This window comes from Triturus cristatus, chromosome 2_2, assembly GCF_964204655.1.
Source record: "Triturus cristatus chromosome 2_2, aTriCri1.1, whole genome shotgun sequence".
NCBI lineage: Eukaryota > Metazoa > Chordata > Amphibia > Caudata > Salamandridae > Triturus > Triturus cristatus.
The window spans coordinates 1,256,587,938-1,257,741,370 of record NC_140582.1 but is presented as its reverse complement, the minus strand read 5'-3'; the positions used below and the strand labels follow the sequence as shown (position 1 = coordinate 1,257,741,370).

The 1,153,433-nt window shown below is 48.1% G+C and overlaps 2 protein-coding genes across 2 annotated transcripts; one reads left to right on the top strand and one right to left on the bottom strand.

Annotated features, from left to right (window-relative positions):
• Window positions 1–286,184: 286,184 nt before the first annotated feature.
• Window positions 286,185–836,499, bottom strand: LOC146863548 (uncharacterized). The gene is made up of 13 exons (XM_085643185.1): window positions 835,612–836,499; window positions 735,383–735,471; window positions 668,885–669,164; window positions 583,597–583,694; window positions 560,298–560,436; window positions 542,069–542,263; window positions 541,028–541,254; window positions 495,586–496,116; window positions 414,568–414,635; window positions 394,732–394,814; window positions 389,700–389,798; window positions 286,392–286,514; window positions 286,185–286,268 (listed from the first exon to the last, which is right to left on the bottom strand). Exons 1-13 carry the CDS (start codon window positions 835,633–835,635, stop codon window positions 286,185–286,187), a joined length of 2,040 nt encoding a protein of 679 aa, XP_085499311.1. The 5' UTR covers window positions 835,636–836,499.
• A 196,774-nt stretch (window positions 836,500–1,033,273) lies between these two features.
• LOC146863547 (uncharacterized) lies at window positions 1,033,274–1,146,869 on the top strand. The gene is made up of 3 exons (XM_085643004.1): window positions 1,033,274–1,033,487; window positions 1,066,241–1,067,072; window positions 1,143,493–1,146,869. Exons 2-3 carry the CDS (start codon window positions 1,066,334–1,066,336, stop codon window positions 1,144,626–1,144,628), a joined length of 1,875 nt encoding a protein of 624 aa, XP_085499130.1. The 5' UTR covers window positions 1,033,274–1,033,487; window positions 1,066,241–1,066,333; the 3' UTR covers window positions 1,144,629–1,146,869.
• The last annotated feature ends 6,564 nt before the right edge of the window (window positions 1,146,870–1,153,433 follow it).

The following is a 1,153,433-nucleotide window of genomic DNA, read 5'->3' as shown; positions in this document are numbered from 1 at the left end:
TTCTGCTGGAGAAAATGTACCCATTATGTTGAAGTTTTTAGTTCTTTATGTAATAGGAATCCTTGTTAAATTAGCAGTTTTAGATTTTCCTGTTGCTCCTATAACATGAGAGCATGGTCCTAAGCATACAATGTAGGTGCTTTTATTAAGAGAAATCATTTTAGAAGTGTCTGCAGTCCTGTACAAGTAATGCAAAGTCTATGAGTAAAAGTGTAGAACATTTCCTTTTTTATTGAGGGTCTTTAGATGAAAAAGATAGGAATATACAGATGTAAGGATTTGGAGTATGTCTGTATTGTTTTTCTCTTTTCCTCAGAATTTAGTAAATGAACACAGACTTCCTTGGCTGCTTGGGATTGGGTGACTTATTACTCTTGTCAGTTCACCAAAGAGTTACTTTTATACTTGGCAATAGGTTCAGGCTGTTGTTTTTTTTACTTTCACATAGATGAAAATGGTTCTTGGGTGCCTTGCTAATATATGGGGCGTCCCTAGACTAGGAAGTATTCTGAGGCTATCCTCTCTGTTGATAGATTATTTCTGTGCCTTGTCGAAGACTTTTTTGTTCTGTCCACCAATAGATATTTGCTGCCTCACAACCATTGCCAGAGGGGCGCAGACTTCAGATCCAGCTTGAGGAGTCAGCACCAGTCCAGCTTGAAGTCAAAGTGAAGGTAACCAGCACAGGCATTGCTGGCAACCAGGACCTCAGTGAAGGTAGAAGGCCGGAAGCACTGGGATGTGAAGTGTGTACCCCTGCCACTGTCTGGTGAAAGACGGGGTCACAAATCAGAAAGGAGAAATCGTGGATCAAGTTTTTGATGCCCAGCTGAGAGTCACAAACCGACCAGATCAGCAAGAAAGTTTTTGCTTGAGGTAGCCCCCTTTGAAACAAGGGTTGCTTCAGGTACTTCAGCATCACGCTCCTGAATGCTCGCTGTAAAGTTTTCACTTGTGTTGGTCAAGAGATACCTGGGCACACTGAGTGCAATCTGTGGCCCCAACGAAAGAGCAGTGTGCCAGCAGAGCAATACAGGAGTTAGGGAAGGACTTGAGTTCAGGGTACAGGTGCTGTGTCTCTGGTGCCTGTTAGATTGAAATGAAGAAAACTGTTGCACTGCCTGAGACACTGGACAGGATCGCTGAGAGCATTTGCCCTGGTGGGTGATTGCCTTATCCTGAAAGAAGAAACTTTTCCCTTGAAACTAGGCCGTGATTTCTGAGTTGCGAGTTGTGCAGCTCCACCGTGTGAACAACAAGAGCCTGCCTGTGAGGCTCCAACGGACACAGGGAGAAGACTCCCCTCTGGTTGGTTGTACAGCGGCTTTAATTTCCCAAGACCTTCTTTTTCTTTTTTGTTGGAAATGTACCCCATTGGTTGTCCCATTTTTGAGGAGGAGCAGCCCTTTGCAGCTCTTCGTCCTAATTCTCATGGCCCTGTGTGGTCCTCCTGGTCCCCGGGATCCAGGATCATTTTTGTAATAATATCTCTGACTGCTTTCATAATTACATTAAGAATAATGTTTATTCTACGAGAGAAAAGTTCATCTGAGCAGTTGACAAATGTTACTTTATCATTTATGGATGGTCACTGAAATGCATAGGAGCCTTGAATATGTTTTTACTGGATGGTTCTAGGATTTGCTTAGGACTAGAAAGCTAATAGTTCTGTTTCTGATAATAGTAATTACTCTCTCCTGCTATATGTATGACCCAATGCTCTGTTCCCTTTGTACTTCTGCTTATACTTTATGCATACCCGCTTAACAATATTTAGAATGAGAAATGCCCACCAAGCAATGAATTAGGATATAGATAAATTTATGAAAAAAAAATAATATGCATATTTTCTATTGGATCATGGGAAATGTATTTAGCTCATGCTAAAAGGACCATCTGTTAAAGATTGCATTCATGTCTTAGCATGAGCTGAAATCCATTTTGTGATTCTGGCAGCCATTTTGTTTGCCATGTGCTGCCACGTGCTCACCATGTGCTCTGTCCTCCCTCAGTGTTAACTGCTCTTGTAATCTGCCTAGAAACGAACTATATTTAGCATCTTCCACCTTTGCACATGCCCAGTGAGTTTTCAGCTGTCCTTGCAGCTGTTAGTAGTATGTAACTGTCAGGATGTGTTTACTAGCATTGGCAAACTGTTAACTCCTCCTACCTGTCGACTGTGCATTTCTATATGACCTTATATGTACATAAAACCTTCTTCTGTGCTTGTACCGCCTTCTTTTCAGCCCCTGTGTGGGTATATAAGGCCCCTGTTCTCTGTACTCCTTAGAAATGTCTCCTACAGTGATTTGAGAATACTGTATGACACATTTTTCCCTCTTCTGAGGTTAAATAAAAAGATGTCTTTTATATTACAGCTTCTGTGCCAATCTCTTCTTTGTTGGTTTAAAAGGACCAGGTGTATCAGTGAAGCCCCTGAGAAGGTTTTGAATTCTACAGATGGACTTTTGCTTGTCTTCAGCTTCCTAATGGTACATAAGGCCCTAAGTCTAGCAAAGGAGAGATCCTCATATTTATAGGGAAGGAGCTCACTGTTTCCTGGTAGGGACTCAGTGGTTCCTGCCTGGTTAGACTAAGCCTGGGCAGTGAACTACTCTCCGCTCGCGGAGCTGGCGAAGTTTAGGTAACTTCGCGATTCGCGTAGAGCGCGAAGCTGCAGATTGCTACACAATCTACAGCGTAGCGTAGTTGTTTTGCTTCCTCGCGCGCTCAATATTGATTCTCTCATGCGCAGTAACATCTGACCGTGATTCTGCGTTCGCCAACTCGCTTTTCTGTCAGTTCGCGTGCGCCACGAGATTTTTAATATGGCCGCCCGATCCCGCGAGCGTGTGCGAACGCGAACACGTCATTCGGACTCCAACTTCCTGTTCCTGTCCTTTGTATTCACTTTTTTGTTATTATTATGGTGGGTGGCCTGAGCATGTGGGTGGGGGCCATTTTGTTACGGCAGGCATTTTGCTTTTGCCATAGGCCTGCATTGTCTTGTATTCCTGACCTTTTCTTGTTTTTGTGAGTGGCCTGGCCATGTGGTGGCGGCCATTTTGTGGGACTAGCCACTGTGCTTTTTGCATAGGCCTCCAAGCTTGTGGCCTAGTCTGCCAGTAGGCCCAGGGGTACTACTGCTACTCATCAATCATCACGGGTGCATTGAAGTTAAACAACTGTTTTTGTGTTGAATGTCAACATCATGTATGGCTGTGGATTGAATTGCAAAATGTGGGCTTTACTTTTTTTCTGGGGTATATTTCACTTTTTGGGTGTTGTAAATAAATGCCTTTTTATGTGTATATGTTCGTTGTTGTTGCTCCCTGATGCTGCATCCATCCCATGTGATGCACAAATTTTTATTTAGGGCAAACAGGCTACACTACATTTATGTTTTTGTTCTTTGCTATTCTTATTCTTCCTGAGTGTACACAGTACAAGTACACCAGGAGCCCTGGCCTTGTTGTCAAAGTCTCATAAATGGCTACAATGTTGTTGTTCACTGACTTAATAAAATTTAATAATTGTGACCACCCACCACACACTAAGAAGTTATATATTATATTAGTTTGATAGTACTGTCTTTTGACTGATGTTCTTCTGGCTTCTTTGCTTTTAGGTGCACAAAAGACAGAGGAGGTGTGTCATCATCACCCATTGTGGTGCCAGACCGAAGTCCTGCTGCTGTACACGACGTGACGTGTGAGTGACCTGACCAGCCATCTCTGTAACTTGTGCAACTGATTGCTGTTGACATCTGAAGAAGATGCCCCCAAAGAAAGCAGGTAGCAGGTCCTCCGGTACCAAGAAAGTTGCCATGGAGAAGAAGGAACAGAAGAAGAAGGAAGTGTCACTTAAGTCTAGTGTGCCGCCCAAAACCTTTTTTGGGACACCAAAAATGACGCCTGCAACAGCGGTGTCAGGGTGCCAAGCTGGGGGCAGCACCTCCACATCAGTGGGCCCAACCCACCAACCCAGGCCAAGCAGATGAGTGTGGAAGAGGTAGCCAGCCTAATGGTGGAAAGCAGTGATGCTGAGCCTAAACTAAACTTATCGCTATCTCACGCAGGAGGGAACACAGCAGATAAGTGGTCAACAACAACAGCCGCAACCACCGCCCGCAATAGTAACTGTTGTTCCTTCCGAAGTAGGGGCAGTTCAGGAAATTGAGCCTCATGCAGAGGAAGAAGAGGAAGCCACTCCTTCAGAAGTTCCATTGTCTTCCAAATCCCTAGCAAGGAAAAGGAGAGGGAGTACATCAAGTTCTTCGCCAAGCCCCCCTTCTGATGATCTAGATGCCACTTGGAAGCCACAAACTGAGTCTGAGAGGGAGACATGTCACAAGAGCAGGCATGGGAAAAGGAAGGTTCCAGAAAGCCTTACACTTATGGAGGTTGATGTAGACGAGCAGGATGATGAAGATGATTAGCCAGTCATCACAAACATCACTCCCGGCCCAGGGGAGATGGAGACCAACATTTTTACCCTTTCCAAAATGGCTGCGAGGGATGTAGCACGCATACCTCCAACACAGGTAACACCAACAAGACCTCCAGGTTCCATATTTACATTAGCAAAGGGCCGGCAGCGTCCTACATCCAGCACAAGCACCACCTCAGCAGAAGTAGGTAATGGTACTGCACAGAGTCAAATTCAAGGCACACCCTCCAGTTCATCCGGCATTGGAAGTGGCACCTCCAGCAGGAGACAAAAGTTAAGCTCCCTAGTGTGGGACTTCTTTACGGTTAGCGCAAAGGAAGAGAACATTGCTATATGCTCCGTTTGTCATACCTCTGTTAGTCGTGGTAAGCTTGGTACAAACTATGGTACCGGAGGCCAAATGACCCAAATGACCCATCTGAAAAAACACCACACAATCCAATGGGAGGAGCACCTTCGTCGCATAAAAACTGGAACCATTGCTGTTGGTGGGAATAAACGAGTAGAAGGTCTGCTCATGGTGGAACAGGAAGAAGAAGAAGAGGGAGACATTCTCTGTGGTAGTGGTACACAAAGTAGCCCTGTCCCCAGCACTGCAGTGGTAACGTCCACATCCTCAGCAACATCTCAGTGGCACAAGAGTAAGAGTCAGCCTGAGACACCAAGGAGTACTGCTTTTAAAAAAAGTGCGACATTGAGCATACCAGGAAGGAATACCACGCAGCCTACCATTCTTAGAATGTTTACTAGGCCGGAGGGGCAGTAAGAACGCAACCACCCAATAGCACGTTTGTACAATGCGAAGCTGCAAAAATGTTAGCACTGGACCTTCTCCCTTTTTCTTTTGTTGAAGGGGTGGGTTTTCTGGCATTTGTGACAACCATCTGCCCAAAATGGAAGGTTCCCAGCCGCTACTATTTCGCTAGATTTGCTGTTCCAGCACTACATCACGACGTGCTGGAATTGTTTGGAAAAGCCATAAAACAGAGTGCTGTTCAGAGTATCCACCTGGCAACAGACATGTGGACCAGTTGCCAAGCCACTGATTACATGTGCATCCCTGCACACTGGGTCTCTTTTTTGGGTGTTAAAGATATCTGGAGGTGTTGTTGACACTGCTGAGATTTTTAATGACACTCGCAAACATGCAACTGTAGCCACGTTTGCTATGGAGAAATCTCATACTGCTGCAAACATTTTGGATGAGTTTAACAGTAAGGTGTTTGAGTGGCTGTGACCAAGAGGGCTTAACATTGGTTTTGTTGCAACAGACAATGGCAGTAATGTAGTTAGAACCATGAAAGATGGTGGCTATTTCAGGGTCCCGTGTTTGGCACAATGCATTAACATTGTTGTTCAAGACTTTCTGAAAAATGAAAGCAAAGTCATCAACTTACTGACCACCTGCAGAAGAATATGCACACATTTCAACCATTCTTTTAAATCCCAGAAGCAGCTGAGGGTCATTCAACGTGAGCATAAAATGCCAGTCAAAGCACTCATCCAGGAGGTGCCAACACGTTGGAACTCAACTTATTATATGATTGAGCGTCTGTTTGAGCAATATATACAACTCAATGCTTATGTCATGAAAAGGTCAGGAGATCCTACTGTGAAAGGCAGGACCGTTGAGATGGCCCAATGGGACCTCGTTAAATGCCTCACAGAGATGCTACTTCCTTTTGAGGTCTTTACACGTGAAGTCAGCAGGGAGGACTGTACTATGGGCCAAGCTATCCCATTGTTGTACATGCTAGAGCAAGAGCTGAAGGAGGTGTCAGAAATGTACGCAGGTGTGGATGACAAAGTAGACGCATATTATTCAGCGGGCACCTTAGCCGTTCGCTTATCTGAAAATACAAGGATTCAAAATAACATTGTGTCACATCGACATTACATTACTGCCTCCATTTTGGATCCACGTTACAAATTATTGCTGAGCAGTAATGAAGTAATTCCTTTTTCAGAAGTGGATGTTGCCAAGTACAAAACTTTGATAGCTGAGGAAACCAATGACTTTGAAAATGAACAGCTCTTAATTAGAGGCCCTCCACCCCAGGCCAGAAAAAGTACTACAGGGCACCCAGAGTCAAGTTCTACTTCAGAGCTCGAGAACAGTGCATTTGCCTCCCAGCAGTCACCAACACTACCAGCAATAACATCAACAACAGCACCAACAGGATCATCAGCCACATTTAAAAAAACGGCAGGTGATTGGTTTCTACGGAAAGGGTTTTGTACGCCCATTACTGATGCAAAGGCAAAAGAGGCCAAGCAAATCGGAGCACCCCTGAACATTGAGCGGATGGTTCAGGCCTATCTGGATGACACAACAGAGGTCTTCATGGAGCAAAGCCCATTGGTGTATTGGTATGGGAAAATAAGCCAATGACCAGAGCTCAGCAGGCCGGAGATAAAGTATGTGGCTTGCCCTGTAGCAAGTGTCTCTTCAGAGTGTGTTTTCAGTGCTGCTGGTGCCCTTGTTACTGTGAAAAGGACCAGTCTCTCGCCCAAAAGCGTGGAGTGGTTAACCATGATCAAAATGAATCAGCACTTTATACCACCGGAGTACAAAATACATGAATCACAGCAGAAAGAGGAGAGCGACTTTGATGACATAAGTAGTGGGTTACATGACGTACTTCTGTCTGAACCACCAGAGTTTGAGGACGAGCTCCTCTTCCCTGACAACTAGGCTTTCAAATTGTTCTTCCTTCCTTTATTTGTGTGTGTGTATCTGTTTTTCTGGTTCAAATCTAATCACAACAAATCCATCAACACCGTCTCCTTTTTTTATTTCCCTATTGGAGTTGCATATCTGTGCATAACTGTCCACTCAACTTCCCAGAGTCCTGCTCCATCTTCTTTACTCTCCCTAAATACATTTCAAGCAAGCCAGACATTGGATGGAGATGGAGAATAGTAAAATACATGTTGCCTCTAACAGTCCCTCCATAAGAAGTGAAACGTGACTCCAGCTATCTTCCGTTTTGTTTCTGAGCCGAAACTCATCACTGTCAGAAGGCTAGGCATCTGATCTGACAGCCAAAGAGAAGAGCAAGACAGGTAATGATTATTATGAATGATGGCATGCATTGCATTGGATGCTTGCTGACTACAAGTGAATGTGCATGAAGTTGAACTATACTAGCTTATCTACAAAGTAAAAGTGACTCAAGTGACAGTCAATGTTTCCTTGTTGTTTAATAACCACATTGTACTCCTACTACTGCAGGTGCAGGCCAATATCCATTGCAATTTTATAATATGGAATCTATTATAAACTTAATCAGAGTCACTACAGACTGAGTTGGTGTTAGAGAACACGTACCACACGGTCATGATGCTGACCATACTATCTTTGCCTGAAAAATAATAGTAAGCCCGGTACAGCATGTAATTTGGTTCACTCTGAGGGCAGAGAGGTAAGGCAAATTTCATATGAATAATTTCTGCCCTGTACAGTCTAATTGTGTAGTAGTAGTTAGTAAGTACAACTCATTAACCATCAAGTTCTCTTCATCATCATGCATGCATTTCCTTTTTCTCCCTTTATAGATTTCTTTGATAATGGATCATGGTTGTCTTCCAAGATTGAGTTTTACTTTTGTTGTGTCCATGCCTACTGTCTGTTTTTCTTTGTCAAAACTTTCCCCAAAGCCCCCTTCCCATCCATTCATCAATCCGTAACCCTCTTACCCCGGGCTGTGTGATTTATATTGAGGTGTGATGTGACTACATTAAATGTACACCAATAATTGATCACACACTTGCTGAGGCAGATGTGGTAAAAGCAACACTAATTGAATTTCAAGGCAGGGCAAGAATCTTCTTCTGCTTGCCCACCCATGCTGTACTTTACTTTGTTCTACTACTCCTCCCACAGTCTCTCTCAGGCAAGTGACTGTCTCTTTTTTTTCAAATGCTAGTGCCAGTGTCTACTACTACCACCACAACCATGGCATCTTCTCCATTCACTTGGGAAACCAACCATGCAGCCATCACCGTGGCCAACTTCATCATCATCAATCACAGGTAAGATAAGTTTGGTGGAAGGTATAATGGAATAGAAGGAGAGACTGACAGTACTAGTAGGACCAATAAAATAACTCAGTGAGGGGTACCGCATCTATCTGTTTGTGTGTTACAAAATCGGCAGATCTTTTAAATCAAACACTGGCTGCGGGCATGCAGCAGCAAGGAAACAAAGTAACAAACCATGTGATGTAAATTGAATTCGTAAAACAGTAACCCACCAACAAAACATTAACATCGTATGTTTAACCCGTTGAATGCCCATGACGAGCTGGACTCATCGTCATGGCACACAGTTCTCGTGTGCCCATGACGAGTCTAGCTCGTCATGAGGCATCCCCTGGGAAATCCCTCTGGTGCCCGCACCAGAGGGATTCCATTTACACCAAAATAGCCTCGGGAGCTGGGGAAGAGCTTCCCCAGCTCCCGAGGCCCCCCCCTGCTTTCCCTGTAATGACGATCGGCTCGCACGTCGCGCCGACGTCATTACAGTGAAACCGAAACTGAAATGAGCCAAGAGGCTCATTTCAGTTTCACTTTCTACGTGCTCATAGAAAGACGGGAGAGGTATCGTTGGAAAGGGGAGAATCTCCCCTTTCCAATGGTACCCCTCCCCAGTGGATCCCTGCTTGGAGATCACCACAGGACGGCGATCCCCAAGCAGGGATCCACCCACTAGACACCAGGGAGGGGGGGAGCGCCCCCTTGGGCAAGGGCCTTTGCTCCCCCCAAATATTTTGGCATCATATAGTCTTTTTGCCCCCTCTGGGGGGCAGATGTGGGCAGTAGCCCCCAATATGCCCCCCCGGAGGGCAAAAAGCCCACTAGACACCAGGGAATTTTTTTTAAAGTAAAAATAGGGGTGGCGGCAGGTCCTTGCCCACACCCCACACCCCCATTATTACAGTCTTTCTGTACCCCTCTGGGGGCAGATGGGGCAGTGGCCCCTAATCTGCCCCTTCGGGGGGGCAGAAAGCCCACTAAACACCAGGGATTCGTTTTTAGTTTTTTTTTAGGGTGGGGGCTGCCCGAAATGGGCACGCCAATGCCCCCACCCACCCGCCACCATTACAGCCTTTCTGCCCCCCCAGAGGGGCAGAAAGCCCACTATCCACCAGGGATTTTAAAAAAAAGTAAAAATAAGGGTGGGGGCTGCCCAAAATGGGCATGCCCATGCCCCCACCCCCACGCAATCATTACAGTCTTTCTGCCCCTTCTGGGGGGCAGATGCCCACTAAACACCAGGGATTTGTTTTTAGAAGGTTTTTTTAGGGTGGAGGCTGCCCGAAACGGGAACGCCAATGCCCCCATCCACCCACCACCATTACAGCCTTTCTGCCCCCCCGGGGGGCAGATGGGGCATTGGCCCCTAATCTGCCCGTTCGGGAGGGGGACGGAAAGCCCATTTGACGCCAGGGATTTTTTTCGCGCAATTTTATTTAGGGTGGTGGATTTTATTTAGGGTGGTGGCTGCCCGAAATGGGCTCGCCAATGCCCCCACCCCCCGCACCATTACAGCCTTTCTGACCCCCCCGGGGGCAGTAGCCCCATCTGCCCCCCGGGTTGTCAGAAAACCCACTAAATGCCAGGGATTTTATTTTGCAAAATTTGTTTTAGGGTGGTGGCTGCCCAAAATGGGCACCCAAATGCCCCCACCCCCTGCCACCATTACAGCCTTTCTGCCCCCCAGGGGGCAGATGGGGGCAGCAGCCCCCAATCTACCCCCCCAGAGGGCAGAAAGCCCACTATCCACCAGGGATTTTTTTTGCGCAATTGTTTTTAGGGTGTGGGCTGCCCAAAACGGGCACGTCAATGCACCCACGCACACCCCACAAAAATGACAGTCTGCCTTCCCCCAGGAGGCAGATGGGAGCTGTAGCCCCCAATCTGGCCCCCCCTGGGGTGCGCAGAAAGCCCACTAGAAACCATTGATTTTTTTGTTTTATTAGTGTAGGGGTAGGGGTTCCCCAAAATGGGCATGACAATACCTCCACACCACTCCCAAAGAAATTCCAGTCTTTCTGCCCCCCCCCCGGGAGGGCAGATGGTGGCAGTGGCCCCTGCTCTGCTCCCTAGGGGGGCCCACTAGGTGCCAGGGATTTGTTTTTAGTTTTGATTTCAGGTGGGGGCTGCCCGAAACAGGCACGCCAATGACCCCACCCACCCTCCATCATTACAGTCTTTCTGCCCCCTCTGGGGGCAGATGGGGCATTGCCCCCTAATCTGCCCCTTTGGGGGTGCAGAAAGACCACTAAACAACAGGGATTTGTTTTTAGAAGGTTTTCTTTTAGGGTGGAGGCTGCCCGAAACGGGCACACCAATGCCCCACCCACCCGCCATCATTACAGCCTTTCTACCCCCCCGGGGGGCAGATGGGGCATTGGCCCCAAATCTGCCCCTTCGGGGAAGCAGAAAGCCCACTAGATACCAGGTATTTTTTTAGAAAGTAAAAATAAGGGTGGGGGCTGCCCAAAACAGGCATGCCCATGCCCCCACCCCCGCAATCATTACAGTCTTTCTGCCCCCTTTGGGGGGCAGATGGGGCATTGGCCCCTAATCTGCCCCTTCGGGGGTGCAGAAAGCCCACTAAACACCAGGGTTTTTTTTTTAGAAGGTTTTTTTTAGGGTGGAGGCTGCCCGAAACAGGCACGCCAATGCCTCCACCCACCCGCCATCATTACTGTCTTTCTGCCCCCTCTGGGGGGGACAGAAAACCTACTAAATGCCAGGGACTTTATTTAGCAAAATTTGTTTTAGGGTGGAAAGCCCACTTGACGCCAGGGATTTTTTTCGCGCAATTTTATTTAGGGTGGTGGATTTTATTTAGGGTGGTGGCTGCCCGAAACGGGCCCACCAATGCCCCCACCCCCCGCCACATCACAGCCTTTCTTTTCCCCCTGGGGGGGGGACAGAAAACCCACTAAATGCCAGGGACTTTATTTTGCAAAATTTGTTTTAGGGTGGGGGCTGCCCAAAATGGGCATGCCAATGCCGCCAACCCCCTGCCACCATTACAGCCTTTCTGCCTCCCCCGGGGGCAGATGGGGACAGTAGCACCCAATCTGCTCTCGGGGGAGGGCAGAGAGCCCACTTGACGTGAGGGATTTTTTTTGGGCATTTATTTTAGGGTGGGGGCTGCCCAAAATGGGCACCCAAGTGCCCCTGCCACCATTACAGCCTTTCTGCCCACCCAGGGGGCATATGGGGGCAGTAGCCCCCAATCTACCCACCCCCCAGAGGGGCAGAAAGCCCTCTATCCACCAGGGATTTTTTTTGCGCAATTGTTTTTAGGGTGTGGGCTGCCCGAAACAGGTACACCAATGCCCCCACCCTCCCCCCAAAAAATTAGTCTTTCTGACCCCCAGGAGACAGATGGGAGCTGTAGCCCCCAATCTGGCCCCCCCTGGGGTGCGCAGAAAGCCCACTAGAAACCATGGATTTTTTTGTTTTATTAGTGTAGGGGTAGGGGCTCCACAAAATTGGCATGACAATACCCCCACCCCACCCCCAGAGAAATTCCAGTCTTTCTGCCCCCCTGGGAGGGCAGATGGTGGCAGTGGCCCCTGATCTGCCCCCTGGGGGGGCAGAAAGCCCACTTGGCGCCAGCGAGTACGCAGGCTTTTTTTATGCGTAAGGGTGAGGGCTGCCCAAAATGGTCATACCAATGCCCCCACCCCCCAAAAAAATAGCCACAGTCTTTCTGCCCCTTTAGGGGCATATTGGGATGAAACCCCCTTCCCTGATTCCCCCCCAGGGCGGCAGAAAGCCCACTGGGCTTCGACTTTTTTTTAGCAATGTGCCTACCTGTGGATTTTGTGCCCTAGCGCAGTTGGCATGCAGGGAAACCTAGCAAACCTGAACATTTTTGAAAACTAGACACCGAGGGGAATCCAGGATGGGGTGACTTGACTGGCTCTCACCAGGTTCTGTTACCCAGAATCCATTGCAAACCTAAAAATGTGTCCAAAATAACACATTTTCCTCACATTTCTGTGGTGGAAAGTTCTGGAATCTGCGTGGGTCCACAAAATTCCACCCACCCCGCGTTCCCCAAAGTCTTCCGAGAAAAATAGTACCTCACTTGCGTGGGTAGGCCTAGTGCCCGCGACAGGCAAGGGCACCAAACCTATTGAGGAGACATCAAAATTACCTATCACAAAACAACCTGGTTTTGCAAAGGGGGTCCCATGAGTTTTTGGCCCGGGCTTCGCGGCCATCTAGGGAAACCTACCAAACCCACACATTTCTGAAAACTAGACACCCGGGAGATTCCAGTGAGGTATGACTTGCCTGGATCCCCCAACGTTTCCTTACCCAGAATTCCCTGCAAACCTCAAATTTATCTGAAAAAATCACTTATGTCACAAATTTTTGTGTAGGAAAGTTGTGGCATCACCGGGCTGACGCAAATTTCCTACCACCCAGCATTCCCCCGGGTCTCCCGATAAAAACGGTGCCTCACTTGTGTGGGAGGCCCAAGTATCCGCGACAGGCAAGGGCCCAAAACGTGTTGAGGCGACATCAAAATTGTCGATCTCAAAATGACCTGGTTTTGCAAGGGGGGTTCCCTGGGTTTTTGGCCCAATGCTCGGCGGCCACCTAGGGAAACCTACCAAACCCACACATTTCTGAAAACTAGAAACCCGGGGCATTCCATGAAGGTATGGCTTGCGTGGATCCCCCAATGTTTCCTTACCCAGAAAGCCCTGCAAACCTCAAATTTAGCTGAAAAAAATCACTTCTTTCACATATTTTTGTGTGGGGCAGTTGTGGCATCACTGGGCTGACACAAATTCCCTACCACTCAGCGTTCCCCCGGATCTCCCGATAAAAACGTGTGGGAGGCCCAAGTACCCGCCAAAGGCAAGGGCCCAAAACGTATTGAGGCGACATCAAAATTGCCTATTTCAAAACGACCTGGTTTTGCAAAGGGGGTCCCCTGTTTTTTCGGCCCGGTGCTCGGCGGCCACCTAGGGAAATCTACCAAGCCCACACATTTCTGAAAACTAGACACCCGGTGGATTCCAGGGAGGTATGGCTTGCGTGGAGCCCCCAACGTTTCCTTACCCAGAATGCCCTGCAAACTTCAAAGTTAGCTGAAAAAAAATAATTTTTTCCCACATTTTTGTGTGGGAAAGTTGTGGCATCACCAGGCTGTCACACATTTCCTACAATCCAGCGTTCCCCCGGGTCTCCCGATAAAAAGGGTGCCTCACTTGTGTGGGAGGCCCAAGTACCCGCGACAGGCAAGGGTCCAAAACATAGTGCGCCTCAACAGGCAAGGGTCCTAAACGTAGTGCGCCTCTTTACGTTTTGGACCCTTGCTTGTGGCAGGTCCTTAGGCCTCCCACACGAGTGAGGCACTGTTTTTATCGGGAGACCAGGGGGAACGCTGGGTGGTAGGAAATTGTGTCAGCCCGGTGATGTCACAACTTTCCCACACAAAAATGTGTGAAAAAGGTGATTTTTTCCCAGCTAACTTTGAGGTTTGCAGGGCATTCTGGGTAAGGAAACGTTGGGGGATCCACACAAGCCATACCTCCCTGGAATCCCCCGGGTGTCTAGTTTTCAGAAATGTGTGGGTTTGGTAGGTTTCCCAAGGTGGCCGCCGAGCACTGAGCCAAAAACCCAGGTGACCCCCCTTGCAAAACAAGGTCGTTTTGAGGTAGGCAATTTGGATGTCGCCTCAATACGTTTTGGGCCCTTGCCTGTCGCGGGTACTTGGGCCTCCCACACAAGTGAGGCAAAGTTTTTATCGGGAGACCCGGGGGAACGCTGGGTGGTAGGAAATTTGTGTCAGCCAGGTGATGCCACAACTTTCCCACACAAAAATGTGTGAAAAAGGTGATTTTTTTCAGCTAACTTTGAGGTTTGCAGGGCATTCTGGGTAAGGAAACATTGGGGGATCCACGCAAGCCATACCTCCCTGGAATCCCCCAGGTGTCTTTCAGAAATGTGTGGGTTTGGTAGGTTTCCCTAGGTGGCCGCCGAGAACCGGGCCAAAGAACCAAGTAGCCACCCTTGCAAAACCAGGTCGTTTTGAGAGAGGCAATTTTCATGTTACCTCACTACGTTGTGGGTTTGGTAGGTTTCCCTAGGTGCCGGCAGAGCTAGGGTTCAAAAACTACAGCTAGGCACTTTGCCAAAAAAGGTTCATTTCTCACTGCGAAATTGAGGTGTGTCCACAATGCATTTTGCGCCGTTTCCTGTCGCGGGCACTAGGCCGGCCCACACAAGTGAGGTACCATTTTTCTCGGAAGACTTTGGGGAACGCGGGGTGGGTGGAAATTTGTGGACCCACGCAGATTCCAGAACTTTCCACCACAGAAATGTGGGGAAAATGTGTTTTGTTTTTACAAAAGTTTAGGTTTGCAAGGGATTATGGGTAATAGAACCTGCTGAGAGGCAGTCAAGTCACCCCATCCTGGATTTCCCTGGGTGTCTAGTTTTCAAAAATGTATAGGTTTGCTAGGTTTCCCTAGGTGCCGGCAGAGCTATGGTTCAAAAACTACAGCTAGGCATTTTGCCAAAAAAGAGTCATTTTTCACTGTGAAATTGAGGTGCGTCAATGGTGCGTTTTGCACCGTTTCCTGTCGCGGGCACTAGGCCGACCCACACAAGTGAGGTACCATATTTCTTGGAAGACTTTGGGGAACGTGGGGTGGGTGGAAATTTGTGGATCCACACAAATTCCAGAACTTTACACCACATAAATGTGAGGAAAATGTGTTTTGTTTTACAAAAGTTTAGGTTTGCAAGGGATTCTGGGTAATAGAACCTGCTGAGAGGCAGTCAAGTCACCCCATCCTGGATTTCCCTGGGTGTCTAGTTTTCAAAAATGTATAGGTGTGCTAGGTTTCCCTAAGTGCCGGCAGAGCTAGGGTTAAAAAACTACAGCTAGGCACTTTGCTAAAAAAGGGTAATTTTGCATTGTGAAAATATGGTGTGTTCACTTTGGGTTTTGAGCCATTTCCTGTCGCGGGCACTATGCCTACCCCTACAAGTGAGGGACCATTTTTAATCGGGAGACTTAGGGTAATTCAGATTTGTAAAAGAACTGTTATTACCTATTGACTTTCGATGCATTTCTGCCTTCAAAATGAAAGACATTGTGTAAAAAAAGAAGTCATTTTAAAAAATGACTGATATTTCTCATGCTAGTATGAGTATTCCCAATTTCGGAAATGTGCAAATTTCTACTGTTTCTAAACTCTATATTTTGTTCCCATTTCAGAAATACATAGGTGTCTTTCATACCGATTTTTCCATGTACACATTTTTACAGAATAATTACTATATACCCGGTACATAATAAAAAACCATTGCAAGTTGCTGCTCAGTTTTTGGCTCTGGGTTCGTCTGGTTCTTGGTGAACCTACAAGTCCTATATATCCCCACAACCAGTAATGTCCAATGGATGTAACGGTATATTGCTTTCAAGGAGCTATCATAATTAGAAGAAGTTACAGGTGAAAACGTTGACGCAAAAGGCTGTTTTTTCAACTAATTTTCAATTTATCCTATATTTAACTGCTAGTTTCTATAAAGAAACCTTGATGGATCTACACAAATGACCCCTTGCTGAATTCAGAATTATGTCTACTTCTCTAAAATGTATAGCTTTCCAGGATCCATTATTGCTTTTGTACCCATTTCTACCATTAACTGGAAGGAGGTCGAAAGCACAAAAAATAGCAAAAATAGGCTATGTCCCAGAAAAATGCCAAAACTGTGTAAAAAATGTTGGGTTACTGACAAAAGTCTGGTATTCCCTAAAAGCTGGGAAAATTGTGATTTCAGCCCCACAAACCCTTTTTTGATAACATTTGCAGGGAAAAACCCAGATGTTTTCATTTGCAGCCCGTTTTTCCCATTTTTCCCCATAAAAACAACATTTTGCTGTATTTTAGCTCATTTCTGTGACCCCTCCAGGGGAATCCACAAACCCCGAGTACCTTCAGAATCCCCATGATGTTGGAAGAAAAGAACGCAAATTTGGCATGGATACCTTATGTGATCAAAAAGTTACAGGGGCCTCAGCGCGCACTACTCCAAATAGCCAAAAAAAGGCGTGGCACAGGAGGGGGGAAGGCCTGGCAGCGAAGGGGTTAAGTAAATAATATATAATTTAATATACCCTAACCAAAAATAAACTATCCCACTCTGACCTGACCCACCCCCCCTCCCTAACCCCAACCAATGTCCAAAAGTCAAAGTCCAAAATGTCCGTAAAAAGTTAAACCCCAACGTCCAAAACCCACCCACCAAAAAAAGGAATTAAAAAAGGGGCAAATCGAAAAGGTCCTAAATTCAGCGGGCTTTCAGGTGTTTGTCAACCAGGATTTTGACACGCTCCTCTACGTGCTCCTCCAAGTGGGCTATCCGGCGGAGCATCTGGCGGCGAAATGCCCTGCAGTTACATACAGGGTGGGGGGCAGCAGTGCTAGATATAGAGGCACGGTGGTGAGCGGCTGCCTGACCACGTCACCACAAAACTGGAGTCAGGGCCTGACTGGGGCCCGGGGCATTGGAGGAGGCTGAAGCTGCCTCCTCCTCCTCCTCTGCCTGAGCCACCAGCCGCCCATGTCACCGACCGCCAGCACTCCCACCACCGACCGCTACTGCATAGGGTACTTTGCTTTCATTGATTGTGTAACCAACAGATAAGCCACCCTTTGCAGGCTGGCTGACACAATCGAAAATACATTAATAGGTAGGGAGTGGTCCCCAGAGTGGGAGGAAGGGGCTTCCGCTTGATAATATAATCTACTGGCGGTCGCCAGTAGATAGTTATAGTTAGGACCGTGTTTCCATAGGAAATCCGCAACATTCTATTTGGAATAACTTTGGCGCCGATTGACGAATCCTCGCGAAATTCTCAAAATAGGTGGGGCGCTCCGCTCCTTCCCTGAAAGTCTCGGGGGGATTCGTCAAGCGGGGGCTGAGAAAAAAGGGGGGGTCCTAAAACGCGTTTTCCCCATGCATTTTTCCATAGGACCTTTAGTCCGAGCTACAGCCCGAACAGCTGAACAGAATTACTTGAAATTTGGCAGAGAGGTAGCCCTCAGGTCAGGGATGTGCCTTTTGAAGGTCTCGTGTAAATCTGTTCAGTATTTCCTGAGAAAATAGCATTTAAATCAATATATATATCTATAGGCGCGCTCCGAGCGCGTACCGTAAGCTTACCGTACGCGCACGCCGCCGTGCGCGAGCGCGATTCTGATTGGTTGTTAGATCTTAGTAAACATTCGAATCGGTCGAAACCAGGAAGTGTCAGCCGCCATTTTGTCTCTCGCACTCTGAGGGGGTGAAAAACAAAGGTGGATAACGTGAAAAGGGGGCAGGGTGGACTGTTCCTGACCCCCTAGCCTTTGTCAGGGGGTCCCAGAAGGACCCCCAAGGGCAAAAATTAATTGTAATTTTTTTTCGAAAAATCGCGGAATGCGCGCAGCGTACGCGCACGGCGTAAACGGAAAAATTCCGCGATCTTCGCGTAACGATTCCGCGACTACGCGTACCGTGCGCGCACGGTAACAATTTTTTTCAAAAAGGAGAGATTGAAAAAAAATAAAAAAAATTGTGAGGTAAGGTTGGCTCTTAAAAGAGCCGTTGTGTTCATACAGGGATAGAGGAAAGAAAGAATGGGAATCTTATTAACGTCTACAAACGTGCTGGTCTATCTTATTGTTAATAAGGGAAACCCTGGTCTCCCCAAAAACAATAAGACCACAACACGTTGTACACCTCATTGAAACCCTCCGAAATCGAGGGTTAATGTCCAGAGGAGCTGAAGAAGGTGATGCTCCCACCTCAGAGGAAGGGCTCAGCTGAGCTTCCGATGATGTACTCGGCTGAGCTTCTGAGGTTGGGCTCCGGTGACTTACTGAAGAGTTTTCTCCAGTATGTCGAGCAAAGGTCCTGGGATGTTTATCCCTAAGGTGTCTCATCATAGAGTGATTTCCAAAGGAATACTTCTTCCTTGGATTTCCTCTAGATAAAACACGGTCACAAAGTGTGCAAGTGACCAATGGAGCATTGACCTTTTTCTGCCCCTCTGGAAAAGTAAAATACTCCCACACAAAAGAATCCTTTTGTTTCCTCCTTCTCTGTATGATGATGGTGCTGCTAGGCTCACTCTCAGAAGAGGTCTGCTGTTCTGCCATTGTATCTCAATGTCAATTCAGCTCCTTCTCCTAGGGGATCTCAAGCAGTAATGAGGGGAATGGGTGTGGTGTTGGAAGTTTCTGGAACTGAAAGTAGTTTAAACCAATGAAAAGTGTTCTTTGTGGATCACGTGACCTACCGTGCGCGCTCCGTAAGCTTACGTTGCGCGCTCCGTAAGCTTACGCTAAGCGTTCGTAAACAAGTACGCATGCGCAAACGTGACGTAAACATGCGCTTACGGAGCGCTTACGGAGCGCGTACGTATGACGGACTCGCGCATGCGCATTACACGCACCCGCGTAACCGCGACGTTGGTTCCGTGCAATGCGCATGCGTGTATGCGTTGCCGAAGAAGTACGCATGCGTACATACATCACGTACGTATCACGTAAGCGCACCGTACTTATGACGTACGGAGCGCGTAGCGTCAGCTTACCGTACGCGCACGGCAAAAAATCCATAAAAAAATAAATAAATAACTTAGCATTTAAAAAACCGAACAAATTCACTGAAAAAACCATAGGTTTCACACACGTTATAGTTAGGAATTAGCATTTAAAAAACCTTGCAAATTCACTGAAAAAACCATAGGTTTCACACATGTTATAGTTAGCAGGACATTTCACTCGTGAAAAACCAATGAAATTCCCCCGTTATAGTTAGTGCACGCAACTATAACTCACGCGACCGCAATCCTCTGCTAATGACGTCAGATATTACATCACTGATGACATATGTGTTTTTCTGAAAAAAAAATATTTGTAATATATGTATAGATAAAAATTAATGGAAGAAGACATGGGTAAATAAGTGTCTAAATACAGTGATGTAATATCTGACGTTATCAGCAGAGGATTGCGGTCGCGTGAGTTATAGTTGCGTGCACTAACTATAACGGGGGAATTTCATTGGTTTTTCACGAGTGAAATGTCCTGCTAACTATAACATGTGTGAAACCTATGGTTTTTTCAGTGAATATATATATATATATATATATATATATATGACGTGCTTGCAAACTACTGCAAGTCTACTGTATTCTGAAAATACTACTTATATTCCCCTCCGCTTTGCTACTCTGGCGCAGTTTCTTTTACATTTTCTTCAAAGTAAGACTCTCCAGTGACAGTCTCCACCTATGCTGTCCATTGATGATAGTACATCCAGGCATACATCCATTAAAGTAATTATCTATCATTCTTTTTTATATATCTCTTAACAAACCTTAGTTGGTTTCACCAACAACAACCCATGCGTCCGCTCCTTCCTTGCTTGCCTTGGCTTTAAGTTTGAACCAAACACCGCTGATTCTTGCTATCTAGTGCTATCCACCCATACTGTGTCACCCACCCAGGCAGGCATCCTCTTTCACCTTCCACCCATCCTTCAACAACCCATGCATCTGATCTGATTAGTATCAGCCACCTATGCATGCTTCCAACATATCCTTCTCTGCCAGGCATTCATATTACATCTCGCCCGTCCTTCCACCCTTCTTTCCCTCTTTGTTCAACACATCCATCAAGGTCATCTGATCGGAGTTTGTCTTCTCCATAAGACCTTCACAGCTGAGTTGGAGTCAGATAGAAGAGGCCATTGGTTACTCAACTCACGCTGCTAATGCTAAGTAAAGGGTGTCTTCTTCAACCGTTGTAGAATGTTCACTACAACTTAATAAGTCGCACAGTACAGTGAGTGAACACACTTCCATCTAGTAGTAATGTTAAGAAGTAATGAATATAACTTACCACCGCCCGCCACTGCTGCTGGCTCCCCCCCTGTAGCTCCTGCAGGTGCCGCCTGTTCTCCTGCCCCCTCCGGAATGGCCGCATCGCCATCGCCGCTGGCCCCGCCGGCACTGATGGTTGGTAGTATGCCTAGAAAAAACATTAACATAATATAAACAAGGGTTCCATAGGGAAAAAAATAATTTCGTTAACAATAATCAAACCTCACAGCATATACTAATCAATATCAATCAAGGATATACAATTTAAATACAGAAATTTATTGTTTATATTCAAATTAAGTATCTATTCTTTCAAGGATAAGAATAATCACAAAAAGAAGAAAGGCTGTATATACAATAATTTGAGAAAACGACGCAGTGACAAAGTGAATAAGGTGACTTGGTGCAATAAGTGACAATGTGAATAGTTACAATATATACACGCATTTACTAAATAAAGCAAAATATATACAAAAAAATGTTATTTTGAATGTCCTTAGTTTCCTTATAGATATACAGTGCTCCTTGCGAGACACATATCCTATATTTTAACTAACAAGGAGATCTGATTGATAAAGGACTGGAAAGCCGTCGACGTTTCGACCCTACACCGAGCACTAGTTATAAATAGTCGTATCAGGTCTTCTTCGGGACACAGGAAATGTATATCAGCCTAAGATGTAGGTGATTTAGCAGGTGTACCAAATAATGTTACACTGGCATCTTGTATATCTCCAATCAATGAGAAACAGGCTCATGAAAAATCTGGCTGAAAGGGAGACCTCTTGGATCTGATGAATTAATTCTTCTTTTTTTCTGTCTTGTTTAATTGACAAAACTTTTTCTTATTTTCTGACTTCAACGTTAAGACTTTGTATACGAAGTTTCACAAATAGCCACAGCCACCAGGACATTAATTCCACTGATGGTATTCAATGGCTTCCATCCATCGGGAGGTGTTCGTATTATTTAAAACGGCACATTACACATTTTTAGATGCCTGGAAACCTCCCCCTATTTTATTAGTGTTCACTTGGAAGATTGAAAAAAATGTTAATACAACATACATCAGCACTAGAGAAGTACAGTCAGTAGACAGACACTAGTAGTGTTATATGGTTCCTAGGGTCATCTAGTCCTACTCTACTCTTTTGAACGTTAGTCTGAGCCATGTGTAACCCTTTTAGATTCATCTTGTCTACTACTCTTTTTGCGCATATTTAATTATACCTCGCAGCTTATTGACATGTACAGTAGACGCCTTTGAGGCCACATGACGGTTGCGTACAAGTGAAGAGGTCGAAAAACAAGCCACTTTGTTATTGAGTTTGGTTAGTCCGTATTGCTTAGCCATCACATGTACATGTTACACTTTGTGCCATGACTGCGAAATGCTTGCATTATTGCAGTATACTATCTAACGTGCAGCATTTTTCTCATAATAGTCGGAAGATTCCCTTCTACAAACCAGAGATTTGCAGAGCTTATGATGCATGATGCAGTATTTCTACGTTCTACGGTGAGGGGTCTTCCAGAATTCACACAGATCTTTTGTCTTGTTCTTGTTGTCCTGCACTTGTAAATGTTTACTGTTTTAATCTTATGCTTTTTGCTGTTGACGATGGCTGTACTAAAATTTCATATAACGACGTACAGAGCTTGTTAATTATTTCAAATAAACCTTTTGAACTTACACATTCTCTGTGGTCTTTGGTGTGGTAGGGTGGACTTACACAAGTGAGTGAGCAAAAGGGTGTTATTATGTTCTGGGTTGTCTGTCTCATCATCATTGTGTATCTTCTTTGTGTGGGGGGGTCGGGAGGGGGACCTAATGTGAGACACTATAGCTATTCGGTCAGGGGATCGTGGGTTCTTCTGACTGAGGTGTGATGAGTAAGGTCCAACCTCCCATCACCAACATCCTATTTTGTTGTGCATAGTTCTGTATGTGGCTCTGCAGAATCACTACAACAGTAGTAGTATGTACTATCCGATCCAAAATACTAGTCAAATATCTGGTTGTACATTTTGTTGGTGGGAATTGTCAAAGCCTCAACAACATTAAGAAGACTAGAAGAGGACAACCCAAAGGACTGGACACATTGGCTAGAGCTATCGGTCAATCTGAGTTTTATTATTCCAAAGAAAACCTTCAATAAAGAGTGGCCAACTGTGCAAGCTTAGCTACAGACAGAATAATAGTAGTAGTAGTAGCACAGAGAGTCATAGCAGAGGCAGTTAGAAGGAACTTAGTTAGAGGCAGGGATAACCAGAATTTGGAAACAGATAGTCAAGGTCACAGAAGTTTTTGTAAAAAATAGAATTAGAATGTGGAAGCATAATTTATAGTTCGGAAAGAAAAGATGCAGTAAAAGTTAGGGAAATATAAATGTCAATATTAACCACTGGAGGACTTACTGGGGCCAGCAGCAGGAGCCTCGGTAGAGGAGCGGTCCTGTGGTTCCCCCGCCGACTCCGACCCCGTCTTCTTGCCCCTGGGTGGTGCTGATGTTCATGTAAGATATAATAAAGAAAGAAACAAACATTAAGGAGTGCTGTGAAACAAATAAATCATTTGGAAAAATAAGTAAAAAAACATTTTAGGAAACAACAATTGCAATAAAATTGACCTATCTAAACAGATGGATCGACTACTGGCTGCTTGCTGAATTCACGGATCGTCTACTTATTTATTTATGAACACTCCAGTGTTCCATAATCATTCTGATTACAAATACTAACGAAGCCTAGTAAGTACCACCTGACCTACACCACCTATTCCAGATGGGCCAATTGTTCACTAAGTCTGCATTTCCAGAGATGGAGGACACATGCATACATTTGTGCATACATACAACAAATTGTGGGTTGGTTGCATCTGATCTTGTTCTGCTACTGACTGACCATGCTAAGCCTACCACTCACTAAACAAAGTACAAAAGGTTCTACGGAGGACTGGGGTAAGCAGCACTCAGTGACAGAGGAGGCGTCACGCAGACCTTAAAACAATTATTAACTAATACTAACTAAACCTTGTATCCAATATCCATCCACCACTATTTCACAGGAGGACAATGAAAGGACTAGAGTCTCTCAAGCAATAGCATTACCTAACTTCAGTTCTCTAAAATGAACTCTTACATTAATCAACCCAAGCTAGCGCAAAGTTGCACACAAGAAAGAGTAGCACCGAGCACCTGGGTCCTATAATCACAGAAGATTTTGAAACATAATTTACCAGCAACGCGCTAGCAGCAGTAATCTTGTTATTCGTCAAAAATGTATACACAACAAATACCTATACTAAGTTACTCACCAAGCTCAACGACCTCGACACCTAGCAGGTCCAACAGGTCCTGCTCCCAGTCCAGGATGTCAGATCACCGGTGTGACAGATGATTATGGGTGCGCCGGACCCCTGAGCACCAGAACACTGCCTGGCGCACCTTCGCCCACCGACGGTGACGCTCCTGGGTAGCGTGCCCGGAGCCGGGCCTGTCGCTTGCTGCCAAGGTCAAGGGGAGGTGGCACTGGATGAAAAAAACAAGGGCGGCCACCTCCACCTCACCAAAAAGTTGCCGGTCCTGCACCCCTGCAGGACGCATTCTGCCGCAAGGCAGGCGGCTCTTGGGCGCAGTCCCCTTGCCCTTTGATGCGCTAGAGCAAGACGTGCCTTTGGCCATGGTTCTGGGGTGGGTGGGAGGCGGAAAAGAAAAGTTAAAAGGGAAAAAAGAAAGTTAGGGGGAAGAAGTAAGAAAGAAGTAATAAAAGTAAAAAATAACAGTAAAAGTAGAAATAAAATGCAAAATATAAACTTAGGGAAAGAGAGAGATAGATGATAACTAAAAAAAGTCAGAAAAAAAATGTAAACACTAAGGATTCCAAAGACTAAGGGAGGTAGAAAAGTAGGCCCAGAACCATAGCATAGAGTGAAAAACAAGATGGCCGCGCCCATTCGCGATCGTGTGGGTAAGTTTGCGCAATATTTCTTGCGAACATGCAACAATCGTCGCGAACAAGTAACATGCGCTCCCGAACATGACATGTGCATCGCGACCACGTTATACGCGACCCGGAACAGGAAATAAGGCATCGCGAGCAGGCGGGACAATTGAAAAACAAGATGGCCGCGCCCATTGGCAACCGCATGGGTAAGATCACGAGATATTATCCCCTGAGCATGCAAACAGCTCCCCAAACATGCACAACGCGCTCCCGAACAAGAAAAAGGCATCGTGAACGGGCGCCCCAAGCAACTACGTACGCTTGCAAAGCTACGAGTAGCTCACGTAGTGCAAGAACATCTTCGCGTAGGAACTACGCCCAGGGTTAGGTTAGACATTACTAATGTGGTGTGGTGTATTGCACTACCTACAAAGGGTGTGCTATCCATTAACACACAACTCTAAGTTCAGTAGAACTTACTGTAGCTAAACTTGATATTATATGTACCTCAGGTACCTTTAGTGGTTTTCAGTTGATCAATTCAATTGAGATTATCTGGTAAAACAATAGCAAGCTGGAATCCCACACGCTGCACACCAATGTGAGAAGGTGGCCTGATATATGCTGTCCACTAGTTCTAGTGGGCACCCTGTATCAGTCCAAACAACCCCTTATGGTGAATAGGTCAAAGACAACCTTATATGAAAGCTATCCTAGTGGTAGCTATGGACAGCTTTCAGGCTAAGTCTTGAAGGAATGTAAAGTAGCTTGTTTTACCAGTCTATAATCTCTTGAATGATCAAATGAAAGGACAACCACACCAGGTATATATTTAAAATATATGTATTTAGGATAAAACACACCCCTCTAGTCTCTTTATGAGACTGAAGTTTGAAGTACTTAATTTACAAGTTAGCAATCAAACAGTAATAGCACAAATACACGTTTGGTCCCTAGGGGTGTACCAAACCATATACCAATAAAGTGGTATAAGAACTACGACTGAACTAGACACAAGGCCTAGAGCATCGCTGGGACCCCAAGGTAGTGACACAGGGGACCCACGGGGGCCGTGTGCAGTGTGTAAACACAACCGCGGGTTCCCGTTAGCTTCTATGGGCAATGTCGCGGTTGGAAATGTAAAGATTAGGGACACTTAAAATCGAGTCAGGACCAAACCCTTTTGGACTTAAGATGTTCTAGAGCTAGCACCCACGGGAGCACTGGAGTACTCATGTTACCTCACCCAGGGAAGCCAAGTGCATAGGTGTCTTTTGGTGTCGGGTCGCGTCGTGGATTTCAATGGAAGCTGGCGAAGAAGTGCTGCTGCCGTGAAGAGGAGAAGTGTCTGAAGCGATCCAAGCCTGGATCTAGGATGGAAGGAACCTGAAAGCAGAGGGGACAGAGTCTGGGTCACTTACCAGTGACCAAGGGCAGGATGGACCAATGCCCACAGATGTCGGTTGCTTCAGGTGAGTTGACGGGTGTCTTGACTCTTCAGCCACGATGTCCAGGAGGCACCGATGACAAGTAGGAGCTGGATTCGATCTGTCCCACAATTCTGTTGAGTGTTGCGGTGTCGGCGACCAGATTAGACCCAACAAGCCTTTGCAACAGCAAGTCACTGGAAATCATAGAAAGGACTGTGGTGCAGAATAGCAAGGTCTGGGGGACTCATCCAGCAAGGGTAAGTTGGGGCACTTCTGGAGTAATCAGGAAAGCCCAATCAGAAGAGGAGTTGCCTTTGTGGGGGCCTACTAGCCAATGGGAAAGCGATCGCAAAGGAGCCTCGAGTGGTCGCACTGGAAACTGACCCATGGGTCACTCGTGGAGTGGAGGCCAGAAATCTTCGGTGCAGGAGATGCTCAAGGCTGGGGCTACTCGGAGCTCAAAGCACAACTTCAAAGAAGACCAAGAAGATGATGTTAATGCAAACGTTCATGGTGTCCAGGGGTCATGGTTCCACGTCACCCACAATAGCCACGGGCCTCAACTTTGCTGTGGCTCAGGGTAGCCTTAGGGAAGTCTGGAAATCCAGCTGTGGTGATGCAAAGACTTCAGCGTCCGACGGGAGCTTCAGTTGCTTCTTTGGTGCCTGCCAAGAAGGGGAGTCATTCCTTGACACCAAGGGAGATTTCTTCAGTCTTCTAAGCAAAGTAGAACGTCAGCGGTCCAGGATATATATTGCAGAGTTTCGTCCAGGGTAATCGAAAGTCACAAGGATTGGGTTCCCATACTTATACTAAAGTTTGGGGGTTGGACATACTCTAGGGACCCACCTATGGGAGGGTTTGGAAAGAGAGGTGGATACACCCATTTTCTTTGTCCAGTTTTGCACCAGAGCAGGGGCAGGTAGGCCCTGCAACCGGTTTGAACTGGACTATGCACAGGGACACCAAGTGTGCCCCCAGTGCAGGACTTCAAAGCACCAGAGAGCGCTCCCGCCCAGCCCCAATACACATCTGCCTGTCTGGGGAGGTGGGACAGGAAACCTATTGTCCAGACCTCCCCTGCCGGAGTTTCGGTCAGCAGCAGGAGGCCAGACCAGTGTCTGTGGCAGAGGCATCCATTTTTTGATGCCAGGGCTGTAGAAAGTCCTATCGGGTTAGACCAGTAGGAACATGTCTCTCCCTCTAGAAGGGTGGAATGCTACCCCCGCTGCCAGAACTGGCAGGGGGTAGTATTCCAAAGCGTTTGACACCAAACACGACATGTTTCCGTGCAGCCATCCCAAAGTTAGCATTTACCGAGAGGTAAAATGCACTTAAGAGTATATGGTCAGGCTGCACCACAAACAGCATCAGAGGAGGTACTCCGAATGCGGCAGAGGGGCTCTGCTCATGCAGGGGCACCCTCTCACACAAAAAACCAAGCACTCTGCCTTCAGGATTGTTAAGGCCTGCCATAGGAGTTACTTATAGGTTTTATATGTGTGTGCAATGGTGGTGATCTAGGTAGCCTATACCACTGTAAGGTGTGCAAGCACACCCTTACCCAGGCTGCAGTAGAAGACCTGTGGTGTTATTTTGGAGTGCTTCCCAGGGGTGGCATAATACATGCTTCAGCCCCTGGTAGGCCTCTGAGGTACCTTTGTCCTACACACACTAAAACCAGTAGCAGCACCAGCACCTAAACCAGCACCAACACCAACTCCTGGACTGGCAGCAGCACATAAACACATGCACCAGCACCAACAACTACACTGGCACCACCACCAACACCTGGAGCAGCACCAACACCTGGACTGGCACCAACACTAGCACCACAACAAGCACCAACCCAGCATCTATTCGAAAACCAGTAGCAGCACCAGCACCTAGACCAGCACCAACACCTACTCCTGGACTGGCACTAGCACTGAAATGCATGCACCAGCACCAACATCTACACTGGCACCAGCAGCAACACCTGGACTGGCACCAACACCTGGACTGGCACCAACACCAGCCCCAGCACCAAAACAAGCACCAACCCAGCATCCACACTATAACCAGTAGCAGCACCTGGACCAGCACCAACTCCTGGACTGGCACCAGCACAGAAACACATGCACCAGCTCCAACATCTACACTGGCACAAGCAGCAACACCTGGACCAGCACCAACACCTGGACTGGGACCAACAACATCCTCAGCACCCAAACAAGCACCAACCCAGCATCCACACTAAAACCAGTAGCAGCACCAGCCTCAACACCAACCGATGGACCAGCACCGAAACACATGCACCAGCCCCAACATATACACTGGCACCAGCACCAACAGCTGGACTGGCACCAATTCAGCATCCACCCTAAAACCAGTAGCAGCAGCAGCACCTGGACCAGCACCAGTACCAAAACACATGCCCCAGCACCAACAGCAGCACTGGCACCAGCACCAATGCATGGACCGGTATAAACACCTGAACTGGCACCAACACCATCACCAAAACTAGCACCATCCCAGCATACACACTAAAACCAGTAGCAGCAACAGCACCTGGACCGGCACCAGAACTAACACCTGGACCGGCACCAGCACCGTAATACATGCCCCAGCACTCACATCTACACTGGCACCAGCACCAGCATCAACACCTGGACTGGAACCAACACCAGCACCAACACAAGCACCAGCCCAACATTTATACTAAAACCAGTAGCAGCACCAGTACCTGGACCAGCACCAACACCAACACCAACTCCTGGACTGACACAAGGACTGAAACACATGCCCCAGCACCAACAGCTACACTGGCACCAGCAGCAACACCTGGACCGGCACCAACACCTGGACTGGCACAAACACCAACACCAGCACCAAAACAAGCACCAACCCAGCATCCACACTAAAACTAGTAGCAGCACCAGCACCTGGACCGGCACCAGCACTAACACCTGGATTGGCACCAGCACCATAATACATGCACCAGCACTAACATCTAAACTGGCACCAGCAGCAACACGTGGACAGGCACCAACACCTGGACTGGAACCAACACCAGCACCAAAACAAGCACCAGCCCAGCATTTATACTAAAACCAGTAGCAGCACCAGTACTTGGACCAGCACCAACACCATCTCCTGGACCGGCACCAGAACCGAAACACATACACCAGCACCAACATCTACACTGGCACCAGCAGCAACACCTGGACCGGCACCAACACCAGCACCAAAACAAGCACCAACCCAGCATCCATATTAAAACCGTAGCAGCACCAGCACCTGGACCAGCCCCAACACCAACTCCAGGACCGGCACCAGCCCCTGGAGTGGCACCAGCACCAGCACCAAAACAAGAACCAACCCAGCATCCATATTAAAACCAGTAGCAGCACCAGCACCTGGACCAGCACCAACATCAACTGCTGGTCCGGCACCAGCAGCAAAACACATGCACCAGCACCAACATCTACACTAGCACCAGCACAAACACATGGACCAGCACCGAAACACATGGACCAGCACCAAAACACATGCACCAGCACCAACATCAGCACTGGCACCAGCACCAACACATGGACCGGCACCAGCAGGGCCATACTGGCCAACAGGTCAACCTTGGCAGTGCTAGAAGGGGCAATCTGACAGGCTGGTGTGTCGCTGGTTTTTGGCTGGTTGTGGCCAGTTTTCACTATTGTTTCCCCTGATATTACCACAAACATTTCCTGCAGTGAGCCCAAATGCATGCAGTCTCTCACACTCTGCAAAACACCCCCATAGCGTGTCTTTACAGTTTCAAAACTGCTGTGATGTACACATTTTAGTTCAACTATTCCATTCCATAAAGGGGCCTCCTTATTTGGGTGCCGGCCTATTTTCTGTTCTATTCCTTCTCTGAGCACCAGCACCACTACCCAACACCAAGAAGGGACACAAAACCATTTGCTGCAAATACTGGAATTCTAGAAACCATGGAAGGGTTTCCCACAAGCAATGGCCCTCATTTATGGGGATTTGGTATAGGGCAGCGCAGCAAGTCACCAATGTGAAAGGGCAGGATCGCACTGTATTTAACTAATACGGTGCATTCTTGTCCTTTACCCCTGCACTGATGCCAGTTCTGCACCCTAGTGCGAACACAGGCACATCTGCACCATGGTGTAAGAGGGCCTGCTCTGTTAGCAGGAATTTGTGCAGGGAGGGGCACCTTCCTGCACAAAAACAATCCTGGGAGGTGTTTTCCTCTTTCCATGTAAGAGCAATAAACTAGAAGACAACGTTTTTATCTCCTCGTTATGCCTCATCTAGGGACGTGTAAGGTTTTGGCAATTCCCCAGGTTTATACGGTCTTGTAAATCTGGGGAGGTGTTAAAAACTATGGGGCTCATTTACAAGCCCCTTGCGCCATCGTTACATCATTTTATTTTACGCATCTGTGTCGCAATCAGTGCTGCGCACTGCTCCATATTTACAAACTCTGGAGCTGGGCCCAATGATGCCTGCGCCGGGTATAATGTATGCAGTGTAGATGTTCCCATGTTAAAAGCCACGTAGACCTGATGCAGTGAAATTAACAACTCTACAACTTGTCAAACTTCCTACGCATTCTCAAACTAGGCGTAGGGATTGACACAGGGACTTTAACATGTCACTCATCTCTGTTTTCGGACACATTGCTGGTGTTGCGTCAGTCTTATGACCAACTCCAGCAACCCATCACTTTTGTGCCAACAGATGTTTCAGAATTTCTGACTCATCTGTGAAACCTTGCACCATGGAGCCCTTTATTGTAAATACAGTGCATCCGTGGCATCGTTAGGGCATTTGCAGCATTTACAAGAAATCAGACGCATCGCTGCTGATGCGTCAGTTCTTGAGAATGAGCCCCCAAAGGTGTAGCATGGAAACACCCACCGCAACGCCCTTGAAACGCGGCCTGAGTGCAGAGTGAGGTGACGCAACGCTTGGTGCTGCGTTGCCATGCTCCATATCTATGAGGTCATTCAAAGTCTCGCAAAGTGGCTTTACGTGGCCTCATAGATATGGGTTCAAAGTCTGCTCCGCTGGAGCGTCCCAAAAAGGGATGCTCCGGCGACGCAGGGACTCATGAATGTGCCTCCATCTTTGCTGCTCTTCCATATGACACGACAGAGCGAGAATCACAATATGAACACTTCTCAACACATGTTTGAGCAGAGCAGGGTTTTACTCACCAGTAACAATCCCATGGACTTCTCGGCACACTGAGAAAACCCTCATAGGTGTTGCGTTCAAAATGATTCTGTATGACTCCTCCAATCACAAGGTCTCCAGCCTTGTACATCATTGAATGTTGGCTGGCTGTCAGGATACACCCTCTTGTGTGCTTAGAAGCACCTCCATCAGTGCTATAAAGCACCATCGAGAACAAAGTGAAAAACAGAATATGCTTCATGGAAGTGACTGTGTTGAGGACGTCCTTGGGTCACAAAGGGTTAATGCAGCTTTTCTACCTCCCTGGCGTCCTCCAAGCCGCCTCCAATCTGCAGAAATGAAGCTCTGTGCCTGGATGCTGAAATCAGCTCTTAGCACCTGCTGTCGCTGGTGGAATGAAAGAGAAATACAGGGGGTTTAGAATTCTGTGCAGAACTTGCCTTGTGCGACAAAGAGCTGACATTTCAAAGGGGGAGGCTCTGAGGTCAAAGGGCAGAGCTGTGAGCCTGTTTCAGGGTCTGCTAGTCCTAGAGACACCCGTTTCCACGGGTGTGCACAATTTGCATCTGCGTAATTATGCAAAAGTTAGGTAAAATAATGTAAAAATACATGTATTTATGTGAATATCAAAACCGTCATTTGGGTCATATTTTAGCCAAAAAGTGACCTTGCATCGAACCCGCAGCCTCTGGCCTTCTTCCTCTCCTTCTTGCCCTTCTTCCTCTCCTTCCTCTCTTTCATCCCCTTCTTCCTCTCCTTCTTCCCCTTCTTCCTCTCCTTCTTCCCCTTCTTCTTCCCCTTCTCCTCCTTCCCCTTCTTCCTGTCCTTCTTCCTCTCCTTCTTCCTCTCCTTCTTCCCCTTCTTCCTCTCCTTCTTCCTCTCCTTCTTCCCCTTCTTCCTCTCCTTCTTCCTCTCCTTTTCCCCTTCTTCCTCTCCTTCTTCCCCTTCTCCCCCCCTTCTTCCTCTCCTTCTTTCCCTTCTTCATCTCTTTCTTCCTCTCCTTCTTCTCCTTTTCCTCTCCTTCTTCCCCTTATTTTCCCCTTCTTTCTCTCCTTCTTCCTCTCCTTCTTCCTCTCCTTTTCCCCTTCTTCCTCTCCTTCTTCCCCTTCTTCCCCCCTTCTTCCTCTCCTTCTTTCCCTTCTTCATCCCTTTCTTCCTCTCCTTCTTCCCCTTTTCCTCTCCTTCTTCCCCTTATTTTCCCCTTCTTTCTCTCCTTCTTCCTCTCCTTCTTCCCCTTCTTCCTCTCCTTCTTCCTCTCCTTCTTCCTCTCCTTCTTCCTCTCCTTCTTCCTCCCCTTCTTCCTCCCCTTCTTCCTCTCCTTCTTCCTCTCTTTCTTCCTCTCCTTCTTCCTCTCCTTCTTCCTCTAAGCTTGCACACAATACTCTGCTGCCCTTGGTGTTACACTGAGGCTAGGTTTTCCTGCTACTCCAGGGCCCTTGTGCCCTTGTGCCCTGGTACTCTAATTCTCTGCTGCTCTGATACTCTGACATTCTGGTACTCTTGCCTTCTGGTGACTTGGTACTCTAGTGCACTGGCTCCCTCTTGCGCCTGTTCTCTGCTCCTGCTGTGTTGCAATAGTACTCTGATATCTCAAGCATTGATACTCTGGTACACTGATTCTATGGTATAGTACTAAGCTGCCCTTGTGCCCTGGCACCCTGCAACTGCTTTTCAGCCACAGTACCCTGGTGTTTAATACACTGAGGATTTGGTGGTCTGGGACCCTCAAGGTCCTGCCACTCGGGTGCTTTGCAGCCACAGTACCCTGGTGTTTGCTACAGTGAGGCTATGGTGGTCTGGTGCTCAAGGACCCGTGTGCCGTGCTAGGCAGGCACTTTACAAACACAGTACCCTGGTGTTTGACACACCGAGGCTATGGTGGTCTGGGACCCTCATGCCCTGCTACGCTGGCGCTTTGCAGCCACAGTAACCTGGTGTTTGATACACTGAGGCTATGGTTGTCTGGTGCTCTGGGACCCTCGTGCCCTGCTACGCTGGCGCTTTGCAGCCACAGTAACCTGGTGTTTGATACACTGAGGCTATGGTTGTCTGGTGCTCTCGGACCCTCATGCCCTGCTACGCTGGCGCTTTGCAGCCACAGTAACCTGGTGTTTGATGCACTGAGGCTATGGTGGTCTGGTGCTCTCGGACCCTCATGCCCTGCTACGCTGGCGCTTTGCAGCCACAGTAACCTGGTGTTTGATACACTGAGGCAATGGTGGTCTGGTGATCTAGGTCCCTCGTGCCCTGCTACGCTGGTGTTCTGCAGCCGAAGTACTGTGGTGTTCGATACACTGAGGCTATGGTGGCCAACAGCTCAAGGACGCTCGTGCCCTGCTACTCTGGCACTCTGCAGCCAGTGTGAGAAGGTGGCCTGATATATGCTGTCCAATGGTTCTAGTGGGCACCTTGTATCAGTCCAAACAACCCCTTATGGTGATAGGTTAAAGACAACCTTTATTGAAAGCTATCCTAGTGGCAGCTATGGAGAGCAGCCTTCAGGATAAGTCTTGAAGGAATGTAAAGCAGCTTGATTTACCAGTCTATAATCTCTTGAATGATCAAATGAAAAGACAACCACACCAGGTATATATTAAAAATATCTGTATTAAAGATAAAACCCACCCCTCTAGTCTCTTTATGAGACTGGAGTTTGAAGTACTTAGTTTACAAGATAGCAATCATCAGTAATAGCACAAATACACATTTGGGCCCTAGGGGCGTACCAAACCATATAACAAAACAGTGGTATAAGAACCACGACTGGAATATACACTAGGCCTATAGCCTCTAGAATCGCTGGGACCCCAAGGAACCTCCCAAGGTAGTGACACAGGGGACCCACAGGGACTATATGCAGTGTGTAAACACAAACGCGGGTTCCCGTTATCTTCTATGGGCAATGTCGCGGTTGGAAATTTAAAGATTAGGGACACTTCTAATCGAGTCAGGACCAAACCCTTTTGGACTTAAGAAGATCTACGGCTAGCACCCACGGGAGCACCGGAGTACTCGAGTAACCTCACCCAGAGAAGCCGGGTGCATAGGTGACTTTTGGTGTCTGGTCGCGTCGTCAATTCCTACGGAAGCCTGCAAAGAAGTGCTGATGCCATGAAGAGGAGAAGTGTCCAAAGAGATCCAAGCCTGGATCTGGGATGGAAGGAACCTGAAAGCAGAGGGGACAGAGTCTGGAACAGTAGCCAGTGACCAAGGGCAGGATAGACCAATGCCCACAGATGTCGGGTGCTTCAGGTGCTTCAGGTGAGTTGACAGGTGTATTGACTCTTCAGCCACGAGGTCCAGGAGGCGTCGACGAAGTCCATGAGCTGGATTCGAGCTGCTCCACGAAGTCTGTCGAGTGCTGTGGTGTCGGCAACCAGAATAGACCCAACAAGCATTGGCAACAGCAAGTTACTGGAATTCAGAGAAAGCTCTGCGGTGCAGACCAGCAAGGTCTGAGGGACTCAACCAGCAACCGTAAGTCAGGGCACATCTGCAGCAACTAGGAACACCCCATTAGAAAAGGAGTTGCCTTTGAAGGGACCTGCTAGCCAACGGGCTAGTGATCGCGAAGGAGCTGGCCCACGGGTCACTCATGTAGTTTAGGGCAACAATCTTCAGTGCAGGAGGTGCGCAAGGCTGTGGCTACTGGGAGCCCAAAGCACAACTTCGAGTAGGACCAGGAAGATAGTGTTGCTGCAAAAGTTCACTGTGTCCAGGGGTCACGGTTCCACATCACCCACGATAGCCACGGGCCTCAGCTTTGCTGTGGTGTCAGGGTAGCCTCAGTGAAGTCTGGAAATCCACATCTGGTGATGCAAAGTCTTCGGCATCCGGCGGGAGTTTCAGCGATGCAGACCGGTCAGTTGCATCTTTGGTGCCTGCCAAGCAGGGGAGTCACTCCTTGGCCCCAAGGGAGATATCTTCAGTCTTCTAGTTTAAGTAGAACATCAAAGGTCCAGGATATATGTTGCAGAGTTTCATTCAGGGTAATCTAAAGTCCTAGGGACTGGATTCCTATATTTATAGGAAGTTTAGGGGATGGACTAACTCTAAGGCCCCACCTATGGGTGGGCCAGGAAAGAGGGGTTGTTACACCCATTTCCTTTGTCAAATTTCGCGCCAGAGCAGGGGCAGGTAGCCCCTGCAACCGGTTTGAACTGAATGCCGAAGTCTCTGCATCTTCAGAGGTGGATTACCAGACTTCCCCGAGGCTTCCCTGAGTCCACAGCAAAGCTGAGGCCCGTGGCTATCGTGGGTGACATGGAACCGTGACCCTGGACACCGTGAACTTTTGCAGCAACACTATCCTCCTGGTCCTCCTCGAAGTTGTGCTTCGAGCTGCGTGTAGCCCCAACCGTGTGCACCTCATGCACGGAAGATTGTTGGCCTCCACTCCACGAGTGACCCGTGGGCCAGCTTCAAGTGCGACCGCTTGAGGCTCCTTCACGATCACTAGCCTGTTGGCTAGCAGGTCCCCACGAAGGCAACTCCTTCTCTGCTTGAGCTTTCCTGGTTGCTCCAGACGTGCCCTTACTTACCCTCGCTGGGTGAGTCCATCAGACCTTGCTGGTCTGCACCGCAGTCCTTTCTCTGATTTCCTGTGACTTGCCGTTGCCAAGGCTTTTTGGGTCCAATCTGGTCACCGACACCGCAGCACTCAACAGACTTTGTGGGACAGCTCGAATCCAGCTCCTTGTTGTCATCGGCACCTCATGGACCTCCATGCTGAAGAGTCAAGACACCCGTCAACTCACCCGAATCACCCGACATCTGTGGGCATTGGTCCATCCTGCCCTTGGTCACTGGTAAGTGACCCAGACTCTGTCCCCTCTGCTTTCAGGTTCCTTCCATCCTTGATCCAGGCTTGGATCACTTCGGACACTTCTCTTCACGGAAACAGCACTTCTTTGCCAGCTTCCATTGAAATCGACGACGCGACCCGACACCAAAAGACACCGATGCACCCGGTTTCCCTGGGTGAGATAACATGAGTACCTCGGTGCTTCCTAAGTCCAAAAGGGTTTGGTCCTGACTCATTTTTAAGTGTCCCTAATCTTTAAATTTCCAACCGCGACATTGCCCATAGAAGTTAACAGGAACCCGCGGCTGTGTTCACACACTGCACACGGCCCCCGTGGGTCCCCTGTGTCACTACCTTGGGTTGTTCCTTGGGGTCCCAGCGATTCTACAGGCTCTAGGCCTTGTGTCTAGTTCAGTCGTGGTTCTTATACCACTTTATTGGTATACGGTTTGGTACGCCCCTAGGGCCCAAACATGTATTCGTGCTATTACTGTTGATTGCTAACTTGTAAATTAAGTGCTTCAAACTCCAGCCTCATAAAGAGACTAGAGGGGTGTGTTTTATCTTAAATACATATATTTTAAATATATACCTGGTGTGGTTGTCCTTTCATTTGGTCATTCAAGAGATTATAGACTGGTAAACAAGCTGTTTTACATTCCTTCAAGACTTAGCCTGAAGGCTGCTCTCCATAGCTACTACAAGGATACCTTTCAATAAAGGTTGTCTTTGACCTATTCTCCATAAGGGTTTGTATGGACTGATACAGGGTTCCCACTATAACTAGTGGACAGCATATATCAGGCCAACTTCTCACATTGGTGTGCAGCGTGTGGGATTCCAGCTTGCTATTGTTTTACCAGATAATCTCAATTGAATTGATCAAGTGAAAACCACTAAAGGTACCTTAGGTACATATAATATCAAGTTTAGTATACAGTAAGTTCTACTGAACTTAGAGTTGTGTGTTAAGGGATAAAATACCCTTTCTACAACTCAAGAGAGTTTAAAAGGCCACATTAGTGTAGGTAGTGCAATACACCACACCACATTAGTAATGTCTAATCAGCCAGGAACCAGTGGGTCCCTGCAAGAAGCCAGTGAGCGTCTTCCCTATAAATATGAGGATCTCTCCTTTGCACAGCTTAGGGCCTTATGTTCCATTAGGAAGCTGAAGACAGGCAAAAGCCCAACCACCCAGCATCTCATAAAGATACTTAAGCTGGATGATATCTCAGGGCCTGGTGGGCCTGATGGGGTAGGCGGAGTGGGTGGGCAGCAGCTGAGGGTGGGCCTAGGGGTGCAAACTCCCATGACCCCACCTCTACTGCTGACCAGACTGATGACAATGATCAGGATGTGGTGAACCCAGCTCCCCTGGATTAGGATGAGGAAGATGACAACAATGCTCCCCTCTTTGTTCCTTCAGGAATAGTTCAAAGTAGGGTTAGAAGGGATAGAACTCTCTCAAGGGAATCTGTCCAGTCTACCTCATCTGTAGGGACCTCTGTTTCTTCTCACAGAGGGAGGGAAACCTCCCAGGAGAGGAGAGAGAGACTGCTGAAGTATGAGCAAGATAAGTTCAACCTCAGAAAGCAGCAGATGGCCTTAGATAGGGAAGCCCTAGACCTCTACAGAACTAGTAAAAAGGAGGGACTAGAGTCCCTTGGTGGCAGCAATTTCCCTAGAGATAGGGAGAGGTCTTATGACCATAGAAACCTAAGTAAGATTGTCCCTCCTTACCAGAGTGGGGATGACATTCATAAATGGATAACTGCCTTGGAAAGGGCCTGTAAAGTACAGAAGGTCCCTCGGGAGCAGTGTTCAGCAATCCTATATCACTACCATTGCACACACATATAAAACCTATATGTCACTCCTATGGCAGGCCTTAACAATCCTGAAGGCAGAGTGATTGTTTTTTATGTAAGAGGGTGCCCCTGCATGAGCAGAGCCCCTCTGCAGCGTTCAGAGTACCTCCTCTGATGCAGTTTGTGGTGCAGCCTGACCATATACTCTTAAGTGCATTATAACGTCGCGGTAAATGCTAACTTTGGTATGGCTCCACGGAAACATGTCGTGTTTGGTGTCAAACGCTTTGGAATACTACCCCCCAGCCAGTTCTACACTAAGGCTTTGATGGCCTGGTAATCTAGGACCCTCATGCCCTGGTACTCTGGCACTTTGGCACCACAGTAGCCTAGTGTTTGATACACTGAGGCTATGGTGGTCTGGTACTCTAGGACCCTCGTGCCCTACTACACTGGCACTTTCAGCCACAGAACCTGGGGTTTGATACACTGAGGCTATTGTGGTCTGGGACCCTCGTGCCCTGCTATGCTGGATCTTTGCAACCACAGTACCCTGGTGATTGATACACTGAGGATATGGTGGTCTGGTGCTCTAGGACCCTCGTACCCTGCTACGCTGGCGCTCTGAAGCCGCAGTACCCTGCTTTTTGATATACTGAGGCTATCGTGGTCTGGTGCTATAGGGCCCTCTTGCCCTGCTATGCTGGCGCTTATTATAGACTGGTAAAACAAGCTACTTTACATTCCTTCAAGACTTAGCCTTAAGGCTGCTCTCCATAGCTACCACTAGGATAGCTTTCAATAAAGGATGTCTTTAACCTATTCACCATAAGGAGTTGTTTGGACTGATACAGGGTGCCCACTATAATTAGTGGACAGCATATATCAGGCCAACTTCTCACATTGGTGTGCAGCATGTGGGATTCTAGCATGCTATTATTTTTCCAGATAATCTCAATTGAATTGGTAGTCTGACGCTATGGAAGTCGCGTGTTCTATTTGCCCTGGTAGCTCTGGTAGTCTGATGCTAGGGTACTCTCATACTCTATTGGCCCTGGTGCTTTGGTAGTCTGACGCTAGGGTAGTCTCGCACTCTATTTTCACCGGTGCTCTGGTAGTCCGACGCAAGGGTAGTCTCGTACTCTGTTTGTCCTGGTGCTTTGTTAGTGTGACGATAGGGTGGTCTCGTAATCTATTTGCCCCGTTGTCTGGTAGTCTGACGCTAGGGTAGTCTCGTACTCCATTTGCCCTGGTAGCTCTGATAGTCTGACGCTAGGGTAGTCTCGTACTCTATTTGCCCTGGTAGCTCTGGTAGTCTTAACCTAGGGTAGTCTCGTACTCTATTTGCCCTTGTCCTCTGGTAGTCTGACGCTAGGGTAGTCTTGTGCCCTATTTGCCCTGGTGCTCTGGTAGTTAGATGCTAGGGTAGTCTCGTACTCTATTTGCTCTGGTCCTCTGGTATTCTGCTGCTAGGGTAGTCTGGTGTTCTACTTGCCCTGGTGCTCTGGTAGTCTGACACTAGGGAAGTTTTGTTCTCCATTTGCCCTGGTAGCTCTGGTAGTCTGATGCTAGGGTAGACTCGTACTCTATTTGCCCTGGTGCTTTGTTAGTGTGACGCAAGGGTAGTCTCGTACTCTGTTTGTCCTGGTGCTTTGTTAGTGTGACGATAGGGTAGTCTCATGTTCTATTTGCCCTGGTCCTCTAGTAGTCTGGCGCTAGGGTAGTCTCGTACTCTATTTGCCCCGGTGCTCTGTTTGTCTGACGCTAGGGTAGTCTTGCACTCTATTTGCACTGGTGATCTGGTGGTCTGACGCCAGGGTAGTCTCAAACTCGATTTGCCTAGGTGCTTTGGTAGTCTGACGCCAGGGTAGTCTTGTACTCTATTTGCCGTGGTTCTCTGGTAGTCTGACGCTAGGGTAGACTCGTACTCTATTTGCCCTGGTGCTTTGTTAGTGTGACGCAAGGGTAGTCTCGTACTCTGTTTGTCCTGGTGCTTTGTTAGTCTGATTCTAGGGTAGTCTCGCACTCTATTTGCCCCAGTGCTCTGGAAGTCTGACGCTAGGGTAGTGTCGTACTCTATTTGCCCTGGTGCTCTGGTAGTCTGACGCTAGGGTAGTCTCGTACTCTATTTGCCCTGGTACCTTGGTAGTCTGACGCTAGGTTAGTCTTGTGTTCTATTTGCCCTGGTTCTCTGGTAGTCTGAAGCTAGGGTAGTCTCGTACTCTGTTTGTCCTGGTGCTTTGTTAGTGTGACGATAGGGTAGTCTTGTGTTCTATTTGCCCTGGTCCTCTAGTAGTCTGGCGCCAGGGTAGTCTCGTACTCTATTTGCCGTGGTTCTCTGGTAGTCTGATGCTAGGGTAGTCTCGTACACTATTTGCTCTGGTAGCTCTGGTAGTCTGATACTAGGGTAGACTCGTACTCTATTTGCCCTGGTGCTTTGTTAGTGTGACACAAGGGTAGCCTCGTACTCTGTTTGTCCTGGTGCTTTGTTAGTGTGACGATAGGGTAGTCTTGTGTTCTATTTGCCCTGGTGCTTTGGTAGTCTGACATTAGGGTAGTCTTGTACCTTATTTGCTCTGGTCCTCTGGTAGTATGGAGTTAGGGTAGTTTCTTACTCTATTTGCCCTGGTGCTTTGTTAGTCTGATTATAGGGTAGTCTCGCACTCTATTTGCCCCAGTGCTCTGGTAGTCTGACGCTAGGGTAGTCTCGTATTCTATTTGCCCTGGTGCTCTGGTAGTCAGATGCTAGGGTAGTCCTGTACTCTATTTCCCCTGGTACCTTGGTAGTCTGATGCTAGGTTAGTCTTGTGTTCTATTTGCCCTGGTTCTCTGGTAGTCTGGTGCTAGGGTAGTCTTGTACTATATTTTCCCCGGTGCTCTGTTAGTCTGACGCTAGGGTAGTCTCGCACTCTATTTGCACTGGTCCTCTGTTAGTCTGATGCTAGGGTAGTCTCGAACTCTATTTGCCCTGGTAGCTCTGATAGTCTGACGCTAGGGTAGTCTCGTACTCTATTTGCCCTGGTACCTTGGTAGTCTGACGCTAGGGTAGTCTCGTACCCTATTTGCCCTGGTTCTCTGGTAGTCTGACGCTAGGGTAGTCTTGTACACTATTTGCTCTGGTCCTCTGGTATTCTGCTGCTAGGGTAGTCTCGGACTCTATTTGCCCCTGTGCTCTGGTAGTCAGATGCTAGGGTAGTCTCGCACTCTATTTGCCCTGGTACCTTGGTAGTCTGACGCTAGGTTAGTCTTGTGTTCTATTTGCCCTTGTTCTCTGGTAGTCTGGTGCTAGGGTAGTCTTGTACTCTATTTTCCCCGGTGCTCTGTTAGTCTGACGCTAGGGTAGTCTCGCACTCTATTTGCACTGGTAGCTCTGATAGTCTGACGCTAGGGTAGTCTCGCACTCTATTTGCCCTGGTACCTTGGTAGTCTGACGCTAGGGTAGTCTCGTACCCTATTTGCCCTAGTTCTCTGGTAGTCTGATGCTAGGGTAGTCTTGTAGACTATTTGCTCTGGTCCTCTGGTATTCTGCTGCTAGGGTAGTCTCGGACTCTATTTGCCCCTGTGCTCTTGTAGTCTGATGCTAGGGTAGTCTTGTACTCTATTTGCCCTGGTGCTCTGGTAGTCTGGCGCTAGTGTAGTCTCGTACTCTACTTGTCCTGGTGCTCTCGTAGTCTGACGCTATGGTGGTCTCGTGTTCTATTTGCCCTGGTCCTCTGGTAGTCTGACGCTAGGGTAGTCTCTTACTCTATTTGCCCTGGTGCTTTGTTAGTCTGATTCTAGGGTAGTCTTGCTCTCTATTTTCCCCAGTGCTCTGTTAGTCTGATGCTAGGGTAGTCTTGCACTCTGTTTGCCCTGGTGCTTTGTTAATCTGATTCTAGGGTAGTCGCACAATCTCTTTCCCTCAGTGCTCTGGTAGTCTGACGCTAGGGTAGTGTCGTACTCTATTTGGCCTTGTAGCTGTGGTAGTCTGACGCTAGGGTAGTCTCGTATTCTATTTGCCCTGGTGCTCTGGTAGTCTGACGCTAGGGTAGTCTCGTACTCTATTTGCCCTGGTGCTCTGGTAGTCAGATGCTAGGGTAGTCTCGTACTCTATTTGCCCTGGTACCTTGGTAGTCTGACGCTAGGTTAGTCTTGTGTTCTATTTGCCCTGGTTCTCTGGTAGTCTGAAGCTAGGGTAGTCTCGTACTCTGTTTGTCCTGGTGCTTTGTTAGTGTCACGATAGGGTAGTCTTGTGTTCTATTTGCCCTGGTCCTCTGGTAGTCTGACGCTAGGGTAGTCTCGTACTCTATTTGCCGTGGTTCTCTGGTAGTCTGACGCTAGGGTAGTCTCGTACACTATTTGATCTGGTAGCTCTGGTAGTCTGATGCTAGGGTAGACTCGTACTCTATTTGCCCTGGTGCTTTGTTAGTGTGACACAAGGGTAGTCTCGTACTCTGTTTGTCCTGGTGCTTTGTTAGTGTGACGATAGGGTAGTCTCGTGTTCTATTTGCCCTGGTGCTTTGGTAGTCTGACATTAGGGTAGTCTTGTACCCTATTTGCTCTGGTCCTCTGGTAGTATGGAGTTAGGGTAGTTTCTTACTCTATTTGCCTTGGTGCTTTGTTAGTCTGATTCTAGGGTAGTCTCGCACTCTATTTGCCCCAGTGCTCTGGTAGTCTGACGCTAGGGTAGTCTCGTATTCTATTTACCCTGGTGCTCTGGTAGTCAGATGCTAGGGTAGTCTCGTACTCTATTTCCCCTGGTACCTTGGTAGTCTGACGCTAGGTTAGTCTTGTGTTCTATTTGCCCTGGTTCTCTGGTAGTCTGGTGCTAGGGTAGTCTTGTACTCTATTTTCCCGGTGCTCTGTTAGTCTGATGCTAGGGTAGTCTCGCACTCTATTTGCACTGGTCCTCTGGTAGTCTGATGCTAGGGTAGTCTCGAACTCTATTTGCCCTGGTAGCTCTGATAGTCTGACGCTAGGGTAGTCTCGTACTCTATTTGCCCTGGTACCTTGGTAGTCTGATGCTAGGGTAGTCTCGTACCCTATTTGCCCTGGTTCTCTGGTAGTCTGACGCTAGGGTAGTCTTGTAGACTATTTGCTCTGGTATTCTGCTGCTAGGGTAGTCTCGGACTCTATTTGCCCCTGTGCTCTTGTAGTCTGACGCTAGGGTAGTCTTGTACTCTATTTGCCCTGGTGCTCTGGTAGTCTGGCGCTAGGGTAGTCTCGTACTCTACTTGTCCTGGTGCTCTCGTAGTCTGACGCTATGGTGGTCTCGTGTTCTATTTGCCCTGGTCCTCTGGTAGTCTGACGCTAGGGTAGTCTCTTACTCTATTTGCCCTGGTGCTTTGTTAGTCTGATTCTAGGGTAGTCTTGCTCTCTATTTTTCCCAGTGCTCTGTTAGTCTGACGCTAGGGTAGTCTTGCACTCTGTTTGCCCTGGTGCTTTGTTAATCTGATTCTAGGGTAGTCGCACAATCTCTTTCCCTCAGTGCTCTGGTAGTCTGACGCTAGGGTAGTGTCGTACTCTATTTGGCCTTGTAGCTGTGGTAGTCTGACGCTAAGGTAGTCTCGTATTCTATTTGCCCTGGTGCTCTGGTAGTCTGATGCTAGGGTAGTCTCGTACTCTATTTGCCCTGGTGCTCTGGTAGTCAGATGCTAGGGTAGTCTCGTACTCTATTTGCCCTGGTACCTTGGTAGTCTGACGCTAGGTTAGTCTTGTGTTCTATTTGTCCTGGTTCTCTGGTAGTCTGAAGCTAGGGTAGTCTCGTACTCTGTTTGTCCTGGTGCTTTGTTAGTGTGACGATAGGGTAATCTTGTGTTCTATTTGCCCTGGTCCTCTGGTAGTCTGACGCTAGGGTAGTCTCATACTCTATTTGCCGTGGTTCTCTGGTAGTCTGACGCTAGGGTAGTCTCGTACACTATTTGATCTGGTAGCTCTGGTAGTCTGATGCTAGGGTAGACTCGTACTCTATTTGCCCTGGTGCTTTGTTAGTGTGACACAAGGGTAGTCTCGTACTCTGTTTGTCCTGGTGCTTTGTTAATGTGACGATAGGGTAGTCTTGTTTTCTATTTGCCCTGGTGCTTTGGTAGTCTGACATTAGGGTAGTCTTGTACCCTATTTGCTCTGGTCCTCTGGTAGTATGGAGTTAGGGTAGTCTTGCACTCTATTTGCCCCAGTGCTCTGGTAGTCTGACGCTAGGGTAGTCTCGTATTCTATTTGCCCTGGTGCTCTGGTAGTCTGACGCTAGGGTAGTCTCGTACTCTATTTGCCCTGGTGCTCTGGTAGTCAGATGCTAGGGTAGTCTCGTACTCTATTTGCCCTGGTACCTTGGTAGTCTGACGCTAGGTTAGTCTTGTGTTCTATTTGCCCTTGTTCTCTGGTAGTCTGATGCTAGGGTAGTCTTGTACTCTATTTTCCCCGGTGCTCTGTTAGTCTGACGCTAGGGTAGTCTCGCACTCTATTTGCACTGGTCCTCTGGTAGTCTGATGCTAGGGTAGTCTCGAACTCTATTTGCCCTGGTAGCTCTGATAGTCTGACGCTAGGGTAGTTTCGTACTCTATTTGCCCTGGTGCTCTGGTAGTCAGATGCTAGGGTAGTCTCGTACTCTATTTGCCCTGGTACCTTGGTAGCCTGACGCTAGGGTAGTCTCGTACACTATTTGCTCTGGTCCTCTGGTATTCTGCTGCTAGGGTAGTCTCGGACTCTATTTGCCCCTGTGCTCTGGTAGTCTGACGCTAGGGTAGTCTTGTACTCTATTTGCCCTGGTGCTCTGGTAGTCTGACGCTAGGGAAGTCTCGTGTCCTACTTGCCCTGGTGCTCTGGTAGTCTGGCGCTAGTGTAGTCTCGTACTCTACTTGTCCTGGTGCTCTCGTAGTATGACGCTAGGGTGGTCTCGTGTTCTATTTGCCCTGGTCCTCTGGTAGTCTGACGCTAGGGTAGTCTCGTACTCTATTTGCCCTGGTGCTTTGTTAGTCTGATTCTAGGGTAGTCTCGCTCTCTATTTTCCCCAGTGCTCTGTTAGTCTGACGCTAGGGTAGTCTTGCACTCTGTTTGCCCTGGTGCTTTGTTAATCTGATTCTAGTGTAGTCGCACAATCTCTTTCCCTCAGTGCTCTGGTAGTCTGACGCTTGGGTAGTCTCGTACTCTATTTGCCCCGGTGCTCTGGTATTCTGCTGCTAGGGTGGTCTCGTACTCTATTTTCCCCGGTGCTCTGTTAGTCTGGTGCTAGGGTAGTCTTGTACTCTATTTGCCCTGGTCCTCTGGTAGTCTGATGATAGGGTAGACTCGTATTCTATTTGTCCGAGTGCTCTGGTAGTCTGACGCTAGGGTAGTCTCGTACTCTATTTGCCCTGGTGCTCTTGTAGTGTGACGCTAGGGTAGTCTCGTACTCTATTTGCCCCGGTGCTCTGGTAATCTGACACTAGGGTAGTCTCGTACCCTATTTGCTCTGGTCCTCTGGTAGTATGGCGCTAGGGTATCCTCGTACTCTATTTGGCCCGGTGCTCTGTTAGTCTGATGCTTGTGTAGTCTTGTACTCTGTTTGCCCTGGTATCTTGGTAGTCTGACGCTAGGGTAGTCTCGTACTCTATTTGCCCTGGTTCTCTGGTAGTCTGACGCTAGGGTAGTCTCGTACACTATTTGCTCTGGTCCTCTGGTATTCTGCTGCTAGAGTAGTCTCGGACTCTATTTGCCCCTGTGCTCTGGTAGTCTGACGCTAGGGTAGTCTTGTACTCTATTTGCCCTGGTGCTCTGGTAGTCTGGCGCTAGTGTAGTCTCGTACTCTACTTGTCCTGGTGCTCTCGTAGTCTGACGCTAGGGTAGTCTCGTACTCTATTTGCCCTGGTGCTTTGTTAGTCTGATGCTAGGGTAGTCGCACAATCTCTTTCCCTCAGTGCTCTGGTAGTCTGATGCTAGGGTAGTCTAGTACTCCATTTGCCCTGGTGCTTTGTTAGTCTGATTCTAGGGTAGTCTCGCTTTCTATTTTCTGGCGCTAGGGTAGTTTTGTACTCTATTTGCCCTGGTCCTCTGGTAGTCTGATGATAGGGTAGACTCGTATTCTATTTGTCCGAGTGCTCTGGTAGTCTGACGCTAGGGTAGTCTCGTACTCTATTTTCCCCGGTGCTCTGTTAGTCTGGCGCTAGGGTAGTCTTGTACTCTATTTGCCCTGGTCCTCTGGTAGTCTGATGAAAGGGTAGACTCGTATTCTATTTGTCCGAGTGCTCTGGTAGTCTGACGCTAGGGTAGTCTCGTACTCTATTTGCCCCGGTGCTCTGGTAGTCTGACGCTAGGGTAGTCTCGTCATCTATTTGCCCCGGTGCTCTTGTAGTCTGGCGCTAGGGTAGTCTCGTACTCTATTTGCCCTGGTGCTTTGTTAGTCTGATGCTAGGGTAGTCTCGTACTCTATTTGCCCCGGTGCTCTGGTAGTCTGACGCTACGGTAGTCTCGTCATCTATTCGCCCCGGTGCTCTTGTAGTCTGGCGCTAGGGTAGTCTCGTACTCTATTTGCCCTGGTTCTCTGGTAGTCTGAAGCTAGGGTAGTCTCGTACTCTATTTGCCCCGGTGCTCTGGTAGTCTGACGTTACGGTAGTCTCGTACTTTATTTGCCCTGGTGCTTTGGTAGTCTGATGCTAGGGTAGCTTTGTAATTTATTTTCCCTGGTGCTCTGGTAGTCTGGTTTCCAGGCGGTATAGCACTGTACTGCTCTCATGCCCTTCTACTCTAGCAGTCTGTTAGGTTGATAATCTAGTGTTTTCATCCTCTTTGTACCCTCATGTCTTGGTGCTCTGCTGCTGATCTGTGTGTACTCTGGCGCCCTGGTACCTCGCTGCCACGCTACCCTTATACGCACATCCATGACACGCTGCGCGTTCCCAGTATCTTAGAACTGATTCTCAGGAAAGGCGCTGTCATGGACCTTGGTGGAGGTCAGTCTCTGCTGGAGTCAGTCATCTGGAGCAAAGGTTCATGGGGCACATGACTTCTGTCCCCCTCCTTTTATTTTTCTTCCCTCGCCTGCCTATTGGGCACGAATTGCAACTGCACTTAAAGTCTTGTTTTTACAGCACTTATACTGCCTGGTGAATGCAATAGGTCTTCACAAATGTATATGTACCATACCTCGTGTAACAGATAATATGCCCAGCAATGCCTATTCATATATGTTGTAAAAATACAAAATCAATAAAATAGATTTGCAAGTCTAACACCAGCTAGGATCGAACCCACCCATGGAAAGGAAACCTGGAACAGCATCCTTCCAGAGGCTGCCCTCCCTGGAGCCCCCTGTAGGCGTCTTCCATGAGAACTCTTCAGTCTCAGTAACCAAGTGATGCTGAGGTAGTGTCTAGCTACTTGAGGTATAAACTATTTAAAAGTGGGATTTGGGAGAGGAGCCCATGGAGCGTCTGGAACTCTGAGGGGACCACCCTGTGGGTCTGCTGCCAGGATTTAAAAGTCGTGAGAGTTTGAGAATGTTGAGAATAGAGAGGTAGGGATAAAATACTGTCACGCTCTTGTTAAAGGGATTAGGGATCATGCCAACAAAAAGCTTAAAAATTCTGATTAGCAAAATCAGACTTACCTTGAGGAAACCGAGATTTAAAATACATGGCTGTGTAATGAAGTATTCTGTTCTCATACACCAACCTCTCTTCCAGTGTTGTGTATTCTGCTCTTAAACATCAATATTTTATATTCAGGTCTCAAACTTTGCAGATTTAGTTTCCTCCAGGATTGTGCATTCTGCTCTCAGACTTTACAGATTTTGTTTCCTCCAGGACTGTGCATTCTTCTCTCAGACTTAGCTGATTTAGTTTCTTACAGGATTGTGCATTCTTCTCTCAGACTTTGCAGATTTAGTTTCCTCCAGGACTGTGCATTCTTCTCTCAGACTTTGCAGATTTAGTTTCCTCAAGGACTGTGCATTCTTCTCTCAGACTTAGCTGATTTAGGCTCCTCTGGATGGCACACTGGTCAGAGGCTTTGCTGCTGTCAGTGCCCCACAGTGAATGCCTCAGGGAAGAGCCTCTAATGCAGACCATGAGCTGCTCTTATAGGGAAAGGCAGTGGGAGGGGATGGCAGGCTGCACTTTGCTAAAAGTAGCCTCAAGACATGTGGGCTCAGTGGCCTCAGCTGAAACCCCAACGCTTCTTGCAGGAATAACAAAAACAGTATTATTAAAAATGCATAAACAACCACTCAGAAAAGAAACACACCACAAACATGTTTATTACAGCAGCCTCGCAGCACAGTCCTGCCACCCAGGTGTGCTTTTCCCTCCAGAATGTTGCAGGAAAAGAGAAGCTTAAGAGCTTAGCAACACATTTCTTATACACAAAAAAGTAAATTTAACTTGTTTTCCTGAACTGCCACCTGGTCTTGCCTTGTGTTTTAATTTCTTTATTTTATTGAACAAAACTAAGGTCCCCTCCTAGACAGATCCAGAAATGGAAATCTAGCAGCTGGTTCCCATCAAGGGAAGATTCCACTAATTTTCTAGAAAGAAGTGTTTAGCTGTCAGGCTGCATCTTGGACCAGATGTTCCTTTTCTGTGTTCAGTAAAACTGTTTTCTAATAGGAATCACACTTTGGTGCCGATTCCGATCGAGCAAAAAATGATCCCGTACGACTCGTATCCGTATATTTATACGTACGAATCGTACAAGTCCCGTCCCACCGGTGAAGTACGATTCGTACGTGAAAAATACATACGAGTCGTATCAGGAAAAGGTCTACGAGACGTACCCGGACAGTTTTACATACAAATCGTAAAACTGAAGTCCGAGCGCACAAGTACGATCCGTACCGGCGTTCCGAATACAGAAGCGTATGGCAACCGTCCCGTACAGAGCGAACTTTGTACGACTCGTATTCCGGGTGAACTTGTGCCCGGGATACCAGTCGTACAGCCCCCCCGTGTATGTGCGCACCGTACCCCCCGTATGTCAGCACCGTACCCCCGTATGTCAGCACCGTACCCTCCCAGCGTATGTACCGCACCATACCCCAAGCGTACCCCAATCCTCGTGTATGTACGCACCGTACCCCAGCACTGTACCCCAGCATCGGACCTGCACGCACCGTACCCCAGCCCCGTACTTGTATGCACCGTACCCCAGCACCGTACCCCAGCCCCGTACTTGTATGCACCGTACCCCAGCACCGTACTCCAGCCTCGCGTATGTACGCACCGTACCCCACCACCGTACCCCACCACCAGACCTGTACGCACCGTACCCCAGCACCGTACCCCAGCCCCGTACTTGTACGCACCGTACCCCAGCACCATACCCCTGACCCGTACTTGGACGCACCGTACCCCAGCACCGTACTCCATCCTCGCGTATGTACGCACCGTACCCCACCACCATACCCCACCACCGTACCCCACCACCGTACCCCACCACCAGACCTGTACGCACTGTACCCCAGCACCGTACCCCAGCCCCGTACATGGACGCACCGTACCCCAGCACTGTCCCACCGTACCCCAGCCCCGTCCCCCAGCATCACGTAAGTACAGACCTTACAACAACATCGCGTATGTGAGCACGGTACAACAACATCGCTTATGTACGCACCTTACATACGTGATGCTGAAACGACTCGTACTGAACCAGGACACTGTAAAACAGCACAAGGAGGGTCAATTCGACTCGCACGACACCACAAAACACGTCTACAGTCAACAAAACATCAAAATGACTGACCTGGCCACATCCAAACAGGCAAACAGAGGCCCAAAATCACAACTACCCCTTATAACACACCCACCTAAATTTCAAACTCAGGCGCACCCACAAATGGACCAATAAAAAGGGCCCACACACACAAACCATGATCCTTTGCAACAGACTCACTGCAGCTACAGAGCACACCCCAACAACTGCACCCATACACCTTAACATATATCCCTTCACACAACCTCCTTCACACATACCCCTCTTCACATTCACACACACACCTTCACATTCACACACCCACAACCATCCACACCCTCACCCCACACCATGCCCACAGACAAGAATCCAAAGTTCACAAGGGAGGAGCTGGAGATCCTTGTCAACGAAGTCATCAGAGTCGAGCCACAGCTCTTTGGAACATTGGTCAGACAGACCAGCATAGCCGAAAAATCACACCTGTGGCAGAGGATCATCGATAGGGTGAATGCTGTTGCACCCATCAGAAGGACCAGGAATGAATGCCAAGCCAGGTGGTACAATCTGCGGAGGACAGTCAAGAGGAAAATGAACGAAGACTACGCCCAGAGCAACATCACTGGAGGTGGGGCACCCCGCAGACCGGTACATTACCATCCCTGGGAGGAGAAGGTGATGGCTCTGCTTTCGCTGGTGGGAGTACACGGACTTCAAGGACTTCCAGAGCCTGGTGAGTACACAAACAACTCATGGAACATGGGGGGAATGGCATCATCACCCCAACTACACAAAATGCATGCAACTACCCCCAAGCCCTCACCGGACACAACCACACTCAAAAACAACGATCATGCCACTAACATGTGCATGCCCCATTTAGAAAGCAAGGCCATGCCATGTACCATGCTACACGAAGCACTAACCCAAGAATGGATGCCCAGGATGCTGGGAGGGGGGTCTCACAAAACGTATTGTTCAACTCCGATTCAGACACCATTGCCCTCATCCCATATGGCCCAGGTACATACCCATGCACCATGCTCAATGCACAGGGACTGGCAAAGAACTGACAAGATAGCTGGCACTTGGCCCTGCTTTAGGCAGCACAAGGCCCTCCTGTGACCAGTGCAAACTCAAACAACACAACAAGCTCAGATATCTTGGACAGGAACTCACACTCACTGTCATGGCAGCATGCTCCATGGGGGGACAGCTACATCACCTGGGAGACTCACTGCCAAATCACACTACAACCACCAGCAGGCCCGGTCACACACACCCCTCACACAAGCACACACCTCCGGGACAGCCAACGGATTTACCCACTCTCACAATGGACAGGTCACACAACAAGAACAATACATTGCCGAAGAAGCATCCAAGACAAAAATCAACATGTCAAAGACTCAGGAGCACATATCAATCTGTCCCCCGCAACATACCCATCCACAAGTGAACATTCAGGAGAATGCTAGGCACATACAACTACCTGGCGGAACTGGGCCAACTTGAAAATGTATGAAACATGGATGTCGCATGAAACAGCATTAACATTGTCTTTCTCTCACACACAAGGCAACGTGATGAATCTCCCCCCAACAATGGGGGTGAAGAATCACAGTCCTAGGCTCGGGAGGAACTTGATCCCACCGGCAGCGACGCCTCTCAACACTCCGCGGATGACCCCGACCCACCTGGACCCTCTGGTGTCCAAGCCCCTGCAGCACCTGCTTCAGGAACATCTGTGCCAACCACCACCCCCATTCCTGCCACATCCCAGGAGACACCGAGGAGCCCTGCCCGCACTGAACAACTGAGCCAGTCTGACCTGGAGGGACAAGGTTCGCCGGGCACCCAGGAGGAGGCAGACAACCCCGCAAATGCCATCCCTCAGGGGTCCCGTAGACCCGATGTGCCCACAACGGCAGGCCAGGCTCATGTGGGCAGGGGTGGTGGGAGTGGAGGCAGGCGGAGGTGAGAACCTGACCAGTCAGCTGAAGGGACCGGTATGTCACACATACGCAATATTTTGGACGCATACCGGCGTGACACCAGGGTCATCAGCTAGGTAGTGGAGACCCTCACAGAGATTAAGAACCAGCAGGCCGAGCAACACGCCAGTCAACAACAACACCAAGGACGGATGGAGGCAAGACTGGCTGAGCTCCTGGCAGTGCAAAGGGACATAAGCCATTCACTCCGTCGGATCGCTGACAACATGGGCAACCCTCCCTGTGCCACCAGGCGAAGACCACCACCAGCCACAGGGAGGGAGGAGGATTCGTCCGACGGAGCGTCCCAAGCATCGTCAAGGCCTGCATCTGAGGGTCCCGCGAGGAAGGTGGGTCGTCCACGGAAAAGACCGTGAGAGGCAGCGGGCCATCCACATCTCCCAGGTCACCTGGCCTGGCACCTTGCCTTCATGTGCAACTGCATCACCTCATTGACTGACATACTCTGTCACATGGACTTGCTGGTCACAGTCTGACCAATGATGCCAAACACTGTGGTCTGGACTCTGATGACTTCAAATGCCAAGGATCCCATCTCCCCCTGTGAACTTTGGATTCTAGGCTCACTGTATAGCACCTATTTTTTTGCACAAATCACGCCCCAGACCGAGAATAAAACTAAATAATTTTAATTTGATGTTGCAGTCATTTAGCATGAGTCCACAACATACGTGTGGGGAAATGTCAAGCTATGCCTGAGTGTTGAACTAACTCCAGCCATCCATACCCTGGGATCTGAGTCCGGTACAGGACACACATGGGTCACAATGTATCATCCAAAACAGACATGGAGCCCAATAGTCACCCGTGATGGCCTCAAGCTGCTGAGGGGGGGCTTGCAATACTGTGCGGACAGACCTATTTGGAAAAGTATCATTAAGGTGTAGAGGTCATGGCTCATGTGTAGGTGCCCGGGGAGGGAGTCCCAGGTATGTTTGGTCAGGTGGGAGAACTATCTCCTGCATGCTGTAGTTCTGTGGATGTGAAGAATGGTGGGCAGGGCAAGGTTGGATGCACGGAGTTGGGCCAACGGGGTCTTGGATGACAGACGTCCAAGGTTGGTTTGGGGTCTGGGGTTGTGGACTGCATCTTGAGTGTGGGTGAGGATTCTGAAGGTTATCCTGCAGCAGACAGTGAGCCATTGCAGCTATCTCAGGTAGACGGTGATGTGGCTGGTGCGCGGGATGTTGAAGCTGAGGTGTGCAGATGCAACCTGGATGTGGACAAGTTCTCCTGGAGTTTGGCTGTTCTTCCCCCGTAGAGGGTGGTGCTGTAGCTGACCCGGCTGGTGTCGGGGACCTGGGGGACAGTCTGTCTTGCTTTGGAGTGGATCTATCCGTGGATCATGTGCATCATGCGGAGGGTGTTGCAGCATGAGGTACAGATGCTGTTGAGTTGCATGGCAATTGTGAGCGACGAGTCCATGATGAACACCATCTTGCGTGCGTGGCCACTGGGTGCTGGTGCAGTGCCCTGGCCGGTGGGACACAAGGAGTTGATGCAGCCGTAAGGGGACAATCCTCAGATGATTACCTCAGTCCTGTACAAGTCCAGCCTCAGGTGGCTGATGTTCAGCCATTCATCAACGGACCTCATGCCTTCTTGAAGGTTGGAACTGGCAATGGCTGGGTCTTTGGTGAGGGTGAGGAGCAGCTGGCTGTCAATGGCATACGAGAGGATGATGAGGTCGTATGCGCATGTAATGGTGGAGAGGGGGGGGTCATGGACAAATTGAAGATTGACATGCTGAGAGATGAGCCCTGGGGCATGTGCCAGATGACGCCAGTGTACTACATGCTTAAGGCTTGAGGCCGACAAGGGGGGTGGCCTCACCATTGTTGAGCAGGGCAAAGTTGTCGGTGTTGGTGGCAATGATGACGGTTGCAGTGGTGTGATTACTGTGGAAGATGGTCTTGTGCAGTTTGGTTGGAGCTCTTTGCGTGGAGGAAGTTTGTCAGTTGCTCATTGACTGTCTTCTTGATGAAATTTGCTGGATAGGGAAGCACGGTGATGTTACTGGAGAGCCTGCGGTCCTGCCATCTGTTGTCTAAGAAGGACCTGGGTCACTGCATGCCTCTATCTACCATGGAATGTGGCTAACTCACAGGATACATACAGGACGTGCTGGAAGGGGGCTACAAGGATGGGGAATGATGTGGTTGAGATGTTGTGTGGGAAGGGGCCTGATGGAGATCCCCAGTGGATGTTTGACATGAGCCGGGTGTTGTATTTCCTGCTGATGGAAGTCCCGAACCTGAGGGGGGGGGTTGGTCCCGCGGATAATAGTGCGTTCTGCCTCTATGTGCCAAGGCTGGCGTGTATGTCCATGAGCCAGCAGTGCTAGAAAGTTGCAAGGGATTGGCTCTCCCTTGCAAGGGTGGGGTGTCTTTTGGATGGAGAGCTGCTGTCAGTGCACTCACAATGCTGATGAGCTCCTTGATGTCGTGTGTTTTGGTGCCTCGGCCCTATCTGAAGGATCTCCAATTGTCCTTGCTGAGGATATGGTGATGGCTGTGTGTGCCGTTTTCCAGGGATGTAAGGCCACTGATGGTTCTTTGTGTCGCAAGCTGTGCACAAGAGTCCAGCTAGACCTGTATGAGTCCAGTAGATCTGCCTTGTCCCAGGTGGCTTAATTGTTGTTGTGCGTCACAGGAAAGTCCGTCAATGTGGCTAGATTGTTGGATCAGTTGATGATCCAGTCTGTGAGGTTGCAGTGTGTGGCGGTGGTGTTGGTTCCAGTGTCCCACACAGCATGTCTGTGTTGACTTACATCAAGCATCTTTGGGGGATCGGTAGCGGGGTGTGTGGCAGTGTGTTTCTTGTTGGAGACATGGATGCTAATGTTGATGGACCAATGATGGATGCTGGTGTGGTTATCCTACAGCCAGAAGTTACTGGCCCACAGCCACATGTAGCCTGTGGAGGTGAGGGTGTGCGTGAAGATGTACGTGTTGATGGCTTTGCGGAATTGTGGATATAGGCCTGGAGATCTGTAGATGAGTGTTACTCTGAGGGTTGCCAGGGGGTTGGTGCAAAACCGGATTTGTGACCCTGAGTGCGTACTTGTGAATAGATATCAATTCATCCTCCGGGATTGTTAGTGCCGTCCCTGCGGGTGCTCTTGTATCCGTCTGAGATGGCAATGAAGAAGTTGTGTGCTGAGGATGCTTTTATCCAGGTCACTGTCATGAAGGTGATGTGTGGGCCTGTTGTGTTGAGGAGGTAACAGAGTCCAATGGCCTGCTGCTGGACGGAGCCGGTGTGGAGTAGGAGGGACATGACCTGGTTGGTGTGACAGGGCCTGGTAGGTGGGGCAGCGCTTTGTAGGCAGTTGGAGTTGCACACTCAGCATGCGAAGGTGTCATGTGTGCGCTTAGGGGATGCCTGAGAGCAGGCGGTTGATTTTCTGTTGGACATTGCTTGGAGGGTGGCTGCAACATGAGCCTGCTGTGTGATGTGGGTCATGCAAGGACATGAGGGTCATGCACTGTGCATGTTGCAGGCGCTGACGGTCCTGCCTTTGGCACGGCCTGGCCGCAACAGTGGCACAGACAAGCTGCTGACAGCATAATGAATGGGTGGAGGGAGGAAGGGAGGAGCATCTTGGAGGCGGGTGGGTTGCAGAATCCGGGAAGTTGGTGGGCCCTTGTCGCAGGGGCCGCAGCAGCAAGCGGCAGGTTTTGGAAACTAGGCCGAAAGTAGCACACAAAGACAAGGAGGTCAGAAAGGACAACTGCAACAGGCGTATGTAAAGGAAGGAGTGTCAGGTTACTCATGGCTCACTCAGAGAAAATGGATGAACAATCACCAAAAATGACAGCCACGGGATCAGGAAACAGAAGGCTGAGCTGCGCACAGGAGACACACCCTCAGCAGGCGTTGACGGCCAGTTGGGGGGAGCAACCTTCCCAAATACATACACAACCAGGGACTGCATGTATGTTGCCGAAGTACACATACACTCATATGCACAATCTTTGACAACTATGCCATAGATGACGCATGCAAAGTGTCAAGAGAGCTGCAGTGACAGAGATGAGGCACTTTGGAGGCTGATGAACACCTTTATTACCCAAACTCAGCACCAAGGGAAATGCATCCATATGAACAGACTCACAGGTCAGTTGACAGAACATGTGGGACATACGCTGGATACCCCCTTCACAACACGGATGTTCTAAATCCCAATGAACTGGCACACAAGTTAAGGGGATGAGCCAAACACCTCCTGCTGCACACGGAGAGGCTGCAATTCCCCATTGAGCCGGTTATGGGGATGTCCCACACTATGCCCACCCGTAGCATCCTGTATGTTTCAGAGGCAAGTTTTACACACATTGATGCCTTCATCAGACGCCCAAATCCAATACAGATGACTGTCACGAAGGGTGACTATCAATTCATGGGAGTGATGCTACATGTTATGTGCTCCATGGTGAGTAGACATGTATGCATGGTAACAAAACATGCACAGAAGCAGTCCCCACACATTCCAAACCCGTACCACCACCAAAATGCCTTGCTGCAATCCTTACCCAAACTGACATTTTCACATGTCCGTGCATGGAACGCTGATTCAACACACGTTGCAATCCTCATGAGGAATAGCAGGAGGACAACGATGACACGAGCAGACAACAGGCGCAAGAACCTGGGATTGACAGACACACAAGAAGTCAGCTAAAAGAATTTTCTCCGCACACATGGTCAGTTACTAAACATGAACAATGTTGTCCCCATGCAAATTGAAAAGAAAGTCTGTCCGCAAAAATGTGTGGCATGACATCATCACTCGAGAGACACATCAGAACACACATCTAAGTCATTTTGCATACAGTCAGATGGACACACACATTGCAACACATGCCACCCAAGGCTACAAGCGTGCACACTCAGACCCAGTGACTCACCATTATGAGAAGAAGTTGCGTATGAGCTGACTCTGGATATCCTCTTCCTCCTCCTCACTTGCCTCATGCCCAAGCCCTTCATCCTCCACGGGTGGATGTTCCTGCTCATCCTGCTCCAGGATGAGTGGCACTGCCTTCTCCACTGCCATGTTGTGCAGCATGCAGCACACGAGGAAGATTTTGCAGACCTTCTCCGGTGCATATGGGAGGGACCCGCCTGTCTTGTTAAGGCACCGGAATCGGCTCTTCAGGAGGCCTAACGTCCTCTCAATCACTCGCCTGGTCTGCCCGTGTGCATTGTTGTACCGGTGATCTGCAGCTGATCTTGGGTTGCGGAGAGGTGTCATCAGCCATGGCATGTTGGGATATCCAGAGTCCCCTACATGGAAACATCATGTAAATAAGTGGGTCAGGAGATGCCGTAAGAGCCAAAGATACCGCAACACACAGGACAGACAGAGTATACCCACCAACAAGACAGGCTCATTCGTTGTGCAGACGCAGCATCATTTGTGGCACCCTGCTACGCCTCATGATGTAGGCATCGTGTGCTGACCCTGGAAAACGTGCACAGACATGGGAAATCAGCATGTTAGCAAGACACACCACAAGGGCATTTATAGAGTGGTAATGTTTACGGTTGTGATAGGCTACCTCCTGTGCCTGTGGTGGTACCAAAGCCACATGTGTGCCATCAATGGACCCAATGACATGGGGCATCCCTCCCAGGACATAGAAATCACCTTTGACATCTGTCAACTCCCCAGAAGTAGGAAATGTGATGGATTCATCAAGGTGCTCCAACATGGCTGCCAAAACATCACCCAGGACACGGCTGAACATTGTCTGTGACATCCCACTAACATCAGCTATGGTCAATTGAAACGTACCTGTGCCAAAAAAATGTAGGGATGCCATCACCTTCATCTTGGGGGTCAGTGCAGTAGGATACCTGTGGTGCTGTTGGAGGTGAGGTGCCAGCTTGTCCGTCAAGTCCTCAGTCAACTGGCGAGTGAATCTGTACCGCCGGATGCAGGCACGTTCCCTCATGGTAGCCAAGTCTGGCATTGGTCGTGGGACAGGTGGTGCCCTGCTGAAAATTGTATTGAATAATGAAGATTGAGAGTCTACCAACATCATTGTCAATGAACAGAGCACATGCTAAACTGCTACTAGACATCAGGTAAATACGGAGTCTGGTCTGTGCAATACATCCAGGACACATATGCCAGCTTGCTGAGACTCCTACGAAAAGCCAGATACACCTGTTGATTGTCAAGTCTACATGACATGCCCTGAAACGAGCTGGGGGCCAGTCTGAGTGAACAGCCAGAGACATCACAGGAGTGACACACATCCACATAGCTGCATTTGAAGGATGTCATCTCATACAGATAGCTGATGGCAAGGTAGACGCACAGGTCACATGAAATGTCAAATGTACAGATCAAACACATTGCAATGAAGGGGTACACGTGAAAACCGAAAACACAGACATTGAAACAACGCAGATATGTCTTCCTGGGAAAATATGATGTCCGATGCACACAGACCCTGCTTCCGTGGAAATCCACATGTGGCATGGTGTGCGGAGATGTGTGCCATGGCCATCTCCACACAGACACATGTTGGATGCAGCAACAGCAGATGTAGTTGACGGAACACTAACAGCAAGCTCATGGGAACACATGACACACACCTGACATAGTCGCATAAGAGCACGCTGATCGTGAAATGTCAGTTGATAGAGTGTCCCTGTCCCTGGCATCAGGTGCGGGTGGTGGTGACTGTGCCATACCAGTGATGCTGTGCATGACACGTTTGGACTACTGACACACATGTGCAAAGTGTGAAGGTCAAGTGTGCCACATAGTGCCCCATCACACATGACATGTGTACACAGGTCATCACACATCAACTGTGCAACTACATGAGAAGACATGTGCAATATCACTGCCTGACATACCTTGGCCCTGCACATGAAAGTCTGCAATGACAATGACTTGATGTACAGCCTTGTGCGAGTCGGAGACCTCCATTCCTGGCGTGTGCGCCTCGTATCACCAGTGTAAGCATGTGAAACGCACCGTACACACGCTCTCAGAGCATGTGTATGGTCCGTATCACTATTGTAGTGGTGCCGTAGGGGTACGCGTGGTATGGACCGTAAACACGCTCTGAGAGCGTGTGTACGGTCCGTATCACCATTGTAGTGGTGCCGTAGGGGTACGCGTGGTACGGACCATACACACGCTCTCAGAGCGTATGTACGGTCCATATCACTATTGTAGTGGTGCCGTAGGGGTATGCGTGGTACGGACCGTACACACGCTCTTAGAGCCTGTGTACGGTGCGTATCACCATTGTAGTGGTGCCGTAGGGGTACACGTGATGCGTACCGTACACACGCTCTGCGAGCGTGTGTACGGTCCGTATCACTATTGTGGTGGTGCCATAGGGGTACGCGTGGTACGGACCGTACACTCGCTCTGAGAGCGTGTGTACGGTCCGTATCACCATTGTAGAGGTGCCGTACGTGTACGTGTACGTGTGAAACGCACCGTACATGTTTTTTGGATTTCAAAATTACATAGGGGACAAGTATTAGGCCCAAAATGCATGCTGGTTGTCATGGATACAGAGATTTCAGTTGCAATGTGTCCATCAGGTGGCCTGGAATAGTCAGTTGGCCAAAAAATACAATGTTGCAAAGTGGTGGTTGCCTTGCAATGATGCTCAAAATTTGAACCATGCAAATTGGTGTCATTGGTGTATGTTTAAAGGGATTGGAGGATAGTAGGATGCAAATGAGTCTGACCAATCACTATGTACTCCTGTAAATGAAAGCCCCCAGCAAGACAGATATAAGGCAGCCAGAACCCATGAGAGGGCACTTGCCTGCACAACTTTCCTGTCGACCACACTGCTGCTGTCTCTGCTTCCTCTGGCACCATGTCGCGGGCTGTGGAGAGGGCCCAGCCATTCACACTTGAGGGGAATGAGGCATTGCTGGATGTCCTCCTCCCACAGTACCCCAAGCTGTATGGGAGACCCGGGGAGCAGGTGAGTGCTGACTCCACTACCTTTGACTGTGCACCTTTTTTGTGACTGTCACTTCTGGCATTGTGTCCAGGTGTGACAGACATGCAATGTTATTTAGAGTGGGTCCCGGGGGGGGGGGGAGGCTTATGTCTCTCATGCAGAGCATGATGTAGTTCCTGTGGGCACTCCTCACTTGCATTGTGCTAACTGTGACATTCACTGCATAGTGCATGACACATTCTGCATGGCAAATCCTTGGTTGATTTTTTTCCTACAGTCCTGAGGTGATTGGGTGGGCCCCCCGGTGTGACAGGTGACTGTACCCACAAATGTGTATGAGTTGAGTGGACCTGTGGTGAGAGTGTCCAAGTGATGTGTACGACCTCCTGGACATTGATGTGTGTGAATGTACCTTGTCATGTGGGTGAGTGTCTATGTGAAGTGTTGCACCACAGCTGCATGGAGGAGGCAACAGCTCGACCCATCTGATGTGAGAAGTAAGCTGTGCTGTGTGTCTGACTTGCTGAGCTAGCACGACACCTGTGACACCCCACAGGCAAGTGGCACATGTGCAGAGTGAGGTTTGTGTCCGCTGTTGCCAATGGCAGGTGATTGATCTGTGCCTGTGTGTGTCTGTGTACTCTGCTGAGGTTGCGTCAGTGGACTGGGGCATGTAACTGCTTCGAGGTGCTGTCCATCAGCCTGCTGTTGCATGTGATGCACAGTGTGTGCCATGATCAGGGAGTGTGTCGCACCCCGTCTGCCACCTGTGTACTTTCAATGCCATGTAGTGCATTGGGGCTTCCACAGAGGCCGATGTCTATTTGAGAATGATGCAATTCCTTGGCAGCATCCTATGCCCTGTTCAACATATCAAAGATGTTCAAATGTGTGTCTCTGGGACATGGAGCTGGTGTAGTGATGTTGTCTCACTTTTTCATCCTCACAGGTAACTGCCTACGAGAAGGGATTGATCTGGAAGGAGATCGTCAGGGCCGTGAGATCGACGGGGGATCGCAGTCGGCGCCTAGTCCAAGTCCGCAAACGCTGGCAGGATATCCGGTGCTGGACCCGGCGGATCGCCAGGGTCCAGCTGGGGCTCTCACCTCCTCGCCCCCACGGCGGGCGCAGAATGCCTGACCCCCCCACATGACGCGTGTCCTGGCGGTGGTTTTCCCTGACCTGGATAGGCAGTTACAGGAGAGTCTGCAGCAAGGAGGGGGTAGGTACATGGCTGTTTGTTGTGTTGTGTGTCACCAGCTTTTGGAAGTGCTCTGTAGCCCGGATACACTGCCAGGGTTTATATGTGCAGTGCATATTCTGTTCCCCAATGTCAACCGGTGCTCTTATTCATCCCTTCCTCTCCTTGACATGTGTCCCCTGGTCTGTGTGTAATCACAATTGCACATGGTCATCTAGGCTGCCAGTTAATCCAAGTGCACATTGCTTTCTGCATCATGTGGGAGGGTGGTCTGTGACATGTGTTGGTACCTTGCCTGTGCCCTGTCCTGTTCACTCTGTTGTGGGTATTTGTTGGCACTGATGAGGAGTCTCAACATAGGAGTATGAGGTTTCAAATGAACACCCTTGCAGCATGCATGACCAATGTTGTGGCCTCAGACATGATGTGCATGAGTGGGAGATATGCATAGTGCCATGACGGTTGCTCACGTTACAGTCAGCTCATTCCAGGACCACGGAGCAGTGTGCACACTACAGTCCCCTGAGACACCCTTGCCTCGTAATCATGTGTGTCATCCAACACTGTGCCCATTCTCTGTGGGTTCAGCATAGGTCGACCTCTGTAGCATTGTTCACTGGCCTTATTTCTATTTTTCCAATGTGTGCTACATGTGTCCACTGGACAGGGAGACACCATTTGGCTTGCGCATACTCACACTGGGCAGTGCCTGTGTGTCTATTCACAACAATCTGTTGATGGTTGTTTGTCACAAATATGTGTTGCCAGCCTCACGAGGTGATGTTGTGTACATTTGGGAATTGTTGCTGCACATTTTTTTTAACCCTGATTAAGAGGTGTCACTTCTTGATCTGTCTCAATCACATTGTCTCAGGTATGGGGGGTTTGTGCGGGAGAGGCCTACATGGCCAACCCTGATTTCTCCTTGCCAGGTCTGACCTGTGTGTGATAATTGGCTGGACAGAGACTCAACGTGCAGTGACCCAGTGATGTTGTGCAGGGCTTAATGTTTGTGGTTTGCAGCCTGTGTCATTTGTTTAAAAACATGATTCCTGCTCATACATTTTTGGCACCTGCGTGTGGTCCAGAAGCAACGCAGTTTGGTCTTTGTGTGCTGACATCTGTGTGGACATTCTGGCTTGCCATGAGGGTGTCTCCTCAGTACAGCTATGCCTTTTTACAACACAAATGCAGGCCCATTAGCTTATGCATTGTCCTGGGTTTGGACATGTGTGCCACTCCACATGACAGGCAGTGGGTCATATGTGTAGCCAACTGTGTCATCAGGTAACGGATGGCCATGTGACAACTGACATAATTCAAGTTGTTAGTCAAAAAGGATTGTACCTTGGCACTCACAACACTTGTCAACAGGTCTTCATGTTTTCAATGTTTTACTCTGATGTTTTGTTGTTAAGAACAATAATGTGCCTGCATAAAAGATGTCTCCCAAGGAAGTGCACACCAAACCACTTTTACACTTTCAGGGAACATGCTGGGACATTTTAAAAGAAGCCACTGTTCGAATAAAACTGTGTAGCAGATTATACATATACATGTTCCCACAGTGTTCTGGAATTTGTGTAAGTCCTTGGTTGTTGGTGATACCAACTTACGAGTATCAAGTCATCAAGACCTCCGTGGGCCCATTTATATGTACTTTCTGCTACACCATTTATTTCTAACAGTGGCTTCTTTCAAAAATGTGCCAGCTTCTTCAATGACTGTGTAAATGTAGTTTTGTGTGCACCTCCTTGGGAGATATCTTTAATGCAGGCACATGGGTGTTCTGTTCACAAAATGGCACATTCCCACACTCTAAACATTTCGATTGTGTAAAGTATTGTGAGTTCCAAGGTACCAACATTTTTTCGTTTTGTGTGCCAAAGTACTTACAGGTCTCTGAGTGTGGGGACACCTTTAGTATTGAGGTGTGTTAGTTTTCCTTGGGTGCACCACTACTGTTTCTTTCAGGGTAAACAAGACGTGGCATGACTTCATTGTATTGCTGTGCTCACCTGTTCCCAGACACTAGCTTTTCAGTGTATTTCTCATTCAAGTTTTGGGCTGGTGTGTCCTATTTTTCCTTGTGTCCAAGTGCCATAGTGGGTCTACCAACTGGAGAGTACAGGGCTGACATATGTGCGGAGTAATCTAGCTGTTACTCATGATGCATTGCCTGATATGCACTGCGACCTATTGTTTTTGTACTCATGTGTCAGATGTATACAGGTGACTGATGGTTTTCTGTATCTTCACCTTGCCCACAGCATCATCATTGGAAACCGAGGGAGACACCTGCACAGACCTGGAGGAGGGACCCAGCACCAGTGCCACCAGTGCTGGCGAGTCTGCGGGAGCCAGTGGCACGGAGGGTGAGGGGAGTCAGTCGGAGGACCTGTCTGGTGGCGAGCCCAACTACGACTCAGACGGGTCCGAGGCTGACCTCATCGAGGGGGTGGAGGCTGCTACAACACCTGGCAGCAGCCCAACATCTGTCCCCGCCTCCTCCATTCCCATCACTGCCCTCCCAGTTGCTCCGGTCCCTTCTGTCCGTGCAGAGACCCACCATGTCTCCTTCGGGCCAGGCACCGCACCCCCTGCCCCTGTCACCCCTGCTGCCCTCAGTGAAGAGTCTGTGGACATACTGCGGCAGTTGCAGGTTGGGCAGGCATCAGTGCTGAATATCCTCCATGGCCACACCACACTGCTGACACAGATGGTGTCGTTCATGGAGGGCATGTCAGTAATGATGTCTGACCAATGCAGGATTCTGCGGTCCATGGACTCTTCCCTGACGGCAGCAGTGACTCTCCTGCAGCGCTCCGTCCCCCCCTACCTCAGCCCCATCCACACTTCCCTCTCCCATACCTGTCCCATGCACACCCAGACATTCCCAAGTATGCACCCCACCAGACACAGGCAGCACACCACCAAGTAAGGGCAAGCGCACACCTCCTGGCACGCACACTCAGGGGGATGTAGGCACACCCACAGGGTCTGGGGCAAAAAGACACACACGGAGCCACAGTCTGAGTCCGCAGGCCTCACAACCCTGTCCCTTGGCTACCCTGCAAAACGGTCACCCCAGCAGCTGTTTCTGGCTGAGGCGGACCTTGCCCCCGCTGAGCAACCACCCCACAAGCGGGCGAGGAAGTCCCCAGACAGGGGAGTTGAGTCCCCCACCACCTCAACCCCCTCCTCCATGAGCGCTGCACCCCATCCATCGCCCACCACACCCTCCCTTGACCCTGGGCAATCCTCTGGTGCAGGGGTTAGCCTGGACGCAGTTGCTGCGGTGTGCAGCGCCGAGCTCACACCACCTTCGGCGCTGACCCACCCCCTGTGGTGGAGACGTCCACCCCTGCACCCACCACACCTACTCTTCCCCCTCCGGTCCCTGCAGAGCCCACATGATGCCCCCCCCCCGGTCGACGAACCTGAGGGTTCCACTGTGCAGGCAAGCTAGGGGGAGACGCTGTCCCACACGTCCCCCCCCCAAGGACTTCAATAATGGACTGGCCATTGGCCTTTGTATATAGTGTTATTTCGTAAGTTTTTTTTAATGCTGAATAAAGCATTTTTTTTTACTTTGAACACTATTGCATTTCAGGTAATTGGTGTTAGTGATGAGGCTCCAGGAGTTGGTGTTGTGGTAATGTGTTATGGTTCTGAGAAATGTTCTACTCTGATGGTCATGAGGTGGACCATGGTTTCTGCGTGCCATCACAAGGTCTCTGCAAAGAATCATTGGTAGTGTGTGTTCATATGGTTTGGAGACATTGTTCCAAGGAGTGTTCCTTCCTCTGTGGCAACTGACATCTTCCCTGCAAACAGTTGCACAATTGTTGTGCTGACCTGTGTCTACATTTCCTTTGTTGGTGACGGATCCCTTCAACAATGGCCATGCCTGCTCACCGATGTCTCCGGCTGCATCGTCTGTGCCATCCTTCCTAGTCACTGTACTTGTGTATGGAGTATGTTGAAATGCCTTCAGGGAGAAATTCTCCCTTTTCAGCACTATGCATGTGTGTAATCCCTGCCTAGCACACATATGGTACTTGTTATGCAGGGTATTTTGGCACCTGACTCACAATTGTGGACATTGTATCTGTGGGAACTCCACCCTATTCCTTCCATGAGAGACAACATCTTTGTGGCTGGCCCAGCACCTGGACATTCCTATCAGTCCTGGGATGTGCGTGACAGTGTGTGTTCCCTTTGGTTCTCTTAGTTTAGTAGGGTTTAACATGACTGTACAGTCTTGTGGCATGAGATCAGGGTGTGTATTGTGCTGCATCCGCCATGGGTGGGTATACATGTGTTATTTGTCCTCACACCCACATATGGCGTGTCATGCAGTGGGGGAAAGACATCCATCCTCCTGGGAGTGGGACACTGCTGTCAGTGATGTGTTGTTATGGCATTATCATCATAGTCCAAACTTAGGGATGCGTACATACACCCATGGAGTTGTAGTCATCTGATAATGATGTACACCCCCCATGTCTCTGTCCACTGCTGGTATTCCTCTGCACCCACCCCCATGTCTCTGTCCACTGCTGGGAGTCCTCTGCACCCACCCCCATGTCTCTTTCCACTGCTGGTAGTCCTCTGCACCCACCCACATATGTCTGTCCACTGCTGGGAGTCATCTGCACCCACCCACATATGTCTTACCACTGCTGGTAGTCCTCTGCACCCATCCCCATGTCTCTGTCCACTGCTGGGAGTCCTCTGTACCCACCCCCATGTATCTGTCCACTGCTGGGAGTCCTCTGCACCCACCCCCATGTCTCTGTCCACTGCTGGGAGTCTTCTGAACCCACCCCCATGTCTCTGTCCACTGCTGATATTCCTCTGCACCCACCCCCATGTCTATTCCACTGCTGGGAGTCCTCTGCACCCACCGCCATGTCTCTGTCCACTGCTGATATTCCTCTGCACCCACCCCCATGTCTCTATCCACTGCTGGGAGTCCTCTGCACCCACCGCCATGTCTCTGTCCACTGCTGGGAGTCCTCTGCACCCACCCCATGTCTCTGCCCACTGCTGGGAGTCCTCTGCACCCACCCCCATGTCTCTGTCCACTGCTGGGTGTCCTCTGCACCCACCCCTCACATGTCTGTCCACTGCTGGTAGTGATATGCACCCACCCAAATGTCTCTGTCCACTGCTGGGAGTCCTCTGCACCCACCCACATGTTTCTGTCCACTGCTGGTAGTGATATGCACCCACCCCCATGTCTCTGTCCACTGCTGGTAGTCCTCTGCACACACCCACATATCTCTGTCCACTGCTAGTAGTCCTCTGCACCCACCCACATATGCCTGCCCACTGCTGGGAGTCCTCTGCACCCACCCACATATGTCTGTCCACTGCTGGGAATCCTATGCAGCCACCCACCCACCCTCCCCCTTGGTGCAGTACACTGCTGGCCTGGACCTACACACACACCAATATGAAGGTAACATGCTGCACCAGGCCGTAAGCCAACATTTGTGGCGTGTGTACGCCTTGTGTCCCAAATGTACTGGTGCCGTAGGGGTACGCGTGATACGGACCGTACACACGCTATGAATAAGGGGGTACAGTGCGTATCACGCATACACCTACGGCACCACTACAATAGTGATACGCACCGTACCCACACATCCATAGCGTGGGTACGGTCCGTATCACGCTACCCCTACGGCCCCACTACAATAGTGATACGGACCGTACCCACGCTATGGATGTGTGGGTACGGTGCGTATCACTATTGTAGTGGTGACGTAGGGGTACGCATACACGTCCACTTCCGTTATTGCGGGACACAGGGATTGCTGGACACGCCCCTCAAAGTGACCAGACCCTGGAGGTAATGTATGGCCTCCATATTGTAGGTTTCAATTTGGGTATGGAGTATGTTTCCTGCCCCTCACCCCCGCTTGGCCCCTGGGTGTTCTCACCTTCTGCAGCGTGTGCGTCGGGTTCGGTGCACCAGGTCGTAGGCTAAGAGGGCCTGGATGACACGTAGGATGGGTTCCATGGCTGTCCGTCGCGTACCGGGGCTCCGTTTTCACGTCGGACTCAGATTTCCGGGAGTTTTTAGCTCCCATAAAAAATAGCTGCGCGGAGTGACGTAGGGACGATTCGTACTTGCTGGTCCGTAAAACGCTGCCTGACTCCATACGGACGTCGCGTACGCGCTGTCCAGGATCAGACTCGTAGGTATTTTTTAGCCGTACGGTCTTTTGTACGTTTCGTACGGAAATGGTATTTCTGTACAAATCGTACTTGCTGGATTGTACGGTGGATTTCCCGGGTACGAGTCGTACGGAGAATACACTCCGTACGACGATTCGTACCTGGGTTTTACAGGATTGGAATCGGCACCTTTGTGTCTTGTTAAATGCAATGAGTTTGTTGACACGAAAATACCATTAGATCTGAGCTGTTACAAAAGAGCTGGAACTTGCACTGTACAATCTGAACCTAATGAAATCTGAATTGTGAAATTTCAGGAATGCAGCACAGTTAGCATCTTTTTTTATGTTGTAAGTAGTGATACCTTTGAAGGAAGGGAGAATATGGTTTGCATCTTAAATGTGATTTTAAATCCTGAGCAGTCCATACTCAGAGGTGAACATGTTGAAATCACTCAGGACTTTGTGTCCATGAAGTAGGTTTTCAGTTCTAAGGACAAGAAGGTAAGAATTGTTACAGGTGCGGGCAGTATCCAAGGAAAGGAGAGTAAAGTAGTGGATAGTTAGAGTAAACCAGGAGGAAGGTAGGGTTTTCAGACACGTAGGGCCCATTTACAACTTTTTGACGGAGGGCAGCGCTGCACGTCACTTTGCTGTGCTGCCCTGCGTCAAAAGAAAAGGACAGGAATGCGCTGTATCTATGAGATATGGTGCATTCCTGTCCTTCTCCACAGCGCTGTCGCACAAATGGCTGCCGAGCGACAACGCAGGCACCCTTGAACCATGGCGGAAGGGTGTCCTCGTTGGAGGAATGATTGTTTTTGTGCCCCTTTCCCGCACAAAAACAATCAATGGATTTGTTTTCCTCTTTCTATGTGGTCTGCACGATGCAGCCCACATAAAAAGAGGAAAAATAAAGGTTTTTCTCCTTGTTACACCATCCCTATTGAGGCACACGGTCTTGACGCATTCCTAGATTAGCGCTATGTTGAACGCCCACTGCAATGACCATGGCATGCTTCCCAGACGCAGTGTGTGGCAACGCAGCGACTTGCACTGTGTTGCCTTACACCATATCTAAGAGGCCATGAAAACCAATCAGCGTGGCTTTGAGTGGCCTCTTAGAAATGGGTCTGCCGTGTGCACCACAAGAGAGTGCAAAAAGTGACTTTACGGTGGCGCACAGGGCTCGTAAATAAGCCCCATAGTTTGAAGAGTAACAAACAGCCTTATTCTGTTCAAGGTACTACGGCATTGTGGGGCATATTTATCAACGAGTCGTGCGGCGCAGCGCAGCGAGTCACCTTGCTGCTCTGCGTGATAGGGAAAGGGCAGGAATGTGCCTTATCTAAAATCTTTCCTTGCTTTTCCAGCACTGGCTCATAATGTGCTGCCTAGTGCCAATGCAGCTAACCTTGCACCAGGGTACAAGGGTACCTGCGTTGTAAGCAGGATTGTTTTTGTGCAGAAAGGGAAACCTTCCTGCACAAAAAGAATCCCCTGTGGTATTTTTCGATTTCAGAATGCAGCACACTTAGAAAGAGACAAAAACGAGGAGATATAAACATATTTCTCCTCGTTACAACTCTTCTGGGTTTGTGTATCAGTTTTGGCGCATTCCTAGGTCCACCACTTCTGGTAAATCTGGGAATGCACCGAAATCCATGTGTGCAGCATGGGAACACCCACACACAAACCATGGAACTCATTCCTGGGCAGAGTAACGCAACACAGGAATTTGCGCTGTGTTGTGTTACCCCAGATTTATCAAGCGACTCAGGGCCATTCAAGGTGGCCTTTCATGCCTTGATATATTGCACTTAAGGGTTGTGTCACTTTTGCGCCCCGTTGAGTGGCACAAAACCCTTTGATAAATATGCCCTGTATGTACTGCTGTGCCCAATGAATAGTTCAGACTAGCCATTGTAACTTAGGAAATGTTGCTGCACCCATTCAAGGGCTCACAGACAGTCCCCATGTCCAGAGTAAAAAAAAAATATATATATCTACTATAAAGAAACAAGGCAGGATTACCCTTCCCACCCTCCACCCCTACAGGGGCCGAAAGTAAAAAAATAAATAGATTGTGGGCCCCTGGTACCACGGTAACCCTGCAGGACCCAGCGTAGCCCTCTCATGAGGGCCGCTGTGCCCATGTCTACTTTGCCCCGCCAAGGCAGTGATACACGATACCTGGGTGTGCGACCCACTCTCCTCTCCTCAGTCAGTGGACTGGGCCTTCAGTGTAGAACTTTCTCAGTGGGCCTCAGCGGCTCAGCCTGGCAGCTCGGCTCCTCTCGGCTCGGCTCGACTGCTGGTCCGGGCTGCGACTGTTAGGAAGGTCTCAGGCGGCCTTGGGGCACACGTACCCATTGCCTCTGAGATTACGTTACTCGGGTGCGCGTTCACCACAGCACCCTCCGGGTCTCCTCTGGCACGAAGCCACACACACAGTGATGATGGGACTTCAAGTCGACTCCGAGTGCAAGTTCAGCAGTCACTCCTTCCTGCGGTTTCAGTTGGTATCTAGATACGCACACCGTGCTTATTTTCCACCTTTTCTTGCTAATTTTAAAATAACAAAAACACCAACTCCTTTTTGCTGGACTAATCAGACTGTCGATTTTCACTGCCAGGGTCCCAAAGAAATTCAGCTATCTCAAAATATATTGTCCAAAGACACGTAACATCTTCGCCCTCAGAAAATGCTTCTTCACATAACACAACACAGTTTCTCTGGGAGCTGAGGCGCAATTTACAACGATTACTGCCTCCCCTCCCAAAAATATCCTTATACTAAAAAATGAGGTCGCCAAACTAGCATTTTTAAATCTTTCACTTTCGCCAAGTCAGCCACTAAATCATATGGGACAATTATCATCAAATTCCCTGGGTACCCTTTACGGCGATGAAGCAAACAGCCAATCATTTACTGGTAAAATCCCTAGTGATGTGCACTGTGTGTTCCAGGGCTAGTAATGCAAAGGCGCACGGAGAAAGGAACTCAGGTCTGCAGTGTAGGGCCTGCGCGCAATTTGCTAAGTTAGCATGTTGTTCTGACAAGCGCAACCACTTGTCAGGCCATACTTTCCCTTTTGCGTACACAGTGGACATCCCTGTGGTAGGTCTTAGGTAACCCCTGGGCGGGGTGCCATGTAAGTAAAAGGCAGGACATATACGGAGGTGTGTGTTATGTTATGACAGTGAAAAACACTCCATTTCGTTTTTCACTGGTGAAAGGCCATCCTGCCCATAGGACAGAATGGGGTAGGCTGGGTATTGTGTTTGTTAGCCTAGTTTCCCATAAGTTTAAAATGGAGGGGTGAAGTTTAGTATGTATGAACTCACAGTGTCATAACACTTCTTTCTTTGAAAGTGGTTTGGTCACTGTGTGTTCAGAAACCACTCTTTTAGAAAGTGGCTGCGTTGTGTGCTTAAAGCATTTGTGTGTGTCTCTGTTGAATGTGGATTGATTGTTTGGATCTGAGAGGAGAGAGGAGCTGGAGGAGGTCTTGACCCAGGGAAGGGTTGAGATGGCACCAGGCTGACCTGCATCTGGAGAGTAGGCGGAGGAGAAGCCCTGGGAGGTGAAGAAGCCTGGGTTGCGGCTATAAAACAATTGTCCCATCTCTAGCTGAGTGATTAACGATCCAGACCCCCAGAATCAAAGGGAGAAAGGTGACCCTGGGAGGGAGATACCCAGTACTGATTTAGGCAGGGGTCAGGGACTCCTGAGCACAACGAACTTCAAAGACATTTAGGGGTATAACTATGAGAGCTGCCACCCCTGAATGTTGGAATAGAAATGGATTGAGAGTGAAAATCCTTGGACCCATTTTGTGGTCAAGAGGAACATCTGCTAAGGAAGGAACAGCTGAAGAGACTGCTGGGAAGGACCAACCCTTACTTCGTGATCTGGGGCTGGTCTGCAGTTTGCTGTTTTAACCAAGGAAGAGGCTGTTGGGACTGTGCTCCGTGCGCTGGGTCCCCCTGCTTGAAGAAGACGTGCTCTGTGCTGTGTCTTGTTACCCCAAGGGCCCGAGGTGAGCTGGCTCCCTGTTTGGAAACACAGGAACATAAAAGTTTCCAGAGAAGTTTCAAGCAACGTGGTGGGCACTTGTTGTGGCAGCTTGAGACCCTCGGAAGATATGCCCTGTGATCTTGGACATTCTGAGGGGAAGTGAGACTCGTACGATCTGGGTGCGTGTCGTGGTGCATCAAAAGCGATGGTGAAGAGCGCCTGGTCAACGTGTGCATTGGAGGTGAAGTGAGACTTGGATGCACAGGGTGCGTGTCGTGGTGCACCTCCGGAGCTGGTAAAGAGTGCCTGGTCAGCGGGTGCATCGGAGGTTAAGGGAGTATCAGATTTGCAGGGTGCATGTCGTGGTGCACAGGAGGCATTGGTGAGGAGAGCCTGTTCAACAGTGGAGCTAGTCTCAAACTCGCAGGGTGCATGTCGAGGTGCACCGGAGGTGCTGGTGAAGAGCACCTGGTCATTGGGTGCTCTGGAGGAGAAGTGAGGCTTGAACACAGTGAGCGTGTCGCGGTGCGGCCTAAGGCATTGGTGAAGAGAGCCTGGATAACGGGGCACCGGAGTTGGAGTAAGTCCCAGATGCTCTGGGTGCATGTCGTGGTGCACAGGAGGTGATGGTTAAGAACGCCTGGTCAATGTGTGCATCAAAGGTTAAGGGAGTTTTGGTTGAGCTGGGTGCGTGTCGTGGTGCACAGCAGTAATTGTGAACGTGCACCCGGAGTAACGTAATCTCAGAGGCGTAGGGTACGTGTGCCCTGCAGCCGCCTGAGACCTTCCTAACAATCGCGGCCTGGACTGGTAGCCCCGGAGGAGCTGTGCTGCCAGGCCGAGCCGCTGAGGCCCATTGAGAAAGTTCTACACGGAAGGCCTAGTCCGCTGAAGGAAGAGAGCAGAGTGGGGTCACTCTCTCGGACTCTCAGTCCTTCTGGTGTCGTGAGCCTTTGCTTCGGCTCATATTGGGGCCCGTACTGCCTTCAGGAGTGGCAATACTGGGGCCTGATTTGGAAGCTGTACTTTATGTCATCTTTGATATGTTTGGGGGGCAACTGTCATAATACACATTGCTGCTAACGAACTGCCGGACTGTCTTATGATGCCTGACATTATTTCTGCATAATGAAGTACACGATTGTAGCGCTTCACATTGCATTATTTCTCCCTTGCAAAGTACAGGATTGTAGCGGCCCGCATTGCATTATTCCTTTAATGCAAAGTACATGATTGTAGCTACGCATTGCATTATTTCTTAATTGCAAAGTACATGATTGTAACGGGGAGCATTGCATTGTTCCTCCCGTACAAAGTACGTGATTGGGGTGTGACGCATTGCCTTATTCTTTCATTGCTCAGTACATGATTGTAGCGGTACGCATTGTATTATTCCTTAATTGCAAAGTACATGATTGTAGTGGTGCGCATGGCATTATTTCTTCATTGCAAAGTTTGTGATTGGGGTGTGACGCATTGCATTATTCTTTCATTGTGCAGTACATGATTGTAGCGGTACGCATTGCATTATTTCTCCCATTGCTGGTACCGGGGTGTATCGTTACGCATTGTATTATTTCTCCCATTGCAGGTACCGGGATGTATCATTACGCATTGCATTATTTCTCCCATTGCAGGTACCGGAGTGTATCGTTACACATTGCATTATTTCTCCCATTGCAGGTACCGGAGTGTATCGTTACGCATTGCATTATTTCTCCCATTGCAGGTACCGGGATGTATCATTACGCATTGCATTATTTCTCCCATTGCAGGGTACCGGAGTGTATCGTTACGCATTGCTTTATTTCTCCCGTTGCAGGTACCGGGGTGTATTGTTAGGCATTGCATTATTTCTCCCATTGCAGGTACCGGGGTGTATTGCTATGCATTGCATTATTTCTCCCATTGCAGGTACCGGGGTGTATTGTTAAGCATTGCATTATTTCTCCCATTGCAGGTACCGGGGTGTATCGTTACGCATTGCATTATTTCTCCCATTGCAGGTACCAGGGTGTATCGTTACGCATTGCATTATTTCTCCCATTGCAGGTACCGGGGTGTATCGTTACGCATTGCATTATTTCTCCCATTGCAAGGTACCGGGGTGTATCGTTACGCATTGCATTATTTCTCCCATTGCAGGTACCGGGCTGTATCGCTACGCATTGCATTATTTCTCCCATTGCAAGGTACCGGGGTGTATCGTTACACATTGCATTATTTCTCCCATTGCAGGTACCGGGGTGTATCGTTACACATTGCATTATTTCTCCCATTGCAGGTACCGGAGTGTATCGTTACACATTGCATTATTTCTCCCATTGCAGGTACCGGAGTGTATCGTTACACATTGCATTATTTCTCCCATTGCAGGTACCGGGGTGTATCGTTACACATTGCATTATTTCTCCCATTGCAGGTACCCGGGTGTATCGTTACACATTGCATTATTTATCCCATTGCAAGGTACCGGGGTGTATCGTTACGCATTGCATTATTTCTCCCATTGCAGGTACCAGGGTGTATCGTTACGCATTGCATTATTTCTCCCATTGCAGGTACCGGGGTGTATCGTTACGCATTGCATTATTTCTCCCATTGCAAGGTACCGGGGTGTATCGTTACGCATTGCATTATTTCTCCCATTGCAGGTACCGGGCTGTATCGCTACGCATTGCATTATTTCTCCCATTGCAAGGTACCGGGGTGTATCGTTACACATTGCATTATTTCTCCCATTGCAGGTACCGGAGTGTATCGTTACACATTGCATTATTTCTCCCATTGCAGGTACCGGGGTGTATCGTTACACATTGCATTATTTCTCCCATTGCAGGTACCGGAGTGTATCGTTACGCATTGCATTATTTCTCCCATTGCAGGTACCGGAGTGTATCGTTACGCATTGCATTATTTCTCCCATTGCAGGTACCGGAGTGTATCGTTACGCATTGCATTATTTCTCCCATTGCAGGGTACCGGAGTGTATCGTTACGCATTGCTTTATTTCTCCCATTGCAGGTACCGGGGTGTATCGTTACGCATTGCATTATTTCTCCCATTGCAGGTACCGGAGTGTATCGTTACGCATTGCATTATTTCTCCCATTGCAGGTACCGGAGTGTATCGTTACACATTGCATTCTTTCTCCCATTGCAGGTACCGGGGTGTATCGTTACGCATTGCATTATTTCTCCCATTGCAGGTACCGGAGTGTATCGTTACACATTGCATTATTTCTCCCATTGCAGGTACCGGAGTGTATCGTTACGCATTGCATTATTTCTCCCATTGCAGGTACCGGAGTGTATCGTTACACATTGCATTATTTCTCCCATTGCAGGTACCGGAGTGTATCGTTACGCATTGCATTATTTCTCCCATTGCAGGGTACCGGAGTGTATCGTTACGCATTGCATTATTTCTCCCATTGCAGGTACCGGAGTGTATCGTTACGCATTGCATTATTTCTCCCATTGCAGGTACCGGAGTGTATCGTTACGCATTGCATTATTTCTCCCATTGCAGGTACCGGAGTGTATCGTTACGCATTGCATTATTTCTCCCATTGCAGGTACCGGAGTGTATCGTTACGCATTGCATTATTTCTCCCATTGCAGGGTACCGGAGTGTATCGTTACGCATTGCTTTATTTCTCCCATTGCAGGTACCGGGGTGTATCGTTACGCATTGCATTATTTCTCCCATTGCAGGTACCGGAGTGTATTGTTACGCATTGCATTATTTCTCCCATTGCAGGTACCGGAGTGTATCGTTACGCATTGCATTATTTCTCCCATTGCAGGGTACCGGAGTGTATCGTTACACATTGCATTCTTTCTCCCATTGCAGGTACCGGGGTGTATCGTTACGCATTGCATTATTTCTCCCATTGCAGGTACCGGGGTGTATCGTTACGCATTGCATTATTTCTCCCATTGCAGGTACCGGAGTGTATCGTTACGCATTGTATTATTTCTTCTTTGCCCAGCACAGGATTCTATCGTTACGCAGCGCACTATTGCTTGCCCATTGCAACGTGTGTGATTCTAGCATTGCGACCAGCATAGCATTTTGAAAGCGGTGTCTGGGATTTGAACCTACCAGCCAGCCGGAACAAATATCACCCTTTATTATACGTAGGCTTATGTATCGTGTGGTATGATCGTATATCTTTTTATATAAAGTTTATACTCGTTTTATCAAACTCGTGTGGAGTCCATTCATATTTTTCCTTGTTTTTCCTTATTCTAAGTTTGCTGAATTCTGGTAAAAGCTTCTTATGATTGTTCATCCCCACAACGCAGGCACCCTCGCACCGTGGTGCACAGTTGCCTTCGTTGGCCTTTTGATGGATCTTAGCAGCAATGGCGCGGCATGCAAACAAATGATGGAATTAAACCAGGTCTGTGTCTGGGGGCGAATGCATGATTGGTTCAGCATTCCGTCTATCATCTGTTCTTTTTGCATGCGTTGGCACACGGTAGCCAAACTGATAGTTATGGCGCATTCCTGCCCTTTTAGTTTGCCGTAGGTCAATGCAGCTGGAAGGCCAGCGATTCTGCCCTATGGCAAATACTCTTAAATGAGGCCCTGATGTTTCCAGCAAGTGCATTCACCTCCAAAGTTATCTCAATAGATTTACTGGGAACACACAGGTCTCTGCAACAGGTTCCTTAACCCCATCAGCTATTTAAAAATTCAGGCTTTGCAACCAATTAAGTAGAACAGATTTACTGCCAGTTTTCTCCTTGTTACCAAATTCTTTGCGGCACAGTTTATAAAAAAAATTATAAGCTGAGGCTCAGATTTTGCATTGGGTTGTATCACTTTTCTAGCACAACCCAAACGCAACATCTATTTTGGGATTTATAGTGCCACATAAATCCCACTTGTGCGGCTCTGTAAAAAAACATGAACACTAATGCAAGAATTCACATTGCCCTGCCTTGCATCACCTTGTCAGGTAGGTGATGCATAGGTGGTGGCGGCCAGACCCAACACCGCTAGTCCGCCCGCCTCCCTAATGGGGACCTAAATGTTGAAGAGCTGTTTCCCTTGAAAGTAAGTGCTGGATATGGCTGTGTGAAATTTTGCCAAGTTGTTACCCTGCCGAGTGATGGGTGTTTTATTTTTTTCCTTCTCAGACCTACCTCCTGCAGCGATGTACTGTATTATAACACAGTAAGGCAGGGGAGCTTAGTTGGCATAATGCTGTAGGTCTGGGAGACTGATGTAATTCAGAGCTATGCTATGTAAAGATCATTCCACTGTTAGTTTTCAGGTCCTGGTTAAGAGTATTTATCTAAAGCCTAAAACGAGTGGCCGTAGAAAGACTAGACCCTGTGTGCAGGTCACGCCAGTCTTTTGTGCTCCAAATATAGAAAATAATTTGCATAGGGCAGTGCACAAGTCATTTTGCTGCGTTGCCCTATGCCGTTTCGAAAGGCCAGGAATGCACCATATTTACAAGATACCTGTCCATTCAGTCAGCACACAATTTGCATCTGTGTGCCAATGCAGGCACCCTTACATAATGGTAGAAGTGTGTCTGTGGTGTTTGCATGACTGTTTTTGTGCAGGAAGGGATGCCTTACTGCACAAAAACAATCTTAGGAGGAATTTTCCTTTTTTTATGTGTGCTGCATAAGGCACTACACATGGAAATATGAAAAAACTAGGAGAATTTAAGACTTTGCTCCTTGTTATGCCATCCCTGGGGAGGCACAGGGTTTTAACGCTCTCCCAGATTTATGCCATGTTGTAAATCTGGCACTCTGTCAAAACCAATGGGTGTTACGTGGGAACACTCACTGAAACCTCCCCATGGCATGCCTCCCCAATGCAGTGTGAGGCAATGCAGCAACTTGCACTGTGTTGCCTCACTCCATATTTATGACACCATGAAAAGCCACACAGGTTAGATATGGGTCTGCGATGTGTGCCACTGGAGCACCAAAATAAGTGACGCTCGGGCGGCTCACGCGTCTTATAAATAAGCCCCTCGAGCCACAAACTCTGCTCTTGCCACGCTCTGGGACTCTTTCTCGCAGGCTTTAGATACAATTACCCCATTTGAAAAAAGAACAGTTGATGGACAGAATGCAGAACAATGTCATACATTCACCCCAGTACAGAGATCTGCACCTAAATACATAGTTTTGTAGCTCACCATGCCATTCCAGTTTGGACCCAGCCATATGCAAATCAGTCTTGACCTTGTGCCCAATGGGAACAGTCCAGCCTGAACTGCTAGGCCAGGTCCTCCCTGGACTTAAAACAAGTATCCCAGGACCGGTTTCGGGCTTTCAGCCCTCATCAGCCAGGATAGGTTGACTCCAGTGGCATGGAGAGCACAGGACCCACGTCTGGGCATACAAGTCCCACTCGGGGTGACAAATGCAAAAAGAACAATTGATGGACAGAATGCAGAACAATATCATCCATTCACCCCAGAACAGAGATCTGGACCTAAATCCATCGTTTTATTACTCACCATGCCATTCCAGGTTGGACCCAGCCTTTTGCAAACCAGTCTTGACCTTGCGCCCAATGGGATCAGTCCAGCCCGAACTGCCAGGCCAGGTTTTCCCTGGACTGGAAACAAGCATCCTAGGACCGGTTTCGGGCTTTCTGCCCTCATCAGCCAGGATAGCTTGACTCCAGTGGCATGGAGAGCACGGGACCCACGTCTGGGCATACAAGTCCCACTTGGGGTGACAAATGCAAAAAGAACCATTGATGGACAGAATGCAGAACAATGTCATACATACGCCCCCTGAACAGAGATCTGGGCCTAAATCCATTGTTTATTTATCACCATGCCATTCCAGGTTGGACCCAGCCATATGCAAATTGGTCTTGACCCTGTGCCCTGAGTGGGATGGGTATGCCCAGACGTGGGTCCCTTGCTCACTGTGCCCCTGGATTAAAGGTAGCCTGGCTGATGAAGGGTGACATACCCTGAAACTGGTCTGTGGATGCTGGTTTCCAGTCCAGGGAGGACCTGGCTTGGCAGTTCGGTCTGGACTGTTCCCATGAGGTACAGGGTCAAGACTGATTTGCACATGGGTGGGTTCAAACTGTGGTGGCGTAGTGCGCAAAAGAAAGTTGGATTTAACCCAGATTTCTTGGCTGGGGAGAATGCTTAAATAATTCAGCATTCCGCCCATCATTTGTTTTAGTTACACTTTTCGCCCTAAGTGGGTCCCTTACTCACTGTGTCACTGGATTCAAGCTAACCTGGCTGATTACGGGCGACATACCCCGAAACCGGTCCCAGGATGGTTGTTTCCGGTCCAGGGAGGACTTGGCTTGGCAGTTCGGTCTGGACTGTTCCAATGAGGCACAGGGTCAAGACTGATTTGCATTTGGCTGGGTCCAAACTGGGGTGGCATAGTGTGCAAAATAATGCTGGATTTAACCCAGATCTCTTGACTGAGGTAGAATGCTTGAATAATTCAGCATTCCGTCCATCATTTGTTGCAGTTACACTTTTCGCCCTAAGTGGGATTGGCATGCCCAGACGTAGGTCCCTTTCTCACTGTCCAAATCAATCAATCAAAGAAGCACTCCTGTTTAGTCTAAAATAAACCCTCAAAACTCTAACCTGTGTTGTTAACAGCGTGCTGCAGTAGGTGGCACGTGTTGTCTAAGCTGTGCCCAGTTTTAGACCAATCTAACATAAGCCACTAAGACCTCTGCACACTGTTGCTATGGTGAATTACCATCTACCATTTTCTTTTTTAGTAAACACTGTTTTTTAACAATGCTTTTTCAACAATATTGTTATTCACTCAGCATAACATACAATTAAACGAATAGACAACACACTACAATGTAATTAGTCTTTTACTCAATTGAACTTTATGATAAATAACGATTCTTCGAAATCTTAAATACATAAACTTTTTTCACTATGAAGAGTTCAGGAATTCACTCCAATCTTTCAAGAATTGCCCAATGCTTTTGGGGCCTAATTTGCCCTTCTTCGGGGGCCTTGAATCTACAAAAATGTATGCACATAAAGTTTTTTTAGAATGATTTTTGAACACGCTCTTATATACAACGTTGTTAATCTGAAAACATCATTCTGTACAAGAAGATACATAAATACCCCTATTTTTACATCCTGTTTGAAAACATATGGACTCCGTGACATCATGGTCAAAATGATAATCGTGAAGTGATGAATAAACAAAAAAAAAATTGCAACCCATAACACACCATAGCCCTTTCAATACTGTGTGAGCCTCTCTCAGAAAACACAACCAAAACTGCACATCAATACTTACAATGGAAACTGAGTTCCTTCGCTCTACGAAATCTGTAACCAAACGAAAACAAAAATCTATAACATTGAACTCCCTATAAGGCTTTATTCGGAGCTTAAACACAAAGTCCATACTAGGCCTTGCTTTAATGGCTCGAAGAAGAAAAGTGGCAGTAAAAAAGCAGACATCAGGTGTCGGGTTAAATAACAATTTCATAGTATCTTTTACTGTCCTAACTCCATATTTCTTAAAAACAGGTTTTAAAAAAGCTGAGCGAAAATTGCCATAAATCGGACAAAATAGTAAAAAATGCAAGGTGCTTTGAGCAGTGGTATTGTCACAGGGACAGGGACCATTCGGGCGTTTTTTAATACTTGGAAATGCCACCAAATGGTGGACAATCCCAAAACGAAATCTTGTCAGTACGAACCGATGGGAGGGTCTGGTGACATAACTCAGATATGGTTGAAAACCCATCGTCTCACAGAAACTACCATAGAACAAACAGGTAGAAAGATTACAGTTGTCCCTCCCACGCCCCTCTATCTTATGGCTCATGAAAACAGATTTCATTTCGTTTTTGGTCAGACCCGAGACTGCATAATGATCCTCTATTACATTAAGACCATAGATCTCCAGGAAACTGCCCGAAACAAATTTGACCCATGGGATCTTTTGATGATTATCAATAGAGAAACAGTCTTTGATGATAGCTCTGTTTAAGGAGGTCTCTTCCTTTGCCCAGATAGCACGCCACAACAAAAGTGGTCTAAGGGCTACAGAATCTTTAAGATGTTGAATACCAAACTCCCTGTGCACCAGATTGGTGGAGACCGAAGTGGGAAGACACAGGAGTCTTTTTAGGAAGAGATTTTCCTCCACTTGTAGACTACCACTGGAAGAATGCCCCCCAGATACCAGCACCATAGAGAGCTATAGAAAGACACCTCATTTGATACATTTTCAACATGTCTTTTAACCGTTTATCCCCAATTTTAGATGCGAACTGAAACACCCCATGTGCGCATTTCGCCATCCTCACTCTAACATGGTTGATCTCACTGGTCCAACTACCTGACTTAGAAAATGTTATACCTAGGTAGTTAAAAGAGTCCACCGTTTGGACCTTAACCCCATCAATAAAAAACGAATGCGGTTTTTTACAGCTCTTACCACATTCCATGACAAATGTTTTAGTTTTATTAATCTTCAGCTTCCTTTCCATAATGAACTGAGAAAACCTGTCCATTAGGCGTTGGAGGCCAATGGGGGTCCTAGATAAAATGACGGCATTGTCCGCATAAAGTAAAACTGGGACGTAGAAATCAAGGGTTTTGGGGGCGTCAGCCACAACAGCCTTTAAAACAGAGTCAATCTCGTTAATAAAAAGTGTAAAAAGTAGAGGGGCAAGCACACAACCTTGTCTAATTCCACGTCTGATAGGGAACATAGAGGTACGCTCCCCTTCCGGACCAAAGCGAACACTAGTTCTAAGGTTAGCGTATAACCGGGCCAAGAAATAAACAATGCCCTCTGGTGCCCCCATTTCCAGTAATTTCTCCCATAAGATCTTATGGTTCACCATATCGAAGGCACTGCTCAAATCTGCAAAGCAGAGGAAAAGAGAACCATTCTTGGCCTTCGTGTACTTCCCTATGAGAAGATCAAGGTTGAGGCACTGTTCTACTGTCCCTCGACCCTTCCTAAAACCGTATTGGGAATTGGCTAATATGTTATTTGAATTGGTCCATTCTTCTAGTCTTACCAGAAGCACCCTGCTCATAATTTTCAGGGAGGAGTCGAGGAGGGAGATTGGACGGTAGTTCTTAGCGTCCCTCCTCTCCCCCTTCTTATATATGGGAATAATAATAGATTCCTCCCAGGTGTTTGGGACTCCGTAACAGACCGCTGCATTAAATACGTTAGTTAATAACGGGCCCCATATCTCTGGTTCTTTTTTGTAAACATCTATGGGCACCCCGTCAGGCCCCTGGGCCTTTCCTCCCTTACTAACAGAGATGCAATCCTGAACCTCGGAAATTGAAATGTCTAGGGGAATGACAGGCCAGTCCCCACCTCCGACCTCCGGAGATTTATCCGAGTCAAAAATCACGGAGAAGTGGGAGACCCAGCTTTCTGCACTGACATTGGCCGTCAGTTCAGGCATCTCCTCGCTCTTAAGAAAGGGACTATTAACTGTTGCCCAGAAAAGGGAGGAATGAGAAGTTTCAGCCGCCTGGTCTAACTTGTCCCATGCTTCTTGTCTCAATTCGGCCTTCCTTTTTTTGACTGCGGCCTGATAGGTAGCTCTAAGCTCCCTAACCAAAGTAATATCCCTTGGTTTAGCTACGAGTGCCTCTTTTAGACCTTTAAGGGCAATAGTGCTAGCGTGGTCGAACCACCCCCTTTGCCTACACGACTTCCCCTTTAGAAGCCTAGTAAATTTGGCATCAATAATGAGATTAATGTTTGTAAACTTGGGTACAATTACATCCGTTAATACTTGGCTCTCTAAAATAACGGCAATTTCGTCTTCGCAATTAATAATAATGGAATTGGACAGAATATCAGCTTTATCTCCCTTCCACCTAATTCTAACTCCATTTGGACGGTGAGGTTCGATATTTGCTATAGTGTTAGGATAGGGGCCTTGTGTCGCCTTCCAAAGAATAGCCTCCATAGTTAGGCAGTTGTGATCACTAATGAGATTATCAACTACCAAAGGGGCAGTACACCACGGGATAAGGCTAGTTTATTTATTTATTTATTTATTGGTTTATATAGCGCTAGAATCGACTCCAATGGAGTATCTCTGCGCTTTTCGGTAATCGGTAAACCAAGGACAAGATGATGGGGAGGCTAGATCTCATTCTTAAACAGCACAGTTTTAAGGAGTTTCCTGTATGTAAGATGTTCCTTGCATTGTCTTAATGATAAAGGAAGTTTATTCCACAATGTGGGGCCAGTAATAGATAAAGCTTTATTCCCATGTCTGGCTTTTTTTGCACGAGGGATCACCAAGAGGAGGTTATTACTAGATCTTAGTGATCGGAGCGGAATGTAGGGAACAAATTTATTTTGTAAATAGACGGGCCCTTGACCATTTATGCATTTGTGGATAAGGCAACATATCTTAAATGTTATCCTCTGACGGATCGACAGCCAGTGTAGCTGATCCAGGAGGGGTTTGGAAGCAGTTCTGGGGGGGACATTAAGGACCAGGCGAGCTGCCGTGTTCTGAATGACCTGCAGTTTATTCAGAACACTTTCGTTGGCAGAAAGAAGCAGGCCATTACAGTAGTCAATCCTACTTAAAACCAAGGTCTGGACCAAGGTTCTCTTACAGGAATCTGGCAAGAGGGGAAAGATTTTCCGTAACAAACTAATAGTGTGAAAGCAGATTCCTGAAGTGTAGTTGACATGTTGTTTGAAAAGCAAGTCCTGATCCAGACGAATCCCAAGGTTCTTCACAACCTGTTTAGGTTCAGGAACAATTCCCAGATCAGGCGGCCACCAGTCAGGGGTCCACAACATTTTTGCCTCACCAAACAACATTACTTCCGTTTTACTGACATTACACTGGAGAAAGTTGGAAGACATCCAGCGAGCCACTGCCTTCATGCCAGCAGAAAAGGAATTCTTCACCTCAGCGGAGAGGGTTTTGAAAGGAAAGAGAAGCTGGGTGTCATCAGCGTACGACACTGGAATGAAACCATATCTTCTCATCAATCTAGCCAATGGTGCTACATATATATTAAAAAGGGTTGGGCTCAAACAGGAGCCCTGGGGCACCCCCTTAGAAATCTCAATCTCTGCTGAGCGGTAGGAGTCCATAATAACCCTCTGGGAACGATTAAGGAGAAAGCTTTCCAGCCATTCGATGGCCCTATCCTTGATGCCAGCGTTCGATAACCGTTTAATAAGAATGGTATGTGAAACGGTATCGAACGCTGCTGAAAGATCTAAGAGCACAAGGATTACTGAAAAGCCCCTGTCCTGATACATCTGTAGGTCATCTGTGACAGACAGAAGAGTAGACTCCGTACTGTGTTTGGGCCTAAACCCTGACTGAGAATAGTCCAAGGCCCCCACAAGTTCGATGTAATTGGACAAGTGGTGATTGACATGTTTCTCAGCCAGTTTCCCTAAGAATGGTAATAGGGATATAGGCCTAAGGTTGGTTAGGTCAGTCCATGGAATAGAAGTGTTTTTCCTAATGGGTCTGACCAAAGCTCGTTTCCAGTCTCTTGGTACAGTACCTGAGCTAAGTGAAAGATTGACCAATCCTTCAAATATAGGACAAAGTTGTTCGCTCAGGCCAGGTATGATCCTGGCTGGAATGTTATCATCAGGACTGCCACTTTTAATCTGAGAAGTGAGTAAAAGTGTTTCTTGTAGAGAAATAGATGGAAAGCATGTTAACATATGCTTTTCCTGCTTAGGTTCATCATCCATTTCAGATAACACTCTATCCATGGAGACACTTTTATTGGCGCATATTATTTTATCATAAATAAGATCAATTTTTTTCGCAAAAAAGCATGAAATTTCCTCGCATAGCTGTTTGGAACCTAACTCAACAGATTCACATGCTGCAGGTTTGGTAAAGGTTTGTAGGATTTGATATAAAACCCTAGAAGAGTTTCCTGCAGCTGTGATTTGGGCTGTGATGTGGTTTTTGCGAGCAGTGCGAATAGCTTTATGATATGTGCGTAGTGAGTCCCAGTATTTTGTTTTATCTTCCGCCAGGTGAGAAAGTCTCCACTTTTTTTCTAGTTTTCTAGCATTGAGTTTTAGTATCCTAAGGTTATCCGAAAACCAGATTTCCTGATTCTTGGTCGGTCTGGAGTTAAATCGCTTCAGAGGAGCAATTTTATCTATAGTTTGTGTAATGGCTCTATTAAATTTTTTAAGGGCAGAATCAATACATGTTTGTGTGGGATAGGAGGAAAAAATAAAGTTTTTCTTAAAAGTGCCATCATTAACTTTATGCCATTGTCTATATGTCCTGGGTAATGGGGCTGGGCGGGAGGAAATATCCCTCAAATGCTGAGTACAAAATTCAGCCGGGAAATGGTCAGTCCAACTAACCTGTTTAGCAGGTGAACAGGAAATCAATGAAAAATTAGAAAAAATCAGGTCCAAGGTGTGACCTGCCTGGTGTGTAGGGCCACAATTACGTTTCAGCAGTCCTAAGGTGGCCATGTCAAGTAACACTGATTGAGCTTCATTACAGTCTAACTTGTCACTATGGACATTGAAATCCCCGACCAATATAAAATCACTGTTGTTGTCAACATAAGGGGCAAGTAGCTCCATCAGTGTGCTCGAGAAATTGTTACAGGGTCCCGGGGGACGATATACTAAGGCACCCTTTATATTTTCTTTAGAAGACAGTTTTATTTGAAAAATTAGTAGTTCGAGTTCAGGGGTACTTAGTTCTTCTAAGACCCGAATATCAATTTCTTGTTTGTACACTATGGCAATTCCACCACCTATTTTCGTAGGACGATCAAGTCTGGTAATTTTATAATTGTTTGGAATTCCTAAAGTTATGGCAGGAGTAGAATGTGGTTTTAACCACGTTTCAGTAAAATAACATATGTTGGGTTGTTGGGAGGAAATTAAATCCCACACCTCGGCAGTATGTTTGGGCAACGATCTAATATTGCACAGGAAGTTTTTTAGCTCAACAGATGTCCGATTGCTTCCGGCAGCAGTATTCTTAGTAGCAGGTTCCGATGGTTTACAATACTGCCATTTATTCATGACTCGCATTCGAACAGTGCATTGGAAATTGCATTGTCGACACGAGAATGGCCCCTCTACCTCGGGAACGAAACCACCCTCGCAACTCTCTGATATTCCTGGGTTGAGCTCCCGCAATACCTGTGAATTGTAGGTGATCCGCCCAAAAGGCGATCTTTGCGTATTTGGTGTAGCAGTCCCCATGGCCCCTGGCCCCGTCCTGTCGCGGACGGGCGCAGACGGGCAGGTCTTAGGCTTGTCTTCGGCGCCGTCAATGGCGCCCCCTGCGCGCAACCGCTGCGCGCTAGGGCCGACGGGTGGCTAAATAGCCCCGTGAAGATTGCTACTAGAGCGCTAACCGCTCGCCTGTCCCGGGGCTGCTGGGCGTGTCTCGCTCTTGTCAACCCCGCCCTCCGCTCAACGGTATTGGATACCAAGTCGGACAAGGGCGGGTAGACTGTAGTATTGAGCAGAGACTGACACCAACTCCCTGTAGCCCCTAACAGTGCTGGAATGTGATACTACAGACCTGTGCTTAATGTCACGTTTTTAGGCAGTCAATGCAAACAGACAGCACAACATACGTTTTTAAAAGGAACAGGTAATATTTTAAAATTACGCCGTAAATGAGTTAAAAAAGGTCAAATCCACAACATTTAAATAAGATTGTGATTTGCGCTGTGAGCTCCGTTCTGTCCAAGCATTACCTCACACCAAGCGGGGTCGGGAGACACTGCCACTGTCCTCCCCTTACCGCGGAAAGTCAGGCCTCCTCGCCGCCTAAATAGCCCCGTGAAGATTGCTACTAGAGCGCTAACCGCTCGCCTGTCCCGGGGCTGCTGGGCGTGTCTCGCTCTTGTCAACCCCGCCCTCCGCTCAACGGTATTGGATACCGAGTCGGACCAGGGCGGGTAGACTGTAGTATTGAGCAGAGACTGACACCAACTCCCTGTAGCCCCTAACAGTGCTGGAATGTGATACTACAGACCTGTGCTTAATGTCACGTTTTTAGGCAGTCAATGCAAACAGACAGCACAACATACGTTTTTAAAAGGAACAGGTAATATTTTAAAATTACGCCGTAAATGAGTTAAAAAAGGTCAAATCCACAACATTTAAATAAGATTGTGATTTGCGCTGTGAGCTCCGTTCTGTCCAAGCATTACCTCACACCAAGCGGGGTCGGGAGTTGAAATGCAAATAAAATCAATCACCGTATTTGCATTTCGGCCCGTAAAAGTAGGGATAGTTTCCCCAGAGGCACCTTTCAGATTCTCCAACAATTCAATGTCATAAGTCATCAAGATTTGGTTTAATGAATCTCCGTATGGGTTATGGGTAAAATGAGAGACGCCTTCCCCCCAACAATTTACAAAACCACAAACCCTATGGGCGGATAATGGGCACACAGCAATATTAAAATCCCCTAGCCATATGAAATCAAACACAATATTGTTACCCGTTACTATGTCAGCCAAAGCAGACTCTAAAGCAAACACTACCTGCTGCCTAGTATTATCAAAAACATTATTATAAAAATTAATTAAAAGGATATTTCTACCCAGCTCCTGGTATAGCCATAGGATCTGGGAATGGGCCCCAATGGGTACATATTTCTTAACTATAAGTGGTGCATCCACAGAAATCAGAATCAAAAGCCCACCCTTAGCTCTGCCCGAGGTGGATGCCACCGCCGGTAGTTGGTAAGAGACATAACCCGAATAATTAATGGGGGCCATACTCCAGGTTTCCTGAAAACAGATGATTTTAAACTTATTAATAAAATCTAACCATCCTAAACAGGCATCCTTTTGTGAGAGGCCAGCAACATTCCAGCAGGCAATAGAACACCGGTCCCAATTAGCTGATGCAGTGGGTTTAGAAGATACTACCCCATCCCCATCGCCAGTGGTCGGACTTGCAATTCCACAGGCGACTGGTGCATCAGTTGAGTTAACCCAGGAACCACTTATACCAATGGCCTCCACTGATTCTGACGCCCCAAGGATCGATCTTACATTTCCACAATCAACTGTTACATCAGTATTATATACACTGGGACCACTTGTAACTATGGCCTCCACTGATACTGAAGCCACAGGGACCACGCTACTGCTCCCCTCGCCCAGGGTCATATCCACAATGCCTGGGTCCACCATAGGGGATACCAGTCAGTCGTTACAGTCAAGCCCACTCAGGGGCTGGAATCTATTATACGTGGGAATAGTGGGGTCAACACACATGTTCGTATCTCTGGTCCTCCCTTGGTGATGCCTAGCATCCAATTGAATATCATGATCTCTATAAAAGAACCCAAGGGGGCGTAGAGAAATTCCTTGATCTCGTGTAGGAAGAGATGCGGCTTTGATCAGGACCGTGGAGGTTAGTTGCGGATTTCGAAAATTAATAACAATACAATCCCCTACACATGTCTTACGGGATTTCCCCACCCAATTAGTTCTTCTGGTGCTTAAGATATCCCCTGATAAAGCTACAGGGAAACCACACTGCCGGTGGAGCCAATCCACGGTTTTATTCTTTAATGATGAATGAGATTCATCAGGACCGTGGTTGCTACCGGTCACTCTTAAAGGAGGAACATTAATTAAGACGGCCACAAAAGGTGCACAAGTCGGGGGTAAGTCTGGCTGATGGCTACTAGATATATTAAAATTTGCGTTAGGGCCCACCGGCTTCCTTAGAACTAAGCTAAATGATGGTTTAGCTTGGGCCGGCAACTGTGGGGGAGAATTGAGAACAGCTGAGGGAGCTACAATAACATTCCCAGGACCAAATGTGCTGCTCACGGCCGACGTTACAACCAAATTACGGGAGTTATATGGTACATCCACAGGTCTAAAATCATCATCATTATTTTTTGCTCCCTTGGCGGCCTTAATAAATGAATCCACTAAACCTCCCAATCTGACTACTTCGTCTGATATTGTAGCCAGTTTGATCAATAGGGGTTTAACAAGTGTGTCAAACTTTACATCAATAGCATTGATTAAATAATCTAATTGCTCCTTGTCTAGACTGATCGTGGAACCATCCTGTAACTTATTTTGGTCACAATGGGCATTAGACAATGAGGGATCAGTTCTTTTTACGGGACGGTTCCCCCCTCGTTTAGGCTGATTAATCTTGCTATTGTTCCTACAGGATCGTATTAATCTTTGTGGCCTCAGTGCCTGCACTTTAGGAACGGTCGGGTCAATAGTAGTTTCTGGACCAGGTTCCACATCATTAGAAGGCCCAGGAATAACCATAGCCTCAATTGTAGTATCGTTTACGTCAACCAAAATAGAACTATCCATAGGATCTATACAAACACTGACATCATGGTTGATGGATGACTGTGTAACTGATCGGTCGGGAGTGGTAGGGCTCGAGCTTTGGGACCCCGGTCGTCCAAGGGACTTCCTCCGTTCTTTATTGATTTTATCCACCATCTTGACTAAATAGTTATCCATAGTGGACTTTACAACCGCTGATTTGGCTTTGGGCATAATGAGCAGGACTAGACCAATACCCAAACTCTAAAATGGATTAGCACCACAAACCGGCACCCTGCAAACCTGTACTAGATAATACAGTCTAACATAAGTGAGAGCTTCCCGTAATACCACAGTAAGCCCTACCCTTATGACTATAGCGTTACAACAAATCACCCAACAGGTTAGGCTGAGTAACAGCGATCGGACAGACCTGAATACGGCCCCCTTCCAGCCCCCTCCTGTCCCGGACTGTCTCAGACTGTCCGCCCTTTGTCCGGGCTTCGTCCAGGCGTCCCGCGGCGCGTCCCGCGCAGCGGTATCCAGTGATATTAAAAGGGGGACAGGAACCAATAGGCGAGAAGGCGGGCCGCGACTCAGGTGCGGGCAGGCAGCACGGGCTCCTGGGAACTGTAGTCCGTCCCACGGCCTCTCTCAGCCTTAGCAGCAGCGGTGATTCCGGCGAACAGCTCCTCCCGATATGGCGAGGCTCCAAGATGCTACTGCCCCCAACAGCGATGCGGGACCCGCGCCAGCGGGTTCCGCGAGCAGTTTTCAGTGTTTGTGGGCGGGAAGGCGGGCCGCGACTCAGGTGTGGGCAGGCAGCACGGGCTCCTGGGAACTGTAGTCCGTCCCACGGCCTCTCTCAGCCTTAGCAGCGGCGGTGATTCCGGCGAACAGCTCCTCCCGGTATGGCGAGGCTCCAAGATGCTACTGCCCACAACAGCGATGCGGGACCCGCGCCAGCGGGTTCCGCGAGCAGTTTTCAGTGTTTGTGGGCGGGAAGGCGGGCCGCGACTCAGGTGCGGGCAGGCAGCACGGGCTCCTGGGAACTGTAGTCCGTCCCACGGCCTCTCTCAGCCTTAGCAGCGGCGGTGATTCCGGCGAACAGCTCCTCCCGGTATGGCGAGGCTCCAAGATGCTACTGCCCCCAACAGCGATGCGGGACCCCCCTTGTCTTGTTAATAATCATCTAAAATAACACATACCTTCCCAGAATTCCTACTCTCTGAAATCGCCAAGAGGAACAATCAATACATCTGTAAAAAATGATATACTGTGAATAAACACAGCGTTCTCCTCAATTCAAACCCTTCTATCTCACCAATCTGCCCACTCCTCTCACCTTTTAAAGACCAAAGCTTATATCTTTACAAAACCTTCCACAGCAACTGCCAAACAATCCTCCACCACTCCTTTATCCACATAAAACCCGCAAGCGATCTCACAGACTTCTGATACCAGAAATAGACGACGGACTCCAGACAACGCATTTTTGCGGCCGCCATCTTAGAATTACTCTAAGTTAGCCTAAAAAACTAAACCAGCCAGATACTCTCTGAAATGAAAACGACAAACCATAGCGGATATTCCCACTTAATCAAAATAACAAACATGAATGAAGTCATCCTTCCCTAGAAACCACCTGATTCAAATCTAATCAAAAACTCAAGTAGCCACGTGATGCCGATGCTTCTACTGCTTCCTCACGTTCATTGAGTGATGTGATAAAAAATATCAGAGTGCTCAAAAACAAATAAAAGAGTGAAACCATGGTCACATCAATACTTTTGGATACATGTATACAATACATAGTGCAATACAACAGTAAGGGGCCGATTCCGATCCTGTAAAAAGGCAGTACGAATAGTCGTGCGGAGCGTTTCCTCCGGACGACTCGTACCAGGTAAACTCATCTTACAACCTAGGAAGTACGATTCGTACAGAAAGCCTTTTTCAGTACGAATCGTACAACAGACCATACAGCTAAAAAATACCAACGATTCTGATCCGGAACTGCTTGTACGCGACGTCCGCTCGTATGTAAGCAGCATTTTCCGGCCCAGCAAGTACGATTCGTCCCGACATCACTACGTACCACGCTTTGATTACGGGAGGGAAAAACTGCCGGGAAAGCAGAACCCTACGCCACGGTGCCCCGGTACGCGACGTACAGCCATGAACCCCATCGTACGTGTCATCCCGGTCCTCTTGGCCTACGACCTGGTGCACCGCACCCAACGCACACGCCGCAGAAGGTGAGAACAACACCCAGGGGCCAGGGTGGGGGTGAGGGGCAGTAAACATACCCCATACTCAAACCCAAACCTATAATATGGAGGCCATACATTACCACCTGGGACTGGTCACTTGGGGGGCATGTCCAGCAACCCCTGCGTACCGCAACAACGGAAGTGGACGTGTACGGTGTGTACCACACGTACCCCTACGGCACCATGACAACTCAGGTATGCACCGTACCCACCCATACATGCGTGGGTACGGTGCATACCCTACGGCACCATGATAACTCAGGTACGCACCGTACCCACGCATGAATGCGTGGGTACGGTGCGTACACCTACGGTACCATGACAACTCAGGTACGCACCGTACCCACGCATGAATGCGTGGGTACGGTGCGTACCACACGTACCCCGTTACGGCAGCAGTAAATTTTGGATACGAGGCGTACACACGCCAGGAATTTGGGCCTAGAGGACTGGCCCAGCATGTTACCTTCATATTGGTGTGTGTGTAGGTCCTGCCCAGCAGTGTAACGCTCCAAGGGGGTGCGTGGGTGGGTGCATATCAGTACCAGCAGTGTCCAGACATATGAGGGGTGTGTGCAGAGGACTCCCAGCAGTGTCCAGGCATATGAGGGGTGGGTGCAGAGGACTCCCAGCAGTGTCCAGACATATGAGGGGTGGGTGCAGAGGACTCCCAGCAGTGTCCAGGCATATGAGGGGTGGGTGCAGAGGACTCCCAGCAGTGGACAGAGATATGGGGGTGGGTGCATATCACTACCAGCAGTGTCCAGACATATGAGGGGTGGGTGCAGAGGACTCCCAGCAGTGTCCAGGCATATGAGGGGTGAGTGCATATCACTCCCAGCAGTGTCCAGACATATGAGGGGTGGGTGCAGTGGACTCCCAGCAGTGTCCAGGCATATGAGGGGTGGGTGCATATCACTACCAGCAGTGTCCAGACATATGAGGGGTGGGTGCAGAGGACTCCCAGCAGTGTCCAGGCATATGAGGGGTGGATGCGTATCACTCCCAGCAGTGTCCAGACATATGAGGGGTGGGTGCAGAGGACTCCCAGCAGTGTCCAGGCATATGAGGGGTGGGTGCATATCACTCCCAGCAGTGTCCAGACATATGAGGGGTGGGTGCAGAGGACTCCCAGCAGTGTCCAGGCATATGAGGGGTGGGTGCATATCACTACCAGCAGTGTCCAGACATATGAGGGGTGGGTGCAGAGGACTCCCAGCAGTGTCCAGGCATATGAGGGGTGGGTGCAGAGGACTCCCAGCAGTGTCCAGGCATATGAGGGGTGGGTGCATATCACTACCAGCAGTGTCCAGACATATGAGGGGTGGGTGCAGAGGACTCCCAGCAGTGTCCAGACATATGAGGGGTGGGTGCAGAGAACTCCCAGCAGTGTCAAGGCATATGAGGGGTGGGTGCAGAGGACTCCCAGCAGTGTCCAGGCATATGAGGGGTGGGTACATAACACTACCAGCAGTGTCCAGACGTATGAGGGGCGGGTGCGGAGGACTTCCAGCAGTGGACAGAGATATGGGGGTGGGTGCAGAGGACTCCCAGCAGTGTCCAGGCATATGAGGGGTGGGTGCAGAGGACTCCCAGCAGTGGACAGAGATATGGGGGTGGGTGCATATCACTACCAGCAGTGTCCAGACATATGTGGGGTGGGTGCATATCACTCCCAGCAGTGTCCAAGCATATGAGGGGTGGGTGCATATCACTCCCAGCAGTGACCAGGCATATGAGGGGTGGGTGCATATCACTCCCAGCAGTGTACAGGCATATGAGGGGTGGGTGCATATCACTCCCAGCAGTGACCAGGCATATGAGGGGTGGGTGCATATCACTCCCAGCAGTGTCCAGGCATATGAGGGGTGGGTGCATATCACTACCAGCAGTGTCCAGACATATGAGGGGTGGGTGCAGAGGACTCCCAGCAGTGTCCAGGCATATGAGGGGTGGGTGCAGAGGACTCCCAGCAGTGTCCAGGCATATGAGGGGTGGGTGCATATCACTACCAGCAGTGTCCAGACATATGAGGGGTGGGTGCAGAGGACTCCCAGCAGTGTCCAGGCATATGAGGGGTGGGTGCATATCACTACCAGCAGTGTCCAGACATATGAGGGGTGGGTGCAGAGGACTCCCAGCAGTGTCCAGGCATATGAGGGGTGGGTGCAGAGGACTCCCAGCAGTGTCCAGGCATATGAGGGGTGGGTGCATATCACTCCCAGCAGTGTCCAGACATATGAGGGGTGGGTGCAGAGGACTCCCAGCAGTGTCCAGGCATATGAGGGGTGGGTGCAGAGGACTCCCAGCAGTGTCCAGACATATGAGGGGTGGGTGCATATCACTACCAGCAGTGTCCAGACATATGAGGGGTGGGTGCAGAGGACTCCCAGCAGTGTCCCACTCCCAGGAGGATGGATGTCTTTCACACAATGCATGACACACCACATGTGGGTGTGAGGACATATAACACATGCTTACCCATCCATGGCGGATGCAGCACAATACACACCCTGATGTCATACCAACAGACTGTATAGTCATGTAACTGCATACAAAACTAAGATAGCCAAAGGGAACACACACTGTCACGCACATCACAGGAGTGATAGGAATGTCCAGGTGGGGTCCAGCCACCAAGATGCTGTCTCTCATGGAAGGAATAGGGTTCAATGCCACTAGATACAATGCCCACAATTGTGAGTCAGGTGCCCAAATACTCTGCATAACAAGTACATTTGTGGAGGAGTGTGGCTCAATGGTTAGAGCGGCAGACCCTGAAGCAGAGTTCTGGCCAGGGACCAGGGTTCGATTCCTGCCTCGGCGGGGCTTGGGCTCAATTTCCTCGGACCTGTCTATTCTCGCCTCGGTGCCTATTCTAATCATGGGCCCCACGCTGCAACTCTGGGCAATAGCTTGCTTAGCCTCCACACCGGCCCCAACAGCGCTAAGGATGCCTGGCTTCACCCTGGGGTGCCCAGGAGTGGACACTTCACAGGGAAAGCCAGGAGGGGTTCCACAGCGGTATGAGTATCAGCGCCAGGAAACCGCAAAAGGCGACACCGCAAGGTGTCCGTCTGGTGACAGTGCGCTCTATAAGTACCTTGACATTTACAATTACATTTACATTTGTGTGTTAGGCCGTGATTCCACACATGCATAGTGCTGAAAAGGGGCAATTGCTGCCTGATGCCATTCCTACATACCCAAAACACAAGTACGGTGACTGGCAAGGATGGCACAGACGATTCAGCAGGAGACATCGGTGAGCAGGCATGGCCATTGTTGAAGGGATCCGTCACCAACAAAGGAAATGTGTCAAGTCTTTATTCCAAACTCCCGGGATCGGTGCGTTGCTCAAATGGGTCCACCTCTCAATCGCTCCACCCTCTGATGCTATGACAGTGCAGAGGGTAGGAATGATTAAGCGAGGGAAGGAAAGGAAGGGGACAGCAGGGAGGGAGACCTACAAACAAGATAAAACACAATTACCATCTTACTCTACGTATAATATTTCTAAACCAATAACCCACACTATACAATTGAACTATAACTACCTGTAAAGGAAAATAACGTGCGTTTTCAAAACCAAACTCGTGCTGCTGATGCCTTCTGTAAGCAGACTTTACTATGCAATATAAGGAGACAAAAGGTCCAGGTGAGTGAGCTACACACAATAACCTTAATCACTTATACACACACTCACAACTGCTAATGCACATACTGTACCCACCACTCAGAGTGTATTTACTTGCATCGCAGTGGGGGGTTGAACCTACTTCACACCACAGCCCCTGCTAGAAGAGATAAGGCGCACAAGAGCATATACAAACAGTGGTAGCCAAGTCATAACAATTAGAACACATGAAAATGGGCATTGTCATCATGCCCAGCGCTTCGTTTGGTTGCAACAACCCTTTGGAATATAACATTGTACTCCTCTGTTGATGCAGCACAGAGGTTTTAACATGAAAGTTTCATCCACACACATGGCCCAGCATATCGTAATCTTTGTTCAATGCCACTGTCTCATGCCCCAGTTGGAGGTAGCGCGTTCTCTTTCATTAAGCTAGAAGCACTGTCGTGCCTGGCTCCTAGCGTTTGATAAATGCCTTTAATTAGCAGAAGCAATGTTGCACGCTTGCTTCCACATCATGGAAAGCCTGAAGTATCCGGATCAGGTTTTGAGCGTTAGACACCCATGCCGGCAGTCGCCTCCCCCCGTAAGTTCGAAAGGATTTAGCTTTCCTTTATAGCTGCAGGCGGTGACAATGTCACCCTTACCGCCCTTCAGATGAAGTTCTCGGATTCCGAGTGCTCCGGTGTGTCCCAGCCGCGCTTCCACGTTGTCCTGAATTCGCAGCAATGATTGCTGCCCCCGCCCTTCCTTATGAATGCTGGGTAACGTCGTTACCCAGCGCACGCGCGTCAACCCAAGAGTGCTCCTGGGAAATGTAGTTTCACGGGCAATCAGCCCGTGCGTGCTTCGCGCCCGTGCGATGCTACGCAACTATCGAAGACATGACAAAATATTGATACAGGTCAGCACAACAATTGTGCAACTGTTTGCAGGGACGATGTCAGGTGCCACAGAGGAAGGAACAGTCATTGGGACAATGTCTCCAAACCAAATGAACACACACTACCAATGATTCTTTGCACAGACATTGTGATGGCACACAGATACCATGGTCCACCTCATGACCATCATACAAAAACATATCTCATTACCCTAACACATTACCAGAACACCTACTTCATGAGCCTCATCACCAACATCAAGTACCTGAAATGCAATAGTGTTCAAAGTAAAAGAAAAGGCTTTATTCAGCACACAAAAATAATAAATTAATAATACACTATGTACAAAGGCCAATGGCCAGTCCATTTCTGAAGTCCAAGAGTGGACGTAGGGGACCGCGTCCACCCCTACCTTGCCTGCACAAAGTAACCTCAAGTTTTGTCGACTGGGGGGGAGCATCATCTGTGGGAGTAACAGGCACCGCAGGGACAGGAGGGGTTGGGTAGGTGTGGTGGGTGCAGGGCTGGACGTCTCCACCACAGGGGGTGGGGCAGCGCCAAAGGTGGATGTGAGCTTGGCGCTGCACACTGCTGCCAGGGCGTCCAGAGTAACCCCTGCACCTGAAGATACCCCAGGGCCAACGGAGGTTGTGGTGGCCGAGGGATGGGGTGCAGCGCTCTTGGGGGAGGGGGTGGACATGGGGGCGGACTCAACTCCCCTGCCCGGGGACTTCCTCACCCGCTTCTGGGGTGGTGTCACAGTGGGGGTGAGGGACAGCTCACACATGTAGGTCTCTTTGGGTGACAGTTTGGCAGGGGAGCTAAGGGGAGTGGTTTTGGAGGAACTGGGTTGTGAGGACTGCGGACTCTGACTGTGGCTGCGTGTCTGTCGTTTGCCCCCAGACCCTGTGGGTGTGCCTACATCCCCCTGAGTGTGCGTGCCATGAGGTGTGCGCTGTGCCTTACTTGGGGGTGTGCTGGATGTGTCTGTTGGGGTGCGTGCCCGTGATTGTCTGGGTGTGCGTTGGGCAGGCATGGGAGAGGGCAGTGTGGATGGGTCCGGGGTGGGGGGACAGAGCGCTGCAGGACAGTAACTGTTGCCATCAGTGAAGAGTCCACGGACCGCAGAATCCTGCGTAGGTCAGTCATTGTTGCTGACATGCCTCCATGAACGACACCACCTGTGTCAGCAGTCTAGTGTGGTCATGGAGGACATTCAGCACTGATGCCTGCCCAACCTGCAACTGCCGCAGTATGTCCACAGGCTCGTCACTGAGGGCAGCAGGGGTGACAGGGGCAGGGGGTGCGGTGCCTGGCTCGAAGGAGACATGGTGTGATGCAGCATGGACAGGAGGGACGGGAGCAACTGGGAGGGCGGAGATGGGAATGGAGGAGGCGGGGACAGATGTGGGGACGCTGCCAGTTGGTGTTGCAGCCTCCTCCTCCTCAGGGATGTCAGCCTCGGACCCGTCGGCGTCGTAGATGCTCTCGCCTCCAAACAGGTCCTCCGACTGACTCCCCTCGCCCTCTGTGCCACTGGCTCCTGCTGACACCACAGCACTGGTGGCACTGTCGCTGGGTCCCTCCTCTAGGTCCATGCTGTTGTCTCCCTCGCTTTCGGTTGATGATGCTGTGGGCAAGGAGAAGAAACCGAAATGCATCAGTCACCTGTATACATCTGACACATGAGCACAAAACAATTGGTCACAGTGCATATCCGGCAATGCATCATGAGTAACAGCTAGATCACTCCGCACATATGTAAGCCCTGTACTGCCCAGGTGGTAGACCCACTATGGCACTTGGACACAAGGAAAAATAGGACACACCAGGCCACAACTTGGATGACAAATACACTGAGAAGCTAGTGGCTGTGAACCGGTGAGCACAGCAATACAATGAAGTCATGCCACCTCTTGTTTACCCTGAAAGTAAAAGTAGTGGTGCACCCAAGGTAAACTGACACACCTCAATATTCAAGGTGTCACCACACTCAGAGACCTGTAAGTACTTTGGAACACAAAACCAAAACATTTTGCTACCTTGGGACTCACAATACTTTACACAATCAACATGTTTTGAATGTTCCAATTCGCCATCTCGTGAAAAGAACACTCATGTGCCTGGATGAAATATGTCTCACAAGGCAGTGCACACAAAAGTACATTTACCCTGTCATTGAAGAAGCTGCCACCTTTTCTAAGAAGCCACTGTTAGAAATAAATGGTGTTGCAGAAAGTACATATACATGTGCCTACGGAGGTCTTGATGTCTTGAGACTCTTTAGTTTGTATCACCAACAACAAAGGAGTCTCACAAAATCAAGAACACTGTGGGAACATGTATATGGAGAATCTGCAACACCAATTAATTTAAAAAGTGGCTCTTTTGAAAAGGTGCCAGTGTGTTCAATGAAAGTGGAAATGCTGTTTGGTGTGCACTTCCTTTGGAGATATCTTTCATGCAGGCACATCAGTGTTCTAAACACAAATCATCAAATTAACACATTTAAAACATGAAGAACTGTTGACAAGTGCTGTGAGGGCCAAGGTACAATTTCTTAGAGTAACAACTTGAATAATGTCATTTGTCACATGGCTATCCGTCACCTGATTACACAGTTGGCTACACATATGACCTACTGCCTGTCACCTGGAGTGGCACACATGTCCACACCCAGGACAATGCATAAGCTAATGGGCCTGCAATTGTTTTGAAAAAAAGCCTAGCTGTACTGTGGGTACACCCTCATGGCAAACCAGAATGTACACACAGATGTCAGCACACAAAGTCACAACTGCGTAGCATCTGAACCACACACAGGTGCAAAAAATGTATGAGCAGGATACATGTTCGTCAAAAACTGACACAGGCTGCAAAGCACGAACATTAAGCTCTGGCCAACATCACGGGGACACTGCACGATGATTTTCTGTACAGCGAATTCTCACACACAAGTCAGACCTGGCAATGAAAAATCAGGGTTGCACATGTATGCCCCTCCTGAGTCAATGTGACTGATACCGATCAAGAAGTGACACCTCTTATTCAGGGTTACAATAACTGTGCAGGAAAAATTGCTACATTTACACAACATCACCTCGTGGGGCTGGCAACACATATTTGTGACAAACAACCATCAACAGATGGTTGTGAATAGCCACACAGGCACTGCCCAGTGTGAGTATGCACAAGCAAAATGGTGTATCCCTGTCCAGTGGACACATGTAGCACACATTTGAAAAATAAAAACTAGGCCAGGGAACAATGCCACAGAGGCAGACCGATGCTAAACCCACAGTGAATGTGCACAGTGTTGGATGACACACATGATCAGGAGGGCAGGCTGTCTCAGGGGACTGTAGTGGGCACACTGCTCCGTGGTCCTGGAATGAGCTGACTGTACCATGTTCAACCGTCATGGCACTATGCACATCTCCCACTCATGCACATCATGTCTGAGGCCACAACATTGGTCATGCATCCTGCAAGGGTGTTCAGTTGAAAGCTCACACTCCTATGTTGAGAATCATCATCAGTGACAACAAAATGGACCACCAACATAGTGAACAGGTCATGGCACAGGCAAGGTGTCAACACAAGTCACAGACCACCCTCCCACATGATGCAGAAAGCTATGTACCCTGAGATTTACTGGCACCCTAGATGAACATGTGCAAATGTTATCACACACAGACCAGGGGACACATGTCAAACAGGGGAAGGGATGAAAAAGAGCCCCAGGTGACATTGGGGAACAGAAAATGCACTGCACATATAAACTCTGGGAGTATATTCATGCAAAATAGCACTTCCTAAAGCTGGCGACACATAACACGACAAAAAGGCATGTACCTAACCCCTCCTTGCTGCAGTCTCTCCTGTAACTGCCTATCGAGGTCAGGGAAGACCACCGCCAGGACACGTTTCATGTGGGGGGTCAGGCGTCGGCGGCCGCCGTGGGGGCAAGGAGGGTCGAGCTCCAGCTGGACCCGGGTGATCCGCCGAGTCTAGCACCAGATGTCTTGCCACCTCTGGCAGCTGCCGACTACGCTCCCCCGCAGATCTGACGGCCCTGACGACGTTGTTCCAGATCACTCCCTTCTCGCAGGTAGTTACCTGTCTGGATGACAAAGTGACACAATATCAATACACCTGCTCCATGTCCCAGAGACACACATTTTAGAACATCTTTGAAATGTTGAACAGGGCATAGGATGCTGACATGAATAGCCTCATTCACAACAAGAAATTGGCCTGATTGCAAGCGCCAATGCAGTAAATGGCATTGAAAGTCAACAGGTGGCATGAGAGGTGCAGCACACTCACTGATCATGCCACACACTGTGCAGCACATGCAACAGCAGGCTGATGGCCAGCAGTTGCCCAGCAGTCACATGTCCCACTCCACTGACGCACCCTCAGCAGACTAGACAGACACATCCAGGCACAGATCACTCGCCTGTCATTGACAACAGTGGATACAACCCTCAATCTTCACATGTGCCATTTGCCAGTGAGGAGTCACAGGTGTCGTGCTAGCTCTGCAAGTCAGACACAAAGCACGGCTCACTTGTCACATCAGATGGGTAGACCTGTTGCCTCCACCATGCAGCTGTGGTGCAACACTTCACATAGACACTCACCCATATGACAAGGAACATTCACACACATCAATGTCCATGAGGTCGTACACATCATTTGGACACTCTCACCACAGGTCCACTCAACTCATACACATCTGTGGGTACAGTCACCTGTCACACCGGGGGGACCACTGAATCACCTCACGACCACAGGAAAAAAAGCCACAAACGATTTGCCAGGCTGAATGTGTCATGCACTATGCAGTGAAAGTCACTGTAAGCACTATGCAAGTGAGGAGTGCACACAGGAACTACAGAATGCTCTGCATGAGAGACGTAAGCATGACCCCCCCCCCCCCGGGACACACTCTAAACAACATTGCATGTGTGTCCCACCTGGACACAATATTGACAGTCACACAACAGGTGCATAGGCAAAGCTAGTGGACTCAGCACTCACCTGCTCCCCTGGTCTCCCATACAGGCTGGGGTACTGTGGGAGGAGGGCATCCAGCAAGACTTCATTCTCCTCCTGGGTGAATGGCTGGGCCCTCTCCACAGTCCGTGACATGGCCAGAGGAAGCAGAGACAGCAGCAATGTTGTCGACTGGAAAGTTGTGCAGGCAAGTGCCCTCTCATGGGTTATGGCTGCCTTATATCAGTCTTGCTAAGGGGCATTCATTTTGAGGAGTATATAGTGATTGGTCTGAATCATTTGCATCGTACGTTTACTCCAATCCCTTTAAACATACACCAGTGACAGCATTTGCATCCTTCAAATTTTGAGCATCATGTCAAGTCAACAACCACTTTGCAACATTGTATTTTGTGGCCAACTGACTTTTCCAGGACACCTGATGGCCAAATTTGAACTGAAAACTCTGTCTCCATGACAACCAGCATGCATTTTGGGCCTAATACTTGTCCCTTATGTGTCCCCTATGTAATTTTGAAATCCACACACAGGTACGGTGCGTTTCACACGTACCCCTACGGCACCAGTATGGGTATGTGTACTACTAGTGCATACACGTACGTGTACTACCTTAGTACACGTAGGGGTACTAAGGCAGTACACGTACGTGTACTAAGGTAGTACACGTACGTGTACGCACCAGTAGTACACGTACGGGTATGTGTACTACTAGTGCGTACACGTACGTGTACTACCTTAGTACACGTACGTGTACGCACTAGTAGTACACGTACGGGTACGCATTTCACACGCTTACAATGGTAATACAGGCGTACACATGTCAGGAATGGAGGGCTACGAGTCGCACATGGATGTCCATCAAGTACTTGTCATTGCATACTTTCATGTGCAGGCCCTAGGTGTGTTAGCCAGTGATATTGCACAGGTCATCTCATCTAGTTGCACAATTGATGTGTTATGACCTGTGGACACATATCATGTGTGATGGGGCACTATGTGGCACACATCACCTTGACACTTGCCACATGTGTGTCTGTAGTGCAACTGTGTCATGCACAGCAGCAGTGGGTGGCACAGTCATCAACACCTGCACCTGTCTCCTGATGCCAGGGACAGGGACACTCTATCAACTGACCTGTCACGATCAGCGTGCCCCTTTGGGACTATGTCAGGTGTGTGTCATGTGTTCCCATGAGCTTGATGTCAGTGTCCCGTCAACTGCATCTGCTGTTGGTGCATCCAACAGGGGTCTGTGTGGAGATGGGCATGGAACACATCTACGCACACCATGCCACATGTGGATTCCCACGGCTGTAGGGTCTGTGTGCATCGGACATCATATTTTTCCAGTCATACATGTGTGCGTTGTCTCAATGGCTGTGTCTTTGTGTTGTCACGTGTACCCCTTCATCGCACTGTGTTTGATATGTACATTTGACATTCCATGTGACCTGTGCGTGTGCTTTGCAGTCAGCTGTCTGGATGAGATGACATCCTTCCAATGCAGCTATGTGGTTGTATGTCACTCCGGTGATATCTCTGGCTGTTCCCTCAGACTGTCCACCAAATCATTTCAGGGCATGTCATGTAGACTTGACAATCAACAGGTGTATCAGGCTTTTTGTAGGAGTGCAAGCAAGCTGGCATATGTGTCCTGTATGTATTGCACACACCCGACTCCATAGTTACCTGATGTGTATTAGCAGTGTAGCATGTGCTCTGTTCATTGACATTGATGTTGGCCGACTCTCAATCTTCATTCTTCCAAACTATGTCTTGCAGGGCACCACCTGTCCCAAGACTAATGCCAGACTTGGCTGCCATGAGGGAACGTGCCTGCATCCGCCGTTACAGATTCACTCAACAGTTGATTGAGGACTTGACAGACAAGCTGGCACCACACCTCCAACCGCAACACAGGTATCCTACTGCGCTGACCCCCATGATGAAGGTGATGGCAGCCTTACATTGTTTTGCCTCAGGTACATTTCAATTGACCATAGCTGATGTGGGTGGGATGTCACAGACTATGTTCAGCCGTGTCCTGCGTGATGTTTTAGCAGCCATATTGGAGCACCTTGATGAATTCATCAAATGTCCTACTCCAGAGGAGTTGACAGATGTCAAGGGTGATTTCTATGCCCTGGGTGGAATGCCCCATGTAATTGGGTCCATTGATGGTACACATGTGGCTTATGTACTACCACAGGCACAGGAACAAGCCTATCGCAACCGCAAACATTACCACTCGATAAATGCCCTTGTGGTGTGTCTTGCTAACATGCTGATTTCCCATGTCTGTGCAAGTTTTCCAGGATTAGCACACGATGGCTACATCATGAGGCGTAGCAGGGTGCCACAAATGATGCTGCGGCTGCACAACGAACGAGCATGTCTTGTTGGTGGGTATACTCTTTTTGTCCTATGTGTTGCGGTATCTTTGTCTCTTACGGCATCTCCTGACCCCCTTATTTACTTGATGTTTCCATGTAGGGGACTCTGGCTATCCCAACATGCCATGGCTGATGACACCTCTCCACAACCCAAGAACATCTGCAGATCACCGGTACAACAATGCACACGGGCAGACCAGGCGAGTGATTGAGAGGACGTTTGGACTCCTGAAGAGCCGATTCCGGTGCCTGGACAAGACAGGCGGGTCCCTTCCTTATGCACCGGAGAAGGTCTGCCAAATCTTCATCGTGTGCTGCATGCTGCACAACATGGCAGTTGAGTAGGCAGTGCCACTCATCCTGGATCCGGATGAGCAGGAGCATCCACCCGTGGAGGATCAAGGGCTTGCTCACGAGGCTAGTGATGAGGAGGAGGAGGGGATGATTCCCGGAGTCAGCTCATATGCAACTTCTTCTCATAATGGTGAGTCACTGGGTATGAGTGTGGAAGCTTGTAGCATTGAGTGGCATGTGTTGCAATGTGTGTGTCCAGCTGACTGAATGCAAAGTGACTTGGATGTGTGTTCTGATGTGTCACTCGAGTGATGATGTCATGCAACAAAGTTTTGCGTAGAGACTTGATTTGCAATTTACATGTGTCCAACATTGTTAATGTTTTGGAAATGTCCATGTGTGCGGTGAGAATTTTTTTAGGTGACTTCTCGTGTGTCTGTCATTCCCAGGAATTTCGCACCTGTTGTCTGCTCATGTCATCGTTGTCCTCCTGCTATTCCTCATGAGGATTGCAACGTGTGCTGAATCAGCGTTCCATGCACGGACATGTGGAAATGTCAGTTTGGGTAAGGATTGCAGCAAGGCTTTTTGGTGGTGGTATGGGTTGGGAATGTGTGGTGACTGCTTCTGTGCATGTTGTGGTACCATGCATACATGTCTTCTCACCATGGAGCATAGAACATGTAGCATCACTCCCATGACATGATAGTCACCCTTCTTGACAGTCATCTGTAGTGGAGTATGGCGTCTGATGAAGGCATCAATGTGTGTGAACCTTGCCTCTGAAACATTGCAGATGCTACGGGTGGACATAGTGGGGTACATCACAACAACAGGCTCCATGGGGAATTGCAGCCTCTCCGTGTGCAGCAGGATGTGTTTGGCTCATCCCCTTACCTTGTGTGCCAGTTCATTGGGATTTACATCATCCGTGTTGTGAAGGGGGGATCCAGCGTATGTCCCACAAGTTCTGTCAACTGACCTGTAAGTCTGTTAATATGGATGCATATCCCTTTGTGTGTGTATGTGGAATAAAGGTGTTCAGCACAATCCAAAGTGCCTCATCTCTGTCACTGCAGATCTCTTGCCAGTTTGAATGCGTCATCTATGGCATAATTGTCAAAGATTGAGCATATGAGATTATGTGTACTTTGGCAACATGCATGCAGTGCTTTATTATGGCTAATGATCTCTATTGTGCATGAAGTACCTGGTTCTGTATGTATTTGTGCAGGTTGCTCCCCACAACGGGACGGGAATGCCTGCTGATGGTATGTCTCCTTTGCGCATCTCCGCATTTTGTTGCCTGATACAGTGGCTGTAATTTATGGTGATTGTTCATACATTTTCTCGGAGTGACCCATGAGTGACCTGACACTCCTTCCTTTACATACACCTGTTGCACTGTGCCTTGCAGACCTTCTTGTCTTTGTGTGCTAATTTTTGCATAATTTCTAACCCCTTCCGCCTGCTGCTGCCTCACCTGCGGCCCCGCCACTCCGAGTGTCCTGATTCTGCAACCCCCACGCCTCAAAAATGCTGAGCCCTTCCCCCTCCACCTATTCGAAATGCAGTCAGCAGCTTTTCTGTGCCACTGTAGCCCCAGTGCCGTGCCAAAGGCAGGACGGTCTGTGCCTGCAACATGCACAGTGCACGACCCTCTAGTCTTTGCATGACCCACGTCACACAACAGGCTCATGCTGCAGCCACTCTCCAAGCAATGTCCTCGTGACAATCATCCTCCTGCCATCAGGCAACCCCTAAGCACACACACGACCCCTTCGCATGCTGAGTTTGCAACTCCAACTGCCTACACAGTGCTGCCCAGCCTACCAGACCCTGTCAGTACAACCAGGCTATGTGCACCCATCCACACCCGCTCCATCCACCAGCATGCCATTGGACTCTGTTACCTCCTCAACACTACAGCCCCACACATCACCTTCATGACAGTAACCTGGACAAAAGCATCCTCAGCACATGACGTCTTCATTGCCATCTCAGACGGATACAAGATCACCCGCAGGGACGGCAACACCAATCCCGGGGGATGAATTGCTATTTATTCACAAGTACACCCTCAGAGTCACAAGTCCGGGTTCGCAGCAACTCCCTGGCAACCCTCGGAGTAACGCTCATCTACAGATCTGCAGGCCTACATCCACAATTCTGCTAAGCCATCAACACGTACATCTGCACGCACACCCTCACCTCCACGGGCTACATGTGGCTGGGGGCCAGTAACTTCTTGCTGGAGGGGAACCACACCACCATCCGTCATTGGTCCATCAACATTTGAATCCACGTCTCCAACAAGCACCACAGTGCCACACACCCCGCTACCGATCCCCCAAAGATGCTTGATGTAAGTCGCCACAGACAAGCTGCATGGGACACTCAAAACAACACCACCGCCACACCCTGCAACCTCACACACTGGATCAGCAACTGATCCAACAATCTTGCCTCATTGACGGACTTTCCTGTGAAGCACAACAACAGTTAAGGCACCTGGGACAAGGCAGACCTACTGGACTCCTACAGACCTAGCCAGACTCTTGTGCAAACCTTGCAACACAAAGAGACATCATTTTCCTTACAGCCCTGGAAAACACCACATACAGCCATCACCATATCATCAGCAAGGACAAGTGGAGATCCTTCAGATAGGGCCGAAACACCCAAACACACGACATGAAGGAGCTCATCAGCATTGTGAGTGAACTGACAGCAGATCTCCATCCAAGACACCCCACCCTTGCAAGGCAGATCCCATCCCTTGCAACTTTGTACTACTGCAAGCTCATGGCCATACACAACAGCCTTGGCACACAGAGGCAGACAGCACTATTATCCGCAGGACAAACCTCCCTCAGGTTCTGGACTCCCGTCAGCAGCAAGTACACAACTGGGCTCATGTGCAACATACACTCTGGCTCTCCATCAGGCCCCTTCCCACACAACATCTCAACCACATCATTCCCCATCCTTGAAGCCCACGTCCAGCGCGTCATGAATGTCTCCTTTGAGTTTGCCACATTCCATGGGTGCAGGAGGCATGCAGAGCCCCAGGCCCTTCTTAAACAATGGACGGCAGTACCACCGGATCTCCTGGTGCATCACCCTGCTTCCCTACCCAGCAAATGTCATCAGGAAGACACTCAACAAGCAACTGACCAATTTCCTCCATGCAACCAGCTCCAGCCAACCGGCACCAGACCATCTTCCACAGTAATCACACCACTGCAACCGTCATCATTGCCACCACCAAGGACAACTTTGCCCTGCTCAACAATGGTGAGGCCACCACCCTTGACCTCTCAACGCCATTCTACACCATGTGCTACCACACTGTCAGCTCACACATCTCCAACACTGGTATCCAGAGGAGGGCCCAGGATTAAACCAGAAAGTAGCTCACCAGCAAGGCCCAGGGAGTCTGCCTCCACCCTGCAACATGTAGTACACTGGGGTCATCTGGCTTATGCCACAGGGCTCTTCTCTCAGCGTGACGATCTTCAATGTCTTCATGACCCCCTCTCCACCATCACATGCGCAAACAACCTCATCATCATCTCGTAGGCCATTGACACCCAGCTGCTCCTCAAACTCACCAAAGAGCCAGCCATTGCAGATCCAAACTTCAAGAAGGCATGAGATACGTTGATGAATGGCTGAACATCAGCCACCTGAGGCTCGACTTGGACAGGACAGAAGTCATCATCTGAGGATTGTCCCCTTACGGCTGAGTCAACTCCTTGTGTCCCACTGGTCTGTGCACCGCACCGGCACCCAGTGGCCACGTATGCATGCTGGTGTTCATCATGGACCCATCGCTCACAATTACCATGCAACTCACCACCATCTGTACCTCATGCTGCAACACCCTCCACATGCTGCAAATGACCCACAGATAGATCCACTCCAAGGCAAGACAGACCGTCCCCCTGGTCCAGGACACCAGCCGGCTTAACTACAGCACCGGCCTCTACGGAGGACAACAGCAAAAATGCAGGAGAACTTATCCACATCCAGGGTGCATCCGCACACCTCATCTGCAACATCCCCCGCCCCAGCCACATCACCGTCCACCTGAGATAGGTACAATGGCTCACTGTATGCTGCAGGATCACCTTCAGACTCCTCAACCACACTCAGGAGGCAGTCCACAACCCCAGACCCAAACCGACCTTGGACGTGTGTCATCCAACACCCCGTTGGACCAACTCCATGCAGCCCACCTTGCCCTGACCACCATTCATCACATCCACATAATCTGCATGCAGGAGATAGTTCTCCCACCTCGCAAAACAGACCTTGTACTCCCTCCCCGGGCACATCAACATGACCCATGACCTCTACACCTTCATGTAACTCTTCCAAATTGATCTGTCTGAGCAATATTGCAAGCCCCCCCTCTGCAGCTTGAGGCCATCATGGGTGAGTATTGGGCTCCATGTCTGTATTTTGTGATACATTGTGACACATGTGTGTCCTCGACCGGACTCAGATCCAAGAGTATGGATGGCTGGAGTTAGTTCCACACTCAGACATACTTCGACATATCCCCACACGTATGTTGTGGACTCATGCTAAATGACTGCAACATGAAATTTAAATTATTAATTTTTTAATTTCTAGCTCTGGGGCGTGATTTGTGCACAGAAAAAGGGGCAATGCAGGGACCATATAATCCAAAGTTCACAGGGGGAGATGGGATCCTTGGCATTTGAAGTCATCAGAGTCCAGCCCACAGATTTTGGCATCATTGGTCAGACTGTGACCAGCAAGTCCATGTGGCAGATGATGTCAGTCAATGAGGTGATGCTGTCGCACATGAAGGCCAAGTGCCAGGCCAGGTGACCTGGGAGATGTGGATGGGCCACTGCCTCTCACGGTCTTTTCCGTGGACGACCAACCTTCCTCGTGGGACCCTCAGATGCAGGCCTTGACGATGCTTGGGATGCTCCGTCGGACGAATCCTCCTCCTCCTCCTTCCCTGTGGCTGGTGCTGGTCTGTGCCTGGTGGCACAGGGAGGGTTGCCCATGTTGTCAGCGATCCGACTGAGTAAATGGCTTATGTCCCTTTGCACCGCCAGGAGCTCAGCCAGCCTTGCCTCCATCCGTCCTTGGTGTTGTTGTTGACTGGCGTGTTGCTCGGCCTACTGGCTTTTGATCTCTGTGAGGGTCATCACTACCTGGCTGATCTTCCTGGTGTCACGCCGGTATGCCTCCATGATGTTGTGTATGCGTGACATACTGGTTCCTTCAGCTGGCTGGTCAGGTTCTCGCCTCCGCCTGCCTCCACTCCCACCACCCCTGCCCACACGAGCCTGGCCTGCCATTGCGGGCACATCGGGTCTACGGGACCCCTGAGGGATGGCAGTGGCAGTGTTGTCTGCCTCCTCCTGGGTGCCCGCCGCACCTTGTCCCTCCTGGCCAGACTGGCTCAGTTGTTCACTGCGGGCAGGGCTCCTCGGTGTCTCCTGGGATGTGGCAGGAAAGGGGGTAGTGGTTGGCACAGATGTTCCTGAACCAGGTTCTGCAGGGGCTTGGACACCAGAGGGTCCAGGTCGGTCGGGGTCATCCGCAGAGTGTTGAGAGGTGTCGCTGCCGGTGGGATCTGGTTCCTCCCGAGCCTGTGACTGTGATTATTCACCCCCATTGTTGGGGGGATATTCATCACGTTGCCCTGTGTGTGAGAGACAGACAATGTTAATGCTGTTTCATGCAACATGCATGTTTCATACACATTCAAGTTGGCACTGTTCCTCCAGGTAGTTGTATGTGCCTAGCATTCTCCTCAATGTTCACTTGTGTATGGGTATGTTGCGGGGGACAGATTGATATGTTCTCCTGAGTCTTTGACATGTCGATTTGTGGCTTGGGTGCTTCTTCGGCTATGTATTGGTCTTGTTGTGTTACATGTCCATTGTGACAGTGGGTAAATCCATTGCCTGTCCTGGTGGTGTCTGCTTGTGTAATGGGTGTGTGTGACAGGGCCTGCTGGTGGGTGTAGTGTGATTTGGCACTGGGGCTCCCAGGTGATGTAGCTGTCCCCCCATGGAGCATGCTGCCATGACAGTGAGTGTGAGTTCCTGTCCTAGCTATCTGACCTTGTTGTCTTGGTGTTTGTGTTTGCACTGGTCACAGGAGGGCCTTGTGCTGCCTACACCAGTGCCGAGTGTGAGATATCTTGTCAGTACTTTCCCAATCCCTGTGCATTGCGCATGGTGCATGGGTATGTAGCTGGGCCATAAGGGATGAGGGCAATTGTGTCTGATTTAGAATTCAAACATGCGTTTTGTGGCACCCACCCTCCCAGCATACCGGACATCCATTCTTGGGTTGGTGCTTCGTGTAGCATGTGACATAGCATGGCCTTGCTTTCTCAATGGGGCATACACATGTCATTGGCATTAGCGTAGTTTTTGACTGTGGTTCTGGCCGGTGGAGGCTTGGGGGTAGTTGCGTGCATTTGGTGTAGTTGGGGTGTGGATGCCATTACCCCCCTGTTACATAAGTTGTTTGTGTACTCACCAGGCTCTGGAAGTCCTTGAAGTCCATGTACTCCCACCGGCGGAAGCATGGCCATCACCTTCTCCTCCCAGGGATGGTAATGTACTGGTCTGCGGGGCGCACCACCTCCAGTGATGTTGCTCTGGGCGTGGTCTTCATTCATTTTTCTCTTGACCGCCCTCCGCAGATCGTACCACCTGGCTTGGCATTCAGTCCTGGTCCTTCTGATGGGTGCAACAGCATTCACCCTATCGACGATCCCCTACCACAGGCATGATTTTTCGGTTATGCTGGTCTGTCTTTCCAATGTTCCAAAGAGCTGTGGCTCAACTCTGATGACTTCATTGACAAGGATCTCCAGCTCCTCCCTTGTGAACTTTGGATTCTTGTCTGTGGGCATGGTGTGGGGTGAGGGTGTGGATGGTTGTGAGTGTGTGGGTCTGATTGTGACGGTGTGGGTCTGAATGTGGAGAGGGGGTATGTGTGAAGGAGGGTGTGTGAAGGTGTATATGTTAAGGTGGATGGGTGCAGTTGTTTGTGTGTGCTCTCTAGCTGCAGTGAGTCTGTTGCAAAGGCTCATGGTTTGTGTGTGTGGGCCCTTTTTATTAGTCCATTTGTGGGTGGGGCTCAGTTTGAATTTTTGCTGGGTGTGTTATATGGGGTGGTTGTGAGTTTGGCCCTCTGCTTGCCTGTTTGGATGTGTCCAGGTCAGTCCTTTCCATTTTTTGTGCAGTGTAGACGTGTTTTGTGGTGTTGTGTGAGTCGAATAGGCCCTCCTTGTGCTGTTTTACAGTGTCCGTGGTTCAGTACGGTACAGGGGTACGAGTCGTACAGCCACACACCCCATGCGTTGTGGATGTACTGTGCGTATGCCCAACCTCGCGTATGTACGGTGCGTACCCGCAACATCGCATATGTACGGTGCGTACCCGCAACATCACGTATGTACGGTGCATACCCGCAACATCGCGTATGTACGGTGCATACCCGCAACATCGCGTATGTACGGTGCGTACCCGCAACATCGCGTATGTACGGTGCGTACCCCCAACATCGCGTATGTACGGTGCGTACCTGCAACATCGCGTATGTACGGTGCGTACCCGCAACATCGCGTATGTACGGTGCGTACCCCCAACATCGCGTATGTACAGTGCGTACCCGCAACATCGCGTGTGTACGGTGCGTAACCCCAACATCGCGTATGTACGGCGGAGCATGGCATGACGGTGTTCATGGTGTCCATGGGCAGAGCATGGCATGATGTTGTTCATGGTGTCCATGGGTGGAGCATGGCGTGACGGTGTTCATTTGACGGTGGCACCGTCATGCCATGCTTCGCCCATGGACACTATGAACACTGTCATGCCGTGCTCCGCCCTTGGACACTATGAACACCGTCATTATGTTGTGTTATGTTATGTTATCTTATTATGATTTATAAAGCGCTACAGCTGCCCCAGCAAAGGGGCGTCCCATCGCTGATACCAAGCAGCACTAAAATAGCAGATAGCACAAACACGGACTAAGATGCAGGGAAAAGTGGATCATGACGGTGTTCATGGTGTCCGTGGGCGTATCATGGCGGTGTTCATAGTGTTCATGGAAGGATCAAGGTATGACGGAGTTCATGGTGTCCATGGGTGGATTATGACCGTGTTCATGGTGTCCGTTGGCGTATCATGACGGTGTTCATAGTGTTCATGGAAGGATCAAGGCATGACGGAGTTCATGGTGTCTATGGGTGGATTATGACGGTGTTCATGCTGTCCGTGGGTGGATCATGACGGTGTTCATGGTGTCCATGGGAGTAGCATGGCATGATGGTGTTCATGGTGTCCATGGACGGAGCATGACATGACGGTGTTCATGGTGTCCATGGGCAGAGCATGGCATTACATTGTTCATGGTGTCCATGGGTGGAGCATGGCATGACGGTGTTCATGGTGTCCATGGGCGGAGCACGGCGTACCCACGCATGCACCTATGGATTTTGATACATCCCAGATTCACCAAGCTCAATAAACCTAGGATTGCGTCACAATGGCGCGCCGTGCCAAGTGAGGCGTAGCAACAAGAATATTGTTATTCTTCCTTCTTGTTTCTTCTTTTCACATGTGCTGCACTCTGCAGCACACAGAAAGAGGGAAAGCGTCTAAGGATTGTTTGTGTGCAGGAAGGTGCCCCCTCATTCACAAAAACAATCCTGTCTGAAACATAGGCACCCTTGCACCACGGCACAAGGGTGGCTGCATTGGAGCTAATAGTACAAAAAGGGCAACCCAATATTCCTTGTGCGCTTGGGTATCTATGGTGACGTAAATAGAAAGGCCAGCAAGGGATTCATTTGGAAGACAGAATAGTGATAATACGTTGATTATTCAGTGATGTTCTAGAGTGACATGTCAACTAATTGCTTACAGATTATACTAAAGAACACAAAATATTTGAAAAGAAATCACATAGGCAGGTGTATATGCTTTCACAGATTGTATAAGAATCAAACACATAAGGACTAAAGGGGTTCAAAATAAATGACAGCACATAATGCACTGGGATTGTGTCTACAACACACCTTGAATCTTGAAGCTTTTTAATGTAGGACAATGACAATGACTGATGGCTCACTTTCTCATCACAACAAAAGACTGCCCGTGTTAGTATTGAGACATGACGCGTTGGGGTGATAATTGGTCCAAGGGAACGATGGGCTTGCACATCGACGTTTCGGTCTCATACAGTCAGTACCCACGAGACCAGCTTCAGGACTGTAATGTTTATGAGAAGATGAATAAAGGACCCCACTCTACATGGTATCAGTGGACCAAGACTGTGATAAGTCAAACACATTTGTCTGTTTACAGTGTCATACACCTGTAGCGACTAGAGCAGCAAGGAGATGGGTGCTGCTCAGATCATGGAATGTGTGCAGAAAGGGGCCATCGCCTTAAAAAGCATACTTTGTGTTCTTTCCTATAAAGTGTAACCAATTAAGCTGAGATGTCACTCTAGAACATCACTGACTCTTCAAAGTATTATCATTGTTCTGCATTGGGGCTAGGCAGCACAGGTGGAGAGCAGACATCGTTATGTCTCAGGAGGTATGGTGCGTTCCTGCTCTCTCCCTTTCACGCAACGCAACAAAGCAACGTGTCCTGCTGGGCTGCGTTGCGTGACTTCTCAGTAGATCTCCCGCTTAGTACTTCGAATAAACTTTCTCTTGAACTAGCCATCTGTCTTCTCATATGATTATTGTGTGTCCGTTCTCTGTTTCTTTGCATGGGAGGCTTGTCATTATTATTTCCTGGTTGTGTTCCAGCCTCTGGTTTCTTTTAGAGTTGTGTGTGTTTCATTCTCGGAGTGGCTGGCGCTGGGAGAGCAGGCAGCAGCTGCACCTCTGGGTTGTTGCCAATAAACAAGCACCTTGGCTCCCAGTCGAATTGTTTTCATCACAACACTTGCCACCTCTGTTACAGCAGCACATTACTGCACGTTCCTTTGGAAAAACACATTTCTAAGTAACCTTTTTAGAGCACACTTTTAGGAAAGTGGAATATTATGTGGCATGACTGGGTCACACTGTAGAGAAGATATCGGATACAGGCTCGAGCACAGATACCATTGAAGGTAGTGCAGCAAAGGACTGCTATGGTCGAGTGGAAGGGTCCATAGGTGCACTTATTAACACAAAGTGTATCTGCCTGCAGAAGCACGATCCTCCCCTTAGCATGCTCCTGTGACTGACACATGTATGCATGTTTGCGGTATGTGCACCGATCAAACCTAGTAGTGGCACAGACACGCTTGCAGGTCTGGAATACACCCACCCAGTCTGCGCCTCACATTCCACATGCCTTGCCCTGCCCATAAGTCAGCAGCATGGAACATGTCCTGCAAATGCAGTGTGGGGGGGCACCTGTCCTGCACCTGCAGTGTGGGGGGGCACCTGTCCTGCACCTGCAGAGTGGGGGCACCTGTCCTGCACCTGCAGTGTGGGGGGGCTCCTGTCCTGCACCTGCAGTGTGGGGGCACCTGCAGTGTGGTGGGGCACATGCAGTGTGGGGGGCACCTGTCCTGCACCTGTAGTGTGGGGGGGCACCTGTCCTGCACCTGCAGTGTGGGGGGCACCTGTCCTGCACCTGCAGAGTGGGGGGGCACCTGTCCTGCACCTGCAGTGTGGGGGGCCACCTGCAGTGTGGCGGGGCACATGCAGTGTGGGGGGGCACATGCAGTGAGGGGGGCACCGGCAATGTGACGGGGCACATGCAGTGTGGGGTCACCGGTCCTGCACATGCAGTGTGGGGGGCACCTGTCCTGCACCTGCAGAGTGGGGGGGCACCTGCAGTGTGGTGGGGCACATGCAGTGTGGGGGGGCACCGGCAGTGTGACGGGGCACATGCAGTGTGGTGGGGCCACCTGCAGTGTGGCGGGGCACATGCAGTGTGGGGGGGCACTGGCAGTGTGACGGGGCACATGCAGTGTGGGGAAGCACATGCAGTGTGGGGGGGCACCGGCAGTGTGACAGGGCACATGCAGTGTGGTGGGGCACCTGTCCAGCACATGCTGTGTGGGGGGGACCGGTAGTATGGCGGGGCACATGCAGTGTGGGGGGGCACCGGCAGTGTGGCGGGGCACATGCAGTGTGGGGGGGCACCTGTCCTGCACCTGCAGAGTGGGGGCACCTGTCCTGCACCTGCAGTGGGGGGGGGTACTTGTCCTGCACCTGCAGTGTGGGGGGCACCTGCAGTGTGGCGGGGCACATGCAGTGTGGGGGGCACCTGTCCTGCACCTGTAGTGTGGGGGGGCACCTGTCCTGCACCTCCAGTGTGGGGGGCACCTGTCCTGCACCTGCAGAGTGGGGGGCACCAGTAGTGTGGCGGGGCACATGCAGTGTGGGGGGGCACCGGCAGTGTGGCGGGGCACATGCAGTGTGGGGGGCACCTGCGGATACAGGTCATGTGACTGCCTCATGGATGCATGGTATCAGGAAACCCCAGGGTCCTGCAGTGTATCATGAGATTCTCTTGGAACCACCTGTGAAACTTGTGGCTTGTAATGATCACGTTAAGAAAACTACGATGCAAAATGAACTGCACAGCCCTGTTTAAAATATCTATACACATATTTAGTGGAGATTTAGCCCTCACCCGCCGCTGGCCCCGGGCACGCTGCACCCTAGGACCCTGGCCGGACAGGCCGAAACTGGTCTGGGGATCCCTGTGTTCTATTCAGAGGGGCCCTGGACTGGCAGATCGGGCTGGGCTGTTCCAGCAGAACCACGACGGATGCGCTTATGGCTGTTTCCTGTCTGAGAGAGCAGGGTGGGCAAAAAAACAACGGATTGGAATGCGTCCCGAGCAATTAACAGTGGTGGGACTCATTGAAGGAGTTCACCCATCACTTTCTTGTCTACCCCGGAGAAGGGGCTGAGTCTCACGAGGCAGTAATGGACCGGTACAACGTGTTGCTGTGTCCTCTCTGCTCACAGCACACGAGTGGCCTCTCTGAACCTGAAACAGGGGGAACTTAACTCTGTTCGTTTACCACATAGGTCTTCAAACTGTGGGGCGTGCCCCCCTGGGGGGGGCGCAGCATCCCTTCAGGGGGGGCGCGCACTTCACCTTCTATTGTTGCTTTCAGGCGCCAGTCCTGTATCTCAGCCCGGGCGCTGCAGCTCCAGCTGCTGGGGGCTCGGCTGAGAGTGTCTGGAGTCACAGGTCTTTAAAGGCCAGAGGCGCAACGATTTCGGAGGTGGTGGGGAGTGGAAGGGGGGTTAATTCTTCCAGCAATAGGAAGAGGGGAGATGCAGGGGCTCTAAGAAGGGGGGGAAAAGACAAAGCCTCATTAACGCGTAAATGGTCTTTTAAAGACCTGTGAAGTACGGGTGCGGCTCGCAGCTCCAAAACTGTCTGTGTGTGTGTGTGCCCGGAAGCTGTCTCAGCTGGGGCTGACACACACTATGGGTGGGTTTGGGGTTAGGGGGATGAGGGGGGTGAGGGCGCTGAAGCCCTTTGAGCCCTATGGGCATTGCGCACCTGATGTGAAGGCAATTGTATCCCCAGGTCTTAGTCAGAAGCCCAGTGGTCCAAGTGGGCGGGAGCAGAAGGGCACAGCGTGCCCCTCTTGCTTCAATTCCTAGGATTCTGTTCGCCTACTTTTTTATTCTGAAAATGCGTCCCGGGACAAGAAATCACCATTGCCTTTAAATAAAGCTCAGCCTTTCCTGGCGTTCCAGGACGGGCGGCAGAGAAGTAACAGGACTCTGTCTTTTCCTTCTTGCTCGGAGAAGAAAAATACAGTGTCCACTTCTGCTCTGCCGCTTCAGCTGCCCCCCCCCCCACACTCTTTCATTCTTCCCTCTCTTTCTGTCTAGCAGATCTTCTCTTACTGAAAACGTGACTTCTAGATGGGGTTCTCACTCTCTTTCCTCACCTTTCTTTTATTTGCTCCCCTGTGAAATGTATCCAAAAAAGAAAATTATTTTTGCTGGATATGTCGTATTTTAATTCCAAAGTGCAGCATCTGGAATAAAAGGTTAAAAATATGAAAAATAACTAAATAAAGTAAGACAGAGTGGTAGCAAACTGGCCAGATTGATTTTATTCACACCCAAGCACATTAGCGCCACTTTTACAGAGTTTGCCACTGAAGCGCTATATTTGTTTTCTTGTCTTTGTTTTCCCTGGGCTTGCAACTAGTGCACCAATCCTGGAGGTACTGCAAAGTGCGGATTGGAAAACAAAATGTGTACTGCGGCTCTGCGTCCAGGGATGTGGTCTTTTTACCATACTGCTTACGTTTTGTAAGGATATAAGCAATGGACATTGAAATGGGTTCATTCAGGGCCCTGTAGTCTTGTCTTTAACTTTTGAGGCAAAAGAACTCACTGAATTCTGAATAGTGAGTGTAAACGCATTAAGGTAACCATGTTGTTCCTGCTTAAATTTCACATGGCTTGCTAAATTTTGCATTCCCTATGAGTGTTTGCTTTTTCCAGGATGTTGTTACTTTTTTTTGTAGGCCGCATATTGCTCTTGTCTATTGCGTCATTTAAATTGAGCCTCATCCAGGTGTTTATAGTTGGCAGCAATTGGGTTGTAGTTGAAGGCAGTGTGAGTTTTTCTCAGTGGGGCAGTATGGTGTTCAGTGGGGGAAAGGATGTGGCACTATGGCCAGAGCTGCTGAATTTGGAACTGGGGAACCAGGTTCAGCCTTAATACCCAGTCCACCAGACGACTCTCCAGAGGGAGCACATTCCCATGCTAGACCTTAGAAGGCTTCGCAAGACCTTAGAAGCGCTGATGTCTTAGCACCAGCAGGTGAACCCTAGCAGGGCAAGTGTGGGTTAACCTTCAAGGTTTGTCCACCACAATCCATACTGAAGTTCACCTCCAGTCTTGCAGACAGGCCTATGAAGCAGCACAGCCTAGAGACAACAGTGACTCTGTCACTGAGGTCACAGGACCCTTGAGAAGGGCCAGCTCTAGGGCGGTGCAACCGGTGTGACCGCACCAGGTTGTGACTTTGGGTGGAGGCATTATGTTTGCAAGTATGTTAAGGTTTTAAAAGTGCTTGCTGCCTCCTTCCTGGCCTCCAGCAATTTTCGGCAACAATAAAAATGTCATGATGACTCTGGTGTTTAATGTTCTAGAGAGAGATCAGAGTTTTGTCTAGTGGAAGTTTTGACTCATGGATAGGTAGCACAGAGGGTTAATGTGCCTGCTGCAAAGAACATGTACCATGCAGATCACAAAGTGCACATAATGTAAATAGGTCAGTGGGCTACTGCTTTTGTCAGAGAAATCCTTTTGTTGCTTGCAGTTTATAAGTTAAAATCCTAACATAGAACAGTGCGCTATTAACTGTCATCTAAGAGCTGCATACAAACTGCAAGATATAAATTAGAGCATTGTGTTTTTCCACCCAGTCTTTGGTTATCCCAATGTTGCAAAAAGTGTTCTGTTGGACAGAAATCAATTCTGATTATTAAAGAGAACCCCCAACCACGGTATTATGTTTTAAATTCTTAGCTTGTGTTTCTCCAGACCAATCACTATTAACCTATATGGCCTACTAGTATGGTTGTCATGTGACTCCTACAACTTGTAGTCCTTAGTCTTATGTAACATTTTCTATACAGTGATTTACACACATCTTGATTGTCTCTGAGTAATGTGTGGGATGTAAACTGCTCTGACACCCTACACTGGTATGAGCGGCGCTGTAAATCAAATTAAATGCATCAGAGAGAGTGTGGTTATGGAGACTTGAGGGGCACTGTTAAAGGGTGGTAGTGAGGGAATCCATGGCAGATGTGGTCATTAAGGGGGCAATTAAAAACATTAATGCACAGGGCACCACCAGTGCAAAAGCCAGCCCTGCCCTTGAGTCCAGTCTGCCTCACCCATAGTTATCTCCATTGGCCTTGTTTCAGAGGTAGTAGCTGCAACTCACCAGGGATTGGCAATGCAGGATTTGCACGCACACCAAACGTGGGGGCATATCAACAAGGGCTTTATCTCTGCTTTTTTGGCTTTAATAGCCAAAAAAGCAGAGATAAAACTAGCACCCTATCAACAACAGGGTGCTAACATGCAAATTGGCATGTTAGCACCCTTTTACTCTACGCTTCCCCTTGCATCTCTAATGAGATGCAAAGGAGGCGTTCCAGAGTAAAATAATAGGAGAAATGTCGCTAAGTGACATTTCTCCTATTATCAAGAATATCGCTAACCCTGTTAGAGACAAAAAAAGCAGCGCTAACCTCGGTTAACGCTGCTTTTTTACGTCTGGTATTTTTCTGACTTAGCCATGATATCCTATGGAAGGAGGATATCATGGCTAAGTTTGTCTGTCCCTATCAACAATCTAACGTGAGATTATCGCTGGGTTTCCAGCGATAATCTCACGTTAGCCACTTAGCGTGAGGATTTTTATCGCTATTGAGATAAGCGTTGCTAATAGCACGCTATCTCAGCGATAAAAATCCACGCTAGCCGGCGATAACTATCCTAGCGCTAAATGCGCTTAGCGATAATTATCGCCGGTTGTTGTTGATATGCCCCTAAGTTCACAAACTTCACAGTCTCTCTGCTTCATTCACAAGCACTTTTAAAATGTACTGCTTGCTGTGGGGCCACTGGAATTAATTATGCAGCAAAGTAGGACAAAATTATGCCACAGTGTTGACTAAATTATGCATTTAAAAAAAGGCTGCCACGTAATACAGTATATTTTCTGACACTTTATTATTTTGACATGTGTACACATGCTGACAGTCTTTGGAAAGATGTTGCCTTATTAGTACCAGTGTAACATACAAATGCAACAGTGAGAAAGATGATCAGTCAACCTTTGCAACAAGTAAATGGTCAGATCATGCAGCAGATCTTGCATTATGAGGCAAATATGGCAGAGCCATAATTATATAGAAAACATTTGCAAACAAGGATATTTTGCCCTTCATGTTTGAACTGATGTTGTGGAAAAAGGGAGAAGTACTGATGACAAACTCCATGGCTCGGCGACAAATGGCTTGGGCTTCCACATTTTCTCGTATTAGGGACATTCTGTGATTAGAAGCATATCCCACTTTGTGAATGTGTTTTAATGTCGATAACTCATTATAACCTTAAATAATCATGTGTATCCATTGGTTGATTAAACTGGGCAGTGAAATGCCAAACAAATATTAAAAATTGGGATGTTTGCGCATTCTGGCCACACCTCCGGCTCCGCCCACTATTTCAATCCTTGGGTTATTCTTGCCCTCTGATTCTCCGCCCACAGTTCCCCTACTTTTTTCCCCCCACTTCGACCACTGCAGAAGCCCCTTTATGGGCGGCACCCCTTCTCTGGTCAAAATACACCACTGGGCCCAGCAGCTACCTCATCCCTCTGGTCTTCACAACTGCTACTTGTCAACAGAGTATGCCTTTGTTCCGTATTTCTCTTAACTCTGATCCACACTTTGGGGACCCGCCTGCACCCACAGGGTGTGTCCGAACTGCGACCCTTTGCAGGTCAAAACTGGTCAGACAGGAGGACCTGTATGTTTTTTAAGGCCTTTGACATGGCTGCCGCCACCGATTCAGGTACTGTCAATTCACACATGATAAAATCTGTGTCCATAACATATCTTACTGTGGTGTCCTACCTCACGTACCCATGCTCTTCAGCCGTGTCTGTGTGGAGGTGAGTGTTGAAACATTGCAGGAGGGCAGAGATTGAAATGGGACAGCTCACAGGGGAGACTGCCCACTGGAACTCTCCTCGATCCATGTGACATCTAAATCCGGAGGCGTGGCCTTCTGCTGCAACATGTGCTGAAGCGATCAGTGTTAGGGTCAGCCCTGGCTGGGAGTCTTTGCCCCCCCACCCCCTCGAAGTTCAGGTCTAGTTGCGCCCCATGTTGCTTTCCATGTCGGAAGCACGTTTCACTGCAAGGAGTTTACAAAGGCTGTAACCTTCCTGAAGATTTCATTCTCTGGCAGGTAAGAGTGAAGAGCTTTTTGTATTATTTTTTTAAAGCCTCGCTCCGTTCCCCTTCGTCCCAATACTAGTGGGAACGTTGGATGTTTCAAGGAGGAGCGGATTTGGCATTAATGCCATAGGTGCTGACTTTGGTTCTGGGGACCTGGGTTTGAGTCCTGTTATCGGCTCAACATCTTGTGATCCTGGGTAAAATCACCTAATTTACCAGTGACTTATGAAAAATGAATTTGACCTTGATTAAAGTCATTGGTGCTTGTTTAACATGTTCCAATCCCTAGAGCGGAGTCCACAAGCCGACTATAACAAATATTGTCAAGTATGCCTACCATCTGTCCTCGCTTCTTTCATAAACCAAATTTAAATGTTTTCTTGTGCAGTTATTTCTGAAGCTTTGTAAGGCGATCTTCTTTATAAGCCAACTATGCGAACAAATTGACTCTTGATGCTGCTAGAGAATAAAGATGTATATATCCTTTTGAATCACTTATATCACATGTGTATGATGCAAATGTCCCCTAGGCCTTCTTGGAAAACTGTGGCTGGCCTCCTACTGACATGGTAACACCTGGCCATACTCCACATAATCATGGATTTTTTAATTGTGTCAGAAAGCATGCTTTGTGGAACTTCTGTTTCTGATATCTTGTATAGGGGCAAGGATGTGGCGCAACAGCCAGAGCTGAAGACGGTGGAGTTGGGGAGCCAGGTTCAATTCTTAATGTCTGCTCAACATCCTGTGATTCTGGGCAAATCACTAAATCTCCCTGTGCTTACAAAAAATGAGTGTGTGCTTGTGTAATGTAAAAGATGCTCCTGCAAAGCGCTCCAATACCTTTGGGTCATGTTCACGCTATATAAAACTGAAACAAATATATTCCAACATTTTGTGAGCACTCCCGTTTCCAGGCACGGCTCAAGACTGGAAGTGGAGCACAACCTAAGGATGGCAGAAGCAAGAATCCATCCACACATTGTCTCTGTGGAGAAAAACATGCACTCCCACACCTGAGTTTTGGGAGTGTTTTTGCTAATCTATCCTAAATTTTGTGTTTTATGTGAAAAATAAAGCACCAATGACATTTTTTGTGCAAATTGTTTTCTTTTTATTTGAACTTTAGAATAAGCACATGTACTACAAAAACTTCAGTTTACTAAACACTCTTACTTTATTTAATATTATTTGCCCTATAGGACCTGGGCTCTGCAGGAGGGAATGGCCATCAATGATGCAGAGTGCCAGCTTCCAGAACTTTTTTATCAGGTGGTGGTGGGGGGGCTCGACGTGTAAAAAGGTTTAGATGGGGGGCTCGGCCAACAAAAGTTTGAAGACCTCTGGTTTACCGGATTACACCAGGACACCGCCAAACCTCACAAAGTGTGTACAAAAGGCATCAAAATATGAATCACAAATCGAAGCGTCTAACAAAAACAGGTTCACATTCTTCAGAGGTTTAGCTGTGGTCAGCAGGGCTGGTGCTTTCCAGGTGCACTGCTGTCATTGAAGCGAGAGCACTGGAGCACCATTCTCTTCAAAGAAAAGTCACAGTGGGCTCTTGAGACCCGGACGACTAGTGAGGCATGCCCTGAATGTCGCCAGCAGTGAACGGGGACTACTCACGAGCGCTAGCACGAGCAGAACCGCCCAATAAACGCCAGAGCCCCACCTCCAGAGGGGTGTGGAGTTGGTTGTGAATGTTATATTTTTCCTTTGGGGGCTTAGTGGAAGAAAAAAAAGACTTCTGTTTTTTCACAAAAATAAGCATTTGTCTGGACAATGATTTTTTTGCTACTGCTGCGCACATGTTGAGTTGTGAGCCAGTGTTCACTAATCTGTATCACCCTCACCCGAGGGAGCCTGGGACTGCTCGACCACACATTGAGAGTCAAGTCAAGGAGTCATACTTGGTCCGGGTGCTCAAAGTCCATAGAAGCTCAGGCCCTGGACATCAGGAGTAGAAGGCCTCAGCTCCACGGTGGGCCCGTAGCACCCCGGTGCCCTGTGGCCCTCTGAAAGGAGGCGTTGATACTATGTGTGCATGTCTTTCATTTCTACTCTCTTGACTTCCTTTAGGCCTCTCTCCGAAGAGCAGTTTGATGTTCTACTTTGCAGCACACAGAGGTTCTTTCCAGGATCCATATTGTCTGTATTTTGATCAGGACTTTAATATTTCACCTGAGCCCTATCAGATCAATTTGCAGCATGTCTCACTGTAACCCCAGATTGTTCCTCCTAACAGATCTTGAGGGGAAACTTTGAGGGTTGAACCAATAATCTTGGTTACACTCTGCACAGAGTGGGCGTGACTCACTGGGTATGTCGCAGGCTCGGCCGCAGGCTCGGCCGCAGGCCAATGGCCAGTTCCATCCTCGCCAGGGGAGTCGTGGTTCAGCTTTTGATCACATGTGTTTGTTTACTGCTGGTGGAGGGTTGGCAGCTTCTGTTCCCATACTTGAATACACTCTCTGCATTCAGAGATGATGTTCAGTGGCAGACCCTCATCACCTGGGCTTTGTACCTCATTCTCTGACTACACAAGGCATAAAATCCAAAGGCCAAAAACCCCCACCTCAAGCTTCTCACAGTATTGATCATTTCTAACTCTCACACATTTGTCAAATACCTGCCCAGAAATCAGTTTATGTTAATCAATATTCTATTTACACAATCGGACTCAATATTAATAATAGGCCTGGGCGGTAAATTCCGTTCCGTTCGCGGAATTTGCGGAATTTGGGTAATTTCGCGTTCCGCGGAGAACGCGAAATTGGCCAAAAACTGCATTCCGCGACTTCGCGAAATTTTTTGCTTGTTCGCGTTCTCAATATGCGTGTTCGCGAGATATTTCACCCCGAGCACGCAAACAGCGATCGCGAACAGGAAAAAAGTATCGCGAACAAGCAATTCCGCGTGTTCGCGGAATTTCCGCGTGTTCGCGGAGATTTTTTACCGTTTCGCGGAGATTTTTTGCCGTTTCGCGGAGATTTGCGTAACGCGATTACGCAAATTCCGCCCACCCCTAATTAATAACTCCATAAATATGCTGCCAAACCTACCGTACTCTGCCAGTCTTGCCAACAGTTACCTAGCCGTCATCTCTGAAAACGACTCAAATCTGCTGTTCCTTCGAACTTCCAACCTCAGCACGGATCAGCACTCACCACCCATCACAAGCCTTTGCTTCCTGGGGCAAGTCCTCCTGAGCACAAAAACGGCATGGGAGCCTTCAAGAGTGCATTGATCCCCCCTCCCCATTCAAGTCTGGGAGTCATGCCTGCTGTTTTACAGAGACTGGCACCACCCAGACAGTAGATACATGCTCTCTGATACCCACCTCTTATTTTAAAGTCTCCATCACACATGGATTGCTCAGTTTCCGTCTTAAATGTATCCTCCTGTTTCCTGTCTATTCAATGTAAATTCAGTTTGTAAAAATCTCTACTTTTGCAGGCGGGATCCACATAGAATTATTGGCGGTCCCAAGAAGTACAACATGAGCAGTAGCCGCTGGGAGGACTATTCACCAGAAACTGTCTACCGCCAACGACATCCTTAAAGTTAGGTCCTGACGAGGCATCGTTCAGCTCACACCAACAAGAACAGAGTTTGTCTTCATGAATAGACAAACACGCGAGTCTCACCCACTTGTGGTCAACAATGTCCATTTAGGTAACATTTAGCTGTCTGGTGCATTGACCTGTTTATAACTCAAGAAATTTATCAAGAGAAACCACAAAACAGAAGAGTTTTGGATGACAAAACCAAACACAATCAGGCCACTCTTCAGTCTTCAGAACTTCCGGGTGCATATCACTTCGAGGGAATACTGCCCTGGCCTGCGTCAAGGAAGGTTTTAACTGCTTGCACAAGGCACTGATCTAGACAGCACGCCCTGTTACAGCTCCTCAGAGAGGAGAATAAAACTTGTTCCTGCACTGACGACAGCGCATTTGGGAAAGGGGAACTCGCTGTTTGATGCAGCCATGCATTTAGGAAAGGTGAACTCGCTGTTTGATCCAGCCATGCATTTAGGAAAGGTGGACTTGCTGTTTGATGCAGCCGTGTATTTGAGAATGGAGGACTCGCTGTTTGATGCAGCCGCGCATTTGTGAAACGTGGACTCGCTATTTGATGCAGCCACGCATTTAGGAAAGGTGGACTGGCTGTTTGATCCAGCCATGCATTTAGGAAAGGTGGACTTGCTGTTTGATGCAGCCACGCATTTAGGAAAGGTGGACTCGCTGTTTAACCCAGCCATGCATTTAGGAAAGGTGGACTTGCTGTTTGATGCAGCCACGCATTTAGGAAAGGTGGACTCGCTGTTTGATCCAGCCATGCATTTAGGAAAGGTGGACTTGCTGTTTGATGCAGCCGCGCATTTGTGAAACGTGGACTCGCTATTTGATGCAGCCATGCATTTAGGAAATGTGGGCTCGCTGTTTGATGCAGCCATGCATTTAGGAAAGATGGACTCACTGTTCGATGCAGCCACACATTTAGGAAAGGTGGACTCGCTGTTTGATGCAGCCATGTATTTGAGAATGGAGGACTCGCTGTTTGATGCAGCCGTGCATTTGTGAAACGTGGACTCGCTATTTGATGCAGCCACGCATTTAGGAAAGGTGGACTTGCTGTTTGATCCAGCCATACATTTAGGAAAGGTGGACTTGCTGTTTGATGCAGCCACGCATTTAGGAAAGGTGGACTCGCTGTTTGATCCAGCCATGCATTTAGGAAAGGTGGACTTGCTGTTTGATGCAGCCGCGCATTTGTGAAACGTGGACTCGCTATTTGATGCAGCCACGCATTTAGGAAAGGTGGAGGTGCTCTTTGACACAGCCACACATTTAGGAAAGGTGGCCTCACTGTTCGATGCAGCCACGCATTTAGGAAAGGTGGACTTGCTGTTTGATGCAGCCTTGCATTTGGGAAAGGTGGACTCACTGTTTGATGCAGTCATGCTTTCAGGAAAGGTGGACTCACTGTTTGATGTAGCCAGGCATTTTGAATGGTGAACTCGTGGTTTGATGCAGCCATGCATTTGGGAAAGGTGGACTCGCTGTTTGATGCAGCCACAAATTTGGGAAAGGTGGACACGCTGTTTGATGCAGCCGCTCATTTGGGAAAGGTAAACTTGCTGTTTGATGCAGCCACGCATTTAGGATAGGTGACCTCGCTGTTTGATGCAGCTATGCATTTAGGTGGACTCGCTGTTTGATGCAGCCGCGCATTTTGGAAAGGTGGGCCCGCTGTTTCATGCAGTCACACATTTAGGAAAGGTGGACTCATTGTTTGATGCAGCCGCGCATTTGGGAAAGGTGGACTTGCTGTTCCATGCAGCTGCCAATTTAGGTAAAGGTGGACTCGCTATTTGGTGCAGCCACGCATTTAGGAAAGGTGGACTCGCTGTTTGATGTAGCTGCGCATTTAGGAAAGGTGGACTTGTTGTTTGATTTAGCTGCGCAATTAGGAAAGGTGGACTTGCTGTTTGATGCAGCCACGCATTTGGAAAAGGTAGACTCGCTGTTTGATGCAGCCACACATTTCAGAAAGGTGGACTCCCTGTTTGATGCAGCCATGCATTTGGGAAAGGTGGACTCACTGTTTGATGCAGCCATGCATTTAGAAAAAGTGGACTCGTTGTTTGATGTAGCCACTTATTTAGGAAATGGAGACTCGCTGTTTGATGCAGCCGCGCATTTAGGAAAGGTGGACTCGCTGTTTGATGTAGCCACGCATTATGAAAGGTGGACTCACAGTTTGATGTAGCCACGCATTTGGGAAAGGTGAACTCACTGTTTGATGCAGCCGCGCAATTAGGAAAGGTGGACGTGCTGTTTGATGTAGCTGCGGATTAAGGAAAGGTGGACTCGCTGTTTGTTGTAACCACGCATTATGAAAGGTGGACTCGCGGTTTGATGCATCCGTGCATTTGGGAAAGGTGGACTCGCTGTTTGATGCAGTCCGCATTTAGGAATGGTGGACTCGCGGTTTGATGCAGCCGGGCATTTGGGAAAGGTGGACTCGCTGTTTGATGCAGCCGCGCATTGGGGAAAGGTGAACTCGCTGTTTGATGCATCTGCACATTTGGGAAAGGTGAACTCGCTGTTTGATGCAGCCATGCATTTAGGATAGGTGGACTCGCTGTTTGATGCAGCTATGCATTTAGGTGGACTCGCTGTTTGATGCAGCCGCACATTTGGGAAAGGTGGGCTCGCTGTTTGATGCAGCCACGCATTTAGGAAAGGTGGAGTCGCTGTTTAACCCAGCCATGCATTTAGGAAAGGTGGACTTGCTGTTTGATGCAGCCACGCATTTAGAAAAGGTGGACTCGCTGTTTAACCCAGCCATGCATTTAGGAAAGGTGGACTTGCTGTTTGATGCAGCCACGCATTTAGAAAAGGTGGACTCGCTGTTTGATCCAGCCATGCATTTAGGAAAGGTGGACTCGCTATTTGATGCAGCCATGCATTTAGGAAAGGTGGACTCGCTGTTTGATGCAGCCATGCATTTAGGAAAGATGGACTCACTGTTTGATGCGGCCACGCATTTAGGAAAGGTGGACTTGCTGTTTGATCCAGCCATGCATTTAGGAAAGGTGGACTTGCTGTTTGATGCAGCCGCGCATTTGTGAAACGTGGACTCACTATTTGATGCAGCCACGCATTTAGGAAAGGTGGACGTGCTCTTTGACACAGCCACACATTTAGGAAAGGTGGACTCACTGTTCGATGCAGCCACGCATTTAGGAAAGGTGGACTTGCTGTTTGATGCAGCCTTGCAATTGGGAAAGGTGGACTCGCTGTTTGATGCAGTCATGCTTTCAGGAAAGGTGGACTCACTGTTTGATGTAGCCAGGCATTTTGAATGGTGGACTCGTGGTTTGATGCAGCCATGCATTTGGGAAAGGCGGACTCGCTGTTTGATGCAGCCACAAATTAGGGAAAGGTGGACACGCTGTTTGATGCAACCGCTCATTTGGGAAAGGTGAACTTGCTGTTTGATGCAGCCACGCATTTAGGATAGGTGAACTCGCTGTTTGATGCAGCTATGCATTTAGGTGGACTCGCTGTTTGATGCAGCCACGCATTTTGGAAAGGTGGGCCCGCTGTTTGATGCAGTCACACATTTAGGAAAGGTGGACTCATTGTTTGATGCAGCCGCGCATTTGGGAAAGGTGGACTTGCTGTTCCATGCAGCTGCCAATTTAGGTAAAGGTGGATTTGCTATTTGGTGCAGCCACGCATTTAGGAAAGGTGGACTCGCTGTTTGATGTAGCTGCGCATTTAGGAAAGGTGGACTTGTTGTTTGATTTAGCTGCGCAATTAAGAAAGGTGGACTCGCTGTTTGATGCAGCCACGCATTTGGAAAAGGTAGACTCGCTGTTTGATGCAGCTGCGCATTTTGGAAAGGTGTATTTGCTGTTTGATCCAGCCACACATTTGGGAAAAGTGGACTCGCTGTTTAATGCAGCCATGCATTTTGGAAAGGTGGACTCACTGTTTGATGCAGCCATGCATTTAGAAAAAGTGGACTCGTTGTTTGATGTAGCCACTTATTTAGGAAATGGAGACTCGCTGTTTGATGCAGCCGCGCATTTAGGAAAGGTGGACTCGCTGTTTGATGTAGCCACGCATTTGGGAAAGGTGAACTCACCATTTGATGCAGCCGCGCAATTAGGAAAGGTGGACGTGCTGTATGATGTAGCTGCGGATTAAGGAAAGGTGGACTCGCTGTTTGTTGTAGCCACGCATTATGAAAGGTGGAGTCGCGGTTTGATGCATCCGTGCATTTGGGAAAGGTGGACTCGCTGTTTGATGCAGTCCGCATTTAGGAATGGTGGACTCGCGGTTTGATGCAGCCGGGCATTTGGGAAAGGTGGACTCGCTGTTTGATGCAGCCGCACATTGGGGAAAGGTGAACTCGCTGTTTGATGCATCTGCACATTTGGGAAAGGTGAACTCGCTGTTTGATGCAGCCATGCATTTAGGATAGGTGGACTCGCTGTTTGATGCAGCTATGCATTTAGGTGGACTCGCTGTTTGATGCAGCCGCACATTTGGGAAAGGTGGGCTCGCTGTTTGATGCAGCCACGCATTTAGGAAAGGTGGACTCGCTGTTTAACCCAGCCATGCATTTAGGAAAGGTGGACTTGCTGTTTGATGCAGCCACGCATTTAGGAAAGGTCGACTCGCTGTTTGATCCAGCCATGCATTTAGGAAAGGTGGACTTGCTGTTTGATGCAGCTGCGCATTTGTGAAACGTGGACTCGCTATTTGATGCAGCCATGCATTTAGGAAAGGTGGGCTCGCTGTTTGATGCAGCCATGCATTTAGGAAAGATGGACTCACTGTTCGATGCAGCCACGCATTTAGGAAAGGTGAACTCGCTGTTTGATCCAGCCATGCATTTAGGAAAGGTGGACTTGCTGTTTGATGCAGCCGCGCATTTGTGAAACGTGGACTCGCTATTTGATGCAGCCATGCATTTAGGAAAGGTGGACGTGCTCTTTGACACAGCCACACATTTAGGAAAGGTGGACTCACTGTTCGATGCAGCCACGCATTTAGGAAAGGTGGACTTGCTGTTTGATGCAGCCTTGCAATTGGGAAAGGTGGACTCGCTGTTTGATGCAGTCATGCTTTCAGGAAAGGTGGACTCACTGTTTGATGTAGCCAGGCATTTTGAATGGTGGACTCATGGTTTGATGCAGCCATGCATTTGGGAAAGGTGGACTCGCTGTTTGATGCAGCCACAAATTTTGGAAAGGTGGACACGCTGTTTGATGCAACGCTCATTTGGCAAAGGTGAACTTGCTGTTTGATGCAGCCACGCATTTAGGATAGGTGAACTCGCTGTTTGATGCAGCTATGCATTTAGGTGGACTCGCTGTTTGATGCAGCCGCGCATTTTGGAAAGGTGGGCCCGCTGTTTGATGCAGTCACACATTTAGGAAAGGTGGACTCATTGTTTGATGCAGCCGCGCATTTGGGAAAGGTGGACTTGCTGTTCCATGCAGCTGCCAATTTAGGTAAAGGTGGACTCGCTATTTGGTGCAGCCACGCATTTAGGAAAGGTGGACTCGCTGTTTGATATAGCTGCGCACTTAGGAAAGGTGGACTTGTTGTTTGATTTAGCTGCGCAATTAGGAAAGGTGGACTCGCTGTTTGATGCAGCCACGCATTTGGAAAAGGTAGACTCGCTGTTTGATGCAGCTGCGCATTTTGGGAAGGTGTATTTGCTGTTTGATCCAGCCACACATTTGGGAAAAGAGGACTCGCTGTTTGATGCAGCCACACATTTCAGAAAGGTGGACTCCCTGTTTGATGCAGCCATGCATTTGGGAAAGGTGGACTCACTGTTTGATGCAGCCATGCATTTAGAAAAAGTGGACTCGTTGTTTGATGTAGCCACTTATTTAGGAAATGGAGACTCGCTGTTTGATGCAGCCGCGCATTTAGGAAAGGTGGACTCGCTGTTTGATGTAGCCACGCATTATGAAAGGTGGACTCACAGTTTGATGTAGCCACGCATTTGGGAAAGGTGAACTCACTGTTTGATGCAGCCGCGCAATTAGGAAAGGTGGACGTGCTGTTTGATGTAGCTGCAGATTAAGGAAAGGTGGACTCGCTGTTTGTTGTAGCCACGCATTATGAAAGGTGGACTCGCGGTTTGATTCATCCGTGCATTTGGGAAAGGTGGACTCGCTGTTTGATGCAGTCCGCATTTAGGAATGGTGGACTCGCGGTTTGATGCAGCCGCGCATTTGGGAAAGGTGGACTCGCTGTTTGATGCAGCCGCGCATTGGGGAAAGGTGAACTCGCTGTTTGATGCATCTGCACATTTGGGAAAGGTGAACTCGCTGTTTGATGCAGCCATGCATTTAGGATAGGTGGACTCGCTGTTTGATGCAGCTATGCATTTAGGTGGACTCGCTGTTTGATGCAGCCGCACATTTGGGAAAGGTGGGCTCGCTGTTTGATGCAGCCACACATTTAGGAAAGGTGGACTCGTTGTTGGATGCAGCCGCGCATTTGGGAAAGGTGGACTTGCTGTTCCATGCAGCTGCCAATTTGGGTAAAGGTGGACTCGCTATTTGGTGCAGCCACGCATTTAGAAAAGGTGAACTCGCTGTTTGATGTAGCTGCGCATTTAGGAAAGGTGGACTCGTTGTTTGATGTAGCTGCGCAATTAGGAAAGGTGGACGTGCTGTTTGATGTAGCTGCGGATTAAGGAAAGGTGGACTCGCTGTTTGTTGTAGCCACGCATTATGAAAGGTGGACTCGCGGTTTGATGCATCCGCGCATTTGGGAAAGGTGAACTCGCTGTTTGATGCAGTCCGCATTTAGGAACGGTGGATTCGCGGTTTGATGCAGCCGCGCATTTGGGAAAGGTGGACTCGCTGTTTGATGCAGCCATGGATTGAGGAAAGGTGAACTCGCTGTTTGATGCATCCGCACATTTGGGAAAGGTGGGCTCGCTGTTTGATGCAGCCACACATTTAGGAAAGGTGGACTTGTTGTTTGATGCAGCCGCGCATTTGGGAAAGGTGGACTTGCTGTTCCATGCAGCTGCCAATTTGGGTAAAGGCGGACTCGCAATTTGGTGCATCCACGCATTTAGGAAAGGTGGACTCGCTGTTTGATGCAGCCACACATTTAGGAAAGGTGGGCTCGCTGTTTGATGCAGCCGCGCATTTGGGAAAGGCGGACTTGCTGTTCCATGGAGCTGCCAATTTGGGTAAAGGTGGACTCGCTATTTGGTGCAGCCACGCATTTAGAAAAGGTGGACTCGCTGTTTGATGTAGCTGCACATTTAGGAAAGGTGGACTCGTTGTTTGATGTAGCTGCGTAATTAGGAATGGTGGACTCCCTGTTTGGTGCAGCCATGTATTTGGGAAAGGTGGACTCACTGTTTGATGCAGCCGCGCATTTAGAAAAAGTGGAGCAGTTGTTTGATCTAGCCACTTTTTTAGGAAATGTGGACTCGCTGTTTGATGCAGCCACGCATTTAGGAAAGGTGGACTCTCTGTTTGATGTAGCCACGCATTATGAAAGGTGGACTCACAGTTTAATGTAGCCACGCATTTGGGAAAGGTGAACTCACTGTTTGATGCAGCCACGCATTATGAAAGGTGGACTCACAGTTTGATGTAGCCACGCATTTGGGAAAGGTGAGCTCACTGTTTGATGCAGCCGCGCATTATGAAAGGTGGACTCACAGTTTGATGTAGCCATGCATTTGGGAAAGGTGAACTCACTGTTTGATGCAGCCACGCATTATGAAAGGTGGACTCACAGTTTGATGTAGCCACGCATTTGGGAAAGGTGAACTCACTGTTTGATGCAGCCGCGCATTTAGGAAAGGTGGACGTGCTGTTTTATGTAGCTGTGGATTTAGTAAAGGTGGACTCGCTGTTTGTTGTAGCCACGCATTATGAAAGGTGGACTCGCGGTTTGATGCAGCCGCGCATTTGGGAAAGGTGGACTCGCTGTTTGATGCAGCCGCGCTTTGAAAAAGAGGGATTTGCTGTTTGGTGCAGCAGCGCATTTGGGAAAGTTGAATTTGCTGACAAAGCTTCCTCAAGATTGGAGAAATGTGGTTGAATCTTGTTTTCACTACAACGACGCGAGCTGTGGAGTGGAGCTTAGGTTGCTCTTTCAATGCTGTGTCTTCTTCTAAAGCCTGACTGAGATGACGCTAGTGGTGCATTTCCACTTAAGTAATTGTTCGGTTGGATGCACATGCATTGCTCGATGGATTTTCCCAGCCAAAGGACATTAGTTATCGGTCTGAAATTGTCCAGAATGTCTGGGTCAGCATTAGGTTTCTTTAGAATAGGTGAGACATCGCCCAATCTGCACTTGCTGGGAGTTGTTCCTTATTTATTTGTATTTATTAAATTTATATGGCGCACAGCTGCCCGGAGGTTTCCCGGCGCCTGTGAACACAATGGACAAGAGGTCAGAACGAGACGCTAGGAAAAGAATTAAAGGTACTACTGATTAAAAATCCAGGTTTAAGGCCTTTACAAAATTTAAGGTAGTGTTGTTTGACACGTAAGTGAGTTGGAAGAGAGTTCCAGAGGGAGGGGGCCAGGTAGGCAAAGGATCGACCTCCCATTCTGGCTCAATTGATCCTAGGAACTTGGAATTTGTATTGATTAGAGGATCTTAGTAGGCGAGGGGGTTGATAGTGGTGTACCAAAGCACAAAGATAGTGGGGGGCTAAGCCAGAATTTATTTTATGCATGTAACAGAGGGCTTTAAATTTGGCACGACTGTCGATTCTCAGCCTATGAAGTTCACAAAGTGAGGCTGAGATGGAAGTCCTTTTGGGTAGTTTGCAAAGCAGTCTAGCTGCGGAGTTCTGGACCACCTGCAGCCTGCGGAGCACTTCCTTGCTTGCCCCCAGATAAAGTACATTGCCGTAATCTAATCTCGAAGCTACCAGGGCCTGGATGACAGTTTTTTGCGTAGATGGAGGAAGCATCCAGAGAATTTTCTTAAGCCACTTGAGAATGGCAAAGCAGGTGGAGGCAACTTTAACCACTTGTTGCTTCATCGACAATTGGTCGTCGATGATGGCGCCAAGGTTACGAGCCGATTGAGATGGGAGGTGGGGATAACCCATTTGTGGTTGCCAGTGGTGGGGGCCCCAGAGAGTTCTAATATTACCGAAGATGAGGAGTTCGGTTTTCCCACCATTTAGTTTTAATTTGCTATCATGCATCCAATCAGCAATCTTTATTAGTCCCGGCTGGAGAGCTGATGTCTTTGAGGTTTCCTTGGAGGAGAGCGAGATGATGAGCTGTGTGTCATCTGCATAAGAGTATATTTTTAGCCCTGCTTGCTCGGCTATCGTAGCCAGGGGGCTAACATAGATGTTGAAGAGCAATGGACTAAGTATGGAGCCTTGAGGGACTCCATACTGGGATATATGAGTCTTGGAGTGAGCAATAGTGGAGAAGACCTGAAAGATCCTATTTGATAGAAAGCTGGACAACCATTTGAGTGCCATGCCAGTCACACCACTGGATTGAAGAATTTTTAAGAGAGAAGTGTGAGAAACAGTGTTGAACGCGGCACTTAAATCCAATAAGTGCCACTGTCTCTCCTTTGTCGACCTGTTGGCAAATGTTTTCGGTGACCCCCAGAAGTGTTGATTCAGTTGAAAATCCGGCTCTGAAGCCAGATTGGGACGGATGCAGGATGTTTTGAGTTTCAGCAAAATTTGTAAGCTGGATTTTGATGTGTTTCTCCAAAATTTTGGAGAGGACTGGAAGAAGGGAGATGGGGCGAAAGTTGGATGGGACCTCCGGATCAGTATTAGCTTTTCTTAACAGGGGTACGACCATGGCATGCTTCCAGGCTGCAGGAACCGTTGTTTCACATAATGACATGTTGAGTAGTTCCATGATAATATTGAGTATAGGGGGGTCAAGTTTTGAAGTACGGAGGGGGGAGCCAGATTTGATACTGCTGAGAATACTACAGAAGGAAGAGATGTCAAGTGGAGTCCATTTGTCCAATAGGGTGTCGCTGTTAACTTGAGCGACTTCCTGGGGGAGGCATTGTGTTGCGGGGTAATTAGGTTGCGAATTAATTATAGTTGACGTCTGTTTATTAAAATCAGAGTAGATGATATCTATTTTCTCTTCAAAAAATTCTGCTAAATTATCACATTGTTTAGAGTCCAAACATGGGGGCTTGGGCCGACAAGTGGCACCTGAAAGTTCCTTTACTACTTTGAACAGCACTTTGGGGCAGTTTGGAGTGAGTATGATAGTTTTATTTGTGTGCTCTGCCCGAGCAGTGTTACACATTGAATGGTATTTGTTCAAGGCTAGTTTATACATTGATTTTTTCACCGGTTCATAATTTTTGCGCCAGCGTCTTTCCAGATTTTTGCATTTAGTTTTTTCATTCTTGAGCTTTTCTGAAAACCAAGGGGCTGGAGGGTGATGGTGATTGCATTTCTTGGTGGACAAAGGCAGACATGCGTCAATAGACGGACGAGGTTAGCCATTGATGGAGGACCTCATCGCTATCTAGATTAGTGATTGGAGTGACCGGCATTGTGCTCTCAAGAAGGAAGTTGAGTCTGTTTATATCTAGATCTTTCCAATTTTTGCCGTTCCTTGACCCCGAGGGGAACGAGGAATTCTTGGAGCTCTGCTCATGTTTAATCTGGAATTCTGCCAAAAAATGGTCAGACCAAGGGATCGGGATGGCAGTCTTGCACGAGACAGTGGTGAGGTTGGAGAAGATAGTTTCCCGCTTTATGGGTGGGGCCTGAGTTGTGAAGAATAGCGTTCATAGCGGCCAAATCAGCAATGAGATTGGCGCTGGTAGGACAGGAAATCTCGTTAAAATGTAAATTCAAATCACCCAAAATCAAGAAATGAGTGGCTTGTAATAATAAGGGGGCAATAAGATCAGGGAGTAAGGCGGCCCAAGGACCTGCTGGTCCCGGGGGGGCGATAGATTAGAGTCCCAGAAAGGGTGAAGATAGGTGAGAGCAGAAATTTGAAAAGACCGGCTTCGCAATCATCGAAGTATAAGTCATCCCATTTACAAGTGTAGGAAGTTTTGAAAATAATCGCCATGCCTCCTCCCTCCTTAATGACACGGTACTTTCCAAGATACGTGTAGTTAGGGGGAAGTGCATTAGCAATATCGGGTCCGGAGCTATTGTTTAACCAAGTCTCCGTGAGGAAGATGGCATCTGGTTGGGAATCAGAGAGCAGGCCATAGATATCTCCTTTATGTCTTGGGAGTGATCTACAGTTAAGGCTGAAGTGAGTGAACTCCGTATGTGTGGCAGTGTTTTTCGTTTCGGGGCAGGTGGGATACTCAGTTTACTGGGAGTCGGGTTAGGGGAGAGATGTAAGTAGGGGAACCCATAACCGGAGCAGTGCGAAGGGCTTATGTTGCAGGTAAGAGGTGAGCAATGTGTACTGAGTATAGGCCGGAGGGTCTGGAGGACTTTGCTGGAGTATTTGCAAGGGCCGTGATGGAGTTGGGCAGGGGTGCTGGCCCCAGGCCCCATCCGGCCGCGGACGGCCGCAGACGGGCTAGCCTTTAGCGCGCCTTCGGCACGCCAGCGGCGCCTCCGCTGCGCGCGTCCGCTGCGCGTACACTGTGCGTCGCAAGAGGCATCTACTTTTAAGGAGGGTGAAAAACGTAGATGGGATTGGTCGCTTAGCCCGGAAGCCGTGATTCACTTCCTATTGCACGGTTCTCGTCCCTCCACACAAACCAAACAATTGGTGGTGGACTGGGGACTCAGTGCTGGTAAGGTGGTGTAATTTTAAAAGCAAGTATTTTTAAAAGCAAGGACTCCAGTCCACTTAACAGTAGGGAAGGTGTTGGGATAGTAAACTACACAATTTGTAATGTTAGCACGTCATCTAGCGCAAGTCGATGTACAGACTTGCGTTCTAATGGCATAGCGTTGTAACATCGCATGAGTTGTAACGCATGCGATGTAACTGCACAGCGTGGTAATAACCGCGTTGTAATGGCTGTTCCCTGTCAAGACCACTGTATATGGGCATGAAAAAATTACGCCGCAGGGTTGACTAAATTATGCAGCAAAAAAAGGCTGCAACGTAATGCAGTATATTTTCTGACACTTTATTATTTTGACATTTCTACACATGCTAACAGTCTCTGGAAAGATTTTCCCTTATTAAACCCAGTGTAACAAACAAATGCAGCAGTGAGAGAGGCGACCAGTCAACCTTTGCAAAGGGCCGTCCACTTCACAGCAACACAAGTCACATCTTTTAATAACTTTTAATTTGTTTGAACTACAAACAATTTATTAGTTAAATCGTCAGATTATTCAGCAGATGTTGTATTATGAGGCAAATATGGCAGAGCCATAATTATTTAGAAAACGTTTTCAAACTAGGATATTTTGCCATTCATGTTTGAACTGCTCTTGTGGAAAAAGGGAGAAGTGCTGGTGACAAACTCCATGGCTCGGAGACAAATGGCTGCGATTCCACTTTTAAGCGTATTTGGGACATTCTGTGATTGGAAACATATCCCACTTTGTGATTGTATTTTAATGTCGGTAACTCATATTAAACCTTAAATAATGATGTGTATCCATTGATTGAATTAAATATCTTAATAAGCTGTAACTGGTCAGTGAAATGCCAAACAAATACTAAAAAGTGGGATGTTTTGCCCATTCTGGACACACCTCCAACTCCGCCCACTGATCCAGTTCTCGGGTTATTCCCGCCCTCTGATTCTCCACCCACAGTTCCCCTACTTTTTTTCCCCCACTTCGACCGCTGAGTGTGAGCCATTTCAGTTCCCAAGATCGGAAGTTGTAATCCGAATGGTTATTGGAGAATGAACGTGCAATAGCTGGTGCACTGGGAGCATGAAGATTTATAAATATGAGCGTGCGGAAACGAATGTATACACTCTTTCACTTTTCCTGTATACCCAAGCCCTGCTTCGTTGACTTTCCCAGAAAACATGTATCCTGGCAGAGTTAGTGCTTTTTAGCCCATCAAGAACTCCCAGAAAAGCTATCAGCTGTCAAATAAAAAACCAGATGCATTCTTCCAAGAGCCCGCAACAGCGCCTCCTGCTGTGCACCTCAAACAGGCTTTAATGAAAGGGTGAGGGCGGCCGCAGCTTTGAAATGCACTCAAATGTGTTCAATCTTAGAACCTGGCTGTCCCACTCTTTGGAAAGAGTTCTCTAAAATGATGTGAATGAAGGGGTCAGCTGTTCGCAAAACCAGCCATTCTCACAGCTTAGTTGAAGAGAGTAAGCTGAGGGCATATGGTCTAATCCATGTACCTGTTTGTTTGCTTCCAGAACCGTGAAAGTGTAGAAGCTGTAAAGCTGCATTAACCGGTGTATTTATCGAGGCAGTGCAGTGGTAGACGCACTGTTTTTGTATTAAGCTGACCCTTCGTGTTTGAGATTTGTCTGTGCAAAGGAGAGAGCTGGTAGCTCCCGAAGCTCATCGAACAGCGTTATGTTTATAGATTTTTCGACATTTCTGATCTCAACAGCAAGCGACCCCCACCTTCTGTTCTATCCTCTCCACTTAAGATATGAGCGTAGAGAGACCCCCAAACATGGGAGAGAAAGCAAAACTCGCTATGAAACCCAAACAAAGCCCCCAAGAATGATCACACCTACTTGATATTAACATTAAAAGAAACTGGGTGCAGTTTTTCCTGAGAGCACATTACTACTCACAACTTCCATGGACTAACCACTAACCTTGCATTCCAGATCAATGCTTGAAAACAGCTTTCCACACCCTTAAATCCCACCGGCCAATAGACGAATCCATAATATATGTCCAAAATGCACACTGTGAGTGTGCTGCAGCCAAACGCCTATACATGTGTTAGCAAACCAATAACTACAATGACCCTAAGGAAACATATATATAGCTTTTTCATGTTTATGAGAATGTCCACAGTACTCAGGTATTTTGTACCGAAGGCTTTTCTTTTTTTCCTATGCATACATTCTGTCCCTTTACAGAAATCTATTGTTGCCGGAAAGTAAGGTGAGGAGCTTGAGCAAGGGTATTTCAACCAAGTCCTGTTTACAAGCGGTGGCTCTTGTGCTCCTGGTCAACGTATTTTTTGCTTCTTCATATATTTTTTTCTTTTTTTAAAAGAGATGGTATTTCTTGTGTACCGCCTACAAACAGCATTATGTCGGTAGGAATGTTGGCTCTACAGATCGGCAGCCTTCAATCTACTGAGTGTGTTGTTAAGTTGGAAGGAATGTAGGGGAGCAAAAAATCATGGCAGTTTGATCCTCTTCTCATATTGTTATGGCTATCAGACCCTGAAATAAAGAGTGACTTAACAAAACCCCTATTTGTGGCAAATGTAAACACGCGTTGGTTTATTGTTCAGTGCCATATTATACAGCTAGGGATAGTACTCATGGTTAAGATTTCAACTGGTATTGAGACATTGGGGTGTTGGTTGAAGAGAGTGATAGTCCACCCCAGAAACAGCCACAATCTTTGATAGGGTGACCCACAAAGAGTCATTAAATGAACCTCTGCTTAATGCCAGGGACGAAAGTCTTTGCTGTCCTGGTAATTGGAAAACACATTCAAAAATGTTATAAATTATAAATGAATTGTAACATGAACAGTTGTTTCTCGTCACTCATACTTCAGAAGGTGAATGCATAGGGTGTGTGTGCGCACAGTGTGGGTGTTTGGATGTTTAGATGAAATGTGCCAAGGGGTTCTCTGAAGCTTCAAATGATAATTTTCATTCCAGGTGGTAGAGACAGAGTTAGCTAAAACACAGAACTGTTTGAGGGTCAAACATGATGTAGGCCACTTGGCAGTAATGCATTATCTGCCACAGTGGCCTCGGTGTTGTTATAGGTGGTTTCTACTGTGTTCATGTAGTGCTGAGGGCTCTGCTCTATCTCGTGGGTAGCAGGAATCCTCTTCTATCTCCACTCCTAGTGAGAAGGCAGGTCTTCTGCTTCAATAGAGAGCTGTCAAAGGTGGTTGGGTTTTACCCTTGGGGAAGGCTAGTAGTGGAAGTGGGCCTATATCTGATGAGATCAGGGCCCCATCCTGAAAATTGTGCAGCACACTGATCACTGCACAGGTTTCTTGGAGAGCTCTCCATCAGGCGATGTGAGTCACAGTTGGGAGGAAAGACCTTTCTTCTTGTAGTCAGTCGCTTGCTGAAATTCCGATTGGGTATTAAATCTGTCTTTCAGCAGTACTAGTTGTGGCTGTGGGAGGAGCCAGTAGAGGAAGTGGGTGGAGCCAGTAGAGGAAGTGGGTGGAGCCTGTAGAGGATGTGGGTGTGGTCTCCTAAATAAAATTGAGCACCTGCACTTAATATTTTACAAATTAAGCACTGTGGTAAAAACGCTACTCTGTACCAAAAACAGCGACAGACAATTTTTCTTCCACTAATCTGAATTTCTCCAGTACAGGCCCTAGGAGAGTGGTTAACATCATTTCCATCCTTGCCCATAAGTCAACATCCACTCCCTGTCCCACATTAACCTCTCCACGTTTGGAGCACAAGAGGTTATCTTCAGTGCCTTCTATATCCGTGGGCCTACTGGCTTTAGGCACTGATCTGGGCTTTTGCTTGTATTTTTGTTTGGGGTTAGACGACCCCCCACCCCTAGTTCGCCTCACTTGGGCCGTGTCGCTATCTGATATCTTAGTAGCGATATTTGGTTTAGAGGCCATTTTTGAACGGGTGATGACCTCCCCGCCTACAGTAGGGGTAGTTTCCACACTTATAGTTGGTACAGCCATTGAGATCGCCCCAACCCCTGCCCTGACCGTAAGCCTGAGTCAGTGCCCTCCCCAATATCTTTTGCAGCATTCTGTGAAGGGCCGCTCACAGACTGCGACTCAATAGATCGGGGTGATAAGCAAGTTACCTGTGTGGGCATAAAAGCGGAAATTGGACCTTCTGAATCGCTACCACCTCCCAGTTTTGCGTGACGCGGAAGGGCCCCAAAGTTGGGGGATTTAGTCATGGCTATACTGCCCATCGAAGATCGTTTTTGTGCCACTATAGAGTCCAGGGAAAGTCTCTTCTCTGTTAGCTGAATTTCGTGGACTAATAATGATTCCGCTCTAGTTAGAAAGGCGTCAAGAGTCCCCTTGACCCCACCCACCACCATAGGGCCCGTTGCCTTACGCCTGCTCATTCTGCAAACTGGATTCACTTTAGTGGAGGATACAAACACACAGTACCTTTGTAGCCTCCCTGAAGTCCACTCTACTATCCGCTGGATTCTTCAGCCCTGCCTCAGTCTGTCACAGTAACGCGGTAACTTCCGCTTCTTGTGCGCCTCCTGGAACTTGTTACCCTTGTCAGCAGCCTGCACGCTGCACAGAGTGCTGGGAGATGTAGTCCGTATGTGGCAGTATGTCAGCAGCGTCCCCCGGTAGCTGTCAGAGCCTGTGGCAGTTTTGATACTGGGCAAAAAAGTTTTCACAGGGAATGTGGGTAGAGGTAGCGTTCAGCACACCATAAGCACCACGTAGGCACTCCCGGCCGGCAGCATGCAGCTGCACTTTAAAGGGGGGACAGCGCGTCGGGCCCTGGCGCAGTGTGCGGTCTCTCTTCCCTTGCAGGCGGAGCACTATTCCCCCCACTCACTGTGGTCTTTGCAAGCATCCGCTGCCTCCTGGGTTCTTGGACCCGGGCACTCAAATCAGGGCAAAACAGTCCAAAAATTTGAAAGTCACCATATGTGAGTGGCTGACAATAAAATCAGGTGGCACCCTCAATGTATTTGTAGGCCGGGGTCTCCTCTGGCTGCAGACAAGGCCCTCACTGTCCTTATAACTTTTAAACTTGTTTTAAGGATAGTTGGTCTTGTACAAAAAAACACATCAACGACGGTGACGTCATCGTCCTGCGCAGTACTGTAGTTTACACATCGTGATTTTGCTGTCACCTGGACTTTTGATTGTCGCTGCTCGGTGCACTTGGCAATGTCCTCACCCTTCAGCGCTGCCTCTGCCCAGACGTGGGAGCGCGCGCTGCCTCTGCCCAGGCGCGGGCGCGCGTGCTGCCGCTGCCCAGGCGTGGGAGCGCGCGCTGCCTCTCTCCAGGCGCGGGCTAGCGCGCTGCCTCTGCCCAGGCGTGGGAGCGCGCGCTGCCTCTGCCCAGGCGCGGGCGCGCGTGCTGCCGCTGCCCAGGCGTGGGAGCGCGCGCTGCCTCAGCCCAGGCGCGGGCGCGCGTGCTGCCGCTGCCCAGGCGTGGGAGCGCGCGCTGCCTCTCTCCAGGCGCGGGCTAGCGCGCTGCCTCTGCCCAGGCGTGGGAGCGCGCGCTGCCTCTGCCCAGGCGCGGGCGCGCGTGCTGCCGCTGCCCAGGCGTGGGAGCGCGCGCTGCCTCTCTCCAGGCGCGGGCTAGCGCGCTGCCTCTGCCCAGGCGTGGGAGCGCGCGCTGCCTCTGCCCAGGCGTGGGAGCGCGCTGCCTCTGCCCAGGTGTGGGAGCACGCGCTGCCTCTGCCCAGGCGCGGGCGCGCGCGCTGCCTCTGCCCAGGCGTGGGAGCGCGCGCTGCCTCTGCCCAGGCGCGGGCGCGCGCGCTGCCTCTGCCCAGGCGTGGGAGCGCGCGCTGCCTCTGCCCAGGCGCGGGCGCGCGTGCTGCCTCTGCCCAGGCGTGGGAGCGCGCGCTGCCTCTGCCCAGGCGCGGGCGCGCGCGCTGCCTCTGCCCAGGCGTGGGAGCGTGCGCTGCCTCTGCCCAGGCGCGGGTGCGCATGCTGCCTCTGCCCAGGCGTGGGAGCGTGCGCTGCCTCTGCCCAGGCGCGGGAGCGCGCGCTGCCTCTACCCAGGCGTGGGAGCGCGCGCTGCCTCTGCCCAGGCGTGGGAGCGCGCGCTGCCTCTGCCCAGGCGCGGGCGCGCGTGCTGCCCTGCTTCAGAGGTTCTTTAGTGTCCCTGGACACTGCAAGTGCTGAGAGCCTGCACTGGGGCGCCAGAGGCGTCGGGGCTCTGCTGCGAGCGGGTGCACTTGTGGTTCAGGGGCCCACTGGACCGGTTGGAGACCCTGGACAATCCCGAGCTGTGCTAGTCCTGGACGGGCCGCCACGGGGTCGCGGACTGGACGTGCTGCGGGATCTAGTCGGGACTTATCCTCGTGTGGATCCGGCGCCCTTCAAAATCTTTCCGCCCCCGACTCATTTATCATACTTCTTCCTTGTGAGAACCGTGGCCTTTTCGCAATCCCTGTGGCTTCAGTGGTGTGACAATAATGCCAGCGCCTCGACTCTGAAGATTGTTCCAGCGCCGCTGCGGCTCTCTGGCTGCCCCGTTGCTGTCTCCCGGTGCCTGGGATGTGCTGCAGACAGGGGGAAGCTGCGGGGGGAGGCCGCTGCCCGAGACAGGACAGGCTGCTCGGTGTGCAGTCATGAGATACTGGGACCAGTTGTGTCGAAGGCGGCCTTCCTCCATTGGTGTCCTGGACCTCATGCACTTCGGTCCCTCAAACAGACGACATGAAACTCAGGATAATGAGGCAGAGCAGTCTGAGGCTGACTCAAAGAGATGTGTAGAAAAATCTAAACTCACCAATGCACAAATATAGCAATGATTTAATGTCCACTCAATGTTTCTTTGAACAAGCATTTGCAATGCAACAGGTCTCGCATTTTTTTGCGAGCTACAGCTATTGATGCTGTAATGGAAATGTTTTTTTTACTTTTGTGACGCAGAGCGCGTGAGTGCGAAAGTGAAAGACAGTAATATAATCATAATATCCACATTTGTAAAGCGCGAACACTCACCCGTAAGGGTCTCTAGGCGCTGGCGGCCGTCGGGAATTAAGCAAGCTTTTGCCCAGAGTCACATGGTGCTGGGCTAATCTGCCGCTGGCGCCGGAGATTGAACCGTGATCCCCAGATTCCGGAGTCAGTCGCCCTGGCCGCGGCACCACACCTCCTCCTCCTCCAAAGTGAGAGATGGTATCTAGATAAACTGTTATTTTCGTACATAAGTGAGAGGTAGAGTGAAGAAAGAAAGAATGAGAGAGAGCGAAAGAGAGTTAGAGAAAGTTAGAGAGAGAGGGTGTTTAGAGGTAAGTTGTTAAAGTTGGAGAGAGAATTGTGCGGTACAGTGAAGCGAGAGACAAAGATTGTGTGGTTGTGGGCAAATCTCTTAATCTCCCTGTGTATTCCATAAATTAATGTGACCTTGTGTAGTGTAACTGCTCCTTATTTTTTCTATGACTGCACGGCAGCTGGAGGGGATGATTGTCAGCCTGTTCTGCAGGGCTTGTGCAGCACGCATGCAAACACCGACCCCCCAATGACTATCACACATCATGTTTATTATGTGTACCTTGAAATAACCTGTTGTAAAGTAGCTTTACACCACGTCTGTGTGACATGAACGGAAGATGTTGTTTGGAGTGAAATTATGTGGTTTGAATTGGAATTGTTAGTTGTGGAATTGTGTGGGGGTGGATTTGTGCGATGAGTAGAGTATTTGTATAGTGGAATTATGTGACATGGTGAATAGAAAGGGGTGACAGCTGCACAGAATAGATAGAAAGGAAGATAGAGAGGGCTCGGCAGTTTGTGCAGGAAGAGGTGGATGAACTCCAAGTAGGGGAGCAGAAAGAGTGTGTGAGAAAGAGAGAAAGGAGGGGAGAGCAGGACACAGAGGCCTAACGAGGGTAGGCAGAAGACACCCTAAGAAATGTAGGAGAGTGTGGGTTTGAGGGAAGGGAATGTTCGAAAGGCACAGGAAAGAAATGCGCTTCAAGATCTGAAGGGAACTAATATGAGAGTGGCGGGAAGAGTGTATGAGAGAAGAGAGAGGTGTGAGAGAGAAGGGGCACCCAGAGGGTTGGGGGCAGGCGAGAGGTGGACTTTCACACAGCATGAGGTGGTACAGGAAGGTTGCATGTGCGAGCAGGCCGTATAGAGAGGGGATAGGGAGTGTGAGGGGGCGATCAGGGGTTTCAGAGTTAAGAGAGGATAAAATCTCCTATTGAAAATCCGATTTTAAAGGTGACTGAAAACACATTTGTGAGCCCTCCTATAGCCTTTAAATGGGCTGGTTTTGCACCACATTTGGCAAACTTTAGGACATCTTCCTGTGCATTGTTCCAGTGAATCCATCAAAGGACAGAACGGAAGGTTGGACGGGTCAGCTCCCGCTCACCGCTCAATCAGCACCAATTTCCTTGCGGCCTTTAGGGTTGAAAATGTGGGTTTTATCTTTGATAATGGCCTCAAACAGTTTCCTTATTTTTCCTTTCGGATGCAATATCTCGTTTTTGAGTAACTTTGAGATGTTTCTTTTGTAAATACGCTGTGAATCGTCAAAAGTGCATTTATTTGCAAACACGAACGAACAAAGCAATAGCACGTGATTAGCCCTAGTTCTGGCCGAGTTCTACTTTTAACATTCACTGTGGTGAAAGGTGACACTAGAAAGCATCCTTGTCATTGGGATATGTATATGGACAGCCTTCAGAACCGTTCCATCTGCCCTGGGGTTTCATTACCCACGGCAGGTCGGTTGTTAATAGTTCACTGTGACTGTAACAGGGGGCTGATGTTGGTCCATCCCTTCCTTCCCCCTCTCGCCCCTCACCTAGGGGCTGGGTAGATGATTCAGGTGAGGGGGGGAGGAGGGGATCGGACCTGTGAATGAATATAAAATCCACACCCCCTCAATAAAAGCGCTATCTTACCACAGGCTACTGAAATTATGCAACACTGGGGCTGCATCGGTTTCAGCATAATCATGGGTTTGCCACACAATTCATCATCTGCAATGTAATTAGCACATTTCAACAGAAAAATAGTTTCTGGGTCAAACGTAACAAAGGTTTCTTTACACTCTGTGACACATTGCCGAGCAGTGAAAGGCACTCCGCAAAGGTTGACTGGTCACTTTCTGTGGGCCATTTCTGTATTTGGGTGGGAAAGTGGTACCAGTGAGGTGAAACCTTTGCCTAGATACTGTTAACATGTGTAAAAATTCCAAAATAAAAAGATAATACTCACACAAATTGTGCCGCATGACGCTGCATAATTTGCCTCATCTTGCAGCATAATTTAGTTAACCATGCCACATAATTTGGTAGTCTCGTGCTGCATAATTTCAGTGTTCCTGGCTAAAATGTACTGTAGGAGAGTAGGTTCTGCACTTATGTTGCCCCCACTTTTTTTCTGATGTATACACTGGTTTCTGGCTAGAGTCTGGCTGGGTCCCTGCTAATCAGGGCCCCAGTCTCTCTGATCTCTCTACAAAACGTGGTGTGCATATTAGATGCACTAGTGATTGGATACTGTGGTACCTTATGAGCCCCTAGTATATGTTACCTTAGGTACCTAGGGTATTGGTACTTCACAGGCCTACCAGGGGCTGCAGCATGTATTATGCCACCCCTGGGAAGCATTCTCAATCTGACCCCACAGGCCTGCTACTGCAGCCTGTGTGAGGTAGTGTTAGCACTCCTCACTGAGGTATAGGTTCCTATATCTCAGCATACACACACATATAAACCTATCAGCCACCCCTATAGCAGGTCCTATCAATACTGAGGGCAGGGTGCTTGGTTTACTATGTGAGGGAGTGCTTCTGCATGAGCAGGACCCCTCTGCAGCTGGCAGAGTCTATTCTCTGCTGCTGTTTGTGGATGTGGTTAAACCATATACTCTTAAGTGGATTATAACCTCGCGGTAAATGCTAACTTTGGAATGACTGCATCAAAACATGTCGTGTTTGGTGTCAAACAACTTGGAATCATACCCCCACACCAGTAACTGGTGTGGGAGTATGATCCCACCCTTTAGAGGGGATGACATGTACCCACTGTACTAAACGGTAGAAATCTAAAGGAGCCCTGGCATCACAAAATGGATGCCACCAGCACAGACACTGGGCTACCTGCTGCTGCTGACTGAAACTCGCAGTGGAGGGAGCTCAACAAAAGGCATCCTGTCACAGGGAGGTGTCACCACCTTCCAGACAGGATTTAGTGTATTGGAGCTGGGTGGGTGCACTCCTAGTGTGCTTTGAAGTCCTGCACTGGGGGAGCAGTAGGCTTCTCTGTGCATATGCCAGCTCAAACCGGTTCAGGGGCTACCTGCCCCTGCTCTGGCGCGAAACTGGACAAAGGGAAGTGGGTGTCACAACCCACTACCCTGACCCTCCTAGAGGAGTGGTCATAGAGTTAGTCCCTCCCCTATCTTCACTATAAGATAGCAAACATTGCCATTGCAAAGCAGATAACCCTGGACGACGTTCTACAAAGAAGAATCCTGGCCCTTCGATGTTCCACTACCTTTGGAAGACAGAAGAATCTCCCTTGGAGTCAAGGAGTGACTCCCCTGCTTGGCAAGCACCAAAAACCTTAATCAACGGTTGCAAACTTTCCGGCTCCCGGCGGAGTTCGAAGTCCCTGCTGCCCCAGAAGTGGATTTCCTGACTTCCCAATGGCCCTTGTGAGTCCCAAGTGAAGCTGTGGTGGGTGGACCTCACGAGTGACGAGGAACAGCAATACCTGGGGACCATACACTATTGTCGAGTGTAAACCCTAAACAATGTTCTATGAACTTGTGCATTGGAACATTTGTGACCCAAGCCTCCAGCAGGTTTTGCACCAAAAATCAGCTGCCTACCCCATCCCGAGTGACCGTGGGCTCCTGTGAAGCATTTCCTGAGGTGGCGTCTTTGCGATCACTTGCCCATTGGCTAGTGGGTCCCCTGAAGACTTTCTCATCAACTCAAAGGGCTCTCCTGTTTGCTCCAGGCCTGCCATCACTTACCCTTGCTGGGTGAGTCCATCAGACCTTGCTGGTCTGCATCATCGACTTTCTTCAGTCTACACAAGGCTTGCAGTTGCCAAGGCTTGTTGGCTCCAATCCGGTTGCCGATACCGTCATCAGCTGCAGATGTTGTGTATACCTCTGAATCCAGCTGCTGGTCATCATCGATCCCTCCTGGACCTCGTGAGTGAAGAGTCAAAACACCATTGATGACCTGAATCAACGCGACATCTGTGGTCATCCATCTTGCTGGCCACCGGTCACTGGCAAGTGACCTTGAACACTGTCCCCTCAATTTTCAGGTCCACTTCATCTTCAACCCACCTTCGGATTCCAGCGGACACTTTTCCAGTCGTCGCAAGCAGCAAGTCTTCTTTGGTCTCCATAGAAAACAGCGACGCGACCCGACACCAAAAGACACCTTTGCACCCGGCATCCCTGGGTGAGGTAACTCGTGCACTCCGGTGCCCAAGTGTGTGTTGGCCCTCGAAGTACTTACCTTGTAAGTGGCTTGCTTATTAACTTCCTCGAAGTGCCCTAGAACTTTAAAATTCAAACCGCGACTTGCTCCATTGAAACCAATAGGGAACCCATGGCTGTGTTCACGCGTCTCCCGTGGGCTTGTTACTTACCTGCAGTAGTGAAGCCCCAGCGATTCCCAAGGCCCTAGGCCTTGTCATTTTGCAAGTCGACTTTGTTAACCCATTTTTTTTGTATATGGTCTGGTACGCCCCTAGGGCACCAACTATATTTCTGCTTAATTTATTGAGAACTGTTGACATTTGAATGTGTACCTGGCTTCTAATCTCATAAAGAGATTAGTAGAGTGTGTCTAGAAATAAATACATATATATTTGATATATATACCTGTGTGGTGTCCTTTCATTTAGTCATTCAAGAGATTATAAGGTAAAACAAGCTGCTTTACATTCCTCTGAGACTTAGCCTGAAGGCTGCTCTCCACAGCTACCACTAGGATAGCTTTCTTTAAAAGGTTGTCTTAAACCTATCTACCATAAGAGTCGAATTGGACTGGTGCAAGGTGGCCACTATAACTAGTGACCAGCATATGCCAGGCCAACTTCTCACATGTACTAATCCTGCACTGCAGGCCAGTGGAGGCTTTGTGGGCGGGGGCACAGACGCAATGTGTTTGAAATTGGTGAAGTCAGAAGCTAATCTTCTAACACAAGCAGTGTATGTTACAGACGTTTTTAACTTCCTCCAGTTTCTGCGTCTGTTTCAGACTTGTGCATGGGTTCTGTAACATCATGGGCCAAAATCCCGTTACCACAATTTTGTGGGCAAATGTGCCTTATGATTTGCATACAATCTATTAATAATACACTTCACTGCCAGCAGTGCCTTTTCGGGCATTCATGCTTCCGAGGTCGATAACACCTCAGTTTCATTGCTAACATAGGCAGCGTGTACTTTAAATTTACAGCCTTTAAATGCAGTTTCCGCCTTGTACTGTATAAAGAGCGTTCTTGTTGTTATCAGCCTGGCATCCTTAAACTTATTCCCTCCCAGTAAAATTGTCCAGCTGCAATCCAGATGTTACTGGCTCTGTGTAGGTTTTGCTAGTTCTTGGCAAGCAGAGGCTGCTGAGTATACGAGCAGCATTGAGCTGATGGTGACATACAAAAACGCAATGCGCTTCACGGCGCTATAAATGTTCAGCTGGAGACCGGAGGGAGGAAGGGTTTCGCTTTTCCGTTTGTTTACGGAGGGGGAGGGGCCAGGCTCGGCTCGTGTTGGGCTCCAGGCTCAGAGAGGACCTCGAGCTGAGACAGAGCCAAAGCCTTCAAGGGCTCGCCCACCTGTAATGCACAATCTGTGTGTTTCCGCTGATGTTTAGTGCTCTGTTTGAGAGGAGGCGGACGATAAAAGTGGATGACGCTTCTCTGCCGGAGCTCTGTCCCTAGCTCTGACTCACGCTTCTCTGCCGGAGCTCTGTCCCTAGCTCTGACTCACGCTTCTCTGCCGGAGCTCTGTCCCTAGCTCTGACTCACGCTTCTCTGCCGGAGCTCTGTCCCTAGCTCTGACTCACGCTTCTCTGCCGGAGCTCTGTCCCTAGCTCTGACTCACGCTTCTCTGCCGGAGCTCTGTCCCTAGCTCTGACTCACGCTTCTCTGATGGAGCACTGTCCCTAGCTCTGACTCATGCTTCTCTGCCGGAGCTCTGTCCCTAGCTCTGACTCACGCTTCTCTGCCGGAGCTCTGTCCCTGGCTCTGACTCACGCTTCTCTGCCGGAGCTCTGTCCCTAGCTCTGACTCACGCTTCTCTGCTGGAGCTCTGTCCCTGGCTCTGACTCACGCTTCTCTGCCGGAGCACTGTCCCTAGCTCTGACTCACGCTTCTCTGCCAGAGCTCTGTCCCTAGCTCTGACTCACGCTTCTCTGCCGGAGCTCTGTCCCTAGCTCTGACTCACGCTTCTCTGCCAGAGCTCTGTCCCTAGCTCTGACTCACGCTTCTCTGATGGAGCACTGTCCCTAGCTCTGATTAACGCTTCTCTGCCGGAGCTCTGTCCCTAGCTCTGACTCACGCTTCTCTGCCGGAGCTCTGTCCCTAGCTTTGACTCACGCTTCTCTGCCGGAGCTCTGTCCCTAGCTCTGACTCACGCTTCTCTGCTGGAGCTCTGTCCCTAGCTTTGACTCACGCTTCTCTGCCGGAGCTCTGTCCCTAGCTCTGACTCACGCTTCTCTGCCGGAGCTCTGTCCCTAGCTCTGACTCACGCTTCTCTGCCGGAGCTCTGTCCCTAGCTCTGACTCACGCTTCTCTGCCGGAGCTCTGTCCCTAGCTCTGACTCACGCTTCTCTGATGGAGCACTGTCCCTAGCTCTGACTCACGCTTCTCTGCCGGAGCTCTGTCCCTAGCTCTGACTCACGCTTCTCTGCCGGAGCTCTGTCCCTAGCTTTGACTCACGCTTCTCTGCCGGAGCTCTGTCCCTAGCTCTGACTCAAGCTTCTCTGCCGGAGCTCTGTCCCTAGCTCTGACTCACGCTTCTCTGCCGGAGCTCTGTCCCTAGCTTTGACTCACGCTTCTCTGCCGGAGCTCTGTCCCTAGCTCTGACTCACGCTTCTCTGCCGGAGCTCTGTCCCTAGCTCTGACTCACGCTTCTCTGCCGGAGCTCTGTCCCTAGCTCTGACTCACGCTTCTCTGCCGGAGCTCTGTCCCTAGCTCTGGCTCACGCTTCTCTGATGGAGCACTGTCCCTAGCTCTGACTCACGCTTCTCTGCCGGAGCTCTGTCCCTAGCTCTGACTCACGCTTCTCTGATGGAGCACTGTCCCTAGCTCTGACTCACGCTTCTCTGCCGGAGCTCTGTCCCTAGCTCTGACTCACGCTTCTCTGCCGGAGCTCTGTCCCTAGCTTTGACTCACGCTTCTCTGCCGGAGCTCTGTCCCTAGCTCTGACTCACGCTTCTCTGCCGGAGCTCTGTCCCTAGCTTTGACTCACGCTTCTCTGCCGGAGCTCTGTCCCTAGCTCTGACTCACGCTTCTCTGCCGGAGCTCTGTCCCTAGCTCTGACTCACGCTTCTCTGCCGGAGCTCTGTCCCTAGCTCTGACTCACGCTTCTCTGCCGGAGCTCTGTCCCTAGCTCTGGCTCACGCTTCTCTGATGGAGCACTGTCCCTAGCTCTGACTCACGCTTCTCTGCCGGAGCTCTGTCCCTAGCTCTGACTCACGCTTCTCTGCCGGAGCTCTGTCCCTAGCTCTGACTCACGCTTCTCTGATGGAGCACTGTCCCTAGCTCTGACTCACGCTTCTCTGCCGGAGCTCTGTCCCTAGCTCTGACTCACGCTTCTCTGCCGGAGCTCTGTCCCTAGCTCTGTTCACCAGAGGTAGGACCGGTGTCAAACACACACAAGAGCAGCCTTCCCACTGCTGGCTTCTCATCCTTCTGAAGTAGGTACAGGTAGGCCCCTCCAGTGCCTTGTTCAAAGCTGGCATCGATTAATCTACCCTGCGAAAGGCAGGAGCATGCGCTTTGCAGCTAAAGTTAAGGGGCAGGGGTGGGGGTGAGGACGACAACTGTAAACGCATTGTAAATATAAAAGCCAATGTGCTGTAATTATTAAAGTGGGCGCCGAGCTAAACTTAAATCCGCATCCATGTTGTAATAATGGATGCAGACGCTGTGCTATACATAATGCACAGCGCCTGTGTATGTCAAAGCTGTGAAGCGTCTGCTGTGGCCAAACCGTTACCATGAAATAAAATAAGTAGTCCTCAAAGGAACTAATAAACAATTACAGCGTCGGTGCTGCCTCGGCCGAAAAGGGAAATGAGTACTGGATCGCCAGCCAACAATAGGCTGTGGGTAAAGTTCATGAAAAGCAACAAGGGCCCCCTGTCCGATAGATATATAATTCCTAGGGCAGGGTACTATGCAAGTAGTGTATAAATCCCTAGGCAATATAATTGAAAAGTATTTAATCTGTCGATATATTTGCCCCCCTCTGGTGCACTTTTATTCCAAAATTCAGAGTATAACAAAACCTAAACAACACTTACTAAATTTAAAAACAATCATTTAATGACATGTTAAAAAACATTTCAAAATACATGTTAAAAAAATATATGTAAATGTTAAAACAAATTATAACTCTTTTTCATCCATAAACACAATTACATAAGTAACAATTCTTGGTGGCAGACAAGTTGAATCTTTTTCGACGCCCGTTTTGACGCAAACTGCGTCTTCATCAGGAAAAAGCCACACGTACACCTACAACATAATATAACAGTTACACTCGAATTCATGATAATATCAGTAAGAGTTTTTGACCTTCACCATCACCTTCTGTGAATGATTCTTAAAATCAGGTGATTCTAACACGTCTATTTAAATACAACATTTTCTTGTAGAGAGAGTTGGTGGTAAATGATATCATTATTCAGTGTTTATTTTATTATATTAATCCATCTGGTATATTACACAAAATCTCCTAAATCTTTATGTCTTAATTTGAGCATTATGAACTCGATTATTTATGCTTACTTTAATTATATCTCCTCTGTGATTCTCGACAATGAAAGTCTGTATTTCCTTCAGTGTGTAATTCGATATGCATTGGTTAAGAACTGATGCTGAAAGACAATAGCGTCAGAATCATTTAATTCCTTCCTAATATGTTACGGGGGGTATCTAGAATTTAGTTCATTACTTACAGGGTCTTTGGTCGCGGGGATTATAAATCTATTCCTTTATTTTCTAGTGGCCCAACGAAAGAGTTTTAAAAAAAAAAACAGAATACAATTCAATGGATAAGGGTTACTGAAATGGGAAAGGAAAACGAACAAATTGATATTTAATTCTATTTTAATGAGCCCTGATGTTTATTTAAATTTGTTTATAAGGTTTACCTATTTATTTAGTCCATCTTTGGATGCTAGATAACTTTATATTCAATTTATGGGGAACGATGTTTTCTTATTAAAAAGCAATCATTTCTATACGGCTGAAATTAAATAACAAAAATAAATAAGAAAGGTTTCCATCAGTTATCCCCGTGTCATCCTAATTCATAGACACCATGATGTTAACGTTTTTTTAAAAATATCTATGTCTAATCTTTGTATGATCTATAATGCTATAAAATTGAGTGTTCATAACATCCTCTATATTAATTACCAGTTGCAGCGCTAAAAAACTTACATTAAACTTTTTAAAACTATGCTATACAACTACCTGTAAACTTCTTATTTGTATAGATTCTAGAGATGTTTATCCTTCCTGAATAAGCATTCTACCTATTCTTAAGTCTTTATAATATTTTAAAGTTTACCTTCAATTGATTCAATGGATGTAAATATTGGTGGCGTCTCTGCGTCCTGCTCGGTCGTTTCGGGACGTATTGTATTCACTGTTTGTGTGTACTATATATATACACCTATGTGGTGTGTATCCTACCTCAGTATTGGTTACGATAGATCATGTGTGTAATGTCGCGATACTCGCTCCTGACGTGACACGCTATGGTGCCCACGTCAGAGCACGTTGGTTTGCACGCAAAGTAATAAATGTGACGTCACGCGGAACCGTCGGCAGAAGCGCCACGGCTGCGGAGACGGCAAGCACGTATTCCCAGTGTCCCGAGTCATTATTCAGCACCACGTGTTAGGCCCATGCTGGGAGCCCATATGCTAATGCCCCCAGCGACACAACAAGTTGGCGACGAGGGTGCGATCGTGCCCACGCTCCGAATCAGCGCGTCCGGTTGGTGTGGCGGCCGTTAGCGCTCCTCGCTGGCGGTGCTCGTGCCCCGCTGGAGCGCGCTGCAGTCCCCGCGCTGAGAGCGTGCCTTGGCCGTGCGCGGAAGCGCCGGAGTGCCCCGTTGTGTGTAGCTGCTCGCGCTGGGGCCGTCTCTGCTGTCGGCGCCCCAGCGCGTCTCAAGGACATCACGTGCCCGGCCCTCCAGCCCTGCGGAGCGCGCAGCGTTTGCTGTACCCAGCATCCCACACCCGAAGCCAGACAGTGAGACAAACAACACGCTCTGCTCACCGGAGGCCCAGGAAGGTAGGGTCAAGCACCCCTGAGCCTGAAATAAACCCTCAGCATCACAGGACAAGGGAGGGGCTGCCACACACACACCCCCTGGGGAAGCTGAACTGCACAAGGGAGAAGGGGTCCGCCTAGCGCCAGCAACACACGGGCCAGAAGGTCTCGCCCAGGGGAATCGGAACAGCCCAGGGGAGAAGAGGTCTCGCATCGTGCCAGCCGCACACGTGCCAGAGGGTCTCGCCCAGCGTGAGGGCGCACGAGAGAGGGAGGCCCAGTCCAACCGTGCGCAGGCCACGCACGCGCAACATGGCGACAATCCCGCCAATAGAGCCGTTCTCCGTCGAGGGGTCCCCATCGACAGTAGCAGCCCGGTGGAGAGACTGGGAGGACAGAGTGCGCATCTTCTTTGAGGCCACGAAGGTCCACAGAGATCAAAAGCGTGCAATGATAATTCACCTAGGTGGGAAAGAAATTCACAACATAGTGAAGACACTCGCGGAGGCCACCCCCAAGACGCACACGACGCTCATAGCGGCTCTCAACGAATACTTTGAGCCAATGGCAAACCGTGACTATGAACGCTTCATATTTCGCCAAGCGCGCCAATCGCCGGAGGAGTCGCTCGACAAATTCTACGCTCGTCTAAAGAACTTAGCGGCCACCTGTGGGTTCCGAGACGAGACGGAGGAGATAAGAGGCCAGATAATACAAGGGTGTGCGTCCGCCAAGCTCAGGGAAAGAATCTTGGAGGAATCCGGTAAGCCCCTGGCGGACATCCTGACGATGGGCCGAACGAAGGAGCTGTCCAAGGCGCGCGCTGCGCACATGGAGGCGGCACTGCAAGTGCCAGTGAAGGTCGAGCCGGTCAATGCCGTGGCAGTCAAGCCGAAACAGAGGTGGCCCCGACGAAAGCCAGCCCCGGCTGCTCAAGAACAGCAAAAGTCCTGTGGATATTGCGGTGGCTCACCCCACGCCCCGGCGGAGTGCCCAGCAAGGGGGACCAAATGCAGAGGGTGTGGACGCTTCAACCACTTTGAGAAAGTGTGCCGGTCAAAGGGCCTCCGAAAGCCCCGCCAGGCCGTGCACACGGTCGAGGAAGGAGGTCCGGGAGCCAGCGACATGGACGATGATGAAGAGGAGGAAAAGGTCATACACCGGGTGCACATGATAGGCACGGCGGCCCGCCGGACTAGGAGACTGCCGCAATGCAGCATCCGAATAGGGTCAGAGGAAGTCACAACGGTGGTAGACACAGGAGCCAGCATCAACATCATGGCTGCCGCCATGCACAAGTCCATGCGTCCACAGCCCCCACTACAGCCCTCGACTATCACAGTGTTCGCCTATGGACAGGAAGAGCCGTTAAAGGTGCGAGGAAAGTTCAGGACGGTGTTGTCCCATGGGACCAGGTCCATCACGTCGAATGTCTACGTCACCGAAGACGGGCAAGGCATGCTCCTCGGCTGTCGAGCGGCGGAAGATCTGGGAGTGGTAACCTTCGCGTTTGGGGTACACCAAGAATCAGTACACCACACTCTGGAGGAGTTCGAGGAAATCTTTCAAGGAATAGGCAAGTTCCGGGGGAAAGAAGTTCACCTACATATCGATCCCACGGTCCAGCCGATAGCACTCCGGCATCGCCGCATAGCATTCCATCTCCGGCCGCTAGTGGAAGCGGAATTGAAGAAGCTTGAGGCAGCGGGGATCATTGAGAAAGTGTCCGGACCAACCCCGTGGGTGTCGCCAATTGTCGTGGCAAAGAAACCCAAGCAGCCAGGCGCTGTCCGGATATGTGTGGACATGAGGCTCCCGAACGTTGCCATCAAAAGGGAGCGACACATCACCCCGACCATCGATGACATCGTTGGGGAAATGGCCGGGGCCAAGTGGTTCTCAAAGCTAGACCTACGCTCGGGATATCACCAGTTGGTTCTAGATGAAGCGTCCCGGAACATAACCACGTTCTCCACCCATGTAGGTCTGAGGCGCTACACGAGGCTGAGCTTCGGGGTATCGAGCGCTGCGGAAGTATTCCAGAATGTAATACAAGAGCTGATCGCTGGAATTCCCGGGGCGCTCAACGTCAGCGATGACATCATGATACACGCCACGACGGTAGCGGAACACAACGAGAGGCTGGTGCAGGTGCTGCGACGAATACGAGACGCGGGCCTCACGCTACATCGGGAGAAGTGTGAATTCCTGTGCCGGAAAATCCAGTTCTTCGGCTACATCTTCTCAGCTGATGGCGTCAACCCCGATCCGGACAAGGTCAAGGATATCAAGGAGGCAGCTCCTCCTGCAAACGTCACGGAGGTGAGGAGTTTTCTAGGTATGGTGAACTACTGTGGCCGGTTCATCAAGGATCTAGCGAACCTCACAGCACCACTGAGAGAACTCACAAAAGAATCAATCCCCTGGACATGGAACAGTGATCAGAGTAGAGCGTTTGAAGAGGTCAAACACGCACTCTCAGAAGCCACGACGCTGGCCTTCTTTGACCCGGCCAAGCTGACACAGATTGCCGTCGATGCCGGTCCAGTCGGGCTGGGTGCAGTCCTGCTACAGCGGAAAACGGATGCTGAAGAATGGGCCCCGGTGGCCTTTGCAAGTCGGTCACTCACGGAGACGGAGCAGAGATACTCCCAAATAGAAAAGGAGGCGATCGCCATTCATTGGGGGTGCCGGCACTTCCACTTGTACGTCTACGGCAAACCCTTTGTTGTGACCACCGACCATAAGCCACTGGTCTCCCTGTTCGCAGGCACCTCAACGAAGCCGCCGCCAAGGATAGAGAAGTGGATGTTGCAATTGCAGGACTACAACTGCAAGATTGAGTATCAGCCGGGGGCGCGGAACCCGGCAGACTACCTATCTCGCCACCCCCGCACAGCAACTCCAAGAGAGATAAAAGAGGCGGCAGAAACAGAAGAGTACGTCCGGTGTATCACGGCGCGGTCATGCCCCCGGCCAGTGTCCATGGCCAGCCTGTCCCAGGCAACCAGTGAGGACGAGTGCCTACAAAGAGCGAGAATGGCGGTCCGAGGCAACAGCTGGACTCGCGCCCGAGAGGAGTGGAAGAGCCTGACGCCTCAGGCGAGACAGATAATGGAGAGCTTGTACCATGTGAGGACTGAACTGACGGAAGACGAGACTGGATGCCTGCTGAGAGGCCACCGGCTGGTCATACCGATGTCCCTCACCCAGAGAGTGGTGGATCTAGCCCATATCGGTCACCAGGGCATGGTCAAGACTAAGTCACGGCTCCGAACCAAAGTATGGTTCCCTCTCATGGACGAAATTGTGGAGGCTACCGTTCGAGAGTGCCAGGCGTGTCAGCTAACCGGTGAGGTGCCCCGGCCGGCCCCCGTGGTGATGGAGCCTCGCCCGAGGAGGCCCTGGTCAAAGATCAGCGTCGACTTCGGCAGCCTGCCAGACGGACGGCACACTCTGGTGGCCATAGATGACCACTCCAAGTATCCGGAGGTTGAGATATTGACTGCTCTGAGTGCTCAGGAGGTGATTCCGAAGATCGAGAAAATTATGGCAACCCATGGCATTGTCAAAGAAATCAGAACCGATAATGGGTCACCGTTTCAAAGCCAAGACTTCGCAGTGTACCTACAGGCCCTTGGGATTCACCACCGGCGAATCACCCCCCGATGGCCTCAGGCGAATGGTGAGGCAGAACGCTTCATGAGGACCCTCAACAAAGTGATACGGATTGCCCACGAAAAGAACCAGTCTGTAGAGCTCGCCATTTTCACATTCCTCCGTAGCTATCGCCAGACGCCTCATTCACTTACGGGAGTGGCTCCTGCGCACTTGTTAATGGGGCGAGTGGTCACTGACTCAATTCCGCATCACCCAGAATGGCAGCCCGAAACTCCCAATGACGGTGCCATTGATGTGCAGCGACGTGGAGCGTTTGCCCAAACAGACGCCCGCCGGAGGGCGGTGTCCTCATCAATAGCCCCAGGTGACCATGTACTAATTCGCAATCGGGTGCCAGGGGGCAAATTTCGTCTGAACTTCGAACCTCAGCCCTGGATGGTGGAGAAAGTCCGAGGCACGTGCGTAACAGCTCGGAAGGGGGCTGAACAAATTACGAGGAACGTCTCATTCTTCAAGAAAATTCCCGTGCCCTCTGGAGGAGGTGAACGACGCCAGGACAGGGTCATGAGGGACAGACCGCGAGAAGAAGGACTCGCAGAACTCGAGAGCCAGGCGGGCGTGAGAGTAGAGCCCGCCGGTCAAGGACATGACACCACGCAGCACCGGCCGGAGTCGTTGGGGCCTGGAGTAGCGGGTGTGCCCGAGTCGGAAGAGAACGACGCAGCAGATGACTCCGGGAGCGGAGGTCAGGAGGCTGCTGTGGAACGTGGCGGAGTGCGATACGACCTGAGGCCGCACCCCGCACCTTCTTGCCGGTTGCGAGACTACGTAAAGTAAGACTGTTTAAGTTTTATTGTTGGGACTTTAAGCTGCAGAGTAACGGACATTCTGATACTGTTTGTCCATGACTGGGGGTTGTATCAGGTGTGTTTTTTGTTTTGTGTGTTGGGGAGGAATGTAATGTCGCGATACTCGCTCCTGACGTGACACGCTATGGTGCCCACGTCAGAGCACGTTGGTTTGCACGCAAAGTAATAAATGTGACCTCACGCGGAACCGTCGGCAGAAGCGCCACGGCTGCGGAGACGGCAAGCACGTATTCCCAGTGTCCCGAGTCATTATTCAGCACCACGTGTTAGGCCCATGCTGGGAGCCCATATGCTAATGCCCCCAGCGACACAACAATGTGATGCGGATGTCGACATTAACTTCCTCTCAATCGACCTACGTTTTCTCACAAGTGCTCTGATTGTATTTCAAAGGTCACGTGAGATGGGTAATATCAGCTCATACGTTGTTATTGGCTATCTCAGGTCATATGATAGAGGTCTTCACGTCCATTTGCTTCTGTACCACCTAAATTTTCTCAAAGGAATAGAGATAGGGTGTTTGTTGGTCACATGATTAAGGTGTTACCAACAAGGGGGCATATCAACAACAACCGGCGATAATTATCTCTAAGCGCACTTAGCGCTAGGATAATTATCGCCGGCTAGCGTGAATTTTTATCGCTGAGATAGCGTGCTATTAGCAACGCTTATCTCAATAGCGATAAAAATCCTCACGCTAACAGGCTAACGTCAGATTATCGCTGGGAACCCAGCGTTAATCTCACGTTATCTTGTTGATAGGGACAGGCAAACTTAGCCATGATATCCTCCTTCCATAGGATATCATGGCTAAGTCAGAAAAATACCAGATGTAAAAAAGCAGCGTTAACCGCGGTTAGCGCTGCTTTTTTGTCTCTAACAGGGTTAGCGACATTCTTGATAATAGGAGAAATGTCGCTTAGCGACATTTCTCCTATTATTTTACTCTGGAACGCCCCCTTTGCATCTCATTAGAGATGCAAGGGGAAGCGTAGAGTAAAAGGGTGCTAACATGCACATTTGCATGTTAGCACCCTGTTGTTGATAGGGCGCTAGTTTTATCTCTCTTTTTTGGCTTTTAAAGCCAAAAAAGCAGAGATAAAGCCCTTGTTGATATGCCCCCCTGTCTTTTTAGGTCTCGCCTTGCTATCGCGTGAGCGATCGCAAAGCGAGACTATAGGGGCTTTTAAAAGTGCTCCCAAAAAGCGGATTGCATGGCTAGCACGCGCACAATCACGCGCATCGTGCCGCCATGATGCAATCCGCCTTTTGGGAGCACTTCAAAGGGTCCGCTCCCCCGCCCCCAAGCGCGCGCGTGCCACGCTCCGCCGGGCTTGTCTTGTTTTTTTTAACTTTAAACGCGAGGCGCGAGTGCGGCCAATGCTTGTCTAACAGAATACTCTCCCTTCCCCGAAGTTTGCTTCCTTCCCGAAACAGATTTCACAACCACGCCAGTTCCGCCAACGGCTCACTGCGGTGACAGGAATCTGAAGTGGTTTGTTTCTGTGCCGCGCTCCTGAAAGTGAGCACCTCTCGGTCCCGAGCCCTCACTCCGGCGTGCGACGTCCGTGGAGCGCCTCGGCCACTGGCGGTGATGAGACGCCGACTCTTGCACGGTAGAGGCAGGGCGTAACTTTATATCCGCAGGGCAGCTGAGAGCCACACGGCGTGCAAGTGCTGTGTGGAGCTCACAGGCAAGGCAACTAAAAATAGAAACGGAACCGACACATATACCATCCTCCCCTCCTGAGTGGGTCTGCCAAGAGTGGGGGGCATGCATGTTCATGCAGACCGCTTTTCCACACGAATAACCTGCGTTGCGCTTCGTAACAAATGTTAGCTACACATACCTTTGCAAGTGATAGACATAGAAAAGGTACAAATAAAAGGGGATGGGAACCAGGTAAGGATTACCCGGTGATGCAGAATGATGCAACCGTCGTGCTACGAAGTTTTATGTGTAGATATATAACGGTGTCCTTTAGGGGTGTTTATGTCTGTCTGAGGGTGCATGTGCTTAACATTTTACTTTTTGCAGTATAAATGCATGTAAGCACAATTCAGATTGTCCCACAGCAAAGAGGTAGTTGATTTCTTGGTATTTCTTTGTTTGCATTCTCTGTACTTATTGTTTCTTTTTTTTGTCTAGTAAAGGTGCAAGACTTTGTGTAACAAAATGCAAAGAAAGTGGACCTGACAGGCTACTTAGACCTGACATGGAATAGATGCCTCTGAGGACTCTTCACTTTCTTCTTTACTCCAGAACCCTCAACCCTCACCTCATCCTTCCCCTGTTTTCAAACCCACCAAGGACAAACCTGTGACACAACCTTTCTTCCCCTCATTATCTCAAATGGACTCACTCTTGTAACTGTGTTTGGTGTTCCGCGATTCATCCACACTTGATCATTTACTTCTTTGTGCCAATCTGACCCTGAGCCGTGGCCAATTAGATTGCTTCCTTCACAACTTTATTGAACCCCTCTACTAGATCATTCTCTTGGGGATTGCACAAAGAAGTTGTTACATATATTACCCAGGGTTGCCACCTAGCAGGTTGTATACCAGCATGCCTGGTCTTTTAATTCCCCTGCTAGTACAAAAATTAGGAAAGTTACCAAAAGACTGTATTCCCCTCTAATTTGTACATACTTTAAACAGCAAATGGAAGAAAAAAACAGGTTAGAATATGTTCTTCAGCTGTTTTAATGACACCTGACTAAAAATGTAAGTAAACAGTGACAGAAAGGCCTTATTACAAGCATTTGTAATGCACTAGGTCTTGCAATTTTGAGCTATTGGTATTGTAAATGACAATGTCTTTTATTTATGTGTTTAAAAAACCTGCAATAATGAAAGGCTTTCTCATTTACAATGCCAATAGGTCAAAGTTTCTAAAATGCGAGACCTATTGCATTTCAAATGCTTGTTTTTAAAAAGGTATTTTATCTGAAACTCTTTCGTTGGGACACTAGAAGTAATGAACTAAATTCTAGATACCCCCCGTAACATATTAGGAAGGAATGAAATGATTCTGACTAAATACAACGCTATTGTCTTTCAGCATCAGTTCTTAACCAATGCATATCGAATTACACACTGAAGGAAATACAGACTTTCATTGTTGAGAATCACAGAGGAGATATAATTAAAGTAAGCATAAATAATCGAGTTCATAATGCTCAAATTAAGACATAAAGATTTAGGAGATTCTGTGTAATATACCAGATGGATTAATATAATAAAATAAACACTGAATAATGATAACATTTACCACCAACTCTGTCTACAAGAAAATGTTGTATTTAAATAGATGTGTTAGAATCACCTGATTTTAAGAATCATTCACAGAAGGTGATGGTGAAGGTCAAAAACTCTTACTGATATTATCATGAATTCGAGTGTAACTGTTATATTATGTTGTAGGTGTACGTGTGGCTTTTTCCTGATGAAGACGCAGTTTGTGTCGAAACACGCGTCGAAAAAAAGATTCAACTTGTCTGCCACCAAGAATTGTTACTTATGTAATTGTGTTTATGGATGAAAAAGAGTTATAATTTGTTTTAACATTTACATATATTTTTTTTAAATGTATTTTGAAATGTTTTTTAACATGTCATTAAATGATTGTTTTTAAATTTAGTAAGTGTTGTTTAGGTTTTGTTACACTCTGAATTTTGGAAATAAAAGTGCACCAGAGGGGCGCAAATATATCGACAGATTAAATACTTTTCAATTATATTGCCTAGGGATTTATACACTACTCGCCAGCCAACAATAAGCCAGATAAGAACAACAATTCCAGAATTACCCAATAGCAGGCGGCAGGAGAAATGACCCTCCATATGCTGTTTACTACAGGTCTTGCGACTGCGCATGCGCTGTCTAGGCTCAACCTAAAAAGGAGACTTACTGTGATGAAGATGCAACTAATCTGTGCACACAAAATTGCACATTTTTACAAGCTTTTAAGTCTAGTCGTAAACTGAAGCAGCGTCTAAAGGGGCAGCACGGAGTAGCAGCATGCAAGTCGAGTAACCCACGGATATATCTCTGGGGAATCCAACCCAGCGCATCAAGGCCACATTGGCAAAATCTTAGCACGAGCAAGACCCACAAATCTACACAAAGGGCCTGATATGGAGTTCGGCGGACGGATTACTCCATCACAAACATGATGAATATCCCCTTCGCCGTATTACAAGAGCTTATATCCAGGCCTGGATGAAAGCGGAACAATCAGAGGGATTTCGGTAATTTTGTGTTAGTCTTTGACGAGGAATTATTGATAATTATGCAATTGCACCTCGTTGTGTAATTAAGAGTAGTTTGGGGAGAAAAAATCTTCCAGCAGGAACACATTTAGTAGCACGAGCAGACGCTCCCACTCCTTATATACGTTCTGTGCCTTTAGCATTGCTTCCATGTTGGTTGCGAGGGAGCATTTTGTGCTAAGATAAAAGTGCTAAAGGCCGGGAGCAGGTTGGGAGAAATTCCTCCCCTAAAAGCACATTTAGGGAGGCGAGAGCGGCCGCTCGGACTTGCTATCTGGATTCTGGCCACACCCATGATGTAGCGCTTAAAAGTTTGAAAATTGTAGGGGTGCGTTATATTTACTGTTAGTTGGCACCCGCATATAATCAAATGTGTACTCAGGTATTTTGTGTGCAATGTATTAAGAACTGTATAACCTATATCGATTTCAATAGAAGTGTCAGCTATGTACAAGCATCTTATGTATATATTGAAGCAATGCATAGAGCTTAGTCCTTTTTTTCGAACAATGTGATGTAAAACGTGTAGATTAGAATTCGTGTCTGTAGACTGTTTAGTTTGACCACACATGAAAGAAAGACGTAAATGTCAATACTGTGATTTAAACCTGCTTGTGTAACCGAAGTAGTGGCCAGAATTCGCATATATCGTTGAGGCGAAAGGCCTGGTATTTTCTTATGTTAGCCAAGGGCAATAGGCCAAAAAGGATTTATTCCAGTAGAGGTTTTAGGCTGTAGTAAATTGCAACTTAAAAGATGTGAAGAATGTCTGCTTTGCATGATCTCACCCCAGGTGCAAGGACAGTTGCTCGTTAGTAGAGAAGCTCTTTGTTCACAAATTGACTTATGTAGTAAAAGCCAGACATGGGAGTGTATTGGAATGTGCCAATCGTAACTCCTAGTGCGGATGGCGTCTGGGACTCAAGGCCAAGCGATGGACGATGGAACTGGACAGCGCTCTGTGGAAATTTACTGAAAGACGACCCCGCAGAAGAGGAGGCGCAAAGGGCGTGTTCTGGGATTTGGGGTTCTGTATTAGGGACAGCGCCCCGAGGGTGCAGGCAGTTCAGAGCAGCCCAGAGCAGAGGAAGGCTAGGCGAAGGGATAGAGGGGGCAACTTAGACCAAGCTCTCTAAGTGAAGTCTTCTTATGAAGGTTCACTCTGACACCTTTTACTCGATGAGGGTCTCAAGGGATTGTTAAGTAGGGATGTCATCTAGGGCAGAGTAGGGACAGAGATGGTATGGTTCAGTGTCCCTAGTATCGACATTTGCTTGGTGGTTTTCTACCTCATGCTTTTAGAGATTGTACTTTTAGTTATTTTTAGCCGTATGCGGATTCTCCGTAGAGTAGCTTTTGTGTTAGTGCCTATGTACTTGTTGTGCCTCGTATTGAGGACTTTGTATCTGCAAATCTTTATGCTGATAATAAAAACCAGAGAGCCAAGAGATTAAGTCTCGAGTCCTTGATTATGGCAATTTGTGGACAGTAATCTTGATAATTGTGTTTTTCCCTCCACGCTATTGGACAAGTAAAAAGTTCCATCTGACCAGAGTGGGTTCCAGTAGATAATTGTGAGATATTAAAATGGGCCGGAGCAGTTGGTAGCAAACGAGGATGGTTTCTTTCTGATAGCGAGGGAAGATTAGATAAGGATAAGTGACCCTTGAGGCCCAAGAGACGATAAGTGATGCTGAATCATCAGATGGCGAGCAGCAGACGGCAGCAGATGAGCATCGACGGCGAGTAGCAGCGCGGCAGAAAGCAGCAGTTCCAGGAGTGAGTATGAACATAATGAGATGTTGTAGATTGCGGTGTTGATTTGTTGTGTGATGTCTTGCGGAGTTGTTGTGTATGTCGTGTGATTGTGAGATCAGGCTGTGAGCGCGCGCAGCCCGGGAATTGTGGTGTAGAAGACACCTGAGATAGATTTTGTTGACCACCCAAAGGAGATCGTGAGGTACCATCGATCACCTGGACCGAGATAGGGGGAGTGAACGTGTGTGTGTACGGCAACTTAACGCTGGTCGTGGGTTGTGGTGTGCAGATCGGAGTGTTAGTAACCTATCAGAGGCGATTTGTCTGGCCGGACGGGGGCAGACGGGCGCCAATCGAGGTCAACAAGGTCGAGAGACTGTGGACGAACAGTCAGAGGCTGTGGACGGACAGCCAGAGAAGTAACTTAATTGGTTATTTCAGTGTATGAATGGGACGTGAGTAAGCGTGAAGCGAGTTTTGGAGAAGGGAACTGCTGCGAACGAAGGAAGGTGACGTTAGAGAGTGTCGCGCTGTGATAGGCCGGTTGGTGTGAGTCGCGCTGTTATTGGAGGATTCGAGAACAAGAAGTAAATAGAGCGCGAGATCGAATTTGCACATCATGAAGTGTCTTAGGGCTTTGCGAGAGTTGTGTAGAGGCGATAAGCATGTGGTTGTTCGTGGGGGAGAAGAAGCCCCTCCCGAGGATACCCCGGCACATTACATGGCACAGAATGTGGGGTTACATACTATAGTTTGGATCGAGAATTGGCACAAGGTTACACAAGGTGAAGGGGAACTAGCTTTCCCGAGGTATGGCTCATTTAGACTAGCAGTGCTGTACCAACTGAAGACGGTGATGGGGTCCTTAAGACCCTTGCCAAGACCAGCACAGTTCGAAGCATTACATGCATGGATTAGAGCAGCGCATGATAAGGAAAAGGGGAGAAGTCAGGAGAGGATGAGGAAGTCGATTAGGGCATTTCAGGATGCCAAGTGGGACGCAGCGGAGAAAAGATGGAGAGTGCAGACAATTGAGGAAGCGAAACTGTATCCCGTAATAATAGATTCGACGGGGATACGTCATGTGAAAGCACAGGAGAAGGCACAAGAGGAAGATAGTGATTCCGATGATGGGGTATTGCAAAGATTGCTAGATGAGAGACCACCCCCTTATAATCCAGATGAAGCGGATGATAGGTGGGGTGAGAGGGGAGAAACTAGGAGGGTAACAATCCAGCCTGAGACCCGGGTGGAAGGGTTGGTTTCGTTTGAAACCGCGAGTTCACAGGGTCAGTCTGAGGCTAGTGGGAGGATTGAAAGAGAGATGAGGTTACCGGATGCCTTGAGGGTACCGGTCACCATTGGACCGATTGTGTCGATATACAGTCCGGAATCAGAGGAAAGAGAGAGGTCAGAACGAGTGGCAGAAAGAACGAGGAGAGAAAGCGGGGAAAGTGAGTTGGAAGGGGCAACGGCCCGACCTCCAAGCCCTGTACAATGGAGTACACCATTAGCAGCGGTATCAGACACATCTAGGGGCGAGGAAGACCAGAGATCGGAGAGGCCGAGGACTCTGATGGAGTCGAGATCAGATTTAAGGTCATGGGTACCGCCAAAGAAGCAAATGTGCTGGAATATGGGCAAAGCGGGGACAACTCCAGTTGCCTTTCAGAGCCCTTCTGCTCCCATAGAACCACCAGAAGAGAGGAGGGAGAAGGAGCCAGAATGTGAATATGATGAGGGACGTGGAGCAAGTTGTCAGGTGTTGAAAGGAGCCTTGAAGGCAGGGATGATAGACGTAGTAAGGCTTAAGGCGGAGGCAGATGAAAATATATATGGAAGTCTACCTCTTGAGAGGATAGTATCCTACAGTCCAGATGACCTGTTTTTCGTGGCGAAAGATGTGACGCGGAAAGCACGAATGGCACACGAGAAATTGAGGGGATTGGCGAAGGAATATGGTGTGGATCTGTCCAAGACTAGAGCATTGCAAGGAAGCCATAGGATGCATTATACAGAGCGGGAGCTAGAGGAGAAGAGGGTTGTTGGACTGAGGTCACATACTAGAGAACTGGTCCTAGCCATGCGGCCATGGTTGACGCTTGATAAATGGGAAGAGAAATGGTCAAAGAAAAAGACCCCAAGGGGAGCGGAAGGAGGAACTCCGGCAGAGGGGTTGCTATTAGCTAAGACCTTTCCCCTTAGGGAAGTGGCGAATGGAGGATATGTGCATGTACCATGGAGCAGGGGGGATTTGGCATCATTTACGAATGATTTTCCCAGGCTCAGGGAGAAGCCTGCAGAGTGGTACAAGCAAGTTGAGCGTTTTGTTAAGATTTCGAAGGTGTTGTGGATAGACCTGAACACCTTATTCGATATTGTGGTTCCAGGGGATCTGTGGAACGCATGTAAAATTGCTGTTGATTGGCCGGACTATGAGCCTGATAGGAACATGATTACAAATGGTCCATCGCCCGTAGTGATGAGGCTGTACGATAAAGTAATTACCTGGTTGAAATCGAAGGTTTCACCCCAAGACATTGATTGGGTGAAGATAGATAGGACGGTGCAGGAGCCAAAGGAGACAGTACATGAATTTTATGAGAGACTTTTGAAGGCTTTTAAGCAGTACAGTGGCCTAGATGAGCTGGAAACGAAGGACATGGGACAGTTTGTGTCTAAGTTCGTGCTGGGTTTGAAGCCCGAGGTCAGTCTCATGATACAGCAGCATTTGATCTGTTGGCAGAATAAGCCTGTAGATGAGATCTTGCGGTACGCCAGGTACTGCACGGATGAGATTGAGTCGAAGCACAAGAAGATGAAGGATAACCTATTGCTCATTCAGATGCAAGCTGCTCAGGGACCGCCGAATGGGGGTCCGGTGGTGCGGAGACAGGGAAGCTATCAGACAGGGAATCAGAACGCGCAGGGTCAGGGAAGGCCGAGGCCCGTTGACCCTAGGACAGGCATAGATGTAGCGATCTTGAAGAAGACGACTGCTTGTCACCAGTGTCACCAGGTGGGACATTGGAGGCGCGAGTGTCCCTTGAACCCCTATAATCAGCCACAGATAGAGGGAGGAATGGGTCAGGTCCCTGGGGCAGAACAGGTACAGACGGTGACTGTACCGAGAATGATGCAAGGGGGGACCGGCGTCTCGCAGGTGCAGGTTCCCCAGCCACCCAGGATGCAGAACATACAGCAGGGAGCTCGGACTTATTTGCAGATGCCCATGTTCGAAGTGGGAGAGGAGAGGGATGCAGATTTGCTGGCGCAGTTGAGTTTAGGTCAGGATGATGATTGCATACTTAGGGCCATTCTAGAGGTAGATCAGAGAGGACCCTTTGTGGAAGCAGAACTCGACGGACGCCGACTACCTTTCTGGTAGATACGGGGGCTACCAGGTCGACTATAAGATCAGCAGTAATTCCGGGGGTAGCCCTTTCGGGGGAATGCATACAAGTGGTTGGAGTGGCGAACAAGAGGCTAGTGAGCCCCTTAACGGAACCGATTCCAGTCAGGATAGGCAACTTTAGGGATCGACATCAGTTCGTGGTGTGCGACTCTAGTCCTGTTTGTTTGTTGGGAAGAGACTTGTTGTGTAAGCTCAATTGCACAATCTACTGTACCCCGAAAGGAGTAGAGGTACAGACAAGAGATGATGACGCGACCTTTAAGGTTGCAAATCAGCGGGTGTGCGTGGAAATGTACCCGGCTTTGACAGTGGAGGAGCTTCCACAGGATTTGAGGGAGTCTGTATCGACCGATGTGTGGGATCTAAGCGGAGAGGAGATCGGCTTAGTCAGGGGAGTGGAACCAGTGAAGATACAGGTTAAGCCAAACGCGGAATTCCCGAGAACACCTCAGTATAAACTGTCGCCTGAAACGATTGCTGGGATCAAACCTGTGATCGAGTCTATGATTAGGCAGGGAATACTGGTGGAGATCATGGGCAGTCCATGTAATTCACCCATTATGGGACTGCAGAAACCAAGTGGGAAGTTCAGGATAGTGCAAGACCTGCGGAAAATAAACGACATAGTTGTTCCATGTTGTCCAGTGGTACCGAATCCATCTGTGATACTGTTCCAGATCCCATGCGAAGCTGGATGGTTCACAGTGATTGACTTGTGTCAGGCATTCTTTTCGATTCCCCTACATGAAGAGAGTAGGTTTCTTTTTGCATTTAGGCTAGAGAATCGTATATTAACGTGGTGTCGTATCCCACAGGGGTATACGGAGAGCCCGTCAATTTTTAATCAGCTCTTAAAGAAGAATCTTGAAGGCCTTGTGTTGCCGAAAAACTCTGTTTTGGTGCAATACATTGACGACCTGCTTGTCGCGTCAGAGACAGAAGACGCTTGCAGGATCGATACCATTGCGTTGTTGAATTTCCTGGGAGAGAATGGTCACAAGGTGTCTCCAAACAAGTTGCAATACTGTTTACCTGAGGTACAGTATTTGGGGCACAGGATTGAAAAGGGTAAAAGGAAAGTGTCTCCAGATCGCATTGATGCGATTCTGAGAATGCCAGTTCCCTCGACGCAGAGGGAAGTTAGAATGTTTTTGGGAATGGTGGGCTATTGCCGCCAGTGGATCCCAAACTTTTCCTTTGAAGCAAAGCCTTTACAGCGGCTGACGCGAAAGGATGTAAGTGATCCGGTACCATGGGACGACGACTGTTTGAAATCATTTCTGAGGCTGAGGGAAGCCTTATGTAGCGCTCCTGCGTTGGGAATGCCGGATTACAACAAGGCATTTGCATTGTTCTGCTGCGAAAGAGAAGGTTGTGCATTAGCAGTGTTAACCCAGAATCATGGAGGTGTCCGTAGACCAGTTGCCTACTTCTCAGCTACTTTAGATCCAGTAGCTTCTGCATTGCCCGGATGTCTCAGATCCGTTGCGGCAACAGGTGTCAGCATCGAGAGATGTGAGAGCATTGTGATGGGTCATCCTCTTACTGTACATGTGCCGCACTCTGTTGATTTGTTGATGACTAGGACTAAAACACAGCACCTCACGAATAATAGGCTGACTCGTTATGAGTTATCCTTGCAGCCGATAATGTGACATTGAAGAGGTGTGCTGTTTTAAATCCTGCTACATTGTTACCTGTTCCAATTATAGATGATAATGAAGATTGTGAGGACCATGATTGTCTCGACGTTACGGAACTATGCACCAAACCGAGGCCTGACATTGTCGATGAACCACTCCCAGTGTCAGATGAGATTTTCTTTGTGGACGGTTCATGTTTAAGAGACAGTGTCGGTCGACTGAGAGCAGCGTTTGCTGTATGCACCATTACGGGGGTGGTTGAAGCCGCTTGTTTAGAAGGAGTACACTCCGCGCAGGTGGCTGAGCTCATTGCTCTGACTCGTGCCTGTTTGGCAGCGGAAAAGATCCGTGTAACTATTTACACGGACAGCCAGTATGGGTTTGGTGTGGTTCATGACTTCGGACAGCTATGGTCCCAGAGAGGGTTTATGACGTCTTCAGGTTCTCCTATAAGAAATGGTGATCATTTACGGAAACTGTTAAAAGCATTGCAAGGTCCTGATGAAATTGCCGTTGTTAAATGTGCTGCACACACGAAGGGAAATGATTTTGTTTCGTTGGGAAACAACTATGCTGATGAAGTAGCTCGATTTTGTGCAGAGCAGGGATGCAACTTCACTGAGACCCACATTGAGGGAACCGGGGAGGAGGTGGTGTACGGTCAGATGTTAGCAATGGCAGACACATGGGAGGAACTGAAACAGCTTCAGGAAGGGGTCTCGGATCAGGAACGTGACAGCTGGATACGAGCGGGATGTGAGAAGGGAGATGTGGATATATGGGTTTCGAATGATGGACGAGCAGTGTTGCCGGAAAGTTTGTTGAATCCCATGGCGAGGTTGATACATGGTGCTGTACATCTTGGTAGGGATGCCATGATGAGAGTGTTTCGTCAGACTTGGTACAACCCAAAGTTTCGCGCAGTGGCTGAAACCGTGTGCCAGAGGTGTGTCACTTGTCAACAGATGAATGTGGGGAAAAGAACCGCTGTGACGTTGAGCCACATAGGGAGGTCAGGGGGACCTTTCAATAGGATGCAGTTGGATTTTGTCGAAATGCCGAAGTGTAATGGGTTGAGGTACATATTAGTGATAGTATGTGTCTTTTCCAGGTGGGTGGAGGCGTACCCTACACGCAGATGTGACACACTCACAGTAGCGAAACTATTATTGAGAGAACTCATTCCAAGGTACGGGTTCCCGACGTCCTTTGAATCGGACAGAGGAACTCATTTCCACAGCGAAGTTATGAAGTTGCTTTGTGCTGCTTTGAATATAGACCAGAAGTTACACTGTAGCTATAGACCAGAAGCTTCAGGGATAGTGGAGCAGGTGAATGGAACTCTGAAGGCTCGGATGGCGAAAGTGTGTTCGTCTACGTCTCTGAAATGGCCTGACGCATTACCTTTGGTCCTTATGAGCCTCCGAAGTGTGCCTGATAGAAGGACTGGGTTGTCACCCCATGAAATCCTCATGGGAAGAGCGATGCGTTTGCCTGCAATACCTGCTACTGCTCTGATAAATATCACTGATGATATGATCCTGGACTATTGTAAAGGCCTTGCTGACGTGGTCCGTTCTGTGTCTCAGCAGGTGCAGACAGTAACGGTTCCAGCTGCGAGTGACCGGTGCCACGACTTGGACCCAGGCGATTGGGTCCTAGTCCGAAAGCACGTGAGGAAGAGTTGTTTGGATGCTAGGTGGCGCGGCCCTTTCCAAGTGATTCTTGTCACGAACACAGCTGTCAAGTGTGGAGGTTTACCGAACTGGGTGCATGCTTCTCATACCCGTAGAGTTCCAGCACCCTTGGAAGATACAGCCCCTCTCGAGAACCAAGATCCCAGTGAGCCGACCGAGCCTCCTGAGAGGGCCAGTCAAGCTGTAAGGGTTGCTGAAGCGGCTGATGGTGCACTGAATCGAGTTGGGGGAGGACGTGAAAGGAGTACTGACCCAGAAACCGGCGAAAGAGCAAGAGGTGCAGTGGGTAGTACAGAATCAAGTTCTGCCGAAGAAGAGGAGGTCAGTGCACAGGGTATCGAAGGGAAGACCGGAGGTGTTACCGAAGCAGAAAGGGTTTGGCCCGCAAGAGAGAACCGGGTAAACCTGAGGTTGGCTCCGGACACAGACCTTGCACCAGTTTCGGAGGAACCAGAAGAAGAATCAGGAGACGAGGAGAATCCTCAAGGTGGTGTGAGAAGGTCCAAGAGAACTCGAGTGCCAAGTCGGAAGTACGCTTTACCAGAGTGGGCATATCAAGTGACTGATGCCAGGGTTACCGAGCACGGGAAGGTTGAGGTCGATGACATTGGTCAACAGTGTCCCGCTCCAGAGGGTGGAAGTGTTGCTGAAGGTTCCGGGATTGGAGATCGAAGGAATTTTGACGATTCATATTCCGAGTCCGCCATTCCTGAGTGTCATTCGAGGTATGATCTTGGACAATTTAGAGTTCCCGACGTTTACAGCACTGCCAGATTCACAAGAACTGATCATCCTTAAGCTCGAAATATTGCAGGGAGTCCTGGAACTGTTGGGGCCAGCGCTTATGTTAGATTGATTTGAGAAGGTTGCAAGCAGAGAAGAAGATAACCTAGATCCGAGCGGAAGAAGAATAAAATTAGGGATTTTTCCGTTATAGAACGAAGAAAAGTTAGGGAGGTTTGCCTAAGTTCACGAAAGAGACATTAATGAGAAGAAGACATACCCTTTCAGAGACTGTATTGGACACTGAGTACATTCCGAAGATGGCAGATCCTGCAAACCCACATCGTAGGGCTAAACTGATAATAGGCACATTGATAGGAGTTGTGGTAGTCACCATATTTGCGGTAGTGATAAGTTCATACATGGTGGCTCACAGACAAGAGGGGAAGGTTCAGGGAGCACCCACATCTAATACCCCAGGGCAGAGAGGTGACAGTATCAGAGAACAGGAAATATCGAAGTTGAGGGATGATCGCAGACTCCACATGGATTTGTCGAGGGGTGATTTTAAGCTTAATGATTATGCAAAGTTGCTGTATGAGTATGTTGATGCGATGGATGTGAAGGATTGCTATGTGTGCATGCAGTTGCCTGCTTCAGTGGATGAGGGTATCAAGTATCATCATCTCCCATTGACATATGGGATTTCTTGTAGTTTATTGCTTAGTTTATTTTATGACAGGAGACAGTTCGAGTATTTCTTTTCAAATTTTGACACGGTACTTCCTGAAGTTCCAGCAATCAAGCATTTGAACAAATATGATTCTAACAAGAAAGAGGACAGACTCCTGAAGTATTTTAGACCGACTATGAAGTTGGATACGGCGCATGCTCACAGGAATAACCTGACATGTGCGTTATCTGAGATAGAGAAGAAATTCATAGACCAGGTAGAGGACAGATACAGAAAGTTGACCCAGACACGACACACCGGAGATAGTCCAGTAGATTGGACAGACGAGGAGAGGGCTCACAGATCCAAGGGAAGTTATGGACCAATAGCGTTAGATGAGGTACAGAGAGGGAATTTGTGTATTGGACGGCCTCAATCCGATACGGATAAGGTCGCAGTAGGACATAGCACTTGTTCTTAGACCTTCACAGTGGAAGCTTCTGCTAAGAATTTTATGGTAGGTCCAGTAGAGGTAATTCCGACAGTATATTATGTATGTGGGAAGAATGCTTATGTCAGGCTACCTGCGAATTGGTATGGCATATGCTATTTGGCTATTATATTCCCGAAGATCTATCACACCGAGGACTTGGAGTTGTTAGAGACGAAGCGACAGTCTAGGAAACGAAGGGCTACGAATGCCGGTGCAGTGATTGGGGACATATACGGAGCAATGATACCTAGTATGGGTGTGGTGTTGAATGATGTGAAGATCAGGAGGTTGGCGACTGTGGTTGATGAGTTGTCTATGAACACGGCGAGATCCTTGTTGTTGGTGGCTGGAGAGATGTTGTCGATACGGAATATGGTTATGCAGAATCGCCTTGCTTTAGACGTATTATTAGCAAAAGAAGGCGGAGTCTGCAAATTATTGAAGGTTCAGGAATGCTGCACATATATTCCAGACAACACGAAGGAGATAGGGAAGTACATAGATAACATCACGACTATTCACAAGGAGATTAGGGATTTGACGGAGGAGAATGTGTGGGAGAAGATTGGATTAGGATTTGGAAGAGTGGGAACTTGGTTTGCGAATTTGGGAAGAGGATTTTTGGGATCAGTGTTGAAGCCGATTATCATTGCTGTGGTTTGCGTGATTTGTTTGTGGGGATGCGTGAAGGCATGGAAGTGGTATCAAGGAGGCAAGGTTGAAAGGGCTCTTAAGGCAAACGAGAAAAGGATGGCGAAGCTCCAGGAACAGCAATATGAGAGTCTTAAGAGACTGGAGGGAGTTCGACATGGCAAAGTTATGACTAGCGCGGTCTAAATCAGTTCTAAAGAAGAGAAATGTAATGGTGTGATGACGGATGTCATCAAAGGGGGGAACTGATGTAGCGCTTAAAAGTTTGAAAATTGTAGGGGTGCATTATATTTACTGTTAGTTGGCACCCGCATATAATCAAATGTGTACTCAGGTATTTTGTGTGCAATGTATTAAGAACTGTATAACCTATATCGATTTCAATAGAAGTGTCAGCTATGTACAAGCATCTTATGTATATATTGAAGCAATGCATAGAGCTTAGTCCTTTTTTTCGAACAATGTGATGTAAAACGTGTAGATTAGAATTCGTGTCTGTAGACTGTTTAGTTTGACCACACATGAAAGAAAGACGTAAATGTCAATACTGTGATTTAAACCTGCTTGTGTAACCGAAGTAGTGGCCAGAATTCGCATATATCGTTGAGGCGAAAGGCCTGGTATTTTCTTATGTTAGCCAAGGGCAATAGGCCAAAAAGGATTTATTCCAGTAGAGGTTTTAGGCTGTAGTAAATTGCAACTTAAAAGATGTGAAGAATGTCTGCTTTGCATGATCTCACCCCAGGTGCAAGGACAGTTGCTCGTTAGTAGAGAAGCTCTTTGTTCACAAATTGACTTATGTAGTAAAAGCCAGACATGGGAGTGTATTGGAATGTGCCAATCGTAACTCCTAGTGCGGATGGCGTCTGGGACTCAAGGCCAAGCGATGGACGATGGAACTGGACAGCGCTCTGTGGAAATTTACTGAAAGACGACCCCGCAGAAGAGGAGGCGCAAAGGGCGTGTTCTGGGATTTGGGGTTCTGTATTAGGGACAGCGCCCCGAGGGTGCAGGCAGTTCAGAGCAGCCCAGAGCAGAGGAAGGCTAGGCGAAGGGATAGAGGGGGCAACTTAGACCAAGCTCTCTAAGTGAAGTCTTCTTATGAAGGTTCACTCTGACACCTTTTACTCGATGAGGGTCTCAAGGGATTGTTAAGTAGGGATGTCATCTAGGGCAGAGTAGGGACAGAGATGGTATGGTTCAGTGTCCCTAGTATCGACATTTGCTTGGTGGTTTTCTACCTCATGCTTTTAGAGATTGTACTTTTAGTTATTTTTAGCCGTATGCGGATTCTCCGTAGAGTAGCTTTTGTGTTAGTGCCTATGTACTTGTTGTGCCTCGTATTGAGGACTTTGTATCTGCAAATCTTTATGCTGATAATAAAAACCAGAGAGCCAAGAGATTAAGTCTCGAGTCCTTGATTATGGCAATTTGTGGACAGTAATCTTGATAATTGTGTTTTTCCCTCCACGCTATTGGACAAGTAAAAAGTTCCATCTGACCAGAGTGGGTTCCAGTAGATAATTGTGAGATATTAAAATGGGCCGGAGCAGTTGGTAGCAAACGAGGATGGTTTCTTTCTGATAGCGAGGGAAGATTAGATAAGGATAAGTGACCCTTGAGGCCCAAGAGACGATAAGTGATGCTGAATCATCAGATGGCGAGCAGCAGACGGCAGCAGATGAGCATCGACGGCGAGTAGCAGCGCGGCAGAAAGCAGCAGTTCCAGGAGTGAGTATGAACATAATGAGATGTTGTAGATTGCGGTGTTGATTTGTTGTGTGATGTCTTGCGGAGTTGTTGTGTATGTCGTGTGATTGTGAGATCAGGCTGTGAGCGCGCGCAGCCCGGGAATTGTGGTGTAGAAGACACCTGAGATAGATTTTGTTGACCACCCAAAGGAGATCGTGAGGTACCATCGATCACCTGGACCGAGATAGGGGGAGTGAACGTGTGTGTGTACGGCAACTTAACGCTGGTCGTGGGTTGTGGTGTGCAGATCGGAGTGTTAGTAACCTATCAGAGGCGATTTGTCTGGCCGGACGGGGGCAGACGGGCGCCAATCGAGGTCAACAAGGTCGAGAGACTGTGGACGAACAGTCAGAGGCTGTGGACGGACAGCCAGAGAAGTAACTTAATTGGTTATTTCAGTGTATGAATGGGACGTGAGTAAGCGTGAAGCGAGTTTTGGAGAAGGGAACTGCTGCGAACGAAGGAAGGTGACGTTAGAGAGTGTCGCGCTGTGATAGGCCGGTTGGTGTGAGTCGCGCTGTTATTGGAGGATTCGAGAACAAGAAGTAAATAGAGCGCGAGATCGAATTTGCACATCATGAAGTGTCTTAGGGCTTTGCGAGAGTTGTGTAGAGGCGATAAGCATGTGGTTGTTCGTGGGGGAGAAGAAGCCCCTCCCGAGGATACCCCGGCACATTACATGGCACAGAATGTGGGGTTACATACTATAGTTTGGATCGAGAATTGGCACAAGGTTACACAAGGTGAAGGGGAACTAGCTTTCCCGAGGTATGGCTCATTTAGACTAGCAGTGCTGTACCAACTGAAGACGGTGATGGGGTCCTTAAGACCCTTGCCAAGACCAGCACAGTTCGAAGCATTACATGCATGGATTAGAGCAGCGCATGATAAGGAAAAGGGGAGAAGTCAGGAGAGGATGAGGAAGTCGATTAGGGCATTTCAGGATGCCAAGTGGGACGCAGCGGAGAAAAGATGGAGAGTGCAGACAATTGAGGAAGCGAAACTGTATCCCGTAATAATAGATTCGACGGGGATACGTCATGTGAAAGCACAGGAGAAGGCACAAGAGGAAGATAGTGATTCCGATGATGGGGTATTGCAAAGATTGCTAGATGAGAGACCACCCCCTTATAATCCAGATGAAGCGGATGATAGGTGGGGTGAGAGGGGAGAAACTAGGAGGGTAACAATCCAGCCTGAGACCCGGGTGGAAGGGTTGGTTTCGTTTGAAACCGCGAGTTCACAGGGTCAGTCTGAGGCTAGTGGGAGGATTGAAAGAGAGATGAGGTTACCGGATGCCTTGAGGGTACCGGTCACCATTGGACCGATTGTGTCGATATACAGTCCGGAATCAGAGGAAAGAGAGAGGTCAGAACGAGTGGCAGAAAGAACGAGGAGAGAAAGCGGGGAAAGTGAGTTGGAAGGGGCAACGGCCCGACCTCCAAGCCCTGTACAATGGAGTACACCATTAGCAGCGGTATCAGACACATCTAGGGGCGAGGAAGACCAGAGATCGGAGAGGCCGAGGACTCTGATGGAGTCGAGATCAGATTTAAGGTCATGGGTACCGCCAAAGAAGCAAATGTGCTGGAATATGGGCAAAGCGGGGACAACTCCAGTTGCCTTTCAGAGCCCTTCTGCTCCCATAGAACCACCAGAAGAGAGGAGGGAGAAGGAGCCAGAATGTGAATATGATGAGGGACGTGGAGCAAGTTGTCAGGTGTTGAAAGGAGCCTTGAAGGCAGGGATGATAGACGTAGTAAGGCTTAAGGCGGAGGCAGATGAAATTATATATGGAAGTCTACCTCTTGAGAGGATAGTATCCTACAGTCCAGATGACCTGTTTTTCGTGGCGAAAGATGTGACGCGGAAAGCACGAATGGCACACGAGAAATTGAGGGGATTGGCGAAGGAATATGGTGTGGATCTGTCCAAGACTAGAGCATTGCAAGGAAGCCATAGGATGCATTATACAGAGCGGGAGCTAGAGGAGAAGAGGGTTGTTGGACTGAGGTCACATACTAGAGAACTGGTCCTAGCCATGCGGCCATGGTTGACGCTTGATAAATGGGAAGAGAAATGGTCAAAGAAAAAGACCCCAAGGGGAGCGGAAGGAGGAACTCCGGCAGAGGGGTTGCTATTAGCTAAGACCTTTCCCCTTAGGGAAGTGGCGAATGGAGGATATGTGCATGTACCATGGAGCAGGGGGGATTTGGCATCATTTACGAATGATTTTCCCAGGCTCAGGGAGAAGCCTGCAGAGTGGTACAAGCAAGTTGAGCGTTTTGTTAAGATTTCGAAGGTGTTGTGGATAGACCTGAACACCTTATTCGATATTGTGGTTCCAGGGGATCTGTGGAACGCATGTAAAATTGCTGTTGATTGGCCGGACTATGAGCCTGATAGGAACATGATTACAAATGGTCCATCGCCCGTAGTGATGAGGCTGTACGATAAAGTAATTACCTGGTTGAAATCGAAGGTTTCACCCCAAGACATTGATTGGGTGAAGATAGATAGGACGGTGCAGGAGCCAAAGGAGACAGTACATGAATTTTATGAGAGACTTTTGAAGGCTTTTAAGCAGTACAGTGGCCTAGATGAGCTGGAAACGAAGGACATGGGACAGTTTGTGTCTAAGTTCGTGCTGGGTTTGAAGCCCGAGGTCAGTCTCATGATACAGCAGCATTTGATCTGTTGGCAGAATAAGCCTGTAGATGAGATCTTGCGGTACGCCAGGTACTGCACGGATGAGATTGAGTCGAAGCACAAGAAGATGAAGGATAACCTATTGCTCATTCAGATGCAAGCTGCTCAGGGACCGCCGAATGGGGGTCCGGTGGTGCGGAGACAGGGAAGCTATCAGACAGGGAATCAGAACGCGCAGGGTCAGGGAAGGCCGAGGCCCGTTGACCCTAGGACAGGCATAGATGTAGCGATCTTGAAGAAGACGACTGCTTGTCACCAGTGTCACCAGGTGGGACATTGGAGGCGCGAGTGTCCCTTGAACCCCTATAATCAGCCACAGATAGAGGGAGGAATGGGTCAGGTCCCTGGGGCAGAACAGGTACAGACGGTGACTGTACCGAGAATGATGCAAGGGGGGACCGGCGTCTCGCAGGTGCAGGTTCCCCAGCCACCCAGGATGCAGAACATACAGCAGGGAGCTCGGACTTATTTGCAGATGCCCATGTTCGAAGTGGGAGAGGAGAGGGATGCAGATTTGCTGGCGCAGTTGAGTTTAGGTCAGGATGATGATTGCATACTTAGGGCCATTCTAGAGGTAGATCAGAGAGGACCCTTTGTGGAAGCAGAACTCGACGGACGCCGACTACCTTTCTGGTAGATACGGGGGCTACCAGGTCGACTATAAGATCAGCAGTAATTCCGGGGGTAGCCCTTTCGGGGGAATGCATACAAGTGGTTGGAGTGGCGAACAAGAGGCTAGTGAGCCCCTTAACGGAACCGATTCCAGTCAGGATAGGCAACTTTAGGGATCGACATCAGTTCGTGGTGTGCGACTCTAGTCCTGTTTGTTTGTTGGGAAGAGACTTGTTGTGTAAGCTCAATTGCACAATCTACTGTACCCCGAAAGGAGTAGAGGTACAGACAAGAGATGATGACGCGACCTTTAAGGTTGCAAATCAGCGGGTGTGCGTGGAAATGTACCCGGCTTTGACAGTGGAGGAGCTTCCACAGGATTTGAGGGAGTCTGTATCGACCGATGTGTGGGATCTAAGCGGAGAGGAGATCGGCTTAGTCAGGGGAGTGGAACCATTGAAGATACAGGTTAAGCCAAACGCGGAATTCCCGAGAACACCTCAGTATAAACTGTCGCCTGAAACGATTGCTGGGATCAAACCTGTGATCGAGTCTATGATTAGGCAGGGAATACTGGTGGAGATCATGGGCAGTCCATGTAATTCACCCATTATGGGACTGCAGAAACCAAGTGGGAAGTTCAGGATAGTGCAAGACCTGCGGAAAATAAACGACATAGTTGTTCCATGTTGTCCAGTGGTACCGAATCCATCTGTGATACTGTTCCAGATCCCATGCGAAGCTGGATGGTTCACAGTGATTGACTTGTGTCAGGCATTCTTTTCGATTCCCCTACATGAAGAGAGTAGGTTTCTTTTTGCATTTAGGCTAGAGAATCGTATATTAACGTGGTGTCGTATCCCACAGGGGTATACGGAGAGCCCGTCAATTTTTAATCAGCTCTTAAAGAAGAATCTTGAAGGCCTTGTGTTGCCGAAAAACTCTGTTTTGGTGCAATACATTGACGACCTGCTTGTCGCGTCAGAGACAGAAGACGCTTGCAGGATCGATACCATTGCGTTGTTGAATTTCCTGGGAGAGAATGGTCACAAGGTGTCTCCAAACAAGTTGCAATACTGTTTACCTGAGGTACAGTATTTGGGGCACAGGATTGAAAAGGGTAAAAGGAAAGTGTCTCCAGATCGCATTGATGCGATTCTGAGAATGCCAGTTCCCTCGACGCAGAGGGAAGTTAGAATGTTTTTGGGAATGGTGGGCTATTGCCGCCAGTGGATCCCAAACTTTTCCTTTGAAGCAAAGCCTTTACAGCGGCTGACGCGAAAGGATGTAAGTGATCCGGTACCATGGGACGACGACTGTTTGAAATCATTTCTGAGGCTGAGGGAAGCCTTATGTAGCGCTCCTGCGTTGGGAATGCCGGATTACAACAAGGCATTTGCATTGTTCTGCTGCGAAAGAGAAGGTTGTGCATTAGCAGTGTTAACCCAGAATCATGGAGGTGTCCGTAGACCAGTTGCCTACTTCTCAGCTACTTTAGATCCAGTAGCTTCTGCATTGCCCGGATGTCTCAGATCCGTTGCGGCAACAGGTGTCAGCATCGAGAGATGTGAGAGCATTGTGATGGGTCATCCTCTTACTGTACATGTGCCGCACTCTGTTGATTTGTTGATGACTAGGACTAAAACACAGCACCTCACGAATAATAGGCTGACTCGTTATGAGTTATCCTTGCAGCCGATAATGTGACATTGAAGAGGTGTGCTGTTTTAAATCCTGCTACATTGTTACCTGTTCCAATTATAGATGATAATGAAGATTGTGAGGACCATGATTGTCTCGACGTTACGGAACTATGCACCAAACCGAGGCCTGACATTGTCGATGAACCACTCCCAGTGTCAGATGAGATTTTCTTTGTGGACGGTTCATGTTTAAGAGACAGTGTCGGTCGACTGAGAGCAGCGTTTGCTGTATGCACCATTACGGGGGTGGTTGAAGCCGCTTGTTTAGAAGGAGTACACTCCGCGCAGGTGGCTGAGCTCATTGCTCTGACTCGTGCCTGTTTGGCAGCGGAAAAGATCCGTGTAACTATTTACACGGACAGCCAGTATGGGTTTGGTGTGGTTCATGACTTCGGACAGCTATGGTCCCAGAGAGGGTTTATGACGTCTTCAGGTTCTCCTATAAGAAATGGTGATCATTTACGGAAACTGTTAAAAGCATTGCAAGGTCCTGATGAAATTGCCGTTGTTAAATGTGCTGCACACACGAAGGGAAATGATTTTGTTTCGTTGGGAAACAACTATGCTGATGAAGTAGCTCGATTTTGTGCAGAGCAGGGATGCAACTTCACTGAGACCCACATTGAGGGAACCGGGGAGGAGGTGGTGTACGGTCAGATGTTAGCAATGGCAGACACATGGGAGGAACTGAAACAGCTTCAGGAAGGGGTCTCGGATCAGGAACGTGACAGCTGGATACGAGCGGGATGTGAGAAGGGAGATGTGGATATATGGGTTTCGAATGATGGACGAGCAGTGTTGCCGGAAAGTTTGTTGAATCCCATGGCGAGGTTGATACATGGTGCTGTACATCTTGGTAGGGATGCCATGATGAGAGTGTTTCGTCAGACTTGGTACAACCCAAAGTTTCGCGCAGTGGCTGAAACCGTGTGCCAGAGGTGTGTCACTTGTCAACAGATGAATGTGGGGAAAAGAACCGCTGTGACGTTGAGCCACATAGGGAGGTCAGGGGGACCTTTCAATAGGATGCAGTTGGATTTTGTCGAAATGCCGAAGTGTAATGGGTTGAGGTACATATTAGTGATAGTATGTGTCTTTTCCAGGTGGGTGGAGGCGTACCCTACACGCAGATGTGACACACTCACAGTAGCGAAACTATTATTGAGAGAACTCATTCCAAGGTACGGGTTCCCGACGTCCTTTGAATCGGACAGAGGAACTCATTTCCACAGCGAAGTTATGAAGTTGCTTTGTGCTGCTTTGAATATAGACCAGAAGTTACACTGTAGCTATAGACCAGAAGCTTCAGGGATAGTGGAGCAGGTGAATGGAACTCTGAAGGCTCGGATGGCGAAAGTGTGTTCGTCTACGTCTCTGAAATGGCCTGACGCATTACCTTTGGTCCTTATGAGCCTCCGAAGTGTGCCTGATAGAAGGACTGGGTTGTCACCCCATGAAATCCTCATGGGAAGAGCGATGCGTTTGCCTGCAATACCTGCTACTGCTCTGATAAATATCACTGATGATATGATCCTGGACTATTGTAAAGGCCTTGCTGACGTGGTCCGTTCTGTGTCTCAGCAGGTGCAGACAGTAACGGTTCCAGCTGCGAGTGACCGGTGCCACGACTTGGACCCAGGCGATTGGGTCCTAGTCCGAAAGCACGTGAGGAAGAGTTGTTTGGATGCTAGGTGGCGCGGCCCTTTCCAAGTGATTCTTGTCACGAACACAGCTGTCAAGTGTGGAGGTTTACCGAACTGGGTGCATGCTTCTCATACCCGTAGAGTTCCAGCACCCTTGGAAGATACAGCCCCTCTCGAGAACCAAGATCCCAGTGAGCCGACCGAGCCTCCTGAGAGGGCCAGTCAAGCTGTAAGGGTTGCTGAAGCGGCTGATGGTGCACTGAATCGAGTTGGGGGAGGACGTGAAAGGAGTACTGACCCAGAAACCGGCGAAAGAGCAAGAGGTGCAGTGGGTAGTACAGAATCAAGTTCTGCCGAAGAAGAGGAGGTCAGTGCACAGGGTATCGAAGGGAAGACCGGAGGTGTTACCGAAGCAGAAAGGGTTTGGCCCGCAAGAGAGAACCGGGTAAACCTGAGGTTGGCTCCGGACACAGACCTTGCACCAGTTTCGGAGGAACCAGAAGAAGAATCAGGAGACGAGGAGAATCCTCAAGGTGGTGTGAGAAGGTCCAAGAGAACTCGAGTGCCAAGTCGGAAGTACGCTTTACCAGAGTGGGCATATCAAGTGACTGATGCCAGGGTTACCGAGCACGGGAAGGTTGAGGTCGATGACATTGGTCAACAGTGTCCCGCTCCAGAGGGTGGAAGTGTTGCTGAAGGTTCCGGGATTGGAGATCGAAGGAATTTTGACGATTCATATTCCGAGTCCGCCATTCCTGAGTGTCATTCGAGGTATGATCTTGGACAATTTAGAGTTCCCGACGTTTACAGCACTGCCAGATTCACAAGAACTGATCATCCTTAAGCTCGAAATATTGCAGGGAGTCCTGGAACTGTTGGGGCCAGCGCTTATGTTAGATTGATTTGAGAAGGTTGCAAGCAGAGAAGAAGATAACCTAGATCCGAGCGGAAGAAGAATAAAATTAGGGATTTTTCCGTTATAGAACGAAGAAAAGTTAGGGAGGTTTGCCTAAGTTCACGAAAGAGACATTAATGAGAAGAAGACATACCCTTTCAGAGACTGTATTGGACACTGAGTACATTCCGAAGATGGCAGATCCTGCAAACCCACATCGTAGGGCTAAACTGATAATAGGCACATTGATAGGAGTTGTGGTAGTCACCATATTTGCGGTAGTGATAAGTTCATACATGGTGGCTCACAGACAAGAGGGGAAGGTTCAGGGAGCACCCACATCTAATACCCCAGGGCAGAGAGGTGACAGTATCAGAGAACAGGAAATATCGAAGTTGAGGGATGATCGCAGACTCCACATGGATTTGTCGAGGGGTGATTTTAAGCTTAATGATTATGCAAAGTTGCTGTATGAGTATGTTGATGCGATGGATGTGAAGGATTGCTATGTGTGCATGCAGTTGCCTGCTTCAGTGGATGAGGGTATCAAGTATCATCATCTCCCATTGACATATGGGATTTCTTGTAGTTTATTGCTTAGTTTATTTTATGACAGGAGACAGTTCGAGTATTTCTTTTCAAATTTTGACACGGTACTTCCTGAAGTTCCAGCAATCAAGCATTTGAACAAATATGATTCTAACAAGAAAGAGGACAGACTCCTGAAGTATTTTAGACCGACTATGAAGTTGGATACGGCGCATGCTCACAGGAATAACCTGACATGTGCGTTATCTGAGATAGAGAAGAAATTCATAGACCAGGTAGAGGACAGATACAGAAAGTTGACCCAGACACGACACACCGGAGATAGTCCAGTAGATTGGACAGACGAGGAGAGGGCTCACAGATCCAAGGGAAGTTATGGACCAATAGCGTTAGATGAGGTACAGAGAGGGAATTTGTGTATTGGACGGCCTCAATCCGATACGGATAAGGTCGCAGTAGGACATAGCACTTGTTCTTAGACCTTCACAGTGGAAGCTTCTGCTAAGAATTTTATGGTAGGTCCAGTAGAGGTAATTCCGACAGTATATTATGTATGTGGGAAGAATGCTTATGTCAGGCTACCTGCGAATTGGTATGGCATATGCTATTTGGCTATTATATTCCCGAAGATCTATCACACCGAGGACTTGGAGTTGTTAGAGACGAAGCGACAGTCTAGGAAACGAAGGGCTACGAATGCCGGTGCAGTGATTGGGGACATATACGGAGCAATGATACCTAGTATGGGTGTGGTGTTGAATGATGTGAAGATCAGGAGGTTGGCGACTGTGGTTGATGAGTTGTCTATGAACACGGCGAGATCCTTGTTGTTGGTGGCTGGAGAGATGTTGTCGATACGGAATATGGTTATGCAGAATCGCCTTGCTTTAGACGTATTATTAGCAAAAGAAGGCGGAGTCTGCAAATTATTGAAGGTTCAGGAATGCTGCACATATATTCCAGACAACACGAAGGAGATAGGGAAGTACATAGATAACATCACGACTATTCACAAGGAGATTAGGGATTTGACGGAGGAGAATGTGTGGGAGAAGATTGGATTAGGATTTGGAAGAGTGGGAACTTGGTTTGCGAATTTGGGAAGAGGATTTTTGGGATCAGTGTTGAAGCCGATTATCATTGCTGTGGTTTGCGTGATTTGTTTGTGGGGATGCGTGAAGGCATGGAAGTGGTATCAAGGAGGCAAGGTTGAAAGGGCTCTTAAGGCAAACGAGAAAAGGATGGCGAAGCTCCAGGAACAGCAATATGAGAGTCTTAAGAGACTGGAGGGAGTTCGACATGGCAAAGTTATGACTAGCGCGGTCTAAATCAGTTCTAAAGAAGAGAAATGTAATGGTGTGATGACGGATGTCATCAAAGGGGGGAACTGATGTAGCGCTTAAAAGTTTGAAAATTGTAGGGGTGCATTATATTTACTGTTAGTTGGCACCCGCATATAATCAAATGTGTACTCAGGTATTTTGTGTGCAATGTATTAAGAACTGTATAACCTATATCGATTTCAATAGAAGTGTCAGCTATGTACAAGCATCTTATGTATATATTGAAGCAATGCATAGAGCTTAGTCCTTTTTTTCGAACAATGTGATGTAAAACGTGTAGATTAGAATTCGTGTCTGTAGACTGTTTAGTTTGACCACACATGAAAGAAAGACGTAAATGTCAATACTGTGATTTAAACCTGCTTGTGTAACCGAAGTAGTGGCCAGAATTCGCATATATCGTTGAGGCGAAAGGCCTGGTATTTTCTTATGTTAGCCAAGGGCAATAGGCCAAAAAGGATTTATTCCAGTAGAGGTTTTAGGCTGTAGTAAATTGCAACTTAAAAGATGTGAAGAATGTCTGCTTTGCATGATCTCACCCCAGGTGCAAGGACAGTTGCTCGTTAGTAGAGAAGCTCTTTGTTCACAAATTGACTTATGTAGTAAAAGCCAGACATGGGAGTGTATTGGAATGTGCCAATCGTAACTCCTGGTGCGGATGGCGTCTGGGACTCAAGGCCAAGCGATGGACGATGGAACTGGACAGCGCTCTGTGGAAATTTACTGAAAGACGACCCCGCAGAAGAGGAGGCGCAAAGGGCGTGTTGTGGGATTTGGGGTTCTGTATTAGGGACAGCGCCCCGAGGGTGGAGGCAGTTCAGAGCAGCCCAGAGCAGAGGAAGGCTAGGTGAAGGGATAGAGGGGGCAACTTAGACCAAGCTCTCTAAGTGAAGTCTTCTTATGAAGGTTCACTCTGACACCTTTTACTCGATGAGGGTCTCAAGGGATTGCTAAGTAGGGATGTCATCTAGGGCAGAGTAGGGACAGAGATGGTATGGTTCAGTGTCCCTAGTATGGACATTTGCTTGGTGGTTTTCTACCTCATGCTTTTAGAGATTGTACTTTTAGTTATTTTTAGCCGTATGCGGATTCTCCGTAGAGTAGCTTTTGTGTTAGTGCCTATGTACTTGTTGTGCCTCGTATTGAGGACTTTGTATCTGCAAATCTTTATGCTGATAATAAAAACCAGAGAGCCAAGAGATTAAGTCTCGAGTCCTTGATTATGGCAATTTGTGGACAGTAATCTTGATAATTGTGTTTTTCCCTCCACGCTATTGGACAAGTAAAAAGTTCCATCTGACCAGAGTGGGTTCCAGTAGATAATTGTGAGATATTAAAATGGGCCGGAGCACCCACAAAAGGCACTTGTACTAAACCCTTTCCTATTGTATTTGTCAGAAACTTCACAATGGAAAAAATCCTTTTTTATTGTATTTGTAACTTTGTTCAAAATGTAAAGCTGTATCACGTGATGTTTGCTGGGACGTTCACAATGCAAAACCCCTTTCAATGCTGTTTAAAAGAGAGTTCACAAAGTAAAACCCATTCTTATTACATTTAGTAGAAGGTTTACACTGTAAAGTGCCTTTCTATGGTGTTTGGCAGGAAGTTCACAATGTACAACTCCTTCCTATTGTATTTGTCAGAGAGGTGACAATGTAAAGCAACTTCCTGTTGCACTTGAGGAGTCTGGTGTAGGAGGTCACAGGGCAGTCAGTTGTGACTCGCCCCAGTTGTGTCAAAGAGCTGTTTCTCCAGTGGTGTCTTGGGTGGCGATACCCCAGACACTAAAATTGGGGCTTAGTCCCCCTTTCAACACTTGTCTCAAGCAGAAACTAAAGCAAGCAGCGCAAGTCAAGGTCAGGGAGGTGCTGTCCACTAGAAACCCAGAACACAGCAACGCACAGGATTAGCACTCAGTAAACCCAAGTCCAGCCAGTGTTTCTTAAAAATGCTACAATCAACAAGACACATATTTACAAGATTGCCGGTGCAATTACAAGCTGGAGCATGTCCTAGTGTCCTTGTAGATGAACCAGGGTCTACATCACATGCACTAAAGAACCAGTACAGAGAGCTGCTAACCCTGCAAATGTAGTCTCCTCTTATTGGTGAGATATGTGACAGCCCATCAGCAGGCTGTAATCATAAAAAGACAATGGTTGTATGTTAGCCAATTGAAAACCACCATTCTCTACATAATCACAAAGGTTAAGCCTGAAGGATGGGTGAAGTCATTCACAATGGGAACTGAGAGGCGTTCTGCCTTTGTCAATACATTTACAAATCAATAAAGTAAGCCTATTGGTTTAACTAGGAACAAAAAACGTGACTGTGTGTTCTCCTCCTGAGAGACCCATCAAACATTTTAGGCAGTCCCAAATTATACATTGACATGAACATTACTGGTCTGAGTTTGAGTTTAGCGGATGGGTAGTTCACCATAAAGGTGACAGATATACCATTCGCCTTATTACAAGTGCATTAAGATATAATACACCTGCAATGAGGCAGACAGGAAGCAGGGTGGTACGCGAGATACTGGGGGTGCATGTGGTGGCTTTGGCCGAGTGAGTGGTTTGTATGGGTTGCTCTGCTGTTCCCAGGACCTGAGATCCTGACTCCCATCTCCCTGTGCTCATCCGGGCACCTAGCCCTAGCATCAGCCTGTATTAAGGCGGGTCTTAGCTTTGCCGCAATGGAAGGCTGCACAAGCGGCCGGGACCGCCTGTGCCCTGATGGGTTGGGGGCCAACCTTCCCAGTCCTAGCTCGCACATATGTCGGGGAGTTGACCTAAGGGGGTTCAGAAGCTGCAGCGGCAGGCGGTCTTAGTCAGGTATGGCAGTGGTGGCGACCCTGGTGTGGCTTGCAGCCAGCCAGCCATTCACTGGTCTGGCCATAAGGAACTGATATGGAAGGGCAGCCAGCAGCACTGGAGTCTGGAGCTGCCGATGCCACCGCGCCGATGAGTGCCCAGAGGGGAGTCTGCACTGACATATTGATATGCTTGATAAACCTTGATAAACCCACCATGCCTCTTTTTATCGCATCCTGCGGCCGCATTCTGTAAATGTAATATTGGGAACGCAGACTTTGGAGTTTGGAGTTGTAACACTGACGGTGGTGGTGGCTGGACTGCTGGACTTCACTCAGTTGGACCCTGTTTCTCTGAGTTTTAGTGTGGGTCTGGAGTCCTCATGGTAACTCTGCAGTGCCCGCCTGCCTAGGGTGTGGTGTCTATCTGTCCGGGGCCTGTATGGTGGTGGGCACCTCTGTGCTAGGTGCTGGCAGGAGCCCGCTGAGGCTGTAGTCATATTGAATGCACAGAAGAGGCAGTGAGAAGCTTGCAGCGCAGAGGGTGTGGTGAGGAGAAGGAGTAAGTAGAGTTTAGGCCTGCATCCCTTGCAGGTCTTGGGGTTCAGTGTCACAAGGGGGCACAGGCTGTAGGGCTCCATGTGTGTGAACTATGAAACGGAAGAGTTTCAGTGAACTACAAGTATCCCAGGGTCCAGCAAGGAAGAGCGGATTCAAAAGTATTTGAAAGGAAGACGCATGAAATAAAGAGAACAGGAACCCCACCTGGTAACGTAAAAGGCGTAACCGGAAAAACGCACAACCCTTAAATAAACTGATGCTAGTTACTAGTTCACCGCTCTCACAAGCAGCCGACATGGGAAGCTTGCGCCATAACCGGTTTACTCCTCTGAGGAGAGGGAGACGCACCAGTGTCGACCTCCATCTGTTGAGCAGACCAATATATCCCTAAGATTAGCCTTTACGATAATGAAAGGATGTGAGGTTCAAGAGAGCTGATTAGTTGGGGTGCGTTAGCCTCACCCGGTTTACTTGGTGGGGAACGCGATCCCCGATTATCATCATCCCCATGTTTACAACGGATAATTAAGACAATATATAGATTTTCTTGGTTTGCACACATATCCCAGAGTATCCTTGAAACTGAAATCCAGGATGGATATTACGTGGCATATTTATCAATATGTCATGCAGCGCTGCACTGCGCGACATAGAAAGGGCAGGAAAGCGCTGTTTTTAACATAATACGGTGCATTCTTGCCTTTGTCCCAGCGCTGGCGCCCTTATGGCTGCCTTGTTTCAATGCAGGCCCTTGTGTACCATGGTGCAATGATGTAAAGGCCACGCCTGTGGTGCTAGGCCCACGCCTGTGGTGTCAGGCCCACGCCTGTAGTGTCACGTGCACGCCTGTGGTGTCAGGTCCAAGCCTGTGGTGCTAGGCCCATGCCTGTGGTGTCAGGTCCATGCCTGTGGTGTCAGGTTCATGCATGTGGTGCTAGGTCCACGCCTGTGGTATCAGGTCCACGCCTGTGGTTTCAAGTCCACGCCTGTGGTGTCAGGTCCATGCCTGTGGTGTCAGGCCCATGCCTGTGGTGTCAGGCCCACGCCTGTGGTGTCAGGCACATGCCTGTGGTGTCAAGTCCACGCCTGTAGTGTCAGGTCCACACCTGTGATATCAGGTCCACGCCTGTGGTGTCAGGCCCACGCCTGTGGTGTCAGGCCCACGCCTGAGGTATCAGGCCCACGCCTGTGGTTTAAGGCACATGTCCGTGGTGTCAGGTGCCCGCCTGTGGTGTCAGGTGCACGCCTGTGTTGTCAGGCCCATGCCTGTGGTGTCAGGCACACGCCCGTGATGTTAGGTCCATGCCCCTGGTGTCAGGTGCACACCTGTGGTGTCATTTCCACGCATGTGGTGTCAGGCCCACACCTGTGGTGTCAGGCCCACGCCTTTGGTGTCAGGTCCATGCCTGTGGTGTCAGGTCCATGCCTCTGGTGTCAGGCCCACGCCTGTAGTGTCAGGTCCATGCCCGTGGTGTCAGGTCCACCCCTGTTGTGTCAGGTCCACGCCTGCGGTGTCAGGTCCACGCCTGTGGTATCTGGTCTACGCCTGTGGTGTCAGGTCCACACCTGTGGTGTCAGGTCCATGCCTGTGATGTCAGGTGCACGCCTGTGGTATCAGGTCAACGCTTGTGGTGTCAGGTGCACGCCTGTGGTGTCAGGCACACACCCTTGATGTCAGGTCCACGCCTGTGGTGTCAGGTTCACGTCCGTGGTGTCAGGTCCAAGCCTGTGGTGTCAGGCACACGCCTGTGGTGTCAGGCCAGGTGTTCACAATGTCAACACCCCTCCTGATGTATTTGTCAGCGGCTTCACGATGTAAGGCGCTTCCTTTGATTTTTGGTGAGCATTGAATCTAAATCCCATTCCTATAACATTTAATCTGCATTACAAACACTTTAGACCAGGCCTTAACACAGTGCAATAACAATCCACTCATAGGGATCTACTGGCTTTAACATGTGCTTTTCACAATAAATCATTCAGGCTTACTGACTTTGTCATAACTTTTTATAATGAACAGGTCAGACTTATAACATCTGAGGTGAACTGTCCCAATGAACCGGCCTCTCCCACAGCCTTCTTGCCCAAAGGTTTATTTCCATAATCAAACAACAAATTTAAACGAGGGTCAAAGTAAGGGACTTAGTTTAAGGACTGAAACACCTCCAATCCCAAAAGTACACAATGAAACCAACAAAAAGGTGCACAGTCCGTAGCAAGATAGCAAAACAATAGTTAATGTAGAGAAACACGAGAGATCCTACAAATAATTGAGACAAGCCCTCCGCAGGAGGTAGGAGTCCATCAGCCCACCCTTAATGGCGGAGCCTCGTCATCTGGTACTCCTGGGAATCACTGTCTTGGCCCATAAATGCAGATCCCCAGGGACTCTGCCTAGGTGCACCGGACAGTGATACCCCAAAAGGAAATCAACTCCTGCCAGGGTCTGTGCCCAAGTAGTTGAGGGCTCCAGTGATGTGCAGTGCAAAGAAGTGAAGTGAAGTTAAAAATGAATACTTGGTCAAAAAATATGTTTAATGGGGATCAACCAAGTTTCATGTCTAAAAGAACCTATAGTCTGTTATATATTTCTACAGGCTAGTCTTTGGTTCATGTGAGCGTGTGGTCGACATGTTTCAGCCGCTATGGTAATTTAACCCGGCTTTCTTCAGGACCGAAAAGAAGAGCTACTGCAAAACTAATTGCAAAGTGATAAAACTATACCCATACACCAAATGTGAATGTGGGATACCGGTGTGGCAATTGCCACCCTACCAAAAAAGGCTCAAACTAGAGCGTAAGAACGATGTCTTCATTCCTAAAAAAGAAAAGTATATATGAACCTCATGTATATCAAAACACAACTATTGATTGCCACAAGGTAAAGCTGATTCAGCATCACCTAGATCAACAACTAAACTCCAAAATGATGTTTCTAAATACTAAATTGGTATAGAAAATTAAAAAAGACTCACCCAGCTTTGTGTGGGAGAAAAGCCTCACCTCACCCGGCTGACTGCTCGGAGAAGGAGGCACCGCTCTGTTTAAATGTGGAGAAAGAAAACAAGACAGATTGCCAATGGATGCCCGTCTGTTCAAAACTCAACACACATATTTTAAACAAATTAAAAAGGAACCCAAATTAATTAAAAAAGTCCGAGACCTCGTGACCGCCCATAGGAGTGGTATTAAAGAGATGTCAATTTGAAACATTCTATCTGACAACTAGTGTGACCAGGGTCAGACAATACAGTAAGTAATTGTAATTATGTGATTGAAAGAGCTGTCAACAGGATTCTAACAGCTAATTCTGTTTTGGAAAACAAAGGGCATGCTATCTTCCCCTTACTTTTACTTATCCGTCAGCATCTCTGACTAGCTTGCTGTCTGAAAAAACCTTTGACAAAACGAAAAGGGTGCTACTTAGTAGCGATCGTATCAGACAGGCGCGTTCTAGAGTTGCTGTCAGCAGTACATGCATGCTTGACAAAGAAAAGTCAAAGACCCCATGCCTAGGTCTGTAAAGTTAACTTAATGTCTCTTAAAGACTGAAGGACCTGTAAGGCTTACTATGTGACCTGGGGCAAATCCAACCATAAAAGGTTGTTGATTAAAAAGGAGAAGAAGGAAACCAACCCTGGAAATTATAGTCAAGGGTCAACCAGCCAGTTCTAAATTCAGGATTATATTTTAAGGATTATATCCAAAACTGGAGTGAACCAAAAGCACAAGCTGCCTGCCTCCTCACCTGTCCGTCGATACCTCAGACTGGCTCACAAGCTGTCTGGGAGGCATCGACAGGAAGGGGAGGCTGCTATTTATAGTACTTAAGTTGGACGCGTACGTCGTGAATTGAATTCAGCTGTTTATTCAGCTGTTTCTGCACTCGTAATACACCGCGTCTATGCGAAGTAACGCGCATGCGCCTAAGATAGACGCTAACAGGAGTGCGCACGTGTTAGTGTCAGACACAGCGCTGGTGTAGTTTGAAAGTACGAGTGTATTCCAAGGTGATGGAAATAATAAGGACGATCAAGACAAGGCAAAGCTCCGTAGGATCAGACCACCTACGTATACGAAGTGGTGTATAGTGTACATCCCTCCCTTCCTCGGGCCTCGTGTGTCTAGCGCGCATGCGTCGGGGAGTAAAGGAGTCAGCCCGCGCATGCGCTAGATATCGTGACTTGTGTGTCTAACGAGCCCGCGTAGGGAAGCCATGAATTCTTCTCAAGTAAGCCTGATACATGGGAATAACCTGGGTCGATGTGAAACCCAGTCATCAATATTACCCAATGAGGGCACTAGAGTGTAACTGATCAGTTGTGGGAGACGGAGGTAAAATAATCCTGTCAACTTGCAATTAGGTCAGTAATGAATTATACCATCTCTAGAAATAAGAAATTTAAGGCATAGAGAAGGCGCCTAAAGTAGTAAGGACACCATGACTGTGGGACAGTTGGTGATATATAATCCCTTCTTGAAATACATGTAGTGTCAATCTACAGTGCACAATCTCGTAAGACTAAAAATCTCCGCATGCTGTGGGATGTCGTGGCTTTACGACATCCCACAGCATGCGGAGATTTTTAGTCTTACGAGATTGTGCACTGTAGATTGACACTACATGTATTTCAAGAAGGGATTATATATCACCAACTGTCCCACAGTCATGGTGTCCTTACTACTTTAGGCGCCTTCTCTATGCCTTAAATTTCTTATTTCTAGAGATGGTATAATTCATTACTGACCTAATTGCAAGTTGACAGGATTATTTTACCTCCGTCTCCCACAACTGATCAGTTACACTCTAGTGCCCTCATTGGGTAATATTGATGACTGGGTTTCACATCGACCCAGGTTATTCCCATGTATCAGGCTTACTTGAGAAGAATTCATGGCTTCCCTACGCGGGCTCGTTAGACACACAAGTCACGATATCTAGCGCATGCGCGGGCTGACTCCTTTACTCCCCGACGCATGCGCGCTAGACACACGAGGCCCGAGGAAGGGAGGGATGTACACTATACACCACTTCGTATACGTAGGTGGTCTGATCCTACGGAGCTTTGCCTTGTCTTGATCGTCCTTATTATTTCCATCACCTTGGAATACACTCGTACTTTCAAACTACACCAGCGCTGTGTCTGACACTAACACGTGCGCACTCCTGTTAGCGTCTATCTTAGGCGCATGCGCGTTACTTCGCATAGACGCGGTGTATTACGAGTGCAGAAACAGCTGAATAAACAGCTGAATTCAATTCACGACGTACGCGTCCAACTTAAGTACTATAAATAGCAGCCTCCCCTTCCTGTCGATGCCTCCCAGACAGCTTGTGAGCCAGTCTGAGGTATCGACGGACAGGTGAGGAGGCAGGCAGCTTGTGCTTTTGGTTCACTCCAGTTTTGGATATAATCCTTAAAATATAATCCTGAATTTAGAACTGGCTGGTTGACCCTTGACTATAATTTCCAGGGTTGGTTTCCTTCTTCTCCTTTTTAATCAACAACCTTTTATGGTTGGATTTGCCCCAGGTCACATAGTAAGCCTTACAGGTCCTTCAGTCTTTAAGAGACATTAAGTTAACTTTACAGACCTAGGCATGGGGTCTTTGACTTTTCTTTGTCAAGCATGCATGTACTGCTGACAGCAACTCTAGAACGCGCCTGTCTGATACGATCGCTACTAAGTAGCACCCTTTTCGTTTTGTCAAAGGTTTTTTCAGACAGCAAGCTAGTCAGAGATGCTGACGGATAAGTAAAAGTAAGGGGAAGATAGCATGCCCTTTGTTTTCCAAAACAGAATTAGCTGTTAGAATCCTGTTGACAGCTCTTTCAATCACATAATTACAATTACTTACTGTATTGTCTGACCCTGGTCACACTAGTTGTCAGATAGAATGTTTCAAATTGACATCTCTTTAATACCACTCCTATGGGCGGTCACGAGGTCTCGGACTTTTTTAATTAATTTGGGTTCCTTTTTAATTTGTTTAAAATATGTGTGTTGAGTTTTGAACAGACGGGCATCCATTGGCAATCTGTCTTGTTTTCTTTCTCCACATTTAAACAGAGCGGTGCCTCCTTCTCCGAGCAGTCAGCCGGGTGAGGTGAGGCTTTTCTCCCACACAAAGCTGGGTGAGTCTTTTTTAATTTTCTATACCAATTTAGTATTTAGAAACATCATTTTGGAGTTTAGTTGTTGATCTAGGTGATGCTGAATCAGCTTTACCTTGTGGCAATCAATAGTTGTGTTTTGATATACATGAGGTTCATATATACTTTTCTTTTTTAGGAATGAAGACATCGTTCTTACGCTCTAGTTTGAGCCTTTTTTGGTAGGGTGGCAATTGCCACACCGGTATCCCACATTCACATTTGGTGTATGGGTATAGTTTTATCACTTTGTAATTAGTTTTGCAGTAGCTCTTCTTTTCGGTCCTGAAGAAAGCCGGGTTAAATTACCATAGCGGCTGAAACATGTCGACCACACGCTCACATGAACCAAAGACTAGCCTGTAGAAATATATAACAGACTATAGGTTCTTTTAGACATGAAACTTGGTTGATCCCCATTAAACATATTTTTTGACCAAGTATTCATTTTTAACTTCACTTCACTTCTTTGCACTGCACATCACTGGAGCCCTCAACTACTTGGGCACAGACCCTGGCAGGAGTTGATTTCCTTTTGGGGTATCACTGTCCGGTGCACCTAGGCAGAGTCCCTGGGGATCTGCATTTATGGGCCAAGACAGTGATTCCCAGGAGTACCAGATGACGAGGCTCCGCCATTAAGGGTGGGCTGATGGACTCCTACCTCCTGCGGAGGGCTTGTCTCAATTATTTGTAGGATCTCTCGTGTTTCTCTACATTAACTATTGTTTTGCTATCTTGCTACGGACTGTGCACCTTTTTGTTGGTTTCATTATTTCCATAATCCCCTCAGGCCAGCTGTATTGAGCATAATCTGTGGAATATAACCCCCCCCCCCACTTTTGCAGCAGAAGGGCACAGCGCCTGTCCCATCAAATCCAGTAGGGAGTAGGATCATGATGTAGGTGCAAACAAAGCCCCTCTCTCAGTAGAGGTCCTTAAAGCTCTTTTTCTGTTGATCGCATAAGTTCAGGCAACAGCCACGCTGTGAAGTCAGACCTGGTGGGGCGCACAAGGTGTTAAGCCATACCCGATGTCAGCAACTTGTGGGGGTGTGATACAAAACACGCAAGAAGGCAGCACTTACCTTCTTTACTCAAGGTCATTTTATTGTTTCATTTTCCAACATCAGGAAGAAAAGTAATTTTTGCAAAACATCTGAAAGTAACCATTAATCATTTGGAGGAAGGAAGCCCTCTCTGTAAGAACTGCAGATCCAAGATGTACTCGCCTGAAGCCCCCCGGGGTCCTGTCCTGGTGACGCTGCTCTTGTTTCCAAGATTGACCTCACTTGCTCCATCATTCCAGTAGCCATATTCAGCACTGAGTGTAATATTCCCATATAATCGTTCATGTAGATCTTACAAAGCACCGGCTCATTACCTAAGGCACTACAGGTGCTAAACATTACATGGAAACTGAAGAATGGGTCAGAGTCCAGCTGGAATGAGTGGAGGGATCTCAAACCGCTGTTGGTCAGTCAATGGTCAGTCAGTGGTCAGTCAATGGTCCATCAGTGGTCAGTCAACGGTCAATCAACGGTCAGTCAATGGTCAGTCAGTGGTCAGTCAATGGTCAGTCAGTCCCGTTCTTCAGGCGGCTCCTGTGTGCTGCAGGTTCAACTCGCTTCCTCAGATAAAGGCAACATTGGTTTTCATCTGGTCTCAGAGGAACAGATCCAGGAAGCTCTTCTTATGAGAAATAGGGATGTTCCTCCTCTGGGAACAGGCGTGTCATCATCCTGACCCCTAAACTTACACTTGGAGAAGGTTCCCCACACCAGTGGGTTTTACCTAGTGGTAAGTGGAATGTCCAATCATAAATATTGATAGACCCTTATCCAATTTTTGCAAATTATGTGAGATGTTGGCCTGGTATATGCTGTCCCCTATTTATAAAGGGCACCTTGCACCAGTCCAAATGACCCTTATTGATGATTAGGTTAAAGACAACCTTTATTGAAAGCTATCCTAGTGGTAGCTGTGGAGCGCAGCCTTCAGGCTAAGTCTTGAAGGAGTGTAAAGCAGCTTGTTTTACCAGATTATAACCTCTTGAATGACAGAATGAAAGGACAACGACACAAGGTATATTTAAAATATATGTATTTATTTCTAAACACTCTCTACTAATCTCTTTATGAGATTAGAGAACAAGATACACAATATTAAAGCACTAGAACGACAGTAAATAGCACAATATACAATGGGCCCCAGTGGGAGACCAAACCATATATTATGAAAGTGGTATGAGAACCACGACTTGACTAGACACAAGGCCTACAGCATGTAGAATTGCTGGGACCCCAAGGAACCACCCAAGGTAGTGACAGAGGAGACCCGTGGGGGACGCGTGCAGTGTGTGAACACAGCCGCGAGCTCCATACAATCCTATGGAAAAGTCACGGTTGGAATTTTAAAGATCAAGGACACTTAGGAGAGGACTTTGAGCAATGCCTTTCAAACTTAGAAGGTTCTAGGGCCAGCACCCATGTGAGCACCGGAGTACTCATGTTACCTAACCCAGGGAAGCCGGGTGCATAGGTGTCAAATGGTGTTGGGAATCTTCGTCGTTTTCTATGGCGAGATGCTGCAAAGTGCTGCTGCGGGAAAAGAAGAAAAGTGTTCAGTGTGATCCAAGCCTGGATCGGAGATGTGAACAACCTGAAAGCAGAGGGGATAGAGCCTGGGTCACTTGTCAGTGACCAGGGGCTCGGTAGACGAATGCCCAACGATTCCGGGTGCCTCAGGTACGAAGAGGTGAAGCTTGACTCTGCAGCCACGAGGACCAGGAGACGTCGACGACAACCAAGGTCCTCATGTGAGCTGTCCCATAAAGGATGTCGAGTACTGGGGGTTCAGTGTCCAGATTGGAGACCAACAAGCCTTGGAAACTGCAACCCACGGGGTTAGAGTAAAGATGCTCCGGTGTGGACCAGCAAGGCCCTGTGGACTCTTCAAGCGATGGAGAGTCAGGGCACATCTGGAGCAACCAGGTAAGCCCTTTGAAAGTTAAAGTACCCCTGTTAGGGACCCACAGGTCGGCGGACCAGGGATCGTGAAGGGACCTCGAGAGGAAACACAAAACACCAGCCCACGGAACTTTCGTGGACTGTATGCCAGTGATCTTCGTGGAATCACTGCTCGGGGTCGGGACTATACGTAGTCCAAAGCAAAGCCTCAGGGATCGTCAAAAAGCATATGCTGCTGCAAATGTGCATGGTGTCCAGGGGTTCGGGTTGTACGGTCCCCACGAGGGCTTTGGGTCTCAGGTTTGCTGAGAGCACTGATTGGCCTCGGGGAAGCTTAGGAACCCACCTCCTGTGTTCCAAAATCCTCGGAGTCCGTCAGGAGTTGTGTAGATGCACACTGGTCAGATGCGTTGAGGTGCCTGCCTTGCAAGAGAGTAACTCATTTACTCCAAGGGAGAGTCTTCTGTTGTCTAGATCATCGAAGGATACTTGGTTTCTGTAGCAGAGTTTAGTCCAGGTAATATCTAAAGTCCTGTAGTCTGGAGTTCCTACTTTATACCCAAGGAAGGGGTGGGACAAACTCTGGGGACCCACCAATGGGAGGGTCAGGACAGAGGGGTGGCTACACCCATGTCCTTTGTCCAGTTTCACGCCAGAGCAGGGGCTGATAGCCCCTGCAACCGGTTTGAGCTGAACCATGCACAGGGACACCAAATGTGCCCCCAGTGCAGACATCAAAGCACTCTTGGAGTGCACCCACTCAGCCCCAATACACTAAAGCCTGTCTGGGAGATAGTCACACCTCCCTGTGGCTTGGTTCTGTGTGTAAGGGAAGGTAATCCTAAATGAAATGTCTATAATTTGGATTCTTTTTTATAAAGTAATAACATGCATGCATTAATTGTGTCCTGTCAGATATTTCTACTTGTGGTTTTCCCATGAAAGGTGGTGGAAGAATACAATATCTGGGCCCTCATTACTTCTTTACAATTTGTGTGATGATTTTCAGACTCTCACAGTTTTCCGCTGACAGATTCCAGCAGAGTGGCCCTGCCAGACTTTATGGAGGGAGGCGAAGAAATGTCAAAACATGCCGAGCTGGATGTGTGAACCATCGATCTGCTTGTTATGTCTCATCTTGGCGTATATGTATTTAAAATATGTGGTAAACACACTATCCTATCTATGTAATGCGGTCTTCAGAAGTGTAACTGAAAGTGGATTCATTAAATTACAAGCACCCACAACACCTGTTCAGAATAACTTGTACACAGCAAAATAAACCCTGAGCCGAAAAACTCTCCATCTTCAAGCTTTTAGTTTAAATGCTCTTTGTTTTGTTGTTTTCTCTCCTTGATTGTTACTTAGAGGTACGTTTTTAAGGCTCAGCTTTGGAGCTGATCTTTGATAAGTTTATTTTCTTTTTCCAACAGTTTGTTCTGCTGTTCCTGATTCTGAAGCTTCTCCAGGCAGCTCTGAAAGAGAAAAACACAGATTTAATGTTGAACTTTGTGATGCTAGTTGAGTGTGGTATAAGAATCGAAAGATACCCAGTTCAATTCAAGGCAACAACAGAGACACACCAGGTTCAATCCCAGGCACCCACTGAGACACACCCGGTCAATCCCAGGCACCCACTGAGACACAACAGGTTCAATCCCAGGAACCCACAGATACATACCCGGTTCTATCCCAGACAAAACAGAGACACACCCGGTTCAATCCCAGGCACTCACAGACACACACCAGGTTCAATCCCAGGCACCCACAGAGACATACCTGCTTCAATCCCAGGCAGACACAGAGACATACCAAGATTAATCCCAGGCACACTCAGACACACATCAAACTTCAATCCCAGGCACCCACAGAGACAAACCAGGTTTAATCCCAGGCACCCACAGAGACACACCAGGTTTAATCCCAGGCACCCACAGAGACACACCAGGTTTAATCCCAGGCACCCACAGAGACAGACCCAATTCAATTCCAGGCACCCACAGAGACATGCCTGGTTCAATCCCAGGCACTCACAGAGAAACACCAGGTTTAATCCCAGGCACCGAAGAGACACACCAGGTTACATCCCAGCCACCCACAGAGACACACCAGGTTCAATCCCAGGTACCAGAGAAGCGCAACAGGTTGAATCCCAGGCACCCACAGAGACACACCAGGTTCAATCCTAGACACCCAAAGAGACACACCAGGTTCAATCCCAGGCACCACAGAGACACACCAGGTTCAATCCCAGGCTCCCACCGAGACACAAAAGGTTCAATCCCAGTCACACTCAGAGACACACCCGTTTCAATCACAGGCACCCACAGAGACACACCTGGTTCAATCCCAGGCACCACAGAGACACACCAGGTTCAATCCCAGGTACCAGAGAGGCGCAACAGGTTCAATCCCAGGCACCCACAGAGACACACCAGGTTCAATCCTAGACACCCAAAGAGACACACCAGGTTCAATCCCAGGCACCACAGAGACACACCAGGTTCAATCCCAGGCTCCCACAGAGACACAAAAGGTTCAATCCCAGTCACACTCAGAGAAACACCCGTTTCAATCACAGGCACCCACAGAGACACACCTGGTTCAATCCCAGGCACCAACAGAGACACACCTGCTTCAATCCCAGGCACCCACAGAGACACACCAGGTTCAATCCCTGTCACCCACAGAGACACACCCGGTTCAATCCCAGGCACCACAGAGACGTACCAGGTTCATTCCCTGTCACCCACAGAGACACAACAGGTTTAATCCCAGGCACCCACAGAGACATACCTGGTTCAATCACAGGCACCCACAGAGAAACACCAGGATTAATCCCAGGCACCCAAAGAGACACACCTGGTTCAATTCCAGGCACCCATAGAGACACACCCGGTTCAATTCCAGGCACCACATTAACACACCAGGTTAAATCTCAGGCACCCACAGAGACACACCAGGTTCAATCCCAGGTACCACAGAGACACACCAGGTTAAATCCCAGGCATCCAGACAGACACACCCGGTTCAATCATAGGCACCCACTGAGACACACTCGGTTCAATCCCAGGCAGCCACTGAGACACACCCGGTTCAATCCCAGGCACCCACTGAGACACACCTGGTTCAATCCCAGGCACCACAGAGACATACCCGGTTAAATACCAGTGTGAGAAGGTGGCCTGATATATGCTGCCCACTAGTTCTAGTGGGCACCTTGTATCAGTCCAAACAACCCCTTATGGTGATAGGTTAAAGACAACCTTTATTGAAAGCTATCCTAGTGGTAGCTATGGAGAGCAGCCTTCAGGCTATGTCTTGAAGGAATGTAAAGCGGAGCCTCTGCCCAGACAACAGGTTCATTGAGGGTCCAGCGACTTTGCGCAAGTGCATATGGTCCTGGCCCCCGGCTGAGCCCCATGCTGAGTTGTTCGCTATAATCAGGTGTACAACCCGAGAGGAAACACCTCTTGCACATATAAGCACCGTAGCGTGTGCTTTACACACAGGGCACTGACAAACTCATAACAATCCCCGTAACACCCCACACTTATAAGGTCCTGACGAAAGCCAGTAGAAGAAAAGGCCTGGCTGAAACTAGTTGACCGCACAGGACGTCGGAGGCCATAAGCCTACCGTGCACGTCCGATAGCCTTTGTTTTTATTGACTGCCTGGGGCCCACCATTAAAACAGTCTTTGGGACTCCTAGGACAGTATTTTAAACCTCACTCAGAGTACACCCACAGCACCCTCACGAACCACAAAAACCCGCTCCGCAGTAATCTGGCATCGAAGCACACCTGAGGTACACTCGGTACCTCGGGTGGGGCCCAATGATGAAGCATGCCACCAACTAGGTTAGTGGGTGAGGGCCTTCATAAAAACCTAATGTTTTTTTTTCCCCACCCGCAGACATACAAACAATTTAAACAAGAGCTAGTTCTCTTTGATTATTAACAAATGAAAAGACAAACACACCAGGTATATATTTAAAATATATGTATTTAGTATAAAACTCACCCCTCTAGTCTCTTTATGAGACTGGTGTTCGAAGTACTTAGTTTACAAGTCATCAAATATCAGTAATCGCACAAATACACTTTTGGGCCCTAGGGGCGTGCCAAACCATTTACCAAAAAAGTGGTATAAGAACCACGACTGGAATAGACACTAGGCCTAAAGCCTCTAGAATCACTGGGATCCCAAGGAACCACCCAAGGTAGTGACACAGGGGACCCACGGGGACTGTATGCAGTGTGTAAACACAACTGCGGGTTCCCGTTATCATCTATGAGCAATGTCGCATTTGGAAATTTAAAGATTAGGGACACTTCTAATCGAGTCAGGACCAAACCCTTTTGGACTTAAGAAGTTCTTGGGCTAGCACCCACGAGAGCACCAGAGTACTCGAGTTACCTCACCCAGGGAAGCCGGGTGCAAAGGTGTCTTTTGGTGTCGGGTCCCGTCGTCGATTTTAATGGGAGCCTGCAAAGAACTGCTGCTGCTGTGAAGAGAAGTGTCTGCAGAGATCCAAGGCCGGATCTAGGATGGAAGGAACCTGAAAGCAGAGGGGACAGAGTCTGGGTCACTTGCCAGGGACCTAGGGCAGGATGGACCAATGCCCACGGATGTCGGGTGCTTCAGGTGAGTTGATGGGTGTCTTGACTCTTCAGCCACGAGGTCCAGGAGGCGTCGACGAAGTCTACGAGCCGGATTCGAGCTGTTCCACATAGTCTATCGAGTGCTGCGGTGTTGGCAACCAGAATGGACCCAAAAAGCCTTGGCAAGGACAAGTTACTGGAATTTAGAGAAAGGACTGCGGTGCAGACCAGCAAAGTCTGAGGAACTCACCCAGCGAGGGTAAGTCAGGGCACGTCTGGAGCAACCAGGAAAGCCTAAGCAGAAAAGGAGTTGCCTTTGTGGGGACCTGCTAGCCAACGGGCTAGTGATCGCAAAGGTGCCTCGAGCGGTCGCACTTGAAGATGGCCCACGGGTCACTCGTGGAGTGGAGGCCAACAATCTTCGATGCAGGAGGTGCACAAGGCTGGGGCTACTCGGAGCCCAAAGCACAACTTCGGGGAGGACCAGAAATATAGATTTGCTGCAAACGTTCACGGTGTCCAGGGGTCACGGTACCACGTCACCCACGATAGCCATAGGCCTCAGCTTTGATGTGGACTCAGGGTAGCCTCGCAGAAGTCTGGAAATCCATGTCTGGTGATGCAAAGACTTCGGCGTCCGGTGGGAGCTTCAGCGATGCAGACCGGTCAGTTGCTTCTTTGGTACCTGCCAAGCAGGGGAGTCACTCCTTGACCCCAAGGGAGATTTCTTCAGTCTTCTAGTCAGGATAGAATGTCGAAGGTCCAGGATATATGTTGCAGAGTTTCGTCCAGGGTAATCTAAAGTCCTAGGGACTGGATTCCTATACTTATAGTAAGTTTAGGGGATGGACTAACTCTAAGGCCCCACCTATGGGTGGGCCTGGAAAGAGGGGTGGTTACACTCATTTCATTTGTCCAGTTTTACGCCAGAGCAAGGGCAGGTAGCCCCTGCAACCGGTTTGAACTGGGCTATGCACAGGGACAGCAAATGTGCCCCAAGTGCAGGACTTCAAAGCACCAGAGAGTGCTCGGGCCCAGCCCCAATACACATCTGTCTGTCTGGGGAGGTGGTCAAACCTCCCTTCGACAGGAAACCTATTGTCCAGGCCTCCCCAGCTGGAGTTTCGGTCAGCAGCAGGAGGCCAGACCCATAACTGTGGCTGAGGCATCCATTTTGTGATGCCAGGGCTCAGGAAAGTCCTACCGGGTATAGCCAGTGTGAACATGTCTATCCCTCTAGAAGGGTGGAATGCTACCCCCCCCCCCCCCGCCAGAACTGGCGGGGGTGTAGTTTTCCAAAGCGTTTGACACCAAACACAACATGTTTTGATGCAGCCATTCCGCAGTTAGCATTTACCGCGAGGTTATAATGCACTTAAGAGTATATGGTATGGCTGTATCACAGAACAGCCATAAGGAAGTATTTCCGAAAGCTGCAGAGGGGCTCAGCTAATGCGTGGGCACCGTCTCACATAAAACCAAGCACTCTGCCTTCAGAATTGTCAAGGCCTGCCATAGGAGTGGCTTATAGAATTATATGTGTCTGTATATAGGTGTGGATATAGGTAGCCTATACCACTGTAAAGGGTGCAAGCACACTCTTACCCAGGCTGCAGTAGCAGACCTGTGGTGTCATTTTGGAGTGCTTCCTAGGTAGTGGCATAATATATGCTGCAGCCCCTGGTAGGCCTCTGAGGTACCTATGCCCTAGGTTCATAGTATACCATATACTAGGGGCTTATAAGGCACTCCAGAATCCAATTAGATATGTACCTAATGTACATGAAAACCATTTTAGAGAGGAAGAAGCTAGGCTGTGGTCCTGATTAACAGGGCCACAGCCAGATTAAGGTCGACAAACAGTGAAACACCAACAAAAAGTGGGGGTACCCATGTGAAGCAGATCCTACTCTCCTACAGTGGTATCAGGGGGGCCTTTGTAGTGCCAACTGCTTTGCCACTGGCTTGGCAGGTTACACAGGAGCGACAAAACTCTTTTGTGTCTTCAGACATGTGGGACCAGTGAAAGTGAGGAACAATTCTGTCCCAAGTCTTGTTCTGGTCCAGGTGTCCGGCTAGGGGAATATCATGGGCTAGTGTCAATAGGAAACCCCTAAACTTCAGAACTATAACCAACCTCCAGTATGTACCAGGCTTGGGGTATCTACTCTCTGAGTATAGGAGTCCATCATCCCAATAAACCTTATGGGTGCCATAAGGCATTCCCAGCAGCCTCATCAGCAGTTTACTGTCTGAGGGGTTCAAGAGAGGGGCAGGTTTTCTGCTCCTGGCTCAGATCAGACCTGGAAGGGCCCCCTGTCCCCAAGAACTCAACTTGGTCAGGTTCAAGCTCCTCTGGGACAGTTCCTTCTTCAGGCTCAAGATCATCTCCCTGAGGAGACTGATCAGTATCCTGAGACAGGTGGGAAGGCTCTGCCTTAACCCTACTTCTCCTCCTCTTGTGAGGCACTTGGTCCAATATTCCAGAATCCAGGGCCTGTCCAGCTTTTGGTATTTTAGCCTGTGACCTAGTAAAGGCAAAGACATGTGCAGGGATCCCTAACATTTATGCATGTGTCCTGAGCTCCACTTCAGCCCAAGCTGAAGTCTCTAGATCATTGCCAAGCAAGCACTGTACTGGTAGGTCTGCACTTACCACAACCTTCTTTAGGCCAGTTACCCCTCCCCAGGAGAAGTTAACAACTACCACAGAATGGTATGTTCTGACATTGCTAGCATTGGTCACTTGGTACATTTCACCAAGTATAATCTGCCCAGGATCCACAAGATCTTTTTTCACCATTGTGACACTTGCTCCTGTGTCCCTGAATGCCCAAGCTTCTACTCCACTAATTAAAGGCAGCTGTCTGTATTTGCCCAGGTTACTGGGGCTCACAAAGGGGGACATATCCATGCCCCCATCACTGACAAGCACAGCCTGAGTTGGTACTCTGACTAGGCCAGAGTCAATCTCAGAACCCAGGGACAATCCTACTACACCCTTATTCTGTGTATTCCCACCACCAATTGTAACTGCACTAGAGGGAGCAGGTGCCTTAGGGCATTGGTTGTGGCTGGAGTATTTTTCTTTGGCCTTGGTGCAGTCACTAGTCCAGTGAGTTTTCTGTTTACAGATTTTGAACCAAGATTTCTTTTGGCCTGTACCCTTTCCTGACTGTGAATCCCCACCTGAAGAAGATTTTTGGGGCCCTTGAGAAGACTTTTGGTCTTTACCCTTGTCCCCACCCTTGTCAGAGTTTTGGGAATCTTGCTTCTTTGGGTCACCACCTTGGTTCTGTACCTTCTGCCTCACCCTGGTTCTGACCCATTTGTCTGCCTTCTTTCCCAATTCTTGGGGAGAGGTCAGATCCGAGTCTACCAGGTACTGGTGCAACAGCTGATTTTGACAGTTATTAAGAATCTGCTCCCTCATTATCAGATTGTGCAATCCTTTGAAGTCACACACTTTACTGCCCAATAACCAACCCTCCAGAGCCTTAGCAGCACAGTCAACAAAGTCAACCCAGTCCTGATGTTGTGCCTTTTTCTGTGTCTCTGAACTTTAACCTGTATTGTTCACTGGTTAGGCCAAACCCATCTATCAGTGCACTTTTCAAGACTTTGCAGTCATCAGCATCCTCTTCTCTTACTGTGAGGAGCTTGTCTCTACCTTTGTCTGCAAAGGAGAGCCATGGGATTGCTGCCCACTGACCTTGAGGGACCTTATGTGTTTTTCAGGCCCTCTCCAAGGCAGTTATCCATTTGCGGATGTCATCCCCACTCTGGTATGGAGGGACAATCTTACTTAGGTTTCTATGCTCATAAGACCTCTCCCTATCTCTAGGGAAATTGCTGCCACCAAGGGACTCTAGTCCCTCCTTTTGACTAGCTCTGTAGAGCTATAGGGCTTCCCTATCTAAGGGCATCTGCTGCTTTCTGAGGTTGAACTTGTCTTGCTCATACTTCAGCAGTCTCTCTCTCCTCTCCTGGGAGGTTTCCCTCCCTCTGTGAGAAGAGACAGAGGTTCCTATAGAGGAGTTAGACTGGACAGATCCCCTTGACAGAGATCTATCCCTTCTAGCCCTGTTGTCAGGCCTACCAGGAGGAATAAAGGAAGTGGCATTATTGTCATCCTCCTCATCCTGGAGGTCTGTGTTCACCAGAGTCTGGTCATTGTCACCAGTCTGGTCAGCATTAAAGGTAGGGTCAGGGGAGTTTAAACCCCTAGACCCACCCTCAGGTGCTGCCACACCCACACTGTCTACATCATCAGGCCCACTAGGCCCTGTGATATCATCCAGTTTCAGTATCTTTATGAGATGCTGGGTGGATGGACTTTTGCCTGTCTTCAGCTTCCTAATGGAACATAAGGCCCTAAGCTGAGCAAAGGAGAGATCCTCATATCTATAGGGAAGGAGCTCACTGGCTTCTGGCAGGGAATCAGTGGTTCCTGGCTGGTTAGACATTACTAATGTGGTGTGGTGTATTGCACTACCTACACTAGTGTGGCCTACTAAACTCTCTTGAGTTGTAGAAAGGGTGTGCTATCCCTTAACACACAACTCTAAGTTCAGTAGAACTTACTGTAGCTAAACTTGATATTGTATGTACCTAAGGTACCTTTAGTGGTTTTCAGATGATTAATTCATTTGAGATTATCTGGTAAAACAATAGCAAGCTGGAATCCCACACGCTGCACACCAATGTGAGAAGGTGGCCTGATATATGTTGTCCACTAGTTCTAGTGGGCACCTTGTATCAGTCCAAACAACCCCTTATGGTGATAGGTTAAAGACAACCTTTATTGAAAGCTATCCTAGTGGTAGCTATGGAGAGCAGCCTTCAGGCTAAGTCTTGAAGGAATGTAAAGCAGCTTGTTTTACCAGTCTATAATCTCTTGAATGATCAAATGAAAAGACAACCACACCAGGTATATATTTAAAATATATGTATTTAGTATAAAACACACCCCTCTAGTCTCTTTATGAGACTGGAGTTGGAAGTACTTTGTTTACAAGTTAGCAATTATCAGTAATAGCACAAATACACGTTTCGGCCCTAGGGGCGTACCAAACCATATACCAAAAAAATGGTATAAGAACCACGACTGGAATATACACTAGGCCTATAGCCTGTAGAATCGCTGGGACCCCAAGGAACCACCGAAGGTAGTGACACAGGGGACCCACAGGGATTGTATGCAGTGTGTAAACACAAACGCGGGTTCCCGTTATCTTCTATGGGCAATGTCGCGGTTGGAAATTTAAAGATTAGGGACACTTCTAATCGCGTCAGGACCAAACCCTTTTGGACTTAAGATGTTCTAGGGCTAGCACCCACGAGAGCACCGGAGTACTCGAGTTACCTCACCCACGGACGCCGGGTGCATAGGTGTCTTTTGGTGTCGGGTCGCGTCGTCGATTTCAATGGGAGTCTGCAAAGAACTGCTGCTGTCGTGAAGAGGAGAAGTGTCCGGAGAGATCCAAGCCTGGATCTAGGATGTAAGGAACCTGAAAGCAGAGGAGACAGAGTCTGGGTCACTTGCCAGTGACCGAGGGCAGGATGGACCAATGCCCACAGATGTCGGGTGCTTATGGTGAGGTGATGGGTGTCTTGACTCTTCAGCCACGAGGTCCAGGAGGTGTGGACGAAGTCCACGAGCTGGATCCAGCTGTCCCACGAAGTCTGTCAAGTGCTGCCATGTCGGTGACCAGAATGGACCCAACAAGCCTTGGCAACGGCAAGTCACTGGAATTTAGAGAAAGGACTGCAGTGCAGACCAGCAAGGTCTGAGAGACTCACCCAGCGAAGGTAAGTCAGAGTTGCGTTTGTAGGGACCTGCTAGCCAACGGGCTAGTAATCGCGAAGGAGCCTTGAGCGGTCACACTTGAAGCTGGTCCATGGGTCACTCGTGGAGTGGAGGCCAACAATCTTCGGTGCAGGAGGTGCTCAAGGTGAGGGCTATTCGGAGCCCAAAGCACAACTTCTAGGAGGACCAGGAAGATAGTGTTGCTGCAAAAGTTCACGGTGTCCAGGGGTCACGGTTCCACGTCACCCACGAAAGGCACGGGCTTCCGCTTTGCTGTGGACTCAAGGTAGCCTCGGCGAAGTCTGGAAATCCACCTCTGGTGATGCAAAGACTTCGGCGTCCGGCGGGAGCTTCAGCGATGTTATGTTATGTTATGTTAATAACTTTTATTAGGCGCACAGCTGCCCCAGCAAAGGGGCGTCCTGGCGCCTGATCAGGTACACAACACAACAGGTCAAGGCTAAGAAAGAGAAAGATCAAATAGCAGAGGCAAACAGATGTGTTTTAATGGCGCGTCTAAAAAGAGTCAAGCTATTTAGGGCGCGAATGTGTAAAGGAAGGGAATTCCATAGATCAGCTGCCAGGACACGAAAAGAGCGACCTCCCATCCTACCCAGCCTGAACCTAGGCTTGGTCGCCAGATGGTAAGATTCAGACCTGAGAGACCGCGTGGGGACGTATGGAGAAATAAGGCCCGCCAAAGCAGGGGGAGAGGAAAGCTTCAGGATCTTGAATGTCAGACAGAGAGCCTTAAATTTGATTCTCTGTCTGACCGGAAGCCAGTGCAGGGAGGTCAGAACAGCAGAGACAGAGCCTCGACTTGGAAGGCCAACAATGGCCCGTGCAGCAGCGTTCTGCACCCTCTGAAGCCTAGTCGCCTCAGCCTGGTTGACTCCAAGTAGCAAGGCACTCCCGTAATCCAGCCGGGAAAGAATAGAGGCCTGAACCACCAGTTGCCGAGTGGGGGGGTCAAAGAATTTGAGGACTGGCCTCAGCCCTCGCAGAATACCAAAACAGGTAGCTGCTGTCTTCTTTGTATGGCTGGTATAAGAAAGATTGGAATCCAGCCAAACCCCCAGATTTTTAACTTCGGCCGCTGGAATGGGGGACACCCCCAGATCAGAAGGCCACCACTGGTCTCCCCAAAGTTCCGCCTGCTTCCCCACAACCAGGACCTCGGTTTTCTTAGCATTAAGCTGTAGGCAGTTGCTACGCATCCAACTAGCCACAGCTATAAGTCCTGCACGGAACCTGGGCGCAGTCACCTCAGGGTCCCCACTGAGTGTCACCGCCAGCTGCGTGTCGTCGGCATACGATGTCATAGTAAGGCCACATTGCCTGACGACAGCGGCCAACGGTTTCACATACAAGTTGAACAATGTGGGGCTTAAAGCAGAGCCCTGAGGGACTCCCAGTTCCAAAGAATGGAAAGAGGACTGGCCAGGTGGAATGGCTACTTTGAAAAACCGGTCCGAGAGGAAGGAGCGGAACCACTGAAGAACCTTCCCCTCAATACCCACTTCCTCCAAACGCCGCATCAAAATGTCATGTGACACCGTGTCAAACGCGGCGCTCAGGTCTAATAGTAGGAGCGCCGCAGTCTGCCCCGCATCCAGCACTGACCGCAAATGCTCGGTCATGAAGAGCAAAGCAGTTTCAGTGCTGTGTTGGGCGCGGAAACCATTTTGGCTCTCGTCAAGAATGTTATTACGAGAGAGATGGGCAGACAGGATGGAATTCACGTGTGCCTCAGTGACCTTGGCGGTCCAAGGCAGGAGGGAGATGGGCCGGTAATTCTCCGGGAGCAAGGGGTCAGAGTTGGGTTTCTTCAGAATGGGGCTGACCACAGCTTGCTTCCAGGATGGCGGGACCACGCCCTCACTGAGGGAAAGATTAATCACGTCCAGAATGGGTTCACGACAGAGAGGCGGGAGACGGATAAGGAACTCCGGCTTCAGTGGGTCTAAGGGGGAGCCAGATTTAATTTTAAGGCTCAGAGTGTCAAATGTCTCGTTAGACATGGCCGGCAGGATGGACGGAGTTTCGGACACCGAGACCTTCATATCACTAAGAGCATCCCCGGAAACAGAAGGTATAAATCCTCGATAGATTGTCTGCACCTTCCCCACGAAAAAGGATGCCAGACTTTCACAGTGAGAGTCCGTGCAGATTTCTTGCGAGGTGGCCCGTTTCCCCATCAGGTCTTTGAGTACCTTGAAGATTAACTTAGAAGGGTTAGGGCTGTTGGAAAACTCAGCTGCATAATAGGCAGCCCGGGTTTGACAGATAGCTCTGTGATAGGTCTTAAGCTGGGCAAAGTACAGTGATTTTAACGTGGGATCAAAGGATTTTCGCCAGGCCCTCTCAGCTTGCCTACAAGTTCTCTTGAGTTCGGCAAGAGTCTCATTATACCAAGGGCTGCGATTTTTAACGTGACATTTAGCCCAGCGCAGAGGTATAAGAGAGTCGAGGGCAGTAAGGACCCAGTTACAATACTGTTCATATCCCTGTTCCACATTCTGCAGTTTGCCCAGAGGTTGTGCCTCCAATATCCTGACAAACTCCTCCAACTTGAGTTTACGCCAGTTGCGCTTTAAGATCTGTTTATCCACAGGTTTAAATTGCGGATTTTCTAGGGGACATGACACCTTAACCAGCAGATGGTCAGTCCAACCCACCACCATCGGGTCAGATGATCTAGCCCGAACTAAGGTGGTAAAAAAGGGGTCAAGTATATGACCTCCTATATGGGTGGGGGAGGTGACTAGTTGGTTAAATTGCATCACTTCCAGGTCCGCTAACAAGGAGCTGATGGATGGAGATGACGTCTGATCAAGATGTATATTTAAGTCACCTACTATGCTAAAGTTAGCACACCTAGGAGCCAGCGAGCCAACCACATCCGCAAGGGCGGCCTTAAAAACAGTGTCTTTCCCAGGTGGACGATAGATAAGCACACCACTGAAGGTAAATTGATGACTGATCCTTACCTTAAACATGGCGCTCTCACACATTGGAAGATCCAAAGCCTTCCACTCAGCTGGGAAGCAGGATTTAGTCGCCATAGCTATACCACCTCCCCTAGTCGAGCGGTTCAAAGTAAACACCGTGTAGGTAGAGGGGAAAGCCAGATTTATAATGGCAGTGTCAGCGTCCTGTAACCAAGTTTCGGTAAGTAAGATTATGTCAGGAAGGTCCATATCTATCATGTCCCGTAATGACTGATAGTGCTTGACCATAGATCTAACATTCAAGCTCCATATGTTGAGTTTCTGCTCGGTGCAATCCGTGTGAATGCTACGGCCAGTCCCTTCAGCAGATCGTACCCCAATCGGAGTGGCCAGGGAAAAACTACCGCAAGAGCAATCATAAGGTCCCGATAGAGGAGGTACAGGGACAGGGTTACACGCCAAAAGGCTGTCTCTTATGGAAAAGAGATCAGCACGATCGTACTTGAATGTCGCTATATTACACATGATGGTGCAATGGCAGGATGCCAGAGACCATAGCCCGCACCCGCTACCTCGACGCGGACGAGCGCAGACGGGCAGGACTCTGGCACGACTCCGGCTACGCGACGGCGTCCCACTGCGCGTTCCCGCTGCGCGGGAGAGGACGACTATAAATAGGCGTCTCCCAAACCAGCTCGAGCGTCGGGACGCTCCAAGATGGCGCCCGCGCAAGGACACACTCACCCCAAACCAAGATGGCCCCCACAGCTATCCAGCCCCAGGACCCGGACCCGCCAATGGCGGTGCGTTTTCAACAAATTAAATGCGGGTGAGGGGACAGAAGCCCAGCAGAGCGGTGGATAAAATCAGGGGATAACAAAAGAAAAGCAAACAAGATAAGCTAAAGGTATTTAAAAATATCACAGCCCGCTGGCAGCGCGACCTGCGCTAGTGCAGCAATGATCAGAACACTAGCAGTGTAAGTCCGCCTTAAATAGGCGTCTCCCAAACCAGCTCGAGCGTCGGGACGCTCCAAGATGGCGCCCGCGCAAGGACACACTCACCCCAAACCAAGATGGCCCCCACAGGTATCCAGCCCCAGGACCCGGACCCGCCAATGGCGGTGCATTTTCAACAAATTAAATGCGGGTGAGGGGACAGAAGCCCAGCAGAGCGGTGGATAAAATCAGGGGATAACAAAAGAAAAGCAAACAAGATAAGCTAAAGGTATTTAAAAATATCACAGCCCGCTGGCAGCGCGACCTGCGCTAGTGCAGCAATGATGTAGACCGGTCAGTTGCTTCTTTGGTGCCTGCCAAGCAGGGGAGTCACTCCTTGACCCCAAGGGAGACCTCTTCAGTCTTCTAGTTGAAGTAGAACTTTGAAGGTCCAGGATATATGTTGCAGAGTTTCGTCCAGGGTAATCTAAAGTCCTAGGGACTGGATTCCTATACTTATAGTAAGTTTAGGGGATGGACTAACTCTAAGGCCCCACCTATGGGTGGGCCTGGAAAGAGGGGTGGTTACATCCATTTCCTTTGTCCAGTTTTGCGCCAGAGCAGGGGCAGGTAGCCCCTGCAACCGGATTGAACTGGGCTATGCACAGTGCAAACGTGCCCCCAGTGCAGGACTTCAAAGCACCAGAGAGTGCTCCTGCCGAGCCCCAATACACGTCTGCCTTTCTGGGGAGGTGGTCACACCTCCCTTCGACAGGAAACCTATTGTCCAGGCCTCCCCTGCCGGAGTTTAGGTCAGCAGCAGGAGGCCAGACCTGTGTCTGTGGCAGAGGCATCCATATTGTGATGCTAGGGCTCAGGAAAGTCCTAACGGGTTTAGCCAGTGTGAACATGTCTCTCCCTCTAGAAGGGTGGAATGCTACCCCCGCCGCCAGAACTCGTGGGGGGGTAGTATTCCAAAGCGTTTGACACCAAACACGACATGTTTTGATGCAGCCATTCCAAATGTAGCATTTACCGCGAGGTTATAATGTACTTAAGAGTATATGGTATGGCTGTATAAAAGAACAGCCATAAGGAAGTATTTCAGAAAGCTGCAGAGGGGCTCAGCTCATGCTTGGGCACCCTCTCACATAAAACCAAGCACTCTGCCTTCAGGATTGTCAAGGCCTGCCATAGGAGTGGCTTATAGGTTTATATGGGTTTGTATATATGTGTGGATATAGGTAGCCTATACCACTGTAAGGGGTGCAAGCACACCCTTACCCAGGCTGCAGTAGCAGACCTGTGGTGCCATTTAGGAGTGCTTCCCAGGGGGGGCATAATATATGCTGCAGCCCCAGGTAGGCCTCTGAGGTACCTATGCCCTACGTACATAGTATACCATATACTAGGGGCTTATAAGGCACTCCAGAATCCTATTAGAGATGTACCTAATGTACATGGAAACCATTTTAGAGAGGAAGCAGCTAGGCTGCGGTCCTGATTAGCAGCCAGACTAAGGTCCAAAAACAGTGAAACACCAGCAAAAAGTGGTGGTACCCATGTGAAGCAGATCCTACTCTCCTACACAGGCACCCACAAAGACATACTCGGTTCAATTCCAGACACCCACAGAGACACACCCAGTTCAATCCCAGGCATCAAATTGACACACCAGGTTCAATCCCAGGCACCACAGAAACACACCAGGTTTAATCATAGACACCCTGAGAGACAAACCAGTTCAATCCCAGGTACCCAGAGAGACCGACCAGGTACAATCCCAGGCACCCAAAGAGACACACTAGGTTAAATCCAAGTTACCTACAGAGACACACCAGGTTCAACCCTTAAATGTAAATGTCAAGGTACTTATAGAGCGCACTGTCACCAGACGGCCACCTTGCGGTGTCGCCTTTGCAGTTTCCTGGCGCTGATACTCATACCACTGTGGAACCCCTCCTGGCTTTCCCTGTGAAGGTGAAGCCAGGCATCCTTAGCGCTGTTGGGGCTGGTGTGGAGGCTAAGCAAGCCATTGCCCAGAGTTGCAGCGTGGGGCCCGTGATTAGAATAGGCACCGAGGCGAGAATAGACAGGTCCGAGGAAATTGAGCCCGAGCACCGCCGAGGCGGGAATCGAACCCTGGTCCCTGGCCAGAACTCTGCTTCTGGGTCTGCCGCTCTAACCATTGAGCCACACTCCTCCACCTTCACCCACAGAGACACACCAGGTTTAATCCCAGGCACCCACACTGACATACCAGGTTCAATCCCAGGCATCCACAGAGCCAAACTGGGTTCAATCCCAGGCACCCACAGAGAAACACCAGGTTCAAACAATGAGGAGAGGATGTGGCCTTACGGCTAGAGCGTTCAGCATCAAAGCCGGGGAACCAGGTTTGAATCTCGGCAACGACGTTCAACTTCCTGTGATTCTGGGCAAATCACTTAATCTCCCCGTACCTAACAAAAATGAATATGTGATTGTGTAACGAAACTGGTGCTATGTAAAGCGTTGCTCTGATACCCGATATCTTCGGGTCTAATTCATGCTATATAAAACTCTAAAAAAAAGAAAAATCCCAGGCACCACAGAGACACACCAGGTTCAATACCAGGCACCCACAGAGACACACCAGGTTCAATCCCAGGCACCCACAGAGACAAACCCAGTTCAATCCCAGGCACCCACAGAGACATACAAGGTTGAATCCCAGGCACCCACAGAGACATACCAAGATTAATCCCAGGCACACTCAGAGACACATCAGGTTCAATCCCAGGAACCCATAGAGACACACCAGGTTCTTTTTTTTTATTTTTATTTTTTTTATTTTGTTTTTCTTTTTTTGTCCTCATTTGCCTGCCCCACAATCCCAAAAAGAGCAGCGCCAATCACCTTAGATGTCGTCTGAAACTAGTTACTGTTCCTATCCCAGACCTGGACACCAAATAAATATAGACCGGCGGAAGACGCTCTCCGGGATGTTATTGCGGGAAGAGAGAGAAGGATAAGAGGGTACTTCTCGCTACTCCATCTAGACTTAATAAGCCTTTTAGAAGGAACCACAAAGGCACCTGGAGTATGATGGCATAATCATTGGACCCGGGGAAAGAAAAAAAAAAAAAAACCTCGGCAACTCAACAGAGCCTTTTATTTCCACTGGACCAGCAAGTTCCAAAAAGAGAGGCTATGTTGGCTACATGTCCTGGCCATGTCCACCTTATATGTATCATATATGGAGTCTAGCCATCCTGCGTGTGAAGGTGCCTTCTGGTCTACCCAAAATTTACAGATCTGCCGTCTGGCCAACTGGATTGCATAAAACAGGAAACTCTTTGCCTGCCCCGTGATATTATCATCCACCCCGAATATAATTAACGGCAGAGTAAGAGATATAGATTTCTTAAGGATGGCGTCCAAAGTAGACTTTACTTCCTCCAAAAAGGTGTTAATAAGTGGACATTCCATAAACATGTGAACAGCAGAAGCTGCAGGGAGATTACACTTATTACATGCTTTTCCCGGCTGAAATTTAGATAACCTTTAAGGGGACAAATAGGCTCGGTGGAGGGTAAACAAATGGTTTCGCCTCAACCAATACCAGGCACCCACAGAGAAACACCAGGTTCCATCACAGGCACCCACAGAGACACACCAGGTTCAATCCCAGGCTCCCACAGAGACACACCAGGTTCAATCTCAGGTACCAGAGAGACGTACCAGGTTCAATCCCAGGCACCCACAGAGACACACCAGGTACAATCCCAGGCACCCACAGAGAAACACCAGGTTTAATCCCAGGCACCACAGAGACATACCCGGTTCAATCCCATGCACCCAAGAGACATATCGGTTCAATTTTAGGTACCCACAGAGATATACCCTGTTCAATCCCAGGCACCCGCAGAGACACACCAGGTTTAATCCCAGAAACCCGTTTCTATCCCAGGCACCCACAGAGAAATACCCAGTTCAATCCCAGGCACCCAAAGAAACACAACAGGTTCAATCCCAGGCACCATAGAGACACACCAGGTTCAATCCCAGGCACTCACAGAGACACACTAGGTTCAATCCCAGGCATCACAGACACACACCAGGTTCAATCCCAGGCACCCAGAGAGACACAACTGGTTCAATCCCAGCACCCACAGAGACATACCAGGTACATTCCCAGGCACCCACAGAGATGCACCAGGTTTAATCCCAGGCACCACAGAGACATAGCCGGTTCAATCCCATGCTCCCACGAGACATACCGGGTTCAATCTTAGGCACCCACAGAAACATACCTGGTTCAATCCCAGGCACCCACTGAGACACACCAGGTTCAATCCCAGGCACCCACAAAGACACACCAGGTTCAATCACAGGCACCCAGTGAGAGACACCCAGTTCAATCCCAGGCACCCACTGATACACACCCGGTTCAATCCCAGGCACCCACTGAGACACACCCAGTTCAATCCCAGGCACCCACTGAGACACACCGAGGTCAATCCCAAGCACCCAGAGAGACCTTCCCAGTTCAAACCGAGGCACCACAGAGACACACAAGGTTCAATCCCAGGCACACACAGACACACCAGGCTTAACCCCAGGCACCCACAGAGAGACACCCGGTGCAATCACAGGCACCAAATTGACACACCAGGTTCAATCCCAGGCACCCACAAAGACACACCAGCTTCAATCCTAGGCACCACAAAATGACACCAGGTTCAATCACAGGCAACCAGAGACGCACGCCAGGTTCAATCCCAGGCACCCACTGAGACACACCCAGTTCAATTCCAGGCACCCACTGAGACACAGCAGGTTCAATTGCAGGCACCCACAGAAACATACCCGGTTCAATCACAGGCACCTACAGAGACATACCCGGTTCAATCCCAGGCACCACAGAGACACACCAGCTTCAATACGAGGCACCCCCAGAGACAAACTGGGTTCAATCCCAGGCACTCACTAAGACACACCAGGTTCAAACAATGGCTAGAGGATGTAGCCTTACGGCTAGAGAGGTCGGTTTCAAAGCTGGGGAACCAGGTTTGAATCTCGGCAACAACGCTCAACTTCCTGTGATTCTGGGCAAATCACTTAATCTCCCCGTACCTAACAAATATGAATGTGTACTTGTGTAACGAAACTGGTGCTATGTAAAGCATTGCTCTGAAACCCGATATCTTCGGGTCTAGTTCACGCTATATAAAACTAAAAAAAAAAGAAAAATCCCAGGCACCACAGAGACACACCAGGTTCAATACCAAGCACCCACAAAGACACAGCAGGTTCAATCCCAGGCACCAACAGAGACAAACCCAGTTCAATCCCAGGCACTCACAGAGACATACCAGGTTCAATCCCAGGCACCCACAGAGACATACCAAAATTAATCCCAGGCACACTGAGAGACACATCAGGTTCAATCCCAGGCACCCACAGAGACACACCAGGTTTAATCCCAGGAACCCACAGAGACACACCAGGTTTAATCCCAGGCACCCACAGAGACAGACTCGGTTCAATCTAAAGAACCCACAGAGACATACCTTGTTTAATCCCAGGCACTCACAGAGACACTCCAGGTTCAATCCCAGGCACCACAGAGACACACCAGGTTCAATACCAGGCACCCACAGAGATACACCCGGTTCAATCCCCGGCACCACAGAGACACACCAGGTTCAATCACAGGTACCAGAGAGACGCACCAGGTTCAATCCCAGGCACCCACAGAGACACACCAGGTTCAATCCTAGGCACCCAAAGAGACACACCAGGTTCAATCCCAAGCACCACAGAGACACACCAGGTTCAATCCCAGGGTCCCACAGAGACACAAAAGGTTCAATCGCAGGCACCACAGAGACACACCCGTTTCAATCCCAGGTACCCTTAGAGACACACCAGCTTTAATTCCAGGCACCCACAGAGACATACCTGGTTCAATCCCAGGCGCCCACTGAGACACACCATGTTTATCCCAGGCACCCAAAGAGACATACAAGGTTCAATCCCAGGCACCCGCAGAGACACACTAGGTTTAATCCCAGGCACACGCAGAGAGATACCCGGTTCAATCCCAGGCACACGCAGAGAAATTCCCGGTTCAATCCCAGGCACCCGCAGAGACACAGCAGGTTCAATCCCAGGCACCACAGAGACACCCCAGGTTCAATCCCAGACATCCACAGAGACACACCAGGTTCAATCCCAGGCACCACAGAGACACACCAGGTTCAATCCCAGGCACCCACAGAGACACACCCAGTTCAATCCCAGGCACCCACAGAGACACACCAGGTACAATCCCAGGCACCCACAGAGACACACCAGGTTTAATACCAGGCACTCACAGAGACACTCCAGGTTCAATCCCAGGCACCACAGAGACACACCAGGTTCAATCCCAGGCACCCACAGAGATACACCCGGTTCAATCCCCGGCACCACAGAAACACACCAGGTTCAATCACAGGTACCAGAGAGACGCACCAGGTTCAATCCCAGGCACCCACAGAGACACACCAGGTTCAATCCTAGGCACCCAAAGAGACACACCAGGTTCAATCCCAAGCACCACAGAGACACACCAGGTTCAATCCCAGGGTCCCACAGAGACACAAAAGGTTCAATCGCAGGCACCACAGAGACACACCCGTTTCAATACCAGGCACCCTTAGAGACACACCCGGTTCAATCCCAGGCACCAGCAGAGACACACCAGCTTTAATTCCAGGCACCCACAGAGACATACCTGGTTCAATCCCAGGCGCCCACTGAGACACACCGGGCCCGATTGACAGAACTAACTTAAGACAAAATCCTAAACTTACTACCATTTTCGTATTCACAGAAGGCACTTACTCATTTTGGTATTCGCAGAAGACACTTACTCACTTCGGTATTCACAGAAGTTAGGAGTCCTAACTTTAGGACTCCTAAATGCCTTCTGTGAATACAGAAAGTCTTAAAATTAGGATTTTTCTCAGTTTAGGAGTCCTAAAGTTAGGACTCCTAACTTTACTACTAGTAAACTGAGAAAAATCCTAATTTTAAGGCTTTCGGTATTCACAGAAGGCATTTAGGAGTCCTAAAGTTAGGAGTCCTAACTTTACTACTACTAAATTGAGAAAAATCCTTATTTTAAGGCTTTCGGTATTCACAGAAGGCATTTAGGAGTCCTAAAGATTGGAGTCCTAACTTTACTACTACTAAATTGAGAAAAATCCTTATTTTAAGACTTTCGGTATTCACAGAAGGTATTTAGGAGTCCTAAAGTTAGGAGTCCTAACTATACTACTACTAAACTGAGCAAAATCCTAATTTTAAGACTTTCGGTATTCACAGAAGACATTTAGGAGTCCTAAAGTTAGGACTCCTAACTTCTGTGAATACCGAAATGAGTAAGTGCCTTCTGTGAATACCAAAATGAGTAAGTGCCTTCTGTAAATACCAAAATGGTAGTAAGTTTAGGATTTTTTCTTAAGTCAGTTCTGTGAATCAGGCCCACCATGTTTATCCCAGGCACCCACAGAGACATACAAGGTTCAATCCCAGGCACCCGCAGAGACACACTAGGTTTAATCCCAGGCACCCGCAGAGAAATTCCCGGTTCAATCCCAGGCACCCGCTGAGACACAGCAGGTTCAATCCCAGGCACCACAGAGACACAGCAGGTTCAATCCCAGACATCCACAGAGACACACCAGGTTCAATCCCAGGCACCACAGAGACACACCAGGTTCAATCCCAGGCACCCACAGAGACACACCCAGTTCAATCCCAGGCACCCACAGAGACACACCAGGTACAATCCCAGGCACCAACAGAGACACACCAGGTTTAATACCAGGCAAAACAGAGACATACCCGGTTCAATTCCATGCACCCAAGAGACATACCCGGTTCAATCTTAGGCACCCACAGAGACATACCCGGTTCAATCCCAGGCAACCACAGAGACACACCAGGTTCAATCCCAGGCACCCAGAGAGACACACCCGGTTTAATCCCAGGCACCCAGAGAGACACACCAGGTACAATCCCAGGCACCCACAGAGATACACCAGGTTTAATCCCAGGCACCACTGAGACATAGCCGTTTCAATGCCATGCACCCAAATGACATACCCGGTTCAATCTCAGGCACCCACAGAGACATACCCGGTTCAATCCCAGGTACCTGCAGAGACACACCAGGTTCATTCCCAGGCACTAAATTAACATACCCAGTTCAATCCCAGGCACCCACAGAGACAACACCAGGTTCAATCTCAGGCACCCACAGAGATAAACCGGGTTCAATCCCAGGCACCACAGAGACAAATCAGGTTAAATCCGAGGCACCCAGAGAGAGTGACCCGGTTCAATCCCAGGCACCCACTGATACACACCCAGTTCAGTACCAGGCACCCACTGAGACAAACCAGGTTCAATCACTGGCACCCACTGAGACACACTAGGTTCGGTCCCAGGCACAACAGAGACACACCAGGGTCAATCCCAAGCACCCACACAGACACACCGGTTTAATCCCAGGCACCCACAGAGACACACCAGGTTTAATCCCAGGCACCACAGAGACATACCCGGTTAAATCCCATGCACTCAAGAGACATACCCGGTTCAATCTTGGGTGCCATTTTGGCTTGGGGCATCATTCTCAGCGGCGGACGCCATCTTGGAGCGGTCTCGCGCGCATAGGGTGACGGGAGAGCCTATTTAAAGTCGCCTTCTCCGCGCAGCGGTTCGCGCAGGTGGTAGCCCTCGCTTAGCCTGAGTCGTGCCGGAGTCCTGCCCGTCTGCGCCCGTCAGCGTTCCAGAGGCGTTTGAGGCGACGGGCAGGACGCGACCATTCGGCTCGAGTTAGCTTGCTTTTTGAGCACCATGCTACACTACTCGGGTCCGGAACTTCGGTCTTGGCAGTACACAAATGGTTTCTGCCGGACGGTTTTTCCCGCTCGCCACAAGGGCAAGCATTGCTGCCCGGAGTGTGGCTGGCGCCCGCAGAAACATCTTGGCGATGTGCCACAGAAGGCGGCGGTTTGCGCTAAACATCTGGGCCTTCTGCTCAATACTCGATCTCTGGGCCGGCACGCTCTGGATGTTTTTGATTTGCTAGAGTCAGAAAAACCCCTGTTCCTAATGCTCACTGAGACGTGGCTCGGCGAGGCGTCCAACCCAGATATTGCCACTGCTATCCCGCCCGAGTATAACATCTTCAGGCAGGATAGGCCGAAGGGGCGTGGAGGTGGCATTAATAGTTAACAAAAGGGTCACTTGCACCATCATTCCTTCGGACGCGATCAAGGATTGCGAATCTCTTGCCTTTGCCATTGTCCTTTCACCACACCAATCGATGAAGGGTCTTCTAGTTTATCGGCCGCCAGGGCCCTTGGGCTCTTTTTTTGAAGAGTTCCAGTTGGTGACCTCTTCCTTGTTACTTACATCAGAACATTGCATTGTCGCCGGGGACTTCAACGTCCATATGGACGTGGAAACGGATCCCAATGCGATGAAAATGTTGGAGGTCACAGCTCCTATGGGCCTGGCTCCTTATCATGTTGGGCCGACCCATGAGAAGGGACATACCCTGGATTTGACCTTCTCTACGATCCCTATAGAGATGTTGGCCCCCACCCAGGTGCTTTGGTCTGACCACAGGCTGGTGAGATTTTATCTCTCAGATGCTGGGAAGCCTGCCGGTGTCCCCCGGCAGACTTCAGGGGGATTCAGGCCACTTCACCGGATTACTCCGGAATTGTTGGCACAGTCCTGCGCTGATCACCCCTGTGCCTTAACCGGGAACTTAGAGGAGGATGTGGAGCGTTTGCAGGTCTGGCTCTCAGAGAGGCTCAATGAGCTTGCTCCTCGGAGATTCCTCCGCAAACCCGGAAAAGGTGCCTCTGCCCCTTGGTTTACGGAAGCATTGGCGGCCTCTCGTCGGCAATGCAAGGTAGCGGAAAGAGCTTGGCGCGTGAAATACGACGCGACGGCGAAACTCGCCTACAGGTCTCTGGCGAAAGCGTACCATCGGAACATCCTCGCGGAGAAGAAGGCTTATTTTGCTAGAAAAATTGAAGCCGCTTCCAACTCCTGTAAGGAGCTTTTCGCCATTGTGCGGGAGTTTACAGCCTCTCGCGCAGCGCCCGCCCAGACCCCCCCTCCTGCGTCCTGGGTCAGGGCGATTGCGGACTTTTTCACCTCCAAGATCCAGCGGATCCAGGACTCCTTCCTTGTGTTGGATCCTGAGGTATCAGGTCGGGCGGAGAATGCCGCTGCTACCCGACTGAACGCCGGTGTGGCCTTGGCAGCTTTCCCTCCTCTCTCGCTGACAGCTTCATTTGACCTGATGGTGGGACTGAAGTCAGGTTCCCCTCGGGATGCCTGCCCCGCAAAATTCCTGGCTAAAATGGCAGCTGTCATTAATCCACTTGTGAACCCCCTGTTGAACTGTTCTCTTGCACAGGGTGTGGTTCCCCAGTCCTGGAAGCAGGCAATGATTATTCCCCTGCTTAAAAAGCCTGGTCTGGATGTGGAGGTGTTAGCGAATTATAGACCTATCTCGCTTCTGCCGGCTTTGGCGAAGGTCATTGAAAAGCACGTGCATAAGGTGCTTGCCGATTACTTGGAGGCCCACGACCTACTGCACCCTACCCAGTCGGGTTTTCGCGCCAATCTTAGCACCGAAACAGCCCTCCTGGAAGTCTCGGAGGCGATAAAGGAGGTGCTGGATTCGGGTGGGAGAGCGATGCTGGTGATGTTAGACCTGTCGGCGGCCTTTGACACCGTCCCTCATGAGGGTCTGCTTGCTAGACTCTCAGAGATTGGTCTTCGAGGGACGGTGCTCCAGTGGTTTCGATCTTTCTTAGCAGGCCGTCGACAATCGGTCTGGGCTTCTGCTTGCTCCGCCGAGATGTCGCCATTGGGTGTCGGAGTTCCTCAGGGCTCGGTCCTGAGCCCAACTCTATTTAATATCTTCATGACCCCTCTGGCGGCCTTGGCGGAGTCTTTCGGGGCCCAGATCATTTCTTACGCTGATGACACCCAGCTCCTCTTTACCTGTGAGAGGGGTGCGGACTTCGATGGAGGTAGGATCCAGGGTTGTCTTGAGGCTGTGTTTCAGTGGTTCCATCATAACAGCCTCAAGTGCAACTCGGATAAATCCGAGGTCCTCTTCTTTGGGTGCAGCTCGGACCCGGATTGGAAAGTGTGGTGGCCTGAGAACATGTTTCCACCAGCAAGTTCGTCCCAGGTAGCGAAAAACCTTGGGATTAAGATCGACAATGGCCTCGCACTACGCTCGCAGGTAATCGGTCTCACAGGGACCTGCTTTGGCTTACTCCGGATGCTCCGCAAGTTCCTTCCTTTGTTATCGGAGGAACACAGGAAGATCACGGTGCAGGCGATGATAGGCTCGAGAATAGACTATTCCAACGTTCTCTATCTCGGCCTGCCAGAATATCTGCTTCAACGATTACAGGTTGTTCAGAATTCGGCAGCACGTGCTATTTTTGGACTATCTCGCCGTGCCAGAGCCTCGGGCCTTTTGGAGGCTCTGCACTGGCTTCCTGTCCGGAAGCGGATAGTTTTTAAATCTCTCACCCTGGCACACAAAGCCTTGCACACATCTGGAGCAAAATATCTTCAGAAAAGGCTGTCCTTTTATCGTCCTGCCAGATCGCTTAGGTCTGAAGCCTTGTTTTTTGCGGTAGTGCCCCGCGTGAAGAGAGCTCGCATCGGTGGCCGCTCCTTTAAATTTTTAGCGCCTCAGCTGTGGAATAAATTGCCTGTGTCCCTGCGCAGCACCACCAACCTGTTGGCTTTTAGGAAGGGGCTTAAAACTTGGCTTTTCACTTCTTAGTTTCTGGTTCTATCAGGTCTCTTCTTTTTCTGTTTCTGTTCATTTTCCCTGTTGTGTTTTGCGATTAGCGTGCAGTTTAAAGCGTCGGGACACTCTTTCGAGTAGCCGCACGCTATACAAAAAACCTGTATAACATAACATAACATAACAATCTTAGGCACCCACAGATACATACCTGGTTCAATCCCAGGCTCCCACAGAGACATACCAGTTTCAATCCCAGGCACCAAATTGACATACCTGGTTCAATCCCAGGCACCTACAGAGACATGCCAGCTTCAATCCCATGCACCCACAGAGACATATGCGGTTCAATACCAGGCACCCACAGAGACATACCTGGTTCAAGCACAGGCGCCCACAGAGACACACCTGGTTCAATCCTAGCTGCCCACAGAGACACACCAGATTTAATCACAGGCAGCCACAGAGACATACCCGGTTCAGTCCCAGGCAATCTGAGAGACACACCAGATTTAATCCCAGACACCCACAGAGACATACCCGGTTCAATCCCAAACGCCCACTGATACAAACCAGGTCTGTCCCAGGCACTCACAGAGACATTCCCGGCTCAATCCCAGGCACCCGCAGAGACACACTAGGTTTAATCCCAGGCACCCGCAGAAACATACCTGGTTAAATTCGAGGCACCCACAGAGAAATACCCAGTTCAATACCAGGCACCCACAAAGACATACCCGTTTCAATCCCAGGCACCACAGAGACACACCAGGTTCAATCCCAGGCACCCACAGAGACACACCAGGTTCAATCTCAGGCACCCGCAGAGACACACCAGGTACAATCCCAGGTACCCACAGAGACACACCTAGTTCAATCCCGCTCACCCAAAGGGACACACCATGTTCTATCATAGGCACCACAGAGACACACCAGGTTCAATCCCAGGCACCGACAGAAACACACAAGGTTCAATCCCAGGCACCACAGAGACACACCCGTTTCAATCCCAGGCACCCTTAGAGACACACACGGTTTAATCCCAGGCACCCACAGAGACACACCCGGTTCAATCCCAGGCACCCGCAGAGACATACCAGGTCCAATCTCAGGCACCACAGAGACACACCAGGTTGAATCCGTGTCACCCACAGAGAAACACCAGGTTTAATCCCAGGCACCCACAGAGACATACCAGGTTCAATTCGAGGCACCTACAGAGACACATCCGGTTAAATCCCAGGCACCACAGTGACACTCCAGGTTCAATCCCAGGCACACACAGAGACACACCAGGTGTAATCCCAGACACCCACAGACACACCAGGTTCAATACCAGTTACCACAGAGACAAACCAGGTTCAATTACGAGGCACCCAGAGAGACACACCCGGTTCAATCCCAGGCACCCAATGAGACACACCCGGTTCAATCCCAGGCACCATAGAGACTCACCCAGTTCAATCCCAGGCCCCCACAGAGACACCCCAGCTTCAATCCCAAGGACCCACAGAGACATACCCGGTTCAATACAAGGCACCCACAGACATACACCTGGTTCAATCCTAGGCACTGTGAGAAGTTGGCCTGATATATGATGTCTATAGTTCTAGTGTACACCTTGTATCAGTCCAAACAACCCTTATGGTGATTGGTTGTAAAGTCAACCTTATAGACCAGCTATCCTAGTGGTAGCATGGACAAGAGCAGTCTTAGGCTAAACTCTGTATGGCATGTGAAGCCAGCTGTTATACCATTATAATCCCTTGAATACCAAATGAAAGGACACCACACCAGATATATATAAAATTAGAATGTATTTATTCTAACATATACCCTCAGTACTCTTTATGAGTTCAGAGGTCTAAGCACAACAATTTCTTAAGTAGCATACGTTAAGTTACACAGGAAAAATACAGTTAGGGCCAGGGGCCACGCAAACCATATACTAAGAAATTGGTGTAAGTACCACGTCACGAACAGGGAGGAGGCCTAGGGCCTAGGGAATCGCTGGGGCTACACTACCCTACCAATTGTTAGGAAGTGGGAGGCCCACGGGAAGCGTGTGCAGTGTGGAAACACACACGTGGGTTACATTAAAGTCAATGGGAATGTAGTAATTAGAAATAGGAAGAATAAGGACACTTCCGAAGTAACTAGGAGGAAGCAACTAAAGACTTAGACACTTGGATAGTCAATATCCACTGGAGCACCGGAGTACTCGCGTTACCTCACCCACAGGAGACGGGTGCATAGGTGTGAAGATGTGTCAGGTGTCGTCGCTGGATCCTATGGATGCCTGAAGAACAGATGCTGGCAGGCGGCCAGGAGGAAGATGTCCGGTGGATCCAAGGGTGGATCTTGAAGGAAGAACACCTGCAAGCAGAGGGGACAAAGTCTGGGTCACTAGCCAGTGACCGTGTAGAACTAGGAAGGAACCAGGCGATGTCGTGCAGAACACAGGTGATGTCTTGAAGCTTGTCTCTGCAACTGCGTGGACCAGGAGGCATCGAGGACAACCAGAACCAGGGTACGAGCTGTCCCATAAAGCATCTTGCTGCTGGCAGAGTCGACGTCCCGATTGGAGTCAACAAGCCTTGGCAAAGGCAACCCAAGCGGAATGGGAAATTCGCTTCAGGTGCAGACCAGGAAGGTCTGAGGTGCTTTTCTTTCACAGGGAAGCAAGGGCCAGTCTGGAAGAGCCAAACCAGTGGTGAAAAGTTAAGGGTTCATCGTCACTGAGGCTACTAGCCAACGGGCAAGCAACCAGACAGACGCGTCAAGCAGGAAAATGCAGAAGGGCCCCACGCAGAACTCGTAGAGTGTGGAGGGCTGATCTTCGGTGTAGATGGCGCTCGGGGTTGGGGCTTCTCAATCCCCAGAGCACAACTTCGAGGATGCCTCAGAAGCTGCGCTGGAAGCTACTCGCCAATTTTCCCAGGTAGCCGGTCCCACGTCTCTCGTCGCATCCACAGATCTCAGCTTGGCTGTGGATGTGGATCAGGGTCAGAGAAGTCTGGAGGTCAAGGCGCTGGTCGGGCTCTGCAGTCGGTTCATCGTAGAACTTGGGCAAAGCAAACGGCAGGTCGCTTGTTGGTGCCTGTTTGCACAGGGTGGCCACTCCTTGGCCACAAGGGAGATTCTTCAGTCTTCTTGTTCGAATGTCGAAGGTCCAGAGTTTCGTGTCTTGTTTCAGTTCAGGATAATCCAAAGTCCTAGGGGCTCAGCTCCCACTCTTATACTAATCTGGGGGGCTGGGTTACCTGCTAGATCCCTCCTATGGGTGGGACCAGGGAGGGGGGTGGTTACACCCCCTTCCCTTTGTCCAGTTTCGTGCCAGGACTGGGGCTGGAGTGCCCCAGCACCGGTTTGAACCGGACTATGCATGGGACACCTTGTGTGCCCCAGGCAGTGTCTCGTTTCTTTCATCCCTCCCTGCCCCAATACACTAAGACCTGTCTAGGGTGGTGCTAGCACCTCCCAAGGCAGGAAACCTATTGTCCAAGCCTCCCTCGCTGGAAGGACTCCCAGCAGCAGGAGGTCAGACTTGTGTCTGTGGCAGCAGCATCCATTTTGTGATGCTGGGGCTCTGGTTAACTTTAACCGGGTAGTAGGTCTTCAACATGTCTTCTCCCTCTAGAAGGGAGGAATACTATCCTCATCGCCAGAAATGGTGTGGGGGTAGTATTCCAAAGTGTTAGACACCTTACACAACATGTTTTGATAAAGCCAAACCATAGTTACCATAACCGCGAGGATTATAAGGCACTTTAAGAGTATATGGTAGGCGATATCATAGAACAGCTATAAGGACATGGTTCCGAAAGCTGCAGACAGGCTCAGCTCATGCTAGAGCACCATCTCACATGTTACCAAGCACTCTGCCTTCAGGATTGTTAAGGCCTGCCATAGGAGTGACTGAAAGGTTACCCACGTGTCTATATATAAGGTAGGTATTGGAATACTATACCTAAGCAAGGGGTGATTACACGACCTTGCCCCAGCTGAGTGATCAGCCAGTTGTGTCATGATGGGAGGCCAGCCAGGGGTGGCATAAAACATGCTGCAGCCCCTGGTAGGCCTAGGGTACACCCATGCCCTGGGTACCTAAGGTACACTGTACAGGGCCCTATAAGGTGATCCTTACCAATTGGGTTATGTACCTAAAGTACATAGTATGAATTTAGAGAGAGAACAGCTGGGCTGTGGGTCTGATTAGCAGGCCCACAGCCACATCTAATTCGAAAACCAGTGAAGCAAAAGCAAAAAGTGGGGGTGACCATAGGAAGCAGACCCTACTTTCCTACACAACCCCCCCCCCCCCAAACTTAGGGATATTAAACTAACCTTGACCAGTTGAGTCTTCATGTTCTAAGTGGAAATATCTGGAGAGTCCATCTGCATTGGCATGGTCAGTCCCAGGTCTATGTTCCACTGTGAAGTCCATCCCCTGTAGGGAAATGGACCACCTAAGAAGTTTGGGATTTTCACCCTTCATCTGATTTAGCCACAAGAGGGGCTTATGGTCTGTCTGAATCTTGAAGTGAGTGCCAAACAGGTATGGCCTCAGCTTCTTCAGGGCCCAAACCACAGCAAAGGCCTCCCTCTCAATAGCTGACCAATGTTTCTCTCTAGGGGTCAGCCTTCTACTAATAAAAGCAATGGGCTGGTCTTGACCATCTATATTCAGTTGTGAAAGAACAGCTCCCACACCCAACTCAGAAGCATCTGTTTGGACAATGAATTCTTTGGAGTAATCTGGACTTTTCAGAATAGGTGCAGTGCACATGGCCTGCTTCAGGTCATCAAATGCCTTCTGACAGCTTACTGTCCACTGAACTTTCTTTGGCATTTTCTTGGAGGTCAAGTCATTAAGTGGTGTCACAATTTACCCATAGTTCTTAACAAACTTTCTGTAGTACCCAGACAGGCCCAAGAAAGCTCTGACCTGTGTCTGGGTAATTAAAGGAGTCCAGTCCTTTATGGCCTGGATCTTGCTCTCCAGTGTTTGAACCCGAACCCACCTACTAGGTGGCCCAGGTACACAACCTTGCTCTACCCTACCTGGCACTTGGTGGCCTTGATAGTGAGGCCTGCCTTTTGCAGGGCCTCTAAAACATTCCTCAGGTGGACCAGGTGATCCTCCCAGGTGGAGCTAAAGACAGCAATATGTGCCTCACAGAACAGACGCTCCCCGCCACTGCTCTGCCACTTACCTGCCTCCGCTGCCTGACGCCTGATCTCCGCATCTTCTTCCCGCCATTTACCTGACGCCGCTGCCTGCCTCCGGATACCGCCTCCCGCCTCCCAGGTAACGCCTGCTGCCTCCTGGCCGCTCCTCACGCCGCCGCCTTCACTCCTCCTACCTGCTGACCTCCGCTGGGCACCGGGTGACTTCCTGCCTGCTCCGCCGCTTCCCGCCGTTTTTCCCGCCGCCGCTGCCCCAGGCGCCTCCTCCCACTCCCGCCTCCACCTCCGGCCCGCCCCCCCCTCGCTGCCCATTGGCCACCCCGCTCCCGCCTCCCGCTGACCCTCCCTCCCGGCTCCTTATTTATGTCACCCCCTCCGCGACCGCGCAGCGGACGCGCGCAGCGGGAGCGCCGACTGAGCGCCGAAGGTGCGCCAAAGGTACGCCCGTCTGCGCCTGGACCGCGCCCAGTGCCAGGACCCCTGGCCCCCGCAGACCCCAGCCCCCCCGCAGGACCTACGACTTCGCTACGCTCATCGCACTCAAAACCGCCCTAGCCCCCGGATGCTACCGAGCGTCCCCGCGACGCACCCATGGACCTTTCGTCTGCCGAGCCTGCAACTTCTCCTGCCTCCAAACAAGCACCACGCCCACCAAGACGGACAACAGCAACCACCTCAAGTGCATCCTGATCAACACCCGCTCCGTCCACAGACACGCTGTGGAACTCTGGAACCTCCTCGACACCGCATCTCCAGACGTCGCCTTCCTCACGGAAACCTGGATGAACGACTCCTCAGCCCCCGACATCGCCATAGCCATCCCGGACGGCTACAAGATCATCAGGAGGGATCGCAACAACCAGACCGGAGGGGGCATCGCCATCACTCACAAAAGCACCATTCGCATCTCGACTGACTCCACCGACGCATTCAACACCGCCGAATACCTGCACTTCCAGATCCACACCGACCCCAAGACTACCCTCAGAGGCACCCTCATCTACAGACCCCCGGGACCACGCGCACAGTTCTGCGAAGACATCACAGACTTCATCAGCCCTCACGCCCTCCCCTCCGCCGACTACATCCTCCTCGGGGACCTCAACTTCCACCTGGAGAACAACAACGACCACCCTGCTGGACAACCTCGCCAACCTCGGACTCCAGCAACTGGTCAACACCCCCACCCACTACGCCGGCCACACGCTCGACCCCCTCTTCTCATCCAGCAAGCACGTCACCTTCAGCCACTGCACCGGACTCCACTGGACTGACCACAGCTGCGTCCACTTCAGCTTCAAGAAGAACACGGTCCACCACCACCCGAAGCAGGTTCCCCACAGAAACTGGAGCAAGATCACCGTCGACCAGCTCACCACCTCCCTCAGCCAGAACCCACCGGTCAGGACAACGGACCCTAACACAGCAGCCCTCGACCTCACGCAATGGCTGACCTCCTGTGCCAACGACCTCGCCCCACTGAAGAACCCACTCACAAGGCCCAGAAGCAAGAAAGCCCCCTGGTTCACCGACGAACTCAAGGACTCCAAGAAGGCCTGCCGCACCCTCGAGAAGGCCTGGCTCCTCGACAAGACCACCGACAACATGACCGCCCTCAAACTCGCCACCCGCAGACATCACCAGCTCATCCGCACCACCAAGAAGAAATCTTTGAAGGAACGACTGGACAAGAACGCCCATGACAGCAAGGAGCTCTTCAACATCGTCAAGGAGTTCTCCAACCCCAGCACCGGCAACAACGACATCACTCCCTCGCAGGACCTCTGCGACTCCCTCGCCTCGTACTTCCACCGCAAGATCGCCGACATCCACAACAGTTTCAGCGCTCCACCCCCGCACCCATCAACCGAACCTACGCACCCCGCCGCTATCCTCCAGACATGGACCACAGTGACCCCCGAAGACACGACACGCATGATGAACACCATCCACTCCGGATCTCCGACCGACCCATGCCCCCACCATGTCTTCAACAAGGCCGCCTCTACCATCGCACCCCACCTCCGAGACATCATCAACGCCTCCTTCGACACAGCCACCTTCCCGGAGAGCTGGAAGCACGCCGAGCTCAGCGCACTACTGAAGAAACCAACAGCGGACCCGACCGACCTCAAGAACTTCCGCCCAATCTCGCTCCTTCCATTCCCTGCCAAAGTCATCGAGAAGGTCGTCAACAAGCAGCTGGCCGCCTTCCTCGAGACGAACGGATCCCTCGACCCATCGCAATCCGGATTCAGAGCCAACCACAGCACCGAGACCGCCCTCATCGCAGCCACCGACGACATCCGAGCCCTGCTCGACAAAGGTGAAACAGCGGCACTCATCCTCCTTGACCTCTCCGCAGCATTTGACACTGTATGCCACCGCACCCTAGTCCAACGCCTTAACGACACCGGCATCCAGGGGAATGCTCTGGAATGGATCATCTCTTACCTCTCCGGCAGAACACAGAGAGTACGCCTCCCTCCGTTCCGCTCTGAGGCCACCGAAGTCATCTGCGGCGTCCCGCAAGGATCGTCGCTCAGCCCTACTCTCTTCAACATCTACATGAAACCCCTCGCTGCCATCGCACGCCAACACAACCTCAACATCATTTCCTACGCCGATGACACCCAGCTGATTCTCTCCCTCACCAGAGACCCCGACACCGCCAAAGCCGACCTACACGAAGGGATGAAAGATGTCGCCGAATGGATGAACATCAGCCGCCTGAAGTTGAACACGGACAAGACAGAAGTCCTCATCCTGGGACCGTCGCCCTCCGCATGGGACGACTCCTGGTGGCCCCCGGCCCTGGGCACCGCACCCAAGCCAACGGACCACGCACGCAACTTGGGCGTCATCCTGGACTCCTCCCTATCGATGACCAGACAAGTCAACGCCGTCTCCTCATCTTGCTTCCACAACCTCCGCATGCTCCGCAAGATCTTCAGATGGATCCCGACCGAGACCAGGAAGACTGTCACCCAGGCCCTCGTCACCAGCAGACTAGACTACGGTAACACCCTCTACGCCGGTACAACAGCCAAGCTTCAGAAAAGACTTCAGCGTATCCAGAACGCCTCCGCCCGTCTCATCCTGGACGCCCCCCGACGCAGCCACATCTCGAGCCACCTGAGAGACCTGCACTGGCTCCCTGTCAACAAGAGGATCACGTTCAGACTCCTCACCCACGCACACAAATCCCTCCACGACCTGGGCCCAAGGTACCTCAACGACCGCCTGACCTTCTACACGCCCACCCGACAGCTACGATCCGCGAACCTCGCCCTCGCTGTCGTCCCTCGCATCCAGAGAGCCACCGCCGGAGGAAGATCCTTCTCCTACCTGGCGGCTAAGACATGGAACTCCCTGCCCGTCCACCTGCGGCTGACCCAGGACCACCTCGCCTTCAGGAAACAGCTCAAGACCTGGCTGTTCGAGCAGTAGCAGACCCCCTCCCCCAAGCGCCTTGAGACCCTTCCGGGTGAGTAGTGCGCGATATAAATTCCATGATTGATTGATTGATTGAATATCATCAAGATAAGCTGCACAGTAGTCATCCAGGCCTGTAAGGACTTGATTCACCAACCTTTGGAAAGTGGCAGGTGCATTCTTCAAGCCAAAGGGCATTAGCACAAATTGATAATGTCCTTCTGGGGTTGAGAAAGCAGTTTTGGCCTTTGCACTCTCAGCTAGTCTGATTTGCCAGTAGCCTGCTGTCAGGTCAGATGTACTCAAAAACTTGGCAGCTGCCAATCTGTCAATGAGCTCATCTGCCCTAGGTATTGGGTGGGCATCTGTCCTAGTGACAGCATTGAGGCCTCTGTAATCCACGCAAAACCTCATCTCTCTCTTACCATCTTGGGTGTGAGGTTTTGGCACAAGAACTACAGGACTAGCCCAAGGGCTCTCTGAAGGTTCAATGACTCCCAGCTCCAACATCTTTTGTACCTCAATCTTTATGCAGTCCCTGACATGGTCAGGTTGCCTGTAGATTTTACTCTTCACAGGCAGACTGTCACCAGTGTCCACCTCATGGGTGCACCAGTTTGTCTGACTTGGGGTCAGAGAGAACATATGTCTATTGGCCTGTAGAACTTGTCTGCAGTCCTGTTGCTGATGTTTAGTGAGGCTGTCAGAAAAGACCACACCATCAACTGAACCATCATCAGGGTTCTGAGTCAGCAGGTCTGGGAGAGGGTCACTCTCTTCCTCCTGCCCCTCATCTGTAGCCATGAGTAAGCCCATGTCTGCCCTGTCAACATATGCCTTTAACCTGTTGACATGAAGCACCCTGTGGGGGCTTCTGGGAGTCCCAAGATCCACCAAGTAGGTGACTTCTCCCTTTTGTGCAACAATAGTGTGGGGTCCAGACCATTTGTCCTGGAGTGCTGCTGGGTCCACTGGCTCCAACACCCACACTTTCTGTCCTGGCTGGTACACAGTCAGCACAGCCTTTTGGTCATGCCAAGCTTTTTGGAGTTCTTAGCTTGCCCCAAGGTTTTTAGAAGCCTTCTTCATGTACTCTGCCATCCTTGAGCGGAGGCCAAGCACATAATCCACTATATCAAGCTTGGGTTGTCTGAGAGGTCTCTCCCATCCTTCCCTTACTAGACATAGGGGTCCCCTCACAGGATGCCCAAACAAAAGTTCAAAAGGGCTGTAGCCAACCCCCTTTTGTGGGACCTCTCTGTAAGCAAACAGAAGGCAGGGTAAAAGGATGTCCCATCTTCGCCTAAGCTTGTCTGGTAAACCTTTTATCATCCCTTTTAGGGTCTTGTTGAACCTTTCCACAAGCCCATTGCATTGTGGGTGATAGGGGGTAGTGAATTTGTAGTTAACACCACACTCCTTCCACATTGCAGTTACATATCCTGACATGAAGTTGGCACCTCTGTCAGAGACAACCTCCTTTGGAAATCCCACTCTGGAGAACACTCCAAGTAGGGCCCTTGCCACAACAGGAGCTGTTGTGGTCCTCAGGGGTATAGCTTCTGGGTACGTGGTGGCATGGTCCACTATCACCAGTATGAATCTGTGCCCGGATGCTGTTTGGGCGTCCATTGGTCCAACAATGTCTATCCCCACTCTCTCAAAGGGAACCCCCACCACTGGTAGTGGTATCAGGGGGGCCTTTGTGGTGCCATCTGATTTGACACTGGTTTGGCAGGTGACACAGGAGCGACAACACTCCTTGGTATCTTCTGACATGTGAGGCCAGTGAAAGTGAGGGACAAGTCTGTCCCAAGTCTTATTCTGGCCTAAGTGTCCTGCAAGGGGAATATCATGGGCCAAGGTAAGAAGGAAGCCTCTGAAACTCAATGGTATGACCAACCTCCTGGACGCACCAGGCTTGGGGTCTCTAGCCTCTGAGTACAGCAGCCCTTCATCCCAATACACTTTATGGGTACCTTGAACATTCCCTGCAGCCTCAGCAGCAGCCTGCTGTCTGAGGGGTTCAAGAGAAGGACAGTCTAATTGTGCCTGCCTCAGATCTGCCCTTGAAGGTCCCCCTGTCCCAAGAAACTCACCCTGGTCAGGTTCCAGTTCTTCTAGGACAGTTCCTTCAGGGCTCTCAGAATCATCCTTCTGTGAGGGCTGATTCTCTACCTGAGGCAGGGGGAAAGGCACAGCCTTAACCCTACTGCTCTTTCTCTTGGGTTGTGTCTGGTCCATTGTCCCAGGATCCAGCACTTGTTCAGTGTTGCATTTTTTTGCCTGTGACCTGGTCACAGCAAAGACATGTGCATCTATTCCCAGCATCTCTGCATGGGTCCTATAGTCCACTTCAGCCCAAACTGAAGTTTCAAGGTCATTTCCCAACAGACACTCTACAGGAAGGTCTGAACTAACAACAACTTTCTTGAGGCCAGTTACCCCTCCCTAGGAGAAGTTAACAATAGCCACACTATGGGAGGTAGTGGCATTGCTAGCATTGGTCACTAGGTAATTCTCACCTAGTATGATCTGTCCAGGGTCCACAAAGGTAAGAGTCACCATTGTGACACTAGCACCTGTGTCCCTGTAGGCCTGAGCCATTCTCTGGTTGATTAGAGGAGTCTGTCTGTACTTGCCCAGGTTACTGGGGCTCACAGTAGAGGACAAAGCTATGTCACCATCACAGATCAGAACAGCCTGAGTTGGTATTCTGACTAGGCCAGAATCCACTTCAGTTCCCAGGGTTAAGCCTATTACACCCTTTTGCTGGGAACCACCACTTACAGCATTGCCTTAGGGGCAATGGTGGCTGGGGGCTTGTCCTTTTTGGTGCATTCACTATACCAATGGGAATTGGACTTACAATAGTTACACCAAGGTTTCTTTTGGCCATCTTTCTTTTTATCCTTTTTGGGACCACCCTCCCCCTGAGCTTTTTGGGGGCCTGGTGAAGACTTCTGGTCTTTTGCTTTCTGCTCATTACCCTTCTGGTCTGCCTTTTTCTGTTCACCGCCCTGGTTCTGGTTTTTCTGCTTAACTCTAGTCCTGACCCATCTATCTGCCTTCTTTCCCAATTCTTGGGGAGAAGTTAGGTCAGAGTCAATCAAGTGTTGATGCAGCAGCTGGTTTTGACAGTTGTTAAGGATTTTTTCTCTCATGATCAAATTCTACAATCCTGTATAGTCCTTAACCCTACTACCCAATAACCAGCCTTCCAAAGCCTTAGTGGCACAATCTACAAAGTCAGTCCAGTCCTGAGTCTGTGTCTTCTGGGTATCCCTGAACAGCAACCTGTATTGTTCAGTGGTTAGGCCAAACCCATCAATCAGAGCACTCTTCAGGCCAGTGTAATTGTCAGCATCCTCATCACTAACTGTGAGGAGCTTGTCTCTACCTTTCTCAGAGAAGGAGAGCCACAAGATAGCTGCCCACTGACTTTGGGGTACCTGCTGTACTTTGCAAGCCTTCTCCAAAGCAGTTATCCATTTGTGGATGTCATCCCCACACTTGTAGGGAGGGACAATCTTGCTCAGGTTTCTATTGTCATAGGTCCTATCTCTATCCTTAGGGATAGTGCTGCCACCAGTGGGTTCTAACCCACTTAACTATTGCTCTCTGGCCAGAGCAAGTCTCTCTTTGGCAAGGGCAAGTTCTTCCCTTTCAATCCTCAGATTGACTTCCCTCATTCTGGCCTGATGCTCTTTTCTCTGTGGAGAAGTCCTTCCCCTGTGAGAAGAGGCATTGGAGCTATTAGAGACATGGGAGTGGATAGATTCCCTGGAAGGGGATCTTCCTCTCCTACTTCTCTGGTTAAGTCCACTTGAGGGTCTGAATGGGGGGACCCCATTCTGACTCCCATGTAGGCTTAAGTTAGCCTGGCTAAGTCTCCTAACTTGGACCTGGCTGTCTACCTCATCTCCTGAAGTCCCTCCTGACTCATCTAGATCAGTGTTGTGAGGGGAGTCTTCTGTAGAGGGCAGACCCTCATTGGTAACTAAGGTACCATCCTGGGAGGCTCTCTGAGCATCATACTCTTCTAAGATCTCCACTAGATAAATGAGGTTAGGGTTTGAACCCTGTTTTAACTTTCTGGAGGTACACAATTGTCTCATCTCCTGAAAAGTTAGGGTATCATCTCTGGAGGGTATCTTTCTAGGATATCCCCCTCCCGAGAGAGAATCATCTTGATCTCCTCTCAGAGACATGATCTAGTGAGGGTGTGGTGTGTGCACCTACCTACACTAGTTGTATCTACTAAAACCTCTCTAGTAGTTGTAGTCAGGGTGTGCTAGGCCCTTCAACAACTAAGTTCAGTAGAACTTAAGTAGTCTAAGATTTTGTTTTATATGTACCTTACAGTACCTAATGTGATCTTTCAATTTGATATCTCAAGATTACAATGGTATCACAACAGCAAGCTCAGATCCCAACCGCTGCTCACCAATGTGAGAAGTTGGCCTGATATATGATGTCACTAGTTCTAGTGTACACCTTGTATCAGTCCAAACAACCCTTATGGTGATTGGTTGTAAAGTCAACCTTATAGACCAGCTATCCTAGTGGTAGCATGGACAAGAGCAGTCTTAGGCTAAACTCTGTATGGCATGTGAAGGCAGCTGTTATACCATTATAATCCCTTGAATACCAAATGAAAGGATACCACACCATATATATATAAAATTAGAATGTATTTATTCTAACATATACCCTCAGTACTCTTTATGAGTTCAGAGGTCGAAGCACAACAATTTCTTAAGTAGCATACGTTAAGTTACACAGGAAAAATACAGTTAGGCCCAGGTGCCACGCAAACCATATACTAAGAAAGTGGTATAAGTACCACATCATGAACAGGGAGGAGGCCTAGGGCCTAGGGAATCGCTGGGGCTACACTACCCTACCAATAGTTAGGAAGTGGGAGGCCCACGGGAAGCGTGTGCAGTGTGGAAACACACACGCGGGTTACATTAAAGTCAATGGGAATGTAGTAATTAGAAATAGGAAGAATAAGGACACTTCCGAAGTAACTAGGAGGAAGCAACTAAAGACTTAGACACTTGGATAGTCAATATCCACTGGAGCACCGGAGTACTCGCTTTACCTCACCCACAGGAGACGGGTGCATAGGTGTGAAGATGTGTCAGGTGTCGTCGCTGGATCCTATGGATGCCTGAAGAACAGATGCTGGCAGGCGGCCAGGAGGAAGATGTCCGGTGGATCCAAGGGTGGATCTTGAAGGAAGAACACCTGCAAGCAGAGGGAACAAAGTCTGGGTCACTAGCCAGTGACCGTGTAGAACCAGGAAGGAACCAGGCGATGTCGTGCAGAACACAGGTGATGTCTTGAAGCTTGTCTCTGCAGCTGCGTGGACCAGGAGGTGTCGAGGACAACCAGAACCAGGGTACGAGCTGTCCCACGAAGGATCTTACTGCTGGCGTAGTCGACGTCCCGATTGGAGTCAACAAGCCTTGGCAAAGGCAACCCACACGGAATGGGAAATTCGCTTCAGGTGCAGACCAGGAAGGTCTGAGGTGCTTCTCTTTCACAGGGAAGCAAGGGCCAGTCTGGAGGAGCCAAACCAGTGGTGAAAAGTTAAGGGTTCGTCGTCACTGAGGCTACTAGCCAACGGGCAAGCAACCGGACAGACGCGTCGAGCAGGAAAATGCAGAAGGGCCCCACGCAGAGCTCGTGGAGTGTGGAGGGCTGATCTTCGGTGCAGATGGTGCTCAGGTTGGGGCTTCTCAATCCCCAGAGCACAACTTCGAGGATGCCTCAGAAGCTGCGCTGGAAGCTACTCACCAATTTTCCCAGATAGCCGGTCCCACGTCTCTCGTCGCCTCCACGGATCTCAGCTTGGCTGTGGATGTGGATCAGGGTTAGAGAAGTCTGGAGGTCAAGGCGCTGGTCGGGCTCTGCAGTCGGTTCTCGTAGAACTTGGGCAAAGCAAACGGCAGGTCGCTTGTTGGTGCCTGTTTGCACAGGGTGGCCACTCCTTGGCCACAAGGGAGATTCTTCAGTCTTCTTGTTCAAATGTCGAAGGTCCAGAGTTCCGTGTCTTGTTTCAGTTCAGGATAATCCAAAGTCCTAGGGGCTCCCACTCGTATTCTAATCTGGGGGGCTGGGTTACCTGCTAGGTCCCTCCTATGGGTGGGACCAGGGAGGGGGGTGGTTACACCCCCTTCCCTTTGTCCAGTTTCGCGCCAGGACTGGGGCTGGAGTGCCCCAGCACCGGTTTGAACCGGACTATGCATGGGACACCTTGTGTGCCCCAGGCAGTGTCTCGTTTCTTTCATCCCTCCCTGCCCCAATACACTAAGACCTGTCTAGGGTGGTGCTAGCACCTCCCAAGGCAGGAAACCTATTGTCCATGCCTCACTCGCTGGAAGGACTCCCAGCAGCAGGAGGTCAGACTTGTGTCTGTGGCAGCAGCATCCATTTTGTGATGCTGGGGCTCTGGTTAACTTTAACCGGGTAGTAGGTCTTCAACATGTCTTCTCCCTCTAGAAGGGAGGAGTACTATCCTCATCGCCAGAAATGGTGTGGGGGTAGTATTCCAAAGTGTTAGACACCTTACACAACATGTTTTGATAAAGCCAAACCATAGTTACCATAACCGCGAGGATTATAAGGCACTTTAAGAGTATATGGTAGGCGATATCATAGAACAGCTATAAGGACATGGTTCCGAAAGCTGCAGACAGGCTCAGCTCATGCTAGAGCACCATCTCACATGTTACCAAGCACTCTGCCTTCAGGATTGTTAAGGCCTGCCATAGGAGTGACTGAAAGGTTACCCACGTGTCTATATATAAGGTAGGTATTGGAATACTATACCTAAGCAAGGGGTGATTACACAACCTTGCCCCAGCTGAGTGATCAGCCAGTTGTGTCATGATGGGAGGCCAGCCAGGGGTGGCATAAAACATGCTGCAGCCCCTGGTAGACCTAGGGTACACCCATGTCCTGGGTACCTAAGGCACACTGTACAGGGCCCTATAAGGTGATCCTTACCAATTGGGTTATGTACCTAAAGTACATAGTATGAATTTAGAGAGAGAACAGCTGGGCTGTGGGTCTGATTAGCAGGCCCACAGCCACATCTAATTCGAAAACCAGTGAAGCAAAAGCAAAAAGCGGGGGTGACCATAGGAAGCAGACCTTACTTTCCTGCAGGCACCAACAGAGTCTCACCAGGTTCAATCCCAGGCGCACAAAGAGACACACCTGGTTCACTCCCAGGCGCCCACAGAGACACACCAAGTTTAATCCCAGGCACCCACAGAGATATAACCTGTCAAATCCCAGGCACCAGCAGAGACACACTGTAGGAGAGTAGGATCTCCTTCACATGGGTACCCTCACTTTTTGCTGGTGTTTCACAGTTTTTCGACCTTAGTCTGGCTGTAGCCCTGCTAATCAGGACCACAACCTAACTGCTTCCTCTCTAAAATGGTTTCCATGTACATTAGGTACATTTCTAATTGGATTCTGGAGTGCCGAATAACCCCCTAGTATATGGTATACTATGTACCTAGGGCATAGGTACCTCAGAGGCCTACCAGGGGCTGCAGCATATATTATGCCACCACTGGAAAGGACTCCAAAATGACACCACAGGTCTGCTACTGCAACCTGGGTAAGGGTGTGCTTGCACCCCTTACTGTGGTATAGGCTACGTATATCACTACCCTATACAGACACATATAAACCTATAATCCACTCCTATGGCAGGCCTTGACAATCCTGAAGGCAGAGTGCTTGGTTTTATGTGAGGGGGTGCCCAAGCATGAGCTGAGCCCCTCTGCAGCATTCGGAAATACTTCCTTATGGCTGTTCTGTGATACAGCCATACCATATACTCTTAAGTGTATTATAACTTCGCGGTAAATGCTAACTTTGGGATGGCTGCATCAAAACATGTTGTGTTTGGTGTCAAACGCTTTGGAATATTACCCCCCCCCTGACAGTTCTGGCAGCGGGGGTAGCATTCCACCCTTCTAGAGGGAGAGACATGTTCACACTGGCTAAGCCCGGTAGGACTTTCCTGAGCTATGGCATCACAAAATGGATGCCGCTGCCACAGAAAAGGGTCTGACCTCCTGCTGCTGACCGAAACTCTGGCAGGGGAGGCCTGGACAATAGGTTTCCTGTCGAAGGGAGGTGTGACCACCTCCCCAGACAGGCTGATGTGTATTGGGGCTGGAGGGAAGCATTCTCTGGTGCTTTGAAGACCTGCACTAAAGGCACACTTGGTGTCCCTGTGCATACTCCGGTTCAAACCGGTTGCAGGGGCTACCTGCCCCTGCTCTGGCGCGAAACTGGACAAAGGAAATGGGTATAACCACTCCTCTTTCCTGGCCCAACCATAGGTGGGGCCTTAGAGTTAGTCCATCCCCTAAACTCACTATAAGTATAGGAATCCAGTCCCTAGGACTTTAGATTACCCTGGACGAAACTCTGCAATGTATATGGTATATATTCTTTATTCGATAAAAAGTTCATCATAAAAGAAAACAATAAACGATACAATAAAATATAAAGCAAGGAAACATCGATCATACAATTCATCCAACAACTCCTGTTGCACCGTTATGATTAAAGTAAAAAAAAAAGAAAAACAAGGAGATCAATGACAAACAGGGTAGGGACATCCAATCCAGAGTCTTTTCGCTGTTAAATAACAAGGGGGAGGGCCTTGATGCGCCTCGTGCGAGACCGCCAAGCACTACCCAAAAATTTGGCTACTCCGCAGACCATAGCAATAGAAGATGTGTCAGTGCAGAGTATCCGCAGAGCCATTTTGTGACATCTAAGGCCCAGCCCCTTACATAGCGGCTTTAACCAAGTCCTCCTGGCTACCCTATATGCTGGGCAGGCAAAAAAAAAGTGCGCCACGGACTCTGTGGGTGCTGCGCAACCAGGGCATGAGTTCAGTGGGCCATCCTGCTTATTCTACCCCGAAGTGAAGTCCTCAACCGGGAGGATCCCAAACCTAACCTTTAGATAAAGTGCTCTATCCAAGGGTATCTCAATGTAATCCAAAAATGGTTCAAAGCACCTAACCCATTTGAACGACAAGAATCGCTCAGTTAAAGATCCCCCTGAACTTCTGGTGATGGTCTCCTTCTGAACTAGATCCCAGTACAGCTGTTTAATCACTAACTTAGGCGGTGGGGTTTGACTTTCCCAAGTGTCGCTCAAACCCAGAAGGACAACCAACTGTCTCAAATTGCTTAACCACTTAATTCTGTTATTAGAGTTAAGCAAAATTAGTTCGTCTAGGCCAGCGGCATACTTTTGGAGCTCCCTAGTCCTTCGCAAGCGGACCCAAAAGAGTAACGGGCGCAGGCGGACTAGATCTCTGAGCGGACGCCTGCCCAAATCTGCCCTCAAAGGAATTAACAGGGTAGAGACAGGAAGGGCAACCACGTCTCTCAAGAACTTATTTTCACACCTAACTAGCTCAGAGGTGTTTTCGAACCCCCATAGTTCGGAGCCGTAGAGGGCGGATGGTAGAACTTGGCCCTCATAGATTGCAAGGAGCGGTGCTACTGGCTTGCTCTTGGACTCCCGGTGCTCTCTCAGGACCGCCCCTGAAACTCTTTTGTAGTTTAGCAACATTTTGGCCAAGTGGTCTTTCCAGTTCATCCGATTATTGACCCTAATACCCAAATAGTCAAAAGAGTCCACCAGTTCCAGGGGATCACCGTTGAGCAAGAGGTTGTTTCTGAATCTGGTAGATGGTGCTAAGGCCATGAGCTTTGTTTTTGTGGTGTTGATAATAAGACCTCTATCAGTACAAAATGTGCTAAAACGATTCAGAAGCTTTTGGAGGCCTGACGGGGTCTTGGAGATCAAGATGGTGTCATCCGCGAAGAGGAGTGTGGGGATTTTTTCACCTGCCAGGGATGGAGCATCAGCCGGGTCCTCTCTCAGATGGTCCACCACTCCGTTCACAAAGAGGGAAAACAGCGTTGGAGCCATAACACATCCCTGGCGTACACCCCTCCTCACGGGAATCCTCTCGGTCAATTGACCTTGGGTACCCCATCTGATCCTCGCATAGTTCCCCTCATGGAGTTGCACAATAAAGCCCAAGAGGGAACCGGGGAAGCCCATCTTCTCTAGAACTTCCCACAGCCTATCACGAGGGACCAGGTCGAACGTCATCCTGAGATCTATGAAAGCTAGGTATAAACTACCTTTGTTGATGGTAACTGTCTTCCAATAGATCGCAAAGAAGCGGAAGACCTGGTCCATCGTGCCCACCTTTTGGCGGAACCCAGCTTGTAAATGGGACAAAACCTGCCTCTCCTCCATCCAGATGCCTACCCTCATAATGATAACCCTGCCAACCACCTTCTGTAACACATCGATCAAGCTGATCGGTCTGTAGTTGGCAGGAACATCTCTGGCACCCTTCTTGAAGACAGTGATTACCTCCGCGCCCTTCCATGACTCTGGGACGGGAAATCCCTTGGAGATCAGGTTCATTATTTGGGCAATATGTTTAGCCCATAAAACCGGATCTTCCAATAGGAGGTCTCCAGGTATCCCGTCTGGGCCAGCAGCTTTCTTCGGGGTCAAGTGTCTGATGGCCAGCACCACCTCTGAGAACAGAAAGGGGTCCTCAACTGGCTGTAAGAGGGGGACCCTGGGGGCGGGAACAGGTGAAGAGGAAGCCACTTCTGTCCCACCATACAACGCTGAGAAATGAGAATGCCATTGCTGGCTGGTTATGTGATTAACTAGAGGAGGAGAACTACTCGACCTTGCTTTATTAATTAGGTCCCAAAACAGCAGTTGGTTCTTCCTTTTAGAAGCTGCTTTGAGGTCCTGCCAGTGTTGTTCCTCCCACTAGCGCTTGGCCTGCTTCAAAGCCTTTGCGTATTCTTTCCTGGCTGCACTGACTAATGGTTGACTCTTTTTACGCAAGGCAACTCTAATCTCATTTCTTTTTGCCTTGCAATGGGCCGAGTACCAGGGATTACTTGATTTTGTCATATTTTTTTTGCTTTCCCCGCAACCCTTTTTATTTAAAATTAAAAAAAAATTCCCAACTTCCTCTATTGTATTCTTATAGACCTGTACAAAGGACATACCCTGGGCGAGGCCAAAACCCTGATCATGGGCCGCCAATTCTATAGTCAAATCTACTACTAACTCCCTTATCCTTGCCAAGTTCTCAACCTGTGTTCGAACTTTGTCCCATTTCAGCCTACGGTTACCCTGAAACGGAACCACCTCATTGGTAGACCGCAGGTGAGTTAACCTCCTTTCGTCACTACACTTCCCCCATCTTAACTTCATACACAAAGAGTTGTGATCACTGTCTTGTGAGGGGGTCACCTCCATATCTATTAAATTACACCACAGTGTCACATCTATTAAAATATAATCAATTCTCGACGGGCTACTGAGCCTATTAAAGGTCATCGCACCGTCGGGATCAGAGGGAGTCCTCCCATTAAGAGCTCTAAGGTTATGTTCCACGGTAAGGGCGTTGAACTGTATTACCTTTGAAGACCATTTTTTTATTGGGGCCAAAGACAGAGCCAGGATAGACCATCTGGAGTCTGCCTCCTCAGTACCCAAGGGGTCATCACCACCGAGGGGCTCAAAGGTGCAGTTAAAATCCCCCCCACAATGATTTTAGAGGAGGGGGAACAATTGGCTAATGCCTGATCTAAAATAGATACTGTCCTTGAGGTGGTATCCCCCGTGGTCCCTCTTGAATAGATATTAAATAGATCTATCCTACTGCCCTTGGTTGGTCCCTCAAATGAGATATGTTGAATGTCCCAACTCCCAGAGTCGTGATTAGTAACAACCCAATTCAGAGAAATTTTTATCCAGACATGTAAACCCCCGGCTGGTCTACCCCTACCACAGCCTTGAGCTGGTGGAAAAAAAGGTGGTATATCCAGATTTATATAATGGGACTATACTCCAGGTTTCTTGGAACATGCAAACATCGAACTTCTCAATATGAGAGTTCCACTCAGGGAGGGCCAGCTTTCTTTGCAACCCAGCCACGTTCCACGAAATCAAGTGGATAACCTTATAGTCTACTACATGGAGATCAGAAGGGACCCCCGTGTTCTCGACTAGGGCGTGTGGAGTAAGAGTTTTTATAGGGTTTGTTTGCTGTGATGGGCTTAGCGGTGAAAAACCTACAGTACCGTTGCCCGGGGACACGGGTATGGTGGGAGACACATTTCTTCCAGAGGCAAATCCAATTGGCAAGGTTAAGCCCGTAATCCCGAGGTCAAAGCCAATTGCCTCTGTATACAACTCTCGAGTACTGGCCTCAGGGCTGGCTATGCCTGCTCGTCCCGCCAAGCCCTGTGGAACCTGTGATCTTCAATCGCAGTCTTCCATACTAGTGAGCACCTCAAACCGGTTCGCTACCTCCAAAGGAGTGAGGGGCCTCGGTTGTACCCAGTTCCTCATATAGTTTCTATTAGATCTAGGGGGAACAGAGTTCCACCTTGGGGAGTCGGCTACAAGGGTTGTATAAGGGTCGTGTGCCGGGTGACTAGAGGTGGATGTTCCCAAAGAGTTTGGGTAAGATAAAACCTGCTTGTTTTTAAAAGAAGAGGGGAACACCAAGGATCTAGGATAAAAATAAGTTAATGCACGTGGAGTAATGCAGTTGTTACCATTTCCTGGGTGCCAATCCAAGATGTGATCAACCGCTCGTGGGTCTCTAAAATTTACTAAGACAATGTCACCCTCGATGTTTTTGATTCTGCCACCTAACCAAGAAAGGCGCCTGACATGCAATATCTCCCCGTTAATGTTCTCCTCAATTGGTCTATGAATACTAAGCCAATGCATGGTTTTATTTTTCAGCTGTGTATACCCTTCTCTTTTGTTATTAGCCAAAGGCGGCACCCCCGTCAAAACAACCACCAAAGGCGCTGCTTCAGGGGGCAAGTCAACTTGCGGCATATTATTTGGTAGGGGCCTGCTATGATAGGATCTTTCCCTCTCTTCCCCCGTGGAACCTTTATGTGCGATCACATGTCCCCCCCCCCTATATCACTGGAAATAGTCTCGCCCGGAATACTCGCAATCGTGTGGGGCAGTGACCTATGTTGATTAGAAACTGTCTGTTTAGTGGGCTGCGTTATGACCTTGGTAGAATGAGGGTTGGGATTAGGTACCACCAACTTAATAGGTAATGAGGCGATAGAAGGGGCCGTGTTCATATGGCCTGTGAACGAGTCCATTATCCTACTTATAGTGGAATCAATATCCGCAAGTCTTTTCTCAACTCTCAATAAACTTTCAATAATAGGTGAGATGAGAGACTTAATCAAGTGGTCCAGAACATCAGCTTGGATGACAGAGGGGGCAGCTGATATTGCTGGTTCAGCAAGGGTAGGAGATAACACAATAGGATATACCTCGGGTTCTTGGATAACAGTTGAAGAAGGGAGGGTCGGATTAAGCATGGAGATCGCTACAGCTCCTTCCCCTTGTACAGAACTAACAGCCTTCAGTGAGTGCTTCTCAAAATCAGAGTGGCTGAACTTATGTTTAGATGGATCACCCCCTTTCTTACGTCTTCTTTCACTCTGTGGTGGACCTTGCGTCTTAACTACTTTAATGGACTTGGTATGCTTCTTTATCTGTTTAACAAATGAGGGGGTGGGTTTATTTAAAACGTGAAAAGTGCTGGGAAAACTGGGGGGAGAAATTTCACAAATATCCTGAGCCATAGGGGCACTGAATATGGGAGCGCACTCCCCTAACGATTGGGAGTAGCTCGCCTGAAGGGGAGGGTCAGTCAAGCCATTAGGACTCGCGCCGTCGCAGTAAGAATCCTGGGAAATGTGACCATCAGGAGCCCTCAGCTTTAGATTTTCAACTGAGCGACGACGCTCTGATCTTCTTTTGGCTAGAATATTATCCTTTTCCTCATCAGGAAGTACCCTTTTAAAATAGGTATCCAACGGCCCAGATGGCATGCCCCCCGACGAATCATTGACGGATTTAATAGAACTTTGAGACATGGTAACAATGTAACCCAGGGCGTACAGTATTAATATCGCTAATAGGGTTTAAGGAGTTAATAACCAGGCACAGCCCGGCCTCACTCGGCCTCTGAGGGCCTAAGAGGGCCCATCCTTTACCCAGGCTTCGCCCCGGATTGCGCCCCGCTCGCGTCCCGCTCACGCAGGGGGGTGGCGTGGCTTAAATAAACAGGGGAGGGGTTAGGAAGAGGTCTCCAGATGCGGGCGATAAAGATGGAGCAGTGTGCCCTGGGCCTTGCAGTCCTAACCAAGATCCCCAGAGTCCGTAGTCCGCTGCAGAAATACACCTCAGCAGGGCACACCACACGCGTGGACACAGGAACCAGCAACGGTGACAAGAGCCTATGAGCGGCTCCCGCGAAGCGGGGGCCGCGAGGCAAGAAATAGTCTAGGGGGGAGGGGTTAGGAAGAGGTCTCCAGGTGCGGGCGATAAAGATGGAGCAGTGTGCCCTGGGCCTCGCAGTCCTAACCAAGATCCCCAGAGTCCGTAGTCTGCTGCAGAAATACACCTCAGCAGGGCACACCACACGCATGGACACAGGAACCAGCAACGGTGACAAGAGCCTACGAGCGGCTCCCGCGAAGCGGGGGCCGTGAGGCAAGAAATAGTCTAGGGGGGAGGGGTTAGGAAGAGGTCTCCAGGTGCGGGCGATAAAGATGGAGCAGTGTGCCCTGGGCCTCGCAGTCCTAACCAAGATCCCCAGAGTCCGTAGTCCGCTGCAGAAATACACCTCAGCAGGGCACACCACACGCGTGGACACAGGAACCAGCAACGGTGACAAGAGCCTACGAGCAGCTCCCGCGAAGCGGGGGCCGCGAGGCAAGAAATAGTCTAGGGGGGAGGGGTTAGGAAGAGGTCTCCAGGTGCGGGCGATAAAGATGGAGCAGTGTGCCCTGGGCCTCGCAGTCCTAACCAAGATCCCCAGAGTCCGTAGTCCGCTGCAGAAATACACCTCAGCAGGGCACACCACATGCGTGGACACAGGAACCAGCAACGGTGACAAGAGCCTAAAAGCGGCAGTATAGATATTACTAACAATACAATGCACTGTTACTGTTACTGCTACAACGTGAAAGCGAAAGTGCGTTCCCGCCGAGGGGCTCTTCTCCGAGCGCTTCTGGACGCTTCACAGGCCGTGCACAGGGTTGTTCTCCTCCCTCCTCGAACCCCTTGGACCCACCACAGGTATGAAAGCCACAAGAGCCTGAGCCTGAACCACCCGCACCGGGCCACCGAACCTCTGATCAACACAGCAGTAGTGCTTTCACGGCTCCAGGGGGGAGGTGGGGCGAGCGAGCCCAGCTCAAGCTCTGACGAGACCAGGCCCCCGAATTCCGATTTCCGTGCGTGCGTTTTCGTTGTGCACTGGGCTCCGGGCTCCGAGCTCCGGGCTCCCGCTCTGCGAGCTCCGTAAACGGACTCCTCCTCCTCACCACCGGCTTCCGACTTCCGTTCAGGGTAGCCCGATATCACTCAACGGTCACATGGAGGGAGCTCACAACCTCCTCATCGGAGCAGAGTAGGACGTTCGATGTTCTATCCTGACTAGAAGACTGAAGAGATCTCCCATGGGGTCAAGGAGTGTCTCCCCTGCTTGGCAGGAACCAAAGAAGCAACTGACCGGTCTGCACTTCTGAAGCTCCATCCGGACGCCGAAGTCTCTGCATCCCCATAGGGAGATTTCCAGACTTCCCCGAGGCTACCCTGAGTCCACAGCAAAGCTGAGGCCCGTGGCTATCATGGGTGACGTGGAACCGTGACCCCTGGACACCGTGAACTTTTGCAGCAACACTATCTTCCTGGTCATCCTTGAAGTTGTGCTTTGGGCTCAGAGTAGCCCCAGCCTTGTGCACCTCCTGCACCAAAGATTGTTGGCCTCCACTCCATGAGTGACCCGTGGGCCAGCTTCCAGTGTGACCGTTTGAGGCCCCTTCGCGATCACTAGCCCGTTGGCTAGCAGGTCCCCACGAAGGCAACTGCTTTTCTTTTTGGGTGTTCCTGGTTGCTCCAGATGAGCCCTGACTTACCCTCGCTGGGTGAATCCCTCAGACCTTGCTGGTCTGCACCGCAGTCCTTTCTCCGAATTACTTTGACTTGCCGTTACCAAGGCATGTTGGGTCAATTCTGGTCTCCGACACCGCAGCACTTGACAGACTTCATGGGCCAGCTAGCCTCCGGCTCATGGACTTCGTCGACGCCTCCTGGACCTCGTGGCCGAAGAGTCAAGACACCCGTCAACTCACCTGAAGCACCCTACATCTGTGGGCATTGGTCCATCCTGCCCTAGGTCACTGGTAAGTGACCCAGAGTCTGACCACTCTGCTTTCAGGTTCCTTACATCCTAGATCCAGGCTTGGATCTCTTCGGACACTTCTCCTCTTCATGGCAGCAGTAGTTCTTTGCAGGCTTCCATTGAAATCGACGACGCGACCCACCACCAAAAGACACCTATGCACCCGGCTTTCCTGGGTGAAGTAACTTGAGTACTCCAGTGCTCTCGTGGGTTCTAGCCCTAGAACTTCTTAAGTCCAAAAGTGTTTGGTCCTGACTCGATTAGAAGTGTCCCTAATCTTTAAAATTCCAACAGCAAAATTGCCCATAGAAGACAATAGGAACCCGCGGTTGTGTTTTCACACTGCATACAGTCCCCGTGGGTCCCCTGTGCCACTACCTTGGGTGGTTCCTTGAGGTTCCAGCGATTCTAGAGGCCATAGGCATAGTTCCTATTCCAGTCGTAGTTTTTATACCACTTTTTTGGTATATGGTTTGGTACGCCCCTAGAGCCCAAACGTGTATTTATGCGTTTACTGGTGCTTGCTCACTTGTAAACTAAGTACTTCGAACTCCAGTCTATTAAAGAGACTAGAGGGGTGTGTTTTATCTTAAATACATATATTTTGAATATATACCTGGTGTGGTTGTCTTTTCATTTGATCATTCAAGAGATTATAGACTGGTAAAACAAGCTGCTTTACATTCATTCAAGACTTAGCCAACGGGCTAGTGATCGCGAAGGAGCCTCGAGCGGTCGCCCTTGGAGCTGGCCCACAGGTCACTCCTGGAGTGGAGGCCAACAATCTTCGGTGCAGGATGTGCTCAAGGGTGGGGCTACTCGAAGCCCAAAGCACAACTTCGAGGATTACCAGGAAGGTGTTGTTGCTGCAAAAGTTCACGGTGTCCAGGGGTCACGGTTCCACGTTACCCACGATAGCCACGGGCCTCAGCTTTACTGTGGACTCAGGGTAGCCTCGGGGAAGTCTGGAAAGCCACCTCTGGTGATGCAAAGACTTCGGCGTCCGGCAGGAGCTTCAGCAATGCAGACCGGTCAGTTGCTTCTTTGGTGCCTGCCAAGCAGGGGAGTCACTCCTTGACCCCAAGGGAGATTTCTTCCATCTTCTAGTCGTGATAGAAAGTCAAAGGTCCAGGATATATGTTTCAGAGGTTCGTCCAGGGTAATCTAAAGTCCATAGGGACTGGATTCCTATACTTATACTAAGTTTAGGGGATGGACTAACTCTAAGGCCCCACCTATAGGTGGGCTTGGGGTGGGGGTGGTTACACCCCTTCCCCTTTGTCCAGTTTCACGCCAGAGCAGGGGCTGTGTGTCCTTGCAACCGGTTTGAACTGGGCTATGCACAGGAACACCTTTTGTGCTCCAGGCAGTGTCTCAAAAGCATTCTCTGAATGCACCCACCCTGCCCCAATACACATCTGCCTGTCTGGGGAGGTGGTTACACCTCCCTGTGACAGGAAACCTATTTTCCAGGCCTCCCCTGCTGGAGTTTCCCCCAGCAGCAGGAGGCCAGACCCGTGTCTGTGACAGTGGCATCCATTTTGTGATGCCAGGGCTTTGAAAGGATTTAACCGGGTTTAGCCAGTGTGAACATGTCTCTCCCTCCAGAAGGGTGGAATGCTACCCCCGCCGCCAGAACTGGCAGGGGGGGTAGTATTCCAAAGCGTTTGACACCAAACACGACAGGTTTTGATGCAGCCATCCCAAAGTTAGCATTTACCTTGAGGTTATAATGCACTTAAGAGTATATGGTATGGCTGTATCACAGAACAGCCATAAGGAAATATTTCCGAAAGCTGCAGAGGGGCTCAGCTCATGCTTGGGCACCCTCTCACATAAAACTAAGCACTCTGCCTTCAGGATTGTCAAGGCCTGCCATAGGAGTGGCTTATAGGTTTATATGTGTCTGTATAGGGTAGTGATATAGGTAGCCTATACCACAGTAAGGGGAGCAAGCACACCCTTACCCAGGCTGCAGTAGCAGACCTGTGGTGTCATTTTGGAGTGCTTCCCAGGGGTGGCATAATACATGCTGCAGCCCCTAGTTGGCCTCTGAGGTACCTATGCCCTAGGTACATAGTATACCAAATACTAGGGGCATATAAGGCACTACAAAATCCAATTAGATATGTACCTAATGTTCATGGAAACCATTTTAGAGAGGAAGCAGCTAGGCTGTGGTCCTCATTAGCAGCGCCACAGCCAGACTAAGGGAGAAAAACAGTGAAACACCAGCAAAAAGTGGGGGTACCCATGTGAAGCAGATCCTACTCTCCTACAACCAGGTTCAATCCCAGGCACCCAGAGAGACACACAAGGTTCAATCCCAGGCACCCACAGAGACATACCTGGTTCAATCCCATGCACCCACAGAGACATACCCGATTCAATCCCAGGCACGAAAGAGACACACCAGGTTCAATCCCAGGCACCCACAGAGACATAAAAGGTTCAATCCCAGGCACCCACAGAGACAAACCCGGCTCAATCAATGGGGAGAGGATGTAGCCTTACTTCTACAGCGGTCGGCGTCCAAGCTTGGGAACAAGATAAAATCTCGGCAATGATGCTCAGCATCCTGTGATTTTGGGCAAATCACTTAATCTCCCCGTGCCTAAATAATGAATGTGTCCTTGTGTAACGAAACTGGTGCTATGTTAGGTACTCTGATACCTGATTACGTGATATCTTTGGGTCTAGTTTGCGCTATATGAAATTCTAAATGAAGAAAAAATCCCAGGCACCACAGAGACACACCATGTTCAATACCAGGCACCCACAGAGACACACCAGGTTCAATCCCAGGCTCCCACTGAGACATACCCGGTTAAATCCCAGGCAACCACAGAGACACACCAGGTTTAATCCCAGGCTCCCACTGAGACATACCCGGTTAAATCCCAAGCAAAACAGAGACACACCAGGTTCAATCCCAGGTACCACAGAGACACACCAGGTTTAATCCCAGGCACCCACAGACACATACGCAGTTCAATCTCAGGTACCCACAGAGACATACCCGGTTCAATCCTAGACACCCACAGAGAAATTCCTGGTTCCATCCCAGGCACCCACAGAGACAAACCAGGTTCAAACCCAGGCACCCACTGAGAAACACACGGTTTAATCCCAGGCACCACAGAGACACACCAGGTTCAATCCAATGCACCCACAGAGACACACCCGGTTCAATACCAGGCACCACAGAGACACACCAGGTTCAATACCAGGCACCCACAGAGACACACCAGGTTCAATCCCAGGCACCACAAAGACATCCCCGGTTCAATCCCAGGCACCCACAGAGACACACTATATTTAATCCCAGACACTCACAGAGACACACCCGGTTCAATACCAGGCACCACAGAGACACACCAGTTTCAATCCCAGGCGCCCACAGAGACACACCAGGTTCAATCCCAGGCGCCAACAGAGAAACACCCGGTTCAATACCAGGCATCCAGAGAAACACGCGGTTCATTCCCAGGCACCCACAGAGACAAGCAATGTTTAATCCCAGGCACCCACAGAGACATACCCGGTTCAATCCCAGGCCCAACGGAGACATACCCGGTTCAATACCAGGCACCCACAGAGAACTACCCGGCTCAATCCCAGGCACCCACAGTGACATACCCGGTTCAATCCCAGGCACCCAGAGTGACACACCAGGTTCAATCCCAGGCACCCACATTGACATACCCGGTTCAATCCCAGGTACCCACAGAGACCAACCAAGTTCAATCCCAGGCACCCACAGAGTTATGCCCAGTTCAATCCCAGGCACCCACAGTGACATACCCGGTTCAATCCCAGGCACCCAGAGAGACACACCAGGTTCAATCCCAGGCACCCACATTGACATACCCGGTTCAATCCCAGGTACCCACAGAGACCAACCAAGTTCAATCCTAGGCACCCACAGAGACATGCCCAGTTCAATCCCAGGCACTACAGAGACATACCCGGTTCAATCCCATGCACCACAGAGACATACCCGGTTCAATCCCATGCACCACAGTCACACCAGGTTCAATCCCAGGCACCCACAGAGACACACCCGGTTCAATCCCAAGCACCCACTGAGACACACCCGGTTCAATCTCAGGCGCCCTCAGAGACACACCAGGTTCAATCCCAGGTACCCACAGAGACACACCCGGTTGAATCCCATGCACCCTCAGAGACATACCCTATTCAATCCTAGACATCCACAGAGAAATTCCTGGTTCCATCCCAGGCACCCACAGAGACAAACCAGGTTCAAACCCAGGCACCCACTGAGAAACACACGGTTTAATCCCAAGCACCACAGAGATACACAAGGTTCAATCCAATCCACCCACAGAGACACACCCGGTTCAATACCAGGCACCACAGAGACACACCAGGTTCAATACCAGGCACCCACAGAGACACACCAGGTTCAATCCCAGGCACCACAAAGACATCCCCGGTTCAATCCCAGGCACCCACAGAGACACAAGGGGTTCAATCCCAAGCACTCACAGAGATACACCAGGTTCAATCCCAGGCACCCAGAGACACACCAGGTTCAATCCCAGTCACCCATAGAGATACACCTGGTTCAATCACAGCACAATAAAGACACACCAGGTTCAATCTCAGACACCACAGAGACACACCAGGTTCAATTCCAGGCACCCACAGAGACATACCGGGTTTAATCCCAGGCACCCACTGAGACACACCTGGTTCAATCTCAGGCACCCACAGAGACACCCAAGGTTGAATCCCAGGCACCAACAGACACATACCAAGTTCATCCCAGGCACCCAGAGAGACATAACCAATTCAATCCCAGGCACCCGCAGAGACACACCAGGTTCAATCCCAGGCACCCACAGAGACACACCAGGTTCAAACCCAGGCACCCTCAGACACTTACCAAGTTCAATCCCAAGCACCCACAGGAACCCACAGAGACACACCCAGTTTAATCCCAGGCACCCACAGAGACACACCAGGTTCAATCTCAGGCACCCACAGAGACACACCAGGTTCAAACCCAGGCACCCTCAGACACTTACCAAGTTCAATCCCAAGCACCCACAGGAACCCACAGAGACACACCCAGTTAAATCCCAGGCACCCACAGAGACACACCAGGTTCAATCTCAGGCACCCACAGAGACAGCCGAATGGATGAAGAACAGCCGCCTGAAACTGAACTCGGGCAAGACGGAAGTCCTCATCCTGGGTTCCTCACCCTCCACCTGGGACGACTCCTGGTGGCCCCCCGCCCTAGGCAGCGCACCCAAACCAACAGACCACGCACGCAACCTGGGCTTCATCCTGGACTCCACCCTCTCCATGACCAGACAAGTCAACGCCGTCTCCTCGTCGTGCTTCAACATCCTGCGCATGCTACGAAAGATCTTCCGGTGGATCCCCACCGAGACCAGGAAGACGGTCACCCAGGCCCTCGTCACCAGCCGTCTGGACTACGGCAACTCCCTCTACGCCGGAACCACCGCCAAACTCCAGAAAAGACTTCAGCGGATCCAGAACGCCTCAGCACGACTCATCCTGGACATCCCCCGTCGCAGCCACATCTCCGGACACCTGAGAGACCTGCACTGGCTCCCGGTCACCAACAGAATCACCTTCCGCCTCCTCACCCACGCACACAAAGCCGTACACAACCAAGGCCCAGGATACCTCAACAGCCGCCTCAACTTCTACGCTCCCAAACGCCAGCTTCGATCGACCGACCACGCCCTCGCCACCGTCCCCCGCATCCGAAGAGCCACCACAGGGGGACGGTCCTTCTCCTTCCTCGCCGCCAGGACGTGGAACTCCCTCCCGACCCACCTCCGCCTGACCCAGGACCACCTCGTCTTCAGGAAGCAACTCAAGACCTGGCTGTTCGAGCAGTAGCGGACCCCCCTCCCCTAGCGCCTTGAGACCCTCTGGGTGAGTAGTGCGCTATATAAATGCTTGATTGATTGATTGATTGATTGAGACACTCCAGGTTGAATCCCAAGCACCACAGAGACACACCACGATCAATCCCAGGCACCCACAGAGATACACCAGGTTCAATCCCAGGCACCCATGGATACATACCCGGTTGAAACCCAGACACGCACAGAGACATACTCGGTTCAATCCCAGGCACCCACAGAGTTATATCCAGTTCAATTGCAGGCACCCACAGAGACACACAAGGTTTATTCCCAGGTACCCACATAGACACACCCCGTTCAATCCCAGGCACCCACAGATACACACCAGGTTTAATCCCAGGCACCCACAGAGACACACCTGGTTCAATCCCAGGCATCCACAGAGATATACCCGGTTCAATCCCAGGCACCCACAGAGACATACCCGATCCAATCCCAGGCACCACAGAGACACACCATGTTCAATACCAGGCACCCACAGAGACACACCAGGTTCAATCCCAGGCACCCACAGAGACACACACAGTTCAATCCCAAGCACCCACAGAGACATAAATGGTAAATTCCCAGGCACTCACAGAGACACACCATGTTTAATCCCACGCACCCATAGAGACATACCCGGTTCAATCCCACGCATCCACAGAGACACACCTGGTTCAATCTCAGGCACCCAGAGAGACACCCCAGGTTGAATCCCAGGCACCAACAGACACATACCAAGTTCTTCCCAGGCACCCACAGAGACATAACCAATTCAATCCCAGGCACCCGCAGAGACACACCAGGTTCAATCCCAGGCACCCACAGAGACACACCAGGTTCAAACCCAGGCACCCTCAGACACATACCAAGTTCAATCCCAGGCACCCACGGGAACCCACAGATACACACCAGGTTTAATCCCAGGTACCCAGAGAGACACACCCAGTTCAATCCCAGGCACCCACAGAGACATACCTGGTTCAATCCCATGCACCCACAGAGACATACCCGATTCAATCCCAGGCACGAAAGAGACACACCAGGTTCAATCCCAGGCACCCACAGAGACATAAAAGGTTCAATCCCAGGCACCCACAGAGACAAACCCGGCTCAATCAATGGGGAGAGGATGTAGCCTTACTTCTACAGCGGTCGGCGTCCAAGCTTGGGAACAAGATAAAATCTCGGCAATGATGCTCAGCATCCTGTGATTTTGGGCAAATCACTTAATCTCCCCGTGCCTAAATAATGAATGTGTCCTTGTGTAACGAAACTGGTGCTATGTTAGGTACTCTGATACCTGATTACGTGATATCTTTGGGTCTAGTTTGCGCTATATGAAATTCTAAATGAAGAAAAAATCCCAGGCACCACAGAGACACACCATGTTCAATACCAGGCACCCACAGAGACACACCAGGTTCAATCCCAGGCTCCCACTGAGACATACCCGGTTAAATCCCAGGCAACCACAGAGACACACCAGGTTTAATCCCAGGCTCCCACTGAGACATACCCGGTTAAATCCCAAGCAAAACAGAGACACACCAGGTTCAATCCCAGGTACCACAGAGACACACCAGGTTTAATCCCAGGCACCCACAGACACATACGCAGTTCAATCTCAGGTACCCACAGAGACATACCCGGTTCAATCCTAGACACCCACAGAGAAATTCCTGGTTCCATCCCAGGCACCCACAGAGACAAACCAGGTTCAAACCCAGGCACCCACTGAGAAACACACGGTTTAATCCCAGGCACCACAGAGACACACCAGGTTCAATCCAATGCACCCACAGAGACACACCCGGTTCAATACCAGGCACCACAGAGACACACCAGGTTCAATACCAGGCACCCACAGAGACACACCAGGTTCAATCCCAGGCACCACAAAGACATCCCCGGTTCAATCCCAGGCACCCACAGAGACACACTATATTTAATCCCAGACACTCACAGAGACACACCCGGTTCAATACCAGGCACCACAGAGACACACCAGTTTCAATCCCAGGCGCCCACAGAGACACACCAGGTTCAATCCCAGGCGCCAACAGAGAAACACCCGGTTCAATACCAGGCATCCAGAGAAACACGCGGTTCATTCCCAGGCACCCACAGAGACAAGCAATGTTTAATCCCAGGCACCCACAGAGACATACCCGGTTCAATCCCAGGCCCAACGGAGACATACCCGGTTCAATACCAGGCACCCACAGAGAACTACCCGGCTCAATCCCAGGCACCCACAGTGACATACCCGGTTCAATCCCAGGCACCCAGAGTGACACACCAGGTTCAATCCCAGGCACCCACATTGACATACCCGGTTCAATCCCAGGTACCCACAGAGACCAACCAAGTTCAATCCCAGGCACCCACAGAGTTATGCCCAGTTCAATCCCAGGCACCCACAGTGACATACCCGGTTCAATCCCAGGCACCCAGAGAGACACACCAGGTTCAATCCCAGGCACCCACATTGACATACCCGGTTCAATCCCAGGTACCCACAGAGACCAACCAAGTTCAATCCTAGGCACCCACAGAGACATGCCCAGTTCAATCCCAGGCACTACAGAGACATACCCGGTTCCATCCCAGGCACCAATAGAGAACCACCCGGTTCAATCCCAGGCACCCACAGAGACATACCCGGTTCAATCCCATGCACCACAGAGACATACCCGGTTCAATCCCATGCACCACAGTCACACCAGGTTCAATCCCAGGCACCCACAGAGACACACCCGGTTCAATCCCAAGCACCCACTGAGACACACCCGGTTCAATCTCAGGCGCCCTCAGAGACACACCAGGTTCAATCCCAGGTACCCACAGAGACACACCCGGTTGAATCCCATGCACCCTCAGAGACATACCCTATTCAATCCTAGACATCCACAGAGAAATTCCTGGTTCCATCCCAGGCACCCACAGAGACAAACCAGGTTCAAACCCAGGCACCCACTGAGAAACACACGGTTTAATCCCAAGCACCACAGAGATACACAAGGTTCAATCCAATCCACCCACAGAGACACACCCGGTTCAATACCAGGCACCACAGAGACACACCAGGTTCAATACCAGGCACCCACAGAGACACACCAGGTTCAATCCCAGGCACCACAAAGACATCCCCGGTTCAATCCCAGGCACCCACAGAGACACAAGGGGTTCAATCCCAAGCACTCACAGAGATACACCAGGTTCAATCCCAGGCACCCAGAGACACACCAGGTTCAATCCCAGTCACCCATAGAGATACACCTGGTTCAATCACAGCACAATAAAGACACACCAGGTTCAATCTCAGACACCACAGAGACACACCAGGTTCAATTCCAGGCACCCACAGAGACATACCGGGTTTAATCCCAGGCACCCACTGAGACACACCTGGTTCAATCTCAGGCACCCACAGAGACACCCAAGGTTGAATCCCAGGCACCAACAGACACATACCAAGTTCATCCCAGGCACCCAGAGAGACATAACCAATTCAATCCCAGGCACCCGCAGAGACACACCAGGTTCAATCCCAGGCACCCACAGAGACACACCAGGTTCAAACCCAGGCACCCTCAGACACTTACCAAGTTCAATCCCAAGCACCCACAGGAACCCACAGAGACACACCCAGTTTAATCCCAGGCACCCACAGAGACACACCAGGTTCAATCTCAGGCACCCACAGAGACACACCAGGTTCAAACCCAGGCACCCTCAGACACTTACCAAGTTCAATCCCAAGCACCCACAGGAACCCACAGAGACACACCCAGTTAAATCCCAGGCACCCACAGAGACACACCAGGTTCAATCTCAGGCACCCACAGAGACAGCCGAATGGATGAAGAACAGCCGCCTGAAACTGAACTCGGGCAAGACGGAAGTCCTCATCCTGGGTTCCTCACCCTCCACCTGGGACGACTCCTGGTGGCCCCCCGCCCTAGGCAGCGCACCCAAACCAACAGACCACGCACGCAACCTGGGCTTCATCCTGGACTCCACCCTCTCCATGACCAGACAAGTCAACGCCGTCTCCTCATCGTGCTTCAACATCCTGCGCATGCTACGAAAGATCTTCCGGTGGATCCCCACCGAGACCAGGAAGACGGTCACCCAGGCCCTCGTCACCAGCCGTCTGGACTACGGCAACTCCCTCTACGCCGGAACCACCGCCAAACTCCAGAAAAGACTTCAGCGGATCCAGAACGCCTCAGCACGACTCATCCTGGACATCCCCCGTCGCAGCCACATCTCCGGACACCTGAGAGACCTGCACTGGCTCCCGGTCACCAACAGAATCACCTTCCGCCTCCTCACCCACGCACACAAAGCCGTACACAACCAAGGCCCAGGATACCTCAACAGCCGCCTCAACTTCTACGCTCCCAAACGCCAGCTTCGATCGACCGACCACGCCCTCGCCACCGTCCCCCGCATCCGAAGAGCCACCACAGGGGGACGGTCCTTCTCCTTCCTCGCCGCCAGGACGTGGAACTCCCTCCCGACCCACCTCCGCCTGACCCAGGACCACCTCGTCTTCAGGAAGCAACTCAAGACCTGGCTGTTCGAGCAGTAGCGGACCCCCCTCCCCTAGCGCCTTGAGACCCTCTGGGTGAGTAGTGCGCTATATAAATGCTTGATTGATTGATTGATTGATTGAGACACTCCAGGTTGAATCCCAAGCACCACAGAGACACACCACGATCAATCCCAGGCACCCACAGAGATACACCAGGTTCAATCCCAGGCACCCATGGATACATACCCGGTTGAAACCCAGACACGCACAGAGACATACTCGGTTCAATCCCAGGCACCCACAGAGTTATATCCAGTTCAATTGCAGGCACCCACAGAGACACACAAGGTTTATTCCCAGGTACCCACATAGACACACCCCGTTCAATCCCAGGCACCCACAGATACACACCAGGTTTAATCCCAGGCACCCACAGAGACACACCTGGTTCAATCCCAGGCATCCACAGAGATATACCCGGTTCAATCCCAGGCACCCACAGAGACATACCCGATCCAATCCCAGGCACCACAGAGACACACCATGTTCAATACCAGGCACCCACAGAGACACACCAGGTTCAATCCCAGGCACCCACAGAGACACACACAGTTCAATCCCAAGCACCCACAGAGACATAAATGGTAAATTCCCAGGCACTCACAGAGACACACCATGTTTAATCCCACGCACCCATAGAGACATACCCGGTTCAATCCCACGCATCCACAGAGACACACCTGGTTCAATCTCAGGCACCCAGAGAGACACCCCAGGTTGAATCCCAGGCACCAACAGACACATACCAAGTTCTTCCCAGGCACCCACAGAGACATAACCAATTCAATCCCAGGCACCCGCAGAGACACACCAGGTTCAATCCCAGGCACCCACAGAGACACACCAGGTTCAAACCCAGGCACCCTCAGACACATACCAAGTTCAATCCCAGGCACCCACGGGAACCCACAGATACACACCAGGTTTAATCCCAGGTACCCAGAGAGACACACCCAGTTCAATCCCAGGCACCCACAGATACACACCAGGTTTAATCCCAGGCACCCACAGAGACACACCTGGTTCAATCCCAGGCACCACAGAGACACACCAGGTTCAATTACAGGCACCCACAGAGACACACCTGGTTCAATCCCAGGCACCCACTGAGACACAACCGGTTAAATCTCATGCACCCACAGAGACACACCAGGTTGAATCCCAGGCACCCACAGACACATACCAAGTTCAATCCCAGGCACCCACAGAAACATAACCAGTTCAATCCCAGGCACCCGCAGAGACACACCAGGTTCAATCCCAGGCACAAACAGAGACACACCAGGTTCAAACCCAGGCACCCTCAGACACATACCAAGTTCAATCCCAGGCACCCACAGGCACCCACAGAGACACACCCAGTTCAATCCCAGGCACCCACAGAGACACACCAGGTTCAATCTCAGGCAACCACAGAGACACACCAGGTACAATCCCAGGCACCCACAGAGAAACACCAGGTTTAATCCCAGGCACCACAGAGACATACCCGGTTCAATCCCATGCACCCAAGAGACATATCGGTTCAATTTTAGGTACCCACAGAGATATACCCTGTTCAATCCCAGGCACCCTCAGAGACACACCTGGTTCAATCTCAGGCACCCAGAGAGACACCCCAGGTTGAATCCCAGGCACCAACAGACACATACCAAGTTCTTCCCAGGCACCCACAGAGACATAACCAATTCAATCCCAGGCACCCGCAGAGACACACCAGGTTCAATCCCAGGCACCCACAGAGACACACCAGGTTCAAACCCAGGCACCCTCAGACACATACCAAGTTCAATCCCAGGCACCCACGGGAACCCACAGATACACACCAGGTTTAATCCCAGGTACCCAGAGAGACACACCCAGTTCAATCCCAGGCACCCACAGATACACACCAGGTTTAATCCCAGGCACCCACAGAGACACACCTGGTTCAATCCCAGGCACCACAGAGACACACCAGGTTCAATTACAGGCACCCACAGAGACACACCTGGTTCAATCCCAGGCACCCACTGAGACACACCCGGTTCAATCTCATGCACCCACAGAGACACACCAGGTTGAATCCCAGGCACCCACAGACACATACCAAGTTCAATCCCAGGCACCCACAGAAACATAACCAGTTCAATCCCAGGCACCCGCAGAGACACACCAGGTTCAATCCCAGGCACCCACAGAGACACACCAGGTTCAAACCCAGGCACCCTCAGACACATACCAAGTTCAATCCCAGGCACCCACAGGCACCCACAGAGACACACCCAGTTCAATCCCAGGCACCCACAGAGACACACCAGGTTCAATCTCAGGCAACCACAGAGACACACCAGGTTGAATCCCAAGCACCACAGAGACACACTAGGTTCAATCCCAAGCACCCACAGACACATAAGGTTCAATCCCAGGCACCCACAGAGACATACCCGGTTGAATCCCAGGCACCCACAGAGACATACTCAGTTCATTCCCAGGCTTCCACAGAGTCATATCCGGTTCAATCGCAGGCACCCACAGAGACACACCAGGTTTAATCCCAGGTACCCAAAGAGACACACCCAGTTCAATCCCAGACACCCACAGATACACACCAGGTTTAATCCCAGGCACCCACAGAGACACACCTGGTTCAATCTCAGGCATCCACAGAGACATACCCAGTTCAATCCCAGGCACCCACAGAGACATACCCGGTTGAATCCCAGGCACCCCCAGAGACATACCCGGTTGAATCCCAGGCACCCACAGAGACACACCTGGTTCAATCCCAGGCACCACAGAGACACACCATGGTCAATACCAGGCACCCACAGAGACACATCAGGTTTAATCCCAGGCTCCCACTGAGACATACCCAGTTCAATCCCAGGCACCACAGAGACACACCAGGTTCAATCCCAGGTACCACAGAGACACACCAGGTTTAATCCCAGGCACCCACAGACACATACTGTTAGAATCTGAGTTCTCTGGTTGGCACAGGTAGGTACTTGTGTCAAGCAGGGAACCTTTCCTCCAGTCAGGGTAAGGGGGTACACTCTAACAATAACCCCTGCTCACCCTCTAGGTAGCTTGGCACGAGCAGACAAGGCGTTATCTCAGGCATAATGGTTAAACATTTGTGTTCACATACAGTAACTCAATGATTCCCCCACAAATGGACTCCACACTGGGTTTATAAAAAAATACTTCTTTTATAGCATCAGACTAATCACAAGACCCAATAACGTTCAAACGGACCCACAATATTGTTTAGCAAAAAGAGTTCTTGACTTAGTGTTGGTTTTAAAAGTTCTGCGCGCTTCGTTCCTGGCCGTACACTTTGTACGCGGTAAAGACTGCTTGGGAATGGGTCTCACACGCACTGTAGGCGCTCCAAGAGGGAGCGTACACCCTACGGTGCGATCTGGCACAGTACCTTTATCTTTGGGGAATTCGTCACGAAGGCTGCGCGGGCATCCAGCACGATGTACGATGCGGTGACTTCCTGGCGTTGCGTACTATGGTACGTGGGACCTTGGGTGTGCAGGCTCAGGGGACGGTGCGTACGTACAGCACTTTCCAACTCATTGCGGCGTTCGCGCCGTACCGTAAGATCGGCAATCTTGGGTTCGAATTGCTGGGTACAAACACTCGTACGCTCCACACAGGGGAGGCGTACGTAACCACCACACGCGCCGGAGCCTTCCCAAAAGCAGGGGAAAGGAGCGTACGCTGGCAGTACGGTTCGTAGGGGGGCAGAAGTAAGCACGGGTCACAGTCCTTCTGTTACGGTGGGAGCTACGGCTCGTAGGGGCCAGATAGTCGCGTTGCTCAGGCCAGACGATACCTTCCTTTGCGGTGTGAGCTACGGCTCGTAGATGGGCCTCAGTCGCTTTGTTCGTGCCGGACAGCGGGTGCAGGCTTCCAGGGGGGTACGCTTCGATCGGGAAGCGCACACAGCAGTTCTCTTCAAGATTACAGGGAAAATGGTTCGTTTTCCAGCGCTCTCTTACGGCGATGAAGTCCACTGGTCCTGGGACTTCGTTCAGGGGGCAAGCTCGCTCACAAGCCCTTGGAGATCTTCAGCACAAGTCAAATAAAAGTTCCTTTGGTCTTTTCTTCCTCTTCTTCAGCAGCAAGGCAACCACTGCAGGCCAATCCCCCAGGTCAGGGACAGTACTCCTCCATGCAGCTTTCCCGGTTCCTCCTCGTCGGACAGAGGTTTCTTCTTGGCAGGACAGGATCTAGTTTCTTAGGAGCAGGGCTCCTACATTTATACCACAAATCTTTTGATCTCACAGGCCAGGGGGGCCCTTGCCTAGTTCAGTCCAGTTCGGGAGCACTTTGTTGATGCAATGCAGGCTTCTTCTTTCAGGGTGCAGGGCAGAGTCATCAGACGCTCCACAGGGGGTGGAGCCAGCATTGTGGTGGCAGAGCACAGCCCTATTCAGAGTCCAGGTGTACTCCTCCCACCCATCTACCTGTCAATCTTTCTATTCACCACCAGGCTACCTAGCCCTGCCCCTCTGGGTTTCCCCAGCCCTGTCACTCACTGAAGCCAGACAGCAGATACACATCAGAGCAGAGGCGGGCTGAAATGGTTAGGCAAGCAAAGACCAACTTTCTAAAAGTGGAATTTGCAAACGCAGAATATTAAAATAAACCTTACTAAAGGATGTACCTTATTATTCTGAGTTCAGGCATACTAAACTCGATCTTCTACCATGTTCCCTGGGCCTGTTAGGATCATAGGATGTAACAATCCTAACAGCCCATTCTGGCCTATGAGAACAGGTAGCCTTACAATAGTGAAAAACAAAAATGGCTGTAATTCACTATTAGGACATGCCACACACATCAGGGCTTGTCCTACCTTATGCTTACAATGCACCCTGCCCTTGGGCCTACCATAGGGGTGACTAACATGAAGTTAAGGGAAGGTTTAGGGACTGACAAGTGTGTGCACTTGCCCAGTCAGCATGTCAGTACCAGACCGCACGCAGGTTCTGCAATGGCAGACCTAGACACATTTTACCAGGCCGCTTCTGTGGGTGGCACAACCAGTGCTGCAAGCCCACCAGCGGCATTTGTATTTACACGCCCTGGCACTCCTGGTGCACTTTACTGGGGTCTGACAGTAACCCAAATAAGCCAATCATTGAATCCAACCAACATATACATTTTACATAGGGAGCACTTGCACTGTGGCACTGGTTGGCAGTGGCACAGTGCTCTGAGCGGCCAACACCATAGAAACACATGTGGCACAGCGACAAAAAGTGGAAGGGAGACTCACGCCAAGGTGCCAGGTCTAACACATACCCAGTACAATCCCAGGAACCCACAGAGACACACCAAGTTCAAACCTAGGCACCCACAGATACACACCAGGTTTAATCCCAGGTACCCAGAGAGACACACCCAGTTCAATCCCAGGCACCCACAGATACACACCAGGTTTAATCCCAGGCACCCACAGAGACACACCTGGTTCAATCCCAGGCACCACAGAGACACACCAGGTTCAATTACAGGCACCCACAGAGACACACCTGGTTCAATCCCAGGCACCCACTGAGACACACCCGGTTCAATCTCATGCACCCACAGAGACACACCAGGTTGAATCCCAGGCACCCACAGACACATACCAAGTTCAATCCCAGGCACCCACAGAAACATAACCAGTTCAATCCCAGGCACCCGCAGAGACACACCAGGTTCAATCCCAGGCACAAACAGAGACACACCAGGTTCAAACCCAGGCACCCTCAGACACATACCAAGTTCAATCCCAGGCACCCACAGGCACCCACAGAGACACACCCAGTTCAATCCCAGGCACCCACAGAGACACACCAGGTTCAATCTCAGGCAACCACAGAGACACACCAGGTACAATCCCAGGCACCCACAGAGAAACACCAGGTTTAATCCCAGGCACCACAGAGACATACCCGGTTCAATCCCATGCACCCAAGAGACATATCGGTTCAATCTTAGGTACCCACAGAGATATACCCTGTTCAATCCCAGGCACCCTCAGAGACACACCTGGTTCAATCTCAGGCACCCAGAGAGACACCCCAGGTTGAATCCCAGGCACCAACAGACACATACCAAGTTCTTCCCAGGCACCCACAGAGACATAACCAATTCAATCCCAGGCACCCGCAGAGACACACCAGGTTCAATCCCAGGCACCCACAGAGACACACCAGGTTCAAACCCAGGCACCCTCAGACACATACCAAGTTCAATCCCAGGCACCCACGGGAACCCACAGATACACACCAGGTTTAATCCCAGGTACCCAGAGAGACACACCCAGTTCAATCCCAGGCACCCACAGATACACACCAGGTTTAATCCCAGGCACCCACAGAGACACACCTGGTTCAATCCCAGGCACCACAGAGACACACCAGGTTCAATTACAGGCACCCACAGAGACACACCTGGTTCAATCCCAGGCACCCACTGAGACACACCCGGTTCAATCTCATGCACCCACAGAGACACACCAGGTTGAATCCCAGGCACCCACAGACACATACCAAGTTCAATCCCAGGCACCCACAGAAACATAACCAGTTCAATCCCAGGCACCCGCAGAGACACACCAGGTTCAATCCCAGGCACCCACAGAGACACACCAGGTTCAAACCCAGGCACCCTCAGACACATACCAAGTTCAATCCCAGGCACCCACAGGCACCCACAGAGACACACCCAGTTCAATCCCAGGCACCCACAGAGACACACCAGGTTCAATCTCAGGCAACCACAGAGACACACCAGGTTGAATCCCAAGCACCACAGAGACACACTAGGTTCAATCCCAAGCACCCACAGACACACAAGGTTCAATCCCAGGCACCCACAGAGACATACCCGGTTGAATCCCAGGCACCCACAGAGACATACTCAGTTCATTCCCAGGCTTCCACAGAGTCATATCCGGTTCAATCGCAGGCACCCACAGAGACACACCAGGTTTAATCCCAGGTACCCAAAGAGACACACCCAGTTCAATCCCAGACACCCACAGATACACACCAGGTTTAATCCCAGGCACCCACAGAGACACACCTGGTTCAATCTCAGGCATCCACAGAGACATACCCAGTTCAATCCCAGGCACCCACAGAGACATACCCGGTGGAATCCCAGGCACCCCCAGAGACATACCCGGTTGAATCCCAGGCACCCACAGAGACACACCTGGTTCAATCCCAGGCACCACAGAGACACACCATGGTCAATACCAGGCACCCACAGAGACACATCAGGTTTAATCCCAGGCTCCCACTGAGACATACCCAGTTCAATCCCAGGCACCACAGAGACACACCAGGTTCAATCCCAGGTACCACAGAGACACACCAGGTTTAATCCCAGGCACCCACAGACACATACTGTTAGAATCTGAGTTCTCTGGTTGGCACAGGTAGGTACTTGTGTCAAGCAGGGAACCTTTCCTCCAGTCAGGGTAAGGGGGTACACTCTAACAATAACCCCTGCTCACCCTCTAGGTAGCTTGGCACGAGCAGACAAGGCGTTATCTCAGGCATAATGGTTAAACATTTGTGTTCACATACAGTAACTCAATGATTCCCCCACAAATGGACTCCACACTGGGTTTATAAAAAAATACTTCTTTTATAGCATCAGACTAATCACAAGACCCAATAACGTTCAAACGGACCCACAATATTGTTTAGCAAAAAGAGTTCTTGACTTAGTGTTGGTTTTAAAAGTTCTGCGCGCTTCGTTCCTGGCCGTACACTTTGTACGCGGTAAAGACTGCTTGGGAACGGGTCTCACACGCACTGTAGGCGCTCCAAGAGGGAGCGTACACCCTACGGTGCGATCTGGCACAGTACCTTTATCTTTGGGGAATTCGTCACGAAGGCTGCGCGGGCATCCAGCACGATGTACGATGCGGTGACTTCCTGGCGTTGCGTACTATGGTACGTGGGACCTTGGGTGTGCAGGCTCAGGGGACGGTGCGTACGTACAGCACTTTCCAACTCATTGCGGCGTTCGCGCCGTACCGTAAGATCGGCAATCTTGGGTTCGAATTGCTGGGTACAAACACTCGTACGCTCCACACAGGGGAGGCGTACGTAACCACCACACGCGCCGGAGCCTTCCCAAAAGCAGGGGAAAGGAGCATACGCTGGCAGTACGGTTCGTAGGGGGGCAGAAGTAAGCACGGGTCACAGTCCTTCTGTTACGGTGGGAGCTACGGCTCGTAGGGGCCAGATAGTCGCGTTGCTCAGGCCAGACGATACCTTCCTTTGCGGTGTGAGCTACGGCTCGTAGATGGGCCTCAGTCGCTTTGTTCGTGCCGGACAGCGGGTGCAGGCTTCCAGGGGGGTACGCTTCGATCGGGAAGCGCACACAGCAGTTCTCTTCAAGATTACAGGGAAAATGGTTCGTTTTCCAGCGCTCTCTTACGGCGATGAAGTCCACTGGTCCTGGGACTTCGTTCAGGGGGCAAGCTCGCTCACAAGCCCTTGGAGATCTTCAGCACAAGTCAAATAAAAGTTCCTTTGGTCTTTTCTTCCTCTTCTTCAGCAGCAAGGCAACCACTGCAGGCCAATCCCCCAGGTCAGGGACAGTACTCCTCCATGCAGCTTTCCCGGTTCCTCCTCGTCGGACAGAGGTTTCTTCTTGGCAGGACAGGATCTAGTTTCTTAGGAGCAGGGCTCCTACATTTATACCACAAATCTTTTGATCTCACAGGCCAGGGGGGCCCTTGCCTAGTTCAGTCCAGTTCGGGAGCACTTTGTTGATGCAATGCAGGCTTCTTCTTTCAGGGTGCAGGGCAGAGTCATCAGACGCTCCACAGGGGGTGGAGCCAGCATTGTGGTGGCAGAGCACAGCCCTATTCAGAGTCCAGGTGTACTCCTCCCACCCATCTACCTGTCAATCTTTCTATTCACCACCAGGCTACCTAGCCCTGCCCCTCTGGGTTTCCCCAGCCCTGTCACTCACTGAAGCCAGACAGCAGATACACATCAGAGCAGAGGCGGGCTGAAATGGTTAGGCAAGCAAAGACCAACTTTCTAAAAGTGGAATTTGCAAACGCAGAATATTAAAATAAACCTTACTAAAGGATGTACCTTATTATTCTGAGTTCAGGCATACTAAACTCGATCTTCTACCATGTTCCCTGGGCCTGTTAGGATCATAGGATGTAACAATCCTAACAGCCCATTCTGGCCTATGAGAACAGGTAGCCTTACAATAGTGAAAAACAAAAATGGCTGTAATTCACTATTAGGACATGCCACACACATCAGGGCTTGTCCTACCTTATGCTTACAATGCACCCTGCCCTTGGGCCTACCATAGGGGTGACTAACATGAAGTTAAGGGAAGGTTTAGGGACTGACAAGTGTGTGCACTTGCCCAGTCAGCATGTCAGTACCAGACCGCACGCAGGTTCTGCAATGGCAGACCTAGACACATTTTACCAGGCCGCTTCTGTGGGTGGCACAACCAGTGCTGCAAGCCCACCAGCGGCATTTGTATTTACACGCCCTGGCACTCCTGGTGCACTTTACTGGGGTCTGACAGTAACCCAAATAAGCCAATCATTGAATCCAACCAACATATACATTTTACATAGGGAGCACTTGCACTGTGGCACTGGTTGGCAGTGGCACAGTGCTCTGAGCGGCCAACACCATAGAAACACATGTGGCACAGCGACAAAAAGTGGAAGGGAGACTCACGCCAAGGTGCCAGGTCTAACACATACCCAGTACAATCCCAGGAACCCACAGAGACACACCAAGTTCAAACCTAGGCACCCACAGATACACACCAGGTTTAATCCCAGGTACCCAGAGAGACACACCCAGTTCAATCCCAGGCACCCACAGATACACACCAGGTTTAATCCCAGGCACCCACAGAGACACACCTGGTTCAATCCCAGGCACCACAGAGACACACCAGGTTCAATTACAGGCACCCACAGAGACACACCTGGTTCAATCCCAGGCACCCACTGAGACACACCCGGTTCAATCTCATGCACCCACAGAGACACACCAGGTTGAATCCCAGGCACCCACAGACACATACCAAGTTCAATCCCAGGCACCCACAGAAACATAACCAGTTCAATCCCAGGCACCCGCAGAGACACACCAGGTTCAATCCCAGGCACAAACAGAGACACACCAGGTTCAAACCCAGGCACCCTCAGACACATACCAAGTTCAATCCCAGGCACCCACAGGCACCCACAGAGACACACCCAGTTCAATCCCAGGCACCCACAGAGACACACCAGGTTCAATCTCAGGCAACCACAGAGACACACCAGGTACAATCCCAGGCACCCACAGAGAAACACCAGGTTTAATCCCAGGCACCACAGAGACATACCCGGTTCAATCCCATGCACCCAAGAGACATATCGGTTCAATCTTAGGTACCCACAGAGATATACCCTGTTCAATCCCAGGCACCCTCAGAGACACACCTGGTTCAATCTCAGGCACCCAGAGAGACACCCCAGGTTGAATCCCAGGCACCAACAGACACATACCAAGTTCTTCCCAGGCACCCACAGAGACATAACCAATTCAATCCCAGGCACCCGCAGAGACACACCAGGTTCAATCCCAGGCACCCACAGAGACACACCAGGTTCAAACCCAGGCACCCTCAGACACATACCAAGTTCAATCCCAGGCACCCACGGGAACCCACAGATACACACCAGGTTTAATCCCAGGTACCCAGAGAGACACACCCAGTTCAATCCCAGGCACCCACAGATACACACCAGGTTTAATCCCAGGCACCCACAGAGACACACCTGGTTCAATCCCAGGCACCACAGAGACACACCAGGTTCAATTACAGGCACCCACAGAGACACACCTGGTTCAATCCCAGGCACCCACTGAGACACACCCGGTTCAATCTCATGCACCCACAGAGACACACCAGGTTGAATCCCAGGCACCCACAGACACATACCAAGTTCAATCCCAGGCACCCACAGAAACATAACCAGTTCAATCCCAGGCACCCGCAGAGACACACCAGGTTCAATCCCAGGCACCCACAGAGACACACCAGGTTCAAACCCAGGCACCCTCAGACACATACCAAGTTCAATCCCAGGCACCCACAGGCACCCACAGAGACACACCCAGTTCAATCCCAGGCACCCACAGAGACACACCAGGTTCAATCTCAGGCAACCACAGAGACACACCAGGTTGAATCCCAAGCACCACAGAGACACACTAGGTTCAATCCCAAGCACCCACAGACACACAAGGTTCAATCCCAGGCACCCACAGAGACATACCCGGTTGAATCCCAGGCACCCACAGAGACATACTCAGTTCATTCCCAGGCTTCCACAGAGTCATATCCGGTTCAATCGCAGGCACCCACAGAGACACACCAGGTTTAATCCCAGGTACCCAAAGAGACACACCCAGTTCAATCCCAGAAACCCACAGATACACACCAGGTTTAATCCCAGGCACCCACAGAGACACACCTGGTTCAATCTCAGGCATCCACAGAGACATACCCAGTTCAATCCCAGGCACCCACAGAGACATACCCGGTTGAATCCCAGGCACCCCCAGAGACATACCCGGTTGAATCCCAGGCACCCACAGAGACACACCTGGTTCAATCCCAGGCACCACAGAGACACACCATGGTCAATACCAGGCACCCACAGAGACACATCAGGTTTAATCCCAGGCTCCCACTGAGACATACCCAGTTCAATCCCAGGCACCACAGAGACACACCAGGTTCAATCCCAGGTACCACAGAGACACACCAGGTTTAATCCCAGGCACCCACAGACACATACTGTTAGAATCTGAGTTCTCTGGTTGGCACAGGTAGGTACTTGTGTCAAGCAGGGAACCTTTCCTCCAGTCAGGGTAAGGGGGTACACTCTAACAATAACCCCTGCTCACCCTCTAGGTAGCTTGGCACGAGCAGACAAGGCGTTATCTCAGGCATAATGGTTAAACATTTGTGTTCACATACAGTAACTCAATGATTCCCCCACAAATGGACTCCACACTGGGTTTATAAAAAAATACTTCTTTTATAGCATCAGACTAATCACAAGACCCAATAACGTTCAAACGGACCCACAATATTGTTTAGCAAAAAGAGTTCTTGACTTAGTGTTGGTTTTAAAAGTTCTGCGCGCTTCGTTCCTGGCCGTACACTTTGTACACGGTAAAGACTGCTTGGGAACGGGTCTCACACGCACTGTAGGCGCTCCAAGAGGGAGCGTACACCCTACGGTGCGATCTGGCACAGTACCTTTATCTTTGGGGAATTCGTCACGAAGGCTGCGCGGGCATCCAGCACGATGTACGATGCGGTGACTTCCTGGCGTTGCGTACTATGGTACGTGGGACCTTGGGTGTGCAGGCTCAGGGGACGGTGCGTACGTACAGCACTTTCCAACTCATTGCGGCGTTCGCGCCGTACCGTAAGATCGGCAATCTTGGGTTCGAATTGCTGGGTACAAACACTCGTACGCTCCACACAGGGGAGGCGTACGTAACCACCACACGCGCCGGAGCCTTCCCAAAAGCAGGGGAAAGGAGCGTACGCTGGCAGTACGGTTCGTAGGGGGGCAGAAGTAAGCACGGGTCACAGTCCTTCTGTTACGGTGGGAGCTACGGCTCGTAGGGGCCAGATAGTCGCGTTGCTCAGGCCAGACGATACCTTCCTTTGCGGTGTGAGCTACGGCTCGTAGATGGGCCTCAGTCGCTTTGTTCGTGCCGGACAGCGGGTGCAGGCTTCCAGGGGGGTACGCTTCGATCGGGAAGCGCACACAGCAGTTCTCTTCAAGATTACAGGGAAAATGGTTCGTTTTCCAGCGCTCTCTTACGGCGATGAAGTCCACTGGTCCTGGGACTTCGTTCAGGGGGCAAGCTCGCTCACAAGCCCTTGGAGATCTTCAGCACAAGTCAAATAAAAGTTCCTTTGGTCTTTTCTTCCTCTTCTTCAGCAGCAAGGCAACCACTGCAGGCCAATCCCCCAGGTCAGGGACAGTACTCCTCCATGCAGCTTTCCCGGTTCCTCCTCGTCGGACAGAGGTTTCTTCTTGGCAGGACAGGATCTAGTTTCTTAGGAGCAGGGCTCCTACATTTATACCACAAATCTTTTGATCTCACAGGCCAGGGGGGCCCTTGCCTAGTTCAGTCCAGTTCGGGAGCACTTTGTTGATGCAATGCAGGCTTCTTCTTTCAGGGTGCAGGGCAGAGTCATCAGACGCTCCACAGGGGGTGGAGCCAGCATTGTGGTGGCAGAGCACAGCCCTATTCAGAGTCCAGGTGTACTCCTCCCACCCATCTACCTGTCAATCTTTCTATTCACCACCAGGCTACCTAGCCCTGCCCCTCTGGGTTTCCCCAGCCCTGTCACTCACTGAAGCCAGACAGCAGATACACATCAGAGCAGAGGCGGGCTGAAATGGTTAGGCAAGCAAAGACCAACTTTCTAAAAGTGGAATTTGCAAACGCAGAATATTAAAATAAACCTTACTAAAGGATGTACCTTATTATTCTGAGTTCAGGCATACTAAACTCGATCTTCTACCATGTTCCCTGGGCCTGTTAGGATCATAGGATGTAACAATCCTAACAGCCCATTCTGGCCTATGAGAACAGGTAGCCTTACAATAGTGAAAAACAAAAATGGCTGTAATTCACTATTAGGACATGCCACACACATCAGGGCTTGTCCTACCTTATGCTTACAATGCACCCTGCCCTTGGGCCTACCATAGGGGTGACTAACATGAAGTTAAGGGAAGGTTTAGGGACTGACAAGTGTGTGCACTTGCCCAGTCAGCATGTCAGTACCAGACCGCACGCAGGTTCTGCAATGGCAGACCTAGACACATTTTACCAGGCCGCTTCTGTGGGTGGCACAACCAGTGCTGCAAGCCCACCAGCGGCATTTGTATTTACACGCCCTGGCACTCCTGGTGCACTTTACTGGGGTCTGACAGTAACCCAAATAAGCCAATCATTGAATCCAACCAACATATACATTTTACATAGGGAGCACTTGCACTGTGGCACTGGTTGGCAGTGGCACAGTGCTCTGAGCGGCCAACACCATAGAAACACATGTGGCACAGCGACAAAAAGTGGAAGGGAGACTCACGCCAAGGTGCCAGGTCTAACACATACCCAGTACAATCCCAGGAACCCACAGAGACACACCAAGTTCAAACCTAGGCACCCACAGATACACACCAGGTTTAATCCCAGGTACCCAGAGAGACACACCCAGTTCAATCCCAGGCACCCACAGATACACACCAGGTTTAATCCCAGGCACCCACAGAGACACACCTGGTTCAATCCCAGGCACCACAGAGACACACCAGGTTCAATTACAGGCACCCACAGAGACACACCTGGTTCAATCCCAGGCACCCACTGAGACACACCCGGTTCAATCTCATGCACCCACAGAGACACACCAGGTTGAATCCCAGGCACCCACAGACACATACCAAGTTCAATCCCAGGCACCCACAGAAACATAACCAGTTCAATCCCAGGCACCCGCAGAGACACACCAGGTTCAATCCCAGGCACAAACAGAGACACACCAGGTTCAAACCCAGGCACCCTCAGACACATACCAAGTTCAATCCCAGGCACCCACAGGCACCCACAGAGACACACCCAGTTCAATCCCAGGCACCCACAGAGACACACCAGGTTCAATCTCAGGCAACCACAGAGACACACCAGGTACAATCCCAGGCACCCACAGAGAAACACCAGGTTTAATCCCAGGCACCACAGAGACATACCCGGTTCAATCCCATGCACCCAAGAGACATATCGGTTCAATCTTAGGTACCCACAGAGATATACCCTGTTCAATCCCAGGCACCCTCAGAGACACACCTGGTTCAATCTCAGGCACCCAGAGAGACACCCCAGGTTGAATCCCAGGCACCAACAGACACATACCAAGTTCTTCCCAGGCACCCACAGAGACATAACCAATTCAATCCCAGGCACCCGCAGAGACACACCAGGTTCAATCCCAGGCACCCACAGAGACACACCAGGTTCAAACCCAGGCACCCTCAGACACATACCAAGTTCAATCCCAGGCACCCACGGGAACCCACAGATACACACCAGGTTTAATCCCAGGTACCCAGAGAGACACACCCAGTTCAATCCCAGGCACCCACAGATACACACCAGGTTTAATCCCAGGCACCCACAGAGACACACCTGGTTCAATCCCAGGCACCACAGAGACACACCAGGTTCAATTACAGGCACCCACAGAGACACACCTGGTTCAATCCCAGGCACCCACTGAGACACACCCGGTTCAATCTCATGCACCCACAGAGACACACCAGGTTGAATCCCAGGCACCCACAGACACATACCAAGTTCAATCCCAGGCACCCACAGAAACATAACCAGTTCAATCCCAGGCACCCGCAGAGACACACCAGGTTCAATCCCAGGCACCCACAGAGACACACCAGGTTCAAACCCAGGCACCCTCAGACACATACCAAGTTCAATCCCAGGCACCCACAGGCACCCACAGAGACACACCCAGTTCAATCCCAGGCACCCACAGAGACACACCAGGTTCAATCTCAGGCAACCACAGAGACACACCAGGTTGAATCCTAAGCACCACAGAGACACACTAGGTTCAATCCCAAGCACCCACAGACACACAAGGTTCAATCCCAGGCACCCACAGAGACATACCCGGTTGAATCCCAGGCACCCACAGAGACATACTCAGTTCATTCCCAGGCTTCCACAGAGTCATATCCGGTTCAATCGCAGGCACCCACAGAGACACACCAGGTTTAATCCCAGGTACCCAAAGAGACACACCCAGTTCAATCCCAGACACCCACAGATACACACCAGGTTTAATCCCAGGCACCCACAGAGACACACCTGGTTCAATCTCAGGCATCCACAGAGACATACCCAGTTCAATCCCAGGCACCCACAGAGACATACCCGGTTGAATCCCAGGCACCCCCAGAGACATACCCGGTTGAATCCCAGGCACCCACAGAGACACACCTGGTTCAATCCCAGGCACCACAGAGACACACCATGGTCAATACCAGGCACCCACAGAGACACATCAGGTTTAATCCCAGGCTCCCACTGAGACATACCCAGTTCAATCCCAGGCACCACAGAGACACACCAGGTTCAATCCCAGGTACCACAGAGACACACCAGGTTTAATCCCAGGCACCCACAGACACATACTGTTAGAATCTGAGTTCTCTGGTTGGCACAGGTAGGTACTTGTGTCAAGCAGGGAACCTTTCCTCCAGTCAGGGTAAGGGGGTACACTCTAACAATAACCCCTGCTCACCCTCTAGGTAGCTTGGCACGAGCAGACAAGGCGTTATCTCAGGCATAATGGTTAAACATTTGTGTTCACATACAGTAACTCAATGATTCCCCCACAAATGGACTCCACACTGGGTTTATAAAAAAATACTTCTTTTATAGCATCAGACTAATCACAAGACCCAATAACGTTCAAACGGACCCACAATATTGTTTAGCAAAAAGAGTTCTTGACTTAGTGTTGGTTTTAAAAGTTCTGCGCGCTTCGTTCCTGGCCGTACACTTTGTACGCGGTAAAGACTGCTTGGGAACGGGTCTCACACGCACTGTAGGCGCTCCAAGAGGGAGCGTACACCCTACGGTGCGATCTGGCACAGTACCTTTATCTTTGGGGAATTCGTCACGAAGGCTGCGCGGGCATCCAGCACGATGTACGATGCGGTGACTTCCTGGCGTTGCGTACTATGGTACGTGGGACCTTGGGTGTGCAGGCTCAGGGGACGGTGCGTACGTACAGCACTTTCCAACTCATTGCGGCGTTCGCGCCGTACCGTAAGATCGGCAATCTTGGGTTCGAATTGCTGGGTACAAACACTCGTACGCTCCACACAGGGGAGGCGTACGTAACCACCACACGCGCCGGAGCCTTCCCAAAAGCAGGGGAAAGGAGCGTACGCTGGCAGTACGGTTCGTAGGGGGGCAGAAGTAAGCACGGGTCACAGTCCTTCTGTTACGGTGGGAGCTACGGCTCGTAGGGGCCAGATAGTCGCGTTGCTCAGGCCAGACGATACCTTCCTTTGCGGTGTGAGCTACGGCTCGTAGATGGGCCTCAGTCGCTTTGTTCGTGCCGGACAGCGGGTGCAGGCTTCCAGGGGGGTACGCTTCGATCGGGAAGCGCACACAGCAGTTCTCTTCAAGATTACAGGGAAAATGGTTCGTTTTCCAGCGCTCTCTTACGGCGATGAAGTCCACTGGTCCTGGGACTTCGTTCAGGGGGCAAGCTCGCTCACAAGCCCTTGGAGATCTTCAGCACAAGTCAAATAAAAGTTCCTTTGGTCTTTTCTTCCTCTTCTTCAGCAGCAAGGCAACCACTGCAGGCCAATCCCCCAGGTCAGGGACAGTACTCCTCCATGCAGCTTTCCCGGTTCCTCCTCGTCGGACAGAGGTTTCTTCTTGGCAGGACAGGATCTAGTTTCTTAGGAGCAGGGCTCCTACATTTATACCACAAATCTTTTGATCTCACAGGCCAGGGGGGCCCTTGCCTAGTTCAGTCCAGTTCGGGAGCACTTTGTTGATGCAATGCAGGCTTCTTCTTTCAGGGTGCAGGGCAGAGTCATCAGACGCTCCACAGGGGGTGGAGCCAGCATTGTGGTGGCAGAGTACAGCCCTATTCAGAGTCCAGGTGTACTCCTCCCACCCATCTACCTGTCAATCTTTCTATTCACCACCAGGCTACCTAGCCCTGCCCCTCTGGGTTTCCCCAGCCCTGTCACTCACTGAAGCCAGACAGCAGATACACATCAGAGCAGAGGCGGGCTGAAATGGTTAGGCAAGCAAAGACCAACTTTCTAAAAGTGGAATTTGCAAACGCAGAATATTAAAATAAACCTTACTAAAGGATGTACCTTATTATTCTGAGTTCAGGCATACTAAACTCGATCTTCCACCATGTTCCCTGGGCCTGTTAGGATCATAGGATGTAACAATCCTAACAGCCCATTCTGGCCTATGAGAACAGGTAGCCTTACAATAGTGAAAAACAAAAATGGCTGTAATTCACTATTAGGACATGCCACACACATCAGGGCTTGTCCTACCTTATGCTTACAATGCACCCTGCCCTTGGGCCTACCATAGGGGTGACTAACATGAAGTTAAGGGAAGGTTTAGGGACTGACAAGTGTGTGCACTTGCCCAGTCAGCATGTCAGTACCAGACCGCACGCAGGTTCTGCAATGGCAGACCTAGACACATTTTACCAGGCCGCTTCTGTGGGTGGCACAACCAGTGCTGCAAGCCCACCAGCGGCATTTGTATTTACACGCCCTGGCACTCCTGGTGCACTTTACTGGGGTCTGACAGTAACCCAAATAAGCCAATCATTGAATCCAACCAACATATACATTTTACATAGGGAGCACTTGCACTGTGGCACTGGTTGGCAGTGGCACAGTGCTCTGAGCGGCCAACACCATAGAAACACATGTGGCACAGCGACAAAAAGTGGAAGGGAGACTCACGCCAAGGTGCCAGGTCTAACACATACCCAGTACAATCCCAGGAACCCACAGAGACACACCAAGTTCAAACCTAGGCACCCAAAGAGACACACCAGGTTCAATCTCAGGCACCACAGAGACACCCCAAGTTCAATCTCAGGTACCTACAGAGACTCACAAAGGTTCAATCCCAGGCACCACTGAGACACACCTGGTTCAATCCCAGGCACCCACAGAGACACACCCTGTGAAATCCCAGGCACCCACAGAGACACACCCGGTTCAATCCCAGGCACCCACAGAGACAAACCCGGTTCAATCCCAGGCACCCACAGAGACACATCAGGTTCAATCCAAGGCACCCACAGAGATACACCAGGTTTAATCCCAGCCACCCACAGAGACACACCTGGTTCAATCCCAGGCACCCACAGAGACATACCTGGTTCAATCCCAGACACCACAGAGACACACCAGGGTCAATTCCAGGCACCCAAAGAGACACACCCGGTTAAATCTCAGGTGCCCACAGAGACACACCAGGTTCAATCCCAGGTACCCACAGAGACACACCTGGTTCAATCCCAGGCATCCACAGAGACATACCCAGTTCAGTCCCAGGCACCCACAGAGACATACCCGGTTGAATCCCAGGCACCCTCAGAGACATACCCGGTTCAATCCTAGACACCCGCAAAGAAATTCCCAGTTCCATCCCAGGCACCCACAGAGACAAACCAGGTTCAAACCCAGGCACCCACTGAGAAACACACGGTTTAATCCCAGGCACCTCAGAGACACACCAGGTTCAATCCAATGCACACACAGAGACATACCAGGTTCAATACCAGGGATCCACAGAGACACACCAGGTTCAATCCCAGGCACCACAAAGACATCCCCGGTTCAATCCCAGGCGCCCACAGAGACACACAGGTTCAATCCCAGGCGCCAACAGAGAAACACCCGGTAAAATACCAGGCACCCAGAGAAACATGCGGTTCATTCCCAGGCACCCACAGAGACAAACAAGGTTTAAGACACATACCCGGTTCAATCCCAGGCACCACAAAGACATACCCAGTTCAATCCCAGGCACCCACAGATACCCACCCGGTTCAATCCCAGGCACCCACAGTGACATACCCGGTTCAACCCCAGGCACCCACAGAGACACACCAGGTTCAATCCCAGGCACCCACAGCGACATGCCTGGTTCAATCCCAGGTACCCACAGAGACACAGGGTCAAGACTGATTTGCATATGGCCATGTTTGAACTGGGGTGGTGTAGTGGGCAAAAGAACGATGGATTTAACCCAGATCTCTTGACTGGGGGAGAATGTATGCATTGTCAGCATTCCGTCCATCATTTGTTTGTTGTAACGCGGTTCAATCAAAAGGCACCCACAGAGACACACCAGGTTCAATCCCAGGTACCACTGAGACACACCTGGTTCAATCCCAGGCACTCACAGAGACACACCCTGTGAAATCCCAGGCACCCACAGAGACACACCCGGTTCAATCCCAGGCACCCACAGAGACAAACCCGGTTCAATCCCAGGCACCCACAGAGACACATCAGGTTCAATCCTAGGCACCCACAGAGACACACCTGGTTCAATCACAGGCACCCACAGAGACATACCTGGTTCAATCCCAGACAGCACAGAGACACACCAGGTTCAATTCCAGGCACCCAAAGAGACACACCTGGTTCAATCTCAGGTGCCCACAGAAACACACCAGGTTCAATTCCAGGTACCCACAGAGACACACCTGGTTCAATCCCAGGCATCCACAGAGACATACCTGGTTCAGTCCCAGGCACCCACAGAGACATACCCGGTTGATTCCCAGGCACCCTCAGAGACATACCCAGTTCAATCCTAGACACCCACAGAGAAATTCCCGGTTCCATCCCAGGCACCCACAGAGACAAACCAGGTTCAAACCCAGGCACCCACTGAGAAACACATGGTTCAATCCCAGGCACCTATAGTGACATACCCGGTTCAATCCCAGGCACCCACAGAGACACACCAGGTTCAATCCCAGGCGCCACTGAGACACACCTGGTTCAATCCCAGGCACCCACAGAGACACACCCTGTGAAATCCCAGGCACCCACAGAGACACACCCGGTTCAATCCCAGGCACCCACAGAGACAAACCCGGTTCAATCCCAGGCACCCACAGAGACACATCAGGTTCAATAATAGGCACCCACAGAGATACACCACGTTTAATCCCAGGCACCCACAGAGACACACCTGGTTCAATCCCAGGCACCCACAGAGACATACCTGGTTCAATCCCAGACACCACAGAGACACACCTGGTTCAATCCCAGGCACCCACAGAGAAATACCTGGTTCAATCCCAGACACCACAGAGACACACCCGGTTCAATCCCAGGCACCCACAGAGACACACCCAGTTCAATCCCAGGCACCCACAGAGACACATCAGGTTCAATCCTAGGCACCCACAGAGATACACCAGGTTTAATCCCAGGCACCCACAGAGACACACCTGGTTCAATCCCAGGCACCCACAGAGACATACCTGGTTCAATCACAGACACCACAGAGACACACCAGGTTCAATTCCAGTCACCCAAAGAGACACACCCGGTTCAATCTCAGACGCCCACAGAGACACACCAGGTTCAATCCAAGGTACCCACAGAGACACACCTGTTTCAATCCCAGACATCCACTGTAAGACCTGGGGTCACCGGGCCCTAAGGGGGTAACGTGACTCGAGCGGTTGGGCACCCGAAGGCTTAAGTGTAAAGCGACCATACAACACACACATCCCCTGAAGCAGGAAATGCACACAATAATGGACGCCACACAGATGGTTCAATGAAAATCAAACAAGTTTATCTAAGCAGTTAGATGCAAACGCAGTTCATGAGATGGCAATGGGCATTACTTGAATACATTAACAGTAGATTCACCAGCATTTCATTATGGTGCCCTAGGCAGTACCTGAATACATTAGCGTCAGATTCCCCAGCATTTCATTATGATGCAATATGCAGTACCTGAGTACATTAGCGTCAGATTCATCAGCAACTCATCATAGTTCCATTGGCAATACCTGGCGAACCTGGGGGAACGGTGAACACAGCGGTTAACCAGCGCGCTGCGCCCCTCCCACCACTAGCGTTTCAATCTGCCGTGGGTACCTTGCGCGGTATCTAGCGATTATCAGCGCTTTGAAATGGGGCTGGAGAACGTAGCGCCACACATGGAAGGCTACTAGCGCTTAAGCGCAGAACTTGAGGACTCAGCGCTACTCGTAATAACCAGGCGTCAAGCACTTCAGAGCAGAACTTAAGAACACAGTGCTACTCGTAATAATCAAGCATGAGGCACTTGAGAGCAGAACTTAAGAACACAGCGCTACTCGAAATAATCAAGCATCAAGCACTTCAGAGCAGAACTTCAGAACCTTAAGCACTTGGTCCCCTTGTACGCGGCAGTCTAGCAGCAAGGGGGGCAATCCCACGGAGGGGAATCAGAGTCTCCGATGCCAGGGGGGAATCCCGCGGAGGGGAACCAGAGTCTCAGACTGCGGTGTCGCTCCCGCTCGACAGGGGGCGCACCGGGTCCTCCACCAGCCTCCCGGGGAGCAGGGGGTTGAGTCCCAGGCCTCCACACGGCCACGCTACCTCCCAGCCCCCGGGGGTTACGTCGATCTCGGCGTCCTGGGGGGGATCTTCACTGCAGCAGCGCCCGTCACGGCTCCGGGCCCCGCAATCAATGCGCTCAGCAGCCGGGGGACAGGTCACAGCCTCTCACGCCTCCGACAGCAGCTGCGATGGCAGCGACGGGGCCCCGGGCTTCTCCGCTGGCCCCGACTCGATGATGGGGCACACTTCAGGCCTCCGGGCCGCGGCGGTGAGCACGCTTCAGGTCCCCGCACCAGGGGGGGGGTGACAAGTTAAGCAGGGGCGACGGCGGGCTCAGCGCTCCGCGCCCGATGTGGAACTGACTCGGGGGGATCTCAGGCAAGGTCGGGGAGCGCAGGGGTCACAGCGCTAGTACCTGGTTGATCCCCAGCAGTCCAGCAGTCACTTTCAGCTTAAGTTTCAATAGGGAGCTTCAGCATTAGGTTTCAGCATTCAGTTTCAGCATGAAGTTCCAGCGTTTAGTTTCAGCATTCAGTTTCAGCATGAAGTTCTAGCGATCTTTCTGGCGCAGATGTCTCTGGCGCCCTTAGGGGTTCTGTTTCTTGGGGGTAGGGAGTGAGTTGGTGACTAGTTCCCTCATAGTCAGGTTTGGCAGATGGCCCCTGGGTTCTCCTACCGCTGGGCTAGATCAGTGGGCTGTACCGGATCCCTCACTCACTTAAAAGGCAGTACCTAAGTCCTGTCACTTTCAGAGGCATAAATCCCTGGCTAGGCCCTACCGCCTACAACTCCTGCGTGGATCCTCCAGGTCTGCTTTACCCCAACTGGCCAACTGACTAGAAAAAGTTCCCTCCCTCTGTTAAGTAGCCCTAGGTCAGGTGACCTCTATCCAAGGCGGCAAAAGTAAAACCACACCTCCCTTCTAGAAGGTTCCAGCACATTCCAGGAGCTTCCCCATTCTACCTATGGGACAAAAAAGGCGGGCTGGTGTCGCAACATTGTTGTGGGGTTCCAGCCAGCTCCTGGCAGCTAGGGTGCTACTAGTAAAGACCACTCCGCAGTAGCAGGGGCATGTGGCAGCCATCTTGGGAGAGGGGAGCACCTGCACCTTAACACTGATTGGCAATGAAAAGGCGCCCGGAGACCTAAGTCCAACATAAAAATGAGGGTGGAAAAAATGAGGCACGATCAAAAATAGAGGGGGAGATCACCCTAGGGCTGACAGGTCTAACATCCACAGAGACATACCCGGTTCAGCCCCAGGCACCCACAGAGACATACCCAGTTGAATCCCAGGCACCCTCAGAGACATACCCGGTTCAATCCTAGACACCCACAGAGAAATTCCCGGTTCCATCCCAGGCACCCACAGAGACAAACCAGGTTCAAACCCAGGCACCCACTGAGAAACACACAGTTTAATCCCAGGCACCTCAGAGACACACCAGGTTTAATCCAATGCACAAACAGAGACATACCCGGTTCAATACCAGGCACCACAGAGACACACCAGGTTCTATACCAGGCACCCACAGAGACACACCAGGTTCAATCCCAGGCACCACAAAGACATCCCCGGTTCAATCCCCGGCACCCGCAGAGACACACTATATTTAATCCCAGGCACTCACAGAGACACACCCGGTTCAATACCAGGCAACACAGAGACACACCAGTTTCAATTCCAGGCACCCATAGAGACACCCCAGGTTCAATCCCAGGTGCCAACAGAGAAACACCCGGTTCAATACCAGGCACCCAGAGAAACACGTGGCTCATTACCAGGCACCCACAGAGACAAACAAGGTTTAATCCCAGGCACCCACAGACACATACCCGGTTCAATCCCAGGCACCACAGAGACATACCCAGTTCAATCCCAGGCACCCACAGAGAACCACCCGGTTCAATCCCAGGCACCCACAGTGACATACCCGGTTCAACCCCAGGCACCCACAGAGACACACCAGGTTCAATCCCAGGCACCCACAGCGACATGCCTGGTTCAATCCCAGGTACCCACAGAGACAAACCAAGTTCAATCCCAGGCACCCACAGAGACATGCCCAGTTCAATCCCAGGCACCACAGAGACATACCTGGTTCCATCTCAGGCACCTATAGAGAACCACCCGGATCAATCCCAGGCACCCACAGAGACATACCCGGTTCAATCCCAGGCACCACAGAGACACACCAGGTTCAATCCCAGGCACCCACGGAGACACACCAGGTTCAATCCCAGGCACACACAGAGACATACCCGGTTCAATCCCAGGCAGCCACAGAGACACACCAGGTTCAATCCCAGGCACTCACAGAGACACACCAGGTTCAATCCCAGGCACCCACAAAGACACACCAGGTTGAATCCGAGGCACCCACAGAGACATACCCGGTTCAATCTCAGGCACCCACAGAGACATACCCAGTTCAATTACCGGCACCCACAGTGACACACCTGGTTAATTCCCAGGCACCCACAGAGACACACCATGTTTAATCCCACGCACCCACAGAGACACACCAGGTTCAATCCCAGGCACCCACAGAGACACACCAGGTTCAATCCAAGGCACCGCAGAGACACACCAGGTTCAATCCCAGGCACCCACATAGACGCACCAGGTTCAAACCCAGGCACCCACAGAGATACACCTGGCTCAATCACAGCAGCACAAAGACACTCCAGGTTAAATCCCAGGCACCCACAGAGACACACCGGGTTCAATCCCAGGCACTCACAGAGATACACCTGGTTCAATCCCAGACACCCACAGAGACACTCTAGGTTCAATCCCAGGCATCCATAGAGATACACCTGGTTCAATCACAGCACCACAAAGACAGACCAGGTTCAATCCCAGGCACCACAATGACATCCCCGGTTCAAGCCCAGGCACCCGCAGAGACAAACTATATTTAATCCAAACGATAGAGCAAAAAATGAATATAGTCAAAATTGGAACTATATTATAGCCAATGTCCAGCCGGGCATGGCAACTTTAATAAGTAGAAATTCTTGACAGTAAACAAGGAAATGTAAGTAGAAATTCGGTGGGACACAAGCCTGTATCCTCTGACTTACATACCAAGTAGACAGAAAATGACAAAACACATTCAGGCAATTACAGTGATGTTTCTTTGAGAAATAATGAATAGCGAAACATCTGATATTCAGATTGCCACCTTCACACTATATTACATACAGCAATATTTAAGGTGTAGGGTGGGCAACAGAGTCGACGGCGTTTCGATCCTTATGAGAAAGATACAGGATCATCATCAGGACTAATTTAGTTAAATTGCCCTTATTTTGAATGCCTCATGTTGCCATGGAGGCAACGGAAAAGATGCCGATTCACGAAAAGGTAACGTTGAGTTAAGGTTTACGGTAGGACAATGCCTACGCACAATTCTTCCGGGAGGAAGGACACGGATAGGTCTCAATCAACTTGCAGAAATGGGTTCCGTGGCCATGCAGTGTGTACGGACGATGCCGGATCCGAGGCATTCAAAATAAGGGCAATTTAACTAAATTAGTCCTGATGATGATCCTGTATCTTTCTCATAAGGATCGAAACGCCGTCGACTCTGTTGCCCACCCTACACCTTAAATATTGCTGTATGTAATATAGTGTGAAGGTGGCAATCTGAATATCAGATGTTTCGCTATTCATTATTTCTCAAAGAAACATCACTGTAATTGCCTGAATGTGTTTTGTCATTTTCTGTCTACTTGGTATGTAAGTCAGAGGATACAGGCTTGTGTCCCACCGAATTTCTACTTACATTTCCTTGTTTACTGTCAAGAATTTCTACTTATTAAAGTTGCCATGCCCGGCTGGACATTGGCTATAATATAGTTCCAATTTTGACTATATTCATTTTTTGCTCTATCGTTTGGTCTCAGGGACCACTGTTTCCTGCAATACGTATCTACCCAAGGTCCCTGTCTAATTCCTTTGGGTGCCCTTGTTCCTCCTTTGATATATTTAATCCAAGGCACTCACAGAGACACACCCTGTGAAATCCCAAGCACCCACAGAGACAGACCCGGTTCAATCCCAGGCACCCACAGAGACAAACCCGGTTCAATCCCAGGCACCCACAGAGATGCATCAGGTTCAATCCTAGGCACCCACAGAGGTACACCAGGTTTAATCCCAGGCACCCACAGAGGCACACCGGGTTGAATCCCAGGCACCCACAGAGACACACCAGGTTGAATCCCAGGCACCCACAGACATACCAAGTTCAATCCCAGGCACCCACAGAGACATAACCAGTTCAGTCCCAGGCACCCGCAGAGACACACCAGGTTCAATCTCAGGCACCCACAGAGACACACCAGGGTCAAACCCAGGCACCCTCAGACACATACCAAGTTCAATCGCAGGCACCTACAGGCACCCACAGAGACACACCGAGTTCATACCAGTCACCCACAGAGACACACCAGGTTCAATCTCAGACACCCACAGAGACACACCAGGTTGAATCCCAAGCACCACAGAGACACACCAGGTTCAATCCCAGGCACCCACAGAGACACACCAGGTCCAATCCCAGGCACCCACGGAGACATACCAGGTTGAATCCCAGGCACCCACAGAGACATAATCGGTTCAATCCCAGGCACCCACAGTGTCATATCTGGTTCAATCGCAGGTACCCACAGAGACACACCAGGTTTAATCCCAGGTACCCACATAGACACACCCCGTTCAATCGCAGGCACCCACAGATACACACCAGGTTTAATCCCAGGCACCCACAGAGACACACCTGGTTCAATCCCAGGCATCCACAGAGACATACCCGATTCAATCCCAGGCACCCACAGAGACATACCCGGTTGAATCCCAGGCGCCCACAGAGACATACCCGGTTCAATCCCAGGCACCCACAGAGACACACCCAGTTCAATCCCAGGCACCCACAGAGACACACCAGGTTCAATGCCAGGTACCACAGAGACACACCAAGTTCAATCCCAGGCACCCACAGAGAACAACCAGGTTGAATCCCAGACACCCACAGAGACACACCTGTTTCAATCCCAGGCACCCACTGAGACACACCAGGTTCAATCCCAGACAGCCACAGAGACACATCCTGTTCTGCAGGATGTAGGATAAGGGTATGTTATTGTGGTATTTTTAAACCCTGCAGTACCACGTGTCATCAAGTGTTGAGTTGAGGCTTTGTTTCAGGACCAACTTCAGACACAGTCTTCATTCAGATCTGAGGGTTCTCTATCACTTATTTTGTTGGCATGTGTTAATCAAGATTTTTTAAACCGGACAAGCCTGTCAACCATCTCCACATTTCCAACCCCTGCAGCCCTCAAATAGTACAGTGGGAAGTTCCACTTGCAAAGGAACATGAGACCAGAAGACATGGACAGCATTGCTCGAAGTCTGAGAACTCGCCTGAGGGTGCAGCAGAAAGAGCCTGAATGCTCCATGTAAGGTTTGATATCTCACCTCTCCCAGGGTGGAGGTGACTGAAGGGAGTAAATTCTCTGGTTCATCCACTTCTTGAAAGCCCCTCAGACATGCCTTCTTCCAAAGGACAGGATGTGACATGCGTTGTGGCAGTGTAGAGCACTGAAGATCTACCTGACTCAACCCCTACTAATAGGATTCACTCATTAAAACCTTTGGGGAGATTCAAGACAGCCCCTGTTTCTCCAAGACTACCAACTTTGGGTCTGGGTTTCTAATAACCATTAGTAATCTTGATTAAACTGCCAAGGCCGTGATTACCAGATTTAAGACTCCTAAGCAAACCCTTAATCATAATCGTAAGCTGTGCAAAGGTTAACACACCTGGTAATTACTAGGCACCCCCAAACATTTTCCCCAGCTAGACATCAGCATGTCAAACCTGTCGATAGTCACCAGAGGAAAATGGCCAGTAAATGTCAGGACTTTTGCTTTTTAGGCGTGTTTGGGGGTGATGCGTACATCACTATTGCCAGCAGGAATAATGGCTACAAAAAGTAACATGTATGTCCCAGACCTAAAGCATTTTGTGCATTACTTGTCCATAAGTGACTCTACGTCTTGCTTATCCAACATTCAAGCACACCTGTTAGTAAAAATATGCAGTGTTGCATATATGTAATCATCACAGAGAGGCCATTCATGGACCAGCCAGTGGAGACTGACATCCCATCACTCACAAAGGTGATTCCCAGGAAGAGTAAAGGGCATTGACCCACACCCATCTATCTCTTCATCCTCCTGGCTATACAGTCATCCATCCCGCCAATCATTTGTCCATCCATCCATTTGTTCATCCATTCATTCATCCGTTCATCTCTGTATTCGTCCACCCATATGTCCGTCCGTTCAACCCTCTGAATGTCTATTGATCCTCACATTCATGCATCCCAAATGATTCTTAAACTACCAGACAATCTGAATGAGTAAATGTGATGCTCTTATGGTACTCATGCTTTGACTAATTAGATTCTCATAAGTACTCTAAGCGACTGTTCAGAATCCCCCCAAAAATGTAGATCTTTCCAAAGAGTGAAAGAATTAGGGAAAAGGTACATTTCTGGCTTCCTGTACCTTCTGGGAACTGGGCACAGAGATCTCAAGATCTCATCCCAATGTGAGGGACTCATCCATTCTTTTGTTTTTCCTCTCGGTTTCTGCAGTCCTGGATTTACAAGGAAGAAAACGAATCTACAAGATCCAGAGCGCATACAAAAGTCTGTATCTAATAAATGACTCTTTTGTGAAACAGGACAATATCCACCCCTCTATAGACACCGGTCAGTGTTAATCTTCTGTCACTTACGCACCTACCTTTATCAATGCAACTCGCGACACCCAGCCTTTGGCGCTTCTGTCCTCGGGTTGAGAGGAACTCATCAGCGCTGCTTCGTGGGCTTTTCGAAGGTGCTGCAGCTCAATGATCACAGCTAGGATCTGCACAGGAGAGAAGGTGTCATATCAGTGACTTGGGTAATTCACACAGTGTACACGTAGAGAAGGTTCAGACACTAAAGTATCTATCTGGAATGGAAATAGTCCATCTCAGTGCCACGGTCAAGTAGTCTTCACAGTGACAAGTGAGAAAAATGATGTCAATCCCAGGCACCACAGAGACACACCAGGTTGAATCCCAGGCACCACAGAGACACACCAGGTTCAATCCCAGGCACCCACAAAGACACACCAGGTTCAATCCCAGGCACCCACAGAGACACACCCGGTGTACGTGAGAGAAACATCCTGCATAGTCTGTCTTCAACTGAAGTGAACTGTTTCTGAGGATGTCAGGGCTCTTTTGAGGTCCCTCTTCACGCATTGGAGGCTATTTAATGTGTACCTAAAGAGATCTTTGGCATGTTGCTAAGCTCTAGACCCCAGCTCCAGCTCGACACTCTCGTTTTCGTGCGTGTTGTGTGTCTATATCAATATGAAGACTGTTGCAAGAGTGGAAAAGAAGAACATTTTGCGCGTATGTGTAAAGCTTTCAGGAAAAAATATTGCTTTGCGGATGCTGATGTACCTAAACACAGAGTGCTACTGGTAGCTGGTGAGGCCAGTGAAGGTTGACGATGGGTTGAAAAGGAAAACCTGTTCCAAAGCCAATTTTGACGTGAATGACAAAGTTGTTATTTTGATGGTGAATTCAGGGTCATTGTACATCATAATACCGAAACAGGTGTATGACAGTATATTGGCCTAGGGGAGGATTGGAATCCACAGATGAAGGAAAGTTTGCAACCGATAATTGTGGACAAAGTCTTAGAAATGGTGAGGCCACTGAATAGTTTTTGTCAGTTCTGATTGCAAAGAAATCGGATGCGTCTCTTAGGTTTTGTGCTGACTTGCGGAGCCTGAAGAAGAACATAGTCATGGATTGCTTTCCTTTGCCAAACATAGATGAATGGATTCTGATGTTGTTTGGGAGTAGATACTTTTCAAGGATTGCCTTGAGGAGTGTCTACCATCAAGTGAAGTTTCACCCAGACTCTAAGCATATGACTGCTTTTATCACTACTGAGGGTACCTTTCAATTTAATAGACTCCCCTTGAGTTTGTCACCGGCAGCAAGTATATTCCAAAAGCTGAGATCCAGCTTGTTGTCGGGGGTCAAACACCGGCAGTATTTAAGCTGGTAGCCTAGGAAGTCATTACGTTGTTATGGCAGGGTGGTTCTCCCAAAATAGAGCTCCACAAACTACACAAGCATTGGCGTAGCCAATAGGTCTCGCCTTTGGGACCTTATAAGTGTTTAGCCATGCAGCAGTTGATGTTGTTGCACCAAAGATATTGTGCTGGATAACTAAACACTTATAAGGTCCCAAAGGCGAGACCTATTGACTGTGCCTAAACCCTCTACTACAGCCGCTAGAGGTGTGGTGGGTGTTGGCTGATAAGGCACTAAAATGTTGACTCTTTAGTGAGCTTCGTCTGTCTTCAGGTTTGCAGAACAGAAAGAGCTGAGGCGTGTAGGCCTACGGCTGACAACTGAGCCAAGTGCGTGACGGAGACAGAGGATTGAATGAATAAAATGTGGAAAACCAGAAAAGTAGAGGCATCAAACAGATAGAGGTACAGAAAAAGATAAGAAAGTAAAAATCAAAGAGGGAAGAAAAGAAAAAGATTGCTAAATATAAATGTTGAAATGAGGAAGGGAAAAAAGGAAGGAACGAGGAAGGATAAAAGTATGAATCGAAGGATAATACAAAGAAACGTGAAGGGAAGAGTGGAAGGAAGTGTGAAACAAAAGAAGGGTGCAAAGAAGGAAGTGTGGGAGGAAGAATTAAAATAGGGACAGAAAGAAAGGGGGTTGGAGGAAAAGAGGAAAACAAAGAAGGGTGAAAGAAGGTTTGGAAAGATGAAAGGACGAGTGAAAGGATGGATGAATGAAAAGAGGACTGGAAGACTGCTGGAACAAGAGGAAGAATGGAAGGGTGGAAAGATGGAAGAGTGCATGGAAGGGAGTTGGGTGGCTGGATGAGTTGAGAATGGAAGGAAGAAAGGATGGGTGAATGGATGAACAGTGAAAGGATGACTGGGAGGATCGATAGAGGACAGGAAGGAGGGAAGGGTGAAAGGATGAATGAGTGAATAGATGGATATTAGGTGACAGGATAATAGAAGAGAAAGTGATTGATAGAAATGTGTGGGTGGATGGAAAGGTGAAATAGTGGATAAATGGGTCGTGGATTGATGAAAAAGTGATTGAAGAAATGGATTCATAGGTGGATGAGAGGGGAAAGGATGGATGGGTGTATGAAGTGGAAAGGACGAATGGATTAATTGATGAAAGGAAGGGTGGAAGGGAAGTTTTGTAAGGAGGATTGGGCTAGCTTGCTGTGCTCGCTGTCATTGGACATATGATTCAAGTGGTAGGTATCTTAATTGTATGCCTCTTTTTTGGTTTAGAGTGAAAGTATCTTGTAGTTACTGTGAAGCAAAATCTCGCAGGGGCAAAAAGGTAAGTAAACTAAGAAACTTTGCAAACTTCACAAATTAAAAAAAATTGCACGTTCTGCCAGGTGTAGGAAATTGCACAGTTGTAAGTAGCATCTCGTTGGTGACTAGAGGAGTGGTTAGTGCAAACGTTTATTTATGGAATTTAAAAAAGGGTACCTTTAGCACAGTGTGCACTATAGAAATGAAATGGTCAATTGAACCCAGACAATAATATACCAAGAACGGTTCATGACGCCGGGGCTGGCACGTGTTCCTTCTGAACAGAGTGGATAGAAGACAAATGTAAGCAATGAGGAGCGTGAGATTTCAAACCACTGAACTGAGTACAGACAAAGCACCACAAGCATTGACAAAGCCAAAAGGTTTCGCAGATGGGAGAGCTATTGGCTTTGTCATTGTCTTTTACCCATGTTGTACAGCAGCACGGCTGCCGTGTAGCATGAGTGAAAGAAATAACAAAAGTGGTATAATGCGGGCAGTGCTGGCTGTGTAATAACTTTTGTCAAAGCACCACAGTGCAGCACTGAGCTATTTTTTAAATAATTTTCAGCCATGCAGCATGGCTAATAGTTGTGGGGAAAGTGCTATGACGGCGGGCACTGTTTATTATGTTATTAGAGCAAAGGTTTGAAACACGTGTAGAAGGTGTTAAAAGCACAATAAACTCAGAGGAACCGTTGGGCGGGAGAATCTATAGAAAAATAAACCACAGTGAAGGACGTGAGATATCCAGACTCGTCCGGATGTAGAAATGGGCACCACAACTGTGAGAAATATGGTGAGCAAAGAGGAAATGATCCTTCAGATGTTTAGCCACAAGAACAAATGGTAAACCCCGCTTAGCAACATACTCACAACCGGAGACCCTCCAGAAAACAAAATGTAAGTTAGGATACACAAACGAGATATAAACTTAAGACCCTGGAAAAAAAATCTGCAGACTGGCCACAAGAAAAATCCATCACAAAAGGTGAAAGAATGTGAAAGCTCCATAAAACCTGAAACCGCATTACAAAAAGGAAGTTAACTGCGGGGCCAAAGTGAAAGTGATCGCGGGGGAAAAATGCTGCCACCGGCCACAGCTTGCAGTGCATGTGCGTGAGTGGTGCTCGCGCAGCAGTTATCACGCCATATGGCGCCTCTGCTCAAGCGTGCGCCCGCGCACATGGGGCCCAATTCACAGAATTAATTTAAGACTAAATCCTAAACTTACTACTTTTGGTATTCACAGACTGCACTTACTACTTTTGGTATTCACAGAATGGATTTACGACTAATAACTCTACGTCCGCACTCGAGCTGGAAATTCCGGCCCGGAGGCGGAGCTTCCGGCCCGGAGGCGGAGCTTCCGGGCTGGAGGCAGGGCTTCCGGGCCGGAGGCGGAGCTTCCGGCCCGGAGGTGGAGATTTCGGCCATGGCTAAATCTCCGCCACCGGCCGGAATTCCCACCTCCGGCCCGGAAGCCCCGCCTCCGGCCCGGAAGCTCCGCCTCCGGGCCGGAATTTCCGGCCCGAGTGCGGACGTAAAGTTAGTAGTCGTAAATCCATTCTGTGAATACCAAAAGTAGTAAGTGCAGTCTGTGAATACCAAAAGTAGTAAGTGCATTCTGTGAATACCACAAAGTAGTAAGTTTAGGATTTAGTCTTAAGTTAATTATGTGAATCGGGCCCATGCACTGCAAGCTGTAGCCGGCTGTAGCATTTTTTGAAGCCCTTACTTAAAGTCTCGCCAGTCCAGCGCAAGCCCTGGGTCAGGCGAGACCTAAAAATTATCTACGTCCTAGAAAAATGCCAAAGCTGTGGTTAAACGAAGGGTTTTTCCATGCACCTCTGCATGTTCCTGAAAGCTGGGGAGATGGTGATTATAGCACAGGACACCTTCCGTTGATGCCATTTTTAGGAAACAAACCAGACACTTTTTCTGCAGAGACCTTTTTCCTATTTTTCTGAAACTCCCAACATTTAGCTATATTTTGGCTGTTTTCTAGGTGCCTTCCTGGGTATCTTTAGAATCCCTGTGATGTGAAAAAGGGGGCAAATTTAGCATTAACACCTTACGTGGAAGGTTATGGAGACCTAAGCACCCTGAACGAAATACTGAGAAAAAAACTAATTCTAAGTGCCGAAGTTTTGGCTAAACATATGGCTGCTAATGTCCCTTGCAGGACTTCGATCACAGAGACTATTGCTTTATTGATGTTCAACTTAATATAAGAGCCTTGAGAAAGACTCAGACTGATGGGCCAACAAAGGGGGTGAAACACGTCAGCTGTTCCTACAATCACCAACCTGTGAAATCAATTATGAATGTTGGAAACATGTTATGAAGAATAAAACAAGATAACAACACAGAAGAAGCAGAATTTAATTTCTTTATGATATAACAACACTTGCAAACATCTTAGGGTCACTTAGATAAAGTTAGCTTAAGCACGCCCCACCATCGCACGCAGAACAGACCATCAGAACTATTTACCTAGGTTGTGATGTAGTTTGGAACGCAATCTGCTTAAATCGGGCAAGGGAGAAACGAGCGTCCAGATGAACAAAGAACAAAGGTCTTCAACACACCCATCCAAATACACAACAATTTACAACGAGTTTTTAGGGCATCAAAATGATTTTCCTTTCACATGAACCCACATAAACTATTACCTAACCATACACTGACTAGAAACGTCTCTACCACACAAGCAAACACCACACACAACCAATGGATGGGAAACTCGGAAGCTATAAAAAGATTGTGCTGAGCAAGAGCTTGAGTGCCACACTAATGATAAAAGGCTATATGTAAAACTGAAAATGCAGTATAATACATGTGACATTATGCACACATACGTTCTTGCGAAATAGATGTTATTGAAGCCAAGGGCATAAAGCAGAGGGAAGCAAGCCGGTCACCGACCAATGAGGGAGACCCTGGCTTTCTGCTGTGCAGAGTGGGAACCACTAGAGGTTGCATGTGCCAAGCTCGAGGGGCGCTGCAGTTGGAAACTTCTTTTGGAGTTAAAGACCCCTGAGTTGCTTGCGTTCCCAACAATTTTCTGTGAATGGTAAAAATGTCAAGAAAAGTCTGGTGATTAATATACTTACTGCAGAGATCTGGTTTTGTCTAGTCAGTTTTCACTCACCATAAAATAACGCCTTGGGATACACAGTGTGTAACGCTCAGATCACAGGTTTGTATTTTATCTAGATAGCCCAGTCGGTTACTGCTTTTGTGGCAGAGATCATTTTGCTACTTGTAGGTCGTAGGTTATAGTCCTAATATTTCACAGTGAGCTACGAGCCAGCAAGATGCGTTCTGCCAGCCATGGGCTTTAGAACCATATTGTTTTTTCCTGATCTTTCATGAGTCAATGATTGCTAAATAGGATTTCTTTGGACAATAACAAAGTCTTATTAGTAAAGACAACCCCAACTACTGTGTTATGTTTTAAATCCCGAGTTTGTGTTTCTCCAGACGACGCAGACATAACACAATATGCCTATCAGTATGGAAGACGTGTGATGCCCACAGCTAGTAGTCCTCATTGATTAGGTATGATTTCCTATATATTGATTCACGCACTTGTATGAGTCATTGTCTCTGCATAATATGCACATATTTGTGTGATAGTGATGTAAAGCGCTTTGACACCCAACAGAGAGAAGAGCAACACTATAATAGAAATGAATACCATACATGACAGGCGCTACGGTGAGGGATTCAATCCACGGAGAGTGGCCATTGGGGGTGGCGCCACTGGCACTAAAGCCGGCCCTGATTCTAGGTCGAATAATGGATTCATTCTATCAGGTCACAAAGTTTAAGAAAGAAGCCGCTCTGTAATAGGCTCCCCCAGCTGACTGAAGGCATGTGCAAGGAATGGGGATAAGGGATATTCAACATCAAGATGCTGTTTAATGCTTAATCAACTGATGTCATCATGTTGCGATTACCCTAATATTTTGATCTATATACAACAAATGTCAAGAAAATGGTTTACATAAACAAATTACACTAATCAGCTAAGTCCCCGATCTTGCAGAAGCAACAAATACCATGAAGACCCCTGCTGATGCTAATGAAAACAAGCGGCTAAAAAGTGATCGCGATCAAACATCAAAGCGGCCATGCGGCCGCGAAAGTGAAAGTAATCCCGTCAAGCGCGGCGCGCGCACCCGCGCACATGCACTGTAGCTCTAGGCTGGCCTGGTAGCACTTTTTGGAGCCCTCTCAAAAAGTCTCGCCAGACCAGCGCATGCGCTGGGTCAGGCGAGACCTAAAAAAGGAGTGTATGACAGTGGTCTGGCAGTCCCAGACACCAAGTCATACTACTGGGCCTCCCAGCTGTTGGTTATAAATGATTGGGTATATGCAGACACTAACGAGCCAGCCTATAGAATGGACAGAGCCGCCATGCCAGGAGGCGATTGTGAGCCGTTCCTGTATTACCAAAAACCATGTCCAGAATGTCTGGCGCGCACAGGGGTGGTAGTGGCGTGCTGGCGTAAGGTAAATAGATTCCTGGGTTGGAAGAGAAACTGACCAGTCGTACTCCATTGTGTAGGGGACCCCCTGGGAGAGGTAGCCTCATTAATGGGCTTCAAAGTTTGGCAATTGATAGGTGTTGAACGCCTGGGCGACTTGTGGAGGGGTGAGGCCCCCCTCTCTTTTGCAGACCTACAGCAAGAATATAACTTAAACCAGACGCAGAGATACCATTACTTGAGGCTGATGCATGCCCTACAGGGACATATCCACGAGGAACTTCTGTCCCTTTAGACTGTTAATAGATTCCATTCCCTAAAAAAGCGACCTTCACAATATACTGTAAACTTCGACATTGTGGTCAACAGGATGACATTGTGGAAGTTACTTAGACGTCGCCCTCACACGCTGACATCAGTTCTTTCTTTTTCTGCGCCAGCAAGCGCAGATCCGGAGAGAGCGGTAGCCCGTCACTTTTTGACTGTTTTTTTTTTACTTTTGTCGACTTTGTTTTTGAGTCGTATATCGACTCCTGGAGTCCTGGTGCACGAGGGATGCCCGGCTTCAAGGCCTGTGGTTCCTGTACCCGACTGATGTTGGTCACAGATCTGCAACATGTGTGCCTCTACTGTCTGGAGCGTGACTACGAACCCGTCGTGCTTCGACTGCTGAATCATGGCCCTGAAGTCTTTACGGGAGCGGTCCCAAAAGCTCCTCGAGGCCCGGCAGTCAGCTTCGTGTCGCTCAAGGTCCCAGTCGCAAGGGAGGTTGTGGGACGATAGCAGAGCCATCACCATCACTCCTCATATAAGTCTTCGAACCCGCGGTCAGGTAAGTCGAAGCAGAGTAAGAAGTTGAAGAATCCTCCTGGCTCTCCAACTTTCCCTTGTTTGTCGGCTGACGCGACGCACTGTGAGGGTGGTGCCCATCCCGCGGCTCCGTGTGCAGAGCCTTCAGGGCCAACTCCGGCCTTCCCTCCCTTCCCGGGACCTGGAGTGACCCCTGGCCAGCTTCGGCAGTTTTACAAAGCGATGCATACCATCTTTGGGAAGCCCAACTCCGCCGGCGCACCTTCGGGCCCCGAGGACTCTGTTGGGGGCCCTAGGCATTCGGCACTGGCAGCTTCAGCTTCGAGACTGTAGAGCCCTCTTGGAGCCAGGCCTGGATCCGGATCGGCAACGGTCGACCTTGTTACACCTCCACCGGCACCGATTCCACTGGCACCACGTCCGTAGCTGATGCCGGCTGGACCCGCAGCCGGCGTCGACCCCAGCTTCCACCCTGATGTGGACACGGAGCCGGACCGGCGTCGACCGACACCGGATCCGGCGCCGATGGGTACTTTTGTCCCTGTGTTCCACGCTGGCCATTTTCAGCCAGATTGGCAGCCAGAAGAGGGTGAGGAAGACTGGGAGGGGTCTGCTGACCCTTTCACAGACCAGCTGGAGTATGAGCCAGACTGAAGAGGGATTCCAGTGGTCTAGATACCTCCCCAGACCTAGGCATGTTGTCTCCTACCGTGGCTACGGAGGAGGAAGCGTCATATACAGTGGTGTTGCGTAGGGCGGCTGAGGCTCTCCACCTCAAGCTTCCTATGGTGGCAGTCAGGACTAACCTCCTGACAGATGTGCTTCAGCCGGCAGCGAGCTCTTCGGAGCCCATGCTGCCGTTCAATGAAGTCCTAACGGACATCCCTTTGGTCACCTGGTCATGGTTGCCCGATGCCACCACCTGGCCCCGGGTGACCCCACTTCCCACTTCCCTCTCCCAACACCCTACCCCTGATGGCTTGGTGGCCCAAGTCTCTACATCCAAAGGCGCCTTCCCTACAGCTCCACCTGATGGGTAATCCAAGAAGCTGGACCAACTTGGGAAGAAGATGTTTTCTTCCTCCAGCTTGGTACTGCGGTCGGTAAACACTGCATGTCTGTTGGGCCGTTATTCTCACTCTGTGTGGGATACGGTTGCGCAAGTGCTGCCTCAATGCCCAGAGGAGGCCCGGGCTGTGCTCTCCTGTGCAGTCACCGAGGGAGAGATGCAGCAAATTTTACCATCCGCTGTGGGCTGGATACCGCAGATGCACTTGGCAGGACAATTTCCACGTCAGTAGCCCTTCGGTGTTACGCCTGGTTGCGCTCGGCTGGTTTTTCTGGGGTGGTCCAATCCACACTTATAGACATGTCCTTTGATGGCCGTCACCTATTCGGCGACAAGGCAGACAATGCGCTACAGTGCTTTAAGGACTGCACAGTCTGCCTTTCGCCCCTTTCGTGGCTATGTAAGGGGTGTCCCACTGCGTCCCGCCCAGAGCAACAGGCTGGTGCAGGCTGTTCAGCCCCAGCGCAGCCAGGGACATTGGAACCACCGGCGTCATTCTGGGGGCCAGCTAGTGGGCCAGTCCACCACAGCCCACCCTCTGCATCAGCCTCCAAACCCTACGAGTCTAACCTTCCAGGGCAACCAAACACAAGTGGGCGGCAGGATCCGCCATCACTTTCCCTACTGGTGCACCATCTCATCGGACAGATGGGTTCTGCAGATAGTCCGAAGGGGCTACTCCCTCCCCTTCAAGATTACCCCTACCTCCATGCCACCTCAGTACAATTGCAATGTCGGAGGATCACCTGGCCCTTCTCCAACAGGAAGTTTTGACCCTCTAGGCCAAGGAGGCCATCGAGCGCATTTCTGCCCCAGAAGTAGGTCATGGTTGCTATTCCCACTACTTTGTGGTGCCCAAGAAGGACAAAGGCTTGCGCCCTATCTTGGATCTCAGGAACGTCAACCACTTCCTCCGGAAGGAGCAGTTCAATATGTTGACGCTCGCTCGGGTCTTGTCTGCCCTCGATCCTGGAGACTGGTTCATAGCGTTGGACTTGCAGGACGCTTATTTTCACATCCCTGTTCTGCCGGCCCACCGGCATTACCTGCGGTTCACTGTAGGCCACGAGCGCTTTCAGTTTACCCTGCTCCCCTTTGGCCTTACCAGTTCCCCTCGGGTGTTCACGAAAGTGATGGCGGTGGTCGCAGCTCATCTGCGCAGATCAGGGGTTACAGGCTTCCCCTGTCTTGATGACTAGCTGTTGAAGGCGGGGTCTCCCACCTCCAGACTACGGCCGACCTACAGGATTCGCTGGGGTTCTCCATCAACATGCCAAAGTCACACCTGACCCCCTCTCATTGGAGCGGTTCTGGACACAATGCGGTTTCGTGTTTATTCTCCCGAACAGCGATTCCGGGATATTTGGGCTATGATTCCGATCTTTCAGCCTCTATCTCGGGTTTCGGTCAGAATGACCCTGAGGCTGCTGGGCCTCATGGCCTCCTGAATCCTGCTGGTCGATCATGCCAGGTGGCATATGCAGGCTCTGCAGTGGGACCTGAAGTTCCAGTGGGTGCAGCATCAGGGAAATCTGTCCGATTGGGTCCAGATCTCAGAGGGCACTACATGACAATTGTAGTGGTGGCTAACGAACCAGGATTGGGTCAGCTGCAGATTCCTCTCCCTTCCCCAATCAGAACACTCAGTGGTGATTTACGTGTCCCTTCTGGGATGGGGCGGCCACATGGGAGAGGCGAAGATCAGAGGCCTCTGGTTTCCGGCAGAGTCCGGACTCCACATCAACCCTCTGGAGTTTTGGGCAATTCGTCTTGCACTCAAAGTATTCCTTCCCTCTGTCTGGGAAGGAGTAGTGCAGGTGTTCACAGACAACACCACCGCCATGTGGTACTGCAACAAACATGGTGGGGTGGGGTCGTGGACTCTATGTCAGGAGGCCCTCCACCTCTGAACATGGCTGGAACATCAGGGCATATCCCTGGTGGTTCAACACCTGGCAGGTCCACTGAACGCCAGGGCGAACAAACTCAGCCACAGGTGCATGATGAATCACGAATGGCGTCTTGCCTCAGAGGTGGTGCAAGGTCTCTTTCAACAGTGGGGAGAGCCTTGGATAGATCTATTCTCCACCGAAGAGAATGCACAATGTCAGCAATTCTGTGCATTGGAATTTCCAAGGCGGCACTCACTAGGCGACGCTTTTCACCGCAAGTGGAGTTCCGGTCTTCTATATGCCTTTCCGCCTATACCACTTCTGCCCAGAGTGCTGAAGAAGATCAAGCGCCACCGGGCCCAAGTCATTCTTGTGGCTCTGGATTGGGCACAGAGGGTCTGGTATCCTGAGCTCTTCAATATGGCCATCGATCCTCCGATCGGACTGACCCTTCGGGAGGATCTTCTGTTGCAGCAGCAGGGGACGGTCCTATACCCGAACCTGTCCAGCCTCCTTCTCCTTGCGTGGAGATTGAGCGGCAGCAGTTGACGTCATTTGACTTGCCTCCTGAAGTTTGTGATGTAATCTTGTCAGCCAGGCGTCTCTATACTACGACGGTTTATGCCTGCAGATGGAATAAATCTGTGGCATGGTGCACAGCAAAGGCTGTTGATCCCCTTTCTGTCCCTCTTTCTGAGGTTCTCTTGTTCCTCCTGTCTTTGGCCCAGCAGGGCTCTGCTCTGGGCACTCTTAAGGGCTACCTCTCAGGCATTTCAGCCTTCCTGAGGCTTCCTGATAAGGCCTGGGTGGTGAACTTTGCTCCGTTCATGGAGTTTGCAGGGTTTTCTGCACTCCGCAGAGCTCGCGGAGTGCAGAAAACTCTGATTCGCGATGTGCAGCAGAGTTTTTTCCTGCTCGTGATCGAGAACAGCAAGTTTGCAATCGTGAACAGTAAGTTCGTGAGTTTGAGCTGTTGCTCGCGTAGAATTTCTACCCGAGTGGCAGGAAAACCAGCACAAACTGCAGTTCGCACTGCACTCCGCCACTTGCGGAACTTCGCTGAGTTTTTTTGTAACTTCGCAGAGTTCCGCGTAGCAAAACTCAGCAAACTATGCCGAGGCCTGTTCCTGATCAGCCTTCTCTTTTCAAGTCCCTTGTTGTAAATAGATTTCTTAAGGGCATTACTCATCTTTTCCCTCCTGTTCCCTTTGAAATGCCTCAGTGGGACTTGAACTTGGTTCTTACTTATCTGAGGTGCGCTCCCTTTGAGCTGCTACATAACTGTCGTCTCAGACTCCTCACTTTGAAAACGGCTTTTCTGGTAGCCATCACCTTTGCGCGCAGGGTGAGTGAGCTACAAGCTCTGTCTTCAAAGCCTCCCTCTCTGGCTCTTCATCCCGACATGGCCGTCCTCAGAACTTGACCTTCCTTTCTTCCAAAGGTGGTCACTTCTTTTCATATTGACCAGACCATCACTTTGCCCACCTTCTTTCTGCCTCCGCTTGCTTCAACAGAGGAAGAGAGGCTCCACCGTCTGGATCCAAAACGTGTGCTCCTTTTCTATTTGGATCACACCAAAATATTCCGGGTGGACGACCAGCTCTTTGTTGGTTACGTGGGCACTAAAAAAGGTCAGGCCGTGCACAAATGGACCATCTCCAGGTGGGTTGTTCTGTGCATCAAAGCCTGTTACTATTTGGCTAAGAAGGAGCCTCCGGTGGGCTGCATGCCCATTCCACCAGGGCAATGGCAGCTACTACTGCTTTGGGACAGGGAGACTCCTAAATGACATCTGTCAGGCAGCTACGTGGGCATCGCTGCACACGTTTACGAGACACTACTGCCTGGACAGCTTAGTCTGGAGAGACGGCTTCTTTGGCCGTTCTGTTCTTCAGGACTTTCTGGTGTGAACTTGGTTCTCAGACCCACCTCTGGGGTTGGTATTGCTCGGGTATCTGTTCTAAGGTAAGGGAATCTATAACTAACTGTTTCTTTCAGGTTAACAAGTTACTTACCTTCGGTAACGATATATCTGTAAGAAACCTAGGTTAGTTATAGTTTCCTTACCGCCCCACCAATCCTCCCCGTTCTGCGAACTGACTTCTAGGGTTAAGGACATCCTTTCAGTGCCCTAGTTTTGTGCACCAGTGGTCAGTGTCTTGCATGGCTCTGCATTCCTGGCGTGGAAAGTCATGTACAGAACTGACGTCAGCGTGCTAGGGTGGCGTCTAAGTAACTTCCGCGAATTGCGGTTGCAAAAGATTCTTACATAGGGTTTAGGCTCGCTATTAGGAAGGGACACCCTTGGAACCCCCTTCCTAATAGGGAGTCGCTAACCCTATTTTGCAAGTCACCATTTAATTAGTGACTCTCAAAATAGGGTTAGTACATTGGCCATAGGTTTTTTGCGTGTGCAAATGGGTCTAAAACCCATTTGCACACGCAAAAATCCATTGTCCATCTGGCCCCTAATCACCAGCCCCAGATCTATGAATCACCCAAAGCGGCAGAGCAGGCAGCCAGAGAAGTCGAACCCCTGAAGGACCCTCCACTGATGCCCCAGGCATGGGCAGCCCCTGGCCTCAGGCTAGCAGACTATCGTAGAAGAAAGGGTGGCGAGGAGCGCAGTTCTTTCCATCACCAGCAGGGCCACTGTATATGGACCCCTCGCCTTTGTCTCAAGAGCCCTCGGAGGAAGCCGAGGGCCGCTTTCAGAATTCATAAACCCCCCGGAGTCCCCTTTGTGGAATTCCTGAACCAATGTTGGTGGGAGTAAGATTGTATGTAAACGCAACACCCACATGCGCAAATACATGCGATGAGTGTAACCGGTGGGTCAGTGGGATGGGCAAAGTGTGTACTTACAATTCAAACAAAGCTGAGGGGTGCACCCACCCCTAGATTATTCACAGCGGGTTGAGTAAGCGTGCGCGGGCGCTGAAGCGCGGCAGCGGCATGGCGAGGACGGAGGTAGAGAGGGGGTGTGATGACATCAGTTTGAACATGATCGATAGTGATGTCCTATTGGAATGGCATGGGATCCGAGACGTTGGATGTGTCCGTGATCACTCAAGCAGCTGCTTTGAGGAGAAGCAACGAGCCCAAGGATGGCACGGCTGGGACGGGGTCAGTGGACAGAGGCAACCATGGCGGCAGCGGTCGGGCCCTGTGCCTCCTGGTCTGGCCTGGCACCGCTGCAGAGCACAGAGCTGGGCATCCGAGAGCTGCAAGGAAACAAGAGCAAACACCGAGCCCTTCACATGAGCACCAGTCACGTGTATGGTTCATAGTCACGGGGAGATGGAGCGATTCCCCCAGAATCACAGGGTGTTGAGTCGACTCCGAGACTCGAACCTGGCTCCCCAGTTGCAGAGTCGGTGTCTCTGGAGGTAACTTGGAGGGAGGGAGGCAGGAGCCACATGAGAGCTCGGCTCATTATGGGCTCGAGGTTCCAACAGGACCTCAAGCTGAACCAGGCCAGGCATCAGGCACCAGGCATCAGGCATCAGGCTCGCGTCTGGCTCAAACATTCAGTGGCGCACCCACCTCTGCTTGCCAGGTATGATAGAATCACGGCACAGTGGCGTGTGCGATGCTAGTGGGAGCAGCAAGGGGGGTTGGACCCTGGTCCACGAACAGAGATGGCTTATGCAGGGTGTTTGGGCAGCGATAGGGCTGAGCAGTACAGGGAAGCCGGCAGAGATGGGAGCAATAAAGGACCGTACGGAGCGATTTAGGCATTGTGGGGCATATTATCAAGGGCCATATCGCCGCTTTTTTGGCTTTAAAAGCCAAAAAAGCGGAGATAATATTATCACCTTATTAACAAGGCGGCGCTAACATGCATTAGCGCATGTTAGCAGCCTTTTCCCCACGCCTCGCCTTGCATCGCTAATGAGATGCAAAGTAGGCGTTCCTTTAAAAACAACATGAAAAAGGGTCGCTAACTGTACTCCACGGTGTTAACACGCCGGCCCAGGACACCCATACCGATAATAAAAGCCGCGCTAACCACGGTTATCGCCGGAAGCTAACATCTGCTAAATTTCTGACTTAGCTTTATGTATAAAGGGAGATGGATCGTCAGGCTAAGTCCACCACGGCCTCTCAACAAGGAATTCCCTATCGCCGCAATGTTATCGCTTGATTTCCAGCGATATACCCGCATTTCGCCGCTATCACTGGATTAAGTATCGCCTCGGAGATTAGCGTTGTTAATAACGCGCTAACCGGGCAATAACATCCAGGGATAGCCGGCGATAAATGGAAACGCGCTATGCGCGCTTTCCGATATTCATCGCCATCTGTTGATAATATGCCCCTGTGTCTTTTGGGGAGAGGAGTTGGCCTAACGGCTAGGGCGGTCGACATCAAATCTGGGGAACCAGGTTCAAGTCTCGACAAGGATGCGCAACATCCTGTGATCCTGGGCAAATCACTTAATCTCCCCATGCCTAAAAAAAAGGTGTCCTCCTGTAACGCAAATGGTGCTATGTAAAGTGTTCTGATACCCGACGTCTCTGGTCTAGTTCATGCTATATAAAACTCTGGGGGAAAAAATGATTCATGAACTAGTTGAGAGATGTACGAAGCATTGCTGTGTGTACTGATAAACTGGCGGCGGAGCAGTTAAGCAGCAGGTATAGATCCTGGAACACTACATGCAGTGCGACATGCCAGCGCAGTCGAGAGAAAATGACTGCTTCTTACTGTTTAGAGAGAAGAAACTGAATCCGCTGTCAACAAGTATTTAACGCAATAGCCTTCATACAACATGAAGTGATGTAAATACTTTTAATTATTTATTTATTTATTTTTGTGTTTTATAGAGCTCGAACTTGACCCGTTAGGGTATCAGAGCGCTTTCAGGAATCATAGAATTGTACAAAAGGCTTGAAATCACAAAGTAAACAATCGATAAGGGGGGGATTGCCGGATACATAAGGAATAGAAAGACACGTATGTACAGTATACATTTATAATTACTCCAGACAAGACCCCATTGATGGTTACATAGTGGATAGAAGGACACGTATGTACAGTTTACAATTAAAATTACTCAAGATAAGGCCACAGGTTTCTTGGTGGGGTGACTGGCTAATCTGAGGGGAGGCAATTATCGGATATAGATCGGGACTTTTGTGTATCTGTAGGTTGTAGAAACTAAAAGGAAATGACGTCACGTGATTGACATCTGCTACAGCTTCTACGCCGTGCTGCAGCCATGATGGCGTACTGCTAGCCGTGCTGCAGCCATGATGGCGTACTGCTAGCCGTGCTGCAGCCATGATGGCGTACTGCTAGCCGTGCTGCAGCCATGATGGCATACTGCTAGCCGTACTGCAGCCATGATGGCGTACTGCTAGTCGTGCTGCAGCCATGATGGTTCACTGCGGAATGGAAGTGTGAGCTGCTGCAATCGTCCTGTGAGAGCTTCACATATCCATGACTGTTTAAGTCGGTCTGGCCCTGTGTGCAGCTGTGTGTGAAATTTTATTTTTGTCTGATCAAGTAGTGTATGTACTGTGTTTGTTTTGCATTATTCTGTTGGACGTCAGTTTTTTGTATTGTTTTACAGATTTTCTATCATTCCCTACATTTCCAGGAATAAAAGTACTTTCCACTGGTTTTTAATGACCTCTCATACTTGTAATTGGGTGTTATTTGCCACATGCGTTATTCTTCGCATTTTGCAAATATCACATTTGGTAAATATTGTATGCATTAAATAGTGTTTGTATACTACAGACATGTGGTATTTAGCACATGTGCTAAATCACACATGCATTTTTTAACTTCCGATCAGACAATTCGTCAAAGTCATGCTCTATTTGACCCCCTCCCCACCCACATGCGGTTATTACCGTATAATCAGGGCCTCAATGCCAGGCAATTGTGTTTGATTGGATGCAGAATACTGAGCTCTAATGAGTGACAAAGTGGAAGTCATCAGAGCAGAGTGAACAGGGGAGACCTCTTGCCATTTGATACATCTTTAAAGTGTTCAAAAATGAAATCACATTGCCGACCAAATGTACTGCCCTAGAATAGCACCCCAAAACACATTGTTGTTGCATGATTGGTCCCGTCCCTCCCAACGGTGCCACCACAGCAGCCCGGGTTCAGGAATGAGGGAGTAAAATGCGGTGAAAGACTGGAATTATGAAATCTTGTCCCTCCCAACGGTGCCACCACAGCAGCCCGGGTTCAGGAATGAGGGAGTAAAATGCGGTGATGGACTGGAATTATGAAATCTTGTCCCTCCCAACGGTGCCGCCACAGCAGCCCGGGTTCAGGAATGAGGGAGTAAAATGCGGTGATATGATGGAATTATGAAATCTTGTCCCTCCCAACGGTGCCGCCACAGCAGCCCGGGTCGAGGAATGAGGGAGTAAAATGCGGTGATGGACTGGAATTATGAAATCTTGTCCCTCCCAACGGTGCCGCCGCAGCAGCCCGGGTTCAGGAATGAGGGAGTAAAATGAGGTGATGGACTGGAATTATGAAATCTTGTCCCTCCCAACGGTGCCGCCACAGCAGCCCGGGTTCAGGAATGAGGGAGTAAAATGAGGTGATGGACTGGAATTATGAAATCTTGTCCCTCCCAACGGTGCCACCAGAGCAGCCCGAGTTCAGGAATGAGGGAGTAAAATGAGGTGATGGACTGGAATTATGAAATCTTGTCCCTCCCGATGGTGCCACCACAGCAGCCCGGGTTCAGGAATGAGGGAGTAAAATGCGGTGATGGACTGGAATTATGAAATCTTGTCCCTCCCAACGGTGCCGCCACTGCAGCTCGGGTTCAGGAATGAGGGAGTAAAATGTGGTGATGGACTGTAATTATGAAAAGCCACAACACGAGCCGGGCCATGAACATATTTGGCAATGTGTGTCAATCGTGTAATAAATGTTGAGCAATAGTATATTAAAGACTCTTCAAAATTCAAAATGTATATTTCTTTAACATACGTAAGCGTTTCATTTTAGATCATTTAGTGACTTTTATTAGAAGACCCTCCCCCCCAACACCGTGACAAGGAAGGTGTTATAGATGCGAGAGACAAGTGGGCACAGGTTCCCTGTATGTGGCCTTGGTTGTAATAATGAAGGGAGCTATATAAAACTATTGAAACATACAATAAAGGGTCGATTCCGATCTGGGTCTGAAGGGCACCGAACGCAATCCGGCCAGAAAAACTACGAGCCGTACGCGTGTTTTCCGCCCGACTCGATGCTAGCTACATGAAATTCACCGTCGAGTCGTTTCCAGGTCCGAACCGCTCCGTACGTCTCGGTCGTAAGCTAACCGTGGCGTGCAATGGATGCGATTCACGACCGAGCCAGTACGATGCACGCGTCGGACCCCCTGACACCTGCAGCCGTACGACTCGCACACAGAGGGAGAATCATGGGTCTCCCCCACACAGGCATGTACGGTGCGGATGGTACCGACGCGTACCCACTGTAGGGGGAGCACTTGTTTGAGACGTACCCATTCAGTCAATGGGAGCGCATGTACGCGTCATACAACTGTCTCCCATTGACTTCTATGGGAGTCCAACCGAACCGAGTCCGACAGCATACGTGCACATCGTACTCGCTCGGTCGGACTGTAGGGGTCCCGTTCGGTCAGAAAACACTCCGGATCTGACTCGGTCAGAGTGCTTTTCGACCCGAATCGTACTCGGCCCCTAAGTGTTCATGCAGAGAACATCCTAAACTGATGTATTCAAAGGTGCTCTCAAATGTGATGACAATGAAAGGGAGGGACAGTGAAATCAAGTAGTTTGAACAAGTAGGGAAGCAGGGATTGATCCCAGGTTTCCTGGTTTTATTTGTGGAATTCATCCGCTAGAGACGTATCTCTTTTTCTCTCTCCTTTTATATCACAGTGGAATGCTTTACTTTGACTTCTTTTAGGTGCTACATCAGTACCACGTGTTGAATACATTCATTACATGTTTAGTTGAAACAAGAATCCTTTCTCGAAAATATGGAAACGTTTAGTTCTAGGTAGACAGTAAGACCCCTTCCTAAACAGTGCAATATTTCAGACACTCTAGTAAGATCCCGCACATGCACAAGGATAGCATTTCAGATACGCTCATGAGGACTCCTACCTGCTATGCTAGGCTACGTTATGTTACATTCCGCTACCCTACAATATGTGATGCTACACTACATTATACCTTGCTATGTTATGTTATTTGATGCTATGCTATTTTATCAGGATTTGCTTAGGGTCCTCATCACCTGAGGGGTATGCAGGCAGTGGCCTAGATGAGTATGCCGATCGGGCTCCTCTTTGAATAGCCAGGTCTTCAGTTTCGTGCTGAACTCGAGTACGGCTGGGGAGGTCCTGGTGTAGTGTGGAAGGTTGTTCCAGGATTTGGCGACGATGTAGGCAAAGGAGCATCATCCTGATTTGCTACTGTGGATGTAGGGTAGTTGCGCGAGGTGGAGTGATGCTGAGTGAGGTTGCCTGGTAGGCTTGTAGCAGTTGAGGCGGTGGTTGAGGTACATGGGTCCCACATCGCAGAGGGCTTTGTATGCGTGGGTGAGCAGCTTGAATTGGCATTGCCAACTTGGATTGGCAGTTATATCAGACGCGCTGGTGAGAACCCCTACCCGAGCAGGGCTCGTGTTTGGCACGCTGGCAAGACCCCAGTCTGAGTAGAGGAGTATGTCAGACCACCTACTTCCACAGGGCAGTGTTTCAGACACGCTGTAAAGACCCCACCCCAGGAGGGAAGTCCTTCATATATGCTGATGATGGAGCAAGGACTCAAAAAAACAAAACTTGATCGGAGCAATCCTCTACTAATTTTCATTAACCATTTAAACTGTAGATGAGACGAAACTAAGACACACCAGACACCAACACATGGGAAGAAAGCTTTACGCATGCTTAATTAATAAAAAGTAAAATGCAATGCGACTAAAACCTGCTTTAAACTTGCAAAAACGCTTTGCGCATGTGCAAACCAGAATTACATAGAGATGACGTGACTAACTCGCTTTGAGAGGGAAAAACCTCACGCATGTGCAAGAAAGGACTAACATGTGGCCTCGAGGAACCGCATGCCCGGCATCTGCTTGCTTGAATTTAAAAGGAAGTTGCTGTTGTTAATGCTTTTGCCCAGAGAAATATTAATAACCTGGGATAGAGTAGAAGTGGGTGGTGAACAGTGAGAATGACATGATTAAGAAAATAACATCTGCTTATGATTCTTTTATTAATAGCGTGCATTTCGGCTGGTAACGCCTATGACAGAAGGAGAAAATGGCAACGGATCACAACGAGTTGCGCACGCTCAGTGGATTCATAATGTGACCCGATGACCGAAAAGCTGTATAGCTGCCAGATACCAAGGACAGAAGACGTGGGAAAGTAAAGATGACGTATCCCTCGTCTATGAAGCTTGTATTGAAATGTATTATAAAATGGCAACAAAAGTTGTATGGGAAATTAACATTATGAATGAGGGCTTGCGAGACAATAGTACCTTAATTAAAGTGAATATGTCAGCATAGTGTGATGAAAACGCCCCTAGCCCCGTCCAATCATATTTCATATTTTACAGATATTTGCAGCTATTGAGGGTGGGACATGTAGAAATGAAGAATATAACTAAAGTAAGTTTGATTAGTAGGAGAGAAGCTGCCGTCAGCGAAGCCGTGAGATGATGAGAGAGAGAGAGGCGAGAACTGCTGCTAGAGGAAAAGAAGAGACAGCAGACTGGGAAGATTCAGATCCAAAGAACAGCCTAATTCGTTTAGAAGATTCCGGAAGAACATCGAGGAGGGAGGGAGTGTGAGAGAGGGATGTGCACTGGTGCGTCTGGTTTGTAGAGAAGTCTAGTAAGTATCTACCCTATCCTGATCCTGTTATAATCTTTGTCCCCTAGTTCAGGGCACCCCCACCAGTCCTTTGGCCAAAGGGTTGGTTTTCAGTATTTCTAATAGGTCAATATTATTCTATCTTAAAGTTTGCATATTCGTCTACAAATTTATTTTTATTTTGTATCTTTTGTCTCTTCATCTATGCCCTCTTATGCATATGGTATTGTTGCTAAGTTTGTGTCATTGATTGTGTTGCCAAATGAAAAATGTTCTCTCCCATTTGAACACTGATGGAGTTTGCACTGTGAATCGGTATTAATGAGCGTTCAATTTATGACTGAAATTTTAGATAAAGCTAATGAATCTTACCCAGAGTCTGTGGTTATTTCACTGAGATCTACAAATTAGTTAGATAACTGTTAATATCACCTTCAACTAACTCAACTGATGGTCCATAGACCAGAGGAAAGAGTGTTGATTTGTGAATATTAGTTAGATATTGAATATTATTCCAAAATTGTTTGTGGATACAGGGAATTAACTAATCAGAACTTAGGCAAATTATAAAACTTGACCCCCCCCCCAGCGGATTAACGGGGGAGTGTGAATGGGCATTTGGGTAAATGTGTGTGGGCCCTATTGAAATATCTGGTTTGTAAAGTGTTCAACCCTGGCCTTCCGCTGGATCACTGTTAAGACACCTATGTAAGAAGGCAGCATTTCAAACATGCTTTTGAAACCCCAACCTGAGCAGGGCAGCATTTCAGACCATCTACCTGCATAGCACAGTGTTTCAGACGTGCTGTAAAGGCCCCCACCTCACAAGGGAAGTCTTTCATGTATGCTGTTAAGACCCCTGTGTGAGTAGGGCAGTATTTCAGACATGCTGTTGAAGGCGTTCGCACAAAATATTGATTTAAAAATATCTGGAGACAGAAATTTGGGAAATTAAATATCATGACACATGAATACTGTGATGCACAAATATCGTTGACAAGAAAATCGTTATTGAGGTAAGTAATATCATAAGTAACACTGGCGTTTTTAATACTGTTTTAACTAATATAGTAGTTAAAAATATCGTTTTTAATTATTGTAATGTGTTTTAGTAGTATATTAATTTTATGTATTACTATTGTTTATGTAAGTGATGCCATTTTTTTTTTTTAAATATAGCTTGTAATTCTAAGGGCCCAATAATGGGTTTGGTGGTGCAGCGCCGGGTCCGCACCGCCACTGCCACGCCTAACCATTGGTGAGGCCGCCCGCCAAATTAGTAATTTTCTTCTTTGCACATGCGTTTTTTGATGCTTCCACAGCGGTGTCTCTAAAAATCGGCACTGCAATGGGAAAGGCAAAAACAGTTCTTGCACGGCATTGACTGAAAAGTCCATGCCATGCAGGAACGGGTGTGCATGCACACGGGGGCACATGCCCATGTCCCCGTGTGCATCCACAGGGCACAGAGGCACAGGGCTCTATTCTTTTCCTCTCTGAAAGGGTTTTCATGGAGGAGGCCGAGAGGAAACTCCTAATATATTTTGAAGGGACCGCGGCGGACCCGCCAAGCATTTTGATGCACTACACCACCGCAATACCACCAGGAATTGTGGTTCCCTGGTGACTGCAGCGGGGATGTGGCAGTCTCACTGTCCAACTCATAAAAGGTCAGTGGGGAGACCGCCCCAGCAAGTCTGGCAGTCCTCAGATCAGCATACTCGTTAGTCCCTAAATTATATAGTCTCTTCCTACGAGATTGGCAGTGCAATGGACCGCCAAACCCGTGGTGGCTGTCCGGAGACAGCCAGACTGGCACTCCGCCCGCCGCATTAGGACTGTGGTGGTTGGACCGCCACAGGACCACTGCTGCCACCAGGGATCCACAATCCCTGAGGGTGGTGCTGCTGTTTGAGGTCCCTAATATGCTGGCGGTGCCTCTGCAGCATATTAGGCATTTTCACACAGCCATACTTCTCATGATGGTGCGACTGAAAAGTATAGTGGTGAGGAAACAGACGGACCCTATAGAGCCCCCTGTTGCTTCTGCGCCATGAGGTGTATGCAGGGGTCACATGTTGTGCACCCCTGTGTGCATACACCCCATGTTCCTGCAGGGCATGGACTTGACAACCCATGCCCTGCAGGAACTGCCTTAGATGCTCCCATTGCGGTGCCTTTTTTAAAGGCACCCCAGTGGCACCGCCAAAGAACCGCCCGCTAGAGTAAAATATGAAAGTAATACCTTAACAAATTGTGACGTTTAATTTGCCTTTTCTTGCTGCATATTTAGTCAACCCTGAACGCATCATTTAGCCCTCCACAGCATAAATCCAGTGGCCTGCATGTATCCCAATCAAAGGATGGGAGGAATTTCTTACAGCACCCTAAAATGTTAAGAGTTTCTGTACAGCTTATGTAATAGCACTTTTAATGGATTTCAACTGGGGGGGTCTAGTGCTTATCAGCCAAAAGAATGCTTCTCCCCCACCGCCCAATAACATTTAGAAGTGCGTCTATTATTGCCCTAGGAGAAGCCAAAGGTAACAATTTACAAGCCAGGACCAGACAAGGCCTTCAAATGTGAAGAATATTGAGAAGTCCAGATATTCAAAACATTTGGCAATCTATCCCTCTACAATCAGCTGCATGCATAGACCGTCTATGTCCTTGGGTATGCACTACCATATGGATACACTGCCATCCAGAGCACCCTTAAAAAGGCCTTCAACTCCTGGTTAGTGGGATTTAGATGAAAGAGCCAACGGCAAAAGCAGACAACGGAACTACACTGTGAGCGGGCCAGGACTGTGGAGAGACGGCCCAGCAAGATCTGGGATATGGGCCTCGAAGCAACACGGGAGGTAGGCGGGGGGAGCGTATTCGGCCGGAGGGGGCTGCTATACCTGAGCAGACATCTCTTGGGGGGTTCACCTTAACAGAACAGAGTCCTGCTGGGGAGCAAACAAGAAGATTTCCCTCACCTTCCTCCCTCTGCTGCCCCCCATGCCCAGAGCCTGCCAACCTGCAGTGGAGGTGTGCACCTGTTCGGGAAAGCTGAGGGGCTCGCCTATGGGGTCACAACTTAGGAGGTGCATACTGAATCCTGCTGTTTATTTTTTTTTAAAACAAGCCCCGGGGGTGGCATTGCCTAGGACTGCGGAGTCTTCTGCGGACCCCCGTTAAATAAATAAATTACCCCCGGGACTTAGCCTACCCGGGGGCTTTGAAAACGAAGCCGGGAGACCACGCTTCATTTAAAAAAAATTTTGGACGGATTCACGCACCGGCGCAACCCCGCCTGAAAACAAAAATAAAAAAATGCTTTTTGTAGGCTTGGTGGTCCCTGTGGGACCCCCTGAGCAGGCCTGGGAGGTCAGGGTGTTTTTATCCTGCCCCCTTTCTTGTTTTTTTATCTTTATCTCACGTTTTCTTTCTCCCTCAGTCCAAGCACAAGATGGCTGCCAACACTTCCTGGTTTGAAGTGCTGGCAGCCAATTAGAGCCCATCTCCTGCTCTGCAGTTAGGCTTCGCCCTGATATATAGATATGTTTTTCCTTTAATATCTCAAAAACTAATCAACGGATTTACACCATTTAAAAAAAAGGTCTCTTTCTGAACCAAGGGCTACCTTTTCACCAAATTTGGTGTAATTCCAATTAGCAGTTCGGGCTGGAGCTTTGTCTAAAATTTCCTATGGAAAATAACATGGAGAAAACGTGTTTTGGGACCCCCCTATTTCCTCGGCCCCCGCTTGACGATTCACCCCGAAACTTTCAAGACAGGAGCTGATTGGAGCGCCCCACTAGTTTTGAAAATTTTGCGAAGAATTGATAGATATATATATACAAAACTTCAAGTGTTCGATCGCATTCTGCAGCATTTACGTGCAATTGTTAACTCTGATTCCAGTTACCCTGTGGCACGGCACTTTAAATTAGTACACCAAAATAACTTAAATGATCTTAAATATTTTGTAATTGATGCCGTGCCAAATTCCATCAGAGGCGGCAACAGGGAAAAGAAATTACGACAACTGGAAAGCCAATATATTGTACAATTCGATACAAAAATGCCGAACGGTTTAAACACAGGGGAAGACTTATTTAAGTTTTTATGACTATTTTACCTCTAGAATGCTGCCATGCTCTTGATTTTTTATTATGATGATGATTTTAGGACTGATGTTTTATTTATGTGTAGATGGTTTTTATGTGGGTTTTTAGCTTAATTTCTATTGGATTTTAACTAGTTTTACTGGCTAGCTGGTTGTACTGTTTTTTGTCTGGTGTTTGTGAGGTGGGAAGCTGCACTGATTGCTATTTGCACATTATTTCAACCTATGTCTATGGATTATTATCGTGTACTTTGTTGGTATCAAATATCTTTTTATGAACAAAAAGACATATAATTCGCGCAATAATCAATTTGTTATGTATTTAAATGAATTAGATGGGTTGTGTCCATATATCACTATTACACTTTAGTCTAAATGCTCTCTGTTTTTGCACTAATTTGCACTTAGCACTTTATAGCAATAAGTATTGAATAATTGCGGGCCTATGCAACTTGCCTCTTTATTTTAATATGTTTAAAAAAAAAAACGCAAGCTAATCATGGAATTAACGATACAGTTGCTTTTTTGTTAAATTTAAATGTTGCACTATATTTTTTTTTAACACAACTAATACTGTTGTGAATTTTTAGCACACTTTTATTGCGCAGTGGTTTGAACAATATAGGATGATATTCACTTGATCTCATTTTAGCGGATTTATCATTGGGAGATACATTTTAGGGCACTTGCCCAGTATTGTTCATGTATATATATATAAGCATTAACCCGCATATATGGATCATGTTATCTATTGATTTTAGACTTACCCTGATTTAACTAACAATATTTATTGAAATAATTTTCAAGTAAAGAAATGTTGGTGGTCTAAAATATGTACAAACATTTAAAGTCTGTTGTTCGTGTGCATGACTGCTGGGAGGAGCTATTATCCAATATGACTATTTACTCACTTGGGTGGACAGAGCATGTCATGTGATCAAGACCGGGTTCCCCGGTCGAAACGCGTCATGTCTGCTGATTCTGGAATAAAGCACGCAATTTGAAAATACTTGCTGTTTTGGTGGTCCGCTCCTGGTCGCGCTTCTCTGAGGGAGGAGAAAGGGCGTTGTTGCTTCAGGATTGTGCTTGTTATATATATATATATTCACACACACATATATTCACTGAAAAAAACAGAGGTTTCAGGGACGTTATAGGTAGTTGGACATTTCACCCGTACAAAACCATAGAAATTCCACTGTTATAGTTAGTTCAGCTAACTATAACTTGCGCCCCCGCAATGCACTGCTGATGACTTCATATATTACACCATTCATGACATGGTCAGTGACATCACTGATGATATCACCGATGACATCTCAAATGACATCACTGATGACATCTCTGAGGACATCATCCAGTGACTGTGTATTTCTTTAAAGTTTAAATATGTAATATATATATATATATATATATATCCACACAAAAGGTTGCCCTGCTGTGAGAACTCGCCAAGTGACAGGACATCAATAGATAACGCCATGTTGATTCAGTCCAGAGTTAATTTATTTACTGCATCCTAACGCGTTTCAAGGCCTTGCTGCCCCTTCGTCAGACGAAAGAAGCGCCAACAATCAGAAAAAATATACTGCTCCGGTACTTATACACGCATGCGCCAATTCTTCACAAGTGTGTGTCTTTCATTAGCATGCTGGTACCTGTAGTCCTGATAGACAGTACGATATTACCTCCGTGGGCTCCGTTGTTTGGCTGCCATATCTAAGTCAATTAAAATACCCCAGTGGGCCTCCGGGCCGAGAAACAGGCAATTTGCAAGTATGTCCCGTTATGCCTTTAACATCCGACGTAAAAATACATTCCTTCGTCGTAGGCCCCGCAAGCACTCTCACGGTGGCAAGTTCTCTGCGGCCAGGCTGCCGCAATTAAATCCACACAAAAGGTTGCCCTGCTGTGAGAACTCGCCAAGTGACAGGACATCAATAGATAACGCCATGTTGATTCAGTCCAGAGTTAATTTATTTACTGCATCCTAACGCGTTTCAAGGCCTTGCGGCCCCTTCGTCAGAGGAAAGAAGCGCCAACAATCAGAAAAAATATACTGCTCCGGTACTTATACACGCATGCGCCAATTATTCACAAGTGTGTGTCTTTCATTAGCATGCTGGTACCTGTAGTCCTGATAGACAGTACGCTATTACCTCCGTGGGCTCCGTTGTTTGGCTGCCATATCTAAGTCAATTAAAATACCCCAGTGGGCCTCCGGGCCGAGAAACAGGCAATTTGCAAGTATGTCCCGTTATGCCTTTAACATCCGACGTGAAAATACATTCCTTCGTCGTAGGCCCCGCAAGCACTCTCACGGTGGCAAGTTCTCTGCGCCCAGGCTGCCGCAATTAAATCCACACAAAAGGTTGCCCTGCTGTGAGAACTCGCCAAGTGACAGGACATCAATAGATAACGCCATGTTGATTCAGTCCAGAGTTAATTTATTTACTGCATCCTAACGCGTTTCAAGGCCTTGCTGCCCCTTCGTCAGACGAAAGAAGCGCCAACAATCAGAAAAAATATACTGCTCCGGTACTTATACACGCATGCGCCAATTCTTCACAAGTGTGTGTCTTTCATTAGCATGCTGGTACCTGTAGTCCTGACAGACAGTACGATATTACCTCCGTGGGCTCCGTTGTTTGGCTGCCATATCTAAGTCAATTAAAATACCCCAGTGGGCCTCCGGGCCGAGAAACAGGCAATTTGCAAGTATGTCCCGTTATGCCTTTAACATCCGACGTGAAAATACATTCCTTCGTCGTAGGCCCCGCAAGCACTCTCACGGTGGCAAGTTCTCTGCGGCCAGGCTGCCGCAATTAAATCCACACAAAAGGTTGCCCTGCTGTGAGAACTCGCCAAGTGACAGGACATCAATAGATAACGCCATGTTGATTCAGTCCAGAGTTAATTTATTTACTGCATCCTAACGCGTTTCAAGGCCTTGCGGCCCCTTCGTCAGAGGAAAGAAGCGCCAACAATCAGAAAAAATATACTGCTCCGGTACTTATACACGCATGCGCCAATTCTTCACAAGTGTGTGTCTTTCATTAGCATGCTGGTACCTGTAGTCCTGATAGACAGTACGATATTACCTCCATGGGCTCCGTTGTTTGGCTGCCATATCTAAGTCAATTAAAATACCCCAGTGGGCCTCCGGGCCGAGAAACAGGCAATTTGCAAGTATGTCCCGTTATGCCTTTAACATCCGACGTGAAAATACATTCCTTCGTCGTTGGCCCCGCAAGCACTCTCACGGTGGCAAGTTCTCTGCGGCCAGGCTGCCGCAATTAAATCCACACAAAAGGTTGCCCTGCTGTGAGAACTCGTCAAGTGACAGGACATCAATAGATAACGCCATGTTGATTCAGTCCAGAGTTAATTTATTTACTGCATCCTAACGCGTTTCAAGGCCTTGCGGCCCCTTCGTCAGAGGAAAGAAGCGCCAACAATCAGAAAAAATATACTGCTCCGGTATTTATACACGCATGCGCCAATTCTTCTCAAGTGTGTGTCTTTCATTAGCATGCTGGTACCTGTAGTCCTGATAGACAGTACGATATTACCTCCATGGGCTCCGTTGTTTGGCTGCCATATCTAAGTCAATTAAAATACCCCAGTGGGCCTCCGGGCCGAGAAACAGGCAATTTGCAAGTATGTCCCGTTAGGCCAGGCTGAATTAACTCTGGACTGAGTCAACATGGCGTTATCTATTGATGTCCTGTCACTTGGCGAGTTCTCACAGCAGGGCAACCTTTTGTGTGGATTTAATTGCGGCAGCCTGGCCGCAGAGAACTTGCCACCGTGAGAGTGCTTGCGGGGCCTACGACGAAGGAATGTATTTTCACGTCGGATGTTAAAGGCATAACGGGACATACTTGCAAATTGCCTGTTTCTCGGCCCGGAGGCCCACTGGGGTATTTTAATTGACTTACCCCTACACTACCCAAACTACCCTAAACCCTAAAAACTACCCCCTGCAGTACACCCTACACTACCCAAACTCCACTGCGCTACCCTAAACCCTAAAACACTACACCAGCACTACCCAGTACACTACCCAAACACCACTGCACTACCCTAAACCCTAAATCTACCTGCAGCATGACCCCCAATATTACCCAAACACCACTGCACTAACCTTAACCCCAATACAAGACAACCTACACTACACAAACACCACTGCTCTACACTAAATCCTAAAACACTAGTCCTAGCACGACGCCCTACACTACATAAACACCACTGCATTACCCTAAACCCTAAAACACTACCCCAGCACAACCCACTAAACTACACAAACACCACTGCACTACCCTAAACCCTAAAACACTACTCCAGCACGACCCCTACACTACCCAAAAATCACTGCACTACCCTAAAACCTAAAAACACTACACCCAGCACAATACCCTTCCCTACCCAAACACCACTGGGCTACCCTAAACCCTAAAACACTATCCCCAGCACTACCCCTACACCAACCAAACACCACTGAACTACCCTAAACCCTAAAACACTAGCCCCAGCACGACACCCTACATTACATAAACACCCCTGGACTACCCTAAACCCTAAAACATTACCCCCTACACTACACAAACAAAACTGCACTACCCTAAACCCTAAAACACTACCCCAGAACAAACCCCTACACTACACAAACACCAATGCACTACACTAAACCCTAAAACACCACCACCAGCATGACCCTCTACACTCCCCAAACACCACTACACTACCCTAAACCCTAAAACACCACCCCAGCATGACCCCTACACTACCAAAACACCACTACACTACCCTAAACCCTAAAACACTACACCCAGCACTACACCACTGCACTATCCTAAACCCTAAACACTGCCCCTAGCATTATCCCCTACACTACCCAAACACCGCTAAACTACCCTAAACCCTAAAAGACTACCCCAGCATGACACCCTACACTACCCAAACACCACTGCACTACCCTAAACCTTCAAACACCACCCCCAGCATGACCCCCTACACTACCCAAACACCACTGCACTACCCTAAACCCTAAAACACTAACCCAACACGACCCCTACACTATCCAAACACTACTGCACTACCCTAAACCCTAAAACACTACCCCCAGAATGACCATCTACACTACCCAAACACCACTGCACTACACTAAACCCTAAATCTACCCGCAGCATGACCCCCAATATTACCCAAACACCACTGCACTACCCTAAAACACCACCCCCAGCATGACCCCCTATACTACCCAAACACCACTGCACTACCCTAAACCCTAAAACACTAACCCACCACGACCCCTATACTATCCAAACACTACTGCACTACCCTAAACCCTAAAACACTACCCCCAGCATGACCATCTACACTACCCAAACACCACTGCACTACCCTAAACCCTAAATCTACCTGCAGCATGACCCCCAATATAACCCAAACACCACTGCACTATCCTAAACCCTAAAACACCACCCCCAGCATGACTACCTACACTACCCAAACACCACTGCACTATCCTAAACCCTAAAACACTACCTGCAGCACTACGCCCTACACAACATAAACACCAGTGCACTACTCTAAACCCTAAACACTACCCCTAGCACTACCCCTACACTACCCAAACAACACTGCACTACCCTAAACCCTAAAACACTATCCCAACATGACCCCTACACTACCCAAAAATCACTGCACTACCCTAAAACCTAAAAACACTACACGCAGCACAACACCCTTTCCTACCCAAACACCACTGGGCTACCCTAAACCCTAAAACACTATCCCCAGCACTACCCCCTACACCAACCAAACACCACTGAACTACCCTAAACCCTAAAACACCACCCCCAGCATGACCCTCTACACTACCCAAACACTACTGCACTACCCTAAACCCTAAACACTACCCCCAGCACTACCCCCTACACTACACAAACACCACTGCACTATCCTAAACCCTAAACACTACCCCTAGCACTACCCCCTACACTACCCAAACACCACTGAACTACCCTAAACCATAAAACACTACCCCAGCATGACCCCTTATACTACCCAAACATTTCTGCACTACCCTAAACACTAAAACACTACCCCCAGCACAACCTCTTTCCCTACCCAAACACCACTGCGCTCCCCTAAACTCTAAAACACTACCCCCTGCAGTACCCCCTACACTAACCAAACACCACTGCACTACCCTAAACCCCAAAACACCACCCCCAGCATGACCCCCTATACTACCCAAACACCACTGCACTACCTTAAACCCTAAAACACTAACCCACCATGACCCCTACACTATCCAAACACTACTGCACTACCCTAAACCCTAAAACACTACCCCCAGCATGACCATCTACACTACCCAAACACCACTGCACTACTCTAAACCCTAAATCTACCCGCAGCATGACCCCCAATATAACCCAAACACAACTGCACTACCCTAAACCCTAAAACACCACCCCCAGCATGACTACCTACACTACCCAAACACCACTGCACTATCCTAAACCCTAAAACACTACCCCCAGCACTACGCCCTACACAACATAAACACCAGTGCACTACTCTAAACCCTAAACACTACCCCTAGCACTACTCCCTACACTACCCAAACACGACTGCACTACCCTAAACCCTAAAACACTATCCCAACATGACCCCTACACTACCCAAAAATCACTGCACTACCCTAAAACCTAAAAACACTACACGCAGCACAACACCCTTTCCTACCCAAACACCACTGGGCTACCCTAAACCCTAAAACACTATCCCCAGCACTACCCCCTACACCAACCAAACACCACTGAACTACCCTAAACCCTAAAACATTACCCCCTACACTACACAAACAAAACTGCACTACCCTAAACCCTAAAACACTACCCCAGAACGAACCCCTGCACTACCCCAAACCACTGCACTCCCCTAAACCCTAAAACACCACCCCCAGCATGACCCTCTACACTACCCAAACACCACTGCACTACCCTAAACCCTAAACACTACCCCCAGCACTACCCCCTACACTACACAAACACCACTGCACTATCCTAAACCCAAAACACTACCCCTAGCACTACCCCCTACACTACCCAAACACCACTGAACTACCCTAAACCCTAAAACACTACCCCAGCATGACCCCTTATACTACCCAAACATTACTGCACTACCCTAAACACTAAAACACTACCCCCAGCACAACCCCTTTCCCTACCCAAACACCACTGCGCTCCTCTAAACTCTAAAACACTACCCCCTGCAGTACCCCCTACACTAACCAAACACCGCTGCACTACCCTAAACCCTAAAACACTACCCCAGCACTACCCGCTACACCACACAAACAGCACTGCACTACCGTAAACCCTAAAGCACTATCCCCAAGACTATGCCCAACACAATCCAAACACTACTGCACTACCCTAAACCCTAAAACACTACCCCCAGCATGACCATCTACACTACCCAAACACCACTGCACTACCCTAAACCCTAAATCTACCTGCAGCATGACCCCCAATATAACCCAAACACCACTGCACTATCCTAAACCCTAAAACACCACCCCCAGCATGACTACCTACACTACCCAAACACCACTGCACTATCCTAAACCCTAAAACACTACCCGCAGCACTACGCCCTACACAACATAAACACCAGTGCACTACTCTAAACCCTAAACACTACCCCTAGCACTACCCCTACACTACCCAAACAACACTGCACTACCCTAAACCCTAAAACACTATCCCAACATGACCCCTACACTACCCAAAAATCACTGCACTACCCTAAAACCTAAAAACACTACACGCAGCACAACACCCTTTCCTACCCAAACACCACTGGGCTACCCTAAACCCTAAAACACTATCCCCAGCACTACCCCCTACACCAACCAAACACCACTGAACTACGCTAAACCCTAAAACACCACCCCCAGCATGACCCTCTACACTACCCAAACACTACTGCACTACCTTAAACCCTAAACACTACCCCCAGCACTACCCCCTACACTACACAAACACCACTGCACTATCCTAAACCCTAAACACTACCCCTAGCACTACCCCCTACACTACCCAAACACCACTGAACTACCCTAAACCATAAAACACTACCCCAGCATGACCCCTTATACTACCCAAACATTTCTGCACTACCCTAAACACTAAAACACTACCCCCAGCACAACCTCTTTCCCTACCCAAACACCACTGCGCTCCCCTAAACTCTAAAACACTACCCCCTGCAGTACCCCCTACACTAACCAAACACCACTGCACTACCCTAAACCCCAAAACACCACCCCCAGCATGACCCCCTATACTACCCAAACACCACTGCACTACCTTAAACCCTAAAACACTAACCCACCATGACCCCTACACTATCCAAACACTACTGCACTACCCTAAACCCTAAAACACTACCCCCAGCATGACCATCTACACTACCCAAACACCACTGCACTACTCTAAACCCTAAATCTACCCGCAGCATGACCCCCAATATAACCCAAACACAACTGCACTACCCTAAACCCTAAAACACTACCCCCAGCACTACGCCCTACACAACATAAACACCAGTGCACTACTCTAAACCCTAAACACTACCCCTAGCACTACTCCCTACACTACCCAAACACGACTGCACTACCCTAAACCCTAAAACACTATCCCAACATGACCCCTACACTACCCAAAAATCACTGCACTACCCTAAAACCTAAAAACACTACACGCAGCACAACACCCTTTCCTACCCAAACACCACTGGGCTACCCTAAACCCTAAAACACTATCCCCAGCACTACCCCCTACACCAACCAAACACCACTGAACTACCCTAAACCCTAAAACATTACCCCCTACACTACGCAAACAAAACTGCACTACCCTAAACCCTAAAACACTACCCCAGAACGAACCCCTGCACTACCCCAAACCACTGCACTCCCCTAAACCCTAAAACACCACCCCCAGCATGACCCTCTACACTACCCAAACACCACTGCACTACCCTAAACCCTAAACACTACCCCCAGCACTACCCCCTACACTACACAAACACCACTGCACTATCCTAAACCCAAAACACTACCCCTAGCACTACCCCCTACACTACCCAAACACCACTGAACTACCCTAAACCCTAAAACACTACCCCAGCATGACCCCTTATACTACCCAAACATTACTGCACTACCCTAAACACTAAAACACTACCCCCAGCACAACCCCTTTCCCTACCCAAACACCACTGCGCTCCTCTAAACTCTAAAACACTACCCCCTGCAGTACCCCCTACACTAACCAAACACCGCTGCACTACCCTAAACCCTAAAACACTACCCCAGCACTACCCGCTACACCACACAAACAGCACTGCACTACCGTAAACCCTAAAGCACTATCCCCAAGACTATGCCCAACACAACACAAACACCACTGCACTACCCCAAACCCTAAAACACCCCCCCAAGCATGACCCCCTACACTACCAAAACACCACGGCACTACCCTAAACCATAAAACACTACCCCCAGCACTACCCCCTACACTACACAAACAACACTGCACTATCCTAAACCCTAAATAATACCCCTAGCACTACCCCCTACACTACCCAAACTTCACTGAATTACCCTAAACCCTAAAAAAACTACCCCAGCATGACCCCCTGCACTACCCAAACATAACTGCACAACCCTAAACACTAAAACACAACCCCAGCACAACCCCCTTCCCTACCCAAGCACCACTGCGCTACCCTAAACCCTAAAACACTACCCCCTGCAGTACCCTCTACACTACCAAAACACCACTGCACTACCCTAAACCCTCGAACACCACCCCCAGCATGACCCCCTACACTACCCAAACAACACTGCACTACCCTGAACCCTAAAACACTAACCCACCATGACCCCTACACTATCCAAACACTACTGCACTACCCTAAACCTTAAAACACTACCCCCAGCATGACCATCTACACTACCCAAACACCACTGCACTACCCTAAACACTAAATCTACCCGCAGCATGACCCCCAATATTACCCAAACACCACTGCACTACCCTAAACCCTAAAACACTACCTCCAGCACGACCCCCTACACTGCTTAAACACCACTGCGCTAACCTTAACCCCAATACACGACACCCTACACTACACAAACACCACTGCTCTACACTAAACCCTAAAACACTAGTCCTAGCAAGACGCCCTACACTACATAAACACCCCTGCACTACCCTAAAACACTACCCCAGCACAGCCCACTGAACTACACAAACACCACTACCCCAGAACGACCCCCTACACTCCCCAAACACCACTACACTACCCTAAACCCTAAAACACCACCCCAGCATGACCCCCTACACTACCCAAACACCACTACACTACCCTAAACCCTAAATACTACCCCTAGCACTGCCCCCTTCACTACCCAAACTCCACTGGACTACCCTAAACCCTAAAAAATCCCCCCAGCATGACCCCCTACACTACCCAAACACCACGGCACTACCCTAAACCCTAAAACATCCCCCCAGCATGACCCCCTTCCCTACCCAAATACCACTGTGCTACCCTAAAACACTACCCCCTGCAGTACCCCCTACACTACCCAAACTCCACTGCACTACCCTAAACCCTAAAACACTACCCCAGCACTACCCCCTACACTATCCAAACACTACAGCACTACCTTAAACCCTAAAACACTACCCCAGCATGACCATCTATACTACCCAAACACCACTGCACTACCCTAAACCCTAAATCTACCCGCAGCATGACCCCCAATATTACCCAAAGACCACTGCACTACCCTAAACCCTAAGGGCCCGATTCACAGAACAAACTTAAGACTAAATCCTAAACTTAGTACCATTCTGGTATTCACAGAATGCACTTAGTACTTCTGGTATTCACAGAATGAACTTACTACTTTTGCTATTCACAGAATGAACTTAGTACTTTTGCTATTCACAGAATGGATTTACGACTCCTAAACTTACGTCCGCACTCGGGCCGGAAATTCCGGGCCGGAGGCGGGGCTTCCGGGCCGGGGGCGGAGCTTCTGGGCCGGAGGCGGAGCTTCCGGCCCGGAGGTGGGGATTCCGGCCGATTTAGCTATGGCTGAAATCTCCACCTCCGGGCCAGAAGCTCCGCCTCCGGCCCGGAAGCCCCGCCTCCGGCCCGGAAGCTCCGCCTCCGGGCCGGAATTTCCGGCCCGAGTGCGGACGTAAGTTTAGGAGTCGTAAATCCATTCTGTGAATAGCAAAAGTACTAAGTTCATTCCGTGAATAGCAAAAGAAGTAAGTTCATTCTGTGAATACCTGAAGTACTAAGTGCATTCTGTGAATACCAGAATGGTACTAAGTTTAGGATTTAGTCTTAAGTTTGTTCTGTGAATCGGGCCCTAAAACACTACCTCCAGCACGACCCCCTATACTGCCCAAACACCACTGTGCTAACCTTAACCCCAATACACGACACCCTACACTACACAAACACCACTGCTCTACACTAAACCCTAAAACACTAGTCCTAGCACGACGCCCTACACTACATAAACACCCCTGCACTACCCTAAACCCTAAAACACTATCCCCAGCACAACCCACTAAACTACACAAACACCACTGCACTACCCTAAACCCTAAAACACCACCCCAGAACGACCCCCTATACTCCCCCTACACCACTACACAACCCTAAACCCTAAAACACCACCCCAGCATGACCCCCTACACTACCCAAACACCACTACACTACCCTAAACACTAAAACACTACCCCCAGCACTACCCCCTACACTACCCAAACACCACTGAACTACCCTAAACCCAGCCTGACACCCTACACAACCCAAACTCCACTGAACTACCCTAAACCCTAAAACATCCCCCCAGCATGACCCCCTACACTACCCAAACACCATGGCACTACCCTAAACCCTAAACACTACCCCCAGCACTACCCCCTATACTACACAAACACCACTGCACTATCCTAAACCCTAAACAATACCCCTAGCACTACCCCTACACTACCCAAACTCCACTGAACTACCCTAAACCCTAAAAAACTACCCCAGTATGACCCCCTGCACTACCCAAACATAACTGCCCAACCCTAAACACTAAAACACTACCCCCAGCACAACTCCCTTCCCTACCCAAACACCACTGCGCTACCCTAAACCCTAAAACACTACCCCCTGCAGTACCCCCTACACTACCCAAACTCAACTGCACTTCCCTAAACCCTAAAACACTACCCCAGCACAACCACCTACACTACCCAAACACCACTGCACTACCCTAAACCCTCGAACACCACCCCCAGCATGACCACCTACACTACCCAAACACCACTGCACTACCATAAACCCGAAAACACTAACCCACCACGACCCCTACAGTATCCAAATACTACTTCAGCGCTAGGACACCTACTTGGTAATCGCGCGCTTTACAAGTCTCTATAACATAACATAACATACTGCACTATCCTAAACCCTAAAACACTACCCCCAGCATGACCATCTACACTACCCAAACACCACTGCACTACCCTAAACCCTAAATCTACCCGCAGCATGACCCCCAATATTACCCAAACACCACTGCACTACCCTAAACCCTAAAACACTACCTCCAGCACGACCCCCTACACTACCCAAACACCACTGCGCTAACCTTAACCCCAATACACGACACCCTACACAACACAGACACCACTGCTCTACGCTAAACCCTAAAACACTAGTCCTAGCACGACGCCCTACACTACATAAACACCCCTGCACTACCCTAAACCCTAAAACACTACCCCAGCACAACCCACTGAACTACACAAACACCACTGCACTTCCCTAAACCCTAAAACACTACCCCAGAACGACCCCCTATACTCCCCAAACACCACTACACTACCCTAAACCCTAAAACACCACTCCAGCATGACCCCCTACACTACCCAAACACCACTAAACTACCCTAAACCCTAAACACTACCCCTAGCACTACCCCCTACACTACCCAAACTCCACTGAACCACCCTAAACCCTAAAAATATACCCCAGCATGACCCCCTACACTACCCAAACATAACTGCACAACCCTAAACACTAAAACACTACCCCCAGCACAACCCCCTTCCGTACCCAAACACCACTGTGCTACCCCAAATCCTAAAACACTACCCCCTGCAGTACTCCCTACACTACCCAAACTCCACTGCACTTCCCTAAACCCTAAAACACTACCCCAGCACTACCCCCTACACTATCCAAACACTACTGCACTACCCTAAACCCTAAAACAATACCCCCAGCATGACCATCTACACTACCCAAACACCACTGCACTACCCTAAACCCTAAATCTACCCGCAGCATGACCCCCAATATTACCCAAACACCACTGCACTACCCTAAACCCTAAAAAACTACCTCCAGCACGACCCCCTACACAACCCAAACACCACTGCGCTAACCTTAACCCCAATACACGATACCCTACACTACACAAACACCACTCCTCTACACTAAACCCTAAAACACTAGTCCTAGCACGACGCCCTACACTACATAAACACCCCTGCACTACCCTAAACCCTAAAACACTACCCCCAGCACAACCCACTAAACTACACAAACACCACTGCACTACCCTAAACCCTAAAACACTACCCCAGAACGACCCCCTACACTCCCCAAACACCACTACACTACCCTAAACCCTAAAACACCACACCAGCATGACCCCCTACACTACCCAAACACCACTACACTTCCCTAAACCCTAAAACACTACCCCCAGCACTACCCCCTACACTACACAAACACCACTGCACTATCCTAACCCCTAAACACTGCCCCTAGCATTATCCCCTACACTACCCAAACACCACTGAACTACCCTAAACCCTAAAAGACTACCCCAGCAGAACACCCTACACAACCCAAACATCACTGCAGTACCCTAAACACTAAAACACTCCCCCCAGCACAACCCCCTTCCCTACCCAAAAACCACTGCGCTACCCTAAACCCTAAAACACTACCCCCAGCAGAACACCCTACACTACCCAAACACCACTGCACTACAATAAACTTTAAAACACTACATCAGCACTACTCCCTACACTACACAAACACCACTGCACCACCCTAAACCCTAATTCTACCCCAGCATGACACCCTACACTACCCAAACACCACTGCACTACCCTAAACCCGAAAACACTACCCCCAGCACGACACCCTCTACTACCCAAACACCACTGCACAACCCTAGACCCTAAAACACGACCCAAGACACTACACAAACACCACTGCACTACCCAAAACCTTAAAACACTACTCCCATCACGACCCCCTCCATTACACAATCACCACTGCACTACCCTAAACCCTAAAACACTACCGCCAGCACGACCCCTACACTACACAAACAACACTGCACAAACCTTAACCCTAAAACTCTATACCCAGCACTACCCCAACACCACCCAAACACCACTGCACTTCCCTAAACCCTAAAACACTACCACCAGCACGACCCCCTACACTAACACCACTGCATTACCCAAAATCCTAAAACACTACCCCTAGCACGACCCCCTATACTACCCAAACACCACTGCAATACCCTAAATCCTAAATCTTCCCCAGCATGACCCCCTATATTACCCAAACACCACTGCACCAACCTAAACCCTAAATCACTACGCCAGCACAATCCCCTATACTATATAAACACCACTGGACTACCCTAAACCCTACCCCCTAAACTACACAAACACCACTGTACTACCCTAAAACACTACCCCCAGCATGACCCCCTACACTACACAAACACTACTGCACTACCCTTAACCGGAAAACACTACACCCAGCACGACCGCATACACTACACAAACATCACTACACTACCCTAAACCCTAAATCTACCACCAGCATGACCCCCTTCACTACACAAACACCACTGCACTACCCTAAACCCTAAAACACTACACCCAGCACAGCACCCTACGCTACCCAAACACCATGGCACTACCCTAAACCCTAAAACACCACCCCCAGCACGACCCCCTACACTACCCAAACACCACTGCACCAGCCTAACCCCTATATCACTACGCCAGCACAATCCCCTATACTACATAAACACCACTGCACTACCCTAAACCCTAAAACACTACCCCTAAACTACACACACACCACTGTACTGCCCTATACCCTAAAACACTACCCCCCGCATGACCCCCTACACTACACAAACACTACTGCACTACCCTTAACCGGAAAACACTACACCCAGCACGACCGCATACACTACACAAACATCACTACACTACCCTAAACCCTAAATCTACCCCAGCATGACACCCTACACCACCCAAACATCACTGCACTACCCTAAACCCTAAAACACTACCCCCAGAACGACACCCTCCACTACCCAAACACCACTGCACAACCTTAAACCCTAAAACACGACCCAAGACACTACCCAAACACCACTGCACTATCATAAACCCTAACACACTACCCCCAGCACGACCCGCGACACTACCCAAAAACCACTGCTCTACCCTAAACTCTAATTCTACCCCAGCATGACACCCTACACTACCCAAACACCACTGCACTACCCTAAACCCGAAAACACTACCCCCAGCACGACACCCTCTACTACCCAAACACCACTGCACAACCCTAAACCCTAAAACACGACCCAAGACACTACACAAACACCACTGCACTACCGAAAACCTTAAAACACTACTCCCATCACGACCCCCTCCATTGCACAAACACCACTGCACTACCCTAAACCCTAAAACACTACCGCCAGCACGACCCCCTACACTACACAAACAACACTGCACAAACCTTAACCCTAAAACACTATACCCAGCACTACCCCAACACCACCCAAACACCACTGCACTTCCCTAAACCCTAAAACACTACCACCGGCACGACCCCCTACACTAACACCACTGCATTACCCAAAATCCTAAAACACTACCCCTAGCACGACCCCCTATACTACCCAAACACCACTGCAATACCCTAAATCCTAAATCTTCCCCAGCATGACCCCCTATATTACCCAAACACCACTGCACCAACCTAAACCCTAAATCACTACGCCAGCACAATCCCCTATACTATATAAACACCACTGGACTACCCTAAACCCTACCCCCTAAACTACACAAACACCACTGTACTACCCTAAAACACTACCCCCAGCATGACCCCCTACACTACACAAACACTACTGCACTACCCTTAACCGGAAAACACTACACCCAGCACGACCGCATACACTACACAAACATCACTACACTACCCTAAACCCTAAATCTACCACCAGCATGACCCCCTTCACTACACAAACACCACTGCACTACCCTAAACCCTAAAACACTACACCCAGCACAGCACCCTACGCTACCCAAACACCACGGCACTACCCTAAACCCTAAAACACCACCCCCAGCACGACCCCCTACACTACCCAAACACCACTGCACCAGCCTAAACCCTATATCACTACGCCAGCACAATCCCCTATACTACATTAACACCACTGCACTACCCTAAACCCTAAAACACTACCCCCTAAACTACACACACACCACTGTACTGCCCTATACCCTAAAACACTACCCCCAGCATGACCCCCTACACTACACAAACACTACTGCACTACCCTTAACCGGAAAACACTACACCCAGCACGACCGCATACACTACACAAACATCACTACACTACCCTAAACCCTAAATCTACCCCAGCATGACACCCTACACCACCCAAACACCACTGCACTACCCTAAACCCTAAAACACTACCCCCAGAACGACACCCTCCACTACCCAAACACCACTGCACAACCTTAAACCCTAAAATACGACCCAAGACACTACCAAAACACCACTGCACTATCATAAACCCTAACACACTACCCCCAGCACGACCCCCGACACTACACAAAAACCACTGCTCTACCCTAAACCCTAAATCTACCCCAGCATGACACCCTACACCACCCAAACACCACTGCACTACCCTAAACTCTAAGGGCCCGATTCACAGAACAAACTTAAGACAAAATCCTAAACTTACTACCATTTTGGTATTCACAGAAGGAACTTACTCAGTTTGGTATTCACAGAAGACACTTACTCACTTCGGTATTCACAGAAGTTAGGAGTCCTAACTTTAGGACTCCTAAATGCCTTCTGTGAATACCGAAAGTCTACCCAAGCACCACTGCACTACCCTAAACCCTAAAACACTATCCCAGCATGACCCCCTACACTACACAAACACCACTGCAGTACCTTAAACCCTAAAACACTACACCAAGCACAACCCCCAACACTACACAAACACCACTGCACTACCCTAAACCCTAAAACACTACCCCAAGCACAACCCCCAACACTACACAAACACCACTGCACTACCCTTAACCCTGAAACACTACCCCTAGCATGACCCCCTACACTACCCAAACACCACTGCACTACCCAAAACCCTAAATCTACCACGCACGTCCCCCTATATTACCCAAACATCACTGCAATACCCTAAACCCTAAAACACTACCCCCAGCACGACCCCCTACACTACCCAAACACCCTTGCATGACCCTAAAACACTACCCCTGCATCACCCCCCACACTACACAAACACCACTGCACTACCCTAAACCCTTAAACACTACCACTAGCACGACCCCCTACACTACCCAAACACCACTGCACTACCCTAAACTCTAAATCTACAGACAGCATGACCCCCTATATTACCCAAACACCACTGTACTACCCTAAACCCTAAAACACCACCCCAGCCCGACCCCCTACACGACCCAAACACCACTGCACTAACCTAAACCTTAAAACACTACCCCCTACACTACACAAACACAACTGCACTACCCTAAACCCTAAAACACTACACCCAGCACGACCCCCTACACTACACAAACACCACTGCAATACCCTAAACCCTAAAACACTACCCCAGCACTACCCCTACACTACCCAAACACCACTGCACTCCCCTAAACCCTAAAACACTACCCCAGCACAACCCCCTATACTACACAAACACCACTGCACTACCCTAAAACACAACCCCAGCATAACTCCCTACACTACCCAAACACCACTGCACTGTCCTAAACCCTAAAACACTACCTCCAGCACGACCCCCTACCCTATCAAAACATCACGCACCCTTTGCGCATCTGCGAAAATCATATATATTATTATACACTATAAATACAAATTTCTATAATCTTTTAATAAGTATATTAGCAAAACTGTTCAGTCTAATATCATATTCAAACTTTCTATAGTAATTTTTTCAACTTTAAAAATACGCAGAAGTCGCGACTTTGGCACAATCCCAGCGCGATCATGGCACGACCCCGGAAATACGCGCAGGGAGATGCCACGCACATTAAGCGGCTACACCGTGTATTTCGTAACTTTGCTTTCGTCGAAATTATATTGAAAATAATGCTTTAAAAATACTTGTATTAATAAATTTAGACATACACTTAAAGGAAATCTTTTATTTATAATTAATTTAAAGATATTTCATACTTTACAAATTACGCTGAAGTCCCGACCCCAGCGCGACTTATCAAAATGGCTACGGGAATGGAATGCGTGCAGCCATCGTGTAGGATGTGCAAAGGGTGCGCAACTTCTGTATAATATAAAAAAAAAGAAAGAATATAGTTTTCCTAACTGAATAATTAGTCAAAAAAAATTTCAAATACATATATATGTTTATATATAGGAAATAAAAAAACATAGTATTGAGGTACATTAGACTTACAAATTTTCATTTAAAAAACCATAGAAATTCACTGAAAAAACCATAGGTTTCAGGCACGTTATAGTTAGAAATTAGCATTTAAAAAAAACATAGAAATTCACTGAAAAAACCATAGGTTTCAGGAACGTTATAGTTAGTTGGACATTTCACTCGTACAAAACCATAGAAATTCCGACGTTATAGTTAATTCAGCTAACTATAACTCGCACCCCCGCAATGCACTGCTGATGACGTCACATATTACATCATTCATGACTGGTCAGTGACATCACTGATGACATCTCAAATAACATCACTGATGACATCACTCATTACATCATCCATGTGAAAATCTGATGCACCTCCTCACACCTGAATATAACCTTTGATACACCCACTCTAAAATACAGACAACAAATAGACACATTAATACCAGTTACTAAATACGCACTGACTGATTCCTAGGTCAATACACACATCCACTCATTCACCCATACAGTCACTCATACATGCAGTCACTCATTAATACAACACTATCATATACACTCATACACCTATACAGACACTCACACACTGCCACATATCTAGAGTTACTCACACACCTAGTCAGTCATGCAAATTATCAATCATACTTCCATTTACTCACCTATACAGTCATGCAGACACCACCTCACTTATTCATACAGATACTAACACATAATTACTATCTTATAGAATCACTGATACAAATACACACTCATCCATGCAGTCACTCTCACAATTACTGTTTCTCACAAATATTTATATACACCATCACTCACATATACTGCCTTTTACATATGTACTTACTTGCACATGTACCACTGAGACATACATTCACTCACCAACACACGCATACACACACTCACCCACCCATACAGCTGTTTCCACATGCACTCTTGAACCCATACACCCAGTGAATTAACTACTCACACATCTATGCACAGTCATACACCTCCCACCCACCCACACACGCACTCAGGCAGCCATACAAATACTCAGGCAATCAATCAATAACCCATATAGACACTCATGCAGCTACTCATCAACCCATGCAGAAGCTTACACAACAACAGACAGACTAATACAGACTTTTACACAGTTTAGTCACTAACCCAGTTTTCCCCCGACCATTGCTTTTCGGGCACATTGATATACCGCCCACCTGGTCCTTCTAAACAATTTCACAATCTCCTATCAGTAATTATGGCGCCACACGTTAGCACTTCTGCCAACTATACTGTGCTAGGTGACCTCAATTTTCATTTTGAGTCACCGCTGGATTCTCTGGCTATCACGTTAACCGATGATCTGGCTGCGTTGCAACTTAGCCAACGAGTAAAAGCACCGACCCATGTGAAGGGTCACCAGTTAGACCCAGTGTTCAGTAACTGCAAGGACCTTGTGGTTGGGTTTCCGCTCCCCCTCCCGTGGACTGACCACTTTCTGGTGCCCTTTACTTGGTCTACTCAGAAATCCAGTCCGGTAAAACCATCGATAAGACTTGCCAGATCCTGGGCACGGATACCTACAGAGGAATGGAAAAACTTACTTATGAAAGAAGTTCCCCCTAACAACGAAGATCCATGTTTGGCTAACCAGGCCTATGAAAACTGGATCTTGCACTCTCTCGAATCCATCCTCCCCCTTAAGAAATCAACGGTAAAACGCCTCCATAAAACAGCACCGTGGTTTTCGGAGGCACTTAGGAACAAAAAGCACCAATGCCGACAAATTGAAAGAAAATGGCGCTTAGATTATTCCATGGAGGAAAAGACTCGATATCGAGAGGAGATAAAAGCATATAAAAGGGAACTAAAAGCCGCCCAAGCAGTGTACTTCTCTGACAAGATCTTAGCTGCAAAATCCAAACCTAGAGAAATTTTTCAAACCTTGCAAAAACTTACAAAACTCCCGTCCCCAATTGTTTTGAAGGAAAAGTCTGTTTCCCAGTGTAATGACTTGGCTGAATTTTTTTCTGCAAAAGTAAATAAAATATATGCCTCCTTTCCCTGCACTCTCACTCCCACCCCTCCGTTAATTCAGGATAAAATCAAGACCTTAGACTCTGCTCCAGCCCCTCCACCTCTGCTCAGTCACTTTCCTTGCATGGATCTCGAAGTATTGGAATCCATGGCTCGGAAAGTAAAATCCGGATCTCCTTCTGATCCGGCACCCTCTGAAGCCATGATGCTGGTTCTTCAGACTGTCCTACCGATCATTAGGAACCTGCTAAATGCCTCCATTGTCTCGGGCATTGTCCCTTCTGGCTGGAAACGGGCGATGGTAAAAAAGCCCAATCTGGAACCATCGGACTTTGGGAACTATCGTCTGATTTCCCTGCTCCCCTGGGTGAGTAAGATCGTGGAGAGGTATGTTAATCTCCAGCTGGTCAGCTTCCTGGCCTAAGCATGGAACAGAATCCGCCCTCCTAATGGTCATCGAGGAGTCCAGGAAAATCCTTGATCAGGGAGGATCAGTGGCAGTGATCCTCCTTGATCTCAGTGCGGCATTCGACACGGTCAGTCATGCCATCTTACTGAACCGTCTTTCGGATGTCGGCATTGTGGACAAGGCGTGGCTCTGGTTAAAATCTTTTTTGAGCAACAGGTCATTCCAAGTGTTTGATCGACAGACAGTGTCTTCTAGCATTCCCCTGAAGTGCGGAGTCCCGCAGGGCTCATCATTAAGCCCCGTGCTTTTTAACGTCTATATGAGTCCACTGGCTGAGGTAGTTCGCCCGTATGGAGTCAAGATCATATCCTATGTGGACGATACCCAGCTGGTGGTCTCATTAGCGCATGAGGCTTTTCAATCACGATCAGGGGGACTTACCGAATGTCTGGAGGAGGTGAAGACCTGGATGACCCAGTCATCATTAAAACTTAATGGTGACAAAACGGAGCTTATGCTCCTGGGCCCTGCCGATCCTACTTTTTTCAACTCATTGTGGCCCCCCTGTCTAGGTCTCCCCCCGGCCCTGAAGGATAACATCAAAAGCCAAGGGGTATGGCTGGACAGGAGTCTCTCACTCAACACCCAGGCCACAAAGCTTTCAGCCACCTGCTTTGGAATACTAAGGACACTGAAGAAAGTTCTTCCTTTGCTCCCTATGGAGGCAAAACAGATAGCCATACAGGGCTTGATACAATCACGGCTGGACTCTAACAACGTCCTCTATCTGGGTGCACCAGAGTACACCTTAAAGAGACTACAGCTGGTACAAAACTGTGCCGCGCGTACTCTGCTGCAGATTCCTCGTAGATTGTCAGTAAAGGCGGCTCTGATCAATCTTCACTGGCTCCCAGTGCGTAAGAGAGTCTCTTTTAAAGCAATGTGTATTGCCCACCAGGCCTTCTGGGATTCGGGTCCTCCAATCACCCGTGATCTAGTAAGCCAGTATCACCCAGGCAGAAATCTGCGTTCTAGTCAGGCCTTCATGGCAGCAATCCCCAGAATCACAAGGTCTAGATCTGGCGGAAGGACGTATGCCTTCAACGCCGCCAAGATCTGGAACTCCCTTCCGTTTCACTTGAGATCCAATCCTGATCTCGTTTCCTTCCGTAAACAATTAAAAACACACCTATTCAATTCTGTTTAATTTAACTCAGTTTCTCTTCTTCTTCTTTTTGGTTCTCAACCTCTTGATCCTTCACCGGTTCCTTTTTAGCGCTTGGACGCCTCAGGGCAGCAATCGCGCTGTTTACAAATTCACTTTCATTCATTCATTCATTCACCCATGCATTCAGAAAGACACATTTAATCACTAACTTATACAGTCAGTCACATACCTACTTAATCCAACACACAGAAACTAATACACCCACTCATCCTTCAATACAGCATGGCATATATAGAAAACAAATTTAAATGTTACAGAAACACACAGTCACTGGATGATGTCAACAGTGATGTCATCAGTGATGTCATTTGAGATGTCATCAGTGATGTCATGAGTGATGTCAGTGACCATGTCATGAGTGATGTAATATGTGACGTCATCAGCAGTGCATTGCGGGGGTGCGAGTTATAGTAAGCTGAACTAGCTATAACGCCGGAATTTCTATGGTTTTGTACAAGTGAAATGTCCAACTAACTGTAATGTTCCTGAAACCTATGGTTTTTTCAGTGAATTTCTATGGTTTTTTAAATGCTAATTTCTAACTATAACGTGCCTGAAACCTATGGTTTTTTCAGTGGAATTTCTATGGTTTTTTAAATGCAAATTTCTAACTATAACGTGCTTTAAACCTATGTTTTTTCAGTAAGCGGTCGCCAGTAGGTAGTTATAGATGGGACCTCTTATCCATAGGAAATCCGCAACATTCTATTTGGAATAACTTTGGCCGCGGTTGCCGAATCTTCGTGAAATTTTCAAAACTGGTGGGGCGCTCCGGTCCGCTCCTATCCTGAAAGTCTCGGGGTGATTCATCAAGCGGGGGCCGAGAAAAAAGGGGGTTCCAAAATGTGTTTTCACCATCCAATTTTCCATAGGAACCTTTAATCGCATCTACAGCCCGAACTGCTGAACGGAATTACACCAAATTTGGCAAAGAGGTAGCCCTTGGTTCACGCTCGTGCCTTTTGGTTAAATGGTGTAAATCCGTTCAGTAGTTGCTGAGAAAATCAAAAGTAAAATCACATATATATCTATGGCCTCGGAGGATCCGCGCACCCTAAGCGCACCCAGCGCGCACCCTCCCAATCATGAGCTGCATGCTAACTGGCTATCAACACTCCAAACCAGGAAGTGTTGGCAGCCATTTTGTGCTTGGGTAGAAGCGAGGCTCAAGAAATGAAATGAAATGAAATTAAATTAAATGAAATGAAAAGTGGATTTATAAAGCGCAATTGCTGCCCGGAGGCGTCCAAGCGCTACTTGAAGAATGGAGTGAGGGGCAGCCGGGACACTTCGGGAAATTAATTTTGGAGAGTAAAAAGAAAGGTCTTTAAGTGTTTGCGGAATGAAGAAAGGTTGGAGTTGGATCTGATATGAGGGGGTAAGCGGTTCCACAGCTTGGCGACACTATATGAAAACATCCGGACGCCAGCCCGCGTTCTCCTAACCCTTGGTACTGTCGCTAAAAAAGCATGGCTGGAGCGGAGATGCTTTGAAGGATGGCAGTGAGTCATAAGGTTCCGGCAGATTGCCGGGCCTGTGTCCCAGAAGGCCTGATGGGCGATGCACAGTGCTTTAAAAGAGATTCTTTGGCGGACCGGGAGCCAGTGTAGTTTCCTCAGTCCGGGTTTCGCTGATGTTTTCCGTGGGAGTTGCAGTAGTGTGCGGGCAGCACAATTTTGCACAGTCTGTAACTTGCGGAGGGTATAGTCGGGGGCACCTAGGTATAGGGAGTTACTAAAGTCGAGTCGGGATTGTATCAAACCCTGTACGGCGACTTGCTTGGCCTCCATGGATAATAATGGAAGCACTTTCCTAAGCATCCTAAGTAGGCCAAAACAGGTTGCAGACAGTTTTGTGGCCTGGGTGTTGAATGTTAGGGCCTTGTCCAGCCATATGCCCAGACTTTTTATATTGTCCTTGGGTACCGGCGGAGTGCCAAGGCAGGAGGGCCAAAGAGAGTCAAAGGATGTGGGGGCGGCAGGCCCCAAAAACATCAGCTCCGTTTTGTCCCCATTGAGTTTGAGGAAGGATCTTGTCATCCACACTTTCACAGCCTCCAGGCAATCCCTTAGTCCTCTTTGCATGGGGCCACTGTTCTCCTGTGCCAGGGATACCACTAGCTGAGTATCGTCTGCGTAGGAAACAATTTTAATGCCAAATGGGCGGACGATCTCAGCCAGTGGTCGCATGTAGACGTTAAACAGTGCAGGGCTCAACGATGAGCCCTGCGGGACCCCGCAGCTAAGAGATTTACTGGTGGAGACAATGTCTCCCTCAAAAACCCGGAAAGATCTGTTACTTAGGAAGGATCTGAACCAGCATAGAGCCTTGCCCGAGATTCCTATTTCAGAGAGACGGCAGAGAAGCACATCGTGACTAACCGTGTCGAAAGCTGCGCTTAGATCAAGGAGGATCACTGCCACTGATCCTCCCTGATCCATCATCCTCCTGGCTTCTTCGGTTACTGCCAATAAGGCAGTCTCCGTCCCATGTTTTGGTCCTAAACCAGTTTGGGTGATATCTAGCAGCTGGTTTGACTCCAGGAAAGCTATCGGGGTGGAGATTGATGTGCTTCTCCAAGATCTTGCCTATCCAGGGGAGCAGGGAGATGGGACGATAATTACTAAAATTGCCAGGGTCCATATTGTTTTTTTTTAACAAAGCACGGACCATGGCCTGCTTCAAAGGTGCTGGGACTATGCCGGCAGTGAGAGAAGCGTTGAGGAGGTCCTTGATGGTGGGAAGGACCGTCTGGATGACTGACACCATGGCCTTAGGAGGGGCAGAGTCACAAGGAGATGCAGATTTCACCTGCCGTGCTGATGACTCAGCGGCGTCCTGCTCCAACATGGGGAAACATTCCAGGTTAACCATAGGTTGGGGAGGAAGTTCCGCATAGCAGGGCCATGTTTGAGAAGCCCGATGAGAGCCAGTAGCAGAGAAGGAGGAATATATTTTGAGAATTTTTTGATGAAAAAACACTGCCAAGTTGTTACAATACATTAGTGTATTATCCGGTAGTGTGGGTGGCAGAGGAGGTTTGATGAGGCTCTTTACTACTTGAAAAATTTCCTTAGATTTAGATTTGGCCTGCAGGATTTGAGTGGAAAAATAGGTAGCTTGAGCGAGTTTAACCTCATTTTTATAGGCTCTAATTGCCTTTCTGTACAGTATTTTATCACTTGAGAGAAAGTCGAGTCGCCATCGTCTCTCAATTTTCCTACAATCCCTCTTTTTTATCCTGAGTTCCTCCGAGAACCAAGGGGCAGATTTTTGCAGTCGTTTGGTGGTGATTTTTTGAGGGGGAAGGATGGTCTCAAGGGAATGAGAGATCCATTGTTCATACTCCTGATTGGCTACGTTAAGATCCATATTTAGGGAAGGGCGTGAGCTAGCAAGGCTTTTGGACCAGGATACTGCAGAAAGTTTTGACCAGTTTCTAAAATTCTTTTCACGGTGAGTTACCCGGGGAGAGGTATAGGTAGACCATAGAAGAGGGACAAGCAGGTGATCTGTCCATGGCAGAGCAATGGGCGGTCCAGCCTTAAGGTCAGAGCAGTTGCTGAACACAGGATCCAGCAAATGGCCCTTAGCATGAGTGGCAGAATCAACCAGTTGCTCCAATTGAAGAGCCGCTAGGTCATTCACTAGCTCGCTAGCGATGTGGTCATGGGGGGTATCGAAATGAAAATTAAGGTCGCACAGCATTGTGTAGTTTGAAAATGTAGTGACATCTTTGGCTAGAATCGAGGACAAGACCTTGTGGAACTGTCTCGAGGGGCCTGGGGGTCTATAGACCAGGGTGCCTGAGAAGCAGGTGTTGGGAGAAAAGTTGATACTAAACACAAGGCTTTCACAGTCGGGGATGATGCTGGCCATACTTCTACAGGGATATTGTTCTTTATATACAATTGCCAGGCCACCTCCTCTCCCCCCCGATCGAGCCTTACGTAGAATCTGAAAGCCCAAAGGTAAGGCAGATACGATATCTGGGTCGGAGTCTGGCGTCAGCCAGGTTTCTGTTAGGAAGGTTACATCCGATCTATATTCCTCCAACATCAGCTTAATTTCAGTCTTGTGCTTCGGTAGAGATCTACAGTTTAGGAGCAACAGATTGAAATCTTGTTTGATGGAGGGAGACAGAGAACTGTGAAACACATGTTTACATAGAGGGCAGACCTCCGGGAGATCTAAAACATGAAAAAAGTGCAGGCAGTCTGAGTTCCTGGTGGCGCGTAGCTTTAATAGATCATCAGCGCTGTAGGGCTTTATTTGGTAAGACCGGGGGGCAGGGGGCATGGCCCCTGGTCCCGAACGGTCGCGGACGGGCGCAAACGGGCTTGCCTTTAGCGCACCTTCGGCGCGCTGGCGGCGCGCCCGCTGAGCTCGCACGCTGCGCGCTCGCGCTGACATGCAGACTTATAGTCCTGCTCAGCTAATAAGCTAGAACGTTATCCGCACTCCTACCCCACCCAAGATGTCCGTCACAGTCACCGCGCCAGTCCTCCCATGCCGCAACTAGCCGAAGCGGCGAGGATCCGGACGGCGGTGTTTTGGCAGGGGTGAGAAGGGACACAGTCCAACAAGCAAGACTAGCAGCCCAAGAAATGCAGGTAAGACCACAGTGCACAATTATAAATCAGTGGATCAAGTGTGCAAAATGTATAAAGGGGGCAGGGTAGAAATACCCTGACCCTCTAGACCTGCTTAGGGGGCCCCACAAGGAACCCCAGGGCCCCAAAAGAAATATATATATATTTTTAAAATGGCAAAATGCGCGCAGGGTGCGTGGATCCTGCCGCAAAAAAATAAAACGAAGCGTGGGCTCCCGCACTTCTTTAATAATTAGCCCCCGGGGGGCCAGATCACGGGGGCAAAAATATTAAATTTGATTAGGGAGCTCAAAGGCCCCCCCATCCCCAGGGACTGCTACCCCCTGGGGGTTTCAAAAAATGTGTGGGGGGGCTCAAAGGCCCCCCAAGCCCTGGGGACCATCACACCAGGGCTTTTTATATTGTGGGAGGGGGGCCTCGTGGCCCCCCTCCTGGAGGCGTCGATGGCCCTGGGGACTGCCACCCCCCACTCCTGCAGTGTCTCGGGGTGCCCACCACCAGGACACTGCTGTTTGCTATGGCAGGGCGGGAGCCAAGACTCCCGCCCTGTCATAGCAAACTTGGTTTGGATTTTGAAAAAGAGAGCAGGGAAATCTGCTCTCTCTTTCCAAATGAAAACCATATTGCTTTTCCACACGGGGAGCTGCATGTGAGCAGCTCCCCGTGTGGAAAAGCAATGCCGGCTCCCGAAAGATGTGGGGAGCCGGCTGGGACTGTGGGAGCATTGGGGCTCCTCCCACGGTCCCCAACGCTGTATATAGGCCACGGGGGATGGGGTCCCTGGAGAGAATAGAAATTAGTGATAGGTGCTAATTTTTTTTTTACGGGCAAACTAGGAGTCGCGCACCCAGCATGGCACTCAGCGTGGCCCCCTGGTGTGCACACGCTGGGTGCGCGACTCTTACGCATTGGGTGCAGTACTTCTAATGCATTGGGTGCACGATTACTCTCGCGTTGGGTGCGCGACTCCCCCAAAAAATTGGAGAAAAAAAAATACAAAAAATTACAAATATATTTTTAAAAATATAAAATAAAAAAACAATATTAGATTTTCAATATTTTTTTTTTAAAAAAATTCAATTTATATTTAAAATATGTAATGTAATTTAAACTATAAATAGTTTAAAAAATGTAGAAAAACAATAAAAAAACTAAATATAACAATTAATATAATCAAAAATTATCATTTAAAAAACCTTTGAAATTAACTGAAAAAACAATAGGTTTCAGATATGTTGCAGTTAGGAATTAGCATTTAAAAAACCTTTGAAATTCACTGAAAAAACCATACGTTTTAGGCACGTTATAGTTAGAAATTAGCATTTAAAAAACCTTAGAAATTCAATTAAAAAACCATTGAAATTCCCCCGGTATAGTTAGTTCAGCTAACTATAACTCGCGGCCCCGCAATGCACTGCTAATGACGTCACATATTACATCACTCATGATATGGTCAGTGACATCACTGATGACAAGCACCGGGGACGCCACCCCCCGGGGCTTTGCAGGGGGGCTCACGGCCCCCCCACAGCCCTGGGACCGCCACCCCCTGAGACCTGTGTGGGGGGGCTCAAGCTCTCCCACACTCCCTGGGGACTGCCACCTCCCTGGGGCTCTAAATATTTAAACTAGGGGGTCCGTCATGGACCCAAAATACCCGGGGACCACCACCCCTGTAGCTTTGTATATGTTGGGAGGGGGGCCACGTGGCCCCCCTCTTAGAGCCTTGTCGTGGCCCTGGGGACTGCCACCCCCCAAGGCCAGCTCCTGCAGTGTCCCAGGGTGCCCAGCCCCGGGACAGTGTAGTTTGCTATGGCAGGGTGAGAGCCTTGTGGCTCCCGCCCTGCCATAGCAAACTTAAAATGCGCCTCAGGATGTGTTTGCACACATGTCACCTCAGGCCCCGCCCCCTACCTTCACCATTGTGGAAATGCGCCCCCTGGCGCGTTGTAAGTTGGGGAATTAATTCCCCTTCAATACTGAGGGTCCCAGAGGGCCAACTAGCCCACCAGGTATCTCCAGTATGCGCCAGGGAGCTGCGTTGCAGACAGGTGTTCAGAGACCACGCCCCTTTTTACATCTCTCTGCAACACAGCTCTGTAGCGCTTACTGGAGGTACCTAGTGGGCTAGTTTTACCCTAGGGACCCTTAGGATTCAAGGGGACTGAATTTCCCAACTTAGAAGGGACACAGGGCGCGTTAACACAATGGTGTTCGGAGGGGACGGGCCTGAGGTGACGTGTGCAAACACGCCCTGTGGCGTGTTTTAAGTTGGGGAATTAATTCCCCTTCAATCCTGAGTGCCCCTGGGGGCCAATTAGCCCACCAGGTGCTTCCAGTAAGTGACACTGCGCTGCGTTGCAGAGAGGTGGTGCAGGTCATGCCCCTTTTTACACCTCTCTGCAACGGCGCTTACTGGATGTACCTAGTGGGCTAGTTTGACCATAGGGACCCTCAGGATGCAAGTGGACTTAATCTCCCAAATTAAAATGGACACAGGGCACGTTTACACAGTGGTGAAGGGAGGGGATGGTCCCTGAGGCAACGTGTGCAAACACGCCATGTGGCGGATTTTAAGATGGGAAAATAATTCCCCTTCAATCCTGAGGGACCCTGGGGGCCAACTAGTCCACCAGGTGCTTCGAGTAAGCACCACTGCTATGTGTTTCAGAGAGGTGGTCCCAGGCCGTGACCCTTTTTGCACCTCTCTGCAATGCAGCTCTGTGGCGCTTACTGGAGGTACCTAGTAGGCAACTTAGACCCTAGGGACACTCAGGATTCAAGTGGACTAAATTTCCCAAATAAAAATGGACACAGGGCGCGTTTGCACAGTGGTGAAGGGAGGGGATGGGCCCTGAGGCGACGTGTGCAAACATGCCCTGTGGCGGGTTTTAAGATGGGAAAATAATTCCCCTTCAATCCTGAGGGACCCTGGGGGCCAACTAGTCCACCAGGTGCTTCCAGTAAGCGCCACTGCGCTCTGTTTCAGAGAGGTGGTCCAGGCCGTGACCCTTTTTACACCTCTCTGCAATGCAGCTCTGTGGTGCTTACTGGAGGTACCTAGTGGGCTACTTGGACCCTAGGGTCACTCAGGATTCAAGTGGACTTAATCTCCCAAATGAAAAAGGCCGCAGGGCACATTTACACAGGGGTGAAGGGAGGGGATGGGCCTGAGGTGATGTGTGCAAACATGTCCTGTGGTGTGTTTTAAGATGGGGAAATACTTTGCCTTCAATCCTGAGGGTCCCTGGGGGCCAACTAGTCCACCAGGTGCTGCAAGTAAGCACCACAGAGAGGTAGTCCAGGGCGTGCCACTTTTTACACCTCTCTGTAACGCAGCTCTGTGGCACTAACTGGAGATACCCGGTGGGCTAGTTGGACCCAAGGTACACTCAGGATTCAAGGGGACTTTAAGCCCCAAATTAAAACGGCCACAGGGCGTGTTTGCACACGTCAGTTTAGCCCCCCCACCCTTCACCAGTGTGCAAACGTGCCCTGTGCCGTGTTTTAAGAGGTAGTTTAAATCCCACTACCCTATTATGTACTAGGGGCTTACAGGGGAGGTCATTCTAATCACAGGGGTACCCCAACGCAGTGTTCCCTAGTGTATGTAGGTGTTTTAACTGTATTCTAAGTGTCTTTTAACATAGCGCTGGCTCAAGGACTCACTCCTCTAGTGACCCATTCAGCACCATATAGTAATCCATTCACTGCACCAAAACCCAAACACTTATAAATTCACCCAGGCACTCTCCTTGGAGTACTCTAATCATTCAGTCAGTACCCAAGTACTCATGAAGTGAGCTAGGCCTTAGCACATGGACTGCTTCAAAAGCCTATCCACTATGCATGCAGTCCTCTAACCACCTACACACTTGTCTTTCACACCTTCAATTCCCCAGTCAGTAGCCATACACTCCAGCAAACACACTGTCAGTCCCCTTTCACTCCTCCAGTGACCCATTCAACACAATGTACTAATCCATTCACTGCATTAAAACCCAAACACTTATAAATTCACCCAGGCACTCTCCTTGGAGTACTCTAATCATTCAGTCAGTACCCAGGTACTCATGAATTGAGCTAGGCCTTAGCACATGGACTGCTTCAAACGCCTATCCACTATGCATGCAGTCCTCTAACCACCTACACACTTGTCTTTCACACCTTCAATTCCCCAGTCAGTAGCCATACACTCCAGCAAACACACTGTCACTCCCCTTGCACTCCTCCAGTGACCCATTCAACACAATGTACTAATCCATTCACTGCGCCAAAACCCAAACACTTATAAATTCACCCAGGCACTCTCCTTGCAGTACTATAATCATTCAGTCAGTACCCAAGTATTAATCGAGTGACCCAGGCCTTAGCACATGGACTGCTTCAAACCCCTATCCACTATGCATGCAGTCATCTAACTACCAACACACTTGTCTTTCACACCTTCAATTCCCCAGTCATTATCCATACACTTCCACCAAACACCCTATCACTCCCCTTGCACTCCTCTAGTGACCCATTCAGCACCATATGCTAATCCATCCACTGCGCCAAAACCCAAATATTTATAAATTCACCCAGGCACTCTCCTTGCAGTACTCTAATCATTCAGTCAGTACCCAAGTACTCATGCAGTGACCCAGGCCTTAACACATGGACTGCTCCAACCCCTCTCCAATACGCATGCATTCCTCTAACCACCTACACACTTGTCTTTCACACCTTCAATTCCCTAGTCAGTATCAATACACTTCCAGTAAACACCTTGTCACTCCCCTTGCACCCCTCTACTGATCCATTCAGCACGATGTACTAATCCATTTACTGCGCCAAAACCCAACCACTTATACCTTCACCCAGGCACTCTTCTTGCAGTACTCTAATCATTCAGTCAGTACACAAGTACTCATGCAGTGAGCCAGGCCTTAGCACATGGACTGCTTCAAACGCCTATCCACTATGCATGCAGTCCTCTAACCACCTACACACTTGTCTTTCACAACTTCAATTCCCCAGTCAGTATCCATACACTTAAAGCAAACACCCTGTAACTCCCCTTGCACTCCTCTAGTGACCCATTCAGCATCATGTATTAATTCATTCACTGTGCCAAAACCCAAACACTTATAAATTTACCCAGGCACTCTCCTTGCAGTACTCTAATCATTCAGTCAGTACCCAAGTACTTATGCACTGAGCCAGGCCTTAGCACACGGACTGCTTCAAACACCTATACACTATGCATGCAGTGCTCTAACCACCTACTCACTTGTCTTTCACACCTTCAATTCCCCAGTCAGTATCCATACACTTCTAGAAAACACCCTGTCACTCCCCTTGCATTCCTCTACTGATCCATTCAGCACGATGTACTAATCCATTTACTGCGCCAAAACCCAACCAATTATAAATTCACCCACGCACTCTGCTTGCAGTACTCTAATCATTCAGTCAGTACCCAAGTACTCATGCAGTGAGCCAGGACTTAGCACATGCACTGCTTAAAACACCTATACACTATGCATGCAGTGCTCTAACCACCTACACACTTGTCTTTCACACCTTCAGTTCCCCAGTCAGTATCCATACACTTCCAGCAAACACCCTGTCACTCTCCTTACACTCCTCTCGTGACCCATTCAGCACCATGTACTAATCCATTCACTGCGCCAAAACCCAAACACTTATAACACTTATAAATTCACCCAGGCACTCTCCTTGTAGTACTCTAATCATTCATTTAGTACCCAAGTACTCATGAAGTGAGCCAGGCCTTAGCACATGGACTGCTTCAAATGCCTATCCACTATGCATGCAGTCCTCTAACCACCTACACACTTGTCTTTCACACCTTCAATTCCCCAGTCAGTAGCCATACACTCCAGCAAACACACTGTCACTCCCCTTGCACTCCTCCAGTGACCCATTCAACACAATGTACTAATCCATTCACTGCGCCAAAACCCAAACACTTATAAATTCACCCAGGCACTCTCCTTGCAGTACTATAATCATTCAGTCAGTACCCAAGTATTAATCGAGTGACCCAGGCCTTAGCACATGGACTGCTTCAAACCCCTATCCACTATGCATGCAGTCATCTAACTACCAACACACTTGTCTTTCACACCTTCAATTCCCCAGTCATTATCCATACACTTCCACCAAACACCCTATCACTCCCCTTGCACTCCTCTAGTGACCCATTCAGCACCATATGCTAATCCATCCACTGCGCCAAAACCCAAATATTTATAAATTCACCCAGGCACTCTCCTTGCAGTACTCTAATCATTCAGTCAGTACCCAAGTACTCATGCAGTGACCCAGGCCTTAACACATGGACTGCTCCAACCCCTCTCCAATACGCATGCATTCCTCTAACCACCTACACACTTGTCTTTCACACCTTCAATTCCCTAGTCAGTATCAATACACTTCCAGTAAACACCTTGTCACTCCCCTTGCACCCCTCTACTGATCCATTCAGCACGATGTACTAATCCATTTACTGCGCCAAAACCCAACCACTTATACCTTCACCCAGGCACTCTTCTTGCAGTACTCTAATCATTCAGTCAGTACACAAGTACTCATGCAGTGAGCCAGGCCTTAGCACATGGACTGCTTCAAACGCCTATCCACTATGCATGCAGTCCTCTAACCACCTACACACTTGTCTTTCACAACTTCAATTCCCCAGTCAGTATCCATACACTTAAAGCAAACACCCTGTAACTCCCCTTGCACTCCTCTAGTGACCCATTCAGCATCATGTATTAATTCATTCACTGTGCCAAAACCCAAACACTTATAAATTTACCCAGGCACTCTCCTTGCAGTACTCTAATCATTCAGTCAGTACCCAAGTACTTATGCACTGAGCCAGGCCTTAGCACACGGACTGCTTCAAACACCTATACACTATGCATGCAGTGCTCTAACCACCTACTCACTTGTCTTTCACACCTTCAATTCCCCAGTCAGTATCCATACACTTCTAGAAAACACCCTGTCACTCCCCTTGCATTCCTCTACTGATCCATTCAGCACGATGTACTAATCCATTTACTGCGCCAAAACCCAACCAATTATAAATTCACCCACGCACTCTGCTTGCAGTACTCTAATCATTCAGTCAGTACCCAAGTACTCATGCAGTGAGCCAGGACTTAGCACATGCACTGCTTAAAACACCTATACACTATGCATGCAGTGCTCTAACCACCTACACACTTGTCTTTCACACCTTCAGTTCCCCAGTCAGTATCCATACACTTCCAGCAAACACCCTGTCACTCTCCTTACACTCCTCTCGTGACCCATTCAGCACCATGTACTAATCCATTCACTGCGCCAAAACCCAAACACTTATAACACTTATAAATTCACCCAGGCACTCTCCTTGTAGTACTCTAATCATTCATTTAGTACCCAAGTACTCATGAAGTGAGCCAGGCCTTAGCACATGGACTGCTTCAAATGCCTATCCACTATGCATGCAGTCCTCTAACCACCTACACACTTGTCTTTCACACCTTCAATTCCCCAGTCAGTATCCATACACTTCCAGGAAACACCCTATCACTCCCCTTGCTCTCCTCTAGTGACCCATTTAGCACCATGTAGTAATCCATTCACTGCGCCTAAACCCAAACACTTATAAATTCACTGAGGCACTCTCCGTGCAGTACTATAATCATTCAGTCAGTACCCAAGTAGTCATCGAGTGACCCAGGCCTTAGCACATGGACTGCTTCAAACCCCTATCCACTATGCATGCAGTCTTCTAACTACCAACACACTTGTCTTTCACACCTTCAATTCCCCAGTCATTATCCATACACCGCCAGCAAATACCCTGTCAATCCCCATGCACTACTCTAGTGACCCATTCAGCACCATATGCTAATACATTCACTGCGCCAAACCCCAAATACTTATAAATTCACCCAGGAACTCTCCTTGCAGTACTCTAATCATTCAGTCAGTACCCAAGGACTCAAGCAGTGACCCAGGCCTTAACACATGGACTGCTCCAACCCCTTTCCAATACGCATGCATTCCTCTAACCACCTACACACTTGTCTTTCACACCTTCAATTCGCTAGTCAGTATCCATACACTACCAGCAAACACCCTGTCACTCCCCTTGCACTGCTCTACTGATCTATTCAGCACGATGTACTAATCCATTCACGGCGCCAAAACCCAACCACTTATACCTTCACCCAGGCACTCTTCTTGCAGTACTCTAATCATTCAGTCAGTACCCAAGTACTCATGCAGTGAACCAGGCCTTAGCTCATGGACTGCTTCAAACGCCTATCCACTATGCAAGCAGTCCTCTAACCACATACATACTTGTCTTTCCCACCTTCAGTTCCCCAGTCAGTATCCATACACTTCCAGCAAACACCCTGTCACTCTCCTTGCACTCCTCTAGTGACCAATTCAGCAGCATCTACTAATCCATTCACTGCGCAAAAACCCAAACACTTATAAATTCACCCAGGCACTCTCCTTGCAGTACTCTAATCATTCACTCTGTACCCAAGTACTCATGCAGTGAGCCAGGCCTTAGCACATGGACTGCTTCAAACACCTATCCACTATGTATGCAGTCCTCTAACCACCTACACACTTGTCTTTCACATCTTCAATTCCCCAGAGTGTATCCATACACTTCCAGCAAACACACTATCACACCCCTTGCACTCCTCTAGTGACCCATTCAGCACCATGTACTAATCCATTCACTGCGCCTAAACCCAAACACTTATAAATTCACCCAGGCACTCTCCTTACAGTACTATAGTCATTTAGTCAGTATCCAAGTAATCATGCACTAAGCCAGGCCTTAGCACATGGACTGCTTCAAATGCCTATCCACTATGCATGCAGTCCTCTAACCACCTACACACTTGTCTTTCACACCTTCAAATCCCCAGTCAGTATCCATATAATTCCAGAAAACACCCTGTCACTCCCCTTGCATTCCTCTAGTGACCCAGTCAGCACCATGTACTAATCCATTCACTGTGCATAAACCCAACCTCTTATAAACTCACTCAGGCACTCTCCTTGCAGTACTCTAATCATTCAGTCAGTACCCAAGTACTCATGCAGTGAGCCAGGCCTTAGCACATGGACTGCTTCAAACACCTATCCACTATGCAAGCATTCCGCTAACCACCTACACACTTGTCTTTCACACCTTCAATTCCCCAGTCAGTATCAATACACTCCAGCAAACACCCTGTCACTCCACTTGCACTCCTCTAGTGGCCCATTCAGCACCATGTACTAATCCATTCACTGTGCCAAAACCCAAACACTTATAAATTCACCCAGGCACTCTCCTTGCAGTACTCTCATCATTCAGTCAGTACCCAAGTACTCATGCAGTGAACCAGGCCTTAGCACACGGACTGCTTCAAACGCCTATCCACTATGCATGCAGTCCTCTAACCACCGACACACTTGTCTTTCACACCTTCACTTCTCCACTCAGTATGCATACACTCCAGCAAACACTGCGTCACTCTCATTGCACTCCTCCAGTGACCCATTCAGCACCATGTACTAATCCATTCACTGTCCCAAAACCCAAACACTTATAAATTCACCCAGGCACTCTCCTTGCAGTACTCTATTCATTCAGTCAGTACCCAAGTACTCATGCAGTGAGCCAGGACTTAGCACATGGGCTGCTTCAAACGCCTATCCACTATGCATGCAGTCCTCTAACCACCTACACACTTATCTTTCATAACTTCAATTCCCCAGTCAGTATCCATACACTTAAAGCAAACACCCTGTCACTCCCCTTGCACTCCTCTAGTGACCAAGTCAGCACCATGTACTAATCCAGTCACTGCTTGTAAACCCAACCTCTTATAAATTCACCCAGGCACTCTCCTTGCAGTACTCCATTCATTCAGTCAGTACCCAAGTACTCATGCAGTGAGGCAGGCCGTAGCACATGGACTGCTTCAAACACCTATCCACTATGCATGCAGTCTTCTAACTACCTACACACTTGTCTTTCACACCTTCAATTCCCCAGTCAGTATCCATACATTTTCAGCAAACACCCTATCACTCCCCTTGCACTCCTCTAGTGACCCATTCAGCACCACATACTAATCCATTCACTGTGCCAAAACCCAAACACTTATAAATTCACCCAGGCACTCTCCTTGCAGTACTCTAATCATTCAGTCAATACCCAAGTACTCATGCAGTGAGCCGGGCCTTAGCACATGGACTGCTTCAAATGCCTATCCAATATGCATGCAGTCCTCTAACCACTTACACACTTGTCTTTCATACCTTCAATTACCCAGTCAGTATCCATACACTTAAAGCAAACACCCTGTCACTCCTCTTGCACTCCTCTAGTGACCCAGTCAGTACCATGTACTAATCCATTCACTGCGCCAAATCAAAAAACCATCCACTTATAAATTCACCCAGGCACTCTCCTTGCAGTACTCTAATCATTCAGTCAGTACCCAAGTACTCTTGCACTGAGCCAGGCCTTAACACATGGACTGCTTCAAACCCCTTTCCACTATGCATGCAGTCCTCTAACCACCCACACACTTGTCTTTAACACCTTCAATTCCCCAGTCAGTATCCATACATTTCCAGCAAACACCGTCACTCCCCTTGCACTCCTCTAGTGACCCATCCAGCACCATGTACTAATCCATTCACTGCGAGTAAATCCAGCCACTTATAAATTCACCCAGGCACTCTTCTTGCAGTACTCTAATCATTCAGTCATACCCAAGACTCATGCAGTGAGCCAGGCCTTAGCACATGGACTGCTTCAAACGCCTATCCACTATGCATGCAGTCCTCTAACTACCTACACACTTGTCTTTCACACCTTCACTTCCCCTGTCAGTATCCATACACTTCCAGCAAACACCCTGTCCCTCCCCTTGCACTCCTCTAGTGACCCATTCAGCGCCTTGTACTAATCCATTCACTGCGCCAAATCCAAAACACCTATAAATTCACCCTGGCACTCTCCTTGCAGTACTCTAATCATTCCGTCAGTACCCAAGTACTCATGCAGGGAGCCAGGCCTTAGCACATGGACTGCTTCAAACGCCTATCCACTATGCATGCAGTCTTCTAACCACCTACACACTTGTCTTTCTCACCTTCAATTCCCCAGTCAGTATCCATATACCTCCAGCAAACACCCTGGAACTCCCCTTGCACTCCTCTAGTGACCCATTCAGCACCTTGTACTAATCCATTCACTGCGCCAAAACCAAAACACCTATAAATTCACCCTGGCACTCTCCTTGCAGTACTCTAATCATTCAGTCAGTACCCAGGTAGTCATGCACTGAGCCAGGCCTTAGCACATGGACTGCTTCAACCGTATATCCACTATGCATGCAGTCCTCTAACCACCTACACGCTTGTCTTTCACACCTTCAATTTCCCAGTCAGTATCCATACACTTCCAGCAAACACCCTGTCACTCTCCTTGCACTCCTCTAGTGACCCATTCAGCACCATGTACTAATCCATTCACAGCGCCAAAACCCAAACACTTATAATTTCACCAAGGCTCTCTCCTAGCAGTACTCTAATCATTCAGTCAGTACCCAAGTACTCATGCAGTGAGCCAGGCCTTAGCACATGGACTGCTTCAAATGCCTATACACTATGCATGCAGTCCTCTAACCACCTACACACTTGTCTTTCACACCTTCAATTCCCCAGTCAGTATCCAAACACTTCCAGCAAACACCCTGTCACTCCCCTTGCACTCCTCTAGTGACCCATTCAGCACCATGTACTAATCCATTCACTGCGCCAAAACCCAACCACTTATAAATTCACCCAGGCACTCTCCTTGCAATACTCTAATCATTCAGTCAGTACCCAAGTACTCATGCAGTGAGCCAGGCCTTAGCACATGTACTGCTTCAAATGCCTATCCACTATGCATGCAGTCCTCTAACCACCTATACACTTGTCTTTCACACCTTCAATTCCCCAGTTAGTATCAATACACTTCCAGCAAACACCCTGTCACTCCCCTTGCACTCCTCTAGTGACCCATTCAGCACCATGTACTAATCTATTCACTGCTCCAAAATCCAAACACTTATTAATTCACCCAGGCACTATCCTTGCTGTACTCTAATCATTCAGTCAGTACCCCAGTACTCATGCAGTGAGCTAGGCCTTAGCACATGGACTGCTTCAAACCCCTATCCACTATGCATGCAGTGCTCTAACCACCTACACACTTGTCTTTCACACCCTCAATTCCCCAGTCAGTATCTATACACTCCAGCAAACACCCTGTCACCCCCCTTGCACTCCTCTACTGATCCATTCAGCACGATGTACTAATCCATTTACTGCGCCAAAACCCAACCACTTATAAATTCACCCAGGCACTCTCCTTGCAGTACTCTAATCATTCAGGCAGTATCCAAGTACTCATGCACTGAGCCAGGCATTAGCACATGGACTGCTTCAAACCCCTATCCACTATGCATGCAGTCCTCTAACCACCTACACACTTGTCTTTCGCACCTTCAATTCCCTAGTCAGTATCCATACACTTCCAGCAAACACCCTGTCACTCCCCTTGCACTCCTCTAGTTACCCATTCAACACCATCCACTAATCCATTAACTGCGCCAAAACCCAACCTCTTATAAATTCACCCAGGCACTGTCCTTTCAGTACTCTTATCATTCAGTCAGTACCCAAGAACTCATACACTGAGCCAGGCCTTAGCACATGGACTACTTCAAACGCCTATCCACTATGCTTACAGTCCTCTAACCACCTTCACACTTGTCTTTCACGGCCTCAATTTCCCAGCCAGTATCTATACACTCCAGCAAATACCCTGTCGCTCCGCTTGCACTCCTCCAGTGACCCATTCAGCACCACGTACTAATCCATTCACTGCGCCAAAACCCAACCTCTTATAAATTCCCCCAGGCACTCTCCTTGCAGTACTCTAATCATTCAGTCAGTACCCAAGTACTCATCCAATGAGCCAGGCCTTAGCACATGGACTGCTTCAAACCCCTATCCACTTTGCATGCACTCCTCTTACTAACAAACACACTTATAGTTCTGCACTTATATATTCAACAACAACAAAAAAATTCAGTTTCAATATTTTAAAAAACATTTTTATTTCCATTTATATTAAAAATATGTAATGTAATTTAAAAAATAAAATATGTAAAAATAAACAGCTAAAAAACTGTAGAAAATCAGTATAAAAAAATACATATAACTATTATTACATTTAAAAATTATCATTGAAAAAACCTTTGAAATTCACAGAAAAAAACATAGGTTTCAGACATGGTATAGTTATATTGGCATTTAAAAAAACCTTAGAAATTCACAGAAAAACCATAGGTTTCAGGGCTGTTATAGTTCGCTGGACATTTCACTCGTACAAAACCATTGAAATTCCTCTGTTATAGTTAGTTCTGCTAACTATAACTCGCGCACCCGCAATCCACTGCTGATGATGTCACATATTACATCATTCATGACATGGTCAGTGACATTTCCCCACTCCTCCTGCCGACGCGTTTCGGGAAACTCCCTTCCTCTGGGCAGATAGACACAGGAAAGGCACACAGTAGACTGCCAGATTATTCCCTCTTTTATTTCGGTGCCTTACAGATGAGTAATTGGCATTTGGGGACTGGTAGTTCATTCAAGCCCAAGTGGGCGGTGCCTCGCTCAATGTCCGTAAAATGTTAAAAATTGTGGGACCAACAATGTTCCAAAGGTGCCTCAAACTATTCAAAGGCTCCCCCAATTCCGCAACTGCTGTACCAGTGTACTTGCGGCAGTCCCGCTCAGGTATTGCGGTGGTGCGGCCCGTGACCTGGACTTGGCCACAAAAATCTGAAAAAAGAGAAGGTTGCCGCTTCGTTGGGTCCCACTCACTGGGGGTTACAGCCACAGCAGGGAGACAGCACTCGGTTCATTTCCCCACTCCTCCTGCCGACGCGTTTCGGGAAACTCCCTTCCTGTGGGCAGATAGACACAGGAAAGGCACACAGTAGACTGCCAGATTATTCCCTCTTATTTCGGTGCCTTACAGATGAGTAATTGGCATTCTGGGACGGGTAGTTCATTCAAGCCCAAGTGAGCGGTGCCTCGCTCAATGTCCGTAAAATGTTAAAAATTGTGAGACCAACAATGTTCCAAAGGTGCCTCAAACTATTCAAAGGCTCCCCCAATTCCGCAACTGCTGTACCAGTGTACTTGCGGCGGTCCCGCTCAGGTATCTATATATGTTAGTGACTAGATTTTGAGTATGTCTGTATCAGGCTGTCAGATGGTGTCTAAGTGGCAGTATGTGTTGGTGCGTGAGTATGTGAGTGGCTGTATGGGTGATTGATCCAGTGTCTGAGTACCTGTATGGGTGTATGAGTGTCTGTGTGGCTGGGTGAGAGGGTGTATGACTACCTGCATGGATGAGTGAATGGGTGAGTCAGTGGATGTATTTTTTAGTGAGTGTGCAAGAGAGGGGCTGTATAGATGACTGAGTGTGTATGGGTGACTGAATTTGTCAGTGGTATATGGGCAAGCAACTGCAGATGTGAAAGGCAGCATAGGCGTGCGTTGAAGTATATGAGTTATTGTATGTTTGTGTGAGGGATTGTGATAGTGGCTGTTTGGGTGAGTGTTTACTTGCATCATTGACTGCATAGGTGAGTGAGTATGCATAACTGTAAAGGTAGGTAAATGGCTGGGTGAGTGACTCTCTAGGTGAGTGAGTAAGTGTCTGAGTAGCTCTATGAGTGACTAACAGTGACTGACAGTGTGTGAGTGGCTGTATGGGTGTGTGAGTGGAAATATCAGTGGCTGTATTAATGAGCGACTTGGTGTATGAGTGGCTGTATGGGTGACTAAGTGGATGTGTGTGTAGACCTATGAATTAGAGAGTGGGTATGTAAGTACTGGTATGGGTGCGTCAATCATTTTGAGAATGGTAGTATGGAAGTTGGAGTGGATGTATGAATGGTTATATGGGGGTGTGAGGGGGTACATCAGAGATTCTGTAGATTATGCCATTAGTGATGTCATCAGTGTTGACACGGACCATGTCATGAGTGCTATAATATATGAGGTCATAAGTGTTAACCGTCAGGTTTCTTGCACTCTTTCCTTGTCCAATAACCATCCACGAACTACCATTCCCAGAATGCATTGCGATGGTTATCGCATTGTATGCTTACCCATGCTGCACTGAGTAGGTCAGCTGACCTTTCTGGCATATAGGCAGCCAGATCACCTTCTCAGGTGCTTGGCTTTCTGCCCTGGTCAGGACCACGCCCTAGTTCCTGCTGTTGCGAGTTGGATTACCCTCCAGTGAAACGCTGCCTTCGTTGTCAGTTCCTGCCTTTTTCTGGGGATTGTATTACACACATTGCCGCGGGCGCGAGGACGCGCTGAACTCGTTTGCTGCAGTATCTGCCTCCATAGCGGATGACTCGCAAACAACCTTTTTGACATCGGCGCAAGGACGCGCTGAACCTCCTCCCTTCCGTACTTGCTTCGCAAGCCACTCTTTGACACCGGCGTGAGGAAGCGCGGTGAACGTTGTTGTTTCAAAACCCTGCTACTTGTTAATTGTTCAAGACCACTGAGGTATTACCTGCTATCTTCAAAGCACGAAGTGGTGCTGTCAGAACCCCTCCTTTCTTTTGGTGCATGGATACGCTACACTATGCAGTAAATCGCGCTAACATACAAGGAGTGCTTGTACGCGTGCACCACGCATTTATTATTGAATATATTGCCACGCTTGGTCAGTTACTTTATTTGTGCCGTGGGGACATACTAATTACGCCATGTAAATTAATGGACTTATTTGGAGGTGCTATTGTGAAAGGATTCGTCTGCTATTGCTTGTAAAGACCAATCGAACAACAGCACCAGCTAGTGGACACTGTGATAATTACTAGAAATCTCACGTTTTAGATCCTTGCTTTCTCTGGACTGTAAGACAAAACAAGTCCCAGAACGAACTGGTCATTTCCTTTTCTATAAGATACCTGCTTATGACCTCAATATGCAGTGAGTATGGGAAAGCAAATAATGCTACAGTAATACCATCTGTTATTTCTATAAGTGTTGAAAGTGTTTACTTTCATTTAACCTCTCTGCTTCTTTCTCTTTGTTCTCTGTTTTCTGCAGTTAATTCTCGATCTTCCATCCCTGTGAAGAACGCTTGGTGGTCCTGTCTAGTCTCTTCACTCCGTGGGGGCATTGATTTACTTTTGGTGTATCTACTTGACCATTAGTACCGTGCTTACTTTGAGTGAAAAGACACTATCTTCGCTCCCGTGGATACGGCGACTCTGAAAACCCAACAAAAAGCAGTGCATTGCCGGGGCGCAAGTTATAGTTAGTTATGCTCAGCTCAGCTAACTATAACTGCTGAATTTCTCTGGTTTTGTACTAGTGAAATATCAGCCTAACTATAACGTTCCTGTAACCTTTGTTTTTTTCACTGACTTTCTAAGGTTTTTTTAATTCTATTTCCTAACTATAACATCCCTGTAACCTTTGTTTTTTTCAGTGCATTTCTGTGGTTTTTTAAATGTTAAATCCTCACTATAACATCCCTGTAATGAATTTCTAAGGTTTTTTTAAACTCTCTTTCCCAACTATAACGTCCGTGTAACCTATTTTTCTTATTTAATTTCTAAGGTTTTTAAATTGTATTTTCTATCTAAAATGTCTCTATAAGGGTATTTTTATAAGCTTGTATTTCCTTCAGTGTATTAAGAAGCGTTGTTTTTTTTTCTTTAAATTTTTTAGATTTGCAACGATGTCGCGATTCCCACGGACACATCAAGAAAATTGAAAACAAAAGCAGACATTCAATGACCACCAACACATCCAAAAACAATATGTAAAAAAATCCATTCTGAACATTGCACTACACATATTAATACATACATACTTCTTTCAAATTATGTTTAAACTCATATATTTCTATAAAGTTTCTTTAAAAACCATCTTTCATACCTATTTTGCATTTTTGCGGTTATTCTGGATGTTGTGATGACGTTCTTAACTGCGAGGGTTGTGCCATTTCCATAAAGTGAAAACACATATATACACACATACTACAGTATTTTACACCCTAGGAGTTTATTGCTGTACTCATCAAACTCATGTTTTTCTAGTGTATTTCTAGAACAACCATCTCTAAAACCTATTTACTGTTTTCGCGGTTACTCTGGAGACTGCGATGACGTTGGTAATGGCGAATCCCCCAGACACGTCGCAAAAGTGTAAAACAAAAGCACACATTCATTGGCCACCAAAATATTATGTAAGAAAATCAATTCTGAACATTGTACTATTTTCTATTTTGCGGTTATTTGGGACGTCGCAGTGGCATTGTTAACCGCGATGATCGCCCCTTTTCCATAAAGTCTAAAATACATATATAAACGTGTACTACATTAATTTAAACACTAGGGATTTCTTACCTTATTCTCCAAACTCATGTTTTTGTACAGAGTTTCTATAAAAACATTCTCTAAAACCTATTTTATATTTTCGTTGTGACTCCTGAGATCGCGATGACACCGGTAATCGCGATCCACCTGGACACGTTGTGAAAATGGAAAACAAAAGCAGGAATTCAATAGCCACCACCACATAAAAAAATTATAACTATATATTTAATTCTAAGCATCACAGTAGATAACTTACTATCTAAACACCTCTATAAAATCATCTAGCTGAATTTCAATATCTCTATAATAATATGTATAAATGAGTCACTGATTTATTTTTTATATTTCCCTCAATATTCTCAACAACGTTAATAGTCACGGTGTCCCCACAACAGTACATGGGGGGCCAAGCTGGTGGTCGTGGCATTTTCTCAAATATTGCACGCAATAAAACCAAATAAAATTGGACTCAAAACTTGTGTCGCTAACACCCCCATCCTCAACCATGGGATCAGAGTATCTCCACCCAGACACCTTATGTGGGCTTTCACACAAATTTTCAGCCCTGGGAACCGTTCACGATAGATAAAATGATGGCTGCAACTTTCTGTTCAGGTTGCATCCAGCCAATCAGAGCATTCTTGTTGGCGCATGCATTTACGATTCATCGTGAAACCTCTGTGAAATATCTGCGGCCACAGAGATCACAATCATTTTAAACGTAAGTTTCTCAACAACAGCTGAATGGATTTACACCAAATAAGCAAAAGGTACTTCCTTGATCGGACATCTAGCCCCTGCCAAATTTGGTGTAAGTCCATTCAGCGGTTCAGCTGTGGGTGTGGCTAAATGTTCCTATAAGAATGAACATTATAAATGCAACCTTATTTCACATCTGAAATTCCCGGTCCCCACTGCACGGATCACCTCCAAACTTACCATAACACTAGAACCCACCTTGATACTTTTTTGGAAAAATGTTATGAAGTTTGGTCGAACGACACCAAAGTTATATAATGAAAAAAATATATATATATTTATATATATTATCTACTGGCGGTCGCCAGTAGATAGTTATAGTTAGGACCACGTTCCCATAGGAAAAGCATTTTTTCATGTGCTTCTAACTTTTCGTCGTTTAGTGAATCTTTAAGAAAATTTCCAAAAAGTTTCTCTTTTTTGATCAGCTCCTATCCTGAAAGCTTGGGAGTGATTGGTCAAGGGGGGGATGAGAAAAAAGGGGGGGCCCAAAATGTGTTTTCTCAATGCATTTTCCTTAGAAAATTTTGACAAGGCTACAGGTCAAACTGCTGAACAGAATTACGCCAAATTTGGCAGGGAGAAAGGTCTTGGTCAAGAAAGTACGCTTTTGTTGAAATGGTGTAAATCCATTCATTAGTTTTTGAGATATTAAAGGAAAACAATATATATATATATCTGGGCGGAGACTAACTCCTGAGCACGAGCTTGCCTCTGATTGGCTGCTAACACTTCAAACTTGGAAGTGTCCTCTGATTGGCTGCTAACACTTCAAACCAGGAAGTGTTAGCAGCCATCTTGTGCCTCGCATCGAGTAAAAATATAAAACAAAGGTCCCGGGGGCAATTTAATATAGCGAAGCTCTGTCTGTATGAGATACCCCTTTCATGCTCCCTCTGCCCACATCACCAGCTCGCAGCTAAGCCTTTATAAGGCAGTCCAACAGCTCGCAGCTCGCAGCTCTCTACCTTTGCGAGCTAGTATGTTGCTCTGCCTCTTTGCAAGCGCACGCGCCACTTAAAATAGCGGAGCTCTGTCTATGCGAGATACCCCTTTCACGCTTCCGCTGCCCACATCACCAGCTCGCAGCTATGCCTTTAGAAGGCAGTTCGTCAGCTCGCAGCTCTCTACCTTTGAAAGCTAGTACGCTTTCCTCTTGGTGAGCAGACGTGCCACATTTGGCAGGGAGAAAGGTCATGGTCCAGAAAGCATGCTTTTGTTTAAATGGGATAAATCCGTTCAGTAGTTTTTGAGAAATATCATTTTGTACAGATATCGACATTTGAGAATTCTGACATCTGATTGGTTGAGGATTTACGAGCACGAGCTAGTGGCTCATTGGCTGCGAACTGTTGAGACTAGGAAGTGTTGGCAGCCATTTTGTGATTCAGTCCATCAGCTCATATTTCTCCGTTGTTCTACCTCTGCGAGGCAGTACTGAAAATATACCGGAGCTCTGTCTGTGTGAGATTCACATTTCACGCTCCCTCTCCCCTCATCACCACTTTGCAGCTATGCCTTTAGAAGCCAGTCCGTCGGCTCACAGCTCTCTATCTTTGCAAGCTAGTACGCTGCTCTGCCTCTACCTCTGTGAGCTAGGATGCTGCTGTTCCTTCGGGAGCTGACGGCCCTAGTTCTCCCTCTGTGAGTCAAGCCCACGGGCCGCAGCTGTCCCTCTGCAAGCCTGGGTACGAACTGTTGATAAGTCACCCTATATGAGCATTGAAAAGCCATTTTGTGATTCAGTCCGTCAGCTCCCATCTGTCTGAGGCAACTCTGAAAACATACCGGAGCTCTGTCTGTGCAAGATACCACTTTCCCGCTGGCTCTCCCCACATCAGCAGGTAACGCACCCTCTTCCCACATCACCAGCATACCCCCAATAACCTTCTTGAGCCCGCAATTCTCCCTCTGCGGACCACCTGTCGGCTCACAGCTCTTCGGGTGCGACTTCTCGGGCCCGTAATTGTATCTGTGAAACCAAGACTGGAAATATACCACCGGTCTCTCTCTGCGAGATACCCCCGTCATGCTCCCTCTCCCCACATCACTGTTCCTCAGCTATCCCTTTGGAAGCCAACGGCCCGCACCTTTCCCTATACCTGTTGGCCCGCAGCTGTTCCAGCTAGTCGGCTCGCAGATCTTCATCTACGAGCCAGCCCGTCGGCTCGCAGATCTTCATCTACGAGCCAGCCCGTCGGCTCGCAAGTCTCTGGGAACAGTTGCAATGGAGCCAACGATCATGCAGGTCAGACACCCAACACTACTCCGACACCCTCCAGCAGCAGCTCCTTGTCTGCCATCCCCCCTTACCCCCACCCCTCACAAACAAATGTGACAGTCACATTAGGGAATCTTGAATGTAAAAAATTGGCTAATGTTGTACAATTATTAATAGGAAGATGCTTGTCAGGTTGGACAAATAAGAATCTTAGTCATGTATGGATTTACATATAAAACATTTTAATTAAACAAAAGAACAAAATAAAAGTAGGTATAGGTATGGCGTGTCATCCCTCGACAATTTGTGAAACACAGCCTGCAAGACAAAAAGAAAGATAAGATGGTGCGTCAAGCGTCGAGCAAAGGAGAGAGAGAGAGAGAAAGAGAGAAAGAGTGAGAGAGAGGAAGAGAGAGACAGAGAGAAAGAGAGAGAGAGAGAAAGTGAGATACAAGGAAAATAGAAAGAGAGAAACAGTATGAGAGAGAGGAAGCGAGAAAGCGAGAATGAGTGAGAGAGAGGATGAGAGAGAAAGAAAGAATGAGAGAGAGAGGAAGAGACAGAGAAAGTGTGAGAGAGAAAGGAAGAGATAGAGAATAAAAGAGAGATAGAGTGTGAGTGACAGAAAGGAAAAGATGGAGAGGGAGAGTGAGTGTTGACACTGTGGAGAAAATCTTCACAGCTCACCTTTCTGCCACCGGTGTGTCTCCAACCACGTGCCGGGACATAATATAGCCCTCAAGTCTAGTCATCTGAAACATAGTATAGAAAGAGGAATGGCAGATTACATACAAATGCACAATTTGTGAATCACAGCCTGCAAGATAAAAGGAAAGAAAAGATGGTGCATCATGTGTCCAGCAAAGGAGAGAGAGAGAAAGAGTGAGAGAGAGGAAGAGAGAGAAAGAAAGAAAGAGTGAGAGAGAGGAAGACAGAGAAAGAGAGACAGAGTAAGAGAGAGAAAGAAAGAGAAAGAGAGACAGAGTGAAAGAGAGGAAGATAGAAAAAGAAAGAATGAGAAAGAGAGGAAGAGACAGAGAAAGAGAGAAAGTGTGAGAGAGAGAAAGGAAGAGATAGAGAATAAGAGAGAGATAGAGTGTGAGTGACAGAAAGGAAGAGATGGAGTGGGAGACTGAGTGTTGACTCTGTGAAGAAAATCTTCATAGCTCACCTTTCTGCCACCAGTGTGTCTCCAACCACGTGCCGGGACATAATACAGCCCTCAAGTTTAGTCATCTGAAACATAGTATAGAAAGAGTAATGGCAGAGTACATACAACTGCACAACTGCACAATTTGTGAATCACAGCCTGCAAGACAAAAAGAAAGATAAGATGGTGGGTCATGCATCCAGCAAAAGAGAGAGCGAGAGAGAGAAAAAGAGAGAAAGAGTGAGAGAGAGGAAGAGAGAGAGAAAGAAAGAAAGAGTGAGAGATAGAGGAAGACAGAGAAAGAGAGAAAGAGTGAGATACAAGGAAGAGAGAAAGAGAGGAACAGTGTGAGAGAGAGGAAGAGAGAGAGAAAGTGTGAGAGAGAAGAAGAGAGAGAAAGAAAGAATGAGAGAGAGAGAGAGAGAGAGAGAGAGAGAGAGAAAGAGACGGAGAAAGAGAGAAAGTGTGAGAGAGAGGAAGAGAGAGAAAGAAAGAAGGAGGGAGAGAGGATGAGACAGAGGAATAGAGAAAGTATGAGAGAGAGAAAGGAAGAGATAGAGAATAAGAGAGAGAAAGAGTGTGAGTGACAGAAAGGAAGAGATGGAGAGGGAGAGTGAGTGTTGACACTGGAGAAATTCTTCACAGCTCACCTTTCTGCCACCGGTGTGGTTCCAATCATGTGCCGGGACATAATCCATCCCTCAAGTTTAGTCATCTAAAACATAGTATAGAAAGAATAATGGCAGAGTGCATACAACTGCACACGCGTAATTCTCTGTTTCGCCCCTGCGCACTCAGGCTGCTGAACCCCATCGACTCCCGTCACCCAGAGGTGTCTGTCCGGTCTGCGTCCTCAGGCTGCTGCACACCATTGACTCCTGCCACCCAGAGGTGTCTACCTGCGTCTGTGCACCCAGGCTGCTGTACCCCATCCAGTCCCACTGCCCAGAGGTGTCTGCCTAGTGCTGTGCACCCATGCTGCTGCACCCTATCCACTCTCAGTGCCCAGAGGTGACTGCTCGTTCCTGTGCATCCAGGTTGCTGTATCCCATCCACTCCCAGTGCCCGGAGGTGTCTGTCAACTCTTGTGCACCAAGGCTGCTGCACACTATCCAGTCCCATGGCCCAGAGGTGAATGCCCGCTGCTGCGGAAACAAGCCTCTCTGCTCACCTTCCGCCACCTGCGTGTGTGTAAGAGGGTGCACCATGTGCTGAAGCAACCTTATCAGGCGTACACGCGGTAAAGCAGAGCTCACAATTCAGATTGGGTGTTGATTATCAGGATGGCCACGCGTCATCGCAGGCTGCAGACGCGTTCAGCTCTGGTGGCACTGAATGACGGGAGTTCCGAGTTGGGGGGACATCAATGCATGAGTCACAGCCTGTTAGACAAAAAGCAAGATAACATTGTGCGTCATGCATCCATCAAAGGAGAGAGAGAGACAGAAAGAGTGTGAGAGAGGAAGAGAGAGAGAGAAAGAAAGAGTGAGAGGAAGAGAGAGAGAAAAAGAAAGGATGAGTGAGTGGAAGACAGAGAAAGAGAGAAACAGTGAGAATGAGAGGAAGAGAGAGAGAGAAAGAAAGAGAGGAAGACAGAGAGAGAGAGAGAAAGAGTGAGACAGCCGAAGAGAGAGAGAAACAGTGAGAGAGAGGAAGAAAGAGAGAAAGAGTGTGAGAAAGAGGAAGAGAGAAACAGGGGAAGAGTGAGAGTGAGAGAGAGAAAGAGAGAGAGAAAGAGTAAGACAGAGGAAGAGAGAAAGAGAGAAACAGTGTGAGAGAGAGGAAGAGAGAGAAAAAGAGTGTGAGGGAGAGAAAGGAAGAGATGAGGAGAGATAGTGAGTACCCACACTGTGGACAAAACCCTCACAGCTCACCTTTACGCCACTGATGGGTCTCCAAACACATGCCGGGACCTAGTGGAGCCCTCAAGCTCCCAAATCTGAAACATAGCACAGAATGAGGAATGGCAGAGTATATATGACTGTGCATGCCTTAAATCGCTGTCCCGCCGCTGCGTACCCAGGCTGCTGCCCCCATCCACTCCCGCCGCCCACAGGTGCCTGCCCACCCCTGTGCACCCAGGTCTCACTGCTCACCTTTTTGCGGACAGGGCACCCTCCACATCATGCAGCCCCGCTCCGCAGGCCATCAGGTCTAACATTTGGTGCTGCGTCTTGATTTTGCCATGGCAGAGGACATACCAGTGCACCCATCATCAACGCAGGTTGCACACCTTCTCAGCACTTGCGGTGCCACTAACTCAGTGACCAGTGAGGCCACGCAGGTGGCAGTAGGCCTTCACTGTTTGATGGCTCAAGCCTACACTGTGGTCCATTAGGGCACACAAAACATGAGCTGTGCAGACCACCGGGTCGGGGCATCATCGCAGGCTAAACACCCGCTCAGCACTTACAATGCCGATACCTCAATGGACCGAAATTCACTATGCCGTGGCGGTGAGCCTGTGCCGGCCGCTGTGCATCCAGTGCACCAAGTCTGAAATGGAAATAGCGTGGCGCAAGCGCATCCGGTTGTTTTTATTGGCAGGGTCACTTGCACTGTGACGCCTGTGCTTGATGGGTGTGGTGTGGGTAAAAACCAGCCATCGGGGAGTGGCTGTGGCATACTGACAACTAGACCAGTGAGCAGCAGATCACTACAATGAAAAGCTGGGCCATGTAGCATTGTTGTGCCTCCCTGTATGTGTAAACGGATAAGGCTGGCCTGGCGTATGTCAGTCCTGCGTGAGGCTGTGAACAATGACTCTGGAGCTCTGGGCATGATTCCGTCCTGGGCTGTATGAGGAATCAATTGATGTGGGTGTCCCTGTTGTAGTGCTGCCGCCACCAGGGCCACAAGCACCAATGTGTCACCCTGTACTCTTGGTATTGTGTGCATTATTATGGGTGGGTGACTTGCGTTCTTCACACATGTTTGGTTGCCACATCTCGCTACATTCAGCTATTGTTTGGCTGAGGGGCCATGCCTTTTTGGAAGGTCCGCTGTCCTGTTGTGTGCTGCCTCGGTGGTAGTAGGGGGATATTCCAGGGGGAGGTCCTGAGGGTGGTGGCAGTGGGTTTTGTGACCTTCTTGGGTGTCAGAGGTGTATGAACAGTAGCTCTATGACATGTGTTGGTCTTCAGATGTGATTCTGGGCTGGGCTCCCTTTCACACTGTAGGTAGTCGTCCTATTTTACACCAGTAAATTGCAGATGTTACATTCCTACTGCTAACGCAGCTTATCGCTTGTTTTTGGAACGCATCGCAGATTTGGCTGCTCGTTGAAAATATCGGGAAGTGGTGTTTTCGTGTTATTTTTGTACAGGAATGCCTACTCTGCATATTATTTGCGTTAGTTGTTGCTCTCATTTGTGGCAATTTCTTTTGGCGGGACCTATTGCTGGAAAACTGGCAAAATCGGCTGTTTTAACCAGGTTGAGAATGGAATGATAATTTAAAATAACTGAAAAAACTATAGGTTTAATGAACATTATAATGAGAAATTAACATTTAAAAAACCTTTGAAATTCACTGAAAAAACAGATTTTACAGATGTTATAGTTAGAAATTAGCATTTACAAAACCTTTGAAATTCACTGAAAAAACCATAGGTTTCAGGGACGTTATAGTTAGAAATTAGCATTTAAAAAACCTTTGAAATTCACTGAAAAAACCATAGGTTTCAGGGATGTTATAATTAGTTGGTCATTTTACTCGTACAAAAACAGAGAAATTTGAACGTTATAGTTAGTAGAGCTTACTATAACTCATGCCCCCGCAATGCACTGCTGATGACGTCACATATTACATCACTCATGACATGGTCAGTGATATCACTGATGATATCACTGATGACATCTCAAATTACATCACTGATGACATCATCCATGTGATAATCTGATGCACCTCTTCACACCCTAATATAACCATTGATACACCCACCCTAAAATACTGACTACCATTTTCTAAACCATAGACAAATCGATAGCAGTTACTATATACCCACTGACTACTTCCTAGTTATATACACACATTCATTCTTTTACCCATACAGTAACTCATACATGCAGTCACTCATCAATACAGCACTATTATATGTACTCATACACCTATACAAACACTCATACACCGTCACTCATCCATAGAGTTATTGCCACACCTAGCTAGTCATGTAAAGAATCTATAACACCCGTTTATGTGTGTGTTTATGTGTTTATATGCTTATATAAGGCTCGATTGCTGTAGCCTCTTGGCGCTGGGGTGTATGGGCAGAAATGGTGCACTATGATTGAGAGAGGCCTATATGGATGTGAACAGCCAGGTTTTCAGGTTCTTCCTAAAAAGCTGCAGTTTGAGTTGAAGCTTCATAGGTAGTCGCAGTTTGTTCCAAAGCTTTGCTGCGCATTGTGATATAGCCCTGCCCCCCCATCTTGCCCGTCTGGTCTTAACCGGTCTTAATAAGTCCTAGGCTGGCAGACCTAAGAGCACATGAGGGAATGTAAGGTGGAAAGGTTTTTGAATGTTCTCAGCACTGCCACCATATATTGCCTTATGCACAAGAATGAGCGATTTAAATTCTATACGCTGTTTGATAGGGAGCAAGTGAAGTGATTTGATTCTAGCAGAGGTTGGCTGTCCTCTGGGTATGCCCAGGAGTAATCTCGTTGCGGCATTTTGTAAGGACTGCAGTTTTTTCAGTTGGAATTTGTCAATGTCCAAAAATAGGGAGTTACAATAGTCCAACTTGGAACGAAAGAGGGCTACCATCACCGTCTTTTGCAGCTCTTGAGAGATGTATGGAAAAACATTTCTGAGAGTTTTTAGAAGGAAAAAGCAGGCTGAGGTAAGGCTGTTTACCTGGGCACCAAAATTCAGTTTATCATCGAAGATGATCCCCTGGTTCCTGACCTTGTTCACCGGACAGGGGCATTTTCCGGCTTCGATTGGCCACCAGGACAGGTTCCACAGGGGCTGGCCCGGGCCGAACTCCATCACCTCTGTCTTACTCACCTATAGAGTTATACATTCACTATCTAACCTATTCATACAGATACTAACATATACTTACTCTCTTATACAATCACTGATACAAGCACACACTCATGTATACAGCCACTCTCACAAATTCTCACTATCACAGAGTCATTTATATACTCCAGCACTCACATATACTGCCTTTCAAATATGTAGTTACACATATACCAGTGAGATATACATTCACTCACCAACACACTGATACACACTCTAACTCACTGAAACAGCTATTTCCACATGCACTATTGAACCCATGCACCCAGTAAATTAGCATGTTGGCAGAAAGTCACACAGCGCCCACCCACCTACACACACAAACACTGAGCCACCCATAAAAATGCTTATGCTGCCAATAAGTAACCCATATAGACAGTCATGTACCTAATCATCAATCCATGCAGCAGCTTATACAACAACTGAGAGACTTATACAGACATTCACACAGTTTAGTCGCTAACCCATGCATTCAGTAAGAGACATTTAATCGCTAACTTATACAGTCAGACACATACCTATTAAATGCTTCACCCAGACACTTATACACCAACTCATTCTTCAATACACCTTAGCATTAACATATATAAAAAATATTTAAACTTTAGAAAAACAAACATTCACTGGATGATGTCATCAGTGATGTCCTCAGTGATGTCATTTGAGATGTCATCAGTGATGTCACTGACCATGTCATGAGTGATATAATATGTGATGTCATCAGCAGTGCATTGTAGGGGTGCGAGTTATAGTTAGCTCTACAAACTATAACGTTCGAATTTCTCTGTTTTTGTACGAGTGAAATGACCAACTAACTATAACGTCCCTGAAACCTATGGTTTTTTCAGTGAATTTCAAAGGTTTTTTAAATGCTAACTTCTAACTATAACGTCCCTGAAACCTATGGTTTTTTCAGTGAATTTCAAAGGTTTTGTAAATGCTAATTTATAACTATAACATCTGTAAAACCTATGTTTTTTCAGTGAATATATATATTACCTACTGTCGCCAGTAGGTAGTTATAGTTAGGACCAAGTTTCCATAGGAAGAGCATTTTTTATTTTGCTTATAGCTTTGGCGTTGTTTGAGGAATCTTCATGAAATTTTCCAAACTAATTCTATGTTCATATCAGCTTCTATGTGGGAAGTTTGGGGGAGATTCGTCAAGGGGGGCCGAGAAAAAAGGGGGTCCCAAAACATTTTCTCCATTTTAATTTCCATAGGAAACTTTAGAGAAGGCTACAGGATGAACGGGTGAACGGAATTACCCCAAATTTGGCTGGGAGAAGGGTCTTGTTCTAGAAAGCATGCCTTTGTTTATTTGGTGTAAATCCGTTCAGCAGTTTTTGAGAAATATCGAAATTTACAGATATCGATATTTGGGAATTCTGCCATCTGATTGGCTGAGGCGTTGCGAGCACGAGCTTGCTGCTTATTGGCTGCGAGCGCTGCGAGCGGTTGCAACTAGGAAGTGTTGGCCACCATTTTGTGATTCCGTTGAAGCGAGTAAGGGGAAAAAAGGGTGAAAAAAGTGGGCAAGAGGAGGGTAGGAGCACTGTAACCTTTGAAGGGTGTGCTATAGGCGGGATGTGAAGCGAAGTATTGACCCCTAGTGGTGTGAAAGTGCTGGGCTACGGAAATTAAGTGAGCTATCGCCTAGAGTCTGATGCTGCTAAGGTGAGATGGTGGGGGAGTCAGGGATTAAAGCGTGAGCCCAAATTGTGTGTCTTATGCTGTGAAGTCATATGCCGTGGCCGCTGCACTTCACCTGTAGAAGTAGTGTTAGCATGTGTTTATACCTACTAGGACAAACTACTGACCCGTACTGGTCTGAAAGTCTCATGGTGCTAGGCTGAGCTGCTGCTGGACTCAGGGGGGGGTAAGTGTGCGTCCAAACAGTGGGTCATATGCTGTGAAGTCATGTGCTCTGGCCGCTGTGCCACATCTGTCCAAGTAGTGTCAGCATGTAGTTATACCTACTCAGAGGAACTTTTGTTTAGAACATTGTAACTTGTGTATGGTGCTTAGGGGGTGTTATACAGGGAGTGCGGAGGTAAATTCGCTCGTATCAAATCAATTTGGTATTTGTAAAGTGCAAACTACTCACTCCTATGGGTCTGATGGCGCTGGGGGCGTAAGCTGAGCTGCTGACGGACTAGGGGTAAAGCCGGTGAACTACTGACCCCTACTGATCTGAAAGTGCTGGGTACAGAAATTAAGTTAGGTATTGCCTAGAGTGTCATGCTGCTAAATTGAGCTGCTGCTGGACTCGGGTATGAAACCGTGAGCCTGTGTTTGCTATGCAGTGAAGTCATGTGCTCTGGGTGTTGTGCCACACTTGTCCAACTTGTATTTGGTGCTTAGGTGGTGTTGTACAGGGAGTGCGAAGGTAAATCAATACGGTATTTGTAAAGCGCAAACTACTCACCCCTATGGGGGAGTAGAGGTGGTGATCAATGCGAGAGCTCTGTGCTGCAAAGTCAGATGGTCTGGCCGCTGTGTCACAGCTGTGTGGAGAATACATTTTGGCGAGGGTGCGGGAGTTGCCATTACCTGGCCCTAAAATAGCGGGCCTAAATTGTCAGTTATAGGGTGGCTCTAAAAAGAGCACTTGTGTTGATTAGTTGGAGCTACATATAAGTGCGGATGCACAGCTTCAAGTTATTCAGGAAAACTCGATTTCCGTGATCTGTGAAGTGTACTCCATCACTTCTGTAGATATCAGCCACATCGAAACGTATGTTGTTGTTGAAGATCGACCCCATTTTGTGGTCTCTGAGGTATGCAGACACAGCTTTGTTGAGTTTCTTCCTAGATTTTTCAATCTGAGGACAAAATTGTTTTGACCATTTCCACTTTTGTCTTTGGAATATATTGGAATATACAAAGACAGTTTGAGGGAAAAGTAACATCAATTGTCCAAAGTTGTCCTTCATAAGCATTTCCAAACCTACCCCAGTCAATGTGCCTAGGTCGTTTCCACCACAGTGCACAATCATGAGGTCAGGCTGTTGGAGATGCAAACAGGTTTTAACCAAAGGCAACAATTGGTGCCACTTCAATCCTCTCTGTTCAAACCAAACTCTGTTCTGCATACCTCTTGCACCAGAACATATAGCTATGTCCTACGATCCACACTAGCATTTTGAAGGTATGGCTGGAAGGTATGGAAAGATGTCTGTAGCTCATGCAGTTCCTTGGTAGAATGAGAGATATGTTTAAAGATGGAGAACTACTTTTTATTGCCATGCAAAACGATACGTGATTGGGAGACGAAAAGCATTCTTTTTTAAAAGTAGGGTGCACATTTGTTTTGTGGAAAAGCATCTTTGTGATTGGTTAAGAAAAAGCATTTTCAACGTGGAGTACATATCATAGGATAAAAGTCGTCAACTCAACCACACCTGCTACTTGCATTTGGAAGGCCCTGTTCAGACTTAAAACAATCGTGAACTTTTAACCTCCACGTGCCGTTAAATGTTCGAGAATATGTGGCAAAAAAATATGGTTAAGTTTAAAAAGATTGGTGAACTTTTAACCTGCATGTGTTGTAGAATGTTCTAGAAAGTGAGTTGATACGTTGCACTTCTGACTTCTATGTTTTGTTGAATATTTAAAAAAACTGTTTATATGGAAAATTAAAAAGAAAACAAGAGAGAGAAGTTTTGAAACCTAAAAGACTCAAGGAACTATTCTAATTTGTTCTTTACATGTATTTATGTGTGGAGCAACAAAACTATGGACAGGACAGCACCAGGAAGAGGAAGAAGCAGGGAGTGGGGGACGGGGGGAGATGGGCAGAATGGCAGACATGCACAATTAAATATAGCACAAGTTTAGACAAACAATTGCCAAAATGAAATACACCAACAAGTCACACAACTCGCCAACATTACACCAGTGAACGAGCATAGACGTGAAAACCACGCTGCATTCATAAAGGATGTGTACAAAGGCAGGTCATTGGTGTTGTGGGTTGTCTACGACTGTGGTCATCATGGATGAGATGCCCAGCACGTGGCACATGGGCGAGTTCACTGTCTGTTACGTTGCAAACAGCTGCTCCTCCCTCTCACGAGCTCCCACACTTTTGTACGGTGCACTGTTGTATCTCGTGCACTCGTACAGCACAACATTGTAATGCCTATTTGCGCATGTGCTGCTGCATTCCAACTACACCATCACAGTGCCGTTTGGAGGTGGTGCATGTCACTTTACAACATCAACTGCTGCGGCCCTTGTGGCAGGCCACACCAGAACACAGAGACACACTTACCGCACTTCCTGTACACGGAGATGTCTGAGACACCCCGTTCCCATTGTCTGATAGGCACACCCCTGAGCTGACCTGTGTACTCCGGACCAGCACACGGCGGTTGTGCATGCAGGAGGATGCGTGCGTAGCTACATGTCCAGGCTCACTGCCAACACTGAGGTGATAGAACACTGTGATGTTGCAGGGCTGGTTCCTATCATGCTAACACAATGACCAGATGGACACACTTGCTCAGATGTGGGTTTGGGGGGCATTGGCGGTCCCGGAGTTGTTCCAAAGAGTCTTGTGGCCCTCATGGGTATCCCTTTATCATGCTCATTTATTCTATGGCACCTGTGGGTGTTCTGGTGTGGCTCTTGGCTGTGTTCTCTTTCATGGTGCAGGTAGTCGTCCTGCTTAACACCATCAGAAAGCAGGTGTAAAATCCCTGGTGCTAACGTGGCTTATCACCGGAATTTGTTTTGCATTGCAGTTGGTGTGTAAGTTGTGGTGTGATTTTTTGCGTGTGCAGGACAATATACGAACTGGGCATTGTATCTCGTCAAGACCCAGCACCTGACGCCCGACGCCCGACTCCCAATCAATATAAATACAAAGAGGTTTCGTAAATGATTTTGTGTGTACACTGTGAGTGCAGCCACTACGTCAGTGCAATTCAATACAGGATTTTAGTATTTAGACTAAATCGCAAAGGTGCACCTTGTGTCTTTTTGCACGGTAATGGCTAGTCTGCATTTCATTATCAGCACTTTAATGGAAGTAAAGTTGAGATAAATCTAACACACTATTCAGAAGTTGGTGGAAACTGCAGACATCACCAGTATTCCCGCAATAAGTCCTCCAAACTTTAAGACCATGGTGGACTTCATCAAATAACAGTAATAAGAACAAGAAAGAGTTACACATCAGTTAAGAAAACAACCAGAAACGCTATTAACTTTTTTTTTCAAACTTAATTTTTTTATTAACATATATCAACGATAAAGTAATAAACAAAATGTATCCAAAAAAAAAATAACAAGGTGGAACACTGCTGTGGGGACCATGGATGTGGACCACCGAGCCTGGAAAATAAAGCACAAAATGAGGACGTGTGTAATATGCATATCAAAGGAGAGCGACATAGAGAAAAAGAGTAGGAAGAAAAAAGCTAGAGAGAAAAAGAGAGGGAAGGAAAGAAAGGGAGTGAGAAAGGGAGAAGGAAGAGAGAGAGTTAGAGAGTTAGAGAGATAGAAGGAAAAGAAGGAAGAGAGAGAGAGAGAGAGAGAGAGAGAGGGAGAGAGAGGGGGAGAAAGAGAGAGAGAGGGAGAGAGAGGGAGAGAGATAGAGAGAGACACTCCATGAGCAAATAATTACATGGTGCCACCGGAGTGTGCAGCAGTGGGCACTCCACGTGCCCGTCAAAACTCATCCCAGAAATGTCTCTGAGTCCTGAGTAATGAATGGCGGAGACCACATCAGGTGCTTGGTGGATCGCACAGATGTCGCTGAGTCCTGAGTCATGAAGGGCAGAGACCACATCATCTTCTCCACGGTGTGGCAGATCTCACACATGTCACTGAGTCCTGAGTCATCAATGGCGGAGACCACTACAGCTTTTGGGGCCGCTAAGCCTGTGGAAGTTAAGTTTGGACCACATGGTGGTAGGCCCCTGATGGCCATATGAGCTTCGGATGGCACTAAACCTGTGCATCTCAAGTCCGCGCCAAGGGGTGATAGGCCCCTGAGGGCTATACAGATTAGGGTGCGAGTAACCTCTGTGCAAGTTTTGAAAGACTCTTTATGGTTGAGACACATGGAGCGTCCGGCATCTAGTCAGCACCGGCAATAAAGGATGTGACGTTGTCGATCTATTATATTTGCGTGGTCACATAGCCTGTGACGCATGTGCCAGATGGGTGTGGTGTGTGTGCAAACCTGCCCTCAGGGAGTGGACAGGAGATGTGGAGAACTAGACCACTGACCTGCACAGGGACAGCGAGTACGCCTGCGACAGGTAGCTATGTGTGGCCATCGCCGGAACGTAATCTGAGTGGTGTGGTGTGGCATACGACGGAACAGGGCAGGGATAGCTACAATGGCGAGGACATCTCATAGTACTGCGTCTGTGAGTGGAGTGGACGGGCCGCAGTTGTTCCTCTGCGAGCCGGGGTGCGAACTGTTCATAACTCACACTACATAAGTATTGAAAAATCATTTTGTGATTCAGTCCGTCAGCCGTCATTTGTCCGAGGTATTTGTGAAAACATATCGGCGTTCTTTCTGTGATAGATTACACTTTTGACCATGCCTCTCCCCACATCAGCAGGTAACGCACCCTCTTCCCACATTACCATCATACCCCCAACAACCTTCTTGGGCCCGGAAGTGTCCCTGTGCGGTTGGACAAAGAAGAGTCTTAGACATGTATAGATTTACACATAAAAAAATGTATTTAAAAAAAGAACAACAAATAAGACTTAAGGGAGTCTGGTGCTGTGGTCGCTGGCACGAAGTTGGGGTGACTGCCATTCAGGATTGAGGACACAGTTACACATGGGATCGGTTTGTGTTAAAGAGGGTTAGTGGCATGATGTGCTGTTGGCCTTGCATATGGAAATATGCCTCACTGATCAGAGGGAGTCTGGTGCTATGGTCGCTGCCACGGACTTGGGGTGACTGCCATTCAGGACTCAGGACACAGTTACACATGTGGGATCGGCTTGTGTTAAAGAGAGTTAGTGGGACTAGGTGTCGCCGGCCTTGCATATTGAAATATGCCTCGCAAATCGAAGGGAGTATGTTGTGTGGTTGCTGCCTCGGACTTGGGCTCACTGCCATTCAGGACTCAGGACACAGTTACACATGTGGGATCGACTTCTGTTAAAGAGGGTTTGTGGGACCAGAAGTATTGAGAGTGTATGAGCCTGTGATGATGCTTGGTGTGGACAGGCCGCACTGGGAGCAATGTGTCTTGGCTATAGGACTGCGTCATGTGGAATCACGACTCCATCTGAAATGTGAGGCCTGCTGATCGTAGTGTAGGCCAGAGGTAGCGGTGAACAAGGGCCCACAGCCACGTGCATATGTTGGTGGCATCCCCGGCCTGCGTAGTGCAGGTTCAGTGGCACCACTTGTCGCCAGCATTCAATATGAAAATACTCCTCACTAAATGGAGTGTGGTGGTGTGGTCGCTGCAATGAAGTTTTGGGACACTGCATATGGAAATATGTCTAACTGATCAAAGAGAGTTTGCTGCTGTGGTGTCTGCCATTGACTTGGGGTGACTGCCATTCAGGACTTAGGACACAGTTACACATGTAGGATCGGCTTGTGTTGGACAGTGTTAGTTGGCACCACGTGTCCAAAATTCAAATTGCGAGGTCTGCTGCCCGCAGTATAGACTGCTGAGTATTCGTTTGTACTTGAAAATGAACTTGGTGATTGTACTAAAGTTATAACTGATATAAAAAATGTTCAAGAAGAAAGGATACTAAAAGGATATTATGTAGATTTGAGGCCTGTAATAGTTACTTGCCTAGTGGACTCTGTAGTTAAGGAATGAAGAAATAATTTGCATTGGGAGCCCTAGTGAGTGCAGTGTAGGCGTATGATGAAAAGATTAAATAAGTATAGAATACACTGACGAAGTGTTGTATTTTCTGAGTACAATCTTGTTGTTAGAAATGAGCATGTAAAAATGGAATTGCAAGCTGTACTGCCAGCAGTGTAGACCGCTATTCCATTTTAGTTTTCATTTGAAGATTAATTTGGTCATTGTAGTAAAGCTATAACTGAACAGTTCTTGAAGCAAGTATACCAAAAGGATAATAGGGTGTAGGGTGTAGGACTGTGCTACTTACTTGCCTACTGGAGTCTGTAGTTGCACATGGAAATACCCCTCACTGATCAAAGGGAGTGTGCTGGTATGGAGTTGGGGTCACTGCCATTCAGGACTCAGGACACAGGTACACATGTGGGATCGGCTTGTGTTAAAGAGGGTTAGTGGGACTCCCTGTCGCTGGCCTTGCATATCGAAATATGCCTCAGTGATCGAAGGTAGTGTGGTGCTGTGATCGCTGCCACGGACTTGGGGTGACTGCCATTCAGGACTCAGGACACAGTTACACATGTGGGATTGACTTGTGTTGAACAGGGTTAGTCTACATTCCTAGTTTGAATTTTATAATGAGTAAGTCGGCAATAAATATAAACATAGTTGGGATTTTCACCAGAAACGACTTTAAACTTTGTTATTTGTTTTTCAAACTTCAGAACAGTATTATCTTCCATTTTTTGATCAATACCTAGACATATCCAACTGTTATTTTCTGTACAGTTCTCTTGACTAGCAAGAAACGCAAGTCTATATCATCACAAATTTGTTTCATAACATTTATATTAAAACTCGATTTTGTGCCGCAGGATGCCTAGACTTATTCAGATGGTTCCTGTTGACTTTGAATATAAACTTTCAGATGTCTATCGATCGGAACATTGGTAGGATCCAATTTCTCGATGTGAAAGTATCTTCAAACTGAAGCTGTACATTTTTTTCCTAAGTGTCTTCTCCTGTGAAATTTCTTCCCACATTTTCTTTGAATTCTGTCTTCTTAGAGTTGGTAATATATAACGTGACATAGTGAGAAAAAGCAATTGAGTTATGTGCATCATATTGTATGTCCATATTTGCATTTCACATCTTCAAAATCTCCGTATTGTAATCTTTATTGTACTTTGATGCTTCTGTTCTTTTTAAATTATAAGTATTTTTGGGTGATTTTCAAGTGATGGTATGTCTCATTGCTGACATAAAACTGTTCACTCTTCCTTTGGAAATTACTGGACGTGGAAAGGGAAATCGACAGTTTGTGTAAAATATATCTCTTGCGTTATCTTTTCGTCAGCAATACTTTCCACATTGATGACTTTGATATGCAAATACACCACACTAATTGAAGGGAGTGTGGTGCTGTGGTCGCTGTCAAGAAGTTGGGGTTACTGTCATTCAGGATTCAGGACATAGTTCCACATGTGGGATCGGCTTGTGTTGAAGACGGTTAGTGGTACCATTTGTCGCCGGTTGCCCACAGTGTAGGGCAGAGGTAGCGGTGAGCTAGGGTCCACAGCCACGTGCATAAGTTGGTGACCCAAACAAACCTTGTGTAGTACCGGTTCAGTGGCACCACGTGTCGCCGGTCTTCCATGTGGAAATACCCCTCGGTGATCGAAGGGAGTCTGGTGCTGTGGTCGCTGCCATTGGGGACTCAGGACACAGTTACACATGAGGGATCGGCTTGTGTTGAAGACGGTTAGTGGTACCATTTGTCACCGGTCGCCCATAGTGTAGGGCAGAGATAACGGTGATCTAGGGTCCACAGCCATGTGCATATGTTGGTGACCCAAACAAACCTTGTGTAATACCGGTTCAGTGACACCACGTGTCGCCGGTCTTCCATGTGGAAATACCCCTCGGTGATTGAAGGGAGTCTGGTGCTGTGGTCACTGCCATTGAGGACTCAGGACACAGTTACACATGTGGGATTGGCTTGTGTTGAACAGGGTTAGTTGGCACCACGTGTCGCTGGTCTTCCACAGTGTAGGCAGGAGGCAGCGGTCAGCAAAGACCCACAGGCAGGTGATGTTGACTTGAGCTGCACAGATTGGGAGCATTTGGTCTTCTTAACCCATTATAGTCTCTTACACAATTTGCGTCGCTACTAATGTTGAATTGTGAACCATGTAATTGCAGTGTAGGGCGGAGGCAGCCATCAGGATGGGCGCACAGCCATGTGGCGTTGAGTTGAGCCGCACAGTTAGTGGCACCTGGAGTACTCAGCGTGTGTGCACCCTGCGATGAGACGTGGTCCCGGCGGGCCGCACTGGGAGCAATGTGTCTTATCTAATGAATTCTGCGTTGATAAGGCCACGTGGGGATGACTTATGGTGCAGTGAGTTAGTGCACCTGAAGCACACCGCATGTGCACAGCCTGCAATCATGCGTGGTCCGTGCAGGCCGCACTGGGAGCAACGTGTCTTGCGAACTGGACTGCGACATCTGCAATCACCACTGCATCTGAATTGTGAGCCGTGCTGTCCGTAGTGAAGATCGAAGGAAGTGGTTGGTACAGACAAGTCTGCGGTGCTGTGCCGCTCGGTTCGCAGGGGCCCTGTGTCGAGGAGGCCCGCGGTTATGGAGGCTGCCACGTACCAGGGTGAGGGCTGCCGTTCTGACAGACTCATTGGTCTTCCCATAAGTGAACCACGCCTAGGGTCTGGTCTATTTATTCATACTCCTACACTGGAGTGGCGTACGTTGGAGCAGCCCACTCCGCTTCCGCTTTCAGGGATGGACAACACCGCTACATGACCAAGATCTTCCCCACTGCCTGAGGTAACCTGGTTGCGTCCACTGTGCACTATACTATAAGTATCAATAGTATATCTCCACATGGAGAGGTTTGTGCTTTGCATAGTGAGGTCTATGCAGCACATGAGTGTTACACTTGGCATTGTGTGCTTTATCAGTGATGGGTGACTTGCCTCCTTTATATATAGTTGGTTGCTTATCTCCCAACATTCAGCTATTGTGTGGCTGAGTGGCATGGCGTTTTGGGAAGGTCTGTTGTTCTGTTTTGTGCTTCCTCGGTGGTAGTAGGGGGTTAGTCCGGGGGGAGGTTCTGGTGGTGGTGGGGCTAGGTGTTGTGGCATTGTTGGGTGTCAGAGCTGCATGATCAGTAGCTGTATCATGTGTTGGTCTTTAGATGTGACTGTGAGTTGGGTCGAAATAACGGAGTAGATAGTCGACCTCCTTACACCAGTTAAAGGTTGATGTTAATTTGTTACTGCTAACTCGGCTTATCGCCTGCTTTTTGGATCGCATTGCAGATTTGGCTAGTTGTTGAAAATATGGGGAAGTGGTGTTTTCATGTTTTTTTGCACAGGAACGCCTACTGTGCATTTCATTAGCGTTAGATGTGGCTCTTGTTTGTGGCGATTTTGATGGTGTAAGGTATTGATGGAAGAGTGGTGAGATTTGAAGTTTTCACCAAGTTGAGAATGGGATGATAATTAAAAAACACAGAATAAAAGATAGGTTTAATGAGCGTTATAAATAGAAATTAGCATTTTAAAAACCTTTGAAATTTACTGAAAAATAGTGTTCAGGAACGTTATAGTTAGAAATTAGCATTTAAAAAACCTTTGAAATTCATTGAAAAAAACATAGGTTTCAGGCACGTTATAGTTAGAAATTAGCATTAAAAAACCTTTGAAATTCACTGAAAAAACCATAGGTTTCAGGGACGTTATAGTTAGGAATTAGCATTTAAAAAAACCTAAGAAATTCATTGAAAAAAACATAGATTTCAGGGACATTATAGTTAGTTGGACATTTGACTCATAAAACCAGAGAAATTCGCCTGTTATAGTTAGTTGAGCTAACTATAACTCGCGCCCCCGCAATGCACTGCTGATGACGTCACATATTACATCACTCATGACATGATCAGTGACATCAATGATGACATCACTGATGACATCTCAAATGACATCACTGATGACATCACTGGTGACATCATCCACGTGAAAATCAGATGCACCTGATCAGACCCTAATATAACACTTGATACACCCAGTCTAAAATATAGACTATAATTTTCGAAACGGTGAACACACCAATACCAGTTAGTGCATATCCACTCTCTAATTTGTAGGTCTACACACATCCATTCATTCACCTATACACTCACTCATACATACGGTCAGCCATCAATACAGCATTATCAGATCCAGTCACATATCTATACAGACACTTACACACTGCCTCTCATTCTTAGAGTTATTCACATACCTAGTCAGTAATGGAAATAATCAATAACACTTTCATTTACTCACCTGTACAGTTATACACATACCAGGTCACTTATTTAAACATATACTAACACATACTTACACTCTAATACAATAACTAATACAAGGACACACTGATCCATACAGGCACTTCCAATCACTCACTCTCACATATAGTCATTTATACAGTCCAACACTCATATATACTGCCTTTCACATATGGAGTTACTCACATGTACCACTGAGGCATCCATTCACTCACCAAGATACTTATACACACACTCACTCAGCCATACAGACCTTCACAGATACAGACTTGAACACATATACCTAGTGAATTACCCACTCACACATCTATGCAGAGAGTCACACCCCCCACCCACCCACACAGACACTCAGGCACCCATACAGGTACATAGACAAGCCATGAATAGCTCATATAGATCCTCATTAGGTTGCTAACCAAACCATGGAACTGCTTACACACCAACTAACAACCTAAACTGTGTGAATGTCTATATCAGTTGCTAACACATGCATTAAGCAAGACACAATTAATTAGTCACTTATACAGTTAGTCACACACCTACTTAATCATCCATCCCAAATCTTATACACTCATTAATTCTTCAATACACCTTGGCATATATATATTTATAAAACATATTTAAACTTTACAGAAACACACATTCACTTGATGATGTCACCAGTGATGTCATTTGAGATGTCATCAGTTATGTCACTGACCATGTTATGAGTGATGTAATATGTGACGTTATCAGCAGTACATTGCGGGGGTGCGAGTTATAGTTAACTCAACCAACTATAACAGGCGAATTTCTCTGGTTTTATTAGAGTCAAATTTCCAACTAACTATAACGTCCCTGAAACCTATGGTTTTTTCAGTGAATTTCTAAGGTTTTTTAAAATGCTAATTCCTAACTATAAAATCCCTGAAACCTATGGTTTTTTAAGTGAAAATATTTCACTGAAAAAAAATTGGTTTCAGGGATGTTATAGTTAGGAATTAGCATTTAAAAAAACCTTAGAAATTCACTGAAAAAAACATAGGTTTCAGACCTGATATAGTTAGGAATTAGCATTTAAAAAACCTTTGAAATTCACTGAAAAAACCATAGGTTTCAGGCCTGATATAGTTAGGAATTAGCATTTAAAAATCCTTAGAAATTCACTGAAAAAACAATAGGTTATAGGGGTGTTATAGTTAGCTGGACATTTCACATGAACAAAACCATTGAAATTCCTCCGATATAGTTAGTTGTACTAACTACATCTCGCGCGCTCGCAATCCACTGCTGATGATGTCACATATTACATCATTCATAACATGGTCAGTGACATCACTGATGACATCTCAAATGACGTCACTGATGACATCACTGATGACATCATCCAGTGAATGTGGTTTGGTTCATTATTCAAATATGTATTATATATACATATAGCAATTTGCATTGAAGAATGAGTGGATATATAAATATAAATATCTCGATGGAGGATTTAGTAGCAGTGTGATTGACTGTTTACTTGACTAATATATAGTGTCTCACTAAATATATTGGATAGTGACTAAACTGCGTGAATATCTGTATCACTGTCAGTTGTTGTGTAAACTGCTGCAGCAGTTGGTTACTAGCTAAGTGAAAGTCTATATTAGTTATAGATTAGTTAACTGAGTATTTGTATGGGAGAGTGAATGTGTGCGTGGTTCGGTGGGGGTGTATGACAACCCAAAGATGTGTGAATAGTTGATTGAATAGGTATATGAAGTTAAAACTACATGTTATAACAGTTGTTTGGGTGTGTGAATATCTTTATGGGTGTGGTGATGAGCCAATATATGTCTCAATGGTACATGTCCAACAAACTAGAAAAATAAAAGCCAGTGTATGTGTCAGTTGTTGTATATAAATAAGTATACATAAGACTCAGTGATTGTATGAGTGACTGTATGGATAACTGTATACTTGTAATAGTGTTTTTGTAACACACTAAGTATCAGTTATTATCTATATGAATAGATGAAGTGGTGTTTTTATAAGTGTATAGCTAAGTAAAATTAAGTATGATCCATTGTTTGCATAAGTGAGTAGGATGACTTCATAAGTGATTAGGATGTGTGCTGGTGTGTAATATCGATATAGGTGTATAAGTATATTTTATAGTGTTCTATTGATGATTGACAGCATGCATGAGTGAATCTATAGGTAAGTGATTAGATGTGTGTATAGATCTAGTAATCACTGAGTGGGTGTTTAAAAACTTGTATTGGTGTGTCAATGGTTTTAAATCTGGCACTCTGTATTTTACAGTGAGTGATGAAAGGTTATACTAGGGTATGATGAGGTGTATCTGATTGTCACGTGGATGATGTCATCAGTGATGTCATCAGTGATGTCATTTGAGATGTCATCAGTGATGTCACTGACCATGTCATAAAATGTAATATGTGACATCATCAGCAGTGGATTGCGGGCGCATGAGATGTAGTTAGTACAACTAACTATATCAGAGGAATTTCAATGGTTTTGTTAGAGTGAAATGTTCAGCTAACTATAACACCCCTAAAACCTATTGTTTTTTCAGTGAATTTGTATGGTTTTTTAAATGCTAATTCCTAACTATATCAAGCCTGAAACCTATGGTTTTTTCTGTGAATTTCAAAGGTTTTTTAAATGCTAATTCCTAACTATATCCGGCCTGAAACCTATGGTTTTTTCAGTGAATTTCAAAGGTTTTTTAAATGCTAATTCCTAACTATATCAGGCCTGAAACCTATGGTTTTTTCAGTGAATTTCAAAGGTTTTGTAAATGACAATTTTTAATGTATTAATTGTTATACTGATTTTTTTTATACTGATTTACGACATTTCTTAAACTGTTTAGTTTTAGATATTTCATTTTTTAACTACATTATACATTACAATACAAAATATACTTTCTCAGAATGAATTACTTTAGTTTAAATACTTTGCAAATAGGCAATAGACTTTTAAGTACAGTAGTTGCAGTTGTTGCAATGGCCAACACAATTTCAAACACAAAGCAACATTGAGCTCAATGTGAATTTCTAGTCAAATGCAATCAGTTACTTTATGGATTACTTTTCTAACCACAGGACTGGATCCTAGATTCAGTTCCTGGACATCTCCTGTAAACAGTTGAGTAAAAGCGTTTTGGTTACAGTAGTTATTTTTAAGGAATATTATTGTATTTTAAAAGTTGACAAATTTTTTTCACATAGAATCACCAATGTTATCCCATGGCAGAAAATTCACTTAGCAGGTAAGTAGTGTTATCGTTACTTTTTCTTACTCAGTGGTGGATCCTGGATCCAGCACTGGCCAATCTCCTGTAAACAGTTGAAAGAATGTGTTTAAGTCATACAGACGATTTTTTAGGAATATTTTTAGTTTGTGAAAATAGACACTTAGAAACTTTTCTGCTCAAAATCACCCACTGGATTCCTATGGAAGGAAATACAATTTACTGGTAAGTACATTTACAATTACTTTTCAGGGTCAGTGCTGGTCTAAAAGATGCAGCCATGGGTTCTCTCCTGATAACAGGTGAGTAAATCGGAATTCGTAGTTTGGCTGATTTTAGAGGAATATTTGTACAATGGTGAAGGAAGGGTGCGGGGCCTGAGGTGACGTGTGCAAACACGCCCTGTGGCGTGTTTTAAGTTGAGGAATTAATACCTCTTCAATCCTGCGGTCCCCTGGGAGCCAACTGCCCCACCAGGTACCTCCAGTATGCGCCAGGGAGCTGCGTTGCAGAGAGGTATCCAGAGGCCATGCCCCTTTTTACAACACTCTGCAACGCAGCTCCGTGGCGCTTACTGGAGGTACCTGGTGGGCTAGTTGGCCCCTAGTGGACCTCTGGATTGAAGAGGAATGATTTCCCCAACTTAAAACGCGCCACAGGGCGTGTTTGCACACATATAACCTCAGGCCCCGCCCCCTACCTTCACCACTGTGCAAACGCACCCCGTGGCGTGTTTTAAGTTGGGGGATTAAGTTCCCTTGAATCCTGAGGTCCCCTGGTGGCCAACTAGCCCACCAGGTACCTCCAGTTTGCGCCAGGGAGCTGCGTGGCAGAGAGGTGTTCAGAGGCCACGCCCCTTTTTACAACACTCTGCAACGCAGCTCCGTGGTGCTTAGTGGAGGTACCTGGTGGGCTAGTCGGCCCCTAGGGGACCTCTGGATTGAAGAGGAATGAATTCCCCAACTTAAAACGCGCCACAGGGCGTGTTTGCACAGATATCACCTCAGGCCCCGCCCCCTACCTTCACCACTGTGCAAACGCGCCCCGTAGCACATTTTAAGTTGGGGGATTAAGTCCCCTTGAATCCTGAGGTCCTCTGGTGGCCAACTAGGCCACCAGGTACCTCCAGTAAGCGCCACAGAGCTGCGTTGCAGAGAGGTGTAAAAAGGGGCGTGGCCTCATTGTACCTCTCTGCAACGCAGCCCCCTGGTGCATACTGGAGGTTCCTGGTGGGCTAGTTGGCCCCCAGGGATCCCCAGCATTCAAGGGGAATTAGTTCCCCCTCTGCAAACGCACCAGGGGGCGCGTTTGCAGAGTGGTGTAAGGAAGGGCCTGGCCTCCGGCCCGATCCCTTCGTTTTTTTTTTGTTTTTGTTTTTTAGAAGGGGGCTGTGTAGCCTCCCTTCTTTTTCTAATTTATTGGCCCTGGGGACCCCATCCCCCAGGGCCAGCCCCCAATTTTTTGTTTTTTTAAATCGGGAAGGGGGCCCCCTCCCGAGGCCATAATTTGCCCCAGGGACCCCATCCCCCGGGGCATGGCCCTTTAAAAAAAAATATTATTGAATATTTTTATGGAGGGGGCTGCGTAGCCCCCCTCCTCTGGCCACTTTAAGGCCCCGGGGACCCCATCCCCCGGGGCCGGCCATTGATTTAAAAAAAAAAAAAAATGTAATGGTGGAGGGGGGCTGTGTGGCCCCTCCTCCAAGGCCACTTATGGCCCCGGGGACCTCATCCCCGGGGCCTGGCTCTCGTTGGGGGCCGTGGCGGGGTCCCCAATCCCCCCACAGTCCCAGCCGGCTCCCCGCATCCTGCGGGAGCCGGCATTGCTTTTCCACATGGGGAGCAGCTAACATGCTGCTCCCCATGTGGAAAAGCAATCAGCTTTGCTTCATTGAAGCGAGAGCAGGTTTCCCTGCTCTCGCTTCGATGAAGCAAAGCAGTTTGCAATGACTGGGCGGGAGCCGCGAGGCACCCGCCCTGTCATTGCAAACTACAGTGTCCCGGGGTGGGAATCCTGGGACACTGCAGGAGCCGGCCCTGGGGGGTGGCGGTCACCAGGGCCTATACAAGGCTCCAGGCGTGGCGGTCCCTGGGCCTGCAGGGGGCCGTGAGCCCCCCGGATATACTATGTTCGAGCCCCAGGGGGTGGCGGTCCCCGGGGCAGTGTGGGGGGATTGGGACCCCAGACACTTTTTTTTTATTATGCCCCCCGGGATTTGGCCCCCCCCGGGGGCAAATAAGCATATTCAGCGCGGGAGCCCGCGCTGAATTTTCTTTTCTATCGGGAGGATTCCTCCCGTTTAAAAAAAAAAATATTTTTTTTTGGGACCTTGGGGGTCCTTGTGGGACCCCCTGAGCAGGCCTAGGGGGTCAGGGTGTTTCTACCCTGCCCCCTTGTCGCGTTTTGCGTCGTTTTTTTTTGGCTTTCTTGTGCCTCGGTTCTACCGAGGCACAAGATGGCTGCCAACACTTCTTGATTCAGAGTGTTGGCAGCCTATTAAAATTCAGCTCGTGATCGGGAGGGTGCGCGGATCCTCCGAGGCCATAGCTATATATGTACTTTTAACTCTAATTTTCTCAGGAACTACTGAACGGATTTACACCATTTAAGCAAAAGGCACGAGTCTGAACTGAGGACTACCTCTTTGCCAAATTTGGTGTAATTCCGTTCAGCAGTTCGGGCTGTAGCTGCAGCTAAAGGTCCTATGGGAAAATGCATGGGGAAAACGTGTTTTGGGACCTCCCTTTTTTCTCAGCCCCCGCTTGTCAAATCACTGTGAAACTTTCAGGATAGGAGCGGACCGGAACTGGCCAAAAGTTTGGAAAATTTCGCGAAGATTCGTCAATCGGTGCCAAAGTTATTCCAAATAGAATGTTGCAGATTTCCTATGGAAAATAGGTCCTAACTATATCTACCTACTGGCGACCGCCAGTAGGTAATATATATATATATATATATCTTGACTCCGGCTGCAATGGTTTCAGGCACTTTATTCATGTGGAAATATGCTGGCAAAAAAGGTGCACTATCCCAATGCGTTTCTGCTCACCAGAGCCTTGATCATGGGAAAGTATCTCTGTTTTTGAAAATGACCACAAGTTTTAAAGGGGCAGTCATATTTCTCCTCCAGACTGCACAATTGAAAACAGTCTGCACCAAAAGGGTGTACCTGACGAGATCTTAGTCCAAATAATTAGGCTACATGAAGACAATTATGCTAAGGTACCGTGGGGTAAAGGTGGCGAGCTTACTGATGAGATCCCAGTCAAGAGGGGGGGTGCGCCAGGGCTATGTCCTGGCACCGACTCTGTTCCTCGTGTACATAAACAACTTGCTTGAACATCTCCAAAATTGTGTCCATGACTCGCCAAAAATGTTGGGGTTAACTATATCGGGGCTTTAACATTTGCAGACGATACTATCCTGCTGTCCCAAACACCCAGTGGCATGCAGAATTAACTTCATAGCCTTAATAAATATTGCAAAGCGAAACCCTCGAGGTGAACCCACCTAAAACAAAATACATGACTATAAGGCCACACAGAAGTTTTAAGGAAAAAATATACTTGAATGGCACAGCACTGGAACATGAATCGAACTTTGTATATTTGGGAGTTACTTTAGATTCCAAACTTTCCTGGGCCCCACAAATAGAGAAATCCAAGGCTATTTTAATGCAAAATTCTATCCGCATTGTAAAAAAGCAAGATGCATCGTCCTCAAAAGCCATTACCCCCGCTCTGGAAGTGTACAAGGCCACAGCCCAAACTGCTACCCTGTATGGTGCGGAGATTTAGGGATGTGGCATTCTCAAACCTCTAACCATCGGTGAAAGAGAATGTTTGTTGCCCTTCCTCAACATACTCCATTGATACCCTTGACCTTTGATCTGGGCATCGCTTGGAGCACCTCGCAATTTGGAGAACCTTGTCATTTTGGATTAGAATTTGGACAACACCAGAATTAGCAGTGTACAGAAAATCACTTAGTGAACTGCTGGCACTCGACACCCAAGTTACCTTTCCCAGGTCGATTCCTATTAGAACATGGCTTTTTGATCTAGGTCTGAGCAGATACTGGACGAATCCGAGTCTACTGACTCCTGCATCAAAATGTGAGATTAAGCAGATATTCTGGGACTTTATTAGACACAAGATGACTTCAAACAGTGCACCGGGCAGGCTTACCGTGCGATTCCTCCAGTTTAAAACAACCCCCTGTTTCGAGCCATTTCTAGACGAGATAGAGCCACAACTGGCAAAGTGTCTGTACCTGAAATTCAGATCTGGGACATTGCAGATAAACAGTTTTGTTGCGAAATGGTAAATGTCACAGCTTAAGGAGGGGGAGTCTCACTGTACTCTATGCCCGCTGGGGGCTGATGAGGATATCTCACACATCCTGTTTTCTTGCCCAGCATATGAACTCGCCAGAAGGAAGTGGATAAAACCGATAGGCAGGTGCCTTAGTGTCAGGAAACGGAATGATATGTTGAGAATATTAAAAACGTATAACTCTCGCCCAATAGTATTTGGGCTCAGCCGATTCCTTTTAGCTATGAATTTTATAGGAAAAAAGAGAAGGCAAAAACGTTCATTCTATAACCAGGGCGTCATTCCGAAGTGTGTATCTAGTGATAATGGTATATCACTTGGAAAGAGTAGTCATGCTTAAAACCCAAAGGGATCAGATACATTAATCTCGCACCCTACTGATATCGAATCACTAGTCAGTAAGATCACAATTTTCTATCCTTGGAAAAGGCTGACCTGAAAGGCTCTGAAGATGGCGAAGCAATTGATGTAAAATGGTAGATACACGGGGAAAGTAACTGTCCAAGACTATATGGTATCGAAAGTGAAATAGCTAGTCTTCTGTGTAAATACTAAAATACTTTTCGCTGCTATGTATTTTATAAGTTCTTATATTTCTAGTAATATCTTGATGATTTTATGAATGGATAGATCCGGTTTTACATAGGCATTTTATTGAACGTATTTTTAAGAACATGTAAATTTCATTAACTTTGGTCTGTTTCTAGACACAAATGAATTTACGCGGATGGTCATGCACAATGGACTATTGTAACAACTGCGCTATTGCACATTCATAGTATATGCACCTTTCCAGAAATTGATGTTTGGTACAAAACAAATAGCACTTTGCTGCTTATAGACTGCACAAGCACTTTCCATAGTAGCGAGATAATAGGCTAACCTTTAGATTGTCAAGACCATCCTGTGGGACTCCTCTAAATTCAATGTGAATTCCAACAAAACAGATGTATATTGATGCACTGTAGTGAGTAACATAGGAGTGTATATAAAAATTAAAATAAAAAAAGAAATGTTTTGCCATGTATGTACTGTATTTTATGGTTTCTTACTGTTATGGCCTTTAGGCCAAAATAAAGTATTTTTGAATTAAATTGAAAGCAGTCAAACTTTTACCAGTGTGGTAAGTTGCGTAATTCCAAATGCCAATCAATACTATACTGCTACTATTTATTTTCAAAATTCATATTGTTTCCAAGCGATGTTTTCAGTGCGCCCAACTTTACATCTCTTGTTTGACACTTTCTGCCACTGCAGCCAGCAAAAGGAAAACCATGTCATGAGCGAAGTAATATATGAGTTCATATGACTTCCTTGTGCAAGCTCCCATTGTGGCAGTGTAAGTTATAGTTAGCATAGCTAATTATGACTGCTGAATTTCACTGGTTTGGTACAAATAAAATCTGAGCCTAACTTTAAAATCCCTGTACCGTCGTTTTTTCAGTAAATTTCCAAGGTTTTTGTCATTCTATTTCCTAATGATAATGCCCCTGTAACCTTTATTTTTTTTCAGTGAATTTTCAAGGTTCTTTTATGTTGCTTCTTTACTATAACGTTCCTGCAACCTTTGTTTTTTAGGTACTGAGCTGAGTTGTCACCAGCGACGAAACTGTGAGCCCCGCGCTCTGGTGTCAGCCACTCAGGCCGCTGCACCACACCTCTCCTCTGTCTGGGAGTGGGTGTTTGAATGGGTCGGTGAGTGGGTGTGTGAATGTCTGAGTAGGTCTGTGTGTGAGTGTCTGAGTGGGTCTGTGAGTGGGAGCATGAGTGGTTCTGTGAGTAACTACATGAGTTTCTGAGTGGGTCTGTGACTAGATGTGTGAGTGTCTGAGTGGGTCTGTAAGTGGATGGATAAGTCTCTGAGTGGGTGTGTGAATGTCTGAGTGTGTCTGTGAGTGGTTGTGTGAGTCTCTAAGTGAGTCTGTGAGTGGGTGAGCGAGAGTGTGAGTGGGTCAGTCAGTGGGTGTGTGATTCTCTGAGTGGATCTGTGAGTGGGTATTTGAGTCAGTAAGTGGGTCTGTGAATGTGAACATGAGTGTCCGAGTAGGTCTGTGAGTGGGTGGATGGGTGTCTGAGAAGGGTGAGAGCATGCAAGAGTCGTTGTGTGGATCTGTGAGTGGGTGTGTGAGTGTCTGAGTGGATCTGTAAGTATGGGTGCATGAGTGTCTCAGTGGGTCTGTGAGTGGGTGTGTGAGTCTCACAGTGGGGCTGTGAGTGGATGAATGAGTGCTTGAATGGAAGTGTGAATGGGTACATGAGGTGGTCTGTGAGTGTGCACATGAGTGTATGAGTGGGTCTGTCAGTGGGTATGCAGTAAAATAAAGTAGGGGCACATGGGAGCACTTCCTTGTGCAAGCTCCCCTTGTGACAGTCCTCCTGTCCAGCTCGCCTGCAGTCCGCTACACTCTGCTGCCTTCAGTTTTGTGCCTCCTCCGCTTATTTTCTGCTTGTTTTTCTGCATCTTCTCTCCTCACTCCTGCCCTCTCTTTTGCCTCTTTCTGCTTGTTCTGCCCATTATTTTGCCTCTTTCTGCTCGCTCCTGTCCTTTATTCTGCCTCTCGCTGCTTGTTTCTGACCTCTATTTTACCTCTTGCTGCTAATTTTTTACCTCTATACTGCCTCTTTCTGCTCATTCTGACCTTTATTTTGCCTCTTTCTGCTTGTTTTTCACCTTTATCTTGCCTCTTTCTGCTAGTTTCTGACCATTCTTCTTGTTTCTTACCCTTATTTTGCATTTTTCTGCTAGTTTCTGACCTTTATTTTTGCTCTTTCTGCTTGTTTCTTAACTTTTTTTCCTCTTTCTGCTCATTGCTGACCTTTATCCTTCCTCTCTCTGCTTGTTTCCGACCTCTATTCTGCCTATTTTCTGCTCATTGGTGACCTTTATTCTGCCTCTTTCTGCTTGTTTCTCACCTTTATTTTGCCTCTTTCTGCTCATTTCTGACCTTTATTTAGCCTCTTTCAGCTTTTTGCCACAATGCCCCCGCAGACCCAGCTGGCTCCCCATCTCCTGAGGGAGCTGGCATTGCTGCTGCATTGAAGGAGCTGCTGGAAAGGTAGCTCCCTCTGTGCAGGAGCAATCATTTCATCTCTTTCCTTGCCCGCATGTCTGTGGGTAGGGAAAGAGATGAAACCTCCACTTCCAGTGGGCGGGAGAACTTTGACAAGTCCCGCTTGTCCGAAGCGGAGAGTTTGCTTTAGCTTGGTGCAAGCTGTGAGCTCTCGTCAAGCTAAAGCAAACAACTGTGTCCTGGGGGTGGGCACCACAGGACATAGCAGGACCCCAGGGCCATGTATAGCTGCAGGAAGGGGGCAGCACGGCCTCTCTCCTTTGATTTTCAAGGGCCTGCACTGGGGAGGTGGTGGTTCCCAGGGACGAGAACAGCCTGGCAGGGGGGGGGTCGATCTGACACCCTCCTTCTACAAAAATAGAAAGCCCAGGGGAGGTGGTGGTCCCTGGAATGAGGAGGGTTGCATGCTCCCACTCAAAATTAAACGTAGCCCCAGGAAGGTGGTGGTCCCCTGGGCTAAGGGTAGTCCGTGAGCCCCCCTCCACATTTCTTTGTATTTAGCCCCTGTGAGGTGGTGGTCTTCAGGGCTAAGGGAGGTCCGAGCGGTACCCAAGCATCACTAAAAGTAAGCCCCCGGGGTGGTGTTGGTCCCTGGGATATAATTAAGCCCAAGGAGGAGGCCCCCGTCACCCCTCATGTCCCTGGGACCTGGCCTACCCAGGGAGCTATCATCTCAATAAGTGCGAGAGACCACACTTTTTTTTAATTTTGCCACAGATTTGCGCCTCCATCATGTACCCATGGCAAAAACATTTTTTAAAAGGTGTTTTTTGGCCCTGTCAGACTCACAGTGGGACCTCAGGACCACAGTTAGGAGGGGCAGGGTATTCCTACCCTGCCCCCTTTTCTTTATTGTAATGTTTTTGTGAGACTCGGCTGAAGCCGAGTCCCAAAATGGCTTCCAACACTTCCTGGTTGAAATGTTGGCTGGCAATCAGATTTCAGCACGGAGACTGTTGGATCCTTGGAGGATATGCGTCCCTATTTATACAAAAAAAATGTATATCTCCAAAACTACGTAACGGATTTACACCAAATAACAAAAAAGGGTTCTCTCTCTGTCAAGAGCTGCCTTTCTGTCAAGTTTGATGTAATTCCGTCCAGCGGGTCAGGCTGTAGTCGTGTCTAAAAATCTCTAAGGAAATTACATTGGAAACACACTTTTTTTTCTCAGCCCCTACTTGACAAATCTGCCCTAAACTTTCCATATACAACAAGAAACAGCAGCGCACTTTTTGGGGAAAATTTTGTGAAGATTTATCAAATGGCGCAAAAGATAAAGGCAAGTAGAAAAATACTTTTCCTATGGAAACTTGCTCCGAACTATAACTACCTACTGGCGAATGCCAGTAGGTATTAAATGCAAACACATATTTTGTGATTTATTAAGCATATATTTATATTTAGTATTAAATATTAGTGGAATATATTTAATTTACATTTAATTAAATGTATATATTAAAATATTAAACATTTACTACTTTAAACTCTATATTAAAAAATAATTATTTTTGGACAATATTAGTGTTAACGATATTTTTTCCAAAATGTACTCACCATTATAAGTATAGGAGCACGATATTGTGGTAAAATATATTTTTGACACAATATTTTTGTCAACAACATTGTTTATCACAATATTGTGTCAGTGATCCGCTGTTGAAACCCCCTACCTGAGCAGAGCAGTATCTCAGACGTGCTGATGGGAGCTGTACCAGAGCAGTGTCTCAGACGTGCTGATGGGAGCTGTACCAGAGCAGTGTCTCAGACGTGCTGATGGGAGCTGTACCAGAGCAGTGTCTCAGACGTGCTGATGGGACCTATACCTGATTTTCTCTGTCGTGGTTGTTCTGCTGCAGGTTCAGGTGCTCTCCTAGTAGGGACTCCACCTCTGTCCTTCTGACCCCGCTCGATACTTCGATGTCCTGCATTTGGGAAAGCATAGAAGGCAAGATACATTCGACCCTGTGAATGCCACATATATGAAACCATAGGGTGCATAGGTGATTGGCAGTATTTTAACTTTACCTTTATTTTATTGTGTCAGCTTATAGACATACGCCATACAATATGCCGCATACAGTAACACAATTGTCAGTATAGGCATAAATACATTAAAATTAATTCTAAAGTGTAAATTAGCAGCAAGCATAGTTATAAATGCAATAAACATCAAAAAGCTTGAGTGTAAAACTCTTCCCAGGCCATACAATTGAAATATCATTGGGGGCCTGGGTCGAGAGCTGTGTGCAAAAAATTACAAGTTAAATGAAGTAGATTTTTAGATTTGAAGACAGCGCAGTTAAAAGTGATATACAACAATAAGTTACTAATTATTAAGGACCTTTAGGACTCTGGCATTATACCATTGAATGAAATAATTAAATAAAAATAAAAGTAGCCAATAAATTGGCATCATGCGTAAACACAAGAGACGACAACGTGTCTTAATTATATTGTGGAATCTTCATAGACCATGAAATTAAAATATTAAGGGGCCCAGGTGAGTGTTCTGCGCAAAAAATAGAGAAATAGTTCAAGTGTATTTTCAACTTAAGGATGGACAAAAAGTTAATATGACAACAATGGATTGCTAACGATTGAGACACGTCAGAACTCAAATGTTATGTTGTCTAATACTGGGCCGGGTAACTTTCCAAGCTTCATTTATATACAGAGATACTGGGTCAAAAATGGCAATAACGCCCCCCCTTCAACATAAGTGCACAGCGGCATTGCAATGTCTGATGCTACTTTTGTAAAAAGGGGATGAAGAACTCTCGTCCTTGCTGACAAGAAAAAAGAGCAAAGCAACATAAAGTGTGTGAGAGTCTCATCGCCGCTTTCAAGCAGGGGCAGGTGGAATCACCACTGAGATCGACCAGAGACTTCACCACTGGAGATTGACCAGAGACCTCACCACTGGAGATCGACCAGAGACCTTACCACTGGAGATCAACCAGAGAGTTCACCAGAGAGTTCACCACTGGAGATTGACCAGAGACTTCACCACTGGAGATCGACCAGAGACCTTACCACTGGAGATCAACCAGAGACTTCCCCACTGAGATCGACCAGAGACTTCACCACTGGAGATTGACCAGAGACTTCACCACTGGAGATCGACCAGAGACCTTACCACTGGAGATCAACCAGAGAGTTCACCAGAGACTTCACCACTGGAGATCAACCAGAGACTTCCCCACTGAGATCGACCAGAGACTTCACCACTGGAGATTGACCAGAGACTTCACCACTGGAGATCGACCAGAGACCTTACCACTGGAGATCAACCAGAGAGTTCACCAGAGACTTCACCACTGGAGATCAACCAGAGACTTCACCACTGAGATTGACCAAAGACTTCACTACTGGAGATCAACCAGAGACTTCACCACTGAGATCGACCAGAGACTTTACAGGGAGGCATCATAGCCAATGGAAATATATATCGATATAGCTCTCTGAACCAAATGTGGGTTGATTCCCCACAGGATAAGCAACAATTTTCCACAGTGCTGGTCAGAAATCCAGGACCAATACTTCTCCTTTAGTTTATCCAGAGTTGTGGGACACATGGTCTCCAGATCGGTCCAATATTCATTGCAACAAATCTTGTTAAGGGCATTTGCAATATGCTTGAGCCACGGCAACTTGTAGGAATGGCTGCAGAGTTTGGGGGTTGGTTTGAAGTAGGTTGACAAACTCAGTTTAGACCAAATTCGATGCCAAAACAAGAGTGGTTTTAGAGCAGCAATGGCTTTGATGTTGTTCAAGCCCAACTCATGTTTAGAGTAGCCATTGTGGACCCAGCGGCAAGTTGCAACAAACTGTTTAGAAATTGATTTTCAATTTTCTGGAGGCCTGTGCCTTGCTGGACCCTCAAATCTCATCTCCATAGAAGCCCGCAGCAAGTGTTTTGGCTTGGCATGCTCGTAGTGCTGGCTTGATTGCACTGCGCCCAACACTACAGCTGAAACGGCCGACAGTCTTTAACTGTGGAAGCATGCCCATTTCCCTCTCCATCCGCCATTTGTTTTGGGTTAAACGTCAAACCTTATCCCTAGGTAATCCCACGAAGCGACCTGTTCTATCGGATGATTGTGGACTCTGAAGCAGTTCCCCAAGCTGCACAGAGTATTGACCTGAATATATTTAGTCTTTGAAAATTTTATTTTGAATTTCTTCTCGGAACAATATGATTCAAACCTTTGAGGAGTTTCTGCATGGAAAGTTCAGTTCAGGCCAGTAGAACAGCATCGTCTGCGAACAGCAAGATTGGTATTTTATTTCCCCGATTATGGGGACATCCAGCTTTAAAGCCAACAGCTAATTGTCAATGTCATTGATGAACAAATTAAATAATAAAGGTGCGAGCGCATACCCTCACCTGACACTCAGTTCTATACCAAAGCTTGGTGTGACCTCTCCCTTGCGGTCAACTTTCACCACTGCTGTATTACTCTGGTGAGGCAGCCTTATGGCACACAAGAGTTGTTGTTGACACCCTGTTGCACCAGGGCATGCCAATGGGCCGGCCTGTCTACAGAATCAAAGGCTGTTCTAAGGTCAATAAATACTAAGAAAAGAGCCATATGTGTTATAAAGGTGTATTTCAAACAGATGCACTACAACCTGGCTGCGTGGTGGATTGTCCCTTGCGACTTGCAAAAGCCGGCTTGAAAGCAATATCAAATATTTTAGTCCTTGACCTAAGTCTCTAATTAATCTAGCTTAGCACAGACGGTCCCGGCACTGTCCACGAACATTCTGCGGCCCTCCAAAAAGCTGTGACTTCCCCATATTCCCAGAGTGTATTGATGGCAGGGTTAGGATAGGGACTCAGGTTGTTAGATTGTTGCATTTGGTATCCGTGGAATTTTTTCAGGCCCAGCTGCTTTTAAATATTTTTGGCTGAGAATGGCAGTACAGACTTCGCTTTCCACAAATTCTACGCTTATGATGCCAGAAATGACCACAGGTGGCACTACAGCATCGTTCGGCACAAGTTCTTCGATAACATCCGATGGCCGATGCCCCTCTTCCATCTACTGGCTGCACCATGTTAGATTAATAACATTGTCAATCCAGACCTGTGCCATAGTGCTAGAGTCGAGGGGCTGATTGACAAAGGTAAACTTACACTCTGTAAAAGTTTACTACTTATCGGTATTCACAAAGGTAAACTTACACTTTGTATAAGTTTACTACTTATAGGCATTTTTAAAGCGGAATCTTCTTCCCTATATTCCAGTCCGCTATCTCCATTCATCCTCAGCCCATGCCTGATTGTTCCCAAGAACAAAAAATGTTCCTGGGGGTAAGAAGTTTTCTGGTTGTCGCAACTAGGTTATGGAATTCTCTCCCAATAAATCTGAAACAATAAACACATTTGTTAGCTTTTAGGAAAGCGCTGAAGACATGGCTGTTCAGTCTTTGAGGTGCTTTCCGAACCTCCTAGCTTAAATCCTGTTTTTGATGAGCAAGCGTCTTGACACCCTCGGTTGAATGTTATGCGCTCTACAAGTCTCGTTTCATTTCATTTCATTTCATTATTCACAAGGGTAAACTTACACTTTGTATAACTTTACTACTTATCGGTATTCACAAAGGTAAACTTACACTTTGTATAAGTTTACTAATAATTGGTATTCACAAAGGTAAACTTACACTTTTGTATAAGTTTACTACTTATCGGTATTCATTAAGGTAAACTTACGCTTTGTATAAGTTTACTACTTATCGGTATTTACAAAGTTAAACTTACACTTTGAATACGTTTACTACTCATCAGTTTTCAAAAAGGTAAACTTACAGTTTGTATACGTTTACTACTTATCGGTATTCACAAAGGTAAACTTACACTTTGTATAAGTTTACTACTTATCGGTACACATAAAGGTAAACTTACACTTTTTTTAAGGTTAACTACTGATCGGCATTCACAAAGGTAAACTCACACTTTTGTATAAGTTTACTACTGATTGGAATTCACAAAGGTAAACTTACACTTTGTATAAGTTTACTACTTATCGGCATTCACAAAGGTAAACGTACACTTTTGTATAAGTTTACCACTGATCGCAATTCACAAAGATAAACTTACACTTTTGTATAAGTTTACTACTGATTTGTATTCACAAAGGTAAACTTACACTTTTGTATGGGTTTACTACGTATCCGTATTCACAAAGATAAACTTACACTTTTGTATAAGTTTACTACTGATTGGTATTCACAAAGGTAAACTTACACTTTTGTATAGGTTTACTACGTATCCGTATTCACAAAGGTAAACTCACACTTTGTATAAGTTCACTACTTATCGGTATTCACAATGGTAAACTTACACTTTTGTATATGTTTACTACTTATCGGTATTCACAAAGGTAAACTTAGACCAAAGGTCTAACGTTACTTCTTTTCAGTATACACAAAGGTAAGTTATCACTAGTAAAGTTAGACTTTTGGTGTAAGTTTACCTTTGTAATGACATTATAAGCTATCGTAGTTATGAGGCAATAATTTGTGCATGAGTGTTTGTTATATTTACACTGGTGCATCTAAAACTCACTTACAGAGGGGGAATCAATCATAAACAAGAAAAGAAATGAGAAAAACCCTAAATCGAGAAACCCTTGTCAGACTAAAATCACTAAGATTCTTGGGCAGAAACCTCATCAACAGAGACTCCTACACATTAACTATCACAGAAGCAAAGATCTGTTAGAGCCATCAAACTCTGCATCTGTTGAACATAAACCCCCACATTTTCATTAAAGCCCCAAGTGCAGTGACACCAGGACAATCAGTACAAATCAGTGCAGCACACCTGATTTAAAAAGTTGCTTGCCTTACCATGACATCCATCAGCACTGCCAGGAGGTCACAAAGAATCTGTTCCTTCTCAATCTTCACTTTCACGTTGCCTGTCAGGAGCCCTGGGCACACAGGAGAGAGCACTGATTACAATGAGGACAGTACTGTCCCTACAGACCCACAGCACAGAGGACCTACAAGGAAGTGCCCTCAGGGAGATGTATTTAGCAATTAAATACAGAGGTGAACAAGCCTTGAGTGTAATCAGTTGTGAATTCTGTGTAATATGAATCTCAAGGATAACAACTGTCATCACAAGGTTGTGAGAAGAGGAAATAGTCATCCAATCCCCTCTGCCCCCCACATGTGGTAGGGTGAGGTTGTGGCCTCCGGGTCTGAAGGAGGTTGAACCCTCAGTTCCATTAAAGGGTGAGTGAGGCAGCTCCCTGCACACAGCAGGGGGTAGAGTATCCAAGCCCACAAGCTGCTGGAACTTGTTGTTCTTCTGTCAAGCTGTAAACCCTAGGGGTGAACTATGACTTCAGCATACTACAGACCCCCAGGAGGCGGCTGCTTTGCATGGTGTGGGGGTTCTATAGAGTGATCTCTGTCCTGTACTGTCCTAGTATACTACAGACCCCCGGGAGGTGGCTGCTTTGCATGGTATGAGATTTCTGTAGAGTGATCCCTGTCCTGTCCTGTCCTAGTGTATACTACAGACCCTCAGGAGGCGGCTGCTTTGCATGGTATGGGGGTTCTATAGAGTGCTCCCTGTCCTGTTCTGTCCTAGTGTATACTACAGACCCTCAGGAGGCGGCTGCTTTGCATGGTATGGGGGTTCTATACAGTGATCCCTGTCCTGTCCTAGTATACTACAGACCCCCAGGAGGCGGCTGCTTTGCATGGTATGGGAGTTCTATAGAGTGCTCCCTGTCCTGTTCTGTCCTAGTATACTACAGACCTCAGGAGGTGGCTGCTTTGCATGGTATGGGGGTTCTATAGAGTGATCTCTGTCCTGTCCTGTACTAGTGTATACTACAGACCCTCAGGAGGTGGCTGCTTTGCATGGTATGGGGGTTCTATAGAGTGATCCCTGTCCTGTCCTAGTATACTACAGACCCTCAGGAGGCGGGTGCTTTGCATGGTATGGGGTTCTATAGAGTGCTCCCTGTCCTGTCCTGTCCTAGTATACTACAGACCCCCGGGAGGTGGCTGCTTTGCATGGTGTGGGGTTTCTGTAGAGTGATCCCTGTCCTGTCCTAGTGTATACTACAGACCCTCAGGAGGCAGCTGCTTTGCATGGTATGGGGGTTTTATATAGGGCTCCCTGTCCTGTCCTGTCTTAGTATACTACAGACACCCAGGAGGCGGCTGCTTTGCATGGTATGGGGGTTCTATACAGTGATCCCTGTCCTGTCCTGTCCTGTCCTAGTGTACTACAGACCCCAGAAGGCGGCTGCTTTGCATGGTATGGGTGTTCTATAGAGTGATCCCTGTCCTGTACTGTCCTAGTATACTACAGACCCCCAGGAGGTGGCTGCTTGCATGGTATGGGGGTTCTGTAGAGTGATCCCTGTCCTGTCCTAGTGTATACTACAGACCCTCAGGAGGAGGCTGCTTTGCATGGCATGGGGGTTTTATATAGGGCTCCATGTCCTGTCCTGTCTTAGTATACTGCAGACACCCAGGAGGTGGCTGCTTTGCATGGTATGGGGGTTCTATAGAGTGATCCCTGTCCTGCTCTGTCCTAGTATACTACAAACCCCCCGGAGGCGGCTGCTTTGCATGGTATGGGGGTTCTATAGAGTGCTCCCTGTCCTGTTCTGTCCTAGTATACTACAGACCCCCCCGGAGGTGGCTGCTTTGCATGGTATGGGGGTTCTATAGAGTGATCCCTGTCCTGTCCTGTCCTAGTGTATACTACAGACCCCCAGGAGGTGGCTGCTCTGCATGGTATAGCGGTTCTATATAGTGCTCCCTGTACTCTCCTGTCCTAGTGTACTACAGACCCACAGGAGGCGGCTGCTTTGCATGGTATGGGGGTTCTATGAAGTGATCCCTGTCCTGTCCTGGTATACTACAGACCCCCAGGAGGCGGCTGCTATGCATGGTATGGGGGTTCTATAAAGTGCTCCCTGTCCTGTCCTGTCCTATTGTATACTACAGACCCCCAGGAGGCGGCTGCTTTGCATGGTTTGGGGGTTCTATAGAGTGATCCCTGTCCTGTCCTAGTGTATACTACACACCCCCAGGAGGCGGCTGCTTTGCATGGTGTGGGGGTTCTATAGAGTGCTCCCTGTCCTGTCCTAGTATACTACAGACCCCCAGGAGGCGGTTTCTTTGCATGGTATGGGGGTTCTATAGAGTGGTCCCTGTCCTGTCCTAGTATACTACAGACCCCCAGGAGGCGGCTGCATTGAATGGTGTGGGGGTTCTATAGAGTGATACCTGTACTGTCCTGTCCTAGAATACTACAGACCCTCAGGAGGCATCTGCTTTGCATGGTATGGGGGTTCTATAGAGTGATCCTTGTCCTGTCCTAGTATACTACAGACCCCCAGGAAGCGGCTGCTTTGCATGGTATGGGGGTTCTATAGAGTGATCCCTGTCCTGTCCTGTCCTAGTGTATACTACAGACCCCCAGGAGGTGGCTGCTTTGCATGGTATGGGGGTTCTATATAGTGCTCCCTGTCCTGTCCTAGTATACTACAGACCCCCAGGAGGTGGCTGCTTTGCATGGTGTGGGGGTTCTATAGAGTGATCCCTGTCCTGTCTTGTCCTAGTATACTACAGACCCCCAGGAGGCGGCTGCTTTGCATGGTGCGGGGGTTCTATACAGTGCTCCCTGTCCTGTCCTTTCCTAGTATACTACAGACCCCCAGGAGGCAGCTGCTTTGCATGGTATGGGGTTCTATAGGGTGATCCCTGTCCTGTCCTGTACTAGTGTATACTACAGACCCTCAGGGGGCAGCTGCTTTGCATGGTATGGGGGTTCTATAGAGTGATCCCTGTCCTGTCCTAGTATACTACAGACCCTCAGGAGGTGGCTGCTTTGCATGGTGCGGAGGTTCTATACAGTGCTCCCTGTCCTGTCCTTTCCTAGTATACTACAGACCCCCAGGAGGCAGCTGCTTTGCATGGTATGGGGTTCTATAGGGTGATACCTGTCATGTCCTAGTATACTACAGACCCCCAGGAGGTGGCTGCTTTGCATGGTATGGGGTTCTATAGGGTGATCCCTGTCCTGTCCTGTACTAGTGTATACTACAGACCCTCAGGGGGCAGCTGCTTTGCATGGTATGGGGGTTCTATAGAGTGATCCCTGTCCTGTCCTAGTATACTACAGACCCTCAGGAGGCGGGTGCTTTGCATGGTATGGGGTTCTATAGAGTGCTCCCTGTCCTGTCCTGTCCTAGTATACTACAGACCCTCAGGAGGCGGCTGCTTTGCATGGTATGGGGGTTCTATAGAGTGATCCCTGTCCTGTCCTGTACTAGTGTATACTACAGACCCTCAGGGGGCAGCTGCTTTGCATGGTATGGGGGTTCTATAGAGTGATCCCTGTCCTGTCCTAGTATACTACAGACCCTCAGGAGGCGGGTGCTTTGCATGGTATGGGGTTCTATAGAGTGATCCCTGTCCTGTCCTGTACTAGTATACTACAGACCCCCAGGAGGCAGCTGTTTTGCATGGTATGGGGTTCTATAGGGTGATCCCTGTCATGTCCTGTCCAAGTGTATACTACAGACCCCCAGGAGACGGCTGCTTTGCATGGTGTGGGGGTTCTATAGAGTGCTCCCTGTCCTGCTCTGTCCTAGTATACTACAGACCCCCAGTAGGCAGCTGCTTTGCATGGTATGGGGTTCTATAGGGTGATCCCTGTCATGGCCTGTCCAAGTGTATACTACAGACCCCCAGGAGACGGCTGCTTTGCATGGTGTGGGGGTTCTATAGAGTGCTCCCTGTCCTGCTCTGTCCTAGTATACTACAGACCCCCAGGAGGCAGCTGCTTTGCATGGTATGGGGTTCTATAGGGTGATCCCTGTCATGTCCTGTCCAAGTGTATACTACAGACCCCCAGGAGATGGCTGCTTTGCATGGTGTGGGGGTTCTATAGAGTGCTCCCTGTCCTGTTCTGTCCTAGTATACTACAGACCCCCAGGAGACGGCTGCTTTGCATGGTGTGGGGGTTCTATAGGGTGATCCCTGTCCTGTCCTGTCCAAGTGTATACTACAGACCCCCAGGAGGCGGCTGCTTTGCATGGTATGGGGTTCTATAGGGTGATCCCTGTCCTGTCCAAGTGTATACTACAGACCACCAGGAGGCGGCTGCTTTGCATGGTATGGGTGTTTTGTGGAGTGATCCCTGTCCTGTCCTGTCCTAGTATACTACAGACCCTCAGGAGGCGGCTGCTTTGCATGGTGTGGGGGTTCTATAGAGTGATCCTAGTCCTGTCCTAGTTTACTACAGACACTCAGGAGGCGGCTGCTTTGCATGGTGTGGGGGTTCTATAGAGTGCTCCCTGTCCTGTTCTGTCCTAGTATACTACAGACCCCCAGGAGGCCGCTGCTTTGCATGGTGTGGGGGTTCTATAGAGTGCTCCCTGTCCTGTTCTGTCCTAGTATACTACAGACCCCCAGGAGGCCGCTGCTTTGCATGGTTTGGGGTTCTATAGAGTGATCGCTGTCTTGTCCTGTCCTAGTATACTACAGACCCTCAGGAGGGTGCTTTGCATGGTATGGGGTTCTATAGAGTGATCCCTGTCCTGTCCTGTACTAGTATACTACAGACCCCCAGGAGGCAGCTGCTTTGCATGGTATGGGGTTCTATAGGGTGATCCCTGTCATGTCCTGTCCAAGTGTATACTACAGACCCCCAGGAGACGGCTGCTTTGCATGGTGTGGGGGTTCTATAGAGTGCTCCCTGTCCTGTTCTGTCCTAGTATACTACAGACCCCCAGGAGGCAGCTGCTTTGCATGGTATGGGGTTCTATAGGTTGATCCCTGTCATGTCCTGTCCAAGTGTATACTACAGACCCCAAGGAGGCGGCTGCTTTGCATGGTATGGGGTTCTATAGGGTGATCCCTGTCCTGTCCTGTCCAAGTGTATACTACAGACCCTCAGGAGGCGTCTGCTTTGCATGGTATGGGGTTCTATAGCGTGATCCCTGTCCTGTCCTGTCCTGTCCAAGTGTATACTACAGACCCCCAGGAGGCGGCTGCTTTGCATGGTGTGGGGTTCTATAGGGTGATCCCTGTCCTGTCCTGTCCAAGTGTATACTACAGACCCCCAGGAGGCGGCTGCTTTGCATGGTATGGGGGTTCTATAGAGTGATCCCTGTCCTGTCCTGTCCTGTCCTAGTGTATACTACAGACCCCCAGGAGGCGGCTGCTTTGCATGGTATGGGGGTTCTATAGAGTGATCCCTGTCATGTCCTGTCCTAGTATACTACAGACCCTCAGGAGGTGGCTGCTTTGCATGGTGCGGGGGTTCTATAGAGTGCTCCCTGTCCTGTTCTGTCCTAGTATACTACAGACCCCCAGGAGGCAGCTGCTTTGCATGGTATGGGGTTCTATAGGTTGATCCCTGTCATGTCCTGTCCAAGTGTATACTTCAGACCCCCAGGAGACGGCTGCTTTGCATGGTGTGGGGGTTCTATAGAGTGCTCCCTGTCCTGTTCTGTCCTAGTATACTACAGACCCTCAGGAGACGTCTGTTTTGCATGGTATGGGGTTCTATAGGGTGATCCCTGTCCTGTCCTGTCCAAGTGTATACTACAGACCCCCAGGAGGTGGCTGCTTTGCATGGTATGGGGGTTCTATAGAGTGATCCCTGTACTGTCCTGTCCTAGTGTATACTACAGACCCCCAGGAGGTGGCTACTTTGCATGGTGTGGGGGTTCTATAGAGTGATCCCTGTCCTGTCCTAGTATACTACAGACCCTCAGGAGGCGGCTGCTTTGCATGGTGTGGGGGTTCTATAGAGTGATCCCTGTCCTATCCTGTCCTAGTATACTACAGACCCCCAGGAGGCGGCTGCTTTGCATGGTATGGGGGTTCTATAGAGTGATCCCTGTCATGTCCTGTCCTAGTATACTACAGACCCTCAGAAGGCGGCTGCTTTGCATGGTGCGGGGGTTCTATAGAGTGCTCCCTGTCCTGTCCTGTGCTAGTATACTACAGACCCTCAAGAGGCGTCTGCTTTGCATGGTGTGGGGGTTCTATAGAGTGCTCCCTGTCCTGTTCTGTCCTAGTATACTACAGACCCCCAGGAGGCCGCTGCTTTGCATGGTTTGGGGTTCTATAGAGTGATCGCTGTCCTGTCCTGTCCTAGTATACTACAGACCCTCAGGAGGCGTCTGCTTTGCATGGTGTGGGGGTTCTATAGAGTGATCCCTGTCCTGTCCTAGTATACTACAGACCCTCAGGAGGCGGCTGTTTTGCATGGTGTTTGGGTTCTATAGAGTGATCCCTGTCCTGTCCTGTCGTAGTATACTACAGACCCTCAGGAACTTGTATAGTGCGGCCTCTCACCCGTGAGGGTCTCCAGGTATGGAGTGACCCCTGCCCTGCATGGCTCTGTTCTAGCACCAGGCATGTACAGACAGACGAAAGTGATCGCGATCAAGCATCAAAACGGCCGCGAAAGTGAAAGTAATCGCTGTCAAGCGTGGCACGCACACCCACGGACATGCACTGTAGCTCTAGGCTGGCCTGGTAGCACTTTTTGGAGCCGTCTCAAAAAGTCTCACCAGCCCAGCGCATGCGCTGGGTCAGGCGAGACCTAATAATATGGAAGAGTGCATGGACTTACACTCGGAGCAGGAGTTGGGACCGTTCCCCGACCCCAGGCACCAGAGACGAACCACATGGGAGTCCGACACCAACATCTGATGGTGACAATCCCCACAAGGCCTGGAACCAGAGGGTTTCAGCAGGACCCTAGCAAGCTCAAACAAGCATTTGCAATGCAATAGGTCTCGCATTTACGCAAGTTTAAGCTATTGGAATTGTAAATGACAACGCCTTGAATTTATGTTTTTAAACCAAAACATGAATAAAAGGTATTGTGATTTACAATGCCAATAGCTCAAACTTGTGTAAATGTGAGACCTATTGCATTGCAAATGCTTTTTTTAAAACTTTTGCATTTTGGAAAAATAGGTCAAATTCATTTGCAATAAATTTAAATCATTATCAGAGCCTTGGCTGATCAGTTTAAAACTGAGAATAATTTGACATGTGCATAGTATAATTTTTAACGACCAGATCAGGACATAACATTACAGCGCATTTAAGTAGGGAAAGCTTTAAGAGCAAGTAGGCCAATGAAGGGTCACTGGAACATGGGCCCAATAAACATCCTCTAAAATCACCAGCAACCACTCAGAAGGCAAATGAATTCTCTAGTGTTGAACATCAACTGAGGTAGTTGATGGAGTCCGTCTTCAGTTACATGATCCCCCCTGCATGACACATGGTGCTCGACCCCAGCGAGCCAGGAAGTGATGAAGGCCTACGGGGAGGAAGGCCAAGAAATGCCGGAAAACGTCCAACTCTTCGTAACACGGGTCCAGGCCGGATACACACCGCATCTGTGCCCCATGCTCCGCGCTTGCTAGCATCAATCATACAAAGAACAGGCATGCAGCTAACGCGTGACCCAAGCACACCAGAGGCAAGGGATTGTAAAGTGCACACACAGGAAAACTTCTCGCAAGACAATTCTTTGCTTAGAAGAAAACATAAGAGGGGTGGGGGGGTTGACAAATTAGTACCTAGCTAAGAGGCCTCTTTCCTGCCCACTCACACCTATATACGTAACCTGTTGAATAGGAGGAAGGGCTAAAGTCAGCAGTCCAGCGCATCTCAAGCAAACACTGCGACTTCCTCCCTCACTGTCCAGAGGAAGGTGAAAAGCGCTCCTTTTCAGAATCGGGGGTGCGTGAAAGATTTGACCAAACGCCCTGTCCTAGCAGCACACAGTTGTACATGGCTAATCAAACTGAGCCCATTATTATAGACAAGTACAGACTCACACTACGTATTTTATTTACATGTGCAAGGGACCGTTCGACAGGACTGAACATTTCACCAAGTTCACTACTGCGTGCGTGCCCGTGAATCTCGCTGGTCCTGCTCAATCGGGGATTTGTGCCCGAAGTGTTCACACTTGGGGCAGTCACTCGAGGAATTGTGCCTGGAGTGTTCACATTTGGGGCAGTCACTCGAGGAATTGTGCCTGGAGTGTTCACACTTGGGGCAGTCACTCGAGGAATTGTGCCTGGAGTGTTCACACTTGGGGCAGTCACTCAAGGAATTGTGCCTGGAGTGTTCACACTTGGGGCAGTCACTCAAGGAATTGTGCCAGAAAAGTTCACACTTCGGGCAGTCACTCGAGGAATTGTGCCCAAAGTGTTCACACTTGGGGCAGTCACTCGAGGAATTGTGCCCGAAGTGTTCACACTTGGGGCAGTCACTCAAGGAATTGTGCCTGGAGTGTTCACACTTGGGGCAGTCACTCGAGGAATTGTGCCAGAAGTGTTCACACTTGGGGCAGTCACTCGAGGAATTGTGCCAGAAGTGTTCATACCTGGGGCAGCCACTCGAGGAATTGTGCCTGGAGTGTTCACACTTGGGGCAGTCACTCGAGGAATTGTGCCTGGAGTGTTCACATTTGGGGCAGTCACTCAAGGAATTGTGCCTGGAGTGTTCACACTTGGGGCAGTCACTCGAGGAATTGTGCCAGAAGTGTTCACACTTGGGGCAGTCACTCGAGGAATTGTGCCTGGAGTGTTCACATTTGGGGCAGTCACTCGAGGAATTGTGCCTGGAGTGTTCACACTTGGGGCAGTCACTCGAGGAATTGTGCCTGGAGTGTTCACACACGCGGCAGTCAAGAGGATGAGGGAAAATAAACAAAGATCTGGTCAGCACTCTCACGGGACTGACAGGCAGTCGCCGACACCAACGTGTGTTTGTGATTTACTCTAAACGGAACTGTTGGTGCGTCAAGGGCCACATCCTTCTCAAGTATGGTATGGTATTTATAAAGTGCCTACCGTCCCTGACGAGGCACTAAATGTGTGTGGGGTAGCAAGCTACTACATGGGAAGCCGGAGTCCTCGTCACAGACTAGGTAGCACAACAATCCAACTCAGAAATGTGGCAAATTACAGCCGGAGGACAATCGCCAACCGTAAAACTTGCACAGTTTACAATCTGATGCGCCACAAGTTTAACAAGCACTTGAAATGCAGTAGGTCTCCAATTGCATTCCCTAAATGTAAGCAAAGAATATCGTCCGGAGAAACTTAATAAAGGAAGTAGTACACGCCCTGTGTAACATCCAAGTAAAGGGGCCAGTAGCCATGGGAGGATTCAAATGACGACATGGCTGTACCAAGGAGAGACCAACAAGACTCATAATGAACCAGAAGATAGCATTTGCAAAGAACAAACACACGAGCCAATAAAAAACAAGGGCGGGGGAGTGGGCGAAGCTTCTCTCACCTACTGAACTACCACCGATCTCTGCATAGCAGCGTTTGCGCACTGTTAGACCTGGCACCTTGGCGTGAGTTTCCCTTCCACTTTTTTTGATGGTGTGCCTCAACTGTTTTGCTGGTGTTGTCCGCTCAGGGCACTGCGCCATGGCTAATCCGTGCCGCAGTGCAAGTGCTCCCTAGGTAAAGTGTACCTGTAATTGATGCTCATGATTGGTTTATTGGATTTACTGTCAGTCCCCAGTAAAGTGCACCAGGGGTGCCAGGGCTTGTGAATGCCAATGCTGCTGGTGGGCTTGCAGCGCTGGTTGCGCCACCCACAGAAAGCGGCCTTGTAAAATGTATCTAGGGTCTGCCACCGCAGACCCTGCGTGCAGTCTGGGACTGTCGCGCTGACTGCGCAAGTGCCCCCACTTGCCAGTCCCTAAACCTTCCCTTACCTACATATTAGCCACCCCTCTGGTAGGCCCAAGGGCAGGGTGCATTGTAGGCATAAGGTAGGACATGCCCTGATGTGTGTGGCATGTCTTAGTAGTGAATTACAGCCATTTTCGTTTTTCACTATTGAAGGCTACCTGCTCTCCATAGGCCAGAATGGGCTGCTGGGATCACGCCAACGCTGTGACCCCAGTGGACTCAGAGAGCATGGTAGAATGTCAAGTTTAGTATGCCTGAACTCAGAATAATAAAATACTTCTTGTAGTCAAGTTTATTTTAGTATCCTGGGTTTGTAAATACTACTTTTAGAAAGTTAGTATTTACTGACCTGGCCATTTCAGTCCGCCTCTGCTGTGTGTGTGTCGTCTGCCTAGCAACAGTAAGGAGCAGGGTTGGGGAATCCCCCGAGACAGGTTGGCTGCCAGGTGGTGGGTAGAGAGATTACACCAGGATGGGTGGGAGGAGTACACTTTGACTCTTGAATAGACCTGTGCTCTGCCACCACAATGCTGGCTCCGCCCCCTGTGGAGCGGCTGATGTCTCTGCCCTGCTGCTGAAAGGAAAGAGCAGAGTCACCATAACAAAGTGCTCCAAAACTGGACTGAGCCAGGCCTAGGCCCCCTGGCGCTAAAGAACAAAAGAATCACGGTATAAAAGTAGGAGCCTGGCTCCTAAGAAATCAGAATCCTGTTTACCACAAAGAACCTCTGCCCGACTAGAAGGAGAAGAAGACGCTGGAGGAGCTGGCCTGCTGCTTGCCTTGCTGAGAAAGGAGAGGAAGAGACTACTGAAAAGACTTTGCTGCTTTGTGCTTTAAACATTCTCCAAGGGCTTGGTCTGAGCTTGCCCCCTGAACTGAACCCCAGGACCAGTGGGTTCTCTGTGCTTTTGCTCGTCCTCCAATTCGAGCCGTGTGTGCATCCCGCTGGAAAGAGACTGCGCCCCTCATCGCCCCTCCTAGGGCCGTGACACTCAGGAGCTTGCCTGCCTTTACCCCGTGAGAGCCCCGCTCCGTCCGGAGCCGCTCTCTGTCCCCGGGCTAGGTTGCCTGCGCCCCTGTCACCGCCTGCCACTGGAGCGCGCTGAGCGCGCTGTCACCCCTCCTGCCGGAATCCGTCCGACGACTGTGATCTACGCCAGGTCAGCCAGCTGCACTGTCCGTGCCCTGTGACCCCGCTTCGCTATCCCCGGACATCTCAGGCCGCGCCGCCCCCGCTGTGGAGACCCCCCTGCACCACCGTGCTAAGAGGTCGCTGGCCGCGCCTGCCTGCTGCCCACACCCGCTGATTGAGGATCCAAGAACACTTCCCCAAAGCCGAGAGTCGCACCGATCTGCGCCGACTCTCTCCACGCAACAGTGCTACAGGAATTCCAGTATCGGGCTCGGGGCCCGCACCGCCTTACTTCCCCGTTAAATCCTCACCGCACGCCCGTCTCACCGCCGCTGCCCGGGAGCCACCGGGAGGAGCTGTGCACGGCGCGAGCGCGCCCACGACCGATGCGTGAGCCGCGGTAGGCCTGAAGTAAGTCAAGACTGGAATCTCCCAAGTGACATTGAGAAACGACTAAAGAAGTATTCGCGTAAAGAACTGTTTGCCTGCTTTAATAATCTGGTGGCATAGAAACAACGTTACTGGTCTTGTGATAAGTCTGCATATTGAGATAACTATTTTTATATAAAAGAGCATATTTTCACATACCTAAGCCTGGTGTCCGTTTCTGGGGGGATTAATGGGTTTACTGTGTGTGTGATTATAATTGCTTAACCAACAACGCCTGAAGAATCGCCTTGGCTGCTCACGCCACGCACCTAGAGGGTGAGCAAGGGTCATTCCCAAGGGGGTTATCCTGTGCCCTGACGTAGAGGAGAGGGTTCCTGCTTGACACAAGGGCAACCTTGCGCCAATCAGAGATCCCCGACTCTAACATTGTTGGCAGCGGCTGGGATTTCGGATTTGCATTTGTAATTTGCATACAGTGAATTATTAATCACCAGATAGTGAGAGCAGACCAAGTAACGCAGCCACAGGTTTTCATTTTTGAACTGTTGAGACATCGACCATTGCTTCAGCCATGCCTGGCTCACTCCCTGCTGGAAGAGCACTCTCTGTGATTTCTGGAATAGATGAGGTGGATTGGGAGGAACTGGAGGGATACAGAGTAGAGGAATTGAAAGGCTACAGTGTAAAACTTCGAGTTTCCCATGCTGGATTCAAGAGGAAGGTCCAGTACACCAAGGCGTTGAGAGCCTGGAAGGAGTCAAGAGACCCACAGAATGCGGGGGACATCGTTCCACCCGACAACCTTGGGGAGCCCAGCAGAGTCCTGTCACCAGAGGAGCTGGCAGACAGGGCAGCAGACAGGGCTCATGCAATAGAGATGGCAAAGTTGGCAGGACAAATGGAAATGGAAAAGCAGAAGTTGGCCTTGGAGGCACAACAACGCCAAATGGATCATGATGTAAGATTGAAGGAGTTGGAGCTGAAGGCGAAAAGTTTGGACACCGCTCCTTCTGGTGGCAGCACTCCACCGGTGCAGGTAGAGTCCAAGGTGTACATCCCCAAAGATGTAGTAAAGGAGTATTTTAGAAAGGATGACATAGGGCAGTGGTTTAGAGCCTATGAGGTGGCCATGTCTTCACACCGGGTCCCTGAGAAAGACTGGGGAGCGGGGTTGTGGGGAAGGTTCCTTGCTGAAGGGCGTGGCACACTGTTAGATTTGCCCCTAGAAGTCCAGACCTCATACCCCCATATGAAGGAAGCTTTACTGACCAGGTATGGGTTAACTCCTGAGCTATATAGACAGAGGTTCAGGGAGACTAAGAAGATCCCTGAGAGTACGTATGTGGAGTATGTAACTTTTTTCTGCAGAGCACTGGATGGTTGGGTGAAGGGTAGCAAAGTGAATGATTATCAAGGGCTGCTTGATTTAATTGCATGGGAGCACTTGTCCAGTCAATGTTTTCCTGAGCTACGCCAGCACCTGATTGATAGCAAGCTGTCCAACCCGAGGAAGCTTGCTGAGGAGGCGGACCGCTGGCTCAGCACCAGGGTCCACAAGGGTCAAGTGGGAGACTCCGCCAAGGGTGGGCAGGGTCCCCAGCAGAAGAGTGGGGGGGACAAGGGTAAACAGAAAGGGTTCCAAAAAGGCCCCCAAAGTAATCCCCAAGGGAACCAGCAGAAGGGTTCTCAGCCTCCCCCACCCCCGCAGCAGAACGGGGCCCCGACAGGTAGGCCTGTTCCAAAGGGGCCCTTCAATTGTTACAAGTATGGTGACCCGGGTCACATTGCCTCTGATCCTAAGTGTCGCCTGTTTGGTAAGACAGCACCCACTGGTGCTCCACCCCGGCAAGTAGCTAACGTTAATTTTGGGGAGGAGGTAGCAGTCCAGGGGGGTGGGGTTCCTGCGCATATGACCCTAGTCTCGCTAGGAGACAGTGAGATGGTCCCTGAAACCTACTTACCCTCTAACACTAAGAAATATGGGCAAGTAGTGACCATCAATGGAAAGAAGGTTGAGGCTCTTAGAGATACAGGAGCCAGCGTGACCTCGGTGAGGCAACACCTGGTGTCTCAAGAGCAGATTGTACCCAATGCCTACTGTAGGGTTGTCAATGCTGACAACATGGAGAGTCGTTGTCCAATGGCTCAAGTTCCCTTTGAGTGGGGGGAGGTCTCTGGTACTCTACAAGTCGCTGTGAGAACTGACATGCCTGTAGACTGTCTGCTAGGGAACGACCTGGAGAGCTCCCCTTGGGAAAAGGTGGAGAAGACCACGCATCTGAGGATGGTGGGTCTACCCGACTGGGCGTGCGTGACCACCCGGTCCATGGCAGCCAGTAGGGGTGTTGAGAGGGTCCTGGAGCCTGATGGAGAGGTCCAGGAGCCGGCTTTAGGGAGAAGGCGCAGGAGGCGCGGGAAACCGGCCCCCGAAGTTCCCACGGCCCAGGAGGAAGCAGACCCTGAGGGGGATGCCCTGGAGCCTACCGGGGAACAGATTGCCAAACTGGGAGACCTGCCTGAGCTGACCCATTGGCAGCAAGAAGGAGGTCCCTCCAGGGAGGAATTCTGCAGGGAGCAGAAAGAATGCCCTTCTCTCGTGGGTATGCGGCAGCAGGCTGCAGACCAGGCCAATGGTGTTCAGGCCAAGACACACTACGTGTACTGGGAGAGTGACCTCCTGTATTCAGAGCCTAAGGCTGCTGAACCTGGGTCAGCCCGTGTGCTGGTGGTACCCCAGAAGTTCAGAACCTTCCTACTGGGGCTGGCTCATGATGTGCCTTTAGCAGGACATTTGGGGATGGACAAGACCTATGACAGGCTTGTCACCCACTTTTACTGGCCCCAAATGCACAAGAATTCCGATTCCTACTGCCGAACCTGTCAGACTTGCCAGGCAAGTGGTAAGAGCGGAGGGAAGCACAAGGCTCCTCTGCAGCCCTTCCCCGTGGTCGGTACGCCATTCCAGCGAGTGGGTATTGATATTGTGGGGCCTCTGGACCCCAAGACAGCCCTGGGCAACAGGTTCATTCTGGTCTTGGTGGACCATGCCACCCGGTACCCTGAAGCCATCCCTCTGAGGACAGTGACGGCCCCCGTGGTGGGACGAGCACTGATGGGAATTTTCTCCCGAGTGGGATTCCCTCTAGAGGTGGTGAGCGACAGGGGGACCAATTTCATATCCACATATATGAAATCCCTGTGGAAGGAGTGTGGGGTAACTTACAAGTTCACCACTCCTTACCACCCCCAAGGAAATGGGTTGGTTGAGAGATTCAACCGATTCCTCAAAGGCATGATCATGGGCCTAGACGGTCCAATGAGGCGTAAGTGGGACGTCCTCTTGCCATGCCTGCTCTTCGCTTACCGAGAGGTGCCACAGAAGTCTCTAGCATTCAGCCCCTTTGAGCTTCTGTATGGTCACCCGGTAAGAGGACCTCTGAGTTTGGTAAAAGAAGGCTGGGAGCAATCTCCCAGGAAACCTCCCCAGAATGTATACAGTTACATGCTGGCCTTCCGAAACCAGACTAGGCGTTTCAGGCAACTTGCTGAGGCAAATCTGGAAGCCAGCCAGGAGGAGATGAAGCGGTGGTACGACCGGAATGCCACTCTGGTAGAGCTTCAACCTGGACAAAAGGTGTGGGTCTTGGCCCAGTGGAGCCTTGTGCACTTCAGGATAAGTGGACAGGTCCATTTGAGGTTGTGGAGTGCAAAAGTCCTATCACCTACTTGGTGGACATGCAGTCTCCCAGGAACCCTTTGAGGGTCCTACATGTTAACCGCCTTAAGCCCCACTTAGAGAGGACCGAAGTGGGCATGCTGCTGGCCACTGATGATGGAATGGAAGAGGAGACGGAGCCTCTTCCTGACCTCTTAGTAGCCTCTGAGAAAGATGGGTCAGTGGATGGAGTTAACCTCTCACCCACCCTGACGCCCGAACAACAGGAAGATTGCCGCCACTTGCTGGGGCAGTTTCCCGATAGGTTCTCCCTGGTTCCTGGTGTCACAGATTGGTGCGTCCATGATGTGGACACAGGAGACAGCTTACCTGTGAAGCACAAGGCTTAGAGGGTAACTGACAGGGTCAGTGCTTGCATCAAGGAGGAGGTCTCCAAAATGCTTGCGCTAGGGGTGGTTGAGTCCTCCAGCAGTCCTTGGTCCAGCCCCGTGGTCTTGGTCCCCAAAGCTGCTGCGCCGGGAGCCACACCTGAACTCCGGTTCTGTGTGGACTACAGAGGACTCAATTCAGTAACTAAGACTGACGCGCACCCCATCCCCAGAGCTGATGAGCTCATTGATCGGCTAGGGGCTGCCCGGTTCCTCATCACGTTTGATTTAACGTCTGGGTACTGGCAGATCGCCTTGACCGATGGGGCCAAAGAGAGGTCAGCATTCTCTACACCAGATGGGCACTTCCAGTTCCGGGTCATGCCATTTGGGATGAAGAATGCCCCTGCCACCTTTCAGAGGTTGGTCAACCAGGTACTGGTTGGGCTGGATGCGTTCAGTGCCGCCTACCTGGATGACATCGCAGTGTTCAGTGCCACCTAGCCCGAACACCTGCGCCACCTCTGGGAAGTGTTGATGGCACTGCGCCGAGCAGGCCTCACGATCAAGGCAAGTAAGTGCCAGATCGGGCAGGGTTCCGTGGTGTACTTGGGACACCAAGTGGGGAGTGGCAAGGTGGCACCCTTGCAACCCAAAATTGAGACCATCCTGGCTTGGGAGCCCCCCAAGACGCAGACCGCAGTGAGGGCCTTCCTGGGGCTCACTGGGTACTACAGGAGGTTTGTCAAGGGCTATGGAACGATTGTTGCCCCCTTGACAGAGCTGACTTCCAAGAAGCAGCCCAGGAACGTGATCTGGACTGACACCTGTCAGAAAGCTTGCACGTCGCCCGTGCTCGGCGCCCGTGCTCTTGGCCCCTGACTTCTCCAAGGAATTCCTAGTGCAGACAGACGCTTCAGAGCATGGTGTAGGGGCTGTTCTCTCACGGATGACTGAGGAGGGCTGGGACCAACCCGTAGCCTTCATCAGTAGGAGGTTACTTCCACGGGAAAGTAGGTGGAGTGCAATTGAGCGAGAAGCATTTGCTGTGGTCTGGGCGCTGAAGAAGCTAAGACCCTACTTGTTTGGGTCTCACTTCCGGGTTCAGACGGACCACAGGCCCCTCAGATGGTTGATGCAAATGAGGGGTGAGAACCCGAAGCTGTTGAGGTGGTCCATCTCCCTACAGGGTATGGATTTCACGGTGGAACACCGTCCTGGTACAGATCACGCCAACGCTGACGGTCTGTCCAGGTATTTCCGCCTTAGTGACGAGGAACCCCCTGGGCAAGGGTAGTTCTCCCCACATTTCAGCTGGAGGGGACACGTGTTAGACCTGGCACCTTGGCGTGAGTTTCCCTTCCACTTTTTTTGATGGTGTGCCTCAACTGTTTTGCTGGTGTTGTCCGCTCAGGGCACTGCGCCACGGCTAATCCGTGCCGCAGTGCAAGTGCTTCCTAGGTAAAGTGTACCTGTAATTGATGCTCATGATTGGTTTATTGGATTTACTGTCAGTCCCCAGTAAAGTGCACCAGGGGTGCCGGGGCTTGTGAATGCCAATGCTGCTGGTGGGCTTGCAGCGCTGGTTGCGCCACCCACAGAAAGCGGCCTTGTAAAATGTATCTAGGGTCTGCCACCGCAGACCCTGCGTGCAGTCTGGGACTGTCGCGCTGACTGCGCAAGTGCCCCCACTTGCCAGTCCCTAAACCTTCCCTTACCTACATATTAGCCACCCCTCTGGTAGGCCCAAGGGCAGGGTGCATTGTAGGCCTAAGGTAGGACATGCCCTGATGCGTGTGGCATGTCTTAGTAGGGAATTACAGCCATTTTCGTTTTTCACTATTGAAGGCTACCTGCTCTCCATAGGCCAGAATGGGCTGCTGGGATCACGCCAACGCTGTGACCCCAGTGGACTCAGAGAGCATGGTAGAATGTCAAGTTTAGTATGCCTGAACTCAGAATAATAAAATACTTCTTGTAGTCAAGTTTATTTTAGTATCCTGGGTTTGTAAATACTACTTTTAGAAAGTTAGTATTTACTGACCTGGCCATTTCAGTCCGCCTCTGCTGTGGGTGTGTGTTCTGCCTAGCAACAGTAAGGAGCAGGGTTGGGGAATCCCCAGAGACAGGTTGGCTGCCAGGTGGTGGGTAGAGAGATTACACCAGGATGGGTGGGAGGAGTACACCTTGACTCTTGAATAGACCTGTGCTCTGCCACCACAAAGCCGGCGCCGCCCCCTGTGGAGCGGCTGATGTCTCTGCCCTGCTGCTGAAAGGAAAGAGCAGAGTCACCACAACAAAGTGCTCCAGAACTGGACTGAGCCAGGCCCAGGCCCCCTGGCGCTAAAGAACAAAAGAATCACGGTATAAAAGAAGGAGCCTGGCTCCTAAGAAATCAGAATCCTGTTTTACCACAAAGAACCTCTGCCCGACTAGAAGGAGAAGAAGACACGGGAGGAGCTGGCCTGCTGCTTGCCTTGCTGAGAAAGGAGAGGAAGAGACTTGCTGAAAAGACTTTGCTGCTTTGTGCTTGAACATTCTCCAAGGGCTTGATCTGAGCTTGCCCCCTGAACTGAACCCCAGGACCAGTGGGTTCTCTGTGCTTTTGCTCGTCCTCCGATTCGAGCCGTGTGTGCATCCCGCTGGAAAAGAGACTGCGCCCCTCATCGCCCCTCCTAGGGCCGTGACACTCAGGAGCTCGCCTGCCGTAACCCCGTGAGAGCCCCGCTCCGTCCGGAGCCGCTCTCTGTCCCCGGGCTAGGCTGCCTGCACCCCTGTCACCGCCTGCCACTGGAGCGCGCTGAACGCGCTATCACCCCTCCGGCCGGAATCCGTCCGACGACTGTGATCTACGCCAGGTCAGCCAGCTGCACTGTCCGTGCCCTGTGACCCCGCTTCGCTATCCCCGGACATCTCAGGCCGCGCCGCCCCCGCTGTGGAGACCCCCCTGCACCACCGTGCTAAGAGGTCGCTGGCCGCGCCTGCCTGTTGCCCACACCCGCTGATTGAGGATCCAAGAACACTTCCCCAAAGCCGAGAGTCGCACCGATCTGCGCCGACTCTCTCCACGCAACAGTGCTACAGGAATTCCAGTATCGGGCTCGGGGCCCGCACCGCCTTACTTCCCCGTTAAATCCTCACCGCACGCCCGTCTCACCGCCACTGGCCGGGAGCCACCGGGAGGAGCTGTGCACGGCGCGAGCGCGCCCACGACCGATGCGTGAGCCGCGGTAGGCCTGAAGTAAGTCAAGACTGGAATCTCCCAAGTGACATTGAGAAACGACTAAAGAAGTATTCGCGTAAAGAACTGTTTGCCTGCTTTAATAATCTGGTGGCATAGAAACAACGTTACTGGTCTTGTGATAAGTCTGCATATTGAGATAACTATTTTTATATAAAAGAGCATATTTTCACATACCTAAGCCTGGTGTCCGTTTCTGGGGGGATTAATGGGTTTACTGTGTGTGTGATTATAATTGCTTAACCAACAACGCCTGAAGAATCGCCTTGGCTGCTCACGCCACGCACCTAGAGGGTGAGCAAGGGTCATTCCCAAGGGGGTTATCCTTTGCCCTGACGTGGAGGAGAGGGTCCCTGCTTGACACAAGGACATCCTTGCGCCAATCAGAGATCCCCGACTCTAACACGCACTGGTTCACGTTCAACCTAAAAAGAGATATTTGACAAAAGGTCAAAAAAAAGTTGACGAGGAAGTGGTTGAGGGAGCTCTCCAAATCCGTGCTCTTTGCACGGAATGAAAGCAACAGATATCACCGTGCCTGGGTGGCGCTTATGAAGTTTCCTCGATGTCACTTGAAACACAGATGGCATCGACACGGAGCCGATGGATGGTACCTAACGCCGTTCAGACGTACTGCTCAAGATTTTCTGAATCCAGTCTGACACCTGGGGAATACTCAGGTCGCTATCAGATAGTTTTTATTAAAAAGTAGCTAAATAAAAGGGGTTACAGACGGGTTTCAAGTTATTTCTCTGTTCTTTGATTTTCACAGTCCACCGATGATCTGCAAATTTATCTGGAGGTATAGAATTCTCTCATTAGCCCCATGAGTGTTTCTTTCTGTCTTTTGGTTGGAATGAGTTACGTAATATTGCCATAGCACAACTTCTCCTTGGAGTGGATCCAGGGTGCCGTGCAGTCTCTGTAGTTGTTATGAGCATCTTTACTGCATGTTTATGTGTTTATGTGGAAGTCATGTCATGTCTAGAGTAGTTTCTGGTATTTATGCAGAGATGCGATTTTAATCTCATTTTTTATGTTTATATTGTATTCAATAAATGTTATTATTTCACTGTCCTTTGTATCAATAGAGAGCAAAAGATTGAAAACACTAACATCTTTCATTGATCATTATTAGTTTTACTTTCTAGCTTTCTCAGCAGTCGGGACAACTTGGCGCGAGGCGTCGGGTGACGGCGACTGGATCTTTCACTGAAAGGAAACATTATATTTGGTAAAGTTTATATCTCTACTACAATGTCAGCTTTGGGCTAATTAGACAGTTCTACAAGTGCTCACTGTGGGTAAATAACTAAATTCTGATAATGGTTCACGTTTCTGTAACTCTTTGGAGATTTACCCATTTATTGTGCAATGAAGTGCAGCAACCAAAGGTGCAGTAAGAGGCGAGAGCAGGGAAGCGCCGGGTCGACTAGGACGTGCTGCTTGTGAGAAATCGGGTTTTGGTTGAGGGGGTAAAACCCAGGGCCGGCTCTAGGCAGTGTGACCGGTCCCACCGCACTGGCTACTGACTTGGGGGTGGCGCTGCTGTTTTCTCAAATATATTGTGGAATTACAAGCACCTGCTACAGCGTTCCTTGCCTCCGGCAATTTTCCGGCAACAACAAAAATGTCAAGGCAACTCTGGTGATTGCTGGAGCTGCTGGAGAGAGATGGAGTTTTGTTTAGTGGAAGTTTTGACTCATCATATGGTGGCGCAGAGAGTTTATGATGCAAAGCACGTGTACTATGCAGATCACAACATCCATATACATAAATAGTTCAATTGGTTAATGTTGTTGTCAGAGAGATCCTTTTGTTACTTGCAGTTTATAAGTTTAAATCCTAACAAAGAACAGTGAGCTAGTGTCTGTCATCAACGAGCTGCGTGCGAGAGGGCGTGGGTATGGAGATTGAGGGGACTGCTAAAGGGTGGTAGTGAGGGAACCAGTGGAGAGGTAATTGGAGGGCGCCAACAAGAACTGTCACACCGGGCACCACCAGCACTAAACCCAGCCCTGGTGAAACCCTTCTCAAGCAACAACCACAATCCTTCTCAGGGTGAACTACAAAAGCAACAAACTTAACCTGTGCTTGACCCTCTGATAGCTTGGCACAAAAGCAGTCAGGCTTAAATTAGAGTCAATGTACTAAAGTGAAGACACAACATAACAAAAATCCAACACCAATTTAGAAAAATAGAGTATGAATTTAAAAATAATTTGAGATCAAAATGGCAAAAATCCAACCAGTAGAACTGGAGATATACCATTTTAAAGCTCTAAGTATAGTGTCTCAAAGCGCCTCTCACGGTTTTCTGGTTGTGCGAGCTGTAGATGCTGTAGCACGAAGTAAAGATCTGACATTGCCGATCATCTCTGGTGGTCGCTGTATCGTGAAGAGTCGGGTACACCGGAGCTTCACCTTGAGCGGTCAGCGCGGGCAGTGAGATCTTGGCACGAACATGCCCGTTCATGGTAGCAAAGAACCCAAGACTTCCGAATTTATCCTTTAGAGTTCGAGGAGTGCACTCTGGTGCCAACCAAGGGCCCAAATCGTGGGGAGGTGCCCCTTGGAGATCAGGAACTCACTCTTGCAGTGGCCAACAGGGCTCAGGCAGGGCCAGTTACAGGTCAAGGCAAGTCCAGTGCAGCAGATCAGCCTCTGGCGCTTCCTATTGTCCTGTAGCTCAGTACAGGAGGTCAGTCAGCTGACCCTTGGAGTCAGTTCAGGGAGCCGGGGATGAAGTAAGTCGGTCTAGGAGTCCTTCTCAGACCGCAGGCCTCTGGCAGCAAGGCTGTCCTCCTGTAGTATCAACTGACTCATTATTTTCCTCTAAATGCTTCCCCCGTACTGCCGTTCATTTTCTCCCCATTAGGGGTGGGGCTACAGTGTTTCTCCCGGATCCATTGTGACAAGCAGGAGCAGCTGAGGCAGTGCTAACAGAACTGCACATGTCAGATTGGCCGGTGTTTTTGCCGTGCCCAGCCTCACATGCGCAGTTCAAGCTTCTAGAAATAATAAACCCGGGAGTTTGAACAGCAGAGATAAAGGCCCATCAGTTTCCGATGGAGCATTGTGTTTGGCTGGCCCAGCCATTCCTGGCACTGCTTTTATGTGTGTTTACTATTATAAGCAGCACGAGAGGAGTGCTTGGATTGGCTGGGATGTTGGGGCTTATTTTCTGTGGACCAGCAGGCACATATTTAGGAGGCAGCTCAACTCACAAGAATTGAACATCACGGGTTTGCAGCTGCATGCCGAAGGTGTGGTGAATCCTGATGCCCAAGGGAAGAAGATTATGTTTATGTTTGGCAATATAACGTGTGGTAAATGCTTTATAGATAGAATGTGCCCCAATCACCTCTACATTGCAGAATGGATTTCGTAATGCAAAGGTGATTGGGTTACATTTTATTTATAAAACATTTAACATCCATTTTAAGCAATGTTTTAAATTTCAGCAGCCCCACCACTTTCAAAAGTCACCAGTCAGCACTGTGCAGGAGTGAAATGAATAGTTGGTCTGAGGGCCCAATTTTTATACCTGCTGCCAGCTTTGAATTGGGAGAAACCTTTAGACTTCCCCCACATCTGACTCTGGAAAATTCCTTCTTTCCCCTGCCCCGGCACCAAGAGGTCTGGGGTGACAATCAGCTAGACTGAAGTAGTTTGTGAGTGTACTGATGCAGGCTCTTTGTAGTGCAAGTGTGGTAGATAACAGCTCCACCCCTTCCATCTTGCCAGGATGGCCCATCCTGCCGACGTCCAGTCCCCCATGTGATATTCCGTGAGAGGAACATATAAAGGCAAACTGCCTACTACACGTAATCATGTGACCCAGGAACAGGCAGCAGGCACTAAATGGTTAGGACAAGAAAATGCTAACTTCCTGAAAGTAGCATTTTCAGAATTGTGACATAAAATCATCATTTTATCATTAAAGAGGATTTTATATTACGATTCCTTAGAGACCAAACATGACATTTGTACCTGTTTCCAAATAAAAGTTATCACTTATAAAATGTAATAAGGTAATCATACTCAACCTCCCAAATAGACTCCCATCACCCTACACCTCAGTAAGCTACACTGGCTCTCAATCTAGAAGAGATGCCAGTTTAAGATGTTGACCCAGGCATACAAAAGGCTCATTTTGCCAAGTCGAAACTGCACTTTAAAATTGCACACAGGCTGGAATGACAGGTCTGAGACATGGTTGTGGAGACTAGTTAAGTGGGTAGTCCAATAAATGTTGCAGGCCTATTAGTAGTATTTGATTTACAGGCCCTAGGTACATGTATTACTATTTTAGAAGGGACTTTCAAGTAAACTAAATGTGACAAATGGGAGTAAGGCAAATTTACTTTGTTTATATGAGAGCAAAAGCACTTTATTATAGCTTAGCAGAGTTAAAGTGCACACATTCCTAAAAGGCAACAAAAACAGGCTCAGAAAACAGGAGGAATGAAAGCAAAAACTTTGGGGATGACTCAGTAGAGGAGGCCAAGTCCAACAGCGCTCCTGCTCGCCTCCCCACTGCTCATGTTCATTCGGTCGGCTGAGTGTCACACACAACTTTGTGCCATAGTTCAGAGGTTGGCACCTGATGTCTAGGATAGGGTTTTTTCTGCAAGGGGAGCATTGCAGTACAAACAACTGTGCCTAGACAAACGTTAACATTTTGTGTACAGTGCAGCACTCATGCAATGTGTGAAAGGTTAGGAGACATTAAAACATTTCTCCATGTCAGTACCTTCCTTGATTAGTGTTCTTTTTTGGTGCAAATCCCTGTCTTCCAAGGGTGATAGCGTGGGAATGCCCATGTGCCACACGTAGGACACCCGTTGTTACAAAGTAATGCAGAGTAGTGCAAAATAATATTTCTGTTACTTTTCGGGTTGCCTGTCAGCACAAGAAATGTTTTGCACTATAAATACTTTATCAAAACTTTACGCTGCTTTGTGTCGCTTTCTGTAACTTTGCACCGGTGCAAAGTGTCAATAAATCTACCCAACTATTGCTTCAATTGATTCAGTGAAGTTTTGCATCAAGATTTGCAATTTAGGACAAATGTAAAACTCTAATTTTTCATCGATCACTCTCTCGAATTGGATGTGTGAATTGATGTTGGTGTAATCAATGCAAAGTTAGGATTACATATGGTCATTTTCTTTACTCTGTGTCCTATCTTGCTCCTTGTTTATAGTGGTACTACTGCTGTAGTTGGAGGTGAGGATCTGTACACAAGAGGGACTCAGGTAAGAGGGAAGTTATTTTTTTTATGGTAGGCCCTTGGGTTACAATCACAGCCTGATCCCTCCTATCAGGTCTCCGCCCTCCCTCTGCCTTTGATTCTCTGTGAGGATTGAGGAACTTCGATTTTCGATTGTGATCGTATCGACCCGCCATTTTGTGCTCTGCCGCCATCTTGCGTTGCCCTCACTCAGGCAGCACGACGGTCGAAGTCTTTTTCTGCTTTTTCTGCAAGCTTCGTGTCAAAATTAGCCTTCTGCCTCTATTTGCAAAGCTGGTGTTAGGTTTGGCCGAGTACACTAATCCCTGTCTGGTTTTTCTAATCCCCGTCTCAACTATCTGTTGGTTCACACTATTCTCCTCTGACTTTATCTTATCGTCTGGCCTTCGCTGTCCTCTGCTAGCATTCTCTCGTTTCACAACTGTCCTCCAATACACACAAACGTATCTCGCCACCTGCAAGTTAATTGTAGATCTGTTAATGAATTGGTTTGAAGGAGGGGTGACAAACACAGTTGAAGGAAAGGCTTCTTCGGGTCATCTGATACTTTGTTTTTAAACCTTTCCTATTGGTTCTGTCCTGTTTTCCAACTTTCCTTATTGGCTCTTTCTTATGTATTCTGTGTGTGCATTTGGTTAATGTATATTTTTCATATATGGTATAAAAGGTTGTACGCCACGGAGTGAAGTGGCAGTCTCCTGAGAACCTACCTCGTGTACTTCTGGGACAACTGTACTAGCTGCAGCTAATAAATCTGATCTTTTACGCCGACAGAGTGTCCCCGTGTCTCTGTGTAGCTAAGCAGGAGAACCCAGGAGATTAAGGCGTACCCTGCGCCGCCAGGTCCAAAAGGTTCTTCAACTGGCGCCCAACTTGGGGCGGCTTCAGTGGTACCGGTTCTGCCCGAAGGTCGTGAGGAACCCTGCAAGAAAATTCTGGAGGAATCGCGAGCCACATCAAGCGACCCCTGTATGTCGAAAGTGGTCCGAAGGTCTTTTGCAGCGCGGTTACTCCTTCCTGACGGCTACTAACGACTGCTGCCCTGACTGCCGCCCTGCCTTGGCCCCTCCTTTGATGATGTATGGTAAGGTGAGACGATAGACGGGCCTCTGTCAATCAATCAATCAATCAATCACAGACATTTATATAGCGCGCTACCTACCCGGAGGGTCTCAAGGCACTAGGGGGGGGGGAGTGCCGCTACTGCTCGAATAGCCAGGTCTTGAGCTTCTTCCTGAAGGAGAGGTGGTCTTGTGTCAGGCGCAGGTCGGTCGGGAGGGAGTTCCAAGTCTTGGCGGCCAGGTAGGAGAAGGATCTTCCTCCTGTTGTCGTTCTTCGGATACGGGGGATGGCGGCGAGGGCGTGGCTGGCTGATCGGAGATGTCGTTTGGGAGCGTAGAAGTTGATGCGGTTGTTGAGGTAGCTCGGGCCTTGATCGTGTGTAGGGCTTTGTGTGCGTGGGTGAGGAGGCGGAAGGTGATTCTTTTGTTGACGGGGAGCCAATGCAGGTCTTTCAGATGTCCGGAGATGTGGCTGTGACGTGGGATGTCGAGGATGAGTCTGGCTGAGGCGTTCTGGATCCGCTGGAGTCTCTTCTGGAGCTTGGCGGTGGTTCCGGCGTAGAGGGTGTTGCCGTAGTCCAGTCGGCTGGTGACAAGGGCCTGGGTGACCGTCTTCCTGGTCTCGGTGGGGATCCACCGGAAGATCTTCCGTAGCATGCGCAGGATGTAGAAGCATGACGAGGAGACGGCGTTGACTTGTCTGGTCATGGAGAGGGAGGAGTCCAGGATGAAGCCCAGGTTGCGTGCGTGGTCTGTCGGTTTGGGTGCGCAGCCCAGGGCGGGAGGCCACCAGGAGTCATCCCAGGCGGAGGGCGAGGAGCCCAGGATGAGGACTTCCGTCTTGTCTGAGTTCAGTTTCAGGCGGCTGGTCGTCATCCACTCGGCTACGTCTTTCATCCCTTCGTGAAGGTTGGCTCTGGCGGCGGCGGGGTCGTTGGTCAGGGAGAGGATCAGCTGGGTGTCGTCGGCGTAGGAGATGATGTTGAGGTTGTGTTGGCGTGCGATGGCCGCGAGGGGACTCATGTAGACGTTGAAGAGGGTGGGGCTCAGCGAGGATCCTTGAGGGACGCCGCAGATGACTTCGGTGGCCTCTGACTTGTACGGTGGTAGACGGACTCTCTGTGTTCTTCCGTCGAGGAAGGAGATGATCCATTCCAGTGCCTTCTCCTGGATTCCAACGTTGCTGAGGCGCTGCACTAGGGTGCGGTGGCAGACAGTGTTGAATGCCGCGGAGAGGTCTAGGAGGATGAGGGCCGCTGTTTCTCCGTTGTCCATCAGGGCTCGGATGTCATCGGTGGCAGCGATGAGGGCGGTTTCGGTGCTGTGGTTGGCTCGGAAGCCAGACTGGGAGGGGTCGAGGGATCCATTCGTCTCGAGGAAGGCGGCCAGCTGCTTGTTGACGGTCTTCTCTATGACTTTGGCTGGGAACAGGAGGAGTGAGATGGGGCGGTAATTCTTGAGTTCGGTGGGGTCCGCTGTAGGTTTCTTTAGAAGGGCGCTGAGTTCGGCGTGCTTCCAGCTCTCCGGGAAGGTGGCGGTGTCGAAGGAGGTGTTGATGATGTCCCGTAGGTGGGGTGCGATGACCGAGTCGGCCTTGTTGAAGACGTGGTGAGGGCAGGGGTCGGTCGGAGATCCGGAGTGGATGGAGTTCATCATGCGAATGGTGTCTTCGGTGCTGATCGGAGTCCAGGCGCGGAGGGTGGTGGTGGGGGGCGGTGGTTCGGTTGTGGCATGCGTCGGTTGAGTGCTGAAGCTGTTGTGTATGTCCGCGATCTTGTTGTGGAAGTAGGAGGCGAGGGAATTGCAGAGGTCTTGCGATGGGGTGATGTCGTTGTTTCCGGCGTTGGGGTTGGAGAGCTCTTTGACGATGTTGAAGAGTTCCTTGCAATTGTGTGCGTTGTTGTCCAGCCGGTCCTTGAATGCAGTTTTCTTGGTGGCGCGGATCAGTTGGTGGCGCTTCCGGGTGGCCAGCTTGAGGGCGGTCGTGTTGTCCGGTGTTGGTTCTCTTCTCCAGGCTTTCTCGAGGGCTCGGCAGTTCTTCTTGGAGCTCTTGAGTTCGTCGGTGAACCATGGGGCCTTCTTGCTGCCAGGTCTGCTAGGCGGGGTCCTCAGTGGGGCGAGTTCGTCCGTGCAGTTGTTGATCCACTTCGTGAGGTTGTCGGCGGCCTGGCTGGGGTTCGCTGAGCTGGCGGGGGGGTGCTGGCTCAGGGAAGCGGCGAGCTGGTCGGCTGAGATCTTGTTCCAGCTTCTTCGAGCAACCGGTTGCTGGTGGTGGTGGATCGTCGTTCTTTGGAAGGTGAAGTGGACGCAGCTGTGGTCCGTCCAGTGGAGTCCAGTGGCGTGGTTGAAGGCGATGTCTTTGCTGGATGAAAAGACTGCGTCGAGTGTGTGTCCGGCGAGGTGGGTGGGGGTGGATACCAGCTGCTTGAGTCCGAGGTTGGCGAGGTTGTCGAGCGTTGTTGTTCTCCAGGTGGAAGTTGAGGTCCCCCAGGAGGATGTAGTCAGCGGAGGGGAGGGCATGCGGGCTGACGAAGTCGGCGATGTCCTCGCTGAATTGTGTGCGTGGTCCCGGGGGTCGGTAGATCAGGGTGCCTCTGAGGGTGGTCTTGGGGTCGGTGTGGATCTGGAAGTGCAGGTGTTCGGCTGTTTTCAGGGTGTCGTCGGTGTTGGTCGAGATGTGGATGGTGTCCCTGTGGATGATGGCGATGCCTCCTCCAGTCTGGTTGTCGCGGTCTCTCCGGGTGATCTTGTATCCCTCTGGGATGGCGATGGCAATGTCGGGTGCTGAGGAGTCGTTCATCCAGGTTTCCGTGAGGAAGGCAACGTCAGGAGCTGTGGTGTCGAGGAGGTTCCAGAGTTCGATGGCGTGCCTGTGGACGGAGCGGGTGTTGAGCAGGATGCACTTGAGGTGGTTGCTGCTGGTGTTCGGCTTGGCGGGTGCTGGTGTGGGGCAGGTCCGGATGCAGGTGAACTTGCAGGCGTGGCAGCTGAAGGGTCCGTGGGTGGGATGCCGCCGGTGTTGAGTGCGCTGAGTTCGGTGGCGTTGTAGGACAATCGGGTTGTCTTCCGTCTGTGGGGGCCAGGGGTCCTGGCACTGGGCGCGGTCAAGGCGCGGACGGGCTTACCTTTGGCGCGCCTTCGGCGCACAATCGGCGCGCCCGCTGCGCGGGACCGCTGCGCGTTCGCACGGTCGCCATATATGGCGAAGTGCGAGGGGGGGCGGAGCAGCTGGGAGGCGGGAGCGGGGAGGGTACAGAAGGAGAAAAGGGGCGTGGTTAGCAGCGGTGGCGGGAAGCGGGGAGCGGGGAGGGAAGAGACGGGGGCAACAAGAAAACAGGCAAACAGGCACTACAGAAATACAAATTTACAATACAATATAATAAATACAGGGGCACAGGGCAAGAAAGCGGGGCCCAGGAGCCTGCAGGTCAGGCGAGCACGGACCACGCCGCTCGGTGGCAGGGGGCGTGGTCACGCGGCGGCAGCCGGGGCAGCGAGGCAGGCAGGCTGGAGGCACACGCAGCAGCTGGTGGCCGTGCGGCGCGGGGGGTGTCCTAAACCTGTTGGTGTAAGAAGACGTCCTTAGTTAAGTATTTCGTCGGTAGTGCCCACAATTTTTGTCCTTTGTTTCTTAGTACTTCTGGTCCTTAGATTCAACTATTGCAATAGTCGAAGCCGAGGGTAAGTGCATTTGTGCTGCGTAAACTGAGTTTTACCCCCTTGAACTTTGTTGCTTTGGTTGTAATAGGGATTCCCGACTTGAGGACTCTTGTCCGATTCCTTCGGTTGGAACTCCCACATATGAGCTCTATTCAAAACATGGTGTTGGCCCCATTGCCTTTAACGAGGCATGGACCCGATACACGAAGAAAGATGGTGTTTTAAAATGGCCAGAAAATGGTAGTTTCGATTCTGATGTGCTAGATAATTTGGAAGCAGTTCTATTCAAAAGAAAAGCCCGGCCGGCAATGTTTGACTCTTTCCGCCTTTGGCGTAAGGAAGCCAAACAGAGAGAAATTAAGCAAGCAAAACGAGATAGGAAAGCACAGGGTATGACAATTATACAGGCTGCTCAGCAATTCAAAGATGATGAAATTGATAATGCGATGGAAATTTCAGAAAGACAAATTCATATGGCGATAGATAAATGCTATCCGGTATTGCCTGTTTCCCCTTCCGATAACAAGAAAGATTTAGAAGAAGATCCCCTAATGTCCCATTTATTGAGATTGCCTCCACCCTATGTACAAGGTACTAATGCACCCCAGTTGTTACAGCCTGTTCAACTGCCAGTGGTAACTCCGCCTGTTCCGGCTCTTCCGCATTTGCCTCCTCCAATATTACCGCCTCTGCCAGTTTAGCCTTTAACTTCAACTTCTTTGCCCTCATCTCCTGATCTTCGATCTCCTTTGCCTTCTGCTCCTCCTGCAATTATCGGTTCTCCTTCCACTAGTTCGCCTAATACCTTGTCCCCTATTCTTATGTCTAATTCTCCGTCTGTGCGTAAGCATCTTACGGATACCGTCACTGGTATTCTATCTCCTTTCTTTGAAGCTTTAAATGTGTCTTCGGCTTTTGTTCGAAGACAATCTCGCAGTCAGTTCCCAGATTTTGAAGAACGAGAAAGGTTGGACTCTCTTGCACGTAAATGGATCAAGAAGGGTCCTCAGTATAGTGTTCCTGACATTATGCCTACTTTCTCACAATGGAAGGCGCCTACGCAAAGATATGTTTTTAATGCAATGTGTGATACTTTAATTAAAGAATGGGAAGATGTGAATTTGAGTCCGATCCCACAAGATCTGTTAGATGTTCAGGCTGATTTTGATAAAGGACTTGTTGTGGGTTCTAAGGTTGAGAAAGCTGTAAGGACATTTATTTCTTATAGATCCTTATTGTCCTCTCAGGCTTTCCTTGATTCCGATCCGTCGGTTAGACTGACATTGAAAAACTATCCTATGAGAGAGGTTCCTCCAGTATGGAAGGAGGAAGTTGCAGCAGTAGGTAATATTCCAGCTATTGCTGCTCACTTTCAACGTATATGGGTACATGCTCCATGGAAACGATCTGAAGTTTTGGCTCTTAAGCAGACTCTACCGGATCCTCGTAAGAACCCTGCAGGTTATTATAAAGAATTATCACCGACAGTTGATGCTTGCATCATGAATCTAGCTGATATCGATATGTTGATGGGAAATGTAGTCCCACAGACAATATGGGCTAAGATTCGTAAAGAGAATCACGCACAGGAATTAGGTGCTAATTGGGATATTATAACTGCCACAGATAGAGACCAAGTGGGTGGTGCAAAGCCTGACGCTTTGATTTCGGAACTCCCTGGTAGGATTATTACATTAATGAAAACGATGCTGCCTGCATTGAGAGTTAACTGGGATAAATTAGCAGCATGCAATCAGAAGAAAGACGAGAGTGTCTCTGATTTCTTCACTCGTTTCGAGGAGACATTTATTGATCACAGTGGTCAAGATATGGCTACAGAGGGTGGTCAGCGATTATTTGTGGACAAATTTGTATTTAATTTGCTTCCCGAGTTGTCACACAAATTGGAAGATTCTGAAAGTTCATGGGCTGTTTCTTCTTCTGCCCAGATATTGGCTACTGCACAATATTATGAAAACAGAGATAAAGAAGAAAAAGAAAAGCAAGAGAAAAAGACGAAAGAACTAAAAACAAAGGTTCTTTTACAACAAGCTTATCCTCCTTGCTATGTTCAGCCTCAGTTTCAACAGCCTCCGCAGTTTCAGATGTTGTATCATAAACCTGAGCCATATATTCCGCGACCTTTGTTAGGTCCTAATCAATGTGCCTATTGTAGAGAAGAAGGTCATTTTAAAAGTAGTTGTCCGATTTTATTGCAGCGCAATGGAGCATCATCTGCTCCACGAGGTCGTGCTGGCCTCCAGTCAGCAAACAGAGGTAGAGGTCGAGGTATGTCAACTCAAGAACAACGTTCCCTTCCTCCTCCCAATTCTGTGAACTATTTTGATCAGCAAAATGTTAGGTCTACGCAGTATTATAATGAGGATTGTTATGTTGAAAGCGAGAATGAAAATCTTCACACTAACTAGGACAGCCATGGACAAAGTAAGGGAGTTGTGTCGATTCCAGTAGATCAGAATGGACCCTATGTTAACGTCACTACAATGGGTGTTTCAGAGCCATTTCTCCTAGATACTGGTGCGATGAGAAGTTCTTTCATTCATTCCAAACTCCCTGGGGCACCTTTGTCTGGCTTAACGAATGTTTCTGTAGGATTTTCTGGCACCCCTGTTCGTAACCCGGTTTCTTGCCCTTTGCCTATTTCAATTGGCCCTTATGATTTGGAAGCTCCACTTCTCTTGACGAATGGTTGCGGTGAGAATCTGTTGGGTCTGGACTTATTGAAAAGAATGCATGCTACGATATATTGTTCTCCTTCTGGTGTACATCTTACTTTAGGACAGAAACTGATCTCTCCAATGTATTTGTCCAAAGATCAGTTTCCATCTGAATTGCTTTCTCTTCCAGCAACGCTTTGGGCCACGGGTCCGAACGACGTGGGTTGTCTTGAGATTCCACCTTATGTTGTCACTCTTAAGCCTAATGTTGAATTGCCACGTATTCCGCAGTATAGAATTTCTACTGAAGGTGAAAAAGCGCTTTTGGAAATCATTCATGATTTGATTCAGAAGGGTGTGGTTGAGGAAACGAGAGGTAACATATGCAATAGTCCTATTCTTCCTGTTCTTAAACGTACTGATCCTTCTCAGCCTCCTGTATATCGTTTCGTGATTGATCTCCGGGAGGTAAACAAAATTGTTGTGCCGCAATTTCCCATAGTACCAGATACTACTGCTTTATTGACAATGATACCTTCCACAGCGACTTAGTTTTCCGTTATTGATCTAAAGAATGCCTTCTTTAGTATTCCCATTGCTGAAGAGAGTAGGGTTATTTTTGGCTTCTCTCTTGGAGGCCGAAGCTTCCGGTTTAAGCGCGCACCTCAGGGCTATTGCGAAAGTCCCTCTATTTACAGTCAAGCTTTAAAATGTCGTCTTGATGCTTTTCATTTGCCACCGGGTGCTGCTCTTATCCAATACATGGATGACTTGTTGATTGCTGCTGATTCAGAAGATATTTGTAAAGATGTGACTGTTGCATTGTTACGCCATCTGTTTGATCTAAATCATAAGGTTTCACCTTCAAAATTACAATACGTTCGTAGAGAGGTTACCTATTTGGGTCATCTCCTATCAAAGGAGGGACGACGATTAACCCCAGAACGAATTCAGGCGATTGCGCAAATGTCTGTGCCATCCACACAAAGGGAGGTAGGTGCCTTTCTGGGTATTACTTCCTATTGTAGGCAGTGGATCCCTAACTTCTCTCTGTTGGCCAAGCCTTTGTTGGTACTCACTTTAAAAGATACGCCTCAACCCCTTCCATGGACTGACGAATGTCAGAGGAGTTTTACTGACTTACGTACTGCTCTATGTTCCGCTCCTGTATTGGGTACTCCCGATTACAGTAAGCCATTCACGCTCTACGTTTATGAAAAAGAAGGTTGTGCGTTGTCAGTTTTAACGCAGTGATTTGGAGACAAACAACGACCATGTGCATATTTTTCAGCTACGTTAGATCCGGTAGCTAAAGCATTGCATAGTTGTCTCAAAGCAACAGCAGCAGCAGCGATTTCTATTAGACAGTCTGCTGGAATAGTGTTAGATAACACACTGATTGTTATGGTGCCGCATGCGGTGGACACCTTACTAAACCGAACAAAAACGCAGCATCTTACGAGTGCTCGTTTGTCTGGATATGAGTTGACACTTTTGGCTAGTCACGTGCACATCAAACGATGTAATACTTTAAATCCAGCTACTTTGTTGCCTCTTCCAGTGGACAAAGATGGCCAAGAACAACATGATTGTTTCCTCCGTACCGAGGAAGAGACAAAAGGAAGAATTGATCTGAAAGATACGCCAATAGAGAATCCGGATGGAATTCTATGGGTGGATGGTTCTTGTTTCAAGCTTCCTAATGGAGATACAGTTTCAGCCTATGCTGTTACTACTTTATATACAGTTGTGGAAACCGCACGTATCAGACACAATTCAGCTCAAGCAGCAGAATTGATAGCTTTAACGAGAGCATGTGTATTGTCAAAAGGAAAGAGAGTAAACGTGTATACCGACAGTCAGTATGCCTTTGGTGTAGCGTTTAATTTTGGGCGTCTTTGGAAGGAAAGGGGTTTCTTTACTTCTCATGGCACTAAAATACAACATGGTCAATTAGTGACTGATCTTCTTGAGTCACTTTCTTTGCCTGCCCAAATAGCAATTGTGAAGTGTAGTGCGCACAAAAAGATTACAGATGATGTCGGTCGAGGAAATGCATTTGCAGATGGAGTAGCGAAAGAAACAGCGAGAGACGCTACAAGTCGAATGTATGTGGTGGGACCTGCAAATTGAGTTAGAGAGAGAGGAATGTATGAGGATACAGTGGAAAGTGTAAGAGCGATTCAGAAAGAGGCTACAGAAAAAGAGTTAAGCAAGTGGAAAGAAAGTACAGGAATGTTGGATGAGATGGGATGTTGGGTGGAATTATCTGAGCACCAATGTTAGCTGTTACCAGATGCCTATGTGCTGCCAGTGGTCACTATGGCACATGGTCCAGCTCACCTAAGTGCAAAAGGTATATGCAAGCTTCTAGCTCCAGTGTGGCAAAATGAAGGGATCCCGAAGTGTGCAGACAATGTAGTGAAACATTATATTGTTTGTTTCATGTACAATCCGGGAAAGGGAACCCCAACTCCAGCAGGTCACTTTTATCCCCCGACATATCCATTTGAGGTGTTGCAGATCGATTATATTTATATGGAGCGTTGCAACAACCTCAAATATGTACTGGTGGTAGTATGCGCCTTTTCAAGATGGATAGAAGCATACCCTCTAAAAGACAACACAGCCTTACCCTCAGCTAAAGTTCTACTAAAAGAATTTTTCCCTAGGTTTGGTTTGCCGCGCATTGTCTGGAGTGACAATGGGAGCGAATTTGTGGGCCAAGTCATGCAAAAAGTTTGTGCGGGTCTTGGTATCAAGCAAAAGTTTCATGCAGCAAATCATCCACAGTCAGCGGGTTTAGTAGAATGCTACAACGGAACCTTAAAGTTAAAGCTAGCGAAAGTTCAGGCTAGTACAGGACTCAATTGGCCCGATGCTTTGCCACTGGCTCTTCTGTCCACCAGAACTGCAGTACACTCTCGCTTGGGACTTAGCCCTTACAAAATGGTTTTTGGACGCCCGGCTAACGTATGGGGAGTCCCTTGCCCTAAGAAATACTCAGACTTACCATATCCAATGTTAATTGACTACTTGCATGACCTTACGACTAAATTGCGTCTTCTCCATCAACAGGTTCAGAGTGCTTTGCCGGAGGTTTCCACAGACCCAGGTCATTCCATCCGACCAGGTGACTGGGTCTGTACCAAGAATTTCCCATGGACGAATAATTTGGAGCCCAGGTGGAAGGAGCCTCGGTTGGTACTTTTAACCCCGAGAACAGCAGTCAAAGTTGAGGGAAAGAAAAATTGGATTCACGGTGTGCATTGTAAGAAAGTGCCTTTGCCTCTACTTTTCGATCAGTGGGTTCGTAGGGGTGTTGGTGACTCTGAAAGTGAAAAAGTTCCACGATTCATACCTTTCAGTGATGCACACCTGAATGGAACATTGTCTTCAGGAAGCAATACCATCACATCGTCGCTTGAATACGACCAATCCACGAACATTGTTCCAAGCCCAAACTACACCAGATAAAGAACATTATAATTTGAGACCTAGGCCAAAGAACTCTTAAGATTTCTCTATCCTGTAGTGAGTTCTCTCTGAATACGTACAGGCATTGTTAAGTTAGCATAACCACGTTAGATGTTAGAAAGCCATCTTTTTGCTTTTGCACACGGCACTGCGTTTACATGTTATTTCTTAAAACAAACTGCTGACTCGAGACTTGCTTCACACAAGAGCAATCTGTTGTTACCATCCCAAGCTCTGCGCAGCGACCTTGGTCTGTACATGGTGTGACAAACAGTCTGGGTTATTACACAATGCATGTTTTTCACTCTAGGTTGATCGGCCCACTATTTAGCCATAACACACGCGCAGCTGCAAATGCCTGAAAATTGGTGCTTTTAGTATCACAGACATCATGTTTATTAGTCAGACCGAAGACGAGCCTTCCTGCGAGAAGTCTCCTGATGCTCCTGTGATGTGATTTCACTAAGCTGATCTTTGAGGTATGGGGTCCCCTATTCAAGCCTAAGAGACCTTCTATTAGCATAATAATAATATTAGCTTCTTAGTAAAGGGAAGGTGGTAGTATCCACTGTCATTATAATATGATCACCCCTTTTATATTCTATGGTATTGTAACTATGTTGCTGGTTTTGATATTAATCATTTGTCTGCTTGTATTAGCCAAAGTACTGCATCTTAGGACACGTGGTCTATAAAAATAAACCCCTTTTATTTACAACGTGTCTCTGTTGATTATTGTTGTGGACTGATGTGAGAATAATATACGAACAGGTATTTCCGATTCCCACCATTCCTGAGTATGTACTGAGTCGCTTGTTCTGGGTTGTCTATTCATTGGGACCGCCGAGCTAAATCTCGGATAACGAATGGGACACTTATGCTAGCCGGATACTGGGTTCTGGGTTCTGAGGTGAGTTTCTGGTACACCACAATTCACTGAGGTCCTGGGGTTCTTCGCATAGTTCTGTGTATCAGCAGAATCCCTGCAACATGGCGCACCTAACGTTTGGTCTATGAGTTGAAACGCCTTAGTAGTGCTTACATTTAGTCCACAGCACCCTCATTCTTGTTTCCGGATAACAAGTCTGACGGCTTTAAACCTACCTAGTTCTATTGATATAGGTTCCTTCAAGCTTGATCATTAAAAAGGTTATTGAACCCTTGTGCTACTAAATACTTGAAGTATAGTTTGTCCTTATGGCAGTAGACATTGCGGCGCACAGCCGTGCAGCTCTGAAACGTCATTTGACGCAGTATGGGGTGCCGGACACGGGCATGGACGTCATCTTTGTGGTGGGAGCCGATGCGGCTCACCCGTTTGAGTTGTTCTATTCCTGGGTGACGATTCCGGCGGTCAGTGGGGATGACGATACCTTTCATTCTTACACTGCTACTGCCGTGCCTGCTAACTATGCGCCGTATAGGACACAGGAGATACCAATATCTGCTTGGCAACATCAGATTTGGTTTAATGGCGCCCTCCCCCATGTGGTTATACCGCCGAGAATGGGCCCTTTATCAATTGCAGGGGCCACTTGGCCGGTACTAGCCGGATTTACGCCTCATCCCCGTTACCTCACGGTGACGGTGGCTGAATTGCGTGTACTACACACTGCCCTTATATCAGTATATAGGGCGTTGGTGCAGTATGTGTCGCGCACTGTACAGGCGGGGGCGCCTGTTAGTGCGGGACAACCTAGTGATCGTCACGCGGTGGTCATTAGTCCTGTTATGGTCAATTCTGTTATGGGCAAGCGCCCCCTCACAAGGGATGATTATCCTTTTTGGCTTGCTGAAAAATTTGACCAAATAGAGGCGGTTTATCCGCATACAACTCCTGTGGAAAAACACAGGATCCTCACCATTAGTTTGCCTAAAGACTTAGTTCCCCATATAGATGATTGTGTATCCTGGGGTAAGATTTTTGCTGCGACGTACGCGCAGTGCTTTGGCACTCCGTCTATGTTACAGCTGCCCTCCATAATTAAACAGGTTCAAGAGGACCATGGAGCGGAGTCTGCGATAGAATTGGGGATGCGGCTCCTCGGAGATTTTGGCCTGGTGGCTACCATGATAATGGGAAACCTTAAGGGTGATGCGTTGCACTTTCAGGTTCGTAATGAACTGAAGAAAGTTGCTGAAGAGGACAAGCCGCAGGAATTTGCAAAAATAATTTCAGAAGCATATCGCGATTTGGGTCGTAGCTCTTTAGGAGTTAAGCCTGTGATCAAAAATCCCGATTCTAAGCAGCAGGGTAAGGCAGAAACTTTTGGTAAGGATGGTCGGCCAATTTTTCCAAAACAACCTTGGCGGACTAAACAACAGGGAAAGCAGCAGCAGAAACAGGGCTCTCGGCCTGCCTCTCCCGTTCAGTCAAGTAGTGAACGCACTTATGATCTGCGAGATCGTGCTACTATTAAGTCTCCTGATAGATTTCAGGTTTCTGAACCGCGCTCTCCTCGTTCTTCACAGGAAACATCGGCTACACAGTCTGGTGGCGGAGGCGGTGGCAAAGGTCGGGGTGCTCCACAACAGCGTGACCAACCCCGACAGACTGAGGGTAAAGGCAAGCAGGACGAGTTTGCTCGACAAAGACCCCCGTTTCAGAAGAAGAAAGTGGCGGCTCTGACGGCAAAATATGCCTCAGATAGTGCGGACACAGCTTCAGAACCGGACATGGGCGCTGACGCTACTGGACAGCGCGGCAGAAATTACCATAGTCCGTCAAGCTCTGCGTCCATTTCTGGCGGCGACAGCAACTGATGTATTGGTTACTGTTGAAACAGCTGATACCAGAGTGGCTCCCCCTGATAGACTTTATGAAATAGTCTTATTAATAGAGGGTGACATACAACGTACTATAAAAGGGATTTTTTGGGATAATCTGACCACCACCTATGATATCCTCCTAGCGGAGGCAGATTGGCCCCCAGCCTTCATTTTGGAAGCTCCTAGAGGGGAGGAGAAAATCCTCCCGTCCTTTGCGCACACGGTGCCTAAGGACCAAGCTGAAATGTACGCTGGTGAGTGGGCGCTGGCGCTTGCGCCAGCGGTGTATCGTACTCAGGTGGGTTGGGACCGGTTGTCCCCCTGCCATGAGATTCCATTGCGGTCTATGCCCCAGCCACAGCCCCAATATCCCATGCGTCGTGAAGCTAGACCTCACGTCGCGGCGATCCTTGAACAATTGGAATATCAGGGTGTAATTGAAACATGTGTGTCCCCTATGAATAACCCTTTATTCACTGTGACGAAGCCTGACGGCTCGTACCGTTTAGTTTTGGATTACCGGCACCTAAACTCCCATTGCCGGACCTGCGCGGTACAAAATACACATAGCTCGGCTCTAGTCGACAGTCTCGTGCGTAAACGGTTTAAAACGACACTTGACATTTCCAATGGCTTTTTTAGCCATAACCTGTCCACACTGAGTAGCCAGTGGACAGCGTTTACTTCGGGCGGAAAACAAAAACAGTTTACGAGATTAGCCATGGGCTACAAAAATAGCCCTGGCGTCTTTTCCGCTCGCGTGGTTTCTCTCTTAGAAAGAATAGACCCCGAGGCATACTCCTATGTTGACGATATCTACCTCACGGATGACGAGCTGTTGCCGCATCTGTCTCGAGTCGACAATATTGTAGTGAGTTTTGCTGACTATGGCTACAAATTCAATTTTGCGAAGTCTCACATCGCGGAATATACAGTGTTGTTTTTGGGCTACGAGCTCAATAATGAAGGTAAGGGGTTAGCTCCCCACTTTCTGGGGAAGTGCGCATGCTTGAGTGCGCCAACGACACTAAAGAAATTACAATCTCTGCTGGGCTTTCTAAATTTCGGCCGTACGTACATTCCTGATTATGCCCAGCGTATCAAGCCGCTTTACGCCTTGGTACAACCCACATTTTCGAAGTCTAGCTGGCAGCTGGAACATTCTAAAATTTTACAGTCTTTACAGGCTGACCTTCTTGCTTCACAATATTTGCAGACACGTGATAACCGCACCAACCTGGTAATAAGAATAGTGCCAGGCGCCGTGGGTTTCACGTATTTGACGTTTAATGAGGGCGATACAGTCCCCATTGCGTACAAATCCCACTTGTACACCTCTGCTGAATTACGTTTTTCCACGGTCGAAAAAGTTCTGACTGCTGTACAGATGGCGATCCTTAAAGAACGCGCACTGTCGCATGGGAAACAGATTCTGGTTGTAACACCCTATCCTGCCTTAGAAGCAGTGACAAAGGCAAGTGTACCAAATTCTAAAGCTTTGCATCCTCGGTGGATACAATGGGCCACAACACTGACGTCGCCAGACGTCACTTACATCTTTGATGCCTCATTACAGACTCAAGAGTTCTTGCAGTATGAATTCGTTCATCCGGCTCCTCTGTCTTTGCGCCCGCTCGAAGAATACCATTGTGTCATATACACTGACGGGTCTGCGCAACCCGCAATTGGATCAAAGCACGCCTACTCAGCCGCTTGCGCAATTGTCGTAGGTACTTTCGTAAATGGTGAATTCCAATCTGATGCAGTGCATACGCAGTCATTGGGCGATTGTACCGCGCAATTGGCGGAGCTTCGGGCTCTAGTGCTTGCACTGGAGTTTGCTGATCCCCGAGTCACTACTCTAATTGTGAGTGATTCTTTCTACTGTGTCCAGTCCTATAATGACAATTTACACTTCTGGTCTCAGAATGATTATCGAGACACAAATGGTGGCACAATTAAGCATAAAACGCTTTGGGTTCGAGTGGCAGACTTTAAAGAACGTCTCCCACTCGTGAATGTAATTCACACTCTTGGTCACCAACGACTTGGTGTCCATGCTGTCGGCAACAGCTTGGCTGACGAGGCAGCAAAAACAGCAGTGGCTACATACTTAGTGGCAGCAGTTACAAGATCCAAAAGTAAGATTGATGATGACATCTTGGCAGCTATTGCTGCTACAGAAAAGGGAGGCGTTTACCCGAAGGGTTTTCCTTCTCGTTACATTTACCATTTAAGTCCTGATAATGTCCCATTAGTGAGGATTAACGACGTTGGTGACAGAATTATTCCCAACGCGGACTGCAGACCCGCACTGATCTTGGCTGCTCATGAGGGGTTGGCGTCAGCCCACGCCGGAGTGTCAGCCACTATATCTCTGCTACAACAACGTTACTGGTGGTTTGGTTTATATAAACAAGCGCGCGCTTATGTTCTTGATTGTGACATTTGCCAACAGATTAAACCTTCTACTGTTGCGCGCCCATCACAAACACAGTTGTACATATCCAATAAACCATTTGGTTGTGTTTATTTGGATCACTGCGGTCCTTTTTCTTCTGATACTGCGTACAAGTACATCTTGGTTGCAGTGGATTCGTGCACACGTTTTCTATGGGTATGGCCACAAAGGAGTGCTGACTCGCGGACTGTCATCAGAGATTTGCGTGTCTTTGTGGGAACTTTTGCGTGTGGTACCTTCCATTCTGATCAGGGCCCTGCGTTCGCCTCTAAGGCTTACAAGGAGGCTATGAGAAATTTGGGGGTCCTAGTCAAATTTTCGTCCCCCTACCGACCTGAGGGTAATAGTGTGGTGGAGCGAATGAACCGTGACTTAAAGCAATCATTGACAGCCCGTGTTTTAGGCACAGGCCGGAACTGGCTAGCACATTTGTATAACGTTCAACGTGCACTTAATAATCTCCCTAGAAGGTCTCTGGGTGGGCGGACCCCGTACATGATGCTCTTCGGAATCAGAATGTTTGTACCAGACCTTGATGGTCTAGACATGGCGGCGTCGACCGCACCCTTTGACGTAGATGATCACTGTGCTGTTTTACAGACTCTACAAGAAGCCAGAGACACTCTATCGAAGGAACACATGCCCTCCACATCTGAAGTTGAAGTTCAGGTTCCGGTAGTCGGCTGGCTACCCCGAGTTGGAGATCTGGTCCGTGAGAAGGTGGAGAACAAGAAGGAGTTCGGCCCCTCTTATCGTGCACCAGTTCCAGTGCTTGGAGTGCAGGGTACAAGAACAGTCATTTTACCTCCACTTCCTGGTCGCAAAGAAAACAGGTACATCTCTATTGACAATGTCAAACTTCAGCGAGTGGCCGATACTTCTTAGCATGACTCCAGCAGTTTCATGCCAGACGATGCAGAGAAATTCAATGTTGACTCTTGCTTCTAACACCTTGCCTGATGTTGCCATCGAGATGCAATCGGTTACTGATCCCTTGTTGATACCATCGGCTGGTGGTTTGCCCGAAGAGACTGAGTATGCTTATCCTACACGTGGTCCCTCGCCTGTTTTACAATCTACGGCGCTTGGACAGTCCCGTTTCTCCTTTGACACTGACTCGTTGCCCTCAAGCCCCCCATCGAACGTTGCTGTTTTTTTCAGCTGGTTTAAGAGACATTTTTTGATTGCCCCTTGGACATACATCTGGTTGATACTTTTTACTATTTTTTTGTTTATGTCCATTGGATTCGTGATAGTTTTTTTCCGTCTTGTGGATGGCCACTATCTGAGTGAGAGATCGACAATTAGACTTATCAATGGAACTTTGGCCCCCCACTCCTCGTCCCACGTCATGAAGAGGGACCAGACTTTTGTGAATATTACTGCCTGGCCCGTCTTGGATGGAATCGCATGGGATGCTGTTAAATTCCAAATTCATGGGCCTACAGAGGTCATTAATGTACCTAATGTATTTCGTGTTTCTATGGGTGATGTGGTTAGGCAGAACATACGTTCTGATGATTGGGATGTACACGCCATTGAATCACTGTTTTCTGATTTGAAATATTATGCCGCTTTTGATGCTGAAGATTTATACGAAAATGCGGCTAATTATGCGGAACAGTATTGTTTTCAACATTATGGCAATCATTTCCTGCATAAGGCAAATACATTTAGAAATTTTGTAAATTTTACCCAATGGGAACACTGTCCTACTCCCGAATTCGGAAGTTCACAAACACTAGTTAACAAGTATTCATATTTTACCGATTTCAGTGTTTCCAACCCGGCAGCGTTTTATTTTAAGGTGCTGCCTGAGCCTACCGCTAAGGTTAGACTGACACACACAAAGTTACTTTATTCCAAGTCCTTTATGGACGAGTTGTCAATCAAAGGTTATGATGTATGGAAGGCTACTATTGATCTAAAGTCGGTTTGGGGTTCCAAGCCGTGGCAGGTACAGGGTACAGAGGCTTTACATCGTGCCTGTCTTATACCAAATCATATTTTATTTTTGAATTCATCCATCTTCCAAACCACCTGTTTTGGATTGGCTACTTCTAAACAATTAAAATCACCTTCTGTGCCGGATCTGGGCGCTTATCCCAATTGGGATAACCACACAGATCTGTCCCTTGCTGCTTTGCACTCCTTAGTTTCAAATACATCTTTCAATATTTCGAAAGTTAATAGTGAGGGTTGGTTAATTTGGCAAAGCAGTTCAGATATCTGTCAACGACGTTTTCTGGGACTGAAACCGGGGTATACTCAGGAACGCGTAGACCCTCGGTTTGAGTCGTCACATACTGTAACTACATACTCTGTGGGCAAGTTATGTCAATCTTGGCTGCGACATTCCACTTTGGCGTCTGTCAAAGTTCATTTATCACAATTACATGACAAAATAGATTTGAATGATTTTGTTAAGGGTCCTGTGGGTGGCAGAACCAAGAGGTGGGCGTATGCTATTTACAACGAAGTCTGGAAGTTGTCACAGATTGAGGCGGCTTCCAGATTGAGGGCTATTGACCAAGCCAACATGGAAAAGGTTTTAGCCGTTATAGATAACAGCATTAGCACTCTCTCTTCTAGGATTTATACATTAGATAATATTGTTTCATCAGTAGTTGATATTGTGCATGATGATATGTCTGTGTTATATCATGGTCAAAACCAGTTGCGTTCTGTTATGCAGTTTGCTTGGACATTGCAGACTTTAAAGGCAGGGAGAGTCCCTTGGGACTATCTTAACACTACATCGTTATTCCTTCCCTTTAACCTTACTGACAAGCAGCGATTTATGTCCATGAAGGATGCTACATATTCATTGTTACATATTGAAAAATTAGAACCATTGCCTTTTTCTGTAGCGGAGATCAATTCGGCTACGTGGTTAGTCCACGGATTGATAACTCTACCTTTTGCGCTTTTTAAGTTTACGTCTTGTATGAAACACTATGCTTTGGGTAGATATGAACCGCTGGGCACCGCTTTCATACATGAGGTTTGGTCCCTCCCCTTTACGTATAGATGTACTAGGGACGGGACTGAAGTTTATTTGAAAGGCGAGGAATGTACCACGTCACCTGACCATTCCTTGGTATGTAGGCACATTCAATTACACGGCGCATGCAATGTACAAGCACCGAATTTGGCATGCATCCTACGGGGTGTCCCAGTGCCTGTGATTACGCCTTCTTTCACACTGCTTGCTAACGGTAGTTATTTGATTTTGAATAGTGAAGCTTGCTGTGGGATGTTAGTGGGAATCCCGTATATAGTAACTGTCTCGCAGAAAGTGGTCTGCTGCAATAATGTTCTCTTTCCACCCCCGCATGGGCGGCTGGATGCTTCCATCTGGCCTTCGATTCCAACCTTGAAAGCAGAGTTCAACAAGTTGAGCAGAATAAGAGCCTTATTGTCCCAAAAAGAGGTGTCTTTGACTTCCTCTCGTGAAACATTCGACCTTCACGTTGCTAATACGCGCACAGAGGTACAGGCGCTTCTGAATACTGACCTCCCCCTACATTTCGGCTCTTTGATCCAAACTATTTTCAATGCCTCGTCCACGACTGGCCTGGCTCATTTTTTTAAACTTGTGGGCTCGGGTCTCGTGACCTCTTTCCAAACTATTTTTGGTGTGGTTCCGGGCTTTTTTCATTCCCTTTTCTCGAGCATCTTTGGAGGTGTTCCGCTGCTTCTGGCACTAGTGGCGGGTGTGCTGCTTTTCCTTTTCATACTACGGAATGGCTGCTCCTTCTGTGCCACACGTGCACCTGTCCCGCCTGCATCTTCTTCGGGATAGGATGCTTGACTTTTATGGAACTCTGCCATTGGCGACATTAAGCCTGGCATATGGATTATCCTTCCGGTATTGCTACTTCACCTGCGTGCAGCCTGTGCTTCACTGCCTGGATTGCCCCTTTGAATGGCCTTTGGATTTGTGCTTGACCAACCTGGTGTCTCCGGTGCCGGATTTCGATCGACTAATGAGGCCCTTAGTGTCTCACGAGTTGACCTGTTCTGGTGTCCGGATAATGGCTTGTGGAGCAGCACATGGGATCCTGGGTAATTGGGACATCTCTACAGCTGCCTACAACTTCTTGGCTATGAGCTATTTGGAGGAACATTCCGGGTGCCCTCTGATCGTGCTGGAATTATTCTGTCCCGGTTGCAAGGTCACGGTAGGAGTCTTAGTTGCGACCTGAGTAGTGGCAATAGGCCTGCAGGACTTGCAGTGTCATAGGACGGCATACAATCGTGACTAAGTGATTGAGGAACATTGCCGTGAGCATCCACTTAGAAAGATGGAAACTACATTAGGCAAAAGAGAAAGTAAAGATAAAATGAATCAGTGTAAATCAATGCATAGTCGTTGTGGTATTGCTTTATGTATTATTATATTATTGTGTATTCTTTTGGCATGTATAAATTAGATTGTTATTACTCTGCAGCAAAAAGTTGTCTCTCCTTCTACCTCTTCGCCTTCTTCTACTGTCTATCCACATCTGTTTCATACACTTCCTCAACATGAACTCACTAGAAGAACTGAATATTACAATAACTCATTTGTCCAGTTGTTACATCAACATCAATTAGTGATCAATACAACTGATTGTTGGGTGTGTGGACTCATGCCACATACCGTAGAAAAAGGAATGCCGTATTTAGTCCTTCCGTTCTCCTATGAAGGTTCTGCTTGGGCTTATTTTGTTATCTTCTCCAATGCCTATCAAAGCAAATTTCGACGATCCGTTAGTTCACGTATTAGTGATCCGGATTTTAGTCATAGTTCGTTGATAAAGGGAATGGTAGCTGTGGCTAAAATCATGGAAAATAGTAAGATCTCCATTGACGAAAGAAAAGCGTACACTAACTGGAACGTCACCCATTATGTCATTAGCCTTAGTGATAAAGTTAAAAAAGGAAAGTCTTCACCGATTTGGACTATACCACATCAGGGCAATTTCTGTCTACAGATAAATGGTCAGTCTGCTGACACCGTACAAAGAAATAGCTGTTCCCACACATATGTCTACTCCTCTCAAAACTCACCTCCTCTAGTGCCGTCTCAAAGCACATACTTCATTTGTTATAATAGGGCTTACACGTGGTTGCCAGCGGATTTCTCCGGTACTTGCTATATAGCTTTCCTTCTTCCCCCTACATACACCGCTTTTGCAAATCATCATCGAAATAGATACGGCAGAGGGATTATTAGTTCCAAGGACACAGCAGGACAAGAGAGAGGAGATTTCCTCAAAGGATTTCTTCCTTTTTGGGGTCCAATGGCCAACAGCAGAAATATAAGGCAATTGGTTCGTGTCGTAGAAACCACCATAGACATCACTGTAGGAGCCTTAAGATATATCACGGCAGAACTACAGGCAGATCGTCTCATGACTTTACAAAACCGAGTTGCCTTAGACTTTGTTCTTGCAGACCGTGGTGGAGTATGCAAATTGATCGGGTCAAGTTGCTGTATTTTCATACCAAATGATGCTCCGACAGTATACCAAGCTATCTGTAAGTTACACATGATCTCTGAGTCGATTCATCAAGACGAAGGAGATTGGTCATTATTGGAGTGGTTTTGGGGGCTACTGTCCAAATGGGGTTGGAAAATATTGACGTTCCTTGGAGTAGTTTTAGCCATCATATTCTCTTGTTGCCTTTGTATGCACTGCGGCCCCGCCATCTGCAACCTCTGTGCTACTATGTGCATCCCTAAAACCAAGCCACAAAGAACAGAGAATATCAGAATGATGCTACAGCAACAGCTCGATGACCTTATGGCCATCGACATTGACTCAGATTAATATAAGCCTGAGTATCTTGCCTGAGTTCTGGCAAAATAAGGGTCTGAGGAACTTCGATTTTCGATTGTGATCGTATCGACCCGCCATTTTGTGCTCTGCCGCCATCTTGTGTTGCCCTCACCCAGGCAGCACGACGGTTGAAGTCTTTTTCTGCTTTTTCTGCAAGCTTCATGTCAAAATTAGCCTTCTGCCTCTATTTGCAAAGCTGGTGTTAGGTTTGGCCGAGTACACTAATCCCTGTCTGGTTTTTCTAATCCCCGTCTCAACTATCTGTTGGTTCACACTATTCTCCTCTGACGTTATCTTATCGTCTGGCCTTCGCTGTCCTCTGCTAGCATTCTCTCGTTTCACAACTGTCCTCCAATACACACAAACGTATCTCGCCACCTGCAAGTTAATTGTAGATCTGTTAATAAATTAGTTTGAAGGAGGGGTGACATACACAGTTGAAGGAAAGGCTTCTTCGAGTCATCTGATACTTTGTTTTTAAACCTTTCCTATTGGTTCTGTCCTGTTTTCCAACTTTCCTTATTGGCTCTTTCTTATGTATTCTGGGTGTGTATTTGGTTAATGTATATTTTTCATATATGCTATAAAAAGTTGTACGCCACGGAGTGAAGTGGCAGTCTCCTGAGAACCTACCTCGTGTACTTCTGGGACAACTGTACTAGCTGCAGCTAATAAATCTGATCTTTTACGCCGACAGAGTGTCCCCGTGTCTCTGTGTAGCTAAGCAGGAGAACCCAGGAGATTAAGGCGTACCCTGCGCCGCCAGGTCCAAAAGGTTCTGGTTCTTCAGGATCCACCCAGGACACAGACACCATCAATCCATGGCCCCTTATCACATTCCCACCGAGCTGCACTCAACATGCTGCGGCGTGCACACTCAGCCCATGCGTAACAGTCACGTCACTGCTAGGAGTGGGAATAACTTGCGTAATTCAGTTTAGTGTTATCACACGAAATTACTCAGGAATTCTGCAAGATTAAACAAAATCATGCAAGAAGCGTAATTCTGCATTTAGCGCTATTTCTTAGCGCAAAATGCATTCTCATGCACATTCTGGACGTGAGGATGCATTTTGCCCTACCAAGTAGGGCTAAATGCAACAGAACACAAATAACAAGCTCGAACAGCTGCTCCCCTTGTTAAATGTATTCATGGGATAGGATATTACCCCCAACTTACTTCCAGCATTAAGCGCTATTTTCTTAGTGCAAAATGCCCACTTGCATCCAAAATGGACGTGACGATGCATTTTGTGAAATAGAACTAAATGCGAGAGAATGCAAACAGTGTGTGCAAGTAGACGCGTGTGCTTGCAAAATGTACTCCTGAGGTCAGATTATCCCCCAACATATTCCGGATAGTTAGCGCTACTTTCTTAGTGTAAAATGCACCCTTGCCTCCATGGACATGGACATTTTGCACTAAGAAAATAGCGCTAAATGCAGCAGAACTAGAATAGAAGTAAGATTGTTCCCCTGAGTTACTCTTAATTATGGGGGGAGGAGCAATAGCATAATTATCTGTAATTGTGTGTCAAAGAGTAATCTGGAATTACCAAAATTACTCAAATTATTCCGGCATAATCCAAACTCCGCCGCAGCCTGGGCCCTGCATGACCACTTACATGAAGGCCAGGAGTAAGACAGATGTGACAATCATTTAGAAAAAGCAAAACAAACTTACTTTTTCAGCCTCTTCCACAAGCGACACGCACATGCCCACAAGGACAGCACACTGAAACACACGACGCACACAGAAGTGACCCCAGCACTTCCGTACACCGACGCCCGTTCAGACTCACTGGCCGGGCCAACATGAGTGGAGTCAGATGGAAGAAAGTGCCTAAAACTGTGCTCTGCAGCGCGTCCTCCGGCGCTGCAAAAACATTTGTTTGGAGGTCTCCCGTACACATTGGTGACCGCAGCCCACTACACGCACACTGAAAGCCCTGCAGTCCAGTACTTCTGCTCAGGAAGACACTCTACATCAGCACACCAGGCCCACGGCCAAAAGTACAGACGGTTGGCGAGCCACAAATCAGTGGCAAATTGGTTTGCAACTCCCCAGGGTCAGATGTACGACCATTCCGTTTTGTGGGTCGCAAATTGTGATTTGTTGTGACTCGCAATTCGCGACTCACAAAATGGAATGTACTAATGTGTCTCAGACAGATCAGCGATTCCCAGTGGGGTTGCAAATGATCTGCCTCATCAATGTTCATGAGGCAGCTCATCAATATTCATGAGGCAGGTCATCAATATTCATGAGGCAGCTCATCAATATTCATGAGGCAGCTCATCCATATTCATGAGGCAGGTCATCAATATTCATGAGGCGGCTCATCAATGTTCATGAGGCAGGTCGCAATTTGCGACACATTGGGAATGGGCTGCAATCACAGAGATGGTGGCCTGCTAGGGACAGCAGACCACCATGTCTGTGTTTGCTTTTCAAATGAAGCAACTTTTTTTTCAGATGCATCCTGTTTTCGTTAAAGGAAAACGGGATGCGTTTAAAAGAAAAAAATGAAAAGCTTTCTTTTTATTTTTAAAGGGAAGGCTCTTAAAAAATGTTTCCGCTTCCAGACACAAATAGGAAGGGGCCCCTTTGGGACTCCTTCCCGTTTGCGACTGGCTTATACCAATTAGCGACTTGCTAATAGGAAGGGATGCCATAGGCACACCACTTCTTAACAGCTACATTCAAGCCCTATTTTGCCAGCCAGTAATAGGTTACTAACTCCCAAAATAGGGTTTGTACATACTACAACCCAGTTTAGCGGTCGCAAACAGTCGGATGCTAAAGATGGTCTTACATGTGGCCCTTAATCACTATACTGATAGTGCTATGGACTTCCAAAGGTCAATTTCTCAATTTTGCACAGCAAATCACAATTTTACTAATTTTGTATTTTTCCGGATCATTATACCAATTCCCTGTTTGAAATTCACAGAGAATTGCATTTCTTATGTATTAACCAGTTGCAAATAGCAAATTGTCACATTGTGCACATTTTCCACTTAATAATTTGCATAAGTGAAGGCAGGTTTTACCATGTGCAAACTATAAAAGGAGGGACCGTGTTTTTCACTTAGAGTGGCTGCACTGTATGTTATGGCGGGAAGGAAAAGGCTGCTGGTAACGAGCAGAGAAGACAGAGGGAAAGTGAGGGGTTTAGAGCTAGAAGCACAAGAGTGTGGCCTCAGCAGCCAGGGTCATTGGTCAGCCCCTTCCATATTTAGGTCCAAACTCTCACAGGAGGTCAGTTATTCCCACACGTATGCGGATATTATGCCCACTGCACCTCCAAGCCTCTGGTAGCTATCGGGGAGTGGTAAAAATATTTCGGATGCTCCGGTACTACATATATCCAATCACATTATTTTCCAAAATACAAGAAAATACACAATAACCTGGTAAATCTTTGTAGAACAGACCTAAGGGAGATGTAACTTGCGTAATTCCATCTCCTGTAATCATGCAGAGTTACCCAGGAACTATGTGAGCTTTACGCTTAATTATGCGAGAAGAGTAATTCTGCATTTAGTGCTATTTTTTAGAGCAAACCTCCCCCTTGCACCCAAAGTGGATACAATGATGCATTTTGCGCTAAGATATAGCACTAAATGCAACGGAACGCAAATAGAGAGCGCCACTCGCTAAATGCGCTCTTGGGGTAGGATTTTCACCCAACTTACTCCTAGCTTTTAGCGCTATGTTCTTAGTACAAAGTGCACCCTTGTGTTCAAAATAGACGTGAGGTCGCATTTTGAGCTAAGAAATAGCGCTAAATGCAACAGAACAGGAATAAAGAGCACGAGCGGCCGCTCGCATTCGCTAAATGTGTTCTCGTAATAGGATTATTCCCCCCATTTAATATTAATGAGACGACGAGGAGTAATTGTGCAATTATCAGTATTTCCATGTCAAAGAGTAATGTAGAATTACTGACATTAATCAGAATACTCCGGAGTAATTGAATTCCACTCAGGCCTAAGTAGAGCCTTCTCCTCGTGTGATTGGATGCACAGACGGGACACATGTTTTGATTTCCCCTCCCACCGCGACAGAACACCTCTGTCGCAATAGGAAGTGTCAGCGCTCTTTACGCATGCAGGTTCTATGTAATGCTGATAGTCAGGGACGACTTTAGCACTGTTGGCGCGATGTGCGACAATGTCTGTTGGCGCCCCCCAATGACCACCTCTGCCACGGATTCCCTCACTAGCACCCTTTAACAGCGCCCCTCAAGTCTCCATTACCACTGTCTCTCAGATTCGATTAGTTTTATAGCGCCACTCATACCAGTGTATGGTGTCAGAGCACTTTACATCACACACCCATTGCACAGAACAGAGACAATCATATTTGTGTAAATCAGTGTATAGGAAATGTTACATCAGACAGGACTATAAGGTGTAGTGTAGGAGTGACATGTCATGGATACTGGTAGGCAACATAGTTTAAGAGTCCTTATTCTGGAAAAGCACAAATTCAGAATGTAAAAAGTAACATCATTGTTAGGGGTTCTTTTTAATAATAAGAATTGTTTTCTACCCAAATGAACCCTTTTCACAAGATTAAGATGATGAAAGACAGGGCAAGAAAACATTTAGCTCTAACATATACCTTGCGGTTTGCATGCAGCTCTTTGATGACAGTTAATAGCTCAATGTTCTATATTAAGATTTTGACTTATAAACGACAAGTAGCAAAAGGAGCAGTAACCCACTGACCTATTTACATTATATGCATTTTTTTATCTGCATGGTACACGTTCTTAGCAGCAGGCATTTTAACCCTCCGCACTTCCTCAAGATGAGTGGTAACTTCCATTAGACACAGAACTACAAAATGTTCGAGGGTAAATACCCCGGGAGTACACATAACTACAACATGTTTTGAGGGAAGAGACCCAGGGAGTACACATAACTACAACATGTTCAAAGGTAAAGACCCCTGGAGTACACAGAACTACAACATGTTCGAGGGTAAAGACCCCAGGAGTGCACAGAACTACAACATGTTTCGAGGGTAAGGATCCCGGGAGTACACATAACTACAACATGTTCAAGGGTAAAGACACGGAAGCACACAGAACAACAACATGTTCGAAGGTAAAGACCCCAGGAGTACACAGAACTACAACATGTTCGAGGGTAAAGACACAGGAGTACATAGAACTACAACATGTTTTGAGGGAAGAGACCCCGGGAGTACACATAACTACAACATGTTTTGAGGGTAAGGACCCTGGGAGTACACATAACTACAACCTTTTCGAGGAAAAAGACCCCGGGAGTACAGAGAACTACAACATGTTTTGAGGGTATGGACCCTGGGAGTACACATAACTACAACCTGTTTGAGGGTAAGGACCCGGGAGTGCACAGAACAACAACATGTTTTGAGAGAAGAGACCCCGGGAGTATCCATAACTACAACATGTTCAAGGGTAAAGACCCCGGGAGTACACATAACTACAACATGTTTTGAGGGAAAGGACCCCGGGAGTACACATAACTACAACATGTTCAAGGGAAAAGACCCCGGGAGTACACATAACTACAACATGTTTTGAGGGTAAGGACCCCGGGAGTACACATAACTACAACATGTTCAAGGGAAAAGACCCCGGTAGTACACAGAACTACAACATGTTCGAGGGTAAAGACCCTGGGAGTACACATAACTACAACATGTTTTGAGGGAAGAGAACCCGGGAGTACACATAACTACAACATGTTTTGAGGGAAGAGACCCCGGGAGTACACATAACTACAACATGTTCAAGGGTAAAGACCCCTGGAGCACACAGAACTACAACATGTTCGAGGGTAAAGACCCCAGGATTGCACAGAACTACAACATGTTTCGAGGTTAAGGATCCCGGGAGTACACCTAACTACAACATGTTCAAGGGTAAAGTCCCCGGAAGCACACAGAACTACAACATGTTTGAGTGTTAAGACCCCACGAGTACACATAACTACAACATGTTCAGGGGTAAAGACCCCAGGAGTATACGGAACTACAACATGTTCAAGGGTAAAGACCCCAGGAGTACAAAGAACTGCAGCATGTTCAAGGGTAAAGACCCCAGGAGTACACATAACTACAACATGTTCAAGGGTAAAGACCCCGGGAGTACACATAACTACAACATGTTTTGAGGGTAAGGACCCTGGGAGTACACAGAACTACAACATGTTCAAGGGTAAAGACCCCGGTAGTACACAGAACTACAAAATGTTCGAGGGTAAATACCCTGGGAGTACACATAACTACAACATGTTTTGAGGGAAGAGAACCCGGGAGTACACATAACTACAACATGTTTTGAGGGAAGAGACCCAGGGAGTACACATAACTTCAACATGTTCGAAGGTAAAGACCCCTGGAGTACACAGAACTACAACATGTTCGAGGGTAAAGACCCCAGGAGTGCACAGAACTACAACACGTTTCGAGGGTAAGGATCCTGGGAGTACACATAACTACAACATGTTCAAGGGTAAAGACCCGGAAGCACACAGAACTACAACATGTTCGAGGGTAAAGACCCCAGGAGTACACATAACTACAACATGTTCAGGGGTAAAGACCCCAGGAGTATACGGAACTACAACATGTTCAAGGGTAAAGACCCCGGGAGTACACATAACTACAACATGTTTTGAGGGTAAGGACCCTGGGAGTACACATAACTACAACATGTTCAAGGGAAAAGACCCCGGTAGTACACAGAACTACAACATGTTCGAGGGTAAAGACCCTGGGAGTACACATAACTACAACATGTTTTGAGGGAAGAGAACCCGGGAGTACACATAACTACAACATGTTTTGAGGGAAGAGACCCCGGGAGTACACATAACTACAACATGTTCAAGGGTAAAGACCCCTGGAGCACACAGAACTACAACATGTTCGAGGGTAAAGACCCCAGGATTGCACAGAACTACAACACGTTTCGAGGTTAAGGATCCCGGGAGTACACCTAACTACAACATGTTCAAGGGTAAAGTCCCCGGAAGCACACAGAACTACAACATGTTTGAGTGTTAAGACCCCAGGAGTACACATAACTACAACATGTTCAGGGGTAAAGACCCCAGGAGTATACGGAACTACAACATGTTCAAGGGTAAAGACCCCGGGAGTACAAAGAACTGCAGCATGTTCAAGGGTAAAGACCCCAGGAGTACACATAACTACAACATGTTCAAGGGTAAAGACCCCAGGAGTACACATAACTACAACATGTTCAAGGGTAAAGACCCCAGGAGTACACATAACTACAACATGTTCAAGGGTAAAGACCCCGGGAGTACACATAACTACAACATGTTTTGAGGGTAAGGACCCCGGGAGTACACAGAACTACAACATGTTCAAGGGTAAAGACCCCGGTAGTACACAGAACTACAAAATGTTCGAGGGTAAATACCCTGGGAGTACACATAACTACAACATGTTTTGAGGGAAGAGAACCCGGGAGTACACATAACTACAACATGTTTTGAGGGAAGAGACCCAGGGAGTACACATAACTACAACATGTTCGAAGGTAAAGACCCTTGGAGTACACAGAACTACAACATGTTCGAGGGTAAAGACCCCAGGAGTGCACAGAACTACAACATGTTTCGAGGGTAAGGATCCCGGGAGTACACATAACTACAACATGTCCAAGGGTAAAGACACGGAAGCACACAGAACAACAACATGTTCGAAGGTAAAGACCCCAGGAGTACACAGAACTACAACATGTTCGAGGGTAAAGACACAGGAGTACATAGAACTACAACATGTTTTGAGGGAAGAGACCCCGGGAGTACACATAACTACAACATGTTTTGAGGGTAAGGACCCTGGGAGTACACATAACTACAACCTTTTCGAGGAAAAAGACCCCGGGAGTACAGAGAACTACAACATGTTTTGAGGGTATGGACCCTGGGAGTACACATAACTACAACCTGTTTGAGGGTAAGGACCCCGGGAGTGCACAGAACAACAACATGTTTTGAGAGAAGAGACCCCGGGAGTATCCATAACTACAACATGTTCAAGGGTAAAGACCCCGGGAGTACACATAACTACAACATGTTTTGAGGGAAAGGACCCCGGGAGTACACATAACTACAACATGTTCAAGGGAAAAGACCCCGGGAGTACACATAACTACAACATGTTTTGAGGGTAAGGACCCCGGGAGTACACATAACTACAACATGTTCAAGGGAAAAGACCCCGGTAGTACACAGAACTACAACATGTTCGAGGGTAAAGACCCTGGGAGTACACATAACTACAACATGTTTTGAGGGAAGAGAACCCGGGAGTACACATAACTACAACATGTTTTGAGGGAAGAGACCCCGGGAGTACACATAACTACAACATGTTCAAGGGTAAAGACCCCTGGAGCACACAGAACTACAACATGTTCGAGGGTAAAGACCCCAGGATTGCACAGAACTACAACACGTTTCGAGGTTAAGGATCCCGGGAGTACACCTAACTACAACATGTTCAAGGGTAAAGTCCCCGGAAGCACACAGAACTACAACATGTTTGAGTGTTAAGACCCCAGGAGTACACATAACTACAACATGTTCAGGGGTAAAGACCCCAGGAGTATACGGAACTACAACATGTTCAAGGGTAAAGACCCCAGGAGTACAAAGAACTGCAGCATGTTCAAGGGTAAAGACCCCAGGAGTACACATAACTACAACATGTTCAAGGGTAAAGACCCCGGGAGTACACATAACTGCAACATGTTTTGAGGGTAAGGACCCTGGGAGTACACAGAACTACAACATGTTCAAGGGTAAAGACCCCGGTAGTACACAGAACTACAAAATGTTCGAGGGTAAATACCCTGGGAGTACACATAACTACAACATGTTTTGAGGGAAGAGAACCCGGGAGTACACATAACTACAACATGTTTTGAGGGAAGAGACCCAGGGAGTACACATAACTACAACATGTTCGAAGGTAAAGACCCCTGGAGTACACAGAACTACAACATGTTCGAGGGTAAAGACCCCAGGAGTGCACAGAACTACAACACGTTTCGAGGGTAAGGATCCTGGGAATACACATAACTACAACATGTTCAAGGGTAAAGACCCGGAAGCACACAGAACTACAACATGTTCGAGGGTAAAGACCCCAGGAGTACACATAACTACAACATGTTCAGGGGTAAAGACCCCAGGAGTATACGGAACTACAACATGTTCAAGGGTAAAGACCCCGGGAGTACACATAACTACAACATGTTTTGAGGGTAAGGACCCTGGGAGTACACATAACTACAACATGTTCAAGGGAAAAGACCCCGGTAGTGCACAGAACTACAACATGTTCGAGGGTAAAGACCCTGGGAGTACACATAACTACAACATGTTTTGAGGGAAGAGAACCCGGGAGTACACATAACTACAACATGTTTTGAGGGAAGAGACCCCGGGAGTACACATAACTACAACATGTTCAAGGGTAAAGACCCCTGGAGCACACAGAACTACAACATGTTCGAGGGTAAAGACCCCAGGATTGCACAGAACTACAACACGTTTCGAGGTTAAGGATCCCGGGAGTACACCTAACTACAACATGTTCAAGGGTAAAGTCCCCGGAAGCACACAGAACTACAACATGTTTGAGTGTTAAGACCCCAGGAGTACACATAACTACAACATGTTCAGGGGTAAAGACCCCAGGAGTATACGGAACTACAACATGTTCAAGGGTAAAGACCCCGGGAGTACAAAGAACTGCAGCATGTTCAAGGGTAAAGACCCCAGGAGTACACATAACTACAACATGTTCAAGGGTAAAGACCCCAGGAGTACACATAACTACAACATGTTCAAGGGTAAAGACCCCAGGAGTACACATAACTACAACATGTTCAAGGGTAAAGACCCCGGGAGTACACATAACTACAACATGTTTTGAGGGTAAGGACCCCGGGAGTACACAGAACTACAACATGTTCAAGGGTAAAGACCCCGGTAGTACACAGAACTACAAAATGTTCAAGGGTAAATACCCTGGGAGTACACATAACTACAACATGTTTTGAGGGAAGAGAACCCGGGAGTACACATAACTACAACATGTTTTGAGGGAAGAGACCCAGGGAGTACACATAACTACAACATGTTCGAAGGTAAAGACCCCTGGAGTACACAGAACTACAACATGTGCGAGGATAAAGACCCCAGGAGTGCACAGAACTACAACACGTTTCGAGGGTAAGGATCCTGGGAGTACACATAACTACAACATGTTCAAGGGTAAAGACCCGAAAGCACACAGAACTACAACATGTTCGAGGGTAAAGACCCCAGGAGTACACAGAACTACAACATGTTCGAGGGTAAAGACACAGGAGTACATAGAACTACAACATGTTTTGAGGGAAGAGACCCCGGTAGTACACATAACTACAACATTTTTTGAGGGTAAGGACCCTGGGAGTACACATAACTACAACCTTTTCGAGGAAAAAGACCCCGGGAGTACAGAGAACTACAACATGTTTTGAGGGTATGGACCCTGGGAGTACACATAACTACAACCTGTTTGAGGGTAAGGACCCCGGGAGTGCACAGAACAACAACATGTTTTGAGAGAAAAGACCCCGGGAGTATCCATAACTACAACATGTTCAAGGGTATAGAACCCCGAAGTACACAGAATAACAACATGTTCAAGGGTAGAGACCCCGAGAGTGCACAGAACTACAACATGTTTTGAGGGTAAAGACCCCTGGGGTACACATAACTAAAACATGTTTTGAGGATAAAGCCTTGGGAGTACACATAACTACATGTTTGAAGGTTAAGGACCCCGGGAGTACACATAACTACAACCGGTTCTGAGGTAAAGACCATGGGAGTACACAGAGCTACGACCTGTTCGAGGATAAAGACCCCAGGAGTGCACAGAACTAAAACATGTTTTGAGGGTAAAGCCTTGGGAGTACCCATAACTAGAACATGTTTTAAGGGTAAGGACCCTGGGAGCACACATAACTACAACGTGTTTTGAGAGTAAGGACCCCTGGAGTACACATACCTACAACCTGTTCGAGGGCAAAGACCCCGGGAGTACAGAGAGCTACAACATGTTTTGAGGGTGAGGACCCCTGGAAGAACACATAACTTCAACCTGTTCGAGGGTAAAGACCCCAAGAGTGCACAGAACTAAAACATGCTTTGAGGGTAAAGCCTTGGGAGTACCCATAACTACAACATGTTTTAAGGGTAAGGACCCTGGGAGTACACATAACTACAACGTGTTTTGAGAGTAAGGACCCCTGGAGTACACATAACTACAACCTGTTCGAGGGTAAAGACCCCGGGAGTACACAGAACTACAACATGTTTTGAGGGTAAGGACCCCGGGAGTACACATAACTACAGCCTGTTCGAGGGTAAAGACCCCAAGAGTGCACAGAACTAAAACATGCTTTGAGGGTAAAGCCTTGGGAGTACACGCAACTACAGCATGTTTTGCACCTGAGATTATACTGTGCCTGCCCAGAGCTGAGAGCAATTGGCTGGGTAAATTAACAAATGTAAACTCCTGAAATACTCTATATGTACATTATTTTAAAATGAGATCATGTCATCTTACCATTCTAGGTGAAAGTGCATGTGACTTAAGACCATGAATATTGACACCATACAGTGGAGCGCGCGAGCATTTAGTAAGAGGATGCACATTTTGACCTTTAAAAAGCTGATTTTGATATCCGCAGTCAAAATAGTAGTATATTGTGCAATTCTGCAAGAGATTGGCACCAGGAAAGGGAGCCCTAACCACCCCCGCCATAACCATTGCCCCACCCTAACCACCCCCACCCTAACCACCACCCCACCCTAACACCCCCACACTAACCATTGCCCCATTCTAATGACCACCTAACCCTAACCACGACCCCTTTCTAACCACCGTAACCACAACCTAACCACCACCCTACCCTAACCACCCCCACCCCGCCCTATCCATTACTCCATTCTAACCACCACAACCCTAACCACCACCTCACCCTAACCACCACCCCTTTCTAACCACCACCACCTCACCCTAACCACCACCCCTTTCTAACCACCACCACCCCACCCTAACCCCCACCCTACCCTAACCACCCCCACCCTACCCATTACTCCATTCTAACCACCACCCCACACTAATCACCCCACCCTAACCACCACCCCACCCGAACAAACCCCACCCTAACCATTACCCCACTCTAACCACCACCCCACCCTAACTACCCCACCCTAACCACCCCCACCCTAACAACCCCCACCGTAACCACCAACCCACCCTAACCCTTCCCACCCTAAACTCCCCTAACACAAACCACCATCACCCTAATCACCCCCACCCCCACCCTAATCACTACTCCACCCTAACCATCCCCTCTCTAACCACCACGCCACCCTAACCACCCCCACCCTAACCACCACCCCAACCTAACAACACCCACCCTAACCATTACCCCACACTAACCACCACCCCACCCTAACAACCGCCACCCTAACCACCCCCACCCTAACCACAACAGGATGAGACAGGGGCTGCAGAGGACAAGCAGCACAGGGAAGAAATCACACAGCATCACTTGTAGGAAACAAAAATTTATTTTTAAAACCACTGTTTAATTCTCGTTTCGTAACAGTATAAAGAAATTAAATATATTTTTCAGGATATAAGAGTATGCAAATTAAGAACATCACAACAGTCACATGATGAAAAAGCTTCAACAAGTTTTTGAAAATAACTACAAAGCAAAATATACTTAAAATAATAAAGATTTGCAGCATACATAGAAAGAGGAAAAAACGAGGAGAAATAGTTTTTCTCCTCGTTTGGCCTCCCCTATGCCACACCTGGGGAGGCATGGGCTTTTGACACTTTCCCAGGTTTACAGCTTATTGTAAACTAGGAATGTGTCCCCAATGCAGGACTTCAAAGCACCAGAGAGTGCTCCCGCCCAGCCCCAATGCACATCTGCCTGTCTGGGGGGTGGTTACACCTCCCTGTGACAGGAAACCTATTGTCCAGGCCTCCCCTGCCAGAGTTTCGGTCAGCAGCAGGAGGCCAGACCCGTGTCTGTGGCAGTGGCATCCATTTTGTGATGTCAGGGCTCTAGAAAGTCTTTACCGGTTAGACCAGTGGGTACATGTCTCTCCCTCTAGAAGGGTGGAATGCTATCCCCACCACCGGAACTGGCGAGGGGTAGTATTCCAAAGTGTTTGACACCAAACACAACATGTTTCCGTGCAGCCAATCCAAAGTTAGCATTTACCGCGAGGTTATAATGCACTTAAGAGTATATGGTCAAGCTGCACCATAAACAACATCAGAGGAGGTACTCCGAACGCTGCAGAGGGGCTCTGCTCATGCAGGGGCACCCTCTCACATAAAAACCATGCACTCTGCCTTCAGGATTGTTAAGGCCTGCCATAGGGATGACTTATAGGTTCTATATGTGTGTGCAATGGTAGTGATATAGGCAGCCAATACCACAGTAGGGGGTGCATGCACCACCTTACCCAGGCTGCAGTAGCAGACCTGGGGTGTCATTTTGGAGTGCTTCCCAGGGGTGGCATAATACATGCATCAGCCCCTGGTAGGCCTCTGAGGTACCTATGCCCTAGGTACATAGTATACCACATACTAGGGACTTATAAGGCACTCCAGAATCATCCAATTAAAGATGTACCTAATGTACATGGAAACCTTTTTAGAGAGGAAGCAGATAGGCTGGGGTCCTGATTAGCAGGGCCACAGCCAGACTAAGGCTGAAAAACAGTGAAACACCAGCAAAACGTTGGGGTACCCATGTGAAGCAGATCTACTCTCCTGCACAACCCCCCCCCCCCAAACGCAGGGACATTAAACTAACCTTGACCAGTTGAGTCTTCATGTTCTAAGTGGAAATACCTAGAGAGTCCATCTGCATTGGCATGGTTACTCTCAGGTCTATGTTCCACTGTAAAGTCCATCCCCTTTAGGGAAATGGACCACCTAAGCAGTTTGGGGTTTTCACCCTTCATTTGTTTTAGCCATAAGAGGGGCTTATGGTCTGTCTGAACAAGGAATTGAGTACCAAACAAGTATGGCCTCAACTTCTTCAGATCCCAAACCACAGCAAAGGCCTCCCTCTCAATGGCTGACCAACGTTTCTCTCTAGGGGTCAGCCTTCTGCTTATGAAAGCTACTGGCTGATCCTGACCTTCCTCATTCAATTGTGACAGTACAGCCCCTACACCCAATTCAGATGCATCTGTTTGGACAATGAACTTCTCGGAGTAATCAGGACTCTGTAGAATGGGAGCAGTGCACATGGCCTGCTTCCGGTCATCAAATGCCTTTTGACAGCTAGCTGTCCACTAAACCTTTTTGGGCATTTTCTTAGAAGTTAAGTCATTCAGGGGTGTCACTATTGATCCATACCCCTTGACAAATCTCCTATAGTACCCAGTCAGGCCTAAGAAGGCTCTCACCTGAGTCTGGGTGGTTGGAGCAACCCAGTCCATGATGGTCTGGATTTTGCTCTGCAGTGGTTGAACCTGGCCTCCACCTACAAGGTGGCCCAGGTACACAACCTGGCTCTGCCCTATCTGGCACTTGGTGGCCTTGATAGTGAGGCCTGCCTTTTGCAGGGCCTCCAAAACATTCCTTAGGTGGACCAGGTGATCCTCCCAGGTGGAGCTAAAGACAGCAATATCATCTAGATAAGCTGCACTGTAGGCTTTCAGACCTGTGAGAACTGTATTCACCAACCTTTGGAAAGTGGCAGGTGCATTCTTCAAACCAAAGGGCATCACCACAAATTGGTAATGCTCACTTGGGGTCGAAAGTGCTGTTTTTGGCTTTGCATCATCAGCTAGTCTGATCTGCCACTAGCCAGCTGTCAAGTCAAATGTGCTAAGGTACTTGTCTGAGGCCAAAATATCCATAAGCTCATCTGCCCTTGGAATTGGATGGGCATCAGTCCTAGTGACTGCATTGAGACCCCTGTAGTCCACACAAAACCTCATCTCTTTTTTATGATCACTGGTGTGAGGTTTTGGCACAAGGACCACTGGATTAGCCCAAGGGCTATCTGAGGGTTCAATCACTCCCAAATCCAACATTTTCTGGATTTCTGTCCTGATACAGTCCCTGACATGGTCAGGTTGCCTATAAATCTTATTTTTAATAGGCAGACTGTCCCCAGTGCCCACTTCATGAGTGCACAAGGTAGTCTGACTTGGAGTCAGAGAAAACATGTTTCTGAACTGATTGAGCACCTGTCTGCAATCAGTTTGCTGCTGGGCAGTGAGGCTGCCTGCCAAGGCCACACCATCAACTGACCCATTATCAGGGTTCTGTGAGAAGAGGTCAGGGAGTGGGTCACTCTCTTCCTCCTGTCCCTTATTAGTAGCCATGAGCAAGCCCATGTTAGCCCTGTCTACATATGGCTTTAGCCTGTTGACATGGAGAACCCTGTGGGGACTCCTGGGAGTTCCCAGGTCTACTATGTAAGTAACCTCTACCTTCTTGTCAACAAATAGTGTGGGGTCCACTCCACTTGTCTTGGAGAGCTGCTGGGGCCACAGGCTCCAACACCCACACTTTCTGTCCTGGTTGGTAAACAGTCAGTGCAGCCTTTTGCTCATGCCAGGCTTTTTGCAGTGCCTGGCTAGCCTCAAGGTTTTTAGTTGCCTTTTTCATGTACTCAGCCATCCTGGAACAGAGACCAAGTACGTAGTCCACTATGTCTTGCTTTGGGGGTTTGAGAGGTAACTCCCATCCTTCCTTCACCAAACACAATGGACCCCTGACAGAGTGACCAACCAAAAGTTCAATGGCCTAAGCTTCTCTGGGAGTCCTTTGATCATGCCCTTTAAGGTTTTGTTGAATCTCTCAACTAAACCATTGCATTGTGGGTGATAGGGTGTGGTGGACGTGTAGTTCACTCCACACTCCTTCCACATAGCAGTTAAGTAACTTGGCATGAAGTTTGCACCCCTTTCAGATACTACCTCCTTTGGAAAACCTACTCTTAAGAACACACTCAAGAGGGCTCTTGCCACTACAGGTGCTGTAGTGGTCCTTAGGGAAATTGCTTCTGGATTCCTGGTGGCATGATCCACTACCACCAGTATAAATCTGTGCCCAGAGGCTGTTTGGGGATCCATGAGACCAACAATGTCAATCCCTACCCTTTCAAAGGGCACCCCACCACAGGTAGTGGTATCAGGGGGGCCTTTGTAGTGCCATCTGCTTTGCCACTGGCTTGGCAGGTTACACAGGAGCGACAAAACTCCTTTGTGTCAGCAGACATGTGTGGCCAGTGAAAGTGAGGAACAATTCTGTCCCAAGTCTTGTTCTGGCCTAAGTGTCCTGCTAGGGGAATATCATGGGCTAGTGTCAATAGGAAACCCCTAAACTTCAGAGGTATAACCAACCTCCTGGATGCACCAGGCTTGGGGTCTCTACTCTCTGAGTAAAGGAGTCCATCATCCTAATACACGTTATGAGTACCACTAGCATTCCCAGCAGCCTCATAAGCAGCTTGCTGTCTGAGGACTTCAAGAGAGGGGCAGTTTTTCTGCTCCTGACTCAGATCAGACTTGGAAGGGCCCCCTGTTCCCAAGAACTCAACCTGGTCAGGTTCAAGCTCCTCTGGGACAGTTCCTTCTTCAGGCTCAAGATCATCTCCCTGAGGAGACTGATCAGTATCCTGAGACAGGTGGGAAGGTTCTGCCTTAACCCTACTGCTCCTCCTCTTGCGAGGCACCTGGTCCATTATTCCAGAGTCCAGTTTTAGACATTTTAGTATGTGACCTAGTAAAGGCAAAGACATGTGCAGGGATCCCTAACATTTCTGCATGTGTCCTCAGCTCCACTTCAGCCCAAGCTGAGGTCTCTAGATCATTGCCAAGCAAGCACTGTAGTGGTAGGTCTGCACTTACCATAACCTTCTTAAGGCCAGTTACCCCTCCCCAGGAGAAGTTAACAACTGCCAGAGAATGGTCTGTTCTGACATTGCTAGCATTGGTCACTTGGTACAATTCACCAAGCATAATCTGCCCAGGATCCACAAGATCTTTTGTCACCGTTGTGACACTTGCTCCTGTGTCCCTGAATGCCCAAGCTTCTACTCCATTAATTGAAGGCTGCTGTCTGTATTTGCCCAAGTTACTGGGACTCACAAAGGGGGAAATATCCATGCCCCCATCACTGACAAGCACAGCCTGAGTTGGTACTCTAACTAGACCAGAGTCCATCTCAGAACCCAGGGTTAACCCTACTACACCCTTATTCTGTGTATTCCCACCACCAATTGTAACTGCACTAGGGGGAGCAGGTGCCTTAGGGGCATTGGTGGGGGCTGGGGTATTTTCTTTGGCCTTGGTACAGTCACTAGTCTAGTGAATTTTCTGCTTACAGATTTTGCACCAGGGCTTCTTTTGGCCTTTGCCCTTTCCTGACTGTGAATCCCCACCCGAAGAAGATTTTTGGGGCCCTTGAGAAGACGTCTGGTCTTTACCCTTGTCCACACCCTTATCAGAGTTTTTGGAATCTTGCTTCTTTGGGTCACCACCTTGGTTCTGTACCTTCTGTCTCACCCTGGTTCTGACCCATTTGTCTACCTTCTTTCCCAATTCTTGGGGAGAGGTCAGATCAGAGTCTACCAAGTACTGGTGCAACAGCTGATTTTGACAGTTATCAAGAATCTGCTCCCTCATTATCAGATTGTACAATCCTATGAAGTCACACACTTTACTGCCCAATAACCAACCTTCCAGAGCCTTAGCAGCACAGTCAACAAAGTCAACCCAGTCCTGATTGTGTGCCTTTTGGGGGTCTCTGAATTTTAACCTGTATTGTTCAGTGATTAGGCCAAACCCATCTATCAGAGCACTCTTCAAGACTTTGTAGTCATCAGCATCTTCTTCTCGTACAGTGAGGAGCTTGTCTCTACCTTTGCGAAGGAGAGCCATAAGATTGCTGACCACTGACCTTGAGGGACCTTCTGTACTTTACAGGCCCTCTCCAAGGCAGTTATCCATTTGTGGATTTCATCCCCACTCTGGTAGGGAGGGACAATCTTACTTAGGTTTCTATGGTCATAAGACCTCTCCCTATCTCTAGGGAAATTGCTGCCACCAAGGGACTCTATTCCCTCCTTTTTACTAGCTCTGTAGAGCTCCAGGGCTTCCCTATCTAAGGTCATCTGCTGCTTTCTGAGGTTGAACTTGTCTTGCTCATACTTCAGCAGTCTCTCTCTCCTCTCCTGGGAGGTTTCCCTCCCTCTGTGAGAAGAAACAGAGGTTCCTATAGAGGAGTTAGACTGGATGGATCCCCTTGACAGAGATCTATCCCTTCTAGCCCTGTTGTCAGGGCTACCAGGAGGAATAAAGGAAGTGGCATTATTGTCATCCTCCTCATCCTCATCCTGGTGGTCTGTGTTTACCAGAGTATGGTCAGCATTAGAGTTAGGATCAGGGGAGTTTCCACACCTAGACCTACCCTCAGGTGCTGCCACACCCGCACTGTCTAAATCATCATGCCCACTAGGCCTTATGATATCATCCAGTTTCAGTATCTTAATGAGATGCTGTGTGGATGGACTTTTGCCTGTCTTCAGCTTCCTAATGGAACATAAGGCCCTAAGCTGAGCAAAGGAGAGAACCTCATATTTATAGGGAAGGAGCTCACTGGTTCCTGGTAGGGACCCACTGGTTACTGGCTGGTTAGACATTACTAATGTGGTGTGGTGTATTGCACTACCTACACTAGTGTGGCCTACTAAACTCTCTTGAGTTGTAGAAAGGGTGTGCTGTCCCTTAACACACAACTCTAAGTTCAGTAGAACTTACTGTAGCTAAACTTGATATTATATGTACCTCAGGTACCTTTAGAGGTTTTCAGTTGATCAATTCAATTGAGATTATCTGGTAAAACAATAGCAAGCTGGAATCCCACCCGCTGCCACCAATGTGAGAAGGTGGCCTGATATATGCTGTCCACTAGTTCTAGTGGGCACCTTGTATCAGTCCAAACAACCCCTTCTGGTGATAGGTTAAAGACAACCTTTATTGAAAGCTATCCTAGTGGTAGCTATGGAGAGCAGCATTCCGGCTAAGTCTTGAAGGAATGTAAAGCAGCTTATTTTACCAGTCTATAATCTCCTGAATGATCAAATGAAAAGACAACCACACCAGGTATATATTTAAAATATATGTATTTAGGTTAACACACACCCCTCTAGTCTCTTTATGAGACTGGAGTTCGAAGTACTTAGTTTACAAGATAGCAATCATCAGTAATAGCACAAATACACATTTGGGCCCTAGGGGCGTACCAAACCATATACCAAAAAAGTGGTATAAGAACCACGACTGGGATAGACACCAGGCCTATAGCCTCTAGAATCACTGGGACCCCAAGCAACCACCCAAGGTAGTGACACGGGGACCCACAGAGACTGTATGCAGTGTGTAAACACAACCGCGGGTTCCCGTTATCTTCTAAGGGCAATGTCGCGGTTGGAATTTTAAAGATTAGGGATACTTTTAATCAAGTCAGGACCAAACCCTTTTGGACTTAGAAAGTTCTAGGTCTAGCACCCAGGAGAGCAACGGAGTACTCGAGTTACCTCACCCAGGGAACCCGGGTGCATAGGTGTCTTTTGGTGTCGGGTCGCGTCGTCGATTCCAATGGAAGCCTGCAAAGAACTGCTGCTGCCGTGAAGAGGAGAAGTGTCCGGAGAGATCCACGCCTGGATCTAGGATGTAAGGAACCTGAAAGCAGAGAGGACAGAGTCTGGGTCACTTGCCAGTGACCTAGGGACGGATGGACCAATGCCCACCTATTTCGGGCACTTCAGGTGAGTTGATGGGTGTCTTCACTCTTAGGCCACGAGGTCCAGGAGGCGTTGATGAAGTCCATGAGCCGGATTCGAGCTGTCCCACAAAGTTTGTCAAGTGCTGCGGTGTCGGCGACCAAAATGGACCCAACAAGCCTTGGCAATGGCAAGTCACTGGAAATCAGAGAAAGGACTGCGGTGCAGACCAGCAAGGTCTGATGGACTCACCCAGTAAGGGTAAGTAAGGGCACGTCTGGAGCAATTAGGAAAGCCCAAGCAGAAAAGGAGTTGCTTTTGTGGGGACCTGCTAGCCAACAGGCTAGTGATCGCGAAGGAGCCTCAAGCGGTCGCACTTGAAGCTGGCCCACGGGTCACTCATGGAGTGGAGGCCAACAATCTTCGATGCAGGAGGTGCTCAAGGCTGGGGCTACTTGGAGCCCAAAGCACAACTTCAAGGAGGACCAGGAAGATAGTATTTCTGCAAAAGTTCACCATGTTCAGGGTTCACAGTTCCACATCACCCACGATAGCCACGGGCCTCAGCTTTGCTGTGGACTCAGGGTCGCCTCAGGGAAGTCTGGAAATCAACCTCTGGGGATGCAGAGACTTCAGCATCCGGCGGGAGCTTCAGAATTGCAGACCAGTCAGTTGCTTCTTTGGTGCCTGCCAAGCAGGAGTGTCACTCCTTGACCCCAAGGGAGATCTCTTCAGTCTTCTAATCAGGATAGAACGTCGAAGGTCCAGGATGTATGTTGCAGAGTATCGTCCAGGGTAATCTAAAGTCCTAGGGACTGGATTCCTATACTTATAGTGAGTTTAGGGTAAGCCCGTCTGCGCCCGTCCGCGCCTGGACCGCGCCCAGCGCCAGACCCCCTGGCCCCCGCGCCCGCCAGCCCCCCCGCAGAACCTACGACTTCGCTACGCTCATCGCACTCAAAACCGCCCGAGCCCCCGGATGCTACCGAGCGTCCCCGCGACGCACCCATGGACCCTTCGTCTGCCGATCCTGCAACTTCTCCTGCCTCCGAACAAGCACCACGCCCACCAAGACGGACAACAGCAACCACCTCAAGTGCATCCTGATCAACACCCGCTCCATCCACAGACACGCCGTGGAACTCTGGAACCTCCTCGACACCGCATCTCCAGACGTCGCCTTCCTCACGGAAACCTGGATGAACGACTCCTCAGCCCCCGACATCGCCATAGCCATCCCGGACGGCTACAAGATCATCAGGAGGGATCGCAACAACCAGACCGGAGGGGGCATCGCCATCGCTCACAAAAGCACCATTCGCATCTCGACTGACTCCACCGACGCATTCAACACCGCCGAATACCTGCACTTCCAGATCCACACCGACCCCAAGACTACCCTCAGAGGCACCCTCATCTACAGACCCCCGGGACCACGCGCACAGTTCTGCGAAGACATCACGGACTTCATCAGCCCTCACGCCCTCCCCTCCACCGACTACATCCTCCTCGGGGACCTCAACTTCCACCTGGAGAACAACAACGACCGCAACACGACCACCCTGCTGGACAACCTCGCCAACCTCGGACTCCAGCAACTGGTCAACACCCCCACCCACTACGCCGGCCACACGCTCGACCCCCTCTTCTCATCCAGCAAGCACGTCACCTTCAGCCACTGCACCGGACTCCACTGGACTGACCACAGCTGCGTCCACTTCAGCTTCAAGAAAAACACGGTCCACCACCACCCGAAGCAGGTTCCCCACAGAAACTGGAGCAAGATCAACCTTGGACCAGCTCACCACCTCCCCCAGCCAGAACCCACCAGTCAGGACAACGGACCCTAACACAGCAGCCCTCGACCTCACACAATGGCTGACCTCCTGTGCCAACGACCTCGCCCCACTGAAGAACCCACTCACCAGGCCCAGAAGCAAGAAGGCCCCCTGGTTCACCGACGAACTCAAGGACTCCAAGAAGGCCTGCCGCACCCTCGAGAAGGCCTGGCTCCTCGACAAGACCACCGACAACATGACCGCCCTCAAACTCGCCACCCGCAGACATCACCAGCTCATCCGCACCACCAAGAAGAAATCTTTGAAGGAACGACTGGACAAGAACGCCCATGACAGCAAGGAGCTCTTCAACATCGTCAAGGAGTTCTCCAACCCCAGCACCGGCAACAACGACATCACTCCCTCGCAGGACCTCTGCGACTCCCTCGCCACGTACTTCCACCGCAAGATCGCCGACATCCACAACAGTTTTGGCGCTCCACCCCCGCACCCATCGACCGAACCTACGCACCCCACCGCTATCCTCCAGACATGGACCAAAGTGACCCTCGAAGACACGACACGCATGATGAACACCATCCACTCCGGATCTCCGACCGACCCATGCCCCCACCATGTCTTCAACAAGGCCGCCTCTACCATCGCACCCCACCTCCGAGACATCATCAACGCCTCCTTCGACACAGCCACCTTCCCGGAGAGCTGGAAGCACGCCGAGCTCAGCGCACTACTGAAGAAACCAACTGCGGACCCGACCGACCTCAAGAACTTCCGCCCTATCTCGCTCCTTCCATTCCCTGCCAAAGTCATCGAGAAGGTCGTCAACAAGCAGCTGGCCGCCTTCCTCGAGACGAACGGATCCCTCGACCCATCGCAATCTGGATTCAGAGCCAACCACAGCACCGAGACCGCCCTCATCGCAGCCACCGACGACATCCGAGCCCTGCTCGACAAAGGTGAAACAGCGGCACTCATCCTCCTTGACCTCTCCGCAGCATTTGACACTGTCTGCCACCGCACCCTAGTCCAACGCCTCAACGACACCGGCATCCAGGGGATTGCTCTGGAATGGATCATCTCATACCTCTCCGGCAGAACACAGAGAGTACGCCTCCCTCCGTTCCGCTCTGAGGCCACCGAAGTCATCTGCGGCGTCCCGCAAGGATCATCGCTCAGCCCCACTCTCTTCAACATCTACATGAAACCCCTCGCTGCCATTGCACGCCAACACAACCTCAACATCATTTCCTACGCCGATGACACCCAGCTGATTCTCTCCCTCACCAGAGACCCCGACACCGCCAAAGCCGACCTACACGAAGGGATGAAGGATGTCGCCGAATGGATGAACATCAGCCGCCTGAAGTTGAACACGGACATGACAGAAGTCCTCATCCTGGGACCGTCGCCCTCCGCATGGGACGACTCCTGGTGGCCCCCGGCCCTGGGCACCTCACCCAAGCCAACGGACCACGCACGCAACTTGGGCGTCATCCTGGACTCCTCCCTATCGATGACCAGACAAGTCAACGCCGTCTCCTCATCTTGCTTCCACAACCTCCGCATGCTCCGCAAGATCTTCAGATGGATCCCGACCGAGACCAGGAAGACTGTCACCCAGGCCCTCGTCACCAGCAGACTAGACTACGGAAACACCCTCTACGCCGGTACAACAGCCAAGCTTCAGAAAAGACTTCAGCGTATCCAGAACGCCTCCACCCGTCTCATCCTGGACGCCCCCCGACGCAGCCACATCTCGAGCCACCTGAGAGACCTGCACTGGCTCCCTGTCAACAAGAGGATCACGTTCAGACTCCTCACCCACGCACACAAATCCCTCCACGACCTGGGCCCAAGGTACCTCAACGACCGCCTGACCTTCTACACGCCCACCCGACAGCTACGATCCGCGAACCTCGCCGTCGTCCCTCGCATCCAGAGAGCCACCGCCGGAGGAAGATCCTTCTCCTACCTGGCGGCTAAGACATGGAACTCCCTGCCCGTCCACCTGCGGCTGACCCAGGACCACCTCGCCTTCAGGAAACAGCTCAAGACCTGGCTGTTCGAGCAGTAGCAGACCCCCTCCCCCAAGCGCCTTGAGACCCTTCCGGGTGAGTAGTGTGCGATATAAATTCCATGATTGATTGATTGATACTTATAGTGAGTTTAGGGGATGGACTAACTCTAAGGACCCACCTATGGGTGGGCCAGGAAAGAGAGCTGGTTACACCCATTTCCTTTGTCCAGTTTTGCACCAGAGCAGGGGCAGGTAGCCCCTGCAACCGGTTTGAACTGGGCTATGCACAGGGACACCGAACGTGCCCCCAGTGCAGGACTTCAAAGCACCAGAGTGTGCTCCCTCCCAGCCCGAGTACACATCAGCTTGTCTGGGAAACCTATTGTCCAGGTCTCCCCTGCCTGAGTTTCGGTCAGCAGCAGGAAGCCAGACCCGTGTCTGTGGCAGAGGCATCCATTTTGTGATGCCAGGGCTCAGGAAAGTCCTACCGGGTTTAGCCAGTGTGAACATGTCTCTCCCTCTAGAAGGGTGGGATGCTACCCCTGCCACCAGAATTGGCGGGGTGGTAGTATTCCAAAGCGTTTGACACCAAACACGACATGTTTTGATGCAGCCATCCCAAAGTTAGCTTTTACCGCAAGGTTATAATGCACTTAAGAGTATATGGTATGGCGGTATCACAGAACAGCCATAAGGAAGTATTTCCGATAGCTGCAGAGGGACTCAGCTCATGCGTGGGAACCCTCACACATAAAAGCATGCACTCTGCCTTCAGGATTGTCTAGACCTGCCATAGGAGTGGCTTATAGGTTTATATGTGTCTGTATAGGGTAGTGAAATAGGTAGCCTATACCACAGTAAGGGGTGCAAGCACACCCTTACCTAGGCTGCAGTAGCAGACCTGTGATGCCATTCTGGAGGGCTTCCCAGGGGTGGCATAATATATGCTGCAGCCCCTGGTAGGCCTCTGAGGTACCTATGCCCCAGGTACATAGTATACCATATACTAGGGGCTTATAAGGCACTCCAGAATCCAATTAGATATGTACCTAATGTACATGGAAACCATTTTAGAGAGGAAGCAGCTAGGCTGTGGTCCTGATTAGCAGGGCCACAGCCAGACTAAGGTCGAAAAACAGTGAAACACCAGCAAAAAGTGGGGGTACCCATGTGAAGCAGATCCTACTCTCCTACACAAACCATATACCAATAAAGTGGTATAAGAACCACGACTGAACTAGACACAAGGCCTAGAGCCTGTAGAATCACTGGGACCCCAAGGAACCACCCAAGGTAGTGACACAGGGGATCCACGGGGGCCGTGTGCAGTGTGTAAACACAACCCGGGTTCACGTTAGCTTCTATGGGCAATGTCGCTGTTGGAAATTTAAAGATTAGGGACACTTAGAATCGAGTTAGGACCAAACCCTTTTGGACTTAGGAAGTTCTAGGGCTAGCACCCACGGGAGCACCGGAGTAGTCCTGTTACCTCACCCAGGGAAGCCGGGTGCATAGGTGTCTTTTGGTGTCGGGTCGCGTTGTCGATTTCAATGAAAGCTGGCAAAGAAGTGCTGCTGCCGTGAAGAGGAGAAGTGTGCGAAGAGATCCATGCCCTAGGTACATAGTATACCATATACTAGGGGCTTATAAGGCACTCCAGAATCCAATTGTGAATGTACCTAATGTACATGGAAACCATTTTAGAGAGGAAGCAGCTAGGCTGTGATCCTGATTAGCAGGGCCACAGCCAGACTAAGGTCGAAAAACAGTGAAAGACCAGCAAAAAGTGGGGGTACCCATGTGAAGCAGATCCTACTCTCCTACACAGTTATCTTGCACTTAAAAGTGACTTGGAGCCAGATGAACGACCTGCCAAGTAGCGCCTCGCAAATTGCGTCGCATTTGCGACTCGCTATTTGCAAGGTGCTATTCGGCATGTACAACTGTGTGTTTAACAGTGTTTGCGATTCCCAATGGGGTTGCAAATTGCGAGGCTCATTAATATTAATGAGCCTCTCACAATTTTGACCCCATTTGGAATGGCTTGCCCTCCCAGGGATGGTGGCCTGCTGGGCTCAGCAGGCCACCATGTCTGGGACTGCTTTTAAATAAAGCAGTTTTTTTTTTAAATGCAGCCTGTTTTTCAAAAAGGAAAACAGGATGTATTTAACAAAAAAAAGGGCAGTGAGTAGTCCCTGGGACCAGTGCCTGCCCTTAAAAACGAATATTGCCAGCATTTGCAAAGGGGAAGGGGTCCCAGGGGGACCCCTTCCCTTTTGCGAATGCATTACCACCTACTTGAAGTAGGTGGTAATTGCACGTGTTTTGTGACCGCAATTGCGGTCGCAAAACATTGGTACATGGCTTTGCGGTCTCTATTAGGAAGGGAAGGCCCCTTCCAAATAGCGAGTCGCAAAACAGTATCTTGACAGTTGCAATTTATTTGCGAGTCACAAAATACTGTTTGTACATGGGCCCATGCTTTTTAACGTACGCGGTCTAAGACCCGTTTGCTCTAACCCTGGGTGTAGTTTGCGAATTAGTGCTACGCGTAGCTACGCAAAGTGCACTTCGCACTACGCAAACTACGCGTAGCACTTCGTGAACTGTGTAGTACCCTGTTCGCACTGTGCAAGATGCCGTTTTCAATGATTGCACAGTGCAGAAAAGCATCCGGCACTGTGCAATCATTGAATACCGGCATCTTGCACAGTACGAGCTGTAGTTTTCTGCCGCTCAAGTAGATTTTTACTTGAGCAGCAGCTTTCTCAACACGGACTGGTAGTTTTTCATCGCGAGCGGTCGCGAGCATACGCGACCACTCGCAATGAGAAGCCTGACCTTCCCGCGTTGAGAATCTCGCCGGGAGGTTTATTTTCCACAGTCGTGATCGCCGACTTGATGTTGCTGATCGTAAACTAGGAAAAAGTCTCGCCGGGATGTCATTTTGCTTGCTCGCGGTCGCCAACTTGACATTGAAGACCACGAGCAAGCAAAAAATGACTGCTGCACTACGCTACGCTACGCGTGTTTGCACTGTGCTACGTGCAATCCACGTAGTGCGAAGTAGCGCAAACTTCGCAAACTATGCAAGCGTAGCGCTTTGCCCAGGCTTAGTTTGCGCACCCTAAAATGTGTCGTACATCTGGCCTTGATTTGAATGGTGAAACAGGTGCAGTGACTCTGGGGTCAAAACCTCTAGGGGACCCACTAAACCCAGATTATTGATTAATGTTACTAGTAAACAAGAGAGTCACAAGTGCATTTATCAAGCAGGCAATAGGGTCATGATTTAAATGGTGCAGGAGGTACAGTAGCACCAGGACCAAAAGGATTAGGCACCCCACTAAACACCTAATATTGCTATATTGTACTACTTTACAAGCAGACACAATTGCATTTATATTGCAATTAAAAGGGGCTTGATTTGAATGGTGCAGTAGGTGCAGTGGCACCCGGGCGAAAAGCTGTAGGGACCCCACTATACGCAGAGGATTTCTACTTTTCTACTAAACAGGTAGTCACAAGCACTGTACCCTGTGAGGTGCGCGCACATGCGCGCACGCACTGAAATCACCCTGAGCATGCAGTGTCCTGTATGTAGCGCGCACAAACAGCACATCCCTTGAGATTTTTTTTCTTAATAGTGCGCGGCTGCGGGGCAGTTTGTGGGCCTTAGTGAAAGTATTCTTGTTAAACTCAGCACCGTCATGCGCTGCAATTAACATGAATACTTTTACAAAGGCCAACAATATGCCCCGCAGCCGCAGTCTATTAGGAAAAGGAATGTGGCAAATCTAAAGTGCGACGTGTGCTTTCAGATGATTCTGAAAGCACACGTCATTTTGACTCTGCATTCATTTGCTAATAGTGCGCTGCTGCGTGGCTGAATGTGGACCTCTGAGATAGTATTCATGCTAATTGCAGTGCACACGATCGCTGCAATGAACATGAACACTATCTCAAAGGCCCACAATCAGCCCCACACAATTAGAAAACGGAATGCAGAGTCGAATACGATGTGTGCTTTCAGAATCATCTAAAAGCACACGTCGTGCTTGACCCTGCATTTATTTTGTTAAAAGTGCTTGGCTGCAGGGCTGACAGCTGCCAAGGTTTCAGATTGCCATGTGTGACATTTTCATAATTTGGGTGTTATTATGAGTGACATTACAATGACTATGAGTGACACTTTCTCCTCGCGAGCAAAACCAAGCAATGAAAATGAGGCAAAAATACAAATACCAGAAATTGCACCCATTTGAGCAACGAGAAACTCTCAGAATATCTTAAAAGTACCGCAAAGCACCAGAAATGGAAGGGCACTTTCCTTAGACAGACTGCGTGACTGTAAGTAAGTAAGTAAGTAAGTAAGTAAGTAAGTATTTATTTGTACATGATTAATTAAAATCTTTACAAATCGAATAAAAAACATTAAAAGGACAATTAAAAATTGCAAAGACAATTAACCAAAGGATATTTAAAAATTCTCTCTGTCCTGTGAGTTTGCCAAGTTGATTCAGATTAAAGTGTGGCATTGTTGACTCCGGCTAGTTCAAAGAATTTTACGACCTGACAGTTTTGTTTTGCTGGGATTGAAGCAAAGTTTGACTGCCTGTCTGCATGTCCGTATACCATAGGATTTGAAGGAGTCTCGCAGGAATTTGCATCTCAGATCTTTCCGTTTAGGGCAGATGCACACTGCATGGACAAGGTCTTCCTGCTTTACACAGACGGCATTGTGGATGAAGATTTTTCCTTATCCAGGGCGGTAGGTGAGGATATACCGGGATTACGCCCAGACGCATTTTTAAAAATTTCTCTTCCATTCTTAAGTTCATGCCCACGTTGAGGTAGGCCTGTGGTTGCATTGGACCATAATCATTAAGGACTACCCAACCGTGTGCTTTTTTTGTCAGGGCCTCCTTGTCTTCAATTGTAGAGATAAATCTAACTACTTTTTTGGCTGTTTTTTTAAACGTCACGTGGTCTGTTGGAATGTCCCATAAGTTGGATAGGCCCAGCACTTCAAGAGAGTCAATTAAATACTTCCTCGCTGATGATTTTTGATGCTGAAGAGTCTCGTCCCAGATGTTAGAATTTAGGGAATCATTGTTGGCGTTACGTATCTTGTGCCAGGTAGTGACGTATGCACACCGTCTTTCTAAGGTTTGTTTCGCGATGCCAAATTCCAGTCGTATTTGTGCTGAGGAGACTTGTTTAGGCAGGTTAAAGATGAGCCTGTAAGAGTTTGATATGATTGTGTCCAGAAGGGTGGCGTCTTTTCCTTGAATGGGTCCGCTCCCGTAGGTGAGTGCTGGTTGCAGTTTTGCGCGAAGTACTTGGAGAAGTGGATAGAAGGTCAAATCTGGGAGTTTCGTTTTTAAGGATTTTAGGGCAAGGGAGGTTGCCATTCCCTTGCCTCGCAGGGAGTCCAGCTGGGGTTTAAAGGTGATCTTTGAGTCCAGTATTATGCCCAAGTATTTGTAGGTTGTTACGTTTTCCAGTCGTTCTCCATTTATGCGCCAGTTATATTCCCTTTTCTTTTTGTAGTTTACTGCCATAACCTTAGATTTATTCAAATTTATCTGCAGAGCATTTTTATTTGAAAAATCGTAGGTGGTGTTTAGTAGGTGCTGAAGACCAATGGGTGTCTGGCTGATGAGCACCAGGTCGTCTGCATACAGCAGGTTGGATAGTGTGGTCTTCCCTAGCTTTGGTGCGTGGCAGAATTTTTTGTCTAGTTCGCCGGGCAGGTCGGCTAGGAAGAGGTTGAATAGCATTGGAGCTAGGACACAGCCTTGTTTGAGGCCCTTTGTTGTTTTTATTGGTTTTGAAAGATGTGTGCCTGCACTAAGTTTCACTTTAATCCAGGTGTTAGAGTGTAGTGCTATCAGTACGTTTAAGAGATGAACAGGTATGCCCCATTTGGTCAGTTTTTGCCATAACATGTTGCGGTCTACATGATCGAACGCTGCAGTATAGTCGATGAAGGAGAGATATAAAGATTTGTTGTTATCTCTTGCTGATTCCATCAGTAGAGTCAGGGCCGTGATGTTTGTAATTGTTCCTTGGCCCTGACGGAATCCGGTTTGGGTGTTCGGGATTACTGAGTTTGCGGCGGCCCATGAGGTTAATTCCTCTAGTATGTTCCCTGCGAAGTATTTAGCTTCTACGTCAATTAGCGCTATCAGACGGTAGTTTTTTGGGTCTTTTTTGCTCGAATGTTTATAGATTGGACTGATTATTGAACCATGCCATGACTCTGGTAGTGTCTGAGTAATTTTTGCGTAATTGAATAAAGATGTTAACGCGACGCTCCAGAACTCTACGTCGTTTTTGTAAAGCATTGATGGTAAGCCATTGGGTCCAGGGGCTCCTGTTGGTCTTCCTTTCGCTATTTGTCTTCTGATGTCATCAGTCCCAATCGTCGATGGCTGTGGATCTGAGACTGTTGAGGTGTCAGCGTCATTCTTTGAATCGTTCGCTTTCAAGATGAAAGTGCTGCGTTTGTTGTTTGCTTCTCTTTGGTGGTAGCCTGGTACTACCTCCACTTCATCCGTGCTCAACCTCTGTGGCACTTCCTCTTTAGTTGTAGCCTCACTATTAAAGTGACTGGCTAGATGGTTTGTCCATGCTTCTTCTGTGATGTTTGAATCTATGCCACCATGGTCAGGATTTTTTATTTCCTTAATCATTCTCCAGAATTTAGAGCTGTTTTTTTGTTTCGCTTCGTGGAATAATTTTGCCCACAGTTGATCGTTTTTATTTTTCTGTTTCTCCCATTTCTTCTGTTTTAGTGATTTTTTAGCTTCCCTCAAGGTTGCCTGCATATCTTTATTGTCCGGATCTTGCCGTATCTTTCTCAGTGTGTGGTTTATTATTCGTTTTTGGATCTTCATGCCTGGAGAGAGTGATGTTTTATTTAGGTGTCCCTTAACGTTTGGAGGCTTCTTTACTGGACCCTTAGATAACTTGTCTGCAACTTTTTGGGTGAAGTTTTGCCATTCTTTTGATGGTGTGTTCAGGCACTTTACTGTTTGAATGTATAAAGATTTTACGTCGAGACTTATTGTAGTGATGTTGTTGGAATTACATCGGAGTCGCCTTAGGTTTGATGTTGTGTCTATCTTAGGGCCGGTATATGGTTCTATGTTTAGTAGTGCTCTTGCTTTTATACAGATTTCTTGAGGGAGGTGGTCACTAAGGTCGTTGACCCCTATCCTGAATGTTGTTATCGTTGGGAACATGTTTAAGGATGTAAAGGTGTAGTCGAGATGGGAGGTGTGATTATTAGAATGAAATGTTGGGGCCGGTGGATTGTCGCCAGCAAATCGCCCGTTCAGTGCCCTTAAGTTGAGGTCTTCTAGCTGTCTCAATAGTTTTTTTGAGTTGGTTGTTGATTTGTCTGTTTTGGCCATGCTTTGTCTTGGTACACCCCACGCGGAGCTGAGTTCTTGCTGGATGTTATTGTCGTGGTCTGTGTTGATGAGGAACATGTTAAAGTCACCACCGACTATGATCTGGTCGGACTGGTCTCCTTCGGAGATTTTTTGCAATACTTTTATCAGTTCATTTGCTGCCTTTCGTTTTTGTGTAGGATGAATATAAGTATTTATTACTATAACCTCTTGAGTATGTTGTTGTAATGTTAGCTGGATTTTTACCGTCAAGATTCCGCTTGGGGGGGATATATATAACTCTGTGGTTCTTATTGTTCCTATTGTGGCTATGGATGCCAAGATGGCAAGACCTCCTGATCTGCGTCCAAATATAGAATTTTTGCTGGCAGGGAGAAAGCATGATGTAAACCCTTGAATTTCGAATGGTTCTTCCTCCCAGGTTTCTTGGAGGAGCAGGAGGTCGAATAAGTTTAGATACTGCAGAAATTCAGGGTCGTGTCTTTTGCTTGCCAGACCGTTGATATTCCAAATACAAATTTTAATTTGTTTGACTTTTTCTGTGGTGCTCTCAGTGTTCAGACCCCTTTGTCAATTTGGAATGGCTGTATTAATAGTTCGCTGGATCAATGGCAGCTTTTGGGTGAAGATTTGTAGGTTTTGGTCATTTTGTGTGAGTTCCTGACCATTAACCATTGTTGCCCCGGGTTTGGAATGTGCTGTCGGCGAGAAACTCCTTGCTCCTTTTAGCACAGAATTGGTCTTTTTTTGCGCCGGTGATCTGGGCGGAAGTAAAAAAGGTGCCGGCTATCGAGGTTGTTCTACAGTCGTAAGTCGATCCCCCAATTTTTAAAGATTATTTTTTCTTCCATTATCTTTTTCGCTGTCTCGGGAGTATTCCACGTTGTTTTTGTCAATTCTTGATGGATGATGTCGTTACTGGGGATGAATTCAATTTGAAGCAGGTCTGAAGAGTAAATATTCTCTAGGGTTGTTATTGAGTGGAGGAGTTTAAGAATGTTACCCCTGTTCAATATGTCGTCCCTGCCAAGGGACGTGTATTCTGGTGCAAAGAGAATGACAGTAGAATTTGCTTGGTTGGTGATGTTTTTAGAGTTTGGTTGGAGACTCGCGTGGCTGTTTTGACTGGAGTGGGGTTGCCGGCTTAGACTGCTCGCAGTTGGGTTGTTTATTTGGGTTCTTAATGTGTACTCGACTCTTGTATCGGTTATATTGCTATTAGTTGTGCTGTTTGATGGTTGAGTGAATTCTGTATTATTAATGAACTTTGTTATAGACGTGGTTTTTTGTGTTGAATTAGACTTGGCTGTGGGGTCGTCGATCTTTCTTGGTTCACAATTTTTTTGGTCAAGTAATTGGTTGTTTGTTTCCAGATGAAATTTCTTGGCTGGGCTTCTAGTTGTCTTTTGGGCTGTGGCGTGAGGAGAGTTAGTTAACTGCTCTTGTATTTTATCTTGATCCTCTTGTTGTGGTGTATGTGGGCATGGCTCCGTGTCCGTTGCATCTGAAGAACTTTTGCTGTCTTCTAGCTGTGGGTTGGGCTGTTTTTTGGTGAAAAAGTTGACGTTTGATATGAGCTTTTTCCTCCCTTTCCTTTTTTTCCTTCGAATTTTGTTCTGTGCTTTATTATTCTTTGGTGTCAGATTAGTGGGGGTTGCTATTTGGATTACTGGTTTGACGCCTGGGACCTTTAGCTGGATAGAAGTAGATTCCCTGCTCTCTGCAGTTGGATTGGTGGCTGCTCCCAGGACGACTGTTGGCTTGGGGTCCTGCGGTTTTTGTTTTGGAATTGATGCTGCACTACAATCTTGCGTTAGAGGTATTGTTGATTTTATTTCTCGCATCAGGTCCCTTAGCATTGATGGCATTGTGGCTAGTTTGTCTAATATCAATTCACAGGAGCATGGTTGGGAGGGTGACTTGATCGTGTAGGTCGCTTCTTGGCCCCTTTTTATGAGACCGTTTAGTTCAGATATCTTCCCCTCAATGCCTAGTATAGAGGTGGCTATTGATTGTAAGACAGTTAGCTGGGTGTCCATTTTTAGCGATTGGAACTCTAGTGCTTTGGCTGTTGTTTGCAAAGTATTTATAATTATAGGCCATGGGCTTTCGGCTAGTGGATTTAACGTGCTATTGCTGTTCCCCTGGCTTAATAAGGTGTTTGGTTCTTCGAATAAAGTATTGTACTCTGGCCTCAGGTTGTAAGAGGCGATAAGATCTTCCCATTCCTGCGTGGCCATGAATGTCATATCATTTTCCGCGGAGCAGGTCGTGGAGTTGAGGTCGCTGTAATGAGATAGAGAGCGACGCGTTTTTGAATTGGACTCGATTGTCCTGCTCTGGGCGCTTGTATGCCCCCCATGATCTATTTTTGTTCTTATTGGGGGCTCTGTTTGCGTAGTGGTTATATTAATCAGGTGGAGTTGTTGGTGTTGTTCTTTTAGCAATGTTTCTTGCTTGGTGCCCAGGCTGTCCTGGTTTGTAAAATTGGTTTGTTGCTCCGTTGGGGAATTTCTGTTTGTTTGTCGGGGTAACGCGTCTTGGATGTTCCAACTGTTTCCGTCCTTGCTGTCTTCTGTCATAGATGGGCTTTGCAGTTTCTTGTCCTGGTTCTCCTGGCTGTCCCAACTTTCCTGATGCGGTTTGTTGGTTTCAGTTGAGTGGAGTTCCTCCCTTGAGATGGTATTTGGGGAGTTGGCTGTCACGGCGGGTCCGCCCGTTTCTGGTGTGGTCTCTCTTGTGCGGTCATCCGTGTCTTTGTCACGTGTGTTAGCCAAGCGTTGGTAGTTTCTTCTGATTGCTCCTTGGTCTACCTTTGGCGGTGACGTTGCCAGACTCCTCAGCACTGGCGATGTTTTTGAGACTGGTGGATCGTCTAGTATGGTGCTACTGCTCCCCCCTGTGGGCAGTAAGGCGTCGTTTGTGTGACTATCAGAACAAGTATAAGCGACTGCCTCGGGTAGGAGAGGAGTTTGCAGACCCTCTATGTATCCAGTCTTAGAGTAGATTGCTAAACCTGGATCTTTCAAGAAGGAAAATTTTGTGTATATCTTGGGTTGTTTAGTGCATTTCCTTTTTGTTTCTGGTGTTTCTAGTGGTCTCTCTATATAGATGAGCTCCTTTGATTCGCTAAGAGTTTTTAGGTATGACTTAGTCCTGATGATTGGGGGTTGCGATGTTGAGAGTGATGGGCCTAGTGCGGCGGCTGTTGGTAGTTCCGGTTCCGATTGTTGTTGATGGGCCGTGACAGAACTCAGGTTGGTGAAGCTGGCCTTTAATGATATGTTTTCCTGTTCTATCCTTTTACCATCTCCATTTGTGGATGAGGCTGGGGTTGATGAGGCCGTTAGAACGCTCCTATCTGTCTTGACTGAGGTGTTTTGGGTAACCTCTTCAAACCCTTGAAGACCTTCTTGATGCGGTTTGATGTGCAGATCAAGTGCTCTCTTTTTCTTCTTGGACTTTGAGGGAGGATTCAGGTGGGGGTTGGATAGCAATTCCCTGACTCTGCCAGATCTCATCTTTGTTGTCTTGAAGGCCTGTTATCTCGGAGGCCTAGTTTAGAGTAGTTAAGTTAGACTGGAATGGAATGGATAAAGCTGGGTGGATGTGTAGATGGTTATATGGTTATATTGAATCGTTTGAGGTTTAGTGCTGAAGTAAGTATTTTTTTATTTTTTTTTCCGGTCTAATTGAACAGTTGGTGCCTTTTTCCTGCCCTCTGCCGCTCTATGCAATGGGGGGGACGATGCAAGATGGGGCGTGCTGAGGAAGGCGGAAGGCGGAAGACAGAAAATGTGCAGAAGGGGTGCACACGATCAGACCCTCAAACCCCAGACCCCCCAGGTCCGTGTCCGGGTTATTTGCTGCTTCCGGAAAGCAAATAGACGCCTGGCGTCGTCTGTGGCGAGGGAGAGGTAACTTGAGGACAGACGCTGGCAGTCCCCTCAGGGGGGGTCAAGGCGGGACGCTGAACACTAGGCACAACACTGGACACAACAAGCAACAAAGCAACAAGGCAGCGTCAGGAGATTACTCCTTACCACATCCCGTTGTGTCCCACTGTCTCCTGCTGCGTCAGCAGTGTCGGTTTGCCAGTCCTCTGACCCGTGTTCTCCCGTATCCTCCCGTGCGTGCGTGCCTCTCCTCGCCTTAGCTCACTTGCTCACTCCGGCTCCGCTGTCGGCACCGCTGTTGGCCGGGTTCAATCCGGTGATGAGTCAGTGGTCCTGTCGTTTCGTTTCTTTTCTTTTCTTTTTGCGGCGTCGGCTTGCTGGTTCAAGTTTCAAGTTTTTTGGCTCGGACCATGAGGAGGGAGCTTGAGAGGGAGAGGTGCTGGTCGATGTGACTTGAGAAGCAGGCTAACAGCTTGCACCTCTCACTGCGCCCCTCTCATCTCCTCTGAACGCTTGCTGGTATTTCAGCTGATTTCTGCTGTCCTGCGAGGACTCTGCGCTGCTCCTCTCTGATCGCGGCAGCGTTTGGGGTGGTGAGACAGGGTAGCGCCTCCTGTGCCTGCGACCTCCGTCCTCCGTCCGCATCAATCACTGTAAATGCAGGCGGAGACGTTGCAGCTGTAGCGCCAGCTCTGCGTGCACAATTTTAATCACCCATTTAGTCTCTTAAGGTCGGTGCCGAGGTGGAGCGGAGAACAAGCGAGCCGGAGCTACAGGAGCTGCGGGGAGAGGGGGGGGAAGGAGGAGATTGAACTGCTGCACCAGCCCGCTCAGCCCGACCCGACCCGGCCCGACCCGACCTGTGTCTCTCTCGCTCTCCGCCGAATCGTCACGGCTCCGCAGCACCCGGCTCCACAGCTCCACAGCTCCGCTCAAACTACTGCACTGGCAATCCGCGGGAAGCGGGAAACAGGGAAGCTCCTCCTCCTCCTCCGCAGCGGGTCCGTGTGATCGGAAACAAACGAAGGCAGGTTACTACTGAGGGATCTCACAATCTGGTGACTCATTTCTCAGTAACAGAGGGCAGGCAGGCACTGCAGCTGCACAGAATATTACCTCATTTATCTGATCATTCATGACTGCACACAAGCCTAAAAAACTAATTTTGTAGCATAACAAGTGCAACTAGGATAGTAGACCGTCACTCAGCCTCACAGCAGGCTGGGTCACGTCAACGCACCTGAAAGTCTGCTCCACTTCACCTGGGATGGACACTGGGCTCTGCAGCCCAGCCCCTGCTCTCACAACACACCTGGAGGGCAAGAGAAGGGTTCAGTGCTTGCAGGCCCATGCCGGGTGATCGTTAAATGCTTTGGGAGGGGAGACTGCTGAGGCTAGGGTGACCACCTGTCCAGTTTTTTAACAGCACCGCTGTTTTTTTAATGTTCCGGCCAGCACAAAAAAAAGCAAAATCACCGAAAGATGAAATGTTATCCATTACCTGTAAGTACTTCACACAGCAAATATAAATAGAAAGCAATTTTAAATGTGTTCTAGTGCTAATGTGGAAATGTGGATTTTCCTGATCAGTTATGTCCCCTATCTTGGACCCCAACGGTTCTATATGCATGTTACAAGTACATGTATGTTCCCTCCAGTTCCAGTTTCTAAGACGCAAACATATGTGTGTCTACCGTCAACATGTTCTCTGTCAGATCCGCCATCTATGGGCTGGATATTCGATTCCTAGGTATGAAAGGCCACCGACTTTACATGGCTAAGTTACTCCATTTTTACAGTTCAGGCGAGTAGGCCCGATTCTGTCCTCAAAGCCTTTCCCTGCTCCCAGCCTCTGACAGCTTCAGCTTGAGCTCGCATCTGTATCCATGAACTTTGTCCTACTCCCTGTGCAGCTAACGGTGCCTGCCTCGGCCAGTTTTCGCCTGTCTGCCAAGAAGCTGTATTTCACCTTCGAATTATCTATTTTCCCCCTCAGCCGATGCATTCCTGCCTAGTGATTTAGGTAAACATTTCCTTTAGCTCACAAGCAAAGGACTCAGCCTTTCCGTCCTCCTGCAAGTGATTCATAGCCCTGTTGCCATGGAAAGTTTTCTGCCCCTCGCATCTCATATAGACACTTAGACGCTTGTACACGCACACAGTCAGTATAGAATAGATTCTGTCCGAGAGTCTCTTCCTTGTGGATAACATAGTTCTTTAAACATAGGATGTTAGATATGATTTGGGATTAGGATGACTTGACCCCAGACTTCTCGTCTCCACATGTAGAGCTAAATGTCAAGTCCCCTTCACCCCCTAGTTACACGTCAATTACACGTCATGCTGCGGCGCGCGCATCTATGCCAAGTATTATCTTATAGATCCACCTATGTCTGATAATTCTAACCAATCATGTTTCTTTTATTCCTTATTACGCCTAGTTTCGATTATGTCACTGTCACGTCATTTTTCTTATCAAATGTTACGCCTTCTACATTCGTTTCATTGTAATGTACTTATTATAAAAATACATGTCTGTTAATAAATTATTGTACTTCACTTCCTGAACCTTCGTGGTGACGGAACCTGAGGGCCGCGACTCGAGTCGGCCATTTTGAATGGAATAAAGCCCATTAGAAACCTCTTATACCACGGATTCTGCCTCTTGTTATTTTGAGCTATTTACTTTAATTTAAGATTCCGCATGAAATTCAGTCCGGTAATATTTATTTTATTTACCACATAATGGCGCCCGAATAGGGACACTTTCTCATCTCACGCGCCGGCGGTGCGTTGCAGGCCCGGTCTCCTGCCACAGCTGGACGGACCATAAACGCGTACCAGCAGGATTTCCTGTAAGCTCCCTCCGGTCAAGCGGGGGCGACTGAGGCTGCGATCAACCCAGACGAGGCGGTGAGAAGTGCGAAGTATCCCGACCAGAGCCTAGCTGAGAGAGCAAGATCCGAGGTATACAGAGGCCCACCAGGTTTTCCGAAATTCCGACGTCCAGAGGGTCCGATGTCCGCAGTTATCGAGTCCTGTCCATTCTCTGAGGCCTTCCGTTTCAAGGAGCTACTCGGTGAGTACCATCGCCGGGGAGGCGTGTTGACGCGCACATAGGTTGTGCCGGTCAAGACGGATTTGGGTACACAAATCCGGTCTGCACTGTTTAGCAGTGTATATGTACTGTTTAGCAGTATATCAAGTATTCCGAAGTATTCAGTTATTGTCAAGAATTCAGCGTGGTGATTAGTTAGGCAGACTGTCATCATTGTCGATCATTGTTATAATGTTTAATGTTTAATGTTTAAAGTATTCAGAAAATGTCTTGCATATTGTGGTATGAATGACTGTTCATTGTTCACTGTTCATTATTGTGTTTCTCGTATTAAGTAAGTTCAAGAGTAAGTATCAGATCAGTTGTCAATATGCCGCTCTTCTCGAAGTTAAGACAGATTACTACCAGAAAAGGGGTGCTTGAAGAAGCAGTTCCTATTCCTCCTAGAGACACTCCAGGACATTTCATGTACCATAAACATGGCTTAGATGCCATATTGTTTCTTGATCTATGGGTAGATTATACCAAAGGATTACCGGAAAGTCAAAGGTGGCCCATAGCGGGAACCTGGGATGCAGAGTGCATCATGAAAGTGGAGGAAGAGTTATGGAAAAGAAAGGTCAGACAGTCACAGAAAGACGCCGTTGAGTTATGGCGTAAAGAATCTCATAGACGAACAGAAAAAGCACGTAGACAAGAAGAGAGGAGTAAAGAAAGTTCAAATAAAGTTCAAGAAAATCTATTAATTGAGGAAGGTATCCGAGTGAAATCAGAACAAGTAAATAGACAAAGAAATGCTCTTATGAATGGTATGTATCCCCTTCTAGCCGAAGGACTACCTAAGGCTGTTACGGAGGTGCCAAAAGACTTGCCACCCCCGTTATTTCCAATTAAGGTACATCCAAAGGGGCATCCCAGAACCGCAGAAGATGTTTTCCTTTCCTCATATCTAGACGATGCAGCCCCCGAGTATGCTAACGCCACACCACATAGACCGTCTGGCGGAGGGGTTCAACGTCAGGATCAGGTATCTGTCCCCGTGCAACAGCAAGTCCCGATACAAGCATCGGCAAGCACATCTGTTTCCGCATCTGTTTCCGCAGTCGACTCTACAGGGGTATCGACACCCATAGTTGCTGTATCACGTTCGACGAACCCTTTCACACCCGACGCCCCAGATGGGGCCACGGGAGGTGCTAGCAGTATTTTTACACCACCTAGAATAAATAAACTTGTTTTTCAAGAGTCAGCACATTCACGTACACCTAAGTTCGTAAATGAACGTACGCTTAAGGAACTTCTTGTAAATTGTAGATATGACCCGGTGGTTGGTAAAGAGGACGAAATGGTCCTGGCATCATTACGTATCAGACGAGCCGCAGAGTATTTAGCAAGGTTACCAGGGATGGCTACGCATCTAGATAACATATATCACTTTGTTCAAACAGGACGAGATCCAGGATGTATTAACAGAGCTATGGAATTCCAGAAAGTAGAGATACAAGGGGAACTGTTACGTTTCCTCATAAACTGTGTGATCAGAAATCAAGATCGTCCGGGGGTAGACCGGAATGCAATGCTTATTCTTACAAGATGGAGTCAGAATATATCAGAAGGGAGACACGATAAGCAAAATTGTATAATAGCCATGTGCCGAAAAATACGTAAAGAAATAGAGCGTATTCATGAAGAGAGATTGGGAACAGACGAGTTTGAGCAAGATGAAGTGTCCGAATCAGGGGACTCTGCAAGACAGTCAGAGACCATAGCCTATGTAGGCAGAGGAAGATCTTGTGAAAATACTAGATGTTTTTCTGATCCAATACACTCTGTATGTCCAAATAATAGCAGAACGTATCCGACGCCTGTAATAAATCTGAAATCTCCTGAACATTCGTTTCAAGCCGCAGATAAAATACTACGAGAACGAAGGGGTTATCACCTCCTCGATTCCATGGATGAGCAAGAATTAGCCAGATCAGCCGTTCACTGGATTGTTAGTCCTGAAAAATACGGTGATGAGACCGTAGCACACACGTTTCTCAACCTCAGTACAGATGAACAACGTTTAGCTGGAATCTATATGATTCAGCAACTCCTCATATTATATAAGAGCCAACATGCTGACCCTGGTCCTTTACCTGATATATTAACGGAACTACTTACGTACAGATGGAGAGGTTCTAGTAACAAGCTAATTAAAGAGATATTAGTGTCACGTAAGCAGTACGTCCTTTTTGTAAATCCAGATTCTCTCTCCCTGCCCCCCAGAGAAAGAGCACCGTACTACATGGATAGACAAAATCCTCTACGAGAAGTGCACCCAATAAAAGGCGAAGACAATGAGTTTCACCGTGTATTTGTTTACACACCCATATCAAAAATGGAATTATTAGAAATGAAAAAAGTAGTACCTAGTCATGACAAAGACCCAGCGGGTTTCCACCGAGAAATTAAAGACATGTTACTGATGGGAGAGTACACCTTTCCTGATATTATGACGATTTTAAAAGTGCTTTTGCCTGCTGGCATATATGAAAAACTGAAAGAAAAAGAGTGGGAAGTGGGAGACCAAAAGATAGACTGGACAGCATTAGCAGAGGAAGAAAGGGGCCGAGCCGCAGGTTCAGGGCTCGGGGATAAAGTTAAACTATTACCAGGTTTACTAGTACAGGTACTGCCACGTTTATTAACTACAAAAAAGGAAGATTGGGGTGCAATCACAGCCTGTAAACAAAAGCAAGACGAAGACACAAGCGATTATTATGCTCGATTTGAAAAATGTTTTGGTATAAATAGTGGTATAAAAGCAAGTAGTGACTCATATCCACATTTATTTGTGACAAAATTAGTGGAAAATGCATTGCCTCCAGTGAAGAATAGAATATTGAAATTCGAGAGTACCTGGCAAAGTAACACTCCGTCGCAAATGCTACAAATGTTACAGTATCATCACAATAGAATTAGGGATGAACAAGAACACGAGCATAGACGCATGAAGGATACAAAAATGAAAATGCTAGTTTCTCAGACAGTACCAGCAGATGGTCACAAAAAGGGTGTGACACATTCTGGTGATTCTGCAGTTCCTGTAAAGGGAACCTGCAATTACTGTAAACAACTAGGCCATTATGTACATGATTGTCAAGTCCTGAAACGAAATATAGCTACAGGTATTGCAAAAGAGAGACCACGATTAGTTAGACAAGATCAGAATGAAAAAGGAGCTATGCAGCATGGACAGTCCGTGCCAGTTCAGCAACAGTCTATGCCAGCCTCACAGCAACCCATACAGTTTGTGCCAGCTGCACCACCGTTGCCTACTACTGCCACACAAACCACAACACAACAAATGTATCAGACTGCACAGTATGAATACCCTGAGTATCAGCGTTACGCATGAACCAGCCTAGAGAGGGAAGTTGACTTACCGCTTATCGAGATTCCGGTAGATCAAGAAGGACCTTATGTACATAGTGAATTATTAGGTCAAGATAGAAAATTCTTACTCGATACAGGGGCAAGTCGAACAACCATAAAACGTAGTGAAGTTCCAGGGGCACCCCTCTCAGGCTCTCAAAATGTTTCCCTTGGTTTTTCAGGAAAACCTATTGTTAATGAAGTATCACAGCCTCTACCACTTACGATAGGACCTTTGACACGAATTACAGATTTATTGCTTACTAAATCATGCCCAGAAAATTTGTTAGGAATTAAAACTCTGAAAGCACTAGGAGCCATAATATGTTGTTCTCCGGAAGGAGTAAGGTTGTTTTTGCGTGATTTTAAAGGTCACTATGTGTCTAGAGACATGGATCCCCGACTACAGATTTTACCAGTACATCTATGGGCACAAGGCCCTACGGATGTTGGCTGCATGAACATTACACCCTATCGAGTTACATTGAAAGCAGGAGTGGTACTACCACGAATGCGACAATACAAGTTACCGCATGATGCTGTAGTGGCTTTGTTGAAAATCATTGATGAACTAATTGCCCAGGGAGTAGTTGTAGAAACAGACTCCAATGTATGTAATTCACCGATAATTCCGATTCTTAAACGAACTGATCCGATGGCCCCACCAGTATATCGATTAGTGATTGATTTGCGTGAATTAAACAAATGCATTGTGCCACAATTCCCCGTGGTCCCCGATATCTCATCATTACTGACAGCCATTGATTCTCAAGCTACATTCTTTACCGTAATTGATCTCAAGAATGCCTTTTTCAGCGTCCCAATAGATCCGGAGAGCCAATACTTATTCGGATTTAGCTTGAATGGACGAAGCTTTAAATTCACCCGCGCTCCCCAAGGATTCACAGAAAGCCCCAGCATCTATAGCCAAGCACTGAAACGAGAACTTGACAGTATACACATGCCCGTTAACACCGCATTGCTTCAATATGTCGATGATCTGCTGATCACCGCGAGAAGCGAGCCAGAATGTGAAAAAGCTTCTCTGACAGTTTTACATTTCCTAGCAGACAAAGGACACAAGGTGTCCCCTTCTAAGCTGCAATTCTGTGTTCAGCGAGTTATTTATCTTGGTCACTCGCTGTCCAAGGAGGGAAGGCAGCTTACACCTGATCGCATTCAGTTAATTGCAAACATGCCAATACCGCAGACGCAAAAGGAAGTGCGGGCTTTTATAGGCCTCACTTCATACTGTAGACAGTGGATTCCCCAATATGCATTTCTAGCGAAGCCACTCATTCAGTTGACAACACAGGAGGCAGCCACGTCGACTGTCCTCCCTTGGACTCAGGAACACACACTAGCTTTTGAGAGCTTAAAGAAAGCTCTATGTCAAGCACCAGTTTTAGCAACACCATGTTATAGCAAACCTTTTACACTCTTTGTTACAGAACGTGCAGGTACTGCCTTGGCGGTACTCACTCAGGAACAAGCAGGAGCATGTAAGCCATGTGCTTATTTTTCCAGTACATTAGATCCCGTAGCTCAGGCTTTGCCTGCATGCCTGAAATCAGTGGCAGCGACAGCTTTAGCAATCAGACAAAGCGATGCCATAGTATTAGGACACCCATTGACAGTTCAAGTACCACATGCAGTAGAGGTTCTTGTGAACCGAACACAAACGCAACACTTGACCATAGCAAGACTTACCGGTTATGAACTGACATTGTTTCAACCACACATAGAGATCCGACGGTGTAATACATTGAATCCTGCTACACTATTACCTGTAATTGGAACAGACCCACTAGCTCATGATTGTGTTGAAATCATTGAAATAAAGACGAAACCTAGACAAGACTTGACAGACGTTCCATTGTTAGATCCAGACCTGACGTTGTATGTAGACGGATCATGCATGAGAGCAAGTACAGGAGATTTAGTGGCCGCGTATGCAGTCACAACAGACACTGAAGTTATTGAGACACATTGTATAGATATTCTGTCAGCCCAAGCAGCAGAACTTATTGCTCTAACGCAAGCCTGTATTCAAGCCACAAATAAGAAAGTTAATGTATACACTGACTCACGTTATGCATTCGGAGTTGTACACGACTTCGGCGTGCTGTGGCGAGAGAGAGGTTATCTAACGTCCCATGGTGCCCACATTCAGCACGGACCCCTCATTCATGCCTTGTTAGACGCAATACATCTACCCACTGCTATATCGATTATGAAATGTAAAGCACACACGAAGGTTACTGATACCATTTCTCAAGGCAATGATTTAGCTGACAGAACAGCTAAACAGACTGCTCAGAATCGCACATTAGACATGACAAAGCCAATAGTTCAGACACCAACACAGTGTATGACAATTAAGGATCCCACACTTGACGTAATTGACATACAGACACATGCCACAGCAGAAGAAATAAAGAAATGGACTGAACTAGGAGGGATCCAGACAGATCAAGGATGGATGACGAAGGAGAAATCTGTATGGTTTCTCCCCGATTCCATGGTTCAAGCCATTATAGCTACAGTTCACAGTCCAGCACATTTAGGAGAGAAGGCTATGCTAGACAGCATTCAGCACATTTGGTTCAACAAACATTTACGAGCAGCAGCTAAACAAAAAGTTCGTACCTGTATGATATGTTGTCAGTTTAATCCAGGAAAGAGTGTTCCCGTAGAGCAGGGTGGATTTCAGCCTCCTGACCATCCTTTTGAAGTCCTCCAGATGGATTATATTCAGATGGAACGTTGTCGAGGATTCAAATATGTCCTCGTAGTTGTCTGCGCTCTCTCCCGTTGGACAGAGGCGTCTCCCGTATCAGATTACACTGCCTCGACTACTGCCAAGCAGCTAGTTCGAGAATTCTTCCCACGATACGGTTTACCACGTGTTGTATATTCAGATAACGGTCAGCCTTTCTCATCCGAATTAATGAAACATGTCTCACTCCTGTTGGGATATCAGTGGAAATTCCACTGTGTCCGACACCCCGAAGCAGCAGGTCTCGTAGAAAGACATAACCAGACACTGAAAATCAGACTGTCCAAAATATGTAGAGAGAAAGGTGTCGACTGGATAGTAGCATTACCAGTTGCACTCTTTTACATGAGAATGGTAGCACACTCTAGAACAGGGCTATCCCCGTATGAGGTGATCTTTGGTAGACCGCCGAATATGTGGGGGACGCCTATACCACGTAAAATAACTGATGTTGACTGTAATATGCTGACAGATTACCTGGCTTCCTTGATGTCTGCACTACAATCTTCTCGTTCACAGGTAGCTGCAGCCTTTCCCGACAACACTGAGGCGAAATCCCATGACGTTGTTCCGGGTAATCTTGTCTTTGTGAGAAATTTCGACAGGAAGAGTCAATTGGAGCCCAGGTGGAAAGCACCCAAGTTGGTCCTGTTGACCACAAGAACAGCCGTGAAGATCGAGGGACGAAAAGGGTGGATTCATTCCAGTCACGTAAAAAAATTTCATGGACTACCTTCAGATATAGACACTGTGCCCTGCACTCCCTCACAGACTGATTCAAACCTTCCTTTTGTTGAACTGAATGACTCTCAGTGCTATAAACAGAAACTCAGGTCCAGATCTAAACTGTCGGACGATTTGATTGTTTAAGTCCTCTCCAAGGTGAAGCGGTTGAATCTGTCCCGACATGTATCCCTTAGGTCTGAATCATGTAGAGTCCAGAATCATAATGAAACGACATGCTTATTGTAAATTACTGCGTAACCACTGTATTGTGACATTATTAATTTTGTTTTTATTGAGTATTTTAGTAATTATTACGAGTATGATTTTGCATATGTATCATCCTGTTTCTAAACGTGTTTTCAATATAACTGATGAACATTCTTTTAGTGACCTACCGCCACATGAATTATCCTATAGACTTGCGCTGCGCAATAACACATTCATTAGTATGTTACATCATTCCCATCAGACTAGTAATGCGACCAATTGTTGGGTGTGTGGCCGACTCCCTCCCTATCAGAATAACAAAGGAGTTCTGCCTTTCTTTCCACATCCGTTCACACACAATGGCTCCTGTGGAGCATGGTTTAGTTTATTAAATTCCATAGACCCAGACACAGCAGTTTATCAACAACATTGGATATGGGGAAATCTGAATCTAGTTTTATTCAAAGTCTGTCACCCTAATAAGGAGGGTCACCTCAGTAGAACAGGAACTGATCTAGAAAATGAAGTGTATAAATTAGGTAATTTTACACCTAATCTTATGATTTTGAATGTCAAATCCGAAGTTGAACTAATTCTGCCCACTATGTCAGTATTTCCAGTTAAGGGTGAATTATGTGTTAGAAAAGTTGGTTCCAAACACATGGGCCATAGCCAATGCGTTACTACAGTAGAATATAGTGATCAAGGTAAATCTTCATTTAGAGCTTCTCGCCATTCCTACTTCATATGTGGTCAGACTGCATATATGCGTCTGCCTCTAGATTGGGATGGTACCTGTTACATAGCATTCCTTTTGCCACCTGTTTTCCTAGCTCCCCCTGATTATTATCGAAATGTTCATTTAGTACACAATAGAGAGCAAAGAGATCTCCCAGTTGTCGATTATACTGAGACATCATGGGACAAGTATGTAGATTTCAATAAAGGTATCTTTCCCTATATAGGTACTATATCAAATAGTAAGCTGATACGCAGACTCACCAAGACTCTTGAAGCTGTAGTAAACGAGACTATAGCCGCCCTAGGCAATCTGACAGAGGAACAATCAGTGATGAGAATTGTTGTTCTCCAGAATCGTCTTGTCCTTGACGTCATCCTGGCCGATAGGGGCGGAGCTTGCAGGGTCATCGGATCCAGCTGCTGCATATTCATACCAGAAAATTCGCCATCTGTATATAAAGCTATAACACGCCTTCATAAGATTGTAAGCCAGATACACGAGAATCCAGGCACTTGGACGTGGTCCGGGTGGTTTTGGAGTGTGATATCAGCCTGGGGATGGAGAGTTCTATCCTTCCTAAGTATTGGCCTTCTTATGCTCTTCAGTTGTTGTCTATGCCTGCAATGTGGACCAACGATTTGTGGTCTGTGTGCCACATCGTGTATTCCACATCAAAGTTTTCGCTCAAGATCCCGGAAGAAGAAAGAAGAAGAAATGATGCTCCATGAGCAAATCAATGGAATGATGAAGATTGATGTCTCGTGAAGGGCAAGAAGGGGACAAGGAGGGAATGTGGAAATGTGGATTTTCCTGATCAGTTATGTCCCCTATCTTGGACCCCAACGGTTCTATATGCATGTTACAAGTACATGTATGTTCCCTCCAGTTCCAGTTTCTAAGACGCAAACATATGTGTGTCTACCGTCAACATGTTCTCTGTCAGATCCGCCATCTATGGGCTGGATATTCGATTCCTAGGTATGAAAGGCCACCGACTTTACATGGCTAAGTTACTCCATTTTTACAGTTCAGGCGAGTAGGCCCGATTCTGTCCTCAAAGCCTTTCCCTGCTCCCAGCCTCTGACAGCTTCAGCTTGAGCTCGCATCTGTATCCATGAACTTTGTCCTACTCCCTGTGCAGCTAACGGTGCCTGCCTCGGCCAGTTTTCGCCTGTCTGCCAAGAAGCTGTATTTCACCTTCGAATTATCTATTTTCCCCCTCAGCCGATGCATTCCTGCCTAGTGATTTAGGTAAACATTTCCTTTAGCTCACAAGCAAAGGACTCAGCCTTTCCGTCCTCCTGCAAGTGATTCATAGCCCTGTTGCCATGGAAAGTTTTCTGCCCCTCGCATCTCATATAGACACTTAGACGCTTGTACACGCACACAGTCAGTATAGAATAGATTCTGTCCGAGAGTCTCTTCCTTGTGGATAACATAGTTCTTTAAACATAGGATGTTAGATATGATTTGGGATTAGGATGACTTGACCCCAGACTTCTCGTCTCCACATGTAGAGCTAAATGTCAAGTCCCCTTCACCCCCTAGTTACACGTCAATTACACGTCATGCTGCCGCGCGCGCATCTATGCCAAGTATTATCTTATAGATCCACCTATGTCTGATAATTCTAACCAATCATGTTTCTTTTATTCCTTATTACGCCTAGTTTCGATTATGTCACTGTCACGTCATTTTTCTTATCAAATGTTACGCCTTCTACATTCGTTTCATTGTAATGTACTTATTATAAAAATACATGTCTGTTAATAAATTATTGTACTTCACTTCCTGAACCTTCGTGGTGACGGAACCTGAGGGCCGCGACTCGAGTCGGCCATTTTGAATGGAATAAAGCCCATTAGAAACCTCTTATACCACGGATTCTGCCTCTTGTTATTTTGAGCTATTTACTTTAATTTAAGATTCCGCATGAAATTCAGTCCGGTAATATTTATTTTATTTACCACACTACATTAATGATTTCTGGTTAATAATTAAAGGAAACAAAGGTGATGTTACTAAATATATATGATTTTGTTTAAAATCCTATTTCAAGGCCAAGGCACTTAAAATACTAGTTACAGTTTAGTTTAGAGTGGTGCTGTAGCAGACGGTAACAGGGTGTGTGCTTGGGGGTCTTAGGAGACTCCATAAGCAGCTACGGGCCATATTCCCAAGGAGCTATCGCTGAGTTAACAACACTTTATCGCAGCCAAAACTGCGATAAATATATCACCTTATTCACAAGCTGGTGTTAACAGCCCATAACACCAGTTTACCCGCGATAGCAGCCACAAAAAACATCGCCACAGATGACTCCCGCAACTATCGCTAATGAAATGCAGAGTAGGCGTTCCCGAGCAAAAAGCCGTGACAACACCACTCCACAACATTCTCAATGACTAGCCAGATCGGCAATAACATCCCAAAACAGGTGATAAGGCGCGTTAGTTGCAGGAAATTAACAATTGCTCTGACCTGGTGTAAAGTCGGACCGCAGCCTGCACCACAAAAGGGAGCCCAACCCAGAGCCACACCTGAAGAACAACAGATGCCATGGAGCCACTGAACATGCGGCCCAGACACCCAAGAGGGCCACAACACCTACCGCCACCACCCCCAGGACCACCCTCCCCCCCTGACCAACACTGATACAGCGCAGACAAAGACAGCGACCCTCCGAAAATGCACCAACCTCACAGACCCAACACCAGAGAATGTCATTGCCCACTACATGCTCAAAGGGACAACCCTCCTCCACATCCTGAACACCATTGCCCACAAGCCGACGGTACCAACACAGCGGACAACCAACATCTCACCTCAGACAAAGCTGATGGCCGTGCTACACATGTTAGCCTGTGATACCGTCCAACCAACATCCGCCTGAGATGGAGGAGTCACACAGCCAGGCCAATCCAAGTCCCTCACAACGGTCATGGATGACACCATCAGCTTGGTACCCCACTATCTATACTTCCCACACACTGCGCAGGAACAGCCGGAGACCAAGCAAGGCGTGTTCACCACAGCTGGTTTCCCGCACGTGTCAGGGGCAATTGACTGCACACATGTCCTACTAGTGGCCCTGGCAACACTGCACACAATAAGCGCAACAGAAAGCGCACGTATCCCACCAATGTCCAGGCAATAGTGGACCACCAGGGAATCTCCGTCAATGCCGCCGCAAACCACCCAGGCAGTGTGCATGATACCTGCACCTCCCGACAGTCCATCATCAACCTGCACCACCAGGATGGCACCTACAGAAATGCACTGCTTGTTGGCCAATCCCAAATGCACACACCACACACCTCAACTCCACAGTCATGCAACACACAACACAGGAAATGCACATGTAACAAGCTCACATACAACATGCACACCCACCAGACACGACAGCACAACTCACTGTGGGAACTGGGCCAACCATGCACATTAGCCATCAACAGCATGGCACCTCGGAAACACAATAGCAGAATGTCGGAAGGGGTGGGGACCAGGCAAGTGACTGATGAATGAGACTGTACACAATGCCAAGTGTGACGTGGATGTGTGCCAAGTGTGACGTGGATGTGCTGGCCAGACTGCAGTATGCAGATCACACACATATCCATGCCAACACACACCGCTGGTGTTTGGAGTGTAATGGACAGTGGACGCAACCATGTCACCCCAGCCAGTGGGGAAGTTTGCGGCAATGTCGATTTTTACGTCCCCCCGTAAGTGTGAGCGGAGTGGGCTGGCCCGGCATACACCAGGCCAGCATAGGTGTGTGAATAAAAGGCACGTAACTCTGGGCATGGTCCTTTTACGGAATGCTCAACGAGGCCGATGCCGTGAGCGGTGTCACCAGTGATCCTGTGCGCCTGCTGCACCCCGGGACGCTGGTCCCCGAACCAGTCCAGCCCACCCAGGCTTCAATTCCCACCTGCCGACACCGGCGTGTGTCGAAGAGGGCCCACCACGTGCTGGTGCAATCTCCAAGCCAGAGGCTGCGACCTTGGCAGCCACCTCAGACCATCACGGCCTCCGCAACACAGGCTCTCAGTACTCCTTTCTCGTTGACGTACTCCACCGGCATGCACAGCGGACAAGTAGGTCACACATTTGGAACTGAGTCTTGATTACACCATGGCAGAGCACATTAATTATGGCTGAGTGTATATTACTATACACCCTTCGATGCGGTGCCACCAGGTCTTAGTCGTACATCACAAATGCAAGATTATGTGGGCCCACGCAGACTACTGCTCTTGGCCTACGCTGCGCTCAAGTAGGACACAGAATTGGAACTGGACATCGATTATTCAAAGGCAGAGTACATATCATTGCATGCAAGGGAGGCGTAAGAGGATGACGCTTTGCATTTGCGAGGAAAAAGGATCATCGTTACGGAGGTGATCGAACACTACCGACAACTGCCCTGGTGTCACTAACTCTGTCCATCGCGAGCCAATGACACGTGGCTGTGGGGCACTGCTGACCGCTGCCTCTGGCCTACAGTGTGGTCCAGTAGGTCACAGAGTCTTGAATTGGCAATGCTGGAGTTCATATTAGTGTACGGGCATCATCACAGACTGCATCCCCTCTCAGCCCCGGTGCCACAAAGTCTGTTCTCCAAGATTCTTGGACACTCCCTGGTCGTACATTGGTGGCGTCTGAGTCTATGGGTTAGGGGCAGTTTTCATCCTCATGCAGCTGATACTGAATTGGTGGTGGCAACGAGGCTGTCGCTTTCCACTCCTCCATTTGCTGCTTCCGGATAGCTTCTGCCCTCTGCATCATGCCCTGGAGGACACATTCCACTGTCCCCGCAACCCACTGCCACATTCACCTCCGACATCGATGAGGAACTGCTCAGTCTGCGTTGCCCTTCCTCAGTGGACCGCAAGTCACTCTCCCGTGGTGGTGATCACACATCAAATTGAGTCCTGACCGGCCTGGACGTCACATCACTGCAGGAGGCACACGCCACCATCGCCAGGGCCAACTCCAACCACCGTCTTCCAGAGTCGAAACAGTGGTACTGGCAGACTCACAGAGTCACTCAGACCTGTCGTGGATGCCATCATCTGCCTAATCCCCTGCTGAGAACTCCAGGTGCCACTGACTCAGTGCATCGCAACCCATGGAAAGTTACTGATTGAGTTTTTTGCTGTGGAGAGGTTGCGCAGCAATGTGACCTCAGGCAGTGTGGGAGACCTGGTACGTTGAGAGGAAGTTGATGCAGGTCTAACACACCCCACTGCATCCGCAATAACCCAAAGGGACACCATCCTAGACATTTTCTTCACATGAGCGCGCTCATCTCTAGTGCCCCAACATCAGTGTACTGCAACTCACGGACACTTCTGTTTGTATGTTGGGTGACCTCTGTGCTTGCTCCGGCTCCCTCCATGTTGCTCAGCAGTTGACTCTGTCATGCAGGTGTTTTCTGTTTCCATTGCACTGGTGTCCACTGTTCAAGTTGTTGCCAGCACCAAGCACTCCATGCGGGCTGGCTTGTACTCACCCCACACACATCCAGCACAGGCGTCACTGTACATGTGGCCCTGCCAATAACGGGGCCAGGCACACATGCCCGTAGCCAGTTCAACATGATATATGCTTGTGTCCTTGTGGTCTTGTTGTATGCATGAGGGCCCAGGGCCCTACAACATTACATTGTGCTGTGTACAGCGGACGCAGACATGTCACCGCAGGCAGCAGGTCAGAGCATGGACATGTAGCTTTGTCGTCACCCACTCAATTTGTCAGGGGAGTGGACTGGGCCGTTGTACGCAGAGCCCACGTGGGCGTGTGACTGATATGTGCGTGCCCCTGGGTATGGTTCTGTACTGGGAATGTGCATCTGCATGTGTCTCTGTTGTAGTGTGGGTCTCCTTTCTGGGGTGTAGGTGGTCCCTGATGGGACTTTGATACCCCGTAAGTGATGTAATTGGGCTTCCAGGAGCTCTGAGCACACCCGCACCTGTTCAGCCACCTCCTTTTGGCATTCTGACACCTGGCATTGGAATGCAATGTGTGCCTCTGTGATGTGTTGCGTGCCAGCCATGGTGGCAGGTGCTTCCAATTGGTTCGTCTGTGCAGGGGCTGGGGTCTCCTCTATGTAGCTTGGCTGCCCTGCTCCTGGGGGTGGGTTGCCAGAGATGTCCAAGAGCTGTTACAGGGCGTCGGTGTCAAAGGTGTGGTGGTCGTCTCCGGGATCACTGATGGGTTGTCTGGTCTGACCTGCTGAAGGTGTTTTTTGTTTTGTTTTTTGAAGGGGAGATGCATGTTGACATTGTGTTGACATGTATGTTGACCCATTGTTCTTGTTGACATGCAAACTGTGTGACAATGTACATTGTGACTGTTTGGGCGGTGCTGGCAATTTGAGGGGGGACAGTGGGCATTTGGACTACGTGATGGATGTGAGGTTGTACACGTACATATGCATCTCACAATTCCCTGATCTGTCCAATTTGATTGGTCTGTTTCTGCGCATGAGCGGACCCAGTTGTGCCCCCTGTTCTGCAGTATCGGTGTTGCACTTGGTGCCACATTGTCATGGGATGTGCTGTGATTGCTATGTGTGTGTGCTGCAGTGTGCCACGGGGGATGAGGGACAAAAAGCTGGGTCATTGTGGGTGTGCAGTGTGCTATACTTACTTGTGCATGCGTGTCATTGTGCCCATCTCCCCCCTTCCCCCAGTGCCTCGTCGTTACTCACCCTGTTGTTGTTGTGTCTGGTCCTCTCGAGCTGTGTCCGTACTCCCACCTCCTTGCACCATCTCCACACTGATGACTGGCCTCCATTTCCCCCGGCTCATCCTGTGATGCAGGACTGCCACCTCCTATCGCCGTTGCTGCCTTCCTGTTGGTGGCGTCTTTGTGCCTGGTTTAGAGTTTCACGTCATGCCAGTGCCTCTCGGCCTCCTTGACACTCCGGCTGCATTCAAGGTAGTCTGATTGTGGGTCAGTTGATGGTAGTGTTCTGTCATCTCCGTGATGCTGGTCTTGTTTTCCTGCGGACTGCACCCCGCCTTCCTCTCCCTCTTCTCCCTGGCCTTCCCCGGCCCCGTTGTACCTTGCTGGTGGTCTGTGGGGCTTGTGGGGTTCACATTGGCCTCTGCGCTCGGTCAGGTTGCATCCATGTTGCTGCGCACTTTGGATTGTTTCTGGTGTGTTTTTCCTGTTCTGCTTTTATAGTGGATTTTCCCGCCAGACGTGTGGGATTTCCAGGCCTGCCTCTGGTTTTCCCTGCTTTTTGTATCGCGCTTGGCCTGATTGCAGCTTTTTTTGCCTTCGCGTTTCGCATTTTTGCGGCGTGGCGTTGATTTTAACACCGCCATTTGACACTTTATCTGGTGACTATCGCATGGTACTGCCGTGTTGTGAATACTTGGTTAACACAGCTTAAGTTTCCCGCAATAGACTGCGCTGTAGAAGGTTGCGTTAAGTAACGTTTGCGATGGTTATCACACTTTCTTGAGAATATGCCCCTTCATGTATTGAAATGCATACTAATTTTTCCTGCCTGTATGGTCTACAATTTATGTGAAGGACATGCAGACCTACAATGCATATAGTGTAACGGAACAGTAGTAAACAATCAAGGTGCATCGAACGCTCCCAGAATGATTCACTTGATCCCCTACCTCAGGCGGACGCATGGCGCCAATTGACTTTGGCAGCAGCAGAAGGTGCTTGGAAAGACAAAACTTTAAACAGGCCCCCACTGTCGGGGTGTTTGCCTCGGGAGTCAATCACTCTGCGTGATTACAGTGAGAGGCGCATCTTGCCAGATGATATGAAAAGGCTAAGCGCAGCCCTCGGATCCTGGTGGGGCACGGATTGTCTATTTAACAATAACAGTTTTGACCAGCAAGACACAGGTTCACTCAGTTTTTGAGACATATGTGCCCAGTGACCGGGCGCAGAAGATAGTTCTGCAGGCAGCGGGCTCTTGACAGTATCAGACACTTGAGGCCAATGTGGGGTGTCAGCTGTTAATCCAGTCAGCTGAGTTCAGCTCCAGCGCCGCGGCAAGAGCCCAAAGAGGCACTGTCAGCAGCATGTCATTCATGTTGTGGCGTGGCGTGTGTATCTAAATTTAAAACCTGCCTTAAGATCCTTCATTTGATGCTACAGATGTGGAGATGCACAGTCTTTTCTCTTTTTTAAGCACAACATTTCGAGTTATATTTGGCGCTGCACCCACACGCGGTCTGGTTCCCGGCGCACATAGCCTTGGCTGCAGTGCACAGAGACCTTAAACTGCCGCACATAGAGGAAAAAAATGAGAGGGAACATTGGTCACAAGTGCAGTTATCTGGCAGGCACTGGGGCCATGATTTCAATGGTGCTGCCGGTGCAGTGGCACTGGGGTCAAAAGTTGTCAGAACTCCTGTAAACACCAAATATTGCTATATTTAACTACTAAATAAGCAGTCACAAATACAGTTACCTTGCAAGCACAACAGCTATGATTTCATTGGTGCAGCAGGTGCAGTGACACCGGGGCCCAAAGCTCTAGGAACCCCTTTAAACACCAAATATTGCAATATTTTACAAAAAAACAGGCAGTCACAAGTGTAGTTACCTCACAGGCAATAGGGTCATGATTTGAATGATACAGCAGGTGCAGTGGCACCGGGCCAAAAGTTGCCAGAACTCTTTCAAACACATAATATTGCTATTAAATCAATTAATTCTATTATTTCCCTCTTTCATTTCATTTTTCAAAATGTTGCTGTTAGTTATCCACACTATACCACTAGTAACAGCGCAATAGATTGCCTTTTTGTATATACACAAGTCATAACACTTTAGCAGACATTCTGTAACTCAGCAACCTTACATCAAAAAACAGCTTCCTATTAATCATATAGGTGAAACCTAATGCATTTACCAATGATTGATTTTGAAACGGAGACTGGACAGTATACACCTCACCCCATTAGTGAATTGATAGAGCTGCCAAGAGGTGTAAACATGTGCGGTGTCTGATACAAGACCACAAACTCAAACATAATTACCTTTTTTGCAAGCTGCTTGTCCTTGGTACATGTTGTGGTGGTAGTTCATGCTGAGGTGGTTCTTCATACTGTGGTGGTTGTTTATGCTGTGGAGGTTGTTCATGCAGTGGTGGTTGCTCATGCTGTGGTGGTAGTTCATGCTGTGGAGGTTGTTCATGCTGTGGTAGTTGTTCATACTGTGGTGGTTGTTTATGCTGTGGAGGTTGTTCATGCAGTGGTAGTTGCTCATGCTGTGGTTGTTGTTCATGCTGTGGTAGTTGTTCATGCTGTGGTAGTTGTTTATTCTGTGGTGGTTGTTTATTATGTGGTGGCTGTTTATACTGTGTTGGTTGTTCAAGCTCTGGTGGTAGTTCATGCCGTGGTGGTTGTTCATGCTGTGGTAATTGTTCATACTGTGATGGTTGTTCATGTTCAAGTGTTTTCTGAGGCCTTTCTTTCGGAGTTTGCACAATAACTCCAGTTGCTGCAGTATCCGTCTGGGAGCCTACTGGACTCAGGAAAGGAGACGGTCCCATTGCGGTGGGCTGGTATCTAAAGCAAGAAGAATCACTCTCAGTTACAAGGTCTACACAATTCCACCGTAATCTACATATTTATAACCGCCACCAAGTAATGACCATGCAATAGTTTCATCCACTCCTGGTGTTCAGCTTCCTGTCTATATATATAAAATTACGAAAAACAGTTATGTTTACTCTATTTTAGATATTTTATACATTCATTTTATATAGCAATGATTTTTTCCAGTATTTAATGAAAGTCCCCTAAATGTTGATTTATATTGATATATTGGTAAATGAAATATTGTTCAAAAGAAAGCCATTGATAAGGGATTGCGGGACAAGAACAGGTGGAAAGAACCTGGTAACAGTAAATGAAATGGATCACATTAGTGGAAGAGAATACCACCAGGAAGACAGACACACCTGTGGTGTGCCGGAAACGCCTAACACGGATCATGATAACACAGACCTAGTTCACAAAATGTTAAATGTGACTAGTTGTTACTCCTCTCAGAGGGGTGAGTTATGTTCATGAGTTCACTTACACATGAAAAAAGCACAAGCAAACTCTTGACTGTCTTTTAAACAAGAGTTTTCTTCATAGCACAAGCAAGCTGCTTATGCACAACAATACTTTTCTTCATAGCACAAGCGAGCTCTTGATTGCTGTGTAAACGATACTTTTCTTCATAGCTCAAGCGAGCTCTTGATTGTTGTATAAACAATCCTTTTCTTCATAGAACAAGCAAGCTCTTGATTGTTGTATAAACAATCCTTTTCTTCATAGAACAAGCAAGCTCTTGATATTTGTGTAAGCAATATTTTTTTTCATAGCACAAGCAAGCTCTTGATTGTTGTGTAAACAATACTTTTCTTCATAGCACAAGCGAGCACTTGATTGTAGTGTAAACAATACTTTTCTTCATAGCACAAGCAAGCTCTTGATTGTTGTATAAACAATCCTTTTCTTCATAGCTCAAGCGAGCTCTTGATTGTTGTGTAAGCAATACTTTTCTTCATAGCACAAGCGAGCTCTTGATTGCTGTGTAAACGATACTTTTCTTCATAGCTCAAGCGAGCTCTTGATTGTTGTGTAAACGATACTTTTCTTCATAGCTCAAGCGAGCTCTTGATTGTTGTGTAAGCAATACTTTTCTTCATAGCACAAGCGAGCTCTTGATTGCTGTGTAAACGATACTTTTCTTCATAGCTCAAGCGAGCTCCTGATTGTTGTGTAAGCAATACTTTTCTTCATAGCACAAGCAAGCTCTTGATTGTTGTATAAACAATCCTTTTCTTCATAGAACAAGCGAGCTCTTGATTGTTGTATAAACAATCCTTTTCTTCATAGAACAAGCAAGCTCTTGATTGTTGTGTAAGCAATACTTTTTTTCATAGCACAAGCAAGCTCTTGATTGTTGTGTAAACAATACTTTTCTTCATAGCACAAGCGAGCTCTTGATTGTAGTGTAAACAATACTTTTCTTCATAGCACAAGCAAGCTCTTGATTGTTGTGTAAACAATACTTTTCTTTCATAGCACAAGCGAGCTCTTGATAGTTGTGTAAGCAATACTTTTCTTCATACACAAGTCAGCTCTCGATTGTTGTGTAAACAATACTTTTCTTCATAGAACAAGCAAGCTCTTGATTGTTGTGTAAACAATACTTTTCTTCATAGCACAAGTGAGCTCTTGATTGTTGTGTAAGCAATACTTTTCGACATAGCACAAGTGAGCTCTTGATTGTTGTGTAAGCAATACTTTTCTTCATAGCACGAGCGAGCTCTTGATTGTTGAGTAAAAATACTTTTCTTCATAGCACAAGCGAGCTCTTGATAGTTGTGTAAACAACACTTTTCTTTCATAGCACAAGCGAGCTCTTGATAGTTGTGTAAACAATACTTTTCTTTCATAGCACAAGCGAGCTCTTGATAGTTGTGTAAGCAATACTTTTTTTTCATAGAACAAGTGAGCTCTTGATTGTGTAAACAATCCTTTTCTTCATAGCACAAGAAAGCTCTTGATTGTTGAGTAAACAATTATTTCCTTCATAGCACAAGCATGCTCTTGATTGATGTGTAAACAATACTTCTCTTCAGAGCACAAGCGAGCTCTTGATTGATGTGTAAACAATACTTTTCTTCACACACTCAGTGTTAGCAATGCAGTCAATGCATGATGTGACACACTCAGCGGTAGCAGCGTAGTCCATGCATGATGTGACACACTAAGTGGTAGCAGCGTAGTCCATGCATGATGTGACATACTCAGAGGTAGCAGCAGCAATGTAGTTCTTTTATGATGTGACACACTCAGCGGTTGCAGCAGCAATGCAGTCCTTGCATGATGTGACACAGTAAGCAGTAGCAACGCAGTCCATGCATGATGTGACACACTCAGTGGGAACAGCAGCGAAGCAATTCATGCATGATGTGACACACCGAGCGGCAGCAGCAGAAATGCAGTCCATGCATGATGTGGCACACTCGGCAGCAACAGCAGCAATGCAGTCGATGCATGATGTGACACACTCAGTGGCAGCAGTGGAAATGCAGTCCATGCATGATGTGACACACTCAGCGATAGCAATGCAGTCAATGCATGATGTGACACTCAGCTGTAGAAAAGCAGTCCATGCGTGATGTGACACACTCAGCGGCAGCAGCAGCATTGCATTCCATGCATGATGTGACTCACTCAGCGGTAGAAGCAGCAATGCAGTCTGTGCATGATGTGACATACCCAGCGGTAGCAGCAGCAATGCAGTCTTTGCATGATGTGACACACTCAGCTGTAGAAACTCAGTCCATGCATGATGTGACATACTCAGAGGTAGCAGCATCAATGCAGTACTTTTATGATGTGACAGACTCAGAGGTGGCAGCATCCATGCAGTCCATGTGTGATGTGACATACTCAGCGGTAACAGCAGAACTGCAGTCCTTGCATGATGTGACAAACTCAGCAGCAGCAACGCAGTCCATGCATGATGTGACACACTCAGCGGTAGCAGCAGCAATGCAGTCCATGCATAATGTGAAGTACTCAGCAGCAGCAGTGCAGTCCATGTATGATGTAACACACTCAGCAGCAGCCATGCAGTCCATGCATGATGTGACACACTCAGCAGCATCAGCAATGCAGTCCATGAATAATGTGACACACTCAGTGGTATCAATGCAGTCTATGCGTGATGTGACACACTCAGCTGTAGCAAGGCAGTGCATGCATGATGTGACACACTCAGTGGCAGCAGCAGCAATGCAGTCCATGCATGATGTGACATGCTCAGAGATAGCAGAAGCAATGCGGTCCATGCATGATGTGACACACTCAGCAGCAGCAGCAATGCAGTCCATGCATGATGTGACACACTCAGTGGTAGCAGCAGCCATGCAGTCCATGCATGATGTGACACACTCAGTGGTAGCAGCAGCCATGCAGTCCATGCATGATGTGACACACTCAGAGCTAGCAGCAGCAATGCAGTCCATGCATGATGTGACACACTCAGTGGTAGCAGCAGCCATGCAGTCCATGTATGATGTGACTTGCTCAGCTGTAGCATCAGTAATGGAGTCCATGCATGATGTGGCACACTCAGTGGCAGCCATGCAGTCCGTTTATGATGTGAAACTCTCAGCAGTAGCAATGCAGTCCATGCATGATGTGACACACTCAGCAGCAGCGCTGCAGTCCATGCATGATGTGACACACTCAGTGGTGGCAGCAGCAATGCAGTCCTTTTATGATGTGACATACTCAGTGGTAGCAGAAGAAATGAAGTCCTTGCATGATGTGACACACTCAGCGGCAGCAGCAGCCATGCAGTCCATTAATGATGTGACACACTCAGCAGCAGCCATACAGTCCATGCATGATGTGACAAACTCAGAGGTAGCAATGCAGTCCATGCATGATGTGACACACTGAGCAGCAGCAGCAATGCAGTCCATGCATGATGTGACACGCTCAGCGGTAGCAGCAGCAATGCAGTCCATGCATGATGTGACACGCTCAGCGGTAGCAGCAGCAATGCAGTCCATGCATGATGTGACACGCTCAGCGGTAGCAGCAGCAATGCAGTCCATGCATGATGTGACACGCTCAGCGGTAGCAGCAGCAATGCAGTCCATGCATGATGTGACACGCTCAGCGGTAGCAGCAGCCATGCAGTCCATGCCTGATGTGACACACTCAGCGGCAGCAGCAGCAATGCAGTCCATGCATGATGTGACACGCTCAGCGGTAGCAGCAGCAATGCAGTCCATGCATGATGTGACACGCTCAGTGGTAGCAGAAGAAATGAAGTCCTTGCATGATGTGACACAGTCAGCGGCAGCAGCAGCCATGCAGTCCATTAATGATGTGACACACTCAGCAGCAGCCATACAGTCCATGCATGATGTGACAAACTCAGTGGTAGCAGCAGCAATGCAGTCCATGCATGATGTGACACACTGAGCAGCAGCAGCAATGCAGTCCATGCATGATGTGACACACTCAGTGGCAGCAGCAGCCATGCAGTCCATGCATAATGTGACTCACTGAGCAGCAGCAGCAATGCAGTCCATGCATGATGTGACACACTGAGCAGCAGCAGCAGCAATGCAGTCTATGCATGATGTGACACGCTCAGCGGTAGCAGCAGCAATGCAGTCCATGCATGATGTGACACGCTCAGCGGTAGCAGCAGCAATGCAGTCCATGCATGATGTGACACGCTCAGCGGTAGCAGCAGCAATGCAGTCCATGCATGATGTGACAGACTCAAAGCTAGCAGCAGCCATGCAGTCCTTGTATGATGTGACACACTCAGCGGTAGCAGCAGCCATGCTGTCCATGCATGATGTGACACACTCAGTGGCAGCCATTCAGTCCATTTATGATGTGACATATTCAGAAGCAGCAGCAATGCAGTCCATGCATGATGTGACACGCTCAGTGGTAGCAGAAGAAATGAAGTCCTTGCATGATGTGACACACTCAGCGGCAGCAGCAGCCATGCAGTCCATTAATGATGTGACACACTCAGCAGCAGCCATACAGTCCATGCATGATGTGACACACTCAGTGGCAGCAGCAGCCATGCAGTCCATGCATAATGTGACTCACTGAGCAGCAGCAGCAATGCAGTCCATGCATGATGTGACACACTGAGCAGCAGCAGCAGCAATGCAGTCTATGCATGATGTGACACGCTCAGCGGTAGCAGCAGCAATGCAGTCCATGCATGATGTGACACGCTCAGCGGTAGCAGCAGCAATGCAGTCCATGCATGATGTGACACGCTCAGCGGTAGCAGCAGCAATGCAGTCCATGCATGATGTGACAGACTCAAAGCTAGCAGCAGCCATGCAGTCCTTGTATGATGTGACACACTCAGCGGTAGCAGCAGCCATGCTGTCCATGCATGATGTGACACACTCAGTGGCAGCCATTCAGTCCATTTATGATGTGACATATTCAGAAGCATCAGCAATGCAGTCCGTGCATGATGTGACACGCTCAGCAGCAGAAATGCAGTCCATGCCTCATGAGACACACTCAGCGGCATCAGCAATGCAGTCCATGCATAATGTGACGCTCTCAGCGGTAGCAATGCAGTCCATGCCTGATGTGACTCACTCAGGCAGCAGCAGCCATGCAGTCCATGCCTGATGTGACACACTCAGCAGCAGCAATGCAGTGCATGCATAATGTGGCACTCTCAGCGGTATCAATGCAGTCCATGCATGTTTTGACACACAGCGGTAGCAATGCAGTCCATGCATGATGTGACTCACTCAGGCAGCAGCAGCCATGCAGTCCATGCCTGATGTGACACACTCAGCAGCAGCAATGCAGTGCATGCGTGATGTGCATGCATGATATGACACACTCATTTCATTTTCATTTGTACTGTGAATTAAAATATTACAATATATAAACAATAGTTCCTATTATACAATCCGGTTGTAAAAAAAGTAAGAAAAGTAATTTTACCTACGATCGAACGTAATACTCTTTCATATAAAAAAATATGTTGGACTTAAAGTTCATGGTACTATTTACATATTATATTCATCCTACATTACGTTCTATTTGTTTTTGGTAGTCTCAATTGCATTAAAACTTTGCAAAAGCTGAGGTTAATACTATATCATCAGTATGAAGACATCTTATCAAGGCGTGTTTGCAAGTCCTTATTCCTTGAACATTAAAATGTCTCCTAAGGATAGATATTCTTTCACATTTCAGTTTCAGACATACACAAAGGAGGTACCTAATGTTCTCTACTCCGTGTTTACATGCGCGGCAGGCCGTCGGTTCCTCTGTTCTCAGCCATGGCATTAGGTGACATGAACCCGGAAATACTCCAAAACAGGCTTCTATAAATATTTGTTTAGCTTCACGGACCAAGGGATTTCAAGATACAGTTGAATTTTCACCTTGGTATAACCATTCATTAGAGGCCATTCATGTTTTCTTTTTGCAAAAATATCTTTGCCCAGAAGAAGTGATAAATGTTGTGTTGTATTATTGATGGCTTTTTTAAAATGAATTTATGGTTATTGTCATTTCCCAGATCGAGTTCGCCGAGTATTCATCTAATGAAGCATGAAGATATTTCCACGCCTGGGCTTTCCAGTTTGTGTTTATTTCCTGCCACAGTAGTTTAGACATTTGATTTACAGTATCCGTTTTGATCCTTTTCCACAGTTTAATAAATAGGCCTTTTCACGCGAGTAGCTGATTAATGAACCCAAACTCCATTTGTATCTGTGCAGGCGATGCATTATGTGGCAATAAAAAGAGGGCTTTAAAGATGTTTGTAACAGCAGCATTATTCAATCAATCAATCAGGGGATTATAAAGTGTGCTACTCAACCGTGAGGGTCTCAAGGTGCTGGGGGTCAGTCGAAGAGCCAGGTCTTGAGGTCCTTCCTGAATGTGTGCTGGGGCAGGGAGCGTCTGATGTTCAGGGGGAGCTTGTTCCAGGTCTTGGCTGCAACGTGGGAGAAGGCTCTCCCGCCTGTTCTGTTTCTGCGGATGCGGGTGGTCTCTGCCAGGGCGAGGTCGGCAGAGTGGAGGTTCCTCTTGGGTACGTGGAAGGACACTCTCTCGTTGAGGTCTTTGGGTCCGATGTGATTGAGGGATTTTTAGACGTGGGTGAGGAGTTTGAAGGTGACCCTTTTTCTGACAGGGAGAATGCGCAGGCAGTTGAAGCTGGTGGATGCGACGGCGTTGATCTGACAGTTCATGGAGAGGGAGGAGTCGAGGATGATGCCGAGGTTTCGTGCGTGGTATGTAGGAGTAGGTGGATTTCAAGGGCAAAGGGCCACCAGGTGTGGGGTCCGAGGATGAGGACCTCGGTCTTCTCCGTGTTGAACTTCAGACAGCAGTCTTTATTAATTGTAACTGAATCTTTTGCACACAATGCTTCGCTTCCATATGTTAAGGATTGGCAAACGTTTTGCTGATATTACTTTTAGAAACGGTCGAAAGCTCAGCCCTCCTCTGGATTTCTGTAAGGTTCTAAAAGCCAATAACAATATATTTGCTTTCTGTTGCATATCGATCTTATGTAGCTGAAATGTTCCTTGGTCATCAAATAATATTCCCAAGTGTCTACATGTTCTTACTTGCTCTAGTTGCGAATTGTCCAGAATCCATTTATACTCATGTTTTGTCCTTGAATTTTTGTTAACCTCTGTGATTTTTGTCTTTGGTTTGTTGATAACCGTTCCGCTTTCTTTAGAGTATCTTGATGTCCTGTTTATCAGGCGCTGCAGCCCGACCTTTGTTTGGGTCAGTAAGATAACATCATCTGCATATAGCAGGTTTGATATCAGAGTATTAGCTAATTTGGGGGGACAGGCGTTCACCTTGTCCAATGCTTGCGTTAGATATGCTAAAAATAAATTAAAAAGTAGTGGGGCCAGTACACACCCTTGCTTCAAGTCTGACGCGGTTGGAATTTTGATCCATCTCCCATCCGGACTCTGACCCAAGTGTCAGAGTAGAGAAGTTGAATTGATGTTAAGAGGGAGCGCGGTATACCTTGTTCAATCAGTTTTTGCCACAAGAGATTTCAATGAACACAGTCAAAAGCCGACTGAAAATCCATAAAGCACAAATACAGTGGTTGTTTCTTTGTGATATATTTATACATTAACACGGATAGCACAGGATGTTTTTTGTATTGCATAAGCCTTGTATAAATCCTGTTTGATTTGGGGGGAATATCTGTTTATCCTTTACCCATTCTGTTAAATTTAATAATAATACACCTGCAAATAGTTTAGCATCCGTATCCTGAAGCGTGATAGGTCGATAATTTTCCGGCTGGGTCCAATCTCCTATTTTATATATTGGAGCGATCAATGAGCCTTTCCAGGTTTCTGGTATTGTGGATGACCTAACAATTTCCTTAAATACTTTCGTCAAGTATCCTGACCATAGACTGGGATCATCCTTAAAGAGTGCAAACGGTACACCGTTGAGGCCGGGCGAGCTATTTTTTTGTTTTTGAATTAATTTACATAATAGTTTCTTTGTTATGGTAATTTCTTCATGCAAATCATTCCTTGATGTATTAGTCATATTCACACTAACATTCAGCTGGTTTGTTTCCGCACCAGAATTTAGATGTGTTGACAGGAATCTGATCCAATCTTTCTCACTTAAAGAAGATGTTACAGCTGTTTTATTAGGTCGTGCTAAACCATTTATCAATTTCCAGAATTCCCTAGAGTTCGATTGATTGCTGCAAAAAGAGCGCGTTGGTCCAGAGGTCATGTTTTTCTCCATTCCTTTCATCCCACAATACCTTCTGCTGGTTGCAGTTAACACTTTTTTAGATAGAGCACTAATCCAAATCTTTTGGGTGCTTTTTTATCTGTCTCCTTAAATGGTTACGTGTTCTTTTCATAATCCTTGTTGTTAACGATAAAGAAATGTTATTCCTTCTTCCTAGTTGTATCTTTTGTTTTTTCTTATGGTAAGGTTTTAGCTCATAGGTTTTGACTCGTATTTGAATGAAATCCACCCATTATTCCATTGCAGATAAAGTTTTATCTTCAAAACACGCTCTTACCAAGTTATGGGCACATTTATTAGTATCTTCTTCAGTGTATTCTTTCCAGATTATTTTCCTGTAATTTTCTGTACCCGTCTGACCAGGTCAGGTTTCATATGCGGTATGCTTATTAACATATACATTTGTAAAGAGTATCTGCTGACTATGGTCACTCTCAGACACTTTACCAATGGAAAAAGAAGTCACATTGCTAAAGATATTCAAAGATACAATCGTGTAATCGATTCTTGATTTGTGATTTTGTGATTGAAATGTCCATGCTGGTGGTACGTCTTGGGGTAACCTCCCATTTAAAATTCTTAATCCCGTCGCTTCAATATCTTTAACGAAGCTCATACCTATTGGCTTTGGATGGAATTGACTACAATAGGTAGTGTTTGTGGTGGGATTGCCCAAAAATAATCCTGTTCTTGGATTATTTCATATCTAAAATAGGGCACACGCAAATCCCCTGAGATAATATATTCTGTGAATGGATCCTCCTTCATTTGATTTGTTAGTAAGGTAATAAGGGTAGTGCACATATTAGTTCTCGTGCTTGCTGTAGGATGCATGTATACATTTATTATTAACAAGATTTTTAATTGATTATTTTCCTTATACCGTAACTTTACTATTAGTATATTTGGATTATTCAAAAAACTTGTCCATGGTCCACTCTCAATTCTATGGCAATAAATGTGGCTAGTCCCCCACGGGGGCGTCCGCATTCATTCTGTTTAATTGTTGGCTCAAAATATCCTTTGTATCCCTCCAGCATTACGGGGTTAATAGACCAAGTTTCCTGTAAGAGAAAAGCCTGATAGTAGTTAGTCATTGAGTTTAAGTGAGCATTGTTTATTTTTTTTTACGTAGTCCATTAATATTTCATGAACATAATTTTAATGTTTCACTATCTTTGTTTATTTTGCCTGTTGACTTTCTTGTTTTATTCTGTCATTGCGTATTTGTGCCATGAAGAGCCAAACTAATCCATTTTTCATTTAATCTCGTTGGCTTTTCTATTTTAATTGGATTAATTGTCAAATCGAGTGATTTATCTGTTTTTCCAATAGGATTTTTTAATACTGAAAAAACTGGATGACTTGTTTTATTTTGTTGGTGGTGATTCGGGGATATAGATATATAGCAAATGGTTTTGGATACACTGTTGGCTGTGGCCTACTCATTTTTATTCCCCAACTGAGAAAGACTTCCTTTGCGTTTATTAGTAGTTCAGTTACCAGCGTGGAATCCAAAGTTCTCAGTGTCATTTCTTGGCTGCGGTCTGGGTTTGAAAAGAATTCGACAGATTCAATGTTTTCACTCGAAACTTTTTCTAATGATTGAAGAGATTTAAAGAGGTGGAGGATAGTTCCTCTACTTAGTATATCATGTCTGCCTCTAGAGCAATATTCAGGTGTAAAGATTAGTTGTGGTTTATCAGAAATGTATGTTTTTTTGCTTCCCAAGCATATGGTGGGTACACGATCATAATTTACAGGCGGCTGAAACTCCTTGATATGTCCCATTATGTCTTCTTGGGTCATATTTGCTTGTCTTTGGCGGTATTGGGGACTTTTTTGCACACTGATTTGTGTTTTGTTGTGTCTGGATTTATCTTTGTATTGTGAAGGTTAATTGTCCTCCCGTACCCTCAATCCTTGGTACTTTAGCTTTTCCAATTATAGGTAGGGTATTTGCTATTTCCATATTTTCCCATACACTTTGGTTTAAATGTTGTTGGGCCTGTATTATTCTTTGGATTGTTGGTGAAATATGTCTTTCTTCCTCATTATTCCATCCCTCCTTGACCTTTAGATTTGAGATAGAGATCTTTAGTTTTTCCTTTTTTCCACCTGTACCTGTATTGTTCTTTGTATTGTTTGTAGGGAATATCTTTCTACTTTCTCATTCCACACCGCCTTAACTTTTACATTAGTAGGATTGATTTTTAATTTCTCAGATTTTTCCATTAGTGCTGCTTTTTTGTCTGTTAAAGTCTTCTCCGTTAATCCATGATTTCCAGACGACCCCCTGTCTATCCCGGCTATCTCCAACTCATTAGAATTTCCTCCACTAGTGATTGTTTAACTGTGTATACCATTTTGCATTTCTTTGTCATTTCTTTTCTTCCTTAGGATAGTTTCCCCTATTACCTTTGTTGACTAAGGCAAAATACTTCATACTGTTTCCATTGGTTAAAGAGGTCTGATCCCCATGTAGTTCTTTATCTTGTTTTTCCATAATATCTTCATTTTGTTTTATGTGAGCATCCCCCAATACATTAGGCTGACTTTCTTGACTGAAATTGCTAAACTACGCTTAAACCTTATTCCTTGCTTTACGCAGTTATTTTCTTATGTTTCTTTGACAAACAGAACATTGGAGATACCGCTTCCTTGACCTCGCCATCACTGGTGGTTTCTTCCATAATAAGACTCACTACATTTTTTACATCGTTAGTTATTCTTCCATCTTGTTGTTGCTTCTGCTCTACTGTCGTTATTTTGTTATGCGTGGCAGCCATTACTGAACTACATTTGTTCTTATTTATTGCTTTGCATGATTTTTTCTTGATTTTCTTTGTCAAAATGAACGTTGGAGATTCAACTTCATTAACCTCCTGCTCTTTTGTGGTTTCTTCTATACATACGTCAAGCAATTTTTTTGCATCATTAGACATCCCCCTTTCTTGTCGTTGGTTATGGCCTGCTAACTTTAAATTATCCGTGTTAGCCGTTTCCCTGGTAGCAGTTCGTTGGTCAGCATCGCCTTGCTATTTTGCCTCATTATTTGCCGGTGTAGGTAATTTTTCTATTTTCCACTTGTTCCTTGTGTCTTCCATTTTGCAGACCTAATTATACATCTTCAAGTATTGTGGTCACCACATCTAGTATTGTGATTAACTTGCTTATTATTGGGGCACATGTACAATCAATGTATGTGGCAGAAGCCTACGATTTTGCTCTTTTTATCAAGCTATTCAGCTCGGCCAATTTATGATCTATGCCAGCTACCGCATTTGCCATTACGTCGTTGAGTATATCAATTTGAATCTCCATTTTATTTGATTGAAATGACAGAGCTTCTAGTGTCAGTGTCAGTGTGAATGTACAGTCCCATATTCACCCTAGATCCTGAATGCTTGTAGATGTAAAATTCTGGTTTTGTTGGCAATCGTAATCAAATTGGGTTAGATTATCTGTATCACCTTGAGGGTTTGCTTGGTTTTCCTCTTCTTTTTTGTATTGCAGTAGGATTTTTTGTTGCTGAAAGTAATCCTGTTGCTCTGAGTACTTGCTCCTAATTCTCCTTTATTTCCTCTATAGCCATCAGGTTTGTCCATATTTTGATAATACAGTATACTATTCTCCATATCTGGTCTTTTTTCTGGAACAATACCCCCAGCTATACTCCCAGTGGCATTGCTGCTAGCTGAGCTGGGTGGTGTTACAGCTCCTATTGATTCTTGAGTCACCTGTTTAGCCAAAGACAATGGTAAATTAAACTCAGTCCCAATGTCACTGTTGTTCTTCTTAATTACCAATTTTACCTCCAGGGGTGGTGGGACCCTGGCAGTGCACAGTTGCTACGATTTTTCTAGTGCATCCGTATTGGTCTTTTCCCCTTGCATTGTACGTACTATGCGAAGCATTTCAAGATCTGTGACATGTCCCTCTGTTAATTCTGAATTTTCTTTCCTGCTACATAGTACGGCGGACTTCGGAGGGAATCGAAACAAGCAACATCTATTGTTCCTAGTCCTTACGATTGCCAGGAGGGACATAGCCCAGTTGTGTAAGGGAACCTCGCAACCGACAGGAGGGAAGTGGCGTAAAGAGCTGGGTAACTGTGTGGGTGCAGAGGAGGCGGTGTTTCAGGCCCGGGGCTGCCCCCTAAAGCATGGAAAGACATGGTCCCGGTGGGCCACTTCCCGTGGCATTGATCGCCCTCCTCTGCCCTTGCAATCCTCATAGGAATTGCCTCACGTGTGGTTTGTGGCCCTTTCGTACCATATACGGTTTCCTCTTCTTGGTCACAAGTGTCCCTTGAAATGTGCCTGCCTTGGTTGGGGAGGCGGGGAAGTCTGCGTATTGTTCTTAGTTTGTTTTCTTATGTTTTGTATACGACCAGTTCCCACGGTTGGATAATTTGTGTTCGAGTGGATTATGCCGAGGCTGCTGCTGGACTGGTACTGTAAACATCTCAATAAAATATGTTCACCCAAAAAAAAATCTGAATGTTCTGTTTCTAAAGAATGCATACACGTGTTCAGCATTTGTGCATCTAGAACTTGGCTGGCAGCTTGTATATTGTTATTTGGTGTGATCGGCGTTTGAAGGTCGGCTGCGTCTGTTGCTGTTCGCATTGTCATGATAGACTCAAGTGTATCCTTCATAAAATCAAATTTGTGTGGAATTAAATTAAAGGTTGAGTCCCTCCCGCAGCGTTTGCTTTTATCTTTTTTCGGTGCTTTTGACGCCTGCACTTTCCTTATTCTTCTTGTGGGAGGACCAGAGGCGCTTTCTTTACCTGAGCGCACACTGGCGCTGCCTCTACTGGGCTCCACTGTTTTTGAACTATTAAATGATTATATTATTATATTATTATGACGTGGCTCGCGGACTCGTTTTGATTCTTCAGACCTTCAAGTTTATTCAGTGATTATCCAGGCCAGAGAGCCAGCTGATGATGTGTGGGGTGTAAGGGCTTTTCTCTATCAGATTTTCTGCACAACTCTCACCTTACACCCTACGTACAAGGTAGTCGTCCACTTGAGTCCCGAACCCATAGGACCGCGGCAGCAGCAATCCCGCACCTGGTAGAAGGCAACGGGCCGAAGAAAAAAGCAATTTGTTAGCCCGTATCTTAGAACCACTCAATCCACTGGCGCAAAGACACTCTGTAGTTGTCGTTTTTGAGAACGGGGCGTGGGGGAGCACTGGCTCCAGTGTGAGAGTGGGGGGAGCCGCAAACCGCACCCGGTAGGGCCGGACCCTCTCCGCGGCACCTGAGGCCAGTGCTCTGATGAGCTGAAATCAAATCCCACGCCCGCTCAAACTGCAAGCCTGCTGCCTTCCTTGTTCCTCCAGTTCACAGCCCCCCCCTTCACGACTACCGTGATCATCCATTACATCAACAAAAGGGAGTACGGGGGGGATACTCCTAATGCCGCTCACCGTTGGCCGCAAGACACAAGCCACAAACACAAGTCAGCCGCCGACCGGCAGCTCCCTCCAAACATGGCCGGCGTAGCCTGACTCTGCTCCCCTCTTCACCATCTCTCTCCGCCTCTCTCAACCCCATGGCCACTTTCGGATGGCAGACTTGTGGGGGAACAAGAGGCGAGAGCGGGGGCCAGACTAGTCCACAACTCGGCAGCGGCGGCGTTCACAGCCCTCACACACAGATACGGCTGATCGGCTCCAATGCAGTCCATGCGTGATGTGACACACTCAGCGGCAGTAATGCAGTCCATGCGTGATGTGACACACTCAGCGGCAGTAATGCAGTCCATGCGTGACGTGACACACTCAGCGGAAGTAATGCAGTCCATGCGTGATGTGACACACTCAGCGGCAGTAATGCAGTCCATGCGTGACGTGACACACTCAGCGGAAGTAATGCAGTCCATGCGTGACGTGACACACTCAGCGGAAGTAATGCAGTCCATGCGTGATGTGACACACTCAGCGGCAGTAATGCAGTCCATGCGTGACGTGACACACTCAGCGGAAGTAATGCAGTCCATGCGTGATGTGACACACTCAGCGGCAGTAATGCAGTCCATGCGTGACGTGACACACTCAGCGGAAGTAATGCAGTCCATGCGTGATGTGACACACTCAGCAGCAGTAATGCAGTCCATGCGTGACGTGACACACTCAGCGGAAGTAATGCAGTCCATGCGTGACGTGACACACTCAGCGGAAGTAATGCAGTCCATGCGTGATGTGACACACTCAGCGGCAGTAATGCAGTCCATGCGTGACGTGACACACTCAGCGGAAGTAATGCAGTCCATGCGTGATGTGACACACTCAGCGGCAGTACTGCAGTCCATGCGTGACGTGACACACTCAGCGGAAGTAATGCAGTCCATGCGTGACGTGACACACTCAGCGGAAGTAATGCAGTCCATGCGTGATGTGACACACTCAGCGGCAGTAATGCAGTCCATGCGTGACGTGACACACTCAGCGGAAGTAATGCAGTCCATGCGTGATGTGACACACTCAGCGGCAGTACTGCAGTCCATGCGTGACGTGACACACTCAGCGGAAGTAATGCAGTCCATGCGTGACGTGACACACTCAGCGGAAGTAATGCAGTCCATGCGTGATGTGACACACTCAGCGGCAGTAATGCAGTCCATGCGTGACGTGACACACTCAGCGGAAGTAATGCAGTCCATGCGTGATGTGACACACTCAGCGGCAGTAATGCAGTCCATGCGTGACGTGACACACTCAGCGGAAGTAATGCAGTCCATGCGTGACGTGACACACTCAGCGGAAGTAATGCAGTCCATGCGTGATGTGACACACTCAGCGGCAGTAATGCAGTCCATGCGTGACGTGACACACTCAGCGGAAGTAATGCAGTCCATGCGTGATGTGACACACTCAGCGGCAGTAATGCAGTCCATGCGTGACGTGACACACTCAGCGGAAGTAATGCAGTCCATGCGTGATGTGACACACTCAGCGGCAGTAATGCAGTCCATGCGTGACGTGACACACTCAGCGGAAGTAATGCAGTCCATGCGTGACGTGACACACTCAGCGGAAGTAATGCAGTCCATGCGTGATGTGACACACTCAGCGGCAGCAGCAGTAATGCAGTCCATGCGTGACGTGACACACTCAGCGGAAGTAATGCAGTCCATGCGTGATGTGACTCACTCAGCGGCAGTAATGCAGTCCATGCGTGACGTGACACACTCAGCGGAAGTAATGCAGTCCATGCGTGATGTGACTCACTCAGCGGCAGTAATGCAGTCCATGCGTGACGTGACACACTCAGCGGAAGTAATGCAGTCCATGCGTGATGTGACTCACTCAGCGGCAGTAATGCAGTCCATGCTTAATGTGACACACTCAGCGGAAGTAATGCAGTCCATGCATGATGTGACACACTCAGCGGCAGCAGCAGTAATGCAATCCATGCATGATGTGACACACTCAGCGGCAGCAGCAGCCATGCAGTCCATGCGTGACGTGACACACTCAGCGGCAGTAATGCAGTCCATGCATGATGTGACACACTCAGCGGCAGCAGCAGCAATGCAATCCATGCATGATGTGACACAGTCTAAACTGGTTTGGTGGATTTAATTTAGGTATCTGGCGCCAAGAGAGAAATTACATTTATAGTAATCGTATGATTAAATCTGAACGGTGCTATAAGGTAGGAAGAACCACCTAGACTTCCTAGAATTATGAGTAAAAACTCTAACCAATTAAGATCACTGCTTAGCACACGTTTCTGGTTATAAGCAATAGGTATATACAGTATATTGGCATAAATAAACAATATATAAATCAGGAATTGGTCGTTTCTTCTTGTTAGTTTGTTCTTTAATAGTATATACTTCTCCTTAGTCTGTCTGTCACCAGCCAACACGTGTTTCGTTGCTTATGGGAATAGTCGACCCGCAACTTTGTCAAGGCTGTTGTGTGAAGAAACAAAGTAATATATATATACTTGTAATGTTCAGCATTACATGTTTAAAATAACTTAGAATAACTTGGATTCACATTAGCCCAGGTGATGCTAGTGCAACCTTCAAACCAGATGCAACACAATTCTTGAATCTTCTGGTTACATAAAGTGTTTAAATAAAACGAAAAGTGTGATCCACACGTCTTAACGATCTTATACATTGCATAGCAGTCTATGATCCTAATTGAAGCGGAGAGAAATGGTGGTGGTGATCGTGAGGTGAGATATAAAATCTATGCGTATCGAATCAAGTGGAAATAGGTGTAAGCTGACGGTAACACTAACGGCTGAGGTGCCACCCTTCGTAAAGGTGAAAAGCCCGAAGTGATACGTACTATATAAAGGTGGTCTAATCAGATAATCTTTATCTTTAGTAGTGCCTAATGACAAAAAGAGAGCATATCTACCTCTATTCAGACCGAATAAAAAATCTGAAAATATAAGAGGAGAACACGGACATATAGTAAGTAAGCGATTCTTGTGAGTATCCACTATTAATGTGTTAAAACGGGTGTAAATATATATATTTAGTTTGTCATACTTAGTCGGCGGTGATAATTCCAAACCGCAGATGGTTTCAGTTTTCTTGGGCGTTTCTTGTGCAATTAATTCCTCGTCTTCTGTAAGTGCTGCAAATAATCATAAAGCACCGCCCATATGTAAACGTTGTAAGGATAATAATAATATAGAATTCAGTACGAGCCTCTATATATAAAAAGGGAACGACAAACTATACTGTCATTAGCAATGGCGTGTTCTCATTGTGATAGATTACATCACTGAGTACCTTATGATATACGAGTGAGGTCGTTAGGCTCGTGTTAGTATTCGGCCAGTAATAAAAACGTCCAAATCCCCATAATTTTCATTTTAAATAGAGAGCTCTTGTAATTGGTAGAGCTGTAATAGATCTATCATTCAAAACCTGAGCTGCATCAGCTAAAAGTGTAAAGTCGCGTATATAGTGGAGTCGGGGGGAGGCTTACCTATATTTCGTAGTGTAGCGGTATACCAAGTGTCCGTGGTGGTCGCCCCAGTCGAGTACGCTGGCGTCAGTTTGGCCGTGTACGAGTTACTAAGTTATAGACGAGATCGCGTATCCAAGTTAGCGTGAGGACTCGTGATTGTTGTGATAGTGAAGGTAGAAGTAGGACTACGAATGACTATAGTTCTGGCGGTCGCCATCTTGGAACGTATAGTGAGAAGCGTAGTGAGAGGATAGTGGTATTGTGAATAATTCGATAGATTATGATCGTGTACTATTCAATTCCAGTCTCTCCACCGATTAGACTCATTACAAAACATAAGTGAAAGTCATAGTATGTACTTAAGGAAACAATTAATAACTCATATTACATCATGCGATAATGACAGAGAAAAAGGCGAGTGAAAAGGCATTTAACCATAAAACGGGACATAGCATATCATCACAATATTCCAAATACCAATTTGTCTACTAACCATATTGTGGTTAGTGTATGATTGTGTTCAGTCTTCATAAGTTAAATTCCTAACTTTTGACAAACCTATTTAACTAGATCGTGTCACACCCTTTCATATGTAGAGAGGGTATATGTATCAGCTTTTTTAGAGTTTTTGAGGGTAGTTTATTTTCCAAGAAAATAATGTAACTCTTGGTCAATATTAAGTCCCTGTTCTACACTATGCAGTTTAAGAATCCATAGGGCCTCTTTTTGTCTAAGAGTAAGCTCTCTATTGCCGCCTCTTGGGTTGCTAGGAACATGTTCTATTCCAAAAAATTTGAAGGTATGGGTCGTCGGTTGGGCCGAGCATATAGACATGTGTGCCGCCAATGGATATCGCATGTCATTTTGTTTAACCGCTCTTATATGTTCCCCTATTCTTTCTTTCAACGCTCTGATCGTGCTGCCAATATATTGTTTGTGGCATTTACATTCAATTATGTAAATTACAAACTTGGTCTGACAATTTATGTTTGTTTTGATTGTAAAGCTTTTGTTGTCAGGTCCTACAAATTCCGTCTTTTTGTCATCAGCCCATTTGCATGAGTTGCAGTGCCCACATGTATAGAAACCTATAGTGTGTTTGCTTAGCCAGTTGGTTTTCTTAACAGGTTTAGGGTAACTGGGGCTGAGTATGTTTCTCAAAGAAACCCCTCTTCTGTATGTTATATGGGGTTTGTCAGTTATAAACTCTTTTAGAGAGGCATCTGATTTAAGCAGGTGCCAGTGTTTGGTCAGGCTCTTTCTCAGAATTGCAGACCAGTTGTTGTAGCCTGTAATTAGTCTGATTTTTTCATCTTTTTTTACCTGTTTGGGTTTTTCTTTTAGTGTGTCTTTGTGTGTTATTTGGCCGATCCTCTGCTCAGCTTTGTGTAGTAATTTCTTACTATAGCCCCTTTTCTCAAATCTGTTCAAAACCCCTTTCTTGTAGATCTGGAATTCCTCCTCATTACTGCAATTACGTCTGGTCCTAGTCAGTTCCCCATATGGAATTGAGCGTATTTGATGGTATGGGTGTGCACTACTAGCATGTAGTAAGGCATTACATGACGTGGCCTTTCTGTATAGTCTGCTGTTGATTTTGTTCTCTTGTGTGTAGAATTCTACATCTAGAAAGGCGATGTTAGTTTTACTAGATTCCATGGTGAATCTGATGTTGTAGTCATTACTGTTTAGGAAATCTAAGAAGCCCAAAAGTTTCAACTGCGTGCCTGTCCATATCATAATGCAGTTATCTATGTAACGGCCCCAGAATAAAATTGAGTCATTCCATTCAGAGCCCGATGGGCCCCAGATTTCCATCTCCTCGAACCAACCCATTAACAGGTTAGCATACGAGGGTGAAAATCTAGAGCCCATCGCAACTCCTTGTTTTTGTCTGTACCATTGTTCTTTGTAAAGAAATACATTATTGTCAAGTATTAATTCGACCATTTCTATTAGCATTTCAGTGTGGTTCCAGGAGCTTGCTGCCCTTCTGTTTAGCATCTTTCTCACTGCTGCTATGCCTATGTCCCTTTTTATACTCGTATATAGTGCTGTCACGTCCAGTGTTACAAATGTCATGCTTTCTTCCCAGTTCAGATCTGCCAGGGTACACAAAATGTGCTTTGTATCTCTTATGTAAGATGGTAAGTTTATTACTAGTGGTTTTAGGAAAATATCCACATATTCGGATATTCTCTCTGCCGGTCCGTCTATTCCTGATATGATGGGTCTGCCAGGGGGAAAAGGTAAGTTTTTGTGTACCTTAGGTACTGTGTAGATACAGGGATATCTTGGTCGGTCTACTTTTAGATACATTAACTCATTGTCGTCTAGTAATCCCTGTTCATGCCATCGTCTTAGGTGTTTATTGATGTAATCAGTAAGCGTCCAAATAGGGTTACCAATTAAAGTCTCATAGCAGTCCGTCTCATTCAGTTGTGATAGTATTTCTTGATCATAATCTGTACTGGACATAATTACCATGTTGCCCCCTTTGTCTGCTTCTCTAATAGTTAACTCCTTATTCTCACTGAGTGTTCTAAGTGCTGTTCTTTCTTTGTATGTGATGTTATCTTTTTTCATTTTTACCGCAGTGTTTCTTTTGTCATGTTTGTCTAATTCGGAAAGCACCAGTTTATGAAAAAGATCTACATTGTTGCCTGCAGACAAGGTTGGCGTCCATTTTGAATTTTCTTTTAGATTACTTGAAATGCTGTAGTCCATATTTATGTTAAGATCTCTCATGATTAAATCAGATGTTATAACTTCATCTTCACTGTCTGTAAGAGATATCAACAATTCTGTGTCCAATATATCCTGTATGGATTGTTCACTAGATATCAGTAGACCAAGGTTTTGCTGAGTATTTTTATTTGGACAGTTATTCATTTCAAAGTGTTTTTTAAGTTTGATACGTCTTATAAACTTAAATAAATCTATTTTTGTTTCACAAATGTCACCAGGACTGCTGAGACAAAAATGCATTCCTTTAGATAATAGAGATAACATTTCATCAGTTAAGTTCACATCAGCAAGGTTAATAACAGAAACATCATTTATTTTCTCCTGTTCCATGATCTGGTTCTCACTCCAGGACGTTCCGTTTCTCTTACCCCCTCGTTTTCCCCTCCTTGTTTTTCTCCTTGTATAGGTCTGCGACTTTCTATGTTTCCCTTCTTTATTCTCCTGACTTCCATTAAAAAACTACTCTCATTATTGGACATGTTGCCAGCTCCCTCTGTTCTATCCAGATCACTGTCACTAGTGTGTACAGTATCTAGTGAAGTTGTGCTAGAGTTGGTAGATTTCCCATCTCCCGTTTTAGAAGGCATTGTCTTGGGCACCAAGTGATAATACTTTCTAGCGAAAGTAAATATCCTGCCACTGGAGTAATCTCGTTCATCTCTTTCTTGTCTTACGTTGCTTTATATCAGCTACATGTTGTTGTATGATGTTATTTAAGATTGTATAGTTCTTTTCCATTATCTCAGGGAGATTCATGTCTTTGATTTCGGTTTCTAATATCTCCTTATCTTTTTGTAGTTGTGCGACTTTCCTCTCGCAGTTCTCTATCAATATTCCCATGAGTTTATTCGAATTATTGTTGAGTTCTTTTTCCCATTCCGCTAATAGGTCTGCTTCTAAATCCTCATATGTAGGGATGATTTGGGATCTTAAACCCCTAGGTACTCTTTTTACTTTAATATACTGTTTTAAGGTTGCCGCATCCCACCACCTGGACATTTCGTTGAGTCTCAACTTTTCTAGTTTCACAAACTTATCCTTCATACCTTCTTTTTTAGAAGGTTGGCCATTGTCTGATGATGTGTTCCTAGGTCCCTGATTTGTTATATTGTTGAAGAGGTCTTCTGCCTCTCTGTCTCTTTTCCCTATTTCATTCGAGAAAGTGGTCATAATGTTTCTCAGGCTGCCACCTAGATAATCAAGTCTAAACTGGTTTGGTGGATTTAATTTAGGTATCTGGCGCCAAGAGAGAAATTACATTTATAGTAATCGTATGATTAAATCTGAACGGTGCTATAAGGTAGGAAGAACCACCTAGACTTCCTAGAATTATGAGTAAAAACTCTAACCAATTAAGATCACTCCTTAGCACACGTTTCTGGTTTTAAGCAATAGGTATATACAGTATATTGGCATAAATAAACAATATATAAATCAGGAATTGGTCGTTTCTTCTTGTCAGTTTGTTCTTTAATAGTATATACTTCTCCTTAGTCTGTCTGTCACCAGCCAGCAGCAATGCAGTCCATGCTTAATGTGACTCACTCAGCGGCAGCAGCAGTAATGCAGTCCATGCATGATGTGACTCACTCAGCGGTAGCAGCAGCAATGCAGTCCATGCATGGTGTGACACACTCAGCGGCAGCAGCAGTAATGCAGTCCATGCATGGTGTGACACACTCAGCGGTAGCAGCAGTAATGCAGTCCATGCATGGTGTGACACACTCAGCGGTAGCAGCAGTAATGCAGTCCATGCATAATGTGACTCACTCAGTGGTAGCAGCAGCAATGCAGTCCATGCATGATGTGACACACTCAGTGGTAGCAGCAGTAATGCAGTCTATACATGTGACACACTCAGCAGCAGCCATGCAGTCCATACATGATGTGACACACTCACAGGTAGCAGCAGCAATGCAATCCATGCATGATGTGACACACTCAGCGGCAGCAGCAGTAATGCAGTCCATGCATGATGTGACACACTCAGTGGTAGCAGCAGTAATGCAGTCTATACATGTGACACACTCAGCAGCAGCCATGCAGTCCATACATGATGTGACACACTCACAGGTAGCAGCAGCAATGCAATCCATGCATGATGTGACACACTCAGCGGCAGCAGCAGTAATGCAGTCCATGCATGATGTGACACACTCAGTGGTAGCAGCAGTAATGCAGTCTATACATGTGACACACTCAGCAGCAGCCATGCAGTCCATACATGATGTGACACACTCACAGGTAGCAGCAGCAATGCAATCCATGCATGATGTGACACACTCAGCGGCAGCAGCAGTAATGCAGTCCATGCATGATGTGACACACTCACAGGTAGCAGCAGCAATGCAATCCATGCATGATGTGACACACTCAGCGGCAGCAGCAGTAATGCAGTCCATGCTTAATGTAACTCACTCAGTGGTAGCAGCAGCCATGCAGTCCATGCCTGATGTGACACACTCAGCGGCAGCAGCAGTAATGCAGTCCATGCTTAATGTGACTCACTCAGTGGTAGCAGCAGCCATGCAGTCCATGCCTGATGTGACACACTCAGTGGTAGCAGCAGCAATGCAATCCATGCATGATGTGACACACTCAGTGGCAGCAATGCAGTCCATGCATGAGTTCCTCAACTGCAGAATCCTGTGACTCCTTGATTTCAGGTTTGCCTCCCTGTCCAAAAGAGAGGAACTTTGCATTTCTGTTGATGCTTGAAAGACTTCCCATGGGTCAAAAGATGGAAAGAAGCGTTCTTCCGAATCAAGTGTCTCTGAGTGACAGTCTATACCTGCACCATCACCTACAGAGATCTTGACAGATTTTTCTCATCAAGATTCATCCATGACCACGGCATGGTGAGCCTTTCCACAGGAGGCAAGATGCTTAACATTTAGATTTGGATTCCCATTCCTGCGGTCTTCCTGATTCTCCTTTTCAGCCGGACTCGTATGACGAATCAGCTGGGGAACTGTCTCAACAGTAAGAGTCGAGAAGGGGAGATTCTGGATGTTATGGGACAGCCTTCTTTCATCCCCAGCATTATCATGCACCCTAGATCAGGAGAAAGGATCCCACACCCTTCTAAGGGGTATTTTGTGTTGGTTTTATGACTCTGGGCACTTTACCACTGCTGATCAGTGCTAAAGTGCAAATGCTCTCCCTATTGTAAATTGATGTATAGATTAGCGATTCCATGATTGGCTGATTTGGTTTACTTGTCAGACCCTAGTACCGTGCACCAGGAGTGCCCAGGGCTGGTAATCCAAATTTTGCTAGTGGGCTTGCAGCACCGGTTGTGCCACCCACAGAAGCAGCCTGTTAAAGTGTGTCTAAGGCTTGCCATTGCAGAGCCTGTGTGCAGTCTGGTACTGCCATGTTGACTGGGCAAGTGCACCTACTTGCCAGTCCCTAAACCTTCCCTTTTCTGAATATTAGTCACCCCTATGGTAGGCCTAAGGGCAGGGTGCGTTGTAAGTATAAGGTAGGACATGCCCTGATGTGTGTGGCATGTCCTAATAGTGAATTACAGCCATTTTCGTTTTTCACTGTTGCTAGGCTACCTGTGCCCCATAGGCCAGAATAGGCAGTTTGATTATTACATCTTATAATCCTAACTGACTCAGGGAACATGGTAGAAATTCAAGTTTAGTATGCCTGAACTCAGAATGATAAAATACATCTTTTAGTGAAGTTGGTTTTAACATTCTGTGTTTGAAAATACCACTTTTAGAAAGTAGGTTTTTTCTTGTCTAACCATCCAAGCCTGCCTCTGCTAGTCTGTGTATTCCCTGTCTGGAGTTTGAGTGACAGGGGCTGGGGGATTCCAGGAGACAGGGTGAGTCAGCACAGGGCTGAATAGAGAGATCTGCATCTAGATGGGTGGGAGGAGTTGCACCTGGGACCTGAATAGGGCTGTGCCTTCCCTCCACAATGCTGGCTTCACCTCCTGTGGTGCGTCTGATGTCTCTGCCCTGCACTCTGAAAGGAAAGAAGGTGTCTTGTCAACAAAGTGCTCCAGGACTGACCAGAACTGGTTTGGACTAGGCAAAGGCCCCTCTGCCTTCAGAGAACAAAGAGAAACTGGGTATAAATAGTGGGACCCAAACCCAAGAACTTTAGATCACTTTGGGAAACAAGAAGAAACCTTTGCTGAGGAGCGGAACCAGAGAGACTGAGGAGAGACTATCCCTAAACTTGAGGGATTGGCCTGCAGTGGTTGCCTGACTGCCAAAGAGAGGAGAAGGAACTTTGTGTGATTTATTCAACTTGTGATGGGTCTCCAAGGGCTTGAGAAAAGAGCTTGCATCCTGCTGAAGTCTCAGGGACAACAGACTTCACCCACCAGCTCCCCAAGAGTTCTTTGAAAGTGCCTGCTGTTTTGCGAGGCTTTCCGAGGGACTGCGTGTCGCAAGGAGCTGGAAGCGCGACTCACAAGCAAGAAGTGTGTCGCCGCACTGCCGCTGTAGCTTCACAATGAGAAGACACCTTGCATCGCCAGAGAAGAGGATCGACGTCGCAGCAGACGCTGCCGCATAACCGGGAAGAGTGTCGCAGGGCCTGTCGCGGCTCGCATCGTTGTCAAAACAACCCGCATCGCCGGAGACGAGGATCGACGTCGCATCAGTCGCCGCCGCATCACTGGGAAGCGTGTCGCCGGGCCTGTCTCAGGTCGCATCGTTGCCGAAGTGTCTCGCATCATCGGAGAAGAGGATCGATGTCGCAGCAGACGTCGCCGCATCACCGAGAAGCGTGTCGCATGGCGTGACACGGTCCGCATCGTGTCACATCAAGAAAAAGACACCATCTTTGTTTCATTGCACCGGATCTTCATCGCATCAAGCCGTTGCGTGCCGCATCGCCACAGAAGCGCAGTAAGAAACCAACGCATCACCTCCCCTCGCAGAGAAGAACCGACACATTCCCTACTCAGCAGTAGGGACCGGACGCATCACCGTTCTTGCATGTAAGGAACCGATGCATCACCTTCCCTGCAACACTTTCGTTGTATTGCGTTACGCATCTTAAGGTAAATTGAACTCAAAGTGTCACATTTTAACATCTGAAGAGAACTAAGCTAATTCTACCATTTTAAGTACAGTATTGTGGATTTTTGTCGTTTGTGGTCTTGTGATAAGTCTATATAAAGAATACTTATTTTTTATATAAAACGTGCATGGTGTCCATCTGTAGCGTTGTCATTTGGTACTGTATGTGTTCACAAATGCTTTACACACTGCCTCTGAGATAAGCCTGTCTGCTCGTGCCAAGCTACCAAGGGGATGAGCAGGGGTAATTTTAGGAGTGTACCCCCTTACCTTGACTAGACACAGGGGTCCCTATTTGGACAAAGGTACCTACCTCTGCCAACTAGAGACCACCAAATCTAACAGATCCCCAATTAACAGACTAAACCAGAACATACCTTGGTCAGTCTTCCTAGACCTACCATTCCACCTCTGTTTTCTGTAACTCTGGATATCGGTCCAATTATGGCTGCATTTTTGTCCAAGAAGTGGAAGGATCCCAAAAAAGGCATTGATTATGCTCTTAGATTCTACCAGGAGAGACTCCTGGTTATTTTGGGCCCCGTCATCCAGATTATGGAATTAACAGATGAGGCAACTGTGTGTGGTGCCCTAGTGAACCTCTCCATGCACAGTGGTTGGGTTCGAAGGAAAAAGCAAACACATTTTAATCGCAGAATGTCAAATGTTCCTACTGATACAGATAGATCCAGAGCTGCATGAAATGTTGACTAAGGAGTATTGTGCTGCTGAGGGGGCATTTTATGGGAGAGAAACTTGTCGATTGTTACTTGAGACAGCAGAAGTAGGGCTCACAGAGGGTGTGCCTCTCACAACAGTGGTGAGTCACCAAATGTTAAGAATTCTTTCTCCAAGATAGTTGAGTTGCAGACTCTCTCTCTCTCTCCATCAATCTCAAAATATAACTTCAGACCCATGGGTGGGTCAAATGGTAAGGATACTGGGTTTTAGTCCCCTCCAGTCCTATGAAGTCCACAGCAATTTTAAGGAATACACCCCAATACTGTAGGAGCATATCTGCTCATTCAGATCTGCCCACACCTGTGATAAAGTGGAACCAACCTTAGGGCTGGTAAGGCTTGCTACCGGGGTGACTTACCTATATTTTAGGCACTGCTAGCTGGCATGGAACACAGGCAATGTGCCATGTTGACTTGGTCATTTTTGTACCTCACAGGAGCATGCAAGCTGCAGGAGTTTTGGCGTGGTCCTAGTGAGGGGGTATCAGGGGACCCTCTTCAGCCTCCAGAGTATAGGACTGCAGTTCTTCACACAGATACTCTTGTGACTGAGGCTATGGGACTGCAGTTCATCACGCTGATACTCTTGTGACTGAGGGTATAGGACGGAAGTTCTTCACGCTGATACTCTTGTAACTGAGTGTATAGGACTACAGTTCTTTCCACAGATACTCTTGTAACTGAGTATATAGGACTGCAGTTCTTCACATTGATACTCTTGTAACTGAGGGTATAGGACTGAAGTTCTTCACGCTGATACTTTTGTACCGGAGGGTATGGGACTGCAGTTCTTCACGCTGATACTCTTGTAACTGAGGGTACGGGACTGCAGTTCTTCACACTGATACTCTTGGACCCGAGGATATGGGACTGCAGTTCTTCACACTGATACTCTTGTAACCGAGAGTATAGGACTGTAGTTCTTCACGCTGATACTCTTGTACCCGAGGGTATAGGACTGCAGTTCTTCACACTGATACTGTTATAACCGAGGGTATGGGACTGCAGTTCTTCATGCTGATACTCTTCTGACCGAGGGTATGGGACTGAAGTTCTTCACACTGATACTGTTGTACCCGAGGGTATAGGACTGCAGTTCTTCACACTGATACTGTTACAACCAAGGGTGTGGGACTGCAGTTCTTCACACTGATACTCTTGTACCCGAGGGTATGGGACTGCAGTCCTTCACGCTGATACTCTTGTAACCGAGGGTATTGGACTGCAGTTCTTCACGCTGCTACTCTTGTGACCGAGGGTATGAGACTGCAATTCTTCACACTGATACTTTTGTACCAGAGGGTAAGGGACTGCAGTTCATCACGCTGATACTCTTATACCCAAAGTTATGGGACTGCAGTTCTTCACGCTGATACTCTTGTACCCAAGGGTATGGGACTGCAGTTCTTCACGCTGATACCCTTGTACCCAAGGGTATGGGACTGCAGTTCTTCACGCTGATACTCTTGTAACCAAGGGTATGGGACTGCAGTTCATCACACTGATACTCTTTTAACCGAGGGTATGGGACTGCAGTTCTTCACGCTGATACTCTTGTACCCAAGGGTATCTGTCTGCAGTTCTTCCTGTTGATACTCTTGTACCCGAGGGTATGGGACTGCAGTTCTTCACGTTGATACTCTTGTAACCGAGGGTATGGGACTGCAGTTCTTCACACTGATACTCTAGTACCCGAGGGTATGGGACTGCAGTTCTTCACGATGATACTCTTGTAACCGAGGGTATGGGACTGCAGTTCTTCACACAGATACTCTTGTGACTGAGGGTATAGGACTGCAGTTCTTCATGATGATACTCTTGTAACCGAGGGTATGGGACTGCAGTTCTTCACACAGATACTCTTGTGACTGAGGGTATAGGACTGCAGTTCTTCACGCTGATACTCTTGTAACCGAGGGTATGAGAATGCAATTCTTCACACTGATACTCTTGTACCCGAGGGTATGGGACTGCAGTTCCTCACACTGATACTGTTGTAACCGATGTAATGGGTCTGCAGTTCATCACACTGATACTCTTGAAACCGATAGTATAGGACTGCAGTTCTTCACACTGATACTCTTGTAACCGAGGGTATTGGACTGCAGTTCATCACGCTGATACTCTTGTAACCGAGGGTATTGTACTGCAGTTCTTCACACTGATACTCTTGTACCCGAGGGTATGGGACTGCAGTTCTTCACGCTGATACTCTTGTAACTGATGGTATAGGACTGCACTTCTTCATGATGATACTCTTGTAAACGAGGGTATGGGACTGCAGTTCTTCACGCTGATACTCTTGTAACTGAGGGTATAGGACGGCAGTTCATCACACTGATACTCTTGAAACCGATAGTATAGGACTGCAGTTCTTCATGATGATTCTCTTGAAACCGAGGGTATAGGACTGCAGTTCTTCATGATAATACTCTTGAAACCGAGGGTATGGGAATGCAGTTCTTCACGCTGATTCTCTTGTAATTGAGGGTATGGGACTGCAGTTCTTCACACAGATACTCTTGTAACCGAGGGTATGGGACTGCAGTTCTTCATGCTGATACTCTTGTACCCGAGGGTATAGGACTGCAGTTCTTCACACTGATACTGTTGTGACTGAGGGTATGGGACTGCAGTTCTTTACCCTGATAATGTTGTTACCGAGGGTATGGGACTGCAGTTCTTCACACTGATACTCTTCTAACCGAGGGTATGGGACTGCAGTTCTTCACACTGATACTCTTGTGAGTGAGGGTATGGGACTGCAGTTCATCACGCTGATACTCTTGTAACTGAGGGTATAGGGTATGGGACTGCAGTTCTTCAGAAGAGTATCAGTGTGAAGAACTGCAGTTACATACCCTTGGTCACGAGTATCAGCGTGATGAACTGCAGTACCATACCCGCGGGTACAAGAGTATCAGTGTGAAGAACTGCAGTCCCATACCCTCTGTTACAAGAGTATCAGTGTGAAGAACTGCAGTCCAATACCCTCGGTTACTAGAATATCAGCGTGATGAACTGCAGTCCAATACCCTCGGTTACAAGAGTATCAGTGTGAAGAACTGCAGTCCCATACCCTCTATTAAAAGAGTATCAGTGTGAAGAACTGCAATCCCATACCCTCGGTCAGAAGAGTATCAGCGTGAAGAACTACAGTCCAATACCCTCGGTTACAAGAGTATCAGTGTGAAGAACTGCAGTCCCATACCCTCGGGTACAAGAGTATCAGCGTGATGAACTGCAGTCCCATACCCTCGGGTACAAGAGTATCAGCATGAAGAACTGCAGTCCAATACCCTCGGTTACAAGAGTATCAGCGTGAAGAACTGCAACCCCATACCCTCGGGTACAAGAGTATCATCATGAAGAACTGCAGTCCTATACCCTCGGTCACAAGTGTATCAGCAGGAAGAACTGCAGTCCCATACCCTCGGGTACAAGAGTATCAGCGTGAAGAACTGCAGTCCCATACCCTCGGGTACAAGATTATCAGCATGAAGAACTGCAGTCCCATACCCTCGGGTACAAGATTATCAGCATCAACAACTGCAGTCCTATACCCTCGGGTAGAAGAGTATCATCATGAAGAACTGTAGTCCCATACCCTCGGTTACAAGAGTATCTGTGTGAAGAACTGCAGTGTTGAAAATTAAGAAACGGAGAGCCAATGTGGCAAGGGGGGGGATCAGCCCTGCATTAGTGTAGTGACACCCGTCTTGGCCCGCTGGTGAAGAAATCAACGGCTGCCTAAGGGGAAGAGTTCTGACAAGCTTTTAGTTTCCGGAAGATATTGACTCTTTATTACAAGATGGAAAAGAAGAAGATTCTTTGTGCGACGAGTTTTATTATCATTGTAGCTATTGTTGGTATAACCACATGGTTTGTTGAAGACGGGACTCCTGCCCGTGAGTTGCTTGTTTTAACCACTCGAGTGCCTGAGGAGCACTACTTTTATACCCTTCCGTATCAAGAATTGAAGCATCGTCAGTCTTATTTGAATAACACTTTCATCCAGATGTTGCATCATACCCATGTTGCTACGAATGCTACGAACTGTTGGATATGTGGTTTGATGCCAGCTCATCAGAAGAAAGGAGGAACGCCGTTCATACCTCTTCCATTCTCTCATAATGGCTCTTGTAGAGCATGGTACACTTTGCTTTTTGCCACACGGAAACCTACAGTGGGACGATTACTTTTCAGACTTAATAGGGAATGTCATCAAGATAAAGATGGCTATCCACAAGCGAATGGGACAATATGGGAATGGGAAGAATATCGACCAGACAATGAATCGATCCCCTACATTTTCACGAACACCAGAGACACCGCAGGGAAGGAACAATTCGTGATTCAAGTGGCACAAGCTCAAGCGGACCTGTGTGTTCAGAGTGTGGGTTATATTCCTGTTGGTGTTAGTGACTGTATTATTGTTCTGAATATTGATGGGTTAAATAATAGTACTTTCCTAGCCTCCCATAATACATACTTTGTATGTGGGAATAAGGGTTATTATCGTTTACCAGCCGGCTGGTCCGGAGTATGCTATGTAGCATTTTTATTACCCCCTGTATTTTTAGCACCTGCATCCTATCATAAAGATTTGAAATTGTTGAACAATGTAACTGTAAATAGATATAAACGTACTCTATCTATTGATGATGTTGATCAAACTGATACTAGCTTACAGCAGTATGTTGATTTTAACTTAGGATTGTTTTTCTTTGTTGGAGCTGCCCTAAATAGTAGGAAGGTTCGAAGGTTAACGAGAGTTGTAGAGGCTGTGACGAATCAAACCGCTGCTGCTCTTGGGAATCTTACGGAAGAATTACAAATTACTAGAATTGTTGCATTACAGAATCGTATGGTATTAGATGTTAGGTTAGCTGATAGAGGTGGAGCATGCAAAATTATCGGAAGTAGTTGTTGTGTGTTTATTCCTGACCATACGCCATCAGTTTATAATGCTATTAATAAATTGCATAAAATCGCAGCTGAGATTCATACAGAAAATGGCACTTGGACCTTTTCTGGATGGTTTTGGGCCTTGATCACTACATGGGGATGGAAGGTTTTAACTGGTCTCTGCATTATTGTAGCAATTCTGTTTTCCTGTTGCATCTGTGTCCAGTGTGGTCCTTTACTCTGTTCTTTATGTGTGTCATTCTGTATTCCTCATAAGAAAGCTATTGCCAATGTCACCTATCAGAAACATTTAACCAAAGAGGTGGAAGAGATGATGAAAATTGATATATATGATGATTATCCCAATAAGCCGAATGTCTTCAGTAAATGCTGAAAGGGTTGTCTGTTGAAAATTAAAACAGCGATATGATTAAGCATTCACTAAAGACATGAATCTCCCTTTCTTAGGCCAAGTTTCTCTTTCTTATGTTGACCAATGTCTGGACTCCATTTTGTATTGTCATGTCTCCACGTGCTCTGCACGAGAAGAGTCCTATCTTCGTGTTAGTTGCTCTTGTAATCTGCCTAGTAACAGTCTATAAATAGCTCCTTTGTCCGTCTGGCGCATGCCCAGACTTGACCACATCTGTTATTAGTTAGTCCTCGCTTGACCATGTTTTCGCGGGCTTAGAGATGTGTTAACTCCGCCCACATATTGATTCTGTATCGAAAATGTCCATAAAAGGTAATGCTTTTCGCTTCATGTTGTATCCACCCACTTATGAGCCCCTCCGTTGTGTATAAAAGGGGACCGTGTACGCAAGTTCTTTGTGCTACTCTATGCAATACTGAAGAGTGTTGTATAGGTTGTAGGACCACCCTTAAGGGTTAATAAACTCTGTCTTTGTATTTGCAGTTTCCATGCCAACTTCCTTCTAGTTTTCGTTACAGGAGAGCGAACCCTTGTATTCTGTGGGCCTAGCTGGGGCCTGTATTCATCAATTGGCGCCCGTCACGTGGGGCTCATCGGCGACTCGGATGCCCGAAGGACTGGTCGTGACGAAGGTGAGGAATTTGGCTGGGGATGTGATCACTGCCAGTGGCGTTTCAAGTCCTGGCATCCCGAGGTTTACTCCTTCCCTTCCGAACACACCTTCTGGGTGGCGCCGGTCCTCGACTGAGACCTCTTCTGTCGGTTTGCCGCGACAGCCGTTTGGGCGAATTTTGGAACTTGGCAGTTGGAATCTGGACACTCTTGATTGGTAAGAACCGTTGGACGGTACTTGCTCTGAGTTTTGAAGCCTGGGTTGGCTATTTGAGTTTGATTTGTGATGACCGGTCATATTTTGTATTGATTATTGTGAGAATATATGCGTTGCAACACATATAGGCAGGTAATGTGGAGATATTTCTCCGGAGCTGTGTACATCTGAACGGCGCAAAGTTTAAGTGCCATTTTTGATAATACTGCATATTTTGCATTATTTTTGAGCATGCCTGCTTTTAGTGCACTCCGTAAGTGGTGCTGCTGCTTTGGAAACCGGTTAAACCTCGAGGAATCTGCTCCAGCCCCCCCAGAGGGGACTCCTAATAGGGATATGTATGTGAAGCATGGTCTTTCTTCTATAATGTACAGCACAGTGTGGAGGAAATACACCAAAAAGGATCCTGAGTTGCGATGGCCTTTGTATGGATCGTTTGATATGCGTAAGATTGAGTATGTGGAACAGTGTATGTGTAAACGGCGTGCTCGTCAAGACATGTTTGAATGTGTACGGTTATGGATGAAGGAAGTGCGTGAGCAAGAGAAACGTGAGAAAGCGCTGTTTGATAAAGAGCAACGGAAAAATGATCATGTGAGAGTACAGGAAGCGAAGCGTCGGGAAGAAAGAGAACTGGCGGAGAGACAAGAGAAAGAGCGTAGGTTGCAAGTCTCGGGTCAATATGCTGTCCGCCAGCCACTTTATCCTGTCCTTACTAATCTTGAAGATGATTTTTATTTATTAGATCGCTCTCCGCCCCCTTATGTTGGCGCGTCTGCCCCGAGGTCACAGGATTCTGGATCGGTTTCGGATAAGGTAGACACGCGGTCGATGTTATCAGTTGAGCGTATGGGTGAGCTTCGGAAACTTTCTTTGCGTGCGCTTAAAGGCAAGCTACCTCTTTCTGAATTATTGGAGTCTTTGGAAACGTGGCCGGATAGAGCGAAGTTGTATTTTCTTGAAACTTTTTCTGATGAAGTGATTACTGCCTTTCGGAAATATTCTGATGTTTTCGAGCCTGGTGCTGTAGTATCAGATGCTAAAGCATTACGTAACGGTGTTTTTTCTCCCTCTCAGGCACCTGATGCGGTCCGACGGCTGTTTGCATTGCGGGACGCGGTGTTTGAACTTAAAGAGAAAGCGCGCCTAAAGACAGGGGAGGAGGAGCAATCGGATTCACGTATCGGCGGCGACCAATCATCTACCTCCCACTCAGATAAGAGCGAACTAGTGCATGCTAAACCAATGCGAGAGGCGGCACCTTTGTATGTTCCTCCTAAAGGAACAGGGACTAGCTCAGATATGTCCTCCCCCGATGCTAGGGGTTATTTTGTGTATAATTGGGTTTATACTCCCTGGCATAGGGCTGATGTTATGGCATTAAAGAATGCATTGCCTGACCCCCGCAAGAATCCAGCGGCCTTTTACGAAGAAGTCGAAGGGGCCTTGAATTCTTGTACTATGACTTTAGCAGATATAGATTTGTTCTTTGGGCTTATCTTACCACCGGATATGTGGCGATCTGTGCGGAAGGTGGATGATCAAGCCACTTTCAAGGCCAAGTGGTCTGAGATTGAGGATGAGGATAGGGAGAGAAAACCCACGCAAAAACAGCCCCAGATTATTTTAGATCTCCCCGCTGCTATCTTGACCAAGTTGAAAACAATTATCCCCCCTAAAAAGATTGACTGGAATATGTTAGCCTCATGTAAACAGAAGGTAGATGAATCCGTTTCAGATTTCTTTACGCGCTTTGAGGAGACATTTCATGATTTCAGTGGTCAGTCACTTACGGATGATACGGGTCGACATCTTTTTGTTGATAAATATGTGGCGAATTTATTACCGGGAATAGCAGCTCGTTTAAAAGCGAGTGAAAGTTCTTGGTCTGCTTCGTCTCCGGCATCCCTCCTGACTATGGCTCAGTATTATGAGCGTCAGGAACTAGAAGCGAAGGGGCATGAGGAGAAGAAATCGAAAGATTTGAAAACAAAGGTGATGTTAGCACAAGTGTATGGTCCGCCTCGTCGGGGTGTCGACAGAGGTAGAGGAGGATTCTATGGTCCCCCTTCCGGACGGTCAGATGTTAATAGAAATCAATGCGCGTATTGTAAACAGTCGGGTCATTGGGCTAGAGATTGTCTGGTATTATATGCATCTCGTCAGGGACGTGGTCAGGGACCACCGAGAGGTAGAGGGGGCTTTTCGAATTTCAGAGGGAATTCTAATGATCGTGCTCGCTTTGAACCTAACGTGCAGCAACGAGATAGACCTAATGTATTTGATCGGCAAAATCAGTATCAGATGTCTGGGACTGACCGCTCTGGGTACCATGATTCGCAGCACGCATAGGATTGCGTTGGATGGGAGTTGGAATCAGTTGAAGTACCGGTTGATCAGAAGGGTCCTTATGTTTCAGCAAATGTCTTGGGTTCTACTGATCGGTTCCTAGTTGATACAGGAGCTACTCGCAGTGCACTGTCCAAACAACTGGTTCCGAGGGCTCCCCCATCTGGCTTGATGGTTACATCGGTAGGGTTTGATGGTACACTCTCTCGAAGCCCTCTTTCCCGACCCCTTGCATTCCATGTTGACCACTTTTCTGCACCTGTCCGTTTTTGCTCGCTCCGAACACCCCCGACAACATTATGGGTCTTGATATGCTTAAGCACTTCAGAGCTACGATCCGCTGCTCCCCTACTGGGGTACGTGTGATATTAAACGATAATCACCCAATGGCAGATCGGATGTGTGTGGTTACGGAGGATACTGTATTGGCTTCCCTCCCTCATTCTCTGTGGGCCACTTCGGATACTGATGTGGGACAGATGGTGATTCCGCCTGTCCACATTAGAGGGTGCGGTGTTACCGCGCCTCCCTCAGTATCGTATTTCCCAGGAGGGGGAGGAGGCACTCATACAGATTGTGCAGGATTTGATTAAGGTGGGAGTAGTGGAAGAAGTTCCCTATAATGTTTGCAACAGTCTTATTTTACCCATTTTGAAGAAAGATACCGATACCAGGGTTTATCGGTTTATCATTGACTTAAGGGAAGTGAACAAGATTGTGATACCCCAGTATCCATTGGTTTCTGATATCACGACGTTACTTACTTTGGTCCCGCCAACGGCGACCACGTTTTCAGTTATTGATTTGAAAAATGCTTTCTTTTCAATTCCTATTCACCCTGATAGCCGATATCTTTTCGGTTTCACTTTGAATAATAGGTCTTATAGATTTTGTAGAGTCCCTCAGGGTTATACAGAGAGCCCTAGTATTTACAGTCAAGCATTGAAAAGACAATTGGATTCCTTTGTTCTGCCTGATGGTGTCGCCCTTATACAATATGTCGACGACATCTTGTTGGCGGCTGACACCCCGGAGTTGTGTGAGCAGTGCACGTTATCCTTGCTTTCCTTTTTGGCATCTCACAATCACAAAGTGTCGAGGAAGAAATTGCAATTTTGTAGACCAAAGGTGACTTATTTGGGTCACCTTTTGTCTAAGGAGGGGCGTGCACTCACACCAGATCGTATTCAAGCAATTTTGGACACGCCAGTACCTTCCACACAGAAGGATGTGCGTGCATTTTTGGGTCTTGCTTCTTTCTGTAGGCAATGGATATTGGGGTTTTCACACATAGCTAAGCCATTGTTAGCACTCTTGACAAAAGACACTCCGATTCCTCTTCCCTGGTCAAATGAGTGTGAAATTGCCTTTCAGCAATTGCGACAAGCCCTTTGTTCGGCACTAGTGTTAGGGACCCCTGATTATACGAAGCCCTTTTCACTGTATGTGCACGAGAAAGATGGATGTGCATTATCAGTTTTAGTGCAGATGCACGGCGGCAAGCAGCGCCCTTGTGCATATTTTTGGGCTGTACTTGATCCTGTTGCCCGAGCATTGCCTGGTTGTTTTCGCTCGGTTGCGGCGACAGCTGTGTCAATACGCAAAAACGAGGGAATTGTGTTATCTCATAAGCTGTTGGTATTAGTCCCCCATGCTGTTGATGCCCTGCTTAATCAGACAAAGACGCAACATTTGACCAGTGCCCGTTTAACGGGATATGAGTTGACGCTTTTGGCTCCTCATATTACGTTGAAGAGGTGTGCAACGTTAAATCCAGCCACATTGTTGCCGTTCCCGGAAACTCAGTCTGAAGCACGAAAAGCACATGATTGTATTCTTGTGACTGAGGAACAGACAAAGGGTCGTATTGATCTCCAGGATACGCCCTTTGCAGATGTAGATGGAGAACTATGGGTGGACGGATCATGCCTGAAGCTACCAGATGGTACGACTTCAGCAGCGTATGCAATTACCACATTACAAACAATAGTGGAGACAGCACGCATACCGCAGAAATCAGCTCAAGCAGCGGAACTGATAGCATTAACACAAGCATGTGAGCTTAGTGCAGGATTGTGTGTGAATGTTTATACAGATAGCCGCTATGCCTTCGGAGTAGCGCACGATTTCGGCCTACTCTGGAAGGAGAGAGGCTTTCTAACGTCACATGGAGCACAGATAATGTACGGGGAGTTAGTTCACAACCTTTTGACTGCATTAACATATCCAAAGAAGATTGCTATAGTTAAATTTAGTGCCCATAAGAAGGTGGTTGATAAAATTGGAGAAGGGAATGCTTTGGCAGACCGAGTGGCACGAGAGACTGCGATGCAGCCTGGGGCTACTGCAATGTATGTTGTAAAGTCGCAGGCAGAAAGATGGCACGATGCAAGGAGAGAAGTGCTGGAAATACAGAGGACCGCTTCCGATAAGGAACGGGAGCAATGGTCCAATGATGGAGAATTAGATGATGAAGGGTGTTGGAGAAGTAAGCAGATGGATAAGTGGAAGTTACCCACAGCCTTCGTACAACCTATGGTTCAGATGGCACATGGACTAGCGCATGTCGGAGCTTCCGCAATTGTTAAATTACTCACACGAGTTTGGGAGCATCCGGAGATCGCTAGTACGGCAAAGAGGGTAGTGCAGACCTGCATGATTTGCCTGAGGTATAACCCAGGAAAGGGTACGCGAACTCCAGCAGGAGGATTTGCGACACCTACTGCACCCTTTGAGTTTTTGCAGATGGATTACATTCAGCTTGAGCGCTGTAACAATCTGAAGTATGTTCTAGTAGTGGTTTGTGCCTTCAGCAAATGGGTTGAGGCATACCCTACGAAAGACAATACTGCAATGACTACAGCCAAGATGCTATTGAAGGAGTTCTTCCCTCGATATGGTGTTTGCAGATTGTTGTGGAGTGATAATGGACCTCATTTTATAGCTGACGTTATCAAGTATGTCCTGAAAGGCCTAGGCATTACTCAGAAGTTCCATGCAGTATTTCACCCTCAGTCTGCGGGATTGGTTGAGAAATATAACGGTACTTTGAAGGTTAAGATCGCGAAGATCCAAGCTTCGACTTCTTTGACTTGGCCAGACGCTTTACCGCTGGCATTATTGTCAATTAGATCGATACCGCATTCTCCGACCGGTCTCACACCCTACGAGATTGTGTTCGGACGCCCAATGAATATTTGGGGTCCACCAAAACCGAAGTCAGTGTATGATGTACCTTGTGTAATGATGAATGATTATCTGGCACAGTTAACGGATAATTTGGTTTCTATTCATCAACAGGTTCGAGAGGCGCTCCCTGATCGGTCCACAGGTGAAGGTCATAATCTCCGACCTGGTGATCAGGTTATTATAAAAGTATTCGAAAGAACGAACAGTCTGGAGCCGAGATGGGTTGGTCCTGAGCAGGTCTTGCTTGCAACGAGGACAGCTGTGCGAGTTTCCAATCGGAAGAACTGGATCCACTCTCTGCACTGTCGTAAAGTGCCGCCTGGATTGGTGGAGCCTGCTGTGTTGACCGACCATCGAGAAATCCTGACTGCAGAGAAAGCCCGTGCTGTGGAACCGAACGACGCTGAGGAGCTCTTCCCGGACCAATCGATTCCTGGAGGAGGAAGATATCATCTCAGACCGAGGAAGTGATTTTCCTTTTTTTTGTATCTAAAGACGTTGTCAGAACGGCCCTTAGGTTAGTGAAACGGAGAGCCAATGTGGCAAGGGGGGTGATCAGCCCTGCATTAGTGTAGTGACACCCGTCTTGGCCCGCTGGTGAAGAAATCAACGGCTGCCTAAGGGGAAGAGTTCTGACAAGCTTTTAGTTTCCGGAAGATATTGACTCTTTATTACAAGATGGAAAAGAAGAAGATTCTTTGTGCGACGAGTTTTATTATCATTGTAGCTATTGTTGGTATAACCACATGGTTTGTTGAAGACGGGACTCCTGCCCGTGAGTTGCTTGTTTTAACCACTCGAGTGCCTGAGGAGCACTACTTTTATACCCTTCCGTATCAAGAATTGAAGCATCGTCAGTCTTATTTGAATAACACTTTCATCCAGATGTTGCATCATACCCATGTTGCTACGAATGCTACGAACTGTTGGATATGTGGTTTGATGCCAGCTCATCAGAAGAAAGGAGGAACGCCGTTCATACCTCTTCCATTCTCTCATAATGGCTCTTGTAGAGCATGGTACACTTTGCTTTTTGCCACACGGAAACCTACAGTGGGACGATTACTTTTCAGACTTAATAGGGAATGTCATCAAGATAAAGATGGCTATCCACAAGCGAATGGGACAATATGGGAATGGGAAGAATATCGACCAGACAATGAATCGATCCCCTACATTTTCACGAACACCAGAGACACCGCAGGGAAGGAACAATTCGTGATTCAAGTGGCACAAGCTCAAGCGGACCTGTGTGTTCAGAGTGTGGGTTATATTCCTGTTGGTGTTAGTGACTGTATTATTGTTCTGAATATTGATGGGTTAAATAATAGTACTTTCCTAGCCTCCCATAATACATACTTTGTATGTGGGAATAAGGGTTATTATCGTTTACCAGCCGGCTGGTCCGGAGTATGCTATGTAGCATTTTTATTACCCCCTGTATTTTTAGCACCTGCATCCTATCATAAAGATTTGAAATTGTTGAACAATGTAACTGTAAATAGATATAAACGTACTCTATCTATTGATGATGTTGATCAAACTGATACTAGCTTACAGCAGTATGTTGATTTTAACTTAGGATTGTTTTTCTTTGTTGGAGCTGCCCTAAATAGTAGGAAGGTTCGAAGGTTAACGAGAGTTGTAGAGGCTGTGACGAATCAAACCGCTGCTGCTCTTGGGAATCTTACGGAAGAATTACAAATTACTAGAATTGTTGCATTACAGAATCGTATGGTATTAGATGTTAGGTTAGCTGATAGAGGTGGAGCATGCAAAATTATCGGAAGTAGTTGTTGTGTGTTTATTCCTGACCATACGCCATCAGTTTATAATGCTATTAATAAATTGCATAAAATCGCAGCTGAGATTCATACAGAAAATGGCACTTGGACCTTTTCTGGATGGTTTTGGGCCTTGATCACTACATGGGGATGGAAGGTTTTAACTGGTCTCTGCATTATTGTAGCAATTCTGTTTTCCTGTTGCATCTGTGTCCAGTGTGGTCCTTTACTCTGTTCTTTATGTGTGTCATTCTGTATTCCTCATAAGAAAGCTATTGCCAATGTCACCTATCAGAAACATTTAACCAAAGAGGTGGAAGAGATGATGAAAATTGATATATATGATGATTATCCCAATAAGCCGAATGTCTTCAGTAAATGCTGAAAGGGTTGTCTGTTGAAAATTAAAACAGCGATATGATTAAGCATTCACTAAAGACATGAATCTCCCTTTCTTAGGCCAAGTTTCTCTTTCTTATGTTGACCAATGTCTGGACTCCATTTTGTATTGTCATGTCTCCACGTGCTCTGCACGAGAAGAGTCCTATCTTCGTGTTAGTTGCTCTTGTAATCTGCCTAGTAACAGTCTATAAATAGCTCCTTTGTCCGTCTGGCGCATGCCCAGATTTGACCACATCTGTTATTAGTTAGTCCTCGCTTGACCATGTTTTCGCGGGCTTAGAGATGTGTTAACTCCGCCCACATATTGATTCTGTATCGAAAATGTCCATAAAAGGTAATGCTTTTCGCTTCATGTTGTATCCACCCACTTATGAGCCCCTCCGTTGTGTATAAAAGGGGACCGTGTACGCAAGTTCTTTGTGCTACTCTATGCAATACTGAAGAGTGTTGTATAGGTTGTAGGACCACCCTTAAGGGTTAATAAACTCTGTCTTTGTATTTGCAGTTTCCGTGCCAACTTCCTTCTAGTTTTCGTTACAGGAGAGCGAACCCTTGTATTCTGCGGGCCTAGCTGGGGCCTGTATTCATCAGCAGTCCTATACCCGCTGTCACAAGAGTATCAGCATGAGGACTGCAATCCCATACCCTCGGTCACAAGAGTATCAGCGTGATGAACTGCAGTCCTATACCCTCGGGTACAAGAGTATCAGCGTGAAGAACTGCAGTCCCATACCCTCGGGTACAAGAGTGTCTGTGTGAAGAACTGCAGTCCCATACCCTCGGGTACAAGAGTATCAGCGTGAAGAACTGCCGTCCCATACCCTCGGTTACAAGAGTATCAGCGTGAAGAACTGCAGTCCCATACCCTCGGCTACAACAGTATCAGCGTGAAGAACTGCAGTCCTATACCCTCGGTCACAAGATTATCAGCGTGAAGAACTGCAGTCCTATACCCTCGGGTTCAAGAGTATCTGTGTGAAGAACTGCAGTCCCATACCCTAGTTTACAAGAGTATCAGTGTGAAGAACTGCAGTCCCATACCCTCAGGTACAAGAGTATCAGCGTGATGAACTGCAGTCCCATACCCTCGGTTACAAGAGTATCTGTGTGAAGAACTGCCGTCCTATACCCTCGGTCACAAGAGTATCAGCGTGAAGAACTGCAGTCCTATACCACCGGGTTCAAGAGTATCTGTGTGAAGAACTGCAGTCCCATACCCTCGGTTACAAGAGTATCAGTGTGAAGAACTGCAGTCCTATACCCTCGGTTACAAGAGTATCTGTGTGAAGAACTGCAGTCCCATACCCTCGGTTACAAGAGTATCAGCGTGATGAACTGCAGTCCTATACCCTCGGGTACAACAGTATCAGCGTGATGAACTGCAGTCCTATACCCGCGGTTACAAGAGTATCAGTGTGATGAACTGCAGTCTCATACCCTCGGTTACAAGAGTATCAGCGTGAAGAACTGCAGTCCCATACCCGCGGTTACAAGAGTATCAGTGTGATGAACTGCAGTCTATACGGTACAATAGTATCAGCGTGATGAACTGCAGTCCTATACCCGCGGTTACAAGAGTATCAGTGTGATGAACTACAGACCTATACCCTCAGTTACAAGAGTATCAGTGTGAAGAACTGCAGTTCCATACCCGCGGTTACAAGAGTATCAGTGTGATGAACTACAGACCTATACCCTCAGTTACAAGAGTATCAGCGTGAAGAACTGCAGTCCTACACCCTCGGTTACAAGAGTATCAGCGGGAAGAACTGCAGTCCCATACCCTCGGTTACAAGAGTATCAGTGTGAAGAACTGCAGTCCCGTACCCTCAGGTACAAGAGTATCAGCGTGAAGAACTGCAGTCCCATACCCTCGGGTACAAGAGTATCAGTGTGAAGATCTGCAGTCCTATACCCTCGGTTACAAGAGTATCAGCGTGAAGAACTGCAGTCCTATACCCTCGGTTACAAGAGTATCAACGTGAAGAACTGCAGTCCCATACCCTCGGGTACAAGAGTATCATCGTGAAGAACTGCAGTCCCATACCCTCGGGTACAAGAGAATCAGTGTGAAGAACTGCAGTCCTATACCCTCAGGTACAAGAGTATCAGTGTGAAGAACTGCAGTCCCATACCCTCGGGTACAAGAGTAACTGTGTGAAGAACTGCCGTCCTATACCCTCAGTTACAAGAGTATCAGCGGGAAGAACTGCAGTCCCATACCCTGAGTTCAAGAGTATCAGTGTGAAGAACTGCAGACCTATACCCTCAGTTACAAGAGTATCAGTGTGAGGAAGTGCATTCCCATACCCTCTGTTACAAGAGTATCTGTGTGAAGAACTGCCGTCCCATACCCTCAGTTACAAGAGTGTCAGTGTGAAGAACTGCAGTCCTATACCCTCGGTTACAAGAGTATCAGTGTGAAGAACTGCAGTCCTATACCCTCGGTTACAAGACTATCAGCGTGAAGAACTGTAGTCCTATACCCGCGGTTACAAGAGTATCTGTCTGAAGAACTGCCATCCCATTCCGTCTATTACAAGAGTAGCGCTGCCTTGTAAATAAGGAGGGGAATACCTTATTGCCACCAGAATGCCTTAAAAAGTGATGTTCTCGTGGTGATAGCCCTTGTAATTATGTCCTTTTATTCGGTTTGAAACAAACCATAAAAGTACAAATATAAAACACAGCATGTAAAGGTGAATGCAATGTGCAAAGAATAAAACCATGACAAAGATACAATATGTGTACATAGAGAAAGAAAGTGACTGAGTGCAATAAGAACAAACAGTACAGTACATTTCCTCTCCTTCACACAAATTGATTTGGCATGTGAATTTGATGTTACATTAATTTTCCAAGAATTCGCCTATGCTTCTACACTGAGGCCCTGAATCTGTAAATGATGTGACACACCTGACCAGTCTTAAGCAGCTGAGGGAACTCAAGTGCACCCTCACATTTCTCTATGTTAAATTACGTAATAAAAGTTTGAGTAGGCATGTACGCTGAGCGACATGTAGCTCACAGAAGATAAACAAATGAAGTTGTAATTGTTGAAGCACTGAATTGCGTGCACATGAGAGTAAATCTTTACTGGTTTGTACGTTGGAGGGGGTAAGACCCCAGAAAATGAGCCAGTCCAAGCCTCAACCTAGTCATCAGAACCTCCGATTTACATTGTACCCTTAGCAAGTATGGTTCAATAGTTGTTGAGTGTCTCAGTGGAAGATGTGACGCAACTGATAGTTTCTTTAGGTCTGCCTCCCATCTCTTGGCTACTATGAGTCTCAAGAGTTCACCTTTGACTGCGGCTTTGTCTGATCGATTAGTTGTTAACGGGTTAGCACACAAATCACTCCTGCTAATAGCATGAGGATCTTCTGCAATGTATGCGAGCCATTTGATCTTGTCGACTCTTGACAATTTGAGGCAGTCCGAGTTTACAGTATGTCAGGGCTGCTTCTGGCTGGAGCAGACTGATAGCCGTAACAGTGTGGGTGCCTGCCTCAGTGTACCCCAAATACTACAGGCCTAGTTCTTCGTGCACTGGTAGAGATGGAACAGAATGAGGAAGGGACAATAGTCTATGATGAAATCTATTTTCACTGATTTGTAATTCGGAGCAGTCTTGGTATCCCCATACACCCACGCCATAGATGGCGTTCGGACGGGCCTGGCTTTATAAATAGTTATGGAGGCATCCAGGGCCCTGGACACCAGCTTGGCTGCAGCTTTCAACACAGCAGCCAAGGCTTGCTTTAACTGGATTGTTTGTATGTTCCTTTGGTCCTGCCAAGTGATCTTATTATCGAACGGAACCCCTTAGTAAGTAAAAGAAGGGACACATTTAAGTTGGGGCCGTTGATGTGAAATGGGACCGGCTTCGAGGACGGTCACACCCATGGTGCAATGTTTTAGATGTCTTTGTGGAGAGGCCCAGGGCAGACATAGTAATTAGAAAATGGTCTGAAAGCTTTTGAAGGCCACAGACCATTCTTGAGAACGCAGTCATCTGTGTCCATGAGTGCGGGTAACTGGTGGCCCCCTGCCAGAGGGGGATCGGCTGCAGCAGGGACCAATGGTTATCCAGATCTTTGATGTAGATCCTGAAGAGAAATGGGGTGCATTCCCCACTGGATCCAAATCTAATACAACCTTCGTCACCAGTGTGCCGCTGGTCACGTTGGTGGACCAGGTGGGGTCTGCTCCTTTGCTTAACAGCAGGTTCCACAGCTTTGGCCTGATGACGCTGTCAAATGCTGCACTCAGGTCCATAAACGCCAGGTAAAGGCAACTTTCGATACCCAGCCATACTTATTCAGGTTCGACAGTCCCTAGGCCCCGCATAAAGCCATATTGTGCTGGTGTTAGATACTATCTTCGCTTGCCCTGGTTTCAAGGCGATCGAGCAATATTCTGCCCGGTATCTCAGCCGCAGAGTCTACTAAGGATTCTGGTCAGTAACAATAGGGATCATTCCCGTCTCCCTTCATGAAAATTGGGACAATTCGAATATCCCAAGGTTATCTTTTTCATTCTACAGAATAAAAATAGTTGTATTGTTTTTAGATTAAGATCATTTATCATGGTCACAGCAGAAGGATCTTTTCAAATAATTGAAGCGGCCACAGAAACTTGAGAATGGATGACACTCGTTGGTGGTCATGAACATAAAATGAAATAAAAATACACAATAAAACAAGCCATATATAGGTTCTATATTCAACCTGTTGGGAGGCAGCACTTACCCGTCCGATTCTGGCAGAATGTCCTCACGTTTCGGTCGTCCTTCTCGTCGTCTTAGAGTCTGCATCAGGAGCTCTTTCTGCGACAGAAGCTGCTTGTTTTCCTCCATCAAATGTCTGATCTGGGCGTCACTCTGCTGCTCGCTGCCCTTGTCCCCTGCGAGGGACGCCTCAAGGGTCTGCATGTTCTGTCGCAGCGAAGCCACCTCGAGCAGGAGGTTCTCATTGATCTGTAGCAAGGAGTCAAACATTGATTAGTCCCAAACTCCACCTCAGGATTGTAAATGCTGTGACACCAGAGCACGTCAACATCTTGGGAAGGTTCAGAAATGCACATACAGGGAACATAAATGACAAGCACTGGCAATGCCAACTGAGCTGGCTTTAATTTGCCATTAATGTGTGGAAACACAGGGATAGATAACTGAGCACAGACTGTCTGTGCTCTGTGTCTGTGCATCTTGCCTCTTTCTGTGCATCGTACGCCTGTGCTCCATGTTTTTATTCACTAAGCTTGTACTGCTGCATGACATTCTTAGGGAATAAAAAGCAGCAGAGAGTAAGTTCTGAGTGTCTAAGCAGCCAGCCTCATTTATACAGCTTGAGTCTCCATCACTTTAAGAAAAACGAGGTGGAAAGGGTCTCTTTTTGAACATCTTTTTGATACTTATTGCAAAGGCTGTCCTGAATGTTCAATTGAGGTGTGCTCCACCTTGTTGTAGGGTTTCTACTCCGCTCGCGGAGGCCGGGGTACACTCATGTACATTGTATCTGGAATGAAGCGCACTTGTAAAGCAGCTCATCTCACAAACAACCCCCCCCCGCCTTCAAAAACCCCCACACCTTGCACTGGATCCGTCTGGTAAAAACAAGAACCTAGGAGGCGCATCTAGGCCACTTCTGGGAAGCCTGGTGTCCAGCATTATCCGCCATCCAGCGCGCGTTTTAAGTTCTCTTATAACCCTGGGTGTAAAGAGCTCTTACAGTCTTTAGGGCTAGCAACACTATCATCAATGCAGTGCTCCCCTGACCTCTGACACTTACGCTCCTGCTCGCACACAGCTCTGACTGCAGCGCCAGCCTCTCCTTGGCCAGCTTGTTGGCACTGAGTCTGGCCTGGAGCAACTGTGAGTTCACTGACGTCATCTGCAGCTGGAAGGAGTCCTTCTCCTGCTCCGCCTGATGGCGGCGCTCCACCATCTCTTGGGTGTATTTCTGCAGCTCGTCCCACGCCAGCAGCTGGGAATCAGACATGCGCAGTGTCAAGAAATGAACATTTCAGATTTATATATATAGTTATGGTTGATTAATTAAAATCGTTACAGAAGAAGAACAAAGAAAAACAAAAACATGAATTTTGTTTTCAGTCCAACCATGAATTAAAAATGTAAATAAAAAAAGAATAGATGATTCTGTGAACCTCCACGAGCTAACCGGATCCTAACAGGTTATAATGAGCGGTGTATGTCAGATATTGTTATGATAATATCTACTTCCGGGGGCAGCTTTTAAAACGTTTGTCACCTGGAAGAATATATGTTGCCAGGAGTGAACGTGCCACTGCTCAGGAAAGGGACAGGGTAGTCACAACTAAACCAAACAAGCAATAGGTCTCGCTTTTGAGACCTTATAAGTATTTAGTTATGCAGCACAATATCCTTGGTTTGCAGGCAGGATGTGACAGATCAGTGGGTACTGGATGCTCTGACATATGGATGTATGATCGCGTTTGTGCACATGCCCCCGGATACAAGCATTCTTCACAACCAGGTTCCAGTCGTCAAAGCAAAGTGAAAGGCTCTACTAGATGGTGTCGGAGACTTATTGTCAAAAGGGGCCATCTGCAGGGTACCTCCCTTGGAGATAGGGATGGGTGCCTTCTGCATCCTAGTGCAGAAGGCTTCAGGGGCGTTTCGTCCCATCTTGGACTTAAAATGGCTAAATTCATGGATCAAGACAATTCACTTTGGATTGTGACACTTCAATCGATTCTGCCAATGGTAGGCCTAGACAATTTTATTGTGTCCGTTGATCTGCAGGACAACTACCTTCACGTTCCAATGGCGCCTCCATCCGGAAACTTTCTCCAATGGTTTCCACAAACGTCCTGTAGTGAGGATATGGACACACCTGCGGACATTGCTAAGTCCGCATAAGTTAGATATGCTTGGCCGCCATTTTGCCGCTTTGGCTCACGTTACTACATGCCACGTGTCTCGTAAACACTTTGCTTGCTCGCTTTCACATGAGAACTGTCTGCATTTCACATATTTAGTTGAACACTCTTCTCCTCGTCTGTACAGCGTGTTCAAGGTCGAAAAACAATGAGCTCTGTTGATTTGCTTTGGTCACTCTCACGTCCCTAGCCATAACATAGAACAGCTGCAAACCTGGAAATATGGTACTTTTAATATTGCCTTGCATGCATGTTAAGGCACTTGGAGAATCGCTTTCCAGGATAGAAGAGCTGTGCTCGTCCGGTGATGGTAAATTCCTGCATCTGAACTCGGAGGTATGGGGTCCCCCTGACAAAGCCTGGAGGCCTTCTATAATTATAATAAACTAGCATCTAGCACGGGGAGGGTGGTAAGGCACTATAGTCCTAATTCCACCGTCATCATAATATGATTTCCCCTTTTGTTTTACATGGAATTGAAACAATGCTGATTTGTTTCATCATATGCTTATTGCTGCTAGTATTTATTAGTGTACTGCATTATAGAGCTCGATAGCTAAAATATACATTTTAAACTATTCCTTGACTCTATTTACTCATGTTAGGGACAAATACGAGAGTTTGAACGAAAAAGTGTTCTTGTTCCCACGTATCCTGAGAGGGACGGAGTAGCATGTTCTAGGATGTCTAATAATTGGTAGCTTTGCTGTAGCACAGAGAACGAATGAGACACTATAGCTAGTCGAATTGGGGTTCTGGGCACCGAAGTGGGTATTTTGGTACACCACTACACACTGAGGTCCTGGTTTCCTGTGCATAGTTCTGTATATGTGCAGAATCCCAGCAACATGGCGCACCTAACGTTTGGTCTGGTTCCTTTTTACGAGGCACTTTAGTAGTACTTGTGCTTGTCCATGATACCCTTGCTTCTGTTTTCTGGTAAACAGCTGTGACAGCATAACCAACCTATATTGACGTTTTCATAGGTTTCATTTCAAGCTTCATACATTAAATGGTTTTATGGTTCTTTTGAATTACTACCCCATTGAGCTGCCACGCAATAAGTTGTTGTAATGTTCTACTCGATATGGCTGAGGTAGATATTGTGGCACATAGCCACGGGGCGCTCCGTCGTCATTTGACTACTTTTGGAGTGCCCAACGCGGCTATCTCACTCATTTTTGTGGTAGGGGCTAATCCAGCTCACCACTTTGAAGTGTTTTATTCTGAAGTAACCTCTCCGGCAGTGAATGGAAATGATAATTTGTTCCATACATACACTCCCACTGCAATACCTGTAGTGTATCGGCCATATACGACTCTCGAAGTTCCGATTTCAGCATTGGTTTAATGGCGCCCTACCCCAAACCGTGACACTGGTCCGGTTAGGCCCTTTATCGATTCCAGGGGCCACTTCACAAGTTTTGGCCGAGTACTCACCACATCCACGTTATTTGGTAGTCACTGTAGACGAGTTACGCGCCTTACACACCTCCTTGATCGAGGTGCACAGGACTCTAGTACAATACGTCACACGCAATCTACAGGTGGGACAAACTATTAGTCCGGTTATGGTTAATTCGGTTATGTGCAAGCTTCCCCAGAATAAGGAAGATTTACCTTACTGGCTTGCAGAGAAATGTGACCAGCTGGAAGCAGTATTTCCTAATACTACTCCTGTGGAGGAACACAGGATTCTTACTATTAGTTTGCAGAAAGACTTAATACCCGAAGTAACTGATTGTGAAAATTGGGGTAAAGTGTTTGCGGCGGTGTATGCGAAATGTTTTGGCACACCATCAATGACTGTGCTCCCCTCCGTGATTAAGCGTGTTCAGGATGAACATGGACCGGAAGCAGCCGTGCAGTTAGGGATGGGGCTGGTCGGAGTGTTTGACATAGTTGCTGATCTGATCCTTGCGAATGTCAAGGGAGATGTGGTTAACTTTCAGGTGTCTAATGCTTTATGCCTTGTCAGGGATGAGGAGAAGCCCCGCGAATTACCAAAAATGATTGCAGAAACTTATAGGACAATTGGGCACAATAGTTTGGGTGTTAAGCCTTTCTCTAGAATTTCAGCGCAACAGCAAACACTGACGGCACAGTCTGCTAAAGATGACCGTCCAAGCTTTCCTAAAAAGAATTGGAAAAAAAAGAAACAGGGGAAGCAACCACAAACACAAGGGTCGCGTGCAGCGTCACCAGTTCCCGAACCTTCTGAGCGCACTTATGATTTGCGAGACCGCGCGATAATTAGGTCTCCTAACAGGTATCATGTTCCTGATCAGCGTTCTCCTCGCTCTTCATAGGCAACATCAGGCTCACAAGCCAGTGGAGGGGAACGCCAGGATCGCGGTAGAGGTCGAGGTGCCCTGCAAGGTCATGAGCAGCCTCGTCAGACTGAAGGCAAAGGGAAACAAGATGATTTTTCTTGTCCGCGACCGCCTTTTCAGAAAAAGAAAGTTGCTTCTTTAACAGCGAGATATGCCACAGATGGTGAGAACCCGGCTTCGGAACCTAACATGGGCAGTAACGCTGCTAGACAGCGCAGCAGAGGTTACAATAGTGCGGCAAGCACTACGTTCATTTCGGGAGGCGACAGCAACTGAAACATTCATCACAGTTAAAACGGCTGACACCGAGTGGCTCCCACGGACAGACTATATGATATATATTTCTTCGAATTGAAGGTTACATACAACGTGTAATAAAAGGGATTTTTTGGAGGAAAATCTGACTTCTTAGTATGACATACTTTTGGCAGAGAAAGATTGGCCGCTGCCTTTTGTTCTAGCCGCTCCCCGGGGTGAGGAGGTTATACTCCCCAGTTTATCACATAACGTCGCCAAAGAGCAAGCAAAGGCTTTTGCAGTAAAAGTGGGCTTTGGTGCTTGCATTGGGTTTGTACCGAAATCAGGTGGGCTGGGTTACAGATTCCCCCCGCAGTAGATACCATTACGGTCTATGCCACAGCCACAAGCCCAATATCCCCTCAAAAGCCTGCTGGCTTCCAGAACATTCTACTATACTGCAATCTTTGCAGTCTGATCTTATTGAATCAAAATTCTTGTTGACTCGTGATAACCATACTAACCTCGTGACACGAATCGTCCCAGGCCATGTGGGTTTCACTTACTTAACGTTTAATGAAGCGGACACAGTACATATTGCTTACAAATCACACTTGTACACTTCAGCAGAATTGCGGTTTTCCTCTATTAAAAAGGTTTTGACAGCGGTCCAGATGGCGATCCTAAAGGAACGTGCACTGGCACAAGGGAAATGGATTATGGTTGTAACACCATGTCCAGCTCTGGAAGCGGTGACAAAGGCAAGTGTACCAAACTCTAAGGCTTTGCATCCCCATTGGATACAATGGGCCACATCTTTGACCTCTCCAGATGTCACGTTTATTTTTGACTCGTCATTGCGTACACACGAGTTCTTGCAGTACGAATTTGTTCATCCTCCTCCGCTGTCAATGCGCCCTCTTGAGCAGTACCAATGTATCATTTACATTGACGGTTCAGCGCAGCCGGCAACCAGGTCAAAGCATTCTTACTCAGCGGCCTGTGCTATAGTGACAGGTACCATAGTGAACGGGGAGTTCAAGTCCAATGTTGTCCATACACAGGCACTAGGAGACTGTAAAGCCCAATTAGCGGAGCTGCGCGCTTTGGTACTAGCTCTGGAGTTTGCAGATCCAAATGTGACTACTTTAGTTGTAAGCGATTCATACTACTGTGTTCAATCTGTTAATGACAACTTATTCTTTTGGTCTCAAATGACTATCGTGATTCTAAACGCAGCGCAATTAAACATAAAATGCTTTTTGGTTCGAGTCGTAGATATTAAAGACCGTCTGCTTCTCACACACGCAGTTGGCAACAGTTTGGCGGATGAAGCTCCCAAATCAGCAGTAGCCACGTGTTCAGTTGCAGCAGTTACAAGATCCATGCATAAGATTGATAATTGCATTTTGGCAGAAAATAGCTGCTACAGAGAGGGGTGATAATTACCCGCAGGGTTTCCCTTCCAAATACTCTTATCATTTAAGTCCCGATAATGTTCCATACGTGAGAATTAACAATGTTGGTGACAGGTTGATTCCCAAAGCAGACCGCAGACCGCAGACCTTCACTGATAACAGCCACACACGAAGGCATGGCTTCGGCGCATGCTGGGGTGTCTGCGACTGATTCTATCTTGCAGCAGCGTTACTGGTGGCACGGCTTATATAAACAAACCAGTAATTATGTACTTTCATGTGACAATGGTCAACAGATTAAGACGTCTACGGCAATGCGCCCACCACAAACACAGCTATGCATTTCTAATAAACCTTTTGTTGTGTTTATTTAGCTCACTGCGGTCACCATGACGTCTTTGGTGGTATAGGTCAAATTTTCGTCTCCATACAGGCCTGAGGGCAATTCAGTTGTGGAGCGAATGAACCATGACTTAAAGCAATCCTTGACAGCTAGGGTCATAGGGACTGGCAGGAACTGGTTCGCCCATTTGTATAGCGTACAATGTGCACTAAATAATCTCCCTAGAAGATCTCTGGGTGGGCGGACCCCATAAGAAATGCTCTTCGGCATGAAAATGTTTGTGCCAGACCTTGATGGTCTAGACATGGCAGCATTAGCCGCATCCTTTGACATAGATAATCATTCTGCTGTATTACAGAAACTACAAGAGACCCGTGACAGTCTTGCAAAGGAACATTTACCCTTGCAGATTCTGGTAGTCGGCTGGCTACCTGAAGTCGGAGACCTGTTCCGTGAGAAGGTGGACAACAAAAAGAGTTTGGCCCCTCTTATCGTGCACCAGTCCCAGTGCTAGGCAAGAAGGGTACTCGTACAGTCATTTTACCACCACTTCCTGGTCGAAAAGACAACAGATACATCTCAGTGGACAATTTCAAAGCTACAACATCTGGCCGATCCTGATTAGCATCACGCCAGCGGTCTCTACAACAACTGTATCGAGAGATCCAGGCTTAACCGCTACTAACAACACGCAGGATGACACTGCCATTGAGCTGGACTCTGTTAACAATCCTTTGCTGCTCCAGCCTGCTTCCACTCATAATGAAGAAACTGAATATGGTTATCCCACTACCGTGTCATTACCTGGTTTGCGACCTGAAGCCATTAATGAATCATGTTTTTCCTTTGACTCACATTCCACATCATTAAAGGCCCATTCCAAATGTTCTATTTTTGTCACCTGGTTTAATCGGACTTATTTGGTTCCACCTTGGACATACATCTGGTTGGTGCTCATCGCAATTTTTTTGTTCACCTCCATTGGCTTTGTGACATTCTTTTTCCTTCTAATCAATGGCCACTACCTTCCTGAACGCTTTGCTGTTAAACTGGTAGACGGAACTTTGGCTCCGCACTCTTCTACTCACATAATGAAAAGAGACCAGACTTTTGTCAACATCACTGCCTGGCCAGTTATAGACGGCAGGGGATGCTGTAGATTTCCAAATCCATGGCCCCACAGAGATAATTAATGGGCCAAATGTGCTTCGTGTTTCAATGGGTGATGTAGTGAAACATAACATACGGTCTGATGATTGGGACGTACAAGCCGTACAATCCTTGTTTCCAGTTTTGAAATACTATGCTGCCTTTGGTGCTGAAGATTCGTATTTGAATACTGCAAATTATGCAGATTTGTTTTGCTATCAGCACTATGGTCATCATTATCTGCATAAGGCTAATACATTTAGAAATGTTTTTAATTATACACAATGGGAACATTGCCCGGCTCCTTTGGAAGGCAGCTCTAAAACGTTTTTGAAAAAAAACACATATTGTACCGATTTTGATAAATCAAACCCTGGGTCATTCTATTTTAAATTAAATGCTTCAAATTCTAAAGTAATGCTCACCCACACTAAATTATTATATTCTAAATCATTTATCGATAAATTGTCAGTGGGTGGCTATGATCTGTGGAAGTCAACAATTGATTTTAAATCAGTTTGGGGTTCTAAATCCTGGCAAGTGCTAGGCAGAGAAGCGTTACATCGCGCATGCCTCATCCCATCACAGATTCTATTTTTAAATGAATCGATTTATCAAACTACTTGTTTTAGATTGGCAACTTCTAAGCAAATGAATGCCCCTGCTATTTCTGCTCTAGCTGCATATCAGAACTGGAGCAATTGTACTAATTATTCCATGGCTGAATTACAATCACTTTTTAACAATGACACCTTTAATTTTTCTAGTTTGGACCCCCTAGGTTGGCTAGTTTGGCAGACTAGTTTGGATGCTTGCCAACTTCGTTTCCATGACGAGGCTCCTGGTTACACACAGGATAGGCCTGATCCTCGTTTTGCTAACTCCCATTCAGTTACTACATATTCCGTTGGGAAGTTATGTCAAAATTGGTTGCAACACTCGACTCTAACTTCAGTGAAACAACATTTGTCGTTATCAGGTGACATTGATTTGACAGATTTTATAAAAGGACCTGCTGGTCCAAGATCAAAAAGATTTCTTTATGCAGCTTACAATGAAATCTGGAAGCTATCCCAAATGGAAGCAGCTTCACGTTTAAGGGCAATTGATCAGGCAAATCTTGAAAAAGTGCTTGCTGTTGTTGATAATAGTATTAACACATTTTCTTCCCGCATTTACACATTGGACAATATTGTTTCATCTGTTGTGGACATTGTGCAAGAAGATGTTTCTGTTTTGTATCATGGTCAAAATCAATTGCGTTCAGTTATGTAATTTGCGTGGACTTTACAGACTCTAAAGATGGGGAAAGTTCCAAGGGATTACTTGAACGCCTCATCGTTATTTTTGCCCTTTAACTTGACAACAAAACAGCAGTTTATGTCCATGAAAGATGCTACGTATTCTCTTTTGCATATTGAAAAGTTAGATCCGTTACCATTCTCTGTGGCAGAAACAGACTCTGCTGTCTGGCTCATCCATGGGGTGATAACTCTCCCGTTTTCCTTGTTTAAATTTACCTCATGCATGATACACTGTCCACTAGGCCGCTTCGAACCCTTAGGCAGTGCATTTCTACACGAAGTTTGGTCATTACCAGTCACATACACATGCCTACGGGATGACAAAGAAGTATACCTATCTAGGGAATCATTAGGCTTGGGTGGTAAATTCTGTTACGCTCGTGGAATTTGCGGAATTTGGGTAAATTCGCGTTCTGCGGAGAACGCGAAATTGCCTAAAATTCTGCGTTCTGCGGTTCCGCGGAATTTTTTGCTTGTTCGCGTTCTCAAAATGCGTGTTCGCAAGATATTTTCCCCCGAGCACGCGAACAGGAAAAAAGCATCGCGAACAAGCAATTCCACATGTTCGCTGAATTTCTGCGTGCTCGCGGAGATTTCTTACCGTTTCGCGGAGCTTTGCGTGGCACGACTATGCAAATTCCGCCCACCCCTAGGAATCATGTGATACCACGATAGGTCATTCTCTTGTTTGTAAGAACATCCAGTTGCATGGCGCCTGTAACCTTACGGCCCCGAATCTTGCATGTGTTTTAAAAGGCATACCTGTGCCAGCTATTACACCCACTTTCACACTGCTTGCAAACGGCAGTTCTTTGCTTTTAAATAATGCAGAATGTTGCAGCATGTTAGAAGGCATCCCTTACATTGTAACGGTTTCACAGCATGTGGTTTGCTGTAAAAAGTTTCTTTTCCCACCCCCATACAGGAGGCTCCATACCTCGATTTGGCCTTCCATTCCGACCTTGAAGGCAGACTTCAACAAGTTGAGCAGAATAAGAGCATTGTTATCCCAAAAAGAAGTTTCACTCACATCTGCCCGTGAGACATTCGTCCTTCACGTGGCTAACACCCGTACAGAAGTACAAGCCCTTCTTAATACCTACCTCCCACTACATTTCGGTGCGTTGATTCACAATATCTTCAATGCTTCTAACACTGCAGGCAATTCCCATTTTTTTGAAGCTGTGGGCTCTGGCCTTGTGACCTCTTTCCAAACTATATTTGGTGTGATACCAGCATTTATCCATTCTATTTTTTCCAGCGTCTTCGGTGGCTTGCCACTATTACTTGCCTTAGCCGCTGGGATTTTGCTGTTAATTTGCCTGCTACGAAATGGATGCTCTTTCTGTGGCCCTGGACAGCCAAGACCGGCTGCAGATGCTCAGTAGCCGTATGCTTGAATGCTACGGTACTCTGCCCCTGGCCACACTCTGCGTGGCTTTTGGATTATCTTTTCGCTTTGCCCATTACACTTGCGTGCAACCTGTCTTCACCTGCTTGGAATGTTCCTTTCAATGGGCATTGGATCTTTGCCTCTCCAATATGGCATCTCCCCCACCTGATTTTGAACTTCTATTGAGTCCCTCAGTAGCCCATGAGCAAGAATGTTCCGGTGTTGGAATTATGGCCTGCGCAGCGGTGCTGGGAGTTCTGGCTGAATGGGATATCTGTGCAGCGACACAGGATTTCCTACAATGGAGTTATATCGAGTATCACGCAAGTTGTCCTTTGATGGTGCTGGAAGCACCCATTGTTGAGGAACATATATGTTCAGTCACTCTGTTTGATTGGGTGGCATCACTTTTTTCTGATGATAAAAATGACTTCCTCTTGAAGGCTATTGCAATATACTGTTCGTACATCTTACTGGATCGACTCAGCCACCTTATCCTTGCTGGATTTTCTTTTTTTTCTTGTGTGTGCCCCTATTTTGACACAAACTATTTTTTTATTATTCTTTCCACGCAAATCTGATGCACGATTGATGCATATGCTCTTGATTATTGCTCAGACTTTTTTGAAAGCTGTGTTCTCTTTAAGACCACTGTCCGATGGATGGACCAAGGGGAGGGTGTAGTGAGGATATGGACACACCTGCGGACATTGCTAAGTTAGCATAAGTTAGATATGCTTGCCCACCATTTTGCCGCTTTTGCTCATGTTACTACATGCCACGTGTCTCGTAAACACTTTGCTTGCTCTCTTTCACATGAGACCTGTCTGCATTTCACATATTTAGTTGAACACTCTACTCCTCGTCTATACAGCGTGTTCAAGGTCGAAAAACAATGAGCTCTGTTGATTTGCTTTGGTCAGTCTCATGTCCCTAGACAGAACATAGAACACAGCTGCAAACCTGGAAATCTGATATTGCCTTGCATGCATGTTAAGGCACTTGGAGAATCGCTTTCCGGGATAGAAGAGCTGTGCTCGTCCGGTGATGTAAATTCCTGCATCTGAACTCTGAGGTTTGGGGTCCCCCTGACAAAGCCTGGAGGTCTTCTATAATTATAATAAACTAGCTTCTAGCACAGGGAGGGTGACAAGGCGCTATAGTCCTGTTTTAACCATCATTATAATATGATTTCCCCTTTTGTTCTATATGGAATTGTAACAATGCTGATTTGTTTGATCGTATGCATATTGCTGCTAGTATTGTCTTGTGTACTGCATTAGAGAGCACGTTAGTTAAAATAAACATTTTAAACTATACTTTGGCTCTATTTACTCATGTTGTGGACAAGTACGAGAGTTTGACGAAAGAGTGTTCTTGTTCCCACATATCCTGAGAGGGATGGTGTAGCATGTTCTAGGATGTCTAATCATTGGTAGCTTCGCTGTAGCACGGAGAACAGATGAGACACTATAGCTAGTCGGATTGGGGTTCTGGGCTCCGAGGTGGGTATTTTGGTACACCATTACACACAGAGGTCCTGGTGTCCTGTGCATAGTTCTGTATATGTGCAGACTCCCTGCAACAGTCCTGGCTCTGTTTATTGCTATTCTTCACTCAGAAGGGGTGTTCATTCATCATGGCATCGACTACCTGCTTGTGCAATTTTCAGAAAAATCTCAGTTGATGGAGCATGTGGTAGGGTCTTGTATGTGATTGAAGAACATAGTATCTTGGAAAACTGAAAAAAATCTTCCCGGTTCTGTGCCAGGACTTGGTGTTTATTGGGGCACATTTCCAGACTCAGGGAATTGCTGGGCTGTCAGACAGAGGGCTGGACGTCCTGCAGACCCATGTTATAACCTTACTGGATTAGGCAGCACCGAAAGCAGTAGATGGTTGAGGGTTCAGGGCCACTTGGCATCAACTGTGTTTCTAGTTTCATGGGCCAGGTATCACCCGCACAAGCTCTTCCAGTGGACTCTCTCCTGATGGTCTCCAGTGTCCCGCAGTCTTTCAGATCGCATCAGGGTGACAGAACAGGTGCAGAGGGATCTGTCGTGGTCGTTGGACCAGGATCTTCTCATGAAGGGGGTTGTACTGTCCCCTCCTGTTCCCGTGGTGCTGCGAGGGACGCGAGCCTCTCGGGTTGAGGGGCCTGGTTAGAATCAAAGCAGGTTCAGGGTTTCTGGTCAATAAGAGATTCTCAGAGGTCCTTGAACTGGAGAGAGATGAAGGCTGTTCATCTTGCCTTGTTGCACTTCCGTCCTTCTCTAGTGAGGGAAGCAGGGGTGTTTCGTACCGACAATATGGTAAGAAAAGCTTATATCTACAAACAGGGCAGCACCTGATCCAGAACTTTGAACATGATCAGTCGTGACACTTTCGAATGGGCTCAGAGGTCTGTGCTGTGATCGCTCGTGACACTTTTGAATGCACTCAAAGGTCCTTGCTGTGATCGCTCGTGACCCTTTCAAGTGGGCTCAGAGATCTGTGCTGTTATCACTCATGACACTTTCGAATGGGCTCAGAGGTGTGTGCTGTGATCGCTTGTGACACTTTCGAGTGGGTTCAGAGGTCTAAGCTGTGATCGCTCGTAACACTTTCGAGTGGGCCCAGAGGTCTGTGCTGTGATCGCTTGTGACATGTGATCGCTTGTGACACTTTCGAATGGGCTCAGAGGTGTGTGATTTGATCGCTTGTGACACTTTCGAGTGGGCTCAGAGGTCTAAGCTGTGATCGCTTGTGACAATTTCGAGTGGGCTCAGAGGTCTGTGCTGTGATCGCTTGTGACATGTGATCGCTTGTCACACTTTTGAGTGGGTCAGAGGTCTGTGCTGTGATCGCTCGTAACACTTTCGAGTGGGCTAAGAGGTGTGTGCTGTGATCGCTTGAGACACTTTCGAGTGGGCTCAGAGGTGTGTGCAGTGATCGCTTGTGACTCTTTCGAGTGAGCTCAGAGGTCTGTGATGTGATCGCTCATGACACTTTCGAGTAGGCTCAGAGGTGTGTGCTGTGATCACTTGTGACACTTTCGATTGAGCTCAGAGGTCTGTGCTGTGATCGCTTGTGACACTTTCGAGTGGGCTCAGAGGTCTGTGCTGTGATCGCTTGTGACACTTTCGAGTGGGCTCAGAGGTATGTGCTGTGATCGCTTGTGACACTTTCGAGTGGGCTCAGAGGTCTGTGCTGTGATCGCTCGTAACACTTTCGAGTGAGCTCAGAGGTGTGTGCTGTGATCACTTGTGACACTTTCGAGTGAGCTCAGAGGTCTGTGCTGTGATCGCTTGTGACACTTTCGAGTGGGCTCAGAGGTCTGTGCTGTGATCGCTTGTGACACTTTCGAGTGGGCTCAGAGGTCTGTGCTGTGATCGCTTGGGACACTTTCGAGTGGGCTCAGAGGTCTGTGCTGTGATCGCTCGTAACACTTTCGAGTGGGCTCAAAGGTCTGTGCTGTGATCGCTTGTGACACTTTCGAGTGGGCTCAGAGGTCTGTGCTGTGATCGCTCATGACACTTTCGAGTAGGCTCAGAGGTGTGTGCTGTGATCACTTATGACACTTTCGAGTGAGCTCAGAGGTCTGTGCTGTGATCGTTTGTGACACTTTCGAGTGAGCTCAGAGGTCTGTGCTGTGATCGCTTGTGACACTTTCGAGTGGGCTCAGAGGTCTGTGCTGTGATCGCTTGTGACACTTTCGAGTGGGCTCAGAGGTCTGTGCTGTGATCGCTTGTGACACTTTCGAGTGAGCTCAGAGGTCTGTGCTGTGATCGCTTGTGACACTTTCGAGTGGGCTCAGAGGTCTGTGCTGTGATCGCTTGTGACACTTTCGAGTGGGCTCAGAGGTCTGTGCTGTGATCGCTTGTGACACTTTCGAGTGAGCTCAGAGGTCTGTGCTGTGATCGCTTGTGACACTTTCGAGTGGGCTCAGAGGTCTGTGCTGTGATCGCTTGTGACACTTTCGAGTGAACTCAGAGGTCTGTGCTGTGATCGCTTGTGACACTTTCGAGTGAGCTCAGAGGTCTGTGCTGTGATCGCTTGTGACACTTTCGAGTGGGCTCAGAGGTCTGTGCTGTGATCGCTTGTGACACTTTCGAGTGGGCTCAGAGGTGTGTGCTGTGATCGCTCATGACACTTTCGAGTGAGCTCAGAGGTCTGTGCTGTGATCGCTTGTGACACTTTTGAGTGGGCTCAGAGGTCTGTGCTGTGAACGCTTGTGACACTTTCGAGTGGGCTCAGAGGTCTGTGCTGTGATCACTCGTGACACTTTCGAGTGGGCTCAGAGGTCTGTGCTGTGATCGCTTGTGACACTTTCAAGTGGGCTCAGAGGTCTGTGCTGTGATCGCTCATGACACTTTCGAGTAGGCTCAGAGGTGTGTGCTGTGATCACTTATGACACTTTCGAGTGAGCTCAGAGGTCTGTGCTGTGATCGTTTGTGACACTTTCGAGTGAGCTCAGAGGTCTGTGCTGTGATCGCTTGTGACACTTTCGAGTGGGCTCAGAGGTCTGTGCTGTGATCGCTCATGACACTTTCGAGTAGGCTCAGAGGTGTGTGCTGTGATCACTTATGACACTTTCGAGTGAGCTCAGAGGTCTGTGCTGTGATCGTTTGTGACACTTTCGAGTGAGCTCAGAGGTCTGTGCTGTGATCGCTTGTGACACTTTCGAGTGGGCTCAGAGGTCTGTGCTGTGATCGCTTGTGACACTTTCGAGTGGGCTCAGAGGTCTGTGCTGTGATCGCTTGTGACACTTTCGAGTGAGCTCAGAGGTCTGTGCTGTGATCGCTTGTGACACTTTCGAGTGGGCTCAGAGGTCTGTGCTGTGATCGCTTGTGACACTTTCGAGTGGGCTCAGAGGTCTGTGCTGTGATCGCTTGTGACACTTTCGAGTGAGCTCAGAGGTCTGTGCTGTGATCGCTTGTGACACTTTCGAGTGGGCTCAGAGGTCTGTGCTGTGATCGCTTGTGACACTTTCGAGTGAACTCAGAGGTCTGTGCTGTGATCGCTTGTGACACTTTCGAGTGAGCTCAGAGGTCTGTGCTGTGATCGCTTGTGACACTTTCGAGTGGGCTCAGAGGTCTGTGCTGTGATCGCTTGTGACACTTTCGAGTGGGCTCAGAGGTGTGTGCTGTGATCGCTCATGACACTTTCGAGTGAGCTCAGAGGTCTGTGCTGTGATCGCTTGTGACACTTTTGAGTGGGCTCAGAGGTCTGTGCTGTGAACGCTTGTGACACTTTCGAGTGGGCTCAGAGGTCTGTGCTGTGATCACTCGTGACACTTTCGAGTGGGCTCAGAGGTCTGTGCTGTGATCGCTTGTGACACTTTCGAGTGGGCTCAGAGGTCTGTGCTGTGATCGCTCATGACACTTTCGAGTAGGCTCAGAGGTGTGTGCTGTGATCACTTATGACACTTTCGAGTGAGCTCAGAGGTCTGTGCTGTGATCGTTTGTGACACTTTCGAGTGAGCTCAGAGGTCTGTGCTGTGATCGCTTGTGACACTTTCGAGTGGGCTCAGAGGTCTGTGCTGTGATCGCTTGTGACACTTTCGAGTGGGCTCAGAGGTCTGTGCTGTGATCGCTTGTGACACTTTCGAGTGAGCTCAGAGGTCTGTGCTGTGATCGCTTGTGACACTTTCGAGTGGGCTCAGAGGTCTGTGCTGTGATCGCTTGTGACACTTTCGAGTGGGCTCAGAGGTCTGTGCTGTGATCGCTTGTGACACTTTCGAGTGAGGTCAGAGGTCTGTGATGTGATCGCTCATGACACTTTCGAGTGGGCTCAGAGGTCTGTGCTGTGATCGCTTGTGACACTTTCGAGTGAGCTCAGAGGTCTGTGCTGTGATCGCTTGTGACACTTTCGAGTGGGCTCAGAGGTCTGTGCTGTGATCGCTTGTGACACTTTCGAGTGGGCTCAGAGGTCTGTGCTGTGATCGCTTGTGACACTTTCGAGTGAGCTCAGAGGTCTGTGCTGTGATCGCTTGTGACACTTTCGAGTGAGCTCAGAGGTCTGTGCTGTCCCTGATTGCAGACTATAATTGGGGGGAGGAAGATGTCAGGGCACATCTCCTTAGAAGGGAAATTCCTTCTCAGAATTTCTCTCTTCATCCTGCTCTATTTCGCCTCATTGTTCAGAGATGGGGTGAACAGGGGCTGGATCTGTTTGCTTCTCCAGAGAATGCCAAAGTTCAGACCTTTTGCTCCAGGGGGAGAAGCCCACAGGCTTGAACAATAGACATGCTGACGTGTCCTTGGCCTCTGTCTCTGATTGATGCTTTGCCCCCCTTCCCTTTGATCAGGTTGTTGCAGGTGACGGTCAGATGGGACTGGACTCAGATGATTCTGATTGCTCCCCTTTGGCCACGCGCCAATTGGTTTCCACTTGTGGAATTACTGAGGAAGGGTCGGGGATGGAGACTCCCACTCCTCCCATCTCCTCTCAACTTCCCAGCACTCCCTCTAGAGTCATTTAGAGATTAACCCTTGATGGCCTGGAAGTTAAGCGGAGAGGATTAGCCGCATTGGGCATCATTTAGGTCTTCTGCTCTCTACTCATATGCCAGACATTGGAGGGCTTTTTGGGGTTGTGTCTGAAGAAGCAGGTGATCCCTCCCTCAGCTAGTCTCTTTCTGGTCCTGCAGTTTCTGCTGGCTGGTGCTAGTTTAGGTTTGACGGTGGCAACTCTGAGGGTTCAATGTGCTGCTATTAGGGCCTTTTTGGGCTCATGGTGGAATTTAAAGGAGGAGGAGAGTCTGATGCCCAGATTTCTTCCAGGGTTTGTTGAATTTGTTTACTTGTCCTTCTCTTTCTTTTTGTTTTTGATGCCCCTGCCGGTTGCCCATTTGAACCACTTGATTTACAGAGTTTGACCTTCAATTCATGTTTTTTAGTGGCAATTACATCGACTACATGCCTACGGGAATTGGGGCCTTTATCCATTTTGTGAAGTTTTCCAGGATAGGATAGTGTTTATTTTCCGGTTCCTTCTTTTACTCCCAAGGTCCATTCCGCTTTTCATTCCAGGCAGGAGGTGGTTCTTCCAGCGTGTTGTCTGCTCCTTACTCGGAGGAGAATCGCAGGTTGCACTGTTTGGACCTTAGGAGGGATCTTCTAGTGTATTTAGATAACGTGGACAGTTTTCTGAAAGGGGTATCCTTGTTTGTGAATTTTGGGCCTTCAAGAAAAGGGGGGAGGCTGACTACAGCCACATTGAGTAGATGGATACGCTCTTTGATTGTCTTGGCATATGAGGTGAAAGGTGAAGTTCCCCCTCCTGGTATTCAGAGAAGGTTTACATGCAGTATGGCTACGACAAAGTCTGAATTACAAGGGGACTCAATTGTGGAGGTCTGTAGGGCAGCTTCATGGGGTATGCCATCCACTTTTGTAAGATATCATAGCATTGCTGAGTTGGAACGCCTTTATAATGTTCCTGATCACAGAGCCTTGTCCTCTATGAAGGAATACAGCTCTCTTTGATCTATGTTGATGCATTAAATTGGATTTCTGAGCTTTTGCAATTCAGTTGTCCATATTCTTTTGCTTGCTATGTCTCGTTTGTATGGAAGGAAGGAGAGGAAGGGACGCCGGTAGTAGCATTACTCCTAGTCCTTCTCCCTTGCCTTTCTTCAAATCCCTCCTGCCCTCCCGGTACAGAACAGCTGAGTTTCTAGTTCGGCTTGTTTATCTGCAGGAGGAAAGGGGGATGGGAGGAGTTTATTTTGGGGAAGGGGGATGTTTGATTGGAGGCGAGGAAGCTTCACTTGTATGGACGGCGAGGGAGAAGGACTAGGGATGATGCCATTACCGGTAAGTAATAGAAGCGTTCACCTCTAGCTGCCCTTGGACACAGTAACCAGGCCTCTGTGCTGAAAGAGCAGTAGGAGTAGCACAAAGTGTTAGGTCATGGAGTGTGACATCAAAGTGAGTGATAGGGTTTACCGTGGGGTGCTCTTTATGTAAAGTGCCCGATGATGGATGTTTTGTTGTACTGATTCAAGCCCAGAAGAATCCATTTTTGAATTCTTTTTTAATGTTGTTAAATCTTCTATTTCATGTCTTGACCTACAGAGTTGGAATAGAATAAGTGGATCATGTACAGTAAATAACATTAATGACCAGAAACGTTTGTAAAATATTTAGGGCTTTTTTACAAGTAGGGCGGTCCATTGTACTGCCGTACTTGCAGTGGTGGTCCGACTACCGCCACACTGCGGCACCGTGCACCACATTCTGTGTGTGGTGATGGACCGCCACAGGACCGCTGCCGCCACTGGGATCTTGGATCCCGCGGCATCGCGGTCTGAGGAAGGAATGTGCTGGTTGTGCCACAGTGGCACCGCCGAGCATATTCCGAGTTGCCAAACCACCACCCTTTCCATGGTGGGGGGCCCGCCATGGAAAGAGTGGCAGTGAGGCAACTAAAGGGGCCTTAATAGGGCCCTCTGCCAGCTGTGGGTCCAGCGGGTGCATCTGGAGGGGAACATGTAGTGCAGCCTGGATTTGCACCCACAGTTCATGCGCGGTGTGGCATGTATGCCACACTGTGCATGAAGATTCAGTCGGTGCTCTGACAGCGGCGTTCTGCATGTTAGACTCTTCTATGAGCCTAACAGACCGCTGCTGTCAGACCGCTGCAGCACGCTGGCAGACCAGGATTTAACTCCTAATCTGTATGGCGGCAGCACCACGGCTTTGGCAGTCCTACAGTGGATGGTGTATTGGACCGTCTTCTAGGACCGCCAAAATTGTGATCAGGCCCATAGCTTTTTGAGAGAGCAGATAGTGCTTGCCACAGCTTTGTCTCGGCTCTACAGAACATCCTTCTGTTTCACAAAGACTGTGGGGTTTGATGAAGACAGCATGCACCAAGGCTTTGCCCAGAATCTCCCTCCCAAGATGAAATGGGTCCAATACCCCCTGATACTCACCTCTCCTGTGAGTCCATTCCGCCCATAATGCCCATCAGGTGAACCTTTGACCGAGGGGGGACTCTTGGGTCTCTGGATGGCAGCGCCTGCTCCTATCTTTGAACGGATGTCTTTGATCTGTTCCTCCAAGGCAGTGATCCTGTAGGTGTGAGAGGTCATGAAGAGAATTAACAAAATGCACTTGACACAAGTTTCCCTTGTTAATATGGCGTGGCAGGCTGTGGCTGTAGGAAGGTGGAATCTGACTGCATGGTTGTCCCAACTTTTTCCTGATGTTTGGCTGGGATCCTGCTATTCAGGACCCCAATGTATCTGCTTTCCCCTTTAAATTGATTACAAGTACTTTAGGTACACTCCAGATTGGATTCTGGGATACCCTTATAAGTCCCTAGTATATGGTATACTATGTACCCAGGGCATAGGTACTCCAGAGGCGTACCAGGGGCAGCAGCATGTATTATGCCACCCCTGAGAAGCCATCCAAAATGACACAACAGGACTGCTACAGCAGCCTGTGTAAGGTGGTGCATTCACCCCTTACTGAGATATAGGTTCACTATATCTCTCCATATTGGGCTCAATTTCCCCAGACCCGATAATTCTCGCCTCGGTGCCTATTCTAATCATAGGTCACCCTCTGCAACTCTGGGCAATAGCTTGCCTAATCTCCACAATGGCCCCAACAGCGCTAGGATGCCTGGCTTCACCTTGGGGGTGCCCAGGAGTGCGCACTTCACAGGGAAAGGCCAGGAAGGGTTCCACAGCGGTATGTGCACAGTGCCTGACAGACCCTTTCGGGGGGGTGCGGAGCGCTATATAAATGCACTACATTTACATTTACATTTACATCACTGCACATATAAACCTATAAGTCACCCCTATGGCAGGCCTTACCAATTCTGAAGGCAGGGTGCTGGGTTTTATCTGAGAGGGTGCCCATGCATGAGCAGAGCCCCTCTGCAGCTTTCGAAACCTTTATTCCGGGGTTGTTTGTGATGCAGCCAAACCATATACTCTTAAGTGCATTATAACCTCGCGGTAAATGCTAACTTTGGATGGCTGCATGGAAACATGTCGTGTTTGGTGTCAAACACCTTGGAATCATACCCCGACACCAGTAACTGGTGTGGGAGTATGAACCCACCCTTCTAGAGGGAGAACCATGACAGCACCGGTATACCCGGTACCAGCTATAGACCCTGGCATCACAAAATGGATGCTGGCAGTCACAGACACAAGTCTGCCCTCCTGCTGCTGGATGAAACTCCGGCAGGGGAGGCCTGGACAATAGGTTTCCTGTCACAGGGAGGTGTCACCACCTCCCAGACAAGATTTAGTGTATTGGGACTGGATGGGTGCACTCCAAGAGTGCATTGAAGTCTGCACTGGGGGCACATTTGGTGTCACTGTGCATAGTCCAGCTCAAACCGGTTGCAGGGGCTACCAGCCCCTGATCTGGCACGAAACTGGACAAAGAAAATGGGTGTAGCCACTCCTCTTTCCTGACCCTCCCATAGGTGGGTCCCTAGAGGTTGTCCCACCCATTCCTTGGGTATAAGATAGGAACCCCTGGCTACAGGACTTTAGATTTACCTGGACGAAACTCTGATGCATAATACTGAAACTTCGACGATCTACAAGGCGCTAGATGACTGAAGAATCTCCCTTGAAGTAAAGGAGTTACTCCCCTGCAAGGAAGGCACCTAAGACGCATCTGACCGGTTTTCATCTCCGAAGCTCCCGCCGGACTCCGAAGAATTTGCAACACAGGAGGTGGGTTCTCAGACTTCCCAAAGGTCGACCCGAGCTCCCAGCAAAGCTGGGACCCGTAGCCCTCGTGATACCATGGAACTGGAACCCCAGGACACAGTGCACATTTGCAAGTGCATATGCTTCTTGTCGATCCTTGAGGTTGTGCTTTGAGCTACTTGTATCCACATTCATCAGCCAGCCCCAACAGCTGCAGGACGTCTCTTACTGCTCGGCCTCAGGCTCCCATTCACTGCCCTGTCGCCCCTCTAAAGAAAATTATATTCTCCAGGCGGATCTATGTACTGCCAAGCTGCTTGTTTTCAAATCATTAACCTTTGAAGCCCCTGCCTCCCACTTTGGAGACTCTAGGAACTTTACGGGCAGTTTAACTTCAAAATACATGCTCACCACTGTCCTGAAGATGAACCCCAATAATTGGGTTCGAAACGCCGTCGACCACCCCACAACATGAATTCCTTATAAGTTGTAAAGATCAATTATGGAATTCAACAACTATATTGTTGTCAATGCGATGTCTTTTTAAAACTACTATCACTATTTCACACCACGCTTTCTTATTATGTGAGCATTCTCAAATTGACTTTGTTTAAATAAATACCTGTTTTCTTTTGACCTACATGACTCTTTACGTACTTTGTCTCCTGCTCCCTACGGAATTGATTTCACTTCTCTTAAAAAACAAGTGACCCTGCTTGGGTCACCTTTTCTATCGGACCCTTTTGGGCCATACTTGAACCATTGTTCTTAACTCTTCTTGAGCTACTTGTAGTCCACACTCTGAGCAATGTCTCCACCGAAGATTATTGGCCCGCTCTCACTGAGTGTCCCGGGGCCTGGTATTGTGTGATTCCTCTCAAGGTCCCTTCCCGATCCCTGGTCCGTCGACTGGTGGGTCCCTTTGAAGGCAACTCTAACTTGAATTGGGCTTACCTGGTTGCTCCAGACTGGCCCTGACTCTCCATTGATTGGGGGGGGCAGGACCTAGCTGGTCCGCACCAAAGCATCTTTTCTCTTCCTGCGTGGGTTGCTGTTGCCAAGGCTTGTTGGGTTCAATCCGAGCACTGACTCAGCAGTACTCGCCATCCTTCGTGGGACAGCTCGAATCCAGCTCCTGGTTGTCGTCGATGCCTCCTGGTCCTTGTGACTGCGGAGTCAAGCATCACCTCTTCGCACCTGAAACACCCGACATCGGTGGGCATTCGTCTATCGTGCCCCTGGTCACTGGCAAGTGACCCAGACTCTGTCCCCTCTGTTTTTAGGTTCTTCTGATCTTCGATCCAGGCTTGGATCACACCCGACACTTTTCTTCTTCCTGGCATCAGCACTTTGGAGCAGATCGCCATTGAAATCAACGACGATTCCCGACATCATTTGACACCTATGCACCCGGCTTCCCTGGGTGAGGTAACTCGAGTACTCCTGTGCTCCCATGAGTGTTGGCCCTAGAACCCCCTAAGTCTAAAGGGGTTTGCTCAAAGTCCTCTCCAAAGTGTCCTTAACGTCTAAAATTTTAACCGCAACTTTCCCATTGAATAGTACATTCCTTCAAGACTTAGCCTGAAGGCTGCTCTCCATAGCTACTACTATGATAGCTTTCAATAAAAGTTGTCTTTAACCAATTCACCATAAGGGGTTGTTTGGACTGATACAAGGTGCCCACTAGAACTAGTGGACAGCATGTATCAGGCCACCTTCTCACTCCGGCTTCCCTGGGTGAGGTATCACGAGAACTTCGGTGCTCCCGTGGGTGCTGGCCTTAGAACTTCTTAAGTCCAAAAGGGTTTGGTCCTGACTCGATTCTAAGTGTCCCTAATCTTTAAATTTCCAACCGCGATATTGCGCATAGAAGCTAACGGGAACCCGCGGTTGTGTTTATACACTGCACTGCCCCCATGGGTCCCCTGTGTCACTACCTTGGGTGGTTCCTTGGGGTCCCAGCGATTCTACAGGCTCTAGGCCTTGTGTCTAGTTCAGTCGTGGTTCTTATACCACTTTATTGGTATATGGTTTGGTACGCCCCTAGGGCCCAAACGTGTATTTGTGCTATTACTGTTGATTGCTTACTTGTAACTTAAGTACTTCGAACTCCAGCCTCATAAAGAGACTAGAGGGGTGTGTTTTATCTTAAATACATATATTTTGAATATATACCTGGTGTGGTTGTCTTTTCATTTGATCATTCAAGAGATTATAGACTGGTAAAACAAGCTGCTTTACATTCCTTCAAGACATAGCCTGAAGGCTGCTCTCCATAGCTACCACTAGGATAGCTTTCAATAAAGGTTATCTTTAACCTATCACCATAAGGGGATGTTTGGACTGATACAAGGTGCCCACTAGAACTAGTGGACAGCATATATCAGGCCACCTTCTCACAGTGGCTTCAAATACTTGTTAAAGATCTGCACTTTCCGTGTCACAGGAGCAGAAGTGGTGTAAGCAGTGGTGTAACAATAGCCCCCACAGGCCCCCGAAGCCCCCGCAGGCACTGGGTGCCCGACTCCAATGTGTACAACTAATCAGGGATGGACAGGGACAGAAAACAGGTCCAGGCATCAAAATAAAAGTGACCCCCGTTGGTGAATTAGAGCTGCAAAAGTCGCCCATGTCTGCAAATTGGGGCCGTTTCGAGCTTGGTAAGACATTGTACACGTGTTACGCATGCTACGGTAGAGGATTTGAGCTTGCTGCAGGCAATGTTTGTTTCAATATCAGGGAAATTAACAGTAAAAACAGGCCCAGAAAGTCCTAATCAGAGGCCCGCGAGCAGCCAGACAAGCGTCCCACACACTGACCTGTCAGAGCAGGCCATCGGGGCTGCCGGACTGCCCGGTACGAGAGTGCGACCTTTCGACCACTATATACGACGCATGGACACTGTGACTCTGCACCACTTTAATTATATAAATATGTCCATGTGCAAAGGTGGTCACAGATATTGAAGGACATCTTCACAAGCCGCATGTGGTAGTGCGGTTTGTAGTGGTCCTACAATTGTACTACTATTATATTGTACTACTAAAGTCCTACAAAATGCCATCACACACCTGCGCGTGTAACTCCCCACCTCCCCTCTCCTGTCTTTTCTATGGGGAGAGCCTCACACGTGCAAGTTTACTATTTAGTAATAAATGTGGGCCGCACTGTGGGCGTGGCTGGAAAGAGAGGCATACTGACTGCTAAATAGGCGGGGTTCAGGGAGGAGAAGGAAGGGGTTTAGGAAGAGTTAGGGAGGAGTTTAGGGACTGGCATTTTCCCGCCCACAAAAGAGCAAGGGCATATTTATGGCAATTTGGCGCAGGGCAGCGCAGCAGGTCACCTTGCTGTGCTGCATCAAAGTGAAAGGGCAGGAATGCGCTGTATCGATGGCATACGGTGCATTCCTGTCCGTTCCTCTTGTGCTGGCGCCGTTTCGGCAGCCGAGCGCTAACGCAGACACGCTTGCGCCATCGTACAAGGGTGCCTGCATTGCATGCAGGACTGTTTTTGTGCAGGAAGGTGCACCTTCCTGCACCAAGACAATCCCGAGAGGCTCTTTCCTCTTTCTTTGTGTGCTGTAGAACGCAGCACACCCAGAAAGAGGAAACAATGAGGAGAAATAAAGTTACTTCTCCGTGTTGTGCATCACCTCGTGAGGTGTAAGTTTTTGACGCATCCCCAGGTTTGCATGGTCTTGTAAATCAAAGGATGCATAAAAATTCATGGGTGTTGCATGTGAACAGCCACCGCAATGCCCGTGGAATGCCTCCCTAGAGCCGAGTAAGGCAACGCAGCGATTTGTGCTGCGTTGCCTTACTCCGTATCTATGAGACCATTCAAAACCACGCTAAGTGGCTTTGTGTGGCCTCATAAATGTGATTTGGTGGTTTGCGTCGCCATTGCATGAAATGTTATACCTTAATTGGGAAAAAAAAAAATTATGTGAACTTCAGAATTAGTTTTATTTATTTCATGTATTTAAATTAATTAAAGATTTAATTAATAAATATATACAATTAATTTACAATATTATTTAACATACACATATTTTTACTCAAACTCAAATAAACTTTATTTCAGGCAAAGGCAATAGAAGAACAAGTTTATAATAAATGAAACATCATAAACGGATCTTAGATAAAACAATAAAACAATAAAAACAAGCCAAGAGCAGAGACAGGCGGTCGCTCCCCCTCCACTGCTGCTACCTGATGCCTGCCTGCCTGCCTGCTGTTACCGCTGACACCCTGACGCCACTTACCTCATCCGCCGCCGCTGACCTCTGCCCTGCCGCTTGCAGGTACTGCCCTCCGCTCGCTGCCTGCTCTGCTGCCCATTTTCGTGCCAGCTCACCGCCGCCGCTGCCCCGGTCACTCTCCTTCCTTTTCCCGCTTCCCAGTTCCGGTTTCCCGCCGCTGACCCCGCAGTCCCGCCTCCCCTTCCCATTGGCCACCCAGCCTCCCGCCTCCCAGCTGACCCTCCCTCCCGGCTCACTACTTAAGGGGTCCACTCCGCGCTGGTCACTGTGACCCCCTGTACCTCACAGGCGGTCGCTCCCCCTCCACTGCTGCTACCTGACGCCTGCCTGCCTGCCTGCTGTTACCGCTGACACCCCAGACGCCACTTACCTCATCCGCCGCCTCCCCTTCCCATTGGCCACCCAGCCTCCCGCCTCCCAGCTGACCCTCCCTCCCGGCTCACTACTTAAGGGGTCCACTCCGCGCTGGTCACTGTGACCCCCTGTACCTCACAGGCGGTCGCTCCCCCTCCACTGCTGCTACCTGACGCCTGCCTGCCTGCCTGCTGTTACCGCTGACACCCCAGACGCCACTTACCTCATCCGCCGCCGCTGACCTCTGCCCTGCCGCTTGCAGGTACTGCCCTCCGCTCGCTGCCTGCTCTGCTGCCCATTTTCGCGCCAGATCACCGCCGCCGCTGCCCCGGTCACTCTCCTTCCTTTTCCCGCTTCCCAGTTCCGGTTTCCCGCCGCTGACCCCGCAGTCCCGCCTCCCCTTCCTTCCCATTGGGCACCCAGCCTCCCGCCTCCCAGCTGACCCTCCCTCCCGGCTCACTACTTATGACGCCCCCTCAGCGACCGCGCAGCGGACGCGCGCAGCGGGAGCGCCGAGTGAGCGCCGAAGGTGCGCCAAAGGTAAGCCCGTCTGCGCCCGTCCGCGCCTGGCCCGCGCCCAGCGCTAGACCCCCTGGCCCCCGCGTCCGCCACCCCCCCGCAGGACCTACGATGCCGCCACACTCATCGCACTCAACACCGCCCGAACCCCCGGGTGCTTCCGAGCATCCGCGCGACGCACCCATGGACCCTTCGCCTGCCGATCCTGCAATTTCTCCTGCCTCCGCACCGGCACCGCACCCACCAAGACGGACAACAGCAACCACCTGAAGTGCATCCTGCTCAACACCCGCTCCGTCCACAGACACGCCGTGGAACTCTGGAACCTCCTCGACACCGCTTCTCCAGACGTCGCCTTCCTCACGGAAACCTGGATGAACGCCTCCTCAGCCCCCGACATCGCCATAGCCATCCCGGACGGCTACAAGATCATCAGGAAAGATCACGTCAACCAGACCGGAGGAGGCATCGCCATCGTCCACAAAAGCACCATTCGCATCTCGACTGACTCCACCGTCGCTTTCAACGCCACCGAATACCTGCACTTCCAGATCCACACCGACCCCAAGACTACCCTCAGAGGCACCCTCACCTACAGACCCCCGGGACCACGCGCACAGTTCTGCAAAGACATCACGGACTTCATCAGCCCCCACGCCCTCCCCTCCGCCGACTACATCCTCCTCGGGGACCTCAACTTCCACCTGGAGAACAACAACGACCGCAACACCACCACCCTGCAGGACAACCTGGCCAACCTCGGGCTCAAGCAACTGGTCAACACCCCCACCCACTACGCCGGCCACACGCTCGACCCCGTCTTCTCATCCAGCAAGCACGTCACCTTCAGCCACTCCACCGGACTTCACTGGACTGACCACAGCTGCGTCCACTTCAGCTTCAAAAAGAACACGGTCCACCACCACCCGAAGCAGGTTCCCCACAGGAACTGGAGCAAGATCACCGTCGACCAGCTCGCCACCTCCCTCAGCCAGAACTCACCTGTCAGGACAACGGACCCTAACACAGCAGCCCTCAACCTCACTCAGTGGCTGACCTCCTGTGCCGACGACCTCGCCCCACTGAAGAACCCACTCACCAGGCACAGAAGCTTGAAGGCCCCCTGGTTCACCAACGAACTCAAGAACTCCAAGAAGGCCTGCCGCACCCTCGAGAAGGCCTGGCTCCTCGACAAGACTGCCGACAACATGACCGCCCTCAAACTCGCTACCCGCAGACACCACCAGCTCATCCGCACCACCAAGAAGAAATCTCTGAAGGAACGACTGGACAAGAACGCCCATGACAGCAAGGAGCTCTTCAACATCGTCAAGGAGTTCTCTAACCCCAGCACTGGCAACAACGACATCACTCCCTCACAGGACCTCTGCGACTCCCTCGCCTCGTACTTCCACTGCAAGATCGCCAACATCCACAACAGCTTCGGAGTTTCACCCCCGCACCCATCGGTCGAACCTACGCACCCCGCCGCCATCCTCCAGACATGGACCAAGGTGACCCCCGAAGACACAACACGCATGATGAACACCATCCACTCCGTATCGCCGACAGACCTGTTCCCCCACCATGTCTTCAACAAGGCCGCCTCTACCATCGCACCCCACCTCCGAGACATCATCAACACCTCCTTCGACACAGCCACCTTCCCGGAAAGCTGGAAGCACGCCGAGCTCAGCGCACTGCTGAAGAAACCAACAGCGGACCCGACCGACCTCAAGAACTTCCGCCTCATCTCGCTCCTTCCCTTCCCTGCCAAAGTCATCGAGAAGGTCGTCAACAAGCAACTGGCCGCCTTCCTCGAGACGAACGGATCCCTCGACCCATCACAGTCCGGATTCAGAGCCAACCACAGCACCGAGACTGCCCTCGTCGCAGCCACCGACAACATCCGAGCCCTGCTCGACAACGGTGAAACAGCGGCACTCATCCTCCTAGACCTCTCCGCAGCATTTGACACTGTCTGCCACCACACCCTAGTCCAACGCCTCAACGACACCGGCATCCAAGGGACGGCCCTGGAATGGATCATCTCATACCTCTCCGGCAGAACACAGAGAGTACGCCTCCCTCCTTTCCTCTCTGAGGCCACCGGAGTCATCTGCGGCGTCCCGCAAGGATCATCGCTCAGCCCCACTCTCTTCAACATCTACATGAAACCCCTCGCTGCCATCGCACGCCAACACAACCTCAACATCATCTCCTACGCCGATGACACCCAGCTGATTCTCTCCCTCACCAGAGACCCCGACACCGCCAAAACCAGCCTACACGAAGGGATGAAAAACGTCGCCAAATGGATGGACATCAGCCGCCTGAAATTGAACACGGACAAGACAGAAGTCCTCATCCTGGGACCGTCGCCCTCCGCATGGGACGACTCCTGGTGGCCCCCGGCCCTAGGCACCGCACCCAAGCCTACGGACCACGCACGCAACTTGGGCGTCATCCTGGACTCCTCCCTATCTATGACCAGACAAGTCAACGCCGTATCCTCAGCCTGCTTCCACAACCTTCGCATGCTCCGTAAGATCTTCCGCTGGATCCCGACCGAGACCAGGAAGACGGTCACCCAGGCCCTCGTCACCAGCAGACTAGACTACGGAAACACCCTCTACGCTGGTACAACAGCCAAGCTTCAGAAAAGACTTCAACGTATCCAGAACGCCTCCGCCCGACTCATCCTGGACGTCCCCCGACGCAGCCACATCTCGAGCCATCTGAGAGACCTGCACTGGCTCCCCGTCAACAAGAGGATCACGTTCAGACTCCTCACCCACGCACACAAATCCCTCCACGACCTTGGCCCAAGATACCTCAACGACCGACTGACCTTCTACACGCCCACCCGCCAGCTACGATCCCCAAACCTCGCCCTCGCCGTCGTCCCTCGCATCCAGAGAACCACCGCCGGAGGAAGATCCTTCTCGTACCTGGCGGCTAAGACATGGAACTCCCTGCCCGTCCACCTGCGACTGACCCCGGACCACCTCGCCTTCAGGAGACAGCTCAAAACCTGGCTGTTCGAGCAGTAGCAGACCCCCTCCCTCATGCGCCTTGAGACCCTTCCGGGTGAGTATTGCGCAATACAAATTTCATGATTGATTGATTGAAGATAAAACATTAAAATACATGTATATAAAACAGGCTTCCGGTAAGCATCCTTCTCTGACTTAACCTCCAAGTTCACATTCAATATTTTGAGGCAGCGAACACAATACACTGTCGAGCATCACTTCTAAGTATTCCGGATGCAATCTTATATTCTCCGGCCCCCAGGTTTCCACAGAGTGGGAGTGTCCACTTCCTCCTGTACCCATGACAGACTGGGCAAAAAAGATCAGATGTTCAATGTTCCCTCCTCATCAGGACTAAATGGACAGGGTTTAGCAGGAGAAGGGTTTCCATGTTTCCATGTGGCAGTAAAAGCCAGTGTCGGTAGCGTCCCTGGGTGACATTTAATAAACAAAGTCCCAGACTGGGGGCGGGGTGGCTCAATCTCATCCAAAACTGGCTCAAAATGATACTCAGTTTAAAACTCAACAAAGTAGGCAGTGAGGGGTCCTTCCTTGATGGAGCTTAGAGTGTGCAAATCAGCATGCTGCCAGAAGGCAGAATAATATATTACAATATTTAAAATAGTTACAAATTATAATTAAATATAATTTCATGTTGAACAAATATCCGAAAAGAGTACCTATTTATTACTTAGTTATAAAATGTATTAATAATGTTTCTGCTTTAAAAAAAGAATCTTATCTTATTTATTATTATAATTAAATTACTTTGTATTCAACACATTGATTTTAATGATTTTCTGCTGTGAAGTGACAGGTGTTCCTTGTCTGCTGTGAAGTGTCAGGTGTTCCTCAGTCTCTGCTGTGAAGTGTCAGGTGTTCCTCAGTATCTGTTGTGAAGTGTCAGGTGTTCCTCAGTATCTGCAGTTAAGTGTCAGATGTTCCTAAGTATCTGTTGGGAAGTGTCAGGTGTTCCTCAGTATCTGTTGCGAAGTGTCAGGTGTTCCTCAGTGTTTGCTGTGAAGTGTCAGGTGTTCCTCAGTGTCTGCTGTGAAGTGTCAGGTGTTCCTCAGTGTCTGCTGTGAAGTGTCAGGTGTGTAGTGCCAGGTGTTCCTCAGTGTCTGCTGTGAAGTATTAGGTGTTCCTCAGTATCTGTGGTAAAGTGTCAGGTGTTCCTCAGTGTCTGCTGTGAAGTGTCAGGTGTTGCTCAGTGTCTGTTGTGAAGTGTCAGGTGTTCCTCAGTGTCTGTTGTGAAGTGTCAGGTGTTCCTCAGTGTCTGCTGTGAAGTGTCAAGTGTTCCTTAGTATCTGCCGTGAAGTATCAGGTGTTCCTCAGTATCTGTTGTGAAGTGTCAGGTGTTCCTCGGTATCAGTTGTGAAGTGTCAGGTGTTCCTCAGTATCTGTTGTGAAGTGTCAGATGTTCCTCAGTGTCTGTTGTGAAGTGTCAGATGTTCCTCAGTGTCTGTTGTGAAGTGTCAGGTGTTCCTCAGTGTCTGCTGTGAAGTGTCAGAGGTGTTCCCCAATATCTGCTGTGAAGTATCAGGTGTTCCTAAGTATCTGCTGTGAAGTGTCAGGTGTTCCTCGGTATCTGTTGGGAAGTGTCAGGTGTTCCTCGGTATCTATTGTGAAGTGTCAGGTGTTCCTCGGTATCTGTTGTGAAGTGTCAGGTGTGAAGTGTCAGGTATTCCTCAGTGTCTGCTGTGAAGTGTCAGGTGTTCCTCAGTGTCTGCTGTGAAGTGTCAGGTGTTCCTCAGTATCTGTTGTGAAGTGTCAGGTGTTCTTCGGTATCTGCTGTGAAGTGTCAGGTGTTCCTCTGTTGTAAATTGAAACCACGATGTGATTAAGCATTTACTAAAGACATGAATTCTCCTGCCTTACACATGTCTCTTTCGTTATGTTGACTGAAGTTTGGACTCCATTTTGTATTGTCATGTCTCCACGTGCTCAACACGAGAAGAGTCCTATCTTCGTGTTAGTTGCTCTTGTAATCTGCCTAGTAACAGTCTATAAATAGTTCCTTTGTCCGCCTGGCGCATGCCCAGGCTTGACCACATCTGTTATCAGTTAGTCCTTGCTTGACCATGTTTTCGCGGGCTCAAGGAGTATGTCAGCTCCGCCCACATATTGATCTTGTATCGAAAATGTCCATAAAAGGTAACATTCCTTGCCTCATGTTGTATCCTCCCACTTATGAGCCCCTCTGTTGTGTATAAAAGGGGACCGTGTACGCAAGTTCTTTGTGCTACTCTATGCAATACTGAAGGGTATTGTATGGATTGTAGGACCACTCTTAAGGGTTAATAAACCTTGTCTTTGTACTTTGCAGTTTCCGTGCCAACTTCCTTATAGATTCCATTGCAGGAGAGCGAACCCTTGTGTCCTGCGGGCCTAGCTGGGGCCTGTATTCATCAATTGGCGCCCGTCACGTGGGGCTCATCGGCGACTCGGATGCTCGAAGGATTGGTCGCGACGAAGGTGAGGAATTTGGCCGGGGATGTGATCACTGCCAGAGGCATTTTAGTCCTGGCATTCCGAGGTTTTTCTTCCTTCCCTTCCGAGCTGACCATCTGGGTGGCGCCGGTCCTCGACTGAGACCTCTTCTGTCGGTCCTGCCGTGACAGCCGTTTGGGCGAATTTTGGAGCTTGGCAGTTGGAATCTGGACTCTTGATTGGTAAGAACCGTTGTACGGTACTTGCTCCGAGTTTTTGAAGCCTGGTTTGGCTATTTGAGTTTGATTTGTGATGACCGGTCATATCTTGTATTGATTATTGTGAGAATATATGCGTTGCAACACATATAGGCAGGTAATGTGGAGATATTTCTCCGGAATTGTGTAACTTTGAACGGCACAAAGTTTAAGTGCCATTTTTGATAATACTGCATATTCTGCATTATTTTTGAGCATGCCTGCTTTCAGCGCACTCCGTAAGTGGTGCTGCTGTTTTGGAAACCGGTTAAACCTCGAGGAATCTGCTCCAGCTCCCCCAGAGGGGACTCCTAATAGGGATATGTATGTGAAGCATGGTCTTTCCTCCATAATGTACAGCACAGTATGGAGGAAATATACCAGAAAGGATCCTGAGTTACGGTGGCCGTTGTATGGGTCGTTTGATATGCGTAAGATTGAGTATGTGGAACAGTGTATGTGTAAACGGCGTGCTCGTCAAGACATGTTTGAATGTGTGCGATTATGGGTGAAGGAAGTGCGTGAGCGAGAGAAACGTGAGAAAGCGCTGTTTGATAAAGAGCAACGGAAGAATGATCATGCGAGAGCACAGGAAGCAAAGCGTCGGGAGGAAAAAGAACAGACGGAGAGGCAAGAGAAAGAGCGTAGGTTACAAGTCTCGGGTCAATATGCTGTTCGTCAGTCACTTTATCCTGTCCTTGATAATCATGACGATGATTTTTATTTATTAGATCGTTCTCCGCCTCCTTATGTCGGTGCGTCTGCCCCGAGGCCACAAGATTCTGGATCGAGTTCGGGTAAGGTAGACACGCGGTCCATGTTATCGGCTGACCGAATGGGTGAGCTTCGGCAAGTTTCCTATCGTGCACTCAAGGGCAAGTTATCCCTTGCTGAGTTGTTGGATTCTTGGGAGTTGTGGCAGGATAGAGAAAGGTTGTATTTTTTGGGCCACCTTTCTGAGGAAGTGATTGCTGCTTTCCGTAAATATTCCAGTGTTTTTGAACCTGACGATGTGGTATTAGATGCTAAAGCATTGCGTAATGGTGTTTTTTCTCCCTCTAAGGCGCCTGATGCGGTTCGGCGACTGTTTGCGTTGCGGGATGCGGCGAAAGACCTTAAAGAGAAAGCACGCCGATAAGCTGAGGAGGAGAAGCGGTCGGATTCGCGTACCGGAGATGGCCATTCATCCACCTCTCAGTCAGATAAGAGCGACCTAGTGCATGCTAAACCAATGCGAGAGGCGGCGCCTTTGTATGTTCCTCCTAAAGGAGCGGGGACTAGCTCGGATATTACCTCCGCTGATGCTAAGGGATATTTTGTGTATAATTGGGTTTATACTCCCTGGCACAGGGCTGACGTCATGGCATTAAAGAATGCGTTGCCTGATCCCCGCAAGAATCCAGCGGCCTTTTACGAAGAAGTCGAGGGGGCCTTGAATTCTTGTACTATGACCTTAGCAGATAAAGATTTGTTCTTTGGGCTTATTCTACCACCAGATATGTGGCGATCTGTGCGGAAGGTGGATGATGTTGCCGCTTTCAAGGCTCGGTGGTCTGAGCTTGAGGATGAGGATAGGGAGAGGAAGCCCGCGCAGAAACCACCTCAGATTATCTTAGATCTCCCCGCTGCTATTCTGACTAAGTTGAAGACAATCATTCCCCCTAAAAAGATTGACTGGAATATGCTAGCCTCGTGTAAGCAGAAAGTTGATGAATCAGTTGCAGATTTCTTTACGCGCTTTGAGGAGACGTTTCATGATTTTAGTGGTCAGTCATTTACGGATGATACGGGTCGACACCTCTTTGCTGATAAATATGTGGCGAATTTATTACCGGCGATCGCAGCCCGCCTAAAAGCGAGTGAAAGTTCTTGGTCTACTGCGACCCCGACAGCCCTCCTGACTATAGCTCAGTACTATGAGTGCCAGGAGCAAGAAGCGAAGGGGCAGGAGGAGAAGAAATCGAAGGATTTAAAAACGAAGGTGATGTTAGCACAAGTATATGGTCCGCCCCGACGGGGTGTAAATAGAGGTAGGGGAGGATTTTATGGTCCTCCCTCGGGCCGATCTGATTTGAACAGGAATCAATGTGCGTATTGTAAGCAATCGGGACACTGGGCCAGAGATTGCCCAGCGTTGCATGCTTCGCGTCAGGGACACAATCAGGGCGGCCCGAGAGGTAGAGGGGGTTTCTCGAATTTTAGAGGGAATTCTAATGATCACGCTCGTTTTGACCCTGCCGGGCAGCAACGAGATAGGCCTAATGTTTTCGATCGACAAAACCAGTATCAAGTGTCGGGGATTGACCGTTCTGGGTACCATGATTCTCAGCATGCATAGGAATGAGTTGGATGGGGGTTAGAATCAGTTGAGGTGCCGGTTGATCAGAAGGGTCCTTACGTATCAGCTGAGGTTTTGGGTTCTACTGATCAGTTCCTAGTGGATACAGGAGCGACTCGTACTGCGCTGTCTAAACAATTGGTTCCGAGGGCTCCCCCATCTGGCTTAATGGTTACATCGGTAGGGTTTGATGGCACACTCTCCCGAAGCCCTCTTTCGCGGCCCCTCACATTTCAGGTTGATTCTTTTTCTGCACCCTGTCCGTTTCTGCTTGCCCCGAACACGCCGGACAATATTATGGGCCTTGATATGTTGAAGCACTTCAGAGCTACGATCCGCTGCTCCCCTGCTGGAGTGCGGGTGATATTAAATGACAATTACCCCCTGTCTGAACGGATGTGTGTGGTTGCAGAGGATGCTGTGTTAGCTACCCTCCCTTGTGCTTTGTGGGCCACCTCGGATACTGATGTGGGACAGATGGTGATTCCGCCTGTTCACATTAGTGTCCAGGAGGGGGCGGTGTTACCACGCCTTCCACAGTATCGTATTTCGCAGGAGGGGGAAGAGGCTCTTATACAGATTGTGCAGGATTTGATTAAGGTGGGAGTAGTGGAGGAAGTTCCCTATAACGTCTGTAATAGCCCGATTCTATCCATTTTGAAAAAGGATACGGATGCCAAAGTCTATCGGTTTATCATTGATTTGAGAGAAGTAAACAAGATCGTGATACCTCAGTACCCAGTGGTTTCTGATATCACGACGTTGCTTACTTTGGTCCCGCCTACGGCGACCACGTTTTCAGTTATTGATTTGAAAAATGCCTTCTTTTCAATTCCTATTCATCCCGATAGTCGATACCTCTTTGGTTTCACTTTAAATAATAGGTCTTATCGATTTTGTAGAATCCCTCAGGGCTACACAGAAAGCCCTAGCATTTACAGTCAAGCTTTGAAAAGACAATTGGATTCCTTTGTTCTGCCCGAGGGTGTCGCCCTCATTCAATATGTCGATGACATCTTGCTGGCGGCCGACACTTCGGAGTTGTGTGAAAGGAGTACGTTGTCCTTGCTTTCCTTTTTGGCATCCCACAATCACAAAGTATCTCGGAAAAAGTTGCAATTCTGTAGACCAAAGGTGACTTATCTGGGTCACCTTTTGTCTAAGGAGGGGCGTGCACTCACACCAGATCGTGTCCAAGTAATTCTGGACACGCCGACGCCGTCCATGCAGAAGGACGTGCGTGCATTTTTGGGTCTTGTGTCGTTTTGTAGGCCATGGATACTAGGGTTTTCACACATAGCTAAGCCATTGTTAGCCCTTTTGACAAAAGACACACCTATCCCGCTTCCTTGGACGAATGAGTGTGACACTGCCTTTCAGAAATTGCGACAGGCTCTCTGTTCAGCACCAGTGTTAGGGACTCCTGATTATACCAAACCTTTTTCACTGTATGTGCATGAGAAAGATGGATGTGCATTATCAGTTTTAGTGCAGATGCACGGCGACAAGCAGCGCCCTTGTGCATATTTTTCGGCTGTACTTGATCCTGTTGCCCGAGCATTGCCTGGTTGTTTTCGCTCGGTTGCGGCGACAGCTGTGTCAATACGTCAAAGTGAGGGAATTGTGTTATCTCATAAGCTGTTGGTATTAGTCCCCCATGCTGTTGACGCCTTGCTTAATCAGACAAAGACGCAGCATTTGACCAGTGCCCGTTTAACGGGATATGAGCTGACGCTTTTGGCTCCTCATATTACGTTAAAGAGGTGCGTGACGTTAAATCCGGCCACATTGTTGCCATACCCCGAGACTCAGTCTGAGGCACGGAAAGCACATGATTGTATCCTTGTGACTGAGGAACAAACAAAGGGTCGTATTGATCTCCAGGATACGCCCTTTTCAGATGTAGATGGAGAACTGTGGGTGGACGGGTCATGCCTGAAGCTACCAGATGGTACGACTTCAGCAGCGTATGCAATTACCACATTGCAAACAATAGTGGAGACAGCACGCATACCACAGAAATCAGCTCAAGCAGCGGAACTGATAGCATTAACACGAGCATGTGAGCTCAGTACAGGATTGTGTGTGAATGTTTATACAGATAGCCGCTATGCCTTCGGAGTAGCGCACGATTTCGGCCTGCTCTGGAAGGAGAGAGGGTTTTTAACGTCACATGGAGTACAAATAATGCATGGGGAGTTAGTTCATAATCTTTTAACTGCATTGACATATCCGAAGAAAATTGCCATCATTAAATGTAGCGCCCATAGGAAGGTAGTCGATAAAGTTGGAGAAGGGAATGCGTTAGCAGACCGGGTGGCACGGGAGACTGCGATGCAGCCCGGTGCTACTGCCATGTATGTAGTGAAGTCGCAAGTAGAAAGATGGCACGATGCGAAGGAAGAAGTGCGAGAAATACAGAGGACCGCTTCTGATAAAGAACGGGAGCAATGGTCCAGTGAGGGAGAATTGGATGATGAGGGTTGCTGGAGAAATAAGCAGATGGATAGATGGAAATTACCCACGGCTTTTGTACAACCTATGGTTCAGATGGCACATGGGCTAGCACATGTTGGAGCTTCCGCAATTGTAAAATTGCTTACCCAAGTCTGGGAGCATCCAGAGATTGCTAGCACGGCAAAGAGGGTGGTGCAGACCTGTATGATCTGCCTGAGGTACAACCCAGGAAAGGGTACTCGAACCCCAGCAGGAGGATTTGTAACACCTACTGCACCCTTTGAGGTTCTGCAGATGGATTACATCCAGCTTGAGCGCTGTAACAATTTGAAGTATGTTCTAGTAGTGGTTTGTGCCTTTAGCAAATGGGTTGAGGCATACCCTACGAAAGACAATACTGCAATGACTACCGCCAAGATGCTGTTGAAGGAGTTCTTCCCTCGATATGGCGTTTGTAGACTTCTGTGGAGTGATAACGGACCCCACTTTATAGCGGATGTTATAAAGTATGTTTTGAAGGGTCTGGGCATCACCCAGAAGTTCCACGCAGTATTTCACCCTCAATCTGCAGGACTAGTCGAGAAGTATAATGGTACACTGAAGCTCAAGATCGCTAAAATCCAAGCTTCGACGTCTTTGACTTGGCCAGATGCTTTACCGCTGGCGTTGTTGTCAATTAGGTCGGTACCGCACTCTCGAATCGGTCTTACACCGTACGAGATTGTCTTTGGACGTCCAATGAATATTTGGGGTCCACCAAAACCTAAGACTGTGTATGATGTACCTTGTGTAATGATGAATGATTATCTGGCACAGTTAACGGATAACTTGGTTTCTATTCATCAACAGGTCCGGGAGGCGCTCCCTGATCGGTCCACCGGTGAAGGACATGGTCTCCGGCCTGGCGACCATGTCATGATAAAAATCTTTGACAGGACGAACAGCCTGGAGCCGAGATGGGTTGGTCCTGAGCAAGTCTTACTGGCAACGAGGACGGCTGTGCGAGTTTCCAACAGAAAGAATTGGATCCATTCCCTGCACTGCCGCAAAGTACCGCCCGGATTGGTGGAGCCTGCTGTATTGACCAATCAACGAGAGATTCTGACCACAGAAAAAGGCCGTGCTGTGGAATCGAACGACGCTGAGGAGCTCTTTCCGGATCACGCGACTCCTGGAGGAAAGCGATATCATCTGAGGCCAAGAAAGTGAATTCTTTAGTATCGGGACATGTTGTCAGAAAGGCCCTTGGGTTAGTGAAACGGAGAGCCAATGAGGCAAGGGGGGGGGATCACCCCTGCATTAGTGTAGCGACACCCGTCTTGGCCCGTTGGTGAAGAAATCGACCGCTGCCCAAGGGGAAGAGTTCTGACAAGCTTTTAGTTTCAGGAAGATATTGATTCTTTATTCTGACATGGAGAAAAAGAAAATTTTTTGTGCAACAGGCTTTATGCTCACAGTAGCTATTGTTGGGATAACCACATGGTTTGTGGAGGATGTGACTCCTGCTCGAGAGTTACTTGTGTTGACCACTCCAGTGCCTGAGGAGCACTACTTCTATACCCTTCCGTATCAAGAATTGAAGCATCGTCAGTCTTATTTGAATAACACTTTCATTCAGATGTTGCATCATACCCACGTTGCCACGAATGCTACGAACTGTTGGATATGTGGTATGATGCCAGCTCATCAGAAGAAAGGAGGAACGCCATTCATACCTCTTCCTTTCTCTCATAATGGCTCTTGTAGAGCATGGTACACTTTGCTTTTTGCCACTCGGAAACCCACAGTGGGACGATTACTCTTCAGACTCAATAAAGAATGTCATCAGGATAAAGATGGATATCCGCAAGCGAATGGGACAATTTGGGAATGGGAAGAGTATCGACCAGACAATGAATCGATTCCTTATGTTTTCACGAACACCAGAGACACTGCGGGAAAAGACAAATTTGTGATTCAAGTGGCACAAGCTCAAGCGGACCTGTGTGTCCAGAGTGTGGGTTATATTCCTGTTGGTGTTAGCGATTGTATTACCATATTAAACATCGACGGGTTGAATAACAGTACCTTCTTAGCATCCCATAATACATACTTCGTATGTGGAAATAAAGGTTATTACCGCTTGCCAGCCGGTTGGTCCGGAGTATGTTATGTAGCCTTCCTGTTGCCTCCTGTATTTTTGGCACCTGCATCCTATCATAAGGATTTGAAGTTGTTAAATAATGTAACTGTAAATAGGTATAAACGTACTCTATCAATTGATGATGTGGACCAGACTGACACCAGTCTGCAGCAGTACATTGATTTTAATTTAGGATTGTTTTTCTTCGTTGGAGCTGCCCTAAATAGTAGGAAAGTTCGAAGATTAACAAGAGTGGTAGAGGCTGTGACAAACCAAACCGCTGCTGCTCTTGGGAATCTTACGGAAGAATTGCAGATTACCAGAATTGTTGCATTGCAGAATCGTATGGTGTTAGATGTTATGTTAGCTGATCGAGGTGGAGCTTGTAAAATTATCGGAAGTAGTTGCTGTGTGTTTATCCCTGACCACACGCCGTCAGTCTATAATGCAATCAACAGGTTGCATAAAATTGCAGCTGAAATCCATACAGAAAACGGCACTTGGTCCTTTTCTGGATGGTTTTGGGCATTGATCACTGCTTGGAGTTGGAAGGTTTTAACTGGTCTCTGTATAATTATAGCAGTTCTGTTTTCTTGTTGCATCTGTGTCCAATGTGGTCCTTTGCTCTGTTCTTTATGTGTATCATTCTGTATTCCTGATAAGAAAGCTATTGCCAATGTCACCTATCAGAAACGTTTAGCTAAAGAAGTAGAAGAAATGATGACAATCGACATATACGATGATTATCCTAACAAACCGGATGTCTTCAGTAAATGCTGAAAGGGTCGTCTGTTGTAAATTGAAACCACGATGTGATTAAGCATTTACTAAAGACATGAATTCTCCTGCCTTACACATGTCTCTTTCGTTATGTTGACTGAAGTTTGGACTCCATTTTGTATTGTCATGTCTCCACGTGCTCAACACGAGAAGAGTCCTATCTTCGTGTTAGTTGCTCTTGTAATCTGCCTAGTAACAGTCTATAAATAGTTCCTTTGTCCGCCTGGCGCATGCCCAGGCTTGACCACATCTGTTATCAGTTAGTCCTTGCTTGACCATGTTTTCGCGGGCTCAAGGAGTATGTCAGCTCCGCCCACATATTGATCTTGTATCGAAAATGTCCATAAAAGGTAACATTCCTTGCCTCATGTTGTATCCTCCCACTTATGAGCCCCTCTGTTGTGTATAAAAGGGGACCGTGTACGCAAGTTCTTTGTGCTACTCTATGCAATACTGAAGGGTATTGTATGGATTGTAGGACCACCCTTAAGGGTTAATAAACCTTGTCTTTGTGCTTTGCAGTTTCCGTGCCAACTTCCTTATAGATTCCATTGCAGGAGAGCGAACCCTTGTGTCCTGCGGGCCTAGCTGGGGCCTGTATTCATCACCTCGGTATCTGTTGTGAAGTGTCAGGTGTTCCTCAGCATCTTCTGTGAAGTGTCAGGTGCTCCTCAGTATCAGTTGTGAAGTGTCAGGTGTTCCTTGGTATCTGTTGTGAAGTGTCAGGTGTTCCTCAGCATCTGTTGTGAAGTGTCAGGTGTTCCTCAGTATCAGTTGTGAAGTGTCAGGTGTTCCTCTGTATCTGTTGTGAAGTTTCAGGTGTTCCTCAGTGTCTTTTGTGAAGTGTCAGGTGTACCTCAGTGTCTGCTGTGAAGTGTCAGGTGTTCCTCAGTATCTGCTGTGAAGTGTCAGGTGTTCCTCGGTGTCTGTTGTGAAGTGTCAGGTGTTCCTCAGTGTCTGCTGTGAAGTGTCAGGTGTTCCTCAGTATCTGCTGTGAAGTGTTAGGTGTTCCTCAGTATCTGTTGTGAAGTGTCATGTGTTCCTCGGTGTCTGTTAGGAAGTGTCAGGTGTTCCTCGGTGTCTGTTGGGAAGTGTCAGGTGTTCCTCTGTATCAGTTGTGAAGTGTCAGGTGTTCCTCGGTGTCTGCTGTGAAGTGTCAGGTGTTCCTCAGTATCTGCTGTTAAGTGTCAGGTGTTCCTCGGTGTCTGTTGTGAAGTGTCAGGTGTTCCTCAGCATCTGTTGTGAAGTGTCAGGTGTTCCTCAGTATCTGCTGTGAAGTGCTAGGTGTTCCTCAGTATCAGTTATGAAGTGTCAGGTGTGAAGTGTCAGGTGTTCCTCAGTGTCTGCTTTGAAGTTTCGGATGTTCCTCAGTGTCTGCTTTGAAGTGTCAGGTGTTCCTCAGTATCAGTTGTGAAGTGTCAGGTGTGAAGTGTCAGGTGTTCCTCAGTGTCTATTGTGAAGTGTCAGGTGTGTAGTTTCAGGTGTTCCTCAGTGTCTGTTGTGAAGTGTCAGGTGTGTAGTTTCAGGTGTTCCTCAGTGTCTGCTTTGAAGTGTCAGGTGTTCCTCGGTATCTGCTGTGAAGTGTCAGGTGTTCCTCTGTATCTTTTGTGAAGTGTCAGGTGTTCCTCAGTATCTGTTTTGAAGTGTCAGGTGTTCCTCAGTATCTGCTGTGAAGTGTCAGGTGTTCCAAAGTATCTGCTGTGAAGTGTCAGGTGATCCTCAATATCTGCTGTTAAGTGTCAGATGTTCCTCAGTATCAGTTATGAAGTGTCAGGTGTTCCTCAGTGTCTGCTTTGAAGAGTCGGATGTTCCTCAGTGTCTGCTTTGAAGTATCGGATGTTCCTCAGTGTCTGTTATGAAGTGTCGGCTGTGAAGTGTCAGGTGTCCCTCAGTGTCTGTTGTGAAGTGTCAGGTGTGTAGTTTCAGGTGTTCCTCAGTGTCTGCTTTGAAGTGTCAGGTGTTCCTCAGTGTCTGCTGTGAAGTGTCAAGTGTTCCTTAGTATCTGCCGTTAAGTATCAGGTGTTCCTCAGTATCTGTTGTGAAGTGTCAGATGTTCCTCAGTGTCTGTTGTGAAGTGTCAGATGTTCCTCAGTGTCTGTTGTGAAGTGTCAGGTGTTGCCCAGTATCTGCTGTTAAGTGTCAGGTGTTCCTCAGTATCTGTTGTGAAGTGTCAGGTGTTCCTCAGTGTCTGCTGTGAAGTGTCAGAGGCATTCCTCAATATCTGCTGTGAAGTGTCAGGTGTTCCTAAGTATATGCTGTGAAGTGTCAGGTGTTCCTCAGTATCTGTTGTGAAGTGTCAGGTGTTGCTCGGTATCTATTGTGAAGTGTCAGGTGTTCCTCGGTATCTGTTGTGAAGTGTCAGGTGTGAAGTGTCAGGTATTCCTCAGTGTCTGCTGTGAAGTGTCAGGTGTTCCTCAGTATCTGCTGTGAAGTGTCAGGTGTTCCTCAGTGTCTGCTGTGAAGTGTCAGGTGTTCCTCAGTATCTGTTGTGAAGTGTCAGGTGTGAAGTGTCAGGTATTCCTCAGTGTCTGCTCTGAAGTGTCAGGTGTTCCTCAGTGTCTGCTGTGAAGTGTCAGGTGTTCCTCAGTTTCTGCTGTGAAGTGTCAGGTGTGAAGTGTCAGGTGTTCCCAGTGTCTGCTTTGAAGTGTGAGGTGTTCCTCAGTGTCTATTGTACAGATCACGTGTTTTGTTTCATTGGTTTTACTCACGGTAGCAGTTACTTTGTACTTCCATGAGTTTGAGTGAGAAGGTTCATGCCCAAAGCTCTCTTCACTGTCTTTGCTAAAGAATGAAAGCCCCTGAGTAGCTGGTGGTGGGAGGAGGAGTGTATTGTTAAGATACTTTCACATTCTACTGCAGATTATCATTCATTTTGTTTTGCTGCTAGTAACTCTTTCATTGCTTTGTCTAGGTGTCATATAGTTTTTCTTCTCAGGCTCACACATATTTCTATTCTTTTTACCTGCGTGCGATGGCCTAAATATGCCATCCACCCACCTATGTGTCTGCTCCTCTTCTAGTTCACTTCTTGCCAGAGTCGCAGTTTTCTTATTACGTTTCTCAATTTTCATTCGACAGATTTTTGATGTTATGAACTGAAAGTAAAAAAAACAATATTTATAGCTCTTGCGGGAGAGAATGACGCAGTCACGAGAGGGCACTGTAAGCAAAAGCATATTGAAATCACTGCGGGAGAGTTGATCCCAGATTCTGTTTTGTGTTTATTGTTGATTCGCAAATGTTGACACAGGGCCTGCTTTAGAGTTCTGCGGACGGGCCACTCCACGACAACCGTGGCGAATGTCGCCTCTGCTGTATTACAAGTGCATTATAGCCTACGGCACGTGGGATGCAGTGGACTGTTCGTACACCATATTGTGACAGAGTATCCAGCTCTATATAAGGCCAATGGGATGGAGGGCCACATCTTGGCAACACCCCTGCTCTGCATTTCATTGGGGCCGCAGCATGTACATTGTGGCATTTTTGTAATGGTGCTGTAAAATGGGGTTTCAGTGCTTGAGGTCTGAATCCTAGAGACTGGGGTGGGAGATAAATTCTGCTCCGCAGGTGGAGTTGGCGGAGTTGGGCTGGAATTCCGGCCTAATTCGGCCAACCCCCGCATGGTGGAATGTTTTCTTGCATGCAGCTCTCCAACGGTAAGTTAGTAAGCGATAATTGGCATCCCCTAGTGTGATTTTCAGGCGCTCAGATGGTACCTGGCGACATTTTCCCAACACTGACTGTCGTGGGCAGTAACAACCGTTTGCAGTGAGAAAGCTGCAGCTGGAGTAGAAAATCTACTCGAATGGCAGCAATGAAGCAGCGTCCTCTGTTGTGCCGCATGCAGCAGCAGCCATGGGTGAAAGTAAGCGCAGTTGGGCGGTGGGTTGGGGAACGGAATAGGAGTTATCGATTTATTTAATTTGCCCAATTCCATCATCTGTCGACATCACCCCCGCCCGGCTCCATCACCCCACCACGCTTAACGGCACCGGCCACTGCTGGACGCATGATACTGTTTGTGCTGATTTTGCAGTGCGGAACAAGCTCCGGGTGCTAAAAATCAACACGAGAAGCATGATGTGCCAAATTCTGCCCGTTCGCTGAATGCCACAGAATCTCGCAGGGTTTTCATGACACTTAATTCGAGTTTCGCCCACCCCTATAGTATCCCTGATAGCATGTAGAGACCAACGTAGCATACTACACTGCATCCGAGGGATGATTACCTGCTACACTGCACTGCATCCTAGGGATGATTACCTGGTGCACTGCACTGCATCCAAGGGATGATTACCTGGTGCATTGCACTGCATGATTACCAAGAGTAATTCACCTCTCTGCACTGTATAAGAAGGATGACTACCTGGTACACTGCACTGCATCCGAGGGATGCTTACCTGGTACACTGCACTACATGATTACCAAGAGTAATCCACCTCACTGCACTGCATCCTAGGGACAATACTGGTACACTCTACTACATCCTACCAAGAGTAACAGTCCTCACTGTACTGCATCCTACCAAGAGTAATCCACCTCACTGTACTGCATCCTACCAGGAGTAACCCACCTCACTGCACTGCACCCTAGGGACAATGCTGGTACACTCTTCTACATCCTACCAAGAGTAATCCACCTCGCGGCACAATATCCTATCAAGAGCAATCAAGCTCACTGTACTGCATCCTACCAAGAGTAACCCACCTTGCTGCACTGCACCCTAGGGACAATACTGGCACACTCTACTACATTCTACCAAGAGTAACCCACTTTGCTGCACTTCACATTAGGGACAAGACTGGTACACTCTACTACATCCTACCGAGAGTAACCCACCTCGATGTATTACATCCTACCAAGAGTAATCCACCTCGCTGTACTACATCCTGGGGACAATAACCTGGTACATTGTACTGCATCCTACCACGAGTAACCCACCTCACTGCACTGCATCCTGGGGACAATAACCTAGTACACTCTACTACATCCTACCAAGAGTAATCTATCTCACTGTACTACATCCTACTAAGAGTAATCCACCTCACTGTAATACATCCTACCAAGAGTAATCAACCTCACTCTACTACATCCTAGGGACTATAACCTGGTACATTGTACTGCATCCTACCAAGAGTAACCCGCCTCACTGCACTGCATCCTAGGGACAATAACCTGGTACACTCTACTACATCATACCAAGAGTAACCCACCTCACTGTACTACATCCTACCAAGAGTAATCCATCTCAGGAACAATAACCTGGTATTGTACTACATCCTACCAAGAGTAACACACCTCACTGCACTGCATCCTAGGGACAATAACCTAGTACACTCTACTACATCCTACCAAGAGTAATCCACCTCACTGTACTACATTCTACCAAGAGTAACCCACCACACTGCACTGCATCCTACCCTGAGGAACCCACCTCACTGCATTGTATCCTACCAAGAGTAACCCACCACACTGCACTGCATCCTGGGGATGATAACCTGGTACAGTGTACTGCATCCTACCAAGAGTAATCAACCTCACTGTACTACATTCTACCAGGAGTATCCCACCACTCTGCACTGCATCCTACCCTGCGTAACCCACTTCACTGCATTGTATCCTACCAAGAGTAACCCACCACACTGCACTGCATCCTGGGGATGATAACCTGGTACAGTGTACTGCATCCTACCAAGAGTAACCCACCTCACTGCACTGCATTCTAGGGACAATAACCTGGTACACTCTACAACATCCTACCAAGAGTAATCCACCTCACTGTGCAACATCCTACCAAGCCACCTCACTGTACTACATCCTACCAAGAGTAATCCACCTCACTGTACTACATCCTAGGAACCATAACCTGGTACATTGTACTGCATCCTACCAAGAGTAACCCACCTCACTGCACAACATCCTAGAGACAATAACCTGGTACACTCTACTACATCATACCAAGAGTAATCCACCTCAATGTACTACATCCTACCAAGAGAAATCCATCTCAGGAACAATAACCTGGTACATTGTACTGCATCCTACCAAGAGTAACACACCTCACTGTACTACATCCTACCAAGAGTAATCCACCACACTGCACTTTATCCTACCCTGAGTAACCCACTTCACTGCATTGTATCCTACCAAGAGTAACCCAACTCACTGCACTGCATCCTAGGGACAATAACCTGGTACACTCTACTACATCATACCAAGAGTAACCCACCTCACTGTACTACATCCTACCAAGAGTAATCCACCTCACTATACTGCATCCTACCAAGAGTAATCCACCTCACTGTACTACATCCTGCCAAGAGTAATCCACCTCAGTGTACTACATCCTAAGGACAATTACCTGGTACACTGTACTGCATCCTACCAAGAGTAACCCACCTCGCTGCACTGCATCCTACCAAGAGAAACCCGCCACACTGCACTGCATCCTACCAAGAGTAACCCACTTCACTGCATTGTATCCTACCAAGAGTAACCCACCACACTGCACTGCATCCTGGGGATGATAACTTGGTACAGTGTACCTCATCCTACCAAGAGTAACCCACCTCACTCCACTGCATCCTAGGGACAATAACCTGGTACACTCTACTACATCCTACCAAGAGTAATCCACCTCACTGTACTACATCCCACCAAGAGTAATCCACCTCAGTGCACTACATATCAGGGACAATAACCTGGTACACTGTACTGCATCCTACCAACAGTAACCCACCTCGCTGCACTGCATCCTACCAAGAGTAACCCACCACACTGCAGTGCATCCTACCCTGAGTAACCCACCTCGCTACACTGCACCCTACCAAGAGTAACCCACCACACGGCACTGCATCCTGGGGATGATAACCTGGTAGAGTGTACTGCATCCTACCAAGAGTAACCCACCTCACTGCACTGCATCATAGGGACAATAGCCTGGTACACTCTACTACATCCTACCAAGAGTAATCCACCTCACTGTACTACATCCTACCAAGAGTAGTCCACCTCACTGTACTATATCCTACCAAGAGTAATCCACCTCACTGTATTACATCCTAGGGACCATAACCTGGTACATTGTACTGCATCATACCAAGAGTAACCCACCTCACTGCACTGCATCATAGGGACAATAACCTGGTACACTCTACTACATCCTACCAAGAGTAATCCACCTCAATGTACTACATCCTACCAAGAGAAATCCATCTCAGGAACAAAAACCTGGTACATTGTACTGCATCCTACCAAGAGTAACACACCTCACTGCACTGAATCCTAGGGACAATAACCTGGTACACTCTACTACATCCTACCAAGAGTAATCCACCTCAATGTACTCCATCCTACCAAGAGTAACCCACCACACTGCACTGCATCCTACCCTGAGAAACCCACTTCCCTGCATTGTATCCTATCAAGAGTAACCCACCACACTGCACTGCATCCTGGGGATGCTAACCTGGTACAGTGTACAGCATCCTACCAAGAGTAACCCACCTCACTGCAATGCATCCTAGGGAAATAACCTGGTACACTTTACTACATCCTACCAAGAGCAATCAATCTCACTGTACTACATCCCACCAAGAGTAATACAACTCACTGTACTACATCCTACCAAGACTAATCCACCTCACTGTACTACATCCTAGGGACAATAACCTGGTACATTTTACTACATCCTACCAAGAGCAATCAATCTCACTGTACTACATCCCACCAACAGTAACCCAAATCGCTGCACTGCATCCTACCAAGAGTAACCCACCACACTGCACTGCATCCTACCAAGAGTAACCAACCTCCCTGCACTGCACCGTACCAAGCATAATCCACCTCAATGTACTGCATCCTACCAAGAGTAATCCACCTCACTGTACTACATCCTAGGGACAATAACCTGGTACACTGTACTGCATCCTACCAACAGCAACCCACCTCGCTGCACTGCATCCTACCAAGAGTAACCCACCACACTGCACTGCATCCTACCCTGAGTAACCCACGTCGCTCCACTGCACCCTACCAAGAGTAACCCACCACACTGCACTGCATCCTGGGAATGATAACTTGGTACAGTGTACTGCATCCTACCAAGAGTAATCCACCTCACTGTACGTACTACATCCCACCAAGAGTAATGCACCTCACTGTACTACATCCTAGGGACAAAAACCTGGTACACTGTACTGCATTCTACCAAGAGTAACCCAAATCGCTGCACTGCATCCTACCAAGAGCAACCGACGTCGCTGCACTGCACCCTACCATGTATAATCCACCTCAATGTTCTGCATCCTACCAAGAGTAACCCACTTCACTGCACTGCATCCTAGGGATAATAATGTGGTACACTGTACTGCACCCTACCAAAAGCAACCAACCTTGCTGCACTGAACCCTACCAAGAGTAACCCACCTTGCTGCACTGCATCCTACTAAGAGTAACCCGCCACACTGCACTGCATCCTACCAAGAGTAACCCACTTCACTGCATTGTATCCTACCAAGAGTAACCCACCACACTGCACAGCATCCTTAGGATGACAACCTGGTACACTGTACTGCATCCTACCAAGAGTAACCCACCGTGCTGCACTGCATCCTACCAAGAGTAACCCACCACACTGCACTGCATCCTACTCTGAGTAACCCACCTCGCTGCAATGCACCCTACCAAGAGTAACCCACCACACTGCTCTGCATCGTGGGGATGATAACCTGGTACAGTGTACTGCATCCTACCAAGTGTAATCCACCTCACTGCACTGCATCCTAGGGACAATAACCTGGTACACTCTTCTACATCCTACCAATAGTAATCCACCTCACTGTACTGCATCCTACCAAGAGTAACTGTAGGAGAGTAGGATCTGCACTTATGTTGCCCCCGCTTTTTTTCTGATGTATACACTGGTTTCTGGCTATAGTCTGGCTGGGTCCCTGCTAATCAGGGCCCCAGTCTCACTGATCTCTCTAAACAACTTGGTGTGTGTAGGAACCTGGGTTCACCAGGCCCTAAGGGCGGTAACGTGGCGCGAGCCGGTCAGGCAATCAGAGGGCTATGTGTTAAGCAACCATACACCACACGCTTCTCATGGACTAGAGTCACACACAATAAGGGACGCCACACCGTTTAAATTATGCAAATACTTCAAGTTTATCCAAGTATAGCTGGTCAGTTGCAGTTCAGGAAATAACAAGGTAATACATGAATCATAATACCATCGTTCAGTACATGCGACACTCTTGGTGATATCTATGCAGTGCCTAACCTCGTTCATGTACCCACGCCCGCTGGTTAAATGCGGGAGATTCTAGCGCTGTGCGCGCTTATGTAAAGTCTTTCCCTGAACAGGCCGTCTAACACAGCGTACTACTTGTAAGGGGGAACATTGGGTTCATCAACATGGCGCCTGTCGAACTGAGCGCTCCTCGTGACCACTGGCCCCTAGTACTGTGAAGCAAGGCACATAAAACACAGCGCTACGCGCAATCAGTTACATGTGGAAACGTTTGCGTAGAACAGTTATCACAATGCGTTACTCGTAATCAGTTGCATATCATTACCTACGAGCAGAGTATATAACACAGTGCGCTACCCGCGTTCCTGGGCATGTAATTTACTTTCGAGCAGGGCATATAACACAGTGCGCTACTCGCGTTCCTGGGCAGGTAACTACTTTCGAGCAGGGCATATAACACAGTGCGCTACTCGCATTCCTTGGCATGTAATTTACTTTCGAGCAGAGCATATAACACAGTGCGCTACTCGCATTCCTTGGCATGTAATTTACTTTCGAGCAGAGCATATAACACAGTGCGCTACTCGCATTCCTTGGCATGTAATTTATTTTCGAGCAGAGCATATAACACAGTGCGCTACTCGCAGTCCCGGTCTCTCCGGCTGGGGAAGCAGGGTCGGTGGCGTGAAGCACCACCCGAGGGTAATGTCAGTCAGTTCTTTGGGCGGCTTCCAGCGGGGAGGGTGACCGGACTTGAGGAGCGGGTCCCTATGCTCCGGTGCAGTTCACAGAGCAACGCGCTCAGTATTACAAAAGGGGGGACACGGACAGGATCCCTCGGCGGGGTCTCTCCGTCGCGCAGGCAGGGGAGGGGACTCCCACGGAGGGGACAACCCGGGACAAGTGCGGTGTGGTTTCCAGACCAGCAGGGGGCGCACCAGGGGGGATCTCGGCCTCCGGGCTTACCTCCGTCTCGGCGTCAGCAGGCGTCCGTCCTCACGACGTTGGGGGAACTCGGCCCCGACCTTGCGCACCTCCTCACACGGCTGTGACGGCAGCGACGGGGCCCCGGGCTTCGCCTGGGCCTCGCGACACAGCAGGGCACTCCTCCAGGCCTCCAGGCCGCGGCGGTGAGCGCGCTGGCTTCGTCGTCGCAGGGGGGGGCTCAAATTAAGGATGGGGTAAAGTGCTCAGCGGAGCACGCTGCCGGGGGTCCCAGACCAGGGCAGGGAGCGCGGGGGTCACAGCGCTAGTACCTGGTCGATCCCCGGTGGCTTGGCAATCGGTTTAGTAATTAGTTCAATAGGTTAGCTTGGACACGCAGTCTCAGCTCTGGCATTCAAGGCTTACAGCTCGCTCTTGTCATGCAGTCTCAGTTCTTAAAGTTAGGTTTCAGTTCTCCGTTGACAGATGAAGTCTTTTGGCGCAGATGTATCTGGCGCCCTTAAGGGGTTCTGTTACAGGGGTAGGGATGGAGAGGGCGACTAGGTCCTTCCTAGTCAGGCTGGCAGAGAGTCTCTGGGTCCTCCTACTACTGGGCAAGATCAGTGGGATTCACAGGGCACCTCACTCACTTAAGAGGCAGTACCTAAATCCTGTCACTCTCAGAGGCATAAGTCCCTGGCTAGGCCCTACCGCCTACACTCCTGGTGGATTCTTCCAGCTCTGCTTCACCCCAATGGCCAACTCACCACAAAAGTTTCCCTCCCACTCTTAAGTAGCCCTAGGTCAGGTGACCTCTAGCCAAGGCGGCAAAAGTAAAACCCCACCTCCCTTCTAGAAGGTTCCAGCATATTCCAGGAGCTTCCCCACTCTACCTATGGGACAAAAAGGCGGGCTGGTGTCGCAACATTGTTGTGGGTCCCAGCCAGCTCCTGGCAGCTAGGGTGCTACAAAAACAGGCCACTCTGCAGTAGCAGGGGCCTGTGGCAGCCATCTTGGGTGAAGGGAACACCTGCACCTTAACACTACAAAAATGAAAAAAATGAGGGAAAAAGGGCCAAGTCCAACAGTGTGCATATTAGATGCACTAGTGATTGGATACTGTTGTACCTTATGAGCCCCTAGTATATGGTACCTTAGGTACCTAGGGTATTGGTACTTCACAGGCCTACCAGGGGCTGCAGCATATGTTATGCCACCCCTGGGAAGCATTCTCAACCTGACACCACAGGCCTGCTACTGCAGCCTGTGTGAGGTAGTGTTAGCACTTCTCACTGAGGTATAGGTTTCTATATCTCACCATACACACACACACACATATAAACCTATCAGCCATCCCTATAGTAGGCCCTATCAATCCTGAGGGAAGGGTGCTTGGTTTACTATGTGAGGGGGTGCTTCTGCATGAGCAGGACCCCTCTGCAGCTGGCAGAGTCTATTCTCTGCTGCTGCATGTGGATGCGGTTAAACCATATACTCTTAAGTGCATTATAACCTCGCGGTAAATGCTAACCTTGGAATGACTGCATCAAAACATGTCGTGTTTGGTGTCAAACAACTTGGAATCATACCCCCACACCAGTAACTGGTGTGGGAGTATGATCCCACCCTTCTAGAGGGGATGACATGTACCCACTGTACTAAATGGTAGAAATCTAAAGGAGCCCTGGCATCACAAAATGGATGCCACCAGCACAGATACTGGGCTGCCCTCCTGCTGCTGACCGAAACTCGCAGTGGAGGAAGCCCAACAAAAGGCATCCTGTCACAGGGAGGTGTCACCACCTCCCAGACAGGATTTAGTGTATTGGAGCTGGGTGGGTGCACTCTTAGAGTGCTTTGAAGTCCTGCACAGGGGGAGCAGTAGGCTCCTCTGTGCATATGCCAGCTCAAACCGGTTCAGGGGCTACCTGCCCCTGCTCTAGCATGAAACTGGACAAAGGAAAGTGGGTGTAATCACCCACTACCCTGACTCTCCTAGAGGAGAGGTCATAGAGCTAGTCCCTCCCCTATCTTCATGATAAGATAGCAAGCATTGCCATTGCAAAGCAGATAACCCTAGATGACGCTCTACAAAGAAGAATCCTGGCCCTTCGGCGTTCCACTACCTTTGGAAGACAGAAGAATCTCCCTTGGAGTAAAAGAGTGACTCTCCTGCTTGGCAGGCACCAGAAACTTGAATCAACAGTTGCAAACTTTCCGGAGTTCGAAGTCCCTGCTGCCCCGGAAGTAGATTTCCTGACTTTTCGACGACACCTGTGAGTCCCCAGTGAAGCTGTGGCGAGTCGACCCCACGAGTGACAAGGAACAGCAATACCCGCGGACCGTGCACTATTGTCGAGTGCAAACCCTAACCAACATTCCACGAACTTGTGCATTGGACCATTTGTGGCCCAAGCCTCCAGCAGCTCTTGCACCAAAAAACAACTGCCTACCCCATTCCGAGTGACCGTGGGCTCCTGTGAAGCATTTCCTGAGGCAGTGTCTTTGCGATCACTTGCCCGTTGGCTAGTGGGTCCCCCGAAGACTTTCTCATCAACTCAAAGGGCTCCTCCGGTTGCTCCAGACCTGCCCTCACTTACCTTTGCTGGGTGAGTCCATCAGACCTTGCTGGTCTGCATCATCGACTATCTTCAGTCTACATGAGATTTGCAGTTGCCAAGGCTTGTTGGCTCCAATCCGGTTGCCAACCCCTCCATCAGCTGCAGACTTTGTGGGACACTCTTAGTCCAGCTGCTGGTCATCGTCAATCTCTCCTGGACCTCGTGAGCAAAGAGGCAAAACACCATCAACAGCCTAAATCGACGTGACATCAGTGGTCATCCATCTTGCTGGCCACCGGTCACTGGCAAATGACCTTGAACACTGTCTCCTCCATTTTCAGGTCTTCTCCATCTTCAATCCACCTTCGGATTCCAGCGGACACCTCTCCAGTCGTCACAAGCAGAAAGTCTTCATTGGTCTCCTTTGAAAACAGTGCCTCGACCCGACACCAAAAGACACCCTTCCCTGGGTGAGGTAACTCGTGCACTCCAGTGCCCAAGTGTGTGTTGGCCCTCGAAGTACTTACCTTGTAAGTGGATTGCTTGTTGACTTCCTCGAAGTGCCCTAGATCTTTAAAATACAAACCGCGACTTGCTCCATTGAAACCAATAGGAAACCCGCGGCTGTGTTTAGACACTGCACGCGTCTCCCGTGGGCTTGTTACTTACCTGCTAACACTGCAGTAGTGAAGCCCCAGCAATTCCCCAGGCCGTAGGCCTTGTCATTTTGCAAGTTGACTTTGTTAACCCATTTTTTTAGTATATGGTCTAGTACGCCCCTAGGGCTCCAGACATATTTATGCTTAATTTATTGAGAACTGTTGACATTTGAATGTGTACCTGGCTTCTAATCTCATAAAGAGATTAGTAGAGTGTGTCTAGAAATAAATACATATATATTTGATATATATACCTGTGTGGTGTCCTTTCATTTGGTAATTCAAGAGATTATAAAGTAAAACAAGCTGCTTTGCATTCCTCAGAGACTTAGCCTGAAGGCTGCTCTCCACACCTACCACTAGGATAGCTTTCTTTAAAAGGTTGTCTTAAACCTATTAACCATAAGAGTCGAATTGGATTGGTGCAAGGTGGCCACTATAACTAGTGACCAGCATATGCCAGGCCAACTTCTCACATTGGTGGGCAGTGTGTGGGATTCCAGCTTGCCATTGTTTTACCAGAAAATCTCTATTTGTATTACTAACTGAAAACCACTTACGGCACTTAAGGTACATATAAAGTCAAGCTTTGTATCAATAAGTTCTACTGAACTTACAGCTGTTTGTGAAGGGCTAAGCACACCCTTGCTACAGCTCAAGCTAGGTTCAGTAGGCCTCAACTAGTGTAGGTAGTACAAGACTGCACAACACTAGTATGTCCTACCAAGGTGGAGCCAGTGGGTCCACCCCATCTCAGTACAAAGACATAGCCTACACTGACCTGAAGGCCTTATACTTTGAAAGACAACTGAGGGTAGGCAGGAGTCCCTCCTCACAACACCTGATAGATCTGTTAGTGGCAGATGATCTTAGACTAGCTATAGGAGATAGTGGGTCTGCATCAGGGGGTGGGTCAACCATAGTCTCTGGGGCTGATGATGAAAATCAAGATGACCTGGAGTCTGTGGGTGAAGGGCCAGACCCAGAAAGGTCTGAACAGAACAGAGGAATTCTCCTTAAGAGAACTGATAGAGTGGAAGAAAGGCCTAGGTACCCCTCAAGGGACTCTGACCATTCATATCACTCTGGAAGAGAATCTGTTCAACAGAGGAACTCAAACTATCCAAGAGAGACCTCCTCTGACAGAAGGTTCAAGATGCTCCAGTATGAGGAAGCTAGGCTTGCCCTCAGAACCAAGCAATTGGCCTTAGATAGAGAAGCCTTTGAGCTCCAGAGACTTACTCAGAAAGAGGGGTTAGAAAATCCTGGTGGCAGCAACAGTGTCCCTAGAGGCAGAGATTACATTCCAGACCATAGGAACCTGTCCAAGGTTGTTCCTCCCTACCAGAGTGGGGATGATATCCACAAATGACAACTGCTATGGAGAGGGCCTGTAAAGTTCAACAGGTCCCCCAGAAACAATGGGCAGCAATCTTGTGGCTCTCCTTTTCAGATAAAGGAAGAGACAAGCTCCTCACTGTTAGAGAAGAGGATGTTAATGATTATGAAGCCCTGAAGAGTGCTTTGATAGATGGGTTTGGCTTAACCACTGAACAGTACAGGTTGAAGTTCAGAGACACCCAGAAAGCACAGACTCAGGATTGGACTGACTTTGTTGATTGTGCAACCAAGGCTCTAGAAGGTTTGCTGGTTGGTAGTAGAGTAACTGATTTTAAGGGATTGTATAATCTTATCATGAGAGAACAGATCCTTAATAATTGCCAAAACCAGTTGTTGCATCAGTACCTGGTGGACTCTGATCTGACCTCTCCCCAAGAATTGGGAAAGAAAGCAGACAAATGGGTCAAAACCAGGGTGAGACAGAAAACCCAGAACCAAGGTGGTGACACTAAGAAGCAAGATCCTGAAGGCTCAGATAAAGGTGGGGATAAGTCAAAAGACCAGAAGTCTTCACAAGGGCCCCAAAAATCTGCATCTGGTGGGGAGTCACAATCTGCAAAGGGAAAAGGCCAAAAGAAGCCCTGGTGCAAATTCTGTAAACAGAAAGGGCACTGGACTTCTGATTGTACCAAGTCCAAAGACCAAACCACCACCACTCCAGCCCCTAAGGCAACTGTTCCCCCTAGTGCAGTCATTGGTGGAGGTAGTACTCAGAATAAGGGTGTAGTAGGGTTGACCCTGGGTTCTGATGTGGACTCTGGCCTAGTCAGAGTACCAACACAGGCAATGCTAGTTTGTGAGGGAGACCTTGATATGGCCTTCCTAGTGAGCCCCAGTAATCTGGGCAAATACAAACAGCAGGATATCATAAATGGCAAACAGGCTTTGGCATTCAGGGACACAGGTGCTAGTATCACCATGGTGACAGAGGACCTAGTGGACCCTGCACAGATCATCCTGGGTGAAATGTACCAGGTAATCAATGCAAGTAATGTCAGGACCAACCATAGCCTGGCAGTCGTGAATTTCTCCTGGGGAGGGGTAACTGGCCTCAAAAAGGTAGTAGTCAGTGCAGACCTCCCTGTCGAATGTTTGTTGGGCAATGATCTGGAGACTTCAGCCTGGTCTGAAGTAGAATTATGGACTCATGCTGAGATGTTGGGCATACCTGCAGAGGTATTTACTGTGACCAGGTCACAAGCCAGAATGCATAAAGCTGAACCAGCTCTGGATCCTGAAACTATGGACCAGGTGCTACCCAAGAGGAGGAGCAGTAGGGTTAAGGCTGGGCCTTCCCCTCTGTCTCAGATCTCAGATTCCCCTCCTGAGGGAGGAGAAGCAGATCCTGAAGAAGGAACTGCCCCAGAGGAACTTGAGCCTGGTCAGGTTGAGTTCTTGGGGGCAGGGGGACCTTCCAGGGAAGATCTGAGCAAAGAGCAACAGTGCTGCCCCACTCTTGAACCCCTCAGACAGCAGGCTGCTGCTGACGCTGCTGGGAGTGCTAGTGGGTCCCATAAAGTTTATTGGGATGAGGGGCTCCTACATTCTGAGGCTAGGGATCCTACCCCTGGAGCCACCAGGAGTTGGTAATACCTCAGATGTTTAGGGGGTTCCTCTTGACCCTAGCATATGACATCCCTTTAGCAGGACACTTGGGCCAAAACAAGACCTGGGACAGGCTTGTACCACATTTTCATTGGGCACACATGTCTGAGGACACCAAGGAGTTTTGTCGCTCCTGTGTCACTTGCCAAGCCAGTGGCAAGTCAGGTGGCACAACAAAGGCCCCCCTGATACCACTACCTGTGGTGGGGGTTCCCTTTGAGAGGGTAGGGATTGACATTGTTGGTCCCCTTGACCCACCAACTGCATCTGGGCACAGATTTATACTGGTGGTAGTGGATCATGCCGCCAGGTATCCAGAAGCTATACCCCTAAGGAATACCACAGCTCCTGTGGTAGCAAGAGCCCTCCTTGGAGTCTTCTCCAGAGTGGGTTTCCCTAAGGAGGTCATCTCTGACAGAGGTTCTAACTTTATGTCAGGATATCTAACTGCAATGTGGAAGGAGTGTGGTGTCAACTACAAATTCACTACTCCCTATCACCCACAATGCAATGGGTTGGTTGAGAGATTCAACAAAACCCTAAAGGGAATGATTAAAGGCCTCCCAGAAAAGCTTAGGCGAAAATGGGACCTTTTACTTCCCTGCCTTCTGTTTGCATACAGGGAGGTTCCACAGAAGGGGGTTGGCTACAGCCCTTTTAGACTTCTGTTTGGGCACCCTGTTAGAGGAAGCTTATGTCTGGTGAAGGAGGGATGGGAGTTACATCTCAGACCTCCCAAACAGGATGTGATGGACTATGTACTTGGTCTCCGCTCCCGGATGGCAGAGTATATGAAGAAGGCCACTAAAAACCTTGAGGCCAGCCAAGAATTACAAAAAGCTTGGCATGGCCAAAAGGCTGTCATGACTGTCTATCAGCCAGGCCAGAAAGTGTGGGTGTTGGAGCATGTGGCCCCAGCAGCTCTCCAGGACAAATGGAGTGGCCCGCATACAATTGTTGAGAAAAAGGGAGAAGTCACCTACTTGGTAGATCTTGGCACTCCCAGAAGCCCCCTTAGGGTGCTCCATGTGTTAAATAGGTGTCTCCTGAAAGTAAGAATGAGATTGAGGCTTGATGGAGGAAGTTGAAGGTTTATTCTCAGTTGTAGGTATACACAGCTCATCCACCCAACTGTCAACAGGTTAATGATCTCTCCCTCCTTCAACATTCTACATCTAGCTTGGTCCTGACATTCCAGAACACCAAGCATCTCAGAGCGAGATATGCAGATACATATTAGAACAGAAGAAGAAAGCCATTACAACACCATGTCAACAGATTTAAGCCATATGTGGACGGGGCTGACATGGGCTTGCTCATGGCAACTGGTGAGGACCAGGAGGAGGAGAGTCACCCTCTCCCTGACCTGCTCTCACAGAACCCTGATGATGGGTCAGTTGATGGTGTTGCTTTGGCAAGCAGCCTCACTGAGCATCAACAAACTGAGTGTAGACATGAGCTACAGCAGTTTAGACATGTGTTTAGCCTGACCCCAAGTCAGACTTCCTGGTGCACCCATGAGGTGGACACTGGAGACAGTCTGCCTTTTAAGAATAAAATCTACAGGCAACTTGACCATGTCAGAGATTGTATCAGGGCTGAAGTCCAGAAAATGTTGGAGCTAGGTGTTATTGAGCCTTCAGATAGCCCTTGGTCTAGTCCAGTAGTCCTTGTGCCAAAACCTCATACCCAGGGTGGTAAGAAAGAGATGAGGTTTTGTGTTGACTACAGAGGCCTCAATGCAGCCACCAGGACTGATGCCTACCCAATAGCAAGGGCAGATGTACGAATAGACACTTTAGCCTCAGCCAAGTATCTCAGTACATTTGACCTTACAGCTGGCTATTGGCAAATCAAGTTAGCTGAGGATGCCAAGGCTAAAACAGCATTTTCAACCCTTGGTGGGCACTATCACTTTGTGGTAATGCCCTTTGGTTTGAAAAATGCACCTGCCACTTTTCAGAGGTTGGTGAAAAAAGTTCTGACTGGTATGGAAACTTATTGCTCAGCTTATCTTGATGATATTGCTGTCTTTAGTTCCACCTGGCAGGATCACCTGGTCCCCCTCAGGAATGTACTGGACTAAGTGCCAGATAGGGCAGAGTCAGGTTGTGTACCTGGGCCACCTTGTAGGTGGAGGCAAGGTTCAACCATTGCAGAGCAAAATACAGACCATAATGGAATGGGTAGCTCCAACCACCCAGACACAGGTGAGAGCCTTCTTAGGCCTGACTGGGTATTACAGGAGGTTTGTTAAGGGATATGGATCTGCAGTGACCCCCTTAAATGATCTGACCTCCAAGAAGTTCATTGTTCAAACAGATGCTTCAGAGCTGGGTGTGGGAGCTGTACTGTCTCAACTTAATGATGAAGGTCAAGACCAGCCAGTAGCTTTCATAAGCAGAAGGCTGACTCCTAGAGAGAAACGTTGGTCAGCTATTGAGAGGGAGGCCTTTGCTGTGGTGTGGGCCCTGAAGAAGCTGATGCCATACAAAGGCTACTCTGTGATCCTAGTGTTACTAGATCTGTCGGCAGCGTTCGACACCGTGTCACACAACATCCTTATTAACCGGTTGTCGAACGTAGGAATTAAGAACAAAGCCCTTGCCTGGCTGAGGAGCTTCCTTTCCGATCGTACCCAGACTGTCACCATGGGCCCAACACTCTTTAACATCTATGTGGCACCCCTGGCAAGAGTGATGCGCAAATTTGGTTTCATCCCCGTGTCATATGCTGATGACACGCAGCTCCTCTTCCCCTTTAAAACCCTCACCACGGAATTAAGGAGTTCCTTCTCTGCAGGCATGAAGGCTGTAGCACAATGGATGTCCACCAACTACTTACAGTGCAACGTCAGCAAAACTGAGGTTATGCTGTTCGGGGAAGCTAAAATACTGTGGACACCTGATTGGTGGCCACCTGATCTTGGCACAGTCCCAGAGCCCAAACAGGTCGTTAAAAACCTGGGGATCCGCCTTGACCAGGATCTGTCGCTAAAACAACACACAAACTACGTTGCAGGCGTATGTTTCCATACCATCAGCCTGCTACGCAAGGTCTTCCCCTTGCTGCCGGACCCCTTCAGAAAAACCCTAGTGCAGGCCCTTGTCTTGAGTCGGACCGACTATTGAAATGGCCTGCTTCTCTCTGCCAATGAGGGAGTGTTGGCCAGACCCCAGGTAATACAAAACTCGGCGGCTCGCCTCGTCCTTAATGCCCCTCCAAGAACAGCATCAAAGCCACTCCTACAAAAACTACATTGGCTCTCAATCCGTCAAAGGACAAAATTTAAACTATGCTGTCTGATCCACAAGAGCATAAATGGACAAGGTCCCTCTTACCTGGAAAAGAAATTCACTCCTTACATTCCTTCCAGGTCGCTCAGATCCAGTAATGGGCATCTGCTGGTAGTGCCACGCGCCAAGAAGGCTAGGCACGGAGGCAAAGCTCTATCAGTGGTGGGACCCACATTGTGGAATAGTCTCCCTTTAACTCTTCGATTATGTTCTGAACACCTGAAATTCAGAAAACAACTCAAAACCCTGCTGTTTAAAAATGAGATCTAGTCTCAGCCCTCTCTCTTTCCGCAATGAATGAAGGACAAACCGGCCCAAAAGCGCAGAGATACTCCAGTTGGAGTCGATTCCAGCACTATAAAAACCCATAAATAAATAAATACTTGTTTGGCACTCACTTCATAGTTCAGACTGACCATAAGCCCCTCCTATGGTTCAAACAGAGGAAAGGTGAAAATCCTAAATTGCTCAGGTGGTCCATTTCCCTACAGGGGATGGACTATACAGTGGAACATAGACCTGGGACCCAACATGCTAATGCAGATGGACTCTCAAGGTATTTCCACTTAGAACATGAAGACTCAACTGGTCAAGGTTAGTTTAATGTCCCTGCGTTTGGGGGGGCGGGGGGGGGTTGTGTAGGAGAGTAGGATCTGCACTTATGTTGCCCCCACTTTTTTTTCTGATGTATACACTGGTTTCTGGCTAGAGTCTGGCTGGGTCCCTGCTAATCAGGGCCCCAGTCTCACTGATCTCACTAAACAACTTGGTGTGCATATTAGATGCACTAGTGATTGGATACTGTGGTACCTTATGAACCCCTAGGATATGGTACCTTAGGTACCTAGGGCATTGGTACTTCACAGGCCTACCAGGGGCTGCAGCATGTATTATGCCACCCCTGGGAAGCACTCACAATCTGACACCACAGGCCTGCTACTGCAGCCTGTGTGAGGTAGTGTTAGCACTCCTCACTGAGGTATAGGTTCCTATATCTCACCATACACACACATATAAACCTATCAGTCACCCCTATGGTAGGCCCTATCAATCCCAAGGGCAGGGTGCTTGGTTTACTATGTGAGGGGGTGCCTCTGCCTGAGCAGGGCCCCTCTGCAGCTGGCAGAGTCTATTCTCTGCTGCTGTTTGTGGATGCGGTTAAACCATATACTCTTAAGTGCATTATAACCTCACGGTAAATGCTAACCTTGGAATGACTGCATCAAAACATGTCGTGTTAGGTGTCAAACAACTTGAAATCATACCCCCACACCAGTAACTGGTGTGGGAGTATGATCCCACCCTTCTAGAGGGGATGACATGTACCCACTATACTAAACGGTAGAAATCTAAAGGAGCCCTGGCATCACAAAATGGATGCCACCAGCACAGACACAGCCCGCCCTCCTGCTGCTGACCGAAACTCACAGTGGAGGAAGCCCAACAAAAAGCATCCTGTCACAGGGAGGTGTCACCACCTCCCAGACAGGATTTAGTGTATTGGAGCTGGGTGGGTGCACTCTTAGAGTGCTTTGAAGTCCTGCACGGGGGGAGCAGTAGGCTCCTCTGTGCATATGCCAGCTCAAACCGGTTCAGGGGCTACCTGCCCCCGCTCTGGCACGAAACTGGACCCACTACCCTGACCCTCCTAGAGGAGTGGTCATAGAGCTAGTCCCTCCCCTATCTTCACGATAAGACAGCAAGCATTGCCATTGCAAAGCAGATAACCCTGGACGACGCTCTACAAAGAAGCATCCTGGCCCTTCGATGTTCCACTACCTTTGGAAGACAGAAGAATCTCCCTTGGAGTCAAGGAGTGACTCCCCTGCTTGGCAGGCACCAGAAACTTGAATCAAAGGTTGCAAACGTTCCCGCTCCCGCCGGAGTTCGAAGTCCCTGCTGCCTGCTTTCCTGACTTCTCGATGGCCCCTGTGAGTCCCCAGTGAAGCTGTGGCAAGTGGACCCCACGAGGGACGAGGAACAGCAATACCCAAGGACCGTGCACTATTGTCGAGTGCAAACCCTAAACAACGTTCCACGAACTTGTACATTTGACCATTTGTGGCCCAAGCCACCAGCAGGTCTTGCACCAAAAATCAGCTGCCTACCCCGTCCCGAGTGACCGTGGGCTCCTGTGAAGCAATTGCTGAGGTGGCATCTTTGCAATCACTTGCCCGTTGGCTAGTGGGTCCCCTGAAGACTTTCTCATCAACTCAAAGGGCCCTTCTGGTTGCTCCAGGCGTGCCTTCACTTACCCTTGCTGGGTGAGTCCATCAGATCTTGCTGGTCTGCACCATCGACTTTCTTCAGTCTACACAAGACTTGCAGTTGCCAAGGCTTGTTGGCTCCAATCCGGTTGCCGACACCTCCATCAGCGGCAGACTTTGTGGGATACTCCTAATCCAGCTGCTGGTCATCATCGATCTCTCGTGGACCTCGTGAGTGAAGAGTCAAAACACCATCAACAGCCTGAATCGACGCGACATCAGTGGTCATCCACCTTGCTGGCCACCGGTCACTGGCAAGTGACCTTGAACACTGTCCCCTCCATTTTCAGGTCTTTTCCATCTTCAATCCACCTTCGGATTCCAGCGGACACCTCTCCAGTCGTCACAAGCAGCAAGTCTTCATTGGTCTCCATTGAAAACAGCGCCTCGACCCGACACCAAAAGACACCTATGCTCCGGCTTCCCTGGGTGGGGTAACTCGTGCACTCCGGTGCCCAAGTGTGTGTTGGCCCTCGAAGTACTTACCTTATAAGTGGCTTGCTTGTTGACTTCCTCGAAGTGCCCTAGAACTTTAAAATACAAACCGCGACTTGCTCCATTGAAACCAATAGGAAACCCGCGGCTGTGTTTAGACACTGCAAGCGTCTCCCGTGGGCTTGTTACTTACCTGCTAACACTGCAGTAGTGAAGCCCCAGCGATTCCCCAGGCCCTAGGCCTTGTCATTTTGCAAGTCGACTTTGTTAACCCATTTCTTCAGTATATGGTCTAGTACTCTCCTAGGGCTCAAGCCATATTTGTGCTTAATTTATTGAGAACTGTTGACATTTGAATGTGTACCTGGCTTCTAATCTCATAAAGAGATTAGTAGAGTGTATCTAGAAATAAATACATGTATATTTGATATATATATATATATATACCTGTGTGGTGTCCGTTCATTTGGTAATTCAAGAGATTGTAAGGTAAAACAAGCTGCTTTACATTCCTCTGATACTTAGCCTGAAGGCTGCTCTCCACAGCTACCACTAGGATAGATTTCTTTAAAAGGTTGTCTTAAACCTATCTACCATAAGAGTCGAATTGGACTGGTGCAAGGTGGCCACTATAACTAGTGACCAGCATATGCCAGGCCAACTTCTCACAGTAATCCACATCACTTCACTGCATACTAGGGATGATAACCTGGTACTGAAGAAATTCAAAACTACTTCTCAGGGTTAAACTTAACAAAAAAAAAGAAGTTGGCACAGAAACTGAAATATAAAAGAACATCTTTATTAAACTCAAAATGAGTGTGACTACGTCACCCAGAAGCCGCAGCAACTGAATGAGGCAGTCCAAAGAGAGCAGAACACTGGGGCCTTATATATGTGAGGGTTACATACTCAGCATAAAAGAAAGGGGCAGTCCTGGCTCATGCAAGCATGCAAAATGCCAATATGGACATAGAAAATCTGCCAAATATTAGCCAATAGGAAAACATTCAAAACAAGGCATCATGTAACCAGAACGTCCCCCTTGAGTCGTGTTTTTGCCCAACCCCATAAGTCAATCAATGACGGCACCCATAGGTCAATCAGTAACGGCAGGACATGTTTGTGTGCTTCAAAGGACAACTTGCAAAATAGGATCATGCGGAGAAAGAATACTGAAGGCCAACAAATAGTTGGGACAAGGATTAGTCAGTATAGGCAGGGATTTAGTCAGTCTGGCTAGTTCCTGGAATTGGCTTCACAACAAGGAAGGGAAGGTTATTTGACACGTGGCAGTACAAAGGGCAAAAACACTCGGTTTACCAAGCTGCCTGAGTGAGGGCAACAAAATGGCGACAGAATACAGAATGGAGTTAAAACTGAATTACCTCAGACCCTCCTTTTGCCATTACTCAGGCAAATCCTAATTCATTGCTAGGTGAGCATTTTCCATTCTACACATTTCATTTAAGCAGGTATATGTAAGCTATCAACAGGGATACAAAGAGAACAAAGCATCGGGTCATAATTAACATTCAGATAGCAGAAGAAAGTAATGACCATTATTACAAACAGGATTATCATTTTTACACAACCCTAGGCAAAAGCAAATCCTAAAATTATTTAGTGAACCTTTTCAGGGCTCCTATGCATTTCAGTGACTATTGTATACTCAGGTGAAACAGTGGCGATCCTTATCAATGCTCTCAGGTGAAATGGGGATACTCTTCAACAGAGGATAGACCTCATTCTGCTTTTGCTAAAGAGAATACTACTCTAAAACAATGCCAGCAAAACAATAAGAATGAGTCTCCTAACACCCATTCTATGCAATTGCACGGGAACCGCTTGTGCAACCATAACTATGCCAAAGTCCGTTCTAAGCCTCTCTGGTAGGCTTCTATCGTCCATCAAATCTGCTTCTGTTGTTTTCTTCCGCATTGGGCCTCTTCATTCAGGCCTTCCATGAAAATAGTGCTTCTCAGTATCCGTTGGAGTGCCCTCCTGGCAAACACTCACAGCTCACTTGAAAGTCTCAATGTCTCAAGGCAGTGCACCAATATATTTCCTCTGCGGCAGGCACTACAGATATTGTGCTCTTCGTTGGTCATGGGCACAGATCATCTCGTGCAGACCCAAGTACTATTAATCGGAAAGAGCAACAGACTTGCACGCTCAGCAACACTTTCAGGCTCCAACACTCGCTATTCAGTGTCAGAGGATGTTTGGGCTGCTCTTTCAGTTAATTTTCCTTTCATCATGTAGTGCCTTAGATCCTCCGGTGCACTGCCCTTCCGTTGGAGCAAAGAAAAGAGAGGGGGGGTGGCCAAAACTCAGGCCAAGGGGCTCAAGGGACTGCGCACTGTCAAAGGTTACCAGCACATGACAGGTAGAAAACTGAAGCCTCAAACCAGCTCTGGAATCCTTCTCTTTCGCTCTTTTACACTGAAACTCTGGTTTTGTGATGTCCAACGCCGTCTGATGGAGCAAGTACGATGCTTTGGAGATGCAATTGATGGCGCGCTGGCGATCTTTGTCCAGCCTTGCTACTTTCTGGGTGCTGGGACTGTAGGGCCAAGACGTCCGTCTTTCATCTGTAGCTGTCACTGATGGGAATTAGGCTTAAATCAGTGTTCTGCAGGTTATTATGACTTAATTCCCGCAGAATCTAGTGACGTAGGAAATCTGACACAGTTGTTAGTTTCCCTCAGTTTAGTATAAAAACAGTTCATTGTATTTAACAATGGGACTGCAAGCAGGTGGCCTACAATTTGCAAGGGAGTGACCATACGCCATAGGACAACTCTGATCTAGAATACACTGTCATTCTCAAAGGCAGTACTTCTAGTCTCTTCAATTTGATTACCCTTCATTATCCTCTGCCATCTGAGGGTAGATAATTACATGGGAATTCTATCACATGGTGGCATTGCCTAATGGGGTAAACATATTTTTTTTTTATTATTCTTTTTTTTTTTCTTTCAATGATTACGTCTAGGTGTTCCTAAATTCCTTATCTAGAACACCTCAAAAGAGATATCACGTGATACAGATTATCAGGGACATGTAGATACCTCCCTTTAATAACTGTGCATCAGTTGCACTATGCAATACACAGGCTAATAATCAAATGTGGAAACAAAAGCCAAGAACTAGAGAGTCCTGGTATTTCCATGATTTAGAACACTTCTGATCCCACCGAAAATTAAAGAAGCAGGAACAAAAGGGTAAATAACCAAATTAAAATAGTCATTGAAAATTTGTCATGTTAAAAAAAATAAATGTAAGGTATCTCCTATTGAGGTGGAAAACTTGTCTTACTATAGTATTGAGTCAGTTAACCAGTCCATCACTACCCTGACAGTCAGACTGGAAAACATCGAAGTAGGCCTAAAGAAAATTCTTAAAAACCAGTCTGGTCATACAAAAAGGTAATTATACATAATATGGGGGTCCCTGGTACATTACTACAGTCTGGAAATGTGAACCTGAACAATACACCGATAATAATAAAAGGGCTGACTGGTGAAAGGAATTCGAAAAAGAGAAATGGGACTAGGACATAGCTAAAATCCCCAATAACTAGGCACAATGCAACATCAATCAGCGGAGAAGCGGCAAAAGAAAAATCTATAGGAAGAACGAAAAATTACTCGGGTGATAGTCAAGTTTGTGACACAATACCAAGGGTATGGGTGATACACAAAAGTCAAAATAGTACACAAATTTTAACTCTACCGCTGGCCCCTACACCATATACGGTAATCTCAGCTAATGTTCCAGTTCCTCACAACACCATGTCATGTACTTTATGCACTATGAACCTGCAGCCCAAAACCCAATATTCGGGCCTGCTTAATTTGTCAGGCTTAAAATGAAAATTAAACTTTTTTACTTTCCTAACCCTCCGTTTGACAGCTGGTCACCAGTTAGTGGTGACCGGCTGTCAAATATAACTTACTGTGTCGCTTCTGACACACAGGACCAGCAGGAACAATTCATAGAAGGACAAAATGCAAAAACATGGAAAACACACAAACATTTTGTTTTGTTTTGTTTTCAAAGAAGTCATACAAAAAAAATCATCTTGTTTCAACCTACTGCTGATACTTCACATAACACACAAAATATCAATTGTAACCAACCATCTTAAATTAAGGCAACTACATGGACAGCATTTTCAAAAGCAAAAATATGAATGTATCACCCCCTTTGAGGCCCTGCTTTGAGCGAGGCCGTGCAGGAATGCACTTCTCGACCTTGCACAGTCCTCCAAGAGCTAAGAATAACACCTCAGCAGAACTTTCTGGGCTGCTATCCAGCCTCTGTCAGCATTCCTGGTCCCCGCCACTTTCAAGGTTCCTATAGTGTGCAAGCATTAATGTCTTCTTTTCAGAGAAGCTTTTCCAAGCAATGGTTTCTCCATCTGTTTACACTCACTCCTAACTCCCACCTTACTGACCTCGAGGTCAAAATCTGCCTCGCGTTCTGCGCTCCTCAGCCCTGTCTCTCTCCTCACCCTGAAGCTTGTCACAGACAAAAAAAAACCTTCCTAACTCTTCCTAACCTGCAATAATTAACCCTTTTTAAAAACACATGTTATATATATTACTTCTTTTAGGGGCTACAATTTATTTCTATTCTTAAATTATTAAAACATTTACTGTGAATAACTCACAGAACATAATAACATAACATACTAGCTTTAGAACAAATGTTTGTTACTACACTATGCAATGGTACTTAGTTCATCAACCTTAAAAGGATGAATGTTTCAGTAGGTCTACCTAGAGTTATAACTTTCAATCTTGATATTAAACCCAAACCTCTGCACTGGGCACATTGGCTCACTGAGACATTAAAAGCAACCCCAAATGAGAACAACCTGCAAATTTGTATTATACCTAAATATATGCATTTACTGAAGCCTAAGGCACTTTAAGGCTATTGTAAAGGGCAAGAATGCTGTTAATTAGTCTATTTTACCCAATTTCGACTTTGACATTTGGGGCACTTAAAAATAAATATCCTATAATTGTGCTACATATTAATCATCCTCAGAATGTTCTTTACAGATTGCAGATATTGGATATTAGACATATCTCTTGCAAATCCTTTAAAAAAAAAGGAGTTTTTTTTTTAAGCCTGCGCCAAGTGAAATTCCATATATAAATGTCCTCACTATGCAGTACAACACAACTTGAATTAAATTATAATGCTAGGAGGTCACAGTATGAGTATTAAGATTTATAAATAGTAAACAAAATGAATTTCGAAGCACTTATTTTTAATAATTATTTTTCATAATTAATAATTATTTTTGATAAACCCAATCATTTTTGATAATTTCACATATAAACGCAAGCTGCATCCCTTGCCTATCATTTTAGATGCATTCATTTATAAGCCTAAGCACAGAAGCCTAACTTAAAACATGACAAAAAAAATTCTTCTCCACTTTTTTTTTTAACAGAACAATTATTTTAACATTAGAACCAAAAAATATTCTTATAAAAATGCTTAAAGAGAGGAAACCCTTAATTGAAATGTCTTCCTGTAATACAAAATAATGAACCTTAGTTTTGGAACCTTTTTAAAACAACATTTTGAAATGCAAATTTTCACCCGTGTTCAACTGAGGGCGAATGTCATGCCCCACGGTCCGCGGCTCCTGACGCGGTAGTATTTAAGAAGTCTCGAGACAAGGAAACGCGCTTAGCGTTCTTGTCTCGAGATTCATTTCCGTCCCAACGCTCAGCTGCCTGACTTCCTTTACTCATGTTTCCTGTTTCCGGCTTTCGCTCTAGTGAACGAAGCCGGCTGCATAACGCCGCGTTCTGCAAATCCTCGTGGCATTTTGTTCCTGCCTGCTTCCTGACCAATTCGAGCAGTGCGGACTTTGCTCCTTTTCCCTTCGTACTCAAACGAGAGGTGCCACGGTAATCCTGTGTCGTTCTTGTATTTCAGGACTTGTCCTCTTTATATTTGCATGGGTTAAGAGTGGTGTTGCTTGTTAAGCACTTACTGTCCCTTCCTGCTAGGCGTTCTCCAGTGCCTTCCAAAGTAGCGAGTGGGGTCGTTCTCTGCTCATATAAGCAGTTATTTCCAGAGTCTGTTATCTTCCTTTTTTCCCCATTTTTTGTCCATCCTTATGAGACGCACTTCATTGGCTGACACCGCTCCTTTCAGCCATCAATAGTTGTGGTATAGAATATAATCCCCTGTTAGTCTTCCATCGTGAACCCGCTCTAGTGTGGTGTTTTCAGTCCTCTCATTCTCCATCAGTATCCTGTTACTCTCTGGGGTTTTGCGTGAATCACTGTGTTGATGATCTTCTCGACAGACACCAGGTAAAGGCGCTTTTGCGCTACATTTTCCATCATGTACTGTATGCTAGTTAAAGTGATCTCAGTGGGTATTTAGATTTGTTCTGACATATTGTGTATCTATTTCAGTAGAATACCTTCCACAGTGGTTATCAGGCATACAGAGTCCAGGGAGTTGGTAGTTCCTCCACACCATCCTAAGGGGTAAGCAGACAGCAGAGTGAGATTAGACGTGGGGTTAGTTCTTACTCCATGCTAACAGTGTGCTCTCCTTCGTACAGGATCTTACTGTGAACCCTTGAAGCCTTCTCATTGCAAGATTAGAAATCACGACACAGGGGTAGGTGAAGTCAAGGGCGGAGTTGTACACAGGGGGTTATTTGTATGTGGCAGTGTTTATATAGTATTTGTTTTACAGGGTGTATGCCAGGTGTAGGTCTCCTTCCCTGAGGAACCGGACGACGGTGACCCATTGAAGTGCAACCCTCCTTCCCTTGTTTTGTTTCCCTGTTTTCCCTAGCCAGTCTTCTGAGTCTCTAGAGTCTGATAGAGTCGGAAGACCGTTGGGGAAGGCTGAGGACTTCGCTTCGGGTTCCTGACGCTCCTGCGGAACAGCAAACAGCCATTACAGAACGCTAAGCCCTAGTGGTGTGTTCTGCCCGAGCGTCATGGAACTAGGAGCAGTCTCCCTAGCCGATGTAGCCGGCATGATAGGGAACTTGCAGTTAGAAACACAGGCCTTGGCGGCGAGAGTGGATGCTCTTCAACGTCATCACGCTGGAGCAGCACAAGGTGGAAGTTCTGATGTCACGCCACCGATTATTTAAGTCACCACGCCTCCTTCCATTCCTTTAGCACCACCAGAGAGGTTCTCGGGGGATGCTGCTCGTTGTGCCGCGTTCCTTAGTCAGTGCCAATTAAATTTTTCTTGTAAGAGTACTTGTTTTCCCTCTGATCAATCACGGGTAGCTTTTATGATTTCGTATTTGAGCGGCCCCGCAGCAGATTGGGCCATCCCCTTGGTCGACAGAAATGACCCATTGCTGCATGATCATTCAGCCTTTAAAAGGGAGTTCCGTAAATTGTTCGACCGGCACACATACACTCACTCTGCGGATACTGAGTTGTTAGCACTCAAGCAAGGCAATCATGACTTAGTGCAATACATTACGTCCTTTCGTAGATTAGTGGTGGAATCTAACTGGCCAGAAGAAAAGTGTAGCACTCTCTTCTATAGGGGACTACGTGATGATTTGAAAGATGCTCTTTCTCAAATTGTAGAATTACCTGAGGCATGTGGGGAACTCATCGATTTGGTAGTCAAAATCGAACATAGACTACAAGAGAGAAAGCAGGAAAAGGGAAGAGTAGAACACCGGTATGTGCCTTCTAGGGAAAAGAAGAGTGAACCTCCCAAAGTCGCAGATGAGAGTGAGCCCATGCAAATAGGGGTGTTGAAAGGTCCCTTGACACCGGAAGAAAGACAGAGAGGGCGCACTAATAGACTTTGTTTGTATTGTGGGAAAGCCGGTCATTTCTTGAGGTCCTGTCCGATTAAACCAACTCAGTCAGATAAGGCAAGAAACTAAGGAGCCCGGGGCCCTGTGAGGCAAGGATCCCGGGTGGTTCAGATGGTTTTGTCTCTTCTGTTCACCCTACTAATCCCAGTACACATCTCTACGTATCCGCCCAGCTATCCTCCGCACACATCGGGTTGCAGGTGGCCATAATGATTGATTCTGGTGCTTCAGGGAATTACATGGACTCAGAGTGGGCTAGAGAAAATCTGATACCCTGTAGAAGGAAAGGTGCAGTAAACAGGGCCACCACCATTGACGGGCGTCCCCTTGTCTCAGGGCCAGTAACTCATCAAACAATCATGCTACACATGGTTATAGATCCCGGCCATCAAGAGGATATAGAGTTTGATTTAATTTGTTCTCCCCAGATCCCAATGTTATTGGGCATACCATGGTTAAAACGTCATAACCCTATTATAGACTGGGAGAAATCCACCCTTATGTTTCGTTCTCGTCAGGAACAAGAAGTAGGGATTGCAAGCACACATGTCACCAGTGAGGCAAACGAATCAGAAGTCATTCCCGAGTTGCCCTCCTATTACCAGGATTTAGCTACAGTGTTTGACCCCAAAGAGGCGGAAGTCCTTCCCCCACATAGGGCATATGACTGCCGGATTGATTTGGAAATGGGAGCCAGAATACCCTGCAGTAGGGTGTATTCCCTTACTGAAAAAGAGAACATCTATTTGAGAGAATACCTTGACACCATGTTGGAGAAGGGATGTATCCGCCCCTCACGCTCTCCTGCCTCTTCTTCCTTATTTTTCATACCCAAACGAGAAGTGGGTCTCCGCTGCTGTATAGATCACAGGAAATTGAATCTTGTCACCGTCAAGAACCGGTACCCTCTGCCCCTGATTGCCTCCCTCCTTGACAGAGTACATGGTGCCCAGTTTTTCACGAAATTGGATCTGCGTGGCGCCTACCACCTGGTGCGTGTCAGGGAGGGAGACGAGTGGAAGACAGCATTTTATACGAAGTATGGATTATTCGAATACCTCGTGATGCCCTTTGGGCTTTGTAATGCTCCTGCAGCGTTCCAGTTTTTTATTAATGAGGTGCTCCGAGATATGCTTGATGATTACGTGATCGCTTACATTGACGATCTGTTGATTTTTTCATCCTCTATGTCAGACCATGTTCTCCATGTGCGAAAGGTGTTGGAACGCCTTCGCGATAATCAGTTATACTGTAAGTTGGAAAAATGCACCTTTCACACACAAAAGGTGCCTTTTTTAGGGTTTGTTGTATCCCCATGGGGCATAGCTATGGATCCCAGTAAGGTGAAGGCAGTTCTCTCTGGGCCTGCACCCTGTTCGGTTAAAGAATTACAAAGCTTTCTGGGCTTTGCCAATTTCTATAGACGTTTTATACGAGATTTTTCGGAATTGGCAAGTCCACTGACCGCTTTGTTGAGAAAAGGTGTTCTGTTTGACTGGTCTAGGGAAGCAGAGGATACTTTTCAAAGACTGCGATTGGCCTTCACGAGAGCTCCCATCCTACGTCATCCGGATCCGGCTTTGCCCTTTGTGGTGGAAGTGGACGCTTCACAAGTGGCAGTAGGAGGTGTCCTTAGTCAAATGGACCCTGTTTTAGGACACTGTCATCCGGTAGCCTATTTCTCGCACAAGTATACATCTGCAGAATACAATTAGGCAGTGGGGGATAAGGAACTCCTTGCGATAAAGAAGGCTTTTGAGGAATGGAGACAGTATCTTTTGGGTGCACGTTTTCCAGCTACTGTGTACACAGACCACCGCAATCTCCAGTACCTAAAATCAGCTAAGGCATTGTCAATGAGACAATTACGTTGGTCTCAATTCTTTGGGGAATATAACTTTACCATCCAATATAGGCCTGGGAGAAGGAATGGCAAGGCTGATGCCTTATCTCGCTTAGGTTTCATGCAACCAGAGGAGCCTATGGAAATACCGACTATATCATACCCACAGACGCTATTGTAGGGGGGGTGTTCACTGAAGATGAGTTCTGTAAAAGGATTCGACTGGCTCAATCCTCAGACAAGATGCGAGAGGTGGTGGGCTCCCACGAGACGGTGGTAAACGATGGGTATGTCTGCATTCACGGTGGGGTGGTGTTGCCTACACTCGAGTTACAAGAACAAGTCATGAACTGGTATCATACCCATCCTTTGGCAGGTCATCCAGGCATAAAGAAAACCACCAAGACTATACGTGAACGGTTTTGGTGGCCTAACATGTCAAAGGATATTGAGTCTTATGTCAAGGTTTGTTCTACATGTGCCCAAACCAAGGTGTCCCACCAAAGTCCTGTAGGTCTCCTCCTACCATTGGCCTCCCCGCCAGGTCCCTGGCACATGGTTTCACTCGATTTCATAGTGGAGTTGCCTGTTACCAGGAGAAAGAACAATACTGTCTTAGTGGTGGTTGATCTTTTCACGAAAACTGCTCACTTTGTCCCTTTAGATGGATTGCCCACCGCCATAGAATTGGCTTCGGTATTTTTACATCAGGTGGTGCGGCTTCATGGATTCCCTTCCGTTTTGGTTTCCGATAGGGGGGCCCAGTTTGTGTCTAGGTTCTGGAGGGGCTTATGTTCACTGCTTCAAATAGATGTCAGATTATCTTCTAGCCATCATCCTCAGTCCGATGGGCAAACTGAGAGAGTTAACCAATGTTTCGAGCAGTACATCAGAAACCAGGTCTTGCATTCCCCGTCCGATTGGGATGAGTGGGTATGGCTGGCAGAGATAGCGTGTAACAATAGCCCACATTCTTCCATCAAGCACTCTCCTTTCTTTTGTTCGGCGGGGTTTCATCCTAAGTTATTGCCATCCGGGTGTTCCCCAAACAGTCCTATTCCAGCAGCAGACCATCTGGTGCACAAACTGGTAAACCTGCACAAAGTGACTTTAGAGACTCTTGATATGGCAAAAGTGTGTTACAAGGAGGGGGCGGATGTACATAGAAGATTGGAACCCATCTATGCACCGGGGGATAGGGTGTGGCTTTCCACCAAACATTTGATGCTCAGTGGTTCACGCAAGTTCAATCCCAAATTTATAGGCCCCTACAGAGTCCTAAAGGTGATCAACCCGGTGGCCCTGAAATTAGACTTGCCTGCCTCCTTCAGGATTCACCCTGTTTTTCACGTCTCATTGCTCAAACCAGTCGAGCCGGGCACTTCTGTACCGAAAAGGCCCGCGCCTATTGTCATCCAAGGTAGTGAGGAATATGAAGTGGAGTCTATTGTGGATTCTCGTATTGTGGGGAAGACTCTCCAATACCTGTTGCACTGGAAGGGGTACGGGGTAGAGGAACGGACGTGGGAACCGGCTAGTGCAGTGCATGCTCCTCGTCTGATCCGTCTCTTTCATCAACGATACCCTGATAAACCCAAACTGTCGGGGGGACTTTGTGGGGGGAGTGTGCTGTCATGCCCCACGGTCCGCGGCTCCCGACGCGGTAGTATTTAAGAAGTCTCGAGACAAGGAAACGTGCTTAGCGTTCTTGTCTCGAGATTCATTTCCGTCCCAACGCTCAGCTGCCTGACTTCCTTTACTCATGTTTCCTGTTTCCGGCTTTCGCTCTAGTGAACGAAGCCGGCTGCATAACGCCGCGTTCTGCAAATCCTCGTGGCATTTTGTTCCTGCCTGCTTCCTGACCAATTCGAGCAGTGCAGACTTTGCTCCTTTTCCCTTCTGTTGGAAGGCGGTTCCCGGGGAGGTTGCGGAATACGTTCCCGACCACCCGGAGGCCCACCTTTCCCAGAGTTAGGCCGAGCAAGAGCGGGGAGGCCCTTCCTGGAAGGGTCTCGTACCTAGGATCGCACACGCTGCACTCACTCTCTTCGGATAGAGGGACACCACACAGGAGTTCTTTACAAGATAATAATCTTTATCGTTGGTTGTCAGGGATCTTTATGATCCAGAAGGCAGGTGCAGAATTAGTGCCACAAGCGGCAGCGATCTCGTGATGAGGGGTAAGGGGTAGCGGGACAGTCTTTGAATCAGTGTCTCTGCGGAGGGTCCGGCGCCCAGCTCTCAATCCTCGAGCTGAGGGGATGTTGCTTCTTTCGGCGATCTCTGCCGATTCTCTTGGAGGAGCGGGCCGCGAGTCACTCAGCAGGCACCGGAGGTTCGTAGTTCGGGGAGCCGCGACGGCGTCAGCAGGGCTCAGATGGTTCAGAGTTCGGGGAGCTGCGACAGCGTCAGCAGGGCTCAGATGGTTCAGAGTTCGGGGAGCCGCGTCAGCGTCAGCAGGACTCAGATGGTTCAGAGTTCGTGGAGCCGCAACAGCGTCAGCAGGGCTCAGATGGTTCAGAGTTCTTCCGTTCGGGGAGCGATCAAGCCGCGACCAGGTCAGCAGGCTCTCGTCAGTTCAGGTCTTCTCTGCCTCCCGTCCCTTCAGCACCCCTTGTTATACTTCCCCTCCTCTTTGAAGTCCGGAGTCCTCGCGGAGAGGGGTCTGGTGCCTGGGGGAGGTGTGTCGGGACTTCCTGTCGCTCGGCCCTTTGATCTGTTCAGGTGGGTCTGGGAGGGACTCCAGACACCCAGCAGGCGAGGCGGCCGCTCACCTGGGGCCTGGTGGTCGATCGAAACCTCCCTCGGGGAAGAGACCAGAGGTGTGACAGGGTCGGCGCCTCTCGGTCTGGTTTGGGGGGGTTTCGCTCTCCCTCGGCTGGGCATGCGTGTAGGGGATCTGGCCGGCCCTCGGGATGTTGGGCCAAGGGGGCCGGAAGTCTGTGACATCGAGGATCGGTGCGGTTGCGGGGTAGCTTGCTGGTCGGGAGGGCCCACGCCATGAGGCCAGTCTCACACGTGCCCCCCCCCCAGCTGAAAGGCGGGGAGAACTACCCATCCATTTGGGGGTTCTCCTCGCTGAAGCCGAAGAATCGGGACAGGCCGTCCGCGTTGGCATGGTCCATCCCGGGGCGATGTTCCACAGTAAAATCCATCCCCTGGAGGGAGATGGACCAGCGTAGCAGCTTGGGGTTTTCCCCTCGCATCTGCATCAACCACCGCAAGGGTCGGTGATCGGTTTGTACTCGGAAGTGTGTTCCGAACAGGTAGGGCCGTAGCTTTTTGAGGGCCCAGACTACTGCGGAGGTCTCTCTTTCAATAGTGCTTCACCGCTGTTCTCGGGGCAGCAACCTTCGGCTGATGAAGGCTATGGGCTGATCTATGCCTTTGTCGTCGAACTGTGAGAGGACTGCCCCGATGCCGTGTTCCGAGGCGTCCGTCTGGACCACAAACTCCTGGGCGTAGTCGGGGGCTTTAAGCACTGGAGCCGTACACATAGCGGCTTTTAGGGCGTCGAACGCTTTCTGGCAGGGGGGAGTCCATTGTACCTTCTTGGGGTGTTTTTTGGAGGTCAGCTCTGTGAGGGGGCCTGCGATGCTGCCATAGTTCTTAATAAACCTCCGGTAGTAACCGGTGAGGCCCAGGAAGGCCCGGACTTCCGTTTGGGTCGTGGGGGGTTCCCAGGACAAGATGGCGTCGATCTTTGGCTGGAGGGGGGCGACCTGTCCGCTTCCCACCTGGTGCCCCAGATAGGTTACGGAGCCATGCCCAATTTGACATTTGCTGGCTTTGATGGTGAGTCCGGCCTGGCGCAGAGCCAGCAGGACTTGTCGGAGGTGCTGGAGGTGCTCGGTCCATTGGGAGCTGAATACCGCTATATCGTCGAGGTATGCCGCGCTGAACCCCTCTAGTCCGGACAGGACCCTGTTCACCAGCCGCTGGAAGGTGGCCGGGGCATTCTTCATTCCAAACGGCATCACCCTAAAGCGGTAGTGACCATCCGGGGTGGAGAAGGCGGAGCGCTCCTTGGCGCCCTCGGTGAGGGCAATCTGCCAGTATCCACAGGTTAGGTCGAAGGTGCTGAGGTAGCGAGCGGCCCCGAGGCGGTCAATGAGCTCGTCTGCGCGGGGGATAGGGTGAGCGTCTGCTCGGGTGACCGCATTGAGTCCTCGGTAGTCCACGCAAAATCTCAGCTCGGGGGCGATACCCGGGGTAGTCGCTTTCGGAACCAGGACTACCGGGCTGGCCCAGGGGCTGTCGGAGGGTTCAATCACCCCAAGGGCCAGCATCTTTGCTACCTCGGTCTGGATGCAGGTTCGGACCCGATCAGGGACCCGGTAGGCCCGGTGTCTCACGGGCGGGCTGTCGCCGGTGTTCACGTCGTGGACACACCAGTTGGTGATCCCAGGGGTTAGGGAGAAGAGGTCCGCGAACTGCCTTAGTAGCTGGCGACAGTCGTCGGACTGTTGGGCTGTGAGGGCGGTTGATAATCTCACCCCCTCCACGGAACCATCGGTCTCTTTCGCCCCCAGGGGGTCTGGAAGGGGCTCGGTGTCTTCTTCGGCCCCATCGTCGGTGGCCAGGAGTAAACTCAACTCCGTCCTTACAAAGTGGGGTTTGAGGCGGTTCACGTGGAGAACCCGGAGGGGGTTCCGCGGGGTCTGCACATCGATGAGATAGGTGACTTGGCTCTTCCGCTCGACCACCTTGAAGAGTCCAGTCCATTTATCTTGGAGAGCGCAGGGTTTCACCGGGGCCATGACCCAGACTTGTTGGCCCGGCTGAAACTCGACCAGCGTAGCATTCTGGTCATACCAGCGCTTCATCTCTTCCTGGCTAGCCTCGAGGTTCGCCTCTGCGAGTTCTCGGAATTTCCGGGTCTGGTTGCGGAGCGCCAAGATGTATCGGAACACATCCGGAGGGGTCCCCCGGAGAGTCGTTTCCCAACCCTCCTTGACCAGGCTCAGGGGTCCCCGGACGGGGTGTCCATATAGCAGTTCGAATGGGCTGAACCCCAGGGATTTTTGTGGAACCTCCCGGTAGGCGAACAGGAGGCATGGGAGGAGGACGTCCCATCGCCGGCGTAGAGGTTCTTCGAGGCCCATGATCATTCCCTTCAGTGTCCTGTTAAAGCGCTCGACTAGGCCATTCCCTTGGGGGTGGTACGGGGTGGTGAACTTGTACGATACTCCGCACTGCTGCCAGAGGGACCTCATGTATCTGGAGATAAAGTTCGTACCCCGATCACTCACGACTTCACGGGGGAACCCCACGCGGGAGAAGATCCCCATCAAGGCCCGGCCCACCACGGGGGCCGTCACGGTGCGGAGGGGGATGGCTTCGGGGTAGCGGGTGGCATGGTCCACCAGGACGAGGATGAACCGGTGCCCCTGGGCGGTCTTGGGGTCCAGCGGTCCCACGATGTCGATTCCTACCCTCTCAAAAGGAGTACTGACGACAGGGAAGGGTTGTAGCGGAGCCTTGCGCTTCCCCCCACTCTTTCCGCTGGCTTGGCACGTGAGGCAGGACTTGCAGTGGGCCTCCACATTCGCTCGCATCTTGGGCCAGTAGAAGTGGGTGACGAGTCGCTGGTAGGTCTTATCTTGGCCTAAGTGTCCGGCCAGGGGTACATCATGGGCCAGGCCCAGGAGGAGACTTCGGAAGCGCCGGGGTACCACCAGGACTCGGGCCAATCCCAACTCGGCCGACTTCTGTTCGCTGTACAGGAGGCCGTTTTCCCAGTATACCCAGTGGTTGCCGGTCCGGTCGCCTGCTGCTTGGGCCTCGGCCTGTTGTCGGGGTCCAATGAGAGAAGGACAGGTGGATTGTTCTTGGCAGAATTCTTCTCGGGAGGGGCCTCCTTCGCAGTGCCACTGGGCCATCTCCGGCAGGTCCCCGAGCTCGGTCAGGGGTTCGGGGTCGGGAGGCATGGACCCCTCGTCGGGAACGGTCGCTTCGTCCGGAAGGGGGTCGTTGGCCCCTGGTGGCGCATTCTGGACCTCGGGGATGGTGGCGGTGCTCAGCGGCATGGCCTCCCCACCCTCGGAGGAAGGCACTCTGAGAGTCATCGAGCGCGTGGTGGCGCATACCCATTCGGGTAGGCCCATCATCTCGAGATGGGCTCTTTGTTCCACTTGTCCCCACGGGGAATTCTCCAGGTCGTTGCCCAGGAGGCAGTCCACGGGCTGGGAGGTTCGGACCGCCACTTTTAACTTGCCAGTGACTCCCCCCCATTCGAAGGGAACTAGGGCCATCCGGCAGAGGCTCTCGGAATTGTCTGATGATATGACGGGACAAAAGGCGCCGGGCAGGATCTGATCTTCGGAGACCAGGTGACAATGAACCGCCGTGACACTCGCCCCCGTGTCCCGGAGGCCCTCGACGCGGTGACCGTTGACCGTCACCTGCTGTCGGTACTTCTGCGTGTTGGCGGGTAGGGACGTTCCGGGGACCATCTCCCGGTCCCCTAGGGAGACCAAGGCCATGGCGGCTGGTTCCCATTCTTCAGAGTCTTCCATCTCTTCCCCCAGGGCTACGGAGGCCATTTGTCGAGCCGGCGGGGTGGTTGTGGCGGTTCGCTGGTACATGGGACATTGAGGGTCGCTGGCGTAGTGTCCGGTCTGTTGGCAGCGGAAACAGGTGATCCTCACTCGGGCCCCGGCCTCCCCGGTGGCCCGGTGCTGGCCGGAGGTGGAGCTGGAAAGGGCGGAGGTTGTCCTCTGGGGGGGCTGAGCGGGGATCCCCCCGGGAGTTCCCTTGGCCGGCCTTGATTCCCTCCGCCCCTCTGGCGGGGGGTTCCCTGACTGTGGCGACCGTAGTCTCCCACGGGACCCCGGGAGGCCCGGGTGTTGACCCACCGGTCAGCCTCGACGGACAGTTTTCGAGGGTCTGTGAGTTTGCTGTCCAGGAGGTGCTGGCGCAGTTCTACAAAGCAATTAGCGGACAAGTGTTCCCATGCGATTAGGTCGAACAGCTCCTCAAAGGTGGAGACCTTGCTGCCCTTGATCCACCCGTCCAAGGCCCGGCTGTAAAAGTTCACGTACTCCACCCAGGTGGTACCGGGTATCTTCTTGCAGTCTCTAAACCGTTGCCGGTACATTTCAGGGGTGAGCCCATACCTGGCTACTAGGGCCTCTTTCATGTGATTGTAGGAGTTCATCACCGTGGAGGACAGGTCCAGCAGGGTATCTCTCCCCTCGCTCAGGAACCGGCCCCACAGCCCAGCCCCCCAGTCTTTCTGCGGGACTCGGTGGGAGGTCATGGCGACTTCGTAGGCTTTGAACCATTGCTGGATGTCGTCGTTCTTATAGTATTCCTTCACCACATCCTTGGGGATGTGGACCTTTGGTTCCACGGTGGAGGAGATTGGTTGGGTTTCCGAGGGTCTGGCCTCCGCATTCTTAGCCTTGAGCTCGATCTCTTTCAGGCTACGTTCGTGCTCCAGTTGGAGTTTTCTTTCCTCGTGTTCTCTTTGTCGTTTCTTTTCCTCAAGTTCTCCTTGTAGGCGTAACTGTTCTACCGCCAGTTTTTTTTCGGCCAGCTTTAGTTCTCCTTCGATTTTTAATTTTGCTAGTTCTAGTTCGTGGTTGCGACCTCTCTCTCGGTCTGCTAGTTCCTCTGGGGATAGGCCCCCCTCAGGGGCGCCGTTCCTCCCCGGGGTGCTTCGTGGTTCGTTAGGAGGCTCTCCTTCTGTTTGTGTCCGGGAGTCCCCGCCTCGACCCAGGTTTTTAATGCTCCCTGGAAGTCTTCTTTCGTGCTTAGTCCAGTGGTAGCGATTCCAAGGTCTTTGCAAAATTGTTTCAGTTCTCGGTGCGTATAAGATTCCAACTGGTCCTCTCGGAATGTCGTGCTCGGGTCGGTGCCTGCGGCACCTAGGGAGGTTTCTCCTTCCATTTCTTCCTGGTAGTGCGTTAGCCGTCTACTGCACGATCTCTAGGTGTTGGCTCGGATCCCGTCGCCTGCCACCAAATGTTGGAAGGCGGTTCCCGGGGAGGTTGCGGAATACGTTCCCGACCACCCGGAGGCCCACCTTTCCCAGAGTTAGGCCGAGCAAGAGCGGGGAGGCCCTTCCTGGAAGGGTCTCGTACCTAGGATCGCACACGCTGCACTCACTCTCTTCGGATAGAGGGACAACACACAGGAGTTCTTTACAAGATAATAATCTTTATCGTTGGTTGTCAGGGATCTTTATGATCCAGAAGGCAGGTGCAGAATTAGTGCCACAAGCGGCAGCGATCTCGTGATGAGGGGTAAGGGGTAGCGGGACAGTCTTTGAATCAGTGTCTCTGCGGAGGGTCCGGCGCCCAGCTCTCAATCCTCGAGCTGAGGGGATGTTGCTTCTTTCGGCGATCTCTGACGATTCTCTTGGAGGAGCGGGCCGCGAGTCACTCAGCAGGCACCGGAGGTTCGTAGTTCGGGGAGCCGCGACGGCGTCAGCAGGGCTCAGATGGTTCAGAGTTCGGGGAGCTGCGACAGCATCAGCAGGGCTCAGATGGTTCAGAGTTCGGGGAGCCGCGACAGCGTCAGCAGGGCTCAGATGGTTCAGAGTTCGTGGAGCCGCGACAGTGTCAGCAGGGCTCAGATGGTTCAGAGTTCTTCCGTTCGGGGAGCGATCGAGCCGCGACCAGGTCAGCAGGCTCTCGTCAGTTCAGGTCTTCTCTGCCTCCCGTCCCTTCAGCACCCCTTGTTATACTTCCCCTCCTCTTTGAAGTCCGGAGTCCTCGCGGAGAGGGGTCTGGTGCCTGGGGGCGGTGTGTCGGGACTTCCTGTCGCTCGGCCCTTTGATCTGTTCAGGTGGGTCTGGGAGGGACTCCAGACACCCAGCAGGCGAGGCGGCCGCTCACCGGGGGCCTGGTGGTCGTTCGAAACCTCCCTCGGGGAAGAGACCAGAGGTGTGACAGGGTCGGTGCCTCTCGGTCTGGTTTGGGGGGGTTTCGCTCTCCCTCGGCTGGGCATGCGTGTAGGGGATCTGGCCGGCCCTCGGGATGTTGGGCCATGGGGGCCGGAAGTCTGTGACATCGAGGATCGGTGCGGTTGCGGGGTAGCTTGCTGGTCGGGAGGGCCCACGCCACGAGGCCGGTCTCACACCTTCGTACTCAAACGAGAGGTGCCACGGTAATCCTGTGTCGTTCTTGTATATCAGGACTTGTCCTCTTTATATTTGCATGGGTTAAGAGTTGTGTTGCTTGTTAAGCACTTACTGTCCCTTCCTGCTAGGCGTTCTCCAGTGCCTTCCAAAGTAGCGAGTGGGGTCGTTCTCTGCTCATATAAGCAGTTATTTCCAGATTCTGTTATCTTCCTTTTTCCCCCATTTTTTGTCCCTCCTTATGAGACGCACTTCATTGGCTGACACCGCTCCTTTCAGCCATCAATAGTTGTGGTATAGAATATAATCTCCTTTTAGTCTTCCATCGTGAACCCGCTCTAGTGTGGTGTTTTCAGTCCTCTCATTCTCCATCAGTATCCTGTTACTCTCTGGGGTTTTGCGTGAATCACTGTGTTGATGATCTTCTCGACAGACACCAGGTAAAGGCGTTTTTGCGCTACATTTTCCATCATGTACTGTATGCTAGTTAAAGTGATCTCAGTGGGTATTTAGATTTGTTCTGACATGTTGTGTATCTATTTCAGTAGAATACCTTCCACAGTGGTTAACGGGCATATAGAGTCCAGGGAGTTGGTAGTTCCTCCACACCATCCTAAGGGGTAAGCAGAAAGCAGAGTGAGATTAGACGTGGGGTTGGTTCTTACTCCATGCTAACAGTGTGCTCTCCTTCGTACAGGATCTTACTGTGAACCCTTGAAGCCTTCTCATTGCAAGATTAGAAATCACGACACAGGGGTAGGTGAAGTCAAGGGCGGAGTTGTACACAGGGGGTTATTTGTATGTGGCAGTGTTTATATAGTATTTGTTTTACAGGGTGTATGCCAGGTGTAGGTCTCCTTCCCTGAGGAACCCGACGACGGTGACCCATTGAAGTGCAACCCTCCTTCCCTTGTTTTGTTTCCCTGTTTTCCCTAGCGAGTCTTCTGAGTCTCTAGAGTCTGATAGAGTCGGAAGACCGTTGGGGAAGGCTGAGGACTTTGCTTCGGGTTCCTGACGCTCCTGCGGAACAGCAAACAGCCATTACAGCGAAGTCCTGGCTGAGTAAACATTCCTGTCTATTAGAGCTGCTTGCTTAGCGACAATAAAAGCTTGTCTCTCAGTGTTGTAACATGAGCACGGTGGCAATCTTTTTCAAACTAAGACATATCAATGCGTGTTGCGTTTGAATTCAGCAAAAATTTACTTCAGCGGAAGTGTTTGCCTGTTAATATCTAATACAATGTATGTAAGTAAAAAACACTATAAGTTTATTTTTCTACAAAACACACAATTTCGTTTTTGAGGCCATTGTATTCCTAGTGAATGTACATTTTAATTTTTTTTTTAAGCATTTAACAGTTTGTACATGTGTATAGTTGCTTACTCTATAAATTATATAGCAACACAGAGCTATTTAGCATATCACATGGTTCATTTCTGGATTTGTATTTAATTTCTACTTAATATTAATTAACTGACATTTTGCTTAACAGACTGAAAACATCAAGAAAAACCACAAACACACATTGAGCTCATTTCAGACATAAACAGAAAGGGGTCAAACACTCAGGACACAAATATTTAACCCACAGAATCACACATTTAACCCACAGATCAACACTTAGGACAGAAACAAAGAACAGCCCACAGACTGTACTTAAACCAAACCATTTGTAAATACTAGTTGCAAGTCATATTTACAAGAAACGCTTCTTAATAGTGTTCCAAAAGACTGCAAAAAAAAAACCAGCCCAACAGACTGCTATATGTCCAAGAAGCCAAAATACACTCCATTCATAAGATTGCGCAGAACAAAGGATCCTTGTATGTATTATGTCCATATTTTAATTCCCTGGGGATACAGAATCACCAAGGAAGAAATATGTTTTTATACCTAAACCTATTTTGGTATTCCCTCATGGGAGCCGGCTAATTTAATTCACATCTCACAATGGTACCTTCAAAAACAAAAAAGCAACACATTCTTCGATGTGAGCTTGAAACAGGCATGCCAAAAAAATACTGCAGAATATGCAAGTATTTATAATCAAAGTAGTGCTTAAGGTACTCTCCGTACGTTGCACCGTTCAAATTTTATACAAAGTAGAGAAAAATCTCCTCATGACCTGCCTACAAAAATTGCAATTTGCATATCAATCCAATACAAATCCAAAGTTGGCCAACACAAATTCATAACGACTCTTACCAATAAAAAGGTTGTCCAAATTCTAACTGCCAAGTTCTAAATGACATAACGGTCTTTTTTAGAATACTCACGCCAAAAAAAAATGTTCTCAGTCAGGAGTGATATCATGTGGAGGATCAAAATCAGGAAGATCAGAAATATACTGGGCTGCAGAGACAACGAATCCCCAGAATCTCCATGCACAGAGTACCTCCTTAGTAGAGTCCTGTCCTGTCCTCCTCAGTAGATTTCAGTCTCCTGACAAGATCGCTCCCTCAGATAGCCACTCCTGATGAGCCTCACAGAGGGCACCAATTGAAGAAATTCAAAACTCCTTCTCAGGGTTAAACTTAACAAAAAAAAAGAAGTTGGCACAGAAACTGAAATATAAAAGAACATCTTTATTAAACTCAAAATGAGTGTGACTACGTCACCCAGAAGCCGCAGCAACTGAATGAGGCAGTCCAAAGAGAGCAGAACACTGGGGCCTTATATATGTGAGGGTTACAAACTCAGCATAAAAGAAGGGGCAGTCCTGGCTCATGCAAGCATGCAAAATGCCAATATGGACATATAAGATCTGCCAAATATTAGCCAATAGGAAAACATTCAAAACAAGGCATCATGTAACCAGAACGTCCCCCTTGAGTCGTGTTTTTGCCCAACCTCATAAGTCAATCAATGACAGCACCTATAGGTCAATCAGTAACGGCAGGACATGTTTGTGTGCTTCAAAGGACAACTTGCAAAATAGGATCATGCGGAGAAAGAATACTGAAGGCCAACAAATAGTTGTGACAAGGATTAGTCAGTATAGGCAGGGATTTAGTCAGTCTGGCTAGTTCCTGGAATTGGCTTCACAACAAGGAAGGGAAGGTTATTTGACACGTGGCAGTACAAAGGGCAAAAACACTCGGTTTACCAAGCTGCCTGAGTGAGGGCAACAAAATGGCGACAGAATACAGAATGGAGTTAAAACTGAATTACCTCAGTACACTGTACTGCATCCTACCAAAAGTAACCCACCTCGCTGCACTGCACACTAGGCACAATAACCTGGTACAGTCTAGTACATTCTACCATGAGTAACCCAGCACACTGCACTGCATTCTAGGGACAATACTCTGGCACACTCTACTACATCCTACCAAGAGTAATCTACCTCATTGCATTGCATCCTAGGGACAATTACCTGTTACATTCTACTACATCCTACCAAGAGTAATCCACCTCACTGTACTGCAGCCTACCAAGAGTAACCCACCTCACTGCACTGCATACTAAGGACAATAACCTGGTACCCTGTACTACAACCTACCAAGAGTAACCCACCGCTCTGCATCCTAGGGGTGATAACCTGGTACACTGTACTGCATCCTATCACAAGTAACCCACCTCACTGCACTGCATACTAGGGATAATAAGCTGGTAAACTCTACTACATCCTACCAAGAGTAATCCACCTCACTGTACTACATCCGACCAAGAGTAACCCACCTCACTGCACTGCATCCAAGGCCAATAACCTGGTACACTGTACTGCATCCTACCTAGAGCAATCCACCTCACTGTACTGCATCCTAGGGACAATAACCTGGTACACTCCACTACATCCTACCAAGAGTAACCAACCTTACTGCACTGCATGTTGGGGGCAATAAACTGTTACATTCTACTACATCATACCAAGAGTAACCCACCTCACTGTACTACATCCTACCAAGAGTAATCCACCTCAATGTACTACATCCTACCAAGAGTAATCCCCCACACTGCACTGCATCCTACCCTGAGTAACCCACTTCACTGCATTGTATCCTACCAAGAGTAACCCACCACACTGCACTGCATCCTGGGGATGATAACCTGGTAACCCACCTCACTGTACTACATCCTACCAAGAGTAACCCACCTCAATGCACAGCATACTAGAGGACAATATCCTGGTACACTGTACTGTGTAGGAAGTTGGCCTGGAATATGCTGTCCACTAGTTATAGTGGGCACCTTGCACCAGTCCAAACAACCCCTTATTGATGATAGGTTAATGACAACCTTATTTGAAAGCTATCCTACGTGGTAGCTACGGAGAGCAGCCTTCAGGCTAAGTCTTGAAGGAATTTAAAGCAGCTTGTTTTACCAGTCTATAATCTCTTGAGTGGCTAAATGAAAGGAGACAACACCAGGTATAAATATATAAAATATATGTATTTATTTCTAAACACACCCTACTAATCTCTTTATGAGCCTAGAGGTAAAAGCGCATATGTTACATTTCAAATATTACAGTAAATTAGCACAATGTGTGATAGGCCCTAGGGGCGAACCAAACCATATATTAAGAAAGTGGTATAAGAACCATGACTTAACTAGACACAAGGCCTAGAACCTGTAGAATTGCTGGGACTCCAAGGAACCACCCAAGGTAGTGACACAGGGGACCCACGGGGGACGTGTGCAGTGTGAAAACACAGCCGCGAACTCCTGTTAGTTTCTATGGGGAAAGTCACGGTTAGAATTGGGCCCGATTCACAGAACAAACTTAAGACTAAATCCTAAACTTAGTACCATTCTGGTATTCACAGAATGCACCTAGTACTTCTGGTATTCACAGAATGAACTTACTACTTTTGCTATTCACAAAATGAACTTAGGACTTTTGCTATTCACAGAATCCATTTACGACCACTAAACTTACGTCCGCACTCGGGCCGGAATTTCCGTACCCGGAGCGGAATTTCCGGGCCCGGAGCGGAAAGTCCGCACGTGGGCCAGAAAGTCCGCTCCGGGTGCGGAGTTTCTGCTTCCGTGCCGGAAATTCTGCCCTCGGGCCGGAAATCCCGCTCCCGGGCCGGAAAATCAGAATTGGGACCAGACTACATTAACTGTTGCCATTGATCATTTGAGCCAAGGGGAAACACCTGTGCAAGTCCCTACCATCCCCCACCATGCATCAGCTGACGCACTCCAGCCAATCCCAGCCAACAGCTCCAGTTAGCCATCATGTTGCTAGTGCCTACCATCCCCCACCATGATCCAGCTGAAGCCAATTAACACTGATTGACCAGCAGCAAAAAACATTTAAAAGCAGCACACAGTGAAGGAACAGGTTTGGCCACACACAGTTTGTATTTGCAAGCAGAGACCGGCTAAGAAAAATGGAGCTCCTGAAGAGAAAGAGGAACTACACAGCAGAGGAGACCACCATGCTTGTGGAGTTCATTGTTAGGCACCACAAACGCCTCTATGGACTCCCACCCTACTGCACCAGTGGGACACAGAAGGCAGCCCTGTGGCAGCAATTATCCACTGCTGTCACAGCATTGGGGGAGGAGAGGCGCACTGTCCAGGACCTTAAAATAAAATGGCAGGATGAGCGGCTGAGGGTAAAGGAGAAATACTCCAGGATTGAATTACAACGGATCATCCCAGCCGCATACTCTGGACCACGCATCCGCCTCACCACACAGGAGGAGGATATCCTGACAACCATACACCCCCACTTGGTCCATGGGCTGCCTGTCAGTGACGTCCGCTACGTGGTGCCAGGTAAGTGGGATGAAAAGATAAAGTGCATGAATAGAATGTCTGTGTTGCACTGTCAGTGTGAATAAGGAAGTAGTCCAAAGTGTATAAATTAATCCGTCAGTCAGAGACTCCTGTGTCACCCTCTGTATGTAGCACTACAAGTCCCACAATCCTTAGCGATGGAAATGGCAAATCCCTCCCCCACTTCAGAAAACATGGCCACTGTCCAGTTGCATTAATACACCAGCCCGCTAAGTAGCAATTGACAAATAACAGCAGAGATGCGCCAGTAACAATGCCACACCCAATCCAACTCTTGTGCAACCGTGGATGCGTCACATTGACAATGCGGTGCACTGTGGCGCTGGGATAGACAGATGGGTGTCGCAACTGATGGCATTAGGGGGATGCTCTGCTGGAGTAGTGTTGCAAGTGTGACGCAACTCCAACTATGTCCATGGACCGCCTACAACTAACGTTCAGGGCAACTCATTACAGGTGCCTCAAGCTGGTTTAAGTTTGCATGGCACCACCCTATGAAAAGTGACTACGTGAAATGCCGTCGATTACAATGCATCACTTGTACGAGGCATAACCAAATAAACACACACCCTGCCTACATCACAGCTGATGCATGTTTAATGTTGCGCAGGACCGCACACCGTGAAGCATCCCCATAGATGCATAACATTGTGAATAAGTCTAAATGTGTCACCTGTATTACCCCACCGCTGTGTCACAGAAGTGACGCAACTGCGGTGTAAATGTATTACAAGGGGCGTGGAAACATGCCACTAAATCTCAAAGAAGTAAATCACCCCGTGCAAGCTTAAAGCACAAAGCAGAAGGTGAGAGAATCATCAGATCCAAAAGTCAGACACCTATTCTGTTGTACATTTCCCACCCTGCCACGCCATTACGACCCCAATGCACCACTGCTTCTACCTGCCCAGTCAGCAGCAGTACTGCATAACACTAATAGCATGCAGAAGAAATGGGGAAATCACAGAAATGTTCCACAAGCACATATTCCAAATGTTTAGTTTTCTCTCTTCTCACCCATTGACACATTCAGCCAGAGCACAGACAACTGCCGCAGCAGAGGTCCCTGCATCGACTGGGAGGCATCGCCACCGTACACCCTCACCGACTGGTAAGTCAAAGTGGCCAGGAGATGGTCAAAATGCATACATTGTCAGGAGGGACCGAGGGACATGTAGTGCCCACATATGAAAGTCAACCAGAGATGAACAAATAGCTGCATTACTATTGGAGTAGTCAATAGACATCCACCTTTAGCAAATTATAATTGTGAACAGCTGAAGACAATATATTACATGTCTTGGCTCATCAAACCTCCGTAATTGCGGAACATGACATGTTTTACAGCAACAGGCCCAGACCTGGGAATCCAATCCTGTTATCGAGTGCCACAACTACTCAAAAGGGTGCCCCCACTATGTTGTAATGGTGTCTGTAGACGTAATCAATCAAAGTAATTGACTGAAATATGGCAATGATGAACAAGTGAGATCCCAGGGTCATTAGTATTGACAATGCATACACTGTCCAACTTTGAATGTTTCCAATATAGATCAAATTCCCAGTCCACACAGCTGGTCATGTACCACTTACATTGGCTGGCTTTTGTGTTGCCCATCAACAAAACACGATAGTGGACCTCACATCAGGATCCGTAGACATGTCATTGTGATATAGGTTGCATCCAGGTAGTGGGCCCATTCGAAGTTATGTGGGAGCAATCATGATATTACGTATAACACACTTCAGCAACGCTGGTGCCCACAACTGCTTGTGCTCATCCTTTGTGCCAGAAATCTAGTGCATAACATGTGGCTGCCGGAATGTTAAGTAGCAAAACACACTTATCATTGTAGGTAAAACGAGTTCCTCCCAGAATCAAAGACACACACTGACTTCTGCTACAAGGTTGGCTGTGACATCTGTTCAGGGCCCACGCACTGTTCCCGTGCTGGGCCAAGGGAGGGGAACCCAAGAATATATCAGGCTGACTGCTCATGAAATGTGCCTTTCACGTCCGCCGTATGTGTATTACAACACTGTTGTCCTGCATCACAAAATGCTCACATATGACATTTGAACCCATGCAAGATCAGACCCTGCTGGCTGATGAAAGGATGACACAAAATGTATGCCAAGTGAGTGCAGAATGGACATTCAATGGTACCATGAGTCATATGAAGTGACCAAAACACAACCAGCTTGCAATTCAATGATAGGAAACACCATGATAAAAATAGCATGGCTGAGGCCAACACTGATGCCAGTTGTGTAGCTTTGAGATGGGTGTAGGGGCTGCTAAGGTGAATCTTCATGCAATTACACCTGCAAAATGACTTGGCTGAAGAGCAACACGCTAATCCAGTGCAGACAGAAGGCATCAAAGCCTCTCAGCCTATCCGCAATGTGTGAATGTAAACCAAATGTTACGTTCTGCTTGCCTCCTCTCCTACTGTATTCACATGTATAGGTGAGTGTTTGACAAAAGAGGTTTGGATGTCTGCTGTACAAGACACCAATCGTCGTCAGCTAAGTAGTATCATGATCTGGGAAATAGAGTACGCAAAGAGAGGACACTCAAAGGATGGACATAAGACATCTGTGTTCTCTCATACAAATATGTGTGACTTCATGCGTGGGGAAGCACAAATGAGCAACATCATGTCCCTGACTATTGCAAATCTCACACATGAAACCCTTTCTGACTTGACAACAAACAACATGAGACTCTGCAAATATGTAAGTCTTAATGGCGAAGGTGAAAGCAGTGTAATGGGAAGGATTCCGGGTCATTTATCCCTTCCTATCAGTAACCTTCTCATACATGTGTGTCTGTTGATGTGTCATCTTATTGATGTCAGTGCTGTGTGGAGGAAACGGCTGGCAACTGCTGCATGTGAGCAGGTGCCCAAATGTAAAGTTCATGAGATAAACATGCTGCACATAGTTCTGGATTACCCACAAATGGTCATTGAGAATGACATGTTGGCTTAGAGCTACCATCTGTTGTTGCCAAATCTAGACCTGTATGTCTTATCACAGCTGCTGACCGGATTACACCCCAGCAGCGTGCACCATCCCGGGGACTGAATGACATCCTGGCTGCAGCTGTTCAACCCTCGCGCACCCGTCCTTCAGGTAATTCTGGCATGAGGTGTGTCACTGGCTTCGACTCCAAAGCCATGACAGAGATCCTGATTCCCCTCTGCATGTAATCAGCAGTTGTTGTTTACAAAGTGAAATACAAATCAGGAGTGTCATGTGCCTGTCTGACAATTGGTGATGCAGATCATTGAGAATGTTGTCACTTCCCTCTACAGCTGCTGGTTCAGGGACAGCTAGGCCTACGAAAGCCGTGAGGAGACAGGTCCAGCAGGTGACACTAGGGGGGAACACCAAGGGACAGAGAGTTGTGGCTGGAGCTGGTGAGTTTGCCTGTATCTGTGTAACACCTCAGTGCTATGGTGTGAGCTGTCATTTGTGGTGGTACCCTACACAGGTCACATGATCCTCATCTGTTGATGCAAAGTACAGTTAATACAAACCCTTGTGTTGCACCACATGTTATCCCAGGTCAATCCCTAATACGGTTGCAACCTCTGTTCCAGGGGATGCTGATGACGAGGATGACAGGCCTATGACCAGTGCGGGCCGACGGGGAATCAGAGGGGAGAATCCCCTGATCCTCCAAGCTGTGATGTCGGCTGCAAGCACTGCTCAGGAGGAGGAGGATGATTTTCCTGAGGACGTCTACTTGGTGGATGATGAGGACTACATGTCTGATGACGATGAAGATGCCAATGCACGCTATCGTGCCAGATTGGCTAAATCGGTCAGGGCATCAACTCCTCTGCCAAGCAACATCCGTCAGCCTCCTCCCAGGCATACCATGGCCTGTCCCCAGACTCGAGCAAACCAGCCACAGCACCCACGCATCACAACACAGACATCACTCCCTCACAGTCCTCACGTCCAGGACCAACATGGTGGTTCCCCTACCCACTCTTCCCTAGACAGTGTATCCCTGGCATCCTCTCCACCATCTGGGGGTGGTACCAGCCCTGTTGTGCTGCTGGAATCCCCTGGGCACCATTTACCTACCCTCAGGCTCCCACCTGCCACCCCCCCCCTGCTGTAGGACCTGCTCGTACCATCCATGGCAGACAGCTGCAGAGAGGACCTGCACCTGGCTGTGATGACCAGTGGGAGCAGGACTTCTACCAACAGCAGAGCGATGTGAGGCAGGACATTAGTGCCATAGGGGCTACCCTGTCCGACATGTCGGACTCCCTGCAGGACATGGTCCACTTCCCTCAGGCGGTGGAGAGGCTGAGCCAAGTGTTGGATAGGATGGATAGGACTTGGCAGGACATGTCCAGAAATATGCGAGACATGCTATCCATCCAGAGGGAAGAGAGTGCAAGACACCATGCCTTGGCCATGAAGATGATGGAGGGTATATTGAGAGTGAGCCAACCTTTCCCTTCACGGTCAACGCAGGAAGGGGAGCCATCATATCTGCCCACAGGACAGCACATCCCCACACCTGTACCAACTGCACACCAACACAGCAAAGGGAGACATCCACACCAGCGGCCTGAACTGGCACTCCCAACACCAACCCCTGTTCAGGCACTCCCGCCACCTGCACAACCACCACCAACCCCTGTACAGGCACTCCCGCCACCTACACAACCACCATCAACACCTGTACAGGCACTGCCCCCACCTGCACAACCACCAACAACCCCTGTACAGGCACTCCCACCACCTGCACAACCAAAACCACCCCCTGTACAGGCACTCCCACCACCTGCACAACCACCACCACCTGTACAGTCACTCCCGCCACCTGCACAACCACCACCACCTGTACAGTCACTCCCGCCACCTGCACAACCACCACCACCTGTACAGTCACTCCCGCCACCTGCACAACCACCACCACCACCTGTACAGGCACTCCCACCACGTGCACAACCACCAGCAACCCCTGTACAGGCACTCCCGCCACCTGCCCAACCAGCACCACCACCACCTGTACAGGCACTCCCACCACGTGCACAACCTGCCCTTGTCCAGGCACAACCATCAAGTGTGCATACACCATCTGCCCCAGCACATGTGGATGACCCTGGACAGTCCCTTGGACAGTACCCACCTCCACGTAGGCGGCGAGCCAGATCTGAGCACTCCGAGCGGTCATCCCCCCGCAAATTGCGGCGTTGCACTCACCAGTGACAGGAACCCAGGACAATGTGATCACGTGATTGTGTGTGCACCAAATAAACACCTACCAAAAATAAAATTCTGTTGTGTATCATGTCCTGTGTAACGTTGTAGGTGGCCTCGAGATGTGAGAAGGTATGTGTGTGTGTGACACAGTTACAAGTCAATCAATCAATCAAAGACATTTCTAGAGCGCACTACATACCCGTAGGGTCTCAAGGCGCTGGGAGTAGGGGGGGGTGCCGCTACTGCTCGAACAGCCAGGTCTTCAGCTTCTTCCTGAAGGAGAGGTGGTCTTGGGTCAGGCGCAGGTCGGTCGGGAGGGAGTTCCAGGTCTTGGCGGCCAGGTAGGAGAAGGACCTTCCTCCTGTAGTCGCTCTTCGGATGCGGGGGACCGCGGCGAGGGCGTGGTTGGCTGAACGGAGGTGGCGTTTGGGAGCGTAGAAGTTGATTCGGCTGTTGAGGTAGCTCGGGCCTTGGTCGTGTAGGGCTTTGTGTGCGTGGGTGAGGAGGCGGAAGGTGATTCTTTTGTTGACGGGGGCCAGTGTAGGTCTCTCAGATGTCCGGAGATGTGGCTGGTTCGTGGGATGTCGAGGATGAGTCTGGCTGAGGCGTTCTGGATCCGCTGGAGTCTCTTCTGGAGCTTGGCGGTGGTACCGGCGTAGAGGGCGTTGCCGTAGTCCAGTCGGCTAGTGACGAGGGCCTGGGTGACGGTCTTCCTGGTCTCGGTGGGGATCCACCAGAAGATCTTCCGTAGCATGCGTAGGATGTTGAAGCACGCCGAGGAGACGTTGTTGACTTGTCTGGTCATGGAGAGGGAGGAGTCCAGGATGAAGCCCAGGTTGCGTGCATGGTCTGTCGGTTTGGGTGCGGTGCCCAGGGCGGGAGGCCACCAGGAGTCGTCCCAGGCGGAGGGTGAAGAGCCCAGGATGAGGACCTCCGTCTTGTCTGAGTTCAGTTTCAGGCGGCCATTATGTGCATAGCAGATGACTCACCAAATATGTGTCCATATTCAGAACCAGACATTCAGAATGAAGTCAAACAAGTGGAAGTTATTAGTATTCCGAATTGTATTTTAAGAAGGTACAAAAGAACAACCGTCCGTTTGGAAGGGAGAAAGGAAAACAAATGATGATCTTAATGCAGAGGGAGATGGGAACCTGGATTGGGGTGGGGCAACAAAAATATAACACGTCAGGGAGCGTCAGGGAAAACAGTCTATTTACAAGGGGAAAATGAAATAATTGTTCACGTCAAAAGTCAAGTGTCCTTCTGGTCATCCTCTAGGACCACAATGTCCAGATCCTCAGAGTCCGATGCAGGCACACGTCTGGCGGGTGCAGGAACAGGCACCACTTGGGTTCGTGCCACACGAGGAGTACGGGGGGAAACAGTGTGGGCCAACGGACAGGGGGAGACATTAACAGTGGTATGGGAAGGGATTGGGGAGACAACAGACGACATGGCTGCGGTCAGTGAATTGATGCTGGTGGTGAGGGAGGCCATTGTTCGGAGCATGTCCTCTCGCATCATGCGTACCTCCATACACACTTGTAGCTGGATGCGAGCGGACATGTCTGGCTGACCCTCACACATCCACATCAAGTCCAGTGGCACAGCCACAGGAGGAACAACACCGGGAGGGCCTGGGGGGAAAAGGAGGGATGTGGTGCCTGAGGTCTGGAGCCAATGATGTTGGGGAGCTGGTGGCTACGATGAGGGGGACTGGTTTCAGGGGATGCAGCTGGGTCCCCCGATGGAATGGGGAACTCTAGAGGTAGGGAGGGGCTGATGGCAGGCCCAGATTGTTTGGTGGCCTGCCCCGAGGACACCTTTTCAGGGACCACAGGTGAAGAGTCCTGAGGAGAGTAGCTCTCCAACACCTCATGGTCCGAGGTGTCGTGTTCACCCCCCCCCCCCCCGCCCCCCCCCGATTCAATGTCTGCAGCCTCCACCCGGGATGTGGCACCAGCATCAGGGTGTCCCTTGTCAGTCCGGGTGGGCGCAATCCCCTTGCCTCTTGATGTTGAGGGTCCCTCCTCATCCTCCTCTTCCTCGCTGGTGGAAAGAGGGTGTAGCCGAAGCCGCACTGGTGGCCTCGCGCTCCGGACCTGGTCCTGCTGCCCTTCTGTTTCGCCAGCTGTGCCTGCTGAAATGTAAGCAAAATCCGAATGTTATGTTTGTGTCATGCAGGACGAGACACATTCATAGGAGCCAAGGTCAGACTTATTTTCCTCTGATCACACTCAATAGTTGTCAGTGTCTATGAGCTGACATTACGTGTATGTTCACCGTCATTTACTGGATTGAGTCTGACATGGCCATCTCACGTGAATGTGTGTGGCTTATACAACTGTATTGGCCAACCCTCAACCTGGCATTCTGGTGATCTGTGTGTCCTGCCACAGCTACATGTGCAGGTTCCAAAAGCAGTCCACCAATGGAGAACATGAAGTCCCGAATCTCAGATTATGGCCATTCATAGGGAGTTGCAGCTATTGAAGGTCTGGACAAGTGTCATCTGCTTTGTAGCATTGTATGGGACACGACAAGTGGCGAATGTGGGTCACACATGCACTGAGGCTCTGGCCTATTTCTATAGCAAAATTGTGAGTCTAGCCTTTGGCTGTCCCCACACATGTTCTGACAATCCAGTGGCACATATTGGCTTTGGTGACTGATATGGTAATGCAGTACACCGCTGAACACTGGTGGAATTTAGTGACAGCTACCTGTCCATGTGAAATGTCAAACAGCCCACTGAGGGTGAGACGTCTGTCAGTGGACACCCCTTGCAAATTTAGAAGCGCTTAAGAGTGATGCAAGGATGTCAAAGTCTGTCTTGACTCCATGGCACATGATGATTTGTCACAATTGGAACCCAAACTCTAAAAATGCAATGCAAGTCATAGCATCCAATACCCTTTGGCCTGCCATGTGCACACAGGACAGTGTCTGTACCATTGCTCATCCAATGCACACATGATTTCCTAGTGCCAATTGTAGTGGTGCGGGAAGAGCTGATTTCAGTACAAATGCACAATTATGGCTCATTTAGCCAGTTCATTCTGAAATTAAACTCCTCCCCTAAACACTCATCCTAATTATTAATCTGTGTAATCTGTCAATTTCCTGACATCATACCCATTTAAACTTCAAACTTCCTCTTTCCAACTTAAACGATCCTCTGTTCCCCACATGCCTGGTGCTGAATTAATCACTTTCATGCGCCCCCGATAAATACCTGATGTAAACTACGCAGTGCTTCAAACTTCTCTGTCGCGCTCGTGGTATCTTAATGACGGCCATGCTAAACATCCTCAATTTAAATAAACAACACCCGCCCTCCTCTACAATCATTGGTGCAAAATATCACATGATCACTACCATCTCCCGCTTTTCAAACCCTATCAACATAGTGTGTGCGCACTTCATTACCCACAATCCCCTAAAAATCAAACCACAACCCAAACCCCCTTCTATTAGTATAAGTGTTTAGGGGAGGAGTTTAATTCACGAGTTACTAGGAATGTTTTGCAGATGGTGAGGGCGATGGGAGGTTTACTATGGTTGGTATTTAAATGTGGCACGGGAGTTTTGGTAAAATTGAGTTGTTACACAAGAGGGAAGGGTAATTATTGCTGATAATGATTTTGATATCATTTACATCCGTTGGGACAAAATGTAATGTGACTGACATACATATGTTTACGATTTGTAGATACTCCTGAAGAAGGTTTTTTAACCAAAATGCATTGAGTACGTCATGGATTATATGTTATGAAGGAAATTCGAAACATGTTCATGCATAGGCCTGGATGGGCAATACATAGAACGAGTTACATGCTTAAAGTTGTACAAGGAATTTCACCGCTTTTGACGTGATGGATAAATAAGAGTTGAAACAATGATGAAAAATGAAGAAAATAAAATGGATAAAACTGATTACTTTGGTGGATGGGTATTATTTTGATATACCAATGTGCATACGGCTGTGCAACCTGTTCTGACCAGTCAACTTCGCGGGCCAGAATTTCAGAATGAATTATACTCTAGTGCGAAAGGAACGGCGCACTTAACGGATGCTGCACGCCAAACGATAATAAAAAGGAAGAGAACGTGTAACACAATTGAGAAGAAGAAGGGTGTGCTTCGGGACAACCCCAATTTTGTCATTTAGCCAGTTGTCATGACGAGACTCCAACTCCCAAAATGCACTCTGCCCTGTACAGTCCATATGCCACAGTGTGCCTTTTTAAGCTTGGTGACTGCTGCATGGACACGGAATCTGTGAATGGAGGCATCGGACACACAATGGTACAGCACTGTTTCACTCACATCATACTCCCAGACACACTTAGCATATGATGCACTTACCATGTGCCTGCTGCTCATGCTCCTCCAGCTGAGCATGGAGGGTCGGCCAAGCTGCTCGCAGGACCCTCCTGTACAGTGGGGATAGGTGAGGACGATGCACATGGTGCTGGGAAGACTGGCCCACCAGCTCCTCAGCCTTGTGCCGGGCCCACCGTTTTAGGTCCTCCCAGCGCTTGCGGCATGCCCTCGCACTCCTGGTGTGGACTCCCACTGCACTGCAGCGCTCGGCGATGTTGGCCCACAGCCTGGACCGGGCTGCATTGCTCAGCTGGTGTTCAGGGTCCCCATATAGCTGAGAAAATTTGGCCAGCACCCCCTCAGCCAAGATGTTCAACTCACTTTCAGTGAAAGGGGGTGCCTTCTCTTCGTAACCCTCAGCCATTATGGGGATAATAAGAAGGATGAGAGCAGCAGGATGTCAGAGGATCTGTCTGTGATAGAGGATGACTCAGAATGAACACAAAATGGCTGCCAACTATTTCCTGTGATGTATTTCCTGCCTCCCACTTCCTCTAAAACATTTCCTGAATGAAATTATGTGTTCCGGGTCATTTTCGGAGTTTACGGCCCGTAAGCGCAGTTTCCGGTTCCGGAGCGGGGGGTCCGCACACGGGCCGTACGCTCCGTAATCGGAGCGTCCGCACACGGGCCGTACGCTCCGTAATCGGAGCTTCCGCTTTTTGGCCGTAAACTCCGAAAATGACCCGGAACATATAATTCCATACAGGAAATGTTTGACAGGGAGGCAGGAAATACATCACAGGAAATAGTTGGCAGCCAATTTGTATTCACCCAGATCCATCCACAATCTGGAATCAAATCTACTGCCATCCTGCTGTTCTGTTGTGGATAAAAAAGAAAAGACAGTGCATGTGAGAATTATTTAAATGTGACAAGAGGGTGAAGAGACCATTTCAAGACATTTCTGCAGTTTCAGTTTCAGTTTCTCATGCTTTGTATTATGGTACATGTAGTCCATATTAGGTGCTCATTTGCAGAGTTGTGTGATGTGTTACGGAACATTGTGTTGGAGAAGTGTGGATATATCACAGACACATGGGGCAGATTTACGGCTTCTGGCGCATCTCTGCTAATCAGCAGAGATGCGTCAGAAGAGTTGCGATGCATCTGCCCACCCGTGCGCCAACACAGATGCGCCGCATTGACAATGCGGTGCACCGTGGTGCTCGGATGTGCAGATGCGTGACGCATCCCCCGTTGGAAAGGCGTTACAACAAACAAATGATGGACGGAATGCTGACAATGCATACATTCTCCCCCAGTCAAGAGATCTGGGTTAAATCCATCGTTCTTTTGCCCACTACACCACCCCAGTTCAGACATGGCCATATGCAAATCAGTCTTGACCCTGTGCCTCATGGGAACAGTCCAGCCCGAACTGCCAAGCCATGTCTTCCCTGGAACGGAATCAAGCATCCTAGGACCGGTTTCTGGCTATCAGCCGTCATCAGCCAGGATAGCTTGACTCCAGTGGCGTGGTGAGCACGGGTCCCACGTCTGGGAATACCCATCCCACTTAGGGCGAAAAGCGTAACAACAAACAAATGATGGACGGAATGCTGACAATGCATACATTCTCCCCCAGTCAAGAGATCTGGGTTAAATCCCCCGTTGGAAAGGCGGCGCATTGCTGGAGTTGCGTCGCATGCGCAACGCAGCTCCAGCAAGGCTCGGGGGTGCCCTATCCCTATGATGCTGCGTCAATCCTTACGCCTGCTTCAAGCAGGCGCAGGGTTTTGATGCAGCATGGCCTTAAAAGTGACTGAGTGAAATATTGTAGATTTCAGCCAGCCACTTTTATGAGGCGTTCCTGCGCCGGAAGGCCTCCCCCTGCACCAGAACGCCTACATGTGGTGCAGGCCTTTACAACGTGACGCATCTCCCAGATGCGTCATATAGTACATACCCCGCAGCATGGCGCTGGCTTTGCACCGCCGCTGCGTCACATAAGTGACGCAACGGCAGCGGGAAAGGGCCGCAAGTCCCACATTAATCTGCACCATGGTGTCTGATTGACCCATTGCATCACTCACGTCGTGGGCGCATCATTTGTGGGGGAGTCACATCTGTTGATGGCACAGGGCCGACAATGCTATGGTTATGGCCTTTTCTGATTAAGAGACTGTTGGACTTGGCCCTTTTTCCCTCATTTTTTTCGTTTTTGCAGTGTTAAGGTGCAGGTGCTTACTTCTCCCAAGATGGCTGCCACAGACCCCTGCTACTGCAGGGTGGTCGTTTTTCATAGTAGCACCCTAGCTGCCAGGAGCTGGCTGGGACCCACAACAATGTTGCGATACCAGCCCGCCTTTTTGTCCCATAGTTAGAGTGGGGAAGCTCCTGGAAGAAGCTGGAACCTTCTAGAAGGGAGGTGGGGTTTTACTTTTGCCGCCTTGGCTAGAGGTCACCTGACCTAGGGCTACTTAAGAGTGGGAGGGAAACTTTTGTGGTGAGTTGGCCATTGGGGTGAAGCAGAGCTGGAAGAATCCACCAGGAGTGTAGGCGGTAGGGCCTAGCCAGGGACTTATGCCTCTGAGAGTGACAGGATTTAGGTACTGCCTCTTAAGTGAGTGAGGTGCCCTGTGAATCCCACTGATCTTGCCCAGTAGAAGGAGGACCCAGAGACTCTCTGCCAACCTGACTAGGAAGGACCTAGTCGCCCTCTCCATCCCTAGCCCTGTAACAGAACCCCTTAAGGGCGCCAGATACATCTGCGCCACAAGACTTCATCTGTCAACTGAGAACTGAAACCTAACTGTAAGAACTGAGACTGCATGACAAGAGCGAGCTGTAAGCCTTGAATGCCAGAGCTGAGACTGCGTGTCCAAGCTGGCCTATCAAACTAAATGCTAAGCCGATTGCCAAGCCACCGGGGATCGACCAGGTGCTAGCGCTGTGACCCCCGCGCTTCCTGCCCTGGTCTGGGACCCCCGGCAGCGTGCTCCGCTGAGCACCATATCCCCATCCTTAATTTGAGCCCCCCCCCCTTGCGACGACGAAGCCAGCGCACTCACTGCCGCGGCCTGGAGGCCTGGAGAGGTGCCCTGCTGTTACGCGAGGCCCAGGAGAAGCCCGGGGCCCCGCCGCTGCCGTCGCAGCCGTGTGAGGAAGAGCGCAAGGTCGGGGCCGAGTTCCCCCATCGTCGTGAGGACGGACGCCTGCTGACGCTGAGACTGAGGTAAGCCCGGAGGCCGAGATCCCCCCTGGTGCGCCCCCCGCTGGTCTGGGAACCACACCGCACTTGGCCCGGGTTGTCCCCTCCGTGGGAGACCCCTCCCCTGCCTGCGCGACGGAGAGACCCCGCCGAGGGATCCTGTCCGTGTCCCCCCCTTCCGCGATACTGAGCGCGGTGCTCTGTGAACTGCACCGGAGCATAGGGACTTGCTCCTCGAGTCCGGTAACACTCCCCGCTGGAAGCCTTCCCAAGTACTGACTGACATTACCCTCGCGTGGCGCTTCACGCCACCGACTCTGCTTCCACGTCCTGAGAGACCGGGACTGCGAGTAGCGTGTTATGTTATATGCTCTGCTCGAAAGTATTTGCATGTCAATGGTCGCGAGTAGCGCGTTACGTTATATGCTCTGCTTGAAAGTACTTACATGCTAAGGATCACGAGTAGCGTGGTATGTTATATGCTCTGCTCGAAAGTATTTATATGCCAACGATCACGAGTAGCGTGTTATGTTATATGCTCTGCTCGAAAGTATTTATATGCCAACGATCACGAGTAGCGTGTTATGTTATATGCTCTGCTCGAAAGTATTTGCATACTAATGATCGCGAGTAGCGCGTGGTGTCATATGCCCGGCTCGAAAGTATTTACATGCCCAGGGTTATGAGCGGCGCATTGTGTTATATGCTCTGCTCAGAAGTAGTTACAGGCAACTGATTAAGAGTAACGCGTTGTGTTATATGCCCTGCTTAAACGTGTTCACATGTAAATGATTGCGCGTAGCGCTTGGTTTTATATGCTTTGCTTCACAGGATTAGGGGCCATCGATTACGAGGAGCGCTCAGTTCTACAGGCTCCATGTTACTGTACCCGATGTCACCCATTACGAGTATCGTGCTGTGTTAGACGGCCTGTTCAGGGAAAGGCCTCGCTTAGCGCGCACAGCGCTATAATCACCCGCACTTAGCCAACTGCAGTGGGTATCTGAATGAGGTTAGGCACTGCATAAATATCGCCAAGATTGCCGTATTTACTGATTGATGGTATTATGATGCATGTATCGCCTTGTTATTTCCTGAACTGCAACTGACCAGCTATACTTGGATAAACTTGAAGTATTTGCATAATTTCAACGGTGTGGCGTCACTTATTGTGTGTGTCCCTAGTCCATGAGGAGTGTGTGGTGTATGGTTGCTTAATACATAGCCCTCTGGTTGCCCGACCGGCTCGCGCCACGTTACCGCCCTTAGGGCCTGGTGACCCCAGGTTCCTACAGAGACCCATCCTCATGAGGTCCGGCAAGGTCTCTCAGTACATGTATCATCTTCCATCTGCGGCTATAGATTCTTTAGGGACATCCACTACACTGATCGCTGACATGGGCACATGTGCTGAAGCAGGCTCAACCTTTTGACTACTGTCAAGAGCTGTGATTAACATGCAGTTAGTGTGGCTTGCAAAGTTGCCTCAGGAAGGAATTTATTGACACAGTTGTGTATATCCAAGTTTCATCATTGGCAACAGACAGCAATCCACATTTAGTCCATTCCACTACAGGTTGCTCATGTGAAAAACGTGGCAACAAGCTGCTCACGGACTTACATGCCCTGACCTCGGTTATGTGCCATGGCCCGGTTTCCCAGATTCATAGGTAGGCGAGGTTCCAGCGGTATCTGTAAGCCATGCGTTAAGGCAATGTTGTGCAAGACACAACAGGCTAAAATGATCTTGCACACTACTTCTGGGGAGTACTGCAGCACCCCCCCTGTACGGTCCAGACATCTGAATCGCGACTTCAACAGACCAAAAGTGCGCTCTATGATGGCTCGAGTCCGTATGTGTGCCCTATTGTACCTACGTTGTGGTACAGTGTCTGCACGCCTGTAAGGGGTGAGGAGATGTGAGGTGAGTGCATACCCAGCGTCACCTGAGTAGAGGGGAAAGGGCAGTTGGTTGGATTTCCCTCTTTGACTTGCAAAGGACATGATCTATACTGTATTACATGCATTGTCAAGTGGGCCCTGTATCTAGCTTTATGATTCTTATAGTAGAATGGTTAATGTTGAGGGGCATTCAGACATTTCAAAAACACATATTCCTCCTTTCTAACGCTTGGTACTTACCCAGTAGCCACATGTTGCCAAATTCTCCCGCAGCCATCCGCCGAGCAAGAGTTGACATGCGGAATATGAGGCTGTCATGGGTACTGCCGGGGAACACCGCATGCACATCAATGAACCTCCCTCTGGCATCACAGACAGACAGACAGCTTGCACGTTGATGGAATGCAATCGGTGTCTGTTGCAGAAGATGTGTGCAATGTGGCGGGGTGGCTGAAGGGCCACATGGGTACAGTCAATTGCACCCAGCACACGTGGAAATTGTGCAATGAGAAAGAAATCTCGTGCTGCCCTTTGTCTCAGGGCCAGTGTCGGTGGCATATGTATGTGGTGGTGGGATCTTGCAGTGATGCATCGCAGTACCTGATGCAGGCACCGCGACTGGCTCGCCTGGGATATGCCCACATGGTCACTGGAGACCCTTTGGAATGAGCCAGTGGCAAAGAAATGGAGCGATGATAGGATCTTTAGGTATGCTGGTATTGCATGTGAGCAGCAGGTCACGGAGTCAAGTTCCTGCTCCCACTCACATACCATATCCAAGATGATTTCTGTAGGGAAACTGTACCTGGCCCTTACATCTTGACTGGACATTCCAAATAAGTTGATCCTCTGTCTGAAGATCCTCTCTGCTCTGGCTCTCCTCCTCCTCCTCCTCAAGCGGTTTTGCCGCATGGCAAGGGGCAGTGCAACAAACACATTCAGTGACATGTTGAAAGGGTTTGTGTGTGTCTGCTCTGCAGTTATACATGCTGCCGAGCTAGGATTGGCTGGAGTGTGTCAGCTGATGCATGGTGTGGGATGGTAGGGACTTGGACAGGTGTTCACCCTTGGCTCACATGATCAATGGCCACCAAACCGGAATTTCCGGCCCGCAATCGGAACTTCCGGCCCGGAGCCGGACTTTCCGCCCGTAGCCGGACTTTCCGGCCCGTAAGCGGGACTTCCGGCCCGTAAGCGGACTTTCCGGCCCGTAAGCGGACTTTCCGCTCCGGGTGCGGAAATTCCGGCCCGAGTGTGGAAATTCCGGCCCGGGTGCGGACGTAAGTTTAGTAGTCGTAAATCCATTCTGTGAATAGCAAAAGTCCTAAATTCATTCTGTGAATAGCAAAAGTTGTAAGTTCATTCTGTGAATACCAGAAGTGCTAGGTGCATTCTGTGAATACCAGAATGGTACTAAGTTTAGGATTTAGTCTTAAGTTTGTTCTGTGAATCGGGCCCTGTAAGTTTATGGACACTTAGAGGTGGACTAGGAACAAACCTTTTGGACTTAGATGGTTCTAGAGCCAACACCCACAGGAGCACCGGAGTACTCGTGTTACCTCACCCAAGGAAGCTGGGTGCACAGGTGTCAAATGGTGTCGGGTCGCGTCGTTGTTTTCAATGGCAGGAGACTAAAAAGTGCTGATGCCGTGAAGAGGAGAAGTGTCCGAAGAGATCCAAGCCTGGATCAAAGATGTGAAGAACCTGAAAGCAGAGGGGAATGAGTCCGGGTCATTTTCCAGTGACCAGTGGCACAATAGACGAATACCCACCGATGTCGGGTGCTTCAGGTGCGAAGAGGGGAAGCTTAACTCTTCAGCCACAAGGACCAGGAGGCGTCGAGAATGACCAGGAGCTAGATTCGAGCTGTCCCTCAGAGGATGTCGAGTGCTGCAGCATAGGTGCCCGGATTGGACACAAAAAGCCTTGGCAACAGCAACCCATGCAGGAAGAGAAGAAATGCTTTGGTGCGGACCAGCAAGGTCCTGGGGACTCCCCAAGTGATGGAGAGTCAGAGCACATCAGGAGCAACTAGGGCAGCCCAATGGAAGTAAGAGTTGCCTTCACAGGGACCCACCAGTCGACGCACCAGGGATCACGAAGGAGCCTCGAGCGAACACACAAAGGGCGGGCTCACGGAACACTCGTGGAGTGTAGGCCAGCAATCTTTGGTGAAAAAGGTGCACAGGGTCTGGGCTACAAGTGAACCAATGCACGGCCTCAATGGACGTCGAGAAGCTCATGCACCTGCAAATGTGCACGGTGTTCAGGGGTTCCGGTTCCATGGCACCCACGAGGGCTACGGGTCTCAGCTTTGCTGGGGCTTGGGTCAGCCTCTAGGAAGTCTGGAAACCCACCTCCTGTGTTGCAAATTCTTTGGCGTCCGGCAGGAGCTTCGGAGATGCAGAGCGGACAGATGTGTCTTTGGTGCCTGCCAAGCAGGGGAGTAACCCCTTTACTCCAAGTGAGATTCTTCAGTCATCTAGTCATGTAGATCGTCGAAGTTCCGGGATTTCTGTAGCAGAGTTTCATCCAGGTGTAATCTAAAGTCCTGTAGTCAGGGTTTCCTGCTTTATACACAAGGAATTGGTTGGACTTACTCTGGGGACCCACCTATGGGAGCATTTGGAAAGAGGGGTGGCTACACCCATTTCCTTTGTCCAGTTTCACGCCAAAGCAGCCCCAGCAACTGGTTTGAGCTGGACTATGCACAGGGACACCAAATGTGCCCCCAGTGCAGACTTCAAAGCACTCCTGGAGTGCTCCCACCCATCCCCAATCCACTAAGGCCTGTCTGGGAGGTGGTTACTCCTCCCTGTGACAAGAAACCTATTGTCCAGGCCTCCCCTGCCAGAGTTTCAATCAACAGCAGGAGGCCAGACTCGTGTCTGTGGCTGGCAACATACATTCTGTGATGCCAGGGCTCTGTTAGCTGGTACCGGGTATACCGGTGCTGTCATGTCTCTCCCTTTAGAAGGGTGGGATCATACTCCCACACTAGTTAGTGGTGTGGGGGTATGATTCCAAGGTGTTTGACACCAAACACAACATGTTTCCGTGCAGCCAGTCCAAAGTTAGCATTTACCGTTTGGTTATAATGCACTTAAGAGTATATGGTCAGACTGCATCACAGACAACCCCAGAGAAGAGATTCTGAAGGCTGCAGAGGGGCTCTGCTCATGCATGGGCACCCCCTCACATAAAACCAAGCACCCTGCCTCCAGGATTGATAAGGTCCGCCATAGGGGTGACTGATAGGTTTATATGTGCAGTGATAGGTGAGATATCAAACAGAAGGAACCCCTAGGATGCAGTGCATTGTGGTGGGTCACTCTTGGCAGGATGCAGTACAGTGTACCAGGTTAACATCCCTAGGATGCAGTGTAGTGTTCTGGGTTACTGTTGGTAGGATGTAGTAGAATGTACTAGGTGATGCCTTGTGTGTTTTGCTGTTCGCCCTATGTGGGATGGGTATTCCCAGACGTGGGACCCGTGCTCACTACGCCACTAGAGTCAAGCTATCCTGGCTGATGACGGCTGATAGCCAGAAACCGGTCCTAGGATGCTTGATTCCGGTCCAGGGAAGACATGGCTTGGCAGTTCGGGCTGGACTGTTCCCATGAGGCACAGGGTCAAGACTGATTTGCATATGGCCATGTCTGAACGAAGGGGTGGCGTTGTGAGTAAAATAACGATGGATTAAACCAAGATCTGTGACTGGGGGTGAATGTTTTGCCATTGTGCAACATTCCGTCCATCATCTTGTGTGTTTTGCTCATTACTTCCTTGACCAAAAATACTAAATACGTCATTCTATAAAGTACAAAAACCATGAAAGTGCTAGTGCTACTAAAGTGCGATAAGAGAAAGTGCTAATGCATTTTTGTTAAAAGCTGCCTCATTGATTTACCAACCCCAGTGTTATGATCTCTCTTTAAACTTTTCCAATTCATTAAAAAACTTCCAATTTTTTTCAAATTTTTAGTAGCTCCTACCCTCCTGGCGTAGGCTTTTTCGAATGTTTGGGTTCTTTTCATTTTATTAAACCATTTCAAATGAGAGGGAGCTTCCTTAGATTTCCAATTTTGCAGGATTAGGGAGCGAGCCACCGAACAAGAAATAAATACAAAGGCTTTTTCGGGTTCGGATTGCATCGCTTCATCTCTGCAGATTCCAAACAGAGCAGCTTAGGCCTCAAGTGGAATACTCTTTCCGATTGCTTGCTTAGTATCCGAGAAAACTGCCTCCCAAAACAACCTAAGACCTGAACAGGAAAAAAAGGTATGGTGCCACCCGCCTTCCCCATCTATCTGACAGCGAAAGCACTTATTTTCAGCTCCCGGGAAACGTTTTTTCAAGGCGGCCGGAGTTAGATAGGAAAGCCATCTCGATAGCAAGGCCATCCTTTTGAAATTTGCAGCACGCAGTGATTTTCTTCCTAAATGGCAGATGGACTCTCGCTCCTTCCCAGCCAGCCTACATCCAGTCTCCCGAGCTATTTTATCCAAATGATTTTCTATCGCGGGAGCTTGTCCCTGCTTATGTAGTAGCCTATACCAGTTTCCTACCCCTTTAACATTGGCCCCATAAAGAGCTGCCACAAATTGGTTAGAGGTATTCAAAATACCACTTGTATTTTTTAACAAATGAACAACTCGTAGATATTCAAAAAAGGTCGGCTTCCGATGGCTCTCCGCCCTTGCCATTACTTCTTGCCAGAAAATCGGCCTATTTTGAACTATGAAATGCCTTAGCTCAGAAAGTCCATATCCTTCCCAAATATGTATATGCCTTGATTGCAATTGGAGACCGAGACTAGTACATTCTCTTAATTTTAAATACTAGAGACCCGACGAGCCCATCTTTTTAAAAAAGAGCTGAAGTCTAAAGAAATAGTCTTTTAAAGTTTTATAACGTGTTTTTTTAGAAAGTTTGGAAGTTTTTAAAAACACTTGAGTTAGTGATCCAATTTCTTGTGTCATTTTATCTATAAAAAAGCTGTCTCTTGTAGAGTTAGATCCTATCAAGCCGGAAACTAAATCTAAAAAAGCGGCCTCATTATAAGTTCTCAGATGCGGCAACGCTAAACCCCCTTGACCTATTGGTAATTGTACCACGTTCAATTTGACCCTTGGAGCTTTCTTACCCCAAATGAATTCCCTAAGAAGGGTATCAATTTCCCTAAAGTATGACTGGTTTATTTTAATCGAGACATTAGTGAACAAAAAGATATGCAGCGGAAGTATGGACATTTTAATCAATGAAACTCTACCCACTATCGATAAGGGGAGTAGTGTCCATTGTTCCAACAGCTTCTTGATCTTACCCTTCATTCTTAAATACTTCAATTCAAATAACTGATGAAACTGATTAGATACAAACATTCCAAGATATCTTATAGGATCAGTTTTTGTTGCTTGAATCTTCAGACAAGGTGGAAAAGAATTCAAATCAACATTGAGGGCAAGAACCTCGGTTTTATTTGTGTTGATTTTATACCCACCAATTTGTTCAAACTCCCAAAATTCCCTCAGAACTATTTCGAGGTTCTCTCTATCAGGGGTCAGGTACAAAATAATATCATCCGCAAAGAGTTTTAACTTTGCCATGCCAGGGATCTGTGGTTGAATAGCAGCATTATTCCGTATCTTTAAAACCAAGGGTTCTATAAAAAAGGTAAAAAGTAAATGCGAGAGCGGACAGCCCTGCCTGGTTCTACCGTTTATTTTTATGGTTTCTGCACAGTTCGAGTTTATTATGACCTGGGCTGTAGCCCCCGGTAGATATTACGTAGCATATTTAACACCTGTGCGGGAAACCCAAACCGACCAAGGGTGACGAACAGGGTTCTCCAGTTCACAAGGTCAAAGGCTCTCTCCCCGTCAACCATTACAATACTTGCCGGAATGGAAATTGTATTAAAATAATCCAGTGCATGAATTAAAAACTGGGTGTCAGCTGTCATTGATCTACCTGCTATGATGCCCGTTTGATCTCTGTGGATTATTTCTTGGGTGGCCAGTAGAAAACGTTCTGCCCATACCTTCCCCAAGAGTTTATAATCAGAATTCAAAAGACTAATGGGCCTATATGAATTCACATCTTCCGGGTTTTTATCTTTTTTAACAAAAGAAAAGATTTTTGCCTCTTTAAAAGCAGCTGGAACAGCACCACCTTTTTTGACAAAGTTAAATAGGTTTCTCAAAGGGGTAGTGAGTTCCTTTAAAAAACTTTATAAAACTCGATGGGGAAGTCGTCCTGCCTACAAGCTTTTGCCCCGGCTGTTGATTTAATAGCTGCTGAGATTTCGGTCGCTTACACTTCCATTTCCAATTCGCCAATCCGATTATCCAAGAGTTTAGGAACATTCATATTTATGAAATATTCCTGGATTAGCTCCTCCTCCACTGAATATTCTGTAGAATACAGCTGGCGAAAGTGGTCAACAAAAGTCTGTGAGATATCGCTACCGTTAACTGCTTCTTGGCCAGTCTGAGGGTCTAAGATTTTAGATATTGTAGCTGATTCTTGCTTTTTCCTAGTGGAATTTGCTAAGAATTTGCCGATTAACTGACTTTCTTCATAGACCCTCTGTAGGAATATTTATGAGTTACAAACTTCTTCTAAAGTAAAAAAATCCCTCAACGCTGTTTTTGCCTGCTCATATTGGTTTGGGAGAAGCTGGAGTCGAAGAGCATATTCCCGATCCACTTCAATTTGCAATAGAGCTATCTTAGTCCTCCGGGATTTGGACTGGTTGGCTGAAAAAGCTATTATCTGTCCACGGGCTGCTGCCTTAAACCCCCCCCACACCAAAAAGAGGGCTGCAGTTTTCTCGTTAGTCAGAAAATATTCCAGAATCCATTCTCTGAACCTTTGAACCCAGTCCTCGTTTTGCAAGAGGAGACGATCCAGCTGCCACCTGGGACGTTCCCTACTTCCTCCCCCAAGCACCATTTCTATCCCAACATATGCGTGGTCTGAAAAAGGGTTGCAGTCTATGCCAGCATCTTGAATCTGGAGGGATCTGGAGGTAAGACAAAAACCTATTCGAGACACCGTCCGAAAACGGTGCGAATAGCAGGTGTAGAATTCCTTATCTAAATTAATTTCCCGCCATGAATCCACTAGTTGATATTCTTGTGTAATGGCTCCCACTATTTTTTTTGTATTTGGTTTTAGTTGTTTTTTGTTTTTATTCGAGGTACCTTTCCTTACATCCTGTATGAAGTTAAAGTCCCCACCAAATATCACCTGCCCAGGAGATCCTATCAATAAATCATTAATTTGAACCAGGGGTACAATATCATGTGAAACAGGGCCATAGTAATTTATCAAATTTAGCGCTTTTCCCTGTAACTTAGTTACTATCCATTGCCACCTCCCATGTGTAACCCTATGCACTTGTAGAAATTCCCAGGTAAGTTTACTTGAAAAGTTGATTGCTACTCCTCTAACCGCAAGACCTGAAGATGCAAAAAAACTTTAGAAAAGACCTTGGGTATAAAAAGTTTAGGAGAATTAGATTTCAAATGCACAGAAAGAAAACTTGGGGATTTAGTGAAGATAACCATCTAATAAGAGCGCCATACTTCCTTTTGTTTAGTATTCCATTTACATTGACTGATAAGATCTCACATTTACTGATTTCCATAATTACCTATTCCTTGTATATTTTTAAGACCTTCTGCTCATGCTCTTTTTTTCTGCTGTGAAACCCACCCTTCCCACCCAAAAAGAAAAAGAAGCTACCCACCCCTCGAAATGTGAAAAAGCCCCTACCAACCACGCTGACCACGTTTCGCCCCTCCCATCTAGCGTCATGGGTGTCATCAAATTACACTCTAAGTGACCCCACTGAACCCGGTAACCCCAGCAATTTTTTAACTACTAATCAGTTGGCTAGCCCAGCTTATGCTTGGGATAAAGGAAGCCCTTATTTTACCAATAATCAATCTAATAATCTGTACGCCAAATATTGAAAAAAAGGAAACCTTTTTCATTTACCATATGGCAGATCTAAATATGGACTAATGTCGGCAAAAACCTTTAAAAACAATTCAAAGTAGCCTAACAGTAGACACATCTCCTATTTTAAGGGATTAAAACCATCCCTCCTCCCCCATCACCATATAATGGTTCTGTCTGCCCTTCAGCACAGATTCCGCTGGCCTAGGAATGCCCAACCATATTTTAAGACCATTCCGAAGGCTAGCCAGCCCGGCTTATAACAAAGGGGGAGGGCGTCCTTATCATTGCCATTGGTAAATCTGTATATATGCAAATGTTCAAGTGCTAGACCCTGACGAGATCTCCTTTAATAAGGTCTGTGCTTCTTCTAAATCAGACAACATAAAGAACTTCCCTTTAACTAAGACTCTCAGTTTTGACTGCTGAGCAATTGAAGCTTGCGCCATGAGCTTTAAACAAATGAAGGATTTTAACAAACTATTTTCTCCTACGCGCAGCAGCGGCAGTCATGTCAGAAAATATACGACACTTATTAGTCTCATTCACAGAAAACTGTCTCTGCTGAATCGCTGTTGTCAGTATTCTCTCCTTGATACGGAAGTCTGCGAAATTCAGCAAAATAGTTCTAGGTATCGTGGAGTTAGAAAAAGGTTACGCTGGAACTCGTGAGCTCTTGTAATAGTAAGGTCGCCCTCAAACTCAGGCAGAACATTCTGTTTAATAAATGAGTTCACCCTTTGGAGGGGTTGAGAGCCATCTATTCCTTCTGGAACACCAACGATCTGGAGGTTGGACCTCCGAAAATGATTCTCAAGTTCCTCTCAAGTTTTTCTTTTTCGTCACCTCTTTTACCTCTCCCATAGCCATATTCATTTGATCCTCCAATACGGAAATGCTGGCTTCTGCCTCCTGTAGTCTAATGGGGAAACCAGTCATCACTTCTTCAATTTTCCCCAATCTTAGATGGAGGGCAGTGATTTCCATTTGCTGCCCTTTTTTCATTTCGCGCATCTCTTCCAAGATAAGGTTCAGCATGTCTCTGATGTCTAACTGGTAGACCCCTGTAATCTCCATATTTTGTCTGGAGTCAATTAGCTGATCGTCAGTGCCAATACTCGTGCTGCCCACCTTAGGATCTACCTGCGCCGACACAGCTTGTGGCAATACTTGCCCTTGAGGTCCTAATTGAAACTGCGGTGGTGATTGTAAACAGGGCTGGTGTGACATTGAGTTCACAGAGGTTTCAGTCATGTTTTTTCCAGCTTTATCTGCTGAATCTTGAGCCTGAGAGGGATTTAGCCTAGACATAGTCTTTCCCGCTGCGCCCAAGGAGGTTGAAAGCATGCAGGGCGCTGCCAAAACTTGTACTTGAATTAAATCCTGCTTTGCTGCTGGGCTCCTAAATGGTCAGTTTCAGGATTTTGTTGCATTGCTACCTGGTCTTTAGGAGCTAGTGATCCTGGTGAGATTGGTTCTGTCTCCAACGTTGAGGTGTTGGGCGGTTTTGAAGCTGAGCCCAAGGTTAGTGAGGAGGATTGTGGGTGTGGAAGTTGTAGAGGTTGTGAGGTGGTTTTCTTTATAAACAGTGGAAATTCCTTAACTTGTTTTACACCTTTCTTCGGGACGTCCTGAGCTGGACTAGTTAATACAGCAACAGCTACTATCCGCTCCGATGTGGCACTCGACTGGTCAGCCACTAATTCCACTGATTCAGACTGCCCCTCTCATTGTGGAGAAATGGAGGTGGGGGAGGGATCATCCTCTGAACTCTCGAGGGTGCTGTCAAGACCAGGGGAGGTGGAGTTGTTTTCCTTATCTTTATCCTTGGCTGCCCGAAGTGCAGCTTTTTTTGCCAAAGCTTGGCGTGTTTTTGCTTTGAGGCGAGCCGCAACATCTGCTTTGCTAGGTTTACTAACCACATTTCCACCCTTCTGGGGTTTACCCATTTTCCCCCTTTTCACCTTTAATATACTGTGAGTCTCTGTGCTTCTGCAACTCCCCCCGTGTCCTCTTTTCACTTAGCTCTGGCTCTCAATTGCAATTACGCTCATAGGGATTTCACCAAAATTTCCACTTAATCACGAGATTCCTCCCAAATCCTCCTCACCTCCTTCTCCCGTCTCTTCAATTAAGTTTTTTTAAATGACAGCATATGACTGCCTCATACGTCCCTCGCCGCTAAAACGAGAACGGCCGCCGGGAGAGAGCAAGCTTGATTCAAGGCACCCTGAGAGGCCATGCCCCCGGGCCGATCGCGCCACACCAGATGCGTGCGCGAAAACCTTTCTGCTGCCTCTCCGCTACCACAGCGCCGCTTCAAGACACTGCGAAGCAGTTCCTCCCTGACGTGAGAAAAACGCCGTGATCTTCGGCGCTCCTCACACTCTCCACACGCCGTGTCTCACAAAAAAACACCAGCATCACCCTCTCCAGGAGCAGCACGCCGAGTTCAGCAGCCAGATACATGTCGCCATTGCCGGGGGTGGGGTCACAGGTCACCTGTGGCTACACGGAGGTGTGGTTCTCTGTTGCCCCGGATTGGACAAACATTCTAGTGCCATTTCACGACATGATCACATTTATGTAATCATGTCGTGAAATGGCACTAGAATGTTTTTTCCTTTCTGTAAAACTGGTCCATTTCATTACATATGTGTATATATATTTCTGTTCATTCACTTAAGCATTTACTGTAAATATATGCTTAGAATGCAACATTGCTTTGATATGTACAGCACCTTTGCATTTCATGCGTAGCTAAATTTTAACAACAAATTATTTTAGTATGCTTTTACAAATGTTTTTAGTAAACATGTGATACTCAATTTTATGTGCGTAGCATGTTTAGTATTTAGTAATGTTGATTATTCATAAATGGAGTGGGTGTTGTGATTCGATTTAGATACCCGAATATAGGTTTCCCTGAATCATGTCCATATATAGGCACAATTCACATTGTCCTTATTTAGGCATAGAATCCCAGTGCTTATTTAGGCAGTAGCCATGCTAATCAAATACAGGCATGGTTACCTACATACGTCCATCGCACGTCACAATGAGTTCTTAGAAACCAGACCCTTAAGCCGAACAAGACTTTCCCTAGCTAGGATTATTGATTTCTCCAAGAACTCATCTATTATGCATGAACTACTATTCCTTAGGGTTTTATTCATGACGTCTTCCTCTGCCCGACTTTAAGTCAATGTAACATTCCTAAACACCTTCCAGGTTTAAATATACCTTCCCTTACCATGGCAAACCACGGCTCGGCGGCACGACTCAGCACGACTTGACTGCACGGTTCACCACGGCAAGTTCAGAAGAGACCATATCCCAGCCTGACGCACTGACCAGACATTGTCATCCCTGCTTGCAGAGAATCCAGCTTCCAGTGTTCTGACTCCCTTCGCGGGGTGTTAGAGTTTGAGACCCGGAAAGAGATTCCCACCTCGCTCATTCTAAAGGTATGGAGCTGACTAGAACCTAGAGGGACTCTTGGCATATAAACGTAGTATATACCATACTATAGAAAACAGCACCTACTTCTTACATCGTGCTACACCTAGGTTAGGTACACTGGGATAAGACTATTTAGAAGCATCAGACGAGTAGTCACTTTTTAGCCTGTGTTATTTATGTATGTATATATGAATATATGTCATAGCTAAAAGACAATGCTATTGCAGTATTATTTCTTCTTACTGCTTACGCTGTGCGTATTATATCTTGCTTACTGTCTAATGATTGTAACAACTCATATCTCTTACACGAGAAACAAGACTGTTCAATAAACCCTTTTATTGAAACGTCAGTCTATCTATGTCTGTGTAACTCTGGAGAAACGAAGCATGTACGATTCACTGAGTGAAACTGTTATCTATTGTTTCCACGATTCTGAGACACGTTCCGATTCTAAGTGAAACACAGTTGTCATGTTTATGCGGTTGTCAGAAACTAATCCCTTCTTGTTCACTCGAGAAGTTTCTAGTGACCTCTGAGTTAGCTGGCACACACAAGTAATTAAGTTTAATGTACTCGATAGGAGCATACTGACCTTAATCCTATGCAAAAACGATAGTGTATATTATTCCAATGCGCAGAGCCTATAAGGGAAATAGGAACTACACTATAGAGGTGTGTAGTTTCCCACACATTCAGGAGGCATCCCTATATCCATCCATATCACTGCACATATAAACCTATCAGTCACCCCTATTGCAGGCCTTATCTATCCTGAAGGCAGGGTGCCGGGTTCTATGTGAGAGGGTGCCCATGCATGAGCAGAGCCCCTCTGCAGCCTTCGGAACCTTTACTCCAGGGATGTTTGTTATGCAGGCAAACCAAGTGCATTATAACCTCACGGTAAATGCTAACTTTGGAATGGCTGCATGGAAACATGTCGTGTTTGGTGTCAAACACCTTGGAATCACACCTTCCTGCCAGTAACTGGCGGGGGAGGTATGATTCCACCCTACGAGAGGGAGAAATATGACTTCACCGGTACACCCGGTACCAGCTTCACAGAACCCTGACACCACAAAATGGATGCTGCCAGCAACAGACACGAGTCTGCCCTCCTGCTGCTGGACAAAACACCGGCAGGGGAGGCTGGACAATAGGTTTCCTGTCAAAGGGAGGTGTAACTACCTCCAAGACAGGCCTTAGTGGATTGGGGCTGGGTAGGTGCACTCCAAGAGTGCTTTGATGTCTGCACTGGGGGCACATTTGGAGTCCCTGTGCATAGTCCAGCTCAAACCGGTTGCAGGGGCTAGCAACCCCTGCTCTGGTGCAAAACTGGACAAAGGACATGGGTGTAGCTACCCCTCTGTCCTGACCTTCAAATAGGTGGGTCCCCAGAGTTTGTCCCACCCCCTTCCTTGGGTATAAAGTAGGAACCCCTGGCTACAGGACTTTAGATTTATCTGGACGAAACTCTGCTACAGAATCCCAGAACTTCTACTATAAACACGATGTTGGATGACCAAAGAATCTCCCTTGGAGTAAAGGAGTTACTCCCCTGCAAGGCAGGCACCAAAGACGCATCTGTCCGGTTTGCAACTACGTAGCTCCTGAAGGACTCCGAAGACTTTGCAACCAGGAGGTGGGATTCCAAGCTTCCCCGAGGCCGATCCGTGCTCTCAGCAAACCTGAAATCCAAAGCCCTTGTGGGGACCGTGCAACCTGAACCCCTAGACACCGTGCACATTTGCAGCAGCATATGCTTTTTGGCGATCCCTAAGGCTGTGCTTTGGGCTACTTGTAGTCCAGACCCCGAGCAGTGATTCCACTGAAGATTACTGGCCTACACTCCTTGAGTGTCCCGTGGGCTGGTATTTTGTGATTCCTCTCGAGGTCCCTTCGCGATCCCTTGTCTGTCGACTTGTGGGTCCCTGAGATGGGTACTCTAGCTTTCAATGGGCTTACCTGGTTGCTCTAGATGTGCCCTGACTCTCCATCAATTGGGGAGTCCACAGGACCTTGCTGGTCCACACCGAAGTCGTTTAACTCTCACCGCATGGGTTGCTGTTGCCAAGGCTTGTTGTTCTCCAATCCGGACACCAACCCCCCAGCACTTGACATCCATCGTGGGACAGCTCGCCTGCAGACTGTGGTCATCGTTGATGTCCCCTGGTCTCAGTGGCAGCGGAGTCAAGCTTCACCTCTTCGCACCTGAAACACCCGACATTGGTGGCGTTGGTCTACCGTGCCCCTGGTCACGCTGAAGTGACCCAGACTCTGTCCCTTCTGCTTTCAGGTTCTTCACATCTCCGATCCAGTCTTGGATCACACCGGACACTTTTCCACGGCAGCAGGATTTTGCAGCAACTTGCCATTGAAACAGCAAAGTTTCCCGACACCATTTGACACCTATGCACACGGCTTCCCTGGGCTAAGTAACACGAGTACTCAGGTGCTCACATGGGTGCTGGCCTCAGAACCTTCTAAGTCTAAAAGGGTTTGTTCCAAGTCCTCTCCTAAGTGTCCTTAATCTCTAAAATTCCAACCGCGACATTCTCATAGGATTGTACGGAGCTCGCAGCTGTGTTCTCACACTGCACGCGTCCCCCGTGGGTCCCCTGTGTCCCTACCTTGGGTGGTTCCTTGTGGTCCCAGAGATTCTACGTGCTCTAGGCACTGTGTCTAGTCAAGTCGTGGTTCTTATACCACTTTCTTAATATATGGTTTGGTCCCCCCCTGGGGCCCATTGTATATTGTGCTGTTTACTGTCGTTTTAGAAATGTAATATTGTGTGCCTTGATCCCTAATATTATAAAGAGGTTAGTATAGAGTGTTTAGTAATAAATACATATATTTTATATACACCTTATGTGCTTCTCCTGTCATTTGGTCATTCAGGAGGTTATAATCTGGTAAAACAAGCTGCTTTATATTCCTTCGAGACGTAGCCTGAAGGATGCTCTCCATATCTACCACTAGGATAGTTTTCAATAAAGGTTGTTTTTAACCTAATCATCAATAAGGGTTGTTTGGACTGGTGCAACGTGCCCACTATAACTAGTGGAAAGAATATACCAGTCCAACTTCTCACAATGGGCATCAGTCCTAGTGACTGCATCGAGACCCCTGTAGTCAACACGGAAAGTCATCTCTTTCTTACCACCCTGGGTGTGAGGTCTTGGTACCAAGACTACTTAACTAGCCCAACGGCTATCTGAGGGCTCAATTACTCCCAACTCCAACATTTTCTGGACTTCAGTCCTGATACAGTCCCTGACATGGTCAAGTTGCCTGTAAATCTTGGGGGCGTGGCTTAGCCGGCTGCAAAATGGCCACACCATGAGTGGGCTCTGCAGGCCAAGCCTAATATCCTTAAGAATCCTGCAGTCATCTATCTCATCACCGCCCGGAACTAGCCCATCGCCACTCACCTGCTCTCGTGGCGTGCTCTGAGCCCTTCACTGCCTTCCTGGGTTGCTGTTGTGTCGAGATCTGGCGCTGCGTGAGCCCCGGTCCTGGGCCCTGTATTGCGCGCGGCCCTTCCGGACTGCGGGACCTGGATCTGAGACCGGACCATCGCCCTACGCAGTGCCTCCACTCTATGGTCGTCGGAGCCGGTAGGTTTGCAGTTGTGGTGGTGCACTGCGTCGGGGTTGGGGGCACTTTTTGTCGCACCGCTTGGCCCGGCCTACGTACTCCCGGGCACCTCTTTCCCTCTCAGGCGCCCGTGGTTCAGGCCTCCTACATCGGGCCTGGCGAAGTGGGCAGCACGCTCCCCTTGACTCCCCCGCTCTGTGCAGCCCCCCGCCTACTGCGGCCTCCGACTCCTTGACATCTGCAGCCGGCAACTGCTGGATCGGCCTTTCAGCGGCTGGGCCCTCCTGCTGCAGCGGTCTTGGCTGGTGAGACGCGGCTCTCCCTTGGAGACGTCCGACACTGTGCTCCTGTTTCCCCCCTCCATCACGTCAACTTCTGCTGTGGTCGGCGGACGCCACTTCTCGCCAGCCCCTCATCCCGGGCCTGGCTGATTGGATCGCAAATACTGTGACATTGGACCGCCCTTCCTCTGTTTTCGGCAGAGGCACTGCCTACAGCGATACCCCTGCTGGTTGCCCCCTGCTGGGTCCTGCTGCTTCATTGATATGCGACCCATAGCTTCTGCACAGTGCTGATCCCCACATTGTTCCTGGCCCAGTACCCATCTCACCTGGCTTTTCCTTCTCCTGTGGACCCAGCCGCCTGTCCCATGCTTGGTACCAGGTGTCCTCGTGGTGCTGCAATTTCCATTGGCCTGTGTCCCAGTGGCATCCTCTACACTTGTGCTGGTGCGGGCTCCTTTTGTAGTACTTGCTGCCCATGGCGGATCACTCCAGACAGTCCTCTCTGGGCCGGACCCTGCTGCCTCTTCCTTGATTAGACTGGTCGGCTGGCTGTCTGTGGCAGCCGCCTGGTGCCGGACTGCACGCTCGCTGGAATCCTTCCTCTCCCCCAGCCAGCCCACCTGTGTTCTGGCTCCGGGCATCACCTCAGTTATCCGCAGAGCCCTTCCTCACAACTCTCTTCTGCTGGCTGGCCGCACCGTGGGTACTTTGGCTTCCTCCTCTTCACTTGCGGCCTATCCCCTGTTGTCGGGCTGCTTCATTCTCCTGCGACCCCCGGCCATGGGAAGAACTGACCCCAAGCAGCCCAAGATCACCTTTGATCAACGCCGCCAGACGCACCAGGAGGGTGCCAGTGCGGACGGAGGTGACCCCTCAGCTACGTCTGAAATGGCACAATCCCGTGAGGATGATCTGAAGGCCATTATGCTGGACGTTAAATCCACGGTCACCACCATTGCGGCACAGCTGGATGAGCTCTCAGCCCGTCTGGACGCAGTGAAAGACCGGGTTGATTCCCACGATGCCCGACTCCTTCACGTTGAGACCAGGGTGTCGGACGCAGAGGATGCCGCTACCCAGGACTGCCAGAAACTGCTGAAAATGGATAAGATACTAGCTGTTATCCATGACAAGAACGAAGATTTGGAAGCACGCTCACGTAGGAGCAACCTTCGTATCACTGGAGTGCCCAAGTCCACCAACATCTCTCGCATGGAGGACTATGTGGAGCATCTGGCTCATGAGCTCTGTGGCAACATTCTCTCATCTGTCTTTATTGTTGAGCGTGCCCATCGCTCCCTTGGCCCCCGTCTGGGCCCCCGCCTGCCGGACAGCCCCACCATTGCCAAAATATTGAACTTAAGGGACTGCGACGCCATCTTCTGGGCGGCCAGGAAAAAAGGGGACATCCGCCACCAGGGTAACTCTCGTTCTACCCGGATTACACCATCGCAGTTCAGGCGGCAAACCCTGAGTTTCTATCAGCCAAACGGATCCGCCAAACTGCACATCAAACAAGGTACAAAGACTCTCACTTTCCCAGATCCAAGAGAGGCGCTGGCGTTTGCTAAAAAACTTGACAAGTCTCACCGTTCTTTGCCCGCCAACTCCCAAGCTGCTGCCGATGACAACCACAGTGACAATGACTAACCTGGTCCCCGAACCTTGATTGTTCACCCTTCGGACTGCTTGATCACCTGGCCTGTGGTACCACTTCAGGCCTTTGGGCTCTAGTGGCCCCCTGAGGCATCTTCACTCGTCTATTTGTCTCTGATGTACTGTTCCTTTATTCTTTCACGTCTACGCCTGTTATTTGCTTATGCTAATGGCCTAGCCACCCTGTCTCTTTGGCAGGGGTGTACGCTGGGCGCCACCATACCCCCACGGGATAATTCCCATCACGGATGCAGATTCTTCCTTCCAAGTTGTGGGTTCCGGGGGTGGGTTTGGGTGGTACCTCAGCCTGTTTGGGAGGTTGGAGTGGGTGCGGGGTTGGGGGTTCTTCGTTTATTTCTGCCCTTCTTCATGTCGTTGGCTCCATCAAGACACGCCATTCCTATTTTGTATGTCTGCCTAATGCACACAGTGGGCTCATTGTTCTGCTTTTTATTTGCACCTCGATTGTCTGCCTCTCAGCTGAGGGCACCCTGGAGACTATATTGGCGCTCTCATGTGATGCTCTGTTTTGTATTCATGATTAGGTCACCACTTTGCGCCCCTACGCTTACTGCATCGACCTTACTATTGCACCATTCGTGGCAGCACCACCTGTATTTACACGCACCATTTTTCTCTCCCATCGGCTTGTGTTTCACCGTCCTCCTTGACGTGACACTATGACGGACACTGTCCTATGGACCTGGAATGTCTGGTGGCTTAACAACCACTGTAAGGTGCAGCTGGTCCACGCCCACCTAATCCGACATAGGGTGGACATATGTTTCCTGCAGGAAACCCATCTCATGCCTGCCATGTCCTCTAGGCTTCTCTCACGCCACTGGGGTGAAATTCACTCTTCTCACTATTCTAACTACTCCCGGGGGATGTCCATCCTATTACGTAAGGGGCTCCCTTGGCAAACTTCACAGGTGGTTGTCGACCCTGGGGACGCTTTGTGATTCTTCATGGTACCCTCCACGCCCAGCCCCTGACACTTGCTGCTCTGTACGGCCTAATTGTGATGACCCTGATTTCTTCGCACAAGTATGGCACCACTTTTCAGCTTTCGGCCCTGCTGCTCTCCTCTGGAGGGGGACTTTAATATAACACTGTCTTCTTCCCTTGATCGGTCCGGTCCCCGCACCCTTCACCTGCATGCCACTGATCTCCTTAGCTCCATTATTGCTGATAACTCCTTGTACGATGCATGGCACCACACTCGCTCCAAAATGCGTGAGGGTACCTGTGTCACTAACTCCCGCCGCTGCTGGTCCCGCTTGGACCTCTGGATTACAACCCCGGACGCTCTTGCCTGGCTCACCTCCGTTGACCACATGGCACGCACCCTTTTCGACCATGCTCCTGTTTGCTTATGTCTGCGCCTTCCTCAGTCCCCCTGACGTGCTTTCTCTTGGTGGCTCCCCTCTAACGCTCTTCGGGAGTCAGTATTTTGCGATGAAATACAGACTGCAATCACACATTTCTTCGAGCTTAACGAGGGTTCTGTAGATTCCCGTCCATGCTATGGGAGAGTTTTAAAGTCATTATTCGTGGTGAGTGCATTTCTAAACAGTCCGGCGTACTCCGATCCATCCGCGGCACTCTTGACAAATTGGAAAAGGAGATCAAGGATCTCGGTGCCTCTCACGCTTGGGAACCCGACCCTGATAAGCTTGCCAAGATCCGGGGGAAACTGACTGATTTCGCTGATGAGGCCAACAGAGTACTTGCTTTTCTCTGCAGAGAGGCTCGGGCACGCTGTTTCAGCAAGGGTGATTGCCCTGGAAAAACCCTGGCTAACCTTCTTCACCCGCCTTGGGCTGGGTCCTACATTAATGCCCTCCGTGACGGCGGTCCTGACCGAACAACTTCACCCGAGGACATCAAAGAGCGCTTCATTTAGTTTTATACACAACTTTACACGGCCGGCTCAGTGCCTTCGTGTGAGGTCCTTGATCAATATTTTGATACCCTCCAACTGTTATGGCTTGGTAATCCCCACCGGGAGTTCCTTGACGAGCCTTTCTCCAAAGAAGAGATACTAGCTGCGATTTATGGTATGCCCGGTGACAAGGCTCCTGGCCTGGACGGCCTGCCGGCCACCTTTTACAAGGCCTTTGACCCCATTTTGGTTCCCTACCTAGCCGTCATGTATAATGAGTCCTTTGAGACGGGACAGTTCCCCCCATCGCTTCACGAGGTTTTACTCACTTTACTCATAAAGCCGGACAAGTCACCTGAATTGCGGGACTCTTATCGCCCTCGGTCACTTATAAACACAGAAAATAATTTTTTTGCTGAACTGCTAGCTTCACGCCTTCTTCTCCTCATGCCGCTCATTGCCCACCCGGATCAGTCTGGTTTTATTCCCGGCCGTGCTACCTCCCATAATCTTGGGACCATTTTCTCTGTTCTCCATCAAATAAACCCAGCGCTCCCGGCAGTGGCGGCCTTGCTAAATGCTACTAAAGCCTTCAACACTTTAGAGTGGCCTTTCCTGTTTCATCTTTTCCCCTGCTTGGGCTTTAGTCCTATCTTTATACGTAAAGTGTCGCTTCTTTATACCCTTCCCACCGCCCGTCTTTGGATCAACGGCCAAATCTCCGATCCCATTTCCATCGAGCTCGGCACACGGCAAGGGTGCCCATTGTCACCAATGCTATTTGCCGTCGCAATGGAGCCTCTGGCGGCCCGGCTGCGCCAGCATCACACCCAGAGGGGCATCAGCTTTGCTTCTTGTGCCCTACTTGTTTTTATGTACGCGGACGATGTCACCCTCTACATCCGCAACCCTCAGGAGAACCTCAGCCCTCTGGTCTGCGAGGTGACAGGCTTTGGCGGCTACTCCGGCATCCAGGTAAACTGGAATAAGTCTGTACTGTTTCCTCTCACTGATGCCAAGTTGCCCTTCGATCCGGATTATCCCTTTGTGTGGGCGACTGAGCCCACCAGGTATCATGGGATATGGCTGAGCAGGGACGTCGATGAACTCTGGAGAGCCAACTTTGGTCGAGCGGTGGACTGGTTGGATTCCAAAATTCCCCTCTGGAACTGTTTGCCACTCTCTCTGGCCGGTCGCATAGCTGTTACCAAGATGGTGGTGCTTCCGAAGTTTCTATATTTATTCGTCAATATCCCTATCCCTCTCACCTCTCATTTTTGCCGTAAACTCCGTTCTTTTGAGATCACTCTGATCTGGGCCGGCCGGCAACCCAGGATTGCTTATAATATTTTGACCCCTCCTATGTCGTGCGGGGGTCTTGGCGCCCCCGATTTCAAACTATATGCCCTCAGTGCCCAGGCCAGTTTCCTTCACTTCTGGCTTCATCCCACTCCGTTTCAGCCCCACGTTGCAGTCGAGGCTGACCTGGCCGCTCCATGGCCACTCACTACAGCTTTATTTGTCCCAGCGAGGCCTCCAGGTGCTGAGATCGAGACGGTCGAGACCCTACAGTGGGCTTGGGAGGGGCTCCGGAAAATCTCAGGTCTGGACATGCTCTCTGCGGCTGCTATGCCCATCGCTCATCACCCAACTTTTCACCCTCTCTAATCTTCAGTGATGGTGAAGCACGCCACTCGTCTTGGGCTCTCCACCGTGTCCGATCTCTACCCTGGGAACACATTCTATACACTCGCTGCTGACTCTGGCCCTATGGACACTTTGCTTTATTATCAACTCCGAGCGGTCTGTAAGAAGCTTCACTCCACGTTTCCCCAGCCTCCCCCCTTGATGGCCACTCTCAATCTTCTCTACACGTCCCCCTCCCCAAAGAAATTGGTCACCAAAATCTACGCTCATACGCTGGCGGCTTCTTCCATCTCCACTGACAGGGCGTGCGTGGCGTGGGAGGAGGACCTAGGGATCGAAATCTCCCAGGCCAATTGGCTGTATTGCTGCACTCAGATTAAACGCCTCTCCCCTAACTACCGTTTACGACTTATCCACTTTAAGTACATACACAGGCTCCATCGGACCCCTGCGCAACTGCACAAGATGGAACTCATTGCCAATGACAGATGCCTGCGCTGCTCTGCGCCTGCGGCTGACTTCTCCCACCTCGCCTGGTGGTGCCTCAAGGTTTCCGCTCACTGGCGTGAGATCTGCGCCGTAATTTCTGAGATCACATCCTCTCTGGCCCAACCCAATCCTCTGCTTTGCCTTTTAGGCTTCATCAAACTATGTCCAGATGCCTCTCGCAGGCTGATTGCCATGTTACTCGTCCTCGCGCGGCACAGGGTTTTGATGTTTTGGGGTCGCAGGCCTGCACCGAAGGTGGCCCTTTGGTTGGAGGATGCCTCCCGCTGCCAGACTCTTCTGTCCGAATTCTGGGACATAATGCCTGCCAGATTCGGCCCACTTGATATTTGGGGACCGCTTGTCTCCTACCTCCTTAGTCGCAATTTCCAGCACCCGGCAACCTCTCCCACGCTCCCCGCCGGCGCTCCGCACGCGGCGGCCGGCGGTGAAGGTCAATGAGTCTCCTCCACACTGCTCACCCCTCTACCCCCCCCTGATTCTCAGTGTCTCCCCCTTTTTTTCTTATATTGTATTTCTTGTGGTGCTCCCTCAATATTGTTTTTTTTTTCCCCGATGTTGTTCATTTATCTTGTTTTTTGAGGTAAATGTATGCGGTGACCTGCACTGCTTTTAAGTCGTATTGAAGTGCAAATTATTGTGTCATGGTGCATTTTTGTAATATTGCTGTGCTTAATACTCAATAAAGGTTTTTTGGAAAAAAAAAAGTTGCCTGTAAACCTTATTTTTAACAGGCAGACTGTCACCTGCGTCCACTTCATGAGTGCCCCAGGTAGTCTGACTGTCACGTTTCAGCGCATATAGCGAGGGAGACACACTGACCACACTCTCTAGGCATGGAACTGGGGAGAATGGAGTGTGCATGCCTAGGGACTAGAACTCCCATAATGCCGCAGAAGAGGATTAGTCCTACCTCTCTCAAGCTATTTAAGCACTTCCTTCAGACAGACAGGTGCTTGTCAATCGATGTAGGAGAGAAGGATCTGCTTCACATGTTTTCCCCCACTTTTTGCTGGTGTTTCACTATTTTACGACTTTAGTCTGGCTGGGACCCTGGTAATCAGGGCCCCAGCCTAGCTGCTTCCTCTCTAAATTGATTGCATGTACTTTAGGTAGACCACAGATTGGATCCTGAGGTACCCTTGTGAGTCCCTACTATATGGTATACTATGTACCCAGGGCAAAGGTACCCCAGAGGCCTACCAGGGGCTGAAGCATGTATTGTGCCATTTATTTATTTATTTTTTATATTTATAAGGCGCAAAAAGTGTGTACCGGCGCCGAGACACAGCATAATGATGGCAGGGAAATACTGGCTGTTCAAGTTATTGTTCGAATAGCCAAGTCTTAACGTGCCTTCTAAACCTGGCATGGTTTTCCTCCTTACGAATGAAAGGAGGGAGTGCGTTCGAAAGATCTGCCTCCCATTCTTGCCAATTTGAATCTTGGAACGCAGAAGTTGGCAGCTGATTGAGAGCGAAGGTTTCGCTTGGGGGTGTAGGGATGAGCCAACGCTAGAAGGTATTTGGGTGCAATGCCAGCTTTAATTCTGAACATGTGGTTCAGGGCTTTGACACGGATTCTACTTTCTACCCTGAGCCAGTGGAGTTCACGGCGGTAGCTCGAGACTCCGGAGTTTTTGGGGATTCTGCACAGTACTCGAACAGCTGCATTTTGGACAAGCTGTAGTCTACTGACTACCGCTTTGTTGGAACCAAGGTACAGAATATTGCCGTAGTCAAGCCGTGATGTTATGAGGGCATTGACTACGGTTTTTTGAGTGGAGGAGGGCAGCATCCAAAGGATTTTCCTCAGCCATTTGATAATGGTAAGGCATAGGCCGACAACTTTACTTGCCTGTTGATTCATGGAGAGGGAGCTATCCATGATGACTCCCAAATTACATACTTGAGTAACTGGGGTGGGAAAAGTTCCCATCTGAGTGGGCCAGTGTGAGGGATTCCAAAGATCTTGTTGTTTCCCTAAGAGAAGAATCTCTGTTTTGTCTCCGTTAAGCTTTAATTGATTTCTTGTCATCCAGTTAAGGATGTTTTGAAGCCCTAATTTAAGGAGAGACGGAGATGATGGACAAGATTCAGATAGGGAGAAGAAAATGTGGGAATCGTCGGCGTAGGTCATGAGGGTAAGTCCAGATCCTTCCGCTAGGCCGGCCCTTTAGCCCTCCAAAATGACACCACAGGTCTGCTACTAGAGGGAGTGACATGTTCACACTGGTCTAACCCGGTAGGACTTTCTTGAGCACTGGCATCACAAAATGGATGCCTCTGCCACAGACACGGTTCTGGCCTCCTGCTGCTGACCGAAACTCCGGCAGGGGAGGCCTGGGCAATAGGTTTCCTGTCCCAGGGAGGTGTAACCACCTGCCCAGACAGGCAGATGTGTATTGGGGCTGGGCGGGAGCACTCTCTGGTGCTTTGAAGTCCTGCACCGGGGGCACACTTGGTGTCCCTGTGCATAGACCAGTTCAAACCGGTTGCAGGGCCTACCTGCCCCTGCTCTGGTGCGAAACTGGACAAAGGAAATGGGTGTAACCACCCCTCTTTCCAAGCCCACCCATAGGTGGGTCCCTAGAGTATGTCCAACCCCCAAACTTTGTATAAGTATGGGAACCCAGTCCTTGAGACTTTAGATTACCCTGGACGAAACTCTGTATCATATATCCTGGACCTTCTACGTTCTACTTTGACTAGAAGACTGAAGACATCTCCCTTGGTGTCAAGGAGTGACTCCCCTGCTTGGCAGGCACCAAAGAAGCAACTGACTGGTCTGCATCGCTGAAGCTCCCGCCGGACACAGAAGTCTTTGCATCACCAGAGGTTGATTTCCAAACTTCCCCAAGGCTACCCTGAGTCCACAGCAAAGCTGAGGCCCGTGGCTATCGTGGGTGACGTGGAACCATGACCCCTGGACACCGTGAACTTTTGCAGAAACATCATCTTCCTGGTCTCCCTCGAAGTTGTGCTTTGGTCCGAGTAGCCCTAGCCTTGAGCATCTCCTGCACCAAAGATTTCTGGCCTCCACTCAACGAGTCACCCGTGGGCCAGTTTCCAGTACGACCGCTCGAGGCTCCTTCACGATCGCTAACCCATTGGCTGGTAGGTCCCCACGAAGGCGACTCCTCTTCTGATTGGGCTTTCCTGGTTGCTCCAGACGTGCCCTGACTTACTGTCACTGGGTGAGTCCCCCAGACCTTGCTGGTCTGAACCGCAGTCCTTTCTCTGATTCCAAGTGACTTGCCATTGCCAAAGCTTGTTGGGCCCAATCTGGTTGCCGACACCCCAGCACTCGACAAACTTTATGGAACAGCTCGAGTCCAGCTCCTGGTCATCATCAGCACCTCCTGGACCTCGTGGCTGAAGAGTCAAGACACCCGTCAACTCACCTGAAGCACCCGACATCTGTGGGCATTGATCAATCGTGCCCTTGGTCACTGGCAAGTGACCCAGACTCTGTCCCTCTGCTTTCAGGTTCCTTCCATCCTAGATCAAGACTTGGATCGCTTCGGACACTTCTCCTCTTCACGGCAGCAGCACTTCTTCGCCAGCTTCCATTGAAATCGACGACGCGACCTGACACCAAAAGACACCTATGCACCCGGCTTCCCTGGGTGAGGTAAGACGAGTACTCCGGTGCTCCCGTGGGTGCTAGCCCTAGAACTGCTCAAGTCCAAAAGGGTTTGGTCCGGACTCATTTCTAAGTGTCCCTAATCTTTAAATGTCCAACGGCGACATTGCCCGTGGGTCCTCTGTGTCACTACCTTGGGTGGTTTCTCGGGGTCCCAGCTATTCTACAGGCTCTAGGCCTTGTGTCTAGTTCAGTCGTGGTTCTTATACCACTTTATTGGTATATGGTTTGGTACGCCCCTAGGGCCCAAACGTGTATTTGTGCTATTGCTGCTGATTGCTAACTTGTAAATTAAGTACTTCGAACTTCAGTCTCATAAAGAGACTAGAGGGGTGTGTTTTATCTTAAATACATATATTTTAAATATATACCTGGTGTGGTTGTCCTTTCATTTGATCATTCAAGAGATTATAGACTGGTAAAACAAGCTGCTTTACATATCTTCAAGACCCAGCCTGAAGGCTGCTCTCCATAGCTACCACTAGGATAGCTTTCAATAAAGATTGTCTTTAACCATTCACCATGAGGGGTTGTTTGGACTGATACAAGGTGCCCACTATAACTAGTGGACAGCATATATCAGGACAACTTCTCGCAGACTGTACCTCCCCGACAATTGTAGGAGACATACACAGAGCAGACTGTACCTCCCAGACGATTGTAGGAGACAGACACAGAGCAGACTGTACCTCCCAGACAATTGTAGGAGACATACACAGAGCAGACTGTACCTCCCAGATGATTGTAGGAGACAGACACAGAGCAGACTGTACCTCCCAGACAATTGTAGGAGACATATACATAGCAGACTGTACCTGCAGTCCATTGTAGGAGACAGACACGGAGCATACTGTACCGCCCAGATAATTGTAGGAGACATACACATAGCAAACTGTACCTCCAGTCCTTTGTAGGAGACAGACACAGAGCAGACTGTGCATCCCAGACCATTGTAGTAGACAGACACAGAGCAGACTGTACCTCCCAGACCATTGTAGGAGACATACACAGAGGAGACTGTACCTCCCAGACCATTGTAGTAGACATACACAGAGGAGACTGTACCTCCCAGACCATTGTAGGAGACATACACAGAGGAGACTGTACCTCCCAGACCATTGTAGTAGACATACACAGAGCAGACTGTTCCTCCAAGACCATTGTAGGAGACATACACAGAGGAGACTGTACCTCCAGACCACCGTCGGAGACAGACACAGAGCAAACTGTACCTCCCAGACCATTGAAGGAGTCACACAGATATCATACTGTACCCCCAGATGAGTGTAGGACACAGACACAGAGAAGACTGTACCTCCCAGTCCATTGTAAGAGACATACACAGAGCAGACTGTACCTCCAGACCACTGTAGGAGATAGACACAAAGCAGACTGTACCTCCTAGACCATTGTAGGAGACATACACAGAGCAGACTGTAACTCGAGACCATTGTAGGAGATAGACACAGAGCAGACTGTACCTCCCATACGATTGTAGGAGATAGACACAGAGCAGTCTGTACCTCCCAGTCCATTGTAGGAGACACACACAGAGCAGACTGTACCTCCCAGATGATTGTGGGAGACATGCAGAGTAGGCTGTACCTCCAGACTATTGTAGGAGACATACACAGAGCAGACTGTACCTCCCAGACCATTGTAGGAGACATGCACAGAGCAGACTGTACCTCCAGACCATTGCAGGAGACGTACACAGAGCAGACTGCACCTCCCAGACCACTGTAGGAGAAGTACACAGAGCAGCCTGTACCTCCTAGACTATTGTATTAGACATACACAGGGCAGACTGTAACTCCAGACTATTGTAGGAGACATACCCCGAGCAGAATGTACCTCTCAGACGATTGTAGGAGACATACACAGAGCAGACTGTACCTCTCAGACGATTGTAGGAGACATACACAGAGCAGCCTGTACCTCCTAGACTATTGTATTAGACATACACAGGGCAGACTGTACCTCCAGACCATTGTAGGAGACATACACCGAGCAGACTGTACCTCTTGCTGGAAGAGCAGCTGTTCCAGCCACGCCTCCGTGTGGATCATGTGCCTGTCCTGCTCCTGTAAACACACTTCCTGATGCTTCATGGCACTGTGTGCAGTGAACAGACTCTCTGCCAGGGCACTTCTTCTGCCCTCTGACCTCACGAGCTCTGCTTCTAGAGCGCCCTCGGAGGGTGGGTGTGGTGGCCAGCTTCGGCTTTGGGTTCGCAGTTTATTTCCATAGAGCTTGTGATGGAGCGCGTGGAGCTCAGGGTTGGAAGCCCCACTGCTGACACTGAAACAAGAAAAAAATGCGACATTTGCAGGGAGCTCTGAGAGAACGTGGGGGCATATTTACAGAAAAATGTCAGTGCGCAATGTTATATAAAATTTAGCAAAGAAGCATTCTGACATTTTTAAAACGTAGGAAAACACTGTTTTCACAAGAATACGGCACACCTTTGTATTTCCCCTAGCACTGGCACTAAAAAAGATGCCTAGCGCTGCCATGTTGCAAGGGTGCCTGTGTTGCTGGGGTGATTGTTTATGGCAGGAAGGGATACCTTCCTGAACATGAACAAACAATAATGACGATTTGCCCTTCCTATGCGTGCCTCAGAATGCAGCACACATTTAAAGAGAAAAAAAAAAAGGAGAACGTCGCCATTCTGAGACCACGTACTCCCTGGCATTAGTTTTTGCGCTGCCCCAGCCTTGTAAATTGGGGGCAACGTGAAAAAGCCATGGGTGTTGCAGTGGAACGCCCACAGTAACACCCATTGCATGCCCCCTTGCCAGGGAGGACTGTGGCGGAAAGGGGCATATTTACAAGGTGGCATTATAAATATGGGTAATGGCACAACACCACCAGAGCGTCAAAACAAGTGATGTTCCGGTGACAAAAGGGGCTTGTAAATCTACCTCTTGGTTTGAATTGTCCATTCCTGCAGAAGCCACCTCTACAACATGACATAACCTTTGGCGGTTGGCACGGCATTCTAACACAGACACGCTTTATCACAAGGCGTGTGGACAGGAGGTCTCTCAAGCACAGTGGCAGGAGTCGAAATGAGCAACACGACATCAAATCTGCGAGTCGGGTGGCTGCAGGAGATCGAGGCAGAGCACTGAGCTGGAGACCAGTGATGAGGAATGAGGGCGAGCACTGAGCTGGAGACCAGTGATGAGGAATGAGGGACAGCACTGAGCTGGAGACCAGTGATGAGGAATGAGGGAGAGCACAGAGCTGGAGACCAGTGATGAGGAATGAGGGAGAGCACAGAGCTGGAGACCAGTGACGATGAATGAGGGAGAGCATGGAGCTGGGGACCAGTGATGAGGCCTGAGGGAGAGCAATGAGCTGGAGACCAGTGACGATGAATGAGGGAGAGCACGGTGCTGGAGACCAGTGATGACGAATGAGGCAGAGCACTGAGCTGGAGACCAGTGATGAGGAATGAGGGCGAGCACTGAGCTGGAGACCAGTGATGAGGAATGAGGGACAGCACTGAGCTGGAGACCAGTGATGAGGAATGAGGGAGAGCACAGAGCTGGAGACCAGTGATGAGGAATGAGGGAGAGCACAGAGCTGGAGACCAGTGACGATGAATGAGGGAGAGCATGGAGCTGGGGACCAGTGATGAGGCCTGAGGGAGAGCAATGAGCTGGAGACCAGTGACGATGAATGAGGGAGAGCACGGTGCTGGAGACCAGTGATGACGAATGAGGCAGAGCACTGAGCTGGAGACCAGTGATGAGTCCTGAGGAGGAGCACAGAGCTGGAGACCAGTAACAATGAAAGAGGGAGAGCACGGTGCTGGAGACCAGTGATGAGGAATGAGGGGGAGCACAGAGCTGGAGAACAGTGATGGTGAATGAGGGCGAGCACGGAGCTGGAGAACAGTGATGAGGAATGAGGGGGAGCACGGAGCTGGAGAGCAGTGATGAGGCCTGAGGGAGAGCAATGAGCTGGAGACCAGTAACGATGAATGAGGGAGAGCACGGAGCTGGAGACCAGTGATGAGGAATGAGGGGGAGCACAGAGCTGGAGACCAGTGATGGTGAATGAGGGAGAGCACGGAGCTGGAGAACAGTGATGAGGAATGAGGTGGAGCACGGAGCTGGAGACCAGTGTTGAGGCCTGAGGGAGAGCAATGAGCTGGAGACCAGTGACGATGAATGAGGGAGAGCACGGAGCTGGAGACCAGTGATGATGAATGAGGGAGAGCACTGAGCTGGTGATCAGTGATGAGGAATGAGGGAGAGCACAGAGCAGGAGACCAGTGATGAGGACTGAGGGGGAGCACTGAGCTGGAGACCAGTGATGAGGAATGAGGGGGAGCATGGAGCTGGAGAACATGGATCAGGACTGAGGGGGAGCACGGAACTGGAGACCAGTGATGACAAATGAGGGAGAGCATGGAGCTGGGGACCAGTGATGAGGACTGAGGGGGAGCACGGAGCTGGAGACCAGTGATGAGGACTGAGGGGGAGCATGGAGCAGGAGACCAGTGATGATGAATGAGGGAGAGCATGGAGCTGAAGACCAGTGACGATGAATGAGGGAGAGCACTGAGCTGGAGATCAGTGATGAGGAATGAGGGAGAGCACTGAGCTGGAGACCAGTGTTGACGAATGAGGGGGAGCACTGAGCTGCAGACCAGTGATGAGGAATGAGGGGGAGCACGGAGCTGGAGAACATGGATGAGGACTGAGGGGGAGAACGGTGCTGGAGACCAGTAATGACAAATGAGGGAGAGCACAGAGCTGGGGACCAGTGATGAGGACTGAGGGGGAGCACGGAGCTGGAGACCAGTGATGAGGAATGAGGGAGAGCACGGAGCTGGAGACCAGGGATGACGAATGAGGGAGAACACGGAGCTGGAGATCAGTGATGAGGAATGAGGGAGAGCACGGAGCTGGAGACCAGGGATGACGAATGAGGGAGAGCACAGAGCTGGAGACCAGTGATGACGAATGAGGGAGAGCACGGAGCTGGAGACCAGTGAGGAGGAATGAGGGGGAACATCGGGGCTGGAGAACAGTGATGAAGACTGAGGGGGAGCATGGAGCTGCAGACCAGTGATGACGAATAAGGGAGAGCACAGAGCTGGAGACCAGTGGTGATGAATGAGAGAGAGCATGGAGCTGGAGACCAGTGATGAGGACTGAGGGGGAGCACTGAGCTGGAGACCAGTGATGAGGAATGAGGGAGAGCACGGAGCTGGGAACCAGTGATGAGGACTGAGGGGGAGCACGGAGCTGGAGACCAGTGATGAGGACTGAGGGGGAGCATGGAGCAGAAGACCAGTGATGAGGCCTGAGGGGGAGCACTGAGCCAGAGACCAGTGATGAGGAATGAGGGGGAGCACGGAGCTGGAGACCAGTGATGAGCAAAGTGGGAGAACACAGGGCTGGAGAACAGGGATGACGACTGAGGGGGAGCACAGAGCTGGAGACCAGTGATGACAAATGAAGGAGAGCACGGAACTGGGGACCAGTGAGGAGGACAGAGGGGGAGCACTGAGCTGGAGAACAGTGATGATGAATGAGGGAGAGCACAGAGCTGAAGACCAGTGACAATGAATGAGGGAGAGCACTGAGCTGGAGATCAGTGATGAGGAATGAGGGAGAGCACTGAGTGGGAGACCAGTGACAATGAATGAGGGAGAGCACAGAGATGGAGACCAGTGATGAGGAATGAGGGGGAACACGGAGCTGGAGACCAGAGAAGAGGAATGAGGGGGAACATCGAGCTGGAGAACAGTGATGAAGACTGAGGGGGAGCATGGCAACTGCCGCATACATGGGAAGCATGCATACTGGGGTTATATAAGCGCACAAAAAACAACAAAGTACAGGCGCGCTTCTGGGACATGGGACTTATAACGGCCAAGCGCTTGCTCACCAAACACTGGAAGGCCGCGGCCCCCCCGCACGTTAGGCACTGGGCAGCCTCCTTCATCAACTGGGCGCGCGCGGAGAGCGCGGCGCTCCTCCGTGAGGAAATAGCGGGGCTCCGCAAATTCCCCATCGCCCAGCTCTGGGATGACCTTCTCAAAGCGTTTCAGATGGCTTGCCAGGAAAGAGGGGTAACCTGAATCACTAACGCCTGCCGTTTCCTTGCGGACTGACCGAGGCGGCCTTAAAGCTGCGGCGGCGCCACCTCCTGCTCCCCCCCACCTGCCTCTGGTACCCTCTACTCCCACTCTCAGCGAGGCCGACACCTGAGGCCTAGCGCTACACGGATAGCACACACGCCTACTACATACCGCCGCCCCGTCTTGAAGCAGTGCAAATAGCGCCTAGCTGGGGGCCTAGGCGGGAGGATGCGACCACTCCGTCTCGACCTGCCACTCTCCCTTCAGCGTAGCAGAGCGCCCTGCGTTCCACGACTCCAACTGTGGGCGTTACGTAGATGCTTTGGACTCTCAACAAGACCGGGGGCCCCTCCAGCCCCCCCCCCCCTCTCCCGGCCGCTATCTCCCGCGCGCGGCGCACGGGCCCGCTGTGCCCCACTGGGCGGCTGTTGACCTCTCCGCACTGGCGCAACATGATCTCCCCCCTCACCCCCCCTTGACCCTGTTAGAATTAATAACCCTCATCCCTATTGCCCCTATTGCCGTATAAGCGTCGGGAGCGGCTTGCTTATCGGCTGTGTTTCCCGACTAGATTCCTGATTTGTCGCAGATAACACACGGTGGCTGCGCTGTCTAGCATCCCCGGAGCGCTGCCCTACTTTGCGTGCCCTGCTTTCTGACGGTGGAGCGGCGATGACCTATCTGTCCTGCCAGGGATGGGAGCGTCCGAAGCTTGCGGCAACCTCTTGTCAAGGACGCGTAGGGTTGAGAGCTGGGCATGCCCCGATGACCAACGGATTGAGAGATACAGCGCTCGGGGACTGGGCGCGCACCACACAACACACACATGGGACCGAATACGGCAGTACAGACTAGAATTGCTTGATTTAAATGCAAGGCTCTTCCTTTGTGTCGTAGTGAGCTATGCTGAAGCAGCAGCACCGCGCCCAGCCCGCGCTGCGGACATGACGCTGGTGCTGTACCGACTAGGGACCCCTAAACTTGAGGTTTTTAATGAAGCTCTGCGCGACTTTAACTGGGGTCTGGGCGGTGGCTGAGGCGCGGGCTGGGACGCAACGCCATCCTTGCTGACACCACTGCGAATCAGGTACACCAAGCACACGCACACAACAAAATAGACCTATCACTTGCTCAGGTGCGCGTCCAAGGGCTACAACAATGCCACCATGTACAACGCCGCCGGACCCCAGGGTTATCGGCTGAATGGCTGTGTCATATTGTTAAACAAGCACTCACCTATTGCATAACTGATTTGATACCATGGATGGTGCATGTACACTATGTAAAGATACCACTGTGAACAATAAAGGTTTTCCAAAAATAAAAAAAAATAAAAAAGACTGAGGGGGAGCATGGAGCTGGAGACCAGTGATGATGAATGAGGGCGAGCATAGAGCTGGAGACCAGTGATGAGGACTGAGGGGGAGCACAGAGCTGGAGATCAGTGATGAGGAATGAGGGGGAGCACGGAGCTGGAGAACATGGATGAGGACTGAGGGGGAGAACGGAGCTGGAGACCAGTGATGACAAATGAGGGAGAGCACGGAGCTGGGGACCAGTGATGAGGACTGAGGGGGAGCACGAAGCTGGAGACCAGTGATGAGGAATGAGGGAGTGCACGGAGCTGGAGACCAGGGATGACGAATGAGGGAGAACACGGAGCTGGAAATCAATGATGAAGAATGAGGGATAGCACGGAGCTGGAGACCAGGGATGACGAATGAGGGAGAGCACAGAGCTGAAGACCAGTGATGACGAATGAGGGAGAGCATGGAGCTGGAGACCAGTGATGAGGAATGAGGGAGAGCACAAAGCTGAAGACAAGTGATGAGGACTGACACAGAGCAGACTGTACCTCCCAGACAACTTTAGGAGACAGACAGAGAGTAGACTGTACCTCTCAGACCATTGTAGGAGACAGACACAGAGCAGACTGTGTCCCTCAGACGATTGTAGGAGACATACACAGAGCAGACTGTACCTCGCAGACCATTGTAGGAGACAAACACAGAGGAGACTGTACCTCCCAGACGATTGTAGGAGACATACAGAGCAGACTGTACCTTCAGATCACTGTAGGAGACATACGCAGAGCAGACTGTACCTCCCAGATCATTGTAGGAGGCAGACACAGAGCAGACTGTACCTCCAGTCCATTGTAGGAGACAGACAAAGAGCATACTGTACCTCCAGTCCATTGTAGGAGACAGACACAGAGCAGACTGTACCTCAAGTCCATTGTAGGAGACATACACAGAGTAGACTGTACCTCAAGTCCATTGTAGGAGACATACACAGAGCAGACTTGTAGGAGAGTAGGATCTGCTTCACATGGGTACCCCCACATTTTGCTGGTGTTTCACTGTTTTTCGACCTTAGTCTGGCTGTGGCCCTGCTAATCAGGACCCCAGCCTGGCTGCTTCCTCTCTAAAAGGTTTTAATGTACATTAGGTAATTTTCTAATTGGATTCTGGAGTGCCTTTAAACCCCTAGTTTATGGTATACTATGTACCTAGGCAGTACCTCAGAGGCCTACCAGGGGCTGAAGCATGTATTATGCCACCCCTGGGAAGCACTCCAAAATTACACCACAGGTCTGTTACTGCAGCCTGGGTAAGGTGGTGCTTGCACCCCTTACAGTGGTATAGGCTACCTATATCACTACCATTGCACACACATATAAAACCTATAAGTCACTCCTATGGCAGGCCTTAACAATCCAGCAGACAGAGTGCATGGTTTTTATGTGAGAGGGTGCCCAAGCATGAGCTGAGCCCCTCCGCAGCGTTTGGAGTACCTCCTCTGATGCTGTTTGTGGTGCAGCCTGACCATATACTCGTAAGTGCATTAGAACCTCGCGGTAAATGCTAACATTGGACTGGCTGCACGGAAACATGTCGTGTTTGGTGTCAAACACTTTGGAATACAACCCCCCCGCCAGTTCTGGTGGCGGGGGTAGCATTCCACCCTTCTGGAGGGAGAGACATGTTCACACTGGTCTAACCCGGTAAAGACTTTCTACAGCCCTGGCATCCAAAATGGATGCCACTGCGACAGACACGCGTCTGGCCTCCTGCTGCTGACCGATACTCCGGCAGGGGAGGTCTGGACAATAGGTTTCCTGTCCCAGGGAGGTGTAACCACCTCCCCAGACAGGCAGATGTGTATTGGGGCTGGGGGGGAGCACTCTCTGGTGCTTTGAAGTCCTTCACTGGGGGCACACTTTGTGTCCCTGTGCATAATCCAGTTCAAACCGGTTGAAGGGGCTACCTGCCCCTGCTCTGGCGTGAAACTGGACAAAGGAAATGGGTGTAACCACCCCTCTTTCCAAACCCTCCCATAGGTGGGTCCCTAGAGTATGTCCAACCCCAAAACTTTGTATAAGTATGGGAACCCAGTCCTTGAGACTTTAGATTACCCTGGACGAAACTCTGCAACATATATCCTGGACCTTCAACGTTCTACTTTAACTAGAAGACTGAAGAAATCTCCTTTGGGGTCAAGGAGTGACTCCCCTGCTTGGCAGGCACCAAAGAAGCAACAGTCCGGTCTGCAATTCTGAAGCTCCCGCTGGCCGCTGAAGTCTCTGCATCCCCAGAGGTGGATTTCCAGACTTCCTCGAGGCTACTCTGAGTCCCCAGAAAAGCTGAGGCCCGTGGCTATCGTGGGTGACGTGGAACTGTGACCTCTGGACACCGTGATCTTTTGCTGATTCATTATCTTCCTGGTCTTCCTTGAAGTTGTGCTTTGGGCTTCGAGTAGCCCCAGCCTTGAGCACCTTCTGCACCGATGATTTCTGTCCTCCACTCCACGAGTGACCCGTGGGCCAGTTTCCAGTGCGACCACTTGAGGCTCCTTCACGATCGCTAGCCCCTTCGCTAGTAGATCCCCACGAAGGCAACTCCTCTTCTGATTGGGCTTTCCTGGTTGCTCCAGATGTGCCCCAACTTACCCTCGCCGGTTGAGTCCCCCACACCTTGCTGGTCTGCACCGATGTCTTTTTTCTATTTCCATGTGACTTGCCGTTGCCATCTGGTTGATGACACCGCAGCACTCGACAGCCTTCGTGGGAGAGTTTGAATCCAGCTCCTGTTCATCGTCAACACCTCCTGGACCTCGTGGCTGAAGAATCAAGACACCCATCAACTCACCTGAAGCACCCGACATCTGTGGGCATTGGACAATCCTGCCCCTGGTCACTGGTAAGTGATCCAGACTCTGTCCCCTGTGCTTTCAGGTTCCTTACATCCTCGATCCGGCCTTGGATCACTTCAGACACTTCTCCTCTTCTCGTCAGCAGCACTTCCTGAGCAGCTTCCATTGAAAACAGCGACACCATTTGACACCTATGCACCCGACTGCCCTGGTGAGGTAACTTGAGTACTCTGGTGCTCCCGTGGGTGTTGGCCCCAGACACCTCTAAGTCCAGAAGGGTTTGCTTGTAGTCGACCTCTAAGTGTCCTTAAACTCTAAATTTCCAACCGCGACTTTCCCCACAGAAGTTAACGGCGATTCGCGGCTGTGTTCTCACACTGCATGCGTCCCCCGTGGGTCCCCTGTGTCCCTACCTTGGGTGGTTCCTTGTGGTCCAAGCACTTCTACAGGCTCTAGGCCTTGTGTCTAGTTCAGGCGTGGTTCTTATATCACTTTATTGGTATATGCTTTGGTATGCCCCTAGGGCCCAAACGTATATTTCTGCTATTACTGTTAAATACTGACTTGTAACTTAAGTACTTCGAACTCCAGCCTCATAAAGAGACTAGAGGGGTGTGTTTTATCTTAAATACATATATTTTAAATATATACCTTGGGTGGTTGTCCTTTCATTAGGTCACTCAAGAGATTATAGACTGGTAAAACAAACTGCTTTACATTCCTTTAAGACTTAGCCTGAAGGCTGCTCTCCACAGCTACCACTAGGATAGCTTTCAAAAAAGGTTATCTTTAACCTATCACCATAAGGGGTTGTTTGGACTGATACAAGGTGCCCCCTAGAACTAGTGGACAGCATACATCAGGCCAACTTCTCACATTGGTGTGCAGCGTGTGGGATTCCAGCTTGCTATTGTTTTACCAGATAATCTCAATTGAATTGATCAACTGGAAACCTCTAAAGGTACCTGAGGTACATATAATATCAAGTTTAGCTACAGTAAGTTCTACTGAACTTAGAGTTGTGTGTTAAGGGATAGCACACCTTTCTACAACTCAAGAGAGTTTAGTAGGCCACACTACTGTAGGTAGTGCAATACACCACACCACATTAGTAATGTCTAACCAACCAGGAACCTGTGGGTCCCTACCAGGAACCAGTGAGCTCCTTCCTTATAGATATATTAGGATCTCTTCTTTGCTCAGCTTAGGGCCTTATGTTCCATTAGGAAGCTGAAGACAGGCAAAAGCCCAAGCACCCAGCATCTCTTAAAGATACTCAGGCTGGATGATCTCTCAGGGCCTAGTGGACCTGAAGGGGTAGGCAGAGTGGGTGGGGCAGCAGCTGAGGGTGGGCCTAGGGGTAAAAACTCCCCTGACCCTACCTCTACTGCTGACCAGACCGATGACAATGATCAGGATCTGGTGAACCCAGCTCCCCTGGATGGATGAGGATAAGGAGGATGACAACAATGCTCCCCTCTTTGTTCCTCCAGGAAGAGTTGAAAACAGGGTTAGAAGGGGTAGATCTCTCTCAAGGGAGCCTGTCCAGTCTACATCATCTGTAGGGACCTCTGTTTCTTCTCAAAGAGGGAGGGAAACCTCCCAGGAGAGGAGAGAGAGACTGCTGAAGTATGAGCAAGATAAGTTCAACCTCAGAAAGCAGCAGATGGCCCTAGATAGGGAAGCCCTAGAGCTCTACAGAGCTAGTAAAAAGGAGGGACTAGAGTCCCTTTGTTAGACGGCGACCTCAGAGGAGCCCGGAAAGGGGGTCCTGACTTCCCTGAGTCCCACCCGTGTTGTATTGTAGCCGGGCACTGGCGAGAGATTCCCCAGGGGGAGGAATCTCGCAACTAGGATCGTACTTCTGGCACCACACGACACAGAGAGACCACACTGGGTATTCTCAGAAACAAGCTTTATCAAATAGGTATCACTGCAAATATGTACAAGATGAGCACGGGCTCAAGAGTCTCGGAAAGGTAGGGGGTAGCGGGACTGTCTCTGGTAACGGTTCAAAGCAGGGACGTATCCGGCGCACAGCTCACAATCCTCGAGCTGGGGGATACGTGGTCGGAGTCGGGGTCCGGCGGGACCGTGAGAGTCTGGGGGAGCCGCGAGTCACTCAGCAGGGCTCAGGTACAAGTTCGGAGGTCTTACGATCTTCAGGGAGCCGCGAGTCACTCAGCAGGGCTCAGGTACAAGTTCGGAGGTCTTACGATCTTCAGGGAGCCGCGAGTCACTCAGCAGGGCTCAGGTACAAGTTCAGAGGTCTTACGATCTTCAGGGAGCCGCGAGTCACTCAGCAGGGCTCAGGTACAAGTTCGGAGGTCTTACGATCTTCAGGGAGCCGCGAGTCACTCAGCAGGGCTCAGGTGGGTTCCAGTTCCAGGAGCCGCGACCACGTCAGCAGGCTCTCGTTGTTCCAGCGTCGAATCTGCCGGACAGTCTCAGAGCACCCCTTGTTATAGGTCGACCCTGCTTTGATGTCCGGAGTCTGCGCAGGCAGGGGTCTTGTCACCTGGGGGCCACTTGTCGGGGTTTCCTGCTATTGTCTTTTGATCCTTTCAGGGCCGGGTCGGGAGGAGTCCCAGACACCCAGCAGGCACGGAGCCAGCCCGCAGGGAGGCCGGAGGGCCGATCGAAACCCATCGTCCCAGGGGAGTTCAGAGGTGCGATAGAAACTGCTCCTCCCTCTCTCATCCCCTGGAAGCGTGATGTCCTCCAGCCGGAGTGGCGCCTCGAGGCCCGGGTCGCGCTGGGGCCGGGCGGCCATCTTGTTGCAGGAAGTGGGCACGCGGGCCCGGGGTGGCCGAAAGGAGAGAGGCCATGGATGTCCGGGGTTGGTGCAGGTGTCCTGGTGGGAAAGGTCGGCTGGGCCGCGTGCTAGGGCTGCAGGCACCAGGTTTCGGTGGTGCGGGGGCACGGAGGGCCATCCTACGAGGCCGGGTCCAACACGCGTCCCCCCCAGCTGAAAGCCGGAGAGAACTGCCCATCACCTTGGGGGGTTCTCTTTGCTGAGGCGGAAGAACCGGGAGAGGCCGTCAGCGTTGGCGTGGTCCGTACCAGGGCGGTGTTCTACGGTGAAGTCCATTCCCTGGAGGGAGATTGACCACCGCAGTAGCTTGGGGTTTTCTCCTCGCATCTGCATGAGCCATCGCAAGGGCCGATGGTCAGTTTGGACCCTGAAATGAGTGCCAAACAGGTAGGGTCGTAGTTTTTTGAGTGCCCAGACCACGGCAAAGGCTTCGCGCTCTATGGTGCTCCACTTCTGTTCTCGGGGTAGCAGCCGCCGACTGAGGAAGGCGACGGGCTGGTCTAGGCCTTGATCATTCACTTGGGACAGGACGGCCCCAATGCCATGCTCGGAGGCATCGGTCTGGACTATGAACTCCTTGGTGTAGTCGGGAGCCTGGAGGACGGGGGCCGTGCACATGGCCTTTTTTAGAGCATCGAAAGCTTCCTGGCAGGCAGCCGTCCATTGCACCTTCTTTGGCTGTTTTTTAGACGTGAGTTCAGTGAGAGGGCCGACCAGGCTGCCATACCCCCGAATGAATCGGCGGTAGTAGCCCGTGAGTCCCAGAAAGGCCCGGACTTCCGTTTGGGTGATGGGTGGGTCCCAGGCCAGGATGGCGTCGATCTTTGGCTGTAGAGGAGCGACCTGGCCACTCCCGACTTGGTGCCCCAGGTAGACTACGGATCCTTGCCCGATCTGGCACTTGCTGGCTTTTACGGTGAGGCCTGCCTGGCGCAGGGCGGTTAGCACTCTCCGGAGGCGTTGGAGGTGCTCACTCCACTCTGAACTGAAGACAGCGATGTCGTCCAGGTAGGCCGCGCTGAACTGTTCTAGCCCGGCCAGGACCCTATTTACCAGTCTCTGGAAAGTGGCCGGGGCATTTTTCATCCCGAAGGGCATCACGCGGAAGCGGTAGTGCCCATCGGGGGTGGAGAAAGCAGACCTCTCCTTGGCCCCTTCGGTGAGCGCAATCTGCCAGTAGCCGCAGGTGAGGTCGAAAGTGCTGAGGAACCGGGCGGCCCCTAGTCGGTCAATGAGCTCGTCGGCTCGTGGAATGGGGTGGGCATCGGCTCGGGTAACGTCATTGAGCCCCCGGTAATCCACGCAGAACCGGAGCTCGGGGGCGACACCGGGGGCTGCTGCCTTCGGAACCAGGACCACGGGGCTGGCCCAGGGACTGTCAGAGGGCTCGATCACCCCCAGGGTCAACATCTTCGAGACTTCGGCTTGAATACAGGACCGGACCCGGTCAGGAACCCGGTAGGCTCGGTGTCTCACCGGCGGGCTGTCCCCGGTGTCCACATCGTGAACACACCAGTTGGTGACCCGGGGGGTCAGGGAGAAGAGGTCCGAAAATTGTCTGAGGAGCTGGCGGCAGTCCGCTTGTTGCTGGGCAGTGAGGGCTGGGGAGAGGCTCACTCCCTCCACGGAGCCATCCTGCTCCTTGACACACAGGAGGTCCGGGAGGGGATCCGACTCATCTTCGGCCCCGTCATCGGTGGCCAGCAGGAGGCTCAGTTCTGTCCGCACGAAGTGAGGCTTGAGGCGGTTCACGTGCAGGACCCGGAGGGGATCCCGAGGCGACTGGACGTCCACCAAGTAGGTGACTTGGCTCTTCCTCTCAACCACTTTGTAGGGCCCAGTCCATCGGTCCTGGAGAGCGCCAGGCTTCACGGGGGCCATGACCCACACCTGCTGGCCCGGCTGGAACTCGACCAGAGTAGCATTCTGGTCGTACCAGCGCTTCATTTCTTCTTGACTCGCCTCCAGGTTGGCCTCGGCCAGTTCTCGGAACCTCCTGGTCTGGTTCCGGAGGGCCAGGACATATTGGAACACATCTCGGGGGGTGGTCTGGGGTGCTGCCTCCCACCCTTCCTTAACCAAACTGAGGGGACCTCGGACGGGGTGCCCATAGAGTAATTCAAACGGGCTGAACCCTAAGGACTTCTGGGGGACCTCCCGGTAAGCGAACAAGAGGCAGGGGAGCAGGACGTCCCACTTACGCCGGAGGGGCTCTTCTAGGCCAGCGATCATCCCTTTCAAAGTCCTATTAAACCTCTCTACTAGGCCGTTCCCTTGGGGATGGTACGGGGTGGTGAACTTATAGGACACCCCACATTGTTGCCACAGGGACGTCATATACCTGGATATAAAATTAGTGCCGCGATCGCTCACGACCTCGCGGGGGAAACCCACCCTGGAAAAGATCCCCATCAGGGCCCGGCCCACCACGGGGGGCGTAATGGTGCGCAGGGGAATAGCCTCTGGATAGCGGGTGGCGTGGTCTACTAGGACCAAGATGAAACGGTGACCTTGGGAGGTGGGGGGGTCCAGTGGCCCCACGATGTCGATTCCGACTCGTTCGAAGGGGGTACTGACGACCGGGAAGGGTTGGAGGGGAGCCTTGCGCTTCCCCCCACTCTTCCCACTGGCTTGGCACGTGGGGCAGGACTTGCAGTGTGCCTCTACCGCTGCTTTCATCTTAGGCCAATAAAAATGGGTCACGAGACGGCTGTAGGTCTTGTCCTGACCCAGGTGACCGGCGAGGGGGACATCGTGGGCTAAGCCCAGGAGGAAATCCCGGAAGCGGAGGGGTACCACCAGTACCCGTCCGGATCCCAGCTCCACTGATTTCTGCTCACTATACAGGATGTTATTTTCCCAATAGATTCGGTGCGTTCCGGTCTGGTCACCTGCGGCTTGGCCCTCGGCCTGGCGCCGCAGCCCGACCAGGGAAGGACAGGTGGCTTGCTCCCGGCAAAATTCTTCCCGGGTGGGCCCGCCTTCGTGGCGCCAATGGGCCAACTCGGGTAGATCCCCCAACTCGGGGACCGGGGCGGGGTCGGATGGTGCGGGTTCGTCGCTGGCGACGGACCCTTCCGATGGGGGAACGGGAGGACCCTCGGCGGGGACGGTACGGGCTTCTTCGACCGGGGTGCTCTCGACTTCTCTCCGGGGAGTGAGTCGGGCTGTCATAGATCGGGTGGTGGCACACACCCACTCGGGGAGTCCCATCATTCCTAGGTGGGCCTTGCGCTCTACGTGCTTCCAGGGAGAACTCTCCAGGTCGTTCCCTAAGAGGCAGTCGACCGGCTGGGAGGTTCTTACGGCCACCTTGAGTTTACCTATCACCCCTCCCCACTCAAATGGCACCAGGGCTACCTGACACATACTTTCCCTATTGTCTGCAGAGATTACGGGGCAAAAGACATTGGGGAGGATCTGCTCCTCGGGAACTAGGTGCCTGAGGACACCGGTGATACTGGCCCCGGTGTCCCGCAGGGCCTCTACCTGGTGGCCATTGATCTTGACGAGCTGCCCATATTTCTGTGTGTTGGACGGTAGGAGGCTACCAGGGATCATTTCCCTATCTCCCAGGGATACTAGGGCCATAGCGGCGGGTTCCCACTCCTCGGCTTCCTCAACCTCCTCCCCCAGGGCTACGTTGGCTATCTGTCTCGCAGGGGTGACTTGGGTGGCCATGGGGCACTCTGGGTCATTGGCGTAGTGCCCGGGTTTCTGGCAACGAAAACATGTGACGGTCACCCGGTGTCCTCGTCTCCCAGGGGGCCCTGTTACTGGTGGGGGGGGCGCCGGGAAAGGTGGAGGTGGTGTCTTCGGGGGGCTAGGCTGGGACTCCCTCGGCCCTCCCTGGTTCCCTCCCCCTCTCTGGCGGGGTGGTCCCTGACTGGTTCGGGGGTACTCTCCTACCATGCCCCGGGAGACCCGGGTGTTGGTCCTGCGGTCGGCCTCCACAGCCAGCTTCCGGGGATCTGTGAGCTTGCTATCCAGCAGATGTTGACGTAGCTCTACGAAGCAGTTCGCAGCCAGGTGTTCCCATAACATGAGGTCAGTGAGTTCGGCAAGGGTGGTGACCTTGCTGCCCTTGACCCACCCATCGAAGGCCCGACTAAAAAAGTTTACATACTCCACCCAGGTGGTGCCCGGGATCTTCCTGCAGTCCCGGAACCGTTGGCGGTACATTTCTGGGGTGAGGCCGTATCTTGTGAGGAGAGCCTCTTTCATGTGGCTGTAGGAGGTCTGCAGGGAGAGGGGTAGGTCGAGCAGGGTGTCCCTTCCTTCGCTCAGAAACCGCCCCCACAACCCCGCCCCCCAGTCCTTCTGTGGAATCCGATGGGAGGTCATGGCGACCTCGTAGGCCCGAAACCATTGCTGAATGTCATCGTTTTTATAATATTCTTTGACCACATCCTTGGGGATGTGGACCTTCTGTTCCGCTGGGGGGGCCGTCTCTCGGTTCCCCGAGGGCCTCCCGTCCTCATTTCGGGCCTTGAGCTCGAGTTCTTTTAAGCTGCGTTCGTGCTCTAGTTGGAGCTTTCTTCCTTCGTGCTCCCGTTGGAGCTTCTTTTCTTCCAGTTCGCCTTGTACGCGCATTTGCTCTACCGCTAGCTTTTTCTCCGCTAACTTCAATTCGCCCTCGATTTTGAGTTTGGCTAACTCGAGTTCATGGCTGCGGCTTCTCTCTCTGTCCGCGAGTTCTCCCGGGGATAGGCCCCCGTCTGGTACAATGCCTTGCACCTGATTGTCGCTGCTTTCACTTGGAGGGGGTTCGGCTTCGTCGGGGCGCTCCCCCGTGCCTTCCGGGCGGGATGCCCCGGTCTCCACCCAAGTTTTCAGTGCTTTCTGCAAGTCTTCCTTAGTGTTGAGGCCAGTGGTAGCTATTTTAAGTTCTTTGCAAAATTGTTTTAGCTCTTTGTGTGTGTATTCTTCCAGATGCTCCACCTGGAACACTCTGTTGGCGTTGGTTTCTGCGGAGCTCATGGCGCTTCCTTCTGCCATCTTTGTTGGTCGTGCGTCCGTTGTTCACTGTACGATCTCTAGGTGATGGGCCCGAATCCCGTCGCTTGCCACCAATGTTAGACGGCGACCTCAGAGGAGCCCGGAAAGGGGGTCCTGACTTCCCTGAGTCCCACCCGTGTTGTATTGTAGCCGGGCACTGGCGAGAGATTCCCCAGGGGGAGGAATCTCGCAACTAGGATCGTACTTCTGGCACCACACGACACAGAGAGACCACACTGGGTATTCTCAGAAACAAGCTTTATCAAATAGGTATCACTGCAAATATGTACAAGATGAGCACGGGCTCAAGAGTCTCGGAAAGGTAGGGGGTAGCGGGACTGTCTCTGGTAACGGTTCAAAGCAGGGACGTATCCGGCGCACAGCTCACAATCCTCGAGCTGGGGGATACGTGGTCGGAGTCGGGGTCCGGCGGGACCGTGAGAGTCTGGGGGAGCCGCGAGTCACTCAGCAGGGCTCAGGTACAAGTTCGGAGGTCTTACGATCTTCAGGGAGCCGCGAGTCACTCAGCAGGGCTCAGGTACAAGTTCGGAGGTCTTACGATCTTCAGGGAGCCGCGAGTCACTCAGCAGGGCTCAGGTACAAGTTCGGAGGTCTTACGATCTTCAGGGAGCCGCGAGTCACTCAGCAGGGCTCAGGTACAAGTTCGGAGGTCTTACGATCTTCAGGGAGCCGCGAGTCACTCAGCAGGGCTCAGGTGGGTTCCAGTTCCAGGAGCCGCGACCACGTCAGCAGGCTCTCGTTGTTCCAGCGTCGAATCTGCCGGACAGTCTCAGAGCACCCCTTGTTATAGGTCGACCCTGCTTTGATGTCCGGAGTCTGCGCAGGCAGGGGTCTTGTCACCTGGGGGCCACTTGTCGGGGTTTCCTGCTATTGTCTTTTGATCCTTTCAGGGCCGGGTCGGGAGGAGTCCCAGACACCCAGCAGGCACGGAGCCAGCCCGCAGGGAGGCCGGAGGGCCGATCGAAACCCATCGTCCCAGGGGAGTTCAGAGGTGCGATAGAAACTGCTCCTCCCTCTCTCATCCCCTGGAAGCGTGATGTCCTCCAACCGGAGTGGCGCCTCGAGGCCCGGGTCGCGCTGGGGCCGGGCGGCCATCTTGTTGCAGGGAGTGGGCACCCGGCCGCCCGGCCCCAGCGCGACCCGGGCCTCGAGGCGCCACTCCGGTGGCCGAAAGGAGAGAGGCCATGGACGGGGATGTCCGGGGTTGGTGCAGGTGTCCTGGTGGGAAAGGTCGGCTGGGCCGCGTGCTAGGGCTGCAGGCACCAGGTTTCGGTGGTGCGGGGGCACGGAGGGCCATCCTACGAGGCCGGGTCCAACACCCTTGGTGGCAGCAATTTCCCTAGAGATAGGGAGAGGTCTTATGACCATAGAAACCTAAGTAAGATTGACCCTCCCTACCAGAGTGGGGATGACATCCACAAGTGGATAACTGCCTTGGAGAGGGCCTGTAACGTACAGAGGGTCCCCCGAGGGCAGTGGGCAGCAATCTTATGGCTCTCCTTTGCAGACAAAGGTAGAGACTAGCTCCTCACTGTAAGAGAAGAGGATGCTGATGATTACCAGGTCTTGAAAAGTGCACTGATAGATGGGTTTGGCCTGACCACTGAGCAATACAAGTTAAAGTTCAGAGACACCCAAAAAGCACAAAATCAAGACTGGGTTGACTTTGTTGACTGTACTGTTAAGGATCTGGAAGGTTGGTTATTGGGCAGTAAAGTGTGTGACTTCATAGGATTGTACAATCTGATAATGAGGGACTAGATTTTTAAAAACTGTCAAAATCAGCTGTTGCACCAGTTCCTGGTAGACTCTGATCTGACCTCTCCCCAAGAATAGGGAAAGAAGGCAGACAAATGGGTCAGAACCAGGGTGAGGCAGAAGGTACAGAACCAAGGTGGTGACCCAAAGAAGCAAGTTTACAAAAACTCTGACAAGGGTGGGGACAAGGGTAAAGACCAGAAGTCTTCTCAAGGGCCCCAAAAATCTTCTTTAGGCGGGGATTCACAGTCTGACAAAGGGAAAGGCCAAAAAAAAAACATGGTGCAAAGTCTGTAAGCAAAAGACAAACTGGACCAGTGATTGCACCAAGTCCAAAGAGAATACTCCAGCCCCAACCAATGCCCCTAGTGCAGTTACAATTAGTGGTGGGAATACACAGCCAAAGGGTTTATTAGGGTTGACCCTGGGTAGTGAGTTGGGCTCTGGCCTAGTCAGAGAAACCACTCAGGCTGTTCTTGTCTGTGATGGGGGCATGGATATGACCTCCTCTGTGAGTCCCAGTAACTTGGGCAGGTACAGGCAACAGCCTTTAATCAATGGAGTACAGACTTTTGCATTCAGGGACACAGGAGCAAGTGTCACTATGGGACAAAAGATCTTGTGGATCCTGGGCAGATTATACTTGGTGAAATGTACCAAGTGACCAATGCTAGCAATGTCAGAACAGACCATTCTATGGCAGTTGTTAACTTCTCCTGGGGAGGGGTAACTGGCCTTAAGAAGGTTGTGGTGAGTGCAGACCTACCAGTCGATTGCTTGCTTGGCAATGATCTAGAGACTTCAGCTTGGGCAGAAGTCGAGCTCAGGCCTCATGCAGAAATGCTGGGCATCCCTGCAGATGTGTGTGTTGTGACCAGGTCACAGGCCAAAATGTCTGAAACTGAACAGGCCTGGGATTCTGAAATAATGGACCAAGTGCCATCCAAGAGGAGGAGCAGAAGGGTTAAGGCAGAGCCGTCCCCCCTGACTCAGAAGGAGGATCAGTCTCTTGAGGGAGATGATCACAGTCCTGAAGAAGGAACTGTCCCAGAGGAGCTTGAGCCTGATCAGGTTGAGTTATTGGGGACAGGGGGACCTTCCATGGCAGATCTGAGCCAGGAGCAGCAGAGCTGCCCCTCTCTTGAACCCCTCAGACAGCAAGCTTCTGCTGAGGCTGCTGAAAGTGCTAGTGGTACCCATAAGGTGTATTGGGATGATGGACTCCTGTACTCAGAGTGTAGAGACCCCAAGCCTGGTGCCACCAGGAGGTTGGCTATACCTCTGAGGTTCAGGGGCTTCCTATTGACCCTAGCCCATGATATCCCTTAGCAGGTCACCTGGGCCAGAACAAGACTTGGGACAGACTGGTCCCTCACTTTCACTGGCCCCACATGTCTGAAGACACAAAGGAGTTTTGTCTTTTGGTGTTGGGTTGCATCGTCGATTTCAATGGAAGCCTGCAAAGAACTTCTGCTGCCGTGAAGAGGAGAAGTGTCCGGAGAGAAGTTTGCACATATTCAGCCAACACAGGGGAAGGACTAGTTTCTCATCTTTGCAGCATCACGCTATTAAGAACAACAAAGATTCCCGACACCATTTTACACCTATGCACCCGGCTTCCCTGGGTGAGGTAATACGAGTACTCCGGTGCTCACGTGGGTGCTGACCTTGGAACCTTCTAAGTTTAAAAGGGTTAGCTCAAAGTCCTCTTCTAAGTGTCCTTAAGCTTTAAAATTCCAACCGCGAATTTCCCATAGGATTGTATGGAACTAGCAACTGTGTTCTCACACTGCAAGCGTCCCTCGTGGGTCGCCTGTGTCACTACCTTGGGTGGTTCCTTGGGGTCCCAGCGATTCAACGTGCTCTAGGCAATGTGTCTAGTCAAGTCATGGTTGTTATACCACTTTCTTAATATATTGTTCGGTCTCCCCCTGGGGCCCACTGTGTACTGTGCTATTCACTGTTGTTCTACTGTATTAATATTGTGTGCCTTGCTCTCTAATCTCATAAAGAGGTTAGTAGAGAGTGTTTAGTAATAAATACATATATTATATATATATATACATATATATATATTCACTGAAAAAACCATAGGTTTCAGGGGTGTTATAGTTAGCTGGACTTTTCACTTGTACAAAACCATTGAAATTCCCCCGTTATAGTTAGTTCAGCTAACTATAACTCGCGCGCCCGCAATGCACTGCTGATGACGTCACATATTACATCACTCATGACATGGTCAGTGACATCACTCATGACATCACTGATGACATCTCAAATGACATCACTGATGACATCATCCAGTGAATGTGTGTTTTTCTGAAAATTAAATATGTTTTATATATGTATATCTCAAGGTCGATGGAAGAATAAATGGGTATATAAGTGTCTAAATGGATGATTTGTTTTTGAAAAATTGATTGTGTAACTGACTGATTAAGTGTATCATAGTGAATACATGGCTTAGTGAGTAATGTTTAAATATGTAAATATCTGTATCAGTCTCTTACTTTGTGTATAAGTGGCTGCATGGGTTGGTGAGTAGCTACATGGGTGTCTATATAGGTTATTAGTTGTTTTTTTGAGTATCAGTCTGAGTGTCTGCATGGTTCGGTGGGGGGTATTACGTAGTGCATAGGTGCATGAATGAGTGACTCACTCTTTGTATGTGTTGAAGACAGCATGTGTGCAGGACTGTATGGGTGGATGAGTGTGTGTATGGGTGTGTTAGTGAGTGAATGACTGTCTCAATAGTGTCTTTATGAGTAACTACATATGTTTTAAACTAGTATATGTGACTATTGGTGTATATAAGTGAGTATATGTGAGAGTGAGAGATTGAAAGAGTTCCTGTATGAATAAGTATGTGTTTCTATAAGTGATTGTTTAAAAGACATTCTGGCACATGCATCAACAATGCCATTTGCGATTCCTTATTAGCAAAAAATAAGGATTCGCTAATAAGGAATAGCAAAAGGCTATGCATGTAGAAATCGCTTACAAAATAGCGATTCCTACACATTCCTTAATTGCTACTTGCAAATTGCGAGTTGCAATTAAGGAATTACCTCCCCATTCATTCCTATGGGCCTAGAGGCCCATAGGACTGAATGGGAAGACTTTCTTAATTTGCCATTCTCAATTAGAGAATCGCAAATTGCTCATGCAATTTCAAGGGTGCCAGGGTGTCAAAAGGACACCCTGTTGCACCCCTGAAATCTGCATATGAGTACATCTTGCACACACACATGCCCCAAGGGCATGTGTGTGTGTAAAATGGAACTTTGAAAAAAGCACTTAAGTGCATTTTTCAATGTTTTTGCAAATTACCATGAAGTTCAACTTCATGGTAATTTGCTCCCCCTATTAGCGAAATCGCTAATATTTTTACTTTCATGCATTGCATTTAAGGAATCTCAATTTGAGATTCCTTAAATGCAATCACAATTTAAGGAATCGCAATTTAGAGATTCCTTATTTTGCTATTTTTGCATTTGGGATGATGCATCCCAAATGCAAAAATACCGGGAGCAAAGGGTCAGATTCTGAGAATCTGCCCGTTTGCGACCGGTATTTTGCTTGATGCATATGCCCCAAAGTATGTGTAAGTTTCCGTAGAAGTAAGTGTGGTGGTGTGTGTATAACTGTATATGCAAATAAATGTATGTTTGATTCTTTATTAGCATGAGTGACTATGTGTGTGAGTAACTCTATGGATGAGTGGCATTGTGTAACAGGATGTATAGGTGTATGAGTACATATGATGAGTGAATACATGTATGAGTGACTGTATAGGACTGTTGGTGAATGAGTGGATGTGTATGTGGATCTTAGAATTACTGAAGAGGTTGTTGTAACTGGTATTGGTATGTCCATTGTTTTGAAAAGTTTAGTCTCTATTTTTGAATGTGTGTATCAAAGGTTATATTAGGGTGAGAGGAGGTCTGCCACTCTATCACAAGGATGATGCCATCAGTGATGTCATCAGTGATGTCATTTGAGATGTCATCAGTGATGTCATGAGTGATGTCACTGACCATGTCATGAGTGATGTAATATGTGACTTCATCAGCAGTGCATTGCGGGCGCGCGAGTTATAGTTAGCTGAACTAACTATAACGGGGGAATTTCAATGGTTTTGTACAAGTGAAAAGTCCAGCTAACTATAACACAACCTGAAACCTATGTTTTTTTCAGTGAATTTCTGAGGTTTTTTAAATGCTAATTCCTAACTATAACGTGCCTGAAACCTATGTTTTTTTCTGTGAATTTCAAAGGTTTTTTAAATGCAATTTCTAACTATAACGTGCCTGAAACCTATGTTTTTTTCAGTGAATTTCAAAGGTTTTTTAAATGCTAATTTCTAACTATGCCTACAGAGATAGGACATGTGAAGAAAGAAGAAAAAATGCACAGAAATAAAAAAAAGAAGTGCAGAAAGAAGCAACAGAAGTCCTCAAAGACGAAGAAAAGTGCAGGAAGAAAGATAACGTGCAGAAAGAACAAAAAGAAGAGCAGAAAGAAGCCTTGTTGCAAAATCATCCTGTACCCTCAACTTTTTCAGACGGATACTGGTGGTAACTGAGTCTGACTAACCAGTCCTAGAGCCAGTGCTATGTTAAAAGACACTCAGAATACAGTGAAAACACCTACATACACTAGGGAACATTATGCATTGGGGTCCCCCTGTGATTAGCATGACCTCCTCTGTAAGCCCCTAGTATATAATAGGGCAGGGGATTAAAACTACCTCTTAAAACGCACCACAGGGCGTGTTTGCACACGTTAACTCAGGCCCCGTCCCCTCCCTTCACCACTGTGTAAACACGCCCTGTGTCCGTTTTTAGTTGGGAGATTAAGTTCATTTGAATCCTGAGGGTCCCTAGGGTCCAACTAGCCCACTAGGTACCTCCAGTAAGTGCCACAGAGCTGCATTGCAGAGAGGTGTAAAAAGTGGCACGGCCTGGACCACCTCTCTGCAATGCAGCTCAGTGGCGCTTACTGGAAGCACTTGGTGGGCTAGTTAGCCCCCAGGGGCCCTCAGTATTGAAGGAAAATTATATCCCCAATTTAAAACGTGTCATAGTGCGTGTTTGCACACGTCACCTCAGGCCCCGTCCCCTCCCTTCACCACTGTGTAAACGCGCCCTGTGGCTGTTCTTAGTTGAGAGATTAAGTCCCCTTGAATCCTAAAGGTCCCTAGGGTCAAACTAGACCACTAGGTACCTCCAGTAAGCGCCACAGAGCTGCGTTGCATAGAGGTGTAAAAAGGGGCTTGGCCTCAGACCACCTGTCTGCAGGGCAGCTCCCTGGTGCATACTGGAGATGCCTGTTGGGCTAGTTGGCCCTCAGGGACCCTCAGTATTGAAGGGGAATTAATTCCCCAACTTACAACCCGCCAGGGGGCGCGTTTGCAGAGTGCTGCAAGGAGGGGGCGTGGCCTCCGGCACGATGCCAGTCTTTTATTTATTTTAATTTTTTAAGAAGGGGGGCTGTGTGGTTCCCCTTCTTATTCTAATTTATTGGCCCTGATGACCCCATCCCCCAGGGCCTGTCTCCTAATTATATATTTTTGACCCCAATCCCCACTGTTTTTTATTATTTTTAAAAAATAAATATTTATAGACTCACCTAGGACATGCTGGACAAACCGTACGTACCTATCACCATGACGATTTGCGTGATATTCATTAAAAGGCGACTATGCATACAATAAATCCACGTGGAATGTATTTACACCACTAGTGAAGCTCTGACATGTCTGATGCCCTACCGTGCCTAATCCCGGTAGACACCCTTGTCGTTTATTTATACAAACATGGGTAGCTATTGACGGGCACATTTAATACACATGCACACCAAGCCATTCAAAGGGGAATCGACAAAAATTCGACCAAAACTATGCAAGAAACCCCCCTCACGGTTAATAAAACACACATCCACTGCCGGATGTGTAATACTTTTTATTTTACTCTCTGGAAAGGGGACGAACATCACTTGAGAGTCACAGCGCGCTCCTGGCAGAGCCCAATGCTGTGTTACACCCACCATTGCCTGCTGAGTGCCACACACCTCTGTGTTGTATTCCACTAGCTAGTGCATATGCTATGACACTCTCTAGCCCATGTGCACTGTAACACCACCCCGTGAATATGTCATGCCACACTTGTCTTTGCACGGGTTATATTGCCCCATCTAACGTGCCTTCCTCGATGCCTATGTTATAACGCACAGGGTTATCTGGGTTGATCTCTTGACTGGGGGAGAATGTCTGCATTGTCAGCATTCCGTCCATCATTTGTTTGTTGGAACGCTTTTCGCCCTAAGTGGGATGGGTATTCCCAGACGTGGGACCCGTGCTCACTACGCCACTGGAGTCAAGCTATCCTGGCTGATGACGGCTGATAGCCAGAAACCGGTCCTAGGATGCTTGATTCCAGTCCAGGGAAGACATGGCTTGGCAGTTCGGGCTGGACTGTTCCCATGAGGCACAGGGTCAAGACTGATTTGCATATGGCCATGTCTAAACTGGGGTGGTGTAGTGGGCAAAAGAACGATGGATTTAACCCAGATCTCTTGACTGGGGGAGAATGTCTGCATTGTCAGCATTCCGTCCATCATTTGTTTGTTGTAACGCTTTTCGCCCTAAGTGGGATGGGTATTCCCAGACGTGGGACCCGTGCTCACTACGCCACTGGAGTCAAGCTATCCTGGCTGATGACGGCTGATAGCCAGTAACCGGTCCTAGGATGCTCGATTCCGGTCCAGGGAAGACATGGCTTGGCAGTTCGGGCTGGACTGTTCCCATGAGGCACAGGGTCAAGACTGATTTGCATATGGCCATGTCTAAACTGGGGTGGTGTAGTGGGCAAAAGAACGATGGATTTAACCCAGATCTCTTGACTGGGGGAGAATGTCTGCATTGTCAGCATTCCGTCCATCATTTGTTTGTTGTAACACTCCCCTCCCACCTGCCTAGCATTGTCAGATGACTGTAACCTGTCCCTGCCACCTCCACCCTGCCTGTCCACATGCCATGCCCCTATCCTCTTCCTCCTGTCCTACATGGTCCATTGTACTGCCACACCCTTCTGCCCTCCCTGGTCTGTTGTGCTGCAACTGCTCCTCCTGCCTGCCTCGTGCGGTCTGTTGTGAGGCCCCTTCCCCTGAACTTTCTTGTCTGTGCACAGGTCCTTACCCTCCCTTCTATCCTCCATCGTCCTTTGTGCATGCCCCTGAACCCTCCTTCTTGCCCATCATAGCCATTGTGCTACCACTAACCCTCCCACTTGCCATGCATGGTCTTCTGTGCTGCCATGGCCCCTCCCACCTTCCCTGTGTGGTCAGTTAGCTGCCCCTGAACCCCTCCCACCTTCCCTCCATGGTCTGTGTGTATGCCATCACAGTCTCACTGTTGCTCTTCATGGTGTGTCTTGCTTCTAGTGCCCATCCTGCCTGACCTCCATGGCTATCTTGCTGCTCCTGCCCAGCCCCCTTGCCCCCAGCCCTCTGTTTACATGTGCAGACCCCTACTCCCTCCCTCCTGGCTTGTCTGTTCCATTGTAATGCCCCTGATCCACCCCTCCTGCCCTTTATGGTCTGTTATGCTGCAGCTTTCTCTCCTGTCTGTCCATTATGGTCCTGCCTCTTGCCCCTCTGTTCTCTGTTGTCCATGTGCATGGTCCTGTCCCCTCCCTCTTGCTTTCTATGGATTGTTGTGCTGCACTCCTGTCCCGCATGCCCTGTGTGGTGTATTGTGCTGCTGCAAACCCTGATGCCTGCCCTGCAGGGTCAGTTTGGTGCACCTCTCCATGTCCCTCCTGTCCTCTGTTATCCAAGTCCATGTCCCTACCCCATTTCCTTCCATAATGTACCATACTTGCGAACATTTTGAACTTGGTAAGAGGGAGATTTTGAAAAAAAACTGGGGTATTGATTTTCCCCTTTGAGTTACATTGAAAAAGAGGAGATTGTAGACAGGAGACAGATAAAATAATGCCCATTTGAGCTTAAAAACATTGGACGTTTCCTGGATGAATCGGGTCTGTTGGCATGTATGGTTGTACTACCATTGCCTCTTCCTTCTGCCCACAATGGTCTATTACATTGCCACAGCCTCTCTTGCAAGTCCTGTATTGTTGGTTTGTTGCCCCTGCCCCCCTTTCCACTGCCCTCCATAGTCTGTTGTGCTGCCACGGCCCTTCCTGCCTGATCAGTGTGGTTAAATTGTTGCCTTTGCACCCTCCTACCTGCCTTCAATTTTCAAAGTCCGTGCCCCTGGCCTCTGCCTCTCAACAGTATCCTAATGAACAGCTAGATTGCTAACATTCTATATTTATTACAAAAGTGTGGAACGCCTGACGTCATCTTGATGTAATCAAAACTGTAATACCTAGAGCATTTCCTTTAGAAATTACATATATGAGAGGGTCTTATTGGCATCAAAATTATGGTTAGTGCTCTAAAAGACTAAAATAAGGACATATTTTCTGAGTTTTCAAATAGCGAGAAAGCACTTTTAAATTATTTGTTACCTTTATGTTTTTTTATCCAGTTGACCACTTGATTAAATGTTGCACTTAGGGGAGAGGATGTGGTGTTACTTCCAGCACGGCAGACTTTGCAACTGGGGAACCAGGTTGGAGTTTCTGCTTCAGCTCGACATTCTGTGATTCTGGTCAAATCACTTAGTCTCCCCATGTCTACAACCAAAATGAATTTGTTCTTGTGTGATGTAACCAATGCTCATGTAAAGCACTCCAATACCTGACAAGTCTGCACTATATAACACTGCAAAAACACAAAATAATAAGTGTTTTGCACACTTCTGTCATTGGGCTATATTTGGGCAACATCTGGGTGATTTTGGGCTACATTTGGCCTCTTTTGTCTCCGGTGGCCATCTTGGGAGATTTATTTGTTATGAAGTTTCCTAATTTCCTCATGTACTGCAGTCTCCTCAGTAGGAAATGCTTTCATTTTTTTACTTTGATTCCATCATGAAGGTATTCAGATATGTCACACATTTGCCATAAATTCTGAATGTTAGCACTCTAGTTGCTCATTAGATCACTGTAGTAAAACTACTGTTCACCATAGAAGTCTGCTCCTGGTATTAAAAGTGCATGTTTCAGTCTGCATGTCAGAATTTTTTAATGAAATAGAAGAGGATTTGAGAAGTCACTCAAAATGTGCCCTCATTTTCTTTCTTCAGCATTAATCATAATTTCTATGGCAAAATGAACCCCCTCATTGTGTTCCTTTTTAAATTAAATGTTTTAAGTGTTACCAGTTTATTCCAATCAAGATGGCTTCAGGTGTGCCATACTTTTGTCATAATGAAGACAGTAAGCGCTCTAGTTGTTCTTAAGAACACTCTGGGACATTCTGTCATTGGGCTATACTTGGGCTACATCTGGGTGATATTTGGGCTACATTTGGGCTCTTTTGTCTCTGGTGGCCATCTTGGCAGACTTATTTGTTATGAAGTTTCCTAATTTCCTCATTTTCTGCAGTCTCCTCAGTAGGAAATACTTTCAGTTTTTTACTTTGATTCCAAAGGCATTCAGATGTGTCACACATTTGCCATAAATTCAGAATGTTAGCACTCTTTTTGCTCATTAGATCACTGTAGTAAAGCTACTGCTCACCAGGGAAAACTGCTGCTGGTATTGAAAGTGCATGTTTCAGTCTGCATGTCAGAATTTTTTAATGAAATAGAAGAGGATTTGAGAAGTCACTCAAAATGTGCCCTAATTTTTCTTTCTGCAGCACTAATCATACTTTTTATGGAAAAATGAACCCCCTCATTTTGTTCCTTTTTAAATTAAATGTTTTAAGAGTTACCACTTTAATCCAAGCAAGATGGCTTCAGGTGTGCCATACGTTTATCATAAGTAGGACTGTTAGCGCTCTAGTTGTTCTTTGGAACACTCTGGGAAGTTGCAGTAGAACACAAAGGAATCAACTGACAGTCTCTGCCCTTGTTGGATGTACATGTTTTACTGAGAATGTCAGACTTCATTCTCACATGAGAATGCATTTTCCCATAGGACCTTTAGTCGAAGGTACAGCCCAAACGGCTGAACAGAATTACTTGAAATTTGGCAAAGAGGTAGTCCTCAGGTCAGGGATGTGCCTTTTGCATATATGGTGTCAATCTGTTCAGTAATTCCTGAGAGAATCAAAAGTAAAATCACATACATATCTGGGCGGAGCCTAACCACACATCTCATCATGAGATCTGATTGGCTGTCAGCACTTCATCCTAGAAGTGTTGGCAGCCATCTTGGGACCAATATACATGATAGCACCTCATTAAAAAGCATTGCAGTTAATAGAAGGTTTTAAGACTTTAGTTACATTATAAATCATTTGTTGATGGTACCATACTCATTTTAGGAATTGTGGTGTGTTCTAAGGTGATTTTACCATGTGAAAAAGCCTTCTGCTGTGATATCACGAACCATGTTTGAGAGAAAACTATTTTCTCATACTTTTCCCACAGAGGTTTGGAAGGTGATCTATAAGCTAAACTGAGAGCATATTTTCTGTAAATTCACATTATCTTTCTCAGTCGTGTAAGAATGAAGTCTGACATTCTCAGTAAAACATGTACATCCAACAAGGGCAGAGACTGTCAGTTGATTCCTTTGTGTTCTACTGCAGCTTCACAGAGTGCTCTAAAGAACAACTAGAGCGCTAACAGTCTTACTTATGACAAAAGTATGGCACACCTGAAGCCATCTTGATTGGAATAAAGTGGTAACACTTAAAACATTTAATTTACAAAGGAACAAAATGAGGGGGTTCATTTTGCCATATAAATTATGATTAGTGCTGCAGAAAGAAAAACTAGGGCACATTTTGACTTCTGAAATCCTCTTTTATTTCATAAAAACATTCTGACATGCAGACTGAAACATGCACTTTCAATACCAGCAGCAGACTTGCCTGGTGAGCAGTAGCTTTACTACAGTGATCTAATGAGCAACTAGAGTGCTAACATTCTGAATTTATGGAAAATGTGTGACACATCTGAATGCCTTCTTGATGGAATCAAAGTAAAAAACTGAAAGTATTTTCTACTGAGGAGACTGCAGTAAATGAGGAAATTAGGAAACATCATAACAAATAAATCTCCCAAGATGGCCACCAGAGACAAAAGAGCCCAAATGTAGCCCAAATATCACCCAGATGTAGCCCAATTATAGCCCAATGACAGAATGTCCCAGAGTGTTCTTAAGAACAACTAGAGCACTTACTGTCTTACTTATGACAAAAGTATGGCACACCTGAAGCCATCTTGATTGGAATAAACTGGTAACACTTAAAACATTTAATTTAAAAAGGAACACAATGAGGGGGTTCATTTTGCCATAGAAATTATGATTAGTGCTGAAGAAAGAAAAATTAGGGCACATTTTGAGTGACTTCTCAAATCCTCTTCTATTTCATTAAAAAATTCTGATATGCAGACTGAAACATGCACTTCTAATACTAGCAGCAGACTTCCGTGGTGAGCAGTAGCTTTACTACAGTGATCTATTGAGCAACTAGAGTGCTAACATTCAGAATTTATGGCAAATGTGTGACATATCTGAATACCTTCTTGATGGAATCAAAGTAAAAAACTGAAAGCATTTCCTACTGAGGAGACTGCAGTAAATGAGGAAATTAGGAAACTTCATAACAAATAAATCTCCTAAAATGGCCACCAGAGACAAAAGAGCCCAAATGTAGCCCAAATATCACCCAGATGTAGCCCAAATGTAGCCCAATGACAGAAGTGTGCAAAACACTTATTTGTTGTGTATTTGCAGTTTTATATAGTGCAGACTTGTCAGGTATTGGAGTGCTTTACATGAACATTGGTTACATCACACAAGATCAAATTCATTTTGGTTGTAGACATGGGGAGATTAAGTGATTTGACCAGAATCACAGAATGTTGAACTGAAGCAGAAACTCCAACCTGGTTCCCCAGTTGCAAAGTCTGCAGCTCTGGAAGTAACACCACACCCTCTCCCCTTGGATGCAACATTTAATCAAGTGGTCAACTGGATAAAAAAACTAAGATTACAAATCATTTAAAAGTTCTTTGTCGCTATTTGAAAACTCAGAAAATATGTCCTCATTTTAGTTTTTTAGAGCACTAACCATAATTTTGATGCAAATAAGACCCTCTCATATATGTAATTGCTAAAGGAAATGCTCTAGGCATTACAGTTTTGATTGCATCAAGATGACGTCAGGCATGCCACACTTTTGTAATAAATATAGAATGTTAGCAATCTAGTTGTTCATTGGGATACTGTTGAGAGGCAGAGGCCAGGGGCACGGACTCTGAAAATTGAAGGCAGGTAGGAGAGTGCAGAGGCAACAATTTGACCACACTAGGCAGGCAGAGGGCAGTGGCAGCACAACAGACTATGGAGGGCAGCGGAAAGGGGGGCAGGGGCAACAAACCAACAATACAGGACTGGCAAGAGAGGCTGTGGCAATATAATAGACCATTGTGGGCAGAAAGAAGAGGCAGTGGTCATACAACCATGCATGCCAACAGACCCGTTTCAGCCAGAAAACGTCCAATGTTTTTAAGCTCAAATGGGCTTTACTTGATCTGTTTCCTGTCTACAATCTTCTCTTTTTCAATGTAACTCAAAGGGGAAAATCAATACCCCAGTTTTATTTCAAAATCTCCCTCTTACCAAGTTCAAAATGTTCGCAAGTATGGTACATTGAATCATGGTAGGCAGGAGGAATTGGGGGAGGGACATGGACTCGGATAACAGAGGACAGGAGGGACATGGAGAGGTGCACCAAACTGACCCTACAGGGCAGGCATCAGGGTTTGCAGCAGCACAATACACCACACATCGCATGCGGCACGGGAGTGCTGCACAACAATCCATAGAAAGCAATAGGGAGGGGACAGGACCATGCACATGGACAACAGACAACAGATGGGAAAGAGGCAATGGTAGCTAGCTGACCATAATGGACAGACAGGAGAGAAGGCTGCAGCATAACAGACCATAAAGGGCAGGAGGGACGGATCAGGGGCATTACAATGGAACAGACAAGCCAGGGGGAAGGGAATAGGGGGTCTGCACATGGAAACAGAGGGCTGGGGGCAAGGGGGCAGGGCAGGAGCAGCAAGATGACCATGGAGGTCAGGCAGGATGGGCACTAGAAACAAGACACGCCATGGAGAGCAACAGTGAGACTATGATGGCATACACACAGACCATGGAGGGAAGGTGGGAGGGGGTCAGGAGCAGCTAGCTGACCACACAGGGAAGGTGGGAGGGGCCATGGCAGCACAGAAGACCATGCATGGCAAGCGGGAGGGTTAGTGGCAGCACAATGGCTATGATGGGCAAGAAGGAGGGTGCAGGGGCATGCACTAAGGACCATGGAGGATAGAAGGGAGGGTCAGGACCTGGGCACAGACAAGAGAGTTCGGGGGAAGGGGTCTCACAACAGACCGCGCAGGGCAGGTAGGAGGAGCAGTTGCAGCACAACAGACCAGGGAGGGCAGAAGGGTGTGGCAGTAAAATGGACCATGGAGGACAGGAGGAAGAGGATAGGGGCATGGCATGTGGACAGGCAGGATGGAGGTGGCAGGGACAGGTTACAGTCATCTGACAATGCTAGGCAGGTGGTAGGGGAGTGGCAGCTCAACAGAACACTCAGAGTAGATAGGAGTGGCAGGTCCATGGAACATGGTGGTCAAAAAGGATGTAGCAGGGGCATGCACAAAGACATCGGAGGGCAGGGGGAAGGAGAATAGGGGCAGCAAGCAAAGCACAGAGGCTAAGCAGGAGGTCAATGATGGGCCATAAAATTGGGCAATGGAGGGCAGGATGAGTGGACTGGTATATCATGCTAAATGCAGGGCAGTGGCAGCACATCAGACCATGCATGGCAGGAGGGAGGAGGCTAGTCCATGGATTCAGACAACAGAGGATAGGGAGGAGGTGGATGGGGCAGCAATCTAACTGTTCATAGAAGGTGGGTATTAGGAACTTTATTGTTTTTAAAATGTGTGTCTGTGCGAACTACTTAAAATATGAACAAGTATGCAGCATAATCTCACTTTTATTCAGGAAGAAGAGGACGTTTGGGACCGTGACTCCGGGCTCACTTGGCAGAAACATCCCCTGACCCTCCACCCCCCATCGCAAAATGTAATGCCCGTGAAAAGGGTAGGAGGACGCAGTGTTATATAGAACATAGTCCTGAGAGCACGATTGAAAATGAAAACTAGATGTAGTATAAGGTATAAACTATGCACCAAAAAGTGTGATATAAGATGAACCGGGGCGTGAAATATAATATGCAATACATTGTGCGCAATGACAGATTCATTGGAGAGCGCGAGATAGCACAGGCACTAGCGCGTGCTATGCGATATGCGCCTTGGAGTGTAATATGCACAGGGCAGTGTTGTGTAACATAACTAGTCGCTAAAGTTGTAATATAAAATATGTGCTGGGGAGTGTAACGTTGCATATGCACTGTGACAAAGATATGGATCCCAGATTGTAATATGTATGGCATAGCGCTGTGCTTTATAACATAGGCATCGAGGAAGGCACGTTAGATGGGGCAATATAACCCGTGCGAAGGCAAGTGTGGCATGACATATTCACAGGGTGGTGTTACAGTGCACATGGGCTAGAGAGTGTAATAGCATACGCACTAGCTGGTGGAATACAACACAGAGGTGTGTGGCACTCGGCGGGCCCTGGTGGGTGTAACACAGCATTGGGCTCAGCCAGGAGCACGCTGTGACTCTCAAGTGAGGTTTGTCTCCTTTCCAGAGAGTAAAATAAAACGTATTACACATCCGGCGATGGATGTGTGTTTTATTAACCGCGAGGGGGTTTCTTGCATAGTTTGGTCGAATTTTTGTCGAATCCCCTTTGAATGGCTTGGTGTGCATGTGTATTAAATGTGCCCGTCAATAGCTACCCAAATAAACGACAAGGGTGTCTACTTGGAGAGTACCCACCAGCGGGGGCGCCGGGATTAGGCACGGTAGGGTGTCAGACATGTCAGAGCTTCACTAGCGGTGTGAATACATTCTACGTGGATTCATTGTATGCATAGTCGCCTTTTAATGAATATCACGCAAATCGTCATGGTGATAGGTACATATGGTTTGTCCAGCATGTCCTAGGTGTTTCTATAAATATATATACTTTTTTTTTAAATAAAAAAAAAAGCCGGCCCCGGGGGATGGTGTCCCCGGGGCCATAAGTGGCCTGAGGAGGGGGGCAACACAGCCCCCCTCCTAAAAAAAAATAAAAAAAAAGGCCATGACCTGGGGGTTGGGGTCCCCGGGGCCGATTAAGGCCTTGGGAGGGCCAAAATAATTTTTTCAACAAAAACAATTAGGGTGCAGGCCCTGGGGGATGGGGTCCCCAGGGCTAATAAATTAGAAAAAGAAAGGGGGCCACACAGCCCTCCTTCTTAAAAATAAATAAATAAAAGACTGGCATCGCGCCGGAGGCCACGCCCCCTCCTTGCAGCACTCTGCAAACGCGCCCCCTGGCCAGTTGTAAGTTGAGGAATTAATTCCCCTTCAATACTGAGGGTCCCTGAGGGCCAACTAGCCCAACAGGTATCTCCAGTATGTGCCAGGGAGCTGCGTTGCAGACAGGTGTTCTGAGGCCACGCCCCTTTTTACACCCCCATGCAAGGCAGCTCTGTGGCGCTTACTGGAGGTACCTAGTGGGCTATTTTGAACCTAGGGACCCTTATGATTCAAGGGGACATAATCTCTCAACTCAGAACGCCCACAGGCCCTGTGGCGCGTTTTTAAGTTGGGGAAATAATTCCCTTTCAATCCTGAGGGATCCTGGGGTCCAACTAGCCCACCAGGTGCTTCTAGTAAGCACCACTGCTCTGCGTTGCAGAGAGGTGGTGCAGGCCGTGCCACTTTTTACACCTCTCTGCAACGCAGCTCTGTGGCGCTTACTGGAGGTTTCTAGTGGTCTAGTTGGACCCTAGGGACCCTCAGGATTCAAGGGGACTTAATCTCCCAACCTAAAATGGCTACAGGGCGTGTTTACACAGTGGGGAAGGCAGGGGACGGGGCATGAGGTGACGTGTTCAAACACGCCCTGTGGTGCGTTTTAAGAGGTAGTTTTAATCCCCTGCCCTATTATATACTAGGGGCTTACAGAGGAGGTCATGCTAATCACAGGGGGACCCCAACACATAGTGTGCCCTAGTGTATGTAGGTTTTTTCACTGTATTCTGAGTGTCTTTTAACATAGCACTGGCTCTAGGACTGGTTAGTCAGACTCAGTTACCACCAGTATCCGTCTGAAAAAGTTGAGGGTACAGGATGATTTTGCAACAAGGCTTGTTTCTGCTCTTCTGTTTGTTCTTTCTGCACGTTATACTTCTTCCTGCATTTTTCTTCGTCTTTGAGGACTTCTGTTGCTTCTTTCTGCATTTCTTTTTTTTCTTTCTGTGCGTTTTTCCTTCTTTGTTCACATGTCCTATCTCTGTAGGCATAGCTAGAAATTAGCATTTAAAAAACCTTTGAAATTCACTGAAAAAAACATAGGTTTCAGGCACGTTATAGCTAGGAATTAGCATTTAAAAAACCTTAGAAATTCACTGAAAAAACCATAGGTTTCAGGGGCGTTATAGTTAGCTGGACTTTTCACTCGTACAAAACCACAGAAATTCCCCCGTTATAGTTAGTTCAGCTAACTATAACTCGCGCGCCCGCAATGCACTGCTGATGACATCACATATTACATCACTCATGACATGGTCAGTGACATCACTCATGACATCACTGATGACATCAACCTTGTGATAGAGTGGCAGACCTCCTCTTCCCCTAATATAACCTTTGATACACACATTCAAAAATAGAAATTAAAATTTTCAAAACAATGGACATACCAATACCAGTTACAACAACCTATTCAGTAATTGTAAGATCCACATCCACATCCACTCCTTCACCAACAGTCCTATACAGTCACTCATACATGCACTCACTCATCATATGTATTCATACACCTATACATCCTGTTACACAACGCCACTCATCCATAAAGTTACTCACACACATAGTCACTCATGCTAATAAAGAATCAAACATCCGTTTACCTGCATATACAGTTATACACACACCACCACACTTACTTCTACAGAAACTTACACATACTTAGTCTTTTTAACAATCACTTATAGAAACACATACTTATTCATACAGGAACTCTTTCAATCTCTCACTCTCACATATACTCACTTCTATACACCAATAGTCACATATACTAGTTTAAAACATATGTAGTTACTCGTAGAGACACTATTGAGACAGTCATTCACTCACTAACACACCCATGCACACACTCATCCACCCATACAGTCCTGCACACATGCTGTCTTCAACACATACAAACAGTGTGTCACTCATTCATGCACCTATGCACTACGTAATACCCCCCACCGGACCATACAGACATCAGACACTTATACTGATACTCAAAAAAACAACTAATAACCTATATAGACACTCATGTAGCTACTCACCAACCCATGCAGCCACTTATACACAAAGTGAGAGACTGATACAGATATTTACATATTTAAACATTACTCACTAAGCCATGTATTCACTAAGATACACTTAATCAGTCAGTTATACAATCAATTTTTCAAAAACAAATCATCCATTTAGACACTTATATACCCATTTATTCTTCCATCGACCTTGAGATAGACATATATAAAACATATGTAATTTTCAGAAAAACGCACATTCTCTGGATGATATCATCAGTGATGTCATCAGTGATGTCATTTGAGATGTCATCAGTGATGTCATGAGTGATGTCACTGACCATGTCATCAGTGATGTAATATGTGACGTCATCAGCAGTGCATTGCGGGCGCGCGAGTTATAGTTAGCTGAACTAACTATAACGGGGGAATTTCTATGGTTTTGTACGAGTGAAAAATCCAGCTAACTATAACGCCCCTGAAACCTATGGTTTTTTCAGTGAATATATATATATATTTCAGTCTTTATTTCGACTTGTTGTCATAAAAGACACATATAAAATCACAATTCATCATCAGGTACATAAAAAAACACAGTTCATCATCAGGTACATCCGTTGGAGCTACACATTTGAGTTATACACAGAAAATGTAACACTGAAACTAAAAACAGCAGGATTTAAGATCACTACATAAATGGTATTCCTACTCGACCAAATAAGAAAATAAATATCTGTCTTCCATAAAAACATACTAAAACTATAAAGAAGTTCCACAGTTGTACTGGGTTTACTTTAGGGCGACTGGAGAGCTTTCAGTTTCCCAACTCTTATTGTCCACATCCATTTTAAAAATGTTGCTGTCGCTATCACTATTGTTTCAGAACAGTCAGTCTGAAATATTCTCAGTGCAGTAATCCCCGTCATAATACCCTTTTGAATGCAAACTGCTCTTATCCATTTGTGACGGGGAGCCTTATATTCTGGGCAAATAAACAAAACATGAGCTATAGTTTCCGGGTGTGTTATACAGAAAGGGCACATTTGGTCACTTTTAGTAAATGCCCATTTACAGGTGACCGTATTCAATGGGAGGGTACCTACCCTAAACTGATGGAATAATTTCATATCATGAGGCATTGTAATCAGATCCCAGTACATCTCATACCCAGGAGTGTGTTTCAGCTCCAAAAAAGCCTTAGTATACGATGGAGCAGTGTGTGACTGGAACTCCTCCTGGGATATGAATGACCAGTAGGCCTCTTTTAACTGTTGTTTGGTAGGAAATAGTGTCTCCTGAGGATTATCCCATAGATCCCCCATACCTAGAGACTTAAGGAGGGTTTTAACCCTTCTAAACCATAAAATGTTACCCCCAGAGTCCATATCACGCGTTTCCAGGAGTGCTAACGCATAGTGATGCAATTCTGGGGTTACCCACAGTCTTCTCCAATAGGCAACTGGTCTAAATCTGCAGATATTTTCTAGACTCTGACAACCCAGATCCATGCGCAGAGGTACGAGTGGTGTGGAATGTGGAAGCCCTGTTATACAGCGGAGAGATTTGTTGTGTGCTTTTTGTAGATCTGCTATATCAGACGACCCCCACAGTTCCGCTCCATATAGCATGGAAGATCTTACTCTTGAGTCATAAATTCTTAATACTGGGTCTGCAGGTTTAGTGGCTGACAACTTAAATTCTCTTAGAAGGGCACCAGATAGTTGTGCGTGCTTAGAGATTAAATGGGCCACATGCGGCTTCCACTGTAACCTAGAGCCCAATATGATGCCCAGGTAGCTGAAGCTATCAGTCTGCTCTAACGGTTCCCCATTCATAAAGACTCTGCCCCTAATGTTCCTATGCCTATGCATCGTCATAAATTTGGTTTTAGAGACATTAACAGAGAGGCCATAGTCATTGCAAAATTTTTCAAAGCAGTCTATTGCCTTCTGAAGCCCTTCCTGAGTCTTAGATAAAAGGAGGGTATCATCGGCAAACATTAGCAGGGGGACGGGGATGCCGTTCTGTTTGGGTGCATCAGTAGTGGAGTCCCTATAATAATCTATAACTCTATTTATATATAGTGTGAATAATGTGGGTGCCAGCACACACCCTTGCCGCACACCCCTTTCCGTTGGAAATCTGTCGGTCACCTGGCTCTGGTTACCCCATCTGACCTGCGCGTAGTTATTTTCATGTAGTTTTATCAAAACCGCAAGCAGTTCTGGTGGGATACCCTGCTCGTGGAGCGCTCTCCACAGCCTATCTCTTGGGACTAGGTCGAATGCAGCCTTTAGATCAACAAAGGCTGCATAAAGTGTGCCACCCCCCAGGACCACCCATTTCCAATATATTGTGGAAAATCTAAAAACTTGATCTACCGTGCTAGTCAGGGGTCGGAAGCCAGCCTGTAGGGTGGACATGACTCCCGAGTCCTCGATCCAATTCTGGACCCTAAGAAGTACCATTCTGGCCACAACCTTCCGAATACAGGCTATTAGTCTAATTGGTCTATAGTTTCCCGGGTCAGCTCGGTCACCCTTCTTAAAAATTGGTATGATTTCTGCTCCCCGCCATATATCCGGCACCGTAGTGCCTTTGGCAATAGTGTTCGCCAGTAGTTCGATGTAAGGGACCCAGACTGATTTACTATGCAGAAACAAATCTGCAGGAATTTTATCTAAGCCCGGGGCCCTGCCCTTGGGTATTAAATTAAGGGCACATTCAACATCTTTCTTGGTGAACACTAGCGTGTTTGCTAATAAAGGACGGCTGAAAGAGGCCAGGACAGGTGTTGGGACATTGTCTGGGACTTAAAGTGCTTAACCCAATGTTCTGGCGGGACATAATTAACCGGGGTTGGTTTTTGGTTCCCCGTGCCCCACCTCACAAGATGCCAGAAGTCCGTCGGATCTCTGGACTTGCTGGCTACCAATAGCTCCTCCCAGTATTTAGTGTCCCACGCTTTTTTCGCGGCATTTTGTGTCCATTTGTAATGGTTCCTTGCCGCCCGAATGGCCTCCCTGTCAGTGGATCGCACTGCATCAGCTAGGGATTTGTATGCAGTCCTGCAGTTTTTATCATACCATGACTCCGGTTTTCTTTTCCCTTTACCAGAGTTCCTCTTCCTCGGAATACTAAAATATTTACTTAGTTTAAAAAAAATGGTCGAGTGAATGTGGACTACCCTGCTGCAGTAATCCTCATAATCCAGCTGCCCCTGTATTTCAATGATTGCTTCATTTACCATGTCATTCATTTCACTAATGGTTTCGGGTTTACCCAGACACTCGGCCCATCTTACCCGCCGAGTATCATTTGCCATGACGATGTCATCTACTATGTCATCTGATGTTGACCCCTGCCCTTTGTGAAGCTGTAGCTCAAGACTGAGAGGGTTGTGGTCACTTTCAATACGATGAATTACAGTCATATCACGTATTGATGACCAGAATTCAAGATTGACCAGAATATAATCAATTCTGCTGGTGCTCAGTCTGTTGTTAAAAGTTGGATTACCCTGCTCATCCCCTCGTGTCCTGCCGTTCACTGCTCTCAACCCGTGTTCTAAACTGAAGGTCTTAAGTTGTAGGGCTGCCTGGGTCCACCGTTTAATAGGGGGTATACTAAGGGGGGGGATTTGCCAACAGATATCCTCTGCCTCAGTGAGCTCTAGATCCGTGTGGTCCAGAGGCTCATAGGAGCAGTTGAAATCTCCGCAAATTAGTATATTAGCACCTCCCCTCCAAATACTAACATAGTGTCCCAGTGCCGCCACGACTTCTGACGATTTCCCTCCCGGTTTTCCCCTGGCGTACACGTTAAAAATAATGAGTTCACCAAATGAGGGAGATTTTAACTTAACCCCCAGAATATCCCTTGAGTTAATTGCTAGTTGTGTAGTTGTGAATCCATCATCCTGTTTTACCCAAGTGGTCAGTCCCCCCTTAGGTCTTCCTTTATTTATTTTGGTTGCAGCTATTGCGAAGTGAAGATACCCTGGTCTGTGTTGGGGTTCTAATGCCCATGTTTCTTGCATACTGACAATCATGTAGTTATCAATAAAGGTAGCCCAATCCCTGGAGGCCATCTTATTCTTGAGACCTGCCACATTCCACGAGACCAAAAACTGGCTCTCCACATTACTACTTAAAGGATTGTGAACGTTTGTAGTGTCTCCTATGCTGCTGTTAGCCAGCACTCCCTCTGTCTCTGGTCCACTGGCCTCCACCAGACAGCCAGTTTCGTTAGCCTTCCTTGAACAGTTACTAGGTGTAAGATAACCTGTGACTCCAGGGACAGCTTCATGTTTGATTAGACCATGGATTGTTGTATCACTTACATGGCTTCCTTGGTTGTCTGTTTGTGTGCAGTGGTCAGAATTATTTGGCACAATTATAATGACATTAGTCGGGTTAGAAACTCCATCAGATATACTTCAAACAATGGGTACATTCCCTTCCAAAGCCTCAACCAAACCACCTGCAGTTAAAATATGTGCACCCACTGTCTCCTCCCTCCTGACTGTAGACTTCAATCACAGGCATCCAGACCACTAAAGATGTCAAACCTATTTGACATTTCCAGTGGAGTGAATGGCACTGGATAGTCCTTGCTCCTATGTACAGTAATACTTGGCCTAGTGGGTACTATATTCCACCCAGGTGTTTCTGCAATTGGGGCTGCATGATGCACATAGGCTGAATTCCTGTTATTCATCATAATGGGGAAGTGGGTAGTAGGAAAAGAGTAACCATGAGCAGGTTGGGAAGGAAATACTACAGATCTTGGGTAGAAGTAGGTCAGAGGGCATGGGATGATGCTACTGTTAAGGTTAACCTGAGGCCAATTCAGAATGTAGCGTACTGCATTGTGATCTCTGAAATTGACCACAACCACGTCCCCCCCGATGTCTTTAGGTCTTCCACCCAACCACTGAAGACGGCGTACATAGACTATTTCGCCATCTATGTTGCTGGCATTCGGCCTGTGTGATGTCAGCCAGTGTGTTATTTTGTTCTTCAGTTGGGCAAAACCTTCCCTCTTGTTCACTGGGAGCTCTGGTACCCCTGTGAGAATCACTACATATGGTACGGCCTCTGGCGGAAGATCCGGTAGTGGTCTCCTTGACTGTTCCCCCTCGGGTCTGCCTGAGGCCTCCCTCCTCATGTCTCATTGACCCAATCGGGCGATTGCCCAGATCTCTGGTAGATTTATTATCAGAGGTTGATGGATAACAGTTGGATTTAACTGTTGCAATACTTGCAGGAGCATTTGTCTGATTAGTAGTGGAATTATTATGAACGGGTTTAGGAGCAGGAGCTGTCCCACTCAGAGGGTGACTACTAGAGGACGGGGCGTCTAATGTGGGGTTATTTGAAGTTGTATTTAAAACTGACACAATTTCGGTAGGTGATGGTCGAGAGTTAATGGCGGATTTAGCCGCTAGGGAAGGAACTGAGACCAGTTTGGGCTCTAAATTAGCTTTTTGTCTAGTAGGGCTTCTCTTCCTACCCAAGTCTGCTTCTATTTTCCCTAATCTGTTCTCCATATTTTTCAATCTTTCCACTATTGCTAGAGTGTAGGTTCGCATAATCATCTCAATACTATCCAAAAGATTACTGGTGTGTATTGTATTAGACCCATTATCCTCCAAGCTGTGTTTAGTGCTATGTTCCCCCTCTGTATGTGCAGAAGTTAACAATGATATGGTAGCATTATCCATTCCAGTCACGTCCGTGGGAACTGCAGCAGCTATAACATTAGTACTAGAGGGGATAGCCTTCTTCCCAAAGTCAGTAGAGCTCAGCTTCTGCTTGGAAGGTTACATCCTCTTGGTAGGTGGTGGACCATAATTTGTAGTTTGTACAGGTTTCTTAGACCTTTCTCGTACGGTCTTGGGAGGAATAGGTGTCACAGCAATCAGAACTCCAGAAGTACTGGGAGTGCAAAAAGGATTATGTGGTGAGATTGGAATGTCTATTCCAGTAGAACAAGTGCTGGGCACTTCACAATCTCTCAGCAAAAGAGGTGCACCATCTGTGAATAAGGTATCATTAGCTAGGTCTGGGGCTAACTCTTTATTAGGAATGGCTGCTGGGTTAGGCTCAGACAGTGCCCTATTCTTGATATTTTCAATAGAGCGTTGACGCTCAGCTCGGCGCTCTGCGAGTGAAAGTTCTGTTGAGCCTCCGGATGGTGTTCTAGTAATATAATTATCCAGAGTGCCATTCAATAAAGTCCCCACTCTATCAGCCACCGTTATTGTCGGACTCAGCACAATCGAGGACATGTTATAAACTTGACAAGTAGATGACGTAGCGATAGAGTGTAATAGCAACTTACTGTACGCTGAGTTCTTTTAAATCACAGTTTGGCCAGGGGGACGGGTCCAGTCTAGTCTCGTAGGTCTTCGGAGGGCCTCAGAGGGCCCGCTCTTTGCCCGGTCTTCGCGCGCGTCCTGCGTTCGCGTCCGGAGGCCTGCCTATGTAGGAGGAGAAAGGGGGCGGGAAGAGGCACCAGGTGCGCGCGATATCCAGGCGCTAGCACTTCTGGTCCTCGCAGTCCCGCTCCCTGTGACAGGGCGTCAGCTCTCCCCACCAGGTTGTTAGCGCCCAACAGGAGGAAGAATGACCGAGCACACGGGCTCCCAGGTCAACAACAAGAGTTTGCCAGTTACGGGCAGCAAAGGTTCTCCAGGACGTGGTCTGCAGGCAATAGGAACGACTACGAGCGGCACCCGCGGAGCAGGGGCCGCGAGTCGTTTTGAGGATGCAGGGAGAAGGGGGCGGGAAGAGGCACCAAGTGCACGCGATATCCAGGCGCTAGCACTTCTGGTCCTCGCAGTCCCGCTCCCTGTGACATGGCGTCAGCTCTCCCCACCAGGTTGTTAGTGCCCAACAGGAGGAAGAATGACCGAGCACACGGGCTCCCAGGTCAACAACAAGAGTTCGCCAGTTACGGGCAGCAAAGGTTCTCCAGGACGTGGTCTGCAGGCAATAGGAACGACTACGAGTGGCGCCCGCGGAGCGGGGGCCGCGAGTCGTTTTGAGTATGCAGGGAGAAGGGGGCGGGAAGAGGCACCAGGTGCGCGCGATATCCAGGCGCTAGCACTTCTGGTCCTCGCAGTCCCGCTCCCTGTGACAGGGCGTCAGCTCTCCCCACCAGGTTGTTAGCGCCCAACAGGAGGAAGAATGACCGAGCACACGGGCTCCCAGGTCAACAACTAGAGTTCGCCAGTTACGGGCAGCAAAGGTTCTCCAGGACGTGGTCTGCAGGCAATAGGAACGACTACGAGCGGCTCCCGCGGAGCAGGGGCCGCGAGTCGTTTTGAGGATGCAGGGAGAAGGGGGCGGGAAGAGGCACCAAGTGCACGCGATATCCAGGCGCTAGCACTTCTGGTCCTCGCAGTCCCGCTCCCTGTGACATGGCGTCAGCTCTCCCCACCAGGTTGTTAGTGCCCAACAGGAGGAAGAATGACCGAGCACACGGGCTCCCAGGTCAACAACAAGAGTTCGCCAGTTACGGGCAGCAAAGGTTCTCCAGGACGTGGTCTGCAGGCAATAGGAACGACTACGAGCGGCGCCCGCGGAGCGGGGGCCGCGAGTCGTTTTGAGTATGCAGGGAGAAGGGGGCGGGAAGAGGCACCAGGTGCGCGCGATATCCAGGCGCTAGCACTTCTGGTCCTCGCAGTCCCGCTCCCTGTGACAGGGCGTCAGCTCTCCCCACCAGGTTGTTAGCGCCCAACAGGAGGAAGAATGACCGAGCACACGGGCTCCCAGGTCAACAACAAGAGTTCGCCAGTTACGGGCAGCAAAGGTTCTCCAGGATGTGGTGTGCAGGCAATAGGAACAACTACGAGCGGCAGTAGATAGTTATAGTTAGGACCGAGTTCCCATAGGAAATCTGAAAATTCTATTTTGAATAACTTTGGCGCCGGCTGACTTATCTTCGTGAAATTTTCAAAACTAATGGGGCGCTCCGCTCAGCTCCTACCCTGAAAGTCTCGGGGTGATTCGTCAAGCGGGGGCTGAGAAAAAAGGGGGGTCCCAAAACGCGTTTTCTCCATGCCTTTTTCCATAGGACCTTTAGTCGAAAGTACAGCCCGAACGGCTGAACAGAATTACTTGAAATTTGGCAAAGAGGTATTCCTCAGGTCAGGCATGTGCCTTTTGCTTAAATGGTGTAAATCCATTCAGTAGTTCCTGAGAAAATCAAAAGTTAAATCACATATATATCTGGGCGGAGCCTAACCACACATCTCATCGTGAGATCTGATTGGCTGTCAGCACTTCATCCAAGAAGTGCTGGCAGCCATCTTGGGACCAATATACATGATAGCACCTCATTAAAAAGCATTGCAGTTAATAGAAGGTTTTAAGACTTTAGTTACATTATAAATCATTTGTTGATGGTACCATACTCATTTTAGGATTTGTGGTGTGTTCTAAGGTGATTTTACCATGTGAAAAAGCCTTCTGCTGTGATATCATGAATCATGTTTGAGAGAAAACTATTTTCTCATGCTTTTCTCACAGAGGTTTGGAAGGTGATCTATAAGCTAACTGAGAGCATATTTTCTGTAAATTCACATTATCATGTAAGAATGAAGTCTGACATTCTCAGTAAAACATGTACATCCAACAAGGGCAGAGACTGTCAGTCAATTCCTTTGTGTTCTACTGCAGCTTCCCAGAGTGTTCTAAAGAACAACTAGAGCGCTAACAGTCCTACTTATGACAAACGTTTGGCACACCTGAAGCCATCTTGGTTGGAATAAAGTGGTAATTCTTAAAACATTTAATTTAAAAAGGAACAAAATGAGGGGGTTCATTTTGCCATAGCAAGTATGATTAGTGCTGCAGAAAGAACAATTAGGGCACATTTTGAGTGACTTCTCAAATCCTCTTCTATTTCATTAAAACATTCTGACATGCAGACTGAAACATGCACTTTCAATACCAGCAGCAGACTTCCCTGGTGAGCAGTAGCTTTACTACAGTGATCTAATAAGCAACTAGAGTGCTAACATTCTGAATTTATGGCAAATTTGTGACACATCTGAATGCCTTCTTGATGGAATCAAAGTAAAAAACTGAAAGTATTTCCTACTGAGGAGACTGTAGTAAATGAGGAAATTAGGAAACTTCATAACAAATAAGTCTCCCAAAATGGCCACCAGAGACAAATGAGCCCAAATGTAGCCCAAATATCACCCAGATGTAGCCCAAGTATAGCCCAATGACAGAATGTCTCAGAGTGTTCTAACGAACAACTAGAGCGCTAACAGTCTTACTTATGACAAAAGTATGGCACACCTGAAGCCATCTTGAATGGAATAAATTGGTAACACTTAAAACATTTAATTTACAAAGGAACACAATGAGGGGGATTCATTTTGCCATAGAAATTACGATTAGTGCTGCAGAAAGAAAAATTAGGGCACATTTTGACTTCTCAAATCCTCTTCTATGTCATAAAAAAATTCTGACATGCAGACTGAAACATGCACTTTGAATACCAGCAGCAGACTTCCCTGGTGAGCAGTAGCTTTACTACAGTGATCTAATGAGCAACTAGAGTGCTAACATTCAGAATTTATGGCAAATGTGTGACACATCTGAATGCCTTCATGATGGAACCAAGTAAAAAACTGAAAGTATTTCCTACTGAGGAGACTGCAGTAAATGAGGAAATTAGGAAACTTCAATCTCCCAAGATGGCCACCAGAGACAAAAGAACCCAAATGTAGCCCAAATATCACCCAGATGTAGCCCAAGTATAGCCCAATGACAGAATGTCCCAGAGTGTTCTAACGAACAACTAGAGCGCTAACAGTCTTACTTATGACAAAAGAATGGCACACCTGAAGCCATCTTGATTGGAATAAAGTGGTAACACTTAAAACATTTAATTTACAAAGGAACAAAATGAGGGGGTTCCTTTTGCCATAGAAATTATGATTAGTTCTGCAGAAAGAACAATTAGGGCACATTTCGACTTCTCAAATCCTCTTCTATTTCATAAACAAATTCTGACATGCAGACTGAAACATGCACTTTGAATACCAGCAGCAGACTTCCCTGGTGAGCAGTAGTTTTACTACAGTGATCTAATGAGCAACTAGAGTGCTAACATTCAGAATTTATGGCAAATGTGTGACACATCTGAATGCCTTCTTGATGGAACCAAAATAACAAACTGAAAGTATTCCCACTGAGGAGACTGCAGTAAATGAGGAAATTAGGAAACTTCATAACAAATAAATCTCCCAAGATGGCCACCAGAGACAAAAGAGCCCAAATGTAGCCCAAATATCACCCAGATGTAGCCCAATATTGCCTAATGACAGAATGTCCCAGAGTATTCTTAAGAACAACTAGAGCGCTTACTGTCTTACTTATGAGAAAAGTATGGCACACCTGAAGCTATCTTGATTGGAATAAACTGGTAACACTTAAAACATTTAATTTTAAAAGGAACACAATGAGGGGGTTCATTTTGCCATAGAAATTATGATTAGTGCTGAAGAAAGAAAAATTAGGGCACGTTTTGAGTGACTTCTCAAATCCTCTTCTATGTCATAAAAAAATTCTGACATGCAGACTGAAACATGCACTTTTAATACCAGCAGCAGACTTCCATGGTGAGCAGTAGCTTTACTACAGTGATCTAATGAGCAACTACAGTGCTAACATTCAGAATTTATGGCAAATGTGTGACATATCTGAATACCTTCTTGATGGAATTAAAGTAAAAAACTGAAAGCATTTCCTACTGAGGAGACTGCAGTAAATGAGGAAATTAGGAAACTTCATAACAAATAAATCTCCCAAGATGGCCACCAGACACAAAAGAGCCTAAATGCAGCACAAATATCACCCAGATGTAGCCCACATGTAGCCCAATGACAGAAGTGTACAAAACACTTATTTTTTGTGTATTTGCAGTTTTATATAGTGCAGACTTGTCAGGTATTGGAATGCTTTACATGAGCATTGGTTACATCACACAGGATCAAATTAATTTTGGTTGTAGACATGGGGAGATTTGACCACAATCACAGAATGTTGAGCTGTAGCAGAAACTCCAACCTGGTTCCCCAGTTGCAAAGTCTGAAGCTGTGGAAGTAACACCACATCCTCTCGCCAAGGTGCAACATTTAATCAAGTGGTCAACTGGATAAAAAAACATAAAGATTACAAATAATTTAAAAGTTCTTTGTCGCTATTTGAGAACTCAGAAAATATGTCCTCATTTTAGTTTTTTAGAGCACTAACCATAATTTTGATGCAAATAAGACCCTCTCATATATGTAATTTCTAAAGGAAATACTCTAGGTATTACAGTTTTGATTACATCAAGATGACGTCAGGCGTTCCACACTTTTGTAATAAATATAGAATGTTAGCAATCTAGTTGTTTATTGGGATACTGTTGAGAGGCAGAGGCCAGGGGCATGGACTCTGAAAATTGAAGGCAGGTAGGAGAGTGCAGAGGCAACAATTTGACCACACTGGGCAGGCAGGAAGGGCAGTGGCAGCACAACAGACTATGGAGGGCAGTGGAAAGGGGGGCAGGGGCAACAAACCAACAATACAGGACTGGCAAGAGAGGCAGTGGCAATATAATAGACCATTGTGGGCAGAAGGAAGAGGCAGTGGTAGTAAAACCATACATGCCAACAGACCCGTTTCAGCCAGGAAACGTCCAATGTTTTTAAGCTCAAATGGGCTTTATTTGATCTGTCTCCTGTTTACAATCTCCTCTTTTTCAATGTAACTAAAAGGGGAAAATCAATACCCCAGTTTTTTTTTCAAAATCTCCCTCTTACCAAGTTCAAAATGTTCGCAAGTATGGTACATTGAATCATGGTAGGCAGGAGGAATTGGGGTAGGGACATGGACTCGGATAACAGAGGACAGGAGGGACATGGAGAGGTGCACCAAACTGACCCTACAGGGCAGGCATCAGGGTTTGTAGCAGCACAATACACCACACAGCGCATGCGGGACGGGAGTGCAGCACAACAATCCATAGAAAGCAATAGGGAGGGGACAGGACCATGCACATGGACAACAGAGAACAGAGGGGAAAGAGGCAATGGGAGCTAGCTGACCATAATGGACAGACAGGAGAGAAAGCTGCAGCATAACAGACCATAAAGGGCAGGAGGGACGGATCAGGGGCATTACAATGGAACAGACAAGCCAGAAGGGAGGGAATAGGGGGTCTGCACATGGAAACAGAGGGCTGGGGGCAAGGTGGCAGGGCAGGAGCAGCAAGATGACCACGGAGGTCAGGCAGGATGGGCACTAGAAACAAGACACACCATGGAGAGCAACAATGAGACTATGGTGGCATACACACAGACCATGGAGGGAAGGTGGGAGGGGGTCAGGGGCAGCTAGCTGACCACACAGGGAAGGTGGGAGGGGCCATGGCAGCACAGAAGACCATGCATGGCAAGCGGGAGGGTTAGTGGCAGCACAATGGCTATGATGGGCAAGAAGGAGGGTGCAGGGGCATGCACAAAGGACCATGGAGGATAGAAGGGAGGGTCAGGACCTGGGCACAGACAAGAGAGTTCAGGGGAAGGGGCCTCACAACAGACCGCGCGGGGCAGGCAGGAGGAGCAGTTGCAGCACAACAGATCAGGGAGGGCAGAAGGGTGTGGCAGTAAAATGGACCATGGAGGACAGGAGGAAGAGGATAGGGGCATGGCATGTGGACAGGCAGGGTGGAGGTGGCAGGGACAGGTTACAGTCATCTGACAATGCTAGGCAGGTGGAAGGGGAGTGGCAGCTCAACAGAACACTTAGAGTAGATAGGAGTGGCAGGTCCATGGAACATAGTGGGCAAAAAGGATGGAGCAGGGGCATGCACAAAGACATCGGAGGGAAGGGGGAAGGAGAATAGGGGCAGCAAGCTAAGCACAGAGGCTAAGCAGGAGGTCCATGATGGGCCATAGAATTGGGCAATGGAGGGCAGGAGGAGTGGACTGGTACATCATGCTAAATGGAGGGCAGTGGCAGCACATCAGACCATGCATGGCAGGAGGGAGGAGGCTAGTCCATGGATTCAGACAACAGAGGATAGGGAGGAGGTGGATGGGGCAGCAAGCTAACTGTTCAGAGAAGGTGGGTATTAGGAACTTTATTGTTTTTAAAATGTGTGTCTGTGCGAACTACTTAAAATATGAACAAGTATGCAGCATAATCTCACTTTTATTCAGGAAGAAGAGGACGTGTGTGACTGTAACTCCGGGCTCACTTGGCAGAAACACCCCCTGACCCTCCACCCCCATCGCAAAATGTAATGCCAGTGAAAAGGGTAGGTGGACGCAGTGTTATATAGAACATAGTCCTGAGAGCACGATTGAAAATGAAAACTAGATGTAGTATAAGGTATAAACTATGCACCAAAAAGTGTGATATAAGATGAACCGGGGCGTGAAATATAATATGCAATACATTGTGCGCAATGACAGATTCATTGGAGAGCGCGAGATAGCACAGGCACTAGCGCGTGCTATGCGATAAGCGCCTTGGAGTGTAATATGCACAGGGCAGTGTTGTGTAACATAACTAGTCTCTAAAGTTGTAACATAAAATATGTGCTGGGGAGTGTAACGTTGCATATGCACTGTGACAAAGATATGGATCCCAGATTGTAATATGTATGGCATAGCGCTGTGCGTTATAACATACACATCGAGGAAGGCACGTTAGATGGAGCAATATGACCCGTGCGAAGGCAAGTGTGGCATGACATATTCACGGTGTGGTGTTACAGTGCACATGGGCTAGAGAGTGTCATAGCATACGCACTAGCTGGTGGAATACAACACAGAGGTTTGAGGCAATCGGCGGGCACTGGTGGGTGTAACACAGCATTGGGCTCAGTCAGGAGCACGCTGTGACTCTCAAGTGAGGTTCGTCTCCTTTCCAGAGAGTAAAATAAAAAGTATTACACATCCGGCGGTGGATGTGTTTTTTATTAACCGTGAGGGGGGTTTCTTGCATAGTTTGGTCGAATATTTGTCGAATCTCCTTTGAATGGCTTGGTGTGCATGTATATTAAATGTGCCCGTCAATAGCTACCCACGACAAGGGTGTCTACTTGGAGAGTACCCACCGGCGGGGGCGCCGGGATTAGGCACGGTAGGGCGTCAGACACGTCAGAGCTTCACTAGCGGTGTAAATACATTCCATGTGGATTCATTCTATGCATAGTCGCCTTTTAATGAATATCACGCAAATCGTCATGGTGATAGGCACATACGGTTTGTCCAGCATGTCCTAGGTGTTTCTATAAATATATATATTTTTAAAATAATAAAAAACAAAGGCCGGCCCCGGGGGATGGGGTCCACGGAGCCATAAGTGGCCTGAGGAGGGGGGCAACGCAGTCCCCTCCTAAAGAATTTAAATAAAAAAAAGGCCATGACCCGGGGGTTGGGGTCCCCGGGGCCGATTAAGGCCTTGAGAGGGCCAAATTAATTTTTTTCAACAAAAGAAATTAGGGTGCAGGCCCTGGGGGATGGGGTCCCCAGGGCCAGTAAATTAGAAAAAGAAGGGGGGGCCACACAGCCCTCCTTCTTAAAAAAATAAAATAAATAAAAGACCGGCATCGCGCTGGAGGCTACGCCCCCTCCTTGCAGCACTCTGCAAACGCGCCCCCTGGCCAGTTGTAAGTTGGGGAATTAATTCCCCTTCAATACTGAGGGTCCCTGAGGGCCAACTAGCCCAACAGGTATCTCCAGTGTGCGCCAGGGAGCTGCGTTGCAGACAGGTGTTCTGAGGCCACGCCCCTTTTTACACCTCTATGCAACGCTGCTCTGTGTCGCTTACTGGAGGTACCTAGTGGGCTAGTTTGACCCTAGGGACCCTTAGGATTCAAGGGGACTTAATCTCTCAACTTAGAACGGCCACAGGGCGCGTTTACACAGTGGTGAAGGGAGGGGACGGGGCCTGAGGTGACGTGTGCAAACACGCCCTGTGGCGCGTTTTAAGTTGGGGAAATAATTCCCTTTCAATCCTGAGGGACCCTGGGGGCCAACTAGCCCACCAGATGCTTCCAGTAAGTGCCACTGCTCTGCGTTGCAGAGAGGTGGTGCAGGCCGTGCCCCTTTTTACACCTCTCTGCAATGGCGCTTACTGGATGTACCTAGTGGGCTATTTTGCCCCTAGTGATCCTCAGGATTCAAATTAACTTAATCTCCCAACTAAAAACGGCCACAGGGCTTGTTTACACTGTGGTGAAGGGAGGGGACGGGGCATTAGGTAACGTGTGCAAACAAGCCCTGTGGCACGTTTTAAGTTGGGGAAATAATTCCCCTTCAATCCTGAGGGCCCCTGGGGGCTAACTAGCCCACCAGGTGCTTCCAGTAAACGCCACTGAGCTGCGTTGCAGAGAGGTGGTCCAGGCCGTGCCACTTTTTACACCTCTCTGCAACGCAGCTCTGTGGCTCATACTGGAGGTACCTAGTGGTCTAGTTGGACCCTAGGGACCCTCAGGATTCAAGGTAACTTAATCTCCCAACTTAAAACAGCCACAGGGCGTGTTTACACAGTGGGGAAGTGAGGAGACGGGGCGTGAGGTGACGTGTGCAAACACGCCCTGTGGCGCGTTTTAAGAGGTAGTTTTAATCCCCTGCCCTATTATATACTAGGGGCTTACAGAGGAGGTCATGATGATCACAGGGGGAACCCAACGCATAGTGTTCCCTAGTGTATGTAGGTGTTTTCACTGTATTCTGAGTGTCTTTTAACATAGCACTGGCTCTAGGACTGGTTAGTCAGACTCAGTTACCACCAGTATCCGTCTGAAAAAGTTGAGGGTACAGGATCATTTTGCACCAAGGCTTCTTTCTGCTCTTCTGTTTGTTCTTTCTGCACGTTATCCTTCTTCCTGCACTTTTCTTCGTCTTTGAGGACTTCTGTTGCTTCTTTCTGCATTTCTTTTTTTTCTTTCTGTGCGTTTTTTCTTCTTTCTTCACATGTCCTATCTCTGTAGGCATAGTTAGAAATTAGCATTTAAAAAACCTTTGAAATTCACTGAAAAAACCATAGGTTTCAGGGGCGTTATAGTTAGCTGGACTTTTCACTCGTACAAAACCATTGAAATTCCCCCGTTATAGTTAGTTCAGCTAACTATAACTCGCGCGCCCGCAATGCACTGCTGATGACGTCACATATTACATCACACATGACATGGTCAGTGACATCACTCATGACATCACTGATGACATCTCAAATGACATCACTAATGACATCACTGATGACATCATCCTTGTGATAGAGTGGCAGACCTCCTCTTCCCCTAATATAACCTTTGATACACACATTCAAAAATAGAAACTACAATGTTCAAAACAATGGACATACCAATACCAGTTACAACAACCTATTCAGTAATTCTAAGATCCACATACACATCCACTCATTCACCAACAGTCCTATACAGTCACTCATAAATGTACTCACTAATCATTTGTACTCACACACCTATACATCCTGCTACACAATGCCACTCATCCATAGAGTTACTCACACACATAGTCACTCATGCTAATAAAGAATCAAACATCCATTTACTTGCATATACAGTTATACACACACCACCACACTTACTTCTACAGAAACGTACACATACTTAGTCTTTTAAACAATCACTTATAGAAACACATACTTATTCATACAGGAACTCTTTCAATCTCTCACTCTCACATATACTCACTTAAATACACCAATAGTCACATATACTAGTTTAAAACATATGTAGTTACTCATAAAGACACTATTGAGACAGTCTATCACTCACTAACACACCCATGCACACACTCATCCACCCATACAGTCCTGCACACATGCTGTCTTCAACACATACAAACAGTGAGTCACTCATTCATGCACCTATGCACTACGTAATAGCCCCCACCGAACCATACAGACACTCAGACACTCATTCTGATACTCAAAAAACCAACTAATAACCTATATAGACACTCATGTAGCTACTCACCAACCCATGCAGCCACTTATACACAAAGTGAGAGACTGATACAGATATTTACACATTTAAACATTACTCACTAAGCCATGTATTCACTAAGATACACTTAATCAGTCAGTTATACAATCAATTTTTCAAAAACAAATCATCCATTTAGACACTTATATACCCATTTATTCTTCCATCGACCTTGAGATATACATATATAAAACATATGTAATTTTCAGAAAAATCCACATTCACTGGATGATGTCATCAGTGATGTCATTTGAGATGTCATCAGTGATGTCATGAGTGATGTCACTGACCATGTCATGAGTGATGTAATATGTGACGTCATCAGCAGTGCATTGCGGGCGCGCGAGTTATAGTTAGCTGAACTAACTATAACGGGGGAATTTCAATGGTTTTGTATGAGTGAAAAGTCCAGCTAACTATAACGCCCCTGAAACCTATGGTTTTTTCAGTGAATATATATATATATACCTTGTGTGGTTCTCCTTTTATTTGGTCATTCAGGAGGTTATAATCTGGTAAACCAAGCTGCTTTGCATTCTTCAGGACTTAGCCTGAAGGCTGCTCTCCACAACTACCACTAGGATAGCTTTCTATAATGGTTGTCTTTAACTTAATCATCAATAAGAGTTGTTTGGACTGGTTCAAGATGCCGACTATAACTAGTGGACAGCATATACCAAGCCAAATTCTCACATGCGCCTTCACTGATGGTGTAAAGGACTGCAGCCAATACAGAAAAAAAAGACCTATATTGGCACCTTCACTGATGCTGTAACGGACTGCAGCACATACAGAACCAGAGACATATATCTGTATCTTCACTGATGATGTAACGAACTGCAGCACATACAGAACCAGAGACATATATCTGCACCTTCATGGATGGTGTATCAGACCGCAGCACACATACTGAACTAAAGAGACCTATATCTGTGCCTACAACGATGGTGTTAAGGACTGCAGCACATACAGAACCAGAGACCTATATCTGTGCCTTCACTGATCATGTAATGGACTGCAGCACATACAGAACCAGAGACCTATATCTGCACCTTCACTGATGGTGTAACGGACTGCAGCACACATACAGAACCAGAGACCTATATCTGCGCCTTCACTGATGGTGTAAAGGACTACAGCACATACAGAACCAGAGACCAATATATCCACCTTCACTGATGGTGTAACGGACTGCAGGACATACAGAACAAGAGACATACATCTGCGTCTTCACTGATGATGTAGCGAACTGCAGCACACATACAGAACCAGAGACCTATATGTATACTTCATTGATGGTGTAACGGACTGCAGCACACATACGGAACCAGAGACCTATATCTGCGCCTTCGTGGATGGTGTAACGGACTGCAGCACATACAGAACCAGAGACCTATATCTGTGCCTTTGTGGATGGTGTAACGGACCACAGCACAAATACAGAACAAGAGACATATATCTGCGCCTTCGTGGATGATGTAACGGACTGCAGCACATACAGAACCAGAGATCTATATGTATACTTCATTGATGGTGTAATGGACTGAAGCACACATACAGAACCAGAGACATGTATCTGTACATTCACTGATGATGTAACGGACTGCAGCACAAATACAGAATCAGAGACATATATCTGCACCTTCGTGGATGGTGTAACGGACTGCAGCTTACATATGGAACCAGAGACCTATATCTGCGCCTTCACTGACGGTTAAAGGACTGCAGCACAGACAGAACCAGAGACCTATATGTAGCCTTCACTGATGGTACAACGGACTGCAGCACACATACAGAACCAGAGACCTATACCTGCGCCTTCACAGATGGTGTAACAGAATGAAGCACATACAGAACCAAAGACCTATATCTGCACCTTCACTGATGGTGTTAGCGACTGCAGCACATACAGAACCAGAGACCTATATCTGCACCTTCACTGATGGTGTAACGGACTGCAGGACATACAGAACCAGAGACCTATATCTGTGTCTTCACAGATGGTGTAACAGACTGCAGCACATACAGAACCAGAGACCTATATCTGCATCTTCACTGATGATGTAACGGACTGCAGCACATACAGAACCATAGACCTATATCTGTGTATTCACTGATGATGTAAACGACTGCAGCACATACAGAACCAGAGACCTATATCTGCACCTTCGCTGATGATGTAACGGACTGCAGGACATACAGAACCAGAGACATATATCTGCGTCATCACTGATGATGTAACGGACTGCAGCACACATGCAGAACTAAGGAGGCCTATATCTGCGCCTTCACTGATGGTGTAACGGACTGCAGGACATACAGAACAAGTATTTCTTGAAGATCAATCACTGGTCCAAGAATGTCTTCTACCAACCCACTCCAAAGGCTCTACCTTAGACTGGATCACAGCTAAAGAAAAAGCCACAGAGAAAATTTAAATCACTCCATGTGATTGGTCTGATCACCACATCATTACTTTCCAAATACCCTTCACAAAACCAAAAGCTTCCTCACAAGCAAAAAAACCCAGAAAATTGGTTTGGGACACTAGAGGGTTCAAAATGGAGATGGTCGCAGCACGCTGTGAGATAGAATTGCAACCTCCTAATAACATGGTGGACATCAGTGACCTCACGGAGTATTACCATAATACAAAGTCAAGTATTATGGAGGACATAGCCCCGCTAAAACTCAAAAGGATCCCTGATAAAGACAACAACCCTTGGTTTAACGGCGACCTCAACGAAGAAAGACGGTCACTTAGATTCACAGAACAGAAATGGCGACAACACCCTTCCTCTGCCCATCTATTGCAACTGAGAATGGCCAGGAAAGCATACAGTAAAAGCATTATAAACTCAAAAAAAGAATTCTTCATGAAAGAACTGGAAAATGCAAAAAATAGACCGAGGAAACTATTCGACCGGCTAAAAGATCAATCCAATAAAACAGCTGAATCGGCACCAACTACCACAAAGTCGATTATAAGCAGTGAAGATTTCTCCTCCTTCTTTACAGTCAAAGCCAAATCGATGGAGGTGGAGCTCAAAAAAGCAGCTGAAGACCCTTGTATTACTAAGAGCACCCCAGATGAGGGTCGACTGCAACCAGTTCTGGAAAAGCTTGGTCAGAATTCAAGCCTATCAGTGATCTAGACATTGCAAAGATCATCTCCACCATTAAACCAAACAATCACTACAACAATCCAAAGTGTTGGTCCTCAATAAAGCAATTGCTCATCCCCTCATGGACAAAGATCATCAACGCGTCACTGGCACAAGGCTCCATACCGGACTTCCTAAAAAGAGGGCAAGTCACCCCAATCTTAAAAAAACCAACAGAGAACCCCTCTGACCCAAACAATTTCAGACCAGTAGCAAACATCCCCATGCTAGCCAAAGTCCTGGAGAAATGCGTACAACAGTTGAGTCATCATATCTCTGAATTCAATCTGCTAAATGACTGCCAATCAGGATTTAGACCAAAACATAGTACTGAAACAGCGATTCTGCACATCGTGGATGACGCTCTACTTGACCTTGACCGCAACGAAACCTGTCTCTTAATCCTGCTCGACCTCTCTTCGGCATTCAACATGGTGAATCATGCCAAAATACTTGATCGCATGAAAAATAGGATGGGATTAGAGGGTACAGTCCTAAAATGGTATAGATCTTTCTTAGAGAATAGAATGCAAAAATGTATAGTCAACCAAACACTATCAGATTCGCCCATAAATGCGATCGGAGTGCCTCAGGGGTCAACACTATCCCCGGCACTATTCAATTTGTACGTAGAGCCACTCACAGAAACCTTACATCGAACTAACATCTCTTTCCACATGTACGCAGATGACACACAGCTGTACATCAAGATTACATCGAAAGAAGAGATAGATATGAACCAAGCTCTAAAAAGTACCATCCATTGGCTAACCAATAATCACTTGAAGCTTAACCCTCATAAAACCGAATTCCCGATTATTCACCCACAGAAAAGCGCTACAAACGTCGTAGAGTAGACAAACCTGATCATATCACTACACTGTATGCCGAGGATTGTTGATTATACCAAATCCTTGGAAATTATACTAGACAAAAACCTGAATATGCTATTGCAAATCAACACAATGGCAAAAAATGCCTCAGAAAACTGAAACCCTTCCTAAATGAGACAGACCTTAAAACTGCAGTCCAGGCACTAGTAATATCAAGGATCGAGTATGGTTGCACAACCCTAGCTGGTCTCCCCAAGATTTGAACAGCCCCACTGAAAGCCTGTCCCAATGCGGCCACAAGACTTATATCGGGCTCCAGGAAATTCGACCACATCACCCCTCATCTGAAAGCGCTTAACTGGCTGCCTTACGAAGCGAGAATACAACTGAAAATGGCATGTATTTACCAAAAAGCGATTTATTGCAAAACACCAGCATACCCAGCCCAGACAATAACACTATCAGGAGGATGCAGCGTATCCCGGAGTCAGGGAGATCTAACACTGAAACCGGCCCGATTCCGTAAGAAAAGAACTTCTGACCGAGCCTTCTCTGGTGCAGTGCCCCTAAACTATGAAGAATTTCATCAATCTCTGCTTTCAAAAAGGAAGCCAAATCTTTGTACATGAGTAAATACCTACCATAATCGCAATAGACTCGTCATTAGCATGGATCCACCAGGATCATATGCATGCCACCTCTCACCGAACATTAACCTATTCAGGGTACTGTAAATATGTTTTTTTTTTGTAAGCATAATTATGTTTGCAAAAAGTGTACAACTACTGATGACTTGGGAACAAATTGCTGATAGATATACTAATGTAAAGCGCTCTGATACCCCACTAAGGGTCATGTCCACGCTATATAAAACACCAAAGAAATATATATATATAAATAAACATTGCTGTCTTTAGCTCCACTTGGGAGGATCACGTGGTCCACCTGAGAAAAGTTGTGGAGGCCCTGCAGAAAGCAGGCCTAACTATCAAGGCCACCAAGTGCCAGATAGGGCAGAGTCAGGTTGTGTACCTGGGCCACCTCGTGGGTGGAGGCCAGGTTCAACCATTGCAGAGCAAAATTCAGACCATCATGGATTGGGTTGCTCCAACCACCCAGACTCAGGTGAGAGCCTTCTTAGGCCTGACTGGGTACTATAGGAGATTTGTCAAGGGGTATGGATCTATAGTGACACCCCTGAATGACTTGACTTCTAAGAAAATGTTAATGTTAATGTTAATGTTAATGTTAATTGTAGCTTGTAAAGCTCTTAATACCAGCAGGTCTCTAAGCGCTGAGAACAGAACTACGGAAATACCAGGGTGTGAGAGTATTGCGAGCAAGGGCATTAGGCCCAGGCTTCCGTGAATAAGAGGGTTTTTAGTTTTCTTCTGAAGGACAGGAGACCACTATCAGAGCGCAACTCGCCTGGCAGTCTGTTCCAGATTTGAGGCATGAGAGTGGAAAAGGCTCGACCCCCTTTCGAGGAGTAGTGGAAGCGTGGGCATTTTAATAGACCCTCTTTAGAGGACCTGAGAGTGCGACATGGGGTGTATGTTGTCAAGCGTTCCTTGATATAATTGGGGGCTTGTCCAAACAAGGCCTTATGTGTAATGCAGAGGCCTTTAAATTTGGCCCTCTGCTTGATGGGTAACCAGTGTAGTTGTTGAAGTAGGGGGGAGGCCCGAGTGTGTCTGGGTAGTTTAAAGATCACTGTTTTACCAAAAGTACTTCCCACTATCAACTCGCAATTAAGTTGCTAAATGTAGTTGAACAGTCCTAGAGCTCCCAGGTGTTGAGGTCCCTAAGTGAAGTCAGAAAAGACCACCACTAATAAGTGGGGAAGGAGGCAACTCCTTTTGTTTTATATTCCCTCACACACCCTAGTGGTGTCATGCTTCATCATTGGGACACCTCGACGCCTACAAGTCGAGGTGGGCTCGACCATATTTCAGGGAGCTCTTAAGAAGATGTTTTTGGCCAGGGGGATAAAGATTAAAAGCCCGGCAGCAGATCCCAGTATCCCTTTTATTCTTGGACCTGCTGGGGGTGATAATAAAATAAAGTTTATGGGTCAATGGGGATATTATGGTCCTAAGATCCTATAGCCAACCTGTTTCATTCCTATTAAGCCCCATAAAGGGTGCTGGACTTTCTTCAGGGCGGAATAGAATGCCCTCTGGTATGGGTAGTGAAGGGGATTTCCCTACGCTACTGGTGATAAGGGCAACTAACGCTCCTTATTAGTTTACGTAGACTAATTAGTCTTACATGTCACTCCATCCCATTCTGGGAGGGGTATTGACTCCAAGTGGAAAACCAACTTTTGTGGGGTAGCCCTGTAGTCAGACAGCCATCAAGGGTCCTGCCCCTCGTATCATCCTATTTGGAGGTGGTTCCACTGCTTTAGTTTAAAGATCAACCTGGCTGCATCGTTCATAATCACCTGCAGTCTGTGCAATAGTGAGGTTGGCAGACCAATATAAAGTGCGTTACCGTAGTCGAGCCGGGCCAGGATCAGGGCGGTCACAACCGTTCTCATTGATGAGGAGAAGAGGATGGGGGAGAGTCTCCTCAGACGCCTGAGTAAGCTCACGCAGGTCCCAAAGACGGAGGTGATTTGGTTTGACAGGGAGAGATCGGCGTCGATTTTAATTCCCAGGCTTTTTACCATAGCGGCTGGTGCGGGGATCGCACCCAGCTCATCGGGCCAAAACTGGGAGTTCCATGGGTTGCTATTATTGGTGATAGCTAGCACCTCTGTTTTATCTGGGTTGATCTTGAGTGAGTTAGTGCTCATCCACCTGACCACAAATCTCAAGATATCTTTTACCCTTTTGTGTGCTTGACTGCTGTTGTCTATTTGGACAATAATTTGTGTGTCGTCCGCATAGTTGAAGACTTGGCAGTTCATCGTGGCGAGCTTCTTGATCAGGGGTCCTAGGTAGATGTTAAACAGGAGGGGGGATAGTGCCGAACCCTGTGGAACACCGCAGGGGATAGATCCCCTCTCTGACGTCAGGTCCCCATCTGGATTTTGTGGGTGCGATCTGACAAAAAAGATTCAATCCAGCGGAGGATCGACCCTCCAATGCCGATGTCTCTTATTCTGTCCAGGAGTTGTGAGTGATTGACCGTGTCGAACGCTGCCGACAGGTCAAGAAGGACTAGGACACAGGGTTTTTTGTTATCAGCTTTGATCCTAATTTCGTCTAATACGGACAACATCGCCAATTCTGTACTGTGATGAGCCCTGAAGCCGGCCTGCCTATCCTCAAGCAAGCTGTGGGTCTCCATAAAACTGGAGAGGGTTTGGAGAACGTATTGCTCCAGTATTTTAGCTAGGAAGTGCAGCTGAGATATAGGTCTGAAATTTTTCATATTGGAGACGTCAGCCCCAGACTTTTTGAGGAGGGGAATGACTCTAGCTTCTTTGAACTGAGCTGGAACTTTCCCTGATTCCAGCGAGAGGTTCATCAGGGCCAGGATTTCTTCCTCAATTGCTGGGAGGGCAAGTTTAAAGATCCTTGGAGGGCAAGGGTCTGATGGTGAGCCAGATTTAATTTTTGTAGCGATGCCTCGTAGTGTCTCCAAATCCAGGGGCTGAAAAGAAGAGATCAGCTCGGCCCGATTTCCTTGTGACTCCACCTCAGTGTTAAAGGGGAGTTTAAAGGGGGAGTTTTTAATGTCCGTCAGAATGTCTTGGACCTTTTTCGAGAAGAAGGATAGAAATTTGTTGCAAGATTCCTTACTAGATGGCGCGACTGGCACCTGTTTTTGGCTCAATTCATTGAGAATATTGAATGTTTCTTTTTGTTTATTAGTGGCCACCTGAATCCTGTTCTCATTGTGTTTGGCCTTGCAACTAAGCAAGGTCTTTTTGTAGGCGGCGAGTTTTCCCTTATATTCTACACGGGCTTGTGGTTCATAGGCTTTGCGCCAGCGTGTTTCGTAGTGGCGAAGTGTACTTTTCAGGACTCGGAGTTCTTGTGAAAACCAGGGGGAGCCTTTCCCCTTATTTCCTGTTCTTATTCTTCTAGTTGGGGCAAGTATGTTCATGGCAGATGTAAGTTGACTGCCAATGGAGTCCGTCCATTCTTCCAGATCTAGTGAAATTGGCCTCTTGACGGGGTTGCTTCGAAGAGAGCTCTCTAGGCTGGGACCCAAGATTTTGTTCCAGCTTCTGACTAGCTTCCAGGTGGGAAGCAGACCGGGGCTATGATTGATAGAGGGGAGTAGGAGGTTGATAAAATAGTGGTCAGACCACCCGCAGGGAGAGATGTCCATTAAATTCACGGAGGGAAGAGTGGTCCATGCCAGGTCAAGGGTATGTCCTTTCACGTGGGTAGGACCTGACACTAACTGGATAAACCCGAGGGAGGTAAGCATGACCTCAATTTGTTGGGCCTGTGCCCCTCTGGGTGTCTGGTCCCAATGGTAGTTAAAATCTCCTACTATCAGGAGTTGTTGAAAGCGTGACCGGAGATTAGTGCTGCATTCGGTAAAAAGATCAACGAAAGAGGGTGGGCAGCTGGGCGGGCGGTAAACAAGCATGATTACTATATTGGAGGCGCTGTTGCAGACCTTAGTGGCTAAAATGTCTGCTGCCTCCAAACTTTCGCCAAACAGCTTCTCGATGGTCAAGTGGTTTTTATAAATTAGAGCTACCCCACCGCCACGCTTCCCTGCTGTCCTGTTGTGCCAAAAGGCATCATAGCCATCGGGTAGGGATGCGATTAGAGTGGGTCCCGAGTCCTCGTCGAGCCATGTTTCGGTCAGGGCGAGGATATCGGGGGCGTCCTCTTGAAGGAGGGTAAAGATTTCGAGGGCGTGTTTCTGTAGCGATCTTGTGTTGAGAATGGAGAGTTTCAAGGGAGTATAGTGCTTCGGAAGGTCAAGGTCCATATTGAGTGGAGGAGAGGCGCAACGTGTCTCCTTCACCTGTGATCTGAGGATACCTTCTCTCTGGAGGGCAAGCGAAATTTCTGGCTTTGGTAGATGTGAGCCAGCGCCCAGTGCTTGTAGCTCATTGATCGAGTAGTTATAAACATGGGCAGAGTTTCTGGCCCCTGGGCCCTTACGGGCGCGGACGGGTGCAGACGGGCTTGCCTTAAGCGCGCCTTTGGCGCGCCAGCGGCGCACCCGCTGCGCGCGTCTGCTGCGCGTCCGCTCCAGCGTGCCGTTTTTGTGCTCCTCGTGACCCTTGGCCCCTCCCCTTCAATCAGCCCTGCTGAGCAGCAGCTGAGGCCACTAGACTCGTGGGGAAAGCGGGAAGAGGTGCATGACCGGTCAGGAGAGCCCTGAGAAGCCAAGATTAGAGTGCGTGGCAAGCGTAAGTTTGTTTTTTAAAATTCACAGCAAAATGGGTACAATTTTAAAAGTAGTACAAATGTTTAAAAGTTCACAGGTTAAAAAGCGAGTAAAACAATACTGTCACTGCCTGGGCTAGCGCGTTCTGCTATCGCTGCGCGTCCGCTCCAGCGTGCCGCTTTTGTGCTCCTCGTGACCCCTGGCCCCTCCCCTTCAATCAGCCCTGCTGAGCAGCAGCTGAGGCCCCTAGACTCGTGGGGAAAGCGGGAAGAGGTGCAGGACCGGTCAGGAGAGCCCTGAGAAGCCAAGATTAGAGTGCGTGGCAAGCGTAAGTTTGTTTTTTAAAATTCACAGCAAATGCCCAAAAAGGTTCAGTGGACAGCTAGCTGTCAAAAGGCATCTGATGACCTGAAGCAGGCCATGTGTACTGCTCCCATTCTGCAGAGTCCTAATTACTCCAAGAAGTTCATTGTCCAAACAGATGCATCTGAATTGGGGTTAGGGGCTGTACTGTCACAATTGAATGATGAAGGTCAGGATCAGCCAGTAGCTTTCATAAGCAGATGGCTGACCCCTAGAGAGAAACTTTGGTCACCCATTGAGAGTGAGGCCTTTGCAGTGGTTTGGGCTCTGAAGAAGTTGAGGCCATACTTGTTTGGTACTCACTTCCTTGTACAGACAGACCATAAGCCCCTCTGACGACTAAAACAGATGAAGGGTGAAAACCCCAAACTTTTAAGGTGTTCCATTTTCCTACAGGGGATGGACTATACAGTGGAACATAGACCTGGGAGTAACCATGCAAATGCAGATGGACTCTTTAGGTATTTCCACTGAGAACATGAAGACTCAACTGGTCAAGGTTAGTTTAATGTCCTTACGTTTGGGGTTGGGGGGGTTTGTGTAGGAGAGTAGGATCTGCTTCTAATAGTTACCCCCACTTTTTGCTGATGTTTCACTGTTTTCGACTTAGTCTGGCTGGGATCCTGCTATCCAGGACCCCAGCCTAGCTGCTTTCTCTCTAAATTGATTGCATGTACTTTAGGCACACATCAGATTGGATTCTGGGGTACCCTTATAAGTCCCTAGTATATGGTATACTATATACCCAGGGCATAGGTACCCCAGAGGCCTCTCAGGGGCTGCAGCATGTATTATGCCCCCCCTGGGAGACCATTCAAAATGACACAACAGGACTGATACAGCAGCCTGTGTAAGGTGGTGCATGAACCCCTTACTTAGATATAGGTTCACTGTATCTATTCTATATCACTGTACATATGAACCTATCAGTCACCCCTATGGAAGGCCTTATCAATCCTGAAGGCAGGGTGCTGGCTTTTATGTGAGATATGTACCTAATGCACATGGAAACTATTTTAGAGAGGAAGCAGCTAGGCTGGGGTCCTGATTAGCAGGGCCACAGCCAGACTAAGGTAAAAAAAACAGTGAAACACCAGCAAAAAGTGGGGTACCCATGTGAAGCAGATCGTACTCTCCTACAACAGGGAGGTGTGACCACCTCCCAGACAGGCTTTAGTGTATTGGGGTTGGGTGGGTGCACTCAGAGTGCTTTGATGTCTGCAGGGGGGGCACACTTGGTGTCCCTGTGCATAGTCCAGCTCAAACCGGTTGCAGGGGCTATCAGCCCCTGCTCTGGCGTGAAACTGGAAAAAGGACATGGGTGTAGCCACCCCTCTGTCCTGACCCTCCCACAGGTGGGTCCCCAGAGTTTGTCCCACCCCTTCCTTGGGTATAAAGTAGGAACCCCTGGCAACAGGACTTTAGATTTTCCTGGCTATAGAAACCAAGTACTTCAACTATCTACACTACACTGGATGACTGAAGAATCTCCCTTCGAGTGAAGGAGTTACTCCCCTGCAAGGCAGGCACCAAATACGCATCTGACTGGTTTACATCTACGCAGCTCTTGACGGACTCCGAAGATTTGCCACACAAAAGGTGGGTTCCTAACTTTCCCCGAGGCCGACCAGTGCTCTCAGCAAACTTGAGACCCGCAGCCCTCGTGGGGACCGTGGAATCCGAACCCCTGGGCACCATGCACATTTGCAGCAGCATATGCTTTTTGGCGATCCCGAAGCTGTGCTTTGGGCTACTTGTAGTGTATACTCCGAGCAGTGATTCCACTGAAGATTACTGGCCTACTCTACACGAGTGTTCCGTGGGCTGGTATTTAGTGGTTCCTCTCGAGGTCCCTTCGCGACCCTTGGTCCGTCGACCTGTGGGTCCCTGAGAAGGGTACTTTAACTTTCAGTGGGTTTTCCTGGTTGCTCCAGACGTGCCCTGACTCTCCATCACTTGGGGATTCCACAGGACCTTGCTGGTCCACACTGAAGCATCTTTTTTCTGACTGCGTGGGTTGCAGTTGACAAGGCTTGTTGGTCTCCAATCTGGACACTGACCCCCCAGCACGCGACATCCTTTGTGGAACAGCTCGCCTGTTGACTTTGGTCATCGTCGACGTCTCCTGGTCCCCGTGGCTGCAGAGTCAAGCTTCACCTCTTCGCACCTGAAATACCCGACATCGGTGAGCATTCGTCTATCGTGCCCCTGGTCACTGGCACGTGACCCAGACTGTGTCCCCTCTGCTTTCAGGTTCTTCTCAGCTCTGATCCAGGCTTGGATCACACCAGACACTTTTACTCTTCACGACAGCAGCACTTTTCAGCATCACGCCATTGAAAACGACGAAGACTCCCGACACCACTTGAGACCTATGCACCCGGCTTCCCTGGGTTAGGTAACACAAGTACTCTGGTGCTCACATGGGTGCTGGCCTTAGAACATTCTAAGCTTGAAAGAGTTTGCTCCAAGTCCTCTCCTAAATGTCCTTAAGCTTTAAAATTCCAACCACGACTTTCCCATAGAGTTGTATGGAGCTCGCGCCTGTGTTCTCACACTGCACGCGTTCCCCGTGGTTCCCCTGTGTCACTACCTTGGGTGGTTCCTTGGAGCCCCAGCGATTCTACGTGCTCTAGGCACTGTGTCTAGTCAAGTCAGGGTTGTTATACCACTTTCTTAGTATATGGTTTGGTCTCTCCCTGGAGCCCACTGCGTATTGTGCTATTTAGTATCGTTCTAATGCTTTAATATTGTGTATCTTGTTCTCTAACCTCATAAAGAGGTCAGTAGAGAGTGTTAAGTAATAAAAACATATATTTTATATATAACTTGTGTGGTTCTCCTTTCATTTGGTCATTCAGGGGGTTATAGACTGGTAAATCAAGCTGCTTTACATTCCTTCGAGACTTAGCCTGAAGGCTGCTCTCCATAGATACCACCGGGATAGCTTTCAATAAAAGGTTGTCTTAAACCTATCACCATAAGGGGTTGTTTGGACTGATACAAGGTGCCCACTAGAACTAGTGAACAGCATATACCAGGCCAACATCTCACACCGAGGCCAGGGAGAGGGAGAATATGTAGATGAGCGGTCCTGGAGGTTGACTTAGCCAGCTCTTCCTGCTCCGCTGAGGCTTCAGTCATGATACATTTTGTAAGAAGGGTGCTTTCTGGGAGACCATTGTGGCACGCTTTGTAGGAAGTGGTCATGCTCTGGGGTGTTGCCCTGCCCCTCATTGGACAGGAGTGCCCTCCTATGAGATTCCAGGGAACACTGAATAAGTATCCGACAGGGGCAGAGCCTCTCAGCTCTGCTGCTTGAAACTGAGAGAAGAAGAAGGGTTGCCAAGCTGGAAACTTAATTTTCACCATCACGGCCCTGCATGTTGACTGACTGCGCCTGCTGCATCATCTCGAACTACAGGCCATTGGATGTACCTTGTTTCAAGTGGAATAAAGAGTTTGCTGTCATTTTAAAGATAAAAATAAATCCTATTTTTATAAATTTGTGTTAGATTTTTATTGTGTTTTGTGTTTAATTATTTACTGAATTGGTGTTTTTAAATGCTTTATATACGTGTCTCTGAAGTTTAGCCTGCCTGCTCGCAGCCAAGCAAACAAGGGTTGAGCATGGTAATAATTTGTTTTAGACCTATTCTAAACCCTTGACTGTGTCAGTGGCCTTCAGTGGCAGATGCATTTTTGCCACTACTAATAGCCCACTTTCCAACACCCATATTGACAGCATCTCGTAAATCTTGCGCCTCCCTAGAGCCAGCGTAATGAGGAGAAATGTTGACATTTCTCCCTGTTTTTTCCTCTTTCCACGTGTGCTGCAATTCTGCAGCACACATAGGACGAGGAAAACGCCTCTCGGGATTATTTTCATGCCAACAATACTTGATGCAAGGGTGCCGGCATTGGCGCACAGCTGCTAATTGTTCATTGGTGCTGGCTGAAAGGACAGGATTGCACCATATCTTGTAAATACGGAGCATTCCTGCCCTTTCGAATATGCATAGGGCAGCGCAGCTAGACGCCTTGTGGCGCTAGCCTAAGTCTATTTCTTGTGAATATGCCCCTCGGTCATTAGAGCGTGTTGAATGGCTGGGGAAGCAATCAGAACAGCAGGTTACACCTTATGGTTGACTTGAACACCGTGGGAGATGCAGCGTAGCATCCAGCAGCAGTCCACGTCCACAGCAGGCCAGTCTGTTGAAGTGGATTCCAGAAACGGTGCATCCTTTAGATGATCCGCCGATAATACATTTGACTTCTACCCACTCCTAGACAAGCACTCACACATAGGGCAGCCCATGCGCTCATGGCCAATCATATGCATACTGACTGAGGTACTCTCAGCCAATCACCTACACTGTCTTTTGTAAGCCTAAGTCAGTGACAAAAAGGCAGTCTCCTCTTACGTTATCAAGCGCCCCTCCGCGTCCATCCACTGGTACAAGTGAATCTTGTGGTGTCTTGGGACGCTCCATTGGGCCGGATCCGGTGATCTCTGGAAAAAAGCAAAACAATCCATAGAATCAAGAAGCACTACAGACAGACCTCAAGAGTGCAATCACCAATCCTTTTACTATAAACTACCTAGCTATCTATGCAATCACACAGGTCCTAACACTCCAAGCCCGCCTGGTTCTCTACTCAATCACCAGAATCTTAAGATTACAAACCTACCTGGTCATCTGCCTTATCATGTGCAGTCAAGCACATCAACCCCACCTGGTCATCCACGCAATCACCTGCCCCCAAACACACCAAACCCAGCTGGTCATCCACACAATCACCTGTGTCCAAACCCAGCTGGTCATCTACTCAATTACCCGTGTCCAAACACACCAAACCTACCTGGTCATCCACTCAACCACCCGTGTTCAAAGGCATCAACCCCACCTGGTCATCCACTCAACCACCTGCTTCCAAACACACCAAACCTACCTGGGCACCTACTCAATCACCTGTGTCCAAACACATCAACCCCACCTGGTCATCCATGCAATCACCTGTGTCCAAACACATCAATCCCACCTGCTCATCCACTCAATCACCTGTGTCCAAACCCAGCTGGTCATAAACTCAATCACCTCCGTACAAACACACCAAACCCACCTGGTCATCCACTCAACCACCCGTGTCCAAACACATCAACCCCACCTGGTCATCCCCTCAACCAACTGCTTCCAAACACACCAAACCTCCTGGGCACCTACTCAAGCACCTGTGTCCAAATACATCAACCCCACCTGGTCATCCACGCAATCACCTGTGTCCAAACACATCAAACCTCCTGGGCACCTACTCAAGCACCTGTGTCCAAATACATCAACCCCACCTGGTCATCCACGCAATAACCTGTGTTCAAACACACCAAACCCGCCTGGTCACCCCACTCAACCACCTGCTTCCAAACACACCAAACCTACCTGGGCACCTACTCAAGCACCTGTGTCCAAATATATCAACCCCACCTGGTCATCCACGCAATCACCTGTGTCCAAACACATCAAACCCACCTGCTCATCCACTCAATCACCTGTGTCCAAACTCAGCTGGTCATCCACTCAATCACCTGCGTCCAAACACACCAAACCCACCTGGTCATCCACTTAGCCACCTGTGTCCAAACAGAGCAAACCCACCTGGTCATCCACTCAATCATCCGTGTCCAAACACACCAAACTCACCTGCTCATCCACTCAATCACCTGCGTCCAAACACACCAAACCCACCTGATCATCCACTCGGCCACCCGTGTCCAAACACACCAAACCCACTTGGTCATCCTCTCAATCACCCGTGTCCAAACACACCAAACCCACCTGGTCATCCACGCAATCACTTGTGCCCAAACACACCAAACCCAGCTGGTCATCCACTCAATCACCCATGTCCAAACACACTAAACCCACCTGGTCATCCACTCAACCACCCGTGTCCAAACACACCAAACCCACCTGATCATCCACTCAATCACCTGTTTCTAAACACATCAAACCCACCTGGTCATCCACTCAGCCACCTGCTTCCAAACACACCATGGCACATACTCAACCACCCGTGTCCAAACACATCAACCCCACCTGGACATCCGCGCAATCACCTGTGTCCAAACACATCATACCCACCTGCTCATTCACTCAATCACCTTTCTTCAAATCCAACTGGTCATCCACTCAATCATTCATGTCCAAACTTACCAAACCCGACTGGGCACCTACTCAATCACCTGTGTCCAAACAAATCATCTCCACCTGGTCATCCACGCAATCACCTGTGTCCAAACACATCAAACCCACCTGCTCATCCACTTAATCACCCATGTCTAAACACACTAAACCCACCTGGTCATCCACTCAATAAAAATTAGATCTACTCCTAGGAAAGGCCAGGCTTCCCTGGTGCACCATGAAAGCACTTGTCATGGTTCCCGGCTCGTGCAGCGCGTTGCCTCCTTGGCGCATGCGGGATCGGGTAGTGGTGCAGGTTCCCGGCTTGCGCAGCCCGTTACCTCTTTGGCGCATGCGGGATCGGGTAGTGTTGCAGGGCACGCAGCAAGCGGTTAGCGGTCTAGCTTCCCGACTGGAACCACTGCTGCGTCACCCAAGCGCTTCCGGGGGACGCCGCATAAACTACGGCGGTTCCCGCCGGTCAGCGCTTCGAATTAACGCTGCCACAGATCCAGTAGCCACGACGTCACGGATCTTGTCACAAGGTTGGTGCGCATCAGGAAACTTGTGCATACGCTCTGCTGAGCGTCTCAACGGGCATTTGGTCATCACAGCGCCTAAGCATTTTGGGGGACTTATTCAAAACACGCGCTGGTGCGCTTTCAGAACCTCTGCAGGCTCCATGCAGGGGCGCTTGTAGTTTCCCTAGCACAACGCCTGAACTCTTCAAGGGGCTCATTGCAATCACCGCGCATGAACACTTCTGGGGGCACATAACAGACACGCGCTGGAGCGCATACAGACCGTTTGCAGACACCGCGCTGGAGCGCTTTGTTTTTCCTTTACACCGCGCAGGAGCGCTTTGTTTTCCTTTGCACCGCGCAGGAGCGCTTGCTTTTCTTTTCATCGCGCAGGAGCGCTTGTTTTTCTTTTGGCCGCGCAGGAGCGCTGTGTTGTACTTTATACTTTGGCACCAGGATACTAGCTGTTGCTACTCCTTCGCTTATCGTTGTGGTTTCTTCCTTCCTCGAGCTGCCTTTCACCAGGTAATTATCCGAGCCCCAGGCGCCTAAGAGGTAACATAGATAGGGGGTTGCGCGTCCCTGCTCTAATTGGTCTCCCTTGTTTTCTCTCACAGGCAGACGCAAGGCGGTCAGATTTTAGGGAGATCCCTTCCACACATCATTTTAATTTCCTATGGCTGCCTTCCCCTATCCATCTCTATCCCCGTTGGTGTCAGTTCCCTGCTGGGGTGAGGTGGGTACGGGGGCGAGAGCTCATGTCGTCTCTGCGAGAAAACTCCGCAAGCCACAGGTGAGCCTTATGGGGTACTTGACAGCACTGGAATATTTCATGAATGCCGTATAAGGTTCTGCGGTGATTTAGAAAATTTGATCCCAAAAATTTCAAAAAATTCTCAGGGGAGAAGTCTACTCTCCCTTAAATCATCTACAAGAAATCTTTTCAATTGTTTTGCTATTTGGAATTAGGGCAGAGTATCACATCCCACCACTTACATAGATCTTTGTCCTCATATAATGGCTATGAGGTTAGCACTGACCCCATTTCTGGAAATGCTTGTCCTGCCCCCTTGCTGGGAGCAGGACTGGCTTTAGGGTTGTGCGACTGGTGCAGCCGCACCTTGCATTGACTTTGGTGGGGAGCGTTGTTTTTAAAAATAATTTTTGGTTTCAAAGCACCTATACTTCCTTGTGCATCAGGCAGTTTTCATGAACAATAAAAATGTCAAGATAACTCTGGTGATTAATGTTCCTATTAATTAGAGCTTGGAATGTTTTCTAGTGGCAATTTTGGCTCATCGTAAAGTTGTGCAGAGGGTAAATGTGCCTGCTGCAAAGATTGTGTGGCATGCAGATCACAGAAGTGAGTGTGAGTGAACTATGAGTAGCACTATAAAAAAAATGAAATGTATGTCAGGGAGAGGCTACGGAGAGATGATGAGCACTGTTGGAGAGTGGCAATGAGGGACTTCATGGAGAAATAGGATATGTGGGAGGGGGCTACCAAAAGACTGTTGTACCAGCCACCACCAGTGCTCGAGCCGGCCCTGGTTGGGAGTCTTAGCCCCCATGAAGTTCGGATCTCGTTACGCCCTTGCCTCTTACTCAGCACTCACATTCTTCTCACCCTCCACACACACCTCTCACTCTGAACTCAAACCACTTATCCTGCACTTATACTACACTTACTTACATACACTTATACCGCTCACCCCATACTCACACACCTCTTGCCTTACAGAGGGTAACATCTCTCACCCTATCTACTCACACAATTCTCATACTGCACTGAAAACACATCAATCACCCTGCATTAAGGTATTTTCACCCAGCATTCAAACACTTATCAACCTTCATTTAAGCACCACTCACCCTGCACAGAGAGCACTCACACATTCTCCCTGCACTCATACACTGCTCCCTCAGCTCTTAACCTATTATTAATTTCATAGGTCAAATCTAATGCATTTACCAATGCCTGTTCACCATGTTCTTATTTAAAAGTTTATTGGATATATGGTGGGTGGGGAGAACTCGCAGGCTCGTTCTCCTTTTCTATGAGTTTGAGCACCGGGTTTGGCGCCATGGGCTATTTGGGCCACCGGGTGGCACTGCTCCTTAGGGTCAACCCAGCCACTGGGAGGCGCTGCTCCTCGGAGTTACCCCGGCCACTGGGTGGCACTGCTCCTCTGGGTTACCCTGGTTACCGGGTGCCGCTGCTGCACTGTCGTACGGTTACTGGGCCCTAGGCGAACGAGGAGGACTGATGCCATGTATTTGATTGTATGATGGTAGAACCCATGCCACAAAAATGCATGCCACAACAAGGCGGTCTCAACCACAACCTTGTATTTACCACGCGTGCCTTTACCATGCAATTTTGTGGTAAACACATGATTGGTAAAGGGACATGTGTGGTAAAGATCAAACCCATGCCCCAGTCTTGAAAACTGTCCCTTTTCCCCAATCCCGAGCCCTAAAAATTGAACCAACGTGCTAAAAACTACCCGACCCCAGAATCCCCCCACCCTGAGCCCTAAACCCTCCCTGTTAGAAGTTGGCCTGGTATATGCTGTCCACTAATTAAAGTGGGCACCTTGTACCAGTCCAAACATCCCTTACTGATGATTAGGTTAAAGAAAATCTTTATAGTAAGCTATCCTAGTGGTAGCTATGGAGAGCAGACTTCAGGCTAAGTCTCGAAGGAATATAAAGCAGCTTGTTTTGCCAGATTATAACCTCCTGAATGACCAAATGAGAGGAGAACCATACAATATATATATATAAAATATATATATTTATTACTAAACACTCTCTACTAACCTCTTTATGAGATTAGAGAACAAGACACACAATATTAAAGCACTAGAACGACAGTAAATAGCAAAATACATAGTGGGCCCCAGGGGGAGACCGAACCATATACTAAGAAAGTGGTATAACACCCCGACTTGACTAGACACAGTGCCTAGAGCGCGTAGAATCGCTGGGACCCCAGGGAACCACACAAGGTAGTGACACACGGTGTGGGAGAGTAGGATCTGCTTCACATGGGTACCCCCACTGTTTGCTGGTGTTTCACTGTTTTTCGACCTTAGTCTGGCTGTGGCCCTGCTAATCAGGACCCCAGCCTAGCTGCTTCCTCTCTAAAATGGTTTCCATGTACATTAGGTACATATCTAATTGAATTCTGGAGTGCCTTATAAGCCCCTAGTATATGGTATACTATGTACCTAGGGCATAGGTACCTCAGAGGCCTACCAGGGGCTGAAGCATGTATTATGCCACCCCTGGGAAGCACTCCAAAATGGCACCACAGGTCTGCTACTGCAGCCTGGGTAAGGGTGTGCTTGCACCCTTTACAGTGGTATAGGCTACCTATATCACTATCCTTGCACACACATATATAACCTATAAGTCACTCCTATGGCAGGCCTTAACAATCCTGAAGGCAGAGTGCTTGGTATTTTTTTAGAGAGTGCCCCTGCATGAGCAGAGCCCCTCTGCAGCGTTCGCAGTACCTCCTTTGATGCTGTTTGTGGTGCAGCTTGACCATATACTCTTAAGTGCATTATAACCTCGCGGTAAATGCTAACTTTGGGATGGGTGCACGGAAACATGTCGTGTTTGGTGTCAAACGCTTTGGAATAGTACAAGTCCTGGCTGCGGGGGTAGCATTCCACCCTTCTAGAGGGAGAGACATGTTCACACTGGTCTAACCCAGTAGGACTTTCTAGAGACCTGGCATCACAAAATGGATGCCTCTGCCACAGACAAGGGTCTGGCCTCCTGCTGCTGACCGAAACTCCGGCAGGGGAGGCCTGGACAATAGGTTTCCTGTCCCAGGGAGGTGTAACCACCTCCCCAGACAGGCAGATGTGTATTGGGACTGGGCGTGAGCACTCTCTTTGCACTGGGGGCACTCTTGGTGTCTCTGTGCATAGTCCAGTTCAAACCGGTTTCAGGTGCTACCTGCCCCTGCTCTGGTGCGAAACTGGACAAAGGAAATGGATGTAACCACCCCTCTTTCCAAACCCTCCCATAGGTGGGTCCCTAGAGTATGTCCAACCCCCAAACTTAGTATAAGTATGGGAACCCAGGCCTTGCGACTTTAGATTACCCTGGACGAAATTCTGCAACATTTATCCTGGACCTTCGACTTTCTATTTCGACTAGATGACAGAAGAAATCTCCCTTGGGGTCAAGGATGGATTCCCCTGCTTGGCAGGCACCAAAGAAGCAACTGTCCGGTCTGCAATTCCGAAGCTCCCGTTGGACACCAAAGTCTCTGCATCACCAAAGGTAGATTTCCTGACTTCCCCGAGGCTACCCTGAGTCCACAGCAAAGCTGAGGCCTGTGGCTATCGTGGGTGACGGGGAACCATGACTCCTGGGCACGCGTACAATTGCTGGTACATCGACTTCCTGTTTATCCTTGAAGTTCTGCTTTGGACTCCGAGTAGCCCCAGCCTTGAGCACTGACTGCACCGAAGACCTCTGGCCTCCACTCCACGAGTGACCCATGGGCCGGGTTTCAGTGCGGCTGCTCGAGGCGCCTTCACGATCGATAGCCCGTTGGCTAGTGGGTCCCCACGAAGGCAACTCCTCTTCTGCTTGGGCTTCCCTGGTTGCTCTAGACGAGCCATGACTTACCCTCACTGGGTGAGTCCCTCAGACCTTGCTGGTCTGCACCGACGTCCTTCTTCTCTTTCCATGAGACTTGCCGTTGCCAAGGCTTGTTGGTCCAATCTGGTTGCCGACACCGCAGCACTCGACAGACTTTGAGGGACAGCTCGAATCCGGCTCGTGGACTTCGTCGACGCCTCCTGGACCTCGTGGCTGAAGAGTCAAGACATCCGTCAACTCACCTGAAGCATCCAACATCTGTGGGCATTGGTCCATCCTGCCCTTGGTCACTGGCAAGTGACCCAGACTCTGTCCCCTCTGCTCCTGGCTCAGATCAGATCTGGAAGGGCCCCCTGTCCCCAAGAACTCAACCTGATCAGGTTCAAGCTCCTCTGGGACAGTTCCTTCTGCAATCTCAAGGTCATCTCCCTGAGGAGACTGATCAGTATCCTGAGACAGGTGGGAAGGCTCTGCCTTAACCCTACTGGTCCTCCTCTTGTGAGGCACCTGGTCCATTATTCCAGAATCCAGGGCCTGTCCAGCTTTTGACATTTTGGCCTGTGAACTAGTCACAGCAAAGACATGTGCAGGGATCCCTAACATTCCTGCATGTGTCCTGAGCTCCACTTCAGCCCAAGCTGAAGTTTCCAGATCATTGCCAAGAAAGCATTGTACTGGTAGGTCTGCACTTACCACAACCTTCTTAAGGCCAGTTACCCTTCCCCAGGAGAAGTTAACAACTGCCTGAGAATGGTCTGTTTCACCAAGTATAATCTGCCCAGGATCCACAAGATCTTTTGTCACTATTGTGACACTTGCTCATGTGTCCCTGAATGCCCAAGCTTCTACTCCATTAATTAAAGGCTGTTGTCTACATTTGCCCAGGTTACTGGGACTCACAAAGGGGGACATATCCATGCCCCCATCACTGTCAAGCACAGCCTGAGTTGGTACTCTGACTAGGCCAGAGTCCATCTCAGAACCCAGGGTCAACCCTACTACACTCGTATTCTGTGTATTCTCACCACCAATTGTAGCTGCACTAGGGGGAGCAGGGGCCTTAGGGGCATTGGTGGTGGCTTTCCTGACTGTGAATCCCCACCTGAAGAAGATTTGTGGGGCCCTTGAGAAGACTTCTGGTCTTTACCTTTGTCTCCAGCCTTATTAGAGTTTTTGGAATCTTGCGTCTTTGGGTCACCACCTTGGTTCTGTACCTTCTGCCTCACCCTGGTTCTGACCCATGTGTCTGCCTTCTTTCCCAATTCTTCGGGAGAGGTCAGATCAGAGTCTACCAGGTACTGGTGCAACAGCTGATTTTGACAGTTATTAAGAATCTGCTCCCTCATTATCAGATTGTACAATCCTATGAAGTCACACACTTTACTGCCCAATAACCAATCTTCCAGAGCCTTAGCAGCACAGTCAACAAAGTCAACCCAGTCCTGATTTTGTGCCTTTTGGGTGTCTCTGAACTTTAACCTGTATTGCTCAGTGGTTAGGCCAAACCCATCTATTAGTGCACTTTTCAAGACTTTGTAATCATCAGCATCCTCTTCTCTTACAGCGAGGAGCTTGTCTCTACCTTTGTCTGCAAAGGAGAGCCATAAGATTGCTGCCCACTGACCTTGAGGAACCTTCTGTACTTTACAGGCCCTCTCCAAGGCAATTATCCATTTGTGGATGTCATCCCCACTTAGGTTTCTATGGTCATAAGACCTCTCCCTATCTCTAGGGAAATTGCTGCCACCAAGGGACTCTTTTACTGGCTCTGTAGAGCTCCAGGGCTTCCCTATCTAAGGCCATCTGCTGCTTTTTGAGGTTGAACTTGTCTTGCACATACTTCAGCAGTCTCTCTCTGCTCTCTTGGGAGTTTCCCTCCCTCTGTGAGAAGAAACAGAGGTTCCTATAGAGGAGTTAGACTGGATAGATCCCCTTGACAGAGATCTATCCCTTCTAGCCCTGTTGTCAGGCCTACCAGGAGGAATAAAGGAAGTGGCGTTATTGTCATCCTCCTCATCCTCATCCTGGTGGTCTGTGTTCACCAGAGTCTGGTCATTGTCACCAGTCTGGTCAGCATAAGAGTTAGGGTCAGGGGAGTTTCCACCCCTAGACCCACCCTCAGGTGCGGCCCCACCTGGACGGTGCGTGCATGGCTCAGAATCTGGTGTGCATGGACGCGCATGCATTGCTCATGCTCTGGTGTGCGTGGACGGTGCGTGCATGGCTCAGGCTCCAGTGTGCATGGATGTGCATGCATGGCTCAGGCTGTGGTGTGCGTGGACAGTGCATGGATGGTGTGTGCATTGCTCAGGCTCTGGTGAGCGTGGACGGTGCGTGGGCGGTGCGTGGACGGTGTGTGCATGGTTCAGGCTCTGGTGTGCAAGGTTGGTAGGTGGATGGTGCATGTATGGCTCTGGCTCTGGTATGCGTGGACAGTGTGAAAACGTGTGCCTGGATCAGGCTCAGGTGTGCGTGGACGCGCATGCATGACTCAGGCTCTGGTGATCGTGGATGGTGCGTGGACGGTGCGTGTATGGCTCAGGCTCTGGTGTGCGTGGATGGTAGGTGGATGGTGTGTGCCTGGAACAGGCTCTGGTGTGCGTGGATGCGCATGCATGGCTCAGGCTCTGGTGAGTGTGGACGGTGCATGGACGGTGCGTGTATGGTTCAGGCTCCGGTGTGCATGGATGTGCATGCATGGCTCAGGCTGTGGTGTGCGTGGACAGTGCATGGATGGTGTGTGCATGGCTCAGGCTCTGGTGAGCGTGGACGGTGCGTGGGCGGTGCGTGGACGGTGTGTGCATGGTTCAGGCTCTGGTGTGCAAGGTTGGTAGGTGGATGGTGCATGTATGGCTCTGGCTCTGGTATGCGTGGACAGTGTGAAAACGTGTGCCTGGATCAGGCTCAGGTGTGCGTGGACGCGCATGCATGACTCAGGCTCTGGTGATCGTGGATGGTGCGTGGACGGTGCGTGTATGGCTCAGGCTCTGGTGTGCGTGGATGGTAGGTGGATGGTGTGTGCCTGGAACAGGCTCTGGTGTGCGTGGATGCGCATGCATGGCTCAGGCTCTGGTGAGCGTGGACGGTGCATGGACGGTGCGTGTATGGTTCAGGCTCCGGTGTGCATGGGCGGTGCGTGCACGGTTTAGGCTCTGGTGTGCATGGAAGGTAGGTGGATGGTGCGTGCATGGCTCTGGCTCTGGTGTGCATGGACAGTGTGTGGACGCGCATGCATGGATCAGACTCTAGTGTGCATGGATGCGCATGCATGGCTCAGGCTCTGGTGAGCATGGACGGTGCGTAGACGGAGCGTGCATGGCTCAGGCTCTGGTGTGCGTGGATGGTAGGTGGATGGTGCGTGCCTGGCTCTGGCTCTGGTGAGTGTGGACAGTGTCTGGACACGCGTGCCTGGATCAGGCTATGGTGTGAGTGGACGCGCATGCATGGCCCAGGTTCTGGTGAGCATGGACAGTGCGTGGACGGTGCGTGAACGGTGCGTGCATGGCTCAGGCTCAGGTGTGTGTGGACGGTGTGTGGACGGTGTGTGTATGGTTCACACTCCGGTGTGCATGGACAGTGCGTGCATGGCTCAGGCTCCAGTGTGCATGGACTGTGCGTGGATGGTGTGTGCATAGCTCAGGCGTTGGTGAGCGTGGACAGTGCTTGGGTGGTGCGTGGACAGTGCGTGCATGGCTCAGGCTCTGGTGTGCGTGGATGGTAGGTGGACGGTGTTAGAAGGTGGCCTGATATATGCTGTCCACTAGTTCTAGTGGGCACCTTGTATCAGTCCAAACAACCCCTTATGGTGAATGGTTAAAGACAACCTTATGTGAAAGCTATCCTAGTGGTAGCTATGGAGAGCAGCCTTCAGGCTAAGTCTTGAAGGAATGTAAAGCAGCTTGTTTTACCAGTCTAGAATCTTTTGAACGATCAAATGAAAAGACAACCACACCAGGTATATATTCAAAATATATATATTTAAGGTTAAACACACCCCTCTAGTCTCTTTATGAGACTGGAGTTCGAAGTACTTTAGTTACAAGTGATCAAGCATCAGTAAAAGCACAAATACACGTTTGGTCCCTAGGGGCGTACCAAACCATTTACTAAAAAAGAGGTATAAGAACCACAACTGGAATAGGAACTAGGCCTATTGCCTCTAGAATCGCTGGTACCCCAAGGAACCACCCAAGGTAGTGACACAGGAGACCCACGGGAACTGTATGCAGTGTGGAAACACAACCGCGGGTTCCTATTATCTTCTATGGGGAATGTCGCGGTTGGAATTTTAAGGATTAGGGACACTTCTAATCAAGTCAGGAACAAACCCTTTTGGACTTAGGTAGTTCTAGGGCTAGCACCCACGAGAGCACCGGAGTACTCAAGTTACCTCACCCAGGGAAGCCGGGTGCATAGGTGTCTTTTGGTGTCGGGTCACGTCGTCGATTTCAATGGAATCCTACAAAGAACTGCTGCTGCCGTGAAGAGGAGAAGTGTCCGTAGAGATCCAAGCCTGGATCTAGGATGTAAGGAACCTGAAAGCGGAGGGGACAGACTCTGGGTCACTTGCCAGTGACCTAGAGCAGGATGGACCAATGCCCACAGATGTCGGGTGCTTCAGGTGAGTTGATGGGTGTCTTGACTCTTGAGCCACGAGGTCCAGGAGGTGTCGACGAAGTCCACGAGATGGATTTGAGCTGTCCCTCAAAGTCTGTCGAGTGCTGTGGTGTCGGCGACCAGAAAGGACCCAACAAGCCTTGGCAACGGCAAGTCACAGGAAATCAGAGAAAGGACTGCGGTGCAGACCAGCAAGGTCTGAGGGACTCACCCAGTGACGGTAAATCAGGGCACATATGGAGCAACCAGGAAAGACCAAGCAGAAGAGGAGTTGCCTTCATGGGGACCTGCTAGCCAACGGGCTAGTGATCGCGAAGGAGCCTCGAGCAGTCGCACGTGAAACTGGCCCACGGGTCACTCGTGGAGTGGAGGCCAGCGATCTTCGGAGCAGGAGGTGCTCAAGGATGGGGCTACTCGGAGCCCAAAGCACAACTTCAAGGAGGACCAGGAAGATAGTGTAGCTGCAAAAGTTCACAGTGTCCAGGGGTCACAGTTCAACATCACCCGCGATAGCCACAGGCCTCAGCTTTGCTGTGGACTCAGGGTAGCCTTGGGGAAGTCTGGAACTCCACCTCTGGGGATGCAGAGACTTCGGCGTCCGGCGGGAGCTTCAGAATTGCAGACCGGTCAGTTGCTTCTTTGGTGCCTGCCAAGCAGGGGAGTCACTCCTTGACCCCAAGGGAGATTTCTTCCATCTTCTAGTCGTGATAGAAAGTCGAAGGTCCAGGATATATGTTGCAGAGGTTCATACAGGGTAATTTGAAGTCCTAGGGACTGGATTCCTATACTTATACTAAGTTTAGGGGATGGACTAACTCTAAGGCCCCACCTATGGGTGGGCCTGGGGTGGGGGTGGTTACACCCCTTCCCCTTTGTCCAGTTTCGCGCCAGAGTAGGGGCTGAGTGCCCCTGCAACCGGTTTGAACTGGGCTATGCACAGGGACATCTTGTGTGCCCCAGACAGTGTCTCAAAAGCATTCTCTGAATGCACCCACCCTGCCCCAATACACATCAGCCTGTCTGGGGAGGTGGTTACACCTCCCTGTGACAGGAAACCTATTGTCCAGGCCTCCCCTGCCGGAGTTTCCCTCAGCATTAGGAGGCCAGACCCATGTCTGTGGCAATGGCATCCATTTTGTGATGCCAGGGCTTTGAAAGGATTTAACCGGGTTTAGCCAGTGTGAACATGTCTCTCCCTCTAGAAGGGTAAAATGCTACCCCCGCCGCCAGGACTGGTGGGGGGAGGGGTAGTATTCCAAAGCGTTTGACACCAAACACGACATGTTTTGATGCAGCCATTCCAAAGTTAGCATTTACCGCGAGGTTATAATAAACTTAAGAGTATATGGTATGGCTGTATCACTCAACAGCCATAAGGAAGTATTTCCGAAAGCTGCAGAGGGGCTCAGCTCATGCTTGGGCACCCTCTCACATAAAACCAAGCACTCTGCCTTCAGGATTGTTAAGACCTGCCATAAGAGTGGCTTATAGGTTTATATGTGTCTGTATAAGGTAGTGATATAGGTAGCCTATACCACAGTAAGGGGTGCAAGCACACCCTTACCCAGGCTGCAGTAGCAGACCTGTGGTGTTATTTTGGAGTGCTTCCCAGGGGTGGCATAATACATGCTTCAGCCCCTGGTAGGCCTATGAGGTACCTATACCCTAGGTACATAGTATACCATATACTAGGGGCTTATAAGGCACTCCAGAATCCAATTAGATATGTACCTAATGTACATGCAAACCATTTTAGAGAGGAAGCAGCTAGGGTGTGGTCCTGATTAGCAGGGCCACAGCCAGACTAAGGTCGAAAAACAGTGAAACACCAGCAAACAGTGGGGGTACCCATGTGAAGCAGATCCTACTCTCCTACAGGCTCAGGCAATGGTGTGCATGGACGGTGCGTGGATGGTGTGTGCATGGCTCAGGCTCTGGTGTGCGTACTTCTACTCGGTGCCAGAACTTGTTTCTGCCACTGGTCGGCGCTGTCCCTCCGTTCCTCCTCCTCTGCCCTAGCGCTTCGAGTGCTTTGCTTGTCACGAGTCTCTCCCGCAGCGATTTAAAGGGCCCTGGGGCCGCGCCACAGGCCGGGGCCATAGGGCAGTGGAATTATGCGGCAGGAGATGCCGCACAATCGCATAATTCCAGTGGTCCTGGCTGCAGCTCATGGGCAGACCGTGGCCTGCTGCTAGACAGGCACTGAAGGAAGGGGGAAGGAGCGCTGGGGAGGGAGACGCAGGCGCCGGGGGAGGAGTGAGTGTGTGCTGTTCTTGCACATCGATCGTTTCCGTCTCTTTTAAAGGGGGAGAAGGTACTGGAAGGTGCTGGGATCAGTGCCAGGTCCTGCTGAGAGAAGTGTCTTTGTCCAGACCAAGGAGCATCCAATAGAGCATGTCCGGTCCCAGCTCGTGATGCAATGAGGCGTGTGGGCCACCAGGAGGCGCTGCTCCCCTATTTAGGGTTAACTTGAGCCTGCCCGCGATGGGGAGGTGGGGTGGTGGTGGGAGGGGTGGGGATTTGGGGACGGTATGCTGATCATCTGCATGCCAGAAAAATCAAGCATTTGCAATGCAATAGGTCTCGCATTATAAAAGTGTGAGCAGTTGGTATTGCTAATAATAATGCAACACTAGCTATTGGCATTGTAAATGATAATGGCATTTATTTGTGTGTTTGTTTTATAAAATAGATAAAGGCATTGTCATGAACAATGCCAATAGCTTACACTTTTGCAAATGCGAGACCTATTGCATTGAAAATGCTTGTTTTTGTTTTGATGCCAGTCGGTTGATCCTGTCAATTGTTGCGTTCTTTCATCTAGTTTTGTATGTTAATTTAGGTGGCGCCAGTGACCTACAGACAGCTAGGTGGATGTTAGTAAAATGTAGATGTTTGAGTGTGAATTCGTCTGTGGGCGTTTTCATCAAAGAAATCGCTCTGCAGGATACGGCGACCTGTTGCTAAAATAAGGTATGCTGTTTGAGGGGGGATGTGGTAGCAGTAACAGTAATGCACAATGTAAGGATTTGTGCTATAGTTGGGAAAATCTAATGCTACGATAAAAAAAAAGGCTGTAATAAAGTTTTGTAAGGTTGTTTCAGCAAAAGACCGAAAGCGCATGTAATTTTAATTAATGCTTTGCATACAGTTATTTCTAATAAGGTAATGCATTTTTACAGCTGGTAGGATATGTTAGGGAGTAGAGTGTTTATTGTTGTAATTTGTGTGTAATATACACGCTGTACAGTGGTGTACCCTCCAAATAATTTAAAACTTTTGTTTGCACACTTACTTAACTGGCGAGTGTGCATTTTAAGCATGTTGGCATGTACCAACATTTCGGTTTTTTTAACTCCGCATTTTTTAAGTTGGATAATCTTTAGTTAAAAGGCCACATGTTCTCAACTATATTTGACCTAGCTGTACATTTAACAGTTTTACTAAAACATATCGTCTGCATACTGACTTAATTGGCCTTCATACAAGATTTCTTTGTGAACTACGTGACAATGTGAGGCAAACAAGGGGGGGGGGAGAGCAAAGGAAGGGCAGGCAGTAACACTATGTATATGGGTGCACACAGCGTGTGCTTTACTGAAACAAATATGTGCACAAGCACTACATGTTAACAGTGCATGTGTTAGGCCCCAAACAAAAAAAACATGTCCCAGACGCAAAATACAAAGCGAATGCGCACCTATCCTAAAATGAATTCGGACAATCCCGTCCCTCCTTACAGGCACAAACATTAGGGCCTTGTATATATCTCCATGCCAAAGAACCTTAAAATTAAAAATATTTGCATGCCTACAATGTTTACAGGAGAAAAGCTAAAATAAAATGCTAAGCGTTTCACACACACCACCCTAAATTAAGCTCCTTCCAAGTACTAATATTACGGCCCTAATATGACTACAGCCCAACATATTTGCCTAACACACCGCAAAATAATAATAAAAATGGTAAAAAGAATAGGATTACGGAGGAGTAGGCCACAGCACGTGATAACACGTGATAACATATAAGGCCCCTGAACGCGATAACATTACGGCCCTACTAGAAGATTTCTTTGAGAACTACGTAATGATGAGGCAAGCGGCGGGGGGGGGGGAAGGGGGAGAGCAGAGGAAGAGGGAGCGGCGAGAAGCACTATGTAAATGGGTGCACACAGCGTGTGCTTTAGTGAAGTAAATATGTGCACAGGCTTTGGATGTTAACGACGCATGTGTTTAGGCCCCAAACAATATATATGTCCCGGTCTGGAAATACAAAGCGACTGCAGGCCTATTCCCCAAAGAATTTCTAACAAACCTATTCCTGCTTGACGGCGCTAACATTACGGGCTTGTATAAATTTCCATGCTTAAGCACCTTAAAAATATAAGTCCTTTTGTGCCTACAATGTTTAAAGGAAAAAAGCTTAAAACAGTGCTAAGCGTCCCAGCACACACCACCCTAAACTAAGCTCCTTGCACGTACTAATATTACGCACCTAATTTGACTATGACCCAACAGTTTAGCCTAATACAACGCAAACTTGGCAAAAAAAATAGGATTACAAAGGAGTATGCAGTGTTTACCTCAAGGATGGAGAAGACGCAGCCTTGTTTACAAACACCTCGTCTGACTGCCTAGAAACAGCCTAAGGCTAAGTGGGTGGGGGGTTTGTGGTGAAACTAAGCAGACACTGTTTTGGAGCCATTCCACAGCCTTATCTGTTATTCTAACAAGTCTGGAGACTACAAACATGTGTCGACAAGTTAAAAGGTGGTCGTAAAAACATCCTACGGGAGGACAGCAGTAAACAAGCACCGGAAAATGTAGGAAGAGGATAACAGTTTAAGCAATTCTTTTATCACAATGTTTAGGCTTTTCCCATCATAAGAACATCTCCGGGTTCTCAGTTCTAACATATGTATTCAAAGTATTGGTTTATAAACGCATTTAATTTTTGCTAAAAACAAAACTTAATCGGCCATTTAAATACTAAAAACAAAACTTAAAGAAATGAGTCTCGGCATGCACCGCCCTAAATTAAGCTCCTTGCATGTACTAATATTACGCAGCTAATTTGACTACGACCCAACAGTTTTGCCTAATACAACGCAAAATCGGCATAAAACTGTTAAACAAAATAGGATTACGGAGAAGTAGGCAATGTTTAGCACTAGCTTAATATAATGCCACAGCACATGATAACATGTAAGGCTCCAGAGCGCGATAAAATTATGGCCTCATTAGAAGATTTTTTTGAGAACTACGTAATAATGTGAGGCAAGTGGGAGGGGGAGGAGAAAAGGAAGAAGGGGCGGGCAGTAGCACCATGTATATGGATGCACACAGCGTGTGCTTTAGTGAAGTAAATATGTGCACAAGCACTAGATGTTAACAGCGCATGTGTTTAGGCCCCAAACAAGGAATCTCAGAAAAGAGGAGATGGTGAATATGATTTAAGAGGGGGTCTTCGATTTTAGCAAGTGATTTCGTTTAAAATGCACGATTATCATGACTTGATCCTGCAAAGTTGGAAAATCATTCTGTAAAATGTAAAATAAAAATAAAAAGTCAAGTGATTTGACTTAGGCAAGACTCGAAGTGCACCAATGAGTTCTCGTGTCCGCAAAGAAGAGCCGAATTTAGATGTTAGTCAGTCATTAGGAGGTGGAGGGTGCATTTCGATTCGGACCAAACAACCCATGGGAACATTTTGAAAGTGGGTAATGCCAAACAAAACAAGCGGCCGTGCGGCCGCAAAACTGTAAGTGATCGCGATCGCGATCAAACATCAAAGCGGCCGTGCGGCCGCGAAAGTGAAAGCAAATGGTGTGCAAGCTGCCAAATGGTGGGGGATCTGGAAGTGCAAACGAGTGCTTTCAGGCTGCCAAATGGTGCGCGCGCCCGGCGCACATGCATTGTATTTGGAGGCCTGAAAGCACTCGTTTGCACTTCCAAAACTCGCTTACTATAAGTCTCGCCAGAGCAGCGCTAAAGCGCTGTCTCAGGCGAGACCTAATGAGCGTGACTGGTGAACGTGTAAGGCGCTCCGATACCTTCGGCTCAGGTTAGCGCTATATCAAACTGCAAAAAATATGTATATATGTCAATATCGTGCTTTCCACACTGAAGAGCGGCTGAAAGACAAGTGTGACCGCGGCAGTTTAAAATCGCTTCTTTCGAGCGTAAGCAGTGTGCTCTGGGCGTCTGTCATGTCTGCAGGCTTCAAACTTTCTCCACTGTCGATATTATATGAAGAAATGCGGAAACAACTTAGGACAATTTTCTTCGATTTTCCGGAATTGAATCAATCTCTGGTGCCCGTGTCTGTTTGCTGCTCCTCCCGGGCCAGAGTTGCCAAGGTTTGAGGTTGCTTATGTGTGACATTTTCATAATTTCAGCGTACCTATGAGTGACATTCAGCGACCAATGCGTGACACTTAAGAGTGACGCTTTCTGGCGAGTAAAGTCAAGCAAAGAAGTCCATACCACAAGCTCCACCCAGATCTTCAAAGTGCGGCAACGCTCCTGACCTGGCAGGGCACTACTCTCTCTTTCATGTGTTGCATTTGTTTTATAGCGCTCCTCATACCAGTGTAGGGCGTCAAAGCACTTTACATCACATGCACATTATACGCAGACAACGAATCATACGTGTGTAAATCAGTCTATAGCAAATGTTACATGACGAGTGAGGGTTACAAGTTGTAGGAGTCAGATGTCATATATTCTAAGAGTGTTTGGTCCAGAGAATCACAAACTGGGGATTTTAAACGTTCCACAGTGGTTGGTTTTACTAAAAAGAATGTATTTCTACCCAATCGACCCTTTTTAGCAACATTAGGATAACGTAAGACTGGGGTGAAACATAACGTTCTAAGCTATACCCCGCAGTTTGAATACAGCTGCTTCATTGCAGTTCATATGTAATTGTGTTATATTAGGATTGTAACTAAAGGATCTCTGTGACAAAAACAGTAACCCACTGAGCTAACCATTTAAAATGCTGTGCAGTGCTCTCTCTGGCACACATTCTTTGCAGCAGGCACATTAACCCTCTGCGCTATTTCATGATGGGTGAAAACTGCCACTAGACGAACCTCTGACCTGGCTCCAGCAGGAACATTATTCGACGGAGTTAGCCTCACATTTGAGTTGCTGCTTGAAGACTCCTGGATACACAAGGAATTCGGCAGAAGGCGGCTTTATTTCGGAGTACACAGCGCCTGAGGGGAGAGGGCGTCCCCACATCATTGTACTTAGAAGAGCCGATCCGTGCAGGGAGAACATGAGCCATGCGGCGTCCTCACTCGCAGGTGGAGCCAGAAAAACGAAAGTAAGCGGGCGCAGCACTGCAACGGAATGGGAGCTGCTCGATGCTGAAGGATCAAGGATGCTGTTGAATGAATCAGGCATCTCTTATCTGGCGATGGTTAATTCCATGTGCAGGTAAGAGCCTTGGGGCGGTGGGGCCGGGTGGGGGGGATTTCGACAGACGACGATGAGGGAAAATTAATAATTTATTTGATTTTCCCTCGTGGTTGTTTGTAAAATACCCCCCAACCTGGCCCCACTGCCCGACCGCTCTTACCTGCACGGGCGGCACCTGAATTCCATAGATACTTGTTGCACACAAGTAGTGATTCCCCAAACCTGCACAGTTAGGGGGATCGCACTGTGCCCTTCGATAAATGTTTACGACATACACTTTGATTCTCTGAGCAAACTGAAAGCCATGCTTTTTCAGAAGGTTGTGGCCTTAACATCAGCCAGACAGGCATTTGATCTCCGGGTTGCAAGGTCCTCGTCCAAGATACAGACGCTTCTCCATATTAACTTCCAGCTGCATTATGGAGAGCTGGTCTACCATATCTTTCATACTGCTGATACAAAGGGAATAGCACACTTTTTATAATGTATTGGCTCTGGATTGGATAACACAGTTCAGACGATTTTTGGAGTTATACCATCTTTCATACACCCCGTGTTGGGAAGCGTTTTTGGAGGTCCCCCACTTGCCCTGCTACTTGTGGCGGGAATTTCGATTTTAATTTTCTGCTCTGCAAAGGACATCCCAGTGCAACCCGGAATGGAGACAGCAGTAGCTGTGCTGTGATGCCGTGAGCGCATGATGCACTACTTTGGCACACTTTGGCGTCGAGAACTGAATGAGCACTGGTTCTTGTTCTTCATGCCTGTTTTGGCTTCCTGCGCACAACCTGTATTTTGCTGCCTGCTATGCAGCCATGAATGTGTATTAGAATTATGCCTCGGATCACAATAGGTTGCGCCACTGGACACGTAAGTACTGATGGAACCCTCAAAGGCCTATGGACATTGTTGTCCCCAGCGTAGTGCATTGCTGATGAACGCATTCTTCGAGCCACTCTGGGGTGCTTTGGCTCCTAGTGAACTGGACACGATACGCCTACAGGACGCAGTCGCACCCTCAGCAGCTGCCGTGGGAACAGGATGGAACCACCTTTGCTCCATAAACCTGCTTCTGGGTGCGCCCCTGGGAGCGTCGTCTGCAGTTGCCAGCAACAGCACTGCTGCAACTATCACTCGGAGCAAATAAACCACCGGCTTTTCTGAATGGTGGGAACGATTCAGCCTATTTTTAAACAAAATGACTAAAAACAATATTTTCTTTTTCTCTGCTTTTCTAGGCACTGTGACTCTCTGGTTGTTTGGGATTTTAAAACAGTATACTTGCTTTTTAAGGCTTTTTATGAATGATTTAAAGGGAAGATTGCCTTTAGATGATTTTAAGAGTGGTTTTAGACCATATTAGTTTGAATTTCATTATGGCCTGCTGGCTTTTTAGATAGCTTCTATATTTCCAGCCCTTAGTATGAAGAGTGGGTGTTATGTGCCGAGGTTAGTCCCATGTAGCGAAGCTGCTCATTTCTTACATTGTCCTCTTTATCACAAAAACATTTCTGCTGTGACCTTTTGCACATATTCATGTGTGTGACAATGTTGGATTAGTTTCTCTGAAACTACTTCTGTTTACACATCTGGTTTGACATAACATTATCACGATGCCTCGAACACCAAATACAAGGCCTCTACGCACAAATGTACAAATGTCTTTGTATCGTCATCCACGGGGGGCGAAAAGCCTATCTACATATCCCCAACATCGCGAATCTATACATACATCACAAGGATGCTTTTTACTATAAATAATCAGCATCTCCTAGAATTAGCAACTTCGGCATTTCAGCTGACACCGGGGGTCTTTGCATGCTGAGATTTCACCACACAGCGGACTGACATCTCCGTGAGGGGTGTCCAGTTCGTGACCAAGACGGGGTCCTACATTCTCTCCCGCCGAGTAATGGTATTGGATCATCCCTTGGGGGGGTTCTTGGCTTCACACCTACACACACTTTAGGTACACAGAGTAGGGCTTGCATCGAAGGAGTAGACCTGATTACTTCCTTGTTTATATGCCTGCATATATTCATCAATTTCTTTATTTCGGTTGAAATAACCATAAAAGAGCACAATACAATATTTAAAAACAATCGTCATAAGCAGGATATGCCGTTTAAGGGGAGTGCAGCACGCGCGGACACATAAAATATCTACTCAGTAAAGGGCTATCTTTGAAGGCTTTAGAGATTCATCAGTCCTTTGGAGCAAAACCAATCATCCGTGGGCGAGGTAATACTTATATATAAAAAATAAATATAAAACAGAAATTAAAAATACCAGGGCATATTAAGTTAAAAAGAAGAATGTCAGAACTAATAGGTGATTGAGTCATGGTGATCTATAAAACTTTACACATATTACGTCTGAAACAAATTTGCATTCAATGGATGAAACTTTAAGGCTAATATATGTCACATCAGTACTTGTCCTGATAAGACCATTACATTTTTAAGCCATTTCTTTTCCTAACTATCGCTACAGAAAGGAGAAAACGACTCAGGCTGAATACTATAGTCTGTGACGTGTCGCCCTTGAACACTCTTTCCCCATCTTTAATGCGCCGAAAACCTAAGAGGAGGCAAATGGGTTTAATCCACTTCATCCTTGCCTGCAGATATGCGGGGCATATAAATAGAACATGGGCCTCATCCTCCCCAACATCAAACCGAATGTTGTAAGTAAGTGAGCAACAGAACCCAGAAGGACACCCATAGCTGACTAAGCATTGCACACGTACATCTTAATCTCCTTGGAGTAAAGGTCAATTGTCAAACAGGGAGTCACGGCACACCGAACGCCACCCCGATCGATCTCTCCGGTTGCCTAACAACCGAACGTAACGGCAACGTACATGCTGCCTGCCACACTGTTAAATGAGTGATTCGGTGCTCGCAGATGTTAGGATTCATTTTCTTTGCGACTGCAGGGCGGATGCCTGCTTTCCCCACACTGACTAATCCGGGACGAGTCACGCGACTCCAGGCGAGAAACAGCCGCTTAGCTCAACTTTCCCAGCGCTGGGCCCTTAGCATGCACGCATCCCTGGCATGCACGCATCCCTGTCATGCCCGACAGGTTTCGGTGGTCCCGTTTGCTTTAATTTTAAATGATGTTTTTCCCCCGGGTGTAAATGGGCAGTTCACCTCCTGCTTGCACGCCAGACTGACTCCGCTGGCTCTGTTACTTACAAACTCTCCAAACGCGGGATCGAGCCCCACTCGGCGCTCAGCATTCACGAATCATGCCCGACACTTTTAATTTTAAACTCTTTCAATTACTGGATCTAGACCCACTCACACCGGCATGCGGCCCCGTCCACACTATCCAAACAAGCGGACCACTCCAAGACCACCTTGTTGAATTAACTTTTGACTGCATGTCACAATCTGGCGCGCAAATGGCCTTGCCGTCAGCGCTGATTTTTACCCCTGGTCTCAGATGCGAGCCGGGACTGGCCACACCGCAACTATCCTGTTAGGCTTTATTCGCCACGGGACACAAGGCACATTGACTGTCCCCTTGCTTAAACAAACCACTCGGACAGCGAACCATTCTGACGCTCCATTCATTTCCTTCACAGCCATTTATTGCCAAGAATCCTGCAGACTCACTTACCGGGATTACACAGCCAGAATCAGACTCTGGCACCGACTAGGTGAGAGCTCCACCATCACTCTCCGTTCTGCACACTACTGAAATATGTGCTCCACACGCCTGACTGTGAGAAGTTGGCCTGGCATATGCTGGTCACTAGTTTTAGTGGCCACCTTGCACCAGTCCAATTCGACTCTTATGGTAGATAGGTTTAAGACAACCTTTTAAAGAAAGATATCCTAGTGGTAGCTGTGGAGAGCAGCCTTCAGGTTAAGTCTCTGAGGAATGTAAAGCAGCTTGTTTTACCTTATAATCTCTTGAATTACTAAATGAAAGGACACCACACAGGTATATATATCAAATATATATGTGTTTATTACTAGACACACTCTACTAATCTCTTTATGAGATTAGAAGCCAGGTACACATTCAAATGTCAACGTTTCACAATAAATTAAACACAAATATGGCTGGAGCCCTAGGGGCGTACCAGACCATATACTAAAAAAATGGGTTAACAATGTCGACTTGCAAAATGACAAGGCCTAGGGCCTGGGGAATCGCTGGAGCTTCACTACTGCAGTGTTAGAAGGTAAGTAACAAGCCCACGGGAGACGCGTTCAGTGTGTGAACACAGCCGCGGGTTCCCTATTGGTTTCAATGGAGCAAGTCGCGGTTTGATTTTTAAAGTTCTAGGGTACTTCGAGGAAGTCTACAAGCAAGCCAATTACAGGGTAAGTATTTCGATGGCCAACACACACTAGGGCACCGAAGTGCACGAGTTACCGCACCCAGGGAAGCTGGGTACATAGGTGTCTTTTGGTGTCGGGTCGAGTTGCTGTTTTCAATAGAGACCAAAGAAGACTTGCTGCTTGCGTCGACTGAAGAAGTGTCCGGTGGAATCCGAAGGTGGATTCAAGATGCAGAAGACCTGAAAATTGAGGGGACAGTCTTCAAAGTCACTTGCCAGTGACCGGTGGCCAGTAAGATGGATGACCACAGATGTCGCGTCACTTCAGGTCATTGATGATGTTTTGACTCTTCGCTCACAAGGTCCAGGAAGGATCGACGATGACCAGCAGCTGGATTCGCAGTGTACCATGACGTCTGCAGCTGATGACGGTGTCGGCAACCGGATTGGAGCCAACAAGCCTTGGCAACTGCAAGTCTCATGTAGACTGAAGAAAGTCGATGGTGCAGACCAGCAAGGTCTGAGGGACTCACCCAGCAAGGGTAAGTAAGGGCAGGTCTGGAGCAATCAGGAGAGCTCTTAGAGTTGATGAGAAAGTCTTCGGGGGACCCACTAGCCAACGGGCAAGAGATCGCAAAGACGCCTCCTCAGGAAATGCTTCACAGGAGCCCACGGTCACTTGGGATGGGGTAGGCAGCTGATTTTTGGTGCAAGACCTGCTGGAGGCTTGGGCCACAAATGGTCCAATGCACAAGTTCGTAGAATGTTGTTTGGGTTTTGCACTCGACAATAGTGCACGGTCCCCGGGTTTAGCTGTTCCTCGTCACTCGTGGGGTCCACTCGCCACAGCTTCGCTGGGGACTCACAATGGCCGTCGAGAAGTAAGGAGATCCACTTCCAGGGCAGCAGGGACTTCGAACTCCGCCAAGAGCGGGAACGTTTGCAACCGTTGATTAAGGTTTTTGGTGCCGGCCAAGCAGGGGAGTCACTCCTTGACTCCAAGGGAGATTCTTCTGTCTTCCAAAGGTAGTGGAACGTCGAAGGGCCAGGATTCTTCTTTGTAGAGCGTCGTCCAGGGTTATCTGCTTTGCAATGGCAATGCTTGCTATCTTATAGTGAAGATAGGGGAGGGACTAGCTCTATGACTACTCCTCTAGGAGGGTCAGGGTAGGGGGTGGTTATACCCACTTCCCTTTGTCCAGTTTCGCGCCAGAGCAGGGGCAGGTAGCCCCTGAACCAGTTTGAGCTGGCATATGCACAGAGGAGCCTACTGCTCCCCCAGTGCAGGACTTCAAAGCACTCTAAGAGTGCACCCACCCAGCTCCAATACACTAAATCCTGTCTGGAAGGTGGTGACACCTCCCTGTGACAGGATGCCTTTTGTTGGGCTTCCTCCAATGCGAGTTTCAGTCAGCAGCAGGAGGGCAGCCCAGTGTCTGTGCTGGTGGCATCCATTTTGTGATGCCAGGGCTCTTTCAGATTTCTGTCGTTTAGTACAGTTGATGAATACAGGCCCCAGCTAGGCCCGCAGGACACAAGGGTTCGCTCTCCTGTAATGGAATCTATAAGGAAGTTGGCACGGAAACTGCAAAGTACAAAGACAGCATTTATTAACCCTTAAGGGTGGTCCTACAATCCACACAACACTCTTCAGTATTGCATAGAGTAGCACAAAGAACCTTCGTACATGGTCCCCTTTTATACACAGTAGAGGGGCTCATAAGTGGGTGGATACAACATGAAGACGAAGAACATTACCATTTATGGTCATTTTCGATACTGAATCAATATGTGGGCGGAGCTAACGCACTCCTTGAGCCCGCGAAAACATGGTCAAGCAAGGCTAACTGATAACAGATGTGGTCAAGTCTGGGCATGCGCCAGATGGACAAAGGAGCTATTTATAGACTGTTACTGGGCAGATTACAAGAGCAACTAACACAGAGGTTGGACTCTTCTCGTGAGGAACACGTGGAGGCATGACAATACAAAATGGAGTCCAAGCTTCGGTCAACATAACAGAGAAAACACAATCTATAACAGAGGAATTAATGTCTTTAGTAAATGCTTAATCACATCGTTGTTTCAATTTACAACAGACGACCCTTTCAGCATTTACTGAAGACATCCGGCTTGTTAGGATAATCATCATATATATCAATTGTCATCATTTCTTCAACTTCTTTAGCTAAACGTTTTTGGTGGGCAACATCAGCAATAGCTTTCTTATCAGGGATACAGAATGATACACATAATGAGCAGAGCAAGGGACCACATTGGATACAAATACAGCATGAAAACAGAACCACTACAATAATGCAGAGACCAGTTAGAACCTTCCATCCCCAGGCGGTAATTAACGCCCAAAACCATCCAGAAAAAGACCAAGTGCCGTTTTCTGTATGGATCTCAGCTGCAATTTTATGCAGTTTATTGATGGCATTATAAACTGATGGCGTATGATCAGGGATAAACACACAACAGCTACTTCCAATAATTTTACATGCTCCTCCTCTATCAGCTAGCATAACGTCTAATACCATACGATTCTGCAATGCAACAATTCTTGTGATCTGCAATTCCTCCGTAAGATTCCCAAGAGCAGCAGCAGTCTGATTTGTCACAGCTTCTACCACTCTTGTTAATCTTCGGATCTTCCTACTGTTCAGGGCAGCTCCAACAAAGAAAAACAGTCCTAAGTTAAAATCAATATACTGTTGCAGACTGGTGTCAGTCTGATCTATATCATCAATTGATAGAGTACGTTTATACCTATTTACAGTCACATTATTCAATAATTTCAGATCCTTATGATAAGATGCGGGTGCTAAGAATACAGGAGGTAATAGAAATGATACATAGCATACCCCAGACCACCCAGCCGGCAGACGGTAATAACCTTTATTTCCACATACAAAGTACGTATTATGGGAGGCTAAGAAGGTACTATTGTTCAACCCATCGATATTTAAAACAGTAATGCAATCACTGACACCAACAGGGATAAAACCCACACTCTGGACACACAGGTCCGCTTGAGCTTGTGCTACTTGAATCACAAATTCATCTCTTCCCACAGTGTCTCTTGTGTTCGTAAAGATGTAGGGAATGGATTCATTGTCTGGTCGGTACTCTTCCCACTCCCAAATTGTCCCATTCGCTTGTGGATACCCATTCTTGTCTTGATGGCATTCTTTGTTAAGTCTAAAAAGCAATCGTCCCACTGTCGGTTTCCGAGTGGCAAAAAGCAAAGTATACCATGCTCTACAAGAGCCATTATGAGAGAAAGGAAGGGGTATAAATGGCGTTCCTCCTTTCTTCTGATGAGCTGGCATCATCCCACATATCCAACAGTTCGTAGCATTCGTAGCAACGTGGGTATGATGCAGCATCTGGATGAAAGTGTTATTCAAGTAAGATTGTCGATGCTTCAACTCTTGATACGGTAATGTATAAAAATAGTGCTCCTCAGGCACCGGAGTTGTCAACACAAGAATCTTCCGAGCGGGAGTTACATCCTCCACGAACCATGTGGTTATCCCAACAATGGCTACTGTCAACATGAACCCTAATGCGCAAAGTATTTTCTTTTTCTCCATATCAAAGCAAAAATAAAACCCAATATCTTCCTGAAACTAAAAGTCTGTCAGAACTCTTCCCCTTGGGCAGCGGTTGATTTCTTCACCAGCGGGCCAAGACGGGTGTCGCTACACTAATGCAGGGCTGATCCCCCCCCCTTGCCTCATCGGCTCTCCGTTTCACTAACCCAAGGGCCGTTCTGACAGTATGTCCCGGTACTGGAAAACTCACTTCCGTGGTCGAAGATGATATCGCCTTCCTCCAGAAGTCGCGTGGTCCGGAAAGAGCTCCTCAGTGGCGTTTGGCTCCGCAGCACGGCCTGTCTCTGCAGCCAAAATTTCTCGTTGATCGGTCAGCACGGCAGGTTCCACCAATCCGGGCGGCACCTTCCTACAGTGCAGGGAGTGGATCCAATTCTTTCTGTTGGAGACTCGCACAGCCGTCCTCGTTGCGAGGAGGACCTGCTCAGGGCCCACCCATCTCGGCTCCAAGCTGTTCGTTCTGTCGAAGACTTTCACCATGACATGGTCACCAGGCCGGAGACCATGTCCTTCGCCGGTAGACCGATCAGGGAGCGCCTCTCGGACCTGTTGATGGATAGAAACCAAGTTATCCGTTAACTGTGCCAGATAATCACTCATCATTACACAAGGTACATCATACACAGCCTTAGGTCTTGGTGGACCCCAAATATTCATTGGGCGTCCAAAGACAATCTCGTACGGCGTAAGGCCAGTTCGAGAGTGCGGTACTGATCTAATTGACAATAACGCCAGTGGCAGAGCGTCTGGCCAAGTCAAAGACGTCGAAGCTTGAATTTTGGCGATCTTAAGCTTCAGTGTACCATTATACTTCTCAACCAGGCCTGCAGACTGAGGGTGAAACACGGCGTGGAACTTCTGAGTGATGCCTAGACCCTTCAAGACATACTTTATAACATCCGCTACAAAGTGAGGGCCATTATCACTCCACAGAAGTCTACAGACGCCATATCGAGGGAAGAACTCTTTCAGCAGCAGCTTCGCAGTAGTCATCGCAGTATTGTCTTTCGTAGGGTACGCTTCAACCCATTTGCTGAAAGCGCAGACCACTACTAGAACATACTTCAGATTATTACAGCGCTCGAGCTGGATGTAATCCATCTGCAGAACCTCAAAGGGTGCAGTGGGTGTCACAAACCCTCCTGCTGGAGTTCGAGTCCCCTTTCCTGGGTTGTACCTCAGGCAGATCATACAGGTCTGCACCACCCTCTTTGCCGTGCTAGCAATCTCTGGATGCTCCCAGACTTGGGTAAGCAATTTCACAATTGCGGAAGCTCCAACATGTGCTAGCCCATGTGCCATCTGAACCATAGGTTGTACAAAGGCCGTGGGTAATTTCCATCTATCCATCTGCTTATTTCTCCAGCAACCCTCGTCATCCAGTTCCCCCTCGCTAGCCCATTGTTCCCGCTCTTTGTCAGAAGCGGTCCTTTGCATTTCTCGCACTTCCTCCTTCGCATCATGCCATCTCTCCACCTGTGACTTCACTACATACATGGCAGTAGTACCGGGCTGCATCGCAGTCTCCCGTGCTACTCGATCCGCTAACGCATTCCCTTCTCCAACTTTATCAACCACTTTCCTATGGGCGCTACACTTAACAATGGCAATTTTCTTTGGGTATGTCAATGCAGTTAAAAGATTATGAACTAACTCTCCATGCATTATCTGTACTCCATGTGACGTTAAAAACCCTCTCTCCTTCCAGAGTAGGCCGAAGTCATGCGCTACTCCGAAGGCATAGCGGCTATCTGTATAAACATTCACACATAGTCCTGCACTGAGCTCACATGCTCGTGTTAATGCTATCAGTTCCGCTGCTTGAGCTGATTTCTGTGGTATGCGTGCTGTCTCCACTATCGTTTGTAATGTGGTAATTGCATATGCTGCTGAAGCCGTACCATCTGGTAGCTTCAGACAGGATCCATCCACCCACAGTTCTCCATCTACATCTGGAAAGGGCGTATCCTGGAGATCAATACGACCCTTTGTTTGTTCCTCAGTCACGAGAATACAATCATGCGCTTTCCGCGCCTCAGGCTGGGTTTCGGGGTATGGCAGCAACGTTGCCGGGTTTAGCGTTACGCACCTTTTCAACGTAATATGAGGAGCCAAAAGCGTCAACTCATACCCCGTTAAACGGGCACTGGTCAAATGCTGCGTCTTTGTTTGATTAAGCAGGGTATCAACAGCATGGGGGACTAATACCAACAGCTTATGAGATAACACAATTCCCTCGCTTTGGCGTATTGACACAGCTGTCGCCGCAACCGAGCGAAAACACCCTGGTAATGCTCGGGCAACAGGATCAAGTACAGCCGAAAAATATGCACATGGGCGCTGCTTATCACCGTGCATCTGCACTAAAACTGACAATGCACATCCATCTTTCTCATGCACATACAACGAAAAGGGTTTTGCATAATCAGGGGTCCCTAACACTGGTGCTGAACAAAGGGCCTGTCGTAGTTGCTGAAAAGCAGTATCACACTCATCTGACCAAGGGATTGGGATAGGCGTGTCCTTTGTCAAGAGGGCTAACAATGGCTTAGCTATGTGCGAAAACCCCAATATCCACTGTCTACAAAAAGAAACAAGGCCCAAAAATGCACGCACATCCTTCTGTGTGGACGGTCTCGGTGTATCCAAAATTACTTGGATACGATCTGGCGTGAGTGCACGTCCCTCCTTAGACAAAAGGTGACCCAGATAAGTCACCTTTGGTCTACAGAATTGCAATTTCTTCCTAGATACCTTATGATTGCGGGACGCTAGAAAGGAAAGTAAGGATAACGTACTTTTTTCACATAACTCCAGGGTGTCAGCCGCCAGTAAGATATCATCGACATATTGAATGAGGGCGACACCCTCGAGCAGGACAAAGGAATCCAATTGTCGTTTCAAAGCCTGACTGTAAATGCTAGGGCTTTCTGTATAGCCCTGGGGAATCCTACAGAAACGATAAGATCTATTATTCAGTGTAAACCCAAAAAGATATCGGCTATCAGGGTGAATGGGAATGGAAAAGAAGGCATTTTTCAAATCAATCACTGAGAACATGGTCGCCGTAGGCGGGACCAAGGTAAGCAACGTCGTGATATCGGAAACCACTGGGTATTGAGGTATCACGATCTTGTTCACTTCTCTCAAGTCAATTATGAATCGATAAACTCTGGCATCCGTATCCTTTTTCAGTATGGGAAGAATCGGACTATTACAAATGTTGTAGGGGACTTCCTCGACTACCCCAACCGTTATCAAATCCTGCACTATCTGTATGAGAGCCTCCTCGCCCTCCTGGGAAATACGGTACTGTGGGAGGCGTGGTAACACCGCCCCCTCCTGGACGCTAATGTGGACCGGCGGAATCACCATTTGTCCCACATCAGTATCCGAAGTTGCCCACAAAGCATGAGGGAGGGTAGCTAACAGCGCATCCTCTGACATCGTACACATCCGTTCAGATCGGGGGTAATTGTCATTCAATATTACCCGCACACCAGCAGGGGAGCAGCGGATAGTAGCCCTAAAGTGCTTTAACATATCAAGACCCATAATATTGTCCGGTGTGTACGGGGCAAGCAGAAACGGACAGGGTGCAGAAAAAGAATCGACCTTAAACATGAGGGGCTGTGAAAGAGGGCTTCGGGAGAGTGTACCGTCAAACCCTACCGATGTGACCATTAAGCCGGATGGGGGAGCCCCCGGAACCAATTGCTTAGATAGCGCACTACGTGTCGCTCCAGTATCCACTAGGAACTGATCAGTAGAGCCCAAAACCTCAGCCGATACATAAGGGCCCTTCTGATCGACCGGTACCTCAACTGATTCTAACCCCCATCCAACGCAATCCTATGCATGCTGAGAGTCATGATACCCCGACCGGTCAATCCCTGACGCTTGACACTGATGCTGGCGATCGAAAACATTTGACCTATCTCGGTGCTGCCCCGCAGACTCAAAACGAGCCTGTTCGTTAGAATTCCCTCGAAAGTTCGAGAAACCCCCTCTACCTCGCGGGCCACCGTGGGTATGCCCCTGGCGCGATGCATGCAACACCAGGCAGTCCCTAGCCCAATGACCCGATTGCTTACAATACGCACATTGATTCCTATTCAAATCAGACCGGCCCGAGGGAGGACCATAAGATCCTCCCCTACCTCTATTACTACCCCGTCGAGGCGGGCCATAGACTTGCGCCAACATCACCTTTGTTTTCAAATCTTTCGATTTCTTTTCCTCCTGGCCCTTTGCTTCTTGCTCCTGACGCTCATAATACTGAGCGATAGTCAGGAGGGCTGTCGGTGTAGCGGAAGACCAAGAACTTTCACTCGCTTTTAGACGGGCCGCAACTGCCGGCAGCAGATTAGCTACATATTTATCCGCAAAAAGGTGGCGTCCCGTATCGTCGGTAAGCGACTGGCCACTAAAATCATGAAACGTCTCCTCAAAGCGCGTAAAGAAGTCCGCAACTGACTCATCAACTTTCTGTTTACATGCAGCTAACATATTCCAGTCAATTTTTTTAGGGGGGATAATTGTCTTCAACTTAGCCATAATAGCAGCAGGGAGATCTAAAATATTCTGGGGCGGTTTCTGCGCAGGCTTCCTCTCCCTATCCTCATCCTCCAGTTCAGACCATCGAGCCTTAAAAGTGGCAACATCATCTACCTTCCGCACAGATCGCCACATGTCTGGTGGTAGAATAAGCCCAAAGAACAAATCTATATCTGCTAAAGTCATAACGCAAGAATTCAAGGCCCCCTCGACTTCTTCATAGAAGGCCGCTGGATTCTTGCGGGGGTCGGGCAGCGCATTCTTCAATGCCATAACATCAGCTCTGTGCCACGGAGTGTAAACCCAATTATACACAAAATATCCCTTAGCATCGGCGGAGGTAATGTCCGAGCTAGTCCCCGCTCCTTTAGGAGGAACATACAAAGGCGCTGCCTCTCGCATTGGTTTAACATGCACTATGTCATCCTTATCTGACTGGGAGGTGGATGAGTGGCCCTCTGTTGTGCACGAATCCGACTGCTTCTCCTTCCCTGCTCGCTGGCGCGCTTTCTCTTTATAGACCAGCACCTCGTCCCGCAAGGCGAACAGCCGCCGAACCGTATCTGGAGCCTTAGAAAAAGAGAAAACACCATTACGCAATGCTTTAGCATCCGATGATACTTCGTCGGGCTCAAAAACACCAGAACGTTTCCGGAAAGCATCAATCACTTCATCCGCGAAATGACCCAGAAAATACAATTTATCTCTCTCCTGCCACGACCCCCAAGTATGAAATAATTCCTCTATAGATATCTTGCCGTTAAGTGCACGGAAGGAAATTTGCCGAAGCTCAGCCATTTGGTCGGCTGATAACATGGACCGCGTATCTACCTTACCCGTACCCGGGACAGAATCTTGCGGCCTCGGAGCAGATGCGCCGACATATGGGGGCGGAGGGCGATCTAGTAAAGAAAAATCATCATCGAGATTATTAAGGACAGGATAAAGTGGCTGCCGAACAACGTATTGACCCGAAACTTGTAGCCTACGCTCCTTCTCTTGCCTGTCCGTCTGCTCTCTGTCCTCCCGACGCTTCGCTTCCTGTGCTCGCACATGATCATTCTTCCGTTGTTCTTTATCAAACAGCGCTTTCTCACGCTTCTCTCGCTCACGCACCTCCTTCACCCACAACCGCACACACTCAAACATATCCTGACGAGCACGCCGCTTACACATACACTGTTCCACATACTCAATCTTACGTATATCAAACGATCCATACAAAGGCCATCGCAACTCAGGATCTTTTTTTGTATATTTCCTCCATACTGTGCTGTACATTATGGAAGAAAGACCATGCTTCACATACATATCCCTATTAGGAGTCCCCTCTGGGGGAGCTGGAGCAGATTCCTCGAGGTTCAACCGGTTTCCGAAACAGCAGCACCACTTACGGAGTGCGCTAAAAGCAGGCATGCTCAGAAATAATGCAAAATATGCAATATTATAAAAAATGGCACTTAATCGTTGCGCCGTTCAAAGTTACACAGCTCTGGAGAAATCTCTCCACATTACCTGCCTATATGTGTTGCAACGCATATATATTCACAAAGACAAATCCAAAATATGACTAGTCATCACAAATCAAACTCAAATAGCCAGATCAGGCTTCAAAAACTCGGAGCAAGTACCGTACACCGGTTCTTACCAATCAAGAGTCCAGATTCCAACTGCCAAGCTCCACAATCGCCCAAACGGCTTTCACGGCAAGACCGACAGAAGAGGTCTCAGTCGAGGACCGGCGCCACCCAGACGGTCAGCTCGGAAGGGAAGGAAGAAAAACCTTGGGATGCCAGGGCTAAGACGCCGCTGGCAGTGATCACGTCCCTGGCCCAATTCCTCACCTTCGTCGCGACCAATCCTTCGAGCATCCGAGTCGCCGATGAGCCCCACGTGACGGGCGCCAATTGATGAATACAGGCCCCAGCTAGGCCCGCAGGACACAAGGGTTCGCTCTCCTGTAATGGAATCTATAAGGAAGTTGGCACGGAAACTGCAAAGTACAAAGACAGCATTTATTAACCCTTAAGGGTGGTCCTACAATCCACACAACACTCTTCAGTATTGCATAGAGTAGCACAAAGAACCTTCGTACATGGTCCCCTTTTATACACAGTAGAGGGGCTCATAAGTGGGTGGATACAACATGAAGACGAAGAACATTACCATTTATGGTCATTTTCGATACTGAATCAATATGTGGGCGGAGCTAACGCACTCCTTGAGCCCGCGAAAACATGGTCAAGCAAGGCTAACTGATAACAGATGTGGTCAAGTCTGGGCATGCGCCAGATGGACAAAGGAGCTATTTATAGACTGTTACTGGGCAGATTACAAGAGCAACTAACACAGAGGTTGGACTCTTCTCGTGAGGAACATGTGGAGGCATGACAATACAAAATGGAGTCCAAGCTTCGGTCAACATAACAGAGAAAACACAATCTATAACAGAGGAATTAATGTCTTTAGTAAATGCTTAATCACATCGTTGTTTCAATTTACAACACAGTGGGTACATGTCATCCCCTCTAGAAGGCTGGGATCATACTTCCACACCAGTTACTGGTGTGGGGGTATGATTCCAAGTTGTTTGACACCAAACACGACAAGTTAGCATTTACCACGAGGTTATAATGCACTTAAGGGTATATGGTTTAACCGCATCCACAAACAGCAACTGAGAATAGACTCTGCCAGCTGCAGAGGGGTCCTGCTCAGGCAGAAGCACCCCCTCACATAGTAAACCAAGCACCCTGCCCTCAGGATAGATAGGGCCTGCTTTAGGGGTGGCTGATAGGTTTATATGTGTGTGTATGGTGAGATATAGGAACCTATACCTCAGTGAGGAGTGCTAACACTACCTCACACAGGCTGCAGTAACAGGCCTGTGGTGTCAGATTGAGAGTGCTTCCTAGGGGTGGCATAATACATGCTGCAGCCCCTGGTAGGCCTGTGAAGTACCAATGCCCTAGGTACCTAAGGTACCATATACTAGAGGCTCATAAGGTACCACAGTATCCAATCACTAGTGCATCTAATATGCACACCAAGTTGTTTAGAGAGAACAGAGAGACTGGGGCCCTGATTAGCAGGGACTCAGCCAGACTATAGCCGGAAACCAGTGTATACATCAGAAAAAAAGTGGAGGCAACATAAGTGCAGATCCTACTCTCCTACACTCACATTGCCATGTCCTCTATTCGTAGGCTGTTACTTATCAATCAATCCCCCCCCTCCCGCACCATGTCCTGATGAAGACCCGTACTGACTACCGAAAGGGAGCACACCGTGGGTTGAAACGTCGACGATACTACTAGGAACAGATCTACCAAGACTATACATACTAAAAGAAGCATTTACAGCCAGTAGGGTGCTTGGTTATTAGTCTGGCCTCAAAATAACTTTGTCTTTTCCCTTGTATATAAATCTTGTAATCACCTTGTACATATTGCACCAAGTTGATCACTAAGCACCTTTGTCACATGAGCACTATATGTACATATTTGACCTATTTCTGAACAGCCTCTTTGTACTTTTGGAAAAATTAATATATCTGAATGAAGTAATTCTGATAAAATGCAAAGTGGATATGCATAAACATTGTTATTCTGATAATTCCAGATAACGCTTGCTATCTGGTTAGGCGTGTGTGTCATTCATGTTCCATTGATATTTGGTTTATGCGACTCTTTATGTGCAAAGATAATTAAACCCGACAGAACAAATTTTTGTTTATAAACTGATTTAGAACTTGGCGGTATTGCCGCCATTTCACCGCGGCGGTGGTCCCATGTACTCAGTCAAGCTGACGGCGGTCCACCCACCGTATTTAGATGTTACGGCAGTAGACAGGAGTTAGACTTGGGGCCTCTAGTTGGCACAGGTATGCACTTGTGACCAATAGGGACCTCCTCCTCTAGTCAGGGTAAAGAGGTACACTCCTAAAATAACCCCTGCTCACCCCCTTGGTAGCTTGGCACGAGCAGACAGGCTTATCTCAGAGGCAGTTTGTAAAGCATTTGTGAACACATACAGTAACCCAGTGACACACTACAGATGGACACCACACAGGTTTCATATCAAAAATAAGTATTCTTTACATACATTTATCACAAGACCATTAAACGACAAAAATCCACAATACTGTTACTTTAGATGGTAGAATTTAGCTTAGTTCTCTTAAGTTCTTAAATGTGACACTTTAATCAATGTACCTTTTAGATGCGACACGCAGGGCAATGAAGGTGTTGAAACGATGTTGATGCGTTGAAGATTTTGGTGTAAAGAAATAAAGACGTGAAGATCTTCCAGATGCGGCACGCTTCTCCGATGTTGCAAGAAGACTCGAGTCGAAGCGTCAGATACAGCGGCAACATCCCTTTACACAATGCGACGACAGCGGCCTTGGCGGCGACACCCTTCTCCGACGTTGCGAGACGCCTTCGCTCGATGCGATGCTGCAGTGGCGACACCCCTTTACGCGATGCGACGACAACAGCTCCGACGGCATTTTTAAAGAAACAATGGTCCTTAGAACAATGAGGATACAGAAAGAATAAATATAGTCCAGAATCGATCGATACTATATTAGGGGGATGTCCAGCCGGACAAACCCTTTTAATTCTTCAATGTAATATTCGCAAATACGAAAACATACTTTTTGTGGGACACAGTCCTGTATCCTTCAAGGAGAACTGACATCACATAAAGATCAATTGCATACAAGTGAACAAGAAGGCATTTCAGGCAAGACGGGCAGAGCTTATGTACATTATCCAATGTTAGAAGCTTTTTATACAACAACAATTGCACTTTTTTACACAATGGATTAATGTGCACGTTGTTTGCTTAGGTCGACGACGTTTCGATCCTGTCGTGAAATACTAGGATCATCATCAGGACAAGATAATTTGCTGGCCTGAGCATAAGAAATTGCCCAATAATCTCAGTTAGACTTGGTGTCCGGAAGGAGGAAGTACGGTGAGACCGTAATGAAAAGTATACGCTCAAGGGATGCTTATGTTAACCTGTACGGGGACAGGCCGGGGATTCAGGTCCGAGGAGTAAATATCCAGCGGATTGAGGCAGGGTGGCAATGCACTCAATGCTGCCTAGGTCCTTCAAAATAGGGATTCCGAGTGACCAAAAACAGCTCCGACGGCGGCACGCTTCTCCGTGGATGCAAAGCACTTTCTTTGATGCGGTGCAATGCGACAGCTGCGATGGCTGCGATGGCGACACTCTTCTTCCTTGATGCGAGACTCTTCTCTTGATGCAGTGCAATGCGTCAGCTACGATGGTTGCGATGGCGACACGCTTCTTCAGCGTTGCGAGACACTTCTTCGATGCTGCGAGACGCTTCCGCTCGATGCGACAGCTGCAGCGGCAACACACTTTACGCGATGCGACGACAACAGTTCCAACGGCGGCACGCTTCTCCTTCTTGAGTCGTGCTTCCAGCTCCTTGCGACACGCAGTCCCTCAGAAGGCCCAACACAGCCGCAGGCACTTCCAAAGAACTCTGGGGAGCTGGGGGGTGAAGTCTGTTGTTGCTGAGACTTCAGCAGGAGGCAAGCTCTTTTCCAAGCCCTTGGAGATCCTTCACACGTTGAGCAAAAGTACATACAAAGTTCCTTTCTCCTCCCTTTGGCAGTTGGAAACCACTGCAGGCCAATCCCCCAGTTTCAGGGATAGTCTCTCCTCAGTTTCTTCTTGGTTCCTCTCCTCAGCAGAGTTTCTTCTTGTTTCCCCAAAGTGATCTAAATTCTTGGTATCAGGGTCCCAATACTTATACCCCAAAATCCTTTGTCCTCTGAAGGCAGAGGGGCCTTTGCCTTGTTCAAGCCAGGTCTGGTCACTCCTGGAGCACTTTGTTGACATGACTCCTTCTTTCCTTTCAGAGTGCAGGGCAGAGACATCAGACGCACCACAGGAGGTGGAGCCAGCATTGTGGAGGGAAGGCACAGCCCTATTCAGGTCCCAGGTGAAACTCCTCCCACCCATCTAGATGCAGATCTCTCTATTCACCACTGGGCCACCTCACCCTGTCTCCTGGAATTCCCCAGCCCTGTCACTCAAACTCCGGACAGGGAATACTCAGCCTAGCAGAGGCAGGTTTGAATGGTTAGACAAGAAAATACCTACTTTCTAAAAGTGGTATTTTCAAACACAGAAAGTTAAAACCAACTTCACTAAAATATGTATTTTATCATTCTGATTTCAGGCATACTAAATTCGAATTTCTACCATGTTCCCTGAGTCTGTTAGGATTATAAGATGTAATAATCAAACTGCCCATTCTGGCCTATGGAGAACAGGTAGCCTTGCAATAGTGAAAAACAAAAATGGCTGTCATTCACTATTAGAACATGCCACACACACCAGGGCATGTCCTACCGTATCCTTTCAATGCACCCTACCCTTGGGCCTACCATAGTGGTGTTGATATGAAGAAAAGGGAAAGTTTAGGGACTGCCAAGTGGGTGCACTTGCCCAGTCAGCATGACAGTACCAGACTGCACGCAGGTTCGGCAATGGCAGACCTTGGACACACTTTAACAGGCTGCTTCTGTGGGTGGCATAACCAGTGCTGCAAGCCCACCAGCAGCATTTGGATTACAAGCCCTGGGCACTCCTGGTGCACTGTACTAGGCTCTGACAGGTAAACCAAACCAACCAATCATGGAATCACAAATTCATATATTAATTTACAAAATAGGGAGCACTTGCACTGTGGCACTGGACAGCAGTGGCACAGTGCCCTGAGCAACTAACACCAGCAAAAATACTTGAGGCAACAGCAGAAAATGGAAGGGAGACCCACGCCAATGTGCCAGGTCTAACACGTGTCCCCTCCATCTGAAATGTGGGGAGAACTACCCTACCTCCTGGGAGTTCTCATCACTAAGGCGGAAAAATCTGGACAGACCATCAGCATTGGCGTGTTCTGTACCGGGTCGATGTTCCACCGTGAAATCCATCCCCTGTAGGGAAATGGACCACCTCAACAGCTTTGGATTCTCACCCCTCATCTGCATCAACCATCTGAGCGGCCTGTGGTCTGTCTGAACCCGGAAGTGAGCCCCAAACAGGCATGGTCTCAGCTTCTTCAGTGTCCAGACCACAGCAAATGCCTCACGCTCAATAGCACTCCACCTCTGTTCCCGTGGAAGTAACTTCCTACTGATGAAGGCTATGGGTTGATCTAGGCCCTCCTCATTCATCTGTGATAGAACAGCCCCCACACCATGCTCTGAAGCGTCTGTTTGCACTATGAACTCTCTGGAGAAGTTGGGTGCCAAGAGCACGGGCGCCGTGCACGTAGCAGTTTTCAGGGCCTCAAAAGCTTTCTGACAGGTGTCAGTCCAAATCACTTTCTTTGGCTGCTTCCTGGAAGTCAGCGTTGTCAAGGGTGCAACAATGTTGCCATACCCCTTGACAAACTTCCTATAGTAACCCGTGAGTCCTAAGAAGGCTCTCACCTCTATCTGGGTTTTGGGCGGCTCCCAAGCCAGGATGGTTTCAATCATGGGCTGCAGGGGCGCCACCTGGCAGCTCCCAACCTGGTGTCCCAAGTACACCACGGAACCCTGCCCGATCTGGCACTTACTCGCCTTGATCGTGAGGCCTGCCCTCCGCAGTGCCATCAACACTTCCCACAGGTGGCACAGATGTTCTTCCCAACTGGCGCTGAGCACTGCGATGTCATCCAGGTAGGCGGCACTGAACGAATCCAGTCCAGCCAACACCTGGTTGACCTCTGAATGGTGGCAGGAGCATTCTTCATGCCAAAGGGCATAACACGGAACTTGTAGTGCCCATCTGGGGTGGAGAATGCTGACCTCTCCTTTGCCCCATCGGTCAAGGCGATCTGCCAGTACCCAGACGTTAAGTCAAACGTGCTGAGGTATCGGGCAGCCCCTAACCAATCAATGAGCTCATCAGCTCTGGGGATGGGGTGTGCATCAGTTCTGATGACTGCATTGAGCCCTCGGTAGTCCACACAGAACCCTGAGTTCTGGTGTGGCACCCGGCACGGCAGCCTTTGGGACCAAGGACTGCTAGAGGACTCAATTACCCCTAGCGCAAGCATCTTGGAGACCTCCTCCTTGATGCAAGCTCTCACCCTGTCAGTCACTCTGTAGGCTTTGTGCCTCACAGGTGTACTATCCCCAGTGTCCACCTCATGGACACACCAATCAGTGACACCAGGAACCAGGGAGAACAGATCAGAAAACAGTCCCAGAAACTGGTAGCAGTTATTCTGTTGCTCAGGGGTCAGGGTGGAAGAGAGGTTGACACCATCCACTGAGCCATCTTACTCTCTGGCTGACAGGCGGTCAGGAAGAGGCTCGGTCACATCCTCCATCCCAGCATCTGTTGCCAAGAGCATGCCCACTTGGGACCTCTCCAAGTGGGGCTTCAAGCGGTTGACATGCAGGACCCTCAAGGAGTTCCTGGGAGACCGCAAGTCCACCAAGTAGGTAACTGGACTCTTGCACTCCACAACCTCAAAGGGGCTGGTCCACTTATCCTGGAACGCACAGGGCTCCACTGGGGCCATGACCCACACCTTCTATCCAGGCTGAAGCTCAACCAGAGTGGCATTCTGGTCGTACCACCGCTTCATCTCCTCCTGGCTGGCTTCCAGATTCACCTCAGCGAGTTGCCTGAAATGCCGAGTCTGGTTCTTAAAGGCCAGCATGTAGCTATATACATCCTGGGGAGGTTTCCTGGGAGATTGCTCCCAGCCTTCTTTGACCAGACTTAGAGGTCCTCTCACTGGGTGTCCATAGAGAAGCTCAAACGTGTTGAACCCTAGAGATTTCTATGGCACCTCACGGTAAGCAAAAAGCAGGCATGGTAAGAGGACGTCCCACTTACGCCTCATAGGTCCCTCAAGACCCATTATCATGCTTTTAAGGGTTCAGTTGAACCTTTCAACCAACCCATTTTCTTGAGTGTGGTAAGGTGTGGTAAACTTGTAGGTTACACCACACTCTTGCCACAGGGACTTCATATACTTGGAAATGAAGTTGGTCTCCCGGTCAGACACTACCTCGCAAGGGAATCCCACCCTCGAGAAAATTCCCATCAGTGCTCGTCCCACCACGGGGGCCGTCACTGTCCTCTGAGATATGGCTTCCGGGTACCGGGTGGCATGGTCCACCAAGACCAGGATGAACCTGTTGCCCATGGCTGTCTTGGGGTCCAGTGGCCCCACAATGTCAATACCCACCCGTTCAAAGGGGATGCTGACCACAGGGAATGGCTGGAGAGGAGCCTTGCGCTTCCTCCCACTCTTTCCACTTGCCTGGCAAGTCTGACATGTCCTGCAGTGAGTGTCTGAACTCCCGCGCATTTAGGGCCAATAAAATGGGTGACAAGCCTCTCAAAGGTCTTGTCCTGCCCGAATGTCCTGCCAATGGAACATCATGAGCCAGCCCCAGTAGAAGGCTCTGAAGCGCTGGGGTACCACCAGCACACGGGCTGACCCAGGCTTAGCAACCTTAGGCTCTGTATATAGGAGGTCATTCTCCCAGTAGATCCAATGTGACCCGGACTGATCACCTGCTGCCTGGTCTGCAGCCTGTTGCCGCAGACCCACAAGAGAAGGGCATTCTTTCTGCTCCTTGCAGAATTCCTCCCTGGAGGGTCCTCCTTCTTGCTGCCAATGGGTCAGCTCAGGTAGGTCCCCCAGTTCGCTACCTGTCCCCCTGTAGGCTCCAGGGCATCCCCCTCAGGGTCTGCTCCCTCCTGGACCGTGGGAACTTCGGGGGCCGGTTTCCCGCGCCCCCTGCCTCTACTCTTGACTGCAGGTACCTGGGCCTCCCTCTCAGGCTCCAGGTCCTCTTGAGAACCCCTACTGGCTGCCATGTACCGGGTGGTCACACACGCCCAGTCAGGCAAACCCAACATTTCTAGATGAGCACTCCGCTCCACCTTCGCCCAAGGGGAGCTCTCCAGATCATTCCCTAACAAACAGTTAACAGGCATAGCGGGCCTCACAGCTACCTGAAGAGTACCAGAGACATCCCCCCACTCAAAGGGAACCTGAGCCACTTTGCAGTGACTCTCTGTGTTGTCAGCGGCAACAACCGGATAGAATGCATCAGGGACAACCTGCTCTTGAGACACCAGGTGACACTTGACAGCTGTCATGCTGGCTCCTGTATCTCTAAGAGCCTCCACCCTATGGCCATTAATGGTCACCCACTGCCTGTATTTTTTAGTGTTATCACGCAGCTGGGTCCTGGGGACCACCTCACAGTCTCCTAATGAGACAAGGGATATCGCTGCAGGACCCCACCCACCTTGGGCACCCATCTCCTCACCCAGGGCTACACTAGCCATCTGCCGGGGGGCTGCACCAGTGGGTGCTGGTTTTCCAAACAGGTGAAACTTGGCACAGTGACCCAGTTCTCCACATTTGTAGCATTTCGGGGGCCCTCTTTGAACAGGTAGACCTGTCGGGCCCCTGATGGTTTCTGGGGGGGAGGCTGAGAACCTTTCCCTTGGTTCCCTTGGGGATTACTTTGGGGTCTCCTATGGAACTCCCTCTGTTTACCCTTGTCCCCCCCACTCTTCTGCTGGGGACCCTGCCCACTCTTGGCTGAGTCTCCCACGTGACCCTTGTGGACCCTGGTACTGACCCAGCGGTCTGCCTCCTCAGCAAGCTTCCTAGGATTAGTCAGCCTACTATCAATCAGGTGTTGGCGTAGCTCAGGAAAACAGTTACTTGACAAGTGCTTCCATGCAATCAAATCAAGAAGTCCCTGAAAATCATCAACTTTGTTACCCTTCACCCAACCATCCAATGCTCTGCAGAAAAAAGTGACATATTCAACATAGGTACTGTTTGCTATCTCTGTGCAACCCCTGTGAGGTTCCGTGAATTCTGAATCTACGTTATAAATATCATGGTTTCGTTACGATTTTGGTAACAGCGAACCGTAACTAGTGAGTTCGGCTAGTACGCGTGTTTTCGTCACATTACACCAATGGATTCACTGCGTATTTAGGGATTTCGTTCCGAACCCTGGGTTCCATTTTGCGCGTGGTAGCCATTTTGTGGTTGCCCTCACATAGGCCGATGACTGTGGTCAAACGAGTCTTTTTGGACAGGCGCACCTTAGCTCGAGTTTGTGCTGACTCCTACATGACTCGAGTGAACTGACCTCGTTGCCTGAGGCCGACCCTGCCAAACCAGTTCCTGCCCGCTAGCTGATCTTGATTAAGGGTCAGAGCTCGGGACCTCGTAAAGTTTTATTGCACGCAAACATGCCTCATCCTACTCCTATCTGTTTCCTGTTTCTTCTTTTATGGTCCATTTACGATATGGGTTGTGGTCTCTTTATTATGGGTTTGTCCGGCTTGTCTAAAGAAGAATGCTGTGATTGTTCAATGATTGATCATTGGCCGGACAACTGAGAAGAGGGTTTTACCGTCATGCGATACCTTTGAATTGGTTACATGTGATTGGACAAATTGTAAAAGAATGGGTGTTTGTCTGAAATGTGATGTGTTTGGTATAAAAAGGGATGACTTGCTTTGTAAATTTGAGCAGTCTCCTGAGAACTCATACCGTGATGACTTCTAGGACTTCTGTTACTGGCTGCAGCCAATAAATTCGATCTCTGACGCCACCAAGAAGTATGCTGTGTCTCTGTATTCTAAGACAGGTGAACCCGAAGTCTTTGGGTGTGCCCCTGGCGCCGCTGGGTTCTAAAAACCCGCTTCTTCAGTTGGCGCCCAATGCAGAGCGACATCAAGCGGTACCGGTCCAAGCCCGAGGATCGTGAAGAACTTCGTGAGGAAACTCTGGAGGAGGGCCCCCACTTCAGCGACCCCTGCATGTCGAAAACGTGGACCGAAGGTCTTTTCCACGAGGTTTCCCCCTTCTGACGGCTACGTAAGGACCGCTGCCCTGACTGTCGCCCTGTCTTGGACCACCCCCTTTTTGTGAAACTTTGTAAGGCGAGACGATCGACGGATCTTCTGGGTGGCGTAGCAGACAACTTGGTTAAGTATAAGTGGGTCGCTCCCACTAATTTGTTTGGTTCTTAGTTTTACTTGGTCCTTAGTTTGATCGGTTCTTGGTTTTGCTTGGTTCTTAGTTTGGTTCTTAGTTTGTTTGGTCCTTAGTTTTGATTTGAAAATTGCAATTTCCAAAGCAGAGGGTCTCGTATATTTACGAGTGTATCGGTAGAGATAGCCCCTTGAAGTTTGAAGCTCGATTAGTGAGCGAAGATGCCTAATCGTAGCAAATTTGGTACTTGGTTTTGTTGTGGTTATAACAGGAAGTTCCGATTGGAGGACTCGTGTCCGATACCTCCAGTTGGAACTCCGACTTATGAGCACAATTCTAAACACGGCATGGGCCCCATTACGTTCAATGAAGTATGGGTCCGCTACACTAGGAAAGATGGTGTCTCACGATGGCCCCAACATGGTAGTTTTGATACAGAGATTTTAGATAATTTGGAAGCGTCTATGAATTATTTTGATCAGCAGAACGTACAGACTGGCAGATCTCCGCAATATTATGTTGACGATTACTATGTTGAGAGTGAGAGTACTGGCTATAATGATTGCTAGGACAGCCAAGGACAAAGAGAGGGAGTAGTGTCAGTTCCAGTAGACCAGGATGGACCTTATGTTGCAGTGGTTACATCGGGTGTGGTAGAGCCTTTTCTTTTGGATACTGGTGCAGCGAAGAGTTCTATCATGCACTCTAAACTCCCTGGCGCACCTTTGTCTGGCTTAACGAATGTTTCAGTGGGATTTTCTGGCGCCCCAGTTCGTAATCCAGTTTCTAGTCCCTTGTCTCTTTCTATTGGGCCTTGTGAATTGGAAGCACCCCTTATTTTAACGACAGGTTGTGGTGAGAATTTGTTGGGTCTGGATTTGTTAAAGAGACTGCATGCGACATTGTATTGTTCTCCTTCCGGAGTACACCTTACATTGGGTAAGAGAGTGATCTCTCCAATGTATCTGTCTAGAGATCAGCTTCCACTGGAATTGCGTTGTCTCCCTGATACTCTTTGGGCTACTGGTCCTAATGATGTGGGTCTTTTGGGGATTCCACCATATGTTGTGACGCTCAAATCGAATGTTAGATTGCCACATATTCCCCAATATCGGATTTCGAGTGATGGTGAAAGAGCGCTCTTAGCGATTATCTATGATTTAATTGAGAACGGTGTGATCGAAGAGACGAGAGGTAACGTGTGTAACAGTCCTGTTCTGCCTGTCTTGAAGCGTACTGATTCTTCTCAGCAGCCTGAGTATCGGTTTGTGATTGACCTTCGAGAGGTTCATAAGATTGTTGTTCCCCAGTTTCCTGTTGTTCCGGACATTACTGCTTTGTTGACTTTGATTCCTGCTTCAGCTGCCTGGTTCTCCGTCATATGAAATGAAATGAAATGATATCCGATTTATAAAGCGCAACTAAGCCCAAAGGGCATCAAGGCGCCTAACCAAAAAAGCTAAAATAGATAAAAAAAGACCACTTACTGGTATGCCTGAATAAAACACCATGTTTTAAGCGCTTTTTTAAACTGAACCAATGACGGTTGAGCCTTAATTTCTGATGGAAGAGAATTCCAAAGGCGAGGGGCCAGATTCGAAAAAGCTCTGCCACCCCATCTAACTTTCTTCACGCGAGGAACTACAAGTAAATTCTTCTCAGAAGAGCGCAAGCTCCTACTGGGCAAATAAGGAGTTAATAGAGAACGCAAGGCATTAGAGGATCCTGGGGAGAGAGCTCCAAACACCAAACAAAGGAGTTTAAAGGAGATCCTCTGCTGAATCGGAAGCCAGTGGAGACTTTTCCTGGCTAAAGTGGCAGAGGACTGAATGGGAGCAGCAATGACAAATCTTGCCGCAGCATTCTGTACTACCTGGAGGCGAGAGATGAGACCCCTGTTGATGTCAACATACAAAACATTGCAATAGTCCAGCCTTGACCCCACAAGAGCAACCACCGTCTGCTTACGAGCCTGAGGGGAAAGATAGTGAGTAATCCTCCTCAGGATCTTGATGACCCCCCAGCAGGTGGCCACAGTTCTGTTAACCTGCAAAGTCATATTCAATGAGCTGTCAAAGATCACGCCGAGATTTCTAGCCGAACCGACAGGCATAGGACAGATACCCAGCGATGGAGGCCACCACTCACTCGACCACACATCCTGGTTTTTACCAAAAATCAGCACTTCTGTTTTTTCCCCGTTCAGCTTCAGGGAGTTTAAAATCATCCAGTCGGCAACTGCTTGCATGCAGTTTCTGAAGCTGAGCGTGGAGGTGTGGGCCGAATGAGCTAGGGACACCATGATTTGGGTATCATCGGCGTACGAGACAACTTCCATCCCCTGAGATTTCACCAGCCTAGCTAGTGGAGCCACATAGATGTTAAACAGGGTCGGACTCAAGGCCGACCCCTGTGGGACTCCACATTGCAAGGATTTAGCAGGGGAGAGAAACTCTCCAAGTTTAACCCTCTGTTCTCTAAGCTCTAAAAAAGAGTTCAGAAGGCTTAATGCCGGACCTGATACACCAAGTTCCCCCAAACGAGATGTTAAAGTTGAGGGAGATAGGGTATCAAAAGCTGCCGTAAGGTCCAGTAGAACCAGAACTGTGGTCTGGCCTAGGTCCACCTTCATTCGGATGTTATCCATCACCATAGTAGGAGCGGACTCCGTACTATGGTGCTTTCTGAAACCGTGCTGCAAATTGTCCAGATAGCCAGAGGAATCCAGAAAGTTTGACAGATGAAAGTTCAGGTAAGACTCAAGCATTTTAGCTGGGGCAGGCAACAGAGATATAGGATGGAAATTTTTCAGTACTTCTGGGTCCAGGCTAGGCTTCTTAAGCAGGGGCCTCACTATCGCCTTTTTCCAGGGAGCTGGAAAGATTCCCTGTATCATGGCATCATTCATAATCTGCATCATAGGAGGTAATAGTGTATCCTGACATGATTTCAGAACCTTCAGAGGACAGGGATCCAAGGGAGAAGCGGATTTAGTCTTTTCCAACAACAGGCCAAGCTTTTCAAGAGACATCGAAGGAAAGTGGGTGAGAGTCTTAGAAGGATCTCTATTCCACAACTCCATTTTCGCCAAATTTGTGGAGAGATGCAATCCCAAAGTGCTCTTCTGTAGTTCCAGAGTAAGGTGGATGTCCTCAATTTTGTTATGAAAGAACTCCGAGATTTTATTACATAATTCTTGCGACCCTACAACAGGATCAGGCATTTGAAGAGAGCACAAGGAGTCTACGATCTTAAAAAGCTCCTTAGAAGAGGAAAGGGATGAGGTAAGATTGGTAAAAAACTCCTGTTTTTCGTCAATCACCCTGACCTTATACACTCGCAACAGATGTTTATATGCCTCTCTTTCCATAGGGTCCCAATATTTCCGCCATTTTCTTTCCTGTCTTCTGACGCCCTGCCTCAAAAGCCTTAGGGGTTCAGAGAACCACGGAGCTGAGGGTTTGAGTCTAGCTGCATATCGTAGAGAAGGGGGGCCAATGCATCAACGGCTCTAGATATAGAGTTAGCAAGATCGTGCGCAGCCTCCCCTACATCTTTCGGGGAAGAATGTGAAAGATCCCTAATAAAAGGAATAAGAGACTCATTAGTAATATTCTTAAAACATCTCTTAGATACTCTATTAGAAGAGCTCAATTTAGGTGGCCCTGCAGAGGAAACAGCTAAGTCCAAAGGCACTGCCGAATGGTCGGACCAAATCAGCCTAACAGGGGAACCGACTGACAGTCTCGAATCATTCGAAAACACCCCATCTAAAATGTGGCCTGCTTAATGGGTTGGAGCCCTTACCAATTGACCAAAACCACACGCATACAATGAATCAATCAGCGAAAGAGTATCATTGGAAGCCCAAATCTTCTAAATGAAAATTAAGATCTCCCAAGATGGTCAAATGGGGCTTACCAAAATATGGTTCCAAGATTCTAAATAACTCACCGCTAAAATTAGATCTGGGGCCAGGCGGTCTGTAAATAAGCACTCCTGTGAAAGACACCGACGGAGAGCCAGAAATACAGAAGTACATAGCCTCAAACAGGTCCGAAGACTCCGATAGGGCTTTAGTATAGCAAACCAACGACGTGTCATACAGAACTACCAGCCCACCTCCCCTACATCTTGTTCTATCAAGTCTCTGTAAAGCATAGCCATCAGGGACAGCCAACCTTAGATCATGACCTGCAGAGTCCGACGCCCAAGTTTCGGTAACAAAGACCCAAGAGGGTTTCCGTGCAGTTACAAAATCGTGGAAAGCCACATTGTTTTTAATTAGGGACCTAGCATTAACTAGGAAACCCTTTTGATGATAAATATCATTCCCTTTAATAGAAGGAGTATGATTCACCTCCTCACTAACGGACGAGGGCCAAAGACTGACGTTACAGGTACGACAAACTGTAGCGCGTAGGAGGCCCTCAGGTGAAAACCTGTGGTGACATGATAACGGAGGAGGTTTAAGAGTAATCATCTCCCACATACCTGAGGCAAGGATTGAATAGCCTCAGTAACCAGCACGTCCTGCAGCACGGCCGCAGCGCGGACGGGCGCAGACGGGCTGAACTCAGGCGTAACTCCGGCGGAAATCCGGCGATCCCGCTGCGCGTTGACATGACCCTTTAAATAGTGGTCTAGCGTCCTTATGACCGCTAGAGCGACAACCTCGAAAATGGCGCCGTAATGCGTCCTGGAGTACCCCCCAATATGGCCGGCAAACGCTAGTTCTCCCAGGGAATGGACCCGCTAAACAGCGGTGACAACAGTTTTAGTGTGCAGGTATGAGGGCACAATTTAAAATCAGGGTAAATCTGAAAATAACAACTAACCCAAATACAAAACGGGATATTTTAAAAGAGGCACCAGAAGTAGGCAATATATCAGGCAAGCGCAACACGATCTGTCCGCTTTTCAAGTAGCAAGACACTCCACCTGCACTGCTCCCCTTAAATAGCGGTCTAGCGTCCTTATGACCGCTAGAGCGACAACCTCGAAAATGGCGCCGTAAGGCATCCTGGAGTTCCCCCCAATATGGCCGGCAAACGCTAGTTCTCCCAGGGAATGGTCCCGCTAAACAGCGGTGACAACAGTTTTAGTGTGCAGGTATGAGGGCACAATTTAAAATCAGGGTAAATCTGAAAACAACAACTATCCCAAATACAAAACGGGATATTTTAAAAGAGGCACCAGAAGTAGGCAAGCGCAACACGATCTGTTCGCTTTTCAAGTAGCATAGACTTGAAGAACGCTTTCTTTAGTATTCCAATCGCCGAAGAAAGTAGAGATATTTTCGGCTTCTCTTTAGGAGGACGAAGCTTCCGGTTTAAGCGCGCTCCTCAAGGCTATTGCGAAAGTCCGTCCATCTATAGTCAGGCTTTGAAAACTCAGCTTGATACTTTTGTGTTGCCTGCGGGTGCTGCTCTTATTCAGTATGTTGACGATCTGTTAGTGGCTGCTGATGATAAGGAAACTTGTAAAGAAACATTTGTCTGATTTGCATCATAAAGTGTCACCTTCAAAGTTACAGTACTGTCGCCAAGAAGTGACCTACTTAGGTCATCTCTTGTCGAAGGAGGGAAGAATGTTGAACCCAGAACGAATCCGAGCGATTGCTCAAATGACTGTGCCTAGTACGCAGAGAGAGGTAAGTGCTTTCTTGGGTATCTCGTCATACTGTAGACAGTGGATTCCGAATTTTTCCTTGTTGGCAAAACCTTTGTTGGCTTTGACTTGTAAGGATACACCGAATCCTCTTCCCTGGTCTGACGATTGTCATAAAAGTTTTTCTGAATTGCGTGACGCGTTGTGTTCTGCTCCGGTGTTGGGTACTCCTGACTACAGTAAGCCTTTTAAACTCTACGTTCATGAGAGAGAGGGTTGTGCATTGTCAGTTTTGACGCAACAGTTTGGTGAGAAGCAGCGTCCATGTGCGTATTTCTCGTCGACTTTGGATCCGGTAGCTAGAGCGTTGCCGAGTTGCTTGAGAGCTACAGCCGCAGCGGCTGTTTCCATCTGACAGTCTGCTGGGTTGGTGATGGATAATACGTTGGTTGTGATGGTTCCACATGCAGTGGATACTTTATTGAACAGAACAAGGACTCAGCATCTTACTAGTGCAAGGTTGTCGGGTTATGAGTTGACGCTTTTTGCCACTCACGTGCACATTAAACGGTGTAACGTATTAAATCCAGCGACATTGTTGCCGATTTCTGTGGATACGGATGGTCAAGAACAGCATGATTGCTTTCTTAGGACAGGAGAGGAAACGAAGTGTAGAGTTGATCTAAAAGATACTCCTCTTTCAAATCCAGATGGTACGCTATGGGTTGATGGGTCATGCTACAAGCTCTCGAATGGTGATACGGCTGCGGCATATGCCGTGACGACATTGTGTACGATTGTTGAAACTGCACGAGTGAGCTATAATTCGGCACAAGCAGCAGAATTGATCGCATTAACGAGAGCATGTGTTTTGTCTGAAGGAAAGAGAGTGAATGTATATAACGATAGTCAGTATGCGTTTGGTGTGGCACACAGTTTTGGACGCTTGTGGAAAGAGAGAGGATTTCTTACGTCACATGGGACTAAAATCCAACATGGACAGTTGGTGAATGAGCTTCTTGAGTCACTTACTTTACCGAAACAAGTTGCGATCGTGAAGTGTAGTGCTCACCGGAAGGTTACGGATGATGTTGGTCGTGGTAACGCGTTTGCGGACGAAGTTGCGAAAGAAATAGCGAAAAATGTGATGGGTCGAATGTATGTTGCAGGCCCTGCGAGATGGATTGGTGCGGCTGGAATGTGTGAGGATACGATTGAGAGTGTGAAATCGATTCAGGCCGAAGCTACGGAGAGTGAAAAAAGCGTGTGGAGAGAAACTACGGGTAGATTGGATTCGACTGGTTGTTGGGTTGAGTTGTCGGAACACCAAAGATGGATGTTACCCGATGCGTATGTGCTTGCGGTGGTTACAATGGCACATGGAATGTCTCACATCAGTGCGAAAGGGATTTGTAAGCTGTTGGCTCCAGTGTGGGAGAATGGAGGAATTCCCAAGTGTGCGGAGAATGTGGTCAAGAATTGTATGGTGTGTCTGATGTCTAATCCTGGTAAGGGAACTCCAACTCCAGCTGGTCACTTCGCGCCGCCGATGTATCCGTTCGAGGTTTTGCAATTGGATTTTATCCACATGGAAAGATGCAACAATTTGAAATACGTCCTTGTAGTTGTTTGTGCCTTTTCTAGATGGGTAGAGGCATACCCCCTAAAAGATAATACTGCCTTGTCCACAGCTAAAGTCTTGCTCAAAGAATATTTCCCTAGGTTCGGGTTGCCAAGGATGGTGTGGAGTGATAACGGAAGTGAGTTTGTGGGCAGGATCATGAAGAGAGTGTGTGAGGGTTTGGGCATAAAGCAGAAAATCCACGCTGCGAATCATCCCCAATCAGCTGGTTTAGTAGAATGCTATAATGGCACTCTGAAGCTTTAGTTAGCCAAGATTCAGGCGAGTTCTGGTCTCCAATGGCCCGATGCCTTGCCATTGGCACTTTTGTCAACTAGAACTACAGTGCATTCCCGAATTGGACTTAGTCCCTATGAAATTGTTTTTGGTCGACCGGCAAATGTGTGGGGAGTGCCGAGACCAACGAAATTTAGTGACATCGATTATCCTGTGTTGGTGGACTATTTGTATGACCTGACGGCTAAATTGTGTGTCTTGCATCAACAGGTTCATGATAGCTTGCCACCAGCATCTGTGGACCCAGGTCATACTATCAATCCTGGTGATTGGATCCTGGTGAAGAATTTCCAGAGGACTAAGAACGATCAGCCCCGTTGGACGGGCCCTCACCATGTGTTGTTGTCTACAAGGACATCTGTAAAAGTCTTCGGAAAAAGAAATTGGATCCACGGCGTACACTGTAAGAGGGTACCTTTACCTCTGCCGTACGACCAGTGGATCCGCGAAGGCATCTCAGACACCGAAATTGAGAGATTGCCGAAATTCACACCGTTTAGCGACGCAGAGTTGGTATGGACAAGGTCTGAAAAAGGAGATGACGATGTCTTGCAAGCAGCTGTGCCTTCACCTTTAAAATTGGACATCACTGAACCTGAACTGTTGTTTCGAAGTCAGACAGAGCCCGGTAAAAGTCGTTATAACCTGCGGTCTAGAGACAATGGACTAATAAAGAACAAATAATTCCTTTCGTTTTGAGAACAGCACTCTCTCAGCGAAGAAACTGTTTTGATCTATTTTTTCTTTTCCTTTTTCGAACCACCATCCGGGTTCAGCTGTAAGGTCGCGGTGTAAAGACTTGGGATTGCAGCCATGTAGACACAAGGTCGATGGTTCTGGTTGGTCCTAGGGCGTTCCCTGGACTGACAGACGCACTCCTTAGCAGAAGAAAACCAACCGCCGCAAACAGCACGGTGAGAGGATGGAGTTTTTTGAGACCAAGAGAGCTGTTGAAAAAACGAACTTTAAGATGAAACTATGCAGGATAATGTATCTCAAATGTTTTCCGATTACATGTATTCTGATGTTTCTTAGCATGACGTTAGCTTTGGTGGGTTGGATTGTTTTTTCTACCCAATTTACTTCTGCACCCCTTTCCCAACGTACGTCTTTTCCTATTACTACTTCTTTGCATTCTTTTCATATCTTACCCGAACACGAGCAGATTAGAAGGTCAGAATTTGTAAATAACTCATTCGTACAGCTTCTGCATCAACATCAGTTGGTAGTGAACATCACTAATTGTTGGGTGTGTGGTCTTATGCCACATACTACGGATAAAGGTATTCCCTATCTGGTTCTGCCGTTTAGTCAGAATGGGTCTTTATGGGCTTTCCAGACAATGTTCATTTATGCTATCGAAGTCTATCCCCTGCGTTCCATAAGAGATAACTCGAGTAATAAAGCCTTGGTGAAGGGAATTGCGAATATGAGTAGGGATATCAATACGTATAGGACTATTCCCAAGGACGAGTTGCTAGCTTATGTTGGCTGGAACGCGACTGGATGCAGTGTTAGCCTGAGTGAAAAGCAGAGACGAAAGAGGTCACCTCCGATTTGGATCGTACCCCACCAAGGTCATTTTTGTCTGCAAGGTATTGGCAGGAATCCGATAGCTCAGTTAGGGAAGAGTGTTTGTACTCAGACGTATATTTTTACGTCTCAGTCTTCCCCGACGTTTTTGGCAGCCAAGGGTACGTATTTCGTTTGTTACGACAGCGCATATACATGGTTGCCCCCTGATTTTTCGGGAACGTGTTATGTTGGATATTTGTTGCCTCCTACGTATACTGCTGCCACAGATTACCACAAGACGAGAGTTGTTAGGGGTGTCTTCGATCAGGAAGATACCACTGGACAAGAAGTGGGAGACTTCTTTAAGGGTTTCCTACCGTTTTGGGGACCTATGGCTAACAGTAGAAGCTTGCGGCAATTGACGAGAGTGGTTGAATCCTCCATAAACGAAACTGCCGGTGCCCTTAGTAATTTGACAGCTGAGCTTCAAGCGGATCGCCTTATGACGTTGCAGAATCGTATGGTTTTAGATGTCATACTTGCAGATCCAGGTGGAGTATGTAAAGTGATCCAATCGAGTTGCTGCGTTTTCATTCCAGATAATGCTCCAACAGTATACGAGGCCATCTCCAGGCTACATAAGATCTCCGAGTCAATACATACGGACGGAGGAGATTGGTCGTTAACTGGATGGTTTTGGGGACTGTTATCTGCTTGGGGATGGAAAATTTTGACGATCATTGGTGTGGCTTTAGCGATTCTTTTCTTGTGTTGTCTCTGTGTACAGTGTGGTCCTGCCATATGTGGCCTTTGTGCTAGGAGACCGCCTGTCTTGAGAAAGGTACAGAGAGATAAGATGATGCTTCAACAGCACCTTGATGATTTGATGAATATCGACATCGATTCAGATGCAGACTGAGATTGCCTATGTAAGGGCAAAAGGAGGGTCTGAGGTTCCGTGAATTCTGAATCTGCGTTATAAATATCATGGTTTCGTTACGATTTTGGTAACAGCGAACCGTAACTAGTGAGTTCGGCTAGTACGCATGTTTTCGTCACATTACACCAATGAATACACTGCGTATTTAGGGATTTCGTCCCGGAACCCTGGGTTCCATTTTGCGCATGGTAGCCATTTTGTGGTTGCCCTCACATAGGCCGATGACTGTGGTCAAATGAGTCTTTTTGGACAGGCACACCTTAGCTCGAGTTTGTGCTGACTCCTACATGACTTGAGTGAACTGACCTCGTTGCCTGAGGCCGACCCTGCCAAACCAGTTCCTGCCCGCTAGCTGATCTTGATTAAGGGTCAGAGCTCGGGACCTCGTAAAGTTTTATTGCACCCAAACATGCCTCATCCTACTCCTATCTGTTTCCTGTTTCTTCTTTTATGGTCCATTTACGTAATGGGTTGTGGTCTCTTTATTATGGGTTTGTCCGGCTTGTCTAAAGAAGAATACTGTGATTGTTCAATGATTGATCATTGGCCGGACAACTGAGAAGAGGGTTTTACCGTCATGCGATACCTTTGATATGGTTACATGTGATTGGACAAATTGTAAAAGAATGGGTGTTTGTCTGAAATGTGATGTGTTTGGTATAAAAAGGGATGACTTGCTTTGTAAATTTGAGCAGTCTCCTGAGAACTCATACCGTGATGACTTCTAGGACTTCTGTTACTGGCTGCAGCCAATAAATTCGATCTCTGACGCCACCAAGAAGTATCCTGTGTCTCTGTATTCTAAGACAGGTGAACCCGAACACTTTGGGCGTGCCCCTGGAGCCGCTGGGTTTTAAAAACCCGGTTCTTCACCTGAACCTCTGTCTGTACATCTCAGGAGTCAAACCATATCTAGACATTAATGCATCTTTCATGTGGGGATAGGAAATATAGACATCAGAAGGCAAGTCTAGCAGTGTGTCTCGCCTCTCACTAAGGAACCGCCCCCACAACCCCGCTCCCCAATCCTTTTCAGGGACCCGGTGGGAAGACATGGCTACCTCATAGGCCTTGAACCACTGCCCAATATCATAATTTTTTTTTTAATTCCTTCACCACATCCTTAGGGATGTACACTCTAGATTCCACAGTACTCCCTAAACTCTAGGCTTTCAACTCCAGCTCCCTCAAAACCTTTTCATGTTCAAACTGTAGTTTCTTCTCTTCTAGGGCTAACTTTCTACTTTGCATTTCAAATTCTAACTGCCCACTGAACTTGAGCTTGGTCAGCTCCAATTCATGCATCCTACACTCTTTTCTATCTGCCAGCTCCTCTGGAGATAGACTTTCACCAGAAACACTGCTACCGGCAGGGGAAGGGGTTCTCCCTCCTCTTGGACCCACTGGCCCTTCCAGCTGTTCCTCTGCATTATCATCATCAGTGGCATTCCTTGCTTCTACCCAGGCCCTCAGCGCCTTGTAGAGCTCTGCCTTATTTTTACATACAGTTGTGGAAACATTAAATTTCTTGCAGAAGAATTTCAGCTCCCTGGTAGTGTAGCTGTCCATTTTCTCTTCTTCCCATTCAAACTCAGTATCAACAGAGACTACAGATTCTGCTCTCTCCATCATGGTTAAACTTGGCAGTTCACAAAAATAGAAAGTCCCAAAAAGAAATCTACCAACAAGTATGTGGTTGCGTTATGGTCTGCACTCACAAAGTAGTGTTCACCAATCACTGTACATGAGTCACAAATGCAAGTCCAGAATCCTCACCGCTGACCACCAATGTTAGACTTGGGGGTCTCTAGTTGGCACAGGTATGCACTTGTGACAAATAAGGACCCTCGCCTCTAGTCAGGGAAAGGGGGTACACTCCTAAAATAACCCCTGCTCACCCCCTTGGTAGCTTGGCATGAGCAGACAGGCTTATCTCAGAGGCAGTGTGTAAAGCATTTGTGAACACATACCGTCCCCCAGTGACACACTACAGATGGACACCACACAGGTTTTATATCAAAAATAAGTATTCTTTATATATATTTATCACAAGACCATTAAACGACAAAAATCCACAATACTGTTACTTTAGATGGTAGAATTTAGCTTAGTTCTCTTAAGCTCTTAAATGCGACACTTTAAGTCAATTTACCTTTAAGATGCGAAACGCAGGGCAATGAAGGTGTTGCAACGATGTTGATGCATTGAAGATTTTGGCGCAAAGAAATAAAGACGTGAAGATCTTCCAGATGCGGCACGCTTCTCCGATGTTGCGAGAAGACTCGACTCGATGCGTCAGCTACAGCGGCGACATCCCTTTACACGATGTGACGACAACAGCTCCGACGGCGGCATGCTTCTCCGTGGATGGGAGACGCTTTCTTTGATGCGGTGCAATGCGACAGCTGCGATGGCTGCAATGGTGACACGCTTCTTCCTCGATGCGAGACTCTTCTCTTGATGCAGTGCAATGCGTTAGCTATGATGGCTGCGATGGCGACACGCTTCTTCGGCGTTGCGAGACACTTCTTCGATGATGCGAGACGCTTCCGCTCGATGCGACACCTGCAGCGGCGACACACTTTACGCGATGCGACAACAACAGTTCCGACAGCGGCACGCTTCTCCTCCTTGAGTCGCGCTTCCAGCTCCTTGTGACATGCAGTCCCTCAGAAGGCCCAACACAGCCGCAGGCACTTCCAAAGAACTCTGGGGAGCTGGGGGGTGAAGTCTGTTGTTCCTGAGACTTCAGCAGGAGGTAAGCTCTTTTCCAAGCCCTTGGAGATCCTTCACAAGTTGAGCAAAAGTACACACAGAGTTCCTTTCTCCTCCCTTTGGCAGTAGGCAACCACTGCAGGCCAATCCCCCAGGTCAGGGATAGTCTCTCCTCAGCTACCTCTTGGCTCCTCTCCTCAGCAGAGTTTCTTCTTGTTTCCCAAAGTGATCTTAATTCTTGGGATCAGGGTCCCAATACTAATACCCCAAAATCCTTTGTCCTCTGAAGGCAGACGGGCCTTTGCCTTGTTCAAACCAGTTCTGGTCAGTCCTGGAGCACTTTGTTGACATGACTCCTTCTTTCCTTTCAGAGTGCAGGGCAGAGACATCAGACGCACCACAGGAGGTGGAGCCAGCATTGTGGAGGGAAGGCACAGCCCTATTCAGGTCCCAGGTGCTACTCCTCCCACCCATCTGGATACAGATCTCTCTATTCACCACTGGGCCACCTCACCCTGTCTCCTGGAATTCCCCAGCCCTGTCACTCAAACTCCAGACAGGGAATACACAGCCTAGCAGAGGCAGGTTTGAATGGTTAGACAAGAAAATACCTACTTTCTAAAAGTGGTATTTTCAAACACAGAATGTTAAAACCAACTTCACTAAAAGATGTATTTTATCATTCTGAGTTCAGGCATACTAAATTCGAATTTCTACCATGTTCCCTGAGTTAGTTAGGATTATAAGATGTAATAATCAAACTGCCCATTCTGGCCTATGGAGAACAGGTAGCCTTGCAATAGTGAAAAACGAAAATGGCTGTAATTCACTACTAGAACATGCCACACACACCAGGGCAGGTCCTACCTTATCCTTACAATGCACCCTGCCCTTGGGCCTACCATAGGGGTGTCTGATATGAAGAAAAGGGAAGGTTTAGGGACTGGCAAGTGGGTGCACTTTCCCAGTCAGCATGACAGTACCAGACTGCACGCAGGTTCTGCAATGGCAGACCTTAGACACATGTTTACAGGCTGCTTCTGTGGGTGGCACAACCAGGGCTGCAGGCCCACCAGCAGCATTTGGATTTACAAGCCCTGGGCACTCCTGGTGCACTGTACTCGGGTCTGACAGGCAAACCAAATCAACCAATCATGGAATCACAAATTCATACATTAATTTACAATAGGGAGAGCATATGCACTTTAGCACTGATCAGCAGTGGTAAAGTGTCCAGGGTCAGAAAACAGCCAACAACAGGTCAGAAAAAATATAGGAGGAAGGCAAAAAGGTCAGGGATGACCCTGCAAAAAGGGCCAAGTCCAACACATGTCACTCGTATAGGCAGAGTAATAAGGTCCATAACAAAACTTTCCCGGTATACCAGGCAAGGTGTAGATCTGCTATCTAGGATACCTGGATGGTCCATGGGCATTATAAAGTTCAGTAGCGGGGGTACGTTTGGTCTCAGAATTTCTTTCAACCATGCTCAGGTGAATTTAGCCATGAGAAGCGATTTCACTTCTTTTTTGAAAGACGCAGTAGAGGTATTAAGTCTTGTTTCTGGGGGTAGAGCATTCCAGATTCTGGGTGCCATCCCTGAAAAGGTTCGGTTATATGTTTTCTTCTTGTTGAATATTTGCGGTTTCAGTGACAAGTTTTTTGCACTTCTTGAGGATCTGACCCCACCAGAGAGCGTCCGTCAGTTTCTGTGCCAAATAGCTGGGTGCCTTGTGGTGCATGGCTTTATGAGTCATACATGCTATTTTCAAATGAATTCTGGCTTCAAAAGGTAGCCAATTCAGGGATTTTAGGTCCGGGGTAATGTGGGTGCTTCTTTTAGAACCAGTGATGAGTCTCGCTGCAGCATTGATGGAAGCTCTTAGAGGGGCCGCTGTAGCTTTGGGCAGGCCACAGAGAGAGACACTCCCGTAATCCACTCATAGCTAGAGCTTGTACTGCCAGCTTGAAGTCTTTTTCCGGCAGGAAAGGTTTCAGCTTCCTCAATGTATTTATCTGAAAATGTGCTCCTTTTGTTGCGTTGCTGATGTGTTTTTGCATATTGAGGTTTCTGTCAAGTGTTATTCCCAGCGATTTCACTGAGTCAACGATGATTGGTCGGCCGTTGAGTGCAGTAAGGTGTTTGATCCAGTCTTGCATTATGGGAACTTGGGCGGGTGGAGCGATTAGGAGGAATTTGTTTTTTAGGGCATTCAATTTGAGATGGTTTTCTGCCAACCATGTCTGGGTTTTTCCGAGAGTTCTGTTAAGCAATTTGATGTCTTCTAGGGTATGAATCTTAAGGTATGGTTGTGTGTCATCAGCGTACATGTGATATTGCACGTTAGACGCATAGACAATTTCGGTGAGTGGTTCCATGAACTGATTGAACAGTGTCGGGGATAGTGAGGACCCTTGCGGGACTCCTAATGTTACTGGGACGGGTTTGGACAGGGAGTGGTTGACCTTGAATTGTTGTGATCTGTTTTGGAGGAACGAGGTAAACCAATTTAGCACTGATCTCGATAGTCCCATTCTGTGTTTCAGAAGATCTATCAGGTTCTCGTGTTCGACCATATCGAAAGCTGAGGAGAGGTCTAGCAAGATGAGTAGGCAGGCTCCATTCTGATCTAGAATTTGTAGAGCATCGTCAATTATATGTGTCATGGCTGATTCAGTACTGTGACCTGCTCGGAAACCTGATTGGTATTTGTTAAGTAGGTCAAAGTGATCAATATGTCTTATCAGCTGGAGGTGTACACATTTTTCTAATAATTTGGCCAAGGTAGGAATGTTGGATATCGGGCGATAGTTGTTTAAGTCCGTAGGGCCGGACGTAGGTTTCTTTAGAATGGGGGATACCTGCCCGGCTTTGAGGGTGTCCGGGATGCAGCCTTGTAGTAGTGAGCTATTTATGATCTTGGTCCAGAGAGGTAGAGGTAGTGGGTTAGGTCTTTAACAGCATTTGCGGGGAGAGGATCGATGAAGTGATTAGCAGGATTCAGGGCACTAATCAATCAATCATTCAGAGTACTTGTAAAGCGCGCTACTTAACCGTGAGGGTCCCAAGGCGCTGAGGGGATGGGGGTGCTGCTACTGCTCGAAGAGCCAGATCTTGAGGAGTCTTCTGAAGGCCAGTATGTCTTGGGTCTGCCGTAGGTGGGTGGGGAGGGTGTTCCAGGACTTGGCGGCGGGGTAGGACAAGGATCTGCCGCCAGAACTCGTTCGTTGGATGCGGGGGACAGTGGCGAGGGCGAGGCTGGTGGAGATGGAGCTGGCGGGTGGGGTTGTAGAAGCTGAGTCTGCTGTTCAGGTAGGCTGGTCCGGTGTAGAAGAGTGCTTTGTGTGTGTGGGTGAGGAGCTTGTAGGTGATCCTCTTGTCGACGGGGAGCCAGTGTAGGTCTCTCAGGTGGGGGGTTATGTAGATGCGGCGGGGGACGTTGACGATCAGTCAGGCGGAGGCGTTTTGGATGCATTGTAGTCGTCGGAGGTGTTTGGCTGGGATTCCTGCGTAGAGTGCGTTGCCGTAGTCCAGTCTGCTGCTGATGAGGGCCTGTGTCACCGTTCTTCTTGTTTCGAGCGGGATCCACTTGTAGATCCTGTGGAGCATGCGGAGGGTGTTGTAGCAGGAGGAGGAGACGGCGTTGACCTGCTTAGACATGGAGAGGGAGGAGTCGAGGATGAATCCTAGATTGGGTGCATGGTCAGTGGGTGTTGGTGCTGTTCCCAGTGTGGTCGGCCACCAGGAGTCGTCCCAGGCTGAGGGGGTGGGTCTGAGGATGAGGACTTCCATCTTGTCCGAGTTCAGCTTCAGACGGCTGCTCCTCATCCAGTCGGCGATGGCCTTCATTCCCTCGTGGAGGTTGGTTTTGGCGGTGTGTGGGTCCTTGGTGAGGGAGAGGATGAGTTGGGTGTCGTCGGTGTAGGAGATGATGTTGAGGTTGTGAAGGCGGGCCACTTGTGCGAGGGGGGCCATGTAGACGTTGAACAGCATCAGGCTGAGGGATGAGCCCTGGGGGACGCCGCAGAGGATGTCGGTGGCTTCGGATCGGAAGGGTGGGAGGCGGACGCTCTGGGTTCTGCCGGAGAGGAAGGATGTGGTCCAGTCAAGAGCCTTCTCTTGGATTCCGGCTGCTAGGAGGCGTGTCTTTAGAGTGCAATGGCAGATCGTGTCGAAGGCGGCTGACAGGTCCAGGAGGATGAGGGCTGATGTTTCGCCGTTGTCTAGTTCGCGCCTGATGTCGTCTGTGGCGGTGATGAGGGCTGTCTCGGTGCTGTGGTTTCATCTGAATCCGGACTGGGATGGGTCCAAGATGTTGTTGTCTTCCAGGTGGTGGGTCAGTTGCATGTTGATGATTTTCTCGATGACCTTTGCCGGGAAGGGGAGCAGGGAGATGGGCCGGAAGTTCTTGAGGTCCTTGGGGTCCGCTTTGGGCTTCTTGAGGAGGGCGTTGATTTCGGCGTGCTTCCAGCTTTCCGGGAATGTCGCTGTTACGAAGGAGATGTTGATGACATTTCGTAGTTGGGATGCGATGGCTGCGTCTGCTTTGTTGAAAATGTGGTGTGGGCACGGGTCAGAAGGACATCCCGAGTGGATGGAGTTCATGACCTTGCGTGTATCGTCGTCGTTGACGTTGGACCAGGAGGTCAGGCGGTTGGCGCTGGTGGTGTTCACAGGGGGGGTAGAGTCTGGCATAGTCGGGGCGGTCGTGGTGTTGAAGCTGTCGTGGATGTCGGCGATCTTGCGGTGGAAGAAGATGGCTAGTGAGTCACACAGTTCTTGTGAGGGTGGGATGTCGTTGGCGTTGGCGCTTGGGTTGGAGAGTTCCTTTACGATGCTGAAGAGCTCTTTGCTGTTGTGTGCGTTGTTATCCAGGTGGTCTTTGAAGGAGGATCTCTTGGCTAATCTGATGAGGTGGTGGTGTCTGCGGGTGACGTCCTTGAGGGCTGCGTGGTTGTCCGGTGTGCGTTCGTGGAGCCATGTCTTCTCCAGTTTCCGGCACGTGCGTTTGGAGGTCTGGAGCTCGTCGGTGAACCTGGTGGCTCTCTTGTTGGCGTGGCTGTTGGAGGGTTTCTTGAGCGGGCGAGGGTGTTGGTGCAGTCGTCGATCCACTGTCTGAGGTTGCGGGCTGCGGCGTCTGGGTTGGTGGGGTCGGTGGGTGGGTTCTTGGCGAGGGAGGTGATCAGCTGATCTTCGGTGACTTTGCTCCAGCCGCGGCAAGGTAGCTGTTGGGTGCGGTGGTGCGTGGTTGGTTTCTTGAAGGTGAAATGGATGCAGCGGTGGTCGGTCCAGTGGATTTCGGTGGTGTGGTTGAAGGTGACGTGGGAGCCTATGCAGAAGACGGGATCCAGCGAGTGGCCGGCGGCGTGGGTGGGTGCGGTGATGAGTTGTCTGAGGCCGAGGTTGGCGAGGTTGGCGATCAGGGTGGCGGAGTTGGCGTCATTGTTGTTCTGGAGGTGGAAGTTCAGGTCCCATCTACAGACCCCCCGGGGTCCGGGGGGTCTGTAGATGAGTGTTCCTCTGAGGGTGGTGTTGGGGTCGGTGTGGATCCGGAAGTGCAGGTGTTCGGCGGTGTTGAGCGTGTTGTCTGCGTGGGTGGCGACCTTGAGGGTGGACTTGTGGATGATGGCTATTCCTCCTCCGATTCCATTGACGCGATCCCTGCGGGTGATCTTTTAGCCGTCCGGGATGGCTATGGCGATGTCGGGCGCCGAGGAGTCGTTCCACCAGGTCTCGGTCAGGAAGGCCACGTCTGCGAAGCATTTTGTGAATAGATTCTTCACTGTAAGTAGCAAAGGATGACCAGGATAAGTCATTTTTTAGGCCGAACTTTGATGAGATTTGGTGTGGTGCAGTTGGAAGGGTGGGGAAGTGTTCATAAGTGAGACAGAGTGTGAGAATAGATAGTTGAGAAGGTCCTTCTTGATGCTGTCCTTCTTCTGAATGAAGAGGGAAGCAAATTCTTCACAATTGGGTTGTGGGCATGATTTATCTAGCGGATGATGAGGTGCATCCTTAGATTGAGTTTTGATTAATTCAAAAAGTTTTTGGAGACGATTTTTTGCCTGGTCTAGTTGGTAGCCAAGGAAGTCTGCTTTAGTGCGCTTAATCTTTCTGTAATATGAATTTCTATTCTTCCTTAGTATCTTGAGGTGATTGGCGGATGGAGCTGATCTCCATGTGCGTTCAGTTGTTCTGAGAGATCGTCTATCCTCGTTGAGCATTCCATAGTACCAGGGCTTAGAATCTTTTGTAGAGACTCTCTTTAGTTGAAGGGGGGCTAACTCATTCAGTATCGAGTTCATGGAATTGAGATAGTGATTGGTGAGGTCATGGACTTTGGAAATCCCTTCAGATGGCAGAAGTAGGTTGTAGCTGGAAGATGGGATTATGTTGCGGTTAATGTTTTTCAAATCCCTCTTCCATACTTTAGGTCTTGCGGGTTGAACCGAGTTAAGTTTCACTGTTTCATTGATAAAGAAGGTGATAATATGATGGTCTGACCAGTCGCAGGGATGGATCGTATCTAACTGAATGGAGTCGATTTTAGAAATTATAATATCCAGGATTGAGTCTTTATCGTGTGTAGAGCTGTTACAAATTTGGGTGAGATCGAGTTCAGCGAGGAAGTTTTTGAGACTATTGACCACTGCGTCATTGTGGTCATTCCAGTTGAGATTGAGGTCTCCGAGGAATATTTGGGTGTTTTGATGTCCGGTATTAGAAGAGACAATAGCCATGAAGTGTTTGGTAAAAGGTGAGGTTGTCACCTGGTGGGTGACAGAGGGTGTGTAGAGAGCATACTGGTTTGCCATTACTAGTGATGTCGAAGCATATGTATTCGCAAGAAGGAAATACAGGGGATATGGCTCTGTTTACTGAGATATTGTTACGATGTATGCAGGCGATACCGCCCCCTGTCTTATCAATTCTGTCCAGTCTAATGATGTCATAGTTTGGGGGTACTAGTATGTCAATGATTGGTGTAGAGGATTCCTTTAGCCAAGTTTTGGTTAATATTATCAGGTCCAGTTCTTGTGTGAGAATGAGGTCAGCTATGTCGGCTGTGTGTCTTGAGGCCGATCTACAGTTTAGGAGAATGCATTTAAGACGGTGCGTGATGAGGGATGAAGTAGGTTCCTGAATGAGGGGAACTCGTCTGAGGTTGTTGTCAATGACGCCTCTAGGGTTGTGTTTATTGAGCCTGTGTGGGTTAAGGGAGATAGTTGGAATTGTCGTTATACTGGGAGTGTTATCTGGGGATATAATGTTGTGATTCCGGTGAGAGGATTCATAGGATTGTAATAGAGAGAGTAACTCTTTCTCCGAAAGCGGATTAGTGCTACAGATTGAGCGGGTTGATTTATTATGCGAGGGAACTGATTTCCAGCAGGGGAGTGAAAATTTCGAAGTGTCTATTGGGTGGTTCAGGTGCCAGTTAGACTTAGACTGTCTTGTAGCTCTGGTGTACCACGGTTGTCCCGATATTACCTCATTTAGTGCTTCTAGTTCTTCTTTGATTTGACGTAATGAGAGTATGATTTCATCAAGTCTGGGGTCTGGTGCGGGTGTGAGCAGGATTGGAGGCTGTGTCATGGGTGTGGGAGGGTGTGTTATGGGTGTGGGAGGTGTGCTAGGGTCAAGAGGTTGATCAACGGGTGCACATCTTCTATGTAGTAGTGAGACGTTCTATTTTGTTCCATCTCCAGATCGGGGGGGGTGAACTTGAATGGGGAGTGTACACGTGAGGCGTAGCGGTGTGCAGTAGGGATGAGGTAGGGAGAGTGTTGGTTTTGCAAGGGGTAGTGTAGACCAGGAGGGGGGGATGCTGTATCTGTTGAGGGAGTGTATGCTGCCGCAGTAGTGATGGGGTAGTGTCTTATCGGGGAGTCTGGTGGGGCAGGGATCTTGGTAGTAATTACTGGTCGTGATATCGCTGTAGTTGTGTGTGAGTCTGTGAGGAATATACATGCTGGTGTAGTAGGAATGGGGGAGTGACTTGTAGGTGATTCAGGCGTGGAGGGGGAGTAGCATATGTCTCAGATGTAAATATTGGTCGGGGTAGTAGAGGAGTGTGGTTAGTGGAAGGGTTTGGCGATGTGATGTGATGTGTCCTGGTAGTGGAGGTCGCCTGGGTGGAGGTAGCATAGGACTCGGATGTAAATATTGGTCGGAATAGTAGTGGAGCGTGGTTATCAGAAGGGTTTGGCCATGTGATATGTTGTGTGCTGGTGGTGGGAGTAGCCTGGGTGGAGGTTTGGGGTTTTGACACTTGTTCTTTGATAATGGGGAAGATGTTATCCAAGAGGTTTAAACTACGGTCGGTGGATTGCATGAGGATGGTTCCGTTATTATAGATGGTGATGGTTGCTGTCGCTTGGAAGAGATGGGAGGGGGAGATATAGATAACGAGACCATGAGCGGTTTTCCTAGTGGAGGAGATCGCAAATATAGCTAGGAATGCTTCCTCCATTGTGCTCTTCGTTTAGTCGGAAAGATGATATCCGTGGTTATATGCTCGTTGTTTGTTGAGAAGTAGGGATCAGAGATGGGTGTTTCAGGGTGAAGTTTTATCAAATTATGTTTAAAACGTTTGGATGATTTTCTTGAGAGGTTGGGGGGGTAGATGATGGTGTCGGTGTTAGTGCCTGTGAGCTCCATAGTAGATCAGGCACTGTTGATGGGTGATATGACGTTATGGGGTGGTATGTGTGTATGTGGCTCGTAGGGGGGGTCAGTGCTATGCGGGTGTGATGGACTTGGGGAGGGGGGTGGGTGAGGGAGGGAGCAGGAGCAATTGTGGTGGTAGCTTGGGGGTTAGTTCTAGTACAGTAGTGAGTGCACCGTGGGAGGCGAATGAGGGGTTGGATGTGGGGCAAGCGAGGTAAAGTGTGGGACAGAGAGGAAAATAGATAAATTAGATTAGTTGAGGTTTACAATGAAATTCTGACCTGAATAAGTAGGGAGGGAGATCGATGGTCATAGACTAGGGGCTGTTCCACTGTGAGGGAGTCAGGTAGTCCTGTGTCTTTTTCCATTAACAGTGCTGAGCCCAGGGCAGTCTATTTCGCTTTTCATCCCTCTGTTGATGATTTTAGTCCTTTTTACCTTGTTATGCTTTGATACCACAGGGGTCGATAATTTTCTCTGCTTAGAGTGACCACCGGCTGGAGGCGGACCCCTAACCATTGTAGTTTATGTGGGCGGCCATTTTGCGGGTTTGGGTCACAAGGCTGCTGCTGACCGAGCTTAGTAAGAAGTCACCGTAAAAATAGAAGTAAAAATAAAAGTACCAGTATCACTGATTCCAGTGGAAGCGGCCAAGAATCTATTAAAAATTATTCTGTGCAGGTGTGAGGCACCTCGCCGTTATCAGCTGCGACTGAGGGGCCGGGACTGGGTTGTGGGCTTCAATAAACATCTAGTAAAAAGATAAATGCGAGTGTAATGATTCGCTGCCACCTAGCATAGCGGCTGCATCACCGTTGTTACTGCTGTTATCGTTGGTGAACTGCGGGCTTCGTTAGCGCCTCAGTTGCATACAAAGGGTTATGCTGCCATTGTTACCGTGTTAGTTGTGGAGAGTGTATTGCCATGGATACAGTGTTCCTTGCAAGAAATAAACGCGCTGTCGGCGTTATTGTGCGCTGATCCTGAAGGGGCGGACCTAGGCTGCGGCTTCGTCCGGGGGTCCGAGATTTGTTCCGTATGTTTCAGCCATGGACCCAGTGTTTCGTAGAGAAGATTAAATGTGTTATCAGCCTTATTGTGCGTTGATCCTGAGGGGGCGGAACTAGGCTGCAGCTTCATCCGGGTGAGGCGGGGGTCCGAGGTTTGCTCCGTGTGCCTCCGGTCCAGCTGGATCCTTCCTCATTAGTTCAGGAGGCAGCGCTCTTCACACTGCAATCGAGTTAAATCTCCATTCTGCTGTCGACGGCAACGCTCCGCCGGAGCCTGAGCGGGCAGAGGTGGGCGGCGATGAGCTAAGGAGGGTCAGGTCAATTCTCCACTTCGAAGATGAACTCTCCACTTCGGAGTTGCCGGTCCTTCACTCGTCCGTTTCCCAGAGTATGTCCGGGCATAGGTGAGCGTCGTGGTTGGCCCCGATCCTTATTCCATTATCTTTACTCAAAGCGTGTAATGTATCCGTCCAGTTTATTTATTCAGTTCTGCTCGATGACTGCCGCTAACAGGGATATTCCAGGCAAGGGATCCCAAGCGCTCGGAGCTCCTTTGGTGAGCTCCTACCAGTCCGCCATTTTATTTATCTACAGTAACTAGCAACGGTAAAACCCAAGGGGCCAGGGGCCATGCAGTCAAATAAAATGGACAACTACGTGATCCCCAAACCAATGCAAAGAGAGGAGGGGGGAGGCAGCCGAGCCCTCCATGGGGGCCATAATGGCTGCTATGAAGGACCTGAGGGGCACTCTGGAACCCAAAATAGAGGCAGTGACAGTTGAACAGCCTGAACAGGTCAGACCTTTCAAACTTGAGAGACAAGGTAAAGGCAGCCGAGACACACGTCTCCCAACTCCAATCCACGACTCAACATCTAGAGGCACAAATACAACACTAACCCAACAGACCACAATGATGGCAGCCAACTGAAGATCAGGAAGGACGGTCAAGATGAAACAACATCAGAGTGGTGGGGTCCCCGAAGGAGCGAAGGCCCCAGCATAGATCTCTTCCTAGAGGAACTCATCGTAAGTATGCTACAACTTAAGAGACTGTCCAAGTTTTTCGCGGTTGAAAGAGCACATTGGGCCCAGTTGCCTTCTCCCAGACCAGGGGCACAGACGAGGACAATAATTGCCAGGATCTTTAACTATCGCGACCACTATGCCATCCTGCAGGCAGCCAGAGCAGAAGGGGATATCCATTTTGAGAACACCCGAATCCGATTCTTTCCCGACTTCATGCTTCAGGTAAAAAAACAGAGAAGGAGCTTTGAGACAGTGAAGAGAGAACTCAGTGAGCAGGAAATTAAATACATGATGCTCTTTCCAGCAAAGCTCAAAATAATGATGGAGGTGAGGGCCTGGCATTTGACCTCTCCCGACGAGGCATGGGAGTGGCTGGAGGGGGATGAACCAATAAGAGAAACAATGTCAAAGGGATGAAACCGGACCGAGGAGGTCCCGACAGAGGTCAAAAGGACGGAGAGCAGTCCAACCACCAAGTAGCGGAGGAGACGCCCGCCAAGGACCCGGACATAGATGGAGGTGGTGCAACTGGAGGATATTGATGTTACAATTGAGTGCAAGTCTGACGCAAGGAAATAATGCAAGGAACTGTAACTGTAAGCAGAACTTAATGAAGGGGCGGGAGATAAGTAGCACCCGAAAGATGGGATGATGAAAAGTAAATGGGGATTGCACTACAGAATAGTATTCATTGGGGTTCAGTATAAATAATTGTATTAGTCGGACTCAGAAGTGGCCGACGCACCCCCATTGTATTTTGCGTAATTTAGCAATAGGGGACAGGCTCTCTGCGGGTTGACCAGCTGGAGCATTTACAACCAGTGTAGCAGGATAGCGGGGAGTGAGGAGGGGGGTTATGGGTTGAGGAAGTTGTCCGGTTACGACCATGTTCTTAATAGTCAGTTTAGTGCTCGGGGGGATTAAGAGAGATGAACATCATTCGGGAAATGAAGAGTCTTCAACAAGAATGGTTGCAAATGGAGGGGGTGGAAGGGGAAGGGGGAAGGACAGTCCTACACGATGGAAAAACCTGAAACATCGGTTAAATCAATGAGGGTATGATCCTGGAATGTCAGTGGTCTTAACAATGGGCTGGAACAGACAGTAGTACTACAATTTATCAAAAGACATTCACCCAACACAATCTTTACACAGGAGACGCACCTTCATGGAATTAGTGCATGGTGTTAAATATGCTAAGATGCACATTACCAGTGAACGCAGGCTACTCAACTGGATCAAGGGAAGTTGTAATATTGTATAGAACAGCGCTCCCTCTTATCCAACATAAAACATGGAATGACCCTTTGGGGAGATTCGTAGCGATAAGTAGCCAGTGGGAGGGACAAACCTTAAACTTATGTTCGTGTATGCCCCACCGGGACTGCAGGCGGCCACCCTAGACATACTGGGCCCACTATTGATGGAGTTTCCAGAGGGCCGACTGATAATGGGGGGATATGAACGACATTGTCTAAACCGAGATGAACAACATAAAGGGAGTAGCGGCGGGACATAAACCAGGCCCGTTGAGAAACTTCCTCCAGGCAATGGGGCCGATTGACATCAGGAGGCATCAACCCCCCTCACTAAACGGTTTACACATATTTCTGCGGCGCATGGGAGCCTCGCCAGAATAGACTATATATCGACTCAGGCCCAGGGTCTGGGAGAATTCCACGGAGGAGCCCATTTTGCGAGAGGGGTATCAGATCACTCACCGGTGGAGGTCGTCCTACAGCGCCACCGTGGGGACCACACCCTACCCCCCAAGATTGACCCCTAGTACCTCAAAGATCCAAAATTCAAGGCTGCTATTAGGAAAGGGGTAGAACAATTTTTCAGGCAAAATGTGGGTTCGGTGTCCTCGGGATGACGTTTTGAGAAGCATTTAAAATGGTGATCAGGGGCCTGGCTCAGGTTCAAATTCGGGCACTGAAGAAAGAAAAGTGGCTTCAGGGCCAGACCTTGGAAACAGGCATCTTAGCATTGGAGACGCAGGTTGTAGAGAATGTGGCGAATGATTCACAGGTGAGGTACCGGCTGAAGCTCCGTCAAAGGGAGCTTTGTGACTTAATGGAAGACAACGCCAGAGCACAGACTGTATGAAGCAGGGCATAAAGCAAGCAGGCTCCTAGGATGGCTTGATAAGAAAAAGATGGAAGCAAATGGGTCCCAGGAGAAATCGATGGCACAGGCTGCAGACACAAGACGGGTAAAGAAATAGCAGAGGCATTCGCCTCCTACTATGAGGCACTCTATTCCTCCACATCTGGGATATGGAGATGGATTGTATAGAATTCCTCCGAGACATAAAGACACCAACGTTGTCAATAGCAGAGAGAAATATGTTGGAGGGTGACCTTTCAGTGAAAGAGATTAAAACCACAACCCGAGACTCCATTCTGGTAAGTCAGTGGGGCCAAATGGTCTACCAGTACAGCTATTTCAATGCATGCTGGATAAAACGGCAGAACACCTGCTTAGCATGTATGAAGGAACCAGTGAAGAGGGGGATCTCTCCCTTGATCAAAGAACGGCTGTGATTGTTGTAATCCCCAAGGAGTTCAAATCTTCCCTGGATATCCTTACTCAATCATGAGGCCAAAGTATTGGCTAAAGCCCTCTCTGTACGTTTGTGTAAAGTTCCCAAGCTCCATCGACCCGCAGGTACGGTCCGTACGCTGCTAACGTACTGCACCGTGCCGTACTCAGAGCCGAGAAGCCGCAGTATGCTGATCCTCCCCGTACGCTGTACTGCGCTGAGAAGTGTCGCCGCCTATCCGCACCAAAGGTACGGCCCGAACGCCAACGCCACGGACTCTGCAAGCTGATCCGGGCCATCCGCACGTATCCCTGAAGGTCCCGTACCAACGCCGCGTCCCGACGCCGCGACCGGACCAGCATCTGAATACGCTGCCGAACTACGACCCGGACCCATCAACTTGTCCCGCACTGTCCGTCGCGGACCCCAAGAACTTAAGGTACTTTGTTCTGTTCGCACCGCAGCGTGCACGTCCCAGGACCCCGGAGTCCGCACCGATTGTTTGACTCGTACTTTCTTTGTTTTTAATGCGGACGAGTCGTACACCCAGGTACGAACCGTACAAAGCCTGAAAAGAAGCAGAATTGAGTACAAGAAGCCTATTTTTGCATTTTAAGCCTTTTTACAAGAACATTGAACTTTAAAATAATACTGTGGTAATTTTATTCGTTATTTTGGTCTTGTGCTAAGCCTTATATAAAGAGAACTATTTTTGATATAACCTTGACTGGTGTCCATTTGTGGTGTGTCATTGTATTACTGTATGTGTTCACAAATGCTTAACCTATGACGCCCTGAGAATAGTCTTGACTGCTTGCGCCACACTACCTAAAGGGTGAGCAGGGGTTATTGAAAGGGTGATCCCCTTACTCTGACTTAGAAATGAGAGTCCCTGCTTGTCGCAAGTGCATACCTGTGCCAACTAGAGACCCCCATTTCTAACATTGGTGGCAGCGGTGGGATTTGAATTTGCATTTGTGATTCATGTACAGTGCTTGAGTGAACGCCACTTAGTGAGTTCAGACCGATAACACAGCCACACAGTATTGATTTTTGTTTTTGCTGAAGAATCTCCACTTTAAGAAACCATGCCTAGCTCAGTCAATGGAGTCGGAGCGTCCTCTATATTCTCTGGGGTTGATGACATAGATTGGGAGGAGAGGGCACTGCTGAAGTGCACAAGTGAAGTCTTGAAAGGATACCTCTCCAAGTACAGAATTAACCAAACTGGATTAAAAAACAAGGAGCAGTACACAAAGGCGCTGAGGGCCTGGCACGAATCAAAGTTCCCAGAGAATGCGCTGGAGGTGATACCCCAGAAGGTGCTTCTGAGCCTGGCAGAGGCCTGTCGCCAGAGGAGATGGCCGACAGGAGTGCTGCAAGAGCACATGAAGTGGAGATGGCAAAACTTCAAATGGAAATGGAAAGAAAAAGGCTGGCCATGGAGCATGAGGTAAAAATGAGGGAGTTGGATCTCAAGGAAAAGAGTTTAGACCGCTCTCCCTCTGGTGGCAGCAATTTAACAGAGTCAAGGGTGCACATTCCTAAAGATGTAGTGAAAGAGTATTATAAACAGGATGATATTGGGCCTATGAAGTAGCCATGTCCTCCCACCGGGTCCCTGAGAAAGATTGGGGAGCGGGGTTGTGGGGAAGGTTCCTGAGTGAGGGGCGGGACACACTGCTGGATCTCCCCTCTGATGTCAACACATCCTATCCACACATGAAGGAAGCTCTGATGACAAGGTATGGGTTAACTCCTGAATTGTACAGGCAGACGTTTAGGGATTGCACCAAGAAACCTGGTACCACTTATGTAGAATATGTGACCTTTTTTTCCAGAGCGCTAGATGGTTGGGTGAAGGGTAGCAAAGTGAATGATTACCAAGGGCTGTTTGATTTAATTGCATGGGAGCACTTGTCTGATAATTGTTTTCCTGAGCTACGCCAGCACCTGATCGATAGCAAGCTGACTAACCCTAGGAAGCTTGCTGAGGAGGCGGACCGCTGGATCAGCACCAGGGTCCACAAGGGTCCCATGGGAGGCCCCACCAAAGGTGGTCAGGGTCCCCAGCAGAAGAGTGAGGGGGACAAGGGTAAACAGAGGGAGTTCTACAGAGGGCCCCAAAGTAATTCCCAAGGGAACCAAGGGAAAGGTTCTCAGCCACCCCTACCCCCGAAGCAGACCGGGGCCCCGACAGGTAACCCTGTTCAAAGAGGGCCCCCCAGATGTTACAAGTGTAACAACTTTGGGCACTATTCCATGGATCCCAAGTGCCCCATGTATGGTAAACCAGCACCCTCTGGTGCTCCACCCCCCAAGCAGGTGGCTAGTGTAGCCTTTGGGAGGGAGGTAGATGTCCAAAGGGAGGGGGTTCCCGTACAGATGACCCTAGTCTCATTAGGAGACAGTGAGATGGTCCCTGAGGCCCAACTGCCCCCCAATACTCAAAAGTATGGGCAGTGGGTGACCATAAATGGCAAGAGGGTGGTGGCTCTTAGAGATACAGGAGCCAGTGTGACTGCTGTCAAGCAACACCTGGTGTCTCAAGAGCAGGTGGTCCCACACGCATTCTGTCGTGTTGTCAACGCTGACAACACAGCGAGTCAGTGTCCAATGGCTCAAGTTCCCTTTGAGTGGGGGGGTCTCTGGTACTCTGCAAGTCGCTGTGAGAACTGCCATGCCTGTTGACTGTCTCCTAGGAAATGATTTGGAGAGCTCCCCTTGGGAAAAGGTGGAGAAGACAACTCACCTGCGGATGGTGGGTTTGCCTGATTGGGCGTGCGTGACCACCCGGTCAATGGCAGCCAGTAGGGGTGTTGAAGGGACGCTGGAGCCTGAAGGAGAGGCCCAGGAACCGGCCTTAGAGAGAGGGCACAGGAGGCACGGGAAACCGGCTCCTGAAGTTCCCACGGCCCAGGAGGAAGCAGACCTTGAGGGGGATGCCCTGGAGCCTACCGGGGGAACAGATAGCCGAACTGGGGGACCTGCCTGAGCTGACCCATTGGCAGCAAGAAGGAGGCCCCACCAGGGAGGAGTTCTGCAGGGAGCAGAAGGAGTGCCCCTCTCTAGTGGGTATGCGGCAGCAGGCTGCAGCCCAGGCCAATGGAGATCAGTCCGGTACTCACTTGATCTACTGGGAGAACGACCTCCTATACTCAGAGCCTAAGGTTGCTGAACGTGGGTCAGCCCGTGCGCCAGTGGTACCCCAGAAGTTCAGAGCCTTCCTACTGGGGCTGGCTCACGACGTTCCGTTAGCAGGGCATTTGGGACAGGACAAGACCTTCGAAAGGCTTGTCACCCACTTTTATTGGCCTCAAATGCGCAGGAATTCTGACACTTGCTGCAGGACATGCCAGACTTGCCAGGCAAGTGGTAAGAGTGGAAGGAAGCTGAGAGCTCCACTCCAACCTTTCCCTGTGGTCAGTACCCCATTCCAGCGAGTGGGGATTGACATTGTGGGGCCACTGGACCCCAAGACAGCCATGGGCAACAGGTTTATCCTGGTCTTGGTGGACCATGCCACCCGGTACCCTGAAGCCATCCCTCTGAGGACAGTGACGGCCCCCGTGGTGGGACGGGCACTGATGGGAATTTTCTCATGAGTAGGATTCCCTCTAGAGGTGGTGTCTGACAGGGGGACCAATTTCATATCGAAATATATGAAATCCCTTTGGCAAGAGTGTGGTGTGACATACAAGTTCACCACACCTTACCATCCCCAAGGAAATGGGTTGGTTGAAAGATTCAACCGAAGCCTAAAGGGCATGATTATGGGCCTTGAGGAGCCTATGAGGCATAAGTGGGACGTCCTCTTACCATGCCTTCTCTTTGCGTACTGTGAGGTGCCACAGAAGTCTCTGGGGTTCAGTCCCTTTGAGCTCCTGTATGGCCACCCAGTACGAGGACCTCTTAGTCTGGTCAAGGAAGGCTGGGAGCAAACTCCCAGGAAACCTCCCCAGAATGTATACAGTTACATGCTGGCCTTTCGGAACCAGACTAGGCGTTTCAGACAACTTGCTGAGGCAAATCTGGAAGCCAGCCAGGAGGAAATGAAGCGGTGGTACAATCAGAATGCCACTCTGGTTGAGCTTCAACCTGGTCAAAAAGTATGGGTCCTGGCCCCTGTGGAGCCTTGTGCACTCCAGGACAAGTGGACAGGACCCTTTGAGATTGTGGAGCACAAGAGTTCTGTCACCTACTTGGTGGACTTGCAGTCTCCTAGGAACCCCTTAAGGGTCCTACATGTCAATCGACTGAAGCCCCACTTGGAGAGGTCCGAAGTGGGCATGCTCTTGGCCACAGATGATGGGACGGAGGAGGAGTCTGAGCCTCTTCCTGACCTCTTGGTAGCCTCAGAGCAAGACGGGTCAGTGGATGGAGCTAACCTCTCACCCACCATGACCCCTGAGCAACAGGATAACTGCCGCCAGCTGCTGGGGCAATTTCCTGACCTGTTCTCCCTGGTTCCTGGTATCACAAATTGGTGCATCCATGATGTGGATACAGGAGACAGCTTACCTGTGAAGCACAAAGCTTACATGGTAACTGACAGGGTCAGAGCCTGCATCAAAGAGGAAGTCTCAAAGATGCTTGCTCTAGGGGTGGTTGAGTCCTCCAGCAGTCCTTGGGCCAGCCCAGTGGTCTTGGTCCCAAAGGCTGCCTCGCCGGGTGCCACACCCGAACTCCGGTTCTGTGTGGACTACAGAGGACTCAATTCAGTCATGAAGACTGACGCGCACCCCATCCCCAGAGCTGATGAGCTCATAGATCGGCTAGGGGCTGCACGGTACCTCAGCACGTTTGATCTAACGTCTGGGTACTGGCAGATCGCCTTGACTGATGGGGCCAAGGAGAGGTCCGCATTCTCCACACCAGATGGGCCCTACCAGTTCCGGGTTATGCCATTTGGGATGAAGAATGCCCCTGCCACCTTTCAGAGGTTGGTCAACCAGGTGTTGGCTGGGCTGACCGAGTTCAGCGCCGCATACCTGGATGACATTGCGGTGTTCAGTGGCACATGGGAAGAACACCTGCAACATCTCTGGAAAGTGTTGATGGCACTGCGCAAGGCAAGCCTCACGATCAAGGCAAGCAAGTGTCAGATCGGGCAGGGATCAGTGGTGTACTTGGGACACAAAGTAGGGAGCGGCCAGGTGGCGCCCCTACAACCCAAGATCGAAACCATCCTGGCTTGGGAGCCCCCAAAGACCCAGACGGAGGTGAGGGCCTTCTTAGGACTCACAGGGTACTACAGGAGTTTTGTCAAGGGGTATGGCAGCATCGTTGCCCCCTTGACAGAGCTGACTTCGAAGAAGCAGCCCAGAAAAGTGATATGGACTGACGCCTGTCAGAAGGCCTTTGACACCCTGAAAACTGCCATGTGCACGGTGTGAGAAGTTGGCCTGATGTATGATGTCACTAGTTCTAGTGTACACCTTATATCAGTCCAAACAACCCTTATGGTGATTGGTTGTAAAGTCAACCTTATAGACCAGCTATCCTAGTGGTAGCATGGACAAGAGCAGTCTTAGGCTAAACGCTGAATGGCATGTGAAGCCAGCTGTGATACCATATATAATCCCTTGAATACCAAATGAAAGGACACCACAACAGATATATATATAAAATAAAGTGTATTTATTCTAGTCAAACCCTCAGCACTCTTTATGAGATTCGAGGTAAGTACAACACAGTCTTATTCAAGCATACATTAAGTCACACAGGTAAGTAATACAGTTAGGCCCTAGGGGCCACGCAAACCATATACTAAAGAAGTGGTATAAGGACCACTGTCACGGAAATAGAATAGGCCTAGGCCTAGGGAATCGCTGGGGCTACACTACACTACCAACAGTTAGGAAGTGGGGGGCCCACGGGATTCAGGTGCAGAGTGGAAACACTCACGCGTAATGCGTATAATCTATAGAAATAGTACAGTTCTGAAATAAGCAGTTTTAGGACACTTCTGGAGTAGCTAGAAAGTCGAGACTCGGAAACTAGACCCTAGGATAGTCACTACCCTTGTGAGCACCGAAGTACCCAAGTTACCTAGCCCACGGGCTGCGGGTGCATAGGTGTGAACTTGCGTCGGGTTTCGTCGTGGACTTCTATGGATGCCTGAAGGAAAGTTTCTGACAGGCAGTCAGTGCAGAGTGTCCGGTGGATCCCAAGGCCGGGATCAAGAAGGAAGGGTACCTGCAAGCCGAAGGGACAGAGTCAGGGTCACTAGCCAGTGACCATGTGGAACCAGGAAGGAACCAGGCGATGTCGTGAAGATTGCAGGTGAAGCTTGTCGCAGCAGCCACGTGTACCAGGAGACGTCGAGGATGACCAGGACCAGGAGGTGAGCTGTCCCACGAAGGCTCTTGCTGTCGGCGGCGTCAAAGTCGAACTAGGACTCACCAAGCCTTGGCAAGCGGAACCCACGAAGAATGGAGGACTTGCTTCTGGTGCAGACCAGGAAGGTCTGGGGTGCTTCTCTTTTGCAGAGGAGCAGGAGTCAGTCTGGAGGAGCCAAACCAGCAGTGGAAATTCAAAGGTGTGTTGTCGCAAAGGCCGCTAGCCAACGGGCAAGCAACCGGACACACGCGGCAAGCAGGAAAATGCAGAAGGGCCCCACGCAGGACTCGTGGAGTGTGGGGGGCTGATCTTCGGTGCAGATGGTGCTTGGGGTTGGGGCTTCTCAATCCCCGGTGCACAACTTCGAGGGTACTTTAGAAGCTGCGCTGGAAGATACTCGCCACTTTTCCCAGGTAGCCGGTCCCACGTCTCTCGTCGCCTCCACGGATCTCAGCTCGGCTGTGGATGTGGATCAGGGTCGGAGAAGTCTGGAAGTCAAGGCTCTGGTCGGGCTCTGCAGTCGGTCCCTCGTAGAACTTCAGCAAAGCAAAGGGTAAGTCTCTTGATGGTGCCTGTTTGCACAGGGTAGCCACTCCTTGGCCACAAGGGAGATTCTTCAGTCTTCTTCTTTCGTCGAATGTCGAAGGTCCAGAGTTTCTGTTCAAGTTGCAGGTTCAGGATAATCTAATCTCCTGGGGCCCAGCTACCACACTTATACTAATCTGGGGGGCTGGGTTGCCTGCTAGGTCACGCCTTATGGGTGGGACCTGGGAGGGGGGTGGTTACACCCCCTTCCCTTTGTCCAGTTTCGCGCCAGGACTGGGGCTGGAGTGCCCCAGCAGCGGTTTGAACTGGACTATGCATGGGACACCTTGTGTGCCCCAGGCAGTGTCTCGTTTCATTCATCCCTCCCTGCCCCAATACACTAAGGCCTGTCTGGGGTGGTGCTCGCACCTCCCAAGGCAGGAAACCTATTGTCCAAGCCTCCCATGCCGGGATCACTCCCAGCAGCAGGAGGTCAGACTTGTGTCATGGCAGCAGCATCCATTTTGTGATGCTGGGGCTCTGGTTAACTTTAACCGGGTAAGTAGGTTTCAACATGTCTTCTCCCTCTAGAAGGGAGGGATAATATCCTCATCACCAGAAATGGGATGGGGGTATTATTCCAAAGTGTTAGACACCTTACACGACATGTTTTGATAAAGCCAAACCATAGTTACCATAACCATTTAAGATTATAAGGCACTTTAAGAGTATATGGTAGGCTATATCATAGAACAGCTATAAGGACATGGTTCCAAAAGCTGCAGACAGGCTCAGCTCATGCTAGAACACTATCTCACATGTTACCAAGCACTCTGCCTCCAGGATTGTTAAGGCCTGCCATAGGAGTGGCTGAAAGGTACACATGTGTCTATATATAAGGTAGGTATAAGAATACTACACCTAAGCAAGGGGTGATTACATGACCTTGCCCCAGCTGAGTGATCAGCCAGTTGTGTCATAATGGAAGGCCAGGCCAGGGGTGGCATAATACATGCTGCAGCCCCTAGTAGGCCTAGGGTACACCTATGCCCTGGGTACCTAAGGTACACTGTACAGGGGCCAATAAGGTGATCCTATCCAAATGGGTTATGCACCTAAAGTACATAGTATTAATTTAGAGAGAGAACAGCAGGGCTGTGGGTCTGATCAGCAGGCCCACAGCCACATCTAAGTCGAAAACCAGTAAAGCAAAAGCAAAAAGTGGGGGTGAACATAGAAAGCAAACCCTACTCTCCTACACAACCCCCCCGCCCCCGCAAACTTAGGGACATTAAACTAACCTTGACCAGTTGAGTCTTCATGTTCTAAGTGGAAATATCTGGAGAGTCCATCTGCATTGGCATGGTCAGTCCCAGGTCTATGTTCCACTGTGAAGTCCATCCCCTGTAGGGAAATGGACCACCTAGAAGTTTGGGATTTTCACCCTTCATCTGATTTAGCCACAAGAGGGGCTTATGGTCTGTCTGAATCTTGAAGTGAGTGCCAAACAAGTATGGCCTCAGCTTCTTCAGGGCCCAAACCACAGCAAAGGCCTCCCTCTCAATAGCTGACCAACGTTTCTCTCTAGGGGTCAGCCTTCTACTTATAAAAGCAATGGGCTGGTCTTGACCATCTACATTCAGTTGTGAAAGAACAGCTCCCACACCCAACTCAGAAGCATCTGTCTGGACAATGAACTCTTTGGAGTAGTCTGGACTTTTCAGAATAGGTGCACTGCACATGGCCTGCTTCAGGTCATCAAATGCTTTTTGAAAGCTTACTGTCCACTGAACTTTCTTTGGCATCTTCTTGGAGGTCAAGTCATTAAGTGGTGTCACTATGGACCCATAATTCTTAACAAACTTTCTGTAGTACCCAGTCAGGCCCAAGAAAGCTCTGACCTGAGTCTGAGTAGTTGGAGGAGTCCAGTCCTTTATGGTCTGGATCTTGCTCTCCAGTGTTTGAACCTGACCCCCACCAACTAGGTGGCCCAGGTATACAACCTTGCTCTGCCCTATCTGGCACTTGGTGGCCTTGATAGTGAGGCCTGCCTTTTGCAGGGCCTCTAAAACATTCCTCAGGTGGACCAGGTGATCCTCCCAGGTGGAGCTAAAGACAGCAATATCATCAAGATAAGCTGCACAGTAATCATCCAACCCAGTAAGGACTTGATTCACCAACCTTTGGAAAGTGGCAGGTGCATTCTTCAAACCAAAGGGCATTACCACAAATTGATAATGTCCTCCTGGAGTCGAGAAAGCAGTTTTGGCCTTTGCATTCTCAGCTAGTCTGATTTGCCAGTAGCCTGCTGTCAGGTCAAATGTGCTCAAAAACTTAGCAGCTGCCAGTCTGTCAATGAGCTCATCTGCCCTAGGTATTGGGTGGGCATCTGTCCTAGTGACAGCATTGAGACCTCTGTAGTCCACGCAAAACCTCATCTCTCTCTTACCATCTTGGGTGTGAGGTTTTGGCACAAGAACTACAGGACTGGCCCAAGGGCTCTCTGAAGGTTCGATGACTCCCAGCTCCAACATCTTTTGTACCTCATCTTTTCTGCAGTCTCTGAGATGGTCAGGTTGCCTGTGGATTTTACTCTTCACAGGCAGACTGTCACCAGTGTCCACCTCATGGGTTCACCAGTTTGTCTGACTTGGGGTCAGAGAGAACATATGTCTGTAGGATTGCAGAACCTGTCTGCAGTCCTGTTGCTGATGGACAGTGAGGCTGTCAGAAAAGACCACACCATCAACTGAGCCATCATCAGGGTTCTGAGTCAACAGGTCTGGGAGAGGGTCTCTCTCTTCCTCCTGCCCCTCATCTGTAGCCATGAGTAAGCCCATGTCTGCCCTGTCAACATATGCCTTCAATCTGTTGACATGAAGCACCCTGTGGGGGCTTCTGGGAGTCCCAAGGTCCACCAAGTAGGTGACTTCTCCCTTTTTCTCAACAATAGTGTGGGGTCCAGACCATTTGTCTTGGAGTGCTGCTGGGGCCACTGGCTCCAACACCCACACTTTCTGCCCTGGCTGGTAAACAGTCAGTACAGCCTTTTGGTCATGCCAAGCTTTTTGGAGTTCTTGGCTTGCCTCAAGGTTTTTAGAAGCCTTCTTCATATACTTTGCCATCCTGGAGCGGAGACCAAGTACATAATCCACTATATCAAGTTTGGGTTGTCTGAGAGGTCTCTCCCATCCTTCCCTTACTAAACATAGGGGTCCTCTTACATAATGCCCAAACAAAAGCTCAAAAGGGCTGTAGCCAACCCCCTTTTGTGGGACCTCTCTGTAAGCAAACAGAAGGCAGGGTAAAAGGATGTCCCATCTTCGCCTAAGCTTGTCTGGTAAACCTTTTATCATTCCCTTTAGGGTCTTGTTGAATCTCTCAACAAGCCCATTGCACTGTGGGTGATAGGGTGTGGTGAACTTGTAGTTCACACCACACTCCTTCCACATTGCAGTCAAATATCCTGACATGAAGTTGGCACCTCTGTCAGAAATGACCTCCTTTGGAAAGCCCACTCTGGAGAATACTCCAAGAAGGGCCCTTGCCACAACAGGAGCTGTTGTGGTCCTCAGGGGACTAGCTTCTGGATACCTGGTGGCATGGTCCACTATCACCAGTATGAATCTGTGCCCAGATGCTGTTTGTGGGTCCATTGATCCTACAATATCTATGCCCACTCTTTCAAAGGGGACCCCCACCACAGGTAGTGGTATGAGGGGGGCCTTTGTGGTGCCACCTGATTTGCCACTGGCTTGGCAGGTGACACAGGAGCGACAAAACTCCTTGGTATCTTCTGACATGTGAGGCCAGTGAAAGTGAGGGACAAGTCTGTCCCAAGTCTTGTTCTGGCCTAAGTGTCCTGCAAGGGGAATATCATGGGCCAAGGTGAGAAGGAAGCCTCTGAACTTCAGTGGTATGACCAACCTCCTGGATGCACCAGGCTTGGGGTCTCTAGCCTCTGAATACAGCAGCCCTCCATCCCAATACACTCTATGGGTACCTTGAGCATTCCCTGCAGCCTCAGCAGCAGCCTGCTGTCTGAGGGGTTCAAGAGAGGGGCAGTCTAATTGTGCCTGCCTCAGATCTGCCCTTGAAGGTCCCCCTGCCCCAAGAAACTCAACCTGATCAGGTTCAAGTTCTTCTAGGACAGATCCTTCAGGGCTCTCAGAATCATCCTCCTGTGAGAGCTGATCCACTACCTGAGGCAGGGGGGAAGGCACATCCTTTACCCTACTGCTCTTTCTCTTGGATTGTGACTGGTCCATTGTCCCAGGATCCAGCACTTGTTCAGTGGTGCACTTTTTGGCCTGTGACCTGGTCACAGCAAGGACATGTGCATCTATCCCTAGCATTTCTGCATGGGTCCTATACTCCACTTCAGACCAAACTGAAGTTTCAAGATCATTGCCCAGTAAACACTCTACAGGAAGGTCTGAACTAACAACAACTTTCTTGAGGCCAGTTACCCCTCCCCAGGAGAAGTTAACAATAGCCACACTATGGGAGGTAGTGGCATTGCTAGCGTTGGTCACTAGGTAGTTCTCACCTAGTATGATCTGTCCAAGGTCCACAAAGGCAGGTGTCACCATTGTGACACTAGCCCCAGTGTCCCTGTAGGCCTGAGTCATCCTATCATTGATAAAAGGAGTCTGTCTGTACTTGCCCAGGTTACTGGGGCCCACAGTAGAGGACAAAGCTATGTCCCCATCACAGATCAGAACAGCCTGAGTGGGTATCCTGACTAGGCCAGAATCCTCCTCAGTTCCCAGGGTTAACCCTACTACATCCTTTTGCTGGGAACCACCACTTACAGCTGGACTAGGGGGTACAGTTGCCTTAGGGGCAATGGTGGCTGGGGGCTTATCCTTTTTGGTGCACTCACTAAACCAATGTGAGTTGGAATTACAATAGTTCCACCATGGTTTCTTTTGGCCATCTTTCTTTTTATCCTTTTTGGGACCACCCTCCCCCTGAGCCTTTTGGGGGCCTGGTGAAGACTTCTGGTCTTTTTGTTTCTGATCATTACCCTTCTGGTCTGCCTTTTTCTGGTCACCGCCCTGGTTCTGGTTTTTCTGCTTAACTCTAGTCCTGACCCATCTATCTGCCTTCTTTCCCAATTCTTGGGGAGAAGTCAGATCAGAATCAATCAGGTGTTGATGCAGTAGCTGGTTTTCACGGTTTTTAAGGATTTTTTCTCTCATGATCAAATTATACAATCCTGTATAGTCCTTAACCTTACTTCCCACTAGCCAGCCTTCCAGAGCCTTAGTGGCACAATCTACAAAGTCAGTCCAGTCCTGAGACTGTGTCTTCTGGGTATCCCTGAACAACAACCTGTATTGTTCAGTGGTTAGGCCAAACCCATCAATCAGAGCACTCTTCAGGACAGTGTAATTGTCTGCATCCTCATCACTGACTGTGAGGAGCTTGTCTCTACCTTTCTCAGAGAAGGAGAGCCACAAGATAGCTGCCCACTGACTTTGGGGTACCTGCTGTACTTTGCAAGCCCTCTCCAAAGCAGTTATCCATTTGTGGATGTCATCCCCACACTTGTAGGGAGGGACAATCTTGCTCAGGTTTCTATTATCATAGTGCCTGTCTCTATCCTTAGGGATATTGCTGCCACCAGTGGGTTCTAACCCACTTAACTTTTGCTCTCTAGCCAGAGCAAGCTTCTCATTGGCAAGGGCAAGTTCTTCCCTCTCAATCCTTAGATTAGCTTCCCTCATTCTGGCTTCATGCTCTTTTCTCTGGGGGAAAGTCATTCCCCTATGAGAGGAAGCATTAGAGATGCTAGAGACATGGGAGTGGATGGATTTCCTTGAAGGGGATCTGTCTCTCCTGCTTCTCTCGTTCAGCCAACTTGGGGGTCTGTATGGGGGGGGCCCATGCAAACTCCCATGTAAGCTTAGGTTAGCCTGGCTAAGTCTTCCTACTTGGCCCTGGCTGTCTACCTCCTCATCTGAAGTCCCATCTGACTCATCTGTAGCGGGTAGACCCTCCCTTGTACCTAGGGTACCAGCCTGTGAGGCCCTAAGAGCATCATATTCCTCTAGGATCTGTGCTAGCTGAAGGAGGGTAGGGTTTGCACCCTGTTTTAACTTTCTGGAGGTACACAATTGTCTCATCTCCTGAAAAGTTAGGGTATCATATCTAGAGTGGATCTTTCTCAGACCTGCCCCTCCTGAGAGAGAATCTCCTTGATCTCCTCCCAGAGACATGATCTAGTGAGGGTGTGGTGTGTGCACCTACCTACACTAGTTGTTTCTACTAAACCTCTCTAGTAGTTGTAGTCAGAGTGTGTTAGGCCCTTCAACCTACAACAACTAAGTCCAGTAGGACTTATGTATTATAATCTATATTATATGTACCTAAACAATATCTGTGTGATCTTTCAATTTAGTATCTCAAGATTACAATGGTATTACAACAGCAAGCTCAGATCCCAACCGCTGCTCACCAATGTGAGAAGTTGGCCTGATGTATGATGTCACTAGTTCTAGTGTACACCTTATATCAGTCCAAACAACCCTTATGGTGATTGGTTGTAAAGTCAACCTTATAGACCAGCTATCGTAGTGGTAGCATGGACAAGAGCAGTCTTAGGCTAAACTCTGAATGGCATGTGAAGCCAGCTGTGATACCATATATAATCCCTTGAATACCAAATGAAAGGACACCACAACAGATATGTATATAAAATAAAGTGTATTTATTCTAGCCAAACCCTCAGCACTCTTTATGAGATCCGAGGTAAGTACAACACAGTCTTATTCAAGCATACATTAAGTCACACAGGTAAGTAATACAGTTAGGCCCTAGGGGCCACGCAAACCATATACTAAAGAAGTGGTATAAGGACCACTGTCACGGAAATAGAATAGGCCTAGGCCTAGGTAATCGCTGGGGCTACACTACACTACCAACAGTTAGGAAGTGGGGGGCCCACGGGATTCAGGTGCAGAGTGGAAACACTCGCGCGTAATGCGTATAATCAATAGAAATAGTACAGTTCTGAAATAAGCAGTTTTAGGACACTTCTGGAGTAGCTAGAAAGTCGATACTCGGAAACTAGACCCTAGGATAGTCACTACCCTTGTGAGCACCGAAGTACCCAAGTTACCTAGCCCACGGGCTGCGGGTGCATAGGTGTGAACTTGTGTCGGGTTTCGTCGTGGACTTTTATGGATGCCTGAAGGAAAGTTGCTGACAGGCAGTCAGTGCAGAGTGTCCGGTGGATCCCAAGGCCGGGATCAAGAAGGAAGGGTACCTGCAAGCAGAAGGGACAGAGTCAAGGTCACTAGCCAGTGACCACATGGAACCAGGAAGGAACCAGGCGATGTCGTGAAGATTGCAGGTGAAGAGGTGAAGCTTGTCGCAGCAGCCACGGGTACCAGGAGACGTTGAGGACAACCAGGACCAGGAGGTGAGCTGTCCCACGAAGGCTCTTGCTGTCGGCGGCGTCAAAGTCGAACTAGGCCTCACCAAGCCTTGGCAAGCGGAACCCACGAAGAATGGAGGACTTGCTTCTGGTGCAGACCAGGAAGGTCTGGGGTGCTTCTCTTTTGCAGAGGAGCAGGAGTCAGTCTGGAGGTGCCAAACCAGCAGTGGAAATTGGGGTTGGGGCTTCTCAATCCCCAGTGCACAACTTCGAGGGTACCTTAGAAGCTGCGCTGGAAGATACTCGCCACTTTTCCCAGGTAGCCGGTCCCACGTCTCTCGTCGCCTCCACGGATCTCAGCTCGGCTGTGGATGTGGATCAGGGTCGGAGAAGTCTGGAAGTCAAGGCTCTGATCGTGCTCTGCAGTCGGTCCCTCGTAGAACTTCAGCAAAGCTGATGGTGCCTGTTTGCACAGGGTAGCCACTCCTTGGCCACAAGGGAGATTCTTCAGTCTTCTTCTTTCGTCGAATGTCGAAGGTCCAGAGTTTCTGTTCAAGTTGCAGGTTCAGGATAATCTAATCTCCTGGGGCCCAGCTACCACACTTATACTAATCTGGGGGGCTGGGTTGCCTGCTAGGTCACGCCTTATGGGTGGGACCTGGGAGGGGGGTGGTTACACCCCCTTCCCTTTGTCCAGTTTCGCGCCAGGACTGGGGCTGGAGTGCCCCAGCAGCGGTTTGAACTGGACTATGCATGGGACACCTTGTGTGCCCCAGGCAGTGTCTCGTTTCATTCATCCCTCCCTGCCCCAATACACTAAGGCCTGTCTGGGGTGGTGCTCGCACCTCCCAAGGCAGGAAACCTATTGTCCAAGCCTCCCATGCCGGGATCACTCCCAGCAGCAGGAGGTCAGACTTGTGTCATGGCAGCAGCATCCATTTTGTGATGCTGAGGCTCTAGTTAACTTTAACCGGGTAAGTAGGTTTCAACATGTCTTCTCCCTCTAGAAGGGAGGGATAATATCCTCATCACCAGAAATGGGATGGGGGTATTATTCCAAAGTGTTAGACACCTTACACGACATGTTTTGATAAAGCCAAACCATAGTTACCATAACCGTTTAAGATTATAAGGCACTTTAAGAGTATATGGTAGGCTATATCATAGAACAGCTATAAGGACATGGTTCCAAAAGCTGCAGACAGGCTCAGCTCATGCTAGAACACCATCTCACATGTTACCAAGCACTCTGCCTCCAGGATTGTTAAGGCCTGCCATAGGAGTGGCTGATAGGTACACATGTGTCTATATATAAGGTAGGTATAGGAATACTACGCCTAAGCAAGGGGTGATTACATGACCTTGCCCCAGCTGAGTGATCAGCCAGTTGTGTCATAATGGAAGGCCAGGCCAGGGGTGGCATAATACATGCTGCAGCCCCTGGTAGGCCTAGGGTACACCTATGCCCTGGGTACCTAAGGTACACTGTACAGGGGCCAATAAGGTGATCCTATCCAAATGGGTTATGCACCTAAAGTACATAGTATTAATTTACAGAGAGAACAGCAGGGCTGTGGGTCTGGTTAGCAGGCCCACAGCCACATCTAAGTCGAAAACCAGTAAAGCAAAAGCAAAAAGTGGGGGTGAACATAGAAAGCAGACCCTACTCTCCTACACACGGCGCCCGTGCTCTTGGCTCCTGACTTCTCCAAAGAATTCCTTGTGCAGACAGATGCATCAGAGCATGGTGTAGGGGCTGTCCTCTCACAGATGACTGAGGAGGGCTGGGACCAACCTGTAGCCTTCATAAGTAGGAGGTTACTTTCCCGGGAACAAAAGTAGAGTGCGATTGAGCGAGAAGCATTTGCTGTGGTCTGGGCATTGAAGAAGCTAAGACCCTACTTGTTTGGGTCTCACTTCCGGGTTCAAACAGACCACAGGCCCCTCAGATGGTTGATTCAGATGAGGGGTGAGAATCCTAAGTTGTTGAGGTGGTCCATTTCCCTACAGGGGATGGATTTCACGGTGGAACATCGCCCCGGTACAGACCACGCCAACGCTGATGGTCTTTCCAGATTTTTCCGCCTTAGTGATGAAGAACTCCCTGGGGTAGGCTAGTTCTCCCCACATTTCAGCTGGAGGGGACACGTGTTAGACCTGGCACCATTGGCATGGGTCACCCTTCCATTTTTGTCTGTGCCTCAATGTATTTTTGTGCTGCTGTTAGCTGCTCAGGGCCCTGTGACACTGCCATCCAGTGCCACAGGGCAAGTGCTCCCTATGGTAAAATGTATTATGTAAATTGACTTCCATGTTTGGCTTATTTGGTTTACTATCAGCCCCTAGTAAAGTGCACCAGGGGTGCCAAGGGTTTGTATATCCAAATGCTGCTAGTGGGCTTGCAGCACTGGTTGTGCCACCCACAGAAGCAGCCTGGTAAAATGTGTCTAAGGTCTGCCATTGCAGAACCTGCATGCAGTCTGGTACTGTCATGCTGACTGGGCAAGTGTCCCCACTTGCCAGTCCCTAAACCTTCCCTTGCCTTCATATTAGTCACCCCTATGGTAGGCCCTAGGGCAGGGTGCATTGTAAGGATAAGGTAGGACATGCCCTGAGGTGTGTGGCATGTCCTAATAGTGAATTACAGCCATTTTCATTTTTCACTATTGTAAGGCTACCTGCTCTCCATAGGCCAGAATGAGCTGCTAGATTATAACACTCTATAATCCTAGCAGGCTCAGGAAGCATGGTAGAAAGTCATGTTTAGTATGCCTCAACTCAGAATAATAAAATACATCTTTTAGCAAAGGTTGTTTTAATATCCTGGGTTTGCAAATGCTACTTTTAGAAAGTTAGCCTTTGCGTGCCTAACCATCTCAGTCCGCCTCTGGAGGGGAGGGCTATCTTCTTTGTGTTTAGCTTGAGTGACAGGGCTGGGAAGTTCCAGGAGACAGGCTGGGGCTGCCAGGTGGTGAATAAAAAGATTACACCAGGATGGGTGGGAGGAGTGCACCTTGACTCTGAATAGGGCAGTGCTCTGCCACCACAATGCTGGCTCCACCCCCTGGGAGCGTCTGATGTCTCTGCCCTGCCTGCTGAAAGAAGAAGCCAGAGTCCCAACAACAAAGTGCTCCTTACTGAAAAGAACTTGACTGGGATTATGCAAAGGCCCCCCTGGCCTGTAAAGACAAAAGAAAATTAGTATAAATGTAGGAGCCCTGCTCCTAGGAAATCAGATCCTGATTGAACCACGAAGGAACTCTGCCTGACTAGAAGGACCTGAAAGAAGCTGAAGGAGGAGTAACTTTCCCTGACCTGGGGGATTGGCCTGCAGTTGGTGCCTTGCTGAGAAAGGAGAGGAAAAGACTGAAAGAGACTTTGCACTTTGTATTTCAACTATCTCCAAGGGCTTGGAAGAAGAGCTTGCCCCCTGAACTGAGTCCCAGGACCATTGGACTCATCTGCCTTCCAAAACTGAGTTGCCTGGACGATTTGTGCTTGTTTCCCGCTGGATTTGGCCCCAGTACGCCTCGTACCACATCCGCCGCGAAGCCGTGTCTTTGCCGCCCGGCACCGTGCGTCTACGCTGATCCAAAAGCGTTAGTACGTGCCGTATCCCTCCCGGCCGCATTGCACCTAACCTTCCCCACTGATTCGAGACGTACAACACTGGCTGCCGAACCCTGTACGCCGGACCCAAGCTCCATCGACCCGCAGGTACGGTCCGTACGCTGCTAACGTACTGCACCGTGCCGTACTCAGAGCCGAGAAGCCGCAGTATGCTGATCCTCCCCGTACGCTGTACTGCGCTGAGAAGTGTCGCCGCCTATCCGCACCAAAGGTACGGCCCGAACGCCAACGCCACGGACTCTGCAAGCTGATCCGGGCCATCCGCACGTATCCCTGAAGGTCCCGTACCAACGCCGCGTCCCGACGCCGCGACCGGACCAGCATCTGAATACGCTGCCGAACTACGACCCGGACCCATCAACTTGTCCCGCACTGTCCGTCGCGGACCCCAAGAACTTAAGGTACTTTGTTCTGTTCGCACCGCAGCGTGCACGTCCCAGGACCCCGGAGTCCGCACCGATTGTTTGACTCGTACTTTCTTTGTTTTTAATGCGGACGAGTCGTACACCCAGGTACGAACCGTACAAAGCCTGAAAAGAAGCAGAATTGAGTAAAAGAAGCCTATTTTTGCATTGTAAGCCTTTTTACAAGAATATTGAACTTTAAAATAATACTGTGGTCATTTTATTCGTTATTCTGGTCTTGTGCTAAGCCTTATATAAAGAGAACTATTTTTGAAACAACCTTGACTGGTGTCCATTTGTGGTGTGTCACTGTATTACTGTATGTGTTCACAAATGCTTAACCTATGACGCCCTGAGAATAGTCTTGACTGCTTGCGCCACACTACCTAAAGGGTGAGCAGGGGTTATTTGAAAGGGTGATCCCCTTACTCTGACTTAGAATTGAGAGTCCCTGCTTGTCGCAAGTGCATACCTGTGCCAACTAGAGACCCCCATTTCTAACAGCACCTTGCACCAGTCCAAACAACCCTTATTGATGATAGGTTTAAAGACAACCTTTATTGAAAACTGTCCTAGTGGTAGCTATGGAGAGCAGCCTTCAGGCTAAGTCATGAAGGAGTGTAAAGCAGCTTGTTTTACCAGATTATAACCTCTTGAATTACTAAATGAAAGGAGAACCACAGAAAGGTATATATAAAATATATGTATTTATTTCTAAACACTCACTACTAATCTCTTTATGAGATTAGAGTCCAAGATACACAATAATACAGTTCTAAAACAACAGTAAATAGCACAATATACAATGGGCACCAGGGGCGGACCAAACCATATATTAAGAAAGTGGTATAAGAACCACATCTTGACTAGACACAGTGCCTAGAACACGTAGAATGGCTGGGACCCCAAGGAACCACCCAAGGTAGTGACACAGGAAACCCACAGGGGATGCGTGCAGTGTGAGAACACAGGCGCGAGCCCCGTATTATTCTATTGGAAAGTCGCGGTTGGAATTTTAGAAGTTAAGGACACTTAGGAGAGGACTTTGAGCAAACCCCTTTAGACTTAGGGGGCTCTAGGGCCAACACCCACGGGAGCACCAGAGTACTCGAGTTACCTCACCCAGGGAAGCCGGGTGCATAGGTGTCAAATGGTGTCGGGAATCGTCGTTGATTTCAATGGCGATCTGCTGCAAAGTGCTGCTACCGGTAGGGAGAAAAGTGTCCGGTGTGATCCAAGCCTGGATCGAAGATCAGAAGAACCTGAAAGCAGAGGGGACAGAGTCTGCGTCACTTGCCAGTGACCAGGGGCACAATAGACGAATGCCGACCGATGTAGGGTGTTTCAGGTGCGAAGAGGTGAAGCTTGACTCTGCAGCCACGAGGACCAGGAGGCGTCAACGACAACCAGGAGCTGGATTCTAGCTGTCCCACAAAGGATGTCGAGTGCTGCGGTGTCGGTGCCCGGATTGGACCCAACAAGTCCTGGAAACAGCAACGCATGCAGGAAGTGAAAAGATGCTTCGGTGCGGACCAGCAAAGAGAGTTAGGGCACATCTGGAGCAACGATGTAAGCTCAATTAAAGTTAGAGCTGCCTTCACAGGGACCCACCAGTCGATGGACCAGGGATCGTGAAGAGACCTCGAGAGGAATCACACAATACCAGCCCACGGATCACTCAGTGAGGGAAGGCCAGTAATCTTCAGTGGAGACACTGCTCAGGGTGTGGACTACAAGTAACCCAAAGCACAGCCTCAAGGATCGACAAGAAGCATATGCACTTGCAAATGTGCAGGGTGACCAGGGGTTCCGGTTCCATGGTCTCCACTAGGTCTACCTAGGTCTACCTGTCTCAGCCTTGCTGGGAGCTTGGGTCGGTCTCTGGGAAGTCTGGAAACCCACCTCCTGTATTGAAAATTCTTCAGATTCTGGTGGGAGCTTCGGAGATGCAAACCAGTCAGATGCGTCTTGGGTGCCTGCCTTGCAGGGGAGTAACTCCTTTACTCCAAGAGAGATTCTTCAGTAATCTAGCGCCTTGTAGATCGTTGAAGTTCCAGGATTATGTATCAGAGTTTCGTCCAGGTAAATCTAAACGTTCCTATCTTATACCCAAGGAAGGGGTGGGACAAACTCTAGGGACACACCTATGGGAGGGTCAGGAAATAGGGGCGGCTAAGCCCATTTCCTTTTTCCAGTTTCAAGCCAGAGCAGGGGTTGGTAGCCCCTGCAACCGGTTTGAGCTGGATTATGCACAGGGACACCAAATGTGCCCCCAGTGCAGACTTCAAAGCCCTCTTGGAGTGCACCCACCCAGCACCAATACACTAAAGCCTGCCAAGGAGGTGGTAACACCTCCCTGTGACAGGAAACCTATTGTCCAGGCCTCCCCTGCCAGAGTTTCGTCCAGCAGCAGGAGGGCAGACTCGTGTCTGTGGCTGGCAGCATCCATTTTGTAATGGCAGGGTCTGTTAAGCTGGCACCGGGTATACCGGTGCTGTCATGTCTCTCCCTCTAGAAGGGTGGGTTCATACTCCCACACCAGTTACTGGTGTGGGGGTATGATTCCAAGGTGTTTGACACCAAACACGACATGTTTCCGTGCAGCCATCCCAAAGTTAGCATTTACCGTTTTGTTATAATGCACTTAAGAGTATATGGTTTGGCTGCATCACAAACAACCCCGGAATAAAGGTTCCGAAGGCTGCAGAGGGGCTCTGCTCATGCATGGGTACCATCTCACATAAAACCCAGCACCCTGCCTTCAGGATTGGTAAGGCCTGCCTTAGGGGTGACTAATAGGTTTATATGTGCAGTGATATGGAGCGATATAGTGAACCTATATCTCAGTAAGGGGTTCATGCACTGTAGGAAGGTGGAATCTGACTATATGGTTGTCCCCACTTTTTTTCTGGTGTTTTGTTGGTTTATGACTTAGTTGGACTGGGATCCTGCTATTCAGGGCCTCAGTCTATCTGCTTTCTCTGTAAAATGGTTTCCATGTACATTAAGTACATTTCTAATTGGATTCTGGAGTGCCTTATAAGCCCCTAGTATATGGTATACTATGTACCCAGGGCATAGGTACCTCAGAGGCCTACCAGGGGCTGAAGCATCCATTATGCCACCCCTGGGAAGCCCTCCAAAATGACACCACAGGTCTGCTACTGCAGCCTGGGTAAGGGTGTGCTTGCACCCCTTACTGTGGTATAGGCTACCTATATCCACACATATATACAGACACATATAAACCTATAAGCCACTCCTATGGCAGGCCTTGCCAATCCTGCAGGGAGAGTGCTTGGTTTTAGGTGAGAGGGTGCCCAAGCATGAGCTGAGCCCCTCTGCAGCTTTCGGAAATACTTCCTTATGGCTGTTCTGTGATGCAAACTAAGCAGCAGGTGAACAATCACCTGTATACGGGATGCACAGCAGTAAGAGATGTTAGAGAATGTAAAACAATGAACTCAGAAAGAAACAACTATTCTTAACCATGAAAGCAATAATGTCAACCAAAAATACAAGTAAACAATGTGCGACCGCTCAAGGCTCCTTCGCGATCACTAGCCCGTTGGCTAGCAGGTCCCCATGAAGGCAACTCCTCTTCTGCTTGGGCTTTCCTTGTTGCTCCAGACATGCCCCGACTTACCCTCACTGGGTGAGTCCCTCAGACCTTGCTGGTCTGCACCGCAGTCCTTTCAATGAATTACAGTGACTTGCCGTTGCCATGGCTTGTTGGGTCCAATCTGGTCACCGACACCGCAGCACTCGACAGACTTTGTGGGACAGCTCGAATGGACTTTGTCAACGCCTCCTGGACCTCGTGGCTGAAGAGTCAAGACACCCGTCAACTCACCTGAAGCACCCAACATCTGTGGGCATTGGTCCATTCTGCCCTCGGTCACTGGCTAGTGACCCAGACTCTGTCCCCTCTGCTTTCAGGTTCCTTCCTTCCTAGATCCGGGCTTGGATCTGTTCGGACACTTCTCCTCTTCCCAGCAGCAGCAGTTCTTTGCAGGCTTCCATTGAAATCGACGACGCAACCAGACACCAAAAGACACCTATGCACCCGGCTTCCCTGGGTGAGGTAACTCGAGTACTCCGGTGCTCCCGTGGGTGATAGCCCTAGAACTTCTTAAGTCCAAAAGGGTTTGGTCCTGACTCGATTCTAAGTGTCCCTAATCTTTAAATTTCCAACCGCGACATTGCCCATAGAAGCTAATAGGAACCCGCGGTTGTGTTTACACACTGCACACGGCCCCCGTGGGTCCCCTGTGTCACTACCTTGGGTGGTTCCTTGGGGTCCCAGCGATTCTACAGGCTCTAGGCCTTGTGTCTATTCCAGTCGTGGTTCTAATACCACTTTTTTGGTATATGGTTTGGTACGCCCCTAGGGCCCAGACGTGTATTTGTGCTATTACTGTTGATTGCTCACTTGTAAATTAAGTACTTCGAACTCCAGTCTCATAAAGAGACTAGAGGGGTGTGTTTTATCTCAAATACATATATTTTGAATATATACCTGGTGTGGTTGTCCTTTCATTTGATCATCCAAGAGATTATAGACTGGTAAAACAAGCTGCTTTACATTCCTTCAAGACTTAGCCTGAAGGCTGCTCTCCATAGCTACCACTAGGATAGCTTTCAATAAAGGTTGTATTTAACCATTCACCATAAGGGGTTGTTTGGACTGATACAAGGTGCCCACTAGAACTAGTGGACAGCATATATCAGGCCAACTTCTCACATGCACCACCTTACACAGGCTGCTATAGCAGTTTTGTTGTGTCATTTTGGAGTGCTTCCCAGGGGTGGCATAATAAATGCTGCAGCCCCTGGTAGGCCTCGGGGGTACCTATGCCCTGGGTACATAGTATACCATATTTTAGGGACTTATAAGGGTACCCCAGAATCCAATCTGGAGTGTACCTAAAGTACTTGTAATCAATTTAAGGTAGAAAGCAGATAGGCTGGGGTCCTGAACAGCAGGATCCCAGCCAGACTAAGTTGAAAACCAGCAAAACACCAGGAAAAAAGTGGGGGCAACCATGCAGTCAGATTCCACCTTCCTACAGACAAGAGTAGTAAAGTTACTAAAAAGTGTAAGAGAACACTTGCACTTGTAACTTATAAGTGAAAGTTACCTTTGTGAAGAGCCCCACAATGCATCTTCAGGCATGGAACCTTACGTTAGTCAGCATCAGTGGTTAATTTGTAAACAAATAAGTGCCAGGGCTCTCGTCAGGTGCCACTGCAGCTTTCTTGAACCACACGTTGCCCCTGACAGTGCTGCCAATGATACTAACAACACAACCATTGAACATCACACTCCTACAAGTGTGACAATGTGGACCATTTCAGTCCCCCAAAGCTATAAGAATGGCTTGGTTGGCAGGCAAAAGTAATTTCTAACCTATATTGAATTATGAATTAACTGTTGTTGTGGTCATCTATAAATTAGCCAGACAGCGACACCATGTGGCAGACTTTCATAAGTTCCGGTGTTGACAATTAAGTGCCATGCTGAGCGCCAGAAACCACCGGCTCAAATTGAGCACTGGTCAGCATACTGAGGCACACACTGCGTACCTTTTAGTACTCATGAGGAACACTGTATATATTTAGGCATATTTCTCTGTGGGAGTTATCATACTGAGACATGCACTGCATATCTTGCCGTACTTATCACACTTAGGGACACAATACATATTTCAGGCATAGATGGCTATAGCAGTTATCACACTGAGGAATACACTGAGAATTTATAGGCATTTATCGGTCTGGTATATATCCTAGTGAGGCACCCACAGTGTACCTTGTGTTACTTATCACATTAAGTGGCACTCTGCGTATCTTGTGGAACTGATCACTCCAGCTACTCAACGCCTCCCAATCCGGCTTCTGCAGCAGTCACAGCACCAAAACTGCCCTGATCACAGCCACCAACGACATCCAAACCCTCCTCGACCGTGGAGAAACAGAAACTCTGATCCTCCTCGACCTTTCAGCAGCCTTTGACACCGTATACCACCACACGCTGCTCGAAAGACTCCACCACATCAGCATCCAAGGGGACAGGCTCAGGTGGATCACCTCCATCCTCACCAGAAGAACCCAGAGGATCCACCTCCCACCTCCGAACCCAAAGAGATCACCCGTGGTGTCCCCCAGGGCTCATCCCGCAGCCCCATGCTCTTCAACCCATATATGAGCCCTCAGGCCAACATGATCCGATCCCACAATCTCAACATAATTTCCAAAACAGGCAACACCCAACTCACCCTCTCTCTCACCAACTACCACCAGAACCAGATCCAACTTCCGCAGCTGCATGAAAAGCGTTGCTGATTGGATGATGAACAACTGTCTGCAGCTGAACACAGACAAGACGGAAGGAGTGATATTAGGCAACAACAGGAACACATGGAACGACTCCTGGTGGACATCAGACCTAGGACGCACACCCACTCCCTCCGACCACGCTAGAAACCTCAGAATCATCATTGACAAGAAGCTCACCATGAAATCACAGATCAATGCATGCTACATGAGATCTTCAAGTGGACACCGCTAGACACATGAAGCACCGTGACACAGGCCCTCATCATCAGCTGACTGCACTACGGCAACGTCATTTAAATAGGAATCGCGGCACACCTCCTCCAGAGAGTTCAGACCATACAGAACGCCGCAGTCAGACTTATCCTCAGTCTTCTCAGATGAACCCACATCACGCCTCTCCTCAGGCAATTCCACTGGCTCCCCATACAGAAGAGAAGCCAATTCAAACTGCTGACCCACACACACAAGGCTCTACACAACCAAGGACCCGCCTACCTTAACCGCTCCCTAAACTTCCAACCATTGAGAAGTCTACTCTCCACCTCCCTTTCACTTGCCCATAGTCCCCGCATCCACCGAAGCAGAAGTGGAGGATGCTCCTTCTCTCCCATCACAGCACAGACCTGGAACAGCCCATACTCCCGACCTCTACTGAAGCAGAAGTGGAGGATGCTCCTTCTCCCACATCACAGCAAAGACCAGGAACAGCCCATACTCCCGACCTCTACTGAAGCAGAAGTGGAGGATGCTCCTTCTCCTACATCACAGCAAAGACCTGCACCAGCCCATACTCCCGGCATCTACCGAAGCAGAAGTGGAGGATGCTCCTTCTCTCACATCACAGCACAGACCTGGAACAGCCCATACTCCCGGCATCCACCGAAGCAGAAGTGGAGGAGGCTCCTTCTCCCACATCACAGCAAAGACCTGGAACAGCCCATACTCCCTGCATCTACTGAAGCAGAAGTGGAGGATGCACATTTTCCCACATCGCAGCAAAGACCTGGAACAGCCCATACTCTCCGCATCTTCTGAAGCAGAAGTGGAGGATGCTCCTTCTCCCACATCGCAGCAAAGACCTGGAACAGCCCATACTCCCGGCATCTACTGAAGCAGAAGTGGAGGATGCTCCTTCTCCCACATCACAGCAAAGACCGGGAACAGCCCATACTCCCGGCCTCTACTGAAGCAGAAGTGGAGGAGGCTCCTTCTCCCACATCACAGCAAAGACCTGGAGCAGCCCATACTCCCGGCATCCACCGAAGCAGAAGTGGAGGAGGCTCCTTCTTCCACATCACAGCAAAGACCTGGAACAGCCCATACTCCCCGCATCCACTGAAGCAGAAGTGGAGGAGGCTCCTTCTCCCACATCGGAGCAAAGAAGTGGAACAGCCCATACTCCCGGCCTCTACTGAAGCAGAAGTGGAGGAGGCTCCTTCTCCCACATCACAGCAAAGACCTGGAACAGCCCATACTCCCAGCATCTACCGAAGCAGAAGTGGAGGACGCTCCTTCTCCCACATTACTGCAAAGACCTGGAACAGCCCATACTCCCCGCATTCACCGAAGCAGAAGTGGAGGATGCTCCTTCTCCCACATTACTGCAAAGACCTGGAACAGCCCATACCCCCCGCATCTACTGAAGCAGACGTGGAGGACGCTCCTTCTCCTACATCCCAGCAAACACCTGGAACAGCCCATACTGCCCGCATCTACTGAAGCAGAAGTGGAGGAGGCTCCTTCTCCCACATCACAACAAAGACCTGGAACAGCCCATTCTCCCCGCATCTACCGAAGAAGAAGTGGAGGATGCTCCTTCTCTCAGATCACAACAAAGACCAGGAACAGCCCATACTCCCAGCATCTACTGAAGCAGAAGTGGAGGAGGCTCCTTCTCCCACATCACAGCAAAGACCTGGAACAGCCCATACTGCCCGCATCTACTGAAGCAGAAGTGGAGGATGCTCCTTCTCCCACATCACAGCAAAGATGGGAACAGCCCATACTCCCGCATCCACCGAAGCATACGTGGAGAATGCGCCTTCTCCCACATCGCAGCAAAGACCTGGAACAGCCCATACTCCCCGCATCTACTGAAGCAGAAGTGGAGGATGCTCCTTCTCCCACATCACAGCAAAGACCTGGAACAGCCCATACTCCCCGCATCCACCGAAGCAGAAGTGGAGGAGGCTCCTTCTCCCACATCGCAGCAAAGACCTGCACCAGCCCATACTCCCCGCATCTACCGAAGCAGAAGTGGAGGAGGCTCCTTCTCCCACATCACAGCAAAGACCTGCACCAGCCCATACTCCCCGCATCTACCGAAGCAGAAGTGGAGGATGCTCCTTCTCCCACATCACAGCAAAGACCTGGAACAGCCCATACTCCCCGCCTCTACTGAAGCAGAAGTGGAGGAGGATCCTTCTCCCACATCAGAGCAAAGACCTGGAACAGCCTCCCCACGCACCTCCAGACAATCAGCTCACTTCTCAATGGGCCTCAAGGCCTGGCTATTCGAATGAGCCTCCGGGGCCTGTAAGTGCCTGGATACCCCATCAGGTGATAAGCCAAGCTTTATAAATCCTGACTGAGTGATTGATTGATTGATTGATTGATTGATTGATTGATTGATTGATTGATTGATTGATTGACTGAGGGACACGATGTATATTTTTAGGTATAGGTCATGGTGGTGCTTATCACACTCAGGAACAAACTGACTGTATCTTCAGGCATAGATCGCTGTGGTACTTACCACATTGAGGCGCACAGTGTGCATCTTGTGGCACTCACCACACTGAGGCACTCGCTGTGTATCCTGTGTACTCACCACACTGAGGCACTCGATGTGTATCCTGTGTACTCACCACACTGAGGCACTCGCTGTGTATCCTGTGTACTCACCACACTGAGGCACTCGATGTGTATCCTGTGTACTCACCACACTGAGGCACTCGCTGTGTATCCTGTGTACTCACCACACTGCGGCACTCACTGTGTATCCTGTGTACTCACCACACAGAGGCACTCAATGTGTATCCTGTGTTACTCATCACACTGAGGCGCACACTGTGTATCCTGTGTACTCCCCACACTGAGGCACTCAATGTGTATCCTGTGTTACTCATCACACTGAGGCGCACACTGTGTATCCTGTGTACTCTCCACACTGAGGCACTCGATGTGTATCCTGTGTTACTCATCACACTGAGGCGCACACTGTGTATCCTGTGTACCCTCCACACTGAGGCACTCGATGTGTATCCTGTGTTATTCATCACACTGAGGTGCACATTGTGTATCTTCAGGCATAGATCGATCTGGTACTCATTACACTGAGGGGCACACTGTGTATCCTGACACTCATCACACTGAGGCGCACACTGTTTATCCTGACACTCATCACACTGAGGCGCACACTGTGTATCCTGACACTCATCACACTGAGGCGCACACTGTGTATCCTGACACTAATCCCACTAAGGCGCACACTGTGTATCCTGTGTACTCATCACACTGAGACGAACACTGTGTATCCTGACACTCATCACACTGAGACGCACACTGTGTATCCTAACACTAATCCCACTAAGGCGCACACTGTGTATCCTGTGTACTCATCACACTGAGGCGCACACTGTGTATCCTGTGTACTCATCACACTGAGGCGCACACTGTGTATCCTGTGTACTCATCACACTGAGGCGCACACTGTGTATCCTGTGTACTCATCACACTGAGGCGCACACTGTATATCCTGTGTACTCATCACACTGAGGCGAACACTGTGTATCCTGACACTCATCACACTGAGACGCACACTGTGTATCCTGACACTCATCACACTGAGGTGCACACTGTGTATCCTGTGTACTCATCACACTGAGGCGCACACTGTGTATCCTGACACTCATCACACTGAGGCGCACACTGTGTATCCTGACCCTCATCACACTGAGGTGCACACTGTGTATCCTGACACTCATCACACTGAGGCGCACACTGTGTATCCTGTGTACTCATCACACTGAGGCGCACACTGTGTATCCTGACCCTCATCACACTGAGGCGCACACTGTGTATCCTGACACTAATCCCACTAAGGCGCACACTGTGTATCCTGTGTACTCATCACACTGAGGCGCACACTGTGTATCCTGTGTACTCATCACACTGAGGCACACACTGTGTATCCTGTGTACTCATCACACTGAGGCGCACACTGTGTATCCGGTGTACTCATCACACTGAGGCGCACACTGTGTATCCTGTGTACTCATCACACTGAGGCGCACACTGTATATCCTGACACTCATCACACTGAGGCGCACACTGTGTATCCTGACCCTCATCACACTGAGGCGCACACGGTGTATCCTGACCCTCATCACACTGAGGCGCACACTGTATATCCTGTGTACTCATCACACTGAGGCGCACACTGTGTATCCTGACACTCATCACACTGAGACGCACACTGTGTATCCTGACACTCATCACACTGAGGCGCACACTGTGTATCCTGTGTACTCATCACACTGAGGCGCACACTGTGTATCCTGACACTCATCACACTGAGGCGCACACTGTGTATCCTGACCCTCATCACACTGAGGCGCACACTGTGTATCCTGACACTCATCACACTGAGGCGCACACTGTGTATCCTGTGTACTCATCACACTGAGGCGCACACTGTGTATCCTGACCCTCATCACACTGAGGCGCACACTGTGTATCCTGACCCTCATCACACTGAGGCGCACACTGTGTATCCTGACCCTCATCACACTGAGGCGCACACTGTGTATCCTGACCCTCATCACACTGAGGCGCACACTGTGTATCCTGACCCTCATCACACTGAGGCGCACACTGTGTATCCTGACCCTCATCACACTGAGACGCACACTGTGTATCCTGACACTCATCACACTGAGGCGCTCAATGTGTATCCTGTGTTACTCATCACACTGAGGCGCACACTGTGTATCCTGACACTCATCACACTGAGACGCACACTGTGTATCCTGACACTCATCACACTGAGGCGCACACTGTGTATCCTGACACTCATCACACTGAGGCGCACACTGTGTATCCTGACACTCATCACACTGAGGCGCACACTGTGTATCCTGACACTCATCACACTGAGGTGCACACTGTGTATCCTGACCCTCATCACACTGAGGCGCACACTGTGTATCTTCAGGCATAGATCGCTCTGGTACTCATCACACTGAGGCGCACACTGTGTATCCTGACACTCATCACACTGAGGCGCACACTGTGTATCCTGACACTATCACACTGAGGCGCACACTGTGTATCCTGACACTCATCACACTGAGGCGCACACTGTGTATCCTGACCCTCATCACACTGAGGCGCACACTGTGTATCCTGTGTACTCATCACACTGAGACGCACACTGTGTTTCCTGACACTCATCACACTGAGATGCACACTGTGTATCCTGTGTACTCATCACACTGAGACGCACACTGTGTATCCTGTGTACTCATCACACTGAGGCGCACACTGTGTATCCTGACACTCATCACACTGAGGCGCACACTGTGTATCCTGACACTCATCACACTGAGGCGCACACTGTGTATCCTGTGTACTCATCACACTGAGGCGCACACTGTGTATCCTGACACTCATCACACTGAGGCGCACACTGTGTATCCTGACACTCATCACACTGAGGCGCACACTGTGTATCTTCAGGCATAGATCGCTCTGGTACTCATCACACTGAGGCGCACACTGTGTATCCTGACCCTCATCACACTGAGGCGCACACTGTGTATCCTGACACTCATCACACTGAGGCGCACACTGTGTATCCTGACACTCATCACACTGAGGCGCACACTGTGTATCCTGACCCTCATCACACTGAGGCGCACACTGTGTACACTGAGGCGCACACTGTGTATCCTGACCCTCATCACACTGAGGCGCACACTGTGTATCCTGACCCTCATCACACTGAGGCGCACACTGTGTATCCTGTGTTCTCATCCCACTGAGGCGCGCACTGTGTATCCTGACACTCATCACACTGAGGCGCACACTGTGTATCCTGTGTACTCATCACACTGAGGCGCGCACTGTGTATCCTGACACTCAGTGCTGTGATCCCCTCACACCTGCTCCCCCTCGGATTCGCTGCGCTGCGGTACTTACCACACTGAAGCCCAGGCTGCTCATGGTTAGGCGCTGTGGGGGCCGCGCTCCCTTGTATCTCTCCTCCCTTCGGCAGGCACTGCTGGTCGCGGGGTCATGGGAGGGGCGATGCCCCGGTCCTTCCTCCCCCCGAGGTGTAGGGGCAGCTTCCGCCGCTCTTCCAGGTAACAAGGTCGTACTTCGCCCTGCTGCTTGGGGTCGGGGGGGCTCTAGTCTCCCTCCCCGCTGGAGGGCGCTGCTCTCCCTCCTCCTTGGGGGGGGGGGGGGGGGTGCAGTTCTCTTGCTCTCCTCGGTGCCCGGACAGCCTGGGCCCCCCACAGACACTGCTCTTTTTACAGCCCTGCTATCTCTCTAAGTGAGATCTCCCCGCGTGCATTACATGCTGGACTACAGAGCTCGCCCCCTCCTCTCTCTGGAGGGCCCTGCTGTCCCTGGCGTGTGAGTGGCAGCGCTATATAAATGTATACTCCCGCTCTCCCCTCGAGGAGCACGGACAGTCTCTCAGGTATTCCTCTTGCCCCCTCCCGCCCCCAGCTCTAAACTGCAGGAGTAGCTCGTACCCTCCACGTACGCTTCTACCCTCCTCTCTAAGGAGGGCTAGGGTGTCCCTGCGGGGTGAGTGCTGGCGCTATAAAGAAGCACCGAGTCTGTGGTGCTCTCCTCTGATGCCTGGCTGCCCCTCCTCTCTGGATGGCTAGGGTCGCCCTGGGGGGTGAGTGCTGGCGCTGGTATCCACCTGTCAAGAAGCACCGAGTCTGTGGTGCTCTCCCTCCGATACCTGTTTTCCCTCCTCTCTCTGGATGGCTAGGGTCGCCCTGGGGGGTGAGTGCTGGCGCTATAAAGAAGCACTGAGTCTGTGGTGCTCTCCCTCTGAGTCCTGGCTGCCCCGCGGCGCTCTCCCTCCTTCTCAAAGAGCACTAACTGCCTCGCCCCTGCACACGCACCGCTGATCCTGGGCACATACACACGGGTCTCCAGGGAGACTGGCGGCGCATTAATGGACGTAACTCGAGCCCATCCCTGGCAGGGCATCAAACGAGCCGAGACGAGCAGCGGGGTCATGTGCACGAGGAATCTTAAGGTGAGAGAGGGGGGTCAGCACAGACTGGGGGTCCCACGCCACCTCCCCCCTGTGAGTGACCCCACACCGCCCCTGGTGTGACTCGCATACTTCCCCTCGTGTGACCACTATATGGTCTACACCGCACTGTGGCGACCCTCTGCAGACCCCACTCAATGTGACCGCACACCACCTCCGATCGTCTCACCACATGCCATCTACAACTCCCCTGACCTCCAGGCGGCCACCTCCCCTCATACAACCCCCCCCCCACACACACACACACCTACACTCATGTGACCTTCAGGCGGCCACCTCACCTCATACTACCCCCCACACACCTACCCTCATATGACCTCCACATGGCCATCTCACCTCATACTACCCCACACACACCTACCCTCATATGACCTCCACATGGCCATCTCACCTCATACTACCCCACACACACACCTACCCTCATATGACCTCCACATGGCCATCTCACCTCATAGTACCCCCCACACACACACACCTGCATTCATGTGACCTCCACACAGCGACTTCACCTCATACAACCCCCCACCCACACGCACACCTACACTCATGTGACCTCCATCTGGCCACTTCACCTCATACTACCCTCCCACACACACACCTACACTCATATGACCTCCACATGGCCAGCTCACCTCATACTACACCCCACACACATACCTACCCTCATATGACCTCCACACAGCCACCTCCGCTCATACTACCCCTCCACACACACACCTACACTCATGTGACCTCAACATGGCCACATCCCCTCATATAAACCCTACACACACTAACCTACACTCATGTGACCTCCACATGGCCACCCCCCTCATGCCACCCCCACACACACACCGACACTCATGTGACCTCTACACAGCCACCTCCCTCATATAAGCCCCATACACACCTCCCCTCTTGTGGCCTCCAGGCAGCCACCTCACCTCATATAACCCCCACACACACACACCTACACTATTGTGCCCTCCACATTGACACCTCACCTCATACTACCCCCACACACACACCTACCCTCATATGACCTCCACACAGCCACCTCCGCTCATACTACCCCCCCAAACACACCCACACTCATGAGACCTCCACATGGTCACATCCCCTCATATAACCCCTTCAAACACTCACTTACACTCATGTGACCTCCACATGGCCTCTCCCCTCATGCCACCCCCCACACACACAACTACACTCATGTGACCTCCACACAACCACCTCCCCTCATATAAGCCCCATACACACCTCCCCTCTTGTGACCTCCAGGCAGCCACCTCCCCTCATACTACGCCCTCACACACACAGACCTACACTATTGTGCCCTCCACATGGCCACCTCCCCTCATACTACCCCCAACACACACCTCCACTCATGTGACCTCCACAAGGCCACCTCCCCTCCTAGAAGCCCCATACACACCTCCCCTCTTGTGACCTCCACACAGCCACCTCACCTCTTACTACACCCACACACACATACCTACACTCATGTGACCTCCACATGGCCACCCCTCCTCATACAACACCCCCCCCACACACACCTCCACTAATGTGACCTCCAAAGGGCCACCTCCTCTCCTACTACCCACACACACACACCTAGACTCATATGACTTTAATACAACTTCCTCAACTCATTACCCCTACACACTTCCACTCAGCCACCTCGCCTTAAATTACTCCCTAATCTGCCGCACATTGGCACATGACCTCCCCATATCTGATACCTATACCACCCACCCAATCTCCTCTATCCCATTTACTGCATGTTTAGGAGAGTAGGTTCTGCACCTTATGTTGCCCCCACTTTGTTCCTAATGTTAACACTGGTTTCTGGCTATAGTCTGGCTCGGTCCCTGCTGAAGACAGGCAAAAGTTCATCCACCCAGCATCTCATAAAGGTACTTAAGCTGGATCATGTCACAGGGCCTAGTGGGCCTGATGGGAAAGACAGTGTGGGTGGGGCAGCAGGTGAGGGTGGGCCTGGGGGTAGCAATTCCCCTGACCCTACCTCTAATGCTGACCAGCCTGATGACAATGATCAGCATCTGGTGAACCCAGCTCCCCTGGATGAGGATGAGGAGGATGACAACAATGCTCCCCTCTTTGTTCCTCCAGGAAGAGTTGAAAACAGGGTTAGAAGGGATAGATCTCTCTCAAGGGGATCTGTCCAGTCTACCTCCTCTATAGGAACCTCTGTCTCTTCTCACTGAGGGAGGGAAACCTCCCAGGAGAGGAGAGAGAGACTGCTGAAGTATGAGCAAGACAAGTTCAACCTCAGAAAGCAACAGATGGTATAGCTGGGGAGTGGAAGGCTGCACGAGCCCCGTCCATGACAGTATGGAAGAATGGATTAGATTTTTGTATGGGACTGGAGCAGCCCGTCTTTGCGGCCAGGGGGTGCCCACGCAAACATTACAAGATCTGGAAAAGGTGGGCGGACTATCGAGGAATATGGTTAGAGCCGCCAGTGGAGGAGGAGACCCGTGCGTTGGGGTAGCTGCTAGTAGGGTCCAGTGGCCACGGAGGGGGTACGTGGGGGTACGAGCCATGAGGGTGGGATATATGGTTGGTGGGAGTGGGAGAGCAAAATTAGGCGGCAGGAGAGCGATCACAAGGGAGTTGGGGGAGGGAGAGGGGAGTTCAGGGAGGGGATAGTACATCATTCATGACATGCTCAGTGACATCACTCATGACATCACTGATGACTATAACTATAACGGGGGAATTTCAATGGTTTTGTACGAGTGAAAAGTCCAGCCAACTAGAACGCCCCTGAAACCTATGGTTTTTTCAGTGAATTTCTAAGGTTTTTCAAATGCTAATTTCTAACTATAACGTGTGTGAAACCTATGGTTTTTTCAGTGAATTTGCAAGGTTTTTAAAATGCTAATTCCTAAGTGTGAAACCTATATCTTCCATAAACTTAAAAACAGTTTTTTTTTCTTTTTTTAAAAGTTTTTCACCGTGCGCGCAGGTGCGCGCACCGTTTCCGTGTGCGCATGCGTGCGTGCTCTGTGTGCGCATGCGTAACGTGCTCCGTGTGCGCATGCGTACTTGCTCCGTGTGCGCATGTGTACGTGCTCCGTGTGCACATGCGTACGTGCTCCGTGTGCGCATGCGTGCGTGCTCTGTGTGCGCATGCGTACGTGCTCCGTGTGCGCATGCGTGCATGCGCGCGTGCTCCGTGCGCGCACGGCAAGTCGTGATTACGAAACAACACTTTTCATTGGTTCAAAGCAGTTTCAGTTCCAGAATCTTCCAACACCACACCCACTCCCCTCATTATTACTTCTTATTTCCTGGGAGAAGGAGCTGAACTGCTTTTCTTGCACCTGAAAATGGCAGAACAGGAGACTTCTTCAGGGAGTGAGGAGGAGACCTTTGTGCCCCCAAGGCAGAGGAAACAAAAGGACTCATTTATTTGGCAATTTTTTACTTTCCAGAGGGGGAGAAGAAGGTGAATGCTCCTAAAGTCACCTGCACTGTTTGTGGAGTGGTCTTATCTAGAGGAGAACCTAAAAAAAATACTCCTTTAGTATTTACTCCATGATAAGGCACTTTAAAGGAATGCATCCTGTGGCTTATGCTCGGGCTACAAGAGACAACCCTCCAGCAGCTCAGCCGAGCACATCATCTGCAGCCGCAGCTTCACCTGCTTCCCGACCTCTGGATATGCACCCTCTGTTCCAGAAGGTGCATATACGGTGCAATGTGTGCAATGCTGTTCTCTGTTATGGTGAGAGCAGCATTAACCTAATAGAGAACAAGATACAGAAGCACACATGCTCCACCCCCTAATTTTTTTCCTTTTTTTTTTTGTTCCTTGTGATCATTTTTTCTTTTTTTTTCTTTTTTGCTGCATTTTTTTTTTTTGCTGCTCGACAAAAAACAACAGTTCTTTTCAGAACTCATTTCACTTCTCCAAGAAGAGCTATATTCCTAATATACTGTGTTGTAATTTTTTTAATGATTTTTTCGCCACCGTGCGCGCACCCCGCGATTTTTTGAAAAAAAAATTAAAATGTTTTTTTCACCCTTCGGGGTCCTTCAGGGACCCCCTGACAAAGGCTAGGGGGTCAGGAACTCTCTACCCTGCCACCTTTTCACGTTCTCCACCTTTCTGTTTCACTGTCACACACAAAATGGCGGCCGACACTTCCTGATTTCGACCGATTCGAATGTTGACTGACATGAATCCACCAATCAGAATTACGCTCGCGCACGGCACCGTGCGCGCACGGTGCGCGCTTATAGATATTTATGTGCTCTTAACTGCAATTTTCTCAGGCACTACTGAACAGATTGACACCATATATCCAAAAGGCACATGCCTGACCTGAGGACTACCTCTTTGCCAAATTTCAAGTAATTCTGTTCAGCCGTTCGGGCTGTACCTTCGACTAAAGGTCCTATGGGAAAATGCATGGGGAAAACGCGTTTTGGGACCCCCATGTTTTTCTCAGCCCCGCTTGACGAATCACCCCGAGACTTTCAGGGTAGGAGCTGAGCGGAGCGCCCCATTAGTGTGTATGGGTGGCCTTGGAAAGAGGGGTGGTTACACTCATTTCCTTTGTCCAGTTCCGTGCCAGAGCAAGGGCAGGTAGCCCCTGCAACCAGTTTGAAGTGGACTATGCACAGTGACACCAAATGTGCCCCCAGTGCAGGACTTCAAAGCACCAGAGAGTGCTCCCGCCCAGCTCCAATACACATCTGCCTGTCTGGGGAGGTGGTTACAACCCCCTTCGACAGGAAACCTATTGTCAAGGCCTCCCCTGCCGGAGTTTCGGTCAGCAGAACAAGGCCAGACCCATGTCTGTGGCAGAGCCATCCATTTTGTGATGCCAGGGCTCAGGAAAGTCCTACCGGGTTTGACCAGTGTGAACATGTCTCTCCCTCTAGAAGGGTGGAATACTTCCCACCCCCACCAGAACTGGCCAGGGGGTAGTATTCCAAGATGTTTGACAGCAAACACGAAATTTTTTGATGCAGCCATTCCAAAGTTAGCATTTACCCGAGGTTATAATGCACTTAAGAGTATATGGTATGGCTGTATCACAGAACAGCCATAAGGAAGTATTTCCGAAAGCTGCAGAGGGGCTCAGCTCTTGCTTGGGCACCCTCTCACACAAAACCAAGCACTCTGCCTTCAGGATTGTCAAGGCCTGCCATAGGAGTGACTTATAGGTTTATATGTGTATATATATGTGGATATAGGTATCCTATTCCACTGTAAGGGGTGCAAGCGCACCCTTACCCAGGCTGCAGCAGCAGACCTGTGGTGCCATTTTGGAGTGCTTCCCAGGGGTGGCATAATACATGCTGCAGCCCCTGGTAGGCCTCTGAGGTACCTATGCCCTAGGTACATAGTATACCATATACTAGGGGCTTATAAGGCACTCCAGAATCCAATTAGATGTGTACCTAATGTACATGGAAATCATTTTAGAGATGAAGCAGCTAGGCTGTGGGCCTGATTAGCAGGGCCACAGCCAGACTGAGGTCAAAAAACAGTGAAACGCCAGCAAAAAGTGGGGGTACCCATGTGAAGTAGGTCCTACTCTCCTACAGACACCCAAAACGCTCAGACTCAAGACTGGGTAGACTTCGTTGATTGTGCTACTAAGGCTCTGGAAGGTTAGATACTTGGCAGCAAAGTGCATGACTTTTCAGGATTGTACAATTTGATTATGAGGGAGCAGATCCTTAGTAATTGTCAAAAACAGCTTTTACACTAGTACCTGGTGGAATCTGATCTGACCTCTCCCCAAGAATTGGGAAAGAAGGCAGACAAATGAGTCAGAACCAGGGTAAGGCCTAAGAATCAGGGGGGTGACCAGAAGAAGGATTCTATCAAGCCCCAAGAGAAAGGTGGGGACAAATCTAGAGATAAGTCCACTACAGGGCCCCAAAAGTCCTCTGCAGGGGGTGGGTCCCAAACTCCTTCCTCTCCTGAAAAGAAACCATATTGCCATGTCTGTAAAAAGCCTGGAAACTGGAAAACTGATCCCAGTTGCCCCAGGGTTGGCAATAAAGAAAATGTTCCACCAACTAACACTACCACCCCTCCTGGTACTACCAGTAGTAATCCCCCAGTTGGGAGTAATGCTCTCAAAAAGTGAGGTGCTTTTGCAAGTGGAACAGAGGTAGGCCCCAATTTAGGAAGGGCCTCCTCACCTGAATCCTCTGACTCTGATGGTGGCACGGGATTTGCGACTTTTACCATAGGTCCCAATGCATTGGGCAGGTACAGATTGGAGCCACTGATTAATGGTCAGAAAGCTGTGGCCTTCAGGGACACAGGGGCTAGTGTCACCATGGTGACAGGGAAACTAGTCCCCCCTCAGCAAATTTTACCTGAGTTTAAATACCAGGTGACCAACATTGATGGGATCGGAACAGATCACTCCATGGCTGTTAGACGGACCGGGAGGGTCGGCCGAGGACAAGGGGAGAGGTCTCCGGGGAGAGCCGTCTCCAGCGATCGTACAGATGAGTAACTTCCCCCCCACAGATATACACCACACAAGGATAGGATTTAACGTTCTTTATAAGCGATTTCTTAAGGTACGATGGAATGGTACAAGGAGGTCTGGACTCAGGGGTCCCCTCGATTCTAGTCTCTTGGTTTGGGAAAGGGGGTAGCGGGACAGTCTGGTTACCAATCTGGTAGCTGAGATGGTATGATGGATAGCTCACAATCCTCGAGCTCGATGTTCTAGCTTTGGACGGGCCGCGGCAGCGCCAGCAGGTCCCGGTGAAGGTGGTCGTTACACAGTCCGCGGCAGCGCCAGCAGGTCCCGATGAAGGTGGTCGTTACACGGTCCGCGGCAGCGCCAGCAGGTCCCGATGAAGGTGGTCGTTACAACGGTCCGCGGCAGCGCCAGCAGGTCCCGACGAGGATGGAGGATGTAGAAGGCCGCGGCAGCGCCAGCAGGCAGGACGATAGTTCACAAGGCAGGGCTACGGCAGCGCCGGTAGTCCGTCAAGGCTGAGTTCTTCTCGGTGTCTCTCGACTCCAGGATACAACTGCCTTCCTGCTCTGGAGCTGCCCTAGTTATAGGTCTGGCGCCCTTTGATGTCCGGACCCTCGCACTTGGAGGTCGGAAGGTCCGGGATGAGGGAGTCCAGACACCCAGCAGGGCGGTGGAGCCAGCGCCCGGGGGAGCTGGAGGGCGATCGGCACCTGGCGGGGGAGAGCCATCGACACTTCTTTCTCCCATTGACCTGCCAAGTGGTCCGTTCACCTCCTGGGTGGATGGTGGTGCCGGGATGTCGGGGCCTGGCCAGGCCCAGGGTTAGGGTCGAGCTGAGGCCACGCGGCCTCGTGGTGCAGTGTCCAAGATGGCGGCTGGTCCGGCCGGGGGAGCCGGTAGTGGTTTGGCCCCATGATACATGGATGTCCGGGGGCAGGAGTTCCGTCGGGAGACGGGGTGCGGGTTGTTCTTGTGGGTAACACCTGGAGGGCCGGGGCTTGGGCCCTGTCATGCGGGGAGGGAGCAAGCCCTTCATGTGGCCTGTCCAACATGCGTCCCCCCCAGCTGAAGGCGGGGAGAGTCACCCATCCTCTTGGGGACTCTCCTCGTCGAGGCGGAAAAAGCGTGACAGGCCATCTGCGTTGGCGTGGTCTTGGCCCGGTCGATGTTCCACAGTGAAGTCCATCCCCTGCAGGGAGATGGACCAGCGCAATAGTTTGGGGTTTTCCCCCCGCATCTGCATTAGCCACTGCAGGGGTCGATGATCGGTTTGCACCCGGAAGTGGGTACCGAAGAGATAGGGCCGGAGCTTTTTGAGGGCCCACACCACTGCGAAGGCCTCCCTCTCGATTGTGCTCCAGCGCTGTTCTCGGGCCAGGAGGCGTCTGCTGATGAAGGCCACCGGCTGGTCAAGACCCTCGGGGTTCAGCTGGGAGAGAACCGCCCCGATGACGTGGTCGGAGGCGTCCGTTTGCACAATGAATTCCCGACTGTAATCGGGGGCCTGGAGCACAGGGGCAGTGCACAGGGCGGCTTTCAGCTTCTCGAAGGCCGCTTGACAGTCGGGGGTCCAGTTAATCTTCTTCGGGTGGTTCTTGGACGTGAGACCCGTGAGGGGCCCCACAATGCTGCCATAGTCCCTCACGAGCCGCCGGTAGTAGCCGGTGAGCCCCAAGAAGGCTCGGACCTCGGTCTGCGTGACTGGGGGCTGCCAGGACTGGATGGCAGCGATTTTGAGTTGCAGAGGGGCCACCAGACCGCTTCCCACCTGGTGTCCGAGGTAGGTCACGGATCCCTGACCAATTTGGCACTTGCCGGCCTTGATTGTGAGGCCGGCCCGCTGGAGGGCCTGCAGGACCTCTCGGAGGTGGTGGAGGTGGTCGGACCAGTGGCGGCTGTACACAGCGATATCGCCCAGGTAGGCGGCGCTGAACTCCTCGAGCCCCGCCAAGACCTGGTTCACTAGTCGCTGAAAAGTAGCTGGGGCATTCTTCATGCCGAAGGGCATGACCTTGAAGTGGTAGTGGCCATCGGGGGTAGAAAAGGCGGACCGTTCTTGGGCCCGGGGTGTGAGACCGATCTGCCAGTAGCCCGCTGTCAGGTCGAAGATGCTGAGGTAGCGGGCAGCCCCCATGCGGTCGATCAATTCATCCGCTCGGGGGATGGGATGAGCGTCGGTCCTGGTGACAGCATTCAAGCCCCGATAGTCGACGCAGAATCGGAGTTCAGGAGTGGTGCCGGGGGCAGCAGCTTTGGGGACCAGCACGACCGGGCTGGCCCAGGGGCTGTCCGAGGGCTCGATGACCCAGAGCGTGAGCATTTTGGATACTTCCTCTTGGATGCAGGCCCGCACCCGATCTGGTACGCGGTATGCCCGGTGTCTGATAGGGGGACTGTCCCCAGTGTCCACGTCGTGCAAGCACCAGGGGGTGACCCCTGGGGTGAGGGAAAACAAAGTAGCAAACTGCAGCAGGAGGTCCCGGCAGCCTTGGCGCTGCTCTGGGGTGAGGGCCTCGGAGAGCCGGACCCCGTCCACGGAACCATCTTTCTCCTGAGTCTTCAGGAGATCAGGGAGAGGCTCGGAGTCTTCTTCTGCCCCACTGTCTGTAGCCATCAGGAGGCTGAGTTCCGAGCGCACAAAGTGGGGTTTGAGTCTGTTGGTGTGGAGGACCCGGAGGGGGTTCCGGGGAGACTCCATATCGATGAGATAGGTGACTGGGCTCTTGCGTTCGACCACTTTGAAGGGCCCCGTCCACTTGTCCTGCAAGGCACATGGTTCGGTGGGGGACATCACCCACACTTGTTGACCAGGTTCGAATTCGACGGAGGAGGCATTTTGATCGTACCATTTTTTCATGTCCTCCTGACTGGCCTCAAGATTCGCTTTTGCCATTTCCCTGAATCGCCGGGTCTGATTGCGTAGTGTCAGGAGGTACTTGAAGACGTCTGGAGGGGTCTTTAGGGGGGCCATCTCCCAACCTTCTTTGACTAGGCTGAGGGGCCCTCGCACAGGGTGCCCGTACAAGAGTTCGAAAGGGCTAAAACCGAGGGACTTCTGGGGAACTTCTCGATAGGCGAAGAGGAGGCACGGAAGTAGTACATCCCACTGGCGACGGAGGGGCTCTTCCAATCCCCCAATCATTCCCTTGAGCGTGCGGTTGAATCGCTCAACTAGTCCGTTTCCTTGAGGATGATAGGGTGTTCGTGAATCGGTAGGTGACCCCGCACTGTTGCCAGAGGGACTTCATATATTTCGAAATAAAGTTTGTGCCTCGGTCGCTGACGACTTCTCGGGGGAAGCCCACCCGGGAGAAGATCCCCATTAAGGCCCGGCCGACCACCGGAGCTGTTACAGTTCGCAGGGGCACCGCCTCGGGGTAGCGGGTGGCGTGGTCCACCAGTACCAGGATGAACCGATGTCCTTGTGTTGTGCGGGGGTCCAGGGGCCCCACAATGTCTATTCCCACCCTCTTGAACGGGGTGGTGACAACTGGGAAGGGTTGCAGAGGTGCTTTGAGTTTGCGGCCGCTCTTCCCGCTGGCCTGGCACGTGGGGCAGGACCGGCAGTGGTTGAGGACGTCATTTCGCATCCTCGGCCAGAAAAAGTGGGTCACCAGGCGACTGTAGGTTTTGTCCTGGCCCAGGTGTCCAGCCAGAGGGACATCGTGGGCCAAATTTAACAGGAAGTCTCTGAAACGGAGGGGCACCACCAGCACTCGACTGGCCCCTAACTCCGCGATTCTCTGTTCACTGTATAACAGGTCGTTATCCCAATAGACCCAATGGGCTCCGGTGGTGTCCCCTGCGCTCTGGGCGATGGCTTGCTGGCGGAGTCCCTCGAGGGAGGGACAGGTCTTCTGCTATTGGCGGAACTGTTCCTGGGTGGGCCCCCCTTCTTGACGCCACTGAGCCAGGTCGGGAAGGTCCTGGGGCTGGGCGACCCCTTCGGGGGTTTGCTCTGGGGGGTCGGTATAGTCGGTGTCCTCTACTGGAGCGATCGGGGGAGGAGGTGCAGGCCATTCTGGTTCTTCTGGTCGGGGGATGGCACGGGCGGCCATGGACCGGGTGGTTACGCACGCCCAGTCCGGGAGGCCCAGCATCCCCAGGTGCTCTCTTCTTTCGACGGCGGTCCACGGGGAACTCTCAAGATCATTCCCCAGGAGACAGTCCACGGGGGCATCATCCCGGACCCTCACCTTCAACATGCCGGAGACCCCTCCCCATTCGAAGGGGACGCAGGCCATCCGACATAGACTCTCTGAATTGTCGGCTGAGCGGACGGGGCAGAGAATGTTCGGCAGGATCTGCTCTGGTTTTACCAGGTGACAGCGGACGGCCGTCACACTGGCCCCTGTGTCACGTAGGGCTTCGGCCCGGCGCCCATTAATGTTCACTCACTGGCTATATTTTCTGGTGTTGGCGGGTAGGGGGGCCCGCGGGACCATGTCTTTTCCCCCTAGGCACGCTAGAACCATGGCGGCCGGTTCCCACTCTTGTTGTGCCTGCTCGTATTCTTCTTGTTCTTCGGAGATTTGTTCTCCCCCCAGGGCGGCGGCAGCTACCTGGCGGGGTTTTGGAGTTTGGTTCTGTGGACAGTTCGGGTCATTGGCGTAGTGGCCGACTCGCTGGCATCGGTGACACGTGACGTTGGCTCGGAACCCCGGGCGCATCGGGGGGTTCCCCCGGCTGGCCGGGGGCGGGGTGCTGGCAGTGGGAGCGGCCGGGACGGTGTCTCTCCCTCGCCCCTGGCCTCCTCCTCCTCCTCGGGGACGGTGCTGACCTTGGTCGTTCCGGTTCTGCTCGTGTGGCCCTCTCCGGCCCACTCGGGTGCTTTCCCACCGGTCAGCTTCGGCGGCGAGTTGCCGTGGGTCAGTCAATTTACTGTCGAGGAGGTGCTGCCTGAGCTCGACGAAGCAGTTGTTAGATAGGTGCTCCCACACCATGAGATTAAAAAGTTGCTCGTAGGTCGTTACGTGGCTTCCCTTGATCCAACCCTCGAAGGCTCGGCTGAAATAGTTGACATATTCCACCCAAGTTGTACCCGGGATCCGGGTGCAGTCCCGAAACCTCTGGCGGTACATTTCGGGTGTGAGCCCATATCGGGTGAGGAGGGCAGCCTTCATGTGGTCATAGGATGACATCTGATGGTCTGGGAGCTGTAGCAGGGCATCGCGGCCTTCGTTGACGAACCTCCCCCATAGGCCGGCTCCCCAGTCACTTCGATCGATCCGGTGGGAGGTCATGGCGATCTCGTAGGCCTTGAACCACTGTTGTATGTCGTCCTCTCGGACATACTCTCGGACGACATCCTTGGGGATGTGGACTTTCTTTTCTGTCGCTCCCGGGGTGCGTGGTCGCTCGGGCACCTCCGGTTCTTTGTTCTGCTTCCGTAGTTCTATTTCTGCCAGTTTGCGCTCGTGTTCGTATGCTAATCTTTTTTCTTCGAGCTCTCTCTGCCTCTGATTTTCTTCCCGTTCTTCTCGGAGCCGCAGATGTTCTAGGTTCAGTTTTTGCTCGGCTAATTTTAGTTCACCGTCCATTTTGAGTCGTGCCATTTCTAACTCATGTAGTCTGTTTTTTTCTCTTTCTTGGATCTCTTCCTGCGAGAGGCCCGCTCCTCGCTCCTCGGGAGCCGTGGCGTTCCTCTCTGATGCTGCGACGTTTCGGTCTGGGGATCTGGCGACCCCGGTTTCTTCCCACGACTCAATGGCGTGCTTAAAATCGTCTTTGGTACTCAGGCCGGTGGTAGCAATGCCTAGTTCCATGCAGAATTGTTTCAATTCACGATGGCTGTACTCTTCCAATTTATCCATCTGGAATTTCTCGGTGGATCCGCTCTCTTTGGTTGACATTGTGGTTTTGTCGTGGGGTGAGCTACTCTCTGTACGATTACGCGTTGATTCGGATCGCGCCGCTGGCCACCAATGTTAGACGGACCGGGAGGGTCGGCCGAGGACAAGGGGAGAGGTCTCCGGGGAGAGCCGTCTCCAGCGATCGTACAGATGAGTAACTTCCCCCCCACAGATATACACCACACAAGGATAGGATTTAACGTTCTTTATAAGCGATTTCTTAAGGTACGATGGAATGGTACAAGGAGGTCTGGACTCAGGGGTCCCCTCGATTCTAGTCTCTTGGTTTGGGAAAGGGGGTAGCGGGACAGTCTGGTTACCAATCTGGTAGCTGAGATGGTATGATGGATAGCTCACAATCCTCGAGCTCGATGTTCTAGCTTTGGACGGGCCGCGGCAGCGCCAGCAGGTCCCGGTGAAGGTGGTCGTTACACGGTCCGCGGCAGCGCCAGCAGGTCCCGATGAAGGTGGTCGTTACAACGGTCCGCGGCAGCGCCAGCAGGTCCCGACGAGGATGGAGGATGTAGAAGGCCGCGGCAGCGCCAGCAGGCAGGACGATAGTTCACAAGGCAGGGCTACGGCAGCGCCGGTAGTCCGTCAAGGCTGAGTTCTTCTCGGTGTCTCCCCAACTGCCTTCCTGCTCTGGAGTTGCCCTAGTTATAGGTCTGGCGCCCTTTGATGTCCGGACCCTCGCACTTGGAGGTCGGAAGGTCCGGGATGAGGGAGTCCAGACACCCAGCAGGGGGGTGGAGCCAGCGCCCGGGGGAGCTGGAGGGCGATCAGCACCTGGCGGGGGAGAGCCATCGACACTTCTTTCTCCCATTGACCTGCCAAGTGGTCCGTTCACCTCCTGGGTGGATGGTGGTGCCGGGATGTCGGGGCCTGGCCAGGCCCAGGGTTAGGGTCGAGCTGAGGCCACGCGGCCTCGTGGTGCAGTGTCCAAGATGGCGGCTGGTCCGGCCGGGGGAGCCGGTAGTGGTTTGGCCCCATGATACATGGATGTCCGGGGGCAGGAGTTCCGTCGGGAGACGGGGTGCGGGTTGTTCTTGTGGGTAACACCTGGAGGGCCGGGGCTTGGGCCCTGTCATGCGGGGAGGGAGCAAGCCCTTCATGTGGCCTGTCCAACAATGGCCATAGTCAATCTCAGCTGGGGAGGGGTCACAGGCCCAAAAAGAGTGGCAGTGTCCCCAAACTTGCCTGTAGATTGCCTGATGGGCAATGATCTGGAAATTTCAGCCTGGGCTGAAGTTGAACACCAAACTCGTCTAAGAATGCTGGGCATCCCTGAAAGAGTTAGGGGTGCTGTGATGGCCACAGCCCAAACCCAGAAAATGTTTGGAGTGGTGGAGCCTGAAATAATGGCCCACTCTCCTCTACAAGAGAGCACAAGGGTTGAAGAAAAGTCTTCTTCCCCCCAGACAATAGGTAAGGGCCAGCCTCCTCAGGGAGCTGATCTTACCCCTTGTGAAGGAACTGCCCCAGAGGTAGTCAGGCCTGTCCTGGCAACACCCCTGATGGCAGGGGACCCTTCCAAGGTGGTACCCAGTCTGGAGCAGGTAACCTGCCCCTCTCTACCCTGCCTCAGTCAGCCTAGGGCTGCAGAGGTCAGGAAGGACAGTGGACTCCACAGGGTCCCCTGTCCAGAGGAACCCCCCATCAGCAGATTAGGGGGTCCCAGGCTAGTAGCCCTGCCAGGTGAGAATTCCTCAATACACTGAGGGATCCCCATTACTATTGTGTAGGGCCCCCCCCCCCCAGCAGGACTCTATTGGGCAAGTGCAAACATGGGACCCAAAGGTTCCCAACCTGCCCAGACCCTCCAGTGTTCCACCCAAAGGAACCCAACCCCCAGCTGTAGGCAGCCAAAGGTTGACCCTTAGAGCAAAGTTCAACTCAGTCATGGAAAGTAAGGCATCCATGGTGACAAGTGATCTGAGGAAGCTGAGGCCAACTTTATTAGGGCCTCACTTCTCTACTCAGACACCTCACCAGCCATCTACTTTGCCAAAACACACCACAGGTAGTAATTCCCCATGGTGGAGATCCTCTAATGCCCTTAGGGTGAGGAATAGCTTAGTGGACCATAAGACAGGTGGCAACCATGCTAGTGCAGGTGCTTCCTTATATGGCCACTTTGTCAATAAAGGCTCAACTGGCCAAGGTAAGCCTTATCTCCTTTCATTTGGGGGGGGTTATGTAGGAAGGTGGATTCCGACTATATGGTTGCCCCTACTTTTTTCCTGGTGTTTTGCTGGTTTATGACTTAGTTGGACTGGGATCCTGCTATTCAGGGTCCCAGTTTATCTGCTTTCTCTGTAAAATGGTTTCTGTTAGACCTGGCACATTGGCCTGGGTCTCCCTTCCATTTTTCGCTGTTGCCTCATATGTTTTGCTGGTGTTAGTTGCTCAGGGCACTGTGCCACTGCTGTCCAGTGCCACAGTGCAAGTGCTCCCTATTGTGAATTGATGTATGATTTGTGATTCCATGATTGGTTGGTTTGGTTTACTTGTCAGACCCTAGTACAGTGCACCAGGAGTGCCCAGGGCTTGTAAATCCAAATACTGCTGGTGGGCTTGCAGCACTGGTTGTGCCACCCACAGAAGCAGCCTGTAAACATGTGTCTAAGGTCTGCCATTGCAGAGCCTGCGTGCAGTCTGGTACTGTCATGCTGACTAGGCAAGTGCCCCCACTTGCCAGTCCCTAAACCTTCCATTTTCTTCATATCAGACACCCCTATGGTAGGCCCAAGGGCAGGGTGCATTGTAAGGATAAGGTAGGACATGCCCTGGTGTGTGTGGCATGTTCTAATAGTGAATTACAGCCATTTTCGTTTTTCATTATTGCAAGGCTACCTGTTCTCCATAGGCCAGAAAGGGCAGTTTGGTTATTACATTCTATAATCCTAACTGACTCAGGGAACATGGTAGAAATTTGAGTTTAGTATGCCTGAACTCAGGATGATAAAATACATCTTTTAGTGAAGTTGGTTTTAACATTCTGTGTTTGAAAATGCCACTTTTAGAAAGTTTTATTCCTGGGCGGAGGTATACGCACACAAGCGGTCGTATTCGAAACCCGGTAATGCCTCATCTGAAGAGAGCGTAGCATCTATTAGCGACACTCGCTTAACAAGACCCCCTGTACCAACCCCCGTTGATTTAGCAACTACAGAAGCACCATCTACCTCAAGCACTAAGGTCTCTTTTTTGGAGATCAGTCCAGCTGCCAACAATCCACCATCAGGCCAACCAACTCTCGAGCCAGGCACATCAAAATCCGCAGAGGTAGTGGAAAACACAAAACAAACCAGCTCAGGCAGGAGGCAGAAAAAACATTAGTAGTTAACATTTCCTCTATTTCATTATCACAAACACAAACTGCAGTATTAAACAAAGGGACATCTTGTGTCCCAATGTTTCACACCACACCATTTCAGATGGAAATAGAACTGTACAAGTTCATGAGAAAACTAAGACTGCGATATTTTTTCTCTAATCTAAGCCTTACTAACTCAGTTTCCACGGACAAGGAATACACTGTGTTTAAAGCTAAAAGTACCTTTATCTCCCCTAATCTCACACAAGGTTCTTGATACCTTTGAGGCGCTAGTGAAACAGGATCTTTCTCACCTAAATACCCTAAAAAACACCAGAATTTGAATTTCAACGACAGAAGAGCACTCAAAAGCTTGAGAGCTAATGAGTCATTAGTATTCCTCCCAGCAGATAAAGGGGGTGCCTTAGTTGTAATGGATCTGGGTTTTTACGAAACCAAAGGGAACGAGATGTTGTCTGATGAATTCACTTATTTGGCAGGATCCCACCACAGAATTTCAAGCTATCCTCACAGACATACTCACTCATGCTAAAGACATGGGGTGGAATAATTCCAAAACACTGGATTTTTTGTATATGAAGTTTCCACGAAGACCATTCATATACATGTTACCAAAAATTCATAAGTTTCTTCATAATCCCCCATTTCGACCCATTGTCTCAGGGTGCAATTCCATACATGAACCATTGGGCCAATACTTAGATAAATTCTTGCAACCATTTGCGCAAGCAGGACCCACTTATGTACAGGGCCCGACCCATTTTTTAAAAATTATTAGACAATCTCATTTTACCTTCTGATGAAGAAATATGGCTAACCACAGTGTACGTAGTATCTTTATACACCTCGATCCCCCATGCTGAAGGTATCGAAGCTATTGAATGGGCCCTGCTCCAGCAAATAAAGTTTTTCTCCTTGAATTGCTTCAGTTCTGTCTTTTCAGTAGTTATTTTAAGTGGAAAGACAGATACTTTCTCCAAACAAATGGTGCATCAATGGGTTTTGCGGGGGATCCCAGCTACGCTAATATCTTCATGATGAAGTTTGAACAAGAAAATATTTTGAATTATACTTCCTGGACCAACCATCTTATTATATACCGCAGGTATATTGGTGATATTTTCATCATGTGGCGCGGTGACAGAAAATCCCTTGAGGATAAGCTCATTTCCCTCAATGAACACAATCCCAGGATTCAGTTCACATTCACCCTAAATAACCAGTCCATTGCGTATCTGGACGTAAATATTGAAGTGAAAACCAATAAGATTGTCACCAAGGTCTTTAAAAAACCCACTGACCGCAATAACACCTTGCTATATAACAGTTTTCCCCCAGGGCCTCTCAAAAGACACCTCCCATTTTCACAGTTCTCAAGAATTAGATTAACCATAGCAATTTTTTTATGACAACGGTTAAGACTCATTTAACAGCATGAGAAAACATCTTGTGGTCTGTACACAATACATGTTTTATAGAGCATTATAATCAATGATGCATTCAGTCGACATTTGTACAACTTACAGCTGTGAGACATCAAAGAACATTTGGAGATGTTGGTTTACAGTACGCCTAACCTATCACACTATGTCACTACCTCGAGTCTATTCTTGTACCAGCATGTAATGAAGTCAGCCAGAAATTGTTGAGCTATGTACACACAGGATCTAGACGACATTGCTTATAATATGTAGTATTTGTTCTTTTTTGATGTGAAATTTTCAATATGTAAGCAATTGAGTTATTTATGTGCAATAGCCATGCTGTTTCTGTTTCTAAAAATTATGTTATAGAAAGGCTGTATAAGATATTTCTCAGCAATAATGTTGTGGTTCACATTACGTATCCTTATCCTTTATTTTAGTTTTTGTTTTCTGTTGGTTTCCGGTTTCTTTACTAACCACATAAACAGCACAAGCAATTACCACCTTTCACTTAGGTACGTGTTTCAAGATACTCTACAGTTTAGCCATGGCCACCGCTTTCTCCACCAACAGTAGTTTTTAGTCCTTTCATTATGTTCATGAAATCATCGTAGCACGCACACGTAATGATTGGTCGTATTGAATTTTAAGCGGCGTTTCCGCATAGGGCGATCACCATTCATCACTCGGATCACCATCTAGAGCCAGCATTAGACGCCTCCAGTAAGTTTCACATTGACATTTTTTTCAAGCACTGACGATGTTCACATAAGCAGTGTAGATTTACATTGCACGTTCTTGCGTTCTTTAGATAGCAGTGGTGTCCATTACGCATGCAGAGGAGGCAACAGTTCAAGATATCTACATCCGTATATTTCATCTAAGCAAGCCATTGCTGGTATCGTTTTTCGTGCAAGGCACCATCGAGCAAGTTGAATACTTTAGGCGTTCAAAACGCCTGGTGAGTCGGTCACTCTCTTCTCTTTGTCATAGCGTTTTGATTTGTGTGCCTCCAGTGGTCATCCTTTGTTGATTTGCCTCTACGTATATCTTACATTTACTTTTTAGGCTCTCTAGACTTGTTGAGACAAACATACAACCGAGTCCGGAACTCATTGCAATATGATGATTTTTGGTTAAGGTAGAGTAGGTTTCATGCTCCATATCCAGTATGCACGATGTTAGTATCACTCTGCACACGTGGTGACTCGGGTTTTTGAGTCTACCTCGAGTTCTCACATTGTCTTCTCTCTCTCGCTCCTGCTCCGTTCTATTGTACAACAGTCCACGGTTAATACACCATCAGACTTTATGCAGCTGTCGTATTTTACAGCACTTATCACCCTCTTGGATATAAAGGCCTATCATTTCATCTGGACTTCAATTTCATCTTTAATTTGATTTATTGTAAAATTGACAGCATAACTTAATGCAACAAACGAGATTCATTTTGTTTGCAGATGTCCCCTGAAGAACGGTGATGTATTCGCCCGAAATGCATTGGAAATGACATTTAAAGCTCGTCACACTGCAATTACTTACTGTATGGACTTTTTGTAATTATCTTTGAATTTTGGATCTTTATTTTGGATTTTCAAGAGATGTGTCATCAAAAAGAAAACACATCAGCAGGAAGAATATTGAACTTGTTTTTTTGTCAAAATACTTGTATTGCTTGAAGAAATTGTAAATATATGGTGAACATTAGATTCTAATTGTTCTTACTGAGTACCACAGTCAATTTTTGAGAACTAGGAGTACACTTATTCATGAGTATTTGAGGTTGTGCATGTCCTGTCTAGAACATATTGCTCTAGTCTACATTCCATTCCATGAACTGGTGGCAGGGTGGAACCACCACAGGCATTGCACACCAAGCCAGAATACTAACTATAAAACTAGTTTATCTTTGATTAACAGACAAACCGAGTGCACGCTAGCTGTTTGAATTACTTAACTGTTACAAAATAGGCATTTTCTTGTCTAACCATTCAAACCTGCCTCTGCTAGGCTGTGTGTATTCCTTTGTCTGGAGTTTGCGTGACAGGGCTGGGGAATTCCAGGAGACAGGGTGAGGTGTCCCAGTGGTGAATAGAGAGATCTGCATCTAGATGGGTGGGAGGAGTTGCACCTGGGACCTGAATAGGGCTGTGCCTGCCTTCCACAATGCTGGCTCCACCTCCTGGTGAGCGGCTGATGTCTCTGCCCTGCACAGTGAATGAAGAGAAGGAATCCTGTCAACAAAGTGCTCCAGGGCTGTACTTGCCTTCCACAATGCTGGCTCCACCTCCTGTGGGGCGTCTACTGTCTCTGCCCTGCACTGTGAAAGGAAAGGAGAAGTCTGGTAAACAGAGTGCTCAGGAACTAGTTTGGACTTGGCAAAGGCCCCTTCAGAGGACAAAGGATTTCTGGGTATAAATATTGGGACCCTGATCCCAAGAAGTTAGATCACTTTGGGAAAACAAGAACCTCTGCTGAGGGAGGAACCAGAAGAAGCTAAGGAGGAAACTATCCCTGAACCTGGGGGATTGGCCTGCAGTGGTTGCCTTACTGCCAAAGAGAGGAGAAAGGAACTTTGTGTATACTTTTGCTCAACTTGTGAAGGATCTCCAAGGGCTTGGAAAAGCGCTTGCCTCCTGCTGAAGTCTCAGGAACAACAGACTTCACCCCCTAACTCCCCAGAGTTCTTTGGAAGTGCCTGCTGCTGTTGTTGGGCCTTCTGAGGGACTGCGTGTCGCAAGGAGCTGGAAGCGCGACTCAAGAAGGAGAAGCGTGCCGCCGTTGGAGCTGTTGTCGTCGCATCTCGTAAAGTGTGTCGCCGCTGCAGCATCGCATCGAGTGGAAGCGTCTCACATCATCCAGGAAGTGTCTCGCAACACCGAAGAAGCGTGTCGCCATCGCAGCCATCATAGCTGACGCATTGCACCGATCAAGAGAAGACTCTCGCATCGAGGAAGAAGCGTGTCGCCATCGCAGCCATCGTAGTTGTCGCATTGCACCGCATCAAGAAAAGCGGCTTGCATCCACGGAGAAGCGTGCTGCCGTCGGAGCTGCTTTTGTCGCATCGAGCGGAAGTGCCTCGCAAACGTCGGAGAGGAGTGCCGCTGCCAAGGCCGCTGTCGTCGCATCGCGTAAAGGGTAACGCCGCTGCAGCTGAAGCATCGAGTCGAGTCTTCTCACAACATCGGAGAAGCGTGCCGCATCTGGAAGATCTTCACGTCTTTATTTCTTTGCACCAAAAACTTCATCGCATCAACATCGTTGCAACACTTTCGTTGCCCTGCATGTCGCATCTAAAAGGTACATTGACTTAAAGTGTTGCATTTAAGAACTTAAGAGAACTAAGCAAAATCCTACCATCTAAAGTAACAGCATTGTGTGTTTTTGTCGTTTAATGGTCTTGTGATAAATCTATATAAAGAATACTTATTTTTGATATAAAACCTGTGTGGTGTTGTGGTAAATAATTTAATTACCGGTACTTAATTTGATGCGGAAAATTAATAAGAATAGCTCAGTAAAATAAGAGGCAGAATCCGTGGTATTAGAGATTCGGAACGGGCTTTATTCCTATACAAAGGAACATAATTCGAATTATGGGCCTTCTATTCCATCACCACGAAAGTTCAGGAAGGAAGGAACATATATTATTGACAGATAGGCAGTTTTATAGAAAATACATTACAGTAAAGCAGATGCAAGAGGCGTAACAGCTGATAAAGGTGCATACGTAGCTAAGAGAGGGCGTAATTTAATAAACGTCATCATACATGATGTCATGAGTGGGTGGATCCATAAGAGAATCCTGCAATGTCAGCAGAAATAGTTGGCAGAGATGCGCGCGCAGCCGCATGACGTGTGATTGACGTGCAACGAGAGGGTGAAGGGGCTTGACATTTAGCTCTACATGTGGAGACAAAAGTCTGGGGTTATGTCAACCTAATCCCAAATCATATCTAATATCCTATGTTTAAAGAACTGTGTTATCCAAAAAGAGAGGTCTCTTAGGATAGAATCTTATTCTATACTGACTATACTGACTGTTAGTGCGTGTACAAGCGTCTAAGTGTCTACACTAGATGCGAGGGGGTAGGAATATTCCATGGTAACGGGGCTATGAATTACTTGCATGAGGACAGCGAGGCCTGGTCCTTTGCACGGTAGTTGGAGGAATGTTTACCTAAACTACTAGACAGGAATGTATTGGATGAGGAGCGGAGCAGAGCAGATAATCTTGAAGGTGAAATACAGTTTTTGGCAGGCGACGGGCTGGATCAGGCACCGTTAGCCGCGCAGGGAGTAAGACAAAGTTCATGGTCACAGATGCAGACTCAGACTGGAGCTTTCAGAGGCAGAAGGCAGGAAAAGGCTTGGTGGCAGAATCAGGGCCTATTCGCCTGAATCTGTAGAAATGTGGAAAGTGAACCATATAAAGCCGGTGGCCTTTTATACTTAGGAATAGAATATCCGGCCCATTCATGGCGGATCTGAAAGAGGACATGTTGACGGTGGACGCACATGTGTTTGCGTCTTCATAACTGGAATTGGAGGGAACATACATGTACTTGTGACCTATACATGAAACCGTTGGGGTCCAAGATAGGGGACATAACCGACCATAAAAATCCATATTTCCACATTCCCTCCTTGTCCCCTACTGGCCCTTAGGAGATATCAATCTTCATCAATCCATCGATCTGTTCATATAACATCATTTGTTCTTCTTTCTTCTTCCGGGATCTCGAACGAAAACTTGGATGTGGGATACACGAGGTGGCACATAGACCACAAATCGCTGGCCCACATTGTAGACATAAGCAGCAACTGAATAGTATGAGAAAGCCAATACCTAGGAAGGATAGAATTCTCCATCCCCAGGCTGACAACACGCCCCAGAACCAACCGGACCAAGTCCAGGTGCCTGGACTCTGGTGTATCTGGCTTACCATCTTATGAAGGCGGGTTATGGCTTTATATACTGACGGTGAATTTTCTGGTATGAAAATGCAACAACTTGATCCGATGACCCTACAAGCTCCGCCCCTATCGGCCAGGATGACGTCAAGGACAAGACGATTTTGAAGCACAACAATCCGCATAGCAGACTGTTCTCCTGTTAAATTGCCTAAGGCGGAAATAGTTTCGTTCACTACTGCTTCAAGGGTTCTGGTTAATCTACGTATCAGCTTACTATTAGTGACTGTACCTATATAGGGGAAGAAACCTTTATTGAAATCTGTGTATTTTTCCCATGCTGTTTCAGTGTAATCGACGATTGGGAGATCTCTCTGCTGTCTATTATGTACTAGATGAGTATTTCTATGATAATCAGGAGGAGCTAGGAAAACAGGTGGTAGGAGGAATGCTATGTAACAGGTACCATCCCAATCTAGAGGTAGGCGTATATATGCGGTCTGGCCACATATAAAGTAGGAATGACGAGAAGCTCTAAATGTAGACTTGCCTTGATCACTGAATTTTATCACAGTGGTGCATTTACTATGGCCCATGTGTATGGAGCCATTCTTTCTTATACATAGTTCCCCTTTTACTGGGAATACGGGCATGGCGGACAAGATTGGTGTAGCTTCAGATTCAACGTTCAGGATCATGAGGTTAAGTGTAAAATTACCTAATCCATATACTTCATTTTCTAGATCAGTTCCTGTTCTTTTGGGAAGTCCCTCCTTGTTAGGGTAGCAGACCTTAAGCAAAACTAAGTTCAGGTTTCCCCATACCCAGTTGTCTTGATAAACTGCGGAATTTGAATCTAGAGAATTGATCAAACTAAACCATGCTCCACAGGAGCCATTGTGTGTGAACGGATAGGGAAAGAGGGGCAAAACTCCCTTATAGTTCTGATAGGGAGGGAGTCGGCCACATATCCAACAATTTGTAGCATTGCTAGTCTGATGGGAATGATGTAACATACTAATAAAAGTGTTATTGCGCAGCGCAAATCTATATGACAACTCATGCGGAGGAAATTCACTAAAAGAATGTTCTGCAGTTATATTATAAGCATGCTTAGGAATAGGGTAATACATGTGCAATAGGATGCTGACAATGATGATCAAAAGACTTAGAAAAAACAAAATTAATAATGTTACTGTACAATTACTACGAAATGATTTACAATACGCTTGCTTCTTGAGCAGCATTTGATTATTTCTTTCTCTATTCCGGTCCAGAGGATACATGTCAGAGACAAATTCAACCGATTCACCTTGGAGAGGACTTAAACAATCAAATTGTCTGACTGACTGGACCTCAATTTTAGTCTATATAGTTCTGAGTTCGATTGCTCAACCAAAGGGAGCTTTGAGTCTGTCTTTGAGGAAATACAGGGTTTAGTCTCTATATTGGATGGTAGTCCATAAAATTTCTTGATATGACTCGAGTGCAACCATCCTTTTCTTCCCTCGATTTTCACGGCTGTCCTCGTGGTGAGTAGTACAAGTTGAGGCGATTTCCACCTAGGATCCAGCTGAGTCTTCCGGTCAAAATTCCGCACTAACACCAGGTCCCCGGGAACTACGTCATGGGGTTTCACCTCGGTGTTGTCGGGAAAGGCTGCAGCTACCTGTGAACGACAAGATTGTAGTGCAGACATCAAGGAAGCCAGGTAATCTGTCAGCATATTACAGTCAACATCAGTTATTTTGCGTGGTATAGGCGTCCCCCACATATTTGGTGGTCTGCCAAAGATCACCTCATAAGGAGATAGCCCGGTTCGAGAGTGCGCTACCATTCTCATGTAAAAGAGTGCAACTGGTAAGGCTACTACCCAATCGACACCTTTCTGTCTACATATTTTGGACAATCTAATTTTCAGAGTTTGATTATGTCGTTCCACGAGACCTGCTGCCTCGGGGTGTCGGACACAGTGAAATCTCCATTGATAGCCTAACAAAAGTGAAACGTGTTTCATTAGTTCGGATGAGAACGGCTGGCCGTTATCTGAGTAGACAACACGTGGTAAACCGTACCGTGGGAAGAATTCTCGAACCAACTGTTTGGCAGTAGTCGGGGCAGTGTAATCTGAGACCGGGTATGCTTCTGTCCAACGGGAAAGAGCACAGACAACTACGAGAACATATTTGAATCCTCGACATCGTTCCATCTGGATATAATCCATCTGGAGGACTTCAAAAGGGTGATCAGGAGGCTGAAATCCACCCTGTTCCACGGGAATGCTTTTACCTGGGTTAAACTGACAACAGATCATACAGGTACGAACTTTTTGTTTAGCTGCGGCTCGCAAATGTTTGTTGAACCAAATGTGTTGAATGCTGTCTAGCATAGCCTTTTCTCCTAGATGCGCTGGACTATGTATAGTGTTAATGATGACTTGGACCATTGAGTCGGGAAGAAACCATATAGATTTTTCCTTCGTCATCCATCCCTGATCTGTTTGGATCCCTCCTAATTCAGTCCATTTCTTTATTTCATCTGGTGTAGCATGTGTCTGTATGTCAATTACGTCAAGAGCGGGATCCTTAACCGTCATGCAATGTGTTGGTGTCAGAACTATTGTCTTTGTCATGTCAGATGTGTGAATTTTATTCTGAGCAGTCTGTTTAGCTGTTCTGTCAGCTAGGTCATTGCCTTGGGAAATGATATCAGTAACTTTCGTATGAGCTTTACATTTCATAATTGATATTGCAGTGGGTAGATGTATTGCATCTAATAAGGCATGAATGAGGGGTCCGTGCTGAATGTGGGCACCGTGAGAAGTTAAATAACCTCTCTCTCGCCACAGCACGCCGAAGTCATGTACAACTCCGAATGCATAACGTGAATCAGTGTATATGTTGACTTTCTTATTTGTGGCTTGAATACAGGCTTGTGTCAGAGCGATGAGCTCTGCTGCTTGAGCTGACAAGGTATTTATGCAATATGTTTCAATGACTTCAGTGTCTGTTGTGACTGCATACGCGGCCACTAGCTCTCCTGTACTTGTTCTCATACATGAACCATCTACATACAACGTCAGGTCTGGATCTGACAATGGGACGTCTGTCAAGTCTTGTCTGGGTTTCGTCGTGATAGTAATAACTTCAATACAATCATGTGCTAGTGGGTCTGTTCCGTTTACTGGCAAAAGTGTGGCAGGATTTAACGTATTACAACGTCTGATTTCTATATGTGGCTGAAACAATGTTAATTCGTAACCGGTAAGTCTTGCTATAGTCAAGTGTTGTGTCTGTGTGCGGTTCAAGAGAACTTCTACTGCGTGTGGTACTTGTACTGTCAGTTGGTGTCCTAACACTATGGCATCGCTTTGTCTGATTGCTAAAGCTGTTGCTGCCACTGATTTCAGGCACGCTGGAAGTGCCTGAGCTACTGGATCTAATGTACTAGAGAAATAAGCACATGGTTTGTGTGATCCTGCTTGTTCCTGAGAGTACTGACAAAGCAGTACCTTCGCGTTCTGTAACAAAGAGCGTGAAATGTTTATTGTAACATGGTGTTGCTAAAACAGGTGCTTGACATAAAGCTTTCTTTAGGCTTTCAAAGGCGTGTGTATGTTCTTGAGTCCAAGGGAGGACAGTCGATATGGCTGCCTCCTGTGTTGTCAACTGGATGAGCGGTTTTGCTAGAAATGCATATTGAGGGATCCACTGCCTACAATATGAAGTGAGGCCTATAAAAGCCCGTACCTCCTTTTGTGTCTTGGGTATTGGCATGTTAGCAATTAACTGGATGCGGTCGGATGTAAGCTGCCTTCCCTCCTTGGACAGCGAGTGCCCAAGGTAAACAACTCGCTGGACACAGAATTGCAGCTTAGAAGGGGACACCTTGTGCCCCTTTTCGGCCAAAAATTGTAAAACCGTCAGTGAAGCTTTTTCACATTCAGTTTCGCTTCGGGCGGTGATCAGCAGATCATCGACATATTGAAGCAGGGCAGTGTTGACTGGCATGTGGATACTGTCAAGTTCTCGTTTCAGTGCTTGGCTATAGATGCTGGGGCTTTCTGTGAATCCTTGAGGTGCGCGTGTGAATTTAAAGCTTCGTCCATTTAAACTAAATCCGAACAAGTATTGGCTTTCCGGATCTATTGGGACGCTGAAAAAAGCATTCTTGAGATCAATTACAGTAAAGAATGTTGCTTCGGAATCAATGGCTGTCAGTAATGAAGAAATGTCTGGAACTACGGGGTATTGTGGTACAATACATTTATTTAATTCGCGCAGATCAATAACCAATCGATATACTGGCGGGGCTTTTGGATCAGTTCGTTTAAGGATCGGAATTATCGGAGAATTACATACATTGGAGTCGGTTTCCACAACCACTCCTTGGGTAATAAGCTCGTCAATGATTTGCAGTAAAGCCACTACAGCATCTGGGGGTAACTTGTATTGTCGCATTCGTGGTAGTACCACTCCTTTCTTTAGTGTGACTTGATATGGTGTAATGTTCATGCAACCAACATCTGTAGGGCCTTGCGCCCATAAATGTGTGGGTAAAGTCTGCAGTCGGTGATCCATGTCTCGGGACACATAGTGCCCTTTGAAATCACGTAAAAACAATCTTACTCCTTCCGGAGAACAACATATTATAGCTCCTAGAGCTTTCAATGTTTTTATACCTAACAGGTTTTCTGGACATGATTTAGTAAGCAATAAATCTGTAGTTCGTGTCAAGGGACCAATCGTAAGTGGAAGAGGCTGTGATACTTCGTTAACGATAGGTTTTCCTGAAAAACCAAGGGAAATATTCTGTGAGCCTGAGAGGGGTGCCCCTGGAACTTCACTACGTTTTATGGTTGTTCGGCTTGCCCCTGTATCAAGTAAAAATTTTCTATCCTGGCCTAATAGTTCACTGTGTACATAAGGTCCTTCTTGATCTACAGGGACCTCGATAAGGGGTAAGCCAACTTCCCTCTCTAGGCTGTTTCATGAGTATCGTTGATAATCAGGGTAGTCATACTGTGCGGTCTGGTACATCTGTCGTGTCGTTGTTGGTGTGGCAGCAATAGGCTGCGGTGGTGGAGCTGGCATAGCCTGTGCATGCTGCGGGGCTCCTTGTTGGTTCTGATCCTGTCTAAGTGGCCGTGGTCTTTCTTTTGTATTACCTATGGCGATATTATGTTTTAAAACTGGACAATCGTGTACATAATGACCTGGCTGTTTACAATAGTTGCATGTCCCTTTTGCAGAACCTGCTGAAACACTGGACTGTGTCATACCCTTTTTATGACCGTCAGCTGGAACTGTCTGGGAAACTAGCATTTTCATTTTCGTGTCTTTCATGCGTCTTTGTTCATGTTCTTGTTCCTCTCTAATTCTATTGTGATGGTACTGTAGCATTTGTAACATTTGTGACGGAGTGTTACCTTGCCAGGTACTCTCGAATTTCAATACTCTATTCTTAACTTGGGGCAGGGCATTTTCAACTAATTTTGTCACAAACAGATGTGGATACGATTCGCTACTTGCTTTTATTCCACTATTTATACCAAAACATTTTTCGTACCGGGCATAAAAATCACTAGTGTCTTCATCTTGCTTTTGTTTACAGGCTGAGATTGCACCCCAGTCTTCCTTTTTCGTAGTTAATAAACGTGGCAGTACCTGTACTAATAAACCTGGTAGTATTTTGGTCTTTTCCCCAAGCCCTAAACCTGGACCTCGAGCTGTTTCTTCGTTTTCTAATGCTGTCCAATCTATCTTTTGGTCTCCCACCTCCCAATCTTTTTCTTTGAGTTTTTCATAAATGCCCGCAGGCATTAATACCTTTAATATTTTCATAATGTCGGGATAGGTATACTCTCCCATGAGCAACATGTCTTTAATTTCACGGTGGAAACCCGCTGGGTCTTTGTCATGACTGGGTACCACTTTCTTCATTTCTAATAGTTCCATTTTAGATATGGGTGTGTATACAAACACACGTTTAAACTGATTGTCCTCACCTTTTATCGGGTGGACTTCGCGTAAGGGATTCTGTCTATCCATATAATACGTCGTTCTTTCCTTGATGGGCAGTGAGACATGTTCGGGGCATACAAAAAGAATGTACTGCTTTCTGGATTCTAGTATTTCTCTAATTAACTCAGTACCTGAACCTCTCCATTTATTCGTGAGTAATTCAGTTAATATATCAGGTAAGGGACCAGGATCGGAGTGTTGGCTTTTATATAATATAAGGAGTTGTTGAATCATGTAGATACCAGCTAAACGCTGTTCATCTGGGGTGAGGTTCAAAAACGTGTGCGCTAGTGTATCATCACTATATTTTCCGGGACTGTCAACCCAGTGAAAGGCTGACCTGGCTAATTCTTGTTCGTCCATAGAATCTAGTATATGATAACCCCTTCGTTCTCGAAGTAATTTGTCAGCGGCATGAAACGAATATTCGGGGGACCTTATATTTATTATAGGGGTTTGGAAATTTCTGTTATTTTCTGGACGTATCGGACGTATCGGATCAGTAAAGCATCTAGTATTATTACAAGATCTTCCTCTACCTACATAGGCCATGGTTTCTAACTGTCCTGTGGGCAGTTCCAATTCTTCCTCCTCCTCGTTTTGTTCAGGCTGGTCTACCGCTAATCTCTCTTCGTGTATTCGTTCTACTTCTTTGCGGATCTTTCGGCACATAGCTACTATACTTAATAGTTTATCATGTCTCCCCTCTGATATATTCCGACTCCATGTGGTAAGAATCCGCATTTCTTCCGGATTTACCCCTGGTCGGTCTTGATTTCTGATCACACAATTTATGAGGAAACGTAACAGTTCCCCCTGTATCTCCACTTTCTGGTACTCCATGGCTCTATTAATACTTTCAGAATCTCGCCCTGACTGGACAAAGTGATATATATTTTCTAAATGTGTAGTCATTCCTGGTAGCCTCCCTAAATATATTGCAGCTCGTCGGATACGTAATGATGCCAGCAGCATTTCATCCTCTTTGCCGGGCACAGGGTCATATCTACAATCTACTAGAAGTTCCTTAAGCATGTCGGGAGTTACTAGTTTGGGCGTACGTTGGTGGGCTAATTCTTGAAAGGAAAGTTTATTTACTCTGGGTGGCGTGGAAAAAATGTTTGTTGTACCTCCTGTAGCACCGCCTGGGGTGCTGGATGGGAAAGGATTCGTTGAACGTGATATAGCAACCATAGGTGTGGGTACAGCTGTAGAAACAGATGTGCTTGCCGGAACTTGTGTCGGAGTTTGTTGTTGCGGAGGTACAGACGGAGGGTCTTGGCGTTGAACCCCCTCGGCAGGCGGTCTATGTGGTGCAGTATTAGCATACTCGGGAGCTGCGTCGTCTAAATAAGAGGAAAGGAAAACATCTTCTGCGGTTCTGGGATGCCCTTTGGGATGTGATTTTATCGGAAACAACGGAGGTGGCAAGTCTTTGGGTATCTCCAGAGTAGCCTTAGGTAACCCTTCGGCCAGGAGAGGATACATACCATTCATAAGGGCATTTCTTTGTCTGTCTACTTGTTCTGCTTTTGCTCGGGTACCTTCTTCAATTAATAGATTTTCTCGGACTTTATTTGAATTCTCCTTACTCTTCTCTTCCTGTCTGAGTGCTTTTTCTGTACGTCTATACGATTCTTTACGCCATAATTTAATGGCATCTTTCTGTGATTGTCTAGCTTTCTTTTTCCATAATTCTTCCTCTACTTTCATGATGCAATCTGCATCCCAGGTCCCAGCTGCGGGCCACCTCTGACTTTCTGGTAATTCCTTGGTGTAGTCTACCCATAAATCAAGAAATAATATGGCGTCTAGGCCATGTTTATGATACATGAAGTACCCTGGAGTGTCCCTAGGAGGAATGGGAACAGCTTCTTCGAGTACCCCTTTTCTAGTTTTGATCTGTCTTAATTTCGAAAAGAGCGGCATATTGAGAACTGATCTGATACCTAATTTTGAACACGTTTAATACAACAAAACACAATAATGAACAGTCATTCACACCACAATATGCAGAACGTATTTAAAACATTTAACATTTAACATTTAATGAACAACAATGATGGCCATTTAGGGATCTAGTCACTAAGCATAATACTCGGCACTAACTAGGTAATTCTGAATTATATACTAGACATACTAGATATACTGCTAAACAGTACAGATACACTGCTGAAACAGTGCAGACCGGATTTGTGTACCCAAACCCGTCTTGACCCGCACAACCTATGTGCACGTCAGAACGCCTCCCCGGCAATGGTACTCACCGGGTAGCTCGGAACGGAAGGCCTCGGAACTGAACTGAACTGGACTTGGACCGGACTGGACTCGACTCGAAACTTCGGAACTTCGGAACCTGGTGGGCCTCTGTATACCTCGGATCTTGCTCTCTCAGCTAGGCTCTGGTCGGGATACTTCGCACTTCTCACCGCCTCGTCTGGGTGTTGATCGCAGCCTCAGTTACCCCCGCTCGGCAGGAGGGAGATACAGGAAATCCTGTGGGTACGCGTTGTTGTCCGTCCAGCTGTGGCAGGAGACCGGGTCTGCAACGCACCTCCGGCGCGTGAGATGAGAAAGTGTCCCTGTTCGGGCGCCATATATGTGGTAAATAATTTAATTACCGGTACTTAATTTGATGCGGAAAATTAATAAGAATAGCTCAGTAAAATAAGAGGCAGAATCCGTGGTATTAGAGATTCGGAACAGGCTTTATTCCTATACAAAGGAACATAATTCGAATTATGGGCCTTCTATTCCATCACCACGAAAGTTCAGGAAGGAAGGAACATATATTATTGACAGATAGGCAGTTTTATAGAAAATACATTACAGTAAAGCAGATGCAAGAGGCGTAACAGCTGATAAAGGTGCATACGTAGCTAAGAGAGGGCGTAATTTAATAAACGTCATCATACATGATGTCATGAGTGGGTGGATCCATAAGAGAATCCTGCAATGTCAGCAGAAATAGTTGGCAGAGATGCGCACGCAGCCGCATGACGTGTGATTGACGTGCAACGAGAGGGTGAAGGGGCTTGACATTTAGCTCTACATGTGGAGACAAAAGTCTGGGGTTATGTCAACCTAATCCCAAATCATATCTAATATCCTATGTTTAAAGAACTGTGTTATCCAAAAAGAGAGGTCTCTTAGGATAGAATCTTATTCTATACTGACTATACTGACTGTTAGTGCGTGTACAAGCGTCTAAGTGTCTACACTAGATGCGAGGGGGTAGGAATATTCCATGGTAACGGGGCTATGAATTACTTGCATGAGGACAGCGAGGCCTGGTCCTTTGCACGGTAGTTGGAGGAATGTTTACCTAAACTACTAGACAGGAATGTATTGGATGAGGAGCGGAGCAGAGCAGATAATCTTGAAGGTGAAATACAGTTTTTGGCAGGCGACGGGCTGGATCAGGCACCGTTAGCCGCGCAGGGAGTAAGACAAAGTTCATGGTCACAGATGCAGACTCAGACTGGAGCTTTCAGAGGCAGAAGGCAGGAAAAGGCTTGGTGGCAGAATAAGGGCCTATTCGCCTGAATCTGTAGAAATGTGGAAATGTGAACCATATAAAGCCGGTGGCCTTTTATACTTAGGAATAGAATATCCGGCCCATTCATGGCGGATCTGAAAGAGGACATGTTGACGGTGGACGCACATGTGTTTGCGTCTTCATAACTGGAATTGGAGGGAACATACATGTACTTGTGACCTATACATGAAACCGTTGGGGTCCAAGATAGGGGACATAACCGACCATAAAAATCCATATTTCCACAGTGTCCATCTGTAGTGTTGTCCCTTGGTTACTCTATGTGTTCACAAATGCTTTACACACTGGCTCTGAGATAAGCCTGTCTGCTCGTTTCAAGCCACCAAGGGGGTGAGCAGGGGTTATTTTAGGAGGGTACCCCCTTACCTTGACTAGAGGCGAGGGTCCTTATTTGTCCCAAGTGCATACCTGTGCCAACTAGAGACCCCCAAGTCTAACATTGGTGGTCAGCGGTGAGGATTCTGGACTTGCATTTGTGACTCATGTACAGTGATTGGTGAACACTACTAGTGAGTGCAGACCAAGACGCGACCACATACTTGTTGGTAGATTTCTATTTGGGACTTTCTATTTTTGAGTACTGCCAAGCTTAACCATGATGGAGAGAGCAGAATCTGTAGCCTCTGTTGATACTGAGTTTGAATGGGAAGAAGAGAAAATGGAAAGCTACACTGCCAGACAGCTGAAGATCTTCTGCAAGAAATTCAATGTTTCCACTTCTGGATGTAAAAATAAGGCAGAGTTCTACAAGGCGCTGAGGGCCTGGGTAGAAGCAAGGAATGCCCCTGATGATGATAATGCAGAGGAGCAGCTGGATGGGCCAGTGGGCTCAAGAGGAGGGAGAACCCCTTCCCCTGTCGGTAGTAGTGTTTCAGTTAAAAGTCTATCTCCACAGGAGTTGGCAGATAGAAAAGAGTGTAGGATGCACGAATTGGAGCTGACCAAGCTCAAGTTAAGTAGGCAGTTAGAATTGGAAATGCAAAGTAGAAAGTTAGCCGTAGAAGAGAAGAAGCTACAGTTTGAACATGAAAAGGTTTTGAGGGAGCTGGAGTTGAAAGCCCAGAGCTTAGGGAGTACTGTGGAATCTAGAGTTTACATCCCTAAGGATGTGGTGACGGAATTTTAAAAAGATTATGATATTGGGCAGTGGTTCAAGGCCTATGAGGTAGCCATGTCTTCCCACCGGGTCCCTGAAAAGGATTGGGGAGCGGGGTTGTGGGGTCGGTTCCTTAGTGAGAGGCGAGACACACTGCTAGACTTGCCTTCTGATGTCTATAATTCCTATCCCCACATGAAAGATGCATTGATGTCTAGATATGGTTTGACCCCTGAGATGTACAGACAGAGGTTCAGGGGTTGCACAAAGATAGCAAACAGTACCTATGTTGAATATGTCACTTTTTTCTGCAGAGCATTGGATGGTTGGGTGAAGGGTAGCAAAGTCAATGATTTTCAGGGACTGCTTGATTTGATTGCATGGGAGCACTTGTCAAGTAACTGTTTTCATGAGCTACGCCAGCACCTGATAGTAAGCTGACTAATCCTAGGAAGCTTGCTGAGGAGGCGGACCGCTGGGTCAGTACCAGAGTCCACAAGGGTCACATGGGAGACTCAGCCAAGAGTGGGCAGGGTCCCCAGCAGAAGAGTGGGGGAGACAAGGGTAAACAGAGGGAGTTCCATAAGAGGCCCCAAAGTAATCCCCAAGGGAACCAAGGGAAAGGTTCTCAGTCTCCCCCCCAGAAACCGTCAGGGGCCCCGACAGGTCCCCCTGTTCAAAGAGGGCCTCGAGATGCTACAAATGTGGAGAACTGGAGCATTTTGCCAATGATCCCAAGTGTCGCCTGTTTGGAAAACCCGCACCCACTGGTGCAGCCCCTCAGCAGATGGCTAGTGTAGCCCTGGGTGAGGAGACTGTGAGGTGGTCCCCAGGACCCAGTGTTGCAGGGATTCTGCTTATACACAGAACTATGCGTAGAACCCCAGGACCTCAGTGAATTGTGGTGTACCAGAAACTCACCTCAGAACCCAGAACCCAGTATCCGGCTAGCATAAGTGTCCCATTCGTTATCCGAGATTTGGCTCAGAGATCCCAATGAAAAGACAACCCAGAACAAGCTACTCAGTGTACTCTCAGGAATGGTGGGAATCGGAAATACCTGTTCGTATATTATTCTCACATCAGTCCACAACAAGAATCAACAGAGACACGGTGAAAATAAAAAGAGTTTATTTTTATAGACCACGTGTCCTAAGATGCAGTACTTTGGCTAATACAAGCAGACAAATGATTATTATTAAAACCATCAGCATCGTTACAATACCATAGAATATAAAAGGAGTGATCATGTTATAATGACAGTGGATACTACCACCTTCCCTTTACTAAGAAGCTAATATTATTATTATGCTAATAGAAGGTCTCTTAGGCTTGAATGGGGGACCCCATACCTCAAAGATCAGCTTAGTAAAATCACATCACAGGAGCATCAGGAGTCTTCTCGCAGGAAGGCTCGTCTTCGGTCTGAATACTAAACATGATGTCTGCAATATTAAAAGCAACTTTCAGGTATTTGCAGCTGCCCGTGTGTTATGGCTAAATAGTGGGTCGATCAACCTAGAGTGGAAAACATGCATTGTCTAACAACCCAGACTGTTTGTCACATCATGTACAGACCAAGGTCGCTGCGCAGAGCTCGGGATGGTAACAACAGATTGCTCTCATGTGAGGCAAAGCTCGAGTCAGCAGTTTGTTTAAGCAATAACATGTAAACGCAGTGTCGTGCGCAAAAGTAGCAAGATGGCTTTCTAACATCTAACGTGGTTATGCTAACTTAACAATGTATGTACGTATTAAGGGATTCCTTACTACATGCCCCCTTGATCGAAGCACTAACCAGTAGGCAAGAAAATAGAGAACGCAGAGTTCAGGTACGACAGAGCAGAACAAGGCGTATTCAATTAAAAAAAAACAAGTATCAGTTCAGGCAAAGTATGAAAAAATGAAAAACGAAAAGGGGAGAAAAAATCAAAAAACCTCAAATGAGTAATGGGAAAAAAATAAAAAGAAAAATGCTGCGCCGGGTAGCAGTCCAAAGGCACAGGCAATGTTCAAGACATGGGAGCAAAAACATAGTGGACGACAGTTCACTCAATCCATGAACGTATATGCAGCATACGTGGCAACTGCTTCCAACAAGAAATCGTTTGCAGAGCCACTAAAAGTTTCAGCCATCCAATTAATTAAAGAAAAGGAACATACATGTTCTTCAATAAGCGGAGCCTCTGCACGATCAGAGGGCAACCGAATTGTTCCTCCAGATAGCTCATATCCAAGAAGTCAAAGGCAGCCCTTGCGATGTCCCAATTACCCAGGATACCATGCGCCGCACCACAGGCCATAATCCGAACACCAGAGCAGGCAAACTCGTGAGACACTAAGGGCCTCATCAGTCGATCATAATCCGGCACCGGAGACACCGTGTTTGTTAAGCACAAATCCAGAGGCCATTCAAAGGGACAATCTAGGCAGTGAAAGACAGGTTGCACGCAGGTGAAGTAGGAATACTGGAAGGATAATCCATACGCCAGTTCTTAAAGTCGCCAATGGCAGCGTACCATAATAGTCAAGCATCCTGTCACGAAGAAGATGCAGACGGGACAGGCTGTCGTGTGGCACAGAAAGAGCAGCCATTCCGTAGTATGAAAAGTAAAAGTAGCACACCTGCCACTAGCGCCAGAATCAACGGGACACCTCCAAAGACGCTCGAGAAAATAGAATGAAAAAATGCCGGAATCACACCAAAAATAGTTTGGAAGGAGGTCACGAGGCCTGAGCCCACAATTTTAAAAAAATGAGCCAGGCCGGTTGTGGACGAGGCATTGAAAATTGTTTGGATCAAAGCTCCAAAATGCAGGGGGAGGTCAGTATTTAAAAGCGCCTGTACCTCAGTGCGCGTATTTGCCACGTGAAGGACAAATGTTTCTCAGGAGGAAGTCAACGGCACCTCCTTTTGGGACAATAGAGCCCTTATTCTGCTCATCTTGTTGAACTCTGCTTTCAAGGTCGGAATCGAAGGCCAGATGGAAACATCCAGCCGCCCATGCGGGGGTGGAAATAGAACATTATTGCAGCAGACTACTCTCTGCGATACAGTTACTATATATGGGATTCCCACTAACATCCCGCAGCAAGCTTCATTATTCAAAATCAAATAGCTACCGTTTGCAAGCAGCGTGAAAGATGGTGTAATCACTGGCACCGGGATACCTTTGAGGACGCAGGCCAAATTCGGGGCGTGTACATTACAAGCACCGTGCAACTGAATGTGCCTACAAACTACAGAATGATCAGGGGTCGTTGTACATTCCTCGCCTTTCAGATAAACCTCAGTACCGTCCCTAGTACATCTATACGTAAAAGGGAGAGACCAAACCTCATGTATGAAAGCGGTACCCAGCTGTTCATATCTACCCAGAGCATAGTGTTTCATACAGGACGTAAACTTAAAAAGCGCGAACGGGAGAGTGATCAACCCATGTAATAACCACACGGCTGAATCCAATTCCGCCACAGAGAAAGGTAACGGCTCCAACTTTTCAATATGTAACAATGAATATGTAGCATCTTTCATGGACATGAACTGCTGTTTGTCAGTAAGGTTAAAGGGAAGAAATAATGATGTTGTATTCAGATAGTCCCAGGGGACCTTCCCTGCCTTTAACGTTTGTAATGTCCATGCAAACTGCATAACAGAACGCAACTGGTTTTGACCATGATATAATACCGACATATCATCATGTACAATATCAACAATTGAAGAAACAATATTGTCCAATGTATAAATTCTAGAAGAAAGAGTGTTAATGCTGTTATCAATAACTGCCAATACCTTTTCCATATTCGCTTGATCAATAGCTCTCAATCTGGAAGCCGCCTCTATTTGCGACAATTTCCATACTTCGTTGTAAATAGCATACGCCCACCTTTTTGATCTGCCACCCACAGGACCTTTAACAAAATCATTAAAATCTATTTTGTCATGTAATCTTGATAAATGAACTTTGACAGATGCCAAGGTGGAATGTCGCAGCCAGGACTGACATAATTTCCCCACAGAGTAGGTAGTCACTGTATGAGATGACTCAAACCGAGGGTCTACGCGTTGTTGAGTATACCCCGGTTTCAGACCCAGAAAACGACGTTGACAGGCATCGGAACTGCTTTGCCAAATCAACCATCCTTCACTACTAAATTTCGAAATATTGAAGGATGTATTAGAAATCAATGACTGCAAAGCAGGAAGGGACAGATCTGTGTGGTCATCCCAATTGGGGTAAGCGCCCAGATCCGGCACAGAAGGGGAATTTAGTTTTTTAGAAGTGGCCAATCCGAAACAGGTGGTTTGGAAGATGGTTGAATTCAAAAACAACATATGATTTGGTACGAGACAGGCACGATGTAAAGCTTCAGTTCCCTGAACCTGCCACGGTTTGGAACCCCAAACCGACTTAAGATCAATAGTAGCCTTCCATAGATCATAACCTTTGATTGACAACTCATCCATAAAGGATTTAGAATAAAGTAATTTGGTGTGTGTCAGTCTAACCTTCGAGGCAGACTCAGGCATAACCTTAAAATAAAAGGATGCCGGGTCGGAAACACTGAAATCAGTAAAATAAGTATACTTATCAACTAATGTAGGTGAACTGCCGAAAGAGGGGGTGGGACAGTGTTCCCATTGGGTAAAATTTACAAAATTACGAAAAGTGTTTGCTTTATGCAGAAAGTGATTGCCATAATGCGGAAAACAATACTGTTCCGCATAGTTAGCCGCATTCTCATACAAATCTTCAGCATCAAAAGCGGCATAATATTTCAAATCTGAAAACAGTGCTTTAATGGCGTGAACATCCCAATCATCAGAACGTATGTTCTGCTTAACAACATCACCCATAGAAACACGAAATACATTAGGTACATTGATGACCTCGGTAGGACCATGAATTTGGAATTTAACAGCATCCCACGCGATTCCATCCAAGACGGACCAGGCAGTAATATTCACAAAAGTCTGGTCCCTTTTCATGATGTGGGACGAGGAGTGGGGGGCCAAAGTTCCATTGATAAGTCTGATTGTTGATCTCTCTTTGAGATAGTGGCCATCCACCAGACGGAAAAACACTATTACAAATCCAATGGACATAAACAAAAAAATACTGAAAAGCAACAGCCAGATGTATGTCCAAGGGGTAACCAAAAAATGTCTTTTAAACCAACTAGCAAAAACAGCAATGTTCGAAGGGGGAGTGGAGGGCAATGAGTTAGTGTCAAAGGAGAAACGGGACTGGTCAAGCGCCGTAGATTGTAAAACAGGCGAGTGACCATTTGTAGGATAAGCATACTCAGTCTCGTCGGGCAGACCACCAGCCGGTGGTATTAACAGGGGATCAGTAACTGACTGCATCTCAATGGCAACATCAGACAAGGTGGTAGAAGCAGGAACCAACATTGAATTCCTTTGCATCGTCTGGCATGAAACTGCTGGAGTCAGACTAAGAAGTATCGGCCACTCGCTGAAGTTTGACATTGTCAATAGAGATGTACGTGTTTTCTTTTCGACCAGGAAGTGGAGGTAAAATGACTGTTCTTGTACCCTGCACTCCAAGCACTGGAACCGGTGCACGGTAAGAGGGGCCGAACTCCTTCTTGTTCGCCACCTTCTCACGGACCAGGTCTCCAACTCGGGGTAGCCAGCCGACTACCGGAATCTGAACCTCAGCTTCAGATGTGGAGGGCAAGTGTTCCTTCGCAAGAGTGTCTCTGGCTTCTTGTAGGGTCTGCAAAACAGCACAGTGATCATCTACGTCAAAGGGTGCGGTCGACGCCGCCATGTCTAGACCATCAAGGTCTGGAACAAACATTCTGATTCCGAAGAGCATCATGCACGGGGTCCGCCCACCCAGAGACCTTCTAGGGAGATTATTAAGTGCACGTTGAACGTTATACAAATGGGCTAGCCAGTTCCGGCCTGTGCCTAAAACACGTGCTGTCAAAGATTGCTTTAAGTCACGGTTCATTCGCTCCACCACACTATTACCCTCAGGTCGGTAGGGGGACGAAAATTTGACTTGGACCCCCAAATTCCTCATAGCCTCCTTGTAAGCCTTAGAGGCGAACGCAGGGCCCTGATCAGAATGGAAGGTACCACACGCAAAAGTTCCCACAAAGACACGCAAATCCCTGATGACAGTCCGCGAGTCAGCACTCCTTTGTGGCCATACCCAGAGAAAACGTGTGCACGAATCCACTGCAACCAAGATATACTTGTACGCAGTATCAGAAGAAAAAGGACCGCAGTGATCTAAATAAACACAACCAAATGGCTTATTAGATATGTACAACTGTGTTTGTGGTGGGCGCGCAACAGTAGAAGGTTTAATCTGTTGGCAAATGTCGCAATCAAGAACATAAGCGCGCGCTTGTTTATATAAACCAAACCACCAGTAACGTTGTTGTAACAGAGATATAGTAGCGGACACGCCGGCGTGGGCTGACGCCAACCCCTCGTGCGCTGCTAATATCAGTGCTGGTCTGCAGTCCGCGTTGGGAATAATTCTGTCACCAACGTCGTTAATCCTCACTAACGGGACGTTATCAGGACTTAAATGATAAAAATAACGAGAAGGAAAACCCTTCGGGTAATCACTTCCCTTCTCTGTAGCAGCAATAGCTGCCAAGATGTCATCATCAATCTTACTTTTGGATCTTGTAACTGCTGCCACTAAGTATGTAGCCACTGCGGTTTTTGCTGCCTCGTCAGCCAAGCTGTTACCGACAGCATGGACACCAAGTCGTTGGTGACCAAGAGTGTGAATAACATTCACAAGAGGGAGACGTTCTTTAAAGTCTGCCACTCGAACCCAAAGCAGTTTATGCTTAATTGTGCTACCTTTGGTATCTCGATAATCGTTTTGAGACCAGAAGTGTAAGTTGTCATTGTAGGACTCGACACAATAAAAGGAGTCACTTACTATAAGAGTTGTGACTCGGGGATCAGCAAACTCCAGTGCAAGCACCAGAGCCCGAAGCTCCGCCAATTGCGCGGTACAATCACCCAATGACTGCGTATGCACTGCATCGGATTGGAATTCACCATTTACGAATGTACCCACGACAATTGCGCAAGCCGCAGAATAGGCGTGCTTTGATCCAATTGCGGGCTGCGCCGAGCCGTCAGTGTATATGACACAATGGTATTCTTCGAGCGGGCGCAAAGACAGAGGAGCCGGATGAACGAATTCATACTGCAAGTACTCTTGAGTCTGTAATGAGGCGTCAAAGATATAAGTGACATCTGGCGACGTCAGAGTTGTGGCCCATTGTATCCACCGTGGATGCAAAGCTTTAGAATTTGGTACACTTGCTTTAGTCACTGCCTCTAGGGCAGGATACGGTGTTACAACCAGAATCTGTTTCCCATGCGACAGTGCGCGTTCCTTAAGGATCGCCATCTGTACAGCAGTCAGAACTTTCTCGACCGTGGAAAAACGTAATTCAGCAGAGGTGTACAAGTGTGATTTATACGCAATGGGGACTGTATCACCCTCATTAAACGTCAAATACGTGAAACCCACGGCGCCTGGCACTATTCTTATTACCAGGTTAGTGCGGTTATCACGCGTCAGCAAGTACTGTGAAGCAAGAAGATCAGCCTGTAAAGACTGTAAAATAGCAGAGTGTTCTAGCTGCCAGCTAGACTTCGAAAAAGAAGGTTGTACCAAGGCGTAAAGCGGCTTGATACGCTGGGCATAATCAGGAATATACGTACGTCCGAAATTCAGAAAGCCCAGCAGAGATTGTAATTTCTTCAGCGTTGTAGGAGCACGCAAGCATGCGCACTTCTCTAGAAAGTGGGGAGCCAGTCCCTTACCTTCATTGTTGAGCTCGTAGCCCAAAAACAACACTGTATATTCCGCGATATGAGACTTCGCAAAATTGAATTTGTAGCCATAGTCAGCAAAACTCACTATAATATTGTCGACTCGAGCCAGATGTGGCATCAGCTCATCATCCGTGAGGTAGATATCGTCAACATAGGAGTATGCGTCGGGGTCTATTCTTTCTAAGAGAGAGACCACGCGTGCGGCAAAGACGCCAGGGCTGTTCTTATAGCCCATGGCTAATCTCGTAAACTGTTTTTGTTTGCCGCCCGAAGTAAACGCCGTCCACTGGCTACTCAGTGTGGACAGGTTATGGCTAAAAAAGCCATTGGAAATGTCAAGTGTCGTTTTAAATCTTTTATGCACGAGACTGTCGACAAGAGCCGAGCTGTGAGTATTTTGTACCGCGCAGGTCCGGCAATGGGAATTTAGGTGCCGGTAATCCAAAACTAAGCGGTACGAGCCGTCAGGCTTCGTTACAGTGAATAAAGGGTTATTCATAGGGGACACACAAGTTTCAATAACACCCTGATATTCCAATTGTTCAAGGATCGCCGCGACGTGTGGCCTAGCTTCACGACGCATGGGATATTGGGGTTGAGGCTGGGGCATAGACCGCAATGGAATCTCATGGCAGGGGGACAACCGGTCCCATCCCACCTGAGTACGATACACCGCCGGCGCAAGCGCCAGCGCCAGCGCCCACTCCTCAGCGTACACTTCAGCTTGGTCCTTAGGCACTGTGTGCGCAAAGGACGGGAGGATTACCTCCTCCCCTCTAGGAGCTTCTAAAATGAAAGCTGGGGGCCAATCTGCCTCCGCTAGGAGGATATCATAGGTGGTAGTCAGATTATCCCAAAAAATCCCTTTTATTGTACGTTGTATGTCACCCTCAATTAGTAAGACTATTTCATAAAGTCTGTCAGGGGGAGCCACTCTGGTGTCAGCTGTTTCAACAGTAACCAATATATCAGTTGCTGTCACCGCCAGAAATGGACGCAGAGCTTGACGGACTATGGTAATTTCCGCTGCGCTGTCCAGGAGCGTCAGCGCCCATGTCCGGTTCCGAAGCTGTGTCCGCACTATCTGAGGCATACCTTGCCGTCAGAGCCGCCACTTTCTTCTTCTGAAACGGGGGTCTTTGTCGTGCAAATTCGTCCTGCTTGCCTTTACCCTCAGTCTGTCGGGGCTGGTCACGTGGTTGTGGAGCACCCCGACTTTTGCCACCGCCTCCGCCACCGGACTGTGAAGCCGATGTTTCCTGTGAAGAACGAGTAGAACGTTGTTCAGAAACCTGAAACCTATCAGGAGACTTAATAGTAGCACGATCTCGCAGATCATAAGTGCGTTCACTACCTGACTGAATGGGAGAGGCAGGCCGAGAGCCCTGTTTCTGCTGCTGCTTTCCCTGTTGTTTTGACCGCCAATTTTGTTTCGGAAAGCTTGGACGGTCATCCTTACCAGAGGCTTCCGCCTTACCCTGCTGCTTAATCTCGGGAGTTTTGACCACAGGTTTAACTCCTAAAGAGCTACGACCCAAATCTCTGTACGCAGACGAGATTATTTTCGCAAATTCCCGCGGCTTATCATCATCAGCAACTTTCTTCAGTTCATTACGAACTTGGAACTGCATAGCATCACCTTTAAGGTTACACATCATCATGGAAGCCACCAGGTCAAACTGTCCGAGGAGCCGCATTCCTAATTCTACCGCAGACTCCGCACCGTGGTTATCTTGAACACGCTTAATGACGGAGGGTAGTACCGACATAGGCGGAGTGCCAAAGCACTGCGAGTACGTCGCTGCAAAGACCTTGCCCCAGTTCACACAATCATCAATGTCGGGGACCAAGTCTTTAGGCAAACTAATGGTAAGGATCCTGTGTTTCTCCACAGGAGATGTATTCGGGTATACTGCTTCTATTTGGTCAAATTTTTCAGCAAGCCAAAACGGGAAATCATCCCTAGTTTGGGGGCGCTTGCCCATAACAGAATTCACCATAACAGGACTAATGACCACCGCGTGGTGGTCAGCAGGTTGTCCCGCAACAGCAGGTGCCCCCGCCTGCATATTGCGAGACACGTACTGCACCAAAGCCCTATATACCGTAATAAGGGCAGTGTGTAGTACACGCAATTCAGCCACCGTCACCGTGAGGTAACGGGGATGAGGCGTAAATTCGGCTAGTACCGGCCAAGTGGCCCCTGCAATCGATAAAGGGCCCATTCTCGGCGGTATAACCACATGGGGAAGGGCGCCATTAAACCAAATAAGATGCTGCCAAGCAGATATTGGTATTTCCTGTGTCCTATACGGTGTATAGTTCGCTGGCACGGCAGTGGCAGTGTAAGAATGAAAGGTATTATCGTCCTCACTTACTGCCGGAATCGTCACCCAAGAGTAGAATAACTCATAAGGATGAGCCGCATCGGCTCCTACCACAAAGATGACGTTCATACCAGTGTCCGGCACCCCATACTGCGTCAAATGACGTTTCAGAGCTGCACGGCTATGCGCCGCAATATCTACCGCCATAAGGACAAGCTACACTCAAAGTAATCAGTAGCACAAGGGTTCAATAACCTTTTTAATGATCAAGCTTGAAGAAATCTATATCAAAAGAAATAGGTAGGTTTAAATCCGTCAGACTTGTTATCCGGAAACAAGAATGAGGGTGTTGTGGACTAATATAAGCACTACTAAGGCGTTTCAACTCATAGACCAAACGTTAGGTGCGCCATGTTGCAGGGATTCTGCTTATACACAGAACTATGCGTAGAACCCCAGGACCTCAGTGAATTGTGGTGTACCAGAAACTCACCTCAGAACCCAGAACCCAGTATCCGGCTAGCATAAGTGTCCCATTCGTTATCCGAGATTTAGCTCGGCGGTCCCAATGAAAAGACAACCCAGAACAAGCGACTCAGTATACTCTCAGGAATGGTGGGAATCGGAAATACCTGTTCGTATATTATTCTCACATCAGTCCACAACAAGAATCAACAGAGACACGGTGAAAATAAAAAGAGTTTATTTTTATAGACCACGTGTCCTAAGATGCAGTACTTTGGCTAATACAAGCAGACAAATGATTATTATTAAAACCATCAGCATCGTTACAATACCATAGAATATAAAAGGAGTGATCATGTTATAATGACAGTGGATACTACCACCTTCCCTTTACTAAGAAGCTAATATTATTATTATGCTAATAGAAGGTCTCTTAGGCTTGAATAGGGGACCCCATACCTCAAAGATCAGCTTAGTGAAATCACATCACAGGAGCATCAGGAGTCTTCTCGCAGGAAGGCTCGTCTTCGGTCTGAATAATAAACATGATGTCTGCAATATTAAAAGCAACTTTCAGGTATGTGCAGCTGCCTGTGTGTTATGGCTAAATAGTGGGTCGATCAACCTAGAGTGGAAAACATGCATTGTCTAACAACCCAGACTGTTTGTCACATCATGTACAGACCAAGGTCGCTGCGCAGAGCTCGGGATGGTAACAACAGATTGCTCTTGTGTGAGGCAAAGCTCGAGTCAGCAGTTTGTTTAAGCATTAACATGTAAACGCAGTGTCGTGCGCAAAAGTAGCAAGATGGCTTTCTAACATCTAACGTGGTTATGCTAACTTAACAATGTATGTACGTATTAAGGGATTCCTTACTACACCAGCTGCCTGATAACACTAAGAAATACAGGCAGTGGGTGACCATCAATGGCCATAGAGTGGAGGCTCTGAGAGACACAGGGGCCAGTGTGACAGCTGTCAAGTGTCACCTGGTGTCTCAAGAGCATGTTGTCCCTGGAGCATTCTACCCAGTTGTTGCCGCTGACAACACAGAGAGTCACTGCGAGGTGGCTCAGGTTCCCTTTGAGTGGGGGGATGTCTCTGGTACTCTTCGGGTAGCTGTGAGGCCCTCCATGCCTGTTGACTGTTTGTTAGGGAATCACTTGGAGAGCTCCCCTTGGGCAAAGGTGGAGCGGAATGCACATTTGGAAATGTTGGGTATGCCTGACTGGGCGTGTGTGACCACCCGTGTGACCACCCGGTCAATGGCAGCGAGTAAAGGTGCTCAAGAGGACCTGGAGCCTGAGAGGGAGGCTCAGGTACCTGCCGGCACGGGAAACCGGCCCCCGAAGTTCCCACGGTCCAGGAGGGAGCAGATCCTGAGGGGGATGCCCTGGAGCCTACAGGGGAACAAGAAGCCGAACTGGGGGACCTGCCTGAGCTGACACATTGGCAGCAAGAAGGAGGACCCTCAAGGGAGAAATTTTGCAAGGAGCAGAAAGAATGCCCTTCTCTTGTGGGTCTGCGGCAATAGGTTGCAGACCAGGCAGCAGGTGATCAGTCTGGATCACATTGGATCTACTGGGAGAATGATCTCCTGTATACTGAGCCTAAGGTTGCTGAGCCTGGGTCAGCCCGTGTGCTGGTGGTACCCCACTGCTTCAGAGCCTTCCTACTGGGGCTGGCTCATGATGTTCCATTGGCTGGATATTTGGGGCAGGACAAGACCTTTGAAAGGCTTGTCACCCATTTTTATTCGCCCCAAATGCGCAGGAGTTCAGACACTCACTGCAGGACATGTCAGACTTGCCAGGCAAGTGGTAAGAGTGGGAGGAAGCGCAAGGCTCCTCTCCAGCCATTCCCTGTGGTCAGTACCCTCTTTGAACGGGTGGGTATTGACATTGTGGGACCACTGGACCCCAAGACAGCCATGGGCAACAGGTTCATCCTGGTCCTGGTGGACCATGCCACCCGGTACCCAGAAGCCATACCTCTGAGGACAGTGAGGGCCCCCGTGGTGGGACGGGCACTGATGGGAATTTTCTCCCAAGTGGGATTTCCTCGCGAGGTAGTGTCTGACCGGGAAAAAAACGTCATATCCAAGTATATGAAGTCCCTGTGGTAGGAGTGTGGTATAACGTATAAGTTCACCACTCTTTACCACCCCCAAGGAAACAGGTTGGTTGACAGATTCAACCGAACCCTAAAAGGCATGATAATGGGTCTTGAGGAACCTATGAGGCTTAAGTGGGACGTCCTCTTACCATGCCTGCTCTTTGCTTACTGTGAGGTGCCACAGAAATCTCTAGGGTTCAGTCCCTTTGAGCTTCTCTATGGACACCCCGTAAGAGGACCTCTAAGTCTGGTCAAAGAAGGCTGGGAGCAATCTCCCAGGAAACCTCCCCAGGATGTATATAGCTACATGCTGGTCTTTAGGAACCAGACTAGGCGTTTCAGACAACTCGCTAAGGCAAATCTGGAAGCCAGACATGAGGAGATGAAGCGGTAGTACGACCAGAATGTCACTCTGGTTGAGCTTCAGCCTGGACAGAAGGTGTGGGTCATGGCCCCAGTGGAGCCCTGTGCGCTCCAGGATAAGTGGACCGGCCCCTTTGATGTTGTGGAGCGCAAGAGTCTGGTTACCTACTTGGTGGACTTGCGGTCTCCCAGGAACCACTTGAGAGTTCTGCATGTCAACCGCCTGAAGCCCCACTTGGAGAGGTCTCAAGTGGGCATGCTCTTGGCAACAGATGCTGGGATGGAGGAGGAGACCGAGCCTCTTCCTGACCTCCTGTCAGCCTGAGAGCAAGATGGGTCAGTGGATGGTGTCAACCTCTCTTCCACCCTGACCCCTGAGCAACAGAATGACTGTCGCCAGTTGCTGGGACAGTTTTCTGATCTGTTCTCCCTGGTTCCTGGTGTCACTGATTGGTGCGTCCATGAGGTGGACACTGGGGACAGTACACCTGTGAGGCATAAGGCCTACCGAGTGACTGACAGGGTAAGGGCTTGCATCAAGGAGGAGGTCTCCAAGATGCTTGCGCTAGGGGTAATTGAGTCCTCTAGCAGTCCTTGGGCCAGCCCAGTGGTCTTGGACCCAAAGGCTGCCGCGCCGGGTGCCACACCCGAACTCCGGTTCTGTGTGGACAACCAAGGGCTCAATGCAGTTACCAGGACTGATGCACACCCCATCCCCAGAGCTGATGAGCTCATAGATCGGCTAGGGGCTGCCCGGTACCTCAGCACGTTTGACTTAATGTCTGGGTACTGGCAGATCGCCTTGACCGATGGGGCAAAGGAGAGGTCAGCATTCTCCACACCAGATGGGCACTACCAGTTCCGGGTGATGCCCTTTGGGATGAAGAATGCCCCTGCCACCTTTCAGAGGTTGGTCAACCAGGTGCTGGCTGGACTGGTCTCGTTCAGTGCCGCCTACCTGGATGACATCACAGTGTTCAGCGTCAGTTGGGAAGAACATCTGCGCCACCTCTGGGAAGTGTTGATGGCGCTGCGGAGGGCAGGCCTCACAATCAAGGCGAGTAAGTGTCAGATCGGGCAGGGTTCCGTGGTGTACTTGGGAAACCAAGTAGGGAGCGGCCAGGTGGCGCCCCTACAGCCCAAGATTGAAACCATCCTGGCTTGGGAGCCGCCCAAAACCCAGACAGAGGTGAGAGCCTTCTTAGGACTCACGGGTTACAACAGGAGGTTTGTCAAGGGGTATGGCAACATTGTTGCACCCTTGACAGCGCTGACTTCCAGGAAGCAGCCAAGGAACGTTATTTGGACTGACACCTGTCAGGAAGCTTTTGAGGCCTTAAAAACTGCTATGTGCACAGCGCCCGTGCTCTTGGCACCCAACTTCTCCAAGGAGTTAATAGTGCATACAGACGCTTCAGAGCATGGTGTGGGGGCTGTTCTATCACAGATAAATGAGGAGGGCCTAGATCAACCTGTAGCCTTCATCAGTAGGAGGTTACTTCCATGGGAACTGAGGTGGAGTGCTATTGAGCGTGAGGCTTTTGCTGTGGTCTGGGCTCTGAAGATGCTGAGACCCTACCTGTTTGGGAATCACTTCCGGGTTCAGACAGACCACAGGCCCCTCAGATGGTTGATGCAGATGAGGGGTGAGAATCCAAAGCTGTTCAGGTGGTCTATTTCCCTACAGGGGATGGATTTCACGGTGGAACATCGTCCCAGTACAGAACACGCCAATGCTGATAGTCTGTCCAGATTTTTCCGCCTTAGTGATGAGAACTCTGTGGAAATGTGGATTTTCCTGATCAGTTATGTCCCCTATCTTGGACCCCAACGGTTCTATATGCATGTTACAAGTACATGTATGTTCCCTCCAGTTCCAGTTTCTAAGACGCAAACATATGTGTGTCTACCGTTGACATGTTCTCTGTCAGATCCGCCATCACAGGGTTGGATATTCGATTCCTAAGTATGAAAAGCCACCGACTTTATATGGCTAAGTTACTCCATTTTTACAGTTCAGGCAAGTAGGCCCGATTCTGTCCTCAAAGCCTTTCCCTGCTCTCTGTCTTTGACAGCTTCAGCTTGAGCTCGCATCTGTATCCATGAACTTTGTCCTACTCCCTGTGCAGCTAACGGTGACTGCCTCGGCCAGTTTTCGCCTGTCTGCCAAGAAGTTGTATTTCACCTTCGAATTATCTATTTTACTCTTCAGCCGATGCATTCCTGTCCAGTGATTTAGGTAAACATTTCCTTTAGCTCACAAGCAAAGGACTCAGCCTTTCCGTCCTCCTGCAAGTGATTCATAGCCCTGTTGCCATGGAAAGTTTTCTATCCCTCGCATCTCATATAGACACTTAGACGCTTGTACACGCACACAGTCAGTATAGAATAGATTCTGTCCGAGAGTTCTTCCTTGTGGATAACATAGTTCTTTAAACATAGGATGTTAGATATGATTTGGGATTAGGTTGACTTGACCCCAGACTTCTCGTCTCCACATGTAGAGCTAAATGTCAAGTCCCCTTCACCCCCTAGTTGCACGTCAATTACACGTCATGCTGCCGCGCGCGCATCTATGCCAAGTATTATCTTATAGATCCACCTATGTCTGATAATTCTAACCAATCATGTTTCTTTTATTCCTTATTACGCCTAGTTTCGATTATGTCACTGTTTTGTCACTTTTCTTATCAAATGTTACGCCTTCTACATTCGTTTCATTGTAATGCACTTATTATAAAAATACATGTCTGTTAATGAATTATTGTACTTCACTTCCTGAACCCTCGTGGTGACGGAACCTGAAGGCCGCGACTCGAGTCGGCCATTTTGAATGGAATAAAGCCCATTAGAAAACCTCTTATACCACGGATTCTGCCTCTTGTTATTTTGAGCTATTTACTTTATTTTAAGATTCCGTATGAAATTCAGTCCGGTATTTTTATTTACCACATAATGGCGCCCGAACAGGGACACTTTCTCATCTCACGCGCCGGCGGTGCGTTGCAGGCCCGGTCTCCTGCCACAGCTGGACGGACCATAAAACGCGTACCAGCAGGATTTCCTGTAAGCTCCCTCCGGTCAAGCGGGGGCGACTGAGGCTGCGATCAACCCAGACGAGGCGGTGAGAAGTGCGAAGTATCCCGACCAGAGCCTAGCTGAGAGAGCAAGATCCGAGGTATACAGAGGCCCACCAGGTTTTCCGAAATCCCGACGTCCAGAGGGTCCGATGTCCGCAGTTATCGAGTCCTGTCCATTCTCTGAGGCCTTCCGTTTCAAGGAGCTACTCGGTGAGTACCATCGCCGGGGAGGCGTGTTGACGCGCACATAGGTTGTGCCGGTCAAGACGGATTTGGGTACACAAATCCGGTCTGCACTGTTTAGCAGTGTATATGTACTGTTTAGCAGTATATCAAGTATTCCGAAGTATTCAGTTATTGTCAAGAATTCAGCGTGGTGATTAGTTAGGCAGACTGTCATCATTGTCGACCATTGTTATAATGTTTAATGTTTAAAGTTTAAAGTATTCAGAAATGTCTTGCATATTGTGGTATGAATGACTGTTCATTGTCCACTGTTCATTATTGTGTTTCTCGTATTAAGCAAGTTCAAGAGTAAGTATCAGATCAGTTGTAAATATGCCGCTCTTCTCGAAGTTAAGACAGATTACTACCAGAAAAGGGGTGCTTGAAGAAGCAGTTCCTATTCCTCCTAGGGATACTCCAGGGCATTTCATGTACCATAAACATGGCTTAGATGCCATATTGTTTCTTGATCTATGGGTAGATTATACCAAAGGATTACCGGAAAGTCAAAGGTGGCCCATAGCGGGAACCTGGGATGCAGAGTGCATCATGAAAGTGGAGGAAGAGTTATGGAAAAGAAAGGTCAGACAGTCACAGAAAGACGCTGTTGAGTTATGGCGTAAAGAATCTCATAGACGAACAGAAAAAGCACGTAGACAAGAAGAGAGGAGTAAAGAAAGTTCAAATAAAGTTCAAGAAAATCTATTAATTGAGGAAGGTATCCGAGTGAAATCAGAACAAGTGAATAGACAAAGAAATGCTCTTATGAATGGTATGTATCCCCTTCTAGCCGAAGGACTACCTAAGGCTGCTCCAGAGATACCAAAAGACTTGCCACCCCCATTATTTCCAATTAAGGTACATCCAAAGGGGCATCCCAGAACCGCAGAAGATGTTTTTCTTTCCTCATATCTAGACGATGCAGCTCCCGAGTATGCTAACGCCACACCACATAGACCGTCTGGCGGAGGGGTCCAACGTCAGGATCAGGTATCTGTCCCCGTGCAACAGCAAGTCCCGATACAAGCTTCGGCAAGCACATCTGTTTCCGCATCTGTCTCCGCAGTCGACTCTACAGAGGTATCGGCACCCATAGTTGCTGTGTCACGTTCAACGAACCCATTCACACCCGACGCCCCAGATAGGGCCACGGGAGGTGCTAGCAGTACTTTTACACCACCTAGAATAAATAAACTTGTCTTTCAAGAGTCAGCGCATTCACGTACACCTAAATTCGTAAGTGAACGTACGCTTAAAGAACTCCTTGTAAATTGTAGATATGACCCAGTGGTTGGTAAAGAGGACGAAATGGTCCTGGCATCATTACGTATCAGGCGAGCCGCAGAATATTTAGCAAGGTTACCAGGGATGACTACGCATCTAGATAACATATATCATTTTGTTCAAACAGGACGAGATCCAGGATGTATTAACAGAGCTATGGAATTCCAGAAAGTAGAGATACAGGGGGAACTGTTACGTTTCCTCATAAACTGTGTAATCAGAAATCAAGATCGTCCGGGGGTAGACCCGAATGCAATGCTTATTCTTACAAGATGGAGTCAGAATATATCAGAAGGGAGACACGATAAGCAAAATTGTATAATAGCCATGTGCCGAAAAATACGTAAAGAAATAGAGCGTATTCATGAAGAGAGATTGGGAACAGACGAGTTTGAGCAAGATGAAGTGTCCGAATCAGGGAATTCCGCAAGACAGTCAGAGACCATAGCTTATGTAGGCAGAGGAAGATCTTGTGAAAATACTAGATGTTTTTCTGATCCCATACACTCCGTATGTCCAAATAATAGCAGAACGTATCCGACGCCTGTAATAAATCTGAAGTCTCCTGAACATTCGTTTCAAGCCGCAGATAAGATACTACGAGAACGAAGAGGTTACCACCTCCTCGATTCTATGGATGAGCAAGAATTAGCCAGATCAGCCGTTCACTGGATTGACAGTCCTGAAAAATACGGTGATGAGACCGTAGCACACACGTTTCTCAACCTCAGTACAGATGAACAACGCTTAGCTGGAATCTATATGATTCAGCAACTTCTCATATTATATAAGAGCCAACATGCTGACCCTGGTCCTTTACCTGATATATTAACGGAACTACTCACAAACAGATGGAGAGGTTCTAGTAATAAGCTAATTAAAGAGATATTAGTGTCACGTAAGCAGTACGTCCTTTTTGTAAGTCCGGATTCTCTCTCGCTGCCCCACAGAGAAAGAACGCCGTACTATATGGATAGACAAAATCCTTTACGAGAAGTGCACCCAATAAAAGGCGAAGACAATGAGTTTCACCGTGTATTTGTTTACACACCCATATCAAAAATGGAATTATTAGAAATGAAGAAAGTAGTACCTAGTCATGACAAAGACCCAGCGGGTTTCCACCGAGAAATTAAAGACATGTTACTGATGGGAGAGTACACCTTTCCTGATATTATGACGATATTAAAGGTGCTTTTGCCTGCTGGCATATATGAAAAACTGAAAGAAAAAGAGTGGGAAGTGGGAGACCAAAAGATAGACTGGACAGCATTAGCAGAGGAAGAAAGGAGCCGAGCTGCAGGTTCAGGGCTCGGGGATAAAGTTAAACTGTTACCAGGTTTACTAGTACAGGTACTGCCACGTTTATTAACTACAAAAAAGGAAGATTGGGGTGCAATCACAGCCTGCAAACAAAAGCAAGATGAAGACACAAGCGATTATTATGCTCGATTTGAAAAATGTTTTGGTATAAATAGTGGTATAAAAGCAAGTAGTGACTCATATCCACATTTATTTGTGACAAAATTGGTGGAAAATGCATTGCCTCCAGTGAAGAATAGAATATTGAAATTCGAGAGTACCTGGCAAAGTAACACTCCGTCGCAAATGCTACAAATGTTACAGTATCATCACAATAGAATTAGGGATGAACAAGAACACGAGCATAGACGCATGAAGGATACAAAAATGAAAATGCTAGTTTCTCAGACAGTACCAGCAGATGGTCACAAAAAGGGTGTGACACATTCTGGTGATTCTGCAGTTCCTGTAAAAGGAACCTGCAATTACTGTAAACAACTAGGCCATTATGTACATGATTGTCAAGTCCTGAAACGTAATATAGCTACAGGTATTGCAAAAGAGAGACCACGATTAGTTAGACAAGATCAGAATGAACAAGGAGCTATGCAGCATGGACAGTCCATGCCAGTTCAGCAACAGTCTATGCCAGCCTCACAGCAACCCATACAGTTTGTGCCAGCTGCACCACCGTTGCCTGCTACTGCCACACAAACCACAACACGACAAATGTATCAGACTGCACAGTATGAATACCCTGAGTATCAGCGCTACGCATGAACCAGCCTAGAGAGGGAAGTCGACTTACCGCTTATCGAGATTCCTGTAGATCAAGAAGGACCTTATGTACATAGTGAATTATTAGGTCAAGATAGAAAATTCTTACTCGATACAGGGGCAAGTCGAACAACCATAAAACGTAGTGAAGTTCCAGGGGCACCCCTCTCAGGCTCTCAAAATGTTTCCCTTGGTTTTTCAGGAAAACCTATTGTTAATGAAGTATCACAGCCTCTACCACTTACGTTAGGACCTTTGACACGAACTACAGATTTATTGCTTACTAAATCATGCCCAGAAAATCTGTTAGGAATTAAGACTCTGAAAGCACTAGGAGCCATAATATGTTGTTCTCCGGAAGGAGTAAGGTTGTTTTTACGTGATTTTAAAGGTCACTATGTGTCTAGAGACATGGATCCCCGACTACAGACTTTACCAGTACATCTATGGGCACAAGGCCCTACGGATGTTGGCTGCATGAACATTACACCCTATCGAGTTACATTGAAAGCAGGAGTGGTACTACCACGAATGCGACAATACAAGTTACCGCATGATGCTGTAGTGGCTTTGTTGAAAATCATTGATGAGCTAATTGCCCAGGGAGTAGTTGTAGAAACAGACTCCAATGTATGTAATTCACCGATAATTCCGATTCTTAAACGAACTGATCCTACTGCTCCGCCAGTATACCGATTGGTTATTGATTTGCGTGAACTAAACAAGTGTATTGTACCACAATTCCCTGTGGTCCCTGATATATCATCATTGTTGACAGCAATTGATTCCGAAGCAACATTCTTTACTGTAATCGATCTCAAGAATGCCTTTTTCAGCGTCCCAATAGATCCGGAAAGCCAATACTTGTTCGGATTCAGTTTAAATGGGCGCAGTTTTAAATTCTCACGCGCTCCCCAAGGATTTACAGAAAGCCCCAGCATCTACAGCCAAGCACTGAAAAGAGAACTTGACAGTATCCACATGCCAGTCAATACTGCACTGCTTCAATATGTCGATGATCTGCTGATCACCGCAAGAAGCGAGTCAGAATGTGAAAAAGCTTCTCTGACAGTTTTACATTTCCTAGCCGACAAGGGGCACAAGGTGTCCCCTTCTAAGCTGCAATTCTGTGTTCAGCGAGTTATTTATCTTGGTCACTCGCTGTCCAAGGAGGGAAGGCAGCTTACACCAGATCGCATTCAGTTAATTGCTAACATGTCAATACCCCAGACACAAAAGGAGGTGCGAGCTTTCATAGGCCTCACTTCATATTGTAGGCAGTGGATCCCTCAGTACGCATTTCTAGCAAAACCACTTATTCAGTTAACCACACAGGAGGCAGCCACATCGACTGTTCTCCCTTGGACTCAGGAACATACACAAGCTTTTGAAAGCCTAAAGGAAGCTTTATGTCAAGCACCTGTTTTAGCAACGCCATGTTATAGCAAACATTTTACACTCTTTGTTACAGAACGCGAAGGTACTGCCTTGTCAGTACTCACTCAGGATCAAGCAGGATCATGCAAGCCATGTGCTTATTTTTCCAGTACATTAGATCCCGTAGCTCAGGCTTTGCCTGCATGCCTGAAATCAGTGGCAGCGACAGCTTTAGCAATCAGACAAAGCGATGCCATAGTATTAGGACACCCATTGACAGTTCAAGTACCACATGCAGTAGAGGTTCTTGTGAACCGAACACAAACACAACACTTGACCATAGCAAGACTTACCGGTTATGAACTGACATTGTTTCAACCACACATAGAGATCCGACGGTGTAATACATTGAATCCTGCTACACTATTACCTGTAATTGGAACAGACCCACTAGCTCATGATTGTGTTGAAATCATTGAAATAAAGACGAAACCTAGACAAGACTTGACAGACGTTCCATTGTTAGATCCAGACCTGACGTTGTATGTAGACGGATCATGCATGAGAGCAAGTACAGGAGATTTAGTGGCCGCGTATGCAGTCACAACAGACACTGAAGTTATTGAAACAAATTGTATAGATACTTTGTCAGCCCAAGCAGCAGAACTCATTGCTCTAACGCAAGCCTGTATTCAAGCCACAAATAAGAAAGTTAATGTATACACTGACTCACGTTATGCATTCGGAGTTGTACACGACTTCGGCGTGCTGTGGCGAGAGAGAGGTTATTTAACGTCCCATGGTGCCCACATTCAGCACGGACCCCTCATTCATGCTTTGTTAGACGCAATACATCTACCCACTGCTATATCGATTATGAAATGTAAAGCACACACGAAGGTTACTGATACCATTTCTCAAGGCAATGATTTAGCTGACAGAACAGCTAAACAGACTGCTCAGAATCGCACATTAGACATGACAAAGCCAATAGTTCAGACACCAACACAGTGTATGACAATTAAGGATCCCGCACTTGATGTAATTGACATACAGACACATGCCACAGCAGAAGAAATAAAGAAGTGGACTGAACTAGGAGGGATCCAGACAGATCAAGGGTGGATGACAAAGGAGAAATCTGTATGGTTTCTCCCTGATTCCATGGTTCAAGCCATTATAGCTACAGTTCACAGTCCAGCACATTTAGGAGAGAAGGCTATGCTAGACAGCATTCAGCACATTTGGTTCAACAAACATTTACGAGCAGCAGCTAAACAAAAAGTTCGTACCTGTATGATATGTTGTCAGTTTAATCCAGGAAAGAGTGTTCCCGTAGAGCAGGGTGGATTTCAGCCTCCTGACCATCCTTTTGAAGTCCTCCAGATGGATTATATTCAGATGGAACGTTGTCGAGGATTCAAATATGTCCTCGTAGTTGTCTGCGCTCTCTCCCGTTGGACAGAGGCGTATCCCGTATCAGATTACACTGCCCCGACTACTGCCAAGCAGCTAGTTCGAGAATTCTTCCCACGGTACGGTTTACCACGTGTTGTATATTCAGATAACGGTCAGCCTTTCTCATCCGAATTAATGAAACATGTCTCACTCTTGTTGGGATATCAGTGGAAATTCCACTGTGTCCGACACCCCGAGGCAGCAGGTCTCGTAGAAAGACATAACCAGACACTGAAAATCAGACTGTCCAAAATATGTAGAGAGAAAGGTGTCGACTGGATAGTAGCATTACCAGTTGCACTCTTTTATATGAGAATGGTAGCACACTCTAGAACAGGGCTATCCCCGTATGAGGTGATCTTTGGTAGACCACCGAATATGTGGGGGACGCCTATACCACGCAAAATAACTGACATTGACTGTAACATGCTGACAGATTACTTGGCTTCCTTGATGTCTGCACTACAATCTTCTCGTTCACAGGTAGCTGCAGCCTTTCCCGACAACACTGAGGCGAAACCCCATGACATTGTTCCGGGTAATCTTGTCTTTGTGAGAAATTTCGACAGGAAAAGTCAATTGGAGCCCAGGTGGAAAGCACCGAAGTTGGTCCTGTTGACCACAAGAACAGCCGTGAAGATCGAGGGACGTAAAGGGTGGATTCATTCAAGTCACGTCAAAAAATTTCATGGACTACCTTCAGATATAGACACTGTGCCCTGCACTCCCTCACAGACTGATTCAAAACTTCCTTTTGTTGAAAAGAATGACTCTCAGTGCTATAAATTAAAGCTTAGGCCCAAACAGTCGAGCAATTTGATTGTTTAAGTCCTCTCCAAGGTGAAGCGGTTGAATTGTCTCCGACATGTATCCCTTGGACCTGAGTAGAGAAAATACCCGAGAAATGTTGAAACGACAGGCGTATTGTAAATCACTGCGTAGCCACTGTATTGTGACTTTATTAATTTTGTTTTTCTTGAGTTTTTTAATAGTTACTGCAAGTATATTGTTGCATATGTATTATCCTGATTCTAAACGTGTTTTCAATATAACTGATGAACACTCTTTTAGTGACCTACCGCCACATGAGTTGTCCTATAGACTTGCGCTGCGTAATAACACATTCATTAGTATGTTACATCATTCCCATCAGACTAGTAATGCCACCAATTGTTGGGTGTGTGGCCGACTCCCTCCCTATCAGAATAACAAAGGAGTTCTGCCTTTCTTTCCACATCCGTTCACACACAATGGCTCCTGTGGAGCATGGTTTAGTTTATTAAATTCCATAGACCCAGACACAGCAGTTTATCAACAACATTGGATATGGGGAAATCTGAATCTAGTTTTATTCAAAGTCTGTCACCCTAATAAGGAGGGTCACCCCAGTAGAACAGGAACTGATTTAGAAAATGAAGTGTATAAATTAGGTAATTTTACGCCTAATCTTATGATTTTGAATGTCAAATCCGAAGTTGAACTAATTCTGCCCACTATGTCAGTATTTCCAGTTAAGGGTGAATTATGTGTAAGAAAAGTTGGTTCCATACACATGGGCCATAGCCAATGCGTTACTACAATAGAATATAGTGATCAAGGTAAATCTTCATTTAGAGCTTCTCGCCATTCTTACTTTATATGTGGTCAGACGGCATATATGCGTCTGCCTCTAGATTGGGATGGTACCTGTTACATAGCATTCCTTTTGCCACCTGTTTTCCTAGCTCCCCCTGATTATTATCGAAATGTTCATTTAGTACACAATAGAGAGCAAAGAGATCTCCCAGTTGTCGATTATACTGAAACAGCATGGGACAAGTATGTAGATTTCAATAAAGGTATCTTTCCCTATATAGGTACAATATCAAATAGTAAGCTGATACGCAGACTCACCAAGACTCTTGAAGCTGTAGTAAACGAGACTATAGCCGCCCTAGGCAATCTGACAGAGGAACAATCAGTGATGAGAATTGTTGTTCTCCAGAATCGTCTTGTCCTTGACGTCATCCTGGCCGATAGGGGCGGAGCTTGCAGGGTCATCGGATCCAGCTGCTGCATATTCATACCAGAAAATTCGCCATCTGTATATAAAGCTATAACACGCCTTCATAAGATTGTAAGCCAGATACACGAGAATCCAGGCACTTGGACGTGGTCCGGGTGGTTTTGGAGTGTGATATCAGCCTGGGGATGGAGAGTTCTATCCTTCCTAGGTATTGGCCTTCTTATGCTCTTCAGTTGTTGTTTATGCCTACAATGTGGACCAGCGATTTGTGGTCTGTGTGCCACATCGTGTATTCCACATCAAGGTTTTCGTTCAAAATACCGGAAGAAGAAGGAAGAAGAAATGATGCTCCATGAGCAAATCAATGGAATGATGAAGATTGATGTCTCGTGAAGGGCAAGAAGGGGACAAGGAGGGAATGTGGAAATGTGGATTTTCCTGATCAGTTATGTCCCCTATCTTGGACCCCAACGGTTCTATATGCATGTTACAAGTACATGTATGTTCCCTCCAGTTCCAGTTTCTAAGACGCAAACATATGTGTGTCTACCGTTGACATGTTCTCTGTCAGATCCGCCATCACAGGGTTGGATATTCGATTCCTAAGTATGAAAAGCCACCGACTTTATATGGCTAAGTTACTCCATTTTTACAGTTCAGGCAAGTAGGCCCGATTCTGTCCTCAAAGCCTTTCCCTGCTCTCTGTCTTTGACAGCTTCAGCTTGAGCTCGCATCTGTATCCATGAACTTTGTCCTACTCCCTGTGCAGCTAACGGTGACTGCCTCGGCCAGTTTTCGCCTGTCTGCCAAGAAGTTGTATTTCACCTTCGAATTATCTATTTTACTCTTCAGCCGATGCATTCCTGTCCAGTGATTTAGGTAAACATTTCCTTTAGCTCACAAGCAAAGGACTCAGCCTTTCCGTCCTCCTGCAAGTGATTCATAGCCCTGTTGCCATGGAAAGTTTTCTATCCCTCGCATCTCATATAGACACTTAGACGCTTGTACACGCACACAGTCAGTATAGAATAGATTCTGTCCGAGAGTTCTTCCTTGTGGATAACATAGTTCTTTAAACATAGGATGTTAGATATGATTTGGGATTAGGTTGACTTGACCCCAGACTTCTCGTCTCCACATGTAGAGCTAAATGTCAAGTCCCCTTCACCCCCTAGTTGCACGTCAATTACACGTCATGCTGCCGCGCGCGCATCTATGCCAAGTATTATCTTATAGATCCACCTATGTCTGATAATTCTAACCAATCATGTTTCTTTTATTCCTTATTACGCCTAGTTTCGATTATGTCACTGTTTTGTCACTTTTCTTATCAAATGTTACGCCTTCTACATTCGTTTCATTGTAATGCACTTATTATAAAAATACATGTCTGTTAATGAATTATTGTACTTCACTTCCTGAACCCTCGTGGTGACGGAACCTGAAGGCCGCGACTCGAGTCGGCCATTTTGAATGGAATAAAGCCCATTAGAAAACCTCTTATACCACGGATTCTGCCTCTTGTTATTTTGAGCTATTTACTTTATTTTAAGATTCCGTATGAAATTCAGTCCGGTATTTTTATTTACCACAACTCCCAGGAGGTAGGGTAATTCTCCCCACATTTCAGCTGGAGGGGACACTTGTTAGACCTGGCACATTGGCGTGGGTCTCCCTTCCATTTCTCGCTGTTGCCTCATATGTTTTTACTGGTGTTAGTTGCTCAGGGCACTGTGCCACTGCTGTCCAGTGCCACAGTGCATGTGCTCCCTATTGTAAATTGATGTATGATTTGTGATTCCATGATTGGTTGGTTTGGTTTACTTGTCAGACCCTAGTACAGTGCACCAGGAGTGCCCAGGGCTTGTAATCCAAATGCTGCTGGTGGGCTTGCAGCACTGGTTGTGCCACACACAGAAAAAGCCTGTAAACATGTGTCTAAGGTCTGCCATTGCAGAGCCTGCGTGCAGTCTGGTACTGTCATGCTGACTGGGCAAGTGCCCCCACTTGCCAGTCCCTAAACCTTCCCTTTTCTTCATATCAGACACCCCTATGGTAGGCCCAAGGGCAGGGTGCATTGTAAGGATAAGGTAGGACATGCCCTGGTGTGTGTGGCATGTTCTAATAGTGAATTACAGCCATTTTCGTTTTTCACTATCGCAAGGCTACCTGTTCTTCGTAGGCCAGAATGGGCAGTTTGGTTATTACATTCTATAATCCTAACTGACTCAGGGAACATGGTAGAAATTCGAGTTTAGTGTGCCTGAACTCAGGATGATAAAGTACATATTTAAGTGAAGTTGTTTTTAACATTCTGTGTTTGAAAATGCCACTTTTAGAAAGTAGGCATTTTCTTGTCTAACCATTCAAACCTGCCTCTGCTGGGCTGTGTATTCCTTTGTCTGGAGTTTGAGTGACAGGGCTGGGGAATTCCAGGAGACAGGGTGAGGTGCCCCAGTGGTGAATAGAGAGATCTGCATCTAGATGGGTGGGAGGAGTTGCACCTGGGACCTGAATAGGGCTGTGCCTGCCTTCCACAATGCTGGCTCCACCTCCTGGTGAGCGGCTGATGTCTCTGCTCTGCACAGTGAATGAAGATAAGGAATCCTGTCAACAAAGTGCTCCAGGGCTGTACTTGCCTTCCACAATGCTGGCTCCACCTCCTGTGGGGCGTCTAATGTTTCTGCCCTGCACTGTGAAAGGAAAGGAGAAGTCTGGTAAACAGAGTGCTCAGGAACTGGTTTGGACTGGGCAAAGGCCCCTCTGCCTTCAGAGGAGGAAGGATTTCTGGGTATAAATATTGGGACCCTGATCCCAAGAATTTAGATCACTTTGGGAAAACAAGAAGAACCTCTGCTGAGGGAGGAACCAGAAGAAGCTGAGGAGGAAACTATCCCTGAACCTGGGGGATTGGCCTGCAGTGGTTGCCTTACTGCCACAGAGAGGAGAAAGGAACTTTGTGTGTACTTTTGCTCAACTTTTGAAGGATCTCCAAGGGCTTGGAAAAGAGCTTGCCTCCTGCTGAAGTCTCAGGAGCAACAGACTTCACCCCCAGCTCCCCAGAGTTCTTTGGAAGTGCCTGCTGCTGTTGTTGGACCTTCTGAGGGACTGCGTGTCGCAAGGAGCTGGAAGCGCGACTCAAGAAGGAGAAGCGTGCCGCCGTCGGAGCTGTTGTAGTCACATCTCTGAAAGTGTGTCGCAGCTGCAGCATCGCATCGAGCGGAAGCGTCTCGCATCATCCAGGAAGTGTCTCACAACGCCGAAGAAGCGTGTCGCCATCGCAGCCATCGAGGCTGACGCATTGCACCGCATCAAGAGAAGAGTCTCGCATCGAGGAAGAAGCGTGTCGCCATCGCAGCCATCGTAGTTGTCGCATTGCACCGCATCAAGAAAAGCGCCTCACATCCACGGAGAAGCGGGCCGCCGTCGGAGCTGCTGTCATTGCATCGCGTAAAGGGGTGTCGCCGCTGCAACATTGCATCGAGCGGAAGCGTCTCGCAAACGTCGGAGAAGAGTGCCGCTGCCAAGGCCGCTGTTGTCGCATCGTGTAAAGGGTGACGCCGCTGCAGCTGAAGCATCGAGTCGAGTCTTCTCGCAACATCGGAGAAGCGTGCCGCATCTGGAAGATCTTCACGTCTTTATTTCTTTGCACCAAAAACGTCATTGCATCAACATCGTTACAACATTTTCGGTGCCCTGCGTGTCGCATCTAAAAGGTACATCGACTTAAAGTGTCGCATTTAAGAACTTAAGAGAACTAAGCAAAATCCTACCATCTAAAGTAACAGTATTGTGTGTTTTTGTCGTTTAATGGTCTTGTGGTAAATCTATATTAAGAATACTTATTTTTGATAGAAAACCTGTGTGGTGTCCATCTGTAGTGTTGTCACTTGGTTACTGTATGTGTTCACAAATGCTTTACACACTGCCTCTGAGATAAGCCTGTCTGCTCGTGCCAAGCTACCAAGGGGGTGAGCAGGGGTTATTTTATGAGTGTACCCCCTTACCCTGACTAGAGGCGATGGTCCCCATTTGTCACAAGTGAATACCTGTGCCAACTAGAGACCACGAAGTCTAACAGTTTTCATGTACATTAGGTACATTTCTAATTGGATTCTGGAGTGCCTTATAAGCCCCTAGTATATGGTATACTATGTACCTAGGGCATAGGTACCTCAGAGGCCTACCAGGGGCTGAACCATGTATTATGCCACCCCTGGGAAGCACTCCAAAATGACACCACAGGTTTGCTACTGCAGCCTGGGTAAGGGTGTGCATGTACCCCTTACAGTGGTATAGGCTACCTATATCCACATACATATACAGACACATATAAAACTATAAGTCACTCCTATGGCAGGCCTTGACAATCCTGAAGGCAGAGTGCTTGGTTTTATGTGAGAGGGTGCCCAAGCATGAGCTGAGCCCCTCTGCAGCTTTCAAAAATACTTCCTTATGGCTGTTCTCTGATACAATGAACTGAGAAGCGCGTCTAAAGGAAAAGACGTCCTCACTTTAGCACTCAAAATACGACGATACGCGTCTGTGTAATGAAGGTACCATCAATGTAGTTCAATTATATACAGTGTTTAATCCATGATGATTATTTCATGTATGATGCTCCTCATACATCATCTGTTCTTTCCAAATAGAGATGTGGTTCACAAATGAATAATCCATACAATGAACAAAGTATTTAGATGTCCCCGATGCATTTCGGGACTGGCCCTTCGTCAGGGGAATTTTCCTAGACAAAATAGGAGATAGGACAGGCTGAAGTCCAAGTTTAACGGAATGCCAAGCAAAACACGTGACTGTGAAAGTGTTAGTAAAAGGTGCATAATAAATTCACAAAATTATGGTAAGCACTCTGGCTCGTGTTGTTAATGCTCAATGCGGAAAATATACGGGAAACTGGTGCCGGTTGCATGAAGAAACACGGCAGAGAAAAATGCGGAACAGCGTGCTGAATTAGGAAATATTTAAAATATATATTAAGCTGTTTCGGATTTACGAATGTGCTGGTGAGGCTGTGTGGTCAGATAATCAAGTAGTGAAAAGAACTAGAATACGTGAATTCGGTGCGATAATAATCGGCAGTGCGTGAATCTTCTATACGGCCGTACTAAAAAGTGAAAGTGACAGTGGATAAAGATCTCAACTACGTGAACGTGAAATGTTTTTAAATACCTGTAAGCGCCAGAAAGATGTGCGCGGAACCACACCAAAAGTAATTAGAAACACGTGAAATTGACACCGGAAATATACCGAGAAAGACCTGGAAGTGATAATCGGCGTGAAAAAGAAAATAGAAAACATACTGCGTGACGCGTTCAGTGTGAACTAAGATGGGAAAAAAGACTAAAAATATACTTAGCAGGAACTGCAAATTGGAATTAAAATAAATACTGTGACCAATGTAATGAGTGTACAAAACAAATTGCCAATACATATGTAGAGAATACATTGACATGTTCGCCTTATTATACGAAGAAATAATGAAGGAGAAAAGAGAGAATAGCTGAGAAACAAAGAAAAAAATGAACGTAATAATAATGTCACTCAAATAATGCGCTGTTTAGGAATGTCAACACTTATAGATAGCAACTAAATTCAAGGCGTTCATTAAGTCCTCTGGAGTGGACAGAATTTAATCTGTTTATCCAAAATAATTCGCGTTGTAAGAGGAAGCGACTGTTGTCTCTCCCTCGTTGTACAGAGACCTGTTCCAGGATCATGAACCTCAGTTGACTGCAATTATGGTGGTGTTCCAGGAAATGATTTGCCACTGTTGACTTAGTGTTCTTGGTTCGTATGTTACTCTTATGTTCTGTAAGACGAATCTTCATTTTCCTTTCAGTCTTTCCCACATATGGGAGTCCACATGGGCATTTGAGTAAGTATACTACATTGTTAGTGTCACAAGTAGCCGTAACTTTGAGTTTAATAGGTGTGCCTTTGATGGGATGCATGAGAGTAGTACCCTTGATGATATTATTACAGCTACCGCAATTTAAACAAGGGATAGTGCCTTTATACAATTTATCAGGTTCAGGAGGGCTCTTGTTTAGTAGTTGTTGTAAGTTCAATGTTCGTTGGTAAGCAAAAATAGGAAGTTGATTAAAAATACCTTTGAAGTCTGGTTCAGTTTGTAATAATGGCCAGTATTTCCGAATGGTTTTCTTGATTTCATTGCTTTTGGTTGAAAATCTAGATACGAAAACCAGTTGTGAATCTTTAGAATCACTAGGAATTTGATTCTGGAGTAAGTCAGTACGATTCGTAGTTTTGACTCTGTTAACTGCTTCATGAAGGATAGAGGCTGGGTATGATCTTTTTTTAAATTTGTCGATGAGATGACGACTTTGTTCTTGGAAAATCTCTTCAGTAGATGAGATACGTTTGATCCTCAGGAGATGAGACTAGGGAAGATGTCTTTTGAGAGATTTTTGATGAAAACTGGAAAAATGTAACAGGTTGTTGCGGTCAGTTGTTTTGGTAAACACAGAAGTAACCAGTTGATTATTTTGTATCATAATGTCGACATCCAGAAAAGAAATGTGATTGTTGTTGATTTCATGAGTAAATTGGATGCGATCATCAATAGAGTTCAGTTGTGTAATGTGTGCCAATAGTTCGGATTGGGTTCCTTTCCAGATTAGGAAAATGTCGTCAATATATCTGTAAAAAATCAACAGATTTTTCAGCCATGATTCTTGGGATAAAATGTAATCAAGCTCAAAACGATGCATAAAAAGATTCGCATACGCAGGAGCTGCACAGTTTCCCATGGATGTACCGGAGAGTTGTGTATAATAGTTGTTGTTCCAAATGAAGTAGCTGTGGTATAGAGTGAAGTGCATGAGTTCGAGTAAAAACACTTTGACATCTTCATCTTTGTCAGTGTTGATCAAGAATGATTCCATTGCCTGTATACCCAAGTCATGAGGGATAGAAGTATACAACGACTTGACATCTATAGTACATAGAATAAGTTGAGCATGATCTTGAATCTCTATGTTGTTAAGTTTAATGAGAAAGTCCGTAGTGTCTTTTAAGTATGTGGACATCTTTTGTACAAGAGGCTGGAGGTCTCGATCTATATATTTTCCAATAGGCTCATGGATGGAATTTCTGGTACTTACACTCTGGTATGTGATACAGCCATACCATATACACTTAGGTGCATTATAACCTCGCGGTAAATGCTAACTTTGGAATGGCTGCATCAAAACATGTTTTTTTTGGTGTCAAACATCTTGGAATACTACCTCCTGCCAGTTCTGGGGGGTAGCATTCCACCCTTCTAGAGGGAGAGACATGTTCACACTGGTCAAACCCGGTAGTACTTTCGTGAGCCCTGGCATCACAAAATGGATGCCTCTGCCACAGACACGGGTCTGGCCTCCTGCTGCTGACCGAAACTCCGGCAGGGGAGGCCTGGACAATAGGTTTCCTGTCGAGGTGAGGTGAGGTGTAACCACCTCCCCAGACAGGCTGATGTGTATTGGGGCTGGGCGGGAGCACTCTCTGGTGCTTTGAAGTCCTGCACTGTGAGGAACTTCGATTTTCGATCACGATCGAATCGACCCGCCTTTTTGTGGCCCGCCGCCATTTTGTGTTGCCATCACTCAGGCAGCACGGCGAACAAAGTCTATTTCTGCCTTTTCTGTAGCCTGGTGTCGAAATACACCTTCAGCCTCTATTTGCAAAGCTGGTGTTAGAACTAGCCGAGTACACTAATCCCTGTCTGGCTTTTCCAATCCGCGTCTCAACTATCTGTTGGCCCACACTATTCTTTCCTGACCTTATCTTATCGACTGGCCTTCACTGTCTCCTGCTAGCATTCTCTCGTTTCACAACTGTCCTCCCACACACACAAACGTATCTCGCTACTTGCAAGTTAGTTATGAATCTGTTAATAAATTAGCTTGAGGGAGGGGTGACAAACATAGTTGGAGGAGAGGTCTTTCCGAGTTATCCGACACTTCTGTTTTCATATCTTTCTTATTGGTTCCACTTTGTTTTCCAACTTTCCTTATTGGCTCCTTCTTGTATGCTCTGGGAGTACCTTTTATTAATGATTATAACATTGTATAGTATTTAACCTGATGCGTCACAGAGTGAAGTGGCAGTCTCCTGAGAACCTACTTTGTGTACTTCTAGGATAACTGTACTGGCTGCAGCTAAATAAATCTGATCTTCTAACGCCGACAGAGTGTCCCGTGTCTCTGTGCAGCTGAGCAGGAGAACTCAGGAGACTAGGGCGTGCCCTGCGCCGCCAGACCCAAAAGGTTCTGGTTCTTCAACTGGCGCCCAACGTTGGGCGGCTTCAGTGGTACCGGTTCTGCCTGAAGGTCGTGAGGAACCCCGCAAGAAAATTCCAGAGGGTTCGCGAACCACATTAAGCGACCCCTGTATGTCGAAAGTGGTCCGAAGGTCTTTTGCAGCGTGGTTACTCCTTCCTGACGGCTACTGACGACCGCTGCCCTGACTGCCGCCCTGCTTTGACCCTTCCTTTGATGATGTATGGCAAGGCGAGACGATAGACGGGCCTCTGTTGGTGTGAGAAGACGTCCTTAGTTAAGTATCTTCGTGGGTCGCGCCCACAATTTTTGTCCTTTGTTTTCTTAGTATTTGTAGACCTTAGTCTTTGACTGTTGCAACAGCCAAAACCGAGGGTAAGTGAATTCGTGCTGCGTAAACTGAGTTTTACTCCCTTGAAGTTTGTGAACAGACAGGAAATATCGTGAGATGCCTGGTCTGACTAAGTTTGGAAGAATTTGTTGTCTTGGTTGTAATAGGGATTCCCGACTTGAGGACTCTTGTCCGATTCCTTCGGTTGGAACTCCCACCTATGAGCTCTATTCAAAACATGGTATCGGCCCCATTGCCTTTAACGAGACATGGACCCGATTCACGAAGAAAGATGGTGTTCTAAAATGGCCAGAAAATGGTAGCTTTGATCCTGATGTGTTAGATAATTTAGAAGCAGTTTTATTTAAGAGAAAAGCCCGGCCGGCAATGTTTGACTCTTTCCGCCTTTGGCGAAAGGAAGCCAAACAGAAAGAAATTAAACAAGCAAAACGAGATAGGAAGACACAGGGTATGACGATTATACAGGCTGCCCAACAGTTCAAAGACGATGAAATTGATAATGCGACTGAGATTTCAGAAAGACAACATCGTATGGCGATAGATAAATGCTATCCGATGTTGCCTGTTTCCCCCTCTGATAATAAGAAAGATATAGAAGAAGATCCCCTAATGTCCCATTTATTAAGGTTGCCTCCGCCCTATGCGCAAAATGCCAATGTACCTCAGCTGTTACAGCCTGCTCAGCTGCCAGTGGTACCTCCGCCGGTTCCGGCTCTTCAGCATTTGCCTCCTCCAGTATTACCGCCCTTGCCGGTTTCACCGTTAGTCACAACTTCTTTACCCTCATCTCCTGATCCTAGATCTCCTTTGCCTTCAGCTCCTCCTGCAACTATTGATTCTTCCTCTGTCAGTTTCCCTAATACTTTATCCCCAATTCTTATGTCTCATTCTCCGTCTGTGCGTAAGCGTCTCACGGACACTGTCACTGGTATTCTATCTCCTTTCTTTGGAGCTTTAAGTGTGTCTCTGGCTTTTGCTCGAAGACAGTCTCGTAGTCAGTTCCGAGATTTTGAGGAACGAGAGAAGTTAGACTCTTTGGCACGAAAATGGATTAAGAAGGGTCCACAATACAGTGTGCTTGATATTATGCCTACCTTTTCGCAATGGAATGCGCCTACGCAAAGATATGCTTTCAATGTAATGTGCGACATTCTTATTAAAGAATGGGAAGATGTGAGTTTGAGACCGATTCCACAAGATCTGTTAAATGTTCAGATTGATTTTGAAAAAGGTCTTATTGTGGGTTCTAAGGTTGAGGAACCTATGAGGACGCTCATCTCTAATAGATCCTTATTGTTTTCTCAAATCTTCCCTGATTCCGATCTGTCGGTTAAACTAACGTCGAAAAATTATCCTATGAGAGAGGTTCCACCCATATGGAAAGAAGAGGTTGTGGCAGCAGGTGCTAATGCAGCCATTCCTGCTCATTTCCAGCGTATATGGGTACATGTCCCTTGGAAAAGATCTGAAGTTTTGGCCCTTAAGCAAACTCTACCAGATCCCCGTAAGAACCCTGCAGGTTATTATAAAGAACTAACGCAGACAGTTGACGCCTGCATCATGAATCTAGCAGATATTGATATGCTAATGGGAAATGTAGTCCCACAGACAATATGGGCTAAAATTCGAAGAGAGGATCATGCGCAGGAACTAGGTGCTACTTGGAATGTTATTACTGATACAGATAGAGACCAAGTGGGTGGCGCAAAGCCTGACGTTCTGATTTCGGAACTCCCTGGTAGGATTATTACGTTAATGAAAACTATGATGCCTCCACTGAGAGTTAATTGGGATAAATTAGCAGCATGCAAGCAAAAGAAAGATGAAAGTGTTTCTGATTTCTTCACTCGTTTTGAAGAGACCTTTATCGACCATAGTGGTCAAGACATGGCTACAGAGGGTGGACAGGGATTGTTTGTGGACAAATTCGTATTTAATTTGCTTCCCGAGCTGTCACACAAATTAAAAGATTCTGAAAGTTCATGGGCTGTTCCTTCTTCGGCCCAGATATTGGCTACTGCACAATATTATGAGAATAGAGATAAAGAAGAAAAAGGTTCTCTTGCACAAGCCTATCCTCCACGCTATGATCAGCCTCAAATTCAGCAGCCCCCACAGTTTCAGAGGTTATATCAAAAACCTGAGCCATACATTCCGCAACCTTTGTTAGGTCCTAATCAATGTGCCTATTGTAGAGAGGAAGGTCATTTTAAGAATAGTTGTCCGGTTTTATTGCAGCGCAATGGAGCGTTATCTGCTCCACGAGGTCGTGCTGGCCTCCAGTCAGAGAACAGAGGTAGAGGTCGAGGTGTGTTGACTCAAGAACTACGTACCCTTCCTTCTCCCAATTCTGTGAACTGTTTTGATCAACAGAATGTTAGATCTACGCAATATTATAATGAAGATTATTATGTTGAAAGTGGAAATGAGAGTCTTCATGCCAACTAGGACAGCCATCGACAAGGTAAGGGAGTTGTGCCAATCCCAGTAGATCAGAATGGACCTTATGTTAACGTCACTACGATGGGTGTTTCAGAGCCATTTCTCTTAGATACTGGGGCGATGAGAAGTTCTATTATTCATTCTAAACTCCCTGGGGCACCTTTGTCTGGCTTAACAAATGTTTCCGTAGGATTTTCTGGCGCCCCTGTCCGCAATCCAATTTCTTGTCCTTTGCCCATTTCAGTTGGTCCCTATGATTTAGAAGCTCCACTTCTGTTAACGAATGGTTGCGGTGAGAATCTGTTGGGTCTAGATCTATTGAAAAGAATGCATGCCACGATATATTGTTCTCCTTCTGGTGTACATCTTACTTTGGGACAGAAATTGGTCTCCCCAATGTATTTGTCTAAAGATCAATTTCCACCTGAATTACTTTCTCTTCCAACAGCACTTTGGGCCACGGGTCCGAATGATGTGGGTTGTCTTGAGATTCCACCTTATGTTGTCACTCTCAAGCCTAATGTTGAATTACCGCGCTTCCCACAATATAGAATTTCTGCTGAAGGTGAGAAAGCGCTTTTGGAAATAATTCATGACTTGATTCGGAAGGGTGTGGTTGAAGAAACAAGAGGTAACACATGCAATAGTCCTATTCTTCCTGTTCTCAAACGCACCGATCCTTCTCAGCCTCCTGTGTACCGTTTTGTAATTGATCTGCGGGAGGTAAACAAAATTGTTGTTCCACAATTTCCTGTTGTTCCAGATATCACTGCTCTGTTGACAATGAAACCTTCCACAGCGACCTGGTTCTCTGTTATTGATCTGAAGAATGCCTTCTTTAGCATCCCCCTTGCAGAAGAGAGTAGGGATATTTTTGGCTTTTCTCTTGGAGGCCGAAGCTTCCGATTTAAGCGCGCACACCAAGGCTATTGTGAAAGTCCTTCTATTTACAGCCAAGCTCTAAAATGTCATCTTGATACCTTTTATTTGCCGTCTGGTGCTGCTCTCATCCAGTATATGGACGACCTATTGGCAGCCGCTGATTCAGAAGAAATGTGTAAAAATGTCACTGTTGCATTGTTACACCATTTGTTTAAACTGAAACACAAGGTTTCACCTTCCAAATTACAATATGTCTGTCGAGAGGTTACCTATTTGGGTCATCTCCTATCAAAGGAGGGACGACAATTGACACCAGAACGAATTCAGGCGATTGTACGAATGTCTGTACCATCCACACAGAGGGAGGTACGTGCCTTTCTGGGTATCACTTCTTATTGTAGACAGTGGATCCCCAACTTCTTTCTGATTGCTAAACCTTTGTTGGCACTCACTTTAAAGGATACGCCTCAGCCCCTTCCATGGACTGATGAGTGCCAAAAGAGTTTCACTGACTTGCGTACCGCTCTGTGTTCTGCTCCTGTATTGGGTACACCCGATTACACTAAGCCTTTTATGCTCTATGTTCATGAGAGAGAAGGTTGTGCATTGTCAGTTCTAACACAGCAATTTGGAGACAAACAGCGGCCATGTGCCTATTTTTCGGCTACGTTAGATCCTGTAGCTAAAGCATTGCCCAGTTGCGCAGCAGCAATTTCTATCCGACAGTCTGCTGGAATAGTGTTGGATTACACTCTTATTGTCATGGTGCCACATGCAGTGGATACCTTACTAAACAGAACTAAAACACAGCATCTTACGAGTGCACGTTTAACAGGATATGAGCTGACGCTGTTGGCTAGTCACATACACATCAAACGATGCAATACCCTAAATCCAGCTACTTTGTTGCCCCTTCCAAATGAGGAAAGTGTTCAGGACCAGCATGACTGTTTCTTCCGTACTGAGGAAGAGACAAAAGGGAGAATTGACTTGAGAGACACACCGTTCTGGTTCTTCAACTGGGGGCACACTTGGTGTCCCTGTGCATACTCCAGTTCAAACCGGTTGCAAGGGCTACCTGCCCCTGCTCTAGCGCGAAACTGGACAAAGGAAATGGGTGAAACCACCCCTCTTTCCAAACCGTCCCATACACGAACAGTAAGGTAGGGATAGGATTACAGAGGCAGAGAGACACGAACAGGAAGGTAGGGATCGGAGAACACAGCAGATAGACACGAACAGGAAGGTAGGGATCGGAGCACAGAGGCAGAGAGACACGAACAGGAAGGTAGGGATCGGGTAACACAGCAGAGAGACACGAACAGGAAAGTAGGGATCGGAGTACAGAGCAGAGAGACACGAACAGGAAGGTAGGGATCGGAGTACAGAGCAGAGAGACACGAACAGGAAGGTAGGGACAGGAGTACAGAGGCAGAGAGACACGAACAGGAAGCTAGGGATCAGAGCACAGAGGCAGAGGGACACGAACAGGAAGGTAGGGATTGGAGAACAGAGGCAGAGAGACACGAACAGGAAGGTAGGGATAGGAGTACAGAGGTATAGAGACACGAACAGGAAAGTAGGGATCGGAGTACATAGCAGAGAGACACGAACAGGAAGGTAGCGATCAGAGCACAGAGGCAGAGAGACACGAACAGGAAGGTAGGGATCGGAGCACAGAGGCAGAGGGACACGAATAGGAAGGTAGGGATAGGAGTACAGAGCAGAGAGACACGAACAGGAGGGTAGGGATAGGAGTACAGAGCAGAGAGACACGAACAGGAAGGTAGGAATCGGAGCACAGAGGCAGAGAGACATGAACAGGAAGGTAGGGTTAGGATTACAGAGGCAGAGAAACACGAACAGGAAGGTAGGGATTGGAGAACAGAGGCAGAGAGACACGAACAGGAAGGTAAAGATCGGAGAACACAGCAGAGAGACACGAATAGGAAGGTAGGGATCGGAGTATAGAGGCAGAGAGACATGAACAGGAAGGTAGGGATCGGAGCACTGAGGCAGAGAGACACAAACAGGAAGCTAGGGATCAGAGCACAGAGGCAGAGCAACACGAACAGGAAGGTAGGGATAGGATTACAGAGGCAGAGAGACACAAGCAGGAAGGTAGGGATTGGAGTACAGAGGCAGAGAGACACGAACAGGAAGCTAGGGATCAGAGCACAGAGGCAGAGCAACACGAACAGGAAGGTAGGGATAGGATTACAGAGGTAGAGAAACACGAACAGTAAGGTAGGGATAGGATTACAGAGGCAGAGAGACACGAACAGGAAGGTAGAGATCGGAGAACAGAGCGGAGAGACACAAACAGGATGGTAGGGGTCAGAGTACAGAGCAGAGAGACACAAACAGGAAGGTTGGGATCAGAATACAGTGCAGGGAGACACGAACAGGAAGGTAGGGACAGGAGTACAGGGCAGAGAGACACGAACAGGAAGGTAGGGACAGGAGTACAGAGCAGAGAAACACGAACAGTAAGGTAGGGATAGGATTACAGAGGCAGAGAGACACGAACAGGAAGGTAGGGATCGGAGAACAGAGCAGGGAGACACGAACAGGAAGGTAGGGATCGGAGTACAGAGAAGAGAGACACAAACAGGAAGGTAGGGATTGGAGCACAGAGACAGAGAGACACGAACAGAAAGGTAGGGATCGGAGAACACAGCAGAGAGACACGAACAGGAAGGTAGGGATCGGAGAACAGAGGCAGAGAGACACGAACAGGAAGGTAGGGATCAGAGTACAGAGGCAGAGAGACACGAACAGGAAGGTAGGGATCGGAGTACAGAGGCAGAGAGACACGAACAGGAAGGTAGGGATCAGAGTACAGAGGCAGAGAGACACAAACAGGAAGGTAGGGATCGGGTAACACAGCAGAGAGACACGAACAGGAAGGTAGGGATCGGAGAACAGAGGCAGAGAGACACGAACAGGAAGGTAGGGATCAGAGTACAGAGGCAGAGAGACACGAACAGGAAGGTAGGGATCGGAGAACAGAGGCAGAGAGACACGAACAGGAAGGTAGGGATCAGAGTACAGAGGCAGAGAGACACGAACAGGAAGGTAGGGATCGGAGAACAGAGGCAGAGAGACACGAACAGGAAGGTAGGGATCAGAGTACAGAGGCAGAGAGACACAAACAGGAAGGTAGGGATCGGAGCACAGAGGCAGAGGGACACGAATATGAAGATAGGGATCGGAGAACAGAGCAGAGAGACACGAACAGGAAGGTAGGGACAGGAGTACAGAGCAGAGAGACACGAACAGGAAGGTAGGGATCGGAGAACAGAGGCAGAGAGACATGAACAGGAAGTTAGGGATAGGATTACAGAGGCAGAGAGACACGAACAGGAAGGTAGGGATTGAAGTACAGAGGCAGAGAGACACGAACAGGAAGCTAGGGATCAGAGCACAGAGGCAGAGGGACACGAACAGGAAGGTAGGGATTGGAGAACAGAGGCAGAGAGACACGAACAGGAAGGTAGGGATAGGAGTACAGAGGTATAGAGACACGAACAGGAAAGTAGGGATCGGAGTACATAGCAGAGAGACACGAACAGGAAGGTAGCGATCAGAGCACAGAGGCAGAGAGACACGAACAGGAAGGTAGGGATCGGAGCACAGAGGCAGAGGGACACGAATAGGAAGGTAGGGATAGGAGTACAGAGCAGAGAGACACGAACAGGAGGGTAGGGATAGGAGTACAGAGCAGAGAGACACGAACAGGAAGATAGGGATCGGAGCACAGAGGCAGAGAGACACGAACAGGAAGGTAGGGATCGGAGTACAGAGCAGAGAGACACGAACAGGAAGGTAGGGACAGGAGTACAGATGCAGAGAGACACGAACAGGAAGGTAGGGATAGGAGTACAGAGCAGAGAGACACGAACAGGAAGGTAGGGACAGGAGTACAGAGGCAGAGAGACACGAACAGGAAGGTAGGGATCGGAGTACAGAGGCAGAGAGACACGAACAGGAAGCTAGGGATCAGAGTACAGAGCAGAGAGACACGAACAGGAAGGTAGGGATAGGATTACAGAGGCAGAGAGACATGAACAGGAAGTTAGGGATTGGAGTACAGAGGCAGAGAGACACGAACAGGAAGCTAGGGATCAGAGCACAGAGGCAGAGCAACACGAACAGGAAGGTAGGGATAGGATTACAGAGGTAGAGAGACACAAACAGGAAGGTAGGGATAGGATTACAGAGGCAGAGAAACACGAACAGTAAGGTAGGGATAGGATTACAGAGGCAGAGAGACACGAACAGGAAGGTAGAGATCGGAGAACAGAGCGGAGAGACACAAACAGGATGGTAGGGGTCAGAGTACAGAGCAGAGAGACACAAACAGGAAGGTTGGGATCAGAGTACAGTGCAGGGAGACACGAACAGGAAGGTAGGGACAGGAGTACAGGGCAGAGAGACACGAACAGGAAGGTAGGGACAGGAGTACAGAGCAGAGAAACACGAACAGGAAGTTAGGGACAGGAGTACAGAGGCAGAGAGACACGAACAGGAAGGTAGGGATCGGAGTACAGAGCAGAGAGACACAAACAGGAAGGTAGGGATTGGAGCACAGAGACAGAGAGACACGAACAGAAAGGTAGGGATCGGAGAACACAGCAGAGAGACACGAACAGGAAGGTAGGGATCGGAGAACAGAGGCAGAGAGACACGAACAGGAAGGTAGGGATCAGAGTACAGAGGCAGAGGGACACGAACAGGAAGGTAGGGATCGGAGTACAGAGGCAGAGGGACACGAATATGAAGCTAGGGATCGGAGAACAGAGCAGAGAGACACGAACAGGAAGGTAGGGATCGGAGCACAGAGGCAGAGAGACACGAACAGGAAGGTAGGGATTGGAGTACAGAGGCAGAGAGACACGAACAGGAAGCTAGGGATCAGAGCACAGAGGCAGAGCAACACGAACAGGAAGGTAGGGATATGATTACAGAGGCAGAGAGACACAAGCAGGAAGGTAGGGATTGGAGTACAGAGGCAGAGAGACACGAACAGGAAGCTAGGGATCAGAGCACAGAGGCAGAGCAACACGAACAGGAAGGTAGGGACAGGAGGACAGAGCAGAGAGACACGAACAGGAAGGTAGGGATCAGAGTACAGAGGCAGAGAGACACGAACAGGAAGGTAGGAATCGGAGTACAGAGGCAGAGAAACACGAACAGGAATGTAGGAATCGGAGAACAGAGCAGAGAGACACGAACAGGAAGGTAGGGACAGGAGGACAGAGCAGAGAGACACGAACAGGAAGATAGGGATAGGAGTACAGAGCAGAGAGACACGAACAGGAAGATAGGGATCGGAGCACAGAGGCAGAGAGACACGAACAGGAAGATAGGGATCGGAGCACAGAGGCAGAGAGACACGAACAGGAAGGTAGGGATAGGAGTACAGAGCAGAGAGACACGAATAGGAAGATAGGGATCGGAGCACAGAGGCAGAGAGACACGAACAGGAAGGTAGGGATCGGAGAGCAGAGGCAGAGAGACATGAACAGGAGGGTAGGGACAGGAGTATAGAGGCAGAGAGACACGAACAGGAAGGTAGGGATCGGAGAACAGAGGCAGAGAGACATGAACAGGAAGTTAGGGATAGGATTACAGAGGCAGAGAGACACGAACAGGAAGGTAGGGATCAGAGTACAGAGGCAGAGAGTGAGACGTTTACTAGATGATAAGAAGGAAGATGGGGCAGACTCTATAAATCGGGGGATCCCACACTGATGGCGGCTCCGCACCCCACTCACATGAGCTGAATAACAGCACAAGCAGTACGCACGCGAAGGTGCACTGACACAACACAGTGTTTAAGGGATACCACTGGATATGGTTAAGTGTCCCGGACAAGAAAGACGGTTTGTTCATTAATATAAACTGTGATATGGCTTTCAATGCACGTGTACCTACAACCCCTCTGGGGTAAGTGGAAGGCAACAATCAGAACAGGAACACAGAATCGAACAAGATACGAGACTAATGTTGACAGCCACATTTAGACGTCAAAGTTACATACTCCATTGAATACGATGTTAATGGAGAGAGATGGCGGCAACTAACTATGTAATTATTGTATTTGGTATTCTGTTTTACTGTTGATGATGCCTGTAAGTGAATAACTTTGAAATGTCAAATCGTTTAATAAAAATGTATCTAAAAAAAATAAAAACTACTTACTGAGTTCTGTATTTACAAACATGTCCCTGCTCTGAGGGCTGGAAGAATCCAGGAACTTCTTGTCAATGCAGGAAGCAGAAAAGAAGACAGAAAGGGGCAGATTTACTACTTCTGGCGCATCTCTGCTAATCAGGAGGGATGCGCCAGAAGAGTTACGACGCATCTGCCCACCCGTGCGCCACCACTGATGCACCTCATAAACAATGTAGCGCACCGTGGTGCACGGATGGGCAGATGCGTGTCGCATCGCCCAGCGGAAAGGCGGCGCATTGCTGGAGCCGCGTCGCAAGCGCGACGCAGCTCCAGCAAGGCTCGGGGTGCCCCTATTCCCAACATGCTGCGTGAATCCTTACGCCGATATGTGGCGCAGGGCTTTACAACGTGATGCATCTCCCTAGATGCGTCACGTTGTAAATACCCCACAGCATGGTGCTGGCTTTGTGCCGCCGCTGTGTCACAAAAGTGACGCAACGGCGGCGCAAATGTGCCATACGGGGCTTGTAATCTGCCCCAAAGAGTGTAGCACGTTAGCTCCGCCCACTGAGTCCACCAGTAATTTTCACTTTTGACTGCATGGTTTTTGGACCTTCACTGTGGGTGAGTCTCATTACCACTCACTCATGGTAATTTTATGGTATTTGGACTGGGCATGTTTACCACCTGTGCCATCCTTTTAAGGTAAGGTTGTGCAACGCAGTTAGGGTAAGAGGCACTGGACTGGTAGCACGTCAACACATGCACAAGCGTGTATACACATTTATGGGCTGCCTGTGTGAGTACTGTTGAGCGCAGCCCAGTAATTGCACACAGGCAGCTTGGCGCAGAAGGGACTCTGCAAGGATAGGTGCTGACCTAGGGTAGGTATATATTATTTGTGGGCTTCATACATAGCTTCATTGGGTTTACTGGAAAATCTATGGTACTTTCACCATATTATAGGTACCAGCGAATTCTGCCCTAAAGTGCAGTTTCACTCCACTTGGGCCTACATAGTTGAGCAAGGTGTTAAAGTGTGGTAAAACATGCACTCCAAGTTAGGTTTTGCAGTTCCCAGCTCACTAAATTCACATGTTAACCCCTTCGCTGCCAGGCCTTTTCCCCCTCCTGTGCCACGCCCTTTTTTGGCTATTTGGGGTAGCGCGCGCTGAGGCCCCTGTAACCTTTTGAGCACATAAGGTATCCACGCCAAATTTGCGTCCTTTTCTTCCAACATCATGGGGATTCTGAGGGTACTCAGGGTTTGTGGATTCCCCTGGAGGGGTCACAGAAATGAGCCAAAATACAGCAAAATTTAGGTTTTTTGGGGGAAAATGGGAAAAACGGGCTGGAAATGAAAGCATCTGGGTTTTTCCCTGCAAGTGTTATCAAAAAAGGGTTTGTGGGGCTGAAGTCACCATTTTCCCAGCTTTTAGGGGATATCACACTTTTGTCAGAAACCCAACATTTTTTACACAGTTTTGGCATTTTTCTGGGACATAGCCTATTTTTGCTATTTTTTGTGCTTTTGACCTCCTTCCAGTTAAATGGGTACAAAAGCAATAATGGATCCTGGAAAGCTATACATTTTGGAGAAGTAGACAAAATTCTGAATTCAGCAAGGGGTCATTTGTGTAGATCCATCAAGGTTTCTTTATAGAAACTAACAGTTAAATATAGGATAAATTGAACATTTGTTGAAAAAAAGCGCCTTTTGTGTCAACGTTTTCACCTGTAACTTCTTCTAATTTTGACAGCTCTTTGAAAGCAATATACCGTTACATCCGCTGGACATTTCTGGTTGTGGGGATATTTAGGACTTGTAGGTTCACCAAGAACCCGACGAACCCGGAGCCAAAAACTGAGCAGCAACTTGCAATGGTTTTTTATTATGTACCGGTATATAGTAATTATTCTGTAAAAATGTGTACATGGAAAAATCGGTATGAAAGAGACCTATGTATTTCTGAAATGGGAACAAAATATAGAGTTTAGAAACAGTAGATATTTGTACATTTCCGAAATTGGGAATACTCATACTAGCATGAGAATTATTAGTCATTTTTTAGAACGACTTCTTTTTTACACAATGTCTTTCATTTGGACGGCAGAAATGCATCGAACGTCAATAGGTAATAACAGTTCCTTTATAAATCTGAATTACCCTAAGTCTCCCGATAAAAATGGTACCTCACTTGTAGGGGTAGGCATAGTGCCCACGACAGGAAATGGCTCAAAACCCAACGTGAACACACCACATTTTCACAATGCAAAATTACCCTTTTTTAGCAAAGTGCCTAGCTGTAGTTTTTTAACCCTAGCTCTGCCGGCACCTAGGGAAACCTAGCAAACCTATACATTTTTGAAAACTAGACACCCAGGGGAATCCAGGATGGGGTGACTTGACTGCCTCCCACCACGTTCTGTTACCCAGAATCCCTTAAAAACCTAAAAAATTCCCCCAAAAAACACTTTTCCCCACATTTCTCTGGTGGAAAGTTCTGGAATCTGCATGGATCCACAAATTTCCACCCACCCCGCGTTCCCCAAAGTCTTCCGAGAAAAATGGTACCTCACTTGTGTGGGTCAGCTTAGTGCCCGCGACAGGAAACGGCGCAAAACGCAACGTGGACACACCTCAATTTCGCCGTGAAAAATGACCCTTTTTTGGCAATGTGCCTAGCTGTAGTTTTTGAACCATAGCTCTGCCGGCACCTAGGGAAACCTAGCAAACTTATACATTTTTGAAAAGTAGACACCCAGGGGAATCCAGGATGGGATGACTTGACTGCCTCCCACCAGGTTCTGTTACCCAGAATCCCTTGCAAACCTAAAAAATTGCCAAAAAAAAGACTATTTCCCCACATTTCTCTGGAGGAAAGTTCTGGAATCTGCGTGGATCCACAAATTTCCACCCACCCCGCATTCCCCAAAGTCTTCCGAGAAAAATGGTACCTCACTTGTGTGGGTCGGCCTAGTGCCCGCGACAGGAAACGGCGCAAAACGTAACGTGGACACACCTCAATTTCACAGCGAAAAATGACCCTTTTTTGGCAAAGTGCCTAGCTGTAGTTTTTGAACCATAGCTCTGCCGTCACCAAGGGAAACCTAGCAAACCTATACATTTTTGAAAACTAGACACCCAGGGGAATCCAGGATGGGGTGATTTGACTGCCTCCCACCAGGTTCTGTTACCCAGATTCCCTTGTAAACCTAAACAATTGCCAAAAAAACAAATTTTCTCCACATTTCTCTGGTGGAAAGTTCTGGAATCTGCGTGGATCCACAAATTTCCACCCACCCCGCGTTCCCCAAAGTCTTCAGAGAAAAATGGTACCTCACTTGTGTGGGTCGGCCTAGTGCCCGCGACAGGAAACGGGGCAAAACGCAATGTGGAAACACCTCAATTTCGCTGTGAAAAATGACCCTTTTTTGGCAAAGTGCCTAGCTGTAGTTTTTGAACCATAGCTCTGCCGGCACCTAGGGAAACCTACCAAACCCACACATTTCTGAAAACTAGACACCCTGGGGATTCCAGGGAGGTATGGCTTGCGTGGATCCCCCAATGTTTCCTTACCCAGAATGCCCTGCAAACCTCAAATGTAGCTGAAAAAATTCATCTTTTTCAGACATTTTTGTTTGGGAAAGTTGTGGCATCAGCGGGCTGACACAAATTTCCTACCACCCAGCGTTCCCCCGGGTCTCCCGATAAAAACGGTGCCTCACTCGTGTGGGAGGCCCAAGTACCCGCGACAGGCAAGGGCCCAAAATGTATGGAGGCGACATGAAAATTGCCTACATCAAAACGACCTGGTTTTGCAAGGGGGGTCACCTGGGTGTTTGGCCCGGTGCTCGGCGGACACCTAGGGGAACCTACCAAACCCACACATTTCTGAAAACTAGACACCCGGAGGATTCCAGGGAGGTATGGCTTGCGTGGATCCCCCAACGTTTCCTTACATGGGCCTGCCCCCACCCCTATTTTTATTGTCAAAAAAATTCCCTGGTGTCTAGTGGGCTTTTTGCCCCCCCTGGGGGGCAGATTGGGGGCTACTGCCCCCATCTGCCCCCCAGGGGGGGCAAAAAGACTAAATGTGCCCAAAATTATTTGGGGGGAGCAAAGGCCCTTGCCCAAGGGGCCGCTCCCCCCTCCCTGGTGTCTAGTGGGTGGATCCCTGCTTGGGGATCGCCCTCCTGTGGCGATCCCCAAGCAGGGGATCGTCATTACAGTGAAAGGGGGGGGGCTCGGGAGATGGGGAAGCTCTTCCCCAGTTCCCGAGGCTATTTTGGTTTAAAGGGAATCCCTCATGACGAGCTGGACTCGTCATGGGCACAGCACGACTGTGCTCCATGACGAGTCCAGCTCGTCATGGGCATACAAGGGGTTAAGGGGACTTCTTGAATTGTTAAATTTCTCTGGATCTGCATACAATCAGGTTCCAAGCCTTCGCACCCCCTACTAGACCAAGTTCATTATTCTGATCCATAGCAGGGGGAACAAATGCCTCCCCACAAAAAAGAAAACGTTATCCATGATTAACTCAGTTCCTGGGGAAAGGAAGAGATGTGACGGAAATTTGCATCTGATAATTAGCTTGTCACACTGCACATGGGTTGGGACAGCACAGGCCTGATAAAGCAAAGGAGGGCTGCACATCAGGGGCTAATACAGACAGGGGCGGCTCCGCCGCTAAGGAGGAGGAGCGTCGCCCGCTGCTTTAAAGCAGAGCAAAGAAAATAAATATATTGAGTGTTGCATTTGCACTGCAGCCAGGTGGTTAGGATGGGACGGGGCTCCCCTGACGTCGAGGGAGGAGGAGTGGCGGCCAGGTGGTTAGGATGGGGCGGGGCTCCCCTGACGTCGAGGGAGGAGGAGTGGCGGCCAGGTGGTTAGGATGGGGCGGGGCTCCCCTGACGTCGAGGGAGGAGGAGTGGCGGCCAGGTGATTAGGATGGGGCGGGGCTCCCCTGACGTCGAGGGAGGAGGAGTGGTGGCCAGGGTTAGATAGGGATCAAAAATAGCCTCAGACATATTTAAAAAAGTGGCCCACATTTGCATATTACCTTTCCGTAAAACACTGCTTCGGCGAAGTTTTATAAAAGGAAGGGCGTGTATCTGACAGACGGATGTTTTCGTAACTTCACTTATATTTAAAAAACGCACTGGTTAGTTCACACTGGTGAACCACACCAGAATACAAGTGAGGCCACTTCTGCTCAGGCCCCCTATGCCCGCTCAATCTGCAGACATCAATGGGCAAGAGAAAGGAGTGACACCTCTGCCCGTTGGTAAAAGGGAGGTAATGGATACCCATCTACCTCCAGAAAGGCCACTCAGGCACCCACTGGGCCGCTGGCAGCATCCGAACACAGACACCGCCCAAATCAGACCCCCCAGGCTGTCCAAAAAAGCAGCCCACAGCTGGAACTCGGACACCGGCCCCTCAGCCATTGCCCGAGTAACCAGCTTACCAATCCGATGCTGGTGGTGGTTGCACCTCAGGCCAGCCAAACCGTCATGAGCACTTTGCATTTTCTCCACAGGCTGTACTGTACAACCTAGGTGGAGATCATGCCCAGCTTCCCAGTCCATCTCTGAGTGTCGAATCATGGCGCTCATACAAAATACAGCGCTCCTGTAAGGCAGCATTGTGATTGGTCAGGAGATTCTGGGAGGCTATGTGGTGTGCTTCTTGCTGAGGAGAGGCGGCGGCTGGTGACAGCGACGACCAGGTAAGTTTTCTGTTTTTCTTTCAAGCCCCACAGCTCTCATCGACATGTATTCCCCCCCTCTCCCCATGGTAATGCCCCTCAGCCCCCCTCCCCTGTATCCCTCCAGAGACCCTGGCAGAATCGAGTCACTGCTGGGGCCCCCCAGACTACTGTCTAATAAAAATGGGCGTTGATACACTTTGTATAGTTTTTCATGTACTGCGCCAGTGCGACACTACAGCACAACAACACAACAGCACAAAAACAGTTAATCTCACAAACATATGCAACTCAACCAACGTGCACAAGTCTCCTTACAGATTAACACGTCCCTGATCTGCCGTCAGGGCACGGTGGCACATGGTGGCACAGCGGCACAGTGACACGGTGGCACAGTGGCATACAGTGGCACATGTGGCACGGTGGCACAGTGGTACATGGTGGCACAGTGGCACAGTGGCACAGGGCCCCACGGGGGCACACAGGGGCACACCATGTTTGCACTCGGCCTGACCCAAATGCCTTGTGCCCGCGCCAGGCACCGGTGCTTTATGCTCCCTGCCCTGGCCTGTGGACCTGTGCACCCCAGTGCTCTGCCCTCTGTACATTCCGGCATTGCCCAACACCCCTAAGTCAGGTCCTTGGTTTCAAGCGCCTAGATACGGTTTAATGCGTTTAGTGAGCGCTAGACAGACACAGGTTTCACCGTCTCTCGCTGCGCGCGCCGTCTACATTCAGCAGCTTTTATTCATCATTGAAAAAGGGACGAGGAGGAACTGAGCGCCGCCCCATGATCTTGTCAATCAGTTCCCAGTGATTGCTCCCTGGTGGTTCGAAGGGAACCATATCCGAAGAAACCCTCTGTCAAAGTGAAATATTAAAATGTACACCCCTTCCAGGCCCCACCGCTCAAACCTGTGGTCCAGCACCCTACAAGTTTGGAGTCCCGGGCACACCCCTCAAGACTCATTGCTCTGAGTGCAACCCCTCGCACACCTGTGATCCTGGGCACCACTAGCTCACTGCATACACACAACTGTGACCCTGTGTGCAGCACCCCAAGCCTGTGGCCCTGGGCACAGCCCCTCCAAATCTATCACCATGGGCGCAGTCCTCCCCCCTCACCAATGCCTGTGGCCATCAGCACAGGCACCCCAAACCTATCAAACACAAAGAGATGATGGACGAGGCGCTGAAACTTGTCAGCCACTCACCCCCCGTCACATATCATTTCACCACCTCAGTTCAGACCCATCTATATGCAAATCAGTCTTGACCCTGTGCCTCATGGGAACAGTCCAACCCGAACTGCCAAGCCAGGTCTTCCCTGAATCTTAAACAAGCATCCTCGGACCGAGTTCAGGGTAACACCTCTCTTCAGCTAGGCTAGCTTGAATCCAGTGGCAAAGGGAGCAAGGGACCCACGTCTGGGCATACCTTGCCAACTTAGGGCAAACAAAGCAAACACAAAGAGATGATGGACGGAGCACTGAAGCTTTTCAGACACTGTAAGACGTTAGCCTGGTATATGATGCACACTTATGTAAGTGGGCACCTTGCACCAATCCAGACAACCCATATGGTGATTTTATTGGTCTTAGACAACCTTAGAAAGCTCTCTAAGTGGTAGCGGTGGAGAGCAGCCTTCAGGCTTTGTCCAGAAGGAGTGCAAAGCAGCTTGTTTTACCAGAGTATAATCTCATAGTATAGATTAAATGAAAAAGAACCACACAAGGTATTTATAAAAATATGTATTTATTATATAATACTCTCAAACACATACCAATATCTCCGACCCGGAGATATGCACAATGCACATAATACTTTTCAAGAAATCACAGTTAATAGCACAAAATGCACAGTGGGCCCCAGGTGGGGACCAAACTATAAACTAAGAAAGTGGCATTAGAACCACGACTGGAGTCAAGACAATGTTGAGAGGACGCAGACGTGCTGGGGACCCACAGAACCACCCAAGGCGAGTAGATGGGACCCCACGGACAGTGTGTGCAGTGCTCCGTTCAAGTCTATGTGTAAGTCGCGGTTGGATTTTTTAAGATTAAGGACCCTTCCCAGTGGACCCTGAAGAAACCACGTGGAATAAAGAAGGTTGGAGAGCCACCCCAACCATGGATACCCTAGTACCCACGTTACCTACACCAGGGAAGCCGGGTGCATACGTGTGAAGTGGTGTCGGAAACCGCTGTCGTTTCCAGTGGAGGACTTCAGGAAAGTGCCGCTGCTGGAAGAGGAAGAAGTGTCCGGTGGAATCCGAGGATGGATTCTAGATGAGAGGTACCTGCAAGCAGAGGGGACAGAGTCTATGTCACTCAGGAGTGACCAGAAGACTTGGAAGAGTAATGCCCTCTGATGTCGTGTGTTGTAGGAGAGTTGACGAGGACATTGACTCTGCAGCTGTGAGGACCAGACAACGCTGAGGAAGACCAGGAGCTGTGCACAAGCTGTCCCACAAAGGATGTTGAGTGCTAAGGGGTCAGTGTCCGGCGGGAACACCAAGAAGCTTTGGCAAATGCAAACAACGCAGGAAATGAAGAAGGAGCAACATCGAGACCAGCAAGGTCCAGGGGACTCACCAAAAGCAGGGGACTCAGGGCAGGCCCCGAGCGATCAGGGGAGCCCAATGGAAGTAAAGGTGTCCCTCAAAAGGACCAACAGGGAGGAGTCACTGAAGTCGCGAGTGGACCTCGCGCAGCTCACCAAAAGAGTCAGGCCACGATGCACACGATATTGTGTGTATGAAGGTTCTGGTCACAGGGGATGTTTGAGGTTGGGGCTACTTGGAGCCTGAAGATCTTCTTGGAGAAAAGTCAACAAGCCTTTGCAACTGTAAGTTGACGAGGTGCACAGGGGTCTGGTTATTTCAACTCCCATGAGGGATACTGGCTTCAAACTTGGTGAGAGGACAGGACAGGTCTCAGGAGCTTTAGAAAACCACCTGTGTTGCAGAGCCCACGGAGTCCGGAGGAGCTCAAGATCTGTAGACTGGTCGACTTAGTTGCGGTGGCTGCGATTGCAGGGGAGTGACTCCTTCACTCTAAGGGAGATTCCCTCAAGTGTCTGTGATGCTGCACAGGTCTTGGAAGGTTCCTGTATGGTGCACAGGCACAGATGATGCAGCAGACTGGAAGGGAGACGGAGTCAGGGCCACACGAAGTCCAGTGAAGTCCAGAGTGCCCAGACGGTAGAAGAAGAAGTGGTGTCTGATCTGAATCTTATTCCAAGACGAATCTAGGGACCTACAACCAGGTAAGCCCTCAAGTACCCTTAGGAAAGGGCTGGGACAATTCAGGGGACCCTCCCAGGCGAGGGTCTGGACAGAAGGGAGGTTACACCAAATGTGCCCCTCATGCAGACTGAGTCGCGCTGGCAAGCGCACCCACCCGGTCCTAATACACTAAATCCTGTCTGGGAGGTGGTCACACCTGCCTGTGACAGGATGCCTATTGGTCCGCCTTCCCCTGCTCGAGCTTGGCTCAGCAGCAGGAGGACAGAAATGTGTCTCTGGTTGGCAGCAACCATTTTGTGCTGTCCGGGTCTGGAAGACTGGTACCGGGGACATGGAGGGCCTAACGGAGGGCTCTTCCATTGCTTGGAATCATACCTCCCACACCGTTTACAGTGTAGGAGGTATGGTTCCAACAAGTTTGATACCAAACATGATAGAATATGTTGCAGTCAGTTTCGAGATGGTCATCGCGTAATGACGCATGGTCCGTCTCTATGGTATATGGCTGCTTCACTTACAACCCGTATTTAGGGGATAAAGCAGATGGACTGAGTTCCTGGTTAGCAGGATCCCAGTCAGACTAGTCCAAAAACAGCTTAGCACCAGGCAAAAAAGGTGGTACCCATGCAGAAGGATCCTACAGACACTCACCCCCAGTCACAAATCTGGGTTGAATCCATCATCGTTCTTCAGCTCAATTCGCCACCTCAGTTCAGACCCAGCTATATGCTTCTCAGTCTGACCCTGTGCCTCATGGGAGCAGTCCAGCCCGCACTGCCAAGACAGGTCTTCTCCTTGTGTTGTTTTTTGCTTGTTGCAGATTTATATCGCACGAACTCGACCGAAAGGTTTTGGAGCGCTTTACATGAGCACCAGTTACGTTACACAAGGACACATTCATTATTTGGTAGGTGCGGGGAGATTAAATGAATTGCCCAGAATGAAAGGATGCTGAGCCGACGCCAAGGCTCGAACCCGGTTCCCAAGCTCCAAAGTCAGCAGCTCTAGCCGTAAGGCTACATCCTCTCCCCTGTGTTTGTTTTGTTTGCCCTAAGTTGGCAGGGTATGCCCAGATGTGGGTCCCTTGCTCACTTTGCCACTGGATTCAAGCTTGCCTGGCTCATGAGGGGTGTTACCCCGAAACTGGTCCCAGGATGCTTTTTTCCGCTCCAGGGAAGACATGGCTTGGCAGTTCTGGCTGGACTATTCCCATGAGGCACAGGGTCAAGACTGATTTGCATATAGCTGTGTCTGAACTGGGGTGGTGAAGTGAGCTAAAGAATGATGATGGATTCAACCCAGATCTCTGACTGGGGGTGAGTCTCTAAAAAGTGTCAGCGCTCCGTCCATCATCTCCTTGTGTTTGCTTTGTTTACACCAAACCTATCACTATGGGTGCAGCCCCCCTCCCCCAATGACTGTGGCCCTTGGCACAGCCACCCCACACCTTTCGCCATGGGCGCGCCCCATTCTCACCAATGCCTGTAGCCCTGGGCACGGACACCCCCAAACTTATCACCATGGGCGCTGCCCCCCTCCCACCAACTGTGGCTCTAGGTGCTCCCACACACACGCCTGAGGCGCTAGACGGATCCCCTTCACTCCCACCCCATGTCTGCGCCTCCCGAGGTCTGACCGGTTCTCACTCAATCTAGTTACAGTGTCCACAGGGCGCACACGGAGCCGGTGGGCGCGATGCCACAAAGCGAATGTGCAGCACCTTTAAAGTGTGCAATGTTTGAACTAGGACTCGGGTGTTGTTTACCAATGTCCACAAACAGTGTGTCGTCAACACAAGCGAGGCCGCACTTCCTCTGTTGCAAGATCTTGCAACAAAACTTAAAATACCTTTCGAAGAGCAAACATTGTGCCTCTGTGGGGCCTCTGTCCGACCAGGGAGGGGCAACCCACAAGGACGTCTCAAGTCGGAATAAAGTACAACTTGTGTCCTCCACCACGATTCATCGGCTGCAAAAGCACTCTGGCGTCAGTCAAAGGCGGCACCTTAAATATTCATGTGCGAATAATTCAAAATATAAAGGGAACTTGATAGTTGCGCCTAAAGGACCATAAACAGCGCCGCAAAGAGAACCAAAGAATGACTGACAGAGACCCACTCTGCCATCAGCCTTCACTGCCCATCCCTCACTGCTCACCCCTCACTCCTTACCCCTCACTCCTCAGCCCCCATCCCTCATTCCTAACTTCACTCACCCCTCACTCCTTACCCCTCACTGCCCATCCCTCACTGCTCACCCTTCACTCCTTACCCCTCACTCCTCAGCCCCCATCCCTCATTCCTAACTTCACTCACTCCTCACTCCTTACCCCTCACTGCTCAGCTCCCATACCTCATTCCTAACTTCACTCACTCCTCACTCCTTACCCCTCACTCCTCAGCCCCATCCCTCATTCCTAACTTCACTCACTCCTCACTCCTTACCCCTCACTGCTCAGCTCCCATACCTCATTCCTAACTTCACTCACTCCTCACTCCTTACCCCTCACTCCTCAGCCCCATCCCTCATTCCTAACCTTCACTCACCCCTCACTCCTTACCCCTCATTCCTCAGCCCCCATGCCTCATTCTTAACCTTCTCTCACCCCTCACTCCTTACCCCTCACTCCTCAGCCCCCATCCCTCATTCCTAACTTCACTCACTCCTCACTCCTTACCCCTCACTGCTCAGCTCCCATACCTCATTCCTAACTTCACTCACTCCTCACTCCTTACCCCTCACTCCTCAGCCCCATCCCTCATTCCTAACCTTCACTCACCCCTCACTCCTTACCCCTCATTCCTCAGCCCCCATGCCTCATTCTTAACCTTCTCTCACCCCTCACTACTTACCACTCACTCTTCAGCCCCATCCCTCATTCCTAACCTTCACCCACCCCTCACTCCTTACCCCTCACTCCTCAGCCCCCATGCCTCATTCTTAACCTTCTCTCACCCCTCACTCCTTACCCCTCACTGCTCAGCTCCCATACCTCATTCCTAACCCTTCACTCACTCCTCACTCCTTAGCACCGAGTCACCCCTCACTGCTCAAATATAACTCTTTACTCACACCTCATTCCAAACCCTTCACTCACCCCTTAACACCGAGTCACCCCTCAAATATCACTCACCCCTCATCCCCTAGTCTATATACCTCTTACCACCCCTCACTCCTCAGCCCCCATACCTCATTCCTAACTTCACTCACTCCTCACTCCTTACCCCTCACTGCTCAGCTCCCATACCTCATTCCTAACTACAGTCACTCCTCACTCCTTACCCCTCACTCCTCAGCCCCCATACCTCATTCCTAACCTTCACTCACTCCTTACCACCGAGTCACCGATCACTGCTCAAATATCACTCTTGACTCACACCTTACTCCTTACCCCTCACTTCTCAGCCCCATCCCTCATTCCTAACCTTCACTCACCCCTCACTCCTTACCCCTCACTCCTCAGCCCCCATGCCTCATTCTTAACCTTCTCTCACCCCTCACTACTTACCACTCACTCTTCAGCCCCATCCCTCATTCCTAACCTTCACTCACCCCTCACTCCGTACCCCTCACTCCTCAGCCCCCATGCCTCATTCTTAACCTTCACTCACCCCTCGCTCCTTACCCCTCACTCTTCAGCCCCATCCCGCATTCTTAACATTCACTCACCCCTCACTCCTTACCCCTCACTCCTCAGCACCCATGCCTCATTCTTAACCTTCACTCACCCCTCCCTCCTTACCCCTCACTGCTCAGCCCCATCCCTCATTCCTAACCCTTCACTCACCCCTCACTCCTTAGGACCGAGTCGCCCCTCACTGCTCAAATATCATTCCTTACTCATCCCTCAACTCTTACTCTACCTCTCCCTCCCTAATCCCTCTCAACTTACCTCTCACTCCTCAGTCCCCATCCCTCATTCCTGACCCTTCACTCATCCCTCACTCCTTCCCACTGAGTCACCAATCACTACTCAAATATCACTCCTTACTCACCCCTCATCCTTTAGTCTACAACTCTCTCTCCACTCCCTCCTCACTCCTTACCCCTCACTCCTCAGTACCCATCCCTCATTCCTGACCCTTCACTCATCCCTCACTCCTTCCCACTGAGTCACAAATCACTATTCAAATATCAATCCTTACTCATCCCTCATCCTTAGTCTACAACTCTCTCTCCACTCCCTCCTCACTCCTTACCCCTCACTCCTGAGTACCCATCCCTCATTCCTGACCCTTCACTCATCCCTCACTCCTTCCCACTGAGTCACTGATCACTGCTCAAATATCACTCATTACTCACCCTTCACCCCTAAGTCTATATCACTCTCTCCACCATTCACTCCTCAGTCCCGATCCCTCATTCCCCTCACTCCTTGCCACTTCACTGCTCAAATACCACTCACCCCTCATCCCTTAGTCTACATCCCTTTCTACACTCCTCACTCCTTATCCCTCACTCTTTACCTCACTACTCAGTCTCCATTCATCCTCCCTCACTCCTAACCCCTCAATCCTCATCCCTCACTGCTCACCTATCACCCCTCCATCATCTGTATCCCTAATTCCTCATCACCTACTCATCCCTCACTCATGACCACTCACTCTGACCGCACTCCTCAGCACTCATTCCTCACTCTTTTCCCCTCAATCATCATCCCCCAGTGCTTGTCTATGACCCCTCCCTCATACTCATCCCTCACTCCTCATCTCTTACTCATCCCACACTCTTGGCCACTCACTCTTCTTCCCTCACTTATCAGTGTTGATTCCTCACCCCTCACTCATCCCTCACTCCTGGCCACTCACTATTCCCACACTCCTCAGCACTCATTCCTCATCCCTCACTCTTTACCCCTCATTCGTCATCCCTCCGTGCTTGTCTATCATCCCCTCCATCATACCGATCACTCACTCATCTCTTATTCATCCCTCATTCCTGGCCACTCACTCGTCTTCCCTTACTCCTCACCGCTCATTCCCCATTCTTAACTCCTCACCCCTTACTCATCCCTCACTCCTTTGCACTCAATACTTATCCTTTACTGCTTGCCACTCACTCTTTACTCACTCCTCTGTGCTCATTCCTCAAACCTCATCCCTCACTACTCATCACTTACTCATCCCTCACTAATGAGCACTCACTCCTCAGCACTCAGTCCTCACTCTTTACCCCTCAATCATCATCCCTCAAGGATTTCTATCACCCCTCCCTCATACTCATTCCTCACTCCTCATCTCTTATTCATCCCTCATTCCTGGCCACTCACTCGTCTTCCCTTACTCCTCAAAGTTCATTCCTCATTCTTAACTCCTCACCCCTTACTCAGCCCTCACTCCTTTGCGCGCATTACTTATCCCTTACTGTTTGCCACTCACTCTTTCCTCACTCCTCTGTGCTCATTCTTCCTCACACCTCATCCGTTACTCATCTGTCACTCCCGGCCACTCACTCTTACCTCACTCCTCAATGCTCATTGGTTATCTTTCATTCTTGGTTACTCACTCTTCCCTCACTCCTCAGTACTCATTCCTCGTCCCTTAATCATCACTCATGCCTCCTCCCTTTCTCATCTCTCACTCATGAACAATCTCTCTTCCTTCACTCCTCAGCGCTCATTCCTCAAACCTCATCCCTCACGACTCATCGCTTACTCATCCCTCACTAATGAGCACTCACTCCTCAGCACTCATTCCTCACTCTTTACCCCTCAATCATCATCCCTCAAGGATTGTCTATCACCCCTCCCTCATACCCATCCCTCACTCCTCATCTCTTATTCATCCCTCATTCCTGGCCACTCACTTGTCTTCCCTTACTCCTCAAAGTTCATTCCTCATCCTTCACTCCTCACCCCTTACTAATCCCTCACTCCTCAGTGCTCATTACTCATGCCTTACTCATCTCTCACTTCTCCTCCCTTTCTCATCTCTCACTCCTGGCCAATCTCTCTTCCCTCACTCCTCAGCGCTTATTTCTCTTCCCTCATCCCTAACTCCTCATCCATAACTCATTCCTCGCTCCTCATCTTTTACTCATCCCTCCCTCCTGGTCACTCACTCTTCAGTGCTTATTCCTCATCCCTCACTCCTTGTCACTCACTCTTCCCTCACTCCTCAGTGCTTATTCCTCACTCCTTACTCCTCATGCCTTCCTCATCCTTCACTCCTTGCTACTCACCCTTCCCTCACTCCTCAGCGCTCATTCCTCATCCCTCACTCCTCACTCATCACCCCTTACATGTCCTCCACACCTCACCCCTCTTCAAGCCTCCTTCCCCCTGCTTGTGGCTCGGCTCGGCCCGGTCTGGGACCCACCTGAAGGAGGAGCCACAGAGGAGGCGGGGTCTGACCTCCTCCCCGTCCCCTCTTTTATCACAGAGCAGAGTGAGGGAGAGCTGACGTCACAGAATCAGCATGAACAGCATCTAGCTTGTGTTTCTCCCTCCATCGAACTCGGTGGCTCAAATTCAAAGCAGAAATAAGGCCCCGATCTGTCTGTGATTGGGGGTCCCGGAGGGGCTCAGACAGCCTCCCCTCCTGGGACCCCCAATGTCTAGAGACCAGATCCATCGAGGCTTGGGTGAAGTCAGGAGCTGCTCCAGACAGGGGCCACGGAGAGGGCCACGGGTTCTTATTCCCTCTGCTTCCTGCACCCCACAAAAGATGGGGGCCTCAGGCACACATAGAACTTCAGCAGGGCCAGGCTGAGGCTTTCAGTCTCTCCCAGAGGGGTGGGTGTCGTGTCACCTTGGCTGCCCGGAGCCGCCCACTGAGGGCTCCTTTATGGGCTTGTGACGCAGTGCAGCGCAGCGCAGCGGGTCGCCTCAGTGTGCTTATGGGACAGAGCCATGGCAGCCATGCGCTGTATTTAAGGCATTACAGTGCATTTCTGTCCCTTCCATTGCGCTGGAGGCCTTTTGCCAGCCTGGCGCCAGCGCAAGAACACTTGCACGTTACAGGCAGCATTGTTCTTGCGCAGGACGAGGCACCTTTCGGCACAAAAACAATCCTGGGAGGCGCTTTCCCCTTTCTATGTGTGCCGCAGAACGCAGCGCACAGAGAAAGAGGAAGAAGGGAGGAGAACTGGAGGCATTCCTCCTCGCTACGCCTCCTCTGGGAAGGTGTAAGAATTTGGCACATCCTCAGGTTTACAATCAATCAATCAATCATAAAATTTTTAAAGCGCACTACTTACCCGTGAGGGTCTCAAGGCGCTGGGGGGGGGGGGGGGGGGGGATGCTGCTACTGCTCAAAAAGCCAGGTCTTGAGGAGTCTTCTCAAGGTCAGAAGGTCTTGGGTCTGCCGTAGGTGGATGGGGAGAGTGTTCCAGGTCTTGGCGGTGAGGTGGGAGAACGATCTGCCCCCGGAGGTCGCTCTTCGGATGTGGGGGAGTGTAGCGAGGGCGAGGTCGGCAGAGCGTAGCGGGCAGGGGGGGTGTAGAAGCTGAGTCGTTCGTTGAGGTATGCTGGTCCGGTGTTGTGGAGTGCCTTATGTGCGTGGGTGAGGAGCTTGAAGGTGATCCTCTTGTCGACCAAGAGCCAGTGCAGGTCTCTCAGGTGGCGTGTGATGTGGCTGCGGCGAGGGATCAGGTGTGCGGAGGCGTTCTGGATGCGTTGAAGCCGTTTCAGGAGTTTGGCCAAGGCTCTAGCGTAGAGGGCATTTCCGTAGTCCAACCTGCTGCTGACAAGGACCTGGGTGACAGTTCTTCTCGTTTCGGTGGGGAGCCACTTGAAGATCTTGCGGAGCATGCGGAGGGTGTTGAAGCAGGAGGAAGAGACTGCGTTGACTTGCTTTGTCATGAAGAGGGTGGAGTCGAGGATGACCCCTAGGTTGTGTGCGTGGTCGGTGGGTGTTGGAGTTGTTCCCAGTGCGGTCGGCCACCAGGAGTCATCATATCAGGCCGAGGGGGTGGATCCGAGGATGAGAACCTCCATCATGTCTGAGTTCAGCTTCAGTCGGCTGTTCTTCATCCACTCGGCGACAGCTTTCATTCCTTCGTGGAGGTTAGATTTGGCGGTGTGGGGGTCCTTGGTGAGGGAGAGGATCAGCTGGGTGTCATCGGCGTAGGAGATGATGTTGAGGTCATGCAGTCGGGCGATGTGGGCGAGCGGTGCCATGTAGATGTTAAACAGCGTTGGGCTGAGGGATGAGCCCTGGGGTACGCCGCAGATGATCTTGGTGCCTTCGGAGCAGAAGGGGGGGAGGCGGACGCTCTGTATTCTGTCGGAGTGGAAGGAGGTGGTTCAGTCCAGGGCCTTCTCTTGGATCCCGGCGTCGTGGAGGCGTGTGCGTAGTGTGCGGTGGCAGACCGTGTCGAAGGCGGTTGACAGGTCCAGGAGGATGAGGGCCTCGGTTTCTCCGTTGTCTAGCAGGGCCCTGATGTCATCGGTGGTGGCGATGAGGGCAGTTTCGGTGCTGTGGTTGCTGCAGAACCCGGACTGGGACGGGTCCAGGATGCTGTTCTCCTCGAGGTAGCGGGTCAGTTGTCTGTTGACGGTCTTCTCAATGACATTCGCCGGGAACGGGAGCAGGGAGATGGGCTGGAAGTTCTTGAGGTCCTTGGGGGTTCGCCTTGGGTTTCTTGAGTAAGGCGTTGATCTCGGCGTGCTTTCAGCTCTCTGGGAAAGTTGCTGTCTCTGAAATGTTGATGGCTTTCCGGAGATGGTGCTGGCTTTGTTGAAGATGTTGTGTGGGCATGGGTCTGACGGAGATCCGGAGGTGATGGTGTTCATGATTTTAATTGTGTTGTCGCCGTTTATGTTTGTCCGGGAGAGCAGGCGGTCGGTGAGGATGGTGGTCGTGGGGGCGGAGGTCTCAGTGGTTGTCGGGGCAGTTGTGGTGTTGAAGCTGTCGTGGATGTCTGCGATCTTGCGATGGAAGAAGGTGGCAAGCGAGTCGCACAGGTCTTGCGAAGGTGGGATGTTGTTGGTGTTGGAGCTGGGGATGGAGAGTTCCTTTGCGATGTTGAAGAGCTCTTTGCTGTTGTGTGCGTTGTTGTCTAGGTGGTCTTTGAAGGATGCCCTTTTGGTGGATCTGATGAGGTGATGGTGTCTGCAGGTGGCGTTCTCGTCGGCTGTGTAGCTGTCTGGTGTTCGTTCACAGTGCCAGTTCTTCTCTAGCTTTCGGCAGGTTTGCTTGGAGACCTGCAAGTCTTCAGTGAACCAGCTGGCTTTCTTGCTGGTGTGGCTTTGGAAGGTTTCTTGAATGGGGCGAGGGTGTTGGCGCAGTCGTTGATCCACTGTCTGAGGTTGCGGGAGGTGGTGTCGGGTCGGAGGGGTCGGCGGGTGGGCTACGGGCGAGGGTGGTGGTTAGCTGGTCTTCGGTGACTTTGCTCCAGCAGCGGCAAGGGATCTGTTGGGTGCAGTGATGCGTGGTGGGTTTCCGGAAGGTGGAGTGGATGCAGCGATGGTCGGTCCAGTGGAGTTCAGTGGTGTGGTTGAAGGAGACGTGGGGGCTTGCAGAGAGGATGGGGTCGAGCATGTGGCCGGCAGACTGGGTGGGTGTTGTGACGAGTTGTCTGAGTCCGAGGTTGGCGAGGTTGTTGATCAGGGTGATGGAGTTGGAGGATGTAGTCCGTGGAGGCGAGGGCGTGTGTGCTGACGAAGTCAGCGATGGAGTAGCTGAACTGTGGTCGGGGTCCAGGGGGTCTGTAGAGGAGGGTTCCTCTGAGGGTGGTGTTGGGGTCGGTGTGGATCTGGAAGTGCAGGTGTTCGGCGGTGCTGAGGGTGTCGTCAGTGTTGGTCGAGACTCTGAGAGTGTCCCTGTGGAGGATGGCGATTCCTCCTCCTATTCCGTTGGTACGGTCCCTGCGGGTGATCTTGTAGCCGTCCGGGATGGCTATGGCGATGTCGGGTGCCAAGGAGGGGTACAGCCACGTCTCCGTCAGGAAGGCGACATCTGGGGAGGTTGAGTCTCGAGTAGATCCCAAGTTCAACTGCATGTTTGCAGGAGGAGCGGGTGTTGAGAAGAATGCATCTGAGGTAGTTGGGTTCTTTCCTGGTCGGTGGGTTGGCGGGCCGGATTCTGGTGAAGCTGCAGTTCCGGCAGGAGAAGGGTCCTTGGGTGCGCTTCGGGGCGGCCAGGCAGCAGGTGCGTGATCGTCCGGCATTGAGTGCGTGGAGGGTGCTGGAGTCATAGCGGTGACGGGCGTCGTGGTGTTCGCGGGGGCCAGGGGTTCAGGCGCTGGGCGCAGTCCAGGCGCGGACGGGCGCAGACGGGCTTGCCTTAGGCGCGCCTTCGGCACACCAGCGGTGCAGCCGCGCAGCAGCCGCCATAAGAAGGGGAGGTGGGAGGGAGGAGCAGCTGGGAGGTGGGAGCGGACAAATGGGAGAGCAGGGGGGCGTGGCCGCAGGGGACGCAGCAGCGGGAAACGGGAGTGAGGAAAAGCGAGGGTACAGAAGGCAAAAAAAAGGGCACAGGGCACAGGATGGCACAAGACAAAATCAACAGTGGCAACAAAGCAATACAATTACACTAGGCAGTAGTGAAGCGAGTGGGGGGGCGGGGCCGCAGTTCTTGTAAATGTGTAGATGCGTCTAAATCCATGGGAGATGTGTGGGAACACCCACGCAACGCCCATGGAACACATCCCAAGGCAGAGTGAGGCAACGCAGCGATTTGTGCTGCTTTGTGTTACTCCAGATTTTTTAAACCACTCAGAGGCACGCGTGGCTTCATAAATCTGACTTGGAGGCTGATTCCCGTACTGTCATAAAGGATTTGCGTGTCTTTGTTGGAAGTTTTTCATGTGGTGCCTTTCATTTTGATCAGGGCCCTGCGTTCGCCTCTAAGGCTTACAAAGAAGCCATGAGAAATTTGGGGGTCCAAGTCAAATTTTCGTCTCCATACCGACCTGAGGGTAATAGTGTTGTGGAGCGAATGAACCATGACTTAAAGCAATCTTTGACAGGCAGGGTTTTAGGTACTGGCCGGAACTGGCTAGCCCACCTATATGACCTGCAACGTGCACTTAATAATCTCCCTAGAAGGTCTCTGGGTGGGCGGACCCCATACATGATGCTCTTTGGTGTACAAATGTTTGTCCCAGACCTTGATGGTCTAGACATGGCGGCGTCAGCCGCACCCTTTGATGTAGATGAACACTGTGCTGTATTGCAGAATCTTCAAGAAGCCAGAGACAGTCTAGCGAAGGAACACGTACCCTCCTCATCTGATGCTGCGCTTCAGGTTCCGGTAGTCGGCTGGCTACCTCGAGTTGGTAAACTGGTCCGTGAGAAGGTGGAGAACAAGAAGGAGTTCGGCCCCTCTTATCGTGCACCAGTTCCAGTGCTTGGAGTACAGGGTACTAGAACAGTTATTTTACCTCCACTTCCTGGTCGAAAGGATAACAGGTACATCTCTATTGACAATGTCAAGCTACAGCGAGTGGCCGATTCTTCTTAGTATGACTCCGGCGGTTTCTTGCCCTTCGATGCTGAGAAATTCTGTTGTGGCCCAAGCTTCTAACACAGTGCCTGATGTTGCCGTCGAGATGCATACAGTTACTGGTCCTTTATTGCCACCGACACCTGGTGGTCTGCCTGAAGATGTTGAGTATGCTTATCCTGCGGATGTTACATTGCCTGTTTTACAATCCACCACAGTTGCCCTCTCACAAGACTCTTTTGATTCTCGTTCAATGACTTCCATTGCCCCGTCCAAAATTTCGATTTTTGTGGCCTGGTTCAAAAGACATTTTCTAATTCCCCCTTGGACTTACATTTGGCTGGTGCTCATATGTATTTTTTTGTTTATGTCCATTGGCTTTGTGGTAGTGTTTTTGAGACTTATCAATGGACTCTACCTGAAAGAAAGATCTACAATTCGACTGATTGATGGAACTTTGGCTCCCCACTCCTCATCACATATCATGAAAAGGGACTAGACCTTTGTGAACATTACTGCCTGGCCTGTACGTGATGGGATCGCTTGGGATGCTGTAAAATTTCAAATTCATGGCCCCACTGAAGTAATTAATATGCCAAATGTATTTCGTGTTTCTATGGGTGATGTTGTTAAGCAGAACATCCACTCGGATGATTGGGATGTTCAGGCCATAGAAGCACTGTTTTCTGATTTGAAATATTATGCTGCATTTGATGCTGAGGATTTGTATTTAGATACTGCTAATTATGATGAGCAATTCTGCTATCAACATTATGGCACGCATTTCCTACACAAAGCAAATACGTTTAGAAATTTTGTAAATTTCACACAATGGGAACACTGTCCCGCCCCTAGGCTGGGCAGCTCCACCACGTTAGTGAACAAATTCACTTATTTTTCTGATTTCAGTGTGTCAAATCCGGCCTCCTTTTATTTTGAAGTTGCGCCTGAGTCTGCTTCTAAAGTTAGACTGACACACACCAAATTGTTGTATTCCAAGTCCTTTATGGACGAGTTGGCAATTGGAGGGTATGATCTGTGGAAAGCTACTATCGATCTTAAATCGGTTTGGGGTTCTAAACCGTGGCAGGTACAGGGAACAGAAGCTTTGCATCTTGCCTGTCTTATCCCGAATCACATGTTATTTTTAAATTCGTCCATTTTTCAGACCACCTGTTTTGGATTGGCTACTTCTAAAAAATTAAATTCTCCCTCCATTCCGGGTCTGGGTGCTTATCCTAATTGGGGTAATCATACGGATCTGTCTCTTGCTACGTTGCAGACACAGGTTTCCAACACGTCCTTCAATATTTCTGAATTGAATCCGGAAGGGTGGTTGGTGTGGCAGACGAGTTCGGATTCCTGTCAACATCGGTTTCTTGGTTTAACGCAGGGGTATACACAAGTGCGTGTAGACCCCCGTTTTGAATCTTCTCACACTGTAACTACCTACTCAGTAGGGAAGTTATGCCAGTCTTGGCTGCAACATTCCACTTTAGCATCTGTTAAACTTCATCTATCACGATTGAACGACAAAATAGATTTGAATGATTTTGTTAAGGGTCCTGTGATTGGCAGGTCCAAGAGATGGGTGTATGCTGTTTACAACGAAGTTTGGAAGTTGTCGCAAATTGAGGCTGCTTCCCGATTACGAGCTATTGACCAAGCAATATGGAGAAAGTATTGGCTGTAATAGATAATAGCATTAACACCCTGTCTTCCAGAATTTATACCTATCATCTGTGGTAGACATTATGCAGGATGATTTGTCTGTATTGTATCATGGTCAAAATCAATTGCGTTCTATTATGCAGTTTGCATGGACCTTGCAAACGTTAAAGGCAGGGAAAGTCCCTTGGGATTACATGAACACTTCATCTTTGTTCCTTCCTTTTAATTTAACTGCGAAACAACAGTTCATGTCCATGAAAGATGCTACATATTCACTACTACACATTGAGAAATTAGAACCTTTGCCTTTCTCTGTTGCTGAATTGAATTCCGCTGTGTGGCTTATACATGGGTTGATCACATTACCGTTCCCCCTGTTTAAGTTCAGTTCGTGCATGAAACATTATGCCCTGGGCAGATATGAACAACTTAGTACTGCCTTTCTACACGAAATTTGGTCACTCCCATTCACGTACAGTTGCGTGAGGGACGGAAAAGAGGTTTATTTAAAAGGTGAAGAGTGCACTTCCACTCCGGATCACTCTGTAGTGTGTAGGCACATTCAATTGCATGGTGCATGTAATGTGCACGCTCCTAATTTGGCTTGCGTCCTGAAAGGGATCCCTGTGCCAGTTATAACACTGTCTTTTACGCTGCTTGCTAACGGTAGTTATTTGCTTTTGAATAATGAAGCTTGCTGTGGGATGTTAGTGGGAATTCCCTACATAGTGACTATATCACAGAAAGTATTTTGCTGTAATAACGTCCTTTTCCCACCCCCGGATGGACGGCTCGATGTATCCATCTGGCCTTCCATTCCAACCTTGAAAGCAGAGTTCAACAAGATGAGCAGAATAAGGGCTCTATTGTCTCAAAAAGAAGTCGCGTTGACTTCATCCCGGGAAACATTTGTCCTTCACGTAGCAAACACGCGCACTGAGGTACAAGCACTTTTGAATACTGATCTCCCACTTCATTTTGGGACCCTGATTCAGACTATCTTTAATGCCTCGTCAACAAGTGGCATGGCTCATTTTTTTTAAATTGTGGGCTCCGGCCTCCTTTCAAACTATTTTTGGTGTGATCCCAGCATTTTTTCATTCTATTTTTTCCAGCGTCTTCGGAGGTCTCCCCTTGCTTCTCGCCCTCGTAGCTGGGGTGCTTTTGTTGATCTGCGCCCTGCGCTATGGCTGCCCAACTTGCGTCACACAACAACATGTCCCGGCTGCTCCATCTTCGTAACCGGATGCTTGAATACTATGGCACTTTACCACTGGCAACTCTAAGCAAAGCCTATGGATTGTCCTTCCGGTTTCCCTACTTTACTTGTGTGCAGCCTGTCTTTCATTGCCTAGATTGTCTGTTCCAATGGGCTCTGGATTTGTGTCTGTCGAACTCGGTGTCTCCTGCCCCGGATTATGATCGGCTGATGAGCCCCTTAGTGGCTCATGAGTTGGACTGTTCTGGCACGCTTGCACTGTATAATAGAAGCAGTCATGCACGCTTGTACTGTATAATAGAAGTGGTCATGCACACTTGTGCCGTATAATGGAAGCGGCCATGCACGCTTGTACTGTATAATAGCAGCGGCCATGCATGCTTGTACTGTATAATGGAAGCGGCCATGCATGCTTGTACTGTATAATGGAAGCGGCCATTCACGCCGTTACGCATAAGGGAATCGGCCATTCACACCTGTACCGTATAACGGAAGCGGCCATGCACCCCTGTACCATATAATGAAAGCAGTCTTGAACGTCTGTAGCGTATAATGCACGCTTGTGCCGTGTAATAGAAGCGGCCATGCATGCTAGTATCACATAATAGAAGTGGCAATGCACGCTTGTACCGTATAATAGATGCGGCCCTGCACGCTTGTACTGTATAATAGAAGCGGCCATGCACGCTTGGACTGTATAAAAGAAGCAGCCATGCATGCCTGTACTGTATAATAAAAGAGGCCATGCACACTTGTACTGTATAATAGAAGCGGCCATGCACACTTGTACTGTATAATGGAAGCGGCCACACACACTTGTACTGTATATTAGAAGCGGCCATGCACGCTTGTACTGTATAATAGAAGCAGCCATGCACACTTATGCCATATAATTGAAGCGGCCATGCACGCTTGTTCTGTATAACGGAAGCAGCCATTCACGCTTGTACTGTATAACAGAAGCGGCCATGAACGCCTGTACGTATAATGGAAGCAGCCTTGCCTGCTTGTACTGTATAATAGAAGCGGCCATGCACACTTCTACTGTATAATAGAAGCGGCCATGCTCGCATGTTTGTATAATGGAAGCGGTCATGTACGCTTGTACTAGATAATAGAAGCAGCCATGCACACTTGTACTGTATGATAGAAGCGGCCATGCACCCTTGTACTGTATAATAGAAGTGCATATGCAAGTTTGTACTGTATAATGAAAGCGACGATGCACGCTTATGCCGTATAATGGAAGCGGCAATGCATGCTTGTACTGTATAACAGAAGCGGCCATGAACGCCTGTACATATAATGGAAGTGGCAATGCACGCTTGTACTGTATAACAGAAGCGGCCATGCACGCTTGTGCCGTATGATGGAAGCGGCCATGCATGCTTGTGCTGTATAATGGAAGCAGCCATGCATGCTTGTACTGTATAATGGAAGCGACAATGCACGCTTGTACTGTATAATAAAAGCGGCCATGCACGCTTGTGCCGTATGATGGAAGCGGCCATGCACGCTTGTACCGTATAATGGAAGCAGCCATGCATGCTTGTACTGTATAAAAGAAGCGGCCATGCACGTTTGTGCCGTATAATGGAAGCGGCCATGCACGCTTTTACTGTATAATGGAAGCGGCCATGCACGCTTGTGTCATATAATGGAAGTAGCCATGCGCACTTGTAATGTATATTAGAAGCAGCCATGCACTCTTGTACTATATAATAGAAGTGGCCATGCATGCTTGTACTGTATAATAGAAGTGCACATGCATGCTTGTACTGTATAATTGGATGCGGCCATGCACGCTTATGCCGTATAATGGAAGCAGCCATGCACGCTTGTACTGTATAACAGAAGCGGCCATGAACGCCTGTACGTATAATGGAAGTGGCCGTGCATGCTTGTCTTGTATAATGGAAGTGGCCATGCACGCTTTTGCCGTCTTATAGAAGCAACCATGCATGCTTGTACTGTATAATAGAAGTGGGCATGCATGCTTGTACCGTATAATGGAAGCAGCCATGCACGCTTGTACTGTATAATGGAAGCAGCCATGCACTCTTGTACTGCATAATCGAAGCGGCCATGCACGCTTGTGTTGTGTAATGGAAGCAGCCATGCACGCCTGTACGTATAATGGAAGCAGCCATGCACGCTTGTGCCGTATAATGGAAGCGGCCATGAATTATTGTGCCATATAATGGAAGCGGCCATGCATGCCTCACCCATGGCTCTTCAACATCTACATGGCCCAGCATGGGCTCAGCATCGTATCCTACGCCGAGACACCCAGCTCATCCTCTCACTCACAAAGAATCCCAAGGACACCAGACTCCGCTTCCAGGAAGGAATGCAGAACGTGGCAGCATGGATGAAGGACAGCTGTTTGAAACTCAACTCAGAAAAGACCGAGGTCGTTATCCTTGGACCCTGCACAGCTGCCTGGGACAACACCTGGTGGCCCGCCGCCCTCAGGAGCCCGCCCACCCCCACAGACCACGCTCGGAACCTCGGCATCATCCTTGACTCCTCGCTCTCCATGAACCGCCAAGTCAACGCAGTCGCTTCGACAAGTTTCAACTGCCTTCGCATCCTCCGTAAGACCTTCAAATAGATCCCCCCTGACTGCAGAAGGACCGTCACCCACGCGCTCATAGCCAGCAGACTGGACTACGGAAACTCCCTATACGCTGGAATCAACCGAACTCTTCTACACAAACTCCAAACCATCCAAAACGCCGCAGCCAGACTCGTCCTTGGGACTCCACGTTACGAACACATGACCCAACACCTTCGAGCCCTCCACTGGCTCCCCATCGAGAAGAGGGTCACCTTTAAACTCCTCACCCACGCCTACAAATTCCTCAACAACACCGGACCCAAACACCTCAACGAGAGAGTATCCTTCCACAAACCCAAGAGGAACCTCCGCTCCGCTGACTTTGCCCTGGCAGAGGTCCCTCACCTCTGCAGAAGCAGACCTGGCGGGAGAGTTTTCTCCTACATCACGGCCAAGACCTGGAACGTGCTCCCCGTAAACATCAGACGCTCCCCGACCCTGCACGCGTTCTGGAAGGACCTCAAGACCTGGCTCTTCGACTGATACGGAGCACCCCCCTCCCCCCCGCAATGCCTTGAGACCCTCACGGGTGAGTAGCGCGCTTTATAAAGCCCCTGATTGATTGATTGATTGATTGATTGATTGATTGATTGATTGGCTATTTCTAAATCTATGGACTCTGACAGGCATTAGGTACTGTGAGCTGGGATTACAAGTTTGGTGCGCTTGAGAGGTTTGGGATAGGTCCTGAAATGTTGAAGTGGATAAAGCTATTAAGTGCTGCCCCATGGCGAGGGTGAAGACATCTCATCATATCCCTGGCACTTGCCCCATCTCCAGGGGATGAGACAGGGGTGCCATTTCTCCCTGCTTTTATTTGTACTGGTGCTGGAACCCCTTGTGGTTACGATGTGTGCTATGGGAGGGGCATGGGACATGCCGTTGAATGATGAAATCTATATTGTCTCATTATACACCGATGAGATGAATGTTTCCCATCTCAACCTGACACCCATAACTGCCATCCTGGAGGACTTGGATGCCCTCTGTGAGCTCACAGTAAACCCCGGGAACACTTTCATGTTTCTGCTGCACCAGAATGCGCCCCCTTGGGGACTTTTGCTGGGTACAGGCGGAACGCAATGGGCACATCGTTCTAGATCGTGGTGTCCTTATCAATCATGGTGCTAGAGCAACCGTCAGGGGTGGTGTGAGACGGGTGAGAGCCCTGGTCTAGAGGAGATCAGAGGAACTCATGAGTTCACACTCAAAGTTCACATGTGATGCCCGCTTCAAACTCATACAAGTCAGCATACTCCACAGGACCTACCTTAGGCCACGCGGGTTCCCCTCAGTCTCCCAATGGTGCCATATTACACCAGCACACCTGACACATATGCTTTGGGGCTGTGTGAGACTGCATCTGGTGTTTTGACTACACTGCTGAGGTTAGTGAAAGATCCCTCCTGGACACATGTCTGGTGTCCTGCTAGGGTGTATCCCAGACCAAAGAAGGTCTCATTGACCACTAGATGTTTGAAGATGTGAATGATGCACCGCGCGCTTGCCGCGCGATGCATGACCCTTCACATCATGCCGTACCGAGCGCAAGCACAAGTAACCACCACAAACCTGTCCATCTTGCTTGACAGGAGGGCTCTCGCCAGAGCCTGGAAGTCCCTGGCCCCTCTCCGATAGTGTCCTGGTTACTGAGTTGCAGCGCTGGGCACAAGCGAAGAGCAGATCCTTGAGTAGGGAGGAGAAACGTAGCCTTCGTCGTCCTCCTATCGCAGGTCTGTGGGACAAGCCGGTCCAGGAGCATAAAGTCCTCTTTCCTAATGGCACCACCCTCCTCAAACCACGGACCTCTTCAATGAACGCCCCTCCCCGGATGACCTTCGCTGTCCCTCCCAGCTCCACTGCTTGTAATCCTGCATTCACCCCCCCCTTTATAACCAGCCATTCACAAGGACCTCGTTTTCTCACAGGGAGCCGCGCCCAATCATCTTGTAGTGATATAATTGCTGGTCCCACCCAACCCCCCAGCGCCGCCCCTGAAATGTTAGTTGTTTGTAAGGTGCGAATGTTCCCAGGTTATGGCACCCAGTTTTGGAATCGGTAATGTCAGTTGTGCATCGCGGCTCGGGATCCTTCAAGTGTTTCCTCCATGTGGGGATCTGGATCCATCGTAATGAGGAAGGGATCTTTCTGGATTAGGAATCTCCATCGTAAAGGGAATTATTTTGATCTACTTATTCACTAAATGTATTAATGCATCTGTATATAGCGTGAACTTTACCCGAAGGTGTCCTAGCGCTTTACAAAAGAACCAGTTACATTACAGAAGCACTTCAGAGTACATGAATGACATGAAAGATGGAAACAGATAAACTCTAGACTCACATAAGAATGGCACTCAGCACATACGTCTACTACAGATACTAGTGGTTAGAGTTAAATATATTCAAGTTGCAAATTCCCTCAAGGTTACATTTTGAGAAGTGATTCGGGTTGGACAATTCTATATTACATATTTACAGAGCATGGACTTCTCGCCGTCGTTCAGCCAGGCCTTCAGGTGCTATTGCACTCACGGGTGGGGATCTTGGGCCTGGAGGGATCCTGAGCTGGTGATGGCCGTGGGGTAGAAGTCAGGTGGTGGTGGGCAGAGACAGCATGCTGGATCCCTGAGTTGATCTTGAGCTCGTGCTGGGCTCCAGCTGTGGGATGGGGGAGGACGCTCAGGGCAGGCGGATCTGTGCCACAAAGTCAAGTCTCCCGGCAGGGCTCAAACACCCACAGTGAGGCCCAGCAGGTCCAGTGTGCTAACAACACACTCATGCTCAGGGCAGCTGACCGGCCTGACAGGTTTGCTCCACCAAATGTCCTGACAGCAGCCACACTGGGCTTCCATGGCCACAAGAAGTCTTCCACAACTCCTGAGTCCTCCGCAGGAGCCTCCATAGCTGGGAGTTTTACTGCAGGGTCGACCGGTGGGTGTCAACCCACGCCACGTAGGCTGCCAAGGATGAATGGGCAGTGACCAGTAATCAAGGCCCCACCAGGCCCACTGAGCTTCCCTCGCTCTCAGGCCCCAAGGTGATCGGGCCAGGAAGCCCCAGCCGGCTCAGCACCTCGTGGGCAGGCAAACCGGTACCCGCATGGACACTCACCTTCCAGGACTTCTGTGTGTGATGCCAGAGCCAGGAAACACACCACGGCTAGGCCTGGTGCTGTCGCTGTATGCCAGCCAGCGGAATATAGGGGCATATTATCAACGGCCAGCGATAATTATCGCTGGCCGTACATAGTGATAGAAATATTATCGCCGGCTATCGGTGAATATTATCACCATGATAACGCTATATTTACAACGCATAGCGCTATGGCGATAATATTTCAGCGATAGCGGTGTTTTCAATGGAACATCGCTGGTTTTCCAGCGATGTTCCATTGAAAACAGCGATAACATTGCTGATAGGACCCTGTGGTCCTATCAGCATAATCCATCTCCCATTAAAAGTATGCCTTAGTCAGGAATTTAACAGACGTTAAATTCCAGCGTTAAGGCCGAGGTAGCGCGATTTCTTTAATCGCTGCACCTCCTTGTTAATATCGCGAAGCTGCCTTCACGATATTTTCATGTGTTGTTTTCACAGCCACGCCTTCTTTGCATCTCATTAGCGATGCGAGGCGAGGCTGTGAAAAAACGAGCTCTACATCAAAGAAACACGCGCTAGTGTGTCCTTGATGATATTGCGATATAATTATCGCTGCTTTTCGCCCAAAAACGGACGCTAAAGAAGCGATAATTATATCGCCAGCCCTCGCTAATATGCCCCATAGTTGGTTGTAGTGAAACACCACATAGGAGTAAACAAATGACGCTTTATTTCGACTAGGCAGGACGCACAGCACAGGTTACTTCACGCCCCAGCTCCAACTGCCTTTTCACCTCTCGATCGCCCACGTCCCCTAGCAACCGAGCTCTTATAACATCAATGCATTCTACATTCTACATTTGCCCTACACTACACACCTTACACTACACACGTAAACATAACTTGAACCTATGCATTATGATCACCCGGCCAACCCCAACAATATCGGAACCAATCTACAAAACAAAGTTAAAGACACACAGAGATTCACAGTTTGCAACAATGGAGTTACAGTGGTAATCTCATTTAACGCTTTAGGGTGCCGTGTGATCCTTTTCGGTCTTACTCCCATTTCTTTTGAAACCCTCTCCTCACCAAGGCACTCCTTGGAGTATCCAGTGGTTACCATTTCATTCATTTCTACCTCCAAACATCCCTCTCCAGAGCCTTCTTCCGGTTCTACCTCATGCTCCAACCATACTTCCTTGTCACTGCCCTCATTCGTGTTGCTAGGTGCACTCATTGCTATTCTTTTAAGATTCCATCACTTCCCATTCTCTAACCTCACCAAAGACTTACTGTCTCTCTTAGACCCTTTTCCAAGTTTTTTAACTCTCACCCACTGTCCCACTTGGACAAAAGAAGTGTTTGTGCTTTGCTTATTATTATCATAATACTTCTTGAATTTGTCATGTTGGCGCAATACATTTCCTTTGACCTCTGAAAGCGACCAGTCCACTTTGATTGTGGCTTCCTCCCCCTCATAAATTCAAAAGGAGAACATTTGTGGCCTCCACAACAGTGACTCTGTACGACCATACTGTTTCAAAAGCTTGTACTTCCCACGAGATTTCACTGCTGCAACAAGTTGATTGGCAGCTTTTAAAACTCTATTAAACCGCTCCACTACCCCATTACCACTGGGATTGTACAATGAAGTAGTTCTGTGAGTAATCTCATGCACACGCAAATACTGTTTCATCCAAATTGTACCCTACTGTAACTTAAAATAACAGCATGGGTGCCCTCACTAAGGAAAACTTCATCAAGTTTGGACATCTAAATTGTCCAACTTCTTGACAATCTTTATAATTGGCCACTTAGGAAAAAACATCCATGTGTGTAATGATATATCTCCATGAACGGCCCACAGGTCCCATAATGTCCACTGCAACACATTCCCACGGACACTCGCAACACACAAAATCACTCATAGGGGGCCTACACGTTTTAAGCCTTTTATCAGCTGACATACAAATCCCACATTCTCTCACTTTTCTTTCCACATCTATATCCACTCCTGGTCACCAGTAAACACTCTTGACACTAGGCTTCGGCTTTACAATCCCTAAATGTCCTTCATGACATAAAGAAATGATGAGCTTTCTTAGAACCTCTGGGGGAACCAACCTTTCTCGACGTAACACTTTCAGCTCATTACTTGCTAACTCATTTCTCACCTCCAAAAAAGGTCTTAACTCCCCCAATTCACTCTTCAATGGCCAACCTTTATTTACACATTCATTGACCTTTGTAACTGTCATCGTTTTTACGTTCATCATCCCATTCTTCTTTACTAAACCCTGTCCCCTTTGTCCCACACCAAAGCCACCTTTACTTCCTCTTATAATAGCAATGGGGTAACCCAGTATCCCTCAGGACCTGAGCAATCGTATACAAAAGTAACAGTGGTTCTGTCTTCCTCAACATTTGTGTAGGCATGCGAGAAGGGAAATCCACAACTGCATTCTCTCGTCCAGGTAAGTACTCGATTTTATAAATGAAATCTAACATTCACATAGAGATGCAGGCTAACCTAGATGATACAAGGACCATGCCCACATTGGTTAATACTTAACTAGAGGCTTAACCTTACATTTAATAATAACATCTTTCCCCCAAATGAATTAGCAAAAATGCTCCAGTTACTATACACACCCTATAGCCTCACGCTCTATCACCACATATTTTTCTTCCGCCAGTGAAATGAACCTTGAGGCATACGCAACAATTGCTTCCTTCCCTATTGATTGTACTGGGACAATACTGCCCCAATGCCTATGCTGCTGGCATCTGTTGTGATCAAACTTTTACTCATGGGTCAAATACCTGCAATGAAGGAGCAGCACAAATCGCATTTATTTTTAACATCAAAAAACTCACTCTCGCAATCCTCGGACCATACCAACTTAATTTTGACCTTAAGTAGTTGTCTGTATTGAAACAATGAAACGTCTTCAAGGATAAATTCTTAACAAAAACTCTACCAACCCTAGGAATGATTTCACCTCCTCCTTACTTTTGGCACTCAGGCATCTGTAATAGCTTCCACCAGTTTACTCTTTCGTTGAATCCCCACAGCACTTATCTTATGTCCCAAGTATGTAACCTGTCTCTCGGCAAATTTGCACTTGGAATACTCCACTGTGAGACCAAATTTGTCTAGCAAAGACATAACTAATTTAAGGTTAGAACCATGGTCATTCCAGTCTTTCCCCATCATCAATATGACGCCCTGGGGGGTGTCGCCAGCTGCCGTGGAAGGTGGACGCCGCCTAAAGTAGCTCCGTCTCGTCCCGAGACAGTGGTGGCTGGTGACATTTGAAAGTGGCGGGGCGTAAAACAAGTTTTGTTCTTCACTGCAGCGAGCGATCGTAGTGAGTGAGCCTGAACCACCTACAGGGTGTTCCGGGGGGTTCCCTCCACCCCCAGAAAATTTTGAAAAAAGAGTGGGCAAATGGTGGATTTTCAAGCAAATTTGAGAAAGCAGGAAGGTGCCAACCTCTCTGAGGTCTGATGACCCCGTCCAGCCCCTCCACACCCCGCGGGTCCCACTAAGGTCACCCCTGTGATTTCTACTGCATTACACACTAGCAAGGCAGACATGCATCCAGGCAATGCAAACAGTCAAGCACTGGTTTCTGCTCCCGCGCCTCCACCAACTACAAAGGGAACCCCACATAATCTCAATAATACACGAGGCCACTGAAAATTGAATCTCTTTTCATTATCACCACCATTAGCAAATTGTAATAATGAGAAGAACAGATGGAATTGATGATGAAAATAATGGTAACAAAAAATGAGATAAAGAGAAGGGATCAGGGTGAGGCCTGCAAGCGATGGCCAGGTGAAGTGTCAGGTCAGAGATGTACAAATGGGGACTGAAAAAACAGTATGATGGACACAGGCAGGCGCAGGGGTGATGGACCAACAGTGTGACCAGGCAGGTAGGTAAGTGATGTACAGATCTTGTGTCATGTATTAGAACAGGAAGAGACAGATGGGTGATGGAGGTGCAGTGTTTGTCGGAATAGACAGTGTATCAGGCATGTAGACTGTGGGTTCTAGATAGAGGGACTGACCGGATCGTCAGTGGTACGTGACCTGGCGCCAGCCTTCAAGCCACTCCTGGGCGTCCTCTGGTGTTGTGAAAAATCATGTCTTCTCCTCCACTTTTGTGGGGAAGAGCATGGAGTATTTGAGCTCTCGGTGTCTCAGTTCTTTCTTTACTTCAAGAAAACTGCACCTTTGTTTAGTAACTGTTCCGGCATTTAGCTTTTTTCAATTCAGGGATGGACCTGGGGGGACACCGGAGATGCTACCCCCTCAGAGGTATTGGGGTTGGGGTACCAAGCGCTCTGCAACGTTGGGGAGGTGGACGTTTTAATTCCGTCGTGCAGGGAGGTGGGTGGGAGGGGCAGGAGAGGTGTGTACTTATAGTTTTTGTAGTTCTAATTGTTTAGCATTGACCAAGATACAACTTGACCGATATTTTTCATCAATCCAATCTCAATATCCAACCCAACCCATTCCGGCAGCAGACTTTAGTGACGCAGATGTCCGACTCCTGTGATCAGGTAGTTCCTACACCCGTTCCGCTGCATCCCGGCACCCCCACTTAAGGCTCCTTTCATGGAATGTGAACGGTCTTGGGGATAAAGTAAAGAGGGGGTTTGTTTTACAGTACCTCAACAGTCAGGCACTGGCGGTGGCGGTGGCCCTACTCCAAGAGACCCACCTGGTGGGAACTACGTGTAAAGCCCTAGATGGGTGGGGATTTAAATTGGTGGTACATTTGGGGGTCACATCAGGTTCAAGAGGGGTGGGCATGCTGATAAAAAAAAAACTCCCATTCGTTATCCAACACACATGGACAGACGACCAGGGGCGATTCTCCAGCCAATAGGAAGGGCAACAATTTAACATTGTCACTGTATACAACCCCCCAGCGCTACACTCGATTGCCCTCCCGGCACTGAGCACATTTCTTCTCAAACTCCCAAAAGGTGAACTAATAGTAGGTGGTGACTTCAATACTACCCTGAATGACCTAGTAGATTGCATGTCCCCCAGGCGACAACACCGCACAACATCCCGTCTAGCTGACCTCTTGGAGCCACTGGGCCTAGTGGATGTCTGGCGCTTCCACTCCCCGCAGGCACAACAGTACACAGTCCACTCAGGCACCCACAACAGTCTCTCCAGAATTTATTATGTATTAACACTAGCAGACACAGTTGGGTAATTCAGCAAGATCCGTCACTTAGCAAGAGGCATTTTGGACCCCTCCCCAACCCTCGCAACTTACACGCTACACGGTCCGACCCAACGCCACATACAACCCATTTACCCAGGCTATCTTAAAAACCCTAAGATCTGGAAGGGGCTTGCAACTGCCACTAAACATTCTTTTGAAGAAAACAAACATTCTGCTTCGTCTCCCCCCATCCTATGGGAGACATACAAGCCAGTTATTAGAGGACACGCTATTTTCCTTATTTCAGGCCACATGAAAGAAAAAAACAGGATAACTGAGACCCTAGAACAAGAGGTAAGTGACCTGGAAACAGTGCACTCCCAAGATCCCTCTGAAACTACTAGAATACAAAGAACGCATGTGGAAGGGCGTCAGATCTAAGCTGGCATCCACCCGCCACAGAGTCTATTAGGTAGGAGATAAGGCGGGCAAGATTCTTGCCTGGCTGGATAGACATGACCACGCCAATAGATGGGTAGCCAGACTTCAACTCGATTCGGGAGAGACTATTACAGACCTCAAACATATAGTGGACACTTTCGGGCAATATTATCAGACGGTTTATGCCCCAGTGGCCACGGCAACACCGGATAAAGCCCCTCAGGGACATCCACATCGAGGCGCTTATGGCAGAAGAAGCCCACATACTAGAGGCAGAACTCACGCCCGAGGAAATAGAAACAGCAATTAGCAATATTCAATCTGGGAAGGCACTAGGTCCCAACGGCATTCCAGTCGAATTATATAAAAGGGTGTCCACATGATTGGCGCCACACTTGCAGTAGGTGTACACTGTCAGCCTCGAAGTGGGAGAACTCCCCACAGACCAGCGCACAGCAACAGTTGTAGTTGTAGTGTAGCCATTCATAAACCAGGGAAGCCGGCCCACGAGTGCGCCTCTTATCGCCCTATTTCGTTACTCACTGCAGAAGCTAAGATCCTGGCCAAGGTATTAGCCAACAGATTGAGAACCCCCCCCCCCCCCCACCTCGCGAAATTGGTGCATCCAGAACAGTCAGGCTTTATGCCTAACAGGAATATGGCACTTAATTTGCATCGCTTGCACGGAGTGCTGAGCCGCAGGCTCACTATCCAAGAGGATGCCATTATCCTCTCACATGACGCTCGCATGGCATTCAATACAATCAAATGGCCATTTCTTTTTGCAGTCCTCGAACGCATGGGACTAGGTCCCAGATTTAGATCCTTGGTAAGGCTGCTCTATACGAAACCACTAGTGCGGGTGGTGGTCAACTGACAAGTTCCCCTTGGGTAGGGGTACAAGACAGGGTTGCCCTCTCTCTCTGCTCCTCTTCGCCCTGGTACTGCAGCGATTGGCAGACTGGATTAGAAAAGACCCTATCATTTGTGGCCTCAAATGGACATTGGAGTGGGAGGATCAAATATCCCTATATGCAGATGACATCCTGCTATACATGCAAAGAAAGAACAAACGGCAGACCAAGGTCCTGCACATCGAGTCCACATATACAATAAATTTGAAAGTGGTGCAATCAGTTCCCACACCCGCCGTCCAGAGGTGTCAGAGATCGCTGATTTTTTCGAAACAATACGGAAGGTGCACTCGTTGTGAAGTCAAGACGCACGAATCAAAGTCTGTTCCAAAATTACTTCTTTTTATTTGAATTAATCTTTAAAACTGGCACAGAGCCAACGCGTTTCATTGCCGATTTTTGCCAGAGGGAACTTCGACAGGGCTCTTTTGTATAAAGCTGAAAATTGGCAGTAACAGGTACTTAGAGTCTAGTTGAACCTCAAATGGAAGAAATAACATGCATGACAATATGTGTTGCGAAGTCTAATACTAAAGAATCAAAGAGACGGAGAAAGTCCAATAGGCACGGTTCGGTAAAGCTATGTTAAAGTAACAAGATGCTGTAGGTACTGATAAGAAAGTATGTTCTCCTCCTTTGATGGCTTGAACTGGTCAAATAAAATGGGAAACGATCTTTACATCGCAGTGATTACACCGCCATGCCATTACAACGCGATCGTTACAACGACCGTGTTGTTAGCAGGCAATGCCATTTCTACGCAAGTCATTACATTGACTTGCTGTAGATGGCGCACTAACAGTAGGAATAGTATAGTTTACTATTCCAACACCTTCCCTACTGTTGCGTAGACTGGAATTGGAATAGTAAATTATATATTTCTAATGTCAGCGTGCTATCTACTGCAAGTTGATGTAATGACTTGCATAGTATTGGCATTGCATGGTAAAAACGCAGTCGTTGTAACGACCGCGTTGTAATGCCACGCTATGTAATGACTAACGTAGTAAACAGTTATATTCAAATAAAATATTACGATTAAGTACATTTATACTTAATCTGATTTTGCCACTAGCTTTTCGGGCAACAACCACCAGAGCAACCCACTCTGCCGACTCAATTCGTTCTACGATATCCTTCCTGAAAAGACATTCCAATTCACTTTCCATTTCTTCCCTCACCAACATTGGAATATTTCTAAGCGTATAAATCTTGGGTATAGCATTTTCCTTCAGCATTGTTTTATGCTCAAAACAACCATCCTTCTAACATTTTTTGCAAACCTTCTCGGGGATGACTCACATATTTTCTTCCCAAGGACGTCTCCCTCATCCAGTAGAAGCACTTGTTCCACTCCATTGGGCTCCAAAATCATGTTCCAATTTCTTGGAGACATACACCTTACCGATCAATTTCTTGTTCTTAAATCTCAGAATTAGATTCCTATACCCCAAGACATCTATCGCTTCACCCGTAAATCTCTCCGGTGCAATGTCTGTTTCACAGATGCGACAATTCTTCCTCAGATGTGTCTTTCCATACTGACTCCTTCACAATAGTAATGGTGGAGCGGAATCCGCAGCTGTGGTGATTGCTACTCCTACCAACTTCTTGAAGCGCTGGGTTTACTTTTGTCATCACGACTCTTGATGTTCAAACCACCCTTTCTCTCACATTAAACAAAACCGCATTATTCGCATCCGCATCCCCCTCACTCATGGAACCTGTGTCCACTTCCTCACTACGCCTGACTTTCTCTTCTTTAGATACTTTTAGTTTACAAACACGTGCACAATGCCCAATTTTCCTACAAATGCTGCATTTTTGCTTAATTGCGGGATCATTTTTGTCATTTGCTAGATGATTCTTACTATCACACCTATAACATCGTAACTCCTTGCTCACATAGGTTTTACTATCCGCTCTGTTGACCAAATCTTTACCAGCTCTGGTCATATTGGATTTGACAACTTTGGGTTTGTTCGCTGTGACTCTCACTGCATCCGTACACAAATGACCTGGTTACATAGAACACTAGAAACTTTCAATACTATTTTAATCCCAAGAGGGGGCAGTTTTGTAATGTTTCTGACCCTAGGTTCGGCTCCACTTATAGTGTGGTATACCAATACAGACTTTGGGAAACATATGTATCTAGTTGTCTAATGAGTTCACGAAAAACACTTTCATCCCCTACAATATCCTCTTTAGACAGTTGATTATATATTCTCACCCCTAAGGAATGAACAATGAATCCTTCCTTCCTCTCAGCTGACACTTTGTTTGCATGGTCAATGGAGTGATATATTCCTTCCACTGTAACCAAGGAGCTGGTGGCTCTCCAGGGATGGACAGAGATGCCTTCGGTGGATTCGCCGTAGTTCTTGTTGCAGGAGTTGCCGTGGTGCAGCGGTCCGGTTCCAAAGGGAGCCTCGGCCCAATCTTCACCACCAATATGACTGGGAAAAATGACACTCAATCATTGTAGGAGAGTAGGATCTGCACTTATGTTCCCCCACTTTTTTCTGATGTTAACACTGGTTTCTGGCTATAGTCTGGCTGGGTCCCTGCTAATCAGGGCCCCAGCCTCTCTGTTCTCTCTAAACAACTTGGAGTGCATATTAGATGCACAAGGGATTGGATGCTGTGGTGCCTTATGATCCCCTAGTATATGGTACCTTAGGTACCAAGGGCATAGGTACTTCACAGGCCTACCAGGGGCTGCAGCATGTATTATGCCACCCCTGGGAAGCAGACTAAATCTGACACCACAGGTCTGCTACTGCAGCCTGGGTTAGGTAGTGTTAACACTCCTCACTGAGATATAGGTACACTATATCTCTACCTGCACACACATATAAACCTATCTGTCACCCCTAAGGCAGGCCCTATCAATCCTGAGGGCAGGGTGCTTGATTTCCATGTAAGGGGGTGCCTCTGCCTGAGCAAGGCCCCTCTGCAGCTGTCAGAGTCTATTCTCTGTGGCTGTTTGTGGATGTGGTTAAACCATATACTCTTAAGTGCATTATACCTCGCGGTTAATGCCACCTTTGGAATGGCTGCATCAAAACATGTCGTGTTTGGTGTCAAACGCTTTGGAATCATACCTCCACACAAGTAACTGGTGGGGGGAGTATGATCCCACCCTTCTAGAGGGATAGACATGTACCCACTGTGGAAACACGGTAGAATCCTGAAGAGCCCTGGCATCACAAAATGGATGCCACCAGTCACAGACACTGGGCTGCCCTCCTGCAGCTGACCGAAACTCACAGTGAAGGAGGCCCAACAATAGGCATCCTGTCACAGGGAGGTGTCACCACCTTCCAGACAGGATTTAGTGTATTGGGGCTGGGTGGGTGCACTCCTAGAGTGCTTTGAAGTCCTGCACTGGGGGAGCAGTAGGCTCCTGGGGTTCTGAAATGTGTCGTTTCTCGATCGTACCCAGACTCCATATTGTGTTTTCCGCCATCTTAGGTTGCCCTCACTCAGGCAGCTGGTAAACGAGATGTTTTTGTCATTTCTGCCCTTGCGTGTCAGGTAGCTTTTCGTCCCGTGTTTCTTAACTAGTGTCAGGGTCTGGCCGAATACACTAATTCATGTCTGAGCTGGATAATCCCCGCCCGAGCTATCTGTTAGCTCACACCATTCTTTCCTCCCGCTTATCTTATCTACTGCCCTTCGCTACACATCTCATGCATTCTCTGGTCTCACGACTGTCCTTCTAGAACATACAACCATGTTTTCTTTCCTTGTAAACTGTATCATGTGGATTCTCTTTGCAATTTGCTTAAAGGGGCCAGCAACAAACATCACCTGGAACCCGAGTCAGTTTTTAGCTTAAACCATTGTTGGTAATATTTGTCGATGTCTCAAATTCTATATGTGTTTGGGTTATCCATTGTATCCATTGTATTTCACTGTATAAAAGCTTGTGCGCCACGGAGGTCAGAGGCAGTCTCTGGTGAACCCATCACTGTGTGACTTCACGGACAACTGAACTAGCTGCAGCTAATAAAACTCGATCTTTTACGCCAGACGGAGTGTCCAGTGTCTCTGTATTGCAAGGCAGGAGAACTAGGGGATTTCAGGCGTACTCTGCGCCGCTTGGCCCTTAAAGGTCAGGTTCCTCACTCCTCTGTGCATATGCCAGCTCAAACCGGTTCTGGGGCTACCTGCCCCTGCTCTGGCACGAAACTGGACAAAGGGAAGTGGGTGTAGCCACACACTCCCCTGACCCTCCCATAGAAGGGGTCATAGAGCTAGTCCCTCCTTTCCTTCTAGTATAAGTTAGGGAACCCATGCCATTGCAAACTAGATATCTCTGGACGATGCTCTGAAGAAGAATCCTGGACCTTCTAATACCTCTGGAAGACTGAAGAATCTCCCTTGGAGTCAAGGAGTGACCCCCCTGCTTGGCAGGCACCAAAACTTTGAATCAACAATCGCAAACGTTACCGCTCCCGCCGGAGTCTGAAGTCCCTGCAGCCCCAGAAGTAGATTTCCTGACTTCTCCAAGGCCATCGTGAATCCCCAGCGACGCTGAGGCAAGTGGACCCCACGAGTGACAAGGAACTGCAATACCTGGGTACCGGCACTATTTTCGAGTGCAACCCCTTCACGACGTTCTACGAACTTGTGCATTGGGCCATGTGTGGTCCAATCCTCCAGCAGGATTTCCACCGAAGATCAGAGGCCTACCTGATCCCGAGTGACCGTGGGCTCCTGGTGAGTGAATCCTCCTGAGGCGTCTTTGCGATCCCTTGCCGGTTGGCTTGTGGGTCCCCAGAAGACTTTTCTACAATTTCAAAGGCTCCCCTTGCCTGCCCTGGCTTACCCTCACTGGGTGAGTCCTTCAGACCTTGCTGGTTTGCACCGCTGACTTTTTACACTTTCCACAAGACTTGCTGTTACCAAGGCTTGTTGGTTTGAATCTGGTCAACGACACCGTAGTAAGCTGCAGACTTCGTGGGACACACCGAATCCAGCTCCTGGTTGTCGTCGACAACTCCTGGACCTCGTGGCTGAAGAGTCAAGACACCTGTGATCACCTGAAATCCCCCGACGACTGTGGGCATTCAACTTCTCACATTGGTGGGCAGCGTGTGGGATTCCAGCTTGGCATTGTTTTACCAGAAAATCTCTATTTGACTTCTAATCTCATAAAGAGATTAGTAGAGTGTGTCTAGAAATAAATACATATATATTTGATATATATACCTGTGTGGTGTCCTTTTTATTTGGTAATTCAAGAGATTATAAGGTAAAACAAGCTGCTTTACATTCCTTCAAGACTTAGCCTGAAGGCTGCTCTCCACAGCTACCAGGATAGCTTTCTTTAAGAGGTTGTCTTAAACCTATCTACCATAAGAGTCGAATTGGACTGGTGCAAGGTGGTCACTATAACTAGTGACCAGCATATGCCAGGCCAACTTCTCACAGTCATAAAACTGAAAAGCCAAAATAGCGTCTTTGAGGGAATAACAACTTCAAAATCGCCAAAGCTGAAAACTATGCAGCAAATGCACAGCCAATGATACTTGCGCTGTGCGTGTCAGTGAGAAAACACACCCTGTGCGTGACAGAACAGACGGCTACTACACACAGTGTACTATGCGGTTATGCACTGTAGCTCTGTAGACGAAATGGCAAGTCACAGCTGACAACTGACCCCAGTGCAGGTAGACATTGAAGCAGATACCAATAGCTGTGTGTGTCAGCGAAACTACCACACACTGGCCACTAGATGGCAGCAGCGCACCACGAAATCCAAGTTGAACAACAGGATCGGAAGTCACCAAACTTTCCGATGTTTCTTATCGTCCTCAGACCGTGGTGTCCTCAGCTGTGGCATGTTTCTTTTGGACTTCATGTCCTTTCCCTGTGTCTTATATGTTTCTTTTTTTTTTGTATTAATTTTTTATTAGCATTTTATAAATACAGTATACACATTCTTTTAAAGAGCAGCAAACAATAAATACTATGATATGATTAAATATCAAAATTTAATTATATAATTACAGCATAAGATAACAATATATCTGATATAATAATAAACTGACATTATAGTCATCTAGGTATAAGTTAGGTAATACAATAAACAAAAACAATTAACACAATTCAAAAATAGAATTATTGTTGAATTAATAAATTATTACAATTATTAAAATTATCAAGTTACAGGCTTCAATTTAAGATGAGTTAAGAAGATGAATATAATAATGCAATATAAATAGATAAAAAAGACAATATTCTAATAGTATAATAAAATATTTGAAATGTCCTAGTACCATTAGGAAAATAGACAGTTATAGAATACATGTTAAATCAGCTGCATTTTCCTAGCTATATTACATTCATCTAAGCGTGAAAGCACCGTCAGAGTAGAAGGATAATAAAAGGAAAGAGAATTATCACAGAGAAATCAATTTGATGAAACATTTCGTAGAGGAGTGATAGCGGCATTTCCTATAGAAAAACCATCTGTTCTCAAAAAGGGGCCCAAACTTGAATAAAGAGACCGATTTGATCTTGTAAATTATAAATAACTCTTTCATATGAGGCAGTTTGAATCATGGCTGTCAACCCGGACTCTTGAGATGGTGGAGTTGGAGATATACATATTTTGGCCGTAGCTAAAGCAGTGTGTAAAAGACGGCATTGCGGCTTAGAAAGATGTTGAGCGTTTCGTGAGTCATGCAAAAGGATGGTAGATGGTGTTAACGGTGAGTGTAAAGGCATGGAATTATGTAAAATCCGGCCCATATAGGACCAATAGGCTTGAACCTTAGGGCAGTCACAAAGAATATGAACAATGTCACAGCCCGGAGCATCACATCTCCAACAATTTGCATGTGGGAGTAATCCTGCTTTATGTAACTTTACCGGAGACCAGTGCCAATCATGCATAATTTTAAACAAGTAACATTTCAGTCTGGCCTCCTGAGCGCCTTTATCTAAATGTTCCAATACATCCCTCCATTCCTGGTCATTGTAAAGAACTGACAAACGTGTTTGCCATTTAATACGAAGATCCTTTGAGAAAGGCTGGGAAAACAAGTGTGATGTAAATACATTATATAAACCAGATGTAACTCCCTTTAGTTTCCCCCAGGTATGTAAATAAGATACTATAAGTGATGTTTGTAAGATCTGTGGATGTGATCCCATAATTTTATTAAGGCAGATTTTGCGTTGTGTATAGTTTGCTGTTTGGTGTAATGGAAGACCAGATCCATCCATCAATGGTGTGAAAGACTTGAGACCACCATTATACAAAAGCTGATCCAAAGTAAGGAAGCCAATGAGACCAGGATATAGGTTTCCCTTTTATACGTATACGTGTGTTGTTTGGAGCTTTATCATGTATACGTGAATTAAAACCCAGCATACGGTGTGCTCTCTGCCATGTTTTGCGCATTGCAGCTAGTAAAGGATTATGAGGATCAAGGCGACTTGTACCTGTCCCATAGAAGGCAGAGAGACCCACATCTGTGGACAACAAATGCCTTTCTATGTGTACCCATTGTGGCGTATTGTAATTTTCCGTCAACATATAAGTAATTTGAGACAGCTGTAATGCCACGGTGTTGTGTTCAATGGATGGAAGACTCAACCCTCCACAAGAGGGATGCGCTTTCAACTTGTTTACAGCTATACAAGGCTTCATGGAACCCCAAATAAATGATTTGATTTTAGAATCTATGAGACGTAAAGTAGATAAAGGAATCAGAAAAGGAAGCATTCCAAGTGTATAAATGAAATGTGGGAGTGTAACCATTTTGACAGCTTGAATTCTGCCCCACAAGGATAGACCCAATACCTTCCATTTTTCAAAATCATGTTGCATCTGAGTGATTAGGGGGCCTATATTGTCTGTAATCATTCCATCTGTCCCTTTATTTAGTAAGATACCCAAATATTTTGAACGGGAATGTTGCCAGTGAAAGGGAAAACCCTCTACAGCAGCCTTTATAGTGCCATCTGATATGGAAAGCGCTTCACTTTTGTCCCAGTTAAATTTATATCCGGAGAAGGAGGAGAAATCTTCTATAATTTTAAGTACTGATGGAAGGGACGGAGGTAAGTCAGTGATGGTGAGTGAAATGTCGTTAGCATGAAGATACATTTTTGAGTTATCTACTGGGAGGGGAACACCTACTATATTATCTGATTGGCAAATTGCTGCTGCTAGAGGCTCTAAAGCTAAGAGAAACAGTAGGGGAGAAACGGGACAACCCTGGCGAGTTCCTCTACAGATCGGAAATGAGTCCGAGATGAAACTGCCACTGTTAACTTGAGCAGTAGGGTGCTGATATAATAACCTAATGTTATCTATAAACAGAGTTCCTAAACCAAATTTCTCTAATACTGTAAAGAGGTATTGCCATTCCACTCGGTCAAATGCCTTTTCGGCATCAAGTGACAATGCCAAAGCTTCTTACTGGAGGTATTTGGCCGAGTGGAGTGTATGTGCCAGAGTGCACAAATGATCCCTTGATGATCGTCCGGGTACAAATCCCACCTGAGTGTGGTGGATCAGGGAGGGTAAGACCGTACGAAGACAAGAGGCTAGGATACTGGCTAAAATTTTAATGTCACAATTAAGAAGTGATATAGGTCGATAACTACTGCAGAGCAATGGGTCTTTTCCTGATTTAGGAAGAACCACAATTACAGCTTTGTTAGAAATACATCCTAAAGAAGCTTTACTATCAGCTTCCTGAAAAGCGGCATGTAATGTATCAATAATGTTTTTCACCTGACCACCGGTAGAATTCTGCTGGGAAACCATCTTCCCCTGGAGCTTTATTATGGGGGAGTTTGGCTATAGCTTGAGATATCTCTTCCTTACTAATCTGTCCTTCAAGAAGTGCTCTGCCCTCCTCAGACTGACAAGGCAGTTCCACTTCCGAAAGAAAAGAAAGCATCCTATTGTGATCTAACTGGGTTCCAAGGGTGTATAAGGATTTGTAGTAAGAAGCAAATTCATTAACAATATCTTGGGGGCGAGTTAGTAAATTCCCCTCAGATGATCTTATGGCTGGTATAGCCATGGTAGCCTCTCTTTGTCGCAATTGAGCTGCTAAGAGCCTCCCTGCCTTTTCCCCATGTTCATAATGTCTCCCTTTCATTTTTTGTAAAGCATATTCAGCTTTGGATGTAAAGAGACTGTTCAGTGCCATGCAAGCTTGCTCCAGTGATTTGCGATTTTGTAAAGTAGGTTTTGTAGTATATAATCGTCTAAATGTCTCCTTATCCTGTTCCAACTCTTTCTGCCAAGTAGCATTTTGTTTATTGGCTAATGCAGCATCTCTCATGAGTTACCCCGAATAGTAGCTTTGGCTGCCACCCATAAAAGTCTACCTGAGTCAACAGATCCTTGATTAGTAAGAAGGTAGTTTTGAAGATGATCTCTCAACTGAGTCTTGCCCTTAGGGGTTTTATGGCGTTGTATATTCATCCAACAAGGTTTACGTCCTGGTTTAGCCAATACTGTTTTTAGGGATAAGAGTACTGGGGAGTGGTCAGACATTGATGCATCTAATATGTGAGACTCTTGCACTAACTGAACAACTTTCTGAGAGATTAAAAAATAATCAAGTCGTGAAAGGGTTCCATGTGTAGGGGACGTGAATGTATACAGAATCGGTTGATGAGAAAGGCGCCAGTGGCCTATCAGACCATTGTCTTCGATGATGTCCCTCAAAAGGGCTCGGTCTGATGCATTATTCTTATCAAAAGAGCCCGTTCTGTCCAAAACTGGGTCTCTTGTTAAGTTCCAGTCACCACCTATGAGATACTGTGAAGCATTTATCTCTGACAGTAAACGGTTCAAATGAATAGGAAATGATTTTTTCACTCCTGTTGGGGCATAAATAGATCCTATACAAAAAATAGGTGTCTCCTATATGGAGCTTGACAAACACATACCTTCCATCTGGGTCTTCCCATGTTTTTGATATCGTGCAAGGCAGGGATTTACGAATGAGAAGGGCCACACCACATTTACGGATAGGGCCTGAGTCTGAAGGCCTTCCACCATGTACACTACTGTGAAATACTTTTCCCACCCATTCTCTGCATAATGTACCAGATTCTAGTGCATCAAGATGTGTTTCTTGGAGCAAAGCAACATCTACCCGTTTGGATTGTAAATAAGAAAGTACTTTTTTCCGTTTGATATAATGTGTTAGACCATTAACATTCCATGTGATAATACGTAAAGGACGAGTGCTAGCCATGTCTAGATGTATATCAATTTTGTATGATGTTAACGAATAGTGGGCAAATATAAAACAGTGCAGAAGTTCAGTCAAAAAAAAAAAAGTTAAAGAAATTTAAGAAAAGGAATAACCCAATATCTTGGAGTCACGAGAGGAATACCAAAACTTAATATGAGAAAATATTGTAGAAGGATTTCTAAAAGGATATATATAAAAGTAGAGTCAAAACGTATATAAATCCGGTACCTTTAACTTTTATCTTTTAACTTTTAACCGCGGGTCTGGGGTCACTGGAGCACCGCCACGAGTACGAACCCCCTCAGGAGGGTATAATATTAATATAAATATTAACCAGGACTGTGGATGAGAAGAGTTAAAAGAGAGTAAGAATCTGGAGACCTGAGTGTATATAATAGTATCTGTTAGAAAGAAAAACTAATTCCATTAAAAACATAAATAAACATTAAAGCATGCATACATAGGATCGATGAGTGTATGGATAGGAATTCAAGAAATTAGAGTAATTTACTAAGAGTTATCATTCATAAATATAACTTTCATATAGTAAAACCACATTTGATAATATAGACTTATAACTAATTATAAATATAAGTGTTATCTAATAGATAATGTCAGCAATACATAGATGAATAAAGAACCTATTCATATAAGGTGAGAACAACAAAGCATTCAAAGCATACTCCATGATATATAACATAGAATAATTATAATATTTAATTGGAAATTCCCCTCTTAAAGGTCTTAAATGAGATATATATTGAATATATTTTAAAAAAAAACATTTGGTACATTATATTAACATAGAATAAATATAAGTAGTACCTGTGAAGCATAGGAATTATAAATTAGCTTAACTTAAGGAACTAGAGAATATTCATGAAAAGGATATTAACTGAGGTCATATCTATGATGATAATATATATCAACAATGCTTATTCTCCGTCTGAGGCAGATTTTATGGGAGATCTAGACTTATCTCTATGTTGATCTTGTGTGAAGGTAGCTACAGACTTCGCTAGTGTTGCGACGTCTGCCATCTAACAACTGTTGCGGTTGTTTAAGACTTTGAACAGGTTGGTCATGAGGAGTATGCTGTACATCCATGTCCTGCATTGATAGACTGTCTAGGAAATGTTGTAAATCTTCAGGATTATAAAAATCTTTTGGTTCGCCATTTTTGGTGACACGAAAACGAGCTGGGTCAAACGAGCCATATTTGATATCTAGCTTCCTTAGTTGTGGTCTCATAGCTAAGAATGATTTTCTCCTTTCATTGGTTTCTCTCGAGAAATCAGCTGCCATGTGAATTTCATGTCCATCATAAATATTTGATCCTTGTGTGCGTGCCAACATTAGTATCTGTCTGACTTGCTCGTGTCTCAAGAAGCAAGCAATTAGTGGCCTTGGTCGAGAGTCTAAGTCTCTATGTGGAGGACATATACGGTGAGCACGTTGAATTTCCAGTGGTGGATCAAATGTGGTACCAAGCAATTTGGGAAGGACATTGCATAAAAACGATCGAGAATTCTGGCCTTTAATTTTCTCCATAAAGACAAAGAAGCGAATATTATCTTGTCTATTACGATCTTCTAAGTCAACAATCTTGCTCCGAAGAAGTAGAAGGTCTTGGTCTCTGCTTTGTACTGAATTAAGTCTGGTTTCTACTACTGTTAATCGTTGGTCCAACCCTTCCGCTTTATGATAAAATTGTACAATATCTGCTCTAATGGATTTAGTTTCTGTCGTAAGAGAAGAAATTTTAGCGTCCATCTCCGTCAGACGGCAACTGATAGTCGAGATTTCTTGTAGAATGCGTACATAGTTGCTCCTGACGCTGCAGTTGAAGTGACCAAAGATGGATTAGGTAATGATGAAGGTGAACCTTTCGTAGTCAAAATGCACGCTTGCTTATGCACATCTGCAAGGAGAGACGGCTTCGAGTTTTTGTTTCCGTTCTTGTGATTAGACATTCGAAGAACAAATTCTTTGAAAATGTTGCGGGGCCCAGTCACATATGAAGCGATTGTCACTTAAATGCAGTTAATTATAGCCCTTACTGGTCGATATGAGAATAATATACTGTATTCACCACATTTAGTTTACGAGGTGCTTGTAAACCAAGAGTGGTCGTCCTTAACTGATATCAGTTAGAAAAGTGATCTGTCACATATGATGTTATACCTTATATCATAACACAAAATACTTGGCATGTGTCACTTAAAACAGTATCAGTATCAATAGGAAGCAGTTTATGTTTTATAAGGAGAAGAAGGTGAAGCGTTTACTGAACTGTGTATTAAATCATTGAAACACCTTAAAAATGCAGTACGAGGCTGGCAGAATGCTCAAGACATTGGGCGCGTAGCGCGTATTGCGTCATAACATTTCCTCACACATAATATATCTAAGGGCGGTAAAACAGTATCACAAGGTAATGTGAAGAAAATCATCACAGAAGAAGCTCCAAAATAAACAAAGTGAAGTACTAGTGAAGCATTACAGACGGACGGCGCCCACTGGCCACAATCACGGCATTCATGCCGCTTGGTTATTATGAATAATAGTTTATAAATGATGATATTAGTCTAGCTGGTGGCATTCAGAAAATATTTACTCCACAGAAATACAGAAAGTATTAATTCTCCTGAAAACGCTGCTCGCAAAGGTTTCCAGATGGCAATAAATCAGAGTTGAAAGCGCGGACAATGTATATGTTAATGGCAGCGCAGAAAGGGCGTGTGAGGGGCTTCAGCCACTCAGCTGTGCTGCGATATTCAAGGTGCACTTGCCAAAATAATAATTGTTTCAGTCATAGTTAACCCTAGAAAGGGTCATTTAGTCACAAGATTCAGCCATAGTTTGAAAAGGCAAAGACAGTTCTTACCGGCATGAAATGATAAGAGCCCATAAGAGGGCAGACCTGTTTGCGGTGTGTGCGATAAGAAAACCCTCACAGGAATGCAGCAAGTGAGGCGCTCCAACTGCACAAGAGCCGAGGCTTTGTCCGGACTCCAGGTCCAATATGCGCTTGCGGGTGCGGAATGTTTTCCAGTCAGAATTAACCCTAAAAAGGGTTATTCGAGTGTGAAATTCAGCCACAGGGTAGTCCTGGCTCAGTTGAGAAGTGCTCCGCCTCCGTCAAGGGTCCGTCTCGAAGCGGAGCTGCACGTTCAGGCCGCCATCATCCTTCGTGGGCAGACCACGCCCCCTCTTATACATTTCTTATCCTCAGACAGTCGTGTCCCTCCACTGTGTCATATGTTTCTTTTCGTCCTCAGACAGTGGTGTCCTCCACTATGTCATATGTTTCTGATCTTCCTAAGACAGTTGTGTCCCTCCCATGACTCAAATGTTTCTTATCGGCCTCAGACAGTGGTGTCACTCCACTGTGTCATATATTTCTTAACGTCCTCAGACAGTTGTGTTCCTCGACGATGTCATATGTTTCTTTTCGTCCTCAGACAGTGGTGTCCCTCCACTGTGTCATATGTTTCTTATCGTCCTCAGACAGTGGTGTCCTCCACTGTGTCATATGGTTCTAATCGTCCTCAGACAAAGGCGTCCCTCCACTGTTTCATATGTTTCTTATCGTCCTCAGACAGTGGTGTCCCTCCACTGTGCCACATGTTTCTTATCGTCCTCAGACAGTGGTGTCCCTGCACTGGGTCATATGTTTCTTATCGTCCTCAGACAGTAGTTGTCCCTCCACTGTGTCACATGTTTCCCATGGTCCTCAGACAGTGGTGTCCCTCCCCTGTGTCATGTTTCTTATCGTCCTCAGACAGTGGTGTCCTCCACTATGTCACATGTTTCTTATCGTCCTCAGACAGTGGTGTCCCTGCACTGGGTCATATGTTTCTTATCGTCCTCAGACAGTAGTTGTCCCTCCACTGTGTCACATGTTTCCCATGGTCCTCAGACAGTGGTGTCCCTCCCCTGTGTCATGTTTCTTATCGTCCTCAGACAGTGGTGTCCTCCACTATGTCACATGTTTCTTATCGTCCTCAGACAGTGGTGTCCCTGCACTGGGTCATATGTTTCTTATCGTCCTCAGACAGTAGTTGTCCCTCCACTGTGTCACATGTTTCCCATGGTCCTCAGACAGTGGTGTCCCTGCACTGGGTCATATGTTTCTTATCGTCCTCATACAGTGATGTCCCTCCACTGTGTCATATGTTTCTTATCGTCCTCAGACGGTGGTGTCCCTGCACTGGGTCATATGTTTCTTATCGGCCTCAGACAGTGGTGTCCTCCACTCTGTCATATGTTTCTTATCGTCCTCAGACAGTGGTGTCCTTCCACTATGTCATATGTTTCTTATCGGCCTCAGACAGTGGTGTCCTCCACTCTGTCATATGTTTCTTATCGTCCTCAGACAGTGGTGTCCTCCACTATGTCATATGTTTCTTATCGTCCGCAGACAGTGGTGTCCCTCCACTGTGTCATATGTTTCTTATCGTCCTCAGTCAGTGGTGCCCTCCACTGTGTCAAATGTTTCTTATCATCCTCAGACAGTGGTGTCCCTCCACTGTGTCACATGTTTCTTATCGTCCTCAGACAGTGGTGTCCCTGCACTGGGTCATATGTTTCTCATCATCCTCAGACAGTAATGTCCTCCCCTGTGTGAGAAGGTGGCCTGATATATGCTGTCCACTAGTTCTAGTGGGCACCTTGTATCAGTCCAAACAACCCCTTATGGTGAATGGTTAAAGACAACCTTTATTGAAAGCTATCCGAGTGGTAGCTGTGGAGAGCAGCCTTCAGGCTAAGTCTTGAAGGAATGTAAAGCAGCTTGTTTAACCAGTCTATAATCTCTTGACTGATCAAATGAAAGGACAACCACACCAGGTCACCAGGTATATATTCAAAATATATGTATTTAAGGTTAAACACACCCCTCTAGTCTCTTTATGAGACTAGAGTTCGAAGTACTAAAGTTACAAGTGATTAAGCATCAGTAAAAGCACAAATACACGTTTGAGCCCTAGGGGAGTACCAAACCATCTACTAAAAAAGTGGTATAAGAACCACGACTGTAATAGGCACTAGGACTATTGTCTCTAGAATCGCTGGGACCCCAAGGAACCACCCAAGGTAGGAACACAGGGGACCCACGGGGACTGTATGCAGTGTGGAAACACAACCGTGGGTTCCTATTACTTTCTATGGGGAATGTTGCGGTTGGAAATTTAAAGATTAGGGACACTTCTTATCGAGTCAGGACCAAACCCTCTTGGAGTTAGGAAGGTCTAGGGCTAGCACCCACGAGAGTACCGGAGTACTCAAGTTACCTCACCCAGGGAAGCCGGGTGCATAGGTGTCTTTTGGTGTGGGTCGCGTCGTCGATTTCACTGGAAACCTGCAAGGAACTGCTGCTGCCGTGAAGAGGAGAAGTGTCCGGAGAGATCCAAGCCTGGATCTAGGATTTAAGGAACCTGAAAGCAGAGGGGACAGAGTCTGGGTCACTTAGGGCTGGATGGACCAATGCCCACAGATGTCGGGTGTGAGAAGTTGGCCTGGCATATGCTGGTCACTAGTTATAGTGGCCACCTTGCACCAGTCCAATTCGACTCTTGTGGTAGATAGGTTTAAGACAACCTTTAAAGAAAGCTATCCTAGTGGTAGCTGTGGAGAGCAGCCTTCAGGCTAAGTCTCTGAGGAATGTAAAGCAGCTTGTTTTACCTTATAATCTCTTGAATTACCAAATGAAAAGACACCACACAGGTATATATATCAAATTTATATGTATTTATTTCTAAATATACTCTACTAATTTCTTTATGAGATTAGAGCCAGGTAAACATTCAAAAGATCAACAGTTCTCAATAAATTAAGCACCAATATGGCTGTAGCCCTAGGGGCGTATCAGACCATATACTACAAAAATGGTGTAACAAACTCGACTTGCAAAATGAAGAGGCCTAGGGCCTTGGGAATCGCTGGGGCTTCACTTCTGCAGTGTTAGCGGGTAAGTAGCCAGCCCACAGGAGACGCATGCAGTGTCTAAACCAGAGCTTTCCAAACTCTGTGTCGCGACACGGTACTGTGTCGCCTGCCATGTGTGGGTGTGTCGCGTGAGGATGACATCTGGGGCAGATTAGGGCGAATGCTGTACGCGAAGGAATGAGAGGCGTTAGGTGAGCGTGAGTGCACGGCCTCGGACGTCCATTGAACGCGCTACTGTCCACGGAGCTGCCTCTGCTCCCCATCCCAGGCGCTCGGTACGGTAAGTTTAACAATTTAAAAACTCGCCATTAAATTGGCATTAAATTGTATCCCCTGGTGCTTCATTGAAACGGAGAGCCCGTGGGTGGAATGCGCTGTGTGTCTTTCGGAACGCTGTATTTTTTCACAGTGAACCACGTGTGATGGACAGGGCTAGGCGTGTGATAGCATCGGGTGGCATGCTGGAGTTTCCGACTAAATTTTTTGTTACGCCTCACATGCATACATGTCTTAAAAGGTTTGCAGTTTCAGACAGCTCATCGCATTCACTCCCATGTGCCAGTATCAACAAACAGACTATGGTTGTTAATAGCAACACCACGAGACCATAGTTCCTGGGCCCTGCCTACATAAACTAGAAATTCAGCCTCTTAGACCCCGCTATGATGACAAGACTCCGGCGAAAATGGAGCGCTAACTATATTTTCTGCACTCTGTTGATATTCATTTATTTTCACCCGCTCCCTTTACTGGGCAATTTACGAGACTGCAGGCATAACCCACACTGTCTTACAGAGTTGAGACCATGGCACGCTGGTGTTAGATGCCTTTCCTGCACCACTCAGGCACGCGAAAGGCGTAAACAGGGAAACTTCCCCCGTTTTTTTCTTTGAGGACTGCAGACTGGAATCCGATATTGTACGATAATCATTCTTGAGGTTTGATAGTGGCGCTGTGATGCAGAAGGGTTCTGCGCCTCAATGTAGTAGTAGTTGTCGCGGTTTAGATCTGGCAGTGCTTGGAGTATTTTACAGAAAGGGAATACTCAATGCCCTTGGTTATTCAATTGTTACCCACAGCGTTTTCTCAGCATCAGAGATTTGTGATTCTTGGTGCGTGCTTGATGTATGTATTCCCTGCTCTTTTGTGCACACTTTACAGCCCTGCTGATTTCGTCAACAGTAGAGATTGTTGGGCTGTGTAGCCCAGTGCATATATTACTTCGAGGCTGTACACAACGCCCACGGACTGATACTTACTGCTCTGTGTTACCCACCGCAGATTCCGTACTTTCCCAGCAACAGGGACACGTGGCAGCGATATAAACTACCCTCGTTACGTACCCCATATAAGCAGTGGAATAGACTGCGTTTTCTCGTGGCCTCCATATAGGATAAAGATGGAGGCGAGGCAGATGTAATTTCTCTGAATCTGTTTGTAAAAGCACCGTCCCTGCGCGGACATGTTGGAGGGTGAAGAGTGTGAAATAATGAAGTCGGGAAAATATGAATGAGCATGCAAAAGGTCACACGGTGTGCTACCTAGCTGCTGTTTTGGATTTTGAGGAATTTGAGCAAGAGAGTGCCCTGTGCATGTGTAACCAGGGCAATCCCAAAGCTTCCCGAAGGAAAGATGCACAATGTGGATTTTTGAAGTTTATTTAACTAACTGTTTTGTGATAGCCACTTTGTAGCGTTGCTGAACACGGTTATCTATGGTTTGTGGTTTAACCAGGTTCCTTTTCTGGGTGATGCAAAGTGGGAAGGTTTTGGCAGTTGAATAATACTTGTGGTATTTTCAGCTCTAATATTTGGCTGGGATGAATGCAGTTATTGATATGGAACAATAAAACTGCAGGTTCTTAGTATCCCGGAGTGCCTGCTTGCTGTTGACTACTGGCAGTGCTTAGTTTGCGAACAGAAGAGTGCCGGGGCCCGAAACTGTGGTCAAAAAAAGTCGCCGTCCGGTGCACTTAAATTAAAGGTGCACTTACACGTCGACAGGTACAAAGGCTGGTAGTCTTAAATCTGCTCACAGCACTCTCTTGCAGGTTCCTGCTTTCTACCTTCGCAAGTTCCTGCTTTCTACCTTTGTGACGGTTTTGCCATTAAACACTGTAGAGCAGTTTCACATTATACTTATTGCGTCTGTGCTGAAAGGTGAAAAAAATCTCCCTTCCAAATTAAATATGCGTGGGCACTTTGAACTGCCTGAAAGTGGTGGTCCTCCAGACAGAGCACCAGGAGCAGATGGGTTGGAAAGATCTCCGTGTTCATCACACGCCATGGTTTGTTTACACATCATAGCTGTGAAGGAGTTCTAGTCTGAACTCTTGGTGCATTCGAGAGTGATTGCGTTAGCTAGAATTACTAATGCTAAATAGTCCATCCTGAGACATACCTACACCCTCGCTGTATGTGTACGGATGTCAGCAGAACAAGTGATGGATAAACAGTTTTGCCAGTCACTGTCTTTGTTAGAACAGATTCACAATTGCCTTATTAATCTTCCTGCTTTCTCAAATTTGCTTGAAAATGCACCATTTTCCCACTCTTTATTCAAAATTTTCTCGGGGGGGGGGGGAGATGAACCCCCTAAAACCCTCTTAGTTGGTTAGGGCTCGCGCGCTACGCACGCTCGCTACACTGCATCACCGTGTCACAAAATGTTGCATTTCTAAAAAGGGTGTCACCAGCATGAAAAGTTTGGAAAGCTGTGGTCTAAACATACACGCGGGTTTTCAATGCGTTTCAATGGCAAATGTCGCGGTTTGTAAATTACAGTTTTAGGGCACTTCGCAAAAGTCAACAGGCAAGTAACTTACAGGGTAAGTATTTCGAGAGCCAACACACACTTGGTCACCGGAGTGCACGAGTTACCTCACCTAGGGAAGCCGAGTGCATAGGTGTCCTTTGGTGTCGGGTCGCGATGCTGTTTTCAATGGAGATCCTTGAAGACTTGCTGCTCGTGACGACTGGAGAGGTGTCCGTTCGAATCTGACGATGGATTGGAGTTGCAGAAGACCTAGAAATTGAGGGGACAGAGTTCAGAGTCACTTGCCAGTGACCGGTGGCCAGCAAGATGGATGACCACAGCTGTCGTGTCTCTTCAGGTCGACGCTGGTGTTTTGTCTCTTCGCTCACGAGGACCAGGAGGGATCGAAGATGACCAACAGCTGGCTTCGGAGGTTCCCACGACGTCTGCAGCTGATGACGGTGTCGGCACCCGGATTGGAGCCAACAAGCCTTGGCAACTGCAAGTCTCGTGTAGAATGAAGATTGGCAATGGTGCAGACCAGCAAGGTCTGATGGACTTACCCAGCGAGGGTAAGTGAGGGCAGGCCCAGAGCAACCAGGCAAGCCCTTGAAGTTGATGTGGAAGTCTTCTGGAGAGTTACTAGTCAACGGGCAAGCAACTGCGAAGACGCCTTTGCAGGAAAAGTTTACTAACAGCCAGGGGCGGTGGGTGAGATTTTAAAGTGGTGGGGCGCAATCAAATTAGCATACAGCACCCTAGCGAGTGAGTGCAGCGAGTGAGCCCAAACCCCAAAAGGGGGGTTTGGGGGGGGGGAAATTTTGAAAAAAAAGAAGAAAAATCGTGCATTTTCAAGCAAATTTGAGAAAGCAGCAAGGTTAATAAAGCAATTGTGAAAGTGCACTTATTACATTAATAGATGGCATAACATAGGTAGCTGCTTATTCAGTATTACCACAGAGCTTCATACATTCTGTCCTATTATGCACAGGTGCTGAATTCAGACTATAAGACTCATGGAAATCTCAGCTCTAAGAGTAGAAGAAGTTGCACAGCAGTGTAATGGTTGCCAGGCTCGTTCCGCAGGAGCGTCAGGAACTTGAAGAAAAGTCCACAGTCTTCCCCTACGGCCTTCCGACTCTATTAGACTCTAGAGTAACGAATGGCACGCAAGGGGAAAACAGAGAAACAAAACAAGGAAAGGCGGGGGAAGAAAAACAGTCTTACAACATACTGAATATTAGACTCTAGAGTAACGAATGGCAAGCAAGGGGAAAAGAGGGAAACAAAACAAGGAAAGGCGGGGGAAGAAAAACAGTCTTACAACATACTGAATATAAAAGAGGCAGCGCAATGCGCTGTTACCGTGATTCTGGTTGAGCTGAGCTTTGTACACACACTTCACATAGGTCCACGCAAGTACTTGTATTCAACAAACAAGTAGCAGCATTCACTTTTTGTAAATGAAATCCGCACGTCTGTCTTTCAGTGTAGCAAACTTGTCAATTACTTTCATGTTGAAGTCCGGTATCTTTTGGACTAGCTTGCTCTCTACAGATAGCATCGCTAAAGCATTTAGTCTTTCCTCTAGCATGGTGTCTTTATGCGCTTTAAGGCTGAAAAACATCGTTCAGCTTCTACTGTTGTCATTGGAGTCGTAATCACAATTTTTAGTAAAGTCACTGTCTCTGTAAGTGAGTTTTCCATATGCAGTTTATGAATTAAACTCAGCAAAGTCAAGGCGCTTGTGGCCTTCCGGTACACAGGCATTCCGTAGAGTACAGTTAACTCAGTTCTCAGCTGCTCTTTTTTGAGCATAGGATATGCTTCCACAGCCTGATTCAGAGCACGCTCAGGGAAGGATTCATCATATTGTGCAAACTCTTTACTTTGCAATAAAGTCGCACTCACCAAATGTTTTGTGAATGAAAAACAATTTTTCGCCTGCACAATTACAATGTCACATATCTCCTTTCCAATTCGAACCAGAGAGGTGATGTTTTGTCTGCGGTTTGCAAAAACAGAATGCTCCGGCAGTTTGCTCTCTAAATCTTCAACCCCATCTCTCACTTTCATAATCTGTTGTACAAATGCAGATGTATTGGCTTTCACAGAGACAGTATCTAGGTCTTTTCTTTGCAACTGATCGTATAACACATCAACAGGAATCATTATGTCATGAAATAAAAACAGTAAGAACTGAAACTCTTTGTCTTGTAGTGTTCTAATAAAACCATGGGCTTCACTCTGACTTGTGTGATCAAAGTCTGCTCTGGATGCTATGGCGACAAAACATTTCTCAAGGCCCTCCCTCTGTTCAAAGATTAAGTTGACTGTACGAATGTGAAAGTTCCAACGAGTTGAGGATCCCCTTGGTACGCTTTTGTCCACAATCTCATGAAGGGCTTCTGTTCTTTTGGGGGAACGTGTGAAGAATGCTGCTATGCCTCCGATATCCTGAAAGAAAACTCGTGTCTCTCTGATCTTTGATACCGCCTGTTGCATAATAAGATTGAGTTGGTGGGCGTAACAGTGCACAAAATGAGCATTAGGGTACACATCTCGAATTCTTTTTTGTACTCCACTAAGGCTTCCACTCATTACGGACGCACCATCATAGCTTTGTGCGATAAGTTTTTAGGTCTCGCCTGCGAACGCAGCGCGAAGCGCTGCTTTCGGCGAGATCTATTGTTGCTGACTTGCCTCGGAAGTGGGACAGGAGATGTGCACGCGCAGGCTTGTGGCGGATTTGAGTTGGTGTACGCGCTTACAGCCACGCGGCGTGCACATCTCCTGTCCCCCTTCCCTCGCAAGCCAGCATGCAGTTTCGCTTTCGATTACCATTAACCCCATGGTCCCCTCCACAGGCCCGTGATTTCCGCTTCAAGAACAAGAACGTCTGGATACCTGCCCCCACAAACCAGCCCTCCCGCGGACGGAGCTCAGGCAAGAGCGCAGCTTCTGCCCCCCACCCCCATTCCTCGCCGCCTCACCTCTGGGGGCAGACTGGTCGCGGTGCTCTGCCGGTTGTTGTTGGTTCTCCGGCGGCGCTGCTCTCCAGGCCCGAGCAGAAGAGCTCGGCCATACGGACCTCCATGGCGTGGCTCCGACCCCCGGACTCCCCGCCCCCCACCCGGCAGCAGCGGCTCAGTTCCGCAGGCCCTCTGACACCAGGCCGGAGCCGGGCCTGCGAGATACACAAGGGGGCGGGGCCACAGCGAGCGCACTGGAGCATTTAAAGCACTGCTTCGACTGGCACTGATTTCGATGAGTCATTCCCATTGGCTGAGATTAATAACAGTGGACTGGGATGGAGCCCGAGTCCTTCCCATTGGCTGAGATAAGCAACAGTGGACTGGGATGGAACCTAAGTAATCCCCATTGGCTGAGATTAATTCTGGTCTGGGATGGGGCCCCGGGTAATTCCCATTGGCTGAGATGAATTCAAGCATTTTATCCATCACTGTTTTTGCATACTTAAGTGGAAAGTACCCCTCTGACACAGTGACCCCGGCCTCTCCTTCCCGGGTGGCACCCCCCTGCCCAGTGACCCCTGCACCACGCCCACGTGACCCAGACTCTGCTCGGGCCCTGCCTCCCTCCCCTGCAGGGTATAGAGCGCCCCTGCCCGTGGTAAAGACGAGGCTCGCTTGACGCATAGCTCCTGCTGCCGCCGCCTATGGGCGCCATGAACCCGTCCGCTTCATCCGTCGAGGTGTTAATCCGTTCAGCGAGCTGCTAATGAGCAAGGGGCGAGGTGTAATGTGCCAGGAAGCGGGCCTGCCTGACCCCAGCGTGCAGTTAATGCCTGTAATGAAATAAGTGGCGGGAGGGGCCCGGGTGCGCTCAAATGATGCCCATTTGTTACAGGAGCCAGGGTCCCTCCGTGAAATGTCACCTCGGGTCTGCGCACCCGGCCTCCCGGGTCCGAGGCGCTCTCTACGAGTCAGTAGCGCCTGGATGTAAGCGCCTCCGGCGGCCGGCGAGGCTTCTGGGCGCAGAACGCTGCCTTCATTGAACCACCGCAATCTCAGAGGCGCTAAACCTGCCCGTGCATGTACCGAGCCGGGAACGCGTTGGACATGTGTGGAGATTGCTTTTTGTCATATGTGCGTAAAGTGCCGGCTGGAGGCTCACTTTTGGCTTTTACAAGGAGGTCCCCCTGGAAACCGGAGCCGATAAATAAAGGCATTTTAGAATGAAAGCACAGGCGGGGGGGCGTTGTGCTCGATATGTCACATCAGGGGCGGGGCTGGTGCAGGGGCCTGTAGACCATGGTCGAGGGGGCCTGCTGCACCCCAAGATTAGCTGTGTTCCACCACCAAGCCAAGGGGTCCGGGGCCTGCTGGCAATAAAACCCCATGGCGCGCTTGCTGGGGACTGAATGTGCACTGGGTTCCGGCTAATCATGTTCCCAGTGCCTGTGTTCATTCCCAAAACATCAAAGGATACTTGTTTTTCTTTTTTTTTTTTTTTTTTTACTTTAATGAGCACAGCGCTATACAAAGCAATAGGTGTTGCTTTTGGTATAGTAAATAACAATGGCAAAAGGCATTGCCGTTTACAATGCCAATAGCTCCAAAACTCGCAGTTGCGAGACCTATTGCATTGTAAATGCTTGTTGTTTTTGAGGCAGGTCCGGGAAAATTAAGTCCAGTTGACACAGTATTGCTTCAGTGATGGTTGCTGCACTAGAGTCACTTAAATGCGTGAAGCCATAAAATCTTTCCACAATGTTTCTGTCACTGTCAAGGTACCGAAACACTAACACGGATTGTGTTTGAGTGGACACATCAGTGGTGTCATCAGCCTGAATAGCCACAAAGTCTGCGTTTCGCAACTCTTGCACAATATGGCTTCTTATAATTTCGAGCATACAGTCAAGGAGTTCATTTTGTATTGTATTAGAGGTGCCCTTAAAGACTGTAGCATGTGCTAAATGTCTTTCCAAATCCTGGTCTATGGTTGACATTAAATCCACTAGGCCTCGGAAGATCCCAGGTTTTGAGGAAGTTTCTGATTCGTCATGGCCTCGCAATGCCAGTTCGAAAGCACCACAGAAACGAATGCAATCAATGATCTTGGATAGATTTTGTCTGTTCTTATCAACAGCTTCATTGTGTTTTTGAATGGATTTGCGATACGCATCATTTATCTGCTGCTCAATTGGTGCGTCTTCCCCCAACATTCCCAGTCTTGTCAGGTTTTCCAGATGATTTCTTGTGAGCGCATGCTTCTTTATTTTTTCAGCGATGTGCTTCAGGTCGACCATTCCTTGCCGTGTCCAAGAAAAGTCACCGCCAAACAGCAAGCAGGGGAAGCAGAACAGAGAATTTCTTATAGGGCACCCTGTAAGCCAATCAGCTTTTGTGTACCAGGCATTTGAGAATGTACGTTTTGACATTTTTCCTCTGTCCTGGTTAGTTTGCTGTAGGTTTATTTCAGGCTGATGAGGTCCCAATTGTTTTATCTGTAGTTTTTGTTCAAGTGGCCGTGACTGGAATGACTTTGTAATCAGCTCTTGTACTGTATTCATGATGGTGTGTTGCTGGCCTTACCAATATATATATATATATATTAAAGAAACCTGTCAATAATCAAAGTACAACGTATAAGGTGCAGTGCAATAATATCAACTTTCAGTATAAATACATTATACATATATCTTGTGCATTATCCTAATACATCTCAAATGACTGCTAAAAATAGAGCCGTACTGCCTCCTGCCTCTCTGTGCCATAGTGGTTGCTGGAGGCACTGAAAGACACTGCTTGAGGGCCTTGAGAGTGACCACATGACATAGCCCTAACTACGATATAAAAAAATATATAGCATCAGTTTCCTTACCTTTAACACTGGTGTTTGCTGGGTTGTAGCCGGGGTCGGGTGAGAGAGCAGCAAAGGAGGTTGGGGTCCTCTTGTTGTTTGCTGGAAAATTGCCCCAAAATGCGGTAATGTTTCAGGTTGTCAGGTGCTGAAAATGAAAAGATAACAATTTATTTTTGAAACAGTAGGGTAATGAAACAAAGACTGTGGGGAAAAAACATAACGCTCCAATTTTTTCCTTGCAGTTTGCATCCAGCTCTTAGATGACAGGTAATAGCTCTCTGTTGATTGCCAAAATATAAAATGGTGTTGAATTTAACTCTTAAGCTCTTTACACATGATTCTCGTGGACATGTGGGGGCTAGGGAAATCGACCAAAACCCAAAATGGATGAGTGTTTATTCCCAAGGAACATGATCACCATCTTACGGTCTTTTAAGACATAGGTAGTTTATGTGGTTATCTGTGAACACAAACTGCAGACTAAGGACCGCAATCATTTTGCCACAGGTGTTTAATTTTGAATATTTGCTGACTGCATGCATTGATATTGTGTTAGAGTAGATATTAAAATGTGCTTCTGCATAAGGATTGTGATAGCTTAAGCATCCGAAATTGAAGTACTTAATAGTGGTTAATTAATTTAAAATGATATTTATTAAAAGTGTTACTGTAGGTGATGACTAGAATACAAGGTGTGTTTAATTTGAAACTGGTAAACAGTTACATATGGAGTCAAAAAGCTTCTGTGGTTAGGAAGGAGTAGACCATTCTAGAGTTTTTTTTTTAAACTAGTAAAAAGGGGTAGCCTGGCAAATGGAACAAAAATCACAGCCGATCATTTCCATATAAACATAATGTGTCATCTTGGGCAGACTGCGTTATTTCCTTTTGACTCTGAACCCTAATTACTCTAACTTAAGCATAGAAGCGCCTGAAGGCAATTGGTTTCCCAATATACAAAAATACACTCAACGTACCTCATTTCATCATCCTTCACTGGAAATCTTGCAAGGGGTAGGGGAGTGGGGGCCGCAACGGTAGGATTGGCAGATGGTACCTGCAGATTTTATATACACTTCTGTAGCATAGGGAGAATGCTATGGGCCCTAATGCAAACTAGGAAAATACCCCCACCCCACCTCAGTGATGCTCAGCCACGATTTGGGTGCAATGGGCGTCTTATAGCCTTGAGCCCTGGTGTCACTGCACTTGCTGCACCATTGATAGGCACTTCTTTGTAGAAGGAACGCATTATAAATACAGTTGACTGCAATTTTCGATGAGACAATGTGGGGCTATAGGGGGCTGCACCAAGAGATGTATGTAAGAGAAACATTAGCATGTAGTTATGACTAACTTTATTTTTCCTAGCGACTGAGTTGCTTCTCTGTGGGCACAAAGTTAAACAACAGAAAAAGTGAGCATTTTGCTAATACCTCCATATCAAGGCTCTGGACACTGCTGTGCAGCACTTAGAAAAGGCTTAAGTCATTACATTACAAGTAAGGCAGGGAACTTGTGACCTTGGTGGCGCAGCCAAAAAGTTATAGGTCAGAGAACAGAGATGAGAGTGAGGAAAAAGCAGAACTCCAGGTCCCAAAATGTAAGGTGAAAGCAGATCAGATAAACCAGTCACACGGGGAAAGCTATGTGGCTTCCCCCTCACCAATATATCGAGGTGGTTTTTTTAAGTTTGTAAAATCAAGGATAAAAAAAGCAGGTGCAGAAATAGACAGAAGTTATGATTTGTATTGGGAACACGTCCTTAAAGTTACTTTTGGTGTAGAATTTCCTGCAAAATAAGCGATTCTGCTGGAAATCTTTTACGGTATAACTTTAGCAATTTGGCAAAGTGTAAACCATGGGCCTTGTGCTCAATCTCACCAGTAGAATTACAACTTGGACTACCCCTAACTTTATCAAAAATTAATGTGCATCAAAGAAAAAATGCAATCATGAAGGTACCCCTTGCATTTACTATGTTTTCTTGTTTTCTGAAGGACGCTCACCACAATTCATAATTATGTGCAATCAATGTGTATGCTTTAGACCCATTTCTCATTTCTTAGTATTTCAGTTTCTTTCTCTGAAATAGAATCTTCAACTGTAAACATGGCGCAAACACACAAAAATCGAAAATTTCCAATGGAGTTTAAAAAGCAAAATTAAAGAATACAAAATCCCCGCTCCACTCTCCCATAACATTAAGAGGCCAGTGACGAAAATAATAACAACGTGATAAGTTTATCATTTTCAGATGACGTTTTCACACAAAAAAAGAGATCAATTTGACATTAAAGATTATTTGGAACTTTATTTATTTATTTATTTATTTTGGGAGTCTTATAACCGGAGGTTGTAGCCTTTCAGTTCATTCAGAGAGCTTGGCATGGTACAATTACAAAACGCAAACCCGAAATAAAGGTTTCATGTATTGTTTATTCATATTTTTAGTAGCGGCAACCAAGAACCCTTGCAGTTATACAATTACTAAATTAAAGTGGTCACAGGGAGGGCAACGTTGGGATCCTGCTTCCTGCTCTGTTAACCTCTGGTGTCAAGAGGACATGAATTTCACTTCCAGGTCAAAGGGCACAGCATGGTAACAATAATTAGGGCAATGATGAATCAGAATTACAGTCTAAATGAATCAATATTACCAACATAAGCAAAGAGAATTTACTTTCCCAAATTCGGCTATGATGCATTTTCACTGGTTTATTTTATGCATGTTGCTATATATGGAATTGTTGTTCGAGTTCTCTTTGAGGTACTGCTATAACACGCTACATCTCTTTCAACTAATTTAATTGACCGGGATAACACATACTCCGCACCTACTTTAAATCTAGCTGACCAAATTGTGAAGGGAATTCTAATGACACTTTGACACAAGAAAAAAAATACAACAGAGCGCGGCACCATGGAGGATCCCGGACTCCCGGATGTGGTTTCAGGGGGTGTGTGGGTATAAGGAATGGTGGTGGAACAAGCGCTGCTCCTGCTTCTAGCGCGTCCACCAAGGCAGCACGAGCGAGGCATGCAGCATGCAGCAATGGTATGGACTTGGACTGGAGTATGACAATGCAGTGAGACTTACCTCAGTCTTTGGGTTGTGCCAGAATCGAAGGACTTCAGTCATCCCACGAGGTCCACGACGAGGCGACTCAGGCGAGGAGTGAGGTAACGGTTACCTAACCAGGCTGAACCGGATCCCAACAGCGCCGCGCGCCGCAAATGGCCAATCACTGCATGACTACATCAAGTCAGAGACAGTGATTGGCCATTGTGCAGGGCGGCTGAGCCACCCACGCTCGGCATCCAATATGGATTGCCCCTGCTGTGCTGCGCGGTGACAGGCCAATCCTGGCGCTGCATGCAGCTCCGGGATTGGCTTGTAGGGCACACCAACTGCTCGCCCTGTCGCCCTTTTGCTGCCAGGGGTGCCGCCAGCATAACCTGCAACCCCCCCCCACTAGCTAGGCCCTGGGGACTTTAATGCGATGCTCGGGCAAGTTGCTGCCCGAAGCATACATGCGGGAAGGAAAACAACTACCGCCCCCCCCCCTGCGCACTCCCGAATCAGTCGGGTGCTGCCCGGATAAATATCGCGCTAAGCACCAAAGCACGTACATAGCACGTACATTTATTTTAATTATTTTGGCGTACATTTATTTTAATTATTTTGGCAGCCGCGGGTCCAGCAGGGCTGGTGGGGCTACGCCCCTACGCCCCAATGGACGCACCGCGGCTGCCAACAGCCCACGGTCACTCGGGACGGGGTAGGCCACTGATCTTCGGTACTAGACCTGCTCAGGACTTGGACAACAAGTGGTCCAAAGCACAACTTCGTAGGACGAAGATTAGGGCTTGCACTCGAAATCAGTACACGGTTCCCTGGTATTGCTGTTCCTCGTCACTTGTGGGGTCCAGATGCCACAGCTTCGCTGGGGACTCAAAATGGCCAACGAGAGGTCAGGAAATCCACTTCAGGGGATGCAGGGATTTCGGGCTCCGGCGGGAGCGGTAAAGTTTGCAACTGTAGTTCAGTAGTTTTGGTGCCTGCCAAGCAGGGGAGTCACTCCTTGACTCCAAGGGAGATCCTTCGGTCTTCTAGAGATAGTAGAACATTGAAGGGCCAGGATTCTTCTTCGTAGAGCGTCATCCAGGTGTAATCTAAATTGCATTGGCAATGTTTGGTATCGTATAGTGAAAAGATGGGAGGGACTAGCTCTATGACCACTCCTCTAGGAGGGTCAGGGTAGTGGGTGGTTACACCCACTTCCCTTTGTCCAGTTTCGCGCCAGGACAGGGGCAGGCAGCCCCTGAACCGGTTTGAGCTGGCATATGCACATAGGAGCCTACTGCTCCCCAGTGAAGGACTTCAAAGCACTCTAAGGTGCACCTACCCAGCTCCAATAAACTAAATCCTGTCTGGGAGTTGGTGACACCTCCCTGTGACAGGAAACCTTTTGTTGGGCTCCCTCCACTGCGAGTTTCGGTCAGCAGCAGGAGGGCAGCCCGGTGTCTGTGTTGGTGGCATCCATTTTGTGATGCCAGGGCTCTAGAAGATTTCTACCGTGTAGTACAGTGGGTACATGTCGTCCCCTCTAGAAGGGTGGGATCCTACTCTCACACCAGTTACTGGTGTGGGGGTAGGATTCCAAGTTGTTTGACACCAAACACGACATGTTTTGATGCAGTCATTCCAAAGTTAGCATTTACCGCGAGCTTATAATGCACTTACGAGTATATGGTTTAACCGCATCCACAAACAGCAGTAGAGAATAGACTCTGCTAGCTGCAGAGGGGTCCTGCTCAGGAAGAAGCACCCCCTCATATAGTAAACCAAGCACCCTGCCCTCAGGATTGTTAGGGCCTGCTAGAGGGGTGACTGATAGGTTTATATGTGTGTGTACGGTGAGATATAGGAACCTATACCTCAGTGAGGAGTGCTAGCACTACCTCACACAGGCTGCAGTAGCAGGCCTGTGGTGTCAGATTGTGAATGCTTCCCAGGGGTGGCATAATACCTGCTGCAGCCCCTGGTAGGCCTGTGAAGTACCAATGCCCTAGGTACCTAAGGTACCATTTACTAGGGGCTCACAGGGCACCACAGTATCCAATCACTAGTGCATCTAATATGCACACCAATCATTTAAGGGAGTAAGCAGACAGGCTGGGGTCCTGGATAGCAGGATCCCAGCCAGTCTAGTCAAAAACCATTCAAACACCAGGAAAAAAGTGGGGGCAACCATATAGTCAGATTCCACCTTCCTACATCGGGTGCTTCAGGTGAGTTGATGGGTGTCTTGACTCTTCAGCCACGAGGTCCAGGAGGCGTCAAAAAAGTCCACGAGCCGAATTTGAGCTGTCCCACAAAGTCTGTCGAGTGCTGCAGTATCGGCGACCAGAAAAGACCCAACAAGCCTTGGCAACAGCAAGTCACAGGAAATCAGAGAAAGGACTGCGGTGCAGACCAGCAAGGTCTGATGGACTCACCCAGCGAGGGTAAGTAAGAGAAAGTCTGGAGCAACCAGAAAAGCCCCAACAGAAGTGGAGTTGCCTTCGTGGTGACCTGCTAGCCAATGGGCTAATGATCGCGAAGGAGCCTCGAGCGGTCGCACTGGAAGCTGGCCCACGGGTCACTCATGGAGTGAAGGCCAACAATCTTTGGTGCAGGAGATGCTCAACGCTGGGGCTACTCGGAGCCCAAAGCACAACTTCGAGGATGACCAGGAAGGTGTTGTTGCTGCAAAAGTTCACGGTGTCCAGGGGTCACGGTTCCATGTTACCCACGATAGCCACGGGCCTCAGCTTAGCTGTGGACTCAGGGTGGCATTGGGGAAGTCTGGAAATCCACCTCTGAGGATGCAGAGACTTCGGCATCTGGCAGGAGCTTCAGTAATGCAGACCGGTCAGTTGCTTCTTTGGTGCCTGCCAAGCAGGGGAGTCACTCCTTGACCCCAAGGTAGATTTCTTCCATCTTCTAGTCGTGATAGAAAGTCGAAGGTCCAGGATATATGTTTCAGAGGTTCGTACAGGGTAATCTCAAGTCCTAGGGACTGGATTCCTATACTTATACTAAGTTTAGGGGATGGACTAACTCTAAGGCTCCACCTATGGGTGGGCCTGGGGTGGGGATGGACAAAGGGGTTTCTTTTCAGGAGAGGAAGGAGTTTGGGACCCACCCCCAGAAGAGGGCTTTTGGGGCCCTGTAGTGGACTTATCTTTAGAATTGTCCCCACCTTTCTCTTGGGGCTTGGTAGAATCTTTCTTCTGGTCACCCCCCTGATTCTTAGGCCTTACCCTGGTTCTGACCAATTTGTCTGCCTTCTTTCCCAATTCTTGGGGAGAGTCAGATCAGAGTCCACCAGGTACTGGTGTAAAAGCTGGTTTTGACAATTACTAAGGATCTGCTCCCTCATAATCAAATTGTAAAATCCTTTGAACTCATGCACTTTGCTGCCCAATAACCAACCTTCCAGAGCCGTAGTAGCACAATCAACAAAGTCTACCCAGTCTTGAGTCTGAGCTTTTTGGGTGTCTCTTAACTTCAACCTATACTGTTCAGTGGTTAGGCCAAACCCATCAATCAGAGCACTCTTCAAGACTTTGTAATCATCAGCATCCTCTTCTCTTACAATGAGGAGCTTATCTCTACCTTTGTCTGCAAAGGAGAGCCATAGGATTGGTGCCCACTGACCTTGAGGGACCTTCTGTACTTTACAGGCCCTCTCCAAGGCAGTTATCCATTTGTGGATGTCATCCCCACTCTGGTAGGGAGGGACAATCTTACTTAGGTTTACATGGTCATAAAACCTCTCCCTATCTCTAGGGAAATTGCTGCCACCAAGGGACTCTAGTCCCTCCTTTTTTACTAGCTCTGTAGAGCTCCAGGGCTTCCCTATCTAAGGCCATCTGCTGCTTTCTGAAGTTGAACTTGTCTTGCTCATACTTCAGCAGTCTCTCTCTCCTCTCCTGGGAGGTTTCCCTCCCTCTGTGAGAAGAAACAGAGGTTCCAATAGAGGAGTTAGACTGGATAGATCCCCTTGACAGAGATCTATCCCTTCTAGCCCTGTGTTCAGGCCTACCAGGAGGAATGAAGGAAGTGGCATTATTGTCATCCTCTTCAGCCTCATCCTGGTGGTCTGTGTCCACCAGAGTCTGGTCATTGTCACCAGTCTGGTCAGCATTGGAGTTAGGGTCAGGGGAGTTTCCAACCCTGGACCCACCCTCAGGTGCTGCCCCACCGACACTGTCTCCATCTACAGGCCTACTAGGACTTGTGATAACATCCAGTTTCAGTATCTTTATAAGATGCTGGGTGGATGGGCTTTTGCCTGTCTTCCTAAGTGTACATAGGGACCTAAGCTGAACAAAGGTGAAATCCTCATACTTATAGGGAAGGAGCTCACTGGTTCCAGGTAGGGACTCAGGGGTTCTTGGCTGGTTAGACATTACTAAGGTGTTGTGGTGTATTGCACTACCTACACTAGTGTGGCCTACTAAACTCTCATGAGTTGTAAAAAGGGTGTGCTATCCCTTAACACACAACTCTAAGTTCAGTAGAACTTACTGTAGCTAAACTTGATATTACATGTACCTCAGGTACCTTTAGTGGTTTTCAGTTGATCAATCCAATTGAGATTGTGGAATCTGACTATATGGTTGCCCCCACTTTTTTCCTGGTGGTTTGCTGGTTTATGACTTAGTTGGACTGGGATCCTGCTATTCAGGGCCCCAGTCTATCTGCTTTCTCTGTAAAATGGCTTCCATGTACATTAGGTACATATCTAATTGGATTTTGGAGTGCCTTATAAGCCCCTAGCATATGGTATACTATATACCTAGGGCATAGGTACCTCAGAGGCCTACCAGGGGCTGCAGCATGTATTATGCCACCCCCCCTGGGAAGAACTCCAAAATGACCCCACAGGTCTGCTACTGCAACCTGGGTAAGGGTGTGCTTGCACCCCTTACTGTGGTATAGGCTACCTATATCACTACCTTAAACAGACTCACATAAACCCAGAAGCCACTCGTATGGCAGGCCTTGACAATCCTGGAGGCAGAGTGCTTGGTTTTAGGTGAGAGGGTGCCCAAGTATGAGCTGAGCCCCTCTGCAGTTCTCGGAAATACTTCCTTATGGCTGTTCTGAGATACAGCCATACCATATACTCTTAAGTGCATTATAACCTCGCGGTAAATGCTAACTTTGGAATGGCTGCATCAAAACATGTCGTGTTTGCTGTCTAATGCTTTGGAATACTACCCCCCCCCCCCCACCAGTCCTGGCGGTGGGGGTAGCATTCCACCCTTCTAGAGGGAGAGACATGTTCACACTGGCTTAACCCGGTTAAATCTTTTGAAAGCCCTGGCATCACAAAATGGATGCCACTGCCACAGACACGGGACTGGCCTCCTGCTGCTGGGGGAAACTCCGGCAGGGGAGGCCTGGACAATAGGTTTCCTGTCACAGGGAGGTGTAACCACCTCCCCAGACAGGCAGATGTGTATTGGGGCAGGGTGGGTGCATTCAGAGAATGCTTTTGAGACGCTGCCTGGGGCGCGCAAGGGTTCCCTGTGCATAGCCCAGTTCAAACCGGTTGCTGGGGCACTCAGCCCCTGCTCTGGCATGAAACTGGACAAAGGGAAAGGGGTGTAACCACCCCCACCCCAGGCCCACCCATAGGTGGAGCCTTAGAGTTAGTCCATCCCCTAAACTTAGTATAAGTATAGGAATCCAGTCCCTAGGACTTGAGATTACCCTGTACGAACCTCTGAAACATATATCCTGGACCTTCGACTTTCTATCACGACTAGAAGACGGAAGAAATCTCCCTTGGGGTCAAGGAGTGACTCCCCTGCTTGGCAGGCACCAAATAAGCAACAGACTGGTCTGCAACTCTGAAGCTCCCGCCGGACGCTGAAGTCTTTGCATCACCAGAGGTGGATTTCCAGATTCCCCGAGGCTACCCTGACTCCACAGCAAAGCTGAGGCCCGTGACTATCGTGGGTAATGTGGAACTGTGACCCCTGGACACCGTGAACTTTTGCAGCAACAACACCTTCCTGGTCATCCTCGAAGTTGTGCTTTGGGCTCCGAGTAGCCCCAGCCTTGAGTATTTCCTGCACTGAAGATTGTTGGCCTGCACTCTATGAGTGACCCGTGGGCCAGCTTCCAGTGCGACCGCTTGAGGCTCCTTCATGATCACTAGCCTGTTGGCTAGCAGGTCCCCACGAAGGCAACTCCACTTCTGTTGGGGCTTTTCTGGTTGCTCCAGACTTGCTCTTACTTACCCTTGCTGGGTGAGTCCATCAGATCTTGCTGGTGTGCACCGCAGTCCTTTCTCTGATTTCCTGTGACTTGCTGTTGCCAAGGCTTGTTGGGTCCTTTCTGGTCGCTGACACCGCGGCACTCGACAGACTTTGTGGGACAGCTCGAATCCAGCTCGTGGACTTCGTCAACACCTCCTGGACCTCGTGGCTGAAGAGTCAAGACACCCATCAACTCACCTGAAGCACCCGACATCTGTGGGCATTGGTCCATCCTGCCCTAGGTCACTGGCAAGTGACCCAGACTCTGTCCCCTCTGCTTTCAGGTTCCTTACATCCTAGATCCAGGCTTGGATCTCTCCGGACACTTCTTCTCTTCACGGCAGCAGCAGTTCCTTACAGGCTTCCATTTAAATCGACGACGCGACCCGACACCAAAAGACACCTATGCACCCGGCTTCCCTGGGTGAGGTAACTCGAGTACTGCAGTACTCTCGTGGGTGCTAGCCCTAGAACTTCCTACGTCTAAGAGGGTTTGGTCCTGACTCGATTAGAAGTGTCCCTAATCTTTAAAATTCCAACCGCAACATTCCCCATAGAAAGTAATAGGAACCCAAGGTTGTGTTTCCACACTGCATACAGTTCCCGTGGGTCCCCTGTGTTCCTACCTTGGGTGGTTCCTTGGGGTCCCAGCGATTCTAGAGGCAATAGGCCTAGTGCCTATTACAGTCGTGGTTCTTATACCACTTTTTTAGCATATGATTTGGTACGCCCCTAGGGCTCAAACGTGTATTTGTGCTTTTACTGATGCTTAATCACTTGTAACTTTAGTACTTCGAACTCCAGTCTCATAAAGAGACTAGAGGGGTGTGTTTAACCTTAAATACATATATTTTGAATATATACCTGGTGTGGTTGTCTTTTCATTTGATCATTCAAGAGATTATAGACTGGTAAAACAAGCTGCTTTACATTCCTTCAAGACTTAGCCTGAAGGCTGCTCTCCATAGCTACCACTAGGATAGCTTTCAATAAAGGTTGTCCTTAACCTATCACCATAAGGGGTTGTTTGGACTGATACAAGGTGCCCACTAGAACTAGTGGACAGCATCTATCAGGCTACCTTCTCACACCATGTGTCGTACGTTTCTTATCATCCTCAGACAGTGGTGTCCCTCCACTGTGTCATATGTTTCTTGTCGTCCTCAGACAGTGTTGTCCCTCAACTTCCTTGTGAAGTGGTGGTCTTCTCTGCCCCTTATTGAAAAATGGGCCTCCATCTGGCCGCTTTCCCCACTCTGTCATCCCTACGAGGCCTAAGCGAATGTGTCTCCCCTGTTTACATTTTCCCATCTCTTGGGCCATTGGCCAAGGCCTAAAGCAACACTGTATGATATGTTTCTTATCGTCCTCAGACAGTGATGTCCCTCCACCATGTCATATGTTTCTTATCGTCCTCAGACAGTGGTGTCCTTCCACTATGTCATATGTTTCTTATCGTCCTCAGACAGTGGTGTCCTTCCACTATGTCATATGTTTCTTATCGTCCTCAGACAGTGGTGTCCCTCCACTGTCTCATATGTTTCTTATCGTCCTCAGTCAGTGGTGTCCTCCGATGTTTCATATGTTTCTTATATTTCTCGAACAGTGGTGTCCCTCCACTATGTCATATGTTTCTTACCGTGCTCAGAAAGTGGTGTCCCTCCACTATGTCATATGTTTCTCATCGTCCTCAGTCATTGGTGACCTCGACTGTGTCATATGTTTCTTATCTTCCTCAGACAGTGGTGTACCTCCACTATGTCATATGTTTCTTATCGTCCTCAGACAGTGGTGTCCTCCACTATGTCATATGTTTCTTATCATCCTCAGACAGTGGTGTCCTCAACTGTGTCATATGTTTCTTATCGTCCTCAGACAGTGGTGTCCTCCACTGTATGATATGTGTCTTATCGTCCCAAGACAGTGGTGTCCTCCACTATGTCATATGTTTCTTATTGTCCTCAGACAGTGGTGTCCTCATCTGTGTCATATGTTTCTTATCGTCCTCAGATAGTGATGTCCTCCACTATGTCATAAGTTTCTTATCGTCCTCAGTCAGTGGTGTCCTCCACTGTGTCATATGTTTCTTATTGTCCTTAGACCGTAATGTCCCTCTACTGTTTTATATGTTTCTTATCGTCCTCAGTCAGTGGTGTCCTCCACTGTGTCATATGTTTCTTATCGTCCTCAGACAGTGGTGTCCTCAACTGTGTCATATGTTTCTTATCGTCCTCAGACAGTGGTGTCCCTCCACTATGTCATATGTTTCTTATCGTCTTCAGACAGTGGTGTCCTCAACTGTGTCATATGTTTCTTATCGTCCTCAGACAGTGGTGTCCTCAACTGTGTCATATGTTTCTTATCGTCCTCAGACAGTGGTGTCCCTCCACTATGTCATATGTTTCTTATCGTCCTCAGACAGTGGTGTCCCTCCACTGTATGATATGTCTCTTATCGTCCCAAGACAGTGGTGTACCTCCACTATGTCATATGTTTCTTATTGTCCTTAGACCGTAATGGCCCTCTACTGTTTTATATGTTTCTTATCGTACTCAGACAGTGGTGTCCTCCACTATGTCATAAGTTTCTTATCGTCCTCAGTCAGTGGTGTCCTCCACTGTGTCATATGTTTTTTATTGTCCTTAGACAGTAGTGTCCCTCTACTGTTTCATATGTTTCTTATCATCCTCAGTCAGTGGTGTCCTCCACTGTGTCATATGTTTCTTATCGTCCTCAAACAGTGGTGTCCTCAACTGTGTCATATGTTTCTTATCGTCCTCAGACAGTGGTGTCCCTCCACTATGTCATATGTTTCTTATCGTCTTCAGACAGTGGTGTCCTCAACTATGTCATATGTTTCTTATCGTCCTCAGACAGTGGTGTCCTCAACTGTGTCATATGTTTCTTATCGTCCTCAGACAGTGGTGTCCCTCCACTATGTCATATGTTTCTTACCGTCATCAGACAGTGGTGTCCCTCCACGGTATGATATGTTTCTTATCGTCCCAAGACAGTGGTGTCCTCCACTATATCATATGTTTCTTATCGTCCTCAGATAGTGGTGACCCACACTATGTCATATGTTTGTTACCATGCTCAGACAGTGGTGTCCCTCCACTATGTCATATGTTTCTTATCGTCCTCAGTCATTGGTGACCTCGACTGTGTCATATGTTTCTTATCTTCCTCAGACAGTGGTGTACCTCCACTATGTCATATGTTTCTTATCGTCGTCAGACAGTGGTGTCCCTCCACTATGTCATATTTTTTTTATCGTCCTCAGTCAGCTGTGTCCCTCCACTCTGTCATCCCTCCGAGGCCTAAGCAAATGTTTCCTCCCTGATTACATTTTCCCGTCTCTTGGGCCAGTGGTCCGAGGCCCAAAGCAACTCTGGCACAACAGTGGTGTACTGGGCCCCAACATCATCAAGAAAAGACAGTAAAACAATACTAATTGGGGTTTATTTGATGCCCCACACCCCTGGCCCACATGAAACTGCATCTGCGGCACAAACGATACCTACTACTCTGCCCACTCTCTCCACTGGCACATCTCTCCTAGACGTGAGGAGGTTGTCTGCTCCTTTGTGTTAAACAGAAAAGGGAGTAGATCCCTCATCTCGCCGCCTGTTTCTTTGGACCTGTTCACGGCGCTGCAAGGGTAATGGGGCCCTAATGCTTCCCAGGCAAGAAGGGTTGCCATCCACCATTATGCTAGTAACACAGACACATTTGGTGTGTACTGCCGTGGTGCCACTGCATCCGCTGCACTAATTGCAAAATTCTGTTTCTAGCTCAAATGGATCAAACGTTACTCAAAAGACAGCAACACATGTTGCCACGCAGTGGAAGACCCATCGCAAAAGTTGACAGTCAGCTTTCTGGTGCTTATTGCTGAATTTGCAATGCAATAGTGGGAGACGTTGGCCTGATATATGCTGTCCACTAGTTCTAGTGGGCACCTTGTATCAGTCCAAACAACCCCTTATGGTGAATAGGTTAAAGACAACCTTTATTGAAAGCTATCCTAGTGGTAGCTATGGAGAGCAGCCTTCAGGCTAAGTCTTGAAGGAATGTAAAGCAGCTTGTTTTACCAGTCTATAATCTCTTGAGTGACCAAATGAAAGGACAACCACACCAGGTATATATTTAAAATATATGTATTTAAGATAAAACACACCCCTCTAGTTTCTTTATTAGACTGGAGTTCGAAGTACTTAAGTTACAAGTTAGCAATCAACAGTAATAGCACAGATACAGGTTTGGGCCCTAGGGGCGTACCAAACCATATTCCAATAAAGTGGTATAAGAACCACAACTGAACTAGACACAAGGCCTAGAGCCTGTAGAATCAGTGGGACCCCAAGGTAGTGACACAGGGGACCCACGGGGGCCGTGTGCAGTGTGTGAACACAGCCGCGGGTTCCCGTTAGCTTCTATGGGCAATGTCGCGGTTGGAAATTTAAAGACTAGGGACACTTAGAAATGAGTCAGGACCAAACCCTTTTGGACTTAGGAAGTTCTAGGGCCAACACCCACGGGAGCACCGGAGTACTCGTGTTACCTCACCCAGGGAAGCCGGGTGCATAGGTGCCTTTTGGTGTCGGGTCGCGTCGTCGATTTCAATGGAAGCTGGCGAAGAACTGCTGCTGCCGTGGAGAGGAGAAGTGTCCGAAGCAATCCAAGCCTGGATCTAGGAAGGAAGGAACCTGAAAGCAGAGGAGACAATACAATACAATACAATTTGTAAAGCGCGCTACATACCCGTGAGGGTCTCAAGGCGCTGGAGGGGGGGGGGGGGCTGCTACTGATCGAAGAGCCATGTCTTGAGGAGACTTCTGAAGGCCAGCAGGTCCTGGGTCTGTCGTAAGTTGGTAGGCAGAGTGTTCCAGGTCTTGGCGGCGAGGTAGGAGAAGGATCTGCCGCCGGCGGTGGTTTTTCTGGTACGGGGTACCGTGGCAAGGGCGAGGTTGGCAGAGAGGAGGTAGCGGGTCGGGGTGTGGAAGTTGAGTCGGTGGTTGAGGTATGCTGGCCCGGCGTTGTGGAGGGCCCTGTGTGCGTGTATGAGGAGCTTGAAGGTGATCCTCTTGTTGACGGGTAGCCAGTGCAGGTCTCTCAGGTGGGGTGTGATGTGGTTGCGTCGTGGTATGTTGAGGATCAATCGTGCTGCGGCGTTCTGGATGCGTTGCAGCCGCTTCAGGAGCTTGGTTGTTATTCCTGCGTAGAGGGCGTTGCCGTAGTCCAGTCTGCTGGTGACGAGGGCGTGGGTGACGGTCCTTCTAGTGTCAGGGGGGATCCATTTGAAGATTCTGGGGAGCATACGGAGGGTGTTGAAGCAAGAAGCGCAGACTGCGTTGACCTGCTTGGTCATGGAGAGGGCAGAGTCTAGGACAATCCCTAGGTTGCGTGCGTGGTCGGTGGGATAAGGTGCTGTTCCTAGCGAAGTAGGCCACCAGGAGTCGTCCCAGGCCGAGGGGGTGGAGCCGAGGATGAGGACCTCCGTCTTGTCTGAGTTTAGCTTCAATCTGCTGTGCTTCATCCATTCGGCGACGGCCTTCATTCCTCTGTGGAGGTTGGCTTTGGCGGTGATGGGGTCTCCAGTGAGGGATATGATCAGCTGGGTGTCATCTGTGTAGGAGATGATGTTGAGGCTATGTTGTTGTGCGACGTGGGTGAGTGGTGCCATGTAGATGTTGAACAGGGTCGGGCTGAGGGAGGATCCCTGTGGGACGCCGCAGATGATCTCGGTGGTCTTGGAGTGGAAGGGTGGGAGGCGGACGCTCTGGGTTCTGCCGGTGAGGAAGGATGTGGTCCAGGCCAGGGCCTTCTCTTGGATTCCGGCGTCGTGGAGGCGAGCTGTTAGGGTGTGGTGGCAGACCGTGTCGAAGGCTGCTGAAAGGTCTAGAAGGATGAGGGCGGCTGTTTCTCCTTTGTCCATCAAGATCCTGACGTCGGAGGTGGCGGCGATGAGGGCGGTCTCGGTGCTGTGGTTGCTGCGGAATCCTGACTGCGATGGGTCAAGGATGTTGTTGTCTTCAAGGTAGCGGGTCAGTTGTCTGTTGACAATCTTCTCTGCGACCTTCGGCGGGAAGGGGAGCAGGGAGATGGGCCGGAAGTTCATGAGGTCGTTGGGGTCCGCCTTGGGTTTCTTCAGTAGGGCTTTGATCTCGGCATGCTTCCAGCTATCCGGGAAGGTTGCAGTCTCGAAGGAGGAGTTGATTGTTTTCCGGAGATGGGGTGCGATGGATGCGCTGGCTTTGTTGAAGACGTGGTGGGGGCAGGGGCCAGAAGGGGATCCGGAGTGTATGAAGTTCATGGTTTTGATGGTGTCTTCGTCGCTGACGTTGGTCCAGGTGGTCAGGCGGCTGGTGCGGGTAGTAGGGGTGGTTGTCTCAGCGGTGGGTGAAGGGGTGTGGGAGTTGAAGCTGTCATGGATGGCGGTGATCTTGCGATGAAAGAAGGTGGCCAGTGAGTCGCACAGGTCCTGTGAAGGTGGGACGTCGTTGGTGCTGGCGCTGGGGTTGGAGAGTTCTTTCACGATGTTGAAGAGCTCTTTGGAGTTGTGTGCGTTGTTGTCTAGGCGATCTTTGAAGGCGGTCCTCTTGGCGGTCCTGATGAGTTGGTGGTGTTTGCGGATCGCGTTCTTGTGGGCCGTGTAGCTGTCTGGTGCATGGTCTCGGAGCCATTTCTTCTCCAGTTTTTGGCAGGTGTGCTTGGAGGTCCTGAGGTCTTCGGTGTACCATGCGGCATTCTTGTTGGTGTGGTTTGTTGCAGGGGTCTTGAGAGGGGCAAGGGTGTTGGCGCAGTTGTTGAGCCACTGTTTTAGGTTGGTGGCGGTGGTGTCGGGGTCGGTGGGGTCGGCCAGTGGTCTGAGGGCGAGGGTGGTGGTCAGTTGGTCCTTGGTGATTTTGCCCCAGTATCGGCGGGGCGGCTGTTGGGTGCGGTGGTGTGTGGTGGGTTCCTTGAAGGTGAAGTGGATGCATTGGTGGTCGGTCCAGTGGGGTTCGGTGGTGTGGTTGAAGGAGACGTTGGGAACTTGCGGAGAAGATGGGGTCTAATGTGTGTCCGGCGGCGTGGGTGGGTGTCGTCACGAGCTGTTTGAGTCCGAGGTTGGCGAGGTTGTCGATTAGGGCGGCGGAGTTGGCGTCGTTGTTGTCCTTGAGGTGGAAGTTCAGGTCCCCGAGGATGTAGTCTGTGGAGGCGATGGCGTGGGTGCTGATGAGGTCGGTGATGGTGTTGTTGAAGTGTGGTCAGGGTCCGGGAGGTCTGTAGACGAGAGTTCCTCTGAGTGTGGTGTTGGGGTCGGTGCGGATCTGAAAGTGCATGTGCTCGGCGGAGGTGAGGGTGTCTTCGGTGTTGGTTGAGACTCGGAGGGTGTCTTTGGGGATGATGGCGATTCCTCCTCCCATTCCGTTGGTGCGGTCTCTGCGGGAGATCTTATAGCCTTCAGGGATGGCTATGGCGATGTCTGGAGCCGAGGAGGCGTTCAGCCAGGTCTCTGTCAGGAAGGCGACGTCCGGGGTGGTTGAGTCTAGGAGGTCCCAGAGTTCGATGGCGTGCTTGCGGGCGGAGCGGGTATTGAGGAGGATGCATCGGAGGTGGTTGGGTTCTCTGGTTGATGGTTTTGCTGGCTGGATGCTGGTGAAGCTGCAGTTCCGGCAGGTGAAAAGTCCTCGGGTGTGTTTCGAGGTGGCCCTGTAGCAGGAGTGGTCACGCCCGAGGTTGAGTGCTTGGAGGGAGTTGGAATTGTAGTGCAGTCTGGTGTTCTGGCGGGTCCGGGGTCCAGGGGTTCTGGCGTTGTGCCCGGTCCAGGCATGGACAGGCGCAGACGGGCTTGCCTTTGGCGCGCCGTCGGCGCGCCAGCGGCTTGCCCGCTGCGCGCGTCCGCTGCGCTTCCACGCAGCACCCTCCATAAGAGGCGAAGTGGGATGGAGGAGCAGCTGGGAGGCGGGAGCGGGAGCGGGGCGGCCAATGATAAGGGGCACAGAAGTCTGGGTCACTTACCAGTGACCAAGGGCACGATAGACCAATGCCCACAGATGTCGGGTGCTTCAGGTGAGCTGATGGGTGTCTTGACTCTTCAGCCACGAGGTTCAGGAGGCACCAATGACAACCAGGAGCTGGATTCAAGCTGACCCACAAAGTCTGTTGAGTGCTGCAATGTTGGCGACCAGATTGGACCCAACAAGCCTTGGCAACGGCAAGTCACTTGGAATCAGAGAAAGGACTGCGGTGCAGACCAGCAAAGTCTGGGGGACTCACCCAGCAAGGGTAAGTCAGGGCATATCTGGAGCAACCAAAAAAAGCCCAAGCAGAAGAGGAGTTGCCTTCGTGGGGACCCACTAGCCAATGGGCTAGCGATCGCAAAGGATCACACTGGAAACTGGCCCACGGGTCACTCGTGGAGTGGAGGCCAGAAATCTTTGGTGCAGGAGATGCGCAAGGCTGGGGCTCCTAGGAGCCCAAAGCACAACTTTGAGGGAGACCAGGAAGATGATGGTGCAGCAAAGGTTCATGGTGTCCAGGGGTCACGGTTCCACATCACCCACGATAGACACGGGCCTCAGCTTTACTGTGGACTCAGGGTAGCCTCAGGGAAGTCTGAAAATCCACCTCTGGTGATGCAAAGACTCCGGCGTCCGGCGGGAGCTTCAGCGATGCAGACCAGTCAGTTGCTTCTTTGGTGCCTGCCAAGCAGGGGAGTCACTCCTTGACCCCAAGGGAGATTTCTTCAGTCTTCTAAGCAAAGTAGAACATCGAAGGTCCAGGATATATATTGCAGAGTTTCATCCAGGGTAATCTAAACTCTCAAGGACTGGGCTCCCATACTTATACTAAGTTTGGGGGTTGGACATACTCTAGTGACCCACCTATGGGAGGGTTTGGAAAGAGGGGTGGTTACACCCATTTCCTTTGTCCAGTTTCACACCAGAGCAGGGGCAGGTGGCCCCTGCAACCGGTTTGAACTGGACTATGCACAGGGACACCAAATGTGCCCCCAGTGCAGGACTTCAAAGCACCAGAGAGTGATCCCGCCCGGCCCCAATACACATCTGCCTGTCTGGGGAGGTGGTTACACCTCCCTGGGACAGGAAACCTATTGTCCAAGCCTCCCCTGCCGGAGTTTCGGTCAGCAGCAGGAGGCCTGACCCGTGTCTGTGGCAGAGGCAATCATTTTCGGATGTATCACACAAGAGGGTTCATGTGTAAGGAGTAAGCAGAGCGCATAGACATCACTACTCCAAACTATGTATCTCACAAAGGTGATGGAATGCTTGTGACCAAAAAAGGTCACTACTGTGTCTATTAGCAGGAAGACAAGGAATAGAATCAGAAGTCTTAATTTATAAAGACGAGAACCCTCACTCACCCAAAGGTGACATGCTTCATCATTGGGTCCCCTCTTGCACACTGCCACCGCAAGGTAGACAGTGTGGGCTACAACTCTCCACAAAAAATTAGAGGAGCGTGAGGTGTTTTACAGAGTTACCAATTTAGGCAATGGGAGTAAGGGACAGAGTGCACAGTACAAACAAAAAGGTGCATTAAAAATAGCTCAGGGGTGACAAAAAAAGTGTAATGGTAGTCCCCATGGGCTAAAGTAAAAGCATGTGATAAAGGACTGAAAAAATATCCTATTTATCAATGGTCGACATGTTTCTGCCAATTTGAACATAATTCGCGGCATTCATCAGGACCTATGATGTTGTCACTCTGTGTGTAAACTCAATAAAATAGACATACAAAACCATACTTAATTGAATATGGTAGTTCTTGGACAGTGGCACCAGCTTCAGTCAGGTCCAATGTCTAAGGGGTAATGTTAGTTTACCTCCTCCTTAAGGGGAGTGTTACCTCAGATCGCAGTTTTCTAGCATTTTCTCTCCCCGGTTCCCCTTCTGATGCCTAAGGGGAACCGGGGAGAGAAAATGCTAGTTTCAAGCCCTTGGTGTCACTGAAATAGGGTCCTAGCTTTTCCCAGTAAAAGGAGGCTGTGCAGAGGTCGGAAAGATTGCAGCATTTGAATTGCAAATGTCCCGTCAGAGCGCTGGACTCCGCACCATCCCCCTCCCCCCCTCCTCAAATTGGAAACAGTTCCTGTATCTGCGCTGTGAATGGACAACCGCCGACACCTCTGTGTGTTGTTAACTAGAAAAAGGAGCCCACCGTTGCAGTGCCTAGAAAATTGTTTCAAGAGCTTTTTAATAAAGAAAAGAATAATAATAATTCCCAAATAACAAGCGAACCTGACATTCGGGACACAGATAACCCGCACAAGTGAAAGAGAGAGCGGGTCAGTGTTAAGAGTCTGAATACAGGAAGTGCAGCGAGCTGCTCTTCTGTAGGTCTAGCCTCGGCTATGTGCCAAAGCGCCCAGAGGCGATTTAGTTCATGGTAATGTGCGCTATCACAGATGTCAATTCTTCCTACTTAGGACTGACACTCATCTTCTGTGACCTGTTCTACTGTCATCCTCTTAATACAGTCCTCGATCAACGCAAATGCTCGGAGTAAAAAAAATCACCAGCCCGTAATGTTGCCATAGAGGCGCTACACAGATCTCACAACTTATTTAAACAAGGTCCACAACATTAAGAAGTATTCAGTTGAGAATGCAAATGCTGTATAATGTTGCAGAAATATGCGTCATGTTCTTGAGCACGCGCTTATCATAAAATGCGCAGCTTACAAAATGAGCTCCTAAGTTAATAATGCGTGTGCTGTCAGGGAACATCCGGCTTGGCTCGCTGGCACTTCAGAAGGCTTCAACTGCCAAAGGCGGCATCGTTTCACTATCACTAAACACTGCAAAGCCATTATTACTATATTTATGAATTTTAAATAAAACGAGGAACCTCCGTTGGTTTCTGCAACTTTCGGGGACTGTTTAGATGGAATTTCGGGGCGTATCAGCAAGGGCTTTATCTACGCTTTTTTGGCTTTAAAAGCCAGAAAAGCAGAGAAAAAACCATCGCCCTATCAGCAAGAGGGTGCTAACATGCATATTAGCATGTTAGCACCCTTTTTCACTACGCCTAACTTTGCATCTCTAATGAGATGCAAAGTGGGTGTTCCTGACATTCACTACATGTCAGAACATCCATAACGCGGCTTTGCGCTATCAGCAAGGATGCCCTAGCATTTTAGCAGACATTCGTTTTTGGAGAAAACTGCTGTTTTCTCCAAAAACTAACGTCTGCTGAAATCCTGACTTAGCCACTCCTAACATAGGGGGTGGATTCTGCTGATACGACCACAGGGTCGTATCAGCAAGGTTATCGCTGTTTTGCAGGGAACATCGCTGGAAAACCAGTGATGTTCCCTGCAAAATGGCGATTTCCCCGCTATCGCAGGAATCTTTATCGCCTTGGAGATACTCGTTGCTAATAACGCGATATCTCTGTGATAAAAACCTGCGATAGCGGGCGTTAGGAAAAGGAGTGCTAAGCACGCTTTGCGATAGTTATCGCAAAGCGTTGCTAATATGCCCCATAGACCTTTAATGTTTTGGAATGCAAATGATTCAAGCACCTTTCTACGATGCTATAGTGATCGCTTGCCAAGCATCGCCTCCACAGAGCAAGCTATCTATGCAGAGCGCTGAGAAGGGAATATGAATATTCATGAGGTGCCAGAAAGGGGCATTGTTATGCAAGTTACGCTCGCAGGCAATGGAATTTCTAGTGCTCGCTCTGCATCGTTACAAACACACTAAGTGTTTATTTACAGAATTAATGTTCTTGTTCATTCGAATGTTTTATTAGGTCGGCGATGCTGCGAGCTTCCAGCGCACTATAAAACAACACAGGAAAACAAATAAAAGCTTTGTCTTCATTCCGCTCACCACTTGGACAAACACTGATAAATGACTGTCACCAACGATGTCCATTCCAGTCCTCCACAAGGATAAAAAAATTAAACCAGCACGACTGCACTCCAAAAAAAAAATTCAAAAAGCCCAAGTAGTCACTAAACTATTCTGACAAAGCCCTACAGTGCAATACAACTGTAGTTGGTCGGTGCTGCTTTAAAAACGGAAGTGATGCATTGGACCAGCAACCAATAGGGAGGCCAGAAATCACATGTACACATAAATAAGCCAATTACAAGCAGAGGCAAGCAGCAGGTGGGATTACCCTCGCTATACAGAGTACTAGATGTCTCGGAGAGACAGCGCATGCGCGCTGCCTACGCGAGACCTAATAAAAATAAACAAGCATTAAAAATGCAATAGGTCTCGCCTTTCATTAAGTTATAGCCATTTGCTTTGCTGAACAATACCATTAACAAAGCAAATGGCTTTAACTTAATTAAAGGCGAGACCTATTGCATTTTAAATGCTTGTTTTTTCTGATGTCACTTTGCAGAGCATACACATTTGATACTGTCTTATGCTGTTACTATTTCCGAAAATAGTTAATTCACTTTTAGCAACGGGAAATATCTCGTACTGTATGTAGGCTGCCAAATGAATGATAGAAGAATTTGTTTGCGTTCTCTGTCCAAGTTAGAATGGTATTTCCATATTACACGTTTACTTACTTCCATTCCCGTGTTGGGTTTCCATTAGAGAAATACATTTTCAATCGGATTCAGCCCTTTCGGAATCTCTCTGATTTTGTCAGCCTAAGTACATTAAAGAAAACACTTTTGGTCAGATTATATATAATAAAATAACATAGTGTTTATACTTGTAATTTTTTATTTAAATTTAGACGTGTCAGGGTTAGTGGTACTCCCTGCCAGCCATAAGCCGGTCTGGTCTTTAAAACTACTTTGCAGCTACTTATGTAAAGTTATTAGGGGTGTTTATGTTTAGTAGCTGACAGGCACTGGGTGCCCACTCTCCCTCAGTAACCAGGTACTGATGCAGCCTGGTGGCAAATTACATCTCTGAGGACATTGATATTAATGGGTTATTCGCATATGAGACACAGGCACTTTGTCAATTTATTACAGTAAAATACAGCAATTTATGTCGGGTAAAACCAAACTATTTTCCCAAATATTTGTGGCTTTTTACTCATGCCATCTTTGAGTCTGAACTATTTAGACCCTCACCTAACATTATGATCCTAGTTGTCACAACAAAATGAGTTGAAAATGCGGGCATATGTTTTCTTCTTTGGTATGCTATGCTTGTTGTATATAGCGGGCCTGCCTTATTGGGCCTTTAGGTTCTCGTGGGCAGAGAGATGTATTCGGTGCAGTCACCTCCGGGAGAGGCCTCTCCCGAACCACCCAGCCTCCCCAGCCGGGAGGCAGTTTCTGGTGGGCAAAGAGATGTATTTGGTGCAGCTACCTCCAGCAGAGGCCTGTCCTGCACCACCCAGTCTCACCCCAGCCGGGAGGAAGTTGCTGGTGGGCAGAGAGATGTATTCGGTGCAGCTACCTCCAGCAGAGGCCTGTCCTGCACCCCCCAGCCTCACCCCAGCCGGGAGGCAATTTCTAGTAGGCAGAGAGATGTATTCGGGGCAGTTTCCTCTGGTAGAGGCCTGTCCTGCACCACCCAGCCTCCCAAAGCTGGGAGGCAGTTTCTCGTGGTCAGAGAGATGTACTCGGTGCAGTTTCATCCGGGAGAAGCGCCTTTCCTGCACCACCCAGCCTCCCCCAGCCGAGAGACAATTTCTCGTGGGCTTAGTGATATATTCGGTGCTGTCACCTCCGGGAGAGACCGCTCCTGCACCACCTAGCCTCCCGTCAGTCGGGGAGGCAGCTCGTCGCAGAGTTTGCTTTTCGAACTGTTGTGTATGGCAAGGAAATGTGAGGCACAAGCTACGCCTGTTGGGAGCGGGAAGGTTGCACCCCTACTGGCGGTTCTGTCGAGTTATGTGTGCAACTCATTTCTGTCTGCCAGCACAGCCTCCACAGCTGAGGTGCCCTGTAGAAACAAGTGAAGCTTTCCTTTCTAATGCACACGTGGTCCCCACTCTGTATGCGAACAGGGCCCTCTCTGTCCATGTCTGTCATGACTTTTCTATGACTTTGTGTAGATTAAGAAATCCTATTCACCAAACACAGATCAATGTAGTTGACATTCCTATTACTTGTACACTCTACGCTGCAAACGTCTTGTTACCCGTTATTCATTTTTGTCCGTCGGCAGTAAAATGTTAACAATCAAAAGGATTTTAAATGGAAGATTAGAATGTAGCAGCCGAGCACATCAAGCTTCTTCCTGACAAACACGCTGTATACGCGGTCACCATTTCTAACCCCTCTTCTTGCTGCGTTTGTTGCACACTTTCTGTCCCAGCCTGTTTAGGCTTCAACAGTCTGTGGATGAAGTAACCGCGAACAGCTTCCTACAAGGTCACGACGCTTTGAAGAGGGATTTCAAAGGCATGCACAGCATTGCTTGGTTATCCGTGTTAATTATTAACCGTCTTTGTAATTAACCACTTTCGCCACCAGAGGGTGCCAAGGCACTGTAATTGAATGTTTCATTTAAAGGGCATATTTCATTTACTTGTATAGCTTAGTCAATTATTATAAGTTGATATCATGCACGGCCCGTCATGGGACGGACAGAAGATGTGCACGCGGGGACTGCCTTTACTGGCGGTGAAAAAAAAAGTCCCCAGTGTATCACGCCGCCAGTAAAGCATCCAATCCCCGCGTGCACATCTTCTGTCTCGTTTGTCTCCCACATGCACGCTGGAATCGTATCTATTCCAAAAGGCCTCTGCATGGCAGAGCAGCGCATGTGCTACTTTTGCCAGGCCGAGACCTAAAAAGTACTATCCTATGACATTGACTTGACTCCAATGTTTATTTAGTGAATAACATCCCAGGTCTCTATACTTTGCTTTTGGTAAGTAGCAGTGTTCAGCAAAGGTTAGGGGCTCTGCTGCAGCCCCATGGGAGGCAACGTGGTTTTTTTGGTGTCATTTGTCTCACCCCGATGCACGCGTGTGCCCTTGGGAAGCTGGAAACCTGGGGGTGGCGCCTCTGGGTCTCGTGTTACTGAAATCTCCAGATCTTCGAATGCTTGCATCCACCAGAGTAAACACACAACACACATTTTCAAGTGACATCAGGTAGAAGCTCTTGCGCTATTTTTGCTTCACCTGCCACTAGACGCAACACAGGCACTGCTGATCAAAAGAAAGTAATCTGAAATCCAAAATCTTTCTAACTTTCCCAATCCCGAACAGAGCCAAGTTAAGTGCCTCGTTGGGGAATTGAAATCACCTTAATATGTCAAGCCAGAGTGCCGGATGAGCAGACACTTCAAGGCGTCCTCGCCGTGACGTCATTGAAAGATGGAGGCTTTTGCCTTATGTTCACCTACGTGAACTGATTCGCTAGTCAGCCCGAACTGTTGTATACTTTTTTCTTTTTTAATATTTGCATATGCATTCAGTTTTTTTGTGTTTGCACTGACATATATGTTTCCCATCATACTTAAAAACCACTTGTTCACGATCAAAGTAACAGATTTTGATACAATATCCAAGATGTACAATAACAAAAATGTACCTTTAGGCACAACTTCAATTTGATTATTTCATAACCTATTTAAAAGTGTAGTTACCACGTAACAAATTAAGGGGCATATTAACAAGGGCCAGCGCTACATAGCGGTAGAAATATTATCGCCGGCTATCGCTGAAAATTATTGCCATGATAACGCTATATTAACAGCTATAGCGATAATATTTCAGCGATAGCGGTGTTTACCATGGAACATCGCTGGTTTTCCAGCGATGTTCCATGGAAAACAGCGATAACATTGCTGATAGGACCCTGTGGTCGTATCAGCATAATCCACCTACCATTATTAGTATGCCTTAGTCTGGAATTTAACAGACGTTAAATTCCAACTTTAAGGCGGAGGTAGCGCGATTTTTTTATCGCTGCACCTCCTCGTTAATATCGCAAAGCTGCCTTCGCGATATTTTCATGTGTTGTTTTCACAGCCACGCCTTCTTTGCACCTCATTAGCGATGCGAGGCGAGGCTGTGAAAAAACGGGCTCTACATCAAAGAAACACGCGCTAGCGTGTCCCTGATGATATTGCGATATAATTATTGCCACTTATCGCCCGAAAACGGCCGCAAAAGTGGCGATAATTTTTATCACCGCCTTGTTAATACACCCCTTAGTTTCCACTGAAATAGTGTTCGATAACAATAAACATTAACGGACTACTACGTAAGCCGCAGTTCCTCTCGGCCCAATAAAGGCGAAACGACGCACGCTTAACGCTAATAAGCTGCATTTTGATATTTTGGGCACACTGATTCCAGTGGCAAAGTTCCCTTTGAAGACAAGAACCGCTCCGGTAGAACTAAACTCTGTCAGCGCGGACTCAGGATGCACGTGGCTGTGTATATAGGGGCACTGCATATCAGGGGCATTTAAATCTGCCCAACAGTGTGTGACGCATTAGGACACCTGGGTGAGCCATGGAATTCCCATCGCACAAAGCGCTGTGCATTCTCATTCTATTCCATGCAATGATGGCCCTTTAACAGAGGTTGCATCGCACTTCTGCAGCGCCACTTGCCGCATAATTGAGCCTCTGTCCTGCGATGCTTTTTAGCTCGACACTGACAACTGTGAAACCTGGCGCCCAGGGGGGTTATTTCCAAGCCCCTTGCACCCAGGATTTTTAATGGCGTGAGAGCATCCTATTGGTCAGAATCGTAAAACACCTTGTGCAATGGGGGTACTTTTCAAAACATCATTGCTTTTTGAAAAACTCCAAACTGAGTCCAAGGTTTGTTATAGTTTTTATTTCTTTTACCATTTCATTCGTGCACATTTATTTTTTGGGGTTGCATTTATCCTAAAGCAACACAAGATGGCACCAAAGGACTGGGGGATTCAAGTAGTCCTGTTCCCGTTGTGCAATAAATTTCTTTATATCAATTAATGGGGGTGGAATCTTTTGGCTTGACTAAGTTCCAAACAATTACTGCCAGAAGCCTGTAATTCTGTCTGAAGGTGTGCTGCTTTTTAGTCTAACACTTAAAAACTTTGGCATAACTGCTGTGATTTAAAGCAACCCATTTAGGTGTGAATTTGTAATGTATCCCTTGACCTGGTACTGGCTTGCACAAAACACTTCGTATAATATTGAATTTATTGCTTATGACGTGCCATGTAGTTACCATTTAACTAATTTTACCAGAATGTTCAACACACGTTTCCAATAATCACCGGGATTTCCTTAAAAATTAAGATTTGCGCGGGAAATTTGGATTAAGATCATTTTAAAATGTAGTGATATTTTCTCGGGGGTGAATTATTTAGTTATTTGCCGACATTTCCTATAGCGTGTGACGTAGAACTAGTTCGCCACCAAGCACTGAGTGTTTCTGTTTACAAACGTGAAGGCCGTTTGTAGAGTTGAAACTTACACCCTTTTTATCCCATGACTCATTTCACAGGCATTTATTTGGTGGTATGGTGAAAAACAACACAAATTGATTTAACACAAGGAACTCTGGAAAGAAAGAGACAAGCCGCAGCATATAACAGCGGCTCATTGTCTCCCCCTCGGCCGTGGCAGCTCCTCGTCCCTGGAGCGCGCTGCTGTGTTCGTCCCGCGGTCAGACTGCGCCAGCTGCTGGGTCTTGGAGAGGTCGGTGTCAGTTTTATTCTGCCATGAATCCTTGATTTACGGGGTAAACCAGCCCTACGTGGGGAAAGGAGCTGTGCACGCATATGAAGTGCACATCTTCTGTCCGTACGCATGCACATCTCCTGTCCCCTTCGGCAGAGAAACCAACGACAATATATCTCGCCAAGGTGAGTAAAGCATGCGCTGCATCGCTAGGCGAGACCTAAAAACTGATGTGGTTATCAGGACTGTTAGAACTGGGGGTCTCTAGATGGCAATGGTATACACCTTTGACCAAATAGGGACCCTTGCTTCTAAGTAAGGGAAAGGGGATTACACTCCTGGATAACCCCTGCTCACCCCCTTGGGAGCTTGGCACGAGCAGACATGGTTATCTCAGAGGCAGTGTGTTAAGCATTTGTGAACACATACAGTAACACAGTGAAAACACTACAAATGGACACCACACAGGTTGTCTAAAAATAAGTATTCTTTATATAGACTTAACACAAGACCACAAACGACACAAATCCACCAAACTGTACTCTAAATAGACTTAAATATGGTAGAAGTATCTTAGTTCAAGTTGATGATAAATGCAACACGTTTCTCCCAAAAATACCTTGGATGCGTAACACAAAACAAACAAAAGGTTCGCAGGGAGGGTGATGCATCGGTTCCTTGCTTCGGGGGAGGCGATGCGTTGCTCCTCAATGCTTGCGCAGAGTACGGGATGCGTCTTGTTCCTTACCAGAGAGGAGGTGATGCGTTGATTCTCGTACTGCATTCCGGTTATGATGTAGCAAGATGGCGCCTCGATGCGATGCAACAATCTGGTGCGGTGAAATAAGATGCACCCGCGATGCGATGACGTGAAGACGATGCATGCACGCCCGACGGCCATGCTGCGACTCGACAACTTCTGAGCCGCGACAGGCCCTGCGACACGCTTCTCCGGTGATGCGACGGGGACCCTTGCAGTGGCGCCACACTTCTCCAGTGATGCGACGGCAAGCAACTGCGGCAAAGACACACTTCTCTGGTGATGCAGCGGAGGCGATACGCTTTTACAGCGATGCGACGGCACAGCTGCAACGGTGACACGCTTCTTCTTGTTGAGTTGCGCTTCCAGCTCCCAGCGACACGCAATATTCTGCAGACAGAATTCCCAGCAAGGAAATTCAGAGGGGAGCTGGTGGTGAAGTCTTGTAGCCCTGAAACTTTAGCAGGAGGCAAGCACAAGTTTAAGCCCTTGGAGAAATATTCTGCAAGATGATGAAAGTTCCTTCAAAGTTCCTTCTCCTCTCCTTGGCAATGAAGAAACCACTGCAGGCCAACCCAGAAAAACAGCACACTGGCAGAGGGGCAGTTCAAACTCCTGCAGCTTCCTTGGTTCTTCTCCTTGGCAAAGATTTGTCTTGTTTTCCCAGAAGTGATCTAAAGGCTTGGGGTCTGAGCCCCCATATTTATACTACTATTCTCTTTGTTCTCTGTAGGCAGTGGGTCCTGTACCTAGTCCAAACCAGTTCTGGGTGCATTCTGCCAGTGCACACCTTCTTCCTTTGTCAGTGTGGGCCAGGGTCATCAGACGCACCCCAGGAGGTGGAGCCAGCATTGTGGAAGGCAGGCACAGCCCTATTGAGGCCCAGGTGCTACTCCTCCTACCACTCTACATGTAGATAGGTATATTCAGCCTAATGCTGACTCACCCTGTTTCCTGGAGCCCCCCATCCCCTTTCAATCACAAAACCAGACTTGAAATACACAAACCTAGCAGAGGCAGGCTGGATGGTTAGGCAAGAAAATACCTACTTTCTAAAAGTGGCATTTTCAAACACAGAATGTTAAAATCAACTTCACTAAAATATGTATTTTATCATTCTGAGTTCAGGCATACTAAATTTCTACCATGTTCCCTGGGTCCCTGGGTCAGTTAGGATTATAAGATGTTATAATCAAACTGCCCATTCTGGCCTATGGGGGCAGGTAGCCTTGTAATAGTGGAAAACGAAATCGGCTGTAATTCACTATCAGGTCATGCCACACACATCAGGGCATGACCTACCTTTTACATACAATCCACCCTGCCCTAGTGCCTACCTTAGGGGTGTCTGATATGTAGAAAAGGGAAGGTTTACGGACTTGCAAGTGGGTGCACTTGCCAAGTCAACATGGAAGTCGCAGACTGCACACAGGCTCTGCAATGGCAGGCCTGAGACACATCTTACAAGGCTGCTTCTGTGGGTGGCACAACCAGTGCTGCAAGCCCACCAGCAGAATTTGATTTACAGGCCCTGGGCACACATGGTTCTCCGCACTAGGGTCTGACAAGTAAATCAAATAAGCCAAACATGTAGTCACTAATCAAGACATGAATTTACAATAGGGAGCACTTGCACTGTGGCACTGAATAGCAGTGGCACAGTGCCCAAATCATCTCAACCAGCAAAACATATCAAAAACAGAGGAGGCAATCAGTGAAAACTGGAAAGGTGACTCACGCCAATGGTGCAGGGTCTAACAAGGACCGTCATGAATATGAGGAACATAGAGCACCAGGGCCAAATGGCTTACCAGCGCCTTTATTCAAAACAGCGCCGGCTTTCTGGCCAGCAATTTTAACCCTGCTCTTTAACAACATCTTTTCAACAGCAAGAACGCCAGATTCCTGGAGGGGTCCCATACTTTTCCCTATCTACAAGAAAGGCGACCATTCCAAGCCGTCAAACTATAGGCGTGTCGTCTTTCTTGACCTTGAAGCAAAGGCCTACGCTCAACTTCTGAAGAATCTGGAGTCATGGGCACATGTAAAAGGCATCATTCCCTTCTACCAATCAGGCTTCAGGCCTCACTCTTCAACCATGGATAACATCATAGCGTTAGCGCATTTATCAACACAAGCGGTAAAGAAAAACGGTCTCTCATTGTTCTGCTGCAGCACAGCTTTTGATAAGTGGAACGCAAAAGGTTATGGTGAAAATTAAACAGTTGGGGAATTCCACCCAAACTATTAAAAAATGCTAACATCGCTACATGAAGACACCAGGGTTCGTGTCGAACACGTGCCAGCACAGTGACCTCTAAAATTCTCACAAACAACGGGCTCAAACAGGTCTGTGTGCTGGCCTGCCTCCTGTTTAACCTTTACACCGCAGACCTGGGGGCCACAAGGCTGGGCAGGGTGAGGCTGCCGCTATTACAAAACGCAGACGACACGGTGATAATGGACCACACTAGAGTGGTCCTTCAGAGAGCCCTGCATGCGCTGGATTGCTTCAACCAAGACAACTATCTACTGGTTAACCAGGAGAAGATAAAGGTAGTATGTTCGGGAAACTGCAAAATGGCACAGTAACAGCCTACAATTACCTTGTGGTCTGGCTCTCAGAAAGGGCAAAATCAAACGTTCATCAAAAAAATCTCAACTCTAAGGCCAACAACGTCATTCCATTGGGACAACTGAGCCATCATCAGCTAAGTCCACCAGCCGAGCTAATTCTAACAGTTTTAAAAGCTAATTGCTACCTGCCATCTGTGGTCATCTGTGGCCATCTGTGGCCATCTGTGGTCATCTGGCTTTGCCTAAGGGCGCTGTTCAAGGTCTTAAATACAATCCAAGCCAAAGCATACAAACCAATGTTGCTCATCCCGTGGTCAGCAAGGAAATCAAGGCTAAGACTGGAGCTCGGCCTTGAGAGGCCAGACTTGACATGCCAGGGGGACCAAGCTATACCTCAGGATCTTGAGGGCACCAGCAGACCCACTCAGATACCATCTGTGGTCAGTTTTGAGGAGGCAGGTTCAGCCAGTCCATGCCAGCCTTGGCCAGGCCATAACCACCCTGAGGATTGTGGCAGCAAGCTTACAACTAACTGAAGTTCCTCTTTTCGCTTGGAAGAAAGCAGTGAATAAGCAGGTTCTGAAAACATCATTCGTTCGAGACATAGAAGCCTTCCGCCCCTGTTTGTTCACAGAGCCATTGGATAAATCATACATTCTGGGAACAGCTGAACCCTATCTATGGGAGCCATTGACAATACAAGTCTGTCGAAAAATTCTCTACATGAGACTCATCATGCTGCCCATCACTGATTTCAAGAAGTGCATCCCTGTCGTCAGGTGTATGCCCGCCCTCTACCAAACCGAGTTTCTAGTGGGCGAGGACTGGTCAAGGATGAAGCATGACACCTGGTGGTGTGTGAGACCAGTCCTTCATATCTTGTGTGATGCCCACACTCACAATTTAATTTGCACCTAGGTCACTACTCCGGGAGCGGCCCCATTTTGTGTTGAACATTCAAATAATGATGCATAATTGTGGACACGAGACATGAGCTCCCCATGTTATGTGCACTCATGTCTATGTGTTATTGTTTGCAGATAGAGCTTAACTGTGGGGCAGTCTTGCAGGATGTAATCTTTCCAAATGTGGGGTAGGTTATAGAGCGGGGGTTGACGGTTATGGCATTCACTGTTTGACATGGACTTGACCAACGTATCTTGTACTTGTTAATAAAGAGTATCCTTATGATTTACTCACGATGGCTAGGTGGATAATTTTGGCAAGCGTGCATATATCATTGTAACAGAGCAGGGTCAAGACTGATTTGCATATGGCTGGTGAGCAAACAAATTATGGATTAAGGCGTAGATCTCTATACCAGGAGTGAATGTCTGAGATTGTTCAGCATTCCGTTCATCATTAGTTCTTTTATCGATTTATTGAGTACTTCAGGTTATACTGTACTTCAGTGTAGCTGGTATTTTCTTCCAAACGGAGACAAGAGCGCATTGAATAAAAAACAATTCTAGCTATCGCGTCAAGAATTTTTAATTTTTTTAAGGAGACGGAGGCGAGGATTATGCTTCTCTTTCTTTAATTAAGCATCACAGCAGCCAATGAAAACTTTAAACTACATAGCCCAATAGCCTCTGCAACTCCTCTCCACCAATCACAAGTCACCTTGTTAGGTATATATAACAATGGAACTAAAGACCGTCCTCTTTCTTTGCCAACCAACAATGCAAGTCCATGAACTTCAAACCCACAGTAACAGAACTACGGCAGTCATCGGACTCCACCCACGAACCAGCTCCCACAAATGAAGATAAAACTCCTTCGTCATCAACTGGTACAGCACTTCAAGACCCTTCCGTCGCTTTGGTCTCCGATCCTGAAAACGCTTTGGTCCCCAATCCTGAAGAGAGAACAAAAGCCATAACATCCACTTCCAGAAAGTAGATCACAAACACTGGAGGGGAAATTGTATCAAATCACAACAAAACATTGTTATTATAACAAAACATGACTCAAATATACGATAATCAACAGCAGTCAATATTATGCCTAATCATGACCGAGGGCGGCATAATCCTCGCCTCCGTGTCCTTAATAGAATTGAAAATTCTTGACATAATAGCTAGAAATGTTTTTATTCCATGTCCGGACCGGAGGCTTCGGATTATGCGAGTTAAAGTTGAGCCACCACATTAAATGCATCATCAACAATTGGCTTGTGATCAAATAGCTTAAGTGTTGAATCAGAAGACCAATCCACCTCGGCTATAATGTCCTCCGAACGAGAACCAGTAACAAAAGCTTTTGAGGCCATAGTCCCCCTCACTGAATGAGCCCCAAAGATGGAGACATCAATACCAGCTTCAGACAGTAACCATTTAACAAAACAGGCCAAAGTAGCTGAAGAGATCGGAGGGAAAGTACTCTAGAATGAAATCAACAATTGACCTGCCTAGTCATTGCGCAATTCACGAGTAAAATCCTCGTAAAATGTTAGACATTTCACAACACACAGTTCCTGATGCTGTGGAAAAGAAGGATAACTCACATATCTGGAGTTTGTCCTAGCACACTAACAATTGCAAAAGAGACTCCTGAAGTAGTAAATACTCTACCTGCCAAATCCAAGGCCCTTACATCAGATATCCTTCTGCAGGAAATAAGGCACAATAACAGAGTGAGTTTCACCGACGATTGCTAGCACAAAAGATTCGCAGGCCAGTCCCTGAGAAAACGGAGCACTATATCACCATCCCATACCATGGAATATCTAGGTTTTGGTGGACGAACCAACCTAATACCCCTCAAAAGGTTACAAACAAGAGGGTGTTCTCCCACACGTTTACCATCCAGATGAGGATGGCCAGCCGAGATAGCTGAATGGAAATGATTAATCGTCCTATAAGCCAAACCCTGACTTGAAATATCTGATAGAAAATTACCAAACATATGGATACCTGATCCCAGGAGATCCACCTGTCGTTCACTACACCAACAAACCCATCTAAGCCAAGCTGATTCATAATGTTTGTGTATAGAGGAAGCCCAAGACTGAGACACAAAAAACATTGCACCCTGAGAAACTCCCGGCACTTGCTGGTGTTGTTGGAAAGTCTCCAGGCCATGAGGGACAACTGCCCTGACTTCACTAACGGTGTGGTAATCTCTTCGGATTCAGAAGAAGATCAGGAAACAAGAGACGAAGCACTGGGGGTGCACACAACAGGATTTGCATCACTGGAAATCATGACTGGGTCTTCCAATATGGAGTGACCGAAATAATCACCGCTTGTTTACGGCGAACCTGTGCAAGCACTTCCTGAATCATGGCGAACAGGGGAAATGCATAAAGCTTGCCCGTCTACCAAGATTGGAGGAATGCATGTGAGCTGATCGCTCAGGGATTTGGCCTCCATCTGTAAAATAGGGGCAATTGTGTGTTTAGTCGGGACGCAAGTAGATCGACCGTGCCCGGACACCACTTAAAATCCAGTTGTTGAAACACCCTGGGGTGAAGTCTCGTGTCACTGGAATCCCGAAGAAAATGACATTGGAACTGCCCAGAATATACGCCGCCGTTACCGAAATGTGATGTTGAAGGCAATAATGCCAAAAGTCCTTTGCTATTTCCGCCAGGAGATGCGACCTTGTGGCCCCTCAAACCAGTGATGTATCACACTGCCGACACATTGTACATCCGCAACAGGATGCAGCACCTCGTTTTCCTCACAGACACTGTTCGAATAGCAAAAGAACCCACTGGGAGTGCCAGACAATTGATATGAAGGTGAAGTTCCACAAAGGACCATCTGCCCCCGTCTCCACTGAGCCACAAGGGGCTCCCCAGCCCCATCGACTAAAATCAGATTCTATTATCACCTCCGGGACTGATGCAAATATGGTCTTACAGCTCAATTCATCCATGTGATCTAGCCACCAAGACATTTCCGTTCTGGCTTCCATTGACAAGACAATCTGTTCCAAGTAGGTTAAACCCTTGCAAAGGTGCAGTATCTTCAACCGTTGCAAGGCCCAGTAGTGAAGCAGGCCAGGAAATATTACCTGGATCGAAGAGGTCAGGATACCCAACAGGCGAGACAGGATCCTCAAGGATATAGTCAGAGAGGCAAGCGATCTCCTCAACTGCTTCTTAATCGAAATCAGTTTTTTCAATGGAAGCAACAGCTGAGTCAAAATTGAGTCCACTTGGAACCCCAAAAATTCCATCGTCTGAGAAGGAATCATGATAGACTTGTCCGAATTGATGACGAACCCCATATCCTGAAGAAGTTGAGTTGTCCAAGAGAGATGAAGTAAGACCAAGTCCATGCTCTGTGCCATGACCAAAATATAATCTAAATAAATGATCAGACTAACCCCCCGTTCACGGAGATACTGCACAACCGGTCTGAGCAACTTGGTGAAGCACCAAGAAGCGGACGAAAGGCATGGCGATAAACTCAAACCAGCGATAGCGCCATTGAATTTGCAGAAACCTCCCATGAGGGAAGATAGGAACCGCCAAATAAGCACCTTTTTAAGTTGAAACAAGCCATCAACTCTCTCTTTAATAACAAATCTCTCAACGTGTATGCCCTCCATATTGAAGTGGATATACACAATCCATGAAATGAATTCTTTGAGATTTAAAACTAAATGGAACCCTTGATCCTTTTTTGGAAACCAGGAATATGGTGCTAATACACCCATGAGGATGTGGACTTGATTCTTTTATCGCCCATTTTCTGCAACAGTGACAAAACCTTGTCGTCTTTAAAACTGTTGTTAGGGAAAAGTGGAGAAGGCTCGGTGTCTGTCCCTGGGACAGGGAGTAGAATGCTAGGTGAAAACCCTGAACCTGTAGCCATGTTCGCCATGGAGAAATCTCACTGCTGCAAACATTGACGTTGACAGCAAGGTCTTTGAATGGCTGCGACCAAGTGCTTAACATTGGTTTTGTAGCCACGGCCAAAGGCAGTGATATAGTTAAGGCCATGGGCAATGGTGGCTATTTCAGGGTCCTGCACTGCATTAACATCATTGCTCAAGACTTTCTGAAAAAAAAAGACCGAGTCAGCAACTTACTGACCACCTGCAGAAGAATCTGCACACATCTCAGCCATTCTTTTAAAGAGGATCATTCAAAGTGATAATAGGATGCCAGTTAAAGCCCTCATCAAGGAGGTGCCGACACGTTGGAACTCTACGTATTACATGCTTGAACGTCTGTTTGAGCAGTACAGACCAATCAATGAATATGTCATGCAAAGAGGTGATGCTACTGTGAAAGGCATGATCATTGAGATGGACCAATGGGGTCTAGTTAAATGCCCGACAGAGATGCTACTACCCATGGGTCTTGAGTAAGCATCTTCCACTTATGTAGAAAAAACTGTATCCGTCCTCCCACCTCAATTACGAAAGACTGAAAAATCTTTACCCGAGTATGAGGTATCGTCTGAGTTGTTTTCTCCTTAGTATCCTCCACGATGCGATCAACCTCTGCCACCCCTATTCTGGCTGGGGAGAAATTGGAGCATGGGGCTCCACCATGTCCTCTGGGTGCCTATCCTCTGGAGGCCTGATAGAATTCCCAGTCAGGCACCCGACCCCAGAAGCGACCAGCCTGACGAAAAGGTACTCTGGGAAACCTTCTTGAGCGAAGTCAGGGCTTAATCAAGGGCAGAAAATGTGGACACATATTTGCCCAAGTCTTTAACAAATTTGTCCCCAAACAAGAGACTGCTGGCCCGGGTGCCCGCCTCTGTTGAGGCAAAATCCACCAGTTGAGGATAAATCCTCATACGAAAAGTTTTTCACCATTCCGTAGACAGGGCGCAATTAGCATTGCCCAGGAAACAGAAGGCTCTTTGCGCCCATTTGAGAACTTTGGACGGCCAGGTCTAAAATCTTGATGAGGGGTCCCGACACACCCAGAAGCTTGTCTTAACATCCTCGCCAAGTTCTGTCTAACCCCTTCTTCAGGTCTTTAGCAAACATTTAAAAAAACGTAGCCATGTTGGAGTCCATCTCTGGGGTCTCGGCTACTTTGCCCAGAAGAAAAGGATGAGGGCACTCTGATTTTAATGTATTGCGCACCTCGCGCTCAAAACCCTGCCTTCTATATATCTCGGGTGTACAATATTTTCGGGGTCAAAAAGAAGATTTATGTTGGGTCGGACTTCAGACTCCATATAATGGGTCTTGTGCTTACATTTTTTCATTGGTCGCAGCTTCTCCTGTGCATCCTCTGAATCAGAAGTGTGAGGAGAGGAATGGGAAGACACATCAGCCATCCCCGGGGTAAAAATCAAGAAGGCACCCAAAGTGCCATGTGCAAACAAACTTCCATACCTATGATACCTAAGGACCAAAGATGGCATCTGCGACAGCACATCCGCAAAGGAGGTACTCATGGAAGTCACCTCATGGGCAAAGCCCGGTTCGCCCAACTGTTTTTTTAGGCCTGGGTGGTGAACTCCCCTCCGTTTGTGGAGTTTTATGCACCCCGCGCTACGCAGAGCTCGCAGAGTGCAGAAAACTCCGCTTCGCGTAGTGCAGCGGATTTTTTTTTTCCCACTCGCAATCACGAATGGTAAGTTCACCAACGGTAAGTTCGCGAGCACGAGCTGCCGCTCGGGGAGAATTTCTAACCGAGCACCAGGAATACCAGCACAAACTGCAGTTCGCAATGTACTCTGCCACTCGCGGATCTTCGCTGAGGGTTTTTGTAACTTTGTGGAGCAAAACTCAGCAAACTATGCCCAGGCCTCCTTTTTAGGTCGAGCCTAGCGCAGCGTGCATACGCTGCCCTAGGAAAATTACCTCTTGGAATCACTCTGGACTTTTCACATGTGTGTTTTTTTTTTTTAAAGCATTTTTTCTATTGGGCTTTGCGTGCGTCTTTGTAAAAAGACAGCGCTCAATTGGGCAAAGGCGGGTGCATGTCCCACCTTTCCCAGGAAATGTATCCGCCCACGGCCTACAGCTTGCGGTTACGAGCAGCGACGCACAGTGTGCCATCTGTTATGTGTCAGATTTCACACGAGCGGGCCCGCACCTCTAGCGAGAGTTTCAGTGCCTCCTTGTTTTCTGTACTTTATTTCCATACTCTTTGTTCTGCTAGTTTTTTTTGTTTTCACTAATGTAGCACTGACCTTATCGCGCTTCTTTCCTTCTCCCAGCAGACGCAGTCCCCCGGCGCGCGGGCCTCTGATCTCTGAGCAGCACGGCGCGCCCCTCATCAGCCAGCCCTGTGAGCTCCTTGTGACTCACCTGAAAACGCTACAGGCTCGGTGCTGCCACGGTCCCCAGCTAACTTGGTCTAGTTCCCTGTTCCGCCCTCCTTCTTTCTCTCCGGTCACCTCTGGGCCGCTACCCCTGAATCTTGCTCTTCGTCTGTTTCTCTCCTCTCCCGTCTCTCTCTCTCTCGCTCTATAATTACCTCTCACTCTGTTTGTTTCTCTTACTCTGCCCCGTCTTGTTATTACTCCGTTCTTCCCCTTTCTCTGCTGTCTCCAGAGTTCCCCTCCATTTTCATTATCGCCGAATGTAGCATCATTGGTGTGTTGTGATGTCACACTTAATGGATAAAGGACTTTATCGCATGTTAGTATAATGATATTATGTTTGTGTGGCTGCACCTTCTCTTTTGCTTCTAAGCGCCCGCTGATTGACAGAGAGGTGTGTTTACTGTTTTACCTGCTCCCTTGAGTCGCACAGTCACTCAGCTTCCAGGATACCGGTGAAATTCACTCTCCCCTCACTTCCTCCACACTGACAGCCTCAAGCTCACCATGACATGACTAGATGACGTATTAGGACTTCGTGCACCACACCAAACTATTCCCATAAAAGTTATTTCCTACAAACACACACCTTGCAACCAAAGCTGCAGCCACCTGCAGTCACTCCTGACAGGGCCTCCCTGGTTACAATGACACGTTGTACAAGTCCAATATCACATAATAGAGACATAACATACTATGTAGGTACTAAGACACAATTCAATTTGTGGCGCACCGTACATAAACGACTGTGTAATATCATTATCTCGGTGTGTAATTTCATGAGGGGACCTTCCCGGTCACTTGTCTGCATTACAGTAATGGCTGCTGAGCCTGGCTGGGTGTGTTGGTAGCTGAGACCTCCCCACACAACCACAACTTACAATAAAATATCAGGATGCTAGAACTGGGGGTTTCTAGTTGGCAGAGGTAGGTAGAGTTGACCAAATAGGGACCCTTGCTTCTAGTAAGGGTAAGGGGGTACACTCCTAAAATAACCCCTGCTCACCCCCTTGGTAGCTTGGCACGAGCAGACAGGCTAATCTCAGAGGCAGTGTGTAAAGCATTTGTGAACACATACAGTAACCCAGTGACACACTACAGATGGACACCACACAGGTTTTATATAAAAAATAAGTAATTTTATATAGACTTACCACAAGACCACAAACGACAATAATCCACAATACTGTACTTTAAAAATGGTAGAATTAGCTTAGTTCTCTTCAGATGTAAAATGCGACACTTTGAGTTCAATGTACCTTAGGATGCGTAACGCTATACAACGAAAGTTTTGCAGGGAAGGTGATGCGTCGGTTCCTTACATGCAAGAACGGTGATGCGTCGCGTCCCTACTGATGCGTAGGGGATGCGTCGGTTCTTTTCTGCGAGGGGAGGTGATGCGTCGGTTTCTTTCTGCGCTTCTGTATCGATGCAGCCCGCAACACCTTGATACGATGAAGATCCAGTGCATGAATCAAAGATGGCGTCTTCTTGTTGATGCGACACAATGCGTGCATGCTCGACGGCCGTGCGGTGACTCAACGATTCTTCTGAGCCACGACAGGCACTGCGACACGCTTCCCGGTGATGCGGCGGCGTCTGATGCGACGCTGATCATCTTCTCCGGCGATGCGAGGCGCTTCGGCAACGATGCGACAACTGAAGTGGTGCCCCACTTCCCAGCGATGCGATGACAGTGGCTGCAGCAGCGACATGCTTCTCCGATGATGCGGCAGCATCTGGTGCAACGCCGATGATCTTCTAACTCCTAACTTTACTACTCCTAAACTGAGAAAAATCCTAACTTTAAGACTTTCGGTATTCACAGAAGGCATTTAGGAGTCCTAAAGTTAGGACTACTAACTTTACTACTCCTAAACTGAGAAAAATCCTAACTTTAAGAATTTCGGTATTCACAGAAGGCATTTAGGAGTCCTAAAGTAAGGACTACTAACTTTACTACTCCTAAACTGAGAAAAATCCTAACTTTAAGACTTTCGGTATTCACAGAAGGCATTTAGGAGTCCTAAAGTTAGGACTACTAACTTTACTACTCCTAAACTGAGAAAAATCCTTATTTTAAGACTTTCGGTATTCACAGAAGGCATTTAGGAGTCCTAAAGTTAGGACTACTAACTTTACTACTCCTAAACTGCGAAAAATACTAACTTTAAGAATTTTGGTATTCACAGAAGGCATTTAGGAGTCCTAAAGCTAGGACTCCTAACTTCTGTGAATACCGAAATGAGTAAGTGCCTTCTGTGAATACCAAAATGAGTAAATGCCTTCTGTGAATACCAAAATGGTAGTAAGTTTAGGATTTTGTCTTAAGTTAGTTCTGTGAATCGGGCCCGGAATCACTAATCCATACATCAATTTTCAATAGGGAGAGCATATGCACTTTAGCACTGATCAACAGTGGTAAAGTGCCCAGAGTCATAAAACCAACAAAAACAGGTCAGAGAAAATACAGGAGGAAGGCAAAAAGTTCAGGGATGATCCTGCAAAAAGGGCCATGTCCAACACTGGACAAAAGAAAACGGAGGACATTTTTTATTATAAATCCTTTTTTTTAATTTAGTCGTTCAGTTGTACATAAAGCCTTCTTGGTCATATATAAGGTAACAAAATGCTTCTGACACTTTTTTATTATAACTTTTCAGCATGCTGCACAGCAGCCAGACTTCACTACAGCGTAGCTTAAAGACATTAGCAAAGTCTCTGACTAAACACTTATAAGTTCCTAAAGGCGAGACCTATTGGCTATGCCAATGCTTGTTTTACTTGACGGAGGGTTCCCCTAAAGGTCCTCCCAACACACATCTGCCATAATTCTTTCAAGGGTTGGGTAAAGAGCTGTAAAGCTTTAATCAATGCACGATTCACTGAATCCTGTACATGTGAATCCAATGTTTCGACCAGCTGCTCTACCACATGGTGCTCGTAAGGCACCTCTTCAAACTCAGTGTATTCATCACCCTACTCAGCGTGCTAATGGAGGGGTGGAAGAGGTTCAGGGGGTGAGTATGCCCGGGGGGATCAAATCCGGAACTGTCACAGGCCTAGAGCCTCAAGTCAGCAAGTCTGAAATAATTGCTAAAATCCTTGCAAATTCACTGCTCGCAGATTTGATAATACGATTTAATGTGAAGGGAGACATCCCAAACTCTCCGAGGGCTGTGCCCTCTAACGTTTACGCGCCCCATCAGGCGTTCCAGGCACTGGGGAAGTGACCACTCGGTGTGGGAGCAGGACGCGGAGCAGATCAGACTGGAATTATCTCCGATCACCTGCTCGCGTATGTTCAAACCGGTTACAACTAGAAAAGGGATTTCCTGTTTTAGTAAGCGCTATGTACATCTGAAGCACTCCATTTCACAAAACGCAGGCGTCAACAAGCCTACATCACACAAATACTCATGTTCGCCGGCACAGCAAAATGGATCAATACACACCGCAAATACAATATCACGCGCTCACAAAGTTAAACAAGTAAAACAATAAAAGCCACATTTAGCTCACTGCTGTAGCAGCAAAGAAAGAGGATGGACTTTAGTTCCATTGTTATATATACCTAACGAGATGACCTATGATTGGTGGAGAACAGGAGTAGCAAAGGCTATTGGGACATGTAGTTTAAAGTTTTCATTAGTTGCTGTGATGGCTTGGTAAAGAAAGAGAGGCTTAACCCGAAGCCTCCGTTCCTTACATAGGATCTCAGGGGTCTTAGTGAAGGCACCCCCACCAGGTCCCCCCACCTGGATCACACAAATTTTACATTATGGCAGAATTGAGGCCACAGTTTATTAGGCAGTTTTAAACTTATAAGCGATCCTTCAACACCCATTACTTTATTTATTCAGCAAGCCTGTGACCTCCGTAACATAGCCAGACGCACTGTGCCCTACATTCAGTACCGGCCATCATTCACTTCCACGCTGGGCAAGCATCTGCTTCCAGCCCCAACCGGGTGACCTTTCACTTCCGGTACAAACACACCTTTAATACCAGGCAAGCATCTGCTTCCAGCCCCAACAGGGTGACCTTTCACTTCCGGTACAAACACACCTTTAATACCAGGCAAGCATCTGCTTCCAGACCCAACAGGGTGACCTTTCACTTCCGGTACAAACACACCTTTAATACCAGGCAAGCATCTGCTTCCAGACCCAACAGGGTGACCTTTCACATCCTGTGCAAACACACCTATAATACCAGGCAAGCATCTGCTTACAGCCCCAACCGGGTGACCTTTCACTTCCAGTGAAAACACACCTTTAATACCAGGCAAGCATCTGCTTCCAGCCCTAACCAGGTGACCTTTCACTTCCTCTGCAAACACACCTTTAATACCAGCCAAGCATCTGCTTCCAGCCACAACCGGGTGACCTTTCACTTCCGGTTCGATCACACCTTTAATACCAGGCAAGCATCTGCTTCAAGCCCCAACCGGGTGACCTTTCACATTCGGTGCAAACAAACCTATAATACCAGGCAAGCATCTGCTTCCAGCCCCAACCGGGTGACCTTTCACTTCCGGTGCAAACACACCTTTAATACCAGGCAAGCATCTGCTTCCAGCCCCAACCGGGTGACCTTTCACTTCCGGTGCAACCACACCTTTAATAGCAGGTAAGCATCTGCTTCCAGTCCCAACCGGGTGACCTTTCACTTCCGGTGCAAACACACATTTAATACCAGGCAAGCATTTGCTTCCAGCCCCAACCAAGTGACCTTTCACTTCCGGTGCAAACACACCTTTAATACCAGGCAAGCATCTGCTTCCAGCCCCAACCGGGTGACCTTTCACATCCGGAACAAACACACCTATAATACCAGGCAAGCATCTGCTTCCAGCCCCAACCGGGTGACCTTTCACTTCCGGTGCAAACACACCTTTAACACCAGGCAAGCATCTGCTTCCAGCCCCAACCGGGTGACCTTTCACTTCCGGTGCAACCACACCTTTAACACCAGGCAAGCATCTGCTTCCAACCCCAACTGGGTGACCTTTCACTTCCGGTGCAAACACACCTTTAACACCAGGCAAGCATCTGCTTCCAGCCCCAACCAGGTGACCTTTCACTTCCGGTGCAACCACACCTTCAACTCCAGGCAAGCATCTGCTTCCAGCCCCAACCGGGTGACCTTTCACTTCCGTTGCAAACACACACACCTATAATACCAGGCAAGCATCTGCTTCCAGCCCCAACCGGGTGACCTTTCACTTCCAGTGCAAACACACCTTTAATACCAGGCAAGCATCTGCTTCCAGCCCCAACCGGGTGACCGTTTACTTCTGGTGCAAACACACCTTTAACACGAGGCAAGCATCTGCTTCCAGCCCCAACCGGGTGACCTTTCACTTCCGGTGCAACCACACCTTCAACTCCAGGCAAGCATCTGCTTCCAGCCCCAACCAGGTGACATTTCACTTCCGGTGCAACCACACCTTCAAAACCAGGCAAGCATCTGCTTCCAGCCCCAACCGGATGACCTTTCACTTCCGGTGCAAACACACCTTTAACACCAGGCAAGCATCTGCTTCCAGCCCCAACCGGGTGACCTTTCACTTCCGGTGCAAACACACCTTTAACACCAGGCAAGCATCTGCTTCCAGCCCCAACCGGGTGACCTTTCACTTCCGGTGCAAACACACCTATAACAGCAGGCAAGCATCTGCTTCCAGCCTCAACCGGGTGACCTTTCACATCCGGAGCAAACACACCTATAACACCAGGCAAGCATCTGCTTCCAGCCTCAACCGGGTAACCTTTCACTTCCGGTGCAAACACATCTATAAAACCAGGCAAGCATCTGCATCCAGCCCCAACCGGGTGACCATTCACTTCCGGTGCAAACACACCTATAATACCAGGCAAGCATCTGCTTCCAGCCCCAACCGGGTGACCGTTCACTTCTGGTGCAAACACACCTATAATACCAGGCAAGCATCTGCTTCCAGCCCCAACCGGGTGACCGTTCACTTCTGGTGCAAACACACACACCTATAATACCAGGCAAGCATCTGCTTCCAGCCCCAACTGGGTGACCTTTCACTTCCGGTGCAACCACACCTTTAACACCTGGCAAGCATCTGCTTCCAGCCCCAACCGGGTGACCTTTCACTTACGGTGCAACCACACCTTCAACACCAGGCAAGCATCTGCTTCCAGCCCCAACCGGGTGACCTTTCACTTCCGGTGCAAACACACCTTCAACACCAGGCAAGCATCTGCTTCCAGCCCCACCCGGGTGACCTTTCACTTCTGGTGCAAACACACCTATAACACGAGGCAAGCATCTGCTTCCAGCCCCAACCGGGTGACCTTTCACTTCCGGTGCAACCACACCTTTAACACTAGGCAAGCATCTGCTTCCAACCCCAACCGGATGACCTTTCACTTCCGGTGCAAACACACCTATAACACCAGGCAAGTATCTGCTTCCAGCCCCTACCGGATGACCTTTCACTTCCGGTGCAAACACACTGTTGCTAAGAGGAGATATACACTGCCAGTTGAAGAGTCTTCTTTATTGCGTCTATACACCATCACAGGATCCAGTCAGCTGTGGAATGTTCATGCATTCTTGCCTGGCACATATGAAGTGGAAGGAGGGGTGGGCGGGGCGTACCAAGTGTAGATTACAAAACATCTCCTTACATAGGAAAGAAGGACAGAGGGACGGAGGGGGACAAGGTGAAAACAAAGCTACTTCCAGGATGCTACAGTATTTACATGCAGTGGGTAACGTGGAACTCCCACATTGTATATTGCAGTACAAACATAAGAAGAACTATGCAAAACAATAATCTCTTGCCCACCTAGGCGCAGTCGTAGGTTTTAATAATCTCATATGAGCCACATTGACATTTCCCCCCATAGGAGCGTAGACTTGGGGGATAGGTGCCTCCCTGTGAGGAACAATTCTGTCCATGCTCCAAGTTTGCCCATTGGTAAGCGTAACTACATTTCTTCCCACCTTGATTACCTTCATGGGTTCTGAGAATCTTGTGCCTCCCTCCTGCATTGGTTAGGAAGATCTACCCGGATCAAATCCCCTTCTTTGACCATGTGAGACATCACATGTTTATTTGCATCATATCTGACCTTGTACTTGGCTTGATGACTGGCAACACGTTTCTTAATCTCGTCACGATTCACCGCACAGGTGTTTTCTCTTTTTAGGGGAGGGGAGAGTTTAGTTTTGGGGACCCTACCCTTCAGTGAACTGAAGGGGGACACCCCCGTGACCAGGTTGGGGTTGGTACGATAGGCCCAAAGTGTCTCTTGCAAGGTGTCCTCTGCCGAGATGCCTAAGATCTCCGCACGTTGCAAGCACTCTTTTACCATGCAATTCATGCGTTCTACCAACCCGTTGGCCCGGGGACAATATAGGGCCGTCTTGTGGTGGGTGATACCCATTTCAGATAGGAATTCAGTCATGTTCTCTGAGGTAAACTGTATCCCATTATCGGTTACCAAAGTATCCGGGATCCCCTCCTCAAAGAATACATCCCTCAGGAATTGTATCATTACTTTCGTGTCAATCTGGTGTACACACTTGTAGATGATCCACCTAGTGTGGTAGTCCACCATGACCATCAAGAACCGTTCCTTCAAGGACTTAAGGTTGAGGGGACCCACAATGTCTAGTGCTAGATTGGACCATGGTTTATCTGGCACGATGACAGGGGATAGGGTAGGTTTTCTTGTCTGTTGTGTTTTGTCTGAACGGCTACATTCAAGACAGTCTCTCACAGTTCACTCTGCCATGGTATCCATCCCTGGCCACCAGTAATCCAATCTTATTTTGTTTTTTGTGAGGCTGTACCCCAGGTGACCAATATGGACTAGGTCCGCAATTTTCTGTTTCAGTGCTACAGATGGAACAATTTTCTCTCCCCTGCAAACCGTCCCCTCTTGGATGTTTGATTCCAGTTTTACATCCCAGAACCCGCTCAATGAGGTGGCGACTTTACATTTCTCATTGGGCCACTCTTTAACAAAAAAGTCTTTAAGAATCTTCATTTCCTCATCATTGCGTACACTCTCTTCCCATTCTTCTTTTTTTAGGCAAGATACCTTCAAAGTTACATCATCAGCATCAACATGAGATGAACTGTCATCAACATCCATAGGTGAGCGAGAAAGAAAATCCGCCACCACATTTTCGAACCTGGCATATACTTAACATTGTAATTGTACCCTTCCAGCCCTAAAATCCACCTTGCTATCCTGGGCGTGGTCTTTTCGGACCCTTCAGTTGTAAATGCATACATGAGGGGTTTGTGGTCAGTTTTCACGGTGAAGGGAATGCCCCACAGAAAGAAGCGAAAGTGTTTGATGGCCCATGCACATGCAAGCGCTTCTTTTTCGACTATGGAGTAATTAGCTTCTGCTCCTTTAAGGGCGACGAGAAGCGAACACAACTACTTGTTCCTTGCAGTCGACGATCTGGGTGAGACTGGCACCCGACCCTCCATCACTCGCGTCCGTGTACAGGACAGTGGGCTTGGTGGGGTCAATTCTGCCCAACGATGGGGCTGAGGCAATGCTCTCCTTCACTGTGAAGAACGCCGCTAGGCAATCTTCGCTCCATACAAAAGGGGTCCTTGCTTTAAGTAAAGCCCTCCATGGTTCTGTGAAGCTTGGTGTGAGCAGCAAAACACACAAGATGATGGACAGAATGTTGCACATTGGCAAAATATTCACCCCCAGTCACAGATCTGGGTTTAATCCATCGTTATTTGGCTCACCATGGCACCCCAGTTCAGACATGGCCATATGCAAATCAGTCTTGACCCTGTGCCTCATGGGAACAGTCCAGCCCGAACTGCCAAGCCATGTCTTCCCTGGACCGGAACCAAGCATCCTAGGACCGGTTTCGGGGTTTCACCCTTCTTCAGCCAGGATAGCTTGACACCAGTGGCGTAGCGAGCACGGGACCCACATCTGAGCATACCCTTCCCACATAGGGAGAAAAGCAAAACACACAAGATGATGGACGGAATGTTGCACATTGGCAAAACATTCACCCCCAGTCACAGATCTGGGTTTAATCCATCGTTATTTTGCTCACCACGCCACCCCAGTTCAGACATGGCCATATGCAAATCAGTCTTGACCCTGTGCCTCATGGGAACAGTCCAGCCCGAACTGCCAAGCCATGTCTTCCTTGGACAGCAATCAAGCATCCTAGGACAAGTTTTGGGGTTTCACCCCTCTTCAGCCAGGATAGCTTAACACCAGTGGCATAGTGAGCAATAACAGTGTCATCCACATTGGCAATGATACACTCTTCAACATCATCAGTAATATCAGTAGAAATTTGGGAATTTTCAATCGGAAGTCTAGATAAAAAATCTGCTATGACATTTTTACCCCCAGCTATGTGGAGTACAGTAAAGTTAAATTCCAGGAGCTTGGTGGACAGTCTAGCTAGTCTGGCCGTTTATTTTTTGATTTTGGAACCAGAAAGAATGTCTACCAAAGGTTTATGGTCTCTTCATTGCCAAAACTTCCACCCCCAGACATAGGATTTAAATTTCTCGACTCCCCACACACAGGTTAGCATTTCTTTCTCTATTACCGAATACCTTAATTCAACATCTTTCATCCTCCTGGATGCAAAACCAACAGTGACCTCTCTCACACCATCCATCTGAGAAAGTACCGCACCCATGCCATAAGCACTGGAATCAACATTGATGAAAGTGTCCCGACCCTCTTCATAAGCTTGAAGAGCAGGAGCCGAAAGAATGCATTCTTTAATAAGAACAAAATGTTCTTGACAAGTGGCTGTCCAAATAAATTCTGAACCTTTTTTTAGGAGATTTCTAAAACACTCAGTAAGATTGGAAAAATTCTTAATAAATTTAGAATAGAACTCGCACATACCAAGAAAACAGCGCAACTGGTCTTTATCCTTGGGATGTGGAGCTTTCACAATACCTTCCACAATGCTGGGTTTGGGTTTAACACCATCTTTGGTGGGCATGTGGCCTAAATATTCAACCTCATTCACAGAAAAAATACATTTGTCCTCTCTGAGAGTGACACCATTGCTCTGGGGAATTTGTAAAACAAGATTTTAAGTTTGGTTATGTTCACCTTCTGTGTTAGTATGTATTAAAATGTCATCTTGAAAGATTACCACATTGGGAACATGTTGGAACATCATAGACATGACCTTCTGAAACACAGAAGCAGCTGAGGCCAGTCCAAATGGCATACGGAAGAATTGAAATGTACCATCAAGAGTTACAAAAGCTGGAAGATGACGGGAATGTTCAAGAACAAACTGATGATAAGCCGAGCGTAAATCTAATTTGGAGAACCATTTGGACTGACCCACAGCAGTAATGAGATCGTCAATGAGAGGCAACGGAAAGTTTTCCACCCAAATGGCTTTGTTGACAGATCTTAAGTCAATACATAAACGAAGCTCTCCAGAGCTCGTCTTGGCTAAAACAATCGGAGATAAGCAGAGAGTGGCATCCACACGTTTTATAATACCATCATCAATCATTTTGTTGAGCATCATGGTGAGGTCACGCCTTATACTAAAAGGAATGTTCCTTAATTTATGCGTGACTGGAGATGCACCTTCCTTAACTTTAATAGAATGTACAAAGTCTTTGATTTCACCAATCCTATTTTCAAAAACTTGAGGATAAGTATCTTTCCATTGATGAGAATCGGAAATGGAGTTTGTAGGAAGGTGGAATCTGACTAATGGTTGCCCCCAACTTTTTGCCTGGTATTTGAGTGGTTTTTGACTAGTCTGGCTGGGATCCTGCTATCCACGACCCCAGCCTATCTGCTTTCTCCCTAAAACTAATGTGAAGTACCCTAGGTACAACCCAATTGGATGCTGAGGATGCCCTGACAGTCCCTTGTAGATGGTACCCTAGGTACCCAGGGCATGGGTCCCTCAGTAGGCCTACCAGGGCTGCAGCACTTATTGTGCCACCATGGGACAGCCATACAAACTGACACCACCAGACCACTACTGTAGTCTGGGTAAGGTGGTGCTAGCACCCCTTACAGGGATATAGGTACCCTATATCCCACCCCATTACAACACATATACTCTCATAAGTCACCCCTATAGCAGGCCTTGGTAATCCTACAAGGCTGGGTGCTGAGGTATGTGTGAGGGGGGGCCCCTACATGAGTAGGGCCTCTCTGCAACCTTCGTAAAATCATTGCTGGGTTGTTTGTAGTGTAGCCATACCATAAACTCTTAACCGCATTATAAGTCTATCGCGATAACTTGAGAATGGCTACACAGAACCATATCGTGTTTGGTGTCAAACATGTAGGAATCATACCCCCAGTCCAGCCATGGGCATGAGGGTACGATTCCCCCCTGCTAGAGGGGCGATATGGGAAAAGCGGTAGAATTTGGACACCAATTTAAAAGTGCACAAGTAACACAAAATGGCTACTGCCCGCCACCTACACGACCCTGGCTGGTTGTTGCTGGGGAAAACCCCAGCCTCCCCAGGTGGACAATAGGGCTCCTGTGGCAGGGAGGTGCTAGCATCTCCCCAGACAGGATAATGTGGATTGGAACAGGGTGGGTGCACCCAATGTCCTTTCAGAGTTGCACGTAGGCAGCTGCAGAGACCTCATTCTGCATACACCGCTTGGAACCGGTTCAGGGGCATCCTGCCCCTCGCCCAGGCGGGAAACACACAAAGGGGAGAGGGTGTAGCCACCCTTTCCCGCCTCACCTCTCATTGGTGGACACTACTCTGGACACTCCCCTAATCTTGGGGATAAAGGTGAATAACGTGGCCCCAGAGCCTCAGATTAATCTTGAACTTTACAGTCTTGACCTTCGACTTGCTGCTGCCCAGCTGACGGAAGAAATCTCCCTTGGGATAAAGGAGTTATCCCCCTGCTTGGCAGGCACCTGAAACACTGCAAGTGACCCGGTTGGAACCTCGCTGCTCCTACGGACTTTGACGACTTCCAGCACCCTTGAGGTGGGTTTCCAGCGCACCCCAGAGGCCAGTGAGTGTGCTCAACGAGTTTGGGCACCGTGGACCGCGTGGGTGCCGAGATCCCCAATACCCCAGGACACCGGCCACCTCTTGCGTAGCACACGACCCTGACCAGTGGGGAAGTTGTGCTTTGGCCCGTTTACGAGCCAACCACTCTACATCAATTGTGCCAAAGACCAGCGCCCTAGCCCCCTCCGGTGGACCGTGGGTGCCCTTTTACGCACTCCAAATTGCCGCCTCCTGCGGTCCCTTGTCGCTCGACTTGTGGGCCCTAGCGAAGGTCTATTTCTACAATCAAGAGTTCCCCTGGTTGCTCCAGGCCTGCTCTACAGTCTCCTCGAAGGAGACCTCTCCCAGACCTCGTGGGTCTGCACTGTAGCAGATTTGTTCATCTTGCGTGGGTTGCGGTTGCCAAGGCTTAGTGGATCCAATCCGGACACTAACACCGCAGCGACCCTCATCCGACGTGGGACAGTCTCCCTCCCGAAGCTGGCCTTCCTTGAAGCCTCCCGGAGCCCGTGGCTGCAGATCCAAGCTAGACCACTTTCCACCTGAAGCACCCGACATCGAAGGGCTCTTTGCTTTGAGCCTCCTGGTCACTTTGCCGTGACCCAGACTCTGTCCCCTCTGCTTTCAGGTTCTTCTCTGCAATCTTCACATCTTTGATCTTCACGGCATCATCGACGCTTTTGGCTAGCAGCACTTTTGAACATTTTCCTATAGAAAATCGGCCCGCGACCCGGCTTCCCTGGGGCAGGTAACAGTGGTACCTCGGTACTCTCGTGGTAGTGGGCTCCTCAAAAGCTTAATAAAGTTTTAACTTTGTACTCCTGCTAGAAGTGACTTTAATCTGTATAGTTTCAACCGCGACATTCTCCATAGACTATAATAGAGATCCCGATAGCAGCTATTTCCACTGCACGCGCCTCCCGTGGGTCCCCTTCCTCATAACCTGGGGTGGATTCTTAAGGGGCCAGCGATCCTGAATGCCCTAGGCATTGTCTGTAGAATTGTCATGGTTCTTATACCACTTTTTTGATATATGGTTTGGTCCCCCCCTGGGGCCCTGTGATTCCTGTGCTATTTATTGTGTTTATAAATGCTTGTTTGAATTGTAACTTTGCGACAGCTTCATAAAGAGACTGTGGGATTCTGTCTAGAATAAATACATATATTTTATATATATACCTGTGTGGGCTACTCTTTCATTTGGTTATTCAAGAGGTTATTATGGTAAAACAATAAGCTTAACACTCCTTCAAGACTTAGCCTGAAGGCTGCTCTCCACAGCTACCACTAGGATAGCTTTCTTTAAAGGTTGTCTTAAACCTATCATCAATAAGAGTCGAATTGGACTGGTGCAAGGTGTCCCTATAACTAGGAGACAGCATATGCCAGGCCAACTTCTCAAAGAGTTAACTAAAGATACAGGATTCTTTTGATCAGGTCTAATGATCATTCCAAACTCAGCCTGATGCCACCACCCTAAAACATTTATACCCTTAAGAGCAACATAAACCTTGCCATGGATAGATTTGTTCTGGAAAGTAATATCAGCCCAAAAATATCCAGCAAGATCAATCCTGGTACCCTCAAAGGCAGTGGTAATGACATCAGGAGGAAGCAACACCATATTGGAACAAGAATGCTCACACTTCTCCAAAGAAATAATGGTAATCCTTGCACCCGGATCAATGAATAAAGAAATATTATGAGTTTGGATGGATACCTCAACCAACGGATCTCCTATGTTTTTTCTCAGAAAGTACATTATTTATATTCAAATATTCAACGGTGACAACAGATAGAGATAATTCATCAACTATCTAAATCATCAGGAACTTCAATGGGTGCGGAATCATGAACACTCCTAATTAGAAAAGGTTTCCCACCTCAGCACACTTTGCCAAAATGGCTAGTTTTTTTTACATTTGTAGCATTGATGAGTGATGGCAGGACAATTTTTGAAATTAGAAGGATGAGAAGGAGATCCACATCTATAACAGTGAAACCCAGAGGAAGGACGTACAAAAAACTTGTTTTTGTCAGGAATGTCCTTACCTTTTTTTATATTGGCATCACTAAGAGATTGACGGGTGGTGGAAAAGGAACTGGTGGCAGCTACCATGGAACAAGAATTAAGACTCCAATTGTTTAGCATCCAATTCAGAACGTTCAATACTCTTAGCGATGTCAATAGTTTCATCTAAGGAAGGATTTTTGCAGGAAAGAAGTTTCTGTTGAATCCTCTTGGAATAATATCTGCAAACAATTTGGTCTCTTATTAGTTGAGAAGTGAAGTCATCAAACTCACAGTAGTTAGCTAGAACCTTTAAAGCGGTAACATAGGTGTCAACGGACTCACTAGGAGATTGGACACGAGTAAAACATTTGTGTCTGTGGACTACTAAGTTGACTCTACCGTCAAAATAAGTACTGAGTTGTTTGAGTGCTAGCTGATATTCATCCATGTCACCACTATCATGGCCAGTATTATTGGGTAAATGATCAAACACATTTTGTCCTTCAACACCTAAATAATAATAAAGCAGACTACGTTTCCTGTCAGGTTTGAACTTAGAACCATCAATGGCACCCAAATAAGCGTTGAATGAGCGAAACCACAACCGCCACTTTAAAGGTGGTTCTCCAGAATCCTGTAAAAAAAAGCTGGGAGGAGTAACAGTTTGCATAATGCACACAGAGGAAAGAAAAAGAAAGAAAAATAAATAAGACAGATAATAGTAACCAAAATGAGACAAATAGTAAAGAAGAATGTGAGATGCGCACAGGAAAATAAGAAATAAAAGTGGTGAAGTATACAAGAGGAATGCATGGAAGGAAGTAAAAACAAAATGGTGTAGTTAAAAGTAAAAGTGTAAGTCAAAATAACAAAAGTGAAATATGAATAGTAAATATAAGCATGAAAACAATTATGCAAAGTAGTGGAGAAAATATCATATCATCTTCTTATGAAGTTGTTAACATACACCAGGAAGTGTGTGGATCACTGAATCCACCGGCTGTGTAGGTTGGCGTGCTAGTTTTATGACAGGAAGTGATGTCACAGTCACTGTAGGAAGCTTAGAGGAAATCCGAAGATCGTGGTATTGAAGAGAGACGTGGCGCAGAACACAATGCAGCAAAATGAAGGGACTCACGGACATCACCAAATGTCCAAAAGGTGAGTAAACACTGGAAAAATGACAGACAGTAGTAGCGTAGTGCCGGATTGGTATACCACAGCATGATGAGGAAAATAAAGGAAGTCTGTGAATGCTTGGTTGCACAGCGGCAGAGCGGTGTCCCACGGCTGAAAGAGCGTAGTGCTGGATCGATATCCCACGGCACGATAAGGAAAATAATAGAAGTTTCTGAATTCTTGGTTGCGCAGCGCTGGAGCAGTATCCCACAGCAAGACGAACAAAGGGATAGGTTGGTTACCTGGACAACCAAGGTTTATTGCATCAGAAGACGTGTCCAGAGAAACTAAAATGCATGAAGATGCGTGTGTAAGAATCTAAGCACGCTCCACTGGTTGCGCTTGTTGAACACTGCTCGCGCAAATTTCAAATGATGCGAGAGTCGAGTGGACAACATACAGGCTGAAATCACAAAAGAATTTCCCTGTTAAGAAGTAATGCTCAAATTCAGGATCTTTGAAGTGTGCGAGAAAACGCACGTAGAGAATAACATCAGCGAACTCAGTAAATCAGAGCATAGGACAGTGCTCAAAAAAAATTACGTTCAAAGGCAAACTGAAGAGCGGACATGCATCAGTAAGAGTCCCTTAAGAGTTGGAATAGCGTAATGCTAGAGACGCTGAGCCTTACACAGGCAGGAACAAATGGAAGAGGAGATCCCAAAAAAACGATCTCTGGGACAAATGTAAAGAACAGTACCTCAATGGAACAAGTAGAAAGAGACCACTTAACTTCAGGAAAGCGTAGTCACAGCAGAATAAATCCAGGTCTCACAGCAGACAGATCAGGTCCAGATCCCAGAATCAGTCGCCAAATGTGAAGATGTAGACCACCACCATTAGTTGAGGAGGAAGGTTTATTTCAGTAGTTAATACAATGGTCTAACGGGCCCTGAGGATCAGCACCAACTGAAGCTGATGTTCTAATCCACTGTCCCCAAACATTCCAGTACAGAATAACACGTTGTAGAGGCGCATAACAATCCCAACACTCTATGCCATAAGTAATAAAAAGGAGGAACCATACAAATGTGAAATACAGCAATACATAGAACACCACAGGTCCTACAATACTTGCGTAATTTCTGATAAATTTAGCGTAGTATTCTGATATCCCCAAGAATGACTTCAAGTCTTCAACACACCCCGGAGCAGCAGTCTCCTGAATGGCTTCTACTAGGTCAATCTTGGGTTTAATTCCATCTCGGGAAATGGTATGGCCTAGGTATTCAACAGATACTAGCGCAATGCGACACTTGTCCCTCTTTAATTTCAAGCCCGCCGCCTCCAGTTTGGTCAGTACCTCCCTCAAGATGCTATTATGTTCTTCCAGGTCTTTACCATAAATGAGGATGTCGTCCTGGAAGCACATGGTACCTTGAATGTCCTTTAGCACGTGTTGCATGATCCTCTGGAAGGCAGCGGCTGCTGAGGCCAACCCAAAGGGCATGCGCTTGTACTGGAATGCTCCCAGCAGGGATATGAAGGAGGTTAAGTGGCGGGAGTCCGGGTGTAGCTCTACTTGGTGGTAGGCGGACGAGAGGTCTAACACACTGAAACAGCTTGCATCTTTGATTAAGGTGAGGACCTCGCGAATGCGTGGCAAGGGATGCCGATCCACTCATATGTTACTGTTGAGGTCCCTCAGGCCCACACATAACCTGATCTCTTTGCTGGACGCCTTAGTCATGATGACAATGGGGGCCAACCACTGCAAGCTTTCTATGGGCTCAATGACCCCTTGTGACAGGAGTTTGTCTAATTCCTCTTGGAGGGGTGTCTGCATCATATGAGGTATGGGTCTAACCTTGTGGGCCACTGATCTTGCATTTGCTTTTAGCTTAATAGAGTGTTGATAGTTTCTAAGTAAACCTAGTTTGTCTGTAAAGAACTCAGTAAAGTCGTTGCAAACCTCTGTCCCCCCCCAGACCTGTCCACTAGGGGGACTTGGTCAGGGCTATTGGGATCTAATTTGATGCCCAGTTCCCTCTGGTGTTTCCACCCCAACAAGTTGGATCCCTTCTGTGTGATGTAGATCTTGCCCACCGTACTCCTCCCTTTAAACCCTATGTTCATGGTTGTCATGCCTATCAAGGGTATGGGGCCCCCATTGTAACCCCCAGGATGTATGTCTGGAGGCTGTATGCCCTGTTGCCATGAGGGGAACAACTTAGTAAATGCCTCAGCTTCCACAAATGTATAGGGTGAGCAAGAATCGCAAAGACCGTCACCTCTCTTTTGTCCAAGGCGATAGTGCAAGACGGAAAGTCATTCGTCTTGTCGCCATTCTTTAATTGGAAAACTAGTTTATTTTCTTGAGGAGGTTCATGTTCTATGGCCAAAACAGATTTGGTTTGGTGATCCTTGCACATCCTGGCCAAGTAACCCCTCCTTCCGCACTTATGGCAGGTAACCAATCTGGCTTGACACCCCGTAAAGTTAGCCAAATGAGTGGGGCTTCCGCACCTATAACATTTGATTTTGGTGGCTGTAGGAAGAATACTGGGATCTTTGTTCCTGCTCTCTTTAGTGATCTCTTGTTTGCATATGGCATTTGTAGGAGAGTAGGGTCTGCTATCCTATGGTCACCCCAAATTTTTGCTTTTGCTTCACTGGTTTTATGACTTAGTGTGGCTGTGAGCCTGCTAATCAGACCCACAGCCCTGCTGCTCTCTCCCTAAATGAATGCCAATGCACGCTAGGTGCATTACCAATTGGAACTGGTTCACCTTATTGGACCCTGTAACAGTGTACTGTATCCAAGGCCTACCAGGGGCTGCAGCATGTATTATGCCACCCCTGGCTGATCACTCAGCTGGGGTAAGTTGGTGTAACCACCTCTTACTTAGATATAGTATATCTATATCTAACGTATATGGACACATGGTAACCTATCAGTCACTCCTATGGCAGGCCTTAACAATCCTGGAGGCAGAGTGCTTGGTTTCATGTGAGATGGTGCTCTGGCATGAGCTGAGCCTGTCTGCAGCTTTCGGAACAACGTCCTTTAGCTGTTTCATGATATTGCCATACCATATACTCTTAAGTGCATTATGTACCTCGCGGTCAAATGCTAACTTTGGTTTGGCTTTATCAAAACATGTCGAGTAAGGTGTCATACGATTTGGAATACTACCCCCTCGCCAATTCTGGCAACGGGGGTAGCATTCCACCCTTCTAGAGGGACACGACATGTACCTAACCTGAAACCCGGGTAAAGTTAGACAGAGCCTCAGCATCACAAAATGGATGCTGCCACCACAGACAAGTCTGCCCTCCTGCTGCTGGGAGTCCTTCCAGCTTGGGAGGTGTGGATAAAGGGTTTCCTGTCAGGAGAGGTTCTTGCACCACCCCAGACAGGATTTTGTGTAGTGGGTTAGGGAGGGCTGAATAGATTGAGACATGCCTGGGGCACACAAGGTGTCCCTGTGCATATGCCAGTTCAAACCGGAGATGGGGCTCTCCAGCCCCAGTCCTGGCGCGAAACTGGACAAAGGAAAGGGGGTGTACCTAGCAGGTAATCCGGCCCCTAGATTTGGAATAAGAGTAGGAGCTGTGTCCCAAGACTTCAGATCATCCTGAAACTCGACTTTAATAAGAATAACTACTGGACTTCGACGTTCTGCTGCACAGAAGACTGAAGAGAATCTCCCTTGTGGCCAAGGAGTGACCACCCTGTGAATACAGGCACCATCCAGCAACTCAACGACTGCTTTGCCGCCGCCTCCCGCCGGAGACCGAGCCCAGAGCCCGACAAGACCCAGACTCCCAGACATCTCTGAGCCAGATCCAGTCCCTGCAAAGAAGAGACCCGTGGAGGCACCGAGAGACGTGGGACCGGCCATCTTGGAACGTCCACGACAAGCCGACTGCGCAGCACCTGAGGCATCCTCAAAGCTGTGCTTTGGGCCCTGAGAAGCCCCAACACCGAGCAGCATTTGCACCACAGACCAGCCCTCCAGCATCCACGAGATCTGCGTGGGGCCCTTTTGCTTTTTGCCACTCGACGCGTCATTCCGGTTACTGGCCCGTTGGCTAGTGGCCATCTTGGCGACGAAAACTACAACTAACACTGCTGGTCTGGTTGCTCCAGACTGGCCCTTGCTCCTGTGAAAAGGAGCAGGCCCTCTGACCTTGCTGGCCAGAGCACCAAGCTTTCCTCGATTCCTGCGTGGCTTGCATTAGCCAAGGCCTGTTTGCTCCGATCAAGAAGCCGACACCGCCACCAGCTAGAGCCTTCGTGGGACAGCTCGTGAGTGACTCCTGGACGTCGTCGACCTCTTCACTTTCACGTGGCTGCGGAGACAAGCTTCCTTTCTTCAACTGTTGGCACCCGACATCGCCTGGTTCCTTCCTGGTGCCACGCCAGTCACTGGCTAGTGACTTTGAACATTGTCCCCTCTGCTTGCAGGTCGTCTACTCTTCAGATCCATCCTTGGATCCACCGGAACTCTTCCTGCCTGGCCGCCTGCAGCATCTTCATCCTCAGGCTCCATAGACCTGCACGACGAAACCCGACGCACTTTGACCCCTATGCACCCGCTTCCTGTGGGTTAGGTAACGCTGGCACTCCGGTGCTCCTGGGTAGAGAAACATCTCTAGTGTCTAGGTTCCAAGTTGTTAGGTTCTGGTCCATCCGGAAGACTCCTTTTCCTTTAACTTTGTGACTTTTACGTACCCATTGAAATCAATAGGTGCACGTGTGTAACTTTTAACACTGCACACGCATCCCGTGGGCCTCCTGGTCACTAACTACAGTTAGCTCCTTGTTGTCCCAGCGATTCCCAAAGCCCTAGGCCTTCTTTCCTTTCTATTTGTGGTTCTTATACCACTATTTTAGTATATGGTTTAGCTGGCCACGTGGCCCATCCATAATTGTGCAACTTTTGTATATTTAAACACTGCCTTGTTTTAAACGAATATGCTTCTGTGCTCATAAAGAGTATAGGGGATACTTTTAGTAAATAAATACATATATATTTTGAATATATATCTGTGTGGTGTCCTTTCATTTGGTATTCAAGGTTACATATGGTAAAACAGCTGGCTTCACATGCCCTCAAGAGTTTAGCCTGCAGACTGCACTGTCCACGCTACCACTAGGATAGCTGGTCTATCAAGGTTGACTTCAACCACCACCATAAGGGTTGTTTGGCATGGTACAAGGTGATCACTAGAATTAGTGAGCAGCATATACCAGGCCAACTTCTCACAGCATTTACTTCTGCATTTTTGTCCCCATCCCCTTTCATGGCAACCATACAATCAGCAGTGTGCTCAATCCCTACCGCTATGTCTATAGCTTGTTTCAGGTCAGGATTAGCTTTAATATTGTTGGTGCACCTTACCAACTGATCTCTGATGAGGGAGTCTTGCAATGCATCAAATTCACATGGGTTCGCCAGGCCTTTAAGGGCCGCAATGTACGTTTTGACCTTCTCATTCTTCCCCTGTACCCTTGAAAAGAACTTGTGCCTTTCCAACACCACATTAATCGTTTTACCAAAAAGCTTTTCAAGTCTATTGACTGCCGCTAGGTACACATTCTCATCATCATGACTATCCTCATTTTCTTCTGCTGAAATATTGTCATATGTCTTACGCCCTTCGATCCCTAGGTTGTGGAGCAGAGTATGTAGTTTCCTACGGGCAGAGAACTTTTCCCCTCCAATAGCTATAAGATAGGACTCCAGAAGCCCAAACCATTGCTTCCATGGCAACTGTGGCTCCCCCACTTCGTTGAGGAACGGCGGTGGTTGTGACATGTTTGTACTAGCCATTGATCCGGCTGAGCTCACTGAATGCACTACCTTGTAGCTGAGCACCTGCTTGTAAACGAGTACACAGCTGTAAGTTGGTTAGAATAATAAGGTCTGATCCAGAGAGCCTGGAAGTCCTGCAGTGCCTGTCTGCGTGAGGGAAAGCTAACAGGCGTATAGAAATAAAGTGCTTATCAGGCGAAAGGAATGCTAGTCCAAATTAGTTGTGAGCTGTGCCTGTCCGTGTATTTTAGCTAGACAGGCTAATACTGATGCAGGAGGGAAAAGGGTTGGCTTGCAGAGGGTATAAGGCGTGTAAATAGTTTACTTATGAACAATAGAGTGCCACCTCAGCCTTAATAGTGCACAGTGCCTGTCAGCATGAGCGGGTAAACAGGCTGGTAGGAAACTGAAGTGAGGAAGGGGTTAAGTTTCAGACCTCCTCCATGACGATAATCATGTCAAAGGAATTCACATCAAGACGATTGCTCGCTGCTCCGCCTCTCAGGGCATCGCGCAGACGCGGAAGCAGCCAAGCTGTGACAAGACCAGAGGCAACGACTTCACCTCGGTTCCTCTGGATGGCTACCCACTGCTCCGCCTTACGCAAGCGACACGCCACAGAGTAGAAATCTTGGGGAACAACTTCCCCACAGTGGCGCGCTCCTCAGTGGAACTCCTGGAGCCGCCGCGTACCTCCCTCAGTCCTTTTTCACCGGCACCTCACCAACGCACATCGACCTCCTCACAGCTGCTATGGGTGACAGGGGCATTGCTCGCCTTCTGGCCGCAGTGGCGCGCTCCTCTGTAGAACCCCCGGAGCCGCCATGCACCTCACTCAGCCCTTTTTCATCGGCACCGCACCAATGCACGTCGACACCCTCACAGCAGAATCGGGTGACAGGGGCAGTGCTCGCCTTCTCAAGGACGCTCCAATCCTCCGCTCAACTTCTTCTTGCCGTCACCATCCGCTTCCACCATGCGCTGAACTGCTAGGCTGTGGCGACCTTCAAGAGTCCCCGTCAGTCCCTAGCCCGGACACTCACGGCGATGGCGCGCTCAACCCAATGCCCCAGTCTACTGTGCCGCTCTGTCCTCCGCAGCCACAGCCCTCTTACGTTGGCAGCCTTCCCCTCACTTCAGACGAGGCTTGACAGCATTTATGCAATACTATGCGCGTCGCTTATAATGCTCTGTGGTCTTTTAATAATAGAGGATTCCAAGTCAACGGCCAGATGGACTCATCTCATCGGTAAATATTGAAGGTAAGGTGATTACTCACTTCATCTGTAGATGAATCATTACAGGCTGTTCTGGAATACGTATTGGGGGTGATGGTGGACCGTCCACACATGGTTGTTCGTCTCTAGTGTTGCAAAGAGAAGACATACACTGCCAGTTGACGAGTCTTCTTTATTGCGTCTATACACCATCACAGGTTCCAGTCAGCTGTGGAATGTTCATGCATTCTTGCCTGGCACATACCAAGTGGAAGGAGGGCGGGGCGGGACGTACCAAGTGTAGATTACAACACACACCTATAATACCAGGCAAGCATCTGCTTCCAGCCCCAACTGGGTGACTTTACACTTCTGGAGCAAACACACCTTCAATACCAGGCAAGCATCTGCTTACAACGTGACGGGGTGACCTTACACTACTGGCGTCATCACATATCCCAACTTCTTCCGGGACGCAGGCTCTGCTCTACACTGTTTTCTTCTGGATTTACCTCAAGGTCATTGTTAGCCTGCCTGTAACCCTGGGCCCTGCTGTCACCTGCTTGCAGCATGATCCCCTTCAGGAAATGCTGTTTATGTAGGACCGCGACCCTCTGCTCCTAACGCCCTCCTGTAAGCCTTCTCTGCGACGGACCCCCTGAGTGCGCCCCACTCCCAACTTTTTTCTTTCTCAGAGGGGAGGCCTCCTGGGCGAAAGTCCAGGAGAAAGAGGGTCCGTGACAAGCGCCTGAGAGTAAATACCCCCTGCCATACATGCTTACATTTATGCCTAGGCTGAGCCAAGGGTCCTCTCTGCCCAGCCCTCCCCATTCCCTCGTCCGGTCCTGCCCAGCCCGACCCGGGGGGCGCTCCATGAAGCCACACCCACGCCAAGCCCCATCCACCCCACACCCCACACCCCGACCCAAGGGCCCTTCGACTCAGAGCTCCATCTGCTCGCGCGCTGCTTCACTCTCTGAACTGAAGGCCACGTGAGAGGGCGCTTCCGGAAGCGATGCAGGATTCTGATTGGCTGCAGTTATCACTCTTCGCCTTGTGATTGGCTGCTTGTCCTGGCGCTGCCCCCTGTGAACCTCTTCTGTTTGTTTACATCAAAGCCCCCGTTCTCCCTCGGGGGTGTTTGATTGACTGTCACTCTTCGCTCTGACGAGCTGCCCGTCGTCACTTTTGCGCTTCTGATTGGCTATCCTTCCTCGCGCCCCTATTCTAACTCTAGTCCTCTGTCAAAAGCAGAGCGGAGCGAAGATGTGCTACTTCCGGTGAAAAGATGTACTTCCGGTGCAAGAGAAGGAGACGGAAGAGAGTGAAAGGGAGGATCGGGAGTCCAGGTGAGTGGCTGACCCCGGGTGGGGGGGCTCCTCGGGGAGAGGACTGCCTACCCCTGGGGGGTGCATAGGGGAGGGGAGCTGGGTTCGTGTACCCCCCCCCCTCTCCGGGGAGAGGACTGCCTTCCCCTGGGGGGTGCAGAGGGGAGCGGTGCTGGGCCGTGTACCCCCCCGCGGAGAGGACTGCCCTCCCCGTGAAAGTGCTGGTGGGGGGAGGAGCTCATGCAGGTCCTGTGGAGGAGTGAGACAGAACTCAGTTCTCTGCCCTACTCTTGTCTCCAGCTTCAGTCTGTAGTGAAACCTCATTCAGCACCTCCTCTGGAGGTGATCTCGGTCTGTGCCATCCCTGCTGCTGTAGGAATACTGTGTGTGCAGATGTATACCCTGGCTGGCGACACTGTGCGCTGGAGAGGCTTACACTGCCATTAGTGCTCTACTGATCCTCTGCGTAGAAGTGCACTAGTGACCCTGTATGCATTGTACGCATGCACTAGTGATACTGTGTGTATTGTACGCATGCACTAGTGATACTGTGTGCATTGTACGTTTATTCCATCTCATCTGCACTAGTGATACTGTGTGCATTGTACGTTTATTCTATCTCCTCTGCACTAGTGATACTGTGTGCATGGTACGTTTATTCCATCTCATCTGCACTAGTGATGCTGTGTGCATGGTACGTTTATTCCATCTCATCTGCACTAGTGATGCTGTGTGCATTGTACGTTTATTCCATCTCATCTGCACTAGTGATACTGTGTGCATTGTACGTTTATTCTATCTCCTCTGCACTAGTGATGCTGTGTGCATTGTACGTTTATTCCATCTCCTCTGCACTAGTGATGCTGTGTGCATTGTACGTTTATTCCATCTCATCTGTACTAGTGATGCTGTGTGCATTGTACGTTTATTCCATCTCATCTGCACTAGTGATGCTGTGTGCATTGTACGTTTATTCCATCACATCTGCACTAGTGATGCTGTGTGCATTGTATGTTTATTCCATCACATCTGCACTAGTGATACTGTGTGTACTGTACGCTTATTCCATCACATCTGCACTAGTGATAGTGTGCATTGTACGTTTATTCCATCACATCTGCACTAGTGATACAGTGTGCATTGTACGTTTATTCCATCACATCTGCACTAGTGATACAGTGTGTATTGTATGTTTATTTCATCACTTCTGCACTAGTGATACTGTGTGTTATAGATTTGCACCATCATTTGAGCACTGCTGGTTCTATCCTCATTATGGGTTCACCTCTTCACTGGTGTACTAGTAATACTGTGTGTGTAGTGTAGATTTATACCCTGGCTGGTGATACTGTGCTCTGGAGAGGCTTACACCGCCATTAATGCTCTACTGATGCTCTGGGCAGTAGGTGCACTACTGACCCTGTGTGCATTGTGAGTTTATTCCATCACTAATGCACTAGTGATACTGTGTGTTATAGATTTACACCATCATTTGAGCACTGCTGATTCTATCCTCATTATGGGTTCACCTCTTCACTGGTGTACTAGTAATACTGTGTGTGTAGTGTAGATGTATACCCTGGCTGGTGATACTGTGCGCTAGAGAGACTTACACTGCCATTAATGATCTACTGATGCTCTGGGCAGTAGGTGCACTAGTGACCCTGTGTGCAGTATACGTTTACACCATTAATCATTCACTAGTGATACTGTGTGCATTGTACGTTTACAACATCATTCTTGCACTGCTGATTCTGTCCTCATTATGGGTTCACCTCTTCACTGGTGCACTAGTAATACTGTGTGTGTAGTGTAGATTTATAACGAAACAGTTTATAGAAAGAGGGGCTAAGGGAAAAGTTTTTTGAGACCTGCGTGAATCAATTCCCTCATAAACACCAATTTTTACACCAAAAGAATCTGCGGGTCTACCTGAACTTCTAAGAGCTCATAAGCACAAAACAGTACAAACTACTATGTCCCACTCAAAAGAGAGGGGAGTCCTTTAAAGAGGATAGAATCCCATCACCCACCGAGGTGGCATACTTCATCTTCTGGGATCTCCTCTTAGTTCCAAAGTCTAGTGCGACCAAGGGCTACAACCCCATCACTGTGAGGGAGAAGCTCAGGGATGTGTTGTTTGACCAAGAGGAAGGATCAACTAAAATCCATAAGAAGTGAAGCAAGCACAGTATTAAGGGTAATGGTTGCAGTTCATGTGTAGATAAGTGAAGTGAATTAAAATTGACTACTGAGAGAGACTGCTCTGTTTGGAACCGGACCTTTGCTGCCCAGCCCTTAGCCAAAATCCACACAGCACTTTTTATTCCTAGCCACCGGAGGGGCTTGAAAATCAACGCGGCGGTCCTGCTGCGCAGGACACCGCTCTGTTTGGAACCGGACCTTTGCTGCCCAGCCCTTGGCCAAAACGCACCCAGCACTTTATTCCTAGCCCCCGGAGGGGCTTGAAAATCAACGCAGTGGTCCCACTGCACGGGGCGTGATGCCAAGATGGGCCCGTCTTAGCACGTCATAGACCGGCATAGACTGAGCTGGGCTATGGCTCTACAGTCTACAGCCAAAGGTACAGTGGGCCGAGAACAGCTGCATCTTTTGTGCAAAAGGGGGACTATATCCACCGCAAATAAAAACTTCGGACTTATAGTATACTCTTTGTAACTGTTATACGGGGTAGTGCGGGGTAACTTAAGCTTAAATAGAAATGATCTGTTACTCCTATTAAGGAGACTAGTATGTTAACTTCTGTGGGAGCAGAATGCTCATTGGTTATTACTGTGGCGAGGAAGACGGACGAGGAGGTAATGAGGCTCCTTTTGAGAGGGTGTAGTACTGATTGAGGATCTGAGAAGAAAGAGTGTCTTACATGTGGGTGTTTTCCTTATTGAGTATCTGTGGGCAGGAACGAGGGCCTTGCGTGTGGGTGTTTTTGTGATTGAGTATGGTTTATGTGAAGCATTAATTAAGGATAATCACGACTTCCCACAAATAGCTGCACGCCCCATTCCTGCACTTCTTTATGCAGATGATGCAGTTTTAATGTCCCGCACGCAAGTAGATCTACAATGGGGTTTGAATAGTTTTACTAAGTTTATGGGTCAACTGGATCTTAAGGTGAATATCTCTAAGACTTACTTTAGGAGATGTGGGCCCGGGAGTCACATACGTAGGGACATGTTCCTGGATGGCCAGAAAATAGAGCATTCCACAAGCTTTGCATACCTAGGAATATTGTTTGATCGTAATGACTCCTGGACACGAGCCATCACGACAAAAAAAATTATAATGGCTAGATCAACGATGTCCCTCGCAAACTTTGCAAGGAAACTAGGGAGAAAACCACAGCGGGAACTTATACAGATTTACAAAATGAAATATGTCTCTGCGGCCATGTATGGAGCGGCAGTTTGGGGCTTTACGGAGACTCAGTCGCTCCAAACGGTGGAGAACATCTTTTTGAGATATATCTTAGCTGTCCCTAGTAGCACGTCTGCATATGTCTGTCACTCAGAGCTAGTTTTGCCATTTATCTCAGACCTGATAAAAATGGAGCCTATCCTCCTATGGCACAGAATATGGTCTAAACCTGAGACCAAGCTAAATCAGGATGTTTTAGCAGACAGTTTAAAACTTGAAGGAGCGCTACTGATACCATGACTGAGGTTTATTAGAAATTTTATGTCTGATCTCGGCCACTTGGAATATTACAATAACCCGAGCTCCATGCAGTCAATCAGTAGAAAGGAATTAAAAAAACAGGGACTACTTCATCTGGAATGAATTAGACTGGCAACCGAGAGTTCAAAGCCTACTGTCCAGTATAATCAATTGATTTTATCCTCTTTTAATATGCAGTCTTACTTACTTACTTACTGTTTGTACCTGGTGGCTACGACAGGTTCTTACTACCCCGTTTGAGATGTAATATTTTCCACAGGCTAGTGAGCTTCCCAGGTATGAATGATTGGTCGCGAACATTAGGACTGTGTCTGTGTGACAACTGTTTGGATCAATCGACAATACATGTCTTGTTATTCTGTAGGTTTTACAGTAACCTGAGGAGAGTCTGGATTGTCCCGATTTTAAAAGAGCTGGGCCTGAGACAATGCCGTCCTGCATTGCTTGTACTGCAGCTCCTGGAAGATGTACACAGAGCCTGGAAGATAGGCAAACTATTATTTTGTAAACATGGAGACTATTATGATTGTTTGTATGTCGAACTTTCAATGTAACTATGTATAGCTTATAGTATTTTTATAGTTTTAACAAACGAATTGTTTATATGTACTTTTATGATTGTCTCAAAAAGCAATGGAATAAAGTCTCTTTGAATTGAATTGTGATTGAGTATCTGAGGGCAACATTCAGGGCTTTGTGTGTGGGTGTTTTTGTGATTGAATATCTGAGGGCACATTGAGGGCTTTGTGAGTGGGTGTTTTCGTGATTGAAGATCCGAAGGAGAGCACAAGGGCCTTCTCTAACGTTGGTCAGATTTCATCCTTGCAAATGTTCAGAGAAGGTAGGAGTTTTATACCTGTTGAGTGTACAAGTTTTGAAAATTTCCACAACAACCCTTTCATCTACATCGGTGTCTGAGCACTAATTATTTATTTGCCAATACATGAACATCTTCTCTATGTGAAAATTGATTCAAAAAGCACTTCAGTGTATTTTACTTTTGGATCATTTTACTGTTGAAAATCTATCATCGAGACAGTTGTTGGATATTGGTATTGCAAACTTCTCAGAGCAAATAATTTTTACATCTGTTTGATGGTGGTCCTGTCAAAACTCAGATCTGTTGACTTTAAAATGCTTAGAGTGGGCTTTGGGGCCAGCCCTTTCAATCATTGGCTTTTGTGTTTTTAACCAGCGTTTTTCAGCAATTGGCTTGAGACTTAGTCACTCACCTTTTGGTACGGCCCATACAAGTATTTCTCTCTTAGCTGATGCTACTGGGTGTTAGGATAAATCGGTCTGCCTGCAATGAAGTGATAGCAGTTCATGATTTTACAACTATAGGCCTCTTAGTCAGCTATTTGTGTCTTGATCCTGCCCCTTCCACTATTCCACGTTTGTATCCCCTCGTGGTTGCTCCCTCCCACCTTTTGTTTTTCCCCCCATGTGTTGATCTTTGGCAACAGGAGCAACACATGGAACAACTCCTGGTGACCTTCAGACCTAGGACCCACACCCACTCCCTCCAATCACGCCAGAAACCCTGGAGTCATCGTTGTCAAGCTCACCATGAAATCACAGATCAATGCCATGTCTTCTGCCTGCTTCCTCACTCTGCGCATGCTACGTAAAGTCTTCAAGTGGCTACCCCTACACACGAGACGCACCGTGAAACAAGCCCTCATCAGCCGACTGGACTACGGCAATGCCCTCTATGTAGGAATCGCCGCACACCTCCTACAGAGACTTCAGACCATAGAGAACGACTCATTAACGGTCTTTCCAGATGAACCCACATCACCCCTCACCTCAGGAAACTCCACTGGCTCCCCCTCGTACAGAAGAGATGCCAATTCAAGCTGCTGACCCCGGCACATAAGGCTCTACACAACCAAGGATCCGCCTACGTTAACAACCGCCTAAACTTCCACCAACCATCGAGGAGACTACGCTCTGCCACCCTTTCACTTGCCCATACTCCCCGCATCTACCGAAGCAGAAGTGGAGGACGCTCTTCCTCCCACATTCACAGCGAAGACCTGGAACAGCCTCTCCATTCACCTCGAGACCATCATCTCATCGGCTGTTCGAATAAGCCTCCCGGACATGTAAGCGCCTGGATACCCTATCTGGTGATGAGCTGCACTTTATAAATCCTGATTGATTGATTGACTTGGGTGGAGTGATTTCTAAGTGCAAATAAGTTATCAGTTAGATGTGAGTTTGGCTAAATGTACTTTTTGTTGTTGTTGTTTGATTGGGGGGGGGGGGGGCACCGACTGAGTAAAATTGGGTTAAAGGACCACAAAATCCACTCTGGAGTCAAACTAGGGACACTAGTGGATTTCTTGTTACCTGTGTTCAAACTGCAGTTGCTTTTTAAATCCGGTTCCAAGATGGTGTGGGCTGCTATCTATTCTATTCTATTCTCTATCACGACCCGAGCTCATGTTATGCTTCTGTCTCTTTGCTAAACCTCCAAAGCAGAAAGCTCCAATGATCATCGTGAGGAAAACTACAAAACAATCAAACTAATGATCACAGTCCCCATGAGTCCTAATAGAGCGGATGCCATCTTTACTCCTCTTTCCTTGCAGCAAAACCAGTGTTCTCGTCTTCTGTCTTTCTTGAACAAGACAAATTATTGATAACATCTTGCCACTTCTTCCACATATCAACGATGGCTTCAAAAATCGAGCCCCTAAAACTCATCACAAATGCAGGCAGGGGAAAAAAATAAACATCCTTAAAACATTTTCCAAATCTCTTTCAGCAACTTAGAATCCAAACTGATGTTCCCCAATTGGCTTCTTAGCTAATGTGGCTTGCTAAAATGACCAAACTGAAAGCATTTTCCTAACTCTTCTTTCACCATTTAAGTCTAGAAGTTTATGACCCTGGACATATCTGCCCTTAGGGGATCCTCACCTCGATCGACACACCAGCGTACCCATCTTTTCCAGGATGAAGAATATTGTTTTAGTACTGCTGGACCAGACCTGATTGATGTGGAACGCAGATTGCTCTGAAAAGTCATGGCATTTGCCAGTGAACACCCTAACATTCTCCAATTCTTCATGCCATAAGGCAGAGGTGGTCTGCTTCCACCAGCTGATTACATTTGTTCAAGGAAGCCATCAGAATCTCCAGAAGAGGATGAGTTGCAATTTGGGGATCACATGATATCGCTAGAAGAACTGGACACCAAAGCTGTGCTCTCCAAACTGTAGTCACCAGAACTTGATCCGCCATTTACCTCCTGGTCTGTGATACAACCCTTAGGGGAATCATAAACTTTGGAAAGTCATACCGCTGGTTCCTTCTTCAGTCCTGCAGAAAAGCTTCAATCCCCAGGACTTCCGGGTCCAGCCTTCAAACAAAGGGAGCTATTGAGAGTCAAAGAGCTCTGTCTCACTGGAACCCAACGTCCTCAGTAGTGCCTTGAAGATCTCCACTGGAACCCCACGTTCTCAGTAGTGCCAGGAAGGTCTGCACTGGAACCACACGTCCTCAGTAGTGCCAGGAAAATCTGCACTGGAACCACACGTCCTCAGTAGTGCCAGGAAGATCTGCACTGGAACACCACGTCCTCAGTAGTGCCAGGAAGATCTGCACTGGAACCCCACGTCCCCAGTAGTACCAGGAAGATCTGCACCGGAACCCCACGTCCTCAGTAGTACCAGGAAGATCTGCACCGGAACCCCACGTCCTCAGTAGTACCAGGAAGATCTGCACCAAAACCCCACGTCCTCAGTAGTACCAGGAAGATCTGCACTGGAACCCCACGTCCTCAGTAGTACCAGGAAGATCTGCACTGGAACCCCACGTCCTCAGTAGTGCCAGGAAGATCTGCACAACAACTTTCAGTGCTAGTATGTCACAAATAAGGAGTTCCAGTCCACTACTACATCAGGTCGATGCTGGAGACAGAAATTCCAGAAAACGTTCACTATTTCCTTCGAGAGTCTAGATCTTAGACATCATGCATTCAGTTTGTTGATATATATTGATCCACTAAGGGGTTTCCCATCCTGAAGAGCATGCAACAATTTGTCTGCAGTGATGGAGACTTGTTGGTGAACGAGCTTCTATAAACTCCATATGTCTATTTCTGGGCACGGCAAACACCCTCCTGTAGATAAGAAGCCACAACTGACAACCCAGCCCCATCTCCTGGCATCGATTCGGTGATTTCATTGGTGGGGATCTGAAGATGACTCGATTATCGAGGTTTTGATGTATTCCAGCCGGCTAGTAGTGGAGTGGGCCGGGGAATATTGCCTAGTCTGTGCCAATAGATGTAGTGATATCTGATTTTTGTGAGAGACTGTTGACCGTTCCATCCTGATTGCTTTTATTTTCACTGCTAAAGCGTGGCTGACACTTAGACACTTAAATTCTGTTCAGTAGGAACACGAGCTGATTTTTCCTGATTAAAGATAAAAGCCTAAATTTTTCGGGGACAGATTGTCTACTGAAGGGAAGTTCTGAGATCTTGAGGGTCAAATGATGCACTCTCCATTGGGTCTTAGGCTCTTCACTATTGATTTCATTACCTTGATGAGGCACCAAGGGGATGATGGCATTCCAAATGGAAGGGGCGTGTGTTCATACACACATTTCTGCCATCAAAATGGATGAATCTTCAGTTCAGAGACGTCCATTCGCCTTCTCTCAGATGGATGTCTTCCATCTGAAAAGGTGAAAGTGAATCCATTGAATTCCTAAAGACTGAGAACTAATCTGGAAATTTCACATTTCTCTGAACCAGAAAGATGTTGGTGTGGAAACCCCTGGAGGGATAGAGCAGATTGCACCTTTGCATAGGAAATCTTGTACTTTTGCCTATCAAGGCTTTCTCTTGTAGGGAAAATTCATGGGTTTGGGTACAGAAGCTTGCAAAGGAGTTCTGTGAACCGCCAAAGTATTTCTGCAACCTCCTCTACCATATCTTTGGGAGTCCTGAAATAATATGCTCGCCTGATGGGCATCCCTGATCAGCCCCTCGAAAAAAGAGGTTGGGTTGATTTATTTATTTATTTATTCTCCTTGGGGACAATTTCACTTTATTCAGTGCGGTAAATATATGACATTTTTTCCCAAGTCTTTTGCAAAAGCATCTTCAAAGAGATGTAGTTCTGCAACTGGGACCACTTTGGGGTGTCCATTAACGGCAATATAGTGTAGATTTGTTGGAGCACAGAGCTGCATCTTTTTGATTGTATGGCACAGTTTACAATGCATATGTCATGTTGCTCCTAGTTGTCCAGTTATCTGGGTCACACGATGTACCCTCATTTTTCACCTGCTAGGCCATTACTGTGTTTTTTTGTTGCACAGCTCGACAGTCTAATCCTGGCAAGCTTTTCATGACCTGTTTGTGCAATTTTTCTGGTCCCTGTTGAATTCTCTCATTAAGGACAAGTTATTGAGGTCAGCGCCACTTTACCCATCAGCAGTGGCCTTCGGCATTTCGTATGAGTCTGTTTCGGGTTTCTTTATTAAAAGTCATTCAAAGGTGAGATTGGACTTATGCGGCTAGGGTTGGTACAAGCATCCAATGTGCTGATGCAGGATGTACAATGTCTTGTTTTAAAGAGGAGCATGTGTGATGGATCCTCGCCCACTGGCTGAGTGGATTGGTCATATCTCATAGTTTCTTGTATTTTGCTTTCTCGGCGAGCAGCTGCCAGGACTTTAGGGAGTCAGACAGTTCAAAAGCATCCAAAGTCTGTCTTCTGATTGCTTTTACCCCAAGAGTGATCTTCGTACTGGGTTTCGCCCAATTTGTTCCCCAGGGTTATGGTTGGTGTGACTTCCATATGATGAGGGCTCGACTCTTGTCTAGTGGATCTGAATGTGCCCAATGCTCAGAATTACATTTTTGCTTTTTTGTTGTTTTGGGACGCTCATTTCTTTTGTTGCCTTGTAACCGGTTACAAGGCTGTGGTCATTGACTTTATTAATTGATTGTTGAACTGTGTGCGCCATCTATTGCCACCGGAAGGCAGTCGTCCAAGTGGTGCGACGAAGAAGCTTCCTAATGGGGAAAGAACCAACAAGATGTCATGTTTAATTTACTGGCTTTGGCACTCAGCAAATAAAAAATCACCTCTTGAGTATACATTGGTTTTACTTGCACAACATTGGGTACATTGGCCTCGGTGGCCATTGGGCGACTGTGTCCTAGGTGATTGTTTCATTTATGGGCGAGAAGGGCAGTGCTAGGAACTAGCTCCTACCTGCAGAGCTCGGGTGCTTAATTATTGCAGTCTCAACCTGTAGCCAGGTCTGGGGCATCAGCAGGGAGGGTGATAACCAAGACAAGTGTTGAAAAGCTTGGACAAACCCGTGATCCTTTAGTTATTGTAGCTACTGGTCAAAGAAGGGTGGAGTGTGTCTTACCCTCACACAGGTCAGAGGAACCGTGTTGGCATCGATGCATGTAGATAGGCACCAGCAGACATGGAAATTAAAACAGGACTGCGCCAGCCCATCATGCTCAGGCCCTAAGATGGGTGGGCGCAGTCCTATTTTTATTTCCATACCCACGGCTCACTGAACACACACGGTCATTGAAATAAATATAGGACTACTCCAGCCCATCTTGGGCCTGAGCATGAGGCCTCCCTTATAGTGTGCGGAGCATACTGCGCACCCACAGACATTGAAATAAAAATAGGACTGTGCCAGCCCATTCTAGGGCCTAAGCATGAAGTCTCCCCTAATAGTGTGCAGAGCTCACTGCGCACCCGCAGGCATGGAAATAAAAATAGGTCTGTGCCAGTGTAGCTTATGTATGATGTGGGCTCCATGAGAGCAGGAGCTTGTATCCAGACTTGAGGTTGGCGTGGCTTGCGTATGATGAGGGCTTCACGAGAGCAGGAGCTTGCATCAAAAATCAAGTTTGGTGTGCTTATGTATTATGAGGGATCCGCGGGAGCTTGCATCCCGCCTCACGGTTGGTGTGGCTGACGTATGATGAGGGCTCCACAAGAGCGGGAGCTTGCATCCAGACTCCAGTTTGGCGTGGCTTACGTATGATGAGGGCTCCACGAAAACACGAGCTTGCATCCAGATTCAAGGTTGGCGTGGCTTACATAGGAGGAAGGCTTCACGAGAGCGGGAGCTTACATCCCAACTCAAGGTTGGTGTGGCTTACGTATGATGAGGGCTCCGCAGGAGCTTGCATCCAGGCGGTTGGTGTGGCTTACATATGATGAGGGCTCCACAAGAGCAGGAGCTTGCATCCAGACTCAAGGTTGGCATGGCTTACGTATGATGAGGGCTCCAGCTGGAGCTTGCATCTGGACTCAAGGTTGGTGTGGCTTACTTATGATGAGGGCTCCACGAAAGCACGAGCTTGCATCCAGATTCAAGGTTGGCGTGGCTTACGTATGAGGAGTTCTCCACGAGAGCAGGAGCTTGTGTCCCGACTCAAGGTTGACGTGGCTTACATATGAGGAAGGCTTCACTAGAGCAGCGGCTTGCATCCAGACTCAAGGTTGGTGTGGCTTACGTATGATGAGGGCTCCACAAGAGCAGAAGCTTGCATCCAGACTCAAGCTTGGCGTGGCTTACGTATGATGAGGGCTCCACAAGAGCAGTAGCTTGCATCCAGATGGTTGGCGTGGCTTACGTATGATAAGGGCTCAACCAGAGCAGGAGCTTGCATCCAGATGGTTGGCGTGGCTTACGTATGATGAGGGCTCCACGAGAGCAGTAGCTTGCATCCAGACTCCAGGTTGGTGTGGCTGACGTATGATGAGGGCTCCACGAGAGCAGGAGCTTGCATCCAGACTCAAGCTCGGCGTGGCTTACGTATGATGAGGGGTCCGCAGGAGCTTGCATCCAGACGGTTGGTGTGGCTTGCGTATGATGAGGGCTCCACAAGAGCAGGAGCTTGCATCCAGACTCAAGGTTGGCGTGGCTTACGTGTGATGAGGGCCCCACGAGAGCAGGAGCTTGCATTCAGATTCAAGGTTGCTGTGGCTTATGTATGAGGAAGGCTTCATGAGAGCGGGAGCTTACATCCCGACTCAAGGTTGGTGTGGCTTACGTATGATGAGGAAGGCTTCACGAGAGCGGGAGCTTACATCCAGAGGGTTGGTGTGGCTTACGTATGATGAGGGCTCCATGAGAGCAGGAGCTTGCATCCAGAGGGTTGGCGTGGCTTACCTATGAGGAGGGCTCCACGAGAGCAGGAGCTTGCATCCAGACTCAAGCTTGGCGTGGCTTACGCATGAGGAGGGCTCCACGAGAGCAGGAGCTTCCAATCAGACTCAAGGTTGCCATGGCTTACGTATGAGGAGGGCTCCACAAGAGCAGAAGCGTGCATCCAGACTCAAGCTTGGCTTGGCGTGGCTTACGTATGATGAGGGCTCCGCAGGAGCTTGCATCCAGATGGTTGGTGTGGCTTACATATGATGAGGGCTCCACGAGAGCAGGAGCTTGCATCCAGACTCTTTCTTTCTTTAAAATCTTTATTTCGGTTTGAAGCAAACCATAAAATTACATATACAATAAAAAACACAAGTTTGAAACACATTAGTTATAAACACATATCAGATAAAATGCCAAAAGTGCAAAAATATTGTATGTTCCATGCAGTGAAGTCAGGAAGGGAATAATACATTCATCACAGATGACCATTAACGGTCCATACAATCTCTTAACTTAATACTCAATTTTAAAAATTCTGTAATTTGGAGAATACTGTCACTGTGCAGAAGTTGTAAATACATTAATGCTGGTCTGATCTGAGTAAAGTTAAGTTTTATTAAAAGGGTTACCAGGTAGCGCTTACGTGGGTAAGATCCAGAGGGTTGGCGTGGCTTACCTATGAGGAGGGCTCCACGAGAGCAGGAGCTTGCATCCAGACTCAATGTTGGCGTGGCTTATGTATGATGGGGGCTCCATGAGAGCAGGAGCTTGCATCCAGACTTGAGGTTGGCGTGGCTTGCGTATGAGGGCTTCACGAGAGCAGGAGCTTGCATCAAAAATCAAGTTTGGTGTGGCATATGTATTATGAGGGATCCGCGGGAGCTTGCATCCCGACTCACGGTTGGCGTGGCTTACGTATGAGGAAGGCTTCACGAGGGCGGGAGCTTACAACCTGACTCAAGGTTGGTGTGGCTGACGTATGATGAGGGCTCCACAAAAGCGGGAGCTTGCATCCAGACTCCAGCTTGGCGTGGCTTACGTATGATGAGGGCTCCACGAAAGCACGAGCTTGCATCCAGATTCAAGGTTGGTGTGGCTTACGTATGAGGAAGGCTTCACGAGAGGGGGAGCTTACATCCCGACTCAAGGTTGGTGTGGCTTACGTATGATGAGGGCTCCACAAGAGCACGAGCTTGCATCCAGGGGGTTGGCGTGGCTTGCGTATAAGGAGGAGGGCTCCACGAGAGCAGGAGCTTGCATCCAGACTCAAGCTTGGCGTGGCTTACGCATGAGGAGGGCTCCACGAGAGCAGGTGCTTGCATCCAGACTCAAGCTTGGCGTGGCTTACGCATGATGAGGGCTCCACGAGAGCAGGAGCTTCCAACCAGACTCAAGGTTGCCATGGCTTACGTATGACGAGGGCTCCACAAGAGCAGAAGCGTGCATCCAGACTCAAGCTTGGCTTGGCGTGGCTTGCGTATGATGAGGGCTCCGCAGGAGCTTGCATCCAGACGGTTGGTGTGGCTTACATATGATGAGGGCTCCACGAGATCAGGAGCTTGCATCCCGACTCAAGGTTGGCGTGGCTTACATATGATACAAGGTTCCGCCCTCAGCCCCCTGTTCTTCAACGTCTATCTTGCCCCACTGGCCGACGTTGTGGAGTCCTACGGAGTCAGGGTGGTCTCTTATGCTGACGACACTCAGCTGGTGTTTTCCTTCGGGGACCACTCGGACTCCGCATTCGCCAACTTCCGCCAGTGCCTCAACAACATCAGTGTCTGGATGACCGCTAACCACCTCAGACTGAATGCAGACAAAACGGAGGTTCTGTTTTTCAATCAGAAAGCTTCCATCCCCTCTTCTTGGTGGTGGCCCACGGCGCTTGATCCCGCCCCCTCTCCCGTTCACTCGGCTCGGAATCTGGGTTTCCAGTTTGATGACTCCCTTTCATGCAAAACTCAGGTTAATAAAGTGACCTCTGCCTGTTTCATGAAGTTGCGCATGATCAGAAAAATTCTTCCCTATCTCCCCCTGGATTCCCGCCGTACAGTTACCCAAGCCCTCATCACGTCCCACCTGGACTATGCTAACAGCCTCTATGCTGGTGCCCCCCAGTATCTGGTAGGCCGGCTGCAGATTGTCCAGAATGCTGCGGCCAGACTGATTGGTAATATCCCCTACCGCCAATCTGTTTCTGCGTATCGTAAGGAACTCCACTGGCTCCCAGTGGCTAGACGCATCCAGTTCAAGGTCCTTACCCTCACCTATCGAGCCGTCAACGACCGCGGACCCAACTACCTGAAAAAACGTGTCTCGATATCCCGCTCCACCAGATCCTTGAGATCCAATGACCTCCGCCTCCTGATCTCGCCCCGTTTTAGATTATCTAGAATGGGTGGCAGAGGGTTCAGTGTCATTGCTGCTAAACTGTGGAACTCTTTACCAATCGAGTTGAGATTCTGTCCCTCCGAACCCATCTTCCGAGCCAAACTCAAAACCTGGCTCTTCTCCGAACTCTGAGTCACCCTACTGTTTCTCCTTGCTCTATGCTCCCTCTTCTCCCTGGAGGCTCAGGTTTTTAGCGCCGGGACACCCCTTCGGGGGTAGCTGTGCGCTCTATAAACTACATAAAATAAATAAATAAAATAAAATAAATGATGAGGGCTCCAGCTGGAGCTTGCATCCGGACTCAAGGTTAACGTGGCTTACGTATGATGAGGACTCCACGAGAGCAGGAGCTTGCAGCCAGACTCTAGGTTGGTGTGGCTTACTTATGATGAGGGCTCCACGAAAGCACGATCTTGCATCCAGATTCAAGGTTGGCGTGGCTTATGTATGAGGAGTTCTCCACGAGAGTAGGAGCTTGTGTCCCGACTCAAGGTTGATGTGGCTTACGAATGATGAGGGGTCCGCAGGAGCTTGCATCCAGACGGGTGGCTTGGCTTATGTATGAGGAGGGCTCCACAAGAGCAGGATCTTGCATCCAGACTCAAGCTCGGCGTGGCTTACGTATGATGAGGGGTCCGCAGGAGCTTGCATCCAGACGGTTGGTGTTGCATACTTATGATGAGGGCTCCACAAGAGCAGGAGCTTGCATCCAGACTCAAGGTTGGCGTGGCTTACGTATGATGAGGGCTCCACGAGAGCAGGAGCTTGCATCCAGACTCAAGGTTGGCGTGGCTTACATGTGATGAGGGCTCCACAAGAGCAGGAGTTTGCATCTAGACTCAAGCTTGGCGTGGCTTACACATGATGAGGGGTCTGCAGGCGCTTGCATCCAGACGGGTGGCTTGGCTTCCGTATGAGGGCTCCACGAGAGCAGGAGCTTGCATCCAGACTCAAGCTTGGCGTGGCTTACATATGATGAGGGGTCTGCAGGACCTTGCATCCAGACGGTTGGTGTTCCTTACTTATGATGACAGCTCCACGAGAGCAGGCACTTGCATCCAGACTCAAGCTTGGCGTGGCTTACATATGATGAGGTGTCCGCAGGAGCTTGCATCCAGACGGTTGGTGTTGCTTACTTATGATGAGGACTCCGCAGGAGCTTGCATCCAGACGGTTGGTGTGGCTTATGTATGATGAGGGCTCCACAAGAGCAGGAGCTTGCATCCAGACTCAAGGTTGGCGTGGCTTACGTGTGATGAGGGCTCCACGAGAGCAGGAGCTTTCAACCAGACTCCAGGTTGGTGTGGCTAAAGTATGATGAGGGCTCCATGAGAGCAGGAGCTCTAGTTGGCATAGGTAGGTACCTGTGACAAATAGGGACTCTTTGATCTAGTCAGGGTAAGGGGGTACACTCCTAAAATAATCCCTGCTTACCCCCTTGGTAGCTTGGCACGAGCAGACAGGCTTATCTCCGAGGCAGCGTGTAAAGCATTTGTGAACACATATGTGAAAAGGTGGCCTGATATATGCTGTCCACTAGTTCTAGTGGGCACCTTGTATCAGTCCAAACAACCCCTTATGGTGATAGGGTAAAGACAACCTTTATTGAATGCTATCCTAGTGGTAGCTAGGAAGAGCAGCCTTCAGGCTAAGTCTTGAAGGAATGTAAAGCAGCTTGTTTTACCAGTCTATAATCTCTTGAATGATCAAATGAAAAGACAACCACACCAGGTATATATTCAAAATATATGTATTTAAGATAAAACACACCCCGCTAGTCTCTTTATGAGACTGGAGTTCGAAGTACTTTGTTTACAAGTCAGCAATTATCAGTAATAGCACAAATACACGTTTGGGCCCTAGGGGCGTACCAAACCATATACCAAAAAAGTGGTATAAGAACCACGACTGGAATAGACACTAGGCATATAGCCTGTAGAATCGCTGGGACCCCAAGAAACCACCCAAGGTAGTCGCACAGGGGACCCACGGGGACTGTATGCAGTGTGAAAACACAACCGCGGGTTCCCGTTAGCTTCTATGGGCAATGTCGCGGTTGGAAATTTAAAGATTAGGGACACTTCTAATCGAGTCAGGACCAAACCCTTATGGATTTAAGAAGTTCTAGGGCTAACACCCACGAGAGCACCGGAGTACTCGAGTTACCTCACCCAGGGAAGACGGGTGCATAGGTGCCTTTTGGTGTCGGGTCGCGTCGTCGATTTCAATGGAAGCCTGCAAAGAACTGCTGCTGCCGTGAAGAGGAGAAGTGTCCAAAGAGATTCAAGCCTGGATCTGGGATGGAAGGAACCTGAAAGCAGAGGGGACAGAGTCTGGGTCACTAGCCAGTGATCGAGGGCAGGATGGACCAATGCCCACAGATGTTGGGTGCTTCAGGTGAGTTGATGGGTGTCTTTACTCTTTAGCCACGAGGTCCAGGAGGCGTCGACAAAGTCCATGAGCCGGATTCGAGCTGTCCCATAAAGTCTGTCGAGTGCTGCGGTGTCGGCGACCAGAATGGACCCAACAAGCCTTGGCAACGACAAGTCACTGGAATTCAGAGAAAGGACCGCGGTGCAGACCAGCAAGGTCTGAGGGACTCGCCCAGTGAGGGTAAGTCAGGGCACGTCTGGAGCAACCAGGAACGCCCAATCAGAAAAGGAGTTGCCTTCGTGGGGACCTGCTAGCCAACGGGCTAGTGATCGCGAAGGAGCCTCGAGCGGTCGCACTTGAAGCTGGCCCACAGGTCACTCGTGGAGTGGAGGCCAACAATCTTCGGTGCAGGAGGTGCTCAAGGCTGGGGCTACTCGGAGCCCAAAGCACAACTTCGAGGAGGACCAGAAAGATAGTGTTTCTGCAAAAGTTCACGGTATCCAGGGGTCACAATTCCACGTCACCCACGATAGCCACGGGCCTCAGCTTTAATGTAGACTCGGGGTTGCCTCGGGTAAGTCTGGAAATCCACCTCTGGTGATGCAAAGATTTCGGCGTCCGGCGGGAGCTTCAGCGATGCAGACCGGTCAGTTGCTTCTTTGGTGCCTGCCAAGCAGGGGAGTCACTCCTTGACCCCAAGGGAGATTTCTTCAGTCTTCTAGTCAAAGTAGAACGTCGAAGGTCCAGGATATATGTTGCAGAGTTTCGTCCAGGGTAATCTAAAGTCCTAGGGACTGGATTCCTATACTTGTAGTAAGTTTAGGAGATGGACTAATTCTAAGGCCCCACCTATGGGTGGGCTTGGAAAGAGGGGTGGTTACACCCATTTCCTTTGTCCAGTTTCGCACCAGAGCAGGGGCAGGTAGCCCATACAACCGGTTTGAACTGGGCTATGCACAGGGACAGCAAACGTGCCCCCAGTGCAGGACTTCAAAGCACCATAGAGTGCTCCCGCCCAGCCCCAATACACATCTGCCTGTCTGGGGAGGTGGTCACACCTCCCTTCGACAGGAAACCTATTGTCCAGGCCTCCCCTGCTGGAGTTGCGGTCAGCAGCAGGAGGCCAGACCCGTGTCTGTGGCAGAGGCATCCATTTTGTGATGCCAGGGCTCAGGAAAGTCCTACTGGGTTTGACCAGTGTGAACATGTCTTTCCCTCTAGAAGGGTGGAATGCTACCCCCGTCGCCAGAACTGGCGGGGGGTATGTGAGAAGTTGGCCTGGCATATGCTGGTCACTAGTTTTAGTGGCCACCTTGCACCAGTCCAATTCAACTCTTATGGTAGATAGGCTATAAGACAATCTTTTAAAGAAAACTATCCTAGTGGTAGCTGTGGAGAGCAGCCTTCAGGCTAAGTCTCTGAGGAATGTAAAGCAGCTTGTTTTACCTTATAATCTCTTGAACTACCAAATGAAAAGGACACCACACAGGTATATATATCAAATATATATGTATTTATTCTTAGATACACTCTACTAATCTCTTTATGAGATTAGAACCCAGATACACATTCAAATGTCAACACTTCTCAATAAATTAAGCACAAATATGGCTGTAGCCCTAGGGGCGTACCAGACCATATGCTAAGAAAATGGTTTAACAAACTCGACTTGCAAAATGAAAAGGCCCAGGGCCTTGGGAATCGCTGGGGCTTCACTTCTGCTGTGTTAGCAGGTAAGTAATCAGCCCACGGGAGACGCGTGCAGTGTCTAAACACACCCGCGGGTTTCCTATTGGTTTCAATGGCACAAGTCGCGGTTTGTAATTTCAAGTTTTAGGGCACTTCGAGGAAGTCAACAAGCAAGCCACTTACAGGGTAAGTATGTCGAGGGCCAACACACACTTGGGCACCGGAGTGCACGAGTTACCTCACCCACGGAAGCCGGGTGCATAGGTGTCTTTTGGTGTCGGGTCGCGATGCTGTTTTCAATGGAGATCACTGAAGACTTGCTGCTTGTGACGACTGGAGAGGTGTCCGCTGGAATCCGAAGATGGATTGAAGTTGAAGAGGACCTGAAAATTGAGGGGACAGAGTTCAGAGTCACTTGCCAGTGACCGGTGGCCAGCAGGATGGATGACCACTGATGTCGCGTCGCTTCAGGTCGTCGATGGTGATTTGTCTCTTCGCTCACGAGGTCCAGGAGAGATCGACGATGACCAGCAGCTGGATTCGGAAGGTCCCACGACGTCTGCCGCTGATGACGGTGTCGGCAACCGGATTGGAGCCAACAAACCTTGGCAACTGCAAGTCTCGTGTGGAGTGAAGATTGACGGTGATGCAGACCAGCAAGGTCTGATGGACTTACCCAGCGAGGGTAAGTGAGGGCAGGCCCGGAGCAACCAGGAAAGCCCTTGAAGTCGATGAGAAAGTCTTCGGTTGAGTCACTAGCCAACGGGTAAGCAACCGCGAAGACGCCTTTGCAGGAAAAGTTCCACAGGAGCCCACGGTCACTCGGGTCGGGGTAGGCCGCTGATTTTCGGTACCAGACCTGCTAGGGACTTAGACAACAGATGGTCCAAAGCACAAGTTCGTAGAACGTTGTTTATGGTTTGCACTCAAAAGCAGTGCACGGTTCCCTGGTATTGCTGTTCCTTGTCACTCGTGGGGTCCAGATGCCACAGCTTCGCTGGGGACTCAAAATGGCCGACGAGAGGTCAGGCAATCCGCTTCAGGGGACGCAGGGACTTCGGACTCCGGCGGGAGCGGTGAAGTTTGCAACCGTTGATCAAGTTACTGGTGCCTGCCAAGCAGGGGAGTCACTCCTTGACTCCAAGGGAGATTCTTCAGTCTTCCAGAGATAGTGGAACGTCGAAGAGCCAGGATTGTTCTTTGTAGAGCGTCGTCCAGGGTTAATCTGCATTTTATTGGCAATGCTTGGTATCTTATAGTGAAGATAGGGGAGGGACTAGCTCTATGACCACTCCTCTAGGAGGGTCAGGGTAGTGGGTGGTTACACCCACTTCCCTTTGTCCAGTTTCGCGCCAGAGCAGGGGCAGGTAGTCCCCGAACCGGTTTGAGCTGGCATATGCACAGAGGAGCCTACTGCTCCCCCAGTGCAGGAGTTCAAAGCACTCTAGGAGTGCACCCACCCAGCTCCAATACACTAAATCCAGTCTGGGAGGTGGTGACACCTCCCTGTGACAGGATACCCTTTGTTGGGCATCCTCCACTGCGAGTTTCGGTCAGCAGCAGGAGGGCAGCCCAGTGTCTGTGCTGGTGGCATCCATTTTGTGATGCCAGGGCTCTAGAAGATTTCTACCGTTTAGTACAGTGGGTACATGTCGTCCACTCTAGAAGGGTGGGATCATACTCCCACACCAGTTATTGGTGTGGGGGTATGATTCCAAGTTGTTTGACACCAAACATGACATGTTTTGATGCAGTCATTCCAAAGTTAGCATTTACCGCGAGGTTATAATGCACTTAAGAGTATATGGTTTAACCGCATCCACAAACAGCAGCAGAGAATAGACTCTGCCAGCTGCAGAGGGGTCCTGCTCATGCAGAAGCACCCCCTCACATAGTAATCCAAGCACCCTGCCCTCAGGATTGTTAGGGCCTGCAAGAGGGGTGACTGATAGGTTTATATGTGTGTGTATGGTGAGATATAGGAACCTATACCTCAGTGAGGAGTGCTAACACTACCTCACACAGGCTGCAGTAGCAGGGCTGTGGTGTCAGATTGTAAATGTAAATGTGTATGTGCTTATATAGCGCCGAATCACCCCTGGGGGTATCTCTGCGCTGTACTCATACCGCTGTAGGAACCCTTCCTGGCTATCCGTGTGAAGTGTCCACTCCTGGGCACCCCCATGGTGAAGCCAGGCATCCCAGCACTGTTGGGGCCGTTGCGGAGACTAAGCAAGCTATTGCCCAGAGTTGCAGCGTGGGACCCATGATTAGGATAGGCACTGATGCGAGAATATCAGGTCCGAGGAATTTATAGCCCAAGACCCTGCCGCGTCGGGAATCGAACCCTGGTCCCGGACCAGTGCTCTACATCGAGGTCTGCCACTCTAACCATTGAGCCACACTGCTTCCCAGGGATGGCATAATACATGCTGCAGCCCCTGGTAGGCCTGTGAAGTACCAATGCCCTAGGTACCTAAGGTACCATATACTAGGGGCCCATAAGGTACCACAGTATCCAATCACTAGTGCATCTAATATGCACACCAATCATTTAAGGGAGTAAGCAGATAGGCTGGGGTCCTGGATAGCAGGATCCCAGCCAGACTAGTCAAAAACCATTCAAACACCAGGAAAAAAAATGGGTGCAACCATATAGTCAGATTCCACCTTCCTACAGGGTAGTATGTGGAGAAGTGTGGCTCAATGATTAGAGCGGCAGACCCTGATGCAGAGGTCTAGCCCGGGACCAGGGTTCAATTCCCCGCCTCGGTGGGTCTTGGGCTCAAAATTCCACGGACCTGACAATTCTCGCCTCGGTGCCATTCCAATCATGGAGTCCCACTCTGCAACTCTGGGCAATAGCTTGCTTAATCTCCACAACGGCCCCCACAACGCTAAGGATGCCTGGCCTCCACCTTGGGGGTGCCCAGGAATGGGCGCCTCACAGGGAAAGCCAGGATGGGTTCCACATCGGTATTCGTACAAGCGCCTTGAGACCCTTGCGGGTGAGTAGTGCGCTATACAAGTATCAATTTACATTTACAAGTATCAATTTACATTAGTATTCCAATGCGTTTGACACCAAACACAACATGTTTTGATGCAGCCATTCCAAAGTTGGCATTTACTGCGAGGTTCTAATGCACTTAAGAGTATATGGTATGACTGTATTACAGAACAGCCATAAGGAAGTATTTCTGAAAGCTGCAGAGGGGCACTCACACAAAACCAAGCACTCTGCCTTCAGGATTGTCCAGGCCTGCCATAGGAGTGGCTTATAGGTTTATATGTGTCTGTATATATGTGTGGCTTTAGGTAGCCTATACCACTGTAAGGGGTGCAAGCACACCCTTACCCAGGCTGCAGTAGCAGACCTGTGGTGCTGTTTTGGAGTGCTTCCCAGGGGTGGCATAATACATGCTGCAGCCCCTGGTAGGCCTCTGAGGTACCTATGCCCTAGGTACATAGTATACCATATACTAGGGGCTTATAAGGCACTCCAGAATCCAATTAGATATGTACCTAATGTACATGGAAACCATTTTAGAGAGGAAGCAGCTAGGCTGTGGTCCTGATTAGCAGGTCCAAAGCCAGACTAAGGTCGAAAAACAGTGAAACACCAGAAAAAAGTGGGGGTACCCATGTGAAGCAGATCCTACTCGTCTACAACATACAGTAATCAAGTGACAACACTACAGATGAACACCACACAAGTTTTATATCAAAAATAAGTATTCTTTATATAGACTTTATCACAAGACCATAAACGACACAAATCCACAATACTGTTACTTTAAAATGGTAGAATTTAGCTTCGTTCTCTTAAGATGGTAAATGTGACACTCGGAGTTCAATGTACCTTAAGATGCGTAACGCAAGACAACGAAAGTGTTGCAAGGACGGTGATGCGATGAAGATCCGGTGCAAAGAAACAAAGATGGGCACTTTCTTCTTGATGTGACACGCTTCCCGGTGATGCGGCGTCGCCTGATGCGACGTCGATCCTCTTCTCCGGCGATGCGAGATGTTTCCTCACGATGCGAGCCGCGACACTCTTCCCGGTGATGCGGCGGCGTCTGATGCGACGTCGAGCCTCTTCTCCGGCGATGAGCCGCGACAGGCCCTGCGACACGCTTCCCGGTGATGCGGCGGCGCCTGATGCGACGTCCATCCTCTTCTCCGGTGATGAGCCGCGACAGGGCCTTGTTGTGAAGCGGCAGTTCAGCGACAAGCTTCCTGTTCTTGAGTCACGCTTCCAGCTCCTTGCGACACGCAAGTCCTCAAGAAGTCCAGCACAACTGCAGACACTTCAAAATAACTTTTGGGGAGCTGGTGGGTGAAGTCTGTTGGCCCTGAGACTTCAGCCGGAGGCAAGCTCTTTTCCAAGCCTTGGAGATCCTTCACAAGTTAAATAAAGTGCACACAAAGTCCTTTCTCCTTTGGCAGTCAGGCAATCACGGTAGGCCAATCCCCCAAGCGGCACTTCAGCTTAGGGATAGTCTCTCCTCAGTTTCTTCTGGTTCCACTCCACAGCAAAGGTTTCTTCTTGGTTCCCAAAGTGTTCTAAAGTTCTTGGGTTTGGGTCCCAATATGTATACCCAGTTTATCTTTGTTCTCTGAAGGCAGAGAGGCCTTTGCCTAGTCCAAACCAGTTCTGGTCAGTCCTGGAGCACTTTGTTGACAAGACTCCTTTCCTTTCAGAGTGCAGGGCAGAGACATCCGACACACCACAGGAGGTGGAGCCAGCATTGTGGAGGGAAGGCACAGCCCTATGCAGGTCCCAGGTGCAACTCCTCCCACCCATCTAGATGCAGATCTCTCTATTCAGCCCTGTGCTGACTCACCCTGTCTCCTGGAATCCCCCAGCCCCTGTCACTCAAACTCCAGACAAGGAATACACAGCCTAGCAGAGTTAGGTTTGGATGGTTAGACAAGAAAATACCTACTTTCTAAAATTGGGATTTTCAAACACAGAATGTTAAAACCAACTTCACTAAAAGATGTATTTTATCATTCCTAGTTCAGGCATACTAAACTTGAATTTCTACCATGTTCCCTGAGTCAGTTAGGATTATAAGATGTAATAATCAAACTGCCCATTCTGGCCTATGGGGAACAGATAGCATTGCAATAGTGAAAAACGAAAATGGCTATAATTCACTATTAGGACATGCCACACACATCATTGCTTGTCCTACCTTATACTTGCAATGCACCCTGCCCTTGGCCTATCATAGGGGTGTCTGATATGAAGAAAAGGGAAGGTTTAGGGACTGGCAAGTGGGTGCACTTGCCCAGTCAGCTTGACAGTACCAAACTACACGCAGGCTCTGCAATGGCAGGCCTTAGACACAGGCAGGCTACTTCTGTGGGTGGCACAACCAGTGCTGCAAGCCCACCCGCAGCATTTGGATTACAAGCCTTGGGCACTCCTGGTGCTCTGTACTAGGTTCTGACAGGTAAACCAAACCAGCCAATCATGGAATCACTAATTCATACATCAATTTACCATAGGGAGCACTTGCACTGTGGCACTCGACAGCAGTGGCACAGTGCCCAAAGCATCTAACACCAGCAAAAACATGTGAGGCAACAGCAAAAAATAGAAGGGAGAACCACGCCAAGGTGCCAGGTCTAACACTTATGATGAGGGCACCACAAGAGCAGGAGTTCCAACCAGACTCAAGGTTTGCGTGACTTACGTATGGGACTCCATAAGAGCAGGAGCTTGCATCCAGAATCAAGGTTGGCGTGGCTTACGTATGATGAGGGCGCCACGAGAGCAGGAGCTTGCATCCAGACTCAAGGTTGGTGTGGCTTACGTATGATGAGGGCTCCACGAGAGCAGGAGTTTGCATCCAGACCCAAGGTTGGCGTGGCTTTCGTATGATGAGGGCTCCACGAGAGCAGGAGCTTCCAACCAGACTCAAGGTTTGCTTGGCTTACGTATGATGAGGGCTCCACGAGAGCAGGAGTTTCCAACCAGACTCAAGGTTTGCGTGGCTTATGTGGCTTACGTATGCTGAGGGCTCCACGAGAGCAGGAGCTATCATCCAGGCTCAAGGTTGGTGTGGCTTACGTATGGGGCTCCATAAGAGCAGGAGCTTAAATCCAGGCTCAAGGTTGGCGTGACTTCCGTATGACGAGGGCTCCACAAGCTTGGGAGCTTCCCTCCAGAATCAAGGTTGGCGTGGCTTATGTATGATAAGGGCTGCACGAGAGCGGGAGCTTGCATCCAGACTCAAGGTTGGTGTGGCTTTCGTATGATTAGGTATAATGCGCTCCTGGCCTACATTTGGGTGGAAGGTTTTGTATTGCTTTGATCACCTCCCACCCCCACCAGGCCTGCTCATAAATCAGTATCTTTGAGATGTTTCTCTGCCTTCATATCTGACTTTGCGTTTGGAGTTGAGTGCATCCAGTGGCAGAAGCTTTGGGCCAGAACACATAACCTCTTATGCTGTAGTCACCCCCTTATGCTCTCCTTCAGTTGCCTTATTTCTCTTCTGTGCCATGTTTGACCTAACAGTAGAATAGTGCTGATGTAGAACAAAATTGAAGAATCAGTTGAATATGAAGTCCCTATAGCATTGTCCAGCATTTGTTTTTTTTTTTTACTCACCCACGTCCAATAATAGGGGGGAGAAGCTGTGTGGCAGTCTTGCTTGAGTGACCGTTAAATGGCTTTGACCAGTAGAGTGGTTTGCTGGTGGTGGTGAAGGATATATGCATATGTAAATAGTTTATTGCATTTTTGTACTAGAATTAAAATATAGGTTAAGGTGCCAAGTTTTCGAGTTTTAGGTCTCGCCTGAGTCAGCGCATGCGCTTCTCTGGCGAGACTTTTAGTAAGAGGGCTTTAAAAATCCGACCACACGCTTTTGCTTGTGGCCTAAAGCTTGCGGTTACACGCGCAGTTACGTGCACAGGCGCCATCTGGCTTTCCTCTCTCGTCATGGCTTATTAAGCCAGACGTACCTCCTTGTTGTTCCATGGAGCATCGGGCACTTTCTGCATTTTGCCTCTGGCAGCTGAATTCTTCGGACAGCTTTTTTCATTTTCTGCTCCATCGAAGTGCACTAACGACATAGAAACAAAAGTGGCTCCTTAAACGTTTCACAGGCAAAATACTACAGATTCAATTAAAATACAATATCGCCATTATCCTGAAATAATTTTTGTGTATATATATATATATATATATATATATATATATATATATTCACTTAAAAAACCATAGGTTGCACACATGTTATAGTTAGCTGGGCATTTCACTCGTAAAAAACCAATGAAATTCCCCCGTTATAGTTAGTGCGGGCAACTATAACTCACGCGACCGCAATCCTCTGCTGATGACGTCCGATATTACATCACTGTATTTAGACACTTATTTACCCATGTCTTCTTCCATTAATCTTTAGCTATACATAAATTACAAATATTTATTTTTCATAAAGACACATATGTCATCAGTGATGTAATATCTGACGTCATCAGCAGAGGATTGCGGTCGCGTGAGTTATAGTTGCCTGCACTAACTATAACGGGGGAATTTCATTGGTTTTTTACGAGTGAAATGTCCAGCTAACTATAACATGTGTGAAACCTATGGTTTTTTAAGTGAATTTGCAAGGTTTTTTAAATGCTAATTCGTAACTATAACGTGTGTGAAACCTATGGTTTTTTCAGTGAATTTGTACGGTTTTTTTAAATGCTAAGGTATGTATTTATACATTTTTTTTTTTCAGGTTTTTCACCGTGCGCGCACCGTGAATTTTTGTTTTTTTTTTTTTAAATTGCGAGGTGCACGCACCGTGCGCGCACGGTGCGCTTCCCGCACCATGCGCGCGCTGTGGGCGGTCGGTGCGCTTTGCGCACCGAGCTCCCAGGTTCGCAGTGCGTGCCGTGCGCGCACGGAGCGCGCACCTCGCGATTTAAAAAAAAAAATGTTTTTTTCTCCCTTGGGGGTCCTTCTGTGACCCCCTGACCAAGGCTAGGGGGTCAGGAACTGTCCACTCTGCCCCCTTTTCACGTTCTCCACCTTTTTTTTTTCACCCCCTCGGACTGCGAGAGACAAAATGGCGGCCGACACTTCCTGGTTTCGACCGATTCGAATGTTTACCGACATCTAACAACCAATCAGAATTGCGATCGTGCACGGCAGGGTGCGCGCACAGTGCGCGCACGGTGCGCACGTATAGATATTGATATGCTTTTAAATGCTATTTTCTCAGGAAATACTGAACAGATTTACACCAGCAAAAGGCACATCCCTGACCTGAGGACTACCTCTCTGCCAAATTTCACGTAATTCTGTTCAGCCGTTCGGGCTGTAGCTGCGACTAAAGGTCCTATGGAAAAATGCATGGGGAAAACGTGTTTTGGGACCCCCCCTTTTTCTCGGCCCCCGCTTGACGAATCACCCCGAGACTTTCAGGGTAGGAGCTGAGCAGAGCGCCCCATTTTGAAAATTTCGCGAGGATTCGTCAACCGACGCCAAAGTTATTCAAAATAGAATTTTGAGATTTCCTATGGAAACTAGGTTGTAACTATAACTATCTACTGGCGACCGCCAGTAGATAAAATATATATATATTATATATATATATTATCTACTGGCGGTCGCCAGTAGATAGTTATAGTTAGGACCGTGTTTCCATAGGAAATCCGCAACATTCTATTTGGAATAACTTTGGCGCCGGTCGACGAATCCTCGCGAAATTTTCAAAACTAATGGGGCGCTACGCTCCGCTCCTACCCTGAAAGTCTCGGGGGGGATTCGTCAAGCGGGGGCTGAGAAAAAAGGGGGGTCCCAAAACGCGTTTTCCCCATGCATTTTCCCATAGGACCTTTAGTCCGAGCTACAGCCCGAACGGCTGAACAGAATTACTTGAAATTTGGCAGAGAGGTAGTCCCCAGGTCAAGGATGTGCCTTTTGTAGGTCTGGTGTAAATCTGTTCAGTAGGTCCTGAGAAAATAGCATTTAAATCAATATATATATCTGTAAGCGCGCTCCGTGCGCTTACCGTAAGCTTACCGTACGCGTACGGTGCCGTGCGCGAGCTCAATTCTGATTGGTGGTTACATGACTGTAAACATTCGAATCGGTCGAAATCAGGAAGTGTCGGCCGCCATTTTCTGTCTCTCGCACTGAGAAACAAAGGTGGGGAACGTGAAAAGGGGGCAACGAAGAGAGTTGCAGACCCCCTAGTGTTTGTCAGGGGGTCCAAGAAGGACCCAAAAGTACGGAAAATACATTTAATAATTTTTTTTTAAAAACGCGGAGTGCGCGTACGGTAAGCTTACCGTACGCGCACGGCAAAAAAAAAATTAAAAAAAAATAAAGAAGTAACAATCACATTTATTAAATAAATTAAAGGACCCACAAGGGAGAAAAAAACAAATGTTACTGTGTAAAAAAAGGCGAGGCGCGCACGGCATGGACTGTGCAACGCGCGCACGGTGCGCGAAGCGCACCGTGCGCGCAGGGTGTGCGCACAGTGAAAAACCAGGAAAAAAATAAATAAATAAATACATAACTTAGCATTTAAAAAAACGTACAAATTCACTAAAAAAACCATAGGTTTCACACACGTTATAGTTAGGAATTATCATTTACAAAACCTTGTAAATTGATACTTGTATAGCGCACTACTCGCCCGCAAGGGTCTCAAGGCGCTTGTACGAATACCGCTGTGGAACCCATCCTGGCTTTCCCTGTGAGGCGTCCACTCCTGGGCACCCCCAAGGTGGAGGCCAGGCATCCTTAGCGTTGTGGGGGCCGTTGTGGAGATTAAGCAAGCTATTGCCCAGAGTTGCAGAGTGGGACTCCATGATTGGAATGGCACCGAGGCGAGAATTATCAGGTCCGTGGAACTTTTGAGCCCAAGTCCCGCCGAGGCGTGGAATTGAACCCTGGTCCCGGGCTAAACCTCTGCATCAGGGTCTGCCGCTCTAATCATTGAGCCACACTTCTCCACCTTGCAAATTCACTTAAAAAACCATAGGTTTCACACGTTATAGTTAGCTGTACATTTCACTGGTAAAAAACCAATGAAATTCCACGTTATAGTTAGATCAGGTAACTATAACTTGCGCGACCGCAATCCACAATGTGTAATTTCAGATGTCATCATTGATGTCATGAGTGATGTCACTGACCATGTCATGAGTGATGTAATATGTGACGTCATCAGCAGTTTATTGTGGGCGCGCGAGTTATAGTTACCTGATCTAACTATAACGTGGAATTTCATTGGTTTTTTACCAGTGAAATGTACAGCTAACTATAACATGTGTGAAACCTATGATTTTTTAAGTGAATTTGCAAGGTTTTGTAAATGATAATTCCTAACTATAACGTGTGTGAAACCTATGGTTTTTTCAGTGAATATATATATATATATATATATATATATATATATATATATATATATATATATATATATATATATAATAAATAGGCTTGCAACGACCCCTTTTATCCACTGGGTGTCACTGCTACCTTAAGAATAATAACGCTGCAGGAAACTTGTTTGATCGTGCAGCACTTAAACATTTTAATACAACTGCAAAATAAGAGACAGTTTCAACTGTGGAAAATGCATTCTATATTTGTTTTTTCAGATGTGTCTGATGTACTAATTTATTGGTTATGCAAATCGAATAACTAGGTTTATGCCCAAGTTAGTTTTTGCTTAACCTGAATGTGAGTAACATGCTTAGTGTCTGCTAATCACGCATACTTCTTTAGAAGAGACCCTAACTATGCTAATCGCCATCGATAAATGCTGAGTCGAGGCAGCAGCGGCTTTCAAATGTATATTCATTTCCACCCTTTACAGGTTCACAAACGGAAGTAATTACCTTGAGGTGGGTTGTAAAGTTTGGTGTAAGGCAACTAAACTGACCTGGGAACCCGAAACCCCCTATATCAACACATTTTTATTTAGGTTTTTGTAAAGTGCTCTCTTTTGACGTTTTGCCGCTTCGTAGCGCTAACTGTAGGGAACAGGGCAATTTTCGGTCAATGTATAGTTACTTCTTATGGATGAGGTCGGAGTGTATCTGACCGAATGATCACCGAGAGGCCCTGTCCTTCTTGGGGAGAGGGGGAATGAGGGGGCGGGAAGGCTCCATTAAATAGACTTGTTTTTAGGTTTGTGTGCAATGTAAAGGTGTAAATATGTGAAAACGAGCTGTTTAGTGCTCTGCGCCAACTACATTTTCCTACTTCCAGGCCCACATGGCACCACCTTGGGTTTTTGAATCCTCTTTCAGAAGGACCCTAAGCATGATATTGTTCAGAACCTCGCATTTGTGGTGTACCTGCTACAATAACCAGCATTGGCATAGCCAATAGGTCTCGCCTTTGGGATTTTATAAGTGTTTAGCCATGCAACACTTGATGTTGTTGCACCAAGGATATTGTGCTGGATAACTAAACACTTATAAGGTCCCAAAGGCGAGACCTATTGGCTATGCCAATGCTTGTGCTTCCTTGTCACCTCCCAGGCTTCTCGAGCTCAGTACTTCAGATGGACTCAAGGATAAGCTCAGTTTCATGGCTCCCTTGATCAGACACATATGGATGGTCTGAATACTGATCTCAGCTCGTCCCCTGATAGCAGCACAAATTCTGCGCCCTCTTGTCTACAGGAATGGGCGAGCAGTATTACATAGCGGGCCTTGGGCATCATCAACCTGCGACTACAGAGCCATGTTTGCACTGAGCTTCCACCTCTGGGGTACTGCAGGTGCCTCAGTGTTAGGCGTTTTGTATTGGGTGAGACCATTACAGCTTCTGCCTTTCAAGCAGCCCGTGGAACTGCACATCAAAATGGTATGTGAAGAGTATGAAAGTCTGATTTTGGCAACTTCCAGTCTGGTGGAGTGATCTTGCTCCTTTTGGAGAGAGAAATTTGCCACAGCAGGTTTGTAGGTATGTATGTATGATTCAAAAGCATTATTTAAGGCTAATTAAGGCGTTCCTCTTTCGTTTTCTGTGTCTAAGAATGGATGCAGATCCTCTTGACATGACAACTGGGAGGCAGGTTTATTTAGCCTAAAGACTAGTGAAGCTTACTGGTTAGTAATTGGGCCGTTGATGATTCGGCTCCTCACCGCGGTACCTGGATCCTCAGATTTGTTTGCTGGCGACAGCCCTCATTGACTCCCCTCTACATCCGCATATTGGGATTTCAGAAGATCACTCCAACTTTGGTACACATTTAGACCATGGTAGCTCAGCAAGTTGTATGCTTGTGTTTGAGAGTTTATGCTGGGAAGCCACAAACAGGAGCTGTCCTCTCATCCAGACAAAGGATATGGTCTATGCTGACTTAGTCATTTGACTGCAGCTGGCAGGTCTGAGCTTCAAAAGTCTACAGACAAAGACAGTCGGGTAGAGTTCTTCAGGTGCACAGAAAGCCCTGATTTAAGGGCTCGAAATGAAAGGTGAGGAGATATTTTTGTCAGTTTGACAGAGACTCTGGCCTTGGGACCTGCAGAGGCTTTTCAGTGCTTGAGAAATCATCAGGTTGTTACTTGACGTCTTAAGTTGAGTAAAATAATGAAATGATTACTCCCATAAAGTCTCCAACTGACCCTGGCTTGTTTGGATCAGAGATCCCAACGTTTGCCCCTTGAAAACAGGATTGACCAGTGACCGACTCACTGGTCGGACTTGTCACTGTATCTAAAACAGCCCTCCCTGCCTTTTAGTGCTAGATCTGTAAAAAACCCATCTCACCCAGCACGGCCATCCTTTGTATGATCCTGGCATGTCGTGGAAGGCTCCTCAGTTCGTTTTAGCCCCTCAGGAGTACGGGTGCCATGGATTGACTTTGCTTCAACCCTGCGCGTGTTTCAGGGGCGTCCTGAAAGGTGACTACCATTCTGGTCAGTTGTCCCTTGTCGTGAGCAGCACATTCGGCCAGGTCAGCTCTGGATTTAGTTAGCAGGAATAAAACTTTGAGCATTGCATTTCTAAGCTTTCATCCATGAACGGATTCGATTCCTTATCTGCACATGTACAAGCACAGAAGAGTTCATGTCATGTAACCAGCTGATGGTCCTGACACGTTCTGAGTCTGTAGTTTTTCATATATGTTAAAGGCACGCTCTTGCTCTGAAAGGAATTTACTTGCAGCATTGGTCAGTGACGACGAGAACCATTGAATAATAAGTTGCCAATGTGAGATGTCAAGTACTTTTTTTTAAAGCCTTGATTTTCTCTTAATATTTCAGTTTTTAAACTTTTCGTGCATAATATTAAATATTTGTAACAGTTTTGCATTAAGATAGATCCTAATATACATTTCTCCATCTTCTCTGTGGATTCCAACTTTTTCTTGTACTTGCTGTAAGAATTAGAAAACATTTGGGCTGATGCCCTGCATTCGTCTGTACAGATCTGTTGGCCATAAGCACTGGTGCCCAACCAGTGTTAAACCTAATGCAGAACGTAAAACTACACCTGTTCTGCTTGACCTCTGGGCCCAGGTTTACAGCCTTGTACTCCAGGTTTCTGATGTGCAACAAAACCAGAATCTGTAATGAAATGCTTGTGTATACTGAATGCAAATAATTGTTACATTCTCATAGACCAGACTTCTGGGCGGGGATATTGCAGTCACAGCTTTGCAGCTCCCAGTCACTGGACTGGGACACTCTAACATCTCTTTAGGTCCAACGCCAGCACTGGTCGCCTCTGTCCGACCTGCAGTGGGTGAATTCCTGATAATCCCATGCACCTGTCCAGTCTCAAAATAGGCATGGGCTGCGTTTGGGTGTAATCCACCTCTTCGTAGGCTAAAGGGGACGAAGAGATTTCATCTTTATTTTTATAGAACGTTGGGAAATGAAGATGGCCTGGTCATGTGACTTGTGAGTTAAATAGAGCACTAAGAGGTATTGTGATAAGCCTGTAAGAAGGAGTTCTTCTATCGTGAATTATATTACGTTGAATGTTTCTCTTCTCAAGGAGTTTGTTTTTACTGGAAACTTAGCTCCCTACCCCTCCATGTCGAGTCTTTCTGTAGTTCGACTGTTCTCACCGCTTAAGAGGTGTGCCGCTACTGTGCGTACCAGTCTTGGATTTGGGTTGATGAATGCTGCCGCTGACACTCATTCATGCCGGTGGGCTTTGGTTTGCAAGTGGAAGTAGTGGGTAAACTCGAAAATCAGGCTCTTTCGTGGCGGTTGTGACCAGGTCCATGTCCAAGTACCTGTGATGGATGATACTGTCTGGGTCATTTTTATAACGTGCCACTTACCATGTGGTGTTAGTGAAGTAAGTAGGTTCCTACATTGTTTGTGAATAACAGTGGCTAAGTGGAAATAAAGCTATTTGTTACTCGCCCACCCAGCTGCCCCTTTAAATTGTACTGTATCAGGTTTACTCCAGCAGCAAATGTTAGCAACTCTCTAATCACTTTTTTTTCTATTTACCTGAACAGTTTGTGCAAGACCTTTGATTCTATCAAGGACGCAGCAATGGATGAGGTTGTCCGCTGTAAAAATGCTACTATTGTAATAACAAGGGACTCAAAATGAAAGAGCAAGGGGAGCCATCTGAAGGTGGAGAGGAGCCGTCTGAAGGTGGAGAGGAGCCGTCTGAAGGTGGAGAGGAGCCGTCTGAAGGTGGAGAGGAGCCGTCTGAAGGTGGAGAGGAGCCGTCTGAAGGTGGAGAGGAGCCGTCTGAAGGTGGAGAGGAGCCGTCTGAAGGTGGAGACGAGCCGTCTGAAGGTGGAAAGGAGCTATCTCTCTGGGATTGTCGAGACACAGAAGACCGATTAAGACCTGCATATGGACAGGGGCTACATGTCTGTGATCCACATAGTACCACAACTTTGAAGAAACATGCACCAGAATGTGGGTACTCTTCTGCCTCAGACAGATGTAGGAGTGGGAGCTCAGAGATTCCGGTTTCTTCAGAGAGACCGAGGAAGGGGCACACAGGAAATGTCCATTTCTTGGGGGTCTGGTCTGACGATGATCACCACAGCTCTGAGGACGAGGATTTGCCACCGCTTACAGTTGCCCATCATGGAACTGAGACTACTGCTTGTTTGGAAGAAAATGGCCATTTCAAAAAAGTAATCATAATTAAAGAAGAGGATCAGTCAGACGGGGAGAGCGAAGATCTGGAGGGAAAGGAGCAGAGGAAAGAAGAGCAGAGTTCTTTATTAGGGGACCACCTTAGTTCAGAAGAGAGCGTAAGCATGGACTTTCCTGTGTGTCGTTATCGCATTTTACACCAAGAGAATATCACCAGTGCCTCGTCAGAAGGTGAGACCCATGTATTCACAGTGCAAATGTTTTTAGGTCTTGCCTATAGACTGCTTAACTGTTTTTTTCCCCCAGACTTTTGTTTGAAAAAACATTCATAACAAAACACATTTTCACTGTAAAAACTAAGGTTAATGTAAATTTATGGTTCGGCTTGCTAATGGGTCCATAACGTGTGCTTTAAAAAAAAAACTTTGAAATATACTTTAAAAAAAACGTCAAAGTACAGTTACGGTTACTAAACACAATCTAACAAGCATTAACAATAGCAGGAGGTCTGGCTTGTAATTGAAAGTGTCTTTTCAGTCACTGATGTGTTTAGGCACTCAGTAAGTTGTCATGTATACACTCTAGTATTCAGTCTTGAACTCATACATCCAGTGACACAAAAATGCCTTTCATTTTTCCGCCACGGTGATCTATATTGCTTCTCACCGGTTGGCTTTCTTATCAATCTCCTTTGTCCTGTTTCTTACTCCGTGCAGTTTTTCTCTTCTTGTGTGTCCCTTCCCCAGAGCATAGTTAATTCATCTTTATCAGCGGGAACAGTTAAGCTCCAAGCTGCTGCTTTATCGTTTTTTACTTTGCTTCGTTTACGCCTCTTACTTAGATTTTTAAAACCTGGTGCGGGGAGGGTGGGGACTGTTTTTTGAATCTGTGCACTGTATTGAATTTGAACTGGCACCAACCTCCTTCGCCTCACCTCACGCACTTTGTATCCTCTACACGTCTGCTCTCCCGTTGAGAGCCTCCTCCTATGTTTTTCTGGCTCTCCAGCTCCCACACTCCTCTAGGAGGAGTGGTATTCCGGAATCACACCAGAAGTGCGGCCATCTTAGTTCCGCTGCGGTCTAGTGGTTCTCGGTGCACACACTATATAATGTGCCTGCCACCGCGGACGCGTGCAGAGGGCGCGCCAAAGGCAAGTCCGTCTGTACCCACCCGGACCGCGGCCAGCGCACGCCACGGTACCTAATCTTCACCAGGTATGCTGTTAACAAGAGATGCCTTGCTTGGCCTTAATAATGCTTCACAGCATTACGATAATTATATGCATCCTGATAACTGGAAATGCTCTATAATGTGTAGGAAATGCAAATTTGAGCTCAGTCTCCAACCTGAACTGACTGAGAAATTCAGGAGGCCCTCTAACTCACTGCGAGGGGGACTGAAGAATGTGCGATCCTTGTTTCAGCGTGCCCAAAACATTCATGACCTGCTCCTAGACTTGGACCTCGATATCCTTTTTGTTACAGAAACTTGGCTTCGGGAGTGGTGCCGCCCAGATATCGCTCTAGACCCACCCTCCGAAATATACCTTGTATAGACAAGATAGGCGGGAATCACGGGGAGGAGGGCTTGGAATACTTTACCGCAACACGCTCCAATGCTCGACTTATGAGATCTCAGAACTGAAGGGGGCGGAAAATGTGGGCTTCTGCTTCCTCATTGACGAATCCACCTCTTTCCCTGGATCCCTGATCTATCGCCCACCAGACCTAAACTCCCAATTTCCTGACGTGCTAGGTGACTCCTTAGGCCCTTTTACTCTCAGATACTCTAATTTCACCGTTCTTGGGGACTTTAACATACACTTAGAAGGTAAGAATGAACCTGGAGTTAGAAATTTCTTAGATACCCTGGAAACCTTCGGACTGGAGCAGTTGGTGTGTTCTCCCACTCATTATGCTGGACACCCTGGACGGCATGTGCTCAAATCACTGCTCTCTAAAAGGTAATGCCCCAGTGCCCATGCCATTGACAGATCATTGGTTTGTCCCATTTGAGATAAAACTCGAGCATACTAGCACCACATCGGGTCTTACCCATGACACCCCCAAAACGGTCCGGAAATGGGGCAAAATGATAGCCAATTCTGACCTCTATAATAAAGCACTGGACCTGAGGCCCAACATATCGGGAGATCCTGCTAGGGATTCACAACATTTCAACTCCTGGAAGCCCATCCTCAGCAACGGTCCGCCCCCCCCCCCCCCCCGTCAACTTAAAAAAGAAAAATCACAGCACTAAAATCTCATCCCCATGGTGCACTCAAAGGTTGATAGACCTACACCTTCAATGCAGATAAAACGTAGATGGCGAAGAGATTATAAACCAGATGAACTTGCCCTGTTCAAACAGGCCTTAAAGGTCTATCACCATCAAATTAGCCTGGAAAAGAAAGCATACTACACTGAAGCACTTGCATCAGCGGACTCGGACCAAAAAACGATTTTAAAAATTGTGAAATCCTTTATGCATCCTAAATCACTCGAATAAGATATCCCCACTTCATAGACTCTCTGTAATCAAATAGCTGACTTCTTTGAACAGAAAATTCAAAACATACATATTGACTTTAAGGGGATGCCTCTCCCTGACATAGAATCGGGATCAGAAACCCAGAACAAGGTTCAGTACCTACATTCATTTCAAATGATTGATAAGGCACAATCTCGCCAAGCTATCCTCTCTTGTAAGCCAGGATCTCCTTTCGATCCCTGGCTCTCGAAGGTTCTTCACGCAATCATTGACCCTGTCAACCCACTCATTAACAGCATATGTAACAGCAGATGTAAAACTAAGTGCGGGAGATGTGTGGCCGTTCTTGGGTTAAAAGCTCTGAATACTCTCCCCTGTCACTTAAAAGCATCCTGCGGGCATCTACGGATTGCCGTATCGGCTGACCGTTTCCCTGAAGATCTGTTATCCTGGTTTCCCGGAGCATTTGATTCGGATTTATACACTTCCCTATGATCTGTCCATAAAAGACACAGGGAGGTAAGCCGTATCGAACTACGAGGTAGCATCTCTTATTATCTAAGGTTCGACGTTGCATTTAAAACTTTTGCCATCTGAGCAGCTTTGACAAACGCAGATTCTCCGCCTGGATGGCCGATATCCGTTCATTTCCAGGTTGATGACGCCACTTAGTGGATGGGTGCCCTAGTTTGAACTTATTTGCTGTCATCCCTAAACGTTTTCACTACCGGTTGTCCCTATTCATCATTCCTGTGCAGGCCCCATGGACTCCTGACACTAATTTACTGTTACGCCCTGAAGAAGGTGACACCCCGACATTGGGGAGTAGCAACACCGAAACTCACGTCGGCGTGTTTGATTGAAAACAAATTCCGTTCCTTACACATGCATCTTATTGTTTGATTTATGTATAACATATTCATGCTGATTTGAACAATCGTTTTCATTCATCTATTCAAAGTTACGTTGTGACCTTTGATGTAAATCTTTATTAACTGTGGATCGCTTACCAGCAAATCAATTGCCTTATGAAAGTGTAAAAAAAGTTTATTTCTGTGTTGCATCTGTATAGGGACCTTGTATCACATCTAGGTATAATGTTTGATGAATGTAAAGTGTGTCTTCACAGTCTGAATGGGTGATGTGAGTGTGAGAATGTATGAATTATCTGTATGAAAGGTAGTCCATGGGAATTTCCATCATTGAGGGCCAATATCATTTAAAAAATATATATTTTATGATGTAAAGACATGATTCATACATTTATGTGAGGTATGTGAATAATAGCAAAACAAAAATAAAATGTTTGTTTAAACAACTACCTTATTTTCCTTTGCTTGAGCACATGATACAGCTGGAGTGGCATATCTAACGACTTAATTGCGTTTTTTGAAGTAGACAGGTAGTGCAGACTGTTTTCTTGATACTCTCTCCTGTCATCTGTTTCATTCACTCCGAACCCTCCTTCAGAAAGTCATTGAAAACCTGGTTCTTTGGAGCCCCGGATTCTCTCTGCTTCTCTCCTGTTTAATTTACCCATAGTTGGGATAGCAGCATCCACCTGAGCACGCGGTCTGTTTCTGTATAGCGCCAAGATACTCCGGCAGAGTGATAGTCGCGCTTTTAGGTCCTAACTATAACTATCTACTGGCAACCGCCAGTAGATTATATATATATATATATTACCTACTGGCGGTCGCCAGTAGGTAGTTATAGTTAGGACCACGTTTCCATAGGAAATCCGCAACATTCTATTTTGAATAACTTTGGCGCCGGTTGACGAATCCTCGCGGATTTTTCAAAATAGGTGGGGCGCTACGCTCCGCTCCTACCCTGAAAGTCTCGGGGGGATTCGTCAAGCGGGGGCTGAGATAAAAGGGGGGTCCCAAAACGCGTTTTTCCCATGCATTTTTCCATAGGACCTTTAGACACAGCTACAGCCCGAACGGCTGAACAGAATTACTTGAAATTTGGCAGAGAGGTAGTCCTCAGGTCAAGGAAGTGCCTTTTGTAGGTTTGGTGTAAATCTGTTCAGTAGATCCTGAGAAAATAGCATTTAAAAGCATATATATATGTGGGCGGAGCCTAACCACACATCTCATCCTGAGATCTGATTGGCTGTCAGCACTTCATCCAAGAAGTGTTGGCAGCCATCTTGGGACCAATATACATGATAGCACCTCATTAAAAAGCATTGCAGTTAATAAAAGGTTTTAAGACTTTAGTTACATTATAAATCATTTGTTGATGGTACCATACTCATTTTAGGAATTGTGGTATGTTCTAAGGTGATTTCACCATGTGAAAAAGCCTTCTGCTGGGATATCATGATTGAGAGAAAAATATTTTCTCATGCTTTTACCACAGAGGTTTGGAAGGTGATCTATAGGCTAAACTGAGAGCTTATTTTCTGTAAATTCACATTATCTTTCTCAGTCATGTGAGAATGAAGTCTGACATTCTCAGTAAAACATGTACATCCAACAAGGGCAGAGACTGTCAGTTGATTCCTTTGTGTTCTACTGCAGCTTCCCAGAGTGTTCCAAAGAACTACTAGAGCGCTAACAGTCCTACTTATGATAAACGTATGGCACACCTGAAGCCATCTTGCTTGGATTAAAGTGGTAACTCTTAAAACATTTAATTTAAAAAGGAACAAAATGAGGGGGTTCATTTTTCAATAAAAAGTATGATTAGTGCTGCAGAAAGAAAAATTAGGGCACATTTTGAGTGACTTCTCAAATCCTCTTCTATTTCATTAAAAAATTCTGACATGCAGACTGAAACATGCACTTTCAATACCAGCAGCAGTTTTCCCTGGTGAGCAGTAGCTTTACTACAGTGATCTAATGAGCAAAAAGAGTGCTAACATTCTGAATTTATGGCAAATGTGTGACACATCTGAATGCCTTCTTGATGGAATCAAAGTAAAAAACTGAAAGTATTTCCTTCTGAGGAGACTGCAGTAAATGAGGAAATTAGGAAACTTCATAACAAATAAGTCTCCCAAGATGGCCACCAGAGACAAAAGAGCCCAAATGTAGCCCAAATATCACCCAGATGTAGCCCAAGTATAGCCCAATGACAGAATGTCACAGAATGTTCTTAAAAACAACTAGAGCGCTTACTGTCTTCATTATGACAAAAGTATGGCACACCTGAAGCCATCTTGATTGGAATAAACTGGTAACACTTAAAACATTTAATTTAAAAAGGAACTCAATGAGGAGGTTCATTTTGCCATAGAAATTATGATTAATGCTGAAGAAAGAAAATGAGGGCACATTTTGAGTGACTTCTCAAATCCTCTTCTATTTCATTAAAAAATTCTGACATGCAGACTGAAACATGCACTTTTAATACCAGGAGCAGACTTCCATGGTGCAGTAGTTTTACTACAGTGATCTAATGAGCAACTAGAGTGCTAACATTCAGAATTTATGGCAAATGTGTGACATATCTGAATACCTTCATGATGGAATCAAAGTAAAAAACTGAAAGCATTTCCTACTGAGGAGACTGCAGTACATGAGGAAATTAGGAAACTTCATAACAAATAAATCTCCCAAGATGGCCACCGGAGACAAAAGAGCCCAAATGTAGCCCAAAATCACCCAGATGTAGCCCAAATATAGCCCAATGACAGAAGTGTGCAAAACACTTATTATTTTGTGTTTTTGCAGTGTTATATAGTGCAGACTTGTCAGGTATTGGAGTGCTTTACATGAGCATTGGTTACATCACACAAGAACACATTCATTTTGGTTGTAGACATGGGGAGACTAAGTGATTTGACCAGAATCACAGAATGTCGAGCTGAAGCAGAAACTTCAACCTGGTTCCCCAGTTGCAAAGTCTGCAGTTCTGGAAGTAACACCACATCATCTCCCCTAAGTGCAACATTTAATCAAGTGGTCAACTGGATAAAAAAACATAAAGATAACAAATAATTTAAAAGTGCTTTGTCGCTATTTGAAAACTCAGAAAATATGTCCTTATTTTAGCCTTTTAGAGCACTAACCATAATTTTGATGCCAATAAGACCCTCTCATATATGTAATTTCTAAAGGAAATGCTCTAGGTATTACAGTTTTGATTACATCAAGATGATGTCAGGCGTTCCACACTTTTGTAATAAATATAGAATGTTAGCAATCTAGTTGTTCATTAGGATACTGTTGAGAGGCAGAGGCCAGGGGCACGGACTCTGAAAATTGAAGGCAGGTAGGAGGGTGCAAAGGCAACAATTTAACCACACTGAGCAGGCAGGAAGGGCCGTGGAAGCACAACAGACTATGGAGGGCAGTGGAAAGGGGGGCAGGGGCAACAAACCAACAATACAGGACTTGCAAGAGAGGCTGTTGGAGGCAAGATCTATTACGGGTCAAGGAAGCTAGGGGCGGTCCCCAGATCCCCGGGAGCCACCACAGAACTGAGCAGGAGAGTGAGTCAGGGACAAAAGGGGCACCTTAATTTGACCCGGGGTGCCTAGGAACGCTTGCTCCAAAAATGAAGAAAACAGACATATGAGACATGGAATTGGAGGCAGAATACAATGGCAGTTTAATGAGAAGATGCAACTTCAAAGAAACCGCAGAATAGAGACATAAAGTACAAAATACAGAATCCAGATAATCATACAGCTGTCATGATATTCTCTGTATCTCAATTAATGTACTGACAGAGAGAGAGAGAAAACACATCTATAAATGCATCATGAGAAACAAGTTACACCAAGGAAAATGTTACCTAGGAACACTCACGTTTACTCTTAGAGCAAGCATTCCTGCAATTACAATACAAAATCTTTTAAATGCAAAAGTAAAGAGAACAACGGTTAAACATAACATGACATTTCATATAGGTAAAATATAATAAGATACTTCAAGCAAAGCAGAGCAAGACATTTTAAGCAAAGGAAGACAAGAGCTCCCAGCTCTTGGGGAAAACCTGCACTGCCTGTTAACCTACATACAGACGGCGAGGTAGTCCGTCGATATCTGTGGGTGCTCCCTTTTTATATCATTTTGTGGGCTCCTTTGCACGCTACATCTACCTACGTATGCTACCCAAAAGCTTCGTCTGCAGATTTTACCAGACATTTCGTAATTTACCCACTTAATGCTGACAATGGACTGGGTGAAAAGGTCAGTCTCTCAGGCCAATCGCTTATCGTAAGTTCCATAGAGCAAGCAGAAAATAATGGGTATTGTACGGGAATTCTATATATTCATGTATAAAATCTCCTCAGTTCTCCTAACTTGACGCTCTGCGGTTGCCACTTCCTTAAAAGCGGGAAACCTGCCCAGGAAGCAAGTACCAGTCCAGGATGCAGCCTACTGTATGTCGACAGCTTCAGGGGGATGTTGAACTTTGATACCGAGCACGGAGCACTCGGGTAGGGTGGGGGCTACTGGTTTGGAGCAGAAGGCCTCGCAGACCTGCCTTCAGACTGCTATACACTAAAATTGCAGAGCTATGGTCAATTTAACAAAGAGGCCTACATATTGAACAGAAGGGCCTACACAGGGGTTTTATACTGGCTGAGTGGTAAGGATGTCTCAGGATAATTATATAGCAACACAGGACCCGCTGGTCAATTTAATACGGCCTACAAATGCAGCTGGCAGGGCAAGGACAAGGGTCTCATACTTCAGGTGTGGACAGAACGGGCCAGGGGCCCCCTGTGATACAAAATCTACCCTCCTTCAAGCCTGTGGCAATGTAATAGACCATTGTGGGCAGAAGGAAGAGGCAATGGTAGTACAACCATACATGCCAACAGACCCGATTCAGCCAGGAAACGTCCAATGTTTTTAAGCTCAAATGGGCTTTATTTGATCTGTCTCCTGTCTACAATATCCTCTTTTTCAATGTAACTCAAAGGGGAAAATCAATACCCCATTTTTTTTTCAAAATCTCCCTCTTACCAAGTTCAAAATGTTCGCAAGTATGGTACATTGGATCATGGAAGGAAATGGGATAGGGACATGGACTTGGATAACAGAGGACAGGAGGGACATGGAGAGGTGCACCAAACTGACCCTGCAGGGCAGGCATCAGGGTTTGCAGCAGCACAATACACCACACAGGGCATGCAGGACGGGAGTGCAGCACAACAATCCATAGAAAGCAAGAGGGAGGGGACAGGACCATGCACATGGACAACAGAGAACAGAGGGGCAAGAGGCAATGGTAGCTAGCTGACCATAATGGACAGACAGGAGAGAAAGCTGCAGCATAACAGACCATAAAGGGCAGGAGGGACGGATCAGGGGCATTACAATGGAACAGACAAGCCAGGAGGGAGGGAGTAGGGCTGGGGGCAAGGGGGCAGGGCAGGAGCAGCAAGATAGCCATGGAGGTCAGGCAGGATGGGCACTAGAAGCAAGACACACCATGAAGAGCAACAGTGAGACTGTGATGGCGTACACACAGACCATGGAGGGAAGGTGGGAGGGGGTCAGGGGCAGCTAACTGACCACACAGGGAAGGTGGGAGGGGCCATGGCAGCACAGAAGACCATGCATGGCAAGTGGGAGGGTTAGTGGCAGCACAATGGCTATGATGGGCAAGAAGGAGGGTGGAGGGGCATGCACAAAGGACGATGGAGGATAGAAGGGAGGGTCAGGACCTGTGCACAGACAAGAAAGTTCAGGGGAAGGGACCTCACAACAGACCACACGGGGCAGCCAGGAGGAGCAGCTGCAGCACAACAGACCAGGGAGGGCAGAAGGGTGTGGCAGTACAATGGACCATGTAGGACAGGAGGAAGAGGATAGGGGCATGGCATGTGGACAGGCAGGGTGGAGGTGGCAGGGACAGGTTACAGTCATCTGACAATGCTAGGCAGGTGGGAGGGGAGTGGCAGCTCAACAGAACACTCAGAGTAGGTAGGAGTGGCAGGTCCATGGGACATGGTGGGCAAAAAGGATGGAGCAGGGGCATGCACAAAGACATCGGAGGGCAGGGGGAAGGAGAATAGGGGCAGCAAGCTAAGCACAGAGTTTAAGCAGGAGGTCAATGATGGGGCATAGAATTGGGCAATGGAGGGCAGGAGGAGTGGACTGGTACATCATACTGAGGGCAGTGGCAGCACATCAGACCATGCATGGCAGGAGGGAGGAGGCTAGTCCATGGATTCACACAACAGAGGATAGGGAGGAAGGGGATGGGGCAGCAAGCTAACTGTTCAGAGAAGGCGGGTATTAGGAACTTTATTGTTTTTAAAACATTGTGTCTGTGCGAACTACTTAAAATATGAACAAGTATGCAGCATAATCTCACTTTTATTCAGGAAGAAGAGGACGTTTGTGACTGTGACTCCGGGCTCACTTGGCAGAAACACCCCCTGACCCTCCACCCCCTATCGCAAAATGTAATGCCCGTGAAAAGGGTAGGTGAACACAGTGTTATATAGAACATAGTCCTGAGAGCAAGATTGAAAATGAAAACTAGATATAGTGTATGGTATAAACTATGCACCAAAAAGTGTGATATAAGATGAACCGGGCGTGAAATATAATATGCAATACATTGTGCGCAATGACAGATTCATTGGAGAGCGCGAGATAGCACAGGCACTAGCGCGTGCTATGCGATATGCGCCTTGGAGTGTAATATGCACAGGGCAGTGTTGTGTAACCTAACTAGTCTCTAAAGTTGTAATATAAAATATGTGCTGGGGAGTGTAAGGTTGCATATGCACTGTGACAAAGATATGGATCCCAGATTGTAATATGTATGGCATAGCACTGTGCGTTATAACATAGGCATCGAGAAAGGCACGTTAGATGGGGCAATATAACCCGTGCGAAGACAAGTGTGGCATGACATATTCACGGGGTGGTGTTACAGTGCACATGGGCTAGAGAGTGTCATAGCATATGCACTAGCTAGTGAAATACAACACAGAGGTGTGTGGCACACGGCAGGCAATGGTGGGTGTAACACAGCATTGGGCTCTGTCAGGAGCGCGCTGTGACTCTCAAGTGATGTTCGTCCCCTTTCCAGAGAGTAAAATAAAAAGTATTACACATCCGGCAGTGGATGTGTGTTTTATTAACCGTGAGGGGGGTTTCTTGCATAGTTTTGGTCGAATTTTTGTCGAATCCCCTTTGAATGGCTTGGTGTGCATGTGTATTAAATGTGCCCGTCAATAGCTACCCATGTTTGTATAAATAAACGACAAGGGTGTCTACCGGGATTAGGCACGGTAGGGCATCAGACATGTCAGAGCTTCACTAGTGGTGTAAATACATTCCACGTGGATTCATTGCATGCATAGTCGCCTTTTAATGAATATCACGCAAATCGTCATGGTGATAGGTACGTACGGTTTGTCCAGCATGTCCTAGTGATGAATACAGGCCCCAGCTAGGCCCGCAAGAACAAGGGTTCGCTCTCCTGTAACGGAATCTATAAGGAAGTTGGCACGGAAACTGCAAAGTACAAAGACAACGTTTATTAACCCTTAAGGGTGGTCCTACAATCCACACAACACTCTTCAGTATTGCATGGAGTAGCACAAAGAACATTCGTACACAGTCCCCTTTTATACACAACCGAGGGGCTCATAAGTGGGTGGATACAACATGAGGCCGAAGAACATTACCATTTATGGTCATTCTCGATACTGAATCAATACATGGGCGGAGCCAACACACTCCTTGAGCCCGCGAAACACATGGTCAAGCAAGGCTAATTATAACAGATGTGGTCAAGTCTGGGCATGCGCCAGATGGACAGGAGAGAGCTATTTATAAACTGTTGCTAGGCAGATTACAAGAGCAACTAACACAGAGGTCGGACTCTCCTCGTGGTGAACACATGGCAGCATGCCAATACAAAATGGAGTCCGGACTTCGGTCAACATAACGAAGAAAACATGATCTAAAGGGAAAGCATTAATGTTTTCAGTAAATGCTTAATCACATTCTGCCTTAATTTACAACAGACGACCCTTTCAGCATTTACTGAAGACATCCGGTTTCCAAGAATAATCATCATATATGTCAATTATCATCATTCCTTTAACCTCTTTAGCTAGACCCTTTTGGTGAGCAACATCGGCAACAGCTTTCTTATCTGGAATGCAGAATGAAATGCATACAGAACAGCACAATGGTCCACATTGAATACACATACAGAAAAGAAACAGAACTGCTATAATAATACAGAGACCAGTTAAGACCTTCCATCCCCAGGCAGTAACCAACGCCCAAAACCATCCAGAAAAGGACCAAGTGCCGTTTTCTGTGTGGATTTCAGCTGCTATTTTATGCAGCTTGTTAATGGCGTTATAAACGGATGGCGTATGATCAGGGATGAACACACAGCAGCTACTTCCAATAATTTTACAGGCTCCACCTCGATCAGCTAGCATTACATCTAATACCATACGATTCTGCAATGCAACAATCCTAGTTATTTGTAACTCTTCCGTAAGATTCCCAAGAGCAGCGGCAGTCTGATTGGTCACAGCTTCTACCACTCTTGTTAATCTTCGGATCTTCCTACTATTCAAAGCGGCTCCAACAAAGAAAAACAGTCCTAAGTTAAAATCAATATACTGTTGCAAGCTGGTATCGGTCTGATCCACATCATCAATTGATAGAGTACGTTTGTATCTATTTACAGTCACATTATTCAAAAGTTTCAAATCCTTATGATATGACGCAGGTGCTAAGAATACAGGAGGTAATAGGAATGATACATAGCATACCCCAGACCACCCAGCCGGCAAACGGTAATAACCTTTATTTCCGCACACAAAATAGGTATTGTGGGACGCTAGGAAGGTACTGTTGTTCAACCCGTCCATGTTCAATACGGTTATGCAATCACTGACACCAACAGGGATAAAACCCACACTCTGGACACACAGGTCCGCTTGAGCTTGTGCTACTTGGATTACGAATTTGTCCTTCCCCACAGTGTCTCTGGTGTTCGTGAAGATATAGGGAATGGATTCATTGTCCGGTCGGTACTCTTCCCATTCCCAAATTGTCCCATTTGCTTGTGGATATCCATTTTTGTCCTGATGACATTCTTTATTGAGTCTGAAAAGCAATCGTCCCACTGTCGGTTTCCGAGTGGCAAACAGCAAAGTATACCATGCTCTACAAGAGCCATTATGAGAGAAAGGAAGTGGTATGAATGGCGTACCTCCTTTCTTCTGATGGGCTGGCATCATCCCACATATCCAACAGTTCGTAGCGTTCGTAGCAACGTGGGTGTGATGCAGCATCTGAATGAAAGTGTTATTCAAATAGGATTGTCGATGCTTCAACTCTTGATACGGTAATGTATAAAAGTAGTGCTCCTCGGGCACCGGAGTTGTCAACACAAGTGTTTTCCGAGCAGGAGTCACCTCCTCCACAAACCATGTGGTTATCCCAACAATAGCTACTGTTAGCATGAACCCCAATGCACAAAGGATTTTCTTCTTCTCCATGTCAAAAGAAACAATACCCTGATATCTTCCTGAAACTAAAAAGTCTGTCAGAACTCTTCCCCTTGGGCAGCGGTTGATTTCTTCACCAGCGGGCCAAGACGGGTGTCGCTACACTAATGCAGGGCTGATCCCCCCCCCCCTTGCCACATCGGCTCTCCGTTTCACTAACCCAAGGGCCGTTCTGACAGTATGTCCCGGTACTGGAAACCTCACTTCCTTGGTCGCAGATGATATCGCCTTCCTCCAGAAGTCGCGTGGTCCGGAAAGAGCTCCTCAGTGTCGTTTGGCTCCGCAGCACGGCCTGTCTCTGCTGCTAGGATTTCTCGTTGATCGGTCAGCACGGCAGACTCCACCAATCCGGGCGGTACCTTTCGACAGTGTAAGGAATGGATCCAATTCTTCCTGTTCGAGACTCGCACTGCCGTCCTCGTTGCAAGGAGGACTTGCTCAGGTCCTACCCATCTCGGCTCCAAACTGTTCGTTCTGTCGAAGACCTTTACCATAACATGATCTCCAGGCCGGAGACCATGTCCTTCGCCGGTAGACCGATCAGGGAGCGCCTCTCGGACCTGTTGATGAATAGAAACCAAGTTATCCGTTAACTGTGCCAGATAATCGCTCATCATTACACAAGGTACATCATACACGGCCTTAGTGGACCCCAAATGTTCATTGGGCGTCCGAATACTATCTCGTATGGCGTAAGGCCGGTTCGAGAATGTGGCACTGACCTAATTGACAATAACGCCAGTGGCAGGGCGTCCGGCCAAGTCAAGGATGTTGAAGCTTGGATTTTGGCGATCTTATGCTTCAGTGTACCATTATACTTCTCGACTAGTCCTGCAGACTGGGGGTGGAATACGGCGTGGAACTTCTGGGTGATGCCTAGGCCCTTCAAGACATACTTTATAACATCCGCTACAAAGTGAGGGCCATTATCACTCCACAGAAGTCTACAGACGCCGTATCGAGGGAAAAACTCTTTTAGCAGTAGCTTCGCCGTGGTCATTGCAGTATTGTCTTTCGTAGGGTACGCCTCAACCCATTTACTGAAGGCGCAGACCACTACTAGAACATACTTCAAATTGTTACAGCGCTCAAGCTGGATGTAGTCCATCTGCAGAACCTCAAAGGGTGCAGTGGGCGTCGCAAATCCTCCTGCTGGAGTTCGAGTGCCTTTCCCTGGGTTATACTTCAGGCAGATCATACAGGTCTGCACCACCCTCTTTGCTGTGCTAGCAATCTCTGGATGCTCCCAGACTTGGGTAAGCAATTTCACAATTGCGGAAGCTCCAACATGTGCTAGCCCATGTGCCATTTGAACCATAGGTTGTACGAAAGCCGTGGGTAACTTCCATCTATCCATCTGTTTATTTCTCCAACAACCCTCGTCATCCAGTTCTCCTTCGCTAGCCCATTTCTCCCGCTCTTTATCAGAAGCGGTCCTTTGCATTTCTCGCACTTCCTCCTTCGCATCACGCCATCTCTCCACCTGTGATTTTACTACATACATGGCAGTAGCGCCGGGCTGCATCGCAGTCTCTCGTGCTACTCGATCCGCTAACGCATTCCCTTCTCCAACTTTATCAACCACTTTCCTATGGGCGCTACACTTAACGATAGCAATTTTCTTTGGGTATGTCAATGCAGTTAAAAGATTATGAACTAACTCTCCATGCATTATCTGTACTCCATGTGACGTTAAAAACCCTCTCTCCTTCCAGAGTAGGCCGAAGTCATGCGCTACTCCGAAGGCATAGCGGCTATCTGTATAAACATTCACACATAATCCTGTACTGAGCTCACATGCTCGTGTTAATGCTATCAGTTCCGCTGCTTGAGCTGATTTCTGTGGTATGCGTGCTGTCTCCACTATCGTGTGTAATGTGGTAATTGCATACGCTGCTGAAGTCGTACCATCTGGTAGCTTCAGGCATGATCCGTCTACCCACAATTCTCCATCTACATCTGAAAAGGGCGTATCCTGGAGATCAATACGACCCTTTGTTTGTTCCTCAGTCACAAGAATACAATCATGCGCTTTCTGCGCCTCAGGCTGGGTCTCGGGGTATGGCAACAATGTGGCCGGGTTTAACGTTACGCACCTTTTCAGCGTAATATGAGGAGCCAAAAGCGTCAGCTCATATCCCGTTAAACGGGCACTGGTCAAATGCTGCGTCTTTGTTTGATTAAGCAGGGCATCCACAGCATGGGGAACTAACACCAACAATTTATGGGACAACACAATTCCTTCACTTTGGCGTATTGACACAGCTGTCGCCGCTACCGAGCGAAAACACCCTGGTAATGCTCGGGCGACAGGATCAAGCACAGCCGAAAAATATGCACAAGGGCGCTGCTTATCGCCGTGCATCTGCACTAAAACTGACAATGCACATCCATCTTTCTCATGCACATACAACGAAAAGGGTTTTGCATAATCAGGGGTCCCTAACACTGGTGCTGAACAAAGGGCCTGTCGCAGTTGCTGAAAAGCAGCATCACACTCATCTGACCAAGGGATTGGGATAGGCGTGTCTTTTGTCAAAAGAGCTAGTAATGGCTTGGCTATGTGTGAAAACCCCAATATCCACTGTCTACAAAAAGAAACAAGACCCAAAAATGCACGCACATCCTTCTGCGTGGATGGTCTGTCTCGGTGTGTCCAAAATTACTTGAATACGATCTGGCGTGAGTGCACGCCCCTCCTTAGACAAAAGGTGACCCAAATAAGTCACCTTTGGTCTACAGAATTGCAATTTCTTCCTGGAGACCTTATGATTGTGGGAGGCTAAAAAGGAAAGTAGGGCTAGCGTGCTTTTCTCGCACAACTCCAGGGTGTCAGCTGCCAACAGGATGTCATCGACATATTGAATGAGGGCGACCCCCTCGAGTAAAACAAAGGAATCCAACTGTCGCTTCAGAGCCTGACTATAAATACTAGGGCTTTCTGTATAGCCTTGGGGAATTCTACAAAAACGATAAGATCTATTGTTTAATGTGAACCCAAAAAGAAATCGGCTATCAGGGTGAATGGGAATAGAAAAGAAGGCATTTTTCAAATCAATCACTGAAAACATGGTCGCCGTAGGCGGGACCAAGGTAAGCAACGTCGTGATATCGGAAACCACCGGGTACTGAGGTATCACGATCTTGTTTACCTCCCTCAAATCAATTATGAACCGATAGACCCGTGCATCTGTATCCCTTTTCAGAATAGGGAGAATCGGACTGTTACAGATATTATAGGGAACTTCTTCCACTACTCCTACTGCGATCAAATCTTGCACAATCTGTATGAGAGCTTCCTCGCCCTCCTGGGAAATACGATACTGCGGGAGGCGTGGTAACACCGCCCCCTCCTGGACGCTAATGTGGACCGGAGGAATCACCATTTGTCCCACATCTGTGTCCGAAGTCGCCCATAAAGCTCGGGGGAGGGTAGCCAACAATGCATCCTCTGATATCGTACACATCCGCCCAGACCGGGGGTAGTTGTCATTTAAGATCACCCTCACACCCTCAGGGGAGCAGCGGATTGTAGCCCTAAAATACTTTAACATATCAAGGCCCATGATGTTATCCGGTGTATACGGCGCAAGCAGAAACGGACAGGGCGCAGAAAAAGAATCAACCTTAAATGTAAGGGGCTGTGAAAGAGGGCTTCGGGAGAGTGTACCGTCAAACCCTACCGATGTAACCACTGAGCCGGATGGGGGAGCCCCCGGAACCAAGTACCTAGACAATGCACTACGTGTCGCTCCTGTATCTACTAGGAACTGATCAGTAGAACCTAAAACCTCAGCCGATACATAAGGACCCGTCTGATCGACCGGCACCTCAACTGATTCAGACCCCCATCCAACGCATTCCTATGCATGCTGCGAATCGTGATATCCCGATCGATCGATGTCCGATACATGATACTGGTGCTGGCGATCGAAAACATTTGAGCTATCTCGGTGCTGCCCAGCAGTATCGAAACGGGCATTGTCATTAGAATTCCCTCTAAAGTTCGAGGAACCCCCTCTACCTCTCGGGCCACCCGGAGTGTGCCCCGGACGCGAAGCACGCAACACTGGGCAATCCCTGGCTCAATGGCCCAACTGCTTGCAGTACGCACACTGGTTCCTATTCAAATCAGATCGGCCCGAAGGGGGACCATAAGATCCTCCCCTCCCTCTATTATTACCCCGTCGGGGCGGGCCATATACTTGTGCCAACATCACCTTAGTCTTGAGGTCTTTCGATTTCTTCTCTTCCTGGCCCTTCGCCTCGTGCTCCTGACGCTCATAATACTGAGCGATAGTCAGAAGGGCCGTCGGCGTCGCGGAGGACCAGGAACTCTCGCTCGCTTTTAACCGGGCCGCAACTGCCGGTAGCAGATTAGCCACATATTTGTCCGCGAAAAGGTGGCGGCCCGTGTCGTCAGTAAGCGACTGGCCACTAAAATCATGAAACGTCTCCTCAAAGCGCGTAAAGAAGTCCGCAACTGACTCGTCAACTTTCTGTTTACATGCAGCTAACATATTCCAGTCAATCTTTTTAGGGGGGATAATCGTCTTCAACTTAGCCACAATAGCCGCAGGGAGATCTAAAATATTCTGGGGTGGTTTCTGTGCGGGCTTCCGTTCCCTATCCTCATCCTCAAGGTCAGACCACCGGGCCTTGAAGGCAACCGCATCGTCTACCTTTCGGACAGAGCGCCACGTATCCGGCGGTAGGATAAGGCCAAAGAACAGGTCTATATCCGCTAAGGTCATAATGCAAGAATTCAAGGCCCCCTCGACTTCTTCATAGAAGGCCGCTGGATTCTTGCGGGGGTCAGGCAACGCATTCTTTAGTGCCATAACATCGGCCCTATGCCATGGAGTGTAAACCCAATTATATACAAAATATCCCCTTGCATCGGCGGAGTTAATATCCGAGCTAGTCCCTGCTCCCTTAGGAGGAACATACAAAGGCGCCGCCTCTCGCATTGGTTTAGCATGCACTATGTCATCCTTATCTGACTGGGAGGCGGATGGGTGGCCCCCTGCTGCAGACGAATCCGACTGCTTCTCCTCCTCCGTTTGTTGGCGTGCTTTCTCTCTAAGGGCCAGCACCTCGTCCCGCAAAGCGAACAGCCGCCGAGCCGCCTCAGGCGCCTTAGGGGGAGAAAAAACACCATTACGTAATGCTCCGGCATCCGAAGACACTTCGTCAGGCTCAAGGACACTGGAATATTTTCGGAAAGCAGCAATTACTTCATCCGCGAAATGAGACAGAAAATACACCCTCTCTCTATCTTGCCACGACCCCCAAGTATGGAACAACTCCTCCTTAGACATCTTGCCCTTAAGTGCACGGAGGGAAAGTTTCCGAAGCTCAGCCATATGCTCGGCCGATAACATGGATCGTGTGTCTACCTTACCCGAAGCCGGGCCAGAATCTTGCGGCCGCGGAGCGGATGCGCCAACATAAGGGGGCGGAGAGCGATCTAGTAAATAAAAATCATCATCAGGATTATTAAGGACAGGATAAAGTGGCTGACGGACAACATATTGACCCGAAACCTGTAGCCTACGCTCTTTCTCTTGTCTGTCCGTTTGCTCTTTGTCCTCCCGACGCTTCGCTTCCTGCGCTCGCACATGATCATTCTTCCGTTGTTCTTTATCAAACAGCGCTTTCTCACGCTTCTCTCGCTCACGCACTTCCTTCACCCATAATCGCACACACTCAAACATATCCTGACGAGCACGCCGCTTACACATACACTGTTCCACATACTCAATCTTACGTATATCAAACGATCCATACAAAGGCCATCGCAACTCAGGATCCTTCCTCGTGTATTTCCTCCATAACGTGCTGTACATTATGGAAGAAAGACCATGCTTCACGTACATATCCCTATTAGGAGTCCCCTCTGGGGGAGCTGGAGCAGATTCCTCGAGGTTCAACCGATTTCCAAAACAGCAGCACCACTTACGGAGTGCGCTAAAAGCAGGCATGCTAGGAATAATGCAAAATATGCAATATTATAAGGAAAAATGGCACTTAATCGTTGCGCCGTTCAAGGTTTACACAGCTCTGGAGAAATCTCTCCACATTGCCTGCCTATATGTGTTGCAACGCATATATTTTCACAAAGACAAATTCAAAATATCAATCAAACTCAAATAGCCAACCCAGGCTTCAAAAACTCGGAGCAAGTACCGTACAACGGTTCTTACCAATCAAGAGTCCAGGTTCCAACTGCCAAGCTCCACAATCGCCCAAACGGCTCTCACGGCAGGACCGACAGAAGAGGTCTCAGTCGATGACCGGCGCCACCCAGACGGTCAGCTCGGAAGGGAAGGAAGAAAAAACCTCGGGATGCCAGGGCTAAGACGCCGCTGGCAGTGATCACGTCCCCGGCCAAACTCCTCACCTTCGTCGCGACCAGTCCTTCGAGCATCCGAGTCGCCGATGAGCCCCACGTGACGGGCGCCAATTGATGAATACAGGCCCCAGCTAGGCCCGCAAGAACAAGGGTTCGCTCTCCTGTAACGGAATCTATAAGGAAGTTGGCACGGAAACTGCAAAGTACAAAGACAACGTTTATTAACCCTTAAGGGTGGTCCTACAATCCACACAACACTCTTCAGTATTGCATGGAGTAGCACAAAGAACATTCGTACACAGTCCCCTTTTATACACAACAGAGGGGCTCATAAGTGGGTGGATACAACATGAGGCCGAAGAACATTACCATTTATGGTCATTCTCGATACTGAATCAATACATGGGCGGAGCCAACACACTCCTTGAGCCCGCGAAACACATGGTCAAGCAAGGCTAATTATAACAGATGTGGTCAAGTCTGGGCATGCGCCAGATGGACAGGAGAGAGCTATTTATAAACTGTTGCTAGGCAGATTACAAGAGCAACTAACACAGAGGTCGGACTCTCCTCGTGGTGAACACATGGCAGCATGCCAATACAAAATGGAGTCCGGACTTCGGTCAACATAACGAAGAAAACATGATCTAAAGGGAAAGCATTAATGTTTTCAGTAAATGCTTAATCACATTCTGCCTTAATTTACAACACTAGGTGTGTCTATAAATATATATTTTTTAAAAATAATAAAAAACAGTGGCCGGCCCTGGGGATTGGGGTCAAAAAAATATAATTAGGAGACTGGCCCTGGGGGATGGGGTCATCAGGGCCAATAAATTAGAATAAGAAGGGGAACCAAACAGCCCCCCTTCTTAAAAAACTAAAATAAATAAAAGACTGGCATCGTGCCGGAGGCCATGCCCCCTCCGTGCAGCACTCTGCAAACGCGCCCCCAACAGGTATCTCCAGTATGCGCCAGGGAGCTGCGCTGCAGCCAGGTGTTCTGAGGCCAAGCCCCTTTTTACACCTCTCTGCAACGCAGCTCTGTGGCGCTTACTGGAGGTACCTAGTGGTCTAGTTTGACCCTAGGGACCCTTAGGATTCAAGGGGACTTAATCTCTCAACTTAGAACAGCCACAGGGCGCGTTTACACAGTGGTGAAGGGAGGGGACGGGGCCTGAGGTGACGTGTGCAAACACGCACTATGGCACGTTTTAAATTGGGGATATAATTTCCCTTCAATACTGAGGGCCCCTGGGGGCTAACTAGCCCACCAAGTGCTTCCAGTAAGCGCCACTGAGCTGCATTGCAGAGAGGTGGTCCAGGCCGTGCCACTTTTTACACCTCTCTGCAACGCAGCTCTGTGGCACTTACTGGAGGTACCTAGTGGGCTAGTTGGACCCCAGGGACCCTCAGGATTCAAATGAACTTAATCTCCCAACTAAAAATGGACACAGGGCGTGTTTACACAGTGGTGAAGGGAGGGGACGGGGCCTGAGTTAACGTGTGCAAAAACGCCCTGTGGCCTGTTTTAAGAGGTAGTTTTAATCCCCATGCCCTCTTATATACTAGGGGCTTACAGAGGAGGTCATGCTAATCACAGGGGGACCCCAACGCATAGTGTTCCCTAGTGTATGTAGGTGTTTTCACTGTATTCTAAGTGTCTTTTAACATAGCACTGGCTCTAGGACTGGTTAGTCAGGCTCAGTTACCACCAGTATCCGTCTGAAAAAGTTGAGGGTACAGGATGATTTTGCAACAAGGCTTCTTTCTGCTCTTCTTTTTGTTCTTTCTGCACGTTATCCTTCTTCCTGCACTTATCTTCGTATTTGAGGACTTCTGTTGCTTCTTTCTGCACTTCTTTTGTTTCTTTCTGTGCATTTTTTCTTCTTTCTTCACATGTCCTATCTCTGTAGGCATAGTTAGAAATTAGCATTTAAAAAACCTTTGAAATTCACAGAAAAAACCATAGGTTTCAGGCACGTTATAGTTAGGATTTAGCATTTAAAAAACCTCAGAAATTCACTGAAAAAACCATAGGTTTCAGGGGTGTTATAGTTAGCTGGACTTTTCACTTGTACAAAACCATTGAAATTCCCCCGTTATAGTTAGTTCAGCTAACTATAACTCGGGCGCCCGCAATGCACTGCTGATGACGTCACATATTACATCACTCATGACATGGTCAGTGACATCACTCATGACATCACTGATGACATCTCAAATGACATCACTGATGACATCACTGATGACATCATCCTTGTGATAGAGTGGCAGACCTCCTCTCACCCTAATATAACCTTTGATACACACATTCAAAAATAGAGACTAAAATTTTCAAAACAATGGACATACCAATACCAGTTACAACAACCTCTTCAGTAATTCTAAGATCCACATACACATCCACTCATTCACCAACAGTCCTATACAGTCACTCATACATGTACTCACTCATCATATGTACTCATACACCTATACATCCTGTTACACAATGCCACTCATCCATAGAGTTACTCACACACATAGTCACTCATGCTAATAAAGAATCAAACATACATTTACTTGCATATACAGTTATACACACACCACCATACTTACTTCTACGGAAACTTACACATACTTAGTCTTTTAAACAATCACTTATAGAAACACATACTTATTCATACAGGAACTCTTTCAATCTCTCACTCTCACATATACTCACATATATACACCAATAGTCACATATACTAGTTTAAAACATATGTAGTTACTCATAAAGACACTATTGAGACAGTCATTCACTCACTAACACACCCATACACACACTCATCCACCCATACAGTCCTGCACACATGCTGTCTTCAACACATACAAACAGTGAGTCACTCATTCATGCACCTATGCACTACGTAATACCCCCCACCGAACCATGCAGACACTCAGACTGATACTCAAAAAACCAACTAATAACCTATATAGACACCCATGTAGCTACTCACCAACCCATGCAGCCACTTATACACAAAGTGAGAGACTGATACAGATATTTACATATTTAAACATTACTCACTAAGCCATGTATTCACTATGATACACTTAATCAGTCAGTTACACAATCAATTTTTCAAAAACAAATCATCCATTTAGACACTTATATACCCATTTATTCTTCCATCGACCTTGAGATATACATATATAAAACATATTTGATTTTCAGAAAAACACACATTCACTGGATGATGTCATCAGTGATGTCATCAGTGATGTCATTTGAGATGTCATCAGTGATGTCATGAGTGATGTCACTGACCATGTCATGAGTGATGTAATATGTGACGTCATCAGCAGTGCATTGCGGGCGCCCGAGTTATAGTTAGCTGAACTAACTATAACGGGGGAATTTCAATGGTTTTGTACAAGTGAAAAGTCCAGCTAACTATAACACCCCTGAAACCTATGGTTTTTTCAGTGAATTTCTGAGGTTTTTTAAATGCTAAATCCTAACTATAACGTGCCTGAAACCTATGGTTTTTTCTGTGAATATATATATATATATATATATATATATATTACCTACTGGCGGTCGCCAGTAGGTAGTTATAGTTAGGACCCCTTTTCCATAGGAAAACCTCAACATTCTATTTTGAATAACTTTGGCGCCGGTCGATGAATCCTCGCGAATTTCTCAAAATAGGTGGGGCGCTACGCTCCGCTCCTACCCTGAAAGTCTCGGGGGGATCCGTCAAGCGGGGGCTGAGATAAAAGGGGGGTCCCAAAACGCGTTTTCCCCATGCATTTTTCCATAGGACCTTTAGAACGAGCTACAGCCCGAACGGCTGAACAGAATTACTCGAAATTTGGCAGAGAGGTAGTCCCTAGGTCAAGGAAGTGCCTTTTGTAGGTTTGGTGTAAATCTGTTCAGTAGATTCTGAGAAAATAGCCTTTAAATCAATATATATATCTGAGCCCGCTTACGGTACGCTTACCGTAAGCGTACGGTGGCGTGCGCGAGCGCGATTCTGATTGGCTCTTAGATCTTAGTAAACATTCGAATCGGCCGAAACCAGGAAGCGGCGGCCGCCATTTTGTGTATTTCACTCAGAAAAAAAAGAGTGAAAACAAGAAAAGGGGGCAATGAGGAGAGTTACAGACCCCCTTACATTTGTGAGGGGGTCAAAGAAGGACTGTAAAGTACAAAGAAAACATTTATTGATTTTAAAAAAAATCACGGGGTACGCGTACGGTAAGCTTACGGTAAGCGTACGGTAGAAAAAAAAAAAAAAAAAATGAAAATCAGATTTAAGTGTTTAGATATTAGGGGGCTCTAAAAAGAGCCGTTGTGTTTATGAAATGATTTTTTAGTGGTACCTACAAGTAAGTACCGATGCAGAGTCTAAGGTTCAAGAGGAAGACTCTGTTCCCTTCATCATTGAAGTGCACACCATCTCCTCTATAAATGTCTTGCATGTCATAACGCAAGTTGTTGTGGTAAATGGCACCCATACCATAGTCACGGAGGAAAGCAGAAACAGATTTGTTGACGTGCTTTCTTGCTTTGTCATCGCACCGCGTGCCCACCGTGCGTGCACGGCACTAACTGCGTAAAGTGGGCGCGCGGTGTGCTCACTGTGCGCGCACGGTGCGCGAAGCGCACCGTGCGCGCACGGAACGAACTGCGTTAAGTGGGCGCGCACGCCACGAATGGCGTAAAGTAACTTAGCATTTAAAAAAACGTACAAATTCACTGAAAAAACCATAGGTTTCACACACGTTATAGTTAGGAATTAGCATTTAAAAAACCTTGCAAATTCACTGAAAAAACCATAGGTTTCACACATGTTATAGTTAGCGCAAATTTTACTGATAAAAAACCAATGAAATTCCCCCGTTATAGTTAGTGCAGGCAACTATAACTCACGCGACCGCAATCTTCTGCTGATGACATATGTGTCTTTATGAAAAAAAAATATTTGTAATATATGTATAGCTAAAAATGTATGGAAGAAGACATGGGCAAATAAGTGTCTAAATACAGTATTAGCATCAGCAGAGGATTGCGGTCGCGTGAGTTATAGTTGCCTGCACTAACTATAACGGGGGAATTTCATTGGTTTTTATCAGTAAAATTTCCGCTAACTATAACATGTGTGAAACCTATGGTTTTTTCAGTGAATATATATATATATATATATCTCACGCTCCACCTCCACTTCAGTCTCCTCCGGAGCACTCGCGGGCGGGTGCGGTTTGCGGTAGTGGACACCGCTAAATAGTCAAGCTCAATTTCTCCGTGTTTGTTGAAGAAAGACCGCACTCCAGGGGGGGATATTCACAATTGCTGTTTATTCATCGGTAACGGCAAATAACAAACAAACGCGTTTCGGCGTAAGCCTTCTTCGGTGTTCATTACACATCCGAGGAGGCATGTTTAAAAGGATTTTCTTAGTGTTGCAAAGATAAAGAAAGGACAAACATTTGTTGCTTAATAGCAGTGCCATTTTGAAATGGTGATATCACACATTACTACAAGCCGTTTATCGGCTTTAAGTTAACGCCAATGCGAATTAATGCGTCTTCCTTAAATAACGCGCATTTATTATGCACGTTAATCTAGGCACAATCAAAATAGAATTTGAACCGCCTCATGACACTCATAATACACATCGTTAATCCAGCCGTGTTTTCAGCTTAGTCCCTTCATATCGTACTCGTGTCTGCACACTATACAAGTTTGGAATCATTTGTCAATTCATGATACTAGCCGTGTATCGGCTGTGTTATAGACATTTCGACACACATTGTTTTTTACATATCAACAATACTCATGGATGCCAATTGAAAAAATAATCAACATTCAAAATACAGAAGGAGATAATACAAGAACGAATTAGGTATCTGTAGGTAAAAGAGCGAGAATTCATGAACATTCAGAAAAAATGATCTAATTCATTGACCAATATGAACCGCAAATTCCTCCCCACTATTCAATCCTCGTGGGTGCTTAGTCTGTAAGTCAATAATAAATCTCGACTCAAGTCGTCGCAGCTTACGTGTTCTATTACCTCCTCTTACATTTACAGGAACATGATCGAGCCCAAAATATTGTAACAAATTTCTGTTACTTTGATGGCACTCTGCAAAGTGGCGCGCGACTGGATATGTCGCGTCCGATTTGTCTATGGCTCGTAAATGCTCTAGGATTCTGATTTTGAGTTGAGTCGAGATTTATAACAATGTGTGAGAAGTCAAAATGTGCCACAAGTTTTCTTTCTGCAGCACTTATCATAATTTCTATGGCAAAATGAACCCCCTCATTTTGTTCCTTTGCAAATTAAATGTTTTAAATGTTACCACTTTATTCCAATCAACATGGCTTCAGGTGTGCCATACCTTTGTCATAAGTAAGACTGTTAGTGCTCTAGTTGTTCTTTAAAACACTCTGGGATTTCTGTCATTGGGCTATACTTGGGCTACATCTTGGTGATATTTGTGCTACATTTGGGCTCTTTTGTCTCTGGTGGCCATCTTGGGAACCTTGTTATGAAGATTCCTAATTTCCTCATTTACTGCAGTCTCCTCAGTAGGCATACTGTCAGTTTTTTACTTTGATTCAATGAAGAAGGCATTCAGATGTGTCACACGTTTGCCATAAATTCAGAATGTTAGCACTCTAGTCGCTCATTAGATCACTGTAGTAAAGCTACTGCTCACCAGGGAAGTCTGCTGCTGGTATTGAAAGTGCATGTTTCAGTCTGCATGTCAGAATTCTTTAATGAAATAGAAAAGGATTTGAGAAGTCACTCAAAATGTGCCCTAATTTTTCTTTCTGCAGCACTAATCATACATTCTACGGCAAAATGAACCCTCTCATTTTGTTCCTTTTTAAATTAAATGTTTTAAATGTTACCACTTTATTCCAATCAAGATGGCTTCAGGTGTGCCATACCTTTCTCATAAGTAAGACTGTTAGCGCTCTAGTTGTTCTTTGGAACACTCTGGGAAGCTGCAGTAGAACACAAAGGAATCAACTGACAGTCTCTGCCCTTGTTGGATGTACATGTTTTACTGAGAATGTCAGACTTCATTCTCCCATGACTGAGAAAGATAATGTGAATTTACAGAAAATATGCTCTCAGTTTAGCTTATAGATCACCTCCCAAACCTCTGTGGGAAAAGCATGTGAAAATAGTTTTCTCTCAAAGATGATTCATGATATCCCAGCAGAAGGCTTTTTCACATGGTAAAATCACCTTAGAACACACCACAATTCCTAAAATGAGTATGGTACCATCAACAAATGATTTATAATGTAACTAAAGTCTTAAAACCTTCTATTAACTGCAGTGCTTTTTAATGAGGTGCTATCATGTATATTGGTCCCAAGTTGGCTGCCAACACTTCTTGGATGAAGTGCTGACAGCCAATCAGATCTCACGATGACATATGTGGTTAGGCTCTGCCCAGATATGTATATGATTTTACTTTTGATTTTCTCAGGAACTACTGAACAGATTGACACCAGATATGCAAAAGGCACATCCCTGAGCTGAGGACTACCTCTCTGCCAAATTTCAAGTAATTCTGTTCTGCCGTTCGGGCTGTACCTTCGACTAAAGGTCCTATGGAAAAATGCATGGGGAAAACGCATTTTGGGACCCCCCCTTTTTCTCGGCCCCCGCTTGACTTTCAGGGTACAACCGGAGCGGAGCGCCCCACCTATTTTGAAAATTTCGCGAGGATTCGTCAATCGGCGCCAAAGTTATTCCAAATAGAATGTTGCGGATTTCCTATGGAAACACGGTCCTAACTATAACTATCTACTGGCGACCGCCAGTAGATAATATATATATATATATATATATATATATATATATATATATATATATATATAATGTAAATTCGTCTCTAATGCTGCTGCCTTGGTTAGACGAAAGAACGGACCCAAAACTTCGGTGCCAATCACTGAGATTTTATTTCATATTACTCTGTACCAGTTCGCCATGACGCGTTTCAGCCCCCACTCGGGCCTTGATCACATTATATATATATATAATCAGTATCAAGGAGAGATACCACGGCTGTCTATACGACTGGAGAGGAAAAGGTCTAATTTCAAAATTGGAACTTGATTACTTGAAAAATGATTATCCTATCACTCCGCAACTTTACCTACTTCCTAAAGTCCACAAGAATGCAGAATGCGCACCGGGAAGGCCTATCATTTCTGCCATAGGAAGCCTTTTTAAGAACACCAGCAAATACATAGACTTTTTTCTTCAACCGTTTGTGCAAACACTACCTGCATATTTAAAGGACACTGGAGATTTTCGATTGTAATTGGCAAAAATATTTTGTTTTCATGACATTGGATGTTCAAAGCCTTTATACAAGTATTAGACACAGAGATGGCTTGAATGCAGTGAAACACTACCTTAGCACAAGAAACATTGGTTTCCATCAACATACTTTTATGCTGCTAAATATGATTGAATGGTGTCTAGAAAACAATATTTTTATGTTTGACAGACTTCTGTACAAACAACTACAAGGTACAGCAATGGGTACTTGCTTCGCCCCCAGCTATGCTAATTTGCATATGGGCTGGTGGGAGGAGCAAGTACTCATGCAAGAATTCTCCACACAAATGTCAGAAAATGTAGTGCTATACCAGCGCTACATAGATGACATTTTTATTTTATGGAGAGGTACTGAACAGGAAGCCATTGATTTTGCTACTAAACTTAATGTAAATGACCTAAACCTGAAATTTACCTGTACTACCAGCACTACATCTATAGTATTTCTTGATTTAGAGCTTTACATTAGTGAAAACAAAGTACAGTCTCGTACATTCAGGAAAACAACATCGGGGAATGCGATTTTACACGCCCAGAGTTTCCATCCAACTAAACTAATAGAAAGCATTCCCTATGCAGAATGTTTACGTATGAAACGTAATTGCAGTACCATAGAGAGCTTACAAGCCTCTACACAGAACTTGTGTACAAGACTCAGCAAGAGAGGTTACAGAACACAAACCTTGGATAAAGCCAAACAAAAGTGTACAAGCATTACTAGAGAAAATTTGATTTTCAAAAAATCTGAAGTAAAGTTGGTCCAGGAAGTTCAAACCCCTAGATTAGTTACAGGGTACAACTTGTATCACAATAATCTAAGAAGAATTTTGTACAGACACTGGCCGTTAGTCCAATGTGACCCCATCATAGGCCCCTCATGTACCAAGCTCCCTCAACTAACATTTCGAAGAGCTAAGTCCATGAAAAGTGAATTAGTTGTCAATGCCCCTGCAAGTGAAAAAGGTAGCAGTTGGCTAAAAGCGCAAAAGGGATTCTTTAAGTGTACAAGGTGCAAAGCTTGCAGACATGGAGAAAATACTACATCAGTCTCCACCCCCCTAAGAAAAACTCCGTTTGAAATCCGTGACCACTACACATGTAAGACAGATTTTGCGGTGTATGTGTTACGATGTACATGTATAAAAATGTACGTGGGAAGCACAATTCACCCCGTAAGTGTAAGGATATTGCAACACCTAAGGGCAATTAACAATGATGACCCGTCATATCCTGTGGCTCGACACATAAACACAGTACACGGAGGGAGATCAGAAGATCTAAAATATTTTGTCATAGACAGTGTGAAAAAGAATGTTAGGGGAGGCAATAGGCAACTGTTGCTACGGAAATTGGAATCCAAATACATAATTTCATTGGATTGCAAAATTCCTAATGGTATGAACGCAGACAAAGCACTAAGTACACACTTGTAATCCCCTAGTGCAGCACAACTATATACTAACGTCATAACAATCGCTTTATGTTGTAAAGTCGCTGTTCGTTTTGAGATCCCTGAGATAATTCTTAGTATGTGTAATACTTTGTTTTTGTTCCAACCTCCCCCCCCCTTTTTCTCTCATTCTTCTGATTATAGCCTTTTCAGCTTAGTTTCAGTTTTCTGTATTTAAGTGTATAATGGAATATCAGACTCACGTTATTAGGCCAACTGTTCCTGTTACATTATTTGTAATTTTCGTTTCATTTGATTGATCACTGCCCACTTGGGCTCAATGGTATGAGCGCACTGCTTCACCTAGAGGTTGCATTAAGGCAACATACCAAATTTAATTATTTTTTGAAAAATTTCATAATTAACTACAGTTGACCTATTTTTGAAACATGACAAAATGTGTAATTTAAGTTTACATTGTTATTCTTTGTTCTTTACGAGAGTCAACCATTATTGTTTTACTTATCTTAAGAACTCTTCTATGTCCTTTACTAACCTTGTGTCGCCAAGGCAACCACTTGTGCTTGATGTGAGTGTTGAAAACTGAGATAGGACTGCGATTGAGTAAAATTAGGCAAGTGAGCAAGGCGGACTTGTCCGCCGAAACGCGTCTTGTTGTTGGAGCGTTGTTGATGGAATAAATATCTTTGAAGGTATCCCACGGTGTCAGTGCCTGTTCTTAACGAAGACAAGCAGGATTGGACCCTATATATATATATATATATATATATATATATATATATATATATATATATATTATCTACTGGCGGTCGGCAGTAGATAGTTATAGTTAGGACCGAGTTTCCATAGGAAATCTCAAAATTCTATTTTGAATAACTTTGGCGCCGATTGACGAATCCTCGCGAAATTTTCAAAACTAATGGGGCGCTCCGCTCCGCTCCTACCCTGAAAGTCTCGGGGTGATTCGTCAAGCGGGGGCCGAGAAAAAGGGGGGATCCCAAAACGCGTTTTCCCCATGGATTTTTCCATAGGGACTTTAGTCGCAGCTACAGCCCGAACGGCTGAACAGAATTACGTGAAATTTGGCAGAGAGGTAGCCATAAGGTCCATGAAGTGCCTTTTGCAGGTTTGGTGTAAATCTGTTCAGTATTTTCAGAGAAAATAGCATTTAAAAGCATATATATATATCTGTACGCGCGCAGCGTGCGCGCTGGGTGCGTGCACCCTGCCGTGCGCAACAACTAGAGCGCTAACAGTCCTACTTATGACAAAAGTATGGCACACCTGAAGCCATCTTGGTTGGAATAAAGTGGTAACTCTTAAATCATTTAATTTAAAAAGGAACAAAATGAGGGGGTTCATTTTGCCATAGAAAGTATGATTAGTGCTGCAGAAAGAAAAATTAGGGCACATTTTGAGTGACTTCTCAAATACTCTTCTATTTCATTAAAAAATTCTGACATGCAGACTGAAACATGCACTTTCAATACCAGCAGCAGACTTCCCTGGTGAGCAGTAGCTTTACTACAGTGATCTAATAAGCAACTAGAGTGCTAACATTCTGAATTTATGACAAATGTGTGACACATCTGAATGCCTTCTTGATGGAATCAAAGTAAAAAACTGAATTTTTTTCCTACTGAGGAGACTGTAGTAAATGAGGAAATTAGGAAACATCATAACAAATAAATCTCCCAAGATGGCCACCAGAGACAAAAGAGCCCAAATGTAGCCCAAATATCACCGAGATGTAGCCCAAGTATAGCCCAATGACAGAATGTCCCTGAGTGTTCTAACGAACAACTAGAGCGCTAACAGTCTTACTTATGACAAAAGTATGGCACACCTGAAGCCATCTTGATTGGAATAAAGTGGTAACACTTAAAACATTTAATTTACAAAGGAACCAACTGAGGGGGTTCATTTTGCCATAGCAATTATGATTAGTGCTGCAGAAAGAAAAATTAGGGCACATTTTGACTTCTCAAATCCTCTTCTGTTTCATTAAAAAGTTCTGACATGCAGACTGAAACATGCACTTTGAATACCAGCAGCAGACTTCCCTGGTGAGCAGTAGCTTTACTACAGTGATCTAATGAGCAACTAGAGTGCTACCATTCAGAATTTATGGCAAATGTGTCACATCTGAATGCCTTCTTGATGGAACCAAAGTAAACAAGCATTGAAAATGCAATAGGTCTCGCCCTCGTTTAAGTTAAAGCAATTCTGTTTATAATTATGTGGCTTTTTAGCTTTGCTTTTATTAGTGTTTTTCAAACTTTCATATACATACCATGCATATGTATGCATATATGTATATGTATATGTTTGCATGCATTTATATTTATATAGATATGCAGATTATATGTTTATATATGTATATATATATGTTATGTTATTTTATATTTATAAAGCGCACAGATACCACAGCCAAGCGGCGTCCCGGCGCTAGATATATATACACATACATATAGATATATATACACATACATATATAAATGCATATGCATATATATGCATATATATATGTGCATATGTGTGCATGTACAGAGGTGTAGAGGTAGAGGTGTAGAGGTAGAGAGGTAGAGAGTAGTAGAGAGAGAGGTAGAGATGTAGAGAGTAGAGAGCGAGTAATAGAGTAGTAGAGAGTAGTAGAGAAAGTATCAGAGAGTGAGTAGTAGAGAGTAGTAGAGTGAGTATTAGAGAGTGAGTATTAGAGAGTGAGTAGTAGAGTGAGTAGTAGAAAGCAGTAGAGAGTAGTAGTAGAAAGTAGTAGAGAGTGAGTAGTAGAGTGAGTAGTAGAGAGAGAGTAGTAGAGAGTAGCAGAGTGAGTAGCAGAGTAAGTAGCAGAGTGAGTAGCAGAGTGAGAGTAGTAGAGAGAGAGTAGTAGAGAGTGGTAGAGAGAGTAGTAGTGAGTAGTAGAGAGTAGTAGAGAGAGAGAGTAGTAGAGAGTAGTGGAGTAGTAGAGAGTGAGTAGTAGAGAGTAGTAGAGAGTGAGTAGTAGAGAGTGGCAGAGAGAGTAGTAGAGAGTGAGTAGTAGAGAGTAGTAGAGAGTGAGAGAGAGTAGTAGAGAGTGAGTAGTAGAGAGTAGTGGAGTAGTAGAGAGAGAGTAGTAGAGAGTGAGTAGTAGAGAGTGGTAGAGAGCGTAGTAGAGAGTGAGTAGTAGAGAGTAGTAGAGAGTAGTAGAGAGTGAGTAGCAGAGTGAGTAGCAGAGTGAGTAGTAGAGAGAGAGTGGTAGAGAGAGTAGTAGTGAGTAGTAGAGAGTGGTAGAGAGAGTAGTAGTGAGTAGTAGAGAGTAGTAGAGAGAGAGTAGTAGAGAGTAGTGGAGTAGTAGAGAGTGAGTAGTAGAGAGTAGTAGAGTGAGTATTAGAGAGTGAGTATTAGAGAGTGAGTAGTAGAGTGAGTAGTAGAAAGCAGTAGAGAGTAGTAGTAGAAAGTAGTAGAGAGTGAGTAGTAGAGTGAGTAGTAGAGAGAGAGTAGTAGAGAGTGAGTAGCAGAGTGAGTAGCAGAGTAAGTAGCAGAGTGAGTAGCAGAGTGAGAGTAGTAGAGAGAGAGTAGTAGAGAGTGGTAGAGAGAGTAGTAGTGAGTAGTAGAGAGTAGTAGAGAGAGAGAGTAGTAGAGAGTAGTGGAGTAGTAGAGAGTGAGTAGTAGAGAGTAGTAGAGAGTGAGTAGTAGAGAGTGGCAGAGAGAGTAGTAGAGAGTGAGTAGTAGAGAGTAGTAGAGAGTGAGAGAGAGTAGTAGAGAGTGAGTAGTAGAGAGTAGTGGAGTAGTAGAGAGTGAGTAGTAGAGAGTGAGTAGTAGAGAGTGAGTAGTAGAGAGTGGTAGAGAGCGTAGTAGAGAGTGAGTAGTAGAGAGTAGTAGAGAGTGAGTAGTAGAGAGTAGTAGAGTAGTAGAGAGTGAGTAGCAGAGTGAGTAGTAGAGAGAGAGTAGTAGAGAGAGAGTGGTAGAGAGAGTAGTAGTGAGTAGTAGAGAGTAGTAGAGAGTAGTGGAGTAGTAGAGAGTGAGTAGTAGAGAGTAGTAGAGAGTGAGTAGTAGAGAGTGGCAGAGAGAGTAGTAGAGAGTGAGTAGTAGAGAGTGGTAGAGAGAGTAGTAGAGAGTGAGTAGTAGTGAGTAGTAGAGAGAGAGTAGTAGAGAGTAGTGGAGTAGTAGAGAGTGAGTAGTAGCGAGTAGTAGAGAGTGAGTAGTAGAGAGTGGTAGAGAGCGTAGTAGAGAGTGAGTAGTAGAGAGTAGTAGAGAGTGAGTAGTAGTGAGTAGTAGAGAGCGAGTAGCAGAGAGCAAGTAGTAGAGAGTGAGTAGTAGAGAGTGAGTAGTAGAGAGAGTAGTAGAGAGTGAGAAGTAGAGAGAGTAGTATAGTAGTAGAGAGTGAGTAGTAGAGTGAGTAGTAGTGAGTAGTTGAGAGTGAGTAGTAGAGAATCAGTAGTGGAGAGTGAGCAGTAGAGAGTAGTACAGAGTGAGTAGTATAGAGTAGTAGAGAGTGAGTAGTAGAGTGAGTAGTAGAGTAGTAGAGAGTGAGTGGTAGAGAGTAGGAGAGAATAGTAGAGTGAGTAGTAGAGCGAGTAGTGTAGAGTAGTAGAGAGTGAGTAATAGAGAGTGAGTAGTAGAGAGTAGTGGCGAGTGAGTAGTGGAGAGTGAGTAGTGGAGAGTGAGTAGTGGAGAGTGAGTAGTGGAGAGTGAGTAGTAGAGAGTAGTGGAGAGTGAGTAGTAGAGAGTGAGTAGTAGAGAGAGTAGTAGAGTGAGTAGTAGAGAGTGAGTAGTAGAGTAGTAGAGAGTGAGTGCTAGAGAGCAGCAGAGAGTAGTAGAGTGAGTAGTAGAGAGTGAATAGTAGAGAGTAGTAGTAGAGAGTAGTAGAGAGAGAGAGTAGTAGAGAGTGTAGTAGAGAGTGAGTAGTAGAGAGTAGTAGCGAGTGAGTAGTAGAAAGTGGTAGAGAGTGAGTAGTAGAGTAGTAGAGAGTGAGTGGTAGAGAGTTGTAGAAAGTAGTAGCGTGAGTAGTAGAGAGTAGTAGAGAGTGAGTAGTAGAGTAGTAGAGAGTGAGTAGTTGAGAATGAGTAGTAGAGAGTGAGTAGTAGAGAGTAAGTAGTAGAGAGTAGTAGAGAGTCAGTAGTAGAGAGTAGTCAGTCAGTGTCAGTCAATGTCAGTCAATGTCAGTCTGTCAGTGTCAGTCAATCAGTGTCAGTCAGTCAGTGTCAGTCAGTCAGTGTCAGCTAGAGCAGCTCTGCTGACCTGGTTCTCTGGCTCTAAAGCAGCTCTGCTGACCTGGTTTCTCTGGCTCTACAGCAGGTCTGCTGACCTGGTTCTCTGGCTCTAGAGCAGCTCTGCTGACCTAGTTCTTATGCTACAGAGCAGCTCTGCTGATCTAGTTCTCTGGCTCTACAACAGCTCTGCAGACCTGGTTCTCTGGCTCTAAAGCAGCTCCGTTGACCCAGTTCTATGGCTCTGAAGCAGTTCTGCTGACATGGTTCTCTGGCTCTATAGAAGCTCTGCTGACCTGGTTCTCTCCCTCTAAAGCAGCTCTACTGACCTGGTTTCTCTGGCTCTGCAGCAGCTCTGCTGACCTGGTTCTCTGGCTCTAGAGCAGCTCTGTTGACCTGGTTCTTAGGCTCTAGAGCAGCTCTACTGACCTGGTTCTCTGGCTCTAAAGCAGCTCTGCTGACCTGGTTCTATGGCTCTAAAGCAGCTCTGCTGATTTGGTTCTCTGGCTCTAAAGCAGCTCTGCTGACCTGGTTCTCTCCCTCTAAAGCAGCTCTGCTGACCTGGTTTCTCTGGCTCTACAGCAGCACTGCTGACCTGGTTCTCTGACTCTAGAGCAGCTCTGCTGACCTAGTTCTTAGGCTCTAGAGCAGCTTTGCTGACCTGGTCCTCTGGCTCTACAGCAGCTCTGCTGACCTGGTTTTCTGCACTCACGACGCACGCACCCGACTTCGCGAAAATATATTTAAAAATAATATAAGTTTCTTATAAGTACAAATATATTATTTTGATGAATATCTTACATAATCTCTTGCCTTAATATGTATTTTAAAGACACATACATATCATTTTGGAACATAAATTTCTTTTGCGGGAGTCGCGCACCCAGCGCGCCCCAGCACGTATATGACATCACGCGGGACCCGCAAGCGCGCAAACATCTTGTACCGTAATGCGCATGTGTCGCGAATGCGCGGGAGCAGGAGTCGCAGACTGGTCGCATACCAATCGCGCATATCACGTGATATTAAATGTATATGATGTAACTGAAAAACACGCAGCCGTCGCACACCATACGCGGATCCTTCATGACTTTTCTAAAATGGCGGCTAGAATGCGCGCACCCACCGTGATGTGTACACTTTGAGTGCGCGACTGCGTAAAAAAATTGAATTTTTTTTTAAAGAAAATGATATAAATATATTAAAAGAAAAAAAGAAAACAAGAAAATTAATCAATATTTCAGTTTTAATTAAAAAATGTTTTCAGAAAAATGTTATTTAATTTATAAAAATATTTATAAATAAACAGTTAAAAAACTGTAGAAAATCAGTACAAAAAAATAGATATAACTACTATCACACTTAAAAGTTAGCATTTAAAAAACCTTTGAAATTCACTGAAAAAAAACATAGGTTTCAGAGACGTTATAGTTAGAAATTAGCATTTAAAAAACCTTAGAAATTCACAGAAAAAAACCATAGGTTTCAGGGATGTTATAGTTAGCTGCCCATTTCACTCGTACAAAACCATAGAAATTCCTCCGTTATAGTTAGTTCTGCTAACTATAACTCACGCGCCCGCAATGCACTGCTGATGATGTCACATATTGCATCATTCATGACATGGTCAGTGACATCACTGATGACATCACTGATGACATCTCAAATGACATCACTGATGACATCATCCACTTGACAATCCGATACACCACATCATACACTATTATAACCTTTCATCACTCACTGTAAAATACAGAGTACCATATTTGAAACCATTGATACACCAATACCAGTTACTACATACCCACTCACTGATTCCTAAGTCTACACACACAACTACCCATTCAACAACAGAATCATTTATACATGCAGTCACTAATTAATAGAACACTATCAAATGCACTTATACACATATATAGACATTGACACATCAGCAGTCATCTTAGTCGGTTATGCAGTCATCCTACTCACTCATGAAAAAAATGTATCGCACTTAAATTTACTCACATACACAATTATCCAACGGCACCTCATTTATTCAAACACATAGTAACTCATCGTTAATATGTTAAAAAAGCACCATTACAATTATACACTCATTCATATATTTACTCTCACAATCACTGACTCTTACACAAACTTATTTATATACACCAACTCTCACATACAATGCCTTTTATTTTTTTACTTTGTTGAAGATGTACAACTAAACATATATTCGCTCACCAACACACAAATAAATACACTCGCCCAGGCTTCTAGCTTGACCTGCATTGTTCACAGAAAGTGTAACCTGGATGCTTTTGTTGCGGCACAGTAAGCGCTAGCTTCCGGGGGTGACTCAAACACACACATGCGCGGGCCCTAATGGGTTCAAATAGTGTCATCCCTCTGTTTCACATCCCTCTGTTTCACTTCCGAGCGCAAGGCTTCGAGGAGACTCTTCCTGCCCAGCTTCATCAAACCCCACAGGCACTTGGAGACTTTAATTAATGTATGTTTTTATATTCAACTTTTATATAGCGCTAGCTAGACCCGAAGGCATCGGAGCGCTTTACATGTGCAACAGGACTCCTAGTGGAGCTGTAGAGCGATGCGCGGCGGGGACTGGCGCCGCTCAATTCAATTAGATTGAATGTTGATGCACTGTTTGAAGAAAAAAAATACACTGGTCTAAGAAATATCAGTTAAACGTCTTACCACTGTTTCCTCAAGATTTCGCCTCCTTCCTACTAAATATATATATATAAAACGTTTTTTGCGTGCAAGATGTGCAAAGTGTAAAAAACAAAGTGATGTGTTCCAACATTGTTACTGTTCTCTCTATTGATGCCCCTGAGGATAGAATTAGAGCACCCTTAGGAAGTGTGCTGATTGGTGATGTGGAGTTACAAATAATGGCTGACTCTGGATCACCAATTACCATAATTTCAGATAAAACGTTTGATGATCTTTGGGATAATTGTGATTTAAGAGAGACCAATGTAAATCCCAAGACCTTTGGCGATTTTGAAATTGAAATGGTTTTTTTTTTTTGAAGATTCACTTAACTTCAAAGGTAGAGAGATAAATACTAAAATATATGTGGCAAGAAAAGGAAGAAATATAGTAGGCTGGAAGGACTTAGCCAAACTAGGTGTAATACTCAAACCAGGTTCTGATGAACCAATAGTCTTAGATGACAATTTTTGTAACAGCATAAGTATCAAAGAAAAATCACTTACACTTGAAGCCGTACTAGAAATGAATAAGGAAGTTTTTGAAGACCACATTGGGTGTGTCAAAGGATTTTAGCACAAAATCAAATTAAAAGAAGGTTCTATTCCCATTTCACACAAAGTTAGACCAGTGCCTTTGTCTGTTAAGAAAGAACTCAACGTACTACTAAATAAACTTTGCGAAGATGGAGTAATAGAAGAAACTAATTGGTCTGAGTGGGTTTCGGCTATAGTCGTTACTAAAAAAAAAAAAATGGTGAGATCAGATTGTGTGCCGACTTGAGGTTTCTAAATAAGAATATCGTTGTGGATTGCCATCTTTTACCAAAAATACAGGAGATTTTGGCATCCACAACTGGCACTAAAATATTTTCTTTGATTGACCTTAGGTCGGCATACCATCAAATAAAGTTAGCGGAGGAGTCAAAAGATCTCACAACGTTTGTGACTCCGTTTGGAGCATACAGATTTCTGAGATTACTTTTCGGACTCGCCTCAGCCGCGAGTGTCTTTCAGAAAATGATGGACATCATTTTTAAAGATATAAAAGGTGTTGAAAACTTCCAGGACGACATATTAGTACATGCCTCCACCATATTTGAACATACCAAAATTCTGTGTAAAGTACTAAATATTTTAAAAGAAAAAGGGATGACCGTTACAAAAACTAATTGCAAATTTGCACAGGATAAAATTGATTAATTAGGTCACCAACTTACGTCTGAAGGAATTAGACCCAAAAATGATTTGGTTCAAGCTATTAGAGAAGCACCATGCCCTGTAGAAAAGGAGACATTAAAATATTTTATGGGTCTCTGTGAATATTATTCAAGATTCATAGAAGGGTATGCTGAAAAGGTTGAACCTTTAAGAACAATCTTGCATAAAGGAGAAAAATTTGTATGAGAAAAAGATCAAAATTGTGCATTCGAACAGATACGAGTGTATATTGTGTGCTCCCACATTATTGCCGTACGACCCTGACAAGAAAAACATTATTACTGTTGACGCCAGTGCTGTGGGCATTGGAGCTGTATTCAGTCAAAAGAAAAATAATGAGGAATATACCATTGGCTTAATTTCTAGACGCCTCAAACAAGCTGAACTAGCATATAGCACCATTGAGAGGGAGACCCTAGCATGTGTGTGGGCTGTGGAAAAACTCAAAACTTATTTGTGGGGTAAAGAATTTGAGATCATAACTGACCATAAGCCACTTACATTTATGATGGATGGTTGTGGGAGAGGCAACAATAAAGCATCTTCAAGACTTGTGAGATTGATCGATAGACTACAGGAGTATAATTTCAAGGTAAAAAACATCCCTGGGAAATTAAATTCTAGAGCAGACTTTCTATCAAGAATGCCTATTAACAACAAAGAACAGGAAATTACAGAGGAGGTTGAGTGTGTTGTTTCTCCCATTGATAATACAGTTTTAAGTTCTGGTGCCATCACTGAAACTGAATTGGTTGAAAATCTAAAAAATGACTGTACATTGCAAAAAGTGATGGAATTCGTTACTACCAAATGGCCTCCATTACGCAATCTGGACGGTGATTTGAAAAGTTATCAGCAAGTTTCTGATGAAATATCAATTGAAAATGGTTTACCTATGAGACCTGATATATTTATTCCACCACACAAACTTAGGAAAAGACTCATTTGCATCGCTCACAAGGGTTATCCTGGATCCACAGCCACTAAGAGCATTCTCAAAGAACACTATTGGTGGCCTGGAATTAATTCTGACGTCAACAACCATGTAGACTTTTGTGAAGAGTGTTTAAGAGCAGATAAGTATTGGAAAGTTAGTAAAAATGAAATGCAATTTATTGAGATACCCATAGGGCCATGGTCAAAAGTTGCTATTGATTTTTCAGGACAATTTAAATGTTTGGAAGAAAACTAAGTTTCCTGTAGTGCTGTCTGATTATTACTCCAAATGGATTCACTATGAATTTGTACCTATGATAACAACTGATATTGTAATTGAATGTTTAAACAAAACTTTTGCAATTGAGGGACAACCCAAAATGTTAGTATCTGATAATGGGACACAATTGATTTAATTAAAAATGTGTAATTATTTAAAATTGTTAGGTATCAAGCAAGAAAAAACTCCTTTGTACATTCCTTCTCCCAATGGTCAAGTTCAACGTGTCAATAGATTTCTCAAAGAAGGTGTTCAACTAGCCATTGCGTCACATTTGCCTGTTAAGAAATATATTCAAGAAAAAGTCTTCAGTTATAACAACACAGTAAATAAAATAACTGGACACGCACCATTCTTTCTCATGAGAGGAAGGAAAAGTAATACCATGTTAACACCAACATTTAAGAATTGGTATCAAGATAAGGTGGAATGTACCAGAATTGATGATACAGAAGTTAAGGTGCATCAAAAAATTGTACCTTGTTCAAAAAATTGTTCCTTAACCAAAGCATATCATGATGTTACTAACAAAACTAAATCTAAGAATTTCAAAAAAGGTGACTTTGTCATAATTAAAAAAAAACATAAAAGTACAGAAACGTGAGTCTACATTCACCAAACCATACAGAATTGAAAGTGTGTGCAGAGGTTCAGTTTATCTTGGTGAAAAGGGTTGGTGGAGTAAAAGTGATGTTGTCTTAAGCCAGGACAGGAAGAGATTTTACTTTAAAAAAGTAAGTTCTGATTTCGTAACAGATCTTGAACCCTGGAGTAATGTTGATTTCAATGTAGCTCACAGTTCTAATATAGATTACTGTGACAATATTCAGAAAACGGTATCTTCCGAATCTCATAACTTATCTGTTCCAGAAAGTTTAGTGAATGATAAAGACACTAGTGAACATGTTGTTCAAACCAGAAGTCTGAGACACTCAAAGTTTTAGATTTTGTGAAGAATCTGATACCACTACCTTTAGTGAAGATGTGTTGCCTAGAACTTCTCATTGTGGCCAAAATTCATGTAATAGAAGAATAATCAAACAACCCAAACACTTCGACGATTTTGTATTATATTGAATTTACTGTTTTCCCTTTGAAGAAAAGGGAGATGTTGTGCAAGTTGTATCTACCTATCTTTCTCGCTCTATCCCTAATCCTTATCTCACTCTCCTCTAACCTATCACTATCCTTCCTTCCTATGACGTATCTTCTCTTACAGACCGCTATATATGTGATGTAATGGAATGTTCGTGCATTCCAGACTGAGAGACGCAACCTGTCATTTATGTGCTTCCCACCTGCGTATGGGCCTAATTGATATCTACTTACAAAATAAATATTATCTTTAATTGGCATCCGTGTCTCAACAAGGGATTGGCAGGTCACACAGGAGCGACAAAACTCCTTGGTATCTTCATTCATGTGAGGCCAGTGAAAGTGAGGGACAAGCCTGTCCCAAGTCTTGTTCTGGCCTAAGTGTCCTGCTAGAGGAATATCATGGGCCAAGATAAGAAGGAAGCCCCTAAATTGCAGAGGTATAACCAACCTCCTGGTTGCACCAGGTTTTGGGTCTCTAGCCTCTGAATAAAGGAGCCCATCATCCCAATACACTTTATAAGTACCTTGAGCATTCCCAGCAGCCTCAGCAGCAGCCAGCTGTCTGAGGGGTTCAAGAGATGGACAGGATAACTGAGCCTGCCCCAAGTCAGCCCTGGAAGGTCCCCCTGTCCCCAGAAACTCACCCTGATCAGGTTCAAGCTCTTCAGGGACAGTTCCTTCAGGGTTCTCAAGATCATACTCCTGGGAAGACTGATCCTCACTTGGAGGCAGGGGGGAAGGCACAGCCTTAACCCTCCTGTTCTTCTTCTTGGAAGGTGCTTGGTCCATTGTTCCAGGATCCAAGACCTGGGGTTCAGTAAGGCACTTTTTGGCCTGTGACCTGTTCACAGCAAGGACATGTGGTGATATACCTAACATCTCTGCATGTGTCCCGTACTCCACTTCTGACCATAGAGAACTCTCTAGGTCATTGCCCAACAAACATTCTACTGGGAGGTCTGCACTAACCACAACCCTTTTGAGGCCAGTTACCCCTCCCCATGAGAAGTTAACAACAGCCACACTATGTGAAGTAGTGGCATTGCTGGCATTGGTCACCAGGTAATTCTCACCTGGTATGTACTGTCCAGGATCACAAAGCCTGGTGTCACCATAGTGACACTGGCACATGTGTCCCTGTAGGCTTGAGCCACTTTTGTATTAATCAATGGAGTCTGTCTGTACTTGCCCAGATTACTGGGGCTCACAGTCAGGGACAAATCCATGTCCCCATCACAGATCAAGACTGCCTGTGTCAGGGTTCTGTCTAAGTCAGAATCTCCTTCAGTTCCCATAGTGATTCCCACTACACCCTTTGTCTGGGGACCAACACTGCTAACAGTACTACTGGGAGCAGGTGCCTTAGGGGCAACAGTGTTGGGGGCTCCACCCTTCTTACAATCACTAATCCAGTGAGTTGTATTCTTGCAAGATTTGCACCAGGGTTTCTTTGGACCTTCTTTCTTCTTTCCTTTAGATTGTTGGGACCCACCCTCATTAGTACTAGTTTGGGGCCCTGTTGAAGACTTCTGGTCTTTGGATTTCTGATCACCCTTTTTGTCTGTTTTCTTCTGATCACCCCCTTGGCCCTGGTTCTGGTTCTTTTGCTTAACCCTGGTTCTGACCCGTTTGGCTGCCTTCTTTCCCAATTCTTGGGGAGAGGTCAGATCTGAGTCAACCAAGTGTTGATGCAGTTGCTGGTTTTGACAATTATTTAAAATTTGTTCTCTCATCATCAAATTGTACAATCCTGTATAATCTGAAACCTTACTTCCCAGCAACCAACCCTCCAAAGACTTAGTGGCACATTCAATGTATTCAGACCAGTCCTGAGTCTGTGTCTTCTGGGTATCTCTGAACATTAACCTGTACTGTTCAGTGGTTAAGCCTAACCCATCAACCAGGACACTCTTCAGGGCTCTGTAGTTTCTGACATCCTCCTCTCTAACAGTGAGGAGTCTATCTCTGCTTCTACCTTCAAAGGAGAGCCATAAGATTGCTGCCCACTGGTCCTCAGGAACCTGCTGCACTTTGCAGGCTCTCTCAAGAGCAGTCATCCACTTGTGGATATCATCCCCACTTTTGTAGGGGGGCACAACCTTGGACAGGTTCCTATTATCAAAGACCCTATCTTTGTCCTTAGGGACAATGCTGCCACCAGTGGGTATAGACCCACTCTCTCTAGGTTGCCTAGCCTTGTTCAGTTTCTCTTCCATCAGGGCTACTTCTAGCTCCTGCTTCCTGATCCTCAGCTGAGCTTCCTGCATTCTGGCCTCATGCTCCCTTCTCTGAGAGCTGGTCATCCTTCTTCTGGACTGACCCTGAGATCCTCTAGAGGCACGAGAGGCATTAGAGTCACCTGAGCGATTTCTCTGTCTCCCAAACCCCTGGTTAAGTCCACTGGGGACATTCAATGGGGGGAACCCATTGTCATTCCCTAATAGTCTTAAGTTAGCTGTGCTAAGTATAACACTTGGCACTGGGCTATTTCTCCCATCTGAATTACTACTACTATCAGACTCATCCCCTTTGTCATCCTTGTCCCTATGCTGATCCTCATCATCTGTAGGCTGATTCTCACCTAAGGGGTGACTGTTAGGAAGGGGTGCTTCAGTAGCGTCTTCAGAAGGAGGGCCTCCTGTTCCAGTCCCTAAGGGGCCTAACTGGGAGGCTTTCTTGAGAGCTCTCTGATCTCCATCAGTTTGCAAGAGTTCTCTGAGTTCAGCAGAGGTAGGGTCCCTGGGCTGTTTAAGGCCCCTGGAATTAGCCAACTGCCTGAGCTCATTCTGGTTTAGGGTAGCAAAGATGGATGGTGCCCGCTGGGGGTCACTCTCGACAGAGATGGGTACGTTGGAACCCTCTGCCCCCGCCATTGCTCTTAAGTGTGGGTGGATGTGTTGCAACTACCTACACTTGGGTTTTCCTACTAAACCTATCTAGTAGTTGTAGTCAGGGTGTGCTACTCCCTTTTCTCTACAACAACTAAGTTCAGTAGAACCTAAGTATATAACTAACTTGTTTTATATGTACCTAAAGGTACCTGTATGATATTTCAATTGGTAACAAAGAGATTACAGAGGTAAAACAACAGCAAGCTCAAATCCCAACCGCTGCTCACCAATGTGAGAAGTTGGCCTGGTATATGATGTTCACTACTTAAAGTGACCACCTTGTACCATGCCAAGCAACCCTTATGGTGTGGTTGTAAGTCAACCTTTTCGGACCAGCTGCCCAAGTGGTAGCGTAGGCTAAGCAGTCTTTGAGGCTAAACTCGTTTAGGCATGTAAAGCAAGCTGTTTTACCATATGTAACCCCCTTTTATACCAATGAAAGGACACCACACAGATATATATTCAAAATATATATGTATTTATTACTCAAAGTATCCCCTAGACTCTCAATGGGTGCGTAAAAGTTCAAAAGTTACTGCTAGAAGGGTCTTCTGGTTGGACTACGAAATCAAGACTTCAAACCTAGACACTAGAGATGTTACTCTACACTTGGGCACCGGAGTGCCAGCTTTACCTCACCCACAGGAAGCGGGTGCATAGGTCTCGAAGTGTGTCGGGTTTCGTCTATCTGTTCAATGGAGCCTGACGACAAAGATGCTGCAGGCGGTCGGTCCAGAAGAGATGCGGTGGATCCAAGGGTGGATCGGAAGTGTAGAAGACCTGTAAGCAGAGGGGACAGTGTTCACAGTCACTAGCCAGTGACCAGCGTGGCACCAGGTAGGTACCAGGCGATGTCGGGTGCAAACAGGTAAAGAGGTGTAGCTTGTCTCTGCAGCCACGTGGTCCCTGAAGGTCGACGACGTCCAGGAGTCGGTTCACGAGCTGTCCCACGCAGGCTCTCGCTGTCGGCGGTGTCGGCGACTCAGAAGAAGCAAACAAGCCTTGGCAAAAGCAGGAGTCGTAGGAATCGAAGAAAGCTGTTAGCCCTGACCAGCAAGGTCAGAGGGGCTGCTCCTTTGGAGGGAAGCAGGGGCCAGTCTGGAGCAACCAGACCAGCGTTGTGGTTTTTCAAGATGGTCGCCAAGATGGCCACTAGCCAACGGGCCAGGGTCCGGTTAGGCGCATCGAGTCGCAAAGTGCAGAGGGGCCCCACGCAGATCGTGGAGATGCTGGAGGGCTCACCTTTGGTGCAGATGCTGCTCGGATGTTGGGCTTCTCAGGACCCAAAGCACAACTTGGAGGGAGCCTCTGTTGTCGCGCTTGCAGCTTGTCGAGTGTCTTCCAAGATGGCTGGCTCCACGTGTCTCGGTGCCTCCACGGGTTCCTTCTTTGCAGGAACTGTGGATCGGGCTGTGAGAGGTCTGGAGGTCCAGTTCTTGTCGGTCTCTGGGCTCGGGCTCCGGCGGGAGGCGGCGGCAAAGCAGACGTCGATTCGCTGGTTGGTGCTTGCGTTAGCAAGATGGTCACTCCCTGACCATAGGGGAGATTTCCTTCAGTCTTCTGTGCAGCAGAACGTCGAAGTTCCCGTCTTCTTCTTAGTTTCAAGTTGATTCCAGGATGTCTGAAGTCTTAGGACACAGCTCCTACCTTTAAGCGGATTCTAGGGGCCGGACTACCTGCTAGGTCCCTCCCTAAGGAAGGGGGGTGGTTACACCCCCAATCCTTTGTCCAGCTCGCCCCAGGTCCGGGGCTGGTGTGCCCCAGGACCGGTTTGAACTGGCATATGCACCGAGGCTCCTTGTGAGCCTCAGGCATGTCTGATTCCATTCAAGCCCTACCTGACCAATACACAAAACCCTGTCTGGGGTGGTGCTCGCACCTCCCCTGGCAGGAAACCCTTTGTCCACGTCTCCCAAGCTGGAAGGACTCCCAGCAGCAGGAGGGCAGACTTGTGTCTGTGGTGGCAGCGTCCATTTTGTGGAGCTGAGGCTATGTCTGATTTTACCCGGGTTTCAGGTTCTGTACATGTCGTGTCCCTCTAGAAGGGTGGAATGCTAACCCCGTCGCCAGAATTGGCGAGGGGTTAGTATTCCAATTCGTATGACACCTTACTCGACATGTTTTGATAAAGCCAAACCAAAGATAGCATTTAACCGCGAGGTTCATAATGCACTTAAGAGTATATGGTATGGCGATATCTGGAAACGGTAGAAGGAAGTTGTTCCGGCCACTGCAGACAGGCTCAGCTCATGCCAGAGCACCATCTCACATGGAACCAAGCACTCTGCCTTCAGGATTGTTAAGGCCTGCCATAGGAGTGACTTATAGGTTAACATGTGTCCCATTTAAGGTTAGGTATAGGTATACTACACCTAAGTAAGAGGTGGATACACCAACTTACCCCAGCTGAGTGATCAGCCAGTTGTGTCAAATTGTTAGGCCAGGCCAGGGGTGGCACAATGCATGCTTCAGCCCCTGGTAGGCCTTAGATACACCAATGCCCTGGGTACCTAGTGTACACTGGTACAGGGGCTCACAGGGTGATCCAGTTCCAATTGGTTATGCACCTAAAGTGCATAGTGTCAATTTAGTAGAGAGAACAGCAGGCTGGGGGTTGTCACGATCCGTCCACGGTCCAGTACTCCTCAGGATTCGAGCGATGCCATATGGGATCCACCTCTTGATATCCCCAACTCCTGCACTAAAGGCACGGAGGTATAGAGCGATCAAGTGAGGGAAGGGAAGGAAGGGAACAGCGGGGAGTAGAACCTGTAACGAAAAAATACACAAAGCAATACCTATCTCTCTGTAATGCTACTCTCATTCCTTCTCGCTAACCTCAGACCCATTCTGTGGGCTAACCCTCTGGAAAGACACCGCCTTTCCGCCTATGCCAACATTAGATTACTATCACACATCTTTTTTCTTTTCATGAAAGCATAGGTATATTCTGAGGATATAGTTTGAACCTGAGCGTTAACAAGCAGTCCACAACATGAGGAAATAGCAGAGGCAAGAGCTTAAACGTTATTAACTAATACACCTTCTCTCGTCCGGAAAGAGGGCCCCCTCTATCCGTTCCTTTAGAGACTCAACATGACAAAATACTAAATCTGAACTGCTCCCTGTACTGACCAGAGAGTAAGTTACGAAGTCTCGTAGTGAGTAGTACCTCACTGGTGTCAAAAGTCTCGCCACCCCACCTTTCCTTTCGAAATTCCTATTTACTGCCGGAAACAAAGGGAATCGTGGGAGAGTAAGGTGTAAGGTGTGGGTCTGCAAAGTACGACTTTAAACACCTCTAACACTCACCCTAGCGCTATGGAAACAAGAAAAATTAAACACTAGGAATCCTGTTACCCGCTCACTGGCACGGTAACTTTAAGCAACTTAGACTCCAGCTGCTCGTTCTTGGGCCCGGGACGGACTCTTAGGGTCTGACTCGGTTCTCTCCTGTCCAGGAGAATGTTGCACTTATCTGTACTCTGGGAGCCTCCTCCGAACGGCGTCTTCCTTCGACGGAGAACCCGCGGCCCTGTCTCCGACTCGCTCGTTTCTTCTCCGCGACTTCTATCGGATGCAGGTTCCACGCCTTCTGTTTCGTCTTCTCCGGGATAACGCGAAGGCGAGGACGCTTCTCCCACTGGCTCAACGACGGACGTGCTTCCTTGAATTACGCACAGCGTCCATGGGGCGTCTCTTCGGTTTTGTAGGCGTGACTCCTCCCCTCCCGCACCGGGGGCAGGCTGGGACTTGTAGGCAATGCAGGCGCGCGATTCCAGCGCTTGTGCTCTCGGCTTCCTGACAGTAGGTCCCCCTGCCCAGCGCCTCCTAGAACCGGGCTTGTCAGGGTGCCGTAGATAGAAAGACCTAATCCTGGCCGGGGCATGGACGTCACGACACTGCACCCACGAATCCTCTTCAGCAGTGTATCCGGCCCAGGAGACCAGGAACCAAAGACTCCCACCTCGGAATTTGGCATCCAATATGCGCCGTACCTCGTACTCCTGTCCTTCTGCAGAGATCGCCGGAGGAGCTTTCTTTACCCCCCCTTTAGCCGGCTTCAGGAGATTGCAGTGGAATACTGGGTGGATCCGAAGAGAGCCTGGAAGGCGCAATTTGTAAGCCACCGGGTTAATCCGTTTTATCACTTGATATGGACCGATATATCGGGGGTGGAAAACACTCCTCAGTTTGAAACGGATATTCTTAGTGGATAACCATACCATGTCTCCTTCCTGATACTGAGGTCCTGCCACACGATGTTTGTCTGCCCATTTTTTGTATGTCAGTTTCGCTTTTCCCAACTGCTTCCGTACTAGCACGTGTCCTTCGCGCAACAACCTCATTCGGTCGTGAACCGATGGTTGATTACTCGCCCCTCTGGGCACGATTATGGGTAGGACGTTGGCGTGGAAGCCGTAATTGGCTGAAAAGGGAGATGTTCCTATGGAACTGTGCGTTGTGTTGTTATAGGACAGTTCGGCCATCCACAGCAAGGAAACCCAAGAGTCCTGTGCCTCCTTAGCATAGCATCTCAGATATTTCTTTAATGTTTGATTAAGTCGTTCCGTTTGCCCGTCTGTCTGCGGGTGGAAGCTTGTGGAAACTGCTGAGTCTATGCGCAGGGAATGGCACCATCCTTTCCAGAAACTGGCGATGAACTGAGGGCCTCTGTCGGACACTATGACTCGCGGGACGCCGTGAATCCGCACCACATGTTGCAACAATAACTGGGCTGTTTGACTAGCCGTGGGTAAGTTTTTGCACGGGATGAAATGCCCCATCTTGGTCAGGCTATCTACCACCACCAGGATGGCTGAGCACCCTTGATCCACCGGGAGTCCTGTTACAAAATCCATGCTAATGTTCTGCCACGGTGAACGTGGCGTGGGCATGGGACAGAGCAGTCCCCTAGCTGAGGCGCTGTTCGATTTCCCTCGGGCGCAGTCCTCACATCGGGATACCCATTCCGTGACGTCTGAGACCATCGAATCCCACCAAAACGATCTTTTCATCAAAAGGATGGTCTTCTGAACGCCCTGATGTCCTGCTAACAGCGATTTATGACACCACTCAAAGGCCTTTTTCTGAAGAGACCGTGAGGGTACAAACAGACCATTCTGTTGAAAAGGCAGACCCTGCCGGATCAGTCGATCCGGTCTTTGTTCAGCCCATCGGCCCCAGGCCTCGGGGCTCTTGTAGTTTCGTATGTCATCCAGATAATTCTCTGCCTTGATGGTGCAGAGGACCTTGGCTGGAGGTATGATTGCCTCTTCGGGTGCCTCCAAGGCCCCTTCTGTGGTCCACACCCTAGATAGCGAATCCGCTTTCCGGTTATCCACCCCCGGTCTGAAGGTGATAACAAAGTTGTACTCCTCAAAAAAAAGCATCCACCTCATCTGTCGGGGAGACAGGTGTCTCGCAGCCTTTAGGTATTGTAAATTCCGATGATCGGAATATACGGTGACCGGAAATCTGGCACCCCACAAATAGGGACGCCACTCCTGAAAAGCCTTCTTAATGGACAACAACTCCTTTTCGGCTATATTATAGTTCTTTTCCGCGGGGAGCAATTTCCTGGATAGGTAGGCTACCGGGTGCAGCTGCCCAGTGTCTTTGTCTCTCTGGGAGAGAATGGCCCCAATGGCCTCATTGGAGGCATCGGCTTCCACTATGAATGGGGTATCGAGCTGAGGGTGACGCAACACCGGAGCCGTAGTAAATGCTCCCTTGAGATACCCGAAAGCCTGGTCTGCTTCGGGGGTCCAAACAAACGGCACTCCTTTTCTGAGTAGCCGGGTAATCGGGAGGGCAATACTGGAAAACCCATGAATGAAGCGTCTATAGTAATTAGCGAAGCCCAGGAAACACTGGACTTCCCTCACATTACCTGGCACTGGCCACTCCTGCACCGCTTGGATTTTCCGTTCTGCCATACACATACCCTCAGGACGCAGTATAACTCCCAAGAACTCGACTTCCGACACCCCAAACTCGCATTTACTCAGCTTGCAAAACAGCCTATGTTTCCTCAAAACCTGTAACACTTGTTTCACGTGTTCCTGATGACAGCTCTTGGCCTCTGAGTAAACCAAGATATTGTCTATGTACACTATAACAGTTCTGTCTATGTACTCTCGCAAGACGTCATTTAGAAAGTACTGGAATGCCGCCGGGGCGTTACACAACCCGAACGGCATCACCAGGTACTCAAAAAGCCCATACCGGGTTTTAAACGCCGTCTTCCACTCATCCCCTTTGCGAATGCGCACCAAGTGATAAGCCCCCCTGAGATCTAGTCGGGTATATATCTTGGCCTCACGCACTTGATCCAACAAGACGGGGATGAGTGGCAACGGGTATCTGTTGCGAACGGTGTTCTTGTTCAGCATGCGATAATCACAGCAGGCTCTCAATTCCCCATTCGCCTTATTTATGAAAAATAACGGTGACGCCGCCGGGGACCGGGAAGGACGAATAAACCCTATCTCTAGGAAGTGATCCAGGTAATCTCTGAGGTGTTTCGTCTCAGGTTCCGAGAGAGCATACACCCGACAGGTGGGCATGCTGGCTCCCTCCACCAGATCTATCTGGCAATCATAAGATCTATGAGGTGGAAGTGATTCGGCCTGAGATTTGCTGAAAACATCAGCGTAAGTAGCGTATTCCCTAGGTAGACTCACTTCTTTTTCTGCTGCTGTAGCGGCGACAAAAGGGCAAGCTAAAGCAGCAGCCCCGGAGTCCTTCCCCTGAATGCAAAGGTCGTTACAGAATTCTGACCTGAAGAACACTGTCTTCTCTTTCCAGTCTATCGTTGGGTTATGAAGACAGAACCACGGCATACCCAGGATCACCTCATACTGAGGAGCCTCAATAATGTTTAAGGCTACGGTTTCGACGTGTCTCCCTTCTTCCGTTCTGGTTGTTAGGATTAGGTCCTCTGTTTGTTCAATGAGTAAACCTGAAGTAAGCGGCTTTCCGTCTACCGCCAATACTTCTTCTGGAATCTCCCTAGCCACCTTAGTAATACCCAACTGTTCCACCAACCCGGAATGTATGAAATTACCCGTCGCTCCTGAGTCCAACATGGCTTTCACCTGAGAAAGGCTACGGCCGTTGTCCAACCACATAACCAACTCTATGTGTCTTTCGGTTTGTCCCTGTTGCGTGGTAGCCAACGAAGGGATTCTCCAGGGTTTGCCCTCCGACGTCTCTGGAGCTTCCTCGGCCGCGGAGCCCCCTTCAGGACTGGTGACTACTGCTATATTTTTTCTATAGCGATTGTTTCCCCCTGGTTTCTTGGGCCTAGCCGGGCATTCTCGAACATAATGTCCTTTCTTCCCGCAATACATACAGAGCCCCTGAGTTCTCCTGCTCTCTCTTTCCGTACGAGACAATGAGGCACGAATGGCACCCACCTCCATGGGTTCTGGTGCCAGGTCGGTACCTGCCGTCTCTTTCTTGCCTTTTTCTCCCCTAAACCTATCTCCACCTCTATCTGATATGCGCCCATCTAACCTTAGAGCCAAGCTGACCAGAGCGGCACATGTACGGGGTTGAGGGTCTATGCGGGCTATGACGTCTTTTAACTCATTACAAAGCCCTTGGTAGAAGAGTGACATCCTTTTTTCTTCAGGCCAATCGGCTTCTGCCACCAGCCGATTGAATGAGGTCAAGTACGTCACCAATTCATTCCGTCCCTGTCTTAGTTCTAACAACTCCCTGTCTGCACTGAATGTCGTCGCGCGTCTGTCGAAAACTCCTTCCAGAGCGACCCTAAACTCGTCCCAATCGGACAATATCGGATCGTTGTTCCTGACCAATGGCACTGCCCAATTGGCTGCATCTCCCGCCAAATAAGAGATGGCAAACGCCACTCTTGAGTGGTTGTTCGGAAAAGAGGATGGTCTACAGGAAAAATGCATCAAGATCTGCGTTAGAAATACCTGAATTTTCTGGGGGTCTCCTGTATATCGTTCAGGGTTGGCTAATGGTATGGGTGAGGGCACATTTACATGTATAGGATTAGATCCTGTGCTGACATTGAAGGGGTTTCTAGACAACCTGTCTACTTGATCTCTTAATGCGGCGGTTTCTACTCTGGAGGCTGACAGTTCCTGCTGAACTGCTGCTAGTGCCTGCAAAACGTCCTCCATACTGTGGCCCTATATTCACCCCCCGAACCGGGAGGAGTATTAATACGTGGGTGCGTAATTCTGTCACGATCCGTCCACGGTCCAGTACTCCTCAGGATTCGAGCGATGCCATATGGGATCCACCTCTTGATATCCCCAACTCCTGCACTAAAGGCACGGAGGTATAGAGCGATCAAGTGAGGGAAGGGAAGGAAGGGAACAGCGGGGAGTAGAACCTGTAACGAAAAAATACACAAAGCAATACCTATCTCTCTGTAATGCTACTCTCATTCCTTCTCGCTAACCTCAGACCCATTCTGTGGGCTAACCCTCTGGAAAGACACCGCCTTTCCGCCTATGCCAACATTAGATTACTATCACACATCTTTTTTCTTTTCATGAAAGCATAGGTATATTCTGAGGATATAGTTTGAACCTGAGCGTTAACAAGCAGTCCACAACATGAGGAAATAGCAGAGGCAAGAGCTTAAACGTTATTAACTAATACACCTTCTCTCGTCCGGAAAGAGGGCCCCCTCTATCCGTTCCTTTAGAGACTCAACATGACAAAATACTAAATCTGAACTGCTCCCTGTACTGACCAGAGAGTAAGTTACGAAGTCTCGTAGTGAGTAGTACCTCACTGGTGTCAAAAGTCTCGCCACCCCACCTTTCCTTTCGAAATTCCTATTTACTGCCGGAAACAAAGGGAATCGTGGGAGAGTAAGGTGTAAGGTGTGGGTCTGCAAAGTACGACTTTAAACACCTCTAACACTCACCCTAGCGCTATGGAAACAAGAAAAATTAAACACTAGGAATCCTGTTACCCGCTCACTGGCACGGTAACTTTAAGCAACTTAGACTCCAGCTGCTCGTTCTTGGGCCCGGGACGGACTCTTAGGGTCTGACTCGGTTCTCTCCTGTCCAGGAGAATGTTGCACTTATCTGTACTCTGGGAGCCTCCTCCGAACGGCGTCTTCCTTCGACGGAGAACCCGCGGCCCTGTCTCCGACTCGCTCGTTTCTTCTCTGCGACTTCTATCGGATGCAGGTTCCACGCCTTCTGTTTCGTCTTCTCCGGGATAACGCGAAGGCGAGGACGCTTCTCCCACTGGCTCAACGACGGACGTGCTTCCTTGAATTACGCACAGCGTCCATGGGGCGTCTCTTCGGTTTTGTAGGCGTGACTCCTCCCGCACCGGGGGCAGGCTGGGACTTGTAGGCAATGCAGGCGCGCGATTCCAGCGCTTGTGCTCTCGGCTTCCTGACAGGGGTCTGATTAGCAGGCCCACAGCCTCAATATGTCAAAAACCAGTGAAGCAAAAAGCACAAATTTGGGGTGACCATAGGATAGCAGACCCTACTCTCCTACAGCTGCCAACACTTCCTGGTTTGAAGTGTTGACAGCCAATTAGAATAAAGCTTGTGGTCGGGAGAGTGGCAGATCCACCGTGCCTCTAGATATCAAAACTTTTATTTTTTCATTTTCTCAGCAACTACTGAACGCATTTACACCATTTAAAAAAAGGTCTTTCTGAACCAAGGGCTACTTTTATGCCAAATTTGGTGTAATTCCGTTCAGCAGTTCGAGCTGTAGCCGTGGCTGAAGTTTCCTACGGGAAATTGATTTTTAGATTTATTTATTTATTTATTTATTTATTTTATTTCTCAGAAACTACTGAACGAATTTACACAATTTAACAAAAAGGTCTCTTTCTGAACCAAGGGCTAGCTTTTTGCCAAATTTGGCGTGATTACGTTCAGCAGTTCGGGGTGGACCTTTGTCTAAAGTTTCCTATGGAAATTAACATGGGGAACACTCGTTTTGGGACGCCCCTTTTTTCTCGGCCCCCGCTTGCCGAATCACCCTGAACTGCTGACCGGAGCGCCGCACTAGTTTTGAAAATTTCCAGAAGATTCGTCAACCGGCGCCAAAGTTATTGAGAAAGGAAAATAGGTCATAACTAGAACTATCTACTGGAGACCGCCAGTGGATAATATATACAAATATATCCTCTATATTGATGACTATCCTTCCACGTCTCACATCTAGGAATTGTTTTTTACTTTTGCTTTCAGCACCCCATTTGAGTACATGTTTTTCCTTGGTCGCTTCACCTCTTCCACTGAAACTACTTCCTTTTTCAGAGCCGGTCTCCAACACATACTCTGTGCTGCTTTTCTCACAAGGTCATTCAACATTGTGAATGACGGCAGCCCTTGATATTATAACCCTAGAGCAGGTTGCTTTCCATGATTAATGATGTCTATAAAATTGTGGTTCGCCATGTAATGGCATCGCGCCCCTTGTTCATTTATCATCAGTGATGGCTCCTGCTTTGGAGTCACGTGCACTTTGCCGGACACATCTCCCTTTTTAGGTTTCTGATCTAGACGAGACCTATTGTAGATACTTACGGGCTTCAGCGCGCCCTTAGGCTTCCCATTTGCTGGCTCCATCATTGCTCTCCTTTTCTTTTCCCCCATATGTCCACAGCTTGCATGCGTCATACGTCTTCCTGTGTATGGGCGATGTGTTTTAAAAAGTTCACAAGAGCTTCAAAACTTGTATCTAGCTCAAGTCACCTCTGGTACTTGCCTAACTACAGGAATCACTTGTGGATGACTCGAGTACGAGTACTGGCCTAAGGTGTTGCAGCCTTTGGTGCAATGTGTGCACTGGCAGAATGTTTGTATATGCCTACATACACTCTTAAAAGAGCAAGATGTTGGCTTTCTCAGTGTTTATTACTTTTTTCTTTTAATGCCTGTTGGATAGGTTTGCAAAAACAATTGCATGCCTATTAAGGGCAGACCTGTTGGCTTTGCCAATGTTTGCCTTTGTGAATCTTTATAAGCTACCATTATAAATTAAATAGAAACCAAGTACTGAAGCAGCGCTGCACGATCCCACACAGACTACCTTCAAAGCCGCAGGGTACGTGCTGCTAATGGCCTTAGTAGTCATTCAGCGGAGGTATGGAAAGACATAGGCAATGTACGCAGATCCAGGCGCTGTGAGACTGAGCACTGTTAGAGGGGGATGGACCAGATCCAGGCGCTGTTAATGGGCGTTGGACGCAGATCCAGGCGATGTGAGCGAGAGCACTGGACGCAGATCCAGGCGCTGTGAGCCAAAGCACTGTTAGAGGGCGATGGACGCAGATCCAGGTGCTGTGAGACTGAGCACTGTTAGAGGGGGATGGACCAGATCCAGGCGCTGTGAGACTGAGCACTGTTAGAGGGCGATGGACGCAGATCCAGGCGGTGTGAGCCTGAGCACTGTTAGAGGGCAATGGACGCAGATCCAGGCGCTGTGAGACTGAGCACTGTTAGAGGGGGATGGACCAGATCCAGGCGCTGTTAGAGGGCAATGGACGCAGATCCAGGCAGTTGGAGCCAGAGCACTGGACACAGAGCCAGACGCTGTGAGACTGAGCACTGTTAATGGGCGTTGGACGCAGATCCAGGCGATGTGAGACTGAGCACTGTTAATGGGCGTTGGACGCAGATCCAGGCGATGTGAGCCAGACCACTGGACGCAGATCCAGGCGCTGTGAGCCAAAGCACTGTTAGAGGGCGATGGACGCAGATCCAAGTGATGTGTGCCAGAGCCCTATTAGAGGGGGATGGACCAGATCCAGGTGCTGTGAGACTGAGCACTGTTAAAGGTCGATGGGCGCAGACCCAGGCGCTGTGAGCCAGAGCCCTGTTAGAGGGGGATGGATGCAGATCCAGGCGCTGTGAGCCAGAGCCCTGTTAGAGGGGGATGGATGCAGATCCAGGCGATGTGAGCCAGAGCACTGTTAGAGGGCGATGGACGCAGATCCAGGTGATCTGAGCCAGAGCACTGTTTAAGGTCGATGGACGCAGACCCAGGCGCTGTGAGCCAGAGCCCTGTTAGAGGGGGAAGGACGCAGATCCAGGCGCTGTGAGCCAGAATCCTGGTAGAGGGGGATGGACGCAGATCCAGGCTTAGTGAGCCAGAGCCCTGTTAGAGGGCAATGGACGCAGCTCCAGGTGCTATGAGGTAGACAGAACACTGTTAGAGGGGGATGGATGCAGACTCAGACGCTTTGAGCCCGAGCCCTGTTAGACGGCAATGGACGCAGATCCAGGCACTGTGAGCCAGAGCCCTGTTAGAGGGGGAAGGACGCAGATCCAGGTGATGTGAGCCAGAGCCCTGTTAGAGGGGGATGGATGCAGATCCAGGCGCTGTGAGCCAGAGCACTGTTAGAGGGGGATGGATGCAGATCCAGGCGCTGTGAGCCAGAGCACTGTTAGAGGGCAATGGACGCAGATCCAGGCAGTGTGAGCCAGAGCACGGGACGCAGATCCAGGCGCTGTGAGACTGAGCACTGTTAATGGGCGATGGATGCAGATCCAGGCGCTGTGAGCCAGAGCACCGTTAAAAGTCGATGGACGTAGACCCAGGCGCTGTGAGCCAGAGCCCTGTTAGAGGGCGATGGACGCAGCTCCAGGCGCTGTGAGACAGAGCACTGGATGCAGATCCAGGCTTTGTGAGCCAGAGCCCTGTTAGAGGGGGATGGACGCAGATTCAGGCGCTATGAGCCAGACAGAACACTGTTAGAGGGGGATGGACGCAGGCTGAGGCGCTGTGAGCCCGAGCCCTGTTAAAGGGCGATGGACGCAGATCCAGGCGATGTGAGCCAGTGCCCAGTTAGAGGGGGAAGGACACAGATCCAGGCGCTTTGAGCCAGAGCCCTGTTAGAGGGGGATGGACCAGATCCAGGCGCTGTTAGAGGGCGATGGACGCAGATGCAGGCTAAGTGAGCCAGAGCCCTGTTAGAGGGGGATGGATGCAGATCCAGGCGCTGTGAGCCAGAGCACCGTTAAAGGTCGATGGACGCAGACCCAGGCGCTGTGAGCCAGAGCACTGTTAAAGGGCGATGGGCGCAGATCCAGGCGCTGTGTGCCAGAGCCCTGTTATAGGGAGATGGATGCAGATTCAGGCGCTGTGAGAAGGAGCCCTGTTAGAGGGGGATGGACGCAGACCCAGGCGCTGTGAGCCAGAGCCCTGTTAGTGGGCGATGGACGCAGATCCAGGCGCTGTGAGACTGAGCTCTGTTAAAGGGCGATGGACGTAGATCCAGGCGATGTGAGCCAGTGCCCTGTTAGTGGGAGATGGATGCAGATCCAGGCGCTGTGTGCCAGAGCCCTGTTAGAGGGAGATGGATGCAGATTCAGGCACTGTCAGCCAGAGCCCTGTTAGAGGGGGATGGACGCAGACCCAGGCGCTGTGAGCCAGAGCCCTGTTAGAGGGTGATGGACACAGATCCAGGCGCTGTGAGCCAGAGCCCTGTTAGTGGGCGATGGACGCAGACCCAGGCGCTGTGAGCCAGAGCACTGTTAAAGGAAGATGGACGCAGATCCAGGCGCTGTGAGCCAGAGCACTGTTAGAGGGTGATGGACGCAGATCCAGGCGCTGTGAGCCAGAGCACTGTTAGAGGGTTATGGACGCAGATCCAGTGAATGAGTAGTATGCCAACAAGGGATTTCGTTTAAAAAAAATTCTAACGTTATTGATTTATAGAAATTAATCAGGTGGGAGTGTTCTTGACAAATACCGACCCAAATGTCAATTGACTGAACCAATCATCAAAAAATATATATGAAATACACACACGGGAAAATCTTTTCGTGAAAGAATCACAGATCTTTTTATATATCAATTCAGCTTAAAAGGAGTACAAAAAAACAATTGAATGTGCAATGAATCATGAAAAAGGAGGAAATAAATATTATCCACATTTCATGACAAAACATCTATTCCAAAGAGAGAAAACAGAGATACATCTCACTTTCAGAGAATAATAATCAACTGTACAAAATTAATCATATGGAAACAGATGATGGAGTCGACGTTTCGGTCTGTGATGGCATAAATCCGTCAGACCATCTTCAGGACAGTAGGCATTGCGTTAAAGAGGAAGACCCTTGGATAGATACACTTAATGCGAAAGGAATTAATCTTTTCGTAACGTGATGGTTTGCGCTGGTTCAGGTCCTAATCCAGTTGCTCGCTACAAAGAGTACGGAAGGCCGATGCCACTTCAAACGAAACGCTGTTTCGTTTGAAGTGGCATCGGCCTTCCGTACTCTCAGCTAGAAATTGTTTCTGCGGAGTTAGAAAAAAAGAAAAGAAGAATAATTAACCAAAAAGAATATCCTTCTTGACACACAAGTGTACCACACTCATGATGTTGCCTTTTGATGGTGTCATGTCCTTCCAAAAATAAAAGGAACGACCATCTCCTCCATATCCACTTCTACATTAATTTGTAGCGAGCAACTGGATTAGGACCTGAACCAGCGCAAACCATCACGTTACGAAAAGATTAATTCCTTTCGCATTAAGTGTATCTATCCAAGGGTCTTCCTCTTTAACGCAATGCCTACTGTCCTGAAGATGGTCTGACGGATTTATGCCATCACAGACCGAAACGTCGACTCCATCATCTGTTTCCATATGATTAATTTTGTACAGTTGATTATTATTCTCTGAAAGTGAGATGTATCTCTGTTTTCTCTCTTTGGAATAGATGTTTTGTCATGAAATGTGGATAATATTTATTTCCTCCTTTTTCATGATACATTGCACATTCAATTGTTTTTTTGTACTCCTTTTAAGCTGAATTGATATATAAAAAGATCTGTGATTCTTTCACGAAAAGATTTTCCCGTGTGTGTATTTCATATATATTTTTTGATGATTGGTTCAGTCAATTGACATTTGGGTCGGTATTTGTCAAGAACTCTCCCACCTGATTAATTTCTATAAATCAATAACGTTAGAATTTTTTTAAAACGAAATCCCTTGTTGGCATACTACTCATTCACTTAATCAGCCCAAGCCCTCAAGGGTATATTGGGTCTTTTCCCTACGGTTACATTGGACGCAGATCCAGGCGCTGTGAGCCAGAGCCCTGTTAGAGGGTGATGGACGCAGGCCCAGGCGCTGTGAGCCAGAGCACTGTTAGAGGGCGATGGAAGCAGATCCAGGCGCTGTGAGCCAGAGCCCTGTTAAAGCTGCTTTACTCTTCCTTCGTAATTTGGAGATTAGTTTATTGATGGACCCAGCATGTCTGGAAGGATTGGCTGAAAGCACAGTTCCCTCTTATTGAATATTGGTGTAGTGGTAGTTTTTAGAGTTTTCACTGCCCCTATTGAGAGGTTTTTGGGGTCCATTTTTCTATAGTGATTTTTTTGTTTTTGTTGTTTACATTTATTTTATTGATTTTAAACCAATATGGACAGACAAAAATGAAAAACATTTCAGGATTTTGTCTTCAAACCCGCAACTTCCCCCCCTTCCAGGAGTCCTCCCCCCAGGCAGACCAAAAAGCAAAATTACAATACATGTCGGACCACTAGACATCCATCTATACCACCTAATGCCAAAATCCAGGTCCATAAAAAACTTTTCTTCCCTCCGAGTAGTCCAGAGGTAAGCACGATGTCCCATTCCAGGCCCAGCCAGAATCCATAAGCGACCGGTGAGTAGTCAAACCCCTCCGTACCTCCCACGAGCTGAAGAATCACTGGAGCCTAAAAAAAACATAAAACGGCCCCAGTGCAAACAAATTAAAGCAGATCTGGGAGAGACATCAGATATTCTGTCAAGGGGGCCCAAAAATCCTTAGGACGTGAGGTATTTCCTCCTCATAAATCTGTAGTTGGTTCCTACAATACATCAAATCGCGTAGCCACTTCTTTATAGTAGGCGACGCTGTCGCACCCCAGCACTGCGCCACCACTCGTTTAGCAAGAAAAGTGGAGACTACAACAATTCGTCTATTGCAGGGCTTAAGGCGCTTAACCCCTTCAGTGCCCCGCCCTTTCCCCCTCCTGTGCCGGGCGTTTTATTAGCGGGCGGGGTTCATGACGAGATTGTCTCGTCATGGGCACAGCGCAACCGTGCTCCATGACGAGACTATCTCGTCATGGGCATAGAAGAGGTTAACATAGCCTAGCAAGCAGACCTCAGGAGAGCAACACACAGGTTCCAGCACCACATCCGAAAGAATAGCCACCACCGCAATCCAGAACGCATACACCCTCGCACACACCCAGGCAACATGAATAAAGTCTGCGTCCGCCGCCCCACACCGCACACAATTAGCAGTATCTCGGAGACCATATCTGTATAACTGAAGGAGGGAGTAATATACCTGATGAAGAAACTTAAAGTGGATAATACGGAGATTACCATTAGCAGTGAGACGGCCTGTAAGTTGACAGCACGTTTTCCAGATCTCCGGTGTAAGAGGAGCGTCCAGCACCAACAGCCAAAGCACAAAAGAAGGATGCTCGTCCATATCACGTTCACTCAAGGAGGCATTATAGAGCCGTGTAATTAGCTTTGTGCGGCTCTCCCCAGTCAGCAGCACCTGCAATGCTCGCAGAGCAGTGGGCTCAGCAGGGTAATCCGGATACATCGCACGAACCGCTTGCCGGACCCGGACGTATGTGAAGGTGAACATAAAATCACGCTCTGTAGCGTTCTGCACCTCTGATAGTATTTTAAAGCGTCCCCCCGCATATAAATCACCCAAGCGAGTAACGCCTGCAGCAGCCAATGCCCGTACGGCAGGCAACTCCCTTGCCGCAGAGATCTCAGGGTGGGATACAAGAGGTAGAGATGGCGCATACATATAGGGAAGCCGCGCCCTCGCAGCAAGCATGCGCCAGGCCCATGCCGTACACTGCGTGGGGTTGATCTCGGATCGTGGACCGCCTGACCCACCCGAGAGGGTCACGTCCTGCAATAATCCAGGAAGCACCGCGTCCGCTTCAATTGCCACATGGGGCTGATACCTCAGCGGGAAGTACCACTAGTGCGCAAACTGCGCTTGGGCACATAGATAATAGAGGCAAAGATCAGGAGCCTTGAAGCCTCCCCGATCAAAAGGCTGTACCAGTGTGTTCTATTTACACCTGGGCTTTTTACCTCCCCAGACAAATGTTAACAATGTAGACTGAAGGGTGTGGAACAACGCGATGTTCAATTTTCTAGGAATATTGACGAACAAATACAGCATCTTGGGCAGAAACACCATCTTGACAACCGCAATCCTATCAGCCAGGGAGAGGGGCAAATATGCCCATCTCGTGGCCAATTCCGAAATACGGGTGATCATGCGGCCGTAATTCTCAGTGACATCCATATCCGGATCCCTGTGCACCCAGACTCCCAGGTATTTCACGGGGAGATGTCCACATCAATGGGAAGTCCAGCTCTATTTCTTTAGTGCCGGCAGTTAGCGGAAACACCACAGATTTGGACCAGTTTATCCCTAGGCCAGAGAAGAGCTCAAACTGTACGTACTCCTGGAGCAGCGCAGATAAATGGACCGCCGGTTCACGAACATATAGTAGCATGTCATCCGCATAAAGGGAGACTATCAGTGGCTGTTGTCGGAACCGAAGGGCAGCTGCAGCATGCTTTTGACGCAGCTTACAGGCAAGGGGTTCCAGTGCTAGAGCGAAAAGCATAGGTGACAACGGGCACCCCTGCCGTGTACCTCTTTGATGGGAAATAAGGATGACACCCACCCGTTAACCCGCACTCGGGCAACAGGGTCACTGTACAGTACTCGCAACCACTGCAAAAAGAAAGGGGGAAATCCCATTCTACTCAGAACAGTAAACATAAACGGCCACTGCGGAGAATCAAAGGCCTTAGCTGCGTCTAGCAGCACAGCCACAGCTTGAAAATCCGGCTCAAAATAATGCAGAGTAGAGAAGAGCGTGCGCAGATTATGCGTAGTGGAGCGCTCCATGACGAACCCTGACTGATCCGGCAAGACCAACAGTGAAACCAAAGGTTGGATTCTGAGAGCTATCATTTTTGCCAAGATCTTGGCGTCAATATTGATAATTGAAAGAGGTCGATACGACACGCACTGATTGGCCGGCTTATCCGGCTTCAGCAGTGTGACCAGCAGAGCCTCCGCGAAGGCGGTAAAGTCCCAGTCTCGTAGGCCTCAGCATAGACTGCCAGGAGTCGAGGAGCGAGATCAGCTACATAGACCTTATAGAATTTGCTGGGGAGGCCGTCCGGACCTGCAGCTTTGCAGGTCGGTAGAGCCATAATGGCCTCCTTAACGTCTTCCTCGTCGAACGGCCGCACCAAGTACACTCGATGCCGAACGGACAGCCATCCAAGCGCTACATCATCAAGGTATTCATGTATCTCCTCCTCCGGTGGAGACTCCCCAGCGGAATACAGGCGAGTATAAAATTGCAAGACTGTATCACAGAGGTCAGCGGTCGAGTGCCGAGCCTCACCCGCTTCCGTCAGGAGCTCAGATATGTTTCCCTGACTACGCGGCTCAGACAGCCTCTGCGCCAATGATCTACCGGGGCGGCCACCCTCACCATAGTATCGCGCAGTGCAACGCCGGGAGCGATGCAGTAACTCTTGGTCCTCCGTCTCATTATGGTCCGTGACCAGTTCCCGATAAAGTGGCAAGTTTAGCAGGGGTTGGATCAGCGTCATAATCGCGCTCCAACTCGGAGATGTCAGATTCTAATTTCCTTATCCGGCGCCGAATATCCCTCAACACCCCAGACTGGGCCCTTATGCATGCCCCCCGTACAGTAACTTTAAATGCTTCCCAGAGCATCCCAGCGCTGTCCACTGTACCCTCATTTTCACTAAAAAAATGTTTGATGGCATCCGCGATAGTCCGCTTAAACACCGGATCCTTGAGCTCGGAAGGCTGCAACCGCCAGGTAAAGGGTGGAGTGCTATGCCCATGGAGCTGTAATGCGAGTAGCACCGGGGAGTGATCCGACAGAGTGCGAGCCTCATGTGAGACAGCAGTCGTCCAGGTACTAACCTTCTCCGAGACCAACCAAAAATCAATGCGGGACCACGACCCATGCACAGAGGATGCGAACGTACTTTCCTGACCAGTGGGATGACGCCTACGCCAGACATCTTGTAAATGGCCAGCGTCTAGAAGCCCCAACAACACATCCGCCGCTCGTCTGGGACGGGCCACGCCACTACCAGTTCGATCCATAGTAACATCTAAACACAAATTGAAGTCCCCCCCCCCCCCCCCCCCCAGATGACCGACACCGAGGGGAACAGCGACACACGATGCCATACATCGGAGTAAAACGCAGGGTCATCGACATTCGGCCCGTAAACATTTACAATCAGCACTTTCTCTCCAGCCAATCGCCCATGCACTATCGCAACTCGACCACAGTCATCCGTTTCAGAACCAATCACTGTGAAGGGGACCCCTTTCTTAACCAGGATCAACACACCCCTAGAATAGGTAGAGTAGGAAGAGGAGATCCGCACACCCGCCCAACGAGCGCCCACTTTCGAAGCCGATGCCCCAGACAGGTGAGTCTTGTAGAAGGGCAACCTGCACGCCCAAGCGGTCTAATTGTGCAAACACCGCTCTAATTTTTTTGGGCGTATTTAAGCCTCGAACATTCCAGGTAAGGAATCTGATCCCACTAGTCATCTTGGAGGGCCTGGTAGAAATGGACCCATGTCTAGATATCAGGTAGATGGCATCCAGAGAAAACACTCTTGGCTTTGGTCCGACAAGAAGCAAACTACATTCTGCCTATGTAACAACAGACCTCTTTCCCCCCCCCCCCCCACCACCCACCCACTTCAGCCACCCCAACATGCCAAAGCCATCCCAATCCCCATCCCAAGCCCCCCCCACCACCCAACAACACACAAGTCAATTTGGGGTATACCCATTGTCGGGGGGCACCCAGAGCTACTAGCCTCCCGAGTAGGGGAGGTGGCCGAGCGTGGGCAACATATGAATCTGCATGCAGAAAACGACCGTAACAAAAAGTCTGAAGCGGAAGTCTAGAGCTCCCGGGTGCCAGGGACTTGAAAAATGAAGGCGCCACCCCGCCAGCAACCTAGTGCCATTGACCATCAACCCATGGAGGGCACACAATGCAACCAAGGAGAGGTAGGCCACAGGATCAGAGGAGAGGCCCACAGGCCATGAGGCACTGTAAACTGCAACGTAGAAATAGCGGGGGCCCAACAGCACTCTTAGCTCCTACCCTTCCGACGCGGGAGCCACAGGCGAGTCACTTCTCCTGCGTTTCAGCTGCTTGGCGTGATCCATCGCGGCCCTTGGTTTCGAAAAGATCTTGCAGTCGCCACCAGGCCCAACACGGAGTCTGGCCGGGTAAAGCATCGCATATGGATCCCCCTCTGCTTGCAAGATCTTTTTCACAGCACCAAATTCACGGCGTGCCGCCTGAATAGCCACCGTGATGTCCGGGAAGATGGACAATGAGTTGCCCTGATGGACGATAGGACCTTTCTCTCTTGCCATTTTGAGGATAGTGTCCCGATCCCTGTAATTTAAGAGTCTGGCAATGATCGGGCGAGGAGGAGCACCCGGGACCGGGCGAGCAGCCAGAGAGCGATGGGCACGCTCCACTATGAACATGTGGGAGAGCCGGTCCGTCCCGAAAATATCCGCAATGAGGGACTCAATATACGTCTCCATCTTGCCCACATTGGTGGACTCCGGCAGCCCAGTAATGCGAATATTGTTGCGCCGGAGCGCGCTTCTAAATCCTCGTTCCTGGCCTGGATAAGAGCGTGTACTTTCTCCATGCCGGAGGTTTTGTCCGTCACTGAACTAAGGCCGTCCTCCGTCGCCGAAACCCTCTGCTCCACCGCATCAACTCGGGCATTCTGCTTTTCTAGTTGGGAGGATATGTGATCAAGGCGGGTATTCACTGCAGCCATCGTACATTCAATAGATTGAAGGGAGCGCTGCATAGCCAGTAGCGTGGACTCCAACGTGGGGGAGCCCACCGTCAAGGAGGATGCTTCTGAGTCCGACGCAGCCATCTGCACAGTCTTGCTAGCTTTGCGCGATTCAAAAGTGAGGCGCGACTGCGACTTATCAGTTCTCCCCATGACCCCAGGCCCAGCGCCTCCTATGTCATGCACCGGGGCCAAGAAAGAACGCACAGGTGGACGTGCGCCACACCACAGTGATCGAAGAAGGCCGTCAACTGAAGGGGGGATCAGCGCAGCCCCCAGTACCCGGATAATCCGCACCAACAGGAGGGGCCCACCCCCAAGGTAAGTCTGCAATTGGTGGCAGCGAAGGACCCCAAGGACCAGTAATGGCCAGTTCACTCAGGCCCAGAACAATCCAGAAGCAGCTCCTCGCACTGACCTCCTAGGGCCCCACAGCGCACATAAGGGCCCTGACACACAGCTGTACATGAAGGGCATCTACTCCGGGCAGCAGTGGTCCCCCCGCGGCAAAACCGGCAGCATCCCACTCCACAGTGGCATCCACGCATCAGCCAGGGCCCACAAAGCGCAGCTATGAAGTCCCCCAGCGCTCCGTGTTAAACGGCGGCCCCATGTCAAGCAGCAGGCCAGGCGGAGAGTCGGCACCAGGGCACACCACTCGCTAGTCCGGGGGCCACACAGATCGCCAAGAGGTGTCAGTGGGCGCAAGGTCGGTATTACCCACCGTAGGCCGCAGACGATCCTCGGGGCTCAGGCAGAATCGTCGCGCCCTGCGCCAGCTGCTGTAAGCGGGCCAGAGTCCCGTGCGAGGCCCAACCCCGCCTCCGCAGCCCGAGCCTCAACCTGTCCCCCAGCCCTCACTCACCGCAGCCGGCATCGACTGGCGTCCGGACTCCAGGGCAGCCTCCACCCGCAGGAGTCAGCATGAGGCAGGATCACAGCTCCGGGGCAGCCTCCGATGCAGCAGTCGACTCCCGGCATCCGCAACTGCAGTCGATCAGCAGCCCCTCGCCTCTCAGCGCTGAATAACCAGGGCACACTGCCGATCGGACACTCCGCACCCTCCGGGTCCTCAATTCAGGCACCAGACTCCGCGGCTCAGCTCGGCCTACCACAACATGGCGGCCGCCATCCGCAGCAGCAGAACAGCAAGCTTCGCAGGGTCTTTAGATCGCCAGTAGGGAGCCAGCAACGCCAAAATCGCCGCCTATGTATGCCACAGGACACCAGGGGCACACGTAGGTAAGTGGTGGTCGTCAGGCATACAGGATGTCGCAGATACTGGGCGGATTGTAACTCGGCTGGGCAGAGCCTCACGGCATTGCGGCCATTTTGCCAGAAGCCCTCTAGCGCCCCCCTTCTATAGTGATTTTAATGTTAACTCTCAGTTTTGTGTAGAGTATTGTATTAGTTGTAGGTCTTCATGAAAGAGAGTGCCTAAAGAAAGTTTTGTGTAGGTCTTGCTGCCACTTCAATCCTGCTTTCAGTAGGAGCTTGAATAGTATCTGTTCACAGGCATTACATTGGATTTGTTAGTGACAGTCATTACACAGACACACCAACCTCACCCCCAAAGAACACACTGTCATAAAAAAGACATAAATCTCTCTCTTTTAAATAAAGTGAAACCTTTTCTTCATGAAACCGACCTCAATCCTCAAGTCCTCATATCCCTGCTTTCTGGCACTTTTTCCAGGTGCTTAAAACTTTAAATAACTACATCTTTGGTTCCCCATATCTGGTTTTAATCGTTTTGGTGTGTCTTTACTTATCACATTTCTTAGGTCTCGCCTGAGCCAGCGCATGCGATGCTCTGGCTAGACTTTTAGTTAGTGGGCTTCAAAAAGCCGACCACAGCTTTTTGTGTGGCCTAGAGCATGCAGTTTACGCGCACAGTTACGCGCGCGCCATCTGGCTATCCTCGCATCGCTCGCGGGCACCCTTACAGCGTGCGATCAGGCGCCATCTGGCTTTCCTCTCGCTTGCTCTCCCCAAGTGCCTCGGTCCGCCCCTCCCCCTCCCCCACAGAGCGCGTCTCGCGGCCGCACGTCTTGTTTTACTTTGCGTCTTGTTTTCTCTGATCCCATCCCTTCCGTTTGTTTCTACGTGTCATTCTCCGCTAACTTCCCGTCAATATTTTCTCCATCTTTCTTTCCCTCCTCACTCCTGCCTTTCTCGCCTTTAACTTTCACGGTCTGTTCCTCCCTGTGCCTCAGCCCTTACTTCATACCTCCGTGGTCTATACTCCAGTTCTCTCTCCTTCTTCTCATCTTCGCACCCTCCCTTTCTTATTCCCACCATCCACATCTCATCTCTTCCGTTCTACCCATCTTCCTACCCTTCACCTCCACTTCCTTTGTCCTTACACCCCCCCTCATTATATTCACTCTTTCGCCTCCCCATGACCCCATCTTCCTTCTGATGGCGTCTCTCCTTTTGCACCACTCTGAATCCCTTCCAAATACCCCCCCTTCCTCCTCCCCTTTCTCTCTCATTCAGAGAGCGTTGTAATTGCATTTATTTAGGGCTTAATACCCCTGACGAGGTGTTGAAGTTAGTTTCTCCGTTCAACCGCCACTACTTATTTTCCTTTTCTGTCTCCTCTCCGGATCTCATTCCCTCCATCTTTCCGTATGTTTCTTTCTCCACCACATGTGAAACGAGAGACATCTACATATTTTACTGGCTCTACCACTACGTGTTTCTCCCAGATCCCTACAAACAATTGACCTCTAAATCCCCCACGTTTCGGTCAACAGTACTTAAAGCTTCAGCTGTCAAGTCACGTGTCGCACCTTCCGCCAATCCAGGCTTTTTAGCTTCCACTGCCCATCATTCTGGGACATGTAGTTTCCATTCTTCTACTCCGGTATAGTCTTAAAACCCCACGATACAAAGTGCTGTTGGATGAAAACCAGGACTGGCTGAAGGCATCACTCATGACCCGAGACCACTCCATTTCCGTAGGTCTTTTTCTTAATGATAGTAACGCTATGTCGGAAAATCAAGAAATCTTGATGTAGAAACTTGAAGAAAGTGCTGTAAGCAGGGTAGGTATATGTATATGTATATATATATATATATTACCTACTGGCGGTCGCCAGTAGGTAGTTCTAGTTAGGACCCCTTTTCCATAGGAAATCTGCAACATTCTATTTTGAATAACTTTGGCGCCGGTCGACGAATCCTCGCGAATTTCTCAAAATAGGTGGGGCGCTACGCTCCGCTCCTACCCTGAAAGTCTCGGGGGGATTCGTCAAGCGGGGGCTGAGATAAAAGGGGGGTCCCAAAACGCGTTTTTCCCATGCATTTTTCCATAGGACCTTTAGACAGGGCTACAGCCCGAACGGCTGAACAGAATTACTAGAAATTTGGCAGAGAGGTAGTCCTCAGGTCAAGGAAGTGCCTTTTGTAGGTTTGGTGTAAATCTGTTCAGTAGATTCTGAGAAAATAGCCTTTAAATCAATATATATATCTGAGCCAGCTTACGGTACGCTTACCGTAAGCTTACCGTACGCGTACGGTGGCGTGCGCGAGCGCGATTCTGATTGGCTCTTAGATCTTAGTAAACATTCCAAACAGCCGAAACCAGGAAGCGGCGGCCGCCATTTTCTCTCTCGCACTGAGAGCTAGGTTGTTAAATAAAACCAATAAACATGTAAAGGGGCTGTTTAGACAGCTCCCACACACATAGCCATGTTGAGGGAGTCCCCAAAGACCCCCCAAGGCCAAAAATGCAATTTTTTTTTTTCGCTAATTTCGCCGATTACGCTTACCGTACGCGTACGGTAAAAAATGTAAAAAAAAAACACTATCCACACTCACCCCACCCCCTGTGCTTTTGGTTGCCGCAGGACACCAAATGTGCAGGGCTTATTAGAGGTATGAAAAACCACAATATTTTAAACAAAAATAATAAAAGAAAAAATTAACAACACTCTCTCCACCCCACTTATAAAAATTACGAAAAATTAAAATATTACCTTTCAAAACGAAGTGCATCATATGTCCTCCATGTGCGCACGGTGCGCGAAGCGCATCGTGCGTACATGGCCCATCTAGCGTAACGTGGGCACGCGGTGCGCGTAGCGCACCGCGTGCTCACCGTGCGTGCACGGCACTAACTGCGTAAAGTGGGCGCGCGGTGCGCGAAGCGCACCGCGTGCTTACTGTGCGCGCACGGTGCGCGAAGCGCACAGTGCACGCACGGAACGAACTGCGTTAAGTGGGCGCGCACGCCACGAATGGCGTAAAGTAACTTAGCATTTAAAAAACCGTACAAATTCACTGAAAAAACCATAGGTTTCACACACGTTATAGTTAGGAATTAGCATTTAAAAAACCTTGCAAATTCACTGAAAAAACCATAGGTTTCACACATGTTATAGTTAGCGGAAATTTTACTGATAAAAAACCAGTGAAATTCCCCCGTTATAGTTAGTGTAGGCAACTATAACTCACGCGACCGCAATCTTCTGCTGATGACATATGTGTCTTTATGAAAAAAAAATATTTGAAATATATGTATAGCTAAAAATGTATGGAAGAAGACATGGGCAAATAAGTGTCTAAATACAGTATTAGCATCAGCAGAGGATTGCGGTCGCGTGAGTTATAGTTGCCTACACTAACTATAACGGGGGAATTTCACTGGTTTTTTATCAGTAAAATTTCCGCTAACTATAACATGTGTGAAACCTATGGTTTTTTCAGTGAATATATATATATATATATATATATATATTTTAGAGCAAGAGACGCGGCACTCAATACTTGACTTTTTAGCTTTCAATATAGTATTTATTTACCACTCAGACCAACGCGTTTCAGCCTACTCTCAGCTTTGTTCACGGTTAAGTGAGTCATCGTTTGTTTCTACTATTTATCCCATCTTTGTCTCAATGTGGCATTATGGGAGTTGTAGTATATATTGGTGATTACAAATAATAAACAATAGCGACAATAACTATTACATATTTAAATATTTAAATCTTTGCCACATATTTCCACAATGTTAAACATATTGTTTTTTAGCATAATGGATATTTTATGCGTAATATTATCCATTTGACGATTATATGGTATAGTAGTGTGTGGCTCAGGGGTTAGAGGCGGCAGACCCGGAAGCTGAGATCGGTCCTGGACCAGGGTTCAATTCCCCGCCTCAGTGGGTCTTGGGCTAAAAACTCCACGGACTCGATAATTCTCGCCCCGGTGCCTCCTCGACTCACGGGTTCACACTCTGTGACTCTGGGCAATAGCTTGCTTAATCTCCACAACGGCCCCTCGCGGCGGGATGCCTGACTTTCACCTTGTGGATACCCTGCTATCTCACAGGGGAATACCAGGACGGGTTCCCTAAGCAAGCGCCGGGAAACCCTCTGTGGTAGCTGTGCGCTATATAAGCTCAACTACATTTACATTCACATTTTACCACTGTTACTTGCACCTATATATATATATATCCAAAAACTGTTTGCCAAATTTCCAAAAACACTTTGTTCAGCTCTACCCCAAAAACAACTGTGAACCTGACTCAAACATTTGGCATGTTTGTTGCAAACATATATCATCAACATGCAGCAGCAGGTGTGGTGCAGGTGACAAGAATACCTAGGACCCCCATCAGCAGATAAAGCCCTAGAAACATTTACAGCACAGTTCCTCGTAGTGCTATGGCATGTCCACAGCCCCCCTCCTGATCAAAGCTCCCTCACTCCCTCCCCCAAATCCCAGGTAAACTACACCAATGAGTCAAGAGGGCAAGTGTTCGATTAAAAAATGCTATACAAAAACTGCATAACATCGACAAACTTTTTACAAATTCTTGGGCTGACGTGGAAGAGAATGCGTGCCCGTGGCTGTACGAGGCAGCTTCAGCGTTAAAGTGAAGTCTCCACGCAATGCGGGACTTGCATCGCTTCATCATATCATTTTTTAGGTCTCGCCTGTTTGTGTCAGACAGGCTCTGAATCTCAAAGCCTGGCTTCAGTATTGTCGTTAACTAACCAGCTACGAGACATATGAAATGATTTAAAGGGAGGGTCACAAGAGTAGGAGATGGACACAATGCACTGAGCAGACAAGGTTATATGGGGCGGACCTCTGGAGAGCTTTTATTTAGGATTCTGTAGACTTCTAGTTTTCCCTTCACTGCTTCGGGGACGACCACCTAACCCCCTTCACTGAGGTGTCTGGATTTACTTGCGTCTTTACTTTGCTCGTTTGGGTGGAAGGAACTGAGAAATATACTGTTGTGTTGATGTAGTCTAATGAAACTACACCACCACCCTTCTTATGACAGCGGGATTGTACAGCCACCATGCTACTGTTATTTGATCACATACCTAGATTAAATGCTTCCTGAAGCAAACCCTCTTCATTTTACATATCACTACAAACATGTGCATGTATCAATAGTGTGAAGATCACAACGATATAAATAGAACATGTGTCAAGAGCTCAAGTACCTCCCCTACAGCTTCTCACATATGTCATGCTACACACCTCTGCAATGAAGAATACGCCCCCACCTGTAATGGCTCCAGAAAGAGTGCTACAATGCCACGCTCGTAGCTGTTCTGTGCTACATTAATGCTAAACAACATGACATTACAGCCCAGAAAGGTGGAGGCATGAATTTCTTAGCAGAAGTTCCACACATCTATGTTTCACAGTAACTACAAAAACCTAGAGCTTTGATGCACGTGTTCAGAGTTGTGGAGGTGCACATAAAATCTTGACATGCCCAGGCAGCCTCCGTCGTTGGGTTTCGCTTGCTGCAGAATGTTAAGGGGAGTAATGCAGCAGAGACCACTCGGAACAGGACACGTCCATGCTCATAATTGAGCCCGACACTATTCTAAGTTCCCCTCATTAACGGTAACCCGTTGGCAGTCAGTTCCCCGTCGTTGTGATAAATAGTCCCTTCTGAAAGTACTTTGTTTACCATGTTGGCAGCTACTCTTACTCCAGAATGAGCCCCCAAGAGTGGATTCCTCTGTTAACCAACGCCCTCAACCACCCGTAGGAGTGAGGCAGCAGGCATTACTCCTTTTTTTTTCCGCTCACTCTATACCCCTTTTTCTTTAGCAACCCCAGGTTGATAACACCAGGACCTTTGTCTCAGTTGTCAGCTCATTGCTATTCAAACTTTAGGACTCGAGGAAAAGTGACTTAGCGGTAAAGTGATCTTGAAAGGTTTCCTATGTGTAGAAAAAACATTTTGTTTTTGTTTCTGGAGTTACTACCCTAAACCAGCTGCTCATATCTTCTTTGTGTGTCTGAATACTGATGCGACTCATTTAGATTAATGCTTATTAGTCAAGATTTAGCTCGGACATAAATTATTCCTTTGAAACCTTTTTGAAGGAAGGGGCTAGGCAAAGAACAAAACTATTTATTTTGCATCAAATCTCTCATTTGGAGGAAAATGAGTTATTTTGAGAGAGGGAGGAAGAAATACAGATCAAAATGTCATTGGTTTGAAGCACATGAAACCCTCAAAACCTAGTTTGGATGCCAGCCCTTAGAATAAGCATTTGCAATGCAATAGGTCTCGCGTTTACGCGAGTTTAACCTATTAAAATTGTAAATGAAAATGCGTTTTATTTATGTTTCAAAAACATATATAAAAGGCATTGTCATTTGCAATGCCAATTGCTCAAACTCTGGTAAATGCGAGACCTGTTGCAATGCAATAGGTCTCGCGTTTATGAGAGTTTAAGCTTAAGCTATTGGCATTGTAAATAACAATGCCTTTTATATATGTTTTTAAAAAGCAAAACAGAAAAGGCATTGTCGTTTAGAATGCCAATAGCTCAAACTCGCGTAATTGCGAGACCTATTGCATTGCAAATGCTTGTTCTCTTTTTCAAATTGGTTTGACAGTTTTATTGTGCTTTTCCTTGACTTTGAAGTTAAAGTCCCATTCAGATGAAGGCTTCTTTGGGAACACTGCAAAGGATACAGCTCTTGGCATTAACCTCTCTGTTCTGGTACGTGGAAATGTTCAACTATGGCTCTCTCCCAGTTTGCAACTCCTGCTAGTTGGACTTCTAGCTCCCTAGCTCTGACTCTCCCCACTGACGCTTATTCGCTTTCAAATAATGACCTTAAACATGGTTCAGCAGTGGAATAGTTTGTAAAACAGAAACATACAAAGACTTATGTGTGAGGATTTGTCTTTTCTTTATTCTTTCAGTTGTCCTGATCACATATTCCACAAAGTCAGACCAAGAATAGATGCGGCCAACACGTGTTTCGTCTTGGGGCAAATAGCCCCCACGACTTCCTCAGGGCCTAAATATTTAATGTTCGATCAAGATATGACGAGTACGATGGGAGAGTCAGTCAGAATTGAAATTGTTACAGTACATTATCAGAAGCCTCCGTTCTAATTCCGACAATGTAGTCCAATTAGAAATAGTTTCAGGCGGCAATAGGTATTCTGTGGAGGAGAGTACTCCGTAAAATATCTGGGGTCCTGGTGTATGTAACATACAACAGGACCCCAGATATTTTACGGAGTACTCTCTTGATCGAACATTAAATATTTAGGCCCTGAGGAAGTCGTGGGGGCTATTTGCCCCAAGACGAAACACGTGTTGGCCGCATCTATTCTTGGTCTGAGTTTGTGGAATATGTGATCAGGACAACTGAAAGAATAAAGAAAAGACAAATCCTCACACATATGGATTGGATCTGGTTCTTGTGATACTTATATTGGACAGTTTACCTTTGTCATTGCTCGGGAACAAACCGTTTTTGTACCTGCTTATCGTCAATTACCTTGTGTAATGGAGGATTTTGGGATTCGATGTGGCTGCTTCCTGTTGTTCCCTTGAGCATTCTGTTCATGGCTATTTATTTGCTGTATACTTCCCTTTGATTTTGCGCAATTTACAACCTAGCCACAGCTCGAGAATCTAGTAACATACAAAGACTTGTCACACAGCTAAACAGACAAAGTATGCTAAAATGTATTCTCAGAAAGTAAACAAATATTCCTCTGAATTCTGTTACTACTCAGTGAAATTAGAAGGTGTGCTGGGTACTTGTATTACTCCTACTAAACCGGTATTCCTCTGCAGTCTTCTGGATTATTGACGTCCTTCGTTTATTTGCTGCTTGCAGGAAAGTGCCCCTTTTTGACATGGTCACCCCCTCTTTTTGCCTGGTATTTGATGTGATTGTGACGGGAAGTGTACTGGGTTCCTGCTAGCCAGGACACCAGTGCTAGAGCTCTTTCCCAAAACTGTACAATTGTCCCCCCCCAATTGACAAAAACTTTAGCACCCTCTGTTTGGCGCTAGTAAATTGCACCCCTGGTACCAAGGGCCTGAGGTACTAAAGAAAGTAACTAAGGGCTGCAGCAATAATTGTGCCTCCCTGAGAGACCCCTCCCCAAGCTCATGCAAAGCTGCCATTACAGGCTGCATGTTTTGGTGCAGACAAAAGTGAAAACCAGACACACATCCCTGTGTGCCATGCCCCCTAATACTACATGTAGTATTTGTAAGTCACCTCTACGGCAGGCCTTACGGCCCAAAGGCAGGGTGCCTTATATTCCAAGTGAGGACATATCTACATGAGCAGGAATGCCCCTGTGTTGGTCAGTACCTTTACTGCCAGTGCAAGTGAACAGGGAAGGCATTTTAAAACATGTGCTGGACACTGGTGAAAATGAGTTCCCCAGCTACATGATGGCTTCACTGAAAATAAGAACGTTTGGTATCAAACATCTCGTTTTAATAAACCAACACTGATTCAAGTGTTGGCTTTATTAATGCATGCACCCAGAAAGCACCTTCGAGTTGCCCTCTGAAAACCTACCAGTAATTGGTGTGTTGACTGAGTGGTTTCTCCAGCCTGCCACCTGAGACTAATTTTGGACCCCAAGGGTGAGCGCCTCTGCTCTAAGGAGGTCAGTTAGTAAGCCTCCTCGGCTGTGGGTGTTCTCACCCCCTCCCACAGGATGATCTGCAGATTAGCATTCCAAGACAGGGAAGCTTCAAAGAGCCACCAACTTTGAAATGCAAATCTGGCTTCCCTCACAGGAGAGGAATGCCGACCCCCCCCCCCCACCCTCCCCCCCATTGTCCAGAGCCCTTTGGCTCCTGGACAGGTGGGAAAAATTAGATAGATAGGCGTACTCACCCTCAGGCTAGAACCACCCCGAAGGTGGCCTAACCTGAAGTAAACTTGACTTTTCAGAATTGGTCATCTTGGTGATGCCAAACTTAGGAACTCTGGGACAGGGTTCTGCCCACTTCCCACAGGAAGTGGTCATATAGGCGGTGTAGTGACTCTAGGGATCAGTAGCCCATTGGCTACTACCCTACACTCCCCAAACGCCCCTAAATCTTATTTTTAGGGGAGCCCGCGAAAAACAGATCCTGCTGACTTACGAAGGACGACAGTGAAGAGCTGTGAAAGCAAAGACTGAAGATTAGCAACTGACTTGGCACCAGCTCTGCTGGCCTGCCAGCTGTTCCCCTGCCAAATTGAACCAAATAAATCTTGTCCTGCAAGCTGTTGTGCCTCTAAAGCTTGGGAGGACTGCCTGCCTTTAACAAAGACACATGAACTCCCGTGGAACAGCGTTGCAGCTCTCATGCATCACGCAGGCACCCCAACAAGAATCGTGAGGACTCCGAAACCGGCAAAACCCGACACTGCAAATATCACTGCACCAGGCCCCCCTGCCAAAGCTGAAGTGGGCCAACGGTGTTAGCGTGGACCCAAGCCCCCCAAAGACACAGTCCACCTTGGTATCATCCCTTGTGAACTATCCGAAGCCACCTGCAATCTCAGTGTGCAGATTCCCTCAGCCACGAGTGGCCCTGGACAATGGGACTCAACACCTATAAGACCCTCTGCACCCGGCCTCCCCGCCCCGAGGAGAAGAGGGCCAACGGTGTCCCCTAGCATCGTAAGACTTGAACCCTCTTTTGGGTTCAACTTGACTGGCCTCCCAGTTCAAACCTGCAACCTCTTTTTGCACAGACTGATCCCCATTGACTAACATTGAGTACAGCACTGTTTGGCACCACTGCACCTGCCGGCCCTAGTGCAGCTGGAGGTGACCTGCTGGTGCTGCCTTGGGCCTTGCCCCCTACTCAACTTAGGTCCAGCAGGTTGGTCTCGTAAGTCTCTGTACTCTACCTGAATGCCATACTCGTTTTTCTTCCCATGGGATACAATTGCAGCTTTTGAAAATTGACTTTATCAAAATGTAAAAGTATTTCTCTTGCAAAACTTACTTACCTGATCGTATTGTTTCTGGTGGCTAAATATATATAAAGATACGTGTTGTTTTTATGAATTGGTGTGGATCTTCTTGAGTCGTGTGCATCATTTATTGACTATTGTATTTACAGGTGTCGAACACACCGATTTGATAAGCCTAAGGCTGCTCGACCACACTACCCCCTAGAGGAGCACCTTGGGATTGCTAGAGCAAGCCCTGCCTCCCCTGAACTCTTTGTATGATATACCTTTTTTTGGTACATCATATAAAGAGCCAGCTTCCTACACTGCTACAGAGAAATGTTGCTCCTATGCTCTGAGTCAGACGCTAAACTATTTGAATATTTCTTTGACTGTTCAGACATGCCTGTAGTGTATGTAGTTGTTTATTCCACATTTTTGAAACACTGCAGTGTAAAATTGTTTCTAAACAAAGGTGCTTGGTGATTGGGAATGTAGAACCTCACATTCTTTGTAGGAAGGATTGAACTCACCGTGCTCGTTCAGTGCACGCTGGTAGGATTTTACTTTATGTATATATTTTCCCCAGGATGTTTTCTAGTTTCAGCTCTGGTACTGAAGCCAAGACTCCTTTGAACCAATTCGTTAAATTTTACATGCAAAGCGAACCAAAGGTGGAACTGTCACAGTTGCAGGCTGGGCGCTCTCTTAAACCAGTGACTGCTGAGCTATTTCTGCCAACAAGTGCAGCATCTTTCTGGCCCAATGCTCCTTTCTCTGGTGACTGTTAACAAGGATAGCACCTGTTTGTCTACCAAAACGTGGCAAAAATGAAAACCCAGATTTTATATGCTTCTAGAGCCCAAAAAAGACATTTGTAAGTTGCTGATTATTTAATTCGATGCAGACATACAAAAACCTTGTGATTACCTTTGTAGTCCGAAGTATTGATATGCAGATGTTGGGGTGCTTGGGGTTTTGTACATTTAACTTAAGAGAATCTCATTTTTTTCACTTTTAAAAAATAATAAACACATAGATTATTAATTTTCCTGATTCATGTTCCTTAAAATTGTAATTAACTTGTAGTATATTTCAATCAACAGAAGCTGGGTCCAGTTGCACAAAGAAAAAGAACCGTGAACACTTCACTGAACAGCTTGATTCACTGGAAATAGAGAAGATTATCTGGTGGCCAGAAGAAGGAAATGCCAGTCTGGGGCATAACAAAGCTCAAAGAAAGCAGCGGTACCCCACAAGACACAGACTAGATCTGTCCGCTGCATATGACAAAGCACACAAGGTGGCACAATCTTCTGAACAGTCACAGCTGTACACCTGCGCGGAATGTGGGAAATTATCCATTCAAAATCCATCCCGGATCTACCGTCCACGAAGCTACACAGAGGACAATCCGTTCAAGTGTAAGGCCTGTGTGAGGAGTTCTCGTAAGCCACCTCTCGCAGCCAGGCCCCAGCCGATTCTAGCGGTAGAGAAACCTTTCAAGTGCGATGAGTGTGGCAAGTACTTCAGCCATTTGTCAGTCCTACACAAACATCGGCGGATGCATACAGGAGAAAAGCCGTTCACGTGTCTTGAGTGTGGGAAATGTTTCAGCCAGTCATCCACTCTCTCCGCACATCAAAGAATACACACGGGAGAGAAGCATTACACATGTAGTGAATGTGGTAAAAGCTTCAATCGTTCATCAACCTTGAATGCCCATTACAGAATACACACTGGTGAAAAACGTTACAAATGTGGGATCTGTGGCAAGAATTTCAGCCAGTCCTCTACTCTGGTGAAACACAAGCGAATCCACACAGGAGAGAAGCCATATGTGTGTGGAGTATGTGGCAAGGGCTTCAGCCAGACATCCTCTCTGAACACACATAGTCGGTTACACACTGGGGAGAAGCCATACCTTTGCAATGTATGTGGGGAGAGTTTTAGCCGATCATCATATCTGGCTGAACACCAGCAGTTACACACGGGGCAAAAACTGTTTGTTTGTGATGTGTGTGGGAGAAGCTTCAGCCGGTCATCAAATCTGGTCAGACATCAACAGATACACAGAACTCAGAATTCATATGCATGTAGTGTATGTGAGAGAAAGTTCAGCCGGCCATCAAACTTGGTAAAACATGAGCGAATGCACGTTCTGGAAGTAAGGAGTGAGCAATATGATGTTAATCTATCAAGCAGTGAAGAGGAAGATGTCAAAACTGCTGATCCGAACTGAGTTTAAAGCAAGCCAAAGAGTCATTGTGTGTTTAAAGCTGCTGCTGGTGGATGCTTTATTTCATGTGTCTGTGGATCATCAAGGGACCTTGGATACCGTTGAGGACAAGGGAAACACTCTTAAGACCCCTTACTGTCTCATGGTAGACCTGGATCGTCTGAAGGTCATGATCGGCTAGATAGGGCTCGAAGACCAGATTACAGAACCCTCACTGATGACAGTGGGTGTGAAGTATCAGGAAATGTAGGAAGGGTGAAGAGTTGTACCTTGCAACATTTATTTATTTCTCAAGTGTGAAGAGCCTTGTCTCAGAGCTGCCAAACCCCATCACATTATTGAATCAAGCAATTTTCACCTTTTCTGGGCACACAGTTGGACAGGAAGTGAAACACTATGGGGGACTGGGAGTTTAGTTGGGGAATCGGTTGAATCTGCTGCGTGCTTCGCCTTAGAAGGAAACTGAAGCCTCTGTCCCAAAATGTGGACAAAGCCTGTTGGACTACATATTAGATACCTGGTCTGTTACAGGGCTAGAAAATCAAAGTACAACTGATCCCCATCCTTTTCACCAGTTGCTGCAATCATTTCCTTGTGAACACTCACACATGAAAATTCTTCGAAAAGTCACATTATTGAAAGTGTGGTAAAGGAGTTTGGATTCGAAGAATTTGCCGAATACCTCTGAAGTAACTTCTCCTCTAGAGAAGGTAGGGTGTGTGTGTGTGTGTGTGTGTGTGTGTGTGTGTGTGTGTGGTTGTGTGTGGTTGTGTGTGTGGTTGTGTGTGTGGTTGTGTTCGTGTGTGTTCGTGTGTGTGTGTGTTCGTGTTCAGTTAGACACATGAATGAAGGTTGATAGTCCATTTTAACAGGGCATCTTCAGAAACATCCTTGTTCTGGTCAACGTAGCTTTTGTGCCCCAGGTTTTTTCGCAGATGTTGGAAGGCGAGAGGTCTGCACATAAGAATAACATATGTGTGAAAGTAAACTCCATTTCATCTGGTCCGAGCAAAGCTCTGTTCACTATTGCTTGGCCACTATCCCCTCCATATCGTCTGCGTAGAAACCATTTATTTGACAGTGCCCGCTATGTTGGCTCTCAAAACAGAACATGTTAATAAAGAACTGAAGGACAGAAGCTGAGTGAGTGTTTAGGCGGTCTATTGGGTACTTGAAGACTACACCATTTGTTTGGGTAAAGACGTGCTTGCATTCTGACCTCATGTTTGTGCTTTCTGTGTGCTCCACTCCTGTGAGTTATGAATATTGTGCACCCCTATTACTGTGAAGAATAGCGGCTTGGGGATCAAATAACCTGGTAGCTGAAGTGTGTAATGAAGACTAGTGTGTAAAGGTTACAGGAGAGATTTTCAGATGGCACAACTGCGTTTAGAAATGGTATGCTTGGTGCCCACCCAAACATTTAAGTACCGTCCTACAGTGCTTTTGGAAAGTCTCTTCACCCTTAATGTACTGGTTATTTACTATAATACGTACAAGTGCAGTAAAGCCCACACTCCCTATGTATGTGAACTGTCCTATTGGGAGCTGTTTGAAGTGGGAAGCACGACCGCCAGTTGTGCTGTATCTTACAGAGACCTGTACAATGCGAGTAACTCTGCAGACTCATTCTTTGTCATCACCCTCTCCCTTCCGCCCTCCCTTACACACCGTTTCAGTTTTCTCCTCCACCTCCTCACATTTTATTCTGAATAAGTTAGGAACCTGTGGGGCAAGTATTAGACCAGCCCTCAACAGTGGAGGAATGACTGGCAGGCCAGGGTCCCACTATCCCTTGGTGGTTTTCCCTTGCTTCTCTTTTCATTTCTACTCTTTGCTTATTCCTACATTTTTCTTGTTTTCCTCTCTGGGGACCTATCCCTGTGCTAAGGATGAGGGTCAGCCGTATGAAGAGCAGGGGCGCCAACCCTGTTTTACATTCTCTACATCTGCCTTTATGGTGTATGCCATAGTGTCATTTCATGTGCAGTTACTACTTCACCACAACCAGCACATGAGCCACACAGAGAATCACATTGGGCAGGGCTTGTGCGCATTAGACAGTTGTTTTCCAATATGAAATAATTGCACCATATAGTCTATAAGGCAGTAAGAAGTGTTTTCTCCCATTCGTTTCTCAACTATGGTAGAAAAAAATGGAAAACTACCTTTGAACTGTAGTAACAAAAGGTCAAATAAATGTATATACACCATGCATGTGAAAATAAATACATATTTATATAATTCTGTGTATTGTCCTACTTAGAATTGCATGCCGTGAAGCAACCCAGATTCTTATGTAGTGTACTACAGCGAGTCCAGCTGCAACGCTCCTCTGCAGTCCTTCCTTCTCCGGGTCTTGTGTTGTCCCTCAGCCGCCCTTGAATCGATACTGAAGTGCCTAACTGATGAGTCCCCTGCTGCTCCCATCTGAGATGTATACCACTGTCCAGCCTTCCTATCTCTAAGCACTCCACTGTCCTTTCCTGGTCTCCTCTCAAAGACACTGTTGTGCATTAAGGAGGTCGTCTGCCATCTCCTATTCAATGTCTTACAGTTCCTCGGTATGAGTGGGTGGGTGGGAGTCTGTACTGCACTGTTGTTTCCTCACTCTTGTTGTAAGGGGGCAGTAGGGTCTTCATGGTGCAGTGTCTCACGCCATTGGCTTACCATGCCAGGATTGAAATTGTGATACATGTATCAAGGCTACACCCCCAGCATTTTTCAGAAGATTGGGTAACTGTCTTGCTCAGTTGTTTCTACTTGAGGAAATGGAAGCATTTGCATTTTCATGTCTCACGCTGTTAGAACCTGTTACAGAGCACCACGGAGCAGGCAGGGGCCTTTTACTGCTGATGTCCCAGGGCCCGACCTCCGGGTAGCTGTGGATAGCCAGTCAAATGCTCCTGCAGCAGGGGTGTAGTGTCAGGGGATTGGGGTTGTAGATACAGGTTAGTGAGCATGACTCAACTCATTTCACTCCCTGTCAATAAATCAGTGTCCAGTCAAATACTTGCTTTTGCATGAAAAATAAGTATTTCTGTACTGTGACATGGTGTGCTATTTGCAAACACACACTCTCACCATACATACTCTGCACATGTCACCCTTGTATTGTACTTCTAGCAAGCATACATACACCCACGCGGCACTTGCTTTTATTGTGCATGTGCTGCACAGCACTACACCTCCCATACTGTATATTCATTGCAGGCATACATACACTCATTACATGCACTAAACATGCTTCTACTGTACAGCAATGCTGTATGCCTGCACTGTACCCTAGCGCAGGTGAGGTTTGCAGAAGGTTCTGTGGCGCTCTACAGAAGTACACTTGAAAGTTGTTGTGAACTTATTTATGTGCGGTGCTTTGAGGTGGAGGGATCACACACTCCCCAGTTGAACGACCAAAATCCCCCAGTTCGGTGGTTCCCAAACTGTGCACAGCACCCTGGTGCGCCGTTGGAAGTAGCCAGGGGCGCCACGCACAGCTTGGGGAAAGTGAAAAAGGTAGCAGGTTCGGAATAATATGTTTGCAATGTGGAAAGTTTGTAGATTGTCTTTGTGGCGCCGAATAACTCATTTGGGACTGTCGTGGGGTAGTTAAGAAAACCCCCCTGTTAGTGTCTACTCTGAATTTGGCCCGGCCCCAGCACGTAACGTGCTTCAAAAAAACCTCCACTTTGGCAGGGTCAGGAGCAATCAGGAGCGATGTCGACCGTTATTGCTGCCCATGTTCTGCAGCGACTCGAGGCCATCGTCATTACAAGAAGGTTAAGAAGAAAAGAAATGTGAAACTTACGATCAGGTAATCATGTGAGATTCCCCCGAGCTCTACACCACACAGTCTTTATAACAATTACACAAACTAATTGTTGTCATTTTAAATTTAAACTAAAGAGAATCTGGGAAATAAATCACCTGCTCCTATTTTTATACAGTGCTGAAAGTCTCAGAACCGCAAGCGAAATAGCAGTACTTGAGATATATGAGGAGAGATCTCGTCAAACTGGACTTTGCCGGTTTGCCTGAGTCCTTCTTACTGCGAAGTCACTCACACGCGGCTCTGGTGCGTCCGCCTCCCAGCAGGCACAAATGAGCAATGAATGAGTGTGAAAAGCACAGCACCATGTCCCACTCACACACAAACACTGCAGCTCTGTGGCGGCTGCCTCCCAGCAGGCTTACACTGCACCACCCACCTTCCCCAGCCCTCTGATGATATAACATAGCTGCCCATAGACAAGAGCTCGAGCACCAGAGAGGCCGAACAGCAGAAGCACACAGGGAGGCGTTCTCACCGTTGGCAGCGTCACACTGAAGTGTGTATGTATCACAAGTGGTGGCAGCACAGATGGCAGGAGCACACAGGGAGAGAGAGTCTCACGGGCGGCAGGAGCACCATTGGACACCATATGAAATGAGCATACAGGAAGGGGATATCTCAAATGTAGAAGTAGTGCTGCACGGGGGTGGTTGTCACAGAGAGGAAGGGCACCTCTGACTTCAGGGATAAGGGTGCATTTGAGCACCTTCAGGGACTCAGACTAGGATGTGCATCAAAGCACCTTCAGGGAGAGAGTAGCCGTGCATTCAAGCCATTTCAAATCATAGACCGTGATTACCTTTGACCACTTCCTTATGGGCCATGGTGGTGCATCTAAGCATCTTTAGGGATAAAACGGAGCATCTAGGCGCCTTTACAAGAGCGATGGGCCCCGAAGCACGTTCAGGGACATTCAGCTGAATCAGGCACAAGGGTAAGTCCACACTTCAGAGCTCCGTTGTGCTCCAGCTAGGTTTCTGCTCCAAAAATACCAACACATATGTGCAAACAGGGAGGTGCACCAAAACAGATGGAGGGAAAAGGAGGTGAATAGAAGCACTAAGAGTCCAGAAGATCACTGCACAGGCACAGAGATTAACACAGGCACCTGAAGACGCAGGAATGTTTCTATGCACTTACAGTCACTTAACACTTAAAGTTTATTATTAAACGACTGCTTTCATTTTTATTTTGTTACAAATATAATTATAATATGTTCATCGGCTTCATTCCAATTATTTTCATGGAGAAAAATGAAAGTACTTTTGAGTCCGGGCTTACATCCCCCCACCCGAAAAAAAAGTAACATAATGGGGAGCCGCGGCCCATGGCCAATAGGTCAAGGGAGCCGCAGGTCAAAAAAGTTTGGGAACCACTGCCCCAGTTTATACAAAAAATGGGTTTACCCAGCACACGCTAATGTCAACATGTATTACATAAATAACAGATATTAACATCTGGGAGATAAAAACTAACAAAGACAAGGAACTTTTTGGGGAAACTGGGACGGAATTACAACCGGTTAAAAGATAACACTAACCATAACGACAAAACTGCCCATAGGAAGTCGCGGCTACCAGCAATGAGCGTCGAAACACGTGTTGGCTAACAAAAGACTAAAAAAAGAACAAAACAAGAACATATGAGAATAAACGTAACAAATACACTGAAAGACAAGAATTGTTGATATCTGTTATTTATGTAATACCTGTTGACATTAGCGTGTGCTGGGGAAACCAATTTTTTGCCTGTAGTGTACCCTTCCCAGGCATAACTCCTGTGCTGTGTGGCACTTTACATCTAACTGATATAGGCACGGGTGACTTGAGCACACAGCGAGTTAGTATGTAGGCTTCACACCAGTAACGTAGGGTTCACTCCTACTGATCACTACACTGGTGCTGCTTAGCTCTTGGTGAAGGTGGTAGCACTCCACCACTCTGAGGGTAGAGTTTTGGGCTCCCCTCTTGGTCCAACAAGACTAGGGAACCAGACAACAGTATATTTGGGCACTTGCGGCAGGGGTACAAGTCTTTTACCGTGCAGAGGACTTTTCCATCCCAGCACACACATTAAACCATTAACAGTTCGACACTGCAGAGGAAGATGCTTCCGTACTCACCTTCACTGCCTAGAAGGCGACTCACCTTCATCAAGAAAACAGAATGAAAAACTACACAAACATGAAGAGAGTCTTTTGTCGGAGTCTGTGTCCGCACCGGGGGCCCTGATTATGCTTCTTTCTCTTTACTTGCTCCAAACAGCAGCCAGTCGAAACAGTAGAAGAAACTTTACATTAACTACATATCACATGATCTTTCTTCTACCACCCCCGCCACCACAGTCCACTAATTGTATACATCCAAAGTCCACAAAACTGAGACACCATCTTGACTGCCGATTTATTTGCTGCTCCACAGTCAAGATAAGTGTCTCTCAGTTTTTTTTACTGTTTCGACACCCTGTAATACATATTGGTTTTCTGTCTTAATTCTGTTTTCACTTACTGTTGTTTTAGCTGGTTATTGCTATTATTGTGGTGCTAGAAGTGTGTCCTGAGGTGCTCGCGTACTTTCAACTCCGCTTGCAGCATTGCCCGTTCTAGTTGCAGCTTGCCCCGCTTGCCTGCATGCCCCCCTTTCCTTCGTCAGTTATTGCTGCGTGTTGCGCTGTCCTTCCCGTCCATTCAGGGTTCGGCGGCTGCTTGCCCCCTGCGGTGGCTCTACTCTGGAAAAAGAAATGCACTGTAGCACGTAATCCTCCTTTGATGTTTATGATGCCATCGCTTCTTACATGCTCGGCGGCTCCAAGCGGACCCCTCTACACGCTTGCAATGATACCTCTACTCTGGGCTACAACAACAGGTGTTGATTGCCTCTCTCCACGGGCCTGATTCTGTGCTGTTTTTCTGGCCCTGCAGAATGGCTCTTTGCAACTGCTCCCGCACGATGCCCTGACCAGTAGAGTCTTGCAGGGCTGCAGTCTGGGTTCTGCATCTTGTGCTTTTTCCAGTGCTTTTCAAGCTTGCAATGAACCCTTTACCTTTCTGGTGCCCACCTCCTCCTGCTCCCCTTTAGGGGTATTTGATTTGTGGTTACGTTGGTTGGCTCCTGTGACTACTTCTGTCTTATCAGACTGTGAGCCCTTTGACCTCAGTGAATATGAGGCTTACGGGCAGGAGGGCAATTAGGGGTATTCTATTGATGATGGCCTGGTGGAAGTCATTGGCCCTTCAACCCATTATGGAGTGCCTTGATGAGTTTGCTACCCGCCAGAAGGACACTCTCCCGACCACATCTACGGCACCCTCAAGTCCTTCCCAGGCACAGAAGGCCCAGTCTAAGTCTGCCAGATGGCCTCACGCTGAGACCATTGCTCAATTCTCTCGAGACATATTGTGTTAGAACAGTGTCTCACGACCCGAAACAGGATCCCTCCTGCTCTGACTCAGACTCTGTTCCCCTTGCTTCACTCTGCAATGGTGGCAAACGTAAGTGAACAGCTAGCCCTCTCCCAGGCTGTTCTCTCTCTTCCTTTCCTTATAAGCCCTTGGATTTTGAACCAGACTATATTGGCCTCCTGGGGTCATCTGACTGGGCCCCAGCCCCTGCAGTGGCTTACTGCATGCAGGCCCACCTCATCCATGGGAAGGAGGTGCTTAATCGCTTCGGAACTGAATGTCCCAGACCCACGCTCTCAATACCGCTAAGACCCCGTACATAGACACAAGTATGCTCCCTTTTCCAAAGAAATATGCTTGTGACCCCAAGAAGGGCATTGACCAGGCCTTATGAGCCTGCAAGACAAATTGCTTGACGTCTATGGTCCTCTAGCAAAAATCTTGGAGCTGGCCCTCAAGGCTCAGGGGACTGGTAGAGGGGTGAACCCTGAGGTACGTGCCGGTTGGGCCCAGCAGGCTGTCTGCCTCCTTGGCAACACCAATTATGCGATCTTGTCTGAAAGACCTAAGTCAGTCCCGATGAGGATCAGCCCCAAACTTGTTGACTAATCCACTTCTGAGGCTGGACACTGGCAGAAAGGGAGTTGTCTGGGGACAGTTTCATAAAGGATATTGGAAAATCCGTGAACACGTTTACCGCCCTAGACAAGGCACAGACTTTTTCCATTGGACCAGCCAAGGGCACTTGGTTGGCCGGTTCATCTTACAAGGTCCTCAGAGGGGCTTTGGCCTTAGACGTCTGGCAGAGGATGTCGGGGCGGCTCCCAAGCCGGGTTCTTCCCCTCCTGATCAAGGGGCTTCATAGGTCGTTTCAACAGGTGCATCGCCCGTGGCTCTCAAGCCTCCTTCAATGCCCAGTTGTCAGGTAATTCAGACACCTTTTCCTTTTATTTCCTTGAGTGGCAGACTTTGCGGCCATTTCACACACAATTGGGCCAAGATTTTTTCCGATGCATTGGTTCTCGATACTGTCCTGAGTTACAGAATGCAGCTCATTCAGAATCCTGTTCAATCATCTATTCCTCCCCCTCTTCGTTTGTCCTTACAAGAGATGAGCTTTATAGACTCATACATTCAGGACCTCCTACGAAACACGAAGCAAGCCATTGCACCTTCCTGCCCAAACCCCAGGGGTTTCTGCAGTACTATCTTTTTTGTCCACAAGAAGGGCGGGGGTCAACTTCTGGTGCTCAATCTGAAACATTTCAATCTATGGGAGGTTTATCGCCACTTCAAAATGGAAGGTATTCACCTTCTCTGAATCTTCTTCAAGAAGGACATCGGATGGTCCGCTTGAACCTAAAAGATGCCTATCTCCACATCTGCAACGTAGGGAGACAAGAAATCAGCAACAATCTCGCAGAGATCCTCAACATTTCCATCACGGCAGCCACCGTCCCCACTGCATGAAAGCATGCGGAGGTCAAGCTACCCTGAAAAAACTCTCCGACCCACCCCAGCGAACTCGAGAATTACCAACCCATCTCGCTACTCCCCTGCCCAGCCAAGGTCTTGGAAC

Excerpts from the sequence above, each read along its gene's own strand:
- LOC146863547 (XM_085643004.1), top strand. The coding sequence starts at position 1,066,334 with ATGAAAGAGCAAGGGGAGCCATCTGAAGGTGGAGAGGAGCCGTCTGAA. Across the intron at positions 1,067,073-1,143,492 it reads CACCAGTGCCTCGTCAGAAG|AAGCTGGGTCCAGTTGCACA; the intron begins GTGAGACCCATG and ends TTCAATCAACAG.
- LOC146863548 (XM_085643185.1), bottom strand. The coding sequence starts at position 835,635 with ATGAGCAGCCTGGGCTTCAGTGTG. Across the intron at positions 583,695-668,884 it reads AGCTGCTCTTCCAGCAAGAG|TTCATAACATCAAAAATCTG; the intron begins GTACAGTCTGCT and ends TTTTACTTTCAG. Across the intron at positions 394,815-414,567 it reads ACTGCTGAGAAAGCTAGAAA|GGCTCCTGACAGGCAACGTG; the intron begins GTAAAACTAATA and ends CTGTGTGCCCAG.